Genomic DNA, 1,040,480 nt, shown 5'->3' on the forward strand with positions numbered 1-1,040,480 from the left:
AAAGCCTTTTCCAAGGAGACCCTTCTGCTTTGCTAGTTCAGAGAACTTCTCTTTGGAGAAAACAAACACCCAGTCCATTAGCAGCAACGTCAGGGATTGAATTCTTAGGGCAGCAGGCTGGGCACAGTGGCTCATGCCTGTAATCCCAGTACTTTGGGAGGCTGAGATGGGTGGATCACTTGACATCAGGTGTTCGAGACCAGCCTGGCCAACATGGTGAAAACTCATCTCTACAAAAAATATGAAAAAAAAAAAAAAAAAAAAAGCTGGGTGTGTTGGCTTATGCCTGTAGTCTCAGCTACCTGGGAGGCTGAAGCAGGAGAATCACTTGAACCCGGGAGTTGGAGGTTGCAGTGAGCTGAGATTGCCCTACTGTACTCCAACCTGGGTGACAGAGAGAGACTCCATCTCAAAAAAATAAAGAATTCTTCGGGCAGCAGTCTTTCCTCCACCTCATAGACCATGGAGGTGAGCCAGCTCTGACAAACCATGAGAACAATGGCAGAGACATACCTGTAACGTAACTGACTGGGGCAAAGACAAAGGTGAGGAAAATGACAAGTTTGAGGAACTATGAGACCAGGCAGTGGGGAACACCACTAGCAGAAATGATGGAAGTTCTCAAGAATAACAACAGAGAAATAGACCATGGCCAGAGTCTAGAACCCTCCAGGGAAAGGAGATGGGCTCCAGAGGCAGAAGAGGACGTTGAAGGGAATGGGGAGTGGGTGAAATATATAGACGATGGGGACCACCCAAGAGCAGTCGCTATTGCAAAACTGAGGAGAAGGAGAGTCTGGAGGGGGTGGTGGGAAGCTGGGTCTCCTAAGGAGGTTTTGACAAAAGCAGTCATGGAGCGGGCTTAGAAATCACAGTTGGGGACAGGGTAGAGTTCCTCGGGATATAGAGGATGAGATTAGAAGAGGTTCCAACTAGGGTAGTGTGGAGAAAAGCACTATTGACCCAAAAAGGAAGGAGAATGTGGGTGGAAGTGGCAGAGAAGAGGGGTTTGAGCAGAGAGTGGTGATTTTTCTAATGCAGAGTTGTGGGAGGTGGAGTGCAGGGAGCCAGGCTGGGTGGCTGTGCTGATGTGATTAAGCACTTACTGACTGCCAGGCAATGGGCTAAGTACCTGAGATGCTTTGTCTGTTATCCCTCCCGAAACCCCTCTGAGGCAGGTGCAGTTATTATTCTCACTTCACAGATAAGGAAATTGAGGCACAGAGAAGTTGAGTAACTTACCCAAGGTGACATAGCTCATATATGGTAAAGCAGGCTTTGAACTCAGTCTAGCTCCCGAACCTAAGCTTGTAACTACTATGCTTTTCCCAAAAAAAGGGGGCTGGCACAAAAAGAGCTGAGGGGGGCTGGGCATGGTGGCTCATGCCTGTAATCCCAGCACTTCGGGAGACTGAGGCAGGTGGTTCACCAGAGGTCAGGAGTTCGAGACCAGCCTGGTCAACATGGTGAAGCCCTGTCTCTACTAAAAATACAAAAATTAGCTGGGTGTGGTGGTGTGCACCTGTAGTCCCAGCTACTTTGGGAGGCTGAGGCAGGAGAATCGCTTGAACCCCAGAGGCGGATGTTGTAGTGAGCCAAGATCATGCCACTGGACTCCAGCCTGGGTGACAGAGTGAGACTCCATCCAAAAAAAAGAAGAGCTGAGGTGATGGCCACCATCAGCATCAGCCTGGAAGTTATAGCAGGATGCTAAGTTTCTCTAAAGCTGTCTTTCTTAGGACTTGAAAAAGATAACTTGGGTTTGTATCCCATCTCTGCCATTAGTAGTTTACTGGCTTTGGATAAATTACTTAGCCTTACTGAACCAACTTTGGATTTTTATAGAGATACTGTAATGAAAGGAATAAGGTATCAGTCTTAGCAGAGCATCCAGAGTGTTCCTATTAAAACCTAAATCATATCCTGTCATTGCTCTGCCCCAAACCATTCAATGGCTTCCCAACTCAAAGTTAAAAACTCATCTTTCCAGTGGCCTGCAAGAGCCTATGCTATCCGGTGTCTGACCTCATCTGTTGTTCCTTTCTCCCTCCCTTTCTTGGCTCCAGACGCACTCTGGTCTCCTTGCTGTTCCTTGAATACACCAGGCACACTCTCTTCGCCTGAAACACTTTACCCCAGATATCTTAGCTTACTCTCTGCCTCCCTCAATTCATTGATGAAATGTCTCAGTGAAGTCTTCTCTCTCTCCTCTGTAAAAGTATACTCTCTGTTCCCCTTCTTTACTGTTCTAGCTACTATTGCTGTGTAACAAATCACTCCCCAAATTTAATGAGTGAAAACATCAGCCATCATCTTATTTCTCACGGTTTCTGAGGGTCAGGAATTCTGGAAGGGCTCAGCTGGGAGGTTCTGGCTCTATAATCTCTTATGCAGTGAGAGTCAGATGCTGGCTAAAACTGAAACAAAGCAGGGTTCTAGTAGCTGAGGGCTGGCTGGGTCTCTCAGATATAGTTCAGATCTCCTCCAGGGGGTCTCTCCACGTGGGCTAGTCTGAACTTCCTCACAGCATGGTGGCCTCAGGGCAGTGGACTCTGCATAGTGGCTGAAGGCTTCGCAGCTGAGTATTCCAGCAAGCAAAGTGGGAGCTGTATTGCCTCATATGACCCAACCTTGGAATCCACACAGCATCACTTCCGTGTATTCTACGGGTTGAAAAGTCACAAAAACCAACCAGTTTCAAGGAGAAGGAACAGAGATCACATTTCTCAATTGGAGAAGGGTCAAAGTCACATTGTAATCAGAGCCTATGGGATACGAAGTATTGCGGTCAGGTATGAAAAATTTGATTTGCTGCATCTGCTTTACTTTCTCCACAGCGTTCATGATCTGCTTCTCACATGATATTGACTTACGTCATTTCTGCATTTCCTGTCTTCCACACTAAAATGTCAGCCTGTTTTGTTCACTGCTGTATCCCCAGAGCCTAGCACGGAGCCCAGCATGTAGTGGTATCCAATAAATACTTGTTGCATGAATGAATTCTGTCTTTTAATCCTAGCTATAGGTTTCTAAGTTAAATATTACTATAATCATCTTACAGACGAGGGAAATGAGGCTCAAGAAGATTTGGTAACTTATGCGGGATCACTCAGCCACATAATGGAAGAGACAGCATTGAAGTACACATGCTTGCTCTGTCTGCTCTTCCAAGCTGCTCATCACACAGCTGCACCTCTGAGGACTTCCCTCCCCAGTCCACCTCCACCCTTACCCAGAGACACACATGGCCACAATCCACTAGCAGACCAAAATTCAATTTTTCCCCAGTTGGTTGCACTCAAGCTGAGAGCAAAGCAATTGCACTTTAAATCCCCTTACAGCAGATATTTCAGAGCATGTTCGGAAGAACCCATCACACTTGGCTTTTAGATCTTATTTCTGGTTTGTTACAAAAACACAATTAAATGAAAGGTTAGGTAGCTTTTGAATGGCCAGCTCAAAGTTTTGGCTTATTTTTGCCTTGCTGTCTTTATAGGCATTTTACCAATATTTATCACTATTTCCCTTAGGGAACCCTTAGATCTGTGATATTTGAAATAATAAAGCCTCTCCATTGGCCCTTTAAAAGGTTTGTGGTAAAACCACACCATTAACATTCACAGTTCCTTATTTATGAGGCCTGATTGCACTTATTTCCATATTTCTCACTGTTTCTCCGATGAGGATTTCACATAATAGTGTTTGAAGGCTAAAGACTTCAAAGCAGATTCTTTACTATTTTTATCTTGAAAAATATTCAATATTTGTGTAATTAAAGTGAAGTCTTCCTAGAGAAAATGACAACTCAAATAATCTTAAATGTACCTCCAAGAAAAAAGCTGTCAAAGTGACATTTAGTAGTAGAGTCACATTCTCTAAGGCCTTTGCTTCTCCTTCTGAGTTCTTATCATCTTTGAAGGTTATGTCATGGCTGACTTCAAATCACTTTTAAAATTATTATGGCCTTCTTTAAATGTGAGTTCTGAAGGTGAGGGGCTTTATCTTTCTTTTGCTCCAGATTTTTTCTACCGCGTCATTACCAAGCATCTTAAAACAAAACCTAAAAACAAAAATCTTCCTTGACCTGGTTTTTCCCACTAGCTAACATCCTATTTTTATCTTTCCCTTTGCACTAAAGGTTTTTAAACGGATCTTTATACCCTCTGTCTCCATTTTCTCATCTGCTAACTTATATGGCAAAGATTACCACTGCCTTTCAACATAATTGGCCAATCTACAGAAAGTTTTCAAGTTCTCTTTTTAATTGACCACCTCCTGCCTACCTCCCCACCTTTGACATCTTGCTTCTCACTTGGCACCTTACCCAGTGTTCAAGATTCCCTCCTTTAGGATGTCTTCAGAGCAGCTACACAGTTGGTACTATAATTTATACATCCTTGTACACAGGGCTTGCTGGGATATTGATGGAGAGAAGGAGGAAACTGGAAGTAGTTCAGGCCAGAGCTAGGGAAATTGACCCATCTCCAGGTCTCAGGTCTGCAAGGGGAGCTCACAGCTTAACACATGGAGTCTAGAAACTTGTGCTGGACCTTGACCAACACCAGCCCATGGAGTCCAATACAGTGCTCAATAGGGATTTCCAGGAAATTGCTATATTTATTCAAAGAGAACTTACCAAGTGTCAGCTACGTGTTGGGCATTGTGCTAGGCACAGGGACCACAAAGATAAGACATTGTAGCTTTCCTTAAGTTGCTCACTGAGTAAATAGAGAGACAGAAAGGTAAACAGGTAAGTGCAAAAATACATACAATTCAGCAATAGTGTTCATAGTGGCTATGGAGAGAACGCTCACTAACTTTGTTTAAACAGTTGTTCTTTCAAGGATTTGACATGGATTTGATTGGAAAAGCATGATACCATTTTTTGCAATTAAACACAGGAATACATAAATAAAATGCATCAGTATTTTTTACAAATAGCTACTAAGAGCTACTAGAAAACCTGGGAATTCTTAAAACCTTACCATGCTACTTGCTCTAAAATATTTTATTTTATGTTATTTTGTACATTTCTTTACCTACACAAACACCACTGTTTTCTTCATTTCTTAGTCTATTTAAACCTCACACCCTTTCAGCATCTCTTAATTATTTACTACCATCTGTTAGTTCTCCTGTCCTGAATGAAACAAAAATGGCAGAATGTAAAACGAGGGCGAACAGATTTTTGACAGGAAGTATTCAGAGGTAGAAGGAAATAGTCAAGACACATATGATAAACGAAAACAATAATAACTTTATACATAACAACTTATAGACACATTTAAAAAGTTTAAGATCTCAAGAGCTATGTCTGAATAGATAGAAGTAAAAACTCTATTAAGTAATTAGGAAAATAACAAGAACAGTGAATTTCTTAATGAATGGCATGTAATCAAAACTGTACTTATCGTCTAATTCATAATCTTGAATGTTTTTATTTTATTTATTTATTTTTTTATTTTTTGAGACAGAGTCTTGCTCTGTCACCCAGGCTAGAGTACAGTGGCGTGATCTCAGCTCACTGCAACCTCCACCTCCCAGGTTCAAGCGATTCTGCTGCCTCAGCCTCCTGAGTAGCTGGGATTACAGAGGCCTGCCACTGCACCCGGCTAATTTCTGTATTTTTAGTAGAGATGGGGTTTCACCATCTTGGCCAGGCTGGTCTTGAACTCCTGACCTCATGATCCACCAGCCTTGGCCTCCCAAAGTGCTGGGATTACAGGCGTGAGCCACCACGCCTGGTCGAATGTTTTTATTATTTGAAGAGACAACATGGGCCTTAAATCTGTCTTCTATTTGACAGACTTTGATGGAGTCAAATCCCAATGCTGCCACTTACTGAACGGCCTTAAATGACTTAGTCTCTCTCAGCTGTCTTTCTGCATATGTAAGGTGGAATAATGATGGCTTCAAGGAGGAATAAACCTATGAAAAGTGTTGAGGATAGTGTCTGATATGAAATAAGGATTCAACAAGTAGTAGCTGCTATTGAAGATTTAAGAGTTATTTATTACAACTATTTAATAAAATTTTAAAAACTAATACACTTAAATTATTAAAGAGCTTTGAAATGGGCCAGGCGCAGTAGCTCCTGCCTGTAATCCCAACACTTTGGGAGGCCAAGGTGGGCGGATCACCTGAGGTCAGGAGTTTAAGACCAGCCTGGCCAACATGGTGAAACCCTGTCTCTACTAAAAACGCAAAAATTAGCCAGGTGTGGTGGCATGCACCTGTAGTCCCAACTACTCAGGAGGTTGAGGGAGGAGAATTGCTTGAACCTAGGAGGTGGAGGTTGCAGTGACCCGAGATGTCACTGCACTCCAGCCTGGCAACAGAGCAAGACTCCATAAAGACAACAAAAGCTTTGAAATTGTGTAAATGAGTTGTACCTATCTTCATTTAAGAAATTCATCTTTGTTCATTTATTTTTACTTGACATGAGAGCTTCCAGCAATTTTTAATTAAGCCCTCACAGATTTTATGTCACTGGCTATGTGATAAACAAATTATTTGCTAAAATAATATTCTTGCTTCTTTTTTAAGGAATTGTCTCCCTAGAAACGGTTTGTACCAAACAATACACTGACTTTACACAAAATCAGATCTGATTGGCAACAGTTGCAGATGTTTTCAAAAGATTTTCATTTGAGAAGGGGCCCATTTGGGTTATTTAGATTCTAAGAACTGAAACTGCTTTGTTCTGTTTTTCTGGCTTCTGGGAGAGGAGGAGACATGAATTCAGTTAGCACCTTGGTATTTTCTTTATCCTTCATTTCAATACAGAAGATGCTTCATATGCACAGTGGTGTCAGGTCACATCAAAAGAAAGAGAAACAGTTTCTTGGTTTTTAATTTTCAACCGGAAAGGAAAGGCACCCATTTTGTTCCGCTCTAATTAGCCAGTGCATGACTTAGAGAGCAGGCAGATGCTTTGAAGGCGTGGTAACACAGGTCTTCATTAATCTCCACGCAGGACTTGCACTTCTACTATGCCTAGGCTGAAGAAAATGGCTCAGGAAGATGAACAATCTCACAGAGCCCTAACTAACTGAAGCCAGGTGTTATAAAGCACAAGTCAAGAGGGTGAGAAACTAACGTTCTTGAAATCTCCCACTTCTTTCTACGTCAGAAGAGCCAAGCTGATTATTTTAGTTGGAATTTAGAAATTTTTAAAAATTATTCTAAAGTCATGAACAAGCCTAATTATAAAGATAGTTGCTGTGAAGGTGCTGAGATAACTCGATTTTACCAACCCCCTCTTCTGGAGGAAGCCAGAATGGAATCCTGTAGAATGTTCACTCTACCAACGAACTCTTGTTTTTCTAATGAGGAAACAGAGGCCCACAGTAGTAAACTATCTTAACCAAGACAAAATGACTAGTGCTCTGGTCCTTTTATTAAGCACTAAAATTTTGATCCAATAATAAATCTGTCCAGTAGAAGGAGTTTCCCTAATGTACTGGTTCTAACTTGTTCCCTTCAAGGGGCCAGTGTCCCGTACACATAGCTAAATGGGACTTCTCTTCAACTACCATTACCCAGAGGGCAGAACCTAAAATGCTGTGAATGACATTCTGCTGTTCACATCTCAGCAGCAGTGTTGCATTTGAGCTTCTGCAGGGCCACCCAGGACCTATATCTGCTCAGATGTTTAACTCATCTAATTCAGTGAACACTTCATTCTAGTTAACTGAACATCTACTTTGTACAAGGCACTACAGCGGTTCAGAGATGAATAAAATCATGAGATTCCACTGTCTCCTATAAACCATCACTTTGGGAAATTTTAGAAATGTGGGTAAGCTCCAGGGCTTCCTGCAGCGTAGAAGTCACAAACTCAAATGCCTGCAGAGGCCCAGCTGACAACATAAGTAAATGATTCTGGCTGGGCGGAAAACAATTACGGGTGGGTGGGTTTCCAGCTGGGGAGTGCACGCCTGTGTTAAAGGACAGCTGCTACTCATTTCCAGCCAACTGTGTTCCCATGTAGAACTGCGGCCCAGTGTAGCCAGTACCGAAGATTTCTCAGAAAAAGCCGGAGATCTCAATGTTAGTGTAAAATCTCTCAAATTTCCAAGAGGATTATATGGGGCAAAGGTTCTCAGATCAGTTTGCAGTCTCTTACTTAGCCCATGTGCAGAGCAGTCGTAGAGGGTAGCATGCAGTGTCCTACATAATAATTCTTTTTTATTTTATTTTATGCCTTCCTCCTTCCTGTCTCTCTTTAACCTTTCTTCTTCCCTCAGGCTGGCTTCTTCCCTCAGCCTCGTCCGACCCCAGCCTGGGTTCAATGAACATTCGGTAAAGGAACACGGAATGTCAAGCGCATTAGAGACAACCTTGAGACACATTCCTCTTGCGGTAAGCACTTCACTGTAGATTTTTAATTTTAAACAAGACAATGTTTACGACTTGCTTCTTTCAGGGAAGAGCGATATCAATTTTAGTGAACACTTCAAGGCTGAGATACGCTAGGAGAGTCGTGTGGTGTTGCACAGCAAAGAATTCCACTTTGAAGCGAGTGGGAAAAAAAGCATCAAATGCCACATGTAACTCACCGCCTGAAGGGTTACATTGGTATGAAACCTGGGTTTAAAAAGGGACCGAATAGACTAGCCATTAAAAGACCTGCGTACAACCTCTCTCTCTCTCTTTGAGAGATAATGTATCTGGACAATAAACATGAACAGAGTGGAGTCTATCCTGTTTAAAACATTGCCTACTGTACAGGCACCAGGAGCTGAAGGGTCAGAATATTAGCAGTGGGAGCTTGATTAGAAGTTGATGAGAGATGGGTAGTAGGAGGAAAGAGTGAGATAGAGGAAGAGGACATGGGGGTTACCCGTAAGTGGAGAGTAGAAAAGTAGAATCAGCTGGCCATCAAAGGGCGTGGGACTGAGGAACAGTATGGCATGTATTAAATATACTAAGCGCTGACATTGGAGGAGAACTAGGAAGGTAAATGAAATCAATAGGGGATGATGGAGAATAGTTAGGTGTGCAGGGATTAGGGTTATGATAGAAATACATGTGAATACATGCAGTATTGTCCTGGAAAATGGTTAACAGTTGGTTCTCCTGGGGGGTGAGGGGAAGCCCTGATTTGTAATATTTGCCTATTTCTGTGGTGCAAATACTCCCACCATGACCAGTTTCAAGCTATGAATGTGAAGTCACAGAAAGCAGGGTTGGGAGGAGATGCGCACATTTGTTCCCCGGCAAGGTGGAAGGTAAGGAAGGTGAAATCAACAAGGTCAAAGAAAACTCAAGATTTCGAGGTGCCTCAGGTCTGAGGGGCAATGAAGTCTAGGGAATGGCTGTGCTGAGGTAGCTGAAATAGAAGTGACTGCAGAGGTCATGAAGCTGAAGAGGTGAAAACAGAAATTAGAAAGGCAAACCCCCACCGCCCAACCCCCACCCCTGCAGCCAGTTTCTGAGGGTGACAATAGAGGAAAGGGTGGAGATGGAGTTCAGGTCCAGAAGCCATAGAAGCGAGTGTGACATTGTGCTCAAGGTCAGCACATGTCAGTGTGGGGTGTCACATGCTGTTGTGAACCATCATTTATCACCAATTATGGAAGACCTCCTATGGGCATCTTGCCATATGCATTATAAAGATGTGTAAGAAGACATTTCCCTCCACTTGGTGAGGAGAATTAGGGCTGTACACAGATACTGTAGAGTGCCATGTGCCTGGTACAGATAAGGTGTGTTAGAGGTTAAAAGATGAGGCTCTTAATATTAATGATAGATCCCACTTACCTGAGTCTGACTTACAATGTGCCTAGCATTAAGTGTTTTACCTGCATTCCCTTTGACCTTCAGAACAACCCATTTTACAGATAGGGAAATTGGGTCAGAAAGTTTCAGTAACTTATCCAAGGTCACACAATTGGCAAGTGCCAGAGCTGAGCCAGGAACTGAGGTCCTTCTAACACCAAACAGCTTGTCTCCCCAATCACTGTGCTATTTTCCCTCCCCCAGAAGATAATACTCTGATGGAAATGAAGGATAGTGTAATAGGAGATTCGGTGTTCCTTTTTTTAAAAAAAATTCAGCTTGCATATTCCTAAAGAGTCAATTCATGTTTAAAAAAAATTTCCCTTGTGCTTGCATGTGACATGTATTTTTAGGATCTGCTGTTAGCAAGTGTATTTTTGTGTGATTGAGTGGGAGAGTGGGAAAAGTTTTGCAGAGCTGTTGAAGCCAGAATGCAGGGGGGCTGCGCAGCAGAGACTGTAAAATCTCTGCCATCTCAGGTCTTGGAACAAGCACAAAGAGATGTGTTCTCGATTTATTATTCTATGTACATCCCCAGATGAATGACTAGTTAAAGGTATTGTTAAAGCATTTTAAATGACCCACTTCCAGCAGCGAACAAAATCACTTGCTGTGCCAAGCCAACTGGCATTTCTGAGATGATAAAACCACAAAGTGAGGAAAACGTTAAAACTGCTAAAGCAAAAATGATACACAATAATGGAGAAGGAGAAAAATTGAGCTTTATTGTCTGCCTAGGCAGATGGCTGACCACTAGGTGGGCCTCGGCGTCACGTCCAGGGTAATTGGTTGCTGGGGTGTTTCTGGCGAGGAAGATTCACGCTTCAGCTCGGTCCACAAGATCCTGGCTCATTCTTTCCTAGATTCCATTTTCTGCGTCCTCTCCATGACTGGGTCTGATGGTTGATCCAAACGGGCAATTGAAATCAGAAGGTTACCTTTACCTTAAAATGCTTTTCTGGAAATAAAAGGACATGAAAAGTAACTAAGGACCGGATTTCCTAGCCGTCTTTCTCTCCTGCATGCGCAATTTATCCCCAGATATAAAATTGCCTGCTTTGATAATTATACCCTCTAAATGAGGGGCAAGTGGCTAATTATGCCCACATGTGGCCGATTGCACTCCCCATTAGCCAATTATGTGCTCAATTATTTGTGCACATGAATAATTGCACTCATGGAAAATAGCGGCCCTCCTTTCAAATCCTCCTGCTTGGAGTGGCTGATGGAGTAATTGTCACACTGGAAATGCACTTGGTGGGGAGGGAAAGAGTATCAGATACCAGGAAACGCATAAGTGACCAGAGCTCGCAGATGTTCACTGCCACAAATGGCCTTAGGAGCCAGAGAGAGCGGGAAGGACCACAGGATGGAACGGGCCAGCCTGTGAGTTAGGAAGCCTGCTTCTGAAGTTGCCTGGGCAGCTCATGTGCGGTGACCTTGGGCAAGTCATTAACTTTCCTTCAGGTCTAACTGGTTCTGCATACACAATGAGGATGGTAATAACGCCCAATTCCCATCACTATCGTGGGATGGATCAGACTATTTAAAAGGATTTACAATCTGCTTGGGTAAAAGCTTTACATAAATATGAGGCATTATCATGTCGCTTGGTACATCTCCAATTATGAAGGAAGGGTAATGACCCTCCACAGCAATGCAGGACTCCTGGTTTGGAGGGAGGGAAAGTTTGAGAAGGACAGGAAGCTTGTTGCCCCAGCACTGATGTTTCTACTGAGGTACCAGAAAATGTCATGTGGTCATACAGAATTCATTTATTCATTCAACAAACATCTGTCAATTGTTACACTGTCCTGAGAATTTGGAAAAATGATGAAAGACTCAGTCCTGCCTTAGGAGGTCACTGGCACATTGGCCCGGGCCCCTGTTTTGGGCCTTTTACTCTGACCTGTGCTGATTTGCAAATAGTGGGAAATTTTATCTCAAGTCTAGGAAATCTGGCATGCATTTTCACGGTTTGATTGCCAGGTACATTCGATGGCAATGAGTCTTATAATGTTTGGTTACCTTCATTTACCTAAGAACTGTGGTTGTTGCTGTGGTTGTTGTTTTTGTTGTTTTTGAGACGGAGTCTTGCTCTGTCATCCAGGCTGGAGTGCAGTGGCATGATCTCCGGTCACTGCAAACTCCACCTCCCAGGTTCAAGCGATTCTCATGCCTCAGCCCCCTCAGTAGCTGGATTACAGGCGCGCACCACCATGCCCGGCTAATTTTTGTATTTTTAGTGGAGACAGAGTTTCACCATGTTGGCCAGGCTGGTCTCGAACTCCTGATCTCTGGTGATCCGCCTGCCTCGGCCTCCCAAAGTGCTGGGATTACAGGCGTGAGCCACTGTGCCCAGCCGGAACTGTGGTTTTAATGACAATGCTAAAAAGTGGTATATGTCACAGTGTCGGGTGGGGCTAAGAGGCACATTGCTGCAGTGATCCATCATTCATTTCCCACCATTCTCGCCTGGATTAGCGCAGCAGCTCCCAGAGAGGCACCTCACTTTGACCTTCTTCCTCAAAGACATTCTCTGTGACCTGCCTGGCCCTTATTACCTCTCTAGCTTTGCCACTTCCCTATGTCTCCATCTCCCCTCTCACACGTAGTAGAAAGAGACTCTACCTCATGGAGTAAGGAGAGGCTTCACAGAGGCAGGATTGCTATTAGTCTTCAAAGATGAGGTATTTGCTAAATGAATGAGACAAAGGGATTGGGGCCACATTACAGGAAATTGAGGTATGTAATAGCCTGGTGCAGGTTAAGAGTGTGGACTCTGAAACCAGACTCAGCCTGGAATTGAATCCTGGCTGTGTGATGTTGGGCCAGTGACTTAACCTCTCTGTGCTTTTATTCACTCTTCTATAAAATGGGGATTATAATAAACCTACCTTATAAGGTTATTATAAGAGTCAGTAAATATAAAAATAGAAGTTTTTGGATGATGACTAGCACAGAGTAAACACTTGTTTGCCATTATTTTTATTACTTGACTAAAAATATACCAAAAAGACCATCCAAGAAAAGCCTTTAAGCTGCTAGTGCAGAAAGATTCCCCTTGTGTTTGTGTGCTGGGGGGTCAGTGGTGCCTGTGGCCCACTGGAGAGGAGACAGCTATGGCTGGAGTGATTCTCAAACTTCAGAATGTCTAAAATCATCACATGGACAACTTATTAAGGAAAGCAAATGCCTGGGCTCCATCCTCAGAGAGTCTCATTCACTGGGTCAGGATAGAGCCCAGGAATCTTTACCTTAAAGAACCATCCCACCTCCCACCTCATATGATCCTTATGCAGGTGATCTGGGGCCCACACTTTGAGAAATAGACTCAGGTCAAAGTGGCTCTAACTGCATCTCATTTCTCACCTGGCATATCTAATAGTAGAGAAGAAGACAATGCTAAGATTTTTGTTGGAGATCTTTTGCTGGGATTGCTGCTTCATTCATTCACTCATTTATTTATTTATTTATTTATTTTGAAACAGAGTCTCACTTTGTCACCCAGGCTGGAGGGCAGTGGCACAATCTGAGCTCACTGCAGCCTCAGGCTCCTGGGTTCAATCGATTCTCTTGCCTCAGCCTCCCGAGTAGCTGGGATTACAGTCATGCACCACCACGCCCAACTAATTCTTGTATTTTTAGTAGTGACAGCGTTTCACCATGTTAGCTAGACTGGTCTCGAACTCCTGACATCAGGTAATCTGCCTGCCTCGGCCTCTCAAAATTAGTAGCTGCAATTACACGTGTGAGCTGCCGTGCCTGGCCTGCTGTTTCTTTTAGTTGGGCCTCTTCTGTAATAGAGTGTGAGAATTCTGACTTGCTGCAACAGTCTGCTTTGAAGCAGGGCTGTGTTTACACTGGTCAGATGTGGAATTGTGGGGCACACTTAGCAGCTTCCTTCTCTAATTTTTCTGTATTTTCAGGAGAACAATTTTAAAAAATTTAATAAAAATGCCTTAAAAATTAACATTATTATAAGATGAATCCCATTTTTCTAATCTTGTAAATTAAAAACAATCATAAGCATATGAGCACCTGCACTTAGGGAATCAAGGTGGCAAAGCTAAACACTTCCAGCTCTAGGTGATTCGCGGCAATACAAATGGAGCTGGACTTTGGCCACAGTGCAAAAATATTGATCTGTTGTTAGATGCTCTGAAGTTTCCAGAAAGAATTGGTTCTGCCTGCTGTGCTTCAGTGCTTAAGGGAAGTGGTTCCTCAAAATGTTAGTTTTTAAGCCCAGCTTTCTTAAATAGGAAGATTCTAATAGTAGCAAAAATATAAACTGCTTCTAGGTTTAAAAAGGACCCAGCACACAATGGTTATCACACACCTTTCTCCTCAGGTGATGAGTGGATGAGTGGCCTGGTGTATTTCATAACATCTCCCAGGGTCCAAATGCTAAAGCAATTGCTGAAAAGATACCATGTGTACCGGAACCTTGCAGAGGTATTTTGTTGGCATAAAAAGAAATATTGATCATCTATAGTAAAAATGGTTCTACTTTAATACTACTGAGAAAAGATTTTCTTTTCCCAGATCTACATCCTGAATCTTCATGAAGACAAGATCCCCTAAACTTCCACTAACACCATAATGTGTGCTGTCCTTTGTAATGTAGTCCACAGATCTCATAAACTGTCAGAAATAGCAGAGATTGTAAGGTCATCCACTTCCCCTGTAAGGCCTGCGTCCCTCACTTACATCCCTAATAACGTCCTCTAACCTCTGCTGGAGGGCAGATTTAGCTGCCAGCTGGGAAGAGCTCTGCCCTAGTCAACATTTTTATCTGTGGCTTTCAGATGAGAACACTGGATGCTTATCTGAAAAAAGCTCCTCAGGCTGGAGGGAGGGATTGGCTCTAACAAGATGCAATGTGATAAGAATAAAAGCGAAGCCAAACTCTAGGCCCAAAGGCTCTAGCAACACACTTTTGAGAACCTTGGAGACGAGTTTTGGCTGATGCGAGCTTCTCCGCCTGCTAAAGTAGCCCATTCCATTTGGACGGCTCTAGAGGCTGGCATGTTCTTCTCCACGTTGTGTTAATGTACTCCAGTTTCTTCCTGCCATGAACTGGCATGCCCTGGCTCCTCCTACCTTCCCCACTTTAAGTCTTCCCTCCCTCCTTCTGACCTTCCCATTCCAGCCACACTGGCCTTTTGTCTGGTCCTAACAAACCATGCCTTTCCTGCCTCCAAGCCCTACACCTGCTATCCATCCCTCTGTCTGAGAGACACTCCCACCCCTTCACAAAGCCTGTTTCTCATCCTTCCAGTTCAGATGTCTTCTCAGCTTGCCTCAACTGACCTCTTTCAGCTATTCTCACTCTTTGTACTCTGTTCATTTCCTTCCTGGCAGTCACCATAATTTATCTTTATTTGAATCAATTTCTTAGTTGTATTATTTAGTTATTTGCACACTCTGTCTCTCTGTGCCTTTCTTATTCACTGCAGGCTTTCTTATGTAAGTAATTTATTTACTTAAATTTTTAAAAATAATTTCAACTTTTGGCCGGGCACAGTGGCTCACGCCTGTAATCCCAGCACTTTGGGAGGCCGAGGTGGGTAGATCAGCTGAGGTCAGGAGTTCGAGACCAGCCTGGCCAACATGGTGAAATCCCATCTCTATTTAAAATACAAAAACTAGCCGGGCGTGGTGGTATGCACCTGTAATCCCAGCTACTCGGGAGGTTGAGGGAGGAGAATCACTTGAACCGGGGAGGTGGAGGTTGCAGTGAGCTGAGATCACGCCATTGCACTCCAGCCTGGGGCACGAGAGTGAGACTTCATCTCAAAAAAACAAAAAACAAAAAACCCCTGCTTTTCAGAGGGGCTGAACTAATTTACATTCTCACCAATAGTGTATAAGCATTCCCCTTTCTCTACAGCCTCACTAGCATTTACTTTTTTAAAAAACTTTTTAATAATAGCCATTCTGACTGGTATGAGATGGTATCTCCTTGTGGTTTTCACTTGCAATTCTCTGATGATTAGTGATATTGAGCATTGTTTTATGTTTGTTGGCTGTTCGTATGTCTTCTTTTGAGAAGTGTCTTTTCATATATTCTGCCCATTTTTTGAATGGAGTTGTTTTGTGCTTGTTGAATTAAGTTCCTTATAGATTCTAGATATTAGACTTTTGTTGGATGCATAGTTTGTGAATATTTTCTCCCATCCTATAGTTCTGTTTACTCTGTTGATAGTTCCTGTTTTGTTATGTTTTGTTTTTTTGCTGTACAGAAGCTGTTTAATCTAATTGGTCCCACTTGTCAATTTTTGTTTTTGTTGCAATGGCTTTTGAATTTTAATAATAAATTCTTTCCTAAGGCTGATGCCCAGAACAGCATTTTCTAGGTTTTCTTCTAGGATTCTTATAGTTCAAAGTCTTATATTTAAGCTTTTAATCCACCTCAAGTTAATTTTTATATATAGTGAAATGCAGGGGTCCTGTTTCATTCTTTTGCATGTGGCCAGCCAGCAATCCCAGAACCATTTATTGAATAAGGAATCTTTTCCTCATTGCTTATTTTGTCAACTTTGTCAAAGATCGGATGACTGTAGGAGTGTGGCTTTTTCTGGGTTATCTACTCTGTTACATTGGTCTATGTGTCTGTTTTTGTATCAGTATCATGCTGTTTTTGTTACTATGGTCTCATAACATAGTTTAAAGTTGGATAATGTTATGCCTCTGCTTTGCTGTTTTTGCTTAAGATTGCTTTGGCTATTGAGGCTCTTTTTTCACTTCATATGAATTTTAGAATAGTTTTTTCTAATTCTTTGAAAAATGACCTTGGCAGTTTGATAGGAATAGCATTGAATCTATAGATTGCTTTGGGCAGTATGCTATTTTAATGATATTGATTCTTCCTATCCATGAGCATGGAATATTTTTCCATTTGTTTGTGTCATCTACTATTTCCTTTAGCAATGTTTTTTAGTTTTCCTTGTAGAGATCCTCCTAGGTATTTCATTTTTTATGTGACTATTTTAAATGGGATTGCATTCTTCATGTGGCTCTCAGCTTGAATGTTATTGGTGTATAGAAATGCTACAGAGTTTTGTACACTGATTCTGTATCCTGAAACCTTACTGAAGTCATTTATCAGTTCTAGGAGCCTTTGGCAAAGTCTGTAGTGTTTTCTAGGTATAGAATCATCATTAGCAAAGAAAGATAGTTTGACTTCTTCTTTTCCTATTTGAATGCCTTTTATTTCTTTCCCTTGTCTGATTGCTCTTCCAGTACTACGTTGAATAGGAGTGCTGAGAGTGAGCATCCTTGTCTTGTTCCACCTCTCAAGGGAAATGGTTCCAGCTTTTGCCCATTCAATATGATGTTGGCCATGGGTTTGTCACAGATGGCTCTTATTATTTTGAGGTGTATTCCTTTGATGCCTAGTTTGTCAAAGGCCTTTATCATGAAGGGATGTTGGATTTTATTGAAAGCTTTTTCTGGGTCTTATTTGGTGAATTGCATTTATTGAATTGTGCATGTTGAGCCAAACTTCCATCCCAGGGATTAAACCTACTTAATCATGGTGTTAACTTTTTGATGTGCTGCTGGATTTGGTTTGCTAATTTTTTTTTTTTTTTAAGATGGAGTCTCGCTCTGTCGCGCAGGCTGGAGTGCAGTGGTGTGATCTTGGCTCACTGCAAGCTCCACCTCCCGAGTTCATGCCATTCTCCTGCCTCAGCCTCCCGAGTAGCTGGGACTACAGGCACCCGCTACCATACCCAGCTAATTTTTGTATTTTTTAGTAGAGACAGGATTTCACCATGTTAGCCAGGATGGTCTTGATCTCCTGACCTCGTGATCTGCCTGCCTCAGCCTCCCAAAGTGGCTAGTATTTTTTTAATTACTATTTTTTCTCACCCTTGCTGCCATCTTATGATTTTCTAGTATTTTGTTGAAGATTTTTGCATCTATTTTCATCAGGGATATTGGCCTGTAATTTTCTTTTTTCATTTCATCTTTACCACATTTTTGTATCAGGTTCATACTGGCTTCATAGAATGAGTTCAGGAATGGTCCCTCCTCCTCGAATTTTCTCTGTAGAATTAGTACCAGCTCTTTGTGTGTCTGGGAGAAGTTGTATGCCAATAATTTAAATGCAGTTAATATTTACTGGACAATTTCCTCCAGATAATTGTATATGATTTTTGGTCCACCCTGAGTTGATACATGTATTTTAATTGTATCATGGTATGAAAAGAGCAAGAGTATTTGGTCACCTAGTCTTGCCTATAGATGTGCCTAATGATTCAAAGTAGATATTTTGGGAGCCTAACAGGTGCCGTGACTAGGCAGTTTTGTTTTTTTTTTTTTTTTTTGAGACAGAGTCTCGTTATGCTGCCCAGGCTGGAGTGCAGTGGCATGATCTCGGCTCACTGCAACATCCGCCTCCTGGGTTCAAGCAATTCTACTGCCTCAGCCTCCCCAGTAGCTGGGACTACAGGCTTACGCCACCACGCCTGGCTAATTTTTGTATTTTTAGTAGAGATGGGGTTTCACCATATTGGCCAGGCTGGTGTTGAACTCCTGGCCTCATGATCCACCCGCCTCGGCCTCCCAATGTGCTGGGCTTACAGGCGTGAGCCACCGCACCCGGAGATTAGGCAATTTTATATTCCCAAATATCCAACTCTTCTGACCCGCTTTCTCAGCCTGGGTGTATCAGGCACAAGGCCTGTTCAGATTATGTGGTCTCTGAAGATATGGCTCTCCAGGGTTGACAATGTGGATAAGGATTCACCTGGTTTAGGATTTACACATTCGCCTTGAATGTCTGTTGCACCAAGTAGACAGTCCATCCCAACTTGGCCATTTGGTCAGAGCTGTAAGGAGACAAGGAGGTGGGCAGCCGCTGCTGTGAACTGCTTGGACAAAGACTGCCAAATAGCTATCAGACAGTGTTAACAACAGCTGATTTAGGTTTGAAGGGGGCAGTCTCTTGGGCCACTTACTATGCTGCATCATCCTCTTTGGAAAATGCTCTTCAGGTAACTGCCTAACAGACTGAGAAAATAAAATGCTCACAGAGAAAAAAGACCCGGAAAGTCTGACTTCTCAGAGCTCAGTGTTTAGGTGCAGAACTGGATTGTGAAAGGATTTTTAAATTTTTTATATTCATTGCAGGGAACATTCATTTATTCCATCCTTCTCCACTCCCACCTGTCTGTCGTTGTCTTTGTCTCTGTCTCCCCACCTCTCTCTCTAGACACACACACACACACACACACACACACACACACACACACACACACACACACACACACACACACACACACACCCCTATTCATTGCCAACAGTAATAGAGTTGCTTCTTTACTTCTTGGAGAGAAAAGCCTCAATCTGAGGAAGCTGTGCTGACTAGCCTTGCTCTTAATCATGGAGACAATGCTTTATGCCTTTATCTTTGCACAGCTGAAAGCCATGGCAGAAGCAGTCCTCTAAACGAAATAAAATAGAAAGGTTCCTGCTAAGCCCTGGCAAATGCAGCCTTCTATCCCTCCCCCAACACTCACAGCTTCTGAGCAAGATGTAGCTGCCTTCCAGGAGGCTGGGTGATGGGCAATAATGAGCAGAGCCACGTGAAGGAAAGATGGGTGAAGAAATGTGTGTGGAGGTCATGCTGGCTGCACTGACCATGAAACAAAGGATCTACCCCTCTAGTAACTGCCCTACTCCTTTGGTAACTGTTCTGAAATTATAACTTGCCAGAAGTTCAGAAGGACCTAGTGCAGGTATTAGAGGAAATTCGTAAGATTGAGCCATTTATTCCTGCACAGATACATAATAATGGACACGGGCCATGGTGGCCAGCATTCTTGCTCTTGACAATGGTGAAGGGAAGGGTTGTAGGTCATGGCTATGCTCTCAGAATTATAATGGAAAGAAACAGCTCCTGAGTGTTTACTATGAGCCAAGGGCTGTGCTAAACACTTTACCATATGATGACATCTTTTTCTCACAGGTATCAAAAAACAATAGGACATACCGGATAGCTACAATCTTTGGGCCCCTGCAAACACAATAATGTGTATTCTCTTCTTCAAATCCTACATATTGCTACAAACTGTATCCCTGAGGCATATTCATTGTAAAATAAAAACATATAAAGTACTACTTTTGTTTTTTGAGATGGAGTCTCGCTCTGTCACCCAGACTGGAGTGCAATAGCATGATCGTGGCTCACTGCAACCCCCTGCTCCTGGGCTCAAGTGATTCTCCTGACTCAGCCTCTCAAGTAGCTGGGATTACAGGCGCACGCCCCCATGCCTGGCTAATTTTTGTACTTTTAATAGAGACCAGGTTTCACCATGTTGGCCAGGCTGGTCTCAAACTCCTGACCTCAAGTGATCCACCTGCCTCGGCCTTCCAAAGTGCTGGCATTACAGCTGTGAGCCACTGCACCCGGCCCATATAAAGTACTACTAATGTAACAGGGTGCTAGTCCAGACAGTGACCACACGTGGTGTTCATTGAAGGCTGGACTAACAACTCCAGCCTCTCCGCCATCACAGAGTGATGACTGCCTTCCCTGAAGCAAAGCTTCTGGTTCAAGGAAAGGCCAGTAAGTGACTGCTCTTTGTTGTATACATGTTAGATGATCAGGCCTCAAGAAAAGTATAAAGAGATCTTTGTGCTCTCTGGGACTCAAAAAGCTGCACTCTTTGGGGGAAGGATAGCCAGGTAAAAGTGGCCCAGGTAAAGAGGGCCTGGTACACCTGGTTCTGCAAGATGGTAGACACAAAAATGAGAGCCACATTTGGAGCTTATGTGCCCCTAACTCTGTACATAACCTGCAAGATCTAATTACTAACAACTGGAATCTTGGAAACACCTGTAGTACATCCTTGGCTAAGGTTAGCCCCAACAGAGAGGGCTCTCCTCTTACAGAGAACCATTACATTTGTGCCTTCATCCTAGAGTAGAAAAGGCATGATCAGACTACTAAAAAGACATCAGGAAAGGGCCTGTGACATCTGAGGGAAGTGGTTGCCCTCTCTGGGATGTTGGTTCGGGAAGAGGGGCATGGAGGAGTGCCTGCTTTAGATGGTCATTCAGGAACCCAGGCTGATAGTGAGAGGTGAAGCCAGCTGGGCTTCTGGGCTAGGGGGGACTTGGAGAACTTTTGTGTCTAGCTAAAGGATTGTAAATGCACCAATCAGCACTCTGTAAAATGGACCAATCAGCACTCTGTAAAATGGACCAATCAGCAGGATGTGGGCAGGGCCAAATAAGGGAATAAAAGCTGGCCACCAGAGCCAGCAGTGGCAAACTGCTCAGGTCCCCTTCCACGCTGTGGAAGCTTTGTTCTTTTGCTCTTCACAATAAATCTTGCTGCTGCTCACTCTTTGGGTCTGCACTATCTTTATGAGCTGTAACACTCACCGTGAGGGTCTGTGGCTTCATTCCTGAAGTCAGTGAGACCACAAACCCACTGGGAGGAACAAACAACTCTGGACACGCCAACTTTAAGAGCTGTAACATTCACTGCGAAGGTCTGCGGCTTCACCTCTGAAGTCAGCGAGACTATGAACCCACTGGAAGGAAGAAACTCCAGACACATCTGAACATCTGAAGGAAGAAACTCCAGACACACCATCTTTAAGAGCTGTAACACTCACTGCAAGGGTCTGCGGCTTCATTCTTGAAGTCAGCAAGACCAAGAACCCACTGGAAGGAAACAATTCCGGACACATTTTGGTGACCCAGATGGGACTATCACCAAGTGGTGAGTACCATCAACCCCTTTCACTTGTTATTCTGTCCTATTTTTCCTTAGAATTCGGGGGCTAAATATTGGGCACCTGTCAGCCAGTTAAAAGCGACTAGCATGGCTGCCAGATTTAAGAGACTAAAGACACGGGTGTCAGACTTTCTGGGAAAGGGCTCTCTAATAACCCCCAACTCTTTGGAGTTGGGAGCGTTGGTTTGCCTGGAACCAGCTTCCACATTTCCTGTACTTCTGGGCTGAGACGAGGGTCAACAGAGAGGAAAGCCATTCAGCTCTGGGGTCCCGACAGCAAGTTGGTTGACCCTGTGGCCATGAGCAGAACTCTCGAAGTCATGTTGCCCAAGCGAGACTCACCCATCTATCCTATCTATCCTGACTCTTGCTTCCTGGGTCCTAATGCCTGGAAGACAAAACTTCCTCTTGTCTCTGTTCTCCAAGGCTAGTCCCACTTCTAAAAACCACTCCCTGTCTCTGGTGCTTTTCTAGTTTCTCCTATAAGAATGATTTCTAGTATAAACTCCAGGACTCTATTCTCTTCTTTAGGCACCCGGGCTCACCAATCAGAAAGCCATAATTTTTGCCCAAAGCCCCATCTTAGGGGGGACTATCTGGAATTTTAGGATCCCTCCTCAGACAAGCAGGCCTAACAAAAGCTATTCCTGAAGCTAGGATATGGGGAGCCTCAGAAATGATATCCTTCCTATTCAAGTGAGGACAAAAGGCATCACTCTTCCAATTCTGGAGATCCCTTCCCTCCCTCAGGGTATGGCCCTCCACTTCACTTTTGGGGCATAACGTCTTTATAGGACACGGGTAAAGTCCCAATACTAACAGGAGAATGTTTAGGACTCTAACAGGTTTTCAAGAATGTGTCGGTAAGGGCCACTAAATCCGATTTTTCTCGGTCCTCTTTGTGGTCTAGGAGGACAGGTAAGGGTGCAGGTTTTCAAGAATGTGTTGGTAAGGGCCACTAAATCTGACATTCCTTGGTCCTCCTTGTGGTCTAGGAGGAAAACTAGTGTTTCTGCTGCTGCATCAGTGAGCGCAACTATTCCAATCAACAGGGTCCAGGGACCATTGTGGGTTCTTGGGCAAGAGGTGTTTCTGCTGCTGCATTGGTGGGCTCAACTATTCCAATCAGCAGGGTCCAGTGACCTTTGCGGGTTCTTGGGTCGGGGGGTGGGGGGAACAAACAGACCAAAACTGGGGGCAGTTTTGTCTTTCAGATGGGAAACACTCAGGCACCAACAGGCTCACCCTTGAAATGTATCCTAAGCCATTGGGACTAATTTGACCCGCAAACCCTGAAAAAGAGGTGGCTCATTTTATTCTGCACTATGGCCTGGTCCCAATATTCTCTCTCTGATGGGGAAAAATGGCCACCTGAAGGAAGTATAAATTACAATACTATCCTGCAGCTTGACCTTTTCTGTAAGAGGGAAGGCAAATGGAGTGAAATACCTTATGTCCAAACTTTCTTTTCATTAAAGGAAAATCCACAACTATGCAAAACTTACAATTCACATCCCACAAGAGGACCTCTCAGCTTACCCCCATATCCTAGCCTCCCTATAGCTCCCCTTCCTATTAATGATAAGCCTCCTCTAATCTCCCCCACCCAGAAGGAAACAAGCAAAGAAATCTCCAAAGGACCACAAAAACCCCTGGGCTATCGGTTATGTCCCCTTCAAGCTGTAGCGGGGGAGGGGAATTTGGCCCAACCCAGGTACATGTCCCCTTCTCCCTCTCTGATTTAAAGCAGATCAAGGCAGACCAGGGGAAGCTTTCAGATGATCCTGATAGGTATACAGATGTCCTACAGGGTCTAGGGCAAACCTTCAATCTCACTTGGAGAGATGTCATGCTATTGTTAGATCAAACCCTGGCCTTTAATTTAAAGAATGTGGCTTTAGCCACAGCCCGAGAGTTTGGAGATACCTGGTATCTTAGTCAAGTAAATGATAGAATGACAGCTGGGGAAAGGGACAAAGTCTCTCCCGGTCAGCAAGCCATCCCTAGTGTGGATCCCCACTGGGACCTAGACTCAGATCATTGGGACTGGAGTCGCAAACATCTGTTGACCTGTGTTCTAGAAAGACTAAGGAGAATTAGGAAAGAGCCTATGAATTATTCAATGATGTCCACCATAACTCAGGAAAAGGAAGAAAGTCTTGCCTTCCTTGAGTGGCTACAGGAGGCCTTAAGAAAATATACTCCCCTGTCACCCAACTCACTCAAGGGTTAATTGATTCTAAAAGATATGTTTATTACTCAATCAGCTGCAGATATCAGGAGAAAGCTCCAAAAGCAAGCCCTTGGCCCTGAACAAAATCTGGAGGCATTATTAAACCTGGCAACCTTGGTGTTCTATAATAGGGGCCAAGAGGAGCAGGCCAAAATGGAAAAGCGAGATAAGAGAAAGGCCACAGCCTTAGTCATGGCCCTCAGACAAACAAACCTTGGTGGTTCAGAGAGGACAGAAAATGGAGCAGGCCAATCACCCAGTAGGGCTTGTTGTCAGTGTGGTTTGCAAGGACAGTTTAAAAAAGATTGTCCTATGAGAAACAAGCTGCCCCCTCACCCATGTCCACTATGCTGAAGCAATCACTGGAAGCCACACTGCCCCAAAGGACAAAGATTATCTGGGCCAGAAGCCCCCAAGCAGATGATCCAACCACAGGACTGAGGGTGCTCAGGGTTAGCGCCAGCTCATGTCATCACCCTCACTGAGCCCTGGGTACATTTAACCATTGAGGGCCAGGAAATTGACTTCCTACTGGACACTGGTGCGGCTTTCTCAGTGTTAACCTCCTGTCCTGGACAGCTGTCCTCAAGGTCTGTTACCATCCGAGGAATCCTGGGACAGCCTATATCCAGGTATTTCTCCCACCTCCTCAGTTGTAACTGGGAGACTTTGCTACAGATAGTAAGTATGCTTACCTAATCCTACATGCCCATGCTGCGATATGGAAAGAAAGGGAATTCCTAACTTCTGGGTGAACCCCCATTAAATATCACAAGGAAACTATGGAGTTATTGCACACAGTGCAAAAACCCAAGGAGGTGGCGGTCTTACATTGCCGAAGCCATCAAAAGGGGAAGGAGAGGGGAGAACTGCAGCATAAGTGGCTGGCAGAGGCAGGGAAAGACAAGCAGAAAGGAAAGAGAGAAAGAGCAGAAAGTGAGAGAGAAAGAGAGATAGGAAGTGATAGCAAAGAGGGAGTCAGAAAGAAAAGAGAGGAGAGAGAGAGGGGGAAAGACAGAGAGAGACAGAGGAAGAGACAGAGAGACAGAAAGAGAGAAGCAAAGAGAGGAAGAGACAAAGAAGGAGTCAAAGAGAGGGAAAGAGAAGTAGTAAAGAAAAAACAGTGTACCCTATTCCTTTAAAAGCCAGGTTAAATTTAAAACCTATAATTGATAATTGAAGGCCTTTTCTGTAACCCTATAATACTCCAATACCACCTTGTTGTCAGTGTAAACAAGGGTATAGCCCAAAAGCACTGAGGCCACTGACAACCCGTAGCCTTCTTATCAAAAATCCTTAACACAGCAGGTTTCCTAACAGGGAATCTAAATCTTAAGGTCGGACCAGACATAGGAGGAACTGCCTTCAGGACAGGATGATAGATGGTTCCTCCCAGGTGATTAAGGAAAAAGACACAATGGGTATTCAGTAAGTGATAAGGAAACTCTTATAGAAGCAGAGTTAGGAAAATTGCCTAATAAGTGGTCTGCTCAAACGTTGAAGCTGTTTGCTGTTTGCACTCAGCTAAACCTTAAAGTACTTACAGAATCAGGAAGGAGCCATCTATACCAATTCTAAGTTAATATGGACTGAACGAGGTTTTATTAATAGCAAAGAAAATTAAAATCTCAAACTTACAAGGTTTTCAACTAAAGTAAAGTTTGCTAAAAGTTAACAGCGTAACATGTATTATCCTACTACCACACACTCTCTCAAAGGATTTCTCAGACAGTTTGCAAAAAAGAGACGAAATCTGTCCTTACTCTACAATCCCAAATAGACTCTTTGGCAGCAGTGACTCTCCAAAACCGCTGAGGCCTAGACCTCCTCACTGCTGAGAAAGGAAGACTCTGCACCTTCTTAGGGGTAGAGTGTTGTTTTTATACTAACCAGTCAGGGATAGTATGAGATACCACCCAGTGTTTACAGGAAAAGGCTTCTGAAATCAGACAATGCCTTTCAAACTCTTATACCAACCTCTGGAGTTGGGCGACATGGCTTCTCCCCTTTCTAGGTCCTGTGACAGCCATCTTGCTAATAGTCGCATTTGGGCCCTGTATTTTTAACCTCTTGGTCAAATTTGTTTCCTCTAGGATCGAGGCCATCAAGCTACAGATGATCTTACAAATGTAACCCCAAATGAGCTCAACTAACAACTTCTGCTGAGGACCCCTGGACCGACCCGCTGGCCCTTTCAATGGCCTAAAGAGCTCCCCTCTGGAGGACACTACCACTGCAGGGCCCCTTCTTCACCCCTATCCAGCAGGAAGTAGCTACAGCGGTCATCGCCAAATCCCAACAGCAGCTGGGGTGTCCTGTTTGGAGGGGGGATTGAGAGGTGAAGCCAGCTGGGCTTCTGGGTCAGGTGGGGACTTGGAGAACTTTTGTGTCTAGCTAAAGGATTGTAAATGCACCAATCAGCACTCTGTGTCTAGCTAAAGGATTGTAAATGCACCAATCAGCACTCTGTAAAATGGACCAATCAGCAGGATGTGGGCGGGGTCAAATAAGGGAGTAAAAACTGGCCACCCGAGCCAGCAGTGGCAACCCACTCGGGTCCCCTTCCACACTGTGGAAGCTTTGTTCTTTTGCTCTTCACAATAAATCTTGCTGCTGCTCATTCTTTGTGTCCACACTACCTTTATGAGCTGTAACACTCACTGCGAGGGTCTGTGGCTTCATTCCTGAAGTCAACAGACCACGAACCCACTGGAAGGAACAAAGAACTCCCGATGTGCTGCCTTTAAGAGCTGTAACACTCACTGCGAAGCTCTGCAGCTTCACTCCTGAAGTCAGTGAGACCACAAACCCACCAGAAGGAAGAAACTCTGGACACACCTGAATATCTGAAGGAACAAACTCCAGACACACCATCTTTCAGAGCTGTAACACTCACCGCAAGGGTCTGTGGCTTCATTCTTGAAGTCAGCAAGACCAAGAACCCACCGGAAGGAACAAATTCCAGACACAGTAGGAAATCTGTATTTTTGATCTGTGGCTTTCAGGGTTACTCCAGTCATTGAAGTCTCCATTGCAGCCTTAAGGAAACAGAGAATGGTTTGGAGGAGCACATGTGGGAATTGTTATGGACCAGGCTTGAGATGCACATAGGGCATTTCTGATCAAACCTAGCTGGAAGCAGGGCCAGGAAATATAATCTAAGGAAGACAGTTTTTGTAGACAGTAGTAGTCTTTGCATCTGAGACATGTAGATTATCAAGCAATTAATTAGAAAAAATATAGCCAGGTGCGATGGCTCATGCCTGTAATCCCAGCACTTTGGGAGGCCAAGGGGTGTGGATCACGAGGTCAGGCGTTCGAGACCAGCCTGGCCAACATGGTGAAACCCCGTCTCTACTAAAAATACAAAAATTAGCCTGGTGTGGTGGCACGCATCTGTAATCCCAGTACTCAGGAGGCTGAGGCAGGGGAATCTCTTGAACTTGGGAGGCAGAGGTTGCAGTGAGCCAAGATCACACCACAGCACTCCATCCTGGGTGACAGAGCGAGACTCTGTCTCAAAAAAAAAAAAAAAAAAAGGAAAGGAAAATATAATCAAGAATATTGACAGGTAACATTTATTCAACACTTACTATGCACCAGGCAATACACTAAGTGTTTTACATGGATTAACTCATTTAATCTTAACAATAGCCCTATGAAGTCAGTGCTGTTATTATCTCCACTTTATAGATAAGGAAACTGAAGTACAGAAAGGTCAAGTAGAGAAATGGCCATGCTTGCATTCTCAGTTTTTGAAGCAACTGTTACAGGAATCTGGTGTGAGAAATGCTCTAACAAGATGTGAGTCAGGGGTTGGGAGGTACTGAGTCTGAGTTGGGCAGTTGGGGATGGAAGGATGGATGAAGAACAGCTTGACAGAGAAGCTGACACTTGGCAACTCTGTGGGACCTTGAAGGGTTAGAGGGACTTCACCAAAGAAACTGGTGGTCAGGGAAACGGGAGGGTCACGGCAAGGAGGGAAAGGAAACTGTACCACAGCAGAGAGTCTGAAGCTACTACAGTGTAGTTCAGCGTATAAAGAATAATTATTTTAAGGTAAACTTATAACCTCATGCAAATATAAAATGAACACGTGTCAAAGATCTTATTTAATTTATTAATTAATGAGGGAACCTGTAAGATGTTACAGCCAGTTCAAAGGATAATTCAAATAAATCCATGCACATATGTAGGCAATAAGGAATGCTGAAATGAATTTAAAAGTAGATGTAAACTGATTTATCCACAGAGAAATAATCAGTTGCATTTCACATAACAAAATTCAGTTGCTTTTCTACAGAAGGAATTGTTTGCATCATTACCAATTTTTCTACAACTAACAGAATTATAAAATAACTCAAACACAATGAAAGGCAGATATAACCCACAATGGTATGATAGATACAATATCCACATCCAGGATGTTTTTTTCTCATTTCAAAGTCTTTCACAAGTTTTCCTGATAAGGGAGTGTCAATAATACTGTATGGCAGGCAATAAGACTGGATGGATGGTTGGGGCCAGGTTTTAAGGGGTAATAAATGCCATGTAAAGGTATGTGCATACTGTGCAACATGTCGGGGAATCTCAAATTATTGGTAGAGTATGTAAGAAACACTTGTGGAGCTTGTTAATAAATTCAAATTCCCAGACCCAACTCCTCAAGGGTCTAATACAGTAGGTTTGGAGTAAAGCCTGAAAATCTGCAATTGTGCAAAAAAAAAACCCAGGTGATTCTGATACACTTTGAGAAGCACTGGTGGAACTAATAGTCACTGAACGTTTTTGAGCAGGGGAGAAACCTGAGGACGTCTATGTTGCAGCAGTGGAAACTTGATTAGAAGTAGGAGAAGATGCATGGTCTTAAAAGAATGCAAAATGATGGCTAATATTTGAGTGCTTATGATGGGCCAGGGGCTGTGCTAGGCGCGTGGCACACATTCAATACGATGGAAGCCTGTACCAGTCAGTATTAGTGGGGTATCTTTAAGAGTGACCAGAATTAAGGGGGGTTTTCACCAAAGCCTGAGGACTGAGCCTCCTCATCCTAAATTCAGACACAATGCTGTACCTATGCATTTGCCTCCAGGCTGTTCCTGGGCCTCCAGGGACTGGCCCAGGCTCCTGATAAATAGGGACTCCCAACAACATAAAGCCTGGATTTTGGAACTTCCTGAATGTTACTCAGGCTTTCTAGTAACTGTGGAGATCTGAATAATAACACAATTCTAAGTTCCCCTACTCATAAAGCTGCTCATCATTTAGATGGGGTAAAGCACCTGAAATACAATGAGCATCACTATTTTCATTCATCCATGAAATGAACATTCCGGGGAGATCAGTAAGTTGATGTATCACCCTTGAACAGGGCAAAATGAATACTCACCAGGAATATGTGGTATTTTAAAAAGAAGGCAAAGGGAAGAACAGTGGGGATGGGGCAAAAACTTTAAATAGATTCCCCCAATCATATATGGCAATTGAAGATAATTAAATTATCATTTTAATTGAGTAAGTACTCATAGAGCCCTCACTATTTGAAAATGAACTGCCTCCTAATTGTTATTGTGCAAATGTGATACATTAAACTTAAGCTATTTTAATAAAACATCCATTTTCGGAAGCTGTAGTAGGTTCTCCCAGGTCAGATTTGATAAGCCATAAAGAACAAATGCCAACTCCTATTTTTCTATGGTGCTGGGAAATAAGAGAGAAATGTGTAATTCAAAGCAATCATTTAATTTTATCCAATAGCTTGATTCTCCTCTCTCTTCTAGCCTTTTAGCTAAGCTGTTACCAAGTAACCACACTAGTTGGCTTGAGTCTTACCACTGTTTCCCTGACCCCACAGTGGAGAGACTGCATCTGTTAAAGAGCAGTTATGTAACCATGGCTATGCTGAGCTGGGATTCCCAAGGCTTAGGTTCTTTCTGTGAATGACCTTCACCAAGACACCTGAGGTCTGTGTGGAACCACAGGCTTGTCATCTCTAAGGCAGAGTTGATAATTCCATCTGTTTCTTGAGCCCACACTGAGAAAAAGATTACATGACTGCAGTTATTTGAATGCCTCATGGAAAGACGTCTTATAAATATTATAATTAATGTTATCATTAAGTAATGCTTCAATGCAGATCTTCCAAGTATAAATATCAGCTGAGTAAGAAGTCAATCTTCCCTGAAGCAAAATTGAAATTTGTAAATGCGATTTCTGGGAGCTTATTTTGTAATACATGATTCCAGAGTGTCCATAACACACACAATTGTCTTTTTTCCCCTACATGGGCTATTTACAACAAAATTGGACTTATAATGTTTATTTCCAGGGATGACTAGAACTTTAATAACAAACCTTGGGCCAGGCATAGTGGCTCATGCCTATAATCACAGCACTTCGGGAGGCTGAGGCTGGTAGATTACTTGAGGCCAGGAGTTTGAGAACAGCCTGGCCAACATGGCAAAACCCTGTCTCTACTAAAAATACAAAAATTAGCCGGGTGTGGTGGCGCATGCCAGTAATCCCAGTTACTAGGTAGGCTGAGGTACGACAATCGCTGGAACCTGGGAGGCGGAGGTTGCAGTGAGCTGAGATTGCACTACTGCACTCCAGCCTGGGTGACAGAGAAAGACTCTGTCTCAAAAAAATAATAATAATAATAATAATAATAATAAACCCTGATGAAAGGTTTCTAAAATGTTTTCATCTAATGGTTTTCTTGACAATTAAATTTTCTATATAATGTCAGTTCATAAAAAAACTGAGAACGACCACATGTCATATCGACTGCTTAAAAGAAAATACGTATATTTACAAACATATACACAATACTGTCTTTTGTCTGGTTAGTTTAGAGGTTAGAATAAACTGCAGTATGTTGTAGTGGACAGATCATAGAACTAGGAGTCAGGATGTCTGGATTCCTAGGAAGCAATGAATAGGTTGCACGGTGCAGCTCAAGGTTATTCAAAGTGTGGTGCCCAGACCAGCATCATGAGTATCCTCAGGGAGCTTGTTAGAACTGCAGATCCTTTAACTCATTGAATCAGAATCCCTAGGTGTGGGGCCCTGAAATCTGTATTTTAGCAGGCTCTCTGGGATTGTGATGTGCCTTAGAGTTTGACAACCACTGGGTAGCTGATCCTGACTTAGACTTATCAGGCATGTGATCTTGAACAAGTCACATAATCTCACTGAGTTCAGTTTTCTTATGTTTAAAATAGGCCCAATAATATCTATTTCACATGGACTGCTTTGAGGATTAGGCAAGAGATCTGTAACAGACACTGTAGAACAGTGTCTCTGGTCTACAGCTGACCTTCCATAAATGGTAGTTGCCTTGATTCTCTGCTCTGCCACATAATAGCTGGTTAACTATGAGCAAGTAATTTAGTTCTTCTCAGTTTAGTTTCTTCACCTGTAAAAGAAGGAAAATAACTGTTATACTCAATTTCTGAAGTGGCTATAAAAATCAGTTTAAATTATGGGCATTGAAGCTCTTTGTACACTGTATAAGGACTGTACATCTAAGGGATTAATGAGACCAGGCTTATGATTTTAAGCATGGAGTAAATAGTAATACTGACTCTGTTCTATGAACCACATGGAAACTCTAAAGAATATGCACATTTGAAACACAGGTATCATCTGGGGAAGGTGATCTGCTCACCCAAACCAGTTCATGAACATCAATCTCCAGTGGCGTGCTGGAGCTAGCTGTACCAGCTCATGAGGGCCAATTGTTTCATTTTTAGGAATTTTGTTTGCTGGTTAAAAATAGTCATTATTTAAAATTAAATTATGTAAACAATAATATTAGATAAAATAAGTTAAAATAAAAACAAAGGAACTAATTATCCCCAAACTCTTCCCCACCTAATTATTTTACTATCTGTGCCTTGGGATTATTTACATTGATTTTATCCATATGGTGACAATACTATTCATATATAAATGGTGTGCTTCTCTTCATAACTCTACATAGCCTGATGTCAGGCTAGTAGCTTGAAATTGGCCACAGTGGGAGTGTGAGCATTTGTACCATGAGGCTTGGCCAAGGCTACAAATCCAGACTTTTGTTTTTCCCTCCTGGAGAGCTGTCTGTTAAAAATTTACCAACACACCACTGGTCTTACCTTTGTTAATTTACCACAGTCCAGGTTCTGACCTAGACTTAGAAACCTGGATTTGTCAGCAAGCTGAGGATAGAGCCATTATTTCTAAGAAGGACTCACATTACCCAAGTGCAAAGCCTGATATATACCTTCAGAATATCAATTTATTAATTTACAGTGAAGAAAGCCACCCCAGGGCATTCCCCAGGGGAAGGCAAAAAGAGCTAGTTGCACATTTTGAATGTTTGATGACATTAGGGTAAGGTGACACAGAATATCCATTTCCACAACTGAGATACCTGCTGCCTTAAGGAAGGGACAGGCAAGTCCTTGGGCAGGACCTTAGATTGTCACTGTCCATCTTGCTCTAGGACTCTCCTTTCCAGGCATGACGATGGCCAACTCTGTCCTCCTACCCTACTGATGGGATTATCTTTTCTTGACACATGGCAATGCCTCCAATCAGAGGCTGGTAGCTATTTTTAATCTTCAGGGCAGTATTTTTCAAAGGGAAGTTCATGGACCATATGCATCTGTATCATTTAGATGTATATTAAAAATGCTTAGGTCTTCCCCAGTTATACTAGATCAGAATCTCTGTTGGTGGGGCCCACGAATCGGTATTTTCAACAAATCACTAGGTAATTTCTGTATATACTATAGTGTGAAGACCACTGCTTGAAGGTTTCTTTGCATATCTCCACTAAATATAAAAAATATTGACTTCTAGATTTAACTCCCAAAGCACTTGCATTTTTAAGTTTCTGGGGGCATTATATTGTGGTACCCCTATACCACTCACACTCTAGTCAGGAGGTATATTATGGACTGAATGTTTGTGTCCCTCCAAAACTCATATGTTGAAGTCTTAGCTTCCAATGTGATAGTATTAGGAGATGGTGCCTTCTGGAGGTAAAATCAAGCCCTCATGAATGGGATTAGTGCCTTTAGAAAGAGAGCTCCGTCACTGTCTTTCCATCAATTGAAGATGCAGTGAGAAGCTGGTAGTCTTGCATCTGGAAGAGGGCCCTCACACAACCTGATCATGCTGGCACCTGGTCTCAGACTTTCTGCCTCCAGAACTATGAGATGATAAATTTCTGTTGTTCATACCCCACCCAGGCTACAATATTAGGTTGCTGCAAAGTATTTGTGATTTTTGCCTTTACTTTTCAGGGCAAAAACTGCAATTACTTTTGTGCCAACCTAATATTTTGTTATAGCAGCCCGAACTAAGGCAAGGGAGACTACATCAGACAGTGTAGCTATGTAAGTACAAATGTATCCCTGTTGAGGAAAACTAAGTTCTAACCCTGACTTCAGGCCAGTAGCCACCTTTTCAATCTCTTTCATGAAGGGACCATTATCATTATCACTGGTGGCAAAAATAGAGGCACGAGAATGGAATTTGCTTTTCTGTGAAATCTCAGTGTATACAGATTGAAGAGCAAGGGTTTGCTTTCATCTCTAAGAAGCAAAAGTGAGTACGGACTGGCACATTATCAGAGAAAGAATCATTCTAGCTCGGTGGGTCTTAACCAGGAGTGAATTTGACTCCAGGGAACAGTTGGCAATGTCTGGAGACGTTTTTATTTGTTATAGCTGGGGGATGAGTGGGTGGGTTGCTACTGGCATCTAGTGGGTGGAGACCAGAGATGCTGTTAAACATCCCGCAAAGCACAGGACAGTCCCCGACAACAAAGAATTATCTGGCCCCAAATATCAATAGTGCCAAAGTTGAGAAACCTCATTCTAGCTTCCTTTTCCCTTCTACGTTCTAATCAACTGTTGTTCTTTCAGCATTAGGATTCATCCAGCAGTCTCTTTCCCCAGCAATTTGTTGAAATTTTTTTAAAAATGGACTCATTTTAGTGTCACAAGAAAAAAATACATTCACAGGAAAGGATGGGTCATTTTGTTTAATGATGTTTTGCCTTTCACATAGCAAAAGCTTAATAAAGTATTTTTAAATAAAATGGTGAATAGATCAAAACATTAATTTCACATGTGTTTTAATAAATAACAGGAAGATGGCTATATTATATAAATTGTTCTTGTATATGTCTTGAGTGGATCATCAAACACAAACGTATCTACATGCCTTTTCTTGTGAATAGATCTAATAATAACGCTCTTCTAAAAACAAATTAAATGGATATTATTTGCTGAGAATGTAATGCTTGTGTGAATAGAAGCCAGCCCTGAATCCAAGCCCCCAGATCTATTTAAAGAATTTGAAGAATGTCAGAAAAGCACGTGGCTTCAAGGTTAATGTGTAAGACTGACAGAAACTTGAAAAATCACTATGACTAAAAAGAAAGTATGAGCTCCCTGCATGCCTGTAAATTGGAATGACAGCCAAAACCAGTTAATTATAAAAACAGCTAATTTAACAGGTTTTCAAATTTGTTTCTTTCTCCAAGTAGCATATAGTCAATAATCCTTAAAGAGAAAGCAAAGAAGGGGAAGCACTGAACCAAATTTGCTTTTTTGTACCTGCTCAGCTCAAATGCAGAGTTCTCTACCTGGAAATTGACTGCTTCCATAGTTTGATAGCCACAGAGAGATGGGAACAGAAGGAGAGGTATAATCCCAGACTTGATTCAGCTATAGAGAATGACAATAGTGTCAGAGGCCTTCCAACCAGAGCGACTCCATCTTGAATACGGGCTGGGTAAAACAGGGCTGAGACCTACTGGGCTGCATTCCCAGGAGGCTAAGCATTCTAAGTCACAGGATGAGACAGGAGGTCAGCACAAGACCTTGCTGATAAAACAGGTTGTAATAAAGAAGCCAGCCAAAACCCACCAAAACCAAGATGGCCATGAGAGTTATCTGTGGTTGGTCTCACTGCTCATTGTATGCTAATTATAATGTATTAGCATGTTAAAAGACACTCCCACCAGTGCTATGACAGTTTACAGGTACATTGGCAACTTCCGGAAGTTACCCTCTATGGTCTAAAAAGGGGAGGAACCCTCACCTCCCAGAATTGCCCACCCCTTTCCTGGAAAACTTGTGAATAATTCACCCTTGTTCAGCATATAATCAAGAAGTAACTGTAAGTATCCTTAGGCCAGAAGCTCAGGCCACTGCTCTGAATGTGGAATAGCCATTCTTTTATCCTTTACTTTCTTAATAAACTTGCTTTCACTTTACTGTATGGACTCCCTGTGAATTCTTTCTTGCAAGAGATCCAAGAACTCTCTCTTGGGGTCTGGATCAGGACCTCTTTCCAGTAACAATAGTAGTAAGGGGTCAGGGAGACTGGACAAAGGAGTTTAAGAAGCCTTAGATAAAGGGTCCTCATCATTGTCATAACATAAAATCATGGACTCCTAGAATTTTATAGCTGATAGGATTAGAAATTTCAAAATTCAATTTCATTAATTTTCATCTGCGAAAACAGATGGCCAGAGAGGCCAAACAATTTGTTAAGGAGCACTGAGGGCAGACCACACTGGAACGCAAACCTCTTAGCAGAGTATACAAGGCCTTTGATCTCCTCAGTCAGAATGAACTAGAGCTTTCCAGGGTACCCTTTCTGACTGTTTAGCATGTTTGCCAGTCTGACTAATTTTGAAGTTGCTTAAATATCTGTCATTTCCACTGTATCATAATCTCCTCATTCATCTTCAATCTCCAATGCCTTGAACTCAGTAAATGTTAGTTGAACAAAAGTAAATTGAACCCAGAATTTCTGATCATAATCTGGAGCACTTTAAAATTGTCAGCTTACTGGGAAACGGGATAACATGTGATTTGTCTTTGATTTTTTTTTTCTCATATGCTTTTTCCACCTATAGATGCTACACGAATGTTTTTAAAATCTGATATAAAAATTAAAATTAAAAAATTAAAAAAAGAAAATTTGATACAATGCTACATTTAGAGTGTTGTGATTAGATTCCTTAAGTGTATCATGGTGATCTCTACATCACGTGGTGATCAAATTGCTTTGGGTTTTAACACATAACTGACAAAGGCTTGGGGACATGTAAGATCCCAAATACATTTTTATTGATTTTTTTTTCTTGTTTGTCCTCTTTTAAATAACTTTTTTTTGTTATAAGAATAATTCATGTTCAGTGGAGAAACCATAGAAAATAGTGACAAGTGAAGGAATAAATTTAAAATGACCCATAATTGTACCATACATTCTGATTTTTTAAACGCTGAACAAATTAGCCTTGGGTAAGTACCAGGAATAGAGTGCAGCATTGAAAGTTAAAGTTTGGGGAAGGATAGCTGACTTAAGAAATTATCTAGTTAGACATTTTTTGATGGGGTAATTTTGCAGATGACATTAGTGAGAGAAAGGACTTGCCACTCTCACACAGCTAGTAGGGGTGTGGGAGGATATTGGAACCAAGTTTCAAGTCTTCAGTGAAGAATCAAGGGAGAAGTTCTAAAACCTAACAATATCCCTCTGGATGGACATTTATTTTATTACTACAATAAGCCACACGGTGAGTCATAAGGAGCATTTCATTCTTCTAATATGTCTCTACTGTATTTAGAATCTGATAAAGCCCCTATTAGAATTCATCTCTTTAAGAATAAAAGAAGCTGAGGAACTAAAGAGAGGGTTGGAATAATCCACTAATTATATCCGTTAAGCTTCAGTTACGCTAATAAGGAATATCACATGACTGTGGTGTGTGCTTGTTCTGAACAGTAAAGTACATGAGGAAAGATAAGATTCAGGGCTGAAATGTCCTTCAGCATATGTAGGTAGTGGTGATGAAAGTCATTAAAAGAAAAATTGATTGAGGTATTTTAGTAAACAAAAGAACTCACCACTTACCCATCAGGAAGTGTATTGTTAATGCAGTGCTGTTCAGCCTTCTGGAAGAAAAGGTTTCTTCATGCTTCTCTCTTTAGCCTAATTCTTATCCTGTCACTTTTCAGGCAAAATTAAAAAAAAAAAAGATTGAAAACGATGCTCCTATTTTATTTGCTTCAAAAGAAACAGGCTGTTGCATTGTGCTTGGAACAGTTTACTCTTGGCCTTGATGTAAGTGTGAAAGGAAGCCCATGTAATTGACTAGGCAGTATCTGAAGAAGCAGGAAATACAGTGTTAAGAAAATGAACAGGCATGAAAACCATGGCTATTTGATAAAAGTAAATAATTTCTGCAGTTCACATGTTCTCAGCATATTTTCTTTGATACTGACTTGCTTAATATGACAATAGCAGAACCATGGTAGCTTGTAGGCATTACTTTTCTTTTAATTTCTTTTACATTTTGAATTTACCAGCACTCACATTTGTATTACTTTTGGGTTATACTGAGGATCTATAACTTATAGATCAAATACCTGACATATATATGCATTCTCTGAAGTCTTAGGGCAGAACTAGAACATTCTTGTGAACATCAGTATAAGATATTAAAATGGAAGTTTTGCCTAAGACTGAAGACAATAAAAATATCATAGTCTGAAATGAATGCCAGCACACCATACAGGATTTAAATATCTATACATATATATGTGTGTGTATTATATATATTTAATATATATCTGTGTGGGATAGGAAGAGGTAGGGGGAAATCAGTTTTACAATTATTAAGTATTTCACCCTTGACAAGAGTATATATATTGGAAATCAGTTGGAGAGTATTTTCAAAGATAAATGTTAGTGTGCTATGAATGAATCCACCCCTACCACCACTGAGGCAGGGTAGGAGAGGCCTGTGCTCCTCAAGCATAGTTGGAAAAGGACCTCAACAAGACCACTTCAAGAGCCTAATGTGTGGAGACTGTTGCTTAGGGAGACCTTATGGTCTAGCTTCTGACTCACAGCTAAGTCAGGGAGACAGGTTGGCTGCTCTGATCGTGGAGTCCAAAAGATGGCCTGCACTGAAAAGCCTCATGAGTGTTGACTTAGGGCTAGTCTAAGAGGTCCCTGGAAGAAGAAACACTCAGTAGGAGAGAAGCTGGAGGTACCTTCAGTGCTGAATTGGAACCTAGATTCATTCCCCCGTGGAGCAAATTACATAGGAAAGATGCCCAGTGATGGAGAGTGGGGGTGTCTCTAACAATTACCCACCCACCTGCCCCCACCCCTAAGAAAAAGAAAATCACATACAACCAGTCAGCTGTAAACATATGCCGAGCCTAGTAAACTCAGATACTAAGTTACCAGGGTACCTGGCAAGTAAGAACATTCCTGATTCCCTTCCCTCCTCTTCCTCTTTGCCCTCCAACCTTAGTGGCTAGCAAGATGGGGAGAGGAGGAGAAGCTGTAAGTGGGGAAAAAAGAGCAGCTTTCTCTCCTTTTCAGCTGCTGGATTCTCCCTCATCATAGGCCTGAGCTGGGGAATCAGGAAGAAGGATTCTTTTTAAAACTGAAGTAACGTTATCATTTAATTTTAAAACATTTTAAATTTTGACAATGTTGAGATTAGATATACTAATTATTAAACTAAGATTATGTTTTGCAGCTTGAAGTGATAAGAAAAACCTCTTATCTAAGAGCATCCAGGAAAGTCGGGGGTTTCCTGAACATCCTTTTAAATCCTTTGGAAGTCAGCTTTCAGAGAGGATTTAAAGTGTAGACTGGGCCTTCAGAAACTTGTTTAATGTAGGGGTTTCCTATGCAGACTTGGGGACTATACCTTGTGTGGAAGAGAGAAAATAAGATTATGTTACATTTTTCCCATTCCTTTTTCAAAAAGAAAGCTCAGCTAGCATGAAAGTTAAATTCAAAACGTAATGGGTATTATTTGCATATTCAAATCTAGTGCATATCATGTAAGTACTGAATTATGGTATTCATTATTTCAAATGACAAGCTGGATTTTTTTTTCTTTCGAATTTCACAAATTAATTTTCCTTGGAACCTTTTGGTTTGGGCTTTAAGAGTTTAGGCTTTCATCACAAAGAGAGGACAGCCTTGAAGATTAAAGTGTGTGGCTCTTCTCAAGATGTTCTTAGTCCAGCAAAGGATTCTATGCATATTTGGGCTTCCTTCTGTCTCATAACCTGTATTTCTTGATATTCTATTTATATTCTGTAAGATTTTTTTTTTAAAGGAAAAATTCTTCCATGGTTGAAGGACATGTCAAAAATAGAGGATACAGTTTTATATCAAAGGAAGTTTCATGATATGACTGTAGAAGCTCATTTGACTTAAGACACATCATTTCCTCATGGAAGTGTTAAACAGATCTGTACAATAAGGTTGGCAATCTTTGTGTAAAACAGTTTTTTTTCTCCTGCTCTAAAGAAAGTGTATATTTCAAAATGTGAATGTCAGCAGTCAGAAAATAGTATTTTTTTAACTTCGTTTTCAAAGTCCTCAAAAACCTGTACCTAATCATGAATTTTTTTTCCCACAGATTGTTTCTTCTTCTCCCTCCCAGAAACTTTGAAGTTTTTCTACATGACACCAGGACCTATGTCTTTTTTTAATTACACAGAAATGAAAGAAAAAAAGTGTGTTGTATCGTTAACCAAATATATGAAATCTTTAAGCTGTATTTTTATTTTTAACTTTGTTTTGCAAAGAGGCCATTCCCTTTGGTTAAATAATTTGTTATTCACAGTTTCCTTGTCCTCATATTATCAAGGGGAAAATTGTAGAAATTTTAAAGGAAGCTCTAGGCAATGTTTTCATCCCTGAATCTTTGGAGAGTTATAAAAACAAACAGATTACTGAACCTGTAAGAGAACCAATCGTGAAGTCATTACATCTAAGCATAAGCAAAATCTCCTCTTGGATCATTAAGTTATAGAAGAAAAGAAAGCCTGCACTTTGAAATTTAGATAAAGCTTGGTAACTTGTAAGTCAAACACGTAAAATTTTACAATTCAGGAATATCGATAGCAGTTGAGTTTAATAGACTTCTCACATTCCAAATTTAAAGCTTCCTTCTCTGTGCTAATAGAGATACAATAGCAGTAGGCGTTTAAGAAGAATGAATCAACAATTTAAAACTATAATGTGTTTTTTATTCATCTCCCTTATTCACATATATTTGTTTTGTTTTGAGAAGGAGTTCTGCTCTGTCGCCCAGGCAGGAGTGCTGTGGCACGATCTCAGCTCACCGCAACCTCTGCCTCCCGGGTTCAAGCGATTCTCTTGCCTCAGCCTCCTGAGTAGCTGCGATTACAGGCGTGCGCCAGCAACCCCGGCTAATTTTTGTATTTTTAGTAGAGACAGGGTTTCACCATGTTGGCCAGGTTGGTCTCGAACCCCTGATCTCAAGTGATCAGCCCGCCTCGGCCTCCCAAAGTGCTGGGATTACAGGCGTGAGCCATCACTTCTGGCCCTTATTCGCATACAATTTAAAAATCATCACAGAAGGTTTGAAAGAAGGAAGGGGCAGAAAATTACCTACTTTTCCTCTCCCCAGCGATCTCCTTCAAATCTGTGCCTTTTCCTCAGGCCCAGGCCTCAATTTACTGAGCAGTCACACCTCACAGAGGGAGGTCTGGGCAATCCACTCTTGGTCACAGGAAAGCCATTGACCCTCCCACTTCCTCTCCTCCACCTTGTTCTCAACTCTTGACTTTGGGCTTTGTTTCTGTTCAAGTCCTAGGAACTGGTTTCTTTTATCAGGTTAAGTGATTAGTTCTCTTTCCCTCTAGTTGCTCTCACTCCCTGACTCTTGCCTTCTGTAACAACTGGAGACAACTCTTTCAAAACCAGCTCCAAGCCCCAGACTTCTCTCTGGGCTTTAGTTCGTAAGGCAGGTGCCCTACTGAGTGAGCCTAGATCAGACAGAAACATAGCTGTTGGCAAGGATTTAGGTGAATTTCCTTCCATTGTTTTTCTAATACCTTTTTTTTTTTTTTGTAAATATAACCATGCACCTACACACATATTTGAATATCCTGCCTTTTTATTTAAAATGACATGATAGGTCCGGGAGTGGTGGCTCATGCCTGTAATCCCAGCACTTTGGGAGGCCGAGGTGGGCAGATCACCTGAGGTCAGGAGTTCGAGACCAGCCTGGCCAACATGGTGAAACTCCATCTCTACTAAAAATCAAAAATTAGCCGGGCATGGTGGCAGGCTCCCAGCTACTCAGGAGGCTGAGATGTGAAAATCGCTTGAACCCGGGAGGTAGAGGTTGCAGTGAGCTGAGATCTTGCCATTGCACTCCAGCCTGGGCAATAAGAGCGAAACTCCATCTCAAAAAAAAAAAAAAAAAAGACAGGATAAACATTCTAGATAGTCTCTATAATGGTCATGATTAAGACAATAAAATAGTCTGAAATTGTCAATATATATTAATAATAATTTATTTGGCCATTCTGCCAAGTAGCAGACACCTGTCATTCTGCCCACTCAGCACCTCTCTTTCTTTTAGGGAAATGCTACCCACTCTTTGCATGGGTTCTGGATGGAACTGTTGATCACAGTGTTTTCACTCCCCATTTTGCCTCACCAGAGGTAGACAGAAGACCCAAGCCAGGCCAGTTACACACAATCTTCAGATAATTACCGTATTGATCACAGTATCACCCCACTCAAGGCTTGGTTGGAGATGAGCAGAAGAGACTAAAGCTGGGTCATTTTAATTAACACCTGTACCCCAAAGAAAGACTGTCAATGAGGCTTTTATACCGACACTCCTGGTTTCCATTCTTCCTGATGCCATTCATTTGACGAACTACCCAATCTTTCCAACAGTGTCTTTGGAAGAAAGATAGTCAGAAAAGAAGATAGAGTTGTTTTCTGTTCTTTGCAACCAAGGAACTCTAAATGATAGACTTGTTGCTAGGCACTTTGGTTATTTTTATTATCTTGAATACTTCTGTGATATACTTCTTTGTGCATGCCTGTTTGTACGGATGTAGCTTTTTATATATTTTATATAATTTCTCAGAAGTGGAATTACTTAGTCAAAAGGTATGAACATTTTTCTGATTCTTAATATAAATTGTGCAAATGCTTTTTAAGAGGATTATACCAGTTTACATTTTGTGTTATATATAACAGAAAGTACTACTGAAAAAATATTACAAAAATTTGTCTCTCTGTTCAGGAGGACCTTGTAATAGATGATAAAGTACTTGAAATAGGAACATAGAGCATTTTCAGTTTAAAATAATTTCATTGGGTTATTTACGGAATCCTTAGAATTATGGCCAGACATTTATAGATGATCTGTACCAAACCTAGGTTGGTTACATAAATTGCTTATTCAACTGGCTTAAATCTATAATAGAAAGATGACACTTACTGAATGTTTAATATACACTTTGTCAGGGGCTTTGTATTATTCTATGACATCTTCAAAATGACCCTACTTTCCTATTTTATAAGTAAGGACAGGAAGGCTTCAAGAACATGACTAATTTTCCCAAGGGCTGTACCAAAGCCAGAACCCAAATCTATAAGGCTTTTAAACCTGCATTCTAAAACTGCATCTCGGCCATCTTATTCCTACAGAACTTAAGGTTAGAAAGCCAGATTGGAGTCCCAATTTCACCACTTAGTAACCAGACAAACTTGAGGAATTCACTCAACGTCTTTGAATCTTCATTTTCTAATCTTTAAAACTAAAACAATAATACTTGCTCTACCTATGTCCTAAGATTTCGTGAGGCACATAGAGATAGTGTGGAAGAGTGCTGTACAGATGTCAAGTGTTAGCGTGATTACTTAGATCCCTGAACACCATGGATGAATGTCTCTGACTGCTATTAGAGGTCATAAAGAATATTGGGGCCAGGTACATTGGCTTATTCCTATAATGCCAGCACTTTGGGAGCCTGAGACAGGAGGATCACTCGAGGCCACGAGTTCAAGACCGGCCTGGGCAACATAGTGAGACCCCTTCTCTACAAAAAAAAAAAGCAGCCACGTGTAGTGGCACACACCTGTAGTCCCACATACTCAGGAGGGTGAGTTGGGAGGATAACTTTAGTCCAGGAGTTTCAAGGTGCAGTGAGCTGTGATTGCACCACTGTACTCTAACCTGGACAGCAGAGTGAGACCCTGTCTCTAAAAAAAAAGAAAAAAAAATAATAATAATAAAGAATAATGGGGCCTTGGGATACCCACTCCTCTCTTTCTGCTCTGAGTTGTGAAGCAGTTGAGTTACATATGCATGTCCAATGGATGAGGTTGAAAATATCAACTGGATTGGAATGTGGCTTACTTGCGTGGCCACAATGAGCTTCGTAACACTTCCTGACAGGGTGAGAAGACAAACTTCCTCACCCAGTCACTGGCAGAGCTGGACACTCTGTGTCTCTCCCACAGAACAACCTCTTACTGCATGGAGGTGGATGAAAAAGTCAACCGAGAACAGGCTACTCCAAAAAGCAGAGCACCAAAGGCACCAGCTGGTCAGGTCCCCCTTCCTAAGTAAACAATCACGTAATTCATTCGGGACAAAGCCAGAGAGGTGGTGTGGAGAAAGAGAGGGCAGTTTCCTCCCAAGTTTTTCCTGGAATTCTTTATGGGAATATGAGGTTTAGGGGAATAAGACTTCCCTTTAACAGTGAAGAATCCCCAGCTCTATTGGTAATAGGAAATCGCTTACAAGGATCATGGGGAGTATTTCCTCAGCTCGTTCTGCCTCCTACTTGGCTGAGTGGAATGGAACCATCTGTGGCTGCTGCATATGATATTGTCAACTTTGTCATTCCACACCCACTCCTTGACGCCCTACCATGTGGTCATAAGACTCCCTTTAAAGTGTTCCTTTAAAAAACAAAATGTGTTTTGTTTCTATAAAATACAGCTCAATGTCAGAACCCTTGTCTTGTTTGCTCTCTGATGTAACCCTTTCACAATGTTTGGGCAGCTTATTCTCTCTATTTCCCTGTAGGGTCCCATCCAGGCCAAAGTGAGTGCCAGCCTCATTTGGGCAGCAGATGCCCTGTGGAAGGGCAGGAGGAGACGAGAGCTAATTGTAACTTTGTGATTAGCTGTCATGGATGCCTGGTCCTGTCAATAGCGCTCAATAAAGCCAGAAGGCCAAGCGTTCGCTTCTGCATACTGATTGCTGAGTCAGATTTCTCAGTGCAGAAGGGCTTTCTAGGCAGTCAATTTTAGAATATTAGTCTTGGTTCTTAAGTGGTTAAAATCCCTAGCTGGTCTTTAATCTGAGCCTGGAGAATTTAGTTATGGCTGACATTCTGCTGTGATATTTTTGCCCTCAATATATATGTCTTTCCTCCATCTCTTAGATCCCTGAATCATAGAGATATATATGTTATATAATCAACTGTCTCCAGTCTCTAAGAGTGATAAGTACACATTGTGTCAGGTTGAGGGGACAGGAGAACTTTCAAAAGCCTTTCTTGCCCCTTTTTCCTTCTCACTGCCTCCCACTAAGTCCAGCCACTTATTATTCAGCTGACACTATCATCATGACCATGAGGTCTTTTGGGGCTACCCTGGTTCGGATCCTTCTGGAGGTTTGTTGCTTAACTCTGTCTTCAGTCCTATGAGCTGCTTTTTCAATAAGTTTCTATTTTGGCTAAAGTTGGCCAGAATCTCCTTGTAACCAAAGAACAAATAAAATACCAGCTTGCAATGTTCTATGTTGCTTCCACCAAACTTATGCAGCACTTCCTATCTAATCCACCTACTAGTCTTTTTTTTTTTTATTTTTTTTGAGACGGAGTCTCGCTCTGTTGCTCAGGATGGAGTGCAATGGTGCAATCTCGGCTCACTGCAACCTCTGCCTCCCGGGTTCAAGCAATTCCCCGGCCTCAGCCTCCTGAGTAGCTGGGACTACAGGTGCATGCCACCACGTCCGGCTAATTTTTGTATTTTAGGAGAGAGAGGGTTTCACCATGTTGCCCAGGCTGGTCACGAACTCCTGAGCTCAGGCAATCCGCCCTCCTCGGGCTCCCAAAGTGCTGGGATTACAGGAGTGAGCCACCTCACCTGGCCCCGACCTACTAGTCTTTAGTGTTTGCTTCCTTCTATTGGGTAATTGTCTGTTTATATGCATGTCTTGTTTCCTCAAATAAAATGTGGTCTTCTCAAGGGTATTGGCCCATGTTCTATCCATCTGTAGATATCACAGCACCTAGCAGTGTCTTTCACAGAGGAAGTACACAACTGGCATTATTGATTCATTGCTCCATTTTTTCCTTCTTTATCCCCAGCATTTCTCAATAATTTCAAACATCTCCATTGGAGTACCGGAGAAAGCAGGTAGCTTTACTTGCAGCTATGTTTCTATCCCCATAGTAACTAAAAGAGGACCCAGAGAAACATGTTTAAATGCTGTCCTGTTATCAGGACCTCAGCCTTCTGATGCTCCGTGGCTTGGGGGTTATTGCTTGATCATCTCCTCCCCAACCTACACTGTGTACCTATGCTAGTCTCTTCATGAGGACTAAGCCCCATAGTAAAAGGGCTAGATAAATAGAAAATCATTTTATGTAATTATAAGAATGAGAATACTGAGTATTCTGGTGTTTGTTTAGGATAAGCACATCTTTATTTGTATGAGAAAAAGAAAAAGAGAGTGAAAAATATATTAACGTGCATATTGTTCAGAACCCTTGGATTGCAAGTGACAGAAACTCAATTCAAACCAACGTAAGTCAAAAGGAAAATATATTGGCTCATGTAACCTTCTCACAGAGAGGGCAGGATGGAAGGGGCTTTGGGAACAAGAGAATTGTTCTCAAATTCTAGGAATACTAGGATTAGTCCAGGATGGGTCACCTTCCTGTCCCTGAGGTGGTGGTAGCGATGGTAGAGTCTTATGGGAGGAAAGAGTGCATGTTAGGATGAAGGTAGGGCTAAGCAAACAAGGGCAAGGGCCACTATATCATGCTAAAAATGGTTTTTTTTGATGTCTTCCTTAATTTCACAAATGCTTCCAACAAAGTAGCACACAGGAAAAAGAACATAGGGACTCTACTGGTGGGTGCTTTTATCTTAAGCCTTGTACTTGCTTTTCACAGCTTACTCACTGCTTGTACCTGAGGCCATATGCCCTGTAAAAGCTTCTGCAGGGTTTCTACTAAGCTGGGTTCCTTATATGGCTCTCTCCCATTTCTGTTGCCTCACTCTAGTGATCTTTCTCTTTTCCTCACCTCTGGGACTGGTGGCTGTTTGTATGGACTGCCTTAGCTTTGCTTTGGGTTTTTTCCTGGGGACAATGTCTTCAGATTATCCTAGACCAAATAAACTACAGCCACTGGGCCAGGCTCTTCCTCCTCCAACTGGACCATGTTCCCAGGGCTCTTCACCTTAGTTTAGGTCAAGCATTCTTGGCAAAAGAAAGGCCTAGTTAACAATAGACATTCTAGCAATTGATTCTTTTTGACATGTTGTAAGATCTATTCACATTTTGTAATTAAAGCATTCCCCTATGGAAACCAACACGAACTAAGCTGCTCCTGGAATGCAGGGTGGCCTCCTCAATACAGGATGTTCTAGAAAGCTGTATTTTGGGCACTTAACTATTCTCCACTACTTAGGGCACAGCACTGAAATTAACACCACTAAGTTTGTCATGTCCATGTAGTTAGTCTCAGGCAGTGCAGCCTCAGGAGTGGAACTGACCTCTTATGTGTGTCCAGCCTTTCTTCCTTCAGAAGTCAGCTGTGTTTTCTGCTGACTCTCCATAGGAACATCAGTCCTGAATCCTCAGACCACCATCTGGAGTAGTAAGTGCTCCTGACAGTCCTAGAAGTTGTCTACCGCTGGATCTCCAAAGCGTGTGACACACCGTGAGAGAGAAATGAGAAAGCTGGGCTCTTCAGGTAAATCTTGCTTTTTCACAAGCCCCCTAATTTTACTGCATAATTATTTTGAATTCACTGATAATTTCTACAATTTTCCCATAAGTCATCTACACACAATACCCTCTCATGCAACACTTGGCTTTGCTAATACATATCTATTATGAGAGCTGTGCTTCTTAAGCGTAAATGTTTTATATGCACTAAGGCTCTTGGCTTACATATAAAAGGGGTATTGAGCAATGTGATACAGAAGTCTTTTCTCCACAGGTCTCATATGTAAAGAATTCATTAGATTGGCTGAAATAGACTGATCTGTCCATTTCTCTGCTCACTTATCATAAGGAAGTCATTAGCTAAGGAACAAAAACTACAATCTATGTAATTAGAAGAACAAGCTGGTTTTGCTCAATATAAAAATAAGAAAAAGAAACCATGTGAAAGTCAAAATATTTGTTTAATCAGGTCATTGAGAATCTATTAAAAAGTATTTGAATTCTTTATGATGAGAACTATCTTGACTCAAGTGGACAGTGGTGAGCTTTTTGGCCTGTGGTCCCTACGTAGAAAGGAGGCTTTGTCATAAAGTCTTATATGGTACAGGTGCCAAGTTAAGTGCCCAAGCTTGCTCTTAAAAGCATACTGGATTTTGTTTTAGACTTTTAGTGAACTGAAGGGAATAAACAAATCCCTCTGGGAGAACTTCTCCTCCATCCTTGGTGAAGTCATTCTGCCAGAATTCTATCTGGTAGTTACCTTCTCCGATTCATTAAATGTTGTCCCATGGTCCGACATGGGTAATTTTTCTCTCATTTGTGATTAGTTCCACTACAAGGAATTAAATATTCAACTTCTTGCCTTCTGGGATATACTCAGCCTTATCACAGAGCTCCTCCAGGGAAGGAACTTAGATTCTTTGAAGAACTTCCCTGCTCTTACCCAAACCGATTCAGTTGTTAATTCTGTCCACCTTGCTCCATTTTCAGTGCAGGAGAAAAAGCATTTGTGGCAAGTCTGACCTTACAAAGGCTCGTTAATGCTCAATAACTGTGAGGACCTGCTATAAGTCATGCCTTTTAAGAAAAAATACACACATGCACACACTCACAACAAGACTGCAACACAACTGTGATGGCAGCTTGCATATTGAACCAGCTGTTTCCCTAAAACATTTGATTCGGCATCCTTTCTAGACAGTAAATGCAAAAGACTTAGGTTGGAAAAGTGCATTAGGTTTTGATTAACGATTGGATGAGGGCCAGTTAAATTTTTAAATCTGAATGAGCTTGCTGACTCAGGAGCCTTAGCAGCATAATGGACAGACAGTCCTCAAAGCTTTCATTAAAAGGGTTTCTGGTAACTGATGTCTAGAGAAATGAGTTGAAATACAATTCACTGAACCACTCAGCTTTCATCTAAAACAGAATATGTAATCTCAAAGAACTCAACTGGTCTCTTGAAATATTCAGGTAAAATTAAATGTAAAGAAGCTAGAGCTTAAATATTTTGAGGAAAGGAAGCCTCCTGTAGCTTTGTGACTATATCACTTTATCCTTTTGAATGCCGTATTTAATTATGTTAATTGCATTTTAAGTATAGCTGGAGTCACCGATCTGCTGAAAACAAACTCTAGAATGGTTTGTGGGAGGTGCTCAGGATGTATCAGAGACTGATTTGATTTGCATTTTATTTTTAACTTTAGTTCCTCTCTGAACTCTGCCTTCTCATGTTTGTTTTTTTTGTTGTTGTTGCTTAATACAGTCATGTGCCACCTAATGACAGGGATATGTTCTGAGAAATGCATTATTAGGTGATTTTGCCATTGTGCAAACATCACAGTGTACTTACACAAACCTAGATGGCATAGCCTACTACACACGTCTGCTATATGGTAGAGCCTATTGCTTCCAGACTACAAACCTGTATAGCATGTTACTGTACTAACTACTGTAGGCAGTTGTAACACTGGTATTTGTGTATCTAAACCTATCTAAACATAGAAAAGGTACAATAAAAATACAGTATTATAATCTTATGGGACCACTGCTATATATGCAGTCCATCATTGACTGAAACATTATGTGGTGCATGACTATAATAGGATCAAACTATGCCTTTGCAGAAATCCCCCTGGAAAGCCTCTGAAACTACCCTGATCTTAGAGGCAGTTTTATAAATCACGGCCAATGATTCTCAGCCTTTGGGTTGTGCCAGAGATGTGTCCGCTCTCCTTTTGCAATGACCCTAGAGGTAAAGGTGCTCTTTCTTCTTCTGCTTCTCATGAAAAAATGTAAATGTTGTATTTTAGCTTCTTTTCCCAGTCTAGTAATATCTTGTTAAATTTACAAGATTGTAGCGGTGCCTCCAAAAGGGGATAGCAATAGTTACTTTGAAAATGGGTGAGTTCTTTGCAACCATCTCTGAGTTGAACAGTTCTTGTATAATCTGTCTTCCCAGTTAGGCTGTGAGCCGCCTGAAGGCAGCAAGTGTATCTTTCACTCTTCTCTGATCTCCTCAGCCACTCTTCTGCCCCACAATTCCAAAAATCAGTTACCAAGCCATTGTAATTCCTTTTCTGAAATGTGTAGTAGACTCCTTTTAGGGTATTTGCCCAGTTCACAAAGACCCCTGCCCTCTTTGGAAATCTGTCCTTGCAGCCATATATGGTTTTTGTTTGTTTGTTTGTTTGAGACAGAGTTTCACTCTGTCGCCCAGGCTGGAGTGCAGTGGTGCGATCTCGGCTCACTGCAAGCTCCCCCTCCCGGGTTCACGCCATTCTCCTGCCTCAGCCTCCCAAGTAGCTGGGACTACAGGCGCCTGCCACCATACCCAGTTAATTTTTTTGTATTTTTAGTAGAGACGGGCTTTCACCATGTTAGCCAGGATGGTCTCGATCTCCTGACCTCGTGATCTGCCCGCTTTGGCCTCCCAAAGTGCTGGGATTACAGGCGTGAGCCACTGCACCCGGCAGCCATATATGTTCTATATGACTCTTTCTGAGACAATAGCTGATTAGAACAGTGATTAGAACTGTGATTTCTGAGACAATAGCTGATTTCTGAGACAATAGCTGATTAGAACAGTTGCCACGAGCTGGACCAATCATATTAATATTCTCTATCTCTCTCTTTTGCTCTCGAAATCTCAAATTGAGATTCAGAAACAGCTATGTAGTCTCTGTTTGTGGCTAGAACTGTAACATATGAACCCAGAGCTAGAGAGATGCAATATTCTATCAAGCAGAGAGAGAAGCAGAGGAAGCCGGTCGGCACAGACGGAATGCAGTAGCACACAGAGAGAAGCAGACACTCGGAGATGTCTGACACCTTTCTGCTTAGATTCCAGTCAGTTCAGAGGCCCAGACGCATTCCTGTCTGGAAGCATTCTGATCCTGTTTTGTAAATCAACAATAAATCCCTTGCCACCCTCTTTGCGTGTTAGCTTAAGTTGTCTTGCTCTTAAAAATCTAAAGAGTTCTAAATGATATGAAATGTCTGTTATACAGAAAGTAGAATGACAATTGCCAGGGGCTGAGAGGAGAGGGAAATGGAAAATTGCTCAATGGTTATAGTTTTAGCTTTGCAAGAGGAAAAAGTTGTGGATATTGGTGGCACAACAATGCGAATATACTTACCACTACTGAGCTCTATGCTTAGATACGGTTAAGATGGTAAATTTTATGTTATGTATATTTTATCGCTGTTTTTAAAAAAGTTTAAAATAGCCTGTTGTAGTCAGCTTCCTTGTCTTCCTTACTACTGCAGCCATATTCAGGTCTCCATGGCCCAAGGTATGGACAACTGTAGTCACCAAACTGGTCTCCCCACTTCCACCCCTTGGAATTTGGTCCCCAGCAATCTACCCTACATGCATGGAGCAATCAATATTACCCATAAAGCACTAACGCTGTGCTGTACTCCAAAATGCAAACCTTCATGGTGTCCCATTGAATTCAGGATCAAGTTCATACTCCCCAGCTTGTCATACAGGACCCAGTGATCCTTTCCAACCTTCTGACCTACTGATTCCCAGTAGGAAGCAAACCCTAGCAAGACTGGTCTGCCTCATCCCAGAACAGTACTTACTCATGCTGTTTCCTTGCCATGATTACCTTCCTTCTCCTCACCACATCTTATCTTTCTTTCACTTGATCTTAGTCCAAATGCCGAGAAGCAATCTTATCTTACTTTCAAAGCCCAGGTTCAGACCCATCAATTCTATAAAACATTTCTGACCACACTAGTCCTCCATGGACATTTATTTGAATTGAACTTCTTAGCATTTAAATATACACAGTTTCTTATTCATCTGTCTTGTTCTTCTGCTAGTTTATAAATTGCTTGATTATAGAACATGAGCTTGATAATCTTTGATTTTTCCTGGATACTGTGTTCTTGCTAGGCTGTTAATAATGCTTGTTGAATGAAATGAGAAATGAAGAACGGCTGCTTTACCAGTTTGTCTCTTCTGCCAACTTTTTTACATGGATTTTACACGTCAACTTTTTTACACAATGATTAAATATACCTAATTTGATCATCCCAACAACACTAGTAAATATATATGATCATTATCCTCATACTACAGATGAGGAAACACAGGCACACATCGTTTGTTTGTTTTTTTTTTTGAGACGGAGTCTTGCTCTGTTGCCCAGGCTGGAGTACAGTAGCACGATCTTGGCTCACTGCAACCTCTGCTCCTGGGTTCAGGCCATTCTCCTGCCTCAGCCTCCCGAGTAGCTGGGACTACAGGCATGTGCCACAATGCCTGGCTAATTTTTGTACTTTCAGTAGAGATGGGGTTTCACTATGTTGGCCAGGCTGATCTCGAACTCCTGACCTGATGATCTGCCTGCTTCGGACTCCCAAAGTGCTGGGATTACAAGCATGAACCACTGTGCTGGGCCAAGCACACATAGTTAAATAACTTGCAAAAAAAAAAAAATCGTATCTATTTGTAGGAGGCAGAGTCGTGATTCTGAGCTGAATCTATTTGGCTCCTAAGCTTATGCTTTTTCTACAGTATCACCACATATCCCATACTCTATTGTTATTGTTGGCTTTATTGCCTGTTTTTCCTGTGAATTTTAACCTTCCCAAAAGCAGGAATCTTATCTCAGTATATCACAGAGAATCACTAAGTATCTATAGAGGAAAGGAAGGAGAGAAGGAAAGAAGAAAAGGAAGAAGGAAAGGAGGGAAGAAAGGAAGAAGGAAAGGAGGGAAGAAAGGAAGGAAGGAAGGAGGGAAGGCAAGAGGGCAGGAAGACAGAAAAGAAGGAAGGAAGAAGGAAGGAAGGGAGGGAGGAAGGAAAGAAGGGAGGGAGGGAGGGACGGATAGGAGGGCAGAAACTCTGGAAAGGAGCTTGTCTTACTCCTAAGCTTGGTAAAGATCAGTCTTGCAAGGGGCTTGACTAGAAAACACTGGCTTATCTCACTGAACCATATTCCCAATGTCATTGACTCCTTTCCCCTGGGGAGTAATTCAACCATGTGTTCACTGTATGGATCAGAGTTGATGATGAATATTCTCTTGCCTCAGTCTCTTTTGGCCAGAGTTCCTTGGCTTCCAGCCTGCTCCTTGCTTGTTTTGAACGAATAATATATGACTTTCCTTCTTAACTGGCAAATGCTGAACTGTGGCCTCTCTTAACCCTCAAGTCTCCCGATAAAAAGCAAAATATTAGATTCGCTGACCAGCGCTACTCCTTACCCCGGCTGATTTCACATGAAGAGCTATATATGGGGTGGTAACATAGGTTTAAGGATGGATGTGCATATAACTCCTGGATACCGTTCCTGAAAATATACTATTGGGGATTATTTCTTTGGTTGAAGAGTCCCTTCACTACCACATGTCAGTCCCCTTACCTATAAAATGGGAACCTTAGGGTTGTTATAAGGATTAAATGAGTTAATGTGTATAATGTGCTTAGCACAGTACCTGCCACTCAATGCTATTATTGTTGTTGTTGTTATTATTATTGGTAGTAGTAGTAGCAGTAGTTGTTGTATGAAGATGCATGATTTCCTGGGAAAGGTAGCACATTAAGGCAGGATCAGTCATGAGTTACCTCAAGCAGATTAATTTACTAGCCCTTTCATGCTATTTCCCAAAGGGATGGTTTATCAAGTTGAGGAAGATGTAGATGTGATTTATGATGGATTTGAGGTTAGTACTGTGTATCCAGGTTGTGTGTGAGAAGACAAGAAGGAACTGAGGGCACAGCTGTACTTAGGAAGAACTCTGGTTTGCAAGGTACATAAGCTAATTCAGACGAGTTTAAACCATAGGAGATTTTGTTACAAAGGCACTAGGTAACTGCAGGGACCAGGGAGCAGGGTGTCCACTCTCATTCCAGATTCTTTTGAATTCTGTATATTTTATTCTCTTTCCACAAACAGACTTTCTATCCACGGTGGTGATGATAACCAATAACATTTCCTTCAGTCTCACCCTTGTAGCTCTGTGACCAAAAATGCAAAGCTGCTGCTTCTCCAGCTTCAAAATTTAATAAGAATCACAGGGCAGAACATTTATTGGCTAGGCCTGAGTTGCATGTCTAACCTTGGAGAACTCACTTTGAATAGGGGAATTCAGAACTAGGATTGGTGGCTCCACAAATCTCACAAAAATGGAGCAAAGTAGGAACTCATCAAACAGAAATCAATAGATCTCCACTGGCTTTATAGTACGTGGTTCTGGGAATCCAGATATTCAGAGCCTAGGTGAACCTGAACATTTCCCTTTAGGCAGATGGAAATCCACGTTCTTCTAGCTAAAATTTTTCCATTCTCTTTGAGGGGAGTTTCCATGGAGAGGCTAGCTTTGTGGGAGAGAGTGGGAAGAAACAACTCATGCTGTTTTTCATTGGGGACCATTCTTATTGCTACTTTAGTCCAGTCCTGCCCACGGATCACACATTATTCCTTACTCTTGTTGCTTCTGGGCTTTTTCTTTTTCCTTTGCATGCTGCTTATATTCCCTTCCCTAAAAGCTACTCTATTAAGAGGGAGATTAGGCAAGTAGGCTGGTTTGATTATGTGCTGGTTTAACCCATAATCACATACCTCAAAAAGAAAATGTCAGACACACTATAATAGCTCCAGATACAAAACATGAAGTACGAAGACCTCTTCAGAAAACTGCAGGCTTGCTACTCACCCACAGACAAATAGAGCTGATTCTATTAGAACAGTGAGGAAAGAACACAGTAAAGAATGGCATTTAAGATCAATTGTGGCAATGTCTAATTTTGTCTGGGAAGACCATGGCAGTGAGGGATGCAAAGGGATGACATCAAGTTTTCAGAACAGTGCCTATATGTTTAGGACGAAGAGTTAAATAATGAGAGAAAACAAATGCAATACAATTTCATTGGCTACCTGGTTAGACCTAGCATGAACTGTGTCTGTGATGGTGCTATTAATTTGTGATGGAGACATTGGATATTGTCTTTCCCTATTTGGTAAGAGCTTGATTCAGGTAGAGAGAAACAATAATTATTTTACAGTGTACAAAGCACTTTCTTATACGATATATTATTTTCATCCTCCCAACTAGTTTGATAGGCAGTAATATTATTCCCATTTCACAGAGGGGGAAACCTGGGTTAGGGCCCAGGAACTTGGCTGGTGAGTTTGGAAAGCTTGAATAGCAATGATTATAATCTTGGTGCACAGAAGCAGCCAGTGAAATTCTGAAATGCATATTTCTGTTCTCTACTTCCAGAGGGTCTGATTGAGTTAGCTTGGGGAAGGGCCTAAGAAATGGAATCTTTTTTATTCACACCAGGTGATTTTGAAGCATGGGGTCTACTGAGTATGCTTATGAAACATTAACTTTAGGTCCTAGGCACTGGCTTAGTTGACTGTGAGAAACTGAAGCACAAAATTGTGTGACCAAGTTCTTTCTGAGCCTCAGTTTCCTCACCTGAAAAATGAATGATGATGATAAAAATAACTAGGCTCCATGCCAAGTGATTTACATATTTCCCCTCAAATCATCTTTCTTACAAACCTAGGAGGTCGGAGGCATTGTTGTTCCTATGCTATGGGACTCAAACCCAAATCATTTCTACTCACTCTTCCTTTCATAATTGTCAGGAAGATTAGACATAGAAAGTATCTAGCACATATTCCTGATGTTGAAGGAATAGCAGCAGCTGTTATAACTACTACTAAAACTGACAATACTGACCATACAGCCACCACTAAAATGCTGGCGTTGAATTCAGATAATCTCTAAGGTTCTTCCCAGCTCCACCATACCCTGATTTCAGCATTTCAAATATATGCTGTATTTGGGGGGGGGGTTCCTAGAAAGAGTGTGGCAGTAACTGAACTCAACTATACAAAAGACCGAATTCTTCCTTTAGTTGGAGATTTATTGATTTTTGTAAGTGAGTTTATAGACAAAAACGAGGAAGATACAGAGAAAAAAGAGAAGAATTACTGTGCTTTGATAGTAGGGCTATGGGTGATTATTTTATTTTTAAAATTTTATTTTTTATACATTAATGTGGTTTCTATAACAAACACAAATTTAGAATAAAAGTAAGATATTTCTCTTGTGCTTCCAATTTACCATATACTTCTTAAATGTATTTGTATCATAATCATCAGCTGTAAGTTTACTATTAAAAAAAATCAACAAAAGAACAATATCAGAGCTAAAGGACTTCAGGCCTGATGAACCTAAGTCTAGTTTCTGTGCTCACTAGCCTTGGCTTATCCCAAAATATTAAAAGTAAAATATGATCCAATCTGCATCTCTTGCACATGTCATGTTTTGTAAATAGAAAGTTCTTGGAACAATCTGTAACATCGTTGAAGTACTTCATTCAATTCTTGGGCATTAAATTTTATCTTCTGTTCCTGCCTCATATCATTAAACAGTACCTTCACCTACATTGCAGTCAACTATGGAGGACTAATGCTCTATTTTTTTTATGTTGAACATGAAGCATAAACATGTACAGCTCTGAACCTGAGTTTTCCTTGCTTTAGAAATAAGAGGTGTTGATGAAAGAGGAAATCCCTGAGACTCTGTAAACCTTACCTGCAGGTATGAGAATACAATCTGTGTTTTATTTATTGTATTCTTTAGCAAAATTATAGTAAAATTAGTATTTTTCTTTTCATTTGCTCTCGAATTATCCTTTAGTTAACAGAGTGAACTTGTATGTCCATATTTTGGGTTTAAAGAACATGGTTACTGTAGCAAAGAAGGGGCTAGCCCATGTATTAAGGTCCTGGATTATACTGTTGCTCACAGGAGAGCATGGGTTTGAAGATGAGGCTGCATAGTAAAGTAGGTAAAAGTTTGGACCTTGGGGCCAAACTGCCTAAGCTCAAATCATGGTCCTGCCACTACTCTCTGTGCGACCTTTAGCAAGTTACTTAATCCTTGTAGACCTCTGATTTGGTCTCTTCAAAATAGGGATAGCAATAATGCCTGTCTTATAGAGACATTGTGAGGATTCAATGAATTGATATTTGTAGAAGAATATTGAGTTGGTTTTGCTAGAAGATATTAAGTGCGCAGTCTTTCTAAAATAACTAAATGCTACAAAAAGCAAAATAGCCATTCTGCAAAGAGCAGTGATTGAAGCAGGAAAAATGCCTGCCCTCATAAAGCTTACATTATAAGGAGAGAAAAATAAGCAAAACAAACTACATGGTATATATGTAAAATAAAAATAAAGAGGGGGAAGCATGGGGTGGGGCAGATATTGCAGTTATAAATAGAATGGTCATTGGAGGCTTTATTGAAAAGGGGACATTTGAGCAAAGTCTTCAAGGGGGTATGGAAGTGAGCCATGTGAGTATTTTGGTGTAGGGAAGGAAAAACATCCTTCTACCCTCTTAGGTTTGGTGGCTAACCTAAGAATTAAAACAACATAGATTAACAAGAGAAAAGCATGCACATTTATTTAATGTTTTTATGTATACATGGGAGTCCTCAGAGAAAAATGAAGACCCAAAGAAGACTTTATGCCCCAAAGCTTATATACATTTTTTACACAAAGAATGATAAACTGTGGAGATGTGACAAGACAAAAGGCCTTGGGCTAGAAGCAGTAAATTGTGGGAGTAAGGGATATACAGGCGAAACTAGTGGAAAATGAGGATGATTTTAGTTTTTTTTTACAGGTCCATTTCGATGATAACTCCAGTCATCTCTGGTGATACTATTCTTCTCTTCCTGGCACAAGGAGGGCACCTTTCTCATGGGAAATTTTATGACCTGCTTTTTGGTAGAAAGGGGAAGTCTGAGAGCTCTTCCTGCCCCTAGTGTTTCTCAAGCGCCTTCAGCTCAAAATAATCATTATGCCAAAGTGGCATATTTTGAGGTGGCATGTTCTGAGCCATTTCATGGGGTAAGGATATTCCAGGCTGAAGGAACTGGGAATGCAAAGGCCCTTAGACAGGAACATGCCTGGTATATTCAAGAGACATCTGGGAAGCCAAGGTAATGAATGACAGCAGAGCATGAGGGTGTGGGTGGCAGGAGATGAGGAGATGGTACAGGAGGCACAAATCAGGCAGCATGTTATTGATCACCGGCAGAGCTCCAGGTTTCATTCCATTCTGAGTGACATGAACGGCCATCAAAGGTGTTTGAGTAGAGGAGTGACTGTGTTTAGAATGGACTGCAGGGGAATAAGGGTAGAAGCGGGAAGACCAGTTAGAAACTGTTAGAGATGATAGTGGCTTAGACCTGAGTGACAGCAGTAGAATAGGTAAGAGATGGATTATGAGTGTGTCTGGCTGATTCACTCTTATATCCCCTATGCTAAGGCATCATGCTTGGCACATAGTAGGGACTCAATAAATACTTGCAGAGCGAATGAATAAATGGGAGTTCAACTTGGGTAAGGCAACTTCTCTAAGGCTCTGTTTCCTCATCTCTAAAATGAGGGTAAGAAAAATATTAATAGATCTACCTCCAACGGTTATTGTGGAGATTAAATGAGGTCATTCCCATGCATTGCTTAGCATAGTAACTGAAACATAAGATAGGGCTAAGATGTATACATACACATAAATATAAAGCATTTTTGCAAGAGTTTACCTTTGGAGACATGGAGGAAGGTAGACTTTTATTCTTCATTTTATGAACTAAAAGCAAAAGAAGAAAACAAGTGTTGAAATTATGAGTCATTTTCAAGTTCTTTTTGTACTTTTCACTACCATTTGGAATTTTCCTATAATGAATATGCGAGGCAAAGACAGAAATGAAAGGATAAGATCACTCAGAATTTCAGGTTTTTATAAAGCATCAGAAATGTAAGACTTTTTTCTGCTACTGCATGGCCCATTTCTCTGACTCTTTGAATGTGGGTATTATTCTCATCTTTCTCCCTCCTCTTCTCTTTTTGGTTAAAAGTAAAGAGAGCTTTTGAAGCTATTATGGAACAAGAACAACAGCCTAGTTCATCCTCACATTTTGGAGCCTCTTATTCCTTCCAAAGAACAAACACATCTATTTAGTGGCTAAGAGTCTCTTGAGCTGAAACCATTCATCACCATAACTACATTCAAACTGTCTGAGGTATACATTATAACTAAGAAAATGGGGTTCCTCATTGGAATTTACAAACTAAATATTCAAAGAAGGGTTCTGATGCTTTTAAAATAGGGGCGCCACCAAAAGGTAAAGTAAGACATGTGGTTGAAGACACAGGAAAGGGCAGAGGTCACCAGAAAAGTTGGTTGTCACGCCTGATCTTAGGGCCTCATAAAGAAATAATTATGGCAGAATGAGCCCTAAGAAGCAAGCACTTTAGCATGGCTCTCCCTGGACAAAGTGGAGAGGCCCTTCCACCCTAACTTATCCTATTGTCCTGGTCTTCAGTCTTTCCTGTCTGTTTGCCTTTCCTGGTGTTAATATACTTGTTCCTAAGGTTTTCACCCTGCTGACTTTTAGCTCTTCTTGCTAAGATTCCTGGCTGTACATTAGAAAACTCCTGAGCAACTAAACACAAAAAAATATTTGGCAGGGGGATAGGGGGTGCTTCTAGGCCCTAACTAAGACCTGTTAAATTAGAGTCTCTTTCGGGTGGCTCCTGGGCATTGGGGTTTTTTTGTCCTTTTTTTTTTTTTTTTTAAATCTAAAGCTTCCCAGTTGATTCCAATATGTAGCCAGAATTGAGACCAGAAAGCTGTTAATACCCAAGTAGTATACTAATATTAATAATGATCATAATAGATTAATAACTAACATTGAATGAACTTTAAATGTGTTAGCTGATTTAATTCTCAATGACTCTGAGGCAGTTACTATTATTATTAATGTACCCCTTCTACAGATGAAGAATTCAAGATACCAAAAATCTACATAATTTGGCAAACAAGTAAATGCTAAAGTTGGAATTCAAACACAGGTAGTTTAGTGTCCGAGCCCACACTCTTCACCACCACACTGGTGGATTGCCCACCTGCAATGTTAAAAATCGCAGAGGATAGTGATGATACTGCAGACACACTGCCTGCATTTTATCTCCTCCTTGTTAGGCTGAGCCATTCATACCTCAGTGGTCCACACCTTAAAGGCAGGATATAAAGGTAAATATATGTACCTTCTCTGATATGAACTAGAGACTCCATCCCTTCTTTTTAAGTAATGTAAATGATTAACCAGCTTTCTGTTATTCCTTTCAGAATCTCATTCATAGAATAAACTCCTGGCATAAATTAGTATCATAAGTTTTCTATTATTGCTCATTAATCAGTATGTGATGTAAGATCAAGCAGTAAGAGTTCCCCCCAACCCCAAAGAATGGTCTTTCTGTTTGTGACAAATTATTCTTGGCAATGTAATTAGCCAGTTGGGTTATTGAAACAGATGGGAAATGTTACTTCCAACATTTTAGAACTGAAATGATTCTTAGTCTGGTGATAAATGTCAATTAAAATAGTTCTCCTTTCACAGAAAAAATTAAGAAAAAATTAGTTCAAGAAAATATCAATCATGATTGCCAGCGGAAATTTGTTTCTGCAGTAAAACAAGCAAAACAAATCAAATCCATTAAAACTAGCAACAGACTGTCTTCTAAAGTCAAGTTCACATCTGGAGATTTTTATAAACTTTATTGGAAAAGTTCTGGTTATCTATATTTTTAGCATAGCAAAATATTCTTCTTGTTTGTTGAATTTGATATAAAATGTTATTTTTAGCCAAGTCCTGGGGCAACTCCTACATGGCTGGAAAATGTTCTCGGTGTTAACAAAGATGCAAAGATCTTAAATATTAATGTTATCAATCAACTGGATACTCTTAAGTATTATTTGTAATTATGTCCAATGTCATCACCACAGGGCTGACCAACAAGCAAAGAGCTGACAGTAGTAGCAAAATGTAGAAATCTCTGGTAAGCATGTTGTGTTTATCAATCCTCTTCAAATAGATGAAATTAAATTGCATTTAAAGAATGTTACTTATATTAGGCATTTTTTGTGAAAGACGTTTTAAACTATGGTGTCAGAAAACAGAAATACTAAACAGAATGCATTTAACAGGACCTTGAAATCACTGAATACTCACCTGTGTAAAAGTCAAAGTTCAGATAATTGAAATGTTCTTACTAGTCTCAAGATGTCTTTTGGTTACATAGAAATTTCCATGCTGAATTTTGATTTTTTTAAAAAGCCATTAATATGAGTCAAAATCCATTATTTCACAAGTAAATGACCTTTTTATTAAAAAAAAAAAAGAGAGAGAGAGAAGAGCAAGGAACCACCCACATCTAACCTCTTAAATCTGAGATCAATATATCAAAATTTTAATGTACATTGAAAACATTTGCATTTTATTCCACACACTACCTTTTCTTCATAATTTCTTATTCTGGACATATAGCAGTTTTTTTTGTCTTTTAAAACAGGAAAAATAAACAAACATGGTCTTATTATTGTTACTAAGTCACAGGTAGTAAAGATGGGACCAGGAGAACCTTGGAGGACTAGAAACTTCTCAAGAGTAGTTAGATTTCACATTCAGAGGGAGGACTCAGAGTCCTGCCTGGGACATACATTTGCATTCTAGGCTCAAGAGCAAATATGTCAGCTTTCCTTTGGTCAAACAATCTTTGCTACAGGTCCTAGGTAGTTATATCAGTGGAACCTACTAAAGATGATGGAATTTGTGGTATTTCAGGGTAGGAGGTAAAGTCTTAGCAGGCTCAACTATACATGATCTTAAAACTAAATTTGAAATGCAGATGTTCTATGAGTTAGTTGGATATTGTAGTTATCCCATCTATCAACTGATCACATTTGGTATGAGCTTGTTAGTTCTGATTAGGACTCATCTCAACATAATAAGTAGGGTGGCATTTAGGGCCCAGTGTGGGGGCCTAGTGATCACTGCTGGGACACTGCTTCTAAATCAACATAACTAACCTCTCTAGGATGGCAGGCTGAGGCTGCTCAAGTACTTCCTGTCTGGCATCTGGGACAGGGCTGAGTCTCTGGGTGGGAAGATGGGTGGGAGGACTGAGGCTGATGAGTATATGATATAAATGAGAGCCATTGGAATGGCTCCACATACAGGACATGTTGATAAATCATTTTAACATATTTTGCTTTCTCTCTCTGGTGGCCCATTGAGAATCAAAACTTGCAGTGAGTGACTCTATAAAACGGAAAATTGAATCAAGTCTGAAAATGATCCACATAGTTCTACAGCAGGGCTGGACACCGTGGTCAGGACCTCAATATATTCTGCTTCCACAGAATTCAGACAGTTCAGAGTTTGGTGAATTAACCTCAAAGGCAGCAAGATATCTGTCCCGGGAGTCAGCAGGTAAGCATAGCAGAAATGGCTGGAGCAGCGGGAGCCTGCTTTCCTTCTGTTGGCTGCTAGCGTCCACTCCATTATAGCTCCTGATGGAAGATTTCTACAGAGTGATGCCTCAGAATCTTCCTTATACCTTTCTTCCATGATCCTTGCACCTCTTTTTCTAGATTTGCCCACATTCTTATGTGCAAGTAACTAGATATACATTATCAGACAAGCTAGCAGACCTGCATATATCCACTTCCCTACTTTTCCTATAATTTCTTCACCTGAACCTCTATCATTCTTCTCTTTCTGTGTTGACTCTGGTGTTAACCTTGCAGGCAAGTTGAGCGTGGGTTTGGTGTCACAGTGAAGGACTAAGGGAATAGTTAGCCTTCTATTTATTAACAAATCTTCCCTTTGATGTCTGGATCAGTGTCTCTCTAATAGGAATTATTGGCATGTTAAGGCAAAAGAACATATGCTTATTGAGTGCTGACTGATTGGGGTTAATACTAATTTGATACTATTAAGGTGTGGGGCCCAGGAATGCCAAAATTCTACCTCAATGTAGAGCCACCATTCCCCTTGAGGTAACCTAGGTGGGATAGATATACGTGTAAGGGCTAATGGAAGATAGGGAATCAAAGTATCACTTTATTTTTTATTTTTATTTTTTATTTAATTTTTTTGAGATGGAGTCTTGCTCTGTTGCTAGGCTGTAGTGCAGTGGCGCAATGAAAGTATCACTTTATTATTATCTGAGCTTGTGCCCTAAACTTCACTGCAGAATATGCTGGTAAAATGGACTGGATTACAGGATTTAGAGGCAAGGTCCACAGGTCAGGATAAGAGGTAAAGAGGGAAATCTTTCTCTCTTCCTAAGCCCAAACCCTCCATGACAATTGAGATTAAAAAAAAAAAATAAACTGATGAGAGAATCCAAGCACAGTTGATCAAAGAGGAAAGAGAAATGATGATGTTTCCCTCTTTCTTTTTCATGAGAAAGTGGCTCTCTTATTGATCGGCTACTTGATTAGAGAAACAGTGGGGGAAAGAACTGCCATATCCACATGTGCAATTTTTTAAAACACACAGTGATTCTGGACACTAGTATAAATTCCCAGTCAGTGTTCTGGCCATCTGACTACTCAGGTTATAATACCTAATTTTTACAAGGGAGTTGGGAAGTGTGCCAAACCTGTAGAAGTCTATATCTACTGTATTCAGATTTTATATGCATTATTTTATATAACCTTTTGACCTCTCTCCTCTATCATCACTTGAGTGATTTCATCCAGCGTCATCATTTAACATATTTTAAATAACTCTATATACTGATAATTCCCAAATTTATATCTCCATCCCCGATTGTTCTCCTAACCTCCAGCCTCTAATATCCAACTGCCTACTCAAGCCTCAGCAATGGTGAGCGCCCCTGCCCCAGCCTCGCTGCTGCCTTGCAGCTCGATCTCAGACTGCTGTGCTGGCAATGAGCGAGGCTCCGTGGGCGTGGGACCCTCCGAGCCAGGCGCAGGATATAATCTCCTGGTGTGCTGTTTGCTAAGACCGTTGGAAAAGCACAGTATTAGGGTGGGAGTGACCCAATTTTCCAGGTGTCGTCTGTCACAGCTTTGCTTGGCTACGAAAGGGAATTCGCTGACCCCTTGCACTTCCTGGGTGAGGCAATGCCTCGCCCTGCTTCGGCTCATGCTCAGTGCGCTGCACCCACTGTCCTGCACCCAGTGTCCGACGAGCCCCAGTGGGATGAACCCGGTACCTCAGTTGGAAATACAGAAATCACCCGTCTTCTGTGTCCCTCATGCTGGGAGCTGTAGACTGGAGCTGTTCCTATTTGGCCATCTTGGAACTGCCTTGCATTCAGTTTTTAATATCCAACTGCCTATACGATATCTTCACTTGGATTTTGAATAGGCATATCAAACTTGTCATGTTCAAAAGTGAGGTTCTAATCTTCCCTCCCAAACCTGCTTCTCCCATGGCTTTCCCCATCTCAGTAAATAGGAATTTCATCCTTCCAATTGCTCATGCCAAAAATTTGGGAGTTATCCTTGACTCTTCTCTTTCTCACACCCCACATTCAATCCATCACCACATTCTGATGCCTCTATCTTCAAGATATACTTAGACTTTCACCACTTTTCTTCACTCTGCAATTACCACTTTGGTCCAAGCCACTGTTATCTCTTTCTTGGATTATTGTAATAGCTTCCTAATAATTTGTCCCCTTTCTTCCACCTTTGTTTCCCCTACAGTATAATCTTAACGAAGCAGCCAGAATGGTTGCCTACAAACCTTTAAAATGGTAAGCCAGAACATGTAGGTATATTCAAAACCTTCCAATGGCTTGTCATGGAACTAAAAGTCTCTACATTGGCCTATAAGACCCTATGTCATCTACCCCTAGTCTCCTCCTTTCTAACTTCATCTCCTGCTATGCTGTCCTTCAACTCACTCTGCTCCAGGTGCTCTGGCCTCCTCAAACACACCACACACACTTGCAGCTCACAGTCTTGGCACTTGCTGTTCTTCTCCTCTAGGACCTTCTTCCTCCAACTGTCTGGTTCACCCACCCCTTCCTTCTGGATTTCTGCTCTGATGTCATTTTATCAGTGGGCACTTCCCAATTTCTCTATTTAAGACCACAATTCCAGGCCAGGGTGGTGGTTCATGCCTGTAATCTCAGCACTTTGGGAGGCCAAGGCAGGAGGATCACCTGAGGTCGGGAGTTCAAAACCAGCCTGACCAACTTGGAGAAACCCCATCTCTACTAAAAATACAAAATTAGCCGGGTGTGGTGACACACACCTGTAATCCCAGCTACCCAGGAGGCTGAGGCAGGAGAATCGCTTGAACCAGGGAGGTGGAGGTTGTGGTGAGCCAAGATTGCACCATTGCACTCCAGCCTGGGCAACAAGAGTGAAACTCCATCTTAAAAACAGAAAAAAAAAAAAAATTAGCTGGGCATGGTGGCATGTGCCTATATACCCAGCTACTTGGGAGGCTGAGATGGGAGGATTGCATGAGCCCAGGAGGTTGAGGCTGCAGTGAGCCATGATCATACCACTGAACTCCAGCCTAGGTTACAGAGTGAGACCCTGTTTCAAAAAAATTTTTTAATTAATTAAAATAATTTTTTTTAAAAAAACAGAGACTGAAACTAGAACTCAATAGCCATTTTGAATCCAAGGCAGCTCTAGAATGCTCAGCACCAAGAGTTCATGAATCTCTACTGCTTAGCCAGCAATATGACTCAAAAACTCTCCAGTGTTTGCTTCTCTATGTCTAATCACCAGTAGACAGAAATCTCTTCATCTTCTACTCTATGTCTCCACGTCATAAGTTGCTACTAATCCAGAAGTTCTTCTTACTCATAATTTTTACCTTCTTGTAACTGTTACTCAGGTCTTTTTTTGCCCCTCCCTATCTAATGATCTCTCTTTTTCTGCATAAATTTTTAGCCTTAGCTCTTGATTTTAGTTACTTCTTTCTGTGTGTGTGTGTGTGTGTGTGTGTGTGTGTGTGTGTGTGAGAGAGAGAGAGAGAGAGACAGAGTCTCGCTCTGTCTCCTAGGCTGGAGTGCAGTGGCACGATCGGCTCACTGCAACCTCCACCTCCCAGGTTCAAGCGATTCTCCCAAGTAGCCTCTAAAGTAGCTAGGACTACAGGCAGGCACATGCCACCACACGTGGCTAATTTTTGTATTTTTAGTAGAGACAGGGTTTCACCATGTTGGTCGGGCTGGTCTCAAATTCCTGACCTCAAGTGATCTGCCTGCCTTGGCCTCCCAAAGTGTTGGGATTACAGGCATGAGCCACTACACCTGGCCCTTTCTGTATTTCTTAATTCAAATTCCCCAAAGTGAGAATTTGGTTGTCCCAGTGCATCCCAGTGTTTGATTGGCACTTTCATGCCAATCAACTTGTAAAACTGCCAGTGAGCCTAGGGACTGGCTGCCCGCAGGTTGGTGCTTGCCTCTGTTCTAATCAGCAGCTGAGGAGAGCAGAATCATGTATACAAAACACAGCTGCAGGGCCGGGCGCGGTGGCTCACGCCTGTAATCCCAGCACTTTGGGAGGCCGAGGCGGGCGGATCACGAGGTCAGGAGATCGAGACCATCCCGGCTAAAATGGTGAAACCCCGTCTCTACTAAAAATACAAAAAATTAGCCGGGCGTAGTGGCGGGCGCCTGTAGTCCCAGCTAGTTGGGAGGCTGAGGCAGGAGAATGGAGTGAACCCGGGAGGCGGAGCTTGCAGTGAGCCGAGATCCCGCCACTGCACTCCAGCCTGGGCGACAGTGCGAGACTCCGTCTCAAAAAAAAAAAAAAAAACAAAAAAAAAACAGCTGCATAAGTGGGCTTTATCAGTGGAGGACATGTGCCGGACAGTTTTCTTCAGAAAGTGTTAAGGGCCTGTCTCCCACCATAATTATCTAGTGCAGATGGTAAAGGAGTTAGAAATCTAGAAGCATCTAGGTATTTTACTTAACCAGATAGATGAACACACCAAAGGCAGAAATTTAACTCGAGAGTCTATGATTCTAATGCATCTCAGAAGGAAATAACTTAAATAATATCTTCACAGGTACTGACTTAGTTATAACCCTTCAGGAAAAGCATGTAGACACCATTATGGACAGTTCAAAGAATACATCTTTTTAAAGAGCAGTGATAATTAAGTAAATAAGAAACTATTCTGGCTAAAAAGGGTTATAGAAAACAATATGATACATTTATATTCATTTTTACAGGGTATATAATCATCCTAATTTTGAATGGCCTGTTCCATTTTATCTTCTTCATCTTAAAAATGACTGAGCTAGACAAGAAGTAGTGTAAAGGAGGTCATAAAAATTACAGTGGCAAGATAGATCCCAAAGGTGAATGACTAGGACTTTTAAGTTGGGAGAAAAACAGTAGAAATCTGATAAGGGCTATAAAATAATAAATGTTAAAGAGAAGGATGATTGGATGCTTATTTACATTTTCTAATAATAAAGGAATAAAAATACACTTGATAAAATGAAAAGGCAGAAAAATTTAAAACTCATGAGTCTTTTTTCAAACTTAATTAACTTTAGAACTTCAATCATAGGATAATTGCTACAGATAGTTTAGGATGATTCAGAAAGATTAAGCATTCATGGGAATGAGGATAGCGTTTCCAGCACCAGAATTAAAACAAAAATAATGAGCATTAGAAAGTCCTGAGACTTCAGGGCATACACTGAGCATAAGCCAGAGGAAATGTTCCCAGCTGGTATAATATTGTCGACCTGCCAGGATTGCTGGTGATCTACAAGCCTCTGAGCATGAACTGGGGGTTAGCACTGGCTTCTCTGGTGGTTTCCTTTGAGTCATTGCATCCTCAAAGGCCATATTACCAACACAGTATTGCTGCTTTGCTGTTTATTCATACATATTTTTGGTGTCTGGCTAGCTCAGAATGCCCATATTTTTTCTCCTTTTAATGAGGCTAATTTTTTTCTAATTTTGAGTGATCATTTTCAGTTTTACCCTTTCCAATCTTTCTCTAATAAGTATTTCATTTTGACTAGTCTGCATGTTTAAAAGAAGATCGGTTGATCCAAGAATCTGTCAGTAATGATGTTATTATTTATGCAGAGGAGAGTTGGGATAATCTTAGAGACTGACATTTCCTTAAGCACCCTCCTAGCCATTAAAAATAGCAGAACTGTTGCTGATGATATCTGCCAGACTTGAGTTTGGGAAGAGTGTTTCCCAGTGAAGACCTAACCTTTCATTTTAATTCTCCCCTTAGATTCATTCGCTGTGTAGTCAGAGATGCCAAAATTCCACTGCTAGTTTTGACCTCCACTTAGGGGATGTAAGCAGCTACCTACCATAACTGACTTGAGATGTATGTCAAATCTTTCATCCAGGAGCCACTCTGTCTCAAATCTCACCGTTAGTATTTAACTCCTTTGTGTTCATTCCCTCTTTTGGTATTCTTGTAAAAATAAGCATTCCCTCCATGGATGAGATATTATGCTAAGATCACTAGAGGATGTTAGTGATTCTCAGATAGTGTTTCCTCTAAGAGGCCAGGTAACAAAGAATGTCCACACTGTGTGCGCTGGGTTGGGGGGAGTTGTTGGTGGCAGTAGAAGTGATATATCTTTATATTTTTCTTATATTCGTTATGAAAACTACTCTCAAGAATAGGTACAAAGTCATTCATGGTAAGATGTTAATAACTGGTACAAACAAAATGTGTTAGCCTTTCAAAGCCTTTCGCAATGGAACAAGTGCCCCTAAACCTTTAGCCTAAAGGACAGAATCCTTAGCTGGAGTTCCAAGTTTATAGCAAGAGTGTGGGGGCAGTGTATTTTGTTCTCTGGGGTCTTCCGATGGTCACTTCAGTCACCCTACACAGGTGGTCAGTTACCTTGCCTAGGCATAAAGCAATGGGCTGTGAAGTTGCTGCTCCCCCACCACTCCCTGCCCCAGTGACAGGCGATGGGGCTGTAGCTGCAGAGGAATTATTGAGCTTGCTCTGTGGTTCACCAGTGTTACATGGCCCCACTGGGTCCTTGTGCAGAGAAAGGAATCGAAGCTGACACAGTTCAATAAGGTTTCACTGTTTTTAAAATAATTTTGACATCTTATCTTATTTGGACTTTGGATTCTTCCAACAATGTTCAGGGATGCTCAATATTTTTTGCTCTTTTATGAATAAAGAAACAGGGTGAATGAGGCATGCCCTGTTTGGTTGTTGAGACTGGGTCTGCTGGCTCTTTGTCCAGTTCTCTTGGCACTACCTCCTGCTACCTCCATCAAGGATTGTGTCCAGTAATAAAGAACATGGCCATAAAACATGTCCTAAAATATCTGCTACCAAGTGGTTCAGATAACTTAATAAATAAAATTGTCACACATGCTTCCTAATTGTAGATATAGCATTTTCTGTTTACCCTGGAACAAATTTTCCTAGGAAAGTATGCTTCCATTTCCTGTGCGGAGAGACTTTTAGACTACGTTCCAATTTAAAAATGTAGAACTTGGGGCTCTGGCTTAAAATCAGCAAGGTTCATGTTGACTTTTTTTCATTTAATTTTAAATTTCACATCAGCTTTTGCAGAGGGGTACAAGTGAGGGACTTAAAATGAGAAGAATCATAAGCCTGGTTTTAATTTACTTGTGTACATTTTCAGAATTACTGTGCCTGAAGTCTTCCAAGACTGATGGTTTTAATAAGTGGAATGTCGTGTTATCGGGATTTGTGGGGCCTGGCTATCATTTGTCAGATATTTTTCTTTTTTTATGTGTGTGCTGTTTTGTGGTTCCTTTTTGTCTCTGAGCTCTTCAAGAAAACCTTGTTGCATCCTGATAGCTTTGTCTCTCCTTTGAGAGGGTCCATAATTCTCTTTCATGCTCCTTTCCTTGTAAACATAAACGTATTTTCCTGTGTCAGAACCCCAAGCAGCTTTCTAAAAGCCAGTATGTTATTGTTCTTATGAATTGTTTATTTTGCTTGGAAGCTTTTGTTTTTTAAGTACTTCCTGTGACTGACTTTTTCTTTAAACAGAGAGCACATGAAACAATCCTCAATTTAAGGATTATAGAAATTTTTACCTGGTTTATCTACATGTGAATGATGCCTTATTGTAGCAGTTGTTGGATGTTCTCACAACCAAAACGATCCTTTCTGTTTCTCAAAATCAAAAGTGCTTCTCTTTATGTTCAATGACACTTAAAATTGGTTTATTTAGATTTAAGATGATACAACACAATGCAGCGATTCCTAATAAGAGTTACCTTGAGAAATTAGAATTATCTCTTAGGGAAAATTTATGACATCTGAAAATAAAATAGTATGACATTTTCTTTTTTGCTACTTGATTCAAATTGAACTTCTGTTCATTTTAATTCACAGAACTGTATTCTTAAAAAGAGTCCCAGCAACTCCCCGCCCCCTGGCCTTTTATGAAGAAAAGTGCCAGCAAATGATTTCCTGTATGGAATGGAGGAAAGGTCCCTGACCCTTTTATCTTCCTCATGTCCTCATCCCTTTCAACATTATCCCAAGGAGGAGAAAACGGGGAAGCCTATTAGTTGTTTTGCAATAGCTTCAGGAGTTCCAAATTCAGGCACTTCTTGACACATTTTGTCCATCACTAGGCCATGCCCTTTCTTCATTTGTTTCCTTTCCTTTTTCTCACTCTCTCTCCTGGTTTGGTGAATCCAATTTTCACATCTTCATTTTCAAGAGGAATATTCTGTTGCTGACTCTGCTTGTCTAATTGCTATTTTTCTTTTTAAAGCATGCCTATTTTCTTTCCAGCTCTTCTCTCCATATTTAGGCAGGAACTGTAATCAGCTAGTTAATATAGCAATATAGCAGATTATATTATTGATAATCTGCTGTGTTACAGACTGGGCTGGGCTTTCAATTTATGCCTTTAACCATTCTGGTGAACTTTCATTTGGTTCTGAGTTTTTGGTTCAAGGTTTGTGCTTTGGCTGTTTATTTTTTTTTGGTTTACTCCACTGTTTACTTATATGATCTTGGCCAAGTCACTTAACTTTATTGAACCTTGGAAAATAAGGAACTTTGGCTACATCCATCTTTAAAATTATCTCCTCTTCTTCTAGGTTTGCCTGTTTTTGTATGTGTATGTGTGTGTGTGTGTTTGTGTGTGTGTGTGTGCGTGTGTGTGTGTATGTATGTGTATTGACCCAAATCCCTTTCAGTAAACCTTTCCTTTACATGGGAATATAATCTCTTCCTAATAATAATTTTTGGTGAACATTAAATATCAAAGTTCGTTTAATGCTTTATATCATTTACTAGGTGCTTTCATATGTTCTATTTGTACCCTCATCTCAGTCCTAAAATGAACATTGATAGATATTTGACTACTCTAATTTTATATGTTGGGAAACTAGGGCACAGACATTAATGGATCACTCAAGGGTAACCAGCATATAGACAGCAGAATTAGGAATCAAACCCAGGTTTTTATGAGTCTTTGGTGCCATGACTCTCTATTTTATTATGAATGCACATATTTATTTGTTATTTTTATCTGTCTTAGAATTTTTAATTTTCAATCGATCAAAGAGTACTAAAAGCCTTATAATAAAATGTACATCTCCTGCCCTTCTTTCCTATGCCCCAGAGTAAGAAGCTTTCAAATCTTTTCTTCAATGTAGTGTGATTATACTGCTATTTCTGGATGTATTAATTTGGACATATAATGACTTCTTGCTAAAAAATTAGGATTTAACATTACTGTTTCCCTGCTTCTATCTTTTAAAAATAGGTAATTCTAATTTTTGGTTAAATTGATGGTCAATGTTTACCTTACTATAACTATGTAAGCAAGTATTGATCACATCTTGTACATTTTTTTTCTAGTCAACAATTGCCTTATTTTATTCATTTTCTCAAATTCTTATGTGTTTATTCTATTTCTTCCCTCAATACTCCAAGATGTGTCACATCTTGTTAATCTTCTTTCCAAAAGTCCAAACATTTCCAAATACTCATGTATTAGTCAGTTCTCACACTACTATAAAGAAATATCTGAGACTGGATAAATTATGAAGAAAAAGGTTTAATTGGCTTACGGTTCTGTAGGCTGTACAGGAAGCATATTGGCTTCTGCTTCTGGGGAGGCCTCAGGAAACTTACAGTCATGGCAGAATGGGAAGCAGGCATGTCTTACATGGCTGGAGCAAGAGGAAGAGAGGAAGCAGGGAGGTGCCACACACTTTTAAACAACCAGATCTCATGATAACTCACTCACTCACTATCACGAGAATAGCACTGAGGGGATGGTACTAACCCCTTTTATGATACCTCCACCCCCATGATCCAATAACCTCCCACCAGGCCCCACCTCCAACACTGGGGATTGTAATTCAACATGAGATTTGCTGGGGACAAAGATCCAAATCATATCAACTCATATCCATGATCTTCATGGATACCTCTCTCCCTAGCCCTCTGTTCCAGGTTAGATTGATTATTCTGTTGGCCTGGGGCACAGCTGTATGTCATCCTGAGATGTCCCTGCACAATTCTCTTCTGTTTTGTCTCTTCCTTTATTATATTTTCTAGTAGTAGCCTAAAAAAGGGCACACTGGGAGATAAATTTTATAAATGCTTGTGTGTCATTATCCTCATATCTTACTGTTAAATGTCTTTATCCTCATACTTTACTGATAGCTTGGCTGGGTATAGAATTCTAGGTTGAAAATAATTTTCCCTTATATATCTACTTTTTCCCTTACATCTCAGGTTTGTTGTTGAGAATTTTAATGCTATTCTTCCTCTAATCCATTGCATTTGTCTTTCCCCCTTCAATTTGTGAGTCTTTTTTTTTTTTTTTTTTTTTTTTGAGACGGAGTCTCGCTCTGTCGCCCAGGCTGGAGTGCAGTGGCGGGATCTCGGCTCACTGCAAGCTCCGCCTCCCGGGTTCACGCCATTCTCCTGCCTCAGCCTCCCAAGTAGCTGGGACTACAGGCGCCCGCCACTACGCCCGGCTAATTTTTTGTATTTTTAGTAGAGACGGGGTTTCACCGTTTTAGCTGGGATGGTCTCGATCTCCTGACCTCGTGATCCGCCCGCCTCGGCCTCCCAAAGTGCTGGGATTACAGGTGTGAGTCTTTTTATTCAGTGTTTTATGTTGCAGTGGGTCTTTCATCTGGGGGTTCAGTTTAGTTCTGGGAAATTTCCTCATGTTAATACTAGGATGAACTGATATAAACAAATTTTGTCTGCTCCTATATATGTTGTGTATTAATGTACTCTCATATTAATACATGCATTCATAGTATAAATGCTTAATTTAAAATACTATCTATTCATGAATTCTCTAATTTTCTTAGTTTTTCCTTCATGATAAAGGAGAAACTTTCTTTACCTTTTCATTATAATTTCTAGGAAATTTCCTACACTTTATTTTCCCAAATTTTATTGCATTTTAAGTTTGGTTACTGCTTATTTATTTACTTATTTATTTATATTTTTGTTTTCTGATTGTCCCCTTATTATTATTATTTTTAAAGAATATCCACTTTTGTTTTATGGTGCACAATCTTTGCGTATCATTTGACTTTGTTTCCTTTAATTTCATTTTCTTTGTTTTGTTTCTATCTTTTATGTCTAGTGAACATTTACTGTCCTTATTTAGGAGAAAATTATGGAAAAAAGGATTAGGCAAAGCTTATTAACTATCAGGCTTCACTGTATAGTGATCCAGAAGCTGGATTTTCATTTGGTTGGAAGATGCCAAATGACAGTATCTTTTGTCTTGGAACCATTAAACGTCTGCAGATAAATATCCTTCAGTTTTCTGTCTGGGGGTTATTCATTTGATTATTGATGTTCTGGGAACCGGAGGAAAAGATGGCAGGGAAATTTTATCATTCATTATGTAGATTTTCACTTAGTCTCTCAAGTTCCAGCTGTATACTTCACTCCCTCCTTCTACCTTGCCTGGTGTTCCAAGTCTGGAGCCTCTGATTCAATTTCTCAAGAGATTAAACCTCTGTCAGGGCTGGGTTTGGGGTAGTGTTTAGCTTCTTGGGATGAGAGGGAGAGTATGGGTCCTTATTCTGCTCTCAACCATTCCCCTTATTTTTATCCTAGAGCCCCACCTCTGCCTTCCTGGTAACTCTTGCATCTGAGTCCTGAGGCTTTCTGGGGATCTTTGGGAGAAACAGATTTGTTTCTTGTTGTTACTTATCTCTGATGGTGTGTATGTTTTAGTTATTACGTCTCAATTCACTTTTCTCCTTCATTGACACTTCCAAATGCCTTGTCACCTCTCATCTGCAAGTTGGCTGTTTTCTCATTTTCTTTATCATTGTGAGTTTATACCTGAAAAAAATTAAAAGAAAAAACAAAAAACAAAAACCTTTCCTATCATGTTGGCAGAGTTTCCAGAGGGAGCAGAGGTAAATGCACATACTTGATCTACTTTGTTTATCAGGAAGCCCTAGCCCATATTTTTATTGAATTAGATTTCACTAAAGACAAGTTTCTGCAATTGGCTATTAGCAATCAACTTTTTTTGGTGACAAGACTGAATATTTAGGATTAAAAGTTTAAGGATGTTCATTTTATTTCCCAGCTAAAAAAGAATGTAGTAGCCCAGCATAGTGAATTTATAATCTTTGGATTTATTTCCTTGGATTTACTTATAACAATATGTTTGAAATGTGTTAAGTAGAAAAATTGGCAGAAGTGTATGTGTGTGTTTGCAACTGTGACAGCAAGGGAAACCGATGGAAGAAAAGAATGAATCCAAGAGAAAGCAGAATGTTAGATTTTGATTGGGACGGTGGTGGTGTTTCAGATCCATAGCCATATAAACATTTTAAATATCATCAATAATTTTTTAATAAGTACCTAAATTTGATGGTTGTTTTTTTAAACTGTCTAACGTTACAGACCATTCATCATCTATTTGTGTCTTAAGAATACTGCCCCAGTTTCGCTGTGGGTCCCTTTGAGTGAATGCATTTCTAGCTTTTGAGGCCACGCTATCTGTAGTTCTCATTATCTTGGTTGCTTTCAGAAGCCTCATATAAGCCAAAGGGTGAACAATAACCAGAGAACAGAGATTCTTAAATTAAGCAACTGAAAAGAGTCTGCTTTGGTTCATTAGCCCAAATAGGATCTTTTACTTTTTGAGTAGCAATCAAAAGATATTGGATCTATCATTTCTCTTGTTCTCTTAAAAAATCACTTAAATTTCCTTTAAACAATCTGGTGATGTGATGTCAGATTTTTGCCCATCATATTATAACATCATTGTTAAGTAGTATGAATGGAAATGAAACATACACCTCAAAATATCTAACGGTCCTGATATAAGGCTAAAGAAAACAAATAGTCTTTTCTTATCTTTCCCCTTGGATGAATTTAAAATAGATAATTCTTAACAGTTTCATCCTACTTCCGTAGGGTGAATTTTCCCCCAGTATGGCTTTGGAGTAAATTTTCACCTTTTTGCTAGATTTATGACTGCTATTACCAATACTATTAATTATTTCAGTATGATATAGCACTTCTAGGAGGCTGACCCTACTTAATTGGAAAAAAAGAAAATATGTTGGAGCTTTAACATTTCTTGATCATAGAAGGTACTGAAACATAACTCATGATTCTAGGCAAACTTTGCCATTGAGTTTTTGTGTGACCATATAAAATAATTTAAGTTTTCTGTGTCTACATTTGTAAAGTATATGACACTCAACTGTATAATGAGCTCACAGTCTAGTGAGCTTGATAGAAGATAAGCTAATCTGGGGTAGAAATCATGCTTTATTCATATTTGTTTTCTCTTGCTTAAATTCATAATAGTTACTCAGTAAGTGTTGACTAAAAGTGTTTGAGAGAGAAACAAAATACAAGGTGAGTGAAAATTCTGAGATCCTTGTGAGAATAATTCATATAAATTTAATATATTCAGCTTGATTCTAAAGGCAATGTTGAGAGGAGGCCCGTGGGGCTGCATGTTCTTCAGTGTAATGTGAAGTACTGAGCTGATTATAGTGGTTATTCAATTAAAAGATATGTATTTTAAAATTATTATTATACTTTAAGTTCTGGGATACATGTGCAGAACGTGCAGGTTTATTACATAGGTATACACGTGCCACGGTGGTTTGCTGCACCCATCATCCCGTCATCTACATTAGGTATTTCTCCTAATGCTATCTCTCCCCTAGCCCCCCACCCCACAACAGGCCCTGGTGTGTGATGTTCCCCTCCCTCTGTCCATGTGTTCTCATTGTTCAACTCCCACTTATGAGTATATTTTTAATGGGCAAGCTCTGCTCAAATACAGGCTACAGTCAGTATGTGACTGAGCTGTGATCTCTCTCGTCAAAGGGACTACAGCGCACCCTTTGAATTACCTTCACACTCACTGACGGTTTTAAGAGTTTGGCCACTTTCCCCACGTCTGAAAGCGACTCTACCTTAGATGTGAGAAAGATGCGGCTGACTTTGGCTGGCAGATGGAGAAGAATGGAAAAGCAGCAGACAGTGTTCATGCATGGCTGACACTAGAAAGAATTCTTCTGGATTTCACAGTCATTGAAATGAAAAGATGTGATCCAGAACAGGATCTTCCTTTTAACTGGTGTCTGCAGTGTTCTCTCCTCTGCTTCTTCACTCATTTCAAGAAGTCTCTAAGGGGCAGCCTGATGTGGAAAAGATGTTAAGGGAAGAAGAGGGCATCCTAATTCTAGGTTTGATAAGGACATTTTTGATACTGGTAAAACCCTGAAATTATGGAAATTATGATTTGTTCTGTATGCCAACGAGAATCGTGGTTTTCCTTTTGCTCTTTTCCTTGCGAAGGAGCCAACTCCTTCTGGATCTTTGTTTTTATTTTTTCCTCCTTAAGTCACTGCTGAGGTATTTTTAAACCAAGCCAACACGTATATTTTATTCACCGAAGGAAGAACAAAGCATCTGCTAATAGAAGCAGTGAAAAAAGCACAGCAGTCAGAGGCCTCGTGTCTAAAGCTCAGTTCATTACTCCTAACCTGCCATTGGCCAATATTTCAACCTTTCTGAGTTGCTCTTTCTCATCTGCAAAATGGGGTTAATGGAGGATTTCATCTGCAAGTGGGGATAAGAGACATGAAAAGAACTGACGCGAAATAAACACGAGTTGAATCCTAACAATAATATTTTGACTATGTAGTTACAACAAACTTTTCTTTCTTCTTTTTTTTTTTTTCTGTGAGAAGTGCCTTTGGTGGATTTTGAATTCTTTTTCATACTGCCTGTTCTTTGGTGGGACTCCAGCAACATTGCTGTAACTCGAGGATATATGGCTGCAATGTGTGTTTGGCTTCCTTTCTCAAGGGGGTCAAATAAAAAGGCAACTGTTTAGAGAAGGCACCAAAGTACAAAACAAAAATCTCAGAATATGCCAGCCAATCTTGGAAAGTCATCTGAAGAAGAAAAAGTGCTGCTGAGGAAGGAAAACGGCCCTTTTGTGGGCATCACTTCTGCTCTTCTGAAAAAAAGCCCCGATGCTGCAATATTTTTCAAGGCAGAATATCGTCCCAGATGGAGGAGGGAGCACTGACAAGCAGAAAAGGAGAGACGTGCGGTTTCGAGGCAGCGTCTGTAAGGGGTGGAGAGCGCGGGGCTCGGAGCCTCGCAGTTCTTTGTTGGGGGCGCGGGCTTCGTTATTCCCGAGGCAGCAATGGCTCCCCCTCGGAGGTCCCTCCGCGGAGACCGCCTCGCGCCTCTCGCAGTCCCCAATCCCCGCCCCTCCCAGCCCTCGCTGACCCCACAACGTGGTCGGACTGCGGTGCCTTTAAGGCTTTTGCCTGCTGCACATGCTCAGCTCTTTGTGTGTTGTTGGAGTTTTTCTCTCTTAAGAGAAAAAGAAGAAATAGGCAGGAGGATGGGGCGGAGGAAGGGGGAAGCGCTAGGGAAAAAGCGTTGCACTTTTGCAGCTGCAGACGGCGGACGGGAAGGACTTCTTTTCTGCTGAAGCTGCGAAGCCTGTGTCGATCTCTCATTCGTGGGGCTCCCGGGGCGCGGGGTGCGGGTGGGGCCGGGGTGCCCGCACCGGCCGGGGGGAAGGGCACGCGGGCCACACCTGGGGGGCCTGTCTCCAGTCAGCGCGCGGGCCAGGCGGGGTGGGCGCGCGCGCGTGGGGGAGTCCCCGGTCCCTGTCAGGGGCGGGGCGAGACCAAGGCGCCGGGCCTGTGGGGAGGAGTGTAGGCGCGCGCGAGGGCGGGGGGCGGCCCCACGCATCGTGGGCTCCCGGCGCTGCCGCTGCGGCCGGCTCGAGGCACCGGAGACAGAATGGCTGCCGGGGCGCCCTTGACCGCCGGGCGGGCGAGGCGGGGCTGACCGCCGCCTCCTTGATCGCCCCCTTCCACGTTGGGCGCGCCCACTTCGGGGCGCCCGCTCGGCCCCCGCCCTCCTGGGCGCGCGGCGCTCGGAGCCGAGGCAGTTGGCGCGGGCCGCGGGCGAGGCGGGGCCGCGCGCGGGGTCCCCTCCTCCTGCCGGTCAGGTCCCCTCAGGAGCGCCGGGCGCAGTCTGCGCCTCCCGCTCCCCGCCTCCGGCCGGGTCCGGGACGCCGCGGCTGTGGGGTCGGCCCGCTAAGGACAAGGTCGGGAGACTGGGTGGCGATGCCCGAGTGCGACTGGAGGCAGCCGAGCGGAGGCGACGGCGGTTGGGATCTGTCCCTCCTGACCGGGGAGCGGGACTCGGACGGGCGCCGGTGAGGAGGAGGAGAAGCGGCGGCGGAGAGGTTTTCTGCGGCCGGAATTCCCTTCAACAGCATCCCTGTCGGCGCCCGCGAGCGCAGTCTCGCCGGGCAGGGGCGCCGGGGAAGATGGAGACTGGGGGCCGGGCCCGCACTGGTACCCCGCAGCCAGCGGCCCCGGGGGTGTGGAGGGCTCGGCCGGCGGGCGGCGGCGGCGGGGGCGCCTCCTCCTGGCTGCTGGACGGGAACAGCTGGCTGCTGTGCTATGGCTTCCTCTACCTGGCGCTCTACGCGCAGGTGTCCCAGTCCAAGCCGTGCGAGAGGACCGGCTCCTGCTTCTCGGGCCGCTGTGTCAACTCCACCTGCCTCTGCGACCCGGGCTGGGTGGGGGACCAGTGCCAGCACTGCCAGGGCAGGTTCAAGTAAGTGCCTTCGCCGGACCCCGAACCTCCAGCCCTGCCTCGCTCCCGTCGCGGCCTTCCCCGCCCCCCTCGCGGCCTCCCCCGCCCCCGTCGCTGCCTCTGATCCCCCGGCCGTGAGTGAACCTCAGCGCGCGGCGGGAGCGGGCGAGAGTGGGGCCCGCGCCGCGCCCCCTCCAGCCCCGGGGCGCCCCGGGAGAGCTCGGGCCCGCGCGGAGCCCTGACCAACGGGGAGCTAGGCATTTCTCGAGCGTTCCAGATGTCCGCAGCGACTTCTGATCCGCTGCTCAGCACGAACATTTTCACAATCAGTTATGATGCCCAGCACCATTTTCTTGGGATAATATTTAAAAATCAGAAATTGTCCAAGTTACTTATGAAATACATGCGCATTGTGAAAAATTCACAAAAGTGTAAAGGTTCAGTTATGATCTATGAGTGCCTCTCTCTTTCCCCATTCTCTTCTCTCTAGAGGTGACCCCTTCTAACATTTATTTAGTCATCATAGTGATGTTAATAAGTAGAGTTTATGATGGACTTGCTAAGTGCCAAACACTCTTCTAAGCGCTTTATGTCAATTTTCTCATTTATTCCCTACAACAACTCTGTGAGTTGCTAGAATTATTATGCTGGATTTACGGAGAGAAATCGAGGCGATACATTGAAGTAACTTGGCCAGGATTACACAGTAGTAAGGGCCGAGTTATGATTCCAAATCAGCTGGCACATTCTGGAGCCAGTACACACTCCAGAATGTGTACTTTTAACGAATTTGCTGTGTTGTATTTGCTAGGACAATCTTGAATTGAGAAATACAAAGGTGACTTTAGGTTAGATAGAAGGACGTTTTTATGTGGTGAGGATAATGGATTTTTTTCTGATCGGTTAATTCACTGTCAGCTTTTGTGCGGGAACATCGCTTTGGCTTGTTTGAAGCTCAAGGAGCCTAAGAAGTTTGCTTGCTAAGGTGAAGGTACTTTCTTCGTACTGGTTGGTGTTTATTACATTCTTGCCTGATATAAAAAGCAATGGGTCACAGTGTAGGGGAGTAGCAAAAGTCACTTAATATTGGGGCAGGCTTCTAACAACATGCAGGTAACAGTCATTAAGAAAGTCAGCTTCTTAGTCTTCTAGATACTTAATATGAAGTTTGCTGGCTGGTTTGTGGCTCTTGAATATTGTAGATTACTGATATTGTTAGGCTGATAGCCAAAATCTAGGTGAAATTTCTCTTGGGCTCTAAGGCAAAGGTAAGACTGGTTCACCTTATTAATGTATTCTAGGACAATTTCCTGGAATTTTAAACACAGCATACTTTCCTTTTTTTTTTTTTTTAAAAAAAAACTTACTATTACTGATTAAAATAAATGTCCCTTAAAACTCAATGTAAAAATGTATATTTTTAAAATGGCACTTTAAAATTTTAGGTAGAGTCTATGATTTAAATTAACTAGTAGGTTTTGGAAGTGAAATCTTAAAGTGAAGTTTTATGAAACTTATGCAATAGGTTGAAATTTTTCTAGGGTTTATACTTTAAAGGTAGTATAGTAATGTAGTTTTAAAAATACTTTTTAAAAAAATTAGGAGAGATGCTGATTAAAAGTTTAAAAAGTGTTTCAAGATGAGGAAAGAGATCTTAATGAATTCTGCTTGTTAGTTGTTTTTTTTTGCTTGTGTTCTTAAACGTTTGCTATGACAGTAGAATTCAGCGTCTTTACCTAGCAAGAGAGAATTTTGAACATGTAAACTGGTAGTCAGCAGTGAAAAAGCCTCATCCATTTTTTACATTTTTTTTACATAAATAGGGAGAGTGCCTGATTTATATGTAGGGATATTGGCTTTTGTGTGGGTGGGTTTGCTCCGTTTGTCTAAAGAGGACAAAATTTGCTGCAGTCCTGAGAAGCTTCATTTTAAAGTAGCGGAACTTGTTAATCAGCTGGATCAGCAGCCTGTGACCTCACTAGCAGATGTTGTCCCAGTTAAAAAGATCACAGATCAAGTTAAAACTAGCTTAAATAACATTGAGAGGTGGTGTTCATAAACAAAATACATTAGTGAGTAGAAGAAGAATAGATATTTGATGTAGATATTGTTAAATAACAATAAATCCTGAGCTAATCACTGAGTATTCATCTTTTCCTTGGAAGCTATTATTTCCTAGGACTCATTGTACTCTATTGGGTAAATGCTTTTGCATTTCTCTGTGGAATACAAGCTATTAATTAGAGTAAATATAACTGGTGTAACGATCTGTGTTTTTATTATGTATACTCTTGGGGATAAAGAACACATTGGTATTTAATGTTAAAGAGAAGGATTATGTATAGTAGAAAAGAATTCTTCTTGGTAAAGTACATGCAAATAAACCTATGAAAGGTTTATTTGAAGATAGTAGCTTGTTTTACCTGGCATTTGAAGTAATAACACAGTGGGAAAGGCTTTAACTAGAAAATCTCACTTCACTAACTATCTTGAAAATCTTTTTCTAAACTGAAGGATAGCAACCTTACAAACAGACATTAAAAATGATTGATCAATCTTGGTAAGCAGGTGTCAAAATTAATTGGTTGGCTCCATGGTAACTTAGCTTTTTTTCTACTATAGGGATTTCGCCAGGGAATAAAAATGTTCTTCAAATGTTTCTTGAGGATAGAAGATTGATAGTTGGGGGAAGAAATGCAGAAGCAAATATAGTATCAAAAGTGGTACTTCAGTTCTCTTAGCATTGATTCCAGTCTTCTGTTTCCATTTGAAAAGAATAAAGCACTCAGAATAACAAGCCATTCCTTCCTTACACAGGTAAAACAAAAGGAACATTGATTTTTCACCCAAAGCTAGACTAAAGGACTTGGGATTGAGAATAGGAAAATATATTTGAAATATAATAATCAAAGATACAGACTCTAATTCAAGTTGTATTTATTTGAATAGTTCAGTGTAATGTTAAGCAAGAAAATATTCTGCTATAATCTATTTGAATGACGTTCTCTTTTAGAAGGGAGCCCTTGAGAATTAATTTTGTAGAGTAGAGATTTATATAAATTTATATAAATATAAAGAGTATTGCTCTTTATATTAGTCAAATATAAAGGGGTATATTTTTACCCCTCTTAGGTTAGTCAAATTTGGATACTTCATTTCACGCATTTAAAATGGAAGTATGCTGGGTGCCGTGGCTCAGGCCTGTAATCCCAGCACTTTGGGAGGCCGAGGTGGAAGGATCCCTTGAGCCCAGAAGTTTGAGACCAGTCTGGGCAAGATAGTGAGACCTCATCTCTACAAAAAATATTTTAAAAGTAGCTGGGCATGGTGGCACACACCTGTGGTCACAGCTACAAGAGAGAGTGAGGCGGAAGAATTCCTTGAGCTCAGGAGGTTGAGGCTGCAGTGAGCTGTAATCACGCCACTGCGCTCCAGCTTGGGTATCAGAGCGAGACTCTTCTTAAAAATTTATATATACATATATGAAGCATTCTATTTGTAGTGACAGCAAAATGAAGATGTAATGATATAATGTCAGGAATTAGGTTGTTATTATAGACAAAAACGGGCAGAATAAAGTGTGTAAACTCTTCCCCTAAGCTGTTAAAAATATATGCATATTGCCTGGCTTGGTGTCTCACGCCTGTAATCCCAACTCTTTGGGAGACCGAGGCGGGCGGATCATGAGGTCAGGAGATCGAGACCATCCTAGCTAACACAGTGAAACCCCGTCTCTACTAAAAATACAAAAATTAGCTGGGTGTGATGGCACGCACCTGTAGTCCCAGTTACTCAGGAGGCTGAGGCAGGAGAATCGCTTGAACCCAGGAGGCGGAGGTTGCAGTGAGCATAGGTCGCGCAACTGCACTCCAGCCTGGGCAACAGAGCGAGACTCCGTCTCAAAACAAAACAAAAATAAACAACAACAACAAAAAACAAATATATATATATGCATATGTAAATACATATATATTTGGAATCCTTTTTACTTGTAAGGAAACTGACAGTAATTATAAACTTAAACTGAATGTTCCCTGTCCCTAAGACTTCTTTATTTCAAAGTTTTATTTTAATGGATAATTTATATCCATGGATTATTTTTACATTATTAAAGTGTATAATCACACAGTAGGAATTTAAAATAATTTAAATTGAGTGTTTCTTAGATTCTAAATTGATAAGGTAAGTTACTTGTAGAAGCATAGTAGCATGGTTTTCAAGAACACGTGTCTGCATGATTTGGCCCCTTTAGCTGATTAGACTCAGGCCTCCTTTCCTCTGCCCTGACTGGCCTTTTGAAGTTCCTTGAAAGTGTCACATTCCTTTTGGCCTTAGTGCATTTTATACACGTAACTGTGAACTCTTTCCTCTCTGGTCTTTGCTTGGGTGATTACTGATCATCCTTCTAATCTTAGCTTAAATACTAGTTTCTTTTTTTTTTTTTTTTTTTTTTTTTTGAGACCGAGTCTGGCTCTGTCACCCAGGCTGGAGTGCAGTGGCGCAATCTCGGCTCACTGCAAGCTCCGCTTCCTGGGTTCACGCCATTCTCCTGCTTCAGCCTCCCGAGTAGCTGGGACTACAGGCGCCCGCCACTACGCCCGGCTAATTTTTTGTTTAGTAGAGACGGGGTATCACCGTGTTAGCCAGGATGGTCTCGATCTCCTGACCTCGTGATCCACCCGCCTCGGCCTCCTAAAGTGCTGGGATTACAGGCGTGAGCCACTGCGCCTGGCCACTTAAATACTAGTTTCTAAAGGAGGCTTGTCTGACTCTTCACACTAGGTTACCCCTTATATACTGCCCTAATAGCACTATTTTTCCTTCTTAGTATTGTCAAAAATGAGGTGTTTAATTATAATTTTGATAGTTATTTAAACAAAATTTTTAAGAGATTGAGGTATAATTGTCAAACAGCACAATTTAAAATGTACAATTTATTTAAATTATACAATTTGATAAGTTTTGTCATATGTATTTGCATCTGAAACTGTCACCACAATCAAAATCATAAAAATACCAATCACGCTAGAAAGTTTCCATGTGTTTCCTTTGTAAACCCTCCCTTTTCTAGTTGCCAATTCCTGTCCCAGGGCAACTATTGATCTGCTTTCTCTCACTATAGATTTGTTGGTATTTTCTAGAACTTTTTGTAAATAGAATCATACATTATATACTTCTTTTTTGTCTGGCTTCTTTCACACAGCGTGTTTATTTTGAGATTCATTCATGGTGTGTTAGTAGTTTATTCTACTGCCGAATAGTGTTCCAGTGTCTGGATACACCATAATTTGTTTATCCATTCAACTGCTGATGGACATTTGGATTGTTTCAAATTTTTGGCTGTTCCTTATAAAGCTGCTACGAAGTTTCATGTGGAAGCCTTTTTATCTTTGTATGGTCATATGCTTTCCTTTCTCTTGGGGAAATAACCTGAGAATGGCTGGATCATATGGGTAGATATATGTGTAACTGTTAAAGAAACCGACAAACTGTTTTCCAAAGTAGTTGTATCATTTATGTTCCCACCAGCAGTGAGTCAGTGTTCTATCTAGTTAATTTCACATCCATACCAATACTTGGTATGGTTAGTCTTTTAAATTTTTGTGATTCTAATAAGTGAATGGTATATTATTGGGTTTTAGTTTGCATTTCCCGAATTACTAATGATATTGAGTATCTTCTCATGTGCTTACTTGCCATCCGTATATCTTCTGTAATAGGCATTTATTCAAACCTTTTGCATGTTAAAAAAATTTTCTTACTGATTTTTGTGAGTTCTTTACATTTTCTGGATTACTAGCTTCTTATGAGGTATATCATTTGCATATATTTTCTACCAGTCTGCGGCTTGTCTATGAAAACAATGCAAAGAGAATGAAATCTCTTGACAGTATTTTTCAAAGAATCTAAGTTTTAAATTGATTAATTCCAGTTTATCATTTTTTTCTTTTATACTTTTCATGTTGTGCCTAAGAAAAGTTTGCCTAGGCTGGGTACTGTGGCTCATGTGTGTAATCCCAGCGCTTTGGGAGCCTGAGACAGGAGGATCACTTGAGTCTAGGAATTTGAGTGCAGCCTGGGAAACAAGGCAAGACACTGCCTATACAAAAACATTTGAAAAATTAGCTGGTCGTGGCGGTGTGCGCATTTAGCCCATCTACTTGGAAGGCTGAGATGGGAGGATCACTTTAACACAGGAATTGGAGGCTGCAGTGAGCTGAGCTGTGATTGTGTCACTGTACTCCATCCTGGGCAACACAGCAAGACCATGTCTTTAAAAAATAAAAAATAAAAAAAAAAAGAAAACTGCCTAAACCAAGTTGATGAAGATTTTCTTCATTTTTTTTCTCTAGAAGTTTTGTAATTTTAGATTTTACATTTATATTTATGGTCCATTTTAAGTTAATTTCTATATATGGGGAGAGGTATGGATCTAAATTCAGTTTTTTGGCATATAGGTATTTGTTTTAGCACTATTTGTTGAGAAGAGTATTCTTTCTCTGTTAAAGTAGCTTTGCACCTTTGTTGAAACCATTCATATATTTGTGTTTCTATTTCTGGACTCTGCTTTGTTTCTTGATCTCTTTGTCTATTTGTATGTCAGTACAACAATGTCTTGATTATTGTTTCTTTGTAAGTCTTGAATTCTGGGAGTGTTTTTCAGTTTTGTTCTTTTCCAATTATTTTGGCTACTCTGAGTCCTTTGTATTTCCATATGAATTTTAGAATCAGCTTGTCAGTTTCTATAAAAAGCCTACTAGGATTTTGTTTGTAATTATGTTGAGTCTATAGATCAATTTTGGGGAAAATGAATACCTTGTCAGTTTTGAGTTTCCTACATGGTATATCTGTTTATTTATTTAGTTGTTTAATCTGTCAGCAGTGTTTTTAAATTTCTAGTCAATAGATCTTGCACCTCTTTTGTCAGATTTTTCCCTAAGTAGTTAATATTTTTGGATGCTATTGTAAATGGCATTTTTTAAACTTTCACTTTTGATTGTTGCTATTATACTGAAACACAACTGATTTGTGTATGTTTGATTTTTTATCTTGCAATCTTGCCAAACTTACTTATTACTTGTGGTAGATTTTTGCAGATTCCTTATGGCTTTCTACTTAGATGATTATATTGTTTACAGACAAAGATATATTTACTTCTTTCTTTACAATCTAGATGCCTTTTTTTTTCTTGCCTTATTTCACTGGCCAGAACCTCTATTACAGTAATGAATAGAGGTGATGAGAGTGGTCAATCTTACTTAAGATTTAGGGGGAGATATTTGATCTTTAACCATGAAGTATGATGTTATCTGTAAGTTTTTTTTTTAGATGCCTTTTATCACACTGAGAAAGTTCCCTTCTATTCCTAGTTTGCCAAGAGTTTTTACCAGTGATGGAAACTGGATTGTATTAAATGCATTTTCTGTGCCCATTGAGATAATCATATGATTTTTTCAAGTTTGTTAACATGGTGAATTATGTACATAATTTTTGAATGTTAAACCAACCTTACATTCCTAAGATAAACTTCCTCTGACACAATATGCTTTCCTTTTTATTTTAGGTTGGATTTGGTTTGTTAAAGTTTTATTTAGAATTTTTGTATCTGTGTTCATGAGAGATATTAGTCTGCACTTTTCTTATAATATATGACTAGTTTTGGTGACAAGATAATGCTGGCCTCATATAATGAGCACCATGGGACTCTCCTGATCATTTGCTGAAAGAGTTTTTAGGGAATTGGCATTATTTCTTCATTAGTGTTTGGTGGAATTCACCATCGACACCCTCTAGGCCTGAAGTTTTCTTTAACTCCAAATTCAACTTTTATTAATATACATTCAACTTATTTAATATACAGAAGGCTATATGACTAGAATCCTTTAAAATTTATTGGCCAGAATATTGTCTATCTTGGTTAAGTATTTTTTTGGGCGTGTGAAAATAATGTGTATTCTTCTATTGATGGGTGGAGTGTTGTATACATTTCAGTTAGGTCAACTTGGTTGATAGTCTTGTTCAAGTCTTCTACAACCATTCTGATTTTCTGTCTGTTTTTACCACTTATTGAGAGAAGGGTATCTTCAGTTATAATTTTGTATTTACCTGTTTGTCCCTGCAGTCTTATCTGTTTATCCTTCATGTATTTTGAAACTATGTTATTAGGTGCATAAAATTTTGGATTATGTCCTCCTGATAAACTGAGCCTTTATCGTTATCCAATGACCATTTGTTGAAAAGACTATCCTTTTTTCATTAATGTCTTTGTACCTTTATTGAAAGTTAATTGGACGTCTTTATGTATATTTATTTTTTGACTCTTTTCTGTTCCATTGATCCATATCTCTATCCTTTTGCAAATTCCTCACTTTATTAATGTATGTATGTACTTTATTAATGTATGTATATGTGTATATATATATACACATACATATATTTGAGATGGAGTCTCACTCTGTTGCCCAGGCTGGAGTGCAGTGGCATGGTATCAGCTCACTGAAATCTCTGCTCGTCAGGTTCAAGCGGTTCTCCTGCCTCAGCCTCTTGAGCAGCTGGGATTACAAGCATGTGCCACCTCACCTGGCTAATTTTTGTATTTTTGGTAGAGATGAGGTTTTGCCATGTTGGCCAGGCTGGTGGTCTCTAACTCCTGACCTCAGGTGATCCACCCACCTCGGCCTCCCAAAATGCTAAGATTAGTATATTTTTACAGTAAATCTTGAAGTTAGATAATGAGATTCCCCCAACTTTATTTTTATTTTTGAAAATTTACTTGGTTCATTTTGTTTTTCATATACATTTTAGAACTGTTTGTCAATTAAAAAAGTCTTGCTGGGATTTTTATTGAGATTGTGTTGACTTAGTAAATCATTTTGAGGAGAATTGATATGTAAATAATATTGAATTATCTCGTTCTTCATTGCAGTATGTTTTTTTCATCTATTTGGGTTTTCATTGATTTTTTACAACAGTTTTTTGTAGTTATCAGATACAGATTCTGTGTATATATTTTTAGTGTTTTTTTTTTTTTTTGAGATGGAGTCATGCTCTGTCACTCAGGCTGGAGTGCAATGGCATGATCTCGGCTCAATGCAACCCCTGCTTCCTGGGTTCACGCGATTCTCGTGCCTCAGCCTCCTGAGTAGCTGGGATTACGGGCGCCCATCATCACGCCTGGCTGATTTTTTGTATTTTTTGTAGAGATGGGGTTTCGCCATGTTGGCTAGGCTGGTCTCGAACTTCTGACCTCAGGCAATCCGCCTGCCTCAGCCTCCCAAAGTGCTGGGATTACAGATGTGAGCCACTGCGCCTGGTCATATTTTTTGATTTTATACCAAAATATTTTATGTTCTTTAAGGCTATTGTAGTTGGTAGTATTTCTTTTAATTTCAATTTCCAGTTTGTAGACTTTAAAAAAATAATCAGGGAAATCTTTCTTTGGTGATATTTCCTCGCCCATATCTCTTTATTTTTTATTTTTGTGGTTACGTTATAGGTGTATATATTTATGGGATAAATGAGATATTTTGATACAGGTATACAATGCCTAATAACCACATCAGGGTAAATAGGGTATTCATTACCTCAAGCATTTATCCTTTCTTTGTGTTATAAACAATTCATACTAATTATACTTTCTACCCATTAACCATCCCCATTTCCCCCACTCCAATACCTTTCCCAGCCTCAGGTAACCATCATTCTACTCTGTCTCCATGAATTCAACTATTTTAATTTTTAGCTCCCAGAAATAACTGAGAAAATGCAATGTTTGTCTTTCTGTGCCTGGCTTATTTCATGTAATGTAATGACGTCCAGTTCCATCCATGTTGTTGTGAATGACAGGATATCATTCTTTTTTATGGCTGAATAGTACTCCCTTGTGTATATGTACCACAGTTTATTTATCCATTCATTTCTTGATGGACATTTTGGTTGCTTCCAAATTTTGGCTGTTGTGAATAGAGCTGCAGAAAACATTGAAGTACAGCTGTCTCTTCAATATACTGATTTCCTTTCTTTTAGGTAAATACCTAGCAGTGGGATTGCTGAATCATATGGTAGCTCTATTTTTAATTTTTTGAGGAACCTGCAAACTGTTCTGCATAGTAGTTACACTAATTTACCTTCCCACCAACAATGTAAGAGGGTTCCCTTTTCTCTATATCCTTGCCAGCATTTGTTTCTGTCTGCCTTTTGGATATGAGCTATTTAACTGGAGTGAGATAATATCACATTGTAGTTTTGATTTTCATTTCTCTGATGATCAGTGATGTTGAGCATCTTTTTATTTACCTTTTGACATTGGTATGTCTTCTTTTGAGAAATGTCTATTCAGATCTTTTGCATATTTTTGAATTGGATTATTAGATTTTTTTTCTTACAGCATTGTTTGAGCTTATTATATAATCTGGTTATTAATCCCTTGTCAGAATGATAGTTTGCAAATATTTTCTTCCATTCTGTGGATCGTCTCTTCATGTTGTTGATTGTTTCCTTTGCTGTGCAGAAACTTTTTAACTCGATATGATCCCATTTATCCATTTTTGCTTTGGTTGCCTGTACTTGTGGGGTATTACTCAAGAAATCTTTGCCTAGTCTCCAGGTGTCCTGGAGAGTTTTCCCAATGTTGTAGTAGTTTCATAGTTTGAGGTCTTAGATTTCTAAGTCTTTAATCCATTTTCATTTGATTGTTGTATATGGTGAGAGATAGGGGTCCAGCTTCATTATTCTTCATATGGATATCCAGTATTCCCAGCACAATTTATTGAGGAGACTGTTACTTCCCCAGTGTATGTGCTTGACACCTTTGTCAAAAATGAGTTCACTGTAAGTATGGATTTATTCTGGGTTCCCTATTCTGTAATTGCTCTATGTGTCCTTTTTTTTTCTCTTTTTTTAATGCCAGTACCATGCTGCTTTGGTTACTATAGCTCTGTGGTATAATTTAAAGTCAGGTAATATGATGCTTCCAGTATTGCTCTTTTTGCTTAGAATGGCTTTGGCTATTCTGGGTCTTTTTGGCTCTGCATATATTTTATGATTTTTTTTCTATTTTTGTGAAAAATGTCATTGGCATTTTGATAGGGATTGCCTTGAATCTGTAGATTGGTTTGGATAGTATGGACATTTTAACAATATTGATTCTTCCAATCCATGAGCATGAAATATCTTTCCATTTTTTTTGGTGTCTTCTTCAATTTCTTTCATTTTTCCCCTGCCTAGAGGTTTGTGGAACTTTGAACTTCAGCGAGATGATTTAAGGTATCTGGCAGAAGAAATTTCTAAGCAGCAAAGCATTCAAGATGTGACTTGGGTGCTGTTAAAGGCATTCCATTCTCAAAGGGAAACAGAGCATAAAAATTTGGGAAATGTACAGCCTGACAATGATAGAAAAGAAAATCCCATTTTCTGAGGAGAAATTTAAGCCAGCTGCAGAAATTTGCATGAGTAACGAGAAGCCAAATGTTAATTTCCAAGACAATGGGGAAAATGTCCCCAGGCCACGTCAGAGATCTTCGGGGCAGCCCCTCTCATCACAGGCCTGGAGGCATAGGAGGAAAAAATGGTTTTGTGGGCCAGGCCCAGGGTTCCTGTGCTGTATGCAGCCTAGGGACTTGGTGTCCCTTGTCCCAGCTGCTCTAGCTATGACTAAAAGGGGCCAAGGTGCAGCTCAGGCTGTGGCTTCAGAGGGTGCAAGCTCCAAGCCTTGGCAGCTTCCATGTGGTGTTGAGCCTGCGGGTGCACAGGAGTCAAGAATCGAGGTTTGGGAACCTCTGTCTGCATTTCAGAAGATTTATGGAAACGCCTGGATGTCCAGGCAGAAGTTTGCTGCAGGGGTGGGACTCTCATGGAGAACCTTTGTATGTCAGTGTGGAAGGGAAAAGTGGGGTTGGAGCCCCCACACAGAGTCCCTACTGGAACATTGCCTAGTGGAGCTGTGAGAAGAGGGCCACTGTCCTGCAGACCCCAGAACAGTAGATGCTCCTACACCTTGCACCATGTGCCTGGAAAAGCCGCAGATGTTCAACGACAGCCCATGAAAGCAGCCAGGATGAGGCTGTACTCTGCAAAGCCACAGGGTCGGAGCTGCCCAAGACCATGGGAACCCACCTCTTGCATCAGCATGACCTAGATGAGAGACCTGGAGTCAAAGGAGATCATTTTGGAGCTTTAAAATTTGACTACCCTGTTGGATTTCGGACTTGCATAGGCCCTGTAACCCCTTTGTTTTGGCCAATTTCTCCCATTTGGAATGGCTGTATTTATCCAATACCTATACCCCCATTGTATCTAGGAAGTAACTAGCTTGCTTTTGATTTTACAGGCTCATAAATGGAAAAAACTTGCCTTGTCTCAGATGAGACCTTGGGGGTGCTGAAATGAGTTAAGACTTTGGGGGACTGTTGGGAAAGCATCATTTGTTTTGAAATGTGAGGACATGAGATTTGGAGGGGCCAGGGGCAGAATGATATGGTTTGGCTGTGTTCCCATTCAAGCCTCAGTTTGAATTGTATCTCCTAGAATTTTTTGATGTGTTATGTAAAGGAATTACCCAGCGGGAGGTAATTGAATCATGGGGGCCAGTCTTTCCCGTGCTATTCTCGTGATAGTGAGTAAGTCTCAACAATATCTGCTGGGTTTATCAGGTGTTTCTGCTTTTGCTTCTTCCTCATTTTTCTCTTGCCACTGCCATGTAAGAAGTGCCTTTCACCTCCCACCATGATTCTGAGGCCTCCCCAGCCATGTGGAACTGTAAGTCTGGTTAAATCTCCTTTTCTTCCCAGTTTTGGGTGTGTCTTTATCAGCAGTGTGAAAATGGACTAATACACTTGGTAATTTATAATGAATAGAGATATATTGGCTCATGATTCTGGAGGCTGGGAAGTCTAAGATCAAGAGGCTGACATCTTGTAAGGGCTTTCTTGCTGCATCATCCTGTGGCAGAGGGTAAATAGAGGGTCAAGGGATAGGCAAAAGCATTCAAATCTCATCCTTTTATAAGGAACCCATTCCCCTGATAATGAACTCACTCCTGAGGTAACAGCGTTAATGCCCTCATGGTTTAATCACCTCCCATTATGCCCCACCTCTCAACACTAATCCAGAGCCTTCACTCAGTCCAGCACCAACTCAAAAGTCCAAAGTCTAGGGTCTCTTCTAAATCAGATGTAGGTGAGACTCAAGGCACAATTCATCCTGGGGCAAATTCCCTTCCAGCTGTGAGCCTGTGAAATCAAAACAAGTTGTTTACTTCCAAAGTGCAATGGTGAGACAGGTATAGGATCTACATTCCCGTTCCAAAAGAAAAAAAGGGGTAACAGGCCCCAAATAAGTCCAGAACCCAACAGAACAAACAATGTTAAATCTGAAAGCTAGAGAATAATCTTTTTTGACTTTATGTTTCGCCTTCTGAGCATACTTGGATGAGGATTGGGCTCCCAAGACCTCAGGCAGCCCAGCCCTTAGGCTTTGCTGGGCTGAGCCTACATAGCAGCTCTCATGGGTTGGAGGCTCATGCCTGCCGCTCTTATAGTCTGAGGCTGCACATGGGTGACTCTATAGTTCTGAGGTCTCAGAGGCAGCCCTGCTCCCATGGCCCTATTAGGCATTGCTCTAGCAAGTACTTTATGATGAGTCTGCTGCTGTAGCATCCTTTCAGATCTACATTGAGGTAGCCGCATCTCCACAACTTGTGCAGTCTGTGCACCTGCAGAATTGGCACCACATGGATGGATACCACCAAGGTTTATTTCCTATACTTTTCAGAGCTGCAGCCAGAGACACACCCTGGTTTGCTTGAACAGTGACTGGGGAGGCTAAGGGAAGCTGTGCCAGAATGCAGGGAGCAGATACTTGAGGCAGCACAGGGCAGTGAATGCTGAGGTCCCATAGATGCCTTTCTGGAAACTGTGATCTCAGGATCCTAGATGGGAGGGGCAGCCCAGGAGACCTCTGAAATGCCTTCAAGATCTCTTTCTATCTTGATGAATAGCACGTGACTTCCTTTTATCCATGCTAATCCCCTTATGCAAGGGTTCCTTGGCCACACCCTTGCATGCTTTGCTTTTTTGTTCTTTACATATACAAACTGTGACTTTTCCAAATCATTACTTTCTGCTTCCCTTTTCATAATATGTTTTGTTTTTAAATCATTCTACCTTCTCGCATCTTTACTATATGCAGTTAAAAGTAGCCACGCAGCTCTTTCAATATTTTGCTTAGAAATTTCTTCCACCAGATATCCTAGTGAAGTGGCTACATTGTCTGGGGTATATACCCTGGGGTTCATCATCATGCACCAGGAAAATTTAGGGCATGGACACACACAAGGGGTTTAGGAGTAGAGGTTTAATAGGTAGAAGATAAGAGAAAGAGAAACAGCCTCCTTTATAAAGGGAGGGGTCTCTGATCGGAAAGGACTGGCTGGTGGCAAATGTGCCGAGTTTTATAGTCCAGTTTGAGGAGGCAGTGTCTGATTTCTGTAGGGGTCACAGATTGGTTAGATCAGGTATGAAGTTTACATAGTGCATGGGGAAGGCTGGTTGCCCCACCATAATCTTCTTATGAAAATGGATTTCCCAGTTGATCAGCATCATCTTGTCTGCTCCTTACAATACACATGGCTGGCAGAGAAGAGAGGATGGAGCCACCATTTTGAAAATGTCTAGTCCTTAGTTCCTGTCAGCATTCACCCATGCAAGCTCTCAGCTTGCAGGCTGCTCCTTGTTAGAAAATGATTTGGGGCTGCTTTTCATTGAAAAGGAAAGCCTTACCAAGCACTCCCATGCCCTTGTTCTCTGACTAAGTAATTCCTTTCTAACTCCCATTATACTAGCTTATTGCTCTTAAATTCTGCCTTCCATGAAGCACTCAGATATGGGCACAATTCAGCCAAGTTATTTGCTGCTTCATGTCAAGGATGGCTATTACTCCAGTTTGCAGTATCTCTTTCCTCCTTTCTGTCTGAGATCTCCTCAGAGTTCCCTTTACTCTCCACATTTCTGCCAATATTCTGATCATAAGCACTAATGTAATCTCTACAAAGTTTTAGGCTTTCCCTGCAGTTCTCTTCTGAGCCCTCATCAGAATCATCCTTAATGTTCTTTTCATACCAATACAAGTTTTTTCTAGCCTTTTTTTTTCCCAAACTCTCCCAGCCTCTACTTATTGCTGAGTTTCAAAGTGGCTTCCCTATTTTCAGATATTTGATAAAGCAGTGTTCTATGCTTCAATACCAGTTTTTTGTGTTATTCAGTTTTGTGCTGCTATAACAGAATACTTGAGACCTAGTGATTTATAATGAATAAAAATTTATTGGCTTATGATTCTGTTGGGAAGGCCAAGATTGAGGGGCCAGAATTTGGCAAGAGCTTTCTTGTTGCATCATTGCATGACAGAAGAGCAAAGAGAGGGTGAAGAGAGAAAGAGAGGAGGGCAAAAGGGGGTGAAATCATCCTTTTATAAGGAACTCATTCCTGCAATAACAGCATTAATCCATTCATGAGGGCTATGCTCTCATGGCCTAATCATCTCTCATTAGGTTCCACATCCCCACACTGTTGTATCGGGGATTAAGTTTTCAACACTTTTTTGGAGGGACACATTCAAACCATAGCAGAGACTCTGCTTCATGTCAAGGATGGCTGTTATTCCAGTTTGCAATATCTCTTTCCTCCTTTCTGTCTGAGATCTCCTCAGAATTGCCTCACAATTAAATATTCTGTTTTAGGAGGCAATCAACTTGTTTTGGTTCAGCACACATGACCTAGCTCACTTTTCAAAAAACAGAGCTTTACTGAGTTACAATTTGCACCTCACCATATTCACCTTTTAAAGATGTACAGTTCACTTATGTTTAGCATATTTAGAGAGTGGTACAACCATCACCATTACCTAATTTTAGGCTGAAGAGCCAAATTGTATAAACAAATTGGTATCTGTGACTTGTTAAAAAATAATTTCTAGGGTATCTTATATAGTCAGTATAAAATCAAACTAATCTGTACTTTAGATGTATAAAAATGAATTTTTATAATGATGTTTTATCATAACATCATTATATCAGTATTTTACCATCCTGAGTTATCAAAGCATATTATAATTTCCAAAAATATAGAAATAAACTGAGGTAGGCAGAACTTTAAGATGGCCCTTTTGACTTTTATCCCTGGTATTACTGTCATGATTATGTTATGTCATTTGTCAAGAGGGAGATTATTTGGGTTTTCTTACTCTAATCACATGAGCCCTTTAAAAGCAGAGTATTTCCCCTGGGTGCTAGCAGAAGAGGAAGCTAAAGACTCAAAGCATAAACTGGATTTGACATGCTAATGCTTGTTTGAAGATGGAGGGAGCCATGCCTGAAAGTACTAGAGAAAGTGGCCTCTTGGTGCTGAGAGCGAGCAACCCCTGGTCAGCAACTGGCAAGAAAGTTGGGACCTCATTCATATAACTGGAATGAACTGAATTCTACCAACAGTGAATAAGCCTGGAAGTGGATGCTTTTCTGGAGCCTCTGGATAACAGCCTAGCTCAACTAATACCCATCTGAGTCTATAGGGACTTCTGTCCTATAGAACTGTGAGATAATAAATGGATGTTCTTTTAAATTTCTATGTTTATGGTAATTTGTTACCAGCAGTAAAAACAAATTTAGGGGCATATTTAGCAATACATAGTTGAAAAAAGTTATTCTGGCTGAATTTCAATGATACTGAGTTAACCAGAAAATTAAATTAATTCTTTAAACATGATGGTCAATTGAGTTTTATTATCTTTAACAGTAATAATACAAGGTGATTGTCATTTATTAATTTAAGCTTTTTATAACACCTTGTGTACCTGTCTTTGATTTCTTTGGTCTGCCATGAATGGTTAGAATTAATGCTCAAAATGTTTGCCATAAGGTTACTAATTGCTGTCTGGATCCACGAAAGGAAGATGCTCTGGCATTTTAGATATCTGATTTATTTGACCCTATTTGATGCACAGTATACTTCCAGTCTACCATTTGAGCCAAAAAGTGAATAGGAGAACTATTTTACAGATAGCATAAAGTTATGAAATGATCAGTAGATGTGATGAAGTTTAGCCAAAAGGGGAAGAGATTGATCTTATCATTAGATAGTAGATTAATTTGAAAATAATGATTACCATGTGCAAGAGAAGTATTCCCTGATTAAAAAATGTTTGAGTTGTATAGTTATCTCAGTAGCTGAAGGGAATGTTGAGGAAAAAATGTATTAATGAGCTAAAATCTTATTTGGAAATATCCTTGTTAGAATTATAGAGCTCAGAATCAGCTGATGTTGTAGTCCATTTGTATTGCTACGAAGGAATACTTGACGCTGGATAATGTGTAAGGAAAAGAGATTTGTTTGGCTCATGATTCTGCAGGATGTACAAGAAGCATGGCACCAGCATCTGCTTGTATTGCGGGGCTCAGGCTGCGTCTACTCATGGCAGAAGGCAAATGGGAGCTGGTATCTGCAGATTTCATATGGCAGGAGAGGAAGCAAGGGGTGGGAGCGGCCAGGCCCTTTTTCATAACCAACTCTCTCAGGAACTAATAGAGTGAGAACTCACTCTTTACTGTGAGGATGGCCCCAAGCCATTCATGAGGGATCTGCCTCCATGACCCAAACTCTTCTCAGTAGGCCTCACCTCTGACATTAGGGATCAAATTTCAGTGTAAGGTTTGGAGGAGTCATATATTCAAACCATAGCAGTTGAGAATTAGGCCTCAAAGTCAGATAGATAATGGTTAAAATATCAACTATATCAATACTGAATTGGAGAACATCTTTTTCTTGTGTGGCCATAATGGGCTAATATTTCACCTCAAAATTAAATTACCCACTCATTTATGGGCCAAGTTAGGCAACTGCTGATCTGTATTGCAAGGTAGGACAACAGTAGTGGAAGATAGTAGTCAGAATGCATTTCCTGTGCCTAAAATAGTCTGACAGTGAATGATCTGATAAAGAAGTTAGGAAAACAGTTCCATTTACAATAGCATCAAAAAACAAAACAAAAAAAACCCAAAAAAAAACTTACGATAAGTTTAACCAAAGAGGTAAAAGATCTATATGTAGAAAACTAGAAAACATTAATGAAAGAAATTGAAGGTGACACAAGTAAATGGAAAGATACTTTGTGTATTCATGAAGTGAAAGAGTATTGTTAAAATGTCTATATTACCCAAAGTAATCCACAGATTCTATGCAATCCTATCAAAATAGAATTAGAAAAAAATCCTATAATTTGTTTGAAACCACAAAAGACCACAAATAGCTAAAGCACTGTTGAGCAAAAAGAACAAAGCTAGAGGCATTACACTAGCTGACTGGTCTTTGAAAAGTTAATGGAAAATGCATATTATGAAAAAACTGCGTGGATTTCAAATTTTTTTTGCACCAAAACAAACTCATACCAAATTGTTATAACAAGTCTGAATGGGATCAAGTTTGAGGCACTAAGGAGGATAAGACATTGGTTTGAAAAGGGCCCCTATCAGAGTAACATAAATTCTGCTAAAATTGAAGCAAGAGCAAACATCAAATTTATGGTGAAGCTTGGGTGGAAGAAGGTGAAATTATTGATGCTTTATGAAAAGTTTAGGAGGACAATGCCCCAAAGTAATCAGCAGTTTATAAATGGGTAACTCATTTTAAGAAGGGATGATATGATGTTGAAGATGAAGCCTGCAGCAGGAGACTATTCACATCAATTTGTGAGGAAAAAATCATCTTGTTCATTCTCTAATTGAAGAGGACTGATGTTTGACAGCAGAAGCAATAGCCAACACCATAGACATCTCAATTAATTCAACTTACTCAATTCTGAATGCAAATTAAAGTTCAGTAAACTTTCCAATCTATGGGTGCCAAAACCACTCGGACCAGATTAACTAGAGATAAGAGCAGAGGTTTTAGTGGAAATTATAAACAAGTGGGATCAAGATCTTGAAGTATTTCTTGGAAGAATTGTAACAGGTGAAGCATGACTTTACCACTACAATTCTGAAGACAAAGCACAATCAAAGCAATGGCTACCAGGAGGTAGAAGGGGTTCAATCAAAGCAAAAGTGGACTGGTCAAGAGCGAAGGTCATGGCAGCAGTTTTTTGGGATGCTAAAGGCATTTTCCTTGTTGACTTTCTGGATGGCCAAAATATAACATCTGCTTATTATGAGAGTGTTTTGAGAGTTAGCCAAAACTTTAGCAGAAAAACACCTGGGAAAGCTTCACCAGAGAGTCCTTCTTCACCATGACAATGCTTCTGTTCATTTCTTTCATCAAACAAGGGCAATTTTGTGAGAGTTTCTATGGAAAATCATTAGGCATCCACCTTATAGTACTGATTTGGCTCCTTTTGAGTTTTGTTTGTTTGTTTGTTTCCTAATTGATATGGTTTGGCTGTGTCCCCACCCAAATCTTATCTTGAATTACCACGTGTTGTGGGAGGGATCTGGTGGGAGATAATTGAATCATGGGGCCAAGTCTTTCCCATGCTGTTCTCATGATAGTGAATAAGTCTTATGAGATCTGATGGTTTTATAAAGAGGAGGTCCCCTGCACAAGCTCTCTCTGCCTGCTGCCATCCATGTAAGACATGACTTGCTCCTCCTTGCCTTCCACCATGATTGTGCATGCTCCCCAGCCACGTGGAACTGTAAGTCCATTAAACCTCTTTCTTTTGTAAATTGCCCAGTCTCAGGTATGTCTTTATCAGCAGCATGAAAATGGATGCTAATACACTAATCTTAAAATGTTTTCTAAGGGCACCTATTTTTCTTCAGTTGATAATGTAAACAAGACTGCATTGACATGGTTAAATTCCTAGGACCTTCAGCTCTTTAGGGATGTACTAAATGACTGGTATCATTGCTTACAAAAGCTTCTTGACTTTGATGGAACTTATGTTGAAAAATAAAGTTTATATTTTTTATTTTTATCTGTTTTTTTTTCCATGAACTTTTAGTCATCTCATAGTTATTAAAACAGCGTGATACCTGCATAAAAACAGACAAATTGACCCATGGAACAGGATAGAGAGCCCAGAAATAAATTCACCTGTCTGCTGTCCACTGATTTTCAACAGAGGCTCGAGGAATACACATTGGAGAAAGGACAGTCTTGTCAATAAGTGATTCTAAAAAACTAGGTATCCAGATATAGAAGAATGAAATTAAACCCTTATCTGATCCCTTATAGAAGAATCAACTCAAAATGGATTAAAGATTTAAATGGAAGATCTGAAACTAAAACAACTAGAAGGAAACATAGGAGAAAAGCTATGACTTTGGTCTGAGCAATGACTTCTTGCATGATTCCAAAAGCACAGACAGCAAAAGCAAAAATAGACAAATGGTATTGAATCAAGAAGCTTCTATACATCAAAGGAAATAACAGAGTGAAGAGACAACCTACACATTGAGAGAAAATATTTGCAAATCATACATCAGATAAGGGACTCATACCCAAGACATAAAATGAACTCAAATCATTCAATAACAAGAAAACAAATAACCCCTATTTAAACATGGGCAAATAATCTGAATAGACATTTTTCAAAAGAAAACATACAAAAGGTCAAAACATATATGAAAACATGCTCAACATTACTAATCATCAGGGAAATGCAGATCAAAACCACAATGGGATGTCATCTCATACCTCTTAAAATGGCTCTTATAAAAAAGATGAAAGATAACGTGTTGGTGAGTATATGGCAAAAAGGGAAGTTTTGTACACTATTGGGGGAAAGTAAATTAGTACAGCCATTTTGAAAAAAAATATGGAGGTTCATCAAAAAACTGAAAATAGAATCACCATATGATCCAGCAGTCTGAGTATATATCCAAAGGAATTGGAATCAGTATGTTGGAGAGATGTTTGCATTCACATGTTCATTGCAGCATTGTTCATAATAGCCAATATTGGGAAACAACCTAAGTGCCCACCAACGGATCAATGGATTAAAAAAAGAGGTATATATACATAATGAAATAGTATTCAGCCTATAAAGGGACAAAATCCTGTCATTTGTGACAACATAGATGAAACTAGAGGCCATTAGGTTATGCAAAATAAGCTAGGCTTAGAAAGACAAATATCACCTGATCTCACTTACATGTGGAATCTAAAAATTTGAATCAATTGAAGTAGAGAGTAGAATGGGGGTTACCAGAAGCTGTGGGTGGTGGTCAGTTGGGCAGGGAAAAGAAAAATATTGGTCAAAGGGTGCAAAGTTTCAATTAGGAAGAATAAGTGTTCTATTATTTCGTTGGCGTTCTATTGTACAATGAAGTGACTAATGTTACTAATTGTGCATTGTGTATTTCATATACTACATTGCTAATAGAGTGGATTTTAAATATTTTTGCTGCAAAAAATATGTATGTGGGGTGATGGGTATGTTAATTAGCCTGATCTGCTCAGTCTGCAATGTATACATGTATTGAAGCATCACATTTTACCCCATGAATATATACAATTATTATTTGTCAATAAAGATGAAATGAAAATAAAAAGGAATTAATAAGCTGATAAATAGTATTTTAACTAGAAAATCTGTTTTTAAAAAAGATTTCTATGTGAAAAAGGCTTACAAAGGCCACCCTGCATAAAGACTATCCCTGAGTGGATCTGACTATTCCTTGTAGGCTGGTTATGCCAGGACTAAACCTATATTCTGTGATAAACAGGATTTATTGTTTCAGAGATTTCGTAAATTAAAACTATCACACTTTCTTATTTTTATAATGTGTTAAGTTATATATCCATAGTCAAATTATATATCCATAGTCAGGATAGACAACAACATCCCACTAGATTTAATTTTAGTATTGTCTAATATTTGTGCTGGTTTTCCTGCATTTATTAGTGGCCAACCTTGTGTTATAAACAGCCCAGCATGCTTTTAATTAAGGACTCTACTTTCAGCTAGAATGAGATATTGACAAGGCATATGGATATGTGGCAGGCATCTAGACAAGTGATTGGCAAACTTTTTCTGAAAAGGGCCAGATAGTAGATATTTTAGGCTTTGTTGGCCAGATGGTCTCTGTTGCCAGTACTCAACTCTGTCCTCGTAGTGTGTTAGCAATCTTAGATAATACTTAAACAAACTAGTGTAGTTGTGTTCCAATAAAAGTTCATTTACACAAACAGGCTAGTAGTTTATGTAGTACTGATCTAGATGAATAAGTCAGTATGGTTCTCAGTTCAAGAAGAGGAATGATAGAAAGTTTAAAAAAAAGTTGTTTGAAACTTGGAATATGTATTAGAAATAATATTAGAAATAGTAGTTATGTAAGAGCCTATTTTACTTTCTTTAGGGAGTTGAACTATGTGCTACCTAATTTCTGGAGAGCACTACACAATTGGAATGTAAGGGTATTAGGAGTAAGAAGTAAAAAAAAATAAATGGAAAACTAGGTGTTTATGGTTAGAGTATGGTCCTGGAGTGCAAGACTTCTGAATTTTAGAAGAACAGTTCTAGACTGTAAAGAGGTCCAAAGTATGTAATGGGAATGCTTTGCCCAAGTGGCATGCAGGTAAAGGTTCTTGGAGTTTAAGAAGAGATCATGAAACTGAAGAAGGAGAATTGTTCTTTCTTTATTATAGAAGTAGCAGGAGATTTCTCCCCTTTACGCATGTCTTTTGGTGGTGAGAAGGAATTTTCCATTTCTTTTACCTTGATTGGTGACATCCTCCCATGCTTCCAGTGGACTGGTATTGGCAAGGAGGAAACCTTTTTGTAGTAAGTGGAGGAAAAGGTGGGCTCTTGGTAAGATCTTTAGTGCTAAGGATAAGGAATTCAGGGATTGTGGTGAGTAGTTTCCTTTTAAGTTTGGGAAATTGTACTACTGAAGTTGAATAGGACGGGACAGGGTGTGTAGTTTTCAGGTACTCCTATTGTTTAGCTTAGGTAGGGAGGCATAACAGTTCCTTCACATCACTTATAAGAGGGAGATAAGGATTACTATGGTAGCTCCTACAATATATGTTTCTTTGGAGGAAGGGGGATATATATTTTTAATTTTTGTGGGTACAGAGTAGGTGTATATGTTTATGGGGTATGTGGGATATTTTGATACAGTCATGCAATGCATAATCACATCATGGAAGATAGGGTATTTATCTCAAGCATGTATCCTTTGTGTTACAAACAATCCAATTATACTCTCAGTTATTTTAAAATGGACAATTAAATTATTATTGACTATAGTCACCCTGTTGTGCTTTCAAATACTAGTCTCATTCATTCATTCATTCTATTTTTTTGTACCCCTTAACCATCCCTACCTCCTCCTCACTTTACCACTACCCTTCCCAGCCTCTGGTAACCATCTTCCTACTCTCTTTCTCCATGGGTTCAATTGTTTTGCTTTTTAGATCCCACAAATCAGTGAGAACATATAATGTTTATCTTTCTGTGCCTGGCTTATTTCACGAAACATAATGACATCCAGTTACATCCGTTTTGTTGCAAATGACTGAATCACATTATTTTTATGGCTGAATAGTAATTCATTGTGTTTATGTACCACATTTCTTTATCTGTTCATCTGTTGATGGACACGTAGGTTGCTTCCAAATCTTGGCTATTGTGAACAGAGCTACAACAAACATGGGAGTGCAGATATTTCAATATATTGATTTCCTTTCTTTTGGGTATATACCCAACAGTGGGATTGCTGAATCGTATGGTAGCTAAATTTTTACTTTTACGAGGAACCTCCAAAGTGTTCTCCATAGTGGTTGTACTAATTTACATTCCCACAAACAGTATAAGAGGGTTCCCTTTTCTCCATATCCTTGCCAGCATTTCTTACTACCTGTCTTTTGGATATAAGCCATTTTAACTGGGGTAAGATGATATCTCATTTTAGTTTTGCTTTTCATTTCTGTGATGATCAGTGATGTTGAGCACCTTTTCATGTACGTATTTGAAATTTGTATGTCTTCTTTTGAGAAATGTCTGTTCAAACCTTTAGCCCATTTTTAAAATTGGATTGTTGGCTTTTTTTCCTGTTGAGTTGTTTGAGCACTGTATATATTCTGGTTATTAATCCTTTGTCAGATGGATAGTTCGTAAATATTTTCTCCCATTCTGTGGGTTGTCTCTTCATGTTGCTGTTTCCTTTGCTGTGCAGAAGTTTTTTAACTTGATGTGATCCCATTTGTCCATTTTTGCTTTGGTTGTCTGTGCTTGTGGGTTATTCCTCAAGAAATCTTTGCCCAGTCCAATATCCTGGAGAGTTTCCCCAATGTTTTCTTGTAGTAGTTTCATATGCTTAACTACCTGTTATTATGCTAGACATTTTATTTGAAAATTATTGATAGAAATAATTTAAGGCCCAGGATAATGTTATCTTTCTTTAGAGAGTACCATGTATCTTCTGTTAGGAGACTTGGCATATTGGCAGTTCTGGCAGCACCATAAGCCGATTTTAAGACTTGGGAGTTTTCTGCTGCTCAGATGACTCATAGCTAACCTACAGTTGAGGTAAAGGCTGGTTAACTTCTGGTACACCACTATTTTAATAGCAAGTCATTATGTCCCAAGTCAAAGTGCCCTGTTGTTTCTTTGAACCCCTATGTTTTGTGGGTTATTGCTTCCAACTTTTGTCCTCCTCTCCCCTTGAGGCTACTAAATGCACTCTCAACCTTTTGGCAGTCTCTTCTAAATAAGCAAATCTCTCAGAACAAAAGCATCTCTGAATGCCTGCCTCCTCTTAAAGAATTTGCAACTTCTGGATCTTGGCTTTGTACATTTTATCATTTTGTTACTTGTAAGATTTTAAAATTGTCCTTTAACTTTTTAAGTTGTCTTCAGTGGAGAGTTTTTCTGAATTACTGCACTTAGTATTAATATTATTGGAAGTGAAAAATCAGGGCAAGTTATTTAACTTGTTACTTAAAATGTGCTTCAGACTTCTCATCTGTAATATGGAGTTATTAATTATTTACTATCTTATAGGTTTTTTGAGATTTTTAAATGAGGCAACACATTGTGTTTATAGTGGTACCTGACATGTAGAAAATGCTTAAGTTATTATTACATTTATTTGAGAATATAGGAATTTGTTGCTCTTCAAAGATTTTCCAAGCATGAATTAGCCACTTTATTACAAAAGTAATTTGCAGGGATTATGAAAGATTTGCAAATGACATTAACATTGACTGACATTTCTGTCAACCCTGATTTAGGTAAATTAAAGTTTTTCCCCCCTAATGTATTTAAGGCTCTATACTATAAGGAAAATTTAATTTTATCTAAAAGTAGATAATGGCCCTGATATGTATATGTGTGTGTGTGTATGTTTATGTGAATATGTAAAAACTGATTAGCTGTGATGTGTGTGTGTTTGCATATATAAGTATAGTATATAAATGTTAAATGGGAAGACATTTTAATTCTTTAAAATATGGTCTCTTGATAAAATAATTGGGCTGGAAGTAAAAAAAACAAAATGAAGCAGAATTGAGATTTTTGTTTTAAAGATTTTTAATTTCTGAAAATAGAGTTTTTCCAAATATCTTTTTCTTTTTTATGCATAAAATAGAAGATACAATTTTTTTTATTTGTCCTGTTTTAAAAATTGAGTTCTTGGACTAGATGTAAAGTAGACAGGAGAAAATGATAATAAAAAATATATTTATAGCAGAACTCTTTCAAGTTTGGTGACACCTATTTTAGCAATACCAGTACATGAAGAAAAAATATAGCTTACATGCTAACTCCCCAAAGTGGAACATACGTATACTTTTTCTCTATTCCATAGATTTGTATTTGATCTTCCTTCTGCCTCAACCTAATTTTTGTGCAGATGAAGTTTAACTTACTCTATTTTGCATCAACATTGAATCCTTCAGTACTATGTTCAGTCTTTCAGTGTCTTTTTTCGCTTCGTAAATTGAAATGGTCATGATATATTAAGATTTAAAGAAATCCAAAATAAGTATCTTTTGAGATGCAGAGAAAAATACAGCACTTTGAAATTTTCCTAAGTTGTAAATAAATCCTCCTTTTTGAAAATTGTTATGTCCCGTTCCTTTGGCTTAATGACTTTTAAATTTTCTTATCCTGCTATATGTCTTAAAGTTATTTTAAGGTAATTATTTTCATTATTTTATTTTCTCTTCCAGGTTAACAGAACCTTCTGGATATTTAACAGATGGCCCAATTAACTATAAATATAAAACTAAATGTACTTGGCTCATTGAAGGCTAGTAAGTATACAGTCTGAGTCAAATTAATGTATTTTATTCTTAAATGATAAAGGTGATCATATTAATGTCAGAGCATTAGAGTATAATTACTTTATCATTTAGTTTGTTTATTATTAGATAATATTTACAACTTCTAGACATCACATTTAATGTAAATTACACTACCTCTTCACTTGTGACAGTAGTTTAATTTTTATATATATTTTGTTTTTGAGTTATGTTATTGTGGTATTAAATTGAGTAGGCATTTTTTTGGTTTATTTTGAACATCTTGTTATGAAATTTGAAGACTTAGAAATTATAAAAGTATTTCTTGCTGAGCTATGCTATTCATATAATTTAGCATTTTAGTTCAAAGGGTATTTTTAAAAGAACATTTTGTAGAAGAGAGAGTTAATTATTCATTTAGAGGTATTTTCAGTAAGTAGGGCTTGAAACAATCTATCTATTTAAATGTATTGTGAATGGAGCATAAAAGAATTGATATGAATTATTTTTGAACTGTTTTGTAATTTCTAAAGAGTATATTTGGAAAATTTTGTATTTAAATTTTTCTAACTTAAAAGCTGTTCATTCTCTGCTGTGCACCTGTAGTTACATTTTGTTTATTTGTTAACATTATATCACATTGAGAATTTTGATTAAAATTTAAATAGTTTTTTAGTGCCTCCAACTTAAGGGTTCTGTAAAAATAAGAATAGTGGCTTCTTGAGTGTTGATTTTTAAAAATCAACTTTATTTAAGTACCATTTGTATACAACAAAATGCACCCATTTTTAAGTGTACAGTTCCATAAGGTTTCAGTGATGTATACAGTCTATGTAACCTCTGCCTTCAATCAAGAGAAAGATTTTTTTTTTTTGAGACAGAGCCTCACTCTGTTACCCAGGCTGGAGTGCGGTGGTGCGATCTCGGCTCACTGCAGCCTCTGCCTCCTGAGTTCAAGCAATTCTCCTGCCTCAGCCTCCTGAGTAGCTGGGACTAGAGGTGCATGCCGCCATGCGCAGCTAATTTTTGTATTTTCAGTAGAAATGGGTTTTACCATGTTGGCCAGGATGGTCTTGATCTCCTGACCTCGTGATCTGCCTGCTTTGGCCTCCCAAAGTGCCGGGATTACAGGCGAGAGCCACTGCACCTGGCTGAACATTTTTTATTGACTACATTTTTAGAAAACAATGATACATACATATGTCCTGTTAATAGATTTTGAAAGTTACATTTTATTTGTACAAATTAGATATGATGGCTTATCAATCTTTCACCCTGATAAGGATTTATAGCAAAATTATCTATAAACAGATTTCTAATAAAATACCCTATCTAAAGTTTCTTCACTCTGTGCTTTGTATATTATATAATAAATATTATGTATTTATTCACTCTGTGCTTTGTATATTTTAATTTGAAAAATATTTCATATTCATTTTCAGTCCAAATGCAGTGTTAAGATTAAGATTCAATCATTTTGCTACAGAATGTAGCTGGGATCATATGTATGTTTATGATGGAGATTCAATATATGCACCTTTAATAGCTGTACTTAGGTGAGTAATTATATTTAATCAGTTGCAGAAAAGTGACTGTGTAATTGCTTCTTTAAATATATATTGATATGTACTGCAAAATAAATTTAGTAAAGATATTGATAGTTACATTTCACAGATGATTATAATACTTTGTTATGTGCTGTAACTGTCAATTTAGGTAATAATTATGTAAATATTGATATAACATAAATAAGTACTATATTGGAAATATAGATTTCTTTCTAAATATTTTTTATTCTCATTGTATTTAGTTTATTCTTTTAAAGTGCCTTGAATATGTTTTCAGAACTATCTGGATATATTAGCGTGAGTTCTAGCTGACAAATAAATAGACAAGTTTTGTTTTTTAATAGTTGTTTTTTTATTTTAGTGAAATGGTAAAATTTTAAATTCTGCATAAAAGGGTTAAGTTATGCTTTGTGCAATGATTAATAAAGATGGAGTTTCTACCAATTGTCAAAATGTGAGAGTTTTATTTGTTTCAAAATATTTTATTGTTAGTCGTAAGGTAGATTATTAATTTTAAAATTATAGCATTGTATCAATTTAAAAATCTTTTCTTGTGTATGTTTAGATTATTATAAAAAGTTTCGTGAATAGGAGAAAATCTATTAGACACAGAAAAAATTATGAACATGTATAGATTTTATATATAATTTAACATGATTGTTGATAAGTTACTCATTATATTATTTACTTTTGCTATTTATACAATATCTGTTATATGTTCTGTCATTGCTGGAAATTTAAGTATGGATAAAAGCTTATTGGTCCCTTCAAAATATTTTCTTTCCAATTTTTCTTTTTATTATTCATGTGGCAAATATTCTATTTCATTCTATTCTAATACATTTTATTTTGTTCTATTTTATCAGGAATGTGAATTATTATTTTGGACAAAAATGTAACGACTTGTATTTCCTTAGGAGCTTAGGTACTTATTCTATGATATTGCTATTGCTTACATTTTTGAGTCATTTGAACATTAGAAAAAGGATAGCCATAAGCAGCCCTTCATCTAAGGACAATAGAGAGAAAATAGAGTGGAGCCTTGCAAATAATTAGGTTGTAAGATAATTTATTGTAACAATTAAATTTGATCCTCAGTTCATACATTTATTTTTAGCAATTTAAACATCACTTTGCTATCTTTACTCTATTTTTATGATACCGTTGACTGACCATCATTTAGATGTGTGCCTGTTCATTTGTTTGTCTAGTAATTCTAATTACTTTGTATTAATACTCATCCATTAGCATTCTTACCAACATTTTCTTGTTATTAAAGGAAGATAATTAGCAGGTGAGATTTAGTATATGGCTGTGAAGATGGAATTAGTGATTTCTCATTAGCAAGTGTTCTTGTTAGCCCTCCTAAGGGAAATGGAAAACTCATGTTTATTGATATTGAATATCCACTTGATGTTAAGCACTAGGCTAGGCAGTTTAAATGTCATCTAATCCTCACAAAGATCTCGTTGGGGGAGTACTAAGTACTATTATCCCCATTTTACAGTTGAGAAAATTGACATTCAGAGAAGTTATTTGCTTCTAATAGATGGTAGAGCTAGGATTAGGACTTGAATCTCAATCTCCTGATTTAAAAGCATATGCTGTTTGTACTTCATCTTGCTAAGAATTCAGAATCTAATATGTTTGAATTACTTCAATTGTATAAATATTTATTACTCAACATTTAATTACAGAGACTGTGTCACAGGCTTAGAGTACATAGTAAGGAAGAAGGCATAGGCTATCGCAGTGGCTTTAGACACCAACTACCTGCAGTTGGGCTAGAACAGATTTCCTAGGTTAAGAGCACAGTCCTCTACAACAAGGGTCTCCTCTCCACCCCAGATCCCCGTACCAGTCCATGGCCTGTTAGCAACAGGGCTACACAGTAGGAAGTGAGTGGCGGGCAAGTGAGCAAAGCTTCATCTTTATTTACAGCTGCTCCCCACTGCTTGCATTACTGCCTGAGCTCCACCTTCTGTCAGATCAGCAGCGGCATTAGATTGTCATAGGAGTACAGACCCTACTGTGAACTGTGCATGTGAGGGATCTAGGTTGCTCATTCCTTATGAGGTTCTAATGCCTGATGGTCTGTCACTGTCTCCCATCAGCCCCAGATGGGACCATCTAGTTGCAGGAAATCAAGTTCAGGGCTTCCACTGATTCTACATTATGGCGGGTTGTATAATTATTTGATTACATATTACAATGTAATAATAATAGAAATAAAGTGCATAATAAATGTAATATGCTTGAATCATCCCAAAATCATCCTCCCCCGGTCTGTGGAAATTTTGTCTTCCATGAAACTGGTCTCTGGTTCCAAAAAGGTTGGGGATTGCTGCTCTATAACACTGCTGTCATTTCAGACACTAGCTGCAAGCTTGGTGCTCCCCACCTACTCTGACCATCTGGCTACATATTTAGGGGTTCCTACTCTGTCCTAAAAGTTTGATAATTCACTAGAATTATCATAGAACTCAGGAAAGTTCTACACTTATGACTATAGTTTTATCATGAAGGATAGAAATCAGAGCCAGCCAAATAAAGGGATGCATAGAGTGAGGTCTGGGAGGATCATAAATGCAAAGCTTCTGGGTCCTCAGAATGTGTTACCCACCCAGCACATCAACATGTATCACCAACAGGGAAGCTCATCTGAGCTTCAGGTGTCCAGAGTTTTATTGAAGTTTCATTATGTAGCCATGAGTGATTGAATCATTGGCCATGAGGCTGAACTCAAATCTCCAGCCCCTCCCATCCCCTTCTCTCTCGGGAAGTTAGGCTAATACCATATGGCCCCAACATTTTAATCACATGGTTAGTGTTTCTGGAGTGGCCATCCCCTATTCTGAATTATATCTTTAGCTTAAATTAATTAGGGGCCCACCATGAGTCACCTCATTGGCATAAATTTTCAGGGCTCACCATGAATAGGAAGACACTCCCATCACTCAGGAAATTTCAAGAATTTAGAGGTTATGTCCCAAGAACTGGGGACAAAAGCCAGCCAAATTCTTTAGTATGCAGTAGTCATGCATTAGTGGGGGTATGTAAACAGATTTTTCACACAGCCTAGTTAGTGTTACAATCAGGTTATGAAGGAGTTCTATATAATTTCAAAATAAATAACTAATCCTTCATGTTGACTTTCATCGTGAGTAAAAGTATGAAGTATGGGGGTCAGATAGGACATTCTAGGGAGAGAAAAGCATATATACAAAGGTATAGACACATTAAAGAGCATTATATTTTAGGGCAATAGTTGAAAGTTTTGAGTAACTTGATTGTAGGAACTGTGAAGGATACGTAGGAGTCACATTACCCCAAAACAGCAATCAGTGACATTTACTTAGTGCTCATTTTGTGCCAATGTACAGGAGTTCTTTATATGCATTAGTTTATTTAATCCTCAAAATAACCTTTAGGTAGGTATTAATATTGTAATTTTACAAATGCAGAATTGAGACACAGAGATTTTCTGTGAGTGGCCCGAAGGTTGCCTAGCTGGTAAGTCAGAATATGAATCAAGGTTATGTAATTATAGGTCCTAATCCCTTAATCACTGTAATATTGCTTGCTTGTACACCACACTAAAGAAGTTGGGCTTTTATTCTGTAGGCAAGAGTTTTTAGAATGTGGAGAATGCATTGGAATGGAGAAGTGTTATTTTTTTTTTTTTTTACTGTGTGCTGGACAATTGTGTGTTGGACGTTGTTGTTTGGAAAATCATATATAGTAATAATTTGAGGCCTAGAAAGATTATATTCTTGCAGAGACTACCTGGGGACACTCGCAATCCATATTCAACTCAATCCAAACTCAGATACTGAGGTGATTCATAGCTCAGCTGCAGTGCAGTCCTTTGGAGGGCCTAACTTTAGGTAGTTTGCTTTCACTTCCAACCATTGGAGTCCCAGTTCAACGTGAAGGCCTTGTGTTTCACTTTTTCTTTCCTTCATTCTGTAAAATCCCTGAAATTACCACCGAGTTTTTTTTAGCCCTTCAAATCTTACCTCCAGCCTTGAAATCAGCAAATGCCAATAGGGTAAATGACCTCAATGCCTGGGCAGGCCTTCAAGCTGATTTTTTTGTTTTTATATAATTTGTCATTTTACTAGATTTCAGTTGGTCCGAATTTCCTGGTGTATTATACAGGAAGTGGAAACTCTCTTTTATTTATTGTTTTTAAAATACTTGTAAACAAAAAACCAAACAGATCTATTCTTTTTTGTTTGTTTGTTTTTTTGAGACGGAGTCTCGCTCTGTCACCAGGCTGGAGTGCAGTGGTGTGATCTCGGCTCACTGCAACCTCCACCTCCCAGGTTCAAGCGATTCTCCTGCCTCAGCCTCCCGAGTAGCTGAGACTACAGGCATGCACCACCGTGCCCACCTGATTTTTTTGTATTTTTAGTAGAAATGGGGTTTCACTGTGTTGGCCAGGATGTTCCTGATCTCTTGACCTCGTTATCCGCCTGCCTCCACCTTCCAAAGTACTGGGATTACAGGCATGAGCCACTGCGCCTGGCCCAGACCTATTCTTTTTATCTTTTTCAGAGAGCGCTCAGAGACTAGCTGTATCTATTATAAAGACCTATTTTTAGTAATACTCACCTTTATATAATTTTATTACAATGAACAATATGTATGTATAACTTAAGACTGGTGTCATAGGGTTTGTATTGTTTTGAGAGTCTCATTTTAAAATCATTTGTTGCTTCACAAACATAACCTAGTAGATGTAATAATAATTACTAAAGCGTTAAATCAAGAGTTGATTACTTTTTAACTTGTTTGCATTTGAGAATGTATTTTCTAAATCAATTATTTGACTATAATATTTCATTTATGTGTCAAATATGATTTGAATGGGGGAATTCAGTTCTTAGTGGTACCTAAACATAATTTTAACTGTTTAAAGGAATTGACCGTGTCGAGTTATATAATTTGTTTGTTAGCAGCTTCTTTTCTTTCACCAATTGCATGTTTTCATAGATTTAGAGAGGTTAGAACATATAACTAAATGAAGATAGGTAATTTTCCTCATGAACAAGTATCCTTAAAAAGAAGTACAAGTTACCAGTTTAAAACTATTTTGTACATTTATATCTCCCCCACCCCAAGTTTTTGTTTGTGTGCTTATGGGCTTATGTGAGCAATATTCTGTCTTGGAATAGTTATATATTAATGCAATTTGCATAGATATGCAAAATTAGAAAAACATTAAAGTCTATATAGTTTTAAATTTTTTGAAGTAAATATTTTAAATCACCTAGATAAATGTATTGGAAATGTACAGCTATAACTAGAATGTAATTGTAATTGCTTAACTGATGTAGAGTGTCTTCCAGCTTCATCGGATTTTTAAACCAATCAGAATGAGTAAAGGTACAGGGTTTTATTAGAGTAGCAAGGTGACTTTAAGTGAAGTTTTATATGAATTAAGTGGAAGACTACCCTGTAGTATTATGACAGGATGGATAGCAGGACAAAAAGGAGAAATGAGACATTGCCTTACAAATAGTGATAAGAAAAAAAATGGGGTACAGTGGCATGAGAGTAGATTTTAGTGTATTGGCAGCAGTAGTAGAACTAATTTAGTGAGAAATGGATAGGGACTTCTTTTAGATGTATTCTCCTTTTAGTTGCCCATTCTGACGTACAAGCATTACTGATCCTGGTAAGAATATTTCTGAGTAAATTTTATGTGCTTAACAGTCTTATGTATATCTATACATACAATATTCAGTTTTGTTCTCTTTTAGTGGTTTGATAGTCCCTGAAATAAGGGGCAATGAAACTGTGCCTGAAGTTGTTACTACATCTGGCTATGCACTGTTACATTTTTTTAGTGATGCTGCGTATAATCTAACTGGTTTCAACATTTTCTATTCGTAAGTATTTTTTAAAAATTCCTTCTTTTAATGATTCTTGTAATTTAATGTAAAAGAGGTTTTTTTTGTTTATTTTTATTAATGTCTTGTATACCAGAAGCAGGCTACCGTGTTAAATTTCAAATTAGTAGGCAGGATCCCTTCTTAAGTGACATAAAATCTTAATAATATGCCACAAAACGTGATCTAAACCTATAAGTTTGGTTGAAAATTAATTATGAAATTGACAATTGTTTTTTGGCAAGTGATTAAGTAAACAAGTACTAGTGTAGCTTTACTGGTAGCAACAGATGTGGTGAGACTGCAGGGAGTTGTGAACTGCCTTTCAGTGCTCTAAGGTATATCACTTGTAATTTGAAGAGGATTATGGGAGCTAAGTTTTTGTAGTCCCTATTGCAGAGACTGTACTGAAAGCTATGCATACATTATGTCATTTAATTACCTTCAATTCTGTCAAGTGGGTATATTTCCCATTGACACATGAGGAAATTGTGGCTTAAGAGTTAAGTGGCTATACCACTATCTCCTCTAAAATAAGAAAAGTAATATTCATTGAGAATCTATTATATGCCTGATACTTTATATACATTTTTATATCTAGAAGACTGAGGGTGAAGTAATGAGAGATGCTTTCACAGGAATGGCTAGAGAGGAAGTCTATATATTATTTTTTTCTTTTCTTCAGAATGTAGAAATTGGTAACCAGAGAATTTTTCACCAGAAATATTATAAATATCCTTGAATCAGCAATTTATTATGGAATTTATTTATCCTACAACGTATCCAAGTATGTATGCAAGGGAGAACAAATATATAGTAGAATATAATCACATGGTGGCTCACGCCTGTAATCCCAGCACTTTGGGAGGCCGAGGCGGGCAGATCACGAGGTCAGGAGATCAAGACCATCTTGGCTAACACGGTGAAACCCTGTCTCTACTAAAAATACAAAAAAATTAGCCAGGCATGGTGGCGGGCGCCTGTAGTCCCAGCTACTCGGGAGGCTGAGGCAGGAGAATGGTGTGAACCTGGGAGGCGGAGCTTTCAGTGAGCCGAGATCGCACCACTGCATTCCAGCCTGGGCGACAGAGCGAGACTGTGTCTCAAAAAAAAAAAAAAAAAAGAGTCTTAAAGCTAAATATGATAAACATACCTTTTCTTCAATAACAGTGTATGGGTGATAGCATGCTCTTTTATATTATACAACCAAGTTATATCTTGACTTCTCATATAGTTTTGAATTTTCATGAATTTAATTTTTTTCTGTAAAATATACAATCAAAACATTGAGTACTTAAGTCTTTACAAAACATTTTGCCTGGAACCGTACAGATCCTGCAGATGTTGAGCATGTAGTCGTTAGACATTTGGAGTCTTGGTATCAAAGTAAATCTGTTGAATAAAATAAGACCAACTGCAAATAAATACTAACAATTTCATAAGAGTAAGAGGGTACAGAGTAAAGAATTAAAACTACATTGTGAAATTCTGTTACATTTATAAGCACATAGGACACAGTATAAAAATTATAAAGTTTATGATGTATCAACCAAAATTCTTTTTCAATTACCTTGAATCTGAATATATATGAATTATATTTTACAGAATCAATTCTTGTCCTAACAATTGCTCTGGTCATGGGAAGTGTACAACTAGTGTCTCTGTTCCAAGTCAAGTATATTGTGAATGTGATAAATACTGGAAGGGTGAAGCTTGTGATATTCCTTACTGTAAAGCCAATTGCGGCAGTCCAGATCACGGTTACTGTGACCTGACTGGAGAAAAATTATGTGTCTGCAATGATAGTTGGCAAGGTAAGCATGTGTGGTGTGATGGCTTTTGAAACATTGATTCATATATGTAATAGATTAATACAAATTCCACACGTTTGTTTCGTTATAGTTTGCACACCCAAGCCTTATATATTTACTTTTATTTTTAGAATGTTCAGATTAATAATCAACTTCTTAATAATTTTTTTGTCACAAATAGAATTAATTGGCAAAGATTTTGTCTCCATACTACTTTGAAGATCAAATGAAGTTATATATGAAACTGAATTGTTAGGTGTGTGATAATTATGGTCTTCTGTAATTTGTTGTTGAATCTCCCCAAATTTGGTGACTTCACTGAATTTAATGTGGTGCATTCAAATTTGATTTATAAGGGTAATATAAATAGTATACTACAAAAATAAATGTTCAAAGGGACTGCAGTATATGAAACTTATTTCTTAGGAAAGGCTGACATCTTGTGGCTATTTTAAAAAGAACTAGACTATTTTTAAAAGTATTTTAGCTGCCTATTGCAGAAGTCAGATACCTAGGAAAGAATTTCTAAGTAATTTTTATAAATATCTATCATCAAAGATTAAGTTTAGACTACAGTGAAGAATGTTGGCTTATTTATCTGTATATAAAATAATAAATATTGTCATTATGAAATTAAGAGATATGCTTATACATATACCTACCCACCTAGAGCTTACTTTTTGCTAGTTACATTTACCTATGAAGAGCTTCCTTTGTGCCAACATATTAATCCTGTTGAAATAGGGAAATTTGACTCAATAATTACATAACCTGAAGTACTTGATTATGTATTATTATAACACAGTGTAATAAATAGTAGCAATAGTTCCCAAGTTAAAAACCAAAGAGAACATACTCTTCATGAAGTTGTATTCATTATTCCTGAGATGACCTTTTCAAAAAAGTGTTGTTGGGTATGTTGAGTACTTACTTAGAGGAATTATTTTAGGCTTTGTGTAAATTATGCCTGTCTTAAGCTCATGTTAGCTCATTAAAAAATATTAGGTATGTCAACTGCACAAAAGATCTATGATTTCTTATTAAATCGAATTTGGTTACCAATTGCAATTATGTCAGATGCAAATTTCTAAATGTTTTGTAATTACAGGGACATGTATTTTAAGTGACTCTTTTAATCATTTATGACTTTTCTTCCCCCCAAAAGTGCCTTGAGATGTAATTTTATTTTCATTTCTGTCGTGAAACTAAAATAACTGTCTTTTCTATAGAGACAGTGGTGTATCCATATTATATTTGATTTAAGGCCTGAGAAATAGAAATATAGCTCATATACACAGTATTTTTCAAACTGGTCTTCAATTGCTATTAGTCTCCACCTCATTTCAGCAGTCTTAAAAGCAAATGAGGAATACATTTGTATAACATTCTCTGTGAACAACTCTGCCCCTTTTCTGTTTTTTACTTACTTTCATTAGTCCTTCTTTGAAATGCTTTATTTTGTGTAAGTCTTGTAATATAGATCTGATTCAAAGTATTAAGAATTTTTTTCTGGCCTTTGTTTTTTGGCCTTTTCATATCCTATTATTCTCATCTGTAATGTCCCAAATCATAAGAATTCCTGAATCTAATATGTCTATAAGCAAATGGAAATGAGGAAGCAAATACTGGGTATGTTCACTTTTAAAGCAAAGTTATATTATCAGTAGTCTAAGAACTACTTGTCTGTGTGTGTGTATGTGTGTGTGTATGCATATATACACATATATTTATAACTACATATATATTTTATATGGAGAATAGTGTGAAAGTGCTTTGTAAATTATAAAACGCAGAAATAAGACAATTTTATACCATTTTCTTAATAATTAAGGAAATGATTTCTGAATTGATATGTTTGAAGGAGGCCTTGTAAATGAGATAATATGGTGTTTTCAAGACAAATTATGTGCAGACTGGTTACTTTGTGCCTCAAACTGATCCTGATTCTGTATTTAAGGAAGCATAGCTCCAAAGAAGGTAGGATTGTGAGCAAACTCATTTAGGGGAAAATGATGTTTTTATTTCAGATATATATAGAATGGGAAGGAATCAGTGAGGTAAGAAGAGGAGATAGATTTGCTTCTAGGACAAATGGGGAATGATCAAAGAATGAGAGACATGTGAAAATGCGGACTGCCGAGGCAATCTTTATGAGGTTCAAAATCTGGTAGTTTTATACAAGGTGTTATTTGGAACTGGATTATTTAGGTTAGAGTAACAGATTGTTGTTACCTCCATTATATTTTATCCTTTGTTGTTGCTTGACTACTTATTCTGTTTGGCTGTATGCCTAATGTATATTTTTTAAAAATGAGTGTTACCCTCTAGAAACTTGGGTTTTATTAAGATAACACAGAGGAAAAACCTAGCTTTATATTAAGTCCTTTTTTTATTTTTATTTTTATTTTTTTATTATACTTTAAGTTCTAGGGCACATGTGCACAACGTGCAGGTTTGTTACATATGTATACATGTGCCATGTTGGGGTGCTGCACCCATTAACACGTCACTTACATTAGGTGTATCTCCTAATTCTATCCCTCCCCCCTCCCCACACCCCACAACAGGCCCCAGTGTGGGATGTTCCCCTTCCTGTGTCCAAGTGTTCTCATTGTTCAATTCCCACCTATAAGTGAGAACACGCGGTGTTTGGTTTTTTGTCCTTGCGATAGTTTGCTGAGAATGATGGTTTCCAGCGTCATCCATGTCCCTACAAAGGACATGAACTCATCATTTTTTATGGCTGTATAGTATTCCATGGTGTATTTGTGCCACATTTTCTTAATCCAGTCTATCATTGATGGACATTTGGGTTGGTTCCAAGTCTTTGCTATTGTGAATAGTGCCGCAATAAACATATGTGTGCATGTGTCTTTATAGCAGCATGATTTATAATCCTTTGGGTATATACCCAGTAATGGGATGGCTGGGTCAAATGGTATTTCTAGTTCTAGATCCTTGAGGAATTGCCACACTGTCTTCCACAATGGTTGAACTAGTTTACAGTCCCACCAACAGTGTAAAAGTGTTCCTATTTCTCCACATTCTCTCCAGCACCTGTTGTTTCCTGAGTTTTTAATGATCGCCATTCTAACTGGTGTGAGATGGTATCTCATTGTGGTTTTGATTTGCATTTCTCTGATGGCCAGTGATGATGAGCATTTTTTCATGTGTCTTTTGGCTGCATAAATGTCTTCTTTTGAGAAGTGTCTGTTCATATCCCTCACCCACTTTTTGATGGGGTTGTTTGATTTTTTCCTGTAAATTTGTTGGAGTTCTTTGTAGATTCTGGATATTAGCCCTTTGTCAGATGAGTAGATTGCAAAAATTTTCTCCCATTCTGTAGGTTGCGTTTTCACTCTGATGGTAGTTTCTTTTGCTGTGCAGAAGTTCTTTAGTTTAATTAGATCCCATTTGCCAATTTTGGCTTTTGTTGCCATTGCTTTTGGTGTTTTAGACATGAAGTCCTTGCCCATGCCTATGTCCTGAATGGTATTGCCTAGGTTTTCTTCTAGGGTTTTTATGGTTTTCAGTCCAACATTTAAGTCTTTAATTTATCTTGAATTATTTTTTGTATAAGATGTAAGGAAGAGATCTAGTTTCAGCCTTCTACATATGGCTAGCCAGTTTTCCCAGAACCATTTATTAAATAGGGAATCCTTTCCCCATTTCTTGTTTTTGTCAGGTTTGTCAAAGATCAGGTGGTTGTAGATGTGTGGTATTATTTCTGAGGGCTCTGTTCTGTTCCATTGGTCTATATCTCTGTTTTGATACCAGTACCATGCTGTTTTGGTTACTATAGCCTTGTAATATAGTTTGAAGTCGGGTAGCAAATGGAAAACAAAAAAAGCCTGAGGTTGCAATCCTAGTCTCTGATAAAACAGACTTTAAACCAACAAACATCAAAAGAGATAAAGAAGGCCATTACTTAATGGTAAAGGGATCAATTGAACAAGAAGAGCTGACTATCCTAAATATATATGCACCCAATACAGGAGCACCCAGATTCATAAAGCAAGTCCTTAGAGGCCCACAAAGAGACTTAGACTCCCACACAATAATAATGGGAGACTTTAACACCCCACTGTCAATATTAGACAGATCAATAGACAGAAGGTTAACAGCGATATCCAGGAATTGAACTCAGCTCTGCACCAAGCGGACCTAATAGACATCTACAGAACTCTCCACCCCAATTCGACAGAAGATACATTCTTCTCAGCACCACATTGCACTTATTCCAAAATTGACCACATAGTTGGAAGTAAAGCACTCCTCAGCAAATGTGAAAGAACAGAAGTTATAACAAGCTGTCTCTCAGACCACAGTGCAATCAAACTAGAACTCAGGATTAAGAAACTCACTCAAAACTGCTCAACTACATGGAAACTGAACAACTTGCTCCTGAATGACTACTGGGTACATAACGAAATGAAGGCAGAAATAAAGATGTTCTTGAAACCAATGAGAACAAAGACACACAATCTCTGGGACACATTCAAAGCATTGTGTAGAGGGAAATTTATAGCACTAAATGCCCACAACAGAAAGCAGGAAAGATCTAAAATTGACACCCTAACATCACAATTAAAAGAACTAGAGAAGCAAGAGCAAAAACATTCAAAAGCTAGCAGAAGACAAGAAATAACTAAGATCAGAGCAGAACTGAAGGAGATAGAGACACAAAACCCTTCAAAAAATCAGTGAATCCAGGAGCTGGTTTTTTGAAAAGATCAACAAAATTGATAGACCATTAGCAAGACTAATAAAGAAGAAAAGAGAGAAGAATCAAATAGATGCAATAAAAAATGATAAAGGGGATATCACCACAGATCCCACAGAGATACAAACAACCATCAGAGAATACTATAAACACCTCTATGCAAATGAACTAGAAAATCTAGAAGAAATGGATAATTTCTCGACACACACACCCTCCCAAGACTAACCAGGAAGAAGTTGAATCTCTGAATAGACCAAAAACAGGCTCTGAAATTGAGGCAATAATTAATAGCTTACCAAGCAAAAAATGTCCAGGACCAGACGGATTCACAGGTGAATTATACCAGAGGTACAAGGAGGAGCTGGTACCATTCCTTCTGAAACTATTTCAATCAATAGAAAAAGAGGGAATCCTCCCTAACTCATTTTATGAGGCCAGCATCATCCTGATACCAAAGCCTGGCAGAGACACAACAAAAAAAGAGAATTTTAGACCAATATCTCTGATGAACATCAATGCAAAAATCCTCAATAAAATCCTGGCAAACCGAATCCAGCAACACATCAAAAAGCTTATCCACCATGATCAAGTGGGCTTCATCCCTGAGATGCAAGGCTAGTTCAACATATGCAAATCAATAAGCGTAATCCAGCATATAAACAGAACCAAAGACAAAAACCACATGATTATCTCAATAGATGCAGAAAAGGCCTTTGACAAAATTCAACAGCCCTTCATGCTAAAAACTCTCAATAAATTCGGTATTGATGGGATGTATCTCAAAATAATAAGAGGTATTTATGACAAACCCACAGCCAATATCATACCGAATGGGCAAAAACTGGAAGCATTCCCTTTGAAAACGGGCACAAGACAGGGATGTCCTCTCTCACCAGTCCTATTCAACATAGTGTTGGAAGTTCTGGCCAGGGCAATCAGGCAGGAGAAAGAAATAGAAGGTATTCAATTAGGAAAAGAGGAAGTCAAATTGTCCCTGTTTGCAGATGACATGATTGTATATTTAGAAAACCCCATCATCTCAGCCCAAAATCTCCTTAAGCTGATAAGCAACTTCAGCAAAGTCTCAGGATACAAAATCATGTGCAAAAATCACAAGCATTCTTATACACCAATAACATTCAAACAGAGAGCCAAATCATGAGTGAACTCCCATTCACAACTGCTTCAAAGAGAATAAAATACCTAGGAATCCAACTTACAAGGGACGTGAAGGACCTCTTCAAGGAGGACTACAAACCACTGCTCAACGAAATAAAAGAGGATACAAACAAATGGAAGAACATTCCATACTCATGGATAGGAGGAATCAATATTGTGAAAATGGCCATACTGCCCAAGGTAATTTATAGATCAGTGCCATCCCCATGAAGCTACCAATGAGTTTCTTCACAGAATTGGAAAAAACTACTTTAAAGTTCATATGGAACCAAAAAGAGCCTGCATTGCCAAGTCAATCCTAAGCCAAAAGAACAAAGCTGGAGGCATCACGCTCCCTGACTTCAAAGTATGTTAAGTCTTGAGTTCCTTCCTAACATTTCTCTTTTGCTTAACCTACCTGGTCTTGTGTGTCATTTTTTTTTCTTTGGTTTTTCTTTTTCTTGGAGATAGGATCTCACTCTGTGGCTCAGGCTAGAGTGCAGTGGCATGATCGCAGCTCTTGCAGCGTTGACCTTCCATGCTGAAATGATCCTCCCAACTCAGCCTCCGGAGTAGCTGGCACCACAGGTTGCACACCACCATTCCCAGCTAATTAAATTGTTTTTTTTTTTTAGAGATGAGATCTTTCTATGTTGCTCAGACTGGTCTCAAACTCCTGGGCTCCAGTGATCCTCCCACCTTGGCCTTTAGAGTAGCTGGGACTACTCGAGGGCACACAAGTTTGTTGTATAATATTTAATTTTGTCATAAAGTATAGTTGTCAAAGATAATGATATATACATATTAAATATATGACTAAAAGTATAGGGACCTGTGTAGACTCATCTGCTTCTATGACAGTAAAATAAAAAAAATAGACTTCATAGTTTGAGGTTCACAGGAAAATTGAGCAGAAGGTACAGAGAATTCCCATTTACCTCCTGCCCCAATGCATACACAGCTTCTCTCATTATCAGTATCTCCCACCAGAGTGTATATTCATTACAGTTCATGAGCTCACACTGACAAATCATTATCAACCAAAGTCATAGTTTACATTAGCATTCACTGTCAGTGTTGGACATTCTGTGGGTTTGGACAAATGTATCATTACATGTATCCACCATTATAGTATCAACAGAATAGTTTTTTTAACCTAAAAATCCCCTATGCTCTGCCTATTCATTCTTTCCTCTCCCTACCCCTGCCAACCACTGATCTTTTTACTGTCTCCACAATTTTGCCTTTTCCCAAATATCATATGGTTGTAATCATACAGTATGTAGCTTTTTATGATTGGCCTTTTTGACTTGACAAGATATGTTTAAGTTTCCTCCATGTCTTTTTATGGCTTGATAGCTAATTCCTTTTCAGCACTGAATAATATTCCATTATATGGATGTACCACAGTTTGTTTATCCATTCACCTACTGAAGGACATCTTGGTTGCTTCTGTAAAATTTGTTTAAATTTTAGTAAGTCACCTGAGGGAAAAAGGCAACTTTGAAAAGAACTGATCTCTTAAAATGGCTTCCAAACATTGGGATAGAAGAGCAATTTTTATAACACATGAAAAGCAAGATATAAGAAATTGAATTCATGTTCATGTGTAAAGAACACAATAGAACAGTAATTTTCAAAGTACTCTGTTTTATATAACTTTTAAAAAATCTGAGGAGGCTGAGGCAGGAGAATCACTTGAACCCAGGAGGTGGAGGTTGTGAGCCAAGATCGCACCATTGCACTCCAGCCTGGGCAACAAGAATGAAAATCCATCTCAAAAAAAAATCTGAATGATGGGAGGTCTTTGGTTGAAAGCAACAGAAACAATCTGGCTTACTTGAGCAGAAAAGTCAGTTATTGGAAAGTATGCAGAGACAGAGACTGCTGTCTCCCAGCATTCATTATAGAATTCTCATTGTAATAGAATTCTCATTTAGCTCAGCACATGGCCTTCCATCTACATACCAAATTTCTCATGCTGCCTTGCAGCTAGTATGGCTATGTTACTGTATTAGTCTGTTTTATGCTGTTGATAAAGACATACCCAAGACTGGGCAATTTACAAAAGAAAGAGATTTAATGGACTTACAATTCCACATGGCTGGGGGGGCCTCACAATCATGGCACAAGGTGGAAGGCATGTCTCACATGGCAGCAGACAAGATAAGAGAGCTTGTACAGGGAAGCTCCCCCTTTTTAAAACCATCAGATCTTGTGAGTCTTATTTGCTATCATGAGAATAGCAAGGGAAAGACCTGCCCCCATGATTCAGTTACCTCCTACTGGGTCCCGCCCAAAACACATGGGAATTCAAGATGAGATTTGGGTGGGGACACAGCCAAACCATATCATTCTGCCACTGGCCCCTCCCAAATCTCATGTCCTCACATTTCAAAACCAATGATGCCTTCCCAACAGTCCCCCGAAGTCATAACTCATTTCAGCATTAACTCTAAAGTCCTAAGTCTCATCTGAGACAAGGCAAGTCCCTTCTGCCTGTGAGCCTGTAAAATCAAAAGCAAGTTAGTTACTTCCTAGATAACAATCAGGGTACAGCCATTGGGTAAATACAGCCATTCCAAATGGGAGAAATTGGCAAAGCAAAGGGGCCACAGGCCTCATGCAAGTCTGAAATCCAGCAGTGCAGTCAAACCTTAAAGCTCCAAAATGATCTCCTTTGACTCCAGGTCTCACATCCGGGTCACGCTGATGCAAGAGGTGGGCTCCCATGGTCTTGGGCAGCTCTGCTCCTGTGGCTTTGCAGGGTTTAGTCCCACCTCCCACTTGCTTTCAGGGGCTGGCATTGAGTGTCTGTGGCTTTTCCAGGCACATGGTGCAAGCTGTTGGTGGATCTACCATTACTGGGGTCTTGAGGACAGTGGCCCTCTTCTCACAGCTCCACTAGGTGGTGCCCCAGTAGGGACTCTGTGTGGGGGTCCAACCCTACGTTTCCCTTCTGCACTGCCCTAGCAGAGGTTCTCCATGAGGGCTCTGCCCCTGCAGCAGACTTCTGCCTGGGCATCCAGGCATTTTCATACATCCTCCGAAATCTAGGTGAAGGTTCCCAAACCTCAATTTTTGACTTGCATGTACCTGAAGGCTCAACACCACATGGAAGCTGCCAAGGCCTGGGGCTTCCACCCTCTGAAGCAACATCCAGAACTGTACCTTGGCCCTTTTTAGCCATGGCTGGAGTGGCTGGAATACAGGGTACCAAGTCCCTAGGCTGTACAGAGCAGGGGGGCCCTGGGCCTGAGCCATGAAGTCATCTTTTCCTCATAGGCCTCTGGGCCTGTGATGGGAGGCGATGCTGTGAAGACCACTGACGTGCCCTGGAGACATTTTCCCCATTGTCTTGGTGATTAACATTCAGCTCCTCATTACTTATGCAAATTTATGCAGCCAGCTTTCTCCTTATAAAATGGGATTTTCTTTTCTATGGCATTGTCAGGCTGCACATTTTCCAAACTTTTATGCTGTGTGTCCCTTTTAAAACTGAATGCCTTTAACAGAATCCAAGTCATATCTTGAATGCTTTGCTGCTTAGAAATTTCTTCCACCAGATACCCTAAATCATCTTTCTCAAGTTCAAAGCTCCACAAATCTCTAGGGCAGGGGCAAAATGCCACGAATCTCTTTGCTAAAACAAAACAAGAGTCACCTTTGTTCCATTTCCCAACAAGTTCCTCCTCATCTCCATCTGAGACCACCTCAGCCTGGATTTCATTGTCCATATGATTATCAGCATTTTTGTCAAAGTCATTCGACAAGTCTCTAGGGAGTCCACACTTTCCCACATTTTTCTATCTTCTTCTGAGCCTTTCAAAGCGTTTCAACCTCTGCCTGTTACGCAGTTCCAAAGTCACTTCTACATTTTCGGGTATCTTTTCAGCCGCGCTCCACTCTACTGGTACCAATTTACTGTATTAGTCTGTTTTCACACTGCTGATAAAGACATACCTGAGACCAGGCAATTTACAAAACAAAGAGATTTAATGGACTTACAGTTCCACATGGTTGTGGAGGCCTCACAATCATGGTGGAAGGTGGAAGGCATGTCTCACATGGCGGCAGACAACAGAAAAAAGATTGTGCAGGTAAACTCCCCTTTTTACAACCATCAGATCTTGTGAGACTTACTTGCTATCACGAGAAGAGCACAGGAAAGACCTACCCCCATGTTTCAGTTACCTCCTACTGGGTCCCTTCCATAACGTGGGAATTCAAGATGAGATTTGGGTGAGGACACAACCAAACCATATCAGTTACTAAGTTTAGATTGGTAGGATGTGAGTAGAAAATCTGTATGCAAATATTAGATCATTCAGATATTTTCCTATGGCTGATAAATGGCAACAACTATAATAAGTAGCACTGGCCCATTCATCTCTAGAATGTTCATTAGAGAGAAATAAGCTTTTCCCTTCTTTTAGCAACTTATTTTGCTTCACTCAACCTGTTCTCTGAATAATACAAAAGGATATTGAGTAGCTCACAAGAGAAATGAGAAGACTGGATAAACTATTGTTGGAAAGAGGCCAGATACAAATAAAGGCTAGCCTACAGCAAAGATGAAGCCAATGGAAAGTTTGAGTAGGATATTCCTGTCATTGCCACAGGATCCTGGGTTACTACCACTGGCACCCTTTCAGTAGGTACTGCATGCTACAGGAATGGAGAGAAAGAATTGTAAATTGCCTTTACATCTTTGCATCACTTATTAAGACTGAGTCCTGCTTAATAGTATCTGCTTGGCTAAACCTAGGTCTTGTCCATACCGTGGCTGCCTAGAGATATGAAATAGGGAATTTAACTTTTCTGTTATATGTAGTGAAAGAGGTTCTCTTTCTGGACAAAATCCACACAATAAAGGATTCTCCCAAACACAGGAAAGGGGATTCAAATGATTGAGATTCCCAAACAAATAAAAAATTCAAATAATATATTTTTAGCTATAGATTGTTACCATAATTAACAAGGAATGGGCTAATTTGTTCTCTCATGTCTACTCAGAGAAACTTTGTAATGTGGACTAGATGTAGGGGTAGACAGGTTAAGAGACAAACCAGCAAGCTTCAGCATACAATTTTTTCTTAATGTATTACAACAGATTTTTTTTCCTATTCTACAGAGAACAGTGAAAAACAGGTCACCATCATTTATATGTAAGAGAGTTGCTTAACTGTTATCAAATTGTTCCTGTTCCTTTTCTATTCCAGAATGTCCTGCTCAATCCTATTGCTCGATTCTTTTAAATGTCTTCAGGACATTTTTATGTTTTTAGTATTCCTTTTTAATTCAATTCAGCTACAGTTCTCATATAAGGATTGAAGTTGGCTGTTTTAAACTCTTAAATTATTGATTGAAATACAGTATCTGGAAATGTAAATCATGTAATTTAATAGTTTTGTTGCGTAGTGCCTCTGATCTTTATTTAAAGTCACACTTTATTGTAACTTACTCCAGTTTCTCAGATGCTCTTTGTCCTTCACTATCTCAAGACCTTTCTTAATTCCAAAGTTCTTCCTAGAAAACCCTTACCCCATTCATATTCTAAGTCCAGGTCAGATCCCCCTGTAATATGCTGTCATAAGACCCTATCTTTTAAATTTATATCATTTATCCCTGTTTATAATTATGTGCTTGTATGATTCTTTGATTATCTTTCCCAGTGGAATATAAACTCCAAGAAGTTAAGAATGATTATGTTTTGATCATCTTTGGGTTTCCAGAACCTAATATAGTGCATGGCATGTACTAGCCACTTGCATTTGTTGTTGTTATTGAATGAATGAATTAGAAATGTATTAGTTTACTAGTATAGTGATATGTAGACATTCAACTAGAGATGTTTTATAAGGTTATTACTCTAATAAACTATGTTATTTACTTCCTGTATAATTACTTCTGAACATTGAGATAAGCAATTGAATTTGAACATTTTTTAAAATGTTATTTTATCAAGCATTGGTTCTTGGAATCTTGGTCTTATTTTGTTTCAATCCTTTGGTTTTAGATTTTAACATTTGCCATTGGGTGGCAGTATTGACTACCAGAAAACTCACTTAAACTCTGGCATTCAAGTTGTAGAAACTTGGTAGTTTTGTTTGACTTAGAAAAATGTAAAAACTTTCAACTCAAACTCATGAATATTTTATCTGAAGTATTTTATCTGGGTTAGTCATATAACATATATGGACATATTTAGTTATTTTAGGATAGTATACACATGAGATTATAGGTTGCCTTGTAGAAATTCATAAAGTAGCTTACATTTTCCTTTAGAAATATAATAATAATGAACACGGTCAATCTATTTCTTCTCTTTTAACTTTGAGGAGGGAGAAGTGACAGGTAATGCGTTTAATTCCGTTAAATTCTTCCCACTTAGCAAAAACAGCAGATCTGACTTTTTTGTGAGAGCTAATAAAATTAAATTTTTACTCTTAACCTACTAAGAAAGTTGACTGTTTGAAAATAAAAGCAGCATTAAAATGTATATATGACAGCCCTTTTTCATGAATTCATTTATTTATCTTTTTCATTTATTAATGTAACAGTTTCTTTTTTTGAGCTTCTATTAAGTGCTAGAGACTGCTCTAGGTCCTTGGGATACATCATGGAACAAAGAAGACAAAGATCCTTGTGGAACTTACATTCAAGCTAGGAGAGACAGACCCTAAATAATAAATATACATTATATAGTATGTTAGAAGGTGATAAGTACAATGGAAAATTAAAGTAGAACAGAGAAAGAGGAATAGAAAGATCTGGGGGTTACATTTAAAATATGATGATATGCTTAGGTTTTATGGAGAAGTTGACATGTGAGAAAAGACTTTAAGCAAGCAAGAGAGTTCAACCATATAGATATCTAGGGGAAGAACATTCTAGGCAGAGACCTGTCAGTTCAAAGACCCTAAGGCAAGAGCAAGCCAGGTGTACATAAGGACCAGTAAAAAGGCCATTGTGGCTGGAATTGAATTACTGATGGGGAGATTAGTCAGATATGAACTTAGAAGTTACACAACAAGGGAGATGGTTGGGGATGTGGAATTAAGGGGTTGCTGGAGGGGATGGAGATTCCTGAAGGATGGAGCTATATCAGCTAAATATTCTTAGCTTTGTAGACCATAGTGAGGATTTTGACTCTTACCCTAAGTGAAATGAGGGAGCCATTGAAGGATTTTGAGCAGAAGATTAGTATTATGTGGCTTAGTTTTATAAAGCTCCTATTGGTTTCCACCTGAGAATAGACTGTAGTAGCAGTATACCAGTTCAGAGGCTACTGCTATAATCTAGGTGAGAGATGATGATGATGGTAGCTTGGACAGGTTGGTAGCTATGGAGGTGGTGACAATGGCTTGAATACTGAATGTGATTTTAATGCAGGATTAATAGGATTTGCTGATGGTCTAGATGTGGGGGGTGAGGGAAAGAAGAGTCAAAGATGACTAAGGTTTTTGGTTTGAGCAAATGGAAAGACAGAGTTGTCATCAACTAATATGAGGAAGATTTTAGGAAGAATATTTGGTTATGGTATGCCAAGTTAGAGATATCTTTGAGATATTCAAAAGGAGATAGTGAGGAGGCAGTTGGATATATGGGTCTGGAAATTGATGGAGAGAGATCTGTACTGTAGATATAAATTTGGAGGTGTTCGCTTAAATATTAAATTGGAAACCATTGATGAAATTGGATGAGATTACCAGGAAAGTTAGCATAGAGAGAGAGAATCGAACCAAAGACTGAACTGTGGGTCACAACAAAATTCAGAGTATCCTGTGCTAGGCATATAAATTCCTTTCTTAGATAAGCTTGCCTTATGTTGAACTATTTATAACCACTTATTTTGTTGCCTCTGACTTTATAAGATTTTGTTGCCTCTGACTGCATAGGACAATGTAAAATGAACAAATCCTGCTCTCAATATAGCTAATTCTACGTTTGTCATTTTCAGCTGATCAGAACCAAGGTCTTAAATCTTTCTTGGGATTTTTTTTTTTTTATAGTGTGTATTGCCCTGTCCATACTCTTAACATGGTTTATCAATTTTCTTCAAAGCATAATATCTTAGCTCAGGCTGCTATAACAAAATACCACAGATTAGGTCGCTTAAACAATTGGCATTTATTCCTCACAGTTCTGGAGACCAGAAGTCCAATACCAGGGTGCTATCATGGTGAGGGCCACCTTCCTGGCCCTCTCACTCTGCCACATAAAGAACGAACAAGATGACTGCCTTTTTGTTCTATCCTTATATGACAGAGAGAAGGAGAGGAGGAGAGAGCGAGAGCAAGAGAGAGCCAGAGAGAGAGAGAGGGAGAGAGAACGCACGTGAGAGTGTGAACTTGTGAGAGCTGGAGAGAGTGAGCAAGCTCTCTGGTCTCTCCTTGTAAGGCACTGATCTCACCATGAGGACCCTACCCTGATAACCTTATCTAAATCTAATTACCTGTCCAGAGCCCCACCTACTAATACTATCACGTTGGGAGTTAGGGTTTCAACATATAAATTTTGAAGGGACACAGGCATTCAGTCAATAATATGAGAATTTTTTTTGTTTCTTTTTTTTTTTTTTTGAGACAGAGTCTTTCACTGCCGCCTGGGCTGGAGTGCAGTGGGCTATCTTGGCTCACTGCAACCTCTGCCTCCCAGTTTCAAGTGATTCTCCTGCCTCAGCCTCCCAAGTAGCTGGATTACAGGTGCCCACCACCACGCCCAGCTAAGTTTTTGTATTTTTTTTTTTGAGACGGAGTCTCATGCTGTCGCCCAGGCTGGAGTGCAGTGGCGCGATCTCGGCTCACTGCAAGTTCCGCCTCCTGGGTTTACGCTATTCTCCTGCCTCAGCCTCCGGAGTAGCTGGGACTGCAGGCGCCTGCCACCATGCCCGTCTAATTTTTTGTATTTTTTAGTAGAGACGGGGTTTCATGGGGTCTCACCGTGTTAGCCAGGATGGTCTCGACCTCCTGACCTCGTGATCCGCCTTCCTCAGCCTCCCAAAGTGCTGGGATTACAGGCGTGAGCCACTGTGCCCGGCCAATTTTTTGTATTTTTACTAGAGACGGGGTTTCACTACGTTGGCCAGGCTGGTCTCAAAACTCCTGACCTCGTGGTCTGCCCGCCTTAGCCGCCCAAAATGCTGGGATTACAGACGTGAGCCACCGTGCCTGGGCCATGAAAATTCTTAGCATGAATATTTCTTAATGTTATTTCAATTTATGGAGGAACTATTCTCTATTCACAATTAAAGTTATCTTGGGAAAGTCAATTAACTATCTGGTTATAAATTTCATTATTTATACAAAGAGATTATTTGCCCTTGTCTGAGTCTTGGGATGATAACTTGATCAAAGTGAATTGAAATAGTGTCTTGCTGTTTATGCTTGACTGGCTGATAATACAGTAGCAGTTTCCTTTTTAGTAAGTAGACATTTTGTAATAGTTTGATTTAGTAAAATCTTCTGTTTGCAATGAGGTTCAGTACATTTTATTAATAAAAAATTGAATTTGTGATTAATATTTATATATTAGGCAACTATTTACATATTCTGTGAGCATTATACATGCACCAGTCTAATAAAATGGGCAGTTTAACTTTTGTACCTAGAAGAAATTTTGACATACATGCTTTCATTATTTTATAATTTATTATTTTAGATGTTTTTGAAATATGATTTTGACAGTTACGATTATTCAAAAATCTGGTCTTTAAAATTTTTGAAGTTAGTCTTTTCTAAGCATACATATTTTGATAATACCAGGAGTTTTCAAAATGTGTGGTGCAAGGGTTATATAAGGAGATGGGTTGGGGTAGGATGGAAGATAAGTGACTCTTCCTTTTCTGCCTCAACCATAGTGTCATCACTTTGCAATATTTTACATATTGAGATTCCTTGTAAAACTTTGTTTTAAGCCTTCTGCAGCCCAAAAAGAGTAAATTGGAAACCATTGATCTTTAAACAAGAGGGCAATTTGTTTCCATGCCACAATAGCATCATTGACCGAAACTGTAAGAGCCAAGTATTCTTGGAACAGATCTAGTATAATGATTACCACTCACACAATTCATTGTCTTATAAAATTAACAGATTGTCAGAATAGTTGTGGATATTTAAAATAGACAAAAGTTAATACCTGGCCTTTGGAGATTGATTTTATGGGTCTAGAACATGTGTAGAATACTTTGGATACTGTAACAAAATCAAATTTTTAAAATGGTGTTAGAAGAGAGAACACTTGCATTGAAATCTTGTTTTGACTTTTATTGGAGAACTTCAGATTCAGTACATACTAAATCATAAGACTATATCTGGAATGATTACAACAAGCTACATTTACCCCTCTTGCTCTTAAAATCTTTATTCCCACCATATCTTCCACTTCTTATTAACAATCCAGTTTCTTCTGGGAAATTGCCTTTTGCTAACGTAGCATAGTCTTGCTGGGATGAAAAAATCCAGGTACCTGTCTATTCTAAGCTTGATTTTTCTCCTTGAAAAACTCTCTGAATTTCTACATATTTTTTCAATACAGTCCCATTTTCCCTTAAGCTAGCCAAATTAATTTCTGTGACTCACATGTAAGAAAACAAACTGAAGTACCACCTTAGAGATACTGTTAGGGTGTGTTTTTTTTTTCTGGTTATTAGACTTCTTTAAAATACCCAAAATTATATCAGCAACCTGCATTTGATAGAATTCAGAGTTAGCAATATTTATTTAATGTGTTCAGTTGAAAACTGCAAAAAGAAAATAAATATAGTTGGCTCTTTAAACATGTACCACTTCAACATTAAAATGAATGCTTTTTTCGTAGTAGTATAGATGAAATATAAATTAAGGGTATGAGCCAAAATTACATCAAAAAGTCTAAAATCCTGGAGTAAGATTATTTTTTACTTACTTTCCCTTTTACTTATTTTTTATTGATACATAATATTTACATATTTATGGGGTATATGTGAGTATTTGTTATCCGCATAGAATGTGTAATGATGAAGTCAGGGTATTTGGGGTATTCTTCACTTTGAGTATTTATCATTTCTGTGTTGGGAGCATTTCAAGTGCTCTTTTCTAACTACTTAGAAATATACAATATGTTGTTGCCAACTATAGTTACCCTACACTGCCATTGAATATTATAATTTGTATCTTCTAACTATATGTTTGTATCCATTAGCCAATGTCTGTCCTCCCCCACTACCCACACCCTGTCCAGCCTCTGGTATCCATCATTCTATTCTATACCTCCATGAGATCAACTCTTTTAACTCCCACGTGTGAGTGAGAACTTAGGATATTTGTCTTTTTGTGGCTAGCTTATTTCATTTAACATAATGACCTCCAGTTCCATCCATGTTGCTACAAATGACATGATTTCATTCTTTTTTTTTTTTTGTGGCTGACTAGCGTTCCATTATGTATATACACTATATTTTCATTATCCTTTTGTCTGTTGAGGGACACTTAGGTTGATTCCGTATCTTTGCTACTGTAAATAGTGCTGCAGTAAATATGCAGGTGCAGGTATCTCTCTGTTACAGTGATTTTGTCTCCTTTGGATAAATACCCAGTAGTGGGATTACTGGATCATATGATAGTTCTATTTTAAGTTTTTTGAGGAGTTTCCATACTGTTTACCATAGTGGCTGTACTAATTTACATCCCTACCAACACTGTATTAAGAGTTCCCTTTTCTGTGTATCCTTGCCAGCATCTGTTATTTTTAGTCTTTTTAATAATAACCATTTTAACTAAGATGATATCTCATTGTGGTTTTTGATTGGCAAATTCCCTGGTGATTGGTGATGTTAAACTATTTTTCATGTACCTGTTGGCCATTTGTAAGTCTTCTTTTGAGAAATGACTTCATGATCTTTGCTCACTTTTAAATAGGATTATTTGTTTACTGTTCAGTTGTTTGAGTTCCTTGTATATCCTGGATTTTAGGTCCCTGTCAGTAACATAGTTTTCAAATATTTTCTCCCATCCTGCAGGTTGTCTTTTCACTTTGTGGATTGTTTCCTTTGCTGTGCAGAAGCTTTTTAGTTGAATATAGTCTCATTTGTCTATTTTTATTTTTGTTGCCTGTGCTTTTGAGGTCTTAGCCAAAAAATCTTTGCCTAGGTCAATGTCTCAAAGCATTTTGCCTATGTTTTCTTCTAGTAGTTTGATAGTTTTGGGTCTTAGGGTTTAAGTCTTTAATCCATTTTGAGTTTATTTTTGTATATGGTGAGAGATAAGGGGTGTAGTTTCATTCTTCCACATGTGAATATCCAGTATTCCCAGCACAATTTATTGAAGAGACTGTGCTTTCTCCAATGTATGTTCTTGGTGTCTTTGAAATCAGTGAGTATAAATATGTAGGTTTATTCTTTCACTATTATGTTTCATTGATCTATATGTCTGGTTTTGTACCAGTACCATGCTGTTTTGGTTACTATAGCCTTGTAATATATTTTGAAGTCCAGTGGTGTGATACCTTCAGCCTTATTCTTTTTGCTTAGGATTTCTTTGGCTATTGGCCTCTTTTTTGGTTCCATATGAATTTTAGAATTGTTTTTTCTAATTTTGTGAAAAATGACTATGGTAGTTTGCATTGACTCTGTAGATTGCTTTGGGTAGTATGGTCATTTTAACAATATTAATTCTCCCAATCCATGTACATGGGATGTCTTTCCATTTGTTTGTGTCCTCTTCAATTTCTTTCTTCTGTGTTTTGTAGTTTTCCTATAGAGATTGTCCACATGCTTGGTTAAATATATTTCTAGGTATTTTATTTTTTTTGTAGCTATTGTATTGCCTTCTTGATTTCTGTCTCAGCTAGTTCATTATTTGTGTATAGAAATGCTGCAGATTTTTGTATATTGGTTTTGTAACCTGCAACTTTACTGAATTCATTTATTACATTTAAGAGTTTTTTGGTGGAGGCTATAGGTTTTCTAGATATAAGATTATATCATCAGCAAAGAGTGGCAATTTGACTTCCTCTTTCCAGTTTGGATGCATTTTCTTTCTTTCTCTTGCCTAATTTCTCTGGCTAGGACTTGAAGTAGTATATTGATTAGGTGGTGAAAGTGGACATCTTTGTCTTCCTCCAGTTCTTAGAGAAAAAGCTTTTGGTTTTTCTCCATTTGGTATTGAAGTGGCATCATTTGGGGAAATAGCCAAGGTTTGTTGTCTCGCACTAAGGAAATCGAAGACGTGGACACACAATGAGTGGGTTTAAGAGCAGAAAGTTTAATAGGCAAAGTAAAGAAGAGAAAAGCTCCCCTGTGCAGAGAGAGTGGTGTTCCGAATGGATCTCCCTCTTTGAGGCCAGATGCGTTTTTTTTTTTTTTTTTTTTTCTTTCTAAGAATCTGACTCTGTCGCCCAGGCTGGAATGCAGTGATGCGATCTTGGCTCACTGCAACATCCTCCTCCCAGGTTCAAGTGATTCTCCTGTCTCAGCCTCCTGAGTAGCTGGGACTACAGGTGTGCGCCACCACACCCAGGTAATTTTTGTATTTTTAGTAGAGATGAGGTTTCGCCATGTTTCACCTCCTGACCTCAGGTGATCCACCTGCCTTGGGCTCCCAAAGTGCTGGGATTAGAGGTGTCAGCCACTGTGCCTGGCTGTGGTTGGTTTTATAGAGGGGCTTTTGGAGGCGGTGTCTGATTTACATAGGGCCCAGAGGATTTGTTGGACCAGGTGTACCATTTGCATAGTGCACTAAGAGGCTGGCCATCCCACCCTAATCTTTTATTACGCAGATGGGGTCTTTTCCTGGCCAGTGTAGACGCCTGCACACATGGCAACAAAAGGGAAGGGAAAATCTCCATGTTGAATATACCTGGCTTCCAGGTATCCCTTTTCTGTTGGCACAGCTTCCAGCATTCCAGCTTGCTTATCTATGCTTGCAGCTTGATTTTTCAGGCTGCTTTTTGTTAGAAAAGAAATGATTTTGGGGCTGTTTTTTTTTAAAAGGAAATTCCACTGAGAACTCTTTTACCCTTACTAACTGCCTGAATAATTTCTTTTTAACTCCTGTAACAGTATGATATTAACTGTGGGTTTGTCGTATATGTCCTTTTTTATATCTTGGTATGTTCCTTTCATGCTTAGTTTGTTGAGAGTTTTTATCGTGAAGGGATGTTGAACTTTATCAAATGCTTTTTCTGCATCTCTTGAGATGATAATATGGTTTTTGTTCTTCATGTTGCTGATATGATAGATCACATTTATTGATTTGCATATATTGAGCCATCCTTGCATCCCTGGGATAAATCTCACTTGATCATGGTTTATTATTTTTTTAATATGCTGCTGGATTTGGTATTTTTTGAGTATCTTTGCATCTGTATTCATCAGGGATGTTGGCCTGTAGTTTTCCTTTTTTTGTTACTTTAATATTTGGGTTTGGTGTTAGGTTAATCCTGGCCTTGTAAAATGAATTAGGGACAATTGTCTCCTTTTCCTTTTTTTTTTTTTTTTTGGACTAGCTTGAGGAGAATTGGCATTAATTCTTCTTTGAAAGTTTGGTGGACTTTGGCCGTGAAGCCGTCCTGTCCTGGACTTTCCTTTGTTGGGAGACTTTTTATTACTACTTTGATCTTTTCAGTTTTTAATGGTCTGTTTAGGTTGTCTAAATATTTTTTCTTGATTCAATCTTAGTAGGATGTATGTGTCTAGGAATTTGTGGATTTTCTCTATGTTTTCCAGTTTGTTAGTGTATAGTTATTTATAATAATCTTTGATAATCTTTTGTATTTCTGTGATATCAGTTGTAACGTGTCCTTTTACATTTCTGATTTTGTTGATTTGGGTTTTCTAATTTTTTTTTGTTGTTGTTGCTTAATCTAGCAAGTGGTTTATTGGTAGACCACATCTTTTCATGTTGATCCTTTGTATTTTTTTTTTCCACCTCTATTTCATTTAGTTCTGCTTTTATCTTTATTATTTATCTTCTTCTAGTAATTTTGAGTTTGGTTTATTCTTACTTTTCTAATTCTTTGAGGTGCATCATTAGTTCATTTTAAACCTTTCTGCTTTTTTGACGTGGGTACTTATTGCTGTAAACTTCCTTCTTAGCATTGCTTTTGCTGTATCCAATAGCTTTTAGTATGTTATGTTTTGATTTTCATTTGTTTCAAAAAGTTTTTTTATTTTCTCTTTAATTTATTCTTTAATCCTTTGATCATTTAGGAACATGTTTTTAAATTTGCATGTATTTGTACAGTTTCCAAAGTTCCTCTTTTCATTGATTTCTAGTTTTATTTCATTGTGGTTTCACAAGGCATGATTTTGATTTTTAAATTTTTTTTGAAGTTTTTTTATTATTATACTTTAAGTTCTAGGACACATGTGTACAACTTGCAGGTTTGTTATATATGTATACATGTGCCATGTTGGTGTGCTGCACCCATTAACTCATCATTTACATTAGGTATATCTCCTAATGCTATCCCTCCCTGCTCCCCCCACCCCACGACAGGCCTTGGTGTGATGTTTCCCTTCCTGTGTCCAAGTGTTCTCATTGTTCAATTCCCACCTATGAGTGAGAACACGCAGTGTTTGGTTTTCTGTCCTTGCGATAGTTTGCTGAGAATGATGGTTTCCAGCTTCATCCATGTCCCTACAAAGGACATGAACTCATCATTTTTTATTGCTGCATAGTATGCTATGGTGTATATGTGCCACATTTTCTTAATCCAGTCTATCATTGATGGACATTTGGGTTGGTCCCAAGTCTTTGCTATTGTGAATAGTGCCGCAATAAACATACGTGTGCATGTGTCTTTATAGCAGCATGATTTATAATCCTTTGGGTATATACCCAGTAATGGAATGGCTGGGTCAAATGGTATTTCTAGTTCTAGATCCTTGAGGGATCGCCACACTGTCTTCCACAATGGTTGAACTAGTTTACAGTCCCACCAACAGTGTAAAAGCATTCCTATTTCTCCACATTCTCTCCAGCACCTGTTGTTTCCTGACTTTTTAATGATCGCCATTCTAACTGGTGTGAGATGGTATCTCATTGTGGTTTTGATTTGCATTTCTCTGATGGCCAGTGATGATGAGCATTTTTTCATGTGTCTGTTGACTGCCTAAATGTCTTCTTTTGAGAAGTGTCTGTTCATATCCTTCGCCCACTTTTTGATGGGGTTGTTTTTTTCTTGTAAATTTGTTGGAGTTCTTTGTAGATTCTGGATATTAGCCCTTTGCCAGATGAGTACATTGCAAAAACTTTCTCCCATTCTGTAGGTTGCGTGTTCACTTTGATGGTAGTTTCTTTTGCTGTGCAGAAGCTGTTTAGTTAGATCCCATTTGTCAATTTTGGCTTTTGTTGCCATTGCTTTTGGTGTTTTAGACATGAAGTCCTTGCCCATGCCTGTGTCCTGAATGGTATTGCCTAGGTTTTCTTCTAGGGTTTTTATAGTTTTAGGTCCAACATTTAAGTCTTTAATTCATCTTGAATTAATTTTTGTATAAGGTGTAAGGAAGGGATCCAGTTTCAGCCTTCTACATATGGCTAGCCAGTTTTCCCAGAACCATTTATTAAATAGGGAATCCTTTCCCCATTAATTGTTTTTGTCAGGTTTGTCAAAGATCAGATGGCTGTAGATGTGTGATATTATTTCTGAGGGCTCTGCTCTGTTCCATTGATCTATATCTCTGTTTTGGTACCTGTACCATGCTGTTTTGGTTACTGTAGCCTTGTAGTATAGTTGGAAGTCAGGTAGCATGATGCCTCCAGCTTTGTTCTTTTGGCTTAGGATTGTCTTGGCAATGTGGGCTCTTTTTTGGTTCCATATGAACTTTAAAGTAGTTTTTTTCCAATTCTGTGAAGAAAGTCATTGGTAGCTTGATGGGGATGGCATTGAATCTATAAATTACCTTTGGCAGTATGGCCATTTTCACGATGTTGATTCTCCCTGTCCACGAGCATGGAATGTTCTTCCATTTGTTTGTGTCCTCTTTTATTTCATTGAGCAGTGGTTTGTAGTTCTCCTTGAAGAGGTCCTTCACATCCCTTGTAAGTTGGATTCCTAGGTATTTTATTCCCTTTGAAGCAGTTGTGAATGGGAGTTCACTCATGATTTGGCTCTGTGTTTGTCTATTATTGGTGTATAAGAATGCTTGTGATTTTTGCACATGATTTTGTATCCTGAGACTTTGCTGAAGTTGCTTATCAGCTTAAGGAGATTTTGGGCTGAGATGATGGGGTTTTCTAAATATACAATCATGTCATCTGCAAACAGGGACAATTTGACTTCCTCTTTTCCTAATTGAATACCCTCTATTTCTTTCTCCTGCCTGATTGCCCTGGCCAGAACTTCCAACACTATGTTGAATAAGAGTGGTGAGAGAGGGCATCCCTGTCTTGTGCCCGTTTTCAAAGGGAATGCTTCCAGTTTTTGCCCATTCAATATCATATTGGCTGTGGGTTTGTCATAAATACCTCTTATTATTTTGAGATACATCCCATCAATACCGAATTTATTGAGATTTTTTTTAGCATGAAGGGCTGTTGAATTTTGTCAAAGGCCTTTTCTGCATCTATTGAGATAATCATGTGGTTTTTGTCTTTGGTTCTGTTTATATGCTGGATTACGCTTATTGATTTGCATATGTTGAACTAGCCTTGCATCTCAGGGATGAAGCCCACTTGATCATGGTGGATAAGCTTTTTGATGTGTTGCTGGATTCGGTTTGCCAGGATTTTATTGAGGATTTTTGCATTGATATTCATCAGAGATATTGGTCTAAAATTCTCTTTTTTTGTTGTGTCTCTGCCAGGCTTTGGTATCAGGATGATGCTGGCCTCATAAAATGAGTTAGGGAGGATTCCCTCTTTTTCTATTGGTTGGAATAGTTTCAGAAGGAATGGTACCAGCTCCTCCTTATACCTCTGGTAGAATTCGGCTGTGAATGTGTCTGGTCCTGGACATTTTTTGGTTGGTAAGCTATTAATTATTGCCTCAATTTCAGAGCCTGGTCTATTCAGGGATTCAACTTCTTCCTGGTTTAGTCTTGGGAGGGTGTATGTGTCCAGGAATTTATCCATTTCTTCTAGATTTTCTAGTTTATTTGCGTAGAGATGTTTATAGTATTTTCTGATGGTAGTTTGTATTTCTTTGGGATCGGTGGTGATATCCCCTTTATCATTTTTTATTGCATCTATTTGATTCTTCTCTCTTTTCTTCTTCATTAGACTTGCTAGCGGTCTATCAATTTTGTTGATTTTTTCAAAAATCCAGCTCCTGCTCCTGGATTCATTGATTTTTTTGAAGGGTTTTTTGTGTCTCTATCTCCTTCAGTTCTGCTCTGATCTTAGTTATTTCTTGTCTTCTGCTAGCTTTTGAATGTGTTTGCTCTTGCTTCTCTAGTTCTTTTAATTGTGATGTTAGGGTGTCAATTTTAGATCTTTTCTGCTTTCTGTTGTGGGCATTTAGTGCTATAAATTTCCCTCTACACAATGCTTTGAATGTGTCCCAGAGATTGTGTGTCTTTGTTCTCATTGGTTTCAAGAACATCTTTATTTCTGCCTTCATTTCGTTATGTACCCAGTAGTCATTCAGGAGCAAGTTGTTCAGTTTCCATGTAGTTGAGCAGTTTTGAGTGAGTTTCTTAATCCTGAGTTCTAGTTTGATTGCACTGTGGTCTGAGAGACAGCTTGTTATAACTTCTGTTCTTTCACATTTGCTGAGGAGTGCTTTACTTCCAACTATGCGGTCAATTTTGGAATAAGTGCGATGTGGTGCTGAGAAGAATGTATCTTCTGTCGAATTGGGGTGGAGAGTTCTGTAGATGTCTATTAGGTCCGCTTGGTGCAGAGCTGAGTTCAATTCCTGGATATCGTTGTTAACCTTCTGTCTCATTGATCTGTCTAATATTGACAGTGGGGTGTTAAAGTCTCCCATTATTATTGTGTGGGAGTCTAAGTCTCTTTGTAAGTCTCTAAGGACATGCTTTATGAATCTGGGTGTTCCTGTATTGGGTGCATATAAATTTAGGATAGTTAGCTCTTCTTGTTGAATTGATCCCTTTACCATTATGTAATGGTAAAGGATACCATTCTTCGAAGAAGAAAGGTAGCTTCTTTGTCTCTTTTGATCTTTGTTGGTTTAAAGTCTGTTTTATCAGAGAAAAAGAATTGCAACCCCTGCCCTTTTTTGTTTTCCTTGAGTTTTCTTTTGTGTCCTAACATATAGTCTATCCTGGAGAACATTTTATGTGCTGATGAGAAGATGTGTATTTTGTAGCTGTTGATTGAAATGTTCTGTAAATGTCTGCTAGGTCCATTTGGTCTAATGTGCAGTTTAAATCCAATGTTTCTTTTTCTGTCTGGATGATCTGTCTAATGCTGAGAGTAGGGTGTTGAAGTCCCCAACTGTTATTTTATTGGATCAAATAACACTGGTGCCAAGAAACGGTGCCAGGGAGCCCAAGACAGGCACTCTTAGACTGCCACTGTCACCCCTACGGCCCAAAGATTGGCCCAGGGCCAATTTCTCCCTTTAAATGTATTAATTTCTTCCTTTAAATGTAATAATGTTTGCTTTATATGTCTAGGTGCTCCAGTGATGGCTACATATTTGTTTAGAATTGTTATATCCTTTTGCTGAATTGATCCCTCTATCATTATAAAATGACCTTCTTTGTCTCTCTTTATTGTTTTTGACTTAACATCTGTTTTATCTAATTAGAGTTACTCTTGCTCTTTTCTAGTTTCTGTTTTAATGGATTTTTTTTCTATCCCTTTATTTTCAGCCTCTATATGTCTTTACAGGTGGTATGAGTTTCCTGCAGTTGGATCATGTTTTTCTTTTTTTTTCTTTTTAAAAAATCCATTCAGTCAGTCTGTGTTTTTTAAGTGGAAGGTTTAATTTGTTTACAATCAAGGTTTCTATTGATATATGGGGACTTAATTATACTTAATTTTTTTGTGTATAAAATGAGAAGGTTGTCTTAATAATAACAAAGTTACTATTATGAAGCATTTATTATAGTATTAAATATTAAGCATTTTACTTAGAATCTCATTTTATATTTAGAAAAATCTTATATTCTAGGTGGAAGCTCCACAATTAAACTGAAGCTTAGAGAAATTAGGTAAGTTTGCCCAAGGTTTCACAGCTAGTAAGTAGGAAAGCTAGATTTGACTGCATAGCTCATGCTGTTACTCCTTTACAGCTTAAGGTGCTTTTCATTCATCCATCCATTGATTGATTGATTCCATAAGTGTATACTGAGGCTAATCATTAGTAATTGTTGGCTATGTTAAGTACTTTTCATTGTATTTTATTATGATGGGAAGTCACTGAAGGATTATTAGTAGGGGAATGATAGGAGTAGAATTATGTTTTTAATCATTCTGGTTGCATTCTGGATAGTTGAATGTTATAGGAAAGGGATAAGTATGGAAATAAGAAGACCAGGTTTTAGACTATTGCAGTAGTCCAGTTGAGAGTGGGTGGTGGCTTGGACTGAAATGGTAGTTGTAGAGACAGGGATCAGTGGTTGGGGTATCGTGGGGTGCTAGAATTTAAAAATTCTTATAATTAGTAAGATACAGACCAGACACCAATCAAAATGGATGGTGGCCATTGGACTAGAGTAAGATCTTGATGTGCCGTGTTGTGCCAGGCATTACCCCTCTAGTTATCTATTGTAGGGAGGTTTGAATTATCTCAAGTGAGGAGTCAGGGGAACAGGGACAGCAAGACTGATAACGTGCGATGCTGAGGTACATCTACTTACCAACAGTCATTGAAACTTTTATACTTTAACATGTGGAAAGACTGTAATCCCTGCATACCTAATTAATATTCAGTTTGTTTGTGGGTTGGTTGTATGGGGTGCTGGAGAAAGAGGCAACTTAAGAATGGCACCAAAGTTTTTGCCCTGAGCAACTGGATGAATGGAAGTGCCGTTTACTCAGCTGGCAAACACTGCTGAAGGAATTGGTTTGGGAGGAAACGATCAAGGTTTTAGTTTTATACATGTGAAGTTTGAGATGACCCTCTATAGATATCCAAGTGGAAATGTAAAGTAGTAGTTTGAATTCATGAGAGATTGTGGGGCTGGACATATACATTTGGGATATATCAGAGCACAATTCTACTCTGTATGATTATGTAGTAGCTTTTTCCCTTAAAAAATCTCTCAGCAGCCCGACACTAATGCTTAAAGTTACAGTGTTAGAAATTCATTTATACTCTTTGGTTTTTTAAAACTGTGCATAACCTGCGGAGAAGATTCTTTTTGAAATTGCACTATAAGGTGAATTTGTTTATTACACCCTTTAAAAAACAGCTGAGATATACTACCTTGAGAAATTGTCATACTGATTGAGAAAAGTAATGCAGAGAGAGTTATGGGGATATATTGCATGAGATACTAAAGTATGAAGTGGTAGAATAATTTTTATGGATATATTTTTATAAAAAAGGAGTCTTGCACATATAGTATGTTCTTATTCATAAGTGGGGGCTAAAAAAGTTGATGTCATGGAGGTAGAGTAGAATGATGGTTACCAGAGGCTGGGAAAGGTTTCGGGGAGAGAGGGATGACGAGAGGTTGGATAATGTATACAAAAATATAGTCAGACAGAGGTAATATGTTCTAGTACAATAACATAGTAGGGTGACTATAGTTAATAATTTATTATATATTTCATAGCTAGAATATTTGGAATGTTTACAACACAAATGTGTTTGAGGCAACAGATATCCTAATTACCTTGTTTTGGTCATTACACATTGTATACATGTATCAAAATATTACATGTAGACCATAAATGTGTATAATTGTTCAGTATCAGAAAAAAAATTTTAAAAAGTGGACTCTTGCTTAGATGTCCTTAAGTGTAGATATTAGTATTAGCTGTTTAATGGGTGGGGAAGTCTTTTTGTCGTTGTTTGTGTTTTAAATTAATATTCAGTTAATTAGTATACATTTTAAGTCATTTTGGTTATAGAATACAGAAAGCTTCAAATTAAGACATCTAATTTTTTTCTTAAATCTTTGAATTATATTTATAAATCTTGTCATTCTATTTATAAATGGATTAATTTAGAGTAAAATAAAGACAACATATAGATTGGGCTACAGACCTATAACATCCTGGAACTGCATTCCCTGCATTCTTTGCCTCCTTGCCTGTTCCTCTATCTTCAGATCCGGGACTGCAGCATCTTGCTTTGATAGTCACATTGCTTCCTTCTGCAGTCAAATCTCCCTCTCTTATAAGGACACCTGTAATTATATTTAGAGCCAATTTAGATAATTCACGATAATCTCTCCCAAATTTCAAAATCCTTAATTTAATACATCTGTAAAGTTCCTTTTGCCATATAAGGTAAAATCCAAAGCTTCTGGTGGTTAAGACCTGGATACCTTTGAGGGCTATTATTCAGTCCACTGGAAACTTGTTCTGCAGTATTTTGCTTTAATGCAGATTTGATAAATATATTGGTGATTTAAAAATGTACCCAATTTTCAAGATTTTTTTCATGCCAGTGTTCTCTATCAAACTCTTTTCCAAGTAATACCCACATATTACTTGGCTGCTTTCAACTCTGTGCCTTTGGGTGGTGGCCTGTTTTTAATGTTTTATTTAGAAATAATTTTAAAGTTTTAGAAAAGTTATTATACAAGAATAAGAATAGTACAAAGACTATCTGAATGTCCGTTTCCCAGATTCACCTATTAACATTTTACTCTATTTTCTTTGGTATAACTGACTTACATGTTAAAATAAATCTATATTTCCTTTTATGAAAATAGATACAACATTTATACCAATAGATGCATTATATATAATTTCTATATGATTTCATGTCTTTTCAGTTAAATTAGAGGTTGGCAAACTTTTCTGTAAAAGGCCAGGTAGTAAATACTTTTTCTTTGCAAGTTACATGGCTCTGTTGCAACCACTCAGCTCTGCTAAAGCAGCCATAGACAATACTTAACTGAATGAACATGGCTGTGTTTTAATAAAACTATTAAATGATTTCTAAGTTACTGTAATTAAATTAAAAAAGAGGTTCCTTTAATATCTCTGATTACTAAGGAATAGTTCACAGTCTTTTCTCACTCAGAAATAATAGTTTTCTATAGCTGATTTAAAATATTATCATTATCAAAGAGATAATCTGAGATACTTCCTAGTTTGTACCTGAAAAATACAGAGCCATACAATGTAAGCATTGAAAAAAATCTTGAAGATGAATCAATTAATACCTGGGTGAGTGAACACATGAAGACATGAAAACTGTATGGGTCAATATTTCTTAAATCAGACTCTGCTTGGGAGTTTTAAAATTTTGTTATTAAATGACAATCTAAAACTTTTTGATATAAGCAAATTGAAGATTAACTGCCTGATCTCATAATTGAGTAATGCCACTGTATTGTAATGCCAGCAGTTGTGTTGACAATTTAAAGTTGGGATTAAGTAGTATCCCTTTAATTACTGTAGGCTAAAAACAATACAACTAAAGTGTACTAATACTTTTGTGACAAGTGAAGGGTAAATGATTATATGCCATAGTATATGAATTTAAAAGATTTGTAAAAAGTAGGTTGAAGAAAAATGGTGGGAGAATTATGTTGTCAAAATAATGTAGGTGTGCTAAAATTATGTAAAAAAGGCATTATGAGAATTAATATCATTTTTAACTTGGGACCCATTATTTTAAACAAAACAATATTATCATATTCAGTAAATATTAGTTTTATAAATTTACTTATATATAATTTATAAATGTATGTTTGTTTTATGCTTATAAAAGAAATTTAAACATAGGAGTTTATGTCTAGTATTTGAGAATTTTTTAGTTTCATTAAAATTAAAATACTTTGTGAGCCCTAAAGTTTGATGAAAATATATTCCCTTTAGGAGAATTCCTTCTATTATGTTTGAGAAACACTGATGGGGAAACCAAGACTTATGAGTAACATCATGAATATGGAAAGGAAAAGGCTGTGTTTTCAACTTTATAGTATTTGAAATTATTCTGCACTAATTTAATAATTTTTATTTTATGATGCATAATTTTTTTTTCTTTTTGAGGACTCCACTGAAGCAAACTTTGGTTGTCCTTAATAATGCTAAAAAAAATGTAATCTTTTTTATGTTTGTTTAATAGTTAATAATTTTTAAACTTTAATTTTTAAATGCTTTTACTTCCACTATTTTAAAAAAATAAATATTTATTATAACCCTTGGTGGTAGATTATTATATCCATTTGTGTAGATGGAGGCTTGATGATGAAAGAGGTAAACATACTTCCCTGACAGAACTGATATTTGAGTACATTGTTTTCTATTTTAATACTCTTGTAGCATACTAAAATAAATCTGACATTTTATATTATTTAAATAATTCTTTAAAATTGTGAAATTTATTTGAACATCCAAGTCCGATTGTGAGTATATGACTTTTTTCACCTCTAAGCATTACATTTTCTGTGAGTATTATTCTTGTAAGTTATATTTCAGATAATTTATGTATATATTTGTTAATATGATAAACATTGAATTCTTAAATTCTCTTAATCCATATGTTGTATTTCTATAATCTGAGGGCTTTGTTTAATCTAGTGTGTTGTTTCATTTTTTTTTTAATAGGTCCTGATTGTTCTTTGAATGTTCCCTCTACTGAGTCTTACTGGATTCTGCCAAACGTTAAACCCTTCAGTCCTTCTGTAGGTCGGGCTTCACATAAAGCAGTTTTACACGGGAAATTTATGTGGGTGATTGGTGGATATACTTTTAACTACAGTTCTTTTCAAATGGTCCTAAAGTAAGTATTTATTTTCAGATTCTTGCTGTTTTTTAAGCTGGATTTTTATCCAAAATGTCTTTTTTTTTTAATTGTTGTCCGAGAGTAAAAGTGGTTATTTTTGTGGTAGTGTCTATTTGCTAGTGAGACTGATTTGTGAATACATGAACTCAGTATGTCCATAGCTGTCATTGCACATAGAAGTATGCTTCATGTAGAAATGTTATTACTTCTCTAGAGTACTTTTAATAAATTCTGAGTAAGAAAATATTAACTTCAAATACAGGCAGGCCTTTGCCTATATGGATAAAATGAATCAAATGAATTCATGCCACTTTTTTTTTTTAATGAAGTATAATCTCATATATAAAAATCCTCTCAATTTGTTCTGTAAATTTTAGTGTACCTGAACTTTACTTTGTATGTGCTTTACAAACTTTCATTGGGAGAACAGTTCTAGTATTATGAGAGAGATGATTGATTTACTGTTGGCTCAATAGAGATTGTTCTCTGCATGATTGGATAAGGGGAATCATATGGATGGCAGCTTTATCTGATTTCTTTTTCAGCTAATGATTGTATTTTATGAACTGTTTAGTAACAATACAAAAGGAAATAGGGAGAATCATTTGATTTTTAATGTTGCTTCCAGGGGTAGTGTTCATATTATGTAATAACTGGTACAGCTTGGGCATCAAACAATCAGAACTTGCCCTGGACAGTATGGCATAATGGTGTATACACAATAGAATTGCCAGATTTAGCAGATAAATATACAGGATACCCAGTTAAACTTGAATTTCAGATAAAAAACAAGTACATTTTTAGTATAAGAAGGCCCTTTTGCTGTATATATATATATTTTTTACAAATTTTGCATGGGTCATTCTTTAACAAAAAATTGTTTGTTGTTTATCTGAATTCAAATTTAACTGGGTATCTTGTATTTTATCTGCCAACCCTAACCACTGAATATATTAACCCTCATAATTAGGAAGATTTCAGAAATTCTGTAAGAGGAGATTGCTTTAAAACTATGATTGAATGCGACTGAAATTAAATTAGAAAATCGAATAAATTCTGGAGAGAAGGAGGGAGTTTTATGTAAGTATTTAAGTGGCAAATTAGAATTTTTTAACATGAAGAATAAAATACAGAAGGAAGAATTGAAAGAGAGTTGGTGGGATTAAAATGAATTGTTAAGATAAAAACCTGGAGAAATAATGATATTTAAATGTGAAAATTAAAAGGAAATTAACTATGTTTAAAGAAAATGAGAAGTCTATGAAAGTAGAGTCGAACTTTGAATTAAATTGTGATATTTCCAAAGTCGAGTTTGTAAGACAAAGAGCAACATTGTCAACAAGGAAGTTTGTAAATTTTAAGTTCATGTTCTTTGCAAGATGAGTAGCATATCAAAAATTAAATGATGAATATTATTTGCTATTCTTTTAAATTTGCATATTTTCCATTGGAACCAGATAAACTATTTAAGCCAACTTTTTTTTGTCTGAAATCTGAGTATTTTGGTTACAGTGTTTATATAAACAAATGAGGGATTAGAGTAGAATAATTGTGTTGCTGTTTTCACAGGTTAGAGAATACTTTTCATCATTCTGAATGTAGTTCAATTGTAGGTAAGGATAACAGCTTTCAGAAGTGATAGGATAAGTCATAACTTGATTTAATCATCTTCTATAGTGGAATTTAATTGGGGTGGAAATGTTACATTTTAAGACAAATTATTCACTAAATATAAAAGCTCTGTGTTAGTGTCTATTAAATTAGAAAGACTTTTACAGAATATATATACATTAACATTAATGAAAATTAACATGTATTCATGAGGATAGCAAACTTTTGAAAACACTACGTGCTTGTTTCTTGGGATATATCATTGGATATAACAAATGCCCGTGTCTTTGTAAAGTTAGGGAGGAAAGGCTGGCAATGACAAAAAAAAAACACTATTACCAAAGTAAATTATAGACATGAACATATATACATATAGAGACAGATGGGATGGATGGATGGATAGATATAGATAGATAGTAGGAGTAGGTAAATCAGGAGTGCCAAAGAAGAGGGAGTTGCAATTATAAATGTAATAGTTAAGGTAGGCTTCATAACAAAGGTGAGAACTGAGCAAAAACTTGAAGGAGATCAGAGGATTGCAGTTATTTGTAGGCGCAGAAAAGAGCCAGATCAAAGACTTAAGATAGGAACTCCTTGAGGTGTTTGAGGAGCAACAACCAGGCCCATGCAATTTGCATGGAATATATGAGAGGGATACATTAAATTAGAGTGATAACAGAGGAGAGAGACAGATCATGTAGGATGTTGTAGATCTTTTGGGAGTCATGGGAGGGTTTTGAGCATGTGTTGATCCATATTTTAAAAGTGTTACCATGGCGGTTTATTGATGATATACTGGGGATTAGGAGGAAGATTAGAAACGGGATTTGAGTTAAGATGAAATTATCAAGGGAATGCATTCTAGATAGAGAAAAGGACCGGGAACTGAGCCTGAGGCACCATATCACTAAGAGGTTGTGGGGAACAGGGGAAGCCATCAAAGGAGACTGAAAAAGAATGACTGGTGAGATAGGAAAACCTGGAGTACAGTATCTTCAAAGGCAAGAAAAGGCATTATGTGAGGATTAAGGAGTAATTAATAATGTCAAATGCTGACGATTATCCAGGTCAAGGAAAATGAAGACTGAAAACTGGTCATGGATTTAGCATGAGGAAATTGACCATAACAAAAGCAGTTTTAGTGGAGGGGAGGGGTTAAAAGCGTGTCTAGAGTTAGTTTAAGAGAGAATGGAAAGTGGGGTGGGGATGGGGGTAATAAAGAAATGGGGGAGTAGCTTAAGGGACAGTGTGGTCAAGGGGTTTTTCTTTTATTATTAATGGTTTATAACACCATGTTTGTGTGCTGATGGCAAAGATCTAGTAAGACAAAATATGGTGATGTAGGAAAGAGATCTCGTGTGCAAGGAAGAAGAATCACTTGTTATTCTTCGGCTTATCAAACTGCAGAATAGGGGCTCAGGGCCTGGAAACTAAGAATTTTTTCTTAGCGTTTTTAGTTTTTGCTTTTTTTCTTTTATTTGATTATTTTATTTTTTCTTTTATTTCTTTTATTTTTTCTTTTATTTTCTTGTTTTATTTTATTTGCTTTTTTCTTTTATTTCTTTTTATCTGTCACCCAGGCTGGAGTGCAGTGGCGTGATCATGGCTCACTGCAGCCTTGAGCTTCTGGGCCCAGGCGATCCTTCCACCTCAGCCTCCTGAGTAGCTGGGATTATAGGCATGCAACACTATGCCTGGCTAATTTTTAAATTTTTTTGTAGAGGCGGGGTCTCCCTATATTGCCCTGGCTAGTCTCTTAACTCCAGTGCTCAAGTGATCCTCCCACCTCGGCTTCTCAAAGTGCTGGGATTTCAGGTGTGAGCTACCGTGCCTGGCCTGGATTTTGTACTTTTAATGGGCTGTAAAAAAATGAAGAATATGTGAGACCATTGTGGCCCACAAAGCCTAAAATATTTACTGTCTGGCCCTTTACAGAAATAGTTTGTACAGCCCTAATTTATGATAACTTGGAAAGCAGTGTGTTGGCTGCAGATACTGGTAGATGGGTGGACTAGTGGTGTGAATCTGTGGAAGTTATGTTCTGATTATGTTTCCTCGTTTGTATCATACACATTTATCTTACAATTCCAAGGTAGGAAATAAGTTAAACAATGCTGCAAACAAATTTGGTAACCCTTACCTTTCTTGTGAAGGGGCACTTGGGCACTTCCTTTCCTTTCCTAATTCATTGGAGGAAGAAAGAGAAGTTGGGAAGATAACAATTGATAGCAAGCTTCTTAAAACAGGCTCCTGTTTCTTGGCTGGATGCTTCCTTTTGTATATTTTAGCAAATGGAGGAAATTTGAGCATAGAGTATAAGCATTTGGGATTTATAATTTGGGACTTCAGTTTTCATATGTATTACACCAGTAGAAAAAAATACGAATTTTCTTTTCATGTTACATAATCCAACAGTGACTTATTTTTATAGAAGCTTCTCTACTGCCAAATTCATTTTATACAGTCTTAAAAAATTATCAGTAAACAAGCTATATTTGTGCATAGGAAATAAATGCTTATTGGTTAATTTATATAATGCTAAGATAAGTGTGTGGGTATGTAAAGTAGCACAGTCATTATGGTAAACAGTGCGGAGGTTCCTCAAACTGAAAATAGAATTACTATATGATCCAGCAAACCCACTGCTAGATATGTAGCCAAAAGAAAGTAAATCAGTATATCAAAGCGATATCTGCACTCTCAGATTTATTGCAGCACTATTTACAATAGCCATAATATGGACTCAACATGTGTCCATCAACTGATAAATTGATAAAGAAAATGTGGTATATATACACAATGGAGTATTGTTTAGTCCCCCTAAAATGAAATCATGTCATTTGCAGCAATATGGATGGAACAGGAAGTCATTATAAGTGAAATAAACCAGGCACAGAGAGACAAATATTGCATGTCTTCACTCAAATGTCAGAGCTATAAAAGTTGATTTCATATAGGTGGAGAGTAGAATGGTGGCTACCACAGCATGAGAAGAGAAGCAGGGAGAAGGGGACAAAGAGAAGTTGGTTAATGAGTGCCAAAAAGCAATTAGATAGAAGGAATAAGTTGTAGTATTTGATAGTAAAGTAGGGAAATTATAGTTAACAATTTATTGTATATTTCAAAATAGCTAGAAGAGAAGAAATGTTATGCTCCCAACACAAAGAAGAGATAAGTGTTTGAGGTAATAGATATTCTAATTACCTTGATTTGATCATTACACATTCTATACATATATCAAAATACCATGTGTATACCATATATGTACAACTTAAATATCAATAAAAAACTTATAAGTATCAGGCCAACTAAAAAAAAGGAATAAAAATAAATACCTAAAACAAAATGGAGAGAATTTTCATCTGTTTCCAAGAAGGAAACCTGGCTTAAAAAAAAATTAAAAAATACAGTCAAATCACTATTGTTTAGCTTAATCAATTGATGGAAATTATTAAAGGCAATTGGACAATTAATTCCAGTAATAAATATCCTAATCAAGTTAATGTATATTATACATTCAGGAGACTGAATCCTAATTTAGTGTAGGTATATCTTGAATGAGTCTTTATTAGAAATTTCTAATATGGCACATGAAATTATGAGTTTATTAGTTGTAACTCTTTTTGAATTTAATGAATACTTGGACACAAGTGAATAAAAAGCACGTGAAAATTAAAAAAACAAAAATGAATCTTAGCTTATGAAGTTATTTTCTTTTCTTGCTTTTAGTTACAATTTAGAAAGCAGTATATGGAATGTAGGAACTCCATCAAGGGGACCTCTCCAGAGATATGGACACTCTCTTGCTTTATATCAGGTATGGCTCCTGCTTTTTAAATTTTAATCAGATTTTGTTTTTGATAGTTTACCACAGGCTAAAAAATACTAAATCTCAGATTTATTTCAAATATTTAATGAGAACAATAGATTATATGGATCATGATAACTTGAGATACCACATACTCTTATGCTTTTAGTAAAAGAATAGATTTTAGAACAATCCCCCACATGACATGTAAAGAAATGAAGATTGAGTTTTTGTCTATTTATGCCTAGTCAATCACTTAAAAAAATTATGGCGAAATACATGTAACATAAAATTTACCATTTTAACTATTTTTAAGTATAGAGTTCAGTGGCATTAAGTACATTGACATTGCTGTGTAACCATGGCTACCATTATCTTCAGAACATTTTTCATCGGGCAAAACTGAAGCAATAACTTCTCATTCCCCTCTTCCCTTATCCTCTTGAAACCACCAATCTACTTTTCTGTCTCTGTGAATTTAACTGCTCTAGGTACCTCATGTAAATGGGATTGTACATTATTTGTCCTTTTATGACTGATTTGTGTCCCTTAGCACACTATCTTCAAGGATCATCCATGTTGTATCATGTGTCAGAATGTCCTTCCTTTTGAAGCTGAGTAAATATTCCATTATATGTATATACCACATTTTGTTTATCCATCCATCTGTTGATGGACACTTAGATAGCTTCCATCTTTTGGCCATTGTGAATAATGTTTCTATGAACATGTGTGTACAACTATCTGAGTCTCTGTTTTCATTTTTTTTTGGTGTATACCCAGAAGTGGAATTGCTAAATCGTATGGTAATTCTATGTTTAATTTTTTTTTTTTTTAGCACTGCCATAGTGTTTTCCACTATGGCTGCACCATTTTACATTTCCACCAGCAGTGCACAAGGGTTCCAGTTTGTCCACAGCCTTGTCAACACTTGTTATTTTCTGTTTTTGTTTTTTTGATAATTGACCTAATGAGTATCTCACTGTGATTTTGATTTGCATTTCTCTAATGATTAATGATGTTAAATATCTTTTCAAGTGCTTATTGGCTATTTGTATATCCTCTTTGGAGAAATGTCTATTCAGGTCTTTAGCCAGTTTTGAATTGGGTTGTTTTGTTTGGTTGTTGAGTTGGAGGAGCTCTTTATATATTATGGTATTAACACCTTATCAGAATATGATTTCCAGATATTTTCCCCCTTTATGGGCTGTCTTTTCACTTTGTTGAGAGTGTCCTTTGATGCACAGAATTTTTAATTTTAGTTTAATTTAATTTTAATTTTAATTTATTTTTTCTTTTGTTACTTATGCTTTTGTGTCATATGCAAGAAATCATTGCTAGATCCAATGTCATGAAGCTTTTCCTCTATATTTTCTCATAAGAGTTTTAAAGTTTTAGTTCTTAGGTTTAAGTTTTTGTTGCATTTTGAGTTAATTGTGTCTGATGTAAGGGTCCATTTTCATTCCTTTGCACGTGGATAGCCAGTTTCCCCAACATCGTTTGTTAAAAAAGAAACTGTCTTTTTCCCATTAAATGGTCTTGGCACCCTAGCTGAAAGTCCTTTGACCATGTATATGAGGGTTTTTTTTTTCTGGACTCTCTATTTTATTCTATTGATCTATATGTCTGTCTTTATGCTAGTACCGTACTATTTAGATTACTGTAGCTTTTTAATAAGTTTTGAAGTTAAGAAGTGTGATACTTCCTACTTTGTTTTTATTTCTCAAGATTGTTTTGGCTATTCAGGGTCCCTTGAAAGTCTATATGAATTTTAGGATTAAGTCTTCTATTTCTGCAAAAATGTTGGGGTTTTGACAGGGATTGTATTGACATTAGTTATTTTTATGTATTTGTGGGATTCATAAATTTAGCATGATTAAAATGACAGGACACTTGTTTGGTTTTCATTTTGAATCAACAAAATTTCATGTATTTTGTGGCCTTTGGCTAGGCTGTCTAAATATGAATTTATATGTTTTCTGTGCTGTTGTTAAAAAAAATTGGAAAGCATGGGAGCAGTATAAAGAACAAACTACCACCTGTTTATCCATGCATTTGTGTGTTTTAAAAGTAAAATAAAAGTATTTCTATGTATGAAAACATATACCTACATTTTTTGCCTTGTTTTATTTTTTCTTTATTTCCCTTTTTGTAACAGCCTTACTGAGATATAATTGATATACCATACATTTCACTCATTTAAAGTGTACAATTCAGTGGTTTTTAGTATATTCAGAGTTGTGCAACCATCTATTGCAGATTTATGTAAGATTACAGAGTTGTGTAATCACTTTTAGAATACTTTCATTACTTCACAAAGAAACTTTGTATCCTTTCGGTATCACCCCACACTTCCTCGTCTTCCCTAGCCTTAAGCAGTCACAAAGCTACTTTCTTTCTCTATATATTGGTCCATGCTGGACATTTCATATAAATGAAGTCATATACTATGTATGTTATGACTACCATATTTCACTTAGCATAATTTCAAGGTTTATCCATGTTTTAGAATGTATCAGTACTTCTTCATTCCTTTTTATGGCTAAATAATATTACATTTTATGGAAATATACCGTGTTGTTTATTCATCGGTTGAGGACATTTGAGTTGTTTCCACCTTTTGGCTATTATGAATAATGCTACTAACAACATTGCTGTTTAAGATTTTGTCTGGACATATGTTTTCATTTCTTTTGGGTATATACATAGGGGTGGACTTACTGGGTCAAATTCACTTTTTGAAGAACTGACAGAATGTTTTCCAAAGTTGCTGCATCATTTTACATTCCCACCAGCCATGTATGAGGGTTTCTATTTCTATACATCCTTGCCAACACTTATTAGTATCTGCCTTTTTGATTATTGCCATCCTAGTGGGTTGAAGTATTATCTCATTGTGGTTTTGATTTGTATTTCCCTGTTAACTAATGATGTTGAGCATCTTTTTGTGTGCTTTTGGCCATTTGTATATTGTCTTTGGAGAAATGTCTATTCAAGTCCTTTGCTTATTTTAAAATTAAGTTGTCCTTTTATTATTGAGTTGTAAGAATTCTTCATATGTTCTAGATACAAGCCATTATCAGGTAAATAATTTGCAAATATTTTCACCCATTTCGTGTGCTGTTTTCACTTTCTTGATGTTATCTTTTTAAACACAAAAAATTGGACTTTATCTTGATAAAGTCCAATTTAACTTTTTTTCCTTTTATTGCTTGTGATTTGGTGTCATATTTAATAATTCATTGCCAAATCTCAGGTCATAAAGACTTAACCCAATTTTTTTTTTCTTTTAAGAGTTTTATAGTTTTGATTCTTGCATTTAGTTCTTTGACCTATTTTGAGTTAAGTTTTGTATATAGTATGCAGTAAGGGTGCAAGTTCTTTTTTTTTTTTTTTTGCATGTGACTATCCAGTTCTCCTAGCACCATTTGTTCACAAGACATTTTCTTTTGTCTTTGAATGGTCTTGGTACTCTTGTCAAAAATCAATTGGCCATAGATGTGTGGGTTTATTTCTGGACTCTCAGTTCTATTCCATTGATTTATCCCAGTATCACTCTGTTTTGATTACTTTTTTTTTTTTTTTTTTGAGACAGAGTCTTGCTCTGTCACCCAGGCTGGAGTGCAGTAGTGTAATCTTGGCTCACTGCAACCTCCACTTCCTGGGTTCAAGCGATTGTCCTGCCTCAGCCTCCTGAGTAGCTGGGATTACAGGCGCCTGCCACCATGCCCAGCTAATTTTTTTATAGTTTTAGTAGAGATGGGGTTTCACCATGTTGGCCAGGCTGGTTTTGAACTCCTGACCTCAAGTGATCCACTCGCCTCGGACTTTCAAAGTGCTGGGATTACAGTCATGAGCCACCATGCCCAACCTATCTTGATTACTTTTGCTTTGCAGTAAGTTTTTGAGAAGTGGGAGTACTCCAGTTTTGTTCTTTTACAAGATTGTTCTGATGTTCTGCATCCCTTGCAATTTCATATGAATTTTGGAATCAATTTGTCAGTTTCTACAAAGAAGCCAGCTGAGATTTTGATAGGGATCATGTTGAATCTGTAGATCAATTTGGAGAGTATTATCCTCTTAATCAATTTGGAGAGTATTATCTTAACAATGTTAAGTCTTCAGACTCATAAACATGGGATGTCTTTTCATTTATTTATATCTTTTAAAAATTTATTTAAACAATGTTTTGTAATTTTCAGAGTATAAGGTTTGGACTTCCTTTATTAAATTTATTCATAAGTATTTTATTCTTTTAGATGCTTTTGTCAATGTAATTATTTTCCCAATTTCATTTTTGGGGTGTTCATTACAAGTGTATGGAAATACAATTTACTTTTTGTACATTGATCTTATGTTCTGTAATATTGCTGATTCATTTATTAGCTCTAAGTGCTTTTTAAAAAAATTTTTAGGACTTTCTATATACCAGATTGCATCATCTGCAAATAGAAATATTTTACTTCTTCTTTCCAATCTGGATGTCTTTATTTAGTTTTTGCTCTAGCTGGAACATCCACTACAATGTTGAATATAAGTGGCAAAAGCAGGCATGCTTATCTTGTTCCTGACCTTAGGGAAATGTATCTAGTCTTTCACTGTTAGGTATAATGTTAGCTGTGAGTTTCCTTAAATATCTTTTGTCAGGTTGGAAAAATTTTTTTCTATTTCTAGTTTGTTGAAATAATGATAATTTACATCATTTATGTACCATTTATTTCCATCATATGCATTTGAAATAATTTGTATAATTTAAAAGTTCTACAAGGATTTACCAAAGGTGAACTGAAGGCATGTGGTGTCTGTCTATAGCCATTAGAAATGGTAACAGAGGTGTACTCTACATGATGCACAAATGTGATATGTCTTTTTGGTGAAGAGCACGTGATGAAAACAGTAAATAACTGAGAATAGCACAAAGCTACTAGGGACTCAGATGATTCAAATATTGAAGACTATGAGTAATATTAATCAGCAACTTAGTTTGTTATCTTCAGTTATATGGGAGGAGTACATTATTCTTTGTTATAGGACTACCTCACCCTTAAATTGTAAGTTCTTTATTAGCTTATTGCATTTTCCATTCTTAAAGCAGTAGTTTAGTGTTCTCTTACTGTATGACAATTAAAAGTATACTTAATTGACTACATAATGTGATAGTTAAAAAATATATTTAAAGTAGCTTTTTGAAAGCTTTGCTGTTTCCCCCCCTTTTTGTATATAAAAGCATTAGTTGTCATTATTCATGTGTTCTCATTACTTTTTACAAATGAGAACAATGCCTTATGCATGTTGTGAACAATTACTAAAATTTTATGTAAATTTAACCTTTATTTTTAATTAATATGTGTTAAGATATAACATTATTTTATCTATTAATATATGTATTTTAATTTACAGGAAAACATCTTTATGTATGGAGGCAGAATTGAAACAAATGATGGCAATGTCACAGATGAATTATGGGTTTTTAACATACATAGTCAGTCATGGAGTACAAAAACTCCTACTGTTCTTGGACATGGTCAGCAGTATGCTGTGGAGGGACATTCAGCACATATTATGGAGTTGGATAGTAGAGATGTTGTCATGATCATAATATTTGGATATTCTGCAATATATGGTTATACAAGCAGCATACAGGAATACCATATCTGTGAGTTACTTAAAAATTGTAATTTCTTTATTGATTGGGAATGTTTTTCTCTTTAATAAAATCTTCATATGAATTTAGTCAAAATGGTGAGTTATTTGAGATTGAAATTATAAGCTGATAATTAATAATTTTTAATATAAGCTTTTTTGATTATGTTAGATTTTGTCCTTTAATATTTAAGCTTACCTTTTTAACCAAATGAGGGGAAATATTACTTAATAGTCTCATTTTCTAAGATTTGTGAATTTTTTAAAAAAATATGTGAAATTCCAGTAGGTGGTGCTATTTCTTTGGATTTTATTTATGAACGAAGTACTGAAACTATCCCAGTCTCTTTACTATGCATTGCATGGTTTCAGGATTTTTTATTTTTTAGCATTCTATTTCTAATCTTACTGCTATATCTTTATGTATGTATTACTTCTTTAAAGTCAGCTTCTCAAGGATAGTCTGCTGGCTTCTATAAGAGATTATTATCTGTTATGTGAAGGTGAAGGTGTCTAGGGCAATCTACATGTGAGTTTTTGTACTATACCTTTACTCCATTTTGTTTTTCTGGTACTTCATTTTTTTGAATTATTTATAACATTTTTAAAACAGTGGTAACCTTCTTTATTGTTTTTAGTTTGTTTACAAATATATGCCCTATGGTGGTTATTCAGATTCAAGAAAATAATTCTTTTCTGGCTCTGGCCAGTATGATGAACTCAAATTCTTGGCTCTTTTGTGTATGGACAACTATATATACAACTATTTAGAGTCCTTGTGCAGTCTTAATGAGAAAACTCATTTGCAGACCACCATTAGCAAGAGAGTACTTGTATGCTCAGAGGAAGACTCCCCTTCGAAATACTCCACTGTTTCCCTTGCAGTCCTTTCAAGTGATGGCTGTTTTTGTTTACATATTCTCAGTACAGCTGGGTCAAAAGTGGGTTACATATCCCCTTTACTTCTTATTGCCATTTCCACTCTATTCTCAATTCCTCCTCCTTTAAATTGCCTGGCTTTGACTCTTACATCATCAGAATATATCACCTATTACTTCACCTTCCTGCACTCATCCTTTGCTCTCAGATGGCTGTGTTTTATTTCTTGAGGAATTTAGCTTCTGGCTTACTGTCACTGTGTCCAGAATACATAAGGCAAATATTTTTATGTTGTAAATATGCACTTAAGTACTTCTCCTACCTGGCCTGTCAATTTCTTGATCTACCAAAGATTTTGTTTTCCATCCTCCTTGAGCCACTCTCTCCATTGTTACGTTCTAGACCTTGTTATTCCAGTACAATGAGTCCATAATTTCCATATGAAATATCTTACTTTTCAAGTCCCACTGATCTCTCCAGCTTACTGTTTCTAATGCCCACACTCTGACAATTCTTTGACCTTACCAGAGCCTTTAGTCTGTTGAGACTATCAGTTTTTCCACTATCTCTCACTCTTTTTTTGTCCATATTTCTAACCCTACCTTTTTAATCCATACTTCTAGCCCTACCCATACTTCTAAACGTACCTAGCTTTAAATTTCATAATTACTGTTCTCAAGTTGTTTTTTTTTTTTTATGATATCCGGTACTTACTCAGCTGTAAGTTTATAATTACTCATGTCAAGTTGGCCCTTAATGACATCTGGAACTTCTGCCAGTGTAGCTTGGTCTCGCTCCCAGCTCTCCTGGATGACTATTTCATACCTTTTCCTCTCTCCTCAAGTTTCAAACACTTCCTTCTCTATCATCACTCGCAATTGATGACCTTAGTTCTTATTTTACTGAGAAAACAGAAGTAATCAGGAGAGAATGGCTATTGATGAGAACACGTTGGAGGGTGATGGTTAATAAGCAATGCTACATTGAATAAGCTTGCTTACATACATTATTGTCATAACAAACTCATGACAACGTTGAGGCAGATGTGTGGCTGAGTTATTCCAACTTTTGAAATGGGCCCAGGAGTTTTTAAGCAAGAGTTAACAGATGTTCTATGTAGAAGGGCAGTTTTCTTTTCTGATTTTGTTATTAATTTTTGGTTTTATTATAGTGCTCAGGAAATGTTGGTCTTATTTCTACTTTTTAAATTTATTGAAATTTTCTTTGTGCCTCAGTTTTCACAAATATTTGATAGGCACTTGAGAAGAAGATAAATCCAATAATATCAAGGTATGGAGTTTGATATTATTTATTTATAAAATCGACTTTATTGATTATATTGTTTAGGCCTTCTGTTACTGACTTAGTATTTTTTGTTCTTGATTTATCTTGCTGTGAAAGTGGAAGTAAAATTTTAAAGTGTTAGTGTATTTTTCATATTTCTCCTTATATATTCTGGAATTTATGTTTTATAGAAGTTGCTATTACAAATATTAATAATTGTTATGTGCTTATTGTAAATTGTATTACTTACTATTATAAAGTGGTTTGTTTAATGTTTTCTTGACCTGAATTCTACCTCATCTGTCGTTAATATTGCCCTTGTTTTGTTTTTTTGGTCAGTCTTTTCCTAGTATACCTTTGCTCATCCCTTTATTGTTATTATTGTTTAGTGTTTTAGAATCACTTTAAAAAAAATGTATTTCTTGCATACGAGAGAGTTGAATTTTGCTTTGTGATTCCTGTTTTTTTTTTTGTAAATTTTCTGTACATGTCTTGTATTTTCAAAAAGTCATTCTTGCTTTTTTGTTGATTTGTTTTTAATTATAGCTCTTCTCACGTTTAGGGCCCTCCTTCCCCTTAACTTTATTTTATTTTTTTGTGGGGATGGGTGTGGTAAGTTTTGAGATCTGCTTCCATTAGTTTCCTCTATGCTACTTGTTTCTCATTGCCCTTTCAGCATTTTTGTGGCTGCTTCTGTTTAGCTGTTTTGGTTTCACTTGATTTTTGTACGTTCATACCTAATCTAGACTTTATGAGGAATTTTTTTTTTACCCTCGTAATTTCTCTGGAAATGTAATTTTCTTTTCCTTTCACTTCATCTACTTTCCCCATGTTTTCCTTTTGTTTTCTATTTCTTTTCCAGGGAGAATGGGGGAGATTCAGAACTAAACTGTTACCACATTTGTCCTTGAAACACAGGTTTTGACTTTTGAAATTTTAAAATGAGTACTTAACTTAGTCTAAAGTTAAGCAATACTCTTATTCTTTGATCAACCTCCAATTTATAGGATACAGTTTTCCACTGTTTTAGTTATTTTTGTTTTGTTTCAAACACAATGATAATTATATCATTTTATAATATAAATAAATTAAAAATAAACAGTAAGTATATCATTTATTTACAGGGGTCAGCAAAAGGCATCTATAAATGACCAGATAGTAAATATCTTAGGCTTTGTTGGTCTTACAGTCTCTGTCACAACTAATTAACTCTGCCTTGTAGCCTGAAAGTTGCCATAGACAATAGATAAACAAATGGGCATGGTTGTGTTCAATAAAAATTTATTTACAAAAACAGGTGGTGGGCTAGATTTAGCCTTTGGGCCTTACTTTGCCTACACTTGCTCTTAAGAGAAAGAGTATGCTTCTAGGGCCCTAGTAACCCTGATCCAACTTAAATTAAAATTTGGCATATAGTTTTTTTTTGGACATTATATATAGGGAAAATTCATGCCCCAAAGTAGCCTGATATCTAGTAAATGGCCCAAAGTTCCCAGGGGGAATAGTTGTTTCGTATATGTGGAACCAAGGCTGAAATAGATGCTATCTATCTGCCTCCACGGAGCATATTTTTAAAAACTCACTTTTTCATTGAGGATGTACACTTTCAATGATCTTGACTTTACATAGATACTCTCTAATCTTATACCTACATGGGTCCACCTTCAATGTTGGCCATTAAAATGGAATCTCTAGGCCACCTGATTAGTATATGTCATCCTTACTGAATATAGTTTATAATTCACAGTTGGCAGAATATATTTCGTGTGCTTCATCGTTTCCTTTATTGAACGTTTGTCCCACTCAGCCATCAGACATAATGGTGGTTATGCTTTCCAAGGATGGCTAGGAAAGTACTATGGGTTTATTCTGATCAACTATTAGTGATAAATATTGATATAGGTTGTTAGCTGATATATTAATCTCCTGGTAGGTTTTTGTTTGATTTGGGATAATCTGATTACAGAATGCCAATTTTGTTTTAGATAATCTAAACATATTTTTATATTGAGTTTCTTTTGGCTTATTCTACAACCAAAATACTATGTCTAAATAAATTTATCTGCAGGGTATTTTTGGCTTGATTTTTGTCTTACTAACTGCATTACTTGTCAGGCATACTTAAGAATGTAGTGTAAGATGAAAATGGGAAGAATACATGATTGATGAGTTTTATAAGAATAATAGATAAACCATGGGCAGTTTCACATTCTGTGAATTATTGAAGTACAAAGCAAAACCCAACAAATTTTTTATAAAATTATTTCTTAATAGAAAAATTAATATCTTACTTTACTTATTCCTAAGGCATTTTGAATTTGCTGCTTACATGTTGAAAGTATGTGGTGTCATAAAATAATCTATAGTACTTTCAAAGAAAAGAGTACAAAATGATGGGTAAATGTAGTTTAAAGATGCTGTCAGAATAATTAAATTCACCACACTGTCTTCCACAGTGGTTGAACTAGTTCACATTCCCACCAACAGTGTAAAAGTGTTCCTGTTTCTCCACATCCTCTCCAGCACCTGTTGTTTCCTGACTTTTTAATGATCGCCATTCTAACTGGTGTGAGATGGTATCTCATTGTGGTTTTGATTTGCATTTCTCTGATGGCCAGTGATGATGAGCATTTCTTCATGTGTTTGTTGGCTGCATAAATGTCTTCTTTTGAGAAGTGTCTGTTCATATCCTTCACCCACTTTTTGATGGGGTTGTTTTTTTCTTGTAAATTTGTTTGAGTTCTTTGTAGATTCTGGATATTAGCCCTTTGCCAGATGAGTAGATTGCAAAAATTTTCTTCCATTCTGTAGGTTGCCTTTCACTCTGATGGTAGTTTCTTTTGCTGTGCAGAAGCTCTTTAGTTTAATTAGATCCCATTTGTCAATTTTGGCTTTTGTTGCCATTGGTTTAGTGTTTTAGACATGAAGTCCTTGCCCATGCCTATGTCCTGTGAATTGTTTTGGCTGCATGTTGTAAATAAACTTTATGGAAGAAAGAACAGAAAGAGGATAGTTAGGAAGTTGTTAACGGTAATCTGGGCCAAAAATGATGATGAGAATTAGTCGATCTGTTGGATTTTTTAAAAAAGTAGAGCCAATAGTATTTGCTGAGGGTTTAGATGTAGAGTGTGAGATAAAAGAGAGGAACCAAGGGTGATTCCAAAATTTTGGGCCTGAGCAGCTGGAAAGATGAAATTGCCATCAACCGACATGTAGTAGATTGTGAAGCAGGTTTGGGGCAAAGGTGTTTTAACGATGAGGAGTTCAGTTTGGACATGTTATACGTGAGATAGCCACTAGATGTCAAAGAGAAAATGTCAAGCAGACAGTTGGATATATATGTTGCTATAGGTACTCTTTTTTTAAAAAAATTTATATTCTTTTTCTAAGAAGTTTTAGAGCAGGAATTCTGCAGTATACCTCCTTATGTGTACACTTTCTAGTAAAGTGCCATATTCTTACTGGAGTCCTAGAGAGAAAGATTTGGGCTGAAGGTGTAAATTTGGGAGTTCTTGGGAGTTCTTAAAGCCAAGAGACTAGATCAGATCACTAATGAAGTGGGTGTAGATAAAAAGGAGAATAAAAGGATTGAGCTATAGGGTCCCCGAATAATAAGAGGTAGGGGAGAAAAGGAAGATAAGCAAGGAAGAGTACGGTGAAGTGTAAGCCAAGTGCAGAAAGAATATTAAGTGGGAAAGTAATCAACGGAGCCACATTCTGCTGATGCCTCAAGTACAATCATTACTAAGGATTGATCATTGAATTTAGCACTGTGCAGTCATTGGTGATCTTGACAGGAACAGTTTCTGTGTAGTGATGGGGTGAAAGTCTCACAATATTGGATTTAATAGGGAATGAGAGAAGTAGAAGTGGAAATGATGGGTGGAACCAGCTCTTTCAAGGAAATGTGTTTGAAAAGGAAAGCACAAAGTGAGCAGAAACTGGCAAGAAACTTAGGATCCTTTTTAGCTTGGATTTTTACAGAAGCAGACAATGAGACAGGATTTCAGTGAAATAATTCTATTTGGGAAAGTGTAGGTAACACTGTTAGGGGAGTTGATACAAGGACGAGAAGGCAGCCATTTAAAGGTCCAGGCTTTAATTGACACATAATCTCTGAAATTTTCTTTAACTATTAACCCTGTCAGTTGTCAGTTGATGTGTCCCATGGACTATGTCTCCAAAACCTACCCATTCTTAGTAGAGAACCTATCCATTTTTGCTAGAGATGGGGTTTCGCCATGCCTGTCTCGCACTCCTGACCTCAAGAGATCTGCCTGTTTTGACGTCCCAAAGTTCTGGGATTACAAAGTACTGTGTCATCCAGTGTGGCTTGATTAATATGAAAATGTTTATAGAGATAAGACAACAGAATACTTAAGAAAATAGCTAGTGTGAAGCATACACAAATAAATCAGGAAGGGAGCTGTGTTTTTTTTTTTTTTTGGTTTTGTTTTTTTGTTTTTTTTGTTTTTTTTTTTGTTTTTTTTTTTTTTGAGACAGTCTGACTCTGTTGCAGGGGCTGGAATGCAGTGGCACGATCTCAGCTCACTGAAGCCTCTGCCACCTGGGTTCAAGTGATCCTCCCACCTCAGCCTCCCAAGTGGTTGGGATTATAGGCATGCACCACCACACCCAGCTACTTTTTGTATTTTTAGTAGAGATGGGGTTTCGCCATGCCTGTCTTGAACTCCTGAGCTCGAGTGATCTGCCTTCTTCGACCTCCCAAAGTGCTGGGACTACAGACATGAGCCACCGTGCCTGGCCAAGGACGGGAAATTTTTTGTGAGAACATCCTAGAGTACAACTTCTAAAAGTGATGTCGGGTTATCAAGTGCTTAGGTGTGACAGTGACAACAAGACTTATATTCAAAATTGTTGGAAAAATCCAGAAAATGTTTAATGAAGAAATCAGCTTGCAGTAAAGGTTCCACATGCTTTTGTTTGTCACAGAGTGGAAGTGGCCTTCATAATTGTATAATGATGAAAAGACTTCTTAATCCACAGCTTTATTTACTGCATTTTTCATTTTCTGGAAGTAGTTTTATTTTCCTCTAAGCTCCTGTGTCCTTTTGTTTTTAAATGAATATGACACATGCTACAATTTGAATATGTCCCCTCCAAAATTCATGTTGAAACCTAATCCCCATTGCGGTAGTATTAAGAGGTGGGGCTTTTTGGGGTGTGATTAAGTCAGGATGGCTCTGCTGTCATGAGTGGATTAGTGCCTTACAAAAAGTGCTGGAGGGAGCTAGCTGGGTCCTTTTTGCCTTCCATCCTTCCACCATGTGAGGACACAGCATTCTTCCCCTCTGGAGGACATAGCAAACAAGGCACCATCTGGAAGCAGAGCGTAGCTCTCAGCAGACACCAAAGCTGCCAGCACCTTGATTTTGAAATTCCTAGTTTCCAGAACTGTTAGAAATAAATTTCCATTGTTTATTAATTACATATATGCTGTTTTTTATAGGTACTCTTTTTTTTTCTAAAAAAATTTATATTCTTTTTCTAAGAAGTTTTAGAGGAGGAATTCTGCAACATATCTCCTGTGTGTATACTTTCTAGTAAAGGGCCATATATTAAATGCTTGATAAATATTTGTGGATGAATAAATACGATTTTCATCACACTTTCCTTAAAAGTGTGAATCTGTTTCTTGACTTTGTTTTTAGTATATTAACCAAATTATTTAAATTGTGTACTATACGTAATTATTATTCTCCTTCTAGTGGTGACTCATAACATGCTGTGCTTGATGTCCTCTATTTGTCTCTCCACATCTACCTTTTATTTTTTTCCATCCTGTTTCCATGCCCTCTGGCTTCCAGGTAGGCTGAGCCAGTGGTGGTAGATCTGATGGTGGGAGATGAGTGGGGTTGTGGTATTTTATTCCACCAACTTTCTCCCTGCTGGATAACCTTGGGTTAGTTGTGTTGCTTTATTGAAGGCTGAACTGTCAGGTGTCCTCATATAGCTATTTTCTAGGAATTCTGGAAACACTCCCTCCTCTTGCTTTTTTAAGGCCAAGGGGTGGTAAAGTCTTCCTGTTGTGGTAGGTCTCAGGATATTGCCCTGGTCATACCTTTATAAATAGCCTTTATTAGATACTTTATAATTGTTTTGATCATATTATTTATTTCCTGTCAGCACCCTGGCTGATATAGTAGCTACTATTGGCTTTTTAGAGATTCAAATATAACTTTTGACCAAAATGATCCTTCATATGTTCTTATTCTGGAAGTTGAGAGGAAGAAGTGTCTTGTGGGAGGATTTCACACTTTATTAGTGGATAAAAATGTTGGCAGAAGTATAAACATTTCAGAATAGCATGGAATTAGGTCCTTCAGTCCATTTCTATGCTTATTTTTGAATTTTTAAATTTTAATGTCACATGGTCATCTTTAATGTTGCATTTTCTCTTAATGTGAAAGATTAATATATTTATCATCTTTCAAGAGTAGCTGTTCCAGTTTTTTAATAAGCAGAACCCTTATTTATGTATTTCTTCTTATTTATTCAAGAAAACCTTTTTGTTGGATATTCTTTTAAATTTCTTTTTGAATTATGCTAACTCAGACTCAACTTTTTTTTGGTTATTATGCTATCAATGTAGAAGTAATCATTGTCTTACTAGCAAAATACCTCCAAAGTGTATTTGATGGGAGGATATTTATTTTTTTAAAAGCCCATTTGCTGTATTCCTTTAAGTTTTCTCTTTAAAATCATGTTAATTTAAAAAAATTGTTGATTTTTTTCAACTTCTCCATTATTCTGAAATCCAGAAATTCTTATTGTATATTTGTTTTTAAAAATAGCTTTATCACATATACATGTGCATGTCATCTGGTTTGCTTATTTTTGACCTTTATAAAAAGGTTGTATTTATGCCATTTTCTCAGGCTTTCTTTGATTTTGTTTATCACGATTATTACCAAGATTCATCCATGTCATTATATATTGCTGCAGTTAACTTCTTTATATTTCTGTATTTTATTTGTTGTATAACTCTACCACAATTTATTTACCTATTTCCCTGCTTTTGAGCTTTTGGATTTGGTATCTAGTAAAATTTACCCACAGTAGCCATTTTGAGACATATCCTGATAAACTATTGCATTTTAAGAGATAAAGAAAAAAATCCTTAGGATTTTCCAGCAGAAAGATGAAATATCTTACAAGGGCAAGAGATTAGACTAGTATCAGATTTTTCAAAAGCAACCTACAGATCAAGGCAACCATGGAACAAAATTTTCAAGACACTTCAGAAAGTATAGACCAAGGGTTTTATGTCTTGCCAAATTGTACCTCAAGTGTCAAGGCTATCAAAAATAATTTTGAACATAGAAAAACTAAGTTAATACTGTATGTGTGTGCCCTTACCTGAGAAATTTATATACTAGGGTAGAGGTTTGCAGATGTTTTTTGGTAAGGGTTCAGATAGTAAATAGTTTAGGCTTTGTATCCTACTAAATTCTGTTGACTCTGTTGTCACTACTCAGTTCTTCCATTGAAACTGTATACAAACAGTATAAATTGCATAAAAGGGTGAATGTGGCTATGTCCAATAAAACCTGATTTACAAAAACAATTGGTGGAGTTAATGGGCTGTAATTTTCCAATCCCTGTCCTGGAGAATGAGCTTCACCTAATGAACAGATAAATGGGAACACTTCAGGTAAAAGATTGATGGAAAACATTTCCCATACTTAATTTTAGAGCTAAGACTAAAATAAAGGTAGGAATATGTGTAGACAACTAAATGTGCAAATGTTACATGTTTTGTCCAAGTAGAAATAATGCAGTTAAAAATGGGAGAAGGGAGAGGAAAGGGGAAATCAGAGATAAGAACATTGACAGCTGCATATGTAATAGATAGGAATCAAAAGATGCCATTTAACACTTGATATTCCATCAAGGTCTATTGGACCCAATTTTAATTTTTAGTTTGTTTTCTGAGCAGGCCTAACTATTTGCGAAGACTATTATTTTATACATTTTATTCTTTCTTAGAAGTCTTTCAAAGAACAAAGAGAACATTTACTTGTTAAAAAAAATCAGAATAAAATATTCTGTCTGTAATTACCAGATGGGTCTGTTGCATTCTTTTAAAAATGAAAGATACACTGTGGAATTTAAATGTTGTTATTTTCTGTGTTCTAAAGCATTTTGCTATTTATCATTTTAGGAACTAATTCATTACTTATCAATTATTTCCAACTATGCTAAAAATTAACAATAAAACAGAAGTTTTTTAGAAAGATGATGCCACAGTGAAAAAAACTGTCATCCTTTAGTTGTATTATTGCGGTGCCCGAAGTATTTTATTACCTTTAAAGAAGGCATACAAGAAGACAAAGTACCATCATTGTAGTCCGCTTTTAGTTTTTGTTGAACACAGTTGAGAATTTAAAATTTTTCATTTTCTGCCCATACTAGTAAAAAGTTGAAAGATCTTTCGCAGTAATTAGACAAATAAGAAGATGAATGCAAAGAGACAGATAAGAATGCAAAGAGACAGATGGTAACCCTGTAAACTCTGGTGAGTTTACACTAAATCTCAGACTATGGATCTTCAGGAAATGATATCCTAAATGAATTTTTTCAAACTCTTAGATTCAGTGAGTGAACAATACATTTTTATTTTTTATTATGTTTATATGCCCCAACACTTTAAAACAAAGAGGTTTGCTATATTTAAATTCTTTTTGGAATTTGCAAAAGGTAGTTTTTGACTGACACTTTTTTCTTGTGTAAATTACTTATGATGTGATAAAGCAACTAAAAGGAACTATTGAATCATGATAAATGCTGATTACTATTGTTCTAGGTATACTGAGGATTAAAACTGACAGAACAGATAATAAAATTAGGTAAGAAAGATGAGAATTAAGGGCACTATGAAAGATACATACACAAAGGAAAACACTAACAAAGATATAAACGTTCTTACCTACCAAAAGAAATAAAAGCAAAGAAATATCAAATAGGAAAAAACTCAGAAATATGCATTATAATACATACACACAGTAATTATGACATAAAATTCTGTGACAGAGTTGAGATTCACCATAATATCAGTACATGGGAATGGGATTAACTTGTTTATTAAAAGAAAACATTTCAACTTGCTGCATAAAACAAAACCCAAATCTATGCTTGATTTAGGAGACATTTACAACATATTGATGCAGAAACGATGAAAATAAAGGAACAGAGAAAGATTTCATAGGTGAATGATTACAGTAAGACAGGGAATATCAAAACATTATACAAGAATACCTTATAATTACTAAAACCCACAATTCACCACAATGATATGATATATATTAGAAGAATATTATCTATACACCAGACAACCCAGCAACCACCTATAGAAAACAGAAACCACAGGCAGTGAAGAGAAACAGTGTCACTTCAGTACAAAACAGGTCAGTCATTATTGTCAATACACGATAGGATAAAAAATAAGAAAATATCTAAAAAAATCTAAACAACATAACTAATAAAGTTGAAGTTAAGGATGTATAGCGAACAATACAGCCCGATTATAGAGAATGTTGTCTTCTCAAATGCACATGGAAAACCCACAAAAATTGACTGAATATATATATAAAAAATTAGTAGTTTCCCAAGAATGGAAGCATTGAAAATAAACACCTGAATATTAAATAAAATCTTTCTATTGGGTGAATGGGGAAATACAAGGAAAAATTACAGAATTTCTGAAAAATAGTGACAGTAAAAGCAACACATATAAAGATTTATGGGATACATTTAGAGCAGTTATCAGAAGTATATTTATAACATTAAACAACTCTATTAATATGAATGAAAATAAATGCACCACATTCCCAATTCAAAAAGCTAGAAAAAGAATAGCTAAACCAACAAGTAAAGATTTTTGCATAACTTTTTATATAACTAGGAGGAGAATAAAAATAAAAGCTGAAATTAATGATGTAAGAACAGAAAAACAGATTAATTTTTTTGAAAAAAACAGAGAAGCCAGCAGCTCATTTAATCAAGAAACAAGAGAGCAAGCACAAATACACAAAACAAGAAATGACAAGGGAGAAATAATATTGATAGGATATTAAAATAGTAGACTATCTTGTACAACAATGCAATTAAATTTGAAAATGTTGAAGAAATGAATTATTTCATAGAAAGTAGCAATTTTTCAAATTGAACCCAGTAAATATAAAAAATTTGTATAAAGCACTTTCCTTAGAAAAAGTGGAGAAAGCACCAGGCCTAGATGATACCAGAGAGTAAATTTAGCAAAATCTTAATAGCTGGATAGTCTCAATGCTATGTAGGTTGTTTTAGAGAATGATAAAGGAAGGAAACTTCCAAATTTGTTTTATAAGGGAAGTATAACATTGCCACTTAAACCCACTACACAGAAATGGAAAATTTACATATGTATATGATTAAAAATGAAATAAAACCTTTCCCCGTTAAATATCAACACAAAATTCTAAATAAAATGAACACTCCAACACATTCTTTTCTTAATGTGTGTTGAGTTTTATTAATATATTTTATAATAAGCATCCTTGGATGCCTGGGTATACATCCCATTTAATAATAAAATACACATTAATAGATAATTAAGTATAATTAAGTGGGATATATAGCCAAGCATCTAAGGATGACTATTATGAAATATATTAATAAAACTCACTATATTAGTAGGTCAAAGGAGAAAAATGATATTATTTTCATTGGTATTAAAAAAATCACATTTCTAATAACGCTTGAGAAAATGGGAATGGATGGCTACTGTATGAACATAATAAATATGTTTCAATCCCAAAGCCAGCATCTTATACTTAATAAGGGAAATAAGCATTTCTATTCACTTCAAGAACAAAACAAGCGTGCACACTATCTCCAGTGCAAGATTATATATATATATACACACACATAAACACACACACAACTATGTATATAACTATATATACACAACTATGTATAACTATATATATATATACACACAACTATATAACTATGAAGTAGTAATATATATACATGTACTACTTTTTGTGTAAGGGAAGTAAAATATAGTTACACATGCTAATTTGAGCAAAAATGAACACAGGAAAGATAAACCAGAAAACAAGTATGTTGGTTATTTACAAGGGGTGGTAGAGAATGGTATGGTAAAGATATGACATGAAAGTATATTTACCTGTGTTTACTCTTTTAAAAAAATAGTCTTGACTTAGAAACATTGATTTTTAGAATCATATTAATCATTTACATATTGAACAATTAAATAAAAAAGGAAAGGAAGAAAAAAATCATAAAACAATGTAAGCTGAAACAAATGAACCCAACTATGTTTCAAATGAATAGGATAATCATTCTGAAACGGGATGAAAAGAACTAATGCAAGTGATTTTTGAACACAGTATTTGACTATGTGCTCTCAGTCGAGGTTTAGATGCGAAGAAGGACTGCAAACAAATCTTTGAGGTTTGTTTTTTGAAGGTTTAGGTGAAGCAATTCTGAAATTATTTTAGATATATGTTTAGACTAAAAAATAAGTAAATATATTTTTTTGGGAACCAAAGTTCTTCATGTGGAAGACGAGAACTGCAGCTATGAAATGGGGGAGTCAAGGAAGAATCCTGGCCTGGATGGATTGCAATTGGAGGTATCAGTATGAGTTTATGGTTACTTAGATAAATAGATACATGGATATGTAGATACATAAATAAATAAGTTAATACATAGATGTAGATTCTTCTGAAAGGGCCCAGAAGCTAAGACACCCCAGTAGTAGTGAGCACACTGAGCACTCGTATTCCCAGATCTGGTTTGTAATATTTCCTATGGAAAGAAAGCAGGGCTCCTTGGAGGAGCTGATTCTATGACTGTGACAAGGAAAGTAAAGATAAGCCAAGTACATCTTGTTATATCAAATTAAGGAAGCACTCAAGAAAACGATGGGTCATGTCAAAAGAACACAGGAATCACCTTCTAGGGGATCCCATTGGTAAAACATGGGACAATTTGAGCATTAAAATAATTTAAGAAAGAAATACATTAAAAACTATTGAAAAAATAGGAATGCATAAGCTTACACTGAGAGTAGACAGACAGGTACAAATACAGAAGAAGGGAAGCCTCTACATAGGATGCAGACTGTCATAGCTGGAGTTGAAAAATCATTTTGCAAAAGTCATAGTAAAAGTTGGGATGGGAAAGAATCATCAATGGATGTTAAATCTGTGGGGGTGGGTATGAAATTTTTTTATGAGATATGCACGGCATTTAAGTCTCCCCTACAGATTGCTGATAAGGTGCGGGAGAAAAATCGTAACTACATAGTAGAGAAACCTGTCAATAACTTGTCTGAGTGATCAAAATTAACATCACAAACTAAGGGGAATTGGACACTGTGTGCCTTTGTATATAATACCTACAGAAAGAGACATTACGTGTGGTAGAGTTCTGCAAACCAGTTCTGTAAAAGTTGAAATAGTAAATATTTTGGGCTTTGTGGACTATACAGTCTCTGTCTCATCTATTCAGTTTTGCCAATTCTGCCATTATAGGGTGAAAGCAAGCCATAGATAAGTAACTGAGTGAACAGAATGAAGAGACATTTTATGGAAAGGGGGAAAATATTCACAAATTATACATCTGATAAGAGATTAATATCCAAAATGTATAAACAACAACTTAAAACAACCCGATTAAAAAATGGGCAAAGGATCTAAGTAGACATTTCTCAAAGAAGACATACAAATGATGAGAAACACTGGCGAGGATGTGGAGAAAAGGGAGCCCTCATACATTATTGGTGGGAATGTAAATTAGTACAACCATGATGGAGAACAGTTCGGAGGTTCCTCAAAAAAACTAAAAATAGAGTTACCAAATGACCCAGCAATCACATTGCTAGATACATACCCAAAAGAAAGAAGATCATTATAGCGAAGAGATATCTACACTCCCATGTTTGTTGCAGTACTATTCATCATAGCCAAGATTTGGAAGCAATCTAAGTGTCCATCAACAGGAATGGATAAAGAAAAAATGGTCCATATATACAATGGAGTACCATTCAGCCATAAAAAAGAATGCAACCCTGTCATTTGCACCATTGATGGAACTGGAAATCATTAAGTGAAATAAGCCAGGCACAGAAAGAAAACTGCATGTTCTCACTTATTTGTGGGAGCTAAAAATAAAAACAAACTCATGGAGATAGAAAAATGATGGTTACTAGAGGCTGGGAAGGGTCGTTGGTGGGGATGTGAGGATGATTAATGGGTGCAGAAAGTATATATACAATGAGTAAAATCCTCTATTTGACAGCACAACAGTGACTATAGTGAACAACAGTTTATTTTACATTTTAAAATAATACAGTAGAATTGGATTATTTGTGTCAAAGAAATGAATAGATGTTTGATGTGATTATTATGCATTGTGTGCTTGTTTCAAAATATCTCATGTAACCCATAAATATATACATCTATGTGACCACAAAAATTAAAAATAAAAAAATTTATAAAGCAAAACATAAAAATGGCCAACAGATGTATGAAAACATGCTCAATATTACTAGTCATCAGGGAAATGCAAATTAAAACTACAATGATCTATGATCTCTCCCCTCACACCTGTTAGAATGGCTGTAAAAAAGACAAAAGATAACAAGTATTGGTGAGGATGTGGAAAAGAGGGAGTACTTGTACACTGTTTCTGGGAATAATTTTTTTTTTTTTTTAACAAAAATGAGCAGCAGAGTAGGTATGACCCCACAGGACATAGCTTACCCACCCCTACCTTACAGTATTGTGACTAGAAATGCCTAACCTGAAGCTAATCATGAAGCAATATCAGACAAACTTCAAATAAAGAATATGCCATCTAAAAAGAGGGATGGATAGCTTTATTCTTCAAAAATATCCATGTTATGGGAGACAGAGAAAGGCTGAAAAATTGTTCCAGATTAAAGGAAGCTTACAAGACATGACAGCTGGTTGTTGACCACTGGTGCACAACATGGTGACAACAAATGCATGAGAACTGGTGATCCCAGACTGGATTCTATGCTGGATGAAAAATTAAAAAATGCTATGAAGGACATTATGTACTCAGTTCACAAAATTTAAATGTATAGATACATTAAAGTATTGTACAAATGTTAAATTTCTTAAAGTTGATAATTGCAATATGGTTATGTATAATAGAAAGAGGGTGCTTGGTTTTTTTTTTTTTTTTTTTTCTTTTTTCTTTTTTTTTTTGAGATGGAGTCTCCCTCTGTAGCCCAGGCTGGAGTGATCTCGGCTCACTGCAACCTCCACTTCCCGGGTTCAAGTGATTCTCCTGCCTCAGCCTCCTGAGTAGCTGGGACTACAGGTGCGCGCCAGCATGCCTGGTTAATTTTTTAATTTTTAGTAGAGATGGGGTTTCACCATGTTAACCAGGATGGTCTTGATCTCCTGATCTCATGATCCACCCACCTCGGTCTCCCAAAGTGCTGGGATTATAGGCGTGAGCCACCGCACCCAGCTGGTTCTTAAGAAATACACACCAAAGTATTAAGGACAGTAAGAATGATGTATACAACTGGGAGAGAGGGAGGGGGAGGGGGAGGGGGAGAGGGAGAAAGGGGGAGGGAGAAAGGGAGAGGAAGGGAGAGAGAGAGGGAGAAAGAATTAATGATAAACGGGAAAAATATTGACAATTAGGGAATCTGAATGACAGGTATATGTGTATGGGGAGTTCTTTGGCTATTGCACTTTTGAAATTATTTGCAAATAAATGTGAAAATAGAAGAAGTAGATAAATGTTTTTTCATATTTGGTTATGTGGAATATATGTTTAACTGAAGATTTTAAGAATTCCCTTGAACTTGCTGTGGCAGTAAAGGAAATGTCAGTTTGTCCTTTTTTGTTATACTTAGAATTACGGCTTTTAGGGAATCTACAAATCTCAGAGGGGAATTATGTGGATGATTTTACTAACTTGGACCATAAAGCTCTTCTGGGTTAGTCCTGTGGGAAATTTATTTCACTTTAGTTTAGCAATACCTCATAAACTTTCTAAGAATCTCAATGTGAGTCTCAAGGTGAGTATAATATTAATGTTTTGCTTTAGTATTTTTCATGCTTTAAGAATTTTGGAGGTGTAGTTGGGAAGCCATAATTAATGTCATTTAATGTTAACTTTTTTCCTTTTGATCTAAAAATCATTAGATTTTTTCAGAAAGGTATTTTTTTAATATAAATTTATTGATACTATGAGTTTCTCCTCTGCTCTTAATATCACGTTTTTAAAAATTCTGTGGTGAATTTTAAGTGTAAATTGGACATTGATTTTTAGCACACTGGTGTCTGAAAATAGATCCATAAAACAGATGTATTAAGTGGTGGGAATTAGGGATTTTTAATAGGAGAAATCTCCAGTTTAGAAACAATTCAATCATAGGAATCACAGAAAGCAAAATTTTATTATGTGTTGCAATTAGGCTTGGCATTTGTGGTAGAGTTTCATTTGTGCAGACCTTTTTAGGAATAATTAAGTAAAATGAAACAGTATCAATATAATGAGTAAAATACAGTTATGCCATGCACAATATTTCAATTAATCACAGACTGAATATATGATGGAGGTCTCATAAGATTATTCTGGAACTGAAAAATTCCTATCCCTGGAGATGATGTAGCTGTCAAAATGTCATAGTGCAATGCATTGCTCATGTGTTTGTGGTGATGCTGGTGTAAACAAACCTACTTCACTGCCAGTCGTACAGAAGTATGGCACATACAATTATATATAGTACATAATATTTGATGCTGATAATAAACAACTATGTTAGTGATTTATGTGTTTACTATACTTTTTATTATTTTAGAATATACTTTTTCTACTTACAAGAAAAAAAAACTGTAAAATAGCCTTAGGCAGGAGGTATTCCAGAAGAAGGCATTATTATCATAGGAGATGAGAGCTCCATGCATATGAATGCCCCTGAAGACCTTCCAGTGGGACAAGATGTGGAGGTGGAAGACAGTGATACTGATGATCCTGACTTTGTGTAGGCCTAGGCTAATGTGTGTGTTTGTGTTTTTGTTTTTAGCAAAAAATTTTAAAAAATAAAAAGTGAAAAAATAGGAAAAAGCTTATATAATAAGGATTTAAGGAAAAAATTTTTATAGCTGTAAAATATGTTTGTGTTTTAGGCTGTTATTACAGAAGGATCAAAAAGTTAAAAAATTAAAAAGTTTATAAGTAAAAATTTATAGTGGGCTAAGGTTAATTTATTATTGAAGGAAGAAAAATATTTTAAAAAATTTAGTGTTGACTAAGTATACAGTGCTTATAAATTCTACAGTAGTATACAGTAATGTCCTAGGCCTTCACATTCACTCACCACTTACCCACTGACTCATCCAGAGCAACTTCCAGTCCTGCAAGCTTCATTCATGGTAAGTGTCCTATACAGGTATACCATTTTTTATTTTTTACACCACACTTTTACCATACCTTTTCTATATGTTTAGATACACAAATACCGTTGTGTTCTAATTACCTACAGTATTCAGTACAACAACATGCTGTACGGGTTTTTCGTTCAGGAGCAATAGGCTGTGTCACACAGCCTAGGTATGTAGTAGGCTATACCATTTAGGTTTGTAGAAGTATACTCTATGATGTTCACACAGTGATGAAATTGCCTAACAGTGCATTTCTCAGAATGTATCCTCATTGTTAAGGAACACACGACTTTATCATTTTAGCAAACTGCTTTGCCATTGTGACAAATGCTACTGTTAAAATTGTATACGTTTTTTTTACTTACTAAATGTTTTTAGTTTTGCTAAGTGAATTATTAAACCATATGCTTTTAAGCTATTTAGGAACTACAAAAATATTATACATATCCTTGAAAATTTGCACTGACTATATTAAAAAGTTTTAGTAGATGTGCATTCATATTCAGAAAATTCTTATTTTTCTGTATCTGCTTAACATTCTTTCACTGATGGATATATCAGTGCCTTAAAAGGCAGCCATTCTATTACTTTATATATTTTAAACATTTTATTTATTTGGAAGAAATACGCACTCCCTATAATTTGTACTTATAACATTTTTTATTTTTGATTATTATGGGCACATAATAGTTGTATATGTTTATGAGATACATGTGATGTTTTGATACAGTCATACAATGTGTAATGATCAAATCAGGGTAATTGGGACATCCATCACTTCAAGCCTTTATTATTTTTTGTGTTAGGAACATTTCAGTTCTACTTGTTTAGTTATTTATTGCTTTTGCATCAACCTAATAAAAATATACAATAAATTATTAACTGTAGTCACCCTATTTTGCTACCAAATATTCATTCTATCTGTATTTTTGTACCCATTAACCAGCCTCACTTTATCCCCTGCTCTCTGCTACCTTTCCTAGCCTCTAGCAACTATCATTCCACTCTTTATAGTCCATAAATTCAACAATTTTTGTCTTCCACATGTAAGTGAGAATACGTGATATTTGTCTTTCTGTGCCTGGCTTATTTCACTTAACATTGCCCTTCAGTTTCATCCGTGTTGTTGCAGATGACAGGATTTCATTCTTTTTTAATGGCTAAATAATGTTCTGTTGTGTATATGCATAGAATTTTCTTCTCATTCATCTGTTGATGGACACTTAGGTTGCTTTCGTAGCTTGGCTATTGTGAATAGTGCTGCAATAAACATGGGAACGCAGATATCTCTTTGATATACAGATTTTCTTTCTTTTGGATATATGTCCAGCAGTGGTATTGCTGGATCATGTGGTAGTTCTATTTTTAGTTTTTTAGGAACTCCAAACTATTCTTCATAGTGGTTGTACTAATTTATGTTCTCACCGGCAGTGTATGAGGATTCTCCTTTCTCCACATCCTCATCAGCATTATTGCCTGTCTTTTGGATAAAAGCCATTTTAACTGGAGTGAGATTGTATCTCATTATAATTTTGATTGTATTTATCTGATGATTAGTAAGTATTTTTTCATATACCTGTTTGCCATTTTTATGTTGATATGATTAGGCTTTGTGTCCCCACCCAAATCTCAATTGAATTGTAATCCCCATACTCTCCACAATCCCCACGTATCAAGGAATAGACCAGGTAGAGGTAATTACATCATGGGAGCAGCTTCCCCCATGCTGTTCTCATTATAGTGAGTGAGTTCTCATGAGATCTGATGGTTTTATAAGTATTTCATAGTTCCTCCTGTGTTCATTATCCTCCCTGCCACCCTTTGTAGAAGGTGCCTTCCTTCCCCTTCCCCTTCCGCCATGATTGCAAGTTCCCTGAGGCCTCCTCAGCCATGCTGAACTGTGAGTCAATTAAACCCCTTTCCTTTATAAATTACTCAGTCTTGGGCAGTTCTTTATAGCAGTGTGAAAACGGGCTAATAACATATGTTGTCTTTTGAGAAAAGTTCTATTCAGATCTTTTGCCCATTTAAAAATAAGATCTTTTTTTCCCTATTGAGTTGTTTGACAACTTTGTATATTCTGGTTATTAATCCCTTGTCAGAGGGTACTTTGAAAATATTTTCTCTCATTCTGTGGGTTGTCTCTTCACTGTGTTGATTGTTTCCTTTGCTGTGCAGAAGATTTTTTTAGCTTGATGTGATGCCTTTGCCCATTTTTTGCTTTGGTTACCTGTGCTTTTGAGGTCCTACTCAAGAAATCTGCCCAGACCAATGTCCTGGAGTGTTTCTCCAGTGTTTTCTTCTAGTATTTTCATAGTTTCATGTGTTAGATGTAAGTCTTTAATCCATTTTGATTTTATTTTCGTATATGGTGAGAGGTAGGGGTCTAGTTTCATTCTTCTGCCTATGGATATCCAGTTTTCCCAGAATCATTTATTGAAGAGACTGTCCTTTCCCCAATGTATGTTCTTGGCACCCTTGTAAAAAACGAGTTGACTGTAAATGTGTGAATTTATTTCTGGAGTCTCTATTCTGTTGCATTGGTCTATATTTCTGTTTTTATGCCAGTACAATGCTGTTTTGACTATTATGGCTTTGTAATATAATTTCAAGTCTGGTAATGTGATGCCTCCTGTTTTGTTCTTTTTGCTCAGGATGGCTTTGGCTATTCTGGGTCTTTTGTGGTTTCATATAAATTTTAGGATCATTCTTTCTGTGAAGAATGTCATTAGTATTTTGATAGGCATTATGTTTAATCTATAGAACCTTTGGGTAGTTTGGACATTTTAACAATATTTTTCCAAATCCGTTTTTTTGTGTATTCTCTTCAATTTCTTTCATCAGTGTCTTATAATTTCAATTGTAGAGATCTTTCACTTCTTTGGTTAAGTTAATTCCCAGACATTTTATTTCACTTGTAGCTATTTTAAATGGGATTACTTTTTTTTGGTTTCTTTTTCAGATTGTGCACTGTTGCCATGTAGGAATGCTACTGTTTTTTTGTATCTTGATTTTGTATCCCTGCAACATTACTGGATATGTTTATCGGTTCCAGTAGTTTTTGGAGTCTTTAGGTTTTCTAAATATAAGATCATATAATCTATAAACAAGGAAAAACTTGATTTCTTTCTTTCTATTTAGGATGTCCTTTATTTCTTTCTCTTGTCTAATTGCTGTAGCTAGGACTTCCAGTACTGCCTTGAATACAAGTGGTGAAAGGATCCTGTCTTTTTCTAGATATTAGAGGAAAGGCTTTCAGTTTTTCCCCATTTATTATGATACTAGCTGTGGGTTTGTTGTATGTGGCTTTTAAACTATTGAAGTATGTTTCTTCTGTACCCAGTTTTTTAGTTTTTATAGTGAAAGGATTTTGAATTATTGAATGCATTTTGGCATCAATTGAAATGGCCGTATGATTTTTCTCTTCATTCTGTTGACACCATCAGGTACTAGGCTTTTGTTTGATGGGAGACATTTCATCAGTGCATCCATCTTGCTATGTGTTATTGACCTACTCAGGTTTTGAATTTCTCCATGGTTTAATCTTGGTATGTTGCAAGTAATGTATCTGTTTCTTCTGTTTTACAGTGTATTGGCACTTTGTCTCCTAATAGTCTCTAATGATTCTTTGATTTTCTGTGGTATCCCTTGTAATGTCTCCTTTTTCATCTCTGATTTTATTTATTTAGGTCTTCTTTCTTTTTTCTTTGTCTGATTTAAGATTTGTCTATATTTTCATCTTTTCAAAAATAAACTTCATTTCATTGACCTTTTGTATTTTTTATTATTGATTTAATTTCTGCTCTGATCTTTATTATTTTATTTCTTCTACTAATTTTGGGTTTGGTTTGCTCTTCTCTTTGTGTTCTTTAAGATGTGCCATTAGGTTGTTTATTTGAAGCTTTTCTATTTTTTTAATGTAAGGATTTATTACTGTAAACTTCCCTCTTAGTACTGCTTTTGCTGTATTCTTTAGGTTTTGATCTGTTTGTCTCCATTTTCGTTTGTTTCTGGAAATTTTAAAATTTTCTTCTGAATTTCTTCATTGACCGAAGTGGTTTTTTTAGAAGCATTTCCATGAGTTTGTATAGTTTTCAAAGTTCCTCCTGCTATTGATTTCTAGTTTTATTCTGTTGTGGTCAGATGAGATACTTGATACTTGATATGATTTTAATTGTTTTGAATTTTTGAGACATGTTTTGTGTCCTAATGAATTGTCTATCTTGGAGAGCATTCTATGTGCTGAGGAGAAGAATGTGTATTGTGCAGCTATTAGATGAAATGGTCTGTAAATGTCTATTTGGTCTGTAGTGCAGATTAAGGTCTGATCTGATGTTTCTTTGTTGATTTTCTGTCTGGATGATCTGTCCAATCCTAAAAATGTGCTGTTGAAGTCCCAAGATATTATTGTTTTGGGGTCTTCTCTCTTTTTAGATCTAATAATGTTTGCATTATATTTTTGGTGCTCCAGTGGTACATATAGATTTACAATTGTTCTATCATCTTGCTGAAGAGACTCCTTTATCATTATGTAATAACCTTGTCTCTTTTTGCAGTTTTTTTCTCTTGAAACCTATTTATGTGATACAAGTATAGCTACTCCTTCTTGCTTTTTTTTTGTTTGTTTGTTGCCATTGGCATGGAATATCTTTTTTCATCCCTTTATTTTAGGTCTGTGTGTCTTTATGGGTGAAGTGTTTCTTCTAGGCAGCATGTAGTGGGGTCTTATTTTTTATCCATTCTTCTATGTCTTTTGTTTGGAGAATTTAGTCCGTTTACATTCAATATTATTATTGATTCGTAAGAACTTATTACTGCCATTTTGTTGTTTGTTTTCTGGTCATTTTGTTGGTCTTTCTTTTTTCCTTCTGAATTCCTTTGTATAAAAGTGATTTTTTTTTCTGGTAGTATATTTTAATTTCTTGCTTTTTATTTTTTGTATATCTGTTTTAGGTTTTTGTTTTGTGGTTACCATGAGGTTTGCAAATAAAATCTTATAACCAGTTATTTTAAGCTGATGACAAATTAATTTTGATTACAAGGAAAAGAAAAAAAACAAAACAAATAAGCAAATAAAAAACTAAAAAAGCTCTATACATTCTTTTTGGCTTTGGACTTTTTATTGTCTATATTTATATCTTTTTATACAGTCTACCTGAAAAAGTTGTGGTAGTTTTTAGTTTTGATTGGTTTGTTTTTTAGTTTTTCTACTACAGATATGAGTGCTTTATGTATTTCAGTTATAGTATTAAGCGTATTCTCTGTATGTTTGTATATTTACTATTGCCAGTGAGTTTTATACCTTTAGATGATTTCCTGTTGTTTGTTAATATCCTCTTGTTTCACATTGAAGAACTCCTTTTAACATTTCTTATAAGACAGACATGTTGTTGATGAAATCCTTTGGTTTTTATTTTTCTGAGAAAGTATTTCTCCTTTATGTTTGAAGGATAATTTTGCTGGATATATATAACTTTCTAGGTTGGATGTTTTCTTTCCTTCAGCACTTTGAAAATGTCATCTCGCTCTCCTGGACTGCAAGTTTCCTACTGAGAAGTCTGCTGCCAGATATGTCAGGGATTCTTTATAAGTTGTGTGCCTCTTTTCTCTGCTGCTTTTGGATCTGTTCCTTATCCTTGACCTTTGAGAGTCTGAATATTATATACCTTGAAGTAGGTATATACTCAAATAAGTATTTGAGTATATTTGAGGTATCTGTTGGTGTTTTATAACCTCGTATCTGGATATTTATATCTTTCTACAAGTTTGGAAAGTTCTCAGTTATTATTTCTTTGAATAAACTTTCTAGCTCAATCTTTATTTCTACATACTAATTAAGGCCAGTAACTCTTTAGGATAACTTTTCATCTTCTTTATAAACCAGAGGTTGTAAATTTTGATGAATTACCACTTATTATTATTTTAAAAAATGTCTGTACTTTTTGTATTCTATCTAAAAGACCTTTGCCAAGCTCAAGGTCACATTTTTCTCATGCGTTTTCTAGGAGATGTTTTATAATTTTGGCTTTTGTCCTCAGATATTTGTGATCCATTTGAGTGAATTTTCATATATTGTGCGAAGTAAGGGCTGAGATTTTTATAAAAATAGGCTGCGTCCAGTGGCTCACACCTATAATCCCAGATGCTCAGGAGCCTGAGGTAGGGAGACTGCTGGAGCCCAAGAGTTCAAGGCTACAGTGAACTATGATTGTGCCACTGCACTACAGCCTGTCATTTAGAGACAGGCAAAACCCTGTGCCTGAATGAATGAATGAATGAATGAATAAATATCCAATTGTTCCAGCTTTTTCCATTGAATTACCATGGTATCTGTGTAGAAAAATCAATTGGCCATATATGTGTGAGCCGATTTTTGTACTCTATTCTGGTCCATTGATGTATATTATGGTTATTCTAGTATCACACTCTATTGATTACTGTAGCTCTCTAAATCTGGCGGTGTAAGTCTTCCATCTTTTTTTCCATTTTAAAAAGTTTTGAGCTATTCTAGGTCCTTCATATTGCAATATAAAATTTAGAATCAACTTGTCAATTTTTGAAAGAAGGCTGCAAAGATTTTAATTGGGGTTGCATTGGATCTAGAGAGGGGAAAATTGAGTCTTTAACAATATGGAGTCTTGTAATGCATGGACATGGTATATCACTTCTTTATTTAGGTCTCTTTTGTTTCAGCAGTATTTTATATTTTTCAATATACTGGTGTTGTACATAGTTTGCTAAATTCCTAAATATTTCATATTTTTAATATTACTAAATGGTATTTAAAAAATTTAAATTTATAACAGCTGATTGCTAGTCTATGTAAAAATTCATTTTCAAATATGGGTTTGGTCATGCAACGTTGCTAAACACACTTATTAATATCTGTAGCCCATTGGTCAACAACTTATTTTCTATATAGATGCTCATGTGGTGTGGTAATAAACATTGTTTTACTCTTTCTTTTTCAGTGTGTATGCCTTTTACTAATTTTCTTTGTCTTGTATTTTTAGGATCATTAGTACACTACTGAGTAGAAGTAGTGACAGCAGATATTCCTGCCTTTTCCCTTATTTTAGCAGGGAAATATGCAGTCTTAGCAATGTGTTTAACATGACTTTTATCAGGTTGAGGAAATTTACTTTTATTTCTAGTTTGTTTAGTTTTTTTCATGAACAGTGTTAAATTTCCTCGAAATAGTTTTTTTTTCCACATCTTTTGAGAAAAACTTTTGTTTTTTCATTTTCTGATTTTTTAATATGGTGAATGGTATTGATTGACTTTTACATGTTAAACTGCAATTGCATTCTTGGATAAAGCTTACTTGGTCATAATATATTATCCTTTTCATATATTGCTGAATTTCATTTGCTAAAATCTTAAAGACTTCTATGTCTATATTCATAAGAGATATTAGAGTATGTATTTTTCTTGTAATATCTTTATATGGTTTTGTAATCTGGCTAATGTTAAATGATTTAAAGCATGTTTCATCTTTTTTAAGAGTTTATGTAGAATTGATATTATTTCTGTCTTAAATGGTTGATAGAATTTGATCAGGGAAACTATCTGTTCCAGGACTTTGTGAGAATGATTTTAATTATGTATGTATTTTCTTTACTAGATATAGAGATATCCAGGTTCAAATTGTAACAAATGACAGGGTTTTCTCCCTTTTTAAGGTCAAATAAGATTACACTGTGTATATACAGTTGTCCCTCAGTATATATGGGGGATTGATTCCAGGACCCCATACCAAAGCCAGTGCAGTCGGCCTGGGGAATCCATATGTAGGAAAAATTGGCCCTCTCTGTATAGGAAAAGTTGGCTCCCCCTAAACACAAGTTTTGCATCCTGCAAATATGGTATTTTCTATTTGCATTTGGTTGAAAGAATCTATATATAAGTGAGCCCGCACGTAAGTGGGCTCATAAAGTTCAAACCCATGTTATTCAAGCATCATCAATATGCCACATGTTTTTCATCTATTCACTCCATTGGATGGACACTTAGGTTGATGAGCCCTTAGGTTGATTCCATATCTTGGCTATTGAGACTAATGTTACAATGAACATGGAAATGCAGATATCTTTTTGACATGCTGATTTCATATTCTTTAGATGTATACCCAATAGTGAAATTGCTGGGCCATACGGTAGTTCTACTTTTAATTTTTAGGAGGCTTCATATTGTTTTCCATAATGGGCGTACTTCTTCCCACCAACAGGGTACAAGGATTCCCTTTTCTCCACATTCTTGCCAACACTTGTTATCTTTTGTCTTTCTGATAATAACGATTCTAACAGATGTGAAATGATATATCATTTTGGTTTTAATTTGCATTTTTCTGATGGTGAGTAATGTTGAACATTTTTTCATATACCTGTTGGGCATTTGTGTATCTTCTTTTGAGAAATGTCCACTCATGTCCTTTGCCCATGTTTTAGTTTGGTTATTTGTTTTCTTGCTGTTAAGTTCTTTGAGTTCCTTATATATTTTCATATTAACCCTTTAACAGATATATCATTTGCAAGTGTATTTTCCCATTTCATAGGTTATATCTTCAGTTTGTTGATTATCTCCTTGCTATGCAGAAGCTTGTTTGATGTAATATCATTTGTCTACTTTTGCTTTTGTTACCTGTGCTTTTGGCATCATATCCAATAAATCTTTACCCAATGAATGTCATTAACTTCTCGACTATGTTTTTTTCTAGTAGTTTTACCATTTCGTGTCTTATCTTTAAGTCTTTAATCCATTTTTAGTTGATTTTTATATATGATGTGAAATGAGGGTCTAATTTTATTCTTCTGCATGTGGATATCCAGTTTTCCTAGAATCATTAATTGAAGAGACTGTCTTTTTCCTGTTATGTGTTTAGGCATCTTCATCAAAAGTTAATTGACTATAAATGTGTGAATTTATTTTCAGGTCCCCTGTTCTGTTTCACTGGTCTTGTGTTAGTACCATGCCTGTACAATGTTGTTTTCATTACTACAGTTTTGTAGTAGATTTTGCAATCAACTAATGGGAGGCCTCTGGATTTGTTCTTTTTGCTTAAGGTTGCCTTAGCTCTTTGGGGCTTTTTGTGGTTTCATACTGATTTTAGGATTTTTAAAAAATTTTTTGTGAAAAATGTCATTGAGAGTGTGGTAGGGATTGCTCTGAATCTGTAGATCACTGTGGGAAGTATGGATATTATAACAATATTAATTTTTCCAGTCTGTGAATGTGGGATCTTTCCATTTATTTGTGTCTTTTTCAATTTATTTCATCAATGTTTTATAGTTTTCATTGTACAGATCTTTCACCTCATTGGTTACATTTATTTATTTATTTCAAGTATTTTCAGTTTTTTTAATGAGCAATAAAAGAAAATGTTTCGGCTGGGTGCAGTGGCTCCTGTAATCCCAGCACTTTGGAGGCCAAGATGGGCGGATCACAAGGTCAAGAGATCGAGACCTTCCAGGCCAACATGGTGAAACCCCATCTCTACTAAAAATACAAAAATTAGCTGGCGTAGTGGCACGTGCCTTTAGTCCCAGCTACTTGGGAGGCTGAGGCAGGAGAATAGCTTGAACTTGGGCAGTGGGGGTTGCAGTGAGCTGAGATTGCACCACTGCACTTCAGCCTGGCGACAGAGCAAGATTTCATCTAAAAAAAAAAATTCAATAGTTAAGCATGACTGAAACTTGATTATATCTGCTTTTTATAAAAATATCTTGATATCTGTGTAGATAATGTAGGGTTGGGATTAGGTACATGAATAGCAACGGAGTTGTGGAGACTTCTTAGCAAGCTAAAGTGGTAGTAATTATGAGAGATTCTGGAAATTTAGCTACACTGGCATTAGTGGGAAAATGTAAACTAGTTTGTTTGCTTTTTCAGTAAACTATTTTCAAGAATTAACAGGACTAAAACATGAGAAAGAAATGTTTGAATGCTTCTATTCAGAATGCTTCTATTCTTTCTACATTAAAGCAAAGAGACATCTAGAAGTCATCTCTGTAGACAGGTGAACAGTTACATTACTTAATTTCCTCTGAATCAGATTTGTGCTTAATTGCTGAGAGGGCACCATCAGGGAGGGAATTCAGATTAATGTTTGCATAGGGTGTGCAGTGGACCAGAGTATATTTTTCTATGTTAGCAAGATGAACTAATCTAGTGATTAAAAAAATACCCATTAAAGTAAGATACAAAGAACAAATACAGTTCAGTTTTATCACATTTATTTCATTTCTGCTGAATTTAGATACTACCAACAATTTGGAGTTAGCTGCAGATTTTTAAAAATGGATTTTTTTTGTTACTTGTTTAGTTTTTTTTTTTTAATTATACTTTAAGTTTTAGGGTACATGTGCACAATGTGCAGGTTAGTTACATATGTATACATGTGCCATGCTGGTGTGCTGCACCCATTAACTCGTCATTTAGCATTAGGTATATCTCCTAATGCTATCCCTCCCCCCTCCCCCCACCCCACAACAGTCCCCAGAGTGTGATGTTCCCCTTCCTGTGTCCATGTGTTCTCATTGTTCAATTCCCATCTATGAGTGAGAACATGTAGTGTTTGGTTTTTTGTCCTTGTGATAGTTTACTGAGAATGATGATTTCCAATTTCATCCATGTCCCTACAAAGGACATGAACTCATCCTTTTTTATGGCTGCATAGTATTCCATGGTGTATATGTGCCACATTTTCTTAATCCAGTCTATCATTGTTGGACATTTGGGTTGGTTCCAAGTCTTTGCTATTGTGAATAGTGCCGCAGTAAACATACATGTGCATGTGTCTTTATAGCAGCATGATTTATAGTCCTTTGGGTATATACCCAGTAATGGGATGGCTGGGTCAAATGGTATTTCTAGTTCTAGATCCCTGAGGAATCGCCACACTGACTTCCACAATGGTTGAACTAGTTTACAGTCCCACCAACAGTGTAAAAGTGTTCCTATTTCTCCACATCCTCTCCAGCACCTGTTGTTTTCTGACTTTTTAATGATTGCCATTCTAACTGGTGTGAGATGGTATCTCATTGTGGTTTTGATTTGCATTTCTCTGATGGCCAGTGATGATGAGCATTTTTTCATGTGTCTTTTGGCTGCATAAATGTCTTCTTTTGAGAAGTGTCTGTTCATACCCTTTGGCCACTTTTTGGTGGGCTTGTTTTTTTTTTTTTTTTGTAAATTTGTTTGAGTTCATTGTAGATTCTGGATATTAGCCCTTTGTCAGATGAGTAGGTTGTGAAAATTTTCTCCCATTTTATAGGTTGCCTGTTCACTCTGATGGTAGTTTCTTTTGCTGTGCAGAAGCTCTTTAGTTTAATGAGATCCCATTTGTCAATTTTGGCTTTTGTTGCCATTGCTTTTGGTGTTTTAGACATGAAGTCCTTGCCCATGCCTATGTCCTGAATGGTAAAGCCTAGGTTTTCTTCTAGGGTTTTTATGGTTTTAGGTCTAACATTTAAGTGTTTAATCCATCTTGAATTAATTTTTGTATAAGGTGTAAGGAAGGGATCCAGTTTCAGCTTTCTACATATGGCTAGCCAGTTTTCCCAGCACCATTTATTAAATAGGGAATCCTTTCCCCATTGCTCGTTTTTCTCAGGTTTGTCAAAGATCTGATAGTTGTAGATATGCGGCGTTATTTCTGAGGGTTCTGTTCTGTTCCATTGATCTATATCTCTGTTTTGGTACCAGTACCATGCTGTTTTGGTTACTGTAGCCTTGTAGTATAGTTTGAAGTCAGGTAGAGTGATGCCTCCAGCTTTGTTCTTTTGGCTTAGGATTGACTTGGTGATGCGGGCTCTTTTTTGGTTCCATATGAACTTTAAAGTAGTTTTTTCCAATTCTGTGAAGAAAGTCATTGGTAGCTTGATGGGGATGGCATTGAACCTATAAATTACCTTGGGCAGTATGGCCATTTTCACGATATTGATTCTTCCCACCCATGAGCATGGAATATTCTTCCATCTGTTTGTATCCTCTTTTATTTCATTGAGCAGTGGTTTGTAGTTCTCCTTGAAGAGGTCCTTCACATCCCTTGTAAGTTGGATTCCTAAGTATTTTATTCTCTTTGAAGCAGTTGTGAATGGGAGTTCACTCATGATTTGGCTCTCTGTTTGTCTGTTATTGGTGTATAAGAATGCTTGTGATTTTTGTACATTGATTTTGTATCCTGAGACTTTGCTGAAGTTGCTTATCAGCTTAAGGAGATATTGGGCTGAGGCAATGGGGTTTTCTAGATATACAATCATGTCATCTGCAAACAGGGACAATTTGACTTCCTCTTTTCCTAATTGAATACCCTTTATTTGCTTCTCCTGCCTAATTGCCCTGGCCAGAACTTCCAACACTATGTTGAATAGGAGTGGTGAGAGAGGGCATCCCTGTCTTGTGCCAGTTTTCAAAGGGAATGCTTCCAGTTTTTGCCCATTCAGTATGATATTGGCTGTGGGTTTGTCATAGATAGCTCTTATTATTTTGAGATACATCCCATCAATACCTAATTTATTGAGAGTTTTTAGCATGAAGGGCTGTTGAATTTTGTCAAAGGCCTTTTCTGCATCTATTGAGATAATCATGTGGTTTTTGTCTTTGGTTCTGTTTACATGATGGATTACATTTATTGATTTGCATATATTGAACCAACCTTGCATCCCAGGGATGAAGCCCACTTGATCATGGTGGATAAGCTTTTTGATGTGCTGCTGGATTCGGTTTGCCAGTATTTTATTGAGGATTTTTGCATCAATGTTCATCAAGGATATTGGTCTAAAATTCTCTTTTTTGGTTGTGTCTCTGCCCGGCTTTGGTATCAGGATGATGCTGGCCTCATAAAATGAGTTAGGGAGGATTCCCTCTTTTTCTATTGATTGGAATAGTTTCAGAAGGAATGGTACCAGTTCCTCCTTGTACCTCTGGTAGAATTCGGCTGTGAATCCATCTGGTCCTGGACTCTTTTTGGTTGGTAAGCTATTGATTATTGCCACAATTTCAGAGCCTGTTATTGGTCTATTCAGAGATTCAACTTCTTCCTGGTTTAGTCTTGGGAGAGTGTATGTGTCGAGGAATTTATCCATTTCTTCTAGATTTTCTAGTTTATTTGCGTAAAGGTGTTTGTAGTATTCTCTGATGGTAGTTTGTATTTCTGTGGGATCGTTTATTGGAATAAGAGAATAGCTTGGTCATTGTGGAAGTATGAAATGATTGTATTTTAATATACAGCTACTTTGTTATTACAACCAGAAGCAGGGTTCAAAAGCCCTAACAATGATGAATTTCTTTTATTATGGCCATCTACAAGTATAAAAGTTTTCAAAAAAGTGGTAATACTCCACCAACAAATGTAAACAAGCGAAACTTCAAACCTAGAGCAGTAATAGAGATTGGTGTTTGCCATATAAGCTGTTGAAGGGAATCTTTTGAAGACATCTACAATGACTTCTTAGAGAAAAAACAGACCCTATGTCAGGTTCACAGTAAATAATAGCCCCCTCATGTCTTAACTGTCTAACTGAATGTTTATGGAAAGGCAAGCTAGGAAATAAGCCCATGATCTGGTCATTTCTTGGTACATGATAAAGTACAAAATGTACTCTTCTTGAGCGTTTAGTTTACTTTTGAGCCTCTTAGGATTCTTAAAAGTTTAAAACTAGATTGGGCCACCTTTTTTTTTTTTTTTTTTTTGAGATGGAGTCTTGCTCTGTCACCCAGGCTAGAGTGTAGTGGCACGCTCTTGGCTCACTGCAACCTATGCCTCCTGAAGTCAAACGATTCTTGTGCCTCAGCCTCCTGAGTAGCTGGGACTGCAGAAGTGCACCACCATGCCTGGCTATTTTTTTTTTTTTTTTTTTTTTTGTATTTTTAGTAGAGACAGGGTTTCACTATGTTGGCTAGGCTGCTCTTGAACTCCTGGCCCCAAGTGATCCTCCTGTCTTGGCCTCCCAAAATGCTGGGATTACAGGAATGAGCCACCGCACCTGGCCTAGATTGGGTCAACTTTAAAATTTATCTTATGGTTGAAATTACTGTATTTCTAAATTTAAAAATATAGACATAATCAAGTAAAGAATATATAGTCTTATTGGTAGATTATATCTTGGAGATATAATCCTTGCTTATTTTTGAGTATTTTATTTTAGTTTTTAATGTTGTAAAGGGATCTTTTTTGGTTTCTTTTTCAGATAGTTTCATTGTTAGCATATAAAAATGCTACTGATTTTTGTACGTTTATTCATATCCTGCAAGTTTACGGAATTTTTAAATTTTTTTTTACAGATTTTTGGTGGAGACTTTAGAGTTTTTTACATATAACATCATGTGATCTGCAAACAGAGGCAACACTTCTTTCCAATTTGGATGTCTTTCATTTTTTTCTTTTGCCTAATTCCTCTGGCTAGGGCTTCTTGTATTATGTTGAATAGAAGTGGTGGGAATGAGCATCCTTGTCTTGTTCTTAATATTAGAGGAAAAGCCTTCAACTTTTCACCACTGTAGTGTTGGATGTGGACTTGTCATATATGGCTTTTATTATGTTGAAGTACATTCCTTTGATACCTAATTTGCTGAGAGTTTTTATCATGAAAATATGTTGAATTCTATCAAATGCTTTTTCTGCATCTATTGAGATGATAATAGAATTATTGTCCTTCATTCTGTTAATGTGGTGTATCACATTAATTGATTTTTGCATATTAACCCATCATTGCTTCTTTGGGATATATCCCATTTTATCACAGTGAATTATTCTTTTACTGTGATCTTGATTTTTATTTGCTAGTGTTTTGTTGAATATTTTTCCTTCTATATTTATCAGGAATATTGGCTTTTATATAGTGTCATTGTCTGGCTTTGGTATTAGGGTAATGCTGGCCTTGAGAAATAATTTTGGATATGTTCCCTCTTCTATTTTGTGGAAAAGTTTGAAAAGGATTGTTGTTAATTCTTCTTTAGATATTTGGCAGAATTCATTAGCGAAGCTCATTTGTTCCTGGGCTTTCTTTGTTGGGAGGTTTTTGATTAATGATTCAAAAACTTGATTAGTGTTTCAATCTTATAGTTGTAATGCTCTTTTAAGCTGATAACATCTTAACTTAGATCACATAAAATAACTCTACACTTTTATGCCAACTCTACCCCTCACATTTTATGTTTTTGGTGTGACGATTTATATATTTTATTGTATATTCCTTAGCAAATTATTGTAGCTATTATTTTTGACACTTTTGTCTATTAACCTTTATACTACAGATAACAGTGATTCACACACCACCATTACAGTATTAGAATATTTTGAATTGTGTCCTTACTTTTACTAGTGAGTTTTATACTTTCATACATTTTAGTCTCTTTGATAGCTGATAGGACTTTGCCTGTTTTTTTTCAATGTGGCAGATGTTGCCTTCTAATTGACAGTTTTAGACGATTTATATTTAATGTAATTATCAATATGCTTGGATTTAATCATGCTGTTTTGATTTTTGCCCTCTAATTATTCTATTAGTTTCTTTTTCCTCTTACGATTTCATTTTTTCTCCATTATTAACTTCTTGAGTGTAATTGTTGATATACTTAAACTTAGGTCTACTATTTTATTATTCAGTTCTTTGTGTTTCCTGTTTTTTATTCTTGTTTCCTTTTTCCTGTATTCATTTGGATTATTTGAACATTTTTTAGTATTCCATTTTAATCTTATCTTAATGTGATATTTACTATTATCTCTTTGTAATTTTTAAGTGATTGCTCCATAAATTAAAAAGTAATACTTTTTAGAGTGTACTAAGAATCAATATTTTGTCACATGGTTTGGAATGCGGAAACCTTACCTCATTACAGGTACCTTTACCTTCTCCTTTCATATGCTACCATTTCTTGTATATTTCATCTACAAACATTGAAAATCCCATAAGGCCATGTAAATATTTTTGCTTTCAACCATCAAGCATACTTTAAAGAACTCAAAAAGAGAAGAACAGTGTATTGCATTTACCCAGAAATTTACCATATCTATTGTTATTTCCTCATTCCAAGTTGCCTTCTGCTTCATATCCCTTCATCTGAAGAGCCTCATCTAGCATTTCTTTTAGAGCAGCTCCACTGACTGTATAGATTATCTTAGTTTTTCTGCATCTTAGAACGTCTTTATTTCACACTTATCCGTGTAGGATATTTCTGTTGCATATAGAATCCCGAGTTATAATTATTAGCACTTAAAAAATGTTGGGCCACTTCTTTCTGGCCTTTATGGTTTCTTATGATAAAACCATAGTCATTTAAATTGTTGTTCCCTTATATAATTTGTTATTTTTCTGTAGCAGCTTTCAAGATGATTTCTTCATTTTTATTTTTCAACAGTTTAATTGTTACATGCTTGGTGTGGATTTTTTTGAAAATACTTTGTTTGTGATTTGCTCAGGTTCCTGAATCTTTAGGACTATTATTAACTACATCTTTTTGTTTTGTTTTTTCAAATGGTTGCTGTATTATTTACAATATACATCTTTAGCTTATCACATTCTACCTTTAATTATGTTATATCACTTCATATATAGTGTCAGAACCTTAAAATAGTATACCTGATTTTTTAAATTGTTTCTCTTGAGCTAATATCATATCTATATAGGTTATAAAGAACACAATAAATTGTTCTAGTGTTTGTTTTTAACAGTAAATTATCATTTTAGAGAGATAAAAATGATAGATGATTTATATTTATCCACATATTAACTTTCTCCTATTCTCTTTATTCATCTGTATAAATCCAAATTCTGTATAATATTCTTTTTTTAAATTATACTTTAAGTTCTAGGGTACATGTGCACAACGTGCAGGTTTGTTACATAGGTATACATGCGCCATGTTGGTTTGCTGCACCCATCAACTCGTCATTTACATTAGGTATTTCTCCTAATGATATCCCTTCTCCAGCCCCTCACCTGCCGACAGGTCCCAGTGTGTGTGATGTTCCCCACCCTGTGTCCATGTGTTCTCATTGTTTAACTCCCACCTATGAGTGAGAACATGCGGTGTTTGGTTTTCTGTCCTTACGATAGTTTGCTGAGAATGATGGTTTCCAGCTTCATCCATGTCCCTGCAAAGGACATGAACTCATCCTTTTTTATGGCTGGCTAGTATTCCATGGTGTATATGTGCCACATTTTCTTAATCCAGTCTATCATTGATGGACATTTGGGTTTGTTCCGAGTCTTTGCTATTGTGAATAGTGCCACAATAAACATACATGTGCATGTGTCTTTATAGTAGCATGATTTATAATCCTTTGGGTATATACCCAGTAATGGGATGGCTGGGTCAAATGGTATTTCTAGTTCTAGATCCTTGAGGAATCACCACACTGTCTTCCACAATGGTTGAACTAATTTACAATCCCACCAGCAGTGTAAAAGCATTCCTATTTCTCCACATCCTCTCCAGCATCTGTTGTTTCCTGACTTTTTAATGATCGCCGTTCTAACTGGCATGAGATGGTATCTCATTGTGGTTTTGGTTTGCACTTCTCTGATGACCAGTGAGGATAAACATTTTTTCATATGTCTGTTGGCAATAGCAGGTATAATTTTCATTCAGCCCAAGGAATTTTGTTGTCATCTCCTGTAGGGCAAATCTCTGATTTTTTTTTCTTTTAGTCTGGAAATTTTTGTTTCACTTTCATTTTTGAAAAAAAATTTGCTGAGTGTAGAATTCTATTTTGATAGTTTTCCTTTGTTTTTAATATAGAATTATGGGTTGGCAGTTCCTCCCCTTGCCCCCCCACATTTTACTAGCTTAAAAATGTGACTCCACTGTCCTCTGACTTGCAAGTGGTTTCTGATGAAAAGACAGCTGTCATTCTTATCTTTGTTCTTCTGCTTTTTTGTCTTCATAACTTCATGAAATTCTTGGTGTGAGCTTCTTTATATTTCCCACTCCCCCATCCCGATCTTGTGTGTATTTTGTTGCATTTCTCAGTTTCATGGAATTACAGATTTTGTTAAATTTTGGAAATTATTTCTTCAAATAATATTTCTGTCCACCACATCACTATCACATATCTCAAACTCTTATCACTCTGGATTAGGCTGCTTGATATTGTTATCCAGGTTTTTCAATCTTTTTCATTTATGTGCTTCATTTTGGACAGTTTATATTTCTTTATAAGTTCACTGTTCTTCTGTAATCTCTAATCTTGTGCTAATTCTGTTAAATGTATTTTTCATTTGAGGCATTCATTTATAGGCATTCTATTTCATTTATAGGCATTCTATTAGTTTCTAAAATTTTTGCTATTACTTGTTATCATATTCATGTTTTCTGCAACATTATTAAACATATTTGAGTATATTTCCAATCATTTTTTAAAACATTCTGTTCTACCACTTCTATCTTTTGTTTTATTTCTGGGTCTCTTTCTATTGGATGATTTTCTTTTTGTTATGAATTATATTTCCTTTGCCTTCTATACTTTTTAATTTTTTCATATGTTTTAGGCATGTATATTTTAAACTTATTGGCTATTAGATTTTGTTGTATTCCTTTAAGGGGTGTTGGACTTTGTGCTGACACACAGTTAAATTGCCTTTTACCAGCTTGAACATTCTGGGAGTTTGCTCCTTAGTCTTGTTAGAGTGGATCCAGAGCAACTTTCAGTTTATTGCTCATTTATTTTGGTACTACATCTCTTCTCAGGACTCTACCTAATGCCTCCTGTAGTACGAGGCCATTTTTCTATTGTTGCTTGGAGCACAAACTGTTCCCAGTGCTGTGTAAGACTCAAGAGGTGTTTACTAGTTTTTTCTTGGTCCTTTCCATAGCCTTAAGTAGTTTTCCCGTTTTGCACATGCAGATCAGTACTCAGCTAAAGACATGTGGGACTTTTCTGCAGATCTCTGTGTTTTCTGTGTGTGCAAGCTGGTTTGATTTCTTTCTTTTTTTTATTATTATACTTTAAGTTCTAGGGTACGTGATTTCTTTAAACTCTAAACTTTGTTTTCTCAAGTTAGTGAGATCACCACTCTATTTTGGATCTCACTGAGTTTCTGTTTACCTTACAAGTAATCAGGGTAATTCATTATGAAATATAGTATTTCACTTAAAATACTACGGAAGCAAAAACTACTATAAAAGTAAAAAATAAAAATGACTCAAATATAACAAGAGTTCTTCATTAGGCCATGATGGAGTAATTTGGAAAGCATTTCCTGCCATAAACAACTCAAAAACCAGAAAAAATATATGAAAAATGCTTCACAGATGTTGGATAACAAGCAGAAGTAAAATATTTATTTCTCTTTAAAGAAAGAGAAATATTTATTTCGCACTAAAAAGTTTATTTCTTTCTCTTTACTTCCTACATCTTGTGTCATGGCCAGGGTATTGCCTACAAGCAGTATGCTCTGGCAATCATAGAGCCTACACTTGTTTCTGTTTCTTTTAGAGTCATAGTCCTATGCTGTCACAGGATCACAGTGTAATGCTGCTTGGTATCTAGTATCCATAAAGCATTTTTTATTTTGTTTTTTTTTTTTTCTGGTTTCTGAGTTGTTTGTGGCAGGAAGTGTTTTCTAAATTACTCCATCATGGCCTAATGAAGAACTCTTGGTATATTTGAGTAATTTTTGCTATTTACTTTTGCAGTATTATCCTGAGTTAGTTCATGTATTCATGCATCTGTTTTCACCACTGTCTTTTCTCATTAATGACCTACTTTTGAACCAGTGGTTTACTTTTTTATAAATTGAGAATATGATAAAGCACACTACCAAATTGAAAAAAAATTCACGCATATGCAAATAACAACAGAGGATAAGAACATATGTTTTCTGAGGTGATCTATATGTTGTTATCTTGCATGTTTATTGAGACCAGTTGGTTCCTTAGAGCATATATACATTTCCAAATGCAAAACATAAGAAGAATATAATGAGAATGTGACTCAAATTAATCTTGCTTTTCAAATTTGTCTCCTGTGTGGGAAGACAATTGTTTCCTTTTAATTTTTCACCTGAAACTACTATACCACTTATGAATTCCTTGCCTGAACTGCTAGTGACTGAACCTAGAGAAACATTGAGGTAGTACAAGAATGCACATTTTGGTGTTAGACCTGTGTCTTCGCTCTTACAATTCCAAAGTTTTTTTAAAAAAGTTTATCAAGTAGTTAAGTGAAATACTGTATTTCATAATGAATTATGCCGATTACTGGTAGCTGATCACTAGTAGTGAACATTATATTTTTAAAATAAACTTTTTATTTTGAGATAAATGTAGTTACAGGTATATAATTGTAAGAAATAATGAAAGTGATTCTGTATACCCTTTACACAGTTTTCTCTCATAGAAACATCTTGCACAAATGTGTAACATCCTAAGTCTAGATACTGACATGGATATAATCCTATGATCTTACTTAGAAATTCCCAGTTTTATTTGTATTTGTTTGTGTGTGTGTGTGCCTATTTCATTCTGTGCAGTTTTATCACACATGTTGATATATCTCCCACCACAGTTAAGATACAGAGTAGTTCTTCACCCCAAAGATCCTTCTCATTGCCCCTTTAACCACACATACCTCCTTTCTACCCTGGCTCCTCACAACCACCAGTTTGTTCTCCATTTTATAATTTTGTGATTCCAAGAATGTTTTATATATGGATCATTTACATTTAAGGTAATTTTGATATATTAGTGACTAAGTCTGCTGTTTTATTATTTGTTTTCTGTTTTTTTCCTTTTCTTGTGCCTCTTTTTCTCTTTACTTGCTTCCTGTGGGTTATGTGAATAATTTTTAGGATTCCTTTTTGATGCACTTGTATAGTGTTCTTAATAGTATCTCTTTGTAAAATTTTGATAGTATCTTCTGTATAATTTTCTTAGTGGTTGGTCTGTGTGTTAAAATATATATATTTGACTTATCACAGTCTACTGGCACCAGTAATTTACCACCTCAGGTGAGATGTGGAAACCTTGCTTTCATTTACGTCACTTTAGCTTTACTTTTCTCACTTTTAAATATCATTATCTTGAGTATCGGATGGTGTTATAATTTTTTTCCATCATCATATATTATTTATAAACATTCATGAGAAGGATAATCTGTTGTTTGTATTCATGTTTCTGCTCTATTTGTTGTCCTGACTTCTTTTTTTTTTTTTTTAATTATACTTTAAGTTTTAGGGTACATGTGCACATTGTGCAGGTTAGTTACATATGTATACATGTGCCATGCTGGTGCGCTGCACCCACTTTTCTGATGCTCCAAGCTTCCTTCCTTTATCTTTCTGTTTGAAGAAGTTCTTTTAACCATTATTTAAAGAGAGACCTGCTAATGACAAATTCTTTTTTTTTTTTTAATTTAAGAATTTTTTCCCTCTTAATTCCTGAAGGATAGTTTCACTGGAGGTAGAATTCATACTTTACAGTTCTTTTTCTCTCCAGCATTTGAAAACAGTTGTGCTACTTCTTTTGGACCTCCATGGTTTCAGATGAGAAGTCCATTATTATTAAAATTATTGTTTTTCTAGGTAATTTGTCATTTCACTCTGGCTGCTTTCAAGGTTTTTTTCCTTGTCTTTAGTTTTTAGAAGTTTAATTATGAGGTGTCTTGGCATGGATATCTTTGGGTTTAACCTATTTAAGATTTACTTAGTTTCTTGAATCTGTAAGTTTATGTCTTTTACAAAATTTGGAAGTATTTGGCCATCATTTCTTTTTTTTTTATTATACTTTAAATTTTAGAGTACATGTGCACAATGTGCAGGTTTGTTACATATGTATACATGTGCCATGTTGGTGTGCTGTACCCATTAACTCGTCATTTAACATTAGTTATATCTCCTAATGCTATCCCTCCCCCCTCCCCTCACCCACAACAGTCCCTGGTGTGTGATGTTCCCCTTCCTGTGTCTATGTGTTCTCATCGTTCAATTCCCACCTATGAGTTTAAAAACTCTGTAAGCCCCATTTCTTTTTCTTCTCCTTTTGGGATTATGGTGCTACAAATGTTGGATCATTTGTTATTGTCCTAAGGGTCTCTGAGACTCTGTTCACTGTTTTCTCTATTTTTCATATTGGATAAATTTTATTTATTTTTATTTTTAATTTTTTGTTTATTTTTATAATTTTAACTTTTATTTTAGATTCAGGGGGTGAATCTCAATGCAGGTTTGTTATGTGGCTGTATTGCATGATGCTGAGGTTTGGAGTATGATTGATCTTGTCACACAGGTGTACTGAGCTCAGTACCCAATAGTTATTCACCCCTTGCCCCACTCCCTCTCTCTTGATAAATTTTATTGTTCTGTCCTCAAGTTTAACAATTCTTTCCTTTGTCATTTCCACTCCGGTTTTGAGCCTATCCCGTTAGTTTTTATTTGTTATTGTAGTTTTTTTTTAACTTTTTTTTTTTTGCTGAGATATTTTTGTTTGTTTCAAGATAATTTGTAATAGTAGTGAGGTTGCAGAGAAAAAGGAATGCTTATACACTGTTGGTGGGAGTGTAAGTTAGTTCAACCATTGTGGAAGACACTGTGGTATTTCTCAAAGACCTAAAGATGGAAATACCATTCAACTCAGCAATCCCATTACTAGGTATATATCCAAAGAAATATATTAATAAATTATTCTATTATAAAGACACATGCACATGTATGTTCATTGCCAGCACTATTCACAATAGCAAAGAATCAATCTAAATGCCCATCAATGATAGACTGAATAAAGAAAATGTCGTACATATACACCGTGGAATATTATGCAGCCACGAAAAAGAAAGAGATAATGTCTTTTGCAGGGACATGGTTGGAGCTGCAGGCCATTATCCTTCACAGATTAACACAGGAACAGAAAACCAAATACTGCGTGTTCTCACTTATAAGTGGGAGCTAAATGATGAGAACACATGGACACATAGAGGGAAAAAATGCACACTGGGGCCTATTGGAGGTGAATTGTGGAAGGAGGGAGAGGATCAGGAAAGTAACTAATGGGTACTAGGCTTAATACTTGGGTGATGAAATAATCTATACAACAAACCCCCGTGACATAGATTTACCAATGTAACAAACCTGCACTTGTACCCCAAAACTTATAATAAAAGTTAAAAATAGTTATAGTTACATGTTGGAGTATTTTTATCATGGCTACTTTAAAATTCTTTTTAGATAATTTTAACATCTGATCCATTCATCTCAGTGTTAGTATTACTTGATTGTCTCTTCTCATTCAAGTCGTGATTTTTCTTGTTGTCGGTATGACAGGGAGTTTTTGATCATATCTTTACATTTTGGGTTTCATAGTGGGAGTCTCTGGGTTCTATTTTAAATCTTTTATCTTAGCAGGTAGTCACCTAGTTTGGGTTTTGCATTCAGGTCTTGTGGTGAGATCTCTCTTTGCAGTCTTAGGCCTTGTGGGGAAGGGGAGTGCTTTCCCTGCATATTTACTGTAAGTAGTATTTGGCAGGTCCCTTTTGCTAGGGCTGCCAGGGTCATCTGGTTTTGTCCATTGGACTCGTGTTCAGTTTGGCTAAGGAATAAGCCTACCCAAGTAACCTTTTGTTCTAAGGATGGGGGTTGAGAAGTGCTGGGCCTCAGTAACCTTCTTCTGTTGGGTGAGTGAGTGTCATGAGACACACATTCTCCAGTCCCTAGCCAGTCTGCCTTCGTCTTTACACTTTAGATTTTTTCTTTGGTTGTCTCTTACACAGTTTCTAAGGTCTGTGGGGGGAGCAGGGAAAAATCAGTCTACACTATCTTGTTCCACTTATTAACTTTTAAACTTTTGATGTGTTATTCAATTTTTCTAGCTTTGAATTTCCTAATTTGTAAAGAAGAGATAGCAATAATATAACCCTCCAAAGATTATTATTAAATGAGATAATGAGATAGTTACTGAGAACTGTGCTCTATTAGAGAATGATGCTGCTGTTGATTGCAAGGTTGTTTATTGCACCATTGTTTCTAAGGGCAAATTGAAACCCAAATGAGTAACAAAGTAGAGTTATTTAAATAAATTGTATATTATCAACACAATGAAATTTAGCTCTTAAAAAAGTAATAAATGGGACACAGAATGATGCCCCAAATGTCTTGTTAAGTGAAACAGTAGTTGCAACATAGTATTTTTAGTACAAATATGTACACACACACACACACACACACACACATATATATAAACATATCTATCTAAAAAACATGTACATGTGTTTTATGTATACGAAAATATTCAGAACTGTAGTTTGAAAATAGTCTGTATGTAACAAATTGTGAAATGTACCTCTAGGTAGTGGGCTGGGGGAAAGGGTAACTTTTACATTTTATACCTCTTAATTCAATATTTTTTGGTAAGGATCAAGTTTATCTTTATTAAAAGGAAATGAATAAAACTATGAAAATCTTTTAGTTCAAATATATATATATATATATAGTTAAGTGGTTAAAGAATATTAATCAAATTATTTCTGATAAGTTGTCTTTTACTTCATTTTTTGGAAATTACCTCCAAAATGTAATGCCTGTTAGTTACATATGAGTTCCGCAAAGTTTCTTAACATAGATTAAGTACCAGTGGCTTGGATGACTTTTTTGGATATTTCTATTTTTTATGATCATTGTAGAATCATTTTCTTTACTACCTTAGAATTTTGTAAATGCAAAGAATTTTTAAGCATTATCATTTTCTATTAGTTGATTTGGGTATTTTCAATGAGCTGACTAGGATGCCACATTTTAGGTGGCTGGTTAGAGGAATGATGGAGATGTGATCTATATGCATATTTAAAAACAAATGACAGATTTTTATATAGCTGCTTTTTATAATAAATTTTCTAAGGCCAAGAAATTGTGGGTTTTTCGTATGCATTTCTTAAAAGCATCCCTTGCATATGATTGGTGTTTTTATTAGTGAAACTGCATTGGGAAATGAATCTATTGTAGATACAGCAAGCAGAGTGGGATTTTAATATCGGAAATTAGTTACAAAAGTGTTAGAAGGACTAGAGATACCAAAGGGAAGGGATCACCCAGAAATCCAGAAGTGCTACATACCTAGGCTGGAGCCTATGATCACATTTGCCACTGAGCAACTAAACATACCAGTTTTGCTACTGAGCAGGGAATACCTATTAAGCCAGCACTGCCATTACTTACTGTAATTGCCTTCCTGTTCCTGCTGCTAGAGGCAAAATCAGAATCTTTCCTCTTGCCCTTTAATCTCATACTAGTACTCCCATTGGTGGAACCTAATGTAACACAATTGTCAAGCGAGTCTTGGAAATTTTATTGTTTAGGTTTTCATCCTCTGCAATACAAAGGACTTTATAAAAAGGAAAGTGGGGCTTATAACCAACAAATAAAGGACCAGCACAGTACTAAAAATGTGTTCAATTAATTTTAGATTTCTAAGGGTAGGGATCATATCATTTTATCTTTATAATGTCAGTGACTAACTGTCACATAGTAGGCTCTCAAAATATTTGTTAAAAATTTTTTTCAGAGCTATTTATGTAATATAAGAATAAAGTTTTCCTTTTTCTCTTGCAAACACATAAAATGTTCTTTTTAGTATTTCAGAGTTTAACTTCATCTATGGAAAGACCAGTGTTACTCAACTTCAAACCCAGCACCTAACCTGGCACATACTTAATAAGTGTTTCTTGATTAAATTAATATTAGATATACAATGTTTACTCATAAAAATATGTCATTAGAATTAACTTGTTGGTATTTTGGTGATATATTAGTTATATTTAAAAATACTACTTGAAATTTATAATGTATTTTATTTCTGTTACAGCATCAAACACTTGGCTTGTTCCAGAAACTAAAGGAGCTATTGTACAAGGTGGATATGGCCATACTAGTGTGTATGATGAAATAACAAAGTCCATTTATGTTCATGGAGGGTATAAAGCATTGCCAGGGAACAAATATGGATTGGTTGATGATCTTTATAAATATGAAGTTAACACTAAGACTTGGTGAGTACACAAAATAACACATTTTCTATGTTGCCATTATTATTGTAAATGATTGACTTTAAAATGGTTTCTGACATAGAAATACTTACTTTATATGCATTCATTGTAAATGCTGATATCGTCTTAATTTCAGATGAGTAATTTTGTTTACCAGTATGACTTCGATATCATCTGTTCAGGGATTTGTTCTTCTTTGCACTCATATTTTATTGTCATCTGTAAATTTTAAAAAGCATTTATTTAGTTTCATCATCTAACTTCCTGTGAAATACAGAGCTTGTGGCATTTAGGTAAATTTTCACCTTTTGTTGTTATAAACAATGCTACACTGCACTTCTTGCACTGATCTTTTCATGTACATATTTAAGAGTTGCTCTAGGGTGCATACTTAAAAGTGAGATTTTTGTATCTGAGAGTATTTATATCCTCAACTTTATTACATGTTGCCGAAGTGCTTTTCAAGTCACTGTGGTAATGTGTATATACTTCCACCAACAGGGTATGTGTCCCTGATCCTTCATGTTCTCACCAACACTTGAAAATTGTGAGAATTTTTACTTTTGCCAAGGTGATGGGTGTGAATAGTATTTTAATGTGCATTTTCCTGATTAGTATTGTAAACATCTTCTTATGTGTTGATTTCCTATTGTTTCCTGTTTAGTGAATTGCCTACTCATATCCATAATATTCTCTTTATGTTTGAAATATTATTAATTAATTTTTAATTTATTGATTTTTTTGGTTATAGAAGTTTTAAAATAAAATTTTTGTTCTAATTTTTCTTTGTAAAATCTGGGAAATGACTTTTTTTTCTTTTAAGACAGTATACATTCTTTTAAACTTCTAGCATTAAGTTACTTTATGTGATCAAAGGAAATACACAGGTTTCCATCAAATCATGATTTGTTCTACCCTCTTCACTTTCATACATATATCCTAATTTCTACTTTTTAAAAAAATATAGAATTATAACACCTTTTTTCTTTTGGTAATTTTGATAATTCTTATTTTTAGTCTAATAAAATGTAGTTTTATTCTTTATATTTTTATATTCATTTTTATTTTGTATAACTCATAAATAGCATCTTCTGTACATTTAATATTTGTAAATTTTTCTCTGACATTTTGCTATGTTAGCAAGTGGAATTGTGGTATAGTGATGAAGGTACTATCAGTCTGTTACACATTTTAAACATGTATTTAATTTAATTTAATTTATTTATTTGAGACGGAGTTTTACTCTTATTGCCCAGGCTGGAGTGCAGTGGCACGATCTCAGCTCACTGCCACCTCCACCTCCCACGTTCAAGCGATTCTCCTGCCTCAGCATCCTGAGTAGCTGGGATTACATGCACACACCACCATGCCCGGCTAATTTTTTATTTTTAGTACAGATGGGGTTTCACTATGTTGGTAAGCCTGGTCTTGAACTCCTGACCTCAGGTGATCCACCCACCTTGACCTCCCAAAGTGCTGGGATTATAGGTGTGAGCAACTGTGCCTGGCCCTAAAAATATTTTTTCAATGCTGTGTCATACCAAAAGGGAAGAATAACTTCTGTATGAAGGAGGCAGTATAGTTCACAGTAATAATAATGGGTATAGCAATGCTCAGGTAAGAAGAATCTTAATGAAAGTGAATGGATAAGAGAGCAGAATTGGATATTATTTGTGTAAAGTCAAAATGAGAGATTCAGTTGTTGCTCACTACTTGAATAAAATTTTGTTAAATTTTCCATGATTTTCTACCTGAAAACTTTACATAGTGAAAGTTTTGCCTAGATGAATATTATTGTCAGCCCTGGCAATTTTAGTATGTGCACAAATGGCACTGGATATTTATATGTAAAACAATTTACTAAAATAATTTGTAAATTATTTTAAACACCTCATTACAAATATGTTGTAGATGTATGATGCTTTAATATTTTAATGGGTCTTAAATTTCTTTAAACACACAAAGTTATCAGTGAGCACTAATTGATTTTTTCATTATCCTTAAAATTTGTAGTATTCTTTAAGCTTAGATCTTTTTTAGCATATTTGTCAAGTTTGCTATTATATATGGATTATGTCAGTGGTCCCCAACCTTTTTGGCACCAGGGACTGGTTTTGTGGAGACAGTTTTTCCATGGACCCAGGGAGGGGAGATGGTTTTGGAATGATTGAAGTGCATTATATTTATTGTGCACTTTATTTCTATTATTTTTATTACATTATAATATATAATGAAACAATTATACAACTCACCATAATGTAGAATAAGTGAGAATCCTGGGCTTGTTTTCCTGCAACTAGATGGTCCCATTCTGGGGGTGATGGGAGACAGTGACACCGAAAGTGTTTTGCCTATGTTCAGTCTACTCCATAATCTCATTTTGGTTGCTGTCACTGCAGAAAACTCTGCTCCACGAAGACAGGATGCTGGAAATAGAAGCAGGCTTTTTGGTGCTTTTGTGGCAATCTCAGGATATTCTGCCTTGACTTTAACTCACAATGTATAGTGATTTGAAGTTGTCTTAAACATACTTTTAAGGCTACTGTCATTTGCGATCTCATGCAGTTGATCCTCTTCTAGCATGGACAAAGTCGATTCACCTGGCTTACTCGCAAATGGGTCGCGTATCCATTCCTTCCCAGTTTGGGGTCTTTTTGAAGTTGGGAAGTAATGCTGAAATTCTTTTGTAAGCTGTAATAGTTGTTCATGCACCAGCTGGGAGAAAGATGGTGCTGGGAGAAAAAAATCTCTTCTAATGTTTGAAACATGTCAGAAATTCGAGAGTTTACTTGTCGCCCCCATAATTCCAGTTTGGCATTGAATGCAGCCACTTTACCTGCCAACTTGAATGCAGTTGTTATTCTCTCCTGAAGTGACAGAATGAGTTTCTTGAGCAGGTTGAATATGTCACACAAGTAAGCAAGTTTTGCAACCCATTCTGTGTCACTGAAATGTGCTGCCAGTGGTGACTGTTTTTCTAAAAGAAATCTCTGCAGTAGCCCTTGTAAGTTGAAAACTCTGACCAGTGACCCACCTTTAGAAAGCCACCTCACTTCTGTGTATAAGAGAAGACATGCGGCCGGGTACAGTGGCTCACGCCTGTAATCCCAACATTTTGGGAGGCCAAGGTGGGCAGATCACGAGGTCAGGAGTTTGAGACCAGCCTGGCCAATATGGTGAAACCCCATCTCTACTAAAAATACAAAAATTAGCTGGGCATGGTGATGTGCGCCTGTAGTCCCAGGTACTCGGGAGGCTGAGGCAGAAGTGCTTGAACCCAGGAGGCGGAGGTTGCAGTGAGCTGAGATCGCGCCACTGCACTCCAGTCTGGGTGACAGAGTGAGACTCCATCTCAAAAAAAAAAAAAAAAAAGAAAAAGGGATGACGTGTGTGCTTTGCACCCATCTCCTCACAGAGCTGTGTGAACAGATGTGAGTTGAGGGCATGTACTTTAATGTGGTTGATAATTTTCATCACATCTTGCTAAATATTGTTAAGTTCAGGTGACATTTTTCGCCTAGCCAGCATTTCTCTATTGATGACACAGTGAGTAGACTCACATTCAGAAGCAACCTCTTTGACCCAAGCAGTAAAACCAGAAAGCTGCCTAGTCATGGCAGATACTCCATTTGTGCGTATATTGACAAAAAATGACCAATTCAGTTTTCCTGATATGTAATCATTCAAAGATTTGAATACTTCTGCAGCTGTTGTGTTGGTTGTCAACAAAAGTTCACATAATAGTCTGGGCATGGTGGCTCATGCCTGTGATGCCAGCACTTTGTGAGGCAGAGGCAGGTGGATTGCTTGAACTTAGGAGTTTGAGACAAGCCTGGCTAACATGGTGAAACCCCATCTCTACTAAAAATACAAAAGTTAGCCAGGCATGATGGCACACACCTGTAGTCCCAGCTACTTGTTGGTCTGAGGTGGAAGGATTGCTTGAACCTGGGAAGTGGAGGCTGTGGTGAGCCGAGATCGTGCCACTGTCCTCCAGGCTGGGTGACAGATTGAGACCCTGTCTCAAAAAAACAAAAAAGAGAGAGAGAGAGAAATGTGCACATAACATATCCTCGTGCACAGCCTCCTGAAAAATATATTGCACAAAAACAAACGTTTTATTGTCAACATCAGTTGACTCATCAACCTGGATTGCTTACCAAGGTGACTTATTAATTCTCTCTAACAATTGTGCCTCAGTATCCTCTGCTATTTCATCAATTCCTCTAGTTATGGTGCTAGCTGAAAGAGGAACACATGTCACCTTTTGAACTGCAGTCTCTCCTAAAAGACTACAAATGTCTTCAGCAATAGGCAGGATCAACTCTTCATCAATAGTAAAGGGCTTCTATGGTTTAGCAATGCTGTTAGCTACTAAGAATGATGCTCTTAGTACAGACCCATTTGATGAAGTGGTGGCTTTCAATAATTGCTTCGGCTCTTCGTGTTCACTTTTTTTCTTTTGAAAAACTCCAAAGGCTTGTTTTTTAATGCAGGGTGCTTGGTCTCCTTGTGGTGAAGCAGTTTTGAAGGTTTCATGGTTTCATTGGATGGCTGGTTGCAACGTATTGTACAAAGTGGACTTGGAGAATGTGAATCACCTGTTGTAATGAACCCGTAATTTAAGTAAGACTCTTAGTATTTTCTTTGAAATGCAGCTTTCTTTTTGTTGGCAGTCTAAGAGTCTTCTGCTATCTCATCATTCCCCCTTTTCAAAGAAGCTCTCCAGTGATGTTTGTTTTTTACTCAGTTTGGCTAAGGTTTGTTTGTGGGCTTACCAAAACTGTAACTGAAACAAGTGTGCAGTGTGGGAAAGAGGTGTGGACAGAAATGGTAAATAAAATAATGGGGGGGGGGGGGCGGGGTCAGGCAGTGCCCGCATGGACTAAAATAAGTATTAGATTCTGCCTTCAAGCTTGCTACCAGATGCGACTGTAAAATTGAAGTACATCATCTCACTTGCCACTATAAAGCCTGCTACCAGATGCAGCTTAATTATCACTTGCCACTCACTCACTGATAGGGTTTTGATATGAGTCTGCAAGCAATTGATTTATTGTGGTCCCTGTGCACTCAAACCTCTCTGCTAACATTAATCTGTATTTGCAGCCACTCCCAAGCCCTATCATCATCACCTCAGCTCCACCTCAGATCATCAAGCATTAGATTCTCATAGGGACATGCAACCTAGATCCCTAACATGTGCAGTTTACAATAGGGTTTGCACTCCTATGATAATCTAATGTTGCCACTCATCTGACAGGAGGTGGAGCTCAGGCAGTAATGCGAGTGATGGAGAATGGCTGTAAAGACAGATGAAGCTGTGTTTCCTCACTTGCTACTCACCTCCTGCTCTGCTGCCTGGTTCCTAACAGGGTGTTGAGAACCCTGGGATTATATTGTATAGGATGTCACCATTATGTGTCCATTATGTATCAGTATTATGTATCCACTGTATAGACTGATATTTATTTTTTACCACCTCAGAACTGGTTTCGGTTTTTAGTAGATATGGTTACATAGATAGGGCACTTTGTTGAGATACTAGGAAATGTGTTTTGAGGACTTATTCTTTTTCAGTGGTGAAATGAATTCTTTTGGACTGTTACTTCCCCTGAGAAAAATTAGGAATTTTATTTGCCTAAAGCATGAGAGAACTATCAAAACCATGAGAATTTGTCAGAGATTTAGGAGAGGTACAATGTCAAGGGATACAAGACAGGCATTTTGTGTAATTTTAACCTTGAGACAGTTAGAAATCCTGGAAACCTCCTGAGACACTGAGCAGTCCTTTTGTCAGCCATTACAGAGGAACAAAATTAGATATCCAGATGTGCCAAGGAAGAGGAGCCTTGGTACATACTTAAGGATTTAGTCTGGCCCCTGAGATTCTAAACCCTACTCGTGATAATTAGCCCACCTTTGAATCATCATAATCTTTTATTAGATTATGGTGAAATGCCCATAATGTAGTTAGATGGCAACATAAAAAGTAAATACTTTATTGAGTGAGATAACATCATATGGAGGCTTAAAGTATTTCTTCTATATATCATATACAATATCTGGCACAAACTAAAAAAAAAAGCTCGGAAGAAGATAAGATACGAAAAAACAACATCCGTTAGAAACATACATATAGGATAATGGAGTGTTTTAGACACAAACTTTAAAATAATTATTGTTATGTTCAAGGAATTAAAATTTAAGGTAGAGAATATTAGGACAGGCCTGGATACTCATACTTATGAATCAAATGGAAATTCTAGAACTGAAAAATACATTGAGTAAATTAAGAATTCCTTGGATGGAAATAACAGCAGATTAGACACAGCTGAAGGGGGAAATATGAAATGGAAGAGAGATCAGAAGGAAACATCCAGAAGGAAGTAAAGAAAGACAAAATGATGACCAAAAAAGGACAGAAAGAAATACAAGGAAGATGTGGAAATTGTCTAACCCACATGTGTAATTGGAATCCTAAAAAGAGAAGAGTGAAGACAAATGTGTAACATTATTTTAAGTGATAATGAATAAGAAATTTTCAAAAGTGACAAAGACATCAAGCCACAGATTAAAGAAGTTCTGTGAGCACCAAGGGGCATAAGTACAAAGAAACTCAGAAATATTATAGTAAAACTGCTGAAAACCAAAACATGAAGACAAAAATTTCAAAGCAGATAGAGGAAAAAGGGCATATTTCCTTTAAAGGAAAAGCATGAAGACAATTAATTTTTTAACTGAGGAAATGGGATCCAGAATACATGTTTTCAAATAGCTTAAAGACAATAATCATCCATCTAAAATTCTACATAATTAAATATTCTTAAAAATGTAAGCAAAATAAGAGCATTTTTAGAAAAACAATGACTGAGATAACTTGACAGTAGTAGGCTTTCGATAAAGGAAATACTAATTACAATAAGTGCTATTGAAGTAGAAGAAAAATGATCCCAGATACTGGATGGAATGTAATGAAATTATAGAGATGATTCTAAATGACTATCATATAAAGCTATAGTAATAATAGTGGCTTGCATATACACAAAATTTAAATGCATGGTCCTAATAGCACATAAGTCAGAAAAGGGGTAAATTAGTGTTAAAAAGTCTGAAAGTTGGTCGGGCATGGTGGCTTATGCCTGTAATCCTAGCACTTTGGAGAGCTGAGGTGGGCAGATCACTTGAAGCCAGGGGTTCAATACCAGCCTGGCCAACATGCTGAAACCCCATCTCCACTAAAAATACAAAAAATTAGCCAGGCATGGTGGCATGTGCTTGTAGTCCCAGCTACTTGGGAGGCTGAGGCACGAGAATCACTTGTACCCGGGAGGCAGAGGTTGCAATGAGCTGAGATCGCATCGCTGGACTCCAGCCTGGACGACAGAGACTCTGTCTCAAAAGACAAAAAGAAATTCCAGTTATACTAAATGTGACAGATTAAATATTCCAGTTAAAAGCCAAGAATTTTTGGATTGGATATAAAAACAAAACTTAGCCATCTGCTGCTTAGAAAAGATAAACCTTAAATAAAAATATTTAGAAAAGTTGAAAGTAAAAGGAAGGCATAACAGTTCTTAATTTATATATAATTTATAACAGTGTTGAAATAATGTAAAATTGACCAAACACAAGAGACAAAACATAGTGAGATGTTTTTAACCCAATTTTCTTGGTAACTGGTAGTACCAGGAGACCAAAAAACCGGCAAGAACATAAAACATTTGAATAGGACAATGAACAATTTTGTCTCACTTGATATTTGAGAGCATAATACCTTATAATTGAAGCATATACATGGTTTCCAAGAACAAAGGAACTTTCCCGGAATTTACTATATTCTGGGTTTTAATGCAAGTCTTAACAAATTTAAAAGGATTAAAATAATACAAATTAATTGACCACAGTGAAATAAAAAGTAACTTTTTGGTGATTACATAAAAATAATAAGAAAAACCCTAATATATATGTGTATATATATTTATATATAACATATGTGTATTTAATATATGTGTGTGTGTGTGTGTGTGTGTGTGTATATATATATATATATTTTTTTTTTTTTTTTTTTTCTTTGAGACAGACTCTCACTCCGTCACCCAGCCTGGAGTGCAGTGACACAATCTCAGCTCACTGCAACCTCTGCCTCTCAGGTTCAAGCAATTTTCCTGCCTCAGCCTCCTGAGTAGCTGGGACTACAGGCATGTGCCACCACGCCTGGCAATTTTTTTGTATTTTTAGTACAGATGGGGTTTCACCCTGTTAGCCAGGGTGGTCTCAATCTCTTGACCTCGTGATCTGCCCACCTTGGCCTCCCAAAGTGCTGGGATTACAGGTGTGAGCCACCGCGCCTGGCCAAAAAACCCTAGTATAATTTTCATACTGAAAATTTTCATACTTAAAATTACTGAATGATGACACATCAAAATGCATGTGATTCAGCTAAGGAGGGGCACTTATAGATCTAAATGCATTTATTAGAAATGATTTTCTAAAAGTCTGAAAATCAGTAGTCTAAGAATCCCCTTGAGAAGTTAGAAAAAGAACAGCAGACTGATCCCAAGAAAGGATAAAGAAAATAAAGATATAATAAAGGAAAGGAACATGAGATAAGAGCATGAATTAATGAAATAGGAAACATGTGATAGAAATGATCCATAAAGCCACCAAAACTCGACAAAGTTGGTTGTTTTTAATAGTAATAGATAAATCCCCACACAGACTTAGAAACAAAGATTACTTAAATAATCCATGCCAAGAATGAAAAGGGATATCATGACAGATCACATAGAGATTAAAAGTTAGTAAGAACATATGATAAGCGACTCTATGACCGTAAATTTGAAAAAGTAGATGAATTATGACAAATTTCTAGAAAAACAAAACTTACCAGAATTGACACATACATGAACATTGAAATAATCTTATGTCAAATAACTAGAATTTTTAATTGAAACCTTGTTGCCTCAAAATACAGAAGCATACATACAGATGAACAAATAAAAACAAAACAAAACAAATTCTCCAGGCCGTGATCACTTTACTGGTGAATTTTCCCAAATATTTAAGAAATAAGCATTTAAGAAATAAATAACATCAATCTTTCACAAACTTTCTGGAAACAGAAATAATTATGTTGAGATTTATGAGGCCAGCATAACCTTGATATAAAAATATGAAAAGGATGTTACAGGTAAGGAAAATTTTAGTATTGTCTTTTCCATGGACGATTCCAGCAATTTAGAAAGAAAATAATAGATTATTTGGGTTCATTCAAAGAATATAATGTTACTTAAAATTTATAAAATTTGAATAATTAAGAAAATAGAGAAGTAATGGTCTATAATCTTGAAAGATGCAGAAAAAAGTATAGATAAAATTTATCATGTATTTATGATAAAACCTCTGGTGAACTAGGAATGGAAGCAAATCATTTATGTGGTAAAATGTACAAGGACACATGAAAACTTTACTGCAAGCATTATGGTGAAATAGAGAAAGCTTTCCCTCTAAGATTGGGAATGGGATAAGGGTGCTCGCTGTCACCACTTTTATTCAACATTGTATTGGAATTTCCAGCCAGTGTAATAAGGCAGATTAATATAATATAATATAATATAATATAATATGTATATGGGTAATCAGTTGCTGCAAATAACATCAATATAAAAAATTAATCCAGAGTAATTCTGTATACCAGGAACAGTTTAAAACTGATAATTTAAAAATAATATAATTTATGTCACTGTCAGAACATTAATAACCTAAGGAATAAATCTAATGACTTATGTGCAGGATCTTTACACAGAAAACTATAAAACCTTATTGTGAGAAATTAAATAAAATTTAAATATATCTCAGACCAAATTATGACAATTGTTTGAAAAACTCAATATTATGCAGATGTCTATTCTGCCCAAATTGATCTGTAGATTTAATGTGATCCCAAACAAAATTTTAGCAGGTGTTTTTCTTTTGGAAATTGACATGGTGATTCTAAAATTTATACAAAAATGTGAAGGGTAATTTTTGTATAAATTTTAGAGTCTCCGTGTCAATTTCCAAAAGAAAAACTTTAGAAGAACAAAGCTGGAGGACTTTTCTATCCAAATTTTAGAAGAACAAAGCTGGAGGAGTTCTCTATCAGATCTCATCACTTATGATTTTACAATAATTAAGTGTTGTTGCAAAGACAGGGAAATAGACTAATGCAGCAAATAGAATTCCACAGACAGACCTATATATTTATGGGCACTTAATCTATGACAAAGGTGGAACTACAGAGCAGTCTTTCTTAATAAATTGTTCTGGGCCAATTGGGTGTACAATTGGAAAAAATGAATATTAAGCCCTACCTCACATCATCATAAACAAAGATCTGTTTCAGATCAATGTTAGATCTAAATGTGGAAGTACAATAATATTCTAGAAGATAACAGAGGCAAATATCTTCATATTTATGAGTAAAGAAAGATTTCTTAAATGGAATTTGAGTAGTTTTATTAGTAAAAGAAAAATGATAGACTGAACTATATTTATATGTCTAAAAAGTCAGTAAGAACACAAACATGCCATGCTCATGGATCAGAAGAATCAATATTGTAAAAATGGCTATACTGGCCAAAGCAATTTACAGAATCAGTGCTATTCCTATCAGACTACCAATGTCATTCTTCCCAGAATTAGAAAAAAAAAAACTATCCTAAAATTAATATATAACCAAAAAAGAGCCCGAATAACCAAAGCAATCCTGAACAAAAAGAACAAAGCTGGAGGTATCACACTACCTGACTTCAAACTGTACTATAAAGCTACAGTAACCAAAACAGCATGATACAGGTAGAAAAATGGACATGTAAACCAATTGAACTAAATAGAAAACTTGAACATAACGCCACACACTTACAATCATCTGATCTTTGACAAGGCTGACAAAAGCAAGCAATGAGGAAAGGACTCCCTATTCAATAAATGATGCTGGATAACTGGCTAGCCATATGCCAAAGATTGAAGCTGGACCCCTACCTTTCAACATATACAAAATCAACTCAAAATGGATCAAAGATTGAAATGTAAAACCTCAAACAATACAAATCCTAACAGACAACCAAGGAAATAACTCTTCTTGACATTGGCCTTGATAATTTTTGGCTAAGTCCCCAAAAGTAATTGCAACAAAAACAAAAATTGACAAGTAGGACCTAATCAAACTACAGAGCTCTTCACAGCAAAAGAAACCATTAGCAGAGCAAACAGACAGCCTACAAAATGGGAGAAGATATTCTCAAACTGTGCATCTGACAGAGGCCTAATATCCGGAATCTGTAGAGAACTTAAGTCCACAGGCAAAAGACAAATAACCCCATTAAAAAATGGGCAAAGGACATGAACAGACACTTCTCAAAAGAAGATATACAAGTGCCCAACAAACATGCAAAAATGGTCAACATCACTAATCATTAGAGAAATGCAAATGAGGTATCACACCAGTCAGAATGGCTATTTTTAAAAAGTAAAACAACAACAACAACAACACAGCAGATTCTTATGAGACTGCAGAGAAAAGTGAATGCTTAGACATTGTTGATGGGAATGAATGTAAATTATTTCAGCCACTGTGGAAAATAGTTTGGAGATTTCTTAAAGAACTGAGCTACCATTTGACCCAGCAATCCCATTACTGGGTATATGCACAAAGGGAAATAAATAAATCATTCTACCAAAGAGACATAGGCACTTGTTTGTTCATTGCTGTGCTATTCACAGTAGCAAAGACATGGAATCAATCCAGGTGCCCATCAATGGTAGATTAGATTAAGAAAATGTGGTACATACATACCACGGAATGTTATGCAGTCATAAAGAAGAGTGAAATCTTGTCTTTTGCAGCAACATGGATGCAGTTGGAGGCCATAATCCTAAGAGAAATTAATGCAGGAACAGAAAATAAAATAAATCAGACATAAAAGAAAACAGTATATTCTTCTATTGATATAAAGTTCAGCACCAGGAAAAACAGAATTATGGGCTTAGAAGTTATGATAGGGATTGCCTATGATTGTGTAGTATTTGAATGAGTAGCAGCAAAGCTTCTGGAGTGGTTATGTGTTCACTTTGTGATAATTCATTGAACTATACACTTAAGATTTTTATACTTTTGGCATATATATTATACTTCATAAAAATTTATAAAAAAATAGAAATCTGAGTTCAATTTGACTTCTTATATGCTAAAAGATTATGATAATTTGACATACCAAAAGAGGGTCAATTTTTTATGTAAAGTTAGCAAATTACGTTTTTATTATCAGTGTTAGAAAAGAATGGAGACATAAAATTTCAGTCATTTCTGCTATCCCACTCCTTCAGGAGTAGTTGCATCTGGTTTCGTTACATTTAATAAGTAAGAGAGAATAAACATCTTGAACTTATAGGAGTTCCTGTTGCTCAAAAATGATTCCTTTTATGTTTTTGGTATATTTTGCTGATTCATATTATCTTTGCTCAGGCACTTTAACTTTGGTGTAATGATTTTGAATATTGGGGTCATTGTGATCTTCATTTTATAGCCTTGTTAAATGAGGCATCTCATAACTTTCTTTGCATATGTTTGTACAACTTATAATGGGAGCTTATGTCTTCATTATTTTTCTATGTGAAGACTTTTCTCTGATAGTGGAGACCTCAGATTTTCTTGGCCTATTGTTTAGGTCTTTTCTTCAATTGTTGTATTCCTTTAGCCTGTGAAAAAGCACAGTAAGTTTTAACACATAAGGAATTTATTAAACTTTACCATTTATAACTTTCAGCTGTAATTATCAACTTTTTATTTTTATTTTTATTTTTTTCCAGTGAGGGAAAAAAGACTTCAATTATATTTCTTTCTTTCTTTTTTTTTTTTTTTTGAGATGAAGTTTCGCTCTTGTTTCCCAGGCTAGAGTGCAGTGGCACAATCTCGGCTCACTGCAACCTCTGCCTCCCAGGTTCAAGTGATTCTCTTGCCTTGGCCTCCTGAGTAGCTGGGATTACAGGCACCTGACACCACGCCAGGCTATGTTTTTGTATTTTTAGTATAGATGGGGTTTCACCATGTTGGCCAGGCTGGTCTCGAACTCCTGGCCTCAAGTGATCCACCCACCTCGACCTCCTGTAGTGCTGAGATTACAGGCATGAGCCACCATGCTTGCCCAACTTCAATTATATTTCTACAGATATTAAAAAGATAGGTAGTGAATCTAATGGTAATGCTTCTGTGGTACAAATTAATTCTGTACTTTTAAAATGTCTTTCTAATCACATATACTTAAAAAATGTTTTCATAGGCCACACCTGGTTACATGAAATGATTTAATCTAGCTTCAATTTGATATAATAGAAGTTGTTTTTACATTAAAATATTAAAAACTATGTTATGAAATTATTTTTTTTTGTGATTTCTCTAAAAAATTTCCTGTCCGAGGTTTTGGAAAGCGATAGAGGTTAATTTTATAAATTATGTTATTATTTAAAACCCATTTCAGTAAATACTGATGAACATCAGCATTTTTCTTTCTCTGCTTACTGAGTGTCTGAAATCTTTTCAATGAAAATTTTGTTGGCTCTTTATCAAGTCCTGTTTTGGAAATAATCCTAAGTAGTTCTCAGTAAGGGAGATTGAGAATTTAAAATTTAATTTTATATATTTATGAGGGAAATAATAGAAATATATACGCACACAAGCACACAAACATATAGTTGCGAAGTAAGATATCAGAGATTTATTAAAATGAAAATAAAATGTTTATACAGGCAAAAAGACTATTATCTTTAAAAACATCATGATAAGAGATTTGGAATTTTGGAATGTCTGGTTAAAATCCCATATTGATAATTTAAATAAGTACTTATCTCTGTAGCTTTGCTTTTCACAGTGATTAAAAAATTTGTAGTACTTATTTTTTACTAGTTCTCTTTTATAAATTGGGAAATATCACATATGGACAAAAGACTGTATGATAGTATGTATATATAGTTTCAAAACCATAATAAAATGAATTCCCTGCCTACCTGTGCTAAGAAAGAGGACATTACAATACCCTAGAAGCCCCCATGTGTCCCTTTATGATTGTATCCCTTATATTATCCCCCTCCATTATTCTTAATATTGTGTTATTTCCTTGCTTTTCATTGCATGTTTTTACCCTCCATATATGTATTTGCCAGCAAACCTTTCATTTAGTTTTTCTGTTTTTAAATTTTGCATAAATTGTTTATCATTGTATGCTTTCTTCAGAGATCTTTAAAAAGTCAGCTTTATGCTCTGGAGATATATTTTAATGGAGAGAGGCAGACAATAAATATGGAAATAAGTAAAATGTATTTTAAATGATAATAAGTGCTATGAAGAGAAAAGAAAGCATGGAAGGAAGATAGAGAGTTTCAGATTGTTGCATTTAAAAAGAGTGGCCAGAGAAGACCTCATAAGACATCTTAATAAAACCTAAAGGCGATTAAGGAGCGAGCCATGCAAATATCTGGGGGACAGGTGTTCTAGGAGGAGGTCCAGCTAGTGCAAAAGCCTTGAGATGGGAACATCCTTGTCATCTGGAACAGCAAAGGGGCTAGTGTAGTCGAATGTCTTGGAGTAAGATGGAAATTATCTTCCCTTAGAGAAATAACTGGAAACCCAGTCATGTAGGGCCTTAGAAAACATTATAGAGCTTTTACTTTGGTATGGGTAGACTTTGAGGGTTTTGAACAGATATGTGACTTATCTGACATATGTGACATGCTCTGACTTAGATTTTTACAGGAGCGGTGTTGTAATTACGATGCAAGAGCAGAAGCAGGAAGACCATTTAGGAGGCTATTTTAATGATCTAAGAGGGAGATGATGGTATCTGGAACCATAGAGGCCAATGTGAAGGTAGTGAGAATTGGTTGGATTCCGAATATATTTTCAAGGTAGAACCAACAAGAATTGAAAAAACTAGGGGACTGGATATAGAGTGGATGAGAGAGAGAGAGAGAGAGAGAGAGAGAGAGAGAGAGAGAGAGAGAGAGAGAAAGAGAGAAATAGTGAAAGATGAAGCAGGCATTTGGCTTGAAGACCTGAAAGCATGGAGTTGGCATTAGTTGGGATGATGAATTTTGTGGGAGAAGTAGGTTTGGTGTCAGGAAGAATGGAAACTTGGTTTTAGACACGTTTAATTTGAGGTACATACTATACAGCTTGTGGATATGTTAAATAGGTGGCTGGATGTAGGAATTTCAGGATCTGGACACTCTAATTTTCTGGTCAAAGAGATGAGGAGAAACAACCAGAAAAGGAGACTGAGAATGAGCAGTTAATGAGTTAGGAGGAAAACTGGGAGAATATGGTATTCTAGAAGCCAAGAGCATATTTCAAAGGAAAGAGAATTTGTCAGAAGCTGCTGATTGGTAAACTAATATGAGGATTGAGTAATGGTCATGGAATCTGGCAAACCAGTGCTTTTTGCTGAACTTGACAAGAGAAGTTTCAGTGGGTGGTGAAGTCTTGATTGGCATGTGTCAAATAAAGATGAGAGAAGAGGAATTAAAGAAAAGTACTAACAACTTTTTTGAGGAGTTATAAGGAAAGGAAAGAAACAGGGTAACAAGTGGTAAGGGATGTGGGACAAGATATATATATTTTTAAGTTTGGAGAAATAATTATGTTTGTAGGTTGACAGGAAAGATCAAGAAGATGTAAGAAATGATGCCAAAAATAAAGGGAATAATTTGCTAGAGGGATGTACTCAAGAAAACAAGTAGCAATGGGATCTAGTGAACAAATAGAGTGGTAAACCTTACCTAGGAAGAGCATGGGCACTTTATTCATAAGAACAGATATGAAGTCAGGTTATTTGAATACAAATACAGGTAAATAAGTAGAGGTGGAGAGAACTCTTGAAAATTTTGTTTCTTTTTATTTTCTCAGTGAAGTAGGAAGTAGAGTCATCACTTGAGGGTGAGAATGAGGGATAGTGGAAGATTGAGGTTTGAAAAGAGAAGTATGAAATCATTTAGGAGGGAGGGAGAGTGAATGAGTTAGGGAAGTGTAGTAGGATCCTTGGCAGAATTTTCCCATGTGAGAGACCCTTAATGTGCGAACGCAGAGTCTTTTTATATTTTCTGCCTTACTGTGGATGCATACTGGAATTGTCCTTAGTTTTTACTATTATGAGCAATTGTAGCAAAAATATTCTTATTTAGTCTTCTATTGTTTCACGACAGTTTGTCTAAGCTATTTACTTAATAGTATAAATGCTTGTTCATGCTCTATTTTACCCAACTATACTCCAGCCTCATCTTACTAATTTGCACTTCTACCAGGGGTGAATGACAGTTCCCATTTCTTCTCAACAATCTCATTAAGGTTTGATGTTTTTTCATTTTTGAATATTTTTTGCCAATATGGTGAGTATAAAATGGTGTCCTATTTTGGTTTTAATTTGCGTTTCCTTAATTGCTAATGAGGTATAACATCTTTTCATATTTATTGGCCAAACAGCTACTCTGAAATTTTCACCCATATTGTCATATGTAGTTGTTTGTGTACCCTTTTTTGATAATAATTTTTTGTTAGTTTTATATTTTGCCAACATTTTATCTCTCAGATTGTGGATCATCTTTTTACTCTTTGTGTAATATTTGATAAGCAAAACTTATTAATTTTAATATAGCAGAAGTTGTCAGTATTTTATGGATTTTGCTTTGTGTCTTGCTTAAATAATACTTACTTACCTTAGTGTTTTCAATATTGCCTTCCACACATTTAGTCTTTAACCCAACTGGATAAGGACTTTTGTGTGTGTGTGTGTGTGTATGTGTGTGTGCACAACCAGAACTATAAATAGTGCTCCCAGAACTATTTATTGAAAAGTCCATTCCATTAGTGGTCTGCAATACTAACAGTTTTTTTGGTTAGAATTACTTCCAGGTGATTGATATTTTATATGCTTTTCTAGGTGAAATCTGTATTCATTTCCTATGGCTACTATAATAAACTATCATAGACTTGGAGGCTTAAAACAACAGAAATTTAGCTTCTCACAGTTCTGGTGGCTAAAAGTCTGAAATCCAGGTGTCAGCAGGGCCATTCCCTCTTGAAAGGCTCCAGGGAAGAATCCTTCTAGCCTTTTCCATCATTTGGCAGCTCCAGACATTCCTGGGCATACTTTGATTGTAGCTGCATTACTCCAGTCTAACTCTTGGACTTCATATGGACTTCTCCTTGTGTGTTTGTATGTGTCTGAACGTGGCCTTCTTGTAAGGACACCAGTCACTGGATTTAGGACCCATACTTGTTTAGGATTAGATCTATGTGATCTCATTTTAACTTAACTATCTGCAAAGACCCTATTTTCAAACTAAGGTCACACTCCAAGGTTCCAGGTGAACAATTTTGGGAGGACAGTATTCATTCAACCAGTACAATATCTTTTAATTTCTTTTTCTGTTTATGATCTGATAGACTGAAAGGCAATTGATTTTTTATTACTCTTATGTCTAACAGTTTGCTGTATTTTTGTAATTTATGTGTAGACTTTTTTAGCGTTTTTTAAATAATAGTTGATCAGATTATATACAAATAATGACAGTTTTGTTTCTTCCTTTCTGGGTCTTACAGCTTTATATTTTTCTCGTCTTACAATTTCTGCTATAATCTTCAGCTCATTGTTGAATAGAAGTGTGATAACAGGCATCTATTTTATTCCTGAGCTTTTAAAAAATGCTTTCAGTATTTCTTCACTAAGAATGATGTTCATTGTGGGTTTTTTAGATATCATTATAAAGAAAGGTCTCTTTTTTCCTGGTTTGATAAGGGTTTATATTATGAATGGATGCTTGGTTTTGCCAAAGGCTGTTTTAGGAATGACTTACTTGATTTTTCTACTAAATAATTTAATGTGGAATATTATTTTAATTTACTTTATTATTAACTCAACTTGGGTTAAATCAAACTTAGTCATAATGTATTATGTGTTTTTTTTAGTTTGCTAGTATTTTTGTAAGGATTTTTACATTGATGTTAATATGTGAGATTTGCACATGTTTTTTTTGAGATATTCATGTCAGCTCTTTGGTGGTGTTACTTCGGGCTTTTAAAATGAGTTGGGGAGTATTCTTTTTAATACTCTAGAACATTTATCACATGTATATATGTATATATTATTGGAATTATTTTTCCTATTTTAAAATAATAAACTTTGGGCCAACTAGGTCTGATGTTTTCTTCAGGGTGTAGAGTTTTAACTACTGAATTCAATATAATAGTTGTAAGAACATTCAGATGTTCTATTTGTTGTTGAGTCTGTTTTGGTAAGATATATTTAAAGGAATTTATCCATGAAACTGATATCTTCAGTTAAATTGTTATAAAGATGTTAATATATTCTCTCAGGATCTTTTAGTATCTGCAATATCTGTAGTTGTGTTCCCTTTTAATTATTTTTAATACTGCATTTATTTATATCTCCCTATATATCTATGTATTGTTTTTGAATGGAGTTGCTTACATGATGCCCTCTTAAGCATAAATATTTTAAAATATATTTACTAAAAAACAAAGATACTCTCTTACATAAGGATCAAATTTAGAAAATAACATGGATAGAATATTATAATCTAACACATTTAATTTTTTCAATTGTACCAATATTTTTTACAAATTATAACATTAAAATTGCTAGATTCGATTTTTTTCTTTTTCTTTTTTTTTTTTTTTTGAGACAGGGTCTCACTCTGTTGCCCATGCTTGAGAGCAGTGGTACGATCTCGGCTCACTGCAACCTCCACTTCCCAGGTTCAAGCGATCCTCTCACTTTAGACTCCCGAGTCACTGGGACCCCAGATGGGTGCCAGCAGGGCCGACTAATTTTTGTATTTATTAGGGACCGGGTTTTGCTATGTTGCCCTGGCTGGTCTCGAACTCCTGAGGTCAAGCCATCCGCCCGCCTTGGCCTCCCAAAGTGCTGGGATTACTGGTATGAGCCGGATTTGATTTCTTAATAAGTTTTCATGAATGTTCACATATGTGATTGGCCTGTGGTTTTCCCTTTTTATACTCTCCTTCTCAGATTTTGATACTTTTTTCCTTACTGAGTTTGGGTATCTTTTCCTGATCCAGGATTACATCCAGGAGCATGCAAACATTTAGTTGTCATGTCTTTTTAGTCTCCTTTAATTTGGAATAGTCATGATCTTTCATTTGAAGTCTGTGCCTCGTTTGGGTTTATCTGATGTTTCTGCATGATTAGATTCACATTTTGTATTTTTGTTAGGAATACCAAAATGTCATATTCTTCTCCCATGGCTGGTGAAGTTAAATTTTTGTGAAAAAACCTTTTTTATTGAGATAAAAGTCATAACATAAACTTCTTAATTTTGATCATTTAAAACAGTACAATTTAGTGGTTTTCAGTATATTCATAATATTGTGCAACTATTACCACTAGTTCCAGAATATTTCCATCAGCCCCAAAAGAAACCCCATACCTGTCTATTCTCTCTATCTCCATCTTCTGGCAACCACTAATTTAATTTCTCTCTCTCTATGGATTTGTCTAATCTGGATATTTTGTATGTATGGAATTGTACAAACATGGCCTCCTGTGTGTGGCTTCTTTCACTTATTGTAATTTTTTTTTTCCAGAGTTCGTCTGTATTATACCATATATCAGTGCTTCATTGTTTTTGTTATGACTGAATAATATTCCATTATCTCAATATACCATATTTTAAAAATCTATTTGTCAATTAATAGACATTTGGGTTGTTTTCACTTTTGACTATTAAGAATGAGGCTGCTGTGAACATTTCTGGAAAGGTTAACTTTTATATCTTGGTAAAAGTGGTATATTTTAGTTTTCTCAATGGTAAATATACTGTTTTTCCTTTTTAAATTACTAAGTGCCTTATTGGGAGATACTTTCAGATTATGTAAATATTTTATTTCTTGTTAAACCTTTACATAATAGTTTTAATACCCATTGATGATTCTCACTAGAAAGAGTTATTAGTATGATGGTTACTAAGTGCTTATATTTCATTATTCCTTCTTAGTCTCCCCAGTCTATATATTCATTTATATCAGTATGAATTCATGTATTTTTATTTTATTTAATGTTTTGTAATCAATTGCTATTCTTTATTCTGGTGCTTATATTGTCACAGATTTGCCTAGTGAGCTCCTTTCAATCAGGTGTCTGTATTCTTTAGATATGTCCCCATCATTCTTTGTGCACTCCTTTACCTTCTGCACAAACATTTGTCCCTGCCCTAGTGCTCGAATAAATCATTACCCTCAAGGAACCTAGGTTCCTTTTAGTGGAGAATGTTCTTTAAAAACTAAGATTAGAGAACTACGCATATATCCATTTATATCCTCTATATCCATTTATAGATCTGGGCATGTATCTGTAGCTCTACATATCTATCTGTGCTTAAATGCTGTCTGTCTAAATTGCATAATGATGCCATACAGCATTACAGGGATCATTTTTGCCTTCCCCTCTTTCACATTTGTAAATCTCTTCTGCCAGTGAGAAACTTGGTTTCCATTTTATGCTTCATACATTACAAAATATTTTTGTATGTGAAGTATGAGGAACAAGATTTACTTTTTCCATTTAATATACCATATCTGGTAAATCAGATGTAATTTTAATCCCCACATTTTTTGTTTGTTTGTTTTGTTTTTTTAACAATAAACTCTATGTTTTAGAGCAGTTTTAGTTTTATGGAGAAATGAGCAGAAAGTACAGAATGTTTCCAAATACTCTCATCTCCCCTATCCCCAGGTCCTCTATTATGTGTCTTACGTGAATATGGTACATTTGTTACAGTCAGTGGGTCAATGTTGATACATTACTCATTAACTAAGTCCATAGTTTATATTAGGTTCACTTTTGTGCTGTATATTCTATGGATTTTCACAAATGTATAGTGACATGTATCTACAATGATCATTTCATACAGAATATTTTAATTTTCCTAAAAATAACCTGTGATCCTCTTGCTTATCTCTTCCTCCCTCCAAACTCTTGGCAACCACTGATATTTTTACTGTCTCCATACTTTTGCCTTTTCTAGAATGTCATAAAGCTGGAATCATGTAGTATGTAGCCTTTTAATTTTGGCTTCTTTCACTTAGCAATAAGCATTTAAAGTTCCTTTATGTCTCTTCATGACATAATAGCCCATGTCTTTTATTGCTGAATTATGTTGCATTGTATGGAAACCATCTTTTGTTTATCCAGTTACCTATTGAAGAACATCTTGGTTGCCTCCAAATTTTGACAATTATGAATAAAGCTGCTATAAACATCTGTGTGCAGATTTTTGTGTGGACATATTTTCAACTCATTCAGGTGACCACCATGGAGTGCAATTCCTGGATGGTATGGTAAAGTTATGTTTAGTTTTGTGAGAAACTGCCAAAGTGGCTGGCTGTATCATTTTTCATTCCCAGCAGCGATGAATGAGAGTTCCTGTTGCTCTAGATCGTTGCCATCTTTTGTCAGCATTTTAGATTTTAGCTATTCTAATATGTGTGTAGTGGTATTTCACTGTTATTTTAATCTGCATTTCCCTGTGACATGTAATGTGGGATATCTTTTAACATGCTTACTAGACATAAATATGTCTTCTTAGAAAAGGTGTCTGTTCAGATCTTTTGCCTTTTTTAAAATTGAGCTTGTTTTTTATTGAGTTTTAAGGGATCCTTGTATAATTTGGATACCAGTCCTTTATTAGCTATGTGTTACAAATATGTTCTCCCAGACTGTGGCTTGTTGTTTCATTCTCATAACAATGTCTTTCACTGAGGAGAGGTTTTTAATTTTAATAGAGTCCAAATTATGACTTTTTTCTTTCATCATTTATGCTTTTGTTGCTGTATCTAAAATGTCATCACCAAACCCAGGTTACCTAGATTTTCTCCTGCGTTATCTTCTGGGAGTTTTATATTAAATAATTTTGCATTTTACATTTAGCTCTGCGATCTATTCTGAGTTAATTTTTGTAAAAGATGTAAGGTCTGTATCTAGATGATTATTTCTGTTATTACTACTGTGATGCCCTGTTGTTCCAGCAATATTTGTCCAATAGACAGTCCTTTCATTGTTGAATCGTTTTTTCTATTTTGTCAAAGATCAGTTGACCATATTTGTATGTGTCTATTTCTGAGCTCTCTATTCTGTTTCCTTGATTTATTTGTCTATTCTTTTGCCAGTCCCAGGGACTGACTTGATTATTGTAGCTTTATAGTAAGTCCCAAAGCCAGGTGATGTCAATCTTTGACTTTGTTCTTCTTCTTCAATATTGTGCTGGCTATTTTAGGTCTTTTGCCTTTACATATAAATTTTAGAATCAGTTTGATAAAAATTTGGTAAATTTATTACTAAAAATCTTGCTGGAATTTTGATTTGTATTACACTGAATCTGCATATCAAGCTGGGAAGAACTGGCATATTGCCAGTATTAGTTTTCCTATCTGTGTTCATGTACTATCTCTTTATTTATTTAGATTTTTGGTTTCTTTTATTGTTTGTAGTTTTCCTCATACCAGTCTTGTACATATTTTGTTAGGTTTCTACCTAAGTATTTCTCTTCTTTTGGTTCTAATGTAAATGGTATTGTGTTTTTGTTCTTGTTCACTGCTGGTATATAAAAAATCAATTGTATATTACCCTTGTGTCCTGCAACCTTGCTATGCTAGCTTATTAGTTCTAGAGGGTTTTTTTGGTTGTTGTTGTTGTTGTTGTTGATTCTTTGGGATTTACTTCGTAGACAGTCATATCATTTGTGAAAAAATACCATTTTATTTCTTCCTTCCCAATCTGTATATCTTTTATTTCATTCTCTTGTCTTATTGCAGTAGCAAGAACTTCCACTAAAATGTTGAATAGAAATGGTGAGATGAAACATCCTTGCCTTATTCCTTTTCTTGGAAGGAAAACATTGTTTCTCACCATTAAATATGATGTTTTTATAGATGTTTATCAAGCTGAGGTATTTTCCCTCTATTCCTAGTTTGCTGAGTTTTTATCATGACTGAATGTTGGATTTTGTCAATGCTTTTTCTCCATCTATTGATATGATCATATGATTTTCTTTGTTAGCTTATCGACATGATGGATTGAATCAATTGACTTTGAATGTTGAACCAGCCTAGCATACTTGGAATAAGTTCCACCTTCTTCTTCATTATATTTAAATTATCTTAGCTTAAATATTGCTCTACTAGAGAATATTTTGTTCCTTGATCCATATTATTTATTTACTGTCCACTAGATTATAGTATTTTCTTGTTTTGTAAAGAAAAATTAGAGACTAGAGATTATTTTATTTTATTTTATTTTATTTTTTGTGATGGAGTCTCACTCTGTTACCTGGGCTAGAGTGCAGTGGTGCGATCTCAGCTCGCTGGAACCTCTGCCTCCCGGGTTCAAGCGATTCTCCTGCCTTAGCCTCCCGAGTAGCTGGGACTACAGGCGCAGGCTACCACGCCCAGCTAATTTTTTGTATTTTTAGTAGAGATGGGGTTTCACCATGTTGGCAAGCCTAGTCTGGAACTCCTGACATCGTGATTCGCCCACTTCGGCCTCCCAAAGTGCTGGGATTACAGGCATGAGCACCGCGCCCGGCCGGGGCTGTATTTTTTCTTAGCCTACCTCTCCTCCTGGGGAAAAACTTCTGTGCTACTGCTTTGGAGTTGCAGGTGGGTGGGCTTAGTGGCCTGTTCCTCTTAGAGTGACACCACTACTTTATGTACAGAGCACTAGATGGGGATAGTAGTCTCTGGAGTCTTCTCAACTTGGCTCTTTCTGGATGCAACAGTCTGCCTTAGGAGTGAGGTGGGATGAAGGCTATTGGGTCCAATGTTGTTAGCCTGCTGGAATTAGTGTATAGCTACCACCCTATGAGTGGCAACTGGGCAGAGGAAGAGCACCCAGACCTCTCATGATCTTTCCCAGAACAGAGCTTCTGTAACCCAGAGCTGGAGGGAATGAGAAGTGCTGGTATCCTGCCACTCCTAGTGAGATATCGCTGGCCTGGAGTGGGAGTTGAGGGATGAAGGAGCCTTATGTTCTTGGCTTTACTTGCCTGGGGTAGAATTTCTATCATGCTGAATTGGTTTTGTGTGTGTGAGGCAGGCGTGAGGGGGTTGGGGTAAGTAATTATCTATTGCCATAGACTATTGCTGTTCTTTTTGAGTAAATGTTTCTTTATTTGGTGTTGCTCTTAGCAAAATTTTCTTAGGTTAATGGTTGCTTTTTATAATTTTTACCAATTATAGTTCTTTTCCTAGTGGGAGTGTTTGTGGAACTCCTCATGTTACCATTCTGTAAGTGAGCTTCATACTTTTTTCCTTTTTTTTTTTTTTTGAGACAGAGTCTCACTCTGTTGCCCAGGCTGGAGTGCAGTGGTGCCATCTTGGCTCACTGCAACCTCCGCCTCCCGGGTTCAAGCAATTCTCCTGCCTCAGCCTCCCGAGTAGCTGGGACTACGGGCACGTGCCACCATGCCCGGGTAATTTTTTGTGTTTTTAGTAGAGACAGGGTTTTGCCCTGGATCAAGCCAGGATGGTCTTGATCTCCTGATCTCGTGATCCACCCGCCTTGGCCTCTCAAAGTGCTGGAGTTACAGGCGTGAGACAACACCACGCCTGGCTGAGCTTCATATTCTTTAGAAATTAATTGGTATTATAATCCATGGTTTTGGAGCTGCTACATATACTATACTAACTATACTTTACGTATTAGCTATGTTTATGTATATAATAATTCTAACTTCTAATTGTTTGTATCAGGGCTTTAGAGTAGTTATTTAATATTTATTTATATTGTCATGCACCTTTACTACATATCCATTCATTCAGATCAGTTATAATTGTGAGCATATATTTATAATATTTTCTCTCAGAATTATACTTTAATTAAAAGAACATTTATATTAATTTTAATGTTTCACAAGATGCGTTGTAATTGTAATTTTTGATTACACAAAAAATATATATCTCAAATATATATATATCTTGAGCAAATGTACCTATTCATCAATGAGTGCAATCTATAGACTCCACTTAGGTAAGGTACAAAAACAGCAAATGAATTTATGCTGTTAGAATAGTGGTAATATTCTTATAGTTTTTTATGTGAGTGCTGATTACTTAGTTGTGTTCATGTTGTGAAAAATCATTGAGTTTTAGGCTTCTGATATATGCAGTTTTATGCATGTTATACTTAAATAAAATCTTAAAAGTTTATTATGGAGTCCATATGAGTTACACAGTTTTAACCAAATATAGTTTAGACTAAATTTACTATATTTAACTTTTTACTTATTTGGTATTTTAAAATGATGTTTTGGGCCTCTAGTTTTAAGATGGCTTGTTTCCTATCTTTGTAAATGAAAAAATAATTTATAATATAAATTATTATGAGTATTAAAAATTCTTTTTGATATTGTGTCTCCTCAAAGCATTTTAAGATGCTATGAGCCTCAAAATATTTTTTTTTGAAATATTGAAGTTTAGAGGTCATTTATAAATTGTTAAAAAATATGTTTTTTTCCCCCACAATTCCAGGGAAACCTCTATATGCAAAGTAGACCCTTTATATAACATATATAAAATCAGGGAGGTCATTTTATCCTTTGTAATACATTTTTAAATTTTATTCTGTAGGACTATTTTGAAAGAAAGTGGGTTTGCCAGATACCTTCATTCAGCTGTTCTTATCAATGGAGCTATGCTTATTTTTGGAGGAAATACCCATAATGACACTTCCTTGAGTAACGGTGCAAAATGTTTTTCTGCCGATTTCCTGGCATATGACATAGGTATGTATCTGTTAGGATTGTACAAAGTAGGAAATATCAGAAATTTTCCATATAGATATTCTCAAATACATTAATTGATAGCATGTGTATATGTCATTTTAGAGTTAAGTGATAGAATATGAATGGAATTCTTTCTAATTTCAGCACAGTAGTATTATAGTAATAGAGCCAGGAGAACAGAAGTACTGAGCAGAAGTAGTGGTAGATACAGGGAATACAAAAAGCTAGATTTGGATGTCCTTTTTGAAGACTTTTTATGTTGTTTCCCTTTGTGAACACTATATCAGTTTATTGTGTTTGCTACATATTAATTTTGATAATGGGTAGATATGGAATACTGTTGAATTATGTAAATTTTTATACATAGTAGGAATGTAAACATTTTAGATTTTAAGGGATAAGCAAAAATATATTAAACATTTCCGATATACTTACTATATATAGGAATCTGATAGAACTAGAGAAAGGAATAGAGATAGTAGAGCTAAAGAAATAAGATTTTGAGACGAAATGGAAACCCAGATGTATCTGGGAAACAACTATATAAGCATGTTTTCCCAAAGAACTAAAAACAGTTTGCATTTATACAATTCACCTAATTTTAGTTACGCAATATAATCCTATCAATTTCTGAATATTTAAGTGAATGTATTTATTGAAATACTAAATTTAGGTATCCAGTAGACCCTTGTAGTGAAAACATTGTTTTTCTATGTATCATATTATATATAAAACCTAGCTGATATTTAAAATATACTTATCAGTACTTAAGAGCACCTTTTATTGAGGGTATAAATAAAGTATTATACCAATTTGAAGCGATTAGGAAACATTTTTATAAGTAAAATAAAAGAATAACACATTTAATAGATGTAAGAAGTATACTTTTTCTCTTAAACCTCATAAAGGCACATAATCTGCTTTGGTAAATTATTTCAAGTAGAATCATGTAAAGAAAACTCTGACTATTAATAAGCACTTTAATCTTTTTACTATTACAGTTGTTTCAAAGGAAATTCCTAGTAGTAAAGTTAAGCATGGTTTTTAAATCTAAGTAATGAATGTCATTCTGTGATTAATCATTTGATACTAGTAATTTGATCTTTTTCTTTTTGAAATAATAATTTGAAGTGGTAACTCCTGACGAACATGGGATTGTCTCAGCTTTTAGGAGGCTCATGAATCATTGTTTGAAATTAGTAAAATGGGTTGAATGAAGTACTGAATCTAGGCTGGCAGTGACTTTATCTCATTGCTAGATTGGGCCTGTCAATATATTATTGTTTTGGCTATGGTGATAAGACCCTGGGCTTATTTTTCTGGAAGTTGATGAAAGTTTTGTTTGTTTGTTTTTCTTCTGGGGAAAAAAAATCCCACAAAAAGTATACATTGTTGTTGTCATTGTTAAAAATCCATGAAGTGGAATTTTGAACTTTTGCAAAAGGTTCTTCAAGGAGCTTCCACACAATGTCTGTACTTCAATGAAGAATTTAAGGTTGAGCTATTTTCTGGCTGACAAAATGGGAATGTATTTTTATTTTTTTCATATTGTTGAAGATTATGATATATCAAGTTTTATGTGTCAAAAAACTTAAGTGAAAAAATTTGGAGAATTTTGTTTCAGAAATAGAAAGATGTCAGATTATGATGATTCTAATTACTACTATTTATTTAATTTCCTTCTATGTGCTAGGTACTATGTTAAGTAATTTATATACAAAATCTTTAACCTACCTTGTAGCATGGTACTATTATCCTAATATTCAGAAGATTAAACAGATGAGAGTAACAGGAACTTGCCAAAGCCATGCAGGTAGTAGGCGGTAGATCTAACTTTTGTAACTCCTAAAACTTGTGGTAGTCTTTCTATTTGACTACATCATGCTGATTAGTTGGGCCCAGTGTATGTTCTTAATTATGGCAACAAATTACCTTATTCTTAGTAATGCTTGTTTCTTAATGCTGTAGAAATATAGAAGAAAATATGAGTTCCATTTTTTCAAGCAAGTTGTTCAGACTGGAGGAAGGAATAGCATATTTTAAACAGTTTTACATTTTAACAAAGGTTTTTTTTTATCCCCTGTGCTAACACTGACAACAAAAACATAAAGACAGTTCCACAATTCAACATAGGTTAAAACTGTTCGGCTTTATCTCATTTGATTATTTGTAGGTAGTTCTCAAAAATGTTCTCTAAAATAATCTGTTTTATCCTCCTGGGTTTGGAGTATGAAATGTTGGACTATTTTTCTGGGAAAAGGTATTTTTCATATTATTATTTATACTTCAACAAATGTCTTTCAAAATAATTGTTTTCCTCATGGAGTATGTTTTTGTGGAAATAGATATAAGCATTATATAGTAAACCAATTAGGAAACAGAAAAAGTGTCATGTTGCTAGTTTTTCTTTTCACTGTGGTACACCAGGACATTTTTGGTGCATTTATGGAAGGCACTTAAAAGCTTAGCTGATTGTTTTGTGTTATATGATATTTAAACAGGAATATTTGTACCATTTCTAATTTTTTATTGTTGCAAAATGTATTATTTGAACATTACTCTCACAGTAAATTTTATACAGTCAATATCGCTAATCTTTGGGTATATAACCTTGCCTTCACAGTTCCCATTCTATTATTGCATGATGGATGTAGAAGGCATATACTGGTGATTTTCAATCATGCTCATACCTTGGCATCCTCTTTGGAGGTTGGTTGGAAAAAAAAAATAACTTACGTAATCAGATTCTTTGAGATTGGATACTGGGCATCTATGTTTTTTAAAAGTGACTAAAGTGCAGCTGATAATACAGCTAGGGTGGTGAATAAGATAGGTTGAGTATAACACATAGCATGACACATTTCTTAATTTGACTGTAACATATGACATGACACATTTCTTAATGTTCTAGTTTGTAAATCTAGTTTGAGGTCAGATTTGAGAATCCAAAAACTTAATTTTTTTTTGTTATTGTTAGTGCTGTTATTATTACTTTCAGAAAGCCACTATGGCACCTTCTTCAAGGTTAACAAGAACTTTCTGGTAAAGATAACCTTCTATTTAGAATTCACACAGAATTCTGAAACAAGATGCAAAACAACTTATTGACTATGTTTTTTTCTTAATCAAAAAGATAATAGAGGATAACAGAAACATGAAAATGTAATTTCCTGAGTTAAATTATTTAAGAATGGGTAGGGAATAGGATTTGTATAAGAACTATATCTTGCAGAAAGCAGAACAGCTGAAATTTCAAATGAGATTTAACGAATAATCGAGTTTTCAAAATAAATTCCCTGAACATAGTGGTTTACTTATGACATTAATTTCTTTGTAGTGATTATTTAAAAACTAAATCAGTAAAAACTAAAAAGTAATTTTTTATTTGGGAAAGTAATATTTTAATGGTAGTATATAATAATGTATATTCTTAACCATTTTATAATACAGTGAAATTGCAGTTCTGTATACTCTTAAAAGATCACTTAACTGGCCGGGCACGGTGGCTGACTCCTGTAATCCCACCACTTTGGGAGCCTGAGGCAGGCTGATCACCTGAGGTCGAGAGTTTGAGACCAGCCTGACCAACATGGAGAAACCCCGTCTCTACTAAAAATACAAAAATTAGCTGGGTGTGGTGGTGCATGCCTGTAATCCTGGCTACTCAGGAGGCTGAGGCAGGAGAATCGCTTGTACCCTGGAGGTGGAGGTTTCAGTGAGCCGAGATTGCGCCATTGCACTCCAGCCTGCGCAACAAGACCGACACTCCGTCTCAAAAAAAAAAAAAAAAAAAAAAAATCACTTAACTAATTAATGAAGCCTGGGATACCTGATTTTGTCCAACTGTTTGGAGTGATATATATGTATACATATATAATAGATATAGTTTGGTAAGGCATATAATTTCATAGCAAAATCATATTCAAATTAAGACATCTAATTATTTAATTTTTTGGAATACTCATGCAAAGTTATGAAAATTCCAATCTGCTTGCTTTTCATGTTTATAATTATTTTTATTTTCTGGAGGTTATTTTATTAGTTCCTCTCTCTGTTTATCCGTATTTCTCTATGCACTTCGTTAAATTCTTAGGGCTCTTTCTTGATGAAAGTGGTACCACTTACCTGGCCATCTGAAAGAAACAATTTCTTTGTAGATCAGGAAAATCCTTAGAATCATCACACATTTCTTTCAATGAATTTAGCCAACTGTCGACTGTTTTAAGCTTCATTGTATCCTTTGCTCAAGGTGTTCTCTTTCTTTTTGTTGGGATTATATACAAGAAATAGTAGTTTAATCTTTTTTAAAAAGAGGCCACTAAATAAAAGAAAAAATAACCTTTTATTTTGAGGAAAGGATGAACTAACATTTATCTAATGTTTTCAACAGTGCTTGGCATGTCACACATGATTTATAATATAATTATTGTTACATCTGTGTAGTGTACATTAGTATATTTAATTTATAGAAGAAGACACTGTGATTTACCATGGTTAAACCCAAACTCACACAGGCTATAAGATGTTGTATTCAGAATTTAAAGTTAAGTCTACATTCAGAGTCCTTTTGATATTAACACTATACACCGTGATATTTATTTTTCCTGGTTTAACAGGAAAAAAAAGGAATTTTAGTTGGAAAGAACTTGTTAGTGTAGTGAGACATTCAAAAATAGTTTTTATCAATAGATTTAATCATATTTCTGAGAGGTATTTGAATTTCACTCTACCTGTCCCCCTCCCGAATAAGTTGATTGGAAAATAGTGACCTCAAGATAGAAAATCCAGGAGAAAGAAAAGGATAATGGATAATGAATCTCTCTCATTCTTTTTTTTTTTTTTTTTTGAGACGGAGTCTCGCTCTGTCGCCCAGGTCGGACTGCGGACTGCAGTAGCGCAATCTCGGCTCACTGCAAGCTCCACTTCCTGGGTTCACGCCATTCTCCTGCCTCAGCCTCCCGAGTAGCTGGGACTACAGGCGCCCGCCACCGCGCCCGGCTAATTTTTTGTATTTTTAGTAGAGACGGGGTTTCACCTTGTTAGCCAGGATGGTCTCGATCTCCTGACCTCATGATCCACCCGCCTCGGCCTCCCAAAGTGCTGGGATTACAGGCGTGAGCCACCGCGCCCGGCCATCTCTCTCATTCTTAACAAGTCTGTATCCATTTTGAGAGACTGTATTGAATACAAAAATTACTGAATAAAGATTAATGAAAAAAATGCTCTGAAAAAGCAGCCTCTTTAATAAATAGTTCTGGGAAAAGTTGACATTCATTTGCAGCAGTATGAAACTAGACCCTCCCCTCTAAACTAAAAATGGATCAAAACAATAAAACAACAGAAAACAGGAATAATCCTTCAAGACATGGGTCTGGAGAAGACTTTCTGCAAAAGGCCGCAACAGCACAGGCAACAAAAGCAAAAGTAAACAAATGGGATCATATAAAATAAAAAGCTTTTGCAAAGAAAAGGACAATCAACAGAATGAAAAGACAACCTCCAGAAGGGGAGAAAATATTTGCAAACTATTCATCTGATGGGGGATTAACATCCAGAATATACAAAGAACTAAAAAATTCTCAATGATAAAAAAAACCTCAACAAACAATCCATTTTGCAAATGTTTAACAAAAATAGGCAAATGATCTCAACAGATATTTCTCAAAAGAAGACATACAAATAACCAATAATATATGACAACATGTTCAACATCAGTATTCATCAGGGAAATACAAATCAAAACACAATGAAGTATCATCTCACGCCATTTAGGATATCTATTATCAAAAAGACAAAAAAATAACAAATGCTGGTGAGGATGTGGAACAATGGGGAAATGTTTTTGATGGAAATGTAAGCTAGTACAGCCACTATGGAGAATAGTATGGAGGTTCTTCAAAAACTACAAATAGAACTATTATACGATCCAGCAATACCACCACTGGATATTTATCCAAAGGAAAGAAAATCAGTATATTAAAGAGACACCTGCACCTCCAGGTTTATTGCAGTACTATTCACAACATCCAAGATATGGAACCACCTAGGTTTCCAACAAGGGATGAATGAATTTGAAAAATGTGGTATATATACATGCTGAAATACTATTCAGCCATAAAAAGAATGAAGACCTATCATTTGTGGCAACATGGATGGAACTGGAAGACATTATGTTAAGCGAAATAAGCCAGGAACAGAAAGTTAAACACTGTATGTTTTCACTCATATGTGGAAGCTAAAAAAAGTTCATCTCATAGAAGACAAAAATAGAACAGAGGATACTAGAGTCTGAGGAGGGTGGGGGAAGTGGTAGGTTACACAGAGAGATTTGTTAAAGAATACAAAATTACAGCTAGATAGGAGGAATACATTGTAGTGTTCTATACCAGTGTAAGATGACAATAGTTAACTATTATGTGTAGTTTCAAATATCTAGAATTAGGATATTGAATGTTTCTAACACAAAGAAATGATAAATGTTCGAGATGATTGATATGCCAGTTACCCTGATCTGATCACTATACATTATATGTATTGAAGCATCACTATATACTCCATTAATATGTACAATTATTTCTCAGTAAAAAATGTAAAAAAGGAAAAAAGTTTTAAAAAGTCTTAACTCTTGGGGGAAGAAGGCAGGACAAAGAAGTCATGAATGTAGAATAAAAATTTTAAAATAAAATATTAACACATAGGCTCCAACCATATTTCAAAAGTTTAATAAACTATGATCAAGTAGGATTCATTCTAGGAATTCAACTGTGATTCGTTATCTGGGAATCTATAAATATAATTTATTAGTTCAAAACTACCAAAGCAACAGGACATATCATTGTATGTTAAGACACTATAAAATAATTTCGCCTACTTTGCCTGGCAGACAGTAAAAAACTAAATAAATATTTATTTAATGAATGCCAGGGGACAATTCCTGAGAGAAGATACGGGTATGAATGAGTTTTTTTTTAAACTGAGAATGAGTTAACCTAGAGTAAATTGTGCTTATTTTAGAATATTAAAAGAAGTTTTGAAGTAGGGAGCCAAAAAACAAAACCCCAGTAAAGTACCATCATTTCAGGGGCAGGTGGGAAAAGATATTTGGCAACATCCAGAAATGTAATTTTCTATTACAGAAGTTTTGAAATGGCTAATATAGGTTTTTCTTTATATTCATCTTGTTGTGAGCCTTGTACATACAACCTATGTGTACTTTCTGTCTTATTTCAAATTTGCATTTAAGACTAACTTATGAATTGGCATTTTAAGTGAAACAGTAAAAGATTTTTATTTTTTTTTGAGTTGGAGTGCAATGGCATGACCTCGGCTCACTGCAACTTCTGCCTCCCAAGTTCAAGTGACTCTTCTGCCTCAGCCTCCCAAGTAGCTGAGATTACAGGCGCCTGCCACCATCTCCGGCTAATTTTTGTATTTTTTTTGTATTTTTCAGTAGAGACAGGATTTCATCATGTTGGCCAGGCTGGTCTTGAACTCCTGACCTCAGGTGATCTGCCTGCCTTGGCCTCCCAAAGTGCTGGGATTACATGCGTGAGCCACCGTGCCTGGCCAAAAGATTTTTTAAAGTGTCTTTACAGTAATACAGATATATATATACACACACACACACGTTTATATATATGTATATGTATATTGTGAAAAAACATGAGCATTTATGGAAAAATTAGCCAGTGAATTTACATTTTCCACTTGCATTTTTTAATGTATAATTGTTAAAATAAATCAGTCTGCCTTCAGCTTGAGTTTTTAATGTAATTATCTATCCCTCACGTGTAAATAGTTTTGATGGTATAGTACCGTTTGCTCAAATTTGGGTTTGAGAGAACAGTAACTCTAATTTTTTGATCTTATGTGTATTGAGTATATGGTTCATAATTAATATTTAGTACCTTAAATAATGAGTACATTATGTTATTTTATTTTTTATTTTTTTAAGCCTGTATTCCAGAGAGTGTATATTATCTTGGTCTTCATTCTTTTCATCGTGGCTGTTTTGTTGGTATAGAATATTATTTCTGTAATTTTCATGATGTCAGTAACTATGGAATTTGCTTTAATTTGTTTGGCCTTGAACTGTTTATGAAGTGATAATAACCTAAGTGCTCCAGAAATATATTTTCTTCTTGGCAAGAAATATAAATTATAGTCAGACAGATTAAAAATGTAGGAGACTTTTTAGTGTAAGAATTGGTTTAGACTACTTGTAAACACATTATATTTATTTAGTATTGAGCTTTAAGGCATTTGATTTATGCCCACATATCAAGCTGGCATATTTGTGTTTTCTTCCTCTTGTTATCTGGACAGCAGAGAATTCCCCATATGGCCATAGGGAGGGGTGTTGATGTAACAGTGGTGGATGACATAGGGATTTGAGCTACATACTTACACAGATTGCTTGTGCCCTGTGTTTCTGCTCATACTTGATCATGGGTACCACTTCCATTTTATATTCTTAGGGTTATTGGTAACAGAACTAGCTCATGATTGCAAACTCTCAACACATAGTCACTTGATTACCCATGGTCAAGCATTCTATTTTTATCTGGACCCAGTGGCATGGCAGTAATAGAGGTATATAACTTTCCACCACAGATGGTATGGCCTTTGACATGTGTGTGAAGCCTGCATTGTGATTCTTTCACTGGGGCTTGCCATAAATTCCACATACTACTTTTTCCAACAGTGACACTACCAATAACTATAGTATGTACTGGGTCATATGTGCCTAGCTGCAGAGTTGCATGCAGGGTAGACTTCACTGACAGCAGAGCTATTTCCTACCCTGGCTGGAAAGAGCTGGCAGCCTTTAATGTCTTCCAGTATATGGGCTGAAGCAGCATTCCTAGGAGTGGAATATGCTGCCTTTAGAACACAAAGAGGCCTACCAGATGGTTTGCTTTCTTCTTTGTAATGGGAGTTGCAAGATGCATAATTGGTCTTTTAATTCAGATGAGCTGTCTGAGAATGTTCTTGTCCACTGGACCCCTAAATATTTTACCAATATCAAAGTCTCTGAATCTTTGTAGGTTTTATTTTCCATCCTTTGAAGCATATGTCTTAAGAAGGTCTCTGTTGCATTATTCTTGCCCATCTGGCCCAATTAGCATAATGTTGTTAATGTAGTAGAACAATGTAATGTTCTGCAAGATGTCCAACAGGATCAAATGTATTCTGACTATGTATGACAAAAGAGGGCGGAATTAATATCATCCTAAGGCAAAAGTGTGAAGGTATACTAGTTTCCCCTCCATGTGAATGCAAACTATTTTTGATCCTCTTTTTTGATAGTTAGCAAAGAACACATTTGCCGACTCCATGGCCATGTTAATCTTCTCTAATAAAGATATACATCTTGCACGACACCTGCAATTTTAGTTCTACTTGGTAGTAGGTGTCTGCTATCCTTTAAGCTTTGTTTAGTTTGCCAAACTGATGATTTAAATGGAGATTTGATGGGGTCCATTATCCTGGCATTATTTAGATTCTTTAGGGTGATACTAATTGCTTCTACCCACTCTCTCTGGAATGTGATAGTATTTTAAAATTTATTGTATTATCCAGGGGATAAAAGCTCCCAGAGGCTTCCACTGTGAGAACCAAAGACCAAATGTGGTAGGTGTTGTGCCATTTGTTAAGCCTGTTTATTCCAATTCTATATCCAGCGACTGAAGACATGATCACTGGGTGAGTCTGTGACCCAGTGGACCCATTTTGAGCTGGACCTTGTCCAGCTGTTTTCCTATTGTCTCCCATCATTGGGCTAAGTTCTGTTACAGTTGCTCCTACTATCAGCTTTGGTCTATGGAGGAAAGCCACGAAATTCTTAGTGATGCTAGTGTCTCTCCCACCATCATATTCTTCATGGCTTTGGTAATTGGCATATCCTCTGGCCCTTTCCATAGATAAAATAGCCTGGTGGGTTTTCTGGCATCACATAGTGTATTGACTTCAGCATGTGCACATTTTTAGACTTTTAATCACTGCCTTTACTGTTTGCTATGGCAGTTCCGGCATTTTGACCTTACTTAGCATGGGTATACTTTTCATGTTTTACATGTTTCTAAGAGTCATCCAGATAGCAAGTGAACATCACCTCTTGTGGCATCCTTGTCAGAAAGGAAAATCCTGCATCTTGGCAGAAGGCTTTCAAATCAGTAAACTCTCCCTAATCCAATCATAAGGTTCTGGCCACCTTGATCAAGCTCCCCTCTGAACCTAGTACCACTTGTACTCTCCCACCTCCTGCCAACATGTGCTGTCTAGCTGTCTAGGTTTGTTGTTGTTGTTGTTGTTGTTTTGAGACAGAGCCTTGCTCTGATGTCCAGGCTGGAGTGCAGTGGTTCGATCTTGGCTCACTGCAACCTCTGTCTCCCGGGTTCAAGCAATTCTCCTGCCTCAGCCTCCTGAGTAGCTGGGACTACAGGCGCCCGCCACCACGCCCGGCTAATTTTTTGTACTTTTAGTAGAGACGGGGGTTTCACTATGTTGGCCAGGCTGGTCTCGAACTCTTGACCTTGTGATCTGCCCGCCTCGACCTCCCAAAGTGCTGGGATTACAGGCGTGAGCCACCGTGACCAGCGAAGGTCTTATAGATTCTTTGGTCGTATACTCTCTTTCTTTCCTTAGCAGTCCCAGCATGTACCTAGATGAGTTATGTTGATACCCAACCCAAGTTATAGGCCCTCTGGCCAGTACTGAAGATGTGAGCAGATTCTGCCCTGCGCCACAGGTCATGCTGGAGAGTAGCCTCTACATTGTGTTTAAGCAAAGGCAGAGTGCTATCTGTCTTTTAGGAAGGTAGGATGGATCATTTCTGCAGTGTCAGATGATTCAGGAAAATTTGGGAATTCAAAATTTGGGAAGACTTTAAGGAGCATCAACTTCTGATATTCCCATTTTGTGTGTCAGAGTCCTTTTTCTTCTGGGGCTTGACCTTCTTTAATTGACAGATCTTCTATAATTGGCAGTCTCGTTATATGGTACTGAGGAGACCCTCTGGCTTTATCAGCCTTTCATTATCTTTTTCTAGAGCTCACTGGGGCTAAGCAGTAGACATGCAATTCTAGTATCTTAATAGTTACCCTTCCTCATGTTTTTCAAGCATCTAGTACTTCACTCCTGCTATACTATTCCCTTCTATTGGCATGCCTTCCTACTTTATCACTAGTTTAAGTTTTTGCAGTTGCTTAATGGCCACTTTGTGCCAAGAGCTATCTGTGCTCCACCTACCACCAATGATGAGTTTTTCATTGCTAGCCTGGCAATGTATGATCCAGCTCTCAAACTCCAACTTATTTCTTACTTTAGTATACCATTCCTGAAACAAGTCAGAGTTTGAGTCCTCTGGAAAGCAGACTCTGAGGTAGAGTTTAGTATTCATGATGTTAATTGGGAGTACCCTTACAATCAATGCCTTTGCAAGAGGTAGGGGGATGATGCAGAATTGGACAAAGGGAGAAGTTGAGTTGTGATGCTCGATGGATAACCTTAGTCAACCCTGTAAGGATTGACTGAAGGCAAAATAATTGGTCATACTTCTCCAATGTTGGGCTGGAATGGCCAGGCCTTTATACCAATACATTGATCAGTCATTCAATATGGGTCATTCTAGGAAGGGTGTGCCCTTGAGTGAAGTGGGCCTGTGTTCCTCAGGCAGTTTGTGAGGTAGCTTGCAACTGACTCTTCACTGACAGCACTGCTAGCAACCCAGACAACAAGTTTTTTTTTGAATTATGATCTGGGCAGCATATATCCATGTCTACCAGAAATATCCAAACTTCAGATGATTGACACCAAATAAAAATTTATTTTTCACCCATTATACATGTTCATCATTGGTGGGCAGGGCAGATTTTTTTTATTATTATTATGCTTTAAGTTCTAGGGTACATGCGCATAATGTGCAGGTTTGATACATAGGTATACATGTGCCATGTCGGTTTGCTGCACCCATCAGCTCATCATTTACATTAGGTATTTCTCCTAACACCCATCAACTCATCATTTACATTAGGTATTTCTCCTAATGCTATCCATCCCCAGGCCCCCAACCCCACAACAGGCCCCATTGTGTGATGTTCCCCCTGTGTCCAAGTGATCTCATTGTTCAGTTCCCACCTATGAGTGAGAACATATGGTGTTTGGTTTTCTTTCCTTGTGATAGTTTGCTGAGAATGATGGTTTCCAGCTTCATCCATGTCCCTGCAAAGGACATGAACTCATCCTTTTTTATGGCTGCATAGTATTCCATGGTGCATATGTGCCACATTTTCTTAATCCAGTCTATCATTGATGGACATATGGGTTGGTTCCAAGCCTTTGCTATTGTGAATAGTACCGCAGTAAACATATGTGTGCATGTGTCTTTATAGTAGCATGATTTATAATCCTTTGGGTATATACCCAGTAATGGGATTGCTGGGTCAAATGGTAATTCTAGTTCTAAATCCTTGAGGAATCACCACACTGTCTTCCACAATGGTTGAACTAATTTACGCTTCCACCAACAGTGTAAAAACATTCCTATTTCTCCGCATCCTCTCCAACATCTGTTGTTTCCTGACTTTTTAATGATTGCCATTCTAACTGGTGTGAGATTGTATCTCACTGTGGTTTTGATTTGTATTTCTCTGATGACCAGTGATGATGAGCATTTTTTCATGTGTCTGTTGGCTGCATAAATGTCTTCTTTTGAGAAGTGTCTGTTCATGTCCTTTGCCCACTTTTTGATGGGGTTGTTTGTTTTTTTCTTGTAAATTTGTTTGAGTTCTTTGTAGATTCTGGATATTAGCCCTTTGTCAGATGGGTAGATTGCAAAAATTTTCTCCCATTCTGTAGGTTGCCTGTTCACTCTGATGGTAGTTTCTTTTGCTGTGCAGAAGCTCTTTAGTTTAATTAGATTCCATTTGTCAATTTTGGCTTTTGTTGCCATTGCTTTGGTGTTTTAGTCATGAAGTCCTTGCCCATGCCTATGTCCTGAATGGTATTGCCTAGGTTCTCTTCTAGGGTTTTTATGGTTTTAGGTCTAACATTTAAGTCTTTAATCCATCTTGAATTAATTTTTGTATAAGGTGTAAGGAAGGGATCCAGTTTCAGCTTTCTACATATGGCTAGCCAGTTTTCCCAGCACCATTTATTAAATAGGGAATCCTTTCCCCTTTTCTTGTTTTTGTCAGGTTTGTCAAAGATCAGATGTTTGTAGATGTGTAGTATTATTTCTGAGGGCTCTGTTCTGTTCCATTGGTCTATATCTCTGTTTTGGTACCAGTACCATGCTGTTTTGGTTACTGTAGCCTTGTAGTATAGTTTGAAGTCAGGTGGCATGATCCTCCAGCTTTGTTCTTTTGGCTTAGGATTTTCTTGGCAATGCGGACTCTTTTTTGGTTCCATATGAACTTTAAAGTAGTTTTTTCCAATTCTGTGAAGAAAGTCATTGGTAGCTTGATGGGGATGGCATTGAATCTATAAATTACCTTTGGCAGTATGGCCATTTTCACGATACTGATTCTTCCTATCCATGAACATGGAATATTCTTCCATTTGTTTGTGTCCTCTTTTATTTCGTTGAGCTGTGGTTTGTAGTTCTCCTTGAAGAGAACTCCTTCACATCCCTTGTAAGTTGGCTTCCTAGGTATTTTATTCTCTTTGTGGCAATGGCGAATGGGAGTTCACTCATGATTTGACTCTCTGTTTGTCTGTTAATGGTGTATAGGAATGTTTGTGATTTTTGCACATTGATTTTGTATCCTGAGACTTTGCTAAAGTTGTTTATCAGCTTAAGGAGATTTTGGGCTGAGATGATGGGGTTTTCTAAATATGCAATCATGTCATCTGCAAACAGGGACAATTTGACTTCCTCATTTCCTAATTGAATACCCTTTATTTCTTTCTCTTGCTTGATTGCCCTGGCCAGAACTTGCAACACTATGTTGAAGAGGAGTGGTGAGAGAGGGCATCCCTGTCTTGTGCCAGTTTTCAAAGGGAATGCTTCCAGGTTTTGCCCATTCAGTATGATACTGGCTGTGGGTTTTTCATAAATAGCTCTTATTATTTTGAGATACCTTCCATCAATACCTAATTTATTGAGAGTTTTTAGCCTGAAGGGCTGTTGAATTTTGTCGAAGGCCTTTTTGGCATCTACTGAGATAATCATATGATTTTGTCATTGGTTCTGTTTATGTTATGGATTATGTTTATTGATTTGCATACGTTGAACCAGCCTTGCATCCCAGGGATAAAGCTGACTTGATCGTGGTGGATAAGCTTTTTGATGTGCTGATGGATTTGGTTTGCCAGTATTTTATTGAGGATTTTCACATCGATGTTCATCAGGGATATTGGTCTAAAATTCTCTTTTTTTGTTGTGTCTCTACCAGGCTTTGGTATCAGGATGATGCTGGCCTCATAAAATGAGTTAGGGAGGATTCCCTCTTTTTCTATTGATTGGGATAGTTTCAGAAGGAATGGTACCAGCTCCTCTTTGTACCTCTGGTAGAATTCAGCTGTGAATCCATCTGGTCCTGGACTTTTTTTGTTTGGTAGGCTATTAATTATTGCCTCAATTTCAGAGCCTGTTATTGGTCTATTCAGAGATTCAACTTCTTCCTGGTTTAGTCTCGGGAGGGTGTATGTGTCCAGGAATTTATCCATTTCTTTTAGATTTTCTAGTTTATTTGCATAGAGGTGTTTATAGTATTCTCTGATGGTAGTTTGTATTTCTTTGGGATCTGTGGTGATATCCCCTTTATCATTTTTATTGCATGTATTTGATTCTTCTCTCTTTTCTTCTTTATTAGTCTTGCTAGCGGTCTATCAATTTTGTTAATCTTTTCAAAAAACCAGCTCTGGGATTCATTGAGTTTTTGAAGGGTTATTTGTGTCTCTGTCTCTTTCACTTCTGCTCTGATCTTAGTTATTTCTTGCCTTCCGCTAGCTTTTTGAATGTGTTTGCTCTTGCTTCTCTAGTTCTCTTATTTGTGATGTTGGGTGTCGATTTTAGATCTTTCCTGCCTTCTCTTGTGGGCATTTAGTGCTATAAATTTCCCTCTACACACTGCTTTGAATGTGTCCCAGAGATTCTGGTATATTGTGTCTTTGTTCTTATTGGTTTCAAAGAACATCTTTCTGCCTTCATTTAGTTATTTACCTGGTAGTCATTCAGGAGCAAGTTCAGTTTCCATATAGTTGTGCGGTTTTGAGTGAGTTTCTTAATCTTGAGTTCTAATTTGATTGCTCTGTGTTCTGAGAGACAGTTTTTTTGTGATTTCTGTTCTTTTACATTTGCTGAGTACTGCTTTATTTCTAATTATGTGGTCAACTTTAGAATAAGTGCGATGTGGTGCTGAGAAGAATGTATATTCTGTTGATTTGGGGTGGAGAGTTCTGTAGATGTCTTTTAGGTTTGCTTGTTGCAGAGCTGAGTTCAAGTCCTGGATATCCTTGTTAACCTCTCTCATTGATCTCTCTAATGTTGACAGTGGGGTTTTAAAGTCTCCCATTATTATTGTGTGGGAGTCTAAGTCTCTTTGTAGGTCTCCAAGGGCTTGCTTTATCAGTCTGGGTGCTCCTGTATTGGGTGCATATATATTTATCATAGTTAGCTCTTCTTGTTAAATTGATCCCTTTACCATTATGTATTGGCCTTCTTTGTCTCTTTTGATCTTTGTTGGTTTAAAGTCTGTTTTATCAGAGACTAGGATTGCAATCCCTACTTTTTTTTGCTTTCCATTTGCTTGGTAGATCTTCCTCCATCCCTTTATTTTGAGCCTATGTGCATCTTTGCACGTGAGATGTGTCTCCTGAATACAGCACACTGATGGATCTTGACTTTGTCTTTTAATTGGGGCATTTAGCCCATTTCCATTTAAGGTTAATATTGTTATGTGTGAATTTGATCCTGTCATTATGATGTTCGCTGGTTATTTTGCCTGTTAATTGATGCAGTTTCTTTGTAGCATCTATGGTCTTTGTAATTTAGCATGTTTTTGCAATGGCTAGTCCCGTTTGTTTCTTTCCATGTTTAGTGCTTCCTTCAGGAGCTCTTGTAAGGCAGGCCTGATGGTGACAAAATCTCTCAGCATTTGCTTGTCTGTAAAGGATTTTATTTCTCCTTCACTTATGAAGGTTAGTTTGGCTGGATATGAAATTCTGGGTTGAAAATTCTTTTCTTTAAGAATGTTGAATTTTGGCCCTTAGTCTCTTCTGGCTTGTAGGGTTTCTGCCGAGAGATCTGCTGTTCGTTTGATGGGCTTCCCTTTGTGGGTAACTTGACCTTTCTCTCTGGCTGTCCTTAACACTTTTTCCATCATCTCAACCTTGGTGAATCCAACAATTATGTGTCTTGGGGTTGCTCTTCTTGAGGAGTATCTTTGTGGTGTTCTCTGTATTTCCTGAATCTGAATGTTGGCCTGCCTTGCTAGGTTGGAAAAGTTCTCCTGGATAATATCCTGCAGAGTGTTTTCCAACTTGGTTCCATTCTCCCCATCACTTTCAGGTACACCAATCAATCAAATGTAGATTTGGTCTTTTCACATAGTCCCATATTTCTTGGAGGCTTTGTTCATTTCTTTTTAGTCTGTTTTTTCTTACTTTTTCTTCTCGCTTTATTTCATTAATTTGATCTTCAGTCACTGATACCCTTTCTTCTACTTGATTGAATCAGCTATTGAAACTTGTGCATGCGTCATGAAGTTCTCCTGTCATGGTTTTCAGCTCCATCAGGTCATTTAAGGTCTTCTCTACACTGTTTATCCTAGTTAGCCATTCGTCTAATCTTTTTTTCAAGGTTTTTAGCTTCCTTGCAATGGGTTCGAACATCCTCCTTTAGCTCAGAGAATTTTGTTATTACCTACCTTCTGAAGCCTACTTCTGTTAACTTGTCAAAGTCATTCTCCATCCAGCTTTGTTCCATTGCTGGTGAGGAGCTGTGATCCTTTGGAGGAGAAGAGGCACTCCAATTTTTAGAATTTTCACCTTTTCTGCTCTGGTTTCTCCCCATCTTTGTGGTTTTATCTACCTTTGGTCTTTGATTTTGGTGACCTACAGATGGGGTTTTGGTCTAGATGACCTTTTGTTGATGTTGCTGCTATTCTTTTCTGTTTGTTAGTTTTTCTTCTAACAGTCAGGTCCCTCAGCTGCAAGTCTGTTGGAGTTTGCTGGAGGTTCACTCCGGACCCTGTTTGCCTGGGTATCACCAGCGGAGGCTGCAGAACAGCAAGTATTACTGCCTGATCCTCCCTCTGGAAGCTTCATCCCAACGGGGCAGCCACCTGTATGAGGTGTCGGTCAGCCCCTACTGAGAGGTTTCTGCCAGTTAGGCTACACGGGGGTCAGGGACCCACTTGAGGAGGCAGTCTGTTTGTTCTCAGAGCTCAAACGCCATGCTGGGAGAACCACTGCCCTCTTCAGAGCTGTCAGACAGGGACTTTTAAGTCTGCAGAAGTTGTCTGCTGCCTTTTGTTTAGCTATGCCCTGGCCACAGAGGTGGAGTCTAGAGACGGTAGGCCTTGGTGAGCTGTGGTAGGCTCCGTCCAGTTTAAGCTTCCTGGCCGCTTTGTTTACCTAGTCAAGCCTCAGCAATGGCGGATGCACCCCCCAGCCAGGCCGCTGCCTCGCAGTTCAATCTCAGACTGCCGTGCTAGCAGTGAGCAAGGCTCTGTGGGTGTGGTACCTACCAAGCCAGGCACTGGAGAGAATCTCCTTGTCTGCTGATTGCTAAAACTTTGGGAAAAGCGCAGTATTTGGGTGGGAGTGTCCCGTTTTTCCAGGTAGTCTGTCACAGCTTCCCTTGGCTAGGAAAGGGAAATCCCCCAACCCCTTGTGCTTCCCGGGTGAGGTGATGCCCCACCCTGCTTCGGCTCGCCCTCTGTGGGCTGCATCCACTATCCAACTAGTCCCAATGAGATGAACCAGGTACCTCAGTTGGAAATGCAGAAATCACCCATCCTCTGCGTCGATCACACTGGGAGCTGCAGACTGGAGCTGTTCCTATTCGGCCATCTTGGAACGCCTCTCCAGATTTTTTTTTGTCATTATTTAGGGACCCAGGCTGACAGAAGACATAGGCTTTCATTGCTAATCAAATGCCTCCAACCAGAAACACAGATATTCCAGTAGCTTGCATTACATTGATACATTCAACTTCTAGGGATTGTAAGAGTATAATTTTGTGCCAGAAGGAAAGGAACTGAAATATTTTATTGAACAGCACAAATGTCTATCAAAAGTATTGTATGTAATTCTTTTTTAAACTTTTAGTATAATTGAAGATGATGTCTTGGAGATAGTAATAAAGCTGTCACTTCCTACCGCTACATGTATTGAAAGGCAAATAACTTCTAGAAGTAGAATTATGTTTTATTATTATTTGCCTAAATTAATTGCCTTCATGTATAATTACATTACTATTACTGTACTGTAATGTTTCTCTTCTGCAGGACTTGTGTACTTTAAAAACAAAACAAAAGAAAACCAGAACATGACTGAGAGCATAAGCACTATTTTGTAAACAGTGGGATTAAATGAAAGTATACATACTTAAGAGTGAAACCCTCTAGCTACCCTTTATCCACTTAGGGTCTTCCTAAAATGCTGTTAGTCCGATTTATGGTTTCCAGGCAGGAGACTGGAAAATTATCTGAAGAAATCTGACCAGCCTAAGAGAAAGCATGTAGAGATACTGACATTTGGAGGTCTCTAACTGAAATGGTTCCACCTGATCAGAATCCCAGAGGTCAACATGTCCTTCTTAAGCACTAAATTCCTAATGACTCTGGTGGTGCCTCACTCTTAAATTTGCAGCCTGTTATTATTTTGACAATTACAAAAAGTTACTAAATTTGATCAAAATGTCAAACGAGTAGGAAAAAATAAGAAATTAGGGGAAATAAAGATAATCCACAGAGGAGATTATAAGTTAAATCTTTATGGACAGAAGATGTTACATTTGTGAAGCAAAATGTGAGATTTTAATAAAAATAGTTAATTCAGAAAAGAAAAAAATGAGCTCTTGGAAATTAAAATTAGGAAAACAAATCAATGATTTGAAGATAAAGTGAAGAATCTCCATAAAGTATTATGAATAATGGACAAATGGAAAATAGGGTAAAAAATGAGAAATTTAATATGACTGTTCCAGAAAACTTTGTATCTCAGTAATAGAATTGAAAAAGCAAAGAACATAACATTTTAGACAGGAAGGAAATTATCAAGTGAGTAATTCAAAAATATGTTTGGGATTGAAGTACACAAATTTTAAGACTAAAAGAGCCTACTGAGCCCCAGAAAAATAAATACAAAAGACTCACAGCAAAGCTCATTACAAAAAGACAAAAAGAACCTAAAAACTTATATAGAGAGAAAAGAAATAGGACAAATAAATCATGAGACTTGATAGCATAGTGCCTTACAAAAGCAATACGAGAAGCCAGAAGAGTGGACTAATACCTTCAATATCTGAAAATGCTTTCCATGTTAGAATTCTAACACCAATCAAATCATACTAAAAGTGTTAGAGTGAAATAAAATTATTTTTTAGAATTGCAGATTCTCAAAAATATACCTCCAATGTACACTTTATTTAGATACTTTAGGATTATATCTCCTATTGAAGTATGAGATTAAATAAACAGATGAAATCTAAGAAATGGAATATATAACAGGGGAGAAATATGGAGGGAATCCTTATGATGATGTAATAGGCCTAGAGAGCAGTAAGTTCAGATTGGAGAAGAAAGATGGAGTTTCAGGAGGGATGTCTTTACAAAGTAAATGAAATTGCCAGATATCTTGATGTATTAGAAGATATTGAGAAGAAATGTACACATCTGGCAAAGGGTTGGGGGAGAAATAGCAGTAGATATACAGAAAGGTAAGCAAAAAAGTGAAAATATAATTTGTGGAGAAAGTAAGTTATTTAAGAATAAAAATGTAGTATGCTACCTGGCTTATCTGTGAATAATATCACAGATATATACTATCAAAGATAATAAAAACTGAACATTAGCTGAGTGTGGTGGTGTGCACCTATAATTCCAGAAACTCTGGAGGCTGAGGCAGGAGGATTGCTTGAGCCCAGGAATTAATTTAGTCCAGCCTAGGCAATACAGCCTAGGCAATATAGCAATTCCCCATCTCTAAAAAACAAATAAGAAACTGAATATTGCTCTAAACAAAATTATAATATAAATGTATAGAGAATGGAGGGAGAGGAAATATGCGTGTGTAAGTCTGTGTAAGAGCTTAATCTTCACCATCTGAAGAAGGAAGTCAGGCATATTATCTGAAACTGGGAACTAGGCATGCTGTTTAGAACAGATGAAAATACAAGAAACAAAAACAAAAACAAACTCTTTATAGCTGTTTATTTAGAATTAAAAGTGCTTACCTCCATGATTCTGGAATATGCTTTGGGAAGATAGGGGGCAGTGGATTTTTTTTTTTTTTGATAAACCTTGTAGAAATATTGGACTTTTGGGCCTCACACATGTATATATTTAAAAATGATAAAATAAAAGCAAAGTATAACAGTACAGAAATTAAATGATGCACAAGTTAGTGGATCAAGGATAAATGTTCAAAAATTGGGAAAATTAGTGCATTGACATATACTTGGAAATATCTGGAAAATATGATATATGGGAAAAATTAAGTTTGATGCTTACCAGATATACAAAAATAAGTTGCAAAAAGATTGAAGACCAAAATAGTAAAAGCCAACAGAAAAACCTTTACTGGAAAATTAGAGATTATTTTTAAAATCTCAGTTTACTGAGTAAACAAGCACAGATCATAAGGTGACCTAAAGGTAAGACCAACTTTCTGTAAAACAAGGTTTCATAAACTAAGTGAAAAAAAGATGCTGTAGCATGGAAGAATATATGGTAATACATATAGCCAGCAAAGGATTAGTATCCAGAATATTTAATCAAGAATCCTTTAAATTATTAAGAAAAAGACAAAAAGCAAATAGAAAAATGTGCAAGTCTTAAACAGTGATTTCATAGAAGACTAAAACAAATAACCTATACATGTGAAAATAAGTTGACTCACCAGTAACTGGAAAAATGTAAAATCAAACCATTCATCAGATTGGTAAAAATTTTAAGTCTGATAGAACTACATGTTGTAGAGAATATAAAACAAGAGGAACTGTTGTACACTGCTAATGTGAGTCAACACAACTACTTTGGGGAGCAAATTGGGAAAATCTAGTAAAATCGAAGTTGTGTCTTTTCTTATACCTCTTGGAAATCTAGAGAAACATTCAAAATATGCACAAGATACATATAAGAGTGAATATACCAACATGACTTGTAATAGGAAAAAAATCTTTAAAAAGGCTAATTATTAACAGCTTAATGGGTAAATATTTTGTGTAGTCATAACATGGAAAACTCTAACATGGTTACAATGAGCACACAGTACCACTTGTATCTATAAATTTAAATGAGCTGTTGAATTGACATTTCTCCAAAGATATACAAATGTCCAATAAGCACATGAAAAGATGCTCAACATCACTAATCATTAGGGAATGCAAGTCAAAACCACAATGATATACTAATTCATACTCATTAGGATGGCTATGATAAAAAAACAGAAGATAACAAGGGTTGACGAGGATGTGGAGACATATGAACCCTTTTGCATTACTGGTAAAAATGTAAAATGGTCCAGCTACTATGGAAAACAGAATGGCAGTTTCTTAAAAAATTGAACACAGAATTACTATATGATCTGTTAATCAAATGGACCTCATACAAGTTATTTACCTTCATGTAGGTCTGATTCTTCATTTCTAACATAGGGTAATACCTGCTCCATCAATTTCACTGGATTCTTATAAAGACCATTTTAAGATATGCGATGAAAACACTTTGGAACTTTTATGTGTACTTAATTTATAAAAGTATACAGTTTATACTTTATATAATTTCTTTTGCACCAACCTAATAGTGCTACAAACATATAATGTACATTTATTAAATTAACTCTAACATGTAAAATTGGCAGTCTTAATCTTTATCATAGGCCTCCATAATAATATTTTCTAAAATGTGATCTTCAGAGCATTGACTCTTGAGGATCTTAATAGGCATTATGTGAAAAGTGCTTCTTTGGATAAAACATTGGGAAAACACTGTGTTAAATAAAGTTAGGTTAGGTTTCTGTACCTTTACACTCTCTCTTTTGAGAATATTTAATAGGCAGATATACCATGTGGACTAAAAAGACAGATTATACACTTTTTCGGGGGAGATTTGTGTTTCCTGGATTATACTTTAGCATATACAGGTCAACATATATTTTATTGTTCTCAGTCTTTCAGCATCATTCTCTTTTTTTTTTTAATTATACTTTAAGTTCTAGGGTTCATGTGCACAACGTGCACGTTTGTTACGTATGTATACATGTGCCATGTTGGTGTTCAGCATCATTTTCTAAACTTACAGTTTTGGTTTTTATAATTTTTTGATGTTCATTAATAAAATATTGAGTTGAAACCAAATTTATTTTATTATTGTTATAGATGTAATTACTTAAATAAGAAAACAAGTAATTCATTACTTTAACTTTTACAACTAACTGTACTTAAGATTATTTTCTTGTTCCATAAAGGCTTTTACCTAAACAAAATTAATTTGTTTTAAAAAATCTTGTATCTATATGCTTTCATGAAATACCAAAGCATGCCTTTATAAATATGACATTTCTAAGAAGTTGAAATCTAAAACACTGTATTGAGAATGTTCCTAGTCACTGAATGATGAATTATTTTAAATCTCAAATTTACGTTAGTATATATGTCAGTTCTGAGTTTATATTGAAATAATACACATTTTTCTTAACCACTTTCCATAGTTTCTATATAGTTCATAGATTATTTATGATTTTCATTTTTTATCTAGAAGTTTTGCAGTTAAAATAATTCCCTTCTATATAAAAAAGCTTTTTTGAGAATTCAAATCATTAAAGTGATTTAAATGTTTTATCCTGATGATTATATTTTTAGGTATTCTTTCAGTGAACATTGTATCTGCCATTGACTTTTGTATGCATACATGTCATATTTGATTTAGTATTTAACTTTCAAAGAGGTGTGCCCTATACTGACATTCATAAGTTTTACTTGGAATATTTAATAAATATATGTCTTCGAAATTATCTTCCAATATAAAATACCTCTAAGTTCATTCTTTTCATTTTCTTGTTCTCATATGCTTAAAATTATTTGTGAGAATTCTAGGCAAGAGTTATTTTTATTTAATGAATAATGTTAGTTGAGTAAATACACTAAATTGTAGGTCATGGAAAATTAATGAGAATTTTTTTTTTGCTTCCTGCTTATGCATAGTGTATCTTTAATTCGGCCAATGATGTTTTCATATTATTTGTCTTAGTTTATTCTTTTATTTCATTTTTTGTTTTTCTGTTTTCTTTTTTCTAGCTTGTGATGAATGGAAAATACTACCAAAACCAAATCTTCATAGAGATGTCAACAGATTTGGACACTCTGCAGTAGTCATTAACGGGTAAAAGAAGCACATTTCCAATTTTTAGAGGGTCACTTATATCAGTCATACTATCCTCATATTCTGGTATTCTTTTTGAAAATTATCATTGGTACTTAATGGTATTGGATTTTATGCATCTCTTCTCTACCATAGAATGCATTTTGATTTGTCAATCATATCTTTTTTTCCTTTCTTGTTTAATATATTTAAGGGACATGGGAGTAGGTAAAGGAAAGGTGCTGAGATAAGACATCAGATACCCTTTTATGTCATCCTGCCTTCTTTTCTTTTTCCAGAGATCAGATAAGGAATGACTCTTCTTTTAAAAAGATGGAACTGAAATGATAGAGAGGCTAGCCCCATATTTCTATCAAGGAGAACAAGGAAAGTGAGAAGAATTAGATTCTCATTTTAGTTCTGTCATTTACTAAATGTGTGATTTTTGACAAGTCTCTTAACCTCTCTGGACCTTAAAATCATTATATCCATTGAGAAATTGGACTCAATGGTCATTACATTGCCTTCCCCATTTAAGTTAATATAATTTTTGTATTTCTATGGCAAAAATTTGGTAATTTGGAATCCAGTGACAGTAAACAATCTGCTAGCTCATTTAGTGGCTTAACATTTGTAAATCAGAATGACCTTTTTATAAGCCCATTTTATTACCACCTTATCCTAAATATGTAAAAATTCTCCACTATTGCCACAAAATGACTTAACCACAATGAAACTGTGTAACTGATATCAAGTGGCTGTCCAAACAGTAATACATGAAAACTGTGAAACATAAAACCTCCAGGGTTCTCTGGTTGATTTTTATTTTACTTTTTTAAAATAATAAAAGACATTCTTGAAGACTTTTTTGACTGATTCAATTTATTATGTTAATAATATTTTTGACATGAAAAATATGCTGTTTTAAGGGCATTGGCACTGCTTGGTATTAATTTAGTATTGTCTAGGCTTCTCTTTCCAGACTGAATTTAAAAAATCTTTTTGATTATTTTACTCTTAGTTTTCTTATTTTAAAAGAATGAAACACCATAAGAAGAACTCGGTATCTAATTTCAAAATTCTGTGTCTATATTGAAAAGTTATAATTCTAGATAGCAGTTCTAAAGTGTGTCTTGTCCATGTATAGCTATTATCTATTTTTTTAAAACATTGTTTTCTATATTATTAAAAAAATACTTATTTTTCTGACAAAGGAATATTGTATATAATCATTGTTTCTTTTCCTTTCTTGTATTAACAATAAAACATGTTTTGAAGACTTAGTGTTTTCTTAATATATTAAGATTTATAGAATATTTCATATTTTGTCTGGAAAGTCTTCAAGAAATTATATAGTAGTTCCTCTGGTGTTTTTATATCATATTGTATGCTAGAAATATGATTTTAAAGAACAGTACTAACAGAAGTACTTAAAATAGTATAAAATGTATATTTAAATCTATGCTTATTTTTATAACTAAATCAGTAGATAGGGACTTTTAATAGCGTTTCTTTAAGATTCTTGTTTTGTTTTTAATAGGTCCATGTATATATTTGGGGGATTTTCTAGTGTACTCCTTAATGATATCCTTGTATACAAGCCTCCAAATTGCAAGGCTTTCAGAGATGAAGAACTTTGTAAAAATGCTGGTCCAGGGATAAAATGTGTTTGGAATAAAAATCACTGTGAATCTTGGGAATCTGGGAATACTAATAATATTCTTAGAGCAAAGTGCCCTCCTAAAACAGGTAAATTTCTTTTTCTTTTCGTCTTTGTGGCAGCAAAATTTCTCTTCTACAGAAGTAGAAATATCTTCTGCTTATAAGAATTACTTTAGTAGCTACAGAAATGAAAAATTTGTATTACCCTAATTAGGAATTCTAATGTTTGAACCTAGTGATTAATAATTTAATACATTTATTAGCTATTTTTAGCTTTATTTTTGAAATCTGTATATATAGTATATATATCAATATTTTATATATAACATTGTCATATATATGAATTATTTTCTAATATAAGTTTAAAATGCTTTCCAGTACATCATTTCTAAGAAGTGCTGTTAGATTCAAAGAAATAAAATGAAATAATTTATTTTCCATGTGGTATTTTTTTTTCTTCCTGAATTATTGCCAAACCACACCATAAAGTAAAAAAATGTTACAGCATTTCATGACTAATGATCTGGTTTTATATTTCTTATAAAATGGTGAATAAATAAATGAGACTTATGAAAAGTTACCAGTCAATTATTAATCAGTTAGCTAATTAATTATTTGGATAAATATTGTTTAGTTTTTTAAGTGCTGAGAGTTTTTATACATTTTTGCGGTTACAATTAATAAATGTATTTTTAAGTTTTACTAATCTATATTAATTCAGATGTCTTTTATATCTTTAGAAAGGATGATAAACAGTATTTGTTATGATGTTTTCTTTTGTATGTATAGTAATACACTTTGTTCAGTAAAATATATGTAAATCCTTTGACTTTCTCTAAAATACGTAAATTTATTTATTTTAGTTTATTTTTTGAGACAGAGTCTCACTCTGTCACCCAGGCTGGAGTGCAGTGGTGTGATCAAACTCTGTCTCCTGGTTTCAAGCAATTCTGCTGCCTTAGCTTTCCGAGTAGCTGGAATTACAGGCATGTGCCACTATGCCTGGCTAATTTTTGTATTTTTAGTAGAGATGGGTTTTGTGATGTTGGCCAGGCTTGTCTTGAACTCCTGACCTCAAGTGATCCGTCTACCTTGGCTTTTAAAAGTTCTGGGATTGCAGGCATGAGCTACCGTGCCTGGCCCAAAATGTGTGAATTTAAAATGTCTGTAGGATCCTTGTATATTGAATAATTAAAATGGGGGTAAAAGGTCTCGAAAATCCTGTAAACACAATTGAACTACAAAAGTTGTCTTAATCTTTAGAAAACTTACTTTGAAATTGAAGGTCATTTCTTTGGTTAAAAAATGTCTTAGTGATTCTTAATGATTCTTAAATAGATATTGTAAATTAAGAAGAGTAAGATTTTCTTTTCCGTGCTGATATATCGTCCCCCATTTGTATTATAGCTGCTTCTGATGACAGATGTTACAGATATGCAGATTGTGCCAGCTGTACTGCCAATACAAATGGGTGCCAATGGTGTGATGACAAGAAATGCATTTCGGCAAATAGTAACTGCAGTATGGTTAGTATTTATGGGTAAATGGTGCTGTAGTTACAACAGACTGCTGCTTTATGATCATTAGCTTACCATTTAGTAGCACTGTAGAAAAAAAGCACTTTACACATTAAGACATTTAGAAAGTATATAGGGAATCATTCACTTCTTGGCAAATTGTGAAGTTAGATTGGTTTGTTGTTCAAATTTGTCAGTCTAGATTCCATTTTGGATCCATCAACTTTACTTCTTTTCATGGATGAGACTGGGAACATTTTTTCAAAACTGATATTGAAAAAGACTATAGCTATAAATGTTGTCTTCTGTTCCTATGAAAATAAGATTATATAGGTAGGTATTGAAATAATTACCATTGGATTCCTGTCAGACATGCATTAGTGGTCGTGTGGTCTAGTGCTTTGTTTTCACACTTTGTGTGTAAGTTTAACCTGAGTTTTTGGTAGTTGTAGTTTCTCTTTTAACTGTCTATACATTAGTGGTTCTCAAGTTGAGGCAATTTTGTCTCACAGGGGACATTTTGCAGAGACATTTTGGTTGTCACAAATGTGGAGCTGCTATTGGCATCTAATAGGTAGAAGCAAGGGAGCTGCTAAACATTCTACAGTTTGATAAGATTTTTTAACGTCCTTTTTCATCTAAAGTAGAGTTTTAGCACTATTGACATTTTGAGCCCTATAATTATTTGTTTATTTGTTTATTTGTTGTGGGAGGGCTGTTCTATATATTGCAGAATAAAAAAACATAAAATATTTATGGCAGATGAAAATGGGTTAAGAGAAGCAAAAATTAAGATTTTAAGTGGTAGCATCTAAACATTCTATGTTATGTAGAAGATATCAACAAATTGAAGGGAAAAATTTTAAAAAGTAGTATTTAGTAGAATTAAAGATTTTTTTGTTTTGTTTTGTTTTTTTGAGACAGAGTCTCACTCCATCACCCAGGCTGGAATGCAGTGGCATGATCTCGGTTCACTGCAACCTCCACCTCCTGGGTTCAAGTGATTCTTCTGCCTCAGCCTCCTGAGTAGCTGGGATTATAGGCAGGCACCACCATGCCTAGCTAATTTTTATATTTTAGTAGAGACAGGGTTTCACCATGTTGGCCAGGCTGGTCTTGAACTCCTGGCCTCAAGTGATGTGCCCACCTCAGCCTCCCAAAGTGCTGGGATTACAGGCATGAGGCACTGCACCCAGCCCAAAGATTCTTTCATGGGCCTATAGCTTGAGTAAAAATAAATAGCATGGATACATATTTCCAACTGAATATAATGTATCATTTTTTCTTTTTTGGAAATTTTATTACTGAAAGTATCTACTTGTTTTTCAAGATAGCAGGCAGAGGTAAAAGGCAAAGAAAAGGGAGTTGAAACTAAGTAAAAAATTTGATTGTATAATTAAAAAAATTCTTCACTAATTAATAATTCAAAATATGTAAGTTTTATGACTTTAATTTTCAGAACTTAAAATGGAGGGAAATTTGCAGTTACTGACTCATTAGATTGAACCCTTTTGTTTTCATACATACTCTGTTGTTATATACTTTCCAGTGATACAAGTTGTTTTAATAACAAGATATACTTCAATTTTATTTGAGTTTTAACATTAATATAACATGGTTATGCTTTGAAAATTTAAATTACGTTTGAAGATATCCACTGATATTCATCTAATGGGAGTTATTTTAGTAGAAGTCGGAGTTAAATAAAATAAGACATGGGAATCAGGGACTTGTATTACAGTTCTTCAGAGAAACAGAATCTGTCTATATATATATATACACACATACACAGTTTATATATATAAATAAATAATATATATTTGTTTATATATTATATATAAATATATAAACATTTGTTTATATATTTGTTTATATATTATATATAAATATATTTGTTTATATATTATATACAGATATATAAACAAATATATAAATCTATTATATAATATATAAATATATGTATATTATATATAAATATAATATATATTTGTTTATATATAATCTATAATATATGTGTATATATATATATAAAATGAGATTTATTATAAGAAATTGGCTCATGTGGTTATGAAGGATGAAAAGTCCCAGGATCTGCCGTCTGCAAACTGAAGACCCAGGAAAGTTGATGATGTAAATTCTACTCTACGTATGGAGGCTTGAGAACCAGGAGTGCAGATGGTGTAAGTCTCAGTCCAAGAGCAAGAAAAGGCAGAGAGAGGAAATTCTTTCTTCCTCTACTTTTTTGTTCTTTCAGGCCCTCAATTGCTTGGATGACGCCCACCATAGGGAGAGCATTTTACTTTACTTGGTTTACCAATTCAGTCTCATCCAGAACTGCCCCCTACAGACATATCCAGAAATAATGCTTAGCCTAATATGTGTCCACCCCATGTCTTGGAAAAGTTGACACATAAAATTAACCATTACAAGTCTACCCCTTGTCAACTTGGCACCTATACATATCTACATAAACCATACTTAATTTTCAAATGAAGATAATAACAAGGTCATAATTCTACCTAACATAATACAAGTATCCTGTGTACAACTGGAAAACACATCAATCTCTTTCCCAGAAAAGGAGGTAAAGTCCTGGAGTGATATTTACTCCTCTCCTTGATATTCTGTAAATTAAATACTATGATGTAAAATCAACAGTACTTAAATTCTGATATGAGCATCTTATGTTACATGATGAGGGAATAAGAGAAGAAAGAAAACAAAGATATTACACACACACACACACACACACACACACACACACAGATGTATTCTTAGCAAAATGAGGAGGAAATACAGTCCTTATTTCTGTAAGTGATCATGTGGTTGTAGCTAATATTTATACATATATTCTTTTTTTTATTATACTTTAAGTTCTAGGGTACATGGGCACAATGTGCAGGTTTGTTACATATGTATACATGTGCCATGTTGGTGTGCTGCACTCATTAATTCGTCATTTACGTTAGGTATATCTCCTAATGCTATCCCTCCCCTCTACCCCCACCCCACGACAGGCCCCGGCAATTCCTCAACGATCTAGAACTAGAAATACCATTTGACCCAGCCATCCCGTTACTGGATATATACCCAAAGGATTGTAAATCATGCTGCTATAAAGACAAATGCACACGTATGTTTATTGCAGCACTGTTCACAATAGCAAAGACTTGGAACCAACCCAGATATCCATCAATGATAGACTGGATTATACATATATTCTCACCTAACCATTTTGTATTTCCTTTACCTTCAGCAAGCACCTTACCTGCTTGTAGTTTTTTATCTGTTGGGGTGACTCAAACCTTTATTCTTGAAGGGTCATTCTTCATTAGTAGTCCTGCTTGAATTGGATTGTTGTAGTTTTCCATTGATCTTAATCACAGGGTAATATAATTTGGACATTTGTCCCTGCCCAAATTTCTGTTGAAATATAATCCCCGGTCTTGGAGGTGGGGCTTGGTAGGAGGTGTTTGAATCACAGGAGTGGATCCCTCATGAATGGCTTGGGCCACCCGCTTGTTGATACGTGAGCTCTTGCTCTGGGTTCACTTGAGGTCTGGTCGTTTAAAAGTATGTGGCAACTCCACCTCCATTCTCACTCTTGCTCCTATTCTGCCATGTGAGATGCTTACTGCCACTTTGCCTTCTGCAATGAGTAAAAGTTCCCTGAGGCCTCTGCAGAAGCAGAGCAGATGCTGGTGCCACATTTCCTGTAAAGCTTGCAGAACTGTGAACTAACTAAACCTCGTTTCTTTATGAATTACCTGATTTCAAGTATTCCTTTATAGCATTGCAAGAATGGCCCAACACACAGGGTGTAGGGTATGGTAATACTGAAAGACGCCATAAGGGATCTCTTGTATTCTAGACATATTCTTCCTAGCCTCCTGTGTGAAGTGGCAGTTCAGTTTCCCTGTACTAGAAGCAGTCACCCCAATGAGCACAGTAACTCTTCTTTGACTGATGATTTAGAGGTGTAAGGAACCCAAAGTGGCCAAGTGGCAGTCTTAATTTCCAATTCTATGGAATCAGTGTTGTGTTTTCTGGAAAAAATTATTCCTTCCTCTGGAATTAAGACATCTAGGTCAGCAAAGAATAAGGTCACAGGAATAGGAAGAAAAATTTCGCTAATGAATTACTAAGGGCAGTAGTGAGTAGTACCACTCCCATTTCCACCCCTTGATTATTGGACCCATAAATGCTGGCTGTGAGAGAAAAAGCACCATATATTGGATGCTGACTCAGAGCTTATATGGCTTTCTGGAGAACCCTTCTGTCAGCCTTGCAAGGTATTACTACGTAGCTGGCACTGTAACTGAATCATCAAAAGCCCATTCCACTGTTTTATGAAACGAGTTGCTTGACAATTGTAGGGAACATGATAAGACCAGTGAGCATAGGCCCATTGCTGTCCTCCATGTGCTGTGACATGAGTTGCTTGGTCAAAAGCAATTCTGTATGGAATACCAAGATAGTAGAGAAAGAATTCTGTAAGTTTACTGATGGCAGTTATGGCAGAAGCATTGTGAGCGAGGAAGGCAAATCTATAGCCAGAATAAATGTCTGTTTCAGTAAAAACAAAATGCTTCCCTTTCCCTGATTGAAGCTGTATCAACCTTCCTCCAGGTAGCTGGCTGATTACCTAGGGGGATGGCACCATATCAGGAGCTCAGTGTTGGTTTCTGCTACTGGCATATTGGGTACTCAGCAGTGGTCATAGCCAGGTTGGCCTCGGTGGATGGAAGTCCATTTTGCTGAGCCCATGCATAATCTCCATCCCTGCCACCATGGCCACTTTGTCCATGAGCCCGTTGGGTAATGACACAGGTGGCTAGGGAAGAAGGTATCCACAGAAGTGGTCATCTTATCCATGTGATTATTAAAATACTCTTTTGCTGATGTCACGTTTTGGTAAACATTTACGCTGGATACAAGTATCTTCACTTATTTGCCATTCAGTGAGATCTGTCCGCATCCCTTTTCCACAATTTTTTTTTTTGTCACCAATTTTCCATTCATGTTCCTTCCAAGTTCCTGACCATACAGACAAACCATTGGCCACAGCCCATGAATCCATACATAATTGCACATCTGGCCATTTCTTCTTCCAAACAGAATAAACATTGAGAAGCACTGTTTGATTTTGCCCACTGGAAAGATTTCCTTTCACTACTGTACTTCAGGGAGGTCCCAGGAAGGGATAGCAGAACTTCAGCAGTCCTTTTTTGGGTGGTACCTGCATATTGTGCAGAACCATCTGTAAATGAAACCAGTCTTCTCTTCCTCTGTCAAGTGATCTAGGGAACTTCTCTTGAAGTGATAGGTCAGACTGGGAGAGAGAAGGCAGTGTGGCAGAAGTGGGGATCATGGGCATTTGGGCCTCTTCATGTAACGTAGTTGCTCCTTCAGGGCCTCCTTGAGCCTGATCATGTATATACCACTTTTATTTGATGATAGAGTGCCGCTGTGCATACCCAACCTCATGGGTTGGTGGGTCAGATAACACCCAGTTCATGATGGGCTGAAATCACATAATTTGGTGACCCATGGTTAAACATTCAGTTTCTATTAAGGCCCAGTAGCAGACTAAGAGCTGTTTCTGCTAAAGGATAGTAGTTATCTGCAGAGGATGGTGATGTTTTGCTACAAAATCCTAAGGGTCTGCACTATTATTTGCCTATAGGGGCCTGCCAAAGGCTCCAAACAGCATCCTGTCTGCCACTGATATTTCACGTACCATTGCACCTGCAGGATCATGTAGCCCAACTGGCAGAGCTTGTATAGTACTCTGGACCTGTTGCAGAGCCCTCTCTTATTCTGAGATCTACTTGGAATTCGCAGCTTTTTAGATCACTTGGTAAATGGGTCAAAGTAACATACCCCAGTGAGGAATGTGTTACCTCCAAAATCCAAAGAGGCCTATTAGACATTCTCCCTCTTTTTTGTTTTGGTTATAGGAGGGGCCAGAGGCAACAACTTAACATTCACCTTTGAAAGGGATATCTTGACATGCCCCATACTGCTAGACCCCTAGAGATTTCAGTGAGTTAGAAGGCCCCTGAATTTTAGATGAATTTATTTCCCAACCTCTGACACCAAATATCTTGCCAGTAAGTCTAGAGTAGTTGCTACATCTTGCTCACTAGGTCCAATCTATGTGATGTTATCAATATTATGGATCAGTGTGATGTCTTGTGGAATAAAAAGGCAGTTAAATTCCTCAGAACTAAGTTATTAAATAGGAGTGGAGAGTTGGTATACTCCTGAGGTAGAACAGTGAAGGTGTATTGCTACCATTGCCAGCTGAAAACAAACTGCTTCTGGTGATCTTTACTAACAAATTTCAAGAAAGAAGCATTTGCCAGATGTTTAGCTGCTTGCCAGTTTCCAGGGAATGTGTTAATTGCCCAAGCAATGAAACCACATCTGATAAGGCAATTACAATTGGTATTACCACTCGGTTAAGCTTATGATAATTCACTGTTATTCTCCAAAATCCATCTGTCTTCTGCATAGACTAAATAGGCAAATTTCATGGGAATATGGTGGGAATTACCACTCCTGCATCCTTTAAGTCCTTGATTGTGGCACTAATCTTTGCAATCCCTCCAGGAATGGAGTATTGCTTTTGGCTTACCATTTTTCTACATAGAGGCTGTTCTAGTGGCTTCTTCTTGGCTTTTCGCTCCGTAATTGTCCTCACTCCACAGGTCAAGGAACCGGTGTGAGTTTTCTTTCAGCTGCTGAGTATGTCTATTCCAATTATGCATTCTGGAACTGGGAAAATAGCCACAGGATGGGTTTGGGACCCAGTGGGCCCACTGTGAGAGGGACCTGAACTCCACTGATCATCTGGCAGTCATAAGCCTCTGACTGGTGGCCCACAGTGATGTTTTGGGTCTCCTGGAATTAATGTCAGTTTAGAACCAGCATCTGGTACTGATACTGATTATTTCCCTTTCCCCAGTGCATAGCTAGGATTTAGTAGGATTTCTATATATTTTACTCCTAGGAGCAACTTCATGCTCAACTCACCAATGCCATAGATGTAAGCAAGTCAGACTATTCCAATTGCTGCTTTAACTCTGCTGTTCATCATAGTAACCTCACCCACCTTGCCTTTGTTAGTTGAGTGCTGCTACCTAGCCCCTGCCAACCTAGATCCAATTATTCCTGTTGCATTTATGTTTCCCAATTCAGTGGCTGCACTTCCCACTGCAAGGCTGGGCATACAGAAAACAGCAATCATGGAGCTCTTCAAGGATGCCAGTGCTCCCCTCCCAAGTTTATTCCTTTCAATACTGGTGAAAGGTGTGTCTTCTGGACCCTCTCAGTGAGGGTGAGCAGATCTTAAAGGACAAATCCACTCTAACATTCCAATCTCCCTAAGCCATTAAATGTCTTCTATATTAAACCAAGGCAGATCCAGCATTTCCAAGTCACTCACTGTGGGCCACCTTTTGGTCTATGTTTTAGCCAACTAACAGAAAGAGCCCTTTCTAACTCTCCAAGCTATAACATCAAATGTATAATTTCTGCTTAGTGAGCCCATATCAATAAATTTTGCCTGATCCAACTTTATGTTTCGTCTATCATTTTCCAATACTTTTACCGTTCTGGAGGCTGGGAAGTCCAAGATCTTGGTGGTAGTAGATTTGGTATCTGGTGACGGCCTACTTTCTGGTTCACAGTAGATGTCTTTTCACTGCTTCCTCCCCTGGTAGAAGGGGAGCTCTTGTGTCTTCAACCCCTTATAATGGTGTTAATCCCATATATGAGGACTCCACCATTATGATTAAATTACGTCCCAAAAGTTGCACCTCCTAATAACATCACATTGGGATTGGGTTTCAAAATATGAATTTTGGGAGATGCAAACATTCAGTCCATGACAGACATTTACATATGAAAATACAACATATCTGAGTGAAAACAGACATATCTTAAAAATTGTATTATGTAAATTGCTATCAAGTATTTATAAAGTGGCATTTTGCTTTATATTTTATTCAATGATGATGTGTTAACAAGGAAAACATTGGGTGAGATAGTGTAAGAGAGCAGATGGTACTCACTTGTAATTTAGAATTTGATGTAATGTGTCCTTTAGACAGTTTTATCAGAATGTCTTGTGATTAAGCTAAACCAAATGTTAATGGCAAAGAGAGGTCTTTGGGATTTCAGTCTAGATTATGTACATTGATATCCTATTTCATATAGGTCAAACAATGTGCTTTATTCTCACATATTTTCATTTACAATTTACATGTCAGTATATTAGAGTGAAGATCAGTAGAGTAGTGGTTACTATTCATAAGCGTGTCTGGTTCATTAGGCCAAAAATGCCAGCTATGTTTCAGAATAATAGCTTTCTTTTACCATTGATTAACTTGGCTCTATGTGTGATTGAAATATAATTTCATTTTTTGTACTTGTTTAGTATCAATAAATGACTATATTTTTCTTAATGAAGAGCAGTAGAGTTATTTGGATGGAGACTCTGTTACCATTGTTATTCTAAAGATTGACATAAAACTATTATTCTTTTTCTTATTCCAACATGTTTAGCCATTCTCATGTCATTTTTATAGGTTATTTTATTTATCTGATACTTCAGGTAAATTTAATTATTTTTAGTTAGCTATCAAATGTTTAGAACTATACTGTAATGATTATATAGAATAATGCTAATATTTATATACTATATGAAAACAAAAAATTATGAATCAGAACAAATAACAATAAGAAAGTATGTTTCTAATGAAAATGAAGTGGTTGAAAAAGTCATAAAATGATTTCAAATTTACAAAAATGTATCTTCTGTAATTTTTTAGGATGAATAAAGATAAAAATTATATCTGGGTACTTTTTATCTGCTACTTTACAGTAAGTGTAAAATGCTCTAATAGAAATTAACACCTTTGGAATGGAGGTGATGGCAATGTATTTTATGAAGGAAGTGGCTTATAAATAAATACTTGGTGAGTGACATTTAAAGTCTCTAAGTGGTTAAAAATTGCTTCAATAAATTTTATCTATAGGATAGCTATAACTTAATTTTAACTCTTAACTTTATTGAGTGAAAACAAATATTTAGCTCCATTACATGAGAAGGCCTGAGGTATTTATACCTATAGTCAAAACAAAACAAAAAGATTGAGGTGGGGGCTCAATGTTTAGCATTAAATCTTTGTATTTTTTTTTCTTATAAAGTAGAGCCACAGGAAAAGCTGAGCCAAAAATTTTAATATCTATTTTTCATGAGTTAGGTTTTATCATAGGTATTGATAATATGTGAATTATCTGAACCTGGGTATATGTAAGGAACCACCATCAAAGTTTCTATATTGTCTACTTTTTTTCTTTATTGGAAATTAACTTTTAATCTCTCAATGCCAGATTAGTTGAAATATGATTACATTATGTAGATTTGGAAACAAAATAAAACTTTTGCAGATTCTTTGAAGCCTCAATGGAGGAAATGTGACAGATATATACAGAAGAAATCTCAATCAACCAGAACCATTATTTAGTGTCTGTGGAAGTAAAATTAGTTTGAGTTGTGACAGTCATTTATCTTTTTATATTGTATTGGGTTTTGATAAAGCATCTTTTTACCTTTTACTACTTTTCATTTCTGCCTCATTCCCAGGGGTCTGCATGATACTTTTATTAAGACTAGAACCATTTTATGTCATCATTAATGGAAATGACTTTGTACATGACTTTATTTTTTGAATTGGAAGGCTGTTTTCGAATTCACTGGAAAAAGTTTTCATTAGATGGTGCCTGTTTAAAATTATGTAATTTGCACACTTCATTTTTTAATAAACATTCATTCCAATTCCAAGAACAATAGTTTAACTTGTTAAAAGAAAAACTTGGGACAAAATAAATTTAGCAGAGCTTATTTGAACAAAGATTGATTCATGAATTGAGCAGCATTCTGAACCAAGAGCTTCGGACACCTCCAGCTATCAATGTGAGCAGGAAGTATTTTTAGACAGAAAAAGGAAGTGACGTTTAGGAACATCTTGATTGGCTACAGGTCACCATTTGCCCTATTTGGGCATGGTGTGATGAGGCATTTACCTTGTATGGAAATAGTCTGATCAGTTGGCAGCATGTGTTTGGCTGAAGCTCAGCTGCTGTGATTAGCTGAGACTAAGCTATCTGTTGTAAGAATACACTCAAATTATGTTGCAGTTTGTTTACATACTATATCAGGCCAAATTTAATTTAATCTCCCCTTTTGGCCAGCTGTCAGTTTTGAGAAATTGACCAAAAACCTTAGGCACTAATACTACTTTCTGTCACTATCATAATGGACTTGTTTTGTCTGAATATGGAATTCACAATTTGCAATGTCAAGTCAGTTGGATGATTTTTTTATATTCTCTTTGTGTTTTTATTATTTTAACTATAGTGAGACCATCTGATATATAACAGATGGCTGCATATGAACATATAAGACTTGAGAGGGGCCGGGCACAGTGGCATACACCTGTAATCCCAGCACTTTGGGAGGCCAAGGCAGGTGGATCATGAGGTCAGGAGATCGAGACCATCCTGGCTAACATGGTGAAACCCTGTCTCTACTAAAAATACAAAAAATTAGCCGGGTGTGGTGGTGGGCGCCTGTATTCCCAGCTACTCGGGAGGGTGAGGCAGGACAATGGCATGAACCCGAGAGGTGGAGCTTGCAGTGAGCCGAGATCGCACCACTGCACTCCAGCCTGGGCGACAGAGCAAGACTCTGTCTCAAAAAAAAAAAAAATAATAATAATAATAAAGACTCTTGAGAAGATATGGCATACTAAGGAGACTATTATAATAATGACTATCATGAGGGTAATATTAAGAGACTGAACTATACTTCTTAATAGGTGCTTCCATGAATCAAATTGGTCAAAATCAAATATATCAACAACAAGCCAGAAGAGGAATCTACTTGTTTTAATCAATTATCTTGTTTGTTGATTTCTTAAAACTGAATTTCTATCATGTCGGACATAATTTTCCAAGGGCAATAGGAGGTGTCATCTGTTGCACACACTCTTCCCTCTTCAGTCAACAGATAGGCCAAAGCAACCATGTTATCTAAAACAACTTTAGCAAGAGAATTTAAAGATGTTTGATGGGCAACTGTAGCCAATTTCTGCTATAGTAGCTAATGTTTGCGACAGATTTCTAATCATAGTCTCATTTACATTTATGCCAAGCCAGGGAAGGAGCATTCTACCAAAAGATGCCTGTTTAGGGATACTTAGACTTGCTTGCAAACTCCTCTTTATTCTATAGTTAAATTAAGAGGTGTAGACCAATGTTCAATTTCCAATTGGTTATTGGAAATAATCATGACAATTCTAACAGTATTACTGTTAAAATCCCTATTCAACATTTTCCACTTATTGAGACATGGAGTTGCTCACATATATGGTTGGTTGTTAAATCCTATACAGATAAAAATATACCCTGGTGAGGCACGACAGACAGTTCCTTGCCTTGTGTGTTAGGGGCCACAGTAGAGAAGCACTAGTAATATTTCTCCAAGGCTCCATTATGAAATCATTGCATGGTTGAAGGATCTTGACAATTAAAGGGATTAGGGTGATAAATTTCTCTACAAACTGTTGAATTACCTTTCTTTTGGTTATCCTATTCCATTTCTGGCATAATGTAACTGCAAATCCCTCATAGGTTTTGACTACTGTCAGATTTAAACGAAGAACCTGATGTGTGAAGCTAAAAGCCTAACCCTGTACAAAGGACCAGATATTGCTCTTAGAACATCAGAGAAATTTGTTAGAAGGTGAAGCAGAGAATCTCTAAGATCATTTAAGGATTTGTGTTTAACATAACATATCCAACATTCAGTTACGTTGCCTGCAAAAGCTATTGATTATGAAATCATAATAAGCATGTTATCTTCCTGGGTATATATAAAAAATAAAAACAGAGAAAAGAGGAAAAGGACCATGGTTTCATGGTGACTAAGGAAAGAAGTCTTGATCTGTCTTCTTGGGAAAGCTTTCATGTCTAGGATGTCATTTGTTTCTGAGGAGAAAGGTCCCTGGTCAATTTTGCCTTGAGGTTTCCAGTGGGTGTACTGTCCTGAGACTGGGAAGGGTCCTCTTAAATTGAGAAATGTGGATCCAAGGCTCAGGCTCAAGGCCCTGAAGTTTTGCTGCAGAGAAGAACTTCGTGTAGTCCCTTACAGCTGACTTCAAGGGCAGTCTTTCTCTGGTGTCTCTTTTGAAAAGACCCAGTCTCCGGGGTGTAGACCATGAAAAGTCTGGTTGTCATCAGTTCGTGGGGGCTTCTTCTATCTGGTGAAAATATACCTTGGCAAAATGCATTAAAGCCTTGCAATATCAAGTCATGTCAGAGTTTATAAAAGCAGTAAATACATGAGGTTCTATTATTACGGGCGTAGGCCTTCCAGTAACCATTTTATAAGGGGTCAATCTATGTTTTCCAGTGGGAGTGGATATGATTGCCATTTTAATTTGTAATACCTTTGAACAAGGCAGTGTAGTTAGCTTTGCCTAATGCCATTGTGTTTATAATACCTTATTTGAATATTTTGCAGTTTGTCCATTGAAACATATGCCTCTATTGCTGTGATTGGCTGGGACTCAACTATCTGTTACAAGAATATGCTTGTAAGTTAGGTTGCAGTTTGTTTAATCCTAAATTAGGTTGTAGTTCACCACTTGTAGAGGCAGCTTCAGGCCAAATTTAATTTAATTTAATAAACTAATGAAATAAATAAGGGAGAGTCTGATTCAGTTGAATTGTATTTGGAGTTAGAAATGTTTATTTTAAAGTTCACCAGAGGATTTAAATATACACTGAAGTTTAAGAATCATTGCTGTACAAAGGTGAAAAATAACATGCTCTTTTAATTTTGTAGTCTGTCAAGAACTACACCAAATGTCATGTGAGAAATGAGCAGATTTGTAACAAACTTACCAGCTGTAAAAGCTGTTCACTAAACTTGAATTGCCAGTGGGATCAGAGACAGCAAGAATGCCAGGCTTTACCAGGTAAAGATTTCAAAATTTAGTAAATGAGTTTATGGTCTACAGATAAATACTGACATAGAAAAGTACATTTAGTAAGGACACTACATTTTCTAAAATTAAAGTCATAGTAAATATCAACCTATAATATTGTAGTACTAATAACACTGTTTCTACAAGAAAAGTTTTTTGATTACATATTTGCTTCCAATTATTTTAAGGTGTTCATATGTTTATGATACTGTTGAACTGATTAGATACCTTTTCATCGAAAAAAATCTTAAAAATGTAGAAAATAATAAGCACTCAGACTTAATATTCAGATTTAACAAATACTAACATTTTGTTATATTTTATTTAAGTGCCTTTTATTTTCCAAACTCAGTGCATATTTTCATTATACATTATAACATTTATAAAAAATATTTTAAGGCAACAATAATATAGAACATATTAATTATATATTATATATTTTGCCTCTCTGTATCCTAAAATATATATATTATATATTTTCCCTCTCCATATCCCAGGGTTTTAAAAATATTATATATATAATATATTAACAATAAATACATAAATATATTACTTATATAATATGTAACATATATTTATTAAAATTATATATCTAGTAATTTTAACTAAATATATAATTTATATATTTAATAAATTTAAACCATAAATTTATATATTTATTATATTACATTTATAATATATAATATAATATAAATTATATTTTAATATATTATCCTATATAATATAATTTTATAATAAATACATTTCTTTTTTTATTTTTTTAAAATTATTATTATTATACTTTAAGTTTTAGGGTACATGTGCACAATGTGCAGGTTAGTTACATATGTATACATGTGCCATGCTGGTGTGCTGCACCCATTAACTCATCATTTAGCATCAGGTATATCTCCCAATGCTATCCCTCCCCCCTCTCCCCACCCCACAACAGTCCCCAGAGTGTGATGTTCCCCTTCCTGTGTCCATGTGTTCACATTTCTTATAATAAATATGTGCTTTTATGAGAATCCGAATTTTATAAACTACAGCAAAGCTCATTTTTAAAAGTAATTTCATTTTTTCACAGTTAACATTGCTAGTGGATGCTAAGTACTCTTCCTTTGAAATATAAAAGATAAAATTAGAAAATTGAAAGGTAATACAGGCATTTAACCAGTTCTGCTTGTTATACAGATAAACTGAGATCCATGCTGGTTAAGTGATATGCTCAAAATTATGTGACTTGTAAATGACAGAGTTGTAGCTATTAACTAGGTGTTTTATTTCTGTTTAGTATTTTACCTCTCTTTATCCCAGGTTTTTTTTTTTTAAAGGTGGAATTATTTTTTTATTATTATTATACTTTAAGTTCTGGGGTACTTGTGCAGAATGTGCAGGTTTGTTACATAGGTATACACATGCCATGGTGGTTTGCTGCACCCATCAACCCATCACCTACATTAGGTATTTCTCCTCCTAATGCTATCCCTCCCCTAGCCCCCTACCCCCACTTTTTTTTTAAAGAAAAGTTTCTGAGCCTATTTAATTCTAAAACATATTGGAAAATTCCATCACAGAATTTGTCTGAAAGAGAATCTTTCTTACAAGTTAATGTGATAAAAATCAAAATTATTCTGCCTTTAAAAATGCCATTGCGGTCAGGTACGGTGTCTCACACCTGTAATTCTAGCACTTTGGGAGGCTGAGGTGGGTGGATCACTTGAGGTCAGGAGTTGAAGACCAGCCTGGCCATCATGGTGAAACCCCGTCTCTACTAAAAATACAAAATTTAGCTGGGTGTGGTGGTGGGCACCTGTAATTTCAGCTACTCGGGAGGCTGAGGCAGGAGAATCACTTGAACTCAGGAGGTGGAGGTTGCAGTGAGCAGAGATCACGCCATTGCACCCCAGCCTGGGTGACAGAGTGAGACTCTGTCTCAAAAACAAACGAACAAACAAACACACCATTGAGGCGCTGGAATGTCATTCATACTTTGAATTTTGTTTACATACTGGCCCTTAAAGCCTTTAAACAGTGCGATGTGCATGTGTGCTCATTTTGAGAAAGATAGTATTAATAATGCAGTAGGCAGGGTTTAAGAAGCAACAGTGAGATGATACTAAGAAGTTGAAAGTGGTATTGGTCTCTCAGAATTAAACTATAAAATGAAAATGTAGATCAATGAAAATATTTACAAAGTTTCCTGAAAATGACAAGGTTAATCTTGGACCAAAATAAGATTTGAATGAAGGAATGTATACATTTCAAGGAATATTACTTTGATAAGAATGGAAATTAGTTGCCAGTGGAAGTTTGGAAAAATGATAGTAAAGTTACTTTTGGTAGTACTCATCTACTCATTCCCTAGGAAAAAAATGTTGCTTTGTTATAAAGGCTCCACTTGACCAGGCTATTATTTTGGAAATGTAATGAAATATATTATGCACAAATTCTCTTTTCTTAATTCATATTTACTAAGCAGCCAACTGGTTATATATCGTTTGATTTCCATTCAGCTTATCTCAAGGAAGTGAATGCTCTAAATAGAGGGCCCAGTCTGTAGAGCAGTTGTACAATTCCATGACAATTGGTGTATTGCATTTTTTTTACATTGATCTCATATGAGCTTGGCAATTTGAATTTATCTCACTAAACTCATTATAAATTAATTGCCTTCCTTTTAACCCCACTGCTAAGTTGTTGCTTAATACTACAAAAGCCTGAAGTATAAAAATATTTGGTTTGGTAGTATAATTTAGTTTAGCCACAAAGGCCCATGCATTTGTTTTTATTTGTATGATTTGTCAATGAACTATTTTTGTTCTCACTAAAAAATAAATGAGGAGACAGGCAATAATAATCTAAATTCTTCCTTGATTCAGTAAGGTGAGAAAAAACCGTAATTTAAGAAAACGTTTGCATTGTAAGGAAAAGTTTTTTGGTATTTTGGATTTAAAAGGACTGTGAAAATTGAAACACATATAGCTTCAAACTGAAAACCAGGGCATGCTACACAGTCTTATTAAATGATAATTATAGTTTATTGAGGGATTACTATGTTCCAACTGCTGTGAGATTTTCATGGTACCCAATTTAATCCTTAGAGCAGCAACCGTGAACGAACAGGAGTCCCCAAGATGCTTTCGAGTGGGTCCATTTGGTGAAGACTAATAGTACTGAGACATTATTTGCTTTTAAAATTTTCCATTTGTTATGGGTTTACCATGGAGTTTTATAACGGCTATCTGTTGTATGCTATTCCAATAGACTGAATGTAGAAGAAGGTATGAGAATATAGCTGTCAAATGCCAAATATTGAAGACATTTACAAAAATATAAAACAATAAAAATAAAATATGCTATTAAGTTGTAATGTTCCCCTTCAACATTTTGTTATGAAATATTAAAACAGAAATATTAAAAAACAGAAATAATTGTGGAGAGGACACCCAATACCTACATTCTAGATTCTGCAATTAACATATTGCTCTATCTGCACTATCCCTGATCTCTCTGCCTATCCATCCCCTATTCATTCATTAATCCTTCTTTATTTTTTGATGCTGAGGTCTAATTTGAATTGTCAGCTACTTTCCCTCGGGAAGGGAATTTGAGGATACGTTTCCTTTGGGCCTATTTGTATACCATAGTGGGGCAAGACATCTCAGCAGCTGGAAGAGTGCATTTATAGTGGGGTTTAAAATTATTATTTTAAATGAATAAATACATGTATTTGTTAAAGTTACCATTTTTAATTTTAAAACCATTTTTAATTTTAAAACGCTCCAAATCAGTAGATATAGCATGCATAAAGAGAAGTTCTGTGGGACCCTCAATAATTTTTAAGACTTAAAGACCAAAAATTTGAGAACAGCTGCTTTAGAACAACTTTATAAGAGTTGCAGCAATATATCCAAGGTCCTTCATACAGGGCTAGAGGCGCTAATACATTTCATATGATATAGAAACTAAAATGTAATCTAACTTTATAGATCAGTATATCAATGAAACACTATTATTAATTAGTGCACACTAAAGTTTAGCCTTATTAATATATTATATAAACCTGTGTTTTGGAAAACGGTGTTTCAAGTTCAATTTGGATTCTATAGATAAACCATTATTACTGAACAGTATGTTTCATTTTTAGAAAGACATGAATAATTGTGTAAAAATAAACATTAGCAAGGAAAGATCATAGCTACTTTACTAATCATAAGTGAAATGAGACTTCTCTACCCATGCTTATGAAAGAATCAGAGAACCCAACTTATACCACAACTATATACCTGAGCTATAGAAATTAGATTTAGAGGTCAATTAGCTTCACTTATAGGAGTAACTTTGAAACTGCTTCTGTTATAAGCTTGTTGTTTTTCTATTAAAGTAATCTTGTCTTATGTAAACTAGACCTTGGGACATAAATATAGTAGTGATTTTACTTATTGAAATACCATATGCCAATATACCAGATGTTACACAGAAAACCTAGCAGTCAACACATTTAACAGATGTCATAGAGCCATAATTTATCTCATGTTTAAGATTTAAAGAAAAAGTTGGGATGTTCTGCTTTCATTCTCTACCAAACTATTAGAAAAATTTATTTGAAATATTGAGATATTTAATATGTTTTATTTCAAAAATAATTTAAACAAATACAGAAGTACTTTGAAATAATTGAAAAATACATTTGCTTTTTGGTAATCTAACAATAAGACACATTTTTTTTCTTACTAGCTCATCTTTGTGGAGAAGGATGGAGTCATATTGGGGATGCTTGTCTTAGAGTCAATTCCAGTAGAGAAAACTATGACAATGCAAAACTTTATTGCTATAATCTTAGTGGAAATCTTGCTTCATTAACAACCTCAAAAGAAGTAGAATTTGTTCTGGATGAAATACAGAAGTATACACAACAGGTAACATTTCTACTTGTTTACATTATGGAAATATGCTATGATAATTTCATAATTATTTGAAATTTTTTTTTGGTTTTAATACATTATTGTTGCTAATTTTGGAAATAAAAGTGAAATTGATTTCTCAAGTGAATTGGCAGAAGACTTATTTTGTATAAGTAATAAGGTAATAAGGTTTTGTAAATTATCACTTTTTGCAGAGTAAACCACTGTATTACCTTACCAAGAAGTGATCTTATATGAATAGATACACTTAAAGAGTATATAATTTAAGAATTATAACTGCACTTGGTATAGTGTGGCAGAAACAATTTTTGCTGAAAACTTTTCAGAGCAATTATAGTCGATCCTCTGTATCTATGGATTCTGCATTCATGGAGTCAACCAACCGCAGATGAAAAATATTTTTAAAAAGTATGGTTGTGTCTGTACTGAACATGTACATACTTTTTTTCTTCCCATTAGTCTCTAAACAATACGGCATAACAGCTATTCAATAACATTTACATTGTATTCAGTAATAATCTAGAGATGATTTTAAGTATATGGGAGGATATGGATAGGTTACTTGGAATACTATGCCATTTTATATTACATAAGGGGTATGATATTTATGGATGTTAGAATCCACAAGGGACCTCCGTATCCTCCATGGATACAGAGAGATGACTATGTTACCAATTACTTGCTATATAGAAACAAGTAATGCTTACTTGTTACAGCTTACTTTAAAGAAGCATTGTAGATAGCATATCAAAATGGTGGACAGCATAAAATCTGGACATATGCTTATTTCTACAACTTAGTAGCAAGTTAACATCCCTAGCTCTATGTTTCTCATGTGTAAACTGGCATAATAATCATGGCTACTTCATATGTTTATTGTGGGTAATAAATGAGATACTGCATGTAAAGAATATAGAAAAATTTATTTTTGAGAGTTAACTTTGGTTACAATTTTTACTATTTCCATTTTAAGGGATACTATTTTTTTGTCTTTGTTCCCACTACTGCTATTACTACTATTTCCAGGAATCATTATTTAGACAATGAATTTTTAGGTAACTAAATGAATATTTCTGGTAAATAGTTAATATTGAAACTGATTGTGGAAAAATGTCTTAATTTTTCTATGGTAAGTACATTTTTTTGTTCAAGCTTCTATTAAAATTTATTTTATTGTCACTGAAGAATTGTATGTATTTATGGGGTACATAGTGCTGGTTTAATACATATAATGTATAGTGAGCAAATCAGGGAAATTAGCATATCCATTATGTCAAACATTTATTATCATTTACTTGTGTTGGGAACATTCAATATCCTCCTTCTAGCCATTTGAAACTATGTGATATATTATTGTTAACAATAGTCATCCTACATTATTATAGAACATTAGAACTTATTCATCTTATCGAGCTGTAATTTTCAATCCTTTAATAAATCTCTTCTTATCCCTCCCTTTCGCCTTACTCTTCCCAGCCTCTAGTACCTCTCCTCTACATTTTACTTCTATAAGATCAACTGTTTTTTTTTTTTTTTTTTTTTTTAGCTTCCACTTATGAATGAGAACACAGGGTGTGTAACTTTCTGGGCCTCTCTTATTTTACTTAACAAAATGTCCTCCACTTCCATCCATGTTGCCATGAATGACAGGATTTCATTCTTTTTTAATGACTGAATATTATCCCCTTACTTATATTTACCACATTTTGTTTATCTATTTTTTTCTTGTTGGAAACCCAGGTTGGTTCCACATCTTGGCTATTGTGAATAGTGCTGCAATAAACATGAGAATGCAGGTATCCCATTGATATACTGATTTTCTTTCCTTTGGATAAATGTCCAGTAGTGGGATTGCTGGAACAAATGATAGTTCTATTTGTAGTTTTCTGAGGAACTTCTATATTGTTCTCCATAGGGGCTGTACTAATTTACATTCCCACCAACAACGTATAAGAATTCCCTTTTCTCTGCATCCTCACCAGTATTTTTTGACTTTTTGATAATAGACATCTGGAGGTGAGATGATAGCTCGTTGTGGTTTTTATTTTTGTTTCCCTGATGATTAGTGATGTTGACCATTTTTTTCACACTTTTGTTGGTCACTTGTATGTCTTCTTTTTTTTTTTTTTATTTTTTTTGAGACAGTCTCGCTCAGTTGGCCAGGCTGGAGTGCGGTGGCATGATCTCGGCTCACTGCAACCTCCGTATCCTGGGCTCAAGCAATTCTTCCGCCTCAGCCTCCCGAGTAGCTGGGATTACAGGCGTGTGCCACCACGCCCAGCTAATTTTTGTATTTTTAGTAGAGACAGGGTTTCACCATGTTGGCCAGGCTGGTCTCGAACTCCTGACCTCAGGTAATCCGCCCACCATGGCCTCCCAAAGTGCTGGGATTACAGGCATGAGCCACCGTGTCCGGCCTGTATGTCTTCTTTTGGGAGATGTCTGTTCAGATCATTTGTTCTTTTCTAATTCAGATTGTGGTTCTTTTGCTGTTGAAATTTTTTAGTTCCTTATATATTCTGGATATTAATTCCCTATCAAATGAATAGTTTACCAATATTTTCTCCTATTAGTCTGTTTTCATGCTGCTGATAAAGACATATCCGAGACTGGGGAGAAAAAGAGGTTTAATGGACTTACAGTTCCACATGGCTGGGGAGGCCTCAGAATCATGGCAAAAGGCAAGAAGGAGAAAGTCACATGTTACATGGATGGCAGCGGGGAAAGAGAGGGAGAGCTTGTGTAGGGGAATTCCTCTTTTTAAAACCATCAGATCTTGTGAGACTTATTCACTATCATGAGAACAGCACAGGAAAGACCTGCCCCCATGATTCGATTACTTCCCATCAGATCCCTCCCACAACACGTGGTAATTCAAGATGAGATATGGATGGGAACACAGCCAAACCATATAATCTCCCTTTCTGTAGGTTGTCTTTTCACTGTGTTGTTTCCTTTGCTGTGCAGAAGCTTTTTATTTTTATTTAATACCATTTGTTTATTTTTGCTTTAGTTTCCTGTGCTTTTGAGGTCTTGTTCATAAAATCTTTTAGTAAACCCATTCCTGAAGTTTTTTCATATGTTTTCTTCTAGCAGTTTTATTGTTTTGGGCCTTAAATTTAGTTCTTTGATCCATTTTTTTGTTGTTGTTTTTGTATAGGGTAAGAGGTGGGGGTCTAGTTTAATTCTAATGCATATAGAGATCCAGTGTTTCTAGTACTATTTATTGAAGAGATTGTCCTTTCCCCTATGCATGTTCTTGGTGTAATTGTCAAAAATCAGCTGGCTGCAGCTATGTGAATTATTTGTGGGTTCTCTATTCTCTTCAACTGGTGTATGTTTATGTTTTTATACCAGTACCATGCTGTTTTGTTTACTACAACTTTGTAGTGTATTTTGAAGCCTGGTAGTTTGATAGCTCTAGCTTTGTTCATTTTGCTCAGGATTGCTTTGGCTATTAGGGCTCTTTTTTGTTCCATACAGGTTTTAGGATTGCTTTTCCTATTTCTGTGAACAATGTCATTGGTATTTTATAGGTAGTGCATTGAGTCTGTAGATTGCTTTGAGTAGCATGGTTGTTTTAACAATATTAAGTCTTCTGATCCATTTGCATGGAATGTCATTCCATTTGTTTGGATACTCTTCAATTTCTTTAATCAGTGTTTTGTAGTTTTTTTTTTTTGTAGAGGTCTTTTACCTTCTTGGTTAAATTAATTCTAAGTATTGTAAATGGTGTTACCTTCTTGATTTATTTTCCACCTAGTTTGTTGTTTGTGTATAGAAGTGCTACCGACTTTTGTGTGTTGATTTTGTAACCTGAAACTTTGCTGAATTAGTTTATCAGTACTAAGAGTTTTCTGGTAGAGTTGAAGTGGTGTCATTCCTCTAGGGTAATACCCGAGGTTCTTTGCCTCACACCAAGGAAATCAAGGACACAGACACACAAGGAGTGAAATTAAGAGCAGAGGTTGCCAGGCATGGTGGCTCATGCCTGTAATTCCAGCACTTTGGGAGGCTGAGGCGAATGGATCACCTGAGATCAGGAGCTTGAGACCAGCCTGGCCAACAAGGTGAAACGCCGTCTCTACTAAAAATATAAAAAATTAGCTGGGCCTGGTGGCGGGCGCCTGTAATCCCAGCCACTTCCGAGGCTGAGGCGGGAGAATTGCTTGAATCTGGGAGGCGGAGGTTGCAGTGAGCTGAGGTCGTGCCATTGCACCCCAGCCTGGGTGACAAGAGTGAAACTGCAGCCCCCCACCCCCGTCCAAAAAAGAGCAGAGGTTTAATAGGTGAAAGAAAGAGAAAACCTTTCTCTCCTGCAGAGAGAGAGGGGCTCTGGAGTGGGTCTTCTAGTTCTGTGGTGAAATGCATGGGGTTTTATAGACAAGCTTAAGGAGGTGGTGTCTGATTTACATAGAGCCCAAAAGATTGATCTGACCAGGTGTGTCATTTACATAGTGAAGAAGCTGGCTGCCCTACCTTAATCTTTTATTATGTAGATGGGTTCTCTACTTGGCTAGTGCCATGTTGCCTGTTCCTTTACTGTACACGTGGTTGACAAAGAAAAGGGAAGATGTAGCCTCCACGTTGAACATGCCTGGCCCCCAGGTAGCCTTCACCTAGTGGCACAGCTGCCGGCATTCACCGGTGTAAGCTTCCAGCTTTCTTATCTCTGTCTGCAGCTCAATTTCACAGGCTGCTCTTTGTTAGAAAAATAATGATTTTGGAGCTGCTTTTTGTTAAAAGGGAAGTCTTGCTCAGGACTCTCTTACCCTCACTATCTACCTAAATAATTTCTTTCTAGTTCTTGTATAAGAGTCTTAAGGTTTTTCTCTGTATCATGTCATCTACAAACAGGGACACTTTGACTTCTTCTGTTTCAATTTGGATGTCTTTTATTTCTTCTGTTGCCTAATTGCCCTGGCCATGGACTTACAGTGCTGTGTTAAATAATTGTGGTGAGAATGGGTATCCTTGTCTTGTTCCAATTCTTAGAAGAAAGGCTTTTAGCTTTTCCTGTTCAGTATGATGTTAGCTGTGGGTTTGTCACATATGGCCTTTATTATTTTCAGGTACATTCCTTCCTAAATAAAGGTATTTATTTATTTATTTCCTTCCTAAATTAGGTAATTCCTATGTAAATACCTAATTTAAGTTTTTATCTTGATGAGATGTTGAATTCTGTTGAATGCTTTTGCTGCATCTATTGAGATGATTGTATGGTTTTTGTCCTTCTATCGATGTGATATTTGATGTTTATTAATTTATGTAGGTTGAACCATCCTTGTAGCCCTTGGATAAATCCTTCTTGGTCATGGTGTGTATTGTTCTGATATTGTTGGATTCATTTTGCTAGTATTTTGTTGAGCATTGTTGCATATGTTCATCATAGATATTGGCCTCTAGGTTTTTTTTTTTTTTTTTTTTAATGTCCTTGTCTGGTTTTGGTATCAGTGTTATGCTGACCTCATAGAATGAGTTAAGAAAATCCCCTCTCCTTCAGTTCTTTGAAATAATTTGAGAAGAATTGGTTTTAATTATTTTTGAAAGGTTTGGTAGAATTCAGCAGTGAAGCCATCTGGTCCTGGACTTTTCTTTGTTGTGAGACTTTTCATCATTCATTCAAAATCATGAATTTTGTTGGTATTTTCAACTTTTCTATTTCTTTTTGGTTCAATTTCTAGGTTTCATGTGTACAGAAATTTATTCATTTCCTGTAAGTTTTCAATTTCTTGGAATATAGTTGTTTATAGTAGTCTCTAATGACCCTTTATGTTTCTGTGTTATTTTAATGTCTCCTGAATTTTCACTTCTGATTTTATTTATCTGGGTCCTCTCTCTTTCTTGTTTGGTCTAGCAAATGGTTTATCAGTTTTCTTTATTTTTTGAACAAGACCAACATTTTGTGTCATTGATCTTCTGTATTATTTTAGTCCTGATTTCATTTCAATAAAGATCATGATTGCCATGATCTTTATTTTTTTCCTTCTTCTAATTTTGGATTTTTTTTTTCTTACTTTGCTAATTCTTTGTGATGCAACATTAGGGTGTTTATTTGAAATCATTCTGTTTGTTTTTTTTGATGTAGATGTTTATTACTATAAACTTCCCTTTCAGTACTCCTTTTGCTATATCCTATAGGCTTTGGTATGTTGTGTTTCTGTTTTCAGCAGTCTCAAGTAATTTTTAAATTTCATTCTTAATTTCTTTCTTCACCCAGTGTTGAGGACTATATTGTTTAATTTCCATTTATTCACATTGTTTTGAATGTTCCTCTTTTTACTAATGTCTAGTTTTATTCCATTGTGGTCATGTAAGATAGTTGGTATGATTTTGATTTTTAAAAATTTGTTGATATTTGCTTTGTGTCCTACCATATATGGTCATTCCTGGAGAATGTTCCACATGCTGATGAAAAGTATGTGTATTCTTCAGTACAGTGTTCTGTAAATGTCTGTTAGATCCATTTGGTTTATGCTGCAGTTTAAATCTGATGTTTCTTTGCTGATTTTCTGTCTAGATCATCTGTCCAATGCTGAGAGCATGGTGTTGAAGTCTCCAAGTATTATTGTTTTGGGGCATATTTCTCTTTTTATATCTAATAATATTTTCCTTATGTATCTAAGTGCTCCAACATTGGGTGCATGTATATTTACAATTTATAGTCTCTTACTGAATTAATCCCTTTCTTATTGTATAATATGCTTCTTTATCTCTTTTACAGCTTTTGAGTTAAAGTCTGCTTTGTCTGATATAAGTGTAGCTACTCCTGTTCACTTTTGCTTTCTGTTTGCATGGAATATCTTTTTTCATCCCTTCACTTTTAGTCTATATATGTCTTTCCAGGTGAGGTAAGTTTCTCTTAGGCAGCATATTGTTAGTTATTTTTTTAAAAAATACCCTCAGACAGTCTATATCTCTTAAGTAAGGGAATTCATTTACTTTCAAGGTTATTATTGGAAGGTGAGAATTATTCCTATCAATTTATTGGTTGTTTTCTGGTTTTCATACATCTTTTCTTCCTTTGTATATCCTTTCTATCCTTTGTTCCTTTCTTCCTCTCTTATTATTTATTTTTGTAGTTACATGGCTTTTTGTAGTGATATGGTTTTATTTCTTTCTCTTTCTCCTTAGTGTGTTGGCTCTACCAGTGAGTTTTATAATTTTGTATATGTTCATTATGTTGGTTATCATCTTTTCTGTTCTAGATGTTAGGCTCCTTTGAGCATTTATTGTAAGGCTAGTCTATTGGTGATTAATTTCATTAGATTTTGTCTGTGGAAGATATTATTTCTCCTTAATTTCTGAAGGATAGCTTTTCTGGGTATAATATTTGTGGTTGACAGTTTTTTGTTTTCTTCTCAATAGTTTGAATATATCATTCCATTCCTCTTGGCCTTTATGGTTTCTGCTAAGAAATTCACTATTGCTGAAATGGGGATTTTCCTATATCTGACTTTATGCTTTTCTGTTGCTGCTTTTAGAATTCTTTCTGTTTGATTGTTGATGATTTGAGTATTGTGTGCATTGTAGAGGACCTGTATAGGCTGGATCTATTTGGTGTTCTCTAAGCTTCTTCGACCTGCATGTCCATTTCTTTCTGAAGACTTGGGAAGTTTTCAAGTGATTTATTAAATATTTCTAGACACCTGTTCCCTTCTGTTCTCTTTTGTAGTTCCTATAATACAAATAGGTTTTCACTAAATGTTTCTTGTAAATGCTGTAGGCCTTCCTCACTCCATATTCTATTTTATTTTTGTTACCTGTGTTATTTGCTTTTAAGTCCAGTGATTCTTCTAGCTGGGCATGGTGGTGTGAACCTGTAGTCCTAGCTACTTGGGACACTGAAGTAGGAGGATCACTTGTAAGCCCAGGAGATCGAGGCTAGCCTAGGCAACATAGCAAGATCCCATCTCTGTTAAAAAAGAAGAAAGAGTAATTATTTTTTCTGCTTAGTCAAGTCTGTGGTTGAAGCTCTCTGTTGCATTTTTAAAGTTTTATTCATTGAATTCTTCAGATCTAGGATTTATTTTGTTCTTTTTTTCTGATATCTCTGTTGTTGAATTTTTCTTCCAAATTATGAATTGTTTTTCTTATTTTGTTGAATTGTCTATCTGTATTCTCCTATATCTCACTGAAGTTCCTTAAGATTATTTTGAATTTTCTTTCTGATATTTCATATGTTTACTTATGTTGGGTTCTATTAGTGGAGAAATATTGTTTTCCTTTGGGGATATCATGTTTTCTTTGCTTTTTCATGTTTGATGTATTCCTACATAAAATTCTTCCAATTTTATGGAGTAGGTTTTGTATGGAAAGAATTATTAGTATGAATGGGTCTTGGGGTATTAGTTCAATGGGGTGTATTGGTATTGGTTCTAGGTAGATGAAGTAGTGTAGTCTCCATGTAGTTTCTTCAGCTATAATCCACATTAGTGACATAGTAGTGACATTTTCAAGTGTCTTGGTAGCCTTTGCAAAGAGAGTTTGTAGCAGTGGTGATGTGGCTTTGTTGGAGAGTGTGCTCACCTTGCTGTTTCTCAGATTACGGGCATGTGAGTACACACAGTGGGTAGGGCAACTTGCATTCTGGCTTGCTGGGGTTGAGGTCATAGGACTGTCACTCTTGGAGCATAGGCATGCAGTCACTTGGCTGACCTGGGGGCTTGCCTGTCAGGAACAACCTATGAGATTGGTTTTCAAGCTTAAGATGTGAGTGTATAGCTGCTCAGTTGGCCTGGAAAGATTTTTTCCAGGGTTGGCCTTTGGGGCTGTTTTTCAGGCCCAGGAGACAAGTTGAAGGCTGCTTGGCTGTCCTGGGGGCTTGCTTGCCAGGAACAACCCACAGGGCTATTTCTTAATCCCAGGATGCAGGTGCATTGCTGCTCGGCTGGCTTGGGGGAATATCTGCTGGGAGTGCCTCATGGGGTCGTGTCTCAGGCCCAGGATATGCTTATATGGCTTTCTGGCGAGCCTGTGGGTGTGCCTGCCAGGGGTGGCCTGTAGAGGTGTTTCTCAGGTGCTGGATGTGGACTCATGGCTGCTTGTATTGCCTGGAGGCATGCCCAACAGTGGCAGCCTGTGGAACTGTTTCTAGGCCCTGATTGCCAGTGCAAGGCTTTTAGGCAGGCCAAGGGCCTGCCTGGAGAGGTTGCAATGTGGCTGTTTCTCAGGCCCTGAGTGCAGGCATGTAGCCGCTCCTCTGGCCTAGGGGCGTATTAGCTGCACAGAGTCTCAAGGGCCTCTCCTGCTTGGGGGAGGGCATGCAATGGTTTGACTGGCTTGGCTGGCTCAAGGACCACATTGTCCTGTGTGGGACTGCCAGAACATTCCTTTGGCTCAGAAGTGCAGTGGTGGGGATTGGTTTCCCTGCTGTGTAGGACCAGAGTCACAGCCAATCCTGGACCTAGGCTCCATTCAGCTGGGGTTGTGGCATTCAGCCGCCTGTGTGGGCTTGGTGGAACGAAAATGAACTGCAGTACTGGAGAGATGCAGAGGCTACTGGACACTTGAGCAAGGTACACTCCAGAGGTGGCTCTGGTCTCAACATGGCACCATGCTGCAGCATCTTGGCTCAAGGGCTTGAGTAGGGAATGAGAAGTGCACACCTTGTATTCTTAATTGAGGGCAATGCAGCTGAGGGAATTCCTGGCAGCTTCTAAACTGGGCTCAGAGCTTGTAAGGACTGTGGGATTCTTCTGTAGTAAGGATTATAGGTGTTTTTGGTAGCAATGGGGGCTGGTGGGGATCTTCTCCTTACCTATTCCCTATAACACGAAGTCACTGCTGATCCTAAACAGATCCAATCCAGGTGGAGAAGACAGGGCAAAGGCTGGGTGCCTCCATGCTGCCTTTCTGGACTTCCATTCACCACAGGTGCATCTCCACTCCCCCACTGCACTCCAGCACTCTCCCTTCGACACTCCAGTCAAAGCATAGCTCTTTATTCATTGTCTCAATCCTCTCTTGTGGTAGGGATGAGCACCAGGTGTCTCTAGTCAGACATCTTGCTGACATCACTGCTGAAATTTTTGTATGGACACTCAGTCCACTGTTACTGCCAACCCTAATTTTTGTGATGAAATATATTAATATTAGCATGTATATTTCTCATGAGTATCAATAATGGATAATCTAATTTCTATCCCCAGTTTCTGTCTATACAGCCAAAGCCCTCTTCCCCATTAATAAAACTGATGAATTAATTATATCCTTTGGCTTTTATAAATATTAAAATATTTTGAAGTGGATATTGCAATATGGTACTTCTTGGCCTTAAGTTTTTTTTTTACGTCTGGGATTAATAGGGTAAAGAAAAACTATACTAATCATATTTATATGAACAGTTGATTCAGGAAACTACTTTTCTGTGAACTGTAGCTATTTTTCTGTGAAGGATAGAGCAGTAGTTATTCATTTGGTATACATTTATTACTTTCAGTGTACTTGGCAATCTACTGCTTTCTGAGATTACAGAGATCAAAAGACAATTGCTGTTCTCAAAGAGCTTAGTGGGGAGAGAAACAAACACAATTCTACTGAAATGTGATAATTGCAATGATAGATGCACACAGGGTGCTATATGAAGATAAAGGGTAGGCATCTAACGAGTAATGTGGACCTAAGAATAATTTCCTAGAGGAGTGCCCTAGCTATGTCTTACAGGATTTGGAGTTGGCCAGCACATGAAAATATTGGTAAAGAGGCCAGAGAAATGCCTAAGTCTTTTCTCTTGTCTTGAGAGCTACTAGCTTAATGGCTAGAGGATAAGATATATGAGGTAGCATGTAGGAGAGACCTATCAGTTTTATAATATTTTTGAAGAATGTGACAAGGTGTATTTGTAAAGTATTATTTTTAGCATATGGGACAAACAACATAAGTTAAAATCTGTTTATATTCTTGTGATGCCAGGAGCTTTATTTCTTTTACTACAAAAAATAAGGGACAATTACCGTCCGGGCGTGGTGGCTGACGCCTGTAATCCCAGCACTTTGGGAGGCTGAGGCAGGCCGATCACAAGGTCAGGAGTTCGAGACCATCCCGGCTAACACAATGAAACCCCGTGTCTACTAAAAAAAATACAAAAAAATTAGCTGGGCGTGGTGGTGGGTGCCTGTAGTCCCAGCTACTCAGGAGGCCGAGGCAGGAGAATGGCGTGAACCCAGGAGGTGGAACTTGCAGTGAGCCAAGATCGAGATTGCGCCACTGCACTCCAGTCTGGGCGACAGAGTAAGACTCCGTCTTAAAAAAAAAAAAAAAAAAAAGGGACAATTACCAATGAACATGTGAAAATTAGTTCTCACTACCACTTATGCAGAGCTTATTATTGGCAGATTCAAATTCCCTGATATTTAGAAAGTACTGATATTTGATATTAGAACTCTGTTGTTTTCTTTCTTGCTTAAGACATATTATTTTTAGTTCTTACAATATAACCTTGAAATGTGCTTTTTTGAGATTGCATATTTCAAGATTGTTATGTTAGTGTTCACTTTTTCTTCCCTATTATAAATAATAATGATTGAACTAATAATTATTTTGAATGTGTGATGAACTTAGACTTGATAAGTTCATCACACATTCAAAAGTTCCATTTGCTAAGGAATGTGATGCTAACTAGCATGCCCTGTAAATGAAGAATGTTTTGGTTTATCAGAAAGCTGAACTTCAGCAAGATTTCAAAGGTGGAGACTTCTGCAAGGTGACATTCAATTATGCATATCTTTATATAAAATGAATTCTGAGTCATTACAGTTGTATAAACTGAAGATAACCCTTTTTTGGCAAATAAAGATTGACAAATTCATGCACTTTATAGAGATATCTTGGGTCAAATGATCATTTACTTATCAGAAATGGCTAATGAAATGTTACAGTGATTTATGGTGTGCTGCAGTAAATTTTCATAATATAGTTATTTATCTTACATAAGATAATGAACTGCCTGTCCAGTTCATTTACTGAGTAATAGTTACTTTAAATGTTTTATCAGCAGCTCCATTTTTCTGTTTTCCTCCTCTTCCTCTCAGATTTTTATCACGATGAGTTAGGGAGTAATATTTCATTTTAAATGACTTGTCTTGACTATAGATAGTTCAGGGATATAGGCAGAATTGCTGTCATGTGAAACACAGTTGTTAATCTGAAATATCTATGTTGAATTGACTCCTGCTGTTATTATCAAGAGCTATAAGAATGTTTTAGGTTTTTGCTTATTAAAATATTTTTCAGAATAATATATGAAATATATGCTGGTCACAATGTGAAGCAGCATGTGTGTTTTTATAATTAGAAGCATTATTTATTAAGTACCATCTTTGTTTTAGGCACTGTGCTGATGATGGAAGATAACAATTTTTATTCTAATGAATTTTGTTTAGCAAAATTTACTGATTACCTACTATATGTACAGTACTTGGGCAATATCAGATCTATTGTCATAACAAGAATTTATAAGATATTTAAATTTTATCCAAGAAACATTTGTTGAGTGTTTACTATGTGAAATTTATTGTATTTGTACTCTGCACACATTTCTAGGTGTGGCTATCTTTTAAGATCTCTAGGACTATATGCACATCATAATTAGAATAAATACTGGATATAAATATCTTATTTCTATGTTGTTAATGTCTAAGGTGGAGAAACATTTTTCTCTATCCTGGTACTCCATAATGTTTAAAAAAAAAGAACAATGTGGAGTTTTGACATCATTTCACATTGTAATATAATATTGGTAGCTTAGTATTTTGGAAAATAAATCTATTATCATATATATTAAAATAGAGATGTTTATAATATAAAAAATTGTAAAGATTAGTAACTTGGATCATGAATATATCATTTTTAATATAAGAACATTTTAAAATTGAGTAATTATTAAGGTTATAAATATGGTAAAGATTTTTATTTCAAGTTAATTTTGAAATATTACAGCATTAAGAATAGTTATGTAGTATTTGTCAATCTTAGTTAAATTATAGGCACGAGCATCAGATTTTATTACTTTTGTTGTTTTTTGTTAATAAAATTATATGACATAAATTTATCCAAAAATCATATAGAAGTCCAGATTTATTTGTAGACGTCTGAGCTAAGAGAGAGGCAGTTATTCTTCTGTAAGTCTTTTTGCTAGGTCTTGTTATGAAGTCTTCACTCAGACTCTATATATTGTTTGTTGATTTTATTTTCTAGTTTCACAATGCAGATAATGGCAATTTATCTTTAGAGTCTTAATCCTATAACTGATTACATTGATAGTAGTAATAGTAATAGAAGCAGCAGCAGCAATAACAATATGTTAAGTTTTTAAATAATCCTACCTTATCAGATAGATAATTATATCTCCACTTTATAGAAGAGTAAACTGAGGTTCATGAAGGCTAAATAAATTATTCCAATCATGTAGCTAAATATAAAACCTGTGTTTTAAAAACAGTGTTCTATTCTACATCATTCTCCAAAATATGCTATAATTGTTAATTATTCTTAGTACTAAAACTCATTAGAAAGGCAGCTTTATATATTTTCAAATATAATTTTTAATGATAGTGAACTATTTGCTAAGGAATATGCCATATTTTTACATCTAACTTTCTTTGAATGCCCCTTTTCCTGTTGTTTACAGAAAGTATCACCTTGGGTAGGCTTGCGCAAGATCAATATATCCTATTGGGGATGGGAAGACATGTCTCCTTTTACAAACACAACACTACAGTGGCTTCCTGGCGAACCCAATGATTCTGGGTTTTGTGCATATCTGGAAAGGGCTGCAGTGGCAGGCTTAAAAGCTAATCCTTGTACATCTATGGCAAATGGCCTTGTCTGTGAAAAACCTGTTGGTAAGTAGTCCAGTAAATTAGCATTCCTTTAAAAGTATGTTTCCCACCCATCTTCTCATTCCTTCCTTCTAGGGTGTAGTCTTATTCTATGATATTTATGTAAATTTTATTTTTATACACATTCTTCCCCACTTACTATTAGTGATCTCAGCATTAACTTGTGAAAATAACATAATATTATTATTTTATGCAAACTTTGTTGGTTCAAATAGTGAGATTGTGGTTGTAGTTACTTATAATATGACAATAATCTATTCTTAATTCATTAATGTCTTTTACTTTTATCATGATAGTGTTTGGGAAGAAGATTTGCTTTTAAGATTAATGGCTAATTGGGACTCCTTTTACTCTTGTAGACATATTTCAGTTATCAAGTAAAAAGAAACATTTTTGTTACATCTTCTGAAATGGATTTTTGTTAAGTAAGAAAGGAATATTGAATTCTTTTCTTTTAAATCTTATATTTTTATCATGGTAAAATGTACTTAAAATTTACCATTTTAACCATTGTAAATGTATTTTAATGCCAATTCAATGGCATTAAATACTTTGACACTGTTGTGCAAACATCATCACCATTTAGCTCCAGAACTTTTTCATTTTGCAAAACTAAAAATCTGTACCCATTAAACAATAACTCTCCATTTCCTCCACCCCACCCCCTACAGTCCCTAGCAACTACTGTTCTACTTTCTGTCTCTATGAATTTACTACTTCAGGTACCTCATATGGTGAAATCATACAGTATATGTGCTTTGTGACTGGCTTATTCCCTTAGCATAATGTCTTTAGGGTTTAACCAAGTTGTAGGATATATGAGAATTTCCTTCCTTTTTAAGGTTGACCAATATTACATTATATGTAAATACTACATTTTGTTCATCCATTCATTTATCAATGGATACTTGCGTTGCTTCTACCTTTTTGCTATTGTGAGTAATGCTGCTATGAATGTGGGTGTATGAATAACTGTTCAGCTTCTTGCTTTCACTTCTTTGGGGTATATATATATAGCCAGAAGCAGAATTACAAAATAATGTGGCAATTCTGTTTTTCACATTCCCACCAGCAGTGCACAAAGGTTTCAATTTCTCTCCATCCTTGCCAATATTTATTTCCTATTATTTTTAAATAATGGCCATCTTAAAGGCTGTGATAAATATTGTATCTTGTGTAATATTTTATGATAAGCTGTATTTTTATTCTTTGTTTATATCAAAGACATGTTCACTTACAGGACATTTACTTTGTAAGATGTGGAATGCTATGGAAAACGTGGCTGGGAAAAAATTGTGGCTGGGAAAATAAACAGTGCTGGTATACAAACTAGGTCATAGATTACATTACTGCTTATAATACTTAAAATTATACAACTTTATATACTTTGTAAAGAATTACAAATTTCAAAGGAGTTATACATTTTCAAATTTAATAAAAATTTTAAGAAGTATTGATATATCATCTTTGTTTTTATCTACCTCATCATATTATAATGCCACAGTTGGCTTAATTGAAACATGCCCTGAACAGCAAAGCAAAGAAAACCCATACAATTGTGTTAACATGAAGTTAAAAATGAAATTATTGTATTTGTTTATTTATTCCAGTTAGTCCAAATCAAAATGCGAGGCCGTGCAAAAAGCCATGCTCTCTGAGGACATCATGTTCCAACTGTACAAGCAATGGCATGGAGTGTATGTGGTGCAGCAGTACGAAACGATGTGTTGACTCTAATGCCTATATCATCTCTTTTCCATATGGACAATGTCTAGAGTGGCAAACTGCCACCTGCTCCCGTAAGTATTTATCTAGAGTGACTTTTCACTTGACAGCAACGTAAATTTACTTTTCTGTGATGTAAAGAAGAATTAAATATTTGAAGAAGTTTCAAAAAATGAGAAAAAATATTGTTACGGCTACTTTTGAAACCAACTGGTACTGTTAACCTCTGATTTTTATTATATCATCATTTTGCATGCCACTAAGTATCTTACCCTAAATATTAACATATTGCCACATATGTACAGCCTCTTTTCCCTGAACTGTGTGTATGTTGCAGACAGTATAACACTTCATGAGAGTGTTCACCTCAAACATCACAGATTGCTTTGGTGAGCCTTTTTAGTATCTTTTAATCTAGTGCAATTCCCATATCTTTTCCTTATATGACTTTGATATTTTTGAATAACCTATACCAATTGTTTTGGAGGTTTCTCAATTTGGATTTGTCTAATTTTTCCCTCATGATTAGATTCAGGAAAGCATTTTGGGGCAAGAATATTTTATCAATGTTGGTATATCTGCTACAAGTATAGAATGCACAGTCTTGAAATCACATAGAGTTATGTCAGCAGGGCAGTACTGGGCTTGCTATGAGTTATACTTCAGGAGAAAGATTTTGCCCCTTGCTGATCTCTCATGTTTTCTAAGGACTATAGGATAAGGCTGCACCTGAATGAATATTTAATACTGGGTACTATGTGGTGAGAGTGGCCTTGCTTACAAACACAAATGGCGTCAGAATACAGCTGCCAAGGGAATTGCATAATGCTACTGGGAGCACTTGTTAGCCTTGTAGGAACTTAAGACCGTGTGAAACTCTTTCTGCTTGGGAGAAAAAAGTGCCAATCTTAGCTAGCTTCTTCATAGCAGAGAATATGGTTTATCTTTCTGCAATCCACTCTTTGACACTGACGCTCATCAAAAATATGCCTTTTCACCTGAATTAATTGGTATGTTCAGATTTGGAACAAAAAAGTAGAAAGTTTTACTTACTCCTGCTGCTCTCATGACCTGTTTCTCAATGTTGGTTGCATTCATTCATATCCCACTCATTGGTATCTGTCCCTCTTGTAATTAATCCAGACTTTATGTCCTTTTTTTTTTGAATAATATACTTTTCAGGGGCCCAGTAGTTACCATTCTACCACCATAGAAAGCTGCAGAATCACCTGAGATAAAGTTGGTATGCAGGTTTTTTTTTTTTTTTTTTTTTGAGATGGAGTCTCACTCTGTGGCCCAGGCTGGAGTGCAGTGGCCTAATTTCAGCTCACTGCAACCTCCACCTCCCTGGTTCAAGTGATTCTCTTGCCTTAGCCTCCCAAGTAGCTGGGACTACAGGCATGTGCCACCATGCCCAGCTAATTTTTGTACTTTTTTTAGAGATGGGGTTTCACTGTTGGCCAGGCTGATCTCGAACTCCTGACCTCATGATCCACCCAGCTCGGCCTCCCAAAGTTCTGGGATTACAAGCGTGAGCCACCGCGCCCGGCCGGTATCCAAGTTTATGTCCGTTGAGGATGCTTTGATTTGAACAAAGCAAAATATCAGTTATTTGGTAAAGTCCAAACAGACAAATAAAATCAGAAGTTCTTTTGCTTCTTTTTCAGTTCCCTTCTTCTCAACATCTGAGTGTCCAGGAAGCTCACAAAGAAAAAAGGAGCAAGACTCCTTGGATTTTTTTTTCTTCCAATACTTTAACCTGCAGTAAACAGGATTTGAAATGAGTGAATCTAATTAACATGTTGGTGTGTTTGATCCAGGTTCCAAAGAAACTGTAGTTACAGTTCAGTCAAAGGAGACAAAATAACAGCCACTTGGAGTCTGGTGTATCTATTAAACTCAGGAATATGTTGTGGTTGAAATGTATTCAATGAGATAGGGAAAGCAACAGTTTCCCTCTCTATACAGGAATTCTCTCCAGGGGATCTTTATCCCGATTCTAATTCCTTTCTCCTAACAGCCCTAAGTTCTCCACTATCATCATCTCTCTTCATTTGTCATATTTGAAACTTTTAAAGGTCAAAGGTCCATTTTAGGTTTTTGCATCAGTCCACTGGTTTCCCTCTGACCCTTTCTCTCCAGGAAACAGCCACTTGGAGTTTTCCTAGGAGTGTAGGCCATAACACAGCTTGTTTCTATAACGTTCATAAGTATCTTCAGGACTTTCTTATTAGATCATTGACTTTCTTGCAGTCCCTCCATAGGAGCAGCCACTGGCAGCCTGACTGATGAAAATACAAACAACTATCCCAGCAGCAATATTTATTTTCTGCCCGTCCACTCTTCCTTCCCTCCTTTGAGCTTTCTTGTTTTTCCTCTGAGAGGCAACCCATTCTAGTTAGCAATTATAGTAATGATATGGCTCCCATGAGTGGAGGAACACCAGGGCTCTTGTCTCACGTTGAATTAGATTAAACAATACGGACACACGTGGAGTGGTTTTAAGGAGCAGAGAGTTTAATAGGCAAGAAAGAAAAGAAAAGGCAGAAGGTTCGCTCTTACAGAGACAGAGGGATGGGGGCTCCACAGCCGAAAGAGGAAACCCCAAGTGTGGTGCGTACCAGGCAGGTATATGTAGAGGCTGGAGGAGGGGGTGTCTGATTTGCATAGAGCTTAGGGGATTGGTTTGACCAGGCTTTCATTCAGGTAGCCCTCGGAAAAAAACTGGCCTTCCCACCCTAGCCTTTTAATATGCAAATGCAGGGCACCATGATGTTCTACACACATGGGGATATGTGGGGCGGCCATATTCCCAAATACATGTGGGGCAAGGGCAAGAGGACAAAGGTGGGAATCGCCATGTTGAGTGGACCCAGTTTCTAATGGCTTGCATATGCATACTAAAGGTTGCCGGCTTGGCTCTAAGAGCTGGGACTTTTCTGTTAGACAAGAAACACTTTTGGAGGTGTTTTAAAAAGAAATGAAAACTTTCCAAGGACTCCTTTTTTCTCTATCTGCCTAAAATAATTTCTTAATAACTTCTATCACAGTAACTTCATAATTCTGAGATCCCTGTTGGTGGTAAATCTAGTATGTTGAAGCCTGTAAGTGTATGGCCCTTGGACAACATGGTCACCCAGTTGATACTAGTCCTTCTTGCTCAGATGAGTCATCTTCCCATTTAGAGGTAGCCACTGCATAAGGCAATGCACGTAGAGACTTACTGACTTTCTAGGCCTTTCATCACTCTCAGTGGTCCAGTCAAATATGTATTTGGTCCATAGTGGGCACCACTGTTACTTGAAGAGCTAAGGCAAAACAGTAACACAATGCAGGCTGGAATCCCAGCTGCAGCTGTTGTGTTCATTTGTTCCTTCAGGCTCTTGGCATGAAGTGGAGAGGTATGCCTGGGATGGACATGGTTGGATGTATTATGAGTTGAGCTCCCTGTTGATATCCTTTTTTAGGGATTGTGGTAAGGAATGGGGGTGTTGTACCTGATCAAGTGGGTGGCAGTGTGGTGGTTGCAGGCATAAAATGGCCTTTGTGCATAGCAAAACATTTCAAAACTAGGAGCCAGCTGCCCAGGAGAGTTGAATACAAGAGTTGAAGACTTGTGGGGAATGAGACAATGCGCACCTTCTCCTGCCTCAATAGTCATGCTTGTCTCTCGACAAACATTATTGTTCAATGAAAGAAGCTAGACATGAAAGATTACATACTGTTTGACTACATTTAGGTATAAAGTTAAAAAATAGTCAAAACGGCACTGTATTGTTTAGAAATGCGTATTTAGGTGGTAAAACTATAGAGTAAGGCAAAAGTGTATTCTCAAAAATGTCAGCTAGAGGATGTTGCTGGGGGAAGTTTAGGGGTGCTGATTAGGAAATGAAACAAGAGAGGCAATGCTCCACTTCTAGGCTTTGTGCAGGTCCAGAGTGTGTGTTTATAGGAATTTATTAATCTTATATTTTTCTTTATGTAATTGTATGTGTGTTATATTTCACAATAAAAGAGGCTAGAAAGTAGGGAAAAACTGGTTTGTGAAAGTCTAAGCTCTTATACTCTTAACAACTTTCTAAAAATTATTTAGAATTAAGCTTATGTTGTCACAAATTTTTCTTATATCCCATTCCTTCTCATTTGTTCTACTTTTTTGTTTTTTTACAATTTTTTTTGGTGGTATAACACACATAACATAAATTTTACCATTTTAACCATTGGTAAATAATCTTTAGTAATTTCTTTCAAATAAATTGTGACATAAACTTTTGAGTCTTTGCATGTCTAAAAGTGTACTTTTCATTTTCACTTGAATGATAAAATGGCTAAATGTGGTATTCCAAATAATTTTTTCCTTGGAACCTCTTTAGCACTCAGTGTTGTGGATAAGAATTCCAATGCCAATCTAATTTTCATTCCTTTGTGGAACATCTTTTTTATCCCCCCTTTGGGAGCTTTTAAGATTTTTTTCTTTCTTGTTGGCATTCTAAAATTTTTCATTGTTTTAATTCAGTTTTTCAGTGATTGATGTGGATCTTTAAAATTAATTTTTTTTTACAGTTTTTCATTGAAGAAAAGGATTTTTAGATTTTTTAGATTTTCTCATTGGCTCTTTAAATCTGAAGAGTAGTTTGTTTCTTCATCTGCTAAAAATGTTGTGTAATGTCTTAAAATACATGTTTTCTTCTCTTTACTCTTGTTGCAAATATTAAAATAGTTGCTGGAACTTCTAGATATATCTTAATATTTCTTAACTCTGTTTGCATTTTTTGTATTTTTGTTTGCTAATATTTAGCTATTTTTCTTTTTATAATCCTTTGAGACTTTTTATTTATTTGAAATAAGTTTTTTGAGAACAATATAATTATACAGTGCAAATATAAAAATTGTTGTAACTGATTTTTTTTGAGAAGGTTAATGAAACATAATTCACTATTTTAACACAGGTATGAATTAAATTCTACCACTGACAAATCAAATAATGATAACTAAATACCGCTGGTGGGATTGTCAGCTAGGCAAGCATAAGTCAGGTCTTCAGGTCTGCCATTGTCTCTCTTGTTTTTGATCTTTTGCTTCTTTTGTTTTCTTGATTATTATAGAGGCTTCATTGTCTACTTCTACCATTTGTTCCTTGAGCAGATAGTCTAGTTTGCTATTTTTTCTCCTCTATAGTTCCTTTCTCTGTTCTGTTGTCATGTTCGCCTTTCCTGAAGCTGTGTATAGATCATTTGTGCTGATAATGTCCAATACTACTCTAACAGTTATTTCTATTTCACAGGGTTTTTTTGTTGGTTTTTGTTTTTTTGAGACAGAGTCTCGCTCTGTCACCCAGGCTGGAGTGCAGTGGCACAATCTTGGCCCAGTGCAATCTCCGCCTTCTGGGTTGAAGCAATTCTCCTGCTGCAGCCTCCTGAGTAGCTGGGACTACAGGTGCCTGCCCCATGCCTGGCTGATTTTTGTGTTTTTAGTAGAGACGGGGTTTCACCATGTTGGCCAGGCTGGTCTTGAACTCCTGACTTCAAGTAATCTGCCCACCTTGGCCTCCCAACATGCTGGGATTACAGGTGTGAGCTACTGCGCCCGGCCTCCACAGGTTTTTTATTATACACCCTGTGTGTCGTTGTGGGGAAGAAGGGCATTGAACATTGCCTCAAGGAGACTTTGTATTTCTGAAAGAAGTAGTTACCTGGCAGTGATCCACTGTTTGTGAATAATGAACTCCTTCATTATGTTTAATTTTTCCCGTGTTTTTAACCAACAGACATTTGTAGAGTAGTGAAGAAATGCCAGGAAGTACAATAGGGACTAGGAGTAAAATGACATTCTTGTTCAAAATACAAGTTAAAAGTAGCTGAGTGTTACTCTTTCATAGGTGTCAGCTTCTTGGCAATGGTTTTAGTGTGCTTTTGACTTTAACTTTATGACTTTTCAGGATAAATTATATATATTTACATTATCGTTTTCTACTACACGTCTATTCATTTAACATTTGAGTCTTTAAAATATTTTTATACTTATCAACAAAACTTTGTATTGGAAGTGGTCTTTTAGTTGCCTTCAGAAAGTTGCCTCAATGTTCATTTGAGGTTTACTGGTAAATAGAAATTAAGGCAAACTTTTCTTTGGAAATGAGAAACAAATAGGATTTTGCAATATTCTCCAGTATTTTTCAGTCATAATATTGTGATATCATTGTTTAAAATTCACGAATTGAAGAGAGGAAATGTTTTTTAAGATAATTTTTGACTAATGGTTTCTGAGAAAGCTTTGCTAATAATTGGCATTATTAGTAATTGATATATTTTGGGTAGACAGATATTCTACTTGTGAAAATGAATTCCAGGGCAATGTTTAAAGAAAAATAGGAGATTTAGTCCCAAATGTATAAAGGTTCAAATGAAAATTCAATTAAATTTGTATAGTAAAAATAGAATAATACACAACTTGAGGATAAGGTGTTATCTCACAAATCTGTATTTTTTTCAGTATTTGTAAGTTTATGTGTTCAATTTAAACACTTCAACAATTAAGGAAGGTAATCATTTTTAAAATTTGATGACAATTTCTTACAGATTGATTTTTTAATATTCTTACCCATTTGAAAAACCATTTTGAATATTTTACAACTTGATCTTTTGAAAAGCCAAAAATAAATAAACAGGATTGCTCCAATTAACCATATTTCATACAAGTCCTTATACTACACATAACTTTAGGAACAATAGCATAGCCTGCATAAGGTTTCTCATATATTATCTATTTTGCTGTGTAGAAGCTTTTGAGTTTAATTAGGTTCCTTTTATGTATTTTTGTTTTTGTTGCATTTGATTTTGGGGTCTTAGTCATAAATTGCTTATGCCAATGTCCAGAAGAGTTTTCCTGAGGTTTCTTCCAGAATTTTTATGGTTTCAGGTGTTAGATTTAAATCTTTAATCCATCTTGAGTTGATTTTTGTATATGGTGAGAGACATAGATTCAGTTTCATTCTTCTACATATGTTGATCCAGCTATCCCAGCACCATTTATTGAATAGGGTGTCCTTTCCTCAATTTATGTTTCTGTATAATTTGCCAAAAAATCAGTTGGTTGTAAGTATTTGGCTTTATATCTGGGTTCTCTATTCTGTTCCATTTTTCTGTGTATCCCCATTTTTCTATGTATCTACTTTTATACAAATACTATGATGTTTTGATTACTATAGTCTTATAGTATAATTTGAAGTTGGGTAATATGATGCCTCCAGATTTGTTATTTTTACTTAGGATTGGTTTGGCTATTTAGGCTCTTTTTTGGTTCTATATGAATTTTAGGATTATTTTTTCTAATTCTGTGAGAAGTGATGTTGGTGATTTGACTGGAAGTGCACTGAACCTGCAGATTGTTTTGGGCAGTATGATTATTCTCATGATATCAGTTCTTCTAACCCCTGAGTGTGGGATGTGTTTCCATTTGTTTTTGTCATCTATGATTTCTTTCAGCAGTGTTTTGTAGTTCTCCTTGTAGGGATAGTTTACCTGCTTGGTTAAGTATATTCCTAGGTATTTTATTTTTGCAGCTGTTGTAAAAGGGGTTGAGTTCTTGATTTGATTCTCAGGTTGGTCATTTTTGGTGTATAGCAGTGCTACTGATCAGTGTACATTGTTTTTGTAACCTTAGACTTTACTGAATTGATTTATCAAATCTAGGAGTCTTTTGGAGGGCTCTTTAGGGTTTTCTAGGTATACAATCATATCAAAGTCTTTAGGGTTTTCTAGGTATACAGTATAAAATCACTTCATAGTCTTTAGGGTTTTCTAGGTATACAATCATATCATTGGCAAAAAAGGGTAGTTTGACTTCCTTGTTTCCTATTTGGATGCCCTTTATTTCTTTCTCTTGCCTGATTGATCTGGGTAGGATTTCCAGTACTATATTAAATAGAAGTGACGAAAGTGGGCCTACCTGTCTTCTTCTAGTACTTAGAGGTAATGCGTTCAACATTTCCCCATTCACTGTTATGTTTGCTGTGGGTTTGTCATATATGGCTTTTATTATTTTGTGGTATGTTCCTTCTCTGCCTAGTTTGTTGAGGGTTTTTAATTATAAAGATATGCTGGATTTTAATGAATGCTTTTCCTGTAATTATTTGAGATTATCATATCACTTTTGTTTTTAATTCATTTTATATGATGAATCATATTTATTGACTTGCATATGTTGAACCATCCCTGGGATGAAACCTACTTGATCATGATGAATTATCTTTTTGATGTGCCACTGGATTCAGCTTGCTAGTATTTTGTTGAGGATTTTTTCATTTATGTTCATCAGGGATATTAGTCTGTAGTTTTCTTATGTTCTTCCCTGACTTTGCTGTCAGTGTGATACTGGCTTCATAGAATGAGTTAGGAAAAATTTCCTATTTCTCAGTCTTTTGCAACAGTTTCAGTAGGATTGGTACCAATTCTTTGAATATCTAGTATAATTCGGCTGTGAATCCCCTGGCCCTTGACTTTTTTTGGCTGGCAAATTGGTATTACTGATTCAGTCCCGCTGCTTGTTATTGATCTGTTCAGGATTTTGATTTCTTCCTAATTTAAGCTAGGAGAGTTGTGTGTTTCCAGGAATTTTTCCATTTCCACTAGATTTTCTAGTTTGTATGCATAGAAGGGTTCAGAGTTGTCTCAAATGATCTTTTGTATTTCTGTGATGTTGTTTGTAATGTCTCCATTTTCATTTCTAATTAAACTTATTTGAATCCTCTTCTTTGTTAATCTAGCTAATGGTCTATCAATTTTATCTTTTCAAAAAGACTAGTTTTCATTTCATTGGTCTTTTGTATTTTGTTGCTTTCAATTTTATTTAGTTCTACTCTGAGATTTGTTATTTTATTCTGCTGGCTTTGGATTTGGTTTGTTCTTGTTTCTCTAGTTCTTTGAGATGTGACATTAGGTTGTCAGTGTGTGATCTTTCAGACTTTTTGATGCAGGCATTTAGTACTATAAACTTTTAGCACCACTTTTGCTATATTCAAGGTTTAGATAACTTATGTCACAGTTATTGTTCTTTTTGCAGAATTTAAAACTTTCCATCTTGATTTAATTGTTAACCCCAAAATCGTTCAGGAGCAGATTGTTAAATTTTCATGTATTTACATAGTTTTGAAGGTTCCTTTTGGAATTGATTTCTAGTTTCATTCTACTGTGGTCTGAGAAGATACTTGATATGATTTAGATTTTTTTTTTTTTTTTTTGAGACAGAGTCTCCCTCTGTGGCCCAGGCTGGAGTGCCGTGGCACAATCTTGGTTCACTGCAACCTCCACCTCCCGGATTCAAGCAATTCTCCTGCCTCAGCCTCCCAAGTAGCTGGGATTACAGGCACATGCCAGCATACCTGGCTGCTTTTTGTATTTTTAGTAGAAACCGGTTTCACCATGTTGGTCAGGCTGGTCTCAAACTCCTGACCTCATGATCCACCCACCTTGTCCTCCCAAAGTGCTGGGATTACAGGCGTGAGCCACTGCGCCCAGCCGATTTTGATTTTTTATAACTTATTGAGACTTGTTTTGTGGCCTGTCATATGGTCTATCTTGGAAAATATTCCATGTGCTGATGAGAAGAATGCATATTCTGCAGTTCTTGGGTAGAATGTTCTGTTAATATCTGTTAAGTCCATTTGTTCTAGAGTGTAATTTAAGTCCAGTGTTTCTTTGATGACTTTCTGCTTTGATGATCTGTCTAGTGGAGTGTTGAAGTCCTCCACCATTATTGTGCTGCTGTCTATCTCTTTCTTAGGTCTAGTATTGATTGTTTTATGAATTTGGCAGCTCTAGTGTTAGGTGCATATATATTTTAGATTGTAATATCTTCTTGTTGCATTGATACTTTTATCATTATATAATGAACTTCTTTTTTTTTTCTTTACTGTTGTTCCTTTAAAGTCTGTTTTCTCTGATACAAGAATACCTACTCCTGCTTGCTTTTGGTTTCCATTGGCATTGAATATCTTTTTCCACCCCTTTACCTTGAGTCTATAAGAATCTTTAAATGTTAGATGTGTCTCTTGAAGATAGCAGATATTTGCTTTGTGGTTTTTCATCCATTCTACCAGTCTATGTCTTTTATGTGGAGCATTTATACCATTTACATGTAACATTAATTTTGAGATGTGGGGTACATTTCTAGTCATCATGTTGATTGTTACTAGTTACTTTGTTTTCTTCATTGTATTATTACTTTATAGGCCCTGTGAGTTTTATACTTTCAAGAGGTTCTATTCTGGTACATATTGACCTTTCATTTTAAGATTTAGAACTCTTTTTAGCTTTTCTTGTAGGGCTGGTCTGGTAGTGACAAAATCCTTAGCATTTGCTTGTCTGAAAAGGACTTTATTTCTCCTTCATTTATGAAAGTTAGTTTTGCTGGATACAAAATTATTGGCTGGCAGTTATTCTGCTTAAGGAGGGTAAAGAGAGAACCTTGATCCCTTCTGGCCTGTAAGGTTTCTGCTGAGAAGTCTGCTATTAGTCTGATAAGTTTTTCTTTATAGATTATCTGATACTTTTGTCTTAGTGCTCTTAGAATTCTTTTATTCATGTTGACTTCAGAGAGAATGATGACTATATACATTGGTAATGTTGTTTGTGCAATGAATCTCTCAGGAGCTCTTTGAGCTTCTTGTATTTGGGTGTCTACATTTCTAGCAAGGCCAGGGGTGTTTTTCTCAAGTTATTCCCTCAAATAAGTTTTTCAGATGTTTTTCTCTTTCTTTTACCTCAGGAACACCAGTGATTGTTAGGTTTGGCTGTTTTACCTAATCTCATATTTCTTGGAGACTTTGTTCCTTTTTTAAATTATTTTTTCTTTATTTTTGTTTGATTGGTATAATTCAAAAGCTTTGTCTATGAGGTCTGAAATTATTTCTTCTACTTTGTCTTAGAGTAGTATTTGTCTAAGACAAAGTATTGTTAAAACTATCCACTTGCATTTTGCAATTTTCTAAATGTGCCTTTCATTTCCAGAAGTTGGTTTCTTTTTTTAAAATGTATTATTTTGTTAAAATTTTTATTTATATCCTGAATTGTTTTTTTACATTTTCTTATGTTGGTTTTCACTTTTCTCTTTTATCTCCTTGAGTAACATAGTAGTCAACCTTCTGAATTCTTTATCTGGCATTTCAAGGATTTCATCTTGGTTTGGATCTATTGCTGAAGAGCTAGTGTGATCTTTTTGGCAGTATTATAAAACCCTATTTTTTCATATTGCCAGAATTATTTTTCTGGTTCCTTCTTATTTCTGTAGGTTCTTATAATTATTTTTGAATTTATTTTTGATTCAACTGTGCTTTTTTCATTTCTTTTTTCCCCTTGAGAATGTGACTTTAATGTTTGTAGTTTATTTTAATCTAATTTGGCTCTTGGTGCTTTCAGTCATGAAGGCTCTGTATGAGTTCCTTGGTCATAGAGAGCCTTTTCATGGTGGCTTTCTCAGATACTGGTTGTAGTAGTGATGTGCTCCATTTATAAGTAGGTGCACTGTCTCCTGTGGGGTTGGAATGGCAGAGGTATCATGAAGCTTATTTCATTCGCCAGTGGCGTGTACTTATTTATTTATTTATTTATTCTTTCCCCAGTATTTTATTCACTGGGTTGAACAATTCAGACTTTAGGTCAATAGGTGGTGTCCACAGGTAAAATCTGGCTGTTGCTAAAGCAGGTATCATGATCCTTTCTTAAGAAAAGATAGTTTTAAAATAAAACTTACTTTCTTAGGAAATACCTGTATAACAATATTAGAAAATTTGATTTATTCAGGGTGAGTCCCACTAAAGATTTACTTTCTCCTCACGTGATATATGATACAAATCATTACATGATAGTAAATAATTGGAATGCCAAGCCAATATTACTAATTAGATATTTTCCCTTATGTCCTATTGATAGCATAGTAACCCAATATACTTTTGAAAACAATTAGAATAAACTAGTTAACAATACTGTGGGCTAACTGTAATCATAGATATACAATAAATGTTTTAAACCAACAAAACTAAGGAGGGACATGGTAAATAGGAAATGTTCAGTTATCTAAGGATTTTTAAAACTGTGTCATTTAGCGCTGTGTACTGTTGAAAAAATGTAAGATTTTAAAGGAAGACTGTGTCAATGAATTATTTATCTACAAATTTAACATTAGCCACTTTTATTTAATGACTCAAAGAGTATTCTTCCTTTTTTATTTCTTATTAAGAAAATACAGGAGGTGATACGTACTCTCTACCTTCCTATGAAGGCATGAGATCCTTACCTCTCAAAGGATTGACAACTACAAATAATGTTATAATTGGTAAATTTTTTAAATCCAGTATTCTATTATCTGTGCAGAGTCAACGATATCAAGTTCCTGATATTCACTGAGAAATTTGTGCCATTGTTTGTAGTTTTCTTAGGAATGTTTTTGTTTTAAACACTGAGTGGCAGCTGAGCCATTAACATTATACAATGAAATTGAGTCTGCCAGAAATCTACCATTTTTTCTTCCATTGTTTTTTCTTTCATGTGACTAGAAGACATCATTCATGATGCCGTGTATGTCTGTCAGTATCTTCTATTTATAAACAATCCCCAAGACAAAATATAATATTCCTAGCTAAATAATAGTAAAAGTAACTATGTAAATAGGAAAAGACTCTCAGCTTAATGTAAGATGCTTTGGTTGTTAAGTAAAGGTTTAAAACATTTCATAGCAATGGCTATGTCTGTGGTGTTTGACTATAATGTCTGCTTATCTTTGGCAAACTTCACCATATTCATAGGCTTTGTTGAGTCTCATAGGTTATACCTGAATCAAAAAACAAAAAGACAAAAAACCAACAACAACAAAGGTTGAGTATCTGCAAATGAGTCATGGAGTGTTATTTTATAGCCCTGAAAACTAGAATGTGTGCTCTGGTTGCCTGGCTGAAGGAGAGTACCAGGTTTTCATGTTCCCATCCAGCTTGGCTTTTTGGATGAGATTAAGTTTATTCATCACATAGTAGCCAAATACTAGTATCTTGGACCCTTGTGAGGAGCATTGTCCATAATAGGTAGTCCAAATATAGCCCAGCAATCTCAGGAAATGGGCAGACGTCACTTATACTGGATGTCCACAGGCAGAATACAGAGTTCTTTCATTGAATGTCCTTACGAGGCACAATAAGAATGGCTAACATGGATTTATATCACAGACAATAATAAAGGTGGTCTGTAGGGCCCTAAAAGTTCTAGTACTGCCAAAATTTTCAGGGGTCTTCAATTACTGATTTTATTTTTCTCCATGTCATGGTTAACCACACCTTTTTTCACTCCTGTGGTGGCCTGTTTATCTCCTCTTTGTTTGTGATGTATGTTTTATTTGCTTTTAGTAATTGCTGTCTCTTAAGTATTATTGCAAAAATGTTTGCATTAACTATAGATGACCTTTCATGGTTTTTATCATGATCATATTTATTTTTTATTAGCCTATAATTCTGTTTGAATATATAGTCATGTTAACATATTTGTCAATGTTCCTGTCACGCAGCTCAAAATTGTTCTGGATTGAGAACCTGTGGACAGTGTTTGGAACAGCCTGGATGTGGCTGGTGCAATGATCCTAGTAATACAGGAAGAGGACATTGCATTGAAGGTTCTTCACGGGGACCAATGAAGCTTATTGGAATGCACCACAGTGAGATGGTTCTTGACACCAATCTTTGCCCCAAAGAAAAGAACTATGAGTGGTCCTTTATCCAGTGTCCAGGTAATAATAATGTAATGGAAACAATTTCAGTTTCTGCTTAAGGGATCCAAGAAGGAGTTTTTGTTCTTATAATAAAGAAAATTTAGCTTTAGGAAAAAAGCAGAATGAAAATGAGACTAAAATGTCAAAGATAAAAAATTATTCCATAGACTATATCTATCTCAGTTTATGCAGGTGGTATTCAGTTTAGAATCATTAGATAGGCTAAATGAATTCATGGAATATCATGATTAGCTTTCATTTCTTTTTTAATATTTTGTTATTTAGTTTAAGTTTTGGGATACATGTGCAGAACGTGCAGGTTACATAAGTATATGTGCAACATGGTGGTTTGCTGCTCCTATTGACCCATCCTCTGAGTTTCTTCCCCTCACCCCCAGCCCGGCAACAGGCCCTGGTGCATGTTGTTCCCCTCCCTGTGTCCACGTGTTCTCATTGTTCAACTCCCACTTTGGAGTGAGAACATGCAGTGTTTCGTTTTCTGTTCCTGTGTTAGTTGGCTGAGGATGATGGCTTCCAGCTTCATCCATGTCCCTGCAAAGGACATGATCTCATTACTTTTTATGGCTATGCAGTATTCCATGGTGTATACGAACCACATTTTCTATATCCAGTCTATCATTAATGGGCGCTTGGGTTGGTTCCATGACTTTGCTATTGCAAGTAGTTCTATAATAAAGATACATGTGCATGTGTCTTTATAGTAGAATGATTTATATTCCTTTATGTACATACCCAGTAATAGGATTGCTGGGTCAAATGGTATTTCTGGTTCTAGATCCTTGAGGAATCACAGTGTAAAAACAAGCCTCTTTCTCCACAGCCTCGCTAACATCTATTGTTTCTTGACTTTTTAATAATCGCCATTCTGACTAGTGTGAGATGGTATCTCATTGTGGTTTTGATTTGCATTTCTCTAATGATCAGTGATGTTGAGCTTTTTTTCATATGTTTGTTGGCTGTGTAAATGTCTTCTTTTGAGAAGTGTCTGTTCATATCCTTTGCCCAGTTTTTTACGGAGTTGTTCATTTTTTTCTTGTAAATTTGTTTAAGTTCCTTGTAAATTCTGGATATTAGACCTATGTCAGATGGGTAGATTGCAAAAATTTTCTCCTATTCTGTAGGTTGCCTGTTCATGCTGTTGATAAGTTTCTTTTGCTGTGCAGAAACTCTCTAGTTTAATTACATCTTATTTGTCAATTTTGACTTTTGTTGCAGCTGCTTTTGGGATTTTCATTATGAAGTCTTTGCCCATGCCTATGTCCTAAATGTTATTGCCTAGGTTTTCTTCTAGGGTTTTTTATGGTTTTGGGTTTTACATTTAACTGTTTAATCCATCTTGAGTTAATTTTTATATAAGGTGTAAGGAATGGGTCCAGTTTCAGTTTTCTGCATATGGCTAGCCAGTTTTCCCAGTACCATTTATTGAATAGGAGATCCTTTCCCCGTTGCTTGCTTTTGTCAGGTTTGTTGAAGATCAGATGGTTGTAGATGTGTGGTGTTATTTCTGAGGTCTCTGTTCTGTTCCATTGGTCTACATCTGTTTTGGTTACTGTAGTCTTGTAGTATAGTTCGAAGTCAGGTAGCATGATGTCTCCAGCTTTGTTCTTTTTGCTTAGGATCGTCTTGGCTATATGGGGTCTTCTTTAATTCCATATGAAATTTAAAGTAGTTTTTTCTAATTCTGTGAAGAATGTCAATTGTAGCTTGATGGGAATAGCACTGAATCTATAAATTACTTTGGGCAGTGTGGCCATTTTTACGATATTGATTCTTCCTCTCCATGAGATAGAATGTTTTTCCAGTTGTTTATGTCCTGTCTTATTTCATTGTGCAGTGCTTGCTTTGTAGTTCTCCTTGAAGAGGTCCTTCACATCCCTTGTTAGCTCTATTTCTAGGTATTTTATTCTCTTTGTAACAATTGTGAATGGGAGTTCATTAATGATTTGGCTCTCTCCTTGTGTATTGTTGGTGTAAAGGAATGCTGGTGATTTTTGCAAATTGATTTTGTATCCTGAGACTTTGCTGAAGTTGATTATCAGTTTAAGTAGTTTTTGGGCTGAAATGATGGGGTTTTCTAAACTTAAAATCATGTCATCTGCAAACAAAGAAAACTTGACTTCTTCTCTTCCTGTTTGAATACCCTTTATTTCTTTCTCTTACCTGATAGCCCTTGCCAGAACTTCTAGTACCATGTTGGATAGGAGTGGTGAGAGAGGGCATTCTTGTCTTGTACTGGTTTTCAAAGCAAATGCTTCCAGCTTTTGCCCATTTAATATGATATTGCTGTGGGATTGTCATAAGAAGCTCCTATTATCGAGCTGTGTTCCATCAATACCTAGTTTAGTGAGAGTTTTTAACATGAAAGGATTTTGAATTTTATCAAAGGCCTTTTCTGCATCTATTGAGATAATTGTGTACTTTTTGGCTTTGGTTCTGTTTATGCGAGGAGTTACGTTTATTGATTTGCATATGTTGAACTAGCCTTGCATCCCAGGGATGAAGTTGACTTCTGGTGGATAAGTATTTTGATGTGCTGCTGGATTCGGTTTGCCAGTATTTTATTGAGGATTTTCACATCGATATTCATCAGGGAAACGGGCCAGAATTTTCTTTTTTTGTTGTGTCTCTTCCTGGTTTTGGTGTCAGGTTGATGCTGGCTTTATAAAATTAGTTAGAGAGGAGTCTCTCCCTTTCAGTTGTTTGGAATAGTTTCAGCAGGAATGGTATTAGGTCATCTTTGTACCTCTGGTAGAATTTGGCTGTGAATCTGTCTGGTCCTGGGCTTTTTTTGGTTGGTAGGCTATTAATTACTCCCTCAATTTCAGAACTGTTACTGGTCTATTCAGGGATTCAGCTTCTTTCTGGTTTAGTCTTGGGAGGGTGTGTGTATGTGTCCAGGAACTTATCCATTTCTTCTAGGTTTTCTAGTTTATTTGCATAGGGGTGTTTATAGTATTCTCTGATGGTAGTCTATATTTCTGTGGGGTCAGTGGTCATATCCCCTTTATCATTTTTTTATTGTGTCTATATGATTCTTCTTTATTTTCTTCTTTATTAGTCTAGCTAGCATTCTCTCTATTTTCTTAGTTTTTCAAAAAACCAGCTCCTGAATTCATTGATGTTTTGGAGGGTTTTTCATGTCTCTATCTCTTTTAGTTCTGCTCTAATCTCAGTTATTTCTTGTCTTCTGCTAGCTTTTGGATTTGTTTGCTGTTGCTTCTCTAGTTCTTTTAGTTGTGATGTTAGGGTGTCGATTTGAGATCTTTCCAGCTTTCTCATGTGGGCATTTAGTGCTATAAATTTTTCTCTGAACACTCCTTTAGCTGTGTCCCAGAGATTCTGGTATTTTGTCTCTTTGTTCTCATTGTTTTCAAATAACTTCTTTTCTGCGTTAGTTTTGTTATTTACCCAAGAGTCATTCAGGAGCAGGTTGTTCAATTTCCATGTAAGTGTGTGGTTTTGAGTAAATTTCTTAATCCCGAGTTCTAATTTGATTGCCCTGTTGTCTGAGAGACTTTGTAATGATTTCAATTCTTTTCCATTTGCTGAAGAGTGTTTTACTTCCAATTATGTGGTCAATTTTAGAATAAGTGCCATGTGGCACTGAGAATAATGTATATTCTGTTGATTTGGGGTGGAGAGTTTTGTAGAAGTCTATTAGGTCCACCTGATCCAGAGCTGAGTTCAAGTCCTGAATATCCTTGTTAATTTTTTGTCTCGATCTGTCTAATATTGACAGTGGGGTGTTAAAGTGTCCCACTATTATTGTGTGGGAGTCTAAGTCTCTTTGTAGGTCTCTACAAACTTGTTTTATGAATCTGGATGCTCCTGTATTGGGTGCATATGTATTTAGAATAGTTAACTCTTCTTGTTGAATTGTTCTCTTTATCATTATGTAATGCCTTTTTTTTTGTCTTTTTAAATCTTTGTTGGTTTAAAGTCTGTTTGTCAGAGACTAGTATTGCATCCCCTGCTTTTTTTTTTTTTAACTTTCCATTTGCTTGGTAAATTTTCCTCCATCTCTTTATTTTGAGCCTATGTGTGTCTTTGCCTATGAGATGGGTCTCCTGAATACAGCACACTGATTGGTCTTGACTCTTTATCCAGTTTGCAAGTCTGTGTCTTTTAATTGGGGGATTTAGCCCATTTACATTTAAGGTTAATACTGTTATGTGTGAATTTGATCCTGTCATCATGATGCTATCTGGTTATTTTGCACACTAGTTGATGCAGTTTCTTCATTAGTGTCATTGATCTTTATATCTCGGTGTGTTTTTGTAGTGGTTGGTACTGCCTTTTCCATTCCATATTTAGTGCTTCTTTTAGGATCTCTTGCAAGGCAGGCCTGGTGGTAACAAAATCCCTTAGCATTTGCTTGTCTGGAAAATATTTTATTTCTCCTTTTCTTATTAAGCTTAGTTTGGCTGGATATGAAATTCTGGGTTGAAAATTATTTTCTTTAAGAATGCTGAATATTGGCCCCTAGTCTCCTCTAGCTTGTAGGGTTTCTGCTGAGAGGTCCACTATTAGTCTGTTGGGCTTCCCTTTGTAGGTGACCTGGTCTTTTTGTCTGGCTGCCATTGACATTTTTGCCTTCATTTCGCCCTTAGAGAATCTGATGGTTATGTGTCTTTGGTTGATCTTCTCATGGAGTGTGTTAGTGATGTTCTCTGTATTTCCTGAATTTGAATATTGGCCTGCCTTGCTAGGTTGGGGAAGTTCTCCTGGATAATATTCTGAAGTGTATTTTCCAGCTTGTTTTCATTCTCCCTGTCTACTTCAGGTACTCCAATCAATTGCAAGTTTGGTTTCTTTACGAGGTCCCATATTTCTTGGAAGCTTTGTTTCTTTTCATTCTTTTGTTTCTTTAGTCTTGTCTGCATGCCTTATTTCAGCAAGGTGGTCTTCAAACTCTTAGATTTTTTCTTCCACTTCGTCACTTCGGCTATTGATACTTGTGTTTGCTTCATGAAGTTCTTGTGCTGTTTTTTTTTCAGCTCCATCAGATATTTATGTTTCTCTCTAAACTGGTTATTCTAGTTAGCAGCTCCTCTAACCTTTTATCAAGGTTCTTAGCTTCCTTTAGCTCAGCGTAGTTTTTTATTACCCACCTTCTGAAGCCTACTTCTGTCAATTTGTCCATCTCATCGTCTGTCCAGTTCTGCGCCCTTGCTGGAGAGATGTTGTGATCATTCGGAGGAGAATAGGCGCTTTGGCCTTTGGGTTTTTGGCATTTTTGTTGTTGTTGTTGATTCTTTCTCATCTTCTTGAGTTTGTCTAGTTTTGAGTTTGAGTTTCAGTTTGTCTGTTTTCTTTGAGGCTGTTTACCCTTGGATAGGGTTTTTTGTGGGGCCTTTTTTTTGTTGTTGTTGCTTTCTGTTTGTTTTTCTTTCAATGATCAGGTCCCTCTTATGTAGGACTGCTGTGGTTTGCTGGGGGTTCACTTCAGCCCCTATTCATCTGCTTCGCTCCTGCCCCTGGAGATATCACTCAAGGAGACTGGAGAACAGTACAGTTGGGTGCCTGCGCCTTCTTCTGGGATCTCTGACCTTGAGGGTCAGCAAGTCTGTGTCTTTTAAGTGGAAAGTTTAATTTGTTTACCTTAAAAGTTACTATTTGATATGTGAGGGCTTATTTATGGCATTTTGTTAATTGATTTATGGTTGTTTTATATATCCTTTGCTCCTTTCTTATTGTTTATCATTGTGGTTTTTTAGTTTTCTGTAGTGGTAGCATTTGAGTCCTTTCTCTTTCTTATTTGTGTCCTTGCTTCGTCAGGGAGTTTTATACTTTCATTTGTTTTTATGATGGCAAATATTGTCCTTTCACTTCCTGAAGCGTCTGTTTCAGGTCTTGGCTAGTGGTAATGAATTTCCTGTTTTTGCTTGTCTGAACATAGCTATCATAATACTGAAGAGGGAAAGGTGAAAGCTTTTTTTTTTTTTTTTTTTAAAGAACTGGAACAACACAGAGATGCCCACTTGCACCACTCTTGTTTAACATAGTACTGAAAGTCTTCAGACTGAGCAATTAGGCAAAAGCAAGAAATTAAATGGATCTAAATTGGAAAGAAGGGAGTCAAATTGTACCTGTTTGCAGGTTACATAATCTTATATGTAGAAAAGCATAAAGATTCTATCAAGAAACTGTTAGTACTGACAAATGAATTCAGTAAAGTTACAGAATGCCTAATCAACACACAAAAATCAGTAGCATTTTCATACATGAACAATGACTAGGAGAAAAGGAAATCAAGAAGGTAATACCATTTACAGTAGCTACAAATAATTAAAATACTTAGGAATAAATTTAACCAAGGAGATGAAAGACCTAGAAACTTTTAACATATACATTTTAACTTGTTAAAATATTTTTCAGATTTATATTACTACCAGTGAGATGTAATAATGTTATTCATATAGGTCTATTCTTTTTCTTCATTTTGGTCTTATTTTTGCTACTACATCTATATATGTTGTGGACCCAACAGTACTTTAATAAAATTATTACTTTATATAATTTTATATCTTTTAAATAATTTGAGTGATGAAAGGAGGATAAGTATATAGTTATAGCTTTTATTATATTAATCTTTTTACCATTTCTGGTTTTCTTTATTTGTTGCCATGGCCCCAAACCATCAGGTATCATACCTTTAGCCCAATACAGGTTTTCTTGACTCACCTATTTTGTGCTTTTATTGGCAAACATGTTACATTTTTATGGTTATAGGACAAATAATACCATTATATACATATATTTAAAAATAATTCCTTAAAAATATCAGGTAATAGAAAAAAGGAAAATAAATATGCATTTCCTATTTTTATTATTACACAGTAATTACCAGTACTGTTTTTCTTTTTGCATGGAGTTGAACTACCGTCTGGGTCACTTGCTTTCCTTGAACAACTTCCTTTAGTATTTCTTGTATGGCTGGCCTTCTAGCATCTCATTCTCCTAATTTTTTAATATTTAGGAATGTCATTATTTCTCCAATTTTCTAAAGGTAGATTTGCTTGATAGAGGATTCTTAGTTAGCATTGTTCTTTTGAGTATATATTATTATACTGCTTACTGGCCTCTATTATTTCTGATTTAAAATCAGTTGTTAATCTTATTGGGCTTTTTTGTAAGTGAGAAATGATTTTATCTCTTTCTTCTTTCAAGATTTTGTCCTTGTTGCTTTCATCATTTTAATTATAATGGGTCTTTTTGTGGATCTCTTTGTGTTTGTCCTATTTAGAGTTTTTTAGGTTTCTTGGATGTGTAAGTTAATATTTTTCATCAAATTTGAGTTTTCAGAAATGATGTTTTCAAATAATTTTTATTTTCTTTTCTCTTTCTCCCTCCTCTCTTTCCAGTGTTTCTATTATTCATGTGATGGTAAAATTAATGATGTCCCATATGTTTTTCCAAGCTCTGCTTACTTTTCTCCATTCCTAGTTCTCTCTGTATTTTAGATTATATAATCTGTCAGTCTATCTTTAAGCTTGCTGATTATTTTTCTACCAGTTCAGATCTTCTGTTGAATTCTTCTAGTGTATGTTATTGTACGTTTCTACTTCATTTGTTTTTTTCTTAAAAATTTTTATTTCTTTGTTGATATTCTCTATTTGATGAGACATTGTCATCATACCCTTCTTCTTCAGGCATGATTTCTCCCTCCCCTCCCCTCCCCTCCCCTCCCCTCCCCTCCCCTTCCCTTCCCATTTATTTATTGAGACAGAGTTTCACTCTTGTTGCCCAGGCTGGAGTGCAGTGGCGCAATCTCAGCTCACTGCAACCTCCGCCTCCTGGGTTCAAGCAATTCTCCTGCCTCAGCCTCCTGAGTAGCTGGGATTACAGGCATGTGCCACCACACCTGACTAATTTTGTATTTTTAGTAGAGACAGAGTTTTGCTGTGTTGGCCAGGCTGTCCTTCAACTCCTGACCTCAGGTGATCTGCCCACCTTGGCCTCCCAAAGTGCTGGGATTACAGGCATGAGCCACCGTGCCTGGCCCGTTATTTTTTATATCTTTAATTATTTTTGAATATTTTTGTCTCTTTTTTTTTCCTGAGACAGAGTCTCTGTTGCCCAGCCTGGAGTGCAGTGGCGCGATCTCGGCTCACCGCAAGCTCCACCTCCCGGGTTCACGCCATTCTCCTGCCTCAGCCTCCCAAGTAGCTGGAACTACAGGCGCCTGCCACGACGCCTGGCTAATTTTTTGTATTTTTAGTAGCGATGGGGTTTCACCGTGTTAGCCAGGATGGTCTCGATCTCCTGACCTCGTGATCTGCCCGCCTTGGCCTCCCAAAGTGCTGGGATTACAGGTGTGAGCCACCGCGTCTGACCTATTTTTATCTTTTATGTGTATTCTTTGTTTAAATCAACTCTCTCTCTTTTTTTAATCTCCTGGTTTTTATGGTGTTTTTGAATTTTTTATTTTGAGATTTAATTTAGAATTTTTTTTTCTCTTCCATGTCAGGGTTTGGCAAACCAAGGTCGGTAGGCCAAATCTGGTGTGCTGCAGATTTACGTAAACAATGTTTTATCAAAATACAACTCTACCCAGTTATTTGTGTATTATGTTTGTTTGCTTTTGCACTACAGTTGCAGAAAGGAATAGTTGTGATAGAGACTGTCCTGCAAAGCATAAAATGCTATCTAGTCCTTTATGTAAAAAAAGTTTTACCAATTCCTTTCTTGTAGTATATTTGTATAACCTGGGTTGTGGATGTATCTACAAGGGCCATTTACATCTGCTTTTACAATATCTATGGGGCTTTTTCTGTTTTCAGAGCAGGTTTGTATTAATATTTTACTTGGTGGTTTATTCACCAAATATATGATGTGAATTTAAGATTGCCATATAAGCCTGACATATACTTTAAGTTCCCACAAGTTATGTTTTTCTTTCATAAACATATCCCAGGGGACTTAAAATTCTTTTCTGCTTTTTGTAGAGCTTGTGATGTGTTTTAATACCTTTTTCATAGATAGTGTCTCCAGTTGATAGGATCATTTTATGAACATGGTTCAGTTTAGCTTGCTTCCTTTAGGATGCCAAGAATTATATCCTCTTGGTCTGCTGGATTTTGGAACCCATGCCTCCTAGTTCTTATTCGTCTATTCCACGTATAGTAAAATTTGGTCGCTAGCTCAAATTTAGCTTTACTATTCTTATTTTGAATCTCTGCTTCATTTCTAGCATCTGATAATTCCCATTTCTTTTAAAGTGGTATATGTGTTGAAAAATGCTTTGGGTAAATTTTTGTCTTAAATTTCTGTGTATATTTTTAAAATTTATTAAGATTGTCACAAAGATATTTTTAAATGTTGCGCATCTGTTGCAGAGTAACTATTTTTCAAAACTATGTACTTATTTGCATATCAAATGCTGAGTTGTCATTATATTTTATTTTGATTTTTTTCTGTTTGTGTGTCCATAAATGAGGAGCCATCTGGAGTGGTTTTAAAATTTAGAGAAAATAGAATGGATGACTTCTCTTTAGTTTTATTCATATTCCATAGCTACTGAGATATTAGATGATATTAGAACCTTTCAAGCAACAATGTAAACCTCAACACTCTTATGTGCAAGCTGACATTACCTGTCGATCTAACACTCTTTTGGTAGTGGGGAATAGAACATAACCATAGGCTTACTAATATACCATTTTCTTGTTATTTGATACAGCCATTATGCCTGGGTCCCCTTTTCTGTAATATACTTTCTCCTTTGCCATTGCTACCATATTAGTTATAAGGTGTGACAATTACCAGACTTTTTTCAGCAGATATTTTTTCTGCAGGTAGGTCTAAAGTATACTGGCTTTCTGCATCATATATAGACCATGTCAGGCTTCCTTGATTTATACTTTCCACCAGATGGATGAAGGAATACCAGTGATATGCTTCTTGACTGCCCTATGACTAACCTTTGTTTTCAGAATTTTTCTTATTCAGGAAAGGAGGGTTGAGTGGCATTTTGCTAGGGAACTTCTTTTATCATCAAGAGGTATTATAGATTACTACCTTCTAGTTTTGTTCATGTAGGTCACCATAATGCCTATCATTGCTGGTACATTTACTTATTATTTTACCATTAATCTGTGAGGGAGATGTTAGATATGAGTGCTAAATTTAGCTGTCTTATTCAGATGTTAAAACTTTTTTTTTTTTAATGATTCTTCCAAATGGCCAGAAATTTCATGAAGTTGTTACAGTAACCCATTTCTTACTTTAAATCTTCTGGTAAGTCTTTACATGTAGTGGGCACTCAATAAATTTTGTTTTTACCTGAGTGAATTAATTAGTGGTGTCACAGAGTAAATTTTCTATGAAACAGTACCTTGCCAGGGCAACTAGGCAGGAGAAGGAAATAAACGGTGTTCAATTAGGAAAAGAGGAAGTCAAATTGTCCCTGTTTGCAGATGACATGATTGTATATCGAGAAAACCCTATTGTCTCAGCCCAAAATCTCCTTAAGCTGATAAGCAACTTCAGCAAAGTCTCAGGATACAAAATCAATGTACAAAAATCACAAGCATTCTTATACACCAATAACAGACAAACAGAGAGCCAAATCATGAGTGAACTCCCATTCACAATTGCTTCAAAGAGAATAAAATACCTAGGAATCCAACTTAAAGGGACATGAAGGAACTCTTCAAGGAGAACTACAAACCACTGCTCTAGGAAATAAAAGAGGATACAAACAAATGGAAGAACATTCCATGCTCATGGGTAGGAAGAATCAATATCATGAAAATGGCCATACTGCCCAAGGTAATTTACAGATTCAGTGCCATCCCCATCAAGCTACCAATTACTTTCTTCACAGAATTGGAAAAAACTACTTTAAAGTTCATATGGAACCAAAAAAGAGCCCACATCGCCAAGTCAATCCTAAGCCAAAAGAACAAAGCTGGAGGCATCACACTACCTGACTTCAAACTATACTACAAGGCTACAGTAACCAAAACAGCATGGTACTGGTACCAAAACAGAGATATAGATCAATGGAACAGAACAGAGCCCTCAGAAATAACGCTGCACATCTACAACTATCTGATCTTTGACAAACCTGAGAAAAACAAGCAATGGGGAAAGGATTCCCTATTTAATAAATGGTTCTGGGAAAACTGGCTAGCCATATGTAGAAAGCTGAAACTGGATCCCTTCCTTACACCTTATACAAAAATCAATTGAAGATGGATTAAAGACTTAAACATTAGGCCTAAAATCATAAAAACCCTAGAAGAAAACCTAGGCATTACCATTCAGGACATAGGCATGGGCAAGGACTTCATGTCTAAAACACCAAAAGCAATGGCAACAAAAGCCAAAATTGACAAATGGGATCTAATTAAACTAAAGAGCTTCTGCACAGCAAAAGAAACTACCATCAGAGTGAACAGGCAACCTACAAAATGGGAGAAAGTTTTCGCAACCTACTCATCTGACAAAGGGCTAATATCCAGAATCTACAATGAACTCAAACAAATTTACAAGAAAAAAAACAAACAACCCCATCAAAAAGTGGGCAAAGGACATGAACAGACACTTCTCAAAAGAAGACATTTATGCAGCCAAAAAACACATGAAAAAATGCTCACCATCACTGACCATCAGAGAAATGCAAATCAAAACCACAATGAGATACCATCTCACACCAGTGAGAATAGCAGTCATTCAAAAGTCAGGAAACAACAGGTGCTGGAGAGGATGTGGAGAAATAGGAACACTTTTACACTGTTGGTGGGACTGTAAACTAGTTCAACCATTGTGGAAGTCAGTGTGGCGATTCCTCAGGGATCTAGAACTAGAAATACCATTTGACCCAGCCATCCCATTACTGGGTATATACCCAAAGGACTATAAATCATGCTGCTATAAAGACACATGCACACGTATGTTTATTGCGGCACTATTCACAATAGCAAAGACTTGGAACCAACCCAAATGTCCAACAATGATAGACTGGATTAAGAAATGTGGCACATATACACCATGGAATACTATGCAGCCATAAAAAATGATGAGTTCATGTCCTTTGTAGGGATATGGATGAAATTGGAAATCATCATTCTCAGTAAACTATCGCAAGAATAAAAAACCAAACACCGCATATTCTCACTCATAGGTGGGAATTGAACAATGAGAACACATGGACACAGGAAGGGGAACATCACACTCTGGGGACTGTTGTGGGGTGGGGGGAAGTGGGGAGGGATAGCATTGGGAGATATACCTAATGCTAGATGACGAGTTAGTGGGTGCAGCGCACCAGCATGGCACATGTATACATATGTAACTAACCTGCACATTGTGCACATGTACCCTAAAACTTAAAGTATAATAATAATAAAAAATAATTTAAAAAAAAGAAACAGTACCTTAAGCTTTTAAGGATAATGTTATAAAATTAAAGTTTTTAATAACATTATTGTAAAGATAATATTAATTTATTATAGACAATTGGTAATACAGAAAAATCTTACTTTAGTAAGATACCCATCAGCTTTTCCATAAACGTATTTATACATTTCATCACAAAATTGTCACTATGTTAAATTGAAACAAAATATGCACATGTTTCACACGGTTCAATGCGATGTTTTAATACAGGTATATGTTGTATAATGGTCGAATCATGGTAATTAACATATCTATTACCTTAAACATTTATAATGTGTTTGTTGTGAGAACATTCAGAATCCTCTCTTCTAGCTATTTGAAATGCATTATTGTTAGCTATAATCACCTTACTACTGTTCTTGTACTCTATTGCATCATAGGTATTCCTCCTATGTGTAATATTGTATGCATTAACCAACATGTCCCTATCTCCCCCTCCTCCTATTCTCTCCAGTTTCTTGTAATCATCATTATACTCTTAATGTCTATGAGATCTTTTTTTTAAAGATACCATATATGACTGAGATCATGTGGTGATTGTCTTTCTGTGCCTGGCTTATTTCACTTAAGAAAATGTCATCTAAACTCATCCGTGTTGTCCCAAATGATGGGATTTTATTTTTTATGGACCTTTTTCATGGCTGAAAAATATTTCATTGTGTGCATGTGTGTATGTGTATTTATTTGTTTATTCACACTTTCTTTATCCATTCATCCATGTTTGGTATTTAGGTTGATCCTATATTTTGGTTATTGTGTGTAGTGCTGCAATATATTAATACATTGAAGTGCTGATGTCTCTTCAACATACTGATTTTATTTCCTTTGGATATACACCCAGTAGTGAGATTGCTGGATCATATAGTATTATATTTTTATTTTTTTTGAGAAACCTCCAACTGTTTTTGATGTACCAATTTACATTCCCATAAAAAATGTATAGAGTTCCCCTTTCTCCACATACATGCCAGCATTTGTTTTTTTCACTGTCAATTTTATAATTTACCCATGGCTGTTTAGGAGCATGTTCTTTAATTTCTATCTATTTGTATAGTGTTTGAAGTTCCTTCTCTTTTCTTCTAGTTTTATTTCATTATGGTCAGAAAAGATACTTCATATGATTTTGATATATTTAATTCATTAAGACTTTTTTCCTAACATATTAGCTAACCTGAAGAATGTTGCATATGCATTTGAGAAGAATGTGAATTCTGCAGCTTTTGGATGGAATATTTTGTATATGTGAAGTCATTTTTGTCATAAATTCAGTTTATGTTCAGTGTTTCCCCATATATTTTCTGCCTTGATGATCTGTCGATTGCTGAGAGTTGGGTGTTAACATTCCCCTACTACTATTGTTTTGCTTTCTATACCTCCCTTTGGATCTATTAATGTTTGCTTTCTATATTAAGTTACTCCAATGTGCATTCCATATAAATTCTCGATTGTTCTATCCTCTTGTATTGATCCCTTTATCAGTAAGTATTGACCTCATTTATCTCTTTTTATAGTTTTTGACTTGAAGCCTATTTTGTCTAATAGAAGTATAGTTAATCCTACTTACTTTTCCATTTGCGTGCAATATGTTTTTGCATCTCATTACTTTAAGTCTATGCACATTCTTAAAGGTGAATTGAATCTTTTGTTGGCAGTATGTAGTTGGGTCTTGTTTCTTTATTCATTGACTCACTGTTTGTCTTTTATTTGGAGAATTTAAGCCCTTTACATTCAAGGTAATTATTGGAAGGTAAGGATTTTGTACTGCCATATTGCTACTTGTTTTCTAGTTGTTTTGTAGAACATTTCTTTCTTTCTTCTCTTACTGCCTCCCTTTGTGTTAAGTGATTTTCTCTAGCAATATGATTTGATTTCTTGCTTTTTATTTTTAGTGTATATATTGTAGGCTTTTGTTTTTTGCTTACCTTGAGCCTATCAAAAACATCTTATTATTTTAAAAGGCTATTTTGAATTGATAAGTTAATTTTGGTCGGAAGAAAAGGAAAAACCCACTCTATTCTTTAACTTCATTACTCTTCTACATTTTGCATTTTTGATGTCATAATTTACATCTTATATTGTTTATCCCTTAACCAAATCATTTTAGTTGTTGTTATTTTTATTTGCTTTGTTTTTTAACCTTCCTAATAAGGATATAATTGTTTCTTGACCCACGATTACCATGTTAGAGTATTCTGAATTTGTTTAGATACTTATTTTTACCTGTCAGTTTTATAGTTTTGAACTTTTTTTGTTACACATTAGGATTATTATTTTTTCTTTTTGTTCGAACAACTCCTGAAAGTATTTTTTTTGTAATGTAGTTCTGGTTGCAAGGGTTTTCTTCAGCTTTTGTTTATCTGGGAATGTCTTTAGTCTTTATTTCTAATTAATAAGTTTGCTCTATACGGTATTCTTGGCAGGCAGTTTTGTTGTCTTTGAATATGTCATCCCGCTCTCTCTTGGCCTGTGGGGTTTCTCCTGGTAACTCTCCTGTCAGGCATATTGGAATTCCTTTATGTGTTATTTGCTTTTTTTTTTTTTTTTTTTCTCATGCTGCTTTCAGTGTTCTCTGTCTTTGACTTTTGAGAAAGTGGTTATATATGTCTTAGGGTTATCTTATTTGGATTGAATCTGTTTTGTTACCTTTCACCTTTCTGTACTTGAATATTTATATCTTTCTTCAGGTTTGGACATTTTCTGTTATTTTTTTTAAATAAGCTTTCTTCCCCATTTTCATTTTTTATTCTTTTTTGAACACTAATGATACACAGATTTGCTCTTTTGACACTGTTTCATAGAACCTCTGTGTTTTTCTCATTGCTTATCTGTTTTCTTCTCTGAGTGTGTATTTTCCAATAGCTTGTTTTTGAAATCAGTGATTCTTCTGCTTTGTCATTCTGCTATTGATGCCCTTTATTGCATTTTTTTTTTTTGAGACGGAGTCTTGCTCTGTTGCCTAGGCTGGAGTGCAGTGGTGCAATCTCGGCTCACTGCAACCTCCACCTCCTGGGTTCACGCCATTCTCCTGCCTCAGCCTCCCAAGTAGCTGGGACTACAGGCGCCCGCCACCAAGCCTGGCTAATTTTTTTGTATTTTTAGTAGAGATGGGGTTTCACCATGTTAGCCAGGATCATCTCAATCTCCTGACCTTGTGATCTGTCTGCCTCAGCTTCCCAGAGTGCTGGGATTATAGGCGTGAGCCACCGCAGGTGTGAGGCCTGCATTTTTCCTTTCATTTATTATTCTTTTTAGCTCCTGGATTACTGTTTGATTTTTTAAATTATTTCAATTTGTTTGTTGAATTTCTCTAACAAATTCCTCATTTGTTCCTCTGTGTTGTATTGACATTGCTGATTTTTCTTAAAGCAGCTATATTTTAATTCTTTGATTGCCTATGATTTATGTGCATATGTTTAGGATTAGTAATTGGCACCTTGTTTTGGGCGTTTCATGAGGCCATCTTTTCCAAGCTAATCTTATATCTTCTTTACATGTGTCTCTGTATGTTTATTGACAAATTAGGTATTTTTTTCCAGTCTTTGCAGTCTGGATTTGTTTGTGACTGCTCTGTTTCGGTGGGCTTGTTGACATATTCTGAGCATACTGACTCTTGTATTTCATTTTAGTGCTAGAAGGTGCTCTGAGCCCAGCTTTGACATGATTGTCTAATGCAGGATCCAAACTCATTGTGATCATGGGAGATCCATATTGGGTGCCCAGGCCATGTAAGAGATCAGGGTCAGACCCTCACATATGAAGGATTGTAGACCATCCATCTGACATTGTGGCACTCATAAACATCCTCTGTGGTGGGGCATCCTCTCTGCCAGGGATGGTAAGCCACTGCCAAGTTCTCTGTGCTGCCTGTTACTAGCCCTACTCTTTCTTTTTTCCATAGGTGGCCTCAGGTGGTTCAGCCCCATTGTACTTGTGATGCTCTTCATGGGCTGATGCAGAAGCAAATCTCCCATGAAGGGATTCAGGATGGTAGAGAAGCATAATGCCTATCTCCGGCTTCCTCTTTTGAGTGTAGAATCCCTGAGTCCTGGAGACCTTTCTGTGTATAGTACTCTAAGGGCTTGGGGATGGGGTATTGTGGTCACAGAAAACTGATTCTCTTACCATCCAACCATACTTTTACTAGTCTGTAGTCTGGAGAGGCTTCACAGCCTTACTTGTGCATTCAGGTTTTTTTTAGCCCTCGTGAAGGCAATTGTATGTGTGAGTGGTTGTTCAAATTGATGTTTCTTCGTGGGTATAATTGTTGGAGAAACCTATTTTGCTGTTTGCTCTGCTTCCTTGAATTTAACATTGCCATCTTTCTAAATATAATGCTCTGTATTAATTGCTTCTCTTAATTTGTCATGAACATTATTCCTTGCTATTAAATTTTCTAATTGTTTCATAATGTAATATGGAGTTTAAAAACATTATAATTATTCTCAATTTCATAAAGAGGATGATGAGCATTTTTTCATAACTGCATATTCTTTCTATAATGTGTTACAATAGACTTGCACCTCTAAGAATTTCTGTAAAGTATTTGGTTTTACTCTTTTGTTTGTCTGTTTCTTCACATGCTAATTCATTTTGATGATCCTATGCTAGCCTCTTGGGAATTCCTCTCACTTTCAGATTTTCTGAATATAAGAGGCAGTTTTACATGCTATTTAATATCTGTTTTTTTTTTACATTCAATGTTCCATATACATATTTGTTTCTGTCGTTGATTAGCTGTGTGACTTTGTGTAGTTGCTTAACCCAGATTTCTCCATCTTAGAATCAGTCCTGAACACAGCAACTTCCACATAGCATTGTTTTGAAGATTAAATAATAAAATTCATATGTACAATTTGGTCCTCTGTCTGGCCAAGGCATGGTGTTTACAGTGTTTAAAAATTGATGCTTATGTACACTTACCAATCAGAACAGATACCAACTACAAACAATTGGCACCAGCAGAATATTGGCTTTCCTCATGGAGTGAGAGAGAGCTCAGTTAAATGCTAGTTGCTATCATAGTTGTAATAAGTAAAAATAATCATGAGGGTGACAATTAAGATGATTTTTGGCCAAGCAGTTACCAGACTAAGTTAATTTTATGTCCCAAATAGGCACAAAGAGCATGAGCCTTTCATACATGAACTTTATTCTGAAATTTTTATATTCTGCTGTAATATTAACATCGAAACATGGAAGTCTCAGTTACACAGATATATAAACAATCTCATACTTTATATTTCATTCTGTTTAGTTCAAACTTAAATAGACTTTCAGTTAAATCTTGAAGTTTTTCTTACCTAAAGAAGATACATATTTATGCAAATTAATTCAAAAGTACTTTTTTTTTTTTTTTTGAGACGGAGTCTTGCTCTGTTGCCCAGGCTGGAGTGCACTGGCACGATCTCGGCTCACTGCAACATCTCTCTCCCAGGTTCAAGCGAATTCTCCTGCCTCAGCCTCCCAAGTAGCTAAGATTACAGGCATGCACCACCATGCCCAGCTAATTTTTTTGTATTTTTAGTAGAGACAGGGTTTCACCAAGTTGGCCAGGCTGGTCTCAAACTCCTCACCTCAAGTGATCTGCCCACCTCGGCCTCCCAAAGTGCTGGGATTACAGGTGTGAGCCACCACGCCTGGCTCAAAAGTACTATTTTTATTAATTTTACTATTAGTTTACTTTATTCTGGTTAGAATCTATTGCCACACTATTTTCTATATTGATTGACTCTTTATTATCATGTGTTAATATAATTAAGATGAATTTTAGCATTCTTTATCAAAGTTATAGTATTTAGCCTTGTGTTTATATAACTTAACAGACATACCATTCTTATGAATTTTTAAGGATTATGCTAAAGATTATTCCCTCTTTAGCTATAACTTTTATGTTCCAGTTCATCTTTAACCATGGCATTGTAAAGAGGTTAAGGTAAAATTTCAACACATGATTTATGGTACATACTGTCTTGCACAAAACTTTGAGCTATATGTGTTATTAATTTTTAAACAAAACTTGGAAGATGCTCTTTGGGCACTTTTACAATCCAGCTTTTTAAGATACATTCTTTGTTTTGATAGCTATTATACTTGATATTATGTTAGATATTTGTAATGCTTTTTACTGTTTCCTTTAGCTTGCCAGTGTAATGGACATAGCACTTGCATCAATAATAATGTGTGCGAACAGTGTAAAAATCTCACCACAGGAAAGCAGTGTCAAGATTGTATGCCAGGTTATTATGGAGATCCAACCAATGGTGGACAGTGCACAGGTAAGTTTCTTTTAAGCAAATTTTGGTGTATTTTTACTAAGGAAAAGATAATTAAGAAAGCAGCGCCTGTTGTGGAGAATATATACTACTACAGAAAATTTTTTACTCAGTTTTAGTATGTTTTCTAAAGTAATACATATTAGAAACTGTGAACTATAAAAATTCTGTAATATGCTTGATTCAAAAATATTCCTTTTTCTTATTTCAAAATGAATGCATGTTTCTTATTGTAATTTCTCAAACACAGATAAATAAAAGAAAAAACACCTACTATCTCACTATTCAAAAATAATCATTGCTGATAGTTTTTTTAATAAGTAATAATTTATTGTTTTGACTTCAGAAATAATAATTAAAAGTTAAATGTGTTTAACTTACATCAGGTAAGATTTTTATTGCACAGGGTGGTAGTATAGAGTAGTATCTAGGAGAGTATGGGTTTGGAACCAAATCTGGGCTGAAATCCCAACTCTGTCACTGTTCAAATGTATGACCTTGGTTCATTAACCTCTCAGTGTCTTATTTTTCCCATATGTAAAATGGAGATGATAATAATTCACTGAGTTGTTGTAAAGGTCAAATGAGATTTTATGTAATATAGGCCTTAGGAATTGAAGCACATAAAAAAGAGCATTATAAATGCTAGCCATAATCATCACATTCTTGTTTACTAAACCCTACTTTCCTCCATCTTCCTCTCTATTCTGCCACTTCTTTCTCCTACTTTGTAAATAATATTTGTTCTTTAAATATAATTTCCTTTTAAAGTAGAATTTAATAGAAATCCTTCATTATCTCTAGATTGGAACTTGTCTTTTAAATTTTTAATCTACCGTCTCTAAATGGAGTTTGCCTACATAGCACCCACAGAAATACGTTTTTGGCTGTGAAGATGTGAGGAATTTGAGGGAGTGGAGCCTGACTCTGGTTAGATAATTTTTTTTTAACACTAGCTGCATATTAGAACCAGCTGGAAAGCTTTTAAAAATATGGCTGTCTGGGCCACTTTCTAAAACAATTAAATCATTATCTTGGTTGTGGTTGTAGGGTGATTCTTAGGTAATTGTTCTTTTTAAATGTTTCCCAAGTGACTAATATGCACTCAGAGTTGAGACACATGGGGAATGATGAACTGATTCAACATTTGAGTCAACAAAATTGTGCAGCTAATACAGTTGTACCTTGGTATCCATGCGGATTAATTCCAAGACCTTTCCTGTGTACCAACATCTGCAGATGGTGAAGTCCCTTACATAGTGGTGTAGTATTTGCATAAAACTGATGCATATCCTCCTGTGTACTTCAAATCATCTTTAGTTGTAATTCCTAATACAATGCCTATATTTCACTTCATTCACATGGATTCAAAGTATACTTGGTGCATGGCAAATATAAATTTTACATTTTGGAATTTGGGGGATTTTTTCTGAATATTTTTGATCTGCTGTTGGTTGAGTTCACAGATGTGGAACCCATGGGTAAGGAGGGCCTACTGTAGTATGTTGGGTGACAAATAAAGATAGGTGAATGGAAGTTTTGTGTTATGCAGTGCTCTGATCCATTTGAAGCTCTAATACAGATGCATTGGCCCACATTTAACATTTTTTATATCCTAGGCACCGTACTAATAGCTTTATTGTCATTATTTTATATTAGCTTTACAAAACTGTATGGTATTACTTTGATCCTCATTTTACATGTGGACACAAATATTTAATGCACAAAGAAGTTATCTAAAATACCCAAGATCATATTGCTAGTTAGAGTAAGAAAATGTCTCATTCCTAAACCTCGCTCTTAACTGTTAATGCAGGAGTTATGTTCATATGGACCAGGAAGATCCAGTTGTTCTCACCTAAAAGCCACAGCTTAGTGCTCTGTCCAGTGGATACATAAGATGCAGTAATTATGGGCCAAGTGGAATCCACAAAATTTAGGGTCTACATACTAGAGTCATAGTGTTTTTTAATTTTATATTTCTAAAAAGACCAAGGTTTTCAAGACAAGCTCTTTCTAAAGTGTTTCAGTACTGAATTTTCCATGGCCATACATTTTATTGGAGAAAGTGCATGTGTCAGATAGGTTATGTGTGTTAATGTATTGATTGCATAATTTGAAGAAAAAATATACTATGAGATGTTTTCATTCACATTACAATTTGTGTGTCTCTGTAAACTGTCGTGTATTTAATATAAAATTGTGGTATGTTTTATTTTACTTTTATGAAAATTATTTTGGATATATTTTCCAACATATTTTCATGCCCATATGTAATTAGTTCATTCTGTAATTTACTTAATATATTTCTGTTGGCATTTATATAATGCTTCTAACCATAACTCCAATTCTTGAGAATGACTTTTTAGCAAAGTGAAACCCACATAACAGACACTTAACTATGTACAGTGTTGTGCAACTGTCTGATTTTTTTTTCTTTTTTTTTTTAGACAGAGTCTCGCTGTGTTGCCCAGGCTGGAGTGCAGTGGTGTGATCTCGGCTCACTGCAACCTCTGTGTCCTGGGTTCAAGCAATTCTCCTGCCTCAGCCTCCCAAGTAGCTGGGGGGGGGGGACTACAGGGGCCCGCCACCATGCCTAGCTAATTTTTTTTTTTTTTGTATTTTTAATAGAGATGGAGTTTCACTATGTTGGCCAGGCTGGTCTTAAACTCCTGACCTCGTGATCTGTCTGCCTCAGCCTCCCAAAGTGCTGTGGTTACAGGCGTGAGCCACCATGCCTGGGCATTTTTTAAAGTTTTTAATTAAAAAGAATTCAATTTTTAATTTTGTGGGTACATAGTAGGTGTATATATTTATGGGGTACATGAAATATCTTGATACAGGCATGCAATGTGAAATAATCACTTCATGGAGAATAGGGTAACCTGCTCAAGCATTTATCCTTTGTGTTACAAAGAATCTAATTACACTCTTTAAGTTATTTCAAGTTATTTTAAAATGTACAATTAAGTTGCTACTGACTATAGTCACCTTATTGTGCTATCGAATAGTAGGTCTTCTTCATTCTTCCTATTTTTTTGCACCTCTTAACTATACCCCCTGCCCTCCAGCCCTCTAACTATTGTTTTTGTACCCATTAATCATCCCTACCTTCTCCCCAGCACCCCATTACCCTTCCCAGCCTCTGGTAACCATCCTTTTACTGTCTATGTTCATGAATTCAATTGTTTTGCTTTTTAGATTCCGCAAATAAGTGAGAACATGCAATGTTTGTCTTTCTGTGCCTGTCTTATTTCACTTAACATAGTGATCTCCAGTTCTATCCATGTTGTTGCAAATGACAGGATCTCATTCTTTTTTATGGATGAATGCCATAAAAAATATATACCACATTTTCTTTATCCATTCATCTGTTAATACAGCAGTCCCCAACATTTTTGGCATCAGGGAGTAGTTTTGGGGAAGACAATTTTTCCACGGATGGGGTGGTGGTGGGGTATAGTTTGTGGATGAAACTATTCTACCTCAGATCATCAGGCATTAGTTAGATTCTCATAAGGAGTGCGTAGTCTAGATTCCTCACATGTGTAGTTCACAGTAGGGTTTGAGCTCCTATGAGAATCTGATGCCACCACAGATCTGACAGGAGGCAGAGCTCTGGCCTGAATGCTTTTTCACCCGCTGATCACCTTCTGCTGTGCAGCCGGTTCCTGACAGGAAATAGACTGGTACCAGTCCATACCCAGGGGTTGGGGACCCCTGTGTAATGGACACTTAGGTTGCTTCCAAATTTTATCTATTGTAAACATTGTTGCAACGTAGGAGCGCAGGTATCTCTTTGATATACCAGTGTCCTATTTTTAAGGTTTATACCCAGCCATGGAATTGCTGGATCATACGGTTGCTCAATTTTTAGTGTTTTGAGGAACCTTCAAACTTTTCTCCATAGTACTTGTACTAATTTACATTCTCACCAACTGTGTACAAGGGTTCTGTTTTCTCCACATCCTCACAAACATTTGTTATTGCCTGTCTTTGGATATAAGCCATTTTAACTGGGGTGATATTACAGTTCTGATTTGCATTTCTCTGATGATCCATGATTTTGAGCACCTTTGCATATGCCTGTTTGTCATTTGTATGTCTTCTTTTGAGAAATATCTCTTCAAATATTTTGCCCACTTTTTGATTGGATTATTAGATTTTTTTCTGTGGCATTGTTTCAGCTTCTTATATATTTGGGTTACTAGTCCTTTGTTAGATGGGTAGTTTGCAAATATTCTCTCCCATTCTGTGGGTTTTCTCTTCACTTTGTTGATTGTATCCTTTGCTGTGCAGAAGCTGTTTAACTTGTTGTAATCCCATTTGTCCGTTTTTGCTTTAGTTGCCTGTGCTTACAGGGTATTGTCCAAGAAATTTTGGCCCAGACCAATGTCCTGGAGATTTTTCCCCAATGTTTTGTTCTGGTAGTTTCATAGTTTGAGGTCTTAGATTTAAGTCTTTATACCATATGCTTTTTATATATGGCAAGAGATAGGCTCTAGTTTCATTCTTCTGCATATGGATCTCCAGTTTTCCCAGCACCATTTATTGAAGAATCTGTCTTTTCCCCAGTATATGTTCTGGTCACCTTTGTCGAAAATGAATTCACTGTAGCTGTGTCGATTTGTTTCTGAGTTCTCTGTTCTGTTCCATTGAACTATGTGTCTGTTTTTATGCCAGTATTATGCTGCTTTGCTTGCTGTAGCTCCTTAGTATACCTTGAAGTCAGGTAATGTCATTCCTTCAGTTCTTTTTGCTTTGGATAGCTTTGGCTATTCTGGGTCTTTTGTGGTTCCATATATATTTTAATTTTTTTTCTGTTTCTGTGACAAATGTTACTGTTATTTTGAGAGGGATTGCATTGTATCTGTAGACTGCCTTGGGTAATATGGACATTTTAACAATATTGATTCTTCCAATCCATGAATTGATTCTTCCAATGCATTTTTGGTATCCTCTTCAATTTCTTTAATTAGTGTTTTATAGTTTCCATTATAGAGATCTTTCACTTCTTTGGTTAATTCCCAGGTATTTAATTTTATGTGTGGCTATTATAAATGGGATTACTTTCTTAATTTCTTTTTTATATTGTTCACTATTGGCATATAGAAATGCTACTGATTTTTGTATGTTGATTTTGTATCCTTCAATTTTACTGAATTTATCAGTTCTAAGATTTTTATGGAGTCTTTAGGTTTTTCCAAATATAAGATCATATTATCTGGAAACAAGGATAATTTGGCTTCCTCCTTTCCTATTTGGATGCCCTTTATATCTTTCTTTTTTCTTATTGCTCTAGCTAGGACGTTCAGGACTGTGTTCAATAACAGTGGTGAAAGTGGGCATCCTTATTGTGTTCCAGATTTTAGAAGAAAGCCTCTCAATTTTCCCCCTTCAGTATGATACTAGCTGTGGGTCTGTCATATATGGCTTTTATTAGGTTGAGTTATGTTCCTTCAATCCCCAATTTTTTGAGGGTTTTTATCATGAAGGGATCTTGAATTTTATCAAATGCGTTTTCACTGTCAATTGAAATGATTAGATCATTTTTATCCTTCATTCTAGTGATATGATGTGTCACATGGACTGATTTGCATATGTTGAACCATTCTTGCATTCCAGGGGGATAAATCCCACTTGGTTATGAATGATCTTTCTGATGTACTGTTGAATTTTGTTTGCTAGTATTTTGCACCAACATTCACTAGAGATATTGGCCTGTAGTTTTCTTTGTTTGTTTTTGACATGGAGTCTCGCTCTGTCACCCAGGCTGGAGTGCAGTGGCACGATCTCAGCTCACTGCAACCTCCACCTCCTGGGTTCAAGTGATTCTCCTGCCTCAGCCTCCAAGTAGCTGGGACTGCAGGTATGTGCCAACAAGCCTGGTTAATTTTTGGATTTTTAGTAGCGATGGAGTTTCACCATGTTAGCCAGGATGGTCTAGATCTCCTGACCTTGGCATCTGACAGCCTTGGCCTCCCAAAGTGCTGGGATTACAGGGGTGAGCCACCACACCCGGCTAGTTTTCTTTCTTTTTTTTTCTTTTCTTTTCTTTTCTTTTTTTTTTTTTTTGGTGTGTGTGTCTTTGTCTGGTTTTAATATCAGGGTAATATTGGCCTTGTAGAATGAGTTTGGAAGTATTTCCTTCTCCTCTATTTTTCAGAATAGTTTGAGTAGGATTGGTATTAGTTCTGCTTTAAATGTTTGGTAGAATTCAGCTGTGAAGCCATCAGACCCCAGGCTTTTCTTTATTGGGAAACTTTTTATTATACCTTCAATAACATTACTTGTTATTGGTCTGTTCAGGTTTTGGATTTCTTCCCAGTTCAATCTCGGTAGGTTGTATCTGTGTAGGAATTTTTTATTTCTTCTAGATGTTCCAGTTTATTGGCATGTAGTTGTTCATAGTAGCCACTAGTAATCCTTTGAATTTTTGCAGTATCCTTTGAAATGTCTCCTTTTCCTTTCTGATTGAATTTTTTTGTGTGTCTTCTCTGTTTTTTCTTAGTTTGTCTGGCTAAAGGTTTTTCTATTTTGTTTAACCTTTCAAAAATCAACCTTTTGTTTCATCAGTCTTTTTTTTATTGTTTTCTTCATTTCAATTTTATTATTTCTGCTTTGATCTTTCTTATTTTCTTCTATTAATTTTGGTTTTGGTTTGCTCTTCCTTTTCTAGTTTTTAAGATGCATCATTAGATTATTTGAAGCTTTTCCTCTTTTTTTGATGTAGGCACTTATAGCTAGACACTTCCTCTTAGTATTGCTTTGCTGTATCCCATAGGTTTTAGTATGTTGTGTTTCTATTATCATGTTTCAAGAAAATTTTCAGTTTCCTTCTTAGTTTCTTCATTGACCCTCTGGTCATTCAGGAGCATATTGTTTAATTTCCATGTATTTGTAAATTCCTCTTGTTATTAATTTCTAGTTTTATTCCATTGTGGTCAGAGATGATGCTTTATATTATTTCAGTTTTTTTCAATGTTTTACAACTTGCTTTGTGACCTAACATATGGTCTATACTTGAGAGTGATCCATGTGGTGAGGAAAATAATGTGTATTCTGCAGCTGTTGGATGAAATTTTCTGTAACTATCTGATAGATCCATTTGGTCTATAGTGCAGATTAAGTCCCATGTTTCTTTGTTGATTTTCTTCGAAGAAAGATCTGTTCATAGCTGAAAGTGCAGTGTTGAAATCTCCAGCTATTACTTTATTGGGGCCTATCTCTCTCTTTACCTCTAATAATAATATTTGCTTTATATATCTAGATGCTTCATTGTTGGGTGTATACATATGTTTAAAACTGTTATATCTTCTTGCTGAATTGACCGCTTTATCATTATAGAGTGACCTTCTTTGTCTATTCTTTTGTTTTTCGTCTTGAAATCTGTTTTGTTTGATGTAAGTATAGCTACTCCTATTCTTTTTTGGTTTCCATTTGCATGGAATATATTTTTCCATTCCTTTATCATAGGCTACATGTGTCTTTATTTGTAAAATATGTTTATTGTAGGCAACAGATTATTGAGTATTTTTTTTCCATCCATTCAGCCACTCTCTTGATTGAAGAGTTTAGTCTATTTACGTTGAAAGCTATTATTGATAAGTAAGGACTTACTTCTGCCATTTTATTATTTGTTTTCTGGTTGTTTTGTGTTCTTCTCTTCCTTCTTTCTTTCTGTCTTGCTTTAGTGAAGGTGATATGATTGAGTTTCTTGGTTTTTATTTCTTGTGTATCTTGTTTTTTTGTTTTGAGGTTACCGCGAGACTTGTAAATAGTACATTATAACCCATTATTTAAGCTGATAACAACTTGACACTTTTTGTGGTCCTCTTTTCCTTCTTTCTTTCCCTCCTGTCTTCCTTTAGTGAAGGCCTTTTTTTTCCTGGTGATATGATATAGTTTTTTAGTTTTTATTTTTTGTGTATCCATTGTATGTTTTTTGGTTTGAGGTTACCATGAATCTTGCAAAAACTACCTTATAGCCCATTATTTTAACCTAATAACAACTTGACACTGTTTGCATAAACAAACAAGCAAATGAAAACTAATAAAAACTCTATACCTTAACCTCATCCATCTGCTTTTTAACTTGTTATTGTTTGTATTTATATCTTATTTTACTGTCAACATCTTGAAAAGTTGTTATTATTTTTGAGTGGTTCATTGTTTAGTCTTTCTATGTAGGATAAGAGTATTTTACTCACCACAGTTACAGTGTTATAATATTCTGTGTTTTTATGTGTACTCACTGTTACTGGTGAGTTTTGTGTTTTCAGGTGATTACTTATTGCTGATTAATGTCATTTTTTTTTTCTGTTTGGAGTACTCCCTTTAGCATTTCTTTTAGGACAGGTCTGGTGCTGATGAAATCACTCAGCTTTTGTTTGTCTGGGAAAGTCTTTATTTCTCCTTCATGTTTGTAGGATATATATACACTTCAAATATATACATTTTAGGATATATATACATTTCAAATGTAAAAGTTGTTTTCCTTCAGCACTTTAAATATGTCATGCCATTGTCTCCCGGCCCATAAGGTTTCCACTGAACAGTCTGCCGCCAGATGTATTGGAGCTCCATTGTATGTGATTTGTTGCTTTTCCCTTGCTGCTTTTAGGATCCTTTCTTTATTCTTGATCTTTGGGAGTTTGATTGATTACTAAATGCCTTGATGTAGTCTTCTTTGGGTTTAATTCTGTTTGGTGTTCTATAACCTTCTTGTACTTTGATATTGATATATTTCTCTAGTTTGAGAAGTTTCGTGTTGTTACCCCTTTGAATAAACTTTCTACCCTTATCTGTTTCACTTCTTCCTTTTTAAGACCACGAACTCTTAGATTTTCACTTTTGTAGCTATTCTCTAAATTCTGTAGATGTGGTTCATTGTTTTTAATCTTCTTCTTTTGTCTTTTCTGACAGCGTATTTTCAAATAGCCTGTCTTTAAGCTCACTAATTTTTTCTTCTGCTTGATTAATTCTGCTATTAAAAGACTAATGCATTCTTCCATATGCGAATTACATCTTTCATCTACAGAATTTCTCCTTGATACCTTTTAATTATTTCAGTCTCTTTGTTACATTCATCTAATAGAATTCTCAATTTCTTCTTTTTGTTATCTTGCATTTCTTTGAGTTTCGTGAACACAGGTATTTTAAATTCTCTGTTTGAAAGGTCACATATCTCTGTTTCTCCAGGATTGGTCCCTGGTGGCTTATCTATTTCATTTGATGAGGTCATGTTTTCCTGGATGGTGTTGATGCTAATAGATGTTCTTCATTATCTGGGCATTGATCAGTTAGGTATTTATTGTAGCCCCCACTGTCTGGGCTTGTTGGTACCTGTCCTCCTTGGGAAGACTTTCTAGATGTTTGAAAGGACTTGGGACTTGGATGTTATGGTATTAGTTGTATCTGCTATAGGGGGGACCCTAAGCCCAGTAATACTTTACTTACAAACTCATAGAGGGACTGCCTTGATGGTCTTGGACAAGGTCTGGGAGAATTCTGGATTACCAGGCAGAGACTATTGTTCTCTTACCTTATTTTCTCCCGAACAAACAGAATTCCTCTCTCTGTTCTGGGCCACTTAAAGCTGGGGGTGGAGTGACAAAAGTACCACCGTGGCCATCACCAGTATGACTGTGCTGGTCAGACATGAAGCCAGCACAACATTGGATCTTGCCTACAGCCTGCTGTATGCACTCACTGGTTACTGCCTGTGTTCGCCTAAAGTCCTGGGGCTCTACAATCAGCAGGTGGCAAAGCCAGCTAGGCCTGTGTTCTTCCCTTCTGGATGACGAGTTCCCTCAGGCCCCTGGTGGGTCCAGAGGTGCTATACAGGAGTTAGGGACTAGAGTTAAAAACCTTAGAAGTCTACTTAGTGTTCTATTGTACTTTGGCTGAGCTGGCACTCAAAACGCAATATGCAGTCCTTCCCACTCTTCCCTCCCTTTTCCAAAGGCAGAAGAGCCTCACCTCATAGCCACTGCCATCAAAGGCCATGGGGAGTACTGCCAGACTACAGCTGATGATCCCTTAAGGCCTAAGGGCTCTTAAGTAAGCTTATGGTGAATGCTGCCTGGCCTGGGACTCACCCTTTAGGGGAGTGGGCTCCCCTCTGGCCTAGGGTAGGTTCAGAAGTGCCATCCAAGAGTTAAGTCCTAAAATTGGGGATCCCAAGACCCCACTTGGTGCTCCATCCACCTGTGACTGTGTTAGTTCCTAAGGTACAAGGCAAAGTACCATTTACTTTTCCCTGTGCTTTTCTCTAACATAAGAGTTTTGCCCTTTAGCCACTGCAGCTGGTAATGTGCTGTGTTTCACCTGAAGCCAGCAAGTCTCAGAGGCTCACCTAAGACCCTCAACATAGAACGTGGGTATTGCTGCTGGTTATTCAGGACCCAAGTACTCTTCAGTTAACCAGGTGATGAATGCTTCCAGGACTGGGTCCTTTCCTTCAAGTCAGTGGGTTCCTTTCTGGCCCAGTATGTGTCTAGAAATGTCGTCTGGAAGCTAAGACCTGGAAGGAGGGCCTCATCATTCTGACTGGTGCCAAGACAAAGTCCTCTCCACTTTTCCCACACCTCTTCTCAGGTGGAAGTTAGGGGTCTCTTTTGGAACCACGATTTGTGCAGTCTGGGGTTAGAGGAGAGGCAATGCCAGTACTCCCTTAGTCACCCCCTCTGCTGTCCCAGCAGGTCCTGTGCCCTCCAGTTCACTGTTTCTGGGCCCAGTTCAGCACTAGGACTTGCCTAAGAGTTGTAGTCCTTATGGCCCAGACTGCCTTTCAACTTCATTTAAAGACTCAGAGCATTTTAGCCCTTGGTGGTGAGGTCAGTGGGAACTGAAGTTCAGACTGCTAGGATTGGCGATTTTCCTTTGTCTAGTGCTGGTTTGTATGTGCCTTCTGTAGGCGGGTGTCCCCTGAGTTTTGTTCAGTTCTCCTTTCTACTATAGCAGGACAGCAGTGAGTTCAGTCCCTCACGATTATTGTTTTCTCCCTCCTTTAGTGCCTAGAGATACTTTCCTCCCCGTATACTGCCACTGCAGGGAGGTGGGAGAGGGCTGATGTTGGCAATTGGAGAATTTTTAAGAAATCACTTCAGTGCCTCTTTCACTGATAGAAGTTAACACCAGGTACTATGAGGGCTCACCTGATTTTTGGTTTTATGAAGGTGTTTTTTCTGTTTAGATAGTTGTTAAATTGATGTCCCTGTTGGAGGGGACGATTGATGGAACCTTCTATTCTGCTATCTTGCTCTGTGTCTCTATCACCTTTATCTATTTCTTAAACATTTTTTATCATCCCAAAAGGAAACTCCGTACTCATGAAGGAGTCACCCCAGCCCCTGGCAACCACTGCTCTGCTATCTGTCTTTACAAATTTACTTATATTCTAGATATTTCATATAAATGGAATCACAGTATGTAACATCTTGGGATTTCCTTCTTTCACTAAATGTTATGTTTTTGATGTTCATTCTCATTGTAGCAAGTACCAGTACTTAATACCTTTTTACAGCTAAATAATACTGTGGTTTTGATTTCCATTTCCTTAATGATTAAATATTGAATATCTTTTGATGTGCTTGCTGGCCCTTGTATCTTAGTTTGGAGAAATACTTATTCAAGTACTTTACCTGTTTAAAGAAACTTTGTTTTCTTAAATTTTGGAAAAATATGCATAATATAAAGTTTACCATTTTAAACATTTTTAAGTATACAGTTTAGTGGCATTAAGGACATGTGCATTGTTTTGCCACCATCATTTTCATTCCTCTTTAAAACTTTTTAATCTTGTAAATCTGAAACTCTATAACCATTAAAAAATAGCTACCCACTCCCCCACCTCCTTCCAGACCCTAAGAACTGCCATTCTACTTTCTGTTTCTGTGAATTTGATGGCTATAGATACCTCATGTTAAGTGGAATCATGCAGTTTTTGTCCTTTGGTGACTGGCTTATTTCTCTTAGCATAAGCCTTCATGGTTCATTCGTATGATAGCATGTATCAGACTGTCTTTCCTTTCTAAGGTTGAATAATGTTTCATTATGTATTAGTACATTCACAATGTTGTACAACTGTCACCTTTATCTAGTTCTTACACACATCATATTTTATCTATCTATTTATTCATTGATGGACACTTGAGTTGCTTCCACCTTTTGGCTGTTGTAAATAATGCTGCTAAGAATATAGCTTACAAATATCTTTGTGAGTATTTGTGTCTTTTCATATGCTTTTTAGCCATTTCTTTATCTTCCTTGGAGAAATGTCTATTCAAATCTTTTACTTATTTTATAATTGGGCTTTTTTTGCTGTTGAATTGAAAAAGTTCTATATATCTTCTAGATATGAGGCTCGCATGAGATATATGATTTGTATTTTCCACCATTCTGTAGGTTGTGTTCACTTTTTTGATGGTATCCTTTAAAACGCAAAAGTTTCAATTTTGATAGTTTATCTATTTTTTTATTTTGTTGCTTATATTTTTGGTGTCATATCTACAAATCCATTGCCATATGTAACATCACAATGATTATTTTTTTGCCAACATAGGTAAAAGTAATATATGAATGGCTCTATTAGCTCCAAAATGTTTTAAATTATTATGGTAAGTTTTACTATTCTAACAGGCAGAGTGCTTTTAGGAATATGTTCCCCTTTAAGGATAATACTTCTCTGCTAGGTTGAAGACAAGTTTAGTTATTTCACATTAATTTTTGTTACTGACGTGATACATTTGACAAGCCAAAGTAAAGGCAATGAAAAATTAAATAGAGTGAATAATAGATGCCTGTTGTATTCACTGTTATACTTTCTCCGGTAGTTTATGAAATTTTTAAATAATTCTTTAAGAGTTTCCGTGTTTCTTAAAGTTGGCAGGAAATATTTTGCTGTCTATGACTTTTATATGGTGATGTGATGGGTAAAAGTCATTTTTATTTTTTGGGGCCACATTAGCTACCTAATAATAAACAATAAGTCACATCTGATGAATTATTTTAATGTAGTAATGTCTAAAATCAATTTATAAAGCATGGAAAGTAAACATTTATTACTATTCTTTCATTTTTAGTTCACTTTATTGGGAAAAGCTCATTTTTAAAACTAGTAAATATACTTATTAAAATTCAAAGTGCATGCCGATATTAAGGGAAAGTAGGAAATAAATTTATATTTGACTGGCAAAGCTTTAAATATACTGCAGCATATATATTATTTTAAAAATCCAACCTAATAAAGCCAATCTAACATTATTGTCAATTATTATTATATTATGGTTAGTCAGTTATTATAAGTTACTCTTAAAATGTTTTATTAAAATTTTATTTATAATGTTCAGGAAGATTCTCTGATTAAAAACTTGCTTTGGAGATATGTATATAAAATATTTATGTGTGTATATGTATACTATATATATATGTATATGTAATCTTTGTGGCTATGGAAAAATATAACAATGTTAAATGCTTGGGCTTTGGAATCATACCACTTGAGTCTACATGCTGGCAATGCCACTGTCACCTTGGATAAATTATTTAACTTTTAACTTAATTTTATTTTTTGAGATGCAGTCTTGCTCTGTTGCCCAGGCTGGAGTGCAGTGGTATGATCTCAGTTCACTGCAACCCCAGCCTCCCGGGTTCAAGGGATTCTCCTGCCTCAGCCTTCCTAGTAGCTGGGACGACAGGCACGCGCCACTGCACCCAGCTAATTTTTGTATTTTTAGTAGAGATGGGGTTTCACATGTTGGCCAGGCTGGTCTCAGACTCCTGACCTCAGGTGATCCACCTGCCTTGACCTCCCAAAGTGCTGGAATTACAGGCATGAGGCACCGCGCCTGGCCTATTTAACTTTTTAGTGTCTTAGTTTTCTCATCTGCAAAATGCAGCTAATTTAATTTATGTTGTAATGGTAAGTCATAAATGTGGTACTTTATATGTTGTATAATATATGTTCCTGGCAAATGTTAACTCCCTAATCCTAGCTATTATTGTGATATTATTATTACTATTCATAACATCAATAAGTTTAGTATTTTGATAAAAATATATGATTCAAACTTTTATGGCAGTATTATTTTTGTCATATTATTTCCAATCTGACTTATAAACTGTAGTAAAAGAAACTAAATTAATATTTAGTTGAATAGAAGAATGGCTCAGTACATTACACATTATGTTATTTGCAATGAAGGAATATCCTTGAACTCCATAAATACTTATTGAATGCCTAATAAATGCAAGGAACAATGTTAGGACTTGAATTTATATACATTGTGTGGGTGCTATTATAGTGTTATGAAGAAATTGAGTGATAGAATTAGTGACAAAGAGATGAATTCTCATTGAAGAATCTGGTCTTGGAAGGTCTTTCATTTCTTCAATATTTAAAAAAATAATTGGATATATAATAGTTGTACATATTTAAGGGGTACATGTGATATTTTAATACAAATAGATAATGTGTAATGATCAAATCTGGGTAACTGAAATATCCATCACCTCAAACATTTATCATTTCTTTGTGTTGTGAATGCTCCAAGTCTACTCTTCTGGATCTTTTGAAATATACAATAAATTATTTTAAACTATAGTCACTTTATTATGCTGTGGAACACTAGATCTTATTCTTTCTTTCTAACTGTATTTTTATACCCATTAACCATTTCTATTTATCCTCATCTCCTCACTAGTGTTCACAGCCTCTAGTAACCACCATTTCATTCACTACCTCCAGGAGATCAATTGTTTTAGCTCCCACATATGAATGAGAACATGAGACATTTGTCTTTTGTACCTGGCTTATTTCACTTAACATAATGTTCTCTAGTTCCATCAGTGTCATTGCAAATGACAGGATTTCATTCTTTTTAATGGTGGAATAATGTTCCATTTGTGTATATATACCACATTTTCTTTCATTGTTCATCTGTCGATGGACACCTAGGTGGATTCCAAATCTTGCCTATTGCAAATAATGCTGCAATAATCATGGATATGCAGATATTTCTTTGATATACTGATTTTCCTTCTTTTGGATATAACCAGTAGTAGAATTTCTGGATCATACGTAGTTCTGTTTGTAGTGTTTTGAGGAACTTCCATAAACCTCCATACTGTTTTCCATAGTGGTTGTACTAATTTACATCTTGACCAACAGTGTGTGAGAGCATGCCCCTTTTTCTGCATCCTCACCAGCATTTGTTATATTCTGTCTTTTGGATAAAAGCCATTTTAACTGTGGTGAGGTGGGTTGCATTTCCCTGATTATTACTGATGTTGAACATTTTTTCATAAACCTGTTGGCCATTTATAAGTCTTCTTTTGAGAAATGTCTCTTCAGGTCTTTAGCCCAATTTTTAATTGTATTATTATTATTATTTTGCTATTGAGTTGTTTGAGCTCCTTATGTGTTCTGGTTATTAATCCCTTGTCATATGAGCTATTTGCAAATACTTTCTCCCCATTCTGTAGGTTTTCTCTTTACTTTGTTGATTGTTAGCTGTGCAGAAGCATTTTAGCTTGATGTGATTTCATTTTTTCAATATTACTTTGGTTACATGTGATTTAGAGGTCTTACTCGAAATCTTTGCCCAGACCAATGTTCTGTAGAATTTCCTCAATGTTGGCTGGGCACAATGGCTCACGCCTGTAATCCCAGCACTTTGGGAGGCTGAGGTGGGCAGATCATGAGGTCAAGAGATTGAGACCATCCTGGCCAACATGGTGAAACCCCATCTCTACTAAAAATACAAAAATTAGCTGGGTGTGGTGGTGTGCGCCTGCAGTCCCAGCTACTTGGGAGGCTGAGGCAGGAGAATCACTTGAACCCGGGAGGCGGAGGTTGCAGTGAGCCAAGATTGCGCCACTGCACTCCAGCCTGGTGACAGAGCAAGACTCTGTCTCAAAAAAAAAAAGAAAAAAAAAAAAAAAAAAGAATTTCCTCAATGTTTTCTTCTAGTGGTTTCAAAGTTTCAGGTCTTACATTTAAGTTTTAAATCTATTTTGTTTTAATTTATATATATCTTGAGAGTTAGGGGGTCTAGTTCCATTCTTCTGTATATACAGGATATAATTTTCTGAGCACCATTTATTGAGAGACTATTCTTGCCCCAGTGTATGTTCTTGGCACCTTCTTTGAAAATGAGTTGTTTATAAGTGTGTGGGTTTATTTCTGGCCTCTCTATTCTATTGGACTATTTGTCTTTATGCCAGTATCATGCTGTTTTGTTTGCTGTATAGCTGTATACCATAATTCGAAGTCAGGTAATATGCTGCCTCTAGCTTTGTTCTTTTTGGTCAAGATTGCTTTGGCTATTCTGAGCCTTTTATGGTTCAATATGAATTTTAGGATTTTTTTTTCCATTTCTGAGAAGAATGTCATTGGTATTTTGATAAGGAGTGCATTTAATCTGTAGATACCTTTGGGTTGTATGGATATTTTAACAATATTTGTTCTTCCAACTTATGAACATGATATATATTTTCTTTTTTGTGTCCTTTTCAATTTCTTTCATCAGTGTTTTATAGTTTTAATTATACAGAGCTTTTACTACTTTGATTCCATTTATTTTATTTGTAGCTATTTTAAATGGGATTACTTTTTGATTTTTCAGATTGTTCTCTGTTGCCATACAGAAATGCTACTGAATTTATATGTCAATTTTGTATCCTGCAGGTCTACTGAATTTATTTATTAGTTCTAATAGGTTTTTGGTGGAGTCTTTAGGTTTTTTGAAGTATAAGATCATATCATCTGTAAACAAGGATAATTTTACTTTCTCCTTTCCTGTTTGGATGCTCTTTATTTCTTTCTTTTGCCTAATTACTCTGGGTGGGACTTCCAGTACTATGTCTAATAAAAGTGGTGAAAGTGGGCGTCTTTGTTGTATTCCAGATCTTAGAGGAAAGGCTTTCAGTGTTTCCCTAGTCAGTATGATGCCAGTGGTGGGATTGTTTTATATGACCTTTATTGTTTTGAGTTATATTTCTTGTATCCCTAGTTTTTTGAGAGTTTTTTTTTAAATCATTAAGGGACGTTGAATTTCATTGAATGCTTTTTCAACCATTGAAATAATTTTTGACCTTTATTTTGTTATATGTTATAGCAAATATGCTATATTTTGTTAAATGCGCTATGATGTATCACATTTATCGATTTGTATGTTGAACTATCTTGCACCCCTGAGATGAATCTTACTTCATTACGATGAATGATCTTTTTAATATGTTGTTGAAATCAGTTTGCTGAATTTTGTTACAGATTTTTGCATCTTGTTCATGAGTGATATTGGCCTGTAGTTTTCTTTTCTTGTGTTTTGTTTTGTTTTGTTTTGTTTTGTTTGTGTTTTTGTTTTTAATTGTGTCTTTGTCTAGTTTTGGTATCAGGATAATGCTGGCCAGTAGGATGAATTTGAGAGTGTTCTCTCATCCTTGACTTTGTAGAATATAATAAGTAGAATTTGTTAGTTCTTCTGTAAATGATTTGTAGAATTCAGCAGTGAAACTATCTGATATTGGGCTTTTCTTTGATGGGAGTCTTTATTATTGTTTCTGTTTCATAACTTGCTATTGGTCTGTTTAGTTTTTCTGTTTCTTCATGGTTCAATTTTGGTAGTTTGTATGTATTTAGGAATTTATACTTGTCTCCCAGGCTTTACAATTTATTGGGATATAGTTGCTTATCATAGTCTCTAATGATTCTTTGAATTCCTGTGGTATCAATTGTAGTGTCTTTTTTTCATTTCTTAATTATGTTCATCTTCTCACTTTTTTTCTTAGTGTAGCTAAAAGTTTATAAATTTTAGTTATTTTTTCCCAAATAACTTCTCCTTTTGTTGATCTTTTATATATATTTTTTAGTCTATAACTTATTCATTTGTGCTCTAGTCTTTATTAGTTCTTCTCTTCTCCTAAGTTTGGGTTTAGTTTGTTCTGCTTTTTTATTTTCTAAGATGCACTATTAAGTGTTCTTATTTGAAATCTTTTTTGATGTAGGCAACATTGTTTTTGTGGTGTCCCATAGGTTTTGGTATGTTGTGATTCTATTTTTATTTGTTTCAAGCCATTTTAAAGTTTTATTCTTAATTTCTTAATTGAAATTTAATGTTTTCATTCCTTCAGCAGCGTATTGTTTCATTTCCATATATTTGTATAGTTTCCAAAGTGTCATTATTCATTTCTAGTTAATTCCACTGTTGTTAGAAAAAATACTTGATACTCTCTTTGGGAGGCCGAGGCAGCTGGATCACCTGAGGTTGGGAGTTCAAGACTAGCCTGATCAAAATGGAGAAACCCTGTCTGTACTAAAAATACAAAAAAATTAGCTGAGGGTGGTGGCACATGCCTGTAGTCCCAGCTACTCGGGAGGCTGAGGCAGGAGAATCACTTAAACCTGGGAGGTGGAGGTTGTGGTGAGCCGAGATTGTGGTGCCATTGCACTCCAGCCTGGGCAACAAGAGCAAAACTCTGTCTTTAAAAAAACAACAACAACAAAAACCAACTTGATATTATTTTGACATGTAATACTTTGTTGAGACTATCTTCCTGGCCTAAGAGATGGTCTGTCCTCAAGAATATTCCATGTGCTAATGAGAAGAATGTATATTTTTCACCCGTTGAATGAAATGTTCTCTTATTGATCATTAGGTCCATCTGGTCTGTAGTGCATATTAAGTCTAATGGTGCATTGTTGATTTTCTATTTAAAATATATGTTCAGTGTTGAAAGTGGGTGTTGAAGTCCCCAGGCATTATTATATTGGAGTCTGTCTTTCTCTTTAGGTCTAGTAATGTTTGCTTTATATTATCTGGATGCTCCAGTGTTTTGTGCAAGAAATATTTGCAATTTTAATATTCTTTGGCTGAATTTGACCATTTTATTATTATATAATGACCTTCTTTGACTCTTCTTACAGTTTTTGCCTTGAAATCTATTTTATCTGACATAGGTATAGCTATTCTTGTTTTTTGTTTCCATTTGCATGGAATATTTCATTTCATTTCCTTCATTTTTAGTGTATGTTGTTTTTATAGCTAAAGTAAATTTCTTATGGGCAGCATATATTTGAGTCTTGTTTTAATCCATTCAGCCACTCTCTGTCTTTTATTTGAAGAATTTAGTCCATTTACATTCAGTGTTATTGTTGAAAGGTTAGGACTTAACTACTTCCAGTTTGTCATTTTTCTTCTGATTGTTTTGTACATTTTCTCTTCCTTTCTTCCTCTCTTCCTTTTTAGATTAGTGATTTCCTCTGGCTGTATGTTTTAATTCCTTGCTTTTTATTTTTTCAATTTCTATTATAGGTGTTTGCTTTGTCATTACTGTGAGGCTTGCAAAAATATTTTATAGCTAACAACGTTAAATTGATAAAAACTCTAATCTCAAAGAAGAGGGAACAAAAGGAAAACAAGCAAAGAAAAAACTAAAAAATTCTGTACTCTAACTTTTCCTCTAACTCCCTCCTACTTTTTGACTTTTTGTTGTCTCTATATCTTTTCATATTGTCTATCTTTCAAAAATTGTTGTAGTTATTATTTTTGATAGATTTTTCTTTTGGTCCTCATGCTGAAAATGTAAGTGATTTACACACCACAATTGTTGCACTAGAGCAAGCTTGTCTAACCCGCAGCTTGTGGGCCACATGCAGCCCAGGACAGCTTTGAATATGGCCCAACACAAATCAGTAAACTTTCTTAAAACATTATAATTTTTTTTTAGCTCATCCACTATCATTAGTGATAGTGTGTTTTATACGTGGCCCATGACAATTCTTCTTCTAATGTTGGACTCTTCTGTTAGAGTATTCTGAATTTGTCTTTGTTCTTACCTTTTCCACTGAATTTCATGCTTTCAGATGTTTTCTTGTTATATGTTAGCAGCCTTTACTTTCAGATTGATAAAATCTCTTCAGCATTTTTTTTTGTAAAATCTCTTCAGCATTCATCTGGTGATGATGAATTTACTCAGCTTTTGTTTGTCTGGGAAAGTCTTTATTTCTCCTCCATATTGAAGGATATCTTTCCTGTATGCAGTATTCTAGGTTGGAAGTTTTTTCCCTTTAGCACTTTTAATATGCTATCTTGCTCATTCTGGTCTATAAACTCCCCACTGAGAAGGCTGCTGCCAGAAATATCAGAGCTCCTTTATATGTTATTTACTTTTTTCTTCTTGTTGCTTCTAGGATGATTCTTTCATCTTTGACCTTTGATAGTTTGATTATTATATGTCTTGTGGTAGTCTTATTTCAGTTGAATCTTCTTGATGTTCTTTCACCTTCTTTACCTAAATGTTCGTATCTTTTTCTAGGTTTGAAAAGTTCTCTTATTACTTTCTTTGAATAAACTTTCTACCCCGGTCTTTTTCTTTGTATCCTCTTTAAGACCAGTGACTCTTAGATTTTCCCTTTTGAGGCTCTTTTTTAGATCCTGTAATCATATTTTATTCTTTTTTATTCTTTTAAATCTATTTTCATATAGTATGTCTTGAACTAAATATTTCCGTTTTTGCTTGATCAATTTTGTTTTTGAGAGATTCTGATGAATTTTTCAGTCAGTTGACTTTTTCAGCTCGAGTGATTTTTTATTGTTTATTTCAGTGTCTTTGTTAAATTTCTCTGTTTTATCTTGAAATGCATCATGTTTTCTCAAAACAGGTGTATTGAATTCTTTGTCTGAGAATATATGTATCTGCCACTCTAGAATTGGTCATGGGTGCCTCATTTACTCCGTGTGATGAGGTAATGTTTTCCTGAATGCTCTTGATGCTTGTGGACATTTGATGATATATGAGCGTTAAAAATTTAGGTATTTGTTCCAGTCTTTCCAGTCTGGCATTGTTTATACCTGTCCTTGAGAAAGTTTTCTGAGAATTCAAATGGGATTGAGTGTTAAATTACTTATTTCTGTGGTCCTTGCAGTTGTTTTAGCACTAGAGGGAGCCCTAAGCCCAGGTATGCTGTACTCTTGCAGACTCTAGGTACATAGCCTGGGTAGACTTCTGAAAGTGAAGGGAGAATTCCTTTTGTTATCAGGCAAAGTCCCTTTCTGTCTTTTCCAGAAGCATAAGGAGCCCTTCTCTACCCTGAACTGTCTGGAGTTGGGGAACGGGTGGCATGGGCACTTTTTATGTACATATTTGTTTATCCAATTATTTGTAAAACAAAAGATGTACTATAAGAAAAATATGTCTTCAAATCATGAAATATACAGACATTAAAAAAAATTCCAATCCTATATAACTAATAGTTTCCTCCATTTAGGTCTTACTCTTTTGGGTTAAGTTTATTGCAAGGTGCTTAATGGGTTTTGTTGGTATTATGAATACATTTTTTTCCTTTAATATTACATTTGTAATTGGTAATGTCTGTTTTTATATCTGTTATGTTTTTAGTTCATTTTGTTGATCTTTTTATAGGTTTTTGAATAGTAGGCTTATCTGATTTTCTTAATTTCTCTCTATATTTTAAGTTTTTAACAGTGATAAACTTTAATTTTTCAGTTTTGGGGAAAAAAGAGTTCTTTCAACATAATGACAGTTCTATTTTTACCTTATGTTTCTCTTTTTGGCATACTGTGACTATCTGTTCATAGCAGACTTTTACAGACGTGTTTAATACTTTAATACACACACTAGGATGTGACCCAAACATTCTCTGAGACTCAAGGGTAGTAAAAAGGAAGATGAATTACCTTTTTTTCTCTCTTCTAAGATGAGGAAATTTTTCATTTTAAACCATTCTCACACATTGTAGATTATTCAGAGAAGCAGAAAATTTATTACCAAATGAGGTTGAGCATTTCTTAAAATAAGTGTAGGAAGCTTAATTCTCTCAAACTAGGAACATTGAAAAATCTCAAGCTGCAGATACATGAAAATAGCTTGAGATGGAAATATTGGTTCTATTTATTCTTTTGACACAACAATGTTAAAAGTTTGTATTCTCTCAGTACATACTACGTTCTGTGTTGCACAGGAAAGCCAACTTGAGATTTTGAATATTCCAAAGAGAGGCCATCCTTTTGAGCTGTTTTCATTCTTTTTGTTTTCATAAAAGGAATTTCAAAGGTGAGGAGAACTGAGGCTATGAAAACTGTTTGGCCCTGATGTCAGATATTTTAGCATGCCTTCATTATGGGTTACTGGAATATGCAGTTTATTACTTATTTCTGTTAGATGCTTTTAAAAAGAACTATCTGTGGGCTAATTCCCAAAGTTCCCCTGGGGAACTTTGCCATGGCTTTATCAAACCTACTCCCTTCCTCAGGATCTCTTCTTCTAATTTTTATTTGTACAAAGTTTTATGTTCTACCTCTTCAAACTTTGACTAAGCATTACTTCAACTTTTGCTATTTGAATAGTGATTTTTAGGCCCTTAGATCTGATGTTATAGAATATCTTCACCTCTGGTTTACAAGTTTTTGACAATGAAGTGTGTCATTTACTTGCTTTCTTTTCAGGAACAAGTGGACTAATATATCTCTATGTAATTTTGAAAACTATTCAATAGTTTCAGTTCTGTAGGTAGAATACTATTTATTTGGGGCCAGAGAGAAACTATTATTTTGTCTAAGGGTTCAATATTTCTCTTTAATTTTATTTGATGTGATGCTTAGCCCCTATAATGTATTGCTTGAGGTTTGCATTACAAGAATATGGCACTATTTGGTTTTTTAAAAAGTGATATAAGATGTTATGATTGAACTTAATAATAAAAATGGTTCTTATGCCAACTCACAAGTGTTGTAGAATTCCTACTGGCTTGAAATGACAGGCCTAGGGTGAAGAAAAGATAAATTTAAAGTGGGGCATAGTTCTACTTATATTCTAATACGTATAAAACATTTATTTAGTACAGTTCAGAAGATTATAGGTTAACCTAAGAAACTTTAAACATACTTTTGGTTTTATTCTGATATTTGTACAATTTTTTCAAAAGGCAAAACCAAACTAAATTCCAATTTGGACACACACTTTTGCATTGCTCAAATAGTGCATGAATACTAATTAGTGATGGTGGAGAAGTTAATTATATTTTAGTCATGCCTACAGCAGGTGTAGGAAAGCTTCAGCATAAATATTGTTTATAAATATTTCATAAACACATTAAAATCCTCCTTAATATATTATTTAGGAAGAAGTGCCTTTCTCTCAAAGACCCATTTTTATATGCCATAGGACATGGATCCAAATATTTACTTTTCTCTTAGTTACACATACTTTTATCTATATCTTTTATCTTACCTTTACTTTATGGCCAATTTATTGATTTTATAGTAATAATTTATGTTTTTAGGCTTTAAAGGAAGTATATAAACATTTAATTATATATTTGCTTAACAGTACAGCCTATTTTATTAGGCAATTTAAAATTTTTAACTTTCTGCTGAACATTTCCAAAGTCCCACTACTATACAAATTAATTAGTTAAGAAATGGAATTCATTGTCGTTATTATTTTAAATATATTCTCTCTCCATCCCTATCTTAGTTAATGATACTATCACTCTTTTAGGCTCAATTTCAAAAGCATCTTCTTATTCCATCTTTTCCCTCTGCCAGTATATTCAATTCCAAACTGATCCTGGCTCTGCACTATCTATGATATTTATTCCCTTCTTGGAGTTCATTGCCCTTATTAGTTTAGGCCTCCATGATCCTGCTTCTCTTGTGTTCTTGTTAGATGTTACAGATTACCTGACATGATATAAGTTCTCATTAAATATTTGTTGAATTAATGCATGAATGCTCTCACTATGTATTTATAGACTCTCTCCATTTACAATCCACCTTTATACTTCCTTCATAGGAAAAGAAAAAAGAGACAATTTTCTTCCTAAAATCATTCAAAAAACTTATTTTGTTACTATTTCTAAAATATTTGTTGCCTGCAAATTATCTATGAAGTACATTTAAAGCTCCTTTATAAGGCTTGTAAATCCTTTTATACTGAGCCCAGATAACTTTTCTTGCTTTACGTCTTACCATATTTTTCATATTCTATCATATCTTTATTTTTTTATTTTTTGCAATTTACATTTTACTCAATAATACATTTTCCTTGTCAGTTAAGCTCCAAGCATTATATCTAAAAATGTGGATAATGTTTATTGATTATACCAGGTACATTGCTAAAAAGCTAATCTAAATGTTTTTCGATTAATTCTAAGCATTTAATAAAGATTTTAGTATACCTATTTTAGTTATTATTTATTATACCTATTTTACAAATGAGTAAACCAAGGACATAAGCCTAACTCCTTTTTGAAAGGTTAAGTCATTAAGTGCTAGAATGAGAATTGAAACCTTGAACTACCTGATTCTAACAGTGGTCTAAACCAGTATGTTCTTATATTTTCTTTGACTCTCACATGCAACTAGTGGCCAGCTCTTATCCATTTTAAGGCCATAATATTGCACATCCATTGTCCTACTTATGTCTATTATTATTTAGCCTTGACTGTTACATTAGCTTCTAAACAGATCTTTTAATCAGTATTTTATTCAGTTTCCAAGACTTCCACAATATTATATAGTTTTTACTTCATATCCAACCACTCCTCCCTATAAACCCAGGTCTTTGCCTATTTAAATGGGTGTTATGTCCCTGCCTTTGAACTCAAATTACTCATTTTTCAAATCTCAGCTCCAATAAAATTCCAGCCTAAAAACTTGTCATAATATCCCCACTAACTTCAGGCAGGTTTGTGCCTCCATGATTATTACCATCAGTGTTCTTGTTAAGTCATAATTTACTTGTCTTTTTATCTAGCAGGATGTGAACATCTTTATGAGAGAATTTTTGTCTCATATGTTTTGTAGTTTTTTACATTCTTGTATGCTCACTATTAGGTAGTACTGTACTTGGTACATAGTTAGAATTTTGCTGTATTAATATTACTACAAAGTAACATTTGTTTCATCTGTTTTAATCATTTTTATATTATCGAAAAGAAAATATTATTTAGTCTTCCTAGCAAACGAGTTTTCTAGTTTCAACTAATTTTTACTTTACAGGAAGAGGCAAAAAGTAGCTTCCTGTTTTTAAAATTATTGATTATTCTGCTTGCTTTTATTTTCAGCAATTGGGCCAACAGTGAAATAACACTGGCAGTTCCAATGTATGTATTATATTTGCTCTGAATGAGAATTGGTTTTAATTATTATAGATGATTTCCCATTCTCATAACTCTTATTGAGCAATAATGCAATATTTTATATATAAATTTTTTCATTGAAGACTGGTAAGAGAAGTTATGTAAAGCTCAAATAAGGAAGAAAATGCAATTTATGTAACTCTCTTCAGTTTCTAGTTTTTCTAGAGAAGATAAATAGAATCTTGATATCTGACTTTTCAGAGCTTAACTATCTTACATTTTGACTCACTAACCTATTAATTCTGGAGTCATTTTAGCAGAATGTATTATTCTATACAATAAGTTACTAGATAACTTCAAAGTACTAATATTTCACTTTACCATAACATATGTATTTTATGTGATTTTTAACATACATTTTGTGCATTCTTCTAGCTGTAAGCGTCCAACTTCTGGAATTTCAAAGTAGTATAAGACTATGTAACTCCCATTATTTGTAACAGAAGATATTTGAGTAATTATTCACATATGATATTTTATATATTTTAAAAATTAAGCACTAGTGTTTTCTTGACAAATGGAATAATCGTTTATTTCATATATTCCTAACAACATCCCAATACCCAAAAAGAAAAAAATAACTACCCTTAATATATGTAGGAAAAACAAAGAACTCTTCAAATAAAGTTGTTACACATAATGTTATTATTGATTTACAAGTCAAAAGAATAAAAATGCATTTTATTGTCTATTTCTAAGTGTAGAAATGTTTAGTATTTATAAAATGGAAAAGTTCTATTTAATTTGTTTGTTTTGACATAAGTCCATGTGAAAGAGCTATAAAGAAAATACAAACAGTTCCCCCAAATTGCCTTTCTCTCTTCATGGCTTTCAGTTAAACATTGTAAACTTAAGGTCTCTTTACCCCTTAAATACTTTAGTGCATATTTCTTAAAAACTAGGAATTCTCTTAACCACAGTATAATTATTGAAATCAGAAACTTAACATTGATGCATATTGTTATTAAATATAGATTTTATTCAGATTGTGCCAATTGTCTCAATGTTGTTTTTTAAAGCAAAAAAAAAATCCGATTATTAGTTGTGTTCATTTTTGAGGCCTTCTTAGTCTTTTTTTTTTAAAAAAAAATTTATTTTACTTTAAGTTCCAGATACATTTGCAGAATGTGGAGGAGGTTTGTTACATAGGTAAACGTGTGCCATGGTGGATTCCTGCACCTGTCTTAGTCTTTAACCTGGGTAATTTCCCAACTCTTTCATTTTGTTTAATGTCATTTGACATTTTTTAGGACTACACTATATTATTTTTGTGTATGGATAGAATGTGCTACAATTTGTGTTTGCTATGTCTTCATGATTATGTTCTGATTATGCACTTTTGGCAGGAATACCTCTGAAGTTATGTTAAATTCTTACCAACGTATCAGGAGCCACATGCTGTCATCATGCTCTTAATAGGGATGCTCACAATGAACCTTTGGTTACAGTGGTGTCTGCCAGACTTCATCACTGTAAAGGTGCTATTTTATCCTTTACAATGAATGAGAATCTTATGGGAGATACTTTGAGACTATGTGCATGTTGTGTTAGTCCTCAGTCTTTCACCCGCTAGTTCTAACATATATTGATAGTTCTTCTGTAATCAATGATTATTATGATTTTTACCAAATGGTGATTTTCTAATTTCTTTATTCTTTCCACATTGATTAGTTGGCTTTCTACTATAATGAGAAGCTTGCTTTTCTCTCTTTTGTCTACCTGTCTATGTATGTATGTATGTATGTGTGTAATCCTTTCATTCTTTGAGCATTTCCTTATAGTTTCGGCATTTATCTTGTACTTTTCCAGCCATAACTGTGGAAGCTAGCATTTATCAAGCAGCTTTGGTACTTTTAGTGGGCTCTGAGCATCATTGTTTGTGGATCACCTCAGCAGACAAACTAGAGAATACATGTATGTGTACAGAAATGCTTACATAGGTGTCTACTCACAGACACATGTATTTTCATACATATGCACAACCTCACCTACATCAATATTCATTTCTTCCTTCTTCACAATCCTTTAAAAATGCAATAACATTCTTAGCTTGAGAATCATAGAAAAATTGGACATGGGCTGGATTTGGACCCCATATCATAGTTTAGTGACCCTTAGAATATATGGTTTGAGTTTCCTCTCATTTTTTAATGTGGTATACAATGTTGGACTGTAAAATGTAAATTTTATAGCACTCTTGGCCCTTTGAGTCTCCAATTTATAACTTAAATTTTTGAAACAGTGCTATTTTCTGGAAGATTCCAGTTACTTAAGGTTTAAATTATTGTTTATGATCATGTTCACGTACTGGAGCACTGCTTTGAAAACATTCAGTAAGTACTGGATCAAAGAATGAATTACTTTACCTTTTTTATCGAAGAAAGAATCATTTCTTGTTTTCCCACTCTTTAATATAGGCAAGTACAGGTGCCTAATATCCTAAATAAACAAAGTAATCTGATTAAGTCATATGGCCTTTTCTAAATTGCAAGAGCTATCATGTATCCAAAAGAAAAAAAAATTTACACTTCTCATAACAGCAGGTTAATATATGGCAATGGTTGTAAATCTAGGGCTTTTTTGTGAGAAAAATCAGATAGTGAAGATATTGATATCAGCATTTCATATTTATTTATATAAAAAAGAAACAGCTATATTGTTTTCCTTTTTCATAAACTATAAATTGATGAAAATTTGGGCTTAGAGCTATAAATAAAAATGTAAGTTAAAAAATAGAATGAAAATTTATTTTTCATATTTTTAATTGACCAGTGAAAATTATGTATATTTATAATATACAACATCATGTTTGGTTTATGAGGATATATTGTGGAATGCTTAAATTAACTTAACATATTTATCACCTAACATACTTATGATTTTTTGTTATGAGAACATTTAAAATCTGCTCAGCGGTTTACAAGTATGCAGTACATTGTTTTTTTTTTTTTATTATACTTTAAGTTTTAGGGTACATGTGCACATTGTGCAGGTTAGTTACATATGTATACATGTGCCATGCTGGTGTGCTGCACCCACTAACTCGTCATCTAGCATTAGGTATATCTCCCAATGCTATCCCTCCCACCTCCTCCCACCCCACCACAGTCCCCAGAGTGTGATATTCCCCTTCCTGTGTCCATGTGATCTCATTGTTCAATTCCCACCAATGAGTGAGAATATGCAGTGTTTGGTTTTTTGTTCTTGCGATAGTTTACTGAGAATGATGATTTCCAATTTCATCCATGTCCCTACAAAGGACATGAACTCATCATTTTTTATGGCTGCATAGTATTCCATGGTGTATATGTGCCACATTTTCTTAATCCAGTCTATCATTGATGGACATTTGGGTTGGTTCCAAGTCTTTGCTATTGTGAATAGTGCTGCAATAAACATACGTGTGCATGTGTCTTTATAGCAGCATGATTTACAGTCCTTTGGGTATATACCCAGTAATGGGATGGCTGGGTCAAATGGTATTTCTAGTTCTAGATCCCTGAGGAATCGCCACACTGACTTCCACAATGGTTGAACTAGTTTACAGTCCCACCAACAGTGTAAAAGTGTTCCTATTTCTCCACATCCTCTCCAGCACCTGTTGTTTCCTGACTTTTTAATGATCGCCATTCTAAATGGTGTGAGATGGTATCTCATTGTGGTTTTGATTTGCATTTCTCTGGTCAGTGATGATGAGCATTTTTTCATGTGTCTTTTGGCTGCATAAATGTCTTCTTTTGAGAAGTGTCTGTTCATGTCCTTTGCCCACTTTTTGATGGGGTTGTTTGTTTTTTTCTTGTAAATTTGTTTGAGTTCATTGTAGATTCTGGATATTAGCCCTTTGTCAGATGAGTAGGTTGCAAAAATTTTCTCCCATTTTGTAGGTTGCCTGTTCACTCTGATGGTAGTTTCTTTTGCTGTGCAGAAGCTCTTTAGTTTAATTAGATCCCATTTGTCAATTTTGTCTTTTGTTGCCATTGCTTTTGGTGTTTTGGACATGAAGTCCTTGCCCATGCCTATGTCCTGAATGGTAATGCCTAGGTTTTCTTCTAGGGTTTTTATGGTTTTAGGTCTAACGTTTAAGTCTTTAGTCCATCTTCAATTGATTTTTGTATAAGGTGTAAGGAAGGGATCCAGTTTCAGCTTTCTACATATGGCTAGCCAGTTTTCCCAGAACCATTTAGTAAATAGGGAATCCTTTCCCCATTGCTTGTTTTTCTCAGGTTTGTCAAAGATCAGATAGTTGTAGATATGCGGCGTTATTTCTGAGGGCTCTGTTCTGTTCCATTGATCTATATCTCTGTTTTGGTACCAGTACCATGCTGTTTTGGTTACTGTAGCCTTGTAGTATAGTTTGAAGTCAGGTAGTGTGATGCCTCCAGCTTTATTCTTTTGGCTTAGGATTGACTTGGTGATGCGGGCTCTTTTTTGATTCCATATGAACTTTAAAGTAGTTTTTTCCAATTCTGTGAAGAAAGTCATTGGTAGCTTGATGGGGATGGCATTGAATCTGTAAATTACCTTGGGCAGTATGGGCATTTTCACGATATTGATTCTTCCTACCCGTGAGCATGGAATGTTCTTCCATTTGTTTGTATCCTCTTTTATTTCCTTGAGCAGTGGTTTGTAGTTCTCCTTGAAGAGGTCCTTCACATCCCTTGTAAGTTGGATTCCTAGGTATTTTATTCTCTTTGAAGCAATTGTGAATGGGAGTTCACTCATGATTTGGCTCTCTGTTTGTCTGTTATTGGTGTATAAGAATGCTTGTGATTTTTGTACATTGATTTTGTATCCTGAGACTTTGCTGAAGTTGCTTATCAGCTTAAGGAGATTTTGGGCTGAGACAATGGGGTTTTCTAGATATACAATCATATCGTCTGCAAACAGGGACAATTTGACTTCCTCTTTTCCTAATTGAATACCCTTTATTTCCTTCTCCTGCCTAATTGCCCTGGCCAGAACTTCCAACACTATGTTGAATAGGAGTGGTGAGAGAGGGCATCCCTGTCTTGTGCCAGTTTTCAAAGGGAATGCTTCCAGTTATTGCCCATTCAGTATGATATTGGCTGTGGGTTTGTCATAGATAGCTCTTATTATTTTGAGATACATCCCATCAATACCTAATTTATTGAGAGTTTTTATCATGAAGGGTTGTTGAATTTTGTCAAAGGCTTTTTCTGCATCTATTGAGATAATAATGTGGTTTGTGTCTTTGGCTCTGTTTATATGCTGGATTACATTTATTGATTTGCGTATATTGAACCAGCCTTGCATCCCAGGGATGAAGCCCACTTGATCATGGTGGATAAGCTTTTTGATGTGCTGCTGGATTCAGTTTGCCAGTATTTTATTGAGGATTTTTGCATCAAGGTTCATCAAGGATATTGGTCTAAAATTCTCTTTTTTGGTTGTGTCTCTGCCCGGCTTTGGTATCAGAATGATGCTGGCCTCATAAAATGAGTTAGGGAGGATTCCCTCTTTTTCTATTGATTGGAATAGTTTCAGAAGGAATGGTACCAGTTCCTCCTTGTACCTCTGGTAGAATTCGGCTGTGAATCCATCTGGTCCTGGACTCTTTTTGGTTGGTAAACTACTGAGTATTGCCACAATTTCAGCTCCCGTTATTGGTCTATTCAGAGATTCAAATTCTTCCTGGTTTAGTCTTGGGAGAGTGTATGTATCGAGGAATTTATCCATTTCTTCTAGATTTTCTAGTTTATTTGCATAGAGGTGTTTGTAGTATTCTCTGATGGTAGTTTGTATTTCTGTGGGATCGGTGGTGATATCCCCTTTATCATTTTTTATTGTGTCTATTTGATTCTTCTCTCTTTTTTTCTTTATTAGTCTTGCTAGCGGTCTATGAATTTTGTTGATCCTTTCAAAAAACCAGCTCCTGGATTCATTAATTTTTTGAAGGGTTTTTTGTGTCTCTATTTCCTTCAATTCTGCTCTGATTTTAGTTATTTCTTGCCTTCTGCTAGCTTTAGAATGTGTTTGCCCTTGCTTTTCTAGTTCTTTTAATTGTGATGTTAGGGTGTCAATTTTGGATCTTTCCTGCTTTCTCTTGTGGGCATTTAGTGCTATAAATTTCCCTCTACACACTGCTTTGAATGCGTCCCAGAGATTCTGGTATGTTGTGTCTTTGTTCTCGTTGGTTTCAAAGAACAGCTTTATTTCTGCCTTCATTTCGTTATGTATCCAGTAGTCATTCAGGAGCAGGTTGTTCAGTTTCCATGTAGTTGAGCGATTTTGAGTGAGATTCTTAATCCTGAGTTCTAGTTTGATTGCACTGTGGTCTGAGAGATAGTTTGTTATAATCTCTGTTCTTTTACATTTGCTGAGGAGAGCTTTACTTCCAAGTATGTGGTCAATTTTAGAATAGGTGTGGTGTGGTGCTGAAAATGTATATTCTGTTGATTTGGGGTGGAGAGTTCTGTAGATGTCTATTAGGTCCACTTGGTGCAGAGCTGAGTTCAATTCCTGGGTATCCTTGTTGACTTTCTGTCTCGTTGATCTGTCTAATGTTGACAGTGGGGTGTTAAAGTCTCCCATTATTAATGTGTGGGAGTCTGAGTCTCTTTGTAGGTCACTCAGGACTTGCTTTATGAATCTAGGTGCTCCTGTATTGGGTGCATATATATTTAGGATAGTTAGCTCTTCTTGTTGAATTGATCCCTTTACCATTATGTAATGGCCTTCTTTGTCTCTTTTGATCTTTGTTGGTTTAAAGTCTGTTTTGTCAGAGACTAGGATTGCAACCCCTGCCTTTTTTTGTTTTCCATTTGCTTGGTAGATCTTCCTCCATCCTTTTATTTTGAGCCTATGTGTGTCTCTACACGTGAGATGGGTTTCCTGAATACAGCACACTGATGGGTCTTGACTCTTTATCCAATTTGCCAGTCTGTGTCTTTTAATTGGAGCGTTTAGTCCATTTACATTTAAACTTAATATTGTTATGTGTGAATTTGATCCTGTCATTATGATGTTAGCTGGTGATTTTGCTCGTTAGTTGATGCAGTTTCTTCCTAGTCTCGATGGTCTTTACATTTTGGCATGATTTTGCAGCGGCTGGTACCGGTTGTTCCTTTCCATGTTTAGTGCTTCCTTCAGGAGCTCTTTTAGGGCAGGCCTGGTGGTGACAAAATCGGTTAGCATTTGCTTGTCTGTAAAGTATTTTATTTCTCCTTCACTTATGAAGCTTAGTTTGGCTGGATATGAAATTCTGGGTTGAAAATTCTTTTCTTTAAGAATGTTGAATATTGGCCCCCACTCTCTTCTGGCTTGTAGGGTTTCTGCCGAGAGATCCACTGTTAGTCTGATGGGCTTCCCTTTGTGGGTAACCCGACCTTTCTCTCTGGCTGCCCTTAACATTTTTTCCTTCATTTCAACTTTGGTGAATCTGACAATTATGTGTCTTGGAGTTGCTCTTCTCGAGGAGTATCTTTGTGGCGTTCTCTGTATTTCCTGAATCTGATCGTTGGCCTGCCTTGCTAGATTGGGGAAGTTCTCCTGGATGATATCCTGCAGAGTGTTTTCCAACTTGGTTCCATTCTCCCCATCACTTTCAGGTACACCAATCAGACGTAGATTTGGTCTTTTCACATAGTCCCATATTTCTTGGAGGCTTTGCTCATTTCTTTTTATTCTTTTTTCTCTAAACTTCCCTTCTCGCTTCATTTCATTCATTTCATCTTCCATCGCTGATACCCTTTCTTCCAGTTGATCGCATCAGCTCCTGAGGCTTCTGCATTCTTCACGTAGTTCTCGAGCCTTGGTTTTCAGCTCCATCAGCTCCTTTAAGCACTTCTCCGTATTGGTTATTCTAGTTATACATTCTTCTAAATTTTTTTCAAAGTTTTCAACTTCTTTGCCTTTGGTTTGAATGTCCTCCCATAGCTCAGAGTAATTTGATCATCTGAAGCCTTCTTCTCTCAGCTCGTCAAAGTCATTCTCCATCCAGCTTTGTTCCGTTGCTGGTGAGGAACTGCGTCCCTTTGGAGGAGGAGAGGAACTCTGCCTTTTAGAGTTTCCAGTTTTTCTGTTCTGTTTTTTCCCCATCTTTGTGGTTTTATCTACTTTTGGTCGTCGATGATGGTGATGTACATATGGGTTTTTGGTGTGGATGTCCTTTCTGTTTGTTAGTTTTCCTTCTAACAGACAGGACCCTCAGCTGCAGGTCTGTTGGAATACCCTGCTGTGTGAGGTGTCAAGTGTGCCCCTGCTGGGGGGTGCCTCCCAGTTAGGCTGCTCGGGGGTCAGGGGTCAGGGACCCACTTGAGGAGGCAGTCTGCCCGTTCTCAGATCTCCAGCTGCGTGCTGGGAGAACCACTGCTCTCTTCAAAGCTGTCAGACAGGGACATTTAAGTCTGCAGAGGTTACTGCTGTCTTTTTGTTTGTCTGTGCCCTGCCCCCAGAGGTGGAGCCTACAGAGGCAGGCAGGCCTCCTTGAGCTGTGGTGGGCTCCACCCAGTTCAGTTGGAGCTCCCTGGCTGCTTTGTTTACCTAAGCAAGCCTGGGCAATGGCGGGCGCCCCTCCCCCAGGCTCGCTGCTGCCTTACAGTTTGATCTCAGACTGCTGTGCTAGCAATCAGCGAGACTCCGTGGGCGTAGGACCCTCTGAGCCAGGTGCGGGATATAATCTCGCGGTGCGCCGTTTTTTAAGCCGGTCCGAAAAGCGCAATATTCGGGTGGGAGTGACCCGATTTTCCAGGTGCGTCCGTCACCCCTTTCTTTGACTCGGAAAGGGAACTCCCTGACCCTTGCGCTTCCCAAGTGAGGCAAAGCCTCGCCCTGCTTCGGCTCGCGCACGGTGCACGCACCCACTGACCTGCACCCACTGTATGGCACTCCCTAGTGAGATGAACCCAGTACCTCAGATGGAAATGCAGAAATCACCCGTCTTCTGCGTCGCTCACGCTGGGAGCTGTAGACCAGAGCTGTTCCTATTCGGCCATCTTGGCTCGCAGTACATTGTTTTTAGCTACAGTCACCATGGCTGTAGATCTCCAGAAATTATTCTTCCTTTCTAACAAAAACTTTGTACATTTTGACCATCTCCTCATTTCCCATCCCCTTTTCCACACCAGCTCCTGGTAAACATCATTCTAACTCTCTGCTTTTGTATATTCGATTCTATTTTTTTTTTTTTTTGAGGTGAATTCTCGCTCTTCCGCCCAGGCTGGAATGCAGTGGTGTGATCTTGGTTCACTGCAACCACCGCCTCCTGGGTTCAAGTGATTCTCCTGCCTGAGCCTCCTGAGTAGCTGAGATTACAGGTGCCCACCACCACGCCTGGCTAATTTTTGTATATTTAGTAGAGACGGGGTTTCACCATGTTGGTAAAGCTGGTCTTGAACTCCTGACCTCAGGTGATCTGCCTGCCTTGGCCTCCCAAAGTGCTGGGATTACATGCATAAGCCACTGCGCCCAGCCGTAAATTTGAGATTTTAGATACTGCATACGAGTGAAATCATACAGTATTAGTCTTTTTTTAACCTGGCTTATTTTCACATAAAATAATATCCTCTAGGTTAATCCATGTTGTTGTAAAACACCGGATTTGCTTATTTTTAAGGCTGAATAATATTTCATTTTTAAATATATATATTATAAATACTATGTATATAATGTGGAGAAAATATGGGGGATGGAGGATTCTGTGATGAGGATAGGGGTTGTGTGAGGGGGATGGGGTAATTCTTTGAAGGGGATTGGGGTTCTGTGAGGGGGAAGGGGGTTCCATGAGGGGATGGGGGTTCTGTGAAGGGGATAGGATTCTGTGAAGGCGATGGGATTCCGTGAGAGGGATGAGGGATTCTGTGAGCGGGATTGGGGTTTTGTGAGAGGATGAGGCTTGAATGAGTTGATCACTTTTGTGTAGTATTCATCCATTGATGGATATTTAAGTTGATTTTGTATCTTTGCTAGTGTGAATACTGCTGCAGTAAACATGGGGAGTGCATATATCTCTTTGAAAATTGATTTCATTTTCCTTGGATATATATACACAGTAGTGGGATTTTTGGATCATATGAAAGGTCCATTTTCAGTTTTCTGAGTAAACTGCATACTACATTCCATAATGGCCTTATTAATTTACATTCCCCCCAACAATGTACAAAGGTTCCCTTTTTTTCCACATCCTCTCTAACTCTTGTTATCTTTTGTCTTCCTGATAACAGCCATTCTAACAGATGTGAGGTGGTATCTCACTATGGTTTTAATTTGCTATTCCCTGATGATAAATGATGTGGAATATCTTTTCCTATATTTATTGACCATTTTTTAATCTTTTGAGAAGTGTCTTTTCATGTCCTGATATGGTTTGGCCATGTCCCCACCCAAATCTCATCTTGAATTGGAGCTGCTGTAATTGCCAGGTGTTGTGGGAGGGATCTGGTAGAAGATAATTGAATCACAGGGGTGGATCTTTCCCATGCTATTCTTGTCATAGTGAATAAGTCTCCCAAGATCTGATGGTTTTATAAAGGGGAGTTTCCCTGCACAAAATCTTTTATCTTGTCTGCCACCATGTGAGATGTGCCTTTCACATTCTGCCATGATTGTGAGGCCTCCCCAGCCATGTGGAACTGTAAGTCCATTAAACCTCTTTCTTTTATAAATTGCCCAGTCTCAGTATGTCTTTATCGGCTGTGTCAAAATGGACTAATACAGTAAATTAGTACCAGTAGAGTGGGGCACTTCTGAAAAGATACCTGAAAATGTGGAAGCAACTTTGGAACTGGTTACAGGCCAAGGTTGGAACAGTTTGGAGGGCTCAGAAGAAGACAGGGAAATGTGGGAAAGTGTGGAACTCCCTAGAGACTTGTTGAATGGCTTTGACTAAAATGCTGATAATGATATGGACAATGAAATCCAGGCTGAGGTGGTCTCAGATGGAGATGAGGAACTTGTTGGGAACTGGAGCAGAAGTGACTCTTGTTACGTTTTAGCAAAGAGACTGGCGGCATTTTGCCCTTGCCCTAGAGATTTGTGGAACTTTGAACTTGAGAGAGATGATTTAGGGTATCTGGTGGAAGAAATTTCTAAGCAGCAAAGAATTCAAGAAGTGACTTGGGTGCTATTAAAGGCATTCAGTTTTAAAAGGGAAACAGCATAAAAGTTTGGAAAATGTGCAGCCTGACAATATGATAGAAAAGAACATCCCATTTTTCTGAGGAGAAATTCAAGCCAGCTGCAGAAATTTGCATAAGTAATGAGGAGCTGAATGCTAATCACCAAGACAGTGGGGGGAAATGTCTCCAGGGCATGTCAGGGAACTTTCTGGCAGGCTTTCCAACCACAGGCCAGGAGGCCTAGGAGGAAAACATTTTTTGTAGGCCAGGCCCAGGGTCCCTCTGCTGTGTCCAGTCTAGGGACTTGGTTCCCTGCATCCTAGCCGCTCCAGCCATGAATAAAAGGGGCCAAGGTACAGCTTGGGCCATGGGTTCAGAGAGTGCAAGCCCCAAGCTGTGGCAACTTTCATGTGGTATTGAGCCTGTGGGTACACAGAAGTCAAGAATTGAGGTTTGGGAACCTCTTCCTGGATTTCAGAGGATGTATAGAAATGCCTGGATGTCCAGGCAGAAGTTCACTTCAGGGGTGGGGCACTCATGGAGAACCTCTGCTGGGGCAGTGCAGAAGGGAATTGTGGGGTGGTACCCCCACACAGAGTCCCCACTAGGTGTGATGCCTAGTGGAGCTGTGAGAAGAGCCACCATCCTCCAGACCCCAGAATGGTAGATTCACCAACAGCTGGCACCCTGCATTTGGAAAAGCCACAGACACTCAATGCTGGCCTGTGAAAGCAGCCAGGAGGGAAGCTGTACCCTGTAAAGCCACAGGAGCAGAGCTGCTCAAGACCATGGGAACACACCTCTTGCATCAGCGTAACCTGGATGTGAGACATGGAGTCAAAGGAGATCATTTTGGAGCTTTAAAATTTGACTGTCTTGCTGGATTTTGGAGTTACATGGGGCCTGTAGCCCCTTTGTTTTGGCCAATTTATCCAATTTGGAACAACTATATTTACCGAATGCCTGTACCCCCATTGTATCTAGGAAGTAACTAACTTACTTTTGATTTTACAGTCTCATAGACAGAAGGGACTCTCCTTGTCTCGGATGAGACTGTGGACTTTTCAGTTAATGCTGAAATGAGTTATGACTTGGGGGAATGTTGGGAAGACATGATTGGTTTTGGAATGTGAAGACATTTGATTTGGTAGGGGCCAGGGGCAGAATGTTATGGTTTGGCTGTGTCCCCACCCAAGTCTCATCTTGAATTGTAGCCCCCGTAATTCCCATGTGTTGTGGAAAGGACCTGGTGGGAGATAGTGGAATCATGGGGACAGGTCCTTTCCATGCTATTTGAGATAGTGAATAAGTCTCACGAGATCTGATGGTTTGAAAAAGGGGAGTTTCTCTGCACAAGCTCTCTTCTTTTGTCTGTTGCCATGTGAGACATACCTTTCACCTTCTGCCGTGATTGTGTGGCCTCCCCAGCCATGTGGAACTGTGAGTCCATTAAACCTCTTTCTTTTGTAAATTGCTCCCAGTCTTGAGTATGTCTTTATCAGTAGCGTGGAAACGGACTAATACATGTTCTTTGTCCATTTTAAAAATCAGGTTACTTGTTTTCTTGCTATTGAGTTGTTTGAGTTCCTTTTATATTTTTTGATATTAACCCCTCATCCAGGTATATGATTTGAAAATATTTTCTGCAATTTCCTAAGCGTATCTTCACTGTGTGGATTGCTTCTTTGGCTCTGCAGAAGCTTCTTAATTGGAAACAATCCCATTTGTCTATATTTTTTTTGTCTATTTTTAAGCTTTAATTATCTGTGCTTTTGGGACCATGTTCAAAATATTTTTGCCAAGAGTAATGTCAAGAAGGCTTCCTATGTTTTTCTCTAAGAATTTTCAGGGATTACCTTTAAGTCGTTAATCCATTTTGAGGTTATTTTTGAATATGGTATAAGATAAAATTTCATTTTCATTCTTATGCATGTAAATATCCAGTGTTCCTAACAGTAGTCATTGAAGAGGCTATCCTTTCCTTATTGTGTGTTCTTGCCACCTTTGTTGAAGATCAATAGACTCTATGGTTATGGATTTATTTCCAGTCTTTCTATTTTATTTCATCAATCATATGTCTGCTTTTGTGCTGGTATCATGGTGTTCTGATTACTATGGCTTTGTAGTTTATTTTGAGATAAGATAGTGTGATGCCTCCAGCTTCGTTCTTTTTGCTCATTATTGCTATGGCTATATGAGCTATTTTGTGGTTCCATAATTTTAGGGTTGTGTTTTCTGTTTCTGCTAAAATGCCATTGGCATTTTGATAGGGATTGCATTATACCAGTAGATCACTTTGCGTAATATGGACATCCTGAGAAAATGAATTCTTTTAGTCCATGAATACAGGATATTGTTCCATTTATTTGTGTCCTGTTCAACTTTTTTCATCAATGTTTTATAATTTTCAGTATATAGGTCATTCACTTCTTTGATTAAATTTATTCCTAAGTATTTTATTTTTCATAGCTATTATAAATGAGATTATTTCTTGATTTTGTTTTTAGATAGTTCACTGTTAGTGTATAGAAATGCTGCTGATTTTTGTATGTTCATTTTGTATCCTGGAACATTCATGAATTTGTTTGTTATTTCTAATGGGTTTTTGGTGGAGTCTTTGCAGTTTTCTGTAAGAACTTGTCATCTGCAAACAGGGACAATTTTACTTATTTCTTTAAAATTTGGATAGCTTTTATTTCTTTCTCTTTTCTAATTTTTGTGGCTAGGACTTCCAGTATTATGTTGAATAGAAGTGGTGAGTGTCGGAAACCTTGTCTTATTTATTGTTCTAGAAGAAATGCTTTTGACTTTTCACTAATGAGTATGATGTTAGCCATGGGTTTTTATCTAACTTCTTTATTATGTTGAAGTACATTCAATACTTAATTTGTTGAGCATTTTTTCAATCATGGAAGAATGTTGTATTCTGTCAAATAGTTGTTCTACATCTACTGATATTACGTGATTTTTATTTTTCATTCTCTTAATGTAGTATATAACAGTTGTTGATCTACATATGTTGGACCATTCTTGCATCCCTAGGATAAATCTTACTTGATCTTGATGAATGATTTTTTTTCATTAAAGGATTATTGAAATGATTGAGTTTGTTTCATAATATTTTGTTGATTTTTTTCATCTATGTTTATTAGAGATATTGACTGGTAATTTCTTTTATCTTAGTGTTCTTTTCTGGCTTTAGGGTTAGGGTAATGCTGGCCATATAAAAATGAGTTTGGAAACATTTCCTATTTTAATGTTTTTGGAAAAGTTTCAGAAGCATTAATATTTATTCTTCTTTAAACATTTGGCAGAATTCAGCAGGGAAGCCATCAGGATCTGAGCTTTTCTTTGATGGTAGACTTTTCAATATTTATTTAATCTTCTAAATTGTTTGATTCTGTTTATATTTTCTATTTCTTCATGATTCAGTTTTGGTAGATTGTATGTTTCTAGAAACTTACTCATTTCTTATAAGTGATTCTATTTGTTGATATAAAATTGTGCATAGTAGTCTCATAATCTTCTATGATATTAGTTGTAACACTTCTTTAATTTTCTTTATATGAATCTTTTTTGTGTTTTCTTAGTTTAGTTAATGGTTTGTCAATTTTGTTTATCTTTTCAAAGGAAAAAACTCTTAGTTTCATTGATCTTTTTTATTTTTTTCTAGTTCCTATTTCATTTATTTATTTATTTATTTTGCTGTGATTTTTATTATTTCTGCCTCCCTTCTGCTCACTTTGGACTCAACTTTCTTTTCCTTCTCATTCTCCTTCTCCTTCTCCTTCCTTCCTTTCCTTCCTTCCTTCCTTCCTTCCTTCCTTCCTTCTTTCCTTCCTTTCTTCCTCCTTCTTCCTTCTTTCTTTTTTTCTTTCTTTCTCTTTCTTCTTCTTTGTTTCTTGAGATCTAAAGTTAGGCTGTTTATTTGAGAACGTTCTTCTTTTTTGAAGTAACCATTAATTGCATAAATTTTCCTATTAGTATTGTTTTGTTCAACCCATAACTTTTGGTAGGTTGTGATTCCATGTTTATTTTTGTCAAGACATATTTAAGTTTCTCATTTGAATTATTCTTTTTGTTTAGGAACAGATAGTTTAATTTCCACATCTTTGTGAATTTTCAATTTTTCCTCCTGTTACTGATTTCTAATTTACTACCATTGTGGTTGGCAAAGATGCTTGATATGATTTCAGTCTTCTTGAATTTTTAAGACTTGTTTTGTGGTCTAGCATATTATCTATCCTGAAGAAAGTTCCTTGTGTGTTTGAGAAGAATGTGTATGCTGTTGTTGTTGAATGGAATGTTTTTTATATGTCTTTTAGGTTCATTGATATAAAGTGTAGGTCAAATCCAATGTTGTTTTTTTTTTAATAGACATTTTATCTGGATGATCTGTTCAATGTTGAAAGCAAGGGTATTCAAGTCCCTTACTATTATTTTATTGTAGTCTATCTGTCTTTTCAGATCTATTAATATTTTCTTTATATATATAGGTACTCTGATTTTGGTGCATATATATTTATAATTGTTATATCCATTTAATGATTTGATCTTGTTTTTATTACCTAATGACCTTCTTTTTGTCTACTGATACATTAGATTAAGGTCTGTTTTGTCTGATATAGCCACCCCTGATCTCATTTGGTTATTCTTTGCATGGAATATCATTTTCCATCCCTTCACTTTCTATGTATGCCTTTAATATTAAAGTTTGTCTCTTATAGGGAGTCTATTGTTTGATCACTAAAAAAAGTCCAGTTAGCTAATCTGTGTCTTTTTATTTGAAAATTTAATCCATGTAAGTTTAAAGTAATTACTGATAAATATTTAATCTTGCTATTTTGTTAATTGTTTGGTGATTGTTTTGTAGTTCTTTTGTTTCTTTCCTCCAACCTTGCTTTTTACTTTGTGTTTTGTTGTATTTTTATAGTGGTATGCTCTCATTCTTTTTTCTTTATCTTTTGTGCATGTACTAGAGGTTTTTATTTCATGATTACCATTAAGCATAAAATATAATATTCTGATTTAAGCTAATAATAACTTGAATTTAATCACCTACAAAAACTATGCTTTTTCACCTTTCCATTACATTTTATGTAATTGATGTCAACTTATTTTTTATATTGTTTTTAGAAAATGTATTATGACTATAGATACTTCATTACTTTTTTCTTTTAAATTTTATACTACAGCTAAAAGTGATTTATATACCACTGTTACTGTATTACTGTATTCTGAATTTGACTATAGATTTACATTTACTAGTGAGTTTTATATTTTCATATTTTTAATGTTGTTACTTATCATACTTTCATTTCAAATTGAAGAATTTCCTTTAGTATTTATTGTAAATCAGGTCAAGTGGTGGTGGACTCTCTTAGCTTTTTGTGTGTCTTGAAATGTGTTTCTCTCTATTTCACTTCTGAAGGACACCTTTGCTGATGTAAAAGTCTTGGTGGTGTTTTTTTCCTGTAAGCAATTTGAATACATCATCCTTCTTCCTCCTGTTTTATAAGGTTGTTGTTTTTTTTAAAGGGGGTAGGGATTTCCATTAATAGCCTAATGGAGATTCCTTGATATGTGATGATTCTGTTATCTCTTACTGCTGAAGATTCTCTGCCTTTGACTTTATTTATTTATTTATTTTTGAGACAGGATCTTGCTTTGTTGCCCAGGCTAGAGTGCAGTGGTGTGATCATAGCTCATTGTAACTTCAAATTCTAGGTCAAGCAATCCTCCTGCCTTGGCCTCCCCAAGTAGCTAGGACTACAGATGCATGCTACCACATCCAGTTAATTTTTTTAGTTTTTGAAGATATGGGGTCTGGTAGCTAGGACTACGGATGCATGCTACCACATCCAGTTAATTTTTTTAGTTTTTGAAGATATGGGGTCTCGCTATGTTGCCCAGACTGATCTTGAACTCCTGGTCTCAAGTGATCCTTCTGCCTCAGCCTTTCAAAGTGCTGTGATTATAGGCATGAACCACCCAGTCCTGTTTTTGACTTTTGACAATTTTATTATATTTTGTCACAGAGTATTTTTTGGATTCATCTTACTTGAGATTTTTTTAAGTTTGGAAATCTGGATGTCTGTAACCTTCCCAATATTTGGGAAGTTTTCAGCCAGTATTTCTATAAGTAAACTTTTTCTCCCTTTGTCACATCTTCTGGTGATCCCATAATTCATATGTTTTTATGTTTGATGGTGTCACATAGATTCCTTATGCTTTCTTCATTTTAAAAAGAATCATTTTTTGTTTTTCTAACTGGTTAATTTCAAATGATCTATCTCTGAGTTTGCTAATTTTTTTCTTGTGTATGATTGAGTCTGCTGTTTAAACTCTCTATTGTGATTTTCATTTCTGTCATATTTTGTAGCTCTTGGATTTCTATTTTGTTCTTTTTATTGTTTACATTTTCTTATTAAGCTTCTCATTTTGTTCATGCATTATTTTTATAATTTTATTTAATTGTTGGTATGGTTTGGCTGTGTCCCTACCCAAATCTCATCTTAAATTGTAGCTCCCATAATTTCTCATGTTGTGGGAGGGACCCAGTGGGAGATAACTGAATCACGACGGCAGTTTTTCCCATACTGTTCTTGTGGTAGTGAATAAGTCTCACGAGGTCTGATGGTACCCCATTCACTTGGCTCTCCTTCTGTCTTGCTGACACCTTGTAAAAAGTGCCATTCACCTTCCACCATGATAATGAGGCCTCCCCCGCCATGTGGAACTGTAAGTCCATTAAACCTATTCTTCTTCGCAGTCTTGGGTATGTCTTTATCAGCAGTGTGAAAATGGACTAATACGGTTGTCTATCTATGTTTCCTTGCATCTCATAAAGCATCTTTAGCATCATTATTTTGAATTCTTTTTCAGGCAATTTGTATTTCTCCACTTTTGGGCGTTAGTTACTGGAGCTTTTGTGGTATCATATTTTTCTGACTTTTTCTTAACTATATAGCCTTGCACCAGTATCTGTGCAGCTGAGGAGCAAACACCTCTTCCAGTCCTTACAAAATTTGACAGTCTGTATATGTCTTTATAAGTCCTTCTCCTGTTGGGTCCTTGGGCTGATGGAATTGCCTCTGAAATTATGGTTGAATGGAATTGGAGTTGGCTCATGTGGCTGATGCTGTTTCTGTGGTAGGGTCTGAAGATGATGACACTGCTACTGGGGCTCTAGCAAGTATGAATTCTCTCCATTTCCTAGGTGGACTGCACTCTCTCCAGGACCTTGGTTGGTAGGGCTTACACTGAGATGAGGGTTCAGAGTTAACAGACATTTGGTCTGTGGCCACATATATGGACTACTGTGGCTTCTTCTGCATTCTTGTAAGGGCTGCCACTGGATTTCTGGGTGGGTCCTTTAGCAGACAGACAGCACTTCCCTGGTCTGTATCCGAGATGGACTGGGACTGAGTCACAGAGCTGCTTCAGGGTCTACACCTGAGGCCAAGGTCTTCATATCTGTCTCTGGGATATCATACGTGTGTGTTTACTAGCACGTTCTTTGGTGGGTACACCTGCTCTCAGATTGTAGTTGACAGGGGATACAACTGATTTATAGGGCTGTTTCAAGATCCACAGTGGGACTAATGTCAGCAGGTTAGCCTGTAGGGGCAGTAACAGACACGCCCATCTGTAGGTCCCTGGGAAGGCAGAACTGATTTCAGGCTGCAGTCAAGATGAGCCAGGCCCAAGATCCAGGGCCATTTCAGGTTCTACTGTGGAACTAAAGTTGATAAGCCTGTCCTGGGGACTCAGATGGGCTTGTTTCCCAGTGGTGCCCTGACTAGGCAGAACTGTTTTACAACTGTAAATAAGAGATACTGGGACCAAGATCCAAGGCTGTACCAGGATGTGCTGTTGGACTGAGTCTGACAAGCTTCTCACAGTGGCAGAGGAGTTAGTCTCCCAGCAGTTCCCTGTGTGTGTGTGATTGTTTCTAGGCCACAGCAGAGAGGGGCTGGAGCTGAGATTGGGGACCTGTTCAGGATCTGCTTTGGGATAAGACCAACAAGCCTGTCACAGTGGCACAGATCAGCAAGTCTCCCAGTGTTTTTGAAGCATAGAATTTTAAATTATAGGGTATTTGAACTTTTGTCTTTGTTAGAATTCTTACTATATTTGAAATCTAATCTATAACATATCTATTAAATTTCTTTAAGTATAATTATGCTGTAAGGATACAAAGAAAATTAAATTTACATGATATCCTAACCTCTAGGGGTTGTTACAAGTATATGACAGTTGATGATGATGCAAGCAAGGAAATAATGATATAGCAAGGGATGGGCATAGGAACATAAACTGATTTTGAAGCAGGTACTACCATTGGCTACTCTTTGGTTTTATGTTTCTAAAGTGTTTTTTTTTATAAACAACTTCTTTCAATAACTTTTTTTGCATCTTTTTTTATCCTTATTGTTTGGTTTTGCTTATAAGTTGATACTGCAACTTTATATTCTAGGGGGCAGAAATATGTTGGCCTCATTATGTTCCTTTAGTGTATATCTAGAATATAAAATCATCATCATATATAAAATTTTAAACAAAGGCCACTGTATAATGCCTTCATAGGTGCTGGTTCAGCATAAAAGGATAGCCACAAATGCTGACAACAACAGAATAATTTCAGCACTGTCATGAAGTATAAATTTTAAACAATTGAATTTAAAATGCATTTGTGCTATTTTACTCTGAAATACAGTGCCACAAGGGAATTCTCTCACAATGAGCTCACAAAAAGTTAGCGTCTTAGAAATTATTGAATTTACTGTACAATGGTAATTCTTTTAAGAAATGTGGCAAGCATAACTAGTATCCAGTTTTGCCATAACAGATAAATGAAAGGTTTATCCATATTTTAAGATATTAATATACATCGTTTTAGTGTAACTCTGAATATGACAGTATTAATATGAAACTTTGCAGATTAATATTAAAAGACATCATGATATATTCATTATTTTTGAAGTTACATATTACTAATATATCACGGTGTGTCTTTACTACTTGATGACAGTTTCCTTTATTCCCTGCAGCTCTCTGCCTTGTGTTTCACTCTGTAATTCTCACATCTTATGTTCCCACAGCTAATTCTACAAACTTAATGAAAAAACTGTGTAGGTTTATTTAAATATTCTTTATGAAGTAAACTTTATACCTTTTTTTCTTTTGAGACGGAGTCTTGCTCTGTGGCCCAGGCTGGAATGCAGTGGCGTGATCTCAGCTCATTGCAAGCTCCACCTCCCGGGTTCACACCCTTCTCTCGCCTCAGCCTCCCTAGTAGCTGGGACTACGGGTGCCCACCACCATGCCCAGCTAATTTTGTTTTTGTATTTTTAGTAGAGACGGGGTTTCACCCTGGTAGCCAGGATGGTCTCGATCTGCTGACTTTGTGATCCGCCCGCCTCAGCCTCCCAAAGTGCTGGGATTACAGTCGTGAGCCGCCGCGCCTGGCCAACTTTATATATACCTTTATGTAAAAATGTCTTCTAGTAGAAAAACAGGTTCTTAGAAACCTTTCTAGTACCAAAAGTAATTTTATGTATGCATATGGAGATGTGTGTATTTATTTTAATCATCTGTTTTTTCAAAGGTAATAATCATAAGCAATTAGCAAGAAACTTAGTGTTCTACAGTATTTCATAATACGGCAAGTACTGATGATTTTTCAAACATCTCTGTTAAAATATAATTCATACATTTAAAAAATTACAATTTGAAAGTATACAATTCAGTTGTTTTTACTGTATTCACCGGGTCATGCAAACATAATTATAATCTACCTTTAAAATGTTTTCATCACCCCCCTCTAAAAAGCCCTCAGTCATTAGCAGCCATTCCCCTTCCTCCCTTGTCCCCCAGCCCTGCCTCTGGTAGCCCTGGGCAATCAATAATCTACTTCCTATTTCTATAGGTTTTATTCTTCTGGAAATTTCATATAAGTGAAATTATCAAATATGTGATCTTTCATGACTGACTTTTTTCATGTAGTGTAATAAAGGTTCATCCATGTTGTATTATGTACCAGGACTGTACTAATTTTTATTGCCAGACAAAATTCAATTATAATATCCAATTCAAATATGGCTATATCATATTTTGTTTCTTCGTTAGTTGATGGACTTTTGACCTATTTCCATTCTTTGGCTATTATGAATAATGCTGCTATGAACATTCCGTGTATGTTTTATTGTGGACATTTAAAAAAATCCTCTTTGGTATATATTTCTAGAAGTAGATTTGCTGGGTTATATGTAAATTTTATGTTTAATATTTTCATGGACTACCAAATTGTTTCCAAGAATAGCTGCATCATTATACATCTTGACCAGCAGTTCATGTGTGTTTCTATTTCTCCATATTCCACAAACTCTTATCATTATCTGTCTTTTTTGTTATAGCCCTCCCAGTATGTGTGAAGTGATCTCATTGGAGTTTTGATTTGCATTTCCCTAAGGAGTAATGATTTTAAATATCTTTTTCTGTGCTTATCAGTCATTTGTAAATCTCTTTGGAATAATCTTCTTTGGAATATTCAGATATTTTTCTGGACTTTTTTTAGTTGGGTATTTATCTTTGTTTTTTGTTTATTTTTATTATTACTATTTTTTGAGACAGAGTCTCACTCTGTCGCCCAGGCTGGAGTGCAGTGGCACAATCTCGACTCACTGCAACTTCTGCCTCCCAGGTTCAAGCAATTCTCCTGCCTCAGCCTCCTGGGTAGCTGGGACTACAGGCACATGCCACCATACCTGGCAATTTTTTTTTTTTTTTTTAGTAGACATGGGGTTTCTTCACCATGTTGGCCAGGCTGGTCTCAAACTCCTGACCTCAGGTGATCCGCCCGTCTCGGCCTTCCAAAGTGCTGGGATTACAGGTGCAAGTCACCGTGCCAGGCCATGTTTTTATTATTTAATAGAAGAGTTCTTTATATTCTGGATACAAATAAGAAATACAAATTGCAAAAATTTTATTCCATTCTTTATTGTCCTCTTATTTTTTTGATGGTATCATTTGTAGCACAATATTTTTAAAGACTGATCCAGTCCAATTTATATTTTTGTTTTTTGTGTGCTCCTAGTACTAAAACAATTACCTAACTCAAGGTCACAACGTTTTATTCATACATTTTTCTGGAGAGCTTTATAATTTTAACTCTTATATTTAGGTGTCTTATGTATTTTGAGTGATGTTTAGGGCATGGTCTGATGTGTAGGAGTCCAAGTCTATTTTTTTTAAACATGCATATCTAGTTGTCCTGCCATCATTTGTTGAAATGGCTGTTCTTCCCCCATTTACTTATTTTGGCACCCTTGACAAGAATCAATTGGCCATAAGTGTAATGGTTTATTTTTGGACTTTCAATTTTCTTCCATTTATACACAATTTATATTTATACCAGTATTATGTAGTTTTAATATTGTTGCTTTGTAGTAATGTTTGAAATTGGGATGGCTGAGTCTCCAACTTTATTCTTCTTTTAAAAATGTTTTGGCTGTTTGAGACTCCTTGTAATTATATGTGTATTTTAGAATCAGCTTGTCATTTTCTACAAAGAAGACAGCTCAGATTCTGGTAAGGATTACATGAAATCTATAGAGTAAATTTATATATCATCTTACCAATATTAATTCTTCTTATCCATGAACATGGGCTGTCTTTCAATTTATTTATACCATCTTTAATTTTTAAACATTTTATAATTTTTTACAGTACATCTTGTACTTCTTTTATTAAATTATTTCGTGAGAATTTTATTTTAATACTATTTTATATGAAATTATTTTTTTAATTTCATTTTCACATTGTTTATTGCTAGTGTATAGAAGCACAATAGACTTTTATACATTGATTTTATATCCTGCTTACACATTGATTTGGTATCCTTGCTTAATTAATCTATTAGTTCTAATAGACTTTTTGTGGATTATTTAGGCTATCCAAGATCATGTCATATGTGAGTCGTAATAGCTTCACTTCTTCCTTTCCAGTCTGGATACTTTTAATTCTGTTCTTTGCTTTTTTTTTTTTTTTTTAATAGCTACTTGGTTTGATAAGAATCTCCAGTACAAGCATAAAAATAAGTGGCAAGAGCAGGCATCCATGTCTCATTCCTGATTGCAGTGGGAGAAAAGATTCTGTTTTTTACTGTTAAACATGTTAGATGTGAGTTTTTAAAAAAATGCCCACACTATTTATCAAGTACCCGTATTTGTGCACCCTTGTCAAGAGTCAATTGTCCATAAATGTAATGGTTTGTTTTGGGACTCTTAATTTCATTCCATTGATATGCATTGTATATTTATGCCAGTATCATGTGGGTTTAATAGAAATAGAGAGGAAGTTCTTTTTATTTCTAGTTGAGTATTTTTAATGATGAAAGAACATTGGATTTTTCAAAATAATTTTTCTGTATTTATTCGGTTATTTTTGTTTGTTTTTCTTTTTTTTTTTCTCTCTCTACTGGTCTTTTTCCTTTTAGTGTGGTACATTGCATTTACTGATTTTTGTATGTGAAACCAACTTTATTTTCCTAGGATAAAGCCCACTGGATCATGGTGGGAATCTGTTAATGTTTGCCTAAATTTGCTTTGCTAATATTTTGTTGAAGATTTCTGTAAAGTTGGTAGTGATGTCTCCCTTTCATTCCTGATTAAAACATATGTTTTAAAAAATGATAATTATGACCGGGTGAGAAAATCTTCATATCTTTGTGGGTCTGTATGGTTTGTGTCTGTATGTAATTTCAGAAAAGTAACATGCATGCTAGATTAACTATGTGTATAGTTAGATATTTGTATATGTGTATAAGACTTGCAGACATTTTCCCTTACTGCGTTTATGTTTGTAAGTTTATATTTATAAAATTGAATATAATATCAATGAAAAATTTCCAGTTGTGCTATTGGCATAAGATTGATACCTTTCCAAATCAAGGGTCCCATAAGAAAATTGCAAAATTCAGCATCGAATATATCATACTTGGTGCTGCTTCCAAAAATATACAAATATTCAGAAATATATTTTAAATTGGATATGTGAGGCACCTATCACAAAATGTCATTTATAACAAATTATGCTACTTTACAAATTAAGATAATAAATATTTGTTGACAAAATAAATGAAGTAAAGACAGCATGATGTATGTTCAAATACTGTAAAATTTAGTTACCTTTTCCAAATACAGACTCAGAAAAAATGCAGTTTTGTTTATTTTATGTAAGTTTTACTTTCTTTGATGCCCTTTAAGTAATTGCACTTGAGCTGACTTGATATCAACTGAGAAGCAAGGAAAATATCAAAAAGTAACATTATTTAAAATATATTATTTTGCGTTTATAAATAGGCACAATTTAACAGTACAGATCTTAAAATTAAAATTATTTAATTAGTATTATCTTCATTTCATATTTGAAAAAGTGTGAGTTTGTGTCATTAAAGCACTAAAAGATGCAAAACCTATGCAAACAAATGAAAGTAAATATATTAACTTTTCTCAATTCCCTACCAAGGAACATCATGTTGTCATAACTATATGTATTTTATCTTCATAGAATTAGTTATAAGTAGTAAATGCATGTTCTTTAAAAGTGCCCTTAGATAAATGTTGTCAAATTCTCTATATCCAAGAAATCACTACCACAATCAAGATAAACATTTTTTTTCACCCCAAAAGTTTCCACTGTATCTCCTCCCCATCACTTCCTCACCTGCCCCAAGGTGCAGCCAAATACTACTTTTTAATTTCTTTTGGTCACAAATATAAGGGTTTTTTTTTCTTTTAAGAAAATATTTTATGCTTTATGGGCCATTCGGTCTGTGTGCAGCAGCTCAACTCTGCTTCTATAAAATGAAAGCAGTCATGTATACTATCTAAACAAATGAATGTGGCTGTATTCCAGTAGAACTTATTTCATATACACTTAAATTTGAATTTCATGAAATTTTCATGTTATGCATTTTTTCTTCATTTTTTTTTCTTCAACCATTAAACATTTTAAAAATCTACCCTAAGCTCATGGGTCATACAAAAGTAAAAGACAAGCTAGATTTGGCTCATGGGCTATAGTTTGATGATCCTTGCTGCAGACTGTATTTGTTATTTCTAAAGTTTTGCATACATAAAATTAAATAGAACTTTCGTTTCTGATTTCTTTCACTCAGCATTTTTAATTTCTCTTTTTTTTTTTGCTGAGTAGTATTTTATTGTCTGGATATACCACATTTTGTTTATTCCATCACACCTGGTTTTTTTCTAGTTTGTAAGGAGCAATATTATTTGTTAATATTGTTACTTACAATATTAGTGTTAATATTTATGTGTTTATATTTATGTGTAAGTGTATGTGTGCATGTCTTGCATTTCTCTTGGGTAAATACTTTAGAGTGGAATTGCTTTTTGTGCTATCATAAATTTGTAAACGTATGTGTCACCTTATAGGAAATTGTCAAACTGTTTTTCAAAGTAATTGTATCATTGCATATTTCTGTCAGAAATTTATGAGGATTTTAGTGTTTCATTTTATTGTCAACATTTAGTGTCGTCAACCTTTTTACATTTTAGCCATTATAGTATGTGTTTGATGGTATGTCTTGTTGATTTACAATTATATTTGTCTGTTGGCTAAGGACATTAAATATCTTTTCATGTGTTTATTAGCAAGTTGTCTATCTTTTCTGCTTGTGCGTATGAAGTATCTATTCAGATCTTTTGTCCACTTTTAAAAACTGGGCTATTTTTCTTCTTTCTGTTAAATTTTAAGAAGTCTTATAATATTTCACATAGAAGATCTCCCTCAGATATATGGATTGCGAATATTTCCCTCAGCCTATGACTTCACTTTTCATTTTATTAAGAGTATCTTCTTATAAAACGAAGATGTTTTAAAGTAGATAAATTATATGTTTTTTTCTTTGATATTTTATACTTTTTGTATCACGTACGTGAAATCTTTACCTACCCCAAGGATGCAAATATTTTTTCTCTGTTTTTTTCTTCCAGAAATTGTATAGTGTTAACTCTTACATGGAAATTTGTGATTAATTCTGAGTAAAATTTGTGTGTAATGTGAAGTTGTGATACTGGTTCCTTTTTTCTCTTCCAGATGTCCAGTTGTTCTAGCACCATTTGTTGAAATGGCAATTCTTTTCTCATTGAATTACTTTAGTACATTTGTTGAAAACTAAATTGATGGAATATGTGTAGGATTGTTTCTGTCTTCTCTATTCTGGTCCATTGATCACTCTCTTTGGCCTAATGTCATTACCAAACTTTCTTAATTGCTATGGTTTTAAAGCACATCTTGAAATTATGTCTTTTAAGTCTTCTGTCTTCGTCTTTTTTAAATGCTTTTTTTTTCTTCATGTTTTAAGATGTATATAAGTTTTAGAAGTAGCTTGCAAGTCTCTACAAAAATAGCCGGCTGGAATTGTATTGAAATTTTATAAAATTTGTTGTATAAATTTTGGGAGAAATGATACTTTACCAATACGTAATTTTCTAATTCATGTGCATGGCATATCTATTTATTTAGATATTTAAAAATCCTTTCAGTAGATATGGTTGTCGGTGTATAGAGCTTGCTCATATTTTGTTAAATTTGTCTCTAAATATTTCACAACCTGTTGCTAATAAATGATATTAATGTTTGCGGCAGCGCTCCTTTCACGGGGGCACCAGCTGCGGGGGGTCTGTCCCTTGCAGATCCTTGACCTGGCGACGGATGAATAATGTATACTTGACCCACAGATATTCTGCTTTGCCAATCCAGTTGAGGGTGTTCAAGCTGCTTACAGACTCCCCACTGAGTGCTGTAAACAGTTGTGACTGCCTTGATCAGCTAGTGAGACTCGCATTTATTCAGTAAGACTGATTAACAAAGGCTTGAGTCAACACCAGTAGAAGGTAACTGACATTGTGGACTTCTCCTCCAGTAAAAAGCACTTAAGCACCCAAGGTACATCAAAGGTTAGTCTTTTTTTTTTATTTTTATTTTATTATTATTATACTTTAAGTTTTAGGATACATGTGCACAATGTGCAGGTTAGTTACATATGTATACATGTGCCATGCTGGTGTGCTGTACCCATTAACTCGTCATTTAGCATTAGGTATATCTCCTAATGCTATCCCTCCCCCCTCCCCCCACCCCACAACAGTCCCCAGAGTGTGATGTTCCCCTTCCTGTGTCCATGTGTTCTCATTGTTCAATTCCCACCTATGAGTGAGAACATGCGGTGTTTGGTTTTTTGTCCTTGCTATAAATCATGCTGCTATAAAGACACATGCACACGTATGTTTATTGCGGCACTATTCACAATAGCAAAGACTTGGAACCAACCCAAATGTCCAACAATGATAGACTGGATTAAGAAAATGTGGCACATATACACCATGGAATACTATGAAGCCATAAAAAATGATGTCCTTTGTAGGGACATCATGTCCTTTGTAGGGACATGGATGAAATTGGAAATCATCATTCTCAGTAAACTATCGCAAGGACAAAAGGTTAGTCTTAAGATCAGATGAGTAAACAAGCTAGCTAGGTAAACTACTATGCCGTCCTTTGTTGCTGCTTTAATTTGTTTAAAGGTAAAGGGACCAGGCTGCCTTTAGCCAGTTCTATTACCGAAGCTATGCAAACTTCTCGGCCTTTCAAGATTTGTGTGTCTCTATAACTATCTCTGATATTTTTCCTACCAGCCTGATTGAACCCCTACAAATGTTAATTTCAATTTCTAGTTGCATGTTATTACTCTATTAATATAATTGTTTTCTATTGAGGTACAATTCAGGTAACACAAAATTATTATGAAATCCACAATCCAGTGGCATTTAGGACATTCACAGTGTTGTGCAGCCAACACCTGTATCAATTTCCAGCCATTTCCATCACTGCAAAAGAAAACCCATAACCATTAAACAACCCAGCCCTGGGCAGCTACAAATCTGCTTTCAGACTTTATGGATTTACCTGTTATAAATAGCTCCTATAAATTGAATCATGTAATATGTAATCTTTTGTGTTTGGCTTTTTTTCACTGCATATTTTTTTAAGATTCATCTATGTAGCATGTATTAGTACTTTATTTCTTTTCATTGCTGAATTATATTCCATTGTATGGATATTTTATCATTTATAAGTTGATGGGCCTTTGGGTTGTTTCCACTTATGGCTATTGTGAATCTGATCACTCGTATCACTACTGTAAATCTACTACTTATGTTATGATATATAGTATCGTCATCATCACTTTTGAAGGAAATTTGTGTTTATTATAAATTTTTAGTTTTATTGTGTGATTAAGTGTTGTTACCACTTTGTGTAAGGTACTGATGTTTTCCTGTGACATAATGCATGATTATGTTTTGTGAATGTTTTATGTGTAGTGGGAAGAAGGCGTATTCTTTAGTATCAAGGCATAAGCCTGGAATCTATTCAGCTATCTTGTTATAATATCTAACTTAGTGATTATTTTCTTTAGGCCTTTTACAGTTTTTCATATTTTATATCTACTGTTTTGTACTAAGAGTGGTGTGCTGGTTTCTACTAGGTGTGGTGTGCTAAAGTCTTTCTATTTGTCTCCTTACTCCTTATGTCTTCTGTGATTTTGCTTTGTAAACATAGTTGCTTTGTTATTTGTCACTGAAATATTCATAACTGTTATATATTCATGATGACTTTTAGCTTTGGTACTAAAAAGGTCTTTGTCATATTTAATGCTTTTTTGGTTTAAGTTTTATTTTAATTTAATTGATACCAGGTTTGTAATCTCTGCATTCTTATTGTTTCCATTTGCCTGGTAAACCTTCTCTATCTCTTATTTTTAGTTTTTCTGAGTCACTTGGTTCTAAATGTGGCTCTACTTTAGCGCATGTAGTTGGTTGTGCTTTATGAGACAAAATAGATAAGTTAAGCCTATTCATCTTCATTGTTATTATTGATAGGTTATTTTTTCTCATTTATGTTATATATACACATTATTTATAATGTGTATCATATTATATTTGTTGTGCTTATTTCTCTGTGATGTGTTTCTCTGCTCTTTAATTAAAAAATAATATTTACATTCATGGAGATTTGTAATTTTGTTCCATTACTCACCTTTGTTTTTATTTATGTTTTGAATTTTATTTTTAATTTTAATTGACAAATAATAATTATATGTATTATATGTTTGTGGGGTAAAATGTGGCATTTACATTTTGATATATGTTTTCATTTTGGAAGGATGAAACTAAGCTAATTATTTTTGTGTTAATAACATTTAAAATCTACTCTTAGTAATTTTGAAATATATATTCTGTCCAGTAGATTACTAAAGCTTATTCCTCCTAACCGAAATTTTGTACTCTTTGATCAACCTTTCTTCTTTCCCCTTCCATCGCTCCTAACCCTGGCTTGTGGTAATCATCATTCTACTTTCTTCTTCTATGAATTTGATATTTTTTAGATCCCACATATAATTGAGATCATGTAGTAGTTGTCTTTTTGTGCCTGGTTTATTTCATTTAGCATTAATTCATCTTGTCTTTTTAAAAGCTGAGGCCGGGTGCGGTGGCTCACACCTATAATACCAGCACTTTGGGAGGCCGCGGATGGCGGATCATGAGGTCAGAAGTTCGAGACCAGCCTGCCCAACATAGTGAAACCCCATCTCTACTAAATATACAAAAATTAGCCAGGCGGGCATTAGTGGTGGTGGGTGCTTGTAATCCCAGCTACTCGGGAGGCTGAGGCAGGAGAATTGCTTGGACCTGGGAGGTGGAGGTTGCAGTGAGCCAAGATTGCGCCATTGCACTTCAGCCCGAGACTCCGTCTCAAAAAAAAAAAAAGCTGAATAGTATTCAAATGTGTATGTGTATATATATATATATATATATATATATATATATATATATATATATATATATTTCATCCAATGATGGACACCTAGGTTGCATCTATATTGTAGCTATTGTGAATAATGCTGCAGTGAACACAGGAGTACGACTATCTCTTTGGCATACTTATTTCATTTCCTTTGGCTATATACCCAGAACAGGAGTTACTGGACGATATGGTAATTGTAATTTTACTTTTCAGATGACACTCCAAACTCTTTTCATAATGACTATTATTTTAAATTTTCACCAACAGTACACATGGTTCCTTTTTCTGCTCATCCCTGCCAGCATTTGTTAAATTTCATCATTTTGATAATAGCCACTTAAACACGTGTGAGGTGATAACTCATTGTCATTTTAATTTACATTTTCCTAATGATTAGTGATAGTGAACAGTTTTTCATATACCTATTGGCCATTTGTATGTCTGCTTTTAAAAAAAATTTATTTAGGTCCTTTGTCCATTTTAAAATTGTGTTCTTTCTTTTCTTGCTATTGAGTTGCTTGAATTTCTTATGTATTTTGAATATTAGCCTCTTACCAGATGTATGGGTTGTGAATATTTTCTCCCGGTATGTGGATTGTCTCTTTACTCTATTGATTATTTCCTTTATTGTGCTTAAGATTTTTAGTTTGATGCAGTCTCATTTGTTTATTTTTGCTTTTGTTTTGCATGTGCTTTTGGGAAAACCAAGAAATTTTTGCCCAGATCAATGTCATGTAGCATTTCCCTTGTTTTCTTCTACAGTTTTGGGACTTACCTTTAAGTCTTTAGTGCATTTTGAGTTGAGTTTTGTGTATTGAATAAGGTTCTAATCTCATTATTTTGCATGTGAATATCTAGTTTTCCCTGCATAATTTATTCAAGAGACTATCTTTTCTCCATTGTGTGTTCTTGACACTTTTGTCAAAAATCAGTAGATTGTCAGTGCTTGAGTTTATTGCTGGGCTCTATATTCTGTTCCTTTGGTTGATGTTTCTTTTTCTTTATGTTGGCACTATGCTGTTTTGTTTAATATAGGTTTGTAGTATATTTTGAGATCAAATAGTTTGATGCCTTCAGTTTTATTCTTGCTCATTAATTTCCATATGAATTTTAAAATTGCTTTTTCTCTTTCAGTGAAAAATGCCATTGGCATTTTGTCAGAAATTGCATTGACTTAGTATATTACTTTTGGTAGCATGGGCATTTTAACAATACTAATTATCCCAATCCATGAACATGGGCTACCTTTCCATTTATATAAGTCACTCGCTATTTCTTTCCTTAATGTTTTGTGGTTTTCAGTATTTAGAGCTTTTAAGTCCTTGGTTAAATTTACTTCCAAGTATTTTTTATGCTATCATGAATGGGATTGATGTCTTAATTTCTTTTTCAGTTAGTTCATTGTTAGTGTGAAGGGATGTTATTGATTTTTGTATGTTGATTTTGTATTCTTCAACTTTACTGAACTTCTGTATCAGTTCTAACATATTTTTGGGGGAATCTTTAGGGTTTTCTGTAGACAAGATCATGTCATCAGCAAACAGAAACAATTTAACTTTTTAATTAACTTTTTAATTTCCTATTTGGATGCCCTTTATTTCTTCTTCCTTTCTGTCTGTTTGCTGTGGCTAGAACTTTTAGTACTACATTGAACAGAAGTGGTAAAGGTGGACATCCTTGTCTTCTTTTTGATTATAGAAAAAAGCTAAACTTTTTACCTTTCAGTATGATGTTAGCTGTGGGTATATCATAGGTTGATGCAGAAGTAATTGTGGAATATATGACCTTTATTGTGTTGAGGCCTGGAGCCTGACAATGCAGGGACTAGTCTGGTAGTGGGATGGGTCTGGATTCTGATACTGCAGTGGCCAGCATGGAGCTTGGGACTGTGGGGTCATGCTTGACCTTGGGTTCAGTGAGGCAGATCTGGTGTTGCAGTCCAATGAAAAGTTGAGTGCTTATTTCATTCTTCCTTGACTTAGGGGTATCTTGCTCAGTGTTGTGCTGCTTGGGCTTGTGGGAGGGGTAATATGGATAATATTAAACTGGCTTTTCTACACTATTCAATGCATTTTTTTTTTTCTTTCGGACTGCAGTAAGGTGGTATAATCTCTTGTCTGGATTCCTTAGCTGTTGGGAAGGTATTATGATGCATGGATAGTTTTTCAAATGAATGTTTCTATGAGAGATGAACACTAGAAAGTCTTATTCCACTATCTTCCTAACATCACTCCTCTAGAGTTTTTTTTTTAATCCAGATATATGGGGGTTTTAGTAGAGTTTTATTTGTTTATTATTCATTTTTGACTTAATTGTATTGTCATCAGGACTCATTGTATGATACTATTTTTAGGAATTTGTTGCAGTTATCTTCATTTGCTAATGGCAAGTTAAATATTATAAATGATTTATATATGCTGGTTTTTAAAAACAGGAATTGATAAACATAAAATTTAGGGTAGTGGTTACTTCTGGTGGGAAGAGGCAGTAAGAAAGGTTAAGGGAGCAACACACAGATCGATACAAGTAGTAGCATTAGAAATCTAGTCCTTAAATTAGATAGTTTAATTATCCCATTATATAAATTACTAACAGTTTTACAAGCAGAAAATGTACATGCTATTTAAAATCACCACCATAATCTTTTGTCTTCACAAAATAATAAGCAGTACTTTTTTTCAGATTTTTTCTTATATAGATGTAATTTATATCATTCCCAAGCAAGACATAGAGTATAATCAAAATACAGTAGTTTTCTCTGTCACTGACCCTTTAAAATATATTCAGTGCAATACATTTTTCCCTTGATCTTGTATGAAATCTCAGACTCACTCTTAGTTAATATAAGGAACTCCTGAGAATTTAATTTGCAAACACGTGTGTAAGTAAATAATTAAACTTGTCTAGATCAGATAAAAGTAAGAACTCTGAACATATTTTGAAGCCAAATTTTCTCTTCTCCTCTATTCCATATGTTCTTTCATTCTTAGCCTAGTATTTTCCTCCTTTCCTGGCTCAATAATTTTTTTGATCTTTCTAGGGGAGAGGAGAAAATTATAGTCTTATGTGTGAAGAATAGTTGTCATATTTAGTTAAGGTCCTCTGTGTGAGAGATGCACAATGGCTGATCCATTCTCACATAAATGTCTTTGGGGGCTCTTCTGAGTCTTGACCTTTCTAGATGCAATTCTCGTGATCTGTGGGAGACACATACTTTCTTCCTGTTCTGGCAACTTTTACTTCAGTTTTCAGTTGAAGTCCTCCAGCACTTCCAGGCAATCCTGTTGGTCAGAATATTAAGTAGATGCTGGCTAGCTGGAAGAAACATACTTTCTTTTTCTTGACTTCAGTGTTAGTACAAATATTTCCTAAAAGTAACTGTTTCTATTTGTCCTTCCACCTCAGTTAAATAGCCATAGCTGGTCACACCTAATTCAGAATTTCCTCTAATATGCCACCTAGATTTTAAGGGGACCCACAGCAGACTCTTCAAAAACTTCTGTGAAGTCCCACTCATTAGGCTTGTGTAAGAGGACAGACAACCACTCCCTTGGCAGGCAGAAGACTGGATTACTAACACTGAAATGGGCTTTTCTGATAATCCCCATCCAATCTTTCCCCCTTTCACTCTTTTTGCCCCTTTTATTGACTCTATCTGGTTCAAAGATTACTGGTTTTGAACTTTTGTTTTAGTCTCTTCTTTTGAAAATGTTCATATTGGTCTTATATTTCACTTAGGTATACAGTATCTATTTTCTTTCAGAGACTCAATTGAACTAGCAATATGATTATCTGGTTACATTTGTTTGCATTTATTAATTCATTAACATATATGTTAGAGTTACTATTGATACTGGAAGAAAAATAATGAAAAAGTTGAACATTGGGAAATTTTGACTCATTCACTTAATTTTATATGGCTCTACAATTCAGGAAAAGACCATATCATTTCATTTTTGTCAATAGAATGGTTTAGCTAACTGGTAGTGTACAAGAACAGCAGTAGTTCTCATTAGGTGTTTTTGAAAGAGTTAGTGACACCATCAGCCTTGTCTGTTTAGAATGTGTTATTGGATTGGAGAATTAATTGTAACCTGGAAATACTGAAGGCAAAGATATCTGCTATGTGATTATATTGTTGTCAGTAAGAGAAAGTGGATGACAATACTTTGTGGTGGCTGTTAGAATGAAAAGGAGGGGTCAGATACAAGAAAGATTATACATGTAGAAATTAAAATCTACCAATTGACTGGATGTTGGACATAATTAAGTGTGAGGTTTATGTCCTAAATAATTGAACAGTGCTCTTTAAGAAAGGATTGCAAAGTAAGAAAAGGAGACAAGTTTATATGAACCAAATTAATCATGCAACTTTTACAAAATGGAAAGTTTCGTCTAGTACTCTAAAAGGATGATCTAAAAAGATCTAAAAGGATACTCTAAAAGGATGAGGATGATCTCAGAAACTTAAAAGGGTGAATTTAGAGGAAATAAATAGATGTTCTTTTTTAAAACACAATCTGCAGCTATGTTTTTATTATTCTTACCAGTAGTAATAACAGTGGAAGTAATATCTGCCAATTATTAAGTGCTCAATATGTGTTATGTGTCTTAAATTACATTACCTCATTTAATTTTCACATCAATCCTGGAAGCTAAGTGCTGTTATTCTTCTTTTGCAAATGAAGAAATTAAGCATAAACAGGTTAAGTAAATTGTCCAAGGTCATATAGTGATTTTAGATGTAAATTTTGAACCCAAGCTGTTTGAGTACAAAGCTCTGGCACTAACGCTTTGAAACTCACTTTATTAAAGAAATATACCAAAGTGAAAATGGAGAGAAGCCCAAAGAAGAATTAGATAACAGTTATATCCACAGTAGACTTCAGGATATCCCCCAAAGACTTTAAGGAATTTCACAAAATTTTCAGAAAAGTGAATTTACTTCCCTTTAATTAAAAATAATTTATACTATCTGGTAACCTTAGTTTTTGGATGGCAAGAGGAAGTTACAGGACATAAAAATAAGGTAATAATAATACTTGAAATGTGAAATGTGCATGTTTGTGATGTAGAATATTCAATATCATTTTGGTTTTGACTTACAGCTTGTACATGCAGTGGCCATGCAAATATCTGTCATCTGCACACAGGAAAATGTTTCTGCACAACTAAAGGAATAAAAGGTGACCAATGCCAATTGTAAGTAAGAATGACTTTTTAGAACTTTCGTGGATTGAATTTGTGTTGTTGAAGTAATTTTTATGTTTTACTTTTTAATTTAGTGTTGTGCTAGTTAGGCATACCTTTATTACAATTTTTAACTTTTATTTTAGATTTGAGGGTACATGTGCAGGTTTTTAACATGGGTGTATTGCATGATGCTGAGGTTTGGGATATGATTGATCCCATTATCCAGATACTGTGCATAGTACCCAATAGATAATTTTAAAGTACTTTTTCCCCTTCCTGCCTCTCTCTCTCTAGCAGTTCCCAGTGTCTGTTGTTCCCATCTTTGTGTCCCTGTGTACCAATATTTAGCTCCCATTTATAAGCAAAAACATGTGGCATTTGGATTTCTGTTCCTATGTTAATTTGCTTAGGATAATGTATCCATGTGGCAGAGGATATGATTTCATTTTTTATGGCTGTGTAGTATTCCATGGTGTATGTGGACCACATTTTCTTTATCCAGTCCAGTGTTGATGGGCATTTAGGTTGATTCCATGTCCTTGCTATTCTGAATACTGCTGCAGTGAACATATAGGTGCATGTGTCTTTTTGGTAGAATGATTTATTTTTCTTTGAGAATTTACTTGCACCTAATGAATTCTCTTTAAAAATTAAACCTTTTAAAGAACAATTTTGTAGAGGCTTTAAAACAACCCCATAGAACATGTTATCTTTTGCATTTCTAGAAAAAGATGCATTCTTAATCTTATGTATCAAATCTACATTATCTTTACACTTTTCTTTCATATTATACCTAATATAATGTCTCTATGCCGTTCTTTTTTCAGTCATTTATTATTAATTCTGATAATTAATTCCAATTCTTGTCCTTTAACCCTTTCAGCTGGTTCCTTATATTCATCTTCTTCTCTTTTCTCTGTTCTTTCAGTATGCAGGAACCCTCTACTGCTACTCTCCTCTCTGTACTTTCATGAATGATTTTTGTCTTAGCATTTAGTTTTTATTCTAAAATTTTATTTTCCTTCAAAAATTAACTTTAAAAGGCAGCATTTTAGGCTATTTAAATTGTTTTTTATTCTTTTTCTTGTTTATCTATATTATTAAAATCAAATTTTTATGGTTTTGAATTATATATGTACAAATACATGTTTATATTAGGTATATATGTACTGTATTTGACACAAATAATAAATTCCAACCATAATAATTACAGAAACATAGGGAAAGTTTAATAAAGAATTCTTCAAAACTATAAATATATAAAAATTTATACCTAAAGTCTATTAAGCATGGAAAATGATCCTTTTATTTTTATTTAAAATAAATATATTACTTGTTGCAGAGTTATCCTAAATGTTTCAAGTTAGGTGATTATGTCTTTGCTTAGCCACCTAAGTATTACAGATTTTCAAATTCAGACAAGGTAAGCACAATCAGTTTTTATTCCTTCTCTATAGTCTGAAGTTAAATACAAGTTCACAGCAAAAGATCTTGGGGGAATTCCTATTAAGGAAGGCCATTTTGGTCTTAAAACCAACGGAATTAAATCATTGTCTTCTGTTCTAAGATCAAGGATGCCTCTAATACTTTGCAACACTAAAGCTTGATTATAAGTAAGGCCAACTTCATGGGCACGTGGCCTGTGAATTTATACAGGTTCCCACACTTACAAGGGCAGCACACTTGGTTTAGTGCTCTGCTATCATCATCTTGAAATTCTTAATAACTTTTAAATAAGAACTCTACATTCTTCTTTTGCACAATGTTCTCCTATTCCCTGCAATTATGTATAATAGCATGTTCTGGTTATAAGTAATGTTTCTCTTGATTAACTTCTATTAAATATGTTGGTTGGATAGCAGTGTGCAGCAATGAAAATATTTTCTGTAGACCATAGTGGCAGTATTACAGATAAAAATAATATATGAGATTCTACCATGATAGTAAACACTGTCAATCTTCTTAGTATAGTTTTACTTAAATAGTATAGCCATATAACTATCCATAATAAATAGTTCTTTGATACAGTATTGCAGTAACATATTTTTGTTTACAGACAAAAGAAAGCAGAATTTTAATTCATTGAAATAGTGAGCTTGTAAGCTTAGCTAAAATAGAGTTATAAGATTTGGCATATGTGCAAAATATTAGAAAATCAATCATATAGTTCTTAATGATAAAAGTACATTTTCCCCGTTCTCATTTATGGCTTTTTATGAAGAGGATAATAATGGAATACTAATTTGTAAAGAGTATTTTGTAGGTGGTATTTGTACACAGAATTCCATTCATTTACTTTTTTGTTTATTTAGCTTTTGAGTATGGAGCAATAAAGAATAGGCTCATTATTTTTAGAGCAATTAATTGCTATAATCTGCTTATACCTGAAAAAAATGGTTTGTTAGGAAGGAGAGCTACTCCTTCAAATCAGTAAACAATTATTAAGTGAGTACTTGATACTACTAATGAAGATGAATAACATATGGTTTTTGTTGAAAGTATCTCAGACTAGCAGTGAAGACACTGACCAAAATACAGTATACCAATTTCTTACATTAGTGATTTAATATGCTTATGAACCCCTTCCACTTCTTAGGATAATTTCTGTTTGGTTTTAAGTATTTAGTCAGATATCATATCTTATATATTCTTAATAACCATCCTAAACTGAAATCGGTTCTCTTCATATCTGTTAATTTCTTTTCTTGCATTATTTGTGTACTTGTCTGTGTCCTTTACTAGAGTGAACTTTTGGGGGGACCATTGCAACAATACCACAATGTAAGTGTTCAATAAATTTGTTTAATAGAATGGAATGAAGAAAGTATTGATGGAGCACTGAAAAGGGAAGTATTAATTTATTTTGGTTGGATAAGAAAAATTTAAGTAGAGGATGTTTGAACTAGAACCTGAAGGAGTAATAAAATCAACTTTCTGGGAAAAGAAAATAGGAAACAAGGGGAAATGCATCAATAAAAGCAAAGAAGTAGAAATGAACATGATCATAGCATTTCCGGTCTTTGCTCAAGAATGTTGAGAGCTGGAAAAATATTGCTTCTACCCTTACAATGAAAGGGGAAAAAGCTGGATAAACTGTAAATTCATGAGTTTTCTTGAAACCATTGGAGAACTGAGAAAACAGGGTAATCAAATGACCACAAATCTAAAGAGAGACAAGAGACTGCAGAGAGATGAGACATGAACATTGGCTTACCTGGAGCAAAATCATCTGGAAACTGATAAGAAGAGATCAGCTAGGGTAGTTGATATTTGGCGGGGATTAGGTATACACTGTCAATAGTGTGAAGCTCCTGGGAGCCACAGAAATTGGTAGAGTATGGAGAGCATACTCTTTGTAGAGTTTTCAAGCCACCTACTGTGGCTGCCATTCCCTTCCACCAGTTGCTCAGGTAAAAAAAATGAACATTTTAAGAGAGCATTCCTTGTATTGTACCTTGTGGAAGGGATTGGCAGCCGCAGTGGGCAGGGCATCAGTAGTACAGTCAAAATATTCATTTAGATGAGCACCAAATGATTCATTTTGCTGTAGTAATGACAGTTTTCAGTCTTTTTTTGGCCCAAAACACAGCTGATCGTCAAAAATTGTAACTTAAAAATGAATTTCCATTTGTGTCATCTCTGATTTTTTTGTGCAGTGGTTTTTAGTTTTCCTTGTAGAGATCTTTCTCTTGCCTGGGTGTTTTCCTAGGCACACATAATTGTGTGGCAGTTATGAATGGAAGTTCTTTCCTGATTTGGCTCTCAGCTTGACTGTTATTAGTGTATAGGAATGCTATTGATTTTTGCACATTGTATCCTGATACTTTGCTGAAGTTGTTTATCAGCTGAAGAAGCTTTTGGGCCGAGACTATGGGGTTTTCTAGATGTAGGATCATGTTGTCTGCAAGCAGGGATAGTTTGACTTCCCTTCTTTTTATTTAGATGCCTTTGTTTATTTCTTTTGCCTGACTGCCCTGGTGAGAACTTCAGATACTATGTTGAATGGAAGTGGTGAGAGAGGGCGTCCTTGTCTTGTGCTGGTTTTCAAGGGGAATGCTTCCAGCTTTTGTGCATTCAGTATGATGTTGGCTGTGGGTTTGTTATAGATGGCTCTTAATATTTTGAAGTATGTTCCTTCAGTACCTAATTTGCTGAGAGTTTTTAACATGAGTGGATGTTGAATTTTATAGAAACCCCTTTCTGCATCTATTGAGATAATCATGTGCTTTTTGTGTTTAGTTCTGTTTATATTATGAATCACATTTGCTGATTTGCTTATGTTGAACCAACCTTGCATCCCAGGGATAAAGCCTACTTGATCATGGTGGATAAGCTTTTTGATATGCTGCTGAATTGTTTGCCAGTGTTTTGTTGAGGATTTTTGCATCAATGTTCATCCAGGATATCCACCTGTAATTTTCTTTTTTTGTTGTGTCTCTGCCAGGTTTTAGTATCAAGATGAGGCTGGCCTCATAGATTGAGTTAGGGAGGAGTCCCTTTTCCTCAATTTTTTATTGAGGAGAGTATATCTGGTAGAATTCATCTGTGAACTCATCATGTCCTGGGTTTCTTTGGTTGGTAGGCTATTACTGCCTCAATTTCAGAGCTGATTATTGGTCTGTTCAGGAATTCTGTTTCATCCTGGTTCAGTCTTGGGAGGGTTTATGCGTCCAGAAATTTATCCTTTTTTTATTTTCTAGTTTATGTGCATGGAGGTTTTCATAATGTTCTCTCATGGTTGTTCATATTTCTGTGGGGTCAGTGGTAATACCCTTCTTGTTGTTTCTGATTGCGTTTATTTGAATCTTCTCTTTTTCCTTTGTTAGTCTAGCTAGTGGTCTAGCAATTTTATTATTTTCTTCAAAAACCAGCTCCTGGATGCATTGATCTTTTTATCTTTTGTGTGTGTGTGTGTCTTTATCTCCTTCATTTCATCTATGATTTTGTTTATTTCTTGTCTTCTGCTAGCTCTGGGATTTGTTTGCTCTTGGTTCTGTAGTTCTTTTAGTTATGGTGTTAGGTTGTTAACTTGAGAGCTTTCTAACTTTTTGATGTGGACATTTAGTGCTATAAATTTCTCTCTTAAGACTTCCTGGAAGACAACCTAGGCAATGCCGTTTAGGACATAGGCATGGACAAATATTTCATGATGAAGGCACCGAAAGCAATTGTAACAAAAGCAAAAATTGGCAAATGGGATCTAATTAAAGAGCTTCTGCACAGCAAAATAAAGCATTAACAGAGTAAACAGCCTACAGAATTGGAGAAGATTTTTGCAAACTATACATCTGACAAAAGTCTAATTTCTATCATCTATAAGGAATTTAAACAAATTTACAAGAAAAAACCAACCCCATAAAAAGTGGGCAAAGGACACGAACAGACACTTTTCAAAAGAAGACATATATGTGGCCAAAACTCATATGAAAAAAGTTCTACATCACTGATCATTAGAGAGAATTAAAACTGGACCTCTTCCTTACACTGTTAATGCAAAAATTAACTCAAGTTGGATTAAAGACTTAAATGTAAAACTATATAATTTGATTGTGCTGTGGTCCAAGAGACTGTAATGATTTCAGTTCTTTTGCATTTCTTGAAAAGTGTTTTAATTCTAATTATGTGATTGATTTTAGAGTATATGCCATGCAGTGATGAGATGAATGTATATTGTGTTCTTTTTGAGTGGAGAGTTCTGCCTGTATCTATGAGATCCATTTGATCCAGTGCTGAATTCAGGTCCTGAATATCTTTGTTAATTTTCTGTCTCAGTGATCTGTCTAATATTGTCAGTGGTGTGTTAATGTCTCCCACTATGATTGTATAGGAGCTTAAGTCTCTTTGAAGATCTCTGAGAACTTGCTTTATGAATCTGGATTCTCCTGTATAGGTGCATATATATTTAAGATAGTTAGATTTTCTTACTGAATTGAACCCTTTACCATTATGTAATGCTGTTCTTTGCCTTTTTGATTTTTGTGAATTTAAAGTCTGTTTTGTCAGAAACTAGGATTACAACTCCTGCTTTTTTCTCTTTTTCATTTGGTAGGTAGATTTTTCTCCATTCCTTAGTTTTGAGGCTATGTGTGTCATTGCATGTGAAATGGGTTTCTTGAAGACAGCATACCAACGGGTCTTGGATCTTTATTCGGTTTGCCTTTCTATGTCTTTTAATTGGGGGCATTTAACCCATTTACATTTAAGGTTACCATAAAATATTTAATTTCCAACAGAATTTAACAAAGACATTGTTATGTCTTATATGCAGTAAGTGTACTAACTAAATGTATTTTGGTTGGAAAAAGATAAACATTGATTTATTAGGTTAATGGTTCTTGGTGGAGATGGAATAGCACCCCCTAGAACTTCATAGGTTTTCATAATTAATTATTCTAATAATTGGGGAGTGCTACTGGCATAAGAGGATGAATAGTCACAGCCTCTTATTAGAATGGGCACTTACAGAGACCAGGAAATAAATAAAATCTAAGTCCAAATATGTTTCATTGAGTACAGTAGATCTACAAACTCACTCTGTAGTCATTTTCCCTGTTCCTTAGTTCATAATTAAAATGGATGTATGTAGCAGCCAGCAGATGTCTCATATTGGCTTCCTGACCTGTGGAGAAAGAGCCAGTAAGGTAGAGAAGGGCCAAGAGAAAGAAACCCTTGAAACTAATTCCATTCATTCTGGACCCAGTCAAGATGGCAAATCAGAGATCTCATGTCAAGACAAATAGCAGGCTGCTGAAATGGAGAAAATGAGGGATTATGATATTCTCAAATATGAGCTGGATCCTATTTATAAGTGTAGTGCCAAAATAATTCCCTAGCTTAAAATGTGGACAGAATTGTGATAAAATCTAACAGAAAATATATTTTCTTTCTTGAAATCCTACCACATGTCAATGTATACATTCTGTTTCTGGTATGTAAAAAGACTGTAGAGACTATATCATGTCTTAGGAAACGGGACATATTTGAAAAGGAAATAGTAATATAAGAGCCAGTCAAGTCATGTTGTAGACCTCTGGAACATTATCAGAGTCCCCTGTTTAAAAACAATTGCAATCTCCCCCACAGTAATTTTACCATGTAGTTTCTACCGCATACATTTTATATTATAGCACTATGAAATTTTAACAAATGCATAGGACAGGAATAATATGATAATTTTAGTTCCTATATTATGAAATTCAGTAGTACTCATAATTTGGCACCAATTTAATATGTTTTTGTTTTTATCTCTTAAGAGGTATCTCAAATATTCTCCAGACACATTGTATACTCACAGATGTGTGTGAGCAGGATAGCTATTGGTGATGAGATTTTCTTAAATGAATATCTCTTGGTCAAATTCTGAATAATATTATAAAAGGTATATTTTCAATTTACATGATAGTTGCAGTTGTAGAAAATTCAATATGTGTTATAAATATGCAAAACTACTTTGTGTTTATATGTAAAATGGAGTTAGATTCCAGGCTGAAATATTTATGAGCACATTTTTCACCTACTTAAACATCTGCCATGTTATTCTAAAATTATATGAGATTTTGATCCCTTTTTTATTTTGTGGAATTACTTTGTATTTTTGTAGGATGTCTGCACCCCTGGTTTCTCTTTCATTCCATTCAGTAAATTCCAGTGGAACTCCATAATTATGGAAATAATGAATTGTTACTCACAAATTTATCCCCACTCACAACCATGTGCCTTAAAAATTAGTGTTTTCCCTTATCTAGCCAAAAAAAGTTTATTGTTTCACTGTTTAATATAAGAGCTCAGATCATTTTATTGATTTCTGGTGAAAAGTACATATAAATGGCACTCTTAGATATTTTGTTGGTAGATTAGTCAAAATTGATGAGTTGATTCAAAATTGTTTTACTCTCTGTTCACAGTAAATTGAAGATAAACTTCTCAAAGGCATTTGGAATTAAAAATACCATTTCCTAAGATATATGGCAATATTACTAATCAGGATCTTAATTGTGCTAATTAACTTATAACTGGCTCCCCTTTTCTGTTCCTTATACCTTTCCCATTTACTGATCTTACAACTTCTTCATAGCTACTTACTTCAGGCTTAAGACCCTGGTTCTCAGAATTAGGGCACAGAAGAATCTCCTGGGATATGGTGACTAAACTCCTGGGATGGGAGCCAAAATTCTACTTTACTAATAGTAAATTGTGAAATAAAAATTCTTGATACATTTTGAGAAATGTTGCCGTAGGAGGATCTTCCTGAACATTTTTTTTCCTCCTTGGCTTACCTTTAGGCCAGTAATATCTAAGATTATTACCCATTTTTCTCTATCTTGTTTTATCAAGTCTCTTTTGTTTGTTTGTTTTGTGAAATTGCCTTAATGATGATGCCAATGAATTCCTTTCCGTTTTAGGAAGATCAAAGTTGTGCCTTCTTTTCTAGAACAGATTCTGGCACATACTAGGGACTTTAGATTTTTAAAAATAATGTATCTTGGATCTTTATTTTTCCTAATTACTCTCATCTTTTTTTTTTTTTTTTTTTAGTCTGCTATATGGGGAAAAGTACATCTTTTCTCTATGTGACTTAATCTACATTGTTATAATAGAGACTACAGAGGAAGAATAATTTTCTGTACAGCCTGCCTGCACATAGGTTATCACCTTTATAAACACAATTGGATAAGTAACTAGTGACTATGGTCTTCAAATACTGACACTAACTTTTTTTTTGTTTGTTTTGAGACAAAGTCTAGCTCTGTCCCCCAGACTGGAGTGCAATGGCACAATCTTGGCTCACTGCAACCTCCACTCTCTGGGTTCAAGCGATTCTCATGCCTCAGCCTCCTGAGTAGCTGGACTACAGGCACTCGCCACCGCACCCGGCTAATTTTTGTATTTTTATGAGAGATGGGGTTTCATGTTGGCCAAGCTGGTCTCAAACTCCTGACCTCAAGTGATCCGTCCACCTTGGCCTACCAAAGTCCTGGGATTACAGGCATGAGCCAGTGCACCCAGCCTCCAACACTAAATATTGTTAAGATTTTTCTAGGTTGTTTTGTTGCTGTATTTGCAACTGCAGATAAGACTAATGGTTTCTTTGTGATAATGAGTTAAGCAGCCTTGATGTCTAATATATAAGATACTTGAGGAACTCTTATGCTTGCTTTATTCTGTAAACATTTATTCACTGAGAGGCTATGAGACAGTACCAAAAGCATACATCTGAAAATATCAGTTCAGAACGCATGTTACTCATGTTAAGGTTGGCCAGTATGAAACCATATATGGTTTTGTCCGATTTCTACCCTTGAGGAATATGTTTTGGTAACAAGTCTAACTTGAGCATATAACTTCCTATGTCAGGTAAATGTTTGAGTTCTTTTGGAGTATGACTTAATGAATTTAAAGCTCTTGGATTTTAGGAATGTACTTTCAAAGTTAAATGTTAGTTCTCCCATCAGTCTTTCTATACCAACACCTTGTCCCTCAAAACTATACTAGATTGAATGTCATTTAATCGCCAATTTTGAAAACATTCTGAACACAACTCAGCTGTATTTCGCAGCCTCCATTGCAGTTAGGTTGGAAGTCATGTTATTGGGCTCTGTCCGGTAGACAGAAGTAACACCCACCACTTCTAGGCCTGGCTCTTAAAAACCTCATGTGCCATACACCCTCTGTTTCCTCATTCAGCAGTTCAATGGAGAGGAAGATGAGGATCTGAAAGATTGCAGAGGCTAGGAATAGCCCAGATCCTGGAAGACTGCATGGACCAAGACCTTTTCTCCAAATCCATTCCACACTGGACAGTGTCTTCAAGCTGGAATCAAACTTATTGTATAGAACTGCTGAGATTTTAAGGTTGCTTGCTAGAGTTAGCATATTCTTCCATGAGTAATTAGTATTCCCTTAGCATCTAGCTTGACATCCTTAATTACTGTACTTTCATTTAAATAACCTTAAGGGTCCTGTTCATTAAGTGTGACTGCTGGAGTAGGTTAGTGAACAGTGTGGTGGTATTTAGGTTTAATTTGTTCTTTAATCCCCATTCATCTCTTAAAACTTGCAAAAACCTCCCAGCTTTTTTTTTTTTTTTTTAAATCAAAGCTGTTCTCATTTAAAGCTATTGTTTGGGAGACTAGTATAGTCCATGATTTCCAACTTGATTATTACATTCACATAAGGCATAAAAGTTAAATGGCTTTATTTAACTCTAGATGGTCAGAATGGTTCCCAATACATGATAGAATTGTTGGAATTGCTAATAAAAAAGAAAAGTGCACAGTAAAGAACAGAGTATCAAGTTAAGATTTAGGATATACTACCTACAAGTTGGAAGAAATTAGAAAAAGAAACAAATGTGTATGTCAAAGAAAGAGACAGCACTTTAAGCATTTATTTTACTTTGATCAGTCTTCTATATATTTATTATTAAGTTATCTTGAAATATCAGGGGATGAAATAAATAGCCTAGTATGTCCCAACTTAACATTGTATGAAGAAATAAAGTTTTAACATTTAAATGTAGAAAATATATCTGGTATATGTGTAGGTGTTTTATCAAAATATGGACTCTCATGTCAAATGCATGTGTGTTATAGGATGAACTACTGCTATACACTAGTATGTCCTTTTGATTTATTTCTGGAGCTCCAGTGTAGTGGCTATGTTGTATAGTTTAGCACTTCTGGTTTTATGGAAAAATGGTAAGTGACTGAACATATTTCAGTGTAATCTCTTTTTATAACAATTTTCTTTTTTGTCTTGTTTTGGCAATTTGCCGGTGCAAATATGATATCCTTTCTTTATTGTTAATAATGTTTGTCCTCTCACCTCAACATAATGTTTTGAGATTTATCCAAGTTGCTGCATTCAGATAGCTGTAATGTGATCCTATTCAATGTTGTAGAGTATTTCATTATATAATTATAACACACTTCATTCATTTGCCTGTTTTCTTTTTTTTTTTAATTATACTTTAAGTTTTAGGGTATACGTGCACAACGTGCAGGTTAGTTACATATGTATACATGTGCCATATTGGTGTGCTGCACCCAGTAACTCGTCATTTAACATTAGGTATATCTCCAAATGCTATCCCTCCCCCCTCCCCCCACCCCACAACAGGCCCCAGTTTGTGATGTCCCCCTTCCTGTGTCCATGTATTCTCATTGTTCAGTTCCCACCTATGAGTGAGAACATGCGGTGTTTGTTTTTTTGTCCTTGCAATAGTTTGCTGAGAATGATGGTTTCTAGCTTCATCCATGTCCCTACAAAGGACATAAACTCATCATTTTTTACGGCTGCATAGTATTCCATGGTGTATATGTGCCACATTTTCTTAATCCAGTCTATCATTGTTGGACATTTGGGTTAGTTCCAAGTCTTTGCTATTGTGAGTAGTGCCGCAATAAACATACATGTGCATGTGTCTTTATAGCAGCATGATTTATAATCCTTTGGGTATATACCCAGTAATGGGATGGCTGGGTCAAATGGTATTTCTAGTTCTAGATCCCTGAGGAATCGCCACACTGACTTCCACAATGGTTGTTTTCTTTTTTTGATAATTCCAGTTTTGTTTTTCCTTTTTCACCATTACTGTTAATGTTTTATCAGTATTCTTATATGTTTCCTGGCTTACAAATGCATACATTTTGTTGAGTGTGTATTCATTATTCATATTTTCAACTTTGGAAAATTAACTGTTTTGTAAAGTGATTATATTAAATTATACCCATTCCAAGTCTTTATGAATTTTATTAATGCTCCACATCTTTGCTGATAGTTGGTATTCCAAGGCATTTTAATTTTGACACTTCTGATAGATGTGTAATTGCTATGTTCTTAAGCTTAAAAAATTCCTTAGTTCTTAAAAGTTTATTATGTTTAATCTTTAAAAGTTTCATCTCTTTAATCACCGGTGGAATTTTCTCTTTTTATGATGTAGTATTATCTCAAGTTTCTTGTGATTTTTCTGCTGGATTCTCCTTAATCATTTTTAGTAATATTTTATACATGCTATGTACACGTCTTTTGTTGGTGATATGTTTAGTAAATGTCACTCTGTGGTTGGACTTTCATGCCAATTTGTATGTCTATAATGAGACATTCTTAATTTTAATATAATCCAGTATATCCATCTTTTCCCTATGGTTAGTGCTTTTTTGGGTTCTGTTTAAAAATTCTTTCTGTTCTCCATTATCAAGTAGTATTCAGATAGCCAGTTGGTCATGGAATTTATTTTTGGCCTGAAGGTTTTAACTTTCATCCAATTTCTTTAAAAGAGATAAACTATTCAGATTTTTGTTTCTTCTAGTGTCTGTTTTGTTCTTTTCCTTTAAAATATTTTCATTTATTTATTTAAATTGGATTTTATTTTTAAATTGACACGATAATGGTACATATTTATGGTGTTCATAATGATGTTTCAGTACATGCAGTGCATAATGATCAGATAGGGCAATCAGCATTTATAATCTGTTTGTGTTAGGAACATTAACACAAATTATCTTTCCAGCGATTTGAGCTATATAATGTATTATTGTTAACTATAGTCCTCTTAAAGTAGTATAGAACATTAGAACTTATTCCTCCTATCTAGTTGTAATGTAATATGCTTTAACAAATCTCTCCTTATTTCTCTTTCCCTACACCCTTCCCAGCCACTAGTACCTTCTGTTCTACTTTTTACTTCTATGAGATCAACTTTTTTTTTTTAGCTTCCACATGTCTAAAGACATGCAGTGTTTAACTTTCTATTCCTGGCTTATTTCACTTCATGTAATGTCTTCCAGTTCCATCCATGTTGCCACGAACGACAGGATTTCCTTCTTTTTAATGGCTGAATAATATTCCATTGTGTATATATCCTACATTTCCTTTATTCATCTATTGATGTACACTTAGGTTGATTACATATCTTTGCTATTGCAAATAGCATTGCAATAAATATGACGATGCAAGTATGCCTTTGACATACTAATTTATTTTCCTTTGTATAAATACCCAGTAGTGGGAAGTCTGCATCATATGTATGGTAGTTCTATTTTTAGTATTTTGAGAAATTTCCATACTGTTTTCCATACTGGCTGTACTAGTTTACATTCTTATCAACAATGTATAAGAGTTCCTTTTTACCACATCCCCACCGGCATCTTATATTTTTGTCTTAAAAAGACACAGCCATTTTAACACAGCCATTTTAACTGGGGTCAGATGATATCTCTTTGTGGTTTTGATTTGCATTTCTTTTTTTTTTTTTTTTTTTTTTTTTTTTTGAGACGGAGTCTCGCTCTGTCGCCCAGGCCGGACTGCGGACTGCAGTGGCGCAATCTCGGCTCACTGCAAGCTCCGCTTCCCGGGTTCACGCCATTCTCCTGCCTCAGCCTCCCGAGTAGCCGGGACTACAGGCGCCCGCCACCGCGCCCGGCTAATTTTTTGTATTTTTAGTAGAGACGGGGTTTCACCTTGTTAGCCAGGATGGTCTCGATCTCCTGACCTCATGATCCACCCGCCTCGGCCTCCCAAAGTGCTGGGATTACAGGCGTGAGCCACCGCGCCCGGCCTGATTTGCATTTCTTGATGATTAGTGATGTTGGCCATTTTTTCATAGGTTTGCTGGTGATTTTGTATGTCTTGTTTTGAGAAATGTCTGTTCAGATTATTTGCCCATTTTACAATTAGATCGTTTGTTTTCTTGCTGTTGCAATGTTTGAGTTCCTTATGTATTCTGGCTCTTAATATCCTGTCAGATGAATAGTTTGCAACCCATTCTGTGGATTGTCTTTTTACTCTGTTGATTGTTTCCTTTGCTGTGCAGAAGTTTTTTATCTTGATATAGTTATATTTGTTAATTTTTGCCTTTGTTGCCTGTGCTTTTGAAGTCTTATTCATAAAATCTTTTCCCAGATCCATGTCCTGAAGCATTCCCCTGGCGTTTTTTTCTAGTAGTTTTATTGTTTCTGGCCTTACATTTAGGTATTTGATCCATTTTTCCGTTGTTTTTTGTATAGGGCAAGAGGTGAGGGGTCTAGTTTAATTCTAATGCATATGGATATCCAGTTTTCCCAGAACCGTTTATTGAAGAGGTTATTTTTTCTCCAAGTCATCTTTGTTCTTGGCATCTTTGTCAAAAATCAGTTGGCTGTAGATATGTAATTTCTGTGTTCTCCATTATGTTTCATTGATCTATGTGTCTGTTTTTATGCCAGTACCTGTCATTTTGGTTAGTACTACTTTGTGGTATATTTTGAAGTCTGGTAGTGTGATACCTCCAGCTTTGTTCTTTTTTGCTCAGGATTGCTCTGACTACTAAAGGTCTTCTGAGGTTCTATACAAATTTTATTTTATTACTTTTTTCTATTTCTGTGAACAATGTCATTGGTAGTTTGAAAGGAATTGCATTCAATCTGTATAGCTTTGTGTAATATGGCCATTTTAACAATATTAATTGTGATTCGTGGGCATGAGATGTCTTTTTATTTGTTTGCATTCTCCTCAATTTTATCAGTTTATTTTGTAGTTTTCCTTGTAGAGTTCTTTCACCTCCTTGGTTATATTTATTTCTAGGTACTTTTTTGTTAGTTATTCTAGATGAGATTTGCCTCTTGATTTCTTTTTCAGCTACTTTGTTGTTTGTATATTGAAATGCTACTGATTTTTTAATGTTGATTTTGTAACCTACAAGTTTAGTGAATTCATTCAGCAGTTCTATTAAATAATAGTGTTTTGGGAGATTCTTTAGGATTTTCTGTACACAAGATCATGTGATCTGCAAACAGGACAATTTCACTTCCTCTTTTCCAATTTGGATGCCTTTTATGTCTTTTTCTTGCCCAATTGCTCTGGCTGGGACTTTCAACACTATGTTGGATAAGCATGGTGAGAGTGGTAATTTTTGTCTTGTTTTAGTTCTTACTGAAAAACAAACAAACAAAAAAACAAAAACCAAGAGCATGATAGTAAAACAGGAGTAGATTAACCCTGATACCAAAACCAGACAAGGATACAACAACAAAAAGAAAACTATAGGCTAATATCCCTGATGAACATGTATGCAAAAATCCTGAACAAAACAAAAGTGTTCAGCTTTTCCCTATTCAAATTAGTGTTTGGTGTGGTTTGTCATGTATGGCCTGTATTGTGTTGAGGTACTTTCCTTCTATACCTAATTTATGGGGAGTTTTTTTTATCATGGAGAGATGTTGAATTTTGTCAAATGCTCTTTCTGCATCTTTTGAGATTATCATATGGCTTTTTTCCTTCATTTTGTTGATGTGATGTGTCACATTTATTGATTTGCATTGTGTTGAACCATCCTTACATTCCAGGGATAAACCCCACTTGATCTTAGTGTATTATCTTTTTATATATTGTTGGATTTGATTTGCAGTATTCTGTTCAGGAGTTTTGAAAATGTCCATCAGTGATATTAGCCTATAGTTTTCTTTTTGTTGTTGTGTCCTTATCTGGTTTTGGTATCAGGGTTAACCTAGTCCTGTTTTACTATGATGCTCTTGTTTACTGCTATTTTTTCATTTATCAGTTTGGAGATTTCAGAAAGTTTAGCCATTTCTCTTTAAAAATTGCTACTTTTTTTTTTTTTTAACAGAGTCTTGCTCTGTCACTAGACTGGAGTGCAGTGGCACAATCTTGGCTCACTGGAAACTCTGCCTCTCGGGTTCAAGTGATTCTCCTGCCTCAGCCTCCCGAGTAGCTGGGACTACAGGTGTGCACCACACACCCAGCTAATTTTTGTATTTTTAGTAGAGATGCAGTTTCACCATGTTGGCCAGGATGGTCTCGATCTCTTGACCTCATGATCTGCCCGCCTTGGCCTTCCAAAGTGCTGGGATTACAGGCATGAGCCACCGCACCTGGCCTCTCTCTCTCTGTTTTAAAAATATTATATGATAGCATTTTGGTGGGTTTCTTTAGGGAAAAAAAGAGAAAAATAAGTGTGTTTTACCTTTTATATCTTTATATCTTCATTTAAAAAGAAATATTTTATTTTCAGAGACAGAGTCTCACTCAACTTGTCATCCAGGCTGGGGTTCAGTGATGCGATCTTGGCTCACTGCAACCTCTGCCTCGTGGGTTCAAGTGATTCTTCTGTCTCAGCCTCCTGAGTAGCTGGGATTACAGGTGTGCGCCACCATGCCCTGCTAATTTTTGTATGTTTAGTAGAGACAGGGTTTTACCATGTTGGCCAGGCTGGTCTCAAACTCCTGACCTCGTGATCCACCCACCTCGGCATCCCAAAGTACTGGGACTACAGGCATGAGTCATCATGCTTGGCCTACCCCTTCATATTTAATCATAAAAATGCAAAATTATTTAGCAGATTTTCAGCTGTTTTAAATAATCTGTAATATTTTAAAATTATGGCTGTTACATGCCCCTTATTTTAGTCTCTGAGTAAAAAAATTATGTATCTTGACAAGGTATATGTATATATTTAAACATTTGAATATATATTTAATATATTTAATATCTAAGTGTTCGTATTATAAATTCAAATATTTAAATAAATTAAATATTTAAATTTAAAATTTTAATTTAAACATTTAAATTAAAAATACTTTAAAACTTATAAATGTAGAATTATTTTATATTTTGTTTTATACAAAATGTGTATAACAATGTTAGCGTTTACATAAATGATAATCATTATTTAGGTGACATTTAATGAGATTATTTACTTCTTCAAAGTCTGTAATACATAGTTCAGCCTAAATCTGTTTTCCATGAAAGTCCAGCTGCTTGATTAGTTTGCTTAGTGGAAAAGGAGTATGATTATCTCTTTGCTTAGACACAGAAACCCTTTGAAATTACATTTTTAATTAAGCCATTACAGAAGACTTCTAAAGGCTTTTAATGTTTTTATCAGTCTTGAAGGGTTCTGAGTTTTTAAAATATTATTTAGCTCAAATATCAGAAATATTAACATGATTTATGTTGTAAAGTATCAATTTGTTTAAGGAATTATTATTTATATTTAAATGTTTTACATTTTATTTACCTGTTGTAATCTGAAGTTGAACTTGCTAAAATAATTTATGTCTCAATTTGCTTTTTTATTATGTGAATTAGATTAGTGGTTCATGTTCATACCTCAAGTAAATATATTGAAATATTTTATATTATAAAATTCTATCTATAACAAAAATTTTATGTTGGGCAGCTCCTATATTGACCATTAATTATCTATGACTTCTGGTATTCATACCATTGTGTAGTTCCATTTCCTTCCTTGAGTGTGGGCAGGACCTGTGCTTGCTTCTAAACCAGAAAATAATGCAAAGTTAATGGGATATTACTCCTATTATTTTGTTACATTACATGGTAAAAGTGATGGTTTTCACTTCTGTGAATATGCTGTGAAGTCTATGCTTCCTAGAAAACTTGCTCTAGTGATTTTTTCTTTTGCTGGCTCTGAGAAAAATGTAGCTGAGAGTATCCTCTAGCAGCTGAGGATAGCCACCAGCCAATAGCAAGTGAAAAACCAAGGCCCTCGGTCCTATAGTGGTAAGGAAATAAATTTTGCCAAAAACCTGAGGGAAAATAGAAGCAGGCATATGCCTAGTTAGTCCTCTGATTAAAACCAGTCCCAGCTGACACCTGATTGCAGGATTACAGTGGACCCTAGGTGCAGCCAACGTCTTGATTGCAGTCTGCTGTGACTCTGAATCAGAGAACCTGGTTATGCCATGCTCAGACTCCTGATCCACGGAAACAGTGATATAATAAATGTGTGTTGATTATAGTTACCAAATTTATGTATTTTTATTGAGCAATAGATAACTAGTACAAATATTATATCCAAGTACTCTGATATTTTATTTACTGAATTATACAACTCTACATTAGATATTTTTGTAATATATTCCTTAAGTGTTTTCAGACTAGGAAGGAGATTTCTAGTCTTTGGTAGATATTTTCTTGAATGGGGAAAATAATTTCAACAATGCAGATTAAGACTTTTCCTAGAACAGAGCATTTCTGAAGAAATTTTACCTTTGTGTAAATAAACACAGTAGACTGTTACAGAATAAATGAGTTAAACTATTTTAATTGATCTGAGTAATTTACATTTTATATCTGCAAAATTGCCTTAATAAGGTATTTGTAATTTTGTTATATTGTTTTCTTCTTATGTTGAAAATAGTTAGATCCTCCATTCTGATTTCTTAATTTGCATTTCTTTGGGGGATCTACAATGAAATTGATGGATTATGATAATCTTGATTCCAGATCATATTATTATTAGGTTACATCATAATCCATAACGGATATGCCAAACATTTTAATATCACCTATTTATAACAGGTTAGCACAGTTTTATCAATTTATTTTTGGCATGTGAGGAATGAGGTGGGGAGTCATTGGTTTGCATAGCATTGCATTGTGTATAAGTAATATTTTATACATTTGTTTGGGATTTCATCTGTTTTATCCTTTGTAATGAGATATTTTCCCATGAGTGGTGACTCTGCTATTAGAATCAATTTGCTAGCCTGTGAGGATCTTGGATTTTGAGTGGAAGTATAACAAGTAAGCCTGCATTCTTTTTTCTCTTTTGTCTTTTTTAAGTGAATTAAACGTGGAACAAATTTATCTGATAGGACGTGACATTAATGAAAATAAAAATTTGTTTATTCTTGCCTAATCTTAATTTTTATGATGATGTTTACCAACTCCTATGGTAGACTCCTTCACATTTACCAGACAGACCTCAACATTTTTCTATAAACAAGACCCTTCCTTTCTTGTCCCATTTATTTATCTATTTATTATTGGAATGGACTCATGAATTCCTGTTTTTTTCCCAATGATTTATAATTCACTAATGTTTTTAACCACTTTGGTGCTCACATTGTCCAAGATTTGGCCAGTAGGAGAGGCTTCAAGCTAGCTCTTTTGTTTATGTGACACACCTATCATTTTGTGAATACTTCCTTACTTTCTGGTATAAGAAGATATTTCAGGCTCATCTTATTCCTCTTCTGCCTCAGTTGTGGAATCAGCTGTATATCCTTTTGGAGCTCTAGTTCCTTGTAATGGAATATCATATTAGAGACCAAGATCTTGGTGCTAGGTATGCTTTTTGCTCTTTGAGGTATCTTTACTTAGTGGGTTGTTTGGTGAACAAAGTTAGGAAATAATAATTTATTTATGTGCACATATAAATATACATATGTGCACATACATGCATACATATGCATGTATATACACACATATAAATATTTTAGAAAGCATTTCTTCATACCAAAACTTCCAATTCGGATCTATTTCTGCAAGGCTTTTGTACCTTCTCCGGCTCAGTATTTGTTCCTTCTTCTACAGTAAATGAACACTGACTTCCAATGACATCAACATATTTACTTGTTTGCTCAATTCTATATTGTAATCTAAAATAGTTTCAGATTTACTTTGCTTATATCACTTCAGTAAGAAAACCTACATAAAAGATTCTGGAATCTGATTTCAAGCTTCCCTCCTCCACCTTGCCCTGCACCAATTCGGAGTATGTAGTCAAATTTTGGGTTCCTAAGTTACTTTGAACCTTCCTTCCCTCCCTCTTCTCTTACTCCCTCCCTTCCTTTCTTCTTTCATTCCTTTTTTCCCTCTTCTCTTCTTCCCCTTACCTCTCCTCCTATTTCCCTCCTTTTTTACTTTCTTTTTCCATCAATATAGAGATAGGATTCACTTGAAGTTTATTAGGCTCTTATTTCTACTTACTTCTAATTTTATGAATTTTTTCCTTTCCCATTCTTATTGTATTAAAATAATTAATTAAATATGTTGAACATTAATAACCTGAAACTACTTCCAGTATACTCAGAGAGATTATTGTTCATTTCTTTCTCCCTCTTCCAGTAGGTAACCAATTTTATTGTTTTCTGGTTTATCCTTCCCATCTTTCCTTTCATAAAAGTAAAGCTGTATGAGCTGTGTGTGTTTCTGTCTATGTGCGTATCTTATATTTATATATATAGTTATTATTTCACCTTCTTACACAAAAGCTGACATATTATTAGATGTATTTTAGATACTCTTTTGAGTTTTACATTTTTTTTCTTCTTTATAATACTTCCTGGAGCTCAGTTAATATCAGCTCATAAAAATGTTCATTTTTTTGTTCTGTTTTGTTTAGAGATGTATAGTATTCCATTATGCATATGTACCATAGGTTAACAAATCTATTCGGGGACATTTAGACATTTTTCTGGTATTTTGCAATTAAAATTACGCTACACTGAATAAACTCGTATGTATGTAGTTTTATAATATTGGAGGTTTTTCTTAAGAGCAAATTCCTTTCAATGGGATTGTTGGGTCGAAGAATACATGCATATGTAGTTTTTTAGATATTGTCAAGTTGTCCTCCATATGAATTTTCTCATTTTCTATTCCTACTAGCCCACATGGGATGGCCTATTCATCTACAGACTCATAAGCAGGATATATTGCTATGCATCTGAAATTTTGCCAGTCTTGTGGAGAATAATTTGTGTAGTTTTAATTTATATTTCCATTATTATAAGTGAAGTTGAATATTTTTCATGTGGTTAAGAGCCATTTTTATATCACTTTTGTGAATTGTCTCTTCATGTATTTTGCCAGTTTTTCTATAAAATTATTAGTTTCCCCCTTATTTTTAAAGAGTTCTTTATGAATTAGGGATTATAGCTCTTTTTCAGTGAGACATAAGTTGCACATATTTCCTCCCAGTTTGTCATATGTTTCTTGACAGTACTAATTGCACTTTTTTTTTTTGCTATGCAGCTTTCTTAAGGTAGTCATATTTCTTAGTCTTTTAAAAATTACATTTGGAATTTTATTCATGGTTAGGAAGCCTTTTATTTTGTAATTAATTATGTAATTAACTTGTCCTTTATTATGTAAAGGTTTTATTATGTAATTAACATCCTTTTTTTACTATATCGAAAATTTTATTTTTTACGTTTAGATTTATGCTTCATTTAGAGTTTTATTTTGTTTATGGTATGAGGATTGGATCTGATTTGATAGTTTTACAATAGCTATCAAGTTGTCTTAATTTATTATGAGGACTGTCTTACTCCAGTCATTTAAGACAACTTTTATCATTTACTAGATTTTTAGCATGTGATAGTTGAGCCTGTTTCTGGAATTTCTATTGTACACATTTGGTCTATTTATGTGCTAGTACCATACTATTTAATTATAGAGACTTTGAGTATATTTTATATCTTTTAGGTCTACCTCTCTTCAAAGCTCATCTTTTTCAGTGTTTTTCTAATTATTCTTGTATGTTTACTTTTGTCCCTAAGCATTGAGATCAACTTTTCTAGCTCCTATAAAATCTCATTGGAGTTTTCATTGAATCACATTAAAGTTAAAGATTATCTTTGAAATTAATTGCTATTCTGATGATGTTGAGGTGTCCTACAAAAGAATAAATAATGTCTTTCCACTTATTTACATCTACTTTTGTCTTTTTCAAGCTGAGTTTCATACCCAAAATCATATTGTTATGTTTTTATAGAAAGTATTTATTTCATTAGCTTTTTGGAGGTACCTGTGTTTCCTTAAATGACACATGGAATTAAACTACCAAAAATTGGTGTTTAAATTTAACTCATAAAATTTGAAAACCATTTTAATACATTCAAAATTATTTCAAAAATTATTATTTGTTAATATAAACCACTTTAGATAATATATGTTTCTAATTTGCTTTTTTGAGCTATAAATATTTAATAGAGAATGTAGTTCTTGTATTGGACACCTTCCAGAATTCTGCAAAGTCTTTCAGTTTGATTCTTAACAAGGTGGTGTTGGTTTGTTTTTTCTGTTAATTTTCTGTGCTTGACTATTGAAAACTTAGAATTGGGATGCCAAAGTTACTTCCTACACAAGAACATATAGTTTCATCCTTCCAAGAAATTTGTAGTTTAGAGAAAATAAAATTTCAACCATTCCTTTGTAAAACTTATACTGTGTTGAAGGTAAATATATTATAGTAATTTTCAGTTCAATATATGATTATGTAATTTGAATAAACCAAATATTGTTAACAAAAAAGAAAATGTTATAACTTTCATATTAGAGAAATGAGTTTGTATCCTTGAGCTTTTTAAGTCAATATCTCAGTATTATCACTTTGAAAACACTTGAGGGAGAGTGATACCAGCAAGATGGCAGAATAGGAGATAACCTACTAATATTTCTTCACAACAACAAGAACTCTGCACTTATCTACTGACAAAAGTCACTGGCAGGAGCCTCAGGAGTCAGGTAGGAGGGTGTGAAAGCCCACTGGAGCCCAAGGCCCAAAGAGGGTTGTTTTGAGAATGCAGACTGGCACCCAGGTAATAGATGCATTAATTTTGCTTCCAGGTTCAAGCCCAGAAATGGCCCTGATCCCCAAGGGATTTGACTACAGCCCTGTTTGGCCTTGAGCCTGCAACTAAAATCATCTTCTAAGGGGTCTAGGAGCAATCATGTGTACTAGTGTAAGAGACTTGTTTGCCCACTGATATCAGTCTCTGCAGTGAACCTAGAAGTAGTCCTGTGGCTCGACTCCAGCCCTCTACAGTTGAGTTCCCAGCACAGAACTGCTCACACAAAACCCCAGAGGGAGACTTGCCCATATCCTGCAGATTGTGAGTCTGAGCCTCCTTGATAGGCTTGCCAAACTTATCTTTCAGTAGTACCCAGGTTGTCATCTCACAGCACATCCTGAGGGATCCAGTCTGACCCCCAGCTCCCCCCACTGTAGTCAGGTAACTATCATATCTGTGCAGGGACCTGCTAGGAGATGTGCAACCATCTGAGGAATTGAGGTGGGCTATCCAACCTTTGTCCCACAGTAGATCCTGAGGGGACCCAGCCTCAGATTTGGCCCCTCCTGCTGCAGTTGGTGACATATCTCTCACCTGTTCAGAGACCTCCTGGGAGGCATGATTGTCTGGGGCACTGGGATAGTCTTCTGGGCTAGGTTTCCTGGCCAGCTTTCCCACACAGCCCAGTTACCCTCCTTGGATCTTCCCTAGGTCCATCTGCCCTGCAGAGCCCTGCCAACCTTGGAGCCCTCCTGAGACTTGTGGCAGATATGGGCTTAGACTGCCCTCTAGTGTTTAGGGAGTTGCAGTGGTCATGGGCTCAGAGAACACAACAGTCAGTCCCCTTAGAAACTCTGGAAGGCCCTCTGAAGAAGGATGAGCAAAAACAAAACTAGACTAGGAAGACTGGAATAAACACCTGATCTCTCAGTGCACACACATTGTTGCATGTCCATAAGCATCAAGATCATTCAGGGAAATCTGATCTCACCAAACAGACAAAATAAGGTGCCAGAGACTGGCCCTAAGGTGATGGAGACATGTGGTCTTTCAGACAAAGAATTCAAAATAGCTGTTTTTAGAAAGTTCAATAAATTTACTGAAGCTCAAACTTCAGTAAAATTCAGAGAAGCAATCAGAAATACATGAACAAAACTTAAGAGATTGAAATATTAATAATAAAAACAAATGGAAATCCTGGAGGTGAATGAAATGAATGAGTGAAATGAAATACAATGAATGAAATAAAAATGGAATAGAGAGCATCATCAGCACAATAGATCAAACAAAAGAAAGAATTAGTGAGTTCAAAGGTAGGCTATTTGAGAACATAGTCAGAGGTGAAAGAACCAAAAGAATGAAAAGGGCCAAAGAAAGCTTACCAGATCTGTGGGACAACATCAAAATAACACATTTGTGTTATTAGAATTCAAGAAGGAGTTGAGAGACAAAGGGGCCAAAAACTTATTAAAAATAATAACAGAAAACTTTTCAAGCCTGGGGAAAGATGTGAATGCCCAATTATAGCAAAGTCAAAGGTCACCAGATTCAATCCCAATAAGAATACCACAAGGCATGTCACAATTAAACTCACAAAGATCAATGACTAAGAGAGGGTCTAGAAAGAAGTGAGAAAAAAGAAGCAAATAACATTTAAGAGAGATCTAATATAACTGGCAGCATATTTCTCAGCAGAAACCTTTCAGGGCAGGAGGGAATGTGACAATATATTCAGAATGTGGAAGGAAACTACCTGCCAACCAAGAATACTATAGGCAGAAAAGGTGTATTTTAAAAATGAAGGAGAGAAGGACTTCTGCAGACAAACAAAAGCTGAGGGAATTAATGGCCACCAGACCAATTCTGCAAAAAATGCTGAAGAGAGCTCTTCAAACTTAAAGAAAAGAATACTTACATTGATTGTTAGGCTAATACTGTAATTTTGTTGTATAAACCACATTTATCTTTGTATAAAGAATGAACGACAAAACTATAAAAAACTACAATAATTTGTTAAGAGATAGACAATATGAAAAATATAAGCTGTGACATCAAAATTCAAAATATGGAAGGATAATGAGTTAAAATGTACCATTTTTGTTGTTTTCTTCTTTCCTTTGCGATCAAAATTAAGTTTTTATTGGTTTAAAATAACTTATTATGACTATAAGATGTTTTTGTGAGTCTCATGGTAATGAAAAAGCTAAAAGCTATAATAGATAACACTAAAAAAGTAAGGAATAAAACACATTACTAGAGTGAATCACATAACCACAAAGGAAGCCTTTAAGAGAGGAAAAAAGGAAAAAATATCTAGACAACTAAAAAAGAAGTTACACAATCGTGATAGTCATCCCTTACCTATCAATAACTACCTTGAATGTAAATGGTTGAAATTATTCAGTTAAAAGAGAGGCTGAACGGATAGAAAAATATGACCAAACTATGCTGCCTACAGGAGACTTACTTTACGTATAAAACAACATGCATAGATTGAAAGTAAATGGATGGGAAAAGCTATTTCATGGAAATGGAACCCCAAAAAGAACAGAAGTAGCTGTAATTATATGAACAAAATAGACTTTAAGTTAAAAACTGTAAAAAGAGACAAGGCCATTATATAATAATAGCAGGGGTCAATGCAGCAAGCAGATACAATTATAAACATATATGTGCCCACTAGCAGAGGACCTATGTATATAAAGCAAATATTAATAGATTTAAAGGGAGAGATAGACTGTAACACAATAATAGTAGGGGACTTCAACACTCCACTTTCAGCAATGTGCAGATCGTCCAGACAGAAAATCAACAAAGAAACTTCAGTGTCAGACAACACTCTTGACCAAATGGACCTAACAGACATTTACAGAGCATTCGGTCTAACAGCTGCAGAAGGCACAGTCTTCTCAACAGCACATGTAACATTGTTTAAGATAGATTATATGTAAGGGCACAAAACATGTCTTAACAATTTTTTTTTTTTTTTTTTTTTGAGACAGAGTCTCACTGTTGTCACCCAGGCTGGAATGCAATGGTGCTATCTCGGCTTAGTGCAACCTCCGCCTCCCAGGTTCCAGCAATTCTCCTGCCTTGGCTTCCTGAGTTGCTGTGATTACAGGTGCCTGCCACCATGCCTGGCTAATTTTTGTATTTTTAGTAGAGACGGGGTTTCACCATGTTAGCCAGGCTGGTCTCGAACTCCTGACCTTAGGTGATCCACCTGCCTCGGCCTCCCAAAGTGCTGGGATTACAGGCATGAGCCATGGCGGCCTGGCCTCAAATTTTTAAAAATCAAAGTCATATCAAGTATTTTTTTTCTGACCACTGTGGAATAAAACTAAAACCAATAACAGGAGGAACTTTGGAAACTGTATACGTACATGGAAATTAAACAAGTCAATGAAGAAATTAAAAAGGAATTTAAAACATTTCTTGAGAAAAATCAGAATGGAAATACAACATACCAAAACTTATGGGATATAGCAAAAACAGTTTTTAGAGGAAAGTTTATAGCAATAATCACCTATTTGAAAAAGTAGAAATATCTCAAATAAACAGCCTAATGTTGTACCTCAAAGACCTAGAAAACAAGAATGATCTAAGTCCAAAATTATGAGAAGGAAAGAAATAATAAAGAACAGAGAAGAAATAAAGGAAATAGAGACTAAAAATACAAAGCATCAAGAAAATGAAGAGTTGGTTTTTGAAATAAGAAACGAAATTGACAAAGCTTTAGCTAGCCTAAGAAAAAAAGAGGAATGATTCAAATGAATAAAATCAAAGATGAAAAAGGAGACATCGCAACTGATACCACAGCAATACAAAGGATCATTAGAGACTATAATGAGCAATGATAGACCAATAAATTTGAAAACTTTGAAGAAATGAATAAATTTCTTATAGCTTATCTTACCAAGATTGGATCATGAAGAAATAGAAAACCTGGGCAGACCAATAATGAGAAACAAGATTGAATCAGTAAAACAAAGACTCCTATCAAAAAAAGTTCAGGACCTGACAGCTTCATTGCTAAATTCTAGCAAATATTTAAAAATGAACTCATACCAATTACTATCAAACTATTCCAAAAAATTGAAGTAGAGGGCATTCTTCCAAACTCATTCTATGAGGCCAGCATTACCCTGATAACAAAACCAGACAAAGATAAAAGTATAAAATAAAACTACAGGCCAATATCCCTGATGGATATAGATGCAAAAACCCATAATACAGTACTAGCAAACTGAATCCAACAACATATTATAAGGTCATTGACCATGATTTAGTGAAATTCATCCCAGTAATGCAAGTACAGTTCAAACCACAAAAATTAATAAATGTGTTACATTGCATTACTAGGATGAAGGACAAAAACCATAGGATCATCTCAATAGATGCTAAAAAAAGAATTTGATAAAATTTAACATTCCTCCATGATAAAACCGCTGAAAAATTAGGTGTAGAGGGAACACACCTCAACATATGTGCACATATATGCATCCACAGCTAACATCATACCAAACAGGGAAAAGTTGAAAGCTTTCCCTTTGAATGCTGAAGCAAATGCCATAGTATGATGGCATTCCTATCAAACTATGACATTCTTTACATAATTAGAAAAAATTATTTTAAAATTCATATGGAATCAAAAAAGAGCTCGAGTAGCCAAGGTAATCATAAACAGAAAGAATAAAGCTGGGGATACCATGTTAATTGACTTCAAACTATATTACAAGGCTGTGGTAACCAAAACAGGATGGTACTTATACAAAGACAGACACATAGACCAATGGATCAGAATAGAGAGCCAAGAAATAATTCTGCATAGGTACAACTATCTAGTCTTCAATGAAGCTGACAAAAACAAGTAGTGATGAAAGGACTCCCTATTCAATAAATGGTGCTGTAATACCTGGCTAGCCATATGCAGAAGTTGAAACTGGACCCCTTTCTTACACCATATACAAAAGTCAACTCAAAATGGATTAAAGACTTAAATGTACGACCCAAAACTATAAAAACCCTGAAGGATAACCTAGATACCATTCTGGATGTAGGACCTGGCAAAGATTTCATGACGAATATGCCAAGAGTAATTGCAACAACAAAGAAAATTGACAAATGGCGCCTAATTAAACTGAAGAGCTTCTGCATGGCAAACAAAACTACCAGCAGAGTAAACAGACACCTTACAAAATAGGAGAAAATATTTGCAAACTATGCATCCCACAAGGATCTAATATCTAGAATCTATATGGAACTTAAATCAACAAGCAAAAAACGAACAACCGCATTAAAAAGTGAGCAAAGTACATGAACACACACTTTTCAGAAGAAGACATACATGTGTCCAACAAGTATGTGAAAAAATGCTCAACATCACTAACCATTAGAGAAATGCAAATCAGAACCACAATATGATACCGTCTCACACCAGTCAGAATGGGAATTATTTAAAAAAATAACAGATGCTGGCAAGGTTGCAGAGAAAAGGGGACCTTATACATTGCTGGTGGGATTGTAAATTAGTTTAGCCACTGTGGAAAGCAGTTTAGCAATTTCTAAAAGAACTCAGAGCAGAGTTACCATTTGACCCAGCAATGGAACACTTGCAGCTATAAAAAAAGAACAAGATCATGTTTTTGGCAGCAACATGGATGGAGCTGGAGGCCATTATCTTAAGTGAACTAACACTGAAGGAGAAAACCAAGTACTACATGTTCTCACTTTTTAGTTGGAGCTAAACATTTTGTACATACGAACATAAAGAAGGGAACAACAGACACCAGAACCTACTGGAGAGGTGGAGGAAGGGAGGAGGGTAAAGTTAGAAACAACACCTATCAAGTATTATGCTTATTACCTGGGTGGTGAAATTATCTGTACCCCAAACCTCTGTGACACACAATTTACCTATGTAACAAACCTGTGCATGTACCTCTAGTATAACCTAAAATAAAAGTTAAGAAAAATGATAGGAAAACAATAATTTATTGTACATTTTAAAATAAAACAGTGTAATTGGAAAGTTTGTGACACAAAGAAATGATAAATCCGTGAGGTGATGGATGTCCTTCTTACCCTGATGTCATTATTATACAATGTATGCCTGTATCAAAATATCTATGTACCCCATAAATAAGCACACTTACTATGTACCCATAAACATTAAAAGGTAAAAATTGGCCAGGTGCGGTGGCTCAAACTGTAATCCCAGCACTTTGGGAGGCTGAGGTGAGTGAATTGCTTGAGTCCAGGAGTTGGAGACCAGCCTGGCCAACACGGCAAAACCCTGTCTTAAGAAAAATACAAAAAGCTAGCCAGGTGTGATGGTGTGTAGACCCAGCTACTAGGGAGGCTGAGGTGGGAGAATCACCTGAGCACAGGAGATGAAGGCTGCAGTGAGCTGAGATTGCACCACTGTATTCCAGCCTGGGCAACCGAGTGAGACTGTGTCTCAGAAACAAACAAGCAAATGAACAAACAAACAAACAAGTTAAAAATTTAAAAAGACACACAAACTAATGAAACAGAATAAAGAACCCAGAAATAAATACACGCATGTATACCATCTGATTTTTGGCAAAAATGCCAAGAATACACGTTAGGGAGATAATATTTTCTTTAATAAGTGATGCTGGGAAAAAGTTTCATTAAGAAGAATGAAACTAGACCCCATCTGTCACCACTTAAAAAAAAATCAAAATGGATTAAAGATTTAAATGTAAGTCCTCAAAATGTGAGACTACTGGAAGAGAACACGGAGGTAACACTTTATTACATTTCTCTGGGGAAGGTTTTTGTTTGTTTGTTTTGGAAAACACCTCAAAAGCACAGGCAACAAAAGCAAAAATAGAGAAATGGGATTACATCAAAACAAAAGCTTCTGTGCAGCAAAGGAAATAATCAGCAGAGCAAAGAGACAACCTATAGAATGGGAGAAAATATTTGCAAACTATGCATCTGATAAGGGATTAATATCCAGATATGTTAGGAACCCAAAGAACTCAATAGCAAAAAACCCCACAAGTAGTAAAGAGTGGACAAAAGATCTGAATAGACATTTCTCAAAAGAAGACATACGAATGGCTCACTGATATAAGAAGAAGAAACTCAACGTCACTCATCATTAGGAAAATGCAAATCAAAATCATGATGAGATACCACCTCACACTAGTTAGAATGGCTGTTATGAAAAAGACAAAAAAATAACAAATACTGGCGAGGTTGTGGAGAAAGAGGATCTTCTATCCACCGTTGGTGGAAATGCACATTAATACAGCTGTTTGTGGACAACAGTATGGAAGTTTCTCCAAAAATTAAAAACAGAATGAAAATATGTTTCAGTAATCTCACTACTGGATATTTATCCGAAGGAATTGAAATTCGTATTTTGAAGATACATCTGTACTCTTACTTTTATTGCAGCACTATGTACAGTAGCCAAGATATGGAATCAATCTAAGTCTGTATCAAGAGATGAATGGATAAAAATATGTCATATATTTTTGGAATGTATTTTATCCATAAAAATAATGAAATCCTGTCATTTGGGACACAACATGGATGAACCTAGAGGACATTATATTATGTGAAATAAGCACAGAAGAAAAATACTGCATGATCTCACTTATATGTAGACTCTAAAAAGACTGATCTCATACAAGTTGAGAGTAGAATTGTGGTTATGAGAATTGTGGTTGTGAGAAGCTGTGGAGGATTTTGAAAGGCTTGGGAGGGTATGAGGAGGGTGGAATGGGGAGAGATTGGTCAATTTATACAAAGTTACAGTTAGATAGGAATCACACTTTGTGGTGCTCTATTGCATATTTCTAAAACTAGAAAACTACCATCAATGACAAAATCTTAAAAGTGGTGTTTGGAAATGTCACAGAAAACCTAACACCCAAAGTTCCTTTGTTTCACAGAGTCCTTTTCTTCCAAGTTAGTGTTTTAAAGGATTATCATATTTTGACTTTAATTTTATAATTAATATACAGTAAAATTTACTCTTCAACTCATTTTTTTCCATGAATATAAAAACTAGCTAGCACATGGCTGAAAAATGCATTGGGAATGTAATCTGATTATTTAGCCTCTAATTTTTCACTATTTGACTCTTCATTATATATATGTATTCTACTATTCCTCTGTTCTTATGAATGCTTCTGAAAAACTAAAGACATTTTAGACTCTTTTACCTCTTTAAACTTTTAACTAGAGTTGAAATATATGTAATATATTTATATAAAATATGTATGTAATAATTACTTAAACCATATGCAAATATAATTTTTAGTATTTAAATATTAAGTCACTTTATTAAGTTACCCTGGTGCATAAATTTTATAATAATTTATTTTGGAGGACGTTCCAAGAAATGTTATGCAAAACCATGCTATATCTCTATTAGACATTGTCAATTTTATTTGGCAAACAAGGTTTTGTGAACTTGAAAAATTTTGAAAATACTTATGATTTTCTCCCACTGCTGTAGTTAACTATATTTTTATGTATTAAATATAAGAGTACATGAGTATGGATGCGCATATGTTCTTTCACTTTTTAAAAATCTGTTTATGTGAATTCAAAGTTTGAGCTCCTGAATTTAATCTATATTAGTCAATTTTGTTTGGGTTAGAGAAACCTTTTTTTCCAATTATTTACCGGAGGAGATCTGTTTTTAAAAATACAGATTAATTGGTGTAGAAACTGGTGTAGAAAATTTTTTTAACTGGTGTAGAAAATATGTTAATTTCAAACAATACCACAAGTGTGAAAATAATGTGGATTTATGAATTCCCTGAATTTTCTTCTACCTAAAAATATCTCTGTATCTTATTTCAGACTTTCACTTCTTCTGTTTATTAAGGCAGGATACATATCCCAAAGCTCATAATTATATTTCATCTGCCTTTTAACATTCCTTATATGCCTATCATGTATGTTTATTTTCTTTTTCTTCACTATTTCATCTCTCACTTTTTCTCATATATAAAGCTTTCTACAATTAATTCAAATTTCAAACACATCTTTCAAAGATGTGTTTTTGAAATTTCAAATAATGGTATAGTTTTAAATATGTTTTGATGTAGAATATAAATACTTTTTTGCTTGAAGAAAAACATGAGGCTTTTGAATTGCATTGTTTAATAGTAAATGAGTTTTTGTGTTTCTGCAGATGTGACTCTGAAAATCGCTATGTTGGTAATCCACTTAGAGGAACATGTTATTGTAAGTATATGTGTATTCTTCATTTTAAATAATTGGTGCATACTATTAGTTTCAAATAATAAAGGTCATCTTGAATAACTAAAATTGTCATGAATATCTTGCAATTTCTATTTCTTAAATTTTATAATACAACTTTACGTATATTGCTAAGAAATATATTCTCTTAATTATATTTGGTACATTTTTTCTACTCTGAGCAGTAAAATAGCAATAGATTTTGTTGTGAACATAGAACAAAGTATAGAACTTGAGTAAACTCATGTGATTTTAATGTAGTCCTTTTCATTATGATGGATTTTTGAAGAACTTGAATTTTATAATAGATATTTTGCAGAATTTTGGGCATTACTAAAAGGCTGCACTGATTTTGTACCAACAGATGCTTTCATTGGGTACTGATTATATGGTAGGTATATATTTAACTTTTGTTTTGTTTTCTGAGATGGAGTCTTGCTCTTGTCGCCCAGGCTGGAGTGCAACGGCACAATCTCAGTTCACTGCAACCCCTGCCTCCCAGGTTCAAGTGATTCTCCAGCCTCAGCCTCCCAAGTAGCTGGGATTACATGTGCCCACCACCACGCCCAGCTAATTTTTGTATTTTTTGTAGAGTTGGGGTTTTGCCACGTTGGTCAGGCTGGTCTTGAACTCCTGACCTCATGATCCGCCCACCTTGGCCTCCCAAAGTGCTGTGATTACAGGCGTGAGCCACTGCACCTAGCTTATCTTTAACTTTTAAAGAAACAGCCAAATGCTGTTTCCCCAAATGGTTGTACCATTTTACATTCCCACCAGCAGTGTATGAGAGTTTCAGTTCTTCCACATTTCAGAAACTTTTTTAGAGTTAGTCCAAGTTTTAGCCATTCTAATAGGTGTGTAATGGTATCTAACTCTCATTTTAATTTGCACTTTCCTAATTACTAATGATGTTCAGCATCTTTTCATAGGATTGTTTGCCATCTGTATATTTTATTCGATGAAGGGTCTGTTGAAATCCTTTGCCCACTTTTTAGATTGTTTTTATATTAACAAATTTTCCACATACTTCATTCTAGATACAAGTCCTTTATCAGATATATGACTTGCAAATATTTTTTACTAGTGGTAACTTGTCTTTTTATCTTATTAACACTATTTTCTTGAAGAACAGATTTTAATTTAGATGAAGCTTGACTTATCAGTTTGTTCTTTTGTGAAATCTTAGCCTAACAGGTCACTGTGATTTTCCCCAGGTTTTGGTAGAAATATTATATTTTTAAGTTTTCTATTTAAGTATATGGTCCATTTTGAATTAATATTTGCATATATAGTAGGTGATGGATTGAAGTTCTTTTTTTCTCCATGTAAATATTTAAATGTTCAAGCACACTTTATGTGAAGACTATACTTTAATCAATGAATTTCTGTGCACCTTTGCTGAAAAACACTTGTCTGTAAATGTGTGGGTCTGTTTCTGGACTCTTTTCTGTTTCTTTAATCTATTTGCTTATTTTTATGCTAACGTAGCACATTTATAATTAATGTGATTTTATAAGTCCTGAAATCGGTTAGTATTTATTCTCCAACTTTGTTCTTCCTTTTCAAACTTGTTTTGACTACTCTTTTTTTTTTTGCATTTGCAAGTGAATTTTAGAATCTGCCTTTCAATTTTCAAAAAAATTGCTATAATTTGTTTTGTGATTTTGTTTAACTTATAGATGAATTTGGGGAGAATTGGCATGTTAACTATAGTGAGTCTTTGGAATTATTGTATTTTTTATTTTTTCTCAATTCTTTAATTTTTACTATTAATATTTTATAGTTATAACTGTACACATATTTCACATTTTTGTCAGATTTATCCCTGTATATTTTAAATTTGTGATGCTATTGATAATGTTAGCTTAAAATATTTCATTCCTGATTTCCTGATTGTTTCTGGCATTTATAATTGATTTTATATTGGTTTTACATCCTGTAGCTTTGCAAAAGTCACATTTTACTTCTACTACCATTTTTTGTTGACTCTCAGAATTTCTACACATACAATGTTTCCTGCAAATAATAGCAGTTGGATTTCTTTTCCTCTCTTGATGGTTTTCTTTCTTTTTTCTGCCTTATTGCTATAGCTAGCACCTTTAATAATGTGTTGAAAAGATGTGAACATGAAAGTATTATTGTCTTGTTTCTGATCTAAGAGGGAAAGCATTCAGTCTTTTATCATTAAATATGATGTAGGTTTTTGCTAACTGCCTTTATCAGATTAAGGAAATTGCCTTCTATTCCTACTTTGCTGTACATTTTTTATCAGAAATGGTTGTTTATGTCCAATGCATTTCCTGCATTAATTTATATGATTATCAGAAATTTCTATTTTACTTTGTTAATATAGTGATTTTAGTATTTTTAATTTAATGAACGGTATACAGTATAAGAATATACTACCATTTTTGTCCATTCATAAGTTCATGGACATTGGGATTTTTTTCTAGGTTTTGTCATTAAGAAAAATGCTGCAGTGAATGAACATTCATATGGTCTTTATGTGAACATATGTTTTTATTTTCCTTGGGTAGATTCCTAGCAATGTATAGTTTGGTTGTATGATAAGCTTTTGCTTAACTACTTTAGAAACTGCCAAATGGTTTTCCAGAATGTTGGTAACATTTTTTAATTTATTCTAGAAAATTTTGATACTAGAAATTTCATTCCTTGACATCCTCATCAATACAACATTGTCTCTTTGATCATAGACATTCTAGAGTGTGTATAGTGGCATTTTGTGGTTTTGTTTTGTATTTCTTTAATGACTAATAGTGTTGAACTTGATTTTATGTGTTGATGCCTTGAAAATGATTTGCTGGGTGTGTAAAATTTATCCTTTTTTCAGTTTTTGTTGCTGTTTTAAATTGTATTTTTCAAAATTTTGTTTTCTACTCTTGTTTGATATATAAAAATAAAATTCGTTTTAGTATATTGATCTTATATTCATTAACTTTGGTGAACGCTTACTAAATTCTGTTTGTAGATTTGCTTGGATTTTTAAATGCAGTTAATTATATTACATGAAAATAAGCACAATTTTCTTCCTTTTTCAATATTTTTTACCCTTATTGGGATGTTGAGACCTCTATTTCTGGGCTGAATCACAGTGATGATAATAGATATCCTTATCAGGTAGGATGTTTATTATAATTTATGGAATATTCCTTGTATCACATTAAGCAAATTCCTATCTTATTTTGTGACAAGGTTATATCATGAATAACTTTCTTTTACCTTATTAAATACTAAGTTAAATTAATAGATTTTCTCACATTAAACATCTTTTCATTCTGGGCTAAACCATACTTAGTCATGGCATATTAGTATTTGGATACTGCTAAATATTAGTTGTTTATATTTTAATTTAGAATATTTTTAGTATGAAAGAAGACGATCTCTTTTTTGAATGTTATTTTTTCTGACTAAATGACCTATGACTGCAGTTTTTAAAAATTATTTTCTGGCCGGGCGCTGTGGCTCACACCTGTAATCCCAGCACTTTGGGAGGCCACAAAGGGCGAATCACGAGGTCAGGAGATCGAGACCATCCTGGCTAACGCGTTGAAACCCCGTCTCTACTAAAAATACAAAAACAAAATTAGCCGGGCGTGGTGGCGGGCGCCTGTAGTCCCAGCTACTCCGGAGACTGAGATGGGAGAATGTCATGAACCCGGGAGGCGGAGCTTGCAGTGAGCCGAGATCGCGCCACTGCACTCCAGCCTGGGTGGCAGAGTGAGACTCTGTCTCAAAAAACAACAACAAAAAAGTTTTCCATTCTATATATCTGCAATTGTGGTAAAAGCTTTTAAAAATGAATTTGGAACAATTGCTATCTTCTTTTAAAACAGGAATAGTTAAAACTTTAAATAAAAATTAGGTATTTCAACAAAAATTTTTGGGTCTAGTGCTTTTTAATTGGTAGTTATTTTATTTTTTTATTTTTTGCTATTTCATAGCATTAGCTTTTGGTTTTATTTATCTTTTCTGTGGATCTTGTTTTTTAGTTCATCAATTTCAGATTTTGTCTTTAATAATTTCCTTCTCATATACTGTTTGTTGTTGTTTTGCCTATATTTGCTATAGTATTTTAAAATTATCATTTTTTTACAGAATTTATGAATTCCTTTTTTATCTTTAAAAACGTAATTATTTTCTTAGTTCCTTTCTTAAGTGATTCTTATTTTTTAACTTTTATTTTAGGCTCAGGGCTGCATGTGCTGCCTGTTATATAGGTAAATTGCATGTTGTGGGGGTTTGGTATACAGATTATTTCATCTCCCAGGTAATAAGTGCAGTACTTGATAGGTAGTTTTTAGATCCTCACCCTCCTCCAATCCACAAAACATTTGTTAACTATTTTTAATTTTTTAAAAATGTTACTGAGAATGTGGCATATAAAATCCCAAATTTTGTTAAGGTATTTTTGCCCTTTATGACACATTTGATAGGGTATGGAGGCAATTTTGTTTGTCACAACAGGGGAGTGGGACGTGGGTGCCGTGGGCATCTCATGGGTAGAGGCTAGGGATGCTGGTAAACATCCTGCAATGAAAAGGTCAACCTCCCCAGAACAAAAAATCATGTGGCCAAAAATATCAATAGTATTTAGGTTGAGAAATCCTGATTTAGAGGCTTAATCAAATTTATATCTGATTTTGGAGAAAATAATAATTGTAGATGGTTTGGTTTTCTTTGTCTAGAAGAGTCATATCATGTCTGTTAGTGTCTCTTATGTTCTTGGCACACACTGACGCTCAATGTTTAGATTTTAATTGATCAAGATTGAAAAGATATAATATTCTGCCAGGCACAGTGGCTCACGCCTGTAATGCCAACACTTTGGGAGGCCGAGGCGGGCGAATCACCTGAGGTAGGGAGTTCGAGACCAGCCTGACCAACATGGAGAAACCCGTCTCTACTAAAAATACAAAATTAGCTGGGCGTGGTGGTGTGCGCCTGTAATCCCAGCTATGTGGGAGGCTGAGGCAGGAGAATCGCTTGAACCTGGGAGGTGGTGGAGGTTGCGGAGAACTGAGATTGTGCCATTGCACTCGCACCTGGGCAACAAGAGTGAAACTAAAAAAAAAAAAAAAAAAGAAAAGAAAAGATATAATATTCCAATTTCTTCTTCATGTTTTGGTTTGAATACTTCGGTAAAAACAAATTTTCGCTCATCAGCTGTTTGGTTGCTTATTGCTACAGTTCGCATAGGGAAGGCATGATAAATGTTACAGTTTTTCCCTGTATTTTTTATTTATTCCCTTTACTACTTTTATGTATGTATTTATTTATTTAAAATTAAAAGTTAGCTCAATATCTTTCAAAAATGACAGTTTTTGTCACTAATGAACTTATAGATCCATACATGTTTTAATCCGTGTGCAATTATTATTCCTACTGATGCTCAGACTGTCCAATTACTGTGTCATTTAAATTATCTTTATTCTCTAGCTTTTCCACATCATTTTTGTTTTTCTTATTTCAAATATCCTGGATTTATTTTATAGGGATTTTTTTCTTTGGTTTTTTAAAATTAGAAATTCCTCTTTTTTTGAGCCTTTAGTTTCTTTTATCTGCCAAAGGAGTAACTAGTTACCATTATGAACACATTATGTAATCTCTGTTTATTACAAATATACTAATGTTTAACCCTTTTATAAAAACTAGCATAATTTTTCTTCTATGTCAATGTTGTCCAATACAAATATGATGTGAGCCTCATATGTAATTTAAAATTTTCTAGTAGCTTCCTTTAAAAAGTAAAAGAAAATGAGTAAAATTAATGTTAATAAAACCTTTTTTAGCTTAACACATCTAAAATTTTTTCATTTTAATGTGTAATCAGTTTTAAAAGTCATTAAGTCATTAATGAGATATCTTACTTTTTTTGTACTAGTGTTTGAAACAAAGTTTACATTCCATACTTACATCACATTTTAATTCAAATCAGTTACTTTTCAACTAGTCAATAGCCACATATGGCTAGTGGTGACCTTATTGGACAACTCTTCTCTAGATTACATAGGATCCCTGCGTTCTTTTAGAAATATCAGAAGCATAATGGTAAAGCACTAGGTGGCACTCTTGGTATTGCTGTGAGACGTTTAAAGCTTAATATTTGAAAAGAAGTGATGCTTAAAAAAGAAAAGGACAATAACTCTTGTAATAATGTTAATAGAAACTATTCTAATTTTCAAGATTAGATCGAAATTTAAGATGCAAGTCCACACTGTAACTTAAAGCAATTGAGTGCAATGTGGTATTAACTTAATTGAAAGTGATATGTCAGCAGTTGTAATCTATTTACTTAGTAGTTTTTCAAAGTTCATTTTAAAACCAAAAACCAAATATATTATAAAGCATGCCTCACAAAGGAGGGAAAACGTTCAAACAGTGTTAACTAATTTTATTGGCCCTTGTAAACATTGAATTACTCAATATATTTTTAGTAAATACAAAAAGTAGTAGTCACAAAGTATCACAAAGTAGTATAGTTTTTTTTTCTTAAATGCTTTCTTTTAATTGTAATAACAATTTTAACAAAGAAAACCTTAAAAATGAAAGACTAGGCTGTAGAAATGCTATATAGATGATATATTTCAAAAAGTAGAATGAGAGTACATAAAGTCACTTTCTGCAGTCATTTACTTTATTTCACTATTGTGCTAATTCTTTAAATACATGTAATTTGCAATGCTCACACCCCTAATTATTGTGTTTTAATATACTTCCAAGTAATTGAACACATTTTATTTCATCTTTTACTCTTTAAAAAATTACTGTTTTATGTTGAATTTCTTTTATTAGAGTTTCTTTTATTTAGAGTTCATGGTGGAATTTTGTAGTAATAATAAACTACCTATTTTGAGAGTAGGAAATTTAAGTTGAAAAAGATGACTTAAAATAGTATGTCAGTTTAATTACTTAAAATAGTATGTCATAGAAAACAATGAAACCAATTAATACTTGAATTGACCCTTATATTTAATGGAATTATCCTGGTTTTTGTTCTAAAACTGAATAAAATAATTTTCCTGTTTTAAACTGAACATTTTGTTAGTGAATGTTTTATATGACTTTTTAACTATTGGCTATAAATTGCTATTTAAGTAGGATCTGGCTGTTTCATTTGCACATGGGGCAGAGTGATCTTAATAAACACCAATAATCTAAATTCTTATATTTACCAGATTGCAGACATGATGGATTGAACAGTATCTGACAAGACATAAATGAGTCACATTTTTGGCATTTTAACCTTGTTCTTTGATTCCTCAGTATTTTTATTAAATTTTCTGAAGTCTGTATCCCTGTACTTTTAGATTTTTATTTCAGAACTATTTACTCCTTTAGCATAGTCCAAAATGATGGATAATAAACATGATTATAAGAAAATTTAAAATAGCTAAAAGGAAAAAAATTGCTATTAAGTTAATGTAGAAGAAGGATGAAAATTTATTTGACTTATATATTTTACAATAAAAGTGTTACATTATTATTTTCATGTAAAATCATAGACTCACTGTAAAAAATAATAAAAAAGTTTAAGGAAGGAAATAAAAATGTCCATAAACCTTCCACCAGGTCCCCCAAGTTGAGTTGTGTAGTATGTATCCTTTGTAAGGGTACTCAGCTGAGTGGAAGATTGAGAGCTGATATGCTGTACTTACCTTTCTCACTAAGCCATGTACCCTAGTGTGGGGCTGTGTCTGCCTTGAGCCAGAGGTATATAGTTCTTTATTTGTGTGTAAAATGTTGAATGGTCTACTGAAGGGACTGCCTGCCTTCTAAATAAATCTCTGCATCATGTCCTGAGAATGATTTTATGTCATAGAGGTCATAACATGCATAATATTATTGTGAATGTTTTTCTTATAGATATATAGCTCATTATTAGCATTTAGTAAATAAAACATAGTTTTTCCCAAACTGGAAAAGAACAACCACCTGACTTTAAAATAATGATCATACTAGTTAACATTTATTGAGAACTTACTATACTAGACTGTTCTCAGCTTTTTATATGTATTAGCTTATGTAATACTCAAATGGGAAGGGTATGCTTATTATTCCCATTTTATAGATAAGAAAACAGAGATAGAGAAAGCTGAACTAATTTGTATAAGATCACACAGGAAATAGTAAAGGCAGGTTTCAACCCTCTTAACCATTAAAGAAGTGGAAATCAGTGGTATATGTAAGCAAAAAGTTTTTATATGAGTGAAATAAAAACATTATGCTGAAGGAAATAAGAGGATCTAAATAATTAAAAAATCATATGCCATTTTTTCAAATAAGAAATATTCATCCAAAGATATCATAACTTCCCAAAATTGATATAAAAATTTTATGTAATTCCATTATAGAATTTCATTCAATTTTTTCTGAAAGGCATGCATTCCAATAAATTACCTTAAGGTTCAAGTTAAATAATACACTTTTAGAATATCCAGTTAGATTACAAACAGGAAGAATAGTAAGAAATTCCTACTTTAATAGATATCCAAACAAACTGTAACTCTAACTGCATCCACTGGCTCCCAAACTTGTATTAGAATATGCCACTAAATCAATGAACAAGTTGGAGTATAAGATTAAGTTCCTGATAATTTGGGAATTTATATGGTACTATGGTTTGAATGTTTGTTGCCTCCAAAATTCATGCTGAAGTTTAATTGACATTTTAACAGTATTAAAACCTGGGACTTTTTTTTTTTTTTTTTTTGTGACGGAGTCTTGCTCTGTCGCCCAGGCTGGAGTGTGGTGGCCCAATCTGCAAGCTCCGCCTCCTGGGTTCATGCCATTCTCCTGCCTCCTGAGTAGTTGGGATTACAGGCACCCACCACCATGCCTGGCTAATTTTGTTTTTGTATTTTTAGTAGAGACGGGGTTTCACCGTGTTAGCCAGGATGGTCTTGATCTCCTGACCTCATGATCCGCCCTTCTCGGCCTCCCAAAGTGCTGGGATTGGGACCTTTAAGAGGTGACTAGGCCATGAAAACTCCACCCTCATAGGTGGAATTTGTGCTGTTATTGAAAGGCAACTTCAGTTCCTTCTTGTTCTCTCTTGCCCTTTGGCCTTCTGCCATGGGATGACACAGCAAGAAGGCCCTCACCAGATGCCAGCTGTTTGGTCTTCTACTTTCCAGCCTTCAGAACTGTGAGCCCATAAATTTATATTTATTATAAATTACCCAGTATGTGGTATTTTGTGGTATTCTGTTATAGCAGCACAAAACAGGCTAAGACATATGGCAAGTCATTTTATTTGTATGTCTTTAATGACTTAATTTGCTTGTTCTTAGATATCTCAAACTTTACGAAGATTATGGCTTTCGCATTTACTACTTTTCTCTCTCAAGTACTCTATCCCCAGCTAATATTCCAAACCTAACAAAAATGACTCTTCCAGATATCACAAACCTTTTGTTTCCATCCTAACACTTACATAGTATAAAATTATCTCAGTTGATTTCTGTTTTTAACTTGAATTTAGGTTTTTAAGTAAAATGAAATTTTACTAGAATCAAATTCTGTGAACACTGTACCTTGTTTTATTGGATCTCCATACTTAGAAATCTGTATGACTCATAACAGACCTTCAGTTATGTTTAATGGTAGTAGACTCATATAAGTTATTAATACATAAGTGAATATACATTTATTTTAGCTGTATGAGCAAGCATTTTTATTGTTGGGGTACTTGAGCAAAAATGTCCAGAGATCATATTGTAGATTATCAAGTAAAAGTTGCTTTAAGTTTATTACGGACATAGGGTAATACTATTATATCACTGAAAAACTTTAAGTATCAGTCTTTTATTTAAAGAAAAAATGAATTTCAAGGTTTGTTTTCTTCATTGAACATTTCTTTCAAATGAAACTAAATAGATGACCATTCATCATTGCAGGATAATTGAAAGTTTAGTGATTTTGAGCTATTATGAAGTAAAAAAAGGTGGCTTCTGAATAGGTCATGGCATATTATTAAAAATCCCATAAATTAGAAAAATTAATGTATGGCATTGGTGATAATCATCCATTCTTATGTATTTAAAAAATTTATTTGTAAGACTGAATGAATTTAAATGTATATCTTAGGTCATACAATTAGTAGTTTTCAGAGTTTGGATTATAACTGTGTTTTTTCTATGATATGATATCTAGCAAATGCTGAACCTACAAAACTTGTGCAACAGATTTTACTTTTGAAATTGTTCTAAATGTTCCAGATTCAGTAGAAATTCTTAATAATTTTCAGCATGGATAGTACAGTTGAGCAAACAAGGAAAAACTAGTATTTATTAAATATTTATGTACAAAACAATTTTATATTAATAATTTCAGTATTCCCAAGGGTGACATATTTTTTCTCATTAAATTACTTTCTGGAGGATTCGACTGTTAGAGCTTGGAGAGACTGTCATTTACTTGCGTTTACTGACTTGTGTTTATTCATTCTACATTTACTTATTGACTAGCTACTTTGTTAGACTCCATGGATAACAAAGTGAACAAAATGTTTTTTCCTCTATTGAAGCTTATACACTACTAGAGAAAATAGATATTAAACCAGTTATATGATTTTCATAGGTGTGATTTTCGTAAGAGCTCTGAATGAGAATTATAGAGTTTTGGGAATGTATTTCCAAACTTTATAGAGCTTTGGGAATACATTACAAGAGGGCCTGACCTAATTTGTGGGATAGGGAGTAGGTGAGGTAAGGGAATGATTGAGCTTTGATTTGAAGAAATGACTTGATAAGATGTGATAGTGTGAGGGTAGATAGGAAGAAGTGGAACCAAAAAGGACAGCATGTACAAAGGTTCGTGACTAGAAAGAACATGCAATGTTTGAGTTACTAAAAGAAAACCAATACTGAAACACATAGAATATACAGAGCAAAAATAGGAAGCTTATGAGATCTGCAAGATCCAAACAATGCTATGCTTTATAGAACATGTAAGATACGGTCTTTATCATAAGAAAGATAGGACGCCATTGAAGGGTATTTAGAGGAGAGAAAAATGTTACATTTTGCTTTTAAAATAATCAGTCTGCTTTCAGTATGTAAAACAGCTTAGTGGCGGCAATAGAGCATGAAATAGACCATTTTTGGTTTATTTTTTGAGGCATCTTCCTGGAGCTATCTGTAAAATATCATTACAGCACATTGAGACTGTTAAAATACTTGTACTTTTATTCACATGGGTTTTTATCATTTACTAAACAATTGTCTAAGTTTGCAAATAGTTGTATTTATAATCGTACCATTGTTTAAATGTTTTTGGACTCTCGATATTGTTGTCAAAGTCTGTATGTATCCTTTATAGACTCCTCAGGATGGCTGACTATAAGATCATAAACATATGTTTATTAACAAACATATGAATATAAATAAACATACATATGGGAATCTGACTTTTGAAATCCTTCAGAATTCATTCAGAAATAACTACAGTGAATAAGGCAGTGAAATAACTTTATCGAATGCCTTTATTTTATCAGACAGTCTTCTCTAAGGCAAATACATACTCACACAATTACATTTAATTCACAGAGCAGTCCTATGACATAGGCGGTTTTATCCCTGTTGTACCATTGGGTCTCATTAAGCTTAGTTAACTTGTATAAAATAACCTAGTTGTTATATGGGAGATTACAACCAAGATCTCCTTAAATGGTATAGATGATGCTAAATTAAAACTGAAACGCAATATTAACTGAATCATTAACTCAGTGGAAAAGCAAATTATTAAGCTGCAGTTTGTTTCTCAAAAAATTCACATATAAAATTTCAGAAACAATTCAAAATTTATATCTAAGAATTCTTCTTCCCAAATAAGTTGAAATTTACATGAGCAGTGCCATTGATACAGCATATGCAAATCAGGCTTATTTTTATTTGTCATCCTAACATGCCTGCCATCTTGCATCTCAGATATAAAGATATTTCCAGTATACACCTTGATGATTTTTTTTATCACTGGTTACTATCTTCTTAAAAAATACATTATTTCCTGCAGATTTTGTTGCAAGAGTAAAGCAAATCTTAAATATTCACTACTTGCTCTTCATCATCCCAAGCATGTAATGTACTCAGAAACTTTCTTCTTAGTTTCTCTTTCAAAATGTCTTTTTATGCATATACATTTTAGTCATCACTTTCCACCTAATCATTAGTTTTTAATATCTGACTTCTTTAAACATCTTGTATACGTTAAAAGCCTTTTCTCTTTATATATTTTTGCTTAAACTCCTTTTTCATGCAATGTGTTTTACTCATCAGCTTCATTTAGTATATAATTTGTTCTTGTAGTAAATAGAAAACACTTTTTTGCACTACGGCTGCTAGACCAGTATTGACTAAATAACCTTAAAAAAATCAACTTCTGCATGTTGAAACTTAATCCTGGGCATATTCCAGTCATATAAGACTAGGATGAGAGACTGATTATCTTGTATGTTTTTGTTAGCCTATATCTAAGAAGTTTGTGTATTAAGAATGAAATATGCCATTTTTGGAGAGAAACATAACTACAGTTGACCCTTGAACCCCCTGAGGTATAGAGGCACCAACCCCGCATGTAGTCGAAAATCTGCGTATATCTTTTTACTCTCCCTGAACTTAACTACTAATAGGATACTGTTGGCCAGAAACCTTACCAATAACATAAACAGTTGATTCACATATATTTTGTATGTTATATACATTATATATTGTATTCTTGACAGTAAAGTAAGCTAGAGAAAAGAAAATGTATTAAGAAAATAATAAGGAAGAGAAAATATATTTAGTATTCATTAAGTAGAAGTGGAAATGGATCGTCATAAAGGTCTTCATTCTCAACGTCATCATGTTGAGTAGACTGAGGATGAGGAAGAGGAGGGGTTGGTCTTCCTGTCTCAGAGGTGGCACAGGTAGAAAAAAATTCACATATGAGTGGACTTGCATAGCTCAAACCTGTGTTGTATAGGGTCATCTGTATATCAATCTAATTATTTAATATGTAAGTATACATCATGTGAAAAACATGTTGAAGATCAAGGATTAAAACAAAGAAACTCTCTGAACATTGGTTTACATTTTTTTTGGCCCAATAGTGGAAATACTGCATGTTCATTCTAGAAAAGAGATAAATAAAAATAAAAATAAAAATTACTAATTTTTCTACCTAGAGAAAATTGTTGCTAAATTGTACTAGTTTTCCAGTCATTTATTTATGTATTGATACTCTGTGTTAGGGTGAGTAATGCACCCCGAAAGATGTCTACATCCTCCCCAGAACCTGTGATACATACTTACCTTAAATGATAAGAAGGAGTTACATATGCTTAAACTAAGGATTTTCAGAGAGACTATTCTGGACTATCCTGGTATACTCAGTGTAATAACAAGTATTCTTATGAAAGGGAAGCGGAGGAAATTTGACTACAGTAGTAGGAGATGTGATGATGGAAGCAAGTGGAGAGATGTGAAGGAAGGGACCATGAGCCAACAAATGAGGACAGGCTTTGGAAGCTGGAAAAGGCAACTTTTACCATACATTGATTATTCTTATATGAAAGAATTATTATTAATGTGTTTACCAAATGATGATTTTCTATTTCATCATTTGTTTTACATTATTAACTGTAAGGGAGAGCTGTTCCTTCTCCTTCCTCATTAATTTGTTTAATTATTTATTTATATCGGTATGAACTCATGGATATCTATTTAATTTTATGATTTATAAGAAATTACTGTCGTTATTTATTTTGTAGCTGAAATTGTTCCAGATCTGGTCATTAAGATCCCCCTCAATTTGGCTTCTGTGTTTTTTAACATAACTCCATCATTTGTTGAGTGCATCCTTATTTTCTAGCACTACAAGATATTTCGGGCTTACCTTGTACTTTCCCTCTTCCATCCCTGAAATCAACTAGTTCCCATTTCCCCAAGATGCCATGGTTTCTTATATTGGAGAATAATATTTAGAAACCAAAACTGGGGATTATATATGCTCATTGGTTCTGGGGTTTTATTCTTTCTTTCTTTTAAAAATTTTATGGGTTTCCTGACCCATGCACTAGGGTATAACAATGGTATTACCCGATACCTTGTCATTAATAACATCACCTATGAAATACCAAATTCAAATATCTTACACCTTTAGTCCTTCTTGCTCACTAAGTACCAATGCCATAATTATTCAAACTCATTGAAATTTGTAATTCATTAACCCTACTTGTTTTCTCATTTTCACCCTTTCCTAGTGCCCTGCTGTCTTCTTTTATACCCTTAACCATGTGAGGTTTTATGCCATTATAGTTATCAGTCCTTAGCTAAAACTGCATATTTTCTTCCCACTCCTGTTTCTTCTATCTACTTGTGTAGCAAAATCCAAACTGGTTAATCCAACTCTTCACTACTCTGTGTCTGAACTTTCTTCACCCTCACGTTGCTGGGGGGAAAAAAAAATCATATAGCTGTGTTGACTGTTTGGTCTTGAGCTTTATCAAAGGAAAATGCAAAACTACCTGGTGTTTTTCCTGCATTTCCTTTATAATACTCTCCAAATAAGTGTTTTAAAACTTCATCTCTATTCTCAAACCTTTATCTGCACCAGCTAATAATTTTACCTCCTACTTCATTGAGAAAATATAAGCAAATAGATGCGAATGTTCCCATTTTTTTTTACCACCACAATCACCAAACTTTTTTGCACCTATACTTATTTTCTCTGCCTTTAGTTTATTATCGAGGAAAGAATAACTCTGTTCCTAACAAAAGCCTATTTTTCAATTTGTTTTGCTCTAAATTTTATACCTTTAACTCTTTAAGGGACTTTGCTCTTCCATTTCTGCTTTATCAACAGTTGCTTAGACTCTACTGGACCAATTTCCTTAGCACACATATACATGTTTTAATATATCTTATGTTAAAAATAAAATTTTTCTACTCCCCTTATACTTCTCCAACTATTGCACCATTTCTGTATTTTCTTTCAGATCAACCCTTCTCAAAATAGTTGCCTAAACTTGTCACCAAATCCTTACCACCCATTTCCTCTTCAATCCCCACAACTCCATAGACATTGCTTTTCTAAGGAAACATACCACAGAGTCGAACAGTTGAAACAGTCTATTTCTTGACTTTCCTATCATACTTTCCAATTTTTCCTACTCTGTCACTGACTGCACCTTTTTAGTCTTTTTTACTTTTTTTTCCACTTGACCTTATCAGTTCCCATAGTTTTAAGAAGCATCTAAATTTTGATGTTCCAAAACTTGTAGTTTTGATCACTTTTCTGAGCTGCAAACTGATTTCTCTGACTTTCTGTTTGATATCATCATTTAGATATTTTATTAGAAAGTCATATTCAGTATTTTCAAAACAGAACTCTAAGTTTTTCCTCATTTTATAAAACTTCATTCTTTACTCAGACTTCCTCATTTCAGTAAATGTACATAATGCCTATATACTTGCTTTTGTCAAATATCTGAAAGCCTTCTTTGATTCCTGATTCCAAAGACTTCTTTGAGCCCCCCTCTCTGATACCTTTCCTTTCTCAACCCTTACTTTGTGAGGGTGTTTAGTACTTCAGTTGGATTTCCTTATACAATATATCCCAAAGATATATATCTTTCTCTCTTCTACTTCTCCCACCCTGTCCAAGGCACTGTCATTTTGACTCTGGTCCTTTTTAGAAGCTTCCTTGTGTAGTTTTCCCATTTTCAGTTTTAATTTTCTTCAGACATTCTCCAATCGGCCACCAGGGTGACATTTAAAAATTAAAAATCAGACCATCTCACTACCCAGCTTGAGATCTTTCATGGTTTTCCATGATGTGGCCCTTACCTGCTTTCTGACTTTATCTCTTACAACCCTCCACAAATCATTCTAAGCACAGTGGAATTATTTTTTTTTCCTCAAACAGCGCAGCTTCATTTTCATTTGTGTTTGCTCTCTCTCTCTCTCTCTCTCTCTCTCTCTCTCTGTGTGTATGTGTGTGTGTAAACAATCAGGAACTTTTTCACTGTAAACAATCAGGAACTTTTTCACTGATTGTTTACATGATTTGCTTCTCATTTTTCATTTATCATTTCAGATGTTGTTTCCTTTTGTGTGCCTTTTGTAAAGCAATCTTCTCTGAACCTGTAATAGGGATTGGTAAGCTTTTGCTGTAAAGGGCCAAATAATAGATATTTTAGGCATGACAGGCCAGATGGTCTCTGTTGTTCCTACTAAACTCTGCCACTGTAGTAGACAAGCAACCATAGACAATATGTAAATGATTGGTTGCGGCTGTGTTATCATAAACTATCTACAGAAACAGGCTGTGGACCAGATTTGGTCTGTGGGCAGTAATTTGTAACACCTATTCCAAAACATTACCTTGCGATCTTCATAGCATATATCACTCTCTTAAAATGTCTTGTTTATTTGTGTGATTATTTTTGGCTTTCTCTTCTATTAATAGAATGCAAACTCCATAGGAACAAGGCCTTTGATTCCTCACTTCTATCTGTCTATAATTCTGATTGGAATTTTATTAATTTAAAAGATTAATCTGAGGAGAACATATATATATTTTCTTAAGTATTAAAATTTAGAATGCTCCTTAGCAGTCTATTTATCATGTATAGTTACATCTTCTTTTATGACCTAAAATAGATTTTGTAGTTTTGTAAATTAAATTTTTTGTAGTTTTGTAAATTAATATTTAGTTTATTTCTGGGATTTCATTTGGTTTGGAGATTTTTATTAGTTTGCTATTCAGAATGGAATTTTTAAACCATTACATTTTCTGTTGAATGTAAAACCTCTATTGATGTAAAAGAAAAGCTATTGATGATTATATGTGTTTAAATTTTTGCATTTTTTTGGTGATTTGATATCATCAAATTATTCTGTTGATGATTTATAGTGATGCCATTAATGACAAATTTTTGGTCTCAAAGTCTATAATTGAAATAAATGTAATTACACCTGTTTCTTTTGATTAGCATTTGCCTGATGTGTCTCCCTTCATCCTTTCAGTCTGTGGGCTCTCTTTTTATAGGCATATCTCTTAAAAATAGAAGACTTTGATTTTGCTGTTTTCTAATCTGTACATTTTTGTGATTAATGATGAGTTGAATCCATTTATTTTTGGTGTTATTATTCATATCTGAATCTATTTATACCATTTTAATTTTTTATTTTGTATTTTTACTTTTTATATATTTGTTTTTAAGCCTTTTATAGCTTTTTTGGAAGGGGAAACATACTGATATCCCCCTCCTATAAGATAAGGATTTTAGCATTCTGTAACTTTTTTTGAAATTCTTTTATAAAACCACAGTGTTTTGATATTCTCTAGACTTTCTATTCTTGGTTATTATGGATACGCATGTTTCTTTGGACATCGCAATTTTTACAAAGATAACAAATTCACCAAGGTATTTTATCAGCCCCATCTCCGTATCCCTTGATATATTTTTTGCTACACATTCTGTATTTATCTCTTCTCTTTTTAAGTCTTTAATCAAAAATTGTTTTAACGGAAGTCTGCATGTCAAAGCTTCTGAATTCTCTATGCCTCAGAGTATTTATTATTCCTTCCTATTTGAGTGTATGCAACTAATAAAGTAGACTTAATATGTGGAGCAAAAATTGATTAAACTACAATAAAAAATTAAACATACCTCTTTAGAGTATTTCTAGATCAAGCAGACAAAATTCAGAAAGAATATCAAAGATCTGAAGAACACAGTTAATAGAAATATGAATTATAGCCATAAAGATTTAAAAGAGGATTTAAATTTGCATTTATTTTACAGATGATATAATTGTTTCCATAAGAAATCGAAGTGTCTACAGGCAAATTATTAGAAATAACAGGAATGTTTGTCAGGTTGTTGGATACAAAATTAATATTAAATTGCCTTCTTAGACATGTTCCTCTACCAGCTGTTAGGGCTAACTAGATAGTTACAGTAATTAAGGCAGTGTAGAGTTGTTTTTCTTTTGTTTTTTGGTGCAGGGATAGGCATAGTCACTGAAGTAATAAGATAATCTCCAAATAAAAGGTATAGGTATTTATATATTAATATTTAAGTCATATCTGGCTACATTACTGAATTGTTTATTATTTAATAGCTTTTTAGTTGTTTTATATTAATTTCTTGGTAAACTGATTCTAGGCAGAAAAAGACAACTTTGTTTTCTTTTTAAAAATATTCATATTTCTGTATAATTATATTTTTGTAATTTACCTCTGTCATCTATTCACCTTTTTTCTTTGCCATTTTTGTATTTGTATTTGTCTCTTAGTTGTAATGTGTGTGTGAGTTGATTTTTTTTTTCAAAACTGATATGTAGATTATGTCCTTTTAGGACACCTGTTTACCTGAAATTATTTTATTTTATTTTATTTTATTTTTGAGGTGGATAGAGCAAGATATTTATATCTTGCTCTGTCACCCAGGAAGGAATACAGTGGTGCCATCTTGGCTCATTGCAACTTCCGCCTCTCGGGTTCATGCGATTCTCCTGCCTCAGCCTCCTGAGAAGCTGGGATTACAGGTGTGCGCCACCACGCCAGCCTATTTTTGTATTTTTAGTAGAGATGGGGTTTCACCATGTTGGCCAGGCTGGTCTCGAACTCCTGACCTCAGGTGATCTGCCCGCCTTGGCCTCCCAAAGTGCTGGGATTACAGGCTTGAGCCACTGCACCCGACCCTGAAATTATTATTATATTGTTCTTGAATGGGGACAGCATTGCTGAGTATATATTTTCCATAAATATTACTTCTTTTTTTTATTTTGACATTTATTTCTGCTTAAGAGCACTTGGCTGCTGGGCAAAATGGCTTATGCCTGTAATCCTAGCACTTTGGGAGACTGAGACGGGTAGATCACCTGAGGTCAGGAGTTTGAGACCAGCCTGGCCAACATGGCAAAACCCCATCTCTACTAAAAATACAAAAACAATTAGCAGGATGTGGGGGCACACGCCTGTAATCCCAGTTACTCAGGAGCTGAGGCACAAGAATTGCTTGAACCTGGGAGGCAGAGGCTGCAGTGAGCCAAGAGTGTGCCACTGCACTCCAGCCTGGGTGACAGAGTGAGATTTCGCCTCAAAAAAAAAAAAAAAAAAAAAAAAAAAAAGCCTTGGCATGTTGCCTAATCCTACTCTGTAAATAACTCATTTGTCCGTGTGTGTGTGTGTGTGTGTGTGTGTGTGTGTGTGTGTGTGTGTGTACACTTACCTACATGGACATGCCTGGATGTCTGTAATTTTTTTTAACAATAACTTCATAGAGATATATTCACAAACCATAAAAGTCACCATTTTAAAGTGTACAATTCAGTAGCTTTTAGTATATTATACACAGTTGTGCAACGATCTGCACCATCTAATTTTGGAACATTTTTATCGCTCCAGAAAGAAAGCTGTACATGTCAGCAGTCACTTATCATTCTTTTTTCACCAGCTAGTGGCTACCATTTATCTTCTTTTTGTCTGTATGGATTTGTCTATTTTGGACATAACAAAATAAATCAGTCTTTTGTGACTGATTTCTTTCATTAGCACAGTATTTTTGAAGTTTATTCATGTTATAGCAGAAATCATTACTTTATTTCTTTTTATGACAAAATAATATTTTATTGTGTGAACATATCACATTTTGTTTACCATTCAGTTGAGGTACATGGGTTGTTTTTACATTTTGGCTAATTTGAATAATATTGGTGTAATATAATATGCTTTTTATATTTATACAAGATACTTCCTTTAAATATTTAGGTTTTCTTCATCAACAGATTTTTTTCTTTATTTAATATATGTGCTACCCTTCAACTCATTATGATCTCTGCTTTAACTACATTAGTCATGCATACACTGAATTTTTCTGTGTATCATTTCTCTTGAGTGATTTTCATCTCTATTTCTATTTTGGGAGGCTTTTTCGTATTTGACCTACATAGCACTATTTCAGTCTTATGTTGTATTAATTATTCTGTTTTCTGATTCTCGTATTAACTTTTTAAATTTTGCCATTACATTATTACTTTTTTGTTCTTCCTTTTGTAATTTATTTAGCTCTCTTTTTATTGTAATCTTTGGTGTTATTATCTCATCTTTCATCTTTAATTTTGTGGAGTCAGTGTTTTTTAGATTTTATTTTCTCTTGACATGTTCCCCATGGGTATTTTAAATAGCTAAAAAAACTCTGTATTTATATTAATTGTATCTACTTCATCTGTTGTTGTCAAATTGAGATTTTGCTCTTTTTCTCTTCTTACCATTGCAAGTCAAAATAATGTAAGAAAAGCAAAAATGTTTACTACTTTTCCTATGTTTTTGTTTTTATGATTTAAAAAACATATGCAATTGGAATTTGGAGCCTGAAGTATGAATGGTTTTGTATTCTCCTGAAGCTCTACGAAGCTCATACAAAAAGTGAGAAGTGTAAATAAGAGAGGTCTTTCTTTATATCTATTTTACCTATTTTTATAAACTATTTTTATATAAAATTGGGAAATTAATTGTGGATCTCCGATTTTCTTGGATTTATGAGAGGTGGTTTGCTTGGATTTATGAAAGGTGGTTTGCTGATTGTTCGCCAAAATATTTAAAAGCAGATACATATATCATTTAAAGTGGTTCTAACCTCTGGGCTCAGTCTTTAAAATCAAAAGGTTGATTTATAGATACTTACAGCTTTGATTCTTCAAGCCTTGAAATACAGCTATTTAGTATTTTTTTCTATTAACAAAGTTTTCCAAAAGGTGTTCCTAGCATATTTAAACATAAAGAATAGTTTATCTTTTTTTAAGTTATGGAAATTTAAAATGTGTTAAAAAGTATAGTATATATACTTCTATTCATGTAGTATATATATTTCATAGTATATAGAATATACTTAAAAATTGTGTACCTGTTACCAAGCTTTAATAAAGCTTAACGCCTTGCTCTATTTGCTTTGGATTTTTTAAAAAGAAAGTAAACATCACAGATAGAGTTGATTTTTTTTGTGTCTTTTTTTAGATAGAGCCACCAAACTGTATTTTGTTTTGTCCTTATTATGCTAATGTTATTTGTTTGCAATATATATAATAATCAATATTTATTGAGTACTTTATATATGTCAAACAGTTATAAGTACCTTTAATTTGTTAGCTCACTTAATCATCCATAAAAATTAATACTATACCACATTATTTAAAATATATAAAAATTACATACTCTGTGAATCCTACAAATTGCTTTTATGTGCAACATATTTGAGATTTATCAATGCTAATATATGCAGCCATAGTGCATTTATTTTAGTTATGTAGAATATTTCTACAGGTATAACATTTATTTCCCCATTCTCCTTTTGATGCACATCTAAGTTGTACTTAATTTTTCAAAATAATATATAATTCTGGAATTAAAATCCTTACACATTTCTACTTGAACTGGAAGTTCTTTGAGATATACAAGTAGAAGTGGAATTGTAGATTTATTAGATTTTTCCAAATTACACTGCAAATATTTATATTAATTTATGCTCCATCATGGTATACAATAATTTTCTTCCACTTCCTCACCAACATTTTATGTTTTTAGTCTCTTTAATATTTGCCAATCTGATGGTTTTGAAATACTATCTTGTTTTTACTTGCATTTTCTTTATGACTAATTGAAACAATATCATTTTACATATTTATTGTGTATTTAAGTTTCTCTTCTTTGAATTGTTGCTCTTATTCTTTGTCTTTTTCTTATTTTGTAGTTTGTCTTTTTCATATTGTTGGCATTTTCTTATTGATTTATACTAGTTTTAATGTAATAAATTCTGGATATTAATTTTTTGTTCATTATTGATACAGCAAATATCTTCTCATAGTCTATGACTTGGCTCTTGATCTTTGTTAAAAATGACATTTATACATTCTTCTCTTTGCTACATGGCACCTACCCTAAACTCGAATATCAACCACATAATTGGATATAAAACAATCCTCAGCAAATGCAAAAGAACTGAAATCATAACAAACACACTCTTGGACCATGTGAAAATAGCAGTCAGGACAAAGAAAATTGCTCAAGAAATTAAATAACGTGCTCTGGAATGACTTTTGGATAAATAATGAAATTAAGGGAGAAATCAAGAAGTTCTTTGAAAATAATGAGAACAAAGCTAAAACATACCAGAATCTCTGGGATATAGCTAAGGCAGTGTTAAGAGGGAAATTCAAAGGGCTAAATGCCCACATCAAAAAGTTAGAAAGATCTCAAATTAACAACATAACATCACAACTGAAATAATTAGAGAAGCAAGAACAAATCAACCCCAAAGTTAGCAGAAGACAAGAAATAACCGAAATTAGAGCTGAACTGAAGGAAATCAAGACGCACACAAAAAAAAAACATTTAAAAGATAAACAAATCTAGGAGTTGGTTTTTTGAAAATATTAATAAGATATGTTGCAAGCTAGACTTATTTTTGCAGTTGAAAGTAATGGCAAAAACTGCAATTACTTTTGCTCCAATGTAATAGCGTGCCAACCAACAACAACAACAACAACAACAACAACAACAACAACAAGCATAGGTCCTGATGAATTCACAGATGAATTCAACCAAGTGTACAAAGAAGAGCTGGTACTATTCCTACGGAAACTATTCCAAAAAGTTGAGGAGAAGGGACCCCTCCCCATATTATTCTATGATACTCATATGGACAGGAGGCAGGGAAACACTGGGTAGAAGAGGGCAGTCCCTGGGAGGGCCCCACCCTCAAGCCTGGAACAGTAGCCCAAAGGGAGAAATTTCTATCACCATATTTCTGCTCGAATGTTGCCTTTTCCAAAATCGCCCTGGCCCACCCCACTCCCCTGATTCTGTACCCATAAAAACCACAGGCTCCACTGGCAGAGGTGCTGCAGAAAAGGAGAGAAGAGAAGAAGCAGCCAGACATTGGAGAGAAGCAGCTTGACTTCAGAGGGATGGCTTGACGGGGAATATCAGAGGAGAGCTTGGCTGGGGAGAGCAAGACTCCGGGGAAAGACCACCTTCTCACCTCATATTCTTTCCACCTCCCCTTCCCACTGCAAGCCACTTTCATTGGCAATAAAATCCTCCATATTCACCACCCTCCAATTTGTTCATGCAACCTGATTCTTCCTGGATGCTGAACAAGAGCTCAGGAGCCATGGGTATGGACACTTGAGCTATTTAACACTTAAGCCTTCCGTGGATGGCAAAGCTAAGAAGACACTGTAACACATGCCCTCTGGGGCTTCAGGGGTTGTGGGTACCCCCCAGACACTGCCATGGGGCTGCACAGAGTTTTGCTTCTGCCGGCACCCAGAAGCATTCATCCCAGTTGCTGCACCTGCTCACTTGCATGCTCCTCCTCCCACAAGGGGTTATTTAAGAGCTGTGGGCTGAGTAAGTGAGGCACCCCTTTTGTGAGACCCATGAAGGGTCAGGGAAAATGTTCTGTTTCAATGCCAGCATCATCCTCATACCAAAACCTGGCAGAGACACAACAAAAAAAGAAAACTTCAGGCCAATATCTTGGATGAACATAGATGCAAAAATCCCCAACAAAATACTTGCAGACCAAATCCAGCAGCACATCAAAAAGCTAATACACCACAATCAAGTAAGTAAGTAGGCTTCATCCCCAGGATGCAAGATTGGTTTGACACAAGCAAATCAATAAATGTGATTCATCACAAAAACAGAACTAAAGACAGAAACAACATGATTATCTCAATAGGTGCAGAAAAGGCTTTCTATAATTAAAAACTATAACTTAGGTATTAAAGGAACATACCTCAAAATAATAAGAGCCATATATGACAAACCCACAGCCAATAACATACTGAACAGACAATACCTGGAATCATTCCCCTTGAAAACTGGCACAAGACAAGGATGCCCTCTCTCACCAGTCTTATTCAACATAGTATTAGAAGTCCTAGCCAGAGCAATCAGGCAAGAGAAAGAAATAAAGAGCATCCAAATAGGAAGAGAGGAAGTCAAACTATCCCTCTTTCCAGAAGACATGATCCTATATGTAGAAAATCCTATAGTCTGAGTCCAAAGGCTCCTTCAACTTTTAAACAGCTTCAGCAAAGTTGTCAGATACAAAATCACTGTACAAAAGTTACTAGTGTTCCTATGCACCAACAATAGCCAAGCTGAAAGCCAAATCAGAAAGGCAATCCCATTCACAATTGCTACAAAAAGAATAAAATACCTTAGAATACAGCTAACCAGGGAGGTGAAAGATCTCTATAATGAGAATTACAAACCACTGCTCAAAGAGAAGACACAGACAAATGGAAAAACATCCAGACTCATGGATAGGAACTGTCAGTATCATTAAAATTGCTATACTGCCCAAAGCAATTTACAGATTCAATGCTATTCCCATAAAACTACCAGCAGCATTCTTCACAGAACTAGAACAAAACTATTTTAAACTTCATATGGAACCCAAATAGAGCCTGAATAGCCAAGGCAATTTGAAGCAAAAAGAATAAAGCTGGAGGCTTCACGTTACCCAGCTTCAAACTATATTACAGGGCTACAGTAACCAAAACAGCATGATACTGGTACAAAAACAGGCACATAGACCAATGGAACAAAGTGGAGAGCCAGGAATTAGGCTACACACCTATAACCATCTGATCTTCAATAAAGCTCACAAAAACAAGCAATGAAGACTCCCTTTTCAATCAGTGGTGCTGGGATAACTGGCTATCCATATGCAGAAGATTGAAGCTGGACCCCTTCCTTACACCATATACAAAAGTTAACTCAAGATGGATTAAAAACTTAAATGTAAAACACAAAACTATAAAAATCCTGGAAGACAAACTAGGCAATGCCATCCTGGACAAAGGAACTGGCAAAGATTTCATGACAAAGACACCAAAAGCAATTGCAACAAAAGCAAAAATTGACAAGTTGGATCTAATTAAAGAGCTTCTGCACAACAAAGAAACTATCAACAGAAACTATCAACTATCCTGTAGAATGGGAGAAAATATTTGCAAACTATGCGTCTATCAAAGATCTAATATCCAGCATATATATGGAACTTAAATTTTCAAGAAAGAAACAAGCAACCTCATTAAAAAGTGGGCAAAGGACATGAACAGAAACTTTCAAAAAAAGACATACATGTGGCCAAGAAGCATATGAAACAAAGCTCAGTATCGTTGATTGTAGAGAAATGCAAATCAAAACCACATTGAGATACCATCTCATGCCAGTCAGAATGGATATTATTAAAAAGTAAAAAAATAACAGATGCTGGTGAGGTTGTGGAGAAAAGGGAGCACTCATACACTGTTGGTGGGAGTGTAAATTAGTTCACCCATTGTGGAAAGCAGTATGGCAATTCCTCAAAGAGCCAAAAGCAGAACTACCATTCAACCCAGCATTCCCATTACTTGGAATATACCCAGAGGAGTATAAATCATTCTACCATAAAGACACGTGCACACAAATGTCCACTGCAGCACTGTTCACAATAGCAAAAACATGGAATCAACCCAAATGCCCATCAGTGACAGATCAGATAAAGAAAATGTGGTATGCATAAACCATGGAATACTATGTAGCCATAAAAAATGAGATCATATATTTTGTGGGAATATGGATAGGGCTAGAGACTATTATCCTTAGCAAACCAATGCAGGTACAGAAAACCAAATACTGCATGTTCTCACTTACAAGTGGTAGCTAAATGATGAGAACTAAAGAACACAAAGAAGGATACAACAGACACGGGGGTCTACTTGAGTGTGGAGAATGGGAAGCGGGAGAGACAGCTATTGGATACTGGGTTTAATACCTGGGTGATGAAAAAATCTGTATGACAAATCCCTGTGACCTAAGTTTACCTATGTAATAAATCTTCACATATACTTCTGAACCTAAAATTAAAGTTTTTTAAAATCAATATTTATTGTGGAGGGGTTTTCAACTTTATTAATTTTTTCCTTTATGATTGAGATCTTAATGACATGCTTTTTTAAGGTCATAACAGATGCTCTCTTGTATTTTTGAAAAGCTATAAAGTTTTGCTTTTAATATTTAGGTCTTTAATTAGCTGAAATTGATTTTTATGTTTGATATAGGATATAAATCCATACTGTAGTTTTTCTTTTTTATTGTTTGTTCCTGTGCCATTTATTGCAGTCTCCCTTTCACCACAGATTTTTCTAAAGTACTTTATTGAGATACAATTGGCATAGAAAAACTGTACACAATAAATATCCACAATTTGATAAATTAGGAAATAATTATACATCTATGAAACCATCAGCACAATCAAGACTATAAATATATCCATCCAACACCTTAAGTTATTTAATTAATTTTCTTAAAACTTAATATAAGACCTAACTTGTTAGCAAATTTTAAAAATATACAATACAGTATTGTTAACTATAAGTACTATCCTGTATAGTAGATCATCAGAGCTTAATCATTTTGCATAACTGAAGCTTTGTACCCTTTGAGTAACCCTTCCCCTTTTCTTTCTCCCTATCCCAGCACCTGGTAACCACCTTTCTATTCTCTGCATGTATGAATTTGATTATTTTAGATTTCTTATAAATGTGGGATAATACAATATTTGTTCTTCTGGTCAGGCTTATTTCACTTAGCATCATGTTCTCCAGGTCTATCTATGTTGTTGCAAATGGCAGAATTTCCATCCTTTTTAATGCTGAACAATATTTAATTGTATGTATATACTACAGTTTCTTTATCTGTCATCTGTCAACAAACACTAAGGTTGCTTCCATGTCTTGTCTATTGAGAATAATGCTATAAGGAACATAGAAGTCTAGATATCACTTTGAGATCCTGAGTTTAGTTTCTTTTGATCTGTATATACCTAAAAGTGGGATTGCTGGAACAGATGGTAGTTCTATTTTTAATTTTTTGAGAAGACACCGTACTGTTTTTCATAATGGCAGCACCAATTTGCATTCCCATAAACAGTATACAAGAGTTTTTTAGAGAAATGTCTATTCAGTCTCTTTGCCCAGTTTTAATTGGGTTGTTTACCTGATATATAGTTGTTTGATTTCCTTTTATGTTTTGGATATTTACCCCTTGTCCAATGTATGATTTGCAAATATTTTCTCTCATTTTGTACCATTTTCTTTTGTTGATTGTTGCCTTTGCTGTTTGATGTAATTTCAACTTTTTAGTTTGATGTAATTTCAGTTGTCAATGTTTGCTTTTGTTGCCTGTGCTTTTGGTAGTATGTTCAAGAAATCATTGTGTACTATGCAGCCATAAAAAATGATGAGTTCATGTCCTTTGTAGGGACATGGATGAAATTGGAAATCATCATTCTCAGTAAACTATCGCGAGGACAAAAAACCAAACACTGCATGTTCTCACTCATAGGTGGGAATTGAACAATGAGAACACATGGACACAGGAAGGGGAACATCACACTCTGGGGACTGTTGTGGGGTTGGGGGAGGGGGGAGGGATAGCATTAGGAGATATACCTAATGCTAAATGATGAGTTAATGGGTGCAGCACACCAGCATGGCACATGTATACATATGTAACTAACCTGCACATTGTGCACATGTACCCTAAAACTTAAAGTATAATAATAATAAAAAAGAAAAAAAAAGAAATCCATTGTGAAGTTCTCTGTTGATAAGCATTTCTTCTGTTTCCTTATAAGAGTTTGATGGTTTCAGGTTTTACATGTAAGTCTTTAATCCACTTTGAATTGATTTCTGTGTATGGTATAAGGGTCTAATTTCATTCTTTTTCATGTGAATATGCAGTTTTCCCAACACCATTTAATGAAGAGACTATCCCTTCCCCATTGTGTTCTTGGCATCCTTGTTGAAGATCAGTTAACTCTACATGCATGGGTTTATTTCTGGGTTCTTTACCCCGTTACATTTATCTATATATCTTTTTTCATGCCAGTACCAAACTATTTTGATTATTATAGCCTTGTAATATATTTTGAAATCAGGGGTATGATACCTCCAGCCTTTTTTCTTCTTGGTCAGAATCGTTTTGACTATTTGGGTTATTTGGTGGTTCCATATGAATTTTAGGAGTTTTTTCTTTCTATTTATGTAAAAAAAGGCACTGAGATTTTGACAGGATTTGCAATGAATCTGTAGATCACTTTTAGTAGCATGGACATTTTAACCATATTAATTTTTCCAATCCATGAATATGGGATGTCATATTATTTATTTGTGTTTAATTTCTTTTGTCAATGTTTTATAGTTTTTAATGTTCAAGTCTTTATTCTCTTTGGTTAAGTTTATTTATAAGTATTTTATTTCTTTTGATGCCATTGTAAGAATGTTTTCTTTAATTTCTTTTTCAGATAGTTCATTGCTAGTGTATAGCAATGCAACAGATTTTTGTATGTTGATTTTGTATCCTGCAACACTGTTGAATTTATTTGTTCTAACAGATTTTTGTGTTTGTGTGTGTGTATGTGTGGAGCCTTTAGTATTTTATCTACATAATATATCATCAGCAAACAGAGATTACTTTTTCTTTCTGATTTAGATACCTTTTCTTTTTCTTGCCTAATTGCTCTGGACCTTACTTCCAATACTGTCTTGAATAGAAATGGTGAGAGTGGACATCCCTTCCTTGTTCTGGAACATAGAAGGAATACTTACAGCTTTTTATCATTGCATATGGTATTAGCTGTGGGCTATTCACATATGATCTCTGTTGTGTTAATTTTCTCCTATACCTAGTTGTTCAGTATTTTTTATCATGAAAGGGTGTTGAACTTTGCCAGATGTTTTTCTGCATCTATTGATGATAACATAATTTTTATCCTTCATTCTGTTAATGTAGTGTATCACATTTATTGATTTGTATATGTTGAACCATCCTTGTATCTCAGAGATAAAGCCTACTTGATCATGGGGTGTGGTCCTTTTAATGTGTTGTTGAACTTGGCTTGGTAGACCAATGGAACAGAACAGAGGCCTCAGAAATAATACCACACGTCTACAACCATCTGATCTTTGACAAACCTGACAGAAACAAGCAATGAGGAAAGGATTCCCTATGTAATAAATGGTGTTGGGGAAACTGGCTAGCCATATGCAGAAAACTGAAACTGGACCCCTTCCTTACACCTTATGCAAAAATTAACTCAAGAAGGATTAAATATTTAAAGTAAGACCTATAACCATAAAATCCCTAGAAGAAAACCTAGGCAATACCATTCAGGACATAGGCATGGGCAACGAGTTCATGACTAAAACACCAAAAGCAATTGCAACAAAAGCCAAAATTGACTAATGGGATCTAATTAAACCAAAGAGCTTCTGCACAGCAAAAGAAACTATCACCAGAGTGAACAGGCAGCCTACAGAATGGGAGAAAATTTTTGCAATCTATCCATCTGACAAAGGGCTAATATCCAGAATCTACAAGGAATTTAAACAAATTTACAAGAAAAAATCAAACAACCCCATCAAAAAGTGGGCAAAGGATATGAACAGACACTTCTCACAGAAGATGTTTCTGTGGCCAACAAAAATATGAAAAAAAGCTCATCATCACTGGTGATTAGAGAAATGCAAATCAAAACCACAATGAGACACCATCTCACACCAGTTAGAATGATGATCATTAAAAAGTCAGGAAACAACAGATGCTGGAGAGGATGTGGAGAAATAGGAATGCTTTTGCATTGTTGGTGGGAGTGTAAATTAGTTCAACCATTGTGAAAGACAGTGTGGCAATTCCTCAAGGATCTAAATCTAGAAATACCATTTGACCTAGCAATCCCATTACTGGGTATATAACCTCAAAAGTATAAATCATACTACTATAAAGACACATGCACACATGTGTTTATTGCAGCATTATTCACAATAGCAAAGGCTTGGAACCAACCCAAATTCCCATTATGTTAGACTGGACAAAGAAGATGTGGCACATATACACCATGGAATATTATGCAGCCATAATAAAGAATGAGTTCATGCCCTTTGCAGGTACATGGATGAAGCTGGAAACCATCATTCTTAGCAAACTAACACAAGAACAGAAAACCAAACACCGCATGTTCTCACTCATAAGTGGGAGTTGAACAATGAGAACATATGGGCACAGGGAGGGGAACATCACACACCAGGGCCTGTCATGGGGTGACGGGTAAGGTGAAGAATAGCGTTAGGAGAAATACCTAATACAGATGACAGGTTGATGGATGCAGCAAACTACCATGGCACATGTATACCTATGTTACAAACCTGCACATTCTGTACATGTATCCCAGAACTTAAAGTATAATAATAAAAAAATAAATTTTTGAATAGTAATATATGTAATACTCTCTAATGAATATATTCTCAACTTCGTTGCCCTGTCTTTACTTCATCCTCTATCCACAGACAAAACTCTAATACAGTATCAACTAATTTCTAAGCTTTTTTTGAACACTCTGCTGTAGAAAAACATACGAATATACTGATCAGTCTCACTTCAGATGCATGCTCACCAATCTCATACTGTTTCAGCTTCTTCATTCCTGTAGTTCAGCAAGTGGGAGGGAGTGGCATCCAGTGGCTTTTTTGCTCCCGTTGTTCGGTGAGCAGGAAGGAATGGTGTGCAATGACTTTTTTGCTCCCATTGTTCAGCAAGTGGAATGAAGTGTTACAGCTCTTTTGTTCCTACCATCTGCAGCTTGGTGAATGGGAGGGTTACAGGTCTTTTGTTTCCACCACCCACAGCTTAGTGAGTTCTGAGTTCTTTTCTCGTGACCATGAGGAATAAGGTACGTGGACACCGGAGAGTGAGTAAGGCAGAAAATAATTTTGTTGAGCAACAGAAGGAAAGCTCTCAAGCTCTCAGTGGAGAGAGGGACCCTGAAAGTGGGTAGCCCTCTGTGAGGCTGAGTCTGGGGTTTTTATGGGCTTAAAATGGGGGCAGGCTGGTACTTGCTAATTGGTCCATAGGTGGTCTTGGAAAAAGCAGCATTCAATTAGTTAAAAGGCATCATACACCAGGAACCAATCGAGAGAGTGGGTGGGTTGGCGATAGAAGTTCTCACTCTGGTTGTGGACTCTATCCAGAACTGGCAGTTCAATTTTTCAGGCTTTAGGCTGTCTTTGGCTTGAAGGTTGGCTTTCACCGGGGACCTGTCCCTGTCCACCTAGGAATTTGTCTGTCTCCTGTCACTACAAATACTATATTTCCTCAGTCTATTTACTTTCCCTCTTTTTAATGACTATTTTAGATCTTTTCTCTGCCCGCACATTTCCCAACCCCTCATCCTCCATTCTCTTTCTCAGCTGATGGCCTTTCTGATTTTATTGAGAAAATGGAAGCAATATAAAGGGAGCTTCCAAATGATCCCGCCACCACATGTCCCTCCCTGCTCTCTGTTCAGTATGATCTCCTCCCTGCATGTTGTGTATATTCAGTCTTTATGTTTTTTTCACAAGATCTCATCACCTTTTACCTACCTCAGGGAATAGTTCCAAATTCCTCCTCCCTCTCCTCTCTTTGCAATTTTTCCTTTTCTAATAATTTTTTTCCAATTGGCATAAAATGTGTTATTTCCCCAATCTAAAACTGAAGTTTTCTTATGTGTCTTGATCATACTTATTCTTCATGCTAATTTTTCATTTCTCTGTATTTATCAATAAAGCAATAAATTATTTGAATTGATTTATAGTCAATCATGTTGTAATTTCTTTATACCATAATAGAGTAGTTCATTAATGCAGCATAAAAATTTATTTTCAAGTTATGTACATTTATGGATAAACTAGAGACATGTTTTAAATTTTAAAGTTTTATATCCTGTACCCTACTTAGCTAAGAAGTTCAGAGCATATTTCAGCATTAAGTTACATGTTTAAGTGCCAGGTAAATTTTCCATTCATAACCAAACACACCATCATGATTTTTGAAATTCTGAGGAGAAATATATCTCCTAGTTAAGTGGAAAATTGTGCAGTTGGTTTCTGGAGTACTTTCATTCTAAGCAGCTTTAAAAGGAAACATTTTGTGTAGAAGTCTAAATTTTCTTTCTTTATAGTAGTGCACATTCATTCATTGGTATTCTTATTAGACACTTGAATTGATTAATACTCCTACTAATTTTGTTCTAGATCTCAGCTTTGTATTTTTAGCCTGATTGACATTAGGATTGATCATTACCATACACAAGATACTTCATACTGATCTAGTATTTTCAACTCTATTAAATATAAGAAGAGAGAAAATCATGCTTGAATGCCTGGCCAAGAATGTGGTTGGGCATATTTGTGGCAGATGCTGGAGTCCATATAGACAGAAAAATGTCTGTAGGTCTGGGGCATTACAGCCTTTACTCAGGACTGTCCAGGGTCTGAAGTCTCCCAGTTCCTACCTCCAAAAGGGCATTTATTTCCTGGCTTATTAATGCTTAGTTGCAGTCTTGAAAAAAGAAAGATGCTTGAGCAGACAAATTTGTGGAAATAGTTTTGAAGTGCTTGCTTTTCCTTCGTGATATTTTTTTCTTCATTCTAAATAGATATTCTCTTTCTCAAGACTGCAGCCCTACTTTTTGTTGTGGGAAGTCAGGGACCCCAAATGGAGGGACCGGCTGAAGCCATGGCAGAAGAATATGGATTGTGAAGATTTAATGGACATTTATTAGTTCCCCAAATTAATACTTTTGTAATTTCTTATGCCTGTCTTTACTGCAATCTCTAAACATAAATTGTAAAGATTTCATGGACACTTATCACTTCCCCAGTCAATACCCTTGTGATTTCCTATGCTTGTCTTTGCTTTAATCTCTTAATCCTGTCAGCTGAGAAGGATGTGTATCATCTCAGGACCCTGTAATAATTGCGTTAACTACACAAATTGTACAGCATGTGTGTTTGAGCAATATGAAATGTGGGCACCCTGAAAAAAGAACAGAATAACAGCAATTGTTCAGGGAATACGAGAGATAACCTTAAACTCTGACCGCTAGTTAGCCGGGCAGAACAGAGCCATATTTCTCTTCTTTCAAAAGCAAATGGGAGAAATATCACTGAATTCTTTTTCTCAGCATGGAAAGTCCCTGAGAAAGAGAATGCGCACCTAGGGGTAGGTCTCTGAACTGGCCCTCCTGGGGCGTACCTGTCTCTTATGGTTGAGATTGCAGAGGTGAAATAAACTCCAGTCTCCCATAGCGCTCCCAGGCTTATTAGGAAGAGGAAATTCCCACCTAATAAATTTTGGTCAGACTGGTTGATCTCACCCTGTCTCCTGATAAGATGTTATCAATGACAGTGGTGCCCAAAACTTCATTAGCAATTTTAATTTCGCCTTGGTCCTGTGGTCCTGTGATCTCGCCCTGCCTCCACTTGCCTTGTGATATTCTATTACGCTGTTAAGTACTTGATGTCTGTCACCCACACCTATTCGTATACTCCCTCCCCTTTTGAAACTCCCTAATAAAAACTTGCTGGTTTTTGTGGCTCATGGGGCATCACGGATCCTACCAACGTGTGATGTCTCCCCCAGACACCCAGCTTTAAAATTTCTCTCTTTTGTACTCTGTCCCTTTATTTCTCAAGCCAGCCGACGCTTAGGAAAATAGAAAAGAACCTAAGTGATTATCGGGGCAGGTCCCCTGATAACTTTTGAATCTCACTCAGCTGCATTTGTCCAAGGTGATCACTACTCAGTCTTTTAAACATTGTATTTACTTGATGTCTATAGCACTAAATTCTGGGTTTCTTTTTCTCTCCTGAGTAGCCATTTCTCAGTCTCCTTTGCCAGTTTCTCTTCAGGCTCTGATTATTTAACATTGGTCTGCCTCAGGGCTAATCTCTTGGACCTCTTGTCTATCTACGAAGACAATTTCCTGCCTTCCTGGCTTTCAATCCTATGTAATTTCTGATAACTTACAAATTGTTATCTACTACGCATGCTCCTGAGCTTGACTTAACATCTGGCTATTCAATAAATTTCTCTAACTTAATATCTTTAAAATTAAGCTCCTAATTATTTCCCCAAGTTCCATCGCAGTCAAACCTATTCTCCATTTAAGTTAATGGTGATTTTTGCTTGGTCTTAGGAAAAAATTAAAAAAAAAAATAAAACTTTGCCTTTCTTTCTTAAAAAGGCTGCATTCTTTTATAGCTAATCCTGTTTGCTGTACCTTCAAAATACATTCCCTGTATTTGACCACTTCCTGTGGCCTTCACTGCTGTTACCCTGGCCTCCATTACCTCCTTGCCTGTATTACTGGCACAGGCTTTACGAGAATCACAGTTAAGGCTTGCTTTTGCTTTGAGGTTTCTGTACTTGTCCTCTCTGCCTGGAATATTTTTTTCTGGTAAACTCCATGGCTTATTCTCTTACTAGCTCAATTCTCTAAATGTTTCTTCTGAAAGCTGGAAGCATACTCCTACCTAACAGTATCTCCCTCCTCTTCACTGGTTTATTCTTCTCCAAAAGACTGATGTTCATTCAGTAGAGTATTACTTGCAAGAGGACAGAAATTTTTATTTTTTTATTGTATCTCTAGGGCCTAGAACACTGGCACATTGAATTTTCCTCTGCAATTTTTTGGCAGTCAGATGAAAATTGGAACTATGACCTACTGCATAATTCTCATTATCAGATATAAGGATACCTATAAATTCTTATACAAAATATTGCCTTACACTAAATTATACAATAAATATATAGGTTGAATCTTATAAAGTATACAAGTAAGCATACGAATAATGCCTTAATAGTTTTAAAAATAAATTCAGTTAATGTAATTTAATCTGTATGTTCTATATTAATAATTTTTAATGGTTAAGGGTATAATATGAAAGGTATGTATCCAAAAGACAGAAGTAATCTATATTTATTTAAAATAATTGGAAATAATTTTTATAAAAGTAGCAGTTTAATGTTATTAGCAATACATCACCTTCATGTAATATGCATAGCCACTCATGACTTATGACATTTAAATGTTTCACCTTGGTTCCAGCATTATGTATGGACAAAATTAAAAATATCTTTTCCCAGAATTCCTTGTATCATTGTGAATAAAGGTCATATCTGTAAAATGATGTTTATCATAGAATCATTTTAAAATTACTAAAAGTAGAAGTGAACACAATGGAAAAACAAATAAATACATTATATGAGAAATATTATTTAGCTATCAAACTTCATGTTTTCAAAGAATTTTGAGTTTGTGAAAGTTACAAAGTTTTATGAAAATGTCTATCTTTACAGCTACAGAATTCTAACTGGAATAAAATGCACCAAAATGTTAACTGTATTTCCTTCTAGTTATAAAATTATAGATAATTTTTATTTTATTCACTTACTTTTGTATAGTTTCCAGAATGTCTATAATGTTTTAACTTTGTAATAGCATCAGAAATAATAAATAAAATTTTTAAGGAATTAGTACTTCTTCCATAACTATGTTTTGCTTTTTGTTGATTGAGGACAAAGATTTGTATTTTGTTATACTTAAATATACCACTAGTATTTAACAATAATCATTTTTAATATCAGTGTACAATATATTGTAACCTAAATTTTGCTTTTTAGACAGTTTTTAAAGTACATATCAGGATTGTACTTTTTTTCCTCCCTACAGACAGCCTTTTGATTGATTATCAATTTACCTTCAGCTTATTACAGGAAGATGATCGCCACCATACTGCCATAAACTTTATAGCAAACCCAGAACAGGTGAGGAAAAATTGTTATCTTTTAAAGTATAATTATTGGACACAATTTTTTTTTCATATTTCATTTGATTTTACCTCTTCTCAGAATTATCACATTGTAGGGCCTTTGTAGAAACTACTAATCCTATTAATTTTTTCTCTCTTCGTGATTCAATAATTTGTGAATTTGATATTTCAGATTTTGCAAATAGCCCTATATTTTAAATTAAATATAATTTGTCACCTTATATATCTTGTGACAAAATTTATGCCTATAATTATACAAGCACGGACTGTTCTTATTTAAAAATAAAACTCGTTCGGGCGCAGTGGCTCATGCCTGTAATCCCAGCACTTTGGGAGGCCAAGGCGGGCAGATCATGATGCCCAGAGATCGAGACCATCCTGGCCAATGTGGTGAATCCCCATCTCTACTAAAAATACAAAAATTAGCTAGGCATGATGGTGCGCGCCTATAGTCCCAGCTACTGAGGAGGCTGAGGCAGGAGATTTGCTTGAACCCAGGAGGTGGAGGTTGCAGTGAGCCGAGATCACGCCACTGCACTCCAGCCTGGCGACAGAGTGAGACTCCATCTCAAAAAATAAATAAATAAATAAAACTAATGAATTCAAAGCATACTATATTAAATGTATTTTACTTTCCTTTATACCATTCCACAGTAATATGATTTGTCTTTTTTCTCAGTCAGTAGTTTATCTGAGTTATATGAATGATGGCTCCTTTAATGAAATTACCACATCACTGATATATTGTATAAGCTTTTGAAGTTTAAATATATGAAAGATTCATTGTGAATTTTAATTTCAATCCATCAATTCAGGTAAAGACTCTTAGGTTGTGTCGAAATAACACACATATTTTGCTATCCATCTGAGACTTTATTAATTTGAAAATCCTGAGAATGGAAATATCAACCATAGGGTTTATTCGGGTTGAATTTTAGTTCTTTTAAAACTAACACTCATACATTTGAAATGAAGTTATGTTAAATATATATATTATTATTATGAATTCATCCATATTGTTAAATGATATGTTAAATCCATATCATATATTTAATGGTTTTTCAAGTAGGTGAAATGTCTAAATATATTAATACTATGACATTTTGCAACTTCTTTCCTTTTAACGTAGTTCACTGGACTTGCTGACAACTAATATAATTTCTTAAATTTTTCTTTTCCAGTAAAATAGCATTCTGTCTCCCCCATCACCAAAAAAAAGAACAGTTCATTTTACATTTTATGTTACTCTTTATTCCCTAGACTTTATGAATGACTGTATTCTTGGGGAATACATTTAAAGTTTTGACTTTTAAATAATGATTTTAAAGATATTTTGTTTCAAATACAAGCCGTCCTTCACTGATTATCTGTTTCTACATAGATATATTAACAATCTCAGAAACTACATTTATCAATGTGATAAAGTTTTTATACCTGCATTATAATTACCATTGACTTTTTATTGTAGTAAAATAGACATAAAATAACATTTATTTAAATAATTTTAGGTATGTAATTCAATGGCATTAAGTATATTTACAGTGTGGTGCAATCATCACCATCATCCACATTTTCATTATCCCTAACAGAAACTCTGTGATTATTAAACAATAATGCCTCATTCCACACTTCTCTGCAGCCCCTGGTATCTTTATTCTACTCTCTGCCTGTATTAATTGGCTTACTCTAGGTACCTCATATAAATGTAATCATTTGTCCTTTTTTATCTGGCTTATTTCATTTAGCATAGTGTTTCCAAGGTTCATCCATGTTGTAGCATGTATCGGAGGTCATTCTTTACCTTTAGCTTCTTGATTAATAGTAATTCCAAACCTGTGGGGTTCTTTGAAGATCTAAGAAATTTGATGTAAGAGAGATATCTGACTCAAAATGTGAGAGTGAATAATATTCCTCCACAGTATTGTCCATAGTGTCATATACTTATGTCCAGATTAGCCACAATTCTAGTTTGCTTGTCTTTTTGCCATTTTCTCCTTCAATTTCCAGCAATCCCAAGTGCTTTCCAATGTCCCAGCTTTGTTTTACTTTCTACTATCTTGTCCAGTTGAAGCCAAGAAACCAGAAAAGTGTTCTGTGAAGCTTAACGATGCATAACTGTCATGAGAGGCATCGCTAAGAATTCTTATAATATCATTTTGTGTAACCCTCTTTAATTAAAGATATATTCACCTGGGAATAATCTCTGAAATTATTATGTATTATTGGCCAAGGCTTCTTATTCTATAAGAAAATAATAATAAAAAGTAGATAATTATTTATACATTTCCTACATTTTGAAAAACAGATTTAATTTTAACTCGCTATCCATCACTTCTAGCCAGTGCTTTCATGTGAACAATTTCTGAATAGGTTTCTGTATAACATTATTTTGCCAAACTTATCCATATCTAACAAACAATGTTCTAAATCACTGATTTTATCACTTACTGGAATAACTACAGTGTCACTTTTTCAGTACAGCTTTTTAAATCCTAAATGCTTTTTATATGGCTTTAGTTATGGTACCATATAATTCAGCATTGCCTAAACTTGGAATTGATAGAGAATGAACTAAAAATTCAAAAAGAGTTTTATAGGTTTTTTAAATATCAATTGGAAATTTTGTGTGACCTTTTAGCGACAACAGTTATGCTCATATTAATCTCATCCAGCATAAGGTACATGTAATTAAGAGACAATTTCAAAAGAAAATAAAGATTTAAGCCTCCTTAAGGGTACGCTGATTTCACCATCCTTTACTTTCATAAAAAAGTGACTTTTTGGATCCGTTTCATTAATAGTAAAAAAATCCACTCCTCAGAGCATGTCCTTTTTTTGAGTTCCCAGTCCTCTGGGTGAAGATGAAGATGAAGAAAGAGAAGAAAAAGAATATACCCTGTCACTATACCTAATAACGATAACACTACAATTATAAGCACTATGGGCTGAAACCAAAGTTTTTTTTCCAGAAATTATTTCATTTAACGCTCACAAGAGCTTCTTGAGGGAAGTAATTACATCCCCATTTTAGAGATTAGAAAAATGATTTTTGGAAAGGAAAAGTAATTTCCCCCTAATCAATCAGTCTGTACATTAAAGACCTGAAATTTCAATCTAAGGTTATCTGACTCTTCACTAATTCTTTTCATTGCTTCATGAAAATGATTTACTGTATATGAAACTGTTATTGGATTCAAGTCTGGTTACTTTATTATGATGACATAAATCAACATTTGCTACCAGATATCTACCTTTGATATCTGGATTTTCCTTAGGACTACATTGTGTATATTTGGAAGTATATTTTGTATACCACAACTGAACAACATAATCTATTGAATAGTCCCTGTCTGCATGCTGACATAAAAGTATTCTGCATTTATTGCTACAGTCAAAGAGTTGCTCAGTTATTTTTCTGGCCTTCCATTGAATTTATGCCCACTCTGTGTTCACTTATATCTTAAAAGAAATAGGAAAATCTCAATATGTTTGACAGTTTTGTGGCATGTACTGCAGAAGGGTTCTTAACAGCTTGTCAATAGAATTCAGTATTAATTGATAATCAATAGAAAATAAGAAGGAAGTTAACTTCCTTCTTATATTCATGGGCATTTATGAATATCACTATGATGCATAATATAATAGCCTTCTGATTTACTCTATGTATTTAAAATCCAAGGTTTTATTTTTCTTTGACTACTTCAAATTCTCAGATGCTTTCTCCACAATATTACTATGTACTACTCTAAAAATATGCATGACAATCACTCAACCTTATTATAACAAATTTTATTTTACATGCTCTTTCAAGATGATCATTCTTTTTGAAATCTTATTTGCCTCCTGGAAACTGTGACAATATCATTTGATGGATATGGAACACTGTTAAGAGTTCTTCATAGAGAATAAGCTGTTCTTCCATGTAGGGAAATCATTAAGAGTAGATGTTATTTGGAGGTATAAGATTGGGGCTTATACGTCTGTCAAATGGTATGGCCATCACACATCATCCAGCAGCCTTTGCTTTTTATGATGTTCCTTATTTCTCCTGCTATTCATCAGGGAAAGGCCATTTTCCTTGTCAGTTTTCCCCTAAGACTGTTATATCAGAAAAGGGGAATTTAGTTGCTTCCATATTTACTTTCTCCTAAGAGCCACTTAGAAAATTGGGAATATATTTTCTATTGGCTTACCTGCTTTATCATATTTAGAAAAATAGTAAAACGAAGGAATTAATATATTCTCTATCTCTCTTACTCCGTTTCACTAGCTAGATCTTAGCAGTATAGAATTTTCTACAAGTCTTTGTAGAGAATATTTAAAATAAAGCATAATACACTCAGTATCTGAAGCTAAACTTACCCATTATGACTATCATTCTTTGCCTTTCCACAGGAACAAATAGTTGTAAATATACCTACTTTCTGCTTCTTACGTCTTGGAGTAAGAAAATCACAAAAAACATTTAAAGAAATCTCTTAGTCATATTTCCCTGAAATTAAATGTAAAGAGTCTGTACTCCACTAATGAATGACAAGAAGCGGGTTGAATGGCATAAAATTAAATTCTCAGTGTTCCTCTCTATAACTGTGTAAACAATGTGATCTGCTGTTTTTTTGGAGTAGGTTCATCATTTTTACCTGAAAGTTTTAGGTTATGTTATTTTTCCCACTAGAAAATATGGGTTTAATAATAAAAATGTACACCTAAGAAGAAGTCTTTTAAAAAAATAATCTTATATTGTTATAAAATTGCTTGGGACTAATCCAAACCTGTTTCATTTAAACCTAGCAAAAAGAATCAAAATACAAATATCAAATTTAAACTAAGTTTAGTCTACAGCTAAGCAAAGAGAATCCAAATAAAAATATTAAATTACAGGAGCCTCTGGCTTACATACAAAAGACCAAATTATAATAGAGAAGATAAATGAGGAACTTGATATCTACCTTTGAATTTATTACACATTTTCTTCATTAAAATGTATAAATGGCATCTACATATATTCAGTTGAATATTTACAAAATCTATAGAGTTTAAGGAATAAAACAGACATAATTAAATCAGTAGACTAAATCATATATATCTAGTGTAATTTTCGTTTTTTAACCTTAATATTTTCTTTTCTGGTAGTCGAACAAAAATCTGGATATATCAATTAATGCATCAAACAACTTTAATCTCAACATTACGTGGTCTGTCGGTTCAACAGGTAAAAAAATGTTGATGTCATATCTCTTTTACATGTGTTCCTATCTGGAAGTTGTTCTAACATGATCTACTGTTAATTAAATGTTTGAAATTTTAAAAATGTTATATGACAGGATTATTTTGCTGTTACTGGTAAAAATAATAAGTAGAAAAATGAATAGAGCTTCATTATTTTGTTAACTTTCTCCTTTATTCAATTAAAATTAGATTGGTAACAAATATTATACACTAAATTAAATTTTTAAGTGGCAGTGTTATAAAATGTGATTTTAATTAAGATAAATTGCTTCTTTAATGACTAAAGAGACTGAAATTTCAATTATTTGATTCACTATTAAAACTATAAATTTAATTATTAACCTTAATATTTATATAAAACAATGAAATTCTTCTGTACATGCTGATTACAGTAAACATCTATTATTGTCAAGCTTAGAAAATATAACCCCTCTTGTCAGCTTCAGTGCTCAGAGGAGTTAAAAAACTGATACATAATATGTCTTTCATAATAAGGTTAATAAATTTAAATTACTGACTTAAAAAGTATATCTGAGAAGCTGTTCAGATTTTTATGTTGAATTATGAAATGTATTCTTACTTTAATTTTAGTTTTACTTTTATTCTAAAAATTTTATTGGTATCTATTTTCTGTATCAAAGGTATACTGTTGCATAAATGTGCTGGAAATTGTTTCTTTTTTATAGAAAATTTATGGATTCTTAGAAATTTATATTTGATTTCTGAAAATTAAATCATTATGCTATTTTAATATGTAGAATATTATGGATACATAGAATTCAAGAATTAAGAGCTCTTTTGCAATTCCCAAATTTATATATTACATTCAAAAAATGAAAATTCAGGCAAATAGGCATTTTGTTACTATTAGTGCCAAACATACAGTAAAATGTTGGCACTATGGGTTTCATTAAGGAAAAATTCGTAATAACTTGTACTGTTAATTTGATAGTTATTTCTGACCAGTAAGAAAACTGTAAGGGTTTAAAAATGTGTCTACAAAAATGTCTATAATACATTTCTAATCACTTTAGAACAATAATTTTAGTATGCAAGACATCACGTGTTCTTTCAGATTCCCAGACCAAATCTCAGAAATTTTTATTTATCAGATTTGGAGATGAAGTCATGGAATCTGCATTTAATAAATGTACACAAGGTGATTATGGAATAAGTGGTTAGTTAAAAATTCAATTACGCAGTATACTAATTCTAATTATTTTTACTATTGATTAAGGTGAAAGTATTGCTAAGATTGTTGGAAATGCTTTGTTCTATTTTATTAACTTCAGTAAATATTTATTCAGCACTCTATGTGTTTAACCAATTGAGCATTTAGCTCATGTTTTAAATTGTGGCCTCCACCCAATTTATTTAAAGCAGTGATGGTTCAATTTGTGGTAAGACAAATAAATTGATTTTTTCCCATTTTTTAATTGGATTGAGACACACGAAAATATGGTCTGATTTCTTTTTAAATGCTCTGTGGCATTGTAAACAGAATGAGCTCAGTTTCTAGAGCCACATATACCTGAGTTCCAACTGCTTAGTAGCTATAAACTTGGGGCAAATGCTTTAATCTTTCTGAGGCTTAGGTTGAAATCTGAAAAATGGAGGTGATAATACTTCTGGGATATTATTGGTTTTAAAAAAGAATATAAAGTCTCTAAGCTAGTGCCTAGTACATAGCACTTAATCAGTGGTAGCATTTTTAAAAATAATTTTTATACTAAATTTATTTCCATTATATTTATGGCAAACTTATTTTCCTTCATTCAAAATTATAAACAGTATATTTTGATAATTATTTTTATAAGAGCAATTATAAAAAACTATAATATGCATTTTTAAATTCATAAAGATATTTCCTAATATTAATTATTTAAATTATTTACATTTTAGCTGGAACAATATCTGGGGAAGAGACTTCTATAGTTTCCAAGAATAATATAAAGGAATACAGAGATAGTTTTTCCTATGAAAAATTTAACTTTAGAAGCAATCCTAACATTACATTCTATGTGTACGTCAGCAACTTTTCCTGGCCTATTAAAATACAGGTAAGTGTTAAGAGTATTTACTTCTAATGACCATAATATCATTAAGAAAAGAATGGTGCTTTTGTCCAAAGTGATGATATATGTACATTTCCTGACTTGACTAATACAAAAACATGCATTGACCTTTGATAAATAAAGGTCTGCGAATGTCTGTGATGATGAATTTCTCTGTAAAAACCCTCATGGAACCAACAAACTCTATACTTAAATTTTTCAGTGATTATTATGTACTAAGCAATGTAGCCAACTGAAATGTTTTGGTTTTCTGATTAATTATATACTTTAACTGAGGGTTAAATAAATACTGTTCTCATATAACCCCACTTGAAATTATTTTCCGTTTGAGTAGTCTTATTTTTACTTTAGCACATTCTGAAAATAATCTGATCTTTCATTAAAGATTTTGAGTTAGCAGTATTTCAGTTACCTCTTTAAGTAATTACCTCTCATCATTAATTTCCTAATCTGTACTACATGTGTGTTTTACATTTCATTTTTGTTATAGTTAGAGGTAGTCTACTTAAGACGTCAGATTTACTTCTAGGAAAGAATTGGAATATTCTTTCTATCTTATAGTCAAGGTTTGTGTTCTTAATTTATGTTTTCCTGAAAGAAAAGCCTATCTATTGGGATGCTGGGATTTGTTCATTCCTTTACAACTGATTGATTAGATTGAATTTACATTAGTTATTCGAATAGCTTATATATATCAATCCTTGTTCATGGCTTTTATGTTTTAAAATCTTTTAAAGATTTTCAGATCATCCCTTCCCTATATATTAGTAAATTATAGCATATGCTCTGTAACTAGAAATGTTTGCAGGTTTTATTTATATTAATTTCTATGTGATTTGTGGAAAGAATGAGTGATTTTTAAAATCATATGTTTACTGGAAAAAATTTTTCTTCTTATTTTTAAGGTTGATGTAACACTTAAATTATGGAAATTATTCAACTGTTCAGGAAATATGAGGATAAATTACTATTCAGTTCACTTTTGAGAATTAATTTGAGAAATTTACTTCTTCATTGTATAGTGATTGATTTAGATGCTGGTACTGTCAGAAAAATGCCATAAATATTTGTTTTTAAAATTTTAACATTAAGGATGTGTAACTTTATTTCCTAAGATTCATAGAGAAATATTTATCAAATTTCACTTCATTTATTCAATTATGATTGAAAGGGAAAAGGGTTCATCTATAGCACTTAGTAATTAGTTATTAAAATTGATATGATTATATTTTAAATTGCTTCCTATCCTTATTTCTTGTTTATATACTTTTGAAAAAAAATTACATAGTTATTTTAGAATGTTTTTGAATACTTAATGGTTAGGAATTAACTTTCTAAATTGGGTTTTTTTGAGAACTTACTCTTTTGGAAGCAAAATCAAAATTTGTGTAACGAGGTTGAAATACTCCACTCTCAAAATAATACAGTGTGGAAAATAATTGAGATGGACAAGATACGTAGGCCTAATTTCTCCTCTTTATTAAACTCATTATGCCTATGGAATATGTTATATTAAAGCATGGAAGTATTAATATATGTGTTTATTTATAAGACTAGAATAAACTTTAAATTATAATATTATACAAAACACAGTAAAATTATTTTAATTATGATTTTAAATACTGGCAGCCATCATTGTATTCCCTTTCAATAAGTTCATAAGTTTTTTAGATTCCACCTATAAGTGATATCATGCAATATTTGTCTTTTTGTGACTGACTTGTTTATTTAGCATCATGTCCTTCAGTTTCTTCTATGTTGTCACAAATAGCAAGATTTCCTGCTTTTTAAAGGCTTAATAATATTCCATTGTTATGTGTGTGTATGTACGTATATAAATATATACATATTATGAATATGAAACATATAGATATAAATCACGATTTCTTTATGCTTTCATCTATCCATGGACACAGCTTGCTTCTGTATCTTGGCTATTGGAAATAACGTTGTAAAGAATGTGAGAGTGCAGCTGTATCTCTGAGATACTGATTTCACTTGCTTTGAATATATCCCCAGTGGTGGGATTGCTGGATCATTGGTAGTTTTATTTTTAATTTTTGGGGGAATCTTCATACGGCTTTACATGATGGCTATACCAGTTTACATTCCACCAATTGTGTGTAAGAATTTCCCTTGCTCCACATCCATTCTAACACTTGTTATCTTTTGTATTTTTGATAATGGCCATCATAACAGCTATGAGGTGATATCTTATTGTGGTTTTGATTTGCATTTATTTGATGATTAGCAATGCTGAGCACCATTTCATATACCTATTGGTCATTTGTGTGTCTTCTGTGGAGAAATGTATAATCAGGTCCTTTGCCCATTGTTTCCATTGAGTTTTTGTTTTCTTGCTATTGCGTTTCATGAGTTCCTTACATATTTTGGATATTAACTTCTTATTGAATAGATCATTTGCAAATTTATTTTCTATTCTGTAGGTTGCCTTTTCAGTTTGTTGATTGTTTCCTTTGCTGTGCCAGGAAGCTTTTTTTAGTTTGATGCAGTCCCACTTGTTTATTTTTGCTTTTGTTGCCTGAACTTTTGGTATTATATCCAAAAAAATCATTGATAAAGCCAATGTCAAGGAGCTTAGTCCCTTTATTCTGTTTAGGATTTTTATAATTACAGGTCTTATATTTACATCTTTAATCCATTTTGAGTTGATTTTTGTGTATGGTATAAAGTAAGAATCCAATTTCATCTTCTGCATATTGATATCCCAGTGTTACCAATACCATTTATTGAAGAGACTGTGTTTCCTTTACTATTTATTCCTGGCACTGAGTCAAAGATCAGTTGACGCTGTCTATGGGTTTATTTCTAGCCTCTCTATTCTGCTCCATTGGTATTAGTGTATTTTTATGCCAGCAACTTCCTGTTTTGATTACTATAGATTCATAATATAGTTTGAAATCAGTAAGTATGATGCCTCCAGCTTTGTTCTTCTTTTATAAAATTTCTTTGACTATTTGCAGTCTTTTGTGGTTCCTTTTGAATTTAAAAATTTTTTTTTCTATATCTGTGAAAAATGTAATTGGAATTTTGAAAGCAATTGTATTGACTCTGTAGAACACTTTGGGTAGTGTGGCCATTTAAACAATGTTAATTCTTCCAATCAATGAACATAGGATATTTTCCATTTATTATTGATGTTTTGAATTTCTTTCATCAATGCTTTATAATTTTCAGTGTACAGGCCTTTCATTTCCTTGGTTAAACTTATTCTTAAGTATTTTATTCTTTTTGATGCTCCAGTAAATATGATTTGTTTACTTAACTTCTGATTTGGAGAGTTCATTGTTAATGTATAGAATTCAACTGATTTTTGTATGTTGGTTTTGTATCCTGCAACTTGACTGAGTTTTTTATTCTTTTTAACAGTTTATTGGTGGACTGTCTAGGGTTTCTTGTGTATGAGAACATGTCATCTGCAAACAGAGACAGGTTTTCTTCTTCTTTTCCAATTTGGATGCCTTTTACTTTTCCTTGTCTAATTGCTTTTTCTAGGACTACCAGTCCTATGTTGAATAGAAGTAGTGAAACTGGGCATTTTTGTTTCTTTGCTAAAATTAGAGGAAAAACCTTCTGCATCTTGCCATTGTGTAGGATGTTAGCTATTGGCTTGTTGTATGTGTTCTTTATTGTGTTGAGGTACATTCCGCTTAAACCTAATTTGTTGGAAGTTTTTATCATGAAACAGTGTTAATAAACTTTGTCAAATGCTTTTTCAGCATCTATTGAGATGATCATATAATTTTTGTCCTTCATTCTGTTAATGTGGTATATCACATTTTGATTCATGTATGTTGAACCATCCATGCATTCCTGGGATAAATCCCACTTGATCATGTTTTATGATACTTATAATGTGCTGTTGAATCAAATGTGGTTGGCTAGCATTTTGTTGAGGATATTTGCATTTACATTTATCAAGGATGTTGGCCTGTAATTTTTCTTTTTTTTCCTTATGTTCCCTATGGTAAGCTGTGGTACAATAGTATTCATTTTTATTTATTTGTTTTCCCTCTTACTGTTGCTATTATATTTATTTTTTAAAGAACAGAATACAGCATTATTAACTATAGTCACCATGTTGTACAATAGAAATTTTCAACTTAGTCCATCTATTTAACTAAAATTTTGTGTCCTTTTACCAATGTCTCTGAAATGCCATTGATTTTCTTTTCTTGTAGTCTCCTTGCCTGACTTGGGTGTCAGGGAAATGCTTGCCTTACAGCATAAGTTCGGAAGTGTTCACTCTACTTCATCTTTTTGGAAGAGTTTGAGATGGCTTGGTGTTAATGCTTTAAATGTTTGTTAGAATTCACCAGTGAAGTCATCGATTCCTGAGCTTTTCTTTGTTGGAAAGCTTTTTATAATTGATTCAATCACCTTAGTTATTTTTGATGTGACCAAGTTTTCTATTTTCACATGATTCAGTCTTGGAAAGATGTATTTTTCTAGGAATTTATTCATTCTTTTCTAAGTTATTTAATTTGTTGGCATACAATTCCCCACAGTCATTTCTTATGACCTTTTGGTATCTATGATGTCAGTTGTAATGTCTCCTTATACATTTATAATTTGTTTAAGTCATGTCTCTTTTTTCTTGGTTAGTCCTGTGCAAGGTTTGTCAATTTTTAAAATTGTTTTAAAAACCAACTGTTTATCTTTTCTATTGTTTTTCTATTCTGTATTTCATTTATTTCCACCATGATCTTTATTATTTCCTTCCATCTGCTAACTTTGGGCTTCACAGTTTAACAATTCTATTGCCATTTATTGTAAGGTAGACCTAGTAGTCATGAAGTTCTTCAGCTTTTGTTTGTCAGCTTTTATGTCTCCTTCATTTCTGAAGGGCAACATTGCCAGGTAAGGTATTCTTGGTTGGTAGTACTTTTCTTTTAGCACTTTAAATATATCATCTCACTCCTCACCTGTGAGGTTTCTGCTGAGAAATCTGTTGATATCCTTAGAAGTATTCTCTTATATGTGATGGGTCACTTTTATCTTCTTCTGCAATTTTCTTTTTGAGTTTTTACGATTGGATTATGATGTGTCCTAGTGAAGTCCTTTTTAGATTGAATCTGTTTGGTGATGTTCAGCTTCATGGATCTAGACATCTGAATCTCTCATAAGATTTGGGAAGTTTTGAGCCATTATTTTCAAGTTAATAGATGCCTCGAGTTTAGGGACTGTTGTGGGTGAAATAGAGCAGGGATGGAAGGGAGATATAGAGGTTTTTAAAGAGTATCACCAGGGATCTTGGTGGTGTTAGGACTCTTCACTGTCTTGAGTCTGGTGGTGGATGAATACATTTTTAAAGCATCCACTAAGTAAAATCAAGTGTTATATAAACACAAAGTAATTATGGATAGTTTTCAGCAAATTTTGACAAACAATGAAATTTAAATTTGGTGATACAAACAAGAATTTCTAAAATAGCCCTTTTTGAATAATTACAAAGTAAACAGTTCTTCAATACCCTGCTATCAAAGTATGGACTGACTAACCAAAGGCATTGACATCACCCAGGAGCGTGTCAGAAATGTAGAATTTTAGCCCTGTCGCCACTGAATGAGATCCTGCTTTTTACCCAAATCCCCCTAGGTGATAATGTGCACAGATGCTTGCAAGCCATTGTCTAATAGAAAAACAACACCACCAAAATCACTCCATTTCCTTAATTTGGGAATTGTCTATAGTATTTTCAGTTATGTCTGTGAAGATATGAAATTGTTTGGAATTTGAGGATTGGCTTAAATTATGGTTCACAGCATAACTCAATGAAATATTTAGTGTTCTTTTTCCACTTGCATCTAGATTAGTAGAGATATGATGTTTTTAATGTTTTTTTCATTTTAATGAATTTTGGAGATGATTGAAATTAGTTAATATCATAGTGAATAATCCTTGTCTTGTTAAACTACTATTTTAATTATGCATGAAATGCTGCTATCATTTATATGCATTATGTAATGTATTTTGATAATTAGGCAGCTAATATGTAGCAAAACACCTTTATACCTATCAGTTTGTCAGTTATGATGTCAGTAATGATGTTCTAGTTGTTATCAATGGAAGTAATCCAGTGTCAATGGATTGCTTCTTAATCGTTATAGTATTTAATTCTCTGTGGCATATCTCACTTATTTCTCCATTTGGAATAACTGTTTCTTCAATTTCTGTTGCATTTGTCTTTCCCATATTTGTGGTTTCAATCAAGTTATTCATTCCTCTGAGCTTCAATTACCCAATCTATAAAATGAAGATTACTAGTGGTACTTAATTATAGGGTTATCATGATGATTATGTGAGATAGTTATGTGAAACAAAACCTTACCTATTGCATTGTAATAATTGTTCTAAATTGTAAATAGATGATCATCATTTTCTTTTTCTTCATCATCACCGTCAACGTCATTGGTATTTAAGAGAGCTTTTTAATCTTCTTATCATTTACCTCACCTTTTTAAAACCTTTGGTGATTTCCCATAATATTTAAGATAAATTTATTCCTTTATCTTTTACTTATCTATATTAGGTTGATTACTTCTACTACAAGTCATACAAAAATTATAACTGCTCATCATAACAAAGACAAAATATTTAGTTTAATTCACTCTTGTTTTACATCTTTCTATGTTGAGAGTTTAAATCGTTGATTTTAGAACTTTTCTTTTTTCTGATATATACTCTACAGCTATAAATTAACCTGTATGCAGTGCTTTGACCACATTTTACACATTTTGGTATGTTGTATTTTCATTTTTATTTAGTCCAAAATATTTCCTGATTTTTCCTGTGATATTTTCTTTGATGCATAAGTTATTCCAAAATGTTATTTAATTCATTTCAGGGATATTTCAGGTGTCTCCTTTTTATTAATTTCCAATTTAGTTTTCGCTATGGTCAGAGAAAAACTATGGTTTTAATCCTTTTTAACTTTATTAAGGCTTGTTTTTGGCATATTTTTTATTTTGCAGAAAATTCATGTGCTTAAAAAGCAAAGTGCCTTCTGCTCTTGTTATTCTTTTAATGTCAGTTGGATATTTATTTGATTCTTATTCAATGTCTGAGATTATTGCTGATTTTCTTTCTACTTTTTCTATCAATTACTGAGAATATTTTGGAAATTTCCAGCTATTTTTGGTGTTGTGTTTCTTTTTTTAATATTGTCAGATTTTCTTCTTGTTTTTTGAAATTGTAGTTTTTGTACATATACATTTACATAAAAGGTCCCTTTACTGACCCTTTTATTTTTATGAAATGTTCTTTTTTGTCTTTATTAAATCTGCATGCCAAACTACTTTCAGCTCTCCAAATATCTATCCTCTGTCATTTATTTCATTTTGCTGCTTATTTTTACATTCTGTATTTTTATCTTGCAAATGACCTTTCTGGCCTTAACCTTTTTTTTAACTCTTGCTTAGCTTTTGTCTAATTGTGAATATAACCTCCCCTTATACCTAACTACTAGAAATTACTCTTTTCTTACAACTGGCATATTCTTTAACTTATCACAGTTTATTTATATTTATTGCTTCACTTATTTATCCATTATTAGCCCTCAAACTCCTTTACAGAGAAACTACATATTTTTTTGTATTTTTAGTACTTAGCTGAGGTAGCTAAAGGAATAGTTTTTAAATTGAGAGATGAGTAATATATTTCTCTGGAGAAAGGAATGTACAGATAAAATATGCTTTCTTATACTCTTAAAAAAGTTTTAACATGCAATATAGATAGTTTATGAGTACAATAAAAGATTTCTCCCTTATATTTACAAAAATCACATGGGTTTCTTATTTAATAATAACCCAAATTCTTTCTTCTCCCAAAATGAAATTTTATAGTAAGTTGTTTTGTTAATTAAGATTTTGTGTAAGAAACAGAAATCGTGCATGACTAACAAACAGAAGAAAATGTATTGTTAGCATAAGGTGTTGCTAACAATATGAAAGGGAAGAATAAATCATCAGGTTTTCAATAAGCAGAAAGCTTTCATTCCAACAGTTTTCAGTCATGTGCATTAGTTGACATTCTTAACTGGGCATGCCTGCTATACTGAATGAAATCTCATGATTTCTCCAACCCATCCTATAAATATTCACTCAGGATCTAAAAATCTTAAGTGAATGAGTCCAACTGGCAAATTTAGGACACCTGTCTAACTTCCTCCTGACCCATAATGGTGCAAGAAAAAAAATTGTCCTGGGAAGTAGTTTTTTGGCTTCTCTGCTCGAAGATATGGGACTTGGATTCACAACCCCAATAAGGAAAAAAATATCTGAAGAAATAATTCTTTGTTTGGTCAGGAGATATTTGGTGATCAAAAGTCAACAAATACTCGTTATCATGGATAACCTTGATAGAAGCATATTAATATCTAATAAGACTATCCTTCTGAAATCAGCATTTCCTTATTCTAGGAAAATAATATGACTATAAAATAATGTAATTGTTATTAAAGAAGGCTTCAGTTATTGTGATTCTTAAAAATATTTAATTAATCTGCTGCAAAGTGAATTATATGTAACATTTTCATCAATGCCAATTCTAATGTAGATATTCTTATCTTGCTTCCAGGTTACAATTGCTTGCTTTCTCATTGTCAGTAAGCAGTAGGTATTAAGAACACGGGTTCTAAGTCAAACTACTACCTCAATTTGAAATTCTTAAATTACAAGTGATAGGATTGAGAGGAAGGTTTTTTGTTTGTTTTTTAAGTCACAGTCTTTCCATTTCTTCCTCTGTCAAATGGGAGATGATAATATTGCCTACCTTTATTAGTTTTTCTTGCTGTGTAGCAAATTATCACAAGCTTATCAGGTTAAAACAAGGACCGTTTATTATTTTATACTGTCTGTTGGTCAGGAATCTGGGCATGAGTTAACTGCCCTTTGTTAAACCCTGTACTCAGGGCTTCACAAGGCTGAAGTTATGGTCTGTTGAGCTGCCGTCTCATCTGAGGCAGAAGGACTTCTTCCAAGGTCACTAGTTGTTGGCAGAGTTCAGTATATTGAAGTTGTAGGTCTTAGGTTTTTCTAGTTACTGTTAGCCAGGGGCTCTTCTTAGCCTCTAGAAGATGGCCGCTGTTCCCTGCCACATGGCCCTCTCTACAACATGACACTGTGCTTCTTTTAGGCCAGTTATACAATCTCTTTTCCTTTAAATCTCTTTCTTCAGTCTGTTATAATGGAGACTGATAAAATTCAATAATCATAGGAGTGACTATTCTACCACCTTTGGCATATAATGTAACGTAATCAAGGGAGTGAATTTTCCATTGTATTCACAGATTCCACCTATACTTAAGGGAAAGGCTTTAACATATATTGTATTAAAATATTAGAAATGTGTATATGTTTATCTTTTGAATTAGGGTAAAAAAATGGAAAGTTATTTAAAGTATATGAAAATAGAGTAAAGATATTGACTGAAATAATAGTATTATAGTTTTGTCAAAATAGTTCTTTTTATATCAAATATATTTTATTACAATTTATGTTATCAAATATGTTTTCACTCCTACTATCTCCTGTCCTTTCTTCTGTAAACCCATTAGATTTTAATTTTACTTTTATTAATTTATTCTGTAAAACATTTTTATGTGAATTACATGCCAATCAAGCAATTATTATGGTATAAAGACTTCATGTGGGTAAAGACAGTGATAATAACTGTTTATTTAAAAGGCAGGTTTTATCTTTTCAGTCTACTAGCATCATTGTTGGCAAAATTCACTGGTTCTATTTTCCTTTATAATTATAAAGATGTTTGAGGAATAGATATCTTTGTTAAGGATTTTTGGTATTTACTTGTTAATACTGTACCAAATTTTTGATAACTAATTAGAAGTTTTTTCTTTTACTGTTCCTAAATTATATGTGTTGTAAAAGTTTCTTGTAGTACCATAGTCTTATATCTATGAATGGAATTCTAGAAATCGAGAAATGTTTTAAAATGTCAAATGCACAATATACTTACTAGAGTAGGAAATTTTAAGTTGGTGGCTATTTGTACAGAATTAATCAGACATTAATTTAGCCATTGAGATCCTCTGCCATTTAAACATATTATTTGATTAATTTATGTACTTTGGAAAGCTGTTTTAATCTAATGTAAATCAAACAAAAGTTTTCTTCATTGTCTTCAAACTTTAATAGGGTGTTTTATGTTTTAGGTTGCCAATCTCTTTAGCATTTAAATATCCTTAAGATCCTTTAGAAATTCTAGTGACTGTGAGACATATAGCAGTGTTATGTGATAAATATTCCAATAATATAGTAATTAAACAGGGAAAAAATCTTTTTGTTTTGAAATGCTGGGAATCATGCCATTGAGTTCATTTGCATGTTTGTAATATGAGATTTTATTTTGGTAGCACTTGTTCTTCATGATTTATAATGTCATGCAATTAAATCTTGATAATAAAAAATAGAAAAAAGTACTACTGTAGCGGTAGTGCTAATAACTTCAAAAAAAGTGTATTGAACTTAAGTACTTTGTATTCTACAATAGTGCTGTTCATCAACATTTATATATCACAGTTTAAATTAAATTAGATTGACTCTCAATTACCTGTTTCTGAGCAAACTGGCTTTGACAATTCACTATTATATCAATCTGCAAAGTGATGTCATAATTTAGATTAGATTTTTTAATGAGAATGATGCTAGGAATTATTCTTCACTTTGCAATTCTAATTTCCATTCTATACTGGTTAATTTCCTTACTAGCATTGGTTAAGTTATACAGAACAAAATAGAAGAAGAAGTGAATCCTAGTGCTGATGTCTATACAATTTTATCACAAATAAATTAGCATTTTCAACATAGATGAGTCATTTGAACACACACACACACACACACACACACACAAAACAGAAAACTACTGGTTAAGTAGATATTAAAGAGGATGTTTTAACTTATACATATGATTTGAAAAGTGGCTATCATAAAAATGTGCTGATGGAGTTGCCCTTGTATATATATATTTTTTAAATTGACACAGAACACTTTTCGTTATTTGTGGTTCTTGTCTTTTAAATTGTTATATGCTTGAAGAAGTTATCATATATATTTTCAAATACACTTTTTTCTTTTTTAAAAAAGTTTCAATTCTTTTTGTCATTTAACCAACCAAGGTAACATAAATTCAAAAGGTAGTATTAGAAATTGTTAATTTTATCAGTTAAAGATGTATTAACTATACTAATTAGAAATATAAATGTGAATGATATAACAAATATGTAAGAAACACATATAGAGGAGAATGGAAGATTTTCTAATAGCTATAAAATAATACTGGCTATGATAGGTACAAATGTTCTCAAAATTCTCACAAGGAAGATATATTACATTTACACTACATTGACAGAATTGAGTAGTGAAACCAGAGACCATATTGCCCACAAAGCTGAAAATATTTACTGTCTGGTTCTTTACAGAAAAAGTTCGTTGACTTTTTATGCAAAATGCTCTTATCTAATCCCTTATCCAGAGCTATTCTTTACAAGGAATAAAATTGTTTGAATTAGGTGAGATGGTATAAATGTAAAATCTGCTTTTCTAAGAAAATTTCTTATGACAAACATTTTCAACTTTTCCAGTGGTAAAATAAATTTGAGTAAAGAAGATTTTTCATTTCTTTATATTATAAATTTTTATAAAGTCATTAATTATATTTTGAAATCTAATGAAACTCTTCTAAAAATTTTAATGCGGTTTTGTTAAATATTCATAATAATCCCATAGATATTTTTAGATGGTTGCCCTTGTAATATAGTATTCTTTTATAAACTACCCTGGTTTTTATATAACATATTGTAAACAATTTTAGTTTTAATATAATATTAATTAATGTTTTTAATACTATAAGAATTTTTTCAGATCATATACTTCCATAGTCTGTTACTGGAAATTTGGAGTTATTTTTGTTTTAAAAAAGAGCAAGGTGATGAATATCTTTGTGTGCATTCATCTTCTATTTTAGAAAATTATTTCTTTTGCACATATGTCCCCAAATTAAATTATTGGGTTAAAGTATATAAACAAATTTATGATTGTATATTATGCACTAGGCATTATTCAAGGTATTGTATATGATTTAGTGCTGTTATTCCTAACTTATAAAATATTTTTATCTAAATTTTTATAAATGAACAAAATAACTTGTTGAATTTCATACAGTAGGCAATTGAATTGAGATATGAGACTGGTCAATTTGACACCAGATCCCATTCTACCACTATTAACTCACACTTCTTTATTTTACTATCATTTTATTAGTATTAATATTAAGGCTGAACATTTTTCTATTTATAAAATATTTACTGAGAAGAATTTATAAACAAACATATTTATAATCTTATATTTATATCTCAGGACAGCTTCCTGAGGATATTTTGTTTTAGCTCTAGACACGCTTCCATTTTAAACCTAAACTGGAAGTGTGTAAAAGTTAGTCATTTGAAAAAAATATAACTATACTTGATTTGTTTGCAATTACAATTAAGTATTACCTCTTGGGGTTTGTTAAGAACTTCTACTTCAGAAATTGTTTAAAAAATGACTTAATTTTTGGCAAAGGTATTAAAGTATGAGTACTATATTTTGGGTTTGATTTGTGAGCTACTGATACCTTTAAGAATTCATCAATATCCATAATCTCAGAAGGCAGTATATTTACAATAATGGATCAAATGAAATATTAATATATAATGACTTAGCATAGCAAATATTTCAGAATCTCTCAATAGATAATAAAGGTATATGTGACTTAAGATTATACTTCTACTTGGACTCGTGTTTCATATTGTTATATAATGTTACTAGAATCACTAAATAAATATTGAATTAATGCAGAATAGAGGATTACAGCAATTCTTTAAATATTGCCTTACAAATGAATATTCAGCACGCAGTGGGTTCTATGTGTAAATCTGTAGGTTGAAATTTAGAATTTTTACTAATGTCTTTATTTTTGTAATTGCTCTACAAGAGTTGCTTATTCAAATGGCAAAGTAAACACTTATGTAAGATAATGTAAATTGTGGTAGTTTCAAAATTTCCATGTTCTTTTAACTTTTATGTAATTTGACGAGAATAAAAATGCTTCTTTTATTAATATATTTATAATACTGAATCATATGTTTCTCCTTATTTTGTACTTTGATGATTGGATAAACAAATATAATAATTTTTAATTAATTATGTAGTAATGAATTTCTTCATTAATAAGCATTTATTGAGTTATTCACTTTGAGTAGTCTAATAAATTACAGTAAAAACACATATAAAAATAGAATTAATAAAGTTTGAATCAGTCCCAAGAATTAGAGCTTTATTTAAGAATCATTATTTGTTGCTTCATATAGGAAGCTCAGAGAATTGTAAAGTAGAATCCAAAATTTATACAAAAGCGGACTTTATTCTGTACTGAATGTTGTTAGTAACTAAAATTTAGGCATAAAAGAAGTTAGAGGTGAAGGTCTTAAATATTCTTTGTTTTAGCATATACCTAGATATTGAATAATTCGTTTACATATTCTTTGCTTAGGTTCCCAGTTCTGTACTAACCGTAAGGTAAGAAAGAGTAGGGGATAATCTGTTTGCTAATAGAAGAGTATATATTTTATTTGTTAAGTAAATAAAATGGTATGTTTTAACATTTCTGGACAGTTTTTGCTTTTCCTAAAACATTTTGGTCCTATCAAATTATAAATGAAAATTATTATTTGTAATTATTAATTTACCAACCCCTGTGCTAATGGAAAAAGAAACTTATTGCATGTTGATCTCCTATGGAAAGACATCTGCTCTTACAAGTCAGATATGAAATTAGTTCCATCATTTATTTCATATGCCTTCATAAATCAACAATAGTTTATATAATGAAAGAAGTCACCAGAAACTTGTATTGCGTAAAGAACTGTTCTCAAACTTTCACGCTGGGAAAAAAATTGTTTAGAAAGAGAGGGCATCTTGACTGAAGCTTTAAGCAAATTTAGGAAATTATAATGATGTTGTCTAATAATTACTAGAGATATAGCAAATATAGATTTTCATTGCTTATATTTTATTTAATTCTTTCATTCCTTCAACTTTCAGCATACATTTTATTGGTCATTTGTGCATATACAATTTTGGCTTATTGCCAAATATATTTAATATAATTTGATGTAACAACAAAATATACCACATGACTATATGTACAGACCTAATTTACAAATTGTAACTCAGTTATTTCTTTAGATTTATCAATTTTATTATACTTAATTTTCATAAAATCTAGATGTTAGAAGAAATCGTGTAATTATATGTATATGTTGTTTTAATTATTTACACATGGTACTTTAAAGTTAATGCAAATGTGATTAAATGTGAGTGTTATGATTCCATTTTACTTATGATTTTTAAAGCATTTTATATGCTAGGTCAATGTTTTTGATAGAGTCTACATGAAATAAACTTATTGAAATATTCATTATTTTTGCACACTCTAAGAAGGAATCAATCTCATATTTGCCCATGTTTTTAGAGTTTGACATGCTTTTAGGCTAATTGTTTGTGAGACTGTAAGAAGCAGAGAGAGGGCCACTACTCAAGTGAAATATTCAGGAAGCATTTGTAAGAATTTGTAAGAATACAGTTGAATAAACCTACACTAGGTCTCTCAAAAGCAGAGTGCCTTATACTCCCTTTCTTGGGATAATGGTAATAATTTTGAAATGCAATTGAAGAGACTCTGTTTCTGATTATCTTTTTTTTTTTCAGTAAATGTCAAATCTTAGATCTTTTTCATATCTTTTAAAATTCTAAATCTATATCTCATTGATATTAGGTTATGAAGTATTCTGCAAATTACCAAATGCTGTTATTAAATATTATGTTTTTTCATTTTGTTTTATCATATTTTGAATAATCTTCCAATTCACTCTCTACTTACAGATTATGCTATTTTATATTTTAATTTTGAGATTTTATCTCAGGTCTTGTTTGTGTTCACTCTTTTACAGTTAAAAAAACCAAGAATCAGTGTATTAATATATATCAAATGCAGTGGCAGAATATTTAATTTATCTTAAATAAATTAAATAGGATAAGGTATCAAGTTACAGTCTTCATACTTTTATTATATACAGTATACTTTTTAGGACTGTGTGTATTTAAATAAGTCATACAATTTTTAAGGGTCATCTTATTTTCCCAATGAGTGCTTCTTTAACACCACTCATTGGGCAAATGCCTTCTTTGAATTCCCATAGCATCTTAGCTTATATTTATTCTTATAGTATTTGAACATAAACTCTACACTTAATATTTGAATATATAATATGTGAATTGCCTGTAGTTGTCTTCTGAGGAATACTACAAATTTCTCTCAGAGTTAACCATATTTTACAGTTCAAAAATCTTTCCGTTTTTAGACTATTCAAATAATATGTTTGTTTTAGTGCTTTAAATTTGCTCTATCTATGCTAATTATGTGGGGGAGACTAAGAAGAAATGTAAGATGTTTATTGACCTAAAGAATTTAAATTAGGTAAAAATCAGGAGCATGCAATAGGGAGAAGATTAATTATGAAATTGAGAGAAGGAGTTGGCAAGAATCACTATGTGAGCGAAAATGAGTGTAAGCTATTAATGAGCCATCACTTGATCATGGTCTGTTTTTTTGTGTGGTGTTGCTAGTATTTAGTAGGTGTGCATTGATATTAATAAGTGATATTGATAACTTTTTTCCTGTACTGTCTATGTCAGATGTGGCATTTGTGTTATAATTTCTTCATAAAAAGAATTAAAAAGTGTTCCTTCATTTTTATTGTTTTATAAAAATATATATAACATTTAAACTACCTGGTCTTTGAAACCATAGTAGAATTTCCCTATGAAACCTCTGGTACTGGTATTTTTTGTAGAGTAATTTCTTTATAACTTCCTCTATTTCATCTACAGAATCTTTTCCATTTAAGCTACTTTTTTCTAAATTTATTTATTTCTAATTAACAGATAAAATTGTATTTATAATGTAAACATGATGTTTTGAGGTATATATACATTTTGGAATGGTTAAATCTAGCTAATTAAAATATGCATTACCTCACATAGTTGTCATTTCTGTGGTGCAAATGTTTAACATCCAGTCTCTCAACATTTTTTGAGAATACAACATATTATCATTAACCTTAGTGACCATTCTATACAATAAATCTGTTAAGTGTATTCTTCCTATGTGACTAATTTTGTATCCTTTAACCAGTGTCCCTCCAAACCCCCTCCTCAATCACCCAACGTCTTTATTTTTTTTAAGTTTATAAATTATTTTATTGTAAGCATTGCTACAATTATTTGAATCTTCTAGTGTTACACATTACAAATGAAGATCTTTCTTTTTTTATTATACTTTAATTTCTGGGGTACATGTGCAGAATGTGCAGGTTTGTTACATAGGTATACACGTGCCATGGTGGTTTGCTGCACCCATCAACCTGTTATCTACATTAGGTATTTCTCGTAACGCTATCCCTACCACAGCCCCCCACCCCCCAATAGGCCCTGGTTTGTGATCCCCGCCCCCACTCCTGTCAATGTGTTCTCACTGTTCAACTCCCACTTATGAGTGAGAACATGCGGTGCTTGGTTTTCTGTTCTTGTGTTGCTTTCCTGAGAATGATGGTTTCCAGCTTCATCCATGTCCCTGCAAAGGACATGAACTCATCATTTTTTATGGCTGCATAGTATTCGATGGTGTATATGTGCCACATTTTCTTTGTCCAGTCTATCATTGATGAGCATTTGGGTTGGTTCCAAGTCTTTGCTATTGTGAACAGTGCCGCAATAAACATCTGTGTGCATGTGTCTCTATAATAGAATGATTTATAATCCTTTGGGTATATACCCAGTAATGAGATTGCTGGGTCAAATAGTATTTCTAGTTGCAGTTCCTTGAGGAATCACCACACTGTCTTCCACAATGGTTGAACTAATTTACACTCCCATCAACAGTGTAAAAAGTGTCCCTATTTCTCCACATCCTCTCCAGCATCTGTCGTTTCCTGACTTTTTAATGATCACCATTCTAACTGCCATGAGATGGTATCTCATTGTGGTTTTGATTTGCATTTCTCTAATCACCGGTGATGATGAGCTTTTTTTCATATTTTTGTTGGCCACAGAAATGTCTTCTTTTGAGAAGTGTCTGTTCATATCCTTTGCCCACTTTTTGATGGGGTTGTTTTTTTCTTGTAAATTTGTTTAAATTCCTTGTAGTCTGGATATTAGCCCTTTGTCAGATGGATAGAGTGCAAAAATTTTCTCCCATTCTGTAGGTTGCCTGTTCACTCTGATAATAGTTTCTTTTGCTGTGCAGAAGCTCTTTAGTTTAGTTTCCCATTTGTCAGTTTTGGCTTTTGTTGCAATTGCTTTTTATGTTTTAGTCATGAGTCTTTGCCCATGCCTATGTCCTGAATGGTATTGCCCAGGTTTTCTTCTAGGGTTTTTATGGTTTTAGGTCTTACATTTAAGTCTTTAATCTACCTTTAGTTAATTTTTGTATAAGGTGTAAGGAAGGGATCCAGTTTCAGCTTTCTGTATATGGCTAGCCAGTTTTCCCAATAACATTTATTAAACAGGGAATCCTTCCCCCATTGCTTGTTTTTTGTCAGGTTTGTCAAAGATCAGATGGTTGTAGATGTGTGGTATTATTTCTGAGTCTTCTGTTCTGTTCCATTGGTCTATATATCTGTTTTGGTACCAGTACCATGCTGTTTTGGTACCATAGCCTTGTAGTATAGTTTGAAGTCAGGTTACGTGATGCCTCCAACTCTGTTCGTTTTGCTTAGGACTATCTGGGATATGCAGGCTCTTTTTTAGTCCCATATGAAATTTAAAGTAGTTTTTTTTTCCAGTTCTGTGAAGAAAGTCAATGGTAGATTGATGGGGATAGCATTGACTCTATAAATTACTTTGAGCAGTATGTCCATTATCACAAGACTGATTCTTCCTATCAATGACCATGGAATGTTTTTCCATTTGTTTGTGTCCTGTCTTATTTCCTTCAGCAGTGGTTTGTAGTTCTCCTTGAGGAGGTCCTTCACATCCCTTGTAAGTTGTATTCCTAGGTATTTTATTCTCTTTGTAGTAATTGTGAATGGGAGTTCATTCATGATTTGACTGTTATTGGTGTATAGGAATGCTTATGTTTTTTGCACATTGATTTTGTATTCGGACACTTTGCTGAAGTTGCTTGTCAGCTTAAGGAGTTTTTGGACGGAGATGATGGGGTTTTCTAAATATACAATCATGTCCTCTGCAAACAGAGACAATTTGACTTCCTCTTTTCCTATTTGAATACCCTTTATTTCTTTCTCTTGCCTGATTGCCCTGGCCAGAACTTCCAATACTATGTTGAATAGGAGTGATGAGAGAGGGCATCCTTGTCTTGTGGCTGTTTTCAAAGGGATTGCTTCCAGTTTTTGCCCATTCAGTATGATATTGGCTGTGCATTTGTCATAAATAGCTCTTATTATTTTGAGATATGTTTCATCCTAGTTTATTGAGAGTTTTTAGTATGAAAGGCTGTTGAATTTTGTTGAAGGCCTTTCCTGCATCTATTGAGATAATCGTGTTTTTTGTCATTGGTTCTGTTTATGCGATGGACTAGTTTATTGATTTGCGTATGTTGAACCAGTCTTGCATCTCAGGGATGAAGCTGACTTGATTGTGGTGGATAAGCTTTTTGATGTGCTGCTGGATTCAATTTGCCGGTATTTTACTGAGGATTTTTGCATCGATGTTCATCAGGGATATTGGCCTGAAATTTTTCCTTTTGCTGTGTCTCTACCAGGTTTTGGTGTCAGGATGATGCTGGCCTCTTAAAATGAGTTAGGGAGGATTCCTTCTTTTTCTATTGTTTGGAATAGTTTCAGAAGGAATGGTACCAGTTCCTCTTGGTACCTCTGGTAGAATTCGGCTGTGAATCCATCTGGTAGTGGACTTTTTTTGGTTGGTACGCTATTAATCAATGCCTCAATTTCAGAACTTGTTATTGGTCTATTTAGGGATTCAACTTATTCCTGGTTTAATCTTGGGAGTGTGTATGTGTCCAGGAATTTATCCATTTCTTCTAGATTTTCTAGTTTATTTGCATAGAAGTGTTTATAGTATTTTCTGATGGAAGTTTGTATTTCTGTGGGATCGGTGGTGATATCCCCTTTATCATTTTTTATTGTATCTATTTGATCCTTCTCTCTTTTCTTCTTCTTAGTCTGGCTGGCTAGCGGTCTATGTATTTTGTGGATCTTTTCAAAAAACCAGCTCCTGGATTCATGGATTTTTTGAAGGGTTTTTCGTGTCTCTATCTCCTTTAGTTCTGCCCTGATCTTAGTTATTTCTTGTCTTCTGCTCACTTTTTAGTTTGTTTGTTCTTGCTTCTCTAGTTCTTTTACTTGTGATGTTAGGGTGTCAATTTTAGATCTTTCCTGCTTTCTGTTGTGGGCATTTAGTGCTATAAATATCCCTCTACACACTGCTTTAAATGTGTCCCAGAGATTCTGGTATGTTGTGTCTTTGTTCTCATTGGTTTCAAAGACCATCTTTCTTTCTATCTTAATTTTGTCATTTACCCAGTAGTCATTCAGGAGCAGGTTTTTCAGTTTCCATGTAGTTGTGTGGTTTTGAGTGAGTTTCTTAATCTTGAGTTCTAATTTGATTGCACTGTGTCTGAGAGACTGTTTCTTATGATTTCCGTTCTTTTGCATTTGCTGAAGAGTATTTTACTTACAATCATGTGGTCAATTTTAGAATTAAGTGCAATGTGGTGCTGAGAAGAATGTATATTCTGTTGATTTGGGGTGGAGAGTTCTGTGGATGTCTATTAGGTCCACTTGGTCCAGAGCTGAGTTCAAATCCTGGATATCCTTGTTAATTTTCTGTCTCCTTGATCTGTCTAATATTGACAGTGGGGTGTTAAAGTCTCCCATTATTATTGTGTGGGAGTCTAAGTCTCTTTGTGGGCCTCTAAGGACTTGCTTTATGAATCTGGGTGCTCCTGTATTGGGTGCATATATATTTAGGATAGTCAGCTCTTCTTGTTGAACTGATCCCTTTACCATTATGTAATGGCCTTCTTTGTCTCTTTTGATCTTTGTTGGTTTAAAGTCTGTTTTATCAGAGACTAGGGTTGCAACCTCTGCCCCTTTTTTGCTTTCCATTTGCTTGGTAAATATTTTTCCATCCCTTTATTTTGAGCCTGTGTGTGTCTTTGCACATGAGATGGGTCTCCTGAATACAGCACACTGATGGGTCTTGACTCTATCCAATTTGCCAGTCTGTGTCTTTTAATTGGGGCATTTAGCCCATTTACAGTTAAGGTTAATATTGTTACATGTGAATTTGATCTTGTCATTATGATGCTAGCTGGTTATTTTGCCTGTTAGTTGATGCAGTTTCTTCATAGCATTGATGGTCTTTGCAATTTGGTATGTTTTTGCAGTGGCCGGTACCAGTCATTCCTTTCCATGTTTAGTGCTTCCTTCAGGAGCTCTTGTAAGGCAGGCCTGTTGGTGACAGTCTCTCAGCATTTGTTTGCCTGTAAAGGATTTTATTTTCTCCTTCTCTTTTGAAGCTTAGTTTGGCTGTATATGAAATTCTGGGTTGAAAATTCTTTTCTTTAAGAATGTTAAATATTAGCCCCCAGTCTCTTCTGGCTCGTAGGGTGTCTGCCAACATATCCACTGTTAGTCTGATGGGCTTCCCTTTGTGGGTAACCCGACCTTTCTCTCTGGCTGCCCTTAACATTTTTTTCCTTCATTTGAACATTGGTGAATCTGATGATTATGTGTCTTGGGGTTCCTCTTCTCGAGGAGTATCTTTGTGGTGTTCTCTGTATTTCCTGAATTTGAATGTTGGCCTGCATTGCTAGGTCGGGGCAGTTCTCCTGGATAATATCCTGAAGAATTTTTCCCAGCATGGTTCCATTCTCCTTGTCACTTTCTGCTATACCAATCAAATGTAGATTTGGTCTTTTCTCATAATCCCTTATTTCTTGGAGGCTTTGTTTCTTTTTACTCTTTTTTCTCTAATCTTGTCTTCTGGCTTTATTTCTTTGAGTTGATCTTCAATCTCTGATATCCTTTCTTCCCCTTGATTGATTCAGCTATTGATAGATGTGTATGCCTCACGAAGTTCTTGTGCTGTGTTTTTCAGCTCCATCAGGTCATTTATGTTTTTCTCTAAATTGGTTATTCTAGTTAGCAATTCATCTAACCTTTTTTCAAGGTTCTTATCTTCCTTGCATTGAGTTATGCTCCTCCATGCTCCTTTAGCTTGGAGGAATTAGTTATTACCCACCTTCTAAAGCCTACTTCTGTCAGTTTGTCAAACTCATTCTCCATCCAGTTTTGTTCCCTTGCTGGTGAGGAGTTGTGATCCTTTGGAGGAGAAGAGGTGTTCTGTTTTTTGGAATTTTCAGCCTTTTTGGGCTGGTTTCTCCCCATCTTCGTGTATTTATCTACCTTTGGTCTTTGACGTTGGTGACCTTCAGATGGGGTCTCTGAGTGGACATCCTTTTTGTTGATGTTGATACTATTCCTTTCTGTTTGTTAGTTTTTCCTTCTAACAGTCAGGCCCCTCTGCTGCAGGTCTCCTGGAATTTGCTGGATGTCCACTCCAGACTCTTTTTGCCTGGTTATCACCAGCGGAGCCAGCAAAACAGCAAAGATTGCTGCCTGTTCCTTTCTCAGCAAGCTTCGTTCCAGAGGGGCACCTGCCAAATGCCAGCCAGAGCTCTCCTGTATGAGGGGTCTGTCAGCCCCTACTGCAAGGTGTCTCCCAGTCATGATACACTGGGGGTCAGGGACCCACTTGAGGACCCACTTGAGGCCGTCTGTTCCTTATCAGAGCTTGAACGCTCTGCTGGGAGATCTGCTACTCTCTTCAGAGCTGTCAGGCAGTGATGTTTAAGTCTGCTGAAGCTGCCCCCACAGCTGCCCCTTCCTGCAGGTGCTCTGTCCCAGGGAGATGGGGGTTTTATCTTTAAGTCCCTGACTTGGGCTGCTGCCTTTTTTTTTTCAGAGATGTCCTGCACAGAGTGGAGGAATCTAGAGAGGCAGTCTGGCCGCAGTAGCCTTGCTGAGCTGCAGTGGGCTCAGCTCTGTTTGAACTTCCCAGTGGCTTTGTTTACACTGTGAGGGCAAAATCACCTACTCAAGCCTCAGCAGTGGTGGACGCCACTCCCCCCACCAAGCTGGAGCATCCCAGTTCAACCTCAGACTGCTGTGCTGGCAGCGAGAATTTCAAGCCAGTGGATCTTAGCTTGCTGGGGTCTGTCCGGGTAGGACCAGCTGAGCCAGATCACTTGGCTCCCTGGCTTCAGCCCCCTTTCCAGGAGAGTGAATGGTTCTTCCTGGCTGGCGTTCCAGGTGCCACTGGGATATGAAAAAGAACTCTTGCAGCTAGCTCAGTGTCTGCCCAAATGGCTGCCCAGTTTTGTGCTTGAAACCTAGGGCCCTGGTGGCATAGACACCAGAGGGAATCTCCTGGTCTGCTGGTTGCGTAGACTGTGGGAAACGCACAGTATTTGGCCTGGAGTGCGCTGTTCCTCCTGTCTCTCATGGCTTCCCTTGGCTAGGGGAGGGAAATCCTCTGACCTCTTGGCTTCCCAGGTAAGGCGATGCCCTATCCTGCTTCAGCTCACCCTCTGTGGGCTGTACCCACTGCCCAACCAGTCCCGGTGAGATGAACGGTGTACTTCAGTTGGAAATACAGACATCACTCACCTTCTGTGTCAATCTCGCTGGGAGCTGCAGCCTGGAGCAGTTCCTATATGGCCATCTTGCTAGCAAATCGTCAAGCTCTTTATTTTTAACAGGATTTCTGAGGTTTTTGTTTAGAAGTCTGCAAAGTGATCCCTCATTCTATTAACTTGTATTGTTTCAATGGTTATTTCTTTTTTTGGAGGTGGGCATTCGTCCTTGCCTTCTTGATCATTATAACTGACAATTTACTTACATTGCTAATGTTTTGAAAAATTAGAGTTTGATTTAATTAGGTCTCTCATTCTTCATATTCTTGCATCATTAATGCTTACTTTCATCTTTGTTATAGTATTTCCTTTTTTGGCTTTCTATTAGTTTACTTTGAGGTTCCTTTTATCATTTCTAGAGCTTTATATTTCATTTATTTTAGATATTTTATGTGTATATTTTATATTTATATTTCATTTACTTTATATATTATATATATTATAATTCATTTCTTTTAATTCTTTCATTTTTACTAAAGTGATTTTTTTTTTTTTTTTTGAGATGGGGTCTCACTCTGTTGCCTAGGCTGGAGTGTAGTGGCACAATCTTGGCCCACTGCAAGCTCCGCCTCCCGGGTTCACACCATTCTCCTGCCTCAGCCTCCTGAGTATCTGGGACTACAGGCGCCTGCCACCATGCCCTGCTAATTTTTTATATTTTTAGTAGAGACGGGGTTTCACCATGTTAGCCAGGATAGTCTCAGTCTCCTGACCTTGTGATCCACCCGTCTCAGCCTCCCAAAGTACAGGGATTACAGGCGTGAGTCACCGCGCCTGGCCTTACTAAAGTATTTTTTGATGGAAATGTTCATTAGCTTCATTTTGTCATTCATATGTATATGTAAAACAACATCACTTTGTACTCCATAAATATATAGAATTATAACTTGACAATTTACAATAAAATAAAAAATAATCTTTTTTTTTGCTTTGTGAAATTGTTATTTATTTCTTATCAACTTTTATTTTAGATTTAGTGGTAGACATGCCAGTTTGCTACATGGGTAAACTGTGTTTTGTGGGGATGTGGTGTACAGATTATTTCATTGCCCAGGTAATGAGCATAGTACACAATAGGTAGTTTTCAATCCTCACCCTCCTCTTACTCTCCATCCTCAGATAGGCCCTTGTGTATATTGTTCCCTTCTTCATGTCTATGTGTACTCTATGTTTAGCACCTTCTCATAAGTGAGAACATGCAATATTTGGTTTTCTGCTCCTGCATTATTTCGCTTAGGATATTGACCTTCAGCTCCATTCATGTTGCTACAGAGGACATGATTTTGTTCTTTTTATGGCTGTATAGTATTCTATAGTGTATACGTACCACTTTTTCTTTATCCAGCCCACCACTGATGACCATCTAGGTTTATTATGTGTCTTTTCTATTGTGAATACTGCTGTGATAAACATACACATGCATGTTTCTTTATGGTAGAACGATTTATATTCCTTTGGGTACATACCCAATAATGGGATTGCTGGGTTGAATGGTAGTTCTGTTTAATGTTCTTTGAGAAATTGCCAAACTGCTTTCCACACTGGCCAAACAAATTTACATTTCCACCAACACTGTATAAGTTTTCTCTTTTCTCTGCAACCTTACTAGCTTCTGTTATTATTTGACTTTTTAATAGTAGATATTCTGACTAGTGTGAAATGGTATTATTGTAGCTTTGATTTGCAATTCTTTAATAATTAGTGATGTTTAGCATTTTTTTCTTATGCTTCTTGGCCACATGTATATCTTCTTTTGAAATGTGTCAGTTTGTGTTCTTTGCCCACATTTTAATGGGGTTATGTTTTTTTTGGTTGTTAATTTTTAAGTTCCTTATAAATTCTGGTTATAAATCCTTAGACCATTGTTGGATGCATAGTTTGCAAATATTTTCTCTTATTCTATAGGCTGCTTAATATGCTGATAGTTTCTTTTGTTGGAAGCTCTTCAGTTTAATTTTTGTCAAAAATTTTGTCAATTTTTGTTTTTGTTGCAATTGCTTTTGGCATCTTCATCATGATTTTGTATCCTGAAACTTTGCTGATGTTGTTTATCAGATCTAGGAGCTTTTGGTCAGACACTATGAGGTTTTCTACATATACAATCATATAATTTGTGAAGAGAGATAGTTTGACTTCCTCTCATCCTGTTTGGATGCATTTCATTCCTTTCTCTTGCCTGATTGCTGTGGCCAGGACTTCCAGTACTGTGTCGAACAGGAGTGGTGAGAGTAGGCATCCTTGTTTTGTCCCAGTTCTCCAGGGGAATGCTGCTATTAATAGCTTTTGCCCATTCAGCATGACGTTGGCTGTGGGTTTGTCCTTGATGGCTCTTGTTATTTCAAGGTATGTTCCTTCAATGCCTAGTTTGTTGAAGGTGTTAACATGAAGGAATGTTTGGTTTAATTGAAAGCTTTTTCTTCATATATTCAGATGATTATGTGGTTTTTGTTTTTAGCTCTGTTTATGTGATAAATCACATTTATTGATCTAGGTATGTTGAACCAACCTTGCATCCCAAAGATAAAGCCTACTTAATTGTGGTGGATTGGATTTTTGATATGCTGCTCAATTCACTTTGCTAGTATTTTTTTGAGAATTCTTGCATCAATGTTCATCAAGGATATTAGCCTGAAGTTTCCTTTTTTCATTGTGTCTTTGCCAGATTTTGGTTTCAGAATGACACTGGCCTTGTAGAATGAGTTAGAGAGGAGTCCCTCCTTCTAAAATTTTGGAATGGTTTCAGTAGGAATGGTGCCAGCTCTTTATACAAATGATATATTTTGTCTGTGAATCTGTCTGGTCTTGGGTTTTTTCTGGTAGGTAGACTTTTTATTTCTGATTCCATTTTGGAACTCATTATTTGTCTGTTCAGCAATCAATTTCTTCCTCGTTCAATCTTGGGTCGTTGTATGTTTCAAGGAATTTATTTCTTCTAGGTTTTCTAGTTTGTGTATATAGAGGTGTTCATAGTAGTCTCTGTGGGTGTTTTGTATTTCTGTGGGAATGGTTGTAGTGTTATGTTTGTCATTTATGATTGTATTTATTTGGATCTTTTTTCTTTAGTAGTATAGCTAGTGGTCTATGAGTCTTATTTATATTTCAAAGAATGAAGTGGGTTTGTTAATTTTTTGTATGATTTTGTGTCTCACTATCCTTCAGTTGAGTTCTGATTTTGGTTACTTCTTATCTTCTGCTAGCTTTGGGTTTTGTATGCCCTTGTATATCTAGTTCCTCTAGGTGTGATGTTAGGTTGTTAATTTGAGATCATTCTAACTTTTTGATGTGGACGTTTAGCACTAAAAACTTTCCTCTTAACACTGCTTTAACTGTGCTCCAGAGATTCTGGTGTTTTGCATCTTTGTTCTCATTAATTTCAAAGAATTTTCTGATTTCTGACTTAATATCATTGATTACCCCGAAGTCATTCAGGAGTAGGCTGTTTAACTTCCATGTGATTTTATAGTTTCGAGTGATCTTCTAAGTATTGATTTTTATTTTTATTGCACTACTGTCTGAGAATGCAGTTGGTATGATTTCAGTTTTTTTTTTTTAATTTGCTGAGAATTGTTTTATGGCCAGTTGTGTGGTCAATATCAGAGTATGTGCTATTTGCAGATGAGAAGAATATATTCTTTTGTTTTTGAGTGGAGAGTTCTGTAGATGTATGTTAGGTCCACTTGATCAAATGTCGAGTTCAGGTTCGGAATATTTTTGTTAGTTTTCTGCCTTGATGATCTGTCTAATATTGCCATTGGGATGTTGACATCACCCACTATTATTGTGTGGTTATGTACATCTGTTTATATGTCTCTAAGAACTTGTTTTATGAATTGGGTATTTTTGTGTTGGGTGCATATCTATTTAGGATAGTTAGTTGTTCTTTAATTGTAACCACTACCATTGTATAATACCCATCTTTGTCTTTTTTGATCATTACTGGCTTAGTGTTTGTTTTGTCTGCAACTATAATAGCAACCCTTGCTGTTTTCTGTTTTTCATTTGCTCGGTAGGTTTTTCTCCATCCTTTTACTTTGAGCCTATGGGTGTCATTGCACGTAAGATGGGTCAGCATGTAAGCTGGTTATTATGCAGACTTGTTTGTGCAGTTTCTTTATAGTTTCAGTTATCTATGTACTTAAGTGTCTTTTTGTGGTGGAAAGTAATGGTCTTTTTTCTCCAGATTTAGCACTCCTTAAGGATCTTTTATAAGGCAGGTAATGAATTCCGTTATTTGCTTGTGTGAAAAGTATCTTATTTTCCCTTCACTTATGAAGCTTATGAAGGAATATTTGGTTTAATTGAAAGCTTTTTCTCTATATATTCAGATGATTATGTGGTTTTTGTTTTTAGCTCTGTTTATGTGATAAATCACATTTATTGCTAGATTTTTCTCCATCCTTTTACTTTGAGCCTATTGGTGTGATGTGAGGTTGTTAATTTGAGATCATTCTAACTTTTCGATGTGGACGTTTAGCACTATAAACTTTCCTCTTAAGTTTGGTTGGAAATGAAGTTTTTGATTTGAGTTTTTATTCTTTAAAATTGCTGAGTATCAGCTCCCAGTCTGTTCTGGCTTATAAGGCCTCTGCTCAAAGGTCCACTGTTAGCCTGATGGGGTTCCCTTTGTAGATGACCTGCCCCTTCTCTCTAGCTCCATTTAACATTTTTTCTTTCATTTCTACCTTGGAGAATATGTTGACTATAGTCTTAGGGATGGTCTTCTTGTGAGGTATCTCTTGGGGTTCCCTGCATTTCCTGAAGTTGAATGTGGCCTCTCTAGCAAGGCTAGGGGAGAAAGTTGCTGGCTTTCTCTCCCTGTCTTTCAGCGACACCAGTGAGTTGTAGATTTGGTTTCTTTACATAATCCCATATTTCTCAGAGGATTTGTTCATTTTTTTAATTCTTTAAAAAACATTTTTTTTCTGATTGAGTTTGTTTGGAGAACCAGTCTAAAAGCTCTAAGATGTGTTCCTCAGCGTGGTCCATTCTACTGTGAATACTTGTGCTTGCATTATGAAATTTTTGTAGTGTGTTTTGCAACTCTATCAGATCAGTTTGGTTCTTTCTTATAACGGCCATTTTATCTATCGGCTCCTGCATTATTTTATTGAAATCCGTAAATTCTATGGATGGGTTTCATCTTTCTCCTGAATCTCCTGAATCTTTATGATCTTCATAGGGGATCTAAGTGCAGAGTGCAAAAAGCCTGTGGCAGATATGTGAGTCCATGGGGACTATCACTCACTTATCATTTCCCCATGGTGGAGGACATCCCTTGGCTCAATGCCACTTTTGGGCGGGCAATAGTTCTGTCTCACTCTTTTCTGTTCTCCATGGGTCACATTTTTTCCTTGATGAATCCCAATGTGTTCACCTAGATGTTCTAGTTGAAGGGCTAGTGTTGCTCACCACTCTCTTCTCTCCATGAAAGTGGTGCACACTAATTGGTTCTAATCAGCCATCTTGTAAAGTCTCAGTGTAAGTTAAGTTTACTCTTTTTTTTCTTTTTTTTTTGAGATGGAGTCTTGCTCTGTTGCCATGCTGGAGTGCAGTGGCGCAATCTCGGCTCACCGCAACCTCTGACTCCCTGGCTCAAGCAATTCTCCTGCTTCAGCCTCCCGAGTAGCTGTGATTAGGGGCATGTGCCACCATGTCCAGCTAATTTTTGTATTTTTAGTAGAGACGGGGTTTCGCCATGTTGTCCAGGATGGTGTCGATCTCCTGACCTCATGATCCACCCGCCTAGGCCTCCCGCAGTGCTGAGATTACAGGCGTGAGGCATTACACCTGGCCTACTGCACTTTTTAAAAATCATCAAAGCATGAAATTATCTATGAGTGAGTGAAAACTCATTAGAAAGAGTCTTCTCAAAGAATAAATTACTTTATGCCATTAAATTGATACCAAATCTGAATTTGACTAGTGCTCAGCAACATCTTATTTCCCACATTAGATTTAATTTAAATATAGTAATTACCCATGACTTAAGAAAATAATATTTTAAATACCATAGTAAAATATATGTCCGATATTTATTTTCTTTGCCTATTATTATTATTTTGCCTAATATACTCTGGTATAAAAGGCCTTCCAAATACCACAGGGTAGAAAAGATTTTTAAAGTTACAAATAAATTCCTATAAACTATATATGGCATTACATGATTTTCAACTTTGTTTTTAGCTATATTGGATAATCATAAGATTTCATTTTTTAAAAAATTGAAAAGCCATGATCTCTCAACTTGGGTTTTAAAATTTATCATGTTTTGATTATAATGAGTCTTAAGCTCTATGATGCCATTTTTTTATGTAGTTAATTAATGGAAACCTATGCTTATCAGGGAAAGACATCAGCAATTGTGGGGTACCTAATAAATCACCTTTGTAAGATTTTTCTTCTGGAAAGCACCTCACTGTTACTACATTCTGTTTCATTAGTCTAACAGTGAAAACAGAATAGCAACTATCTCTTAAAAATTAGATACTTTCTATATATAAGTATATACTTTAATATACAAAATATAAATATGGATATCAATATTTTAAAATTTTAGTCGTTTTGTTTCCTTAACTATTAATGTATTTTTATAATGCAAATGTTTTATTACTCATTTAATAGGAATATATATGCATTAAAAAATTAATGTTTTGGGTAGTAGAACATGCTTTACTCTTAGACTGTTGGAAATACTTGCTACTTTCAGCTTTTAGACATAACCCAAATTTCTAAAGTTTTAAAGATAAGACTGAATGATAAAGTCAATTTAGTGCATTTCCTTTACAAAATGAGTACCTTTGGTTACTTAACACAGTATGCAGAAAAAGATAGGTTATGAAAAAATTATAATTTCTATAAAATGGTGTTAAAAGCAAAAATTGCTATTATGAATCTTTGATTTGTGAATTGAAATCTGAGAATCTTCAAGAAATCTCATAAATATGCAAATACTATAATTAAATACAGGTATCATTATAATTACTAATTTTTATCTTGTCATTTTAAAGGTTCCGTTTTGTTTTCTAACATTTATAACAATATTTTTTTGACAAAAATAGGTTTTAACTTCAAGAAATTATACTCTTCAAGAAACTAACTGAAGAGATTGGGCTCAATTTTAATGTAGATATAAAATTCTACATATTTTAACTGGTATAATCTTTGTGAAAAAGTAATGCTTGTTTTCTAGTACAGCTTGACCTTTAGCTAAAATGAAACTATTTTAAGAGTTTTTACTTTGAACATTGAGTGTGTGAACACCGAAAAGATGAGACAGGTGTCAGTTAATTTAGAAAGCTTATTTGCCAAGGTTGAGGACATGCACCTGTGACACAGCCTCAGAAGGTTTTGATGACATGTGCCCAAGGTGGTTAGAGCACAGTCTGGTTTTATACATTTTAGGGAGACATAAGACATTAACATATGTAAGATGAACATTGATTCAGTCTGGAAAGGCAGGACAGCTGGAAGCAAAGATGGGAAGACTTGAAGGAGGGAGAGGGTTCTAGGTTATAGGCAGATAAGAGACAAATAGTTGCATTCATTTGAGTTTCTGATTAACCTCTCCAAAGGAGGCAATCAGATATGCATTTATCTTAGTGAGCCGAGGGATGACGTTGAATGAACTGGGAGGCTGGTTGGCCCTAAGCAGTTCCCAGCTTGATTTTTCCCTGTAGCTTAGTGATTTGGAGGCATCAAGGTTTATTTTCCTTTCACGTTTACTCCTTTTTCCTTTTAATCATCTTTTGGAGAAAGCATTTCAGAAGAAAATAAGTTTCTGGTCTCAGGTTTTGTCTGATCTTTTATGGCTAGGATGCTTTATTCCTAGACAGGTAGGTCCCAAGTTATTAGGAAAGCTCATTTTTTGCAGGTGTTGAAGACTTATGTTTATGAAGAGAAAATAGGGGGAGGAAGGGAGAAAAACAACCACAAACAAAGGAACAATCCTGGATAATTGACGTAGGCCACAGTACTTTGAAGTCCATCCATCAGTAGGCATGTATGAATGTGGCTTATGTATGTAAATAGATTGCTGTTACATTTTCTGAAGTTTAAGTTGTTTAGCTTTAGTTTGCAGGGCTTCACGAAAGCACAGCTTAGTTTTCAGTGACTCCAAATTAGGAAATATGGGGAAAAAATAAGGAAAACAAATTGAAAACATTAGTTTGCAGATTTGTAGTCAAGAAAAATTAGAATTTGGTCCAAACCTTAGAAAATAATAAAAATTGAAAAACATTAGGCAAGACTAGAATCTAACATCAGGTGTCCTATAGTTTTTGAAATTTTTTTTTCTCCAGTTTCCCGTGTTTATTAAAGACAAATCATGGTAGGACTGATTTGTTTTATTATACTTGACCTCATTATTTGTATATAGTGCAGCAAGAATAATTTTTTTTTTGAAATGGAGTTTTGCTCTTGTTGCCCAGGCTGGAGTGCAATGGTGTGATCTCAGCTCATTGCAACCTCTGCCTCCGGATTCAAGCAATTCCCAGCCCCAGCCTCCTGAGTAGCTGGGATTATAGGCATGTGCCACCACGCCTGGCTAATTTTGTATTTTTAGTGGAGATGGGGTTTCTCCATGTTGGTCAGGCTGGTCTCGAACTCCCGACCTCAGGTGATCCGCCTGCCTCGGCGTCCCAGAGAGCTGGGATTACAGGTGTGAACCACCACGCCTGGCCCAAATAATTATTTTTTTTATGTAGGCTTTTAAATTGGCTTTGATGGAACTTTGTTTCATAGCAGAAATTTCAGGTAAGACTTTTTTTTTTTTTTTTTTTTTTTTTGAGATAGAGTTTCGTTCTTGTCGCCCAGGCTGGAGTGCAATGGTGCGAGCTCCACTTACTGCAACCTCTGCCTCCTGGATTCAAGCAATTCTCCTTCCTGCCTTAGCCTCCCAAGTAGCTGAGATTACAGGCACCCACCACCATGCCTGGCTTATTTTTGTATTGTTTGGTAGAGACAGGGTTTCACCATGTTTGCCAGGCTAGTCTTGAACTCCTAACCTCAGGTGATCCACCTGTTTTAGCCTCCCAAAGTGCTGGGATTACAGGCGTGAGCCACTGCGTCTGGCCCAGGTGAGACTTTTTTAAAGCTGTGCCCAGCCATGGATTTGTACCATTAAATACCTATGAGTTGGGTGAATTCCTCTTCTCTTGAGGTTTCAGGATAAACTTGGGGCTCATGGGCCTATTAGAAAGTGACATTATTTTACTTACCACAGGTTATGAACCCTGTTACAGGGACTGTAGACAAGGTATAAGGCCAGTTTTTCCATGGGGCTGTTATTGGCTCCATAAGTTGTTTGATTCCTTAAAAGAAAGTACATCATTCCTGTTAATGCTTTGGTAAAAATAACCCATTTCTTCAGTCATGTACTGTTACAAATTAAAACAGATTCTTATTGCACATTCCATAGTTATATGGAAATAACTATATTGCCATAAGTTAAGAATACTAACAAGTAGTTTTTAAATTCTGTAGAAATCAGGTAGAGAGAAACAAATGTTGTTTATAGGAGTATACTAAATTATTAGAAGCTATTAATAGCTTTAAAGAAAAGTTTTCTTGACATTGAAAAAACAAAACAAAGGATTAGCAATGTTTTAAGCAAAAAGTTAAAAAGAGTACTGTAGTCATCTATTAGTTCAGTCCATGCAGTTAATTCCTGTTCTGCTTGACATTTATGAACATATCAGCTCTCCCTGTGTCCTGAAATTTTTTCCTCTATTTACATATCAAAATCTTCAAAGTTATCAGAGATTGCATTCAAGAGCACCTGTTAGAGTTTTATAGCTGATTATAAAACCCCCTTCTAAAGAGGACTAAAAGAAGACAACAATTGTCCTTGGATTACAAAAGTTTTAAGATAGCCAAAGTTTAAGACACAATTAAGTAAATTTGTTATGTCTGTGGCACACAATAATTTAACATAACAATTACAATTATTACTGATAATGTATACTAAGTTATATCAGAATTATGGGAGTTTTCCATAATTTTGGAATACATATCAATAATGTATTTATACAAATACAGCTCAAAGAAAACCACGTGCCATTTTGTACTTGACAATGCTTCTTGTATAATTTTTATACCAATTAAGCCAAATTATGTTTTTTTTGGACTCTAGGGACCCTAATATCTTAAAGGATTAATTAGGTTAGAAAAAGACATAATTTATAATTTGATTTTGGAAAGTTTGTTAAATATCAAAGGTTTAAAACACTTGATATAGCAGGTTATTGTAAAATAAGTTATTCATTCAACCAAAGTGATAACTCAAGGATTTTTAAAAAGAGGCAAAAACCCTTATTTTTTGAGAGAGGAGACTTAATTTTACAAACAAGAAGCCCTAGTAAAAATAGCATGAAGCCAATTAATTTTTTTTTAATTTTATAAACAATTTATAAAATTTTAATCCTGACCATAGGATATAACTTCCATAATCCTCTTATAACCTTTATTAAGGAGTCGGTTAATGCTTTAAGAAAACCTTGTTAATCTGACACAGCTGTACATATGCTGGTATTGCCTTAATGTGCCTTTGACATTAATGATTGATTTATAGATAAACTGAACTGATTTTATCTTTAAAAATGGCCCTATAGCATTAGGAGAAATATCAAATGTAGATGATGGGTTGATGAGTGCAGCAAATCACCATGGCACGTGTATACCTATGTAACAAAACTGCATGTTCTGCATATGTTCCCCAGAACTTAAAGTATAATTTTAAAAAAAGGCCCTAACAGTCTCACATCCCCACCTCCTCTGCGATAGTTTTTGGGCCTTGAGGAGTTGAATAGCTTTAATTTCTGGCCCTGTATGTCTCAGGAATACAGTTTATTTTGACTGGCATCTTTTACCGGGCCTGAAGATAAGGCTGTAACTGCTTTTAGTGTTTATGCTTTAGCAGGACTTGGTGTCCTTTTTAGACTCAGGATTTAAAACCATGTAACTTAATATTACAAGGACTTTAAAAGCACATGAAGAAGGATACACATATGTAATAACCTTAATTAAAAAAATTAATTTTAGTTATTTTCCTAAGCAAACCAAAACTTAATAATAATGGCATAGGAATTGTTTCGATAAACTGTAAAATCTTTTAGGCCAGTTACCAAAGGGAAAAGAAAAGGCCTTTTGCACTGTACACAATATTATGATGGAAGAAAATATTTTCTTTAGAGCTTTAAGAAAATATTGTTAGTCTCAGGCAATAACAAACAGGACATGAGGAAAAAAAATTATATGAGCTGAAAATGTGTTGAAGGAGAAGTTTTGCTATTTTACACCCTTAAAAGGGGAGAGAAAACCTAAAACGGTGAGATGCAATACAAGTTGAACATTGTGTTAAAAACAAATTAAAATCTCATATAATTTATTGAGTAAATCAATCCCTTAAGAAAATTTCATTGTTTTAACCAATTATGTAGTGTATGAGTGTTTTTGTATATATCAAGCCCAGTCTTTAAAAAGACCATTACAATTTCCCTTTAATTATAGACAACTTTATTATGTAAAAGTTTTTATTTTTATTTTTTTAATAAATTCTCTTCTTGTGACTTACCCAGACTGTTCATGACATGCTTGGACTTTCTGGTTTGTCCTGAACATCACTTTTTCTTAAACAACCAGTTATTTTATTATAGGACTAAATCTACCCTACAAGATTTTTTTTCATATTAAATTATTTTTCTTTAAGCTTTTTTACCAAAAAACCCTTTTTATTTTTACAACTTCCTTTACATCTTTCTTATTTCCTGGTTCCTTTTACCTTCTTGTAATATAACCTTTAAATTAGCTTTGAATTAGACAAAATTTGTTCACCTTTTCAAAAAGGACACACTTTTTTTCAAGAAAGAATGTTTTTATACAAATATATTATTATTGGAAAATGCCCAAATAATGAAATATCTATTATTTAATTTAACTTTAGATTTTAAATTATAACACTTTTGTTTACAAGTATTTATCCCATTACATTTACCTAATTATTTTCTTTTTATCATTTACCTAGATTGTGTATGAAAACTGAAATAGTCATTATTTAAAGTTATTGAACTGCCATTGCAAAATTGTACCTGAGACAGTAAAAAAGATTTGATCTAACTGACTTCATCTTGATTCTTGTTCATTCCTCGGTATTGGCTGAACAAACTAAATTAGGAGGAATTTAGTTTATAGTTTAGCTTTGAATCAAAGATGAAGATAACATTCCCTTCCCAAAACAAACCGTATTGCCTGTGGACTAGTCCACCTAAAGCCACAGAATTAGAAGTTATGGTAATCTTACTAAATTTAAGATGTATCTATTTTTATTAAACTCATGTTAATGTCTTATTTACTAAAGATTATGGAAGCAAAGATTATTTTCTCTTGGGCTGGGTTTAAAGTTTATAGCCAAATTTTGACACTGTATAGTATTTGAAAGGAATAAGTATGAAATTACTTGAATAATAAATACAAAGAATGTATGCTGGCAATTCTTAACACATTTTTAATATTACTTTACCAATAATTTTAAAGCTGGCTTATTTATTAAAGATTTTACTTAAGTTAAATAAACTTGAAAAAGCATTTGACTAGCCTTTTCTTTTTTCATGATAAAGTATTTGATTTAAGCACTTTTATTTTCTTAAGCCAATTAGAGATCTTTTATATATTTTCAGTAGTGAAACATTGTGTACACAACACAAAAATACATAGATGTATTAGGCATGCCTATAGAAGTACATCTTTAGATTTATAGATTTATAAAGACCTTTTTTTCTATCTTAGACTTTTAGATTCTTAATAACATGTTTTATAACCCAGAGCAGTTTTCAGCTAAATAGCCTTAAATTTGCATATTAAAGGAGACAACTCAGGTGAAAATCAAATTACAAAATTTACATAATAAGGTACTGAGACAAAAAGTCTGGTGGTGCTAGAGGGAGATTAAAGATGGATGCCAAATTAAACATAAAATTATAGAAATCTGTCATAGAATTGTATAAGGAGACCAATTTTATTTAGATACAGACTACATATATTTTAACTGGATCTTTGAGCTCTGGGCAGAGCCCACACTGAATCCTGGGTCTCCAAAAAGGGAGAATAATCATGATCTTAGACTAGCATGGCATCCATGCTTTTACAGTGCACTTAAAATAATTCTTTTTAAACAAAGATATTTCTAAGTGTTTGAACTGCATGCTTCCTTAAAACCCAAAAGTAGCCTCTGTTGTAATAGGTATTTTAGTTAAAAAAATCAGGTTACAAAATACGAAAGCAAGCAGTTTATTTAAGAGCTGAGACAAACTTGTCTGTATATTCTTTTGGTATTCCATAAAAAGCAAACAAACAAACAAAAAACAGAAGTTCCTCCCCAAAAGGGAGCTAGGTACCTTCTTTGATTTCTTTAAGGACCCCCAAGATATTTTAAACTATTTTAGGTCCCACATGTAGTAGATGGTGCAAGAGAAAGGAGAGAGAGTAGATGTAAATGGAGAAAACAGAATTCAGTTAACTGAGAAGAAAAAATATTTTGCTCAAAAAAAGGCAAGGTTCTAGGAGAGAAAAAAAAACATGAACGCCTTTTAAATACAAACAGGCACACAGGCACACATACACACACACACGTCTTGGATAATGACTTTTAATTAAGCTTAACCACTGAGCTCCTTTAAAAATTTTTTTAAATCTCATTATCATATTTCAGCTAGGAGAAATTGCTGCTATTTCAGAAGTACCAAGTATCAAACCAGAAAGGGCTGGATTCAGGAACCAAACCCAGGGTGTCCTGGTGGAAGAAAAAAAAAAAAAGAAGGCAGAACCTTAGCTGTTGAACTCCAGCATGGGTGGACAGCCATTGTTCTTTCAGTTTGGCCTGGCTAGTAAAAAGGTGGCCTTGTTATGTAAATAAAGCCCCTTTAGTAGTTAAAATTAAAAAAAAAATTCATTTCTTTTTCCCTTTTGCTGTCCATTTTCTCCCCCACTACACCACCTTTGTGTGCATGTGTTGTGGCAGGGTGTCAGGGGTGGTGGTGGGGAATTTAGCCACTTCAGAGGCCTTGTTCCCCATAATTTGGAATTTTCCTTCAAATTTTATCAAGTCTGATAGAGTTGGTTAAACCCAATGGGAAAAAGACTGAAGGAACAATAAAAATAGGAACAAACATACAACAACAACAAAAACAGTTAAACAAACAAACGACAGCAAACAAACACATTATGTGATTACTGAATATTGTAATGGTAAGGAGAAATTAAGACCAGCTGGTTCTTAAACTTAGCCAAGACAAAACCCCAATTTAGCTACTTACCTAGGGATGGGTCTCAGGCTGAAGACCGTACTCTACCAGCCTAGAAGCTGGAAAAAAAACTAAAAAACAAAAACCTGAACTCATCTTCCCTGCTGCAAATGAGCTCAAACTCCATAAAGGAGTTATCTGCCTTTCATCATCATGGAAACAGAAAATCTTGCCTTCCTTGTTGGAAGCAAGTAAAACTCCAAAAAAGGGAAGTTGTACGGCAAAATAAACTTTAGATCTCGACCAAATTTTGGGAGATCAGGGATTCTCTGGACGGTATGCTCCCAGACCTCAGCAAATTGTCCTATTGGAGCCATAATGTTTGCTTATGCTGATATCAAGCACCAATAGGAGATTTGTGAAAGGTCAGAGGCATCTCCAGTCAGAATTGCCTTGTGGTTACCAAAATGTGAACCCCCAAAATCTGAGACAGGTCTCAGTTAATTTAGAAAGTTTATTTGCCAAGGTTGAGGACATGTGCCTGTGACACAGCCTCAGGAAGTTTTGATGACATGTGCCCAAAGTGATTAGAACACAGTTTAGTTTTATACATTTTAGGGAGACATGAGACATTAATTAACATACATAAGATGAACATTGGTTCAGTCTGGAAAGTCAGGACAGCTTGAAGCAAAGATGGGAAGACTTGAAGCAGGGAGGGGGCTTCCAGGTTATAGGTAGATAAGAGACAAATGGTTGCATTCCTTTGAGTTTCTGATTAATTTCTCCAAAGGAGGAAATCAGATATGCATTTATCTTAGTGAGCAGAGGGGCGACTTTGAATGAAATGGGAAGCAGGTTGGCTCTAGGCAGTTCCCAGCTTCATTTTTCCCTTTAGCTTAGTGATTTGGGGGCCCCCAGATTTATTTTCCTTTCTCAAGTGTTACATCTCTAGTAGATACTGCAATTCAATAAGTAAAAATGCTAGGATTTTTTGCTAGTTACTAGGAATATAATAATCAAATGCGTGATTGCAAATATTATAAAGTCACATGAAGAAAAAGGACAGGTAACCTAATAATGATAGTACACACTGTGACTAATTGTTGTTAGGAAAGTGTAGTACTTAAGAACTAGAGTCAGAATGCACTGATTTTCATTTCAGCTTCACTACTTATTGACTGGGTAACCTTCTAAGCCTTGATTTATCATCTATAAAATGAAATTAATAACATTACCTAATTGATGAGGTAATTCGGAGTATTAAGTCAGTTAATGTACGAAAAGTAATTAGCACAGTGCCTGGGAAATAGTAAGCACTTTATGAATATCAGCTCTTTTTAGTAGTAGTATTGTAGAAGTATATGTAGAGAAATCAGGAGTAAAATGAGGATTGCCATTCACACAAAATCCAGAACTGGTAGGCAATGATTCTAGAATAAGAGTTACCCATGGGTGGAAGGTATAAGGGATGAGGGAAAAGTTTGTGCCAAACAGGGTTACAGAGGTTTGCTAATGTATGTCAAGTTTTTGAAACTGCTGGTATAGGCATACCTTGTTGTATTTTACTTCGCATTATTGCACTTCAGAGATGTTGTAGTTTTTTTACTAATTGAAGTTTTGTGGTAACCATAGGTTAAGCAAGTCTGTTCGTGCAATTTTTCCAATATCATGTACTCACTTTGTGTCTCTGCACCACATTTTGGTTATTTTTAAAATATTTTTATTTTTAAAATTATTACTATATAGATTATGGCAATTTGTGATCAGTGCTCCTCGATGTTACTTTTGTAATTGTTTTGGGGTGCCAAAAACTGTACCTATATAAAACAAGTCAGCTTAATTAATGTGGTGTTTGTTCTGAGTGCTCCATTGACTGGAAGTTCTGTCTCCATCTCCTTAGGCCTCCTTTTCATTGAGACACAGCAATATTGAAATCAAGCTGTTTAATAATGCTACAATTGCTTCCCAGTGTTCAAATGAAAAGAATTGTTGCATGTCTTGTCACTTTAAATCAAATGCTACATGTGATTAAGCTTAGTGAGGAGGGCATGTTGAATGCCAATACGGCCGAAATCTAGGCCTCTTGTCCGAAGAATTAGCTGAATTGTGAATGCAAAGGAAAAATTCTTGAAGGAAATGAATGCTACTTTAGTGAACACACAAATCATAAGAAAATGAAATAGCCTTTTTAATGATATGGAGAAAGTTTTAGTTGTCCGAATATAAGATCAAAACCACTATAACATTCCCGTAAACCTAAGCTTAATTTAGAGTAGAGCCTAACTTTCTTCAATTCTACAAAGTCTGAGAGAGGTGAGGAAGATGCAGAAGAAAATTTGGAAGCCAGAAGAAGGTGGTTTATGAGGTTTAAGTAAGGAAGCCATCTTCATAACAAAAGTGCGAGGTGAAGCAGTAAGTGCTGATATAGAAGATACATGTCTAACTTAATTGATGCAGTAGCTACACTAAATAACAGATTCTCAATGTATATGAAACAGCTTTCTAAAAGAAGATACCACCTAGGAATTTTATAGCAAAGAAGACATGTAAATGCTTGACATCAAAATTCAAAAGACAGGATGACTTTCTTGTTAGGAGCTAATGCATCTGGTGATTATGAGCCTTGGTAATGAGCCAGTGCTCATTTACCCTTCTGAAAATCCTACGGTCCTTAAGAATTATGCTAAACATGTTCTGCCTATGTTCTATAAATGGAACAATAAAGCCAGCATGACAGCATATCTATTTACAGCATGGTTTACTGAATATTTTAAGCCCACTGTTGAGGCCTACTGCTTAGAAAAAAAAGACTTCTTTCAAAATAGTACAGCTCATTCACAGTATACCTAGTCACTCAAGAGCTTTGAAGGTGATGTGTAAGGAGATTAATGCTGTTTCATGCCTGCTAACACAATAACTGATACGGTTTGGGTGGTGTCCCCACCAAAATCTCATGTTCAGTTGTAATCCCCAGTGTTGGAGGTGGGGGCCTGGTGGGAGGTGATTGGATCATGGGGATGGATCCCTCATGAATGGTTTAGCACCATCCCCTTCATGCTGTTCTCTTGGTGCTGATAGTGAGTGAGTTCTTGAGAGATCTGGTTGTTTAAAATTGTGTAGTACCCCCTCTTCACTCTCTCATTCCTGCTCCTGTGCCTGCTCCGCCTTCACCTTTCACCATGATTCTAAGTTTACTGAGGCTTCCCCAGAAGCCTTGCAGATGCCAGCATCATGTTTCCTGTACAACCTGTGGGTCTATGAGCCAATTAAGCCCCTTTTCTTTATAAATTACCTGGTCTTGGGTATTTCTTTATAGTAATGCAAGAATGGTCTAAGTACAATAACCATTTGGCAGCCTGTGGATCAAGGAGTAATTTTGATTTTTTGTACTATTTTTATTAAAATACATTTTGTAAGGCTATAGCTGACATAGGTGATGATTCCTCTGATGAATCTAGGCAAAGAAAAATCTCTGGAAAGAATTCATCATTCTAATTGCCTTTGATAACATTCATGATTCATGGGAGTAGATCAAGATATCAACATTAACTTGAGTTTGGAAGAAGTTGATTCCCACCCTCATAGATGACTTTGAGGGGTTCTAGATATTAGTGGAAGAAGTAACTGCACTTGTGGTAGAGATAGCATGAGTAATATTGATAGAATTATAAGTGGAGTTTGGAGATGTACGGAATTGCTGCAATGTAATGATAAAACTTTATTAATGAGATGTTGGTTTTTATGGATGAGTAAATAAAGTAGTTTCTGGAGATGGAAACTTTTCCTGGTGAAGATGCTGTGAACATTGTTGAAATGACAATGAGTTGGAATATCACATAAACTTGATAAAGAAGCAGCTGGATTTGAGGATTGACTCCAATTGCAAAAGTTCTGTTAGTAAATTTTTATGAAACAGCATTGCATGCTGCAGAGAAATCTTTCCTGAAAGGTGCAGTCAGTCATTGTGGCAAATATCATTGTTGTCTTATTTTAAGAAATTGCCACAATCACTCCAACCCTCAGGAACCATTACCCTGATCAGGCAGCAGCTGTCAACACTGAGGCAAGACCCTCCACCAGCAAAAAGAAAACATGCTAAAGGCTCAGATGATCATTAGCAGTTTTTAGCCATAAAGTATTTTATATATATTTTCTTCTAGACATAATATTATTGCACATTTAATAGGCTACAGCATTGTGTAAATGTTACTGTTATATGCACTGGGAAACCAAAAAAATTTTGTGACCCACTTTATTGCGATATTAACTTTATTGCAGTAGTCTGTAACTAAACTTGCAACATCTCCAACATATGCCTGTACTGTTATTTGACTGCAGTGTTAATGCTATTAGCAGAGAAAGAAGCAAGGCTAAGTTTCTAAGATTGGTATATGATATGTTAATGTGATTGGACGTCATAAAAGTGAGGGAGAAACACTGAGGAAATTTAAGCAAGGGAATTAAGAAGTGTTTGGAGGAGAATCACAGAAACCTCTTTTGGGGTTAAAGAGAGCACTTTGTCAGTTAAGTTTGTGTATTAAACCATGAGGAAAGTTATGAGTGCCTTCATTCATTAGGCATGTGTTTGCTATAGAAAGAACTTAAACTATTTAATGTTTATAAACAATATCCAAGGATTTATCATCAGAATAATATGCTATAATACTTATGCAGAGCTGTCTGGTATATTTATTCCTCATGTTTTATTCCAGAAATATGTTTTATTTTGTCTTTTACAATTGTCTATTTTCTGTGTAACCATATTTTTAAAAATATTACCTTGTCTGAATTATATACATTATTATTGTATTAATTATCTGTTGAAAGTTTATATGGAATAGATTTCATCGTGGATCTTAGTAACAGCTAATTTAATCTCCAATTTGAATTTATTTATATTTTTTAAAAGAACAAGTAAGAATATAACCTAATAAGATCTCAAGTTGTTTGCCTGAAACAGCCCGATTGTCTTTAAGATATGACTAGTTAACTAGCATCCTTTATGTAACTATGCTTTTAAATCCAAATAGTGGTTTGCAAGACCCTCTCTTTCCCTTCAGTTCGTTAGATGAACTTGATAATTTTAGCACATTCTTTTATATTACATTTTCCTTTTTTGTTTATCTGAAATATTATATCAGAGTTTATTATGTCTGGCAAGCTGACGTTTTGCACAAACACATCAATTTATCTTTCATAAAATAAGAAATTTTCTCCCACAAATTTTGACATTTTGTAGTAAATATCAAGCTATTAATCTACTTCTCTGTCCAAATGCATTTAATGCAACTTTTTTATAAAATCATAAAATTTAAAATATTGATCATTATTATTAATTCATTAAAAATATAGCATATCTTAAATTCAAGTTTTAGATTTTGGACATGTTTTCAGTATGAATTTACATTTACATTTGAATTGACAAAATGTATTATCAGGGTTACTGTAGTTTCAGCTAACTTAATTTTTAGCATGTTGTCTTATCAATTATTTTGGGGGTTTTTTAAACAGATGGGGAAGATGAGAATATGAAATTGTGTCACTAATCAGTCTTTATTTTGATTATTGTTTGAATAATCACTGTATAATGAATAAAATTATTACCGAAGACAGAATTACAAAGGTGCATTTATACTGGCTTAAGTTTTAAAACTAACTTTAAATGTAACTTGTGTAAACATGTCATATTTTTCATGGGAATACCACAGAACTAAATGGAAAACGTTATTTGCAAGAGTCATGTTCTAGCCATGGCATCAACAAATAGGAATCTTCCTAATTAGAACATAATAGATTTTACAGTCATAAATATCCCATACCCTGAGAAGATATACTTTCATAGAAAATACAAATTTAGAATATTGTTGCCGTTATTGTCTCACTGTTTTTTAAAAGCAGTTGGCTAAATAATCATTCTTTTAAGATGGTATCATTTTTAATACATTAAGAAATAATATTTCATGTAATGCCACCTAATTGAGACACAATAACATCTGTACCTTCTTCCTTTCATAGCTTTTAATAAGGATATTTGAAGTCCTAAGAATACTCCTGTGCTAAATCTTGCTATTGAATCTATTTATTCTATAAATTTCTTGAAGTTATTTATTTATATTTATAAATATTTCTAAATTACATTCATTTATTTATAATAATTTATTTATTTATTCAGTAGTTTTATTGAGTGCTTTCTATATACTGTCTACCAACTACTGTTCTAGTCATTGGAAGAGTGCTGTGAACAATATGAACAAGGCTACTGTTCTCGAGGAGCTTACATTTTAGTGGGGAAAAGACATTTTAACTAATGATCAACCAGTAAAATAAAATAATTTTAGATTGTAGTTTGAAAAGCATAGTTTTATACAATACTATAGAGTAAGGGGGTGGTAAATTACTTTACATGAGTGTCTTTAAGAAGTGCAATATTTACGGTGAGACCTACATGATACAGAGCAAGCCATGTGAAGACCAGTTGCCCTACATCACTTAAGAATGATTCTCCTTTGTGCTTATTCCTTTTCCTAGAAACCAGGCTTGTCCAACTTGCAGCCCATGGGCCACATGCAGCCCAGGACAGCTTTGAATGCAGTGCAACACAAATTTGTAAACTTTCTTAAAACATTATGAGATTTTTTTGCGATTTGTTTTTTTGTTTTTAGCTCATCAGCTATCGTTAGTGTGTTTTACGTATGGCCTAAGACAATTCTTTTTCTTCCACTGTGGCCCAGGGAAGCCAAAAGATTGGGCACCCCTGCAGTTTCCAGTTTTATTAGAAGGGGCCTGGAACTGCTGTATGCTATTGTAGACAGAGAAAAACTGAGAATAGCCAGATACACTTGAACCTAATGCTGTGCTTCATTTCTTTCTGCTCTCTGTATCAAATTTTCCTGTTTGATCTCAGCACTTCTGCATATTTTTAGATGTTAAAAAGCGATTTCTTGTCCCACCCACGTGAGTAGTAGAAGACAGGATATTTTTCATGTTCTTTTTTCTCATAGCACTTACTGAGTTCCAACATATTATATAATTTATTATTATCGCCATTTATTATCTGCTCTCCCACTAAGAATTTTTTCACTGCTAGCTTTTATTTTTAACTGATACATCCAAGTACCTGGTACAATGCCCAGAATATAATAGATACTTAGTGATTTATTTGATATATGCATAAATGTATACCCCTTAAGGAGGGAATCTTGAAAGAGAATCTGATTGAGTTAGTGTCTGCTTGGCATTGCTTACTAATTTTACAAAATCATCCTTGTATCTGCCTTCCATTTCCATAATTAATTATATCTTATTTTTAAAGTATATACCTGACAATGGACTGCAACAGTATTTTCCATAGGCAATTTCCTGTGGAATTTTCTATGGAAAGTCTCGGGTGGAGGAACATTTTGAAATATTTGTACAACAAATTGTAGTGCTGACTCTTCTGTTGAATAGCCAGTATGGAATATATTCAACCTGAGCCTGTAGCCTCCAGCTGGGACTCCAAGTACAAAAACTGCTTGTGCTGAGTCTACATTTACTCTTGAGTGCCATTTATTTTAACAGATTTGTTACTCTGAGTGTCCCTTGCATCAGTTTTTAAGAAAGTCTGTATTTCAGATGGTACTTTTTATAGAGACTTTACCCATACACTTCATCCCACCATTAATACTCATTATTGTAAAAGGTAGGAGAGTATTATCTGTAGCAGGAGTTGGTTGAGGTCTTCAATCAGTACTTTACTTAATGTTCAAGTATCATGTGTAACCTAATTTGAACTGCAGCTGTTATTTTTGATAATTTTAAAAACAGTGTTAATTTTGGGAGGTCCAAGTGTCTCATCACCCCCAAGAAGTGGTATTTCAGCTTATTCTCTGAAAACAAGCTGGAATCAAAATAGCATTCATATTTCTTATGAAAACTTTTACATTTGTCTTTATTATGTTTATTAATAGGTAAAGATAGATAATGTAATTATTTCAAGTTTTAGAATGTTTTGGTTCTTTACTTCCTGACTTTTACTTGAAGAAGTAGTCAGTTTCCTCTGGCTACTTTATTTATTCAAATATTCTTTGGGCAGATGTAAAAAAAATATATAGAGATGTTTCATGTGTGCCTATGTCTTGCTTACTTGCCTGAAATTATGATCTTTCTTATAAGGTACTTAGTTATATGGACCCACAGATGGCAGGTAAACCATAATAAAATTCTGCAGTTCCAGCCTGAATCATGTGCTTCATCAATTTAAGTATATTGTTAGTCTGTTGGTTACTCCCACTACTTATACACCATTTAAATTAAAGAAATGCCAAATCCTTTATATGTTAAAGAATGGCAGATATTTGGGAGTGATAATGAGTTAAATAGGGATTGCACAAGGGGATTAGTGAAGACTCATATTTGAATATTATATATTTTAATAATCAATGCTTTTTTCCCCTAAAAATGTGCCACTTGCTCTTTGAAAATTTTCCATCTCAGTTCCTTTCCCCACTTTTGTTGGACCTTCTTTGTTTTGTCTATATTTATTTTATTCTGCTTAATTTCGATTTTCACTTTTAGCAGTTTCTCCTCATTATGAGACCAGTCCTGGAATAGAGATTTGACTGGTTGCTTTTGAAAGTTCATGTACTCCAACTGTTCCAGGCTTCTTTAGAACTTCCTCAGGATCCCTTCAACTAACCTAGTCTTGTATTGAGCAACTCTACACTTCTGTTTTCACTTCCTTATTCAAGTTGGCCTGGCCTAGTTCCAGTTAATACCTTTTTGAAACTTTTGAGTTTTCCTATTGATTCCCTCTTTTTCCTGCCTCATAGACACTGGTACCTTCCACAGCTTGAGTTTGTCATTTACCCGTACCAGTTTATGTTTTGACATTTAAGGGGATAGATAGTCTGCCACTTACTTTTGTTAGAATAGTTGTTCTTTTTTTTTTTTTTTTTGGCTTTTCAATTTAGCTGCTATATATTTTAATATTGGAAGTCAAGGATATCAAAAACTATCCTGCTACGCCCACTGCCCACTCAGAACTCTGTCCCTTGGATTGCATTTGTTAATTTCTAAGTAGTTAAGCTTGTTTTGGCCATATGTGAAATTATAGTTTTAATTTTATTTTATTGGAATATGTTAATGTACCTTATAAAAGCTACCATTTAGATTTTTAAAATACTTTCTCTGTACAATGTTTATTGTCTTCTTTTTAAAATGTTCTATGGATTAAAAATATATTTTAAATCATCTGTGTTCTTGATGATTTCTGCTCTGTTTTGTAACATAACTTCTTGAAAGTTCAGCCTGTAGTTTGTTTCTACTTTGTAATGTTCCACATTCTCCTTATATTATTCTGTTTATATTAACATCCCCACCACTCTGTTGGAAGTTCATTTGTTTAAATTACTCATGAAGTTCATGTTGTCAAATCCAGTAGCCATATTTTCATCCTCGTCTTAACCAACAAAATCAACCACTACTTTCTTCTTGCAACATTTCTGTTCTTTGATCATCTTGGCACAACCCTTTCCTGGTTTCCTCCCACCTACCTTTCCACTTCTTTTTTTTAAGCTCTAATGATGGGGTGGCCCTGAATATCCTCTTAGAGATAATTTCTCCTGCATCTATTCTGTCTCCTAGGGACTATCAAACAAGTACATGATTTAAGATGACATTTATGTTCCTTTGATTTCCAAATTTTTAAATCTAACCTTTCCTGTGAGCTTCAAGCTAGTAGTTACTGTCTACTCTTGAACATTTAATAGGTATTTCACATTTAACATATTCTAAGTAAGTTTTTCTTTCCTTATTTCTCCCTTGATCCTCATGGCACTTTTCTATTCTCAATAAGTAGAAATATCATCTTTCCACTTGTTCTTGTGAGAGCAAACTACAATAGTCATGACTGATTCTTCTCCTTCATTCACCTGTCATATCTAATCTTTCTTCATTCACCTGTCAAATCTAATCCTTCAGCACGTCTCCTCACTTCTCTCTCTAAATTATGTACCTAACTACTTATTTTTGTCTTGATGACTACTACCCTTGTGCAAGCTACTATTGCCTTATGACTAGAAAAATCAAATATCCTCTTCTCTTATCTTCTGGATTTCCCCAATTATTTCTTTCTCACCCAACAGCCAGAATGATATTTTTCTTGAGAGTTAGATCATGTCATTCCCATAGCTCAAAACTTTCCATGGGTTCCCATTGCCCTTATAATATATTCCGAACTCTTTGTCATGGCCAACGACCTATGTGACTTGCTTTTTGCTTTCTAATCTGAATTTATTTACAACTACTCTGTCCTTTGCTCACAATACTCCAGATCTTATGACTTTTCATAAACATGTCTAACCTAATCATCATCTTTACACTTGAGAAACCTCTACCAACAGATATTTGTGTGTTTTTAAACTTCTTATTTGGATATAAGCTCATATATCACCCCTTTAGTGAGGCCAGCAGCTCTAACCACCGGATCCAAATTAGCCGCAAATCCTCCTAGCTCATATCATCTTTGTTTTTTTCCACTCAAAACACCACTGTCAACAATTGTGATATCCCCCTACAAGTTCACCTGGTTATTTTCTCCCTCCTGCTATTAGAACATAAAAGCCAAAATAATAGGAGCTTTGTCTTATTACAATGGTGTAGAACAGAGCTTGTTTAGTGACTATTTCTTGAATATTTTTACATGATTTAAATGATTTAAGTAGATCAATTTTGTGTCTCTTTGATCAGATAACTTTTAAAAGAGATATGCATGTTAATAATTTCTTCCAAAATTTTGCCATTATCAAATTCCCCTTATATGTCCAGAGATTGTGTTTTTACTTACTTGGCCTGTATTTTTGGTGCATATTGTTTTATTATTGTTATGTTTTCTTTGTCTCAGTGTTTTATTTGATCAGGTTTTGCCTTTGAATTTCACTTTGCTATTAATATTGGTTTATATGTTTTATTGTTTTTAAGTGCCTATTATATCTTCTTACAGTATTTTATATTTTAGATAAAAATGTGTCACTGTTCTATATGTGTTTTCTGCTAAAAACGTAAAGCTGAATTGTATCTTTACTGCAAAAATCTCTGTCTTTCAATGTGGATTCACCCTGTTGACATTTACTGCAATTGCACTGTATCTTATTCAGTTAATTTTATGTTATGTTTATTATTTTATTTGTTATTTCATCTGTTCTCTTTTTTTATATATTTGCTAATTTATTCAAGCCTTTGTTCAAGGTCCTTATGCCCCCTTTTCATTTAGGTATTTATCAACATTGCGTAAGGTTTCCTCCTATTCCAATTTGTCTTAAATAAACTAATTTTCTTTATTATGATTTCAAAATATTATCATTTTGAAGATTTTTCCTGTTCTTAATTATTGTTTCCAGAATTCTGTTACCATGGATTTAAGTTCTTGTTGACAATATTCTTTGATAAGCTTCCTTTCTATGATATTCTATGGACAAAGACCTGGGAAGAAAATTCATTCTTTTAAACTTTAAAAGATGTTTTTTCTTTAATCTTTTATAATATTTTCACCTATAACCAATCTCCTATGCCAATTATCTTTCTTCAGCCTTTGTATAAGTGTTTCATAATTCAATAGCTTAGAAGCTTGTAGGAAATGAATATTACTATATTTAAGCTTACATGTACATGCCAAAGAATCATTTTCTCAACTTACTGTAATTCTTTACATAAGAAATACTGACATCCCTTATTTTAGAATGCCATTTAAATTCCTTAGTGTTCTTTCCTTGCACTGGAAGCTGGGACAATTATAGGATTAATTTCCTTTGTTTTTCTTCACTCAGGGATCATAATCTCTGGCCAGTTGTCCAATGCCTGAAATTGGTTGTTTCAGATACTTCACCTAGTTTTCCAGTTGTTTACAGCAGGAGGGAAAACTCATTCCTTTTAGTCCATTTTCAGTAGAAATTCTATTATGTTTTTGCAACATTTTCATAAAATATTATTAAAAGAAAAAGAGATTTTAATACCTGAATGGTTTAGCTTCAGCAATGTGGGAAAACTCACTTATATTGACATCTCATTTATACATGATACAAAAGTTTAATAATGTTTATATTGTAACTTTTACATGCCAGAAATTATGGTAAACATTAAATTTCTATTCAGTTAGATTTTCTATAACATTATAAGGTAGATGCTTTTATTATTACCATTCGCATATGGGAAAACTGAGAAATAGACTAGTTTTTCAAAATATACAGGGCTAGTAATTGAAAAACCACATTACACAATCAGTTATTCTCTATCCAGATGCTATATTGTTGATTGATATACTATAATACACTTCCTCAGGACAGATGTTACAGTATGATCTCTATAATGTTAACAGAAATGGAGAACGACTTCAACTTTTTGGCTAGTTTCACCTTTTAAAATTAACTTCTTATTAACATTAACAAGTTTTAAAATGATGTGACATATTTTATTATTTGAATGGTGTGTAACAAAACATTTGTATATATATATGAAGCTTCCCCAGATGAAGTTATATAGGGAGAAAATTCCCTGTTTTCTTAGCTGAGTTGAAATGTGGGTGTTTTGGTTAGGCATATTTAATCTGTCATAGTATTTCACATGAAACTCTTAGCGTGCATCCTTAAAGTAATTATATAATAGTTTTTAAAATATTTAATGTCGTATTCTACACTATGACCATCATTAGCAGTTGGATATATTAGGTATTCTAGATGAAATTTTCATTCCATCACATATTTGATTTATAATATCATGATCCAAATGTCTTGGTGATTTAGAAAAACTGTATTTACAAATGTCATGAAATATCACCACAGGTTTTAGAGAAGAACATACTTTCAATTTTTTTTATTTTGATTTTTCAGATTGCATTCTCACAACACAATACAATCATGGACCTTGTGCAGTTTTTTGTCACCTTCTTCAGGTAAAAGTTTGCTTTGACTGACTTTGAACTTTTCAAGCCTGTATTCTGATATATGTCCTGTCAATCTGTTAGATAATCGACCAATTCTAAAACCTTAAAGTATCATAGAGTATGTCTTGAATAGCTTTATATGCTTAAATATATCCCACAGAGGAGAGGTAACATAGCTGAAATGTACTTGTGCAAGATTATTTTGCTGTTATACTATTTAATAGCCAATGGATTCAGTGGAAAGAGGATAACTTTGTGTCCCCCATCACATAAATAATTATAGCCTGTTTTAATTAATGAAATTAACAATGCATGCACCACATGGATTAGTTACATCTACAAGAACTAAACCAATTTGTTTATTTCTTAGTTAATTTTGTTAATTGTGTGACATATTCGTTGTAGGTTCATAAAAAGGGCTCCACAGTGAAGCAGCTTTGTAAAATGCTACATGTCCTAAAGTTAAATAGTGCTCTTTTGGTTGGTTTTCAACTGGCATTACTTCTCAAAGCTTTTAAAATGCTAATTTGCAATATGTCATTCTACAAGAGAGGTTATAGTTTGTAGCATTTCTCAAAACATGAAAACTGTTTTCAGGGAACATTTATTTTCATTTCCATGGGATGTAAATGTAGAGACTCTGGGTTAGGAGTTTAAGTTATAAAATATCTGTGTTATGAGATCGTAGATCCTCTGGATTGGAAGAGATCTTATTTTTGTTAACATTATTATTCACGTGTGAAGTTTATGCTGGTCATTTGGGTGCCTTTGTACAAATTAGACAAATATGACTTCTCCTTCTGGCAGATACAGCCCCACATCATGGCACACAAATTTGGAAATAGTGCAGTATGAATTTTAACCAACACTCACCAACTTGGCTGGGCTGCCATACAGTAAAGACCTGCACAACTCAATCCTTAGCACAGATGATGTATTTGGAACTTGTCTAAACACAAAGTAACCATCATCTTTTTGATTGTCTTGTCCAGATATCCATAAAGTATTTGAATTTCTAATACCTTCTTCACTGGAGTCAGCAAACATTTTCCATTAAGGGCCAGATAGTAAATATTTCAAGATTTGTGGGCTGTATGGTCTTCATCGCATCTATGCAACTTTTCTGCTATAGTGTTAAAGCAGACAAAGCCAATATGGAAACAAATGGGAGTGGCTGTGTTCCAATAAAACTTTATTATAAAAACAGCTGGTGGATTGAATTCAGCCTGTGGACATAATTTGCCCAACCACTGATCAGTTTTATGCCTGAATGCCTTTAATGACAGGAAGCTCACTAGCTCCTCAGATGGCATTTTCTATCATCAGATAACAAATTGTTCTTTATAACTGAGCTGAAATCTGCCTCCCTATGATATCTCTCCTAATTCCTCCATGTGGGCCCATATATAACAATTTCAATTTCTCATTTCCATTTACAGCCCTTCAGATTTGTAAAGTATTTTCTACGGTTTACACATTCCTTGTTCATTTTTCTACTTCTCTTGATAAGAGAAACCTTTGCCATATTGGTCAGTTTACTCTGAAAACAATCATGTTCATCCATGCACCTTAAAATATTATAATTTCTATAATGTATTTCTATAAACATATTTATCACTAATATGTGTAAAAAGTGCATTCGTACTTTAAATTGTTCCTTAAAATGAAATTTGAGGAAACATCTTAAATATGTTTAATATTTTACAACTTTGTACTTCAGAAAACAAATGAATTTTAAGGCTATTAACAAAGTTACAGTATGGTTTTAGAAAGTACTAGAAATTACAGTTGAACAAGCATTATTGAATGCATTAAAACAACTTTTGTTGTTGTTGTTGTTGTTGTTGTTGTTGTTGTTGAGACAGGGTCTCACCCTGTCACCCAGGCTGGAGCAGTGGCGCTATTTCGGCTCACTGCAACCTTCACCTCCCGGGTTCAAGCATTTCTCCTGCCTCAGCTCCTGAGTAGCTGGGATTACAGGCACGTGCCACCACGCCCAGCTAATTTTTGTATTTTTAGTAGATACGGGGTTTCACCACATTGGCCAGGGTGGTCTCGATCTCCTGACCTCAGATGATCTGCCCACCTCGGCCTCCCAAAGTGCTGGGATTACAAGTGTGAGCCACCATGCCTGGTCTAAAAAAAACTTTTTGATGCAGAATAGTCTGGAAGAAAATTCACTGAAAGTTTGGTTAAGTGAAAAATTTCACAAAGTTGAATATGTATGTAAATTATTTGAATCTTGAGGTTTTTTATTTTAAGCTTTTGAATTTGTGTGCATATTTAAATTCAATAGCTCTTTTGTTAAGTAAAAGAAAATTACTGTTAATGTGTACCATGTCTTAGAGATGATCCTATTTATTATGTTGTCATCATGGACAATGTAAAATAAAATATTCTAATCTTTGGGTGTGATAAAATATATTTGATGGGTTTTTTGTCATTTAAATTCTTCCAGTAGTGAAATGTAAATTAGATCACTTAAAAAACTGGGTCATTGTTAAGAAAAATATGGACAGGATATTTTGAAGCTTATCAATTATTAAGTTTTATAAAGCTACTGCTAAACTTTAGGAGATTTTAAAACAGGTTAACATTTATGGAGACCCCTCAATCAGGCCATTTTTACTGTTATTGCTGTTATTTTGGTAACAGAGCTGAGTGCGTCAGCTTTGCAGTTTAGCCATTGTTCTGTAGGGGCTGGTTCTCAAACTCTTTGTTAGATTTTACCTCTATATTGTGTGTAGTTCTGATGGTAAACATAATTGGGCCAGTACTAGGGAGATCACTTACAGACATACCCTGGCTCTGTTCTTAATGTTTTATGCCATCTTAAGTAGGTCACTATTTTAGTTTGTTTGTATTGCTGAAAAGGAATACCTAAGGCTGGGTAATTTATAAAAAGAGGTTTATTTGGCTCACAGTTGTGCTGGCTGTACAAGAAGTAGGGTGCCAGCATGTGCATCTGGTGAGGGTATCAAACTGCTTCCACTCATGGCAGAAGAGGAAGCGGAGCTGGCATGTGTAGCAATCACATGGGGAGAGAAGAGGTGACAGCCAGAGACTCCTTTAAACAGCCAGCTCTCTTGGGAACTAATAGAGTGAGAACTCATTTGCTACCATAAGGACACCACCAAGTCATTCACAGGGAGTCTGCCCCTGCAACTCAAACACCTTTCATTAGGCTCAATCTCCAACGATGGGTATCAAATTTCAATATGTGCTTTGGAGGGTCAAATATTAAAACTATAGCATTCTATCCCTGGCCCCTCAAATCCCTGGTGTTCTTCTCACATACAAAATATAATCATTTAATCCCAATACTTCCCAGAAGTCTTAACTTGTTTCAGCATCAACTCAGAAGTCCAGAGTCCAAAGTCTCATCTGAGACTCAAAGCAAGTTCCTTTCAGCTTTGAGCCTGTAAAATCAAAATCAAATTATTTATCTCCAAGATACAATGGTGGAACAAATATTGAGTAAACATCTCATTCCAAAAGGGAGAAACTGGTCAAAATATAGTGATAACATGCTGCATGAAAATCCAAAATATAGCGGGGAAGACATTAAATCTTAAAGCTCCAAAATTATCTCCCTTGGTTCCATGTCCTGCACCCTGGGAACATGGATGCACCATAGCCCTGCTCTACTAGGCAATCCCTGGTGGGTACTCTCTTCAGGGCCTCCAACCGCATATTTCTGCTCAGCATTGCCTCACTAGCATCTGTCTGCAGGGTCTCCACCCCTATGGCAGGCTTCTGCCTGGGCACTCAGGCTTTTCAATACATCCCCTGAAATCTCAGTGGAAGCCGACAAGCCTCTAGTACTCATACTTTCTAGCCTCCTTCAGTGGCAGTAGGCACAATACCTGGGGCCATTTGAGCAGCGAGATGTGGGGAGCACTTTCTAGAGATGGGGCATGGCAATGTTGTCCCAAGCCTGTCATCCAAAACCATACCATCTTCCTTGGGCTCTTGGTCTGTGATGGGAAGCCCAGAAGCCTGCCAGATTTGTGAAATGCCTTCAGGGTCTTTCCCCCATTGTCTTTACTAATAGTACCTGGCTCCTTTTATTCATGCTACTTTCTTTAACAAGTGTTTGCTACCCCAGCACTCTTCTGAAAACACTCTTTCCTTCTCTGCCACATGGCCAGGCTGAGGATTCTACAAATTGTTATCCCCTGCTTTCCTTTTGATTATACATTCCAACTCTAGGTTATTTATTTGCTCCTGCATGTGAACATAAGCTGTTAAAAGCAGCCACATTACTTCTTGAGCACTTTGCTGCTTGTCATGGACACAATGTAGCAAAGTTCTTTGACAGGGCATAACAAAGGTTATCTTTGCTTCAGTTCCAGTGATTTCCTCATTTCAGTCTGAGACCCTCAACATGGCCTTTACTGTCTATATTTCAATCAGCATTTTGGTCACAGCCACTTAACCAATTTCTAAGATGTTCCAAACTTTCCCTCATTTTTCTATCTTATGAGCACTCCAGTTCTAAAGCCACTTTTACATTTTTAGGTGTCTTTATAGCAACATACCACTTCCTGGCACCAATTTTCTGTCTTAGTCCATTTGCATTGCTGTAAAAGAATACCTGAGGCTGAGTAATACATAAAGGAAAGAGGTTTACTTGGCTCATGGTTCTGCAGGTTGTGCAAGAAGTATGGTGTTGGCATTTGCATCTGGTGAGGGCCTCAAGCTGTTTCCATTCATGGTGGAAGAGGAAGGGGAGCTGGTATGTGTAGAGATCGAGATCACATGGTGAGAAAGTAGGCAAGAGAGAAGACAGAAGTTCCAGACTCTTTTAAATAACCAGCTGTCATGGGAACATGAGACACAACGATGGCACAAATCCATTTATGATGGATCTACCCCTGTGACCCAAACACCTCCCATTAAGCCCCACCTCTAACATTGAGTATCAAATTTTAACATTTGATTTGGAGGATCAAATATCCAAACTATAGCAGTCACCTAGCTTCTCTAAATCTCAGTCCTTTCATATATTGAACTAAAGGTTTTTTTTTCTTGTTGTTGCTGTGAAATAATATAGTAAATAATTCAAAAATTGAAAAGAATAATTTTTTAAATAAACTCTTCTTGTGTGTAAAATGGAAAAGTAGATGTATCTGAGTCAGAAAAGTCTGAATTATTTATTTTAAAGAACTAAATTAAATGGAAATTTGGTAGAGACTACTATCCCTGTGTTAGACTTTTAGTGGTGGCATTAATTTTCTATATCATTGGATGACATTATATTTTGTATTTATTAACTTGTCCAGTTGGGAGTAGTTTCAGAGATTACCAGTTGGTCTTTTCCACTATGACTGATCTTATCCTATAAGCCAGGGACACAGTGTAGAGGTTATTCCAGCTACCTTGTACATCAGTTCTATTTATACACTTAAAGAGTGGGGAAATGACCAATGGGTGGATCCATTGACATAGTGGGCACACTGTGAGCAAGAATTTAGTCAGAATTTGTTATGTGCCCCCACCCCATGAACACCCCAACTCTAATAAGAGGACATGATGATATTTTGAATGCTTGGCTATCTGTGTCTAATGGGAGTCAATTAGGCCCTCATGTCTAATGGTAGTCAAAATGTCTGCTTATTCCTCCTGTACTGTATATATATCCTCATGCATATACCAATGTATATAATCAAGTTTATGGTGTAGGTATTTTCAGGGATCATTTTACCCACTTTTCAAAATGTTTCAGGGACCTTCCTTCTATGGACTCAGTCACCTGATTAGTTAATCGGTTTTGGATTTTAAAATTAGCTGAAATCTGGGAACTGTGAAGAGAAACATGGCCCTCCATTGAAGCAACAACCCTCAGTCTCCTGTTCCTTCATTCTTACTTAAAATGAAACCAGATGTTAAATAGTACCACTGTTGGCTGCCCACCTATTTTCCCTTCAGAATACCATGCCTTATTAATAATCCCTACAACTCTTTGTGAGCCAACCCCCTTGGCAGTTCGTCCAATCTTGTTGATCTAATTATGGTAATTGTGGTTTCTGGATTCTGGCAGTTAAGCGCTGACACCTGTCGTCTATTACATTGGGTCTCCATCTTTTTATGGCAATTAACAAACCTAGCCCTGTGACTATCTCTCGTATTTTCGGGACTGCTCTGAAGAGGAGAGCCAGCTCTAAGCCTCCTTATAATACTGGTGCCTCTCTTATCAGCATATTCATAACAGCCTTAATGCATAGTTTGTCCTCTGAGTCCTCCCATGGAACACAACCTGGTAGTTCTTCTGGCCTCCTATAATATAAACCATTCCAGCATATCCCCTTCTCTCAGTGTTTTTATAACTTTCTCTTCCATAAGCCAGGACAACCCAGGCATTTCAATTTCACTTGTACTGGACATTGCATTTTTCAGGCTTCTACGAGTCACTCTAGCAACAAGTTTGCTCCATTCCCTGGAATCCTCAGTAGGGTATTACATCTCTGTGGTCCTGAAAATATGCACCAAAACCAATGAGTTTTTATTTATCCAGTCTTAACATTTCGTTGCCCTTTATCAAATATTTAAATCTGGTCATACTTCCATGGCTCCTGCCAGTACGTGCTCCCTAAATCTTGCATCCGTATCAATTGTGTAATCCATTTTCTTTCGTATCAGGCTCAGTTGGGTCATGCTGTGATTTAATCCCCCTAATCAGTCTGGCAGCCAAGAAAAGAAGTGGTGACAGTTTGTGAGGGGGCACCTGTTACCTAAGAGAGAAGAGAGCTCTTTAGTGTCTTCCAGCATAACGAAATGCTAGGTATTGCTAGGGAAGCGGTTGGTAAAACCAACATCCTCAGAAGCATTCATTCATATATTCCTATTCCATATTTCAGGTTCCTAGGTCTCCTGAACCATGGCCCTTTTTGCATAACACAACTTCTTTGGCTTAGCATTCTGTCATCTCTGGAGCTCTGCAACTCTACAACAATTAGATCATCATCCTGCTGGTCATTCATGTTGGCATTTCTGCTATCAGTCATCAGGGCCTCATTTAAAGCTATGAAAGAGACCCACTGGCTCTTTTATTTAGCCAGTAAATGGTTTGTTAATGGCCTTCAGTCTCTCATTATCCCTCTGCAGGTATCAATACAACATAATGATAATCATTCTACTCCACTCTCTTTTGAAGGTGTTTTCCCCATCTTCCAAGCACCTGAATTGCTGTACCTTCAAGTATTTTCTCTATCAGTGCATTTTCTCAGGTCACCACTGGTGAAATCCAGCAATTTAAGTCTTCTGCCAGGAACTGTGTTCCACCCACCAACATGGATGTTGTCCTCTTAGCCTGCCAATCAGTGAGTGAATCAGTTCCTCATCTCCATCTTACCTTCTGTTTACTTGGACCATAAGTCCTCTGAGACACAGAAGCCAAGATGGGATTAGATAAGCAATAAACGTGTTAGGGGAACTTCTGTGAGGGGAAATTGGGAGAAGGGAGGGGAGATAATGGGAGAATTTGAGACCACAATGCCTACCTGCCTTTGTGAGGGAGAGAAGCAAGAAAGGGAAGGTGAGTGAAAGAGCCTGAGAATGCAGGGCACTTCTAAGAATGTTTAACACCAGTGGTGTAGCCTTGAGCAAAAGTTACCCATCAAAGGAGTCTTCCATCTCCCAGGAACAGGCCCGCCTTGGTATTTCTGCCATGTTTAGTCCTTGACTAAGGACAGCCCTTGGGAAGCATGGGCTCAGTGTGAATAAAATGATGGATTTCAGAGTGCAGTAGCTGGGGCCACTAGTCAGTTATGCTCTCTGCCATCAGGGATCAGAGAGGCACTTTTTTTTTTTTTTCCCCCCCGAGATAGGGTCTCACTCTGCCTCCCAGGCTGGAGTGTAGTGGCACAATCTCAGTTCACTCAACCTCTGCCTCCCAGGCTCAAGCGATCCTCCCACCTCAGCCTCCTGAGTAGCTGGGACCACAGGAGCTTGCCATCACAGCTGACTAAGTTTTTTGTATTTTTGGTAGAGATGGGGTTTCACCGTGTTGCCCAGGCTGGTCTCAGGCTCCTGAGCTCAAGTGATCCGCTCACCTCGGCCTTCCAAAGTGCTGAGATTACAGGCATGAGCCACTGTCCCCAGCCAGAGAAGTATATCTTAGTGGTTGGCACAATGGAGTTATTTGTTGTGTGATGGTTGATAGAACTGACCTATAAAACCTGTAAAAAATGATTTTGGTAATGTGTTTGTATTTATTTTTGTGTAGTTTATATTTTTGAGGGTAGATTTTTAAATTTGACTAAGTTTCAGTAATATTTGTGTCTATGGAGGTTTTTAATTTTTTCCTGACCTAGTTGGTAATTGGCTTTTTAATGGAAGTTGTACTCTTTGTTTCATTTTATAAATTCATTGACATATTTACAATATTAATACTCTGAAGTTTGTTCTATATTAGAATTGTGCCTACCCTTTTATTGAGAATTTTGCCTATTTTTCCTTCCTTCCCTCCCTCCCTCCCTCCTTCCCTCCCTCCCTTCCTTCCTTCCTTCCTCCCTTCCTCCCTCCCTCCTTCCTTATCCTTCCTTCCTTCTTTCCTTCCCTCCCTCCCTCCTTCCCTCCCTTCCTTCCTTCCTTCCTTCCTCCCTTCCTCCCTCCTTCCTTCTCCTTCCTTCCTTCTTTCCTTCCCTCCCTCCCTCCTTCCCTCCCTCCCTCCCTCCCTCCCTTCCTTCCTTCCTTCCTTCCTTCCTTCCCTCCTTCCTTTCTTCCTTCCTTCCTTCCTTCCTTCCTTCCTTCCTTTCCCTTCTCATTTCTAAAAATAATCTGCTTCAGCTGCATTCTGTAGACATTAATATGTAGTATGCTGGTCTCATAGAATGATTTAGGAATTGTTCCTTCCTTTTCACTTTTTGGGAAAAGTTTGAGCATTGGTATTAGTTATTTTTTAAATGGGTAGAATTTATCAGTGAAGCCATTGAGTTCAGGGCTTCTTTGTTGTGGTATATTTGATTACTGATTCAATCTCCTTACTGGTTATAAATCTATTCCATTTTCTATTCCTTTATCATTCAATCTTGGTAGGTTTTATGTTTCTAGGGATTTGTCCATTTCACCTAGCTTATCCAATTTATTAGTGTATAATTGTTCATAGTACTCTCCTATAATCATTTTTATTTCTGCAGAATTGGCAGTAATGACCCGACTTTTCATTTCTAAATTTTGTAATTTCAGTTTTCTTTCTCTTTTCTTTTTTTTTGGTCAGTCTAACTAAAGGTTTGCCAATTTTGTTGCTCTTTTTCAAGAATCAACTTTTGGTATTGTTGATTTTCTCTATTGTTTTTCTATTTTCTCTATTGTTTATCTTGCTCTAATATTTATAATTTCCTTCATTCTGCTACCTTTGAATTTAGTTTGTTCTTTTTCTAGTTCAAGTTGTAAAGTTAAGTTGCGTATTTGAGATCTTTCTTCTTTTTTAGTATGTTTATAACTAAATTTCCCTTTTATCCACTGCTTTACAGTGTTCCATGAGTTTTGGTATGTTGTGTTTTAATTTTCACATTTCTCTAAATATTTTCTAATTTCATTGTGATTTTGTCTTTCAACCATTGATCAAATGTGTGTTGGTAATTTCCACATACTTTTTAATGTTCAAGTTTTTCTTCTGTTTTTGATTTCTAACTTTATCCCACTGTGGGTGGTGAAGATACTTTGCACATTTATCTTTTAAAATCTACCGAGATATAATTTGTTACCTAACATATATTCTGTCCTGGAGAATGTCTTCTGTGCCCATCAGGAGAATATGTATTCTGTTGTTTTTAGGTAGAATATCCTGTATATATCTATTAGATCTTGGTGGTTTATTGCATTGCTCTAGACCTCTGTTTCCTTTATTATCTTCTGTCTGATTGTTCTATCCTTTACTGAGAATGGAGTTGAATTATTGTTTTAATCATTTGGATTTCTCTCTGTTCCTATTGTTACTTTTTGTCTTAAAGAACATTTTTAACTTAAATATAGTATTTCTTTATTAGAATTTGTCTATGTCTTTTTGCATATCTTTTAAAATTTTTTCTCTTGTTATATTTTGTGTATGTTTCTTTTATACCAAAAATATCTGGATATTTTGGTTTTGTTTTAATAATCTGGGAATCTCTTAATTTTATGTGACAGGGAAATAAATGGAAATTTTCTTTTTTCTTCTCTTCTGATTTTTATTAATTGAATGAGCTTCTTATTAATTGAATGAGCTTCTAATGTTCTTTTATTTTCCTTTTAGCAGTTTAAGAATTATAGTTTTTTTTATTTAATGATTACTCTTAAATTTTAACAAGCATATTTCCCTAACCAACAATAATATTAATCAGTATGTCTTTTATCCTCCTGAATCATATAGGAGAACTAAAAAACTTCAAAACTTTTACTTATCATTGTCTAATTTTTAAACGTTTTCCAATTTCTAATTTTAATTTGTGTTTTATTTGGTGATATAATTCACATATAATACAATTCACCAATTGAAAGTGCACAGTTATTCTTCAACCATTATTGCAATCAATTTTAGAACATATCATCATCCCCAAAAGAAGCCATGTACTCATCAGTAGTCACTCCCCCCTTTTACATACCCCTAGTTCTGAAAAATCACTAATCTACTTTCTGTCCATAGATTTGCCTATTCTGGACATCTTATATAAATGGAATCGTACAATATGTGTTCTTTTGTGACTGGTTCCTTTCATTAGCACAATGTTTCTTATCCGTAACGTAGTATGGATCAGTACTTTGTTTCTTTTTATTGCTGAATAATATTTCATCTTATGTGTATAACACATTTTATTTCTCTATTAGTTGATGGTTATTTGAGTTCTTTCTTCTTTTTCACTGTTGTGAATAATACTACTATGCACATTTGTGTGTAAGTTTTTATGTGGATATATATTTTCATTTCTCTTAAGTATATAATTAGGAGTAGAATTGTTGATCACATGGTAACTCTAGGTTAAACATTGTGATAAACTGCCAAACATTTTTTTAAAGAAGATGTATCATTTTATAATCTTACCAGCAAGGATCAGACATTTATTTTTTCCACATTCTTACTAAAGTTTGTATTAACTGCCTTTCTTATAGCCATCTTAGTGGGCATAAAGTGGTAAGAGATGATGCATATTTAGAGGAATTAAAAATGAAAGATTAAAGGAATCTAAAGAATACAACAGGCAAAGAAATAATAAGAGTTAAGCGCTTGAAAAACAAGAACAATCAAAGATGACTACATGGAAGCAAGCATGCAAGTGAGCAGAATAATGCAAAGTTAAGTATAGTGTTCATGATTTGGGAAAAATAAGACTTTTTATTATTATTATTATACTTTAAGTTTTAGGGTACACGTGCACAATGTGCAGGTTAGTTACATATGTATACATGTGCCATGCTGGTGTGCTGCACCCATTAACTCGTCATTTAGCATTAGGTATATCTCCTCATGCTATCCCTCCCCCCTCCCCCCACCCCACAACAGTCCCCAGAGTGTGATGTTCCCCTTCCTGTGTCCATGTGTTCTCATTGTTCAATTCCCACCTATGAGTGAGAACATGTGGTGTTTGGTTTTTTGTCCTTGCGATAGTTTACTGAGAATGATGATTTCCAATTTCATCCATGTCCCTACAAAGGGCATGAACTCATCATTTTTATGGCTGCATAGTATTCCATGGTGTATATGTGCCACATTTTCTTAATCCAGTCTGTCATTATTGGACATTTGGGTTGGTTCCAAGTCTTTGCTATTGTGAATAGTGCCGCAATAAACATATGTGTGCATGTGTCTTTATAGCAGCATGATTTATAGTCCTTTGGGTATATACCCAGTAATGGGATGGCTGGGTCAAATGGTATTTCTAGTTCTAGATCCCTGAGTAATCGCCACACTGACTTCCACAATGGTTGAACTAGTTTACAGTCCCACCAACAGTGTAAAAGTGTTCCTATTTCTCCACATCCTCTCCAGCACCCGTTGTTTCCTGACTTTTTAATGGTTGCCATTCTGACTGGTGTGAGATGGTATCTCATTGTGGTTTTGATTTGCATTTCTCTGATGGCCAGTGATGGTGAGCATTTTTTCATGTGTTTTTTGGCTGCATAAATGTCTTCTTTTGAGAAGTGTCTGTTCATACCCTTTGGCCACTTTTTGATGGGGTTGTTTGTTTTTTTCTTGTAAATTTGTTTGAGTTCATTGTAGATTCTGGATATTAGTCCTTTGTCAGATGAGTAGGTTGTGAAAATTTTCTCCCATTTTGTAGGCTGCCTGTTCACTCTGATGGTAGTTTCTTTTGCTGTGCAGAAGCTCTTGAGTTTAATTAGATCCCATTTGTCAATTTTGGCTTTTGTTGCCATTGCTTTTGGTGTTTTAGACATGAAGTCCTTGCCCATGCCTATGTCCTGAATGGTAAAGCCTAGGTTTTCTTCTAGGGTTTTTATGGTTTTAGGTCTAACGTTTAAGTCTTTAATCCATCTTGAATTAATTTTTGTATAAGGTGTAAGGAAGGGATCCAGTTTCAGCATTCTACGTATGGCTAGCCAGTTTTCCCAGCACCATTTATTAAATAGGGAATCCTTTCCCCATTGCTTGTTTTTCTCAGGTTTGTCAAAGATCAGATAGTTGTAGATATGCGGCATTATTTCTGAGGGCTCTGTTCTGTTCCATTGATCTATATCTCTGTTTTGGTACCAGTACCATGCTGTTTTGGTTACTGTAGCCTTGTAGTATAGTTTGAAGTCAGGTAGTGTGATGCCTCCAGCTTTGTTCTTTTGGCTTAGGATTCACTTGGCGATGCGGGCTCTTTTTTGGTTCCATATGAATTTTAAAGTAGTTTTTTCCAATTCTGTGAAGAAAGTCATTGGTAGCTTGATGGGGATGTCATTGAATCTATAACTTACCTTGGGCAGTATGGCCATTTTCATGATATTGATTCTTCCTACCCATGAGCATGGAATGTTCTTCCATTTCTTTGTGTCCTCTTTTATTTCATCGAGTGCTGGTTTGTAGTTCTCCTTGAAGAGGTCCTTCACATCCCTTGTAAGTTGGATTCCTAGGTATTTTATTCTCTTTGAAGTAATTGTGAATGGGAGTTCACTCATGATTTGGCTCTCTATCTGTTATTAGTGTATAAGAATGCTTGTGATTTTTGTACATTGATTTTGTATCCTGAGACTTTGCTGAAGTTGCTTATCAGTTTAAGGAGATTTTGGGCTGAGACAGTGGGGTTTTCTAGATATACAATCATGTCGTCTGCAAACAGGGACAATTTGACTTCCTCTTTTCCTAATTGAATACCCTTTATTTCCTTCTCCTGCCTAATTGCCCTGGCCAGAACTTCCAACACTATGTTGAATAGGAGTGGTGAGAGAGGGCATCCCTGTCTTGTGCCAGTTTTCAAAGGGAATGCTTCCAGTTTTTGCCCATTCAGTATGATATTGGCTGTGGGTTTGTCATAGATAGCTCTTATTATTTTGAGATACATCCCATCAATACCTAATTTATTGAGAGTTTTTAGCATGAAGGGTTGTTGAATCTTTTCTGCATCTATTGATATAATCATGTGGTTTTTGTCTTTGGTTCTGTTTATATGCTGGATTACATTTATTGATTTGCGTATATTGAACCAGCCTTGCATCCCAGGGATGAAGCCCACTTGATCATGGTGGATAAGCTTTTTGATGTGCTGCTGGATTCGGTTTGCCAGTATTTTATTGAGGATTTTTGCATCAAGGATATTGGTCTAAAATTCTCTTTTTTGGTTGTGTCTCTGCCCGGCTTTGGTATCAGGATGATGCTGGCCTCATAATGAGTTAGGGAGGATTCCCTCTTTTTCTATTGATTGGAATAGTTTCAGAAGGAATGGTACCAGTTCCTCCTTGTACCTCTGGTAGAATTCGGCTGTGAATCCATCTGGTCCTGGACTCTTTTTGGTTGGTAAGCTATTGATTATTGCCACAGTTTCAGATGGTGTTATTGGTCTATTCAGAGATTCAACTTCTTCTTGGTTTAGTCTTGGGAGAGTGTATGTATCGAGGAATTTATCCATTTCTTCTAGATTTTCTAGTTTATTTGCGTAGAGGTGTTTGTAGTATTCTCTGATGGTAGTTTGTATTTCTGTGGGATCAGTGGTGATATCTCCTTTATCATTTTTTATTGTGTCTATTTGATTCTTCTCTCTTTTTTTCTTTATTAGTCTTGCTAGCTGTCTATCAATTTTGTTGATCCTTTCAAAAAACCAGCTCCTGGATTCATTAATTTTTTGAAGGGTTTTTTTGTGTCTCTATTTCCTTCAGTTCTGCTTTGATTTTAGTTATTTCTTGCCTTCTGCTAGGTTTTGAATGTGTTTGCTCTTGCTTTTCTAGTTCTTTTAATTGTGATGTTAGGGTGTCAATTTTGGATCTTTCCTGCTTTCTCTTGTGGGCATTTAGTGCTATAAATTTCCCTCTACACACTGCTTTGAATGCGTCCCAGAGATTCTGGTATGTTGTGTCTTTGTTCTCGTTGGTTTCAAAAAACATCTTTATTTCTGCCTTCATTTCGTTATGTACCCAGTAGTCATTCAGGAGCAGGTTGTTCAGTTTCCATGTAGTTGAGCGGTTTTGAGTGAGTTTCTTAATCCTGAGTTCTAGTTTGATTGCACTGTGGTCTGAGAGACAGTTTGTTATAATTTCTCTTCTTTTACATTTGCTGAGGAGAGCTTTACTTCCAAGTATGTGGTCAATTTTGGAATAGGTGTGGTGTGGTGCTGAAAAAAATGTATATTCTGTGGATTTGGGATGGAGAGTTCTGTAGATGTCTATTAGGTCTGCTTGGTGCAGAGCTGAGTTCAATTCCTGGGTATCCTTGTTGACTTTCTGTCTCGTTGATCTGTCTAATGTTGACAGTGGGGTGTTAAAGTCTCCCATTATTATTGTGTGGGAGTCTAAGTCTCCTTGCAGGTCACTCAGGACTTGCTTTATGAATCTGGGTGCTCCTGTATTGGGTGCATATATATTTAGGATAGTTAGCTCTTCTTGTTGAATTGATCCCTTTACCATTATGTAATGGCCTTCTTTGTCTCTTCTGATCTTTGTTGGTTTAAAGTCTGTTTTATCAGAGACTAGGATTGCAACCCCTGCCTTTTTTTGTTTTCCATTTGCTTGGCAGATCTTCCTCCATCCTTTCATTTTGAGCTTATGTGTGTCCCTGCACATGAGATGGGTTTCCTGAATACAGCACAACTGTATGGGTCTTGACTCTTTATCCAGTTTGCCAGTCTGTGTCTTTTAATTGGAGCATTTAGTCCATTTACATTTAAACTTAATATTGTTATGTGTGAATTTGATCCTGTCATTATGGTGTTAGCTGGTTATTTTGCTGGTTAGTTGATGCAGTTTCTTCCTAGTCTCGATGGTCTTTACATTTTGGCATGATTTTGTAGCAGCTGGTACCGGTTGTTCCTTTCCATGTTTAGTGCTTCCTTCAGGAGCTCTTTTAGGGCAGGCCTGGTGGTGACAAAATCTCTCAGCATTTGCTTGTCTGTAAAGTATTTTATTTCTTCTTCACTTATGAAGCTTAGTTTGGCTGGATATGAAATTCTGGGTTGAAAATTCTTTTCTTTAAGAATGTTGTCCTATTGGCCCCCACTCTATTCTGGCTTGTAGAGTTTCTGCTGAGAGATCCGCTGTTAGTCTGATGGGCTTCCCTTTGAGGGTAACCCGACCTTTCTCTCTGGCTGCCCTTAACATTTTTTCCTTCATTTCAACTTTGGTGAATCTGACAATTATGTGTCTTGGAGTTGCTCTTCTCGAGGAGTATCTTTGTGGCGTTCTCTGTATTTCCTGAATCTGAATGTTGGCCTGCCTTGCTAGATTGGGGAAGTTCTCCTGGATAATATCCTGCAGAGTGTTTTCCAACTTGGCTCCATTCTCCCCGTCACTTTCAGGTACACCGATCAGACGTAGATGTGGTCTTTTCACATAATCCCATATTTCTTGGAGGCTTTGTTCGTTTCTTTTTATTCTTTTTTCTCTAAACTTCCCTTCTCGCTTCATTTCATTCATTTCATCTTCCATCACTGATACCCTTTCTTCCAGTTGATCGCATCGGCTCCTGAGGCTTCTGCATTCTTCACGTAGTTCTCAAGCCTTGGTTTTCAGCTCCATCAGCTCCTTTAAGCACTTCTCTGTATTGGTTATTCTAGTTATACATTAGTCTAAATTTTTTTCAAAGTTTTCAACTTCTTTGCCTTTGGTTTGAATATCCTCCTGTAGCTCGGAGCAGTTTGATTGTCTGAAGCCTTCTTCTCTCAACTCATCAGAGTCATTCTCCGTCCAGCTTTGTTCCGTTGCTGGTGAGGAACTGCGTTCGTTTGGAGGAGGGGAGGTGCTCTGGTTTTTAGAGTTTCCAGTTTTTCTGCTCTGTTTTTTCCCCATCTTTGTGGTTTTATCTACTTTTGGTCTATGATGATGGTGATGTACAGATGGGTTTTCGGTGTGGATGTCCTTTCTGTTTGTTAGTTTTCCTTCTAGCAGATAGGACCGTCAGCTGCAGGTCTGTTGGAGTTTGCTAGAGGTCCACTCCAGACCCTGTTTGCCTGGGTATCAGCAGCGGTGTCTGCAGAACAGCAGATTTTCGTGAACCACGAATGCTGCTGTCTGATCGTTCCTCTGGAAGTTTTGTCTCAGAGGATTACCTGGCTGTGTGACGTGTCAGTCTGCCCCTACTGGGGGGAGCCTCCCAGTTAGGCTTCTCGGGGGTCAGGGGTCAGGGACCCACTTGAGGAGGCAGTCTGCCCGTTCTCAGATCTCCAGCTGCGTGCTGGGAGAACCACTGCTCTCTTCGAAGCTGTCAGACAGGGACATTTAATTCTGCAGAGGTTACTGCTGTGTTTTTGTTTGTCTGTGCCCTGCCCCCAGAGGTGGAGCCTACAGAGACAGGCAGACCTCCTTGAGCTGTGGTGGGCTCCACCCAGTTCAAGCTTCCCAGATTCTTTGTTTACCTAAGCAAGCCTGGGCAATGGCGGGCGCCCCTCCCCCAGCCTCGCTGTTGCCTAGCAGTTTGATCTCAGATTGCTGTGCTAGCAATCAGTGAGACTCCGTGGGCGTAGGACCCTCCGAGCCAGGTGTGGGATATAATCTCCTGGTGCGCCATTTTTTAAGCCCGTCGGAAATGCGCAGTATTGGGGTGGGCTTGACCTGATTTTCCAGGTGCCGTCTGTCACCCCTTTCTTTGACTAGGTAAGGGAATTTCCTGACGCCTTGTGCTTCCCAAGTGAGGCAATGCCTCGCCCTGCTTCGGCTCTCGCACGGTGCGCTGCACCCACTGTCCTGCGCCCACTGTCTGGCACTCCCTAGTGAGATGAACCCGGTACCTCAGATGGAAATGCAGAAATCACCCGTCTTCTGCGTCGCTCATGCTGGGAGCTGCAGACCGGAGCTGTTCCTATTCAGCCATCTTGGCTCCTCCCAAAAATAAGACATTTAATCATGTTGTACATAAACATATTTTGAAAGAGAAAAAAGAAGAAAATGTAACTCCCTGAAGAAAAAAGGTGAACCTAATTTAGTCACAGGATCTCTACATCAAAGAGATATAATCCTAGAATATTTGCCAAAAAGTTTTTTAAACAATGTGTAAGGACACTGTGAAGAATTACAAATACAAAAAAGTCTCTGTTTAAAAAAATAAGATTATGATGATGGATATGGTAATGGAAATGACACCTGAAGATATGGATTTTGCTAAGTAGAAACAATAAATGATTTCTTACTGTACTGGAAGTTCACTTAGGAATTTTCTCCATGGTTTTTTTGTGGAATACAGTAGATACTTAGGACCTAACTGTTCTTGTAAACCAAAATATTTAATGCGGTGGGAGTAAACTAGTGATGGTACGTTTTCTTGCAACTTAGTTAAACCAGTGCTCCCCATCTAGTTTACAAAGCTGAGGTTTATCGTACTAGACACTGAAATAGACTTCTCCAAGAGTCATATCAGTAACTTCACACTTTGACTTAAATATTGCTTTACACCTCAAACTTAACATGCTTTAAATTGAATTTACTGTACTGGGAAACAGTCTCTTTTTTTCCAGTTTTCTGTAGCTCAGTTATAGGTATCACTATTTAACTCACTTGAATACTTGGGACTCATTTAAATCCTCTTTCCTTAATGACCTACATGAACATCAGTTCTAACTTCTTTGTATCAATATATTATATGTAAATTAGCCAAAGTGGTAATTTAAACATAAATTATTAACTCCACTGTTTAAAATCTTCCTTTTACATTTATAATTCAAAGTATGAGTATTCTCATACTTAAAGTATACCAGTCACTTTTTCATTGTTAGAGGGGGCAGTGGTTAATTACTTGCCTTTTTTTCCAGCATTTTTTTGGTCCTTATTGTTTGTTTTTTACTTCTGTTGGAAGCATTTTAAAATTTCTGTGCAGTAAAATTCCTTTTGCGGGGAGTACAGTTGTGTGAGTTTTAACACATGCATCATTTATTATAATTACCAGCTCTCCCAGGATACAGAACAATGCCAAAGCCCCAGTGAATACCTCATAGAGCCTTCTTTGCAGTCAGACTTTCTCCCCACCCCTACACGCTGGCAACCATTGACCTGATCTCTGTTCTTGCAGTTTTGCCTTTTCCAGAATGTCATTCAAATGGCTTCTTTCCCTTAGTCTACTGCATTTAAGATTCATCCAAGGTGCTTTTTTGTATCAATAGTCCATTTCATTTCATTGCTAAGTAGTATTTCATTATATGGATATATCACACTTTGTTTATCCATTCACCCATTGAGAGATATGGATTGTTACAGTTTTTGGTACTTATAAATAATGCTGCTGTGATCAACATACATACAAGTTTTACACAAACATAAGTTTTCATTTCTCTAGCATAAATACCAGGAAGTAGGGTTGCTGGGTCACAGGGTGGATGTATATTCATCTTTATAATAGCTGCCACTGTTTTTCAGAGTGACTGTACAATTCTGTGCTGCGACCAGCAAAGCTCAGGGTTCCAGTTGTTGCACATTCTCACCAGTGCTTGGTCCTGTCAACATTTTTTATTTTAGCCATTCTGATAAATGTGTAGTGGTATCTTGTGGTAATTTTAACTTGCATTTCCTTAATGGCTAATGACGTTGAATATCTTTTCATGTGCTTATTAGTTATACTTTCATTTTCTTTGGTGAAGTATTTTTCAAATCTTTTGCCTAGTTTTAATTGCTTTTTAGTTTTGCTGTTTATTTTTGAATATTGAATGTTTTTTGTATATTCTGGATACAACTCTTTTGCCAGATGTGATTTGCAAATATTTTCCCTCAGTCTTTGAATTGTCTTTTCATTCTCTTAACAGTATCTTTTATGGAGTGAAAAGTTTTAGTTTTTATAAAATTCAATTTAATGCATTTTTTTAAAAACTTGATTATGCTTTTGACGTCATATCCAAGGACTCTCCCTAACTCAAGTTAACATAGATTTCTTTCTAACAGTTTTATACAGTCAATGCACTACATAACATTTTGGTCTATGACAGACCACATATATGATGGTACTTATAAGATTATATTACTATATGTTTACTGTACCTTTTCTATGTTTAGATACACAAAAACCATTGTGTTATAATTACCTACAGTATTCAATACAGTAACATGCTATATAGGTTTGTACCCTAGTAACAATAGGCTATACCAATGGCTTTCATGTGTAGTAGGGTATACCATCAGTGTTTGTTTAAGCACCCTCTATGATGTTTGCACAGGGATGAAATTTGTCTAATGATGCATTTCTTAGAACATATCCCCATTAGTAAGTGACACATGACTGTATTTTTACATTGTACCTTTAGATCTGTGATCCATTTCAGTTATTTTTTGTTTATGTTGAGGTGTAATTCAATGCTGATTATTTCACATGTGGATATCCTGTTGTTACACCATGATTTGTTATAAAGGAAAAACCTTTCCATTTTGAAATGCTTTTGCAACTTTGTCAAACATTCACCATAGGGTTCCAGTTCCAGGTAAGATTGTGTAAACACACATCTCTTTTTCTCTAAGTGAACTCAACCATGAAACCTGGACAAAATTCATGGGCAGCTATTTGGTATATGATATCAGCAGGCAGAGCAGAGAAGAACACCAGAATTCAAAGTACTGGTGAACCATCTAGAAGTTTGCCATTTTTCCCCTTTAGTGCCCCCTGACCTGAAGTCAATGCAATTTGAAACTTGGAAGTAACTACTATAGTTTGGACAGGGTAAAGTCCTCTAGTTCTGGCCCATGATGTGGAAAAGGGAACTCTTAAGCTCAGAGAGAATGAGGGAGACCTCCCTCCCATTTTTTCTCTTTTTCCTGAATTCACTCACCCATACCCCAGGCAGTCTGAAGCAGGAACATGGGCAGCAGCAAAATGGCTCACAGTGGGAAGCAGTAAGAACCACAATCCCAAGGGAAGGGAATATTCCTCTAATCATAGTGGAGCTCTGGCTACAGAGAGCCAAGATAAACCCTGTTGATTTCCTTCTTGTCTGTCCTCCCAGCTCAAAACATGGTACAATAGGAAAAGTGTGTAGTTTCTGACCACATGATGGAAAAGTAGAGCCCACAAATCCAGAAAGGACCTAGGAGATAATGGAGATAGAAAAGCCTTCCCATCAAATGTTATGGGGTGGGGGGAGGGGGAGGGCTAGCATTAGGAGATATGCCTAATGTAAATGATGAGTTAATGAGTGCAGCACACCAACATGGCACACGTATACATATGTAACAAACCTGCACATTGTGCACATTTACCCTAGAACTTAAAGTATAATAATAATAAATAAATAAATAAATAAATATATAGTGCTTTATAAACTTCTGGGATCTCTCCTGAGCTGCCTGTGTGCTGATCTGATCCTAATTAACATTATCATACGAAAGAATTGGAGAACTGAGCTCATAGATAGAACTCTGCTTTGGGCCCGGACTGAACAGTGGGTAGCCCTCCCGCTGCACTGACTCAAGAAGCACTTCAAAAGCTTTGGATGCATTGTGACCATAGCCTCCAGATGGATAAAACAAATTATCTCTCTAGAGAATATCAACATTATTTATAAATAATACCTCAATCCCTTTGTAAAGTCAAGGTAGCACAAGAGAGATGGATTAAAGGGTACAGTGGAGGCCGGGCATGGTGGCTCACACCTGTAATCCCAGCACTTTGGGAGGCTGAGGCAGGTGGATCACGAGGTCAGGAGTTCGAGACCAGCCTGGCCAAGATAGTGAAACCCCATCTCTACTAAAAATACAAAAATTAGTCAGGAGTGGTAGCACACGCCTATAATCCTAGCTACTTGGGAGGCTGAGGCAGAATTGCTTGAACCCAGGAGGCGGAGGTTGCAGTGAACTAAGATCATGCCATTGCACTCCAGCCTGGGCAACAAGAGCAAAACTCCGTCTAAAAAAAAAAAAAAAAGGGGGGAGGGAACAGGGCTCTAATGGAAGTAGTCATTCTTAAGTTAATTACCAAGTCAAGGACTATCTCTCAATGTTTAGTGCTTTAAGAAAACTTTCATCAGGTACTAGATCTATTACCTATGCGTATGGGAAAGGTGACATTTGATCCCTGCTTTGAATATAAAATAAATTCTAGGAGGAAAGGTAAAAACAATGAAATATCTAGAAGGTAATGTAGGAATTATTCTTCATAACATTAGAATATAGAATGGATTCTTAAAGAGGACACATAAAATACTATAACAAAATTAGACTACAAAAAAACCTAACACTTTTTCTTATCGAAAGACACCATTAGCATTATGACGAGTCAAGTCACACAGTAGTACGAAATATTTGCAAACTGTATAAAAGCCAAAGGCCTTATATTCACACTATGTAACTCATATAAATCAATTAAGAATAGTCTGAAAACTCCTTTCTCCAAAAATGACAATAGACTGACATACACTTCACAAAAGAAGACATCCAAGTGTCCAACAAAATATGCAAGAGTGCTCAACTTAATTTTTATCTGGGAATTCAAATTAAAACCACAATGTAATACCATTATATACCTACTACAGTGGATAAAAAGAAAAAGACAAATAATACCAAATGTTGGAGAGGATGCAGAACTATTCATACTTTTAGTACACTAGAAATTGATGTAATGGCTTTGAAAACAAGTTGACATTATATTCTAAAGTTGAATTTACATATACTCTGTGGCCCAACAATTCCAAGTCATCAAAGTCATGTGAACCATATTTATAGAAGCATGTTTTACATGCCCCAAACTGGGAATAATCAAAATACCCAAAAATAATAGAATGGAAAAATATACTCATATAATGTGGAGCAATGGGAAAATAAAACGATTGCCAAAGGATCAAAATAGGTAACACGAACATAGTGTTGAATGATAGAGACAGAAACAAAAAAAATACTATAGTGTTATATTTGTAAAAAATTTAGCAATAGACAAGACTGAAGTATGGCATTAAAAATAAATGTGATAGTTCCTTTTGAGAAGGAGAGAATGAATTAAGTTCTGTTTCTTCAAGCTGGTGGTTTCAAGGGTATATTGTCTTTGTGATAATTTATTGAGCTATATACTTAGGGTTTCTCTATTGTGTTATACATTAATGATTTAGGAAAGGTTTTCAAAATAATTAAAATTTTTGTCCTAACTATATGGTTTTAAAAGATGTGCTTCAAAAAACATTTAATGTAGGAAGAAACACTGTATACATTGTCCTTTGTCACTTTTTGTTGCAAGTTTGGAAGAATAAGGTATTATCCAAGTAGGCTACTTGTAATAGGACTTACCCAGGAAGATTTTCCTTATTAGATATTAGTCTTTCTAATATGCCATCAGATGAGGCTTGAGACTACTCCATTTTCTGTAGAGTTTTAGGAAAAAATTTAAGAGTGACTAAAGATGCTCTGTAGCCTCAAAATCTGTTACAGATTTTGAGGTTCTGTTACAGAACCGTGGCAGGGAGGTTAATTTAGGTACTCTTCTATAAATTTTTCATAAATGATATCTAGTAGATTTTATTCTTTCCCAGCCTTCATTTAACTCCCTCCACGTGGCTGTGTAGCAAACCATCCAATTTAAATGGGATTTATCTCTCACTAGCTTCATGATTGTGCCAATGCCATTTATTGCATCGTCAATGTTTGGTAAGGAGTGGGCATGTATAATAGTGTATTATACAAGCCTTGGAACTGCTGCGTTCATTTTTGTTCCTAAGAATTAAAGAAGCCTGAAAATAAAGTTGGTGCGTAGTGTTATGCATAGTCCAGAGAATCATAAGAAAATGTAGCTAGGACCCTGATCAGACCAAACCTGGAACTTTTCTTCCTTTGGACTTTGGGAAGTGTCTTAGTGTGCTTGGGCTGCCATAACAAAATAACACAGACTAAGTGGGTTAAACAATAGAAATGTATTATCTCCCAGTTCCAGAGGGTAGACAGTTCAAGATCAGGGTACCAGTTGTTGGTTTCTGGTAAAACCTCTCTTCCTGGCTCTGCAAATGGCTGCCTTCACACTGTGTACTCACATGGCCTTTCCTCCATGCATGCAGGAAGAGAGGGAGAGTATGCAAGTTCTTTGGTGTCTCTCCTTTAAGGACATTAATTATATCAGATCAGAATCCCATGTTTATAAACTTCATTTAAACCTAATTATGTCCTAAAGGCCCTGTCTTCAAATACAGCCACACTGGGGGGTTAGGGCTTTAACATATGAATTTGAGAACACAATTCAGTTCATACCAGGGAGTGTAAACTTCATGTAGATCTCTTCTTTATACCAGTTTGAGTTAGGTTTTCTGTTACTTGCATTTGAAATAATCTTAACTAATAGTGCTCCTAAGGTACAGTAACTCTTGCTTAACAACCCTCAGAAGTTTGACCAATTTATTCTATGCGTGTATTATTTACCACATTCAGCCACTGGGCTTTTGATTTTTCATCTTTTTCAAACTGATGACTTGAACATATAAGCAATTTTTTCTTTTTAATATTCATATTTTTATTGCATTTTAAGTTAGAAGTGTATTCTGTTAATATGTTCGTTTGTAAGAAAAAATCCTTTAAATGTCATGAAGGTATAAAATTGAAAGATAGTTTGTGGAATAACAGTTATTAGGAGGTAAATTTCTTCATTTCAACACAATTTCCCTGTTTCTAACATTTTTCAGTGAAATATAATAATATGCCCAAACCATCTTTTAAAATATGTACTTAAGACTTGACATTTATGATCAGTTAACCTCAAATTGCTATAAAATAGCGACAATATTATCTCTTTTTACAATTGGCCAACTAGATTACCACCAGAGGGTATTTATTTGTCACAGCAACCTGCATTACAATGTAACGTTATAGCACACTATGTTACTTATATTGAATTCTTTTAATTTTCCCTAAATGAGATTACCTAATAAGTTCCATTTTTTTACATTAAGAATCCTTTCAAAATGACCATTTTATGAATAATAAAATCAAGTTATTGAAATATCTCTCCCTAAGTTTTTATGCTTCCCTTTTTTATTCCTGTAGCTGATATACTTGCTTTTTAATGTTTGTTTTCTTTCTTTCTTTCTTTGTTCTTTTTACTCCCTATTTCCTTTGGGTGGATTGTACTGAGGGGTGTTGAACCTTTCAGATCTTTTGATATTATTATCGTACAGCATATTTTTTTTTGAAAAAGAAAGCCCAATTATTCCCCCATCAATATCTATATCATGGAGCATAAAAGCTTTTGCATAATGTGATAGGAAAAGAAGACCTGAAAGAAAGCAGTAGATACTTATTTTTTCTGTGACAAATTTGCCACAGTACCAAATTAAAACATACTAGTGTTCAATGATACCCATTAAACCCTTTGATTTAAGAGATAGAGAAAAGCTAACTGGAATACACAAACCTACAAATATGTCACTTAACATAATAAAAGTTTACAATGCTTCTGTGTCACATCAAGTCCAGTGGGCAAAAAAGGAGCCAGTGGAAGGTGTAGTAGGCTGTTCTTGCAATGCTATAAAAAATATCTGAGTCTGGATAAATTATAAAGAAAAGAGTTTAATTGGCTCATGGTTCTGCAGGCTTTACAGGAAGGATGGTGCTGGCATCTGCTCAACTTCTAGAGCAGCCTCAGGAAGTTTACAATCATGGTAGAAGGTGAAGGGGGGGCAGGCTTGTCACATGGCGAAAGCAGGAACAAGCAAGAGAGTTAAGGAAGGAGAAGTGCCACACATTTTTAAATGACCAGATCTTAGGAGAACTCACTCACTATTGTGAAGTCAGCATCAAGCCATGAAGGATCTTTTCCCCTGACCCGAATACCAGGCCCCACCTCCAACACTGGGATTACAATTCAACCTGAGATTTGAGTTGGGACAAATATCCAAACTATATCAGAAGGGATAGCATGGAATACAGGACACTGCTTCACATGGTCATTTAAGAAATTCAGATGATGGAAATTCTGTCATTCTTCAGGTGTCCAAGATTGTCAATAAAGACGGAGACTCTCTAGTAGTCACCAAAGGAAGAATATAACTTTTTAACTATGCTGAATAAATATGACAAATATTTATTGTTTGCCTGTTTGTTTTGCTTTTTAGCAAAGCAAGTGTTCTTAAACTGTTTTTTGTTTGTATGTATATTTTTTAAGAGAACTGTCACTTTTGTTTGCAATGTAATTTATTAGAAATCAAGAACATTTATAAAGTATTACCCTATATAAGGATAATAATGCCAAATGAGACATTCAGTATTAGAAAAAATGATGTTATTCAAATCAATTTAAAAACCAATTTAGGGAGGCTGAGGCAGGAGAATGGCGTGAACCCGGGAGGCGGAGCTTGCACTGAGCCAAGATCACGCCACTGCACTCCAGCCTGGGTGACAGAGCGAGACTCCGTATCAAAAAAAAAAAAAAAAAAAAAAAGAAAAATCATTTATTTAGCAAAAATGTATTGACACCTACTATCTCCCAAGTAGTAACATATATTTTACTGGATTTTTGATATTTACTGGAGATTATGAGAATATTATTTTAAAAATATTTTCTTACACTGTTTATTGATTTTAGTAGCCAAGTTTCTACGTCACGTTAGCTCTTTTACTGCTAACCTAATAGGAATTACCATAGAAAGCATCTGACACAAACCCTTAAAGTGTATAACTCCTTGTTTCAAGAAAGTGAGATTATGAAAATTGTATATTTTATGTTGTCCTTATACATCATTACAAAAACGATAATCAGTTGAGTCATAAAGTTTAGATAAGAAAGAATTTAAGCTCCTCATGAGAAATTCAACTAGTATTCCCGTCTCAAACTGAATCTTTATTATGTAACTCTTAAGGAAGAGGAATGTTGTGAATTATTAATCATATAAAAATACATTTTGGTATTTAAGTTGTATCTACTGAATATAAGTAACTTTTCTATATACACTATTATTTGCTACGACAGATTTTCTGAAAGAAACTGTTGACAGGATCTGGTATCTGGATGTAAGGGATGATATAATTGAAATGTAAATTGTTTTTAACATTTTAGCTGGAAAGTAATGGTGAAACAGAGAAGTCAGGGGAAAGGGAAGAACTTGCAATTTAATACTTTGAACCTTAGACAGTTTACTTCAACTCTCTGTGACTTAGCTTTCCCATGTTTTAAATGAACACATGACAGTATGCTTGATCTATCACCTGTAATTTTAGGAATTAAACAGGTAATTCATGTAAAACACTCAGCATAGTGCTTGGTACATATTACTCAATAGATGTTAGTTGCTTTTCTAATCATGAACATTATTAATGGTTCAGCTTGGACATGGTAGGTTTGAGGTGATATTAATATTTGTATCACAGTTCTTAAGGGTATGATGGTCTGACTGAAATTCAGAAAAATGAACCCTTAGATCATATCTAAAGTGTCCATTCTCAGTACCATATTTTAAGAGTTACATTGGCCAGGTGCGGTGGCTCACACCTGTAATCCCAGCACTTTGGGAGGCTGAGGAGGGCAGATCATGAGGTCAGGAGATCGAGACTATCCTGGCCAACATGGTGTAACCCCGTCTCTACTAAAAATACAAAACAAATTAAGTGGGCGTGGTGGCGCACATCTGTAGTCCCAGCTACTCAGGAGGCTGAGGCAGGAGAGTTGCTTGAACCCGGGAGGCAGAGGCTGCAGTGAGGCTGAGATCACCCCACTGCACTCCAGCCTGGGCAACAGAGTGAGACTCTGTCTCAAAAAAAAAAAAAAGTTACACTATTATTCCAGGTATAACAAGAGAAGTATAACCACTATGATAATAATTCAGACTAGAGAAGGGTTCCTCAACCTTGGCAATATTAGCATTCTGGGCTAGGAAAATGCTGTTGGAAGGGCGACCTATATATTGTATGATATTTAAGTAACATCCCACTAGATGCCTGTCAAGTGATGAAACCCAAAAATGTCTCTAGATACACTGCCAGATATCGCCTGGAGAACAAAAACATTCCTGGTTGAGAAACACTGTACTTGAGGCAATCCTGCATACAAGAAAACCTGTATATTCTTTAAATATATAAAGAAGTTTTAGCATACAGCAGACTGATTTTGTTTAACCTAGAAGGCAGACACAGCACTGGTTGATAAAAGTTAGAATATTGGCCAGGTGTGGTGGCTCATGCCTATAATTTCAGCACTTTGGAAGGCCGAGGCCGGCAGATCACCTGAGGTCATGAGTTCGAGTGCAGCCTGGCCAACATGGTGAAACCCCATCTCTACTAAAAATACAAAAAAATTAGCTGAGGTGGTGGCATGCACCTGTAATCCTAGCTACTCAGGAGGCTGAGGTGGGAGAATTGCTGAAATCTGGAAGGCAGAGGTTGCAGTGAGCCAAGATTGTGCCACTACACTTCAGCCTGGGTGACAGAGTGAGACTCCATCTCAAAAAAAAAATATATATATATATATATAAATATATATTTTCAAAATTTGAATTAACTAGAAAGAGAATGCACTAACTTGTCAGTCAGCAACTTCTCAGCTACAATGAGTATTTAATTAGGTGCTGGATCACTATCAGAGCTGTACTGGGAATTTCCTTCCTGGGAGGGACTTGAAACTAAGAAATCTTTTATAGCCCTTTCAAGGATAAGATGCTCTCATTTTGACAGGTGTAAAGATGCAGATTTGGAAATCATTTAAATTGAGGTCGTAGTTGAAATCAGGAAAATAACTGAGCTTTCTCTTTGGGGGCAAGAGAAAAGAAGAGCACAATTGCATGAAGTGAATTTTAAGGAATATCCGTAATTTAAAAGAGGGAATTTGGAATGTAACCTATATTCATTTAACCTATATTAGGTTAGGAAGTATTAAGGAAAACAAAACAAAACAAAATGAAAGAAAGTATTCAGGAGAGAGTTTTAAAGAATGAATGATTGGTATTGTCAATTGAGAAGTTAAAGTCTGATAATAGAGAAAGCACCAGTTTATACAATTTCTAGAAAATCATGGTGACTTTCTGTTGAAAGCAAATTCTGAGAAAAGTGTCCCCTAAAATATTGAATATTACATAAAGGGTGCTATGTTAAAAAATCACTTGTATGGTTGGAAAGGTTAGTATCACTGACTTTTTAAAAAATAGATTTCCTTTGATTCTGGAGGCGGGATTAGAGAATGGATATGGAAACAGAGTGATTATGGGATGGATAGTGGGCACACTTAGAGCTGCCAGCATATGGAAAGGAAAAAAGTTTGAGGCTTAAGTAGCTGGATTTGTATTTTGGTACTACGACTTAGTCCGTGTGGGACTATAAGCAATTAACTTCAAAATCTCTGAGGACTGGATTCCTCTTTTCTCAAATAAGAATAGTATATACTATCTTGAAGGATTTCTAAGACTAAATCCAATCATCGATGTGACGTACTAGCACAGCATCTGGAATGTGCGCAGCACTCAATGGATAGATGTTAAAATTGACATTGTTGTTATCGTTGTCATTGAAGGATATTCTAAGGTCTTCTGCTTCAAATGAGGCATAGGCAAGGAGAAAAAATATATTGAAGACTTGACAAGAGTGGAAAGTGTCAAAAATTGCCACTGCTTATGAGTGACTTAAGTGATGAACACAATGATTAAGGATGAGAACCAGGTTTTTCTTGTAATGTCCAGTGACCAGCGAATTTGTAGTGTCCCAGGTCTGTTCACTTCTGGGTCTTCTCATAGCATAATCTATGACCACAGAGCAAAGAAAGGGAAAATAAACAGTGATACAGGGTTGAGATTGATTAATGAGATTCATGTAAATCTCTGTCATTTTGAGATTTGTCAGGCTTGAGTTACTTCTAACAAAGTACCCTGCATTATCATAGTTTATTGCATATAGTACCTAATATATTAGACCACATGTATGAACATTGTAACTGACTTATTTCTTAAAGTAAACATTAGCATATGCCAGGGTTTCTCAGCCTCGGTACTACTGACATTTTGTATTGCTGATCCTTTGCTGTTGGGGACAGTCTTGTGCATTGTAGAATTCTTGCAACACCCCTGCACTCCTCTCCCAGTTCTGACAAACAAAAATGTCTCTAGACATTGCCAAATGATTGCCAAAAGGGTTGGGAACCAAAGGTTATTTTGGTTATTTAATATGTTCATACATAAAGGTTATTTAATATGTTCATATATAATATGTTCAGATGTAATTTAATATGTTCATATATAAAGGTTATTTAATATGTTCATATATAAAATAGTGATAAAAATAATATAAATGTACATGTGTGACGTTTGGATTTATAAAATTTCCATATTTTATAACTCATAATAGCAATTCTAAATAGATTTTGGTTGTGATTTCTGTTGCTTCATAAGACCAATGTAATTATAAATTTACATTCCTTCTGACAGAGAAAATTCTAAATATTGACCATAATCTATAGCAAGAAATATAAATATTTTTTCTACCTGTACATTTTGGTTTTGAGAGAACATTTTAAGCATTGGAAATTTATCATATTTTTGATTGTTTACCTAGACAAAGTTATTACTTATATATATATGTATTTGAGTCTTTCATGTACTGTTTTTTCATTACATAGTTCAAATAAGTTTTGAGCAAAAATTATTTGTGTTTTATTTTCCAGTTGTTTCCTATCCTTATTGCTGGTGGCTGCTGTGGTATGGAAGATCAAACAAACTTGTTGGGCTTCTCGACGGAGAGAGGTATCAGTAATATTATTTAATCTTTTGTTTAAAGATTTAAGCAAATATATGGATCTCTATTGTCTGTTAATTACCATGCTCTCTTGGAATGCAGAATTTCAAATCATTTTTACATACTAATATTCAAAAATCACTCTAGTATTTTTTAAGCTGTAGAGCAAACTTTATCACTGTAATTTTAAGTTAGTATTTGTAAAAGCATTGGTTTGTTGCAAACAGTTTCTAAAAATGGTATTGGAATTTATAGTGAATACAATTATTATGTTTAAAAAATTTTGTAATATATTTAACAGGCATTTAGTTATGCTATAAAGACATACTTTATTTTTCATAAGCGTCTGTTGAAATTTAAAATTCTGAGTGATAAATATTTATTTTTGGTTTTTGAAAAATATTTTATCTCCTAGAAATTTATTATAACATTCTTTTTTTGGGAATCAAATCTTTTCCATTTTCTGATTATCTAATAATCCAACTCTGTTTAAAGAGCACATCCATTGGATAAATTTCTGTATTAGAATTATTTTTCTCGTAATCCTAAAATTGATGAAAACAATAATATTCTTACAAAATAACAACTGATTATATAAATTGTGTATATTCGTTAATCGAAAGGAACGAAGAAACAAAATCATCTGAGGAGCAAAAGTATGCAGTAGATTTATTGTTCATACCTCATTTATTCAAAAAACTAGTTTCTGTTTTTATCAGTATTCTTTTATTATAATGTATTCTATTGTATTAATCTTAATATTTTATTTGCTATTGCATTTCTCCATATATTTCTATATGGATGGTTTTTGTAACAATATAAAACAACAGTATAATTGCTTACCTTCTTTTTTCCACATAAAAAATATAATATTTAAAGACATGTAAAAATAATCCAGAGTGTTCTAAGCTATAGAATTAGTGAGTGATATGGGTTCTTCTTAGTCTATTTTTAAGCACCCATCAAAGATCAGTACTATCTATAATATATTTGCAAACTGGAGTCCCTCCCTGTCTTCAAATAAATCATTCATCTTAATACTCTCTGCCTCTCTGATTTTCTGTTTATGGCCAGTGCAGCATCAGTGAGGGTTTACTTGGAATGACTGTATGTTAAAAAGTAATCCCATGGAAAAAGAGCTTATTAAATATAAATATATAACTATTAGGCAGGAAGTGGAATTCTCTGCAGAGGTAAACAATCTTCTAGACATGTTAGATGATCTATTACAGTAAAATTATAGATTCAGGAAGGAAAAATCATAATTATAGGCAGGTAGTGTGAAGGCCTTCCTTCCCTAATGGAATAAGGCAAGTGACAATTTATGTCCTTAATCATTAGAAGAGAAGGCTGAATCAATCAGGGAGCCTCTGTTCCCATTGCATCCTGAGGAGCACTATTTAAATATCTGATCTCTAAAATTTATAAAATGCATCTATGTAAATATAGCATTGTGAAAATATCAATTTGTAAGTAAAAAATATCTGCCATTAACTGGCAGCTGAATGTAAGTAAGTTGTCTAGTTAAATTTCCTTACCTCTTAAAAGAAGGATTTGTACCCTAGAGCTAATTCTCAGTTGTGGTCTAGTCTTTTGAGCCCTATAAATGTTTACATGTAGTAGCTAAAGTTTAGAAATGATATTTAATATTTGTTAAAACTAATATGAATAGTTTAGCTATAAAACTTTCATACTTCTCAAAATGACAAATTGATTTTGGCTAATATTGTATTATCTCAGTGTAGTAATGCTGTTTATTACATACTAATCAGGTGCTCTGGCAAGTTGATACTACTTCAATTTTTAAAATATAGATATAAATTTATCTTTTGGAAGTCAAAATCTTTCAATATATGTGGTAGATGTGGAAAGGATAAAAGACAAATAGTAGAGGGGAGCTAGATTAGGATCACTTTCCAGTTTTTATCTGTATTATTAATATTACTGTGTTCTCTGGAAATTCCTTTAATATAATGCCCTTCTTTCCAAAACTCATCCAGGTAGTGCTTCTTTCTATTAAAGTGTATAATAGTGTTTGCATTTAATTTGCTACTGCTTCCGAAAAAGAAAATGTATCTTGAGGGTTTATGTTATGCTATAGCATTACATGTTAAAACATATTTTGAGGAATTTTCTGAAATTTAATTTTACTAAATTCCTTTAAATGTAAAATTCTAAATGTTATAGAAACTATTCATATATTGATGTCCAAAGTAAAGATGACATTGTCTTTGATGATTATTAAAGATCTGCAATTAGCAAGTAATTTTAATATTACAATTGTCCCCCCTTATCCATAGTTTCAGTTAGTCAAAGACAATTGCAGTCCAAAACTATTAAGATATTTTGAGAGAAAGAAATGGTGGGGGAGGTGGGAAGTGACAGAGAGAGAGAGACCACATTCACATAAATTTTAGGACAGCATATTATTATAATTGTTCTATTTCATTATTATTGTGGTTAATCTCTTGCTGTACCTAATTTATAAATTAAAATTTATCATTGGTATGTATGTATAGGGAAAAACATAGTATATATAGGGCTTAGTAGTATCCACAGTTTTAGGCATCCTCTGGGTGTGTTGAAACATATTTAAAGGGGAACTACTGTGTTAAGAAATTGTTTTTCATTTTGGTCTTAAGAGCCCTGGAGATTTTTAACCACACTAGTTGTAGTTATGTGATAATTCCATTTATAGACTTTATGTGAGTGGAGGTAAAAATGTGTTTATATCTAATCCTCTCTTTATTCAGTTTTAAATATTAGATTAACTGTAATATTTCCCAAAGGAAAAGAACCCACTATTATTTCTTTATGTGAATGTTACTGTCTCTTCAAAACATTGAAGAAATCAATTATTGTAAAGCTCAGAGGACACCTTTGATTAGTAAAATGACAGTTTATCTGTTACAGTAAATGAAAGTTACTTAAAGGATTCTTCTTAGAAATTATGTAGTTTTATTTCAGCAGTTATACTAGTTGCTTTTCTAAATGTAATGAAAGTTTAAAATGAAAATAATCTTTGGAAATGTTTTAATATATTGTGTTCATTCAACTAGATGTGTTACTTTTTAAACCAAAGTTTTGTTTTCTCATAAACATAGATATACTTTTTGTGGCATAATTTTAAATTCAGAGGATAGTTAGTCATGTTATGACTTTTGAATAACACCCCTGAGAATTCAGGGGCTCTTAAACACACATTAAAAAAATGAAACTACACACAAAAGGCTTCAATTTTGATATGACCCCTTCATACACTAACCCCAAACAAATTTCTGTGGTGTTAAAAAGATGAAAACTTTCTTTTGGGATGCGCTAATGAATGGAAACAATAAGTGTATATTGATAAGTGGAAATATTTACACTAGAAAGATGAATTCATTTATATAGCTTGTCCTTTTTACAGCGGTATTAAAAACATTTAGCTTCAATGGCACATTCAGTTATAGTCATCACATTACTGAAATATTTGTCAGGAGCAAGTATATGTAAAAAGGAGTCTATTGAGCTATTTTTATGCTTGATAATCTTCATTCTTAATCTGAAATTTGAATATTAATAGGTATCATAAGGCAGAAAAATATGAAGATATTATAATTGTTCCCTGCAATGAAGATATTTGATCATATATTTGGCTATCGTGTGAAAATATGATGCATATTTTAATAGTTACAAGAAGTTAATTTTTTTCCATTTTGAGTTGTTTAAATGTAGCATGTCTCTGTGAAACTTTAACTGCAAAATCTGTAGAATAATAGATCCATAGGCAAAGGAAGGGTTATTTTTACATTAACTTCATATTACTAGTGAGTCTGAGTATTTGAATAATCTCTACATTTCATGTGATAGCAATTTTTCCATTTTTAATTCTTGTAAATTTACAGTTTTTTTAAGTTTAAAAATATTTTAATGTAGAACTTTACCACACTACTTTTTAATATTTCTCACATATTACACTTCTCTTCTGCTTCAAAATGAATACAGGAAATTTTGGAGGATAAGACATGCCCAATGAGGGATTGAATTTATGTTCATAATACCCTATCTCCCTGCATATTTTGTAATCATGAAGAATAAAACTTAGATTTGCATTTTTTATTATCACCCTGAAATTTGAGTTAAAAATAATAAACCAATACCCACAAGTAGAATTTTAGTAGCTTTGAGTAACAAACTGGTTTTCCAGAGGCAAATACATTAGTTCTTTCCTTCTATACCTGTTTTACTGGTACAAATCCAGACAAAAGTAATAATATTAAACTGTACTTTAATAATGACATTTTATGGTGTATAAACCAATTAGTTATAAAATATTCTCTGACGCAGTGATAAATAGATTCTCATCTAAGTAATATTAATGCAATGTAGCAGTGTTTTATAAATTAAACTACTCTTTTCTCCTTAGACACTAAATATATTTACAGAAAGAAGATTCGGCACAGAATAAAAACATTAAGGAAAATGTGAAAGTGTTATTTTAGGTGGATAAATTCAAATTAACTGATAAGGTACTGCCTGCAACCTTTTGTAGAATTTCATAGCACTTCAAAGTTCTGTATTTTGTAAATGTTTAAACATTTTAACATATAGATAAAGCTTTCCATTAAACACATGCTTTTTAAAACTCGTTAGTAAATATTTCACTCAAATAAATGCCTTTGCAGTTAATGGCCACAATGTCAACTTACTGTTGCTTGTCATTTGCTTTTTATTGAATTGCAAACTAAAATGATTATTATTGTATTAATTTTCTTCCTTTATCCTATGAGACTAGAAATTACAGGTCTTCCGCATGCCTATTGCATTATCATACTTTCAAAATTTTAACATAAATTTACTTTAAAATAACTTGAGAAGTCAAATATGTATGCAGTTAAGATTTGAAAAATAACTGATACTTACCTTGTAAACCTGTTTCCAAAGACTTCATGGTAAATATAGTGCTTTCATTTTGCTCAGTTCAACAAAGGTGTATCAATTTCTTGCTATATTATAGACAAATTGATAAATACTGAGGATATAAAGAAAAAGATATAGGCCCCATTATTGGGGAATTTGTAGTTTTAAAACATTTCAATAAGGCAGACACACACACACACATACACGTGCAAAGTTCTTAGGGGAGCACCTGGATTTACTTTATTGTGATGTCATGCATAGGGAGATAGAATATATCGAAAAGTTTTCTGGAAGTCAGATTAGTAATGGAAGTAAATGTGAACTGTTTCATAATTATACACAGGATTAATTTCAAAAAAACCCCTAAACAAAAAAACTTTGGGCACTGTTTTTACTGTATATACAATACAACAAATTTGTCTAAAATCACTTTTTCTTTATTATATGCTATTATCTTTATATTTAGACCCAGTTACTTAGACTAAAACATTATATTGATTTATTCTAAAAAATGTAGTCTCGCTAACCACAAAATCTTATCTGTATTATATATTCAAACGAATGTATATCTCGATATATGTGTCTGATGTTTATGTGTGTATATGTGTTTTTATGCTAAAAAGTTCATTTTTTATCTAAAATGCAAACTTAACCAAGTGTTCTGTATTCTTATTTGCTCAATCTGGCAACCCTATTTTCAACACAAATGCTCACCCTGGAGCTCAGGGGTGGGTTCAACCTCATAAAATCCACAGGAACTCAGAGAGAAGTAGAAAGGAATAATTTTCTAAAGTTAGAATCTTGATTTGTTTTCAAAATAAGGGGGAGTTATACTGGGCAAGCAAAAATAAAAGATGTTTACTCCGTATATTATCTATCAAAATTAAAAACTCTTTGACTCAATGGTTAGATTTCTGAAAATATATCTTAAAGATATATATCTGCCTAGCTTTTCAAAGTATACTCATATATAGACACTTACAGAGAGATTTTTGTATATCAGAACTATTTCATATCATTCAAAAAGATTCGAGAAAGAAATTCTGTGTTCTTACAGTGGGATATTAGGTAACTGAAAAAAAGAATGAGGCATATTTGTGTTAATATTAAATTAGTTTATTCCTTCAACAAATATTTATTGAACAACTATTGTTGTTTCAAGCACATTTTTAGACAAATACAGCAATGAACAAGCCAAATAAAATCCCAGCCCTCAAAAATGTTTACAGATCTTAAAATCTATATTATTAACTGGAAAATATATGACATAGTTTGTATGATGTTTCTATTTGTATAAATCACACATGCACAAGCATAATGTGCATGGAAATTGTGGGTCTGTTGGTATTTGATAAAGAAGATTGACTGTGTTATTTGATAACTATAATATAAACAAATAGTCAAATAATGGGCAAGTTGAGAGAACATGATCTAACATTTTAAGTTAGGCACTTAATAAAAATAGTATTTAATTTTCACACTAAAAATATATATATTTGCCCTTTACCTATATAAGGAATTTGTGGAGACTAGAGTGCAATGCTCAAAGCTTACAACTAGTAAAAGAAGAAGCTGTAACTTAAAACCAAGTCTGTCAGACCGAACCATACAGAGAACTTTAGAGATAGCCTGAGTTTGAACAAGTTGGTTTCATAATGGACCACTTATAATGTAACTTATGCATCTGTTTGTTGTACTGGAAATATGTTATATTTCATCTGATATTATGACACAATCATTATTTGATGTACCACTTACGAAGAAAACACAGTACTTATTCAACTATTGCACAATGTTCACTTCCCACTCAGAATATTTATTTTCTACTTATTGAAAGAGCTCTTATATGATTATTTAGATATAATTTTGTCATATGTCATTCATATTTATACAGAGAGGAAAATAAAAGCAAAATAAATTGGGTAAAGTTTTGCTACGACTTATTCACCTTCATAGTCCAAGTTTTTAAAAATCACTTTTTGAGTTAAGCAAAAATATATTGTATGTTTCACATAGTATCATTGACTAGAATAATGAAGTTTATGTCTGTGCAGACAATGAAAACTACATCACAACTGTCATCTGGCCAGCAGTGATTATATAATGTCATTGATTTTAAAACACATTAGAGTTTAGAGATATTAAAATGTGAAAAAATGTTTCTTAGAATCAATCAAATATGGTAGAACCTTCTTTATAAGGTGTTTAGTACTAAGCGAATTAATGCATACTAAGGGGTTACCCCACTGCATTTTACCTAACAGACTTCAATAAATATTAGCTGTTATTGATATGTAATATAAAGAATGATCAGCATTATACATTAATATTACTAACAACAACTCCTGTATATCTTGGACTCCTCCTCCATTTCTACTGTAATGCAATGGTTCTCAATCTAGTAGGCCCTTGAGAATCACCTGTGGATCTTTAAAATGTGTGTGTGCGTGTGTGTATCTGTGTGTATGTGTGTATTTGCATGCCATTCTACTGTTCCATCCCCATCAGATATACAAAATCAGAATTTCTGTGAGTGAGGCTCAGCCAAGTGTGTTTATTATTAAAGCCCTCAAATGTTCTAATATGCACTATTGGCCTAGAAACACTGCTTTAGCTTCTACTCTGACAGAGCTGGGAAACTGTAGAAGGGTTTCCAACAAACTTGTAAAGATATCTGAGTTAAAAGGATCTGATTTTAAGCTGATCACTGTGCTTCTGTGTTCACTCCAAGTAAAATTGGTTTATGGAGAGGAGTTAAATTTTTAATGTTAAGTTTGGTACATCTACTAGACATCTAATTAGATCTATCGAAGAGGCAGGAGTTGCATCTGGCATGAGGAAACAGAGCTGAGTAGGAAGCTAAATTTGGGAATCTCAGCACATAGATGGCATTTGAAACCCTGAGCCTAGATAAAATTACCCAGAGAGGAGGATTAAGCCCTGAGACATTCAAATTTAAGAAGTCAGAGAGAAGACAAGCACCCAGCATGAATACTGGAAAGCAGCTACCAATGAAGGTGGAGAAAAACCCTGAGCTTCTGGAAGCCAAGGAAACACTGTATAAAAAGGAACAGAGTTATCAGTTGTCTAAAAAATTCTGGTGGTTCAAGTGAAATAACTGAAAATTGACCATTGTATTTAGCCACTTAGAAATCATTGCTGACCCCAACAACAGCAATTTTAGTGGACTGATGGATGCAAAAGTTTGACTGAAGTTTGATGAGAAAGAATGGAACAAGATGACTTCCAGAATGGCAGCAAGAGGATCCCCTGAGACCTATTCTCCAGACAAACAACGCTAACTAGTGAAAAAATCTTTAAAAAACAAACAACCGACTGGGCACAGTGGCTCATGCCTGTAATCCCGACACTTTGAGAGGCCGAGGCTGGCGGATCATGAGGTCAAGAGATCGAGACCATCCTGGCGAACATGGTGAAACCCCATCTCTGCTAAAAATACAAGAATTAGCCGGGTGTGGTGGTGCACGCCTGTAGTCCCAAGTACTTGGGAGGCTGAGGCAGGAGAATTGCTTGAACCCAGGAGGCAGAGGTTGCAGTGAGCCGAGATCCTGCCACTGCACTCCAGCCTGGCGACAGAGCAAGACTCCATCTCAAAAACAAAAAAACAAAAAAACAAAAAAAAAAAACCATTTAAAATACCTGGAAATAGTTTTAAGTGCATACGGAAAACAAAGAAACACTTGTTACTGGTGGAGGGTCTTGAGTATGAGTTGCCCGGGTCCTTGGAGATTTGGACAAAGTATTGAACAAAATGCACAAAGTAGCAGAGGAATGAAATGCAGCAAAGAAGCAGCAAAAGCAGAAACTTATTAAAGAGAGAAAGCACTCCACAGAGTGGGAGGAGGCCTGAGCAAGCTGGTCAAGGGCCTGGATGCAAAGTTTTCTGGGTTTTAAGTACCCAATTTGAGGTTCTTATTGGCTACCCCTTATCTGGAAGAAGGTTTTGTCTGTGGCTAAAGGCTGAGGTGAATTGGCAGCCCATGCAGATAAAGGGATGGTCCCTGCTCGGCCTGTGGCCTATCCAAGGCACTCTCCCTTTCCATCTGAGATGTGGCGGAAGGGGGAGGGCTGTAGGGAGAGTAGCTTTTGATCCTTTGTTACTCAGCTTGGGGAGAGGGTTCTTTTTTTCTTTTTGGTTTAGTTTTAGGAAGTTTGTATTAATTGGCCTCAGGTTCCCTGCCCCCAAACCTAGGCGTTTTCCTTTTGATCCAGCTTTGGGAAGTCAGCATGAATTGGCCCTAGATTTTCTGCCCCCAGACCTTGGTGTTTTCTGTTTTAGAAATTTGCTCAAATTGGCCTTAAGTTCCCTGTCTGCAGACCCTATTTTCCTGCCTCAAACTTATTTAAGAAAATCTACTAATTCTCAGTAAGAACAGCAAATCTATAGCATTTGAGCCTCAACTTGCTCCCTTCCTACCCCCTTCTAGCTCACTGTGACTAGCACTTCTCATCCCCCCAGCTCCCTTTTGCAGATGCTATATTCCAGACAAAATCAGCTGAGGCCTGAGGCTCTCTTCTTCTAATGAGCCCCACTTGTATGGCAAGAAGCTCTTCTCAAGGCATAGCAGCCTGATAATAACAGGGACCCAGTCTCCCTCTCTCCACCTTGCTTATAGGGCAGAAATTTCATGACTGGCGAGATAATATGAGAATATAAAAAAGTAACACCTCTGCTCAACACCCTGCTCATGAAGCAGGAACATTATTTAAGAGAGTTATGGGCCACTGTCCCCATCATTAGCTCTAGAGCTTGCACAAACTAGCAAAATCAATTCAAAAAGATAAAATCTAAATAAACCTATAGCAAGCACAGAGATTGCATTTGTTATTTTTAAATTTCCAATTAGATACATCAACATTCTGTTTGCAACAAGCACATCTAGCACCCAGATCTTGTTTTCTAATATTAGAGAACTCTTTCCAGTGGTTCCTCCATTCCTGACATACTCTCATTCTTGGTGTTTGTGTGTGTGTGTGTGTGTGTGTGTGTGTGCGCGCGCGCACGCACGCACATGCGCAACCCTTCTTACGTTTTGGTACCATAAGAAACTTCAGGTTTAGCTTGTACACTTCTTGCCCCAGTCCTAGAATTAGCTATTTCTCCAAGGATCTCTGGTTCCCTTTATTTTAGCATACATATTGCCTAGATCTTGATTTCTAAATACCATTCACCAATAAAAGGAGCTTGGATGCAAATCACATGAGAATCTCAATAGATATAGAGAAAGCATTTGACAAAGTCCAACAACCTTTTACCATAACAACACCCAACAAATTAGGAATGAAAAGGAAATCCTCAACCTGATAAAAGGCATCTGCCAATAACCCACATCTGGCATCATACTTAACTTTTTTTAAATCACTTATATCAGGAACAAGTCAAGGATGTCCACTCTCTCTAATTCTATTCAACATTTTACTGTATATAGTAGTCAGAGCAGTTAGGCAAAGAAATGACATAAGAGCCATCTAGATTGGGAAGAAAGAAGTAAAGCTATCTCTATTTGCAAATAACATGTTTTGTAAATAAAATTCTTTAGAAATCCACTAAAAAACCTGTTAGAACTAATACACAATTTTAGCAAGGTTCAGGATGCCAGAGCAATATAAAAATCAGTTGTATTTCTATACATTAGCAATGAAAAACCTGAAAGTAAAACTAAAAACGAATTCAATTCAAAATAGCATCAATAAGAATAAAATACACAGGAACAAACTTAACAAAAGCAGTAGAAAACATATGCTATGTGTATTAGTCCATATTCACACTGCTAATAAAGACATACCCAAGACTGGGTAATTTGTAAAGAAAAGAGGCTTAATTGACTCTCAGTTCCACATGGCTGGGGAGGCCTCACAATCATGGCAGAAGGTGAATGAAACTTATTCACTATCATGAGAACAGTATGGGAGAGACCCTCCCCATGATTCAGTTACCTTCCACTGGGTCCCTGCTATGACAGGTGGGAATTATGGGAGCTACAATGCAAGATGAGATTTGGGTGGGGACACAGCAAAACCATATCACTCTGAAAACTATAAAACATTGTTGAAAGAAATTAAAGAAGACCTAAATAAATGGAAAGATACTATATGTTGATGGATTCAAAGACTTTATGTTGTTAAGATGACAGTACTCCCAAACTTATCTACAAATTCAACATGATACTTATCCAAATACTAGGTAGTTTATTTGTAGAAATTGACAAGTAGATCCTAAAATCCACAGGGAGAGGCAAAGGGCCCTAAACAGCAAAAACATTCTTGAAAAAGAACAAAGCTTACACTTCATAAATTCAAACTTACTATGCAAGTATAGTAATCAAGATGGTGTGATATGGACATAAGACTGGACATTTGGATCCATAGAATGTAACTGAGAATCTAGAAATAAACTCTTACATTTATAGTTGATTGATTTTTACAAGGGTACCAAGACAATTAAATGGAAGAAAGATTCATCTTTGCAACAAATGGGGCTAGGCAACTGGGTAGCCACAAGCAAAAGAGTGAAGTTGGACCCATTACTCGTATCACCATACACAAATAAAGTCAATAGGAATCGATACACCAATATGTGACACCTAAACTATAAAACTCTTAGAAGAAAATACAGAAGAAAATCTTCTTGATCTTTCAGAATCTTCTTAGACATGACATCAAAAGAAAAGGTGATTAAAGAAAAAAAAATTGGAATTCATTGAAATTAAAAACTTTTGTGCTTAAAAGACACCATGAAGAAAATGAAAATACAACCTCCAGAATGGGAGAACACTTTTGCATATCATATATCTGATAAGATATTTGTATCTACATATGCAAAGGACTCTTCCAAGTCAGTAATCAAAAGGCAAATTACCCACTTAAAAATGTATAAAGAATTTGAGTAGGCATTTCTCCATATAATATATGCAGTTTGCCCTTTGTATTCATGGTTTCCACATCTGTGGATTCACTCAAGGATTGAAAATATTCTGAAAAAATGTTGAAAAATATAACAATAAATATAAATAAAAATACATTATAACAACTATTTACATAACATTTGCATTGTATTGGGCACTATAAGTAATCTAGAAATGATATAAATGGGAAAATGTGCATAGGTTATATGCCACTATGACACCATTTTTAAACAATTTACTTGAGCATCTCTGGATTTTGGTATCCTTGCGGGGATCCTGGAACCAATCTCCTGCAGATACCGAGGGACAACTCTGTGTGTGTGTGTGTGTGTGGGTGTGTGTGTGTGGGTGTGTGTGTGTGTGTGTGTTTGTGTGGTCAGTAACTCATGAAAATGAAAAGATGCTCAACAATGTTAGCATTAGCAGAAATAGAAATCAAACCTACAATAAGATACCACTAAATGCTTGTGATCGATAATAATGTTATTATTATTCACCAATAATCATCACCAATTATCACCAAAATGTTGGTGAGGCTGTGGAGAAATTAGATTCCTCACACATTGTTGTTGAATATTTAAAACTGACACTTTGTAGTGTAATACACTCTGACAATTCCTTGCAATATTAATGTTTCCATATGACCCAGCAATTCCACTCTTAGGTGAATACTGAAGAAAAATGAAAACGTAGGTCTATATAAAACTTTTACGTTAATGTTTATAGCACCATTATTCATTACAGCTTTAAAGTAGAAATATCCCAAATGCCTAACAACTGATGAATGGACAAATAAAAGGTGATATATGTGTAAATGGAATATTATTCTACATTAAAAAGGAATGAAGTACTGATGCATGTTATAACAAAGAAAGATCCTTGAAAACATTAGGCAAATCTAAAGAGACAGTAAGTAAATTCACGGTTGCCTTGTGCTGTGCTTGGGTATTTGATGGAATGTGGGGCCAGATGGAGAATGATTGTTAATGGGTACATGGGTTCTTTCTGGGATGATGAAAATGTTTTAAAATTAGACTGTGGTAATTGTTGTACAGCTTTATGAAAAATTTAAATATTATTGAATCTTATGCTCTAAATGGGTGATTTACAAATTTCTTTGTAGAAATTGACAAGCTTCTTTGTTGAAATGGTTTGGCTGTGTCCCACCCAAATTTCATCTTGAATTGTAGTTCCCATAATTCCCCCATGTCATGGGAGGGACAAGATAGAGATAATTGAATCATGAGGGCCGTTTCCCCCATCCTGTTCTCATGATAGTGAGTTAGTTCTCTTGAGATCAGATGGTTTTATAAGGGGATTCCCCCTTCACTGGGCACTCATTCTCTCTCCTGTCCCCATGTGAATAAGGATGTGTTCAGTTCCCCTTCTGCCATGATTGTAAGTTTGCTGAGTCCTCCCAGCCATGCTGACCTGTGAGTCAATTAAGCCGCTTTACCAGTCTCAAGTATGTCTTGCACAAATTGGGCTTAAGTTCATAACCAGTGTGAGAATGGGCTAATACATTTCTAGAAATTGACAAGTAGATTCAAAAACTTACATGGAAATGCAAAGGACCCTAAATAGCAGAAACATTTTTGAAAAAGAACAAATTTACAGTTCCTGAATTCAAACTTACTACAAAACTATGGTAATCAAGATGGTGTTATTATACTACACAGTATATTTCTTAGTTCTTTTGTGTTGCTATGAAAGAACATACCTGAGGCTGGGTGATTTATAAAGGAAGAAGGTTTATTTGCCTCATGGTTCCACAGGCTGTACAAGAAGCATGGGACCAGTATCTGCTTCTGGTGAGCGCCTGTTAAAGCAACAGTGTAAGATTCTTTATATTGCATAAATTACTGTGGAATGATAGTAATATAGTTTCCCTGAATTTTGTTGACAGGATTTGACATGTTAAAAGTTGAGTTTGCAGGTGATAATGCTACCTGCATTCCATATTAACTTCATTCATCATTCTGTAAATTGTTGCTTAAAATATAGAATTTCCTTCATTTAAAGAATTATGCCATAATTTGCACATCCGTGCTGAGCAATTCTCTTCCTACCACCACCCACCTCCCCTTACAGGGGAATTTGTTTGCTAGGTATATACTGTTAACAGGCATTTATATACAGATTTAAACCTAATACAGAATTCAGCAGTATGTATTTTATATATAAAGTTTCTTCTCATGAGCTTTTAAAATATATTCTACTGGTTCTAATTTAAGGAAAAAAAAGCTTTAAACAAAATAATTTTATTGTGATTTGAACATAGTTATAATGCTTTATTAATTTTCTGAAAATAAATTTAGTCATTTAACAATACATAGTTGTCTTAGTAACTATTTTGTATTTTATCTCAGAATAAAAATATGTTTGCAATAATAGCATCCTGAATAATTGGCTTTCACAATAATTCAACCACATTGTAAGGAACATGGAAATAGGTAATATATTGAATGACAGATATTGTGCATACTCCATCACTAGCAGTGGTTCACTATAACAGTGATTCTCAACCAAAGAGGATATCTTAAAATAATATAATTAGAAAAAAAGGCCTAGTCTGGTTGATTTTGATATCCTCATTAGATAAGTAATTCTGTTCTCCTCATGTCCAAGAATCACATCTGTACTGGAAATCATGCTGAACTGGTGTTCGACCTGTACTGTCCTTATCTATAAATTACAGGGTATTCCTGCTGCATAGTATATTTATTTATTTTTAAATTATTTTGATGCCAGCATAATTATGGTCTAATTTAGTTTATTGTCATTCACTGAAATGATTCATGTACTTTAATTGTGATATTTAGGTAAACCATTATTAGAGTATATTGAATGAACATGGTATTAGATTCATGCATGAATGTAATATTGAAAATGTTAACTATTATAGTATATTAATTATTTCCAGTCTGAAATCCACTGTTACTATATTGTAACAATTATGAAGCATTGTAACCAGTACTTTGAACAAGGGCAGTCAATCAAAGCTTGATTCTGTATTCCCACAGCCCATTCAAACTCATTTTCTGTGGCCAATTTGTTCTAGTTCCTTGAGTAGCTAGAATTGAAGATAATTTTTTTCTTATATCTCTTTTTAATAGATGTATGTTTTTCCTTTCCTTGGCAATTTGGTATTATAAAATTTTATTCTATTAATGGAAGAGATTTTTAGAAGTCATCTCCTCTTTATTGGAAATAAACATGGAAAGTTTGCTATCAAATCAAGCATTATTTTTATACCTTGTACATGTTTTCATATCTATTTTTAATAGGTGATATGTCTATATGTTTCAGAGTTCAACATTGCCACCAGCATTACCCACCCACTCAATTATTCTCTCCTCTCTATAGCCAATCAGTGTTATCAGGGCTTTTTTGTGTGTGTATAGTTTTCTGAAGTTATTTTATACATACAGAAGCAATATGAATATACATCTTTTTCTACATTACTTACGCTAATAATAGCATATTCTTTATAACCTGTTTTTGTATATTTTTGCATGTAACTGTAAAGTTCTAATAAATTATTATAATTCTGAATTATTTTGCAACATAAAAAATAATATTTCACATCTATTGATGAGAAGTCAAAACTGTACAAACTTATTTTCATTATAGTCACATTTTGAACACTTTATATCTTTATTTCTCTTTACTATTTATTTCTACAGTGGAGCATTTCTAATGCACTTAGAATATTCTTTTAGAGAGATATTTTTAAGAATTCCAGGATACCAATCCAGCTATGTAATTCTGAGAAATAATTTTTAGAACCACACTACAGTGGAGTACCTCTCAAAAACTACATGGCTCTAACTCAAGTTTATAACAGTAATATAAGGAAAATGACTGAGAATTTCAGTAGGAAATTTAAGATGCAGCAAGCTAAATTACAGTCTTAGAGAATTAAATTAAAATGTTGGCAAACTGCTTTAGATCATGTTATAAATTCTATGAAATATGACAATAATGTAAAATAATAAAAAAAGGCTTCTGCTACTTTTTCCTTCATTTAAATGAATGTGTGTGTGAGTTTGTGTGTGTGTGTAACTGCTTTTTATGTTGGTGTAGAAAGACTATGTAATTGCATGGTTATTATGTTATGCAAGTATACATTTGTACCATGTTATTGTGTTGAGTAATGGTACAGACTTACGGCATTCAAGTTCTGGCTTTCTACCTATGCATTTATAGCAATTAATATTTATTACTTTGGTCCTAATGGCTTGCTTTGGAAATTAACTTAGAATGACTTAGAAGCACACACTCATCAACTACTAATAGCTTATGGTACAATAGCATCCAAATTTCAAATCTATACTTGGTAAGTATTTTCAATCAAACTATGTAAGATTATAATTAAAAACTTTAAAAGTCGTTATATATTTTGCAAATTTACCATTTGATTATTTTTATTATTTATTATTGCCATCCTAAATTTTTCTACTAGTATAAAAGTATATTTTGTTCTTAAAAATGCCAAGTTATTGCCATAAAATAACATTAATTTCCATAGACGTACAGGTTAGCAAGATTCTACTCAGTCTATTTCTCTAAAATTGTTTGAGTAAAAGTGTTAGCTTCTTATTTCTTATTTCTATTCATGCTGAAGTAGTGACATTGTGAACTCCAATGACATCTATAATTGGTAAATTATCTTTGACTTTCAGAAAACACATAATTGTTTAAACAATTCTATACGATAGCTATAGTTTTCTTTTTTTCATTCTTTTTTTTATTATTATTGGAGATGGTGTCTTGCTGTATGGCCCAGGCTGGTCTTGAACACCTAGGCTTAGGCAGTCCTTCTACCTCAGCTTCCCAAATTGTTGGGATTACAGGTGTGAGTCATTGCACCTGGGCAAGAGCTGTAGTTTTCTAATCAAAGTGCAAGAAATATGCTATTCTTAGAAGCTGGTTTTGTGTTATATCATTTAACATGAAACACGTATCTCCTGTAGATGTGGACAATTTATTATTACTTTCAGAATAGTTATTTGCCTAACAGAAGAGCTAACATAAATTAAGCAGTAAATCAGTTTTGCTTCCTTTAGATAATTAGTAATTTACATATAACCTTTGGCTATTCTTTTATCTTAGGTTATTGATATAAGTTGCATAAAATTGTTTTCTATGTAGAATGTTCTTTGAAATGCAAAATCTAATTAAAATGCACTATTTTAGGACAGTTGAGTTGCTAAATGATATTACGGAGACTATTATGAATATTTTAGGAATCTGAGTGGAGTATGTAAGAAAGCTAAATTATAACCTCTATGGACTACTTTAGGTTACTTTATCAGTCGGCTGAAACAAGGAAAACTGCCCAGGTACTTAGATTATTGGATTTTTTTACATATACTATATTTAGAAATAATGCAATTATGACTGTATTATGATACCTAGACAGTTTCACATTAAGTTACACATTAATGTTTGCAAGATACACTAAGGTTAGTAAAGGAGGCTAATTGTGGCTGTAGTTATTCTGCCCAGGGGCTTTCACATGCACCCCAGGAGGCTGCTCAAAACAATGAGTATCAACACATTTATAATCACTTAATGGCATACTTATTGATGAATCATATTCCAATTACTAACAACCGAAATTCAGTTTTGTGGAAGGCATGGTAAATGATATACCTGTTTGTCCAGCCAGGACAAACAATGAGTATTTGTCAAGAGCCTCCTGTTTGCTTAACAAACATTGTTTAGCAAGGACCCAATACTGGGTAAACAACTGTTGCATTTAGTTTTCAAACTGAACATTTCTTAATTTTATAGTGAAGATTGAGTGTAGAATCTTATGGTAGCTGTGAAATGGTATGTAGCTAGGTGATTATTATCTAGAATCTTAATGTATTAAATCACAGTTTAGTGACGTTAATATTTTACAAATTAAAGATAATGCTTTTTTAGACTGCTGTCCTTCTTTTCCTTTAATATGTGTGGTAAAGTGAACTACTGTGTTTTAATTACTCTTTGATGTGTATTGGGATAAGTTTTTCTAAATGAAAACATATCTCATTTTGTCCTGAAGATTAATTCAAAATTAGAGTTTGCCTAATGAAAACTTTTCCATTTAATTTTGCAGATCTATTTTATGCAGAAATTTATATCAATTAAAAGTACATATCACATGATTTAGCCAGGGATGGCATGCATGCTAGCAACCTATTAAAAGATGAAGAATTGTTAAGATTCATTTCACTTTTGCTGTCTTTGTTGATAGTTTTAGTCTTTTACTCCAAAATTTTAATCATATACTGATTCAAATTCTATGTTGATTTGTAATTTTAGAATAATGCAGGAACTTTTTTTAAATTTTGTTAAAATGTACTTATTTTGAATGTTTCCTAATTAGTGAATTACCTGCTCATTAGTGAACAACTAGGAGGTATTTTAATAGCAGTTAGTTTAATGAGAATGGTGAAAACCAAATACATTCTCCAAAAAATCTTGGCAAGGAGAATAATGCATAATAAGTAACAGTCACAATGTCTATGATCTCTTTTTGTTTAACCTTTATAAAACCTGTATAGTTTTGCTACCTGATGAGTGAAATATTTGGTGGTAGCCTGAGTACTGTCATCCTTTATCTAGTTGTTATTCTACTTAATACGTCTAATTATTGTGCTTAGAATTACTTATTTTTTCTTAATATAAATGTTTGTTGGATTTCAAATGAAGGTGACTTTGATGCTGAAAGCTGACAGTTAATGGTAACAGTGGAATAACGTTTTATGAATGTAGGTACGTAGAATCATGCCTGGCAGAAGCTATTGTCATACATAGTAAGTGGCCAGTGCTCTTTTGTTCAGGCTATTAAATCATAGTGATATGTGTTATTTCAGCTAGAGGAAAAAGAGAAGTCCTTACTCAATATTGAAATTCACAAGATACAGAATAAATTATAATTGGTTTCATCTTTTTTATGTTAAAAATTTAATATTTAAAGTTAATTTAATTATCTGAATACAGGAATGCTAAACAATTTAAGTATATCCATTGAAAAGAGGATGCCCAATTACTAAAGCTATGTTCTTTTTGCTTTATTAAAGATTTTAAAGCCAGCAACATCACTTTGGTAGTGATATTTTCAGGTAATATTGATCATAAAGCATATATATTCATGTCTACATGAACTGGATATTATCTTAAATGTCTTTGCCAGAATTTAGATTCTAAATATAAAGCTCTCAGCAAGTTCTTAATGCTTGGAAAAAATTCAGCTTTTGTCTTAGCAAGAATGTGAGGTAGTGCATAAAAAACAAATGTAGGTTCTTCTATACTAGATTTTTAAAAACGAAATTTGATTTTGGAGTGTTAGGTTTTATTTCAATTTAATTTAATTTTTAAAATAAGTAATATATTAACATAATTCAAATTTAGGAAAAAATAAAAAGTTATAAATTAAAAAGTTTCACATTTATCTATAACCTAGTCCACACTTTCCCTCCCTGCCTTCATAGATAAACACTTGTTTATTATCTATCCTTCCAGGTTTCCTTTATCAGGATGTTGCATATTCCAATATCAACATATGCAAATGTGTAAACATGTATCCCTCCTTTATTATACAAAAATAATATATTTCTGTATTTCGTTAAACCTGAGTTCAGACAATTTGCACAACATTTTTGTGTACCACCAAGAAAGAAAAAATCTTGGCAATTAAAGGGTGACAGCATTGATTATAAAGAACATTGCAATGTTAGAAATATTAGAATGTGAAAAACCTCATCTGTTAGAGTTGAAGAAATATGGTATGTACCCTCTACTACATATTACTCTTGTCACTTATCAATATAACTTGGATATCTTTCCATTGCCAACCTCTTTTGTTTCTTTTATTATAAATGCATTCTATTTTGTAGTATGATTATACCCTAACTTATTTAGTCCCTATAAACAGACTCTTGATGTTTTTCTTTTTCATTGTTATGAACTTTGTACATTGTTCATTTTGTATGTGTGCAGGTATAATTATAGGATAAATTCCAAATGGGATTGCTTGCTTAATGGAAATTATATTTGTAATTTTTATAGCTATGAGCAGATTACCCTCTGTAGGGTTTTACCACATTATTTTCCTACCAACTGCATGAAGAGTGTTTTGTCAAACTTTGGATTTTTGCTACCTGCTAAGTGGGAAATGATGTTTTAAAGTGGTTCTGATTTGCACATCTTGAAGAAAAGCAAAGCCAAAAATATTATCCAGTGTTCAAGGGTGGTATTTTCTTTTTCTGCAAACTATTCATGTCCTTTACTCATTTTTCAATTAGATTGTTAATCTTTTTATTCTTTATTTCTAGAAGCTCTTTAACCTTGAGTAGGATAACTGTTTGTCTCTGGTATGAGTTGAAAATATTTTTTCTCTGTTTACCATTTAATTCTTTAAATACTTTTTTTTTTTTTTTAACAATGTATTACTCTGTTAAAGCTGCTGTAACAAAATACCATAAACTGGGTGGCTTATAAGAAACAGAAGTATATCTCATACAGCTCTGGAGGCTGGGACGTCTAAGATCTAGGCATCAGCAGATTTGGTGTCTGGCGAGGGGCTATTTCCTGATTCATAGATGGCACCATACAGCTGTATCTTCACATGGTGAAAGGAGCTAGCTAGCTTTCTGCTGGAGTGCAGTGGTGCGATCTCAGCTCACTGCAACCTCTGCCTCCCATGTTCAAGCAATTCTTCTGCCTCAGCCTCCTGAGTAGCTGGGATTACAGGTGCACACCACCATGCCCAGCTAATTTTTGTATTTTTTTAGTAGAGATGGGGTTTTGCCATGTTGGCCAGGCTGATCTCAAACTCCTGACCTTGTGCTCCACCAGCCGTGGCTTCCCAAAGTGCTGGGATTTCAGCTATGAGCCACCACACCTGGCCTCTGCCATCTCTTTTATTAAAGCACTAATTCCAATCATGAGGGCTCTGCCCTCATAATCTAAACACCTCCCCAAAGACCCCACCTCCCAACACCATCACCCTGGGGGTTAAGATTTCAGCATATGAAATTTTGAAGTTTACAAACTTTCTGACCATAGCAAACATGAAGATATATTTATGCTTGATTTCAAATTTTGTAAACTTCTTTTATGGTTTCTGGAATTTGAGTCATAGGTAGAAAGACTCAGCTTACTTCAAGTTTACAAAGGAGTTTACCCAGTTATGGCTTCATTTTTACATTTTGTGTATACTATTAGCTTGGTCACCCCCCAGTGACCTCAGTATCCAGATTTTCATGCCCATCTGTACTCTCTGTATTGACTGTAGATGGGGGCTATGAATGCTTTGACCAGTCAACTGTGGTTGGAGTGATGTGTTGGTAGTTTTATGTTTAGCCCTTAATTATACTGACAGTTGTTTTTCTTCCCTCTTTGGAGCTTACTAATGAGATGCTCCTTTTTGGAATCTAGCTATCATGTATAAAGGCATCCTCAGGGAGAGGCCTATATCCAGAGAGCTGACACTGCTAGAGAGTGACCTCAACTGAGCCCTCAGTTAGGACTCCACGTGAGCTCTCATTTGAGCCTTCAGTTGATTTCAGACATCCCGAGCAACCCAAGCATAGGGTTTATTCATAATTTGAGCAGAGCTCAGCTGGGATAGCTTATCTCTCCCCAACATGGCACCGGCTGGGCCAGCTTCACTGGGGATGGAGAATCTTCCACCCCCATTAACTAAGAGTTCAGCACAGGCTGTTGGCTAAGGACCTCAATTTTCCTCCATATGGGCCTATCCATATAGCCGCTGGCTTTTCTTATACCATGGCAATTGTTTTAATAGGAGGCAGCTTCTAGTCCTTTTATAGACTAGACCTATAATTTCCACAGTGTCACCTGCACCTGTATTATATTGGCAAAATCAGTATAGGACCAGGTCAGACATAAACGTGTGGAAAAATGGATTGTCCTGCTTTTTCATGGAAGGAAGGAGTGATGAAGAATTTCTATCTTTGATCTGCCACACATTTAAATATTTGCTTCAACTTACCGTTTTCCAGATAGCTGTTAGGTCATTCCAACACTATCTATTAATACATTCTTTACCCCCATATTTTGAGATGCTGTTATTACTGCATGTTATATTCCCATATACTTTTGGGCTTTCTGTTAGCTTCTGTTGAATTACCCATCCAGACACTACTACTACATTGTTGTAAGTATTGAGACCTTCCAATGTATTTTCTCTCTAGTAGGCTGGCTGCTTCTCATTTTTTGCTTGTGTAATTTTGTTATGTATTATTTTGCTATAACTATTTTGCTAAATAGATTTTATAAAGGGTTTGTGACTTTCTGGAGAAAATAGCTTGGTATATTTATTGTTAGAGTTAAAATTATAAATTAATTTGCAGCTATTACCTTTATGATATTGAACCTTCTAATTCATATTCATATATTCCTATTACTATTCCTAATAAACTAATATTTCTATTATAAATGTTATTTATAAAATTATAAAATATTCCTATTCATATAAGACATATTTCTGTGTCTTACCGTCTGTTCTACTTTTGTGTCTTTAGGGAATTTAAAAATGTTTTCCTTAAGTAGGTTTTGTATATTCTCTTTCAAGTTTATATACACACATAGAAAAAGCCATGTATTGTATGATGTTTATATGAAATGTGAAGAAAAAGGGAAATATAAAGAGACTACCTAGAGATGGATGTTGGAATGAAGAATTATTGCAAATGGACAGAAGTTTGGTTTTGGGGGTGATGGAAATGTTCTAAAATTAGATTGTGTAATGACAGTTATATTACTCTAAATATATTACAATTCATTTAATTGTACATTACAGTAAATTTTACTATATATATAGTATTGCAGTAAAAATGTTAAAAGAAAGTCATAGCTCTGGCTACAGTATGGAGAATGGATTATAGGGGAACAAGGGAAGAGGTAGGGAGAACAATTTGGAGCCCAGGGTATAAGAGAAAATAGTTGTTTGGACTACATAGGTGGTAATAGAGGTGGAGAGACAGAGGAAAATTTAGGATTTGTTTTTGAGGTCAAATATATTGTCACTGCTGATAGATTGGATGCAACGGGTGGGGAAAAAAAAAGACTAATTCTCACTCTACAATCTAGGGTTTTACCTTCAAAAACTAGGTACATGGTGGTACCTTAACCTAAACCATAAGAACTGGGAGAGACAAAAATGTGAGGGAAGTTAGACAGCAGTCAAGAGCATCACTTGAGGTAAAGTTTGCAATGCCTAAAAGAGATTCAAGAGGGGAAGGTTCACATAGCAGTTGGACATAAAGACATTTGGATATACAAGTCTGAGATTCCAGAGAGAGGTCTGGGATTCCAGAGAGAGTTCTGGGCTGAATCTATAAGTTTCCTAATTAATACCATAAAATTTATATTCAAGATCCAAGTCTTGATTAATGTTAAATACTGTTTGTCAGGGGTTGTTTTTGAAATGGGAGAGTTCCCTGATTCCCCTTGCAGGACATATGATTGGGGTGTGGCTTGCCTGTTTGGTTGCCCTGCAGCTCAAACTGCTTGAGGGAGGGGGAGCATGCAGACGGGCAGATGCAGAGGCCAGGTGAGCGCTTTGGGCTCCAACTCCACTGTAGTGTCTAGGGGTGAGTGTCTGCAACCCCAGTTTTGCAAAGCTCTTTCAGCTTTGCCTTCCGCAGAAGGCTTGAGTGTTAATCAGTTTAATGGACCTTCTGCCTTATTGCAAGGGTAAAGAACCAGTGTGACAGATTTCTGTATCCTAAGCTCTTGCCAGGCATCTTGGAAGAATTGGATCACATGTGGGCTCAAAGGGTGAGTGCAAGGTTTTATTGAGTGGTAGAGGTGGCTCTCAGTGATACGGATGGGGAGCCGGAAGCAGGGATGGAGTGGGAAGGTGATCTTCGTCTGGAGTTGGGCCACCTAGTGGCCGGACTCTTTCCTGACTTCCCCCAGCCAAATTCTTCTCAGTGTTCAGATGTCCCTCTTCTTCTCTCTTTCTCCCCTACATTGTTCCATTGTCTGTCTGCTTGCCTCCTCATCAATGTCCTCACTTGCTGGTCTGCTCTGGAGCTTGGGGTTCAGGGTTTACATGGGGGCAGGATGGGGGCATGGCTGGGGGTAGGATAGGGAGTGTGGCAGGCCAAAAGGCAGCTTTGGGGCACAAAAACAGAAATACCTGTTCTCATTTAGGGCCACAGGTATCCAGGCTTGAGGGTGGGGTCTTTGCCGGGGAACCGCCCTCTTCTACCCAGTATTTCCCTGTCTCCTGTCTGTGTTATTTTCAGAGCAGAAGTCTCAGTGTCCTTGGGAATGTTACAACTCAGTGAGCAAGATAAATAGGTAACACAAAGTGTTAAATTCCAATACCAGGTGAAGGCAGATGGTTAGAATAGCCTTCACCAAATAGGTGCCATTTGAGCTATCAAGAATATGTAGCCCTTTGCTTGATAGATAAATTGGTTAGGATGTTATTAAAAGTCAGTATGGGCACAGAGAAGGTCCTTGGAAAATACTAGCAGTTATGACAGTACCATTGCTTTCAAAATACTGAATAATCAAATGCCAGGTATGTAATTAAGAAAAGAGTTGAAAGACAAAGCTGAAAAGATACTTCTGTGTCCGATTGTAGGAGAACCTGTGACAGACAGGAAAGAAATGGGTAATCTAAACTTCTGTAAACCACTTAAAGCAGAAAATTCTTTGGGAAGTAGTTATCTCAATTATTTCTTGCAAAATCATGATTCTGTTTGTCTTACTTACGATAAAAAGCAAACTAGCAAACTACAGCTGCAGTTTTATATGTATAAGTACAGCCATTATATATAATTGTATATATAATACATATATATGTGTATCTATATATACAAATATAACTACAGCAATATATATAACTACAGTTATATATACATAACTACATATGTACATGTATATATCTATAACTATGCAGATATATATATCTACATATGTACAAGTAGTTTTGTATATATAAAACTACATATATATAAATGTATATATATATACACACATGAAGCATGAATGAAACTCTTTGAGAAAAAAGCCTATAGTTGCCAATGCTATTCCACTAAAACTAATTCCTTCAAATTTACTTCACTTGTTTTTAGGAACTTATATCAAAAGACAGTAACTAGTATATCATTATCAAAAATATTTAATATCAAATCTACCATGTATCTTAATCTTTTATATTTTCTGCAACTTGTACTGAATATTTGGCTGAAATTCCTTGCTAAATGTGTTACCATCTACTTCAATCTCAATCACATTTAAATCCTATGTTACTTGGGCACCAGATGCTCCTTAGTTGATTTCTGCATGCTGATTTCAGGAGCCCTAGAAATTCTCTGGCCATTGCTGATACCAAAGCCAGTTAAGGTTTGCTCAGCCCTGTTATTGACTACCAATTTCCTACACATAGGGTGCTGGCACAAGACTTTCCATCTGTCTGCCTTTTTAATTTTAAACATAGCCTATTTTCTTTGTAAAATATTAGAAACATCTCTTAAACAAAATTGCTAATAGACAAATGTAAATCATTTGGAAATGGCTATAACTTGTGGAAATTGGTTGAGATAATATTTCAAAACAGGTTATTGCATTTTAGGTCTGACTCTTAATGTGAATAATATGATGTAACTAAACTTATAGATATTTTAAAATAGAATCTTAGTAAACATTGTTGCTTTTTCCTTGCACCTTTTAAACTCATTGTTATAGTGGAAAGTGCTTAAACACTGTTTATCCCAAGAATTTATAAAATATATTATTTTAAAATATCAGATTTTAAAAATGATTTAAGTAGAGCATGTGATATATATTCATCTTTTACCACTTAATGTTGAGTTTTAGAAAATATGTGTTGTTAATGGACCATCGACTTTCAAGTCATTTTGTTTACTAAGCTTGAACTGAGATTTGAGCAATTATGTGTGTAGTAAAACCTTTAAAACAGAATGCATTGCATTAAAGAATGTTCATGTTCATTTGCAATGAAGCAGAGAATAGTGTCAGAACTCTGCCCTAACTAGGATTAAGTTGAGAAGTAAACTCTGTATACTTTCTTGCATTTATTATCTGAATGTCTGAAATTTTAGTGTTGTTGACATCTGGAGTGTTTTTCAACATGTTTTATAATGTGTTTTACTTTCATTTCATTGTTCATCACGTAGTCATTTGCCGTTCCTGTTAGTGTTTTCCAAGTGTTAGAAACCTTTTTCTTTCTGCATGCTAATGTCACCTACTTGCCACAATTGCATTTTTGCAAATATTCTTTTTTATTTTTTATTTATTTTTCATTGCATGTGTTTAAGGTGTGCAAGATAATGTTTTGATATACATATACATAGTGAAATGATTATTATAAGTAAGCTCTTACCTTTTTTTGTGGTAAGAGCACCTGAAATCTACTCTCTTAGCAAATTTTCAATATACAATACAGTATTTTTAGCTATATCCTTCTGCTATACATCAGATCTCTATAATTAGTCATCCTACCTAACTTCAAGTTTGTACTTTGATGAATATCTCTCCTTTTGCTCTGCCTCTCTGCCCTTGAAAACCACTGTTATTCTCCCTATTTGTATGTATTTGAACTTGTTTTAGGTATCACATATAGATGAGATCATGCAGTACTTTTCTTTGTGTCTGGTTCATTTCACACAGCATAATATCCTCCTGGCTCATCTATGTTGCCACAAATGCCAGTATCTCTTTTTTTAAGAGTAAATATATTCCATGGTATATACACCACAATTTCTTTATCCATTCATGCGTTGATGGACACCTGAGTTGTTTCCATATCCTGGCTATTGTGGATAATGCTGCAGTGAACATGGATCACAGCTAGCTCTGTGATGTGCTGATTTCGTTTCCTTTGGATGTACGTATACAAAGCAGAGAGATTTCTGAGCCATAGGATAATTCTTTTTTTCATTTTTTGAGGAATCTCAATACTGTTTTCAATAATAGCCATGCCAATTTATGTTTCAATTAATAGTGTACAGGGTTCACTTTTCTCCAAATCTTTGCCAACATTTTTTATCTCTTTTTTGTAATAGCCATCATAACATGTGTCAGGTGATATCTCATTATGGTTTTGATTTGCATTTCCCTGATGATTAGTGTTGTTGAGCACTTTTCCATATATCCGTTAGCCATTTGTATGTCTTATTTGGAGAAATGTCTATTTACATTCTTTCCCCTTTTTAAAATTAGGTTATTTGCTATTTTACTATTGAGCTGTATGAATCTCTTACATGTTTTGGATATGAACCCCTTACACGTACATGGTTTGCAAACGTTTTCTCCCAATCCATTAACTGCCCTTTTCTTTTGTTGATTGTTTATTTTGCTATGCGGAAGTAACTTAATATGATATAGTCTCATTTCTTAATTTTGGTTTTGTTGCCTGAGCTTTTGCTGTGATACCCAAAAAAATTATTTCCCAGGTTTATATCAGAGAGCTTTTCCTTATATTTTCATCTAAGAGTTTTTCAGTTTGAGGTCTTGTGTTTAGGTCTTTAATTCATTTTAAGTTGATCTTTGTGAATGGTGTAAGATAATGGGCATTTTCATTTCTTTTCATGTTGACATTCAGTTTTCCCACCACCATTTATGGAAGAGACTATCCATTCCCTATTGTGTCCTCTTGGTGGCCTTGTGGAAAATAACTTACTATATGTGCTTGAGTTTATTTCTGAAGCTCTCTTTTCGGTTCTATTGGTCTATGTGTTTTAATGCCAGTATCATAATATTTAATTACTCTGGTTTTGTAATATAATTTGAAATCAGAAAGTGATATGTTTCCAACTTTGTTTTTCTTTCTGAAGATTGTTGTGGCTATTTAGAGTCTTGTGGTTCTATTCAAATTTTAATATTGTTTTTTCTATTTCTATGAAAAATATCTTTGGAATTTTAATAGGGATTATGTTGAATCTGCAGAGCTCTTTGGGTAGTATGGATAGTTTGACAGTATTAATTCTTCAATCCATTAACACAGAACTTTCCATTTATTTGTGCCTTCTTCAGTTTCTTTAATCAATATTTTATAGTTTTTATTGCTCAGATATTTTACTTTCTTGGTTAAATTTATTCCTCAGTAGTTTATTCTTTTTGATGACAATATAAATGGAATGTTTTCTTAATTGTGTATCTAATAGACCATTGTTGATACAAAGAAATGCAACTGATCTTACCATGTTGATTTTGTACCCTACTACTTTACTGAATTTATTTGTTCTAACAGGTTGTGTGTGTGTGTGTGTGTGTGTGTGTGTGTGTGTGTGTGTGTAGCCTTATAGGGTATTTTACATGTATAATCATTCAGTCTATAAGCAGTTATAATTTTATTCTTCCTTTTCAATTTTGATACCTTTAATTTCTTTTTCTTGTCTGATTGCTCCTGCTAGTACTATCAGTACTATGTTTAACAGAAGCAGAGAGAGTAGAAATCCTTACATTGTACCATATATTAGAGGCAAAGCTTTCAGTTTTTTCCCATTGATTATGATATTGGTTTTGGGCTTTTCATAAATGACCTTTATTATGTTCAAGAAATTTCCTTCTGTACCTGTTTCTTTAATATTAAAAAAAATCATGAACAGATACTGAACTTTGTCAAATGCTTTTACTGTATCTTTGACTTGATCCTGTGGTTTTTATCTTTCATCCTTTTAATGTGTTGTGTCACATATATTGATTTGTGTATGTTAAAGCAAACTTGCTTCCCAAGAATAAATTTCACTTAGTCATGGTGAATAATCTTTTTGTTGTGTTGTTGTATTTAGTTTGCGAGTTTTTTGTTGAAGATGTTTGCATGTATGTTTAGCAGCAATATTGGCCCATAGTTTTCTTTTCTCGTGATGTCTCTGTCAGCTTTGATGTCAGGGTGATACTAGCTTCATAAGATGAGTTTGGAAGTATTCCCTCTATTTTCATTTTTTGGAGGTGTTTAAGAATTACGGATATTAATTCTTCTTTTAATAATTTGCAGAATTCTGCTGTAAATTCATCTGATCCTAGGCTTTTGTTGCTGTTAGGAGGATTTTGATTACCACTTCAATCACTTTTTCTGTCATTGGTCTTTTCAGGCTATTTCTTCTCTGTTCAGTCTTTATATGTTGCATGTTTCCAGGAATTTATTTCCTCTAGATTATCCAATTTCTTGGCATGTAATTGTTCATAATATTCTTTATGATCCTTTTTTATTTCTGAGGTATCCCTTATAATGTTTCCTCTTTCATATCTAATTTTAATGTCATCTTCTCTCTTTCTTCTTCTAGCTAAGGGTTTATTGGTTTTGTTTATATTTTCAAAAAAATTTTAGTTTTGTTAATATTTCCTATAGTTTTTCTCTTTTCTGTTTGATTCCTATGCTGGTCTTTATTAGTTTCTTCATTCTGCTAATTTTTGATTCAGTTTGTTCTTTTTCTAGTTTCTTGAGGTGAGGTATGTTGTTTGAGATCTTTCTTCTGTTTTAATGTAGACATTTTTCACTTTAAGCTTTCTTGTTAGATTGCTTTTGCTGCATCCTATAAGTTTTCTTACGTTGTATTTCCATTTTCATTTCTCTCAAGATAGTTTTTGATTTTTTTCTTGATCTCATTTCCAAAGCATTTGGTTTCATTTTCACATATTTGTGAACTTTCCCATTTTTCTACTCTTATTGATTTCTATTTTCATACCATTGTTGTCAGAAAAGATTCTTGATATGATTTTGATCTTCTTAAATTTGTTAAGAATTGTTTTGTGGTCTAACGTGATCTATCCTAGAGACTATTACATGTGCACTTAAGAGGAATGTGTATTCTATTACTGTTGAATAGAATGTTCTATATATGTTGATTAGGTCTAAGGTACAGCTTAAATTTAATGTTCCTTTATTGAATTTTCATCTGGATGATCTATCCATTATTGAAAGTGTAGTATCAAAGTTCTCTATCATTATTGCTGTCTATTTCTCTCTTTAGTTGTTAATGTTTGCTTTATATGTTTATATTCTCTGATCTAAGATGCATATATATGTATAATTATTATGTCGTCTTGATAGAATAATCTCTTTCTCATTATGTTGACCTTCTAAAATTATATTGACTTTCTGTGATTATCGTTGACCTTCTTTGTCACTTGTTACAGTTTGTGACTTAGAACCTATTGTCAGATATTAGCTTAGCTTCCCTGCTTTCTTTTGGTTTCCATTTGCATGAAATGTCTTTTTCCATCCCTTCACTTTCAGCCAATGTGTGTTCTTGAATCAAAAGTGAGTATCTTATAGATGAATATAGTTGAATCTTGGATTTTTAAAATTCATTTAGCCAGCCTATATCTTTTTATTGGGTAGCTTAAACCATTTATATTTAAAGTGATAATTAACAAAGAATGAGTTACTATTGCCATTTTGTTAACTGTTTTCTTTTTGTGTTGTGGTTCTTTTGTTCCTCTTTTTCTTGCTTCCTGCCTCTTTTTTATTGTTTGTATTGCTAGATTTTAATTGCTGTTCCTTTTTCTTTTGTGTAACTTGTATAGGTATTTTCTTTGTGGTTATCAAGGGGCTTAAATATCTAATAGTTATAACAGTCTCTGCTTAGCTGATAACAGCTTAACTTCACTTGCATGCCAGAATTCACTGCTTTTACCTTTCCTCTCCTCACATTATACACTGCTGATGTCACAATTTACAACTTCTTATATTGCAGAACCATTCACACAATTTAGTTATAGTTGTATTTGAAACTTTTCTCTTTTACCTTTTATAGCAAATTACCATGTATCTATCTACCACTCTTACAGTAATACAATATTCTTTCTGTTCCTATATGTTTACCTTTGCTAATGAGTTTCATACTTGGTGTTCATTCATGTTGCTGTTTGGCATCCTGCTGTTTCAACTTCAGTGACTTCCTACAGCATTTCTCATAAGAAATGTCTAGTGGTGATAAACTTCCTCAGCTTTTGTATGTCTGTAGAAGTCTTTATCTTCCCTTTGTTTTTGAAAGGCTGGTTTGCTGGGTATAGATGGCAATTTGTTTCTTTTAGCATTTTGAATATATTTTTCTGCCCCCTTCTGGCCTGTAATGTTTCTACTGAAAAATCAACTGATAGTCTGATGGCATTTCCTGAGTAACAAGCCTTTTTTTCTCACTGCTTTCAAAATTCTCTCGGTCTTTAACTTTTGTCAAATCAATTACAATGTGTTTCAGTGTGGAACTCTTTGGATTCATATTATTTGATGTACCTGAGGTTTGCTGAATCTGGATTTCTGTTTTCTTTCCCAGGTTTGGAAAGTGTTCAGCCATTATTTCTTTAAATACTCTTTTTGTCCCTTTTTCTTTTTTTTCTCTTTCTCATCCTCCTATAATGTATGTAATTGTTACCCATAAGTCCCATAAAGCTGTCTTCAGTCTTTTTCATTATTTTTTCTACTTAGATTAATTTCTAATGACCTGTCTTCAGTTTTGCTGATCAATAGAGTCCTCTATTGATTTTTTCAATTCAGTCATTGTAATCTTCAACTCTATGATTTCTGTTTGATGCATTTTAATATTTTCTATCATTTTGTTGAAATTCTCAGCTTGTCATGCATTGTTTCCCTGACCGTGGTGTGAACACCCATATGACTGTTTCTTTGAATTTTCTCTTGGGTAAATCACACAGCTTTATTTCACTAAGGCTGGTTTCTGGAGATTTATCTTGGTTTTTTATTCGGAGCATATTTCTTTGTTTCCTGACTTTTATTGACACTCTGTGTTGGTTTCTGCACAGTCTGTAAGACAACTGTCTCTCCCTGTGTTATCAGACTAGTGTCTTTTAAGAAATGTACCTCACTAATCAATTCAGCAAGAGATTCTAGGTGCCCCAACTTTTATGCTTATCTTAATCTCTTTTTTTTCAGTGATCCCCAATTAGTATGTGCCAAGTTTTGTCAGTGCCCCAAGACAGACAAGATAGAAGCCAGTCCCTTGAGATGCATCTGGAAAATTTGGCATGTTAGATATGTATTGTCAGGGAGAAGCTGAGGATGGGAGTTTACCTCTTACTCAATCTGCACTAAGCCAGGAAGAGGATCTGTGGGAAATTCCTGCACTCTCATTTGAACTACACACTCTGATCTAGATGCATAGTTATTGGAAGTGCACCCATTCAAAAATCACATGCATTAAAACTCATAGAAATGTAAAAATTAAATATTAAAAGTCTAGTTTGATATATGTAAATTAAAATATATATGTGCATATGTATAATAATTTCAAACTATTGTAAAAAGATATAGCTAAAGTAGTGGATAATAATCAGATATAAGTCAGGAGAGAGATTGATCCAAGGTAAACAGGTCTTCCATTCTTACAAAGTTCGGAAGATATGTAAAGAAACCATCGACACTAAACTTTTTTTTTTATTATACTTTAAGTTTTAGGGTACATGTGCACAATGTGCAGGTTAGTTACATATGTATACATGTGCCATGCTGGTGCACTGCACCCACTAACTCGTCATCTAGCATTAGGTATACCTCCCATTGCTATCCCTCCCCCCTCCCCCCACCCCACAACAGGCCCCAGAGTGTGATGTTCCCCTTCCTGTGTCCATGTGATCTCATTGTTCAATTCCCACCTATGAGTGAGAATATGCGGTGTTTGGTTTTTTGTTCTTGCGATAGTTTACTGAGAATGATGATTTCCAATTTCATCCATATCCCTACAAAGGACATGAACTCATCATTTTTTATGGCTGCATAGTATTCCATGGTGTATGTGTGCCACATTTTCTTAATCCAGTCTATCATTGTTGGGCATTTGGGTTGGTTCCAAGTCTTTGCTATTGTAAATAGTGCCGCAGTAAACATACGTGTGCACGTGTCTTTATAGCAGCATGATTTATAGTCCTTTGGGTATATACCCAGTAATGGGATGACTGGGTCAAATGGTATTTCTAGTTCTAGATCCCTGAGGAATCGCCACACTGACTTCCACAATGGTTGAACTAGTTTACAGTCCCACCAACAGTGTAAAAGTGTTCCTATTTCTCCACATCCTCTCCAGCACCTGTTGTTTCCTGACTTTTTAATGATTGCCATTCTAACTGGTGTGAGATGGTATCTCATTGTGGTTTTGATTTGCATTTCTCTGATGGCCAGTGATGGTGAGCATTTTTTCATGTGTTTTTTGGCTGCATAAATGTCTTCTTTTGAGAAGTGTCTCTTCATGTCCTTCGCCCACTTTTTGATGGGTTTGTTTGTTTTTTTCTTGTAAATTTGTTTGAGTTCATTGTAGATTCTGGATATTAGCCCTTTGTCAGATGAGTAGGTTGTGAAAATTTTCTCCCATTTTGTAGGCTGCCTGTTCACTCTGATGGTAGTTTCTTTTGCTGTGCAGAAGCTCTTGAGTTTAATTAGATCCCATTTGTCAATTTTGGCTTTTGTTGCCATTGCTTTTGGTGTTTTAGACATGAAGTCCTTGCCCATGCCTATGTCCTGAATGGTAAAGCCTAGGTTTTCTTCTAGAGTTTTTATGGTTTTAGGTCTAACGTTTAAGTCTTTAATCCATCTTGAATTGATTTTTGTATAAGGTGTAAGGAAGGGATCCAGTTTCAGCTTTCTACATATGGCTAGCCAGTTTTCCCAGCACCATTTATTAAATAGGGAATCCTTTCCCCATTGCTCGTTTTTCTCAGGTTTGTCAAAGATCAGATAGTTGTACATATGTGGCATTATTTCTGAGGGCTCTGTTCTGTTCCATTGATCTATATCTCTGTTTTGGTACCAGTACCATGCTGTTTTGGTTACTGTATCCTGGTAGTATAGTTTGAAGTCAGGTAGTGTGATGCCTCCAGCTTTGTTCTTTTGGCTTAGGATTGACTTGGCGATGCGGGCTCTTTTTTGGTTCCATATGAACTTTAAGGTAGTTTTTTCCAATTCTGTGAAGAAAGTCATTGGTAGCTTGATGGGGATGGCATTGAATCTATCTGTAAATTACCTTGGGCAGTATGGCCATTTTCACGATATTGATTCTTCCTACCCATGAGCATGGAATGTTCTTCCATTTGTTTGTATCCTCTTTTATTTCCTTGAGCAGTGGTTTGTAGTTCTCCTTGAAGAGATCCGTCACATCCCTTGTAAGTTGGATTCCTGGGTATTTTATTCTCTTTGAAGCAATTGTGAATGGGAGTTCACTCATGATTTGGCTTTCTGTTTGTCTGTTGTTGATGTATAAGAATGCTTGTGATTTTTGTACATTGATTTTGTATCCTGAAACTTCGCTGAAGTTGCTTATCAGTTTAAGGAGATTTTGGGCTGAGACAATGGGGTTTTCTAGATATACAATCATGTCATCTGCAAACGGGGACAATTTGACTTCCTCTTTTCCTAATTGAATACCCTTTATTTCCTTCTCCTGTCTAATTGCCCTGGCCAGAACTTCCAACACTATGTTGAATAGGAGTGGTGAGAGAGGGCATCCCTGTCTTGTGCCAGTTTTCAAAGGGAATGCTTCCAGTTTTTGCCCATTCAGTATGATATTGGCTGTGGGTTTGTCATAGACAGCTCTTATTATTTTGAGATACGTCCCATCAATACCTAATTTATTGAGAGTTTTTAGCATGAAGCATTGTTGAATTTTGTCAAAGGCCTTTGCTGCTTCTATTGAGATAGTCATGTGGTTTTTGTCTTTGGTTCTGTTTATATGCTGGATTACATTTATTGATTTGCGTGTATTCAACCAGCCTTGCATCCCAGGTATGAAGCCCACTCGATCATGGTGGATAAGCTTTTTGATGTGCTGCTGGATTCGGTTTGCCAGTATTTTATTGAGGATTTTTGCATCAATGTTCATCAAGGATATTGGTCTAAAATTCTCTTTTTTGGTTGTGTCTCTGCCCGGCTTTGGTATCAGGATGATGCTGGCCTCATAACGAGTTAGGGAGGATTCCCTCTTTTTCTATTGATTGGAATAGTTTCAGAAGGAATGGTACCAGTTCCTCCTTGTACCTCTGGTAGAATTCGGCTGTGAATCCATCTGGTCCTAGACTCTTTTTGGTTGGTAAGCTATTGATTATTGCCACAATTTCAGATGGTGTTATTGGTCTATTCAGAGATTCAACTTCTTCTTGGTTTAGTCTTGGGAGAGTGTATGTATCGAGGAATTTATCCATTTCTTCTAGATTTTCTAGTTTATTTGCATAGAGGTGTTTGTAGTATTCTCTGATGGTAGTTTGTATTTCTCTGGGATCGGTGGTGATATCTCCTTTATCATTTTTTATTGCGTCTATTTGATTCTTCTCTCTTTTTTTCTTTATTAGTCTTGCTAGCTGTCTATGAATTTTGTTGATCCTTTCAAAAAACCAGCTCCTGGATTCATTAATTTTTTGAAAGCTTTTTGTGTCTCTATTTCCTTCAGTTTTGCTCTGACTTTAGTTATTTCTTGCCTTCTGCTAGGTTTTGAATGTGTTTGCTCTTGCTTTTCTAGTTCTTTTAATTGTGATGTTAGGGTGTCAATTTTGGATCTTTCCTGCTTCCTCTTGTGGGCATTTAGTGCTATAAATTTCCCTCTACACACTGCTTTGAATGCGTCCCAGAGATTCTGGTATGTTGTGTCTTTGTTCTCGTTGGTTTCAAAAAACATCTTTATTTCTGCCTTCATTTCGTTATGTACCCAGTAGTCATTCAGGAGCAGGTTGTTCAGTTTCCATGTAGTTGAGCGGTTTTGAGTGAGTTTCTTAATCCTGAGTTCTAGTTTGATTGCACTGTGGTCTGAGAGATAGTTTGTTATAATTTCTGTTCTTTTACATTTGCTGAGGAGAGCTTTACTTCCAAGTATGTGGTCAATTTTGGAATAGGTGTGGTGTGGTGCTGAAAAAAACGTATATTCTGTTGATTTGGGGTGGAGAGTTCTGTAGATGTCTATTAGGTCTGCTTGGTGCAGAGCTGAGTTCAATTCCTGGGTATCCTTGTTGACTTTCTGTCTCGTTGATCTTTCTAATATTGACAGTGGGGTGTTAAAGTCTCCCATTATTAATGTGTGGGAGTCTAAGTCTCTTTGTAGGTCACTCAGGACTTGCTTTATGAATCTGCGTGCTCCTGTATTGGGTGCATATATATTTAGGATAGTTAGCTCTTCTTGTTGAATTGATCCCTTTACCATTATGTAATGGCCTTCTTTGTCTCTTTTGATCTTTGTTGATTTAAAGTCTGTTTTAACAGAGACTAGGATTGCAACCCCTGTCTTTTTTTGTTTTCCATTTGCTTGGTAGATCTTCCTTCCTCCATCCTTTTATTTTGAGCCTATGTGTGTCTCTGCACGTGAGATGGGTTTCCTGAATACAGCACACTGATGGGTCTTGACTCTTTATCCAGTTTGCCAGTCTGTGTCTTTTAATTGGAGGATTTAGTCCATTTACGTTTAAAGTTAATATTGTTAGGTGTGAATTTGATCCTGTCATTATGATATTAGCTGGTTATTTTGCTGGTTAGTTGATGCAGTTTCTTCCTAGTCTCGATGGTCTTTACATTTTGGCATGATTTTGCAGCGGCTGGTACCGGTTGTTCCTTTCCATGTTTAGCGCTTCCTTCAGGAGCTCTTTTAGGGCAGGCCTGGTGGTGACAAAATCTCTCAGCATTTGCTTGTCTGTAAAGTATTTTATTTCTCCTTCACTTATGAAGCTTAGTTTGGCTGGATATGAAATTCTGGGTTGAAAATTCTTTTCTTTAAGAATGTTGAACATTGGCCCCCACTATCTTCTGGCTTGTAGAGTTTCTGCCGAGAGATCCGCTGTTAGTCTGATGGGCTTCCCTTTGAGGGCAACCCGACCTTTCTCTCTGGCTGCCCTTAACATTTTTTCCTTCATTTCAACTTTGGTGAATCTGACAATTATGTGTCTTGGAGTTGCTCTTCTCGAGGAGTATCTTTGTGGCGTTCTCTGTATTTCCTGAATCTGAACGTTGGCCTGCCTTGCTAGATTGGGGAAGTTCTCCTGGATAATATCCTGCAGAGTGTTTTCCAACTTGGTTCCATTCTCCCCGTCACTTTCAGGTACACCAATCAGACGTGGATTTGGTCTTTTCAGATAGTCCCATATTTCTTGGAGGCTTTGTTCGTTTCTTTTTATTCTTTTTTCTCTAAACTTCCTTTCTCACTTCATTTCATTCATTTCGTCTTCCATCACTGATACCCTTTCTTCCAGTTGTTCGCATCGGCTCCTGAGGCTTCTGCATTCTTCACGTAGTTCTCGAGCCTTGGTTTTCAGCTCCATCAGCTCCTTTAAGCACTTCTCTGTATTGGTTATTCTAGTTATACATTCTTCTAAATTTTTTTCAGAGTTTTCAACTTCTTTGCCTTTGGTTTGAATGTCCTCCCATATCTCAGAGTAATTTGATCGTCTGAAGCCTTCTTCTCTCAGCTCGTCAAAGTCATTCTCCGTCCAGCTTTGTTCCATTGCTGGTGAGGAACTGCATTCCTTTGGAGGAGGAGAGGCGCTCTGCTTTTTAGAGTTTCCAGTTTTTCTGCTCTGTTTTTTCCGCATCTTTGTGGTTTTATCTACTTTTGGTCTATGATGATGGTAATGTACAGATGGGTTTTTGGTGTGGATGTCCTTTCTGTTTGTTAGTTTTCCTTCTAACAGACAGGACCCTCAGCTGCAGCTCTGTTGGAATACCTGGCCGTGTGAGGTGTCAGTCTGCCCCTACTGGGGGGTGCCTCCCAGTTAGGCTGCTCGGGGGTCAGGGGTCAGGGATTCACTTGAGGAGGCAGTCTGCCCGTTCTCAGATCTCCAGCTGCGTACTGGGAGAACCACTGCTCTCTTCAAAGCTGTCAGACAGGGACATTTAAATCTGCAGAGGTTACTGCTGTCTTTTTGTTTGTCTGTGCCCTGCCCCCAGAGGTGGAGCCTACAGAGACAGGCAGCCCTCCTTGAGCTGTGGTGGGCTCCACCCAGTTCAGTTGGAGCTCCCTGGCTGCTTTGTTTACCTGACCAAGCCTTGGCAATGGCGGGCGCCCCTCCCCCAGCCTCGCTGCCGCCTTGCAGTTTGATCTCAGACTGCTGTGCTAGCAATCAGTGAGACTCCGTGGGCATAGGACCCTCCCAGCCAGGTGCGGAATATAATCTCGTGGTGTGCCGTTGTTTTAGCCCGTCGGAAAAGCGCAGTATTCAGGTGGGAGTGACCCGATTTTCCAGGTGCCATCTGTCACCCCTTTCTTCGACTAGGAAAGGGAACTCCCTGACCCCTTGCGCTTCCCGAGTGAGGCAATGCCTCGCCCGCTTCGGCTCGCGCATGGTGCGTGCACCCACTGACCTGCACCCACTGTCTGGCACTCCCTAGTGAGATGAACCTGGTACCTCAGATGGAAATGCAGAAATCACCCGTCTTCTGCCTCACTCTCACTGGGAGCTGTAGACCAGAGCTGTTCCTATTCGGCCATCTTGGCTTCTCCTCCCAACAAGTTCTTTTGACACTAAACTTTTAAAGTAGATGTAAAAATATCCATTTTAACTATTAAAATAACAAAGTTTATCTTCCAAACCAGTAGAGAAAACAAATAGAACAGAAGTAGTAATGGAGAAAGGAGAGGAGAGGAGTTTATTAATTCAAATTAAATGAAAAAAAGGAGAAAGAAATAAGAAATGAAAATCAAATTCAAGTATAATAGTAAACATGATAAATGCAAATGGTTCAAATTCACTAGGTTACACAGGGATTATCAGACTGGATAATAAATGGAAGTTTTCCTTTCTTTTTTACTAAAACACCCCTAAAACATGAAGAGACAGTACTGTTGAAAATGAAAGGATGGAAAATGTTAAACCTGATATGTAGCATCAGTTTGGCTCTCCGGAATCATTCTAGACTGTCCTCCCTTCTCATCCCTCTCTCACCCCCAACTCTCACCTCAGCTCTATGCCATGGATGGTGATTTATGTATGGACTACATAAATGAGCCTCTTTTGCTGTGCAGCTTCTGATGGTCTCAACCTGTGGGGGACACAATCTGGAGCTTAGAGTGTTGGCAGATAGAGAGGTCAGAGCATTGTTCTCCTAAGTTCCTTCCTGAGAGACCATAGAATGGCAATATGTGTGTTCCTCTGTCAAAAGCCAAAACTTTAGTAAGATGGCCTTCCACAGTATTCTGTGGCCTAGGAAGATTTATGAATGCAGAGTTCTTTCTGCTTTCAAAGCTAAGTGTTTTAAGAACCAAACCCTTTGGGAGGAACAACAAAAATTGGGGTGCTTTATGTGTGGTCTAAGCCCTTTGCTACTCATGGAAAAGCTGGGAGTTTGGGGTTCCTTCCCAGTCATTAGGTGCTGTCCCCAGGTAGGGTTTGTGTGTGAGTGTGTCCCAGATTTTCCTACCCGTGTTGGTGTGGGTATATTCTTATTTTCCCAGTGTGTACAAGTCTCTCAACTAGTTTCTGGTTTTCTCCAAGAGGGATTGATCAATGTGTAGCTGTTTATTTAGTGCATCTATGGAAGGAGGGAAAATCAAGAGCTTCCTATTCTTCCATCTTGCAGATATTACCACTGCAAATGTCCTTGGGACAGAATGGTAGATATAAAACAAGTATAAGTAATTTCCTTGCAGTTTTTGCATTTTCCATGTTTAGCATTCTTTTCAAAGGATTAGATTGTGAATTTTCAGTGCTAAATAAGTTATGACTAACATTCCAGCTGGTAATATATTGATCAGTAGTGGTTGTGAGAATGGCAAATAGATAAGACATAGAGATATGATAAGAAATATAATAAAAATGCATACCTCAATGGTTTGTGATGGTAGATACTGGAAAGAAGAATAATTTAAGATATAATTAGACTTTGACTATAACGTATTCAGATATTTTTGAATATTATTAACAAACTTATGATCTGTAAAACATTAACTTCTGCCAGTAATTCCAGAGAATTATGTGCAATGGTTATTAGTTGCATAAAGCTGGAGGAATATTTAAATGATCTACTTAAAATTAATTACTCTTTGATCAATAATCTTGGTCAAAAAGAGGGCTTCCTATATCAGTATGGAAAATATTATATTTATTCACATTATTTTACAATTATCCTTCCTTTTTCATTGGATTCTCATTTACTTAATGAAGAAAACACATTAAATTGTTATAGGAACTATATTTCAGTATCTGTTCCTTTGACAGTAATTGTATTAGAGTTCCAGACCTCACACAGCTTAAATTCTCATTGTACAAAGTCTACTTTCAAATGCTTTCAAAAAGACAAAATTTCCCTCTCCCCCTTATTATTTGAGTGTAGGATGATATATTTTCTTGGCCTAGATCATGATACATACTTATGTCTGTCTTTTTAGCAATAATTTTTAACAAAAATTTAGCAAATCTCATTAATTTTGATTGTAACTTTGAATTATATTGCTTTGATCTAAAATTATTTATATAACACATAATTTTTCCCAAAAGTCTTTTGGATCAAAAATGTCAAATTGAGTATTAACGAAAGATTACTCTGTTAGTCTTCCACAAGAAAGATCAGGAGCCCATCATGGTTAGTACCAGTTTTGTCAGACAGTTCCATTGATGAGAGGCCATCTTCATTGCTCTTCTTTATTATTTTCTGTGTAAAACCGAATTCTATCTGACACAGCTTTGTGTTGGTTGTCTGTAAGTTAGCTTTAATATAGCAGTTTGCTTTAGCATTGTCAGATTCACAATGTAAAATATACTGTGGCAAAATAATACAATGTTGTGTTAGTTAAATTAAAAGCATTGACTCCTCCAGCCTTAAGAATAAATCTGAATTGTAGAGCCTGATCGTTAAAAGATAATGATCATATACTGCCATAGGCCACAGAAATTTAAAAGGTCTTAGTGCTTCTTTCAGATAGAGATGCAGAGACTAATTTGAAATGAATACATAGCCTAACAAGATGAGTAGGTTTATTTAAGCACATGACTGACTTTTGTTCTTCATGTTGAAGAGGCTTGAATCTTTAGTGTCACCCTGTTTTTAATAATGATCTTAAAAGTTCTTTTCTTTGGCAGTTTGCTTTCTTTCTGTGTATTAACCTTTGGTTGTCTAATTATTGTTTCCTTTGGTACATATTTAATATTTTCTGCTTGTGCTCTTTATTATTTGTGTTCTAGATCCATTGCTTGCCCAGTAAGTAAATACATGAAGAAAATATACTAATACTGTGGAGTAGAGGAAGGGAAGAGGAATATTTATGAATATTAATGAATATTAATAAAATCTACTACAGTCTATTTTATCATACATACTTCCCTTCCTTTTGTATATAAAATATAGTCACTTCCCACCTGCCTCCTCCAGGAAGAAACTCAAAAGTCTCATCTAATTGTCTAATCTTAATAGCCTTGAAGTAAAAATGCAAATTATCTGGCTCCCCACTCACCACATTCAACATTCAATGAGGAAACAGAACAAGATAATCATAATAAACACTTCCATTGCAAATAGAAAGATGGACACATATAGTAGTCCCTGAATACTAGCATTTCTGAACTCCTGTTGATCAGAGGTTTCACCATCCCTCTTCCTGTGTGAGTGGCAAATCTTTGCTGAGGTTTTCTGGGAACAACTCCCTAGTTATTGTTCATGACTCTTGGCTCTGGCCTCTGGCAAATCCTTCTGTTTCAATGATCTCACTTCGTTATATCTGAACAGGGCATTTGAGAATCCGTCTTTTTTGGATCTGAGCACTGAGTCTGAAACTATGAAAGGTTCTAGGTACCACTGTACTAGCACGTACAAGATATGCATGTATACGTGTATATATTAATACATACGTGTATACACACTAACATGTGAGTACACATACACAAAAATGCACACACACATAGTAGCAATATCTTGAGATCTCTGGTTTGGAGATAGACTCTTTACTCACATAGTAACCTGTGTCACTTCCCTATACCTCAATTTCCCACAAGATAACATAGTATCAGATATATCCTGCACAGAAAATGGGGTTTATGACACAGGAGAGTTACTCCAAAATTATGAATCTTGGGGCTTATATAGGGTAATTGGCACATGTGGCCCTTCTGCCCTCTGGAGACTAGAGAGGGAAGCTTCTCTAGAATGTAAGCAAATCCTCTCGGAGAAGATGGAGAGGTCTCTACTTCACCACTCTGGAATGTAAATAAAACTCTCTGAGGGAGATGTCCATAAATTTTCTTGGAAATTTCTATCTTTATCATACAAGACTTATTTGATATTCAATCATTTTTAACCCATGTTACTTGGAATTTTTGTTCAGGAAGCTCTGACCATGCAGAAACATGAAATATTCGTGGAGCATTGTCTCCTGACATTGTGTAGCTTTCTCAACCTTTCTTCTACCTATAACTTTGGTCCAAAGAAGGTCCAAAACGCGTATATACTTTGGTGGGAATCTCACTTATTTCAGCCACATGGAAAGCAGCTGATTACTCAAAGAACTTACAACTACCATTTGATGATTGGGTATATATCCCATTACTGCACATGTATCCAAAAGAAAATAAATTGTTCTACCAAAAAGACACGTGCACTCTTATTTTCATCACAGTACTATTCACAATAGCAAAGACATGGTGTCAACCTAGGTGCCCATTGAAATTGGAGTAGTTAAAGAAAATGTAGTACATGTACAACATGGAATACTATGCAGCCATAAAAGAGAAAAAATCATGCCCTGTGCAGCAGCATGTATGTAGCTGGTGGCCATTTTCCTAAGCTAATTAGCACAGGAACAGAAAACAAATACTGGATGGTCTCACTTCTAAGTGGGAGCTAAACATTTGATACACAAGGTCGTAAAGATGGCAACGGTAGGTACTGGGGACTACTAGGGGTGGAGTGAGGGATGGAGAGGCAGGATTTGAAAAACTATTGGGTACTGTGCTCACTACCTGGATGATGGGATCAGTATACCCCAAACCTTAGCATTGTGCAATATACCCATATAACAATCCTGCACGTGTACCTCCTGTAGAGATCTAAAAGTTGAAACAAACAAGAGATCGCCAGTGATGGTGTTTCTTGAAATATAATTCATACACCATACATTTTATCCATTTAGTGTATGATTCAGCAGCTTTTACTATAGTCACAAAATTCTACAACTCTACAACTGTCACTCCAGTTTTAGAACATTTTCATCATCCTAAAAAGAAACAACATAACCATTAGCAGACCCACGCAGCTCTACCTTACTCCACCCCGCTAAGTCCTAGGTAGCCACCTCTACTTTTTGCCTCCATGAGTTTGCCTATTCTGGACATTTCATGTAAGTGAACTCATATAATATGTGGTCCTTTATGACTAGCGTCATTCACTTGGTGTAATATTTTCAACATTCATCCATGTACATTTTATTGCCAAATAATACTAGAAATCATCTGTTTTATTTCTCTAGCAATCAGTTTCTATTTATCCAGGATGGTGGCACTTTTAACAGCAGAGCTTCCTCAAAACATAATTGCTTTTGTTGTTGAAACTCTATATATTTGATTATAGTCAGCTACATGTGCCTACTTACAATTCTTTTTAGGGAATGTCAGTTCCTGATTCTCTGTTTCTCTCTGTCCCTCTTTCTTATCTAACTATCTGTCTGTCTGTCTATCTGTCTATCTATCTATCTATCTAGCTTAGTCCATTTTGTGTCACTATAACCACAGACTGGGTAATTTGTAATGAGTAGAAATGTATTTCTTAGAGTTCTGGAGCCTGAAAAGTTCAAGGTTGAGGGGCATGCATCTAGCAAGGGCTTTATTGCTGCATCATCCCATGGCAGAAGGCAGAAGGGCAAAAGAATGCAAGAGTAAGGGAGCCAGAAGGGGCTGAACTTCCTTTTATAATAAGCCCATTCTCATGGCAACTAGCCCACTCCCTTGATATGAACATCAATCCATTTATGGGGTCAGGGACCTCATGACGTAATCACCACAAAAGATGCTAAATAGCCAAAGCAATCTTGAGCAAAAAGAGCAAAGCCGAGGTATCTCACATCCTAATCCCAAAATCTATACAAAACTACAATAATTAAAACAGCATGGTATTGGCACAAAAGCAGAAATATAGACCAATGGAACAGAATAAAGATCCCAGAAGTAAATCTGCACATTTATGGCTAACTGATCTTTGGCAAAGGTGACAAGAACACACAATGGGGGAAAGGACAGTCTCTTCACTAGTTGATGCTGAGAAAACTGTATGCCCACATGGAGAAGAATGAAACTGGACTCTTATTTTATCACTTTACCACAAATGCCTACACTTATATGTATGTACCTCATAATACATTGTTGAGATCATTGTATGTGTGGAAATTATAGTATTTTTCCAATTAAAACTATATCATAAACATTCTCAATACATCTCTATTTTAATGATATAATTGAACAATTGTATCTAAAATTTGCATTGAAACAAAATTGGTGTAGACACTTCCTTGTAATAATTCTGAGATGGTTGTCAAATGGGTAGTTTTGTTGTTTAAATTAAAATTTTGCTTACACTTATTATCATTATCCTGTTTTAAAATGAAAATTTAATTATCTTATTTTTTCTACAGGTAGTATACAATTATTTTCTTCCAAATATATATACTTTATTTAATCTATTTAAATGACCCAAGAGAGATGGGTTTTCATACCTTGCTAGAAAATAAACTCTAAAACATATTATTAGGTCAGTAAGATTTCAGATATCTTTATATTTGATCTATTTATATCAGCTGTGACATAATTCATATTTCTTTTATTGATTCAGAAGAAATAAAACTATACTTTCGTATACCTATGAGTGATTTAGAATTCTTCTTGGAAGAGGGAGAAACACTTAGTTATTCTTTGATATCCAAAAGCAATAGTACTTCAAGATTCTAAGTACTATAATCTATACATATATATGCATGATATCATATGTGAATTCTATATTATAAATACTTAATATTTTATATTTCTCACATATTACAGATTGTATAATTGATGTGTTTTTAAGCCAAAATTTAGCAGATTTTATGAGCTTTTCTTTTTTAATCTGGGAAATTTCATCTTTGCTTTAATAAACTTGCTCAAGGACTCAGAATTTGAGTTAGGTATAGTGTGACTATGGGTGGGTCTTAATTTGCATATCCTAATGAGGAACTGTAGGATAAGAAAATAATTCTTCACTAATACTTGTTTTTTGTTTTGTTTTGTTTTGAGACTGTGTCTCACTCTTTCACCCAGGCTGGAGTGCAGTGGCGCGATCGTGGCTCACCGCAATCTCCGCCTTCAGGGTTCAAGTGATTCTTCTGTATCAGCCTACCAAGTAGCTGGGATTACAGACATACACAACTACCTGCTTAATTTTTGTGTTTTTAATGGAGATGAGGTTTCCTCATGTTGGCCAGGCTGGTCTTAAACTCCTGACTTCAAGTGATCCACCTGCCTCAGCCTCCCAAAGTGGTGGAATTACAGATGTGAGCCACCATGCCAGGCCAGTAACATTATTTCCACTAAATTCTCTAGGTCTCTAAAGAGATCAGCAGGTGGTTTGTGGCTCCAAGTCAAACAGAGCTTTTAGAGGTACATGACATCCTTCTTGAGCCTTCTTTTCAAGTCTCTAGTCATAAGTTTTTCATTAGATAAACATTCTATTGAGGTGTAATTTGCATACAGAACAGTAAACAAATCAGAAATATGTAGCTTGATGAATTTTCACAGAATGGACACTTCTGTGTAACCATCATCCATAAACATTCATGTAAATCAATAGAAACTTGCTGGCACCACAGAAGATCCACTAAGTCTCCTCCCAATCACAGGCCTGTCCAAAATGATAGCTGTTCTGGCATTTTAATTAAAGTCATCTATGGGTTACTTTGGGTGTTTGAATTTTTTTCTTTCCTTCCTCCCTTCCTTTCTTCCTTCATATTCTTCCTTCCTTCCCTTTTTTCTTACTTCTTTTTAGCTTTAAAAGGGGTCAAGTGTGAGACACTGATATAATCTATATAAAATTACGAGTTTTCAACTGGAAAATATCAAGCACACATGAATTATATTTCTGCTTTGAGTGTAGACTGCCATGAGATTTGTAATATTATATATTAACTAGTGAAAATAGTTATTAAAAGCTGTTGTGCTTTCACTTTGAATTTGGTAATTTATTTTCCATTTACATTTTTCTGTTAATATGTTAAATTTATTAAGGCAGTAGTTAAGAGCTTAATTGTTGTGCAAAAAGAAAAACAGGGATTTTCATTTCCTTGTTTGCTCTTTTATTACACTCCCACTTACTTGGAGTGGCTGGATCTATTTATTATCTTTTCCTTTTAAGATCTGAGTGCACAATAATATTTGATTCATTTGAGTCTTTTTATACATGAAAATAGCAATATGGCAGTTGCTCAGTTTTTTATATTTATGACTCAGTATTTTATGGATTGATTATTATTCACTTGAAATGTTACAATTTGGTCTCAATTTGAAAAGGTTAGAATTAATTATAATGAAGCATTAGCGATTAATCATTAGAACTTAAAATCAAAATGTCAGTATATTTATTGTGAAATTGCTTGAATTGGCTGAGAATTTCACTAATATATCAGACAATCACCAGTCCTAACTACTTCATCTCAAGTCAAAAGATAACAGCTTTTAAAGGTTTGTTCCAAGTTTTCATCTCTGTGGTTTTGTAACTAGAAAACAGGTATGAGCTATAGTAAGTGTTATTCGTAAAAGTTACATAATGGTTTGTATGTATATTGTGTTGGTGTTCGGAAATGTGACGCCCAAATTATGTCATTATTCTTTTTTTTGAGACTGAGTTTTGCTCTTGTCACCCAAGCAGCAGCGCAATGACATGATCTTGGCTCACTGCAACCTCCGCCTCCTGGGTTCAAGCGATTCTCCTGCCTCAGCCTCCTGAGTAGCTGGGATTACAGGCACCTGCCACCACACCCAGCTAATTTTTGTACTTTTAGTAGATGCAGGGTTTCACCATGTTGTCAAGGCTGGTCTTGAGCTCCCAACCTCAAGGGATCCACCTGCCTTGGCCTCCCAAAGTGCTGGGATTACAGGCATGAGCCACCACGCCCGGCCCGTCATTATTCTCATTTGAATCAGTTGGTATAAATTATCATTTAAATAAATATATGACTACATACAATTTTCAACTTATGGTAAACACAATGACATTCATGGATTATCATGAAGAAGTTAAAGTAGTCACAAATGGAAAGGAAGATCTTTGTGCTTTTATCTTAGCAATTTCACCTGACATCTTACAGTAGGGAAAATGGGCAAATGTCAGTGAGCTGAAGGGCGTGTTTAGTTGGAACTGGCTAAAAGGTAGAGCTAGGACAGTATTGGAAACCCGTGACAGTGAGAGTAATTGACATTTAACATGATAGACTATGGGAAGTTTGTATGTAGAAATATACTTTGTTAAGCCTTAAGGTAATATGAGAGTATTACTTATTGTTATAAATCCATTTATTTTTAAGAATATTAGTTTAAGAATATTATTATTCATAAATGTGAGACATCAATCTTTATCAAATAGGACTAGTTATTGGTATCCTAAAATCAAGTGAAATTTATTGTTACTACAATAATTGATTTATAATGTTACATTTATTTCCTATTTATTTTGGTTGCCAATAAGTATGAACAACAAAAAAGGTTAAAAAAAATCCTTCACTGTATTGTTAATTTCCTTTGGTATTCACAGCTCACATCTAACAAAATATTTCAGTCCTAAATGAGTTTCTTCTAGTTTAAATAGTCTAGTAAAACATTTTGATTATATTTACTCCAAAGGATACATCATTAAATTATTTTAAATGTAAGGTAATAATTTTTCTCTATGTTTACTAAAATTTTTTCCTCAGTAGACGAATGGTTACCAAAATGATTTGAGGCTCTAGTGAATCATGTAAGTTCCATAACACAAATATTCATATGTAAATTTAAAAACTAGTTCAAATTATAATTTATTCATAATTACACAAAATTATTGTTTTATGAAAGGTTGAGAAATGAAGTAAATGTAATATACAGTAATGTCTATCTATGTACCTGCTTATCTATGTTGATGACACAATTTTAGAAAATTGTATTTTTAGATTTACTAAATATTTATCTGTTGTGTGAATTAAAATGGCAATCGAATACAAATGTGGGTTAATAATGATGAAATTTCAATTACAAAATATGAGAAAAAACTTTGTAAACATTACATGAAACAATTCATTTATGGGAGCTTTTTTTTTTTTTTTTTTTTGGAGACAGAGTCACACTCTTGTCACCCAGGCTGGCGTGCAGTGTGGGGATCTCAGCTCACTGCAACCTCCGCATCCTGGGTCAAGCAATTCTCCATTACAGGCGCCCACTACCACGCTCAGCTAATTTTTGTATTTTTTAGTAGAGATGGGGTTTCACCATGTTGGCCAGACTGGACCTCAGGCGATCTGCCCACCTCGGCCTCCTAAAGTGCTGGGATTACAGGCGTGAGCCACCGCGCCGGGCCTCTATGTGAACTCTTTAAATTTAGACATTTTCAACAACATTGCTGTTCATTTCTGTAGTAGATTAAGGTGTGTTCATATAACTGAACTTCTAAACTCGTGATATATAGATTATTTTTGGCCTAAACAGTGTTTTAAAAATTTAAAAAGCTTCACATACAAATCCAGGTATTTAGCTGCTATTGAAAGATTGTAAGACATAAGAGCAATAGACCTAATTTGAACATGGTAAGTTAACTAGAGGTGAATAGTTATATAACTGTTGCATGGTAGGTGAGGAAGGAAGAAATGGGGAAGCAGGCTGAAAGCAAGCCCAGGCAAGCGATAAAACAATAGCATCAGCATATTAACAGCAATATTCCTTTATTCAGTATAGCAGCTCTCAGACTGTTTGGTGTGAGCATATAACTATAGATATTTACTACTTTAGAAATATAGAAATTTAAATTGATAAATTGAGAAATTTACTACTTTGGAAATTTAAATTGAGAACATTTTACATTATTTATTTAAAAAAATTATTTATTTATTTATTTATTTATTTATTTTGAGACGGAATCTCGTTCTGTCGCCCTGGCTGGGGTGCAGAGGCGTGATCTCGGCTCACTGCAACCTCCGCCTCCCAGGTTGAAGCAATTCTCCTGCCTCAGCCTCCTGAGTAGCCAGGACTACAGGCACACACCACCACGCCTGGCTAATTTTTGCATTTTTAGTAGAGACGGGGTTTCACCATGTTGGGCAGGATGGTCTCAATCTGCTGACCTTGTGATCCACCTGCCTCAGCCTCTCAAAGTAAAAATTATTTTTAAAATAATGAAAAACCCATTCCTATTATAATAAATAACATATTCTTTATAAAAGTAACTATGTCTTTTAAAAAGTGAGAAGAGTGGCTTTGTTTCACTCTTAATAAGTTTCTTTAATACCTGACTCAATAGAAGTCAGCTAAATTCTCATACCTGATTCCCATATTTAATCTGTTTTAATATGTTCATCAGGTTGAGGTGTATAAAGAAAATCCAGCCTCACACAGAAACATAGTTAGAAAAGAGAGGAGTATTTTTTAAGTTTTTGCACGTAGTTGTGAATATTTTCTGTTATACTTTATTGAAAGTTGACAACTGGTAATTTCTTGAAGTTGGTTTAAATATTTTTTTACCCATGCAAGATTTGCTAGCATCATGCATTGGTCCTCTGGAAAATGTTGATTCACTGAGTTATGCAGGTCTTCTGAATATTGACCCATTTCATTTTGTAATACCAAGAAATCACCACCAATATAATAAGAACAAGCTTAAAGTACTGTATTGGAAAGCTATCAGGCTCACAGTGTACTATAAAATTTTTCCCAAACTATGATTTTTGCTTTACCCTCCTATTTTATCATTGCCAACAAATACAGTCAGTTATTTTCCTTCAAGTGACAGAGTTTTTTCATTTTTGTGAAAATATCTGTAAAATATCTAATGTGAATGGTTTGTGTGTCACTTGTGCTTTCAACTTAAAATGGTGCTTCATGAAAAAGGCAGCTAAATGAGCATGCAACTCAGTCTCATAAGTGCATTTCCAGGAGACAGTTAATTAGTTACAGAAATGCTGTATTTGTACTTCCCATTTGTTATACTTGAGTCAAGATTTAATAAAATTAATAATTTTACTGATGCATCAAGGATATTTTTAAGTAAAGTAAACCCGGATTTTTTTTGTTATTCTACAAGGGCTTGGCAGTGAAAAATTCAGTGACTACTAGTAGTTTGCTAACACTGCTTTGATTTGTGCTAAGGTTCCAGCAGTTTTACCTATCATTGCTTTTTCACCATCACTGCAAACATCAGCACTGTGCAAAAGGCAAATGGAAATTTGGAATGACTAACAAAATAGTTTTGACTTAGTTGTATCCTCAAAAAGATGCTTTAGAACTCCCAAACACCCACTGTCTACACTACGAAAACTGTCACTCTATAACAATGTGCTAACTTAAAAAATCAATATTATAAAAATATAACATATACAATAACGCAACTGATTTTAACTGTACAGCTTAATGAATTTGGACAAATGTATGTATCCAGTTAACCACCAACACAATCAAGATAAAGAACATTTCCATAATCTCAAAAGGTTCCCTCATGACCCTTTTCATTCACTCCTCACTCCCATCTCCACCCCAGGCAACCATGCGTGTGCTTTCTATCACTAAGGATTTTATTTTGTCTTTCCCAGAGTTTCATTTAAATAGAATTATGCAGCATGTGTGTGTGTTTTTTTCCTGTCTTCCTTCTTTGACCCATCTTAACAATGTTGAGATATATCAGTAATTTTATGTATTATACCACTTCGTTCATTGATTTCACCAAGTTCTATTCCAAAACTGTTATGAATGTTTGTTTAGAAGCTTTTGTGAAATTTAAAAAAATTTAACTTGAGTAAATGCCTAATAGTACAATTTCTGGATTTTACTGTAAATATGTTTGATTTTATTAGAAAATGCCAAACCCTCTTCCAAAAGGATTGTATAATACCACATTTCACCTATTCCATGTGAGAGTTCCAGTTTCTCCGCATCCTTGCCAGCATGTAGTATTATTGGTATTTTTCATTGTAACTATTCTAGTAGTTTTACTCTAGTACCTCATAGTTATAATTTTCAGTTTTTGTTGGCTAATGGTATTGAATATCTTTTCATCTGTTTCTCTTTTGTCATGTGTGTCTTCAATTTTTTGCTCATTTTTAAAATTGACAAAGTATTCTTATTATTGAGATGTAAACGGTTCTTATATAATATGTTCTGGGTTATAAATCCTTTGTCAGTTTTATGCAATGCAAGTATTTTCCCCAGGTCTATAAGCTTGCTTTGTATATTTTTACTACCTTTCAAAGTGCAGGTGTTTTAATTTTGATGAATTTGATAAAATTTTATTCTGCGGTTTGTGTTTTCTTTGTTCTACTTAAGGAAACGTCCATTTGATGGTTACAAAAATGTTTCTCCCATTTTTTTCTAAATATTTATGGTTTTAGCTTTTTTATTTGAGTCTATGATTAGTTCAAGTTAATTTCAGAGTCTGATGTAAAGTAAGGATTGAGGTTTTTTATTTTCTTTTTTTTTTTTTTTTTTGCCCTGTATGGATGTCCACATTTTCTAGAACCATTGTCGAAAACATTATCCTTTCCGCATTGCATTTCTTACAATCTGCTCTTTTTCTGCTTTTGTAGCATCTCACAATTTTGATATGTTGCATTTTCATTTTTTTCATTTCAAAATAAGTTATATTTGCCCTTTTAATTTCTTCTTTGGCTCATGACTTACTTAAAAGTATTTTGTATAATTTCCAAATATTTGACATTGTTTCCAAATATATTTCTGCTTTTGAATTCTAATTAGTTCTGTATTAGACCTCATATGTAGACCACATACGTAGACCATATACATATCATTGTAGTGCTATTGGAAACTTGTTTTATGGCTCAGAATATGATCTACATTCATGCATGTCCTATATATGTTAGAAAAAATCGTAATTATTGGGTTAATTATTGTAATGTCAATTAGATTAGACAATGTTTGCTTGTAGTTTCATGTCTTCTATATTCCGGCTTATGTTCTGTCTGCTTATTCTATAATGTGACAAAGAGAAGTGTTGAAATATCCATCTATAATTGTGGATGTATCTATTGCTCCTTTCAGTTTTGTCAGTTTTGCTTCATGTACTTTGAAGTTTTGCTATTGCTTGCATGCAGTTTTAGGATTGGTATGACTTGTTCATGATTTAACATATTATTATGAATATCCCTTTTTATTCGTAGTATTAACTCATGTTCTGGTCTATTTTTATGATATTAATGGAGCCAACTAGCTTTTTATGCTTAATATTTGCACAACATATCATTTTTCTTTCTTTCTAACTTGTCTGCTTATTTAATTTAAAAGTAGTTTCTTATAGACAGCATATAGTTGTAACTCTTTCGTTATTCCAGCACAGTAATTTCTTCCTGCATTTCTAATTGCAGTGTTTAGACTACATATTTTTAATGTAATTATCTATACTATGTGTCTCCCATCTGGATTTTTCCTCTATATTTTCATTGTTCACTTTTTCCTCATTTCCCCCCTTTTTTCAGGCTAATTGAGTACTTTTTGGATTTTTTTTTTTTTACTATTTTCTTACTAGATCTACTTTTCTTTTTGACAATGGCTCTAGAGTTTACAATATGCATTTTGAACTTATTGAAGTAAAAGGAGGCCTGGCACAGTGGCTCACGCCTGTAACCCTAGCACTTTGGGAGCCTGAGGCAGGTGGCTCAACTAAGGTCAGGAGTTCGAGACCAGCCTGGCCAACATGGCAAAACCCTGTCTCTACTACAGATGCAAAAATTAGCTGGGCATGGTGGTGGGCACCTATAATCCCACCTACTTGGGAGGCTGAGGCAGGAGAATCTCTTGAACCCTGGGGTCAGAGGTTGCAGTGAGCCGAGATCATGCCACTTCACTCCAGCCTGTGCAAAAGAGCAAAATTCAGTCTCAAATAAGTAAATAAAGTAAAAGGAAAACTGTTTCTTTACTCACAATACTTCTGACACTAAATGTTTGGGATTTTTTTGTTTACACACACAAAAAAACTCTCTGGACACCAACTTAGTGTCTTATATGCTTACTCAATTCTGACACTGACTATTCAGAATTAGTGTCAGACGCTACAAGGTTAGAGGCTCCGTCCTACAGGCCTGCCCCTCACTTGAAATAGCAATCATGGCCGGGCGCAGTGGCTCATGCCTGTAATCCAAACACTTTGGGAGGCCAAGGTGGGTGGATCACAAGATCAGGAGATCGAGACCATCCTGGCTAACACGGTGAAACCCCGTCTCTACTAAATATACAAAAAATTAGCCGGGCGTGGTGGCAGGCACCTGTAGTCACAGCTACTGAGGTAGGAGAATGGGGTGAACCCAGGAGGCGAAGTTTGCAGTGAGCAGAGATCGCGCCACTGCACTCCAGACTGGGTGACAGAGCGAGACTCCGTCTCAAAAAAAAAAAAAACATTGCAATCACAAGTCCAGTCCCAAATGGCTGATAATTTGCTAGAATGACTCACATAACTCAGGGATACACTTTATTTAAATTTACTGGTTTATTATAAGGAATGTTAAAACAGATACAAATGAACAGCCAGATGAAGAGGTACGTAGGGCAAGGTCTGAAAAGTTCCTGAGTAGCTTCTGTCTCCATGTAGTGGGGGTATGCCACTCTCCCAGCACGTGGATGTTCACCAACCTGGAAGCTCTTTAAACTGCAGTTTTGAGATTTAATGGACGTTTCATTTCATAGGCATAATGAATTAACTCAATCTCCAGCCCTGTTCCCCTCCCTGGAGGACAGGGGATAGGACTGAAAATTCCAAGCTAATGATAAATTAGTCTTTCTCATGACCAGCCCTCCTGAAGTTATCCAAAAGCCCACCAAGAATTGCTTCATTAGAACAAAAGATGCTAATATCGCCTGGGAAATACCAAGGGATTTAGGGGCTTTACATTAAGAGACTCCTGTCATCCCATCAATCAGGAAATTATAAGGGTTTTAGAAACTGTTTTAGGAGCTAGAGCCAGAGACCAAACATTAGAGCAGACGATGCTCCTAGTACCCATATCACTTAAAAAATTACAAGAGTTTTATGGGGGCAGATACATATTTATTATTATATCACAACAGTCTACCCTCATAAAATTTTAAGAAACTTATAATTTATTTCCATTTCAATGTATAAAACTTCTGACAATTTATTTCTTATACTATTGTGTCATACATTTAACTTATACATATTTTATAAGCATCATCATAAGCAGGCATCAAATCTCATTCAAGTGAAATTTTGAGATGAAAAAGTTTTGATATTTATCTAAATATTTACCCTATCCATTGCTCTCCATTGCTTTGTCTAGATTTAAGTTTTTAGCTAGTATCATTTTCCTTACTCCTGAAAAAGTTTCTTTAGTGTTTTCATTAGTTCAGATAGGCTGGCAACAGATTCTTTCCACTTAATATGGAAAATGTTTTATTTTGCCTGCAGTTTTCAAAGATATTTTTACTGATTATAGAATTCTAGGTGGACCTCTTGGAGGCCCTTAAAAAATGTCTTTTCTTTTTCATCTTTGTCTAGTTTCTCTTGAAAAATGTCTGCTATCTTGTATCTGTTCATCTGCATATAATGTGTCATTCTTTCGATGTCATTTCTGGGTCTATTGTTTTTTACTGACTTATTTTTCTCTCATTATAGTCAATTTCCTGCTTCTTGGCCTAATAAACTTTTATTTGATTCAAGACATTCTATATTTTTATGTTATTTTTGTAAATTTACATTACTGAGGATATGAATTTGGTTGTATTTTTAATAAGCATTGAGTTTTGTTCTGCTAGACAGTTAAGTTACTTGTGATTAGGTTTAATTCTTTTGAGGCTTGTTTTTGAACTTTATTATGATAGAACAGCCTTGACTGTCCTTTTGTCTTAGAATTCAGCCTACTATTAAGGTATATCCTTTTCGAGTTTTCTACTGAGTACTCTGAATGATCAGCAAAGACTCCACTCTAGCTGGTTGGAGCTCAACTGTCTTCCAGCCAGCCCTTTCTGAGCTGAGAAACTGTGCAAGTCACCAGTTTTTGGTAACCCTTTGTCTGCCTTTGTGCCTTTTAGGATTTGGTAAAAATTCAAAGAGATATTTAGAGCTCTTTTTCAGCATATATCCATCCTCTTCTGATTGACACCCTACAACTCAGCCTCTCCACACTTAGACCTCTTACTCCTTAAGTCAGTTCCCATTTAGGATACCCTTCCTACATCACAGGCTATACTATGCTGCAAGACAGACAACAAGGCCAATTTTTGACTCACTTTATTTGTTTCCCTTCTCTAAAGAATCACTGTGCTTCTCTGCCTATTGTCTAATACCCGGAAGCAAGACTTTCATAGATTTTCTCCACTTTTCTAGTTATTTATGGCGGGAGGTTAAATCTGATCTCTGTTACTCAATTAAGACCAGATGTGGAGATCTTATTTTGCTTGATTTTTTGTATTTGCAATTTTCTTTCTTTGTTAAATGAGTACTTGAAATATATGTTACCAAAGATATTTATCTCAATTGTGAGCTTTATACAGGTCCTAAATAATAGAGGATTGTAACATTTTGTATTATTTAAAATATTAACTTTTAATGTAAATTAACATGAGGGACATATTAGAAGATGGCTGATTATGCATAACAACTACTTACCAAATACAGATTATATATATTTAGTGTCATTTTTACACAGTTTATACGCATACATCAATTTAAATGTTTTTACTACCGTTATTATCTCCTTATAATACCTTGACTGCCAAAGTTTTTCTGCATCCAGTGTTGCTATCATCTTTTGTTCACGAGGAACAATCTGTTCTGATCCCTGGGAATTGAGCAGGATGTTTGGTTTCCCTCTCCATCTGATGGTAGTAATTTGTCTTTCTTACTTACAAATAATATACTAGATCTTGATGATGGAATAAGCTTACTTCTTGAGGAATGTGCAAACATGACAACTAATAATAGAAATTTCTGTAACTACAGTTAGCATATATATTTTAATAATACACCTTTGCATAGATTACTTACATTTATTTTCATATTTATACATATGACCCCTAACTTATGATAGTTTGATTTCCAATTTTTTTGACTTTATGGTGGGTTTATGAGGGAATTAAATCTATTTCAACTTACAGTATTTTCAATTTACAGCAGGTTTATTGGGAAATAACCTCATTGTAAGTCAAAGATCATCTTGTATTTCAGCATATTTTATTATACAACAATGAATAATTAAATAGACATGTGCCTTTTAGTATGCATATACAGAAATGCATCGAAAAAATATCAGTGACTCTCATTCATCAAAATATTCAAGCCATGATTGCACCACTGTATTCACCTGGGCAACAGAGTGCGATCAGTCTACAAATAATAATAATAATAATAATAATTCAATCTGTTTATCCTATGCTAAGTATTTCCAACATTTGTAATCCTAATTCCTACAGACTGAGTTACTATATAACTTAGCTTTTGGAAATAAAAATGTGAATGAGATGATCTTTACTATATCAGTAAGAAAGATGCATGCATAATGAACAAAAAATGTGGGGATAGGGAGAAAAAGAAGAAAATTAAGGATATTTTTATCTGAGTTTATTGTATTCCTATGTATCAAAAGCCTAAGATTCATTTTCTGACATTGTTCTGAAATAAACTGAAATGTATTAGGGATGATTTGGATTGTTATTTTTGCAAATGTACACTGTTGTATATTTTGCAAATATTTTTCACATAGACCCTTTAATTGAGAGGCAAAAGTTCAGATAGCAATTGTACACATTAGGCTCGCATATTTGATTCTAGGAATGTACATTTTCAGCAACACACTCATAGAAAAAAAATGCACAGCTGCCAAAGCTGTTAATGGGAGCTGCATGCTGAATTTATTGCTACATTGAAAATATATCCCTTCTTGTTCAACATATTCAGTCAAAAATGTTCATTAAGAAGTAGTCTTATCTGCTTTTCATTTTCAGGGTATAACACAAGAATATTATATTCCATTAAGAGCAAATGTTTAAGTAACATTTCAGAAATAAAATAATGAGTTTTTGCAGTGCTTTTTGGGAAAATTTAATTTATGAAAAAGAAAACTCTTAGAATACAGTTGTAGCATTTCAATCTTTTCTTCTGTGCTTGCAATTATTATGCAAATATTATTGCTACTGCAAAAGATCTTTGTCATGAATTGCTTTGTAATGGGGCAAGGTTATTGAGCACTACTTTTTAAAGAGATGTTTCTATGACAGTATTATACATAAGACTTCAAAATAAATTGCTAATGGTAAAAGACTAAACAAATGCACCCACCATTTTTATTTCTACAGTGCCAGAATTAAAGACGTTTATCCAAATGCTTTAAATCAGTTTATTTTATATTTTCTAGCCATGCCTGTTCTAGTAAACATGAACAATGATTGTACACAGTTTTCTTCTTTAGCTGTCACTAAGATGGTGTCATAATGTTTAGAGATACGCTCTCTAACTGTCAGCGTTTGTTACAGTTCAGTGATGCGTGATAAAGTATGAGGGACATTGTCTTCTTGCACTGCTAAATGTATTAATGCAGTGATGATATTTCTCAATGACTTTTTACTCAAGGTCAAAATGATGAAATTCATCTGTACTTTTCAATAATTTGTTTATTAATCAATATATTTTTCATCTTAGCCTGTTCCTTCAAGTTTTTTAGGTACATTTTAAAATTTGAAGCAAATGTATATTAAAATTTAAAGAAGACTGTGTCATATTTTTACATTTAATTGTATTTTAAATTACCAGCCATTATTTTTCAATTCATCTTTTAAAATAAATAAAACAGCATTTAGTTATTGTTCTTTTTGTTGCTACCTATGAAAATATAACTTGAGATAGACTCTAGAATTCTCTGATCTATTTGAATTCTCTGTTTATGATCTCTGGATATAAAAATTACTTAAAAAATGATAATCATTATATGATAACCATTCATACTATGTATTTAGTAATTGTGTCTTATTTACATAATCCTTTAAAGTTTACAACTTTAAATTGCTTGATTTCACAAGCAATAGTTATTTTTGCCCTAATACCAATTCTATATGGTAGAGACTTTAGGAAATATAACCCCCTTTTTACAGTTGAGGAAATTGAGCTCATTGTTGTTAGTACCCTAAGGTCACAGATATTGAACTTAAATCTAGAATTTTGGACCCCAATTCCAGTATCTTTTCTTTAGTTCCATTCTTATTTGTTCATATTTATAGACAATCTGCAGATTGTATATCACTGACATAAATATTGCAATGTGTTATAGAATAATGAAGTTACTGATAATGTAATTAAATATTCACTGCTTCTGGATTAGCATTTCTAAATCACTATTCTAGTGATGTAATGTCATTATTCACAAAACTTCATGGTTCATTGCCAACCCTATTCCTTCTTCGTATATGGAAATCACCATCTTCTTCCACTGGAAATATTTTCTCAGATTAGAGATGCCATTGTTTATAGATTTTCAATTACTGTAGTTGATCTAATTTCACCTAGGAGGGTATATATTGATTATAAATGTTTACATGGGATAATTACATTTTATCGGTTAAATAGGAACCAGTATATATGCTATTGGTTTAGTAGCAATGCCTTTCCAATTACAGCCCACCTTTATATGATATAAATTGTCTTTATTCTTTCCCCTTAGCATTTTTAGAGTTTTTAAGGACATGGTAATTTGTATTGAAAGTTACACTACTCAGTGGTATTTTCCAAGAAGACTCTGCAAATCTTTTACATTCTGTGTTACTAGCAATGTGATATAAATCAGTTAACATCCATAACCGATAGCTACTCATCTACAAAGAGTCTTAAAGAGTAAAACGTACAATTCAGAAATCTGAACTCTGGTGTTAAAAAATCCTCAAGATTATTAGAGCAACTACCATTTGAAAAACAGATCTGAACTATGAAGTTCTGTATCAGAATTTTGATTTTGAAAAATTTCTGTAGGTTAAATAACAAGAATCAAGAACACTACATACCATACTTTTGGACAAAAGTTTATTATAACCCTATATTATAATAGGCCAAGTATATCACAGTGGATTCATTGTTATTACTAAAAGTATGCATTCATAGTTTCAGTCACTTTAATTATCATACATGGACAATGACTAGATTTTTTATTATTAAAGATATGTAAAGTAAAATACATAATATATCAAGAATATACATCACTGCCACTAAATAGAAGTGTTTTCATTGTTGGAAATTTAAAATTATTTACCTATTATGAAAACGTTAGTTCTTAAAAGGATTAGGTTCAGCAAGAGTACCAACAGATTAAAGCTGGACAACTTTGGCATTCCTCTGTTTTCGCTGTCAAAAATACACTTTGGACTTTGCAATAAGTTCCTCAATAGTTATAAATCCTAGTAGACAAAATTGAAAAAAAAAATCTCTTCAAGCTTTTGTTTGCTTTACTGTATTATAATGGTAATAGTTACTGGGGATTATTTTTAAATTTCCAGTTGTTTGGATGGCATGAACTGATTATGTGTATCTAAATAATATACTTGTATTATTAATATAAATATTTTGCTAATAAATATCTTTAAATAAAATATTATAAGTTAAGTTGAAATGTTTATCTATTTTTATGTTATTAAAACGGGTTAACACTAATTCACGTGAGTTATGGTTGGTGAAAATTCCAAATTATTTGTTAAAGATATAATTGTAATAGAGCTATAGAGTCTTCACTCTGTCAAAATTACAGAGCTTTCTCCAGAAGCATCACTGTTTCTTTAGTTCTCCCGCACCCTGCTGACATGATGTGGAATACACTGAGTATTTGTCAGTGGAGTAGCCAGGATGGGTGCAGTTGAGAGCACTGCTGAGGAGCTTTCAAGGAAAGACACTCTGCTCTGAAGCACCAGAAGTTACACCCACAGGGAACTTTACCCTAACTCCTGAGTTGAAGTAATATAGGCCATTATTATAAAAGAATGCTTAATTTAGAGTTAAATTAGAGTTAAAAACTATTAAATAACCGAATAAATCTTTGTTTTTATGAATCACTATTTTGTAATAATCATTAAAATGGTGTCAGTCCTTTAAGAACTCACATTTTATTTTTCTATGTTCTGAAATATACACAAATGTATTTTATTACACCTACCCTGCACAAGTGTGATTATTTTGCCTGCTTTCTCCTATTCATTTTTTTTTAACACAGTACCTGAAAATAGGGAAATGGGCAGTGTGTTGTGGGAGGAAGCAGGGGATAAAATCTCAAATTTTGGCACTGGTAATATGAGACAGAAAGGAGTGAATCTGAGAGTCAAATAGTTCGTTACACTGAGGAGAGGTAAATGGTGAAATATCTGGCGTCCATAGATCCCTCAACATAAGTGGAAGGAGGATAGATTTGTTCTTACGGTATCCGTGGCCCACTCTGTACATTTGGGACAAGTAGGTTTATGGATGCTGATTTTGTGAGACGTGTTGTTTGTGAGTCTAATCATGTGGACAGAAGATAACTGACCATAGAAATGGATAACTGACAATAAAAATAAATGTATTTACCATGTATTATGCTATATTCTATGCTGAATACTTTCTAAAATAGACTTTCATTTTTCTTTCAACTTTCTAAAACTTTCAGTTTGTGAGATGAATAAAATTATTATCCCCATTTTATAAATGAAGCTTGTAGACGTTATGTAACTACCAAGATGACAAAGCTAGTAATGGAGCAACCGCAATGCAAACCCAGGGTGTCACTGTTTTAGAAACTGTGCTCTTAACTGCTACACTCTCATACAGTCTATGGCCTTTCCAAACTTGCAGTTAAAACCAAATTTTAGTAGCAAATAGAGGAAATTTAATAAACGAATGAAAGCAATTGATTTCTTTGAAAATAGTTTTGCATTGTAGACTGTCTATGACTACAAAAAAAAGCTTTATTTTTTCTCTTGGTAGCTTATTTCTATAGAAGTGATGAGTCAGTGCCTTATCAAGAATTTTCATTTCTTGCTTGCACACTCCCCAAAATGGTACTTGCAGCTATTTATCATTTTAGTCTTATCAGTGAATTAATTTTGGTTATGATTAACCTTTAATAGAGACAGAATAGCATGGTGGCTTAGAGCCAGTTTTTCATCATGTTATTAAATGTCTTTTGAGCCCAATTTTTTATCTGTGAATCAGGGAAAATAATAGTACCTCAGTTATAAAGTTGTGCCCACAATAAATAAATTGCTGTATGTAGAGGTCTTTGAACAGTGCTTACCTTGCCTAAGCACACGATAAATGTTATTTAGCAATTATTGTTAAATAGGATTGCATGTCAAAGTTAAGGAAACCAAAGTTGATTCTGTTTTATTGAAGTTCAACTAAATATCATCAACTTGAGTTATATACTTAAGGAACCTTCAAAATGTCGGAATGAAGACTATTTTCATTGTAACTTTAAATTAATAAAGATTACCCTGAAGGGACAATAATAAATATAAACATTAATTTGTTCTAAAATTTTAAACATGTACATGATATATTACACAAATTTAGAGTTTCAAAATATGAATCTTTTCCAGCCAACACAGTAATTTTCAAAGGACTTTTTTTTTTACTATATACCTCTTGATAAAATTAGTGAAAAAACAGCTTAAAATGGAACTGATTGGATTGAACATTTGTATACCTCTGTGGGTATTGTTTAATTGCCCGTGAAATTGAGTTGTTAAACAAGCAGAATAATACATGTGACATAAATAAGGTAAATCATAAGAAAATTGGAAAAATAATTTCGTATCTAATGTGCAATCCTTAATTATAAGTAGTATTTCGGGCTTACAAAATATATGCATTTCCTTTGGAGAGCAATTTTTATCTTACTTATCTCGGGTTGTTTAGATTCTACTTCAGATATTATTGGTTGGATATTGTCAAAATACAACATTTAAAGTTAAACAGAGGTAGATATATTAGAAAATGTAAATTGATAGAATAGTTATTTTGTGTCCTTTTAGGATGATATAATTCAGTAGGTTTAGCATAAGTATTAAGTACACTTATAAATTATTTATTAACTACTGTCTTTCAGGTGTTTATATTCTACTGTGAAGATATTTGTAGTGAGGAAATAAATATTTTTTATAACTCATTTTTAATTGATTTAAAAAGACAATTTTAATAGTTAGATGGTGTGATATATTTCCTTAAATGCTATCAGTTGTCATCTAATGCATATAGACATAAAAGTTTATTAATATTAAGATGATTAATATTCTTTGAAACATAATTTATAATTTAGGATAATATTTCATCTCAAAAAATCAAGGCCAGTAATGTAGGGAATTTTATTGACGGGATGTGTTAATCAGAGCAACCTCTCCAGTAAATTTTAAAATAGTGGATATGATTTTTTAAAATTTATTAATAGCATCAAAGAACTAAATTGACAAGAGAGATAGTCATTACAAGGCCAAAAATTATGAGGAAGGGGGAATTGGAAAATAAGAAGACAACTGAGGGCCAGCCATGGTGGCTCACACCTATAATTCCAGCACGCTGGGAGGCCGAGGCAAGTGGATCACCTGAGGTTAGGAGTTCGAGACCAGCCTGGCCTACATGGTGAAACCCCATCTCTACTAAAAATACAAAAACTTAACCGGGTGTTGTGGCGGACGCCTGTAATCCCAGCTACTTGGGAGGCTGAGGCAGGAGAATCGCTTGAACCTGAGAGGCGGAGGTTGCAGTGAGCCAAGATTAAGCCATTGCACTCCAGCCAGGGCAACAAGAGTGAAACTCCATCTCAAAAGAAAAAAAAAAAAGACAACCGAGGAAGTTTGGCCTTTGTTAAAACTGTTCGTTCAACAAACTCACCATAATAACCTGTTTTAGTGTGCAACTTCTTTCTTGCCACAGTGTTTACTAACATACTGTCAACCTAAATAACAGAGAGAGATTATCTAAAGATACTCATTCTATTCTGGAGTGTGCAGTATAGATGCTAATCCAGGATATGTGGACTATGGGGATCATAGGCATAGCCAAGGAGTTTGAGACAAGAGGAAGCTTTCAAAGGAAAAAGTGAACGTAATTCGTTTTAAAACAAACAAAATATTGATTACAGTGGCTTATCACAGGAGTTGATGCCAGGTCCTTGTGGAGACAGTATGTCAGGCAAGTGTTCTTATGCATTCACTAGCTGTCCTTGTGACTCATGTAACAAGATGCAGTTTGAAAAGTCCTTGGCAAAAGTTCTTTTTACAGGCATATGTGCAAGTAAGAGACTTTCAGATGTTCTTTGTAATAGTTCTTATCATAGGCATGTGCGCATGAGGGCCCTCCCTTCCTAACCTACCAGCTTAATTTTTGACACAAATGACTCCATTTGTGGAATCCAAGTTTGACACAAATGACTCCATTTTGATCCTGACAACTTTCACATTTCCTCATTTGATCAAGGTCTTTCTCCAAAAGCATTGCTGATCAACCATCTCAAGCATCTCATAGTTAGGTTTTATTTCTCAGTGCTGGTATGATCTTGTCCTGATTGTTCAGTTCTTCTCACATCAGTGAGGATGGTCAGCAAATTCTGAGTCAGTTTTAAAAACACTTTAGCAAAATGGCCGCAACAAGTATGTTTGAAAACCCTGTATCTCTGATTAATTTTGCCTGAAGTCCATTGGTAAGTTCCATTTTGTTAGTTCCAAAGGTGTTGGCTATCATTTTAACAAAACCGGACCAGTATTATTCTATTAGGAGTCTTGCTGTTGCAGATGTTAGACAGGCAACAAAGAGATACTGATCTTTATCAAACGTTTTGCCTATGTCTGTTGAGATTATCGTGTTGTTTGTTCTTTATTCTCTGATGTGATGTTCCACATTTAGTTATTTGCACATGTTGAAACACCCCTACATCCCTCATGTAAATCCCACTGTATTATTGCGTGTAATCTTGTTGATGCTCTGTTAGATTCGCTTTGCTAGTATTTCTGTTGATTTTTGCATCTGTATTCATCAGGGGTTTTTGCCTATAGTTTTCTTATTTTGTTGTATTCTTGTCTATTTTTAGTTTCAGGCTAATGCTAGCCTCATAAAATGAATTAGAAAAAATTCCTTCTTCATCAGTTTTTTGGAATAATTAGAGAAGAATTTATGTTAGTTATTTTTTAAAAGTAGTTTAGAATTCAGCAGTGAACCCATCAGGTACTGGGTATTTTGTTATTAGAAGACTATTACTGGTTCAATCCAGTTACTGATTTTATATATGTTTGGGTTTTCTATTTTTTCTTGGTTCAATCTTGGTAAGTTTTATTTTTCCCAGAATTTATTCATTTTCTTGAGGTTTTCTAGTTGGCATGTAGTTGTTCATATTTTTTTCTAAATGGTCTTTTTGCATTTCTATGATATCAGTTATAATATCTCCTATTTCATTTCTGATTGTTTTTATTTGGGTCTCCACTGTTTTTTTCTTACTCTAACTAATAATTTATTGACTTATGTTTATCTTTTCAAACAACTAGGTTTTTGTTTTGCTGATCTTGTATTATATGGGGTTTTCTTTTTGTCTGTATTTTGTTTAGTTCTGCTCTGATCTTTGTTATTTATTTTTTATACTAATTTTCTGTTTGGTTTCTTCTTGCTTTTTTAGTTCCTTGAGGTGCATCACTACATCATTTAATTAAAATCTTTCTACTTTTATGATGTAGGTTTCTATGGCTATAAACGTCCGTCATAGTACTGCTTTTGCTGTATCCTGTAGGTTTTGGGGCGTTGTTTTCTATTTTCACTTGTTTCAAGATTTTTTTTTCTCTTTAATTCCTTCCATGACCCATCAGTCTTTCTGGAGCATGTTGCTTAATTTCAATGTATTTGTACAATTTCCAGAGTTCTTCACGTTATTTGTTTCTAGTTTTACTCCTTTGTGATCTAAGAAGATATGTGATGTGATTTTGATTTTTGATTTTTCAATATTTGTTGATGCTTGTTTTGTGGCCTAACATATGTTCCCTCCTGGAGAACATTTCATATGCTGAAGAGAAGATTGTTTTCTGCAGCTCTTGGCTGAAATATTCTGTATATGTCTGTTAGGTTTATTTGGTCTATAATGCAATTTAAGTCTGATGATTATTTTTGTTTTTCTGTCTAGATAATCTGTCCAATGCTGAAAGTAGAGTGTTCAAGTACCCAACTGTTACTATATTGCTGTCTATATTGGTCTTTGATTAATATTTGCTTTATACATCTGTGTGCTCCAGTGCGTGTGTGTGTGTGTGCATATTTACAATTGTATTTTCTTGCCAAACTGATCTGTGTATCATTATATAATTGCCTTATTTGTCCCTTTTGTTCTTCGACTTAAAATATCTATTTTGTCTGATATAAGTATGGTACTCCTGCATGGTTTTGTTTTCCATTTGCCTGGAATATCTTTTTCTCATCCCTTCATTTTAAGTCTATGTGTGCCTTTAGAGGTGAAGTGAGTTTCTTATAGCCATAATATTGTTGGGTCTTGTTTTTTTTTAATCAATTCAGCAGTTCTGTATTTTTTCATATGGGAATTTAAAGTGTTTACATTCAAGGTTTTTACTTTTCTATTGAAACATATTCCTGTCATTTTCTTAATCATTTTCTGATTATTGTGTATATCCTTTGTTTCTTTCTTACTTTTATTATTTGTGTGGTTTGGTGGTTTTCTGCAATGATAACATTTGATTCCTTTCTCTTTCTCATGAGGGTATCTGCTATACCAATATTTTTTATGCTTTTTGAGTGTTTTTATAATAATATATACTGTATTTTTGCTTCCAGATATAGGATTTTTAAATAATATCTTGTAGGGCTGACCAGTAGTGATGAATTCCCTCAGTTTTTGCTTGTCTGAGATATCAACAAGCAAATTTCTCCACATTTCTGAAGAGACAGCTTTGTCAGTTATAATATTCTTGGTTGAACACTTTTTTTTTCTTTTCTTCTGGCAGTTTGAATATAATATATAATATCATTCTTTTCTGGAGTGTACAGTTTCTGTTGAGAAATCTGCTGTTAGTCTGATAGAGATTCCTTTAGATACAACTTGATGCTTGATATGGTTTGGATCTGTGTCCCCATCCAAATCTAATGTTGAAATGTAATCCCCGTTATTGGAGGTAGGTCCTGGTTGGAGGTGATTGGATCATGGCGGTAGATTCCCCTATCAGTGCCATACTCGTGATAGTGAGTACTCACGAGATCTTGTCATTTAAAAATGTGTAGCACCTCCTCGCTATCTTTCTTCCCGCTGTTTCAGCTTTGCAAGGCACCAGTTCCCCTTCAGCTTTTGCCATGATTGTAGCCAAGCAGATGCTGCCAGTCTTCCTGTACAGCCTGCAGAACCGTGAGCCAAGTAAACCCATTTTCTTTATAAATTACCCAGTCACAGGTATTTCTTTATAGCAATGCGAGAATGGACTAATATAGAAAATTGGTATCAAGGGAGGCATTGCTATAAAGATACCTGAAAATGTGGAAGGAACTTTGGGACTGGGTAATGGGCAGTGGTTGAAATAGTGGAGGCCTCAGAAGAAGACAGGAAGTTGAAGGAAAGTTTGGAACTTCCTAAAGACTTGTTAGATTGTTATAACCAAAATGATAATAGTGATATGGACAGTAAAGGTGAGGCTGATGAGACCTCAGTTGGAAATGAGAAACTCATTGAGAACTGGAGCAAAGTTCACTTTTGTTCCTTAGCAAAGCAATTAGCTGCATTGTATTGTTGCCCTAGTGATCTGTGGAACTTTGAACTTGGTAATGATGATTTAGGTTATCTGGTGGAAGAAATTTCTAAGCAACAAAGCATTCAAGTTGTGGCGTGGCTGCAGCTAATCACCTACACTGATACGCATGAGCAAAGAAATGACTTGAAACTGGAAGTTATATTTACAAAGAAAGCAGGGCATACAATTTGGGAAAATTTACAGCCCAACCATGTGGTAGAAAAGAAAAACCAATTTTTGGGCAGGTAGGGGGATTCAAGTGGACTGCAGAAATTTGCAGAAGTAAAGAGGAGCCAAGTACCAGTAGCCAAGACAATGGGAAAAATTCCTCAAAGGCATTTCAGAGACCTTCATGGAAGCCCCTCCTATCACAAGCCCAGAGGCCTAAGAGGAAAGAATGCTTCCATGGGTGAGGCCCATGCTTATAGCCTTGTGCAACCTTGGGACACTGCTCCCCACATCCTAGTCACTCCAGCTCCAGCCAAGGCCAAAAGGACCGAGGTACAGCTCAGGCCACTGCTACAGAGGGTGCAAGCCATAAGCCTTGGTGGCTTCCACATGGTTTCAAGCCTGTAGATGCACACAGTGCAAGATTTGAGGCTAGAGAACCTCTGCCTAGATTTCAGAGGATGTGTGAGAAAGCCTGGATGGCCAGGCAGAAGCTGGCTGGACTGCAGGTTAGAGCCCTCATGTAGAAACTCTCCTAGGGCAGTGCAGAGCGGATATGTCAGGTTGGAGCTCCTACACAGAGCCCTCACTGGGGCACTGCCTAGTGGAGCTGTGAGAAGAGGACCACCATGCCTCAGACCCCAGAATGTTAGAGCCGACTGTAACTTGCACCATGTGCTTGGAAAAGCCACAAACACTCAACAGAAGTCCATGAGATCAATCATGTAGAATAACCCCTGCAAAGCCACTGGGGCAGGGTTGCCCAAGACCTTGGGAGCCCACCTCTTGCACCAGTGTGCTCTAGATGTGAAACATGCAGTCAAGGGATATTATTTTGAAGCCTTATCATTTAATGACTGCCCTACTTGGTTTCAGACTTGCATGGGGCCTGTAACCACTTTCTTTTGGCCAATTTCTCCATACTGGAATGCGAGTATTTAGTCAGTGCCTATAACCCCTTTGTGTCTTGGAAGTAACTAACTTGGTTTTTTTTTGTTTTTTGTTTTTTTTTAAACGGAGTCTTGCTCTGTCGCCAGGCTGGAGTGCAGTGGTGCAATTGCGGCTCACTGCAACATCCGCCTCCTGGATTCAAGCAATTCTAGTGCCTCAGCCTCCCAAGTAGCTGGGATTACAGGCATGCACCACCACACCCAGCTAATTTTTGTATTTTTTGTAGAGACGGGGTTTCACCATGTTGGCCAAGATGGTTGTGATTTCCTCATCTCATGATCCACCTGCCTCAGCCTCCCAAGGTGCTGGGATTACAGGCATGAGCCACCACACCCAGCCAACTAACTTTGTTTTTATTTTACACACTCATAGGCATAAGGGACTAGCCTTGTCTCAGATGAGACTGGACTGTGGGCTTTTGAGTTAGTGCTGGAATGAGTTAAGGCATGGAGATTGTTGGGAAGGCATGATTGTATTTTGAAATGTGAGAAGGACATAAGATTTGGGAGGGCCTGGGGTGGACTTACTTTGTTTGGATCTGTGTTCCTACCCAAAGCTCATCTTGAAAACTACTTCCTAATGTTATAGGTGGGGTCTTGTGGAAGGTTATTGGATCATAGGGTAGATTTCCTCGTTGCTCCCATTCTTGTGATAGTGAGTGAGTTCTCATGAGATCTGGCCTTTTAAAAGTGTGTAGCACCTCCCCCATCTCTCTTTCTCCTGTTTTGGCTTTGTAAAGTTTCAGCTTCCCCTTTGTCTTCTGCCATGATTGAAGCTGAGCAGATGTTGTCATGCTTCTTGTACAGCCTGTGGAACCATCAACCAATTAAACCTCTTTTCTTTATAAATTACCTAGTCTCAGGTATTTCTTTAGAGCGATATGATAATGGACTAATATAATGCTATTCTCTTACTGTTTTTAGAATTCTGTTTTTCTCTTTGACTTTTGATATTTTAAATATAATATTCCTCAGAGAAGACCTTTTGAGTTCAATTTACTTGGGAATTTTTTACCATCTTGTATGTGGATGTCTTTATCTTTTCCAAGACTTGAAAAGTATTCTGTTATTATTGTATTAAATAAGAATTTTTTATGCAGCTTTCCATTTCTTCCCTTCCTGGAACTCACTTAATGCAAATATTGGAACTTATTTGCATAATGGTATTTCATATGTCACATTGGCCTTTTTACAATTTTTTTTTTCCTTTTCCTTTTTCTTTTTTCAGACTGGTTTATTTCAAAATACCTTTCTTCAAGTTAGTAAATTCTTTCTTCTCCTTGATCTACACTGTTGTCAAAGCTATCTTTTGTATTTTTTATTTTGTTCATTAAATTCTTCGTTTTCAAGATTTGGATTTTTATAATGATATCTATTACTTTGTAGAATTATTTATTTAGATCACCAGTTTTTCCCTGATTTCTATTTATTGGGTAATTGTTTGTTCTTTTATCTCACTGAGTTTTCTTAAGATCATTATTTTGGTTTTCATGCATTTAAAACATTTTCTTCTGTGGTCTCCTCCTGGAGTATTATTATGTTCCTTGGGTGATGCAATGTTTCTTTGCTCTTTAGGGTTTTTTGTGTTCATACCTGGATGTCTGTGCATCTGGTGTAACTGTTGTTTCTTCCAGTGTTACGAAATAGCTTTCATAGGATGTATTTTTCCTTTAGATGTATTTATAGTGTCAGTTGAATAGGATACTTTGGCTTTGGTTCTGTGACTGTACAGTAAGGTAGTCTTCATATGATTTCTTTGGCTGTAATCAACATCAGTTATGTCTGTGTGTTCCTCACGGTTTAGGTTGTGGTTGTTTGTGTAGGATGTGGAGTGGATTTGCTGGGGACAGGGACATCAGGCAGGCCAATCCTTGGGTCTCTGGGGTCATGTGTAAGTGCATGGTTGCCACTCTACTGAAGGGAGTGGGTTTGCTGGTAGCAGCAGTGGTGAGTCCCATGTGTGGTGAGCCATTCCATGGGGCCATAGAGGGCACATGTGAACACTGGAAGGTCCACTGTGAGCCCTGTGCAGGCTGGCCCCACAGCCCCTAGTACCAGAGGTGCATAGCAGTTCCACCAGTGAAGTGGACTGTGTGCCCTGAGCAAACTGATTCTCAGGCCCCTGGCGAGTACACATGAGCTTTGATTGTGTCAGGGGTGGGTGCTGGGTGGGCCAGTCTTCAGGCCCCTAGGCCACACTTGCAAGCATCCGTAGTGCTATTGACAGACTCCAGGCAGTCTGATCCTGAGGCCCCTGGGTGGCTTGCATGGATGCTGTGATACTTTTGTAATATGAATTTAAAAGTATAGAATTTTAAACTTCATGTTTAACCATTTATTTTTCAGTATCTTATCTCATTTGGATATGACCCAGACTTTTTATGAATATCCATTGCCTAATTTAATATAACTTTAATATTTTAAATTACATAAAAATTTCATTTATAAAGTTTCTCTGATTTGTATTTACCTAACGTATTTATTTTTAACAACACCTGGATTACTTATAAAAACTGGGATATTAGACAAGGATAGTCATCATTTCTAATTATCTTCTTGTTACAGCCTGTCAAGATCAGGTGTTTATCACCCAAGTATGAATCTTAAGGTTAAATGTATTGGTATTTTGCTGATAATTAAGAAGATAGAGGTGTTTACATTAAGCCAGCAATATTTAATTAGTCGTTTTGTTAATCCATTTCACGTTATAAAGGAATACCTAAGGCTGGATAACTTATAAATAAAAGAGGTTTATTTTGCTCACAGTTCTGCAGTCTGTAGACGTGTGACACTAGCATCTGCTTCTGGTAAAGCCTCAGGAGGCTTACAATCATGGAAGAAGAGGAAGGGAAATCATGGCAGAAGAGAAAGGGGAAGCATGCCTGTCACATAGGTAAGATGTGGGTGGGAGAGGTCTCAGACTCTTTTCAAGAAACAGATCTCATGGTAACTCATTACCTCAGGAATGACACCAAGCCGTTCATGAAGGTTCCATCCTCATGACCCAAGCACCTCTCACCAGGCCCCACCCCCAACACTGGAAAATCACATTTCACCATGAGAATTGGAGGGACAGATATCCAAATTATATCAGTCTTACTTATCAAGGAGTTACATAAAGGATGATCGTTTTGCTTTTAAGCTGCTTATATAATTTTATGCCCTTAAACCATTTTAGAGACAAATATAAAACTGTCTGGCCATTAAACCCAGGCTAAAAAATATATGCTAACAATTCTAAAGATTATTTTTATTTTACCAGCAAATTTAAAGCCACCTTATTTATTAAAGATTTACTCAAAGCATGTGAACTAAAAGGCATTTGGATAAATTAGTAAATATTTTAACAGTCTTAAGTATTAAATTATATGAGTTCTCATTTATTAAAACCAATCTTAATAGAATTTATTAAGGTATTTCTGACCAATTATGCTAGATTTTACCCTGTAGACACAACATACTACGTGTGTAAACACACATGAACACATATGTACACACAAAGATATAGCTTTCATTTTAGAATTTTAGACATGAGACATTAATATGTTCTGATCTGTAATCTTATCATGGCTGTAAACCAAATTTTGGGTAAAGCAGTTTTCATAGAAATTTTTTTCTAAAAAATGCATATTTTACTCCATTTCCCCTTTTTTTTCATTTTCAGTTGAGTTAGGGGTTAATTCCTTGTCGCCTTGTATCATTGGAATGCCATTAGAAAAACAATCTATGAGTGAGATTTTCCTTGTTTTTATTTAAATTTGTAACTACAAAGACTGTTGAAGCATTCAGTTTTTATTTTAATACAAGCAAAAGAAAAATCAGCAGATTCAGAGTAGGCAGAAGAAAAACAATACATAGAGAACTTGAAAGCCTGTACATGTAAATCTTATAGATGCAGTTTCCTTATAGAGTTCAAATAATGGCCATTGAGCTCTGAATATATATATATATATATATATAGAGAGAGAGAGAGAGAGAGAGAGAGAGAGAGAGAGAGTGTGTGAGTGAGTCAGCATCTTACTTGTCACCCAGGCTGGAGTGAAGTAGCATAATCATGGCTCACTGCAGCCTTGACCTCCTGGGCTCAGGGAATCCTCCTTCAGCATGCTGAGTAACTGGGGCTACAGGCCCATACCACCATGCCTGGCTAATTTTTGAATTTTTTGTAGAGACGGGGTTTTGTCATATTGCCCAGGCTGGTCTTGAACTCCTGGGCTCAAGCAATCCACCCACCTCAGCTTCCCATAGTGCTGGGGTTAAATGTGTGAGCCACTGCTCCTGGCCAAGCTCTGATTTTTTTTGTGTAATTTCCTCATCAGTTTAAAAATGTGTACAAGAATGTGCTATAATATAGCCCTCCTAGAATCCCTGAAAGAAGGTTGTTCTGGAATGCCATTAGAACTTGAAGATCCCATTCCATTTCTTATTAATCTTTCAGAGCAAAGAAAATCATTTTCCCTGCTGTATGAAATTTAAAGTGTATACTTACCAGAAATTCAAAATGTCTCTAATAGAAAGGACTTGTGTTAAAAATGCAAAAAGTCTTTTGTCTTCATAAGAGAAATGCGGGTTCCTTATGAAGGTGGATTTATCTAAGTCAGATCTCAAATAAAGTCAGCAGGAAACATCTGCCAAAAATAGGGCATCTTGGCCTGAGAGGAGACTCACCAGACACTAAAGGTGAGGTGTGGAAGGGGAGAGCAGAGGGCTCAGGTGACTGCTGCACACTGTTCTTAAGAATTACTGCTTTTTTCCAAAGGTAATCTTGCTCCACTTCTGACTCTAGATATGTCAACCTAAATAAAAGACGAAGAGAGAGTCTCCGAAGACACTGAGTTTATTCAGGAGTGTGCAAGGGATTTGCACTTCCAGGATATGCAGCCTATAGGATTCATAGACCTATCCAAAGAGATTGAGGAACGGGCAAACTTTTAAAGACAAAAGGAAAAAGAACATGTAATTTGTTTTGAAACAAAGAGAATATTGGTGACAAGGGCTTATCTCAGGAGTCCATACCAGTTCATTATGGAGACAGTGTTAATCAAGTGTTCTTATGCATCCAGCTAGCTATCCTGTAACTCATGTAGCAAGCTCAAGTTTGAAAAGTCATTGGCAAAAGTTTTTGTTACAGACATTTGTAATTGTTCTGATCATAAGCATGAGTGTGTGAGGGTCCTCGCTTCTTAACCTCCCATCTTTATCTATGTTTTGTTGGGGTTTGATGCAAGCAATCCATTTTGAGTTTGATAACTTTTACAATATCAAGCAAATTCTAAGCAAAACAAAACTGATGTAGTTGTATTAATATTATGTAAAATAGAATTTAGGGCGGGGCGCGGTGGCTCACGCCTTGTAATCCAAGCACTTTGGGAGGCCGAGGCAGGTGGATCACGAGGTCAGGAGATCGAGACCATCCTGGCTTACACGGTGAAACCCCGTCTCTACTAAAAATACAAAAAATTAGCCAGGCAAGGTGGCGGGCGCCTGTAGTCCCAGCTACGTGGGAGGCTGAGGCAGGAGAATGGTATGAACCCGGGAGGCGGAGCTTGCAGTGAGCCGAGATCGCGCCACTCCACTCCAGCCTAGGTGACAGAGCGAGACTGTGTCTCGAAAAAAAAATAGAATTTAAAACAGAAAGCAAAGATAGAAAATCTTCACTGCTAACAGGTTGTCTTTATCACAACGGTATAATAAATTATAATTTATAATTATCTAACAGCATAGCGTCATTGTATTTTTAAAAATGGCAAAATTTTAACATAACTTTCTCAGTAAATGATAGGTCAAGCATATAAAAATCATTTAAAAATTGTACAATATAATGAATCACCTTGATTTATAAGGTATATGGAACCCTGATCAAAAAGGGAACAAAAATGTATGTACACATACAACATTTATGAAGATTAACTATATATGACACCGAAAAGCAAGTTTCTGAATGTTTTAAAGAATCAGTTTCAGACAGACCGCATTCTGTTACTGTAATGCAGAAAGTTTCAAACTGAAATTAAAAAATTGAACCTGAAATGCCAGGAATGAACAAATTTTAAAATGTAAGCACTATCTAATATGACAAAGAGGTAATTGAGGTAGAAATTAGAAAATACTTGGAGTTGAATAATACTGGAAATGTTACTTACCAAAACTTCTGAAGTATGGAAAAAGCACTACTTAGAGAAAAATCTATAGTCTTAACTATTCATATTTAAAACAAATACAAAAGCTGAACATTAATGAGCTATGTATCTCATGTAAGCAATTTAAGAACTACAAAAAAACCAAAATAAAGTACAAAGAAGAAATAATGAAGTGAGTAACAAAAATTTTTAAAAAATTAAATAGTGGGGGTAAACAAATACCACAATCAGTTTTTTTAAAAATACTAATAAATGAGAGAGACTGGCTAGATTATTAAATAGATGAAAGAGAAGGTATACATAATCAATGATAGGTTTGAAAAGGTAGACGTAGTAAAATAGTATGCATTTTCTTGATTCTTGTAAAATAAAAATATAGATATTTAGTAAAATAATGTGTTTACAAATTTACTACATTTCAACGGGGCCAAGCAGTCTATTAGTCACAGTAGGTACAGGGCCTAGGGCTCAGGATATTTTTAGGGACGCATGAAAGGATTTAATTTTACTTTTTAAATTGTAAAAAAAATGAATATAGTCATAATGAATATCTAATAATGAATCCAGGCAGGATTAAATTTGTTTCTATACCCACATAGTCATAAAATATTATTTTTCTATATCTATTGCTGAATTTATGTATTTATTTTTTAATATATGTTTAGGGAAGAAGGAGCTAACAAAGGCAAAAGTGCTTTGGACCCACTAAAGTCATGATACAGCCCTGAATTCAATAGCATACAATAATAAATTTTAAAATACTTCAAGTTATATTAAGTACAATATATATAATATGATTTTATAATAATTATGCCTCCTAAAATACTTTGCAACTACATGTTTAAATTATGTTTTCTAAAGATAGAAAAATATTAAACAGTATTTTATTAAAGTCCTCTTAAGAATCAGTTTTTAATTTTTATTGCAAAATAGTCAGCAATAAACATATATGTTATATAGTTGTAAATATAAGACTTGATATTAACATTATTGGAATGACATAATTGTTTTGGAAAAACTAAGCAATATCATCTTCGATTATAAAATTTAACAATGAGATATAAAAGCAATGTGAGAGTGGTATGCAGAAGCTGCCTGGAGCCAATTTGTAGGAGCCTATTGTGTGCAACTCTTCCCAACTCTGCGTTCAGTGTCATCACCTTGGTATTTTGAAGTAGGCCATGATGAGAGTGTTTGCAACACAGAAATCTGCAAACCCTGCAAATGAGGACCCCTCCCCCACTGTTTGGACAGCTGACTGTTAAACATTTACTACCACACTACTGTATGGAGTATACGATACATAAAAGTAGTGTCTATAATGCTCCTATATAAAATAATTAGGGGGTGATAAGGAGATTATCTTTGAATAACTTCTACTCGTCTTTACAGGATATATTTCATTTTCTTTAAGTTTCTAAGTTGGATCTGCAATATCTTTAGAATTTGTAACCAGAACTACTTTTTAATTCCCCTTAGAAGATTTCAAATGTTTTCAGGCAATATTAGTTTACTATCATAATACTAAATTAAAACCAAAGCAGGTATGGCCTTTAAAATTCAAGGGGATACTTTGTGGAAGGGAGGTTGCGAAACAAGCAGTGTAGACTGGCAGAAACAAAAATTATATACCTTCCCTAAAAGCCAAATAAGATATTGGGTTTTATAACAGTGTCTTATTTGATACTTTACAGTGTTAGTGGATGCTGCCTTTAATAAGGAAAATATAAATATATTTGGAACAGTACATTTTGTTTTTCAATACAAGGTCTTTTGGTAGCTGCAAACACTGATGATTAGCATTTTGTTCGAAATTGTATGGATGAAACTGAAAATGGAAGAGTTGTCACTGTAAATTTTTTGAGCTGATAGAAATTTCTGATGGAATTTTTTACTTTGGAAATTTTCAAAAATACTAAGAAGCAAATAATAATTTGTATTTCCACACTCATAATTTAATGCTATTAATTTCTTGGCATAGTTGCTTGTAGTTTTATACCTTTTTTGTTAAGAAAAATCACTATTGTTGCTGAAAAATATTACACATGTGTATTGAAAATATTCAAACAAAAAAGTTTAGAAAAGAAAGAAAAAATAGACCATGAATATTCTATCTGGAAAGTTTTATCCATAACATTCTAGAAACACCTTTGCAGGTGTTTTATCTGTACATAAATACAGAAAAATGAGGGTTCAAAGAAAGGAAACTTCACACATTCAGTCCCTGAGTTCCTAGAACTCCATTCATGCAATTTAATCAAGAACCTATTCCCAGAACTCCATTCATGCAATTTAATCAAGAACCTAGAATTGGATGCCAAGGCGCATAGGAATGACCCTATATGCTTATATTTCCAACCTCAATGAACAAACTCTTCTTTCTCTAGATGACATTTCCAATCCTCCAAATCTAAGCCCCTCAAGCAGCCCCAACTTGTTCGTTCCTCTGTCAGTATAAAGATTATCCTTGAATGCATACCCTTACTTAAACAATCCTCACACTTTCCCCCTCATCTCCTGAATTTTCTCCAGCCTGCCTTGCAGAGTAAATATTTTACTAATAATAATTTGTACTACATGGTATATCTCCATGCCCCCTGAAACTGGTATTGACCTGAATCAAAATACTCCAAAATATTAAACCCTTCTCAGCTAGTTTGGTTACTTATCATTCATCATTTTTATAACACACACACTCATATACATACACTTACTTTGTTAAAAATAAAGAGAACTTAAAAACAATGGCATACATAATCTGTAAGTTGTCAGATAAAGCATTTGTTTTCTTTTCCTATGTCAGTTGTTGTTTCTGGAAGGTGGAAGAGGGAATTAGGAATAATTATACTTTATTATATATGTTGCTCAGTGGCCAAATCAACATAGGTTCATTTTAAACATCAGCTGTTCTGGTAATCATCATACTTAGAGGTAATAGTAATTTGGCTCAAATACTTTATTTTTGGGCATATTGCTTAAGCATCTGTCCATGAATTAGCTTTTGTAATGTTTCAATATGTTCTGGTTCATGTTGGGTATATTTGATTCTGTTACAGTAAGTTAATACCATAGATTTTCAAAGTAGTCCTTGGATAATGTTTAATATGTTTCCTTAGACAGGCAGCAATTTAAATCATTTTTTGTGACTCTTAATCTACTTTTCATCTTATTCAAATTTGATACTAGCAATGAACTTGCAAATCGCTTTCTCAGATTTCACAGACTACATTAGGTTAGATTTGAAAGAAAAATAGGTGAATTGTCACAGTAAAGAAAATATTTATTACTTATTCATATAGATATAAAATTTATTTTTCAAACTCAAGTTATTGTATTATTGTTGATTTACATATGAATTCCAGAGTAGCATCTGCATATGAGCCATTTCCTAATGCAGAAATCATCAATAGAGAGGTTATACTGTTGATTAGCCTCTTGAATATCCTCAGCACATATGTATTTCTATCTCCTAATATTTAACATGGTTTTTGCCTCCATATAACCTCCATATTTTATGATTTGATGATAGAAATATAATTAGGCACATAAATGAGGTAATTTTTACAAAATATTTTTTAGTGAGATAAAATTTGCAAAACTTGAAAATCAACCATTTTAAACAGCCCGGTGTCACTTTGTGTATTCACAAAGATGGGCACCCACCGCTTCCATCTAGTTTCAAAACATTACAGCACCACAAAATAAAACCCTTTACCCACTAAGCAGTTGCTCCCCATTCTCCTCTCCCCTGCCAGATCCCTGGCAGTCACCAACCTGAAGTGGGTCTTTGTATTTACCTATTCTGAGTATTTCACATAAATAGAATTACACAGTATGTGACCTTTTGTGTTTGGCTTCTTTCACTTATCTTTACGTTTTTGAAGTTTATTCAGATTATGTCATGTATTAGTATTTCTTTTTTTTTGAGACATAGTCTCACTTTGTTGCTAAGACTGGAGTGCAGTGGTAAGACCTCAGCTCATTGCAACCTCTGCCTCCTGGGTTCTAGCTATTCTTTTGCCTCAGCCTCCCGAGTAACTGAGATTACAGGCACACACAACCGCGCCTGGCTAATTTTTTGTATTTTTAATAGAGACAGGGTTTCACCAAGTTGGCCAGGCTGGTCTTGAACTGCTGACCTCAAGTGATGCGCTCCCCTGAGCCTCCCAAAGTGTTGGGATTCAGGCATGAGCTACTGCACCCCACCTCATTGTATTTTCATACCACAATTTATTTGTCACTTCATCCCTTGATTGATATTTGGGCTGTTTCTACCTTTTGGCAATTGTGAATAGTGCTGCTAAGAACACGAGTGTATTTGTTTGATAACCTGTTTTTACTTCTTTTGGGTATACTCCTAGGAGTGGAATTGCCAGTTAATATGGTTGTTCTATTTTTAACTTTTTGAGGAACCACCAAAATGTTTTCCACAGTTTGAAATGAACCATGTTGGCTGAGGCGGGCAGATCACAAGGTCAGGAATTCGAGACCAGGCTGGCCAACATAGTGAAACCCCAGCTCTACTAAAAAAATACAAAAATTAGCTGGGCATGGTGGTGTGCACCTGTAATTCCAGCTACTTGGGAGGCGGAGGCAGGAGAATTGCTTGAACCCGGGAGGCGGAGGTTACAGTGAGCCAAGATCGCACCACTGCACTCCAGCCTGGGCAACAGAGCAAGACTCTGTCTCAAAAAAAAAAAAAAGAAAGAAAAAAAAAGAAATGAACCATTTTATAGTATTTCCACCAGCGATGTATGCGAGTTTCAGTTTCTTCACATTTTTGCCATCACTTATTTTTGATTTTTAAAATTATACAGCTATTCTCATGGGTGTGAGGGCGTATCTCATTTTGGTTATCCCTAATAACTAATAATGTTGAACATCTTTTCATATGCTTCTTGGCCATTTGTATATCTTTTTTGGAGAAACGTCTATTCAAGTTCTTTGCCCATTTCTTAGTTGGACTGATGATTTGTTGTTGTTGCATTGTAAGGGTTTTTTATATAACCTAGATGCTAGATCCCTATCAGATAAATGATTTGCAAGTATTTTCTCCCGTTCTATAGATTGTCTTTTCATTTTCTTTAAAATATTATTTAATGCACAAAAGTTTTAAATTTTGATGAAGTTCAATTTATACTTTTTTTCTTTTGTTGCTTGCGCTTTTGGTGTCATGTCTAAGAATTCATTGCCAAATCCAACATCATAAAGATTTATCTCTTTGTTTTCTTCTAACAGATTTGCTTTAGCTCTTATAATTAGGTATTTGATCAACTTTGAGGTAATTTTTCTATGTGGTGTGAGTCCAACTTCATTCTATTTTTGCAATAGTATTTGGTTGGTGCAAAAGTAATTGCGGTTTTGGTATTACTTTTATGGCAAAAACTGCAATTATTTTTGCACCAATCTAATATATCCAGTTGTCCCAGTCCAATTTTTTTGAAGAGTCTATTCTTTCCTAATTGAATAGTCTTGGCCTTCATGTCTAAAATCAATTGGCTATAGATGTATGAGTTTATCTCTCATTTTTATTCCATTACTCTCATTTTTATTCCATTTCTATTTAATACCATTTTATTTTTATATCATTTTCATTCCATTACTCTATATGTTTTTCTTTACAAATATTTCAAAGCTAAATAACTTAGGAATTGGGCATTATCCACAATGTTTTTAAATGATTAATCTGGAATTTTAAATTAAGATATAATTATGTAGATAATATGTTGTAGGCACTGTGCTATGTAGAGCAAACATAGACTTGAATATGATACTGTCTTTACTCTCAAGGAAGAGCTTAATGTTTAGTGCGGGTCCAACTTTAGTAAACCAACAATTTAAGTTCAGTCTGATAAATGCTCAGATTGAGTACGGGATGTTATAGGAGTGTAGGGGATGTAACAGGTGTACTCACCAATGTCTATTCTACTCCAAGTAATTAGTCTGAAGTAATCATGAATCCTATTCTCCTTGCCAGACATGATGTTTTCAAGGATAGGTATGCCTAAGTCAATTTAAGCCATGAGAGTCCCCAGGAGAGGTTACTGAGGAGTTCTGGATATGGTTTTATTGCTCTTAAGAGAAAGTATAGGAAGCTTCTCTCTTCCCAGTGAAAATAAATGAGGAAATGTTTTCCAAAGTGGTAATTGTTGCATGAAGCCATATTGGAGACTGCAGAGCAGAGAGTCAAGACTGAACTGTCTTCTGATGGCATCACTGAATCATTAGTTGAACCAACTCGGAATTCAGAACCATCTGTAGTCTTCCTTTTCTGTGAGCTCATCATTTCCTTAACTCTTTATTATAGTTTAAACATGGAATTCTGTTTCCTGAAGATAAAAAGTCCTGTAAGGAACACAGTACTAGAAGTACATCTAAATCGGATTGAGGAATACTTAAATGGCTTCTCGGAGAAGATGGTATTTGAGTTGAATGTTGACTTTTGAATTAAATGTTAAAGAACAAGTAGTAGTTAGCTAATAAGAAGCAGCATGATTTTAAAATATTTTCTCTCAACTTATAGGTTCCCTTTTCATTTTGTTTCCTGTACTGTGCAAAAGACTTTTAGTCTGATACAATCCCACATGTTTATTTTTGCTTGCATTGCCTGTATATGGTGTCATATCCAAAATATCTTTACCAAGACCAGTGTCGAGGAGCTGTTTCCCTTTGTTTAATTATCAGAATTTTATGGTTTCAATTCTCATACAACTTAGTAGAAAAAAAATTTAAAAATGGACAAAAGACTTGAATAGGCATTTTCCCAAAGAAAACATACAGAAGGACAATAGATATATGAAAAGGTGCTCAACATTACCAAGCATCAGGGAAATGAAAATTAAAACCACAATGAGATATTATCTTACATCTGATAGGATGCCTGTTATCAAAAAATAAAAAGTACAAGTGTTGGTGATGATGTGAAGAAAAGGGAAACTTTAAGCACTGTTAGTGAGAGTGTCAACAGGTACAGCTATTATAGAAAACAATACGGACATTCCTCAAAAAATTAGAAATAAAAATACCATATGATCCAACAAATCTACTTCTGGGTATATATTCAAAGAAATTGAAATAAGTCTCTCCAAGAGACATCTGCACTCCCATTACAGCATTATTCATAATAGTCAAAATATGCAAACAACCCATTTGTCCATTGATAGATGGATAAAGAAATAAGATTTATGTATATTTAAATATTTAAATATATATTTACAAATTTAGTATTTATATATGTATATTATATCCATATTGAATAGATATTTAATAGATATCATATATCTATATTTAAGATATATATTTAATAGATATATATTTAATAGATATGTATTGTACATCTATATTTAATAGATATATAATATATGTATTATACACACACACACACACACACACACACACACACACACACACACACACATTGGAATTTTTTCAGCCTTAAAAAAGGAGATCCTGTCTTTTGCAACAACCTGGATGAATGTAGAGTACATTACACTAAGTGAAATAAGCCAGACACCAAAGAAAAATATTGCAGGATCTTACTTATATGTGGAAAGTAAAAAGGCCTAATCATAGAAGAAAGTAGGACTATGCTTACCAGGGGTGGGGAGGGGGGTGTGTACGGGAAATGGGGAGATGTTGGTCAAATGGTACAACGTTTCATATACTAGAATGACTATATTCTAGAGATCTAATGTGCAGCATGGGGAGTATAGTTACTAATATTGTATACTCGAAACTTACTAAGGTGAGGCTAGATCCTAAATATTCCCACCACATCAAAAATTAGTAACTATATGAAGGGATAGATTTATTAATTAGCTTGACTGTAGTTCACTATGTATATGTATATCAAAATATATTGTATACCTTAAACATACATAAATTTTATAAAAATAAATTGACAATAATTAAATAAATAGAGAGCACAAATGGTAGTTAAAAAGAGCCTTAAGATATTACACATGCTAACAAAGATTTTACAGTATAAATAGGATAATAGAATATAGAAATAGAAAGACAATGTATGCTATCATATGTAATATGTTTTCTAGGTTTCACATCAATCCTCTTAGGAAGATAATTGAGTATAAGGGAATAGATGGGAGAGACACTTTGAAATGCTGTAACTCAACAGTAACATAATTATATAAGCACATAATTGTTGAGGCCAGATGTGTTGATACCACACCTTGAGGAGTTTTCAAAGCATCAAAGTTATAATAAAGAGATGATGATATGGTCTAGTTAATTACTGCCTATAGTAGCATATTAAATCTGTAAACTACAGTGCTGCTACCAAATCTAAGATACTGATACCTTCTGATATTATCGAGATCACATTTTGAAAGGAAGAGAATGCCTAGAGACCATTTTCAATGGTTTTCTAGGACTGAGCTGTGAATAGCGGTAATCTGAAAAACAATGGCAAGTCGAGTCTATATTCCAACCCATATTTAAGGGGAAATAAGATTTGGCACTTTGGAAATTCATCTATCAAGAATATATATCAATATATAGTTGTACTCATCACTGTGTTCATACTCTGCTGACCAAAATTTAAATGCTAGCTAAAAAGGATTCTGGGAAGTATGGGTTTTAGTTATGCATCCTTGTACCTGTCTAAAATTCAGGATGTTTTATTACTAAAAAGAAGAAGGGAAGAATTAATTCTGGAAAACAATTAACTGTGGAATTATATAGATCCCAGCAGTAAGTTATTTAGTCTAGGAACTAGGTGGAAGCAAGGAGACCATATAGGCAAGTAATCCAGTGATCTAGATGTGAAGTAATAAATAATGCTACCAGACTTATGAGGTTGGCACTGAAAAGGATTGGGTGGATCCAATAAATGTTGCAAGGAAAGAAGCACTATAACTTCATGACTGGAAAACAGAAAGAAATAAATAAAAATCAATGCTTGATTATTTTTATATGATCTTCAGGGAAATAATCAAGTTGGTTATAAATAAGAACTCCTGTTATATTAACAGTAATAATAGGGATAAGAAAGAGGATGGTTCTTTTTAAAAATACCTGGTTTATAGTTTTAAAGAATCTATTTTGTAAAGGACAAGAACTGTCTTTCTCTTACAAATTTCACTCAAATATGTAGATGATTTTGATTATCTTGACAAGCAACCTAATTTTACATGTTGTGATATACTTGATATTCTGTAAGAGGTCTAAAGAACTGATAATGTAAAGGGAAAATGCATTCGGTGAATGAATATGCTGCATTATTTATTTGTTATTCATCATACTGGGAAATTGTAGCAGGTAGAGACTGGTGAGATTATCACACACAAACACACAATTTTTTGGTAAGCCACAATACATGAATAATGTTATACTAACTTTAAAAAATGAGTCAATATTATAAATACAAATTCTAGGGCCTCACATTAACTTTTTATTTTATTTTATTTTATTTTATTTTATTTTATTTTATTTTTTGAGACAGAGTCTCACTCTGTCGCCCAGGCTGGTGTGCAGTGGTGCGATCCTAGCTCACTACAACCTCCGCCTCCCGGATTTAAATGATTCTCATGCCTCAGTCTCCCAAGTAGCTGGGATTACAGGCATGCACTGCCACACCCGGGTAATTTTTGTATTTTGTTTTGTTTTGTTTTAAGTAGTAGAGACAGGGTTTTACCATGTTGGCCAGGCTGGCCTCGAACTCCTCACCTCAAGTGATCCTCCCGCCTCGGCCACCCAAAGTGCTGGGATTACAGGCGTGAGCCACTACACCTGGCCTAAAGTTAATATTTTAAGCGACAATCTTCTTGCCCATTATTCACTGCAAAAATGCATACATCTCTAATGGGATAACCACTTCTATCTTGAAATAAAGATGTGTAAGTCTTGGTTCTGTCTATGCTAATGTAAGTATTTTTATCACTGTAAGTTTGTACATTTGATTGTTTGGGACTTGTCTTGGACAGTTTCTTACTGTGTGTTTGAATTTGGTCTATAGATTTACACTATAAGGAAACAAGTTTATTATTTTCTTCTATAAGAATTTATAGTTATTTCAAAGTTATGAGTTGAAATGTTTTGATAGAAGACTACATAACCATGGGTTCTGATTCAAAAATAAGTCCAATCAGTAATACTCATAGTTACTTGCTATGAGTTGTTAATTAACTTGTTGTTAATTGTTTGCAAGATAGATAAAATTAGTAATGGTTTATCATTATTGACTCCCAAACCATCCTGTTTGGATATGTGACATGTGCATTTTAAGAGTTACAGATACTGAAAGCAAGATCTAATATAGAATTTTTAAAACACTTTTAGCTATCTACCAAGTCCTTTGGTCATAGATTATTTCTAAGAATAATAAAACATTGATATCCTAAAGTATTTGACACCAGTGATTTCTTGGAAAGTGAGCAATTTGATATTTCCATTGATAGACATATTAGCATGGCTATATTTGCTAGTAGTTGTAGGTAAATTCCTTTATTATAAAATAAATTTACCTTTATTATCATTATTATGTTTTATACCCTCAAGTGGATTGCCAGTACTATCACAGGGAAAAGAGGGTTCTTGGGTCTGAGAATTTTGAAATTTTGTTTCCTCTTAAGAATAAAAAATAAGTGTTATATGTAACATCTTGATAAGGAAATATTAATGATACCGAGCTCTGAAAATTAAAATTAGCGTCTGTGGAAAAAGTAAGCCAAACTAGTTTTATTCACTAAAACACCTAAAATCAACTTTTTGATATATACAATCTACCGTGGTTATTATGCACTTTTATATCTTTGCCAAATTATCCTTACAATTTTCCGACTCACTGTAATGAAACATATTTTCCACTTCATGCTATACCGTGGCATTTCATTAGTGTCTATAATGGTACTTGAATTCAATCAGCCATATTAAGAACTGACCTATTTACAGGATGGTTCAAACAATGGTGATACATACATTTAGATATTGATAGTTTTAAATTCTGGTAAAAGGTAACGTTTTATGACTGATGAAATTAATACTGGAACAATGAGTTTAATTGACCACCAGACAGTATGCAAATAAAATGTCAAAAATTCATATAATTTAATAGTCCATTAAGCCTAATGGAGTTATATCCCATATAAGCCAAAGGATTCAAGTAGAATTCTATTTTGGATAATCATCTGTTACTATTTGAATATAATTTAGAAAAATGCTTAGTTCTTTACTGTTTGAATGTAACTTAGAAAAATGCTTAATCTAAAATATTTAAAATATTTATATGATTTTTTACTGGATAAAAATAAACATGCTCAAGAGTTTAAAAATAGATGCATTTTATCACTTCTAAAGAGGTTATAAGTCTACAATGCAAATATTGTCAGTGTCTAGATGTGCCGGCAAGATGGCCTCTGATCTGCCACCACCTGATAGTGTAGTTCCCAGAAAACCTTGAGTTATCAAAAGCTGTGTTATAAAAATTGCATATCCATGAGAACAAAAGGGCCTTAGGGCCTAGAGAGTTTGAAAAAAAATTACAAAAAAAAATTATAGTTTCCTGTAGAAATTTTAATAAATGCTCTCTTAGATTCTCTAAAAGATGTTATAAATCTAAATGTGAAAACAAAATATTTATTAACATATTTTCATGACCTTGGAGTAGGCAAAGTTTTCTAAATGAGACTTTTCAAATCATTAATCATAAAAGAATAAAACTAATAACCTGGACCATATTAAAGTAAGAACTTATCTTCGTCAAAGTACATTATTAAATTAGTGAAAAAACAAGCAATGGAGTGAGAGAAGGTATTTTCAATACATAAATCTCATATTCAGAATACATAAAGAACGTTTTACAAATCAATGAAAAAAGATAGAGACAACAGAGTGGGAAAAGTGGTAAAAAAAAAAAAAAAATTGAACAGAACTTCATCATAGGTATCCAGACACCCAATAGGCATATGTAAAGGATCTCAACTTCCTTAGTTATTTGAGAAATGCAAAATAAAACTACAATGAGATACCATTACACATCTATCAAATGGCTAAAATGAAAAAGACAATACAAGATTTGAAAAAGATGTGTAGCAGTTGAACCTCTTATTCACTACTGTAGAGTGTAAATTGGTACAACTCTTTTTGATAATTATTTGGCAGTATATATTAAAGCTGAGTATATGGATACCCTGTAACTGAGAAATTTGACTCTTAGCTACATACCCAATAGTAATGCAAACATAAGTTTGCCAAAACCACCATACAAGTATGCTCATAATAGCATTACCAATAATAGCCACAACCTGGTATTACTCAAAATGCCCGTCAGTAGTATCATTTTTAAAAACAAAAGATAGTAATGGTATGTTCTCACAATCAGACACTGTACAGGAAAAAAATCAGTGAGTGAACCACTACATGTAAGTATAACAAGGTAGATGGATTTCAAAGAAATAATGTCTACATATACACAAAGCTAGAAACATAAGAATAAATACTTAGGATTGGGTTTATTTACAGTTCAATAAAAGACAAAACTAATCAGTATGTTATGTCAGGTGAGCGCTTCCCCATGTGAGGAGTGGTCTTCACTGGGAAGAATATGAGGAGGGCTTTTGGAGTACTGCTAATATAGGATTTCTTATTCTAGATCATAGTTACACAGATATGTTCAATTTTCGAAAATTAGTTGAGATACTTACGATTTCTCATCATTTCTGTATTTTCTACTTCAGTAAAATTTAAATTGTGTTCCGTGCAGGTAGGCAACCATCAAAAGGGACCCAGTTCACAACAAGGAGATAAACCTTGGTAGCCTCTTTATCCCTTGGTTCCGACACTCTTCTCCCTCACTTAGAGACGTAGAGGCAGCTGGCAATAGCAATAGGGGGATCCCACCACATCCCTATCTCACAGAGAGACATCCTGCAGCCAGCCCTGGAAAATCCCTTCCATTCTTCCCAGGTAACACCAGTATGTACCAGTGGGAGCTGCAGAGGCACCAAATGTACTGTAAGACCAACATAAGATCGCAAAGGCTATGAAATTTAAACCATCATTGGAACCACAGCCCACCATAGTTATGTCAAGACCTACGTGTTATGTGCTAACAAAGAGAATGCCTACTAAATAAAAGATTTAAATAGAACTCAGAGTCTCCTATGTGAGAAACATGTTTCCTCAAAAATTGCTTGTAGAAATATAAAGTGATTTCATCTTTTATAGGAAATAGTTTGGCTATACCTCAAGGTATTAAACATAGGTTACCATATGGCCCAGAAATTTAACTAGATACTTACTCAAGAGAAATGAAAACATAAGCCTCAAAAACTTACATATGAATGTACATAGCAATATTATTCACAGTAAACAAAAAGTGGAAACAGCTCAAATGTCTAGCAACTGATTAATGAATAATCAAATCATAGCATATCCATACAGTGGAATATTATTTGCTAATAAAAAGGAATGACGTACAGTCATATGCCACATAACAAAATTTCATCATCAGACTGCATACACAGCAATGGTCCCAAGAGATCAGGAGTTATAGGAACTGAAACAGGACGATAAAAAAAGAAGAACCCCCAAGTAAATTCATAGTAAACAGGTCAGAAGAAGCTGTTGCAGACCTCAAGAAGCTCCTTAAAAAGTTTGAAAACATGGACCTCAATACCTAGTGGTCTTAACTAACAGAGAAGAATGTCCATGGTGTATTATCTGCTTAAAAGCAAATCTATGATGAAAATTAACTGACCATATCACCGTGGACACATTTCTGAAAAGGGTGACAATTCCTCAAGAATAGCCCCACACAAGTCCTTTAGGAAGCATTCCAGAAAAAGGCATGCTTGTCTAGGAGATGACAGCTTCATGAATGTTATTGCTCCTGAAGACATTCCGGTGTAATAAGATGTGGAGGTGGAAGACAGTGATACTACTTAACCTGAAGGGTAATATATGCATCTGTCTTAGTTTTTTTAAAAAAACTTTAAAAAGTAAAACCAAAGTTAAAATTTTAAAAATGTGAAAGTAAATCAAAGCTTATAGAGTAAAGACCTAAAGAAAATATTTTTGTATAGCAGTATGTATGTTTTAACCTGCGTTATTATGGAAGTCAGAAAATTAAAAAAATTACAAAGCTTATAAAGTAAAATAATTAAAAAGTAAGCTAAAGTCAATTTATTACTATTATTATTATTATTATTATTATTATTATTATTATTTTGAGATGGAATCTCGCTCTGTCACCCAGGCTGGAGTGCAGTGGTGCAATCTTGGCTCACTGCAACCTCCGCCTCCCGAGTTCAAGCAATTCCCCTGCCTCAGCCTCCCAAGTAGCTGGGATTCCAGGCATGCACCACCACACCCAGCTAGTTTTTGTTTTGTTAGTAGAGACAGAGTTTCACCGTGTTGGTCAGGATGGTCTCGAACTCCTGACCTCGTGATCTGCCTGCCTTGGCCTCCCAAAGGGCTAAGATTACAGGCATGAGCCACCGCGCCCGGCTATTAACTTCTTATTAAAGACAGAAAAATATGTTTATAAATGTAGTGTGACCTACTTATACTATACAGTTTTTATAAAGTCTTTTATAAAGTCTACTATACAGTTTTTATAAAGTAGTATACATTAATGTCCTAGGCTTCCACATTCACTCACTACTCACTCACTGACACCAAGAACAACTTCCAGTCCTGCAAACTTCATTCATGATAAATGCCCTATATAGGTATGACATTTTAAATCTTTTATCCTGTATTTTTACTGTACCTTTTCTATATTTAGATATGTTTAGATATATAGACACTTACCGTAGTATTACAATTGCCTACAGTCTTCAGTACAGTAACATGCTGTACAGTTTGTAACCTAGGAGCAATAAGCTGTGCTATATAGCCTAATATACTCCATGATGTTCTCACAATGACAAAATTGTCTAATGATGTATTTCTCAAAATGTATCCCCGTCATTGAGTATCACATGGCTATATTAATATGTATAGTAAGCTTGAACCTTGCATGCATTATTCTAAGTGAAAGAAGCCAGACACAAAAGGCCACTTATTGTACAGAATGTCCAAATAGGCAAATCCAGAGGCAAAAAGTAGTTAGTGGTTTCAGACACTTTGAGAGTAGGGAATGAGTAGTGACTGCTAATGGGTATGGAGTATCTTTTAAGGAAAACCAAAACATTATGGAATTAGATATTGGTGGTAATTGCACAACTGTATAGAAAAACTAAAAACCGCTCTTTGGACATGAACATGGCGAATTTTATGGTATGTATAAAACTTATTTTAAATAAAGAATCAAATGAAGATTATAAAACTGAAAGATTCAGTAAGAGAAATAAAAATAATTTGCTGGATTAGCCAGTAGTAAAGTAGAGATGACAGAGAATTGAATCACTGAAATTGCGGATAAAACAATAGTATTCACTCTGCAGATAAAATAGAGTGAAAGATTATGAACATAGCATCAGTTCTTACATGATAGGAACTAAAGAGCCAACATTAATACCATCTGAGTCACAGGAGTGGAGAAGAGGGTGGGGCTGAAAGAATATTTGAGGAAATAAAGGCTGAAAACTATCCCAATTTGGCAAAATACAGAAACCTACAGGTCCAAGAAGACAATTGAACACCAAAGAGGTTAAATGCTAAGAAATCCCCACCAAAATACATCATAATTAAGTTTTTGAAAAATATAATCAGAGAAGAAAATCTTAAAAGCAACCAGAAACAACACACTACATATTGACACCAATTTGAATGTCAGCAAATTTCTCTTTTTAAACTATGGAGTCTGTAAAGAAGTGGCATAATTTCCAAGTGCTATAAGAAAAGAACTTCAAACTGTGAATTCTGTGTTTAGAGAAACTATCCTTCATGAATGAAAGGGAAACAAAAACACTGTCAGATGAATGCAAACTAAAATCATTTATCTGCTACAGACCTTCCTTTAAAATTGTGTAACAGAAGTTCTTCAAATGGAAAGGAAATGACAAAGGAAAGTAATTTAAAGTATAACCTACATACCATTGGCTATCCTCTTCCTCATGAAATTTGTAAATCTTTTATGATTGAAACAAAAAGTATAATCCTATCTGATACTCAGTGCAATGATATTTAAAAGTTGAGAAGGTAAAGGTAAAAATTGGACATGTGGTTTCACACTTCATTCTAAGTGGAAAATGCTGATACTGGTGAACTACTTTAATTCATATATGTATGTAGCAGTACACAGAGCAACCACTATGGAAACTACACAGGGAGATACATTCAACACTATAAATAAATCAAAATAGATTCCTAAAGTATGTTAAAGTAGTCCAAAGGAAGGCAAAAGAAGAGAGAGGGATAAAATGATGAAAATGAGGGGTTTTTTTTTCAATTTTTTTGATTATACTTTAAGTTCTGAGATACATGTGCAGAACGTGCTGTTTGTTACATAGGTATATACATGTGCCATGGTGGTTTGTTGCGCCCATCAACCGTCATCTAGGTTTTAAGCTCCACATGCATTAGGTATTTGTCCTAATGCTCTCCCTCCCCTGGCCCCCTACACCCCGACCTGCCCAGTGTGTGATGTGTTCTTATTCAACTCGAACATCCCGTGTTTGGTTTTCTTTTCCTGTGTTTGCTGTTAATGATGGTTTCCAGCTTCATCCATGTCCCTGCCAAGGACATGAACTCATTCATTTGGCTGCATAGTATTCCATGGCATATATGTGCCACATTTTCTTTATCCAGTCTATCACTGATGGGCATTTGGGTTGGTTCCAAGTCTTTGCTATTGTGAATAGCGCTGCAATAAACATATATGTGCATGTGTCTTTATAGTAGAATGATTTATAATCCTTTGGGAATATACCCAGTAATGGGATTGCTGGGTCAAATGGTATTTCTGGTTCTAGATCATTGAGGAATTGCCATACTGTCTTCCACAATGGTTGAACCTAATTTACACTCCCACCAACAGTGTAAAAGCATTCCAGTTTCTCCACATCCTTGCCAGCCTCTGTTGTTTCCTGACTTTTTAGTGATCGCCATTCAAACTGGCATGAGATGGTACCTCATTGTAGTTTTGATTTGCATTTCTCTAATGATGAGTGATGATGAAGTTTTTTTCATACGTTTGTTGGCCGCATAAATGTGTTCTTTTGAGAAGTGTCTGTTCATATCCTTTACCCACTTTTTGATGGGGTTGTATTTTTCTTGTAAATTTGTTTAAGTTCCTTGTAGATTCTGGATATTAGCTTTTTGTCAGATGGATAGATTGCAAAAATTTTCTTCCATTCTGTAGGTTGCCTGTTCGCTGATGATAATTTCTTTTGCTGTGCAGAAGCTCTTTAGTTTAATTAGATCCCATTTGTCAATTTTGGCTTTTGTTGCAATTGCCTTTGGTGTTTTAATCATGAAGTCTTTGCCCATGCCTATGTCCTGAATGGTATTGCCTAGGTTTTCTTCTAGAGTTTTTATGGTTTTAAGTTTTACATTTAAGCCTTTAATCCATCTTGAGTTAATTTTTGTATAAGGTGTAAGGAAGGGGTCCAGTTTCAGTTTTCTGCATATGGCTAGCCAGTTTTCCCAGCACCATTTATTAAATAGGGAATCCTTTCCCCATTGCTTTTAAAGGTAGGAACAAAATGCAGTTGCTTACAACCACCAGTGTTATTTTGCCCTGATCTGGAAGATGAGCCAATGCAAGCAGATAAGAAGCATATTTATTAGTAATACAATCATATCTATTGAAGAAACAGCAAAACAATAATATAATTCATTATTGCAGATAGTTGTAACATTATATTAAAGCTTTTAAAATTCTTTGCCTATGGAATAATTATAGCTTCCTTTCTAAGTCTGATTTCAACTTGATCATATAATCAATTGATGCTTCTCTATACTCTTCCAGGCTGGAATATAATAGGAGCTACCATTTACTTGTTTGATAGGCTCTACCTCTGTCATGCTTTCACAGAAGAGGCTTTTACTATAAAGAAGTCACACATTGCCCTAGTTAAACTGTCCAGTTAAGTTCCTGAAATATTGTTACAGTGCCAAAACCAATCATCTTTGTAGATATGGTTCTTAGTATTTGAGAAAACAAATCAGGTTGTTTAAGAGGGAGACCTTCCTAGATAGAAAAACTAGACTCCACAGATAGAGGATTGTGTGCACCTATGTGATATTACTACTCTACTAAATTCTATATTATTTCATTTAACTATTTACATAATTTTCTCATAAAACATTAGCTAGCAACATGCTTATTTAAACCTTTTATGTTAAAATTTTTGTAATTTTGCACTGTAAGATGAGCTAATGCAAATAGATAAGAAATGTATTTATTAGATATTCAGTCGTATCTATTGAAGGGACAGAAAAACAAGGTAATTCATTATTGTAGATAATTATAAAATTATTTTATATAAAATATTTTAATATTCTTTGCCCATGTAATAATCATAGACTTATTTCTCAATCTGATTTCATCGTGATTATTATAATCATTTCATGAGCTCTCTATAGAATATTTGAAAAGTATGTGATTGATTACTTAAACAAGTAAACTATAATGTAAGCTGGCACTATTATAAAATAAACACGCAGAGCAATAGAGTTATTACTATATATGTGAACCTAGAGATTTTAGTATTATAATGTTACTAATATTTTAAATTACATCGTACAGCATAATAACAAAAGTTTTCAGACTCAATGGTGTTAGCAAGGGTAGCACATACAAGGCCAAAATATAAAATCAAGGGTATTTCCATATATTCACAATGAACAATAAGAAATTGAAATCAAAAGAATGCAATTCCTAAAACTTCCTAACATAGGAAACACTTACATATGAATTTAACAAAGTGTTCTGAAAACTACACAACACTGATGAAAGAAATCAAAGAATACCGAACTAATGAAGAAATAGACATTTTTTGAATTAGAAGAATTAATGTTGTCAGTCTTCCTCAAATTGATCAATAGATTCAACATACTCCTAATAAAAATTCTAGTGCTTTTTTTTTTCTTTTTTTTTGAGATGGAGTTTTGCTCTTGTGGCCCAGGCTAGAGTGCAATGGAGCAATCTTGGCTCACTGCAACCTCTGCCTCCCGGGTTCAAGCAATTCTCCTGCCTAAGCCTCCCTAGTAGTTGGGGTTACAGGTGCCCACCAACATGCCAGGCTAATTATTTGTATTTTTAGTAGAGACAGGGTTTCACCATATTGGCCAGGCTTGTCTCGAACTCCTGACCTCAGGTGATCCGCCCGCCTTGGCCTCCCAAAGTGCTGGGATTACAGGCCTGAACCACTGCGCCTGGCCAATTCTAATGTATTTTTATGAATTAGTAGGCTGATAAAATTTATATGGAAATGCAAAGGAACTAAAATAGCCTGAGCAATTTTGAGAAAGAATGAAGTTGGAGGATTGGTAACACTTGATTTCGAGGCTTATTCTAAAGCAGTGGCTCTCAACAGAGGACTCTTTTGCACCCTCAGGAAACATTTGGCAATGTCTGGGGACATTTTGCTTCTCATAACTTCGAGGTTTCTACTGGCAGCTAGTGGATAGAGGCTAGGGAATCTGATAAACATTTGCAATGCAAAGTATGGCACTCAGACAAATTATCCAGCCCAAAATGTTAATATTGGCAAGGTTGAAAAAACCTGATCTAAGCTCCAGTAATCAAGAAAGTGCAACATTCATTAAAGAGTAGATCCATATATCAATAAAACATAAATATACCCACATATATATGATCAACTGATTTTCAACCAAGATGCAAAGGTGTTTCAATGGAGAATAGATAAACCCTTCAACAAATAGTGCTGGAACAATTGGGTATAAATATGCAAAAAATAATAATAACTTTGACCTCATACTTCACATTCATATACAAAAATTAACTCAAAATTGATTATAAACCTAAACGTAAAGCTGAAAATCATAAAATACCTAAACAAAACACAGGAGAAAATCTTTGTGACCTGGACCAGGAAAAGACTTTCTAGGTATGATATCAAAACCATGATCCATGTAAGAACATATTGATAAATTAGAATTACAAAGTAATAATGAATAAATAAGCCACAGACAGGGATAAAAATTTGTAGAGCACATATCTGACAAAGAACTTGAATCTAAAATATATAAAGGATTCTCAAAACTCAAGAAAACAAAAATGATGCAGTTTTTAAAAAGGGCAAAAGATTTGAGTAGACACTTTAACAAAGAAGATATATGGATGACCAATAAGAATATGATGATACTCAATATCATTAGTCTTAGACAAATACAAATTAAGAATGCAGTATGACACCACTGCTGCACCTACTTCTACTACTACTACTACACACACACATGCACACCCCCAAACAAACAAACAAAAACCCCTTAAAATACCAGATGAGAACACAGAACTTCTGCAATTCCTGTGCCTTGCTGTTGGGAATACAAAATGGTACAGTCACTTTGAAAAAACAGGCAGTTTTTAAGTATAGTTAAGCATATACATACCAATGACATAATCTCATTTCTCCATCTTTACCCCAAAGAAGCAAGAACTTAGGTGCACACAAAAGCTGTATGTGAACGTTTGTAGTGGCTTTATTCATAAACACCAAAACCTGGGAACAATCTAATATTCATCACCTGGTGAATATATAAACAAAGTGTAGTATGTTTACACAATGGAATGCTACCTGGTACTAAAAGGAACTAAACTACTGATACAACAGCGTGGATGAATCTCAAATGCATTATGCCAAACAAAAGAAGCAAAATTTCAAAAACTAAGATCTTATTTGATTCCCCAGCAGCCTGAACCAATCACATTGAGCTTGTTTTGTGTTACAGAAAAACATTTTTTTACTCTTTAATCTGTGTGTTCTTGGAGGCCTCTGTTACAATGGCCAACCTTACCTTAACTACGCACAGTGTGTACCAAACACTGCTGCACTCTCACATTTAGTTCTCACGACAATATTGTATGTAGGCATTTTAAACTCATTTTTACAGAAGAGGAGAATGAGTCTCAAAGAGATAGAGTAACTTGCTCAAGGTCGCATAGCCCAAACATTTTGGATTCAGATCTATTCCAAAGTCTGTATACTTTTGCCATATATAGGGTTGTAAGTCAGACAGACCTGGGTTCAAATCCTCATTTAGCCATTTACTCCTCTTAAGATTTGCTAGACGTTAAAGATAAATTTGGATGTGGCTATTTCACAGTGCTGTGAGAATTTAAGTAATAAAAGGATATACAATTTGGTTCAAAGTAAACACTAAATAAATGCTGACTGTTATTATGCCTCAATGCCTCTCCTCATCTGTATACATACTTGGGATTTTGCAGTAATTATAAAACTACATATAAAGTGCTTAGAAGCAATATATCTGGGATGTTGTTAGCTTTAATTATTATTCTTGTATTTGTTATACATGCTTAATTGGGGAAACTTCTTTGATTCCAGTAAGTTCATTCTCAAAATGTGCTTTGCATTCTATCTAAAATTTCTCGTGAAATAGTTACATTCCTGAACCAGTCACTTGCAAGATAGAAAGGCGTATATCACTTCTGACATTCATTCCCAGTTGAGTTTGGAGCATATACAGTCAGAGATGTTATCAAGATACCAAGATTTTGCTTCATTACTCAACACTAATGGACAAGCTGAAGTAGTTTATTTTTCGAAGAGACTCTGAAGCACACTTAAGGTTTTCATTGTTTACTATGCTATTCTGTGTTCAACAATAGAAGGGTATATATCAAGCTTGTCCAGTTCATTCACTTACATGATATTTTATAATATAAATGGGAAACTGTATGGGATACTTCTGTTTAAGCCCATAACTCATTTTTTTTAAAAAAAGTATTCTCTTCATCTAAATACATTGTTTCTTGAAAAAAAATTTTCCAAAAAGTAATGCAGTGAAAATTGTTCTTTCTTCCTTGTTCCTCCTCTACACTGTTCCTATTCCATTCTCAATGGGAGATATATATATATTTGTATATATATAATATAGATTTATATATCTATATAATATATTTATATATCTATATAATAGAGATTTATATATATATAAATATAAAAAAATATATATCCCTCTGGATATTTCTCCTTTTTTGAATGCATATAAAAGCACTACAGAATTTTCCAAGAATTTTGTCATTTAACCAAACTGAACTCTTGGCACACCATTTAGATGAAAAGATGTGTTTGTTCCATGTGGATCCCTAGTATGTCTGCTAACAGGATTGACAATAACAGACATTAGAAACATACTCTGAATGTTTACTAGTTTTACTTAATCTGTTTGTCTCTGGCAGTGATTCAGAATGGAGTTAGTCTGGAGCTGTTATTGAACTTCATTGTTACTGTTCTTGAAGCCCCACTCATTTCCTGCCACCCCATCCCTATTGTGTTTGAAGTAGAAAGCTAAAGTGTTGTAAGATGGTGAAGAGGAACACAGACATGTTTTAGTCCTTGGCATCTCAAGGCAAAATTGGTACTTGAAACCAGATATCAACCTTTAGATCCCATATTCTTTCACCTATACATTGCTCTAGTCCATTTCATCCTCTTTGGTATGTTTTTACAAAATTTTAAAATTTACACACACACACACACACACACACACACACACAAACATATATGCCCATTTAAGCTGAGGGAATACTAGAAGTTATGGATGATCTGTATAAAGGAGATGATCTTTATTGAAAGAGCCTTAAAATTATACTGATTTTTTAAAACAAAGAATAACTTTATTCTAATATTCGTTTAAAACTGTACATTGATATTATTTTATAATAATGGCTGCTATAGTGTGAACATTTACGTCCATAAGGTCTGCTTTGGACCCTTTATTAGATAATTTAGTAATACTAATTATAATAACCAAAGGAATGTATTTACTTCTCATGGACCAGTTTAATGTGGATGTTCGCACCAGTAAGATGTTTTCCTCCATATAGTGTGTTAAAGACCCCTGTTCTTTCCATTTTATGGCTGCTTCATTTTCTAGACTCTACAGCTAGCAGAATGTTAAAGAGACAGTGGAGAAGGCATCTGGTTCTTAAAAACTATGGCCTTGAACTGGTGCATAACCACATCTGCTGCATTTCAGCAACAGGAAATAGTAATCATGTGGTCATACCTGCTTGGAAGAGGACTGAGATATGTGGTCTTTTTCTTTTCTTTTTTTCTTTTTTTTTTTTATGATAACCATTGTTAATATTTTATTAAAAGCCCTCCCATACTTTTCCCTATGGACTAATACATATATATATTCATGTATGTGTATTAGGCAGGGCATAATACTATACATACTATTATCTAATCTGCTTTATTTTTCACTAAATAGCATGTATGAATTTTTTTTATTATACTTTAAGTTCTAGGGTACATGTGCACAACATGCAGGTTTGTCACATATGTATACATTTGCCATGTTGGTGTGCTGCACCCATTAACTCGTCATTTACATTAGGTATATCTCCTAATGCTAGCCCTCCCCCCTCCCCCCCTCCCCCCACCCCACAACAGGCCCTGGTGTGTGATGTTCCCCACCCTGTGTCCAAGTGTTCTCATTGTTCAATTCCCACCTATGAGTGAGAACATGCAGTGTTTGGTTTTCTGTCCTTGCGATAGTTTGCTCAGAATGATGATTTCAGCTTCATCCATGTCCCTACAAAGGACATGAACTCATCCTTTTTATGGCTGCGTAGTATTCCATGGTGTATATGTGCCACATTTTCTTAATCCAGTCTATCACTGGTGGACATTTGGGTTGGTTCCAAGTCTTTGCTATTGTGAATAGTGCCACAGTAAACATATGTGTGCATGTGTCTTTATAGCAGCATGATTTGTAATCCTTTGGGTATATACCCAGTAATGGGATGGCTGGATCAAATGGTATTTCTAGTTCTAGATCCTTGAGGAATTGCCACACTGTCTTCCACAATGGTTAAACTAGTTTACAGTCCCACCAACAGTGTAAAAGCGTTCCTATTTCTCTACATCCTCTCCGGCACCTGTTGTTTCCTGACTTTTTGATGATCGCCATTCTAACTGGTGTGAGATGGTATCTCATTGTGGTTTTGATTTGCATTTCTCTTATGGCCAGCGATGATGAGCATTTTTTCATGTGTCTGTTGGCTGCCTAAATGTCTTCTTTTGAGAAGTGTCTGTTCATATCCTTTGCCCACTTTTTGATGGGGTTGTTTGATTTTTTCTTGTAAATTTGTTTAAGTTTTTTGTAGATTCTTCATATTAGCCCTTTGTCAGATGAGTAGATTGTAAAAATTTTCTCCCGTTCTGTAGGTTGCCTGTTCACTCTGATAATAGTTTCTTTTGCTCTGCAGAAGTTCTTTAATTAGATCCCATTTGTCAATTTTGGCTTTTGTTGCCATTGCTTTTGGTGTTTTAGTCATGAAGTCCTTGCCCAGGCCTATGTCCTGAAGGGTATTGCCTAGGTTTTCTTCTAGGATTTTTATGGTTTTAGGTCTAACATTTAAGTCTTTAATCCATCTTGAATTAATTTTAGTATAAGCTGTAAGGAAGGGATCCAGTTTCAGCTCTCTACATATGGCTAGCCAGTTTTCCCAGCACCATTTATTAAATAGGGAATTTTTTCCCCATTTCTTGTTTTTGTCAGGTTTGTCAAAGATCAGATGGTTGTAGATGTTCAGGATACAAAATCAATGTGCAAAAATCACAAGCATTCCTATACACCAGTAGCAGACAGAGAGCCAAATCGTGAGTGAACTCCCGTTCACAATTGCTTCAAAGAGAATAAAATACCTAGGAATCCAACTTACAAGGGATGTGAAGGACCTCTTCAAGGAGAACTACATACCACTGCTCAGTGAAATAAAAGAGGACACAAACAAATGAAGGAAGATTCCATGCTCATGGATAGAAAGAATCAATACCATGAAAATGGCCATACTGCCCAAAGTAATTTATAGATTCAGTGCCATCCCCATCAAGCTACCAATGACTGTCTTCACAGAATTGGAAAAAACTACTTTAAAGTTCACATGAAACCAAAAAAGAGCCCACATTGCCAAGACAATCCTAAGCCAAAAGAACAAAGCTGGAGGCATCATGCCACCTGACTTCAAACTGTACTACAAGGCTACAGTAACCAAAACAGCGTGGTACTGGTACCAAAACAGAGATATAGACCAACGAAATGGAACAGAGCCCTCAGAGATATGTAGTCCTTTTCTAGGCAGTTACTTCCTATCATTAACTCCTCCCCAAGGAATGGGAACCGTTGATAAATAGCTATTCATCTGTGCACAAACTCTATTTAAGGTAGTTTATTACTTTTGGTATTGTTTCATTATGTGGCCCTGAAATTTAATATGTTGGTGGGTTTTGTGAAATTTTTATTTTAATTCACTGAAGTGGCAAAATAACCACCACACTTTGTTGTGTGCCATTTTGTGGTAGAACATTTGTGTGTGAATTCTCATTGCAATGCAGAGTATTTCTTGAGTGAGAATCAGGTCTGTGTTCACCTCTAGCCTCTGTAACTCTCTAGGTGTGAGGCCTTGGAGAATCACTTAATTTCTCTGAGCCTGTCTTTCTTCATCCATAAATCAAGGAGGTTAGATAATGTGTTATAATCTTCAAAGGTCCTTACAATGTTAAAATTATATGATATTTGAGTGACATAAATTTTAAAAGTTTATAGTGACGCTTTGTTTTATTTATTTGTCGCTTTAATTATTGTGCTTAAGAAATACGTTATCATTTTGAGTTAACAGTCCTCACTAAAAGATTAAAAATTTGCTATTTGTATTTATTCAGGCCTAGTTAAATTTAACAGCAACATGAAATAAATGATTACCTGTTTTAGATATAATTTCATAATAAGGCCTCTGAAGGTCGTTTGAAATACTGCACTAATTAACGTTTTATTTCCAGCCTTCCTTAATTATTCTAGCCAGATGGTCCTTTATTTATGTTATTGCTAGAGGTTTCCAGCTGAGGTTGTTTGATTGTTGAAGAAAAATATGTGATGGCACCATAAGATAATTGTAATTGAATTGTTAGGTATGTTAGAGCATTTGAGCCTTCTGTCCCGGTTCTATCCACATCTGGGAAATAAGTTTGTTAACAAAGCACTTTGACACCTCATCTGATGCTTGAGTGAGATTCTGAACTGTCCAGATGGAATTCAAATGGGGAAATGACTGTGCATTTTATTGTAAAAGGCACTTTGCAAATATCTGTGCAAAATTCATTTTGTGAATGAAAAGAAAAAAACCTTTAAAATAAAGTACACTTTTAAGGGCATGATCTGTTTTCCAAGTGTCATAATAACTTCAGGAATAAACTGTTGCATTAAGGTCAAATTTAAAATTTGTGCAGATTAACCACCATTTAGGAAGCAGTTAAGTGGAGTTTTTATGGCATGGAACTTCAAAAGTGTAAATGAATTATCAGCTGAATAGATAGTCCAATAAAAGAAGCAGACTTAAAGTGGAAGATAAAAGTGATAAAGTGACAGTAAATTAGAGAATAGAACTAAAAGCTCTATTGTTATGAAGAACAACAATAGACCTGAATTATCTATGTTTCTTTACAAAGTATCTTTTCTCATTTCTGTGCTTATGAGTTTTACAATTACTAAATAAATAGTATTGGATCTGAAAGCTTGTATCAGCCAAGTTAGGTAGAAAGCCTTATTAACATGGCCACTGGCAACTTAATACTGGGCAATTTTCCTCCAAGCAAACGTGATTTCATTATTATAGTACTTAAGCTGTGCACATGCAGGATAAATCAGTTCAATGACCTTCTTCCCAATATGTTCAAAGATGTTGAAATCTCAGCGTATGCAGAGCTGACACGATTGGACATGATTGTTCAACATCTTGGTAATTGAGATGCTGTTTTTTCAAATCATGGAGGCATTGTTTATCTTATATTGTTTATCTGATTTATATATAAATAAAATTTTATTGGTCAGAAGACTTTCATAAGTCAAGTTACTGGTTGAGTATAAGGCACTAATATAATTATTAATGATTATGGAGGTATCAAATCTGGATGATAATTTGATACCTAATGAAATGGTAAAGCAAAACAAATAAGTAACTTCCAGTGGAACGCACACACACATGCACACAGATACGTTTGAATAGAAAAGCTGACCATGTTGATTTAAAAAGATTTTCAAAGAAACTAGAGAGGAAGGGGATTGGATCTGTTGTTTTGTCTTCTTTTTTTAAATTTCTTCTATCACTTTGCTTTCTTTTGCCCATAAAAATTAAATGGCATACTTAAGTCACCCATCTTAGAGGCACTGACTTCTGCTAAATAAGAGAAAGAGCTTATGGAGTGTTGTGTTGTTCATTTTTTTGTGTTTTTTATGTTTTATTTTTTCCTTATTGACTTGTCCCAAAGCCATTTCTGTGTTTTGGTTCGTTGATTATTCCCACTTGAATAATCTCTCTCTGCAGGAGGCTTTTTGTACCGATCACTAAAGTAAGTCTCCTAATTTATAACTCTGAATATATTTTAATTTGCCCATTGTGGAATATGTGCTATCTAAGAATATCTACATGTGCTTCAATACATATACTTAGTTCTAGGCAGAATGAGAGTCAATTTGAATGTTCCGCTGACTTGCTTTGGAAACACACATAACTACAAGCCCTTATTCAGCTATTGGCCACGACTTAGTTTATAAGGGGAGATCAATGTTCCTAGACTCTGCATGAATTAAAAGAAAGTGTATGTTTGAAAATGTGATCCAGTCTTTTTATTCATGCTACTAGACGTGGAGTGAGAGAAGAGAACAAGGGCTACCTATTGGGTACTATGCTCACTACCTGGGTGATGGGATCATTCGTACCCTAAACTTCAGCGTCCCGCATTAGACCTATGTAACAAAAGCTTGCACATATGCCCCTTAAATCTAAAATAAAAGTCGAAATTATTTTAAAAAGAAATACTAATATCAAAAAGAGGAAATTAGTCATTACTACTATTGGGTTTCACTTGTAACTGACAAGTCATTTCCTTTTACTGCTTTCAAGATTTTCTCCTTTTCTTTCTTTGGCTTTCAGCAATTTAATCACGATGTATCTATATGTGGATCTCTATGCATTTATCCTACTTCATGTTTGTTTAGCTTCCTGGATGTGTAGGTTAACGTTTTTCAATGAATTTGGGAATTTAAAGAAAATGAAAATGTGAGCAAGGCATTCGTGAAACTAATACAGCTTACGAGAAATTAGAGAGGGGGATCTTTACATAACCATCTTGCTAGAAGTTATTAAATGTGTTTCTATTGGGATTAATAAGAAGATGCAATGATACCTTTGGTTAGTTTGCTTTAATTATGTATTTCGAAGTTGGCTTTTTCTTTACCGATGATTGGTTAGTGATGAATTCATCATCCTTCTATATGGCAACAGTAAATAAATATGATATAGAGAATTTGTAATTGGCCAACTAAAAGATACTTGTAGAAAATATATGTTAGAATGAACTGTTTAGTTAACTATTATAATAATGAAAACAACTGTAGTAACCCTGTTTAAAGGATTTATGAAATAGATTATAAGATTTCTTTGTTCTATACATTAAATGACCATTTTGTTCACAAATTTGTTATGGATTGTAGTAAATTTATGCTGCAAAGTAGACTCCTAAATAATTGTTAGTAAAGATTTATGCAGTTTTAATTTTTTATATAATTTTACATATTTTCATAGCTGTAAAGGGGATTGTTAGCATTTCTCTATCCAAACATACCTGCCAGAAATCAGTCATTGTTGTTGTTGTTATTTTTTTTTTCCATTATACTGACACAGTCTAAGGAAAGTTAGAGGGTTTTCTATTTTGTATTTTTCTCATTATGTTTGAGATGACAAAATCATTCATCATTCTCAATTACTGGAAGGCAATTCACTGAATTCAATGTGAGTTAAAAGCCAGATACCTATAAAATTCTTGCACTGACCAGTAATAATAAGTTGTGATGCACATTTTATCCCTAACATATTAATAATATACCTATTTTCTATTGAATTATTTCTGAGATATGCCAAACCAGTGCAAGTGAACATTAACGGATGGCTTAAAGAATGGAGAACATATTTACGATAACTAGAAGAAATGGACATATTAATAACCTTTACTATTAATAGCTAGTAAAATGTCTTTGATCTTTTTTGAGGGCAGCACCTTAAAGAAGCAGTATATATTCGAGGTCTCATATACTGTAAAAGCATCAGAATGAGTGCATACCATTCTGCATACAGTTTACTTTTAAGAGAACATTATATATTATTAATCCTAAAAGCCATTAGACAAGAGAACATTTGCTGTTTATTTAAATTTTACTTGGATAAAAAGAATTTTTCTGAGGTTATCTTATGTTTTAACTAAATATTTGTCATTTATTATAGATGAATTATTAAGAGATTTATAATGCATGTAGATTTTCCTTCAATTTAGTAAAAAGGAAAGTTTATTACTAATTTATGTATTGTAAGTTATGTAGTTTCTAGTTAAAAACTAGAACTGAAGCTTTTGATTTATTTTTAAATAATAGTTTTTATTTGTCATTGCGTAAAATAATTACAACTCTTAAACTGTAAACTAAATCAATAGGTAATCTAATAAATGTAACAATTGAAAAGACACATTTGGCTGGTAAGTAAAACCCTTCAGATTTATGACATTAAATGTAAAGGCTTTCACATGCTTTTATTTTTAAGCTCTGATGTGTCACTTTTCAAAAGTGTTATATTGGCTGTTTACAAATATGCTTTTATATATGTAGCTATGCACATGTAAGTTTTCATCTGAAATTGTCATGTACATTTATTTTGGTCATGAGTGCCTCTTTGTGGCTTTCAGTATGAAATCCATACTCATTAGCATCTAGTACAAGGCACTAAGTGATGTGATCACAGTAATCTCCTTAGGCCTATCTCTCAATGTGACTTCTTGCCCCAGATTTTCTCTTCACCCTAACTGGCTTTGCTCTGAACCCACCATGGTTTTTGTTTTCTAGATCTGTTTGCAAACTTTGCCTTTCCGTTTGGAATGTTTGCTAAGTCCTCTGTTACCCAAAACTGGCCCCTATTTTCAAACAACAGTAACAATATCCTTCTGATGGACCTTTAGCACTCTGGTTATCATTGTTTTCTGGAAGGTCTTCCATTGCATATTAACCCTCAGTCCAGGCTAAGTATTTTCTCTGTGTTCTCTAGCAGCCTGTGTTTACCTCTGTGATGGTCATGCTGTTATGGAATTTCCTGTTTATTCATTTCTCTCCCCAACACTCTAAGCTCCTTGTTTGCAAATATTGTGTCTTATTTATCTTTTTATCTCCAAAACAATCCTGCACAGTGCCCTGGCTCATAGCAGACACAAAATAAATGTTTGTTTCATTAGTGTTTATCAAACAAAATCACTCATGAGTTTCACCTACAAATGCAATCTTAAATGTGCCTGTGATCACATCCTTTTTTATGTGTAACTTCTGGAATCAACAATGTACCATGAATACTGATATTAAATATGATTATCTCAGGTATCTCCTGTGAGATAGTGAAATAACCCACCATATTTGTCTCTAAAACTATGTTTTATCCTCAGAACTAAATACAATATAAGCAGTCTGAAATATATATTGAAATCTATGCAGTCTGAAATATTCATTATTGACATTTCCTGAAAACATGGAAGTGTTTTCCAGTTATTTGTTTGAGAGACTGGCATTGCTGTTGTAGACAGAATGGAAATCTGTGAATTTCTTTTCTTTTTTTTTTTTGTTTTTGAGATGGAGTCTGGCTCTGTCACCCAGGCTGGAGTGCAGTGGCGCGATCTTGGCTCACTGCAACCTCTGCCTCTCGGGTTCAAGCGATTCTCCTGCCTCAGCCTCCCAAGTAGCTGGGATTAAGGCACCCGCCACCACACCTGGCTATTTTTTGTATTTTTAGTAGAGACGGGGTTTTGCCATGTTGACCAGGCTGGTCTCCAACTCCTGACCTCAGGTGATCCGCCCGCCTCAGCCTCCCAAAGTGCAGGGATTACAGGCATGAGCAACTATCATTCCCATCATTCTTCTTTTCTCATTGACTAATTTAAAATGTTACCTGGGAAACTGTTTAACTGTTAATGGTTGCCTTTTACATTTTTTGAGTAAAAATTGTAATTCCTTTAAGTAAGACACTGTGTTTTATATAGCTCCTTTACTGTGCATGTTGTTGGTGTCCATGTTTAGATGAGTAATGAAAATTATTGATGGGAAATAGGGTCATTTTTATTATTGCTGCAGACAAGATGTGGTGGATTTAAGATGACCACAAATTCTTTGACATTACTCACAAAGAAAGGTGACATTTATGTCCCCTCCCCTTGAATCTGGATGGACTCTAAGAAGGCTTTGTCCAGTTGTGTACAGTGGAAATGATGCTGTGCCAGTTTCTTAGCCAAGACCTTAAGAGACTGACAATTTCCACTTCTTGTCTCTTAGAGCACTTGCTCTTAGAATGTTTGTTCTGGGTAGGCCAGCTACCATGTATTGAAGTCTGTCTTCCCTGAGTGAGGAGGAGTGAAAGAGGGAAAAGAGGAGGGAGAGAGAAAGATGGAGAGAGACCAAGGAACACCAGGATACCAGATAAGTGAATGAAGAATGTGAATCCATCTTGGAAGTGGATTTCCCAGTCCTAATTTCCTCAGCGGCCACAACATGAGTCAGAGATGAGCTACCTATCCAAGTTCTTCCAAGATTCCTGACTCACAGTCATGATTTAACTATGGGTATCGTTGGTTAAGCCATTGATAACCGGAAAAAAAGGGCGATCACTTTATACAAATAAGGAAATTTAACATAGTTTAGTCTCTAATTTGTGAATAGTACATATAAAGAGTGGATTGTGAATTATATCTTGAGCGTCCTTGGTAATAGGCATATGTTGCCAAAATTTCTTTCATATTCCTTATTAATTAAGTATTAAGGTTATTTTTTCTTCATAGATCGACATGAACAAAGTTTGAAGGACCCTAAGGAATAAAATTTTAGTAAATAAAGTAGAATGCAAGATGATCATCTCATTCTGTGATAACTACTTCTTTTGAATTTTGTAACAGTTTCTGTGATATGCATGTTGATTTTTTAGGCTTACTTTTACCTTTTGGGCAAGCCCAGTCCTCTGAGGTGGCAGCAAGAACAACAAGCCACTACAAATAGCTAGTAATCCAAGTCAATTTCAGTTTTTCCATATATTAATGAATAAAACTTAAAATAAAACTTAAAATTAATTCAAATGTGAATTAATGAAAGTTCTGTTTATTTATCCTACCAATGATCATGTCAGATCATGTCAGTAGGAGAAGCAAGGATACTTTGAGCTGTTAGGGTCAATATATTTTCTTTAATTTATAACTAAGATCTTTGCCCTGTAATTTTATCCTTTGTCTACTGCAAAAATTTCCTCCCCAAACTCCTACTTGCACCGTGCACTAAATAGGAAAATAAGCCTGACCATATGTGCTGCTGCCCCTAAATACTCTTTATTTGCACATGAGTTTTCTCTTTATTATGTTATTAACATAAATCAGGATCCCATGACCAGGACAACTGAGATTAGCACCTCTACTCTTTGGTATTAGCCAGGCCTTCTGCTATGCTTAATTGATCTCCAACAGTATTATTGGCCCGTTTCACTGTTGTGCTTCCATGAATGTAACTGATTCTGAATTACATGTCATTAAAACAAATACTTTGTAATGTCCCCTTTATTAGCAAGAAATGAAACTCATCACCAGCATGACTTATATATATAGCTCCTTAAATCACTTCTTTTCATTCAATGTTGTTTTGATATAATATTAAAGAGAAAAAAATACTTCCTGGATGAAGCCAGTATCTTTATAGAGTTTGCACATTCTCCCCATATCTTTATAGAGTTTGCACATTCTCCCCATATCTGTATGGGATTCTCTGGCTACTCCAGTTTATTCCCACATCCAAAAGATGTGCATGTTAGGTTCATTGGCCTGTCTAAATGATCCCAATCTGAGTAAGTATGGGTGTGTGTGTGAGTGCGCCCTGCAAAGGGATAGCATCCTGTCCAGGGTGGGTACCTGCGTTGCTGCCCCAAGGTGGATAGGTTCTGGCCACCCACCACCCTGAACTGGAATAAGTTGGTTCGAATATGAATGAATGAATGAATGAATAAAATGATTGTAAAATAAAATTTCATGAAGTTTACTATAGTCATGCAAGTGTATGGCAGTAAATGATGTGGTAGGAGAGTGTTCACTGACCCCCAAGTTGTGATTGTTTGTTTTTGAACTGAGTGGTGGTAGGAGGTTCTCCTTATAATTTTCTCTTCACAAACATTTATTCCTTGATACATCCTACCACCACTATGATTACTGTCACTCACTGACTCACCAAAAATTGGGTAAATCATTATCTTACTTGTTTTAATTACTCCTTCTTAAATATATATATAGCTCACATTTGTTTCAATGTTTAATATTAGAAGTGTTTGAGGTCTTTAGTTAGAAGCGATGATGTTACATAATTAGAAATATACCAGAGGAAATTAACTCTTGTTTATATCAATTAGCCTGCAGTAAAGTTGGTTTCATTATACATCATTTCACTGAAACTCAGTTTCCAAGGACATATCAATAATGTTAGGTGAGGACTTAATATACATGATTTTAAAAAAATACAGTAAAATGTCCTAATGTAAAAGATACATAAAATGAAGGTAATTTATAATAAATCAATATATATTTAATAGCTAAATGTTTATGTGACTGTGCTACAAACATAACGATGTAGTTAGATGCTTGCATCTATTCATAGAATTAGCAGAAATAGATGGCTACAGATGCTGACAAATAGATGCTTGTTGTTTTGGTGACTCATCCACCATGGGCAGCATTGCAGTACAGTGACATTTTTTGAAAGGATAAATGGCTCACAATAAATTTAGAAACAAAGTGAAGGGAAGTCTTCTCTTAAAATGCACATGGCATGGCAGTTGCATTCTTGAAAAATTCAGTGTTAATAACTGTGCAAAATGTACTTAGTATTTACATAAAAATATAGTTAGGGATTGGATTTAGATAATTATAAATGGGTGAGTACTTGGTTAGACATTTGAATGTCATGCAGGAGTCACGATGGTTCACAGTGGGGAAAGTATCTTGGGCATTGCAGGATCTTTAGAATTCCCGGCCCATTAAATGCCAGCCCAGCTGTTTCCCCATTCATTGTCATAACGGCCACACTGACACACACCCAAGAAATTTCCATTACATCCCTTTGGGATGTCACTTCCACCAATTAAGAATCTTTGCTTTAAACACTCTCCCTTTTCTTCTTTATCTTTTCTGTTTCTACCCCTGTATCTTTCTGACAGTACATGTTTCCTGAATTCTCTGGATTAATACATAAAATGTATCCTAACTAAACATATCACAAAATGTTATCAAACTTATGTAATAACATAATTGTAACTCTTTATGAATTCTCTTACCAAATATATTCTCATAAATCTTGGCATATAAATGTTAAACTATACCCTATTTTTAATAGTATACCTTTTAACTAATATTACTCATCATATTGTATAATTCTCAATTTATACTGTTAGTAATTTTTTTCCTTTTTTTTTTTTTTTTTTTTTTTGAGATGGAGTCTCGCTCTGTCGCCCAGGCTGGAGTGCAGTGGCGCAATTTCGGCTCACTGCAAGCTCTGCCTCCTGGTTTCACGCCATTCTCCTGCCTCAGTCTCCTGAGTAGCTAGGACTACAGGCACCTGCCACCATGCCTGGCTAATTTTTTGTATTTTTAGTAGAGACGGGGAATTTTTTTCCTTTTATATCTATATATGAGTCTACTCATTTGTAATAATACAAAACCCCTTAAAGGAAAGAGCACATTTTTGTATTTAGGGGTCTCTTACCCAAAATAGATGGATATATGTATATAATATTTATTATATTTGTTGAATGAATGAAAAATAGACTATTCTATTAGTATCCTTCTTCTGTGGATAATTATGAGTCTTGGAGGTTTCAACCTTTTTTAGTGATAGGAATAATTTGATAAACTTTTAAGCAATTTGTTTCAAATTAGCAGCATTCTCCACTGAAGGAGGGAGAGTTCCAGGGGGTATAGTATCCTCCCTATCTGGTCAGGAGGATATCAGTTCAGGCACCAGCTTGGAGTGTAAAGCACACTAGTGAGGTAAAGGTATTTATTCCCTCTGCCTCTTCCCTGTAGAGTTGCCTCAAGCTGGCTGTGTCCTTTGCTGTAAGGTCAGAGTTTTTCTCAAGGTAGCCATCTGTATCAGTCCATTCTCATATTGCTAATAAAGACATACTTGAGACTGGGTAATTTATAAAGGAACAAGTTTAATTGAAACACAGTTCAGCATGGCTGTGGCGGCCTCGGGAAACTTACAGTCATGGCAGAAGGGGAAGAAAACACATTCTTCTTCATATGGTGGCAGCAAGGAGAAGAATGAGAGCTGGGCCATGGGGGAAGCCCCTTATAAAACCATAAGCTCTCATAAGAATGTACTCACTATCAGGAGAATAACATGGGGGAAACTGCCCCATGATTTAATTGTGATGGGTGTCTCCCATCACACATAGGGATTATGGGAACTACAGTTCAAGATGAGATTTGGGTGGGGACACAGCCAAAACATATCACCATCTCTACACAACATTCTCCTCTGGCTTCTAATAACCTTCCCTCCTTTTCTCTTTTTGGCTTGTGGAGGGTCCTACACAACCCAATATAGTTTCCCTGCACTCTGCCCACACCTTTGTAAATAATCCTTTTGTGAACCTTCCTCAAATTATCCTAATTTGAATGTGTCATCTCTTTCCTCTTAGGCACTGACTGATATAACCCCCAGGCACAGTTAATTATCTGCTTGGTGTTTCCATGACATTGTGCATATAGCTCCTTTATTCATTTCTTTATTACATAATTCAGCATATATTTATTGTGCATCCACTAAGTGTCAGGCAGTCTCCTGGGCCCACAAGGAAAATATATCCATGTAAGTTATGCCAGCATTAGTTAGGCAGTTGTATGCTATTTAATGTTATTTAATGTAATGTTATTTACATTACATTATTTAATGTATTGTAATACAGTTATTTATGCAGTTATTGTAATGCAGTTATTTAATGTAATGAGTCCTACACATACAGAAGTCTATAGTGCTATGGAACTTCATAAAAAAGGTTCATAACTTACACATAATCATTGGAGACATTGTCTCAAAGAATGTGAAATCCAAGCTGAGACCAGAAAAGTGAGTAAGAATTAGACCCGCAGAGAGGGCTGACAGTGAGAAGGGAATGTTCCAGCTCAAGAAAAACATACTTACAAAACCAAAAAAGGAAGACATGGCATATTTGAGTAATGAAAGGTAACAGATGATGTGTTTATGACGAGTGAGGGTGTGTCAAGAGATCGTTCTGGAGAATATGGGTCAGATTATAAAGGACATTGTAAACTGTGCTAAGAAGTTTACCTTTATTCTAATGAGGATCCACTGAAGCAAGAAGCATGACATGAACAGGTTGTAACTTTGGAAATGTTATTCTGATTAGTTGTAGAGCATAGGTAAGAGGAGAATAAGAATGGAGGGAGGGAGACTGTATGTATGGTCATGATAGGGGGACGAACCAATGTATATTCACCTGGTGGGGAAGAAGAAGAGTAATCAGATTTCAGAGAGATTTTACAGATAGCACCTACAAGACAGAGTAATTTACTGGTATTTGGGGGTCTGAATCCCTAATTCTAAAGACGGTGGGAGATTTCAAGCCTAAACCTCCAAGTTTATGACCAGGCAACTAGTTGGCTTGTAGTGATAGTCAACGAAATAGAGAAGGTGAACTGTGAGCAAGTTTTGGAGGAAAAACCATGAAGGCAGCAATAGATAAATCTAAGTGGAGGTGTGTAGTAATTATATAGATAAGTGGGCTTGAGTTTTATGAGACAGATGAGGATTGGTAGTATGGTTTTAGAAGTCATCAACATAAGCTGACCATTAAAGCAAAGGAGATAAGATGAAGCAGTGGGGGCAGTAAGTCAGAATATGATTGTATCATATTCTAAGGCAAGGATATTTTAAGAACGCTTCAGGATGACACCTAAGTAAGGACTGAGAAGGGCTCAGAGAAAGAAATGAACAGGGTGACAAACCTTGATTGAGACAGTTTCCATGATAAGGTGGGGAAGAAAGCCTAGATTAGAGAAGTAAGAGATGAGAAAGTAGAGTGAGTAAAAATAACTCTTTCAAGTATTTTTTTCCCTGAAAGAGAAGAGAAAGGATTTTAGTTTTGGTAAATATGGTGGTGGCTCAGGGGCATCGATTGCATGCATGCATGCATTTACATATGTAAGTACACATATGAATATGTAGGATTCTATGTATGTTAATGGGAGTATCTTAAAGTGGTTTAAATGCTGATGGAGACAGGCACTAGGGAGTGGATTAAAGGTATAGGGAAATGAAATAATCATTAGATTCAGATTTAGGGGAAGGTAGGATAGGAACAATATCATTATTATCAATGTATATTGTTCTTTCTTACTAGCTTGATCCCTAAAAAGGCAAAGACTATATTTTTTTTGTATCCTCAGCATCTAAGACATTACCTAGAGAATACTGGGATCTTCTATATTTTAGTTTTAGGAAAAAGGAATAATAGCTTGCTAAAATAAAATAGTTAATTTACCTCAGAACTCTTCCAAGATCCTCAGCCAACATTTGCATTATATCCTACCTTCAAAAACTGTCAAACGTATGTCCTTTAGGTATTTTATGCATAGAAATGTTTTTTAAATGATCCCTTTTGGACATTAAATAACAGTTTTAATAATTTTGAATTAGTACTAAGTGCCATTTAAGTGTTCTCCTGATATATACTAAATGAAAACAGAAAATGATGCATGGGAGAAATGAGTTAGATCAATATGGTTAAATTTAATAAAATTCAAATTAAAGAATCTACATTATTTCTATGGTGATATCACTATGATATGTGATAATAACTCCCTCAATGTATAAGTTCCAGTCAGAAGATGATTATGTGCAGAAAGCTTTTGCTTTTGTGACCCTATATCTCACCTGTTCTTTTTTATTGATTGATTATATTTGAAGAGACTCAAATCTGTTTACATTAGATTAGGCTATATACCAGCCACGTGATTTTCTGTCATACTAAAATTTCAAACTTAAGATCAGAAGTAATCTAGATTCTATAATAAAAAATCATGACATATGCTATGGAGCTTGGCTGTGACTCAATTAAAATTGCATTTTTTTTATTATACTTTAAGTTTTAGAGTACATGTGCACAACGTGCAGGTTAGTTACATATGTATACCTGTGCCAGGTTGGTGTGCTGCACCCATTACCTCGTTATTTAACACGAGGTATATCTCCTAATGCTATCCCTCCCCCCTCCCCCCTCCTCCCACCCCACAACAGGCCCCAGTGTGCGATGTTCCCCTTCCTGTGTCCATGTGTCCTCATTGTTCAATTCCCACCTATGAGTGAGAACATGCAGTGTTTGGTTTTTTGTCCTTGCAATACTTTGCTGAGAATGATGGTTTCCAGCTTCATCCATGTCCCTACAAAGGACATGAACTCATCATTTTTTATGGCTGCATAGTATTCCATGGTGTATATGTGCCACATTTTCTTAATCCAGTCTATCATTGTTGGACATTTGGCTTGGTTCCAAGTCTTTGCTATTGTGAATAGTGCCGCAATAAACATATGTGTGCATGTGTCTTTATAGATACCATCTCACACCAGTTCGAATGGTGATCATTAAAAAGTCAGGAAACAACAGGTGCTGGAGAGGATGTGGAGAAATAGGAACACTTTTACACTGTTGGTGGGACTGTAAACTAGTTCAACCATTGTGGAAGTCAGTGTGGCGATTCCTCAGGGATCTAGAACTAGAAATACCATTTGACCCAGCAATCCCATTACTGGTTATATACCCAAAATTAAATTTTATCTAATTATGTTGGTGGTAGTCAGATGTGTACTCTTTGACCAGTTACCTGTAGCCAATTTGTCACACTTTCTTTCTGAAACTTATTGAATAGTTTTTAAAAGATATTTTATCTTTTGAGAATTTTTGGTAAAATGCTTAGTTGGCAATAACATCTGATTTATGAATTTATATGATATCCCTCATAATAGAATTTCAAAATACATTTTAAAAATTACTTTTTAATGATAGAAGGCAAATTCCACCTATCTGATCATTCCAAAGGCAGAATTATTAATTTGATGGCAAATTGATTTTCATATATTATAAAAAATGATGCTCCAAATAGAAAAGTTTTACTTAAAATCATAATAATTTTGCCATTGATCTTATACAAACTTTAAAATCCATATGTTCAAAGTACTTAAGGGAAAAAGGAAGTAGTTGATATATCCTTGACATCTGCTGCTAAAAATTAGATTACTTTGTATTCGCATTTAAAGTAAACAATGTTAAACATGGAAACTATCAAGTGAAGAAATATGTACTGTTATCTCTTCTGAAGAGTTATTCAAATTTTTATTGTTATATAAATTAAAATTTAGTGTAATTTTAAAAACTCGTTTTCTCTTTGTAACTGGTTAGTATATGCCAAGGCCTGTGTTAAGTGCTCAATATACATTATATTATTTAATTTATGCAATACTATGAATTATTATTATTTCCACTTATCCAGTGAGTAAACTGAGGTTCAAAGAATTTAGATAACTTGATATGCTCACAGGCTAGTAACTAGGCAAAACATGGATTCAAATTTGGGTTTCTGTGACTTGAAAGCTCATACACTAGACCCTTACTATGTATATTATAATTTCAGCCATTTGCAACATTTTTACTATACTTTAAATGTAATATTTGTGCATACATAATATAATAGGCTATATTTGTTTATATATCTTAAATGCATTAAAAGAATATGTGGTACCTGTTACTGTGCTTAGAACAGCTGTAGGAATTATGATTTACAAGCATGTATAATATGCTATCTACCTTTCATTCTGCTTGGAAAAGGATGACATATATGAGTAAAATAGTGAGTGATATCATCCAAATTGTATGATATACATTATCATATAATAGTATAATATACGAAAAGTGTGTGTTAGAGGCAGCAAATCCTATAGGAGTTTTGTTAAAAATGAGTTCAATGTAGTCATATGTCATCAAGTAGAACTTTTTGGGGGAGATGAGGACTAAACATGGATGGATGCCAAAAAATCGCATTGGCTTGTGTACACACAAACTGGACCTGCTGAGATCCATCTGCTTTAGGATTAAGGTTCCTCTAAAACTGAAGAGCGTCATGAATTTTCTGGTTCTGAAAATACTTTTAGCACAGTGGCCCCATGAATCTCTATGCCCTGTGACTGCTTTATATTACTCCGATGTAGCCAAAGAAGTTTACTTGGAATTCTAGCACCTGCCTTTGCTCATTGGCAAATCCCACTGCTTGACCCATACCATTTTCCCACAGCTCCCACTTTACCTGAGTTTTGTCCTGGACGGTCTGTCCCACCATGCTCTCACCTAAATCCAGCCTTCCTACAATAGCATCCTTCCTTGATTCCTGTTCTCATTGAGACTACCTTCCTGGCCCCTTTGCCAGTGTTCTCCGCTAAAGAGATGTTCCCCACAGCTTCTGTGGCTGGCTTCTCCAGAACTTTCTAACTCCCTATACCAATCTGTAGGAAGCCTCACAGTCAGTATTATGCTGTGTTCTCCATGGCTGAGTCAGATATTCAGAACGTGTGTTTTAAAAGTAGTAACAGCTTCACCATAGCAAAAGCATAGCAAAGAAAGGCAGTAAATCCTGACACAATTATGAATCTCAAATGTATTCTTTCTTGCTGTGCTATTAGATATGAGCAATAATAGTTTATAAGGATATATGTAGGCTTTTGATAATTTCTATTTTTAATTTGCTATGAATAATATATATGTGAAAAGAAAATATTTGTGTTCAAGATGAGTCAGTATTTTGCTTATTAAATATATGTCCTATCACGGTGTATAAATAAGCATACCACTTTGAAACAATTAAATGTTTTGCAATAAAATAAAATTCAGATATAAAATAGTTACACATTTTTCAAATTAGTCTATTTTTATCAAGGTTTATAATCACTTTCCAGTACATGAAAATTATCATATAAATAATTTAATAGAAGACTCTGCTCTCTTCACATTTCAAAGTTTATTTTTTAGGTATAGAAAAAAATCAATATTTTTTTTCTCATTTTCACTCCTAGAATTAGAATCCAAATCATTTTTAGGTATTTCTTTTAATGCTTACTTTTAAATTTACCTAACTGTAATTTTATCCAGCGGTGAAAATCTACAGGATCAGGGTCACCTTGCCCTGTGTCAAGCTATTCCACTTCTTAACTGTCTCTGTACTTAAAAATCTATGTCATTTGATATTAAATTCTGAGTTTGTGTTTATTTAATTTTAAAGCCAAAGATAAAATAGTTCAACACAGGAACATTATCCCAGAAATGTTGTTACTACCTGGTCATTTGGCCACTGAAACTGAAGACCAGATGGGAAAACATCTAATGGTTTCTCATTAATACAGAGAATGTAGTTCAATAGAAGAGGCAATATGTTTGTTGTTGTGGCCAGCATTAAAATAAAAGTAATCAAGAAGGTAAAGACTACTGATGTAGGTTGGGAGACAGGAGTTGGGGAGAGGGATTTAGTCACTATGTTTAATAGAAATATATAACAGAGTCATTGATTATTAAACTATGAAGATATTTAAAGATCACTAATACAAACTCCTCACTTTCCTAGAAAAAATTGAGGCACAAAGAAGGTAAGTGGCTTAACCCAGTATAATCCAAAAAATTAATAATTAACCAAGACTAGGATATCATCTCGTGACTTTCAGTCAGTACTCTTTTGGCCTTTGAAAAAATACAGACCTGCGTAAGTATTTATATGCACCAATATTTGGAGAAAATATATAAGGAGGAAGACGAGAGGGAAGAAGAGGCAGATGACGAGGAGGAAGAAGAAGAAATCCATGAAAAAGCTACTGAGAATCAGTGAATACTTCTAATAAAAAATGGACACCAATTTAAATCTGTTGCTATCTGGAAATTCTCTTTCTTCACCACATATATTTAAGAATTACTAAATAAATGTTAGAAATCAAGCAAAAACATAACTTGTGACTCCCCTTGAGTCACAGTTTGACCACTGTTGCTCATCCAGGGCAACCTGTGAAGAGTCATTATCTAGAAAGATTCGCCTGAATAAGGCAGACATTGGACCAAAGCAGCCTCACCCTATGACTAGGACTCGATTTCAGTAAGTTGTGTTTCCTGTATATTTTTGTTCAGAAAGTGGTACCTGTTCCTCACTGGTCTATCAGACTCATTAAATGTTAAGGATTCTTAAATGGGTTGTAACTTTGAGGCATCTTCTCTTTTGCAGTTTTGGTTTTGTTTCTTTGCTTAGGTTTCAGGGTGAAAAGTTGATGAAAATAACATTGGTATGGTAATTTGATTATGATAAATATAAATAAAGGTTAGATGTTCTAAGACATAGTTAAATTCAAAGGACACCTGTAAGAAAGTGGAAAGATAGCTGTAAAAAGTTTCACTGACAAAAATATAGATTCTTTCTCAAGCCTCATATTCAGAAATTCTGATGTAGGAATATACAATTTTAAAAGAAACTTCCAGAGTATTTTAAAGGTCGTCCAAGGTTTGAAAAACACTGACTTACACTGTCTAAATATTGGCTGTTATGATTAACTGATAAAGTTTATATTCAATTCATTGTGTATCATGTTTTGACTAGTTTATTGTTGCTTTTATGTGTTTGTTTATGCTTTTACTCTGTGTTTGGATTATTCATAGCTTCCTTAACACCCATTACCGTAGTTTATTGAGAGTTGGCTCGGTTGCTTTGGAAAGCTATATTTCTGCAATTCTACAACTCCATACTTTTGTAATTAAAATAGAGTTCAGACTTATTATTTGGAACTACCTTTAGGGGTAACTGGCAAAACACATAAAGAAATTAGCCTCACTGCTATAGCTATGCCTCATATTTTTTCCCCAAAAAGATATCTAGATCTGAGCCTTCCAATATGACAGCCACTGGCAACATATGGCTATTTAAAGTTAGTTAAAATTAAATACAATTTAAAATCTAGTTCCCCAGTCATACCAGCATCATATCAAATCCTCAGTAGGCACAGTAAATACTTGGTATTTAACCTCTCAATATTAAACAGCATAAATATAAAGCAAAAAGTTCTATTGGACAGCACTCATCTAGAATGACCACCTACCCTATTCACAAGACTAGTCTGTAGAACTTTTAATTATTTGCAATACTTAAATCCACTTTTAAAGGGTAAAAGAATTTGCCAACACTAAAGATAGTCAAATAATTTTGCCATAGGATCTAAGGGAGGGGACAGTGCTCGTATTTTGAGCAATATCTCAAATACATGCAGTTTAGGGACTGTGGATGACTATAGATGAATAGCACAGCTTTTATATGAATATGTACATTTTGGTAGTGTACCAGGTATATTCTGCCTGCCCCTCCAGGTCCACTCTTCACTGCTGTCTACCCTGCTCTCTGCCCCAGAAGCTGACTGTAGTTACTATGCCAATGGACTTCCTTACACTTTGTCTTCCAGTAGGTTTGGTATGGAGTATGAGATCAGGATATTGTCTCCCACTCCCTTCTAAAAAGGTCTCAAAGGCTGACTGCACTGCACAACCCAAGGTATATCAGTTATCTATTGTGGTGTAACGAACTATCTCAAAATTTAATGACTTAAAACAACAATAATGTATTCATTCTCACAATTTGATGGGTTTTCTGCGTTAATAAGTAATCTAAGAAGTTCCTCTTTTCCATGTTTTGTTGGCTTATGCGATTACATTGAACAGGGAGGTCTGCTTAAGTCAGAACCTGTCTGGCATCTCAGTTGGAGTAGCTAGAACAGCTCAGGGTGGCTGATCTTTTCTCTATATATTACAGTTGAATGACACTACATCATTGCTCAGGGGTTCAAGAGGAGGAAAGTACAAGTTTCTAGACCTCTGAAAGTCTAGGCCTGGAACTGGTCCAGCATTACATCCACAACATTACATCTACTGCATCTTTTTTTTTTTTCCTCCTTTGAGATAGGGTCTTGCTCTGTCACCCAGGCTGGAGTGCAGTGGTGTGATCATGACTCAGTGCAGCCTGAAACTCCCGGGGGCTCAAGTGATCCTCCTACCTTAGCCTCCCCAGTAGCTGGGACTACAGGTGTGGGCTACCATGACCAGCTAATTTTTTAATTACTATTTTTTTAGTAGAGGTGTGGTCTCACTATGTTGCCCAGGCTTGTCTCAAATCCCTGGGCTCAAGCAATCAGCCTGCCTCTGCCTCCCAAAGTGCTGGGATTACAGGTGTGAGCCACCACACCTGGACCATCACTGCATTTTATCAGCCAAAGCAAGTCATGAATCAACTTAGTTTCAAAGGATGGAGATGAGACTTGATGGGAGAAGCAGCATGCACCTACAAATACAGGAGGGATTGCTGGTAGCCATATCCACCATTGAAAATCACAGATTCTGTCTAGGGACCTTTCTCCATGACTTTCTTGCTTTTGATTTCTTGGTAACCACTTGTTCCCCTTACCCCTCCAAGCTTAGGGGTGGTGTGACTCCCCGGTTCTTACGAATCCCTACACACTGAATTACACCTTGTGAATTTCCTATGCCTGTTTACCCCAGTGGGGTAACTTCAAAATACCTGAATGGAGAATTATTTTCCTGCTTGATCCTGTTTCATCTATTCTCAAAAATTAGTTATGTTGCTTTATCTTACTACCTTATACCTGAAATTGTTCACAATATTCTATTAATTTTTTTGTAGCAATCATAAAGCATTTAAAATTTTCCTTTACCCAGTTAGCTTTACATTTAGTCTTTATGATTTCTTACATTAGGATTTAATCTTGATGGAGAATGAATATTAAGTTTAACTAACATATCTGTAAGCCATTATTTCAAAATGAAATCTTCTGATTTTGGTAACATCTGCAACCTCCAGTGACCAGACCTACAGTCTTTAACTGTATGACTCAGTTCTGTGTTCTGTGTTCAGTATCAATGTCAGTAGTGTACTAAAATGTCCATTTTTTCTCTAGGATTACATAAATCTTTTACATTTGTGTCTTAAACAGGTCACCAAGCATTTAACTTTAACCTTTTTATATCATTTATGTTCAATAGAATTCACTACTTTTACTACTCTCATCAGTGCTTGTCTTCTGACTTATTAATAAATTAATGAGCTTGTTTTAACAATTGAAATTTAAACCAGATGGTCATATGATTACTCAGTGTTTTCAGGATCGAGGATTTTAAAAACTAAATGTCATTATTCCCCTCAGACATACTGATTTCTTGATATTAAATTATTTTAAGGTTTATAGAACTAGATCCAGAAAAAAATGCTTCGTATTGTAGAAGGAAGAGAGCTTTCCATCTTTAATTTACCTAAAGTGGTTTTCCAAATGATTATATGTAAATATCTGACACCACATTGTTTTCTTTTATAATTTATTTTTGATTCTGCTTAAAGAAATACAAGGCTTTAGCAAATTTAAAGTGGTCCACTACCCCAAGACTTAAGAAAACATTTATACTAAACAAATTTAACAATGTATATGTCATATCAACTGAAAATCTGAATTTTTACTTTTTTGCTCATTTTTCTGACAGAATATGATAGCTGTCTGAAGGATATGTAATATTTATAAATGGGATATAGCAGATACAACCTGTTAATATGATATACACTAGAGTTAGAGTATATCTAGATATAGAAATACTAGATTTGTAATATTGAGACCACATTACTGTGATATTTCATTGCAGCTATAATAAATTTTTATGACTTATCATAAGGTAAATGCCAACTTTGCAACATGTATCTTTTTTTCTTTGCAACTGACATTCTATGTTCAGATTCATTGTGCTCCTGATATATTCCCATCATTTCCTTTCCTGGGAGAATCCCTTTCTTGTGAACTACAGTGACTTTTTTATTGACATACTGCAAGTGCAGAAGCTTTCCAACAAAGCATTGCTTTGTAACAGTAGACCAGGTACATTCTGCTAAGCAATAAATCATGTATATATTCACTGGAGCACAAAAATATTTTGGTGATATACCAGGTAAAAATTGATATTCTAGTAGGGAGATTTTGATTAAATGCCCTTTCTTCTACAACTTTGGTCAAATTTCAGGTGTTTAATTCCCATATATGATGATGTTTGTGAACTTCAATATACATTGTTATGTTTTTCACCTGAATTCCCAGCTGAATGTAAAAACTGAGAACAAGAAAAGGTGTTATTACTTAGAGGTGTTTTTAACAGCTCTCCAATTTCATAACTTGTCATTTCCCTTTTCTTTGATTTAGAAATGTGTTATACTCCTGGAAGTTTTCACATTTGATAGATGTAAAAAATAGAATACTTTGAGAGGGATTATACTAGCATAGTGGTTAAGAGCTCAGACTCTGGAGCCAGAGAACTGGGTTTTACATTTCATCTGTTTCTTACTTGCTTTTAACACTGTACATGTTAATGTCTCAATGCCTCAGTTTCTTCATCTTTAAAATGGAAATAATATCCATATACATAGGGATAGTCATACTTTATACAGTTATGGTGAGGATTAAGAGTTAATATATGTGTAGTGCTTAAAAAGTGGCTGTCATATAATAAATTCTATGTGTTTGCTATCATTGTTGCTATTGAAAGACAATGAAAGCACATTTGCTCATTTAATTAGTTCCAGTCATTGTTATTAATGTATTTCATTTCATTTTTCCTGCAGTGAAAAAGAATGCAATGGATCCTTTTGCCATTATTTAACATTTTAAGTTGCATTTTTAAGTTTATATATAATGTATTCTACAATATTTCACAATATATGAGATATTGGGACTTTAATAATAACTTGTGTGAGTAATGTCTCTAGTCTTAAAGACTCTAACACTATCTTAACCAGGCAAAGTAAAACACTGTCTTAACTACTGAGCAAGTAGTCTCTTTGAAATCAGCCCATTTTGTGGATGCCATATACATGTTACACTTTAAAGCATATAAGGTTGATACTTTACTCTTTCTCAACATTGATTAGAGACTAAGACCTTGTTTTGACTATAAAATATATTTCTTTAAGAGGGAGAAGGAGACAGTGCCCTGTGTTTCAGTGAGGTATGGAACACCTGAGTTCAGGTCAAGGTCACTGCCATTTACTTGCTATGTTGATCTCTTACCTTTGTGACTCACAGTTTCTTTATCAGCTAATTCTGTGATTAGTATAAAAATCAAATATGAGAAATAATGTCGAAACACTTTAGATGCTGAAAATATTACAGAAATAAAAAGCAGTGTTATTGAAGCCACTGTACCTTTATCCTGCTGAAGAGGTTAAGGATTAAATTGGTTTTGAATATATATTCTGTGGTAGTGGGGTTGGAGCATTGCAGAACATGCTGATGCACATGCTTAGGGAGAGGGACAATGATTTCTAGCCAAGTGTCAGAAGGACTGTGTGGTCGTGAAACACAGGCTGCATTTGGCAGAAGTGATCCAAGCTAGAGGTCAGATCAGTGGTGTCCAAAAGATGATTTAGAAGTCTTCTTTTTGCCCAAAGCCTTTTGATGAATTTCCTATCAAGTATTTTTCTAAGAACTGTTAATAAATGTCAAAATTAACAGATTTCAGTTGTATCTCCTTTTCATCCTGACTCTGCAAGATAGACTCCAGAATATAGCCTAAAGGAAAGAGAAGAAAAGAAAAAGTAATGGATAGAGTAGATGCTTCTAATATAAAAGATTTCCAATAGGCTGAGTGCTATATAAGAAAAAGGAAAAATATTTGATATTTTTAACTAACATTTATTGCGCTACACATTTTGATAGCATTCCAATGATGATTCGACCTGCCTTGTCTTTGAGATTCTTCAACTAGTTGAGGAAAGACATCTATCAAGGAAAGTATCTACATTTCTCCTGAAGCTATCTGAAAGAGTTCCACTGTTTCCCTAATCAGGTTGTTAGGTAAGGACAAAGATGAGAGCATGAGTAATAGAATTTGTGGGGTAGGTGAGGGCAGCCAGACCACTGCCTCGGCAGGGAACAATTTGGGCAGCCTCCAAAGGAAAGGGATCTTTGAGGCAAGAGATTTAAAGAAGGTTTTTTACGAAGTTTGTTTGTAAGTAATGTACCCTTCTCTTCTTATCCCAAGAAAGCGTCACTGAACTTCTGTATTTCATTTCAGTCCATTTGAGTTGAAGTTGTGGGTATTTAGAGTTATTTTTGGATATGATATTATCTTGAGACTGCCCATAAGGTGAGAGAAACAAGATGTCCCAATAAATTTTGCATACAGATTTATAAAGAAATAAACAAAATACAGGGACACTGCCACTAGATTTTTACATAATATTCACTTTAAATAACATTTTAATTGTAAATATTTTTGGTCACGACCTCTAAACAAGTCAATAATTGAAAGAAAAACAAATAACATAATTGTATATAACACATTGTACTTTTAATGATAAAAACAACAATTACGACTACCATTTATATATGCCCAGCCAGGAAATATTCTAGATGTCTTTATATGATCTAACCCTAACAGTAACTTGAAACATGGTAGATGTTGATAGCCTCATTTTTAATATTAGAAAAAGGAAGCTCAGGGGTTAAGTGACTTGCCCTAGATTAAACAGCCTAGGAAGTTGCAGAGCTGGAATTTCAATTGAGGTTGCCTCCGAAGCCTATTCTTTTTCCAACTTATTGTATTCCTTTTGAAAGAACACAACTTATTTTAGGAATTACTCATAGAAGCATCTCCTGTTAATTCGATATTTATAGTCTCATAAATTGAATCCTAAATTATAGCGTTTTAGAACATAATATATAAAAAAAGTGGAAAACATTTCGACTGGTGCAAAGAAAATGATTAAGAGGATAAAAATAGCCCAAGGCAATAGTATTAAGTTAGGCAAACGTAAGCTGAATGTTGAGAAGTTAAGAATATAGGCTTCTTAGATTTCGATTTTCAAAGTAATAACTTTTCTTATTACAGAAATTGTTTTTTATGTATGGTGCTTATTACTAAAAAAAGATTAATTATCTGTCATTCATGTCACCAACTTACTAAGTTGTTACATTGGCCAATTTTTGTCTTTCTTAAATTATTTTTTATCTCATGTTTCTATCTCATTTGGGGGAAAGAAGAAAAAAGGCAAAAGAAATTCCTTTCTGAATATCCATACACATTGAAGTTTTATGTTCATAGTAAACTAATAACTATTTCTTCAGTGTATGACGTTATAGTATTTTTTCCTCCACCCTCACCACACCTTGTTTTAGCAACTTAGTTCATTGCCAAATCCTGCCACACCTCCCTTTATTCCACTCCCATATCCAATCCAGCTCATCTTTTATCGTACTGATTTTAGGAATGAATATGGTCCCCTTATTTACCAAAAGGTGTCTCAGAAGTTCGTGTTGTTTCCTAGTGTTCATTAAAGCTTGCAGATATTGAAGTGTCACCAGGGCATTCTGATGGAGATGCCCAGCAGGTGTTTGAGATTGTCCCTGGGAGGTCAGAATTTAGGATTCTATTTAAGACAGTAGTTTCAAATCTGAGTGATATAATGGCTCTCCTTTAAGAGAAGTAAAAATAAGAAATCTGCAAAAGACATTATTTTATTCTTTTTCATGGCTGTGTAGTATTTCATGGTATATATGTACCACATTTTCTTCTTCCAGTCTACCATTGATAGGCAACTGGCCCCATGAGCATCTTGCAAATCCCAGAGTCAGAAGCAACTACAGTAAGAGCTGGCATGTAAGGGTTGCTGAACTGCAATATCAGACAGGCATTTGAGTCTCAGTGACAGCAGCATTTTCTAGAAAACAGTGGTATCTCCATTGGTAAAGATGATTGGAATGGTGGGAGAGACACTTCTTATGAACCAGTAATTTCTAAGCCAAGTACAGTAATGTTAAGTTCAAGAACTATATGCAACCAAACACTAGATAATATAAAAGTAAAGCAAATTAATATAACCAACTTCAACATCTGTGACAGTTTGTGTTTTCCAGTGATGACCACAATATCTCCTATCCCATATATTCTTCTGTAATGTGACTTTGCTCCTTCCCCATAAACAGGTAGTCTTATTCCCCTCTTTTTGAATGTGGACTGACCTTACCAACTCATTTATAACCATTGGAATGGAAAAGAATTCATGTGTGTTCCTTCCAAGGCTAGATCAGAAGACGTGTAGCTTCTTCCTTAGTGTACTGTTCTGGAACACTGACTCTCTGGAAAATTCCCGCTCAGCATGCTTCCTCTTGGGAGCTGCCATGCTGTCAGAACCCCAGGCTACATAAAAAGGCTACGAGCCAGCACTACACTTAATACATCCAACTGGGCCCAGCCTCCAAGTCATCCCAACTCAGGTGCTAGACTTATGAGTGAAGGTCTTTATGTGCAAAGGAGAAAGCAAAGAGATCTTTGATGACCAGAAGAAATATATTGCCACAGAGACAATAATGCTTACCAAATATTCTATGCACACACTCACATTTTTTTAGGCCCCTTGCAGTTATTTGAGGCCAAGTAATTATTCTTGGAGAGTGAGCTATGAGTAGCATGATAAATGTCACTTCCCAACCATAACAGAGAAGATCAGGTATGAATAAACATGACATTTCTGATGTCGGAGCTTTAGATAGCCTAGATCCTTAAGTCACTATGTGGAAGAGAAAGCCCTGCCAACCTCTGTTAGACATCATGTAGTGTAAGTGAAAAACAGACATTCTTATACTACTGAGATTTTGGAGTTATTTTACTACCTGGCCTATTCTTGAATAATATACTTTCTTCATTTTTAAAAAATTCCATTTTACTTAATCATTGATTTATTACACTTACTGAGTTCCTACTGCATGTCAGCTACATCCTGGGAATAGAAAGATGAATAAGATGTAGTCCCAGTTCTCAAGGACCTCCGAGTCTACTGATGAAATTTTTGTAAGTACTTAACTGTGTATTTGCCCATTTATAGACTTTCTTCAAAAGAGATCTTCTTGGAAAATTCAAATTATTTAGCCTGGAATGCAAAGCCTTTCAAATCTGATTTTACTTGTCATACATGTATTATTTTTCACAAATTCCAACCACACCACATCTCACTTTTCTAAAAAAATGGACTGTATTTCTAGACCACTGTGATTCTTGCATATGCTAGCAACTTTGCATAAAATGACATAAATTATCTCTGTTCATAAAAATTCAACCCAGCCTTTATAACCCAGTTAAAATACCACATCTTTATGAAATATGTCATGACTGTATCACCAAATATGATACATTTCTCTCCTAAAACCTTAGTGATAGTGTGTTCATTTCTTTTAACTCTGTCTCCACTAGACTGTGGGTTCCTTGAAAACAAGAACTACTTGCTTATTTCTGCTGAACCTACACACAGTCTAGAATGCATTTAAAATCTCATGTTTAGCTGCACATGGTGGCTCATGCCTGTAATTGTAGCAGTTTAGGAGGCCTAGGTGGGAGGATTGCTTGAAGCCAGGAATTGGAGACAGCCTGGGAAAGATAGCAAAACCTAATCTATACAGAAACTAAAAAGATTAGCCTGTAGTCCTAGCTAGTTGGGAGGCTGAGAGTGGAGGATCTCATGAGCCCAGGAGTTTAAGGTTTCAGTGAGCTATGATTGTGCGACTGCACACTCCAGCTCCAGCCTGGGCAACAGAGCAAGACCCTGTCTCTTACAAAAGAAGAAGAAGAAGGAGAAGAAGAACAAGAAGTGGAAGAGAAAGAGAAAGAAGAAAAGAAGAAGAAAAGTTCATTTTCTGTCATGGGGTATATTATTTATCTGCTTAAGCCAAACAGACATTTTAGGAGCTTCTGTCTTGCCTTATGTTCTTGCTTGTCTAGAAATACATTGTAATGAAGTTCCTTTTAACAGATATTTCTCTAGGCATGCTATCTTCCAAAGTTCAGTGTTCATTTTATTCACTGCAGTTATTTTTATTACAGCAAATAAGAACGGAAAAATGCAAAAGGCCATAGGACTTCTACTCGGGTACCCACTGTGGTTACATACCTGGCAAGATGTTGTTAATAATGGTGTAATAGCTAACATTTATGAGTGCTACTGTGTGCCAGATAGTCTTTTACATACTTTACATATATTCAATTTAATTCTTATAACAACCTTATTAAATAGCTTATTATTATGCTCATATCTTAAAGATGAAGCATGAAGAAAGCTCAAAAAGCTAGTGAGCTAGAAAACAGTAAGTCGAGATCGCAGGAATCCAGGCCGTCTGTCTCCAGAGCTGTGCTGGCAATGCTCTCAGCAAGAAAGGAAGTTCCAAGCCCTTTGTAGTTGTTCCTAAATAACACCGGGCAAAATTTTGCAAATCAATCTATCTGGAAAGAAAATCTAATAGTCGTTTCAGTGACTATTAAACAATAACAAAAAGTTAACAGTCCATATAATTATAGTTTCCTAAGGATAATTCTTATTGTTAGATGAAATTTACTCTAGCATATGAAACCATATACAGTGACAATAAGGGAAGGATGTTGTGATGCACAAAACTTTAATCACAAAAACTAAAGAAAGCAAGTTTCTCAGTAATCATGGCTGGAGAAAACAAAAAGAACTTTCAAAGATATTGTACATTTTACTAGAGATCGACCATAGCTTAACTCATTAAAGAAAACAGTTAATAATACTTCTAGAGAAGTACATGTTTATTCAGCAATACCTTGGCATAACCATCTGCAATACATGTCTTATATGCAAAATTTAGTAGAATTATTTACTCAGTTATCTAAATAATTCTAATCCACATGCAACTTCACTTTCCAAATGAGAAAAAATAGCAGATTAGTTATATATAATTTGGAGTGAGTGACTGAGATCTCTGTCTATGTATGTATATCTGTATTATCTACAACTGTATCTGTATATGTATATATATATATATTTATGATTCAGTAAGTATGCAGTTAAGAACACAATTCTGAACTTTCTAACATCTAATGTCTAATTTATGCTGTGTCAAATGTATTTTTTTAAAAAAAGATAAAAGGCAAACATAAGTCAGGGGAAAGGAGCATAGAGTGGAGGGGGAAAGAAAAAAGAGTAACAGTGGAGAAAGACGGACAGGAAAAGGATAAACAAGCAGAGCAGGATGGCTGATTACTTACAGCATGTGCTGAATGGAGACACTCACAGGAAACATCATGTCAGATATGCTTAAATATCGAACTTATTTCTGAGTTTGTGTTTTTTCTGCTACACCCATGACCAATGTCTCAGTTAAAGAAAGTAGAGACAAAAGACAAATGCTTAAATTTCCTGATACATACCTCTTATTTACAGTACTTCTTCCATTGCTGTACTTGTTTTTATTTCTGGCAGCTTTATTTGCTTATTTCTGAGTACCCAGCATAATGTCTTACATATAGTACACATTTGGTTAATATCTGTTGAATAAATGCATTCATGAAAGAATGAATAAAAGAAAACAAGTCGATAGAGGGCTATTGATGTGTGTACATAGTCTCATGGGCTAAAAGCTCTAAATGCAAATATAAGGGGTTCCAGGAATTTCAGGGCTGCTCCATGAAAAAGATATGGCCACAGGTAGAGGTAGCATACATAAGCTTTATTTTGCTAACACTTTGACAGGTTTGATACAGGAAAATCCCTCACAGCATGGAACTGTCCAGAAGTTACTGCATGAGAGCCACCATTCAGAAGGGGAGGACAGCAAGTGATATGGTTTGGCTGTGCCCCCACCCAAATCTCAACTTGAATTGTCTCTCCCAGAATTCCCACGTGTTGTGGGAGGGACCCAGGGGGAGGTAATTGAATCATGGGGGCTTGTCTTTCCCATGCTAGTCTCATGATAGTGAACAAGTCTCACGAGATCTGATGGGTTTATCAGGGGTTTCTGCTTTTGCTTCTTCCTCATTTTTCTTTTGCTGCCGCCATGTAAGAAGTGCCTTTTGCCTCCCGCCATGATTCTGAGGCCTCCCTAGCTATATGGGACTGTAAGTCCAATTAAACCTCTTTTTCTTTCCAGTCTCGGATATGTCTTTATCAGCAACGTGAAAACAGACTAATAGAGCAAGGAAACTCCCAGAGGAGGGAGAGAATAGGGAGGGGGCTTACCTATCTAGGTGATGTTCCTCGGCAGCACCACATTGAGTCTCTGCATCAGAGAGCTCCAAAGGGTATCAGTGGCTTGGCATATATATAGCCCAGGTGCTATCTATAGCCTGGGGCCAGCAGATATCGGGCATAGTTTCATGGGGTATGCAAAGTAGGCTGTTTGTAACTATTTAAATATCTACTTATTTAGTCTATGTTGAAAACATAGTGAAACGAATGAAAATTTGAGTTTGGTATGGGTTTACTTTTGGACTACCAGGTCTCAGCCTGCTGTGAAGAAATAAACAATCTATGGACCAATATACAGGAGCCATCTTTGGCTGATTTATATAACAGTAAATAAGCATGATATAAAAAATAATAATTCAACAAAGAGAGGAAGTGAGTTTATTGGTTTTTACCAAGCATTATTTCATATACTAAATTTCTTCAGGCACATCAAGCTAAAACATTATATTAAGAAACAGGTTTACACCACTGTACATGTGCAAAAATTAAGGATCATTTCTATGATTTAACTAATATAAGTACAATTGAACAATAAATACCAATCTCTATAGGTTAAGAAATAAACTACGAATCTTTTTATAAAATTGATTATGAAATGAACTCTCCCACTTTTGTTATTATTTTAAAAATTTATGTGGAGTAGTTAAAATGAATTAAACTCCGAAGAAAAGTAAATCATCATTACATTTTCTTTTATTACCACTTTGCTCATTAGGAAAACTCAGTTCTGGCTTCTGTTTTGGGAAACAGTTTGTAACTGTGTTTAATATCATTTGAATATCTATAATCATTCTTATGCAAATAGCATGATAATAAGTATTAACATTAAAGACAGAAGTTTATATTTGTCTTATATTATCTGTCCCCTTCCAAAAGGAACTTAAATCTTAAGTCAAATGCTGTAAGTGCATGTAGGTTATTTATATCATTTCTGTCACTAAAGGTGTCATATGCATATCATAGATGCCAGCAAGGGAGAACAAACCAAAAGTCCTATCCAGTCACTGCAGCTGGCTCAAGTTTAGAAATCTGGTCATATAATGTAGTCTGCACATTATGTTCTGACTTGGGTTTCTTGGTCCTGAGACCTAGGAACTGATAAAAGAAAGTATCTCCTCACTCCAAACCCAATAGACAATGGTGGAAGAGGAATAAGTTAAACAGTGTAAACCCTCCATTCAAAAATGGGAAAAATAGCAGGCACCATTAGGCATAGTCTGCAAGCATTTTGGAAATCCACTGTGCAGTAGTTGTAAAAGTGAAGGATCCTGATGCCTGGGAGGAGGTCCTTCTCTTACTATTTCCTGGAATCCCTGCATGGCATGTACTCTCTGGAAGGTACTTCTTTTCCATTATCCTCTTTGGCCATATCTGAAGTATGTGTGACGGAATATGCCTTACTTGGGGGCTTCAGTGAAGGCTTTTCTTCCTACTTCCTGCTTAAAGCAAGTTGGTAGCCCAAGTGTAATTTTAAGTCTTGAACAGTACTAGTTTTTGTTTGTTTGGTTGGTTGGTTGGTTTTTTTTTTAATTCCAGGTTTGTTGTTCCTTTTGCAGTACAACCCTCTCTGAAACTCACTGGGCTTCTTATCTGTTTGATTACAGTGAGTCCTATGTGCCAATTACCCTGCCTGCAGGTTTTTTTTAGAGATGTTATTCTCAGATCTGCTGTATTGCTTTGCTTTCTCTCCGCATACTTCACTCTCTAGACTCAGTGAGAGCTACATTGGGACTATCTGACTTCTGCAGAAAGGTTGTTTTCATTCTGATCTCTACCCTGAGTCATTTTATCCAGTTGAAATGTTTTGGGGTAATAACCCCTAATTTGATATTTGCCCTGAGACATCATAGTGAGCTCAACAATTGTAACAATAGGCATGAAGGCTATACCTTTAATCATATCTTTGATACTGATTAAATTTTAATGGGCCTCTGTCATTCAAAGTCTTCCTCAGCTATATTTCTTACTGTTTAGGGCCTTTAGTAGTTAGCTTTTCCAAAATTGCAAGGCCTCAAATTTTTGGACTCTCTGAATTCCATTTCATTTCTCTTTGCAAACTGACATTACTTTTTGATTAAAGGTCTTTCCTTAATACCCTGTTAAAAGTAGTCAACATACTCTACTAATATTCTATTTTCCATTATCTTCTCCTAGAACTTAAACACATGAGATATGTGATCTGTCTCCCACTTTATCAAAGACAACATTTAACCAAATGTTTTTGTACTGCATAACATAGATTGCTAGCTCTTCAGCTTCCAGTATCAATTTTCTCATAATCTGCCTGCTAAGTCAATGCCACAGAGTTTAGGTTTTTGTAACAGCAGCGCTCTACTCCTGATACCAATTTCTGGACTAGTCTAGATAGGCTTTGTTATGCTGTGATGGCAAATTAACCCTGAAATATCAATGGCTTTATATGAAAAGTGTTTATTTCTCACTTCTAAGGCATATCTAAGACAGATCAGCAAAGGGTCTCTCTTCCATCTAGTTACTCAGAGACCTAGGCTAACAGAAGAGCCACATCTAGATCCTCACTGGTCACCAAAGCAGATGTAGAGAGAGTACCTGGAGAGTTGACATCTTCTCTGCTTTGGCCCAGAAATAATAGATGTTATTTCCACTCAGTTTATTGGCAAAATTAGTTACATGGCCCTGCCTAATTTCAAGATGCCTAGTAACTATAGGGGATCATATGAAATATTTGGTGAGCATTGCAGTCTCTTCTACAGAGAAAACTCTTAAAGTATATGCAGTTATGAAAAGTCTATGTAAATTAACGGCTGTATGTATTTGCTAAGGCTGTAGTTCCAGAGCTATTAGAAATCCTGAGCTTTGTAGTCTTGGAAGACTAGACCAGATAAACAAAACTAATTCTTCTTTCAATGGGTTAATAATGTATTTATCAAACACATTAAGGAATGATATGGACAAAAATTTTAAAGTAAGTTCAAGAAAGAGATGTATTGAAAGCAATAGCTATATATATAGCAAGTGGACTATAGAAAACAAGTGGTATCCTTGAAGTGTATCCTTGAGCTTTGGAAAGATAATCATGTGAATACCATGCTCTTTAACAGGGAGACACTTGGGACATTTATTAGACTGAATGATGGGCTTGAGAGAACACTTGTCTGACCTGGTATTGCACTTTTTGTGTTTCAGGAGAAATGATTTATACCTATAGTGTATCCATATTTGAAGTCTAGTGTGGTTCTGCTTTAGTTGGCAGTCTATGAATAATATCCTTTTTTAAACTATCAAAATTTACATTACGTACCTCTTTCCAGACATGTGGAATGGGATTCTACTATTACTAGGGAATGGATTATGATGAATACATCTTCTCATGTACAAAATAGAAGGATTTAAAATATAACTTTGAATGTCAATTAATAGGATTATTAAAAATAGATTTGTTTGGTCCTTCTATGTCATGTGTTAATTAGAGGCTAAGTCCTTGAAAAGTTAATAGATCAAAATTAATACAGAGTAAGTATTGGACAAAGTCACTGTAATAATAATGCTATTCATTGAGTTATCACATAAAGACTTTTACGTGTGTTATCTCATTTATTTCTCATAATAATCCAGTGAGGCAGTAAAATTATTATCCCCACTTTAAAGATGTCAAAACTGATAGCAGTAGGTTCAGCAGCTGACCCAGTGTCACACAAAAAGTAGCAGGACTGGTATTCAAACCCAAGCAGTCTGACTCCAGAAGACCACATTCTTAATTCCAACTGTATACTAGTATCCTTCCGTTTGATAGAAGGTTGTGTTTTTATTAGATCATCAAATTGAACCATCTCAAGAGTGTATTTGTGTTGTTAGAGTGTAACTCAGTAGTTATCATGTCATAATCAACTGAGGGGAATTCTTCAAGCTACATAGATCTTTTTCCTGCTCTTCTCCCTTGCATCACAGTCAGTCATTCATTCTCACATGTTTACCTGGGTGAATATATAACTAAAAAAGAACTTTCATGTAATTTTAATACACCATCCCACCCACCACTTCTTTTTGAGAACCACTGCTCTTGGTTATATTGGTAACTGTTTTTGCTGTGTAAGGAGAAAGGTGACATGTGAAAGAAATATAGGTAATTTTTTCTGAAACACATTACCATAAATTGATCCTGAGATACAATGCAGTGGTTAAAAGTAAAGGATTCATGGTCAAACAAGGTGTTAACTTGGTGTGCAGCCCTTTATTGTTGTAGTGATTTTTTTAGACTGTTTTAGACTTGATAGAGGTCTAATACCAGTTCTTACTCTAGCTGTGAAAATAAAACTCTGTTGGATTTTCCTTTCTTGTTCTCTTTGATTAGCAGGATAGATAAACTGAACACAAGTCTCACCCTAGCTCCACAACTTACTGTGTGAATTTAGGCAAATTGCCTTAGGATCCTGTGCCTTTGTTTCCTAATCTGTGAAACAGAAAAAAAGGAATATGGGCCAGGCATGGTGGCTCACACCTGTAATCCCAGCACTTTGGGAGGCCAAGGTGGATGGATCACTTGAGGTCAGGGGTTCGAAACCAGCCTGGCCAACATGGTGAACCCCATCTCTACTAAAAATACAAAAATTAGCTGGCATTGTGGTGGGTTCCTGTAATCCCAGCGACTTGGGGGGCTGGTACAGGAGAATTGCTTAAACCTGGTTGGGGGACAGAGGCTGCAGTGAGCCAAGATCGCACCACTGCACTCCACCTTGGGCAACAGAGTGAGATGCCATCTCAAACAAAACGAACAAACAAACAAAAAGGAATATGTACTTGATATGTTGCTGTGGGAACCAAATAATGCCTATTTGTAAACTGTATAGAAATGTGCCCATTTTATAGTAAACACTCAATAGATAATACATATGATGATGATGATGATGATGATGATGATGATAGAAGAGCCAGCCAGTTCCCTACCTTTATGCTCTTGTGCTCCCACCAGTGGAAATCTCCCTCTAAAGGAACAAAACAGTTGACAACTGCTAGCTCTTAGAAGCTGTAGACCTCTAAGTCAAAGTTTCATCAAGAAACTACATTTTTAAGTATCACAACAGAAGCAGTATTAGGAAAGAGATTAAAGGCACAGAATCTAGACTGAGATTACTTGGATTTGAATTCTGGTTCTGCCTTTTCTAGCTATGTAACTTTAAGCAAGTTACGTATTCTCTCAGAGAGTCGAGTTCATCTTCTGTAAAAGGGGGATGGGGAAACAATCAAAAACTTTTCTCATAAGGCTATTATTAAGTACATATTAGCATTACTAAAGTGTTTGTAAAACAATGAATACATTTGTATAAATTGATAAAGTTTTTAATTTAATATATGTTTATACATATGGATATTATGTATTAAATTATGTTTTAAATTTAAATATATTTGTCTGCCAACACATATGTTATTCCATATTAAAATATCTTTTCAATTATTTCATGGAATTCTGGACCAACAGAGGTGCAAACATTAACCTTTAGATTTGACTCTGAGCTTCCTAGAAGACCAAACAAAAAGACACTGTCATTTATATAATTTTTATTATGATAAGCTTTCCAGTATTGAATTTATTGCCACTTAATTTCTCAAACATTAAGTTAATTTCATTATCTGTAAGGAAAGCATTATTTCTACCTTCTATACCTAGAGAGTTTTTCTGAAGATCCTCTTAGATAATGAAAATGAATATGCTTTCTGTGTTGATAGAAACCCTACAAGCAAGGTATATGGGAAGAAGAAGAGAACTAGCGTTTTTTTTTTTTTTTTGCATGCCTAATATATTTAACACCTTTTGATATTAACCTCACAGCAGCCTCACTGACTAGATAACTTATCAATAAAAATACATGACTAAGGTTTTATAACAAATTGTAGTGCTGGAAAATTCAACCCAAACTTACCTCCAAAACCCAGAGAGGGCAAATAATTAAAATCCAGATGAATCACGGAGAATTAATAGAACAATGTAAACAAATTCCTAAGTTGAAATTTGTATAAGCAAATTGAAATTTATTCCTCAAAGAATTGATATAATTTATGTAAGCTATTTTTTAAGATTTAGCATAAATTACATACACATTAATAAAGCATATAAGCAGAGACATAGCAAATAAATAAGCTCTGCCTAAGAAAATTTTCATTGACCTGTGTTTTAGCCCAATTAGACTGTGAGATAATAATCTAGATATCTGATACACATATTTTTATCTAATCATGTATCATAAGCTCTTCTAGGAATAGTATCAGTATACTATTTATGGTAATTATTTCCATATACAGAAATTATTGTTCTGTATTAATTATTACATAGTAGTTTAATTGTAAGGAAAGTTGTTTTAGATACCTGGTAATTTCTGTACAATTTATATTTTTTCATTAGCAAGGGCTTATAATTTAAACTTTCTACTTTTTGTTAATTTTTTTTAGTATATAGTATATAATATTTATGTTCTTAACAAGATATTTCTACAAATTTATATTGGGTCCTCCAAAATCAATGCATTTTGAGGGTATGTTACAACTTGAATATGAAGTATAGCAAGAAATATTTTTCTCTGTGTGTCTAATGATCCACTGTGTTGCCTGTGTGAGTATAATGTTATTACAAGCATTTTTTGTAATAACATTAGTACAAATAAAAAAAGTTTCTGTTTTTTTTTTTATTTTTCCTCTAACAATTTTATATCTGTAAGGTTTTTTAAACAGATTTTGGTTCAGGATATTTACATTAAGAAATAATATTACTGAGACTTTGTTCAAATAGAGCTAATTATTGTCCATAATATAGCATAATTTAAAATAAATATGAGCTTTTGAGTAAAATTTCCCTGAGAAAAATTCCACTATGTAATATATCAATAAACTTGGGTTAATTATCTAACTTCCCTGAATCTTAGCATCCTTATCTACAAAAATTAGAATGACTGTATGTTCATTACAGAGTTGTTGGGTAAATTCAATCAGATAATTCAACCCAAATTGTGACCAAATAGTGTAATGCACATATAGTGTAATATCTGTATATTACACACTGTATGTCTAAATGGCTAGCATGTTATGATACTTAACAAATGTTAGTCTTCCTCCTCATTTTTATGTTAATTTAATTGATTTGTGGCTGTCATCACAGAATATAGTATATTCTAAAATAATGTTTCTTTTACAATAATTTTCAACATATAAGAAGTAAGTAGTTATCCACAGATAGAATTAGCAACTTGGAGTACATCAGCCATTTCCAATCATAAATCCATGGATGGGTACTGGCCTCTGACTTCATTTTCACTGTACAATTAGAAAAATAAGGATAATAAAATTTATTAAGCTAAGTTAATTTCAGTTAATTATTGTGGTCTAATTGTGTTGTGATTCAGATGTCTTCCACAAAATTATTATAACATAGTGATGTTTGAGATTTTAAAAATACCCTTTTGTAGCAAAATCAAGAAGTTAGAACTCCTCTGTCAATTATTCATCTTTATTTCTAAATTTATTTTAAATATCAACTCTGCCATGTACTACTTGTATGACTTAGGACAAGTTATTTAGCCTCTTTATGATATAATTTTATCATCTATACAATGGAGATATCAATAATGACTACCTCGTGGATTGTTAAGATAAAATTAGATAATACATGTAAGACTCACAGAGCAGTTCTGGCATATAATAAGTATTCCATAAAGAGCTAAAGCTACTGTCATCATCACTAGTCTGTGAAATCCAAAATGTGAGAATCATCCATTTAGATAATTCGTCTTATGCCAAAATTACTTTAAAAGTAGGAAAGCCTATGTTTACAGATGTTATAATACCTCAAAGTCATAGACAGTCTTTGTAGACACATGAAGTTGTTATTGAATGTGAAGGTATTTTACAAAATATACCTATTTGCTACAATAGATTGAATATTGTCATTGAATATCATCTGTATTTTTATTTGATGATTTTAAAAGGCCTATTTTTATATTAGACTAGGCTTTTGATGCTTTTGTTAAGTCCAAGAATACAATTGATGCCTATATTATATTTTGCATGTAATTTAATTATCAAAATTTTTCTTAGTTTTTAAATATTTCTTAAACTTTTTCATATACCAAATGCATAATGATGAGAGTCTCAATAGTTCTATTTCAAATAAAAATAAATAATTGCCAAATATGGAATATTATTTCTAATTTTTGTTCACTTTTGAGTTACCATACATAGAGCTCTAGAAACTTCTACAAACTTTATTTATAGAAGTTTAGGAAAATTAGAACAATGTTTATAATTTATTAATTTATTAATTATTTATCCAATAATTGAATAATATTTTTAAAATAGCTTAGCATTTTATTTGAATATGAATAGCATTTGTTCTATTTTCTCAGAAGGAAGTGCTATTTTTATCTAAATTCTGAATTATTAATGCCACACTGTAAGCAAAAAGTACATCCATGTTTGAATGGTTGAAGACGAAGCATTGCCTTTGAGAAAGAAAACAGTACAATACCGCAAATGGTTCCTTACAGCAAAAGACTCTGCTTCCTTACATAGTTCTAGAGAATTCTAGCCTCACCATTTCTTGAGCTACACCTACTTAGAAACCTTAGTCTGACCTTTTCTAAGTATGAAAGATTTGCCCTTTGTCCTTATGGGAAAATGAGAGGGTTTGGTAAGACCTGCTATTAACCTTCATTAATCTGCATTTTTAGAACACTAACAAAATCCCATTCCTAGAATGTAAAAGCTAAGTGGCAGATACTCTATCTTATTTATCTTTTCATCACTATTACTTAGTATGATGCTTGCAAGGCACATTAATAGGTGCTCAGTTAGCATTTGTAAACTGAATGGATTTCAAGTCCGCTAACCAAACCAGCACATATCAAATATGTGATTACTTTTAAGGAGTCATGTTTCAAATGGGTCATTTAATTCATGTTTCACACTCTTAGGCTTGATATCCAAGTTATCTTCCATCATTTTGCATTACATCTATTACAAAACTGATAGAAACCTTGACTGCTACATTTGGAGAAGTTAGCTAAGCACCTTATTGAGTAATAATATAAAGTTTTGTTAAACCACTTTATTTAAGGGTGACTTATATTCAAAAAACTCTGCATATTTAACGTATATACTTGATGAGTTTGGAGATAAGTATACAGCCATGGAACTATCGACAGAATCTATGCTATAAACCTATTCATTACCTCCAGAAATTTCCTTCCACCTTATTTATTTATTTATTTAGGTGATTGTGGTTTTGATTTGGATTTTCCTGATGATTAGCAATTTTGATTTGGATTATGATGTTTTACATAACAATGGAAAATCTCGTCTCAGCAAAATGTTAAGTATATAATACATTAACTATACACATTATGCTATAATTATACATATAATTGTGTTGTATAGTAGGTCTCTAGGACTTGTTCATCTTGCTTAACTGAAACTTTGTACACTTTGACTCACACTTCTCCACTTCCGTCTTCCCCCATTTCCTGGAAAATCACCATTCTACTCTCTTGCTTCTATGAGTTTGGCCATTTTAGATTTATCATATAAGTGGTGCCATGTAGCATTTGCCCTTTTGTGTCTGGCTTATTTTGCTTAGCATAATGTCCTCTGGGTACACCTGTGTTGTTGCAAATCGCAAGATTGCCCTCTTTTTTGAGGCTAAGTAATATTCCATTGTATGTATATACCACATTTTCTTTATCCGTTCAAATTTAATGGACATTTAGGTTGGACATGGACATGGTTGTTAGTATTGTAAGCAATGCTGAAATAAACATAGGAATACAGATACCTCTTTGAGATATTAATTTCATTGCCCCTTTGGAAGCAGGATTGCTCCATCAAATGATAGTTCTATTTTTAATTTTTCCCTTTTATTGATATATAATAATTTATATAGTTACAGGGTCCATGGGAGTGTTTGTTGCAGGCAAAAATTATATAATGTTCAATTCAGGGTAATTGGAGTATCAATCATCTTGAATGTTTATCATTTTTAGTGTATTGGTATTCTTTCAAGTTCTCTCTTGTACTTATTTCAAATATACATTATATTATTGAGAAGTATAGTCACCCTAGCCTGCTATCAAATATTAGATTAGAACTTATTTTATCTAACTGTATGTTTTTAACCCTAATCAGTCTCTCTTCATTCACTCCCCCGCTCCCCACTGCAACCCTTCCCAGAGTCTGGTATCTATGGTTCTATTCTCTATACCCATGAAATCAAGTCTTTTATCTTCTATAAGTGAGAACATGCAGTATTTGTCTTTCTGTGCCTGGCTTGTTTCACTTAACATAATGTCCTCCAGTTCCATCCATGTTGCTGGAAATGACATGATTTCATTCTTTGTTATAGCTGAGTAGCATTCCATTGTGTATATATATATTACATTTCCTTTACTCATTCATCCATCGATGAGCATGTAGGTTGATTCTATAGCTTTGCTATCACGAACATTGCTGGCAGTAACCATGTGAGTCCAGGTATCCCCTTGATACACTGATTTCCTTTGGATAGATACCCAGTAGTGGAATGGTTGGACTATAAGGTTGGTATACTTTAAGTTTTATGAGAAACCTCTCTACTGTTTCCACAGTGGCTGCACTAATTTACATTCCCACCAACAACATATGAGTTACCTGTTCTCTGCATCCTCACCAGAATCTGTTATTTTTGGTCTTTTTAGTAATAGCCATTCTAACTTGGGTGAGATGGTATCTGATTGTGGTTTTGATTTGGATTTTCCTGATGATTAGTGACGTTGGGGCATTTTTTTATATATACCCATTGGCCATCTTTATGTCTTCTTTTGAGAAACAACTATTCGTGTCCTTTTCTCATGTTTTAATGAGGTTTTTTTTGAAACTGTTGAGTTGTTTGAGTTCCTTATATATTCTGTATATTAGTCTCCTGTCAGTTAGTAATTTGCCAATATTTTCCCCATTCAGGGGGTGGTCTATTCACTCTGCTGATGGTTTCCTTTGCTGTGGAGAAACTTTTAAATTTAGTATTATCCCCCCTTTTTTATGATTGTGCTTTTGAGGGCTTTGCCATAAAATCTTTGCCTATACCAATGTCCTGAAGATTTTTCTCTATGTTTCTTCTAGTAGTTTTATAGTTTTGGGTCTTAATTTAAGTCATTAATGCATCTTTTGAGTTTACTTTTGTGTATGATGAGAGATAGGGGTCCGAGTTTCATTCTTCTGCATACAGTTATCTAGCTGTCCCAATACCATTTATTGAAGAGAGTATGCTTTCCCTAGTGTATGTTCTTGGTAGCTTTGTTGAGGATCAGTTGGCTGTAAATATTTCAATTTGTTTCTGGGTTCTCTACTCTGTTCTATGGGTCTATGTGTCTGTTTTTATACCAATACCATGCTGCCTTGTTTACCATAACCTTATAATATGTTTTGAAGTCAAGTACTGTGATGGCTCCAACTTGTCTGTTTCTTCTACAATTTTTTTGTGTGGTTTGTTCTTGATTTTCTAGCTCCTTGAGATGCATCATTAGATTGTTGAGATGCATTATTAGATTGTTTATTTGAAATCTTTTTGGCTTTTTTATGTAGGCATTTATTGCTAAAAACTTGCCTCTTAGCACTGCTTTGTTTTTGTGTCCCGCAAAACAAAGTATATTATGTTTTCATATGTTGTGTTTTCATTTTCATTTGCTTAAAGAAATTTTCCTCTAAGAACTGTTCTTATGTTGCTATGCCCATATTGGCAGCAGTGGGATGAGCATGCTTGATCTTGGGCCCCAGAACAGCATACACTGGCACCAGTATTAGCAGGATCAGACAGACTGATTCTTAGGCCTCTAGGTGGCTGCTTGCTTGGATGCTGGTAGTGGCAGCAGTGGACCAGGAAAGTATGTATCTCTGGGTCTTGATCAGTGTGCACTGGTGTTGATAGTGGCTGTAGTCAGAGATCACCATTCACAGCCCCAGACACAGAGCTCGCAGGCTGTCCTGCTCTCTGCAGCAACAGTTCTGTAGAGGTGGGGAAGGACCCTGCCTGTCACACACTGTCCTGGACGCTGGGGCCACACCATCAGTGGGGGCACAGTTGTCATTCATAGCCCCACACAGGTAGCCTCTGTTCATGCACCTCAGCCTCCAGTGGCAGCAGCAATGGCTGTACTTGTAACAGTGTGCAGACGGAAAGAAGGCATCCTACTCTGTACATATGAGGCCTAGCAGAGAGGTCATTTTGCTGGTGAGAGGGGATCTCACTCTCTGCTTGCAAGGCCAAGTACAGAATTTGCACTACTGCTGGAGACAGAGTCACTTCTCATAGTCCCAGACAGGGAGGTCTTGGCCTCTGAAAAGCATGTGCTTTGTTTCCTTTGTCCCACGGATGGTGCGCTGTACCATCCTTTCCCCAGGAAATAGTACTCCCTGTGGATTACAGCAGCAGTCCCCAACCTTTTTGGAACCAGGGACCAGTTTCATGGAAGACAATTTTTCTACAGATGGGGGTGGGTATTGGGGGGAGATACTTTCAGGATGAAACTGTTCCACCTCAGATCATCAGGCATTAGTTAGATTCTCATAAGGAGCACACAACCTGGATCCCTCAAAGGCACAGTTTGCAATAGGGTTCTCGCTCCTGTGAGAATCTGATGCCCCTGCTGATCTGACAAGAAGTGGGGCTCAGGTGGTAATGCTCACTCACCCACTGTTCATCTCTTGCTGTGTGGCCTGGTTTCTAACAAGCCACGGTCAGGTACCAGTCTGTGGCCCAGAGGTTGGAGACCCCTGGACCAGAGTACTGGGGACTATGCAGAATCTTTTGAACCAACCAACACTGTGCCACTTTAGTGGACACTGGGTGGACACTGAGAGATGTCAGTTGGGGCTCATGGGATGTAGAGATATGGGGGCTATGATTCCCAGGGCAAGATGCAGTCCCATGGCAACTGTGCCCTCACAAGGGTGCCCAGCTGCTGCTGCTTAGGTCTTGGCAGGGACAGGAATGAGTGACAATGTGCAAGTCCTCTTTCTGGAGCAATGTCCTCATGGACCCTGCAAATCACTCCCTATGCTAGCGTCAGGGTTTCTGTGGGCGTAAGAACTCTCCCATTGCTCAAATTGCAGCAGTCCACAGTAGGGATGTGGACTGCTGAATTACGCTTTACCTACAATACCAAGCCCCTTGGGGCTCCCAAGCCAACCTTCTCTGAGCTGGCTGCTGGGTACCTTTTCCTTCTCTGCCTCAGGTGTTTCCTGTGGCATCTCTGTTAGACATCAGTATTCTTTCCTAGATGTTCTATTCAAGGTATGATTATCTATTCATAATTTTGGTGCTTCCTTCTGGAGAAGGCAGGTGCCCAATGTCTGTAGTTAGCCATCTTGAACCAGTGTTCTTATTTTTAACCTTCAGGAACTTCCATAGTGTTTTCCATCGTGCCTGTACCAATTTACATTCCCACAAACAATGTACAAGGGTTCCATTTTCTCCACTTCCTTACCAACATTGATTATCTTTTGCTTTTTGGGTAATAAGCATCCTAACAAGTGTGAGGTGATAGCTCATTATTTTGATTTGCATTTCCCTGATGGGTACTAAAGTTGAGCACCTTTTCATATACATTTTGGCCATTTGTATACCTTCTTTGAAAAAATATCTATTCAGGCCAGGCGTGATGGCTCACGCCTGTAATTCCAGCACTTTGGGAGGCCAAGGCAGGTGGATCACCTGAGTTCAGGAATTGGAGACCAGCCTGAGGAACATGGCAAAACTCCGTCTCTACAAAAAATACAAAAATTAGCTGAGCATGGTGGTGCATGCCTGCAGTCCCAGCTATTTGGGAGGCTGAGTTGAGAGGATGGCTTGAGCCCTGGAAGCATAAGTTGCAGTGAGCTGAGATCACGCTACTGCACTCCAGCCTGGGTGACAGAGGCAGACCCTGTCTAAAAATCAATCAATCAATCAATCAATCAATCTATTCAGTTCCTTTGCTCATTTTTAAATTTTGGGTTTTTTTCTTATTTTTCATTTTTAAATTTTATTGTTTTTGCTATTAAGTTGTCGATTTTGTTTATATTTTTTGGATATTAGTCATTTACCAGGTATATAGTTTGCAAATATTTTCTCCAAAGCTATGCCTTTTTATTTTGCTGATTGTTTCCTTCGCTTTGCAGAAGCTTCTTAGTTTGGTGTAATCCCACTTGACAGTTTTAGGTTTTGTTGCCAGTGCTCTTTTGTGTCATATCCAAGAAATCATTGACAAAGCCAAATATAAAATTCTTAACTTCACCAATGAGGCAGTTTTGACTTCATGAGGTTCTGAAACTTTTTCCTAGAGTTGAATCAAATAATACAATTTAAATTCCTAATTCTTTAACAAATTAAAGAAAAACTATTTCCTCCAACTATAGTAAGGCAAAATTTTGGCTATTAAACAACTGAACTCTTTTTAATAATGTGTGAAGCTAATAGGTGCCTGATGGGACCCTATTGCTTTGAGGATCTAATTGCAGACAGAACTATTTATTCTTTGATTACTAGACTTGTAAAGCAGGAGTTCAGGAATAATGATTAGCAAACAAGATTGTGCAGGAATTTGAAGAATAAATTGACATATATCACTGAAAGCATACAAAGTTTCAGTCAGGAGCCATGAACCCAAAGCATATACTGTTCTAGGTACATTACAGGTGAAGGTCGCTGCATTACATTTAAGAGCCTACGGGCCCTTAAAAGTTTAACTTGACAACAGATGTTAGATTGTTCAAGTACTCTAAAAATAATCCCTTAATATATCTTTGTAATACAATAGCACTTGTATTCCTAAAATAATTTTATAAATTTTATAAATAATAAAATAATTTTTAAAAAATTTGAAATAAAATGAAATATAATCCTATAAGAGATTCATTGAATGTTTTTAAAACATTTTATTTATTTATTTAGAATGCATTTTAACCTACTGAAATCCAATATAAATAATATGTAGAAAATAGTTATAAAAAACAAGTTGTAGTTGTAGAAGACATTAATGTTTTAGAACAAAGTATTTCAAGCTTAGTGTTCAATGTATATGTGATGCTAAGGTCATTATCATTTGGCCACAGATATAACCTATGAGTAAAGGAGAGTCCTTGTTTTTTCATAACCTCTTCTGAATGCAACATCCCTCTTTATAATAGGCAATATTGCTTCCAAGTTGCCATATTCTTAAAAAGGCACTGAGTAAGATCATTGATCACTGATATTTGACATATTTATGTACTGAAGAGCACTTTTGTGGAAAATTCTTCCCTCAATTAATTAGATATGTTTATATGTTTATATGTAACAGAATAAAAAGGGAAGATTTCATTCAAATAAGGGCATTTCACCAGCCCTTTTATGATTATATATAGTAATAGTTTTTTACTATTTAAATGGCTGAAAGGTAACCACTTTTTTAAAAATGTTTTTTACATATATTTCTGTTTTAATATCCTATTATGGGCAGAAATGAAATGGGACTTAAATTCAGGTTGTTACCAATAGTCTAAGATTCTAAGTGCATCACTATTTCATGTACGCAAATATTGGCTGAGATTTAGCAGAGGTATTGAACCAGACAAATCTATTTATGCAGTGGCTGTTTTACATTTCTTCTATAGAGTATTGGCTTCATGCTTTTTGTTAGCTTCAGTACCTTTTGTCCAAACCAAATTACTCACAAGCTGAAATGTAAGACAATTCAAGATTAAAAACGCTATACAATCAGGCATCACTTAATGAAAAGATACCTTCTGAGAAATGCCTCATTAGACAAGTTCATCATAGTATGAACATCACAGAGTTTCCTTAAAGAAACCCAGATAGGATAGCCTACTACACAACTAGGCTATACGGTATGGCCTATTGCTCTCGGGCTACAAACCTGTGTTGTATGTTACTGTACCGAATGCTGTAAACAACTGTAACACAATAAGTATTTGTGTATCTAAATATAAAAATTAAGTAGAGCAAAAATGCAATAATGCATTATATAAGATAAAAATTGGGCACACATATATAGGGTAGCTCCATTAAATTCTCATGGGCGCCCTGCAATATATACAGTCCATCATTGACCAGAAACATAATTAAACAGCACATGGTTATCTTTGACAGGAGGGTGCTAGGCATAAGGGGCCAGAAGCCTACTGGCTTTTAATTCTCCTGTGAATGGAAAATATAATGTAAGTCAAATGACTATCCATATAGTATGAAGTCATAATACCAGATGACTATCCATATAGTAACCCATGTATAATCCCTAAATCATAGTACTTGTTCCTTATCTATGCCTCTTTCTATTTGCCATTTTCTGTTCCTAAATATAACTTTCCTATTTTTCACTTCTACTCCCACAGTCTACACAGACGCACACACACACACACACACACACACACACACTTCCCACTGTATATCAGTGTATAAAAACTAGACCTGTCTCATGATTGGTTGTGTTTACAAATATGTTCATATTTATAGTAATAAATTACTGAAAAATATGGGCATATATGAATTCAAAAAATAAAATGTTTAATATATAAAAGCATGTTCTGAATAGGTACAATTTATTATAGAAAGACTTTGGATGCTCTAACATTATGGAACTAATGTGGATAAGTTCTTTGGAAGTAAATACTAGACAAATATCTTGATTAAAGTAAAATTCAGGTAGCAATGTTAAAACTTTTCATAATGTAAACAGCTATGCAAAGCATGACTTTTGAATTTATATATAAAATACATTTTCAAAGACACAGATACTGCTATATTCATTTTGTGTATACTGAATGTTATTTCTGACATTCTTTTAGATTCTTGATAGTAAATAAATGATATTTTGGAGAGTACTAAAGCTTATTTAAACATGATTTGATGTTCAATACAACTAACAAAATTGTAGTGGAACACAATGATATTATAAAAATGAAGCTTCATTTGGGAAAGCATTTCCCCAGGTGGGAATAAGGCATTTTCTATGACTAGTCTAAATAAAAGATTCACTTTTCCTTGCTTTATTTTGGGAGGGTGGAGGATGGTAGAAATGCAATTTCAAGTGAATGAGTGCATTCTATTTTTCCTGTTTTTTTTTTTTTACAAATGTTATAAAATCACACACACACACACACACATGCACACACGCACACACACACACACACACAGAGTATCTTCATCCATTTTTATGACTCCTTAGAGATAAAAGGGGTTGAGAAACATGGTTTGGATTTAGTTAATATTTCCTAAATACCAAAGGAATACTGTTTTTCATAAAATAAGGGTGATACTTTCAAAACTGTGCTCAGAGAAAAATCAACTGACACATTTTTTAAAAGAAAAGAAAAAAAAGAAAAATTCAAAACCCTTTATTAGTTTAGAAAAGGACCGTTGTCAATACCCTGAGTTCTACCAAATTCAATTTTGGCTATTTAGTACAAATCTGAAGGAGAATTTTTTTATGCTCATCAGTCAGGTCCAAATTCAAGGAGCCATTATCAAAGTTAGGAATTTAAACAACGCTGGAATTCAATAATGTGAAAATACTACTGATTATTTTTATAGGAGTTTTATTCTGAAAAGTATGAAGTATTTATAAATAATATTTCAACATTCTTTTTTTTGAAAGATGGAAGGTGAAGTTAGTAACGGGTAAGTTATTATTTGAATCTCCTAGCATTCAGTCCAAGCTTTCAATACTTTAAACCTAATATGATGTCATTCTAAAACCCACGAGGAGTAAATGTGATTTGTATTGTATTCTACATTCAGTATGAAGTGCACATTCATGATGTTGATAACCTTATATATTAGAACTATATCATCATTTCCTATAATATAAACAAAGAAAATACTAAGGATATTAAATTGAATAAAAATAAAGAACATTTACATCTTGATGCTTAGGTAATGATAAAGATTATAAAATAATAAGAAATTCATTGACTATTCCCAGCCATTTAATAGTAACATCACAATAGTTGAAGAATGAATGCATTGGTTTGCTAAGGACAATGTCCTTCAGCTCCATCCATGTTCCTGAAAGGATACAACCTTATTCTATTTTTATGGCTGCATGGTATTCCATGGTGTATATGTACAACATTTTCTTTTTTTTTTTTTGAGATGGAGTCTTGCTCTGTCGCCCAGGCTGGAGTGCAGTGGCATGATCTTGGCTTACTGCAAGCTCCACCTCCCAGGTTCACGCCATTCTCCTGCCTCAGCCTCCTGAGTAGCTGGGACTACAGGCGCCTGCTACCACACCCGGCTAATTTTTTGTATTTTTAGTAGAGACGGGGTTTCACCATGTTAGCCAGGATGGTCTCGATCTCCTGAGCTCGTGATCCGCCTGCCTTGGCCTCCCAAAGTGCTGGGATTACAGCGGGGGAGACACCGCACCCTGTCACAACATTTTCTTTATCCAGTCTAGCATTGATGCTCATTTAGGTTGATTCCATGTCTTTGCTATTGTGAACAGTGCTGTGACAAGCATACCTGTGCATGGTCTTTATAATGGAATGATTTAATTAGCTAGGCATGGTGGCATGTGCCTATAATCCCAGCTACTCAGGAGGCTGAGGTAGAAGGATTGCTTGAGCCTGGGTGGCAGAGATTGCAGTGAGCCAAGATCGTGCCACTGCACTCCAGCCTGGTTAACAGAGAGATACCCTGTCTCAAAAATCAAAACAAAACAAAATAATAGGACAATTTATGTTCCTTTGGGTATATGCCCAGTAGTAGGATTGCTAGATCAAATTATATTTTTGCTTTTGGGTCTTTGAGGAATCTCCATACTGTCTTCCACAATGGTTGAACTATTTTACACTCCCACCAACAGTGTGTAAGCATTCCTTTTTGTCCACAACCTTGCTAGCATCTGTTATTTTTTTGACTTTCTAATAATAGCCTGTATCAGTCCATTTTCACACTGCTATAAAGAACTACTTGAGACTGGGTAATTTATGATGAAAAGAGGTTTAATTGACTCACAGTTCCACATGGCTGAGAGGCTTCAGGAAACTTATAATCATGGCAGAAGGCAAAGGGGAAGCAGGTACAGTCATCACATATCAGAGCGAGAGAGAGAGAGAGAGAGAGAGAGAGAGCGAGCGAGCTAGGGGGGAAATGCCACACTTTAAAACCATCAGATCTCATGAGAACACAGTCACTATCAGGAGAACAGCAAGGGGGAAAATCCACCCCCATGATCCAATCACCTCCCACCTGGCCTCTTCCTTGACATGTGGGGATTACAATTTGAGATAAGATTTCGGTGGGAACACAAAGCCAAACTATATGATAGCCATTCTGACTGTTGTGAGATGGTGTCTCATGATGGTTTTGATTTGCATTTCTCTGATGATCAGTGATTTTGAGCTTTTTTTCATGTAATTGTTGGCCACATGTATGTCTTTTGAAAAGTGTTCATGTCCTTTGCCCACTTTTTAGTGTGTTTTTTCCTTGTAAATTTGTTTAAAGAACCAATGTATTCTGCCATGTTAACAGAATATCACAGTTGGAATTTATACTTTACAATACAAGCATGTTTTGTATTTTTTTGAGATAGGATCTTGCTCTGTTGCTCAGGCTGGAGTGATTATGGCTCACTGCAGCCTCCACCTTCTGGGCTAAAGCAATTCTGGCACCTCAGCCTCCCGAATAGCTGGCAATACAGATACATACCACCACACCCAGCTAATTTTTGTATTTTTTGTAAAGACAAGTTTTCACCATGTTGCCCAGGCTGGTCTGAAACTCCTGAGCTCAAGTGATCCACCTGCCTTGGCCTCCCAAAGTGTTAGGATTACAGGCATGAGCCACTGTACCTGGCCTATTTTTTTAATCAATAAAAAATTTCTGTGTGTTACATATATAATTCTATTATAATTTACTTTTATTAATGTAAATGTTATGACATGTATGATATGCTATTTTGGAATCTCATTTGAGTTAGAGGTCTTTATCTTAATGCCTCTCTTAATGCTATGAAAACAAAGCATTTTTTATAACTAAGAAGACAGAGCCTCCTTTTGACCGTGTCTTTGCTACTATCCTGTACTTGGCTGTCCTTTCTGTTGTAAATTAAAATAGATGAAGGCTGTCGAGCCAAGCCAATGATGGAGGCTAATTTAATGCGATATAATTGATGAACTCTAAATTGTTCCACTTTTCCCTTTTGAAACACACTAAGTAGAGCTTAAAATGCCAGATAGAGTATTTTGATTTATGCTCTTTGTCACATTAATACTGAAAAACTCATTGTAGTGATAGAGAAATGGGAATTAACCCTTTATAGATACTTTCATAGTTTCTGTATATTTGGCTGTACAACAATCAGAGAAATGGACCCAGTTTAAATATACTACCAGAATAACCATTAAATAATAATAAGAAGAAATGTAATGAAGAGGCTACTAATTTAATGCTCATGAAACTAGTTAAATGATATGAAAACAAACAACTCTAACAGAAAAAAAATCAAATTAAGTCCAAGTAAAATACTGGATTTATATCCACATGATTTTTGTGAATTTTGCTAAATCTGATGCCCTTGAACCAGAATACATGGAGAATTTACAAATAAGGACAGGGGAAATCATGAAGGCATTTTAAGATGATGAATTTTCTTAACATGTGGCATACTGATAGAGTTCAGTTGAACATAAAGTTGCTACAGTTGTTGCTAGTGTCAAGAAGAAATGTGGGCTGGGCACGGTGGCTCAAGCCTGTAATCCCAGCACTTTGGGAGTCCGAGGCAGGCAGATCACGAGGTCAAGAGATCCAGACCATCCTGACCAACATGGTAAAACCCCGTCTCTACTAAAAATACAAAAATTATCTGGGCATGATGTCGTGGGCCTGTAGTCCCAGCTACTCGGGAGGCTGAGGCAGGAGAATCACTTGAACCTGCGAGGCAGAGGTTGCAGTGAGCTGAGATGGTACCACTGCATTCCAGCCTGGCAACAGAGCGAGACTCCATCTCAAAAAAAAAAAGAAGAAGAAATGTGAGTAGACCAAAAAAAAGAGCAGCTATCCAGAAATGGCCATTACTAGCAATATTCGTCTCAGTGCTTTTTGTATTAAGTTATTAAATTTTAGTAATATTTAAAAGTTAACAAAGTAGCCAGATAAACTAAATACACTAAAGGAAATTTCATATTTATATACACCAGCAACAAATAGTAAATATGATTTTTTTAATCTATATTAGCAACAAAAATGGCTATTTAGGAATAATTTTAACAGATGCTCAAGATTGTTATGTAGAAAATTATGAAGTCATAAAATTGTAAAGTTTTATAAAGCTTTGTTGAGAGGGATTAATGATGACTCAACCAAATGGAGAGGAATAGCTACTTTATGGATAAAAAGATCTAGTAAAGTCATCAATTCTACTGAATCTAAGAAGATTCAGTGTAGTAAAGTTATCAAATTGATCTATAGATTTAATAAAATTCCCATTGCAACATGTTTTTATAAAACATGAAAGATAGTTCTAAAATTTACATGGAAAAGCAAAGTATCAAGAATATCCAAGACACTCTTGACCAGGAAGTATAAGATTAGATGACTTGCCTTTCAAGATACTCAGTTTTGTTTTGTTTTTTAATAAAACTAGAGTAATTAAGAAATGTGATTTTTTGCGTAAGGATAGGCAATTAGATCAAGAGAACAGAATAAAGAGTTCAACAACAAACTCACATAGAATTAAAAACTTGATATGTGTCACTGCAAATTATTGGGAGTAAAATGAATAAATGAGAGCTTCACACAGAAACATAAATGGATGTTAGAAACATAAGCTGAAGTGAAAAAAGCAAGATATAAAGGACCATTCACAGTCAGAGAACATTTATTTGTTTGTTTATTTATTTATTTATCATTTATTATTTTAAATAATTGCAGCTTTTATTTTAGATTCAAGGATACATATGCAGGTTTCTTACATGGGTACATTACGTGACTGAGGTTTGGGATACCATTGACCCCGTCATCGAAGTAGTGAGCATAGTACCCCATAGTTACTTTCTCAGCCCTTTCCTCCTGCTCTCTCATCTCTAGTAGCCTCCTCTGTCTGTTGCTGTCATCATTATGTCCATGAGTGCTCAGTGTTTAACTCCCACTTTTAAATGAGACCATGTGGTATTTGGTTTTCTGTTCCTATGTTAATTTGCTTAGGATAACGGCCTTCAGCTACATCCATGTTGCTGCAAAGGACAAGATTTCATTCATTTTTATGGCTATGTAGAATTCCATGGTGTATATGTACCACATTTTCTTTATTCATCTGTCATTGATGGACACTTAAGTTGACTCAATGTCTTTACCATTGTGAATTGTACTGGAATAAAAATACAAATGTGTGTGCCTTTTTTGGTTAAATGATTTATTTCTTTTGGATATATACCCAGTAATGGGATTGCTGGGTCAAATTGTAGTTCTGTTTTAAGTTCTTTGAGAAATCTTCAAACTGCTTTCCACAGTGGCTGAGCTAATTTACACTCCCAGCAACACTGTGTAAGTGTTTCTTTTTCTCTGCAGCCTCACCAGCATCTACTGTTGTTTGACTTTTTAAAAATATGCATTCTGGCTGGTGTGAGATGGTATCTCATTGTGGTTTTGTGGTTTTGATTTCCATTTCTCTGATGGTGAGTGATATGAAGCATTTTTTCATATGTATTTTAGCCACTTATATGTCTTCTTTTGAGAAGTGTCTGTTCATGTCTTTTGCCCACTTTTTACTGGGGTTATTTGACTTTTCCTTGTTGAATTGTTTAAATTCCTTGTAGATTCTGCATATTAGACCTTTATTGGCTGCATAGCTTGTGAATATTTTCTCCCATGCTGTATGTTGTCTGTTATACTTTGTTGATAGTTTCAGGCTTTAAACCAATAACAGTAAAGAAGGACAAAGAAGGGCATTATATATTGATAAAGAGTTCAATTCAACAAAAAGACTTAACTATTCTAAATATATATGCACTCAACGTTGGAGCACCCAGAATTATAAAACAAGTCCTTCTAGACCTATGAAAATACACAGACAGCTACACAATAATAGAGGGGAAGTGCAACACCCCACTAACAGCATTAGATAGATCATCAAGGCAGAAGACTAACAAAGAATTTCTGGGCTTAAATTCTATGCTTGACCATTTGGACCTAAAAGATATCTATAGAAAACTACACCTGTTAACCACAGAATATACATTCTTCTCATCTGCACATGAAACATACTCTAAGATCAACCCCATGCTTGGTCATAAAACAAGTCTCAATAAATTTTTGAAATTGAAAATATAACAACCATACCCTCAATCCACATTGGAATAAAAGTAGAAATCAATACCAATAAGATCTCTCAAAACCACACAATTACATGGAAATTTAAAAACCTGCCCTTGAATTGACTTTTGGATAAACAACAAAATTAAGGCAGGAATCAAAAAATTATTGGAAATAAGTGAAAATATAGATACAACATACCAAAATTTCTGGGATGCAGCAAAAGCAGTATTCAGAGGAAGCTTATAGTGCTAAACACCTACCTCAAAAAATTAGAAAGATGTCAATTTAATTATCTAACATCACAGCTAGAGGAACTAGAAAAACAAAAACTAACCCCAATGCTAAAGAAGAAAAGAAATAACTGAAATCAGAGCATAGCTGAATAAAGTTGAGACACAAAAATCCATACAAAGAATCAACAAAACCAAAAGTTGGTTATTTGGAAGTATAAATAAGATTGATAGACTGCTAGGTAGATTAGCAAACAAACTGAAGAAGATCCAAATAACCAAAATCAGAAATATCAAAGATGATATTACAGCCAATCCTGCGAAAATATAAAAGTTCTTCAGAGAATATTATGAGCACTTCTGTGCACACAAATTATAAAATCTAGAGAAAATTGATAAATTTCTAGAAACACACAATTTCCCCAAGATTGTATCAGGAAGAAATGAAATCCTGAACAGACCAATATTGAGTTCTAAAACTGAATCAGTAGTAAAAACCTACCAACCAAAAAAATCCCTGGGCCAGATTGATTCACAGCTGAATTCTACTAGACATACAAAGGAGAGCTGGTATTCATTCTACTGAAACTATTCCAAAAAATACAGCAGGAGAGACTCTTCCCTAAGCATTCTATGAAGCCAGCATCACCCTGATACCAAAACCTGGAAAAGACACAACAAAAAAAGAAAGTTATGCAAAATTCCTCAACAAAATACTAGCAAATTGAATCCAGCAGCACGTCAAAAAGTTAATTCACCATGATTGAGTAGCTACATTCCTGGCATGTAAGGTTGGTTCAACATATGCAAATAAATAAATGTGATTCAACACATAAACAGAATGAAAAACAAAAAGTTTATGATCATCTCAATAGACACCAAAAAGTTTTCAATAAAATCCAACATCCCTTCATGATAAAAATCCTGAAAAAACTAGTCATCAAAGGAATGTACCTCAAAATAATAAGAGCCATCTTTGACAAACCCACAGCCAACATAATACTGAATGGGCAAAAGCTGGAAGCTTTTCCCTTGATAATTGGAATAAGACAAGGATGCTCACTTTCACTATTCCTATTCAACATAGTTCTGGAAGTCCTAGTCAGAGCAATCAGGCAAGGAAAAGAAAAGGCATCTAAATAGTAAAAGAATAAGTCAAATTATCTCGCTTTGCTGATGATATAATTCTATACTTAGGAAACACTAATGACTCTATACTTAGAAAACACTAAAGACTCCACCAAAATTCTCCTGGAACTAATCAACAACTTCAGCGAGGTTTTAGGATACAAAATCAATGTACACAAATCAGCAGGATTTCTATACACCAGTAACATTCAAGCTGAGAACCAAACCAAGAATACAATCTCATTTACAATAGTCACACAAAAAATAAAATACCTAGGAATCCATCTAACCAAGGAGGTGAAAGATCTCTACAAGGAGAACTACAAAACACTGCTGAAAGAAGTCATAGATGACTAATGAAAAACATTCTGTACTCATGGATTGGAAGAATCAATATCTACTGCCCAAAATAATCTACAGATTCAACACTATTCCTATCAAACTACCAAAGTCATTTTTCACAGAATTAGAAAAAGCTATTGTAGATTTCCTATGGAACCAAAAAGAAAAAAAAGCCCAAATAGGCAAGGCAATACTAAGCAAAAAGAACAAACTATAGACTTCAAACTATACTACAAGAGTACAGTAATCAAAACAGATGGTACTGGTACAAAGACAGACACATAGACCAGTGGAACAAGATAGAGATCGCAGAAGTAAAGCCACACACTTATGGCCCTGTGGTCTTTGACAGAGTCAAAAAAAATAAGCAATGAATAAATGACTCCCTATTCAATAAATGGTGCTGGCATAGCTGGCTAACCATATGCAGAAGAATGAAACTGGACCCCTACCTTTCACCATATACAAAAATTAATGCAAGATGAATTAAAGATTTAAATGTAAGACCTCAAACTATAAGAATCCTAGAAGACAACATAGGAAACACCATTCTGGACACTGACCTTGGGAAAGAATTTATAACTAAGTCTTCAAAAGCGATTGCAACAAAAACAAAAATTGACAAGTCAGATCTAATTAAACTAAAGAGCTTCTGCACAGCAAAAGAGAACATTGTTATAAATATCAAAAAGTACCAAAACTACTTATGACAGTGGTTACCTCTGGAGTGATAAGCAGGGAGATAAAATAGGGAAGTAGCACATAGGTTGATGGATGATCTAGTAACATTCTGGTTTTTAGGTTGAGTGGTGAGTTCATGGATGTTCATTATCTTATGTTTTTAATTTAATAAATGCATGTAACATGCATTAACTTAATATACAAACATATATGTAGATAATATATAAACATATAATCTTTTGTATATTTAAAAATATATTTAAAACAAACATATTAAAGAAATGAAAGAAAGAAAACCAGAATGCTCTATAAAAATAGAATAGTTTGGGGGAATTTTCTTTCCAAATATCAAAATTTACTGTGGAGCTTTCTGAAGGATAAATCCTTTATGGAACTGAATAGAAAGTCTAGATTTAGGCCTCTTATCAAATATATGGAAATTTGATCTACGGCTTGATTTTCAAGTCAGTGGGAAAATGATAGAATATTTAATTAATGATGGTGGGACAACTGACTGTGGAAAAAAATGAAATAGAATCCCAATTTGCACATGCACAAAAATGAATCCCAGATTTATTAAAGACAGTCAGTTTTCACTTAAAAGGAAGAAAATTTTTAAACTTGAAAAAGTATAGGAGAATATTTGAGACAACAGAAATGTATTCTTTTACGATTCTGGAGGCTATAAGTCTAAGATCAAAATATCAGTAGGGTTGTTTCCTTCTGAGAGCTGTGTGTGCCTCTTCCTAGCTTCTGGTGGGTTGCTGGCAATATTTGACATTTCTTGACTTGTAAGTGCATCCCTTTGATCTTTGCCTTCTTCATATGGCATTCTCCCTATGTCTCTGTCTCTCTACATTGAATTGTCTTTATAAGGAAACTGGTCATCTTGAATTAGGGGGCCCACCCCATTTTATTGTGACATATTAACTAATTACATCTGCAATGGCCCTATTTCCAAATAAGGCCCCACTCTGACATACGAGGGTTTAGGACTTTAACATTACCTTTTTGGGGAGACATATTTTCAACCCATGTAATTGTTATTTTTAAATTGTATATATGAGTTATATGTACTATTTTCAGGATACATTTAATAATTTTATTTTTAGGAAAAATATTAAGCAGAATAAATATGAACAATAACTATTTTGTTCCTTAAACTAAAATTTTTAAGCTAAAAAATGAAAGCTAACACACCTAGGTTCGCCATCCCTATAGAATACTTTTTGTGATATGGGGTATACGGTCTTGCCTACCTGTCTAGCTTCATTCCCACCACATTTTCTTATATTCTAAAGAAAGCAAAATATTGACTGTTCTATGCTATTTTATAGAAATATTGGTGTCTTTCCATTTCCTATTATAGTCTTTCTGCTTATTATATCCTCATCTTTCTTCTTCTATCTCTTTCTCCTCCTTTCTTCTTCCATAACCCTCTTCTCTTTCTCTTTCTTCTCCTAGTTAACTCCTTCTTCTCCTTCACGTTTCATGTGGAAGCCTTCCCGGCCCCACTCTCCAGTCACTCTCATATGAGACAGCCCTCCTCTTTTGCTTCCATGGCTGCATGTGGATTTCTCTTTCATTGCTTATTTGATTTATGTGTACTGAAGACAGAGAATCTCAATGCCTAGGATGATCCCCGAAATCTGATCTGTACTCAGTAAATGTTAATTGAACCAAACCAATGATGTTAAATATCTCATTTATGTTTCATCTATACCTATGACCTTGGCCATCAGATTGCCTGCTTCCTCTGGATCCTGAGAACTAAAAATACTGTCTGTATGCTTCTATTTTTCAAGCACAAGTACACATTATAGTGATTCAAATACTAATGGATATTTTAGCATTACATCTAGAAATTTTCTTCACTTCCCAGAAAATAAGATTGGTTAAAATAATAGAGGTATTGATTTTAAAAAGCAGGGAATATGCTGTATATTTATTACTTCTCAGACCAGTGATATTTCTTCATTTTTTTATACTTAGTGAATTTTATCTCAAGCCTCATTTTACTCTAAATCTGTTCTCTACTACAGGATAGCTCCTTGCTTTGGTTAATATTTAACTTTTTAAAATATATCACATTACCTTGGTGAGTAAAATATGCATGTACTATAAGATTACCATCACTATAAAATTATGCAGGTACTATAAGATTATTGTCTTTTACTGTAAGATTACTGCACTATAGATTACTGTAAGATCACTGTCATAATAAAATATGCATGTCCTATAAGATTACTGTCTCCCAAAGATTTCAGATTTGTAGAGTAAAATGCTTTCACTATTCTTTTCCTTTGAATTACCAGGTCAGACCACAGGGATTATGCAGAAAGTAGTTTATTTTTGTGCGTTGTGTTTGGTTTCTTTCTAAACAATCTAAACAACTTTTTCTAGGCTTAAAAAATTAGTTTGTGTGCTAATGCATTACTTATTGACAGACATGGTCATATTTAGTATCTAATTAGTGGACAGAGTTAATTTTTTCACACTTCTTACATTTTCTTATATCATCCCAGCCTCAGGCCGTCTTCCACTTAGCTGTCATATTAGTTCCCTGTGGCTAGTACAACACAATTACTGTAAACTCAATGACTTAAAACAAGTTATTCCCTTGCAGTTCTGAAGATCAGAAGTCTGAAATTAGTCCTACCCTGCTGAAATCAAGGTCTCTGTAGCCAAGCCCCTGCTAGAGGCTGTAGGGGAGAATCCATGTTCTTGCCTTTTTTAGTTTCTAAAACTGCATTTCTTGCATTCCTTGGCTCCTGGCCCTTGTCAAAACCAGTACTATCACATCTTACTTTAGTGGTCACATTAGCTTGACTTCTTCTCTAGTTAAATCTCCCTATACTTCTGTTATAAGAGCACTATGATTACAGTTAGGGCCCCTCAGGATGATCCAGGAAAAAATCCCCATCTTAAGACTTAATTTAATCACATCTGCAAAGTCTCTTTTGCCATATAAGGAAACTTGCACAGATTCTAGAGATTAGGACCTGGAGATTTTTTGGGGGTGGGCATTATTCAGCCCACCACAGCTACTATCTGACCAAATCACATAGTGCACTTTTATCTGCCACAGCTTTAATTTCCCCCATGAATTTATTTAATACCAATGTTGTCTTCCATTTTTACACCCATTTCAAAACTCTGAAATAGAAATAGGTTAAGTGCAGACATCCGACTTGTATCACACTGACCACCAGATGGCAAACTTTGTCATTATATTTTTAGGCCTAATCTGAATTAATTTGACAGCCTGAGTAGTTAAATATGCCAATTTAAAGTCATGTATAGTGCCATGCAGTTTAGATCAACTGAAGTTTTATCACACTAGATCATTTTTTATGAGAACAGCTACACATAATCAGATATTAATTTGAGCTACTTTAATGGCTTCTGAAAAAGATTACTTCCTTATCTAGCTAACGTCAACAACTAAGCATGCTTCTATTTCACAGAAAATTCTTCCAATGCAGTCTCTCTTAGTTTTTGAGTAATTTCTTACAAATTCTAAATTTAATTGATATGATTAATTATTAATCTCAATTTTAATTACTTATATACAGGATTTTTCCTAGAACTTGTTTCATTAATGAATTCAACTCAGGCAGGTACTAATCCGTGTCGCTTTTATCCTGTAGTATCACATAATATATAATAAAAATAATGGCTACAAATAAGGCAGCTTTCTAAAATAGCAAAAATTATTATTGTTCTACTGTTTTCCAAAATCATTGCACTCTTATCGTATCAGTCTAAACAATTCAGAGACATCAAAATAACAGCTAATATTCTTCTTCTTTCCCTCTTACAGAAACTTTTATAGAAAAGTTCAGAAAATGTATATTTAAGTAAGTTAAAATTCATGTTCTAAAGATAACACTTTTTGTATTTCCCAGGCATAAAGATATAGGTATAGATGTGGATATCAATGATATGGAAATATAATTGGGATGATTCGTACAGTGAGTTTTTTCTTCTTTTGAACCTCATTCACAATATCATATTAAGTTTATTGGCCCTCCCCTATTCCATCTCCCCGTATCCCCCAAGCCAAAGTAAACATTATTCCAAATCTTATTTGTATTTTAAATATATGTGTGATTATATATGTATGTGCATTTACCTATACATATATATACACATTAATTTATTCTGATTTTTCATATAAAGTTATATTCTTAACATTTTCCAATGTTATTAAGATTCCTTGAAAAATTTTTAATGGTCATATGATATTTTACCTTTTTGGTATTCCAGTTTAACCAAATAGACCAAATTGTCTCCAATTTTTCACTATGATAAATGACACTTTCATAGAAACTTATAAATCTTGCTTATATCTCTCATTATGTATTTCATTAATATAGAATCTTAGCGGTGGAATTACTAGGTCAGAGGATATGTGGACTTTTGATGTTTTTGATATCTGTTGGCAAATAGCTTTCCAGAAGGGCCAAACCAGTGGCATTCTCTTAATACTCTTGCCAAAGTGCTTCATTAATTTAATTTTTGCCAATTAGGTAAAAATATTCCTTGATGTGCTCCTGTTTACTAATTTATGACTCCCTTTCAAGTTATTTAAATTATATATAATGAAATTTATATAAAATAATCATTATCCAGCTTACTGCACTAATATTGAAAAGGAACATAAACATTTGAGATGATGAATATAATTTATAAAGGTGGAAGGGATTACAGAATGGAATTCAGAGTCCTCTTTATCTTTTAGAGTAGGGTTCTCTGGCTTCTTACTTCACATAGATCAGTGTTGTCAATACTGTAATAGAAAGAAAATGAGAATAAAAGTAACACTATTAACTAGAATTTTTTGTGTCTTTAGCTTTTAGTAAGTCCCATAATTGCTTTGTAACTTCTTTTCCCTGAGAAAATTGGAGCCTGAACTCTCAGGGTTCTTATGAAGATACAATCACTTTAAAAAGTGTGATCTTCCTAAGGGGAATTATTGTTTTAACAAAATCTATATACGTTGATAATTTTAAAATATTTGAAAATTTATAAACTCTTTCTTCCTTTTTAATACTGTTTGTTAGAAATGGCTAAGATCTTTGTATAGGAAGGGGACATAATTTCAAGTGACATTATATTTGCTCTTCCTCTTTTGTTTGCACTAGAGAAAGCCTTGCCATATCTGATACATCATTGTCTGAAGGTATGCTTGCGTCATTTCCAATTAAATGTTTTAAGTCAGCAGTATACAGTAAATTATCATAAATGTTATTGTAAGTTCAAGCTGAAATGTTAGCAAGAAAATTGCTAAAGGATATCATTTAAGCTCTTACTGGTTCTGTGTATTTGCTAATGTCTGTGGTGTATATTACTTTGACGAGCCTACAGTGACTTCTAACTTGAATTAAAATACAGTTTTGGTTAATTTTGTTAAGGTCAAGACAAGATTTAAATTAGAATATAATTTGCTTAGTTATCTCACTTTTTTTGAAGCAAGTAAGCAATGAATTGGGAAAATAAATTATGATTGTTTACTTAAGATTCTCAGAAAGGGAACACACATGCTTCGTTGACAACAGTGGCATCAGTAGACTGAATAATAATTTATGCTATATTCATTACTTTTTTATTCCTGATGGAAAGAAGAGCTGGTTAAAAGGTAGCAGAGACCAGTTAAATGTTCAGGTCTATTTTAATAATATTTATACAAATTCATTGACTTTATAATAATTTGCATATTTATTTGAATTTTGACCTACTTGGCCTTAGAATTGTCAGTGAATATAAGGCAGTTTCTGAAGAAAGCCCGAAACACTCACTACAATGCTAGAATTCAATCGGTATTTGTTGGCATGTCACACATTCAGATACCTTGCATGTCTAATTATTATATACTGAAATATATGTAATGAAGAGCAAATATAGTGAACAAAATATATATTGGGTGAGCAAAGTTTATGTCAAGTAAATGATTGACACAAATGTAGTTCTGCTTTTTTGGAATTCTGGTATCACAAACTTATTCCAATATATCTGAAGAGTAAAATCTTGTTCCTGTGGTTACTGTAACTAAAAGGGAATGGAAAAGGCAGGGCAGGAAAAGATTTATGGGATTCAGAGATGAGAAAATGTGAGAGATTTGAAGAAAAAGAAGGTAGAAAAGAAGAGCAATGTATAGACTTTGACAAATGAGAAGAAATAATGAACAGGAATTTATAGTATAAAGAAGAAGGATAAAAGGGTACATTTAGTCTCACAAAACTAGAATTGTACAATAAAAGAATTATTCTAACCCAAATTATTTAATTATCACAATGTTGTTATTCAAATCCTGCACATCCTTTGTCTCACAGACATCTGAAGGCCTTTAGTACCAGTCCAGTCCATGACAATGTCTTTTCCTAAAATCTCATCACTTGTTTATGCTACTTACTTGACAACTGATTGAACACTTGTAATTCTGAGTTGTTCTGTGATTAAAATCTGCTATTATAAGTTAACATTTTATGCTTTAAATCTCAATTTTCTAAGTAGAATACAAATCTGGAAGACAAGCACTCTGTCCTATTTCTTGATAGTTTCTGTAGTTTTAGCAAAGCATCTTGCATTGTAGAGGGATCTCAATTCTTTAATGACTGAGTGTAATATATAGCATTTTTCACCAAAAAGAGTCATTTATCCTATAGTAAAAAAAAAACAATAAAATAACACTGAAAGCATGCAGAGACTTGGGTGAAATTTAGAAGCTTTGGAACATGTATTTCATCAGTAAGTTATTTACTTTGTTTATGTGATAGTCCTGACATGGAAAATCAGTGTAAGCCAAGATAGTATTGACAGAAAGAGCATAATAAATAGAAAAGGGGTACATGAATCAGATTATTTACATTTTGAAGATGGTGGCTGCAATGAGTACTGCACTTGAATTAATCCAAAAGATCTCCCTTGAGCTGAAAGTGTGTGTAGTCATAATTGCGTGACCTGTGACACATTGTCTTTGTCCCACTGGCAGGTTACAAAATTGGCACTGAATCAAGATAGAGTAATTATAGGAAAGTAGAAACTGTCTGGATATTCCACTGAAAGCTGAAGATGTGATCCATTCTTGATTTGCTTTGCTAATAGCTTTAACTTTGAGAAGACAGAGAGAATAGTAAGATAAACAACCAACAGGTGGGGGATGTAGGAGTCCTGGGAGAGAGAAAATTATCATGCCATTTGAGAGTATATAATATAAGGAAAAGAGAATAGAGAAGTGAAGCATTTACATACCCCCAGGTTTTGGCAAAATGTATTCCAAAATGTTTACAGGAAAGCTATTTTGATTCTGTGGCAAGAGAGCTAAAATAAAATACCCTAATAAATCATTCATTCATTTATTCAGTTTAAGTAATGGTATTAGAAAGGGTAAAGCTATAAGTGAGTTAAGCCTTCAAAATGAACTTTTTTTCTTTTTTTGTTAGGATAACCTGACTGATACAGCAAGGTTATGCTGCAGATATGATATATCTTAACTTTGTAATGGCATTTATGAATATCTGGTGTTCTTTTGAAGTTGACAGAAAAATGGACACTGGGTAATAGCATAGCTATTGTTGGTGGTTTCTGAGAGGGGCCAATAATTAGCACTCTTTTCTTTCTCTGGGTTCTAAACAAATAGGAACTAACAGTTAATTTGAAAATACTGGTCAATATATCATTTTTATTATTGATAAAAGTCATGCTGCAGGACATAACTTTGGGTCCATAAACCAAATTATTTTGCTAATTCTGAACTCAAGAATTAGGCAGATTTTGTCACCTGCCATGGATAATACATTAAGGTATGCTGCCTCCTGTGGGTAGGCTTCCCAGATAAGAAGTTATGAGAGACAGGATCCAAACCAAACTCACATCATCTGCAGGCAGACTTGCTTCTAAAAGGAAGAGAGGCAGATTCATCTGTAGAATTAATCACTTCACCTCCTTGGAACACAATGAGTAAGAGCAGGAGAGAAGCTAGGAGAGTATCTATGGAAAATTCCTCCTCATCAAAATTAGGAATGGCAAAAGCTTTTCCCCTCTAACTTTGCCTTGCATCTGTTCTCTTAGGCCACTGAGTTTAACCATAAAGCCTGTGGTCAACTATGTGAGGGAGGAGATCAGCAGTTTATTTGGGCAGGAGGCGAATTCTAATGTCAGCTGCTTTGGGCATTATCCTGAGATCCATGGTGGTCAGTTTTGATTCTACACTGAGAAGATTCTGAAATGGGTTGGAACAGGACATATATCAAATCAGCTTCAATGACACTCTGTATCTGAAGCTGGAAATTTACCGCCAACTTATTTCTTATCTTAAATTATATATAACTCTATGGCCATATTAAATAACTCTAATACTAGAATGTGTAAAGATACATCAGTAATAAAATTCCAAAAACATAGAAATGCCCTAATTAAATAAAATCTCCTCACTTTATCAACTTCCCAAGGAACAATCATTAAAGTTTAAAAGATTATATTTCTTGGCAAGTTAAAACCATAAGTAAAGTCTAAAATTATTTTGCCTTTGTGAGTTAAAAATTCTTCAAATAAATTCCAAAACCATTCTTCAGTATTTCTTATTAAAATATTAAACATTCTTCAATATTAGTCTCAGCCATAAGCACTCACCATTCACAGGAAGAGTTGGGATTGTCTGTTTCTCACCAGAATGCCTAGAGCTCCTTCAGTGTCAACACTGCTATATTAGTTCAATGCCAAGCCTTCTGTGGGCCTGATTTTAAATAACTCAAATTATTAATAATACATGGAAAATTTTCAGAGCACTGGCCACACAGTGACCAAATTTAGAAAGCAGACCAATTCCTACCCTTTAAATGAGTTATCTCAGGCAAAATGATATGCCTAAACCTAATTCTTAGTGTGGCCAAACACCATACCAGAGACTCAGTGGTATCTAAGGAAAGAAGGGTAGATTGTAAACCCTGATTTTAATCTTGACATGATACTATTGGTCTATAAAAGTTGTCCAGAATTCTTGAGCTATGGGTTTAAATCCCAGTGGGAGAAATCCCTAAGCAAATGGTTGATTTTGGTATTATGCATACTTACCTCTTAGAGAAACATTGCTGCCTTCTTGCAAGATTTAGAAATTTGTGGCTGGGCGGAGTGGCTCATGCCTGTAATCCTAGCACTTTGGGAGGCCAAGGCAGGTGGATCACTTGAGGTCAGGAGTTCGAGACCAGCCTGGCCAACATGGTGCAAACACTGTCTCTACTAAAAGTACACAGATTAGCCAGGCGTGGTGATGTGCGCCTGTAATCCCAGCTACTCAGGAGGCTGAGGCACGATGATCGCTTGAACCCAGGAGACGGAGGTTGCAGTGAGCCAAGATTGTGCCACTTAACTCCAGGCTGGGCGACAGAGTAAGACAATGTTTCAAAAAAAAAAAAGAAAAAAAAATTAGAAATTTTTAATCATATCAACCCAGTCCCGAGCACATCTTATTCATGCCTTCTCCTCCAAGACAGTATTTTTAAAACTTTAGTTTCCATTTATCCCAACCCTAAATTGAGAGTGACTGTGTTTGGTGAATAGCACCCATGCTTTTGTGACTAACTAGAGGCATTTCAATCTTATTTTGCTGTGGCTGTTGCCACTGTATGTCTCTATGACTTTACTTCCCAGGAAGTATTTGTCTCTCCTCTGTCATTAGCCAATTCAGAGACAATCTAAGACCACATGGTAGAGAGTGACCTTGAGCTTGTGTTCAAACTAAACGATTGTAAGTTTCATCCATAGGTCCTATCTTAGTCCTAAATTAATTTTTAAATTCAACAAATATTTATTGAACATCTTCTATCTACCAGATACTTTCTAGATGCTGAGATTAACATACATAAAAATCCAAGTACTATCAGTAGAGACAAACTTTAAATAAACAAGCAAAATATGTAGCATATTAGATGATAGAGAATAATGCGGAGAAAAACAAAACAAGGAAGAGGGAAAGTGGCTGTGTGTGTGTGTGTGTGTGTGTTTGTGTGTGTGTCTGTGTGAAGATGATTGACATTTTAATTGAGGTGGTCAGGGAAGAAGTAGAAAATGAAATTTTAGGTAAAGGAACTAGTGTTGGCTACTTAAGCCTAACACTAACCATTTAAAGCTCATGCACATTCTGTTTATATATATACACACACACACACACATATACACAGTAACCATTTAAAACTCATTCAGGTTCTGTTTTCTATCTATCTATCTATCTATCTATCTATCATCTATCTATCTATCTATCTATCTATCTATCTATCTATCTATCTATAGTCTCTCCATAAGAGATTGAATGAGCCAAGAAAGCTGTCTAGTCATCAGTTGCTGAAGGACTGGCTAAGACAGAAATACACAGATACGTTTCTCAGTTGCCCCAAGTTTGGGACTCACTCCTCATATATGTGTACAAAGTACAAAAATTAAAATTCAAGTTCCGTAAATTTAGAACTTGACTTCTTTGTAGTTTACTATGTTTGGTAACAGCAAATATTCTGCTCAATAATTTCCAAAGCCTTTTTTTCCATGTGATTAAGTCATTGCCTCAGCAAAGCTTAGAAATAGTTGCATTTGCATAGTAAATGGCATATTAAGGCCTTGGCCCTAGTTGAAGCCCAGTGATCTTCATTTTTGTTTTCTGGATTGCCCCATCACTTGTTCTATCCTTAAGGAAATGGAGTGGCTTATTTGATTTCTAAATTTAAGTGAAATAAACAGCATCAGTTATAAAGATGATGTTGTAGGACCTTTTCCTTAGTTCAGCTAAAAATGGGGTCCTTATCACATGACCATGAAAGGTTAGGCTCACAGATACATTGAAGGGTGGGAAAAATTGAATTTATTGGGTGAAAAGAAAAAAAAAAACTCAGCAAAGTGAGAGAATTTCCTGTTAACAGGCCCCCATCTCACCAATTGACTCCCAGGTACCACCCTAGAACAGGAGAGGCCACGTTCCTCCCGCTGCAAACAGCACGAACTTTCTGAGGCTCCACCCAGTGTGCATTCCTCCCATTGCACAGGCCTGTCAAAGGTTCTGCCAGGCGGCCCATTTTACTTGGCTATCTCAATGATATTATGTTCTTTATCTTCACTTTTTACTTTTTAACTTGTTCAGAATCCCAAGCGGATGAGAAGGGTCTACTTAATAATAGAAACCTTATCAGAGACCCCAACAGTTCAATAGATTCATTATTGATTGCTATGTAAGTGTCCATTTCTAGAGAAAGGGTAATGAAGCATGTATTTCTTTTCTCTGATCCACTTAAAATTTTCATCAACCAAGAAATAAATGGCCTGATTATCAAATTTAGATATTTATGGGAAAATTCATGGAAAGGAAATATATTAGAATAAAGAGAATTTGTAGATTAAGTGTGAAATATATAGAATATATTTGGTGAAAGTTAAAATGCTTTTGGTAAAGGGAAGAAAATCATAGGGTTAGATATGTCTTCTTAGCAGGAATATATCATAAGCCAATACATTCAAGAAAATTTACCAGTTGGTTGGTGAAGCAGACAAAACACAGGAAGACGCTGCAAAGTTTTTGGGAGCATCATTAGACCAAGAGAGGTTGAATGAGCCAAGAAATCTGTCTGGTCATCAGCTGCAGAGGGGCTGACTAAGTAAGAAATACACAGATGCCTTTCTCAGTTGCCCCAAGTTTGGAACCCACTCCTTATAAAAATATATACAAAGTACAGAAATTAGAATTCAATAACATATGGTCCAAAAAGTTGTATTCCAGAGCAAGGGCTAAGGAGGGTCAAGTTTTGGGTAAGTTTTGCAGTGGACAAAGGATGGTTTCACAAAGTTTGAAAATAAGGGAAAACATGCCTAGTCTGCTAGCTAGGGAACTTCTTGGGTATCATATACCTCTTGCCACCCAGAGTAGACATAATAAACTGAATGTTTCTAAATCCATATACCTTATCTGTCCTATCTTTTGATATACGACATGGAGGGAACCCTGGAATATGAAAAAGCAATACTCATTCTTGTGGTGGCTTTTATGATTTTTATTGAATTACTAGCAAGTATGGCAACTCACTATCTTGATTCTCTTTGCCCCCAAAGGGCATTGACCTGTTCAGGGGATGGAATCGGGGTCAACATGAAAGAAAACATGCAGAGAGACAACTAACACATTGGAAGTTTAAAGGTTCAAAGAGAATTCTGCACTCAATAAAAAAACAGGTTAAAAATAATCACAACAGTAAAACATGAAAAATGTATAATAAATACCAATGTGAAGTTCCGAATTTAGTTTCAAAAATTTACTCATAGACATGCTAAGTAAAGAAGACTTGTCTTGATCAAAGTTCACGTCAAGGTATTCAAGGGTCCTAGATGACCATCTGTCAGGAAAGTCACAGCACTTCTGAGCCTGCTTTAATAGGAACATTGGACTTAGTAACCTCCAGTATTCCTTCCAAATCTGGGAATGAGTTACTCCAATGAGCCTGTGACTTTCTCACCTTCTGATTTTTGTGGTTTAACACATTGTTCCAAGTACATAAGAAAGCCGATTTATATCAGTCATGAGTAATCTATGCTACATCAAACTGCCCTTCACATTTAAAAAATTCAAACAATTGAAATTCATTTTTTTTAAAAAACATCATGTCTCCTTTCACAAAATCTTAAAAGCAAGTCAGATTGCCTATTCATTTATCACACCAGTTAGTCAATGATTATTATAGGTATCTTCCAATGGAGACTTAAAAAAATTATATTTAGCAGATGTCTTCACAAAGGAGCATTTTACTGGAGAACCATTTTTTAGCATTTTGCAATATTGAACTGAAAATGACTCCATTAGCTAATAGCAAAATAATCCCATTTTCCTCAAAGGAAAAAAATATCTTTAATATATGTATTGATTAAAAGGAAAATGCCAGTGTGTGGGTCATTTACGTATCCAGGAAGATTTAAGAACCTCTTGAAGAACTTCAAAATTATAGTCATAAACTACTTAAATGTTCAACACGAACTCCTTATACACTAAATGAAAAAGCTAACTGGATTATGTTGCATTTAGAATTTTTTAACCTAGAAGCTAGCATGTTGTGGCTCAGAATTGAATCATTAGCTTTGCATTAATTCCCAGAATCAGGGAGAAAAGAAATCTTTCTTCAGTAAATTACTTCTTGGGGTTGGGGGAACTACTGAGAGATTGATCTGAGCTTTGTTGCAGCAAGAGCCTCAAGTCATAAATTATTGGCACACAAGCAGAAGTCAGTGTGTCATTTCTATTGTAGTCAGATGCTTTTATATTTCCACTCGTCAAGGTTGACTTGATCATATTGTACACCTCCTGGATGTCCGAGACATAGCATTCATTTGTCCCTCTCTTTGAGAGCAGGACAGGTATTTCTTTCACAACTTAAACCTCTAAGTTTAAGAAATATACTCCATAGTATGACTGTGGGGGTATTCTATGTGTGAAAAATTTTTTCGAGTGCAGATTTCAAAATTTGAAATTAACCAGGTTCTCATTTTTGCTCTTTGAGGAGTAATATGTATTAAAATCCATTCTGAGGATCTAGCTTTTAAATGACCTTTTCAGTACTCATCCTTTTGCTCATTTTGATTTGCTCAGATAAATTACAACCACCTGGCCTTTTGTATTAAAAAAGGTTACATACAAAATTGACCTTTTGATACTTATTGAGGGAACTAGGTTCATTGTATTTGAGATTAACTGCTGTTGCTGTTTTCTGAATGATGTCTTAAATAACTTTACTTGAGGATGGTAAAGCCTATTTCTTGTGCCATTTTGTTCCAGGCTAATTCTAACACCATAGGAATGGACTGTCTGAGATATACAAAGAAAATTATGTTTTAGAAAATAATGAATCTAATTTATTCAGCTCCTGTGTGCCTAATGATTTACAGATGTGATTTCAATGTATCTTAATCTTGATAAACCCAATATTATACTTTGGCCAGTCTGCCCTTCACCATATTGCTTATTAAGATTCTAGCTTCTTTCTGTCTGTTTCTTGAATATTTTAAGCTCAGGCTTGCCTCAAAACTTGGTGCTTGATTTTCCCGCTGCCTGAAATGTTCTTTTTTTTTTTTTTTTTTTTTGAGATGGAGTCTCGCTCTGTCACCTGGGCTAGAGTGCAGTGGTGCAATCTCAGCACACTGCAATCTCCACATCCCGGGTTAAAGCGATTGTCCTCCCTCAGCCTCCTGAGTAGCTGGGACTACAGGCGTGTGCCACTACGCCCAGCTAATTTTTGTATTTTTAGTAGAGACAGGATTTCACCATGTCAGTTGGCCAGTATGGTCTCCATCTCTTGACCTCGTGATCCACCCACCTCAGCCTCCCAAAGTGCTGGGATTACAGGCGTGAGCCACCTCACCCGGCCTGAAATGTTCTTTTCTAGCTTCCTTTGTTCCATTCACCTAATATTCTATTTGCCACCCTACATTTTCTGGCTTCTGTGTAATTAGGTTGGACTGTGTGACTATTTCTGATAATGAGTTGTATCACTTGTGGGCTGAAGCACTGAAAAGTCCGTACACGATTCACTAGTCCTTTTTCTGCCATGATTCTTCGGGAAGTTTTGGGTTGAGATGGAAAGTGACAAGATTGAAACAATCTATATGGCTGATTTCCCAAATGGGAAGTTACCTAGACCAGAGGATTTTGTGTGTGCAAAAAATAAACTTTTCTGTGTTCAACTACTGAGCTTTTGGGAATGTGTGCCTATTCTGATTAACTATTCAGGGTTTCAGGGCAAATGTCATTTCTCTTCTGTAACCATTCTATCTAAAGCACTTTCCCTCTGCACTGTATCTTTCCTCTGAGCATTTTGTTTCCCATAGCAATTTTTTTCCATAATACTTTTATGTATTTGTTTATGTAAGTCAACGTCGAACAAACAAGACTTCTGTGTGCTGTTAATTATGATTCTTAAGTGCCCAGAGTATTTTTAAAGTTGTCAATAAGCATTCATTTTTCAACATTTTGTTTTAATGTCAACAAGTACAAAAAGCAAGATAAAATACTATCTTGCAAAGGTCCATTGAATTTCCTGTTGGTCACCAGAAAAGATAGCCTGTATCAAGCCATAGCACAGTTTTTAAGACTCTCCTAGATAAATCCATTTTGCATTATTTCTTTTATCCTGAAATGAGATCATCTTTGGCAAAGTCTTTATAGGTAATGCTATCTGTATCAACACAGAAAAGATTTAGAGTCCGTATTTTCATTTTAAAATTTCCCGAAGAGTCACCTTCAAAAATTCTGCAATATTTTTGCATATATGGAGGTGTTCGTCCACTAACGAATAGCTTTGTTGCTTTTAACTCCAGGCTACATAAGTACTTCCTCCAATAGCAGACTATACTATCTGCCAGCTGCCTGCTTCCAGTTTTCTGGCACATGGTTCAGAAGAGTCTCTGGTATTTTTTTTGCTGGCATGGAGAAGCTTGCTGAATAGAATCAAAAGAGTCACCCCATACATCAGTTACTAGAAAAAGGGCATGCAGTAGGAGCTCAGTAAAAATTCATTCAATTAATTATTACAGGCAAATTTATTCACCATGGAAATCTTGATATGAGCAAACTATCACATTTTTCTACAAATAGGCTTTTATTTTTTAAAAACGATGAAAGAAAAAAACAAAATTTTTCCTAGAATTTTAGTCTAAGCTATTCAGGATCATCCTTTGGAATTTGAAGTAAAGAACTTCATAATTTGCTTCCAGTCCTTAATGGAGTTTCTTGACAAGGCATTAAGACTTTACAGAAAAATATTTTCTTATTGCTAATGCATGAAGACATGTGCCACATGAAGTACAGAACTTCATTTCTCATTAAGGAACAAAATGAGATATGTGATCAAGTAGAAGATAAAAACAAGTATACACAGGTATATCATCTGCATAATCAAAGTTTTGCATGGAATATTCATCTTCAGTGTTATGAAGACTTAAGTGATTTTCTTTTGAAAAAGTGTTCACAAGTTGGAATTCTTTGTTAATGAGAAGTCAGCAAGCACACAGTTGACAAAAACCAGGGATTGTCTATGCTGGATCATGTTAGTGTTTCACTTAGACTAAAAAGAAATGATGAAATTCTAATCCTTTCCTAATTTACTTCAAAATACTCAGTGTTAGCAAACATTAGAAATTTCTGGAATGGATGTGATAATTAGATAGGGATATTATTTTACTTTTCTTTGTTTGCTCCATACTGCAAATTAGCATGATCATCCCCCCGCCACCAAAAAATGATTTTACCAAGGTCTATCCAGAGATACAAAGCTTAACTGATTTGATTAACAACTTTGTGATATGCTTCAAGACACAGCTTTTGTGTTGAGAAAAATTCAAATTTTGGTAAAATTCTATCCACCCCCCCACACACTCTTTTTTTTTTTTTTTTTGAGATGGAGTCTTGCTTTTTTGCCCCAGGCTGGAGTGCAGTGGTGGTCTTGGCTCACTGTATCCTCTGCCTCTCAGATTCAAGCCATTCTCCTACTTCAACCTCCTGAGTAGCTGGGATTACAGGTGTGCGCCACCAGGCCTGGATATATTTTTTGTATTTTTTAGTAGAGACAGAGTTTCGTCATGTTGGCTAGGCTGGCCTTGAACGCCTGACCTCAGGTGATCTGCCCGCCTTGGCCTCCCAAAGTGCTGGGATTATAGGTGTGAGCCACTGCGTCTGGCCCCTATCCCTTTTAAATTAAATTTATTTTCATGAAGACTTACAAATGGACAGATGTCAGGCAACCCTTCCATTTTCTTGACTTCAAAATTTAATTACAAAGAATCGCCCCTGTAAGAAGTACTGTTTTGTCTCCCATGATGTTTAAGTAGGAATGGATAGCATGGATATGTAAAGATAAGGAAGATTTGCTAATGAAGATTATTCATTTTCTCTGACATTTCCTAAATTAACCTAAACAATGACAGCCCATGCTTAAAAGGACCATACTTGTAAAAGTAAGGTATATTTTATTTAATTCCTGTCAGTAGAAACCTTTTAAAAATACCTTATTACAAGGAAATGATGGTGATGCTATCAGGTCATGTAGTTTGTACCACCCTGCTCTTGTTAATATTGACAATTTCCAGAGTTCCATGAGACTGATTTTACATTGAAGTTATGATCTACAATCAGTATGTAAGGCTGATATCTTTAAGAAACAAGATCATTCAGTATAGAGTATAGGTGGCATTGCATATACACCAAAGTTTACAGAAAAAAACAAAGTTTGAGAACCAGTGAGCTACATGAAGAAAACAAATAAATGAAATGTTTCCAATTAAATGTCTGAGCTTTGAACTAATTCTGCCTTGAAGATCATTTTCAAATTCTTATCTAGCAAATAGGAATGTGTCAGTAATTCTAAAGTAGTTTTGCTGGCTTTTAGAATTTGTTCCCTTTTGTTTTAAGCATTAATATGAGTTGATTGATTTATTTCTTGAAATAACTTAAGGAAGTAGAGTTACATTTTGGTTCAGGATGAGGGGCTGTTAGCTTCTGAAGACAGCAGTAAGTTAATGATTGAATCCACTGAAATTGCAGGGAAATAATTAAAGTATCATCTATTAGTGCCAGGTTCATAGACTTTTCCAGTCCTCATCTATTTGCCCTTTAGAGGTCTGTGATCTGCAGTTTGAGGAATCTCTGGCCTAGAGGTTCTGTGAGGTTCCTGCCAGGTCTAAAAATCTGTGGAGATTGTGTCTTGGTCATATGAATTATATAATCAGTGTTATCCAGGTGACAACAAGACCCTCATTTGTTGACATAATTTAATCCGTTATTTTGACCTTTTGGTTTAATTTTACTTTGAGTGATAACGTATTTACTTTGATACGCATAGTCATGCTTATACTTTCTACATACATTGACATGCATATGTACTATATATGCATTGGTATATACATATATATAAGCTTATTGTATTAGTCCCTTTTCACACTACTGATAAAGACATACTTGAGACTGGGAAGAAAAAGAGGTTTAATTGGACTTACAATTCCATATGGCTGGGGAGGCCTCAGAATCATGGTGGGGGGCCAAAGCACTTCTTACATGGCAGCGTTAAGAGAAAATGAAGAAGAATCAGAAGCAGAAACCCCTGGTAAACCCATCAGTTCTCATGAGACTTATTCACTATCATGAGAATAACACGGGAAAGACCAGCCCCCATGATTCAGTTCCTCCCACTCGGTCCCTCCCACAACACGAGAGATTTCTGGGAGATACAATTCAAGTTGAGATTTGGGTGGGGACACAGTCAAACCATATCACTTATATATGCTATTAACATTTTAGAGGATATTTTGAAATCTATATTTTAATCAAAGATCCAGAAACATTTTCCGTTTTTCCTTTGTCTTTCCTCTGTCTGGTAGCAGACCTGATGACAGTGAAAGGTAGGTTTAGGTTTTGGCACATTACTGCCCAAATAGCAACCCCAAATAACTGAACAACCTACCTGGAAAATCTGCTGTGGCTATTTGACAATATTTTGCTTTTGAATAATGAAGAAAAAATAACTAATCTTAAGGTTTTATGGAATCTCGCATTATTAAAGGCCTTCTGGACAGTCACTCAAGTTTACTTTGCAAGTTAATACAAATATTGCAAAAATACCATTTGACAAAGAAATTTCAAAAATCATTGGAAATGAATATTATCAGCCAACTCAGTGAATACTTGTCAGTGTTAGACAGGTAGAATTTTTTTTTTATTTTTAAGTTAACACATTATGTCAAACACAGCATATTGCCGGCAGGTCAAAGATTATAAAAGCCTAGAAAAAAAAATAACAACTGTAACCTGAATAAAGATGTTTTTCCAAACCACTCCCATAATGACTAACATCACTATCTAGGAAAATTAACCTCACACTGGAAGACTGAAAGCAGAAGATTTCCAATATTTTTCTGAACAAGAATTTGAACCTTGTGCCTTGAAGATTTAGTTATATAAAATGGTAGAAAACCATGCTTTCCTAATTTAATGATACTAAAAGTTCTTGCCACTTCTCTTCTTTACACCATCCTAACATCAAAAGAACAAAAAATGATTTTTTACTTGTATTACTGTATGCTAAGTATGTTTGTGTTAATAACAGAAAGCCTCTTATTTCATGAATTGTTGCATAATCTTTTCTTCAGAGGCTTTATTTTAGTTTGTAGCTCAAAACTAATGACAAAATCATTTTGAGTGCTCTTTTTATACCTTTCCAAATTGTTTTGAATATAATTGCTGTTAGAAATATTAATGCATTGTGATGACTTTATGGCAGTTTTTTTCTATGATCTTTGCAGTATTGCCATAAGCTAGATGATGAGGAACAATATGAAATCTGATATTGATTTGCAAGACAGGTCCACAAAACATCCCCATTCTAAAAAAATAAATGTCTACCTACTTTCAAGGAGAAGACATAAATTCTAGAACATCAAAGGACATATAAGAGTTTTAAAAGTTTATGCATAATTAGAGTCAGTTTTATCATAACTTGCCTTTACCCACATTTGGATGAAACAGATTCTTATACTATATTTTATTCACTCATTCATTGTTCATTCATAAAACACTGTTGACTATCAACTAAGTATTGTGGGGAATGAAAAACAAAAATAGGCTTTTGCCTTAAAGAAGATCCCAGAAAAGCATGGAGACATAAAGAGATGGTGCCATATTAATATCACAAATAATTCATAGAAGAGGTGATCATTTCAAAGTTGAGGTGAGGTAGAAGGACATTTGAAGGTGGAGGAGAGAATAGATAGGGAACCTATGCAAAAGAGTCATGTAGTAGGAGGTATGAAGACAATTGCAGGCAGAGTTAGTCACTGCTTTGTTTTTTATGTATGTGTATTTTTAAGGAGTATTATCCTAAAGTCATTCAAAGAGTTGTATGCCTTGTGGTGTTTGGAAAGGTAGCTAGTATCAAGTTTGGGGAATGATACCGTATTTGAAGTAATAGTATTAAGTTGAAGAATTATCTGTATTCATATTTGATAGAATCACTGACTCTACCTGGTTGTCAAATTTAAGCGTAGATATTCTTTTCTTTTGTATTTATTTATTTATTTATTTATTTATTTTTGAGACGGAGTTTCGCTCTTGTTACCCAGGCTGGAGTGCAATGACGCAATCTCAGCTCACTGCAACCTCCACCTCCCGGGTTCAAGTGATTCTCGTGTCTCAGCCTCCTGAGTAGCTGGGATTACAGGCATGTGCCACCATGCCTGGCTAATTTATTTTTATTTTTATTTTTTAGCAGAGACAGGATTTCACCATGTTGGTCAGGCTGGTCTTGAACTCCTGACCTCAGGTGATCCACCTGCCTCGGCCTCCCAAAGTGCTTACAGGCGTGAGCCGCTGAGCCTGGCCTGATTTTCATATCATTTTTAATTCCATGGTTTGTTTTATAAGAGATTTTGAATAGCAAAACAGTTATTATGTACAACAAATAAGATAGTAACATCTCTTTAATTTTTAAATTTTCTTCACAACAATGTTTATGGCAGTATGATTATAATCTATTGTATTATGATCAATTTGTTCTTTTGGCTTTATTGTTCTGCTGAATAATTGGCAATAGCAGATTAGTTATAAAACAGACACATCTGCTATATGGCTTCTTATGGGTATACAAAATGTTAAGCTTCATTTTATATAAAACACAATCCTGGAAAATCTATTAATTTTCAAATTTTCTTAAGAAAATACGATACAGTTTTTCCTAATTTTCAGGATGAGTTTTTATCATTCTTAGTCACAAATGGTGGAAGGCAGTTCCAAATCTAAATTCATTTTACCACAATAATGACAGTTTCCAACTGTCTCATAAATTTGCAAAACATTTGTTAAAAGGGAGACTAGTAGAGCAAAATGTGTCACTGTTGCTGAAGAAAATGGGCCTGTGGTAATTAGTGTGCCGTCTTCTGAGACAAAAATAGTGCTTGAAATTTAACATTATAATTGTACCAATTAGCAGTTATTGAGTGCTCACAATGTGCCAGCCTCTGTGTGGAACAGCCCAAGTGTGTTATCTCTTTAGTCTCAACCTTATGACTTAAAGATACTATTGCTATTCCCATTTTATGGAGAGAAAGAATGAGTGAAAGGTCTCAGTAATTAGATTATGATCCAATTGCTGGTAAGTTCAACAGCTGGGATTTAAAACAGGTCCTCTAAGGTATAGGCGTAGTGTAGGTACTGTTATTATTTATAGATGAAAAAAATTGAGGCTTAGAGAGGTCTAAATAATTTGGTTAAGCTCAAACAGCTAAAAAGTGGAGAAACTGGTATTTAAAAGTAGGACAATTGTTAAGAATTAGGGGAGGAGGGCAGAAATTAGTTGCAAAGATAATCACGATTTACTCCATTTGATTATTTTAGGGCTATCACACTAAAGCAAGAGTGCTACGAGGGAAAATGATGTTCTCTTCCTAAATTTCACAGTAAGAACATTTGCATTAGTCTCCCAAAGGCAGAAACTCAGCTGTTTCAGCAAGGACTCTCTAACTAGTCTTCTACTAGGTGACACAGAATAAATTTATTTGTCTAATTCTTTATTTGTAACTTTACTGACACACTATATTGTGCCCTAATTATTTCCATTTTACCAGATTTGCTTTACAAACTATAGTAGTAAAGTCCTGGGCAAGAAGAATATTTTTCTTGTTCTTTACATAAAGTAATTTAGTAGGCATTCAGTTCTTAAAAACTGATAGAAACACAAAGCTCAGGAAACAAACTAGAATTTTTAAATATACTTTCGCATTCTACAAATTTAAAAATTGAACAAAAGTATCAGTCACTGATTTTTTTATGAGTTTTTGGGAGTCACAATAATAGATTACAGTCCATGGAACTCTATTTTTTGTCAACGATTGTGAGTTTGGAATATTTGTTGATTTATATTACAATATGTGATATTGAGTATTCATTAATTCTATTTTGTAGACCTTATACTTTTAGATATAAGGAAAAGGCAAGATGAGGAAAAAGAAGCTGTTCATTTTGTCTAGCAATCACTTGTCATATGAGATGCCGTTTATATGCTGAGGAGAACAAATACAAATGGAGATAATTGATAATACAAATCTTAGAAAATTGTGTTCAAACACAAAGTGGAATTTACAATTTTCTCAAGACTTTTTGTACATGAGTATAGGAAGGGTAGATTGTATATTTGTGTGTGTTGTCTGGGCATGTTGGTGTGTGTGTTTTTACCAAAGACGAAGAACCTGGTGTCTTCTGCATTTACTATCCTTAGCATTTGAGATAACATTATGTTTGCATTTTGCATAGACATACTATTCAGATCAATTTCCCATTCCTATTGAGAGAGGCATAAACCAGATTCTATTTGCCAGGAGCTGTATTTTTAATAATATAATTTTGAAGTTATATTAAAGTGAATAATTTGATAATTCAGATCACATTCACTTTTTACTTTGAATATGTATTTTTAAAATGAATTTGTTACTTCAAAAAAATGTGATCTACAAACTTAAATTGTTACTTATTAACAGTTGCATTATTTCTATCCCATATTGTCATGTGAATGTTCTCTTTTTAATAATAAAAACCAGGTATTAAAACAAACATTTTAAATAATAAACTGTCATGGCAGTTTATTATTTAAACTTCTGCTTAAATAAATAAACTTGTGTTTAAATAATTTGGCCTGTGTTCCTTTATCATCTACAAGGGAATTTTATGAATCTTCACTCACAGGACTACATCCATTTACATTCAAAGACTAGTAGTTAACATTTTAAGTAAATGACAGAGAATCTTTAAAAATATCTGTGAATAATGAAGCCATTCATTGTGTTCAAGGATTTTGCCTTTCTTCAATAATACAATTTTCTTCTCATTTTAAAGAGTATTTAATTGCATCACACGTCCTATTTTAATATTTAATAATAATTTTATTAGCTGTATAGAATGAGAAGGGCAAGAATTGCAATATCTAGTGCTGGTCATCAATTTTTTTATCATGACTTAATGAATATCATAATTACAAGGAGAGGCAAAAAGATAAATTAGCTTAGTAGTTGGTTGGGACTTGCTAGTTTATTGGTTTTAGCCTGGGCACAGCCCAGAATAGTCACAAAGAGAAAGAAACAAGTATCTGGGGGTGCTGTAGAAGTCCTTGCACACAATTTCTGCACCTTACTAATCATGCCTCATTTTGAATGATAAACAGAGGCTTTGAACAAAATTATAAACACTGCCAATAATAATTCCTTCTGGTTCCATAGCAGTTCACAGGGGATTCTGATGACTTACAAAACTTAGTCTTGGCAGGTATATGTTCCTTTAATTTCTATTAATGCATTTTGACAACTTTTCATTATCTTTTCTTAAATATTTTTACTGTTTTTTTTTTTTCTTTTTCAGCTAAGACAAAAATCTGAGTTATTTTGAGTAGGAAAATTTGGCATAGCCATCACTGTAATAACACTTTTTACTCAAGTAGCACCTCTCACCCGAGGCTTTCAGAGTGCTTTTGAGTACATTGTATTAGGCCTGCAGGATGGAGGTCAGGGGAAAAGTTATTTGTAGGCACCGTACATTTAAAGCTTCTGTGGACATACAGCCAAGGCCACGGGGAGAAAGTAATTTTCATCTTTAGTATTCTAGATATGGATATCTGTATAAAATGATTCCTAACTTTTCAATGCCATTTGTTAAAAGAGGGAACCAGATATTGTTGAATTTCATGTGCTTTTAAACCTATTTTAAGATAAATCATTTTTAACCCCCTCCAGCAACTGCTTCGAGAACGACAGCAGATGGCCAGCCGTCCCTTTGCTTCTGTTGATGTAGCTCTGGAAGTGGGAGCTGAACAAACAGAGTTTCTGCGAGGGCCATTAGAGGTAGGAACAGCGGTGCTGAAAGAGGACCACTGTGCTTTGCATATTTATTATATTGCTTCTCTAATCTACATCTGCTTATGAAGCCAAACAGAGTCTGATTATCTACAGTTGACAAGATTCAGCTACATATGTTATGCCATTTTCAAGGCACATAGTTTTAATAGTATGACATGAGCTGTAACCAAAGCCACTGGAGAATCTATTAGCCTAGGCAGGAGTGACAGACTGCTCACCTGGCAGCCTTTCTCTGACAGAGGAGCTGAGGGAATTTAAGATATAGGTATGATCGAAGAAACAAAGCGCCTATATTTAGTCTTTGGAGTACTCTGTGCACCAAGTTAACAATTCACATCTATCTTTATTAACAAAGTTTACTTAGAAAAGGTACGAGTGGAGATGAGTTGCATTTTAATTACATAGCTTCATTTTTGAATGTTGAAAAGTGAATGTTTCTCACATATAAAATGAATATTTTTATTTGTGGTTAATTGCTGTATTATTACATTCCTTTATTGCAAAGGCAGAAATAGAGTATGATGAAACAGAAATCATTATATGCAACTAAATATGGTATTAGAATCCAAAAGTAATACATGAAGTGGTTTCTGAAAATAATAATCCCTAAAGATGCAAAATTCGGCCGGGCGCGGTGGCTCACACCTGCAATCCCAGCACTTTGGGAGGCCAAGGTGGGCAGATCACGAGGTCAGGAGATCGCGACCATCCTGGCTAACATGGTGAAACCCCGTCTCTACTAAAAAAAAAAAAAAAAGAAAAAAAAAAAAAAAAATTAGCCGGGCGTGGTGGCAGGCACCTGTGGTCCCAGCTGCTCAGGAGACTGAGGCAGAAGAATGGCGTGAACCCGGGAGGCGGAGCTTGCAGTGAGCCGAGATCCTGCCACTGCACTCCAGCCTGGGCGACAGACAGAGTGGGACTCCGCCTCAAAAAAAAAAAAAAAAAAAAAAAAAGGATGCAAAATTCACAAATTATGATTAATGACTATTCAAAGCATTATGATGCATACTAATTTAATTGTATGTTTATTACTTTTATTTACTTTTATATGTGGTAAGATATATTTAAGTAGAAAGGTTAAGAAACTCTAGAATTGAAACATTTTATTCTCTTTTTTAAAAATGTCTTTATTTGACTAATTTTATGTTGCCATTTTCAGATTTTACTTTTTGTCAAGGAAAATAAAGAATGGAAAAATAGAATCATTCAAAAACCTAGGTATACATATAATAGATTCTGTCTGTAGCATTTTTGTTTTTTCTGAAAAAATAAGACAAAATCACAACTCATGGATGCTACTCAAAGGGTCAGTTTTTAGAGGAAATGAAATATTGGGTGCATGTTTCCCTATGATTTTTAAGACATTTTGTGTACTTGATTTTTTACTACTCTAGATCACAGGTTACCATGGAAGCTTAGAACATCAGGAAATTTGTGTGTATATCTTCTATTTGTTGGGGAAAAAATAACAAAAAAGAATGATTAAATGAAAGTTACAGCAAGTGCTCTAATTTCATTTTGGTTCCTTGTTTCAAATAACTTTTATAAAAAACTTTCACACACAGAAAACTTAGACTATTTTTGGACTATTATAAATTCTTTTTATCCCCATCTGTTTAAAACATTCTTAAATACTGCTAAAAATCGAGTAACAAGAGAAAAAAAATGTAAGTAATGCACACATAGACTAAAGAAGAAAAGAAATAAAGAACTAGAAAATTCACAAACTCAAGGAACAAATATGACACAGACATATGTCACCATAGTTTGTCAGTTGCACGTTAATAGTGTTCAATAATGTATTGTTAGGTACCCATGTGTTCATAATCATCATATCTTCATGTTCTATTTTTTCCAAATGTTGGTTCTTTCTTTATCATTGTGAATTTTTAACCTTAAATTGTATTTTGTAGAGTTAAAAAATGTCTAGCCCTACTTTCTTTTAGTCCATATTTTCTGATATTCCTTATTTCATTTGCAATTTCGCTATATCCTTTTGTTTTACAACTATACTTTCTGGAAAAAACTGTTAGCTTTTTTATTTTTTCATTTACTCTGTTTTTTATTGATGTTAACACTGACATTAACTACTGTTCTACCAAGGCTTATTTCAGCTACCCCATTTTGTGTGTGTGTGTGTGTGTGTGTGTGTGTGTGTGTGTGTGTTGTTACTAGCCTTGCTTCTTTTTGTTTTTTTTTCCCAGCTTCTGTCCATAAACTGATTTTCATCTACTAAACAGAATATTGCATATTCTATTTTTATGTTGCTTATAGCTACCCTTTCCTTATCAAGATTCATAGTGATTTTTCCCTAGCTATGCTTTAATCTTATTAAAACATATTCCTCCATTGCCCATCTCAAATAAAATTAATACTTTAGCATGCTCTCAACTTCCCTCTGTTTCTCCTTCCATATGTTAATACCACCTGGAATTTTTATCAAAACGTTATGGATGTACTTCTTTCTTTATTATGGCCTATGTAAAGAACAATGAACTTTATTTGTTCTCCTTTACTTTTGATATCTAGTTGTTTGCTCATGCATTTCTTTTATTTTTCACTAAGATTACCTCTCTAAAAGATTTTTTTCAAAGAGAAACTTTGGGTCCAGCATGGTGGCTCACTCCTGTAATCCCAGCACTTTGGGAGGCCGAGGTGGGTAGATCATTTGAGGTTAGGAGTTCAAGACCTGTCTGGCCAATATGGTGAAACGCCATCTCTACTGAAAATACAAAAATTAGCTGGGCATGGTGGTGCACGCCTGTAATCCCAGTTACTCTGGAATATGAGGCAGGAGAATTGCTTGAACCCAGGAGATGGAAGTTGCAGTGAGCCAAGATTGCACCACTGCACTCCAGCCTGGGCAACAGAGTAGGACTCCTCAAAAAAAAAAAAAAAAAAAAAAAAAAAAAGAGAGAGAGAGAGAAACTTTGTATGGCATTATCTTTGAGAACCTAAATGCCTACCAATATGTTTTTCTCACATGTACAAAACAGTTTAATTGAATATGAAATTTTAGGTTCAAAGTTCTCTTCTCCACAGCTTTAACCATTGTCTCAAGTCTGATGTCAATTTGATTTTTTGTCCTTTGTAAATGATCTCCATTTTCTTTTTGGAATTTTTCAGTATTTTCTCCTTTCTCAGTGTTCATACATTTTTCTCCAATGTGTCCATATGTGTGTGTATGTGTATATATACATATGTTTCTTATTTCTTCCCAAGTAATAAAAGATACACGTAAATTTACGTATTTGCTAGATCGGCAGTTGAGGCGGGAAGAAGTGAATGTTTAGGGTTATCTAGCCATCTGCTTTTATAGCTATGGGATTTCTTCCCTGAGATGAGCCCTATAATTACCCTGTCATCAGTGTATTAGTCAGGGTTCTATAGAGGGACAGAACTAATAGGAGATATATAGTTGTGTATATGTATATATTCTATATATATAGGAGTTTATTAAGTATTACCTTACATGATTACAAGGTCCCACAATAGGCCATCTGCAGGCTGAGGAGCAAGGAGAGCCAGTCCAAGTCCCAAAACTGAAGAACTTGGAGTCCAGTGTTCGAGGGCAGGAAGCATCCAGCATGGGAGAAAGATGGACTAGGCCAGTCTAGTCTTTTCGTGTTTTTTTCTGCCTGCTTTATATTCTAGTCTCGCTGGCAGATGATTGGATGGTGCCCACCCAGAATAAGGGTGGGCCTGCCTTTCCCAGCCCACTGACTCAAATGTTAATCTTCTTTGGCACATCGTCGCAGACACACCCAGGATCCATACATTGCATCCTTCAATGCAATCAAGTTGACACTCAGTATTAACCGTCACAATCAGTCTCCAGCCTTAGGCTGGCACTTGACTGGTTCTGCTGCTTTCCTGCCCCACAGCAGGTGGGATCGGTACCAATCTATCCAGGACAATGTGGACTGTGGCCCATATTATCTCCATGTTTAAAATCAGGAGAGGGAACAAATGACTCATTCTGATTTGCTATTTTGTTGTCTGTGGGGTCATTTTTGCAAGTACTTGGTATAACATAAAGCATTATATTAATTGTTGCAATTCTTACTATTTTTATTTTTCACTCAGTTCTCTTAATAACTAGCATGCCTCTATTTCTTTTGTATGACTTTTTGCAGAAAAATAATTACATGTAAATTCTCGTTTAGGAAAGGCCTTTATATTTGGGGATCAAGATCTAGTTATTAATGTATGGTATTTTTATGGAAATAGCTTTATTGAAATATAGAACATATACCAATAGTTATTATATTTATATTTAATATATATAATGTTCTAATATTTAATATATATAATGCACTGATTTTTGGTATATATACAGTTATGTAACCACCACCAAAGTCAATTTTGGATCCTGTCATCACCCCGAAAGAAACCCTATGCCTTTCAGCAGTCTCCCTACCCCACATTTTTCTTCAGCCCCTGCCCCCCCACCCCACACCCATCTCCTAGCCCTGGGCAACGATTAATCTACCATCTTTACAGATTTTACTGTTTTGGACATTTCATACAAATAAAACTATATACAGTGTGATCTTTTGTGATTAGCTTCTTTCGCTTAGCATAATGTCTTTAAAGTTGATACGTGTTGTAGCGCCTGTTAGTGCTTCATTCATTTCTATTGTCAAATGATATTCCATTGTATGGATGTGGCACAGTTTGTTTGTACATTAATTAGTTGATGGTTATTTGAGTTGTTTTCACCTTTTGGATACTATGAATGATGCCACTGTGAACATTTGTGTAAAAAAAATTGTATAAACATGTTTACATTTTTTTGGGTATATGCCTAAGGGTGGAATTGCTGGATTATATCGTAACTTTTTACCGCTTGTTGAAAAGTACTTTCTTTCTCCATTGAATAGTCTAGGGACCCTTGTTGAAAATCAATTTACCATAACCATGAGGATTTATTTCTGGAATCTCAATATTATTCTACCAATCTATTTATCTATTCTTATGACAGTACCACACTATCTTGATGACTCTACCTTTGTAGCAAGTTTTGGAATCTAAAAGTGTGAGTCATCCAACTTTGTTCTTTTTAAAGACTGTTTTAAAGATTGAATTTCAACTTCCTAGGTCTTGGGAATGATCAAAATGTTTAAATTGAGGTTAAAACATTATTTTTCAAAATTCCTTTACATACACTATCTCAATCTCATTTGAGTCTTAAGTCAATCCTATAAAATAAGCAGAACATATTTCATCTTTTTTTTCTATTTACTATTGAGGAAACTGAGGCTCTGAGAGCTTCAGACCTATGCTGAAGATCACAAATTCAGTCACCAGTAGAGCAAGAACCAGGGTTCAAATCTCATATTGGCCTAAGGGTTTCTTTCCCACATTGCTTTTTATATATGCTGATTTTCGTTCAAATTGAGAAGACATCTTAGACCTTAATATATCTATAGAATTTTTTTTGTAAGGAATAGAGTTACTTAAAGTTCATGTAGTATACTTTGATTCCAGGTGCTCAAATAGTCATAGATAATTGTGGATCTTAAGGAAGAACTTTCACTTGGAAAGTTATAGGCTGTCTTAGTATATCAGAGAATTCCAGCAGTTATCCATTGTAATCTAAATTGCTATAAAGAAATCAAAGTGACTTACTAAACTGCAATAAACTCAGCACACAAGCTTTCTTTTATTTTTATATTAGAAGTTTCTTATAAAAATAACTTTTGTAGTTTTGTTATGCTAATAAAGTAACAGTTCTGTAGAAACAAAGTAATTTAAGATTGTTTATTTGGTAATTATAGTCAAGTAGGCTAATTAATAATTTTAAAGACAGTTGTTTACAGCATGATTAATTTTTACCAGACTAATTATTTCATTAGTATTCTCTGTATATATTTTAACTACTTTATACCAGAATTTTCATTTTACAAATTTGTAATGTTTTGATTCTCTCCACCTATAAAGAAAATTATAGCTTTCGAGTACTATAAAGTGGAGTTTTCAAAAAGACACTGGACATGTAAGAAGCATACGGTAACCTAGAAAAAATTAATTTCGAATCTACTTTCTATTTGGTAGCTCTAACAGTGCTAATTTTGACATCACATTGAAGTTCATTCTCTGTTTATTGGGACAGTTCAGCCTCGTATCTTATGTAAGAAACCTCGCTCCCAAGGTGAAAAACGCATTGTTCAAGTCTAAGGCAGTCAAAGTGAAGCAGCTGTCCTATTAAGAGCATTGATGGCCTCATTCCTGGACCACATTAAGCCCAGTCCTCTGCTCTTGGGCACAGCCAGTGGTCCCCCTGGTTCCTCATTCCTGTCCTGCCATATCCATGGACAGTAGTTCCAGTGACTGGCCTAAGCAGCTTATTTAATTTTCCCCAGGTTTCCTTTTTTCTTATAGCTGATTTGTGATATTTGATATTTTTAATTATTATCATTTACTGTTAATATTCTGATTATGTAAAGAATACATCCTCATTATAGATAAATATTAATGTAAAAGATATAATACAAATTAAAATATTTCATTATCCCATTACCCATAAATATTCAGTGCCAGAACTTTTATTTCTTTCCAATAACATTTTCATTTTGCATATTTGTATTTTTACAAAATTGAGAGCATATTTTATAGTGATTTTGCATTCTGTTTTTCTCAGTATTAGAATAAGAACATTTTTCACATCTAAGTTTGATTCAAAAATACATTTTAATTATTTTGTGGTATATCATCATTTATTTGCCTATTCTGTTTTCAATTAGCATTATTCTAATTTCACACTATTATAAATAAGACTGCATTTCATTTTTGTATATAACTCGATCTTACTTTATGAAAAAAAACCTACTGAATCAAAAGTTATTAAGTTTTAGGATCTTGAGGTATATTGCTTATTTACTTTCTAGAAATGTCGCTGTTCACACTATCTTTAGCAAAGTATGAGAATTTCTATTTTCATGCATCCTTGTCAAAAATGATTGTTGGTGTTTTTGCAACTGTTAATTTGATACAATAAATGTTACCTTCTTTCTTTTAATCAAATTTTTATTGTTAGTAAAATTGAATATTTTTGTATTGTCTGTAACCATTTGTATTTTTCCTAGATGTTCATTTGTTGATCATTATTCTCTAATCCTTTTCTATTTTAATAGCATTTATTGATAGTCATCTGATTATATGAGAAATATTGTATTAATTCTAGAAAACTTAGAAATGATAGCTCATTCGATATCTTTCTTCATCTTTCTATTGGAACATTCCTTGCCTTTTTACTTCTAGATCAAATATATTAAGCATTTGTAAATTACCTGCTATAAATGTTTTCTCTCTTTGGATATTGATTTTAAATGCTATATTTTCTCTACTTTTAATTAATCAGCTTATTGTGTCTTTTGGTAATATTTTTCAGACCCTACCTTTGCTTTATTTTCATCCTGAATTTCCTATTATTTTTCCATCTTTAAAAAATATTCCCTTTTATCCTCAATTGATTTGCATGTTATAAAATTTATTTATTTTAGTGGTTACTCTTAACATTTTAACAGGCATAGTTTAAGTCAAAAATTAATGAACATTTTTCCCTCTTCCCAAACAATATAAATCTTGCTTCCAATTTAAGAACAATTTAAATCTTGCTTCCAATTTTCTTTGTTTTTGTTACCTTTGTTAAGTTCTATGAGTTTTGTCATTCCTTGAATTAAACATTATTGTTGTTGTATTATATGATCAATATGTGTTTAAATTTACTTACATATTGTGTATTTTCTTGGCTCACAGTTGTTCTTCGCCTTCAGAGCTTCCTTTTAAAATGTTTCTACTTTCCTGCTCTGTCTTTAAGTAATGCCTTTAGCATATGTCTTTTGATAATAAACTCTCTTAGTCTTTCTATTTCCCTCTCCAGTTTCAGTATCCTCTTATTGTTTACAATCTAAGAAATGTATTTAAAATATACTTTATCAAGCATTCTAGTTATCTTTCAGTGGGAGGGTCACACTCACACATTGTGTTCACGTGAAAATTGTTCTGACACTGGCTTCTGATTTCCGTTGTTGCTGTAGTAGGTCCCTTCATATCCCCAGGGAATATGTTCCAAGAGTCCCCGTGGATGCCTGAAATATGGGATAGTACCAAACCGAGATATACATACCTATGATAAAGTGTAATTTGTAAATTAGGCACAATAAGAGATTAACAGCCGTAACTGATAATAAAATAGAACAATATTAATAACTTGCCAGCATCACTACTCTTGCACTTTGGGGCCATTATTAAATAAAATAAGGGTACTTGAACACAAGTACTATGATACTACAAAGCTGATGTGATAACCAAGACAGCTACTAAGTGATGAATGGGCAAGTAATTTATACAGTGTAGATGCAGGCTGAATATGCTAGACAGAGATAATTCGCATCTTGTTCCAAGTCAGAATTATGTGCAATTTAATCTTTTTCTTCTGGAATTTTTCCATTTAATATTTTCAGACCACAGTTGACTACAGATAACTGAAACCATGGAAAGTGAACCCATGCATAAGGGAAGACTACTGTACTAAAAACTTTCCTTCAGTATCATTGTCACTCCTTTATAGAGAATCTAGCTTTTCTCTCCAAAATCCCTGTGTTTGGTGTTCAGCAGTTTTATCACAATTTAACAAAGTATACCTTTATTTGTTTTTAACCTACTTGGCATATTTTGTGCTTCCTATATTTGAGGATCCAAGTCTTTGGTTATTTCTAAGTTATTGAGTCATTATCCCATTTGTATTTTCTTTATTCCCCTTCTAAGACTCTGATTAGATGCGTGTTAAACCTCTTTCCATCTTCACAATCTCTTAGTCTTTCTGTTTTGTTTTCTATCTCCTTCTCAATGCTGTTTCTTTTGGCTTATTCCGAACATTGTTCCAATTCACTAACTATTTTAAGTGTATAAAATCTGTTTTTGACCTGCTTTCTACTATGTCCATTTGGATTACTATCAACACATATTTTTATTACTTTCTAAAGTTATATTTTATTATTTATTTATTAAAGTTCTATTTGGTTCTTTTTTTAAATCTGACAGTTTTTGAAAGTCTCTTCTTCCTTACTGTTTTCATTACTTCATTTTTCATTCCGAATAAAATTATTTTTACGTTGTATCTGATCATTTCAATATCTGAAATCCTTGGAAATCTAAATCTGTTGATTATTTCTGCTGGCCCTCAATCATTATGACTGATTTCCTTGTGTATTTGGTGATCTTTATGAGCTCTTATATGATCTTAGTTTGTGGTTTGCTAGTGACCCAAAGAATGCTTTCCTGCATAGAGGATTGCTTTTGCCAAAAACCAAGGGCCTCTCTTTATTCTGTAGTCACTTCTTCCAGGGTCTCTGGAATAGTGCAGGAATCTCAAACTCAGTTTTCCTTTTTATTTATTTATTATTTTTTTGAGACGGCGTCTTGCTCTGTCGCCCAGGCTGGAGTGCAGTGGCATGATCTCAGCTCACTACAACCTCTGCCTCGCAGGTTCAGGTGATTCTCCTGCCTCAGCCTCCCGAGTAGCTGGGACTACAGGTGTGTGCCTCCATGCCTGGCTAATTTTTGTATTTTCAAACTCAGTTTTCTTACCGTGTGAGTTGCTCATATTAACTTTTACCCTCAGGGCCACTCTGCTGTCATATTTGCTTGCTGCTCATTGCACCCTCTCCAGTTTTATCTGGTTGCCTTGGAGCAGTTTTATCTGGTTGCCTTGGAGCATTCCCTTACTGGCTGCATTCTCAGCAATGCATTAAAAGGTATACTTCATTGGGTAGGCACGGTGGCTCATGCTTGTAATCACAGCACTTTGGGAGGCCTAGGCAGGAGGATTCCTTAAGCTTAGGAGGTCAAAATCCACCTGAGCAACATGGCAAAACCCTGTCTCTACAAAACATCCCCCCCCCCCAAAAAAAAAGGCTGGGCATGGTGGCATGCATCTATGGTTCAGCTACTCAGGAGTCTGAGGTGGGAGAAGTGCATGAGCCCGGGAGTTCGAGGCTGCAGTGAGCCATGATCATACACTGCACTCCAGCCTGGTTGAACAGAGCAAGACCCTGTCTAAAAAAAAAAAAAGAAAAGTATACTTCATTAAGCATTTGGTTATTTTGAAGTGGGAAGGCCCTACTTACACTATCTGTAGTTGTCTCCTCTGGCAACTCTATTTTACTGAACACAGGTTCTCTTTGGATTGCCATTCCTCCTCCTGGCCTTGGCTCGATATTTTCATTGTCACCAATTTAAGACTCAGGCTTTGGCAAGTTGAAAGGGATGGGAAGGGAGGTCCCCTTCACTTGTTAATGTGGTAGTAGCATAGAAACAGTCAAGCCATCCATTTCCTACAGACCTTTTGGTACTCCCCCAGTTTCAGAGAGAATGAGGACTCAGACCCCCAATTCTGCTTCTTTCTAAGCCTCTTGGGGACCAGAGAGTCCAGGTATAGTCTTTTAGGAACTGTATTGACTTTTCTCTTGGTGTTTACAGTTCTCTCTAGACCAAGCCTCTGTAAAATTCTTACACTGGGTCTTGATGCTGGTTCCTATGCACTTGGCCAGTCCAAATGGGAGAAAGTAAGGCATGAGTTCCCTCCACCAGAGTTTCTATAGGACCCAATCCCTAATTGCACATAGTTGCCTATAGGCCCCATGAGCCATTTGCCTTAAGAGAGGGAGATGATTTTCAGTTGGTAGTAGACAGAAGGAAATTGTAAGGAAATTGCCAAATTCTTCATAAAAAATGATTTAGAAGATAATGATTTTTTTTTTTTTTTTTTTTTTTTTTTTTTGAGATGGAGTCCTGCTCTGTCGCCCAGGCTGGAGTGCACTGGCACGATCTCGGCTCACTGCAACCTCTGCCTCCCAGATTCAGGCAATTCTCCTGCCTCAGCCCCAGTCTGTAGCTGGGGTTATAGACACCCACTACAATGCCCAGCTAATTTTTATATGTTTAGTAGAGACAGGGTTTGACCATGTTGGCCAGGCTGGTCTTGAACTCCCGACCTCAGGTAATCCACCTGCCTCGACCTCCCAAAGTGCTGGGATTACAGGCATGAGCTGCCATGCCCAGCCATGATTTTTTATTTTAAGAAAATTATTTACAATAAATAAGAGATTTTTATAGGCACACCTTTGGTTCTTGAAGTGAGGAAAGATCTAGTTTCCCAGCTGCATTTTGGAATTTTCTTCATCTTTATGTTAAAATTATAAAAAGACCTTTCTTCACCAAAACCATTTAGCAGGCAATGTTTTGGAAAAAATGTTTTGGAAATGTCAGATTTGTAGTATTAACATAAACATCGTGAGTTTCATGATTGATTGAAGCATGAAATAAGAATTAAGTAATGGTGCTTCTTCAATATTAACATGATATAAATAGAACTATTAAAAAGGTATGAATATAATGTATTACTGAAATTATTGAAATCTACATGGTTTTAAGTTAATATAATCTGAACTTTAAGCATGATAAAAGTCATTTGTTTACAGTTTAAATAAATAATTTGATAAATGCCCTAGGTTAACTGTCCTAATAAAGTAAATTACTGCTATCATCTTTCATTCAGAATTCACTGAGTCAAAAGCTAAATATATATATTTATAATTATTGTATACATCCAAAATTAAAATTTTACAAATGAAATTTTTCATTGCACTATTGAAATATTATTTTTATCTTATCTTAAATCATTTAAGATGAATATAAGCTATGATGGAGAAAAATGTAAAGATGAAAATGAACAACAGCAACAACAAAAAACTGGTTTCTCTTCACTGTGTCTGACATAATAAATAGAAACATTTGGATGTACAAAAGGCTTATAGTCCTGATCAACCTTATTCATACTGGCTGCCATTCAAGAGAATAATGTATTATTTAAGCATATGGTCACATCACAGCTGAATCAATCTAGCATAAACTATTTTTATACAGCATCCTTGCAAGTAAGAAATGGCTATGTAAAGTAAGACTATAATATCCTTTATTGGAAAGTTATAAATACAGTTTAACAATGCTTGGGAACAGTGTTATAGCTTTGGATAAACAAGACTGAATTGCCAACACTGTCCTCCACCCTTCACCTACTGTCAGATAAAAGAGGTAACATATTGAATCCACCAAAAATAACTGTGCTCAACAGAATGGGCAGATTGTATCTCCTGCACCCAAGAACATTCCACAATCTATGAAACACAGTAGGGTAAATTTGAGTATTGTCAAACCCTTTGAATACTCATTCCTATGTATGTTAAAATGATTGTGTTTAAAACATTAACACAAAAGTAGTATTAACATCCTAATTAATACAACTTTCTCAGTAACAGCAATCAGCTAGTCATATTTTTGGCTCCTGTTTCTAACCTTTTAGATTGTCGTGAAGCATTCATTTTATGTCTGGTAGTATGCAGTAGTTATTTCCTAGTTTTTGTTTAAATATTTTATTAGGCTGTTATTGCCTATGACAGTTACTTTTACACTAAATTTATGATTTTGCTTAATATATTTTTTGCTTATGTTTCATATAAAATCAGTTACTAATTTAACTTGTATATCCTTTTTTCTGTTACACGCAGTAGGAGATAATCTCATCAGGTTTATATCCTCAATGGAATAGCTGACTGTAAGAATCCTTAAAATGCTGTTAAATCAAATAGAATCTTATGAAGTGAAATACCAGATATTCAAAATGTAAAGCTAGATATTTTATGTGTAGAATCTAAGAAACCAATAATGTTATACTTTAGATAAACATTTTCATGTGTTCCCATATTTTACTTCCTTAGAAAATAAAATAGCAACTAGGTCAAAATTTAGAGTATTAAATATGCAAATTTACCTCAAATCTTAATATAGATTTTTTTTCATCAAAGGTCATAGTTCTTACATATTTCATACCAGAGACCTTTTCTTATATTCACACTTGATAATTTTGTTTATATTATTATATGTCTTTTTAAATTTGCTTTATAGAGAAAGGCTCTGGATTTACCATTAATGACATATAAAAGTGGGGCAGAAAGTTGGGTGCAGCAGCACACACCTATAGTCCCAGCTACTTGTGAGGCTGAGGTGGGAGGATCATATGAGGCCAGAAGTTCCAGGCCAGGCTGAGCAATATCAAGATCCTATCTATCTATCTATCTATTTTGTTTTTTTGAGACGGAGTCTTGCTCTGTCCCAGGCTGGAGTGCAGTGGCACAATCTTGGCTCACTGCAACCTCCACCTCCCGGGTTCATGCAATTCTTCTGCCTCCGCCTCTTGAGTAGCTGGGAATACAGGCACACACCACCATGCCTTGCTAATTTTTGTATTTTTAGTAGAGATGGTGATTCACCATGTTGGCCAGGCTGGCCTCAAACTCCTAACCTCAAGTGATCTACCTGCCTTAGCCTCCCAGAGTGCTGGGATTACAGGTGTGAGCCACCACACCCGGCCAATCCTATCTCTTTAAACACACACACACACACACACACACACACACACAAACACACACACAATGTTATGGAATAGACTATCAAGTATGTAAAGTTTAAGTGCAATTTTTTATGAAGGAGTTTTTATTTCTTGATTTTTTTACTCATCCCAGCACATTTTGGAAAATAAAAGTAATAACAGCTCAGTTTTATTTTTCCATATTTTAAACTGGAAATTCTACCTTAAAAACAAACTCTATATACTATGAACAATTGTCTCCACAAATATTGACCTATATGCAAAGCAATACAGGAGGTAGATATGGAAAATATGTTATCTTTACCTTTCAGAAACTTACAGACTAACAAGAGAGATATGTGCGTGTAAAAATACCTCTAATAAAAATATGTTATTAATGCCAAAAGGACAATAAGCATGAAGAAGAGGAAAAAGGAATACAATACTCAATGTATTGCTGAATGTTTCAGGAAAGGTTGTGGTCATTTATCTTGGGCTTTAAAGGTACCTAAAATGTCAGTAGGCAGAGATAGGAATAGGTGAGGATGGAGACAGGTAAGAAGCATGCCAAGTTGAGAGAGCAAGGTGAGCGAGGGACGGAGACAGAAAACAGGGTGGTATGTGAGTGAGGCAGTGAGAAGGCCACATTCACCCAATGAGGAAGCAGCTGTGAGAGTTAAGGTAGCAAATATAGGAGCATATCATGGAAGACAATTTAAACAAGATGCCGAGGATCACACAGAAGGTTTTTGAGAAGAGTTTTATGATTAATTTTAGAAAGATTACACTGGCAGCATTTTCTAGCATCAACTGGATTGAAGAATAATTGAGGTAGAGAAACAATTTGGAAGGGCAGGCGCTGAACTAGTGATTGTCAAAATGTTAAGGTGCAAATATTACTGAAAACTTTGACAATGTAGAATATATAGAATGTAAGTAACTGAATATAGGGATAGTCTGGGTCAAAAAGAGGGAGGGGTCAGAAGGTTGGGTCTTCTTCATATGTACTTGAACTCATGGGAGTGAGAAAAGAGAATTGAAGGTAGAATCTAGGAAAATTGCTACAAAGAAACAAAGATTCAAATGACAGGCTGAGAAAGAGTACAGAATTAAGAAGATTGAAGAGTTTTAGAACTATTAGAATTAAGAATAAGACTGCATGCCAAGAAGGATGGTGTGGTAAAATATGTCATCCATTTCAAAGCAGTCAATGAAGATAAGCACTAGGAGAAAAGATGGAATTTGGTAATTATGCAGTCATTGGTGGCTTTTGAGGAAGTAATTTCTATTAAATGGCAGAAGCCAGACCGCAAGAGATGTGTGAAGATGAGAAAGTGGATGCAACAAGGATAGATGACCCATTTTGAAACTGACAATATTGAAAGGAAGGAAGGACATGAGATAGTAATTTAAGAAATTGGCAGTTTCAAGAGAAAGTTTTTTTGGGGAAGAAATATTCAAGGGAAAAAATGTATAGTAGGATAAAGGGGAGGTGAAAGCAGAGAAAGGATCAAGAAGTCAAGTAGAAGTATTAATTTTAGAAAGATGAAAAAGGATAATAAAATTATGGGTAAAGATGAAAGTACATTTTGAGCCTTTCTATTTGATAGGAGTTTACCTTCGATGATCTTATAATTTTTCACGATAATTGAGAAGTAAGGTCACCTGCAGAGAGTGAACTTGATGTACAAGGTTGAGGCTTAAGAATAGTAAGAGATGTAGAACATTTGTTTCAAAGGCTATGATGGTTAAGACAAAAACTGAGTTATCCATCTCCTTTCACTCTATTCTTCATTTTCTATCTGTCATTGAGCTCTGCCTGTTCTACAGCCTAAGTATATCTTAAATGAATCTCTTTATCATCACTACTGCCCCTGTTTCAAGCCTTCATGATTTTTTTCCTGCTCTGTTACATTATCTTCCTTACTGGTTTCCCTGCCTTCACTCTTCCAGGCAGTTTTCCACATTGCTACTAAAGTAATCTTTCTAGCATGCAAATCTTCTCATATCACCTTGCTCAGAATTCCCCAATGGCTTCTCTATTAGTCCATTCTCACACTGCTAATAAAGACATACCCCAGACTGGGTAATTTACAAAGGAAAGAGGTTTAATTGACTCACAGTTCAGCATGGCTGGGGAGGCTTCAGGAAAGTTACAATGAAGGAGGAAGGGGAAGCAAATATGTCCTTCTCCACATGGCAGCAGGAAGGAGAAGTGCCGAGTAAAAGGGGAAAAGTCCCTTATAAAGCCATCACATCTCATGAGAACTCACTCACTATCATGAGAACAGCATAGAGGTAACCACTCCATGATTCAGTTGCCTCCCACCAGGTGCTTCCCAGGACACCACACATGGGGATTACGGGAACTACAATTCAAGATGAGATTTGGGTGGGGAGACAGACAAACCATATTAGCTTCCTATCTCTTATAGTAAAAAAAAAAAAAAAAATACAACTCTTCTATATAATGTACTATATACCCTACATGGATCTGATACTACCATTCCTATCCAGCCATTTCTTGTCATTTCACCCCAATAAGCTGACTCCACACAACATCCCTGCCCTTGCCTCTGACTCTGTCTCTGTTGTTCTCTTGTCCTAGAGGAAATTGCCTAAAGTGGTAGTTTAACTAATTCTTAAAGTTCGAAACAAAAGAAAGAAATAATAAAGAAAAAATGAATGAGAAACATTATCTTAAGGTGATAAAAAGGATTGCTGAGCAACAGTGAAGCATTGAGGATATAGAAATTATGTAGGAGCACAGTCCCTATTCTTGTGAATAACAGTTCAAGTAGAAGTGAAAGGGAAAACTGATGTTTAAGATCTTAAAAAATATTTGAGTTACAAAGTAATTAGGACTGCCTGATTTTGCTTTATTTATTGATTATTCTCAATTAGATAGATCTGTGTTTTAATTGCTCAATTATGCAACTTTCTTATTGTATTTTAATGCATTAAAATACTATGTGTATTTTATTAAAATTGTATGTGTATTAAAATACACATACAGTAACTCAGACTTAAAAAAATAACAAAAAGAACTTTGTTTAGAAAAAATATAGATTTTAAGTGAACAGGAAAAATCTTTTTGTAACCACATTGAAAGAAGTTGTTCAGCCAGTATATTGTACACATCTACACATATGTTTTTATTCTAGGAGTAAATATAAATGAATATGTATTCAACATGAATAAATGTGAGTAAATATTGAGTATTAATGAACTTACATAAATTTTTTGCTTATAACTTCCTGTTAGAAGAAGCATTCTTTCAAAACTTTTAAAAATGTATTGCATATGTGGCCTCTTAAATGTCTTTGAAAGATACATCATAACATCTATGTGTTTGGAGGAATTTTAGAAATTTTTAGAAACTACGTTCACAAAATAGAATGATTATGCCTATATAAATTAAATTTCAAGCAGTTCCAAATAACATTTTATTAAAAGTACATTAAATTTTGATGACCTCATTCATTAAGCAAAATAATGTACAGTGCTCTATACTAGACATTCCAGATAGCACAAAAGTGCTTATGACATAATTGATACTCTAGAATATCTTAGAATCTGCTGTTAAGGATGACATTAATTATATCACCCCTTGAATCATCTCTTTCTTCTTCTGCTACTGCTTCTTCTTTCATTCTCTTTCAGTCTAGTTCTCTTACTACACACTATTTCTCATGTGTTACAATAACATGCAAATGATGATAAACCCAAAGCACCATAGGATCTCAGAATACTTTTAATTCATCTAAGTAAGTTTAATGTTAGTATAATTAGTAATAAAGATATTTCATTATATTTACATTAATATATAAACCCTCTTTTTGCCATAATATTTGATTAACTATATACCTCTAATCAGCCTCCCACTGTATTGAATTTAATGTGAGTGTATGAATATGTAAATGCACGCATAATACATATACACAGTTTTCATCCAGCACTGAACGACAATGTGATTGTCACAATAATTATTTTCCTACATATTCTTGAATTGTGAGGGCAATATAGTTATAACATCAGTTGTTAATTTTTAAATAATGTTAGCTATTTCTCTAAGAAAAGTAATATATCTTAATTGTAAAATTTTGTAAAATGCAGAAAAATATATTATACAAATAAGAAGCCTCATTCATACTCCATCACTGTTTGTTCTACAAGTGTGTGCAGTCATACAGTGACCACACCAATCAAGATATACAATGTGCTCATCACCATGGAAAGCAAAGCCCATCACTCTGCCCCAAGACCCTTAGAACCACTTATTTGTGCCTTTATAGTTTTGCCTTTCCCAGAACATCATGAAAATGGAACTTTTTTTTTTTGTGACCGAGTCTCACTCTGTTGCCAGGCTGGAGTGCAGTGGCAAGATCTTGGCTCACTGCAACCTCCGCCTCCCGGGGAACCATATTTTATGCAGACTTCTGTGTCTTGTTTCTTTCACTTAGCACAATACTTTCAATGAGCTCCAACCATGCCATTACGTATCAGTAGTTTATTCTATTACTAAGTTTATTCCATTGTATATCCACCACAGTTTATTTATCCAGTCACCAGATAGTAGACATTTGTATTTTTCAGGACCTGGAGCTACTGTAAATAAAGCTATCATTAATGTTTGCATACAGGTCTTTCTAATAAAATATGTTTTTATTTCTCTCAGGTAAAAAGCTATCAGTAGGATTTCTGGGCCATATGGTAAAAGTATGTTTAACTTTAGCAATTTTCCAAAGTGTATATGCCATTTCGTATTTCTCCCCACAACACATGAGAGTTTCAGTTGCTTCACAACCTCACCAGAACTAGGTATTGTTGAGATTTTGTATTTTGTTTTGTTATTCTAATGACTGTGTGATGGTATCTTGTTGTATTAGATTGGTGCAGATGTAATGGCAAAAACTGCAATTACTTTTGCACCAACCCAAAATTTGGTTTTGAAGAGACGTAAATTAATTTCCAACATTGGTGGGGTCTGGCTACCCATTTATAGGTATGCATATCTTCAAACGTTAGTTTTCCCATAGCTATATATGCATAGATATCAACTGAGGAATATTCTGTAATGAAATACTAGGGGTGGGGAATATGTAATATGTGCTTAAAAAACAAGAATCCAAAAATTGAATTTTGGAAAATATCTTCATAAAATAAACAGTTGTATATTTCCAGTTCTTATGAGGCCTTCTTAGTGAAATAACTCCATTATATAAGAAAAGAAATATTAATATCAAAGGTTAATTTTTAACTTTTATAAGAAAAAACTGAGTGTACATAGAAATAGAGAGATAAGTCATATCACTCAACTTCGAGAACTGCTGACTCATGGCCAATCTTGTTTCATCTTTATGCTCTCTCACCCCGAACTTCAGCATTGATTATTTTGAAGCAAATCCCAGGCATCAAAGATTAACTTTTAATTGAATCTCAGAGTTTTTGATTTATCATATTAGTATTGAAAATAATTATCTTAAAATGTTTAAATTTTTAAACTTTTAGTATTAATCCCTAAGGTTTTAGTAGTCTCTTGATTTGACCCATTTACATGTGGAGTATTTACTAGGTATGATATTCCAGGCATTTATTCAATAAGCAATAGGAAAATCATTATACCTGAATGGGAATAAAAGCTTATTAAGTGAGATTGTTTTACTTTATTAGCATACTTTGTATATAGTTTCTTTGATAGCATTTTATAGACATTAAATTATATGAACTGTAGGTTTTGCATAATGGAAGTTGCCACTTAACAATATTGGCCCCTATTTTTTATTCACTATAATATATTTTTGAGTTACACATTGACTATAATCCTAGGAGTACTTTCTTAATTCTTATATTATAATACTGATCTAATTTTTCTCACTGGGAAGCTCAGCTGAAGTGCATAACAGGTTTTAATTAAGAATAAAAGGAGGAAAGAAAACAAAACTTCACATCATTAGGAATTCTGATTTCTGCTGCTCTAACAAAAAAGACCACAAGCAATATGAGATTCATCAAATGTGAGAAATGATAACTAACCATGTTAGGGGTCACCTATAACAAACTACAATAATTGAGAAAGTAACCTTGACGCATTTCAGTTGAAGTGTGAGTATCTGTAGTTTATTATATTCCAGACAGTATACATTACCAAAGATGTAGGGCCAAATTAACTTTAATGTTGCACTCTTCACAAGACATTCCATAGCTAGCAATAACATTAAGATAACGCTGTTAAAGTAAGAATTTCAATTATAAGGCAGATGAGATTGTGAAAACATGACAGCTTTAATGAGCAATAGTAGTTGGGATTACTTTGATAAGGAATATAGTTATCATAGATAGAAAAGAAACAAAATACAGCCTGCAGCCTTTTCTTATTGTGTCATGTCACCCTCTATTGATAACAGCTTTGGGTTCCAATTCATTTCTATTCATTCTCCCAACCTGTGCTAGAATGATGATCCTTTATCTTACATATACTGTTAGAACACCTTCCAATTCTGCATTCCTTCATTCTTCCAAATAGCTGATAGCATGTTATCTTACTTGCTCTCATCACATCTTGGTTAAGAAAGAAAGGCAATCAAGATATTGGCCCCATCTTGCAGGTGGGAAAACTGGATCGATAACTCAGTGGTAATACTGGGAATAGATTCAGATTACTTGAAAGATCACCAAATGCTTATTCAGGAGGCTGACTTTAACCAAGGAATATGTAATGAATAGAACCCAAATACAGTATCATTCTTTGTGGTTGTATGAGACATGCTCTTGTTTTTGAATTTAGAGTGGTAGAGAGAGACATGATCTTGTTTTTCACTCTGGAATGACAGCCTTCTTTTCCTCTGATCTTATTGTTCCCACCAGTGATCTTCACTATTCCAACTAGTGAGAGGTGTGTTATTCCATCTGGACTGCTACAACAAAAATACCATAAACTTCTGTTGACTTATAAACAACAGAAATTTATTTCTTACAATTTCAGGGACTGGTAAGTTCAAGATCAAGGCACTGGCACATTCAGTATCTGGTGAGGGCCCAACTTTCGGGTTCATAAATAGTGCCTTCTTGCTGTATCCTCTTATGGTGAAAGATGCAAACACACTCCATTGGCCTTCTTTCATAAGGACACTAATCTCATTCTTGAGAGTCTGGCTCTTATAACCTAATTACATCCCAAAGACTTCACCTGATAACACCAGGACTTTGTAGATTAGATTTCATATGAATTTGGGGGAGGATACAAACATTCAGACCATAGCAAGAGCGACATATTCTTTGTTGCCCCTAAGCATGTAACCATTCCTACAGTGGTTGTATCTACTGGCCTTGCTAGTGAAGCCTGTAAGTCATGTAGAATGTACTGCTATTGCTTTTCTGATATTATTTAACAAAGAAACCTACTCCCAGGGCAGCCAGCAATGTTGACAACATTTTGACCTCTCCTGAAGCTTCCAGGCTGTTTTATACAATGAAGGAAGGGTAACAGGTCATCATGCTTATCTGATCTATAATTCATTTGATTAATGTTACTGATCAGCTGCATCTTTTTTTTTTTTTTTTGCCTCTCTGTTGTAAATTGGTAGGGATTGTAGTTTCTTGTTCACTTTGGATTTTTCCATTACACATGCAAATGGAGATTTTTCTTTACATAAATAAATCTTTATGATCATTTTGGTTATTTTTAAAGGTCTGGAACTTTTTTCTGTCTCTGAAAGCCCTGGACACTCTTTTGGTTTCAATCACCCTATGCTGTATGTCACTATTTACTCACCATTTATATAATTAATATAAATATTTTTCCTCAATTTCTTTTTAAATACATTTCTCATAAAACATTTTCACCCACATTGCTTGCTCTAGAGCATGACCAATGTTCATAGTCTTTGCTACAATATGTTGTAGAATACCATAATGTTTGTGCTGTCTACTCTCATATTTACTTAATCTGTCATCAAAGGGAGCATTGCCGATGCCTTTAAGTGAACCAATCGATTATACAGCATTATGTTTAGCTTCCATAGCAGCAATTTTGTTTTCTCCCTTAGGAATCTTAATTCTGGAAATGAACATTTTATCTAGATTCGGAATGCTTATTTATTAAATGCAAATGTATTTAGCTTAAATAATATATTTATAATGATTCACAGTAACAATGAAATGTATAAGACATTTTACTAGAGTCTATGATGATTTTCAATATAATCACAATGAAATGTATTTAAATTAAAAATATTACTGTAAATCTCTCAAGATGAACCACAGAGCTCAATACAAAATTGATGTTCTTAAGTTAATCAGTTAGTTAATGTATTGCCAAACAAACTAGAATAGAATACTATATTATCAGGGCAACTTTGTTAAATAGATATTCAACTTTTTAAATATAAGAACATAGTGTATTTCAACCATCTTTTAATACTAATTTTATGTATTTTTATTGTACTTATTTTGTTTTATTTCTTTATCATTAGAAACAGTAAACCAATAATTCCAAAACAAAGAAAACTCACTAATTCTTTTTATTCTTGTTCATTCCTTTTTGTCCTGTTAATCGTACTTAGAAATACAGTATTGACATTTCCTGGGCTGCTTTTGTGTAGAGCCTTGTGCTGATATATAAACATAGAAATTTATACATAGTTTTCATTATATATTAGTAAAAAAATAAGTGAAGTAGAAAAACGGGTAAAAGACGTGTACAGTAAAGATGCTGAACAAAAACTCACGTGTTTTATTTTTTAATACCACCCTCAGGCATGTAATTAATATTATTATCCTCAGAATAATGTTTAAAACTGATCTTTTATAACTGTTATTTCAGCTCTCATGCATTCTTTTTGCTGGAGAATAATTGATTCATCTCATTATTTGCCAGGTTTAGACCTTAGTAACTTGTACATCCCTATGATAAAAATTATTTTGGAATGGAAAGAGAGATATCTAAAAAGGGATGAAATCATGCCAAACATCTTATCTCTAACATAAAAAAAATTAAATTTGAAGCCAGAATTTCAGTTCCAGTTCTACTTTTAGCTTGTGTGACCTTGAGAAAGTCACTTAAGCATTTCTGAGCTTCAAGTTTCTCATTTGTAAAGTCGAAGTAAGAAATACCTTTTATGCCTAGCACTCAGAGTTCTTGTTGGATCAAACAAGATTTGTACATTTAGTTGGAAAACTCAACATTTGTATCTAAACATAATGTATTCCAGCAGAGAATTACTGTCCACCATTTTCATTTATACATTTTAAATAGTGATTTATTGATGATCTTCAATATGCAAGGAGCACTGCTAGACACTAGGGAAATAAAAGGGAATTAAGATAGTACCCAAACACTTCAAATCCTCATGGGCAAGGACACGTGAACACATAATAAAATACTTTAATTTCAATTACAGACACTAATGGGCAGGTTGTTAATAGAATGTTTGCCAACTTTAAGTAGTTTTATAATAAAATATAATAGTTTAAAAGAAAGGTCTATTAATAAAAACAGAATTAAAATATATATAGATCAAATAAAGTATGGAAATTTAGTTGAAAAATTGGCATTAATCAGTAGGAAAAAGATGGGCTTCTCAGCAAGTGGTATTGGGATAGATGAACAGCTATATGGGAAAAGAGAAAACTGAATCTGTTCCAAATGTAACAGAATCAAATTCTAAAAAGATCAAAAATTTAAATTCAAAAACTATTATGTTACTAGGAGAAAACAAAGGTGAATTACTCTGTAACCTCAGAGTGGCCAAAAGTTTCTTAACTGATTCTAAATCCAGAAGCAATAAAGGAAAAGGCTAATAAAGGTGACAATATGAAAATTTAGAAAAAAAAACTTTTTATACTAAAATAATTGCAAATATTTTTCACTTGTTAATGCACAATAACAAATGGAAAATATTTGCAATTTTTGTCATAAACAAAGGGTTGTTATCCCTAAAATATAAAGCACTTTTAAAATTAAAAGAAGACCAGCAACTCTATAAAAATGGGCAAGAGACATCCAAAGATAGTTTGCATAACATAAATGCAAAGGGTCCTTAAATATAGGAAAAGATGTTCCAATTCACTCATAAAAATGCTAATTGAAATCACTGAAATTACTATTGTTTATCAGTAAGGTTGGCAAAAACACAAAAGGTTGAAAACATACTTGTGGTAAGCAGAAAAGTGACCCCCAAAGATGTGCACATCCTAGTTCCCAGAACTTCACATGGCAAAAGAGATTTTGAAGATATTAAGGATTATGAGAGATGAAGATTATCCTGGATTACTCAGATGGGCCCAAAGTAATCACAAAGGTCCTTACCAGTGAAAGAGGAGTCAGTCAGAGGAGATGTATCTGATGATGGAAGCAGAGGTTAGAACGGTGTGATCAGTGCCTTTGAAGGTGGAAGGGGACTGCAAGCCAAGGAATGTGGGCAACCTCTACAAGCTGGAAAAGGCAATGAAATGGATTTTCTCCTGGAGCCTCTGAAAGGAATACAAATCTGCTGTCGCCCTGATTTTAGCTCCCTGAGAACTATTTTTGACTTCTGATTTCCAGAACTGTAAGATAAGAAATTTGTGTTTTTAATCTACTAAATTTGTGGTAACTTGTTGCTATAGCACTAGGCAACAAATAAAATACTCTTAAGAGGAAGGTTGTGAGAAAACAGGCACTTTCATTTATTGTTGGGAATGCAAACTGTACAGCCTCTGTGGAGGAGAATTTTGCTATATTTACATATACACTCACCCTTAGATCCCACAAACACATCTCTGTCACTGTCAAATATTGTAAAAAGATTTTTCAGCCCTATTTGTAATAGCAAAAAATACTGGGAACAACCCAAATATATATTAATAGAAATTGGTTGAAAGAAGTGTGGTATTACGTTGTACTATGCAGTTGTAAAAAAATTAAAGTTTTCATCTTATGCTGTGGAATGATCTCAGGCAATATTGCTAAGTGAAAGTGGCAAGTTGAAAACAAATGTATGTTACTATTTGACGAAGAAGAGGGAGAATATAAGTATACCTTTACCTACACATATATATTTGCTTTTTTAACAATAAAATGATAAACTAAAAAGTATTATTTGGGTTTTCTTTTCTTTTTTAGTGGTTATTCATAGGACTGAAAAGACCAGGATGAAGGAAATAGGGATGGTAGGTAGACCTAAGTGTACTTTACTTCGTAGATCTGACCCTCTAGCCCTATAAATGTATTACAACTATGAAGTTTTACTGATTTAGGAATTCAAAATATTTCAAATATGCACAAGTTAGAATTAATATGTGAATGAATATAAATATGAATGACTGAATCTTATGAGAATTTCCTAATTTACAGAAAGCAGTTTTCAAAACTGATAGAGGATGGAGTTCATTAAAAATATTTATTCAGAATTCATTATGACCTCATCATCAAGTAGGGGAATCAGATGATATATAATTATACTGCAAGGAAGATGATGAAACATCCAAAAGAGAGATTTAAAGGGATTTCAGAGAAATGAGAGTGCACTTCCACCTAGGAGAATAAGAAAGATTTTGCGCTCATTCAGTTAGTTATATATTCAACAAATATGTACTGAGCCCCTATTATGAGCAAACTCTGTTATAGGCAGTAGGGTTCAGTGATTTTTAAAACAGTCAAAAACTCCTACCTTCATAGAGCTTACATGCTTATAAGAATGAGGGTAACAGACAATAAATAAAAGATGAAAAGAACTGATAATTGACCATTACATTTAGTGTAGTGGAGATCAGTGTTGACCATGGCAAGAGCATGCACATTCCTATCACCAGGACATTCATAGTCCCCCTAGATGAAGACAGACATTTACATAAGCAAGTACTATGTTGTATGATATGTTGTACCTATTTTAAAGAAGCCTCTATAGCGCTTGTAGTACGTTGAGCACTTTAATAGACAGTGAGTACTCCATAAATAGACAAGAAAATGATAGTTATGCAAACTAATGTTAGCAATTATTTTGTACTTATACTGTCCAGCCTCTGATATATTTATGCCTAGTATTTTAAGTAAGTAGCGTTCTTTTCATTTTCTTTGCTTTACCAATGAAATTCCATAGAAACAAAGTATTGCCAACACTTTTGGAAATGAAGCTGTGCTGTTTTGCATGAGGACTGTTCTGCGTGAGTTTGGTCAAGGGCTAAGGTCAAATTTGGGAGACTCCCTTCTACCATGTAATAGTGGCATGACACTAGGTGAATTAGTTTACCTACAGCTCAATTTCTGCATCTAGAAGATAGGAATAATAATACCTGTGTTCAGTGATGTTGTGAACATGAAATGGGATGCACATATGGAAGATTTGATGTTATTAATCACATATTTTTGATAATAAAAATTCTCTTTAACTAGAAGTCCCTTTTTTATTATACTTTCAGTTCTGGGGTACATGTGCAGAAGGTGCAGGTTTGTTACATAGGTATACATGTGCCATAGTGGTTTGCTGCACCCATCAACCTGTCATCTACATTAGGTATTTCTCCTAATGCTATCCCTCCCCTAGTGCCTCATTCCCCAACAGGCCCCAGTGTGTGATGTTCCCCTCCCTGTGTTCATGTGTTCTAATTGTTCAACTACCACTTATGAGTCAGAACATGCGGTGTTTGGTTTTCCGTTCTCGTGTTAGTTTGCTGAGAATGATGGTTTCCGGCTTCATCCATGTCCCTGCAAAGGATGTGAACTCATCCTTTTTAATGGCTGCATAGTATTCCATGGTGTATATGTGCCACATTTTCTTTATCCAGTCTATCACTGATGAGCATTTGGGTTGGTTCCAGGTCTTTGCTATTGTGAACAGTGCCGCAATAAACATAAGTGTGCATGTGTCTTTATAGTCGAATGACTTATAATCCTTTGGGTACATACCCAGTAATGGGATTGCTGGGTCAAATGGTATTTCTGGTTCTAGATCCTTGAGGAATCACCACACTGTCTTCCACAATGGTTGAACTAATTTACACTCCCACCAACAGTGTAAAAGCTTTCCTATTTCTTCACATCTTCTCTAGCATCTGTTGTTTCCTGACTTTTTAATGATCGCCATTCTAACTGATGTGAGATGGTATCTCATTGTGGTTTTGATTTGCATTTCTCTAATGACCTGTGATGATGAGCATTTTTTCATATGTTTGTTGGCTGCATAAATGTCTTCTTTTGAGAAGTGTCTGTTGATATCCTTCACCCACTTTTTAATGGGGTTGTTTTCTTCTTGTAAATTTGTTTAAGTTCTTTGTAGATTCTGGATATTAGCCCTTTGTCAGATGGATAGATTGCAGAAATTTTCTCCCATTCTGTAGGTTGCCTGCTCACTCTGATGATAGTTTCTTTTGCTCTGCAGAAGCTCTTTAGTATAATTAGATCCCATTTGTCAATTTTGGCTTTTGTTGCCATTGCTTTTGGTGTTTTAGTCATGAAGTCTTTGCCCATGCCTACATCCTGAATGGTATTGCCTAGGTTTTCTTCTATGGTTTTTGTGGTTTTAGGTCTAACATTTAAGTCTTTAATCCATCTTGAGTTAATTTCTCTATAAGGTGTAAGGAAGGGATCCAGTTTCAGCTTTCTGCATATGGCCAGCCAGTTTTCCTAACACCATTTATTAAATAGGGAATCCTTTCCCCACTTCTTGTTTTTGTCAGATTTGTCAGTGATCCAATGGTTGTAGATGTGTGGTGTTATTTCTGAGGCCTCCAGTTCTGTTACATTGGTTTATATATCTGTTTTGGTACCAGTACCATGCTGTTTTGCTTTGCCTTTTAGTGTAGTTTGAAGTCAGGTAGCATGATGCCTCCAGCTTTGTTCTTTTTGACTAGGATTGTCTTGGCAGTGAGGGCACTTTTTTGGTTCCATATGAACTTTAAAGTAGTGTTTTCCAATTCTGTGAAGAAAGTCATTGGTAGCTTGATGGGGATGGCATTGAATCTATAAATTGCCTTGGGCAGTATGGCCATTTTCACGATATTGATTCTTCCTATCCATGAGCGTGGAATGTTTTTCCATTTGTTTGTTTCCTCTCTTATTTCCTTGAGCAGTGGTTTGTCATTCTCCTTGAAGAGATCCTTCACATTTCTTGAAAGTTGTTTTCCTAGGTATTTTATTCTCTTTGTAGGAATTGTGAATGGGAGTTGACTCATGATTTGGCTCTCTGTTTGTCTGTTATTGGTGTATAGGAATGCTTCTAATTTTTGCACATTGATTTTGTATCCTGAGACTTTGCTGAAATTGCTTATCAGCTTAAGGAGATTTTGGGCTGAGATGATGGGGTTTCCTAAATATACAATCATGTTATCTGCAAACAGGGAAAATTTGACTTCCTCTTTTCCTAATTGAATACCCTTTGTTTCTTTCTCTTGTCTGATTGCCCTGGCCAGAACTTCCAATACTATGTTGAAGAGGAGTGGTGAGAGAGGGCATCCTTTTCTTGTGCTGGTTTTCAAAGGTAATGCCTCCAGTTTTTGCCCATTCAGTATGATATTGGCTGTGGGTTTGTCATAAACAGCTCTTATGATTTTGAGATACGTTCCATCAATAACTAGTTTATTGAGAGTTTTTAGCATGAAAGGCTGTTGAATTTTGTTGAAGGCCTTTTCTGCATCTATTGAGATAATCATGTGGTTTTTGTCATTGGTTCTGTTTATGTGATGTTTACCTTTATTGATTAGCGTATGTTGAACTAGCCTTGCATCCCAGGGATGAAGCCAACTTGATCATGGTGGATAAGCTTTTTGATACGCTGCTGGAATCAGTTTGCCAGTATTTTACTGAGGATTTTTGCATCGATGTTCATTATGGATATTGGCCTGAAATTTTCTTTTTTGGTTGCATTTCTGCCAGGTTTTGGTAACCGGATGATGCTGGCCTCATAAAATGAGTTAGGGAGGATTCCCTTTTTTTCTATTTTTTGGAATAGTTTCAAAAGGAATGGTACCAGCTCCTCTTTGTACCTCTGGTAGAATTTGGCTGTGAATTTGTCTGGTCCTGGACGTTTTTTGGTTGGTAGGCTATTAATTACTGCCTCAGTTTTAGAACTTGTTATTGGTCTATTCAGGGATTCGACTTCTTCCTGGTTTTGTCTTGGGAGGGTGTGTGTCCAGGAATTTTCCATTTCTTCTAGATTTTCTAGTTTATTTGCATAGAGGTGTTTATAGTATTCTCTGCTGGTCGTTTGTATTTCTGTGGGATTGGTGGTGACATCCTCTTTATCATTTTTTATTGTGTCTATTTGATCCTTCTCTCTTTTCTTCTTTATTACTCTGGCTAGAGGTCTATCTATTTCGTTGATCTTTTCAAAAAACCAGCTCCTCGATTCATTGATTTTTTTGAAGGGTTTTTCCTGTCTCTATCTCCTTCAGTTCTGCTCTGATCTTATTTCTTGTCTTCTGCTAGCTTTTGAATTTGTTTGCTCTTGCTTCTCTAGTTCTTTTAATTGTGATATTAGGGAGTCAATGTTAGATCTTTCCTGCTTTCTCTTGTGGGTATTTAGTGCTATAAATTTCCCTCTCCACACTGCTTTAGCTGTGTCCCAGAGATTCTGGTACGTTGTGTCTTTGTTCTCATTGGTTTAAAAGAACATCTTTATTTCTGCCTTAATTTCATTACTTATCCACTAGTCATTCAGGAGCAGGTTGTTCAGTTTCCATGTAGTTGTGCAGTTTTGAGTGAGTTTCTTAATCCTGAGTTCTGATTTGATTGCACTATGGTCTCAGAAACTGTTTGTCATGATCCGTTCTTTTGCATCTGCCGAGGAGTGTTTTCCTTCCAATTATGTGGTCAATTTTAGAATAAGTTCGATGTGGTGCTCAGAAAAATGTATATTCTGTTGATTTGAGATGGAGAGTTCTGTAGATGTCTGTTAGGTCTGCTTGGTCCAGAGCTGAGTTCAAGTCCTGGATATCCTTGTTAATTATCTGTCTCGTTGATCTGTCTAATGTTGACAGTGGGGTGTTAAAGTCTCCCACTATTATTGTGTGGGAGTCTAAGTCTCTTTGTAGGTCTCTAAAAACTTGCTTTATGAAACTGGGTGCTCCTGTATTCGGTGCATATATATTTAGGATAGTTAGCTCTTCTTGTTGCATTGATCCCTTTACCATTATGTAATACTCTTGTCTCTTTTCATCTTTGTTGGTTTAACATCTGTTTTATTAGAGACTAGTATTGCAACCCCTGCTTTTTTTTGTTTTGCATTTGCTTAGTATATCTTCCTCCATCCATTCATTTTGAGCCTATGTGTGTCCCTACACATGATATGAGTCTCCTGAATATAGCACACTAATGGGTCTTGACTGTTTATCCAATTTGCCAGTCTGTGTCTTTTAATTAGGGCATTTAGCCTGTTTACATTTAAGTTTAATATTGTTATGTGTGAATTTGATCCTGTCATTATGATGCTAGCTGGTTATTTTCCCCTTTAGCTGATGCAGTTTCTTCCTAGTGTCGATGTTCTTTACAATTTGGTATGTTTTTGCAGTGGCTGGTACCAGTTGTTTCTTTCCATGTGTAGTACTTCCTTCAGGAGCTCTTGTAAGGTAGGCCTGGTGGTGACAAAATCTCTCAGCATTTGCTTCTCTGTAAAAGATTTTATTTCTCTTTCACTTATGAAGCTTAGTTTCGCTGGATATGAAATTCTGGGCTGAAAATTCTTTTCTTTAAGAATGTTGAATATTGTCCCCTACTCTCTTCTGGCTTGTAGGGTTTCTGTCAAGAAATCCACTGTTAGTCTGATGGGCTTCCCTTTGTGGGTAACCCAACCTTTCTCTTTGGCTGCCCTTAACATTTTTTCCTTCACTTCAACCTTGGTGAATCTGACAATTATGTGTCTTTGGGTTGCTCTTCTCAAGGAATATCTTTGTGGTGTTCTCTGTATTTCCAGAATTTGAATGTTGGCCTGCCTTGCTAGGTTGGGGAAGGTCTCTTGGATAATATCCTGAAGAGTGTTTTCCAACTCGGTTCCATTCTCCCCATCACTGTCAGGTACAACAGTCAAATGTAGATTTGGTCCTTTTCACATAGTCCCATATTTCTTGGAGGCTTTGTTCATTTCTTTTCACTCTTTTTTCTCTAATCTTGTCTTCTTGCTTTATTTCATTGGGTTGATCTTCAGTCTCTGATATCCTTTCTTCTGCTTGTGATTCGGTTATTGATACTTGTGTATGCTTCACGAAGTTCTCGTGCTGTGATTTTCAGCTCCATCAGGTCATTTATGTTCTTCTCTAAGCTGGTTATTCTAGTTAACAATTCATATAACCTTTTTTTCCAGGTTCTTAGCTTCCTTGCATTGGGTTAGAACATGCTTCTTTAGCTCGAAGGAGTTTGTTATTACCCACCTTCTGAAGCCTACTTCTGATAATTCATCAAACTCATTCTCTGTCCCATTTTGTTCCTTTGCTGGCGAGAAGTTGTGATCCTTTGGAGGAGGAGAGGCCTTTTGGTTTTTGGAATTTTCAGCCTTTTTGCACTGGTTTCTCCCCATCTTCATGGATTTTTCTACCTTTGGTCTTTGATGTTGGTGATGTTGATACTATTCCTTTCTGTTTGATAGTTTTTTCCTTCTAACAGTCAGGCCCCTCTGCTACAGGTCTGCTGGAGTTTGCTGGAGGTCCACTCCAGACTCTCTTTGCCTGGGTATCACCAGTGGAGGCTGCAGAACAACAAAGATTGCTGCCTGTTCCTACCTCTGAAAGCTTTGTCCCAGAGGGGCACCCACCAGATGCCAGCCAGAGCTCTCCTGTATGAGGTGTCTGTCGGCTCCTACTGGGAGGTGTCTCCCAATCTGTATACACGGGGGTGTCAGGGACCCACTTGAGGAGGCAGTCTGTCCCTTATCAGAGCTCAAACACTGTGCTGGGAGAACCGCTGCTCTCTTCAGAGCCGTCAGGCAGGGACATTTAAATCACTGAAGCTGTGCCCACAGCCGCCCCTTCCCCCAGGTGCTTTGTCCCAGGGAGCTGCAGTGGGCTCCGCCCAGTTCGAACTTCCTGGTGGTTTTGTTTGCACTATGAGGGTAAAACCCGCCTACTCAAGCCTCAGCAATAGCAGAATACTTTTAATTCTTATGGGTGTACATAAATGTTAAAATACATTAGCTTATTTTTGTACTTTATAGAGTAGATGCAACAGAATCAATTTTGTTTTTATAAAAAAACTTTTGGTTATGTAATAGTGTCAATAACAAAATATTTGTATTACAATTTTAAAATACTTCATTCAATCTTTGCAACAGCCCATTAATATAGGCATTTATACTACCTTAATCTTATAGAGCAATAAAAGGAGCTCAGAAATACAAAAATTAATGCCTATAATATTGTATTATTTTGTTTACGCGGATGCAGGAAGTCTGGGTTAGGCTGAATATATTTTGTCTTGAGGAAATTGGCATTTTTAAATAAATTTTTGTTTTGATTTACCTTTCTCTTTAAATCAGGGTTTCTCAACTAGTGACACTAGTGACAGTTTGCACTAGTGAATACATATTTGGGTTGTTCTATGAGAAAACATAAGCACTAGTGACATTTCGCACTGGTGATCCATTGTTGTGGAGGGCCGATCTGTGAATGGTAGGATGTTTAGCACCCTCTCTAGCCACTACCCACTAGATGCCAGGAACACACTTGCTCCATTTGTGATAACCAAAAATGTCTCCTACCCATATTGTCAGATGACCCCTGGGGGAGTGACCAGGGGACATTAGTGAGAACGAATGAGTGAGGAAAAAGTGAGAATTAGTGAGATGTGTTAAACTACAGTAGAGCAAAGTTTTAATTAGGTTTTGACTAATGTTTTCATTTGTATTAAAAAGTAAAGATGATAATTTTAAAGCATTTTATGATATAGTCACTAAATATTTGAGTAAATAAAACTTTTTTTTTTTTTTTAAGATGGAATCTCTCCCTGTCGCCCCGGCTGGAGTGCAGTGGCATGATCTTGGCTCACTGCAACCTCTGCCTCCTGGGTTCAAGTGATTCTCCTGCCTCAGCCTCCTGAGTAGCTGGGATTACAGGTGTGCACCACCACACCTGGCTATTTTTTTTTTTTTTTTTTTTTTTTTGTATTTTTAGTAGAGACCAGGTTTCACCATGTTGGCAGACTGATCTCGAACTCTTGACCTCATGATCTGCCCACTTCAGCCTCCCAAAGTGCTGCGATTACAAGCGTGAGCCACTGTACCCGGCCTGAGTAAATAAAACTTTCTAATTGTGAACACTTTACATTGATCTGATAAAATTTACAGAAATAAAAATGTGAATTTTAGTCAAAACAAAGAACTATATATAATATATATTTTTCCATGTGGCTCATTACATATGATTTTAATTAATACTTTCTACAAAACACTGTTCATTACTCCCCTTTCCAAAAAAAAAGACTAAACTCTTACTAAATATATTTGTGGTTTTGGTTTTAATGGTTTTGTTTTTGGTTTTACAAATACTGATTAAATGTTAGTAGGGAAGAAGTTTAGTTTTATTTTTTGCTCTAGTACATGTAATATTCTATAAATTTTATTGTGATGACATGACATTTTCCTCCTTCAAAAAGACAGCAGATGAATGAAAAATATATTTTTACGTATTCATTGGTACTGAATTTTAAATAAAAATAATTTATAACTAATTTTAAACATTCCTAAATGGTAAGTCTAGAAGACTTTTAAAAATTGAATAAAACAATTTACAGTTTAATTATATGACTTAGTAGAGCACATTATTTCCTATTATCCTATTACCCTGATTGAAAGATAAATATAAATGTTGGGTTATTGTTGGTATAATTAAGCCATTGAATTGTAAACATCTTTCTTCTGAAACAATACACACACACGTATATAAAAAACAATATTATTCTTATTAGCTATGAATAAAAAATACATTCCTATGTATATACTGGATTTCAGATGACAGAAACAGATAGAAGATAGTGTCCAATATTTTTGTTCTACTTGTTTGAAAGGTTATCAAGTAGTAAGTAATACCAGCAGAGCATGAAAATGACCAGTAATTTAAAAGTAATCAGACAAGGTATAGTTTGTTGTATTTTTAACTACAGAAGGCTGGTCAATAGCTGCACTCAATTTGCTGTTATTTCCCCATGGAAAGCCCAGTTTGTTAGCTTTAGGATAGGCGCAGTCAATAGATTCTTTTTTACTAAGAGAAATGATCCATGGGAGGTCTCCTAAGGAGTAAAGTCATGAGAAAACATAGGCAGCCTTTCATGCTGCACAACACAACTAGGGAAGTAAGACTCTGACCTATTTGAGGTAGCGTTTCAAAGACTGCACTGTTGGAGCTCTTTTTTAAAAAAATCAAATCATGTAATCAAAAGAAAGCTGAAAATAATAGCAAAAGGCTAGTTTTATTAGAAAACTTTTGTTCTATTATAATAATGCATTATGTGAAGTGCTTGGAATTGGCCTCAAATACTGTTAAAACACATATTAAAGAAGCCAATAATTACACTTTGTAAGTTTGCCTCTTTGTGGGCACCCTTTGTCATCTCCTTGTGGAATAATTTGAGAGGTGGAGGAGACACATAGACATTGGGCGAGGTAAGGAAAAAGTTACAACACACATTCCAGTGCTCTAAGACCTCATTGGACCACCTGCTGATCCAGATATGTGTATGGTGGAGACACAAAAATCATAAATAACTTCCCCCCCAGTTAAATATCGCTGCAATTAAATTCTCCATTTGAGAAAACAGGATTGAAGAGTGATGCCCTTGTTGACAGCATTTATTACTGTGGGCTCACCTACTTCCAAAAAAGAATTGAGATGACTTACAATGAAAAGGAAGGACAAAATAACAGCACATTTGCTGTTGCTGGTGGTGTTGGTGTTGGGTTTTGTTTTGTTTTGTGAGTGGTGTGTTAGAATAAACTTTGGAGTCACAGCAGCTGGATAAAAATCCTAGCTTTTTCTCTTATAAGATTTTGACTTGGGTAGGTTAATTCAGTTCTTTGAACTTTGTTTCCTTAAATAAAATCAGGCACAATAATGACTAATTCAGGATTGTGGTGAGAATTAAATGAGCTAAAATAGGTAAAACACCTAGGATACTACCCAAAACAAAGTCGGGGCTCAACAATAACCATTACTTTCCTCCCTTAAGAAGATGGAGATTTTAAGGAAGCTTACCCACAAGGGCTCTTTTCTCTTTCTCTGTCAACTTATTGTCTTTTAAGTATCTAAGATCACAATAAACATCTCCAAATTATGTAAAAAAGAAATTGGCCATTGTCAGAATTCATTATTCACCAAAGCTTCTCTGAGCACTTGCTCCATGTATGACACCTCACACATGAACTCTGGGGAATATGAGAAGTAGCTGGCATGCCCCAGCCCCAGCAGAAGGCTCTTTGCTGCTTGGAAAAAGGAATTCAAAACACTAAGTTTCCTTCTTTCTTCTGTTTCAAAAACTATTAATAGATATGTCAGTAAGCCTGAAAGTTTTATTCCTCCTGGCTCAGACTGCACTGATGACTTCTTCAGAAAGCCTGCCTGGTCTTTTGGCAGATTTGCTAGGATTTGGATGACCTCATCCATGATGGCTAAAAGTATATAGAAGGGTCAGATTAATTTAATGCAGAAAATCTAGTACATCCTAGAAAATAATGAAAAGTTCAAAATTAAGAATTCATTGATGGAACCAGTCATTTAATGTGAGAAGAAACAACACAGTAATATAGAACTCAGTATTTAAAAAATAATCAGTACTTATGAATTATTTTCTTAAGGATTAACTTAGAGAACTGAAATCTGCCATGTAATTTATCTAGATTGTAACATGATTTGGGGAGAAAGGGTACATTTACATCCCACCTAAAACTAACCTCCCATAAATAGTATATAACATTATATAAATTATAAGAATACAAATTACTCCATACTTGAGAAAGTTACTATCAATAATTTATATTGACAGATTCTAATGACATAAAAGTTTTAAATGTAACCAGTTAATCATCAACATAATTATTCTTTAATAACTTTACTTTTGAATTTCTTCAGTGGCTTAGAAAATGAAAGCATACAATTTTTCTAACTGTTGAAATATCTTTATTCATTTTTGTTTAAATTTTTGAAATGTTCTTTCTTAAGTTAAATAAAAATTATTTAGAAACACTAATAGGTAAAATATAAAGGTATATTAAAATGTGATCAGCACTTTTTATGGCATTTGTATAATATTTGATAAAATTTCAGATGGATTGGGAAGGTTTAAATAATTTATCTAAGTTGTAAAAGTTATCATGCAATAAATATACTCAGATTCTTATCAGTGAGTTTTTTTGTTTTGCGTATATATTTTACTCTATGCAGTTTGTATCAAAGGTTAAGATTCATCCATGAATTAATGTATTTATTTATTCATTCATTTATCCATCATTCAAAAATATTTATTGAACAACTCTTTTAGACCAAGATCTATGTTAAATCTGGAATTGGAAACATGAATATAACACAGGCCTTGCTCCTGAGACTCACATAATCTACTAAGGGAGAGACACAGATACTTGACCATGTGACAGTACATACATAGAGAAATGTACGTATTCTCTGTGAACAAAAAGAAAATAGAAACTAATTATGCTCAGGAGAAGTGGGGTAATTATTTCAATGAGAGGGCAGTATTTGAGCAGGATCTTGAAAAAGAAAAAAGATAAATTTCCCTAGTGAACAGAGGGCATTCCATTCAAGAGGGAACATGATCTGGTTGGCCTAGTTGTGACATGGAGCCTAAGGAAAATGATGAGAGGCAAGGAAGGGGAGTCGGGGATGGGCACAAAGATTCTGAATTCTGTAGACAGTGGGGGACTGGAGAAGACTTCTAAGCACAATCAATAAGAAAATGTGTGTGTGTCTGTTATATGTATTTAGAAAGATATCTGTGTGTGTTTGTATACACACATATCCATTAATGTATATATACAGACATATACATATGTATGTATGTATTTATATGTATTTTTGTATTTAAAAATGTATGTATGTTTAAAACTTCTATAGCATGGAAACACTTTTAGAAGAAATATTGAATTGTTTTAGTAGATACTAAATGCCTATTACATAACATTCACGTTAAAAGTTTGAAAGAAACAGAAGATGATACGGTGAAAATGAAAACTAAGCCATTCTTCTATCTCAATTTTCTAGCCACCTACTTGCCTTCCTAGAGGCAATCACTGTTTTCGGGATTTTTGTGTTTCTTTGAGGTATTGTATACAGGTACTAGTATTTGTGTTCTCTGCTTTATAGATGCAGTGTTCTTACCTTGCTAGATAATTCCATATCAGCAATTAAGGAACAACTACGTTTTTAAAAAATTAAAGACTTTATTTTTTTAGAGCAGTTTTAGGTTCACAGCAAAATTTAGAGGTAGGTACTGAGATTTCCTATATACCTCCTGCCTCTGCATGCACAGCCTTCATCATTATCAGCATCCCCACCAGAGTGACACAGTTGTTACACTTGATGAAGCTACATTGACACATCATAATCATCCAAAGTCCATTGTTTACACTAGAGTTCACTCTTTGAGTTTTACCTTCTGTGGGTTTGGGCAAATGTGTAATGACATGTATTTATCATTATAGTATCATACAGAGTATGTTCAATGCCCTAAAAATTCTCTGTACTCTGCCTATGCGTCCCCACACCCACTCCTGCTCCCACCAACCCCTGGCAAACACTGATCTTTTTACTGTCTCCATAATTTTGCCTTTTCCAGAATGTAATATAGTTTGAATCATACATTTCTATGATTATTGTGATAATATGTAGACTTTTCAGACTGTGAAATGTATATTCACACAGAAATATACATTTAAGTTTCCTCCGTGTCTTTTTTGTTTGTTTGTTTTTTTGTTGTTGTTGAGATGGAGTCTCACTCTGTTGCCCAGGCTGGAGTGCAATGGTGCAATCTTGGCTCACTGCAACCTCCGCCTCCCACATTCAAGCAATTCTCCCTGCTGCAGCCTCCCAAGTAGCTGGATTACAAGTGCCTGCCACCACACCCAGCTAAGTTTTTTTATTTTTAGTAGAGACGGGGTTTCGCCATGTTGGCCAGGCTGGTCTCAAACTCCTGACCTCAGGCAATCCGCCCGCCTTGGCCTCCCAAATCGCTGGGATTATAGGCATGAGCCACCATGCCCAGCCTCCTCCATGTCTTTTTATGTCCTGATAGCTAATTTCTTTTTTAGAGCTAAATAATATCCCATTGTCTGGATATATCACAGTTTATTTATTCATTCACCTACTGAAGGGAGTCTTGGTTGCTTCCAAGTTTTGACAATTATGAATTATGCTGCTACAAACATCCATGTGCAGATTTTTGTATGGATATAAGTTTTCAGCTCCTTTGGGTAGGTATCAGGGAGCACAATTGCTGGATCATATGGTCAGGGTAGCTTAGTTTTGTACTGCCAAACTGCCTTCCAAAATGACTTTACCATTTTGCATTCCCGTGAGCAAAGAATGAGAATTCCTGTTGTTTTATGTATTTGCCAGGATTTGGTGTTGTCAGTGTTTTCGATTTTGGTCAGTTTAAGAGATGTGAAATAGTATCTCATTGCTGTTTTACTTTGCATTTCTCTGATCTACAGAACATCATCTCATATGCTTCTTTGCCATGTGTGTATCATCTTTGGTAAGGTGTCAGTTAACAGTCTTTCATCCATTGTTATTGTTGAGTTTTAAGAGTTCTTCATATGTTTTGGATAACATGCCTTTATCAGACGTCTTTTGCACATATTTTCTCCCAGTCTGTAACTTGTCTTCTTACTCTCTTACATTGTCTTTCACAGAGCATAAGTCTTCAATTTTAATGAAGTCTAGTTTATCAATAATTTCTTTCATGAATTAAGCCTTTGGTGTTATATGTAAAAAATTATTACAGTACCGCAGGTCATCTAGGTTTTCTCCTATGTTATCTTCTACAGGTTGTATCATTTTGCATTTTACATTTAGGTCTACAATTCATTTTGAGTTAATTTTTGTGGAGGGTACTACCTCACTTGTAATGGCTGTATAGTGTTCCACAGTACTATATTCAACTAGTCCCCCACTGATGTATACAATTAGACTTTTTCCAATCTTTAGCTATTGCAAACAATGCGACAGTGAATATTCTTGTCCAGCTCTCCTTATTAACCATCCTTTCCCCCCCCCGGCTCACTAAAGATCTTATCATCATCTAACATACTATGTATTTTCTTTATTGCTTTCATTATCAAACTTCACTCCTGTCACATATTAGCATGTTAGATCCAAAAAGCAGAGATTTTTTTTAATTTGTTTCCTACTGTAACCCTAGTCATAGAATAAATGTTTAATGAATATTTGTTGATTGAATGCCTCTTACACAAGTATATCTACAGGAAAAAATCATAGAAGTCAAATTGCTGGTTCAAAAGGGATAGGCATTTGTAATTTTGACAGATATTGCCAAATTGATCATTATAGAACAGAGCATTTCAACCTTGACACTACTGACATTTTGGCCTGATAATTCTTTACTGTGTGAAGGTATGTGCTGTAGGCTGTTTAACAGATCCTCCAGTTGTGACAACCAAAGATGTTTCCAGACATTACTAAATGTCCCTTGTTAAGAAGCACTGATTGTTATGCAACCTTTGACTCTCACTGACAATTATGAAAATATCTCCCCACAGCCTTGCCAATATCGTCTTTTAGGAAACAGTTCACTCTGAATATCTAATGGTGAAAAGTAGTATCTCATAGTTTTAACTGGCATATGAATTCACATTTTGATGGAACTTTGCTGTAACAAATCCCCAGCACTGTACATTGTAATGATGAAGGTAAGTTTGGTTTTCCACTGTAGAGGGAAGGCGGGGGATAGAGTGAAGATATGAAATCCACAATCAAGTGTAGAAAAAGTGCTTTTTGCTCTTATTTTTCTTCGTTAAAATATCTGTTTTATAAATCCTTTCTTATCTTCAGACTATTATGCATTCATGGGCTGAATCTTCTCTAGAATTATATCAACTGGCCTTGATTAATGAACAAAATTTGGAGTCAAAAGCCTTGGAATTTGAGTGCAGGCTCTCCTAATTACTAGTTGTGTTACCTTGGGGAAGTCACATAAACTCTGAGCTGCAATTTACTCATCTGAAAATTGTGGATAATAACATTTGCTCTCTCTACATCACTGAGTTATTGTAAGAATTATTTTTTAGACTGCAAAGCCTTTCACAATTGCAAGGGTTTATGATAATTATTATGAAGGTTTTATGACCCGCTGCTTTATCTCATGACTCACAGTGTCCCGAGAGTTTTTCTCTTCTCAGTGCTTCTGCGATCACCTCAAACTGTTCTCACTCATTTATTTATTAAACATGGGCATTGTGTAGCCTTACCATATCTTCAACTCTGTAGCCTAAATAATTTCAGAACAATTCTCCTCCTAACTGAACAAGTCCCAGATAGACTCATCATTTATTCAGCATTCATTAAATAAGTACCATTGTCTTCCCCAAAACTGCCTTTTCCTCCCAACAGCCCCATTTTTGTCAATGCCATCATTTTTTCTAGTCTTGAGGGTGGGAACTTTGCAGTCATCTCTTGTGCTTGTGCTCCCTGTCCCATGGATCCTGCATACCACAACCAGATTAAAGTAGACTACCTCCTTCTTCAGGTCCCTTCTTGTGATTATAAGCTGAGAGTCCCCTGTTGAGTGCCACATCAAATCCAAATTATATTTCAGTAGCACTCCTTGTTACCCATATTCTCCTAAACTACTTTTTCTTTCCTTGCACCAGACTCATTCTTGCACCTATGCTTTTGTTCATCATGTTTTTCTCCCTAGAATTTTCTTCACCTGTTCCTTTACCTATCAACCAGCACCAACTTTCAAGACGTCTATCATCCCTATTACTCTATGTTCTCTTTTTCTTTATAGCTCAGCTTACTCTAATCTCTTTTATCACTTCACTCTCATTGTTATTGGTCAGTTTAACTTAATGTATCATAGTGGATCTCAATCCTGACTGCATATCAGAATCACCTCAGTAAAGTTTTGTTTGTTGTCTTAATATAATCCCAGGATCATGATTGGGGATTCTAATTCTAGACAGAGCTTTGTTATTATAATTTTAGTAGAGTGGTTTGAACATCTTCATGGATATTTTAAGCAGGTCATTTTTCTCTTCCAGACCACAGATTTATAAATTTACTGGTAGTAAGAATGTTAAAGACATCAATATACCCAATGCTCAATAATTGATTAACTGATAGTGTGATATAAAAATATTTCTTATTCATTTCCTGCACAGCCTATAATTTGTGTGCTACCTCTTCCAGTTTGTGGCTCTGTGACTTTGTATAAATTGCTGAATCTCTTAACCTCATGTTTCTTTGTATGTAAAATGAGAATAGTAACATATATGTTGCTAATTATGAGAAGTAGAGCTAATGTACATAAATTTTCAGAGCTACATGGTGGCTTTTTTATTACTATTAATACTATATAGTCTCTCTGCTGTTGTAGAGATGCTTAAAAAACCCTTTTTCTTTCTTGCTTTATGATTTGCTATTTTATGACTTAGTAGATTTACTTATTTACATTACTATTGGAATTAAGACAGGATATCAAGGCCCTATCAAATCACCATGTAATTTGATACCTAATTACCTTTGATACCTTTGAAACCTAATTACATTTTCATATTTTAAGGAGCAAATGAGTATTCTATTTTTTGACCATCGTTCTACTGACTGTTTTCTTGGTTACAAGAGAATATGCACCATTACAGTTTTTCCTTGTCAGCAGCAACTCCACGCCGTGAACACGCTAACTTTATGTATCTTCTTCACTTTACCTGACATTGCCAAGTAGGTGTTTCTTCCTCCTAACTGTAATTTAAAAGAGGATATTTATTTTTAACTTAGCTCATTTTATTTTATTTCATAGTTTATAACTATCCCATTTAATTTTAAAATTAAAGGAATATAATACTATTCTATTAAATTTAGACTTACAGATTGTGCTCCTGGGATCAGCAAGAAAACATAAAGTACTTTGTTTCCACAAAAGACACTTCCTATATAAATTATTTTTATTATTAAGTTCTGTATCTTTAAATGAGTCACTTTTAAATCTTTTTCTTGTCTTACTAGTGAAAAAATTTAAATTGTATTATTAAAGGAAAACATATAGACATATGAATGAGAAAGTATTCATTAATAACTTGTCTTCATTAAGTTAGATGAAAACAATAAAAAAGGAATTAACCAAAGTGGCACATTGCCAATCATAAGACAGGAGAAAGTTTCCAGAGCAATTAAAGGAAAGAAATTATTTGTTCAACCATGGACATTTATACTGTTTTTTCAGTTTCAAAGTTGTAAAAGTAATGTATGGAGGCTATCTTCTCCTGCACCAAAACAAGAAACCGTATAGGTTTCTTTGGAATGCCTATTAATCATGCATTGCTCCCATAAATTAGTCAAAGCTAAAGAAAAAGTGTTGCTAAATAGTGCACATTTTCATTTCCCTGAATATTTGTAGCTGCAATTTATACAGATACCAACAACACTGTGGGCTCAGAATTAAAATGAAAGTGCTTGAAAACTTGTGTGAATTACCTTTCTTACAGTATATTTATGGAGCCAAACAGACATATGTTTGATTCTCATTTCATCCGTAACATGAATATATTGATACTTACTTTATAAAATTATTGAAAGGATTACATGCATTTACCATGGTGCCTGGCACATAGCGCTCAGTACATTGTAGTAACGGGCTATGCTGTTTTGAGAAGATTGTGTGGAGAGAGGATATCACTGACTTTGGAGTTATTCATGCCTGGTTTTATATTCCAGATCTATCATCTGATAACTGGCTGATTTCGGCCAAATTACTACTCTGAATTTAGTTTCCTTGACAATAAGCTAAAGTGAAATAACAGCAACCTCATAGGGTGGTTCTGAGGATTTAATAAGATCATACATATAAAGGGCTTCCAATGCCTGTTACATATCATATCTTTCAGTAAGTAGTAGATCTTATTACTCTTATTCTTACTGCTAAAATCTGTGTCTTAGGTTCTTGACTTCTTTGTAAATATGCCTTTGAACAATGTGGAAGGGTCAAACAACTATTACCCCAGGAGTATATTGACTTTGAAGCTAATGCAGCTTAAGCCTAAGGGCCTCTCATTTGCACAAGTCCCTTCCAAACTGACACTTAATACTCTTCTTAATTTTATATTCTCTTTCTTAAAGAAGACCTCCGAAGCTCCAAAAATTTCAGGTTTCAGAAAACCTGGGTCTAGGTTATACTATTACCTGAAGGGTTTTTTTTTTAAAACTAAAAAAAACAAGAGAAAGTTTATAAGGAAGCACAATAATGTATGCTATCTAATGAATATATTGATAGCAATATTTATATTAAATTGCTATTTTAAGCCTAAATCCTATAAGTTCTATTTTGTGCATTCAGCTTCAAAATGATTCTACTGGTAATAAAAATGGCATACTAAGCAATGAAAATAAGAGATAACTTGAGTACAGCAATAAAACTCAAAGGAAATGTAATCAGTGATACAGAATTATGTAATTTTGTATACTCAATATTTTCTAAGCTACTTTTCAGAAGAAAAAGAATAGTTTTAACCAATCAGTGAGAAAGGTAACTGATTAAGCTTATTCAAAATAAATATCTGTCTTCCTCAAGGCAGGCTGTGTCAAAAGCATATTGAGGCATAGATCTTCCAACAAATTATAAATTAAATGTCCATTACTCACACATGCAAAAATTGAAGTTGAGAAAATTACATAACTGAAGTCAATAAAACAAACTCTGGTATTATATAAATACACTGTAATCCACAGAAGATATATTCATGTTTAAAATGGTTAGCTTCAAATTTTTGAGAAAAAAATACTTCAAGGTCTTTCTGGTAACATCAGTTGGTAAGTTAGAATAAAACCTTAATAAAACCAGTAAAAAGACTTTGTAATTTGCATTGCTCATCTCATTCTTTAAAAGAATTTATTGATAGATTTTCTCATTATACCTACATGTTCAGTATAAAATATGAAAAATATCCAAAACGTTTTTAAGTCAGGTGCTTTTAAAATATGTGGCTTCCCCTTGAAAAGTATATATCTACTCAAAATATATAAAGTATATTAAAATTTGTTCATCTTAAAACAAAATTGCAATTTTATGAGACAATATTAACTTTTGAGGACGTCAAATGTAGAAATTGAAGCTCACAGTTAATAACAGAAAGGATTTGCTACCATTTATCAAATACCTTACCCTGGTATTATGATAAGAAACATCATTCCCATTTTACAGACAAAGAAATATCAGAGCAACCAGGGTTAAATGACTTTACCAAAGTTATTATTACAACCAGGACTAGAATTCATAGGATTCTTACTTTTTTTTTTTTTTTTTTGAGACAGAGTCTCACTCTTTCGCCCAGGCCGGACTGCAGTGGCACTATCTCGGCTCACTGCAAGCTCCGCCTCCTGGGTTCACGCCATTCTTCTGCCTCAGCCTCCCAAGTAGCTGGGACTACAGGCGCCCGCCACCACACCTGGCTAATTTTTTGTATTTTTAGTAGAAACGGGGTTTCACCGTGTTAGCCAGGATGGTCTCAATCTCCTGACCTCGTGATCCGCCCGCCTAGGCCTCCCAAAGTGCTGGGATTACAGGCGTGAGCCACCGCGCCCGGCCAGAATTCTTACTTCTTATCTGCCTCTTAATCTTGTTAGGTCAAAATCTCTCAGCATTTTTAGAAAATGCCTTTTTTATTATATTTTCAGCAGATCATGAGTCTAATATACCAGCGTTACCCTTTTCTATGCTTTCCTTCCTTGAGAACGCTTTCAGGAGAGAAATCAGTTATAGTTTTCTGTCTCTTCCAAATAGTTAAAAACATAAGAGATCATAGATGTAGTAAATCAGTTTAGAATCCCAATGCCTTGATTGGGATGCTTAATTTTACTATAATAGCCTAATCTGAAATGTTATCTGAAAGGCTTATTTCTTCACATTCTTTTCTACACCACAAAAATTGTTCATAACAAGAACAATCTTGGGGGAAAAATAAGATGAGATGTTTTAGACAGCTTAATGGGGCTGCCACTGTCTTGGATAACCACTGTTTAGAGCTGTCTTGGATTAGCTGAAGGCTAGTGTTGACTGAACATATTGAACACCATCTTAAGTTGTACTTTAAGTCAGGATAGACAGTCCTTACAAGAAATGAAAGCTGCTCCTTTGACCATTATAGGTGTTCTGTGGCTAGAGATGAAGTGCCACACTAACAGAACAAAGCTTGCAATTTGTGGAATTGAATTCCAAGGTGAAAAAGAAGGTTAACAATTTGTGTAAAATCCTCTCTCAAGAACAGAAATTCCAAAAGTATTGATTACAATATTCACAATGGCATTTCACACTGTGGCTGGTGCTTTTAAATAGGAGTCAGAGAAAATATCATGTTGCTTAATATTTAGGCAACTAATTACAAAATTCTCGATTACCAAGTCTCACTGAAGTGTTCCCTTACGAAAACGTGAACTTTATTAGGTATCAACTCATTGACATGGTCCATTTGAAGAAGCAATTTATTAGTCTAATGGTTAACACCTGTTAGATGAAGCTCAAAAATGAAAAAGATTTTAATGAAAAGCAAATGCAGTAAATGCTAGCTTTTAACTGGTTTCATAAAAGATTGAATATATATTCAATATTCTGTATATATATATATACTGTATAAATATACAAAATATATACTCTGTCTGTGTGTGTGTGTGTGTGTGTGTGTGTGTGTGTGTATTACACAAACTCTCCTTTTCCCTGGACAATTTAAGTACATTTTCCCTGTAAGCTAAAAGCCATAAGTATCCCTACAGATATTTTTTGCAAGTGAAATTGCTTTTCATTTGGCAAAAACTAAACCTGTGATTCATAGCAGCTTAGAGCACTCAAGGCCAAAGAGTACATCTTGCTTGCTTTGACTGACATTTTTGCAGGCTAAATCAGACCTGCATGATTCAGCTGTACTGAGATTCATAATGCTGTGAGCAGAGAAATTTGGGGGTGGTATAAAAGAGCATGGAGGGAAATTGTCTTGGAAATTGTGACTACTGACTGAGGCAAAAATCAACCACAGCCAATAGGCGGTTTCAATTGATATTTGATTGGGGAGGCGTTTTCTTGCTACCCTCTTTATACAAAGAACATTAGAGAAATTTTAGTGAAGAAAACTACTACGGAAGCAGAAAAAGAGGGACTTTACTATGAGAAATGAAACTGCAATAGGGAGCAAGAGCAGGGAGAATGACTCTTTTTAACAGTTGTCAGCTCAAATATTAAAGGGAAGTGCACATTGTATATAAAAGGAAAAGTGGCAAAAAATCCATTCCCAAAAAATTTCTCCTAAATGTCTACCATTAGCAATTCATTCCTTTCAGATTTCTTCATTGAGTTCATTCCTCAGTTGCCCTTAAAATTCATATGCCCAGAGGAGTAAAAATCTTCCTACATGAAGTTATTTCCTATCTGGACTACAAAGGGAGCACAAGAAAATTGCTTTGGGAAGTTCAGGCCTCAGGAAAATACGGTGTTTAAAAAAGATTACTATATAGCTTATGCTAACCAACACCTCATTTTTGCTTAATATTTATTTTATTCTGTCTCACTAGTAATATATAAGATATAGCCCAGTCATAATGGATCTTATTCAGGTATGGCTACGTAATCTATGGTACAAAATGTAAGTATGAGCCACTTATTAAACAAATTATTAAGAATTTCAGCAGAGCATTCAGCCAAGCTTAGAGCCCTTCTAAGACTGGGGACCCCTGCACCTGCACAGATCACATGCTCATGAAATCAGCCCTCATTTTATTTGATGGTAGTGAACTGTGTGAATTCCAAACTTAGTTAATGAAAGTGTTTCGTTACAGATTACCTAAATATTTTGGCTTGTAAATGCTCAACACAAATATTAATACCAAAAATTCAAACCCAAATTCTTTTTGGGTTAATTGGAGGCTTTGCAAATCACTAAATTTAACTATTTGTTCCTATCTCCCTCCCTTTTTGTGTGATCTTCTATGGGAAAGTATAGGATTTATGAGGTTACACATTATCATTTCAGATTTGGACCTCTCCCTTAAACCTGAGGTTCAAGAGCCTAATCTTCACTCTCTATTCCTAACTTATGAATCATCTAGCTGAAAATAGCCAAAGACTGCTCTCTAATAGCCACCCCAAACCAGCACTCATCCTAGAATAACCAATAATTTCCCCAGCCCCAGGTGTGGAGTTAGGATGAGTGTGGATAATACCTGGTTGTGCCAAACACTAAAAGTAGATTCACTTTGGGAGGCCGAGGCGGGCAGATCACCTGAGGTCAGGAGTTTGAGACCAGCCTGGCCAATGTGGCGAAACCCCGTCTCTACTAAAAGTACAAAAATTAGCCAGGCATGATGGCAGGCACCTGTAATCCCAGCTACTCAAGAGGCTGAGGCAGAAGAAGCTTAACCCAGGCCACGGAAGTTGCGGTGAGCCGAGATCACACCACTGCACTCCAGCCTGGGCGACAAGAGCAAGACTCCATCTCAAAAAAAAAAAAAAAAAAAAAAAAAAAAATTAGATTAGTGAAAGCTAGGGGTGGCTTTGGGCAAGGTGCTCTGAGGGCCCAGATAATAGGGAAATTAAGCCTATAAGAGTCTTGATCACCTAAGCTATAAAAAACACTTCTGGGTAGAAGAAGTTTTTACATTCCAATTCAAACTTGAGTATGCTGCTGTTTAAGCCAATATTTATTTCCTCTTAGCATATGTTTCAACTTTAGTACCGTCCAACAATAAGATACGTATTCTCTATTAAAATCTCCCTCTTCATCTTTTGTTGACACAGCACTATAATTAGTATCACATAATTCCTACCACTGACAGAATGCCCCAGAATATTTTGTCTTATTTTTTTTTCAAGATTAGCTAGCACTTATAACACTTCTTGCTAACGTTTCACTCAGTTATAGTTGGAGTTAGTGAAGTCATGGTTTGTTTTTTTTTTTATGTAAAGCTGTCTTTTCTTCTTCTCACCCCCATCCCACAGGCATCAAAGGAAGTTAAATAAAAGAATGACTATTGTGACGTTGACTAATAGTCATAAGACATTAGCTAAGAAATGAATACCATTGAGGTTTTGAATGATCAGCTGTTAATTTTTAAGATTATACTTTAGAAAATAATAAATCCTGCTTTTGATGAGATGTCCATTAAAAAACTTATTTTAAAAGTAATATATTTTGAGTAACTACATTCTGTCCAATGCAACTCTAACTGCATACTTCTGAAATGTTTACCCCCGAATGATCCCTTCTAAAACATATAGCTTTAGCTTGTCAGTTTACTGGCATTGAATTTCAATACTTAAGTTAAAATATATTGAATCAGCTTTGCAATACTTGGCTGGATCTTTTAGAATAGTATTATTCTTTCATCTTACTTATAGAAAACACCTAAGTAAAATAGTATTCATTTTTAAACTTCAATTTATTGTATACAGAGCTTTCTTTCTTAATAGATTGACTTCAAGAAACATTTTTTCTTCAATCAGAAAATATTGACTTATTCTTCTGAATTGAATCTGTATAAGATTTAAACCTTCCAGTTATTACCCAATATAACAAAATTAACATGAAACCAAAGCTCTCGAGCAAAAGTTATAATATTTGAACTTAAAAAGACAAATATCCTATATGGACTTCAAAATATATAATAAATCTTAAGGAGTCAGTGCAATAATTTTTTTAAAGCACAATTTTATTTAAGGTACAATAAGGGTTTAAGAAGGAGAAAATGGGCCAAGCACGATGGCTCATGCCTGTAATCCCAGCACTTTGGGAGGCCAAGGCAGGCTGATCACAAGGTTAGGAGTTCAAGACCAGCCTGGCCAACATGGTGAAACCCCGACTCTACTAAAAAAAATACAAAAATTAGCCGGGCATGGTGGCATGCACCTGTAATCCCAGCTACTCAGGAGGCTGAGGCAGGAGAATTGCTTTAACCCGGGAGGCGGAGGTTGCAGTGAGCCGAGATCGCACCATTGCACTCCAACCTGGGCAATGAGAGTGAAACTCCATTCTCAAAAAAAAAAAAAAAAAAGGAGAAAATGAATTTACAGAAAAGTCGAATATTCTTTTATTAAAGCAGCTCTGTTATACAAGAGGTAACACTGTTATAGGCTGTCTGCTTTCTTGATGACATAGCCAATTAGTTTGTAATCTAGGCAGTTATCAAGGTTAATCACAAATGGAAGACAATACATATTTAAAATAAATGAGATAGTTCAGGAATAAGTGGTATATTATCTAGCGAGTAAATTCAGTACCAAAATCAGTCTCTAGGATCTTACTCCAAAGTAGACCTTGGCCTCCAATTATATAAAGCGTATGTTAATCTGGACATGGAGTATCTGTAGCTAAATAGTATATGCCACTACCAAGTACCATTTGGCCTCCCTAGAAGAATGTGACCTGATGAAGAATAAAGAATATTTCATAATAATGTACAGTTGCTAGATAATCTTACCTCTTTTGGTAGATTAAAGATGGCTTCAAATTCTTTGACACTTCTTCTGTTAAGAGGTGGGGTCTAGGTCTCTTCCTCTTGAATCTGGGTGGGATCTGACTGTCTGACTAACAGAATGTGGTGGCAGTGAAGTTTGTCAGTTTTGGGGTCCAGGCTTGAAGACAATGGCAGATTCCCCTCCTGTCTCTCGTAATATTCATTCTTGAAACGAAGCTAGAGGCTCGTACATCTTAATGTTTGAAGAGACCTGTGTGCAAAGGAACCAGTGTCCCTGCTGACAGCCCTTGATGAGCTGACAGCTGACAGCCAGCACCACCTTTCTTGGCCTATGAATGTGTTATCTTGGCAAAGATCTTGAGAGATGAGCCACATCTCCAAGCCCTACCCAAATTAGATTCAGTTGTATTGGGAATTCTGGGATTGGTTACTGCCATTTGCAGCAGGGTTAGCATCTTAAGAGTGCAGGAGAAGGGCCAGGCGCGGCGGCTCACACCTGTAATCCCAGCACTTTGGGAGGCTGAGGCAGGCAGATCACTTGAGGCCAGGAGTTCTTCTCAGTACAGATAAGCATAAACATTAATTGTAATACATACTGAAGGTTTTAAGGATGAAATGTACTGATGTCTCTAACTTTGAAATGTCTCAAAAGAAAAGGTGGATTAATAAAGGAACAAACTGATAGATCTGTGATGAGGTTGTGATAAAGCAAATGTAGCAAAATATTAAGAATTGTAGAATTGAGGTGATAGGCATATGGTGGTTAATATACAATTTTACTTTTTTGCATGCTTGAACATTTCTTTTATGAAATGTTGGGAAAAACAAAGATGTGAGGTGTTTGACACCTAGTAAACATTCAAAAAGTACAAGGATTTTAAAATTGTTACTAGTTTTATATTTACTAGTAACTGAATAAAATAAAGTATTTATATAGCTTCATTTCCTTGAAAAATTCTTCTAAAATATTAATTTCAGTATAACTTGATATACTAAAATATCAAGTTATTGATATTTTACCAATTTTGACTTTGTTATATCAAGAAATGTAAAGTCTTGCTAAGCAAATAGTATATTTCCTGTAATAGATCTTGAAATTCAGTAATAATCCTGTAGCACTAAGAAAAATTAATTGACCCAAATTCCATGGTATTTGATGTATTTTAAGATAAGTTTTACTAAATTTAAATTTAACTCTAGTTTAACACAAGAAAGAAGAAATCCAGCATACAATTCTAACTGAATATACTGTTTTCAAATAAACAGTTCATTTAACAAAAACTGGCCCTGTGCTAGATGCTGTGGGACAGAAAATTGAGCTGCTTAACACAAGGCCCTCACCCACAAAAGGCTTTCAGTGTGGTTAGGAAGAAATATGCAACCCTTGGGGAAAAAAGGAACAATGCGTGAGTTAAAAATATAAAACATGTAACAAAGAAGTAAATGATTAAGAATCAAGTGAATAATATAGATAATATGAGCTGAGAGTTCAGAAGATGAAAAAAATCATTATAGCCTTGAAGTGAAAATTTTGGGAGTTTCACTGCCTATTTAAGCCCTTTGGAACATGAAAGAAACTTATTGCGAACTTGTGGTTTTGGTAGAAGACAAAACACAATTGAATAAAGAGTAATGTTCAGGGGCCGGACTTTCTTTGAGAATTATGGAGAGGAGGGAAGAATAAAAACAGAACTTTTAGCCGCAATCAGCTAGAAATTGTAGCTGAATATTACAACCTCTCTTCCTTTCAAGAGATGCTTATTTATTGTCTGGTTCATATAAAGCATTAGGATAGGTGCTGAGGGTTACTATGAATGAAATTTGGCCCTAACTTCAAGAGGTTTAAGAGTAACAATAACAAGAGCTATCTACTAGATGACAAGAGTATGCCAGGCTAGTCGAAGCTTATGGCCTATTAGAAGAGGTAAGGAAAAAAAACTGTAATATAGAAAGTATAAAATGTCAAATGCCATTTAAAAAGACCAGATAAAATGCTAAGTGAATTCAGTGAAGAGTTTTCTTATAGTTGTATAAAGGAGGATAAGTATTTATGCAGGAGGTAACACTGAGTTGGTCTTTAAAGAGCAATAAGTAGATTGTGAACAGAGATATGGTGAAAGAGTAAAGAAAGGGATAAGAATGATCCAATGAACGAACTAAATCATATGCATGACATCGAATATGTGATTCTTTCCAGCTACAGTGCAGACTATGGAGAGAAGGATGATTGAAAGGGAAATTGGGCCAGACCGCCTAGGCCTTGAATACCATGCTGAGTGTCTTGGGCTTTATTCTGTTGGCAACAGGAAGACATTAAAGAATTATGACCTGAGGAATGAAAAGTTGAGAGCTTTTTGGTTTTTATTGTTTGGTGTTAGTCTGGTAGCTTGTGTAGGAGGAATTGGAGGAAGAAAAATCTAGAGGCAAAATGACCACAAGGCAATGAGGACGTGAACCAAGGACACTGAAGGAGCTATTTCAGAGGATAAAGGGATATAACCTTGCAACCAATTCAGTATCAAGAGCAACAGGACAGCAGAGTATACCAAAGTGGGGTTCAGTAAGTTATTGACATTGTTTAGAATTGCCAATACATGATAATAATAAAAAGCCGACTAGTTTTTAGTTATATTATTGTTCTTAAATTCCCTAGAAACAGTATTCCTTTTGCTGCCTGCACCCAGGGCAGATTGCTCCCAATGTCCCCCACCTGGTAGGCCATTGCATGGAAGCAGAAGCACTTAAAGAAGCTTCAGAAATTCAAGCTTAGCACCTGGGAGTTTGATGGTGCTTCTAATAGAAATGGAAATCAGGAAGATAAAAGCAGATTTGGGAATGAGTTCAGTTTTATACATGTTAAATGTGAGTTGTGGTTGGCTGGCCAATTGATAATGCCCAACATTCTCAATGTGATAGTGGATGTAACTCAGCTGAGAAGTTAGGACAGTGCTCTAGGTCAGCGAGTCATCTGTTAAGAGGTGGCAATTAAAGCTAGCGGAATGCCTCTAGGTCTGAGGGAGTTAATATTTATAATTGAGCATCTACAATGTCACTCACATATCTGGTCTCTAAAGCTAGTGGATCTTAAGCCAAACAATACTCAATGTGCACAATCAAGGGCACCTACCAGAAATTTCCATCTTGAATTTCATTCCTTTTGGCTCCTGCCAAAAGTACAGCTGAGATAATTGGCACTTGAAAGCTAAATATTAGGAGGACTGTGCATATATCCTTTTTTATTTTTTCTAAATTCTATCACTACAACTTAATTATTTGTGCCTAAATAACTATAAATATCAGAAAATAGATTACACTGAATAGATTAGAACTTAGCTTTTACAGGAAATACTCTCAATGATTTAGAAGGTAATGTTCTGCCTTAGCCTTCCTCTAGGGTTGGTACAAAACATATAGAAAATGCCAATGTAGTCTATAAAACTAGTATGAAACATATTGTCTTATACACACATGATATGTCCTGGAAAAATGGTTCTTTGAGAGGGGCAAAGCAAGATGGCCATTGATCATCCCTACTGCAGGAACACCAAATTTCACAACTTTCTACACACAAGAAAAGCACCTTCATAAGTACCAGAAATCAGGTGAGCAATCACACTTTCTGGTTTTAACTTCATATTGCTGAAAGAGGCACTGAAGAGAGTAGGAAATACTGTCTTAAATTGCCACTGCCACTCCTCCTTCATCCCCCAGTAGCAGCCACATGCACGGAGAGAGAATCTGTTTGATGGGGAGAGGGAGAGCACAGTGATTGTGGGACATTGCATTGAACTCAGTGCTGCTCTGCCACAGGATACAGCAAAACCAGGCTGAACTCAGCCAGCACGCACAGAGGGAGCATTTAGACCAGCCCTAGGCAGAGGGGAATCACCTGTTCCAGTGGTCAGAAATTGAGTATTAGCAAGCCTCAACACCACAGGCTAAAGTGCTCTGGGGTTCTAAATAAACTTGAAACACAGTCTAGGCCGTGAGGACGGCAACTCCTAGGCAAGTCCTAGTGCTGTACTGGGCCAGTAGACCTTGGTAGGGGGCACAGGACCTAGTGAGACACTAGTCGGGGCTGCTAAGGAAGTGCTTGTGCCACCCCTCCCCAAACCCCAGGCTGAAGAGCTCATGGCAACAAAAGTGACTCCTTTCTGTTTGAGGAGAGGAGAGGGAAGAGTAAAGAGGACTTTGTCTTGCAACCTGGATACCAGCTCAGCAACAGTAGGATAGGGCACTGGTCAGAGTCATGAGGCCCCCTTTCCAGGCCCTAGCTCCTGGATGACATTTCTAGTTATATCCTGGGCCAGAAGGGAATCTGCTGGCCTTGAAAGGAAGGATCCAGGCCAGGCAAGATTCATCACCTGCTGACTAAAGCGTCTTTGGGCCCTTAAAAACCAGCAGTGATGCTGTGGGCTTTGGGTAGAATGCTATAGGCTTTGAGTGAGACTCAGATGTACTGGTTTCAGGTGAGACCCAGCACATTCCCAGCTGTGGCGGCTACAGTGAGAGACTTCTGCTTCAGCAAAGTGGAGGGAGACCAGAAGAAGGAATATATATGGAAGTTCTCATATACATCTATATATGTGAACTCCAAATCAATTTTTAAAAGGCACAGTCAACTTGATAGAGAAATTAGCAAAATACTTGAGGAGACACTTCACAAGAGGATCTGCAAATGTCCAACAAGCATATATAAAGGTGCTCGACTTCATTTAGTCATCAGAGAAAAACAAATTGAAACCACAATGCAATGCCATTACATATCCACAAGAAAGGCTAAAATTAAAGACAAGCATCACCAAATCCAAGCAAAGATGTGAAGCACCCATAAATCTCACACATTACTTTCGGGAATATCCATTGCTACAACCATTTGGAAAAACAATTTGGTCCTATATTCTAAAGCTAAACATATACATACTGTATGACCAGCAATTCTCCTAGATATAAGCCTAACAGAAATGAGTACAAGTGCTTACCAAAAAAAACATGTACAAGATGATTTATGGCAGCGCTCTGTATACAGTCAAAAGTCAATCAAGATTAAGATAAATACATTTTAGTATAGTCACATAATGGAATACTGAAGTGAACAAATCACAACTACATGCAACCATATGGGTGAATCCCACAAACATAATGTTGAACAAAAGAAGCCAGACACTAAAAGAGTATCCTACTTATATCAAGTTCAGTAACAGGAAAGACTCATCTATGATAGTACAAGCCAGCATAGTTGTTACCCTTGGGAATGTGGAGGAAGTGCCTGGAAGAGGGAATAAGGCAAGTTTCTGAGATGATGAAAATCTTTTATTTTTCTCCTTTAATATGGGTGATGGTTACATAGGCCTGTTCCCTTCATAAAAATTCACAAAGCTATATATTTAATATTTTTATAGTTTTCTGTATAAGCTATATTTCAATAACAACCCATCCATTTAAAGAAAAGTAATCTTTCTCCACGGGCTGAAATCGGCCAGATTGGGTAATTATGGTCAGCTGTTATATAGTAGCAACTCTTACCCACAATGTTTTTTATTCTGTTGCCTTTTTGCCCTGAATGATAATTCCTGTCGCTCCATGGATATATTTAGATAATTTAGGATATTTGTTCCAAATGATGATTCATGAACCCAAGAAAGGATTAAAGAAAGAGTTAATATCACTATGCTTTTGAAAATGGAAAGACTGCAAATGTCTCAGTTTAAGTGTCTTTACGCTATTCTAACTCAGATAAAGTGGTATGTAAGGAGGCCATATGCCACAGAGCCCAGATGTTCTTGAACCAGTAAACATTCTTCAATCTGAATCAGGTAAGATCTTTAGCTTTTCTTAACTGCTTCAAACCTTAACCACCTCAACTTTACAGTTTATTTAACCAAGCTCCTTAGAAACTAACAGCAGGCACAGCAAAATCTGTTTTTAAAGGAATAAACAGGGCAAAATGAAATTGAACCTTTACATTAAATTAACATTATTTTATCCCTAATGTTGATTGTTGTTTCTGTTAAATAATTATGATGAAAAGAAAAAGTGTTGATGCAATCACAACTTGACATTTTGTTGTTAAGCCTCCTCATTTTGTTAAACCTCCTCACATCATCTAATTGATTATTAGGTGGCTGATTTCATTCACCTGGCTATAGTAGGCCACCTGTAAAGCAACTGTGCCTATCCTACAGCATGACTCTTCAGTGCTCTGAAAAGAGAAAAGGGCTGAGAAGTTGAAACTGGGAGTCTGTCATGTTCTTGATTCTATTGGTCATTCTGTTGGATCTTTTAGAAAATCATTTTACCTCTCTGACCTTCAGATTTTCAATCTGTAACTTAATAATAGCCCTTGGCAGTGAAATGTCTTGAATGGTGACTTTTAACATAGCAGCAGTCATAAAAATATAAGAGTATAACTATATAAAAGGGTTTCTAGGAGCTTACTCTTGGGGCAAATTGTTTTGCCACATAATATTTTTTAAACGGACAGGACAGTTATGAAAGATTCTAGAGAGTGTTGTCATGTTAACTGATCAAATATATTTGTTAGGAGCATTTTTATTAATCAGTACACATGACTTAGCCTGTTTTAAACAATGTCTTCAAATCTTAAATATTTCATTTAAGGATATTAAAAGTGCTTAGTGATCTGGTTGGTATTATTCAGCATGGATTAATTTTTTTCTAAAAGCAGACAATGTATATAATTTATTGTGGACATCTAAAGTCTAATGGCACTGCAGAGGTGATGGTGAATTGTTAACCCTTCTCAATAGTTTATGAACAGGATGAAAAACTAGAGGCTATGGATTCATATTTGTCTATATGATGCCACACACACACACACACACACACACACACATTTAAGTGTGTATTAAGGGCAGGTAGTAAAGAGACCAAAAAATGCTTTTAATGTTCTAAATTAGACTGATAAAAATCCGTAGACATATGGGCCTCTGTCATGATCAAATAAAAAGAGTTCAGATTTGGAGATGGAAGTAGAGGTTCAAGTCCCTTAGACTTACTAGCTAAATAACTGTGAACATATCATTTAACCTCCATTCACCTCAGCAGGTTCATTTTGAAAAATAGAACAATAATGCTTAAGAGCTTACTGTGACTATTAAGTATGATAATAAATGTTAAAATACGTATAAATTGCAAAGTACCTACACATTTAAGATATTATTGAGATAACCTTTGAGTTTTCACATTCAAATATAATGTCATTTAAGCTCATAGAATAGTTACTCTTTGATTCTTGTAAGTGAATTACAGGAGATCAGCAGGAATTATTTAGCTCAGATAGTAATGAGAAAGAATTATAAAGTGATTCGGGGCCGGGCGCGGTGGCTCACACCTGTAATCCCAGCACTTTGGGAGGCCGAGACGGGCAGATCATGAGGTCAAGAGATTGAGACCATCCTGGCCAACACAGTGTAACCCCGTCTCTACTAAAAGTACAAAAATTAGCCAGGCGTGGTGGCGGGCGCCTGTTGTCCCAGCTACTTGGGAGGCTGAGGCAGGAGAATCACTTGAACCTGGGAGGCTGAGGTTGCAGTGAGTGGAGATTGTGCCACTGCCCTCCAGCCTGGTGACAGAGCGAGACTCCATCCCAAAAACAACAACAACAACAACAAAAATGATTCGGAGTCAGAACTGTGTTGAAGACCTAGCTTTATCTCTTATTTGTTTTGTGAACTAAAACAAGAGATTAAATTCTCTGAATGTCAGTTTTCTTTTCTGTAAAATTGGAATGATATGCCTTATAGAGTGTTGTAAAACTTCAATGAGACTCTGTAATCGCTACACACAGGGCTTATTGGCTCTTAGGATTAAGATTTATTTTGTATGCCAGACATAGTCCTAGATGCTGTGGATACATAGGAAAAGACGTGAGTCTTGCCTTCAAATCCATAAACGATTGTGGGGGTAATCACATATTAAGACATAATGTCAATAAAACATGATAATTCCCATGATATAGGTATGCCCAAGGTTCATGGAGTAGTAGTAGAATCCGAAAAGATTTTCACAGGAGCTGGTCCTAAACCGAGGGTTGACAAATGAGTTAGATGTGTGTCAGTTGCAAGGCAGATTCTGTATTAGTTTTCTAGAACTGCCGTAACAGATTGTCATAAACTTGGTGACTTTAAACAATAAAAATGTATTCTCTCTCAGTCCTGGAAGCCAAAATCAAGATGTCAACAGGGTTGGTTTCTTTTGGAGGCTCTGAGGGAGAAACCATCCCATGCCTCTCTCTTAGCTGTTGGTGGTTGCTGGGCATCCTTGGTGTTCCCTAGCTTATAGTTACATCACTGCAGTTTCTGCCTCAGTCCTCACATGACCTTCTTCCCTGTATGTTTTCACATGGCCTTCTTATAAAGATAGCAGTCATTGGGTTAGACCCACCCTAATCCAATACGACCTCATTTTAACTAATTATATTTGTAAAGGACCTCTTTCCAAGTAAGGTCACATTTTGGGTGGACATGAATTTTGGAGGGACACTATTCAACCCAGTACAGGGACTCTCTGGTTCCCCCAAATTAAGTTCTATTTCATGTGCAAAATACATTTGCCCCATTTCAACATCCTCCGAAGTCTCTTAACCCATTCCAGCATTAAATCTAAATCCAAATTCTCATCTAAAAATTCAAAAAGTCCCAAATCTCATCATCTAAACCAGGTATAGGTAAGACTGTGAGTATGATCTATCCTGGGGCAAAACCCCTCTCCATCGGTGGATATGTGAAACTAGTAAACAAATTATCTGCTTTCAAAATACAATGATGACAGAGGCATAGGTTTAGACATTCTCATTCCAAAAGGGAGCAAATGAAAGGAATAAAGGGATCACTGGTTCCAAGCAAATCTGAAATCAAGCAGAGAAAGTTCCATTAGGTTTCAAGGCTTGGGAATAATCCTCTCATGATATTCTATCTTGTGGGCCTTTGTTGGGGCATCCCCACCCTCTATGGCCTCTTCATCCGTGGCTCCACCCTTAGAGTCATTCCTCCTCCATTTTCTCTCATCTGTGTCCCTTTCAGTCCAAGCCTAGCAGTGCTTGTTGGTATAAAATTCTCAAAAACTGTGTTGATTGCTCATGCAATTCATGGGAGTCTGTGCCATTATGCAAGAAGGCCCTCCACAGATCTTTTCTAGATAATCTCTTGTCTATTGCTGGCTTCTGCTGAGATTGGTTATTAGATCTGTTAACCACACACCTAATCTATTCAATGAAATGTCCAGCTACAACCTTTGTGTTCTCTCCAGAGCATGTTTTCTCATCTTTTGCTATCCAAATAGACTGAGAATTTCCCAAATCATAAAGTGCTGGTTTGTTTTTGCTTAACAGTTTTTGCCTCAATTTATCTCTTCCCTCTCGCATTTTACCATAAGCAGTAAGAAGAAAGCAGGCCACACTTCTCATACTTTGCTTTGAAATCTCCTTAGCTAAGTATCCAGATTCATCCTTTACATGTTTCACCTTCCACACAACACAATTGAGTTGAACACAACTCATTTCTTTATAACAAGCACTGACTTGCCTCCAGTTTCCGATAATATGTTCTTCATTTTCATATGAGACCTCATCAGAGGCACCGCTAATGTTCTTATTTCTAGAAACATTCTGTTCATGACAATTTATATATTCTTTAAGCTGATAGAAGCTTTCTCTACAGCTTCCCTCATTCCTTTTTGAACCCTCACCAAAATCACCTTTAACATTTATATTTCTACTAATATTCTTTTTAAGTCATCAAGGCTTTTCCTATCATATGCTTCATAATTCTAGCCTCCACCCATTACCCAATTCCAAATTCCAAAGCCATTTGCAGACTTTTTTTTTAGGTATTATTACCCCTTACTTGGTATCAAAATGTGTGTCAGTTTCCTAGGGCCACCATAACCAATTACCACAGACTAGGTGGCTTATACCAACAGAAGTGTATGGTTTCACAGTTCTGGAGGCCAGAAGTCTGAAATCAAGGTGTTGGCCATGCTTCCTTGGAAGGTTCTAGGAAGAATCATTGCCTCTTTCTACGTTCGGGTGGTTCCTGGCAAGCCTAGGATTCTTTGGCTTGTAATTGTATCACTCCCATCTCTGCCTTCGTCATCACATGCACTTCCTCTTCCTTCTTATGTGTCTTCATATGGCCTTCTTAGAAGGATACAAGTCATTGGATTTAAGGCTCATCCTAACACAATTGAACCTCATCTTAATTAATTATATCTGCAAAGACTCTATTTCCAAGTGAGGTCACATTCTGAGATTCTGGATGGACAAGAATTTTAAAGGGGACACTATTCAACCCAGTATGTGTTCTTACAGACCTCTAATTCTTCCTCATCTTCTCTTTTAGGTGACAAGACACTAATATTAAGTTGCTATGGTGATAGTTTATTTATTTGACCTACTATCTGCATTCTATTTCTTTTCAAAATGTGTTTCTTATATGTTAAACCTTTATTATGTCAGACTGTGGCAACACCTAGAGAAATCTAAACATTATGTTTTTGCCAAGATGAGGTCAGAAACAGTAAAACATTGTTTTTAAGTTATTGGATTAATATGTCTGCCTGCTACTAACTGTGGTTAAATAATAATCTTTGTTTTTATTCATAGTTAATTACATGCTCAAGTTGAAAATATCAAAGGTTCTTTATCTGATTCTGTGAATTGATATTTAATACATGGTCTGCCATGGTTACCTAGCCTGGGATTTGTTACTTTAACACATCAATCAATGGCAAAGTCAATGTGTAAGCTGCTAGTGATTTGGGAAGCATCTTTGTATTCAATAGTCTTGTACCTTGTTTGTGATTGAAGGTCATTCTTTAAGAAAAGAATGATATCTAAGACTGTAAATTCATTGTACTTTCTAAGCTCTTGAGAGTAGAGATTTGCAACATCAATATATAGCCAGGCTTTACCCATTCGGGCCACTAAGACTGATACTCATAGTTTTAATTATTTTCACTTGATGAAGCTAATTCCAGGAATACTATTCTTTACTTTCTTGGCTCTTAGAAGATATGTCTATTTTATCATTTGGAAACTTAGGAAACAATATCCTTTTGGTTTTTGTGCAGGCTTTTTTCTCATCATATACTTGCAATATTTTACTTATCTTACCTTCATAGTAATCCACATACTAGGGATATTATATTTAGAAGCTTCATGTCCCACTACTTATTAACTATACTGGAGTGTTATTTCTTGAGGTTTATTTTGAAAATATGATCCAAGCTCCTATTTCATGTGGGTTTGTTGTTGGCTAAAAAAAAATCCTCTTCAGCACCCCATTTCCCCCAAAAGATATCATGTCCTAATCTCTGGGACCTGTGAATGTTACCTTACTTGGTAAAAGGACCTTTGCACATGTGATTAGGTTAAAGACCTTGAGATGGGAGATTACACTGGATTATTGGGATAGACCCTCAATGCAATCACCAGTGTCCTTATGAGGAAGAGATAGGGGAAGATTTGAAAACAGACAGAAAAGAAAAAGGCAATATGATAGTAGATGCAGAGATTTGAGCCGTTTAAACACAAACTGATTTCTAATCCCTGGCCTCCACAATTGTGAGAAAATCCATTTCTGTTGTTTTAAGCCACCAAATTTGTGTAATCTGTTACAGCAGCCTCAGGAAAATAATACAGGTACGTAACATTTTCCCTTGGAAAATATGAGATACACCATACTCCTAACAAAAATGTAATTGGCTGCTGGATTTATATATAGTAGTTATGTTTCTCAGTAGTTCTATGCAGAAAATGCATCCTCTGAGTTGATACTGGGTTTCGAGTAACATTCCTCCACTTTGTCCTTAACTGAAATACTTAACCTGTCAAATTAATTCTGAACTTCCCCATAGAATAGATTTTTAAATTGGGAGACTATTTCAGTGATGTCTTTTATAAAGAGGCACATCTTTTCCTACCTAAATAGTGTATTTCAGATTTGCCCCCTCTGTAAACATTCATATTTCTTTATAAAGCCTCAACTTCTGTTCAGTTTTCATTTCACATTATAAATTACAGATTAAACCAAAGCTTCCCTCCTTTATGGGTGCAAAATTGATGGTATAAGTAACTGTTCTCTCAAATGGCTAATTATATTTCTAGTTGCCTACTTGAAGGTCTAATTAGCCAATTGCATATGCTTTTGTGGGGGCAAGGAGATAATTGGCATCCTCAAGCAGGTAATTAGAAAAGCAATTATTAGTGCCCACGGCTAATTACAAGAATGAAAATTGTCCCCACCAAAATGGTACCAGTGTCTACTGGGCAGAAAACCAGTCCCTGGAAAGTGACAGGAAACTTAATCCATTTGGCAGTGTTAGAATGGCAGGCAGTAAAACAAATCATCAACTAGACCTACATAATCTATAAGCAACCTCCTGTGAGAGGGCTGTCAGAAGCCTTTCTAACTGTGGCAAAGGGCTGCAGTTGGGGCAGTTGCCCTATTGCCAATAATAACCTGCACATGAACTTGTATCCCTGTCAGGAGCACTGTGATCTTCAAAGTTCTTTCATTCCTAGAAATAACGTATTATGAAATCCATTCTCGAGTGGCGATTTTTTATGATGTTGTGTTATCACACACGTTATAAAATAAAGGATTCTGTGGGGAAAGCCACTTGTGTTTAGTTGCTTTTCAACTGCATCTGACCAGTTCTTTAAGTAACAGAACTTCAGTTAAATGTTTCAGTGAATTCGTCTTTTGCAGAAAGCTTCCTGTGGTTAGCAGGTTTTGGTGTTGAAGTCCCTGCAGGTTTTATGCCCAATTAAGCCTCTGATTGGGCTCTTTGTTCTTTATTACCCAAGTATTTATCCCATGTAAATGAGAAAGGGTAGAAATAGGCAAATTTGTTTTATCTGACAGCAAGTCAACAATTTAGCTCTCAAGTAACAAGAAAATAAAACTTGTTGAGAAAGTTGGTACTGTATCTGAAAAATTTAAGTCTGCTGTCAAGAAAAATGAAAAAGCCTGAATCGCTGCATCTCCTGACACATTTCAAAATGGGGATACATAGCACAAATTATAGTGTGCTTGATGGTGCTGTTGATAATAGCACCCTGCGCTCCTCCCAGGGCACCGAGCACTACTGCTGAAAGGGCTCAACTGCGGGGGTTGTGCGCAGATAGTTGCCTGGGAGAGCTAAGGACTGTTAGGTCAGAGTTTCCAAGAATAGAGAAAATACGCCAGAAGAATTAATGATTTAACTGGGAAAATGCCTTTGTCATTTTTTCCTATTTTAAAATTTCTTTGCCCTACTCTGTATTTTCCCATCATTCCTCCTGCCTAGTCTTAGTCATTTACTTTAATCAGGACCCCCTGCTTCCTACGCCAGGGCAAAATGTCTAGAACTATGGGAAAATTTTGCCTCGAAGTAAAAGTCAAAACAAATGCAAATCTGCTATTAGAGTTGAGCAGTTTAAATGCTCCAGTACAATTGAGGATTAAATTCTGGAAAAGGGTATCCAACATAAATACACAACCAAGAGGTTATTTTTTTTAATTAGCCATGATTGAAGGATAGTGAAGAAGAAGATTAAAGGCATTAATTATAGAAGAGACAAAGAATAAGCAGACTTTTCTTAAAATGTAGTATAAAACAGTTTTGTTAGCCAGAGAATAAAGATATTTGTATTCCATTAAATATTCTATGCTTTTATTTTTTTCAGACACATTTTCTTGTACATTTGTGTATTTCATGTGTTTCCCAAATCAATTTTGAGATCATAGAATGCATGGTCTGTCATTGTCTCTCCAGAGCAGGACAATCTGACAAGTGGTCACCCAGCCTCTACCCAGTGGTGGCCCCCAAAGCAGCCTTGTTAGTTTAAAAAGAAAAAAAAAAAAAAACTCTTATTATTTGAAAGAGCCTTCTTTCCTTGAATTGACTTGCTTATTCTAACTTCCACCCACAGTTTCTGTTCCCCAGAACTGCCACAGGGAGGTTCTGACCCTGAATAAATGGCAACCTCTCAGATATCAAAAGGCTCACGTACTAAATCTTTCCTCCAAATCCCCAAGGCCTCTACGGCCTTTCTGTTACGATTGAATTTTAGCTGATTTAATATCTGTTCCTAAACAGTGACCAAACAATAATTCAGTTAAGCTTATATCCAACCAGAGGATCATTATGTAAATTTGAGTGAGGGTAGAGAGAGTGAAGGAAAATGAAATATTCTGCCTCATTTACCTTTAGAAACTTGTAACTTGACTTAAAAAAAAAAAAAAACTTTTAAACTGAATATATTGGTGTCAGAGAGATCTAGACCAGTATGTTTTTAAAAATTCCATGCCTAAGGTAATATTTCATCTGCTTTTCTAGCTTTATTCTCTTTTTTCTATCTTCTACTACTTTTTTAATAAGCTTAAAGTAGAAAGAATTAAAAGGCACCTATTTTCTTTACTCAGTTTCTTACACATACTTCAAGCTTCACATAGATGTTCGTTAGCATTAAAAATGTTCGGGGGTTTTTAAATGAACACATTTTCTCTTACTCTGCCATCTGCCAAACCAGTGCAGTTCCTATATGATTTATGTGAGATAACCCAGAAGAGTCAGAGACATAAATAAAAACTAAAAATCCATCAGTGGTAATTAGAATCTGTCTAATGACAATGGTGATGTTTGGAAGAATATATTATACATGTTCCTGTCTCAGGACTTTTTAATATCCTTCTCTTTTTTGCTGAAAATCTTTTCTCCCCCAGGTCCACATAGCTTACTTCCTTACCTGCTTCAAGTCTTTACTCAAATGTCACCTTTTCAGTGAGGCCTTGCAGAGCCAGACCCTATAAAATTGTGCTTCCCCCTTCCTCATGCCAACATACTTCTAACCACCAACATTTCCTGCCTTATTTTTCTCCATAACATCCATCATAATCTTACCTATGCTTTTTCTCATTATTATTTGTGAAATATATCATGTGTACAGGAGAGTGTACAAAATACATATGCACAGTTTAGAACAAACACCTGGGTAAGCAAACACCTGTCTAATCACCACCCAGGTTAAGAAATAAGAAGCTCCCTGGGTGTTCGGAAAGGTAACCACTGTTTCAACTTTTATGATAGTCATTCCCATATGTTTTCTTATTATTTTATCAATTATGTATATTTGTGAATAATAATACAGACTTTAGTCATTTATTCTAGTTAAAACAACAGACTAAGATATCTGGCACTCTTTGTATATAGATGAGTTCCTAGACCTATTCCAGAATACTCCAAAACTTATTCTCAGCCCAAGCAACTTGACTCTTCCTTCACCAGCTCTCTTAACTCTGTCTATTTCACCCCCAACCTTCCATCTCTTTCCAACCTTTCTTCCCTAGTTTGGCATACCACTACTAGATGTTTAGATTCTTCTCCAATTCTCTTAACAGGACAGTCTTCACTTTTGATATGAGTCAGAATCAACTGACCAAGGTAATCAAATTTTAATGAAAATAGGTAATTTCTTTCATTCCTGAAACAAATTTAAATAGTTATAGAGTTTCTGCTATTTGTTACCTATTCTAGTAACAGAAAACCTCATGCTTATCTGGACAGCCAAACTTTTTGTTCTCTGGTACAATCCTCAGAGTGACTTTGCTTTGCTTACAGTTATCCCATGTACAATTTCCATTTAGATTTATTCCAAAGATTTCAGCAAGCATACTGCTTCACAGATGATCTCACTTTGTTTTGATAATGTGCTCAATCATTTCATATACAATCAAAATGAGTAATCAGAGGTTATGCAAATGAAACTTTATCATCATTGGGACTGCTGCCTATTTGCAAGTATCCTTCATCCTCATCTAGTTGAAGTTAGCTATTATTCTATTCTACAGAATTTTCAGTGGAACAATGTCCACCTTTCTTTTGTACGCTACAGAGTCCAGAGAACTGTACTCATTTTCTTTTTATGTTGTTAGAACTAGATGTATCATTCAGCTATAATCTGAGTTCTACAATAGCTGTAATCACTGTGTCACTGGCCCCTGAAATGAATTCTTAGATTGGGCAATCACTACACTATCAACATATATTGGGTGTAGCATCTAAATCTTCTGTTGAGAATATTGCCGTTTTACTTATCTAAAACAGTATGCAGTAAGTGTAGCAGTATATATCTAAATTAACTTCTTTTGTAGCATTTTATCAGTGTTCTGCCTTTTCTCTACATTGGCTGCATTTTACCAGAAACAAAAGTTGTGGAGCAGTAAATTATCCATAGATAGTCTAGAAGCTCTTTTGATAAAGGATATTCAAAATGTTATATGAAAAAAATATAAGTTTTTCTTTAGTTTTTTCATTTATTAGCTTCAGCATTTTTCATTTATTTCTTCATTCAAAGAACAGGTTTTTAACTGATAGCTAAAATTATTATATCCTCTGCTCAATACGGTTAAGTTCAAATAGGCAAAAATATACACAGAACTCTACTTCTAAAAATATAACTGAAATATCTATTTTCAGTTTGAAAAAAAAATCATTCTTTCTAGAGGGTACCTAGCTTCAGTGGCAGACTGATCCAGTTCTTTGAGAGACATGTTATTGCCAGATATTTAGAATAAGTAGTATTTGGAAGAATACAAATATACAAATGATTTTTTCCATATAAGTAGTAAAACTTTAAGGAGATGCTTTAAAGAAGAGGCTTAAACATTTTTTCATCACTACCACAAAATAATAATTTCACCATTTTTAAGGGTTCGGCACTGAACTGATTATGAAAAGAAAGTCTTGTTGCAAGACTTCAATGAAAATAAAATATAGTATTTTTAATAATTGTATGGTTAGTCATTATCTGTGCCCTACTGATTTTTGGTCATAAGGTTATATTTGAAGAAATGTCTTCTTTTATATATTCAACTTCAACTCAATCATGTAATAAACTTATCTGGCATGTGAAGAATTTTATGTAGTCTCTCATCATAGAAAATGATGGTAGGTTGCCCATCTGGCAAAGGTTGTAAGTTCAGATATGCTGATGATTATTATCTGTGTTAAAGCAGCCTCAACACTTTCCAAAATATATTCATATAATAGTAGCTCATTATCTATATTAAACCACAATAAAGTTAATATTAATACCATGGATTTTATAAAATAACTTTGAACGAAGCTGAAAGCTTCATTTAGTTTAATAATAACGATGCTTGAGGACCACTTTGGTTTTAATAAAAACATGGAAAGTAGCAGATGAGAAAGAACCATAAAGATGCCAGTCGAATAGCTGTAATACCAATTAGTTGGCAATTGATTCATTCATCAAATATTTATTGACTACCCACTATATTTATGTACCATCACACCTTGGACCAATAGAAACTGAATTAAGTTTTAAAACTACGATGAATAAGGGTGCAAATGAGGAATGACTGATTGATAATCCCAATGAGTGTGGGATTTTTCTTTGTGGTGGGTGATGAAAATGTTCTATAATTACATGACAACAATGGTTGCACAATTCTGTGATTATACTAAAAATCAATGAACTATGTGCATCCACTCTAAACATGTTGATTTTATGGTATGTGAATTAAATCTCAGTACAGCTACTTAGAAAAACAAAGCTTTATTGATGGAAGACAACAATGTCATAATGATATTGATCATAAAGTTATTGGCTCTCAGCCAGTGTTGAACAAGTAGACAAGTGTGCATCAAACGGTTTATGAGACAATCCTAAAGAAGTCGGACTATTTGGATTTGGGATTAACATTTGCTCTACTTTGCATGCACAAGAAAACTCAGGCCTTGTGACACAGTATGCATGCCTGTTTTTAAACAATCACAAATTTACAAAAAAGTATTTACAAGTATATATAAAGAATTTTTTTCCTCATACCATTTCAGAGTAATTTGCCACCTGACACCCTTTTATCTCCTAATACTTTGATGTATATCTCCTAAAAAAGGAACATTTTCCACATAACCACAATGTAGCCATCAAAATGGAGAAATTAACACTGATGTACGACTACCACCTAATCCTGACTCCATTCAAGTTACAGCAATTTTTCCATTTACAGCAAAATTATAGCAAAAGAATCTAGTTTAGAATCATGCGTTGCATTTAGTTTCCTCAGTATACAACAGTTTCACAGTCTTTCCTTGACTTTCATGGGCTTGATAATTTTGAATAATTATTTTATAATGGATTTTAGAATGTCCCTCAATTTGGATTTGTTCAGTGTTTCCTCATGATTACATCCAGGTAATGTAATCTTTAGTGGTGATATTCACTTCAGCAAAAGTGATTCTATATTCTTTTCATTGCATCCTATTGGGATGTGCACAATGTCATCTTGTGCATTGCTGATGATGTTTGCTTTAATCATTTGCATAAGGTAGTGTTTTCTTCAATATAAAATTATTATTTTCCTTTGTACAATTAATAAGTTCTTTATGGGAAACACTATTAAACTATGTAAACCTCCCATTCCTTATCAAACTTTCAATTTAATATTTCCTTATTTATATGACACCTTCCTATTTTATTCACTGAATAATAATCTGTTACTATCATTATTTTGATGCTCAAATTGTCCCAGATCTGAGAGGCCCCTTTAAGATGGCTTCTGTGTCCTTTTGAAAAGTCTCTATATTCTTTGAGCATTTCTTTACTTTCTGGCACAAGATATTCCAGTCTCATCTTGTACTTTCTATGCCTCAGTGATTTCTCCAGAAAGTCCTGGTTTCTTTTAGTGGAAAATGGTATTTAGAAGCCACAATCTGACATTAGGTGTGCTCATTGCTATTGAGGTATTGCTGCTTCCAGGCCTCTCTGTAGACAGAGCTGGAAAACATAGCTATGTATATATACATTTACATGTATATTTATTTCTCTGTCTATATACTGAACACCATGAGTTTATATAAATGGCTAAAATTCTGATCCAGAATCCAAGGTTCATTTATCTGTTCCCATATTTATAACTCCTTTACCTAATTAGGTGATGAACCCGGTTTCCATTATCCTTAATGTATTGAGTCAAAAATAAAGCCTCCTTTTATGTGACCAGTCTCCTGGTCTCAGCTTTCCTCCCATCCCCAGTGCAGATTCCAGTCTCCCATGTATTAGTCCGTTCTCACACTGCTATAAAGACATACCTGAGACTGCGTAATTTATAAAGAAAAGAAGTTTAATTGGCTCATGGTTCTGTGTGCTATACAGGCTTCTGCTTCTGGGGAGACCTCAGGAAACTTACAATCATGGTGGAAGGCTAAGGGGAAGCAAGTGCATCATTACATGGCTGGCAGGAGAGGGAGAGAGACAGCAAAAGAGGAGGTGCTAAATGCTTTGAAACAACCAGATCTCTTGCAAACTCTATCATGAGACAGCACTAGAGGGATGGTGCGAAGTGCTAAACCACTGGAAACCACCCCCATGATCCAATCACCTCCCACCAGGCCCCACCTTCAACACTCGGGATCACAATTCAACGTGAGATTTGGGTGGGGACACAGAGCCAAACCATATCATCCCCCATTCAATCTCCAAAACCCATGCTGGGCTGGCTTCTGCCCCACACGGATCCCTCCTTATCCTGCTAATGCCCTTGTGCTGAGTGCCAGATCACTCCCACATCTAGCTTCCCTCCTCACTCTGCCTGGGCACCTGAACTCCAAATCCCTGTGCAGAGTTGTCCCCTGAATGCACACACATCTCACCTCACTCAGGCTTTGGATCCCCACATGGGCCACAACATGCTGCACTCTGCTGGCTCTCAGACACTTCATGCCAGGCTGCCTCTCTGTGGAGATGCCGTCATCACCCTGCTTGGGACAGCTTTAAAACAGGCAACTGCCATATGCGGTTGCCTTTTCCACCCCACTCATGTTCTGATGCCACGTCTGCCCTCCTTCACATGTACCTCCTCACCCCAATGGGGCTCTGATGCGTGTTCTGGCACACCATGGTTTCCCCTTCCCACCTAATCTGGACACCTACCTTGCTCTGCTGCCCCTAATGGCTTTAGGACTAAATTGTTGAAACAGGTAAGCAAAAGGAAGCAAAAGGGAAGGGGAAGGGGAAAAGCTCATGCAATATTTTAACTTAACACATCTTTCTCACCCACTGGACTGAAGTTCATGGCCGAAGGAACCACATTTTTTCCATCTTTTTATTCTCAGTTCTTAACAAAGTATCTGATTCATAGAGGTAGGTAGCAGTGCAATAAATGCTTGTTAAATTAACCTCATTCAAGTGGAAAGCTGAGAACTTAAGCAATTCCAGTCTTTGGCTCTTATCAGTGATCTCAGTCAAACCCTTTGAGCATTATTTTCGAAAGGAAAGTAAATCATAAGCAGTTTGGCCAGTTGTCCTCCAAAGAGGATCTTTCTGAAAAAATGTAACAAAATGAAGCCTTTTCATGGGGGCTAACCCTTCTATATACAATTTGCTAACAATATAAATTAAATCTATTGATTTATTTTGAAATCATAAACTTAAAAAGAGCAATGTTCATTAGATGTAGAGCTTTTATTCTTAATTAGTATCAAAAATCATTGATCAGAATTATGCCTTCTTTCTTCCATTTTCATAATATAGGCAAGTGAATTAGTTTCCATATAGTTTCAACCTTATAGCTCCTCCAAGAAATGTAATAAACAAAAAGATAATTAAATGATATTTGGACTGAAGCATTACATAGGAATAACAAACATAAAGGCTTTATTCTAAAATATAGGGACCTTGACTTTTAGTTCCTGTTAATGGCAGGAACAAGCTTTTATTTGTGTCTTTTCTGGGAAGTTTGTTCATTTATTCAAAATGTAGTTATTAGACAACTCAGGCCAGCAACATAATTTGTGGGGCCCAGTACAAAATGAAAATGCAGGGCCTCTTGTTCAAAAAGTAGGAAAAATAGGCCTTTAAAAGTCCTAAAATATGACACCTTTTCCTTTCTTCCGTGGTCTCTCTCCTGGCCTTTCGAATAGTGTTTTTTAATTTGCAATTTAATTTTACACTCAGGCACTGGGATACTCACCAAGCAGGTATCAACTTTTATAGGCACCTGAAGGCTCACCTGGGGCAGAAGGAAGGGCTGGGGTGCAGGCATCCACAGCCCACCAACTGCAAGGCTTCTTCTGCCAATTTTTGGACTGACACTGGGGATATTAGAATGAACAAAACAGACAAAAAGTCCCTGCATCATGGAATGTACATGTCAGCAGAAGACTCAGTTAAAAAAAAAATTGTATGTGTGCACGTGTGTGTAGTATCTGTTAGGTAGTGATAAACCCTTTGACAATCAATAAACAAAGCAGGAAAGTGGGGTTTGGAGTACTCAGTGTAGTGGATAGAAATGGGCTCCAATTTGAAGTAGGTTAGGAAAGCCTTCACTAAGAAGATGACATTCAAGCAAAGATCTGGGAGAAGTACAGGAGCCAGCCATAGGGCTATCTGGGCTGAGATGTTGCAGGCAGTGGCAGGAGCAAATGCAAATTCTTCTCAGTCAATGTTGCAAATACTTCAGTGAGACAGTCTAATTTTCTCAGAGACCTTTTTTTTTCTTTTTTTGAGACGGAGTCTCGCTCTGTTGCCCAGGCTGCAGTGCAGTGGCACGATCTCCGCTCACTGCAAGCTCTGCCTCCCGGGTTCACGCCATTCTCCTGCCTCAGCCTCCTGAGTAGCTGGGTCTACAGGCACCTGCCACCACGCCCGGCTAATTTTTTGTATTTTTCGTAGAGACGGGGTTTCACCGTGTTAGCCAGGATGGTCTCGATCTCCTGACCTTGTGATCCGCCCACCTCGGCCTCCCCAAGTGCTGGGATTACAGGCAGGAGCCACCGCGCCCAGCCTCTCAGAGACTTCTTTTTACTCCACACCCCACCTACCTTTCCCCACATCACTAATCTTGTTTCTGGAATTTGTTCCACCTTCTCTTTTCCAAATTTAGTTAGCCTAGGTGAGATTCCTGCTCTCTCACCTGTTACAGGAGGCTTCTAACTTCCTGCCTCAAAGCTCTCTGCTCCCCATACCACTGCCTGTTGCCCTCAGCACTGCTGGAGCTCAAGTCTCAAACATAACTGACTGTGTGTTCTTACTCAGAAGACCCATTGTGTGGCTTTCATGCACCATACCAAAATGCAGAAGTATGGGACCCTATGTTATGTTCAGAAATGCCATAAAATGATCTGCCCCATATGCTGACTAAACTGGTTTTGTCCTGTTACAGACCATCACCTGCTCATCTACACCTCCATGCCTTTGCTCATCCTGGAGGATATTTGTTCAGTCTCAGAACTTGAGGGCTAACTTTTCATTCCAATTTCAACTCCAATGGAGTTCTTCTTGAAATGTTTCTTGATCTCTCCAATTAGAATAAACTACTTACTTGGTTTCAGTTTTACTTAAATATCTCTCTGTCCACCAAGTAATGAGGTTGCTTTTTTTTTCTTTTTTTTCTTTTTTCTTTTTTTTTTTTTTGAGTCGGAGCCTCGCTCTGTTGACCAAGCTGGAGTGCAGTGGCGCGATCTCAGCTCACCACAACCTCCGCTTCCTGGGCTCAAGTGATTCTCCTGCCTCAGCCTCCCCAGTAGCTGGGACGACAGGCACGTGCCACCATGCCTGGCTAATTTTTTAATTTTTAGCAGAGATGGGATTTCACTATGTTGGCCGGGCTGGTCTTGAACTCCTGACCTCGTGTTCCGCCCACCTCAGCCTTCCAAAGTACTGGGATTACAGGCGTGAGACACCAGTAATAAGCTTTCTTTACGTCGGAGATCCTGTCTTATTTATCTTTACATTTATAATACCTGTCTCTTTGCTTTGCACACAATATGGACTTAATACATGCTTGTTGAATTTAACGTTATTAATGCAACTCATATTATTAATTGTAATGGTAGTAAATTCTACAATAACACACCTGGCAATAATGCAAATTAGAATAGCTTGAATTGAAACATGGAATGATTGGAAAGCAGCTTTTTCTCCTCTACCTGATTCCTTTTCTCAGGAAGGAGAAGGGAACATAGAGGCCTCTCCCTCATGGGGATGCTGGACAGGGAAAAATCAGACAATCCTATTTCAGGAAACAGAGAGGTGGGGGTTAGTTCCCAGTATTCTCCCAGCCCATTCTCTCTGGATCAGGCCAACAAAACATTCACCAATTAACGAAGAGATTCCTGGAATCACAGTTGCTCTCCCAGAAGTCCCAGCCAGGCCCCAGAATTCTGCCCATCAATTTTTATGTTAGAGCAGTCACCACTAGGTGGTGCCGAACTTCAGCCCAGGGTAGGTGAAATTTGCATCAAATAGACTCAGAACTTCCAGATGTCCAGTTGCACAGGCTCACCTTGGCCATTTAGCTAATCTCATAATAACACAACCCTACATTTTACACAGCTGAATTTCTGGGGCACTACTTATTGCATTATGGCAGTTTTGTTGTATCATTTTCTAAAAATCTTTCAATATCAGATACTCTGCCAGCCACTTTACAGGCTTTATCTCTAATGCTCACAGTAACCTGTATGGTAATGGGTACTGATACTTTTCTTCTTTTAGTAAAGAATCTGAGCTGGGCATGGTGGCTCGCACCTATAATCCCAGCACTTTGGGAGGCCGAGGCGGGTGGATCACCCGAGGTCAGGAGTTCAAGACCAGCCTGACCAACATGGAGAAACCCTGTCTCTACTAAAAATACAAAATTAGCTGGACGTGGTGGTGCGTGCCTGTAATCCCATCTACTCAGGAAGCTGAGGCAGGAGAATCGCTTGAACCCCACGAGATGGAGGTTGAAGTTGCCAAGATGGCTCCATTGCACTCCAGACTGGGCAACAAGAGCAAAACTCCATCTCAAAAAAAAAAAAAAGAAGAAGAATCTGATGCTAAGAAAAGAAATGTCTCTTGCCCAAGAGCTGTGCCTTGTACAGCTAAGTGACAGGTGACAGACCTAAGAATTACATTCAAGCCTGTCTCACTCTAATGCCATACTTGTCATATTTCTGCTATACTTCAATTTAATGATCAAAGAAAGGAAGGAAAGAGACAGTGGAGAAGAAAAGTAGGGAAAGAAACAGAAAGAGAAGGGGAGAAAGATATGTTTGACAGAAAAGTAAATGAAGTATGTTACCATCTGTTTTTTTCAACCCCAGAGGTCTGATTCCCCCGCAGGAAAGAGTTGCTTCTAGCCTGTCCTTTATCTCTGCACCTGCCCTGCTTATCTCCTGCACCAGAGGCTCCTACCATGACCATTAATGGACTGAGTTTTTGTGTCCCTACGAAATGCATAGCTTGAAGCCCTAACCCCCAATGTGATGGTATTAAGAAGTGGGGCTTCAGGAAGGTAATTAGGTTTAGATGAGGTCATGAGGGTGAGTTTTCTCTCTCTCTTTCTGTCATGTGAGGACACAGCAAGAAGGCAGCCATCTGCAAGCCAGGAGGAGAGTCATCACCAGAACCTAGCCACACAGGTTCCCTGATCTAGGACTTCCCAGCCTCCGGAACTACAAGAAATAAATGTCTGTTGGTTAAGCCACCCCAGTCTATGACACTGTGTTGTAGCAGTCAGAGCAGGTGAAAACTGTAACTTGTTATTCTCTAAGGAAAATACAGGTCTTCTTCTCAGGCCTGTCTTCAGAAACAGGTTCACATCCCCATCTTCCAGTCATTGAACTAAATGGAAAAGTTTTTGTCTTCCTAGTCATTGTCTGCACCTAAACACAGGCTTGCCCATCTGTAGTCCTAGTCTGTTCCTTTTCTTTGGTGAGGATAACCCTTCCTGTCTTGCTTTAACACCCTGTATTTTCCGTTCATTAGTGACTCAGACCTCTGATAATGGTATACTAGTTAACCCCCTGTCTCGTCTGACTTTAAATGATTGCCTGTTTTGACCTTGAGGAAATATGAGTCCACTAGGAACTACAATCTTTATGGCCACTTGAAAATCTTTATTCCACTTAAGGTGGAATAGGGTACCTTGCCACAGAGGAAACAAGTAAGGAGAGAAAGAGAGTAAAGATCAGTGAGAGGAAGAGAAAACTAAAACTACTAGTATAAAAAGTTCTGAAATTTCAGCAAATTATTTTGCTTCCAACTGTACTTAACCATTCTGCCCTTTATTTGCAATAAAAATATTGGGGTATTATTATCTTTGAAATGCAGATTATGTGGTTAACCATTGTTCACTTTCTAAACCCTGTAAGTATTTAACTTGTGGATGGGGAATATTGTTTGGGACTGTATTGGTTGCAAACCAAAATGATCTACACTCACACAGCTTAGTGTCAACATTAACATGACTTTACTTTTTAGCTGTCTTTGTTAACATGACTTTACTGTCCTACTGTCTTCATCAACATGATTTTACTATTCCAAGAAACTCTTGCCTTGGAAGATAAAAATAGCAAATGATTTTCTTGTCCCTTTCAGAAACTTTTTGAAAATTCATTTAAAGGAATATTAAATAATTCAACTTTCACAGTTAGCATCAGATGAATGTTTATGCTCCAAAATTCATTGTGAAACCTTCAGCTTGTGTGTCTTCCAAACTTAAATTATTATGTAGTGTCTTAACCAATGTTAAGACATTAGTGTCAGCATTACTGACACACAATCAAATGCTCCCCTATGGAAAAACTTGCCTTAAAAAAAAAAGAAACACACACACACACACACACACACAAAACAAAAAAAAACAGAATTTCTACCTTCCGCCCCCCACCACCACACACACACACCTAAATTCTCTTAAATATCCCGACTTTGCCTTCCTCCTCCCAGAGACTACTAAGGCCATGTCAAGGAAGCTGTCTCCCCTATGGTGGTAAACAATGAACTCAGCTCTGTCATATGACAGGCTATAAAAAGCTGATTTTGTTGATATTCTGGGAAAGCTACCATTCAGCAGGCAAGTGATTGAAGCCATTTCCTCTCAAACTTATGAAAGTAAACTAAAGGTCTGATTCTGCCCAGGGAGGAAGTTTCTCCACTCTATCATATAGAATCCATATGTCCATCATACTTTTATTTGAAAAGAAGGGATGCTAACTCTCAGAAGCATGTCATAGTAAGCACAGAAGTGGAAAAAAAGAATTGATCATTTTTGTGAGGGAAAACTTAATGAAAAAATTACAAAATCATTATAAATACAATTCATTTGAAGTTATGTTTTGAGATTACATTATTTTCTCTCTGGCATTTAGACACCTAAAATTCACTTTAAAATATGTTGGTGAACAAATCTCATTCTCCAGAAGTACATTTTTAAAATGGCAATATTTCATAATAACAGTATAAAATGAAAATAATTGACTATCTCTTGCCTTGTGGGACTTGGCTTTTAGTCTAAATAGATATGAAACAAAATGACATTCATCTATATGAGACGTTTGTTAACTTAAAAGAAATTAAGTCAGAAGCCTATAAGGCTAATCCATAAATCAGCAAATCAGATAAATTAGTAAAACTTTTCCAGAATATTATCCAGGGGCTCCTTACTCCTTTGCAATTTGTTACCTGTTTTACATGTCCTTTTAGGAAGGGTTCATTTCCCATTGACAGGCAAAAAGAATATATGAAATTAGAATTTTCAACAGCTTGCAACATTTGTGTCATTTTTGATTTAACAATTTTAGAAGACTTGTTCCAAAATTACACCTGAATTTCATTTTCTTTGTAGTTTTCTAAAATGCTGCTACTATCAGGACATAATAAAAGCCACACAGCCAGTACTAGAAATGCTGTCATGTAACCACTAAGACCACACTAAAAGGCAAAATGCTGCAGCTGAAAGTATTTTTAATGACTTGAAATTGCTTGGAATGCTTTCTAGAAGTAAAAGGGTGCAGATTTATTTACCTAGTATACTTACCTAAATTAATTTGGCAAGATTATTTTGGTTCAAATCCTCATTCAATAAAATTTATGTTAATATTTTTAAGTGGTTTTTTTCCTGAAGGATATAATATATTGCATTAACACAAATTTACAACAGTCATGAAAGTAAAAGGTAAATTAAGCCATTTCTGAAATATGAATAAGGACTACATTTTTAAATAGACTACATTTATGATTTTATGTGACCTTGCAGATAAACATCACTATGTAAACTGTTAATGAGAACAAATAGAATCACATTCTATTTTTAGTTTTTCCTGATGTATAGTTTCCATTAGAGATATGGAGGAAACTTTATTCTTGCATAATTTTTGTTTTAGAAGTTTGGGTTTTTTTGTGTTTTTTTTTTAACATTTTAAGCAAATGGGCTTTTTATATATCTTTTTGATTCGGTACATTCCTTACTACAGAATGAATCCTAGTGAAATTCTCACTATAGGCCATTTTTCCATGTTTTTTTCTTTTATGGAAATTTTAACCATGGTTACTAACATATAAATAAACTCTTTTAACTGCAAAGTCAGAATGGGTATACTTTGTTATGAACATATTAACTTATTCCAGTTTCATGTCTTGTGTTTTTCTGCACTCATTAACATCTCCTTGGTACTTGGGATCATGGCCTGGCCAATACGCATAAAGATGACGAGATATCTATGGACTACAGTACATCTGTTTAATAATTAGTAATTGTTATGCATTGTAAATGAACGATTTTGACTCATACCACTGACATTTAATTAGTTTTTACTATATTCCAGGTACATATGAGAATGTCACATAATTATCTTCTTTAATTTTTACAGTAACTGTTATCATTACTTCAGAAAGGAACAAAACTCCATTTAGAGAGGTTAAATAGAAGGTCCAAAACATGTAGCAAGTAAAAAGTATCCAGAACTTAGATCCAGGTTTGTATACTACTCCCTAATTGGGGCTCTTAACTACTTTGATGCATTGCCTTTTAAACTTACTTTCTTGATTATCTATTTGACTAACATCTCCCCAGGACACACAAAATACTTGAATTCATGCTATTATGGCCTGAATGTTTGTGTCCCTTTACAGTGTATATGTTGAAATCCTAACCCTCAATGTGATGGCATTAGGAATCAGGGCCTCTGGGAGGTGGTTAGGTCATGAGGTTGGGGCCCTCATAAATGGCATTAGTGCCCTTACTAATAGAGACAGAGACCTGGCTCCTGCTCTTTGCTCTTTGCCACGTGAGGGTACAATGAGAAGACAGCCATGTGCAAAGTAGGATGAGTGCCCTTGCAAGACACTGAACCTACTGGTGCCTTGATCTTGGTCTCTTCAGCCTCTAAAACTGTGAAAAATAAACGTTTGTTGTTTAAGCCGCCCAGTTTATGCTAAATTGTTATGATAGCCTGAACTGACGGAGACACATGCGTACCACAAACAACAAAGGCTCAAGGATCCTTAAAATAAAAACCAAGACTTTCAGTGGGTTGTAACATCACGTAGTGGAGGTAGGTTTCCTCTCCTCTATACCTCTCCCAAGTAGGAAACATATTAAGATCACAGGGGAGTTAATTGGAACTATTATTTCATATGTAAAGAATGTATTCTTTATAACTTCTTGGGAATATATCTTAATTTCTTTTAAAGAAGATTAGTCTAAGTTATAGTTTAGTCTATAGTTTTGTAGGTTAGTCTAACAACATTTTCGTTAAGTCTAAAGAATAATTTGCAAACTATGTGTATGTGCTACATTTGTGTATTGAGTGGGTGAAGATCGAGTTCAGCACAGCATGCCTCTTAGGTAAATATGTAAAATTCTAGGAGTTATTTTTCAAGGGGTACAATTCTACACCCAAACATTCCCCTCCTAATTCTACCTCCTAATCGTAGAAGAAGCAGCCCCTTGGTTATTTAGCCCAAGAATCCAATGTGACTTATCTGTAATCCTATTAGTCCATTCTATTCCCTTGATATTGGGAAGTTTTGCCTGTCCCAAAAGAGGCCATTCGGAGGTTATTCTTGGATGATTCACTCACTTGTGAAAGCAAATTGTGTTGGCTTCAAGATGCTGCATTTTTTTGTAAACAATGCCATGACTTTTACATTTCTTTACATCTTGGAGCTACCCACTTCTGCAGGTCCATTCTCTCTCTGTCACCATTTAAAATTATGTAAGGTAAGTTTTCATAAACCCGTAAAATAATGGTTACATAAATTGGAACTTCCTACCACTCATATCTTAGTTGTATTAAATCAAACATTTACTACTATTTCCATCTGTTTCACTCCATGACAGCATCACCTACTTGACTCTGTTATACTAAGAGTTCAGTGAGAAGAGCATCAGGGAGCTTAGTTCTATGTAGTATCACAGAACCAAAAAGCACCTTAAACTTGTCAGGGTTCTGTTTCTTCAGCTGTAGAAGAAACCAGGGTTAGGGTTGGGGGTTATGGGGAAGATAATACAAGTACAGGTAGGCAGCCTGTGTGACTAAAAGTTGTATCTGGTATGTTTGTCACTTAGGGACTTTTATGGACCTAGATTCTAAAAATCATCCCAATAATAACCTTAAATCATGTCAGAAAACTCTACAATGGAATAGATTTTTGCATTCAGAAATTACGTGCATTTTCCCCAGCATGGTATCCACTTACCTAACACTTTATGCTACATAAAACGATAAATTATCTAGTGTGATCTAAAGCCATCAGAAACATTTAAAAGTTTTATAGTACAGTATTTTAAAGTTTACTAACCATTATATAAAATTAATAAGATAGTTTATACAGTCTCTTGCTTTATTGATTGTGGGTAATAACCTGTAGATGGGAATATAGTGGAATAATGTGCCTAACTGCCTTTAAAAGAACTTACTTAAACTTCAGTAATTTATTTCTGTGTTTCTTGGATTCCTTTTACTTCTGAAGTCTTAGTGAGGAACGGTCAGATATTGAGTTGCTGTATTCACTAAATATTTTGTGGAGAATTTCTTTAAGGAAAGATGTGGATTTTAATGCATAAATTTTTTAGACAGACTATTGAAGTTGAAATTTCATTTCAAGAGGCAGTCAGCTTTGTTTAACTCTATATTTTTAGTATCCAAAGTTACTGAGCCAGACTTTGCTTTAATTAATTACTATAGGATGTGAGGCAGTTCCAGTGCTGCTTTTTCTATTAACTTGCAATTTCCTGTAGGAAATTAATAAAATGAAAGAGGGGGTGGCCGGCAAGAATAAATATATGCTACAGTTGCAAGTCACTAAAATTCATCAGAATAAATTAAACTGCACAGGTTTCCTTTTTTTATAATTCTATAAAGCTTCTCAATTCTTAAGGCAAATTTGACAAAGAAACAGGGCCATCTAAAAATGATCAACTTTCATATAATATACATTAATTAATTGATTAGAATATGAAATTTGTCAGATCAGTGTTGTTTAATGGTTAAGAAGGTAAATTCTAGAAACAGACTGCCTGAGTTTAAAATCTGGCTCTGCCATTACTAGCATGAGACTTTGAACAATTTACTTAACCTGCTGTACCTCTTTATGTTTAAGATGCAAATTATAATAACACTTATAGGGTTCGTATGAGGATTAAATTAGTTAATATGCATAGTACCTGGTATATACAAAGTACTACACAGGCATTAACAGCAATTAGCATCTGTTTTTTCATCAGTATTAACATTTAAGAAAAATCATCTTACTTTAGCTATCCCTTTCTGCAACCTCTGGAGTCAAATCTTAAGGTGACAAATTTAAGTTTTTAAAATATTTGCAAATTTTGCTTTGTTTTTCTGAGTCCTTTTTAAGTGAGTTACCAGGAACTCCAATGAATGCATGTCGTTGTACTCAGGTACTTTTTTTTTTTTTTTTCTTTGAGATGGAGTCTCGCTCTGTTGCCCAGGCTGGAGTGCAGTGGTGTAGTGGCATGATCTCAGCTCACTGCAAACTCTGCCTTCTGGGTTCAAGTGATTCTCATACCTCAGCCTCCCGAGTAGCTGGGATTACAAGCGTGTGTCACCACACCTGGCTAATTTTTGTAATTGTAGCAGAGACGGATCTTCATCATGTTGGCCAGGCTGTTCTCAAACTCCTGGCCTCAAGCAGTCCATCTGCCTCAGCCCCTAAAGTGCTGGGATTATAGGTGTGAGCAATTTCACTTGGCCTACTCAATATACTTTTAAGTGAATACTATGGGTACCAAATTCAAGTGTCTGATAATTTTACCCCATGAGTAAAAGGATTTCTCTTGCTGAGATTTCAGAAATTGTTGAGAAAATATTTGGAAGAATGTTAGCAATTGACCAGGATATAAAAAGAAACACAGAAATTACTCGCATTTAGATCTGCACCTCAACCACATTGAAAGGGTGGCAGGATTTTCAGAATGTGGTTGCCTTTTCATTGTCATGCTTATGTTCATTCTACAATCAATATGTATTGCCACTGAAATAAAGATATAATACAAGATAGAATTAAGGCCTACTGCTTTGACTCTATTGTTTATCTAGTTAATAGCGTTAACAAATTTTAGTTCTAGCTTCCTTTGAACTGCATGTAAATGCTGCCTAGTCAATGACATACCTGAAATAGCTTCTTGTTCTTTATTATGTGTTTATGTGCTCATCTGAGCGTGTCTTGTTACTAGGACTGCCTTATAAAAGTCGGTTTTAATTTCCCGAGTTAATTAAAGGTTTCTCTTACAATTACAGCCTCCCTAGTTTTCAGGGGTTTGTTCTTTTTGTGTGTATGTGAAGTGGGGAAGAAGGTAGTTGGAAGAGTACTACCTTTTATCATTCCATCTTATATGATTTATCTTCGCTGTGTGTATTATTCACCTATTATTTTTCATTAAGTAACAATAAGTGATTGAAACAAATGTTAATAAAATGATTAAAATATATTTAGTAACAAATTTATCTGTTTTTCCCCCTTTCTAGTACTGGTTTAAGTGGACTGGAGTGAGAAAGACATTATTCGAAAGATGTTGCAAATTTATCGTGTTTTCATGTTGGAAATGACATAAATGACTTTGTCCAAATGATGTCTTTTTCAGTGTAGAATACTTAAACCAGTGCTAGGAAGAAAGTTTTTTATTGTAAGAAAGTAGATTTCTTTTTATTATAAGTAAATAAAATATCCTGATTATGGATATTTCATAATTCGTTCATTCATCAGTTTATGGACTTTTGGCTTGTTTCTAGTTTGGAGCTATTATGAATAAAAGCTGCTATGAGCATGTGTTTATAGGTCTTCTTGTAGACACATGATTTCATTTCTCTTACGTAAAAGTCCAGGAATAGTACTGCTAGATTGTATGGCTAGGTATATGTGCAACTTTATGAGAAACTGCCAAACTGTTCTCAAAGGGGCGGCACCGCTATGCATTCCCACTAGCAATGTGCAAAATTTTCAGTTGCTCCACACACCATTAATTCTTGAACTAGTCAGCATTTTTAATGTTAGTCATTCTATTGGGTACCTTATGGTGATTTGTTTTTCCATTTCCCTCATGACTTCCGAGGTTGAGCATCTTTTCATTTGCTTATTGACCACTGATATAACTTTGGCGATGTGTCTGTTAATTTTAATGATGTTCAGTTTATTGACTTTTTCTCCTTTTATGAATCATGCTTTGATGTCAAACTGAATAATTTTTTGCCTAACTCAAGGTAACAAGGATTTTCTTATGCTTCCTTCTAGGAGTTTTATTGCTTTTATTATTATATTTAGGTCTGTATTGTATTTTGGCACATGTTTTGTTTGTTTGTTTTTCTTAATGTTGTATGTGATAAGGGCTGAAGGTTTTTTTCATAAGAATACCGAATTGTTCCAGCATTTATTTTGCCACCATTGGATTACCTTAACCACTTTGTTGCAAATCAATCAACTATATATGTATGATTCTATTTGTTGACTTCATTCTGTTTCATTGATAAATAGGTCTATCCTAACACCAATCCCACAATGTCTTGGTTATTGTGACTATATTAGGTCTTAAAGTAGTGTGAAGCCTCCAATTTGTACTTCTTTTCCAAATTTGTTTTGGCTATTCTAGATCCTCTGCATTTCCCGTATAAATTTTAGAATCAACTTTTTCAATTTATCAAAAAAATCAGATTATGAATGAGATTGGGTTGAATCTATGGACCAATATAGGGGGAATTGATATCTGAAGTCTTGTGTCTCTTCTAAGCTACAAGTTAAATAATATTACCTCTTTTATTTAGGTTTTCTTTAACTTCTGTCAGTAATGGATTTTTAGTGAAATATTTTAATAAATTTGTACCTAAATTTTTGATACTACTATAAATGGTAGCTTTTTTCATTTTGATTTCCAATTGTTTGTTACCATTGAATACTGAAATGCAATTAATTTTTGTGGATTTATATTTTTATCTTGTGACATTGCAACACTCAAGTTATTAATTGTAGTAGCTTTTTTGTAGATTCCTTAGGGTTTCCTATGAAACAATATTGTCATCTTCAAATAAACACAATTTTAGTTCTTCCTTTTTCATCTGTATGCCTATTATTTCTTTTACTTGCCTTGTTGCACTGGCTAGGTTGTCTAGTACACTGTGGAATTGAAACGATTCAAACAAATACCCCTACATTATTTCATATATTAGGGGGAAACATTCAGTCTTTTACCATTAAGTATGATGTTAACTTCAGGTTTTGTAAGATGGTCTTTATCAGAGTTTAGGAAATTTTCTATTCTTAGTTTGCTGAGAAATTTTTTTTAGGAATGGATATTGACTTTTAACAATATTTTTCTTATTTTTTGAGAAAATCTTGTGGATTTTACTTAGTATAGTTTGTTATTATGGTAAATTAAATTGATTTGTTTTTCCAATGTCAAATTGACATTGCCTTTTTAGGATTAAGCTCACTTGTCATGACATATGTTTTTTGTGCATGGCTAGATTCAATTTGCCAATTTGTAAAAGGATTTTTACTGAGATGTTGATAAAGTATACTAGTCAGTAATTTTTATTACTTGCCATGTCTTTTGCAACTTTAATATCAGAATAATGCTGGTTTCATGAAATGACTGGGGACATGTTTCCTCCTCATCTGTTTTCTGGAGAGTTTGCATAGAATTGATATTATGTCGTCCTCAAATGTATTTGATAGAAATTGCCCACTGAAGCTGCCTAGTCCTTGGGGTTTTCTGTGGAATAGTTTTAATGACAAATTCTTTTATTTTTCCATAAAAGAACTTGATGGTTTTTATTTGACCTACTAACCTTCGGCCAGGGTAATTTTGACAGTGTCTGTAAGATAATAAAGTGGCAATTATAGTAGTAAGTTTGATTTAAAACACCTTTAACATAAAAAAGAATACTTGTTAATTCTTGGAAGTAAAACCACAAGTGTTTATACATGTGAATATATATAATATTCTTTAATAAATTCTATATCTTTAGTAGATATATGGCTGTTCAAGTTATATAGTTCTTGAGTGAGTTTTGGTATTTTTAGATTTTCCAGGAATTTATTATTTTATCTAAGTTGTCAAATTTATTGGCAGTCTCTTATCTTCTAAATATTCCCTTATTATTTTTTAAAATGTCTGTAGGAACTATAGTGATGTCTTCTCTTTCATTCTTGATATATGTTGTTTCTTTTTCTTGGTCTGTCTGGCTAGAGATTTATCATATTTATTGATATTGTCTGAGAAATAGCTTTTGGGCTTTATGGATTTTTTCCTTTGTTTTTCTATTTTGCATGTTATTGATATTTGTATCTTTATTATTTCCTTCTCTCTCTTTAGGTTTAATTTACTATTCGTTAGTGTCCTAGGAGGGAAGCTTGGAACATTGATTAGAGACATTTTTTCTTTCTTAGTATAAGCATTTAATGCTATAAATTTCCCTTCAAGCATCCTTTAGCTGCATTGCACAAATTTTGACTTGTTATATTTTCATTTTTATTCAATTCACAACTTTTTTCAATTTTCCTTGTGACTATTTCTTTGATCTTTGGCTTATTTAGAAGTGTGTTGTTTCTAAATGTGTCACAATTTTCCAGATTTTTAAATTTATTTTTAGTTTATTTCTATTTTGGTCAGAGAATATTACTCTATGGTTTTTATCTTTTTTAATTTGTTAAGGTTTGTTTTATGGCTGAGAGTATGGTCTGTATGGTGAAGGATTCATTTAGATTTGAATTGAAGGTGTATTCTGCTCTTGTATGGAGTTCTTGAATTGTCAGTTAGATTAGTTTCATTGATAATGCCATTATGTGTTCCACATACTTAGTTCTATATTCTTACTGATTCTTCCTCAGAGAGGAGTGTTAAAAATCTCCAACTATAATTGTAGTCTTATTTATTTCTTCTGTATATTCTATCAGTTTTTGCTTCATGTATTTTGAAGCTCTGTTATCTTTAAGCACATACACATTCAGCTGTCTACTATTAGCTAGAAGCTGATAGGTCTTCTTGATTAATTGACTTCTTTATTATTATATAATGTTATACATTTTCCTGGTACTATTCCTTGATCTGAAGTCGTCTCTTTGTGCCTTTAATATAGCCACTCCAGCTTTCTTTCTTTAATTAAACATTTTTAGATTTCTTTTTTATTATACAGGTAAGAAACATTTAATTATAAAAATATGTGAAAATTTGAAAATACTGATAGTCAAAAATAGGAAGGTAAAATCAGCTGTAAGCTCACTACCCAAAAGTAATCACTGTTAACAACTTTGTGTATATACCTATTTTTAAAAGTTTTATTTTTATGGTAAAATACACATGACATAAAATTTACTATCTTCATTCTTTTTTAGTATACAGTTCAGTGGTATTAAATACATTCATAATGTTGCACATCCATCACTCCAGCTTTCTTTTGTGTTTGCATGAAATTTCTCTACCTTTTTATTTTTAATCTGTGTTATATATTTATATTTAAAAATAGGTTTCGTATGGGCAACTATAGTTGGCTTTTACTTTTGTATCCAAAATGACAATCTCTACCTTTTAATTCATCTATTTAGACCATTTGCATTTAGTGTAATTATCAGTATGGTTGGGATAAAATCTATTATATTATTATTTGTTTACAAGGTTCTTGTTTGGATCTTGTTGTCCTATCCCTGTAGTCTCATACATATTTCACACTTCTTTTCTTCTACTCTACATGTAGCCTTCATAAGCTTATTCTAATACCTTCAAAGGGCCAATTTTTTATACCCCACTGATATTTTTACAAGCTATTCTCTGCCTACTTAAGCAGACGGAGTTTTGTTCTTGTTGCCCAAGCTGGAGTGCAATGGCACGATCTCGGCTCACTGCAGTCTCTGCCTCCTGGGTTCAAGCAATTCTCCTGCCTCAGCCTCCCAAGCAGCTGGGATTACAGGTGCACACCACCACACCCAGCTAATTTTTTGCATTTTTAGTAGAAACGGGGTTTCACCATGCTAGCCAGGCTGCCTCAAACTCCTGACCTCTGTTGATCCACCCACCTCGACCTCCCAAAGTGCTGGGATTAGGGGCATGAACCACCGTGCCTGGCCTTTCCCCTTTTTCTCAACCACACTTAACAAATTATTGCTCATCCTTCAGATCTCAGTAAAATTGTATTCCTCTAAGAAGCTTTTCTTATATTTCAAGTCTAGAGTAGGTGCCTTTCCCTACTTTCGCTTCACTGTCCCTAGAATTAATAGAATTAATATCAATATTAATTATTTAATTTAAACTGTGAATGGAAGAAAGTATGCTAGAGAGTGAATATGGATGTCTTCTCTTCCTTTATAAAAGGAGAATTCCCTAGCCAGATTGCCATGACAGCAATCCATTCTTTCACACTGTTAGAATGTCATTTTGAAGTGCCTCTGTGGGGTTCTTTTGCCCACCCTGCCTGGGATCATCTAAATGACGAGTTAATAGGTACAGCACAACAACATGGCACATGTATACATATGTAACAAACCTGCACGTTGTGCACATGTAACCTAAAACTTAAAGTATAATAATAATTAAATTAAATTAAATTTTTAAAAAATGAGAGAGGTCCCTGACATCCCTGCAGGGATATGGGTTATTATGTATAGTCTGTCCAACTATAATGTTGCATTTTTGTTTCATTGTTTCTTAGAGATTAATACCCCAAAGAGGGGTCTATTTCCTGTAATTTCTGTATTTATCAAGCTGAAAAAGCATGTCCATAAGTTTAGAAAACTGAAGCTGAGATGATGAAAATACTGTGCTGTTGTTTTTCACTAATAGTTGCCTGATTATATCACTGAAAGAATATCAAAAACTGATTTTATGCTATTGCAGTAAGATAGCTGCTGGTTGTACTTGGTATCCTTATGAAACAACATTCTTTTGGCATTAGATTATCACTAACATTTAAATAACCTTCTCTAAATTAATTTTTAAAATTTCCACAACAAAGTGCATCACCATTAAAACATCACGTTAGTGGCAATTATAAAATGGTATTAAATAATAGAATAGATGCCTGAATAATAATATGTAGTTTTTTAAAATCCTTAAAAGATAAACTACAGTAATGGGTATTGATGAAAAATGTGGTTGGTCTATTTATAGAAAAGCTAACTATAGCAGACATTTTTAAATAATATTTTTTATTTCTCCTTTAATTAAGTTTGTTCAGACATTCATAGATCATCTTGTACCTACAAAAAGATATTATTTGACAACCAAGTACACTCTGAAAAGAAGAACTTTATAAGTTATCTTTTTTAATTTTCCTTCATTGACATAATGACAGTGAATCTCATTATGTTGGTGCTAAGAATCTACCATTGTGTTTTGTTTTATGGAAAGAAAATTTAAATTATGTCGTGTTTAAAAAATGAGTAAAGTAGGTCAACACCCAGCTCACTCCCTGACATCACATAAATGTAAGATTAAGTAAGTGAATGACCTAATGTTCAGCCTTCTAAATATTCCTATATTTCAATTTAGGGAGCAAATATGAAAGTAAAATTAATGGATCAGTTCATACTTTTAACCTTGAGTCATGATAATAACTGTATTGAAGAAAATATCATGATCTTGATATGGTAGGCAATGGCAAGTTACTTGCCCCACAAAATATTTTTAAGTAAAAAATAATTTCCCAAGAGAATTTTCAAGACTCATTATTGGCTGAAGATCAGAATATTCCAGTGGTTCCTTTAATAATAATACTTTTATATACTCATTTTAATCAAACTATAGAGTTCAACTTTTGAAAGCAAAAGTTTAAATTTTGAAAATAAATTTTTGAAAGTACAAGAAGATAGTTATATAGACATATGTGATAGTGAGTTACCAGTCCCACAGAGATCCAAGTATTAAAATGAGCGATTGCTCACTGGACAAGGCAGACTAAATGTTTTTTTCCTAAGGGTTTCTTCTTAACATTCCTGTCTCAGGAAGGGCTTTAATTGACAGGGTAAGGCAGAAGGACAAAGAGGAAGAAGCAGCACTGGTTTGATCATTGACAAAGCACTTTCATTTTATGCAGCCTATCTTACTGTCCAGCTTGGTCAGAAAACACAAAAAGTTAGTCATGAGACCTGAGTTTGAGTTCCAGCTCTTCTACCTACTTGGCATAAAATCTGTGGCAAGTTACCAAGTTTCTCTGGGCCCCAGTGGCTTAATCCGTTAAAAAGATGATTGTAATGTCTACACCACAGAATTACTATGCTACCTAAATTCCATAATTATGTGAAATGAACATTTTCAGATGGCAAAGAATATTACATATCTTAGTTTCAGGTAACATACCTGATCAAGTTAGAAGAAAATCTGAGGAGCACATTTCCAAGACAACCCACCTACAGATTTCTGATATGAACAGACAGTGGCTATTAAACAAATAAACAAACACCACAAAATTAATCCTAGGTGATGGTAGTATGAAATGCATAGTTTATTTCTATACTTATTTCAGGCTTAACTTATTCTCACTTCTAACTGAATATAATAGAGTCTCACAAGCTAAGACCTGGGGCTGAGGATCTCCTCCCGTATTGTGAGAACTCTACATTGTAGAAAAGTCTAGTTTTATTATTTGAAATTAATAGACCTATTCTGTTCATGTGTTAATATTTGAATTATTTAAAGTACCTAAAACGAAGTTGCTATTGAATTTTACCACCACAGATCAACACATCCACTGGTATGTGGTGTGTGTGTATGTGTGTGTGTGTGTGTGTGTGTGTGTGTGTGTGTGTATTGTAATATAGAATATGCTAAATTCATAAGTTTCCACTTGTGTTTTTTTCAGTACTTTTCTTAAATCACAAATTACACGAAGCTTAACAAACATCCAAAAACACTAACCTAACTGGAAAATACTCTACCATCTTTAGGTCAATGTTAGTGGACTGTCTTCAAGTGGAGGTTGACTTCAGAATAGAGGCTCTTTTCATTTTTAATCTATCTTTTCTCCTTGGTCTTTTATCAGGAATGATGTAACAAAAGTATATGTATCCGTGAATAGAAATGTGTGCAAAGAATAAGTGGCAGTAGTGGGAGAAGCCTCTAGATCTGTGTCTATTTAGAAAGGCTGGAAAATAAGAAAATAGTAGAACCCTGAATATATGCTATACATTTTATCTTCTCAGTGATTTCCTGCCTTATAATTCTTTTTAAAAATCACATTATAGCCTCAAATTGCCAGGTAAGAGGAGAATAAGTAGGAAACCAGGCTGATTTCATAAACCTTCAGTATTGTCCCACATAAGCATGCATTTTGGGCCTGATTATGTTCTCTGCAAACACTGTCCAGAAACAGATTCAGTGAATTACAGTCTTAGGACTAACCAAGACAATTTTGAGCAAAAAGAAACCCCTCTCTAATGTGACAGTAGAACATAAGAAACATCAGTGTTATCACTGAAATTCAGCAAGTGCAGATGTTAATCACTGCACATCTAGCTCTACCTGCCAAATTGGTCAGATTCTTTGAGTCTGTGGCCACACAATGTGATCTGCCAACTGCAGTTTGTCACAGTCTGCCACTTTGTTCTGCAAAAGAAGACTGCCTACATTGTATCACTAAGTTCTTTTGGCTGTTACTCCACGGGAATGTTGCTAAACAATGAGAAATCCAATGAAACATTCCATTGGCTTAAGAATCAGATATTGTATAAGTCGTTCATTCATTAATTCAACAAATACATAGTGAGAAGTTACTCTGTGCCAGATACCGGGGCACTCATAAGAATTTCTATAGATTTAACATCGTTAGTAATGTATATATAGCTAACAAGTAAGGCCATATATTGTCATTAGCCAATGTCTTATCATCAGGGACAGACACATACATATATTACAGAAGGACGTGAAGAAGAGTGAGCGACCTGTTTAGACACACTTATAAGGACACACACAGACACACACACACACACACACACACGTGAAGGAAGAAAACAGCCTTACCTGTTAAGTTTCAGTCCTCTACTACGCACTTTAACTATTTTCCTATTTTTTAGCAGAACCACCTTATAAGATGTTAAGGTGTTTCTTCACGTAATGCCTGTCTCTTTCATCTGTATCATATGCCCTCATCACTGTGAGGAATGGGAGAAAGAAAATTGGTAACTCTGATCCATACTATGCCTCTGAAATATTTTAGCAACAGTTGGAATAGAATCATGTCTGGAGCTATGTGTGCGTTAGAATAGGTATTTACCAAACCTTATTTTTCTATTTCATCAAATAGAAATTCTGCTTTTTTAACCTAACTGTTCCTCTTCCTACTGCATTGCTGGATAATTTGCAAGAAAATTGATTCCCTAAACCCAACTCTCAGGCTAGATTGGAAATAAAGAGCTTATAGACCCTTCAGAATCCCCATGCCTTTAGAATCCCCAAGGCCTCCATCTGCATGTTTACTTACACAAATTTGGCCCTAGAGCCAGTGAAACACAGGGACATAAAGACATCCTCATTAAAACCAAGAATTTAAGCTCCATCTCGTGGTCGGATTTGAATGACCAAGAACATAGGTTTTCCTTGATTCTTTGAATTGAGGATCAATATGATTATCCTGTACTATTTAAAAATTTTTCGGAAAAAAATCATGAAATTATTTATGAGGTCATAATAAACATGGATTACATTCCCAGCATGCATTTCATGAGGCTAAATTATCTGAGGAGTTCTAGCACCTGAAAGACCATAATTTATTTAACCAATATTTATTAAGCACTAAGTATAAAATATGGCACTAGGGCTCAGGCAAAAATGAATGAGACACAGCCTTTTATCTGAAAGTCATTTACAATCTAATAAAGCCAGATGCATACATATATGACAGAAGGACATGAAAGAAGAGTGAGCCACCTGTGTGGACCCACTGAGAAACACTTAAGGGTGATTATGTTGAGGTACACCTTAGCAATCTTAATTTTCCTTCTTCTACCTTTTTGTTTCACTAGTAAAAATAAATCACCTCTTATACAAGAAGGAAAAGAAACTGTTTCATGCGCTGAATTAACACTTAGCATTAAATGCCTATGCTAACTGGCCCATAAAAAAGTAGTTTTTTTTTTTTGGTTTGTTTTTAATTGAGAGATATTTTAATTGAGCCTATGACATAGGCTACTTTCCCAAATACAAAATTTTAGCATATGGCTTTGATTTTACGTTGTGTTTTTTTTTTTTTTTTTCTGTTTTAATGTTTAGTCACACAAACTTGAAGTTATCGTGGCTCCAACAGAAAATTCTAGATGTCATTAGCCAGTGTTTTATCATCAGGGAGAGACTATTTTACAACAAAATTCCAAAACAAAACTTTTCCTTTATTACACAGTACTCGTTCTCCATTCCCTCCTCTTTTAGCTGCTCCATTAGTCTGTGCAAATTGCCTTTCATTTTATTGCTTTCCAGGGCTTCTAAGTGCTTGTTTAGAAACAAATTTTCTTAAGTCCAAGCTAAAGTCCAGGGTTTATTTGATTCCGTTTTTTTTTTTTTTTTGGACAGTCAGCCAATGCTTTACTCACTAGTTTCAGTTTCTGTGAATAAGTGCCAGAAGCATGGAGCTGCTGAGCTTTATGAAAAGGTATAGACTTTTATTACCATGAAGCCACACTGCAAGCAAGTCTTGCCTGTTCTGTCCCTAAACTACTTTCAGGTTAACCAACAGTTGGAACTCATTTGGCTTATTGTATTATTCAGGATTTTCAAATGATTTGCCATTATATTGATGGCTTAATGCCCTATTCAAAAATGTTTCATAGTTTTATTATAAGGATTTTAATCTGTATTCTGCTCTCATGTTAGTCTAGCAATCAGCAGTCATTAATATGATGCGACTCTATTGTAGTTAAACTGTTGTCAGAGAAAAGGTTATTTTCTAGAAATTATGTTGGCTGTGCCCTTCCTAACAGTTCTTCACATCTCTAATATTTGAAAAGCCAGTGATATTTATTATGCTATTTTCCTTCTAGTCACTTAGATTACACTTTCCTCACACTACCAGGAATCTCCTAATTGGCAAATCCAGAAGAGGCTCTCCAGTCCTTTCCTTACTTCACTGGCTGTAGCTTTTTGTACTGCCAGTTCCTCCTTCACTAAGTCATTCAAAAATACATATTGAGTCCTACGCTTGTCCCAGATGCCATGCTAGTCACTGGCAAGACAAGGTGAGCAAGAGAACCACGGTCATCACCCACACAGAGTCTATTGTCCAGTGGCAGATTCCAAGAAAACCTGCAATTACAGCCCACAAAACTCTCTTCCCTTTCATGTCACAATTGTGTTCAATCCAGATTTTATCTACCTTATCAGACGTCTCTATCACAGTATCATTTGCTGGCTGCTTGCCCTTGTGTTAAGGATGACTGTTGCTCAGGCATCCCTCCTAGGCTCTCTTTTTACCCCACCTGTTCTCTACAGATAATTTCAGCTCCTCTTCAGATTTCAACCACACTCCATATGCCTGTGATGCCAGTTCTCTGGATCTGCAAGCCCATCAGCCACCAGCTTGCTAGACATCTCCCCTTTAGTGTCCCTTTGGCATCTTAAATGAAGCATGTTCAAAATTGAACTCATTAACTTTAATATGTACTCTTTATACTGTTTCCCCCCTCCAGTAATACTTGATTTCTTGGTTAATTGCATTACTATCTATCTAGAATATTTTCACTACTGAATTCTGTGAGGATAGAGAACTTTTCTGATCAGGCCTATATCTCTAGGTTTTAAGAAATTTAGGAATTCAAAATATTTGTTAAGTAAATTAAGAGGTTTTCTTGACTCTTCTTCCTCACCGCTAGCATGAGTTGTTCAAGTGATCCCCTAGTCCTGCAAATTATACCACCAAATTCTCTCACCAAATCCATCCCTTTTTTATTATCATTCTGCCTAATTCAAGCCCTTTCTTTTATACTTTTAACATACTGTTTCTTCTCTGTATCACTGTTTCTATCTCTGTCCCTCTCAGTAGCACCCTGTACTTTATATGAAAATTAAGTTTTACTTCATAAGTAAATTCAGTATAGATGCAAGTGCTTGAAATAGGCAGAGTTTTTCATGTTCTTCCACCCCAAGTCACTGGTTCTTGCCACTGAACACTAAACTAAACATGAAACATTGCCTTATCTCAAAGCAGGTCTTTTTCTCCTCACCTCCTTCATTCACGTATAAACTAGAATTCTATTTCCAAGAAATAAGTCAAAAAAAAAAAACCCTAACACCTGGCTAAGGTGGAGGAATAGGACTAGGTGGGAGAGGTGGCAGTGAGGTTGTTTGCTTGGAGATGAAACCAGGAAATGCTCTAACACTGCTGTGTTACTACAGCCCCAAATCCACATGTGAAAATGGCCTCCAAAATACGGCTCAATATTAGGCTGCTCTCTTTTTATCATTTATGTACATCCTCTTTCAAAGCATGAGTAGGACACAGCTTTTTCTCTGAGCCTCACTCTAAAAATCACTGAGGTTTTAACATTGTCAGAAATTTCATAATTTATTGGAACATGATATTCATTTTCCCCTTCATCATTTCATTCTGTCCCACATAAGTAAATGTCATCTTCATGCCCATCAAGTTCCCTCTACTACTGATTAGTAAGTTTCTGTTACAATAGAATATATTGATTGTCTTCCCTAGTTGTGCGTATCTCCAGCTTTACACAGTGTTTATGGCAGGGAGCCCCATTACCTGTGTGCTCCAGAACTGTAATGCTTCAAGTAATTCCTTCATCAGGATACAGAAAGGAGATGGAACCATCTTTGGGGGAAATTACTAAGTGCTTTTTGCAACATATGTCAAGACTTTGGATATTCGTGATTTAAAAACTGATCTCTGATAGTTTGTTTTTTCCTAATGAAGGCAGGTCGGCCTGAACTATATCACATCCAGTTACTACAGCCTGTCAGAGGCAAAGGGCTCTGGTTCCAGTGTTTTCTCTATTTAGTCCGTTTTTCATAGTCTCTAGAGCACCCCTTCAGATCCTCATCTGAGAGGCGGTACAAAGTCGTGGTAAAGAGTGCATGCTCTGAAGTCACACTGACTTGGCTCTATCAAAGACTAACTTTGTCACTTCTGTCTCACCCCTTTGTGCCTCAATTTCCTCATTTTATAATGGGTAGATGATATGGTTTGGCTCCGTGTCCCCACCCAAATCTCATCTTGAATTGTAATCCCCATAATCCCCAGTGTCTAGGGCAGGACCTGGTGGGAGGTGATGGGATCGTGGGGATGGTTTCCTCCATGCTGTTCTGATGATAGTGGGTGAGTTCTCATGAGATCTCATGGTTTTGTAAGGGGCTCTTTCCCCTTTGCTTATGCACTTTCTCAAGCCTGCTGCCATGTAATACATGCCTTTGCCTCTCTCTCACCTTCCACCATGATTATAAATTTCCTGAGGCCTCCCTCACCATGTAGAACTATGAGTCAATTAAACCTCTTTCCTTTATAAATTATCCAGTCTGAGGTATATCTTTATAGCAGTGTGTGAACAGACTAATACAGGAAATAAAAGCACCTACCTCATAAATAGTTGCAAAGATTAAATATATGTTATTCAATCTTTCTTAGAAAAGTAGCTTGTGTGAATTTGATCCTGTCATTATGATGCTAGCTGGTTATTTTGCCCGTTAGTTGATGCAGTTTCTTCATACTGTCAATGGTCTTTACAATTTGGTATGTTTTTGCGGTGGTTGGTACTGGTTTTTCCTTTCCATTTTTAGTGCTTCCACATAACAATATTAACCTTAAGTGTAAACGGGCCAAATGCCCCCAATTAAAAGACACAGACTGGCAAGATGGATAAAGAGTCAAGACCCATTGGTATGCTGTATTCAGGAGACCCATCTCATGTGCAAAGACACACATAGGCTCAAAATAAAGGGATGGAGGAAGATTTACCAAGTTGGAAAGCAAAAAAAGCAAGGGTTGCAATCCTAGCCTCTGATAAAACATACTTTAAACCAGCAAAGATCAAAAAAGACAAAGAAGGGCATTATATGATGGTAAAGGGATCAATGCAACAAGAAGAGCTAACTATCCTAAATATATGTGCACTGAATACAGGAGCACCCAGATTCATAAAGCAAATTCTTAGAGACCTACAAAGAGACTTAGACTCCCACACAATAATAGTGGGACACTTTAACACCCCACTGTCAATGTTAGAGCAACAAGACAGAAAATTAACAAGGATATTCAGGACTTGAACTCAGCTCTGGACCAAGCGGAGATAATAGACATCTACAGAACTCTCCACCCCAAATCAACAGAATATACAATCTACTCAGCACCACATCACACTTATTCTAAAGTTGACCACATAATTGGAAGTAAAACACTCCTCAGCAAATGCAAAAAATGGAAATCATAACAAACAGTCTCTTAGACCACAGTGCAATCAAATAAGAACTCAGGATTAAGAAACTCACTCAAAACCGCACAACTACATAGAAATTGAGCAACCTGCTCTGGAATGACTACTGGGTAAATAACAAAATGAAGGCAGAAATAAATAAGTTCTTTGAAACCAATGAGAACAAGAACACAACACACCAGAATCTCTGGGACACAGCTAAAGCAGTGTCTAGAGGGAAATTTATAGCACTAAATGCCCACAGGAGAAAGCAGGAAAGATCTAAAATCAACACCCTAACATCACAAGTAAAAGAACTGGAGAAGCAAGAGCAAACAAATTCAAAAGCTAGAAGAAGGTAAGAAATAACTAAGATCAGAGCAGAACTGAAGGAGATAGAGAGACGAAAAACCCTTCAAAAAAATCAGTGAATCCAGGAGCTGGTTTTTTGAAAAGATTAACAAAATAGATAGGCCACTAGCCAGACTAATAAAGAAGAAAGGAGAGAAGAATCAAACAGACACAATAAAAAATGATAAAGGAAATATCACCACTGATCGCACAGAAATACAAACTACCATCAGAGAATACTATAAACACCTCTATGCAAATAAACTAGAAAATCTAGAAGAAATGGATAAATTCCTGGACACATACACCCTTCCAAGACTAAACCAGAAAGAAGTCGAATCCCTGAATAGACCAATAACAAGTTCTGAAATCGAGGCAGTAACTAATAGCCTACCAACCAAAAAAAGCCCAGGACCAGATGGGTTCACAGCCGAATTCTACCAGAGGTACAAAAAGGAGCTGGTACCATTCCTTCTGTAACTATTCCAAACAACAGAAAAAGGGGGACTCCTCCCTAACTCATTTTATGAGGCCAGCATTATCCTGATACCAAAACTTGGCAGAGACACAACAAGAAAAGAAAATTTCAGTCTAATATCCCTGATGAACATCAATGCGAAAATCCTCCATAAAATACTGGCAAACCGAATCCAGCAGCACATCAAAAAGCTTATTCACCACGATCAAGTCAGCTTTATCCCTGGGCTGCAAGTCTGGTTCAACATACGCTAATCAATAAAATCCATCACATAAACAGAACCAATGACAAAAACCACATGATTATCTCAATAGATGCAAAAAAGACCTTTGACAAAATTCAACATCCCTTCATGCTTAAAGCTCTCAATAAACTAGGTATTGATGGAACATATCTCAAAATAATAAGAGATATTTATGACAGACCCACAGCCAATAACATACTGAATGGGCAAAAGCTGGAAGCATTCCCTTTGAAAACTGGCACAAGACAAGGATGCCTTCTCTCATCACTCCTATTCAACATAGTATTGGAAGTTCTGGCCAGGGCAATCAGGCAAGAGAAAGAAATAAAGGGTATTCAATTCGGAAGAGAGGAAGTCATATTGTCTGCGTTTGCAGATGACATGATTGTATATTTAGAAAACCCCATTGTCTCAGCCCAAAATCACTTTAAGCTGATAAGCAACTTCAGCAAAGTCTCAAGATACAAAATAAATGTACAAAACTCACAAGCATTCCATACACCAATAATAGACAAACAGAGAACCAAATCATGAGTGAATTCCCATTCACAATTGCTACAAAGAGAATGAAATACCTAGGCATACAACTTACAAAGGACGTGAAGGACCTCTTCAAGGAGAACGACAAACCACTGCTCAAGGAAATAAGAGAGGACACAAACAAATGGAAAAACATTCCATGCTCATGGATAGGAAGAATCAATATTGTGAATATGGCCATACTGCCCAAAGTAATTTGTAGATTCAATGCCATCCCCATCAAGTTGCCATTGACTTTCTTCACAGAATTAGAAAAAGCTGCTTTAAATTTCATATGGAACCAAAAAAGATCCCATATAGCCAAGACAATCCTAGTCAAAAAGAACAAAGCTGGAGGCATCACACTACCTGACTTCAAACTATACTACAAGGCTACAGTAACCAAAACAGCATGATACTGGTACCAAAACAGATATGTAGACCAATGGAACAGAACAGAGGCCTCAGAAATAATGCCACACCTCTACAACCATCTGATGTTTGACAAACCTGACAAAAACAAGCAATGGGGAAAGGATTCCCTATTTAATAAATGTTGTTGAGAAAACTGGCTAGCCATGTGCAGAAAACTGAAACTGAACCCCTTCCTTACACCTTATACAGAAATTAACTCAAGATGGATTAAAGACTTAAACATAAGACCTAAAACCATAGAAACCCTAGAAGAAAACCTAGGCAATACCATTCAGGACATAGGCATGGGCAAGGACTTCATGACTAAAACACCAAAAGCAATGGCAACAAAAACCAAAACTGGAAAATGGGATCTAATTAAACTAAAGAGTTTCTGCACAGCAAAGGAAACTATCATCAGAGTGAACAGGCAACCTACAAAAATGGGAGAAAATTTTTGCAATCTATCCATCTGACAAAGGATCCAGAATCTACAAGGAACTTAAAGAAACTTACAAGAAAAAAAAACCCCATCAAAAAGTGGGCGAAGGATATGAACAGACACTTCTCAAAAGAAGACATTTATCCTGCCAACAAACATATGAAAAAAAGCTCATCATCTATGGTGATTAGAGAAATGCAAATCAAAACCACAATGAGATACCATCTCACACCGGTTAGAATGGCAGTCATTAAAAAGTCAGATGCTGGAGAGGATGTGGAAAATAGGAGCGCTTGTACACTGTTGGTGGGTGTGTAAATTAGTTCAGCCATTGTGGAAGACAGTGTGGTGATTCCTCAAGGATCTAGAATCAGCAATCTCATTACTGGGTATATTCCCAAAGGAGTTTAAATCATTCTACTATAAAGATACATGCTCACATATGTTTATTGCAGCACTGTTCACAATAGCAAAGACTTGGAACCAACACAAATGCCCATCAATGATAAACTGTATAAAGAAAATGTGGCACATATACACCATGGAATACTATGCAGTCATAAAAAAGGATGAGTTCATGTCCTTTGCAGGGACATGGATGAAGCTGGAAACCATCATTCTCAACACAGGAACTAACACAGGAACTGAAACATCATTCTCAACATCAAACTAACACAGGAACTGAAAACCAAACATCGCATGTTCTCACTCATGAGTGGGAGTTGAACAATGAGAACACAAGGATGCAGAGAGGGGAACATCTCACACCAGGGCCTGTCGGGGGTTGGGGGACTAGGGGAGAGATAACATTAGGAGAAATACCTAAAGTAGATGACGGGTTGATGGGTACAGCAAACCACATGACACGTATATACCTATGAACAAACCTGCACGTTCTTCTGCACATGCATCCCAGAACTTAATGTATAATAATAAAAAAGGACCTAGCGTATATAGACTTTCTATATTTAGACATTATTAACTTGGTACACTCATGCTTAAAGTTGCCCTGATCTGCCACCCCCACCCCCAACATGGCATCTCGTTACCTAAAATATGCTTAAAGTTACAAATCCTTTGCCTACAAATGGCACACAGACCCTTTGAGATCTGTCCACACTGTGCCTCTCCATTTGTATCTCTCAACTTTTCCTGTTAATCGTCAGTGTGTTTTAACCATGTCAAGCTGCATGCCAGACTCTCTCTGGACTTCCCAAACATTAATAAATACTAGTCCTTTGTGACCCAGCTTTCTGGCCAAATGCTGTCTTCTCCTGGAAGATTCCTGGCTCTAGCAGTTAGTCAACTTCATATAGTTATTCAAGCTGTGCAAGCTTGTATAGCCTATGTATCGTTGCATTGTGACCTTTTTTTTCCCTTAGGGTCTTTCCCACTTGAACTATTCCACCTGTTAAGCTCAGTGCCTAGCGCAATGGTGCACTGCTGAATGAATGAATGCTGTAAATAGAAATTAGTATTATATATGTAGACATGGGATTTTAGCTTTTATTAATTAAGCTTTTGGTCATTTAGTGTCATACATCTTGAAGTTTTTGCAAGGGTGAACTCACATGAAATATACACATATGATAAAAACTACCTCCTTGGAGAGCTGTTTCCTGGGGAATCTATAGATGGTCATGCTAGCTATGACTGTTCTCTAGTATATTTTTGGAAATGGATCAAACAATATACTATCCCATTTTTTTTTCAAATCTGTTTCCCTCTGAATTTCTCTTGGGTTGCTGGACACTGGCACCCTCTGTCACAGCTTTCTTGCTCCCACAGTTAGGCAAGCAGGAAGGAGTGGTACCCAGTGGCTTCCCTTCTTCGCTCCCATAGCTTGGCGGGAGGGAGTGGCAGCCAGTGGCATCTTCTCTCCCATTGTTCAGCAAGCAAGAGGGAGGGTTACATCTTTTTTACTCCAGCTGCCTGCAGCTCGGTGAGCTGGAGGGAGTGGCACCCAGCAGCTTTTTCACTCCCATAGTTTGGCGTATGGGAAACAATGTTACAGCCCTTTTACTCTCACCTCCTGCAGCTGGTGAGCAGGGGTGTTAGAGCTCTTTTTGCTCCCACAGTTCAGCAAATTCCGGGTTCTTGTCCCATGACTAAGAGGAATGAAGTCACGGACACCGGAGAGCGAGTAAGGCAGAATAGAATTTTATTGAGCAAAAGAAAAGCTCTCGACAGTGAGTGGGCACCTGAAAATGGGTAGCCATCTGTGAAGCTGAGTCCGGGGTTTTTTATGCATTTGGAATGAGGAAGCGCAGGCTGTAGGTAATCTTAGAAAAGGCAACATTCGATTAAAAAATGATAAAAAAGCATTATTCAGAAAGAACCAATTGAAAAAGAGTGGGTAACAGGAATAGAAGTTCTCACTCTAGTTCATGGACTCTATCTGGAATTGGTAGTTTGGTTTTCAGACTTCAGAGGATCCTTGGCTTGTAGGTCAAGTTTCACCAGGGACCCATCCCTGTCTGCCTAGAAATCTGTCTCCTGACACCTCCATTCAAGTGTCATACATCAAAAAGCTACATATTATCAAAATGTGTTTCCCCACAGACAGATTCCTTTGCAAAACTGGATGGGAGTGAACATCATGGCTGGCCGTCTTGTGCTGTGTGACAGAACATTAACATGCCCAAAGCCAGAGGTCTAGAAGACAGTGTCCCTGCCACAGAGGGAGCCTCCAACGTCTGAAAGTCCGACAGCATTGACTTTAACTCATTGCTTTATAAAAACTGTAAACAACTAAACCCATGAGGCAAGAGCCAAAGTATTACAGCTCAGTCAGGCCACACCCCCTGCAAACTGTTTCTGGATAAAACAGTCATAACATTGGCTTGTGTGCTGGGATTTCACAGTTTAAAATATGCATGATTAGTGCCTATGATTGATGTGTTAACTAATGAAGCCTATACCAGTTTAGCAGATAATGCTGGCAGGACGTAAGGTGTCTCAGACAATTTCCCATGTGGTGTTGCATCAGTCTAAATCCCTTTGAGGTCACAGGCAGGATATTGGTCGATTTTAATGTTGACGATTATCCAAAAGAATGACCACATCATGAACACATTACATAATGTGGTGGGGGTTTCAGTCTTCATATGGACAAAAGAATTCTAACATCCTAATGGATGTACCAAACTTCTGGCTGGGATAGATATGAAATTTAGAGAAGAGATGAGAGCTGCCTTGTCAACAGATTGGCTCCACATGCCACATGTTGGCATAGGTAAGAGATGACATATGAACAAAAGCAGTTGTCGAATACTGACACAAGGGAGCTTTCCTGGACTCAGTGAGCATGAAATAGACTAGCCTTAAGCAGTGGTCACAATGAAATCATGGCTAAAGAATGTTTCCGTGGGGCTGTCTCTGAAGGCAGTACCCCAGAGCTCCTTCTTGCTCAGCACCCAAGACAAGTGGACCACAGAGAACTGCAGCAGTCCAAATGGAGCCGAGGGCAGATCCATTAACAAAGGCCCCAACTCACATGGAATGGAATGAATGCTTCAAGAAACACCAAGCCTGAAGCCGGGCACGGGGGCTCACGCCTGTAATCCCAGCACTTTGGGAGACCGAGGTGGGCGGATCACCTGAGGTCTGGAGTTCGATACCAGCCTGACCAACATGGAGAAACCTTGTCTCTACTAAAAATACAAAATTAGCCAGGCGTGGTGGCGCATGCCTGTAATCCCAGCTACTCAGGAGGCTGAGGCAGGAGAATCACTTGAACCTGGGAGCCAGAGGTTGCGGTGAGCCGAAATCACACCACTGCACTCCAGCCTGGGCAACAAGAGCAAAACTCCGTCTCAAAAAAAAAGAAAAGAAAAGAAAAGAAAAGAAACACCAAGCCTGATGCAAGGCTTGGAAGAGCAGACTGCCTGCAGCTGTTAAGGCTGTGTGGAAAGGCACTGTGGAAAATGGAAATCAAGGAAATAAAGCAGAGATTCTTCATGGCTTGTCAGTTATTTTACTCTAAAGGATATTTCAATTGCAATGAAAGGTTTAAATAGACAGGTAGCTACAGTACAATGTTTGCTTCTCACTCTGGTACACAGCATGGTGGTAGTTGTCTACCTGTTTTTGTTGTTGTTTTCTAATTCCTCAGGATTTAATTAATGTTTTACATTCAGTATTATTTAGACAAGCTCAAATTATAATCATTATATTTACCTCCCTAAATTTTATTACTATTTCAGTGGCCTAGGGGGAGTTGTTTGCAGATCTAACCTTCATAATAGTCTATTAAATGGCTGCCAAGTTTCACCACCTCGATCTAGTCTGTGCGAGTAGTGAAATAAGTATGCATTTATCAGCCTGTGCAGGACAAATCTAAGAGTCTCCTAATAAATTTAAAAGAGCATTACTAAATTCCTCTTTAAAAAATGTAATGTCCCATTATTAGCCCTCTCCAAATTCCCAATGTCATTAGAAACCTCAAGGTGTCTACATGCTGATAGCATTTTTAGGGGAGAGGGCCTTGGATTCAAGATAAAGAGTCCTAACTTCTGCAGATGGGCATTATTTCACAATCACCCTTTTTTTCAGTTTTCCTATCTGTAGAATTTCCCTCCATAAATATCACATGAAGACCAAAAGCCATAAGTGAAGATTTATAAAATATTTTTATCATAAGAGTGATATGCCACATAGCATTTGAGGGAAAAAAAAATGCACTGAATGACCAGACCTACAGGAAGATAATCCTTTATCTCTACAGATTATTTCTACTTTAGGAAAAGAAAAGGGAAATTTATGGCAGATAGGAGTTGAGAGCAGCAGAAGTGTTAGGAGGAAGACCAGTAGAGCAGACCAGCCATGACTGGGTTGGAGTTTTTATAGGGAAGAGAGCAAAGAGATTTTAAGCGGGTAAGACACATAGGTAGATAAAAACAACTTTTTAGGAAGGTTAATTCTGTATTACATGATCAAGCTTATGTCAATTTCCACTTTGCAGTCTCTTCAGGAGATTTCAGCAGGCTTTCTTTTTAAATTTTCTTTTTCAAAAAAAAAAAAAAAAGTAAAATATTCCTTATCTGCAATGCGAGCTGAGCAGCACAGTGCTCCTTGGTATTTATAACTCATTTCCCTTCCTGAGCTAGCATATACTTTTAAGCCAAAAAAAGATATACCCTTTTCCAAGACCTTCTCTGTCTTATGCCACCAAGGAATTCCACTTCAGTAGTTGCAAAATCAAGGGATTTTCTTTTCCTTTATGGTTTTGGAGACTCCCCAAGAGCTAAAGCAGAAAAAAATCAACACTAGATGGCCCTAGAAGATGTACTCTTCATGGTTTTGTCTCTTGTCTGACTGCCCGGAGAAGAGTTCCTTAGGCATTTACAAACACAGCAATGCCACCTTTTAGCCCCACTCTTTAGGGATTTTACATGACTAATTTTAATTGCATAAAAGGAACTCATCTTTATCTTGGTGTGTGCAGTGCAAAACACTTAATGTAGGGTCTGACTCTATTCTACAGTAAGTGCAGTAAGTGTTAGCTACTATTACCTCATCAGCAGACCTGCAACAAGAGAGTCCTTTGTTACTACAGAATTCTCCTGCCCTAATACTGCCAAAGTCTGCAGTTCTAGCTGCATATATGCAGTTCCTGGTGCATTGGCGGATCTCAATAATATTTGGTTTGTGGATATACAAGTGAACAAAGGGCTTTGGGTTTTTGTTTTTGTTTTTGTTTTTAGCAGAAACTAATTCATCTGGCTAAATAACCTAAGAATATGTAGGAAAAAAATTACAACCAGAATAAATTCTTGTTTGCTCTTTATAAATGGATCATTGGCAACCTTTGAGGTAAGATTTGATGCATCTCTTCAGTAGAAATTCAGCAAGATCAACCTCCTCATTATGTGGAGCAGCACACTGAGTAATAAGAAATCTGGCATGGCTACAGTATCTTGCACATAGGCCATGCTCAATAAACATTTATTGAATGACTGTCTTGTTACCAAGACTTTGTAGCAATAAGCTTTAGGGGTTTTAGCCTGACCATCTGCTTGGCTGGGATGAGTCGTGATGATAGTTCACATTGGGTTTGTGTTTACCAGTTCCTAAAATTCAAGTGTGTTCAGATGTAGATCCTCTGTTAGAAAATATAGCAGTATCTGAAAATGTCTTGCTTTTCAAATAAAAGGTGCAGAGGTGTGAGTGTTTTTGCACTGTTGGTTTCAGATGGAACCACAAGCATTTGGCAGCATATTGAAGAAGCTGTCACAATCGAGCTTTTCCTCTTGGGGAACCTCAACCAAAGCTCAGCGGTCATTTCCCATGGAAAACTATGTGCCTTTGGCCAGTTGTGCTAAGATAACTTATTGGCCTCTCTGATGTCAGCTAATTTCTGTCCATCAGTCCTCAGTGCCTGAGTGACTTTCCTCCAATTCATATGAAAGTATGCAGAAGGAAAGTTTTACAGCTTTACAACACAGAGCAGGCCTTGCCTTTTTATCCCTTGGCTGTGAGCACCAGTCCTTAGCCACATACATTCTCTTGTATTCTGCTCCCTTTCCTGTCCCACATTCTTCATAGATTTTTCCACGTTTTCTGGAAAAAAAAATCAAGAAAAGCAATTTCCTAAGATAAATGCTCCCACCTGCCCTTGTTCTTCCAGAAACACGGATGGGCTGGTTGGTTCGTTGGTATTTCCCGGTTTGCTTCCCTTTTCCCTAAGTGCGTCACTGACTCTTTGCTCCCGGGAGAGAATGAGCATGTGGAAGCCAGAGGAGGCCTGTTCACGCCCCTCTCCCCTCCTAGCACCTCCCGGCCTCCTTCCTTGTATGTGTTTCCCTTTAATCTCTCAATCTTACATCTTTCATATTTGCAAGAGTGTACAGAACTATTTGAGGAGAGAGAACTGGAGATCTAGAACTTTTTTTTAACAGATTTTATTTGTCATAGTTCCTTAATAAAGAGGAATGAGCATCTCATAGATGAGTGCATATGGATGAGCATGATACAGCCCAGAGCCCACCTGAGCTCATGAGAAAATCCCCCCAGTGAAAAGCACGCCGGGGTGAGGGTGGAGCGGAGCGTGGAAAGCAAACCAATTGGAAAGGTGTTCCCTGTATTACCAAGAGCCCAGGAGTCAGTGTTTAGATGTTCACTTCTTGCACCGGCTAACATGACATAGCTACTTTGTGTCCTCAAGCAAGTCTCTTAACTCTCAGAACCTTAGTTTTGTCATTTGTAAAGTTTGGGTAGTAAAGGCTGCTCTCACCACCTCACATAGTAGCTGCAAGAGTCAAGTGAGTTTTTTTTTTTCAAGTGAGATTTTTAAAAAGCTTTGTCAATTGTTAGGTGCTTTAAAAAAGTCAACAGAGAGTGTTATAACTGAAAGAGATACTTTAAAATTGCTATAGCTACCTGCTATTAACTAAAGGCATTAAGAAACTTGAAAACCAACACCAAGAAAAAGAGTATAATTAAATTCCCCGACAAATAGTAATTTCATCTTATTCAAATAGTCTTCTTCTGAAGTGATCTCAGAAAATATGGAGCTATTTACAGGATTAATATGTCCTAACTTCCCTTTTATGAGGTAAATAAAGGGGGAAAAAGCTAAGGTCATAGAAAATTTGAGGGTTATTGGTTGCCAGAATTGGCAAAATTAATTTATATTTCTGCTTTGAAACCTGTTTAGTTTCTGTAGAAAGGGGAACTTTTCAAATTAAAACTGTAGTCTGGGTCAGAAAGCTATCAAATAGCCAAGGTAAAATAGGGAGGAATCCAGGATTTTCCCACCATTCACTCGTGCTGTTGACTCCTGCCTTGTGGGCCTCATCTTGGTCAGGAGCTGCCACTCACCTTTTCTCACCTGCAGAGGCTCCACCAACCTAAGTGGGAAGATTGGCTTCTGTTACCAAGAAGCAGAGCATAATGCTAAGGGAAGGATAGAAAACCCTTTCTGTTGTGTTTCTTCTATACTTGCTCATCATTTGACATTGTTTTTGCACTCCCTTCATTCCTTCAAATCTCATAGACTTTCTGGATTCTGAGTCTCAGACCTTGAACTACAACGTATGCGTCTGTCTGTCTCCTGTGGTATGTCATTACTTCCAGATGCTAGTATGGAAAGTGGGGAAGAATTAGGCATTGGAATTATGATAAGTCTGAGTCCAAGTCTCGACTCTTCCACTCTCCTTGCACAGGCAAAGGAAACATTAGGTATTCAAAAATGGCCACTATTATTATGTATGTCACTTCTAAACCCACAACTGATTTATCCATTCTCTAACCCTTTACTTTTGCTGTCCTTGCTTGCTTGCTTCAAAGCCACCCCTTCTTGATCCTGCATCTCTGTCTCAACCTTTTATCTGATACTCACACCTGAATCCCCTGCCCCAGCTCTGACAAGATCATGAATTAGAGTTTCATTGTAGAAAGATCTATGGTGAAGAGATGCAATGAAGTATCAAGGTAATTCCCTTCTAAATGGAAAATGACCATCACAAGTATTTTTATGTCCCAGTATTTCATTTTAGTGAGATTTTTAAAAATTCCTTCAGGACATGTAAGAGGAGAAAAAAAAAGAAATTCAAATAGCAAACTAAGAATGTATGGTGTTCATTTGTAATAAGCAGGAAAGTTAAATATATTTTTAAGGAGATAAAGGAGCTAAATCATAACATAGCTGCCATTCATTGAATGCCTACTGTATGCAATACAATATACCAGGTGCTTTAAATAAGTTATTGAGTTTACTCGTTGCAAAAACCCTATCAGTAATTAGCACTATTATTATTCTCTTTTATAGGTGAAGAAATTTGGGCCTAGAAAGATTAGTCTAGTTACCTAAAGTCACGTGATCTGTATGTGGTAGAGCCAAGATTCAAACTTGATTTTACTTTTCACGGCATAGCGTGCTCAATGTAGAACCAGCCTGCAAGAGTTTCCTCAAAGGCTGTGTCACACCAGGGCCACATATAAGCTCCTGGGCTATTCTATCATAAATCAGAAGATACAGGCTAAGTTATAAGAATAAGTTATTATTATAGTAAGAGTGTATGCTATGTTAAACAGACCATTAAAATGATAAAATTAAATAATAATCACTGACATTTATTGAACACTTGCCCTACGCCAGGCAGTACTCTAAATGCTTTGTAAGTATCAATTTAGTTTATCCTTACAACAATCCAGTGAAGTACATATTATAATTATTGCCATTTTACAGATGAGGAAATTGAGCACAGAGAGTTAAGAAACATGCCCAAGTAAGCGGCAGTTAAGAATTAATTCTAGGCAATAATGTACCAGAGCCCACATGTTTACCCTCTATCCAATACAAACTGCCTAGTTAATTTAATCCTGTGTTCTAATTCTTTTGAATTCTAATATAAAGCACATTATCTTGTAAAGCTTTAGTTTAAAGGTCTGCCACATAAGCAACAGGGCCTGCTCTTCACCATATGTGTTCATAATCTGGATAATTCCCTGATGGGGATCATTTGGAGCAAACATTTCTTATGGAATGATTTTCTATGACTGTGCTATGCTCAACTGCCGGAGCACTTCACTGCTATACCTCAATGGAATGCCAGCGACCGACTGTCTTTCTATCTACAGTTAATTTGGTGGCTACCGCTATGCTCTCAGGAGCCAGTTGTCTATCATATCCCTGCATACCCCACACCTTTAGTCCACTCCAAGAACTTGCTCCCCACAGTAGGCCTGTGAGTCTGAGGTTATATACTCTTATTCTACTGGCATCCCATTAGAAACTACTTTCTGCGGCTCCAATATTCCTTCTTTATTTTGTCACTTGGGATTTCAATCAGATATTTTAAAGCTTCCTGTCCTTTGAGCCATATTATTTTAGATTCTCTAATGGTGGGATTATACCTGTAATTTTTTCTGAACTTTTTGAAACCCACTTCCCTAAGTTTAGTATATATGTCTGAATCCATAAGGCTCAACAACTCTTCTTTTCTGACCCAATCGCCTACTTCTCCCTTGCCTCTCAGACTCTTCCACCTTGTTTGCAAAGTTTGTTTGCCTGTCTCTAGGCAAACCTCTATATTTTATTGGAATGTTCCCTTTACCATTTTGCTCTGGTAAGGTAATATGATCAGTTTCTACTTGTTTTGAATAGAATGAGATTGCCAACAGACAGGCAGCTGTTGTCGGATTTGGAATCTGTATTAGCAAAGCATCTTCCTTGTTTGTTCTCCAATGGGATGTCTACGTGTAGAACCACAGTGATGTCACCTCACACCTTCCCCTACTACCTTCCACCATGTGTTAATCTTCAAGATAATGAATTCTCCTCTGCTGTGTATTTTCTTGCCTTAGTGTGATAGGGACCAATATTTATCTTAAAAGGATTGATGTAAATCTTCCACCCAAAGGGTTTAGTTTGCTTTGTTGCAGTAGTTTTTACAACTAAGATGACATATTCATGTTCTGGATTCAAAAACCTTTTAATCTTGCTAATACTTGGAACATGTATTAGTACTTAGCAGTGTCCACCAACTGCTTTTTAGTTCACCTTCCACTTCTCAAGGGAGTGCTCAGTAAATAGTACATGCTCAATTAATAATAGTTGACATTATTATTATTATTAGAGAAAAGACATATAAAGTTGCAGTTTTCCAAGAGACAATATGACTTAGCAGGCAAACAGAGGATATTGGCGTCTTCTCTGCCATCCCTTTTGACACCTTACAGAACCTTGGTGAGATTAATTAATTACTCATCTTCCACTGTCCCTGAATGCAAAATAAGGGTGACCTTATTTCAGAGGAAAGGTGACCTCTTCCTCTGAAAGCTTCATGACTTAACAAAAAGTAAGATACATTGAATCATTTGAATGCCAACTGTGAAGAATAAAATATTGAGTAATGCTTACTCAGTTCTTTAAACTATTGACCTAGCCATGGAGTTAGCACCAAGATCATAATTTCTGCCCTTTTTTGAAGATAAAAATCACCATCAGAATTGCCAGCCAAGGTAGGAAAATTGAAGAGGAAGGTTACAGTCCTGAAGAGCAAGCACTCATATGGGAGAATTGGGAAAGGCAATAATATAGCGGCCTCAGAAGCCTGGTGAGGAACAAAAGTATAAATGCCCAATAACCTTATCTATACCACAACATATAAAATTGGGCCTTGGCCCAGTCACTCTTAGCTAATAAAGAAATTTATCTTTAGAACTGTGAATATTATAGTAGGACTGGGATGTGCTGCCTGCATTCCCACTTCGAGACTGAGCCTCTCATTTTCACAGCTCTGAGCAGAGTCCTTCTCCAGAAATCACCCTCTGCTGAGAGAAGCTGCCTCTCACAATGGCCATGCCCCCTCGCTGAGGACAGCCTCCATCCATGGATAGGTTCAGAGACTTAGCCTCTTGTCTCAATGTGATACAACTCTAAAGAACCACCCACTCAGGCAGAGGCTGCCGCACCACAGGTGAACTTCTCCCTCTGCCACATTCTGCTCTGTCCCCCCACACCGATGTTGTTCCTGTGGCTACTTCCCAATGAACCTCCTGCACACATGTCTCAGAATCTCAGAATCTATTTCCTGGGGAATCCAACGTATAACGTATACTACCTTTGCATTCTAAGGAGCAATTACAACTATTTTCAATTTTAAGAACATCATCAATCATACAATGATCACAGAATTCCCATAACTAAGTGAATCTCCCTCTTGACCTTTGTGTGGGCTGCATTTGCCATGCTATGTGATATGTAGCTAGTTTCTCAAGTGCAAGTGACTTGAATGGCCCCCAAATAGGGGAAATATTCTGAGGTATTGAGACTGGCCAGTTACCGTATTATACTTATGATCATTTCCAAAACAAAAGAAAAAGATGGCAAGTAATCAATACTCCTTGGCCATTCTGTTGAAGGTTGGTTTGTGACTAGGGAGACTGTATTAGCTCCTGAGGGCTAAATTACCACAAACTTGGTGGCTTAAAAAAACAGTCTGGGGGCTAGAAGTCTGGAATGAAGGTGTTGGCAGAGTTGATTCCTCTGAGACCCTGAGGGAGAGTTTTTCCGTGCACCTCCCCTCGCTTCTGGCGTTGCCTGCAAACCTTGGTGCTCCTTGGCTTGTAGATGCATCACTGCAGTCTCTGCCTCTGTCTTCACATGGTGAACTCTTCGGTGACTCTCCCGTGTGGCATCTCCTTGTATCAAAAGTAGGGCAGGCCTACCCTAATGGAGTATGACCTCTCACCTAATCTTAACAAATTACATTGGCAAAGGCCCTATTTCCAAAAGAGGTCACATTCTGAGGTTCTGGATAAACATGAACTTTTAGAAGATGCTATTCAACCCTCTGCAGAGAACAACTGAGGAAACAACCAAGATCTGCTTCCCAGTTGATACCTGTATTTGTGCTGTGGATCTTTTAATTAACTGCCTTAAAAGAAAACACAGTGACCCAGATGTGTGCAGTGGGCGCCACCCAATGACAGAAGGCTCCTTGAAGGCTTAATCAATTAGATAATTAGTAGGACCAACAGGGAGTTGGTAAAGCAGCATAAGTAAAACCAGGGAAAGGATCATTACCCAGACTCTGACCATTAATTTTTAGTCATACTGAAAAAAGGAGCTTTGGGGAAAAGACAGATTTGAAGAGATATTTTATTCACTCTCATATACTTCATTTTCTAAAGCAACATGATGTGGTAGTTGAGTTCACACAGTAAAATATTAGATAATTTGAGGAAAAGACCTAAAGGAATGCTACACAAATATATTTAGTTTGGCCACATAAGGACTCCACGTATCTCAGGTCATGCACAGGGGTAGCAAGTCCTGTCTTGTGAGTTCCATAACTTTGATTCCTGCAGGAAGACCCCAGAGACCTGCAAAAAGCATCCTCCGTCTACTAACATCCTTTCTCTCATTTTTCCCTCTTACCTGACTTGATTATAAAATTAGGAAATTTAAATTTAGGAAATAATGAGGAGACAGCTAGTAAGCAAAGAGGCTTCCCAAGCCACACACACACACACACACACACACACACACACACACACACACACACACACACACACACACCAGAACACCCTTAGGAGGCATTTCTAAGCATATCCATCCATAAAATATTTTTCTGTTTGCTGTATAAGCAGAAAGGTTTGCATAGAATATGTCCTTTGTAATGGCTTTTGCCTCTGAGCTTTCTAACACTAGCATTGATCAATTATCATCTTCTCCACAATAGACTAATGTTTGAACTTGGAACTCAGTTCTAGACCAGACACTAGAATACTCGTGCCATACTTTCGGACCAAGCCAGAGAGAATGACTTCACCCAGGAGAGAAAGATAAGAAAAGATCTTGATGTGTAAGCCTCCTTTATTTACTTGCCATCAATCACCAAAACAAAGTGGAAGGAAGGGAAAGGGAACTATTAACATTGACCCATATAAAATTGCTGATATTCAATTGGTTTTGACTTTTAAAAATTGCATTTGCAAGTGATTCTACCTAATATAAAATTGTATTTAAACAACTACTTTTTGCCAGTCACTATGCTAAGTGCCTTATTCTTATATTATTCTTTATAATCCTCAATGTAAACTTTCAAGATTGGCATTATAATCTCTATTTTCTGTATGGAAAAGCTGTGGCACACAAAAGTTCAATAATTTATTCAAAATCCCATAATATTTGAACCCACACCCACTTCATGTCCAGTAAAGTCATTTGGGTCTGCTGAAGTATTTCTAGACTTTATAGTAAGATTATTTTCAAACTCTATTGTCAAAATTCTTGAAATTGCAAAGGCTACTCCGTCTACAAACTTCAAGGGACGTAAGAGGATGGTTACAGACTGTCAAGAGGATGTCTGTGGTACATGGGATTGGTAATGTAGAAATTAGGCAGTGCTTTGAATGTTACTGACAGGTCACAGCACACTGACAGCAACAGGGAAGAAGATATTGTGGAAAATAAGACAACCTCTTGAGAAGGTCATCTCAGTATTTGTATCACTGATGGGGTTTACAGAAAAGCAGTCACTTTATCCACTGGCAGCTGCATAAGTTTTAGGTTGCATTTATGTAAAGAAACAAATAAGTAACAAGCAAGCTGGCATTGGTGGTTTCTGGGACTGAGGAAGAGGAGGGAAAAGAAACCCCTAGGGCTATAGCTGTAACATACTTACTCATTCGCACATTTGCAGCTCTATGTGTCTTTAGCATTCTGTGAAAGCTGATGTTCATAATGTTGATCATGGAACATCGAGACAATACTAAATTATGTTTAATATAGACTTGTTGAGAAGCAGAGAAAAGGATATTCGTTTTAAGCAATTTCGCAGTATTTTTTTTAATACCCTAAAACGGCAAAGTTTTAGCTCTTGTAGAGTTAATGTTCACCTTTCTGGGAAAACTCTGTAATCCAGAATGACTTATTCTCTGAGAAATCCAGGTAGTTTCATACATGCTTTTGTACCAAGTCATATTAAACTCTTTCATTCATAGTTTTGTCCATGCTTTTGTACTTATAATAGGTTGCAACTGGTATAATAATTACAGTAGAAAGTCATTTATTATGTGGATCTATTAACATCTGATTCCTCATTAAGCATTAAGAATATTGCCAAATCTGCACTTTTATTCTTTCTGCTGACAGTTAGTTTTCACAGTGCTTCTTGATTTACTTTTATGATTGAAGTTTCAGGAATAAATGTTTTAATTTAATGTTCCCTCAGTATAACAGATTTGACTAATAGTTTAATAAAGGGACACCGCAAGTTTCTAATAGAGAGAGGTTTGCTTGTGTTCACGAGGGATGATGCGCACATCTTGATGAAGGCTGCCCATGACCCACTGTGTGCTGCACGTGTCCGTTTCCATCCGAGCATCTCAGCACAGCATTTGAAGCAGGTAGTGAGAATCCCAGTCATGGCCAGGAAGGATGTGAAGGGCTAACGGGGGACCTGGATATTTTGGAGGGCCTCAGTCTTCCTCTCTTGCCTCTTCTCATCCCTCTTTACAGAATATTTCCTAGGCTGTATCCCCAATGAACTTCTATCGATTTCCAATACAACCCATATGTCTTTGCACCTCTGTGTGCATGCCCTTACTTCTGCCAGAAATCCTCCTTCATCATTCTCCTGGTGAACTCCTAGTCATCTTCTGCAAGGTAAAGTCCTTCTCCAGAACTTCACATACCCTCTCCTGCCTGCCTCCCTCCGTTACTACCCCCAGGACTCTATGCATAACTCTTCCAGTGCATTCAGCTCCAAATTAGTCAGAGTTGCATTTAGCTTAAAAGGATGCTTCACCAGAGTGGGTACTGTGCCTATGTAGCACTCTGCCACCAATAATTAGCACATTTACCTTTTAAAAAGAATTGATCTATCAGCTGTATTCTTATGGTGGCCTTCTACATTAATGAATGACATAATGTGTTTTAGAATGGACTAGCCTGGGAAGTAATACCAAGATCTTGATTTTTCTAACTTTCCCAATGGTTTACATCTATCTATTCTAGATTGAGATTTTGTTTATAACTTTGAGATTTACCTTGTGCACAATTTGGAAAAGGGAAAACAAACATCCATTTATTCATAAAATATTTCTTAAATGCCTCAGTCTTAGGTGCCAGGGAAAGTCTGTTCTCGGCAGCATATAATGCTTACAGTCAGGTCAGATTCCTTGATAACAGCAGGGAACAAAAATGGGAAGAACAGGCAGGCTTTCCGGGGCAGTGTTGATGTGGTAAGTATGGGAAGTTTGGCATTGGGATTAGATTTTTCCTACCCTGAAAACCATCAATAAAAATCTCTCCTCAAGGCTGAATTTCTTAATTAATTCATTTCAAGCCATTAACAGAGATTTTAAAAATATGGTCTATGTCCTCAGATATCTTTCTTTTGAGTTGAGCATATTCTTCATACGGAACAAAGAGCAATTCCAAAGCAAAGTGAAAACTGGACAGAATGGTGTAATAACAATCACTGACTTACTGAGTACTTACTGTGTGCTATACTTCATGTATATATATTACTCCTTTAATCATTATAATAACACTGTGAGTAAGGTATTTTTAGCTCTACTTTACAGATGAAGAACTTGAGGCACAGGGAGGTTAAGTGCTTTAACCAAACTCATGCTTGGATGAGAGCATGGCCTTGAACCCAGGCAGTTGGGTGCTAAAGGTTGTTCTCATAACCACCACGTTACACTTCCTCTCAATGCTTAAAAAGGAAAAATTATTTACTCAGAAGTATTGAAAGAGAGTAGAGCAAAGAGGTCCTGGAGTGGCCTAGCATGACCTGGCATGGCTTCTTGCAGGTAGAGAGATTTAAGCCAATATAGCAGGAATGGTAGATGTTGGCAAGAAGTCTACGTGAATGGAGGGGCCTGAAAAAAAAAGCCTAAGTCTGGGCATGAGCAAGATGGGAAGTGACTGATTTGGCAGGCACAGTTGTCTCTCACACTTAACAGTACCTTTCAAGGCCAGAAAGGATGTTCTTAATTTTGAAACTCATACATCAAGTATAGTGGTTAGGTTGCTTTTTGCACTGAGCTGTGGAGAAAAGTACAGGTTGTTACAAACCTAATTAAGATAATTATTTAATAGAAATCTATTTTAAAGTTTTGAAAAATGCTAACAGGAATCAACTTTTAAGGATAATCTATTCAGAGTCACCTCCTATTAACAGTCATGTTATTAACCAACTCAGGGCAAAGCATGATTATATAATAGCTCAAGAAGAGGTAGTGTTGTCTCATTTTACTTTCTGGGACCTAAACACCTAGGGAAAAATAGGTGATAAAACTGAAGCTGTCACAATCCAGCCTCTTTACTCCCAAAGTCAGTGCCACACAATTAAAATAACTACAAAACTCAGTTAATCTAGATAGTATACTATAAAGATAATCCTTAAATATGGGTACATATGAGTGTGTGTGTTTGTGTACATGTGTGTGTTTAGTTAGAAACTTTGAACACAGATTGAACTTGAAGGCATTTCAGCAAGGAGAGATATTTGGTAGGATATGAAAATGAAGTTTACGGTTGGAATACCTTCAGAACCTCAAGTGCAGCATCCTGATTCTGTGAAGATTATGTTTTATTCCTTTACCTATTCCCACGTGTAATACTTTATTCTCTTTGAATTGGCTTCTAATGCAATTTAACCCTGTTTTTGAGTGTCCACTAGCTTAATTTCTTTTATTAATATGAATTCTTCTCCTTCCTACTGAATAAACCCAGCTAATGTGTTTTTTTCTCCTTTATCATTTCATGCAAAGCAAAAAGTAAATAAGGAAAGAATATGATTTTCGCTTCCATTTTTTTCCCCAAGCCTAAACAATGGAATCGGAGAATCTGTTTTTGAAATCTGGAATCTTAGTATTTGCTGATCCTATGGAATCAGGACACTTGATTAGCTGCGAGCCAAGTCATCAGGCCCACTTAATACAATACTCAGTAAATTAATTCAATTTTACTGATGTGACTAAAAACTAAATTTCATATCAATATAAACACTTATTAAGCTGCAAATACCACATCATGCAAGCTGTTGAAAAAGACTCATTTTTATTTATAGATGAATTCTGATAAGAATAGCATTAGAAGTATTTTAGTAGGGAAATGTTAGAGTGATTAATGTGTAGTTGTTTGCATTTTTAATATTTCACTCATATATCAGATTAGGATTTGTGCATACTGTCAGAATTTATTCTGTTCTTGTCAAAATACTTATTACTGCTGACAGGTATAACATATCCACATTAATCCTTAATTCCTTGATTCAATTTTCTAATTGCTTTTTTGGCATGCGATGGTGGCCATTTAGTCTTATGTGATGTATTCATCATATGGTATAAAAATGTTCTTTAAAAATTAGATGTGCCATTTAAAGTAACTGAGCAGGAAGAAAAAAATACTAAGGATTGGAAATTTTAAATTTCACCATACTTAGACAAACTATTAGATACTGGTATGTCACAGATTCTGGAGGTTGTCCATAAATCATAGTCACAGAATGTTAAAGAGGAAAGGGACCTTAAAAATCATCCAACCTACCTGTTCATTTTCCAGTTGGGGAAACTGACTTAGTAACAAGCCCAGGATCACACAGCTAGCTAGTGGGAGAGCTGGTCTGAGTACTTATATGTTCTGATCACTAGTCAGAAATGGGGTAGGTATTTGCATATAATTGTTATAACTGGTATTCTAAATTGATTTTTACTATTAATAGGCTGACAGAATGAGAGACTCCTTAGCTTCTTAAGCTGTATGTTTTAGTAATATTGTATAGTGGCTGAAAACCTAGATTCTAGAATCAGAGTTCCAGTCCTGGATCTGCCCCTCACTAGCTGTCTTACCCTGAGAATACAGTCTGACCGCTCTGAATTTCAATTACTTCATCTGTAGGAAATGGAAAATAACAGTATCCTGCTAATAGGACTGCTGTTTAGGTTACATACAATAATGCATGTAAAAAGCTTAGCATAGCACTTGGCATCTAGTAAGTACTCAGTAAATGTTACATATTATTATTATTAGTGTTTTACTATCCCTTTAATATCCACAATTTGGAGAGAAACTTGGTCATGCCTTGTCGCTTATTTCACCATGTGACCTCTGTGACAACTTCATTTATTCATTCATTAACTCTTTCACTTACCATGTGCAATGCACTCTAGTAGTTGCTATAGGTAAGACAAGAATCTAACATGATATCTGCCTTGCAGAAGCAGGGCTATACAACATGTACATCAATAAGTATAATAAAACATTGGGAGACATAGGTCCCAAAAAGGTGGCACAAGCACCGTGCTTGGACATTTCAAAGAGAGGAAGTGAGCATAGGGGATATAGGGATGAATAAGAAACCGGACCTGTTCTCAAGGAGCTTGATCCAGTGGGAAATAGACATTTACCCAGCTGTTATTCAAAGTAGAAAATAAAGAGGGTCACAAAAGTTAAAGTTAAAGAACTAAAGAGGGAGAAACTAAATATCTCAGATCAGAGAAGGCTTTATAGATGAAGTGACATTTGAGTTGGCTTTGAGGGACGCATAAGATCAGGAACGTTGGAGACCTGTGGGAAGGATGCCTTAGACAGTAGGAAGATTAAGAGTGAAGAAGGCACAGATGATTCTGAAAACCCTGGGAACAGTTGTTGAACAGTTATTAATAGCACTTAATTTGACTAAAAAATAGAGCTTGTGCAGAATAAAGGATGTGATTAGATGAGTATGTAGGGAATGTCATTTTGGACTCAAGCCTCTTTTGACCCAAGACATGGTCAGCACACGTTTTAAGAGTTAATGTCTTTAAAGAACTTTCTAGTTAGTACCCACTACTTTTTATTGTCTTACTCTAGAGGATAAGTCAGTCTTCCTACCTATTACAGGCAATATAGCATAAAGTTAAGCATACAAGCTCAGAAAATGGACTGCATTGGTCCAAATTCCTGGTTATGCCACCTATTAGGTCTACAACTTTATTTATGTCACTTGAACTCTTAGACCTTCAGTTTCATCATCTGTAAAATGGAAACAGTCAGTGTCTCATCGGGTAGGTATTGACATCAGGCATATAGTAAGTGCTTAATAAATGTTAGCTATTATTACTGTGTTACCCACCTGTGCCTTGAAGCGACTTAGTTTACAAGTTCTGCTTTGGAACTACTGAAAAGGTTTTTGAGAAAGGATGTAACATCTTTTTAATCTTGAGTCCTTGAATGTTCTACTAAACCCCACTTAAATTGTAGTGACTCGTCCAAGGACATCAGATAATTCTGTTAAGCCCTCACCTGCTGGAATATGGTTTCTAGTGATGGGTCTCAGTGTGATTTACAGAAGTGAATCCCTCACTCGCCATTGGAGAGGGCCAGTGGAAGAACAAGTAGCCAGCTTTACCCATTGATGTTTTCCAAACGTGCAGTGATTCATGTAGCAGGAGTTTCCCAGGATTGATCCTGAGCTCAAATGAACACCTCATTTTCAGAACAAATTATTAGGAGTTTTAAGAACTATACCTTGAAAATCTTCATGATTCTAGAAGCTTCTCTGGTAACATTTTTTTCTGTTTGTAATAGCTGAAAAATAGAAAGCATTTAATATAGAATTTTTGCCCCTAAAACAGCAACTTGAAAATAAGAGTACAACAGTTTTAAAAACACTAGACTGAACAAAAGCAGTCTTTTTAAAAGTGCTGTGGGCCTAATACACAGGGACTGCTAATTACGTAACTGTCAGTGATGTTTTCTGGCAGAGCCTAACACCAGCTTCTTGCAGTACAACGAATATGAAAATGCCTAGAAGTAAATCACAGTTGCTGAGTGCTGTGGGCAAACAAACCCAGGCCTTATCTCTTTGAAAGGCAGCAATGGAAAATACATGATAAATTGCACAGCTCAGTGAACATGTTATGTCATTGTGAAATGATTTTGATTCATGGTTATGTAGTTATCACGAAACAACTGCCAAACCCCAGGGTATCAGAAACATTATCATTTGTGGGGTTTTGCTATTTTCTGTTGTAAAATTCAAGTGCTATAAAGAGATGTTTGGGTTTTTTTGTATATAAAATTCTGTATTGAAAGTGATATTTGCCACATACTCTTTGGAAATAATATTTTAAATTATGTGAATTTCTTCCAGAAGTATCAAAGAGCTGTGCTAGTAACTAATATTTTAAACAGAATGAATAATTCATATTTTTGCTAATATCCTTTTATGAAAATTATTTTACCTAAAATAGACTAAGTTGTAAGTCAATTTGATTTTTTAAAATAGAAGTATAATCTCCTTTTATATAGCTTATCAATATACAGAAATTTCTGAATGTTTTCTATACAATAGCAGTAGAACTAAGAATGAAAGAGTAATTTTTTAAAGGAAGATTTTATAGAAGTAGCTTTTATGCAGGCATAATTTCCTTTCCACGTTTGAGATATTCTACTCCACTGTCCTTATTTGTTGCTAAGTCTCTGAAGTTTAAAGTGTTAATTAGACCATATTCCACCTGAAGTTTAGTTATTTTTTGTTAATTTTTTTCTCCGTTGATGCTGTTGATGATTTGATGTTTTGAAATATTTTCTGCTTGTGTTAAAAGTGGCAGAAAGATAGCCTGGCAAAAAGATCAAATTGATGTACTACTGAATCATTTGTCGTTTTTCTCAATCTCCTAAACCAAGACCCACTGTTTCTCAACTTTTTTGTATAAACATACAATTCTACTGTTCTAATTTTTGCAGTCGAGTTTTTTTTTTAACATGCCTTTGGATATGCTGAATAGTATCAGTTAATACACTGAGAGTTTAAAAAGAAAAAACAAAGAAAAGCTTGCCCGTTGGTAGAAATGATTGATTGTTTCTTAGGTATGGTTTTTCCAATATATCACTATCGTTTAAACCTTGAGTTTATTTTATGTTCTGTTAGTATATTTTAATCAATTGACCTTTACATATTGTTTGCATTTATTAAATTAAAATAACTTTTAGTAGCCTGTAAATATGATTTGAAACATTTCATAGTATTTTTCTTTTAGCTTTGGAATAAGACAAACCTATTCTCTAAATATTTACATCACTGGAGAATATCTATGTACTTATGCTGATTTTTACTTAACATTTTCAAAAATAAGTCTGTTAAATTAAATGTAAGCTTTAAAGTGTAAAACCATAGATCATGTAACTTGATACAAGTATTGCAACATGGCTTACAGCATTTTCTTGGAACATTTTTATGCCCTTTGCTTCCACCACCATCGCCACTTTCACCTTTATATTGAATGCTCCCAAAATGTATCTATATGAGGATAATTTTAAAACATGAGATTTATGTTGCTATAAAGGAGAAATCCTTTATAACCACATAAAACCATTGTCACCAGAAATTTCAGTCCAAGTTTTACAAGAAAGCAGGCATATTTTATCTTTAATGCCTCATTAAACTTTCTAGAAACGACAGTATTCTAGAATATTCTAGGTGAATGACTGCATATGTCTGTATTTCTTCTTAAAAGTTTAAATATCATCAGTGAAAAAAACCTGAACAAATCATTTGTTCTAATAATTAAAGCCGTGGTACTTATTCTTCTATTTAATTTTGCCTTTCCTCAGAAATGTTGCTTTGATATATCAACCATGTCTCTTCTATAGCTCTTTAAATGATGGCCAAAACTAACATTCCTAGGCTAAACTGATAGCCTCACTATTCCAAAGATCACATTGTGTTTAATTCCAAATTTCATATGTGGATTTGTGTACACGTGTGTACTTGTGCATATGTTTATGTGTACATGTGTGGAGGTGCATGTTTGCATATGCACACATGTCATAAGCCTGCATTGTGTGATTAAGAATGTGAACTCAGGAGGCAGCCTGCCTGAGCTTAAATGCTAGCCCAACTACTGCTAACTAGCTATATGAATCTGAGCAAGCTTTGTTAACCTCTTGCTTCAGTGTTCTCATGTTACAGAGTTGTTGTGGGTTTAAATAAGTCAATATATGTCATGCACTTTGAACACCTAACCCATAGTAACAACTTAATAAAATACTAGCTATTACTATTATTATTATTATATATTTATTTACTCTATGTTATTTCTAAAGTTATCTATACAAGTGCATTGATGGGTGATTAGTAAGTAGGTATTTCACTAAAACAATATTAAAGATATGCCAACCTGATCTCACATTTACATGTGGATTCTTAAAAAAAGTCAAAGACATAGAAACAGAGAATAGAACAATATTCACCAGGGACAGGGAGGGGGAGGATATGAGGAGATGTAGGTCAAAGGGTACAAACTTGCACTTATGTAGGATGAATAAGTCTATAGATCTAATGTAAGCAGGAGGACTGTAGTTAATACTGTTGTATTGTATACTGAAAATGTGCTAAGAGAGTGTATTTTAGGTGCTCTTTCCACGAAAAAATAGGTAGCTGTATCAGGTGATGAATATGTTACTTCGATTGACTGTAGTAATTATTTCACTATGTATATGTATATGTATCTGTGTATGTATATGTATATGTATATCAAAACATCATGTTGTACACCCTATAGACAGTAAAAATAAGAAAATTAAGATATGCCAACAGAATATTTTGAATTGTGATCACTTAATTAGATAAACTATGCTATGTTATACATCATTGGTGAGAGGAAACAATTGGGAAAAAGGAACAAAAGTTGCATAACTTTGTGGCTCACAAGCTGCTCGTCAAATATAGTGAAATTTGTTGATTTATTCAAGTGTAGGCCAAGTGCACATCCATAGTGTGCAAGGAGCTAGTGTTAAAATAACACATGGTGTGTCCTGAACAACTAGGAATGTACAGCACAGCTACCTAAAGGATAGATAAGGTGAAAATTAAAATAGCAATGCTATGTCAATTTTGCAAACTTAAAGTGGGTTTTCTTTTTCAGGGGGCACCCAAGCCAATTGCCATTGAACCATGTGCTGGGAACAGAGCTGCTGTTCTGACTGTGTTTCTTTGTCTACCACGAGGATCATCAGGTGCCCCTCCCCCTGGGCAGTCAGGTATGATAAATGAGGAGCCTTCAGCAGTTAAGCAAAACTTGTAGACTGAACAGAAGAAATAAACAATACCACTAAATAGCGCAGTAAGGACCTTTGCAAGGTTCTAATTTAGAGCATGGTAAAATTTTATGAGAATACAAACTTTTACCCAACTATCTAGATACCTGCATTGTTATAAAGGTAGATTTCCCAGTGTTTCTCCGAAAAACACATGTTGAATATGTGTTTATTTGTGTATTATACACACATGTATGTATGTTCCCATTAATTGCTGGAATTACAATGAGAAATCTCATTAGAAGGGCCACCATGTTCTAGACCCTTCCAGCCAGCTTCCTTTCTTCCAGTATGTGTGGCATGTTGGAAACCAAATTATAAATATGATTAGAAATTTGCTTTGTGAATGTGGAACCAAACTAGGGAACGTGTATGTTTGGAACGTTGAGTGGCATCAGAGGATGATAGCTTCACGCAACCATCTCAGTAGGTTTAAGATATGCCATTGCTTTCAGCACCAGCTGGAGTTCATGGACCAGGGAAACCCTCTGTCTTAGGTGGGCACAGCCAGCCTTTGTTCTGATTCTCCTTTTCCTGTAGGAAAAGCATGTTTTTGATTTCAGGATAATTATACCTGTCCTCTTAGAGCTCTGCTCATTGCGATGGTGTTGTCCACATTCTAAGCATGCTCAATGTTGAATATAAATCATACTTAAATTACAGACCACACTTTTTTCTCTCTTTTTGCATATACTATTCCATCTTTATAATTTTGAATTTTTCTGTCTCCTGATTATTTTATCTATCCAACCACTACTGGAATGAATGCTTTTTGAGGGCAAGGGTGATTTCAAATCTGTTTTTCTCTTCAATTCCCCTTAAGCATAAAATAAAATGCCAGCAAGCTGGCAAGTTCTCAATAACAGTAATTGATGATGAACCGGCCTCCTTGCTTATTTTATCTTTTCTTACTTCCCTACTTGGCTTTGAATTTGCTCCTCACTTTCTTGACTTGTGTCCAACCAGACACAAAAAATGGAAAATGTACTACTTTATGCCTTGTAAACGTTAGGTATTCATGTAACAGAATTTTTCCCATATATGGGAGCAGAGAGTTTCCATCACCTTCAGATTCATCATTCATGGTACCTGATGATATCTTATTGCAGAAATTTCTATCCAAAGTTCATTTATGGATGTTTATTCAAAGAAATAAACATTTTCTGCACCTTTTCATACATTGAGTGAATGTCTTGTTCTTTTCCTTTCAGCACCTCCAAGGTAAATGGGATGCAATAAGTAAAATAGTTTGGCACTGGTCAGATAAGATGGATAATTATAGGTACTTGCACAGCTAATGGAAGTATTGTTTTAAAACTGGGATGATTTCCAAAACAAACACTTCACTAATGAAAACAAGTCTGTGTGATATACACCAAGGTTTTTCTCGATCCTTCACGAGATGGGCAGACTGAAGGCAACTGCCAATTCTCTGTCCCTTTAACCTTTGAAGTCCTTTTTGACTGATATGAAAGAGACAAGTAGCAGTGTGAACCATTACCTCAGCTGTGTTTTCTAACAACTGCATTATGATTACTAATGTTAATGTTATCTTAGATATGCATAGTACTTTACTCTTTCTAAAATGTTTTTTCTGTTTTTCACATGTGATCCTCATGACAGGGTTGTGAGATAGGTATTATAAAACTAACATCATAAATGAGGGGAGTGAGACGTAGAAAGCACTGTATATCTACACTCAAGGAATAATTGGGGAGAGGGGATACTAGAGTATAGAGCAAAAGAATAAAAAATACTTACTGCTAGCATTCCAGGTAATTGTTCCTGATGATTTGTAGCAGAAAGCCTCTCTAAAATCAACAGCCCATGTCTTTACAAAAGCAAGCATTTGGATGAATACTGAAAATGTCTACAGGGTTGATAGAGCTAGACAAAAGATTGAAATAGCTTACCATACTTTTTACAGAGCCTGAGGATGAAACTATGATGAGTATCTGCGTACATAATTCAGAATGAGCTTGTTCTTTGTTTTCTAAAAACAATCTAGTAGATTTTTCAAGCTCTTAGAGGAGTAAGACAGTGGTTCTACTCTTTAAATTGCAGCATTATCTGTTATCTGCATCAATTTGGAAGATGGGTAAGAGGGGTAGATGGACTGATATGTCATAAAGCAAGTAAAGTAAAATGTTAATGGTAGGATCTAGGTGCTAGGAATACTGATATTCATTATAAAATTCTTTTAACTTTGATATATGTTTAAATATTTAATAATGAAATGTTGGGAAACAATAAAACAAAATGTCTTGATTTCACTGCAAGAAAAAAGGCAGTATCTGTAGAGAAAAATTTTTCCAATATCATCATCTAGGTTTTCCCAGAACAAGGCAAATACTGACACCAATATATGAACTAAGTGACTATTTTTTTCAGTGCTCGTCCAAATATTTAGTGTATGCACAGCCAATTAAAACTTCACATATTTGAGAGGAAATATATCCCAGTGATTATTTGGGAACCATATTGGCTCTTGGGAACCAAATGCTGACACTGGTTATCTCATTGCTGAAGTTTGGTTTATTCTGTGTCTTCACAGAAAGTCCTTATATATGCCTGTGCTTATCCCAGTGCCCTACACATAGAAATCAGTTAATAAATTATTTTGATAATGATGATGACAATGATAGGAGACTTGGGAAATGTGACCTTTAGCAACCACTTGAATCTGTTAGCTTCAGCTAATTTCAGTAAAATGAGCAACAGAGTTCAAATTCATTTACCCTTTCCCAGATTCCTCTCCTAGAAGCCCTCTATGTTCTCTTGAGCCTCCTCCACTATTTGTGCAGGGTGACAGGTTGGGGGAGTTGAGGAGGAGGTAGAGGTGGAGCTTTGTTGGCAGACTCCTGACCCCAACCCCACTGTGTGAAGGACAGGGTGCCAGGGGTCTTCTCTTGGCTATTGGGCTATTTATTTCTCCAAATGTTAGTGTATCTGTTCAGTTATTAAATTAGCGTTCATTATTAAGAGTCTTCTTATAGATTAAAAGTCTTATAGTACTTTGCATAATCTCAAATTTTTTTGTCAGGCTCCTTGTTTGAAATGTAGCTTACTAAAATTTTTTTTTTATCAGGCTCCTTGTTTGAAATGTAACTTACTAAATGTCAGTGTCATGTGTACTCTCCGTTGGCATGAATAAGAGCATTTAAGAAGGATGAGCTTGAGGATCTGCAAAGGCAGAAGCATCCTATGAGCATGGTGGATTTCTCTCACACAGTGAATTTCAACCCTGAAAATGAGTGACAGAAATGCACAGGAGCTAGTTTGGCCATCTCTTTTCAGGAGCAGCTAGTGATTTTTTTTTTTTAATTTAAAAAATAGCATTATCTTTGGACTTGATTTTCTTTCCACCAGCAACTGCTTCAGCAATATGTGGCAAGTAATGCTTAGACATGGCCATTTTAGTTTCTTTCTGAAATGTGTGAACTCCCTTCCTTATGGATCTTGTCTTAACCAGAGGTCAAAAGAAAAACTGTGCCAACTCATCCCTTAGATTACCCATGCACTAATCTCTTTTTAATATAATAAATTTAGGTGCTTGGGAGAAATTCTCCCTTTAGGGGGCTTAGAATAGTAAGGCAAAAGATATTAAGTAGGCTTTTTGGCATTCCTAGAGCTGGGCTAATTAGGTTTCCTGCTTCCCCGCCCAGTAAACCTGCTGCTTCATTTCTGTATTTTCTGTGAGCAGCCACTGCAATCCGTGCCAGACTCTTCGGTTAAGGTGGGATTTATGCTGTTGTTTATGCATATGTTCACTGTGCAGCCACTTTGTCTTCTGACCTCAAAGTGGTTGAAAGATTGACATCTCCATGAAAACAGGACACATTAAGTAACTCTCCTACATGACACTTAACAACCAAGCATGTCTCCAGTCACCCCGGACAGCATGGTCCCCAAGCGTTTTAGAGGCACATTAAGATGAAATGTGGACAAAGTAAATAGAGCTCTTCAGATGCATAAATTGAAAATGATAATGATTGCTGTCACTTTGTGATGGAAGATTATGGATTTCATAATTTGTGGATTCTTCCTAATGAGAAGCAGATTAACTTTTCTCACTGAATCAAAAATCCCAATGGCCCAAATATCCACTGCTGAAAAGAAGCTATGTGCTACAACTGGAAGTAGAATTTTGCCATGATCCTGCCTCATATATGATTGACTATACCATTACCAAAAGAATACTGCCAGAAAGTCTAAGGTTTTGAAATTCTGAAGTTTTCTACGTTAGCCTTAGAAGTTTGGGCAGAATGATTAGATTATTTTGAATAATCTAGAAATATTACATAATGTTTAAAATGATAGTTTACTCATGGTGTCATGGATGTCTTTCTTGTTTATAATGATAACAATAAGATAACTTTGGTTTAATTTAATGAAAAGAGGAAAGGGAAAGAGGACCAGGCATTATATTAAGCGCTTTATGTATTCATTGGTGTGACCCTCTTAATGATTCTGTGGAGATGATTATCCCACTTTTACTATTTAGAAAACCAAAACTCTAGAGAGATTAAATGACTTTCCCAGGGTAAATGCAGCTAGTGAGTGAGTGAGCCAGAATTCAAACCCAGGGCCACTGGCTCCTCAGCCAGTGTGACTCTCCCTCATCACTGTGTCCCTGTGGATAAAGATACTGGGGCATAGCCCTTATTCCTAAAAAAGCTTTAAATCCAGAGTCAAGGAGGAAGGACCTAGAGGGTCTCTGCTGAGCAGTGGGCTTATTGTAGTAAGGACAATTTTATCTTTGCCGGTGACTTCAGAAATTTGGTAAAATGCAAATCTGTGCATGCCGTGGCGCATCTGCTCATGAAACTATGACTCGGTGTATGTAATAGGAAGAAGCCCGTGAACTCATAGGAAAAGAAATTAAACTTGTATGTCTGAGCTCTGGACTTGGAATCACAAGCCCTAAGATCTAGACCTAGCTCTGCCACTGACTAGCAATGTGACCATGGGCAAGTCTTTCAGTCTCTGGGTCTTCTATTTTCCCATGTGAAAAATGATGGGGTCGGGTTAGATTCCTAGGATGCGTTTCACTCTAACCCCACTGCACAGTTTAATACTACAAATTATGCTAAGTCATGACAGTTTGGGGTGGGGAGAGCAAATAACTTGCTTCTGAGTGGTACCTTGATTTATCTTTTCAGTTGCTCAGAGCCATTGGGAAACTTAATTTTCATATGTATTATTAGTGACTAAAAATAATTAGCATTGCTCCTTACATTTAAAAAAATCTTAAAACTGTGTTAATGAAATCTTCCTAGCATGTTTGAAAGATGTAGATGGTTTATAGTGCCCCTATTTTAGAATTGAGTAAAAGGAATCTAATACTACCAGTGAGAGGTACATTTCCCATAATCTCAGAGATGGATTGGAAATGGACTCCGGGTCTGCTGGCTCACAGTGTAGTACTTTCTCCTCTGAACACAGTTTTTTAAAGCAAATTTCCAGTTTCTAGCAGCCTCTGAAATTTCTATTCCTTCACACTTTGTTTTTCTTTTATAATTCTGCCACCATATCTTCACACTTGTAGAAACACATCTGTTGATATAATCTTAGCACTTTCTTTGTTAGAGGTGGCTAGAATAAGAAATAGAACTACTGAATTATATCAAAACTTCATTATAAAAATCTGGCATGTTAGTTACCCTTTAACCTCAAATACAAATATTGTTTATAGGCAGCGTATGTGTCTTCACAAAGAAGAAAGAAAAAGTGGCATTCATGGTAAAATAAACTAGAAAATTAGGCAGAGAGCCCAGGAAACAACAGAGATAAGAACAAATATCTGAGATTCTTGTTAATAAATATGACTCCGTGTCAAAAAATATCTGATATTAAAAGACTTTAAAATCAACAGAAGAAACTATTTTACCTTGTATCCAAAATACAGTTATTGTGAATCCCCACTTGCTACCCTTACTCATTCAAGAAACGTGTAAAAGTGTCTATTATATGACAGCACTGGATATACTATAGTGAACCAAACAGTGTTCCTGCCCTCATAGAGGTTACAGCCTATGCAGAGATAAACATTCAACAAATAATCATGCAAATAAACTCATACTTACAAGTTGTGTTAAAGTGCTATGAACAAAGAATAGAGAGATGAAATAAAACAGATGGACAATTGCTAAGTTTAATATTTGTCTACAGCAGTAATCGAGTGATAAACATAGTCATTAAAATGCCCTTTCCTCAATTCTCGCATCTCTGTAGTGTTTGACTGTCGATTATTCCCCCACTTCACCTCCCCACCTTCTGGAAACCTTCCCCTCCTCTGTTGTTTTGTGCCTTGACCCATCACAGGTACCCACTTAGAATTCACTTAGTGGCGATGGCTATAGAGCACCTCCTTTCTGTGCATCCTCAGCTTCATCTGCCCCTTGCCTACAGGCATTCCCCCAGGTCTGATCCTTAGCCAGCTTCTTTTACCTCTCCACTCACTTAGGGAAAACTTCTCTGCAGCTAACTGCCGATCCTGTGGGTCTTCAGCCAACACCTCTCACCTGCTGAGCAGCAGCATCTCAACCTGGATTTCCTCCCGTTCAGATGTAAAGTGAGCCGTCCTTCCCCCTTTCCTCTGTCACTTCCCACCATTCCCCAGACCAGCTCTTCTCTCCTGACTTGTCTGTTTTTGTAAAGTCTGTTTCAGAATGGCTCAAGTTTGAAACCTTCAAATTAGCCTGTCTTCTCTCTCTTTGTGCCCTTTTACATCTCAGTAATCGTGAAGTTCTATAGATTTTATCCCTGGAGCGGACAGAGAAGACATCTTATTTTTTCCATTCTTATTCCCTCCATGCTTTGTTCTGGGAGTGGTTGCTTCTCACCTGGGTTGCTCCCAAAGGAAGGCACAGCTCTAATCATATCGCTTCCTCATACCTTTGCAGACTTTTCATTGCCTGTTGAAATAGGTCCAGACGTTTACTCTGGAATGAAAGGTCCTCTCTGACTTCTCCTCAACTTCTCTTCCAGGTTTAGCACCCTCAGAGTCCTAAGCCTACCTGCACAGCACCACTGGCTACATGGGGGTCCTTGGACAATTATTTTAAACTCTCAGACCTTTAGTTTCTTCATGTATAACATTAGAAAAATGACTAGATAAAATATCTTTGTGATTGCTGCTAGGCCTATCATTCCATACATATTTTTCTTATGATTCTCTGAGTGTAGGTGTGGTCTGTCATACTGCTGTTTCTTGTACCCGAAATCCCCTGTGTTAGGCTGCTTATTTTCAAAGCCTGGTTCAAATGCTATTTCGTCTTCCTTGAGACCTTTTCAGTCCCTTCCATACAAATGTGACCTCACTGTCTTGAAATCCCACACCTTCTAACATATATCCATGCCTTCTAACATATATCAGAGTTGCTATGTTCTTTTCTTTTTTCCCCAGTAGTAAGCTCTCTGAAGGCAGTGGCAATATCTTATTTCATCTTTGAATCCCTAGCTGCTAACAAGTTTCTGGTACTTAATAGTTGCTTGATAAATATTTAATTGATGAATAAAATTATCTTTAAATTTTGGAGACTCTTCACCAAAAAAGATGTGCAAAAGATGTATACTCCACAAATGTATACTTTACGATGTAAAGTTTCACTTCAAGCCCATAACCTCGATAGACTGGATTTTGTGTTTTTATAATTCATGTAGGATGGATCAAGCTACATATCTCAGGGACCGAAATCAAGCCCAAAACTGTACTTTCAATGGATTACATCTATGAAAACTAACTTGTTTAGCTTTAAGTTTCAATGAACATGAGAATATTAGTGAAAGATGACACAAAACAATAAAGCAATTTATATTTCCAATGTAGCATGTCTGAAACCTATCATAGAGATCTTCTGTTTTCATGATTTGAACACTGATTTATTCCTTGGATAGTAATTTTTTTAACTATTTTATTTAAGTTTGAAAGAGCCCAACTCAATTCTACCCTTTATGACCAGAAAAATAAATTACTTTGAATCTTATGGAAATGTCCACATATTAGTTATACTCAGGACAGATAACCTCACAAAAGATAACTGGCAAATAAAAAGCATCAATTGTTGGTGTAGTCATTAAAACATACTGTTTGGAAGACCAGGCACGGTAGCTCATGCCTGTAATCCCAGCACTTTGGGAGGCCGAGGCAGGTGGATCACCTGAGGTCAGAATTCAGGACTAGCCTGGCCAACATAGTGAAATCCCGTCTCTACTAAAAATACAAAAATTAGCCAGGCGTGGTGGCAGATGCCCGTAATCCCAGCTACTGGGGAGGCTGAGGCAGGAGAAACGCTTGAACCCAGCAGGCAGAGGTTGCAGTAAACCGAGATCGTGCCATTGCACTCCAGCCTGGGCAACAAGAGCGAAGCTCCATCTCAAAAAAAAAAAAAAAAAAAAAAGCCATACATACTGTTCGTTGTGAATCTATTCTTTGCACCATGCTGTCCTTTGAGTTACTGTAACCCTATAGGGCAGCAGTCCCCAACCTTTTGGCACCAGGGACGGGTTTCGTGGAAGACAATTTTCCACAGACCTGGGGGTCAGTGGCAGGGGTGATGGTTTTGGGATTAAACTGTTGCACTACAGGTCATCAGGCATTAGTTACATTCTCACAAAGAGTTTGCAGCCTAGATCCCTCACATGCGCAGTTCACAATAGGGTTCGTGCTCCTTTGAGAATCTAATGCCTCCGCTGATCCGACAGGAGGCGGAGCTCAGGCTGTGATGTTCACTCACACCCACCCATTGCACAACTTCTGCTGTGAGTGCTGTGAGGCCCGGTTCTCAATAGGCTACAGGCTGGTACATGTATGCAGCCTGGGGTTGGGAGCCCTTGCTGTGAGGTATATGCAGTTGACCCTTGAACAACATGGGTTTGAACTGTGTGGGCTCATTTATATGCAGATTTTCTTCTGTCTCTGCCACCCTGAGACACCAAGACCAGCCTCTCCTTTTCCTTCTCCTCCTCCTTCTCTGCTTACTCAAAAATGAAGACAATTAGGATAAAAATCTTTATAATGATCTATTTCCACTTAATGAATAGTAAATATATTTTCTCTTCTTTATGATTTTCTTAATAACATTTTCCTTTTTCTAGCTTACTTTATTGTAATAATACAATATATAACATATACAACATACAAAATACGTGTTAATCAACTGTTTAGATTATTGGCAAGGCTTCTGATAAAAAATAGGCTATTAGTAGTTAAGTTCTGGAGGAGTGAAAAGTTATACAGGGACTTTAAACTGCACAGGGGGTTGGCACTCCAACCCCCATTTTATTCAAAGGTCAACTGTGTTATCACTTTTCTTTTATATATGAGAAAAATGAACCATGGATATTAAGTAACTTGCCTACAGTCACATAGTAAATAATTATGGAGTCAGAATTTAAAACCAGAAAACTTTTACATCAAAATGCTCTTTATAAATGTTTTTGTTTTGTTTTGTTTTTTCATTTCTTAGCTATGAGTAAAGACCATTAGCTGTTTGTGTTTTGAGGACAGCACAAGCTTTTTCTTTTACTGACCAGTGTCACTGTAAAATGACATGGTGATGGTCCTTCCATTTCAGACTTTTAAATATATCTTTCCGTCACTTTTGTGAGAAATTGATTAATATGTAAAGGAAACAAAAGAAAATAAGGATGAGAAGCTTAAAGAATAGTGAAAATGGCTAATTAAACATGCTGCAGAAAAGAGTCAACTTTAAAAGTTAATTCAAATACTTTAAAGACTGACCAATTAGAAACAAACTCACATGACAAATCAGGATTCATGGAAATGAAAAATGAGACCACTAGCACTGAAACGTGACCAACACATTTTTCTTTTCTTTTTTCTTCTTTCCCACCTGCCACCTCTTTCTGGTATTTCTGGAATTCACTGTTAATAATTACTGTGCTCAAAGAGAAAAACAGGAAAAAATTAAAACTCAACAAGACAACTTACAAAACCAAAGAGGAAAATCAAAATGTGTTGCAATACCCAAGCTGCCTTTGAAGCAACAAAACAACAAAGCAAGAATGTTGTGGGTGTGAATACAATGTTATGGGTCAACTATTGTGAAAGACAGTATGGTAATTCCTCAAAGATTTAGAACTGGAAATACCATTTAACCCAGCAATCCCATTGCTGAGTGTTTACGCAAAGGAATATAAATAATTCTATTATAAAGATACATGCACGCATATGTTCATTGCAGCACTGTTCACAATAGCAAAGACAAAGACCAAAATGCCCATCAATGATAGCCTGGATAAAGAAAATGTGGTGGTATATATACACCATGGAGTACTATACAGCCATAAAAAGGAATGAGATCATGTCCTTTGCAGGGACATGGATGAAGCTGAAAGCCATTATCCTGAGCAAACTAACACAGGAAGAGAAAGCCAAATACTGCATGTTCTTATTTCTAACTGGGAGCTGAACAATGAGAACACATGGAAATAGTGAGGGGAACAACATACACTGGAGCCTGTCGGGGGAGAGAGGGGTTGTGGAGAGAGCATTAGGAAAAATAGCTAATGCATGCTGGGCTTAAAACCTAGGTGATGGGTTGATAGGTTCAGCAAACCACCATGGCACACGTTTACCTATGTAACAAACCTGCACATCTGCACATGGACCTCGGAACTTAAAATAAAATAAATGTTAAGGGTAAGTTTGTGAGGTCCTCCATTTTTTTTTATGATAGCTGACACCATGGTTTATATAAAACTGCCAATTGGTAAAAAAAATTACTTTTAATTGGTTATGAATTAAATAGTCCTACTTTACATAGGTTTGGGAGAATTTAACAGAAGTTTGCTGCCTTCATTACCTCGGGCTGCTATAATAAAATATTAGAGTCTCGGTGACTTAAACAACAAACATTTGTTTCTCACAGTTCTGGAGGCTGGGAAGTCCAAGATCAAGATGCCTGGACAATTTGGTGTCTGGTAAGGGCCCTTTTCCTGGTTTGCAGATGATCACCTATAGCTGTATCCTCACATGGCAGAGAAAAAGAGCTCTGATTTCTTCTTATAAGGGCACTAATCTCATCCTGAAGCTCCACTCTCTTGCCCTTATCTAAACCTAATTAGTCCTCCCCAAAAACCCCCCACCTCCAAATACCATTATATTAGGGATTAGTGCTTCAATGTATGAATTTGGTAGAAGGTGGGGCACAAACATTCAGGCCATAGCAGGCTTCTTCTGTAGTTAAAAAGAATGGAAGGGTTCTGAGTCTCAGAATGACTAGAACCAAGGTGTCTGGATCTCTCAAGCAGGGAGCGAGAGATCCAGAGACCTTGGTTGTAGTCCCTGCTCATATTACCCCTCCCTCATATTTATTGTAACATGTTGCAAAACCTAACCAGAAAAAGAAAATAATATAATTCACCTCTTACCAGCAGGCAGTACTGCACAATTCTGCCACACAGAGCCCAGAAAAGGCAGGCAGAAGGGAACTCCCTAGATCCAGAAAGGAAAATTAAGTGACTTGAGAAAATATGTAAAGGCTAAGACTGGGTAAGTGGCCCTGCAAATTCCTTCTAGTCACAGAAACATTTTTCTGGGGGTCACCTCATAGGGCCAGTGGTCCGTCAGCAAATCCAGAAGTATGTTCAAGTTTTGATCAAAACTCCATGTTATACTGATAGCTGGTTTAATCTCGGGTCCTCCCACAGACTGTTTAATGGTGCCATAGTATCTACCAAAGGCATTTTTGAGTATGGATGTCCCCTTACTCTTAATGGAAGTCCTGGTGGAGGAGCAAGTGCCAGCAGTAAAAATGTAATTCTATAAAAGGTAAATGTTGATTACAATTATATTAACTCCTTAAGACCACAGTGATCTTTCTCTAAGAGCTTGTAGGGAAAAAGTTAATGGCCCTCTGAAAAGAGAGTAATTCATTTCCTTTTATCCACTTTATAATTTGCAAATTTGCAAATGAGCATAGCCCATGCAAGTTGAGCAGGCTTCTCTCACTGATGGGTAGCATATCCAAAGCTTTCATGCAGGTAAAAGCACTGGAAAAAATATGAGAGAGTTCATCTTCTTCCTTAGGAGCTGGGACTGAAACTGGTCCACAGGACTTCAGGGAGGTGGTTTGAGGAATCCTACATGGTCCCTGGGATCATCATTTAGAAGCTTTGAGGGAATAAAGATTCTTGTTCTCTGAACCTGCTGTCTGATATAATTTGAATTGAACCTTGAAGCCCCTAAAAATCTGGATGCAGTGACCATACATTCAGTTCCATTTATTCAACAAGCCAGGCAAGGATCATCAAATCAATAACATGACTGTGCCATCTGCCTTCCCTTTGCTCACCATCACAATGAAAAATGACTCCTTAAGTGTTCTGCAAGGCAATTAACTCTGAAGGCAGAGCTGTAATGGAGAGAGGCTGAGTTACATTTGTATTCAGAACTTTACTGGTAAAATGGAAAGGAAGCTGTTGTCCATATTAATAGATACATAAAATAGATACATAAAAAAAAATGTATAAATGGGATAATTTGGTATTACTCTATTTATGCATAATATTATACAACTGCAGAAACACAGAGCTAGGAAGGGCACTGAAATGACATATGGCTCCTCCAACTGCATGCAGCCACAGCTGGTGACCCTGTCCAGAATCATCTTGGACAGACAGACTGTTTCTAAAGACATTCCCAAAAGTCATGCTGATAACTTCCGGGACTAATTCATTCTGTTATTTAACAGTCTTCACTGCAATTTGATTCCATTTTCTTTTGTTCTCTTTCTTCTTGTTCTCATCTCTCTAGAAATAGAGAACAGCTAATTATGCTCCCTATAATAATCCATCATGTGGTAGAAGGCAGTTTTGAAATCACCACCCAGCCTTCAGTTCAGGTTCAATACAGCACTCCCAGTCCTTCCATCTGGGCCTTTGAAGAGCCTGGCTCCTAGCCTGAGTCATCTGGTGACTCTCAGAATGCTCTTCAACCTTCCCAAATATTATTGATTCAAGAGACATGAAATACAAAGGGACTCTGTATTTCTGTTTGTTCTGGTACCCTCTGCAGGTACCATTGCCTCTGCCTAGATTGTCCTACCCATCAGCCCCTCTCCGATATACACACCTCCCCTTTTGCACCAAGAGAATTTCGAATTCAAAGGTCACCTCTTTCATGAAACTAGTCCCCATGTTTACCCATCCTCAGTCCTCTGCTTTGCTTTTTCATTTACTATTATAAAATTTTTCTTACGCTGTCTCCGTCCCACCCAGGCGAGCTAAGGGCAGGGATGTTTCCCTTATTATTTCTGTAGGGGCTAAATTGTGCCTACAACATAGTAAAAGACAATTTGCTTAATTATTTCCCCCACTTTTCTTACCTGTGCATGTTGGTGCTAATGTCCCAGAGTCCAACTCTTAAGCTAGCTGTAAATTCACACTTTCTACTGCCCTTTGTCATGTACCTTGCTATAAATTAATTATAGATGCTTCTCAGGTTTTAAAAATGATAAACCACCCTAATCTCTGGCCTGAAATTTGGCTTATGAAAACTTTATTGAGGTTAAATCAGTTCCTTACTACTAACTAGGCCTGTTGTCTCAGCCCCATCCTTGTGACCTATTTGTCTCAAGTCTTAGTAGTCATTTCGCAATACATGATTTTTTCTATGTTTAACAAATTTGTTTCGGTCTTTTGTTATTTTTTTCCAGATATAAAAATATCACTTTGATACTCTGGTCATTCATAAGATCATTGTTTGATCATTTTTAACACCATTCTTTTTCCTTTTCTCAAAAATGAGGCCAGGAGCAGTAGCTCACACCTGTAATCTCAGTGCTTTGAGAGGCCAAGGTATGAGGATCGCTTGAGGCCAGGAGTCTGAGACAAACCCAGGCAACATAGTGAGACCCCCATCTCTACAAAAATTAGAAAAGAAAAAAAAATAATGTTTCATAGATTCTTTATTCTCAGTGCTTTAAGCAGGATCAGAGCCCTTACCACTTTTCTTGATGACCTGGGTATGACTCACCAGACTCTGCTTCTGCTCCTTGGACCATCCATTTATAGTTTCTGCTGACTCTTGCTAGGCTACCTGGCTCCTGTATCCTTTGTTGTGGATTTTTAGATCACAGTTGTTCTTTAAGACTGAAATTTTTCAAGCACTTTGAAAGTCTCTTTTTAAAGCATTATTTGTTATTAGTATTTTCTGTTACATATAAAAACAAGCCAAATTTTTAAACTTATTGCCTACTGCATTACAGGTTATATTCTGTTTCCCTTTATGTTTCCAGTGGATCACTTTAGTCCTCGCTTTATTGCTTTTCACCTTCCCTGATGCTTCAGAATCATCATGTTTTGTCAGCTTCTTAGGTGACTTATAGTCTTGTCACAGCACTCCTAAGTTCCATTTTAGCTCTTTGTGCAGCTCTTGCCTGTCCACTTGAACTTCCCCTCAGCCAACTTTTTTCATATGCATTAAAAGTATTTCTCAGAAATGCAAATTAAAACACTACTGAAATACTATTTCTTACCTCTTATGTTGGTGAAATTTAAAAAGTGTGGCAACCTAGTGCTGGGAAGAATGCAAGCTGGTACAACAACCGTGTTGGAGGGGAATTTGACAAGACCTAACACAGCTACACTTGTACTCTTTTGACCCAGCAGTCCCACTTCTAGGAATTTACCCTAAAATACACCTCCAGCAATATGAAACTACATATGCATGAGTTATTTATTTTAGTACTTTTTTGTAATCACAAAATGTTGGAAATAACCTGAATGACCATACATAGGGAAGCAGTAAAATGAATTTGGTACATGCATAAATGGAATACACTGTACCTGTAAGAAAGAACAAGGAAGACCTTGAGAAACTCATATGAAATTATTTCCAAAATATATTAAGTGAGAAAAGTAAAGTGCATACAGATATCTAGAGTGTCTGTCCCTAAAGTAAGAAATAGGGACTATAAGGAAATCTACAAACGTCTACTCATTTTTGCAAAAGATGTAAAGAAAGATAAGTCAGAAACCAACAAGACTGTTTACCTACAGGAAATAAAGCGAAATGGGGTATAAAAATGGAGCAATGAGAGGGGGAGTTGGAGGGACACTTCTCTGAGTACACTTTTGTATATAACTCTGACCCTTAGAAAAAACCTGACCTTTCACCTACCCAATCAGTTAGGATGTGGGAGAACCCAAAATGAAATACGAACTGTAAAAAATGAACCTAAATGTATTCAAATGAATAAATAACTATGCTGGGGGTATAGGGAAGAAAAGAGCAACCTAAGTACCTTTAGAAAATGATTATTTTGACTATATACTGTAACACCAAAAGCAACCAAAAATATATATATGAATGTACTATAGTTGTATATTTGTTTCTTCTACAAACAGGAGCATGGACCAGCAATTCTGACACTATTTAATGTCCATGCTAGGATTGAACAAAGTAAATATTTTCTGGGTAATGAGAGCTAGTTTTCTCACTGTCAGAGAAAAATGATACATATGAGGAAAGTGAGAAGACTAGAATGAACCCTGTGGCATTGGGTTGGAATTAGAGGGATCAGTATGAGTTTATTCACTGTAGGTGGATGCACATAGAAATATAGATGTATGCACGTGTGTTGGTATACAATTGTATGTTTCTTAATGCTGCCTGCTGAGAGGTCCTAGAAGCAATGATATCTCAGTAGCAATAAATGTACTTAGCACTCATCTCTTGGTTTTTTAACACCATTCTCCAATAAAATGAACAAGGACTTTTGGGTATATGGTTGATTCCAGGGCTAAGAAGGGCCAACCACAAGATAAGCTTGGAATATCTAATGGTTCCAGAAAATAAGTACTCAAAAAATTGTGAAGACATGTTAAAAGGACTTAGGAGCCAACCTGAAGGAGCAGCTAATGGCCAAAGTTGGAACAACTCGAACAAAGTAAATAAGTATAGTATTGGATTATTACTCAATAAATGTATGATCCATGAGTCCACACTGAAAGATTGAATAGATAAAGAATAGATAGTTCGAGACCAGCCCGGTCAATATGATAAAAACCTGTCTCCACAAAAAATACAAAAATTAGCCAGCCATGGTGGCATGTGCCTATAGTTCCAGCTATTCAAGAGGCTGAGGTGGGAGGATCGCTTGATCCCATGAGATTGAGGCTGCAGTAAGCTGAGATTGCACCACTGCACTCCAGCCTCGGAGCCTGGGTAACAGAGTGAGACCCAGTGTCACAAGAAAAAAAAAAAAAAAGAAGTGGGAGAGAAGAGAGCAGTGGTTTCTTATAGTAGAATTCTAATTAATGGATGTAGAAATAAGGGAAATAGAAAAATCACCATTAGACAAATACCACAGTAGTAATTGTTAAAGGTAAGAACCATTGATGAAATCTAAAGTTAATAGGACAAAACACATTGTAAAACAACACATTTGTATAGTCAGAGTATCTTCCCACAAGACATTTATTGATTACAAAGGGGAAAGCAGTAAATTTGTAATAAAGAACCCTAGCAGACATGACTTATCCAAATGATCAAGGTCAATATAGCTAGTAATTAAACATATAGAAATCATATGCCTGCTGACATGTTGCATGGAGAAGAGCAAAATATCACTTCTGTGGTATTCTTCTTAAATGTGTAACACCAATGTAATCACAAGAAAAGAGGCCGGGCGCGGTGGCTCACGCCTGTAATCCCAGCACTTTGGGAGGCCGAGGTGGGCGGATCACAAGGTCGGGAGATCGAGACCATCCCGGCTAACACGATGAAACCCCGTCTCTATGAAAAATACAAAAAATTAGCCAGGCGTGGTGGCAGGTGCCTGTAGTCCCAGCTACTTGGGAGGCTGAGGCAGGAGAATGGCGTGAACCCAGGAGGCGGAGCTTGCAGTGAGCCGAGATGGTGCCATTGCACTCCAGCCTGGGCGACAGAGCGAGACTCCGTCTAAAAAAAAAAAAAAAAGAAAAGACCAGACAAATCCAAATTGAGGGACAGTTTACAAAACAAAACCACCAAAACTCTTCAAAAGTGCCAAGGTCATAAAAGACAAAGAAAGACTGAGGAAATAATACATTGGAGTCTAATAACATATACACGCAATAAAATCCTGCATTAAATCCTGGACCAAAAATAATATATAACTGAGAAAACTGGTAAAATTCAAATAGGGTTTGTTGATTACTCAATAATAGTATATTAATGTTGATTTTCCAGTGTTAATCATTGTACTCTGGTTATGTAAAATGTTTTCATTTGGGGAAGCTGAATGAAGAGCAAATGAGATCTCTGTACTCATTTGCAGTGTTCCTGCATGTCTAAATTTATCTCAAAGTAAAAAGCTAATAGAAGTATTTTGTCAGGACTCTTTTATAAGTTGGTCATATTCCAAAGTTCAATCTATAGTTTACAGGCTCTATTTTGTCATAGAAATCATATTTATTTCATTATATGGTTCCTGGGCCAGCCTCAAAAGCTTACTTAACCTACAATTTTTATATATGTATGTGTATCTCTATTTATTAAGTAGTCTCACTGTATTCTTGAACATAACATAGTATAGCCATGTTCCCATTATAGAAAAATACCCCTATCTTACAGGTAAAGAAATGAGGTTACAGAAAGGTTTCTTTACTTGCCCCACATTTTTTATTTTAAGATTTTAGAGCAAGCAAGTTGCAGACCTGATTTTAGAGCCAGGTCTGTGTGACGCCGTATGCTGAGTTTCCCTGCTGAGGTATCTGAGGCTTTGTCTGCTAGGCCACTCACTCACACATTAGCTGCTGAAAAGGGGCAAATCTTATGGACACTTCTGTGCTGTCCTCTGGAATCTTTCCCTTGATTCTTTTTCTTTTCCTGGATTGTTGAACAAAATGTTCATGTTTATTTTGTTCATGAGAATTGCCTTGTTTTTAGAAATAGTGACTTTTAAATAGTTTGTGGATTTTTTTTCTCTAATTCTGCCTATCATTTTAAAACCATGTTTTATAGATAAATCAAAAAGTGTAGAACTCCTAATGCAGCATTTGGAGCAAAGTTAATAAAATTTTAAAACAAGAGGATATATATTTACTAAATTACACTGTGCTTATAATGTGCTGCCATATTTTTGTTAAAATTTTTTAATGCTTTAGATAATTAAGCATCTCAAGACTATAATATTAGGCTAAGAAGCTCTTTCCCATTAAAATATTCATAAATTATGTTGACACGAACATGGTGTTCTGAACAATTATAAGGAGTGGGGCTCCTAATGCAAATGTCATTCCTATTATGACTTTTTCTGAACTTAGAAAATACATTCAAGTAGTCTATGGAACTGTCCAAAAGATACACAGAAACCAAAACCAAAACAAACAAAAACCACCATTTATCAGGTACTTACTGTGATTCAGTCACTATCATAAAAGTATTTTCTTATGTTTTCTCATTTAATCTTGCAGTAACTCTGTAAGGTAGATACTACTGTGTCTATTTGACAAATTAGCAAAATCAAAGTTCAAAAACCTACCAGTAGTTAGAGAGTTCATAATTGACAGGACCAAGATATGAACCTAGTTTTTGTGTCTACTCTACAGTTTATGCCTTTAATCCTTGTACAGTACTCTAGTGTTTCCTGACAGGAAAGCATTAAATACAGCATAGAAAACTAAGAAGGAAAAATGGCACCAACATGAAATATGTTAAGCTTATATTTAATCTGCTGTTTTATGGGAGTTTTTTTTAAAGGAGCGAGAAGAAAAGCTACAAGGGATTTTAAAGAGTAATTCAAAGATCAAACATGATTTTTATCTTTTGTCCCAGAGCACTTCAGATTCAAACCCAAGGCTTCACCGCTGCTGATGCACATCCGCCTCTGAGTCTCGTAATTGGTAAATTTACATCATGTGTGTCACCAGCAGCTTAAGAAGGGAACAGATGTCAGTTTTAGGAAATCCTGTGAATTTCAGGCTTGCTCAGACTAATTGGTCCAATTGATAAAATGCTAATGAGAAAGTAAATTCAAACCTTTACCATAATAAGTCTGAATTCTGACCAGTAAAGATGAATGTAACTGCCTTTCTGAAATTCCTATTTTTCACAGAGTAAAAAACATATTTTTTTCTTTAAAAAAATAAAGCCATATTTGTCCTTTAAGAAAGTGTTAATGTTGAGCTGGTAATGTAAGAATTACCTAGAAATTTTAATTGAAAATATTAACTGTTTTATACAATTAAATTCATTTTTTGGATTTCTTTTTTTAGAGCAATAGAATTCCATGCTGTCACTTGTTAGATTTAATGTCATCTTGATAACACATCTAGGAATACCAAGCAACTAACTGCTTAAGCATTAACGTTTTTTCCATGTCATATAATAAGAGGAAGTTTCCATTTACTTATACCATCTTTAATAGAAAAGAATGGTACAAGTCAAGGTCAAAGTCTCCTTACTGGAAGCAGCAGCCTGGCAGGCTGCTTAGGGGTCCTCATATGCTTTTTCCTCTCACTGAAGTAGTCCTCTTTCCTCTCTTCCAAGTTCAGTGTCATTAGCATAACAGGATCAGACAACTAGAGTTCATCTTGTTCAGCCCTCTGTCTTGTGCCGCTTCCATCTTATATTTTTTAACATAGCCACAGATTGGGAACACACAGTTTCTCACAGTAATAATTCCACATCTTATTTCCTTTTAGTGTTTGGAATGTGGCCACCCTGTGAATTTTTTTTTTTTTTTTTAATTTTTTGAGACAAAGTCTCACTCTGTCGCCCAGGCTGGAGTGCAGTGGCACGATCTTGGCTCACTGCAACCTCCACCTCCCGGTTCAAGTGATTCTCCTGCCTCAGCCTTTCAAATAGCTGGGATCACAGGCATGTGCCACCACTCCCAGCTATTTATTTTTTAATTTAATTTAATTTAATTTTTTTGTATTTTAGTAGTGATGGGGTTTTGCCATGTTGGTGAGGCTGGTCTCGAACTCCTGGCCTCAAGCTATCCATCTGCCTCAGCCTCCCAAAGTGCTGGGATTACAGGCTTAAGCCACCATGCCCAGCCCATGATGTGACTTTTATACAAACATAGAGCTTATACATTGAATTGGTTGCTGCCCTTTTCAAGACTGTTACCTTGGAAGGTCAAATGTATATATTCGAGTGATATGCATCTTAGTATTTTAGGTAAGAGAAGACTCTGGGAGTTACAACTTATTCTAGCTCCTTTGCCTTCTCTTTCATCTTCTTCCAAAATTTCTTACATTACCATCTATTATTGCCATCTTCATTTATTCCCTAGCCCATTGTAATCTGACTTCAGTACTCACTTCTGTATTAAAACTCTCACCAATGAGGTTACCCGTGACCGCCAAGTCTCTTAATAGGGACAATTGGGTGCACTCTCATTTTCTCCAACCCACTCATTACCCTAAGAGTTATCATCTGCCTCCTTAACTAAACTAAGAGCAGCATGGAGGCGAGGGCCATCTTTCTTTATCACAGTATCCTCTATGTCCAGCACACACCTGATATCACAGACCGTCAATGCTTCACTGAATGAATGAATGAATGCATACTCTCTGCCTCTCATTTTACACACAGAGACACAGAAGCCCTAAAGAAGGCATGCAGTTCGCCCAGGGTCATACAGCTGATTATTAGGAGAACCAGCATGTGACCTCAGGTCTCCTAACTCCCAGGCCAATGCCAATGGGTTTCATATAATACTGATGTGGCTCAAAAGAGGTTTCGGCTCCTTTTAAATTGTTTTCAAAGCCCACAATATATTCTTTTGAATATATCTGGTGGCAAGTCTTTATTCTTTTTTTTTTTTTTTTTTTTTTTTTGAGACGGAGTCTCGCTCTGTCGCCCAGGCTGGAGTGCAGTGGCGCGATCTCGGCTCACTGCAAGCTCCGCCTCCCAGGTTCACGCCATTCTCCTGCCTCAGCCGCCCGAGTAGCTGGGAGTACAGGCGCCCGCCACCACGCCCGGCTAATTTTTTGTATTTTTAGTAGAGACGGGGTTTCACCATGTTGGCCAGGATTGTCTTGATCTCCTGACCTCGTGATCCGCCCGCCTCGGCCTCCCAAAGTGCTGGGATTACAGGCGTGAGCCACCGCAGCCGGCCAAGTCTTTATTCTTTTAATTGGTGGCTTTTATTTTTGGAATTATCCTAAAGCTACCAGGACACACAACGTGTTTCACAACCTATAAGGCATTACAAAATCTGCAAAGGGGTATTAAAAGAGCTGTCCAGTCTACTTTTAGCCTAAAGAATTTAAGGCCTCATAGTGGGAGCATGATTAGCCAGAGCAATTTGCATAAAAATATACAATGGGAGGCTTTGACTCTGTTCTCATCTGTAGTAGCCAGGAATCCCCAACATTAGTGGGAAAGAGCTAGGCTCCTTGGGCAGTCAGATATTTGTCTACATGTGTGTGCCTGTGAGTGCATGCCTGCATGCACAGGTGCTGTGGACAGGGGAGGTGGAAGAGGGGCCAGGGGTGTTGGGATATTCCTTCTGGGAAAGGAGGACTCATTTCTCTTCTACTGTTCATTTCCACTCATCTCCCACCACCACACACAAACATATGCTAGTCTCCCCCGTAGCTCATGGCTATTTATGTTTTATAGGTTGATTTTCTGATTATAAAATTAATGTTTTCATTGTTTAAAATTTAGGAAACAGAAACAAAAATCTTACAACCCCGAGATAACCAATAAAACACATATTTTATTCAGGACTTTAGACATATTTGGATTTCTTTTTACATAAGCGGCATCATTTTTTAATGAAGTTCTGTATTCTGCATTTTTGCTGAATGTTATAAAATGAGTATTTCTCCATGTCATTAAAAATTATTCAGCAATATAATTTTAATGACTGCATATTGCTTTTTATGGATGTATCATAAACTTCCTAATTATTCTCCTCTTCTTGGGTATTTATGTTGTTCCCAGACCTTTTTTTTTTTTTTTTTTTTTTTTTTTTGGTGTTATAAATAACGCCATGAAAAAGATTTCTGGGTAAAACTTTTGTCCACATCTCTGGTTATTTCCTTGGGACACATTACTTGTTCTGAAGCTAGTATGTATGAACCATACTTAGGTTTATCAATACATATTGCTAAATTGTTTTTCAGGAAAATTTTACCAACTTTTCTCAGCCAACTGAGGTATTTTGAATATCACAAAAAAGTAAATTATGGTAAATGGCCATACTCTCTCCCTAAGGAAAATGGCAGTGGGACATAGCAAGGCAGTCAGATTTTCCAAATCAAGGGGTTGATCACAATTGACTAGCTATTGGCTCCTGCCTTTGGCAAACCAGAAGCCTGGCAGAGGCCTAATAGAGGAAGAGTCTAGCAGAAATCATCTGAAATTAAGATAAGGCCATCCTTTTGCATATGAAGGGCCAGGTAGCAAAGTATACCAATATGTAGCTAGTGCTTTTGGAATATGCAGTTTATTATTTGACACATACCTGCATCCTAAAAGCATTTGAGGTAAGCACTGGTTATCTGGGACCCAACTGCTCCTGAAGGACTAACCCCTGAACTCCCCAGCCTGCATAACTAAGTAACCAGATTCCAAAGCAGAGATTATTATCCTCATATTCAGTGTGACCTAACCAATCCATCTTGACATTATTTCTGATAATATCGTGCATATCTTTATATATCAATCAAGGTTTTATGAAACGCAGTAAAACATTAAAATGGCTAAGAGCATAGACTCTGGAGCCAGACTGTCTGAGATTTAATTCCTAGCTCTACAATTTAGTAGCTGTGTGATCTTAGGCAAGTTACTTAATCTATCTGTGCCTTAGTTTTCTCATCATAATTTGAAGATAATAATAGTTCTTTTCTTTATAGTTGTCATGAAGAGTAAGTGAGTTAAAACATATAAATTTCTAGGAACAATATCAGGCCCATAGTAAATGCTATATACAAATTTCCTACTATTATTATTTCGAGTTGCTAAGAATTAACTTTAGCAGAGGAAGTAACATTAGATAACACAAATATTTTAAAGCAATTGCTTGAGTTTTGGGAATAAAAGGAATGCTTTTTTTCAACTAGGATCCCAATAATATTTCGGTTCTGTCCTTGAAAAGTTTTTCTTTTTTTTATCATGATTGTACTCAGTAAACTTTTGGATCTCTCAGACATATTTGAAAGCAGTGTCTTATACTGGGGACAAGGACCATTAGCATTACCACCCATCTGATACTTTCCCCTTTACACTAAGGCATTATTCCCATAATCTTACAAATTTCCCATAATCTTACAACCCAGATATAACAATGACAATGACAACAAAAGGCATATTTCCTTTTAGGACTTTTTTTTTTTTGCCATAGCCTTTCTCTTAGATTCATCTGGATAAATCTCACTGATAGGTTGAGGTTATCAGAGTGTGTCTAGAATTTGACAGTACCGGTCCTAGAAAGGCCTGGTCAGATTCTTTGTGTGTGTGTATATATATATATATATATATATATGACTTTTGACAATGAACCATTTGAAATCTAATTCCACTGCATGATCCAGATGAATAAATAAGCTAAATGAAAAGCATCCAAGGAAAGGAACTACTCAAAGAAGCAGGAACTGCTTGAGCAGCAGAAATTGACATGACCATGGACATGAGGGTCTATAAACTCTGGGCTATCATGGATAATTGAAAGTCATAATTTTCCAAAGGGCTTAATTGAATATTTGAAAATTTGTATGAAAATAAACTGAGTCAACTAAATAATAATAAACACAGCTAAACTAAACAATATAAATCTTCAAAAGAAGAACCCTAATTAAAAAGATAGATTGCACTTCCTGGACTTTGCCATTCTGGTTGTTTTCAATATTATGCCACTGGGAAAATACAACTGTTTCTAATCAAATAATTTAAACTCCCATGCTGGGGCTTAAGTGTGTGTTCTCCCATTTTTCTCTTGCTACTTGTTTTGGGGATAAAGCAGCTCAAATTATTCAGACACCAATCAGATTTATCATCCTGTGCCTTTTGATGACATCCATCTGTTTATCTAAGAAGCCATTAAAGACTTATTGAGTTACAGTGCTATGGAGAAAATTGGGTTATCATCTATGGTTAAATCCAATTCTTGCATCTGCCATCTTTTCAGCTTATGTGGTATATTCTGAAATTACCGGGACTTGCAGACCTGCACTACAAGAATACATTTGCTTCCTAGCCTTTCTATGTCATTTCTAGAGAATTTCTAATGTATGCACAATTTGTGGTTCAGGAATATGTTGACAGAAAGATGTCAGTGCTTTCTGTTGTTAAAAGTTCAAAAGCCTAATAGAGACTATGCCAGCTTAAAAGTCTTATTCAGAAGTGGGTACTGTCCAATTCCAACGTTTGTGTTTAGACTAGCCTATTCAAAGGAAAATTTGACTCTAGGTCACAAAGGTAGAAGTGTGTTAATCAGAAGATAAAGATAAATTAATATCAAGTCAAAATTCAAACGGACAAAAAAAGTGAGAGCTCATCACAAAAGGTGTTAAATAAACACCAGCAAGTAAACTGATAAGACACAAAGGATCCAATCTTGCTAGGGAATGACTAGGTAGAAGTCCAGTGCTTATCTCACAAGTCAAGCAGCTTAAGCAAGGCTAAAAGTCATGTTTTCTGAGCTGGTGAAGAAGCAGTGGACTGTGTGGAGAAAACTAATTGAAATAAAGTGAATATTTGCAGTTTCCGGGAGATACTGTTATATCCTGACTGCAGGAGCCCCAGAGAAAGAGCAACTGTAAATCAGGCAGATGCTTCAGTTTGCCAATTTTTCTAGCATTTGTCAGAGAAATAATGAGGAACCCATCAGGAAAACATTTCCTTGATTTGTTTATGTAAATCAGGCCAGAATTCTGGGAAACCCAGGTTTTCTGGGAATCTTCAAGAATTACAGCATAGCTGCTCCTCCTGAAATTCTAGCTGAACACACTATTTATTGAGCATTTAAGAAGATCTTTCCGATCATATTTCAGTTTCCTTTCTTTGTTTTCCTCATAGTAAGGTAAGTACCCTGAAATGGGAGACGATAGCCGTGCGATAGCTGAGCATAATCAGTTGAGATCTACATGCCAGATATGGCTGGTTTCAGAAAGATATTCATTTGTCTGTCTACCTGTTTGCTTCCTGTGACCTTCATATAACTTCTACCTGTACTGTCAGCAGAGATGCTGTTTTTGTGTCACTGGTGATGCCACAGTGAAAGAAAAATCTTGCCAAGGCAAGGATGACAAGGAACCAGGACCTAGACCCTAAAGTAGCAAATATTGTGGGGAAGAGTCTCCTGGGAGTACTCTTTCACAACCTACTAAATTCATCCAAAAGTAAATTTTAGTAGGATTGAAAAATACTCAGCCTCTTGTTCAGAGTGAGAAGCTATATACTGTATGATTTTAAGAGTTATGCCTTTTTGTCTTTACCACCCTAGTCAACGCACAAAATACTTGCTCTAACTTGCTGAAATTCTATGATTAACAATTCATTTATTTGTCTTAAGCTTTGTTAACCTTTTAACATATAGGTATATGTAGATTATCTGACCCTTTCTTTAAGGTAGTTTCTGGCTGCAGAAAGGGAGGAGTGAGGACCCTTTGGGCCAGAAGGAGAAGACACCTCGTTTCTCCAAAGCTTTTGTCTGTGATTTACTGTATTGATTGACTATTTAGGTTAGCATTTTGATTTTCAGTCAAAACGGCAGAGGGAAATATATTGGCCACTTTTCAGTCATTTATTCAAAGACCAATGAGACTGAGACAATACCTGTGGACTATTCTCTAATATTTTATTGAGTGACTTTATTAATTTTAGTGTTTAGATAGGAGAAATGATATTGAGAATTCTCTAAGAAGGCTTTCAATAATTGCATCGATCAGTTAAAGGTGTTGATCCAGATGCAAATAACTGCTGGAATGGCTAATGACAAGGTTCTGGAAATGTACTAGGAATTACTCAAGACAGAAGGTCTGAGAGGATCAAAATTGGTATCCAGAAATGGCACCACCACTCTCCCCTCTTTCACTGTTTCCATCTTCATGTCTCCTCCACAGCTCTTCATGCTTGTCAACTTGGGGAAAGTCATGGTTGATGCCCTTCTGACAGCCTGCTGGAGAAGATCTGTTGCCTTTTCTGGCAGTCAGTGACGTCTTCTGCCACAACTGGGCTTTACTCTATGGCTTTCTTAGAAAGCAGCATCCATAGCTGGAGGAGCCTTGAGCTCACTGGACTGAGTCCTTTCAGCTTGAAGCTGACCTCCCTGATTGCCCTGCCTCTCCATTGCAGTTTCCGTTCTCACACTGACCAATACTAATTGAAGGAGATAGCATCACCTACTGGTAATCAGGTCCCTGCCTTGTCTTAGGTTGCCATCCAATAACAACTTGAGAATTTATAAAATATTGTTTTTCTTTACAGGTGTTTCTTGAGTTTGTTTCTCAAGTACTAAGCACTATCAGAGAAAGAAATCAATGTTAATTATACACAAACTGTAGGAATACAAAAGAACATTTAGATAATCACTTCTCTGAAGGAAACTACAATCTCTTCAGGCAGATAATAGATAATATGGGTATCTTCCATTTCTACAAAAGATAAAAATGTAGGTGAGAGAGAAAGAGCACTTACTAAAAGTTAAATGGAGTCAGCAGAACCTGAGATTTCCAAGTGATAGAAACCTGGACAGGCAGCAGAGGTGGAGAAGCACAGTCTAAGTGGAGAGTCACATGAGCAAAGGAGACTCAGAAATCAGAGTTCTTTGGAAGTGGGAGGTTGCTAAGAAAGATCGAAAATGCCAGGAAGGCCCTTACTTCCAAGATGAGCTTGAATTTGATCTGGTAGGAATTGGGAAACCATTTTGGATTTCTGAGCAGGGATCCAAGCTTTAAATGCACAGTTTTGAGGACATTTACTTTTCTGGAGTATACAAACTCAGCTGTTAAAGAGTGGGATCAGAAGCTAAAGATCAGCTAGGAAAAATTACAGTAATCCAGGCAGGTGAGGGTCTAGATTGCAGCAGAAAAAGAGAGTCTCTGATGAATTCAAAAGTTATTGGAAAGTGGAAATTGATAGGACTTGGTGACAAATTGAATTAAATTGACTAATCATTTATTATTTTGTGCATCTCAGCATTCTACATCTCTACCAGTGAACTCATTAAAGAGATTTTTATGTTAATAGCGAAGTTTTTAATGTAAGTTGATTTGAGAGATCTTTTCTGGTTGAATACAGTTGGCAGGCTGTTGGATTTAGTAGGCAAGGCCACATTTATCTGGCATCATTAAAATTAGGTAACCTAAATAAATAAAATATTTAGACAATTGAAGCTTGCTGTCATTGCCCAATTTGGGGAGGCAGTCCAGAGGGACTGGCCAGATCAGATACCATTCTGTGGATAAGTTATCCTGAGGGACAAGTGGAGAAACAAATTCAGGGGCACTTTTTCTAAGAACGGGAAGGGGACTCCCAAAGAAATTCCCCAAACTAAGACATCAGTCTCTGAGACAAAATAGAACATGAAATGAGGATAGAGATTCAAGGATCTAAGTAGTCCATTCATTAATGAAATAATATTACTTATGTGCATTGAGTACCTACTTCCGTGCTGAAAGCTTTGCATAGGTCATTTGTTTTACTTGTATGTATTGAGCACTTACTAGGTGTTGGCTGAGCAAAGAACCTAACAGGTATGTTCCCAGCCCTTATAGAGCTTATAGTCTGGTGTGGGAGATAGTCATCAAACAAATAATTATACAAATACATACTTAGTTACAAATTGTGATCATTGCAGTAAAGGGAAATATAGAGTGGCATGGAGGTAAAACAAGGGTTCTCCACTTAGATTTCACAGTCAAAAATGGTGTTCCTGAGTAAATAATATTCTAGCAGAAACTTTGAAGGATGACTGGGAATTAGCCAGGCAAAGACTAAAAGGATGAGTGTCAAGGACACTGAAAGGCAAAGTAGGAGATCAAATACTGGGAATCTTGAAGTCGGAAGTAGGTATTTGGTTTAAGCTTTGGAGCAAGGTGAAACTGGAACCTGGAATGGCTGTAATTACAAATTGTCCTCAGATTACCCAGCTCAGAATCTACAGACACACGCTAAATGAAAAAGGCAGCATATTTAATGGTCAGAACATCACAACATACAATTTGCAGTCAGATGAATGTGGACCACTTCTTGGGTGTTTTATCCTGGGAAGACACTTACCCTTTCTCAGCTTTAATTTTTCATTCTGTACAATGGGGCTAATACTACTTATCTCTTGGGGATTGTGAAAGGCTCAAATGAGATAATGTCTGTAATATACTTAATTCAGTACCTGACAGACAATATATGCTCTTCCTTCATGTCACCAAGTCTTTTGTTATTCTATTTAATTCATATTTATTTTGATAACAACATGAAGATACCCACATACCTAGCAAAATGTAGGAACTTTATAACAGGCATTTTCTTTGCTGCTCAGAAGCTTATCTGAGTCTTTTCCACCTATTCCCTGATCTGTAATTGTGTTTCATATTTTTGAGGCTCTCTGAAGTGAAATCTCCAGATTGGGAAAGGGTTAAGGGATTCATATGTAAATAGACATAGAATTCAGTGTGTGCTCAATTAAGATTTGATGAATGAATGATTACTGTATAATTATAGAGATCTGACAGTGATAACCATAGTTAATTCATTGCTAAGGTCGTGTACATTGAAAAATAATTTTAAAGCATTTTTTAGTAATTTGTGTTTTTAAGTTGTTAGTAAACTAAATTGCAACCTTTTGTTCTCTGAATATTCTCTTAACTATAAATCTACCATGTTTTAATCAGAGAAATGTTGTGACAGTTCCAGGAAAGGAAACATTTTTTCTGTTTAAAACATTTCTAGCATTTCAGCCAAACAATTTATCTAGAATGGTTTTCCCTTTAAAAGGAATAGTAGACAATTAGAAGCATAGTACAGTACATTTTCTGCCTTATGGTTCCAAGCCAAAAACCAGAGAACTTTTGTGCTTTATAAGCAATTGTAAACTAAAATGAGTAACTGGTATATGGTAATAGACTAGGCTTTGAGCTGCTATTACCATAGAATACTTTTCCGGCTTTCTTAGAAGCACGAGAACAAAATTGGGAAGAAGGCATTTATCTGATTGAAGCTAGGATGCTACTTGCATTGTACTTCACTTTAGGTAGAAAGGCAGTCATTTTATTTGCTGTTAATGTGAAAAGAGATATCACTTCTCTTTAGAATGTAGCCAGCAAATCAGTATCTAAAGCCTATACACATGGCTAGAAACAAAGCTACCCATATAGCCTTAGACCTCCCTGAACCTGATCAGGCCCCAGGATACTGTTCTGCTCATCACAGTGGGAAGCTACAGGTTTGCTCAAACCAAGTCCATCTATGGGAGTTACTAAAACCTCTCCTTAGCACTTCTCCAGAATATGGAAGTTTGGGAAAGCCCACTCCAGGGGGTCCCTACATATACCTACATAAAAGCTTCATTTATTTGTATAAACAGGCAGATCAGAAATAGGTTAGTGACAATAAATGGGTAAAGTACACTGATGTTTAAATATTTCCCTTGCAATAATACCTGGATGAGATTATTTTATTTGGACTTTGGGAACAAAAGCATTGTTTGGCAATATTTAAATCCTAGTAAATATAAACAGTAAGCAAATTTTACAATTAATTTAAATAGTTCAGCCAACCACATAACTATATAAATCCTATGTTAGTTTAATCTCTCTAGGGACTTGGCAATATTTTTTTCTTGATAGGCAGATTTCACATATATTTTATTCATTTATTCAAAAATATTAACTAAGTCCAAGAAAATTCCTAAGCACCGTGCTAGGCACTAATGCCAAACGGCCCTGCACTAAATGGACACTTAGAGTCTTGTGTGGGATTCAGACAGGAAGCAAATAGTGTCTCAGTATTCTCTCTGCAGTATCCTTCCCTCTTAAGACGACTCCCAGATCAGAGGGGAGCAGCTCCTGTAGAAGTGGCCCAGGGCTAGGAGACCTGCCACTCCCCTTCTCCCCACTGCCCTCTCAGCGCTCCTCTGTAGGGCTCTGCAGATCTAGTTTGAAGATTGCTTTACATATGGTTCTGATGTGCAGAAAAATGGAAGAATCTTTGCTGAATCTATTTCATTTGGACTAAATCTGTTTCAGATCTTACTGGCCAGCCTCACCATACTGGCCACACACATGCAAGAAAAAGCCTTCATTCCAACCAACCTAAAGCCACACTATTTGCTCATTACAATGAAAGACATAATTTACTTATTGCATGGCTTAGGCCAGAGAGAATGCCAGTAGGAAGACTCTTCTCCCAGGAAATAAATAGATTATAAGAAACAATAAGAAATAAATAGATGTGGACAAGAAGCCTCAATATGCTTACCTGTCTACACACACACACACGTTATTGAACCTGATGAAGGGTTCTGAACTTGCAGAATACCAGATAATTGACATATCAGTGCATCTCTAGTCTGGGTAGATTAATCTGGGGTACAAGTATATTTTCTCTGTTTTTTATGTTGTTGTTGTTTCTACAAGCAGTTTCCTTTTGCATTTCCTCTGTGCAAAACAAGGACCTGGGGATCTGCTTCATTTATAATTAGAGCAAGAAAGTCCTGCTTGACATTGTATTGGAGCCTTACAGTTTCAAGACTCTCGGTTGCATAATGCATGTGTTTTGTTAATACCGTTAATACCATGTAATACTAGTGCCCCTGATACTGTGTATAAATGAGGCATACAAGTAGCTCCTTCGCCCAGCAGCAACATGGTCTGTACTTGTAGAAAAATTTACCTCCTGACCCCCTAAATATTGATTGTTTGATTGGAGAATTGAGAGATTCCAGTGGTAGGGATCAGAAAAGATGAAAAAGATGAAAATGTGTAGGCATAAAAATAGTATGAGGAAGAGAAAAATTATAATGGCATCACATATATGTTGCATATTCTATGCCAGGTAGTGTTAAAAAGGTTTATGTATGTGCATTCACATACTCATTTAAATATTACAGCACCCCCCCAGGGGATACACATACTTACTGAAATTTTAGTCTGTGTAACATAGCAAGATCCTGTTTCTACTAAAAATTACATTTAAAAAAATAGCTGGGCATGGTGATACATGCCTGTAGTCCCAGCTACTCAAGAGGCTGAAGTTAGAGAATTGCTTGAGCCCAGGACCTCCATGTTGCAGTGAACCATGATCGTGCCACTGCAGTCCAGCCTGGGTGACGTGCAACTCTCTATCTCAAAAAAAAAAGAAAGAAAGAAAGAAATTTTATAGATTGGGGAAACCAAAGTAAAATGCCTTGGCCAAGATGACATGGCAAACAAGTGACAGAGTGAGGATTTGAACCCAGACAGTCCAGCTGTCAAGTCAATGCTCAAAGCATGATGCTATGTAGCCATAGGAGAGCCCTATATGCAGGTAGAGGAAAGATTTCTTTATAAACCAAAAGATGGGTGTAGACTCAGTGAGTCTGTATAACGGGGTAAAGGGAGTTGTGAGAAAGGGAACCGAGAATTTTGAAAGGAATAGAGGGCTGAACTGAAGCTGAACTGGGGAAGCCCCTGACTGTGGTAAATAAACAGAAAATAAAAACAATAGTAGTCACTTAGCTGCTTTAAATCCCCTTTTTAGCAATAGATTGTAAATGATAATCACTGTGAGTTTTTTTTAAGGGAATACTAGAGATTCTGGTCCAACTGTGGTTCGAGTGGCTGCAAGGAAAGCATTTTCAACCAGCAGCGGAGGCTGCAGTCATTCACGAGCATCAGGAAATCAGGGGAGCCTCGGAGAGGCTGTGGGTGATGGATGGGAACAAGTTGAAAGAATAGTATGCAGAAGCCTGGGGTCAGGGTGGGGCAGTAAAAGCTGAGCTCAGGAGCCAGGAAATTGTTCAGAAGCTAGAAATCAAAAGTCATCAGATGGTAAAAGCCAACACAGCAGAGATGATGCCAAAAGCACCTGGAAACAAGGCAAAAACAGCTTCAGACAGGAGAAAGCAGCTTATATTGCTGGACTAGGAACTGAAATTATTTCCCAGGATAAAGTCATCCTGCTGGAGGCTTTCAGTAGAGTGCTTCACCTCAACTGGCAGTGGCTGTCAGCCAAGGAGAAACAGATGCAATCTGTAGCTCTAACTGAAAAGCCTGCTGTCGCAAGGACCCAGAGATCTGAGACAGTGGGGTCAACCTGAGCCTGGCCATGGGAGAGGGTGAACTATGGAGAAAAGTGAAGGAATCCCAGGCTTCGGCTAGAGAAGACCTGTGATAAATAGAAAGGGGCCAGGTACGGTGGCTCACGCCTGTAATCCTAACACTTGGAGAGGCCAAGGCAGGTGGATCACCTGGGGTCAGGAGTTCGAGACCAGCCTGGCCAACATGGTGAAACCCAGTCTCTACTAATAAAAATTTTAAAAATTAGCCAGGAGTGCTGATGGGTACCTGTAATCTCAGCTACTTGGGAGGCTGAGGAGAATCGCTTGAACCCAGTGGGCGGAGGTTGCAGTGAGCCAAGATCTCACCACTGCACTCCAGCCTGGGCAACAGAGTGAGACTCCATCTCAAAGACAAAAACAAAAAAGAAAGGGAGTGGTACTGTGGAACTGGAAGGGCCTGGAAGAATTTGATGGATGTTGTAGAACATCTAGGCCAATTGTGTCCCTGTCATTTACCTAATCAGTATTGGATTTTTCATCCTGAGTCTTTTGTGCATGTACGAGTAGTTAAACCCTTTATGCTCTTAAGTATTTATCTTGCTGCAATGTATGGTAATCAATGAGGTTTGAAAGGACTGCTTTAGAAGAGAAAGAGAGGAAGCAGGTAATCATAAGAGTTGTTTTCCCCTTGAGAAACCAAAAAGAACAAGCTCTGAATAGAGGTGTGAGGCCCCTTCCCACTTTAACATTCTGTGAGTGTCTGAATGTCCTAATCCCCCCGGGGTGAAAATGACTCAGAGGCAGGTGGTACCTACTGTATTTTTGTGGAGCTGTCCTGGGGCCTGTGCCCTCAATGCGTGGCCTGTCTTTTCTGGGACTTCAGGCTCTCTCTATGAAGGGCTTTCCCTGTTTTATGCTCAGGGCATTGCCTAGCTAACATGAGCCTATCTCTGGGTATTTCCACTGAGGGTAGGCTGCGTATCCAGCTATACATGGGAGTACCGTAGTTCCAGGGCCACCACTAGCTTTCATTGCCTTTGAGCAAATGCTGTCCTGCTCCAGAGTTTATGGCTTGGCACAGAGTGGAATCTGCATTTCAGCCGGTGCCCAGCCCTTAGCCAGGAGTCTTGTGCAGTGATGAACTCGCACAGCCATTTGCAGTTTGCAGCGCCCCTATGGATTGCTTCTGTTTCTGCCGGATGGTGATGAAGGAGTGCTCCAACACATCAACTCTGTAGCACAATAGCTTTCACCCACAAAGCTTTGTTTCCTATATTCTCTCTGGCTTACCTAACCAAAATATTGAAGTCATCTTTGACTCCTCCCTCAACCTTTACATTCAGTTAAATACTAGTGTTGATCCCACCTCTGATTTCTCAAAGACTATTTCTGTAGTTCAAAAACCAAAAGAACTAACATTGACAGAGCCCTGCCATATGCTGGGTACTTTAGGTCTCTTTTACTCATTATAGGCTATCTTCTTCTTCCATTATGTTCATTTCGTAAATGTGGAAAGCGAGACTTGGAGAGTTTCACTATCATGGCCTCAAGCTAGTAAGTGCTGCCTACCCAGGTCTGTCTGCTTCTAAATTCCAAGCTCACCTGCCCTGCATTACACTGTGCTCATCAATCTGCTCCAGGACCTACCATTAAATAGCTTTGCCAACCCCACACTTGCCCTCCACCAGCCTATCTTCCACACTGGTGCTGGAGGTAACTCCCCTAAATGCATACCACCTATCCTGTCACCTGCAGATTTTTGAGGACCAGCCATTTCTGACAGGTAAAGTTCACCCTTCCCAGCCTGTCATATGCAGTCTTTACTTATTTCCCCAGCCTTGGTTCCTAACACTCATGCCCCATCTCCAACACCATCAGACTGAGACCAACACGTCCAGGCCCTGGGGATAAATGGTAAAGGGAAGATGTTGCAGGATTGGCACTCAGCATTCAAAAACAGTTGTTGTCTCTGGGGAAGAGCCACAAAAGGCCTTGAATAAACACTGAGAGCTGAGCAAATAAGCACATGCATTAGAATGCCTGCAGGGTGCCCACACTAGTTAGGGGTGTGGCGGGCTTTGGGAGAAAGGCTGGTGGTCAGGTCTGCCCCACTGAGGGCTGCTGGGAAGATATTCACCGAACTGCCTAAATAAGTGGCCTTAAGACGCCCCTAACCCAGGTTCTGACACCCACATTGTACTTCCTAGTCACACTGAGTTAGTTGTTCTTTCCCATAGGTACCCTGTATTTTCATACTTCATTCACATGTGCTATTTCGTACTTCATTCACATGTGCTATTTTTTCAGCCTGTAAGACTTGCTGTCATCTGGAAAAATTTTCCACTCTCCAGGGTCACACATTATTGTCATCTTCTCTATGAAGCCTTCCAGACTCCTTGTAGGCAGTGTTACAACTCTCCTTTGTGGTTTTATAGAGGAAGGGAGAATGTTTTGGTAAGGAAGGGGTCTGAGTTGGAGAATGAGAAGAGGATGAGGAGTAGAATGGCGTCTCTTCCCCGCAGAGCTCTTAGGTCTTTGCTCATTCTGGTGCAGTGGCATTAGCCACTTTGTATGGTGAATAGTTTTGTAAAATAGACAGATGTCTACAGGTACTTCACCCTTGCCATATAGCAAGCTTTTAGTGCTCCCTGCCTCCCAATGGGCCGCCAGTTATTTATGGAAGGAATAAACCAGTTACAATACATCATAGCTCCGGCTGTTTGAACTTTCTGGCTCTAGCCATCCTTGCCCATGTTCTCTGCCCATAAAGCCTTTACAGATGCCTCACCACTGTCATGGTCTATCAGGGGAACAGATGCCAGTAGCTATCCAAGCTGCGACCTCTTGATAATCCCAAACTCCTGTTCTCTAAGGCACCAGCGCTGGGCAGGGCTTTGCGCAGATGGTAGGAGTGCATCTTCTGGACCCTGGACAACTCTATACCCATCCAAGAACAACATCCATGCAAGAAACTCTTTACCCCTCCTGCACATCCAGTCTGCAAGCTCCAATGGAGAATAAGTTATATTTCTTCCCCCACTATCCTTCCCACTCCATCTAAGACCTGTCCTCAATAAAACTCTCTTCTATTAGGAAAACAAAGCTCTTGTGCATATGAGTGAATGAGCTACAGCTGTTGGGAGTGAGGACAATCCTATCTTTAGATAAACACCCCACAGAAATGGGTGGATATGTGTACCAAAGGACTTATACAGGAATGTTCACAGCAGCATAATTTTTGTAGCTAAAAACTGGAAACAATCTAAATAACCATCAATAACAACATGGATAAATGAAGTGTAGTATATTCATACATGGGTATGGTATACCGTAATGGAATAAACTACTGCTACATGCAGCAATGCAGATGGATCCTGTGTGCATAAGGTTGAGCTAAAACACCCAGCCACAAAAGGGTGTGAACTATATGGTTTCATATGAAGTTTTTTAAAAGGACAACTAATTAATAGTGCTGGGAGTCAGGAGGAGAGTTATATTTCAGGAGGAGAGAGCAGAGGGGATCTTCTAGAGCTTTGGTATAGAAAGAACTGATTTAGGGGTGAACGTTCTGCCTAAGGCCTGGGCCTTCTGCCTGGGTAAGAATCTCTGACCAGTTCAGAAATGGCCTACATTCATCAGATGCAGAGGCAGTCTTTTCAAACTGTCCATTCAGCCTGCAGTGGGGGCATTTGGAATGGATATGAAGAATGACATTTTGAGTAGCTTGGTGTCCACTCTGCTCATGGGACAGAACCTAATGATTGATTCAGTAAGTAAAATTCCAGGAAAGAATTGCGTGCATTTAGATATGGGCTTCTGTGGCAACAATGCTAGAGCTGAGGAAAAATGGAACAAGCTGTCATAAACAGGCAAAAGAAAATAGCAGTTTCCATCTGGACCTTACCTTTACATGGCTGTTTTAGCCGTGATCATTCCAAAATGAATTTGAAATCACATTTTACCTCATTTCTCTTTATATCTGGCCCAATATTTCTTTTGGTAATCCATGGCTATGAAGCCCTTATAAACAGAATCCTGGCCTATTTTCAAGGATGGGAGATATGACACACCAATTAACTCTAGGAAGGTTTGAATTTAGGGTGGTTTTATTTCACCATGCAGAATGTTTAAGCCATATCTCAACATAGCCAGCTACTGCAAATTCCAATCCCAGAATCACATTGCTCCCATAGTGGATCATCTGGCTGTCAGGAGATTCTCAGCAAACAACAACAACAACAAAAAGCATTAGGCCGCTTCTTCCTAATTATGTCTCTCTCTAAATATCTAATTATCATTGAGAACAAATTGCATGTTACAGAGATAATATTATGGGGAATCGTTAATCTGTTGGGCTTCTGCTTTTGAATTCCTGAGTCGGTACTGCAGCTGCTGAAGCAAAAAATTCTGCCACCTGGACACTTCATTATGATTTCATATTTAAATGCAAAAAAACTGCCGAAGAGAGGTTCTATTTGATGGACTTGGCTTCTTCAGGCATTTCGTACTTAGCTACGCATCACATGTACAGGTCTTCCAAATATCCCAGGTACCTGGGAATAGTGAATAATTGAGCATTTACAGGGACAGAATTACAAGGGAACAATGGGAATATAGTAATACCAATAAGGTGACAGTGGAATTGACTTCTCTAATTATACTTTCTTTTTATCCATGCACAAAGGTCTGCAGCTTTTTGTAACATTCCTCAGTAACTGCATAGGACTTCCTTAATAAATGCTGATCCAAAAAGTACACATTCCCAAAGATTACCTGATAATTGCACCTACCATAATATGCTTAAAGCTAATTAACATTCAGACTTCACTTTAGAGAATAGAAATTACCAGGTACTTATCCCATAATTACATCTTTGTGCACTCACTATTGTAATCCCTGGCATTAGCTATGTAATTAAATGATGAACAGTGACTGTGTAAGTAGAGAGTACTTATGTAAAATTTGTGTCTTATCAAAAATAAATAAATAAACAGATTCAAAGACTCAGGTCTCATTTGAAATTCCATTGTTCTCAGGGAGATTGTATAGCATGTCAAGAATTGATAATAATACTGTTAGCTCCTTGAAGGTGGGAAGATGATAGTACTGCCACTCTGTCAGGAAGATGCCCACTGTGGTTCATCTTACCACCAGGGATGAGCGGCGCCAAGCAAGTCTCACGGTTTTTTTCTTGGCATGCCTCAAATAACAAGTACTTAGACACTGTCTTACTAAATCTGACCTGTCTCTAAGCTATGAAATCCAGTAGTTTTTTGTCAGATGCTTTGTGCAAGAATTCTTTTAAAAAAATAATGTTTTCATCTGATCACAATGCTAACATATATTCATCGTGGAAAGTTTGTAAAATATTGAAAACCCACAGAAGAAAATAGAAATCACTTATAATTCCTTATCAATGTTAACTTTTTTCCGTATATGCTTTCAGTCTCTCTTGTAGATGAATCTCACTGTATCTACATATATATGTATACTTCTTGCGACCTGCATTTTAGAAGCGGTATATTGTGAACATTCCAATGAAGTATTATTGTCTTTTATCATATTTCTCATGACTCCATTATAATCTGTAATATTGGTAGTCCCTAAATTATTTAACCAGTTTTGATGGACGTTTAGGCTAGTTTTTCAACATTAATTTCTATCATTTTACTATTCACCATGTGAGGGTTCTCTAAAAGAAGTTTTAAATGTTGTGTTTTCATGAAAACATGTTAAAGGTCATTCATTCTAAGTTATTACCTTGTGACAATGTCAGTGCCTGCGTTTGCATCTGTATTCACAGTGTGCTGTGCTGCGTGTCACTTTCATTGTTGTGAGCTGATGAGAAAGGACAGAGGTCTGCTTAATAAGTAAATGATCATATAGTTGGTTCCACCGAGTGAAACCAAAGGACCTCATAGTATGCAGGACAAATGGAAGTTCAAATAGCAAAAAGCAGTGGCAGGATTGAGCCATCACATGGAGGTAGCAGAGATACATCAAACTCAAAACTAAAAAAGAAAATAGAAACCCAAGAAGTTGATACCATATTCACAGCAGACAGCAATCAAGGCTCTCATAAAAATCATTAGTTTCGAGACCAGCCTGACTAACATGGAGAAACCCCGTCTCTACTAAAAATACAAAATTAGCCGGGTGTGGTGGCGCATGCCTGTAATCCCAGCTACTCGGGAGGCAGAGGCAGGAGAATCGCTTGAACCCGTGAGGCGGAGGTTGCAGTGAGCCAAGATCGCACCATTGCACTCCAGCCTGGGCAACAAGAGCGAAACTGTCTCAAAAACAAAAACAAAAACAAGAACAAAAACATTAGTAACTCTAAATTAATGTTGTTGTTTTGAATGTCATGTGATTTGTAAGTATTGTATTTAATTTGTAGATTTGTTTTACATTTGTTTGGATTGTATAGTTGTATAAGAACCATAATCCTAAAGAGCCACTATGTAATTTCATATTTTCATACATCTAAGTAACAGTAAAATTAATTTAAGTCAACAGTGAGAGTCTGTAAGAAGTTTCCATTTTTAAAACAGATCCATACATTTTCTCAATTTGGGTTACATTGTCCTCATAGCTACATCATTATGCATATCCTTAGAATAAATTATTTCCTCAGGGAAATTTCTTAAACATAAAATTATTGTCAAATGTTATAAACATTCTAAGGCTTTTGATGTTTCTGTCAAATTTGAGTACAGACTGTTCAAGTTACTTTTCTCCCTTTAGTTTACCCTTCATTTTTAATACTTTCTGCAGTAGTACATTCGTTCTAGTTTGCCAAATATTTATTGAGTGCTAACCATGTGCAGGCATCATGTATTGGCATTGACTAGTGAACATGTTAAAAATGCATCATCATGGACCCCACACCAGACCAACTGAATCAGAATCTGCATTTTCAAAAGATCCCTAGGTGATACGATTGCATATTCAAGTTTGAGATGCATTGTTCTAAGAACTAGACCTGGAGGTCGACTGTCTCTCTGACACTTCCTCTTGACCATCTCGAAGGTGCCCCAAACACAATATGTTTGTCTTAGTTTTGGGAGCTGCTATTACAAAATATTACAAAATATCATAAACTGGGTAGCTTATAAGCAACAAACATTTATTACCCTCAGTTCTGAAGTTAGGAAGTGCAAGATCAAGGCACCAGCAGATTTGCTGTCTAGTGAGGGGCAGCTTCCTTCCTAGGTGGATGTCTTCTCACTGTAACAACACACAGTAGAAGGTGCAGGACAGCTTTCTGGGCTCTCTTTTATAAGGGCACTGGTCCATTCATGAGGGCTCTGCCCTTGTGACCTAATCATCTCCTAAAGGCCTCATCTCCTAATACCATCACACTGGTGATTAGGTTTCACTACGTGAATTTAGGGGGCGGGGAGAGGCACAAACATTCAGGCTGTAACAATGCTCAACATAGAGCTCTTTTTTTTTTTTTCACCATGCCTAGTTCTTTTTCCAGTTTTCCTCTTCTCAGTGAGTGGCATCACCATCCACTCTCTCATGCAAACCAGAAACCTTCCTCTACTTTACCCCCCATATCTAATTTATCACCGAGTTCACTATCTCTCACATCCCTCCTATTTTTTCACTCTCTCTCCACTGCCACCCTCCTTGTCTAAGCTACTCTTGTGTGTTGCCTGGATATTTTGCAGTATCTTCTGAACTGGCCCCCCTGCTTCCATTCTTATCCCCTCTAGTTTATTTTCCACAGTAAGTTGTGGAAAAGAGTAATCTTTTGGATAGGCATATTGGAACTTATCACCAGCTTGCTTAAAACGTCCAAAGGACCTTCCATTGCTCTCATGATAAAGACAGAAATCTGTAAGGTGGTCCCACGAGATTGAGTCTTGCTTGCTCTCTAGACTTGTTCTGTGCCGAGTTCTCTAAGGTAGCAGTCCTCTCTCACTTTGCTTTCTCCTTACCCTTCAGTTTAGCTAGTGAACTTCTATTGTTCCTTAGATTGTAGCTCAATCATTTCTTCCTCAGAAAACCTTCCCTGACCTCCCTAATTAGATTCTTTCCTCTTGTTCTGTGATCTCAAATTACACAACTTATTCCCCTGCGTTTTTATCACTGTTGTAACTCAACATTCATTTTTGATGTCTTTGATTAATATCTGGCACCCCATTAGAGTGCAAGCTCCATTAGGGCAGAGACCACATCTGTTTTTTCAGGGCCAGAAGATGATAGGTGATGTCTTACAGGTCCTTACCGCTCTGGCTCTCTTCATGAGTGGTTCTTCCAGATGGAATGCCCTTCTCCTCCACTGTCACTTAAATAAATAATACCTGTCTTTCAAGATTGAATTAAAGGAACAACCCCTCAATATGATCTTCCTGGCGGAAGTCCTCTTCAAATCCTCTTATAAGGTACTTATTACCTTCTACAATAATTACTATGCATTTTTCTCTCTCTGTATTAATCAACGTAAGTAACCATTAGTTGCTGCAAAAGATAAACAGAAGTTGAATTTCACCCATACCCAGTTCAGCTTGGGCTAACTGAAGCACTTCTTCATCCAGTGACTTGACGATTTAGGCCCCCTTCATCTTATCAGGCCATTTTCCTAGCATGTGGCTCACAAGGCAGCCACAAAGCATGGAGAGGCCTCCCAGTCTCTTAAATGACAAGGCACAGAAATGGCATGTCACTTGTGCTGACATTTCGTTGGCTGGAACTAGTAATCTGACTCCTCCTAAATGAATGGTGCAGTGGAATATAGTCCCCTACATACCCAGGAGGATGCATAGAGCTAGATATGAGTGAAAACTAGTCATCTCTACCAAGCTGTAGTAAACTCTTGAAAGAGGACAAGATCTAAGCCCAAATCACTTTCAGAACACTAAAGTATTCAACCTCTCCCATATTTGCCAATTAATACAAGTTGCTGATTCAATGAATGGCTGAGGATTTCAGAAGAGGGAGACAAAAGCAGAGAGAAGCAGAAAGGCAGATACAGAGCAGCACTAGAAGACAGCATCTCTCTCTTAGTCCATTACTATTTGTTTCAGCTACTTACACACTTTTGGGCAGTGCTAACTAAATTGATAAACAGCCTGCCCCACCCCCACCCCCACCTCCCAAAGTCAGTTTTTTGGGGTTTTTGTTTGTTTTTGAGACAGAGTCTTGCTCTGTCACCCAGGCTGGAGGGCAGTGGTGCTCACTGCAACCTCAGCCTCCTAGGTTCAAGCAATTCTCATGCCTCAGCCACCTGAGTAGCTAGGATAACAGGCATGCGCCACCACGCACCACCCGCAGTCAGTTTTTGTTATAATAGCTTGGCTTCCTATATGTGATATTATTGAAAAGTTTCAGAATAACGCCCATGTGCTGGACAGTGTGCAAGGTGTTTTACATAGACTGCTATACAGTCATTCTTTCAGCAATTCTGCAGTACAGGCATTCTTATCACAGAACTCACAATTTTCTGCCTTAGAATGTGCATTGAACTCTGTCTGCCTCTAAAACCTGTGTTCTTAACCACGACACCACATTGAAGTTTATTAAACATCCGAATATTTATCAACCCTGAGAATGAGCGCATATAAGTAATGTGATTAATCTACCCATTATAATCCCTGTGACTTAGCCTTGGGAAATAGACTCTAAGGAAACACTTGTAGAATTTTGCCAAGACAGTAGCCAAATTCCAAGGAATATATGTGTATTTAATTAAGTTACATATTCTAAAGCCAGGGTGATGAGCAATTTGGATAATGTTTCTGGTGTGTGTGCATTGGGGGAGTGGTGGTTTCCAGATGAGACAACAGCCACAAAGTACCTTGTCATTTCTTCCATTGATATATATACTCATATATGTTTGCACAGATAAGACTAGCTTTTGGCTTTATGCTTAGTTTTATGTACAGTACAAACATTAAATCGTGAAGGTGTTCATCACAGGAAAACCAGAGAAGCCCTCGTAAGCCTTATAAATCATTGTCCTTATACCCAGCTCACTGTGGGTGGTGGACCGTTAGAGCACATGGGGACAGAGTGGCAGTCTGTGTGATGTTAAGAATGCAACCTATTAAGCAGAGAATGAGAAGTTGAAGGATTCCATTTTTCACCAGCTCTAACATGGTTAATCTTTAAAGCTATTTATTGAACACAAAGACATTTGACTGAGCACTTTGTAGTATGCATCTTTCTCTACCACTCTCATTCATCACCTATTTTCACCGAATCTTTGTTAAGATTTGCAGTAATGGTGCTGTATAAAAGGGCCTTTATGTGACTCACAGTCCCTATAAAATATGATTTTTTTTCTTCAGATCATCTTTTGAAAATTGCTGCTGCTTGTTATTTCACATATTTTTTTCCAAGTGCATTAAGTTTACCTGCAACGGGAAAAGATTATTTAGAGAAACGTACACTTTCTATTTCCTTTAATAGCTTGTGTTATGATATGTTTGATAGTTCATGAAGGACACTGTCAGATTTGGAGAATGAGCCAATAAACTTTAGGTCCTAAGAAATATAGCCCCGTAATGATGCCTACTCATATGCAGAGATATTTTATCAGCTTAATGGTACCTTTTAGTGTCTGACACCTTCGGTTTACAGGTTTGCTCGATGGCCTGTTTGCTTCTGTGCCAAATTAGTGTTGAGGGAGGTTTCTGATGAGAAGAATATTCAGTTTGGATATTAGAGTTATGGCCGTCAAGTTGGAGGCGGTCAGCCTGGTTTAATCTCAGATGGTACCTTTTACTGCAGATGCCGACTGGGGACTCATGAAATGCCCAAGCAACTCTTGTTTGGCTGTAAGGGTGCAAATCAAGGTGTGTGGGCAGGGGAGAGCATCTCTTGCCTACAGCATTAACAGACATTTTATTTTGTAAAATATGTTCTATCTTCCCCAGGTTAAAAAAAAAATCATATGCTCATCTTATTTTAAACAGATTCTTTTAGTGGTAAATGAAAGCTTGTAACCTGTAAGGTAGCATTTATCTTTATATTCAAAGCTTGGGCAGCCATGGAAGAACATTGGGAGTGAGGACACTTATAAAAGGAGGAGAATGTGGGGTCAGGAAGCAGAGAATGCAAAGAATAGTGTTCTGGAAGAAAAAGGGAGGCCAACTGTTATCTCTAAACTGCCTATGCCTGTGAACTTCATCCAAGAACAGAACATCCAAAAACCAGGCTTACTAGCCTTGTCTTTCTTTTTGGAAATACAGAGTTTCGCAAATAAATAAGGGGATACTTAATTATCTCCAAGCAAACATTTCATGTGAACAGTATAGCAAATTATATTGTGCATATATAATGCCAATGTTTGGAGCAGATGAAGATGACTGAGTTGCAAGGTGGAATGATGATCGTGAATCTTCTGTCAGTTACTCCTCTGTCCTGGATCTAGTCATTATACATTTATTTTTCAACGTCTTCTGTTTTAAAATGACTCTTCTCCAAATACTAGATCACTTAGTTCCTTTTTGTAGATAATTTGTATCCTTGAAATGGACAGGTACTTCAAATATCACAAGAAAGGGTAGCTTTAGTTTTCTTTTGTTTTACCGGTTAGATTATCTGGCTGAGGTTGATTTAACTCAGTCAGGTAAGCTAGTAAAAGTTTGTCTTTCCTTAATAAGACTGATTTTTTTTGTTGCATTTATCCAACAATCTTGTATATTCTAAATTTTGTGCAGTTTAAATAGGACATTGTTAATTCAGTTCATCAATTCATTACAAATGTGCAGTACGGATGCTCACACATTTACTTCCTGAATGGTAGATGCAGGGTAAGAAAAGCAAAACCAGCTTCATGATATCTGTGATCAAGATACATATTAAGGTGAATACGGACAAGATTCTACTGAGTCTGCTGAAACCGTTTCAAATATTTTGGGGTTTTGTTGTTGTTGTTATATTACTCTGTTTACTCTAAAATCAGGCACTTGAGGCTTTTTTTCTCGCCTCAGAAAGATATTTCTGAAATTCATGACATTGTAATGGTGATTTTTATTAAAGCAAAATTTGATGGCTTTTGTTTATGAGACCTGCCAAACAGTGCAAACACAATCAGTTAACTATTTCCTTTGGAAGGAGTATGGTAAATTTTTGTGTAAGAGACTGTTTACCCAATAAGGGGGGATTTATAGTTTCCAAAAGTGTAATATAAAAACAATCTTCAGTTTCCCCATGTTATATATACATCTAGTAATATACTTTCTGTCCTGTGTAGCTACCAGCAATTTTAATATATATAGTTACTCTTAAAAACTTTTATATGATACACCACTTTTTTGTTACCTTCTAATAAGAATAGTGGATTCTAGGCTAGCAATATTTCATGCTGATGATACATATCTTGTAAGACTATGAACTTTTTGAAAGCAGGCATAGCAAGCATATAATTTAAACTCTACTGTATGCATTAGAGATTACAGAGGGCCTGAGTTTCCTCAAGCCACCCATCTTATTAAGTCATAGCACTGCATACTACATAATGGATTTGAATTCCGATTGAAATCATTCATGATCAGGGAATATTTACTCTAGATATAGAAAATTCAGGCAGCTGGGAAAAAAGAAGGGATCGAGTTGTTTCACAAGCCTGCTTATGCGCCTGTGTTTGTGATTGTAACTCTAATTATATTTGTACTGTATTATAATGAAGTAATTTAATTAAATGTTCCATAAGTTGATAAAATATTTGCTCAAAAGTTGTTTATATTAAAATTATATTAATACTTTAGAGAGACTCAAGACAAGTTGCTTTTAAAAATTGCTATTGAATTCTTTATAAACATATATGTCATGGAAACCTAGGGAGGAGAGAATTTCCATAAACAGACTATGCTTCATTGTGTGCCAATGCCTCAATAATAGGAGGAAAATAAAGAATGTGTAGAGGCCATGGGCTTGGCATCTCAGGAACCACTGCTGACAATGCAGGTTCGAGTTTCATCATATAGATAACGGCAAAAGCTGGATTTCAATATCTTAGGCATGAGGTTGAGGGAAATGGGGGCAGAACATGGAGATCATGATTGTGTGGCATCATTCAGCAGCCAGGTGAAGTGGAGAGGCGGGAGTTATGGAGAAGTTGATAGTCTATCGCTGGGAAGGACTTTAAAAGAGTATGTATGAGAGAAAAAGACTTTAAAAGAGTAAGGTGTTTAATGAGTATGATGCAGAGGAAAGAGCAAGGTTTCGGATTTGCAATCTGTGTGCCTTTTATTAATGTATTTAACCTCTGAGCATCTAGCTGCTCCTTCTATAAAACTGAAATAATATATGACTCAACAGATTTTGGGCGAATAAAGTTATATGTAGATGATATAGCATAATTCGTTCTTTTTCTTTATATCTTGCCTTCTTCTGTTGGAAGACTGTATTCTACTGAGCATGTTGATGGGTTAGCATAAGCACTTTGGGTGCAGGCCTGGGGAAAGCTGAATAGCCCTGGATTCAGAAAACAGAGTTCCAGCCACTCCTGCAGATGATTCAGGAGGCTGCGGCTGGGCAGCAGAGGTGGCAGTGGGCAGTGAAGGGCTAGCAAATGAGACAGATGCCTGGCATGAAACGCGACTACTTCCATAGGACCCCCACGCAAACAATAATTTCTGTCATATCTGTTGAACTCACAGATGTTTGGTGTGGATATAGTGTGAACCAAATAAGGACCTTTGTTTCATGCCAGGGTCAGTAGGGCAAAGGAAAGTTTCTCAGGGAAGACAAAATTCAAAAGACCATCACAACTTGATATTCAAGAATGGACCAAAAAAAAAAAATCTTAGGAAAGACTTTGTACTTCTACAGGATGAGGAAAGAGACAAGGGGAATAGATGGAAATTTCAGTAAGACTTCAGTTGGCAAGGAAGCCCTGAGCTGACTCCTGGGCCACATATAAAGCCAGGTGTCTTCAACATAACTGACATGGAATCAGTGATGCTAATTAGCATAATATTAGATCAAAGATGCACCAAAGGGCATTGTTGAAGGTCCACTGTCCACAAAGTGGTTGGAGGAATGGGACTGAGATGATGGCTGAGTTTCTTTTCTTTATAGGACATGCAATTAATGACTGCAGCCGAATTTCGGCTCTTGTGTTCCGTCTTCCTAATTCCTGAGCATTGGTCATGAACTTGCTAGCCTTGCCACAATTTATCCAGTAAACAATGTTTTACTCTCACCTTTACAGAAATCTAAGAGCTTTGAAATTGGCTACATATAGATGTAATGTATGTAGGGCAGGGAGCACCCAAGAGAATTTTTTTTTCTCTAAGATTACAAGATATTTACCAGACCTCTGAAAAAAATTGCTGGAGTTATAAATGTGCTGGGAACCACCTAAAAATCCCAAGGAATATTAGTTTTTGAAATTGGTGCCAAGATATTGACCATTGTTGCATTCTTATAAAGATCTAGAATATGTTCTTATGAAAGAAATTTTTATCATAATTGTTTAAGTCAGCAGCAAAATCGCGGGGTGTCTGTTATGCTACCCACAATAATACTCCTGGACAGAGAGAATGACAATATCAGTTCTTTAAAAATCCAACACAAATATCTCCTTCCTTCTGTTTGTACAAAGGCAACCATAATGGCTTTTGCTTCCGGCAGACTGAAGTAACATGTGGGGTCTCTGTAGAAACACTTGGAGTCTACAAAATGAGCTTTTAGCTTATCCCCTGGTAGTTAATTACTATACCTCTAGGTCAATTAGATGGCTCTCAATTGCTCAGTTGTAACTGTGGTTTCACTCACAAGCTGTGTGTGGTAATTCTAGTTTACTTGTTTTCTTAAGTAAAACTCAAATTGCCGTGTGCATGAGATCCAGAATAATGATCAAAACTGAAGTATGCTGAAGTGGGCTATGTAATTAAAACAATTTCATCAAAAGCTTCGTATTTTAAGTTGCCATTATATTGGTAATGCTCTCTTGGTTCCTCCAAAGACCATTTCTAAAAGTAAAAAATAAAATAAAAAGAGCATTTTACCTTCATAACTAGCACTAATAATCAGATATTTGCATGATCTGAAATGAAACAAGAGGTACACAGTCCAAGGTGGTCGTGTGTATTGAAGGAACAACACTGCACTGGTCCACCGGGGATACAGCTGAATAACCTGGAGGTATTTGTTGTCATTCAGTATTCCCGGGTGCAGTGCCTTTTCAGCTGCCGCAAGGTTAGGCATACAGGAGCGTGTTGCACACGGCTGTGCTCATCCTGCCGTTCTAATGTGAATGCATTATTTCCAGCTTTGTGGAAGCTCCAGCACATTTATAATCACTTTCTACTCACTCTTGACTATGACTCCTTCATCTGACAAACCCTCAGTGAAACATCTTCTGCCTGTCACTGTCCCCCTCCACTCAGGAAAGCCACAGACCTTGTTTGTGCATTCAGCAAACACTTACTGAACATCCACTGAATACCGGACACTGCTGAATTCCAGGGATATAAAAGCGAGTAAGACTCGGACCCGGTGGTCAAAGATGCTAATGTCTTGTGAAGAAGACAGACATTTAGACAAGTAATTACAATAAAGTGTAAGAACTCTTACTCAAAGAGGGAACACCTAATTGTATCCAAGAGTGATGTGCAGAAGAGGAATCAGGGAGGCCTTCCCAACGGAGCTGATGCTTGAACTGGGTCTAGAAAGATGCAAGGAATTTGCCAAGTGGTTCAAATGAGAAGTCAAGATATTAGCAGACAGGGGAAAGAACATATATGAATGTGGAAAGGATGGCTTTGTGTTTACTAATTCGATCTACCAGGTGGATGAGGTTGCCATAATCCAAGAAAAGGAATATAAAAGGAGAGAAGGGGATGTGTACAAGGAGCCCAGTTAGCGTCTTCTGTGTTATTGTCACTGTCATTATCATCATCATCATCATCAAACCATGTTTGTAAAATTCTTCTAACACGTTCAGCAGACTGATTTTTTTAAAAACCCATAAAAACATATTGCCCATTCTATAAAGATTCAGTAGTATGCTGTCTTCCTAATATGTATTCTGAGATTATGGTTCTGCCTGTACTATTAAATTATAAAGTAAGTAATGACTCACAAGTTGGAAAGCTGAAATTGACCAATAACCACAAAATGATTTAAAGATATCACTTTTTTATATTTCAAAGAAATCAGTAATTCCTGTGCTAATTAAACTGTTTCACAGCATAAAGAAAAAACTGAATTTTTTCCGAAGCAAGTGTAAATAGTTATCCTTTTATTATAGAATGCAAAACCTGACAAAGATAGCGCAGTAAAAGGATGCCTTGAAAAACTGATGATGTAATTTATTCAAGACAATAAAGGTATAAAAAGATCTGGTAAAAGTCTGGAAAAAATAACAATGAAAAGTCTAATGGAGTGTGAATAATTATCCCAGATATTAAAACATAAAACTATAGAGATTAAAACAATGTGGGCTTTGGCCTCACTACACAAATTAGTTAAAAAGAAAAAGAATACAGAAATAGATTCAAATATATGTGGTAATTTAGTGCCATAATAAAGAATATAAAATAAATGAAGGAAGGATGACTTTTCAATAGTAGTATAGGGAGAGTTGGCTGGAAGCTGTTCAAAAAATATGAATTCAACCATTCCTCTTTATATTAATTTTTAAGTTCCAGATAGATAAAATAGTGTACTATAAAAAGGCATACATAAATACATAAGATCGAAATATGAGTAAACATTTTTACAAACTTGTAATAGGGAGGACCCACAAAGAAAAAGACTAATCGCTGGTGACTGCAACACTGACACATAAATTCTATAACCAAACCTCAGTGAAAGACTAAATCAAACTAGCAAATTATTTATATCACTTAGAATAAGTATCCCTAACATAAAGAGTCCTGATTAACTAATTTTCTTAATGTGCTAATAGGAAACTAGGCAAAGGAAGTGAATGGGCAATTATACATACATACATACATACATACATCCCAAAGAAAGAAATAGGAATGGCCTATATGAACATGAAAATATATTCAATCTTGCTAATAATTAAGGAAATGCAAGTTATGACTATACTGAATTATCATTTATGATTTATTAGATAAAGATGAAACAAATCATAATATCATCTGTTGGCAGTATCTGAAGAAATGGGCATGCTCATGCGTTGTTGGAGGGAGTGGGGCAATTTTTAATCAAAATTGGAAGGTACTTTATCTAGCAACCCCTCTTAGGAATTAAAGATATTTGAAGAAGTATTCAAGGGTATTGATTTCAGCTTTTTCGATCCTAATGAAAATTGAAATATTTTAAATGTTAATCGGAAGGAGATACAGTTGATCTATGCAGACATACAAAGCTTAAATGCTTAGAGGGATCATGGAGCTAGTTAAATGAAGGAGTGGTTCAGGTGGAAGACAATAGGGAGTGATGGGATCATAGAGAATGGGAGAGTGTCCTCACAAAGGGACAGGCACTCTCGGCTCCAGCTATTTGTCACCATCAGGGAATGCTGAGCCCAGGCTGCCAGATTTTTGTGGAAGAGAAGTTGAAAATCGAAATTTGAGAATGCAGTCCCCGGATTTTTAAACTAAAATGTAAAAGAAAACACAGTGCGGATCATAACCAACACTTTCGCCAACTCTGGATGTCATAAATTTGTTTCTTCTTTGTTTATCTAATAGGTCATAAGTGATCATTCATGTTAGTCGTAACTTGCATTTCTTTAAAATTATTAGCAACATTAAATATATTCTCGTATAGGTCATCCTTATTTTTTTTTTTTGAGACAGGGTCTCACTCTGTTACCAGGCTGGAGTGCAATGGTGTGGTCTCAGCTCACTGCAACCTCCCGTCTTCCCGGGTTCAAGCAATTCTCCTGCCTCAGCCTCCCGAGTAGCTGGGACTATAGGCATGCACCACCACGCCCAGCTAATTTTTGTATTTTTAGCAGAGACGGGGTTCACCATGTTGGCCAGGATGGTCTCAATCTCTTGACCTCATGATCTGCCCACCTTGGCTTCCCAAAGTGATGGGATTACAGGCATGAGCCACTATGCCCGGTCCCCTTTTATTTCTTTGATAGGTAGGTATGTATGTATGCATGTGAATTGTCTATTCACTTCCTTTTCCTAGTTTCCTATTGACAAATTTACTTTAAAATTAATTAATCAAATACCAAATTTAGCTTTCAAAATCCAGTTTGCACCATGTGATTTGTGCAGTGAAAGACTTCCAGGCCATCATTGTGGCAGGCTGTTCTGCTGCCCCCACGTGGGCTGTCCCATCTCCAAGACAGGATTGTCTACCCCATGCTCTACTGTGTGCCTGGCAGTGCTACTGTGTGCCTGGCAGTGCTGCTGTATGAGCAGTGCACTGGCCCAGCCCGTTAATGTGGGGCCAAGCATGTGTCTCCTTTTGGCCAAACACATACGAGTGGAGGTGACACACACCTTGTCTAGGAGACCTTAAGGCCATAACAGGTCTCCACTCCACTGTTCCACACTCTGCATCTGTCCTAAACAGGGACCACCTGAATCCTGGAATGAGATGGCACATGAAGCAGAACCGTAATGAATGACGAACCCCTGATATGTTGTGTAGTTATAAGTCACCAAAACTGTTGGGTTCATTTTTGTAGCAAAGCTGACTAATTTTTAAAATTGTTTAAAATATGGCAGTTTTCACTGACATGAAAAGATCTCTACACTATATGGCTGAGTGGAGGAAAACAGCAGCAAAACAGAATACATAATATGAAACTTTTTTTGTTTCTTTACTTTTTTCTTCTCCTTTTTTTTCTTTTTTTTTTATTATACTTTAAGTTCTAGGGTACATGTGCACAATGTGCAGGTTTGTTACACATGTATACATGTGCCATGTTGGTGTGCTGCACCCATTAACTCGTCATTTACATTAGGTATATCTCCTAATGCTATCCTTCCCCCATCCCCCACCCCACGACAGGCCCTGGTGTGTGATGTTCCCATTCCTGTGTCCAGGTGTTCTCATTGTTCAATTCCCATCTATGGTGTTCTCATTGTTCAATTCCCATCTATGAGTGAGAACATGCGGTGTTTGGTTTTTTGTCCTTGCGATAGTTTGCTGAGAATGATGGTTTCCAGCTTCATCCATGTCCCTATTTTTTTGTTGTTGTTGTTGTTTTTGAGACGGAGTTTCGCTCTTATTGCCCAGACTGGAAGGCAATGGCATGATCTCGGCTCACCGCAACCTCCACCTCCCAGGTTCAAGCGATTCTCCTGCCTCAGCCTACCGAGCAGCTGGGATTACAGGCATGTGCCACCACGCCCTGCTAATTTTGTATTTTTAGTAGAGATGGGGTTCCTCCATGTTGGCCAGGCTGGTCTCAAACTCCCAACCTCAGGTGATCTGCCCACCTCAGCCTCCCAAAGTGCCGGGATTACAGGCCTGAACCACTGTGCCAGGCCCATTATATGAAATTTTTAAGTAAAATGTTGCATATTAATATACCTCCATATAGCTATATGTATTTTTAAAAAAGCCTGTTAGATATGCAGAATTGGTAATAGTGATTGTCTTGAGACGCTGGACTTGGGACAGCTTTTACTGTAGTTTTTCCACTTTCCTGTATTCTTGATTTCCTGTAACAAATCATCTTTGTAAAAAGAAATTAATATTTCTACATGACTGATGGTTAAAAGAATCTCAAGAGCCATATAGAACATAAAATGATTCCACCAGAATAATTTTTCACCCTCAAAAAAGTAAATATCTTCATCTCATAAAAACTTGATTATAGAGCCAAGACTAGCCAAGGCACTCCTGAAAATGAAGATCAAAGAGAAAAGATTTGCTTATCAGGATTTCAGGAATTATTATAAAGCTATACTAATTAAGACAATATGCTACTGGCATAATACAAGTATGTGAACCAATTTTAAAAAGTGGAGAGTCTACACATATCCAGAAACTTGATTCATGACATAGTTGGCATTGTAGACAAGTTGGAAAGAAACAGAGTTTCCAATAAATTGTGCTGGAAAACTGGTTGTCCATATTTTTTTATAAAAAGATAAATTGGGCCCATACCTCCTATTATAACTCAAAAATTAATGCCTCTTGGCTTAAAATTTTAATATGAAAGGTAATATCATAAAACATTTAGAAGACAGTCTACAAAAGATCTTAATGACTTTAAAGGAAGAGAAAGATTTCTTTAATATAAATCTCAAACGATGAAAAAATTAATTCAGCTACATTGAAGTTGAGAACTTCTGTTCATCAAAAGATTTCATTTAAAAAAATTAGAAGATAAGCTACAAAACAGGAGATAATATTTTTAAAACCTGCAAAAGGCAAAAAATAATATGTAGTTATTTTTCAGTGCTTATGATGTGCCAGATGCTTATACTAAGGCTTTACATGTATTAATGCAGCTAATTTCACAACAACCCCATGAGACAAGTAGTATTGTCATCCCCATTTTGTAGATAGCACTGAGGCACAAAGAAGTTAGGGAACTTGCTCATGCCCACGTAGTTAGGAAGTAGCAGAGCTGGAATTTGAACCCAGGCTGACTTGCTTTGAAGTCTGTTATTTTAATCACTCCAACATGACGTTATACTGCCTCAGCTATATTAAAGGATGATAATTCAAAATATATGAAGAGCACCTATAATCAATAATAAAAAAGACTAGCAGTACAGTGCAAAAAGGGCAAAAGATTAAAGGGTCATTTTACGGAAGAAGAAAAATAAATGATCAGTAAATATGTGAATAGTAGTCAATTTCACTAGTAATCAGTGAAATGCAAATTATAGCTACTTTACATCCACCTGATTCTACAATGTAGAAGAGTCCACATCCTTGCCAGCATGAAATAATGGTATAGAGGAGTTCATATCCTTGCCAGTGTGAAATAGTGGCACAGATATGGACTCTTCTACACTGCTGGAGGGAGCATAGATTGACAAATATATTAATGTCATCATTCTCTTAAGAGTTAATTAATTGATATTTTGGTCCTACTATGTAAAAATTTTATGGAAAAAGTCATCTCTTTAGGTCACATTTTTCTCCCACATGGACACATGAGACAGTTCTATTAAAAATAGAAGCAAATATGTCTCAATTGATAAAATATGTATATGGAGTTTATTAAGTGGTTTGTAAAATATAAAATTCATCTTTAAAACTTGAAGGGAAGTATGAGCCTCACTCAAGTCTATTTTGATTAAAAAGATAGTACATATTTGAGTGAAAAAAATTCTTTAACTTATTCTTAAGGGCCTATTTAAGACAGATTTTTATCCCAACTTGGAGGCGTTGACAAACCAAAATGGTAACTGTTAATTGATGGCAGGTTTTTAGGCAGTGGGTTTTTTGTTTTTTGTTTTTGTTTTTGTTGCACTTAATATGGTGCCCTTTGTCTCATTTCTCACTGTCCCTTTTATGCTTTTGTCTTAAAATATTAAATCAGCAAGGAAAGTGTCAGAAGATTACAGTTTAGTTCATTGCAAACCACAGCTTATCTTTACACTGACCTGCAGAACAGTCTTAGTGATGTTATTAGAAAAACACCAGAGAGGAACAGAACTGAGAAGAAAAAAAAAAAAAAAAAAAAAGCTTTGCTTTTCTAGAACAGTTTCTAACAGTGCTAAAAAACATCATGTTTTGAACTATCATTTTTTGACTCGGTAATCATGATAGCGAGCAAATGCCCTCTATCCCCTCAGTTCAGTCCTACAGAATTAAGTCCTGGAAACAGCGGCTGTCCAGTTTGTTAAAGATTGACCTAGGAAAGATCTCAATGCTACCAGCACCTTATAGGGCGCAAAATGTAATAATAGGGTAAATTATGTTTTCTTTTTCACATTTGCACGCTGAGATTGTTTTGGAGATCTTTTAACTTAGCTCGTTATAATCAAGTTGTACAGCCTTTGTTTTAATAAGATTCTAATCCTGAGGTCTATCCTTCGCATCAATGACTTTACACTGTTAATTGCTTTCTTGTCCTCCATTAAATTGCGGTTGCAGTTGCTTCATCTTAAAAGGCGCCTTGTGCTTTGTATTCTGCCCCATGCTCTGCAGACACACTTAGTAACATCATCTTCCTAAAGAACAAAATTACCTATTATCCCTTTAATCTTGATGTACTTTTTTATGTGTTTGGTTCCTAGCTAGTGTCCAACCAGGAAGCTACATATTATCTTCTTTTAAAAAAAAATGTTTTTTTAAAAGCCGCATAGTGTGGATGGCCAAAATTTATTTCTCAATAGAACTCACATAGTGCATTCATTTATTTTTTATAGGACTAATTAAAAAGACAAAGGGATCTATTCTCCCCTTGATACACCAGAGTGACTTCCATTAACATTAATGGAAGGGAAATACTTGCATGGAGATGAGTGGAGACCTCATATTAGAAAGTGAAAACAGCAGAGTCTGGAGTGAATGTCCCCACGTTTTTGATGAGAGAAGCTACACAAAAAGCAAATAGCTCAATTCACAAATGTGTTTTCCCCCTATGCTTTCTGTTTGTTTGTATATTGAGGAAAATCAGCGAATATTTGGAGGCAGTTCCTTCCTTCAGAAATCAATTGGATGTGAATTTGTAATTTTAACACGAATGACACAACTTACAGGAGGAACTCAGCAATGAGAAGCAACGGGGGGATCTGACAGGTCTTTGCTGCAGTGGAGTCCTGTGAGACCTGCTTCTGGAGGCAGAGGTGAGAGTAGAAATTGGATACCTGAAGAACTCTGTACACAGAAACTTAATTTTCAAGGAAGCCCAGCTGTCCGTGTCAAGCTGATCTTTTGACACATCTTTCCAGAAATCTATCAAAATCTGGAGACTGCTTCTGACTTTTCAGTGTAGCCTCTGAATCTGTGATCCTCTTGGCCCCCTTGTATACCTTATGAAAGTTTTAAATTTTAAATGTACATAATCTGACACACACTGGGGAAGTTTCTCTTTTATCATGTCATTCTTAGGTTAATTACCAGGGAATTAATTATTTAAAGTGTGACTAGCTCTCCATGCTGTATATTGTTTTAAAATATTGATACATTCATTTTGCATCTGGTGGGTGCTAAGTTCAAACTGCTTTTTACCCTTTGAAAATGTACTTCAAAAATACAAGCAGTCTTCTGAGTAACAAACCTCTCCGTGGTATCTTGCCACTGCCCTCCATTTCCCTGGCCTGGACTTTGCTTTAGCTGCTTAAATCAGGCTCAGGAGCATTATATTTTGCCTCCAGTCTCTCCCTCCCCCTGTCTGGTTAGCACTATCTCTGGAATTTTGTTACTATTCATACTGACCTGGAAAATGCTTCTAAGATACTTTCTTACTTTAATTGCTTCCTTTCTTAACTATGACAAACTCCCTGCTTCAGAACCTTACCTGGAACTTTCTTTGGAGCTAAAAGAGATTCAAATCCTTTAGCCAGAGTTCTTTGTTCAGCTTAAAGTGTGACTTTCCCTGTCTTATATTTATCACCTTTAATACCTTCTCCTGTCTTGGGATCCAATTCAGCCTTCATCTGCTCTCGTCAGAATTTCCTAAAGAATCATCTATATTTTTCTTCTCACAGTAAAACCACATTTTCCTCCATACTTCCTATGTTGTGAAGTGGTTTGCAAAATGTATCCAGAGGAACTTGGGCTGGAGGAGAAGGAGAAGGCAGTGGCAAGGAGATCCCATAAGCATTTCATTTTAACTTTGCATTTTAAAAATCCTTTCATTCCCCTAAGATTTTTTAGTGCGTTAGTTCAGGACCTCTGAGAAGCTGACACCAAGACGAGGTGAAATGTGCAAGAGCTTTACTGGGGGACATGCCTATGAAGGGTACAGGGAGGAAGCATGAGTAAGTAAGGACGGCCTCAGACCAAGAGGTAAGTCTGGCACCTGTGGGAGGCAGTGTGGGGAAGGCTAAAGGAAGGAACAATGATTGGGTAGCATGGTGCAGTTCTAAGAAAGTTTTGAAAAGACCAATGGAAAGTCCTCAAGCCAATCACCTGCCAGCAAAGTTTCACATCAGGCAGGAATGGACCCTGTACCACTACTCCCACCAGGCTCAGCATTGGTTGGCTGGGACCATCCTGGAAGAATTTGGCAGCACCGCACATGGTGCTGGATCCAGAGGGGTGGCATTTGGGGTTTTGAGTCAACTGTGCTCCCCTCCACAGGAAATCTGACTAGCACCTTTTTAGGCCACCACTCTCAGCTGTTTGTTTTCCTCCTGCAGTGTGGCTGTTGCCCTCAGAAGAGATCAGCAACCTGTCAAGACAGTCTTACTCCTACTGGCCATTCTCCCAGGGCCAACTAATGCTGCTTTGGCAGTCACCATGGGATCACTATAGACAGTGTGGATTTCCCCCTCACAAGCTCTGAGATTAATGACACCTGTACATCCATGAAATTAGCTCCAAGACTATACTGTAGCCAAGGCTCAAAATCTATTTCCTATTCCCCATTTCAAATTATATATAGTCATGTTTCTAAAAGACAGCATAACAGGTTGTAGAGATCAAACAACCTGATTAAGATATTTAATCGACTGTCAACATAAAGATGCCCTAAGTTTGAATACAAACTCCCTACCATTTTCAAATTCCTGGAGAGAAATTTAAGTCCAAATATTCAATCACTTTACAAATTAAAGTCCAAAGAACATAAAGTCTGCAATCAGATTCTCTTATCCTAGTGAGCTAAATTTTAAAAATATATATCCACAGTTTATTCTCTCCAATTTTTGATATTGCTCAGTGCCAGGTACTGGGGTTATTGATACATAAGACGAGTTAGGATTGCTTGAACAGCTTCAGCCTGGAGTTTCTATCACTCGGATGGATGTAGTCCCTTCAGTGCTTCATAAATTACAGCTGAAGTCTGAAAGAGTTCAAAATAAATCCTTAAAAATCTCAAGATTATTATTGGCCTGGCACTTACCCAAACGAGAAAGTGAGCTAGTCCCCAGCTACTAAAGTAATTAGTCTAGTGCCCAGGGTTACTAAAACTGTAGCAGAGATTGAGTGCTAAGTGAGTAAAGGAGAGTAGTTGGAGAAAATATTGGTTTTAGTCTTTTTTTCCTTTGAAGACAGGGTCCTACTCTGTCACCCAGGATAGAGTACAGTGGTGCAATCATGGCTCACTGCAACCTCAACCTGCCAGGCTCAAGCGATCCTCGTACCTCAGCCTCCCGAGTAGCTGGGACCATATGCCTATACCACCACACCCAGCTAATTTTTTTTTTTTTTTTAAGTTTTGTAGAGGCAGGGTCTTCCTATGTTGCCCAGGTTGGTCTTGAACTCCTGGGCTCAAGTGATCCACCCACCTCGGCCTCCCAAAGTACTGGGACTACAGGCGTGAGCCACTGTGCCTGGCTGGTTTTAGTCTTCCAACAATTCCAGTCAGGCTATATCTGATGCCCAGAATCTATGACCTGTGAATATAAATTCAACGGAAAGAAATCTTTCCATAAGAGGTTAACTAGACCCTATACATTTGTATTTATGGGAAAAAGTCATCCGTGTAAATGGTCAACTCCAGTAAATGTTCTTGAAAATGGTCTACTCCAGTAAATGTTCTTAACCTGGTTATTCCCCTTTCAAAGCACTCATCTGGAGGCCAAGAATCACATCTGTCATGAGCACCATGGAATCCCTGGCATCCAGCCCCATGCCTAACATAAAGGAGGGACTTGATAAATAATTGTTTTTATGAAAAGAACTTAAGAGAAGTTAATTCCTCCTCATGTCATTCAAGCTTCTATATCAGCTTAGTTGAAGAATAGCCTGGTTTATAGGGTGAACTGTTAAAACTCTTTTAAAATTTACAACTGTGCAATGCAGGGTTTTCTTAATACTATGTAACAATAACAAAAAAATAAATCAAGCTCTGAGACTAGCATAACTGTGACTAACTTCCATAAGCTTTGATTTCCAAATTCTATGTTAATCACTATACCCACATTATTCTCATTGATTGACTTTACAACAAGTAAATATTTACTGTTATGACTGTGTTTTAAAAATTATAATTATAACTTATATTTACCCTAATAAAATAATACATTTAACATGCATGATTTTGTTTTAAAGCTAGGTTTCTGCTAATAAAGTTTGAAAACTACTGGCTTGGCGAAAGTAAAATTGGCTTTGAGGGTGAGAATTTGATCTGGATTCAGATTTCTCTCTGCCTTAACATATTTTAGACTCAGGTAACTATTTTGTAAAATGGGAATGATTATATATACCTCAAAATTTGTTTCAGGATTGAGAAAGTTCAGTAAGAAAATCTTAAAAGGCCCTGGCACAGAGCAGGCTCTGTGTCTTGTTTTCCTCCTCTCTTAACAAATGCCTTTATTCAAAACAATCACAGTAGATTATACAGGCCTACAGACAAAATAGGCATTTAGTAAATCTGCTGATTAATTTCATTTTTCAATATTTGAAGATATTTTCATTAAACAATTTTAACTGTAAGTGGGTTAAACAGTTTTCATTATTAGAATTGACTACTTTCTTCAAAGTTTTCGTATTACTTTATTCATACCTGGGTTCCAGTACATGCCTCCCCCTAGAATTTCAGCACCTAGAGTACAGGATTATATCCTAGACTTCATCTTTACAGTGAAGGCCATATAATTGAACTTCGTAAATTTTGAACAAATACTTTTTTTAAAAAAAAATCAGAAACCTATATATAAAACTACTTATGTACCAGCGCTTTGTAAATATTAATTCACTTAATCTTTATAATCCCCTGAGGTTGGTACAGGTTATCCGAAATGCTTCAATGAGCATTTCCTTTAAATATGATGTTTGAGTGTCAACTCAGTGCTGAAAGAGTTTTAGATTTTGAAGCATTTTGGATTTTGAATTTTCAGATTAGGGATGCTCAACCTGTACTGTTATTATCCCCATTTCCTAGATGAGGAATTTGAGGTCTAGAAAGTCCAAGTGACCTGGCCACAGTTACACGTCTTCTAAGTGGTAGAGTCCAGCTTGGAGCTCATCATTGCTTTGCTTTAATGTCCATTCTCTTGATCCTTGTACCATTCTGCCTCCCATTAATGACAATGCTTATCATCATCAAAAAGGAAGCTGCGGTAGCAAGCTGATGAGATTGGTAATAATTTAGCTCCAGAATTTTTGTATTACAGTTTCTATGGTAACCTTAACTCTTCCCTTTCGGTATGTGCTCATTCATACAGTTGAGCTCAGTTAGTTGCAGGTGCTATTTTGCTATTTCGTCTCACAGGACTACTTTATCCATCAAGCACTATGAGCAAAAGGCCATGGGCCTTATGAACATGTTTGAGAATGAAAACAAAGTTTTTACTCCAAAATAAGAAAGCTGCAAAATTAAAATTAAGAAATCCCTTAATTTAATAGCTACAACATGTAATATAATGCCCACATTATTGTTAAATGTAGTTTTCATACACATTTCAATACACTTGCAGTCTGTAGGTTTAATTGCTCACTTCATTAGAATTCCCAAGTAAGCAGGATCATTGCAGAATAATCATAACCAGTCATACATTATATAAGATACTTATAGCAAATATTTTAAAATAAAATTATAAAAAAATTTTAAAATATTTTATAATAAAATGTTATATTTAATGTGAGTACCTTTTACTCTGACATGACATGTAGAGGATCTGATGAAGGTCTTAAAGGCCTTGTTAGGACTTACTTCATTTTAATCCTTGACAAACTAACCAGCAAGCTGCCTACCTACTTCTCTGTACACACTAGCTATACTGAATAAGGCAAAGAAGAAAGCATACACCGTCTTATTGATGAGTTTTATAAGTAATCCACTTTTTAAAAGTAATAGCTATTTTTCCTATCCATTACCATGCAAATTCCTGAATTATTTCTAATTCTCATTTTTCTGATTTGGTCATTTTGAGATCTACTTCCTACAAGAAACAGCAGAGAACAGAAAATGTAGATTCCGTGAACACATAAGACCTCTCAGAACCCTTCGGCTGCTTGCTTGATTTTGAATATTCCATGACTCCTTCTCTGCATGGAGTACAATTCTGAGCTTTTAGGAGGCCCTAGCAAATTACCACGACCTAGGCAGCTTTAAACATAACACAAATGTATTACCTTACAGTTCTGGAGGTCGGAAGTCTAAAATGGATCTGCAAAGCTTCATTTTTTTTTCTGGGGGCTCTGGGAAAGAATCTGTTTCCTTGCCTTTTTCCAGCTTTTCGAGGCTGCCTGCATTCCTTAGTTCATGCCCACCTTCCTGCATCTTCAAAACTAGCAGGATCTGGTTGGTGGATTTCTCACCCTGCACCCCTCTGACCTCCTCTTCTGCCTCCCTCTTCCCCTTTGAAGAATGCTTATGATGACATTGGTCCCACCCAGGTTGTCCAGGATAATCTCTCCATCTGAAGGTCCTTCGTTTAATCACTTCTGTAAAGTCCCTGTTGCCATGTAGAATTCCAAGGCTTAGTACATGTGCATCCTTGAGGGGCCATTATTTTGCCTGCCACAGAGGCACAAGGCAAAATCTAGAAGAACAGATTTCTCAGGGCACCTAAGCTGCTGCCCAGCACACACTGTTAGTTATTCTCAGAGGTATATTCGGTTCATCTCACTCTGCTCCTGCTACTGGTTCCCTAATGCACCTTACATTCTGCTTCTAAAGTTGCTGCTGCCTCTCTTCCTACTCATTACTTTTTTCTTAAACCTAATAACATGGAATATATGATTCACTACCTCCCTTTGATTCTGTTGGTAATAATGCCCTGTGCAGTAGACCCTTGGTGGGCAGAGCAGTGTATGTAGGCACATGTGCACGTCATGCCTGCACACCCCCATCATTTTTATTTCCCATCTTTACCTCTGGGTTTTCACTACTGTTTATTCAGAAAATATACATATATTCTTTAGAGAATTGCCACATGCAAGGAATTCATTCAAGACTTTGTGTGAAATAATAATGTACACAGCTGTAGTGAACTTGTTTTCTCTCTCCCCCTAGGCGCAATCCCCCTCCCCTTCCTCTTCATGCCCAGTCAGTTAAAGGTACCAGAAGCAACAGTGGCGTAGACTTGTCAGACTCAGACCTGCCACTTAGCAGCTGTGATATCCTCCTCCGCATATTCCTTAATCTCTGTATGCGTCAGTTTCTTTATAGATTAAATGCAAATAGTGGCAGCTTTTCCACTTCAGACTGCGCTCAGGAATCAGTATTTCATTTGATTTTTAAACTGCCATCAAGGCTAAGACAAAGCCCTTATGAGATAAAGGCCAAACTCCTCAGGATAGCTCTACAGGGCTCTTCCAAATCAGATCCCATCCTGACCTTCCAGCTTCACCTTCCATTGCTTCTACTGCATCTCACCCTCCCCAAACCAGATCTGCTTGCCAGGCGCCAGACATACTGAAGACAGGACATGACTTCAGGTTAGCTTCATGGTTTTTTTTCTTTTTTCCACTTTGATAATGTTAAAAAAAAAAAAAAAAAAAAAAAAGACGAAGTGAGGTGGGAGGACAAATGCCAGCCAGTGTTAGAGAGAGATTTTCTAGAACTCCCAAGGAGAATTATCATGCCTTGAGAAAGGGGAGGACATATACTGAATATGTTTAAATTTAGATTAAATGTATGTTTCCTTTTACAACATACAGTTAATCAGAGATAACTTTGTAGCGATCAGTGATTCCTAGCCAGAAGGCTAGGAATTTGGCATTATTAAATCTTATCTTCCCTAAATAAAGTAAATGGGATACCCACAAATAACTGAGTCCTCATTTTACTCAATGGGCATTAGAAGTAACTAAATAAATTGAAAGTTGGCTGTTACTGAGGATGTTGCAACCTGATTTGGGGAGGAGTGGAGGAGGAGAAGACCATGAGAACTCTCACCTCTGGACAGGGCTTGGCACTCCGGAAGAGTTCCACTTTTTATGCACCTGATCCCTTAGCACCACTAGGTGGTAAGAAAGCAACTGAAACCAACCTGAGAAGGGCCATTGACATTACATCCTCCCCAAGTCACCTCCATATGGAGGAAGAATGACTAGACCCACAGGAGTGAAAGCCACAAGGTCAGAGGAAAGGGGCTGCTGCTACCACATTCTCAGCTGCACTCTTGGTCTTGATACCCTTTACATAGACCTCTTTTACTTCTTAAATGCTGTGTCAAGGGCACTCAATTTGACTATTCTGAGTGGATGAATTTTTAATAAGTGGTGTTTGTCAACACCTGTCTCCCCATCGGGGAGAAGCCTTCTGGGACCCAGGCCATGCCCTGTCACCCTGTCACACCTCCTGACCACTATACATGCTGCTCCAGTAACTGAGCCACCCCCCACCCTCCTTACATGCTCATCAGGCAGTCCGTGCTCAGCAGCCCATCTGTGAAGCATTTCCTAGCCGGCTGCCACACCCAACACAAGCAAGGAAAGGCCATTCATTAATATTTTATGCTAACCTTTAATGCACTATACAGGATATATATGTGTGTAGAACAGAATTTTCCTACAGACTTCTCATGAAAACATTTCACTCACTGGGCTGGGCTGGTCACCATAGAAATCAAGTTAAATGACTACAGTGCCTGCCTGTTAGAGGCATTTGAATGTACACCATAGCAGGGACAGGGGCACACAAAGAAATGAGAGTAACCCTCTGAGAAAAATCCTAACTTCTCATCCCGCCTGCCAATATTTTTTTCCTATAAGATAGTAAATAACTACAGCAAAACTTCTACTAAAATGCATGACTGACATTTCGTTTTTTGCTTTCTAGTTTGCAAGTTGTTTTCATGTTCGTTATCTCAGTGGATCTTGGCAACAACCCAGTGTAAAACTCGTTGTATTTTTCATTATTTATTTATTTATTTATTTTGGAAACAGAGTCTCACTTTGTCGCCCAGGCTGGAGTGCAATAGTGCGATCTTAGCTCCCTGCAACCTCCGCCTCCCAGGTTCTAACGATTCTCATGGCTCAGCCTTTGCTGGGACTACAGGCAGGCACCACCGTGCTCAGCTAATTTTTTGTATTTATAGTAGATAGAGGGCTCTGCCATGTTGCCCAGGCTGTTCTCAAACTCCTGAGCTCAGGCAATCCAACTGCCTCAGCCTCCCAAAGTGCTAGGATTACAGACATGAGCCACCACGCCCGGCCTAAAACCTATTTTATTTATTTATTTATTTATTTTCAAGATGGAGTTTCACTCTTGTTGCCCAGGCTGGAGGGCAATGGTGCAATCTTGGCTCACTGCAACCTCCACCTCCTGTGTTCAAGCGATTCTCCTGCCTCAGCCTCCCGAGCAGCTGGGATTACAGGTGCCCACCACCATGCCCAGCTAATTTTTTGTATTTTTAGTAAAGATAGGATTTCACCATGTTGGACAGGCTGGTCCCGAACTCCTCAGGTGGTCCACCCACCTCAGCTTCCCAAAGTGCTGGGATTAAAGCCGTGAGCCACCGTGCCTGGCTAAAACCCATTTTATAGATCATGAAATTGAGGCCCGATTTCATCAGTTGAGGCAATTGACTTATCTAAAGTTACAGAGCCGGTGGGCGTGGCAGTCAGGAGAGAAGAGTGTGGTCATCCATCTATTCATCCTCCACCAAGCCCTTAGCAGGCAGCTGCCATGGGAAGAGCACAAGGAAGAGCACAAGGGAGATGCTGATAAATGAACTCCACTTTCTCCCCTCAAGCCGCTGCTGCCTTGCTTTTCCCATGCACCATCCCGTGTTTCTCCCCGTTCCTCCTTGTTTCATCTGCCTATTATTTCAGTAACTCATTCTGTGCTCAAAGGAAGCCCCCGTATGGTGTGCTTCCTTTATGTACTATGTTTCTCACCACTACACCATGCGCTAACACAAGACTATTCAATGATTGAATCTCAGGCTTGTGACTTAAACAGTTTCCCACACATTGGGACATCGGGAAGCATTTGGGGGGAAGAACTACAGGAGACAGGGCAGCCTAGTTCTAGAAGTCATCATCAATAATGAAGATACAACAAGGCCACCAAAGCAAGGGGGAAATCCAGGGAAATTTTACAAACAAATGATAAACCATTGATTGTTGATTATAGGAAAAGCTCACAGAAATCAATTAAGGAAATTAACATATCCATACAATGAAGGGACAAAATATACAAAGGAGCACTTGATAAACAAACTAATGACTAATAAAAATGACTGTAGTCTAACTAGTAGTCAATAAAGTAGATATTAAAACAATAATCTTCACCTGTCAAATTAGTGAAATACATATATATATATATATTTGTGTGTGTGTGTGTGTGTGTGTGCATATGATGAAACAGGCACATTTTAAAAATACTGCTGGTGGAAGAACAGTGTGATAGGTCTTTCAGTAAAAGTAACTGGAGCTATGTATCAAGAGCTTCAAAAGAGTTCATATTCAGGTTCAGTAATTTCATTTTTAGGAATCTACCTTAAGGAAATAATTAGAAATTTGGTCAAATACTCAAAACAGAAATGCTCAACACAACATGATTTATAAAAGTAGAAAATTGACAGCTTAGATGAATGGTAAAAAAAAAAAATTCCATGAATTATCACAAAGCTCTGTGCTGTATCATAATAATGCAAAGAATATTTAAGGATGTCACAAAATGTCAACCACAATTAATTCTCCTGAAATCTTGGAAGAATGTCATCACTCTTCATATGGTAGAAATGGTGGGTGACAAGGGGCTTCCTCCACACAAGGCAGGGAGGGAGCATGGGGCTGAGGACCAGACCTGGCTGCCACCACTTACTAACCGTGTGGCCATGGCAAAGTTGCTAGACTGCCCAGAGCTCCCAATTCCCCACAGTGTCCCTTACACCTACCTTAGCAGACAAATTGTGAGATAATGTGTATGAAAACGTTGATGTGGTAAAGAAGCTAGGGCAGCTGCTGCTGGTAGCATAGAATGCAGGCACTGGAGAGAAAAAACTATTAGTGGGATGGATAACAGGCTGCAAAAGTACTTTATGAACTAAATTGCAGTATGTGTCTAAAGTAATATTTTAACTGATTACAAATTTTCATTCTTTTTCACATACAGAACATTCATATCCCCAGCTGCCCTCAGTATCTTAAACATTCCAATTGCCTAATTATTCAGATGTCCTCCACCAACACAGTCCTGAGTCCTTTGATCATCCCCATCCACACCAGCCCCCAAAGGTGGCTCCAAAAATCACCCAGACCCCTGCAGGGTAGCCCTATGTCAAAGGACTAGCTCTAGGGCCAGAAGACCTGATTCAAAGCCCAGTTTTGTCACATGCCAGTTGCAAACCCCAAGCCAAAGTGCTTAACTACTGTAAAGCCACAGTTTCCTCAACTATAAAATGGGGATAGCAGCTTCTACCTCATAGGGATGGTGAGCTTTTATTTGGATTATTTCATTTAATCATCTGTGCAATACCTGGCAGAGAGGAAACAGTACATGGTAGGTTTTATTACTACTACTGCCTCTAACTCATAGATGGCTTTCAGCTTCCAGTTACACAATGCTGTTCCTCCCAGCACTGCTCACATGTTCTAGTTAAGGACAATAGAAGCAGCCTCCAGAGTGTAGGACAATGTCAGCCTGTGCAGAAAGCATAGATGGAGTCACAATGCGTGGCCCACAGCCTTTGGGGCTATCCAGACTGCTCATGGATGCCCCCAAACTGTGACTGGGGACATCTCAACCTACCCTGATGTAGGTTTTGGGAATAGGTACAAATTGAACATGTGGTTAGCATTTGTAACACTTCATGAAGATATTGGGAGGGGTGGGTGATATGACCTAGCCCTGTGTCCCCACCCAAATTTCATCTTGAATTGTAACACAAATTCTAATCCCCACGTTTTGGGGGAGGGACCTCATGGGAGGTGATTAGATCATGGGGTAGTTCCCCCATGCTGTTCTCATGATAGTAAGTGAGTTCTCAGGAGATCTGATGGTTTTATAAGGGGTTTTCCCTGCTTCACTTGGCACTTCTCTCTCCTGCCACCATGTGAAGAAGAACGTGTTTGCTTCCCCTTCCACCATGATTGTAAGTTTCTTGAAGCCTCCCCAGCCATGTAGAACTGTGAGTCAATTAAACCTCTTTTCTTTGTAATTTACCCAATCTCAGATATTTCTTCATAGTGGTGTGAAAATGACCTAATACAGGTGGTATATCAGGGAAGACAAAAGTCACTGGGGAAGGATAGGATAGAGAGGAAGAAATCTGGTGTTGTCTATTACACCTGTGGAAATGATAGGATTCTGAGGTCATGTTGACCAAAGAGCAGGGATTTGGGGGTATGGAATAGGCCACCAATTGAGTCAAGGCAGATGGAGACTGGTTTATGCCACATGCGTACCCAGCTTGAGTGGTCCTGCCCTGAGCAGTGAGCAAGTGACCAGCAAGGACTTCCAGGTGCCTGGTGTATTTCTGCTGGTGAGGCAGTCCCAGACCTTTCCTTCCTGTCACTTCATTGCCTTTCAGCTTATCTGGACACCTACTTGGTACTTCCCCATGCTGAAGGCTACATCATAGTCATCACTGTTTCTTACGGTTGACTGGTGGAGACCTTTCCATTTTATGTTTCTTTTCCCGATTGTTCAACTGTTAGGAAGTGAGATAAGGGAAATGAGTATGGGCTTTGCAGTCAGAAGAGGATTCACACTTCTACTGTGCCCCTTCCTAGTTCTGTGTCCTTGGCAAAGTTGTTTAATTTCTCTAAGCCTCCATTTCTAAACTATTTGTAACAAAAATATAAAAATATGACATCACACTCCACTGTTGTAAAAATTTATTGAGAAAGAAAAGTATTTGGAAAAAAACTAGAATACAATATATGGTTAGTAAGTGATACTGTTTTTCTCTTTGGACAAAAAACATTTAAGAGAATTACTGAAATATTATTCTTGTGGCATTACGAATATCTAGTCAAATATGTTTGTAAATGTCTTGATGATCAAAAATATTTGACAGTTATGGCTGGGTGCGGTGGCTCACACCTGTAATCCCAGCACTTTGGGAGGCCGAGGCAGGCGGATCACGAAGTCAGGAGATGAAGATCATCCTGGCGAACACTGTGAAAGCCCGTCTCTACTAAAAATACAAAAAAATTAGCCAGGCGTGGTGGCGGGCGCCTGTAGTCCCAGCTACTCGGGAGGCTGAGGCAGGAGAATGGCATGAACCTGGGGGGCGGAGCTTGCAGTGAGCGGAGATCGCGCCACTGCACTCCAGCCTAGGCAACAGAGCGAGACTCCATCTCAAAAAAAAAAAAAATTTTTTTTGACAGTTACAATGAAGCCAAGTGCTAAGGATATAATGATTAAATAAGACAAAGTTCTTGTCAGTTGGAACTTTGATTCTAGTTGGGAAAGACATCAGATAATTAACATACATAGGTATATATAAATATATGTATTGGTATATATATAGATAAGATGCATAAACTAATGTATGTATAGAAAAATAATATATCCATATGTGCTTAGCTGTGCACTTTTAAATGAACATCTTGCCTTTTGATTGATTATCTTAGCTGGTGATAAGGACATGTGAATGAAATCCCAGACTCCAAAGTATCAGGTTCTAAAGAGATTAGAGTGAGGAGGTAGATTTTGAGCTAAGAAGGATCATGCGTTAATGTCTAAGAATATGCATGCTATAAATTGTGACACCTCTGAAAGTGAAGTCAGCTGGCTTTCCTAGGCCAGCAAATTGCTGGTGACCCTGGAGAATTGTATAAGGCCACAATTTAATTGCACAGGCTTTAAGAGATCTGCACTCCTTTATCCCATTAATTCAACCTGCAACTTTGTTCTCTGGTCCCTTTTGAATATTCAGTTCTCATTGATTTCAATGGGAGTTACAGACTCAGAGAAAGGGAAGAATTGGGCCAGTGATCTGTTCAAAGCAAAGCATCATTTAAAGTATAGTTTTAAAGTATTTGCAGGCACATAGGTGAGTCAGCTCCTTCTCACGAATTTGTCTAGAATGCTTTCCAGTTTAAATGGACCATCTTAAAGGGCAGTCACCTTCCCTAAAATTGCAGCATCATACTCATGCACCACATATTGGATTGTGACTGCTGGGAGGCAATGACTCCATGTTGTGGTCTCAACTTTACTGCGGAATTGCTTCAGATTTAAGCTATAGCCTAATCGTAATTAGCAGCCCAAAGTAACATTATAAATTCCTACAATGCCTATTGGGCTCTGTCTGCTGTTCCACACATCAAGTCAAGTCAATATAGCCTTGCCCTCAGAGACCTTTTGTTTGAAATAGTCTCGGTCTATTGGTCATGCACCAACACAGAGGCAAAGAAGCAAAATGGCTGTAAATACAACGCTTAAAGCAAGTGAACTTGCACAGACAGGGAACATGGTGCTATGATTTCAGCTCTCCCTCGCCTCATGGACTATATAGGTTATAGCACTTGGCTGCACGATAAATTTCTGTAAAGCACATCCTATTTTTGTACTCATTTCCATTGTGTAATCCCACGTGCATTAGAATTCATGAAAGTCTTATTTGAATATTTCTTTAGGAGAGAGATCCCGACAGTGTAGACTGCCAGACATCCAACTCCCCAACTACTCTGTGTCTGTCCAGACTTCTCAGTGCTGATACAAGCTGCAGCCTTGGGAGCTCAGGGCCTTCTGTTTACTGGGAGCTCTTTCTCTGACCAAGAGAAAGTTATCTGTATCCCACTTTGAGATACCCAGAATCCGTGCTTCCAACACCTCCCTGTTCCTTCTGTCTGGGTATTTATATTGCTTAGGAGGACCAGGCTCAGGACTGGCCCCCTGTCAGGAACTGCCTCTAGGCGTGGCGCAAAAAATTAAGTTCCCAGTTTTCACTTTTGCAATACAAGTGAAGAGAGCTGCTATATACAGCCTTACAGGTCGTACAGTCCAAATCAGAAATGTGGCGACACTGCCAATGCTGAACCTTGTCAGCGCTTTGAGATGGCGTCTAACTCTGACTGCCACTTTAGTGGCTGTGCTACCTTGGGCACTCTCTGGATCCTGACTTTCTCCCTCTCTAAAACGGGGCCGGCTGGGAGCGGTGGCTCGCGCCTGTAATCCCAGCGCTTTGGGAGGCTGAGGTGGATCACGAGGTCAGGAGATCGAGACCATCCTGGCTAACACAGTGAAACCCCGTCTCTGTGTTGTAAAAATACAAAAAATTAGCCGGGCATGGCGGCGGGCACCTGTAGTTCCAGCTACTCGGGAGGCTGAGGCAGGAGAATGGCGTGAACCCAGGAGGCAGAGCTTGCAGTGAGCTGAGATCGCACCGCTGCACTCCAGCCTGGGCAACAGAGCAAGACTCTGTCTCAAAAAAAAAAAAAAAAGAAAAAAAAAACGGGGCCATGATATTCACCTTTTAGAGTGATCATGTGGACTACATTAGACAAAGCGAGCAAAACGTCTGCTCACTATGTAGTGGTTTTTGGTTTTTTGTTTGTGTTGTTTTCAACGAGAGAGGTTATTTAAATGGATAACATCCTTACCATGGAGTAAAAGCTCATATGTGATTAATATTTTGAAGGAAAAATTCTTGTTTACTTTTCTCAGATATTGAAGATATTCATGCTAACCACATTTTGTTCATAATAATGCTCCAAGGAAAATTTTCTGCAGGGCTTGATTCTTACTACAGTATTTCAGGCCGGCTCAGCACTCCCTCACCTGGTATTTTCCATGTAAACAAGTAACAAAATAAATAGGGGCAACAAAAGTCACTGCTATTGTAATTATTAACAAGTATTCTTTGGTTGATTGGCTTTTCTTATGTAAAATTCTGTTTCTAATAATTGTTAAAATAGTAAATAAGAGGTCCCAGAAATAAGATTTGTATCATGTTTAAACTCCATTTCAAAATGTTTATTGCCTTGCTGCAAAATAAAAAAAAATCTCAGATTTGTGTGATGTGTCCTAGCTTACAGCAATCTATTTTTTAGTGTCTTTTTTTTTTTTTTTTTTTTTAAGACCAAGTCTTGCTCTGTAGCCCAGGCTGGAGTGTATTACACGATCTCAGCTCACCGCAACCTCCGCCTCCCAGGTTCAAGAGGTTCTCTTGCCTCAGCCCCCCGAGTAACTGGGATTACAAGCGTGCACCACTGTAGCTGGCTAATTGTTTTGTATTTGTAGTAGAGACGGGGTTTCACCATGTTGGCCGGGCTGGTCTTGAACTCCTGACCAAAGGTAATCCGCCCACCTTGGCCTCGCAAAGTCCTAGGATTACAGGCATGAGCCACCGCGTCCGGCCTTTTTAGCGTCTTTTCTTTGCCTTCTAAGTAGTTGTACAGATCTAGAAGTAGTGCTAGCTACATTACTTGTGGAATATAAGGTTAAGAAATTCCCAGGAAAAGTTTAAATAATTTCAAGGCAATTATTTCAGTAACTTTAAAGAAATAATTAGAATTTTTAGAATTCACCAATAAGTGTTTATATAGTAGAGATGTAGTGGGGTTAGGGATTTGGGAATGGCAAAAGGGGATAAAACACACAGCCAGAACCTCTTCAGTGGTAACTGCTAAAACAGCAATAAACAACAAAACCACCAGTGGTCAAATTGTGTAGTATGGGCTTTAGGTGCTAAAGAAGTTCAGAAGGAGAGAAATTTTAGTGTAGTCTTTGATAATCAGAGAAGTTTGCTGGTGAAGCTGGGTCTTGATCTAGGTCTGAAGGGATGAACAGAATTTGGATAGGCAGAGGTAATAACTGTTCCTTAGTGTTTAATACCGCTGATCTGCAGTGGGAATCTGCAAATTCTTTCACATTATAAGGATGTAAAATATTTCCAAATAACTAGCAAACCTAAGAACTTGACTGTGAATGCCTAAGATGATTCAGCAATAAAACTTCTAGACATAAATAAAACCCATCTCAAAGCCCTGACTCAGCAATAAAACTTCGCAGACATAACCCCATAGGAAGAAGAAATACCACCACTGAGGTCCACAGTTCCAGTTGGGAACCAGCATTGCCCTGAGTTTGTGCATCAGATCTTCAAAAGATAAGGGGTCAACAGATTGTGATTATGCAAAAGAGGTGTTCCAATTCTACTGATTGTGATTATGCAAAAGAGGTGTTCCAATTCTACTTGGGCACACAAGTAAGTAAGTTAACAAGAGAACCTGAAAGTTAGCTAAATTGGAAAGCTGGCTGAAATGCTAAATAAAACATACTCAGTAAGAAACGGCGTGTTCACTCAGCCCGGAGGAAGTGCAGCAGAATGGAGAATGTTTTCTAATACAGCTCTACTCATTATAATCTCAGCTCAGAGCTCCTCAGTGATAGGTACAGAAGGCATATTGGAAACTTCCCACATGTCTATTTCCTACTAAGTCTATCATCAAAAACTGCAAAATTTAAAAATCACAGTGAATGTTGACTGGTTTTCTTCAGATAAAATGATGATGAAGGTATTAACATTCTGTGCTATAGATGCCATACTGAATGTGTATATATAATTAATATTATGTATACATATATGTATACATATGTACATATGCATACACATATATATATAGTCTTAGTCCATGGGCTGTTACAACAAAAACATCATTGGGTGGCTTAAACAGCAAACATTTATTTCTCACAATTCTGGAGGCTGAGGCTTCGAAGATCAAGGTGCTAGAAGATTTGGTGACTGGTGAGGGCCTTCTTGCTGATTCATGGATACTGTCTTCTCACTGTGTTCTCACGTGGTGGAAAGGAGTGAGAAAGCTCTCTAGAATCTCTTTTATAAGGGCACAAATCCTATTCATGAGGGCTCCACCCTCACGACCTAATCACCGCCAAAAGGCACCACCTACTAATATCATCACATTGTGGGCTAAGATTTCAACACGTGGATTTGGGGGAGACATATTCACTCAATAACCCTGTAAATTGAAATTTATAGTTGTTTTAAGAGTCTGCTCACCTGCCTGTGTACCCCAGTATCCTCTTCTCATTGAAGTCCAGTCTCATCCTTCCTAACAACTCAAAATCTAGACTCATGGACAGCATTCTTGTCACATTATTCCCCACTACTCCATGCCCATGTTATGTTAGACTCGTGGTTTTGTAAACAAACACATTTTGAACTCTCTTTATTTTCACCTTCACGGATATCCAGCAGGTCACTCTAAACTCTGCCTTACCAGTTTATTCTGATCTTATCAGGCACGTGAAGTTGTGGTAAAATGTGTTCTGTCCTCACCTCTGTCATCATTGCTGCTACTCATGGAACTCAGACCAGGAAAGCCAGAGCTAGTACAAACACCTCCAAAGAAGTAGCAAATGACTGGTTGTGGGCAAGAGTAACATGAAGACTGTAATTCTGAGACACTCACCCATTCCCTGCCAGGGAATAATATAATTGTTTACCTGTGTTATAGACACCCAGAATCTAAGAGAGGCACAAGAATCCATCTAGCCAGATCTGGCATGAGACTCATTTGCTAAAGGTCCCCAGGGGGAATTTGTATAAGAAGAGGAGCCCAAAAGTGCATGGAATAGATTTAAGCTGTCCCTTGAAATGACCTTGCCTGGTTAACCAAAATCTGGATTCATTTTTACTGTGTCTTTTACAACAATCACCTTCACAGCATTAGACGGAACCATTAATGAAAGCAGGAGCTCTTCTAGTCAGTACACATAAAAAGAAGTCGTTTAAACCCAGTATTACGTAGATATTAACACTAAAATTGCAAAAAACAGTTTTTAAGAGAAAGAAGAAGTTAAGAAGTATCAAAATATCAGCACTTATTTCTATAACTAATGTATATATAGAAGACATTTAAATGGAAATTATCTGTGAACTAAAATGAGAAGTTAGAAATAGTACAATAACAGAAATGGTTATTGAAATCATCTGAAATTTCCTTCCCTTCTACAGTATCAAATAATGATATGACAGTCTAAGTTGCTCACAGAATAAGATAGCATTAGGAAGATTTTAGAAGACATTTTTGGAGTTTCACGAAAGGAGGTCCCTGAAGAATAGAAGATGGTTTAGATAATGCTATTATTTAATCAAAAATGTCAAATACCAGCAATCACACCACCTGCTTTTGAAAGTAAAGGAAGCTAGGGACTAAAAGGGGTGGTTTAAAAAGAGACAGAGGAAGAATAAATGACAAAAAGAGAAAAAAATAATTATAGATAGTCTAAAGGATATGGATATAGGTTGTATTTAAGCAGTGTTTTTTTGTCTCAGAAGTTTATATGTGAACTAAAATGTATTAAAGGATAAAAAAGCAATATGTACAACTTTTTGTATGTCAGTCATGCCTCTATAAAGCAGTTTTCTTAAAAAGATAAAGAAGAAAACTCTAGGAATTAGCACCTTTTTTAAAGGATGAGAAAAGAGAGTCCAGTTACAATAACTGTTAAGGTTCTTAAATTCTTTTACACCTCTTACCCCCATATTTCTGGTTTTCACTGTATGATAGTTTGATAATACAGCCCAAATTTACCTTTTAGCTGTAGCTCTTCTTCTTTGTTAGGGCTTGATTCTTAAGGAGATTGCTCAGGTGTTGAGAACAAGTAGTAGAGACACCTAAGTATACCCAGTATTAATCCCAGAAGAAATACCATGTTAGTCACTTTCACTTCATGCAGTAGCTAATCTTTTTTTAAAATTGTGTTAGCGTAAAGTGTTGGTGAACCCACTCATTTTTACATGGGATTATCCCAATTTACATAACCTTTTTGTAACACCACATTTTCAAGTGTTGGAAAATAAAAACAGATTAACTTAATATTGTGACTAATCGAGAGTTAACCAAAAATAATTGTATTTCAAACCTATGACTGAAAATGTTTCTTAAACATTAGTCAGCTTCCCTGCCTTAGGGATTGTTGACTCACCTCCAGTTGTAGGGTGAAGGATAGCTCAGCCATTGAGACTGCTGCCAGCCTCGTCACCCAGGGCTGTAGGTCAAGGAGGTGCCAGACCAGGGCCTGAAACTACTCTGAACCCTGCCCCCACGTTCACTGGTTTTCAGCACTAAGATTTGCTTGAAGTGAAGAAATTGTCTAGATGCGTATGGACAGTTTGACATTGTCTGAGTAAGGGAAAATATTTTTATTTTAATACTTGTCTTTTAGGAAAACTATCATTTGTCAACAGGGATCTGTATGTTTTAATAAAGCAGAGGAAGGGTGGTTTGCATGTAGTCACTTAGCTAAAATTTCATGTCATTTAAATTTTCTGATCATGAGTAACCCAGAAAAATTAAATATACTTAAGATAAAATAATAAAATCCTTTCATATATATAAATAAGCAACCAGGATAGTTTTCATTCTATCTATCTAGCTAGCTATTTATTTATTATGTTTTAATTTCTTTTTTTACAGACAGGTTTTTGCTCTGTCACCCAGGATAGAGTGCAGTGGTGCAGTCATAAGCTCACTGCAGCCTCAAACTCTGGGCTCAAGTGATCCTCTCACCTTGGACTCCCAAAGTGTTGGGATTACAGGCATGAATCACTGTACTCAGCCTGGGAAGCGTGGGATAGTTTTCGTTTTCAAAAGTCAGTTAAGATTATCTTTAGCAGAAATACTCCATCAGTGCTGACTTTTCCAATCTGACATATGTAGTAGCGTAAGAACATGTTTTAAATTTTAAAAACTAATAAGAAAATAAGTAAGGCAAGTTCTTCATATAACAACAATGTATAGAGGAAAGAGCAATATGTTAAGAGGAGAAGAAATAAATTTATTTCTATAGAAACAAAGACCCAGTGGGATCAAAAGAATTTAGAATTTTTAACACAAGGAAAATACCCATGCATGGTGAGGTAGTAGATGGCTTATTCTCTTCCTATTCCTAAGATATCAGTGTTACTTTAGCCCACCGTAAAGGAATATGAATAATTTCCATGAATCAACGTAATGTATGCATCTCAAAAAGATTTTTAATTTTTAAAAGATTATTCTGTAGTCTCTTACAGTATTTTCTTGTCCAAGCCTTAGCTGAAGGATTGCAGTGTTTCTAATGATAGTGAAGTGGCTCTAATGAGGTGGTCTCCTGATTTAAATTATTGTATCAACATCTTCATGTAACCCAGTAACAAAATATATGTACATACACATATATACACAAAACATGTATGTATATATGTATGTAGTAGATCAAAAATTAGAATTCTATTTTTCTTAAATTTTACTTTAAGTTCTGGGACACAGGTATAGAATGTACAGGTTTATTACATAGATATACCTGTGCCATGGTGGTTTGCTGCACCTATTGACCCATCTCTAAGTTCCCTCCCTTCGCGCCCAACCCCTCACAACAGGCCCTGGTGTGTGTTGTTCCCCACTTTGTGTCCATGTGTTCTCACTGTTCAACTCCCACTTATGGGTGGGAACATGTGTCGTTTGGTTTTCTGTTCCTGTGTTAGTTTGCTGAGGATGATGGCTTCCACCTCCATCCATGTCCCTGCAAAGGACATGATCTCGTTTTTATGGCTGTGTAGTATTCCATGGTGTATATGTACCACATTTTCTTTATCCGGTCTATCATTAATAGGCATTTGGGTTGGTTCCATGACTTTGCTGTTGTAAATAGTGCCACAATAAACATACATGTGCATGTGTCTTTATAGTAGAATGATATATATTACTTTGGGTATATACCCAGTAATGGGATTGTTGGGTCAAATGGCATATCTGGTTCTAGATCCTTGAGGAATCGCCTACTGTCTTCCACAATGGTTGAACTAATGTACATTCCCACCAACAGTGTAAAAGCGTTCCTGTTTCTCCACAGCCTCACCAGCATCTATTGTTTCTTGACTTTTTAACAATCACCATTCTGACTGGTGTGAGGTGGTATCTCATTGTGGTTTTGATTTGCATTTCTTTAATGATCAGTGATGTTGAGCTTTTTTCACATATTTGTTGGCTGTGCAAATGTCTTCTTTTGAGAAGTGTTTGTTCATACACTTTGCCACTTTTTTATGGGGTTGTTTTTTTCTTGTAAATTTGCTTAAGTTCCTTGTAAAATCTGGATATTAGACCTTTGTCAGATGGGTAGATTGCAAAACATTTCTCCCATTCTGTAGGTTGACTGTTCACCCTGATGATAGTTTCTTTTGCTGTGCAGAAGCTCTTTAGTTTAATAAGATCCCATTTGTCAATTTTGGCTTTTGTTACAATTGCTTTTGACATTTCTGTCATGAAGTTTTTTCCCATGCCTATGACCTGAATGTTATTGCCTAGGTTTTCTAGGGTTTTTTTAATGGATTGGGGTTTTACATTTAACTTTTTAATCATTCTTGAATTAATTTTTGTATAAGGTGTAAGGAAGGGGTCCTGTTTCAGTTTTCTGCATATGGCTAACCAGTTTTTCCAGCACCATTTATTGAATAGGAGAGCCTTTCCCCATTGCCTGTTTTTGTCAGGTTTGTGGCAGATCAGATGGTTGTAGATGTGTGGCGTTATTTCTGAGGTCTCTGTTCTGTTCTATTGGTCTATATGTCTATTTTGGTACCAGTACCATGCTGTTTTGATTACTGTAGCCTTGTAAGATAGTTTGAAGTCAGGTAGTCTGATGCCTCCAGCGTTGTTCTTTTTGCTTAGGATTGTCTTGGCTCTACAGGGTCTTCTTTGATTCCATGTGAAATCTAAAGTAGTTTTTTCTAATTCTGTGAAAATGTCAATGGTAGTTTGATGGAATAGCGTTGGATCTATAAATTACTTTGGGCAGTATGGCCATTTTCACGATATTGATTCTTCCTATCCATGAACATGGAATGTTTTTCCATTTGTTTATGTCCTCTCTTATTTCCTTGAGCAGTGGTTTGTACTTCCCCTTGAAGAGATCCCTCACATCCCTTGTTAGCTGTATTCCTAGGTGTTTGATTCTCTTTGTAGCAATTGTGAATGGGAGTACATTCATGATTTGGCCCCCTGCTTGTCTGTTGTTGGTGTAAAGGAATGCTTGTGATTTTTGCACATTTATTTTGTATGCTGAGACTTTGCTGAAGTTGCTTATCAGTTTAAGACGTTTTGGGGCTGAGATGATGGGGCTTTCTAAATATAAAATCATGTCCTCTGCAAACAGAGACAATTTTACTTCCTCTCTTCCTATTTGAATACCCTTTATTTCTTTCTCTTGCCTGATTGCCCTGGCCAGAACTTCCAATACTATGTTGCATAAGAATGGTGAGAGAGGGCAAAATATAAAGACCAATGACACTATGAAGAAACTGAATCAACTAGTGTGCAAAATAACCAGATAGCATCAGGATGACAGGATCAGGTTCACACATAACAATACTAACCTTAAATGTAAATGGGCTAAATGCCCCAATTAAAAGACACAGACTGGTAAATTGGATAAAGAGTCAAGAACCATCAGCGTGCTGTATTCAGGAGACCCATCTCATGTGCAAAGACACACATAGGCTCAAAATAAAGTCATGCAGGAAAATTTACCAAGCACATGGAAAGAAAGAAAAAAAAAAGCAGGGGTTGCAATCCTAGTATCTGACGAAACAGACTTTAAACCAACAATGATCAAAAAAGACAAAGAAGGGCATTACATAACGGTAGAGGGAACAATTCAACAAGAAGAGCTAACTATTCTAAGTATACACGCACCCAATACAGGAGCAGCCAGATTCATAAAACAAGCTCTCAGAAACCTATAAAGAGACTTAGACTCCCACACAATAATAGTAGGAGATTTTAACACACTTTCAATATTAGACGGATCAATGAGACAGAAAATTAGCAAGGATATTCAGGACCTGAATTCAGCTCTGGATCATGTGGACCTAATAGACATCTACAGAACTCTCCACCCCAAATCAACAGAATATACATTCTTCTCAGTGCCACATGGCACTTATTCTAAAATTGACCACATAATTGGAAGTAAAACACTCTTCAGAAAATGCAAAAGAACTAAAATCATAACAGTCTCTCAGACCATAGTGCAATCAAATTAGAACTCAGGATTAAGAAATCCACTCAAAACTGCACAACTACATGGAAACTAAACAACCTGCTCCTGAATGACTGCTGGGTAAATAATGAAATTAAGGCAGAAATCAAGAAGTTCTTTGAAACCAATGAGAACAAAGAGACATCATACCAGAATCTCTGAGACACAGCTAAAGTGGTGTTAACAGAGAAATTCATAGCACTAAATGCCCACATCAGAAAGCTAGAAAGACCTCAAATCGGACACCCTAATATCACAATTAAAAGAGCTAGAGAGGCAAGAGCAAACTAATCCAAAAGCTAGCAAAAGACAAGAAATAACTAAGATCAGAGCAGAATTGAAGGAGATAGAGACACAAAAAAAACCCTCCAAAAAATCAATGAATCTAGGTGCTGGTTTTTTGAAAAAATTAACAAAATAGATAGACCATAACTAAACCAATAAACAAGAAAAGAGAGAAGAATCTAATAGACACAATAAAAATGATAAAGGGAATATCACCACTGACCTCACAGACATACAAACTACCATCAGAGAATACTATAAACACCTCTATGCAAATAAACTAGAAAATCTAGAAGAAATGGATAAATTCCTGGACACATACACCTTCCCAAGACTAAACCAGGAAGAAGTTGAATCCCTGAATAGACCAATAACAAGTTCTGAAATTGAGGCAGTAATTAATAGCCTACCAACCAAAAAAAAGTCTAGGACCAGAAGGATTCACAGCCAAATTCTACCAGAGGTACAAAGAGGGTTTCAGAAGATACCATTCCTTCTGAAACTATTCCAAACAATCGAAAAGGAGGGACTCTTCCCTAACTCATTTTATGAAGCCAGCATCATCCTGATACCAAAGTCAGACAGAGACACAACAAAAAAAGAAAAATTTAGGCCAATATCACTGATGAACATCGATGCAAAAATCCTTAATAAAATACTGGCACACCAAATCCAGCAGCACATCAGAAAAGGTATCCACCACGATCAAGTCAGCTTCATCCCTGGGATGCAAGCTGGTTCAACATACACAAATCAATAAATATAATCCATCACATAAACAGAACTAAAGACAAAAACCACATGATTATCTCAATAGATGCAGAAAAGGCCTTTGATAAAATTCAACATCCCTTCATGTTAAAAGCTCTCAGGTATTGATGGAACATATCTCAAAATCATGAGAGCTATTTATGACAAATCCACAGCCAATATCATATTGAATGGGCAAAACCTGGAAGCATTCCCTTTGAAAACTGGTAGAATTCTATTTCATTCAAAAATGATTAATAATGTTTGAACATTTGCTAAGAATACTGTGATTACTGTTGCTTTCAGTAACTTCCTTTGAATTTTCTTCATAATACCAAAAGATTAAATTTTAAAAAACCATTAGAAGAGAACATGGGAGAATCTTGCTATGATCTAAGAGTAGGGAAGTCCTTTCCAAACACCATATAAACATTAAGATGATCTTTAGCTTCAACTATATATAAAAGCAAAAGTTTGAAGCTTAATAAATAAGCATGAAATGACAACTAGCAAATAAGAGAAATATTTGCAATACAGTATATTACTGTTAAATGCTTCTTTATCCAAACCTTTTCACAGAGATACAAACTTGTAAATGTGTTTGACAATATTTTATTGACTTGTCAAGAGAATCAGTGCACAGTGTAGGTGTTGGGAATCGTTTTAGTGCTGTTTTCATGCTATTTGTTAAAAAACCTAAATTTTCATGTTATGATTTAGCATAATCTCTGAGCTCAAACTGTGCTCTCAAAACCTTAGGGACAGGAAGTAGTATGGTTCAGGAAGAACCAAAGTAATTTCAAAGCCAAACTAGTCAGTACTTGAAAAAGTCTAATTTTTGTGGTGGTTTCCAATGGAGAAAATGAAAATAATCCCTCTTCAGAATTTGGCTCTATGGACTGTTTGGGAGACTGAATTGCTCTTTTCCCATTTGTTAAACCAGGAAATTTCTAAGGCTCCTTCCAGCTCTCCAATTCTCTAGTGCTATGAATATCCTCATTATTATCATTACATCTCATTTTGCTTAAAGAATGCTAAATCAGTAGTCTCGTATCTTACATCTATCTTTGTGAGAAAGAGTAAAGAAAACTGAGTTTGGTTTCTTTATGATTAATGCATTTGTCAAATTTGTTCCAAGTAGCAAATTAATTTATTGTGTTTTTTCATGAATGCAAATTAAAGCTGTGCAAACTATTGTGGTAAAACTTAGCAGTCCTTTTTTATAAATTAAAGCTAACTGATTTAATGTTAATGAAAGGAACTATATTCAAACACAGATTTTAATAACTTGGGTGGAAAGAAAATCTTAGACTTCATAAGCTTTTCCTTACATAAAATTCATGTAATTTGAACAGAAAGTCATTAAAATGTAATTGTCTATAGTGAAGCTTGTATTAATTACCTTGTATGAAAATCTGAAAAGTTCCTGAATAAATGTCTGTTTCTATGCATTCCCTGAAGAGAAGAATTGTCTATTGATTAGTTAATTATCTCAAACCAAGGGTCCCAGGTTCAGTTTTTGGTGATCACTTTCTTATCTTTTTCCTGTTTGAATATTCTGATCAAAACCAGAAGTAAAACAGATTTTTTTTAAATAGAGAAGTATTTTGCTTCTGTTCATATTGATAATACAAAGAGTACCAGTATACATATGATAAAATATTTTTCAACTTCTTGGTTCATAGGACTTAATCAGTGTTTCATGTATCTGTGTTTGTGGGTGTGAAAAGCACCTTTATTACTGGGAATAAGATTTTAAGAATGATTTTAGAAACATGTCCTTTAAATTTGATTCTCTCATACTTTTAAGATTATTTAAATTCACTTCAATGTGATTGTCCAAAACAAAGTTATTTTCAAACTCACTGAATCCTTATGTTCTTCTTTAGTGTTCACTATTCACAAAGCCCATTTTGAATACTGATCCTGAAAAACATGAGAGAATCAAAATCTGTGTTTTCTTTTGATTTTTGCATCATAATTGCATTTTTACTCATTTCAACAAGGGGAAATTTCAACTTTTTATATTGACTAAATAAACAAAGTGTAGGGGCTAATTTATGTTTTTAAAAAGGAAAAATTTATAGATGCTATGTTTGATTACACTTATTTCTTAACTGGTATTTAGGAATTTGTGTAATAATAAACACTTCTCATTTTTAACATCAAAATTTGCAAGGTTCATCAAATTCTGAAGGTAATGCCTGATTGGAGTTAATGTTCACTTAATTCTGGGTCTAATCATTTCAGCTGAAAAAGAGAAAACTAAAGCATAAATCCTTTGACTCATCCTATCTTATATTTATGTCATATTAAAAGTCATAAAAATGGACAAAACAATAAAATTTAAACTGAAACATATCCAAAATGTTTTTGGCTTATCTACCTACAAACCAGAGACATGCCAGGTATGAAGGAACCCAAGGCTGGAGTAGGTCAGAGGGTCCAATGAGTTTATCCATCCTCCAGACATGGTCACTTTCAGATTGTACTTTAAGAAAAAATAACTTCACGGAGGACCATTATAATTTTTGTGATGAACATGTGTAATATTTTTGCACCCACTTTTTAGTTTTTATCTTGGCTGCCTTAACATCTTCTTTCAAAATGTCAGCAGTGATTAGGCTACATTATGGGATAATTAGTATGAACTTTTATCTCAAAGCTAATTTTGACTAATACTAGAACAAAACATATGTCAATATGTTAAAGATGGGAAGTTGAACAGATTGCTTTCCTATATAAACATGTTTTTTTCTAAGTTCACCTTACTTTTTAAATACTAATCCAATCTAAATGTTTGAGGAAGGTTAAGCAACCTGTGAAAGAAGCACCATTTGAAATTTGATGGTGCAGTTCCTAAAATCTTTCCAAAGAATGTGGTATAGATGCTTACATATTAAAATATTGACCTTCTAGGAAGTTTAGGAAATATTTCCTCTGAACTTGAACTCTGGGGCTGTAGCTATGGTTGATAAGCTACACCCAATTCACACTTTAATGCCGGTGCTTTGTATTTTAACATTATCTTAATGTGACATTGTATGCCTTGTTTATTTCTTCTAAGCAGGCCTTTTCCCAAATTACTTAAAATTACCAAACAATGTGTTTTTAACCACAGTCATTCTAGAGATTTATTTGGTTTTTTTCCTTCCCCAGAAGTTGCTTCTGTCATGTTTGATTGCACATCTGAATACAGACCATGCTCAGAGTTGTAGTGTAAACCTCTTCAGGTCGGATCATAAGCCTCAGAACGTGTCATACATCCCATAAACTTCAGAACTAGCCATACACAAGCTTCAGAACTAGTCATACATCCCATGAAGGGCATCATAACTGATACTGATCTGAACAGTTCAGTCCAACAGCCAGGCAATTCAGCCACCTACAATTCAACTATTGGTTTTATTTGAATGAAAATCAAATTTGGGGTATAATTGGCTTAGCTAAAATATTCAACTGGGTCAATTTTGGTCACATGAGTGATTCTGCACAAAGATATAGCCACATTTTATCTCAGGCATCTCACTCAACATTTTTAAAGATAACATTTTTTAAAATCTCGTACAAAGACTGCAGTAAATATACAACTAAGAGTCATACTGGTGGATGGTAAACATCTGGGCATGAGCATTATGAGTTAATGTGTTTTTGTACACTGACTTTCCATCTTTGCAGATTATTCTAACTCTCTAGAAATAATGGGTAGCCCTTTGGCACTGAGGCTCACTGGCTCAGGGTCAGTATTTTTACTTCTCCATCTTCTCTCAGTTAGCACTTGAACAAACAAAGAAAAACAACTGGTCTGCTATTTCCAACTCCTGAAAGTGAAATAGGGAAATAGGGACAAAATATAATTAATTAAAATATGCAGTTATTCATACAGGATTTGCTTTTGTTCTGATAATTAGGATCCCAATTTGTCAAATGCTTTAAAAACATAGTCTTACAGCCTTTTACTAAGGGAGCGGGAAGGGGTGAATATCCAGGTTGATTATAAGCCATATATTTGTCTTTTCAAGATTTGCTTTTACATTGCTTTAGGGAAAATGATAAATATATTTGCAAATAAAAATTGTAATCTGTATTTCTCCAATTTTAGTAATCCCAAATTACTAAACTAAGTAATTTAATTTAGGATTTCGGATTAAGAGACTACGAAACTAAATCTGATTAAATTATACTTTTTGAAACCTGATAGTACCGTACTTCTGCTGCACTGCACTTTCTTAGATTTAATGCCTCTAAAGTATAATGATATTATAAGTTTCTTTTCTTTATTTAAAAATAAAATGATTACTCTAATTATGGGAACTCATGTACCATTGGGCTGAAAGTCAGAGACAGCTGGATGGTGAACTGGCCCCTTGCCCAGACCTCAGAGGAAGATTAATTTGAAAACTCTTTACAGAACACAGCCCAGAGCCTACTGCTCAGAAGATCTTGCTTTAATCAGCCATTGATCATCAGAGATTCCCTTTATTGACCTGAAAGCAAGTTTTTTTCATCTTCATGCCAGCTAAGGCACTTACTGAAAGTAAGTAGACAGCATCCAAAGTGAATATGCCTAACGAAGAAAACAAAGTTTTCCATCTCTCCCCGCAAATGACATTCTGTAATGACATGTGCTAATAGTTTCTATCTCCATCCATCCCTTAACCCATCACGTTGCCATCCTGTGAGGAACCTGTGGTTAACAAGGGGCCCCTTCTGCAGATACACACGTCAAATGATCTAGGAAACATGTCGGCAGGGATTGTGGAACCGGTCTATGAGAATTCTCTTTGTATCTGAAAAATACCATGGAGTGGATGCAGGGCAGTGTTTACCCCCCTGGATATAACATCAGAAAATTCCAGATCACTCTGAAGTCTGTTCTCTCTCTGATTTACCTGCCTGTGGAGTTTGAAAGGTCCCCACTAGTGCTGACTCTTTCTGACACTTCTCAATCTATAGTAGCTTGGAGGCCACTTTGATTGCTCCCAAAGGCAAAATGGGGCACCATGATACTTTTTTCACTCAAAAGGGCCAGCATTTATGGGATATACTCAGTCAGATTCTCAAAATTGCTTCAGAGAATCCTCTGTTAGATTAAAGGAGGTCATTTAATCAAACGACTTTCCAAAAGTCCCTGTTTTGAATTACTGGAGAGAATGTGTACTATCAGGGTCCTGGATCACTTAGCAAACATCAGAGGAAAGGTTTCAAGTCTGTTTTGAGAAATGTACTGTCCAACTCTACTGCTTTTTCCTTCAGCAAAGGAGATTTATCAAGGATAAATTTGGTTACAGACATACCTGTTTTCGTTAAAATGCCTTTGGCCATTACATTATCTGTAATAACTTTCAGTAAGGTCTAAGCAATTTAGAATAATATTAATAGAAAAAAATCATGATTCTCTACACCATTTTCCCTTCCATTTTATCTAAATGGCTAGAAGTGAGTGTTTGCATAATTTTTTCTAGTGTTTTTCTCCCATTTTGCCATGATCTAGTTTTATATGGAAGTCATAAATTTGTTCTACCAATGGAGTTTGTTAAAACAATATTTTGACTTTGCAGAGATCATTGTATATTTTCTATTTATTTTAATGCCAAACTTTTAAAAATATTGACTGCTAGGAACTTAAGAGAGCAGAAATATCACTTTGAAAAATACAAAAATTCATTTTTTTCTAGTTGATAGCTTGTCTTTTAATATTCATTGTGGTATATCTGTGCTATGTAATATTATAAGCCTTGTATCTGTCTCCTATACTTTCCTATACCCTCACATAAATACTATGGAAAATTATTATGTGCATCACTACCCAACACTTTAGCCTTGACTTAAAACGGTAAGATAATTTCTTGTAAACAGGTATCTGAGCTTTAAAAAACAAACAAAAACACATTCCTGTTAGCTCTAACTTTGCTCAGATCCCTTGAGAGAGATCAGAACTCATATGAAAGGTGAACAGATTCTTCCCTTTGGCAAGCAATTCCTTCAGGAACTGAGTTATGCTTATGGTGGGACTTCCAATTAGAAAAGTAAATTTTAAAACAAACAAACAACCAGGCTGTTCAGAGATTGCTAGACACAAGATCAAGTCCCAGCCAGGTGTTTGACATTGCCCAGTCTCTTTACTCTTGTAATGTGAAACTTAGAGTCAGCTTCTTCACTAGTGTTTTTGGCATCATAGAAACCACACACCTAACCATAAATACAAACCATAGCTGGTACTACCAGTGCAGTTCTCACTCTTGTAGAAGCATGTCCAGTCCTTCTCAAGTCATCAACTAACAAGACCAAATGCACATTTCTAGCAAGGGAGTCCTTGAGCCCATCCAGTCCCCTGACTTCACAGCGATGCTGTGGCAGCCCACTCTGCTGCCGCCCACAAGCACACATGGAGGGGAAGCCAGCAGGGATGTCCAGGTCTTTGCCCATGGCCTGATGAAGAAAGGCAGCTGCAGTCATGAATTCATAGAACCAGAAGTGACATTAGCAGCCACCTACTCCAACTGCTTTCCAAGAGAAATTTCTCAAGAGACATGCTGAATTTCAAGTCAAGAACAACTTGGAAGCCACAAACTCAGCTGGCTTACAGTTGCCATGGAATTTTGGGACTTTTGCTGCAAACAGAAACAGGATCCACAGGTTATAACTAGCTACTGACCAGTGTTACAGAGCCTGTGGACAATCTCATTCCTGGTTTCTCCTACCTCTCTTCATTTTCCTGTGTTCCCCACCATCAGCCCTCCTCTGGGTCTTCTCCCTTTCTTACTCTGTTCTTTTTACCAGGGAAGCCTCATCCACTCTAATGGCAGAGTGCTAGTTTTCCACCGAAGATTTGCACACACACCCCAGCCCCAGCTGAGTAGTGGAGAGGTGTTGCCCGGCAGCTGTACTTGCTAATGGCATGGGAACAAAGTGTTTTAGAGTGGAGGTACCTTTTCCACCTGCTCATCTTCTGCCTACCATCTAGATGCCAATGCTCAAGGCAATGGTGGATGCCCTGGATTGAAGATGACAGAAGTGTCATCGGTCTGAGGCCCTAAATAATGCCATAGACCAGAGCTAAGCTGTGTTCCTCTCCATCCCCTTCCAGACAGCCTGCCACCAATCAGGAACACTTTACATAGTGAGAAACAAACTTCGATTTTGTTAAACCCTTGAGATTTCAGGCTTTAACTATTGCAACAGCTAACATTCCCCACCTATATAATTATAAAATCTTCAGATTCCATCTATGCTAATTACTCCCAATTCTGCATCTCTGGCATAGACTTTATTCCTGAGTTTCACAACTGCATATCCAAGTAGACAGGTCCACTATAATGACCTGCAGGTCACCAAATTCACTATGTCTGAAGCCAGACAAATGATCCACTGCTTTCCCACACACCCTGGCCATTCCTGTTCCATCATATGCTTGTGAATACCAATTGTATGCACCCAGGTACTCAAGAGTGCCCTATTTTATCTCCCATACTACTCTCTCCTAAATATCTATCCTGTCCATCCCGTTTATCTCTCCTTATTGCCACATTCTTATCTGGTTTCAATAATAGTAGCCTCACCCCCTACTCCAGTCTGTCCTCCATGCTACACTAGAGGTGTCTCTTTGAAATAAAAATCTGATTATGCCTCTCTACTCCTTAAAATCCTTCCATGGCTCTTTCTGCCTTGCAGATTAAAAATCAAAGTCCTAGTGTAACACCTAAGGCCACTTTATGGACCCTTTGCTGCTGACCTCCTGTATTCTCTCTTACCATTCTCCCATTGTTCCATTTACAATGTATGTCCTGAAGTTTCTCAAATATCCCTTCCCTCCATGCTGCTGATTTTGTAGTTTCCAGTATCCAGAACACACCACACCCCTCCTGCCAGTGTACTTCTTCCTCTTCATCATTCAAATCTCAGTTCAGAGATCATCTCTCTTGGGAATCTTCAACCTCCACATTCCCCTTAGAGATCACGCCTCTATCTTTCTTTTCCTCATGGCTTCTGCCTGCTTCATAGAGTTGGCATCTGCACAATTGTTAGCAAATCTAGGAGCTCTTGAATCTTTGCCCTAGTTTGATGTTCTTTGAGAACAGCCAGCTACAACACTGCCTGCAACATGCCCTCAATACATGTTTCTCAATTTAACCTGTATTGTCATCCACTCCTAACTGCATATCCTGATAAAATGATGCATATGTAGAGCTGAGGGTAATGCCTGGCTTATTGTAAGCATTCAGTTGATGTTAACAGAATCAATCATAGTTTTTTTGTATTATTATCATTATTGCTTTTATTACTATCAGCAATTACTCAATATTTTTGACCATAGCTGATTTCACATCTCTACTAAGTTTTGTTTTTCTTTTTCTTCTGGTTCACAATCATATGGGAGACATTTGCACCAAAGTAGCGGCTTCCTTCTTATGGCTGCAAATGAGCGGAGTGAAGGTCAAGGGATCTGGAGTCGTGGGTTCAGGTGCCACCACTGTCACCAGCTGTGTGGGCATAAACTAGTCATTTAACCGCTCCGTGCCTCATTTTGGCCATCTGTGACATCAGGACAAAAATAGCTTCCTGACCCACTTCAACAGAATAGTTTTGAGAAACAACCTAGATAATGAATGTAAAAGCATTTTGTAACTCTGAAAATGATAAAAGTCAATTATTAGTAGTATTTCCAATGACATAGGCAATATTAGTATAAACAATGCTTTCTCTGTTGAATATTGTCATTCCTCTATTTTGCCATTATCACTTTCGGTTATTTTTGCATTTCCTAGTGAGTGGACAACACATGTAAGTCATGTGTTTCCTCATGGGCAAATTCTCAATTTCATCATCCCAGGCATCACATAAATTCTGCTTTGAGGACTGCACACAGAATCCCCTCACTGATGATGTTGCTCTAAATTGACATTGTCTGTTTGTCTTTGAATCTATCTTTCTAATAATTGTTTCCTTACACGGCATTTCAACCCATGGTAGACATACTGATTTTTGCATGAATGAATGCTTTTGCAGATACAGGCAAAATCTTTGCGTGCCCAGAGTTTTGTCTACTATTTCCTATTTGACTTCAAGCTTCTCACTTGATGTTAATGAGGATGACGGTGATGATGATGAAGACTGACATTTTTGAACTCTTATATACCAGGCGTTTTTTAAGCCCTTTACATTTAATCCTCACGATGACTTGGTCAAAAGAATTCGTGTGCTAGATCCACTAAAACGTAAACTCCATGAGGTACAGAATCTTTCATATATCATCAGTTTTGTTCACTGCTAAATCCTTGGGGACTAAAGCAGTGCCTGGCATATAGTAGGCGCTCAAGAAACACTTGTTGAGTGAAGTTATTTGCTTCTCAAATGATTTTTTAATTATCAAGGCTTTGGAGTTTTCTGAGCATCTATAGTTTGACGGTGATTTCTTATTGGTAGTAACAGATTATTATTGAAATTATTAACTAAATTTATATAATACATTATAGTTTATAAAACACTTTCACATACATAACCTCACTTAAGGCAGTCAGTGACATTTTTCCACTAGAAATACTGAAATACAATGTCTCTACCAAATGAAAAATAAAATACAGCCATTATTACAATACTACCATTGTTCCATTTCTTCAATGAGCAGTAAGCATTTAAATTAAGAATGACTAGGGTTTCTAATAAGGATTGTCAAGTATCAGAATTGTTGGGGGTTTTTTTAATTGAAAGAAGAAAATACTAGAAAATATTTCTCCAGTTGGCTTAGAAAGAAGGAATTTCCATTTGAGTTCCAAATTTACTTAACAATCTGGAAAGGTAGCTGCAAGTCTGATTCTGGTAAGTGTTTGTGTCTCCGAAATCAGTGGCAACAAAATATTTTAAATAAACCAAGTAAAGTTTTTGAGTATGTAATTAAAAATAGAACTGATGAGATCACTTGCCAAGAACCGTGAGGATTTGCATTAAAAACAATGATTTGAGACAGTCATGATTTATTCAGCACATTCTACCCAATGAGAGAACAATTCGTATGAAAGTCAGGGAGTGCTCAGCTATGTTATAGAAAGTGTTGCGTGAGGTGTCTGTGGTGCTGGAGTAGGATAACATTTTCTATAACTTGAGCAGTGTGTCTCTAAATGAAATTGTAAAATATTATGATATGTTAAAGGCCAGGCAAAATTTTATAACCAGAATACAATGATCATTTGCACTGAAACATTGGCATCTGTAGTTGTCACTGGTTTTTAGTAGGTGAGGGGAAATATCTCTTCAAATGATCAGACAAGTATGACTAGTGCATTTGTCATTCCAGTGTCTTCGGCACTTGAAGTTTTTCCATTTTTGTTCAACAATGTAACCTTTGGAGTTTTGCCTAATAATGACTTCACTTGTGCTGGCCTTCCAACAGATAAATTAAAATGGAAATGCATATTTTCTAATTATGCATCGAGCCTTAGTTGCATATTGGCGAGGGTGGCCACACCGAATGTTAAATTAAGTCTGCACAATAGTTAGAGTCTATGTAACATCAAAGTTTCCCAAAGTCACTTTCTTAATCATGTGAAGGATAGCCAAGACTTTGATCAGTAGTATGTAGCTATATACGATCAGAGGAAAAACATTTAAACATCCCAGCATGGTATTTCCATTTAAATCTGATTACAGTGAAATAAAACTGTAGCCATTAAAGGTTTAAAAGAACTACAAATACAGCAGTAAAAGAAGACAGATAGTAAATGAGGTAGTAAAACATTTCGGCAGGGCAAACAGTTTACAGCACTCATTCAGTCGTCCTGAAGCAGACTGTGCAATTCACTACAGACCTGGCACCGTTCCCTGAACTCCACTTAAACCTACAATTAACCTTTCACACCTAATGAAGCTGTTTTCCTGGAAAATTAAAATATATAATGGTGCCTGCTTTTACACAGACTTCAGAGGAGAGCATTTCAAAGTGAATGACTTTTCTGAGGCTTTTGTTCAAATGTAAAATGGAAGTGCTATGTTTGTATATAAAGCGGGAATGTTCTTTCCAAGGCAATTTCATTTGATGTGCAGTATTTTATTACTGTACTTATTAATTGTTCTGCATAATTGTAAAAAACACACATCAGTAATTTTATGATTAGATTGTTACTGCTGAAGTCTGCTATTACCATTTCACTTCCATTAGGGAAAACTAGAGTTTTGCTAACAATAACTAAATTCCTGATGTTTCTCCTTGGTGGTTTTCATTGCAAATTTAGTGGTTTAAAAAGACATGTTTACCATTTAATTATTTAGCTGTTATTTACATTGCTGTCTCTTCAGGTCATGTTTTCACATGTTTCAAGAGAAATAAAATTCTTAAATTTCAGGAGGCATATATTGTTTTTTTCTAAGGTTGCAGGTGAAGGTCTGATTTTGGTGTATGTTCTACTTATTTACAAAATAGCTGTGGGGTACTCCCACATTCATTTCAGCATTATTCACAATAGTCAAGATATAGAAGCAGCTATGTGTCCATCAACGGATAAAGGGAAAAATCAATAAAGAGAATGTGGTCTTTATAAACAATGGAATATTATACAGCCTTAAAAAGAAGGAAATTCAGTCATTTGCAACACATGAATGGAACTGGAGCATATTATGTTAAGTGAAATAAGCCAGGCACAGAAAGACAAATACTGTATGACTTCACTTATATGTAGAATCTAAAAAAGGTGATCTCAGAAATTGAGAGTTGAAAGCTGATTACCAGAGGCTAGGGGAAGGGGGAGGGATGGGGAAAGGGAAGGTTTTGATCTAAGGGTACAAAGTTTCAGTTAGACTGGAGGAATAAGTTTTAATGATCTATTGCACTACATGGTGACCACAGTTAATAATAATGTATTATATATTTCAAAACAACTAAAAGAATAGATTTTTAACATTCTCACCACAAAAAAAGATGGTAAGTTGGAGAGGTGATGGATATGTTAATTAGCTTGATTGACTCTTTCCACAATGTATACATAGGTCAAAACACCACATTGTATCTCATAAATATCCACAGTTATTTGTCAATTAAAAATAAGCTTTAAAAATAGCTGTGGTAACTCTTGGCCTCCAGCCCAGGGACCACTGAGTCGTGCCCATTTTCTGAGGGAATTTCCTATGGTCTCAAAGGAGCCTGTTTCCTTTAGGGCTTGTCCTGCCCTAGGTGAACCAGAGCAGCCACTGGGCCTGCTCTCTGTTAGCAAGGACCAGTTTGAAAACACCAAGAGACCATGGAAAATTGAACAGGAAACAGAGGATGGTATGTTCCTTCCTATGCGGTTTATACTTCCTATTTAAATAATCTAAATGTCATAGTGTCTGGTGTTTAAGAACTAAAAGTACAAAAAGGTAAAGCTTATAATAACTATTGAAACCCCAGCATTTTTGTTGAATCTACTGGTATATTTTTATGTAAATCCTGCTAGCCTGCAGCATCTGTGCATCATCTTTACGTGGTAAATGAAATTCCTTTGGACCATCAGTCTAAAATAATGAATTGTTCCCCCAGTTAATTGTATTGCTTTGATAACAAGGAACTATGCTAGGCCTAGAGAACACAATAAGTGAATTTCATCAGATGATTTGTGTGACGTCTTGAAAAATGATCTTCTGGAGTGACCTGATTTTAATGGAACTCTAGCGGCGTGCAGCATGGGCCCAGCATCCAACTAGGAGGAAGCACTTCCTCCTATGGCACAAGAAGTGCGGGATCATCCCCAGAAGACCTCTCACCAGGAAAAATTCTCAGGAAAGTCATGAGAAAGTGTGTGCCAAAAATGGCAACACAAAGAACCTATTTCTAGGTTGCTTTTCTTTTATTGATACATACCTTTTTTAAAACCCAGAAAAGATCGCAAACGACCTTTATGTCTTTGTTGCCAGCGTGAAAATAAACCAAGACCAAGCAAATGAAAATAAGCAAAAGCTATGTATTCTGAGCTTGCTATAGCAAGGGAGTCAGCCACTTTCACTTGTGTTTTGGCGGAGACTCAAGGACAGGCAGGAATGGGAAATCTTTATAGTGAAAAAAGGGAAGCTTCAGGTGTGCCCTGATGAGAGGCCGTTAGCTTGTGGGAGCTGTAGACAGACTAACTAGAAGTGGGGCATCCTATGTGGTTAGGGGTACATATTTGGTTTCCTCTGGCTGGAAGTGAGGACATAAATTAGGGAAGCTGTTTATTAATCAAGTCCTGGCCATTTGGGGCCAGTCGTGACAGGGATTACAGTTTAACTTCATGGGTTATTAGTAGAGATAGCAGTCTGACTTCTTACAAGTCTGACATAGCAGGCTGGCTTCCTGGGCTGGTTATTGCAGATTATAGCTCGGTTTCCTGAGCACGTTGCCACAAGTTGTGGGTCAGAATTCTATTTATACATGGTCTGGGCATTATCTACATGTTCAGTATCTTACCAGAATATAACTGCTACATTTAGGGGACGGGGGAGGTAATACAGTCTTTTTAAAAAAGCTATTGACTTGGCTTCTCTTTTCATCAGTTAAGAAAATTAGATTCCTTACAATAACAAAGTGTGCTGAAAGGCAATGACAGAGATTACTCTCTCTCTCTCTCTCTCTCTCTCTTCTCTCTCTCTCTCTTTTAGTGAGTCTTCCATACACACTATCGAATTCAATAAGATAGGGGCTTTGTCTCTTTTTTTCATTCTTGTATCTAGGTTCTCTTGTAGGTTGAAAGAGAACGTAGCAACTTCTGATGTTTTTAAGGTTCACCTTATATTTAACATGAAGAAATGCAAAAGTAGTAATAACTTGATATTTAAGGCACACACACATATAAATGCAGTTATTATGATTATTATCCTGTTCATAATTAAACTACAAGGTTTATAAAGAAGAATAACTCATGATGGGCCACAAGCCGTGGGGTCCAGTAAAGGACCTAAGCCAAATGAAACATTGTTTGGCCCATCAAATGGGCAGATAAGACTTTGGGCAAATGGCCCTGAGTGTTCTCTGTGAGTGCACCACGGCGAACACTTAAATATCTCTGCCTAGAGAAGTGCAAGCCTTTCTACATACACATTGCCATTTATGCAGATCTGAAAATGCAGTTGATTGTTACATTTTAATAAGAAATGACAAAAAGCTGTCAAATTAAAAATAAGCATGATTTGCAATTTTATTTGTAAATTAAGAACTGAAATATTTATGATTTTCAACTGAATGTGTTTCCAAGTTTCAGAATCATTAGTAAACCCAGGACATGTTGTCAGAGACATTGCTTCAGTTAGGTTCTGGACTTCATGAAATACAGCGATACAGTGGCAGTTTTGGATTAGCGTAGAATTTCCTGTTTTGGCAACTCAAGCTGCTTACTCCTCTCCCGATGCTATATCTTCTGTAATGAAAACATTTGCATTCACATGTAAATGGAAAGTATTATTTTTTCAGAGCTTCTTTGGACTACATCATGCAGTAGTTTAATGAATAACATGATTTCATATTTGGATGTTGTGATCATTGAAATTAGTGTAAGTGGTCTCTGTCCACATTAAAGGAGACATGTATTATTTGTCATATTTGGCTGTCTCTGGATTAGTTGGTGCCAGGAATAAAATAGCAGGAAGTTGTAAATAATGACAGAAGTATGCCAGAAGATCAGTGGAAACTTACAGTCAGCTTGAACTTTTAGTTAGCACCACCAAAATCTGCAATTTTAAAAATAATAACAAGGTCCTTCAGCTCCATTAATTAAACAAATAATGAAATAATTATTTACTACTGCAGAATAAGTGTTTAAAACATCTATGTTGGACTCTTCAGAAGTTCCCACGTGCTCTTCAAAGGTCAAGAAAACAGCTTTTATGTAAACTTTGAACTTGTAATAACTCTAAAACATTCAGGATGATATTTAATATCCTGAAAGAGCAAATTACTTAAGAGCAACCCTTAAAAGGTAAATCTGTAAATTTATCAGCTTAGCCAGAGCTTATTATAATTTTGTAATTTCTTTCCTTGCTAACACCATAAATTTCTCCTTCTCCACAAATCTCTTCTGTTTTCAAATGTATCCAAGGCTCCCTTTTCCTTTAAATAATGCACTTACATAATTCCATGCATCCACATAAATTCCATCTGACCCTGCTAATTCTGTTATGTAGATAAGCTTCCTTATCTCTTCCCATTGCTAAACATCTTAAACATGGAACTTATGTCTGCTGGCCGTACTTCCTGTCACTCCATTCGTTGTTTAACTTTCAGGCTTCCATCCTCAGTTAGATACCGAAATGACTCAAAGATCATCAGAATCTTCTTGGAGGAAGTCTAATGGCCTTTGCCACAGGCCTTACCCTGCTGGCCCATTTGCCACTTTTTACAGACTCCTTGGGCTTGGCCCTCCCTTGACTCCCGCAACACTGCACTAGGCTAGTTTGCTTTCCTCTTACAGTGCTCACATCCCTTTACTGTCATTTCTTTCTGTCCATAAATCTCTGAATTCAGTTCCTGCCAGGAAATATGTGAAGCTTACCCAGAATTAACTGACCCACAGGAATAAAATAATGATATTCTACGTAGGATAAGATCTGAAAATGATCTTCCTCTAAGAGCAACATGTGGAGAAGAGGTCAGCTCAATTCAAAGTCAAGTCTTCAAGACCTTGTAGAAAGGAAAATGAGCCAAAAGTCCTTTTGTGGCCTTTTCTTAAGCAAGGCCAATCTGGCCTCATGGTTTAGTATGGTGATTTGATACATTTGGTTTTACTCAAGAGTTATATGGGACTCAACAGATATGAAAATGACTCATATGTAGCTATGATAAGCCAAATTATCTGGTTGAGCCATGGCTCCTATAAATTTAATGAAATCTTTACTATCCCTGAGCATCTTACCAAGTGTTCCTGTCCATCATTGGACAAACAATGTAACAAAGCAGATCAACATAATTAAACAATATGCTTCTTAAATTACCTATGATAGCTACAGCTCCGCATTTGTGGTCACATTCGGTCAATAATACTCAAGGTCCTTTTCTAGTACTTAAGACGCTTGTCAGCTAAATGTCAAGTGGTCTTTCTTCCATGTCCATTTGTACATAGCATAACTCTATCCATGGAGTGCTTTTGTAATTTTTAAAACAGTTTATGAGAATGAAAAGTCAAGCCATAGACTGGGAAAAAAATATTTACAAAACACATATCTGATAAAGAACTGATATCCAAAATCTTCAAAGAACTCTTAAAACTCAACAGTAAGACAACAAACAACCCAATTAAAAACAGGCAAAATATCTGAACAGACACCTCACTAAAGAAGGTATACATGTGGCAAAGAAGTATATCAAGAGGTGCTCAGCATCATATGTCATTAGAGAATTGCAAATTTAAACAACTGCAAGATACTGCCACACACCTATTAGAATGGCTAACACCTAAAACACTGACAACAACAAATGCTGGTGAGGTTGTGAAGCAACAAGAACTCTCATTCATTGCTGGTGGAAATACAAAATGGCACAGCCACTGTGAAATACAGTTTGGCTTTTTTTTTTTTTAACTAAACTAAAACATAAGCTTACCATATTATCCAGCAATCAGGCTCCTAGGTACTTATGAATTGAAATGTTATGTTCACATAAAAACCTGCACACAGATGTTTTTAACAGCTTTATTCACAATTACCAAAAATTGGAAGCAAGGACAATCAAGATGTCCTTCAGTAGTGAATGCGTAAACAAACTATGGCACATCCGCACAATGGAATATAATTCAGCAATAAAAGGAAACGAGTTATCAAGCCAAAAAGAAAAAAAGAGATGGAGGTACGTTAAATACATATTTCTAAGTGAAAGGAGACCGTCTGAAAGGCTACGTACTGTGTGATTCCAACCATACAACATTCTGGAAAAGGCTGAACTACAGAGACATTAAAGAAAGATCAGTGGTTGCCAGAGACTTGGGGAAAGGGGGATAGATTGGTGAAGTGCGGGGGTATTTTAGGGCAGTGAAACTATTTTGTATGATACTGTAATGGTGGATACCCTGCATTATGCATTTGTCAAAACCAATGGAACTATGCAACAGAAAAAGTAAACCCTAATGTAAATTATGGACTTCAGTTGGTAATTTTATCTCAATATTGGTTCAATTTTTCTGTAAATCTAAAACTGCTTGAAATGTTTTTAAAAATCTTAACATGACTAGTTTTGTTCCTAAAAAAAAAAAAAAAAAATAGTAACATTTAAAATTTCTAGTACCTCCACAGCAAACTCGTGTTCAGACATGGAGAGGAAGGTTTAGGGTCATATGCACAACTAAATGTGATCATTTGTCAAACACTGATTTGATTGTTCCAAGTCAGAGTCAGTTAACTTTCTTAGATCTTTCTTCTTCTTCCTTGGTGAAGTTCACATGCCCAAGTCAAGAAACATTTTAGGTAAAGGGCAAACTACTTGAAAACTTCCATTAACAGCCAAACGTGTGATGACTAAATGAAAAGCAATAAAAAGCAGGGCCCTTCACCACCACTGTTGCCATCCCAGAAATGTCTAAGCAAGCATTTAAATGCTTTTCTCTTTCCTTCCAGGCCTTGCAATTGCCAGTGCCCTAATAGATATTTCACAACAGAAAGCTTCAGATAGTAAAGATAAGACTTCTGGAGTCCGGAATCGAAAACACCTTTCAACACGTCAAGGAACTTGTGTCTGAGAAATGGAAACCGCTCCTGTATATTCTGTACTGTTTTACTTCGGGCTTCTGTTAAAGCTGTTCTATGGCCTTGGATTTTATGGAGGCAGATCTCTGTATCATCCAGAGCCTGAGTACAGTTTCCTTCCAAATGGACAATGACCCAGGTGGCCAAAGAATGTTCATGAGTTTTATAAAAGTATTGATGGTCACAGGTGATAAAGTCAGTTTTTACCACTATCTTAGGCTTATTATAGCTAACATTAAATTACTCTGGAAAAAGATGTATATTGTTTCTTAATGAAGATGAAAAATATGTAATTCATATAAATCAACTGTTTATATCCCAAGACTTGAAAGAAAGACATTTTTTAATGCCTGAATGATGAGAATTGTACAGTTTTTGCCTCATAAGCAAACTTGAATCACCTGTGTATGAACAGGGAATGAACACATTGCAATGGCTTTAAATGCTCTTTTATCTCGTTGTAAAGGTAAGGCAAGATTTTGATGTAGTAGGATGTAGGTAATGTATTTAAATATTTCATATGACCATATCGTGTCCAAACTCAGTCTGAGAATGTGACAGCTTTCCGCCTAACTAGAATGCAGACCAGAATGAGTTCAACTCATTCTGTGCAACTTCACAGGGGGTTTATTAGAATGCTCAGTGTAGAGGACATTCCTGTCATCCATGCCAACTACCTAACTCGTTATCAGAGCTGATAGAGCATGGAAAAGTCTGTCCAGCGATCAGTTGTTCCCCTCCTTCCAAAAACAGCCTCCAATACCACAACCTGAAAAGAGCCGAAATGGTTATTTTACAGCATACAAGCTTCTGCTCCAGTATGATAATTTTTAATTGCCTAAGAATCATTGGATCAGACCTAAATGATCCATCTGCATTTTTATAAGAATGGATCTTTCTTTGCCCTTCCTCTCCTAGCTGCTAGATTTTAACTACCTTTTACAAATGTTACAAAATGTATTTTAGAGGCGACATCTCTCAAGATGACCTGAGTTCCTTCCTGCCAACTGTTCCACCTAGAATACAAGTAGAGAAGAGCACTGGCTGGCAAGCATCAACAGGAGTCTTCTTCCCAACACGAGCGCATCCATGTCCTGAGAAAAAGTCTGTGGTTTAGAAAATATGTCCATGGTTGCCCACAGTCAGCACACTCTTAGTGACTCAAAATTCTGAATTATGGCAGAAAGGAAAAATAAAACATACTTCACATTAGAACACAGAATCATTTACATCCTAATACTGACCACAGTTCACTAAAGCTCAGTAGCATTAACAGATATAGTTTGGAATTGCAGTTTCCTCACTTCAGGGTGACAAGATATGTATAACAGTGACAGAAATCTCCAAAGCTGCTGTATATGATATAGCTTTGTTAAATATGAAGGTCCTTTAAATACAATTGATGTTTAGTACTATATATGTACTTTTCACATTCTTTGGATTTCTGGAAGGTTATGACACTTTACTGTTTACAGCTAATGCATAGTTACTTGCATGCCATGGTTGTACAGTAGCAGACTATGACCCTATTGTGATATTAAGTGTTTATTTCATAATGCCATTTATACATAGCTGAATTTGATGAGGATTGAATGTCATATATAAGAGGAATGATCATACAATATGTAGTTGCATCTTATATAAGATTTCTAGGTTGCATCTAACCATGACTATGTCATTATTTTGATAATTAGGCATTTATGAATTATAGTATATATTCCTCATGTTGGCATGATAATTTTGCTATTTTCCATGCATTAAAAATAAGACAAATTCTTAGAGTAATTTTAGTAATTTTATCTATAATCTGTGGGGTTTTTTTGGAGGGGGAGGCCACTGGTTGTTTCTACTTCCCTGTGATATTTTCTCTCTCATTAAAGGAATGAGCTAAGTTTGTAAATATCTCCTAAAAACAATCAAGTAATTTTATTAGCTTCTTTTGGACCCTCTAAATATTGACTTCTCTCATGAAAAAATAAATTGATGAAACTAATGATTACAAAGATATAATCATTTTTTAAAAAGTGATTGCCCAATGTATTTCTCTAACAATTGTCACAAGAGAAAGCATAACAATAAAAATACAAAAACATACAGATTTAGATGTAAAATCTATATAAGCTATATTTTTAGGGAGGCTAAGCAGATAGTATTACTGTGGAAGAATTATCAAGTTTTATTCACCTCAAATCCCACTGGGTTCTTAAAACTTGAAAATTCAAATTGTAGAGAATTATGAGACACAATGTGATGTTTAGTTAAAGTCATGCTATACCTTTCTGGGCCACATATTGCTAACTCTGTGGCTAATTATGCAATTAATTCTCAACGTATCAAAGCTTTTCACTGGCAGTAAATTCTTTGCCCTCAGGTGAAGTGGATTGAAAAGACATCAAGGATCAAGGATAATCACTTTGAATCTGTTGGTTTTTCCCCCTACATTCCAGACACTTTAAATTTGGATGCTTTCATTTTTTTTAAATCAAACCACACAAATATGCAGATACTTTCCCAGAATTTCGCAGTTAAATGGCTGATCCTCTTGAAAACTAACCTTAATGGAATTCTAAACATTTCAGTTTAGAATGACTTTGAAAAATTCCTTAGATTTTTAGGATGTTTTATTCTGCCAAGTATGAAAAAAAAATGGTTAAATACAATGGAGTTTTAAAAATTAACCTGGGGATTCTATTTGAACTAGAAAATTCCTATTGGAAAAGAATTTGCACATACTTACAGATTCAGCTAATAAATTTTAAGAGGATTAGGATTCTCATAATTCTTTAAATGAAAATTTGTTTTAGTGATACACAGAGATGCCGTATACTATAGTGTTATGTTCAGTAGGAAAACTTCAAATAGTTCGTATTTAAAAAGGTAATTGATCCTTGCTGTACTTCCCAACATCTCATCTTCTTTTAGCTGCAGTAAGATAGAGGTGACTGTATGGCTACAGTTCATGGTATAAGGTCATTTAGGGTGCACACTGGCACACAGGCTGGAAAACGGGCACTGGACCCAGCTTTCAGGTGTGTGGTGCTGGGTAAGTTTCACCTTTGAAGCCTCAGCCTTCCATCTGTAAAGGGCGGTAATGGTGCCCACCTTTCGAGGCATTGCGAGGCTAGATGGTAACACACAGAAAGCTCCCACAGTGGGACCTTGATGCAGCGTAGCTGGTATTAACAACCGTGGGGACACCAGGCCACTCTTTTTCTACCAGTTGTTTTATGAATCCACCTATTAATTTTCATCCATCTTTTGGTCGTAGGTAAAGGTCAATCAGGTTTTTCAAAAAGACTCCCTGAATAACTTAAGTTCCTGTATTTCTAAGATATAGGGATTTCTACAAAACGACTTTGACATTTAGTCAATAAAGACTTAAACTCTTCTTAAATCTATAGTTTTAGGAGAGTTTTTCTTAAAATTACTGACTGATGACATTGAGACAAGAGCATCAATGATCACCTTTCACGTACAAACTAGGCAAGACAGGGTCAGTGCTTACATTTTGTGGTTATACATGATACATCTTTTCTCAGTGAACATAAAACTATGATTTGAAAGGTGTCTTATATTTAAAAAAGATTGTAAAATGAAAACTGACCAAATGAACTAATTCTACCCACCTATGGTCTTTTTAAATGTCGAGTTTCAAAACCCATTTGCCGTATACTAGAGTGAGCTTGGAAACTTACCTGATTACAGGAATTGCTTGGGTTCAGGCAGATTCCCACTTTCACCTCTAGAGATTTAGATTCAGAAACACTGGGGTAGGCCCTGGAGAGCAGTACTCTTAACAAGCTCCTCAGTGCTTCTTACCATTAGGCAAATTAGGGAAACACTGCATTGGGTCAAAGTGCTGCCTTTAATCGACCATTAGAGGGAGTTCTCTAAATAACAAAGTTATTACTCTAATTCAAAATGCTTTAAAGAATTTTCCAAGGAATACAAGCCATCTGGTTGGTGTTAGTTATAGCAGTGATTTCATTAGAGTGTACATTTAACATTTTAGTTTTATCAAAATTTTTTGAAATTAAGAATTAGAACCAGAGCTCCTATCAGTATATATGTACACAGGTGTGCATGCCAGTGTTCAAAAGATTGTGTAAAAGTTCAAGCCCGTTTTAGAAAGCCAACATTTTATGTTATAATATGCTGTTAATCAGGACTTTATTAAATAAAAACATTGGCTCTTCCAACCCCCACTGCCAAATGCAGTTTTGTTTTGTTTTTGTTTGTGTTTTATCCTTTCGTGGTCACACAGGAAAAAGCACTCTGAGAACTTGAAAAAGCCCCTCTCCATCGAAGAGGTGATTATATAGTTTGTTATTGAATTTTGACATTCAAAATACATTTCCCCCTCTTTTTCTCTTCACCAGATTTGCATTGACCTTTCCTGTACGTTCTCTGTGAGGGGCTTGCTGAGCACTTGGAATGTTCCTGAGAATTAAAGGCAAAACTCACAAGGCCCAGCAGCTAAGAATCTAGCTATAATGAGGGTCTACGCCACAGGACATGTGTTATAGAAATTGCTCTTACTTAGAATAAAAGTCAGCTATCTGAGACCAGGGCAGCTCTGGCATAGCTGACTCTTCTGGGAAAAGCCTGCAGGTTCTCTGGTAAGCTCTGGGCTTGGTCCTTATGTGGCCATCTGGGGCCCAGCCTTCTTTCAGTGGCACTGCTCTGCTAGGCCTCTGTAAGGTCTCACCGAGAAGAAAACCAAGGAGGATCTAAACTTCTCTCTTCTCTCCAACCCCCTCCCCCCACACCACCTGGGCCCAGCACCTGGGATACCTTCTGGGCTCAGGGCCTCAAGCAGGCTCTTCCAGGACCCTGACCTGAGGCCTAACCCTGAGGCCGGCCCTGCCTGTGCTCCAGAGGTTGGAATGGTGGTCTCCTCCCCGTCGCACCTCCAAGAGGCCAGGCCAGGAAGGGGCTGGGAAGAAGAGGACCACCGAACCTTGAGAAACATGCCCAGCCTGGCTGCCGCCTCCCAGGAACATCAGAGAAGAAAGAGAAGCTTTTCGAGGGTCCTGGATGAAGATGCGCCCAAAGTAGGTAGAGGGCTGTTGGGTGGACTCTCGCCACAGACAGCAGCAGCTGCTCTGTGAATATCTAAGCCTTGCACACTCTCCTTTTCAGCTTTTTGATGGTGGATCAGTGGCTGTAAGGAGATTTGGAAAGTTTAGCTTAAAACTGACTTTTCTCTGGCCTAAAAGGATTTGCTCAGAGAAATCACCTGTGAGTGGCGGATGTGCGTGATAGGCGTTCTTTCAGCTCCAACCTATAACCCTTTTGGTAAACACACAATTCCTGCTCCAGATTCTTACATGCTTCCTCGCTTGTTTAGAATCAGGGTACCTGGCATGGCCATGGCAGCCAAGAGATTATCAAGCTTTACCTTCTCCAGCCCTACTATGAAAATAGCTACTATTGTTTTGTTTTCCAAATATGAAACAACAGTATAATTTTAAATGAGCTTCTGTAAACTACACCCCCCACCCCCCACCCCCATTCTAACCTTCTCCCACTTCAGGGATTGGGTGCAGAGTAGTTTTAATTGAACAAGAAACCAAACCCCTGAAAGACCATTGCAGAAACACTATATTCTCACCGTCAAAAGCTTTAACCCGTGTTATTTTTGGCAGAAGTGGTATTTTCTGGTTACTTTTGGCAGAAGTGGTATTTTCTGGTTATTTTTGGCAGAAGTGGCATTTTCTGGTTATTTTTGGCAGAAGTAGTATCTGGCCTGAGTGGTATTCACTCAGGGAAGATAGTTGTTTAAACATGAGTTTCTTTAGCCTGGCTGTGTGCACAGTCAGGAAATCTCACTCTAGAAAATCTGCCTAGGAAAATAGCATTACCGAGCAAATTCTTTTATAATTCTTTGTGTTTCTATAGCCTCTATTGCCCAAAGATATTTTAAATTTTGTTCTTTCCAGTGACATACAAGTTTTCTTAGAACAGGTCCTGTGTGAAGAAATACTCGAATTTTAACTCAAATGCCGAGTTGTTTTTTTTTTTCTTTTTTTTAATGCCATGGGCCGGTTATCTAAATTTCTGAGTAAGCGGGGATAAAAATGCTAACTCATGTAGGTTTTGTGATGAGTTTTTGTTGTTGTTGAAATAAGTAGATCATAGTTAAATGTTCTCTCCTTTTACTATGAAAAGGTCCAGGTTTAAATTCAGTGAATCATGAGCGTTGATTTTTTCCTTGATTTTTTATTGTTGTTGGGGTAATACTAAAGTGCTTCTATGTGCCACAGTTCCCAAATAATTAAACTGCAATCGGAACCAATGCTATGTGTTGCCTGGTGATTTAGAGTTGTGCTTTTCAAGATTTTTTACAATATCTATTACATATTTTTAAAATTACCTTCCTCAACTTTAAGTGACAGTTTTATAGCAAATACTAACAAATTGTGTTAGATGTTCTTTCTCATCTTCACCCACCTCTCCTAACCCTTCGCTGACTAGTCAGCTCATTCCCTCAGTGGCAGACTAGTTCTCTCATACCTCTACCAATATTTAAAATATAAATAAATAACATAAAATAGGTCTTGCACATCTTCATTCCCTTGTTACAATGCACGTTGGCAGCAGTAAATCTTTTCCTTTAGATCAGCTTGTTTGAAATACGATGGCACTTAAAAGGGAAGGCCAGCTGGAAGGACACCAATAAAAACAGCAGCTCAGCTTAAAGCAATTTGATTTCAACCTGAAATGAATTACCTTGCAACACAAATAGATAATGGCAAACAGGATATGCTACTTATCAAGACTATTCCCTTCTGAGAGTCAGATCTCCAAGTTCCTTTGAAACTTGTTTCCATGGGAGGATAGAAGAATATGGCCTCCCCAAACATTTAGGGGCAGGTGAACTAATTAGAAGAGGGAAAAACTCTGAGAATCCAGTGTTCACTCCTTGTTGATTTCTGAAGTGACAACTCCAATATGACCTTCCAAAGCCAAAAACAAAACAAAAAATGCTACCAGTGTGGGCTGTTAACTAAAGCAGTGTTTCTAGAAGGGAGAACTACAGAATAGCATCATTTTGTTTCTCAGGAGGCTGTGTCTATGATGAGCTTTACAAACTAGAAATCTGTAACGACGTAGAAGGATGCCTTGGTTGTGTTTTTATACATAATGTGCAATGTTTAAATTACATGATTTTATGAACAATGTCTGGAAGACAGTTATGTGATGGCCTTTTTTTTTTCTTTTAGTAATTCTTGTAAGTGATAATATATCTGAACTATTTTCATTTTGCACATTACTGGATTGATCATTATTGTGGATATCCCAAAAAGCATATACCTTCCTGGGAACCCTTTGAGAAAAAACAATTTTCCTACTGTTTCAAAATATTATGACCATGTTTATAGTCCTCTATACTGCATTAAGACAGTTAATAACATGCTGGTTTTTGGTGCAAATTACTTTGTGTACATATTCTTGATGGAGTCTTGATAATTGCCCTTATAATGTAGGCACTAAGGGACTATTTGCGGTATTAGCAAAGATTGTAGCAGCATCAAGTTTATTATCTTGGTGGGATGCAAGACAAAGAATAGTGATTAATAATCTCTACAAAGTTTGAAATCTACTAAGACTGTTGGTAAAAAGCGTAATTCAACTCGTAAAACATGTCACTTCATGCCACTAAAAATTAAATGCAAATTCCCCAAATTGGGTCTTAATCACATTAATATAGATCTTATATGGCAGTATTGTTTGGGAAGTTTTGCACTTTATTTTATCTGAATTGGTCTGTAAACTGTATGGTGAACCAAAATATCCAAAAAATAGAGATAGTTGAATCAATTCTGTCAATTTTTTCAAAGACTGCTGAGGAAGCATGCATGATCTAGTGGTTAAAACGGAGGCCTGGGAAAACTAGAATAAAACCAAAATTCTACCCTCAGCAGAATAACTATACTTTACTACGCTTTATTTATCCCATGTAGAAAAATGAGAACATTGCTTTCTGCCAGGGTGCTTGGGAGGAATGTGCTTCTAGAATCTTTAGAACCTCACACTCAGTGCCATGCCCCTCTTCTCAGAGGGCTTTCCATATGGCGCTGCGTACAAGCATTTGGCAACATTCTTTACATTGTCATAATATCTATAACAATTTGATTTTCCATTGACATTCCCATGGGGTCTTATGAAAGGTTTACCAGATTTTAAAGGTGGGGGGATGCATCATTTATCGCTGACCTACCTAAGCTGTCATAATCATTGTATTGGTATATAAAGGAAGGAAGAACTATGGTGCCCTATCATAATTTGAATTTCCATCTGTAGCTGGATTTTGTACAGTTTAACACTTTGGAGCTTTCCATTCCACTGTGAAATGATAAAGTTTACACATCTGTACCTAAGAATCTGAAATCTTATCAGGTAATTGCATAAATGAAGTGTTTTACACAAAGCATTAAAATTTGTATCAGAAAGAGCAGCTCACATTCTTTCTCAATCAATATTGGCATATGTAAAACCCTTTTAAAGCTCTCGTCAAAATAAAAGACTAAAACGTTTTCCTCTCTTCCGGTTAGTCATTACCTAGATATTTTTCTTTTAGATAAACAATCTACAGTGTGTTTACTGAAGCTTGCATTGATATTCCCCAATAGTGTTTGCTACTTGAGTTTTATTCCAGCAGCTACACGAAATGAGTTCACGGTGCAGAGCAGGCAGGGCCCTCTGGAACCTGAGATTATTTGTTCTCTCACTGTTCTAAAAGTAATTAAGGAGCATTGCATGTTTCTCAATTAATGATTTCTCATTCAACAGGGGATCTTTGATGCTAATTTGTTTTAATCAGGGCAGAGGCTGCTCAAAAACTCTAAACAATTCAGTGAAGAGGAACTAGGAATTTTTAATCAAGTGGAAGAGATTTAAATGCTATGAGGGACGCATCTATCATGCACCTTCAATTCCTGTTCATTTAACTGTGTTGAGTTTTCGAAACCAATGCGAGAATTCATAAATAGAGTATATTGTATTCCATAGTACACTTTTTCCTTACATATTTGTGTGTAAATATAATGGACTTCAATTTCTCCCATTTTTAAAGCCTGCTTACATTCAACCTTTACTTCTCTCTGTATATAGAATATATTTATACGTACATCTTAATACCCTTAATTATTATATACACTAGGAAAAGTAGGAAACGTGTATGTAAGAGTATACTCATATATATGTAGCAAAAGAATGCTGGAGGATACATTACAAATAAGCATTAAATTTAAAACATTCTCTTTATCCCTTGGACAATTGTCACTAAGTGGCTGTTCATACTTTGAGCAGCTAAAATCAAACCGCACAATGTTCACAGAAACATTCACAAGCTCTGCAGCCGTCGTGCCTTGAAGAGGCATTGCAGCCTGATTAGATCCTCGTTTGTGTGAAAAATGACTTCACCGGGTGACTTTGCCCTTACGAAAGTAAATACTCAAAGTGGTGAAATTAGAATAACTGCTTTTCTCTTCTAATGATCAGCTTTTGTCTCACTCTGATGTTTTCAAATCATAACTACTTTACAGAATGTCAATCGTGTGAAAATGATGTTTGTTTTTTTACCTTCCTCTAACTGAATGTAGAAAAATCTCAACAAATATTTGGGAGGCCTAACTAGTTACAAACTTTGGGTCGCTGTATTGAAATAAGTGGGGAAACGGCCTGGTTTTTTGTTTGTTTGTCTGTTTTTTGTTTTTGTTTTGAGTCAGAGTCTTGCTCTGTCGCCCAGGTTGGGGTGCAATGGCGCGGTCTCAGCTCACTGCAACCTCCACCTCCCAGGTTCAAGCAATTCTCCTGCCTCAGCCTACCCAGTAGCTGGGATTACAAGCGCCCGCCACCACACCTATCTAATTTTTTTCTTTGTTTGTTTGTTTGTTTTTTAGTGGAGACAGTGAAACCATGTTTACCAGGCTGGTCTCGAACTCCTGACCTCAAATGATCTGCTTGCCTCAGCCTCCCAAAGTGCTAGGATTATAGGCGTGAGCCACCACGCCCCGGCCTGTTTTTCTGTTTTTTAACCAGCGGCTCTCAAACTTTAGAGTACGTTAGAATCTTCTGAAAGTGTACTAAAACTGATTGCTGGGGCCCACTCCCAGAGTTTCTCATTCAGTAGGTCTGGGGTGGGACCAGAATGTTTATTTCCAACAAATTCTCAAGTAATGCTGGAACTCGAGGATCGCCATGTGAGAACTGTTAGAAACAAATAAAAAATAAGGCGGGCATGGTTTGAATGCAGCACTGAGCAAAGAATCTGCCTTCCTCATATATTTCAGCATATTTTCCACAGGGTCTCTGCCAGAAAGTAGGCAGTCCTCGTATGTCTCTGAAGTGGCCTCCAGGGTGAATTTCTGGGCAGGGGCTAAGTGGTGGACTTGGGTAAGTGGGATGACGTTATTGTCTGTATTTTAATTCATGGGGTTTTCCTTGGAGGGCTTTGCTGGAATTACAAACACCTGAAAACAAGCTTTTAACTGGAAATAGTGTCGTGGTACACCTGTGCAAATGGGCAATGCTAGCACCAAACTGGCTTGTGAAAAGCTAGACCAGGGAGACATTTCTCAGCTCTGCTCTTAATAAGAATGATCTACTGTTCTGTTGGACATGAGTATTTTAAATAAGGCTGCAATTGATTCTTAACAGACAAGTTTGGGGAGCTCTACTTAAGGACGCAATCCGTTTTCCTTAGAACTATTCTTCACAGAGTTGCTAACGTTGCCCATATAGAGCTTCAGGGAGAAGGCCATTCACAGAAAGCCTCTGTCTGGGGCAGGTGACCCCCTTGCTGCCCACACTGACCTCCTCTGCTGGGGCTTTCCCTGACGTGTGGCATAATTTCCTTGGTGGATGTGAATTGGCCCAGTGTGCCTCTCAGTTGTATAATCTTCATGCACAGTGTGATACATTCAATTATGATTTGTTTTTGTTCTGTCAATGCTGGTTTATTTTTTTCTGACTCTCATATTGTAAGGTAGTTTTAGGAGGGTGAGAAGTGAGAAGGTCCTCATACTGGTTTACATTGATTATTTAATTGCATTTACATTTTCCCTTAAAATTCATTAGTGGACATAGAATTAATTAGTAGACATGCAATCAAGTCAAAAGATGACCCTGTGGTGAAATGCATCTTCTGAAAGTTCAAGTATTTGGTAGCACCTACTATGGGCTACACACCATGCCATGTTATTTAATCCTCCCACAGCCAGTAAGAGAAGAATATTAGAGTCCCCATTTTACTGAGACTTAGAGCATTGACCTGTCTAAGCTCACGTGGCTAGCAAGTGCAGACGGGAATAAAATCTACCACAACATGCTGCTTCCCCCAAACCTGCTGTGATTAACACACAACCTTCATACAATGTCAGAAAAAATGATGTCAGAAACTCTGACCATCATTCCTTTATCATACTTTCCAATGACAGAAACCTTTTTAATCCAAGACATAGTCTCCCTTTTCTAATGGGCAATCTTCGTTTTTCAAGTTGTTCTCGATCTCCCATGTAAAGTAAATGAGCTCTAGCTCTCTCCAGCTCCAGGAAGTCTTAGACTTTCAGTTGCCCATGACCCACCATGCCTGTGAGTCAGCCTAGTTAATCACACAATCATCATTGTGCGTGTTCCTGGGCTGGCTTCAGATGTAATCATGTCACATCATTGGGTCACAAAAGTGCTAGTGATCTAATCAAAAGTGACTTGCTATTACAAGTTATATCTTGATGCCATCATTTTGTCCGTATTCCACGTTGCTGGTATTTTCAGATCTCTAGGCTGTGGTTGCAATGCTTGTTTCAGTCCAGTGCAAAAAGTCATCAGCACATTAGTCCAATCTAGTGACACTTGTGCTTTGTTAGTAGTTACCTTGGATAGGGTGAAGCACATCTCCCTTCTCTACTCCTTGGGCTTACTGAACAGTGGACTGTGTCTTGTGCTGTCATTTACCCAGTTTTTCCCTGACTCTAAGCCTTGGAGAAACAAAGCACCAGTTATGAGTCCTCTAGATAGTATTTGTATCAGGTCAAGCTACAGTACAAATTGTTATGAAAGGCATTGAAATTCCTTTCTAGAACTCTAGTGTTGCTATCATAAACACTATCTAAGCATGGAGGTCATCTTTATACAGATTGCATACTAACAGGAATTGACACACAGCACTTTTCAGTTAAAGCATGCTTGTGGGACTAGGCAGGTTACTTCTTTTTTTTTTTTTTTTTTTTTGTCCCAACCTTGGTTTCCTCATTTGTCTAACAAGGGCCTTTTTCAGGACATACTGGCTGATTCTGTCTGAATTCTCAGCTGGTGACAATGCTATTGTGCTTACCTACATTGTCATGCTTTTTATGAAATAGCTCTGAGAAGACTGTGAGGACCTGTCAGTTTCATTCAACTCCACAAGAAATATATGTTCTTAAAATGGCACACGAGTCATCCTAGGAGTGTGATGTGCAAAGTCAAAAGGTTTCCTTCTGTAATAATTTTGGACTCCTTTGGTTATGCTTGACTTGGCATCCCAGCATATTGAAAGAACATGGGTATTGCAGACTCTTCTCATAGACTTTATCTTTTCTAATACAGATCCTCTGCACCGTACATACTTTAAATATTCTTTATCCACCAGTGAAGCTTAATTTCTACCCAAAGGACAATATATTATAACTTCATCATCTCAGCTTTGTGTAAAAACTTCATTACCTCTAAAGGGACTTTATGAAACATATTCTTTCTACACAGAAGATAAAATGAGATGTGGAGGATTCATAAATTATTTGGGCATCAAACGATTCTGTATAAAAATTGCCAGTTAGCAGAGACAGAAATGTTGATGCCCTTTAGAAACAGTCTTCTAAAAAAGTCATTGGAAATATTCTGCGGTGGCCAACTTTCAGAAGAAATACCACAATTACTTTATGGTTATATTGAACAGGAACAGCCATTTTTCCATCTGGGGCCAAAATAAAGGGTAATTCTCCATCAAGCATGGCCCTAACAGCCTAGAAACATGCAAATACTAGGTAACTAGCTGGTGTGTTTGTATGCAACATGCAGATAGATGTGTGACCTAGATACATCTCTAAAATTAATTTAACGGCGCTGCACTGGGCCTGGCTAATACTCTAACAAGTTTTTTTTTCTTTAATGATGAGCATAAACCCTGAGGGCATTGTGTTTGATAGAAGTGACAGCTCTGCAAGATGCAGGCTTCTCTAAGAGTGAGTGTGCTGACTCAGAAAAAAGAAGGACAGAGCCGAATGGTCAGGGAGTTGTCAGACAAATTAGTAACCTCCTAGATTAAAAGTTATGTAGCTAATCAGTGGTACAGGCATACTTTAACTGTGTCCCAAAGGAGGTGGTGACTTTTTAAAGATGTATTCCTTAAAAGAAAAGTCAGTAGAGGACCTAGAATCTGCATTGTGAAATGAGCCAATGTCTTCCTCCTTGGAATTCAAACTATGTCGAATAATCTATTTCACCTGAATAAGGGAGTTTGGTTTATTTCTTCTTCTTTTTTTCCCCCACCTCAGCCTCTGTAAGATCCATCATGTTCCTGAAACCACACAGGGCATTTAAATCTTTGTCTTTCAAATACACTCTGAAATAAAATCGCAGATGTTTGTGTATTTCTGAGATATTGCATAATTAAGTCTGATATCAATGAGGGAATTCAAACAAGCAATTCAGCAAGAAAGATAGGTATTTTATATCTGTTTGCCTGGAATTTTCTTTAAAGTAGCTTAAGTTACACTCAGGATTAATTAATCATGTGGTTGATCGCTGCGATGTGTGGAGCTGAGGGGCATCCGTCCGATTTGGAAGGTACGTGCAGGAGATGTGATATAACCAGCCTGAAATAAGTATACCAAAAAGGACACACCTGAGTATCTCTAAATGGAGGGGCTGAGGAAATGAGACTTATCTAGTTTAGCAGTTCAATGTAAGCATCAGAGTCCTAACTGTTATCGATAGCATCTACCACTTCAGGTATCATGGTACTTGAAGGGAATGTTGAGTTTGTGACGTATGAAGATGCTTAAAGGTTGCTCGAGATTCTGTTACAAACTCAGGAGTGAGTGCTCTAGGCATATCACCATATAGTAACTCCTCAGGAAGATGCTTAGTGATATGCTGCCATGCACTGGAGTTCAAACAGCAATGTAAGGTTGCTCTTCGCTGGGAAGAATGGGTGGATCTTTAGTATCCGGGAGGCTGCATCTGAACTCCAGTTTTCTGTGCCTTGTCTCTGTTCTGTTCCTTCTGAGGACCTTATGTTTGTTTTATCACTTAGGGTGCATTGAGCTCCAAATAAGAGACAATTTGAGTAACAGTGGAATGAGCCATAAGGAATTTATAGTTCACTTAAAAAGACAACATGGCAGTGGGCAGTCCTGAGGTTGTTTTGATGTTTCAAAGGTGTTCCCCTACTTCTCGCCCTCAGTGGATTGGCTTTTATCCACCAATGTGTCCATCTCAGTCACAAGATGGCCACCACAGCTCTGGGCCTTACCTCCTCACATGACTGTGCAAAGCAAGAAGGCAGGGAAGGGGCGATCTTGCTTTCTCTTTAAAACCCTCTTGTCTTTCATCAGGAAAGGAAATCTTCAGAAGCCCACCTGCCCTTCAGCGTATCCTCTCTTAGCCTTCATGGGCTGAGACTGAGCCACATACTTACCCTAGACCAATCAATCTTCTGGCAAGGGGGAATGGGATCTGCCTAGACCCTCTCTATTCAAAGTGTGATCCAAAGGAATTGTTTCCTGGGCTGAGCACACTGCAACTTGGGAAAATCAAGATTATGTTAGCAAGAAAGGTGGAAATGGCTTTAGGGTGGGCAACCATCAGTGTCTTTGCAATCTTCAAATTCCTCATCACTTAGACTGGGATTGTCACCTGTTTTGGTGACCACTACTTTTCTCTCCAAAATGATCTGCAAAATACTGGCTGTTTATGGTACTGCTAACCCAGGGAATGGTTTTGATGTACTTGGGTGGCCCTGCAGCTCTCTCCCCTGTCTACTGGCACTTTGACCATTTCAGTATTCTCCCTGGGTGCTGAGACAAAGGGCACGTGAGTCTTCCACTCCCTTTGGCAGGAAGCATCACTTTCTGAATAGAGTCCAAGCTGAAACTGGCCCCTCACCATGACAGATGGAATATTAGGACAAATATCCATGTCCTAATCCCAGGAACCTGGGAGAATGTATGGAGAATGTTAGCAGATATGGGAGAAGAGACTTTGCAAATGTGATTAAGGTAAGGATATGAGGATGGGAAGATTACCCTGGGTTATCCACTTGGGCCCTAAATGTGATCACAAGTGTCTTTGTGAGTGAAGCAGAGGAAGATTTGACTGACTACAGAGGAGGAGAAGGCAATGTGACAACAGAGGCAAAGACTGGAGTGAGGACACCATGAGCCAAGAAATGTCATCAGCCACCAGAGAGGCTGCAGGATGGATTCTCCTCTGGAGTTTCTAGAAGGAACCAGAATCGATTTTCCTCTGGAGTTTCTAGAAGGAACAAGTCCTGCCAGCAACTTGATTTTAGCCATGTACCACTCATTTTGGACCTCTGGCCTCCAGAGCTATAAAAGAACACATTTCTATTGTTTTATGCCACTAGGTTTGTGGTAATTTGTTACAGCAGCCACCAAGAAACGAACGTGCCCATCTTGCAGCCCATGACATTCCCTGTTTGACAACTTTAAACCCAGCAACGTTATGTTTAATTATTTTAGTATAAATACAAATGACATTATAGATAGATTTTTTTTGACGAGACATTCAAAAACTGTTAGAATACAATCCCAGTTGGGTTAGGATAAGGTTTAGACTCCAGGAAGCTCACAGAGGCAGTTATCCTGTGCCATCTTACTTGCAGGTCATTGGTTACCATTATCACCTTGCCCACCTGCAAGACATGGTAACGGGAGGGTGGGCCTGAGATTAGCACCCCTCCTCCCTCACACACACACAGCTTCCCTTGACTTCAGCTGCTCATAGAATAGAAAGGAAGGAGCACAATTAGACAACCAACTTTACAGATGTTTTTCTGATTCCTTTCTACAGTGATTTGGGTAAATTGTACTTTGCTCCACCAAAACCATTTGACAGGACAATAAAGACAGAGAAAGATCAAGGTGCCAGCTCTGAGGAGACTAAACATGCCGCCAGAGTGAATAAAGGGCGACCATTAGCAACCTTGAAGGGACGCTAGCTGACTTGGGGAAAGACTCAGAGAGGACGTGAAGGTCTCATGCAGAGCCGTGGCCATGGGCAGAGGCCACAACTCAGGCCAGCCCGGGGAAGGCCATAATTCTGCAGATGGGAAGGCCTGGCCTCCAACAAGGAGAAGAAGCCATTCCTGGCGTTGGCACATTTGTGCTGATGGAGGCTTTTAAAGAAGCTCTTTGGACAGTGTTCATCTCAGGCCATTTGGATAGAGATGGATGAGGGTCTGAACTGAGGGAGACTAATGTAAAGAATAATTGTTTTCACTGCTGGGAAGGAGGGGGAAGAAGCTGTCACAATCTTGCAAGCACAGCTTATTCTCAGAAATGTGCTCGCAGACCTGCCGTCTGCTCCTAAGCTCATGTTCTTCTAAATGGTGCTCATTGCAATGCAGCCACCTTCATGGCTCTTTCCACTGCTGGTGGGCCACCATGCTGCACAGTCATCTTTTCCATCTCCAGGTCTGCTGAGTACAGAGCCTGATCCCCTGGCCCTTGACTTCTTTTTTTGGAAATAAAGGAACATTCAGCACTCCCTCACTGGTACATCTGAGCCTTGTGGTGCAACCTTTTGCCAATGGCAAGGACTGATATATGAAGTTTAGAGTGGCTGTGTGTGTGTGTGTGTGTGTGTGTGCACGTGCACACGTGCACTTTAATGTTCCCCTTATTTACATCGTCTTGGTGCTGCCCCTCTGAAAATAAAACACATCCTCAAGAAAACCACAGCTTGGCTCCTTATCTCAAAAGAAAGAAGCCCCAAGTTAAAATACAAAAAGAAATAATACAGAGTAATATTCAATTCTGGATTTTGAGGTTACAAAGGCCCAAAATAAACAATAGCATAAGCAATAGGTTGAACAGAATATTTAGCCAAAGGCCACTTCTCTTAGGCATGGACAGAGACGATGATAGATGACCAGATGGAGGCAGGAGAATGTATGGAAGGGAGTCCAGGCCCTGCCCCCTTGCCCCTCTCCTTGGACCAAGACCAAAGGGGATACATATGTGTCCGTGCATGATGTGTGTGTGCATGGTATATGTGCACGTGCAAGTTGGGGTGTCTTAAGGTCTTGGCTATTGGAAGTAGCCTGTAGATTCTGCAAGCCCATGGCCAGTGAAGGACCCACCTGTCTCAACAGATACCAAAGGGGATAGAGGCTGATTATCAGAGCAAAACCATGCAGTGGCCATCACCAGAGATGCCACCATGGACAAAAGGTGGTGGAGAACAGGAAACACTTTCCCAAATGAAGTAGAGGCTCAACCCCCATCTCTGCCATCACCCTGCCCCGCAAGAATGTAGATGCGGCTTAGGGAAGAGGCGAGGGCTGAAACGACTGGAAACCTTCAGGGAAACCTTCAAGTGGCTGAGTTTTCTTGACTTGCCTAATATTCTGCCACAGTTGGAGTGGAAGCTTGAGAAAAAAATAGGTTCAATTAGAGAATATTTTCTTTTCACACTTGGGTATGTGGATTGTGAAATATAGCCAATATGCCAAATTGACTCAGCCTGCCATGAACTAAAAATACACCTTCAGCTCTGGATTTCAGCTCATTGTTTGGAGGGATTTGGCTTGGCCATTTTATTTACTTCTACTTCCTTCTCTGTCATTCCCATTGGAACAGATGATGACTTCCTATGAATGGTCTCACTCATCCCACAGACTCATTGAATGTGGCTCATACATGACTAAAATTATTTATGATACAAATAAACACCATCCAAAAAGGACTACCACTTATTAAATACTTGCTATGGTGCGTTGTCCTAGTGATGTGATATGTAGAACCTTATTCAACTCAGTTCCCTCCACTCACCTGTGATGTGGCTGCCATATTCTCCACCTACAGAGGAGGAAGCAGAGATTTGGTGCCTCCCCACGGATGTACTGGTCATACTGAATTGCCTCATCAAATAAACAAAGAAATACACTGAATACAAGATCTGTAAGAGACCTAAGAGTTAGAAGGCAGAAAATGCTGGCTCTAAATGGATTTAACCTTTGGCTATCACTTTCCCTGTGCCTCAGTGTCCTCCCTAAAAACATAGCCTTCAAATTGCTTTGGCAAAGGCAGAGAGCTGATGATGAAAGGGCACACGGGCAGCAGACCCTGGAGGGTGCAGGGACCACAGTAGTCGGTCCTGGACCACCATTCTTCCTGGAGAAAAGAGGGTCTGGGCTTATTCCCTGGCACTGACATCCTTGGCAGTCCTCAGATGGCATAGAAGCCCAGAGTGCTGTGCTGAACCCACAGATTTGTCCAATCTGGGTCACTTAACCTGTGCCCTTTGAGGCACTGGAAGGTAGTGTGGCCCAGGAGCTGCACTCGTGACCTCTGGAGCCAAGTAGTCTGGGTTCATGTCCTGGACTGACCCTGGGCAAGTGATTTAGCCTCTCTGTGCTTCAGTTGCTTGATCTGCAAAACACAGATAATAGTGGTATCTACTTCAAGGCTTCTCTACAGTTGGAGATGAGCACATGAGTTACAGGCATAAAGTACTCAGGACAGGCCTGGCACATGGTGGTGCTGTGAAGACATTAGCTATCATCATTATCCAAGCTGGGAAAGTTTCCCCAAGGATCCAGTTCATAGTCTAACTCCAAACCTAGTTTCCCCATTACTCTGTGATGTCTGGTAGTGTAAGAAGGTCTCTTGAATAAAATGGGGCGTCTAATGCATCCCTGTTTTGCATCTTTGGAAATTGAGTATGGCAAGACCTCATTTGCTCTGACAAAGCCCATGAGATAATTATTCAAGAGGCTTTGGAGAACTGAGGCATTTTCCTGGCAATCAATCCACCTTCCAGGCTAATGGAGCCATGGCTGGTAAATGGTGTCATCTGCTTTAACAAGAAAGGCAGGGTGCCAACTCAGTGAAGCACCTACTACCTGCCGGGCACGGTTCTACTCACCCTCCTGACAACTCGGTGTGCAGAATCATTGGCCTCATTTGTATAAAGAAAGAAACAGAAACTTCAAAGGGGTTGAGTCACTCTCAAAGGCCACCTGCTGGTAAGTGGGGCTATATTCACACCCAGATCTGCCAGATGGCAAAGCGTCAGGCCTTCCTCTGACTCCACGGGTCTTTCTCCTTTCTCTGTCAGGGCTGCTTACGCCCCAGCCATTCCACACTCCACTGCCTGCCCCTCTTTCCAGCTCTATTCCTCCTTCATTGTTCAGGAGAGTCTCTCAGTTGTGCCTGGTGGTATTTGAGATCCCACTGTTAGCCAGCTTCTTTTCTTCCCACTCCTGAGAAAGCCGCTTCAAAAAACTAACAGTCACTCACAATAGTGTATGCAAGTAGGTAAAATATTAGACTCCCCAGAGACATTCGATATGCCTCCACCCAGGGAACTGCCTCTCCAGGGGCTTGAATTCAGTCTGGTAGATGGCAGTGGAGAAAATGATTTTAAATGAGGCATAATCAGTAAATAGCAGGTTCCAGGGCACTGAATAGTCTGATTGAATGGATGTCACATGGAAAATCATAAGCCCACAGATAGTCAAGTAATCTAGTATTCTACTATGCATCTTATTCTTTGACTACGAACCCAGAAATCCCAAAGAGGTGCTGTTTGCAAGAGAAAGAACCAGCCATGGCCCAAGTGCCACTGAGAGCTAACTTTCCTAACTGTAGCCATTAAGGGATGCTGCGAGGGAAGGGGGTTGCAAGGGGAGGGGGTTTGCGGGGCGAGGGGCGAGGCGGGAGAGCATCTTTCCTTCAAATGAATCTTCCCTCACCCTGGTGGCCATTATTTGCACACACACATTTGAACCACCTGGTATAGTTCTCAGGGTGCCAGCAACTAGCTGTGTAATCATAAATTAGGTACTTCTCAGCAACTAGCTATGTGATTAGGGATCAGTTTCATCTCCTCTCCTATCCTCCTCTGAAGGGGAGAGCTGGGGCCACTCTCAGTCCTGATACACTGTGATTCTTTGATTATAGCAAAGGGGGTTTATCCCCAGCAAGGAGAAGATTGTGACGTCACTCTTGTGGAAATGCAATCAGTCTACAGCGTTTGTTAGAGCCAGGCCTGCTTAGAAGAAATAGAATGCTCCATATCTATGTTCTTCCTATGACTCCCCAACCCCTGGGCGTAGTAAGAAGAGAAACTGACGTTTATTGCAAACCTAGTATATCCCAGACCCTGTTCGCATCCACCATCATAATCTCAGAAAAAGTGCTTGATCATCTTGTCCGCCATAGGATGGGTGGCAGAGAAAGTTCCTTGAGTTGCTTTTACCTGGGGTTGGCTCATTTGCAACCCATTTGCAACCCATTTGCTCAGATTTTGCCCTCCTTGACTCTGCACCCAGTCCTCTGCCCTGTCTGCCAAAATGCAGCCGGTCTTTTAGGATCCCCTCAAAGGCCCCATGATGCATGTCCTGACAACATCCCCGTGGCCATCGCTTTGGTTCTTTGGTCTGTGCTTTTGTGATTTGGTTTAAACACTCACGTCCTGATGAGCTCTGGCTGAAGTCTCATCCCTCACTGGAGAAAGCAGAGTGCAGGCTGGAGCCCAGCAGGCTAGTGCAGACCCCTGTTCTACCACTTCCTGGCGCCGATAAATTGGGGAAGTCACTTAACCTCAGAAAGGCTCTTTGTAAAATTAGGATATAAAATTAGGAGATAGTAGTTTCTTGTGATGGTTTCGGTGATGATGTTCTGAGATAATGCCAGTAATGCTTAAGCCTTAAAAATGATTCTTATCCTTCAGCATCTTTCATCCTGGTGCCACTTAACCAGGGATCCTGCAACCAGCACAGCCTAGCGCATAGTAGGTGCACCGGTATTGTTTAGCGTGAATGAAAGAGTGAGCTGGCGCACCCAAATAAGAATGCAGGGAGACTGAAGGCAGGGAATATTCAGGGAAATAATCCTTTCCCCCTTTCTTTAGTCCTGATCTGACTTTAAACTTGGCTTGAGGAATTCCTACAACTGAGTTTTATTGACCTGGATGTTGCCTGCATTTCTAGTTTGCTTCACACCATATGGGATTCAAAGCGAGTTTTGTAAATTCATTAATTCCTTCACCCTTGCGTTCTTGGAATACTAAGTTTCTGCTACCTGCCAAGTCCTTTTCTAGGCACTAAGGACATAAGCAGTGAACAAAATAGACAAAAATTCATTTATTCATGGAGTTTACATTCTAATGGAAAGAGATAATATAAGTAACTAAATAATATAGTGTAATGAAAGGTAAGTGCCATGAGGAGGAAAAGCAGAGGAGGGTGGGGATGGCTGGTGGTCAGGAAGGGACTCACAGAGACAGTGACTTGTATGGTTTGGCTCTGTGTCCCCACCCAAATCTCATCTCGAATTATAATCCCCACGTGTTGAGGGAGGGAGGGGATTGGATCATGGGGGTGGTTTCCCCCATGCTGTTCTCATGATAGTGAGTGAGTCCTCACCAAATCTGATGGTTTTATAAAGCAGTTTTCCCTGCTCTTGCTGGCTGTCTCTCACCTGCCACCAAGTATAATAAGGCGTGCCTACTTCCCCTTTTGCCATGATTGTAAGTTTCCTGAGGCCTCCCCAGCCATGTGGAACTGTGAGTCAATTAAACCTCTTTTCTTTATAAATTACCCAGTCTCAGGTATGTCTTTATAGTGTGTGAAAATGAACTAATATAGTGACATTTAAACAAAAACGGAAAGAGGTGAGGAAACAAAGCTTGCCTTCATCTGGAAGAACGTTCAGAAGGAGAGCCAGAAGACAAGGCAACCGGTACAAAGGCCCTGGGGTTACTGTATGCCTGGCTTGCTGGAGTCTACTGTGCCCAAAGCCCAGTAAATAAGGGGAGGGCATGACGGCCAAGCAGAGCTTTGTGGGCCTTGGGGCCACTTTGCACTTAACTTTTGACTGTGAGTGAGGTGGGACCATTGAAAGGTTTGGAAGATAGCAGTTGTATCATCTGACTTGCTCGCCACTGTACCTGTGATATTTGGGATAAAGATATCAATAAGTTGGTCTTACTATACCCTCAATCAAATAGTATAAAACAGCCTCAAAAACTTACATTAAAAACATTATCTAGAATAAAAGTACCAAATACCTTTGCTGAAAAAAATGGTGTGGAGATGGTAATGTCAGTACCAATTTTCTTTTATAACTTTTAATGGCTGTAATTTAACAGTAATTCTTTCATATCACCAATACAAAGTACTCGAAATTTGCACTAAATATTCTATGCCCATAGCATAGAAAACAGTTCTCATGATCTTCATTACTGTCCATTTTTAAATCTCATTTTATGCAACTATCTGAAATGTTTTACACTTTACTAAAGTATAGCATAGAGAGAGAAAAGCATGCCAATAGTTAGGGTACAGCTAGATGAAATTTCTCTTTAGCCAGGACCAGAGCAAGAATCACAGCATTTCGGCCTCCCCAGAGCAACCCTGTGACTTCTTCCTCCTTGTCTGCCTCCCACCCAAGGGTAACTGCTTTCTTGACCTCTATCTCCATAGTCTAAACTGGCTTACTTGTAAACTTCATGTAAATGGATGATGACATATTTTCTCTTTCCTGTCTGACTTCTTTTGCTCAACATTATGTTTGTGAGATTCACCTATGTTGTGGCGAGTAGTGGTTTGTTCTCTCTGCTGTGTCATCGTGCGGAAGGACTATAGTGTGTGTATTAGTCCGTTCCCACACTGCTAATAAAGACATACTTGAGACTGGGTGATTTATAAAGGAAAGAGATTTAATTGACTCACAGTTTAGCATGGCTGGGGAGGTCTCAGGAAACTTACAATCAGAGCAGAAGGGGAAGCAAACATGTCCTTCACATGGCAGCAGCAAGGAGAAGTGCAGAGCAAAGGAGGGGAAAAGCCCCTTATAAAACCGTCAGATCTGGTGAGCATTCACTCACTGGCACGAGAACAGCATGGCGGAAACCGTCCCCATGATTCAGTTACCTCCCACTAGGTCCCTCCCATGACATGTGGGGATTATGGGAACTACAATTCAAGATGAGATGTGGGTGGGGACAGCAAAACCATTATCAGTGTGTATCCATTCTGTTGTTAATGGGCTCTGTTGAACGCTCTCGAATAGTGCTGCCATAAGCATCCTTACACAGGTCTTCGGGGGACCGTGCACACATTTCCAAGTGGTATCAAGAGGTGTGCTGTTTAGCTTGAGTTCCGTTACATGTTTTAAGAGAACCACTCTGGCTTGCTAAGTATGGATTAAAAAGTGCCAAGGGACAGGAATAGATAAAGGACATGAATGACAAGTCTTGGGGACAATCTGGGGGAGGTGAGGGTTGATTGGATCAGAATGGAAGCAGTCTGGATGGTAAAGGGCGGTTAGGTCTGGATGGATTTTGAAAAGTCCCCTGTGGTCATGCTGGGGGGAAGTCACCCAGCATTTGACCTGTGACATCAGGAGTGGTGCCTCCAGTGGTGAAGGAGTGCAGGAACCTGTCAGGAGGGCACAGAAAAACATTCATGTGCAAGGCCCACTCCTTGACATGGTAGCCGCAATGACTGCAGCCGTCACCCTCTGGCCAAACAGGAAAATTCCCCTGGAAGGCTCCAGAGAGAGAGAGAAGATTGGAGAGTAGCTTTTTAAATGGTTTTCTTCCAAGAGAGCCTACTGCTCATGTGCCACGACTGCCTTTCATAGTTACACATTTGTTTGTAAGATTATCTGCTCATGTCTGAGGAACCGACTTATAACTCTGTCCACGTGTAGCTCCTTGTCCTAGAGTTTTGTAAGCAACCAGAAATCCATTGTTCCCTAAAATACCTGACTGTTTAGAAGACGCCCTGGTTTTCCTCAAGCATGCTCCCTCTTTTATGCACACTAACATATCTCTTTGCCTGAGGATAACAAGCCATCTTTCTGGTTGAATCTCCAACTCCCTCCCCGTGTTCCTGACAAGGTTTCAAATCTTCAGGCATCAAACACAAAACACATGGACCATTCTCTCTCTAGCTCCCTGACCACCCATTACTTCCAGGCGCTTGGGTTCATTTTTCTCCACCTCTGGGTTTTATGAGAACATCTCCCCCTCTTTGCAAACCATCATTTTGACATAATATTCCAGATTCGTCTGAATTGACTGAGAGCTTAGACAGTACTGGGTTTTGTTATTCTACTCCAACTTTCTAATTTATGTTAACAGAACTCTTTTTTAACCCATACACAGTTTCTTTCTCATAGGAAGACCTCTTTTTCTTCCAAGTAAACAAGGTTACCTACACCTGCTTAACTAAATCAATAAACAAATGGATCATCAAGCATCCTTCAGATAAATAGCCCATACCACTTGACTGCCAATGCGAGTGGTATCTTTGAACTAAATCTAATAGAGAAAGACTGGAATAACTGATTCCTGTTGGTTTCTTCCCCCCTTGAAATGAGATGAAACCTGAGTTTTCAGACAACCCTGCCATTGATTTTTAGTCTTTTATCCTCCGTGAAAGAAGCCCCCTTGTTCCAGCTTTAGCAAAATAGCAAACAGCTTTTGGTTCTATTTAAAGCTCCATGCGCTCTTTTTCCTTTCTTTTGGGGTAGGGGGTTTACGTGGTCCATGGTGATATGGGACTGTCAAGACGCCAGGCTCTGAACTGGCCAGATCCACCTGACACCTCGTAACCCACTAAGACACAATAGGCTTGGGGAGGCAGAAGTTGCTAGGAAATGCTCCCGAGTTCTGCTCACTCCGGCTCACTGGCACAGGCTGCTGAAGAGCAGAGCAGCCAAGCGTGGTGTTCAATGGGAGTTTAACACGTATACAAGATGTGCCAGGAGATGGGGAAACACTCAATTACTAAAGACCGATGACAGGAGATTCCCACTAATGAGTTCACAGTACACCCAGCCACAACACTTGGAAGAGGAGTCAGAAGAGGTGACGGCTCTGTCGCCTGGGCTGGAGTGATCCTGCGAGACTTTTCATCCAAGCCTGCATCAGCTGGGCCGCCCCTTCTCCCCAGGCCTTCCTAGGAGCTTGGCTCCTCCCAGGGACCCTTGCAAAGGAGTAGCTAACTACTCTGCTTGGCCCTGGAGCGTGCCTCTCAATTGTTCAGATGCCGGTCTTCTTTGCTCGTCCTCCAGTGTTGTCCATTATTCAGATGTTTTTTGAGCACTTGCTGAGAAGTCAGGACTTTACCCAGGGCCGTAGAGAAGAGGAAACCATAACTTTATGCTTCTTCTCTTCTTTTTTTTTTTTTTTTTTTTTGAGACAGAGTCTTGCTCTGTTGCCCAGGCTGGAATGCAGTAGTGCAATCTTGGCTCACTGCAACCTCTGTCTCCTGGGTTCAAGCGATTCTCATGCCTCAGCCTTCCCAGTAGCTAGGATTATAGAAGCGCACCACCATACCCGGCTAATTTTTTTGTTTGTTCGTTTGAGTCGGAGTCTTGCTCTGTCACCAGGCTGGAGTGCAGTGGCATGATCTCGGCTCACTGCAACCTCCACCTCCCATGTTCAAGCGATTCTCCTGCCTCAGCCTCCCAAGTAGCTGGGATTACAGGCACCGGCCACCATGCCTGGCTAATTTTTTTGTATTTTAGTAGGGATGGGGTTTCATCATGTTGGCCAGGATGGTCTCAATCTCCTGACCTTGTGATCCCCCTGCCTCAGCCTCCCAAAGTGCTGGGATTACAGATGTAAGCCACCACGCCCGGCCTTTCTTTTAATTTTATTTTTAGTAAAGATGGTGTTTTGCCACGTTGGCCAGGCTGGTCTCAAACTTCTGACCTCAAGTGATCTGCTCAACTGGGCCTCCCAAAGTGCTGGGATTATAGGCATGAGCCACTGTGCCTGGCCACTTCTTACTTTTTAATGAGGGAAGCTGCTATCTACAGCACCGTGAGAAAACAATCAGATTGAGGACCCAAATGCTCCCATCCATCAGGCACAGCACCCCGTGACTCCCTCGTACCCCTTATTCAGTGCCCACAGCAGCCTAGATGAGAAAGGCACGTGTACTGCAGTTATACCCATTTCATGGATTTGGAAACTGAGATGAATCTTATGGGGATTGCTCAAGGTTGCCGCTTTGTCTGTTGGTCTTCAGGGCTGGAACGCTCACCAGTGTGGAGCCAGAGGGAGCAGGATGGATTTTGAGGGCACTCTGACAGTTTTCCCAGACTTTTCCAGACAAGTGGGGAGAGAGCTGGGTCTGAGTGAGAAGTGAGGTTGAATTTGGCTGGGGAGAAAGAATGTCACTTCAAACAAAAGGAAAAACACGGCCCATGGGCACCAAGGCTGGCCTGAGCTTTCACTGGTCTGATGAGATGACCCTGTGAGCATCATGATGGGGCTAGACGTGGGAGACAAGGCTGCAGATGAGGCCACAGCCAGGAGCCCACATGTCCCAATGCATGCCCATTGTCACAGCATGACTTCTAATAGTGCCCTCTGTGCTCAGAAGTGGCCTGGTTTAGATGATAAATTCCAGATCACCCCATGCCAGAAAGAGTCTGGGGTGGCAGTGGGTGCTTTCCAAAGAACAAGGCTTTGGTCCTGTAGGTGGGGATGGCTGGAGCTTATAAGGAAGGCCCTAATAGCGAGTAAGCTTTGGAAAGGTTGTCCCAGTAGCATGGAGGAGGGGGATGGAGAAGAAAATAAGGAGCCAGAGAGACTCCAGTGGGGGCAGAGGAGGTCACAGCCGGAGTCCAGGCAATGACAGTGGGAATGGCAGGGAGGAGCCAGGCTCTAGACCAGAGATGCCCGAAGGCCAGTTGAGGTGACACTGGAACTTTTCGGTGCAAGAGTGCAGGGGAGGCGCGAGGTGTCTAGTGTGGGTTGAGTGGACGCCCGTCACAGAGAGGGACACCAGAAAAGACAACTGGCTTGGCTTTCGAACTCTTAAATGAGAGGCTCCAAGGAGCACCTTACAGGCAGAAGGAAATGCAAGGCAGCTGATAGGCAAGAAGCCAGACCAGTTTGAGAGTGGCCAAAGGAGAGACAGACATTTGAAATGGAAGGAAGGCATGGAATAGCGGAGGGACAGAACAGCCAGAACAGAGGCCAGGCCGGGACGCTGGACAAAGCCCTTGGAGAGGCTCCAGTGTTAGGGGTGTGGAAGCCACGGGACAGAAAGCTGGCAGTGCAGTCAGAGGTGGTCTATGGCTAAGGGCTGGACAGGAACCGCAGGCTGTGGGTGAGCCGTGGGAGGAGGCAGAGGCAGAGGTGGAGACCTGGGGACAGAGGGGTTCCAAGCTTCCTTAAGGATTTTCAAGGGAATGGGGCTGTGGAGCCAGGAGCCTGGGAATCCAGAGGCTTTCACTGGGCTGGTGCAAAGGTAATTGTGGTACTTGCCCTTACTTTCAATGGCAAAAACCAGTTACTTTTGTACAAATCTAATATCTCACAGCCGCTTCTCTGACTGTTTCTGACACCCAGCTGGGCCCACCTGCCTCACTATTTAATTCACCCCAGACCCCCTTCTCTTGTATTTTCTCACAACTCACCGAGAATCAAAGAGTAAATACTCACCGTATCACCCAAGGTGCCCCAAATGGAATTGCACCTCAGCCCTTCACAGTCACCTGCTGAGTGAGGCCAACATCACCCGCCGCCTGTACGCGGGCCTTGGGCACCTGCTGGCCTCCCCGCTTGCCCCTACGCTCCACACTCCACACTTCAGCCAGGGCCAGGCTTGGCAGGTATCAGTGAGATCAAGTCCTTCTCTTGCATAAAACCCTCTGGCGCTCCCCAGCCACCTACAAATCTAAAGCGTGTGCTGGGTTTCAGGCCCCATGATCTGCCTGCAGCACTGGTGTCCCGTCTCTCATTCACCTCCCTACAGCACCTGTCCCCACCTCTATCCTGTGCGCCTCAGCCCAGAACAGTCTCCACTAGGAAGTCCCATCTTCCCCAAATCAAATGTCTCTGAACTAATGTCACTTCCCAGTTCCTCTCTGGAAACTGACCTAAACTGCACCCACTGTATCTCTCTCCTCCTCTTTCCCCTGCATTGTTTTCACTTTTTTTTTTTTTTCCTGAGACAGTCAGCTCATTGCAACCTCCATCTGCCAGGTTCAAGTGATTCTCCTGTCTCAGCCTCCTGAGTAGCTGGATTACAGGCAACCACCACCTCACCCAGCTAATTTTTGTATTTTTAGTAGAGACGGGGGTTTTACCATGTTGGCCAGGCTGGTCTCAAACTCCTGACCTCAAGCGATCTGCCCACCTTGGCCTCCCAAAATGCTGGGATTACAGGCATAAGCCACCGAGCCCGGCCTCTGCATTATTTTTTTCTTCAGGGCAGTTATAACTTCCCATAATTATATTTTTTCCATATTTTTATATAACCTAGGTACAATAAAATTTACTCTGGGTGTTGACAAAAATACATGGCCCTATAAGCACCACCACAATCAAGACAGAGAACAATTCCATCACCCTCAAAATGCACTTGCCCCCCTTTGGACTCAGCCTCTTCCCAGCCCTTCGTTAATAGCCACTCTCTTTTCAGATTGCTTTTCTGTCCTTACAGTTTTGCCTTTTCCATAATATCATATAAATGGAATTATATGGTATGTGGCATTTTGAGTCTACCTTCTTTCACTTAGAATAATGCATTTGGGAAGTCAGGTGTGGTGGTGCATGCCTGTCATCCCAGCTACTCAGGAGGCTGAGGTGGGAGTATCACTTGAGCCCAGGAGTTTGAGCCAGCCTGGGCAACACAGCAAGATTCCCATCTCCTTTTAAAAAGTTATAATAATACGTTCAGGATTCACATTGCTGGGTATCAGTAGTTCATTCCTTTTGATTGCTGCATAGTATTCTGTTACATACATATACCACAGTTTGTATATCCATTCTCTATTGAGGATATTTGGGTTGTTTCTAGTTTTGTGTGAATATGAATAAGGCTGCTATAACCCCTTGTGATCAAGTTTTTGTGTACACATACGTCCTCATTTCTCTTGGGTAGATATCTAGGAGTGGGATAGTTGGGTTCTTATGATCTGTTTTCCAGAGTGGTTATACCATTTGACATTCCCGCCAGCAGTAGATGTGAGCTGCAGTTGCTCCACCTGCTCATCAGCCCTTGATGTTGTCACTTTTTGTTTCATTTTGTTTAGCCGTTCTGTCCAGTGTGTAGTAGCATCGTATCCATGGTCTCATCATTAGACATTGATTCCTAAGAGACCGAATATACAAATGGACAGTGGCCAGACTATACATGACAATAGCACTCTGACCCACAGCCTCTGCAGCAACCTACCCAGGTTGGGCAGGACTTGGTCTGTGAGTGCAAACTTCAACTCAGGACCAACCATAGACAGCCCAACATACACCCCTAATCAGTTGCATAGGATGCCTCTTTTCTAGGTACCTCCAGCTTCCCCATACCAATAGCCTCCAAGCATGCCTGAAGCCTTCCTCTTTTCTGCTGTAAAGCCGTCCCACTCCCCTGCCTGCCTTGGAGCCTCTGCCAAACACTAGTGTCAGCGGCTGACTCCCTTGCTATATAGCAAGCTCTGCATGCCTCTGACTGTTCTCATTTAAATGGTCTTCATTTATCTTACAAGTTTAAGTATTCAGTCTTATTCCGTCAGGACAGGGTGTCTGGAAAGATCCCTGACATGCTAGCGGGTGCTCCAAAAGTGCTTGTTGATGGACTGCAGGAGACTCCAGCCCTCAGTTCTTGCCCTTGACTAATTTCTTGTTAAGTCAGGCAGCTGCATGGGCAGTGGGAGGCCTGGGGTTCTGGCAGGTTCCTGGGCTCCCCATCTCTGCTGGAGGAGGGGGCTTAGCTCTGCTTCCTCTCCAAACTGACCCTCGCTGCCTCCTGGTTCCCTGGTTCCCTGCCTGGTCTAAGTGGCCTCCCTCCACTCTGTAGAGAGAAGATCAGAGGGCTTGGGGCCACCATGGGGGCTGTAGGGTAAGGGCCTTCCAGTTCTTTCTAAGGATCCTGTCTACTGTGGAAGAATGTGGAGCCCAGGGGAGAGAAAGCCTACAGCAGGCCCTTTTAGAGGCAGCCAGAATCTTCCCTACTTTTGGAAGCGGACTCGTGAGAAGCGGGGCCTGTTAGACTAAACATTGCACTGTCCCAAATTGCACCAATTTTGGAAACACTTCTCAGGCTGTGCCTCTCTCTGGGAAAAGGGCTTTATAAACCCTTACTGGGAAGCAGTCTCAAGCGACTCTGAGTGCATCTCAGCTCAAGGGCTTTCAAAGGCCCTTCTGGAAGCCAACCTTCAGACACTGGGCCTGCGGTAGCACAAAAGCAGCTTCCCTAGACCTAGGCAGGCTGGGGGCTCGGCCTTGGCCTTGGCGGGGAGGGGGGCGTTGAATCTCGGGAAGGTTGGTGGGGGGCAGGGATTAGGGCTACAGGGAGACCCCCCCCAAAGCCCTGGAGACACCCACAAGGGCTGTGCTTTCTATCTAGTAAATCAAACATTAAAAACAAACAGCAGAATACAATGTCCTCTCCATGCGTGAGGGTATCTTGTTGTCACTATGGAGTCAGATTTATTTTTTCGAAAATGTCTGACTGTTGCTTTATTTGTTTAGAACATCTCCAATTCACCCCAGATTAAGTATTTAATGATCTGCAAACAGAGATTTGAAGATGCAGCAATGTGATCAATTTCACCCTCTGTGTTGGAAACCAGCTGTGAGGTGCTATTGTTAAGGATGTGTTAAGTAGGTGCTACTGGGAAAGAGAAAAGAATCCACCCCCAGCCTGACACTCCTCCATCCCTATAAGATGACTTTGCTCAGGGAGGCCAGAGCATTTGTGGGGCAGAGGGACCGCTGCAAAACCAGCTGTGAATCTGGGCTGCTGACTTCCTCACGGCAGGTGAGGTAGTGAATCTTCACATTTTGCTCGTCCTGTTTCCCCATCAGTAACTGGCAGGCAACTCACAGGGCTTGGGGATCCATAGCTCGGGCAGCACGCGACAAACAGAAGCACTTCTTATTCTTTTTATGCTCAGCAACATATTTATTTCAGATACACAAAAAAGACAGGCTGAAGTCAGAAAAGAATTAGGGAGAATGGCGAAGTTTGAAGCAACCTCATCTATTGCCTAAGATTTTGGGTGTGTTTTGGGAGGGAGGGTTTTGTATATGGTTTGGTTTATTCCTAGTTGATTAGTTTTCTATCAATTGAACTTTTTTATTTGGCACCTTTGTGTGTAGAATGCACTGCAGGGTTCTATGAGTGAAATAAAGATGGTTAAGTTATTGACAAGGAATGAATGTATGAACTGATGGACATTGAATTCCTGGAAGGGACAGGTATTGGGTCAAGGGCCTTCGCATTTCCTCTTTTCATCTGCCCAGCAGAGATTCCTTGTAAGGAATCTTAACAGATAAAGAAACAGAGGTTTACAGAGCTTCTGGGCTCTCTCAGGTTTCCTAAGTGTGTACCTAGGATGGCGTCTGATCCCTGGCTGGTAGGGCTCTTGTGGACATGAGCTCCCCTGACTTGGGTGGAACCAGCGACTTCACTGCAGACTTCAGTGTGTGCATCTTGCCCTTGGGCTGCCCCTCACAGTGGAAGAAGCCCTCCCCTTGCACAGCTGGGCTGCTGAGCTACACCCACACCCAACGCCACAGGAGAGATGGAGAAAGGCAGGGGTGTGTGCCAATGAATGGATCACACACCCTCTTTCCCTCTGAGATTTTCCCAAGCTGTTCAAATGATATTCTGATCCCTGACACCTTCCATCTCCTGCCTCAGTAATGACCAGCAGCCTCCCAGCAGCTCTGCTGCTTCTCAGCCGCGTTTCCCTGATCCAGCACTTTTTCCTTGGTGCATTATTTTCCCCTGATTTCGAAATTCCCCTTGGATGAGAATCAGACACTGAGCTCTACAAACTTCGCAAATTATGAATTATAAAAAAAAAAAAAACATGCTCCTGTGACAACTTTTTTTTTCTTTCCCCATGAATTCTCCTAAAAAATGCAGTTTTCTCTTAACTCTGGCTTTTTCTTGAATTTCGTTTCTTAAAGCTGACTCTGTGTCCCCAGATTTTTTCTGCTTTCATGGGCTTGGAGCCTGCTGTGTGGCTCTGGCTTTGACAGTCCCAGATCCTGGGAAAGACTTGCATTATGTCCCTTCTGATTTTCAGTCCTAATAGTCCTAATGGGTCCTCCGCAATTTAGAACATTGACGGTAAATGGAAAAAGAAAGAAGAAATGAGCCCGGCCTGCACTAGGGCTGCCCCAGCCAGGCTCTGTGTATAAACACTTTAATGTCCTAAGCAATAAAACCACAATAAAACCTTATGCCACCGTGGAGAACCGTGGGTGCAACAGGCCAGCTCAAAAGTCAATCGATCCCAATTCTGCCCTGGGGTCTCCTTTGGGAGGGGCCACTCCCTGTCGCTGTGACACAGATGCAGGGAAGATGAAGGTCCCAGAGGAGAGGTGACCCTTTAAACTCAGTCCTTCCCCCACATCCAAGCTAATGCAAGGAGCCAAAAGAGATTTCTTCCTTCTCTTCAGCCTGTCTCACTCCCAGCACTGGAGATGAGCATCAGGGAGGCAGTAAAAGAGTGGTGATTAAGAGGTAGCAAGAAGGGACACAGACCTTGGATTGCCCACCTGTGTGTTGAGAATTCACTAGGTGTGGGGACATGACACAGGTCGGGGGCAGATGACACTTGGAGAAAGGCCCAGAATCCTATCAACTATCATGAACTGGAGTCTAGAAAGAGAAACCAGAAGCACATTGAAATTGGGGGAATGTAGGGGGCACCAGGAGACTGAGAGTTCAGGCAGCTTCTGCTCTCACTAGCTTGTGACCACAGCACATTTCTTAACCTCTCTGGGCCTCAGTTTCCACTTGTGTATAAGGGAGACTGCATCTACTGCTCAGGTTTGTTCTAAGGACGACATGAAAGAACACGTGTTTAACACTGAGCTTGGTGAATAGTGACTGTTGGCAGGTCCTGGCTGCTATTTATTTTTTACTATCATTCATTTTGATGCAGGAGGGTTGAAGGTTACTGTGACAGCAGAGACAGCATTCAGGAGCCCTGCCTCGGGGCTGAGATGGCTGTGTGTCTTCAGACAAGTGATTGAGCTCTCCAGGCCTCAGTTTTCTCTTCTGTGAAATGGGTATATCCATAATACTCCACAGGACTGCAGCAAAGATGAAATGAGGTGATGCTGTGAGTGCTCACAGTGGTCCTGACACACAGCAAAGGCTCTGTAAATATCAGCTCCTAGGGTGGCTCTTTAACGATGCTCACAGGGTCTAAGTCAAGGAACAGCCTTAGAATTATAAAGGCAAGTGGATGCGAACACCAACGATTACCTGAGGACACATAGTGGGTAAGGAAGGGACCCTCTTTGTTTGAGTTGGTCGGGGGGGTGAGGTAGCCTTTGAAAAGGGACCCTATCATCCACCCCAGGTTCTGAAGGGTCATGTGTGCACTGCTCAGCGCCAGAGCTGGGCAGGGCCAGAAGTTGGGGGCACAGGTGTACATTTGGACTGAATGTGAGGAAGAACTTGTTAACATTACATTTAATTTTTTGGAGAAAGTGATATATTCACAGGGTTCAAAAAATCAAAGAGGACATAAGGAAGGATACACAGACAAATTGTGCTCACACCTGTTTTGTCTGTCACACGGGGTCTACTACACCCACATTGACTTTTATTAATTTATTGAGAATTCTCACAGTGCTACCTCATGCAAACATACACAAATACAAATATGTATTATTTTCCCCCTTTTAATGCAAAATGTAGCATGCATTATGCACTGTTCTACACATTTTTTTCTTTAATTTCTTAAAATATATCTGGAGATCTCTCCATGTGAGATTCTTGATTCTTCCTTAGCAATGTGGTAGATGCACTGGGCAGATGTGCCGTGATTCCATTATTCTCTATAGACGAATTCTTTAGCTATTTCCAGTCTTTTATGACTACAAATAATGCTTCATTGCCCACCCTTGACTTGCCATGGACCCATTGCCTTGACTGTATCTGTGTGATTTTGTATATGTTTGGAGCGGGTGGAGATTAGAAAGATTCGGACCCAAAAGTGGGGTTGCTGGCTGAATCACAAGTTAAAACAATATTGTGATTATAATAGATGTTGTCAGATTGACTGCACATGGGTTATGCCATTTTGTACTCTCATAAAAAATGCACTCAGGATGGGCATGGTGGCTCATGCCTGTAATCGCGGCACTTTGGGAGGCTGAGGTGAGAGGATTGCTTGAAGCCAAAAGTTCAAGACCAGCCTCGGCACCATAGTGAGACCCTGTCTCTACAAAAAATGAAAACATTAGCTAAGTGTGGTGCATACCGGTAATCACAGCTACTGGGGAGGTTAAGGCAGGAGGATCACTTGAAGCCAAGATTTTGAGGCTGCAGTGAGTTATGATTGCACCAATGCACTCCAGCCTGAGCAACAGAGCAAACCCTGTCTAAAAAAAAAAAAAAAAAAAAAAAAAATGCCCTCAAATGTCTCTTTTGCTACAGGTTCCCCAACTGCTTTCAGGGTCTGGGATTTTTCCTGGCCTATTAAGTAAGAAGAGGTTTCCCCAGCATGATGTCAATCTTTCTCTTATTCATAAGTGTACAGGTGCACAAGTCATTAGCATTTCTTTCTCTGTGATTTGGGTGTTCATGTATTTTGTCCATTTTCTAGTTGAGTGGTTGTTTTTGGTTTCCTTCTTGATTTCCAGAAGGTGTTTTTCTATTAAGAAGATTATCTCTGTCTAATCAGAGGAAGAGGGAGGGAGAGAGCCACCTGTCAGCAGAGGTGTTGGCAGGGATGTGGGGGAGGGGAATTCCGACAGAGGCTGGGGGCTGGTCAGGCAGGTGTTGTTAGTGATAACAACTTGTTATTATCACTGCCCATGTGACAAGGCTCAGCTCAGATCCCACCTCTGCCAAGAAACATTCCCAGATCTGCCCAGTTGGAATGATTGTTATCCATGGCCAGGGCACACCTCCATGGACATCATAATCTTCCTGATGACCAGTGAGTGGCCAGAAGGTACAGGAGAAAGAGCATTGCTGGGGATGCTGGGAGCTGTGGATTCCTCATCCCAGCAGGGCTGCGGTTCACTCCAGGCATGGTCCTTCCCTAATCTGGGCCTCAGTTTCATCAGGACAGTGGGAGAATTAGACTAGACTGGCTTCCAGCCAATTCACCTGGGGAGCTTTTTAACAACACACGTGTCTGGTACCAGCCTCAGACCAATTTGGTTGGATCCAATGTGGTTGGATCAGAGGGAGAGGCAGCCTGTGTATTATTATTATTATTATTATTGTTATTATTAGTAGTAGTATTTTGAGACAGAGTCTCACTCTGTCACCCAGGCTGGAGTACAGAGGCATGATCTCGGCTCACGGCAACCTCCTCCTCCTGGGTTCAAGTTATTCTCCTGCCTCAGCCTCCCGAGTAGTTGGGATTACAGGTGTGCACCACCACACCCAGGTAGGTTTTGTATTTTTAGTAGAGATGGGGTTTCGCCATGTTGGCCAAGCTGGTCTCAAACTCCTGGGCTCAAGTGATCCACCTGCCTCAGCCTCCCAAAGTGCTGGGATTACAGGCATGAACCACCACACCCAGCCAGTCTGTGTGTTTTGGTGTGCAACCCTTAGTCTAGACAGTGATGACTGTTAGGATCCCTCTGACCCAGACACTTGGTCACTGTATATCTCCTGCCCAAGGGGCAAACCCCTAGGAGATTGTATCTTCCTGGGGGTAGACATATTCCTCGTCAGCATGTAGCAGGCACTCAGAAAACATCTGTGGAATCCAGCAGATGAAGTTGTCTCCTTCTTAAGTCTCATTTTCTTATTTCTGAGTATGAAAATGCACGGCAGGGAAGGGACAATTTTGTAACCTCTAAACTGTGTGGATTTGATCCATTTATAACACAAAGTTAATCTAGCCCAAATTAATCATCCTGAAGCTATTAGCCATTTAGAATGTCTCCCCAATGGGACGAGGGGTCGTGCATTTACAACGTGTGGACTTTATGAATAATTGTTTCCTCTTCAATGCTGAGCTTGTATTTTCTTGATGAAAAATCCATGGTTTTTTCCCCACCTGATTTGAGGCTGCTGTTCATACTGGAAGCCTTCTCAGCCCTTGCTTTAATAACTCTGGCTTCTCTGACCTTTCATCTCTGCTCCTCTACCCATGCCCCTAGATTCGATAGAAAAATCCAGAGTGTGTATCCAGCAAATGGCTTCCGGGGAAGTGAAGGGGGGCAGGCTTGTGGGCTCCCTGACTGCATTTTCTAGCACTTTCACTTTTAAAGGCTCCTAAACAAACAGCCAGCACCACTGGTCATTAGGGAGGCCTTTGACGGAGCTGGTGCATCAACCCAATTACTGGGGCGCATCCAGGCTTTACACTGTAGGTTGGAGTCCACGGCACTTCAAGTGTAATCTGTGCTCTGGCAGCCTAAGAATTTGTTTTAGGCTTAATTGGCCCGAGGCTGGTACATGGTCCCCAGCTTTGTCCCCTAAAGCGACGCATGCTGCAATTCAGTCTGAGAGTGGATGAGCGGCTTCCACAAGGCCCCTTTACAGTGGGAATAAAGCTGCATCAAAAGCACTCAGCAGAGACCACCCGCCCACCATGCACCTCAGGCTTGCTGGGCAATGTGGCATGCCCGAGTACCTGAAATCACAAAAAATGTGATTCTCTTTCATTCTCAGCTGTAACCATATGCTTTCCCATGATGTTTTTCTCCCATAAATCAGCCTCAAGAATAAAGCATGTGTACACAAACATTTCTTACCAGTCAGCCTTTCCTTTATTACTTTGTAGCAAAATAAATGAAAGAATTGTCCTCACCTCACTGCCTTGTTAGTGTTTAAGATGAGCCCTGGATGGGGGATCTCAAAGGAGGGTCTATGGCCCTGGCTCTGCTCCCTGTGACCTTGGGGTTGACATTGAACCTCTTCCAGCCTCAATTTGTGCATGAGAATAATGGGAATGCTACTCCCTCTCCAGACTATCTCACTGGGTAATTTTAAAAATTGAGTGAAAGCATCTCTGAGAAGTGCAAAATTATTCAAATTCATAGTGTTCCTAGTTTCACGACTTGAACTAGGTGTTTTTTTTCCCTGCCTTTAAATCTTTGGTGGGCGATTTTTCATCCACTACGGGACGTTTTTCAGAGCTGGTGTATCTGGCAACAGAAGTACAGCTCACCTTCCTCATCTGTCACCATTTGTCACATTTTCTAAAGAAGATCTCTGCAGATCATATGCCAATTTGTTGGGGGCAGCTATCCATCAAGGCAGAACCCGGATCATTCATCTTCAGACCTGGCTGCTGCCGCCGACACAAAGCAGATGCTGCCCTGAAGGGCTAAGAAATGACAGAAACAGCTCCTCTGAGAGTGAGCCACAGCACCCTGTGACTTGTGATGTGTGTTCCAAGAAGAAATTGCAAAAAGAAGGCACATTTGAAATTATTGCAAACCTCCACTCTGGTTCTATGTATTTCTTGCCCAAATCTAACACCCAAGAAGGAAAGAAAGGTCTCCACAGACTCTGGTCCCATTCCCAGATATCTTATAGTGCCAACATTATAGTTCCTATCTGGCTCACAGAATTTATGGAAAGCTCAGGTAAGGCTTAGTGTGACCACTCAAACCTTGGGGAATTACACATCATTTGTGCAGTGAATATTTGAGCATGTGCTCCGCTCTGAGAGTATGATGGTGAACAAGCAAGACAGAACCTTTGTTCCAGGGATCTGACAGCCTCGGGGAGAGGACAAATGGCAGATAGCCATCACTGCAGAATGTGACAAGGAGATGTATAGGGGCTTTAGGAGCACCTAGGAGGAGGCAACTAACCTGGTTATGAAGAATTGAATAAGTTGATGAAATACTAACCAGGGCTGGGTGGCTGTGGGGGTAGAGGAGGGTTCAAGATAGAGGGGAGCAGGTGTAAGACTCAAAGTGAAGGCAGAGCCTGCTGCTTGAGAGCAGTGCTTCTCAAAGGGCAATTCCCAGACCAGCATCACAAGCAAATCAAATTCAGCGAACCAGAAGCTCTAAGGGTAGGGCCCAGCAGTTGGTTTGAGCAAGCCCTCAAGTGATTCTGATTCCCACCTTAGTCTGAGAACCTCTGTATTAGAGAAAGTTAGCGAAGAGGTCAGCCCATCTGAGCATCTTTCCTTCTGGAAGAGACATTCCCTCTATCCTGGCCACTGTAACAGGGCCCCTTCTTGTACTTTGGATTCCCATTTTTTTTCTCAAACTGCTTCCCTTCTCTGCTATGTTCAACTGTGATGCTTTGTTCTTAGCTCTTGGCCAGGGGTAGTGCTCAGCCTCCTGACCTCCATACTCCCCCTACTCCAAAGAACTGCAAAGAGAAATAGACACATCCACAGTTATTGGCAGAGATTTCATCAACCCTCTCTCAATAATTGTTAGAAGAAGGAAAAAATCCAGAAAATTAATGAAGATATAAAAGACAACAATATCATCCAACTTGACCCAGTTGACATTTATAGGACAGTTGAGCCTAAAATAGGAATATACAAATTATTTTCAAATATGCATGGAACATTTACCAAGATAGATTACATTCTGGGTTACAAAACAAGTCTCAATAAATACAAAATGATTCAAGCCACACAAAGTATTTCTCTGATCACAATGGAATTAAATTAGAAATTGATTATAAAAAGAAATTTGGAAAATTCCCAAATATTTGGAAACTAATACACCTCTAAATATCATACAGATCAAAGAAGAAATCAAATAGAAGCTAGAAAATACTTTGAACAGAATAAAAATGCAAACAAAATCTGTGGAATGCAACTAAAGCATTATTGAGAGGGACATTTGTAGCATGAAATACATAAAAAAAGAGAAAAGTCTAAAATAAATGAGCTCAGTTTCCACCTTAAGAAACTAGAAAAATAACAGCAAACTGAACAAAAAATAAGCAGAAGAAATGAAATAATAAAGATCAGAGTGGAAATCAATGAGATAGGAAACAGATAAACAATAAAGCCAATAAAATAAAAATCTAGTTATTTGAGATCATCAATAAAATGAATATACTTCCAGCTGGACTATTTAGGTAAAAGAGGGAGAGAGAGAGAGAGAGAACACAAATTACCAATATTGGGAATGAGAGAGATGATATCACCACAGATCCTACAAGATACTGCAAAGATAAGTAAGAGAATATTAAGAACAAATTTATGCCAATAAATGTAAAACCTTGGATGAACAGAAAAATTTCTTGAAAGACACAAACTACCAATGCTCACTCAAGAAGAAATAGATATTTCAAATAGTCCTATATCTATTAAATAAAGTTATTGTAATAAAAAATCAAAAGCTTCAGGCCCAGATGGCTTCACTAGTGAATTATAACTGAACATTTAAGGAACAAATGGTATTAATTCTACGCAAACTCTTCCAGGTAGTAAAAGAGGAGGAACTACTTACCAAATCATTGTGTAAGACCACCGTTACTCTGATACCAAAATTAGACAAAGACATTGCCAGCAAACTACTGACCAATATCCCTCATGAACATGTAAGTAAAAGCTCTTAACAAAACTTTAACAAATAGAATTAAACAATATATCAAAAGAATAATACATCAAAGCAAGTGGGATTTATACTAGGAATACAAGATAGGTTTAACATTTGAAAATCAATTTAATTCATCATATTAACAGACTTAAAAAGAAAACTAATCCTCTCAGTGGATGCAAGAAAAGAGAAATGTGTCAAAATCCAGTATTCTTACTAAAAGATGTCAACGAACTAAGAATAACAGGCATCTACAAAAAACCTGTAGGTAACATCACACTAAATGGTGAACAGAATGTTTTACCCCTAACACCTCAACAAGGCAAAGATGGCTGATCTAATTACTTTTACTCAACATTATACTGGAAGTTCTAGCCAGTGCAATAACACAAGACAGGTAGAATATAAAAGGTATTCAGATTAGAAATGAAGCACTGAAACTGTCTTTATTCACAGTAGATATGATTATCTCCTTAAGAAATCTACCAAAACAAAAACAAAAAATCCTGCTAGAATTAATAAGTAAGTATAGCAAGTTTGCAAGAGGCAAGGTCAATATAAAGTATTGATTACATTTTTATTACTAGGAACAAATCATTAAAATTACAATAAAAATACCACTTACAACACCATCAAAACATGAAACACTTAGGGATAAATCTTACCAAAAGATGTGTGAGACCTGTATACTGAAAATATAAACATCGATGGGACAAATTAAAGAAATCCTAAATAAATGGAGAATGATACTTTGTTAACGAATCAGATGACTCAATGTCATTAAGAAGTCAATGCTCCCCAAATTGAAACAAGATTCAAAGCAATCTTAATCAAAATCTTAGCAGGCTTTTTTTTTAATTGAGTGGGCAGAATAGCTCCTCAACAATGCCCATATCCCTGGATGAATATGTTATGTTGCATGCCAATGGGGATTTTTTACATGTAATTAAGGTTATGGGACTTAACATAGGGAAGTTATCACGGATTATTCAGGTAGACCTCTTGCCAGTGGAGGGTGTCCAGGTTCTTGACGTCTTGAACAAAGAATTGGGAAAAATGCACAAACAAAGCAAAGAAAGAATTAAGCAACAAAAGCAGAGATTCATTGAAAATGAAAGTCCACTCCACAGGGTGGGAGCAGGCCTGAGCACAGGGGCTCAAGAGCCCCGTTACAGAATTTTTGGGGGTTTAGACATCCTCTACGGTTTCCATTGGTTACATGGTGTATGCCTTATGTAAATGAAGAGGATGAAGTAAAGTTACAAAGTCATTTACTTGGCAGACACCCTATATAAACGGAGATGATATTTCCTGTTATTGCTGAAGTGTTTCCATTTGATTTAGTTCTAGGAAGTTCTTATATTCCATGTCTCCAAACCCTCTTCTCCAGCTGCAGGCCCATCTAAGCTAATCACATGTGTTCTTAAGAGGAAATGACTGTCTTGAACTGAAAGAAGAGGCAGCAGTAGAAAGAGGTGGCAAAAGGAAAAGTCAGAGAGATTCCAGACATGAGAAAGCTTCAATGTACTGTTGCTGGCTCTGAGATGTAGAGGCCCATGTGGAAAGAATGAGAGAGGCATAAAGAAGCTAAGGGCAGCCTCCAGATGACAGCCAACAAGCCAATGGGGAGCTTTGTCCTAATGCAAGGAACTGGATTCCACCAGCAGCTTGCATGATCTTAGAAGCAGAGCATTCCCTAGAGCCTCCAGCAAGTAACACAGCCTGGCTGACACTTTGATTTTAGCCCAGTAAGATGCATGTCAAGCTTTGGCAGAACTGTGAGATAATAAACTTATGTTGTTGTAAGCTGCTAAGTTTGTGGTAATTTGTTATAGAAACAATAGAAAACTAATACAATTGGCAAGCTGATTCTAAAATACACATGGAAATCCAAACGACCTTAGAATTGGAAAAAGGAAAAAACAAAACCCTAAAAAATAACAAAGAAGACATATACTGTCTGTGTTCAAGACTTCACCAAGATGGTATGGTATTGATGTAAAGATAGATAAATGGATTGATGAAACAGAAAAAGGAGTCCAGGAAAAGACCCACATATATATGGTCAATTGATTTTTGATAAAGATACAAAGGCAATTCAGTGGAAAAAGAATAGTCTTTTTAACAAATGTTGGAGAAACCATTTGATAGGCCCTTCCAAAAAATAAACTTTGATCCCTACCTCACACTATATAAAAAAATTAACTCGTGTTGGGTCACAGACCAAACTGTAAAGCCTGAAACTATAAAACTTCCAGAATGAAATGCAGAAGCAAATAGTTGTTACTTTGGTTAGACAGAGTTATATGGATCACTGAAAAGATGAGCCATAAAAGCAAAAATTGATAAGTAAGACTTCATAAAAATTAAGAACTACTGCTCTTCAAAAGACACTGTAAAGAGAATGAACAGACAAGTCATAGAGTAGTAGAAAATAGTATATCTGTGTTAAAGGACTTTCATCCAGAATATATAAAGTCATGTTACAACTCAATACAAAAAGCAAATAACCCAATTAAAAGGGCAAAAGACTTAAACGGACGCTTCACCAAAGATGACATACAGTTGGCAGATAAAGATTAAAAGATGTTCAACATTATTAGTCAATAGGAAAATGCAAATTGAGCCTCAGTGAGATCCCACTTGTATTACTCCATTTTCACACTGTTATAAAGAATACCTGAGACTGGGTCATTTATAAAGAAAAGAGATTTAATTGACTCATAGTTCCACAGGCTTAACAGGAAGCATAGCTAAGAGGCCTCAGAAAACTTACAATCATGGCAGAAGGAGAAGGGGAAGCAAGCACATCTTACATGGCAGCAGGTGAGAGAGAGAGAGCGAGCGAGCAAGCAAGCACAGGGGAAACTGTACTTTATAAAACCATCAGATCTCATGAGAAAAGCATCCAGAAAACCGCTCCCATGATCCTATCACCTCCCACCAGGTCCCTCCGTTGTTCCCTTGATATGTAGGGATTACAATTGAGATTACAATTCAAGTTGAGATTTGGGTGGGACACAGAGCCAAACCATATCACCACTGCACACCTACTGAAAAGGCCTAAATTTAAAAGATCACCCAATGCAAGTGTTGGTAAGGATGTGGAGCAATTGGAACTTTCATGCCTTGATGGAAATGTTAAATGATGCAATCACTTAAAAAATAGTTTGACTATTTCTGAAAATGTGAAACATACACCTATCATGTGATCCAGCTACTCCACTCATAGCTATTTACCTCAGAGAAGTGAAAGCACATGTCCACAGGAAGACTTGTACATGCACATTCATAGCAGCTCTATTTATAATAAACACTAGAAATAACCCAAATGGCCTTCAACGGTGAATGCATGAAGAAATTGTGATATAGTTATATAATGGAAAACTACTCAACAATCAAAAGGAATGGGTAAACCCAAGAGCATGCACGCACCTCAAAATAAGTACACTGAGTGAAAGAAGACAAGAAAGTACATACTGTATGATTCCGCTTATTTAAAATTCTTGAAAATGCAAACTAACCTATAGTGACAAGGTAGATCAGCAGTTGCCTGGGAATGGGGGTTGAGGGGCTGAAGGGTGGAATTTCATAAGGACACAAATAACGGTTCCTTAATTCCATGTCTGGATATATGCCTAAAATAATTGAAAGCACGGTTGCAAACATGTATTTGTATAGCCATCTTCACAGAAGCATTATTTACAGTAGTCAAATGGTGGAAGCAGCCCAAATATCCGTTGACAGGTGAATGGATAAAGAAAATGTGGTATATACATAAGATGAAATATTACTCAGCCATAAAAAGGAAGGACATTCTGACACATACTAAAACATGAATAAACCCTGAAGACGTTATACTAAGTGAAACAAGCCAGTCACAAAAGGTCAAATATTGTATGCTTCTATGTATATGAAGTATGTATGGTAGTCAAGCTCATAGTGACAGAAGGTAGAATGGTGATTACTGGAGGCTAGAGGGGAGTAGGATGGAAGTTACTGTTTAATGGGAACCGAGTTTCCATTTTGGAAGATGAAAAAGTTCTGGAGACGGATGGCAGCAGTTATTGCACAACAGTGTGAATGTACTTAATGTCACTGAACTAGACACTGAAAAATGGTTAAGATGGTAAATATTATACAAATTTTATCACAATTTGTAAAATGGGCACAAGGAAACTTATGGGGAAATTGTTCACTATCTTGATTATGGTGATAATTTCATGGCTGTATACAAATGTCAAAACATCGATTTGTACACTTTAAACATGTACAGTTTGGTTGGGCATGGTGGCTTACACCTATAATCTCAGCCCTTTGGGAGGCTGAGGTGGGTGAATGACTTGAGCGCAGGAGTTCAAGACCAGCCTGGGCGACATGGCAAAACCCTATCTCTACTAAAAATACAAAAAATATCTCTACTAAAAAAAAAGAAAAAACCAGGGTGTGGTTGGGTGCCCCAGTAGTCCAAGCTACTCAGAAGGCTAGGATGGGAGAATCACCTGAGCCTGGGAAGTCAAGGCTGCAGTGAACTGTGATCATGCCACCCCACTGCAGCCTGGGAAAAGGAAGTGGGGCCCTGTCTTAAAAAAAATAAAAAGTACAGTTTATATGTTAATTGTATCTCAAAGCTGTTTAGAAACATTTAATAAAAAGAATACTTGAATACATAATGTAAAGACAGGAATTCTTATGAAGTCCTCATGTATTTTTTTATGAGTTTGAAAAAATTATCTTAAAGTTCACCTGGAAGAATAAACAAATGGGCATAGCCCTCCCCAACTTGCAAACTGCCTCACAAATATGCCATTCCCTTTGCCACAGAAAGAAGCCTGGTACAAACTTTTGTCAAGGAGTACATTCACTAATTCATTCTTTCCATCTTTCCCTTAACATGTGAGATCCCACCATAGCCCATGGCCTATTGCATTGGGTGGCAGAGCACCAAAGAGGAAGAGCACCAGGTTACGGTTGTCTGATTCCCAGTCTAGGGGGAGACAGCTTGGAAAACCATCATGCAAAGTACTCGTGAGAAAAGTAGGCACAGAATCCCTTCCAGGCCTTGTAAGGCTGTTTATGGTAACTTATCAGTTGAATTCCTAGAAATCTACAGATGTCAAAGGACAAGAGGTGAGAGAAGGGTTTTTTGGAAACGTGGACCGAAGCATGGAGATGGGACAACAGAGAGTAGTTTGTGGAAAGGCCCTATGTTGGTTTCCTTGGGCATGCCATGACATAAACTAACTGACTTGAAATAGTAGCAATTTAGCCTAGAACACTAGTCTCATAGTTCTGGAATTTAGATGTGCAAAATCAAGGTGTTGGCAGGGCTGTAATCTCTCTGAAGCCTGTGGGGGAGGATTCTTTCTCGCTTATTCTAGCTTCTGGTGGTTTTCAGCAGTCCTTAGTGTTCTTTGGCTTGTGGAAGCATAACTTTGACTTCTGCCCCCATTTGCACACAGTGTTTCCCTCTGTGTGTATCTGTGTCTCCACATGGCTTTTGTATAAAGACACCAGTCTTTGGATTAAGACCCACTGTAATCCAGTGTGACCTCATCTTAACTAATTACATTTTCAAAGACCTATTTTCAAATAAGGGAACATTCTGAGGTTCTAGGTAGAAACAAATTTTGGGGGGATACAATTTAACCCAATCCAAGTTCTGTAAAATATGCATCAAGAAAACAGGAGTATAGCAAGTAATAAGGCTGAAAGTTGAATTTAGTGCTATATCATGCTGATCCATGGGCCAAAGTTGTGTAATTATTCTAAAGGCTATCAGTTGCCTTTTCATCTTTCTGAGCAGAGGGCAGAGGGAGTTAAATCAGTACCTTTAGAAATTGTGTGATATCCACACGGTAGACCAATTCAGAGGAAAGAGACTGTACAAAGCACCTGGGATCTGGAGCTAATATAATTATCCTCCTTATACTCAAGGAGGCAGATCCCACAGGTAGGGGCAGGAGCAAGACTGAATTATGAGAAAGGGCACTGGTTGGATAACTGGTTGGTTGTGGTAGAATAAAGGAAAGGCAGAATTGAAGGTAAACCTGAGGTTTGCATCCTGGTTACAGGATGAATACTGATGATATTAACCAACAGAGTTGGTAGGCAGGAGGAGCAACTAATTGCTTTAGGGGCTCAGGGCTCAGAAGGCTGGAGTCAAATTTGGTTGTAAAAATTGAATCTTGCCTAGCATGAGTCATGTGGAACAACCCAATAAGTAAGCAATTGTAGAGGTCAGGGAACAACAGTTCTCCTGAATGCCTACCCAGGGCTTTGCTCATGGCACTCCACCACACTGGGATTCCCATGGGCAGCTGGATACAGGGAGTTGGAGCTCAGGAAAGAAACAGATTAAAAATGTAGATTTGGGGGGGATATCTTGGCTGACCAGGTGGAAACTTGGATGAATGTAGGGAAGAAACTGCTTCTTTCTAAGGCTGTCTCTTCCCCTCAAATTTTGTTGTCTCTGATTGGGCTGCAAACCTGTTCTTGAACCAGTCAATAGCAAAGGGAATGAATTAGCTTGACTTCCTTGGACCAATCATCTGGAAGGGGGATTGAGGCAGGGATGGAACAAATGTCTGGAAGCCAACCAATCTACCCAGAGCATGTATGTGCTGATGAATCTGGTGGGTCACAAAGAGAAAGCACAGAGATCTTCACTCTGATTTAAATACAGAATGATTTTTGTACACTCAGTTTTAGGCAGCATCTCAGTCCATATGGGTTGCTATAACAAAATACTTCACACTGGGTGATTTCTAAACAACAGAAATTTCTTGCTCACTGCTTTGGAGGCTGGGAAGTCCAAGATGAAGGTGGCAGCAGATTTGGTGTCAGATAAGGGCTGTCAAAGATGGCATCTTCTAGGCTCATCCTCACAAAGTGGAAAGGGGCACCTTTAAACCCCTTTTATAAGGGCACTAATCTGATTTATAAGGGCAGAGCCCTTGTGACTTAATCACTCCCCCAAAGGTTCTACTTCTTAATATCACCACAAAGGGGACATGAATTCTGGAGGGACACATTCAGACTATAGTGGATAAGCTGTGCTACCAAGGCGGTAACAAGTGAGTCTTCAGATAAAAATTGAGAAGGAATGGCTAGCGAGATAGAAGAACAGGTGCCCACAACCACAGGCACATTAGTCCCAAAGAAGTTAAGGAGGTGAACACTTCCTCTAAATACTTTATTTTAACCTTCATCTAAAAGGTAATTTGCATGTGTTGGCCTCAAGTAATGAGCATCCACATTTCGAAAAGCCTGCTTCTTTTCCCCTCCTCTCACCTATGCCCTGTATGTTTTGCTCTTAAGATTCCACAAGCCAAGAGATTCCACTTAGAGCATCATCTAGAAGGAGACCAGCACCCACAAACCAGGAAAGCAGATGTGCCTAAAATGGTTTGGCTGTGTCCCCACCCAAATCTCATCTTGAATTGTGGTTCCTATAATCCCCACGTGTTGTGGGAGGGGCCCAGTGGGAGGTAACTGGATCATGGGGTTGGTTTCCCCCATGGTATTCTCATGATAATGAGTAAGTTCTCACGAGATCTGATGGTTTGATAAGGGGCTTCCCCCTTTGCTCAGTTCTTTCTTCTCCTTCCTGCCACTATCTGAGGAGAGACATGTTTGCTTCCCCTTCTGTCATGATTGTGAATTTCCTAAGGCCTCTCCAACCCTGTGGAACTGTGAGGCAATTAAACCTCTTTTCTTTATAATTTACCCAGTCTTGGGCAGTTCTTTCTAGCGGTGTGAGAATGGACTAATACAGTGTCCAAAGCACTGAGAACCAAGTTCTGGATTAGGGCCATGTGTGCTTGTACTTCCCATCACATATATAATTCTGCAGAACAGCAGAGAGTAGAAATTGCCAACAAGAAAGTTAATGGCCAAGCCTGGTGCTATTCCCAGCCCCCATGGAGGGTGCCAGAACTCAGCAAAGTTCACAGATGGAGCCCACTTAAGGAAAATGGCACCTCCTAAAAACCAGTATGGCATTAGTGTTAATTGCCAATAGGGAGGGGGAAACAGAGGCCATTACATGCAGGAGGGAGCTGTGGTCGCCTGCTCCTGAAAAGAGGCTGCTCGTTATACCACTCCACTCAACTGCAGACACTTGCTGAGGAGGAAAGTGCTCCCTGGGGCTGCCATTCAGCAGAAAGCCCTTAGACCTGATGCATCCCAATCATTGCTCACTGACCCGGTGTCCTCCCCCAGGCCACACCAAGTGGCTCAGTTGCCATCCACAGGCTCATTTGTTTGCTCACCCTGCTGTCTGGTTTTAGAAACCTGAAGAGTTAATGATGGAAAAATAAACTTGGTGTAATGTCTGCTGCCTGCAGATACACAAGCTGCACTGTCGCTAGCTGGGTTTTTCTCCCAGTGAGACAGAGATTAATTATAAGAGGTAAGCATAAAACCCCATTCATGAATTTGGGACCATGCAGTGGCAAAGACAGAGACAAATTAGGAGTGTCTCCACCCGTGATGCCTATCAGAGGACTCCAACAGATGGGCTTTCAATGCATGCACTTTAGAGAAGTGCTTCTTCCTCCATGGCAGGAAAAGCAAATCCACCAGGCTCTCTAAGGAGAGAATCTGGATGCAGAACAATAATGTCCACCATCTGCATTTCAAAGTCACTGCAGACATGGCTCAGGAATTGGAAGAGAAGTTTGAATAAATATCTCATGGAAGTCACTTTCACTCATTGCTCTTACAGGCTGGCTAATCAGTCAAAGCAACAACTGTTACTGACACGCAGCATTCATAAATTTGGTACTAAAGCATAGCCAAGAGACCCCTATCCCTTTGAACTTATGTCAGCCCATTAAGCTACTCCCAGTGAGTGGAAACTGGTGACCTTGAGAAAGGAGAACGATGAAGCTAATAAAAGAGCTGTGCTGACCTAGTAAAATGTGGGACACTGAGGCTTTGGGGTTACAGGATCTTTCTGAGAGAACGCTCCTCTTTGAACAGATGAATGGGCATTCACAAAGCTCTACTCTTTTCCGAGGTGTGTGTCTCTGAAATGTTCTAGTATTCTGGAGTCTGAGATTCCTGTTTACCCCAATGCCCACAGTAAGATGATGGAGGGTCTGAAGGGCTCTGCACACCCTCTGCTCCCTCCCCTGAGCAGGGTCTTAGCTCCAAGGGGCCATACATGCCAGGTCTAGCCCTATAGCTCAGGAAGGCAGATCAGCTGTCATCTGGGGAGGAAGGATCCTAAAATAAGAATAGATGGGGTAAGCGAGGAGAGGAAGAGTGTGTGGGAGTTAAGCGGAAAAGAGGAAACCTCTCCATTAAAGTTTAAGGTCTACATCTGGTTTGTTTGTCACTGTTTGCCCAGCACCTAGAACAGAGACTGGCCCATAGCAAGTTGTTGCCTGAGCAGTCTTGTATGTCTTCCTGAAATCTTTTGTAGAGTAGTAGTTCTTATACCTTAGTACTCATTCAGGAGCCTTACCACAGAGCTATCACATTGCAATCTGAGAGTGGAGTTTGGATGGGACTAAAATCTTCATTTTCACAGCTCCGCAGGCTGGTCTGCAGACCCTACCTTTAGGAACATTGCATAGGATCTTAGGATGGGCTTTATTTCTGGAATGCAAATGTAATGAAACACTCAGGAGCTGGAACCTTCAGAGTCCTGCAAAGCATAGCATCTTGTTCTTGGTTTTGATCTGTCTCATCTGTAAGCCAGTCAATCGTTATTTACTCATCAAAACAGACAGTTAGAAGGAAGGGAGGCATTCGGCTGTCTTTCTGCCTTGTATTATGAATAAGCTCTTGTATATTCTATTTTTGACAGTGAAATAGAAATTAATCAAAGACAGAATGTCCTATTTGATTATAGGAGCCATCCTTGAGTGAGCCCTTGCATGAAACGTTAACTTCAAACAATGTTGTGTCTGAGCTACCTCATACTGGCCAATTGTGTGCATTTCTTCTCAGCTCCCTGTTCAGTGAAGCCACATTGGTAGCTTGAAATTAACCATGATGGGAATATTTACACTATAGCAATTGGCAAGTGTTATAAACCAGAGCTTTTGTTAATCCTCTAGCAAAACACTACTGGCTTTGGCCTGACCAGTCACATCTGTTCTGAAGGTGCAGAATCTTACTTTGCAGTTCCAGGGAGTGAGAGCAGAAAGCTGCCAGAACAAGGCCACATCATCACTGGGGCCAGGGCTAAATGCACAACCATATGGTCCCTGCAGGATGCCATGCTGGCAGGGCTAATGTGACCTTCTGTGCTATACTGCAGAGCCTTCTGGGCACCCCTGGACACTTTTCTGCCTACAGTCTTCCTCTCCTCTGACCTCATCTACATTTATCCTTTTATTTAGTTTGTTGATCAACCAACATACATTTCCTGAACACTTACGTGCCTATCCTTGTGCCTGGCACTGAAGGGCTTGCAGAGGTGTTTGAGGCTTGTCTCTAATGGAATTGGGATGGGGGAAAATAGAGCTAATGCCTATGAACACATTCATGAACAATAAAGTGAAAACTGGCAGCAACCTGATGTTCATAAATGACAGAAACCAGGGTATACTGGAGGCCTCCAAGGGAATTCCTTGCTCTTCTGTGATCCTGCAGATGCCTGCCTTCCCTTCATTCCACCAGCAACTTCACTGTATTCTAATGTCCTGTTCACACTGTGTCTCCCCTGCACCTGCCCCTGGAGCTCCACAGGATAGCACTGTGGTCTGATCATCTTTACAGCCACACTTTGTACATCACACTTTCCAGCAGATGTCTGGTGGAGGGGTAAGTGGACGGATGGAAGATTTGAGCCTGAAAAGTGGAAAGGACTCAAAACTCAAGAAAGAGTTGGGAACGTAGAGCTGGTGGAGCTGGGGTAGTAACAGAGTAAACAAAACACTTGAAAAAGACTTAACACTGAACTTGAACCAGGAGCCTTGAGAAGTTGGTCTGCCTGAAGCTAGACGTGCCTGCTGCATGTTGGAGGAGCAAAAGAGAATGAGGTGGAAGGGGATGGTAAGACGCAGAGGAGCTTGGATCTGGCTGACTAGGTCAGAGATATTCTAATTATGTTCTTCCAAAGAAGACCAGAGCACCACAGAGGCGCTTCAGGAGTTCTGTAAATAATTTAAATTTAATTTTCCAAATTACATATTTTAAACAGTAATACAATTACATTGGCACACACAAATTTGATTTACACTAAATTCTAACACATTGTTGACCTCCAGTGGGTTAACTTGTGCTACTAGATCAACTCTTTGAATAAAACTCTGGCCATAGCTGTTTAATGGAAGGCACTTCTGAGATTGTAGTATGTGCTATTGAACTGTAAATTGTCCCAGTTTTACTGGACCAAATCAAGATTTTTTCCATTTTGTACAATTTAAACCACATATACAAATAAACTTGATGTTAAGGCTGATATCAGATTGCCATTTTCTTCCATAGGCACAGATTTCAAAGTTTTAGGTTCATTTTTCTCATTGACTGACTTCGTTATATTCACAAACATTTAATCATTTGAACTCATGAAATAAATGTATATTAATATTACACAGTACCTAAGCAGAAACACAGACGTTAAAATTTTTGAAATCTTATTGGGCTAAAGCTAAAAAGCAATGAAGGAAACCCAATTTGCCTTTAAAAAGCCAAAACTTGCCATCTTATAAGAAGTGGTGATGGGCTAAATGGTTTCTTTGTTTTTGGAAAAACACCAAACTGGAGCCTTTAGTTATGGAAATGTCAAGACAAAACTCTCTTCTGAAATGGAGATGCTTGAGATTCAAGCTGTGGCTTTAAGAAGCTTTAAGAAGCTTAAAACTGCTTTGGGAGCATAGAGGGAAGTTGGCCTGGGTTGGGGGGCAGACACAAAGATGCTTCTGGGTAGATATTATGGATTAAATCATGTCTCCCAAAAGATATGTTGAATTCCTAACCTCCTGTACTTTCAAATAGGGCCTAATTTGGAAATAGGGTCTTTACAGAGGTGTTACCAGACCCCACCACTTACCAAAGTTAGCCTTTGGGTTGGGGGTTTTCTCAGTATTGTCCCTTTTGTGGTCACCAGAAAGATGTTACTGGAAAGGGGTCCTAATCCAGACCCCAAGAGAGGGTTCTTGGATCTTGTGCAAGAAAGAATTTGAGGCAAATCCATAAAGTAAAGTGAAGGCAAATTTATTAGGAAAGTAAAGGAATAAAGAATGGCTACTCCATAGGCAGAGCAGCCCCAAGGACTGCTGGTTGCCCATTTTTGTAGGTTTTTGATTATATGCTAAACAAGGAGTGGATTATTTATGCCTCCCCTTTTTAGACCATGTAGGGTAACTTCCTGATGTTGCCATGGCATTTGTAAACTCTCCGTGGTGCTGGTGGGAGTATAGCAGTGAGGATGACCAGAAGTCACTCTCATTGCCATTTTGGTTTTAGTGGGTTTTGGCTGGCTTCTTTACTGCAACCCATTTTATCAGCAAGGTCTTTATGACCTTTTATCTTGTGCTGACCTCCTATCTCATCCTGTGACTTAGAATCCCTTAACCTAGGAATGCAGCCCAGCAGGTCTTAGCCTTGTTTTACCCAGCCCCTATTCAAGATGGAGTTGCTCTGGTTTAAACACCTCTGACAGAGGTAATCAAGTAAAGATGAGATTGTTAGGGTAGGTTCCATTCCAATATGATTGGCTTCTTCCTGAAAAGGGGAAATGTGGAGATGGAAATAAGACATACGCACAGGGAGAACACCATGTAGAGATTACAATTATGTTGCCACAAGCTAAGGAACTATCAGAAACTAGGACAGATACTATCCAAGAGCCTTCAGAGGAAGCATCGCCCTGTTGATACTTCAATTCAGGCTGCTGGCCTCCAACACATTTCTGTTAACTTAATCAGTTTGTGGTGCTTGTTACAATAGCCCCAGGACACAAAAGAGTAGGCCCGGGCCGATTTTGTACTGATAGAGGTGTCATGGCGTCTGTTGCTCAGCTAGTCCATTAGATAGGGTCTGAGGCCCTGTGGCTAGGAGAGGGTCAGCCCATGAGGGAAAGTTCCGAGGGACTTAGCACAAGGCTGGAGATTCAAGGTCCAAGTCCATCATCTATTGGGATTCTACAGGAAGTTGTTTGAAAAAGGAATTCTAATATTTAAAATAACTCTTATGGTAGAACAAAGGAAAAATCTGAACTTCATAGTGGCAAAACAAAAGTATTTTAGGAAATCCATTTGTTGGTATTATACAGTGTGTTTAGGATGAGAAGAGGTGGGGCAGAAATGAGCTCAGAAGCTCTGAGGATACAATCCTGAGCTCCCCATGGTTGATGTCCAGTGAATGCTCTTGGGTTGGACAGTCAATGCATAGGATGAGTCAGGGAGGGTGAGAAGGACTGGGTTTCATAGTGGTTTAGGAGTTGCAGGGTAGACGTGGTAGACATGCCAGGCAGCTCAAGTCACCCAACCTGGGCCAGAGCAGCCATACATCCAGTCACTCAGGAGCCTGCCCTTGCTTAGAGCACAAAATTTCCTGGAAAAGTGATTTGGCCTCTGAGCAGGGATCTCTCAGGGGCCCTGGGTTATCATCATCTGGAGTCTAGCCTGCACCTTGCTGCTGAGCTCTTGAGGCCACTCTGCACTCACCAGTGAGATGAGGTGGTGACTGGACAGCATTTCTACTCAGGGCTCCTCTGGTTTTTCTGTTCAATCTGTTGACCTTGTCAAAAGGAGACCTCACTGATCTGAATGCCTTATTCCTGACTTTCCTGACTTAGTCTCTTCCCTTTAATTGACAAATAGAGAAGGGAAGAGAAGGGAGGGTGGGGTAGTCCTGGAGATCTGTCAGAAGGGGCCTTTTGAAGACCTCTCCCCAAGAATTTGGGTCTGTCTGAGCTTCTCGCAATGGTTACCTTGACCTTGGCTCAGGAGAATCACCTTTTAACAACTTCATCTATCCCCAGTTATGAGATCACCTGACTCTTGGTGCTACTTGCTGGGCTGATGAGTCAGGCAGATGGTTATCCACTGCCCTGTGGCATCCTGAACTGGTCTTACTGCATGGCTATTATAGGAAAGTCCTGATTTTAGGTTATTTTCGCTCTTCAATAAAACTTATTATATGTATCATTCAATATAATTACACATGTATACTTTGTAGGGCTTTGCATAAAAATTCATATACTAACATCCTTTGTCAGACCTGGTGTCCCAAATCTGACTCAAAAAAAAGAAAAAAAAAAAAATCGGGTCGTGTTTGACTCATGGCTAGAGGATTGGAAGTCAGAGCCAGAAGACATGGGAGTTAAAAAGGTCCTCATATTACCTGCTCCGTTGTCAAACAAAGTGTTTGTGAGGCTCAAATAAAACCTGTTGCAATTTATAAAATGCTGTGCATGTATAAGGACTTGGTGGTTGGCAGAATACACCCTTACCAGGTAGCATCATAAACGGTCTACACTCTCTTCTTGTGCTGGCTGTCTCTTCACATTTGCCTGGTCTTTGTAGTTGGTTGCTGGTAAGGCATCATTATCTGTTCAGAACTTACAGGAATTCAAGAGAGCATTGACCCCCATTGAAGGTGGTGCTTAACCTTCCAGGTATGGAGCGAGATGCCTGCCTGCTGACCTACCTGGGCCTCTCAGAGTAGCAAACCATGGGACAGGATTATAGCCTCTTCCTTACCCCAGACATATCACCCACAGATTTGTAATAGGGACAGGATTCTCACTAACATGGTGAGATTTGGGGTTAATTAATGGGCCGTCATGTTTGTGGAGAGGGAAAATATATGTTCTTATATTTGGGATAGTTGCTGAAGTCGTTGGTCCTTTGCCATACAGTGCCAAGGCATGCCCCAGTATGAGGCTGGGATAGGTGAGTTTTGATGAAAGGAAAATCCATGTGCTCTCAACATAAGTGACTTTTCCCAGCACAGCCTGCCCCTCTCCTCATGCCTCAAGGGTGAAATTTTCCAGAGTCTTACAGCCCTATCTGACCTTACCCTTTCTGACTTACAGCCCTAAGCCTTTGACCAAGCACTTAATGAACTGATTGTTTCATACATGGAGATCATTGGCCCTGGCTATTTTTGCTTCCTTAAGTTAGTCCCTTCCCCTGTCTAGCTCTATTTTTTTTCATCTTTAATGAATTTTCTGTGATACTTTAACTCCTATGATCAGCTAATCTGCAAGTTTCCTGGAGGCAGGAATGATGGATTTATTGGTTATGGGTATATTTCACCCTGTAAGACCTAGCCAGGTGCAAAGCACATTAGATATGCCACATGAAGCCTTGCTGGCTGACTTGTGAACGAACGAGCTTTAACTCAGTGCAGCCATGATGGAAGAAAGGTCTGACTTCCTCAGCTACATTTTTCTAAGCAGATGTGTTATTAACAGTCATAGTGACCAGCATTTGCTGAAGGTTCCCTATGCATCTGGGCTTGTGCTGACTTATTTAACCCCCAGAGCTGAGCTATCCAATATGGTAGCCACTAACCACTTGTGACTACTGGTGAATCTGAATTGAGATGCACTTTCAGTATAAAATAGACACTGGATTTCAAAGACTTGGAAGGCTACATTCTGGATCTATCGGGTTAGATGCGAATGTAATTTAATTCACCTGTTTTATTTTTACCTTCTAAAATATTGTTACTAGAAAATTTAAAATTACATACATGGTTTACATTGGTGGCTTTCAGTCTATTCCTGTTGGATAGCTCTGCAGTATAGCAATAATCACAGGTGTTAGTTTCATTTTGCAGGTGAGGACAATTGAGCTCAGAGAGGTTAACAAATTACTTGAGGTCACGTGGTCAGTATCTGCAGGAGCTAGCATTTGACCTTAGGCCTCTCTGGCTCTGGACACTATACACATGACCGCTGCATTTTACTGTCACTCAAATTTATGACTAAGTGTACTTTTATTCCAAACGAGAGAGTAGAGCCACACACGGGCTGATAGAGGAGGGTGTGTGTGTGTGTGTGTCTACCAGGATCACGTATGTTGTAAAAACCTCAGCACTCCTTGGCCCAGCCTGAGCTGGGAGCTCTTGGTGTCCAAGTTCAACCCCCGGGGCCCTAGCCTGCACACCCTGCACAGCCCACCCTACCACAGGAGGTTGGCTGGCTTGTTCAGTGTCTTCTTCCAGGAGCACAGTACACAGTTGTCACTCCGTGTGAGTTTGTTGATTGATGGAGGATGGAGCTGAGCGAATTTTGCTCTGATATATTCTTGAGGTCAGACAGAGGTCAGAACGACAACCTTCCTGAGCTGACAGAATGACCGGGCCGGGGACACACTCTGACTTGCGCATCTCATCAAGACCTTCCAATCTGTCACTTCTATTTATCAGCTTTTAATAAAAGGCATTTCCCTCTCCCCGGTGGCTGGAACAGCAATATTATATATCTGTGGTTTGGGATGTGACGGGAAATTAGTAATTAACTCAGGGAAGCTGAGCAGGGGAAGGGAAGAGAGAACAGAAGCACCACCTGGAATTTGGGAGCATTTTCTAGACATGTTTTTGAGAACACCTTTATTTTCAGAAACGGCAGGAACAAACCAGTCTTTGAAGACAGAGCCTTTATTGCTTGTCTCAAAAATATCCAAACACAGTGGGGTTGTACAAGTGTCACACAAGAAATTAGGTTTCTCTTTTTCCCTGCAAGAACAAATGTTTACAAGTGTGTCACTGGCTCGGTCTCATGGTGAGAAACATAAATAAACGATTTTGCTTTGCTTTGCATCCAGAGCAAAAACGAGTGAAAACTGTGTCTATGTTTTGGGGATTGGTGCCTGGAGGCTGAAAGTTGCTTACAGCAGAACATTAGACAAAAAAGCCTCTCCCCACCCCGCCTACTCCCCATTTCCCCCTTTGTCTCCCTGGCTAAAAAACCAATTAAAACTTTCCTGGCCATTTGTAGGGCTGCTGACAACAGGTTCCATGTCACTGAACTTTGGCTGCCGTCCTGTTCCTGGAATAACAATGTGAGACTTCTAAACTGGCCTCGATGTTAATCGTGGCCGCCGGGGACAGAGCTGTACAGATTGCTAGAGGCTCTGATCCAGTATGTTCATTCATTTATCTTGCTTTTCCCCGACATGGTTGCTGTCAGCTGCAGAGCTAAATACTGAGGCATTCTGAGGTGGTTAACTTCTGCTGAAGCTGAGAAAATAGCTTTCGGAGCCCCTTATCACCAAATCAATCTATCTGGTAAACCCCTGAAACAAGAATAATATGTTTTCACAAATTCTCTTCTGGTGTTTGACGGCCCCGAGAAGTTATTTTTTTTCAATTTAGTTTAATTTGACTCTCTCTTTTTTTTATTTTTGAAAATTGAGTTTTTATTTCCCTTGTTCATTATTCAAAATTCCTTCGGAGACAAAGTTTGTGAGAGCCTCATGGGGATTTTTCTGATTTTTAACCAGATGCTGCCCTGCCCCTCGCTCCCCTCTGGCTCTGAGCGCTGAGAAAACAGCTTCCAGGGGGACCTTAAGCCAAGCGGACCTGGAAGCTGCCCCTTAAAAGTGCTTTAGGTTAACTTCTTGGCCCTAGGGACCTGTCACCCTGAGCTGTCTGTCCCCTTGAGCTCCCAGGGTAGACGGCAAGGCTGTGACCACTGAGTCAGGTCTTCAAACACTCACCTGGCAGGAACTGGGAGCCAGGGCCGGCAGGGGGATGGTGGAGATGCCAAAGATAAAGTCACAGCTGCCCTGTTGAAAATTAATGTCAACCACATATGAAATTAGCATTTTTCACAGCTACATAAAAAGGTAAAAAAGAAATCTGTGACATTATTTTAATAACATATGCAACACGATATATTCAACATATTATTTCAACATGGAATAAATATAAATACATTATTAATGAGATATTTTAATTTTTTTTGTAGGAACTTCAGTGCATTTATTACTGATAGCACTTCTCAAGTCAGCCTAGCCACATGTGGCCAGTGGCTACCATGTTGGGCAGCCCATGTCTAAGTTAACAGGCCTGATATGGTTTGGCTGTGTGTCCCCACCCACATCTCATCTTGAATTGTAATCCCCATGTGTCGAGGGAGGGAGGTGATTGGGTCATGGGGGTGGTTTCCTCCATGCTGTTCTCGTGATATGAGTGAGTTCTCACCATATCTGATGGTTTTATAAGGCAGTTTTCCCTGCTCTCTCTCTCTCTCGCCTGCCACCATATAATACATGCCTGCCACCATGTAAGATGTGCCTGCTGCCATGTAAGATGTGCCTGCTTCCCCTTCCACCATGATTTTAAGTTTCCTAAACCTCCCCCGCCATGAGGAACTGTGAGTCAATTACACCTCTTTGCTTTATAAATTACCCAGTCTCAGATATTTGTTTATAGCAATGTGAAAACAGACTAATACAAGGCCCCACCTGCTCAGTGTCCAGAACAGCCATGTGAGGGTTGAAGGAGGATTGTGCTGAGTCAGCATGGGATGTAGACAACACATTCCTGGATTGAATTACTAGGGAGAAATGGATAAGGCAATAGGGGTTGGTGACTAGAGTTGCCAAAATAGTTCCAGAGAAGACAGGACATAGAAGATGCCATGATTTAATCACAGACAGAGCACAGAGGAAACTATAATCTAGGCTGGAAGCAGTAGCATCTCCAGTGCCAGAGAAATTGAGGCAGGACTCCCTCCCTCCCATACACTCCCAACCCTGAGGCAACTTCCCTGCAGCCCAGGGAATGCCTTAGGCACATGACATGTAGTTGGGGGCAACCTCTCCATACAGGGAGATGCTGAGGACTTGGCCAGTGTGACCACGGCCCTTGGAGACATTGCTTGCATGCAGCACAGCATAGGGGTTACAGGCAGGGGCTTCACCTCTAGTCATCTTTGGTATAAATTCTGGCTTTGCCACTTAGCATGTGTGGACTTTGGGTAAATGGTTTAACTTCTCTGAGTAAGTTTGTCTCATCTGAAAGATGAGGACAATAGTGATACCTACCTCCTAGGGCAGTTGGCAGGATTCCATGGAGTCCTTGGCCCCCTAACTGTTCTTTATTGTTCAGAACTGGAAAAAAGAAGTCAAGAATTGGTTTCTGTTATGGGCAGCATTAGCAAGGTACAGCATGTGCTTCTTTCTGGTCGCGGTCAGATGTTTTCAAACCTGAATTATATTAGAGAAGAGGAGAGAGCCAGGTCAGAGGTGGCTCCTGTTTGTTTGGGTGGAAAGGGTCGCTTGGTCTATTCAGCTGATACATGGCTTTCTTCCTTGCAGGCTTGTCCATTTTTTACCTCCACCACATTTCTGATCACCTCAGTCCTGATCAGGCCCTCCCTTTGTCATACTGCTGTCTTCAAAAATCAATAACCCAGCTAGAGAAATGTACGGCCTGCAATTCTTCTTTACTGAAAGGAAAAGGGGTGTTGGGAATGATCATTCTGGTATAATCACTGTGTGTGTGTGTGTGTATCTTTATTTTTTACAGGGTCTCTCTCTGTCACCAGGTTGGAGTGCAGTGGCGTGATCTCGGCTCACTGCAACCTCTGCCTCCTGGGTTCAAATGAGTCTCCTGCCTCAGCCTCCCAAGTAGCTGAGAATACACCAAGCCCAGCTAATTTTTTTTTTTTTTTTTTTTAGTAGAAATAGGGTTTCACTGTGTCGGCCAGGATGGTCTTGATCTCTTGACCTCATGATCCGCCCACCTCAGCCTCCCAAAGTGCTGGGATTACAGGCGTGAGCGACCACGCCCAGCCGTGTTTATGTATCTAAGACAGAAGCCGAGCCCAGGGGGTTACAATATTTTTCACAATATTTGTATTTCTTTGAATTTAATTTTCCATTCGTTTGTGTGGGCTATAACTGCATTGCAAGCTTGGTCCAGCCTCCATGTCTCCATCTACCATGGCGCCTACATGCAGTCCTGGGTGGGAGGGAGGAGGATTGAGGCAGACCCCCTCTCCCTATGGAAGATCCTTTCTATAGCTTGGCCCCTGCCCCAGGACATGAGGAAGGCCTGGCCAAACCCTTCAGAGCCAAGACAGCTGGCACATTTCTACAAGGTCTCAGGCCACAAAGGCCCTTACCACTCCTTTGCAAAGTCCCTATAATCCTCATTGTCATTATCATCACCACCATTTATTAAGCTTCTACCATATGCCAAGCAGCTATGTTCATTTTCTCTAGTCTTTATAATAGTTGCACAGGATTGTTATACCCATGACATAGGTCTTTGACTACAGGAATGATCCGTTATATTCTGGGGCCACTCGCTTCCAGCCTGAGTTACACTTATCCACAGAGAAATAAGCTCTGTTAAGACTCAATTCTGTAGGGGAATTGACTGCTTCCCTGTGTTTATCTGCTCTGGGCACTATAATTTTTACTGCAAAGAGTCAGGCAGGGTCTACTCAGTTCAGATACTTATCTGTAACAGCAAGTAGAAATGTTCTTTCACTGGAGGCTTTATAAAGACAGCCCAACAAATTAGTTGAGAACAACTGAAACCACAGTGTGGAGGAAAAACTATATATATTTTATCATAGTCAATTATAATATTTATTAGAACTGCTATTTTTGATGTCTTCCCCCCTCCATCTCCTTCTCCTCCTGTTTCTTTCCCTCTCCCTTCCCCTTCCTCCTCCTCCTCTTTCTCTTCCTTCTTTTTTATATTTCTCCTCCTCTTTCTCCTTCTCCTCCTCCTTATTATTGTTACTAGCAGTAGTATTTAGCGAGGGTCTGATTAATTTCTAGTTCTTTTACACTAAAGAACTAGTAAATTTTTTTTAACAAAAATGGCCAAAAACAGAAGAGAGTTTATGGTCAAAGCCTGGTACATCTTTTCAGGCACTGTCTGAGTTCTCAGATTCTCTCTTTATGCATTAATCTGTGCTTATGTTTTCCTACCTAGCACTCAGATTTTACTTCATCATACTAAGCAGCTTACGCTCAGCCTCTGTGTTTGAACTTGCTCAAATTTAAGTACAGAATGATCAACTCCATTGCACAAGAAACTGGGTTTTCCTCCCTTCCAAAGTGCCACTGCCTGCTTATCTCATTACCCCAGGGCACAGCTTCTCACTCTGTTTGCTAGATACACAACTCTAACTAAGTGCCCTTAAGTTGCCTTTGTTTTCTTTACATGGCCCAATGACACGATTGGTGGGACATGTTCAATAAATTTTGGGGTTTAGACTGAAAGAGAAATCTTCCACTGAACAAAAACATGAAGACCATGTGTGATACTATACAATATTTTTCCTCATGGATATGAAAGCTCAGGCAAGTCTTCTCGTATTATCAGCTCATGCTCATTTGAATATCACAGTGGCCAGTGTGAATGGAGAAGTGAGCATATAGTCTCACTGTTGTCATCTGGTCACTTTGCTGCTGTCTTGTAACCATGCTCTGGGTATGGGTGAGGCATAAGATGAGCTGGAGATAGAGACAAGAAAACAGTACTCTTGATACTCAAGAATACTTTGAAAAAAGTATTCTTGATCAAGAGCTCACCATCTAGAGAGGGGATCTAGACAAACCCATAGGACACCATTCTTCAAGAGCACTTTCATTGAGCACCAGAGTAAGATAAGCACTGCAGATGGAGTCTCCAGGGAACTGAGTCAAGGAAAGCACTGTTGACCATCAGTGAAGCTTCCAGAAGAAGGTGTGATAAGGATTGGACATGGAGAAGGTTTGATAGGTGAAAGAGAGCAAGAAGGGATATAGAGGAAAGGAATAAGCAAAGAACGAAAATCTTCAGTGACATAACCCATTCCAAAGAGAAAGAAGAGACCAGCAAAGGGAGTTCACACTGAAGACAAGTGGGAGAAAAGATTAGAAGGAAAGACCAGTGTTCCTCAGATTGTCTAGGACTGTGCTGTCCAAAATGAGAGTCAGAACGCACGTGTCGTTATTTAAAGTCTTCTTAATTAAAACTAACTAAATAAAAATGCAGTTTCTTGATTGCACTAGTCACATTGCAAGTGCTCAATAGTCACATGTATCTAAGTGCCTGCCCTATTGGGCGCTGCAGTTATAGAGCATTTCCATCACAGCAGAAAGTTCTAATGGACATCCCAGGATGCTGAATTCCAATCTGAGGAATATGGACTTTTTCATGAGGGTGTTGAAGAATCATTCACAGTACTTTACACAGGTTGTATGAGGGTAAAGTAGCTTAATTTTTTAATGAATACCTGTTCAAGATTTTATTTACTCATTAATTAATGAGGGAACTAGTAAGATGGTACAATGGTTCAGTAATTGATTTTTTTAAATTAAAGTGAATTCACATAACAGAGTTAACCACTTTTAAGTGAGTAGCTTAATTTTTAGTTGTGGCTGAGAAAGTTTTTAAAGTAGTAATCTGATGGCTGTGTGAAGGATGTATTGATAAGGCAAGAAATAGGAGACAGGACAGCCAGTTGGAAGTCTGCTGTAGGGCACTGGGTTTGAGAGTGTGAAGCTTGTATCAGGGATGCGGCAGTGGGGTGAGGTGGGTGAGGAAAGGGCAGCCACATTTCTAGGAAGAGCCAGTCAGCCTTATCAACTGCATAGAAGAATAAGTGAGAATTAACAATCACAAATTGCTGAAAAGTGGAGTGACCAGTTTGGAGGAGCAGATGAGTTCAGACAAGCTCCTGACTTGAATTGGTGGTATGCGTTCCAAGGAATGTTTTCTACAAAGCCTTGGAGGTAGGAGTTAGAGGGGAAGCAACATATGGGACTATCGTGTCAATGGCCGAGTGGGGGAAAGGTGTACGTTGTGTCAACAGAGAGAAGAGCAGAAAGGCAAAGTGTGAGCATTGAGGAATGTGCACAGTTAGGGAGAAAGAGAAGAGTCGGTGGAAGAAAAGGAGTAGGTGGACAAGTAGGAGAGGGAGGAGGGCCAGTTCATTCAGGAAACATGCATTAAGCTCCTGGTGTGCGCCAGGTGTTGTGTATACCAAGGATAGCGCGGTGGTGATCAAGCAGCTCTTAGACTCATGGTGTTATGGTTCAGGGAGGGAAGAAGATAGAATCTGGGGACAGGGAATTGGTCAGCATTACTGAATACTGCCAGGAAGTCAGTGAGGAAAAGCAGCAGTGAGGAAAGCATTTGAGTTAGGCAAGAAGGCAGCAGTTGCAGGGCGTGGAGTGACAGCAGCTAGGGAGAGCGAGAGGGCAGAAGACTGAGGAGTGATTGGCAGGTGAGGAAGCATAGATGGCAGGCATCACCACCATTTCCAGAGGCTTATCAGGAAGAGGAAGAAGGGAGAAAGGATCTCTAGAGGAGACAGCAGATTCGGAGGCAGCAGATTTGAGGAGAGGCTTTGAAATGAGGAATAAGCTGGATAAGTTACTGAAGAGGGAGGAGCTCGGTGTGGGAGTGATGTTCCCTGGAAGCTGCAAAAGGATGAAATCTTCTAGTGCGTAGGTGACCAGTTGTTTTAACAACTTTTTAAAATGAAAAAGTTATGCATGCTCATGGTAAAAATTCAGAGAATAAAAAGGTGTCTCTCTCACCCTTTCCAGAGGCAACTGTTGATGCCAGTTCTTTATATATCTTTCCAGAAATACCCTATGCATATGCAACTGTGTGTGTCTGGATGTGTGTGCATAATCCTAGCCCCTTCCTTCTTGCTTTTTATTTATGCACTTGGGAGCACACACTGTTCTGTGTCTTGCTTATGTCTATTTTACAAATAAGCTTTGGGGATCATCTCCTATGTATAGGCAACCATCTAATTATTTTTAATGGCTACATTTTTAAAATGTGCTATAATTTTTATACCAGCCCCCAATCCACAGGTACTTAGATTGTTTTTGGTCGTTTTTCTATTACACACAACACTGCAAGGGATATCTTATATGAATAGCTTTTTCCTTTTCTTATTGTGGTGAAACATACAGGCATTTTATATACTCATCTTATACTCATTTTATTGTCCTTTGCTGTATTGCACATCACAGATATTGCATTTTCTAAAAATTAAAGGTTTGTAGTAATATTGCATTGAACACATCTATGGGTGACATTTTTTTCCAACAGCATGTACTCACTTTGTGTCTCTGAGTCATATTTTGGTAATTCTTGCAATATTTCAAACATTTTCACGATTATTATATCTGCCATGGTTATTTGTGATCAGTTATCTTTAATTTTACTATTGTAATAGTTTTAGGGTGCCACAAACCATGCCCTATAAAATGACAAACTTAATAGATAAATGTTGCATGTGTTCTGGCTGCTGTACTGACCAGCCGTTTCCCTGTCTCTCTCCCTCTCCTCAGACCTCCCTATTCCCTGTGACACAACAATATTGAAATTGGGTCAACTAACAATGCACAAATGCTTCTAAGTATTCAAGTGAAGGGAAGAGTCACATATCTCTCACTTCAAATCAAAAGCTAGAAATGATTAAGCTTAGTGAGGAAGGTATGTTGAATGCTGAGGTAAGCCAAATACTAGGCCTCTTGCAGCAGATAGCCAAGTTGTAAATTCAAAGTAAAAATTCTTGAAGGAAATTAGAAGTGCTACTCCAGTGAACACATGAATGATAAGAAAGTAAAATGGCTTAATTGCTGATATAAAGTGGTCTGGAAAGGAGATCAAACCAGCCACAACATTCCCTTAAGCCGAAGCCTAATCCAGAGCAAGGCTCTAACTCTTTTCAATTCTGTGAAGGCTAAGACAGGTGATAAAGATGCAGAATAAAAGTTTTAAGCTAGCAGAGGTTGGTTTATGTGGTTTAAGGAAAGAAGTCATCTTCATAACATTAAAGGGCAAGGTGAAGCAGCAAGTGCTAATGTAGAAGATATATCAAGTCATCTGGAAGACCTAACTAAGATAATTGAAGAGGGTAACTACACCAAACAATAGATTTTTCAGTGCAAACAAAACAGCCTTCTATTGGAGGAAGATGCCATTTAAGACTTTCATAGTTAGAGAGGAGAAGTCAATGTCTAGCTTCAAACTTCAAAGGACAAGCTAGCTCTCTTGTTAGAAGCAAATGCAGCTGGTGACTTTAAGTTGAAGCCAGTGCTCATCCACCATTCCAAAACTACTAGGACCCTTACCAATTATACTAAATCTACTCTGTCTGTGCTCTATAATGGGAACAACAAAGTCTGGATAGGAACACATCTGTTTATAGCATTGTTTACTGAATAATTTGAGCCTGCTGTTGAGAACTACTGCTCAGAAAGAAGGTTGCCTTTCAAAATATTAGTGTTCATTGACAATGCACCCAACCACCCAAGAACTCTGATGGAGATGTACAAGGAAATTAATATTGTTTTTATGCCTGTTAACACAACATTCATTCTACAGCTCATGGATCAAGGAGTAACTTTGACTTTCAGGTTTTGTTATTTAAGAAGTAGATATTGGCAGGGCATGGTTGCACATACCTGTAACCCTATCACTTTGGGAGGCTGAGGCAGGAGGATTGCTTGAGGCCAGGAGCTCAAGAGCAGCCTCAGCAACATAGTGAGAACTTCTCTCTAAAAAAATATAAGGACAAACTTTAAAAATCAGCCAGACATGGTGGTGTGAGCCTATAGTCCCAGATACTTGGGAGGCTGAGGCAGGAGGAGCATTTGAGCCCAGAAGTTTGAGGCTGCCGCAAGCCATGATTTTGCCACTGTACTCCAGCATGGGTAATGGAACCAGACCTTATCTCTAAAAAAAAACAAAAAAGAAAGAAATACATTTCATATGGCTATAGCTGCCATAGCTAGTGATTCCTCTGATGAATCTGGGTAAATTTAAAACCTTCTAGAAAGGATTCACTATTCTAGATGCCATTGATAAAATTTGTGATTCATAAGAAGAGGTTGAAATATCAACATTAGCAGGAGTTTGCAAGATGTTAATTCCAACCTTTATGAATGACCTGAGGAGTTCAAAACTTAGAAGTAATTGCAGATGTAGTGGAAATAGCAGCAAGGTAACTAGAATTAGAAGTGAAGCCTGATGTGACTGAGTTGCTTCAATCTCATGATAAAACTTTAGTGGATGAGGACATGCTTCTTATAAATGAGCAAAAAATAAGTTTTCTTGAAATTGACTCCTACTGAAGATGCTATAAATATTGTTGAAATGACAATAAAAAATTTGGAATATTACATAAACTTAGTTGATAATGGAGCAGAGTTTGAAAGGATTGATGCGAACTTTCAAAGAAGTTCTACAGTGGGTGAAATCCTATCAAATAGCATGGCATGCTAAAGAGAAAAATTTTCTGAAGGGAAGAGTCAATCGATGCAGCAAACTTCACTGCTGTCTTATTTTAAAAAGTTGTCGGCCGGGCATGGTGGCTCATGCCTGTAATCCCAACACTTTGGGAGGCCAGCAGCAGGTGGATCACCTGAGGTCGGGAGTTCGAGATCAGCCTGACCAACATGGAGAAACTCCATCTCTACTGAAAATACAAAAAATTAGCCAGGTGTGGTGGCACATGCCTGTAATCCCAGCTACTCTGGAGGCTGAGGCAGGAGAATCGCTTGAACCTGGGAGGCAGAGGTTGTGGTGAGCTGAGATAGCACCATTGCACTCCAGCCTGGGCAACAAGAGTGAAACTCTGTCTCAAAGAAAAAAAAAATTAGAAGTTGTCATAGCCATTCCATCCTTCAGCAACTACTACCTTGATCAGTCAGCAGCCCTCAACATCGAGGCAAGATCCTCCACCAGCAAAAAGATTATATAACTCCTTGAAGGTTGACACGATTGTTAGATTTTTTTTTTTAGCAATAAAGTATTTTTTAATTAAACTGTATCCTGTTACATTAATCTATATTTCCATTTTACACCAGTACTGAAGCAATGTAATTGTCTGGGTTACATGCCTGAGGTTTGTCATCTCACACCAAGAAAATCAAGGATGCAGACACACAAGAAGTGAGTTTAAGAGCAGAGGTTTAATAGAGAGAGAGTTTTAATAGAGAGAAAGAGAAAAGCTCTCTCTCTGCAAGGGGTTCCCAAGTGGATCTTCTGGTCCTGTGATGAAGTGCATGGGATTTTATAGACTGGCTTGAGGAGGTGGTGTCTGATTTACATAGAGCCCAAAGATTGGTTGGACCAGGTGTGATGTTTACATAGCATGTGAAGAAGCTGGCCACCCCACCCTAATCTTTTATTATGCGAATGAGTTTTGTACCTGGCTGGCACCATGTTGTGTGCTTCTTGTACACATTGTTGCAAAAAATTTCCTTTAATTTCCTTTAGTTGACAAAGAAAAGGGAAGATGGGGCCGCCATGTTGAACATGCCCCCATGTAGCCTTCTCCTATGGTCATACCTACAGGCATTCACCCTTGCAGGCTTCCAGCTTGCTTATCAATGTCTGCAGCTTGATTTTACAGGCTGCTTTTTGTTAGAAAAGAAATAATTTGGGGGCCACTTTTTATTAAAAGGGAAACCTTACCAAGGACTTCCTTACCCTCACTATCTGCCTAGATAATTTCTTTTTAACTGTTATATCAGTACCACACTGTTGTAATTATTGTAACTTTATAATAAGCCTTGAAATAATTTAGTGTGTCTTCCTACTTTGTTCTTGTTCAAAGTCATTTTGATTATTCTAGGTCCTTAGCATTTCTATATAAATTTTACAATCAACTTGTCAATTCTGGACAACCAAATTAAATTTATGAAGCCAGAAGATGTGAGATGAAAAGCTGACTCAGCTTCTCATCCTTATTTATGAATGATATTTTTGATGGCCATAGAATTCTAGGTTGGGTGCTTCCTTCCACCCATCCTCACCCAGGACCTTAAAGATGTGAATCCACTATCTTCTGTCTTGCATTACTTAGACAAGAAATTTGCTATCAGTCTTATTTTTGTTCCTCTGTATATAACATATTTTTTCCTCTGACTGATTTTAAGATTTTTCTTGTTGTAACTTATTATTTATTTATTTATTTATTATTTTTTGAGACGGAGTCTCACTTTGTCGCCCAGGCTGGAGTGCAGTGGTGCGATCTTGGCTCACTGCAAGCTCCGCCTCCCGGGTTCACACCATTCTCTGCCTCAGTCTCCCGTGTAGCTGGGACTACAGGCGCCCACCACCATGCCTGGCTAATTTTTTGTATTTTTAGTAGAGATGGGGTTTCACCATGTTAGCCAGGATGGTCTCGATGTCCCGACCTCGTGATCCACCTGCCTTGGCCTCCCAAAGTGCTGGGATTACAGGCGTGATAACTTATTTTAAACAATCTGATTATGAAATGTGTTGATATATATTTTTATGTACAGATGGGTCCCTGACTTATGCTGGATTGACTTATGATTTTTCAGCTTCATGGCAGTGCAAAAGCAATACACATTTAGTTGAAACCATACTTTGAGAACCCAGACAACCATTCTGTTTTTCACTTTCAGTATGGTATTCAATAAATTACATGAGATATTCAATACTTTATTATAAAATAGGCTTTGTGTTAGATGATTTTGCCCACCTGTAAGCTAATGTACATGTTCTGAGCATGTTTAAGTTTGGCTAGGCTAAGCCGTGATGTTCAGTAGATTAGGTGTATTAAGTGCATTTTTTTACTTACAATATTTTCAACTTGGGATGGGTTTATCAAGACATACCCCCACTGTAAGTCAAAGATCATCTGCATATTTCTTGGGCTTGGGGTTTCCTGAGCATCTTGGATCTGTGGATTTATAGTTGTCATCACATTCAGGAAAAATTGGTTATTAGTTTTTCAAATATTTTGTCCATCTCCCTCCACCCAGAGAATTTGATGTTCCACAGATCACTGCTTTTTGTTTTGTTTTTAATCTTTTTTCTCTCTCTGTGCTTCATTTTGTGTATTTCCAATTGTTCTATCTTCAAGTGCGTGTAATCTGTTGTTAATACTATCTAGTATGTTTTCCATCTTATGGTAGTTTTCATCTCTAGAAGCTTAGTTTGGGTCTTTTCTTTTTCCTTCCATGTCTTGCCTTGGCAAGGAATATAATTATAGCTGTTTTGATGCTATTGGCTTTTAACTCAATTATCTGTGTCACTTCTGAGTCTGTTTTAATTGTTAGTGTTTTTCCTCATTATGGGCTACTTTTTCTAATTCTTTATGTGCTTGGTAATTTGTGAGTGGATGCCAGGCATTGTGCATTTTACAAATGGTTTGGGGCTGAATATTTTGTATCCCAATCACAGCATCCTGGCCCTAACCCTTTATGCCACCCATCATGGCTATAATTCCTTGTTTGAAGGTCATTGTTGTCTCTGATGCTGGAGGCTCCAAAGGAGAAAAACCCAGATATGTCATTTTCCTGCTGATTTCCTAGCAACTAGCAGAGTGCCTGGTCTATTGCAGAGACTCAGGCAAGTATTTGTCAAATGGACAAATAGATGAATAAATCAATACATGGATGAAAATACGTTCAGATGCTTTTGTGTTTTAGTTATTCACTGTTATATAACCAATTACCCCAGAGTATAGCTGTTTAAAACGACAAACATTTTCTTATATTGCACAGTTCTGTGGTTAGACTAGGTTTAACCTGGAAGGTATTTTGATCTTACTTGGGTCTTTCTGCTGGTTGTAGTAAAATAGGGTGGGAGTTGTCTGGAGGCCACCTGAGATGTTGGGATGCCTGGGCCTCTCTCCCTCTCTGTGTGGTCTCAGTGCCTCTCTCTCTGCACAGTCTTTCTGCATGTTCTCTCCAGCTCGGTAGCTGGGCTACGTACATGGAGGCCCAGCTTCTCTGAAGCACACACATTGCAGGAGGAAAGAATCTGAAGACACCAGCCCTATTGAAGGCTAGAAAGGGCTCAGGAGCTTCACCTCCATGCCTTCTGTTGATTAAGCAGTCACAGGGTCCCAGTTCAGGGAGGAAAACTGAACTCCACCTCTCAATGCAGCACCTTAAATGCACCTACTCTGTGAAGAGGTTTTGATGTCAGATGTGCTTTTCTTTTGAAGGACTCGCCTGCCTTAGATTTAACTACAGTCTTGGTGGGAAGGCCAGGCGAACCTCTGGTCTCAGGTCTTACCCTTTCCTGTTGAAGGAATGTCCATAGCAAAGGCTTCAGGTCTAGACATGGAGTTCCAGCTCAACATTCCAAACTGGTGCTGATGTCACCCAGTATTTTAGGTGGAGTGCAGGTTTGCTACAAACCCTGGACAGTGATTAGTTTGCATGCCACCTTTTTGGTTCCATACCAACACTTTTTAGAGTTCCTGGTACTTGCAACTAACTTCTTTCTTTCTTTTTTGACCTTTAAGCTGGCTCATGAACCTGCCTTGAATCTGGAATAGTACTCATGTTTGCCAAAAATGGTCTTGTTTTTCTTGACTACTGCTTGCTTCTTAGATCCTGACATGATTTGGATAGTTGGCCAGCCAATTAAAAACAAACAAACAAAAACAAAGAGATAATATAGGAAGTCTGAGAAAAAAGTCCTTCCCTAGCTCTTTGTGGAATCTTAATTCAGGGAAAAACAAACCACCAACAAAAACCTCAGTACATTTTTCTCTAACACTATAATCACCAAGAGGGCAAAGATAAAAGCCGTGAAGTTCAGTTTTCACGGCACCTCCTACCGCAGGCATTTAAGAACTTGAGACCTGCTTGTCAGAGCTGATGTTAAACAGAAGCTTGACAACCTCCAGGAGTTTAGAGTCTTTGGTTTCATTTCCTCATGGCTGCCCCTGAAGACCACGGTTCCCTTAGACCTGGATGTTATGATGATCTGAGCCTGCTAGCTCTCTCTCTGAGGTCACCAGAAGTTCAACTAAACGGACTTAAAAATCACACATTTCCAAGTTTTAGATTCCACAGAAGATATTCTCAGGAGGAGGCGGACCTTTCATGTTGCATTTCTCTACCTGGGACTTCAGAGTCCATATGTCAGTTATGGAAATGCATGCTTCTTTTCCATTACAAAGAAAAAGCAAGCTGCTTGTTGACATGTGCAGATTTACACACCGTCAGTCAAGCCCTCTTCCCTGGAGACTATGTGATAAATAAATGAGTCTTCTATAAATATATGTTGCAAGCACTCTTGTACCATTCAGAGCCATTATTATAATTCATCAAAGCCAGTATGTAAATGGGACAACCGCATCAAGGAGGGAACAATTGGGAAATAAAGATTTACCCACATGGGCTCCATCCTTGCCTTCAATTTGGTGCTCTTGGTACTTGGACTTTACCTGTGTCCTTGGTAAACATGGCAGCCCCATACCTGGCCACCTTCCCATTTTCTTAACCTTTTTGTCTGGGATACAACACATTGCATACATGTTCTGATATTTTCTGCCAGATAACGCTCTGGGCTATTTTTTAAACCAAGCACTTAAGCTGATAAGAGTCATATTTTTCCCATCTGGATTTCCAACATATTGCCAGAGGTTCTGGGCCATAGATATGTTTTTGAGTAAATAGAATACGAAATCGAGGCAATGGATCATAAGTTTAAGGCAACGAGGCTCTCCCTTCACCATCTAATAACAAAGGTCACTAGACTATGAGAAAGAAACGGAATGGTGAGGGATAGAAAGTTTTAATAATGCAGACCTCAGAAAGATCAGTCAAGCTTTTCTTCCTCCTCCTGGACCTGAGAAGATAAAGTCCTCATCAGAGCACAGGAAATATGCCCATTTCCATCCCACACGGTGTGTGGTTCTGGGGGATTGATCACAGCAGCTCCTGCTCTCATCTGAAAATCCATCAAACTTGCCTCTCCCAGCTTCAGGGCTTGAGTCATTGCCCTGAGGAGGTACGGGGAGGTGTCCATTGATTGACCTTTCTATGCACATTTTGAAAAAACAGGAGATGCTTAATCTTTCCCAGGCAGGCCAAGCTTTCCATCACCTGTGGAACCCTCACTTCCAGGTGTCCTTGTTCTGTTGCTGGGGCAGTGGTGCACAACAGGGAATAAGTACCCACACCTTGACTAGCTGATTACAAAAGAGTCTGTAGGATTAAAGGAAGAGACTAGAAAACTTGGCCAGGCGTGGTGGCTCACGCCTGTAATCCCAGCACTCTGGGAGGCTGAGGCGGGTGGATTGCGAGGTCAGGAGTTCGAGACCAGTCTGGCCAACATGGTGAAACCCTGTCTCTACTGAAAATACAAAAAAAAAATTAGCTGGGTGTGGTGATGGGTGCCTGTAATCCCAGCTACTTGGGAGGCTGAGGGAGGAGAATCGTTTGAACCCGGGAGGCAGAGGTTGCAGTGAGCAGAGATCACGCCACTGCACTCCAGCCTGGGCAACAGAGCGAGACTCCATCTCAAAAAGAAAAAAAAGAGAACTTCCCCCGCTTCCATCTGCACCCATGCCACTGTCTTGGGGATGGTGTGCATTTAGCCTGCCAGGGTGGGCTTGGATTAGGTAAACTCTGGCAGAAGAAGCCAATGAATTCGAAGTGGGGGATTAAAGCAAGGGCTCTTTCCTTCCTGACTAATTCTCTCCGAGCTTTCATGATCACCCCACCTCACAAGCTGGAAATTCTGAACCCCAGCCTTGTTTTCTCAGAAGAAGCTGACAAAAGTTGATATTTTTGAAATTTGTAATAAATTCAGCAATGGTGCCAAGCGATGTTGATGGTGAATTACCTCTTGCAGCGCAGATGCTGCTGTTAGAGAGTTCTGTTGATCAAATAAACAAATCACTTTTTCCTATAATAGTTCCTAGCTCTATGGTGGATTAATTCCACTTGTTTATGCATTCGTTTTTAGAAGCAACAGGCTATAACACAGTGTCTTGGGAAGTTAGCTTCCGTCTTGGGTTTCACTGGCATCTGTGACTCTGGTAAATTTTTGCAAACTTTGTTCCCATCTATCCTATTGCTTCTAAGCTTTATGTGATGTTTTATTTAATATGGCATGCAAGATATTGGTCTTCAGTTCAAATTGCAATTTTACATCAAAACTGATTCTCCTGACAGTTGGACGTGGATGGTCCATTTTTGAAGTATACATGTTACGCTGGTTCTTGAGGGAAAAATGAAAGAGCTCACCTACCCTGAGACTTTTTCCACAACAACAAAAACAAAATTTCCCCAACCAATGTGATGTCATTTACTAGTCTCCTTCAAGTGCTTTAGTGCAATAGGGCTGTGTGAGAATTCTTCAGACATTTCCCAACAAAACAAGCCCATCAGCACTTTAAATCTACATTGGCATGCATCCCTAACATAAGCAAGACTCTGGGGTTACTGAAGTAATTATCTGTGAATTTTTGAGTTTCTCCTTCAGGAGATCGAGGCTCTGCCTGGCCTCCCATCTCTTTGTGAAAAATGCAACTTGATGACGTGCTTTTATAGACCAGTCTTGTTAATGTCAGGCTCACTGGTGCCAAAGCCAGTGAAAGAAAAATTTAAACTTATGTACTATATATCTTCTTAGCTCCATCTAAGCTAAGCCAATGTATTCCAAAGTGGTTGATTATGAAAAATGAGGTTGCAATTTACAGAGCACATTTATAATTGTTCTTAAGATAGGAATGAACACAAACAAGTGAATTCTTTTTTTAAAAATTTATTTTAAGTTCTGGGGCACATGTGCAGGTTTGCTACATAAGTAAATGTGTGTCATGGTGGTTTGCTGCACCTATCAACCTATCACCTAGGTATTAAGTCCTGCATGCATTAGCTATTTTTCCTGATGCTCCCCCACCCCCACAACCCTTCAGACAGGCCTCAGTGTGTGTTGTTTCCCTCCCTGTGTCCACGTGTTCTCATTGTTCAGCTCCCACTTATAAGCGAGAACATGCGGGAAACACACTAATTCTCTATGAAGTACTATAGGGTGGTGTTCAGCTCTTTCTAAGGTATGATCTCAAGTAGCCTTCCATTTTTACCTCCCACTGCCTCCTTATTCGTTGATAATTTATTGCCTGTGTAAACAGGATTCACTGAATATCTGCTATGTGCCCAGCACTGTGCTGTGGGGTAAATAATCCTCCACTCTTTCCCTCCCTTTTTGAATTCTGCCATTCTTGAAGGCCAAGAGACATTTGCACCTCTTATGCCTTCTCAGACGCTCCCAGGCCACAGAGATCTCTCCTGACTCTTCGACATTCCCCTTGCAGCTCATTTGGCTTCATTCTCTCTTGTTCTCCAAGTAATTCTTTCAGGTTTCTGTATCCTGAATCACCCATGGGATTATTACCTCCTTGAAGGCTGGGATTGCTTCTTCGTGTCTCTGCCAGGCCCAGCATCTCAGAGTGGGTTCTCAGTGTGTGTTCCACTAAATGAGTGGTCGTCAGATTCCCACTGCTCCCTCTCCGCTAAACCCAGCTGTTCTTTCCTGATGTTCCTCCAAGCACACCCGTGCTCAGTGGCTTCCCTCACTGTCCCCACTGTCTAGAATACTCTGCTCTCGGTGGTCTGCGTGATTCTTTCCCTTGCTTCCTTCAGGTCTCTACTCAGTCCTCTCATCAGAGAGGACTTCCCTGACCATTTTGTATGAAATAACACCCTTCCAACACACACACTCTGTTTCATTCTTCCCTAATACTAGCCACCGAAGTTCCTATTTGTTTATGGGTATGTCTGCCTCATAGAATATAAGCTCCTATTTGTTTATGGGTATGTCTGCCTCACTAGAATATAAGCTCCTTAACTTACACAGTTGACCTCTTTTGTTCACTGCTTTATTGGAGTGTCCAAAACAGGTCTGGATCATGGGAGGTGCTCATATATTTGCCAAATTAATGAACGAAAAGGCATGCTTTTCAGGGTAGCTTTACCCTTAGTGGGTCCCTCTCAAGGGACTTGTGCAGCGGAGTGGTGGTTGTCAGCATCAACTTCAGAGGCCCAGCTTCAGCTGGACTTGAACTAGCCAGGATAGACAGCATGAGCTGTGGAGTCTGCAACCTCACCCAGGGGCCAGGGCTGGTCTATCTATGTGTCTTTCAGCCAGGTGGACCTCTCCCAGCCTGTTTTTTTCACCTGTAAAATGAGAATCTTCACTGTCCAAAAGAAGACATAGCAGAGTTGCAAACACTGTGCCTGGCACACAGTAAGTGCCCAGTCACCGTTAGTCATTCCTGAAGTGGATGGGATGGCTCTGGTAAGCTCTCAGCGTGCAGTGTACACAGGGGGTTAGTGATAGCTCTTTGAATATTCTAGTTCGTGACTTGGAGAATGTGGATGCCCATGGTTTTTGTTGTTCTGAAACTCCAGTGTGAATGGGATGGGAGATTTTAATGACTGGTCTATAGGGTGTCAGTCAGGATTAGAGACATGAATGTGGCTATGCCCTTCACTCGGGCCTACCCTATAGCTGATTGTGCCCCAAATCCCAGTTGGAGTTGGAGATGGTGGTTCTGGGTTTGCCATTAGTTGGTGCTGGCCTAATATGGAGATAATAGAAGAGAAAGAAAAAATGACAGTGTCAAAAGCTGCTTGGTTGAATTTTTGAGTGGTTTCATTTTGGGGATGTCCCTGTTAGGTTGTTTAACTACACAGTTTTCTTTTTTCAAGTGTTAAGTGTTCTTTTCTTGCCTTTGTTCAGACGTGAAGAAGGAGCTGGCACTTCCAGTGTTTGATGGTTTTCTGTCTTGTTCCCATGCTAGGTACACATGTGTCTCTTGCAACCTAACTTAACAGGGTTTATTGGAACCAGAAAACACACTCAGGGTCTTTGACCTAGCAGCTTCCCCACATGCACGTCAGAAATTTGGCATTAAGTAGCATCAGCACAAAAGCAGAAGAAACTCCACACCCGCACCCTGCCCATCTCAAATAATGTGTGTCTCTCTTCACACAGTGCATATTTTTCTCATTTTCTGAGTTTAGCATTTGATTAATTCTCATAATAACCCTAAAAGGGATTGGAGTTCTTTTGCTTTTGCCTATCATTATGATGCCTAAAAGTAATTCTCCTTCAGTGATCCCAAATATTCTTCAAAGACGAATTTGACCTTGAGAAGAGGAGTTGTTCTCATAGGCAATTTGACAGTAGATTTGAAAAATCACCTCTGTGCATCCTAACAGGTGCTCTCTTTGGGAAAAACCAAGGAAGGCTGAGAAATGATGAGTAGACTGTCTTCAATCATGTTTTCTCATAAGGCATATCTGATCTTGAATTGGTGGAGCCTGGGAAAGAAAATCAAGTTTGAAAAAAGAGAAGGCTAAAAGTGGTTCATTTCTCTGATCAAGTTGAGACGTAGTGATCAGACTTTTTTCTGCTGGCTATCACCAAACATTACATTTCTTTCCTACCAGAAATTTAAGGAAAAATGAAAGAAAACAATTACCTATCAATTTCTTGCAAGCATCTCACTTTATAATGACAACAACTTTACTCTTTTCTCAAAAATAGATGGCAAGCTAGGGCCACAACCTTCAGGAGAGGGAGCAAGCAATTGGGTGAAGAGGTGATATTACAGCAACCTCCATGTTCCTGGCTCAGTCTCTCTGGACTTGTTCTTTGTTGTGACTCTTCATAGTCCAGAGCGTTCGGTGATGGGAGTGCATTGAGTGATAGAAAGTTTGAGGCAGTATAATATTTGTAACAGTTAAGAGGTCAGCCTCTGGACCTGGGCCCAAATCTAGGTTCTTCTTGTGCTAGCTGTTAGTTCTTCACATCTCAGTTGCTTCATTTATAAAATGGGGATAATAATTCATCCCCCAGGAGTGTTAGAGACTGAAATGGGATAATTTGGGTCAAGATCTTGGAACAGCACCTGACCATGGACAATGCAGATGTTGTTGTGTTGGTTGTTGCAGATCCCAGTGGTTTCTCTAATTCCAAGTCTTTGGATCTGAGAGAACAGGTGTATTTGTCCATTTTCACACTATGAATAAAGACACATCCAAGACTGGGTAATTTATAAAGAAAAAGAGGTTTAATGGACTGACAGTTCCATGTGACTGGGAGGCCTCACAATCATGGTGGAAAGCAAAAGGCACATCTTACATGGCGGCAGGCAAGAGAGAATGAAAGACGAACAAAAGGAGAAACCCCTTATAAAACCATCAGATCTCATGAGACTTACTACCATGAGAACAGTATGGGGGAAACTGCCCCCATGATTCGTTTATCTCCCACCAGGTCCCTCCCACAACACATGGGAATTATGGGAGCTACATTTCAAGATGAGATTTGGATGGGGACCATATCACCCAAACCATATCAGCAGGATTCTTAAAAGCAGGGCTTGGGAGACTTTTAAGGCGTAGAATTCAGAGATGTGCACATTGTTTAGCTTCTACCTTTCTTATTTCTGTGCCAAAACGGAAGGCTGGATTGTAATTTTGAGGACCACATGTGGAGAACCCTGGAAACATGAACTCGTGTTGTTTTTAAACCCACTAGAGAGCATTGCTGTATCTGAATTCAATTTTAGTGCTGGACATATGCAGTCAAAACCCCCTGCCCTCATTCTGGACCTTTCTTCCAGTGAAAAGAGTCAGGGTTTCTGTCTTTTCTGTGTAGGTGGAGATAAAATTTCACAGCCTGGTTTCCAAACCTCAGTCATTTTCAAACCATGTTCATGTGTCCTGCCATGTCAGAGCAATGCCTGCACTATAATTTACAGTTGACTTCTGAACAACGTGGGTTTCAACTGCACAGGTCCACTTATGCATGGATTTTTTTTCAAATACAATAATCAGGCAAGGCAAAATCCATATATACTGAAGGCCAACTTTTGCATATGCGGGCTCCACAGGGCTGACTGCAGGACTTGAGTACGCACAGATTTGGGTATTCATGTGGGACCTGGAACCAATACCCCACGTATACCAAGGGCAACTGTACTTATTGTTATTCTTTCCATGTACCTAAATACACTGACTTCTGTTACTTTGCTTCATTCTAAGTAATCCTACCTCTGAAATTACATTTGGATGTGCTAATAATATTTTGAATAATACACAAGAAAGTAACTACATAGTGATTAAAATAAATTACACATCTATCTCACCTAAAATGAACTTGCCTGCCACCTTTAGGATACAAAGCACCCTTTGGGGGATCACAGCCCTATGTCTGGTGGGAGATTGAATTTCTTTAGAAGGATTGATCTATTTGAGGCAGAACCATGACCAAACACCCTTACAAAACCACAGCCCTGAGCTTTTTACTTCTCCTATACTGTCAACCCAGCCTAGGACTCCAGAAGGACAGACTCGGAGGGGCCATTTTCCATCAGTGATAAGAGACTGTGTCTCAGACAGCTGTCACTGAACAATTAATCTCCAAAATGAGAGCTCCATTACCAAACATGTGTTCTCACGAGCAAGGCCCTATTCTCATCATTCAGAGATGCTATTAGACACAAATAATATATATTTTTTCCATTCATAATTATCTCATCTTAATGCAGTCTTGATGATTATGATGTATGCTGGAACTATTGACTCCTCACTGTTGGAATTGTTAACATCTTGTGAAAATATGCACAAAATCATTCTTTCCAAGCTGACTTTTGCTGTTAAAATTAGAAAGACTAATATGAGTTTGAACAGCATGAATAGGAAAAGTAGATGATCAATTCTTGTGCTTGGAAATGCAATTGCCTCCCTGGAACCAGGGTTTCTTGCTTTCGCATCTTCTATCTTCCGGTGCTTATTATAATAAAGACAATAAAGTAGAATGGAAAGGGGGTGAGGCTGAGAGAAAATAATGGAATCTTTTGGTATATAATGATTTTTATTTTAATATTTTTCTGTTTGTATTAGCAAATAGATTTAGTTATTAGAGAGTTGACAAAAATTAAATGCATTCAGTTTTTCAAGGGGTTTTGTAGTGAATTTTTGATTCTAATATCTCTTGATTTTGTGCTCATTCTGAGGATAGAAAAAGCATTGAAAATTAAAAGGAAAATCCGGACAGTATACATATTTTTTTAAAAATTGTCACTAAAGTTAATCACATGTCAGTTGAAATGATGAAGACCAAACCCTTTTGTTCAGATCTGAAACATGGCAATTGTGCCTTTCCAGAGGCCAACGAATCCTTTGATTTTTAATAACAATTAGGTTGTCTGTTTTATCAATCATAACTGGATGAAAAATACTTTCTTGCCCCATTAGGAAAATAACCAATTTCTGTTCTTTCCCTCAACTCTTTGAGATTCTCACTGGTTTCCTGCTCAGAATTAGTTTTCTTTCTGCCACTGTTCCATGGGCATTTTGTTCCCATGGAACCATTAGGAGAATGGGTCGGTTATTCACAGAAGCTGCAGATACCTGTGTTTCTGGCTCTTCACTTAGGCAACATTTTGTGATCCACAAGTCCCAGAACTGGGGTTCAAAAGCCACTCCCCAGCCTCTCCCCTGCCACCATAGTGACTCAGGTCATTTCTCCATGACCCACAGCACTTCTCCATGACCCTAAGAAGACCTTCCCTTATAAGGATGTCATCAGTCCTACTGGGGTCCCATGGTTTGTAGCAGAGCACCTCGTTGTGAGGGCCTATTGGATCTAGCATCTGGAGATTGAAAGTCTGCCTTGGCAAACCCCCACAACTTGTTTTGAAATGTCTACATGTTCCTTGTTTTTAATTGTAAGCAAAGATTTGATACAGATCAGCAAAGAGCTGTCTGTCCTCCTTCCTCAAAGGGGTATTTTAAAACTTAAGTATTTTACTCATACCCAACATTAATGAAAACTGGAAGGTTATGGGAAGGGAAGACATTCCCATATGCACATTTTATAAAAAGTTAATGTCATCCCAAATCAGACCACACAGACAGAAAAATGCCTCCTGTACTAAATGAGGGGTGGAGGAGACACTTCTAATTAAAGTTTCAGTACTCCATCCAGATCTGTGTTAAGGATTTGATTACTTTTTTTAACACTTGGTTTCACAATGGGTGTTTTGTAAAGATAACATAATACCAGCATCTCCTTCAATATTTATTTCCACAAGGTCTAGGTTCAAGGGCCTGGAGCTCTTTATGAGAAAGGAGCTACCAAAATCCCAGCTACAATCATTCTCTAAGGATGACTTTTTAAATTGTACGTAAGAGGATATGATCTAAATTGCACATACTGTCTTAAGGAAACATGTTTTCCAGCTTAGGATACCTGATTACAAACATCTGTAAAACTGCACAATTTTTTTAAAAAAGAAAACATACTTTTAAGGTTAAAACAACCTGATTATAAACACCTGTTTCTGTGTTTCATCAGAAATCTCCAGGAGTTCAGGATTTTAGGGAGTTAGAGAAGTGAAGCTTTGGAACATTCTTGAGCAAGGCTTGCTCTGAGGTTGGAGCGTAAGCCTTCTTTGCTTAAGTACTTCCCTTGCTGGGGTATTGATCAGAAACTGCAAACATGGTTTTATTTGATGTCCTGACTGTTCCAATGAATTACCTGTATTTCAAATAGATAAGCTAGAAGATGAGTTTCTAAATATGCAGAACAACAAAGCAGGAAGTCCATATGGCAGAGAATAAATACACACACACTTCTGAAAACTTAAAAGGCTGTCATCCGCTAAGCCTGCCTGTAATAGCCACTCTCAAAGATAATTGCCACCCCTGTGTCCTTGATGAAAAGTGCATCATGCTGCCCAAGAAATTGGCTTAAACTGCAACAAGAAAGATTGAGATTAGCTGAAGCAGAACTTCCTGCCTGAGCAACTCTTGGTGGTGAGGGTGAGGGGCTGGGGGTGCACTCTGAACTGGGCCTCTGTGTCTTCAGATTTTCATCCCTTCTTCTTCTCTTTGGGCCTTGAACTTCTCCCTGAGCTATAGAGTAGATGGGTGGTTACTGTCTCCAGCATAATTGGACATGTGGGAAAATGAATTTGAAGGAGCTTGGCTTGCTTCCTCACTTCCTATTTGTGCAACTGCGATGGATTCTGAAGGAGTGACTGAGACCTTCTCCATGATGCTGGGCACTGGTCTGGGTACTGTGTGTCTGCCCTCAACATCTGGCCAAGGGGCCAAGCCATGGGCAGCAACAGCAACCTCACCCCCAAGGCAGAGCTGCAGGAAAGCATAGAGAAGGGGAAGGGCAGGTGGTGGGAACCAGCCAGGAAGAGATTTCACCCGCAGAGTAGGACATCTTCAAAGACAGTTAGGCAGAGGACCAAGGAGTACCTGGAGCAAAGGGATGGGTGAGTGAATAACCAGACTGCAGTTTAGAAGTTCCCAGTCCATGTTTGCAGGATGGAGGTCAGGAGACAGGAAGAGTCAATGAGGGAAGCCGCCCACGTAGGAAGACTTACATCCTGAGCATGGCGGGGCATGCAGCCATATGCGGGCCTAGGGAGACTGGGTTTACTAGGGAAACCAGCAATTTGCATTCTCAGGTCAAAACTTTGGACTCTTCAGTGTTTTCTCAAATCTCTTGAAACTCTGTAGTCAAGAACATCTCGGCCACCCGTGGCCAGTTCTCTACACAGCTAATGTGCTATGAAACCTATTTCATTTCATTTCTTTTCTTTTTTAGAGAGGCAGGGTCTTGCTCTGTTGCCCAGGTTGGAGTGCAGTGGCATGATCATAGCTCACTGCAGCCTTGAACTACTGGACTCAAGCAATCCTCTCACCTCAGCCTCCTGAGTAGCTGAGACTACAGGCACACACCAACACATCTGGCTAATTTTAAAAATTTTTTGTAGAAATTGGGTCTCACTATATTGCCCAGGCTGGTCTTGAACTCCTGGTCTCAAGCGATACTCTCGCCTTGGCCCCCAGCGATACTCTCACCTTGGCCTCCCAAAGCACTGGAATTCCAGGTATGAGCCACTGCACCCAGCCCCTGTAAACCTGTTCTGGGATCCCTTAAATATGGGGCAAGTGCTGCTGACTTTGGTTGATGCTTCAGAGTCCAGGTCTATGAAGTGGCTTCAGACCCTAGAGCACTTTCTTCTGACCCTGGAGCACTATGATTGTCTCTGGCAGCTCACAGAGGGCTGAGAGGAGTGTCTGGGGGAGGGAGAGAAGTCCAGCACCCAAATTTGGAGGTCTAGAGCAGTTACAGAGGCCTGGCCTTCTCACCTGAGCCACCTGGGTTTCTCATGCTGAGTGTTCCTTGGTGCCAGCCCAGGTCTTCCAGGGTGAGGGTAGCCAGGGCAGCCACAGGATTTACCCCTCCCCAGCCCAGGCAGGGAATGCAGATGGAGTCTGGGCAGTCTCTGGCCAGCAGGTGTCAGGATTCATGGTGCCATACCTCCCTCTGTCTCTGTGTGGGGCTGGGTGCTGTTTGGGCATCCCTGGCAAATGCCCTTGAGCTGCTTAATTTGCACGCCTGCTTCAGAGACCACAATATTAGAATTATCAGCACTCCTTTCTATGGATTCTGGGTTATTTTGGCTATTTGGGGTAATAATTCTCATTATGCTTTGTGGTCTTTTTTAATAAAAATGACATTCCCCTTATCTTTAAAGGTTGAAATCTCAGCCTAATGTATGAGCTGCACTATCCTTGGAGAGTTATAAAAATTACATTATATAACCTCACATTTCCCGTTAATGAACATGGTGATGCTTCGGCCCAATGAGAGGGAGACAAGCGATAGGGATTTATGCTTTAATAATCCTGCTTAGATTGGTGTGTGTGGCCATGGGCAGCGGGCCCCCAACGGGTACAGCAGGCACTGCGGCTTTCCTGGCCAGCAGGGCAATATTTTTTATGGCAGTAAATCTCTCTTGGGTGAGCATGTCTTACACTGCACCAGAGAATGGCTGTGGCAGTGGCTTAGTGTATGAAATTGCTCTGAATGTAGGACTATTTGTATCACCTAAGAGAATACCACCTGGTACTGATATTCTTTGGGTCCTGATGTATAGATGCTGCTCTGGACACCTACTGATGCCAGGCATGATGCTGGTTGCCACGCATGCATTATTTTTCCATTTATTCCTCATGGTCTGCCAGTGAGGTGGGCACTGTCAGTGTCCCCATTTTACACTATGACCTTCCTGAGGGTAGGGGCCATGTCTCCATTTCAATATCCCCAGTGCCTGGGGCAGTTCACAGTAAGGGGTTCATTGTTGTTGCTTCGTAATCAGTAAGTGACCTGTATTGGTTAATTTCATGTGTCAGCTTGTCTGGGCCACAGTGCCCAGATGTTTGGTCAAACACTAATCTAGATGTCTCTGTGAAGGTGTTGTTTGGATGATACTAATTTAATTGGTGGCCTTTGAGTAAAGCAGATTACTCTCCATAATGTGGGTGGGCCTCGTCTAATCAGTTGAAGTACTTAATAGAATAAGACTGACTTCTTCAAGCCAAAATTAACGTATAAGCAGATGGCCTTTGGACTGAAATTGAAACTCTTCCCTAGGACTCTGGCCTGCTGGCCTACTCTGCAGATTTTAAACTTGCAAAGCCTCCAAAATCACATGTGCTCTGTGTGTGTGTGCGTGTGTGTGCGCGCATGTGTGTAAACAACACAAATGTCCATCAACTGATGAAGGGATAAGTAAAACGTGGTATATCCACATGTGGTACATCCAACTATTCTTTAGCAATAAAGATGGTCGCAGTACTGATCCATGCTATAATATGGATGCATCTTTGAAAACATGCTAAGTGAAAGAAGCAAAACAGAAAGGACACATATTATATTACTCATTTATGTGAAGTGTCCAGAAGAGGAAAATCTGTAGAGACAGAACGTAGATTAGTGACTACCAAGGCCTGAAAGAAAATTGGAAGGAGGTGTTTGAACAAAAAGAGTAGTTTTATTTTGGGGGTGCACCAGGGGATGGCTGTGGCAGTGGCTTAGCACATGAAATTGCTCTGAATGTAAGACTATTTGTATCATCTAGACAAACACCACCTGGTACTGATATTCTCTGGGTCTTGATGTGTAGATGCAAGCACCAGGTGGGATTTGTCAGGTGTTCTGGGAAGCCCTGATGAGTAGGGGGCAGGCCAGGCCAGGCTCCTCATTTGTCCCCAGACAATGGCAGCTGGGGATGGGGCATGGAGGGGGCTTAGCCAACCTTCATGGGTACCAGCTTCAGCTTCCCAGTTCTTCCGATCCCCCTGTGGACAGCAGGCCCACAGGACTTCACACCTCTCCTTTATAACTCTGCCCACTCCCAGACACCAAGAAACCCACATCAACAAAATTAACCCAATATTCACCCATCCAGTGTAGTCAGACAGACTGGATTAGAATCTTGGCCCAACCAAAGATTGGCTCTAAAATTAGTTATGGTGATGGTTGCACAACGGTGAATCTACTAAAAACTATTGAATCATAAACTTTAAATGGATGAATGGCATAATATATCTCTTTGTACATACTATATGTAAATTATGCCCCAATAAACCTGTTAAAAAAAGTTTCTCAGGTGATTCTCTTGTGGCCTGGATTAGATAAACACTTGCTACTCAAAGGGTGGTCCACAGAGCTGCAGTACTGGCCTCACAGGGGAGTCTGTTAGAAATGCAGGTTCTCTGGCACTGCCCCAGACCTACTGGATCAGCCGCTGCATTTTAACAAGAGCTCCAGGTGCTTCCTGAGCACATTCACGTTTGAGAACCAGCTTCTCTAACAGACCCCCACCAGGCCTCTGGAATTTTCTGTTGCCTCTGTCTGCCCTAAGAGCCTCATCCTCAGCAGCTGAATCTTCTGGATGTTTTGGGAAGCTTCCTCCCTCTTGGATGCTTCTCCAAGAGGAAGGAAGTCCGGCTTGGACCTGCTTCCGTGACTATAATGTGCAGGAAACTTTATATTATACTTGGGCAACTTTAATTTGTAGAGATGATGCTTCCGCGAGTTTTCAACTCTTGGGGGATGACCAGTGAGAGGGCAGGGGAGAGACAGAGATGGCCTCATAGAAAGGCTCCATCTGCTCTTTGTGCTCCAGGAATTAGGGGAGCCCCTTACCTGGTCACCATTCTGGGGTTTTCTGAATTAGGGGAGCCCCTTGCCTGGTCACCATTCTGGGGTTTTATGACGGTAAGGTGCTCTTGTCTGCTTTGTAAATCATTAATTCATTCTGTTGAGTTCTTCAGGAGTAGGAACCACCTCTGATGCACTGGCCCTCTGCAGATGTTCATGACTGTTTGAATGATGACAGTGACAAAGATACTTACTACGGGTGGGTTTACTCCGTGCCGGACCCTGTGCTGAGTATGTCACCTCCTCACCACAGCCCCAGAAGGTGGAGGGACTGCCATCTTCCAAGTCCTTTGGTGGATAAGGGAAACGGAACCTGAGAAGTAACCTGCCCAGTGTCACTCAGTTAATATCTGGTTGGGTCAAGATTCTAATCCAGTCTGTCTGACTCCAGGATGGGTGAATATTGCGTTAATTTTGTTGATGTGGATTTCTTGGTGTCTAGGAATAAGCAGAGTTATAAAGGAGAGAAGTGAAGCCCTAGAGGGCTTGCTGTCCACAGGAGGATTTGGGAGAACTGGGAAGTTGAGGCTGGTACCCGTGAAGGTTGGCTAAGCCCACCCTCTATCCCCCATCCCGAGCTGCCATTGTCTGGGGACAAACGAGAAGCCTGGCCTGTCCTTCCCCCTGCTCCTCAGGGCTTCCCAGAACTCCTGACAGACCCCACCTGCTGTTTGCATTAGATCATAAACATGTTGCAAGTTCCATTTCTTCTTTGCAGTCCTTTCTGTTGGAATGCTGTGTCTTGATAAGAGAAGCCAGGGCCAACAGATGGCTCTTCAGAAGAGCACCTGCACAGGGCAGACCTCCTTCTTTGATCTTGCTGATTGTTAGTAGCACTTTTCCATTCCACTAGTTTCAGGAAAAGCACCCTTGAATGAGTGACTGGTGGTGTCCCTGGCCCCTGGATCTCTGCAGCCTCCACTTAGCATATCCAGCGGGTCCTCCACCCAGGGTTGGAGCGGGGGAGGTTAATCTGATATGAGTCTGCCTGCGGCACATCTGGAAAGTAGGAGTTGCTTCAGTCTTTGCCCGTCCATCCGCTTCTGGCCTCCCATCTATTTCCTGAAGATTCCAGACCAGCATGAGTGCTGTTCTTGTGCACCTTGGAGAGGCTCTCAGATCCTTGCAGTCCATCCATTTGGAAGAAAAGTGATCCCAGACCCTGGGATTTTTCCCTCCTAATGCTTCCCATTGCACCTCACATTGCAGGGGCTGGGTCCTCAGCCTCCCATAGGGCCTCAGCCTGTGCCTCACTTCCTGTTCTGTTCCTGCATATGCCCACTTCCAAACCTTGCTCCTCGCCAGTGGGTTCAAATAAATGTTGCTGTATTACAAACCATACCCTACATGATTGCAGATTACCAATTAGCAGTTGGTAATTTAGGCTGGTCTCAACTGGATACTTCTTGTGGTGTTGGGTGGGCTCACTCATGCAGTCAGCTGATAGGCCAGCTGGGGTCTTGCTGGTCTAGAATGGCCACAGCCGGAACAACTGAGCTCTACTCTACATGATCTCTCATCCCCCATCAGGCCAGCTGACCGTGTTTGTGGGGCAGTTGGCAGGGATCCAGGAGAGTGCTGAGGTGTTTGAGGCCACTGGAATCCTGGGCTCAGAACTTTGAGCCATGGAGCTCTATTGGCTAACATGCGTCACAAGACCAGCTCTTGTGAAGAAGTAGATGCCATTTCTTGATGAAGGAGCTACAAAATCACTTTACAAAGGACATACATGGGAGACATGGCAAACTGGGGCCATGTTTGCAATTAATCTACCCCACTAAACCATAGGCTGAGGCTGCCCTAGCCTTTAAAGCTCAGAACTGATACAACCTTTCGGACCGCTGCCTGCCCCCTAAAGACTGAATTTTATAATTACTCTCTGGCTCAGTTCACCTTAAGATGCCACTAACTGTGCCAGGGGTCCCTTGCCCACACTCTTCCTGGGCCTCCTTGAGTGACATGGTCCTTGAAAAACAAAAATAAGTAAATCTGGCCTGGGCACGGTGGCTCACGCCTGTAATCCCAGCACTTTGGGAGGCTAAAGTAGGTGAATCCCTTGGCGTCAGGAGTTCGAGACCAGCCTGGCCAATGTGGTGAAACCCGATCTCTATGAAAAATACAAAAATTAGCTGGGTATGGTGGTGCGTGCCTGTAATCCCCACTACTCTGGAGGCTGAGACAGGAGAATTGCTTCAATCCCAGAGGCAGAGGTTGCAGTGAGCTGAGATTGTACCACTGCACTCCAGCCTGGGTGACAGAGCGAGACTCCATCTCAAAAAAGAAAAGAAAGAAAGAGAAAAAGAAGTAAACCTGAATAGGTAACAATTTAATATGTTAGTCTTTAGGAACATTGCTAAGAGTAAAAAAACAAACCCTAGGCAGAGGAATCTGAAAACACAATCTTACATAGTAAAATTGCAGGCACTGTAAAGAAGTGAAAAACATGGGCCCCAGAGTTAGTGTGTCTAGGTTTAGATCTTACATTTCTTATATTCACCACTTCTTAGCTATGGGCATGTTATTTTTCCTCTTTGTGCCTCAATTTCCTCATGCATAAATGGGATAAGAATGATATCTAGCTCTTAGAGTTGTTTTGAGGATTGCATGAGTTGATATTTACAAATCTCCTAAGATAGTATGGAGCACGTAGCATGTGTTCAAATGTGAGCTATGGTGAGGCTCAGGTTGGAAAGTTATTAGGGAAGGTCTGTCTGTGTAGGGGGAGGCAGTTTCCCCAGGAATCCTCAAATCTAACCTGGCATTGCATTCATTTGGTAATTATTTCAACTAGCCACAATGAGGAATACACTGGTGAAGAACCAGACCTGCCCAATGGGACCTTTACTTACAGGAAGGTCAGACGCCTCCTGAAGTATACCCAATGTGGGCATCCCCTCTATGCAACGCCTGAAGACAGTGCACTGAGAACAGGTGAAGGAGACTTATGGCTCTCCAGCTAGTCATCTGCTGGCAGTTCATCCCTGTGGACTGTGTGGCTCTGTTCTGGGTCTGCTGCCACATCCCTCATTATACACATTCACTCATTTAAAGTGTATAATTCAGTGACTTTTAGTGTGTTCACAAAGTTGTTCAACCACCATCACAATCACTTGTAGAATATTTTGTTATCTCCCAAAAGAAATTCTGTACCCATTAGCAATCACTCCTCATTTCTTCAGAGATTATACTTAACCACTATACTTCAATATACAGTATCTGAAAGGTGGCTCGTAACTCACTCAGGATGGTTGAGTCCCAGGATAAAAATGGGGAGTGATGGGAGATAATGTTGGTGAGGTCAGCAAAGGTCAGATTCCGAAGAGATTTGAATGACCTGGGAGTTTGGATTTTATCCTAAAAGCACTGAGGAGACACAGAAAGGCTTTAAACAGAGAAGTAACTCCATAATATTTTTTTTTTTTTGAGACGGAGTCTCGCTCTGTTGCCCAGGCTGGAGTGCAGTGGCGGGATCTCGGCTCACTGCAAGCTCCGCCTCCCGGGTTCACGCCATTCTCCTGCCTCAGCCTCCCAAGTAGCTGGGACTACAGGCGCCCGCCACTACGCCCGGCTAATTTTTTGTATTTTTAGTAGAGACGGGGTTTCACTGTTTTAGCCGAGATGGTCTCGATCTCCTGACCTCATGATCCGCCCGCCTCGGCCTCCCAAAGTGCTGGGATTACAGGCGTGAGCCACTGCGCCCGGCCTCATAATATTTTATTAATTTTCACTCTAATCTTTATTGTTTCTTTCCTCTTGTTTGCTAGCAGTTTATTTGGCTCTTTTTCTAGTGTCTTAGGGTGGTTAGTTAGATAACTGATTTGAAGTCTTTCTCCTTTTTTTAATATAGGCTTTTTACAGCTATAAATTTTCCTCTAAGTACTGATTTAGCTGCATCCCATAAATTTCAGTATGTTGTGTTTCCATTTTCATTCATTTCAAAGTATTTTCAAATTTCTTTTGTGATTTATTTCTTTGATCAATTGGTTGTTTAGGAGTTTGTGGTTTGATTTATGCATACTTTTGAATTTCCTGAATTTATTTTTATCATTGCTTTTAAATTTCATTCCATTGTGGTCAGAGAACTTACTTTGTGTGATTGCAATCATTTTAAATTAATTGAGGTTTGTTTTGTATCAGGGCTTGTGATCTATCCTGAAGAATGTTCTTATGTGCATTTGTGAAAAAAATGTATGTTCTGCTATTTTTGGGTAGAATATTCTACAGATGCCTTTTATATCTAGTTTATTTATAGTGTTGTTCAAATCTTCTGTTTCCTCACTGATACCGTGCCTAGATGTTATCCATTATTGAAAATGGGGTAGTAAAGTCTCCAGCTATTGTTGTTGAACTGTCTTTTCTCCCCTCATTATTGTCAATTTTTGCTTCAGGTATTTTGGTGTTTTGTTGTCAAGTGCATATGTATTTATAATTCTTATATCTTCCTGATGGATTGACTTTTTTACATTATAAAATGCCCCTCTTTATTACTAGTAACTTTTTTTTGTCTTAAATTCTACTTTGCCTGCTACGTAGTCTAGCAACTCCAGCTTTCCTGGAATTGTTGTTTGCATGATATATTTTTTTGCCATCCTTTAACTTTCCATCTCTGTGTCTTTGAACCTAAAATGTGTCTTCTGTAGATAGACAGCAAATAGATCTTGTTTGTTTTATCCAGTCTGACAACCTCTGCCTTTTGATTAGATTGTTTTGTCTATTTTCATTTAATGTTACTGTTGATATAATAGGATATATGTCTGCCATTTAGATTTCTGTTCCTATATGTCTTATGCCTTTTTTATTCCCTGTTCCACATTTCTGATTTCTTTTTCATTAAGTGAATATTTTCTAGTGTATAATCTTAACTCTTTTTATGATTTATTTTACCATATTTCAAAGGTTATTTTATTAGCAGTTGTTCCAGGTCTTGCAATATACATCTTTTTATAATCTATGTCATAATTATACTAACTAAATTCCAATGAGATACACAAATGTTGCTCCTAGATAGCTCTATTCATTCCTCTGCTTTTTTGTACTATTATTATTATGCATATTATGTCTATCTATGTTACAAACCCAGCAATATACTGTAATAATTTTATAATTTTATAATGTGTCCTTAAAAATAAGAGTGGAACACAAATATATATTTACAGAGTTGGTTATATTAACCTTCTTACTTACTGTTTCTGGTTCTCTTTCTTTTTTCCTGTGGATTTGACTAACTGCTGTCATTTTCTTACTCTGATGCGGCTTTGTTTCCACCCGCTTCTTTGAGCTGTTATTGTCAAATATTTTGTATTTCTTTATGTTGTAGCCCCAACAATGCAATTATGTACATGTTTTATACAAGTACATTTTATGTTAGTCAATAATAGAATGGAGAAAGTATATACAATTATACTGTCTTTTATAATTACATACATAATCACCTTTATTGACACTCTTTATTTTTTTCACATAGATTCTAATTACCATCTGAGGTCACTCGCTCTCAGCAAAGTTGAAGAACTAACTTCAGCATTTCTTACAAGGCAGTTCTGCTAGCAACAAATTATCTCCATTTTTATCTAGGAATGCATTTCACCTTCATTTTTGCTAGATAATTTTGCTAAACATAAAATCTTTGGTTGACAATTAAAAATTTTTTTCAGCCTATTTTTTAAATTATACTTTAAGTTCTAGGGTACATGTGCACAATGTGCAGGTTTGTTTCATATGTATACATGTGCCATGTTGGTGTGCTGCACCCACTAACTCGTCATTTATATTAGGTATACCTCCTAATGCTATCCCTCCCCGCTCCCCCCACCCTACAACAGGCCCTGGTGTGTGATGTCCCCCTTCCTGTGTCCAAGTGTTCCCATTGTTCAATTCCCACCTATGAGTGAGAACATGCGATGTTTGGTTTTTTTGTCCTTGCAATAGTTTGCTGAGAATGATGGTTTCCAGCTTCATCCATGTCCCCAAAAAGGACATGAACTCATCATTTTTTATGGCTGTGTAGTATTCCATGGTGTATATGTGCCACATTTTCTTAATCCAATCTATCATTGTTGGACATTTGGGTTGGTTCCAGGTCTTTGCTACTGTGAATAGTGCCGCAATAAACATATGTGTGCGTGTGTCTTTATAGCAGCATGATTTATAATCCTTTGGGTATATACCCAGTAAAGGGATGGCTGGGTCAAATGGTATTTCTGGTTCTAGATCCCTGAGGAATTGCCATACTGTATTCCACAATGGTTGAACCACTTTACAGTCCCACCAACAGTGTAAAAGTGTTCCTATTTCTCCACATCCTCTCCAGCACCTGTTGTTTCCTGACTTTTTAATGATTGCCATTCTAACTGGTGTGAGATGGTATCTCATTGTGGTTTTGATTTGCATTTCTCTGATGGCCAGTGATGATGAGCATTTTTTCATGTGTCTGTTGGCTGTATAAGTGTCTTCTTTTGGGAAGTTTCTGTTCATATCCTTTGCCCACTTGTTGATGGGGTTGTTTGTTTTTTTCTTGTAAATTTGTTTGAGTTCTTTGTAGATTCTGGATATTAGCCCTTTGTCAGATGGATAGATTGCAGAAATTTTCTCCAGTTCTGTAGGTTGCCTTTTCAGTCTGATGGTAGTTTCTTTTGCTGTGCAGAAGCTCTTTAGTTTAATTATATCCCATTTGTCAATTTTGGCTTTTGTTGCCATTGCTTTTGGTGTTTGAGACATGAAGTCCTTGCCCATGCCTATGTCCTGAATGGTATTGCCTAGGTTTTTTTCTAGGGTTTTTATGGTTTTAGGTCCAACATTTAAGTCTTTAATCCACCTTGAATTAATTTTTGTGTAAGGTGTAAGGAAGGGATCCAGTTTCAGCTTTCTACATATGGCTAACCAGTTTTCCCAGCACCATTTATTAAATAGGGAATCGTTTCCTCATTTCTTGTTTTTGTCCAGTTTGTCAAAGATCAGATGGTTGTAGATGTGTAGTATTATTACTGAGGTCTCTGTTCTGTTCCATTGGTCTATATCTCTGTTTTGGTACCAGTACCATGCTGTTTTGGTTACTGTAGCCTTGTAGTATGGTTTGAAGTCAGGTAGTGTGATGCCTCCAGCTTTGTTCTTTTGGCTTAGGATTGACTTGGCAATGCGGGCTCTTTTTTGGTTTCATATGAACTTTAAAGTAGTTTTTTCCAATTCTGTGAAGAAAGTCATTGGTAGCTTGATGGGGATGGCATTGAATCTATAAATTACGTTGGGCAGTATGGCCATTTTCACGATATTGATTCTTCCTATCCATGAGCATGGAATGTTCTTCCATGTGTTTGTATCCTCTTTTATTTCATTGAGCAGTGGTTTGTAGTTCTCCTTGAAGAGGTCATTCACATCCCTTGTAAGTTGGATTCCTAGGTATTTTATTCTCTTTGAAGCAATTGTGAATGGGAGTTCACTCATGATTTGGCTCTCTGTTTGTCTGTTATTGGAGTATAAGAATGCTTGTGATTTTTGCACATTGATTTTGTATCCTGAGATTTTGCTGAAGTTGCTTATCAGCTTAAGGAGATTTTGGGCTGAGATGATGGGGTTTTCTAGATATACAACCATGTCATCTGCAAACAGGGACAATTTGACTTCCTCTTTTCCTAATTGAATACCCTTTATTTCTTTCTCCTGCCTGATTGCCCTGGCCAGAACTTCCAACGCTGTGTTGAATAGGAGTGGTGAGAGAGGGCATCCCTGTCTTTTGCCACTTTTCAAAGGAATGCTTCCAGTTTTTGCCCATTCGGTATGATATTGGCTGTGGGTTTGTCATAAATACCTCTTATTATTTTGAGATACGTCCCATCAATACCTAATTTATTGAGAGGTTTTAGCATGAAGGGCTGTTGAATTTTGTCAAAGGCCTTTTTTGCATCTATTGAGATAATCATGTGGTTTTTGTCATTGGTTCTGTTTATATGCTGGATTACATTTATTGATTTGTGTATGTTGAACCAGTCTTGCATCCCAGGGATGAAGCCCACGTGATCATGGTAGATAAGCTTTTTGATGTGTTGCTGGATTCGGTTTGCCAGTATTTTATTGAGGATTTTTGTATCGATGTTAATCCTGGCAGAGACACAACAAAGCAAGAGAATTTTAGACCAATTTTTCAGCCTTTCGAATATGTCATACCACAGACTTCTGACCCCCATTGTTTCTGATGAGAAATTAGCCATTCATCTCATTGAGTTTCCTTTATATGTAAAGAGTCTCTTTTCTCTTTCTGCTTTTAAGATTTGCCTTTGTGTTTTTATTTTAACATTTTATCTATGATGTGTTTTTGGATCTCTTGGTCTTTGGATTGCTATCTATGATAACAGAGAGATGTTAAGGCAAGAGATGTGAATTAATACTGTCTTGAAACTACAATGTATCTTACCCTATTTGTGGCTGAGTGTGTGATCAAATTTTTAAATGTTTCACGTGCATTTGAAAAGAATACATATTATGCATGTGCCTGGTGCAATGCTTTATACACAAGCTTTCTTCAAGTGAATATTTGGTGACAGTTTAACTCTCAGGGCATTCTTATTATTATTTTGAATAATCAATTTTTTTCTGTCTATTTCTTCTTGGGTCTCAGGCCTTCTATGTGGAATCTCTTTCCTTCTTCCTTAAGTATATCCCTCAGAATTTCCTTTATTGAAGGTCTGTAGTAAAAAAAACTCCATTTTTGTTTATCTGGAAGTGCTTTTTCCCCTCAATCTTGAAATTTATTTTCACTAGGTATAAAATTATAGTTGACAATAATCTTTCTCTGAGTACATTGACAATATCGTTGTGTTTTAGTTTTCATTTTTGCTGTTGAAAAGTCAGCTATCAGTTTTTTAAAGGTGGTCTGTTTTTGTTCTTTGGCTGGTCTTGTAAAACAATTTTTAACTTCTTAATATGGAAAATTTTAAAGAATATAGAATAGTATAATGACCCCTAATGTACTCTGGTTCTTAAAACATTTGCTCTTTCCCTTTGATGTATTAAAGTTTTATATGTGTATTTTTTATATATATCTTATGGGGGGGAAATTCATTGGAATTGATTCTTTTAACCTCTTCAGATGTTACTTTTTGCCCCATTTTCACTATACTTTAATACCAGAACTCCATGTGGACCACAATTTTTCAACCTCAGCACTGTTGACATAACTTGTGTTTGTGCAGGGCTGTCCAAAACATTGCAGGATGTTTCGCAACATTCCTGGCCTCTATTCACTGGATGCTAGTAGCACACACTCACCACCCCTGCCAGTTGTGACAACCAAAAATGTCTCCAGACATTGCCAAATGTCCCCTGGAAGGCAAAGTTGCCCGTGGTTGAGCACCATTAATTTAGACATATGTTAAACTTTTTAATCTGCATTTCCTGTTTCTTCATGTTTCATTCGTGTATTCCAAACCTTTGTCATCTCTGAACTGCAATTTGGATAATTTCTTCACTACTTCTCTCTTCAGCTTAATTAGTTTATTTTTATAGTTTTTATATTTACAAAGTGTTATAGTTGTATATTTTTATCAGTTTCTTTGTCTCTGCTTATATTCAAGTTTATCTTTAATTTCTATGAACAATGATTTTATGTTCTGTAGCTAATTTCAGGATCTGAAGTCATAGTTAACTGATTTTTGCTTTTGCTGATTCTTATTTACGGTCCTTTATTTCCCTTTGTGCTGAGCAAGACTTGCTCATTTTCCTTGGAACTTTGTGTGTGGCAGTTCTTTATGTGTGAGATGAAGATGGTTTTCTTCAGAGAGGATTTCATTTAGCTTCTGCTGGATGCCTGGGATCACTACTACTGTAGGACCACTTAAATTGTTGGTTTCAGGGTTTTCAGACTCCCAGATCATAAGAATTTAGGCTGCAAACCTGAGTGAGGGCCAGCTTGTGGGTATCAATTCTCAGGGACTATTTTCCATTTTTCCTCTGTTTTGAGGTTCAAGAGTGGTAACATTTGTTGTAGTCCCATTGGTGGTAAGGAGGTAGTGGACTTACATCTAATCCATTCTATTCCGAAAATCCTGCTTGTAGGATCCTGATTTTACTAGTTAAGTTCTCTTATTTGACTTTCTCTTCCCAGGTGGGCTTGTATTTTGTCTCTGGTGCCTCATGAGGCTGTGAAACTCTAAGCTTGGTTCTGCAAATGCCCCCAGGGTGAAAGCTGGTCAATTTTCTGCCTAATTCTTGGGTTCAGACCTTCACTTCACTTTTTTCCTTAGTGTTTCTTATTTCCTTGCCAGCTCATCAATGCACTTCAGGAGGTATTTACCATTTTTGCCAGCATTTTTAGTTATTTTCAGTGAGAAAATTGGTCAAGGTACCTAGTTTGTTATTTTGCTGGCATAAATATTGAGTTACCTTTTTGTTCTCTTCCCAGTTACAAACAAATTAGTTTATTTGGTGTGCCATTTAAGACTCTATCTGTCTTATCCTCAGTACACAGCTAGCCTGAATTTCTTAGGTCAGTGTTTTATAGGAGTTGCAGATGGAGAAATAAACTAGAAGCACTATTAGATTGCTGTTTTCACAGACCTTTCCTTCGCCTTTGACTCTCTGGCTGGAACCAATTATAGGCCAACGTGTGTGAACATAATATAGTCCCCCAGTTACTGAGGCTTGCACTGGGATAACCCCGCGTAAATCACTGTCTCAGCACAAATCGTTACTGGGCTGATCAGTTAATGATTTTGAAAATTGAGGAAACAATTGTTAACTTGTTTCTTGGTGATTGCATGCTACTTTTGAATGAGCTTCAACCTGCGATGAAGAATATAAAAATATGCCACAGAGATAGTTTGCTGTTACTAGCTGGGAATGGCCAGTAACAACAATAATAATAATCATAATAAGGATGATGACAGTGGTGTTCATGTACTCCGTACCATTCACCATGCTCAGCACTTACTTGGATTAATGGATTCAGATGATCTCATCTAATTAATCTCATAAACAACTGCCCCTGCTATTTAATTATTGCCAGAATCAAAACTCATTAATAATTTCTTTATAGCTAATAAACCACTTCAGCAATTCACCTCATTCAGTCCTCTTGGCATCAGTTTTGGCAAGTAGCTCATGTAGGTGGGATCATCAGCCTTGTATTCCATGGGCCTTCCAATGGTGTGCTCCTATGGATAAGGTGGGTATATAGTTCTCTTACTACAAAAATGTTCTAAGATAAAATGATCACAATTATGCTCTATGACATGAAACTCATCAATCTCTATATGTCCATAAGAGAAGATCTTTTGGGGTGCACTCTAAGGAATTCTTCATTCTGCAATATGTCCACTCAGATGGTCATCTCTGAGTAGAGATGGGGTGACCTCCCCTTGTAGGTTTGGGACCTTGACGTGTATCTTATCTGTTCTGCTACCTCAGTGATTTTCAAATATTTTTGTGAACCAATTTCAAGCCTACTGAAAAGTTTGGCAAATACATTGTTTTGGTCCTGAAGAGTTGAGAATAAGTTGCTGACATGAATACCCCATCACTCCTAGATACCATTTTCGTGCACCTCCTACACATCAGGACATTCTTCCACATTATTACAATATAACCAACAAGATCAGAAAGTTGGTGTTGCTAAATTCCTACCATCTAATCTTCAGGCCTCATTCACATTTTGTGAACTCTCCCAATAATGTCTTTTATGTAAAAAGATTCAGTTCGGGAACACACGTTGCATTTTGTTGTCCTGTCTTTTTAGTGTCTTTTTCCTTAGTCTTTCTGAAACTTTTATGACCATGAAGCTTCTGAAAATTACAGGTCAGATATCCTGTGGAATGTATCTCAATTTGGGTTTGTTTGACTTTCCTTATGATTAGATTTAGGTGATGCATCTTCAGTGGGAATGTTACAGAATCGACAATGAGTTCTTCCTAAGCCTCCCATCAGGTGACACCCAATGTTGACTCCTCCTATTTCTAATGATATTAAATTTAATCACTAGATTAAGGTATCTGTCAACCTTCTCTACTATAAAGTTACTCTCTTGACTCTTGCTTGTAATTAAAAAGTATTAATTTATGGAGACATTCTCTGAGACTATGTAAACACCCCACTCCTTATCAAACTTTGAATTTATTCCTGTAGTTATATCAGTATGGGCCCATAGTTTCCTATTTTATTCCCATGTATATATTTCGATATACAAATTTTCCCAGATGTGACCAGTGGTTGCCCTTTCATTTGACACATTCCCATTATTCTTTGACTATTTCCTTTCCCATTATTCTTTGACTATTTCCTTACTTTTGACTTGACAAAATATTCCAGGCTCCTCACATTTCCAGCCTTAGAATCAGCTGTTTCTCGAGGGATCCCTGGTTTCTTTTAATGGAGGATGGTATTTCAAAACCAAAGTCTGGCCAGTAGGTGTATTCACGGCTGTTGGGACATCGCTGTTCCCAGCCTTCTCATGGACAGAGCAAGGGATTATATGTATGCATAATACACATGCATATTTACATTTTTATTTATTTCAATATTGTATGTTGAAAAACAAGAGTTTACAGTAATACTTCCAATTCTGATGTAATACCACAAAATTCCTTCTAATTTTCTCCCTTTGTTTATTTGTAGCTCTATGACAATAAGAAACTTGACTCTTTTTATCCTTAGTATATCAGCTTATTTGACCAGTAACCTGTATGCATCCAGTCTCCTGTCACTGGTGCCTACTGCACCCCATCCCAAACATGGCCTCCTCTCCAACTGGCCTTATCCTCCTCTCCAACTGCCCCCTTGCCATGGTGCCCTGCTATACAAAATTCTTCTACTGGGGTGCCCCTGCTCACCCTATGTAGGCTCTGACTCCCCACGCTGGCTGCACCCTTACACAGAAGCTCTCCTCGCTCTGTTTGGGCTCTGCTTCCCCACACCAGGGTGCACCCCCATCCTGCCTACTTGCATGGACGCCTTGCTCAACTGTCTTGAGCATTGACTCTCCATGCTAAGCCACCTCTGCACGTGGAAGCTCCCCTTGCTCCTCTCAGTTCTGACATTCTGCATTGGGTAGCCTTTCTTCCCCACTTGGTCCTGAATCCATGCACAAAGCTGCCCCCCTGTGTGGACATCCTCCTTACTCCAGTTGGCATTTGACACCCTGCCCATGTCCTGCACCACCCAGGCTCCCCCCACCACACTGGCGAGTTCACCTTCCTTGCTCAATTCCCTCTAATGTCTTTTGGACTAAATTATTGGTAAAGGGGAAGGACAATTTAACAAATTTATACCACAGAATCTTTTCTTCAAATCAAATCTTATATGGATCATTAATATATAAAACAGAGTCACGTGGCATTGTAATATATTATGTAACCATGTTGTTAACTCAAATGTATAATATGCTTTAACAAAGTTAATAAATGAAAACAATGAGATTGTTTAAATTTTTTAAACTCTTTTTATTTTGCAATAATTTTAGATTTGCAAAGCTTGTATAGAGGGAAGCATATTCTTTACTCAGTTCTTTCAATGTTGACATCTTATATAACTGGTACACTTTCAAAACTGACGTTAATATTATTATAATATAATTAACTAAACTACAGACTTTCTTTAGATTTTACTAGTATTTCCATTAATATTCTTTTTTGGTTCCAGGATCCAAGAACCACATAGCATTTAGTTACTATGTCTTCCCAGTCAAAGAGGTTGTTTTAATGGCTCCAAAACTGAAATTGAGAGTTAAGGGGACAGCTGCGTTCTAACATCCACCTTTCCATCTAATTTGTAACTACACTAGGTTTTGTTCATGTGGGTTAAGAATGTCACAATTCACATAGATAAGAGGGTACACTTGTCAATATTTATTTCTTCCACAGCGTACCTGGCCATCTCAGAAAATTTTCAATTAAATCAGTATGGTAAGGGCTTCATTGTCAGGGCTACAAAAGAACACATCAACCCAGATGCATGATTCATCAATTTAGTGGTTTCCAAAATGTTAGAATTTACTATACAGCATATTTGGGTGGAGGTGATTTGATTATATTTATGATATGATTTGAAAGATGTATGATATTTAAAAGGTATTGAAGGTAAAATTTAAAATAAACAATTGCATAACTCCTGGGGCACCATTGCTCAAGATACCCTAAAACCTGCATTAGTTCAGACTATTAGTGAATAAAGGTCTTGGACCCAATTGCACAGCCCCTTAGAATTTCCTTTCCTGAACAGTGTTTTGGAGCGATGCCTTTGGTCTGTTTTGGTAAGAGAATTCCCCTGAGAAGCATGGCTGACTTGGAGTGGGGATGTTGTTGAGCACATTGATCATTCTTATGTCACCAAGTGTCATTTTTACCAGGTACTCTGCAACAAATACTTTCCCATCATAGTCTCGGGAATAGTCATGCCCCTTCTAAGAAGCTTTTTCTTGATCTCACGAGTGCTCTCCATCAGTGTAACTGTAATTAGTGTTCCTTTCTTTACTGTTGTCAGCTGCAGCCATGTTTACAGCCCAGTTGAAAGTGGCCGGGTCTTGCGTGGCCCATGGGCTGGGTCCACCTGCTGTTTCACTTTGTCTCTTGTTTCTCACTCACTTCAAGTTTTTATCTGACTAAATTGCATGGAAGCTGTCAATATCCTTTTGGGAACCGATATGGTTTGGCTCGGTGTCCCACACAAATGTCGTCTCGAATTGTAATCTCCATGTGTCAAGGGAGGGACCTGGTAGAATGTGATTGGATCATGGGGGTGGTTTCCCCCATGCTGCTCTCATGATAGCAAGTGACTTCTCACGAGATCTGATGGTTTAAAAGTGTGGCACTTCCTCCCTCACTCTCTCTCTCTCCTGCTCTGACATGCGAAGACTGCGCCTGCTTCCCCTTTGCCTTCTGTCGTGATTTTAAGTTTCCTGAGGCCTCCTAGCCATGTGGAACTGTGAGTCAATTAAATTTTTTTCATCATAAATTACCAGGTCTCAGGAAGTTCTTCATAGCAGTGTGAAAACAGACTAATACAGGAACCAAGCAAGCATTAACTAAATAAATAGGACAATAGACCGACAGATGGAATAGGAAAGTAGCTGAAAGAGAACTCAACAACTCCTGAGTGATTGTTCCAGGCTGTGCTGGAAGACCTAGGCCCTTTTCTTAGTAGTTGTTCAGTGGTTCACGTTGCTAGCAAAGCCTTATTCTCCTTATTATACCTGACAAATTAATAGATTGGCACACTTTTGAAAAGTAGAGTTTGATATGCTTTTCATGGTGTAAACTAATTGTTCCATATTGAACATTTAAAATTTATGAAAAAGTAGAGAGAAATCGCCCATGGTCCTGCCATCTGGAAAGAATCACTGTTAATGTTGTGCCCTGGAGCCCTGGAGACTTCCAGGACTGACAAACCCAGCAGAGGCTTTGACAATGAGACCTGTGCAGCCTTCTCATTCTGAGAAACGTGGATCTACCTGGGTCCTGCTGGTGCACCTTGCCTCAGGGAAGAGGTACCCAGGAACACTGAGCAGAGTTCTTGGTACACAGTTAGTGCTCAACAAAAATTAGATATTCATTCTTGTTTTCACCATTTAAAATGAAACCAGTGGCTATTCTAGGATAATCCCTAGGGGGTGAGTTGTTACATACTTGAACCAAGCTGTCCTGTGGCCAGAGAGGGGCAATTCCCACATCACAGGCAGTCCTACCCTGGAATCTGGGCAATGGGCCATCTCAGCTTCTCTCTCTCTCTTTGGAAACATGGTTCCCTGGAGCTATTTACAGATTACTGCATCTTTATTTTTGTTTCCACATTGGCCCTACCTTGTCTTCAAGTCACTTATCAGTGTTTGCCTCCTGCCTGAGTAAAGACGGATAAAAACTTAATAAAGTAAGGCTAAATGACACTAGTGTTGCTAAAAATAAGGGTGATAACCCTATGTGTGAAGAACACAGACAGTAGCATTTGCCACTGTGGCTTGGCTCTTACACTGATCTTGGCAAACCAGGACAAGCCTTCGGATGGGGCACTAATGGGGCAGAGGCACTGTGGTTCCGGTTGTGAGGTCTGAGACTGGTTAGTGAGGAGCTTGACAGAAAATTCTTGGAAGACTCGTGCTTCACATTGACAATTGCAATGGTTAAGGGAAAGAAATCTTTCCCACATAACCTATTCAGTGTAATAAGGTGTTTGATGGGTAATAGGAAATGCCTTATCCAGTTTCTGACATATTTTGTATCCCTTCCCTCTTACTTGGCCACCTTGGGTGGGAGTTCTGCTTCTTGGACCCTTTTCGCCTATTTTTGTATTTAGACAAACTGCCTCTCCTTGCAGGAGGGGTGACCCCAAGCTGGGGCTGGCTTTGAAAAGTGTTTGCAAGGCTCAGCTGCGTAGTTGTGAATTAGCATAACTGGCAGGTCCCATCTGTCTGGGTTATAGTGTATAACGGAAGCTGCCCTGTCTTTTGTTGTTTAATTCTTAAGATAGAAGCTGGTCTTATCAATATCATCACAGGTGGAGAGAAAAGAACACAAGCTTTGGAATCTCACTTACCCACATGCGATACGTTTATTAGTCTCATCTTTAAAACAGAGGAAATAACGGTGTCTTCCTCCTGGGCTTTCCCGAGGAGTAAATGAGATGATATTTAAGTGCTTTGGCATGTGTGAGTGCTCAGTGAGGGTAGCTGCTGTGTCGATGGTGCAGCCTTCTCTGCTGCAACTCAGTAAGCCTTCTCTGCCAGGTGGGCACAGCATCCGCCCTAGGAGTGCAGACCTCCTAGGGCTAGTGATAGATGTTTACCGTCCCTGGCACGGTACCCAGAACAGAACAGGCACTTGGGTCCTTCTCAGCCTCACTCAGAAACTGGCTGGCTGTGTTCCTTCTAGAATAAATTCCCTGGCCACAGATGACTCCAAAATAAATATCAAATCTTCCATCCCCAAACTCTGGACTTGTCTCTTGACTTCCAGATGAACTGTCTCACCAAGCCCTGTGCCAGCAGGTTAAACAACCCGGGCCCAACTTCCAACTCAGTCTCATGGCTCCCACCTGTCCCATCCTGGAAGCATTTCTGAGCCTGCACTTCTACCTTCTGCCCCTTTCTTGCGTGCCTCAAGCCAGGGGTTTTCAGACATTTTGTCACATGATAGCATTCTCCAACAGCAGATATAAAATGTGAATGGGGGTGTCAAGGGGACAGCAAAAGGATAAGGAACTCTACTTAAACCTCCACCTCAGCATCCAGCCTTGGACACACCCCAAAACCTCCAAGGCTCTGGGGAGCAGTTCGCAAACCACTGCCCTGGACAACTGAAACTGCTACCCAGGGGGCTCACCTGCGTCCACCCCAGTCCCTGCTTCACAGCGCTGTCCCAGGAGACATTCCTAAGCCCTCTGGTTGTGTTTCTCCCCTATCTAAACATGTTCGGTTGCTGCCTACTGCCTGCCTAATAGAGCCCACTTCTTAGCTTGACACTTGCTGGCTGTGTGACCTTGGGCAAGTTATGTAATCTCTCTGTGACTCAGTTTCCAGATTTGAAGAATGGGGTTGTGTTGAGGTCAAATCTGATTGTACATATAAAATACTCAGCTCTGTGTGTGGCACATTATAAGCAAATGCTCAGGAAATCTTAGATGATGATATATTTGTTATTTATATACATATCCCTTTCTTACTTGATTGTAAACAATGTAGAAAATTTATGATCTTGTGCTTAATATGGGGCTTGGTACATTAGTGTTTGCGGTGAGGATTTTGACTCCTATATAGTTTTGAAGAATTGTGGTTTAGGCCTTCTAGATTATTACTTCTCAAAGTGTGTGCCAGAGACCACCTGTATCAGAATTGTCCTGCGTGTATGCAGACACCTAGGCCCTATTCCAGACTCACTGAACCAACATTTCTGGGGGCAGTGCCCAGGAATCTTCATTGTGACATAATCCTTTAGGGACCGCGATGTGTTCTGCAACGAACTCTCAATGTAGGTGGTAAATCCTTGAGGACTCTGTGTCTCTCCCAGGCTCACAGGAGCTCTCTCAGTCTTGAGATGCTAATTCTTTGGTACCATTCCCATCAATCCATCTGCATCAACATTTAATTTTATTTCAAAATCCTCCTCCTGCCCCATACTGTTATACAATCAGCCCCATGCCAGAAAAATGGACTTCAACCCAAAAGAATTCTTGCAGATATTTCTCCTCCAGCTCCAGTCAAAATGTCATTTTTGAGGGATCAGGCCTTTTTGAGTGCCCAGGTCTCACTGTGTAACAGTTCACTAATAACAACAAAAGGCTCTTCATTTTTCATTCATTTGCTTTCATAGTGAAGCCTTATTTTGGTGCCATGGCAGCAACTAATTAATTATTTGCGGTTCTTTTGTATTTTACCAACACTGGGCCAAATTTACATCGTGGAACAAGCCATCCATACAGTATGTGTCATAATTACTGTTTTGTAATTTCACACCAGCAAAAATTTATTAAAACTTCACGACTCATTAATAGTAAGTGATCTTAATCGCTTAATAGAAAAGGAAACTGTGTTAATGACAGTGGCTTTGATTAACGTATTTGACCTTAAGTCATGAAGTTGAGTGAAATTAATATCGCTGAATGTTGAACATAAGGTTATTTACAGTGCACATCATTTCCATCATCATAAAAGGCAAATAAACTGGTTTTGAATTTGACTAGATTTGAAAGCCTTTTAACTCTTCATAGCAAATTAAGGGAATGTTAATGAACTCCTATACAATGACAATTAAGTGACAGGATTGAGTAGATGCAGAAATGGCTCTTCTCTACCAAATGCTGAAACAATGTCATTTAACTGGGTAAACATGCTGAGGCGTTATGAATTACTAAAGCCCTGTCTTGCAAGAATTTAGTAGATGGTAGCAGGCACTTGGCAATCTTTTGGAGACTTCAGTCTCTCCTAACAAAATCAATGAACGAGGGCATATGAGGCACTGTAACTCAGGAGAATCTTATTGTGTATTAGAAGAACCAGCTGTCTTTTGGGATGTCATAGGTTCTGTCGTACGTCCCAGAGGCAGAACAGATGGAATGACCTCCCTAGAGTGAGAGGCTCCCTCCATTCCCTCAAAAGTCTGAATTCTTCAAGGTCTGAACAGAGGGAAGAGAGAAAAGTAAATAAACTTCCATGAGGGCAGGAATCATATTTCCCTGTTTCCCAAAGATAGCGTCCATCACATGATAGGCCTCCAGTGAACTTTCTAATAGAGGAAGGAATGAGCCTGAGGGAAACCCAGTTCATCTATTCTTTCAAGAATAAGTCAGTGGCCAGGCGCAGTAGCTCACACCTGTAAACCCAGCACTTTGGGAGGCTGAGGCGGGTGGATCGCTTGAGCCCAGGAGTTCAAGACCAGCCTGGCCAACATGGCGAAACCCTGTCTCTACAAAATATACAAAAATTAACTGTGTGTGTGGCATGCACTTGTAGTCTCAGCTCAGGAGGCTGAGGCAGGAGGATCGCTTGAGCCTGGGAGGTGGGGATTGCAGTGAGCAGAGATAGTGCCACTGCACTCCAGCCTGGAAGACAGTCTCAAAAATGAAAAAGTGCACATTCAGACTCCTACTAAATGACCTAAATGCCCTCCTGGGTCCCAGCATCACCTTCAGTTTTACTGTTAGCGTCACCATCAGTTTTTGTTGTCATCTTCTTTACAACAGCAGCTGTTACCAACACAGTAACTTCACAGCAACTCCCTGAGGCAGGTTGTATTATTTACTCCATTGGACAAAACGGGGGAAACTGAGGCTCAGAGAAGTCAAGCCACTTCATCTCCAGAGTCTGTATATTCAGAGTCTGTGTATTGGGAACACACAGAGAAGTCTGTCCTCTCTTTCCGGGGGTGTCTCTGAGGCAGGGGAATAGGGTCTGGAGGGCAGGGAACCTAAGGCCTATTCATACTGACTTCCTAGAACCAAATTAAAAGGAAAACTCCAACTTTCCACACCCAAGTAACAAAAGGACCAGAGGCTACTCCCTTTGCAACCCCCCTCTTTTTCTGCAGGGCAGATGAAAAATTGAAAGTACCTCTGATTGGTTCCCTCCTGCAACCAGTGAGGTTGGTTGCAGGCCGAGTCTTCATTTGCATAGGAGTGTCTTTGTAACTTCACTTTAGCCTCTGATTGGTCGCTTTTCCCAACCAACCAGACTGATTGCATGCCACGACTTCACTTACATAGAGTTCACACCAAGAAACCAATAGGAAACCACCAGAGAGTATTTAAACCCTGGAAAATTCTGTAACTGGGTGCTTGAGCTGCTTGCTCAGGCCTGTTCTCACCCTGTGGAGTGTGTTTTCATTTTCAATAAATCTCTGCTTTTGTTGCTTCATTCTTTCTTTGCTTCGTTTGTGTGTTTTGTCCAATTCTTTGTTCAAAGTGCCGAAAACCTGGACACCCTCCACTAGTAACATTTCCAGCCTTGCTGGGGCGGGGAGGCTCATGTTCACAGAACCACCAGGTCACATGGGAGCATAGGAGTGAGCCCATGAGAGTTGGGCTCCCCAAAGATGGAAAACTCGTTGTCAACTGGAGTGACTTGGAAGGCTTCCCAGAGAGGAGCTGAGGGATGGGTCGGTGAGCGGGGGAGATGGAGGGATGGGGGCGGTGGAGAAAGTGGTGAGGAGATCTGCTTATTTGGGTGCAAGGAGAAAGTGGGAGTGAAAGTAGAGAGGTAGCTTGGAGTCAGAACCTGGGAAGCCTTGAGAGCCTGGTGACAGTGGACTTTGAGAAAATCAGTGTGGAGAGGAAAGGACAGATGCGGTCGCAGGGGAGAGCCCACAGGTGGAGGTGCAGGGACAGAAGGGAGGGCGGAGGCTTGCTGGCTAATGGGATACAGGCAGGGAGGGAGAGGAACAAGTCAACCTGAATTATGGAACCTGAAGCTGGTGACTGGGGAGGTCATAGGCATCCTGAACTTAACAAGGCCACCGTGGGATCCTCTCCACCCTCCTGGGATCTGCTGCTCCCTCGGTGTAGCCTTCCCCTGCAAAGGAGCACTTGACTGCTGGAGTCCTGCCTGGGAGTGACTGTTGTTCACTTTTCACCTTCTGGCAGTGGAGCTGAATATGAGACTTACAGGCTGAGTCTGGAGTCAGACTTTTAAAACGTCGTCCATGAAATGACCACTTAAGGAAGTTCTGTTTCACTCTCGGTAAATCCCAAATTAAGAAGAAATCCAAGCACATGCATTGGTTATTCACCATCCTAAAGGATGACCAATGTAACACCTCATGTTTCCTTAAAGATCTTTTCCTTTCGTGGCTTTGAAAATGATGCGATTTGCAGGAAACCTCTTCAGGCTGTCGCAGGATGACACAGAGGTTACAAAGCAGACCCTTGAATCAGGCTGCCTGGATTCAGACTCCACGGTCCTCTCTGATTTGTGGGACTTTGCCAAGTTACTTAACCTCTATTTCCTATTGGCAAAAGAGAGACTGCAGCTCCTGCCTCGTAGGCTCCCCTGAAGACCCAATGTAATCATCATGCTTAGAAGAGGAACCACCGATGAAAGGAGAGGGCCCTCTGGAAACAAGTCTTTCACTCCAGATGTGAAGAGAGAGAGACCAAGCAGAGACCCAAACAGAAAAGGACTGTATGGTGGGGAGGTGCGCTGGAGGAGGGCAGGAGCCTGTGAACAGATCTGGAGGTGCCAGTGTCTGAGAAACCTGGGCTTTGTTGGCTTGGTGCTAGTTCTGGGGGTGAAGTGCAAATGGATGCAGGGGCTCCCTGCTCGCACAGGTCATTGGCTCCACTGGGGCCAGTACTGGCAGCCCACCTCATTGCCCTGGCCCCCACACCTGGGTTTGCAACCTTGAGTCATTTAAGTGTCCGGTGAGGAAGATACCACCCCCGCCCCCGCTCTCTTTGGTGATCCACCAGGGCTGAGGCCCCTGAGCAAGTGAACACCACACAGTGAGATCTCTGGCAACCCCAGGCTAGGCACATGAAGTTGGCTATTTTCTGAATGATAGCAGGGGTTATTCAAAGAACTCTTAATACCACATAAAAACTGCCTTGAAACGTGAACCCGGGAGGCGGAACTTGCAGTGAGCTGAGATCGCGTCACTGCACTCCAGCCTGGGCAACAGAGCAAGACTCCGTCTCAAAAAAAACAAAACAAACAAACAAACAAAAAACCGCCTTGAAAAACTCAGTAGAAGAGAAAAATACAGTAGACTGTACAAGCGTGCTCTGCAGAAGCAGATAGTGGTTTAAAATATTTTGCAATTCTGGCATGAGTGGGAAGACGTCAGAAAAGAAGACAGGGAGCTGGAGGGGAGGCCATGCCACAGGGGAAGGGGGCTGGGAGAAGGACTCCTGGACTGCGGGGTCCCCTCTGCCACTGGTCAGACAGACACATCCTGGAATGGGGATGATCAACCAGCTCCCCACCCACCAGCGGGGGTGTCCAGGGAGAACATGCCTGCCTGTGAAGGAGCTCTGTGGACTCTAAAATGCTCCCAAGTTTGGTGACATCATCTGAGCACCTGAAGCATCCTTCAGTGACAGAAATGTTTGGAAGAAGGAAAATAAACCAGGTTTGTATCAGAGTGTGGCTGCTCTCCTATTCTGATATTGGACCTTCCCAGCTGATGGGGCTGGGGATTCACTTTCCATTATCTGGAAGGGAAGCAAACTTAAGACCAGAACAGCACATCCCAAGAGCCACGTTTTTCTTATTGCCTGGTTTACAATTTCCTCTCAGTTTGGGTCCTGTTTTTTGAAGCTCCATTCCGAAAGCTGAATTTCTTGATCTGCTCCCTTCAAAGGGAGATGCCCTTGTCCTGAGGTGCTAAGACAAAGGAAGCTGCTTCTGCCATTCTGTGGTGGACCTCAAGGTGAGGACCGTCAAGCCCAGTGCTTTCTCCCCTGCGGGTTGTCTAGGTGTGGGCAGGAGTGGGAGAGGTCAAGATCTAGAACCAGACAGGGACTAGGAACCAAAAGATTTTCCTGAGCCAGCCACCGTTTCAGGGGTCAGAAATTTAAGCCCTGCCCCCACCACCTCCCCTTGTCTGCTGTCCCCAGACTGAAGACAGAAGAGGCACAGAGGGTGACAGCTGGAGGTGGATTCTGAGGAGGGCAGCTGAGCACCCCCAGCAGTCAGAGCTGGGTCACGCACTTCCTAAGTTGTAGGATACCAGGCCAGCTAGGTTTCTCCAGGCACAGCCTGTGGGTAAATGAGATTTTTTTTTTTTTAATTATACTTTAAGTTGGGTACATGTGCACGACATGCAGGTTTGTTACATACATATATATGTGCCATGTTGGTGTGCTGCACCCATTAACTCGTCATTTAACATTAGGTATATCTCCTAATGCTATCCCTCCCCCTCCCCCTACCCCACAACAGGCCCCAGTGTGTGATGTTCCCCTTCCTGTGTCCATGTGTTCTCATTGTTCAATTCCCACCTATGAGTGAGAACATGCGGTGTTTGGTTTTTTGTCCTTGCTACAGTTTGCTCAGAATGATGGTTTCCAGCTTCATCCATGTCCCTACAAAGGACATGAACTCTTCATTTTTTATGGCTGCATAGTATTCCATGGTGTATATGTGCCACATTTTCTTAATCCAGTCTATCATTGTTGGACATTTGGGTTGGTTCCAAGTCTTTGCTATTGTGAATAGCGCTGCAATAAACATACGTGTGCATGTGTCTTTATAGCAGCATGATTTATAATCCTTTGGGTATATACCCAGTAATGGGATGGCTGGGTCAAATGGTATTTCTAGTTCTAGATCCCTGAGGAATCGCCACACTGACTTCCACAATGGTTGAAGTAGTTTACAGTCCCACCAACAATGTAAAAGTGTTCCTATTTCTCCACATCCTCTCCAGCACCTGTTGTTTCCTGATTTTTTAATGATTGCCATTCTAACTGGTGTGAGATGGTATCTCATTGTGGTTTTGATTTGCATTTCTCTGATGGCCAGTGATGGTGAGCATTTTTTCATGTGTCTTTTGGCTGCATAAATGTCTTCTTTTGAGAAGTGTCTGTTCATATCCTTCAGCCACTTGTTGATGGGGTTGTTTTTTCTTGTAAATTTGTTTGAGTTCATTGTAGATTCTGGATATTAGCCCTTTGTCAGATGAGTAGATTGCAAAAATTTTCTCCCATTCTGTAAGTTGCCTGTTCACTCTGATGGTAGTTTCTTTTGCTGTGCAGAAGCTCTTTGGTTTATGAGATTCTTTAAAACACTTAGGCAGGCTTTTGTCACTTGGTGTTAACTGTGTATGTTTCCACTACTTTAATTGGTTTCATGTCTGGAATGAGGGACTGAAATGGAAGTGAGTCTCAGGGGAGCAGTCCTGGCACTCAGATGGCTTGTCATATTTCTTTTTTAATCTGCTGTTCTTTTCCTTAAGGCAAGGGAGGTAATCTAATTATCTTTTGAAGACAACCTCATGCGGCATTATGTTGACTTGCGCAGCTCTCACAACATAGCCCCAAGTGTGGATGGAGGGCAATGTGGTGGGGCCGTGGGATGTGGGTGTACCTGCAAGCTCTCCTGCTCCGAATCCAGGAGACTTCCTCCCCATAGGCCTGAGAGCAAAGGAGGATGTCTAAATGGGACCTGACATCAGAAAACAGAATTCGAGTCCCACCCTGGCTGTGTGACTTTGCATCAGTCATTTGCTCTCTCTGAGCCTGTCTCCTCAGTTGCAAAATGAAATTAATTTTATCTGAGTTGCTGTGAGGACTGAATGAGATCATGTGCACAGAGCCCATCCATCCCCAGGCTTGGTGCATGGTGAGCTCCCACTAACTGACAGCTGTTACTATCATGAGCTTTCTGAGACTACCATCCGCAGGGCGGGGTTCATTCTTGGAAGAGCAGACCCAAACTCCCCTTGGGCTGGGAAGGCCCTGCATGGATATGACTCACCCTTATGTTGTGAACCACAGAGAGAGGAGTTATTTTAAAACCCTCCCATACAACACAATGCACAGCAGGTGCCCCTAAGGTGCCTCTTCTCTAAATCGTGGCAATTAATCTTGCAGGAGGTGCTGCTGGGGGCAGCCACTCACTGCTTCTTGGGCTGTGCAGGGCTTGGCTGGCTGCAGTAGGGAACTCTGCAGAGCCCCGGGAGCACTCTGAGCCAGGGCTACCTCAACCTCTTTCCTCCAAAGAGCAAGGCTCAGAATCTGAGCTGGGTTCCAGAAGTTGCACAGCTTGTCCTTCCTTTACTTTTTATTCTCTAAAAACAATGGGTACAAATAATATATGGATAGAGTAAAAACTACGTAAAAACTATATCCAGGGAATATTCATGTCTATCTATTATCTTTCTAGCTATCATCTATTTATGATCAATTACCTATCTATAGAAATTTATCATCTATCATCTATTAATATCTCTATCTCTACCTATTTATGTCTGCATCAATTATCTATCCATCATCTATTATTTATCTATAGCTATTTATACCTATCTACCTCTCTATTGTCTACCTAGCATCTATTGTCTACCCATATCATCTATATATCTATTGATCTATCTACATCTAGCTGTCATCTATTTACCATCTATCAATCTATCTATACCTGTCTACCTATAGCTATACCTGTCTACCTATATGTAGACTGTATCATCCCTCTCTCTGTTAATCGTCTATCTATGATCTATTTGTCTACCATCTATCTTTCTAAACTCTATACAAGTAGGACAATATTTTTCACCATCCTGTACCTTGCCATTTCACTTAATACACTATAGACCCCTTTTGGTTTAGTGGATGTACATCTACTTTTTAAAAATAGTTGCTTAATATTCCCTCATCTAGCTGCACTATGAATTCTTTAACCAGGTCACTATTGATGGGCATTCAGGTTGTTTCAAGTACTTTGTTATTACAAATTATCCTGTCGTAAAAATACTACTGCATGCATCTTGACACCCTGTATAAGAATGAAGGGCAAATTCCTTGCAGTGGAATTGTTGGTTCAAAGGAGATGTGGATTTTAAATTCTGATACACATTGTCAAACAGTTTTTGCTTTTTTTCTTAAAGACTGTCCTGATTTATAGAACCACCCAAAGTATTCTCAGGCCAAATGCTCACCTTATCTTTTAAACGTGGTGAATTCTCTGTCTACCAGCCTGGATGGCAGACATCTCCGTGAGGCTAAACCCCATCAGGGCAGCCAGCACTGCCGGTTTATGAGACTTTTATGGACACCCCTGCTCATATTTTCACATCACTGTGTTCTCGTTTATGTTTTATGTCACCAAACACAAGCAGTCTTGTATCTTGTTTCTGTCACAGATTTTATTCACTTTCTTGGCATTTCTCTCAGGGTTTTATTAGTCATTTCTTGTTCCAGCTCCTAAATTTTCTATCACCTGCATCCCAGGGATTTGGTTGCATTCCGAAGATGATTAGAATATGAACGGACGGTGGTAGGAGGACCCTGCAGGTCCCCAGGGCGCTCGCTGCGGCTCTGTCTCCCACTTCCGCTTGATGATTCTGGGAATGTTCTAGTCCTGCCCCTCCCCACGGGCCCCGCACCATCTGTGCTGACAGCTGGGGTTCATTTCTCCGGGAATGAACTTGGGGATTTCTGCAAAGGCTGTCCTGAGAAGCCCAGAGCCAGGTGAGCTGCTGAAATCTAGGCTTTTGTTATACCTTTAAAACACCAGGCCAAGGTCCAAATGTTCACACAAACTTTTCATCCAAACCAACTTGGGGATTCTGTGGAATCATTCTAAACTTGGTCATTTGAAAGCAGAGCCAGGAAGCAAGACAATAGGAAAGCCCAGCTAAAAGAAAAATCACAAGAGAACAAAAGCGTGTCCTGCAGAATCGCAAGTGAAACACAGGCTTCTGTCTTAGAGCAAGCAAGTTCCTCTTGCTGTTTCAGGGACTGTTAGTTGCATACTGAAGCAAACAACAGTGGCAATATTAATTACTATGTTTTATGTCTTAACATTTTCCCTTAAAAGTTCCTGGCGGTGACAAGGATGCCAGAGATGGTAACTTCCTCAGGGAAATGGGGGAGTCTTATTTTGAGCAGCCACCTTCACCATTCTAATTCATGGCCTCATGTGATGTTAAGTGATTCTTCTTGGCCAGGCACTGAGCTAGATGCTGGAAACAAGAAAAACCACCTCATTCTAAGTCTTTATCTTTTATCAAAATACTATTTATAAGTCTATAGAAATCATTCAATACAAATATGATGGTAACTAGGAGTCCACCAACCCTATCCTCTAATTATAACACTGCATTTTGAGAACATAATATAAATGTCAGGTGTGGGGTGAAGCCCAGTGCTGTCTCCTCCGCAGGCTC

At 36.6% G+C, this 1,040,480-nt stretch overlaps 1 protein-coding gene, 4 long non-coding RNA genes and 1 pseudogene across 19 annotated transcripts, besides 11 other annotated features; 2 read left to right on the top strand and 4 right to left on the bottom strand.

Annotated features, from left to right (window-relative positions):
- Positions 1–6,988: 6,988 nt before the first annotated feature.
- LOC107984272 (uncharacterized) lies at positions 6,989–46,604 on the top strand. Of its 2 annotated transcripts, none has more exons than XR_001747595.1 (3): positions 6,989–7,086; positions 8,250–8,364; positions 46,451–46,604. It is a non-coding gene; the product is annotated as an uncharacterized LOC107984272 (long non-coding RNA). The 2 variants fall into 2 exon arrangements; XR_001747594.1 differs by lacking the exon at positions 6,989–7,086 and adding an exon at positions 7,973–8,052.
- Positions 10,481–13,825, bottom strand: LOC124902509 (uncharacterized). Of its 2 annotated transcripts, none has more exons than XR_007062297.1 (2): positions 11,822–13,825; positions 10,481–10,741 (listed from the first exon to the last, which is right to left on the bottom strand). It is a non-coding gene; the product is annotated as an uncharacterized LOC124902509 (long non-coding RNA). The 2 variants fall into 2 exon arrangements; XR_007062298.1 differs by having other exon boundaries at positions 11,812–11,865.
- A 9,954-nt stretch (positions 46,605–56,558) lies between the features above and the next one.
- On the bottom strand, positions 56,559–70,988 carry LOC105378496 (uncharacterized). Its single transcript, XR_946336.2, has 3 exons — positions 70,965–70,988; positions 57,643–57,689; positions 56,559–57,220 (listed from the first exon to the last, which is right to left on the bottom strand). It is a non-coding gene; the product is annotated as an uncharacterized LOC105378496 (long non-coding RNA).
- Positions 76,865–77,374: a silencer, noted in NCBI's record as "silent region_2850". NCBI's record gives its function as "represses an Ori minimal core promoter by ATAC-STARR-seq in GM12878 lymphoblastoid cells {active_cell/tissue: GM12878}" and the evidence as "EXISTENCE:reporter gene assay evidence [ECO:0000049][PMID:35858748]".
- Positions 77,334–932,968, top strand: ATRNL1 (attractin like 1). Of its 13 annotated transcripts, none has more exons than NM_207303.4 (29): positions 77,334–78,012; positions 104,154–104,237; positions 105,668–105,781; positions 111,562–111,690; positions 113,296–113,504; positions 144,009–144,183; positions 149,527–149,614; positions 155,006–155,261; positions 199,666–199,849; positions 225,540–225,694; positions 249,162–249,246; positions 250,766–250,974; positions 252,295–252,413; positions 265,324–265,456; positions 270,185–270,366; positions 284,003–284,216; positions 285,824–286,012; positions 299,487–299,705; positions 318,251–318,388; positions 378,628–378,721; positions 410,219–410,271; positions 445,910–446,004; positions 451,143–451,221; positions 453,141–453,298; positions 503,232–503,293; positions 533,427–533,505; positions 711,217–711,324; positions 831,846–831,960; positions 928,627–932,968. In NM_207303.4, the coding sequence occupies exons 1-29, from the start codon at positions 77,720–77,722 to the stop codon at positions 928,746–928,748; spliced, it is 4,140 nt and encodes a 1,379-aa protein (NP_997186.1). In that variant the 5' UTR covers positions 77,334–77,719; the 3' UTR covers positions 928,749–932,968. The 13 variants fall into 13 exon arrangements, 12 of the variants coding, with proteins under 12 accessions (NP_997186.1, XP_011537890.1, XP_016871524.1 ...); XM_011539588.3 differs by having other exon boundaries at positions 77,334–77,605; XM_017016035.3 differs by lacking the exon at positions 928,627–932,968 and adding an exon at positions 838,501–844,188.
- Positions 77,405–77,534: a silencer, noted in NCBI's record as "silent region_2851". NCBI's record gives its function as "represses an Ori minimal core promoter by ATAC-STARR-seq in GM12878 lymphoblastoid cells {active_cell/tissue: GM12878}" and the evidence as "EXISTENCE:reporter gene assay evidence [ECO:0000049][PMID:35858748]".
- Positions 77,625–77,904: a silencer, noted in NCBI's record as "silent region_2852". NCBI's record gives its function as "represses an Ori minimal core promoter by ATAC-STARR-seq in GM12878 lymphoblastoid cells {active_cell/tissue: GM12878}" and the evidence as "EXISTENCE:reporter gene assay evidence [ECO:0000049][PMID:35858748]".
- Positions 236,020–236,140: a silencer, noted in NCBI's record as "fragment chr10:117011521-117011641 (GRCh37/hg19 assembly coordinates)". NCBI's record gives its function as "represses an EF-1alpha promoter that drives an FKBP-Casp9 reporter gene in an ReSE screen in K562 erythroleukemia cells {active_cell/tissue: K562}" and the evidence as "EXISTENCE:reporter gene assay evidence [ECO:0000049][PMID:32094911]".
- Positions 401,737–401,836: a silencer, noted in NCBI's record as "silent region_2853". NCBI's record gives its function as "represses an Ori minimal core promoter by ATAC-STARR-seq in GM12878 lymphoblastoid cells {active_cell/tissue: GM12878}" and the evidence as "EXISTENCE:reporter gene assay evidence [ECO:0000049][PMID:35858748]".
- Positions 519,719–520,918: an enhancer, noted in NCBI's record as "BRD4-independent group 4 enhancer chr10:117295260-117296459 (GRCh37/hg19 assembly coordinates)". NCBI's record gives its function as "activates an origin of replication core promoter dependent on BRD2, P300/CBP, MED14 and CDK7 cofactors, and independent of BRD4, by STARR-seq in HCT116 cells {active_cell/tissue: HCT116}" and the evidence as "EXISTENCE:reporter gene assay evidence [ECO:0000049][PMID:35650434]".
- Positions 570,869–571,369: an enhancer, noted in NCBI's record as "NANOG-H3K4me1 hESC enhancer chr10:117346410-117346910 (GRCh37/hg19 assembly coordinates)". NCBI's record gives its function as "activates a minimal SCP1, AML or CMV promoter by ChIP-STARR-seq in naive H9 embryonic stem cells {active_cell/tissue: H9 hESC(naive)}" and the evidence as "EXISTENCE:reporter gene assay evidence [ECO:0000049][PMID:30033119]".
- Positions 785,292–785,793: an enhancer, noted in NCBI's record as "NANOG hESC enhancer chr10:117560834-117561335 (GRCh37/hg19 assembly coordinates)". NCBI's record gives its function as "activates a minimal SCP1, AML or CMV promoter by ChIP-STARR-seq in primed H9 embryonic stem cells {active_cell/tissue: H9 hESC(primed)}" and the evidence as "EXISTENCE:reporter gene assay evidence [ECO:0000049][PMID:30033119]".
- On the bottom strand, positions 803,838–804,483 carry NTAN1P1 (N-terminal asparagine amidase pseudogene 1; annotated as a pseudogene).
- On the bottom strand, positions 888,923–903,119 carry LOC105378497 (uncharacterized). The gene is made up of 4 exons (XR_001747597.3): positions 903,052–903,119; positions 898,609–898,711; positions 896,957–897,048; positions 888,923–889,002 (listed from the first exon to the last, which is right to left on the bottom strand). It is a non-coding gene; the product is annotated as an uncharacterized LOC105378497 (long non-coding RNA).
- Positions 958,877–959,575: an enhancer, noted in NCBI's record as "OCT4-NANOG-H3K4me1 hESC enhancer chr10:117734419-117735117 (GRCh37/hg19 assembly coordinates)". NCBI's record gives its function as "activates a minimal SCP1, AML or CMV promoter by ChIP-STARR-seq in naive H9 embryonic stem cells {active_cell/tissue: H9 hESC(naive)}" and the evidence as "EXISTENCE:reporter gene assay evidence [ECO:0000049][PMID:30033119]".
- Positions 959,576–960,274: an enhancer, noted in NCBI's record as "OCT4-NANOG-H3K4me1 hESC enhancer chr10:117735118-117735816 (GRCh37/hg19 assembly coordinates)". NCBI's record gives its function as "activates a minimal SCP1, AML or CMV promoter by ChIP-STARR-seq in naive H9 embryonic stem cells {active_cell/tissue: H9 hESC(naive)}" and the evidence as "EXISTENCE:reporter gene assay evidence [ECO:0000049][PMID:30033119]".
- Positions 979,522–980,290: an enhancer, noted in NCBI's record as "OCT4-NANOG hESC enhancer chr10:117755064-117755832 (GRCh37/hg19 assembly coordinates)". NCBI's record gives its function as "activates a minimal SCP1, AML or CMV promoter by ChIP-STARR-seq in naive and primed H9 embryonic stem cells {active_cell/tissue: H9 hESC(naive and primed)}" and the evidence as "EXISTENCE:reporter gene assay evidence [ECO:0000049][PMID:30033119]".

This window comes from Homo sapiens, chromosome 10 (assembly GCF_000001405.40).
Source record: "Homo sapiens chromosome 10, GRCh38.p14 Primary Assembly".
Taxonomy (NCBI): domain Eukaryota; kingdom Metazoa; phylum Chordata; class Mammalia; order Primates; family Hominidae; genus Homo; species Homo sapiens.

Coding starts and splice junctions, on each gene's coding strand:
- ATRNL1 (NM_207303.4), top strand. CDS start 77,720: ATGGAGACTGGGGGCCGGGCCCGCACTGGTACCCCGCAGCCAGCGGCC. Junction 711,325..831,845: donor TTCTGCGAGGGCCATTAGAG/GTAGGAACAGCG, acceptor TTTCTTTTTCAG/GGGGCACCCAAGCCAATTGC. Junction 831,961..928,626: donor CCCTCCCCCTGGGCAGTCAG/GTATGATAAATG, acceptor CTTTCCTTCCAG/GCCTTGCAATTGCCAGTGCC.